Source organism: Peromyscus californicus, unplaced genomic scaffold (genome assembly GCF_007827085.1).
Source record: "Peromyscus californicus insignis strain IS unplaced genomic scaffold, ASM782708v3 Scaffold_6__1_contigs__length_162567912, whole genome shotgun sequence".
Lineage (NCBI taxonomy): Eukaryota > Metazoa > Chordata > Mammalia > Rodentia > Cricetidae > Peromyscus > Peromyscus californicus.
The window spans coordinates 110,927,108-111,988,869 of NW_026294584.1; the positions used below are offsets into that span (position 1 = coordinate 110,927,108).

Genomic DNA, 1,061,762 nt, shown 5'->3' on the forward strand with positions numbered 1-1,061,762 from the left:
CGGGAGAGGGGGCGGGGTGGGAGCGGGCCCTGGCCCAAGCCACAGGAGGGGGCGGGGCGGGGGGCGGAGCGGGAGAGGGGGCGGGGCAGGGGAGCGGGCCCCGGCCCAGGCCGCGGGAGGGGGCGGGCCGAGGAGGGGAGGGGCGGGGCGTGAGAGGGGGCGGGGAGGGGAGGAGGAAAGGGGTGGCCCAAGGGAGCAGGATGAGGGAATTGGGAAAGGCAGGGAATGGGAGTGGCAGGAGGGTAGGGGAACCCACCCACTCACTCCCACCACCACCACCCCACTCCGAGGCCGTGGGGCTTCCCAGAGCTTACAACCCCTTGCCTGCCTTCCAGGCAAAAACTGATCTCAGCCCCAGAGAAACGGACTGTCAGCCCCGGGAATGACAGATTAGAGATTGTTTGACTGAACTGAGGGCTGCTAGGTCTGGCCCTAGGAACTGATACCATTATCAAAGGCCGCCTCTTGGAGAAAAGTCATGTTCCAAGGGAAGAAATTGAGACCAATGCTGCCCACAGGCCATGTGGGGCAGGTAAAGCTGATGAAGTTTGGGGGAAGTGGGTAATTTGTTGTTTTAGGTGGTAGTGGTTTGTTGTTGTTTTGGTTTTGGTTTTTGAAATGGGGTTTCAAATACCTTCCATTGGCCAGAAGTTCACCTAGAATTCCTGAGCCTGCCTCTACTTCCTAAATGTGGTGGCCATGGAGAGGCACCACCCTGTCTCTCTTGTGAAAGTGATGAAGGTTTTTAGGCCTGACTTAGAGACATGTATTTTCTTGCTCCTTAACTAACTTAAATAAAAAGCTATTGCCAGATTTTCTACTCAGCTCTGAGAAAAGTGTTTGTTTAGAGTGTACAGGCTGCTATGACTTACATAAAATAAAAATCACAATAACAACCTCTGTGTGCCAAGCAATGAACAATTATGAACCCATTTAAGCTTCGTGGCAATCTTTTAAGTAGGTACAGTTTCTATACTCGTTTTGCAGAAGAGGAAATGGAGGCACACAATGGATAAGAAACTTGGCAGAAGCCAGGCAATGAGAAGTACATATGAGATTCAAATTCATGCTCCAACCCCCAACACTACTTGGGGATATTTTTTAGTTGGGGCTTTCAAACCTTACTCACTCTTGAATATATGATCAGAGACAGACAGACAGACAGACGGGGGACACTATAGCAATAGTGCACTCACAATAGTGCCTCCTGCCACCTTTCTTTGAACTTTCACTTGATATAATTTCACATTGACAGAGAAACTGCAAGAACATTACTCCAAAAGACCCCAACTGTCTTTACCCAGCTTCACCCAGGATTTAGATGTTGACCCACATCTGTCCTTGATAACTCATTCCTCCTCAGAATCTTATACATATTTATTCTGTCTTCATTTATTCTGTGTCTCTCTGTGTATCTCTCACTGTCTCTGCCTCTCTGTCTCTCTCTTTCTCCGTGTGTGTGTGTGTGTGTGTGTGTGTGTGTGTGTGTGTGTGTTGTATATATCTTGTATGTAGAGGCCAGGAAGCCATCTGTGCCTTGCTCTCTTACCACCTTATTCTCTAGAGACAAAAATCTCTCTGAACTTGGAACTGGTATAACAGGCAGCAAGCCCCAGTGATCTTTTTGTCTCTGCAGGGAACAGCTCTAGAGTTACAGTGGAATGGCTCCAGCTGGCTTTTATGTGGGTCCTAGGGATCTGAACTTCAGTCCCCATGCTTGCACAGCAAGCACTCTTACCCACTGAGTCATTTCCTTCACCCAAGAGCAAGTGTCTGTTGAGTATTACAGCTTTAATCTATGGTGGCCACACCACCATGAATGCATCCCATCCTGTCCGAATCTATGGAGTTTTATAACTTCACTCTTCACCTCTCCCCATGACATTTTATTCATTTGCATCAATATAATTAATAGACTGGGGCTGTTGGTTGCAAAACAAACAAAAATGAGATAAGTTACATTTTTTGAGTAAAAACCTAGGAGAAAAACGAGTTGGTTTAGCTGTAGGCATCTGCTTGTGGGGAGGGAGGTCTTCAAACAGTGAGAATGCCAGGAATGTCAGGCCAAGCAGGATAAGTCAGTACTCCAAAGAGAGAAAGGAGACATAGCAGCAGCTGCCTAAGGGGAGAAGCTTCTGGGATGTGCCTTATCTCATCAATTACTCTTCCCATCTCTTTATCGTTTCTTCTGTGAGCATCAGCTTTCCAGGGTGGGGGTAGTCTTCTGCCCGTGTGATTGACAAACCCATTTGGATAAACTCTTAAGGAAGTTTTGGACAGTTTCAGTAGTCATTTCTCCACCCTAGGCCAGAAGTACAACTCAGATTCTATTCTTTCGGCCAGGAAGAAGTAGTCTTCCCTTAAAGGGCTGCAGTAAAACCCTGATACTGCCATCATCTTCTCCCCTTCCCTATGGTATTTGAAATATCAAGGAAGAGCAATTATGATGTTCCTTTTCTCGAAATTAGAGTGCTAAAAGAAGGGGTCCAAAGCAGAACATGAAGGGGAGAGTCCATCCTCTGTGTTCTCCAAGCTGAGCTACCTAATGCAGAAACCACATATAATCATACACACAGCTGCTTCTGACTGTCGTTTAATTCTCATGGGAACTCTGATAAGAAAGTCCTACTATAGTCAAACTGCTGGGCAACTGAATGTTCCTCACCTCATGGCATTTAGACAACTCTCCATTGTAGCAGATTTTTCTTTGGGCTGCCAGCTCACAAAAAAAAAAAAAAAACAACATGGAGACTTATTATTAATTATGAAACCTTGGCCTAGAGCATAGACTTGTCCCACTAGCTCTTATAACTTAAACTAACCCTTTTATATTAATCTATGTTTTGCCTTGTGGCTTTTTGCCTCTCTTCCATCTTGCACCTCCTGTTTCCTCTCCGCGTCCTCTCTCGTGCACCTAGATTCATCTTCTCTTCTTCCCTCTCTCTGCCTGGAAGTCCTGCTTAACCTCTTTCTGCCTAGCTATTGACCATTCAGCTCTTTATTAAACCAATCAGAAGGTGCCTTGGCAAATACACATCTTCACAGTGTACAAAAAGATTATTCCACAACACTCCATATCTGTTAATTCTCCCAGGGTCACACAGCTGGAGGCCAGACTCCCCAAAGCTGAAGTATCAGCATTCTGTTTCACACCATCTTCTGGATCTGAATAGATTTGAGTTTGCATCTCATTTGACATTAATTGTTGCCAATTTACTGAGTCAGAGCAGAGTTCCCTATCACAAGATTACAGAGTAATGAGCAAAGACAGTAGAAAAAAGGCATGCAAACCAAGTAAAGAAACAAGTACCTGGAGCTGGGAGAGAACCCCAAAGTCAATTGCCCAATAGCTCTTGGTCAAAGGCTCTTTTATGTTCTGGGAACAGACCAATTTGGTTTCACTGGTATATAAAGTAGGCATCCAGTTGGGATGAACCTAATTGACTAATCTGGCTATGCATGGGGGGATTCTGCATGGCCAAGGGATTGGATACAAGGGCACAGACTTTGAAAAAAGCCTGACAGCAATGGAGGGTGGTCATCAAAATCAAAAAGACCAAAGCTGGAGGAAGAACCAGGATGTAAAGAGAGCAAAGGCTAATGGGTAGCTGAACTGTAGATAAGTCAGAACTTTCTGGATTTTTGTTGTTTTGTTCACTGGTTATGTAAAGTTCACTGTGAAACATCAGTATTTTCAGAGATGACTACTAGTCCCACCAGGATTTATTACATTTTTGTTTTGGGGCATGTAACCCTATAGAATAGGGGATCCCTTGTTTCTGATTGCTATTTTTACCCCTACTGGTCCATTATCTCAGTGAAGATGAATCAAAGATGCTTTTTAATGGGGTATAAGGATGTGTCTTTGTGGGTAGAGTGCTTGTCTAGTGTGCACTGGGCTTGATGCTCAGTACTGCATAAAACCAACCATGGTGGCACACACTTGTAATCCCAGAGCCTGGGAGCTGAAGGCAGAAGAATCATAAGTTCAAGGTCATTCATTGCTAGTAGAAAGTTCAAGGCTAGCCTGGGATACAAGAGACTCTGTCTCTAAAAACAAACCAACAAAAGTATCTTCATTAATTTGCAAAATGAATGCTTAAACTTTGTGAGAATTTTGAACAAGCTGCCAGAATTACCAACAGACAATTTAATCAGGCATTACTAAGCTAGGAAGTTGGGGAGAAAAGGTACAGGGGATGGAGCTGAGTATCCGAGTGTGTATGAGTTCCTTTTCTGTTGCTATGATAAAAAATACCACAACCGAAGGCAACTTAAGGAAGAAAGGGTGTACTGGCTGGTTTTATGTCAACTTGACACAAGCTAGAGTCATCAGAAAGGAGGGAGCCTCAGTTGAGGAAATGGCTCTATGAGATCCAGCTGTGAGGCATTTTCTCAATTAGTGATCAATGGTGGTAGGTCCAGCCCATGGTGAGTGGTGCTTTCCCTGGGCTGGTGGTCCTGGGTTCTTTAACAAAGCAGGCTAAGCAAGCCAGGGGGAGCAAGCCAGTAAGCAGCACCCCTCCATAACTTCTGCATCAGCTCCTGCCTCTGGGATTCTGCCCTGTTTTGAGTTCCTGACTTCCTTCAGTGATGAACAGCAATGCTGAAATGTAAGCCAAATAAACCCTTTCCCTGACTAAGACAAAGGATTTATTTTGGTTTATGCCTTCAGGGGGTTAGAGTCCATCATTGTGGGGAGGGCATGATATGATGCATGAGCAGGAGGCTGTCTGATTACATTTCATCCATGCAGGAAGCAGGCTGGGTGGGGCAGGTACTGCCCATGAAGCAGAGGGAGGCATAAAACCTCAAAGCCCACCCCCAATGAAGTTATTTCCTTCAGCAATGAAATACCTCCTAAAGATTCCATAACTCTCCAAACAGCACCACCAACAGGGGACCAAGTGTCCAAATACATGAGTCTGTGGGGGCATGTCTTCTTCAAGCCACTGCAGGGTACTTGCCTATTATACTTCAGTGCCCTGTGTTCAATCCATAACACCACAATAAAAAATAAATAAGACTATATTTCTGCATGTTTGTTTTTGGGTTTGTGGGGATGGATAGCAGGACCGAGCTAGGACCTAGTGCATTCTAGGCCACTTTTCCACTGAGTGCTTTGTAAAGATAAAGAAGAGACCCTCAGGACAGCAGTTACAGAGAAGTACTTCTCTAAGAAAACAACAAATAAAACTAAAGCAGTGCTCTCCCAGAAGGGAATTTTTGGAAGGAGTTGGGGAGGCTTCTAATTGGTGTTTTTCTGCCTTTGGAACTTGGGACTGATTCACCATCCACTGGTGCATAGCTGGGGGCTTTCTGGGCAGGATGATGGCCTTACATGAGTTCTCTTTCAGTTGGAAGACTGGCCTGAGTCTGTGGAACTCAATCATTTATGAGCACTCTCTCCATGTCTTTGCCTTGATTCTCCCAGATCACCTTCTATGCCGCAAGCAAGGGGTGGCAGAGGAAGAAGAAACTCATCATTCTTCTGGTATCTACCAATGTGTGATATGTAATGAACCATGCTCACTGAGCGCCTTCTAGAGGCTTCTCTATGTTTTTACCTTTGGGGGGGGAGTTTCTAAGTAGGAAGCTCTTTGAGATTAGGAACCTGGATTCTACCACAGAACTCTGTACACACCTACTCTTTTACTTGGAAAATCACTGACCTTTCCGTCAAGTTGAGTTTAGCCCATCGGCCACTTCTAGCTCCTGTATACAAACTTGTGACCTGGGAAACCAAGTAATGCGACAAGAGAGTAGGGTAAAGAGGAAAGCATCAAGATGGGCATGAAGGAAGCCAGTTGGCAGGAAGATGGGAAAGCCCTCCCCAACAAGGCCAACAAGAGCGTGTGTAGAGGAAGTGCGTGCCATAAGAAAATGTCCCGACCTCCGGTACAGCACTGCCAAACCTTTGACATTTCCCACCTCTGGCCTACTTCCGTTCTCAGGGGTGATGTAGTCTCTTAATAAACTAGCTCTGCTCCTACCACTGTCCATGTGCCCCTGGGCAAGTCCTTGTTCTGGGACACAGGAACCTGCAAGTCTCAGCAGCTGCCTTCGGCCAGATGTCAGTCAGGAGGTGAAATGTATGTCTCTCATAAGAATTTGAACTCAAAGGAGCACAGAAATTTTCCTTCCTCTCTCCTTTCCCCAGCTTCCTTCCTCCCTCCCTCCCTCTCCCTCCTTTCCTTCCTTTCTTCCTTCCTTCTTTCCTTCCTTCCTCCAGCTTCTTTCATTTCCCTAGAGTGCTGAGACCCAACCCAGGTTTGGAAATGGTGGGTAAGGGACAGAAGCTGGCTCAGTGGGAGCCCTGACCTTAGCCTAGGGCATCAGATCCAACCATCTTTGCGATCATGCCACATAGCCAAAGGGATAAAGGGAACCAAGGGTGTATCTTTTACTTGCCTTGATGTTAGACAGGCTCATTCCAGAGCCACAAAGTGCTATGGATATCGCTCTGTATAAATAAAATGCTGATTGGCCAGTAGCCAGGCAGGAAGTATAGGTGGGACAAGCAGAGAAGAGAATTCTGGGAACAGGAAGACTGAGGCAGAGAGATGCTGCTAGTCACTACCATGAGAAGATGTTAAGATACTGGTAAGCCATGAGCCACGTGGCAACTTATAGGTTAATAGAAATGGGTTGATTTAAGATGTAAGAACAGTTAGCAAGAAGCCTGCCTCGGCCATATAATTTATAAAAAATATGTCTCTGTGTGTTTACTCAGTTGGGTCTAAGCGGTTTGTGGGACTGGTGGGTGAGAGAGATTTGTCCTGACTGTGGGCCAGGCAGGACTGGAGAAAATTCCAGCTACAAAAAAAAAAGCCCACCACACTACACTGTCTGTGTACCCATTTACCCAGGCAGATGGCAGGCACCTCAGCAGCAAAATACACAAGGTACTATGACCAGTCCCCTACATCCCAGTGGTAAGTGAAGTTATACCCCTCCAACATGTCTTAGAAACGTGCTGCTGGACACCTTGATATCCATACTCCAACTGCAGGCCAAGCAGTTGTACCAGCCAAAAAGGGTGACAGACACAAGATGACCCCAGCCACACCAACAGTTAGAGATGGCAGCATACACACAGGAGAGTGGCTCTGAGAGTCATCACAGAGACACTGAGGCCCACAGGACAGCATGGGATCTACAGCCTGTCCAGCCACCAAGTCCCCTGAACATCACTGCTTCTTCCCCAGGCTTTCCTACAGGACCATCTCACCTCTCTTCCTTCCTTCCTTCATCTCTCCTTTTGCCTTCTCCTAGGCCTGCCAGGATGGCTGTCCTACACCCTGGGTGATCCCTTAGAGATCAATACTCGCCTCAGACCCAGTCTGTGACTCTAAGCGGAGTGCCAGAACACCGTGAAAACCAGCTATCACCCACAGTGTCCCAAAGTCCCTCTACCATGATTTCGAGATCAGTCCTTCCATGGTCCCTGGGGCTCCTGTCAGTCTTTTAGGACAAGGGAACAGGGTTTGGAGTCTGGGGCCAGTGGCAATGGCCCCAAAGTCCAAAGATCAAGTTGTGAGTGACAGCACAGTCTCCGGATGGGAGGCAGGCCGAACGGTGTTCTATGGCTCAATCACTCGATGCTGGGGACTGTGGGTCAGTCCCAAGGGGGTGGAGTGTTGCCTTTTCAGCACTCCTAGTTAGCTATACTCTGAACCTCCCTCCCACTGTCTCAGGTTAGCAATATCCTTGACTTCTGTTTTGTCATATCCAAACTGTTCTCAAGCCTCCCCCCCCCATTTATTTAACATATGCAGGCTTATCCTTGAGGGCATAGATTTGGTCTCCCGTGTGGGATGACATTTCCTTGAGCACCAAATCCAAAAGGGGAAAATATCCATTTACTCTTTTAACTTTAATTAGCAATCTGAACGAGAGAGAGCGAGAGAGAGAGAGAGAGAGAGAGAGAGAGAGATTGATTCGTACAGGCAAGCCTCTTCTCATAACCTTGCAACCCAGTAGCTCTGACCTCTCCCACACCTCAAAATGAGCTGAGTGATGGGAAAGTTTACCAAGGAATGGAAGCTTAAACTACAGTACCATTCTACAGCTAGTCTAAAGTGTGTTATATATGAGCCTTCATGGTTCCTTACCAGGATAAGGACTACCTAAAGGAGAACAAAAGGGGACCTCTTTTGGGTGAGATCAGACTGAAGCGTAGACATATGCATCAGGCAAGCCATTAACATCTTCCCTGTGACTCAAAGCCTCTGTGACCATGAGTGAGTCCATTCTTCGTGGAAGGGATTAAGGACTGTTGGCTGATGAATCTCTGTCACGTGCTTCAGGTCCCAGAGGCTGATGTTTACCAGGCTTCCTTACTCGACTAAGAAGTCTTCTTCGTGCGTCTCTTTAGTTTTTAACATCTGCGAGCCTTAGTTTCCCCATTAGTGTTATGAAGACAGCTTCCCAGAGCTGGGAGTTCACACTGGAGTACTTCTCATAAACTTTGCTCACTTCCGAAATATTAAGTTCCAAAACCCCACCGCCAATTTTGCAGTTAGAACAGCCTGCCTACACTTTCTTATTCACTTAACCGTTCCAAGAAGGAAAATAAAAACACCAGTAGGCCCACAGCCTTCCCTTTCATCTCAGCCGCCTATGCTAACAGTGAAATAATGTGCTCATTTTCATATTCACACTGATTACTCCAGGGGCCCCACTTTGCTGAAGACACATGTCATGAAGCATTGCAGAGGGTTACCGCACCCAGCAGTGGCTGTGGCTGTTTATCATTACCTTTTTATTTAAGCATAAAAGCCATTTGACAAATACAAACTCATTATAACCAGCAGAGCTGAATACAATTTTTTAAAGAAACAGCCCTAATTTTCAGGAATTGCATATCTGAGTCCATGCTGCTGCCTGTCAGGGATGAAGATTACTGTTACAATGAAGAAAGGAAGGGCGTTCGTGAGCTTCATCTGGTAATTTCTTTGTTAATGGGTAGCAGAGTTCTTGAATTCACAGGCAGGCAATGTCGCTGTTGCAATTTGTGACATCCACTCTAACCAAGGCTTCACTTGTGTCATTTGCCAACGACACACAAAAAAGCCTCCTTTGTGGCTATTCTGCCTCTTAAACAGTGTATTAAAATGATTAATTTGGGGGTGGTGGAGGGTGTCGCTCAGTGGTAGATCATTCACTTAGAATGAATAGGACTCCAGCTTTGACCCCTGGCTTTGAAAGAGGGAGAAAAAGGAAATCAATTTTGATGGCATTAACAAGCAGTTTACTTAAGAGAGAAGGTGCAAAGAAGGGATCTAAACCTAAAAGTGTCCCCTCCTGCTTTCAAATTACCCGGAGCTCAAGAGAAATTCTTATTATGTCCTGGAGAGAACTCAAGTTACAAAGTAAGGAAAAAGCACCAAGGAGCATCATTTCCTTACAGGAGGTACAGCTGAGGACAAGGAGACTCTGGATGTGGGGGATGAGGCAGGCTAGGGCGGTGGTGTCCTGGCAGGGGGCATAGAGATCAGTGAAGAAGATGGTGGAATTTGGCGTGGAATGATTCCACAAAGGGCTGTGTGGGGACAGGGACAGAAAGAGGAAAGTGACACCCAATGGAATGTGGGAGAGGAGCCCCCTTCAGAAACAAGGTGCACATTCATTCCCACTGTCGTTGGAGCCCTCTGAACTCAGCACCTTCAATGTTGATTAAAGCAGACTATTTAAGTTGCTACAATAAGAATTAAAGAAGCATTCCACTTCAGATGCCACACCCTTCAGTGGTGGATGCAGTGGATGGACTGTACCACTGAGGTGGCCTCTCTTTACCCCACACAGCTGGAAGTTTTGGGTGCTGGGGTTGAATCCAGGGTGTTGTGAACTAGCCATGATTTTTAGCAAATTATTTAGTCATGACATACTGAAAAACTAAGAGAAACAGAGAAATGGGTTATTGTAAGAAAAAAACTATAACTCAAGAATAATCATATTATATAGTCGATATAAAATTATTAGTAATATATATATTTATATGTATTTGGAGTCTATATCTTGCAAGCTCACTCTCTATTTTGATCTTCCTACAAAGCTCAGTTTGGAGAGACTCATTCCACATTTAAGAGCTATGACTGCCCTGAACTCAGGTGTTCTGCCTCCCCTGACCTCAGGACGGTAAAATCTGAACATCTCTTTTTAGTCTAGTCGTAGGGGCATACCATTATAACCTGTAATTCTCAGACACAAGGAGATGGAGAGCGAGTACACTGAGAGACACCGGGGAGCTCCATGTAGGACTTGTCCTAAGACAGACCACTGTGTCCCACCTGCTGCTGGCAGAGGTCAACCTCTCTTCCAGAGAAGAAAGATGAAATCTTAGTGGTAGGAGCCCATCTCTTCAGGTTTCACTGAAGCCTTTGACTTTCAGATTAAAGGCTAATTTTCTTGCTTTCAATTTGGCCCCAGTTCTAATGGTCGGGCTGTAGAAACCCATTTCTCCTGTGGTGTGGGGTACCATGGGAACCATGTGAGTTTAAACAGCAGTGATGGACATGAATTTCTATTCAGCATGCAACTTTAGAGGAAAATGGAATCAGGGTTTATAGGGCAGCCACTGTCACCAGTCAACTTGCAATCAACAGGTCATTAAATCTGGGCATCCTGCCAATAATGGATGCATTAGCTATATATCTTGGGATCATAAGCCACCCCCGAACATTTTAGCTTATAACGTAGGTGGTCAGCAATCTATGCTGGGTTCAGCTGGGCTCGTTCGTGTGTGTGTGTGTGTGTGTGTGTGTGTGTGTGTGTGTGTGTGTGTGTGTGTGTGTGTGTGTGTGTTTAGCTGGTGCCTGACACAGAGCTTTTGAGGGCTGGCTGTTAGCAGGAACATCTCTGATCCTCTCCTACATGGCACCAAGTCCTCCAGCAGGCTGCTGGATGCCTATTGTCATGGAGATCTCAGATTTTCCTGCCTTCTGTGGCATCCTGCGGTCCTCTCCATGAATCTCCACCATAGTACTAGCAGGTCACAGGGCCACAGAAGCCACAACAGAATCATATGTGTCTCCTGATAAGACACCTCAGCAGTGACTCTTAGACATAGCTATGCATCATCATTTTGGACCACTCTCCAAAGCTTCTGATTTCGTGGGTCTGTTTGAAGCCCAAGGAATTTGAATTTTATAAAGCAACTTTCCCCTTCCTTTTTTGATGTGGGTGGTGGGTCATAGAAATGGGACATCTATGTGGATAGAAGAAAATGGCAGCAGCTCCTGGTTCTCCTTTCTCTTTGCATACCTACCATGCCTCTGCTATCCTCCCTAACTTACCCCGGGCCCTCTAAACTCCAGGTATATTTGATAAGAGGAAGGCGTGTACAACAAGGCTCAAAGCGAAGTCTCTACTCTGTCCTTCCCCTGCTCTTTGCAAGGCTGAGGATCTCTTGTCCTTTGTGTTTCAATCAGCCCCTTCAAGGAGGGGGAGCCTTGAGGGCAAGGCTGACCTTTGGTCACTGTAGGTGACACTGGCTACCTTTGCTTTTTGTATGCTTCTACCTTTAGGATTGTATCATCAGCAACAAAAGGGTGTATTTTCTTCACTATTAGATCTCTGTCTCTGTCTGTGTCTTTACATTACTCAACATACATGTCTTCCAAATGCCCTAGTATACAGATAGTCAAACTAAGTTTGAAATTAGATGTTTGCTTAGGGGCCAATCTTAACACTCTCCCATTGAAGTTAATAGCCACATGTAGGCACTGGGCACTTGAAATGTAGCTAGAGCAATTGGGCAAATGAATGTTTAGTTTTCACTAAGTTTTATGTCCTCTTAAAGCCCTGTCCCTAGAACTGGAGATTGCACCTAAGTCCTCAGGCATGCTAGGCAAATGCTCTACCACTGACCTGTATCCCCAGTCAGCCTTTGACTCTTATTTTGAAATGGGAGTCTTACTAAATTCCCCAAGCAGGCCTTGAGTTTGGAATCTTCCTGCCTTGGGCTCCCAAGTAACTGAGACTGTAGGCCTACCCCATTAGGCCTGGCTTGCACTAGATGTCGAACAGCCATTTATGACTAGTGACTACCTTGTCAGCCAGTGGAATCCTGGGGCTGTCTAACTTGGACACACAATTCTACACTATTCCATGGTTTTCTTCATCAGGTTTCTGTGGTTAAGGTAAGACAAGGCTTGGAATACTGAGAGCTCAGGAAGCCAATCCCCAGTAGCTGGTAAGAGAGTGGAAACCTACCTAAGAAAGGTTGGAAGCACATAAGGGGGCATGGGTAAGCCATTGTTGGCTAGTGGGGTTTATTTATTATTAGAATACACTCCACAGTTGCTCCACCGAGGGGCTCAGTAGTGGAAGAGTTGTTGTTGGATGTACTGGAATCCTGCCTCTATAGGGCTGTTATACCCTTGTACTAGATAAAGCCAAGGGGCAGAGCACTGCAGGTACCCCATGCTGGAATTGTCCTCCCAAACAAGTAGCAGGATGGGCAGAAGGAATACGGGCTCTGTGTGAACTGTATTGCCTCTCATCTAAACCAATCAAGTCAGCTCACATTAGTGTTGTGAGGAGAGCTGCTTAAGTCTGTTACATGCTGCTTCAAACAAGCAAGCAAACAAAAACGCCAAAACCAAATGACCAAAAAACAAAACAAGAAAAGCTTTCAAAATTGTAGCCCCAAACTATGCTTCTGCCTATTTGCCTTAATTACTGAATTGGATGCCTTCTGTGTCATTTCCAGCACAGCATGGATGCTCTGAACATCCCCACAGTCCGGGACCCACCACGGAGCCATAAAATAGCTGACCCAGGACATTCTCAATGGAGACATAATGAGACTCAGATACGGCAGAAAGTGCTTATTTGGTTGCTTTTTATTTGATAGATATAAAAAGATTAGAAGCAGCCGCACAAGGGCATCAGGAAAAGCTATATATGTTTCTTTTTTAAATAGACTAGAATTACAACAGAAGTGGATAGATGTGTAGATGATTCCTCCTCCTCTGACACTGAGCTTTGTTGAGCTGCTAGCAAAGCAAATGTGATTTTTACAGAAGTCTACTGATAGCCAAATCCAAGAGGTGGACCGGCTTCTGAAGATGTACTTGCTCCTCCAGAGAAAGCAAGGCATCATCCTGGCTTCTTCAGCTGATCTCTGCAACAGTGGGCTGAAACAGTAGGGAAACACTGGATGCTGTTGTAGGCAGAACAGTGAGATCAGAGGTCATCAGAGCCTGGGTGGCCAAAGGCTAAGGAGAGTGTAGCTGCCATCACCAAGAACCTGCTTGGGGAAGTTGTCACCAAGCCACAAAACCTCTTAATTTTCCCTTTCCTAAAATTTCCCTAAAATGGTTGTGATCACGTCAGATCAATATTAGGATAAATTTCCAGAGTAGTAGTGATGCCCGCCCCCATAAGGCTAGAAGAGGAAACACTAGCAGGAACTAGAAAAAAGGAAGATGTTGGAGTATAGCTGACTACAAAATACTGGCCAATTTAGTATCATTTGAAAAAAAAAAAAACAAACAAGTTTTACAATTAAACTTCAACTCCACTTATTCTAGCCAGAGATACCCAAAGATTTGGGTTGACTCAGTTTTTTTAAACATTACAATATTTGGCTACACTTTATTTTTATATGGGTTAACATTCTGATATATTTCATTTCATTCGTTCTGAGAAACTGAAAACAAAGGGGCATGGGGGTTCATCTGAAGGGATCTGAGGAATTTCCAACCAAGATCTGAGTCTTTCAGTATCTTATTATGCAGCCTTTTCTTCCCATTATTATTTTTGTTTATTTATTTTGCAAATAATCAAGGCATTTTGACCCAAATCCAGCATAAACAGCTTTTCACCACTCCCACTTAAGACAACTAAAATTTATAATCATGTGGCAGTATAAATGTTTAAATTACAATTTGTACAACTTGACAATCAATATAAGTCTGAAGTACAAAAAGTAAATTGTCTTTTAGCTGAATTGCCTTTTAAAACTATTAGGCCTGCTAATGTAATCTGAATTAAACAAAGCAAAAAAAAAATGGATTGACTCTTATCAAAGTATACAAAATATATCAATCTCTAATAACAATAACATTCATGATCTTTTATACCTGTAGTGGTTTGCATAGGAATGGCCCCATGGACTCACGTGGTTTGAATGATTGGCCTATATGGAGTGGCACTATTAGGAGGTGTGAACTTGTTGAAGGAAGTATGTCACTGTGGGGGCAGCTTTGAGGTCTCATATGTGCTCAAACTATGCACAGTTTGGGACAGTTCACTTCTATTGCTTGTGGATCAAGATGTAGAACTCTCAGCTCCTTGTCCAGCTTCATGGCTGCCTGCACTCCACCATATCCCGCCATGATAATAATGGACTAAACCTCTGAAACTGTAAGCCAGCCCCAATTAAATGTTTTCCTTTATAAGAGTTGCCATAGTCATGGTGTCTCTTCACAGCCTAGAAACTCTAAGACAATACCTTAAATGTTTCTTGATTTAGTTAATACCTAAAATGTCCTATAGTATGATTAGCTGATATTAAAATATTAATTGAACAGTGTTTTTTGTTCACTAATAAAAAGGCAATACTATGGTGACCTCTTCCAAAGTCTTCTAACCATCTAAATATAAGTAAAGTAGTTCATAGAATCTGAATAACTATAAAAACAGGAGAAACATATAGTAAATCTAGTTAAAATATGTAAATTTTGATTATTTCAAATACATGTTTCTTTTATCCAGTACCTTCACTTCATTAGGCCAAACTGTGTTCTTGATTACTTAATATTAAGCATAGTGATCTATTTATATGCCACATATAAATGTTGTGTCAGATACAAACCAGGTAAGGAAGAAAAGTTACATTCAGATCATGATGGCTCATAGTTTTTCAATGATCCAGGGATCTCTCTCTCTCTCTCTCTCTCTCTCTCTCTCTCTCTCTCTCTCTCTCTTTCTTTGTTTTTTTAAGACATGGTTTCTCTGTGTAGCCTTGGCCATCCTGGAACTAACTCTGTAGACCAGGCTGGACTCGGAATCAGAGATCTGCCTGCTTCTGTATAGCTGGTCATTCTCTGGACCATCAGCTCTCAAATAATGACATGGAGACTTCTTATAAGTATGAAAGCTTGGCTTTATCTTAGGCTTGTTACTATGTAAAACTTAAATTCACCCATTTATATTAATCTATGTTCTGCCATATGGCTTGTTACCTACTGTACATCCAACTCCCCCCTCCTCCACTGGTAAATCCCCCAACTCTCAGATCTCAGATTCTTCCCCCACCAGTTCATTTCTCTCCCCTGAAGCCCCACCTATCCCCTTCTTCCTTGCTATTGGCTGTTTAGTTCTTTATTAAACCTATCAGAAGGTGCCTTAGCAGAGACACATCCTCACAGTGTACAAAAAGATTATCCCTCAATACCTCTGCCTCCTGAGCACTGGGAGTAAAGGCATGTGTGGTTACCACCACCACTTGGCAGAAATTTCTTTCTTAATGGCCTTTACCAGCCTCTCTCTGAAAGACTATTTTCCTGCCTACTCTTCAACATCAGATCCTAATAATGAGCTTCATACCCACCTTATAATATTTAATTAATAAAATGTGACCCCTATGTGCACAAAATGTGATCCCTGGTCAGGAGAGGGAACTGAAAAAAAAGAAAGAAAGAGAGAAAGAGAGAAAGAAAGAAACCTAAAATGAAGCTGCAACTGCAAAGACTGACTGGTTAAAACTGAAATGGTGTGGAGAGGTTGGAATTTTGCAGGTTTGGGGATAACATTAGCCTCCCAATTAGCCATTCCTTGTAACATGAATCTTAAAAGGTCTTGCTGTGGGATGGTCTGTATGTCAAGTGTGTTGCTGATTGGTCAATAAATAAATCACTGATTGGTCAGTGGCCAGGCAGGAAGTGTAGGCGGGACAAGGAGGAGAATAAAGCTGGGAAGTGGAAGGCTGAGTCAGAGAGACACTGCCAGCCGCCGTGATGACAAACAGAATGTGAAGATGCTGGTAAGCCACGAGCCATGTGGCAAGGTATAGATTAATAGAAATGGATTAATTTAAGCTGTAAGAACAGTTAGCAAGAAGCCTGCCACGGCCATACAGTTTGAAACCAATATAAGTCTCTGTGTTTACTTGGTCGGGTCTGAGAGGCTGTGGGACTGGCGGGTGAGAGAGATTTGTCCTGACTGTGGGCCAGGCAGGAAAACTCTAGCTACAAGGTCTTATTAATAAAAACAAACCCAGAGCCAGATATTGGGATGAATGCTGAAAGATCAGAGAAACAGACCAGCCACAGCTAACCTCACTTCACCAATTCCTCAGCTGATCTTGTTTCCTCAAACTGGAAGCCTCTGTGTCCTCGTCTGAATGGATCTCAGCTGAACTGCTGCTCAAAAGCCTAAAAGCTTAACCAGGCTCTAGTTCCTGGTCCTCATGCCTTATATACCTTTCTGCTTCCTGCCATCACTTCCTGGGATTAAAGGCGTGTGTCTCCATGCCTGGCTGTTTCCAGTGTGGCTTTGAACTCACAGAGATCCAGATGGATCTCTGCCTTCGGAATGCTAGGATTAAAGGTTTGTGTGCCACCATTTTCTGGCCTCTATATCTAGTGACTGTTCTGTTCTCTGACCCCAGATAAGTTTATTAGGGTGCACAATATTTTGGGGAACACAATATCACCACAATTCCTTATCCACATCTATGTTAGAACTAACGTCCTACAACTAATAAAACCTTTATTGAAATTTATTAACTTAGCAGACCACTAGCTTCCAACAACTCAGAAGCTAAGAATGTTATCAGATAGCATTAGAAGACTACAGAAAAGTTCCCCCATCTTGCTGTACCTACCTCTCTTATGTACCCATTGATGTATTTTAAACTCACCTTGATTTATGACTTCCTTTGTTATGTAAAACTGTAAAACTTCATGAAATTGCTTCCTGCTGTGGATATCACTTTGTATGCTGTAAATGTGTTGCTCTGAGTTGGTTGATAATTAAAACACTGATTGGCCAGTAGCCAGGCAGGAAGTATAGTATCGGCGGGACAAGCAGAGAGGAGAATTCTAGGAACAGGAAGGCAGGGTCAGGAGTCACCAGCCAGACACAGAGGAAGCAAGATGTCAAAGTACCAGTAAGCCACAAGTCACAAGCCACGTGGCAACTTATAGATTAATAGAAATGGGTTAATTTAAGATATAAGAACTATATAGCAAGAAGCCTGAGCCATTAGGCCATACAGTTTTAATTAATATAAGCCTCTGTGTGTTTACTTGGGTCTGAGCAGCTGCAGGACTGGTGGGTGAGAGAGATTTGTCCTGACCACAGGCCAGGCAGGACACAGGAAAACCCCATGTACAGCTTCCATGTTGTAACATGGAATTTGAGTAACCAAAGTCTGTGTTTCTGGGCCATGGTCACTTGAAATGGCTGTAGAATAAATGATCTCTTATTCTTTTTAAGATGAGAGCTGTTCTGGGCACAGTCTTGCACACCTTTAGTTCCAGCACTCAAGAGGAAGAGGCAGACATGTCTTTGTGAGTTCAAGGCCAGCCTTGTCTCTGTAGTGAGTTCCAGGACATGAGGGATATGCAGGGAGACCCTGTCTCAACAAAAACAAAAATACAAAAACAAAACAAACAAACCAACCCAAATACAACAACAACAAAGGTGAGAGCTGGTCTTTTTGTTTGTTTATTCTGTTTCTGTTGTTGTTGCGTTGGCAGTTTCCAGAATAGTGAAGTCCATAAGGCTAGAAAGGGAAAGCCAGGGGAAATTAGAGTAAAGGAAGTTATGGCAGACTTCAGAATGCTGGCCACCTTTCTGCACAGCTGTGGGTTGGAAAACTTCCAACTACATTTGGCGTAACAACATGGGGCTCTTGAATTTCCAGAAGGCCTAAAAAAAGTTTAAGAAGGGTTTCTAAACACACAATAACAGAGCCCCAAACAGCTTTCTACTTCATGTCTCATGCAGGTCGAGATATAGAGACACCAAGGTACAGAGATGCCATGGCTTGCCGACTTGAGCTACAGGATGGTGGGTTAACGGCAAATGGGTTTGAGTGCAGCATGGTGGATTCTTGCTACTGCACACAGTGGCATTTGCAAGCCACGCATCATTGTGCATGGTAGATATAGCTTTTGCTAGTACAGACAAAAAAAAAAGGAAAGAAAGAAAAGGTTTTTTGGCTACACACTGCTGGATGGAAGCATAGTCTCACTGCTTCACAGAGTCAGAGATGAACATGGTTCCCCCAGAGCTGGCAGTAAACATAGTTCCGCCATGTTGGAAAGCTGAGGTGGGCAGAGCCAGCAGCCAAAGCTGCCATTTCAGTCCTAACACTCTTCAGTTTAAAGCAACAGATTCACAATAAAACAGATTCAGATGAAATAAGCCTCTAAACAGTTTACAATGTGTATAAAAATATATGTAGGCTTGGAAGAGAGAGGAAAATGAATATAGGCAGTTATATAAAGAAATAGAAAGTTTTAAAAAATGAAGTATTTAAAGAGAAAGTAAAGGTAATATTAAAAAAAATAAGCCACGTAAAGATTGATATTACACAGAGAAACCAGATTGTGTTGTCTTTGGGATTTTTAACTGCAGAAAGACATTTGATTATAAAGGCTCAGTTAAACCAATATGTATATTTTAAAGGTATCTTGATTTCAAAATTTATGTCTAAGGATACGGTGCTTTGGAAAAGAGGTTCTGCTTTTGTTTCAACAGAAGATGAGAATCTGTGGATTACTTCCAGGCTAATATGGTTTGATCAAGGAAGACCCCCTGAGAGGTCTCAAAGATATTCCAACATCCAGATCAGTTTCAAGGCAACTGGCTCAGACAATGCAGCCTCACAGACTACTTCAGTCAGTCAGGACTTGACCATAATTCTTAATTTTCTCAGGATCCTCATAAGAATGCCAGCATTCCCATCCAGCAGGAAGTAGTATGAGAAGCTATGCCCAAATTCCCAAAGTAGTGTTTATAAATGTTTATTTTTATTTAAAGATGGTTGATTATAAATGCAATCTCTTTCTAAAGAAGGAAAGGGGATAATATAGATATGATAGGTCGAAAGGGTAGATTATTGAATCTACTTTTAAAGAGCAACAACTTGTTTAAAAATGTTTCACATTGCTATGGATTTTAGTTTATTGATACAAATTTAAAGTTAATTTTGTTTTACTGTCTGTATATTTCTACTTTTGTTTAAAGTATTTTGTTTGTGCAACTCATTTAAGATCGTAGTGCATAATTGAGAAATGCAGATTAATAATTAGTCATCTATGATAATCAAACTTATAGTCATGTTAGTTAAGTTTTCTAGGTATACATAGATATATTTCAATTAGGTAGGTAATATTCAAACACTTCAAAGACCTACAGAATATGGCATTTAAAAATGTTTTAAAAACTTAGACTTTCCTGGACAATGAGACACATCTACTTCTGGCAGCACCAATTTACTTCAAAGAGGAAGATGGGCGTTGAAGACACTCTATATGGAGTTTATTTTCTTCTTGGCAAAAATAGCCATTTGAACAAGAAACTGTTCTTGCCTGGACTGCTTGACAAAATGTTGTATCGACTGGACATTTAGGACCCATAGAAAGGTGACCACTGAACTTTGCAAGGCATGATGGTCCTTCAGGTTCCTGCTTCGCAGAAGAAACTGCCAGACATTCTACAGGACACAGAGAGAAGTGACTGAGAGACTCTAGGCATATGGGCTGAAGATGAATTCCCCAACGCTACAGAAGAACTTTGGATGACTGTCCAGGCAGGCATCTGTCTCTGTCGTTCTAGATTTTTGGAAGTTGCTTACAAGGCATTCCCTGTTTACTTAGGTAATATTATATCCTTCTGGGGTCTTTGATGTAGTTGAAGACTAGATAGTTACAATTTCCCTTGGTTATGATAAAAGATAAATTAGATATGAAACTTTAGACTCACAAATATAAGATAGATGATAGAATATTTTCTTTAATTTTGCCAAATATAAAGAGACTCAATATTGCTACTGTAATTCTTGTTTGATAACTGTTTTGTTATACATAATTTTACTATGTTAAAGGTAAAACCTTCCTTTGTGATTAGACAGAAAAGGAGGAGTTCTGTGGGATGGCATTCAATGTGCTGTGAATATGTGTTGCTCTGATTGGTTGATAAATAAAACACTGATTTGCCAGTAGCCAGGAAGGAAGTATAGGTGGGCAAGCAGACAAGGAGAATTCTGGGAAGAGAAAGGACAGAGTCAGGAGTTGCCAGCCAGACACAGAGGAAGCAAGATGACAAGGCAGAACTGAGAAAAGGTACCAACCATGTGACTAAACATAAATAAGAATTATGGGTTAATTTAAGTGTAAGAGCTAATTTAATTTAAGAGCTAGTCAATAATAAGTCTGAGCTAATGGCCAAGCAGTTATGAATAATATTAAGCCTCTGTGTGATTATTTTATAAAGGCTGCAGGACTGTAGGTGAGAGATTTGTCCCAACGACAGGCCAGGCAGGACACAGAAAAACTTTCAGCTACAGGTGTGTGTGTGTGTGTGTGTGTGTGTGTGTTTGGCCTTGGAAATTTTAAATCTTCCAGTCCAATAATTTCATTTCTAAGAAGTTTTAAAAAATATATTTAAAGTAAATGAAATTCATTGAGGAGCTGAGGGAATAACTCAAACATAATATAAACTGTTTGCTGTGCAAGCAGAAGTTCAGATCCTCAGCACCCACATAAGAGCCAGGTGCCACAGCTCACATCTGAAACCCAGTGCCAGACAGGATAGCTACAGGCAGATCTGCAGGCTTGCTGGCTAGCTAGTCTAGCTGAAATGGTGAGGTCGAGGGTTAGTGAGAAGCTACATCTCAACAAACAAGGGGGAGAACAATAGAGAATACCTAATGTCCACCTCTGGCTTCCACATGCACAGGCATAGGCAAATGTACCTGCTTAGACATGTGCACACACATACTACACGCATGTGCGCGCGCGCACACACACACACACACACACACACACACACACACACACACACACACACCCCCCAAAAGATATTCATTTGAAGACATTAATTGTAGTGTGATATAGCTAGTGAATGACTGATGAAAAATACATTAGAACTTTGAGTGGCACCAAAGCACATAAAGTTTACCTTAAAAGGTAATCTATACATTGGTAAGATTTTTAGCTCTCTGAAAGTGATTAGTCACTGTTAACAGTTCAAGAAACCATCAATTTACCATGTACCCATTTATCTATTTTCCTACCTTGTACTTGGGGAACTAAACCTAGACTTCATGTGTGTTAAGCATGTACCCCACAACCAAGATACACTCCAGCCCCTGTCTAACAACATACACACACACACACACACACACACACACACACCAAAAGATATTCATTTGAAGACATTAATTGTAGCGTGATATAGCTAGTGAATGACTGATGAAAAATACATTAGAACTTTGAGTGGCACCAAAGCACATAAAGTTTACCTTAAAAGGTAATCTATACATTGGTAAGATTTTTAGCTCTCTGAAAGTGATTAGTCACTGTTAACAGTTCAAGAAACCATCAATTTACCATGTACCCATTTATCTATTTTCCTACCTTGTACTTGGGGAACTAAACCTAGACTTCATGTGTGTTAAGCATGTACCCCACAACCAAGATACACTCCAGCCCCTGTCTAACAACACACACACACACACACACACACACACACACACACACACACACACACACACCAAAAGATATTCATTTGAAGACATTAATTGTAGCGTGATATAGCTAGTGAATGACTGATGAAAAATACATTAGAACTTTGAGTGGCACCAAAGCACATAAAGTTTACCTTAAAAGGTAATCTATACATTGGTAAGATTTTTAGCTCTCTGAAAGTGATTAGTCACTGTTAACAGTTCAAGAAACCATCAATTTACCATGTACCCATTTATCTATTTTCCTACCTTGTACTTGGGGAACTAAACCTAGACTTCATGTGTGTTAAGCATATACCCCACAACCAAGATACACTCCAGCCCCTGTCTAACTACACACACACACACACACACACACACACACACACACACACACACATCAGTGTAGTCTTTGTAAATAAAGTTTTATTAGAATTCCGTCATGACTGTTTGTTCCTGTGTTGTCTACGGCTGTTTATCAGGTAGGGATGAGTCACTGTGACAAGGACCATACAATGAAAAATGTGTAACATCTGCACCAGAATATAAATTCTCCAGAGTTAATTCGCTGAGCATAAATATTAGTGTCTGCTTTGTCTGTTACTAGAGTCCCACTGCATAGAGAGCAGTGTTTGGCATGCTGTACAAGCTCAATGGATATTTATGAAGTCAAGAATATTTTTTCATGTTTAGTGAGATTTTGAATAGTTTGAGATTTGTTTGTTTGCTTGCTTGAAACAGAGTTTCAGTGTGTGGAGCAAGCTGGCCTCAGACCAGCTGTTTTCTTGCTTTCTCTTCCCAAGTGCAGGGCTTCAGCCATGCACAATTACATTTAGCTGGTGTCTCAGCTGTTTCTTTCAAATGTAAAAAATAATGCTTCAGTGAGAATAGATACTGTTTTCTTTTGCACTTTTATCAAGTACGATAACTCAAACTTAAACTAATACCTAACAATGTAGGGAAATACAGATGACGTATCAAACTTTAAAGACAAGCCAAAGATTTCACAGATGACTTAAATTTGGTTTTAAAAAGTATGTGTGAAGCCAAGAGTCCTAGTTTGCTTTCTGTGACTGTGATAAACACCATGACCAAAAGCAACTTGCAGGAGAAAGGGGTTGATTTACCTTACACTTCCAGATCATAGTTCATTTAGTAAGCCAGGGCAGGAACTCAAACCCGAACCGTAGCAGAAACCATGGAGGACTGCTATCTACTGACTCACTCTCTTGGTTGCTCAGTTATCTTTCTTATATAGCTCAGGCCCAATTGCCTAGGGATGGTACCACTCACAATGAGCTTGACCTTCCTACATCAATTGCCAATTAAGAAAATGCCTCACAGACATGGCCACAGGCCAGTCAGATCTGGGCAATTCTTCCGTTGTGGTTCCCTCTTCCCAGGTGACTCTAGGTTTTCTCAAGTTGACAACTGAATTAGACTGTGACACCAGGTATGGTGAGGTACACTGATCATCCTAGCTCTTGGAGTGTAGAGGCAGGAGATTCAGGAGTTACAGGCTATTTCAGCTACACAGCATGTTTGAGGTCAGCCTGGGCTACATGAGACCTTGCCTCAAAAACAAACAAGCTAAAGCAAGGCAAAATAAAAGCGTGTGTATTGTTTTTAATGACTTATTTTTGTATTATGTGCATTGGTGTTTTCCCTGCATGTATGTCTGTGTGAGGGTGTCAGATCTCCTGGAACTGGGGTTACAGACAGTTGTTAGCTGTTGTGTGGGTGTTGGGAATTGAATCTTCGTCTTCTGGACAAGCAGCAGTGTTCTTAACCACTGAGCCATCTCTCCAGTCCCCATGTGTATTAAGAATTGTAAGTTAGCCGGGCGGTGGTGGCGCACGCCTTTAATCCCAGCACTCGGGAGGCAGAGCCAGGCGGATCTCTGTGAGTTCGAGGCCAGCCTGGGCTACCAAGTGAGTTCCAGGAAAGTCGCAAAGCTACACAGAGAAACCCTGTCTCGAAAAACCAAAAAAAAAAAAAAAAAAAAAAAAAAAAAGAATTATAAGTTAAAGACTTATAAATTTCTCTTTAAAAATTATACAATAAGTACACATTGATTAAAAAAAAACCCACATCAACTCAGGGACTGCTGGTGTGGCTGAGGTGGTAGAGTGAATACCTAGCGTGCACAAAGCCTAGGTTTGATCCACTACTACATACACCAAGTGTAGAAGTATATACCTGTAACCCCAGCTCACAGGAGTCAGAGAAAAGAGGATTAAATGTTTAAGATCATCCTTAGCTACATAGTGAGTTTCAGGCCAATCTGGCCTACATGAGATCCTGAGGGGGAGTCATGAAGGGCAAGGGTTAAGGGAAAGAGAGCTTAGGGGAGCGGAAGATCCCAACTGGATCAAGAACAGAGAGGGAGAACAAGGAAAGAGATACCATGATAAATGAAGACCCCATGGGAATAGGAAGAAGCAAAGTGCTACAGATATCCCCAGAAATCCACAAAGATACCTCCACAATAGACTACTGGCAATGGTTGAGAGAAAGCCTGAACTGACCTACTCTGGTGATCAGATGGCCCAACACCCTAACTGTAGTGATAGAACTCTCATCCAGCGACTGATGGAAGCAGATGCAGAGATCCACAGCCAAGCCCCAGGTGGAGCTCCAGGAGTCTAATCGGTGAGAGAGAGGAGGGATTATATGAGCAAGAGATATTGAGACCATGATTGGAAAAAGCACAGGGACAAATAGCCAAACTAGTGGAAACACATGAACTATGAACCAATAGCTAAGGAGCTCCCATGGAACTGGATCAGGCCCTCTGGATAAGTGAGACAGTTGATTAGCTTGAACTGTTCGGGAAGCACCCAGGCAGTTGGACCGGGACCTGTCCTTAGTGCATGAGCTGGCTTTTTGGAACCTAGGGCCTATGCTGGGACACTTTGCTCAGCCTAGGTGAAGGGAGGAGGGGACTGGATCTGCCTCAACTGAATCTACCAGGCTGAGCTGAATCCCCAGGGGAGTCCTTGCCTTGGAGGAGGTGGGAATGGGGGATGGATTGAGGGGAGGGACTGAGGTGTGGGAGGAGGGAGGACAGGGGAATCCATGGCTGATATGTAAAATTAAATTAATTATAAAACTTAAAAAAACAGAAAAAATACATGTAAGTTTTTTAAAAAAGAGTCGTGTGTGTGTGTGTGTGTGTGTGTGTGTGTGTGTGTGTGTAGATACCTATGGAGGCCAGAGGAGGGTGCTAGATCCTCTGGAACTGGACTTACAGGTGCTAAGAAAGGACCTGACATGGGTTCAGTGAACTGAACTCTGGTCTTCTGTGAGAGCAGCAAGCACTCAAAACTTCTAAGCCATCTCTCCATTCCCTACAAACGGTTTTTAAGGACTCAGAAGACCCTTTTTATCTTGTCACCTCCAAGCCCCACTTTAAAGAGCTCCGTGCTTCCCACTACTGTAAGTTTCAGTGAGTTCTTTCTCCTTGGCACCTGCTCTTTAAAGGCACCGTCGAAGCCCTCCATCTTTGCCCAGCTTTGTCGCATGGATGGTCTGCCTCCCCTGGACTGTGGAACCCCTGTTCTTAGGACAGGCCATGTAAATCCCACCTCTGCAAGCTTCTGCATGGCTTTGGTTCTGTCTTTCAGAGCAACCATGGCAATGCCTTGCTAAGTCCCCCTCACAGCCACGCCATCTGCTTCAGTCCTCTTTCAGCATTTACACAGTCTACCTTTCCAAGAGAAAAGCAAGAAAAGTGACGTGAGTAAAATAAGCAGGGTAAGCAGGCAGGGCTGGTTAACATCAGCTGTCAACCCGACACAGTCTGGAATCCCCTGAGTCTCAATTGAGGAATTTCCTAGCCCAGAGTGGGTTGTGGGTATGTGGCGGAGTGTTGTCTTGGCTGTTAATTGACCCAGCCCACTGTGAGTGACACCATTCCCTGGGCAGGGGTCTCTGGACTATATAAGGGTAGAGAAAAGTAGCTGAATGCTAAGAGAGTAAGCAGTAAGTAGGCACATTCGTTTCTGCTCTTGATCGTGGATGTGGCGAGATCAGTTGTTTGAAAACTTGGGCCTCTGCGATTTCCTTGCAAGGATGGATTGTCACCCGGAATTGTAAATCAAATAAACCCCTGTGCTCCTCTAAGTTGCTTTTGTGCAGGGTGTATGCCACAGCAATGGAAATGAAACTAGAGCACAGCCCAAGAAGGAGTCCTGGGGACTGTGGCAATAAGATTTGTTCCATCTAAAGGAAATGAGAAAAAAAAAAACCACATAGAAAAGAAAGAAAGAAAAGAAAAATAGTGTCAAAGAAAGAAAAAGGGAAACCAGATAAAGGCAAAGCCATTGACAAAATCTGCCCCCAGCCCTTCAGTTCATTGTGTCTGGTCACATCAACCACTTACAACTTTCCTTGTACCTCACAGGAGTCAAAGATGCAGAGAGGGACAGGGGAAGATAAGTGTTAACCGAAGTTCAGAACTAGGATAGAGAATCTTGGAGACAGCTCAGTTGCTAAAGTAGTTGCCTGGTGAGCATGGGGACCCAAGTTTGACCCCCAAATCTCATTTAAAATGCTGAGTATGGTGGCATGCATAATCCTAGTGATGGGGACATGGGAAGCAGAGACAAACAGATCCTTAGAAGTTCACTGGCCAGTTAGTCTATCCTACTTGGTGCAATTTCAGGCCAAGGAGAGACCCTGTTTCAAAGAGAAAGTGGAAGGTGCCTGAAGAGGCTGTGTTCTCATCCTCATGCATGTGCTTGCACATTCTAGCACATACACAAACTCACACATGCCCACACACACACACACACACACACACACACACACACACACACACACGCACACACACATCACCTACATTAGACTAGGACAGTGGTAAATCAGGAATTGGGGGTAAACAGGAATTTGAGAAGGCAGCAAAAAGGTGGAGCTTAAGAATGAAGGAAGAATGTCTGTGGTAACAGTTGTATAGTAATTTTTAGCATATTCTATTTTTTTTTTTTTAGTTCAGGCTAGCCTTGAACTCACAGTGTAACCAAGGATGGCCTTGAACTTCTGATCCTCCTGTTTCTACTTCTCAATTGCTAGGATTATAAGTAAGTGCCACCATACACATATGAAGTTTATGCAGGATTAAATCTAAGACCTTGTAATTTATGCTAGGTGAGTTTCCTAAAGTGATCTACAAACACAGCTCAGGAAAGTCTAATATCCTTAAACCTATATCAAAATAACCCTATTGTCAAAATGGCTTAATTCAAACAGCCTAAAAGAAATCAAAATAGCCCCCAAAGTATGTTGCATCATTTTTATACCCATACCAAAGATTCTATGTGTAGCAATAGTCATGGCCATCACTGGATTGTGTTGGTTATGTCTGTATTGTGTGCAGGTATTGTGAAGCACTTCTCCCAGAAGTACATAGCTCCTACATTTCTCAAAAGAGACCCTAAGGTGAGTGCTATTGTTCTGTTACAAGATCAGAAGAAAACTATATAGAAAGTCAATATGATACCGCATAGCTACCTGTGAGGACGGAAGTCCAGTCCAGAGCTGGTCCTCTTACCTCCTGCGAGGTACAGCCACAAAGTGGTGGAAAGGGGGAGCGTTTGATAGCAGCATCCTACATCACCATTTTTATTTTTGCCTTAGCACTGTTGTCTGTTGTGTCTGGGTCATTATTTGTCACCCTTTGTGTTCCTGGATGCTTACCAGTGTGGCTGGCCTCTGCCTACCTACATGCACCAACGAATGTCCCTTCCTCTCCAGACCATTATCTGTTTCCAGACATTGTCCACTATTTTATATACGTGAGGCAGAGAAGAAGAGAAAAACGACCCTTTGATGGAGGAGTGCTGATAAACATTTGTTATTAGAGTAGAAGTCCTTTAACACTTAATATTTTCACTACCACTTTACATTTCTTTATTTATTTCATGTGATTGTACACTTTCAGTGCATGTATGTGGGCACAGATGTGCCAGGCTACTTGTGGAGGTCAGAGGACAATGTAGGGGGATTAGTTCTCGCCTTCTACCACGTGGGGCCCAGGGGTCAAACTCAGGAGGTCATCAGGGTTAGTGGCAAGTGTCTTTACCTACGGAGCCATCTTTCTCTCCCAAATCCTACTTTTTTGAAGATTAATATTACTGGACATAACTAACTGTTCTCTCTGTCACATTTCCTTCTTAAAACACTAGATATTATTGCATATAACCAATTTTTACATGTTGTATTTTTATCTATCTCATCTTTTTGTGGGCTAATAAAAATCATACGGAAGGGAAGCAAAGAACTTTAATTATCAAGCAATCATTAAATGAATTAAAATAGTAATTTTCATGTCATTAGTTTGATTTTAGTCAAGCCAAGGAAGTACTATCCCAGCATTCCACATGAAATGGCAAATATCAATTTGAAATGTTTCCAGGTAGTTAATGGTCCTGCTATCCATTTGATTTAGTGAGGGTTCAGGACACTTGTAAGCTCAACTTCCGCAGGAAGTCACTTCTATACTGCCATTAAGATCGATTTTTTTTCCCTTGATAAAATGAGTTTTTATGTGCTTGTACCTTGTCTGAGGGAAAAGCATAGCTTTTAAGGGAAGCAACCTAAGATTAGCTCAGCAATTCTCCCTGTGTGATTATGTACAGGCAGCCTGTTCAAGGGCAGAGTTTGCTAATCAGAGGGAAATCAATGTAAATGACTACCAAGTAACACAAGTATGTGGGAATTCATTTTTTATATATTTGATTATAACTCAACATACGAGTTTTATTTCCAATCGAAAATAAAAAGGAACTAACATGAAAGTTTGTCTCTGAGTCTGAAAGGCAAAATTTGGAAATTTGAGTGTTGTCTCTTTCGTGTAGTCTCCCTGATAAGAGCAGTTTGATCCAGTGTAAACTGCCTACATGGCTGACTCACGAGGCAGGGACAGAACACCTTAATTCCCTCGGATACTACATGTGTTATTCAGTATTCCGTTGTATTTTAAGTGACAGAAACTGGAGTGAAATCCCTAATGGTCCAGTGGGGTGCTTGTTGGCTAACATATCCTCAAAATGGAGAGTCCTAAAGTCAATGGTCCACAATCGTGTGGGATCCGCCCTGAGCCTTCCCATTTAGTATTCCTTCCAATTAGTCTTCTCACAAGACTACATCTTCACCTCCTCTTGGTCACAGAAGAAAGACAGTTCTCACTCAAGTTTGAAAAATATCCATGACACCCTCATGAGGCCAGCCAGGATCACAACTCCTGGACAAAATAAATCTGCACCACCAGAGTGGTAGCGACTCTCTGTTTTACAGTTCACCATCTTCAGGAGCTACATTTTCCATTTTAGTCATTTTTATATGATCACCAGTGATCGGTGATGTTGTAGGTCAGATTGAAGTACAAGCAGTTTTACTAAGGAAGTTATCCTAGGGGAAAATGGTAAGATAACAGGGTAAGCACAATGTATTAATCAGCTTTCCACTACCATTACAAAATACCTGAGCCAACTGACTTAAGAAGAAAGGTTTATTTTAGCCCACAGCACTAAAGGTTTTATAGTCTATGGTTGATTGGCATGATGTGTTAGGACCTGAGAAAAGGCAGAATATTACAATGGGGTGTGTGACAGAGTAAGCTTGGTTACCTCATGGCTGGGATGTGAAAGAGAAATCAGGGGAGACTACGGTTCCATGATCCCCTACAAGGGTGTGCCCCAAATCTTCCTCACTAGGTAAGTATTCTAAAGGTGTCATATTTTCCTATCATGCCACAGGCTTGTGTCCAACCCCTTAATGTGTACATCCCTGCAGAACACCTTCCGGAACCAAACCTAATGAGACCCAAACTGCAAGCACAGATTAAGTGTGAACATTTGTATGACCCCTGGGGAGCTAGGAGCATGCTCAGTGGTACACCTGTAACTCAGCCAGGGAACTGGGCTTTGCATGTTAGCAAAGTCCTTGGCTTTGACTTTCCATGAGGAGACATAATCTCCTAGGCCCCTTTGATCTGATTTGCCATAGGCCAGGCAGCTCTAGGAACCCTAGCAAGGACAATTCTCTGGAGAGGGTCACAGGCCCAGCTGTTTGCAGCAAAACGAAGTAGGGAGCTAGTTACACAGTGCTGGTAGAGGGGCATGCTGAAGGAGCACACTGCAGTGCTCAGCCCCGAGTGGGCTAGGTGCTGGATTTCTATGATTGGCAGTTTCAACAAGAGTCATGTTTTCAATCCAGGGAAAGGGTTTTCTTGCAGAGGGAAGATCCTGTTATGTGAAGAAGAAGGATAATGAACAGACCAAATGATGCCAATTCTATGTGGCTTCAACTGACTTGGCCTTGTCATATTTGATCTCAAGCACATTAAGTCAAAAGCACAAAAACACACACTTAAAGAGGGAAGCTTGTGCTCACTGAGACTTTGCTATGGACACTCTTTGCGCTAAAAGCTTTACTGAGGTATGATTACCAAACTACAAATGACACGAAGTTACATACAATTTGTCAAATTCACATATACTTATACATCCATGGAGCCATGCCCCTACTTCAAGGTAATGTATGTATCCACCACCCCAATAATTTTCCATGTCTCTTTGAAATCCATTTTCAAGTAAGCCCACACATACACATTTCGGTTCTTGTAGAATATTTTTCATTTTCTAGAATCTTGTATAAATGTGTGTATTCTTTTTCTGCCTGGAATAATCACTTTGAGATTAATGTATGTTGGTTTGCAAACTTTCTATTACTCAGCAGCTGGGTTTTTTGTTTGTTTGTTTCTTGTTTGTTTTATCTAAGCTGTTCCCATAGGCTCACAGAGAATAGGAATGGTGTCTTGAAAGCAAGAGCTCATCCACTGAATGCTTCCACATATAACAATGCAGATTCATTTTTAAAAAGAATGCCTTAAAAGATATTGCCTTCAGGATGCCTGGATAGAATGTGATGTCTGAGGAAGCCAGGGGTGAGCACACAGAGGTCACTGCAGCTATGATCCAGGAGGCTCAGGCTTCCTCTCTGGCTGACAGCAAGACTTGGTGTTGTCCACATGGTGCTGGTTTCAGGCATGCAGGATATAAGAGTGAAGGGCTCAGGGAGGCTCATGGCAGGGTTCTAGAAGGCATCAGAGGCTAGGCAACACGTGTCAGAGTTGGATTCTTTTTATGGAGCTCCTTGGGGAACTGTGCATAAAGGTGTGAAGGTGAAACCTAAGTCTCAGTGGAGAACTCAGGATATTGGAGGTGCCAGATACATAGGACTTTTTCCAAGGAAAGTTAGAGGCCATGAAGGAGAGAGGCCACGTGGGCTGCCGACAACAAAGGAAGAAAGGTGGGGCTACCCAAGCCTACTGTGAAGATGTCATCACAAGCCCCAGGCTTGGGATCATCATCACCAAGCTAAGGGGCTGTGTTTTCCCTGCTGAGTTTCTGTCTTGCTTTGATTTCATCTTGACTTACTGGGTTCAGATTGTCCCCTTTGGGAATAGAGAGGCATCTTCTATACCAGTGCCTGCCCCCTCCCCCAAGTGCAGTGCTCACAGTTGAGAAATTACCTTGAGTCTGGACTTGTTTGCTTGTTTTACACAGTATTGAAACTGTTAAGATTATAGAGAGTTTTGCGATTGGACTAAATGCATTTTGCTTAATGAGATGGTCATGAGCTTGTGGGGTGAGAGGTGGAATACCATCGTTTAAATGTAGAATGCACCTTAGAAGGTCGTGCCTGAACACTTGCTTCCCAGCTGGCAGCTGATCTGGAGGCTGTTCAACCTGTAGGAAGTGGAGCCTTAATGAGGAAGTGGTCACTTTTGTGGGAGTCTGTGGGAGTCCAGCTCTGACCTGCTCCCACCTTTCGAAGGTTCTTAGGTGGAGGAGAGAGGAATTAAAAAATGACAGATAGAAAGAGAGACCCAGGCGATGGGAAGAAAGACAGAAACACAGGATAGCTTTGGGAGGGCCTGGGTCAATACTCAACAGCCACTTCATTTATTCAAAAAGGCTTTTTATAACTATGCCAAGGGGAGAGGCAAAAGACCCCTCCTCTTGCAAGATCAAGGCATACTGTATAGCCAAGTGTAGACCTTCCAAACACCTGGTAACCATGCCCATGGTCAAATCATCCCATTATGCAGCCCTGCTGGGTAAAGCAAGCTCAGATTCTCTGACTCTGAGAAATTTCTTACTAGGAAGCCTCTATGGGCTCCCACAAATAAGTTGAATTCTTTACACAATGCCATTAAGTAGGTATTATTATGCCTATTGTAAAAAAAGAGGCATTTAGGTTCAAAGAGATGAATTAAGTTAGATAACTCTCAGCTAGGGTAGGGGCTTAGGTTGCAGGTCTTCTCCTTAACACAGCCTATACAATTTTCCAATCTCAAGACCTTCCTTAGTGTGAGTCTTACCACAAAGCAGGCCCTTATTAATTGATAGATATCTACTTTACTGAGTACAGTTCACATACTTAGAAAAATCCCCCCCCCCCCCCCGCTTTTTTAGTTAAAAGCCTTTTTTTTTCCCAGTCTTGATACATCCTTCATGCCACAATTGGGTAATTATCTACTGACTTCTCACTTTCTTCTTTAAAATAATTGAGACAAAATAATTTGATAGATGTTTCCTAGTAAATTTCCTGCTTTTAGCCACTTTTACCCCACTGTAGTAAATCACTTGTCCATTTCATTGGTGAGACAAATTACTGTAGCTGGAAGTTTTCCTGTGTCCCACCCAGTCCGCCACCTCTCAGACCCAAGTAAACACACAGAGGCTTATATTAATTAAAACTGCTCAGTCATTAGCTCAGGCTTACTACTGACTAGCTCTTACACTTAAACTCAGCCCATTTCTGTTAATCTATACGTTGCCATGTGTTCTGTGGCTTTACCTGTGTGCCATTACATGCTGTTCCCTAGAGAATTCCCAAGAATTCTCCTTGTTTGCTTATCCTGCCTATACTTCCTGCCTGGCTACTACCCAATCAGCATTTTATTAAATCAGTGTCCAAAAGCATTATTCCACAGCAAATAACCAACAGCTTAAGAAATTATCTCAAATGTGCACCATATTCATTTGTATCAGAACAAAATCAGAATGAACATTAGATGAAAGCATTAGAAATTCCAGGAGCTTTAAAGGTGCAAAACCTTCTGTCTGACTGCTTAGATAGCTCCACTGTACTCACTTTGGAACCTTACACTTCTAAACTGAATTCAATTTATACTTAAAAAAAATGTGTCCCACCTACCTCAGCCAATCTTGTATCAAATCTGAATTCTAAGCTCCAAGGTCTAAAGCCACTCAAGACCATGATGGTGTTTATCCTAATCTTGTCAGCAAATAGTCACATGGAAAGATCCCTAAGAAAATAGTCTGAAAGGTTTTATCTATATTACAAAAGCCTTATAGAGAAATGAGGCCTGAGGAGCCAGAGGCCAGGGGCCAGGGGGAGCTCTGCCCAGCCTTACTTGTGTGGATACTGTTGGACTCTGCCTATTTCTCCTAAGATCCTGTCAGACACCTTCCTGGAGTCTCTTGGATCCTGTCTACCTAAGACTGTCTGCATGTGGGACCAGGCTTGGTCAGCATACAGAACAGGATGAAATCATTGGGAAGTCAGTGCTCCCAGAAGCAGTAGCAGAAAGTGGGTGGATTATACTCCAACTCATTTGGCCCTTGGATGGAATAACCCCCACTCCAATCCGCTCTCTCATCCTAGGCTGTCTTCATATTCACTATGCAGCTGAGGATGACTTTGACTTCTAATTGTCCCAAATGCACTTCCTGAGTGCTAGGATTGTAGGATCACACCACCATGTCCAGTCATGCAATGCTGGGGGTCAAACCTAGAGCTACATCCCCAGCCCCTGGGAGGAATAATTCTGAAGCTCTTTCATGTAGTGTCTCAGCACTCGCCCAGTGGGACTTAACCCTAGTGCTGTTACATATCCCAGTAGAGAGATTGATGACTGACTCTTCATGGCCATTCTTCCTTTCTCTGTCTCACTTCTCCATCTGGAGTGTTTTCTGGAATCCTTTCTCAATGATCACATTGCATCAAAAGCCTTGTCTCTTAGGCTGCTTATAGGGAGATCCCAATGAAGATACTAATTTGACAAGTAGTAACCAGCAAGCACTGTTGTTTGTGTACAGAATATTGGATTTAATAATTCATATACATTAACTTAGGTCCCATAATACACATAGGAGTAGATATGTTTCTTCTCATTTGACTCAAGAAGAAATTGAAGTCATTGAAAAGGCAAGACATTTATTTAAGTTCAGGTTGGCAGTAGATTTGAGTGAACATCAAACTTATGTTTTATACATTCTCAAAGTTCTTACATGAACCCCCTTAGGTCTGTGGGTGTGCAAAAGTAATATACGTTCAATAGGCGACTGCCTATTTTAAGGTGTTTTCTTATAGCCCAGATGGAACTTGAACTCACTGTGTAGCCAAAGATGACCATAGGTTTCTGGTCCTCTTGCTTCCACTTCGCAGGGGAATGCTGAAATTACTGACCTGAACTATCACACTCAGTTCATGAGGTGCTGAGGAGAAAACTCAGGCCTCTGTGTATTCCAGGCAAGTACTCTACCAGCTCAGCTGTCTCCAGTCCATCCGTATCCTTTTCTTAGCTCTTTAATAATGTCTAGGAGAGAGCTAGGTGTATTGTAGCTACCACCAAAAACTAGCAAAACTGCCAGGGCTTTTTCTTTATCACCCTCGTGAAGCTCTGACACACAGTTTAGAATTGGCATTAGTTGTCCTAGCTGTGTTTGCAGAAATAATAGCGAAATAATGTCCTATTTGTGCTTGAGAAAGAGTAATATCTACCATTTACTACAGCCTCATTGATGATATGCTGATGAAATTACTAGGAGCGAACATTCTCATCTGTACCTCTCATTATTGAGGAAGGAAATTCAAGCGGTTCCCAATGTGTTTTATTTTTTAATATGATAACACACACACACTATTTTCTTTGCTATTGAATATATGCAATCTGTCTAGCAGAGTAGGTTACATTTCTTATTCTCTCGCTTTTATTTCTTTTCCATCCATATGCCAGAGAGGAGTCTTAATCACTGAAGGACCATTTGTATAATAAAAGTGATCTGTGGGACTCCATCAGCGTGCAGCATGAATAAACGATCTGAACCCTCTTAACACATTGCTCCAGAAACGAGTTTCAATTTGCACAGAAGTTTCAATAAATTGTTTTGTGTCCCCGAAGACCTGCAGATGCCTCGTGGGATACATTGCAATGCATCCGTTTAGAGAGAATTTTGTTTATGAGTAATGTATTCTCTGCACTTTTCTCCTCTCTGTTAATACTTGATGACATTAAATAATACAATCGTGCTGTTTCTCTTCGCCTTTTAAAAAAATGATGCCCAGTGTGAATCACAGTCTAAAGTTTTCAGAGCTTTTCAAAATTCAGCATCAACTTAGTAGTTGAGGATGTAAAAGCACAGCTAATGTGAGATCATACTATAGCTTTAACTTACATAGTTATTAACACTGTTCCCATCGTGTTGATAAGTAAACTGGGGCTTGAAAAGGGTCAATGCTTTCCAAAGGGTCAAAAAATCATCGCCATGTTTAAACGGTATCTACAAGATTTGACTTTTTATGCTTTTTCAGGCATTCCTATTTCGATTTGCCCTGAGGGATAATCTTGAAGGCATTTGACCCAAAGGTGGTAAGCACTTTGTACTTTACATTATGTGTTTGAAGATTTTCCATTGTACTTTCCTTCAAGTAACAGTAAGACCAGTTAGTGGTGACATCTCAATCAACAGTAACCAGCTCAGTGACTTCCAATCGTCCATGCTTTTGTCTCGGTGGTTTAGAAGGGCTTTGTATGTATATGCCAATGCTCATGTCTGGATTTATTGTACTCTGATATCATGGATGAAAGATGCACAAAACATGAATTAATTATTGTAGGAAGCAGAAATAAGCATTCTTTCCCTTAAATTATAATTGAAAAATTTTCAGTTTAAGATGTTATAATAGTGAAAGGATGACATCTAGAAAGCATATCACGTAGCGTTTTCCTCAAATTTCCTCAGACATTTCTGGTGGAAGGACAAGAGTTGCTCATAGGACTCAGGGAGTTCAGAGAGAAAAAACAAGATTCACAAGGCCCTACACCAAGGGAGTGAGGAATCTTGGTGGTGCCCCCTGTAAATTGGGCATGGAGGTCCAGGGATGCAGTTTTTCTGAGAAGTCCCTGATGCTAGGGTGGGCTTTTCAGTGATGTGGCTGCCTCTGAATCACCCATGCTCCTGTAAGCACCCCACTAAACTCACTGGCTCACTCTGTCAGACTTGGCTGAAAACATTTATTTGGCCCGTTGTAAGCGCCCCATCTGGGGTGAGCAGCCATTCATTCACATCGCCCAAGGAAAACTCAGATGATGCCTGTGTGCACTCTGGTAATTAGTGTATCATTTTTGTAATTATTTATAAAATTTCACAAGAAGAAGGGACAGCAAAGAGCCAGTATGTGTTAGATCTCTTGTTGGATGTTTAACCTGTAGCAGTCATATTCTAAAGTGAGGCTTTGACTGTGGTTTGATACAACACTGAAAAGCAGGTAAGTGTATTCCACACTTTTTTTTTTTGAACTAAAGCCCTACAGAAGCTGAAGTCACCAGGATGGGGGAAGGTGCAGAGTCAAATTCTGGACTGTCTGACTTTGCAAGCTTTTCCACTCGCAGATACCAAAAACAGTAACTTAAAGATACACACTGTGTGAAAACAAGGCGTTTCAGGGATAACAAATTAATTTGGCTAACATTAAGCAGAACAAAGCCAATCTAGTTTCTTTATTATAGGATTTCTTGGTGCCGGTACACGTTAACTCATGAACTGCAAGACTCAAACCCTAATGCACTCTTCCTATAAAATGTCCTCCCCTTACCTTGCGTGGTGGTAAGGCGTGTAAGCACAAGGGAGATTTAGTAACCTGGGACTGCATGTGTCTTGAGCTATACGTACAGCCCTTTCCCAACAGAATACTTAGTAACCCGGCTCCTGCATCAAGCTCCAAACACACACACACCCTTCTCCACACAGTTAATCGTTCTAACCTAGAGCTCCCTAGCAATCCTTAGTAACTCCCCTTTTGTGACCAAACACATCTTAAAACATATCAGAGTGTTGGGGGGCAATGGGCTGATCCAGTTTGAACTGGTTTGGGTGTACATACAGTAAAGTAATCTGTGTTCTCTAGTGAATCCCTATTTGGCATCTGATAACTACACATGATTGAACAAATGTTCAAATGCATTGTGGGGAAGAGCACATGCAATGAAGAAATGCATACAAATGCTTGTCAATCAAACAGGAAACCACCTATGCCTTGCCCCCTAGCAACCAACTGTCCCTCCTGTTGTACCCATATAAGAAAGTTCCACATAGTAACCAGGTGCTCAGACTCTGCAGCTGACTCATGGTGTATCCATTTGTTATTTTGATTTTGATTCTGAGTAAAATCCTTTGTCAAGCTGCTTTTTGTGTGTGCTTCTTTAGTTCTTTGGACAAGATACCCAAGAACCTGGAAACACACGCCAGACAAAGATCACTAGCCTTGATGATACACATCAGTTAATCTCAGCACCTGGGAGGCAGGAAGATTGTTGCAAGTTTGAAGCTAGTCTGAGCTGCACAGTGAGATCTGGTCTGATCTAGTTAACATTGTCAACTTGACACAACATAGAATGTAGTTGGAGTTAGGAGAGGGCGCCCGCCGATCCAGATCTCGGGTCCCCCGGCGCCTCCCTTGGCCCCGCCTTGTAGGCGTGACAGTTGCTGAAGTCTCAATGGGGGTTGGAACTTCCAGATCAAAGCTGGAATGGCTACCCACTACAATAGAATCATCTGGAAACAAAGTTTCAATTGAGTAACTGTATTTATCACGTTGGTCTGTGGACATGTCTCTGAGGGATTGTTTTAGTAGTTAATACAGGAGGGCCCAGACAGCTGTGGGCTTTATGATCTGTACCAGGTAGTCCTAGGCCGTGTAAGGAAGTTTATTAAGCACGAGATGGGGAGCCAGTAAGCAGTGTTCTTCCATTGTTTCTGCCTTTAAGTTCCTGCTCCAACTTCTGTCAGTGACAGACAGTGATCCTGGAAGTGTAAACCAAGTGTGTCGTTTTGTTCCCTAAGCTGTTTTGGTCTGAGTGTTTTCTCACAGCAAGAAAGGAAACTAGCCGGGCAGTGGTGGCGCACGCCTTTAATCCCAGCACTCGGGAGGCAGAGCCAGGCGGATCTCTGTGAGTTCGAGGCCAGCCTGGTCTCCAAAGCGAGTTCCAGGAAAGGCGCAAAGCTACACAGAGAAACCCTGTCTCGAAAAACCAAAAAAAAAAAAAAAAAAAAAAAAAAAAGAAAGGAAACTAGAACACTGTCCTTTAAAAACATACTTTTATGTTTATTCATTTTATTTCATGTTTTATTTCATGTGTGTGACTGCTTTGCCTGTGTGTATGTATGTACACATGTGTGTGTATCTGATGTCCAGGGAGGTCAGAAGAGTGTTGATCTCCCTGAACTGAGTTACTGAGATGGTTGTGAGCTGCCATATTGGTGCTAGGAACTAAACTCGGGCCCTCAGCAAGAGCAATAAATGCTCTTAACCACTGAGTCATCTCTCCAGCTGCCTATAACATTTTTGTAATTTTTTTCTTCCCCTTGAGGGAGGAAGGGTAGAATCTGTGAAATGGGCATAATGTCATTCCTGGAGTTTTTTTTTGTCCATTTCATTATTAAGCCAAATAACTAACAGCTTATGAAGTCTACTCAAATGTGTATCGTATTGAATAGTACTACAACAAAATCAGAATTAACATTATATCACAATATTAGGAATTTTAGGGAGCTTTTAAGATGCAAAACCTTGTAACTTTTTTAGGAAGTAATATAAAAAGATAGACTTCAATACTTGGCAATGGCTACAGGGGAGAAAAAGTGATGGTTCTCAAGTCAGTTCACTGCATTAGTCAAGAGAGATCTCAGTTCACTATCCGTGAGGACCTGTGTTCAGTCAGCAAATGTGTAAGCTTGGAAGAGGACCCTGAGATCCTGAGAACAGATGTGAGCCAGCACCAATGTTTCACCACTGTGAAACCCAGGGCCCAGCAGCCAGCTATGCCCCGCTGAGCTGACATCCAGATGCTGGGGTATGAGTGTAATAGTAGACTCAAGAGGCTGGTGGTGGGGGGAGCATACAATGTAGTTTCTAGATGGCTTGGGCTCCTCAGGCACACCTTTTCACAAAGAGAATAAGGGGGAGGGAAGAAGAGATTTATATTTTCTTTCTTTCTGACTGGTTTTGATACAGGAAATCTGTTTTCTTTTGGACTTGGGCCTGGGCTGGAACAGTAACATTGGCTTTCTTAAGTCTTCAACTTGCTGACTGCATATTGTGGACTTTTCAGCCTCCACATGAGACAGTTTACTTCCTTTCTTCTTTTTTTTCCCCCTTTGCTTTCCCTTCCTTTCCTTTCCTTTCTTTTCTTATTGAAATAGAGTCTCATCCATCTCAGATGTGCCTCAATTCCCTGTGTGGCTGAGGGTGACTTTGAATTTCTAATAATCCCATCTCTACCCCAAAAAGGTTAGAATTACACATGAACCACAATGCCTGATTTGTATGGTGCTTAGGATCAGGGCCTCATGCATGCAAGGCAAACACTCTACCAACAGAATATCCTCAGCCCCCAGACAGTTTCTTATAGTAAATCTGTGTGTACATACATCTCTGCATGCATACATGTGAATATGTAAAATTACCTTCTGAATGTTTATATTTATACTCATGCATTTATATTGCTCACAACCTTGGTCAGAAAAGCTTCTTTCTGCAGTGGGCAGTGGTTAATGCAGACACTCAAAACTGGCCAAAGCACTGAGAGTGATCGTGTGTGTTTAACAGATGTCTTTATTAATACCCTTCATCCCCATCATCCCTTCCATCCTCTCCATCCCTTCCATCCCCTCAAGGCAAGGAACATTGTGAAAAGAGGGGAGGAAAGAATGTAAGAGCTGGTGGATGAAGAAGAGTGCTATACAAATCTGTCTTCTAGCCGGGCAGCGGTGGTGCACGCCTTTAATCCCAGCACTCAGAGGCAGAGGCAGGCAAATCTCTGTGAGTTTGAGGCCCACATGGGCTACAGAGTGAGTTCCAGGAAAGGCACAAAGCTACACAGAGAAACCCTGTATCGAAAAACCAAAACCAAAACCAAAACAAAACAAAAATCTGTCTGCTAGACATGACATGGCCTTTGCCCACATGAATGCTCAAACAGCTATGGTTACTTGCCCCCCAACAAGGATGAGGAGGAACTCACAATACCTCACACATAGCTAAAGAATTACAGGCAGTTGATGGTTACTTAGGATAGGCAGTCATTTTGGGGAGGATGTGTCCACTAATGGGTTGCCTATGCACCAGTGGATAATTCTACACGCATGTACATACAGGCAGCATTAATTATACTCAGTGAGTTATTACATAAATAAATAAAATAATTAAAAAAAATTTAAAAGATCGAGAGGGTCTCCAATATAGGTCAGCTAATGAAAAGTACATTTCTTTTTTTTTAATTAATTACAGTTTTTCATTTATTTTACATCCCAACCACAGTTTCTTCTCCCCCCCTCCTCCTGTTTCCCCCTTCCCCTGCATTTCCTCTGCTCCCCCTCCATCTACTCCTCCTCTGTTTCTGTTCAGAAGAGGGCAGGCCCCCCATGGGTGTCAAGTTGAGGACTAAGCTCCTTCCTTTGGAAAAGTACATTTCTTTTTTTTTTTTTTTTTTTTTTTTTTGGTTTTTCGAGACAGGGTTTCTCTGTGTAGCTTTGTGCCTTTCCTGGAACTCACTTGGTAGCCCAGGCTGGCCTCGAACTCACAGAGATCCGCCTGCCTCTGCCTCCCAAGTGCTGGGATTAAAGGCGTGTGCCACCACCGCCCGGCTGGAAAAGTACATTTCTAATATGACCATTTTCTAACCTTTCTGAGGGAACATTCAAAAATTTCCATATGATCACCTGATTCTATACACATTGATTATTTAACCTGTGCTTAAGATTGTGCTCCATACTATGAGGGGCTGCTGCAACCCCAAAGAACTTGATAGTGGTCCAGTAGTACTCCCTGTCCCTCATTCATTCCACAGGAAAGATCTGTCCAATTGTCCCTCTCTTGCCAATTGACCTGCGTTCAGGAGAGGTGCTCAGCTCAACCTCTTCTCCCGTGACTGGCACTGTCGATCATCCACCTAAGAAAGGATCAATTCCCTGTCTTTTATTTTTCTTTTCAAAATACAGCTTTATTAACATGCTCATCAAGAATAAGAAAAGAGAACAGTCTAATTCCTGACTGGCTCTCATTTGCAGAGGAGGGAGGGTAACTGCAGCTCTCACGTTTCCAGATTCCATCCACATTGCTAGCATCCTAGCCTGGACCAGGAGCTGTTTGTTGTCTTCGGTCCTTCTGTTCTGTCCCATACAGCCAATGTGCTGAGGTCTTGTTATCAATCAGGCAGCCATAATGGGCAATCCTAGACACTGCTATGCTGTTCCTCTGGCCCTTTCCTCTTCTTCCTCTGCAGTGGGAGGAGCCTCCCCCGACCTTGCAGGTGAGGAGGGGAAAATGTGCTCTTCCCTGAGCACATTTAGCATGCCTATAAACGACACACCTTTCAATTTTCAACAACATTCTTCACCCAATGCTTCCAAATCTAGTCCATAGATCATGATCAGGGGTCCTTGGGTTGACTACTGTACAGATGAGTTTTGTGAGACTTCCGCAGGTCTGCATTTTGTCTTTTAAGTTAAATTTGAATTATTAAAAGAGAAGCATGCCACACATACTGACATTCCCTGCTTCTCTTGTACCCCATCCACCTGGCCTATTCACATTCTCTGCATGATCTTCCAAGGCAACTTGAGTTTCTAACTTCTGTCCATCATGGAAAAACAAGGCAGGTTCTGAGAAAACACACATTAGTATTTATGGGAAACAGAAAAGATAGTCTAATTTCATCTCTAAATAGCTAAAGGTAACATACATCATATTCAAAAATATTTTGTTAGCCACTCATGAAAAGATAAGAAACTAAGGTTCCTATAGTGATAACTAGACACGTGGTCCAGAGCCCTGTCGTTTAGACTCTCATCCTTGAAAACAGCAGATCTTCACAGTGGCATTCTAGACTGTTCATCGTGTGACAGGCCTCTCAGCTTTATCTCCCTCTCAGTCCCTGGCATTTTGCTTTGTCTTCATCTGCCTTGCTCACTTTGTCCGGAATGATTTAGCTCATTATCTTCCCTCTTCTTCACGTCCTTCCTACTGATTTCAGCCATCAGCAGCCTAATTATCCTTCAAGAAGCACCTCAAACTTTATCTTCCTGTGCATTTACAAAAGGTTCTTGTCACTTCAGGCATCTTCTTCACAACCAGTCATTAACAAAAGGCATCCCTCTCTCCTTCAAACCCTCTTCTAGATAATCTCATCGATGACCACAGGTTCACTCACAAGTTTTATGCAGACAAATCACAACTGTTCATGTCTAGTCATGTAAGAACCATATATTTAACAGCTTATTTTGACAACACCTTTCCAGGTATCTCAAAGATATGCCAAGTTAAACATGACTTAATTGATGATCCTGCTTGGCTACGCTGGAGCCATTTTTCACAGGATGGCACTGCCAATCATTCATCCTGATAACAAGTCAGACACACAGTGGCTGTATGGATATTCTGCCTTTTTAAAATTTTTCATATAGAGCATCATAATTAGGCTTTTTATAAAAGGAGTGGCCTAAGCAATTCCTCTTAAGAACCTTGTTCATTTGACTTTTGAGCTTCTGTAATTTGTTGACATTTTGGTTTCCTTCGCAGTTTTTGTTGTTGTTTGTTTTGTATTTTGTTCTTTGAGACTGGGTCTCAGGTAGCTTCAACTGGCCTCAACTCTGTAGTTGAAGGATGACCTTGAACTCCCAGTTCTCCAGCCTAAGTGCTGAGATTACATGGGTATAATATCACCTCTCTGGTTTGTGCAGTGCTGCTGATCAAATCCAGGGCTTTGTGCCTGGTAGAGAGACACTGGACCAATTGAGCTACATCCCCAGCCTTCTATAGTTTTTGTAACGTGGCATTCATTGACTATGAGGTATTGACAGTTTGAACAGAATCAATCTGTCTGAGAGGGGACTTACTTGGACTATAACAATACTGTAATGATAGTTTAATGATTTCCCAGGGTAAATGTCACCACATGAAGAACTGTTTGAGTACTCACCCATTATTCCAGGGTCCCACACTCTGTTGTTGGGAATTCAACCATATTAATCCAGGTTCTGGTTCTAGAAAAATCTACTCTAACAAAAATTTATTTTAGAAAAAAAAGTATATTTTTTGTTTAACTTACAAAGTAGTTGGTTTCCAAAGGCTTGTCATATATCCTTGTTTTAGCTAATCTACCCCTACCCCATCCTTTCTCCTATTTCTACTTAAGCCTTCAATTCTCAGTATTGCCCCCACCCTCTTTCTTATCATATACTCTACCCCCATTAAGGCCCTTTTCTCTTTCTTTTGTCATGGACACTTTCTAACTTCCTGATCTCCACAGATGCACCAAGTCAAACATGAATCTAAAAGTTCAAAGCTAGGATGATCCACAAGGCACAGAAGAATTGTGGCATTTGTCTTTCTGGGTCTGGGTTATCTCAGTATAATATTTTCCAATTCCATCATTCTTGCAAATTTCAGTTTTTTCTTTGCTGCTGAATAAAATCCAACCATGTGATATGTACCATAATTTTATTATCCACACATCAATTGGTGGACATCTAGGCTGATTTCATGTATGATTCCATGTAGCTATGGTAAATAGAGCAGTGGTGAACATGAATGAGCATGTGTCTTTATAGTAGGCTGTGAATTCTTTTGGGTATGTGGCCAGGGTAGTAGAGCTGGCTCATATGGCAGTTTTGTTTTAACTTTTGAGAAACTTTGATACTGATTTAAGCAGTGGCTGTACTAGTTTACACTCCTACCAATAGCAGATACTGGGGTTCCCCCTTTCCTCACATTATTGTCACTTGTTTGTCTGTTTTTCTTTCTTTCTTTCTTTTTCTTTCTTTCTTTCTTTCTTTCTTTCTTTCTTTCTTTCTTTCTTTCTTTCTCTCTCTCTCTCTCTCTCTCTCTCTCTCTCTCCCTCCCTCCCTCCCTCTTTCTCTCCCTCCCGCCCTCTTTCTCTCTCTCTCCCTCCCTCCCTTCCCTCCTTCTTTCTCTTTTTGATTATTTGGGAATTTCACATAATGCACCCCAATCACCCTTACTTCCCACTTCTCCCATGACCACCTCCCACCCTTACAGCCTGCCCCCCTCCAAATGATTGAAAAAAAAAGTCCAATTTGTGTTGTTTATATAGTCATTGGAGCCTGGTCAAACACCCAGTGGCCAGCCCCTTAAAGAAAAGTGCATCTTTTCCTCCCCCACGCCTGCCAGTAGCCATCTATTGTAGAGAGCTACACATCAGCATCCTTACCACAGTCTTGAAGAGTTCTCTTTCATGGCTTCCTGTCTAGGCTGTTACTTTTTTGGAGGATGGGGGTGGAGGTAGAGGTTGTCACAGAAGCCTTTTATGTCTCTCTTTCTTAACTATGAGTCTGTAGTCGTCCATACCTCTGCAGAAGAAGTTTCCTCGTCCTTTCCAGTCAGCAGGAACACAGTGAATGGACTTCCACATGGTATCTGGCAACATCACCGACCTCAGATATCCATCTGGCCTCCAGCATCAGCACATGCCACAGACCTCAGCATGGTCCCCTGGAGGCAGCCTGGCCCATGCCCATCAACACGGCTTCAGGTGGCAGCAGAGACAACAGGTATCTATGTGGCTTTTGTTAATTACAAGGGTAACAGATATCAACTCGGCCCCAGGCAGCAGCAAGACCATGGGCCCAGACATGAGCTACTGTGGCAGCATGGACCATGGAAAGCAACGTGTTCAGCATAGCCTCAGGTGGCAGTACAGGCTACTCACATCTGAATGCCCTCCCACCCTGCATCATGGCCCACGGCCATGAACATGGCTTTAGTGGGTAGCACAGATAGCTTTTGGTGGTGATATGGTCCATGGACTTCAACATGACTTCCGGTTGTAGCAGGACCACGGACCCAGACATGGCTCCCAGAGGCAGCCTGGGCTAGAGATATCAACACCAGCTCAAGTGGCGGTACAGGCAAGGTACACCCAATGGTAGTTCAGGTTGTAACCATTGACATGGTTCAGCCTCTTTCTATAGCTTATTCACCGCTCAGCCCCTCCATCCTTCCTATACCTTCAGGGCACATTGTTTGATGCAGTGGGACTGGAAACTGCAGCACATCATTCAGTGTATATATATATATATATATATATATATATATATATATATATATATATATATGATAAAACTATATGGTTTGGTTTATTAGGTTACACAATACATCACCACAGAGGTGAACCTGCCTGGCAGATTTGGGTTACTAGGGTCATACGTTCTAGAGTTATACTTGGCTCTACTCCTGTTCTCTCTGCTTCCTGTTTCCTATGACTCGCCTCTGCCACACACTCCCACTACTGTGTTGTCCTGCCTTACCATGAGCAGAACTGTGGACTGGGAACATGGAAGTCGGGAGACAAAATAAATGTTTATCCTTGCTGGGCGGTGGTGGCAGATGCCTTCAATCCCAGCACTCGGGAGGCAGAGGCAGGGGGATCTCTGTGAGTTCCAGGACAGCCTGATCTACAGAGCAAGTTCCAGGACAGGCTCCAAAGCTACACAGAGAAACTCTGTCTCAACAACAACAACAACAAAACAACAAAAAACACCCAAAAAAGTTTATCAGTTTATCTTTCAAACTTGCTTACACCAGGAATTTTGTCATAGATATGAGAAGTCTGACTAACATATTAGCCAGGCATGGAGGTTCATGACTATTATTTAGGAGGATGTTGAGATCCAGGCTAGCCTGAGCTATGTAGCAAGACACTGTCTTAAAAACCCTAAAAGAAAGAAAGAAAGAAAGAAAGGAGAGAAAGAAAGAAAGAAAGAAAGAAAGAAAGAAAGAAAGAAAGAAAGGGAGAAAGAAAGAGAAAAACAAACTCCTGTACAACAAAGCAGCTACAACAGAAAAATACAATTTACTGCCCGGAAGCAGCTAGAAGTTGACTTGGGGAGATGAACCTGCTTTCCAGATCTGCATTAGTAGATGTAGAGAGAGAGTAGCGGAAGCAGCTAGAAGTTGACTTGGGGAGATGAACCTGCTTTCCAGATCTGCATTAGTAGATGTAGAGAGAGAGTAGAAATCTTGAGGAAGTCCAAGTTGTACTATGGTTCTAGTCAGAGACAGGGGACACATCTGAATTAGCTAGGAGCTTTTGAGGCCAGCAAGATGCTCAGTAGGTAAAGGCACCTGCCACCACACGTGATGGCCTCAGTTTAATCTCTGGGATCCATCTGCTTGATCTCTGACAAGAGGGGGGGAGGGAGGGAGGAAAAGAGAATACATTGTAATAATTTTTTTTTTTTTTTTTTTGGTTTTTCGAGACAGGGTTTCTCTGTGTAGCTTTGCGCCTTTCCTGGGACTCACTTGGTAGCCCAGGCTGGCCTTGAACTCACAGAGATCCGCCTGGCTCTGCCTCCCGAGTGCTGGGATTAAAGGCGTGCGCCACCACTGCCCGGCACATTGTAATAATTTTTTAAAGAAAAGAATAAAAGTAGTTGGAACACAGAGCAGGTAAGATGCAGACGATGTCAGCAATTCAAGGCTATACAGTCAGGCCAGAGGACACGAGTTAGAGCTATCTGTTTACAACTTACTGAAGACTGGTGTACCTCTGCCATCAGGCTCTGCCAGAGGTTCCTAACCAGAGACAATTGGCCTCTCAGAAACATTTAAGCGAAATCTGGAGCCGTTGGTTGCCACTGGGGTGTGCTATTGATATCTTGTGGGCAGAGGCCAGACATGTGGTTAAATCCCATGCAATTCATAAGATAGCCCCTGTTTGAGCTTGCTTTTCTGTTACTGTGATAAACAGCATGACTAAAAGCAGCTTGGAAGGTATCAGTGTATTTCCGATTACAGTCCACCATCAGGGAAGCCAGAACAGGAGCTAAAGGCAGGAACTGAAGCACAGACCAAGGAGGAACTCTCCTTTCTGGCCTTCTCCCAGGCTCACATTCAGTTACCTTTCTGATGTAGCCTAGGTCTATTTGCCTAGGGATGGTACTGTCCACAGTGGGCTGGGCCATTCAACATTAATCAGAAATCAAGAAAATACTTCACAGACAAGCCTACTGGCTAATCTGATTAAGGCGATTCATCAAAGCATGTTCCCTCTTTCCAAATGTGTCAAGCTGACAACCAAGATTAGCTATCACAGCCCCCAACAACAAAGAATTAACATCTTCCTCGTGTATTCAAAGACTGCGCTAGCACAGAGGCTCTGATGGGAGATATTTGCTCAGTTACACAGTTTCTAGAATAAATCATGTAACAGATAGTTGATAACTATTTTAGGAACAAATGATAAAGCAATGGCCGTCATTTGTTGAGCTCTCCCTGTGTGTGAGACCCCTTTTTCATATGCCAATTAATGATCACACAACTCTCAGAGTTAGGGCTGCGATCTGCATCTTGTTTTCCAGATGAAATCTAGGAGAACCAGGCAGGTAAGTCACTCTCCAGGAAGAAAAGCAGCTGGTGTGGAAACCCTTGCTTATCTGACGCTAATATTCATTTTATTATCAAAACCTCCTCTGTTTTCAAAGGAACTTAAATTGTTTTGGCCATAATCAAATTTCCAATTACTCAAATGCTGGAATAAGCTTTTATGAGCTTCATAAACTATCCTCCCTCTTCTTATTAATTAATTTATATTTTGTTTATGGCCACTCTCCAGGCTTGCTATTGCTATATGAACATAGAATTTATAAAGTACCACATTAGGCCAGAGCATTCCACTTCTTAATAGCAAGATATTCAGCAATGTATTCCTAGGTTTTATACATAGATATCACTGGTTGGAAGGTGTGCTTGATGCTATTTCCCCAGATAGGGAACTCCTGAAGGATGTTTGAACAAAACATTGCCACTCCTCATTAAAAAGAAATCTCACTCTATTATTTTTTGGGGAAATGTAAGCTGGGACACTTTCATTTTGTTCACTGATTATGTTGCTCACTCAGTAGCTTTAGTTGGGAGGAAAAAATGTTAAGCAAGATGGAGGAAACTCTAGCAATAGTACAGGAGGCTCTAAAAGAGTGTATGCGATCATTCACCCTCATTTGCATGACTGATAGTTGATTGCTTTCTGAAAGCTCTAAAAATCCAAGCCAAAATGAAGAAGGAGTCGGCTTTAGCATTGTGGGGACTTTTGTCACACTGTAGTGCTACCAGCAGGTGTATAGGATGGTCAGATCTTGCAAACAATTCATAAAACCCTTGTTGTACTTTCTGCCATCTGGCCCTGGCTTACCATTCCCCCAGCTCTTGTCCCCACCTACAGTCCTAGTCATTGGCTGAGTGTGCCAGGAGAGTGGCTTTTCTGATGTTCACATCTCAGCACAACTGTTTCACTCTCCCAGGTGAAAACCAGTTAGAGCTGGAAGCACTGAGTTCCGCGGGCTCTCCCAGGTGGCCCTCTGCAGTCCGCGGGCATCCATTGCTTGCATTTGCTCAGTGACTCACCCACACAGTGAGCCAGTGTATACTGAGCACCATATTAGGTGTTGACAAATAGAGTTCCAGCTTTCGTGGAGCCTGCAGTTAAGGGGAGTCTAGAGAAATTCGTGCCTCTTAGAAATGGGTGTGGGGGTTCACAAGATAACTATCACATAATTCAAGTATTCTGCAGGAGGATGAACAACCATGGGAATCAAGCAGGTAAGCGCACAGTGAGGTTTCCACTGGCCTCTTATGAGGGGCTCCCGTGCCAGGCTCTGAGAGCAGCATAGCTGATAAGCAACGTGAACGTTTCAGGAAGCCACAGCCTTGAGCACATATTTTGATTTCAAGAAGTGCTGACCCTGAGGGAACTGGAATTTCTGTCAAGTGGCTTCTTTACAATTTTTAAAAATGGAGTTTTGTCTTAGTTAACCCTTCTTTTATAGAAAAGACAGCACATTTTGCTTCCATTTGCCATATGCCTTACCTGGAATCTCACACTGTAAAGATTTGTATCTCTTCATGTTGTTTCTATATTTTTTTTCCTCCTCAGCAGGAAAAAAAAATGTGAGTAACCCAATATCTTGCTTACCTTTGGATTCGAAGGGTCCATTCCAAAGCCTGGGACAAGGAAGACCTTAGTACATGTGTGCATGGCCACCTGGGGTTTTCTGTGACAACTTAGGGGAGTCCACTAAATAAAGTAACAACCCATGGCTCTATTTTATTTTTTGGCTTAGTTTTTAAAATTGCACTGATTCTTGCTCTGTGGCAAAGCTGACTAAATTCACAATCCCCCTTCAGCCTCTGGAGCGCTAGGATTATTGACATGTACTACCAGGCACAGATCTATTTTTATTAAAAAAAAAATCAGCAACAACCCAGGTTTTGCCTTAACTTTTGTTCATAAGAGAAAGATAAGCAGCTTGGCTATTCAAGCTCATCTGGTTTCTCCAGTTTAAAACATTCCAGTACTTTCTACACATGTGGTACTGAGTACATATGGCTATTGAGCATCTGGAAGGGGACAGAAACAGGGAACGGTGGCGAACACCTGCAATCCTAGCACTCAGGAGGAGGCAGCCGGAGTATCAGAAATTCAAGGTCATCACTATATAGTGAATTCAAGGCCACCCTGGGTTACATGAGACCATACCAATACCCCCTCTCCAAAAAAAAAAAAAAAGAAAGAGAGAAATAAAAAGAAAAATCACTAGATCCAGTGACTTGACTGAATTGAGGTACAGTAAAGGAGATCCAATAAATAGAAATATGAAAGTTAAGCTATCTGGTTAATACCACATTACTTACATACTAATGTTTCCATTATATTGGGTTCAATATTCAAAATTAATTTTACCTGTTTACTTCTACTTGGGGGAAGGGTTGTAAGGTAGAGTCTTATTAAGTAGCCCAGGTTGGCCTTCACTTGGAAATCCTCTTGCCTCTGTCTCTCAAATTCCTGGATTACAGGAACTAACCATTGCAGCCAGCTTCTTTTTATTTTGCAAAATGAGGCTACTCAAACACTGTGTGTGTGCCTGTGTGTGTGTGTGTGTGTGTGTGTGTGTGTGTGTGTGTGTGTATGTGCGTATGCAGAGACTGGAGTTCAGTGCTTTCCTCTAAGTTTTCCATCTTGTAGTCTGAGACAGCCCGCTCAGTTCAGCTAGATGGGGTGGTCTGCAAGCCCCAGGTGACCTGCCTATCTCTGTCTCCCATGTGCTGGGATTACAGGTGTGTGCTGCATACCTGACTTTTTAGAAGTGTGGGTACTGGGGATCAAACTCTGGTCCTTAGCCTTGCATGGCAAGCACTTTATGACTGAACCCCCTCCCAGCCCTAACTTGAGCATTTTTAGTTGCACCTTGTATTCCTGCTGGACTCTGCTAGTCTCCATTTTGGCCTTCCTTTCCCTTGGCCCTTCATCTCAGGACAATCCTTTGGAGGAATTCCTCCTTTATTCTATTTGCAGTGGAAGTCCTGAACACTGTCTGTGCATTCAGCTTCATGTACCTTGTACCTTCATATCTGAAGATGATGTGACCTGGAGATGGCTGGGAAAAGATGGCTAGGAGGACACATCCTTGCCCCCCTCTTCGGCTGTTCCCTGGGGTCTCCTTTGGCAGCAGGGCTTCCCAGTTTCTCTTTTGGGAAGATCTGGTTTTGCATCACTTCTTTCTCCTCGGGAGCAGTTGGCTTCAGCCTCTTGGCCTGATCTTTGTGGCAGAAGGGCTGCAAAGGGAGAGAAGCAACTTCCTCCCGAGGAGCAAAATGCAGTTGAATATTTCATGCTGCCATCCCCTCCAGATTTGTTTATTGATTGAATGAGAAACCCAAAACATTGAACTATAGCTGGAGTTCATCTCACGGGAAATAACACTCAACTGCATTCCACTTTCTGTGGTCCAGAATCATGGAAGAATATCATGCTTTATCACCGTCTCCTCCACTTTCACAGCTTGCGGATTGTTTAGAGAGAGGATGTTGTAGTAAGCCTCACAAGGACTAAGGTTTCTTGAACATTACTCCATGAGTAAATATTAGGTTTACAAGTACAGAATGAGTCTTCGGGTAAACAGAGCCATTTACAATTTTTCCAGGATCTTAGAGCTAAGCAGTGGGATTTCTGAGCTTTTCCTTTTGTGACAAAAAGAAAAAAGAAAAAGAAAAGAGAGGATCCCCTCAGAGATTAATTGTTTTACTTATTTCCTGCCACCAAGGGCCTCAGATTACACACCCGATGTCATTCTTCAATGTGCAAAACTGAATATTTAACTCATCCACAGGCACAGGGATATTATTATCAATTATCAAAGGTTGATTATTATCAATCCTTTCAAAAGTACCGTGATGAAAGTCTGTTCTTTTAAAAAAAATGTCAACTGGTGGCTCATGGAATTTTCTCTGCTCTTTTGATGACTGATCTGTGGTCCTATAATACTATCAATAAGCTCTTTCCTGTACCCGCCCCTGTATTATTCACCCCACCTCCACCCCTGGCAAGAGTGACTAGTGTGACGGTTGTTGTTTTCCTCAAAATGAGTTCAGATTGTGAATGACGCGAGTTCATCACAGCCAAACCAAACCTCTCTTTTAGTTGCAGATCTCAAATGCCCTCCCCTCAATTAAAACAAAATGCACAAAGTACTGCCAACTGTTTTCCTAACTCTTCCAAAATGGAGACGATCCAAAATGATGGAAGCTTTCAGATGGATCGAATCGCATTAAGACACATAAACATTTAAAATCACTTGCAACTTTTTTCTTGCTGTTTTGGGGAAATGTTGACACTTAAGTCATAGGGGTTGTCAGTCAGGATGAGCATATGGCTGTTGACTGCCATTTATGTCCCTTTGAAGTCAAGGCAGTTTTTCTGTTTTGTTTTATTTTTAAGTTGTATTATTATTATTTTCTTAAATTCCAGTTTTTGTAGGGTGTGTGTGTGTGTGTGTGTGTTTTGCATGTATGCATACGTGCCTATGTGTGCACTTTCCTGTGTGTGCACATGTTGGAGGTCTGAGGTTGATTCTGAATGTCTTCTTCTATCTCCTTTCACCTTAGTGTTTGAGACAGACTTTCACTGAGCTCACCTGAATTGGATAGTCTGGCTTGCCAACAAGTCATCCAGGGTCTGCCTCTCTCTGGCTTCCCACCATTGGGGTTTCAGACCTGCGCAATCATGCCTAACGCTTACATAAGTGGTGGGATCTGAACTCAGGCCTTTATGCTTATGCAGCAAAGCTCTTTTCTCACTGAGCAATCCATCCTCATGTTCTACAGCATTGCATCTTCAGCAGTCAGGCCCTGAGCTTCCTCTCGATGTGTGGTCAGGCATCAGGTTCAGCATAACCTGTGCAAAGGGATACCCTTTGGGGATGCCACTTAAATAGATATTGACCTTGAGCTTAGTCCTTAATTTCTGTAAAATTCAGTATCCTCCTTGGTAAACTATGAATGGCAATCCATGTCTTGCAGAATTTACCTTTATTTTGTTAACTGAAGAAAATAAAGAAAGCAAACCACCTATTACTCTCAACAGTCTTATAAAATGAATTATTTTCATTAGCAACAATACCACAAAAGGAAAAGGGGCAGGAAGGAAGGAAGAATGAAGGAAAGACTCTACACTTCTTTAAATTGAACAGATGTAGATCCATGAATAAAGCCCTCAGTTTTTTAATCTCAATGAATGGTAAAGGATTCATTCAAAGCAGGCATTGGCTGAGCTGGTAAAATGTGTCCAGCCAGAGCCATGTTACCTTCTATTGGCTGGACTCCTCTTGGGTTCTGAATGACTGTGATAGCAGAGCCTCATTTCATTAGGTAATGGGATGATGATGAGTCTTCTTTCTCCATTGAGGCTGAGTTAAACTCTGCTTTTCAAACACACTGTGCCAAGCTCTGCTGTTTTATGATCTATTTTCAGTGGCTCTTCCTCTGACCTGAGAACACACACGTGTGCTTGTTCACTGGTGTTCCCATCTGTGCAGATCTGCGATACTCTCAGATTTAATAAGCCTCATTGTATCAACTTTCATTTTCCCTTTCCCATCTGCTGAATATGACAGATGAACTCCTTGAAAATGTTTATCATCTTTGATTTATTTAGGATTGCATGGCCATGGATACTCACTTCTTTATCATTTGTCATGAATCTTTCACTTGTTTTTAAAATCATTATTAATTCTACAGGTTTGGGCATTTGGCTCAACATATGTATCTATAGCAGACATGTGTGTTTTGTAACCATGGAAAATACAAAGGTTTGTCTGTGCAAGAATGTAAAACTTGAGAGCTGAGTATGATGGTGTACATCTGTAACTCCAGCATGTGGGATGCTGAGGCAGGAGGATCCTAGCAAGTTTGAAGCTGATCTGGACTACATAACAAGTTCAAGGCTGGCATAGGGACAATGGAATGAATGAGACCCTGTGTCAAAAAAAAGTATTGGAAAATATGTGTTATGCTGGTTTAGAATTATAATTCTGAATTCAAAGATAATCATGCGTGCTAATATATAGACCCACAGCCTAGATTTTGCCTGGAAAAATTAATATCCATGATGGGGGACAGCCAGCTAATAGTTACCTTGAGAACTACACTCTGGAGAGATGACTGTAAGACTACATTGTAAAAGATAATATTGGCAAATGAGCTGTTGATAAATGTTTCCCAGTCTACAGTTAGTTAGCTAGCTATGCTTAGGGTTTTGTGTTTTAGCTCATCTGTAACATTAGTGAGATTGCTGTGGCACTTAAAAAAATTAATTGCTTTGAAACTGAGATTGGTAACAGAACAGAGTCCAGAAGAGAAATAACCAATTAATTATGAATATTGCATTGTATGCTATGGTCAATTTCCAGTTAGAGAGTAAGCACAGAGTGTCTATTCAGTACCTGGAAATAGCTAAGAATCTGGGCCAAATCAGCTGGAGTTTGAGTCCTGGCTCTAAAAATTAGAATTATGTATGAACTTTGGTAATTTCTCAACCTAAGTATTAGTTTCCAATTTCTAAAGCAGTAGTGTTAGCCTCAGTATTATGGGTTTTCTTGTTGCTGTGTTGGTACAGTAGCTACTACTGCAGCAATAAATAGGATGTATTTACTCATTAGGATGAGATTAGACATTAAAACTCACGGCTCAATATATTTTCTGCATGAAGAAGTACTGAAAGTTCAAACAAGATGAAATATATTAACAGATCATAGAGGACCACATGGTATCACATGGAATGGTAACTGATAAGGCAGACATATTATAGTTCATGAGCTCACTGCCTGTTTTCATGAGTGACAGTCTACGTGGGCACAATTATATCCATTTACATAGTGTGTGCCACTTAAGCCACAAGGCTAGAGCTGAACACTTGTGACAGATCCAGGGTAGCCCACAAAGTCTAGAGTACTTACATTCTGGTCCTTTATCAGTCTCTGGGAGATGCTGATACTCCAGGCTCATGTTCATTGTCACTGGGAAAGCAGTGAGACACCAAGCATTTCCTTAGATGCAGAGCCTGACTTCATGTTATGTGCATAGAAACAATATAAGCATCCCATGGTAGAGTAGGCTTTTACTATTGATTTCCTATAACTTCAATAAAACAAATGATTATATGGGAAAGGAAGGTTGCCTAAATGTCTGTTAACATGGACATTGTAAAGAGCCAATTACATTTATAAAATGTGGTTCTAAAATTTCTAACCCGTACAGACCCTTTTGACTTAGCTCAAAGGTCTCAAAATTGAACATGTATCAAAACTACCTGGGGGTTTGATTAGAACATTGCTGGTTTGACTCAGACAAAAGACTCGATTTCAGGGTCTGAGAATTTGTATCTTACTAGTTCCTGGGGAGGTCATTGCTGCTGTTGTATGGAGCACCTTTGAGGACCAGGTCCATCTAAACACGTTGCACCTCTACAAAGGCCTACATAAGTCTTCATTTAAGTACACCCAGCCTTTATCAGTGCATCTAGCCTGTCTTTACTCTACACTCAACATATTGCCTGCATTCATCAGTTCCCCTGCCAACCTGGTGGGTAAGAAGCTTGGCTTGAAGGTTGTCTTGTGTCTGTTGCTGTAAAAAATATTTTGAAACTCGAGAAAAAATACATGGGGGCTGGGTATGTAGCTCAGGGGTAAAGTGCTTGGCTAGCCAGCACAACAAAAAGGATGGGAAAAGAAAACACCCATGGGTATCCTTGTGGGATGCCCCCAAACACACACCATGAATTTGGCATCATTATTCTTGTCATTACTGAATTGCTACTGAGTGGTCCCAGATAAGCAGACTCACCGACGGAAATTAGCAGGCAGGGAGTTCATTGGCAACCGCTCTTGAGTTTAATGTCTGTAAGGAAGGGACGAATTGGTTAGAAGACAGTTTCTAGAGTGATCCTGAGCTGTGAGCTGTCAGCAGCCAGGGCTCTCAGAGGCTGGAGGAATGGGTACTTAAGTCCTGGAAGATAGATGATGTCTCTGGGAGGCACACCATAGCACTGATATGGAGCCATACATTGATTTTTTTCCCATAAGTATTTCCACATGTATCTCTAAGAGACAAAAGAGTTTTTTTTTAAACCTGCTTTCATTATCACACCCAAACTGAATCTCCAACAATTCATTAGTATCCAATCTGTTCAGCAGTCAAGTTTCCAATTTCCCAGTGAGTATATCTCTGTATAACTATCATTAATTAATTAGTTAATTAATTGATTGATTTACAGTTTGCTTCAGGGCTCAAGTGAAGTCCATAAATTACAGGCAATTAACATCTTTCAGTTCTCTTTGAAGCTGTAGGTTTTTGTTTCATTCTGTTTTCCCTATCCTGATTTGTTTGTTAAAGAAGTATGATTGAATTCTGACCTATATGGTTTCCCACAATACAATCTTCTACCCACTTCAAAGTTCCTACTTCAACCTCTCTTGCCCCTTGCAGTACAGCTTGCTCACAGGTTCTGAAGATAAAGGTATAAACATTTTATGGGGGGTAGTAGTATGCCACACACTGTGTGGTTCTTTGAGCCATTCAATAAGCACATTACTCATTGGTAGGAAACCTGAACTTCGTTGAATTTTGGAAATAATCGAATAAAATACAGCAGCATTATCACTTAGCCAACATTCACGCTTGTCTGGTAAGTGTCATGCATCTCAGAACAGCTGTGAATGTGGCCTAACACATTTGCAGATGGCAATACCATGTCACAATGTCAGAAGATTGAATGCCTTGGATAGACAGTCCTGTAATGACTATGTAAACAAAAATGCTCTTCCAGAGTGCAAGGGAATAAAACCTTATTCTTGTTAGGATACACTATATGTTACATAGAACACTAATAATAACCATTCCTTGCTGGCACAGTGGTAATACCTGTGGTGCATGCTTATTATCACAGCACTTAAGAGACAGAGATAGAAGAATTACCATGAGTTCAAAGCCAACTTGACTTACATAGTAGGTTTCAGGCCAGCCAGGGCTACACAGTGAGATCCTGCTTCAAAAACCAAATACATTAAAAAGTAATATAAAAGACATTCTTTTTATTGTTATTTATCTCTTGCCAAGCACACCCTCTATGACATTATACATCCTGCCCTTTACTTAACAAGCTCTTTTGTGCCCTTATTCATTTTTATCACACATCAGTCTTTACACAATTGTTTGTTGACAGTTCATAATAGATGTTCTAAAGGGTCAATAGCAGAGAGAAACTATATGCAGGACAGAGACACACTGTTGGAAGCATTTTCTACTCCAAAAGAACCTGGCAACATTACACAATCTTTTTGAACTTCTTCCCAGGGGATAGCCCAAAGGGGAAGTCAGCAGAATTTAATATGTGTAAGAAGAAATTTTCAAAAAGCTAGGCATGGCCTTTAGAGAGCTATTGGCTAGAGCGCGGATCACTCTAAAAGGAAAGAGGATGAGCAGAAGTGCCTTCAGACAACCTGATAGGGCAGCAGGAAGTCTTGTAGGAGGGGCAGGTGATGAAGCTATAGACAAAGAAGACCTAGAGATGAGTGAGAGGAACTGGAGAGTACAACTGTCATTTGACATCCCCCAAAGGGTTAGACACATAGCCCAATAGCTGAACTGAGCTTACATGCATATCATTTGTGTATATATAGGAGATTATGAGACAGAGTGTGTATGTGTATAATAAGGAAACCTCCAATGGAGTGTAGTGTGGAGGGGAATATTGAAACAGCGATTTTCAGTTTAGAGTTCATTAGTGCACTTGGGAGAGCTGTGAATGTAGATCCCCAGGCTCCTCCTCTCCATGTTCCTGCCTGGTGGGTGAGTGGTGGGACAAAAGCTGATCCCAAGACAGGTATTCCATTAACTTCTTTTCATGTAGATATTTATTCATTTATTCATCGGATTTTTAATGCTTAATTTTTGTTCTTGCTGCAAAGGGTTTGGTGTATATTAAGCTCTGTCATTGAGCTATATCCACAGCTCTTTGTATTTTGATTGAGTCTCATTATGTAGCCCAGGCCTCGGTTTCATGATCCTCTTGCCTCTAAAGATTGAATGCTGGAATTAGGTCATGTGCTAACCATGCTCCCCCCCACCCTTTCCCCAGAGACAGAGTTTCTCTGTGTAGCCTTGGCTGTCCTGGAACTTGCTTTGTAGATCAAGCTCGCCTCATAGAGATCCACCTGCCTCTGCCTTCCAAGTGCTGGGATTAAAGGTGTACACCACCACTGCCCGGCTACCATGCTTAGCTCTTAAGCAGATGTTTATTGAACATCAGTTATAGGAAGGACTTAATGAAAGAACGCCCCCTTTCTGCCAACTGCACCATACATCTCTCTGTTTCTGCTCCAGGTCTACCTTGTCATTTGTGGGACCACTGTGAGATTTCTTTTGGTCATTCTGTTTCATTCTGAGGAATAGTATTGCTAATCTTTGTGTAAAAGAGCAAACATCTCATGGGTCCAATCTTCATTATGGACTATGGAAAACAGTGGGTAACTGTTCCCATTGTGGTCACTTAATAAAGAATTGAAATTGCATTCTGGGCCTTTGGCAGGTCCTCTGCAGAATGTATTCCCATGTACCCATGGGGCTGATAGTTTGATCATATGTCCTTGAACCACTTTTTACCATCTTCTTCTTTCCTTCCTTCCTTCCTTCCTTCCTTCCTTCCTTCCTTCCTTCCTTTCTCTTTCTTTCTTTCTTTCTTTCTTTCTTTCTTTCTTTCTTTCTTTCTTTCTTTCTTTCTTTCTTTCTATTTTTTATTATGTGTGTGTTATATGAATGTGTGTGTCTGTGGTAGCCAGAAGTTTACACTGGATATCTTCCTCTATTGCTCTCCGGGTTTTGGGGGGCTAAAAGTTTGTTTACTTTATGTATATGTTTATGCACCTTGAGTATACATTTGTTTACCACATGTATGCAGGTGTCCCCAGAATCCAGAGGAGGGCATCAGATCCTCTGGTACTGGAGTAACAGATGATTATGAACTGCATGTGGGTAACCACTGAGCCATCTTTCCAGCCCCGCCATCTTACCTTTTGAGATAAGATCTCTCACTGAACTTGAATTTGAGACTCACCAGTTGGACAGCATGCCCCCATGATCCTCCTGTCTCCATCCTTTTCCCCCAGGCTGGGGTTGTAGAGCAAGCCACTGGGCCAGGCTTTTCCATGGGTGCTGAAGATCAAACTTGGGTCCTCAGCCTTGTGCATCAAGCACTTGGCCACTGAGCCATCTCCCTAACCCTTCTGCTTTCTCTCATCTCAGCACTACATCCTTTGGGCTCAGTTCCCCCAGATAACACCTGATTGGTAAGTCTTTGTTACAGGCTTTGCTTCGGTGGGAAAGTCAAATGGAGACAGTGACTAGAAAATAAGTTGATTATCTTAAAGATGAACACATTGAAATCATTAGGTATGAGATGTCATGATGCCAGAGCTTTTCTTTACATATTTATTCAACATCAAAAGGGGTAGAGGAAAAAAAGGAGTGGGTGCACAGAAGGGAGAAAAGGCCAATCTCACTGTGGATTATGTGGGAAAATATAGTTGAATATATTTAAGTTCACATAGCAAACAGTTGGAAAGACAGAAATCATCTAAAAGCCCATGATGCAGAGGAACAAAGTGTACTGAGAATGTCTGTGGGGGACCAGGCCCTGACAGGCTATCAGGAGAGACTTCTCTGAGATAATGGCTTTTGACCCATGATTTGAGGGATGAAATAGATTTCTCAAATCCTTTCTTCCGAAACACTTGAGGTACCTTGGTGAATCTGGCCACAATTCCGGCATCGCTTTAGGACTTTTCTTAGATTCCTGGGTACTCAGCTAGCTGCCGGTGTCCTGGGGCTGCCTCTTTTTTTAGTATCATCTGTTCTCAATAGATGAGAATGTTTCATAGCTGGGTGGCTGATGGGCTCGGCAGAGTGCAATTCACTTATAATTTCAGCAAATAACCAGTCAAATAATTCTTATTAATGCTCTTTGCTTTGTAATGCTTTATTTACAAGCATTTCCTCTATTGACATTGACATTTGAACCCCAAGGCTTCCTGGTATATACCATTACTGTTTCATGCTATCACCTCACATTGCTTTAGGAATCACACAGTGATTTCACTACGGCATCTCATGCAGTCCTCATTGTTAATGTCCTTGTAAGATTCCCACACCTGCTTTGTCTTCTTTCCTCTTGATTTACTTTTGAAACTCTTTCCATCTTTCTTCCTTTTCTCCCACCCTTTCTTTATAGCTTTGTCTTTTCTTCCTTCCATCCTCTTTCTGTTCCCTTCTCCACCATCCCTTGTCTTTCCTTTCCCTCTCTCCTTCTGTTCTCCCTTTTCCTACTATTCTTAATTATACAGTGTATTTTTATTTAGAGATGTATTTATTTTGGTAAACCACTGAGTTTGACTAGGGTTACTTGAGTGAGGGGTTGGTTATAGAAAGAAGCTATTAATTATTGCAAAGTAAAAATGCTTTGTGAGGATTGTCTTAGTTAAGGTTTCTACTGCTGTGAATAGACACCATGACCACAGCAACTCTTATAAAGGAAAACTTTAATGGAGTGCGAAGCATGATCTTAATTAGTCTTATCAGTAAAAACCTGGAATCAGATAATCGAGTTAAATGCTGAAAGATCAGAGAAGCAAAGGAGCAGCCATAGTCATTTTTTACCTCTCTGAATCCTCAGACCGAAAGATCTTGTCACCATCCACCTTATATTCCTGTCTCCACCTCCCGATTGTCCTGGGATATGTTCATTCAATTACATCTTCATTCAATTACATCTTCACCAACTTTCTGTTTTTGATGGGTTCCTTCACTGCCTAAACTTGGCTGTCCTGAAACTGGATCTGTACACGAAGCTGCCTCAAACTTAGAGATCTGCCCAGCCTCTGTCTCTGTCTGATAGTAAGCAATCAAATTGTTTTATATAATTTTAGTTATTATTATGTTTTAAACTCTTTGGGTACAGCTGTGGTCTTGAATAATATCATTAATGTTTTTTAAACATTAAAGTAATTAATTTTTGTAAATTGAAGGAATCCCTTTTTGAAGTTTATAGTGGCGGTTTTTGGGGGGACTGAGGCATGGAGTGGTTGGGGCAGGATTTCAGTTCAGAAATATATATACACATACATACATACACATATATCTGTATCTATCAACCTATCTATCTATGTATCTATGTATCTATCTATGTATCTATGTATCTATCTATGTATCTATCTATCTATCTATCTATCTATCTATCTATCTATCTATCTATCTATATCGTGTGTGTGTGTGTGTGTGTGTGTGTGTGTGTGTGTGTGTGTGATTTGTGAAGGTTGTTTTTACGGAGATCAAATTCTTGTCCTTTACGGTTTTGAATCCTTGGAAAAAATAATTGAGTGAGTTATATGCTGGTAATCTTATACTTTTTTAAGTTCCCTGCCTGCTGTCTAAGAAAATATGACTCAAGGTTTTACCAAGTTCTTGCTTATTGTATATGAAGGTGTATTGGAAAAAAATAGTTTCACCTGATTGTTACCTGTCTGAGTAGTAGATGAATGTATCCTGCGATAGTTTAGAACCAGAATTTCCTGAGACCTTTATAACCATGGTAACCAGCTAGCCATGATTCCAGCTCAAAGATTTAAAAAATGTATTCTTTAAATTTTTCCATTTGTACTTCTTTTTAAATTATTATTAAGAAATTTTCTATTCATTTTACATACCAACCATAGATCCCCCTCTCCTCTCTCCTGCCACCCCCAGCCTTCCCCCGCAACTCATCCCCCCATATTTATTTTGTATGTGGAAAAGCTGATATTTACCTTTCTGTCCCACAGAAATGGGGAATGGGGTCCAAAGTGATCATAACAGGGTAGATTCCCCAGTGGCCTCCAAAGCTGTTGATTCCTGTACCAACATGGGTTCTGGGATCAAACTCAGGTGATCAGGCAAAGTAACAGGCACCTCTCTCCTCTGAGCCATCTTGTCCATCCCCCAAACTTCTTATGCAATAGTGCTTCATCTGCCAAGAGCATCTCATCCTAGCCTTGGGATTGGGGACTGTGTATGTCCCACTGTTGTGTTGACACTACAGTTACACTGTACAAGTTGTGTCCTCATTATTTACTTAAAATGTCTATATGCATTAACCTAGGGTTTTACCAGCTGGGGGAACTTTCTTAGATTCCATTTCTGATCAGCAAAATTAGCAACCACAGTTACTTACAGCATTATTATGAGCAATACATGGGAAAATGCACATGGAACTTTTTTTTCTTTCTATGATTAGGTCTCATATTACTTAGGCTGATTTGGAGTATGCATGCTATATAGCTGAGGATGACTCTGAACTCCTAATCCTCCTGCCAACACTGCCCAAATGCTTCGATTATAGGTGACTATAACCACACTTGGCTCACACAAAACATTTTGCATAGGTTTTTAAATCTAAGAAAAAGTCATTAGTGATATTCATATTTTTAGTCAATAGTTTTTGAATTCTTGCTATGTTCTGGTCATGCAGGACATAGGCTAAGTACTGGAGATGTGAACATGTGTTAGATTTTATTTAATTTAGCTCCAAGGCGTTTCCAAAATATGATAAAAAATATTTTCAGATAGCCCATCAGTATTATTGAAAAAAACACTCAGAACAAAACCTAAGTGTTCAGAGTTTTCAAATTCACATAGTTGCAGTGACATTTGCCAGTCACACAGTCTGAGGAGGTATTTCATTTGGTCACACATTCATTAGTAACTGATTTCAAGTATGACAGTTCCTTTCAGGTCCCATGTCAGATGCTTGATTCATTCCAAGGAATTATCTTTGAAACAATGATCTACCAAATTGGATGTTAGAACATCTTATCAAGAAGCATAATGCCATTAGAGGCAAGTGCTGCTGGTGTGATAATTTAAAGACCCCCTGGCCTTTGAATATAACAGAATAATTTATGGCTAAATTCCACTGGATTCTTTAAATTAGATTCAATGTTATTTCAGCTGAGTCGGAACTTACAGAGCCTCAAGGCACTCAAAAAAGAAAATGGTCAGAAACAGAGATTCAAGGTTACATGTTAGCTTTACTGAAAAGTATTTGCTGTTTTTAGGGCAAAGCCATGCTCAAATCCTGTGGGTGGCTTCATGTTAATCAATGTCAATGCTAGTTGTTGAAGCTCCATAATCTTCTTTATTTATAAAAGGACCTTACTGGAAAATTATACTTTGGATTTAAAAATCATACCAGACAGTTATCCAATACCAAATGGTCAGTCCTGGAAGCACATATACAAGTAACATTATATAACCTGTAATAAGTAACATTATATATATATATATATGGTTATATATATAAATTTATAAATATAATCTTATATTTAAAAATATATCTGTATTTACATATGTAGATGGAAATCTACATTTGTATATGATGTATATACATCAGATAACAATGAATGAAAAAAGAGGTCACGAAGTTGAAAGAAAGCAAGGAGGGGTATGTGTGAGGGTTTGGAGGGAGGAGAGAAAAAAAGAAATTTTATAATTGTATTATAATCCCAAATATAAAAGAAGTAAAAAAAAAATCAAAACTAAAATGGCTTGACCAATCTGGGTTGATGTCTCAGTTTGGGTGGATTTTTTTTTTTCAGTGAACACATTTTAAATGAAACACAATCATATGTCACCTAGCATCACTTGACAGTTTCATCATTAGACCATCATGGAATGCAAACCAAAGTGGTGTATCATAATACAGTCCAAGCCTATAACACACACACACACACATACACACACAATGGTCCATCGCTCTTTGGGTCACCATGAACAAAATTACGTGAGATTGGGTCAAGCTCAAGAGAAAATGGCGCCATTTTTGTAGGTATGGATTTGAGTCCCCAGGGTACCTGTTGAGATTTTCAAGTTTTTGTGCCCTAGAACACAGAATTGGACCAGGGACACTTGGATAGCTGTAGAAACAGAGACAGTATATTAAGAAAGCTCTTCTGAGGGGTGAAAGTGGGTGAGAGAACCTAACCATAGGTCATGACAGTCAAGATGCTTTGTGTCATTTTCATAGCTCTGGCCCACTTTCTTCTGCATTTGTAGATATAGGACTTTTAAGGTACACATTCATTCTCTTCCAGATAGCCCTTGGTGATGGGAAATGTCTAGTCCTTTTCCTCAATCATTTGTTTCTTTCATTTGTTAAACTCCCCGTCTCTCCACTACACACAGGGTTTCTTTGTATAGCCTTGTATGTCCTGGAACTAGTTCTGTAGACCAGGCTGGCCTTGAACTCACATAGATCTATTCCAACTTCTGGTATTAAAGGCATGTGCCTCACATGTTAATCTTGATGCCCTCTGTCCCAACTCTGCTGTTTTGCTACATAATCATAAAAACAGTAAACACAAGGAGTGTGAGGCATTGCTAATGTAGCACAAAAGACTATTTTACAATAAGGTTCTTTTTATAAGTAGAGTACCATTATAAAATGAATAGTATAGGAAACACATAAACCACTAACATAGTCATTTGTCACCATTATCCAGCATTATGTGTTGTGCATAATTACATTGCTGTACTTCATAAGACCATCAGTGCGGTACAGTTGTTTACACCAGCATCACCCTGAATATGAGAATGATGCATTCTGCCACGATGCTACAGGGCTATGGAGACATAGGCAATAGGAAATTCCAGTTCCATTGTAGTCCTGTGAGACTACCATTGTGGGCCTGGTTCACCATTACCCAAAATGTCATTGTAAGACTGCACAAGAGAACCTTGAAAGGCATTCCATCTAATAAGTTAATAAGGTAATTTATACAAAGATCCATGAAATTAATGTGGTAGAAAACAGAAGCTCATGATCCTGGAAGTGTCTTGTTCTCCACAGTAAACAGTCAGAGGCTCTTTCCCCAGGGCCACTTTGCATAACATTACCTTGGTTGCCCAACTCTTTTCCTTGCTTTAAATGAGTCAATACATTTAAAAAAAATCCGTATCTAGCTAATCTGTCTAAGGTCAGTGGGAAGGAAAGACAGATAAAGGGATGAGCCACTCAGTGGTGGCATGGGTTTTGTCCAGGAACAGACCTGAAGAGGGGGCATCTCTAGTCCAAGAACCAAAGAGCCTGTGGTTCACTTACAGGTGGGCATTCTTACTGGACAGGGAAGGGGGAGGGCAGATGGGAACTGACAAATGTCCTGTTTGAGCTACAGTTTGCTGTGCTAGGGTTTGTTCATGGGTGAGAGAATGTTAGGTGATGGACAAACGTCTCCCACCTCTCCTGGCTAGTATTCCTAGCCATTAATAGGGCAGAGAGGGCAAGAGTCTAGAAGAACAGGTTCCTTTAGTTCTGAAAACGAACATTCTATGCCAGAGACACAGACATGTGTTTGTGTATTTCCACAATGGAAGAATTTGTTACATAATAATAAACTCACAGGCTATGTTGGTTTTGTTGGTTGCAATTTTCCAGGTGTCCTGACTTCCCTTGATGGCTGGCCATTGCTCAACGCAAGTTCTTTTATTCTGGTACTTTAATTACTTTACTCTCAAATCACACATGACACATCGCACAGTAATTGTGTATGAGTATTTGTGTGTTTGTGGGTTACAGAATGGCTATCGAAAGGTAAAAGAGGCCGCAGCAGAGTCTGAGGAGTCCAGAGATGCAGAGCCTGAGAGGTGACAAAGAGGCAGAGCATCAACACCTATGACAAGATGTGTCAGCTGGGGTCAGGATTGGCGACAGAAGCCAATGTGTGGTGACGGTGGTGACCTGAGTGCCATGCAGGAACCAATGTGAAGGCAGGGACAGAGAACTGACTCCACAAAAATTGTTCTCTGGCCTTCACACAAGAATAATGGCAGGCATGTAAGTCCCTCCCCTACACACACACACACACACACACACACACACACACACACACACACACACACACTGATAATGAAGTATTTTTAAAAATTATTTCTTATTTTTATTTTATGTGCATTGGTGTTTTGCCTGCATGTATGTCTGTGTGAGGGTGTCAGATCCCCTGGAACTGGAGTTACAGACAAATGTGCACTGACATGTGGGTGTGGGGAATTGAACCCAGTCTTCTGGAAGAGCAGCTAGTGCTCTTAACTTCTGAGCCATCTCTCTAGCCCCATAATAATTTTTTTTTTTTAAAAGAGAGTTCTGGGTAAGCTAAGTCTATGCAGTAAAACTTTGCTTCAAAAATCGAAAACAAAGATAAAAACAAGCAAAAAGTCAAGGAACAAAAATGTTACATCTGACTGTAACTTTTACTAGTTAGTGTTAGCAGATAGGGAGGGAATTCTGGGTATGAGTTCATTCATACATCCACTCGCTTATTCATTTACTAAAATCACTTCTCTAATGCCCAATGTAATGCTAAGCACATACCATGTATTCAAAGAATACATGTTGGCTTGAATTATTCATGTATGCATTCTTTCATTGATTCATCAATATTTATGGGACAACCTGTTCAGGCCAGACACTGCGTTTAGTCCTCCTAGCAATGGTGATCAGTGTGGATCCGTCTTGTGTCCCCCTGGTCCTTAAAATAGCTGATGTATTTTAGAGTTTTGCCTCTGAATGGTAGCAGGCCCAATTGTTAAACTTTCTAGTGAATGAACTGTGTAATGAGTCTCAATCCTGGCTTGACTTTTAGAATCACCTCAGCTGCTACTTAAAAACACCCACTTCTGGGCCCAACCTCCAGACCAATTAAATTAAAACCTGCAGAGGTGAAACACAGGCAAAAATACTTTAAGAAACCCTCCAAGATATGTGATACAAAGTCCTAGACTGAGAGTTTCCTAACCGACTCCCCACACTCCAGGTACACCACTGTTTTCCATCTACACTCATACCTTGAGGTCTTATCCCATGATGTCTCAGGATGTTATTTGAGTCAGAATAGAGTCCTTACTGACACAATTAATAATTAGGTCATTAGAGGGTTAGGGTAACAGTTCAGTTAACCAAGTGCCTGCCTTGTTATTTTCCCAGAACTCATTTTTTTTCCCTTTTTTTTTTTTTAAAAAAGCCAGGTGTAGTGGCCTGTAATTGTGATTTCAGTTTTGGGGAGGTAGAGACAGAGAGAACTCTGGGGCTCACTGATTAGCCAGTCTAACTTACTTAACAAGTTCCAGGCCAATGAGAGGCTTTATCTTAAAAAAAGTAGAAGAGAGCCGGGCGGTGGTGGCGCACGCCTTTAATCCCAGCACTCGGGAGGCAGAGCCAGGCGGATCTCTGGGAGTTCGAGGCCAGCCTGGGCTACAAAGTGAGTTCCAGGACAGGCGCAAAGCTACACAGAGAAACCCTGTCTCGAAAAACCAAAAAAAAAAAAAAAAAAAAAAAAAAAAAAGTAGAAGAGGCTAACACTTGAGGAATGACAGATGAAGCCATCCTTTTGCCTCCACGTGCACACACTCCCCTTCTCCACACAAATTAGATCACTGCAATGAATCCCCACCCCCACCCTGGGATTCTTCCTATGTAGACCAATTATCAATAAAGTACTATTAAGAAACTCTGATCCCGAGAATAGACCCTTTGCCCTCACTGGAGACCTAACATTCCAATTGGGCAGCATCAATAACCTGGCCCAGAGGCCACCTCTAGGAGGCAGGCTGATCTTAAGTCATGCTAAAGAGAGGCTGCTATGGCATAATGCTTTTGTACACTGATTTAATAAAATGCTGATTGGACAGTAGCCAGTCAGGAAGTATAGGTAGGATAAGCAGACAAAGAGAATTCTGGGAAGAGGAAGACTGAGTGAGGAGAGGCCAGCCTGCCGTCCAGGGAGCAGCATGTAATGGCACACAGGTAAAGCCACAGAACACATGGCAACATATAGATTAACAGAAATGGGTTAGTTTAAGTGTAAGAGCTGGTCAGTGGTAGGTAAGAGCTAATGGCCGAGCAGTTTCAATTAATATAAGCCTCTGTGTGTTTACTTGGGTCTGAGTGGCTGCAGACTGGGTGGGACACAGGAAAACTTCAGCTACAAGAAGCAGGTGACTTTCCCTTTAGTGGGGTACTGTACTTTTCCTCTGAATTCCCACGCCACCACTGGGTCCCAGACATACAGTTTTGTGAGTCTAAATGGGTCAGAAAAGTACAACGTTCCCTTCCCTTCTTTCTACTTCTTTTCTAAGCATGCTTTCCCTACCACTTTGGGCTTTCCCACCATTTTGGGATTCCTTTCACCTAAAGTTCTCCTCCCTGTCATATGACTGCTTGGCTGCCAGGTGGCTGACCTCCTTGCCAACTTAAACAGATAGCTTTCCCCCTTCTCTGTTGTCCTCGTCTGGGGAGCTGCTCAGTAATACAGATCGCCTGTTCCAGGGAGTTTTCTCTTTAAACTCTAATAAAACTGTCCTTAAGCTTCCATTTGAGTCCATTTAAATGTTTTTCTATTATTGGCACTAAGAACCCCAGGAGAGAACCCTGATTTCCCTAGTATCATCAGCTGACCTTAAAGTTGTGCTAATCCTCCTGCCTGAGGGCTGTGCGATCTTCTATGATTTATAAAAAGGAACTCTACACACGGGAAGACATAAATATGGATATGAAGGAAGACACCAGAGTGATATTTCCCCAAGCCAGGAGCGGCAAAGAACTAAGTGAGCCACTGGTGGGGGGATTTTCCTTGAATCTCTCAGAGGGTATCCACTCTGTCTGTACCGTCTTGGGACTGCAGCCTCCAGAAGAGTGAGGCAAATCTCATACCGCTAAAGATGCCCAGCAGGCAGCACAACTCGGTAGTCATTGCCCTCACACACAAATGCCATCAGCATCCTTGGGAGTTCATTCAAACATTTTTTTTGGTTGCCTTCCTCCTGTTTCCCCTCATGAAAGATGGGCCAGCCCCAGCTGGGAACCCGGGTGGAAGGCACTCTCTCCGCCCCTCCCACAGGGTCACTTGTCTTTAGTATGCGTCCAAGCATTGACTTAGGAATGACCAACCCACCTGAAGGCAGGCCTTACAGTCTGGCTCCCCGAGAGGAATCAATGAGTTGTAAGTGTGTAATTCCACTCGCTAGGCCAAGCGGGGCCCACCGTAGCTGCTTCGAGCAGATCGATAAAAGTGCTGGAAGACACTTGTCTCTGTAGCTCTTTCAATTCTGCTTCATCATTTGATTTGTGCCAACAACACTCAAGCCGCGCCTCTTTAAGGCACTGTTTTAGTAAATTCAATTTACAATTACTTTCAATCTGAGAAGTTTAAGAGTTTAGTTTCAACGCCCCAGGAGCTGTAAAAATCAACCAGGGTTCAGCTGCCCAGCCCGAGGAAATCATTATGCAAGGGCTTCTACTGTGAGGCTAAACTTTGTTTCTTCTGACCAGGGACAGGTTCTTCAATGGACCGACTACCCCTACAGTACCTGCTTTCGAATTTCCCAAACAGAGAACCCACGTTCAAGTTCTCACCCCCTGTTGTCAGGGATCCCCGGGGAAAACATGAGCGGCTTTGAAGGCAGTCATTCTTAGCAGTCCACCTACTCATCAGTCGTGGCTCCAGGCTGCAGATTCCTTCCACAGCTTGCTTTGATGCAGCTTTCACTTTCATTTGCTTTTATTTTTAAAGTTTAACTTCCTTGTCATTGATCGGTGGAACGAGGAATTTCTGTGACACTCAGGCATGGACATCACCAGCTTGGATCCGGTTTCCCTCTTTCCTTGTTTGTGGTGGTATTGTGTTCCCCAAAATATTGTGTACCTTAATAAACTTATCTGGGGTCAGAGAACAGAAAAGCCACAAGATACTTAGGCTAGAAAATGTTAGCACATGCCTTTAATCCTAGCATTCCAGAGACAGAAATCCCTCTGGATCCCTGTGAGTTCAAGGTCGCATTGGAAACAGCCAGGCATGGTGACTCACGCCTTTAATCCCAGAAAGCAGCCTTTAATCCCAGGGAGTGGTGGTAGAAAGCAGAAAGGTTTATAAGGCGTGAGGACCAGAAACTAGAAGCATTTGGCTGGTTAAGCATTTGGCTGGTTAAGCGTTCAGGATTTCGAGCAGCAGTTCAGCTGAGAGCCATTGGGATAAGGACACAGAAGCTTCCAGTCTGAGGAAACAAGACCAGCTGAGAAGTTGGCCAGGTGAGGTTAGCTGTGGCTTGTTCTGTCTCTCTGATCTACCAGCATTGACCCCAATAACTGGCCTTGGGTTTGATTTTATTAATAAGAACTTTTAAGATTCATACAACACTCGTTAGCATCGCTCATCTCCAGACCTGATAGTCCCTTTCTTCCCAGTTTCTCCTCTGACTCTGATTTCTTTCTTTCTTTCTTTCTTTCTTTCTTTCTTTCTTTCTTTCTTTCTTTCTTTCTTTCTTTCTTTCTTTCTTTCTTTCTTTCTTCCTTCCTTCCTTCCTTCCTTCCTTCCTTCCTTCCTTCCTTCCTTCCTTTCTTTTTTTTTGACAAGGTCTCATTTAGCCCAGGCTGGCCCCAGACTTGAGAATCTCCTGCCATCACAACTCAAGTGATGGATGATAAGAGGGCACTATATTAAAAAAAAAAAAAAAAAAAAGCCGGGCGGTGGTGGCGCACGCCTTTAATCCCAGCACTCGGGAGGCAGAGCCAGGAGGATCTCTGTGAGTTCGAGGCCAGCCTGGTCTCCAAAGCGAGTTCCAGGAAAGGCGCAAAGCTACACAGAGAAACCCTGTCTCAAAAAAAAAAAAAAAAAAAAAAAAAGAGGGCACTATAGTATCTGGTTTATCCAGTACTGGGGAACTCAAACTTAGGCCTTCATGCATGCTAGGCAAGCACTGAGCTACATCCCTAGTTGCCCCTGATGTTAAAGCATTTTCTAAAATAACTTTCAAACTGGATAGCACCAGAACTGGAAGTTGCTAAGTTCCAGGACAGGAAGGGACCCTGTCTCAAAAGAACAAGCTGAGGGACACCTGAAAAAAATGAGACCTGCAGTTGTCTTTTGACACACACACACACACACACACACACACACACACACACACACACACACACTGCACATTGATTTGGCCTCATGACTCATGATGACAACCATGACAGGGAAAGACGGGCCCACGGGACAGGATTACTTGGTGTCATTATTACACTGATCTGCCCCAGGACCCCAAATGATAGTTGTTATTTTCCCCCCTCTTCAAACAAGCCAACAGACCCCTAGGGGTGTCAGATTTGGGGGTTACAGATTTCATGTCTTATACAGTCACATTCGCTGTTTGTATTTCTGCTGCCTCTTAACATACTTTGCACACTACAGATACTCGATAAACGCCACATGGTTTATATCCCTCCCCACCCCCCACCCCCCCCCACACAGGTACTTTCTCTGCTACACTTAGGGGAACTGTTCTCAGACACATCACTGGACATGCAGGGATTCGCTAAAGACTTTAGGCACACCGTTTCAAGGAAATGGAAGAAGATTATGGAATAAATTCTATTGATTCTAATTCAGACATTTAAATGTGTTTTGTTTATTGCCTTTGCCATTGAAGAATTGATCTGAACAAGGCAGACATGGCAAGAATAGATTGCTTTTATTGAGTTCACAGTGACCTGATTAAAAAACATAGTTGTTATGAGAAAAATAATCTTACTTCCTATTTTATTACAGATTTTCCCCCCACATGAATTTATTGTTTTAATATAGTAAATAAAGAATACCATGAATTTTGTTTATTGCTGTGTGAGATGGTTTGGGGGCAGTTAGAAAACACTTTCTTAGAATGTTTCTTTTTTATTCAAATGATTGTAAAGCTTGTGTGTGTGTGTGTGTGTGTGTGTGTGTGTGTGTGTGGTGTGTGTGTGTAGGCCACAGGCCATTCTCTGGTATCTTCCTCAGTCACCCTCCCCCTTAGTTTTTGAGACAGGGTCTCTCCCTTAGTGTGGGCTTCACTGGAATTTGGTCAGACTGGGTGGTAGTGAGTTCTCAGGATTCTATTGTTTCCATCTTCCCAGAGTACTAGGCTTACAGGCCTGTACTGCTCTGCCTGGCTTTTACATGGATGCTGAGGATTTGAACTCAGGTCCTCCTGCTTGGGTGGCAAGCCCTTTGCTGACCAAGTTATATCCCCAATTCTTGGAAAGCTTATTCTGGGCAAGAGGGTGCCTCTCCTTCTGTGATGCTTTTCTGTTGAGTTAGCAAGGATCTGGTGATGGTCAGATAATTCATGCTGATCTTGATTTAGATTTTTATTTCCTGAAAATATGTCAAAGTAAGAGCCACAACTCAAATCAGTTCTTTTGTCAAAGCGAAACAAAACACCAAAATTTGATTTAGAAAATTTTCTGGAACACAGAGGGAATAAAAGCAGAAAAATCACTTAATCTTGTAAACTTTTATCTCAAGTGTTAAGATGTAACATCCACTGTTTAATTAGATTTTGAATTTTTCTATTTGAAGTTAGGAGATGAATGGAGTTGCATCTATTTTCTGGCAATCCCTTTCGCTCTCCAAACTGCTACTATTTGATCTGAAATCAAATGCAGGTAGAGCCTGGATAGCATAGACTTTCTTGTTGACATTGCCGTTTGAAATCCCAGTGACAGCTTGTATAGCAAAGGACTATTCCCAAGTGAGAGCATGATTTACACAGTTTCTTTTAACCTGATTCTTTCTTTTAACAATTCTTTTGAAGTGTTTTATTTTATTTTAAATTATGTGTATGTGTGTGTATGCCTGTGTGGAGGAGGTATGGGCATGTAAGTGCAGGGGGCCTTAGGGGCCAGAAGGGTTCGCTGGATCCCCTAGATCTGGAATTACAGGTGGCTATGAGCTTCCCAATTGGGGTTCTGGGAATATAACTCTAGTTGCTTGCAATAGCAGTAGACCCTGTTAACCACCTAGCTATCTCTCCAGCCTCTTCTTTAAATAATTCCAACTAACAATGCCTTGTTTTGAATGGTTCCTAGTGCTTTATTACACATATGCACCTTAACAAGTAATTCACCAGTCACCTTTCTCTAGTGGATATTGCTAGATATTTCAGTTCTCTTCAATGTTTTACTTTCATAAAATGCTACAGTGAAAACCGCACTTTGCTCAATTGCTTAATAAAGGGTAATTCACAGGTACCAAGTATGGTGATATTTTATTTGTATTAAAATGTTATTTGTATGTTAATAAATAAAGTTGCCCGGGGGTCAGAGCTATTAGCAAGCCATAGAAAAGCAGGGCAGTGGTGGTGTACGCTTGTAATTCCAGCACTTGGTAGGCAGAGCTGGGTAAGTCTCTGTGTGTTCAGGGATACAGCCATTATTGGATACACATGCCTTTAATCTCAATACCAATCATGGAAAACCTGGAGGCCTATACAGACAGGTCGTGACGAGGCGGTCAGGTGGTTGGGTTAACAACCAATGAGAAGGCAGGACAGGAACTCTATATAAAGACTTTAACACAGGGGTAGCTCTGGTTCGGAGAGGTAGGACCACCGCAGGAGGAAGGGTAAGGTTTTAGCTCTTAGCTCTGACCTCTTGGCTTTCTTCTTTGCATTGGTTCTGTGTTTCTTATTTAATAAGAAGGTTGGTTACATCTACAACCAAGTTCATGAAAGAAAAATATACACTGGTTCCCGTTTTCGGCCATTGCTAACCACTCCGTGCCTGTTTCCGCATCGTTAGCAAGGAGCACTGAGCTCATCACTCACCCTCTGCAATAATGCATTTTTCTCCCTGTTCTACTTGTCATTTGTCTGATGACTACTATGGTTAAACTTTTTCATTATTTTCTATTTGCTGCCTACTTGTATATCATATGAGGAATTAATAGTTAATAGAGAGCTCTTAATAAAATTAGGTCATGAAATATTACTCTAGTGTTTCTAAACCTAATGACTTAGTACATTGACAGCGGATTTTTAATTTTAAATTTCCTTTATTTATTTTGCGATACTATTCAGTCTTGGAAAAGAACCCACTGGCTTCTATTTACTGAAAGGAAGAAGTTATGAGGCAAATGGTTATTTGATTAAGAAGGAACAAACAGAACAATCCACTTAATAAGACCTCATTGAAAGAAAAGAGATACAGTATGCCTTAGTGTTTTTAAAATTAAAACAGGTTTCCTTATTTTTGAAATATTTTGTTACATTTAAATCTTTAATTACATTTATGTATCTATCAATCTGTGTATGTACATGTGTGCATCTGTGTGGCATATGTGTTACAGTGTGCACATGGAGGTCAGAGGACACAGAGTCGGTTCTCTCCGTCTACCATGTACAGATCAAACACAGGTCATCAGACTGGGTGGCAAGTGTCTTTACCCTGTGCCTTCTCTTTAACCCTTTTAATTTTTTTTTTTTAAAGATTTATTTATTTATTATGTATACAGTTTTCCATCTGCCATATCCCTGCAGGCCAGAAGAGGGCACCAGATCTCATTACAGATGGTTGCGAGCCACCATGTGGTTGCTGGGAATTGAACTCAGGACCTTTGGAAGAGCAAGCAGTGCTCTTAACCTCTGAGCCATCTCTCCAGCCCCTAGCCCTTTTAATTTTTAAATAAGTAAATTTAAGTACAAAACATGCAGGGGAGCTTTCCGTGATGAGCTATTTACTATTTCCATTTTTTTTTTGTATTTTTGTTCAAAGAATCTTTTTAGAGATTCTTCATGCATTTTTAAAGTGAAAATGGATTCCTGCAACACACGGGTTCTTTGTCACACTTTGTTCATTCAATATTACTCCCAAAGTGTGCCATATATGTGGATAAGGATTTCCCAATTTGTGTCTTAAAGCCCTGGAGAAATTTATTATTTGGAAACACTCTTTATTAACAGCCTAAAAATAGGTATTAAGACTTTTCTCATCCTCTCTTTTTTGGGAGATGTTTTCTCTCTGTGCAGCTTGGGCCGGCTTTGAACTCATGGAATTCTCCTGTCTCATCCCCCTGAGTACTGGGGTCACAGATGTACATTCTTCAACTCTTTGCAGCAATCAAAGCACATGTAGACAGACACATATAAATTCAAAACCGTATTCTAAAAGCTTGGACTATAAGTGAGGGTGACCTCTGTGGAGTGGAAGTGAGGAAAGGGTTAGTACCAAGGAGGATGCTCTTGTATATTTCACACACTATTTAATTTTTAATCTTTTTCCTTAAGATTTGCTACTTTGAATTATAAAAAGAATGAATTAAACATCATAAATTAGGATAGGCATTTTGGAAAAACAGTATGGAGTTTGCTTAAAGAAAAAAAGATATACTAGCTGGCTGGATGGCTTATGCTGATCATCTCACAACACCTGTCTGTGGCGGTTAGGTCGCTATGAGGCCAATGTCAGCCTGGGCTGTAGAGTGAGTTCAGTCCCAGCCAGGGCTATGTCCAAAGACTCGAAACTGTAACAATAACACATAAAAGAACTTCTGTACTATCTAGTGGCCTCTCTCTCTATTTGTCTCTATCATCGTAGAAGAGACATTTGCAGTCCCATGTTGATTGCAGCTCTATTCACAATAACCAAGATATGAAATCAACTCAGAAGCATTGTGATGTGTACTTGTTTTCAGAAAACTGCTAGCTCATGGAGAAGAAAATAAAGGAGAATGTTCATGCTTAAACCTCCTGATATGGGAAGAAACAAAGCTGGGTTCTCTTCTTATCTGTCAAGGTTCTTAGTGGGAAGCCAGGACTACTAAAGGTTGGCAGGCAGGAGTTCCTATAGAGGAGGGAATTATACATCAGCAGACAGTTAATGTCTATGTTACACACTATCTGTGGTGATACAGTGTGTAACCTAATAAATTTGCCTGAAGATCAGAGAACAGAACAAGCCACTAGATTACACATAGAAGCCAGGCAGTGGTGGCACATATTTTTAATCCTAGCACTGGGGGGGGGGGCAAAGATCCATCTGGACCTCTGTGAGTTCAAAGCCACCCTGGACTATATGAGATTGACTCAGCCTAGGAAAGGAACAGAGCCAGACAGTGGTGGTACACACCTTTAATCCCAATACTTGGGAGTCACACGCCTTTAACCCCAGCACTAGGAAAGTTGAGACATGAAATTATAGGGGTGGCAGAGAAAGGTATATAAGGCATGAGGAGACAGGAACTAAAGTCTTTTGGCTGAGCAAAGTTTTTTCAGGCTGAGAAGTCCTAGAGGTAAGAGGTAGCTTGTTCCTTTGTCTCTCTGATCTTTCAGCATTCACCCCAATATTCTGACTCCAGGTTTTTTTTTATTAAAAGCCCATTTAGTAATTCAAGTTACAACTATCTAGTGGCATGTTTGCAAATTGACAAGTGATTGTTTTTTACATGTGAAAATCAAGATTAATGTGTTTAAAATACTTCACTTTGTCATGCATCAACATCAGATTTTCACTAGATCTTACATAGTCATACTTGACTACACTGATTCAATACTATACAGAATATGAACACTTATGAAAAATGAAACGATTTATTTTGTGAAACCGATCCCAAATATGTGAAAACACAGGACTGAATTAATTCATCAAGAATACCAATAAGCTGATAAAGCAGGGGTGATTTTGCTTCAATTATAATCTTTAAGCTATATCCACAGAAAAGTGACTTATTAAGACAGCCATATGTGTGATTAATAGGTTGGCGCTGGGACTAATTACTCATCAGAATGCAAGGTCTAAGATGCCCTAAGATGTGAGAATAGAATAGAGTGATTTTTATTAAAAGAGTTTGGCTGGGTCCCAAGGTCTTGAATGGGTTTATGTTAGGAGCCACAGGATGTGATTTTTAACTAAAAAGATGAAGAAATTGTGTTAGGAGTGTCAAACATGGTACTAACAGTGAGATCCTTGTTTAATCAAGAGTAGTCACTTTGAGATAAATAGCCGTGCTCCCATTTGCCTATATACATTTTAAGATTTAAAAATATTTATTCATTTATAAGTGATGTGCAGTCACCTACAAGTGAAGGCTTCCCCCTCCCCTCCCCCCATGGCCCACCATGATAACTGCTCGGGAATGCTTCTATGGTGGTGGGCCATGTGACTGCCAAAGTAAAAACCAAAGTTTAGAATTCATATATCCAACTGAAACTCAGAGCAGTGGTATTAATCATCATTAGAAGACAAGCAGTGCATGTAAGGATAGTTTTCTTACGTACTAGAGATGTTTTCTCCATCATTACCCCTGAACACTGCAACTTGGCTTGAGGATAGAGATAAGGTTAGGAGAAAGACTGGGAGTGGGGTGATAAGTCAGAGTTCAGGAATAAACTGGCATCGGTCTGAAAGAAGCATGGTTATCTTTTAAGTGGGAACCCCAACCATCAACTAAAATTTTGCATGAGTAGTACAAACACCAATAGTTTCATCTTCTTCCCTCCCTACCCCTCCATCCTTTTATCTCTCCCTCTTTCTCCCCTCCCTCCCTTCTTCTTCCCTCCCTCTCCCCCTCCCTTTCTCTCTCCCTCTCTCCCTCCCTTCCTCCCTTCCTCTGTTTCTTACAGAATATACATACTACGTAGCCCATGTTGACCAAGAAGTCAGTTTCCCTACTTCACATTCCTAAATTCTGGGGCTGTATCTGAGTACCATCAGGCCTTGATATACCAGTAATGTTCATAAGCTAACAATGACAACAGGGAAGCACACCCCACAGGCCTTGTTGTTATAATTAAGCAACATAGAGTAAAAACATGGGGTCACTGTGGCATTTGCTATTGACACTTGGCCAGAGATCGGAGGCTTGGTGTTTTCTTTTCCATAAAATAATTCTAAGCACACCAGAACAGCTTCTAAACTTTGACATGCTAGTGTAGCATTTTGAGATAAGAATGGATGTTGTCTTCACAATGATGGATCCATAAACACTTTTGCCAGTATAAGAAGAAGAAGATTTATCAATTGGACAACCTTACTTTCCATGGAATGGTAAGGAAGGACAGTGAGGGTCCCATAACCAAAGAGAAGAAACAGCAAAATATTGATTGATGTGGTAGCATTGCCTGTAACCCTAGCAATCAAGAAGTGGACAGGAGTTTCCATCCAGTCTGTCTAAAAGACAAAAACAAAAACAAAAACACTCAAACAAGAAATGAATACCCCAAACCAAAACCAAACAGAAAGTCAGAGACTGCTCTGGACATTTCACTACCTGTGAATCAAATTACGTATAAAGAAAGTGCATATTTTTAATTGAGGTGATTTAATTAACAGTTTCTTAAGTAGTTTGATTTTAATTTCATGCTATTTTATTTTTATTTTCGGGAGAGTTTGAATAAGATAATTGCTATTCTGTATTGACAGTGGGTCAAGATCTGACTGGCAATAGAAAACTGAGATAACCATGTTGACATTGATATTGTCAACCACTGACCTCTTAGAAGGTCCCTAGAGTAGTCTTTAGGTTGTGACAGCTAATTTCATTAGTTACATCTACTGCAATAGAGGAGAACACACCTTGACCAAGTATGAGCCCTCATGAGAAGGTAGGATTTGGTGAGACTATTTCCAGTTTTTGAGAGTGTGGGTGGAGTGATTTGAAGGCAAGTCTAACCAGGTAGAACACTGGTTGTGTCTAGTTGGAATCTGTGACCTGAGACTATGTACTGGGGATCACAGTCCTGTGCCATTCAGTTCATGAAGCATCTTTTGGTGAGTCCTTGGTCTTAGTTTGTGCTCTTATCCTTCATGGACAAGGCTGGTAGTTACTCTTTTTTTGCTCTTAGTGCTGTTTATGTAGTGAAACATTCTCTAAGAATTATTTACCAAACTGTTGAGACAGTATATTGTGTGTCAGTGTGATGCCTATGCTAGGCAGCTTCTAAGTAGGTGGCTCTAAGCTAATCAAAGGTTGCTTCAAGATAGCACATAAAGATGGCAACACCAGTCACAGTCAGTAGCTTGTCTGGCATAATTTACCTCCAAATCCCCAAGTTTTCCTTGTCCATACTGTTCATAGATGATATGAAGTTAAGGAGCTGATGAATAGCTAATGGACAGTGGAGACTTGGTGAGGAGGCCCCACTGGGATATGCACATAGAGCACTGTACAACAGTGTTTCTGATGGGTGCACTAGCCCACGTGTCACAACAGCCACGGCCTCCCAGACAAAATGATCTGAGTCACCCCTTAGAAGCTGTGCAGACTTGCCTGTTGTATGCTTTGTTTCCTGCTCTGTAGTTTCTTCTGCTGATTTAAAGAGCTCAGTTGATTAACAATTCCAGCTGAAAAACTTCCCAAGTCATCTCAATTAAAATAAGTCTTTCTTTCCTTTTCTGATCTCTAAATTCCTTACTCATCAATGAATTCATGACTGCAGTAGGTTGTTGCCTAGTCTGCTGTGAAGCTGACTTCAGGAAAGAGTCTAGAACCCCCTAATTCAATATCCCCCATAGCTTCATTGGTTGAGGGGTCTGTTGTAGTTTGGATGTTGTTTCTTTGCCACCAAAGTTCATGTTCTGAGACTTGCTCTGTAGTATGCTGATGTGGAGAGGTGATAGTAACTTGAAGACATGGGCTCCAGTGGAGGGGATTATATCACTGGGACATCCATGGAAAGGGATTAATGCTGGTCTCACACAGTGGGTTCTGAGAGGCTATTTCAAGGCAAGGTGCCTCACATACAAGGCCCTTTTGTATGGAACATTCCTTTACACTGTGTGAATATATGTCACTGTGATTGGTTTAATAATGAAACTGACTGGCCAATAGCTGGACAGGATAAGTTTAGACAGGAGAACAAGACTAAAGACATGGAAGAAGAAGGATGGAGTCAGAGGAGTTGCCAGCCAGATGGAGAAGAAAAGCAGGACTTGCAGGAGAAGTAAAAGCCATGAGCCTCAGGGCAACACATAGATGAATAAAAATGGGTTAATTTAAGCTATAAGAGCTAGTCAGTAATAAGCCTGAGCTATTGGCCGAGCATTTATAATTAATATTGAGTTTCTGTGTCAGTTATTTAGGAACAAGTGGACAGGGAAGAAAAGTCTGCCTACACTTCTGCACATGGCTGCCATACTGTGGTATAGTCAGAGAGCCCTATCTTGAATTTCCCAACTATAAGACTACAACCCAAATAAACCTCAATTGGTAATTTCAGGTAGTTTTGTGTTTGCAGCAATCCATACCTGACTCATGTAGCATCAAAGGCTCATTCTGATTATGACACTTGACGGGAAAGTTGCTGAACCTAGTCTGCAGGCTCTCAGTCAGTCCAGAGATTCTATCCAATGCGCAGAGGATATTTTGAATGAAGAAACTCAGGGAAACAGAACCTACTCAGAGCCTTGGATGAGGAGAGGGTGGATCTTTATGTAGGAAAGTTGCTAATGAAAGGAACCTGGGCAGCCAGAGTTTTATGAGGCGGTCAGATGATAGTGCAAAAACTCTCAATGGGATGCAAGGTGAAGTCACCTGGTAATTTTGCTTGGAAAAAAAAAAGCCAGGGTGGGTGTGGCTCTGATGTGGAATGTTCGCCTAGCATGAGCAAAGTCTTGGGTTAGATCCTCAGCATGACAGACTAAAAATAAAAGAAATAGAGAACCTCCTTGGTTCTCTTTACCCTCTTGGTTCTCTCTCTCTTAGTTTTCTGGTCCCTTTTGCCTCTCTCTCTCTCTCTCTCTCTTTTTCTCCCCTCTCATGGTCTGCTTCAGTCTACTAGCCATGTTTTTTAGTCTACTACTTTCTCTCTCTGCTCTGGACCCTTCCAGATGCCACTGGCTGTACTCTCCTTCATGTCTGCAATAAAGGCCTTACCCTCAACCATAAGAGAGGAGAGAGAGAGAGAGAGAGAGAGAGAGAGAGAGAGAGAGAGAGAGAGAGAGAGAGAGAGAAGTTGCTAAATTTCCAAGTGTTGATGATTTTTCTATCACCTTTCTGGTTCTTGACTTTTTGTCTGATTCCCCTGTGACTTGAAAACATGCTCTGTTTAACTTAACTTATGTTAAATTTGTTTGGAGTGTGTTATATAGTCTGACATCCCAATTAGCAAAGGGCTCATTCTGGGGCTAAGACATGGTCCATTTTGTGTATGTTTTGTGAGCTCTTGAAAGATTACAGATTCTGCTGTTGCTGAGTGGAATGCCCTGTAAATGTTTATCAGATTCTGTTTGCTGAGGGTGTTGTCACATTCTTCCACATGCTGGTTAATTTTCTAACTAGTTCCCCTGCTTTTTGGAAAGGCTGTTGATACCTTCAGTAGTGATCACAGGTTTGTGCTTCTTCTCTTTCCATTCCTGTCAGTGTTTGCTTCCCACATTGGCAGCTCAGGGGTGCTAGAGTTTGGTGGATTGGCTTGTCCCCCACACCTCTCTGTCTGCCAACTGTCTTGTGCTAGTTTGTGTTCTCAAATGGTTCTTATGGTGATGTTCTCAATCTGTAGTGCCCCCTACAAGCTCATATACTAAAGCTGGCTTGTCAGCTGTTGGGATGTGGTGATACGATTAGATCCTGAGGACGCTGAGTTTATCAATGACTTATTTCTTGATGGATTTATACTATGTCATTGTGAGATAGTAAAAGCTGGATATAGGGCCTCGTTGGTGGAATTAGGTCAACGGTGGTAAACTCTTGTGGTCTATGCCTTGCCCCTGCCCCTTCCTGTATCTTTCTTTTTCTCTTTCCTGTCTGTTGGAAAGTGAGTAGCCTCTTCCATATGCCCCTGCTGCCATGATGTTTTTTTTCCTTAGCATGGACCAAGAATCCAGGGCCAAGGATGATGGACAGGACCCCTCTATCAGCAGCTACATAAATCTTTACTGTTCTAAAATGCTTACGTCAAGCATTCTGTCTCTGATGAGAGCACTAATATGCTGATACAATGTGATGACTCTTGTGTCCTTGTGTTAAACTTTGAGTTACAAGTCACATACCATAAAATTTCCCTTTATAGAACAGAATTCAGTAGTTTTAGGAAGCTTGTGAAGTTATGCTAAAATCACCACTATTTAACTGTCTTTTCAAAACAAGGAAGGGCCTATCTTCTCTCTCTCTCTCTCTCTCTCACTCTCTCACACACACACACACACACACACACATGAACACGCACACACACACACACACACACACACACACACACACACACACACAGAGCCTGGGCCACAAAGGAGAGTTGTATGAGGTCATAACTAGCAGGAGGCAGTCATCTTCAAGTTAGGAGGAAAGCATTACTAGAAGCCCACCCTATTTGTTCCTTGACCTTGAACTTCTGGTGTCTACAACTGTGAGAAAATAAGTTGTATTTTTTTTAGCTCTTTTGTTTAAAACAACAACAACAACAACAACGATATTCTTTTCTGCATTCCAAGAAGACTAATATTCTTAATGTAAAGATTAGGGGTATATCTTATTTAAGATACACTTGATTCTTGAATGCATAGGTTTATGTAATTTGCCAGATGATTGCCTTTTCAGTCAGTTCTTTGAGCCCTGCTTTGTCTCTCCACTCCTTCTGGGGCTCCCACGACAGGAATGTTGGTTCTTATGCGGTAGTCTCATGGGTTCCTGATGCTTCATTAACTTACTTTATTTTAAACCTGGGTTTATTTCTGTTCAGATTGAGGACTTGCTGTTGCCTCATCTCCCAGTTTATTTATTTATTATTTATTTTAAGTTGTTTTCCCATTCTGATATCGAGGCCAGGCACTGAGGTTTTCTCTTTCGGTTACTGTATTTGTTATTTTTTAAAATTATATATTGCTATTCTATTTCTTTTTTTAAATACATCAGTTTTTAACGTGTATGTGTGCACATGTGCACATGCATGTATGCATGTGTGCTGGTGTCATGGTGTGTGTAAGTGAGATGCGATCCACCATGTGAGCCTGGGATGGAACTCATGTGGTAGGTTTGGTAGTGAGAGCCTTTATTTTCTGAACCATCTTGCTGGCCCTACTCTTCTACTTCTTTGGAAAAACATTGTTGGTTGAAGTGATTATTCTTTTAAGGATATTCTTAATTGACAGGTGTGGTGACATACATATTTACTCCCAGCACTTAGTCAGTGTAGGCAGGCAGATCACTTCTCTGCATAGTGAACTCCAGACCAGACAGGGTGAAATAGTAGAGACTCAGAGAGAGAGAGAGAGAGAGAGAGAGAGAGAGAGAGAGAGAGAGAGAGAGAGAGAGAGGAGAATACTTGATAATTGAAGCATTCTGTCATGGGTTCTCTTTTGTCAGATACTTCTGACACCTATATCAAATACAGTGCTGACATTTTTAACTTTTTTCGAATATTTGAACTGAAATATCCTCAGATTTTAGTAGGATGATTTGTGATAGAGAGCTAAACCTTTGGGGTTCAGAGAAGACTCTGGATTTTGCTTAACCTTTATTTGAGTCAGCCTCCCTTCATATGAGCGGACACGGTGGGCTTTTCCATTTTCCCTTAGTCTTTTACTGGGGGAGGGCACCTGTTCCCGTTCTGTACGGATCCAAGTCCCAGGTGCCCTTCGTGCCTTCTGCCACCGGCAGTTCCAGCTTTGTTAAAGCTTGGGAAGGTGAGCTAGGTCCATGCCCAAGGACCAGGAAGGGGCCGTAGCTTTGTCTGTGCTTTGTGGTTGAATACAAGTTTTCTACAAGTCTTATGTTGTGCTAGGCCCCCATTTTGTTGTCCATTAGCAAGAGCCAAATTTGGGGGAGATTTTTGTTGACACCCATTAGTGTTTCTGCATTATTGGTCTCCTCAGTGAAAAACCCACACAGAGGAGTTACATGCCAACAACCATAGACCAAACATCCCAGTGTGGTGATCCTGAAATCTCAAGTTCCCTAAATTGTATGTTGTTTTCTCCCTTTTTGGGTCTCTTGAGGTTTGTTTTAGGTATAGTGTCTATAGGTGTGTCCAGTCTGTGGCTCAGGATAGTTACAAATGTGGTCCAATACAAATCTGTAAACTTACCTAAAACATTGTGTGTGTGTGTGTGTGTGTGTGTGTGTGTGTGTGATATTTGTTTTTGTAACTCAGTGTAGTGCTGCAATGTGTAAGGTTAGCCTGGCTGAGTCTATTATTGTATTTAGCAGGCCAACTTGGAAAAAAAAATCTTGATTTCATTTTCCTGGCATTGGAAGGGCCTGGAATGGTAATGATTTTTAATTTATTTCCACATGGATTTTGGCTTTTCTGTATTAGATACAAAACCCACACAGCTTTTCTTTTCATCTACATCACCTGAGTGAAGAAAGCTCCACAGCCTGGGAGCAAGAAGCCCGTGGAAGCAGATTGGCATTCTTAGCCTCCCCAAGGGACACGTTGACAAACGTGCTACATACCAGCCAGGGCTGCCTTTATTCGGCTACAGTTAAATCTTTGCCTTTTGCATAGTTTTATATGTTAAGCACCGTGTTAACATACTGCTAGAAACTCATTTCTTTGGGAATTAAAATCTTCCTGTGGACATTAACTGGAGAAAAAGCAGAAACCAGCACTATAAAATCTGTACACTTTATTACCAAGTGCCAACTAATTACTCCAGTAGGCTGGAAATGCTTGTTCATCCTAACCAGTGTTACATTCGTCTTTGGAAGGAACAAAACCTTCTGCTATGAAATGTTCCTTTTTTTGCCTCATTAGAGAAAATTAAATGTTTCCTTATCTGAATTTTTCTATAGGAATCACACCAATTATTAAACAAAGAATTTACTCATGAAATTGTATATCACAGCCTCAGACGATGAACAATTCTGGAGTATGCGAATGTCTAATGTACCTGTCTGGGGCTGATAGTACCACCAGGGAATCCACAGGGAATCGTGGCACTCTAGAACTCCCTCCTCCTGCTCTCGTCCCCCACCTCTCTTTCCAGACAGGGTCTTCTGCAGTCCAGGCTGACCTCCTGTGTTCACCTCCCCTGCCTGAGGTTACAGGAGCGTGTCACCACACCCTGCTCAGTGTCTCTCTCAAACCCCTGATCTTTTTCGGTATGGGAGGGTCCAGACCACACACAGTTTCCTTGTCAGTCACAGTTCTCATCCCAGGAGATCCTATTTCACTCTCCACACCTTTATTTTAATCCTGATCTACCATTCCTTTCCCTTTCAAGTTTGTTGTTTCAGAAATCTGAGCCGTGGTGGTCACTTCTTATAGAAACACGACACCAAGACTTTGAGCCATTAAGGAGGTTTTGGTAAGATATTTGTATTCACAATGGAAAGACAGACAGGATCCCTGGTCCTCCAACAGGGAATTCCCTTTTCCCCGATGCTATAGCATTGTTACTTCTTTCTTTATTTAAAATTTTAGATGTATGAATGGTATGCCTGCGTGTATAACTGTGTAGCACTTGTATACACATTGTCTGTGACACCTGTGTCAAAAGCCCTGGAACTGGAGTTACAGATGATTGTGAGCTGCCATATGGGTACTAGGAATTGAACCTGGGTCCTCTGGGAAAGCAGCCACTGTTCTTAAGCACTGTGCCTCACTGTAGCTCTGATTTTTAAGAAAGCCTATGTCAATATGTAGGCATATTAATATACATCAATTACCTTTAAACCATTTTTAAATGCTTGTATAATTTCCTTCTTTCTTTCTTCTTCTGTGATTTTTCCTTTATTTCTTATTTCTTTTTAAATTGTTACAATCTCTTTGGGACAGGGGTGGGAAGAAAAATATCTCTAACAGTGATAGAGGATATGGTAGGAATAGATGGACCCAAATGAAGAAAAAGGAAGCCATACAAAAAAGGAATTTGTTTAAAACAAAATACAATGAAACAAACAAGCAAAAAAAACCCAAACAGATGACAACACAAAATAGTGTCCTCAAATCCAAATCCTCTGAAAATTCTGGAATCCAGTCCACCTGGTGTAGAATCCAAGGAGCGATTGGGTGAATCCTTGGTATTCTAGTGGAATTAGCTAAAGCTAAAATACACCATTAATTGATATTTGTTGTAAAAATAAATGGACTCTTGAGTTTGATAGTGACAGAAAGCTAATTACAAAGCCCCCGAAACAAAGGGAAACATGCTTGCTTCTCCTTTAAGAGAGCCCCCAAACAAAGGACAACATGCTTGCTTCTCCTTTAAGAGAGCCCCCAAACAAAGGACAACATGCTTGCTTCTCCTTTAAGAGAGCCCCCAAACAAAGGACAACATGCTTGCTTCTCCTTTAAGAGAGCCCCCAAACAAAGGACAACATGCTTGCTTCTCCTTTAAAAGAGCCCCCAAAACAAAGGAAATCATGCTTGATTCTCCTTTAAGAGAGCCCCCCAAACAAAGGAAATCATGCTTGCTTCTCCTTTAGGAGGGCCGCTGCAGCACAGGAGGAGCTAGGCATTTCACGGTTGAAATCAGGAGTTTGGCTCTCTATACCTTGGCTTTTTGTAAAAAGCACTTGTATGTCACAAGAATAGAAACTCTTGGGGATGAGCAGTCTTTTCCCAGTAATCCTAGGCCTGCATGTTGCCTCTGCCTGGAGTTGCTATAGCAGAATGCTTAGCTCTGACCAATCAATGAGAAGGGTCGGAACACTGACTAGACAGGTCAGGACTAAGTTTCCCACTTCGAGTCTGACTTCTGATGTGGATTTAATTTCATTTAAATTGAGACTACTGTTGGTCTTTCACCTTAAAGAAAAATTGAGGAGCTATCCCGGAAGAAAGGTTAAGGCATTCAGAAAGGCCTGTCCACAGTCATTACTGACACTGGAGAGGAATGAAGAAAGAGAATCAGTTCTGTGGACACAGTGCTGCCCTTGCTTCCTGCAGCTTCAGTCATCTTTTCGCAGGAAGGTTTGCTTCCAAAGGTTCAGAAACCTCCCTAAAGTCTGACTTACAACGTTTCCAAAAGACTCCATTTACTGTAGTTTATTTAGAATTGCCTCTTCAGAGCATGAGTCTTCAAGACTCATCTACAAAAGAACCGTATTTATGAATATTTCTTTTACTTTGTTTCATCGTAATAAAGTAACATGAACTCCTTCGTGAACATACTGTGTTGTAGTTGTAGCAGAGTTATGGGTTAAATAAATTTGGGAGTCCCGGTTGGAAATGTAATCACTTAGGCAGGTGTGTGCATGTGTGTGTGTGTGTGTGTGTGTGTGTGTGTGTGTGTGTGTGTGTGTGTGTGTGCATGCATGTGTGTGATCAGAAGAGGACTTTTGGAGAGCTGGTTCTCTCTCTGTACCGTGTTGAGGCAGGATCTAGCTTGCTGCTGTTGCTGTTGTTGCTAAGTGGCCTGTGATCTTCCCTTCTCGCCTCTATATCCAGCACTTCAATAGGTTTTGGGGGAACCAAACTCAGGTTATCAGGCTTCTGTAGCCAGTGGTCCCATAACCACTTTTTATAGCTATGTTGGCTATGAAAAATGGATTTCATGTTCCTTGCAACTGACTTACAAATGAACTGTTGGAATGCAGTCCACGTACCAGCACATATTTACTCCTAATACATTTAGCAGACCCATTATTGGATTATAATCACCTGGAATGATTTTGATGAATTTAGTCTGCCTCCTTTGGTCAAGGAATCAGGTGTCTTTTTAGAGCAAAGTCACAGCAGGTGTGACCAGACAGCCAGGACTTGAGTCAAACATGGTGAAGTGTAGATGATCTGGAGATGACCAGGCCTCATTCAAACCTCATCTGTCCAGAGGTGGGGGGGGGGCAGAAACATGCTCTCACAGAGAGTAGCTTAATTATGAAGTGATGTGATGAAGATCTGAGCCAGGCAGAGGCAGGTGCATCTCTGGGTTTGAGGCTATCCTGGTCTACAGAGCAAGTTCCAGGACAGCCAGGACTATATAGAGAACCCCTGTCTTGAAAAACCAGTGCAAGCCAACAAAAAAACCCGGATGATTTGGAAAGGTAAAAGCTTTCATCCAATAGTCTTTTATATAATTTATTTTCCTCTGGGGAGTCGGGGGCTAGGGCAGGGTTTCATTTAGCCTAGGCTAACCCTGAGCTCACTATGTAGCTGAAACTGATCCTTCTGCCTCCATAGCCAGGATGCTGGGAGTATGGATATGAACCACCATACCCTGCTCAGGAAATTCTCTTTAGAAAAGATAGCCCTCAAAGGAGGGTTTCTCAGGGGTGTCAAAAATAGCAAAGACTATATCCACCACTATATTGTTGCTTGTGCTTTTGTGACTTGCAGAACTTACGACAATGATACTAAAAATAATTCAGTCTTTTGGAGAATTAATTAATTCAGAGCACACCTGCACAGGACTCTGAAAGGTTAATGCAGCTAGACCATTGGGCCCTGCTTGGGTGTGCGTATCCTCCAAAACTTACGTTGAAACATAATTCCCATTTCAGGTGAGACCAGGTGGAACTTTGAAGGAGTGATGGCAATGAATCCATTTCCAGATTGATGGCTGCTGGAATCAAGGGTGATAATAATAGTGACGATAACTGTACTCACTTTGTTATAAAAGTGAGTACTGTGGTTGGCTTGCTCTGTCTCATGAAATGTTCTGATCCAAATGGGAAGCTCTCAACAATGCCGGGCAGATGCCACTGCTATGCTCTTGGACTTCCAGAATCATGACCTAATAACTATTTTTTTTAAAAAATAATAACCCTGTCTGTGGTATTTATTTATAGCAAGAGAACATTGTGTAGGTGAAACCCTAAGACTCAAGCTTAAGGATTCTGTTTGACATCTTATCAGATACAAAGGTGTATGGGAGCAGCATGACATCTCATTGTAACTGGTGAACCTGCCTCCAGTCTCAGGGCACCAAGTAGAGTCAGAGGCTGAGGGGAAAGGATACTGGATTAGTTAGCATTTTGTTGGGACAAAACACAGGAGATAAGCAACTTAAAAGATAAAAGAACCATTTATTTCATTTTGTATTTTCTTTGTCAGCATGTGCATAGTATATCTCTCTGTGTGCGCGCGTGTGTGTGTGTGTGTGTGTGTGTGTGTGTGTGTGTGTGTGTGCAGGCCCGGGGTTGACGTTAGGTGTCTTTTCCAGTCACTCTTCACCCTATCTTTTGAGACAGGGTCTCTCCCTGAATTTGGTGTTTATTGATTGGCTAAGGTGATTGTCCAGGTATTTGCCTCTCTCCCTTCCCACTAACACCAGCTAGGGTTACATATGCAAACAACCCCATCTGGCTTTTTAATGGGGTCTGAACTCAAATCTGTATGCTTCTGCAGCAAGCACTTTACCAATTACGCCATCTTCACAGCCACTGAAGTGTTGATTTTGACACATGGTTTCTATCCGTGGTCACTTGACTTTGTTTCCGTACCCATGGTGAGGCAGAGCATCGTGACATAGAGTGTGGTAGGGCACAGTGGCTCACCTCAGGGTAAACAGGAGACAGAGAGACAGAAAAGGGCCAGGGACCCAATCTGCCCTTCAAAGTGTGATCTGGTTTTTTTTTCCAACAAGGCCTTCCATCATAAAGCCCTACCGTTTAGCATTACAGTTGGTGGCCAAGCCTCTAGCGCGCAGACCTTTGGAGTACGCTTCAGATTCCCACCCTAATTTATATCCTGACCCTGTGTCTGTAGCCTGAATAATTCCAGGGGAGAATGTTACCTTGAAAACTAAGAATAAAAAACAAAGGAGGTAACAAGGGATGATTAAACTAAGGACAATGTCCTTGTGAGTGCAGGACCCAGGGGGACTGCCCAGCAGCCGCCTACTACAGCCCTGTAACACCTTTAAGAGATACACAGCGCAACAGATCCAGACTCCATCTCACAATCCCTCCACCTTATGGTACCTTATGTTCCAGCCATGTGACTGGACTCTTTGAAGTTGTCTGGTGTTGGGTCCCCCGCAGAGTGTTTGCTCGTCAGTGACTTGTTAAGGAAGCACTCTCAGGGATGGCAGGAGCAGCTAGGAGAGACACATGAGGCACAGGAGGCATCTGAGCAGTGGCAGCACCTCCATTCCAGGTAAAGGCTTCAATCAGAGTCCCCACAGAAAGTCAGGAGTGTAAACTCCACTTCAGAGATGTCCCCAACTACAGTAGCGGTGTTGGGCTGTTCTGTTCAGGAAACGGGCTCATAGGAGCTAATAGCTGCCCAAATGATCAGGCAGAGCTGCTCTGTGGCCTGGGGGCAATCTCCAAAGACCAGAGCTACCTGCTAGAGATTGAATGGCAGGGAGATGTGACTTCCATTTTTATTCCAAGTCATGACTTAGTCGTTGTATATTTAAGAAGTCTGTCTTCTCTGGTGTCCTGATAGGTCTAAATATTGTCACCTTGTCATGATCTCATTTTTAAAACCTAGGAGGCACCTACTGAATGTTTGTTGAATGGATGAGCAAATGAAGGAATGTAAGCCCATTACTGAATACATGCTTATGGGTCAGTGACTTTTCAGATTCAGTATGTGCCTTTCCTGGATCAGGTTAGCAGCCTCCAGATTAGGGCCAGGTTGTGTTCCGAAGGCTTTGTTGCTAAGGCATGGCTATTTCTCAGTTCCTAGCCAACATTCCTAGAGACATTTCCTCTGTTTCACACTGCTGTCTAGTTGGTTCCTGTAAAGACAGAGACACGCACTGGAGGAGTCGCCAGGAGTGTAGGTCAGTCTGAACACATGAGGATAGCAACCTTAGTGGGGTGCTCTTATCAGGAGGTCTGGGGATAGGGGGAGCAGAGAGGGGAGAAGGAATCAGAGGTGCTGGAAATCTGAGTACTTCCTGGCAATAGGAATGAAGTGTGAGTGGAGAAAAGACAAATTCACTATTGGAGGTACTGAACTGGAAGAGCTACAATAAAGACATCTAGAAGGGAGAGTAAAGGTCTGTAAAAGAAGCAAGCCCAGGAGGTCCAGACTTCTTACCCTAAAAATTTCAAACCTTTTCGTTTGTTTGTTTGCTTGTTTTTGAGAGAGGATTTCTCTGGGTAGCTTTGTGCCTTTCCTGGAACTCACTCTGTAGCCCAGGCTGGCCTTGAACTCACAGAGATCCGCTTGCCTCCCATGTGCTGGGATTAAAGGTGTGCATCACCACCACCACCACCACCACCACCACCACCACCCAGTTTCAAAACTTTTTGATCAGTGTGTTTTTCTAACAAGGTTTAAAATGCACCAATCCTGTCTGTTTTCTTTGTTTCCTGCTCTTCCTCCTCTTCCTCCTCTCCTTTTTTGTGAACCAAGGAGTTTAAATGAACAGGAATGTGTGAAGGGCTATTTTCAGGGCATGGACAGTTTAGTGCTGGCTACACCACGGAGGAAAATTCCACGACCCTCTTGAACATCCATCACGTGTTATTTCAGTGCCTCCCTCTTTTAGTATTGTATGTCTCCTTATCTATAGAATATTAATCCTACTTGACAACTCAAGGTAAAGATACACATGGAATTTTAGCTCTATGACTGTGATATCACTAGTGACCTCATTGCTATCAAATTTGCCTTTCCCAGAGCCAGAAGTATCTCTTTTGGTGAGCGGAAGGTGAATCCAGGACTTTGGATCATTCAGGCTCTTTTTGTTTCTCACCAAGGACTCAAGCTGTGTTCTGCACTGGGCACAAAGCGATAATGGCATTCATCCCCATTTGGATATGACAGATACCCTCTCAGGAATTAAACTCATTTCTGTGCTGTGTACTCGAGACTCGGATAGGCAAACTACCATCTATCTCTCCTAAATCGCACTTCTTGCTTCAGAGCAGGCAGCAGATAACCTCAATGTGAACTTTGCCTATGGATGTTTATCTACAGCCTCCAAGTAATACAGATTTATTCTGGTAATACACAGACCATTTGCAGATAATGTCGAGAGCAAACATTTTATCACTGATTCCTTGTAAATTACACATGGCTATGTTTTAATGGATATTCCTTTCCAACCTCAGGCTCACAACATGCATAGTTATACAGATTTTTATGATGGTCTTGAACATTGACTTTTAATTATACACTGGTTAACAAAACAAATAAGACTGTCACTTGCATCAAGGGAGAGTTAAGGATGGAGGTTGTCTTTTGACATCTCCCCAGTATTCACATCCCAGTGCCACTTAGATGTTAACATCACCCAAGGCAGGCATAAAAATGGAAAAATCTCACATTACTTTAAGAAGACCCTGGAGCAGTTTTTAATTGTGTTCATCACAAAGGATACAAGGCTTCCAGTAAAGGTAGTTGAAGGGTACCTTAAAAATCAGAGTCAAGGGTAAAAAGGGCTGTTAAAAGGGCTTACAAGACATTATTCTCATCTCGGTAGAAGGCAGACTAGATAAAATTAAAGTTGAAAACAGTAGACAATAAAGTGGACTTCCTGATTACCAGGGTATTGGGAGAACAGTCATTTAAAAATCTAAGAAGTAACTCTTCTCTTTCTGATACATTCCCAATTTGAATGGTCTTAGAAATGATTCTGCACAGACATTTGCCGGCCTGAGAGTCCTGTAGTTCCAAGGTTGGAATTGAGGTATGGCAACCCTTCAAACACTACTCCATTCTAAGACTCAGTGACCTCATCCTTGGAGATAATAAAAGTGTAGAGAAACTTCCATCCAACCTGTATATTTTTAGATTCTCTAAGCATGAAGAGGGTTAAAGGCTTTTGAATTTCTTTCCTGGCCATTCAGGCAAGAAAATAGGTCAAGAGCTCTGTAAGACCAAGGAGATGAGTGGTTTATTTTCGTATGGCAGTTAGTTAACCCTTGCTCCTAAGAATACCCTGACATCTATTTTGTGAGGATCTGTCAGTGGTGAGGACAGCTCAAGCTTCTGGGGTCTTAATGAATATTAGTAGTTTAACAGATCTTGCAAGATGATGTGAATGATAGAGTCTTCCAATATTTCTTTGAAAGTGGTGGAGCTAGCCTCAGATCTGCTTTGCCTTTTGTTTGCAACTACCTGTGTAGAAAATATGAGCTGGAAAATGCTTCAGGCACCAAACTGAATCCATTTTTGTCCATTTTGGTCTTTCCTGGTAAAGCAGCCATGCCACCTCTCATCTGGATGGCAGTGTGGATCTGGGGTTGATTTCAGCATGCCTGTCTCCCCCATCCCACACTATTCCCAGATGTTAGTCCTTGTTGCAGTTCATCTTATGGAAAAGTCCGGAACTGTTTTGTTTGCTTGATTTCTATCATTATGTAAAAAGGTGGTTATCTACTTGCTCTATGAATTCCATGTCTTGTACAATATTAAAAATTTGCCCAAAATTAAAAATTCTGGTGCTTCCATCCCATCTTTATAAATCAGGGATTAATGGAAAGTGGTGCTAATTATTTTTTTTTAAGAATCATCACTATAGAGAAAAAAAACCTTGTTATAAAATACTGTCTTCATAGTATATCCTTCCTAGTGTAATAATGCAATCAACACCCAATGAGAAAAAAAAAACCCAAAGATCAAATGGAAATGAGCCAAGTGCAAGTTGGAAAAAGCTTCATTTCAGAGACTCATGTGTTGTTAAACAAAACAGAAAATGTGCAATAAACTTAAGGTATAAAGAGTTTGTTGGCAATAAAATTTTATGTTACTGCGGGCCTTCTATGTCTAGACATATTCAAGATCAGTAAAGTATTAAAATATTGAAGATGACAGAACACGAAGCCCAATTCCAGAAATACAGCAGGGAGAGTGAGTGACGGGGGCAGACACAGAGAGGCTCCACTGTCACCTTTGCAAAGTCCATCACTTCCGGAGACACTTAGTTAAAAAGGACACAGAAGGGAGAAAACATCCTTAATGGCCCTTTCCATCTCTCCTTATATACAGATACCGGTGAAAACTGAGTGACAACTTCCTGCCATAGTCTCCTTGTTATCTGGGGAGTCTACCTCAGATGCTTTCCTCTTACATTGGGGATGTTGGGAAATTTTCCTGTGGTCCAAATCATTGTTTTCATAAGTCTGTGGTGGCTCAGAAAGAAGAGACACGGTTTAAAATATCCCCAAGTGTGCAGGGAGCAGAAGTGCCTTTATTCTGAAGTGGAAAACCTCCTCTACATTGTGTAAGTAAAGCCCGTGTTACTGAAATAAATCTTCCTGCGGGAAGCTACAGTTCCTGGGGGAACCATCCTTCCTGTCATAGTCAGGGTTGGACATCGCCAACTCGTGTTCTAGAAATTACTACAGGAAGGAAGCACAGACCTAAAAGGAGAAGACAATGGCTCTTTAAAAATATATATACATATTTCAGTGGTTGACAACTTCTTACACGTATATGATGTATTTGATCATATTCACCCCTGTTACCCTGCCTCATCCTCCTCCGCTGCCTCTGGAACCTGGCTCTTTCCCAACAGTTTCCTTTCCTACTTGCTTGTCTTTTCTAAAATGACCTGCTGAGTTTGATTAGGATTGCTTATGTGAACACGTCTGGGGGTTACTTACTGGCACGTGGACAACTTACCAGTGTCTTCTCCACTGGGGGAGGAAATAATTCTCTCTCCCCCAGCAGCCATTAACTAACAATGACTCCTCACCTACGAGTGGGACCTCGTAGACCTCTGTCATATCCATGTTGGAATGGTCACTGGCTCCCTTGTGTGCGGGTAACCACAGCTGCTGCAAGGACAGAGAAATGTCATGGCCTGAAGTCTTTTTATATTTTGTGAAAAAGTGTCTCACTATGTATGTAGCTCGGGCTGGCCTTGAACTGGTGATCCTCCTGAATTCTGGGACTGCAGGTATGTACCACCACACATAGCTTAGAGTGGTGGTGTCCACTGAGCCACCTACAAAGGAGAATTAGAAAATTCTTTGGATATGTTGCCAGACTTAGACGCATGATTAGGATATAAAAAAAAATTACTCAGATCAGTTGCTTTTGGGAGTAATTGTTAGGTTTGCACATCTATATATGTACATGTGCATATGCTTTAGACAGACACCCACATGTATGTTGGTATCAAATTAAATATTAAGTTGTATACCCTTTTCTCATCTTAACTTTAATAATAAGGAGTATATTACCAATTGGTCAGTTATTTAAGGTTTGAACCTTAGTTTTTATATGTACACTTGGCTTAGTGTGGTTTTTTCAGCTTTAGTTGTGTGTTTGTATGCATATGCATGTATAGTGTGTGTAGCTGGAGTTTTCCTGTATTCACCTTGCACCTACATTCACTCAGACCCAAGTAAACCCACAGAGACTTATATTACTTATAAACTATATGGCCGTGGCAGGCTTCTTGCTATCTAGTTCTTATATCTTAAATTAACCCATTTCTATTAATCTATAAGTTGCCACTTGGCTTGTGGTTTACCAGTACTTTTACATCTTGCTTCCTCTGTGTCTGGCTGGTGACTCCTGATTCTGCCTTCCTGTGCCCAGAATTCTCCTCTCTCTTTGTCCCCCCCTATACTTCCTGCCTGGCTATTGGCCAATCAGCACCTTATTTATTAACCAATCAGAGCAACACATTCACAGCATACAGAGTGATATCCACAGCAAGTGTGTGTGTGTGTGTGTGTGTGTGTGTGTGTGTGTGTGTGTGTGTGTGTAAGGGGGTGGTCTCACTGTATTTGGAGTATATAGGGTCTCAGTCAGTAAAAGTTAAAGGGGAATATTTTGTAACATTTACTTTTCTTTAATATTTTCTCACTAGAGACAGTCAGTAAAGAATGAGTTAAAATAGGGAGAAAATATATCTACACACTGTCTTACCATTAATTCATTACAGCTATTGATATTTTGGTATGATTCCAGCAATCTATATATGTACATGTGCATATTCTTTAGACAGACATCCACATGTATGTTGGTATCAAATTAAATATCAAGTTGTATACCCTTTTTTCATCTTAACTTTAAATATAAGGAGTATACTATCAATTGGTCAGTTATTTATAGAGCATACAATGGCCATTTACTAAAACACTTTAGTTATTGAGGGCTACCTGGTCTGAACTCTCATGGAAACCATTCTAGGTGACTTGACCTTGGCTCAAGTGATTTACACTTTCAGACCTCATCACGATCACCTATGAAATGAAGGCATCATCACAGAGTCTGCCTTGAGAAGGATTCATGGCCAGTACAAGCTAAATTCTCAATATATGCTGTTGATTATTTGAAAAAAAAATGTTTGCAACCTTGCACTGTCTGTGGAAGGAATACCACCCAAACTTACTCACAGGAAATTCCCACGTCTCCTTGTACAGTGCTGCCCAGCATTTCCCCAGCTGCTTCCCTGTGTGTTCTGTGCCCAGTCCTTTAGGACTACTGGCAACTCCTAGATTCATGCATGCTTGGGTGTGCTGCATCTCTGATCATGCTTCTCTGCCAGCCCTGGGAGTCCATCTCTAATGTCCCTACTTAGACATATACACAGTTTTCCAGAACTTAAGCCAGATATCACCTCTTATATTTGGTCTTGTCTGATATCTAGTTAAATTTACTTACCCCTTCCCCTATATCACAACAGATTTTGCTATACTATCTTCTCTCTGTAATCCATTTATCTATCTTTCTCTCCTCTGTCCCCCCCTCCCCCAACTCTCCTTTCATTGACTATAATAGGTAGTAATTAAGAACAAAGGCTATGGAATCAAATTTTCTTAATTCACAATAAGGTTTTCAGATCAAAGCACCAAGACTTTTTTTTGTGGTGAAACTTTAATTTCTTTGCCCCTTACCTAAGTAGAATACTTCACTAGAGTTACAGAGTGACTGTGAAGAGTGAATGCATGAAGCCCTTGCCACCTGCTTGCTCTGTACAAAGCCCTAAATAAATGTTACCCCCAATCCATATTTGCTCAGCACTTACTTTGTGGCTGGGCCTCTTTGAGTGGTACCCTGTATTATAATGGTTTGTGCATGGCTTGATGCTCTTCTCAGAGATCAGACTTGTTGAGGAGAGAGACTTAAAAGAATCTCTCCACACCATGCTTGAAATACAGATGACACAGGGGGAGCTAAAATATCATTTCTGTCAACATCTGGTATGCATTCCACATAGTCTCTGCTGAGCAGCACTTCTAGCCTAAGTGGGTACACACCTGCTGGTGTGAGAAGTGTGGCCAGTCAAAAGGACTCTGCTCTTCTGCATTAGTGCCACCTGCCTCCTTTCTCAGCTCACCTTTTATGCTGCCTCCATGGGCATCCTGTGGTCAAAGGAAATCTCTGCACGACTTCAGCAATGGCCTTCAGCCTTCTTTTCTATCCTGAAGCTGAAGGGTGGATGCCAGTTACATATTCCTGCAGCAAAGGATCCAGTGACTGCTTAATTTTCTGTGTGGATGTGGAATGCTTTATATTCTGTTAAAACCCACATTGCATTCTTCTCACTAAGCAAGTGATCCAATCTGATTAACACAATACATTTTCTAACACTGCCAGAGGTAAAGGTATTACTCAGGGAACCTCCCCTTCCTTCCAACAAACACACACACACACACACACACACACACACACACACACACACACACACACACACGAAAAATAGAGAACTGTACAATCATTATAGAATGAAACTAGCACTTAGGAATGTATTTGTATTGTGAAAAATGACCAAATAAGAGTTGCTGACTGTTTGTAGCCCTATAATGTAAGACAGATAAATTGGTGCCCAGAACTCTGACATTTCAAAAGCCAGAGAACATGTTGCATTTTTTCCTGCTATGCTATTTTTACAATTTTCCCTCTATTTTTCTTTAGCAGAGAGCAATTCTTCTGTGCTGAGGCAGTTCAATTAGAGCATTGTAAGTGTTGTCAGAATGGCTTTGGCATGGGTGCCCAGGAGCAACTGGTATCATTTTTGGAAGGGAACGCATCTTGCCTTTGCCACCCTGGTGTGGACCTTGTGTTAATTAATTTGGAGAATGATTGGACCATCTGTACCATTTTCAGCTTAGTCAGCCAGGCAAGAGGATTAAAAGCATGCTATCTCACCTCCCAGAGGTTTCTCTCATTTGGTTGGTAGCTCAGTGCACTTAACTCCCTTGTCCCTTTCTTCAGAGCATGTATATTTGATTATGTTGTCTCTGTACTGGTTTAAAAAACAACATGAATTCTTTGAGTATAAGCTGGTCTCAATGTCCTACTCTCCTTCCTCCTTCCCTTCCTCCTTCTTCTGTCTGGCCATGTAGCCCAGGTTGATCTCAAATTTGCTGCATTCCCCATACTGGCCTCACACTTATGATCCTCCTGTTCCAGCCTCCCATATGCAGGAAATGTAGATATGGGCTATCTTATCTAGTAACCTCTTATTTCTAATAAATGGATTATGGCAGAAATGGTGTTGCATAATGTTTCTGACTAGATCACAGATCAATACAGATTTTATGGAAAGGAGCCTGGTCAGGCACACCTTTAATTCTAGCACTGGGGAAGTGGAGGCAGGTGGATCTCTGTAATTTGAGGCCAGTCTGGTCTCAAGATCCAGGTCAGTCAGTGCTACATAGTGAGACCTTAAAACAATTACTTTTTAATGGAAAGACCTTAAAACAATTACTTTTTAATGGAAAGGGCTACATAAATAGTATATTTCCCTCTTGTTGAGTGGGTATTAAATCCAAATGTAGCTGTTGGTTACCCCCAAGATAAGTGTGTCACTGCTGCACCCTTAGGGTTCTCATGTAACGCTGGTCATTGTTGTCTTCATAGGCATTATAGCTGGGTAGGACTGTTGGTTGCTTCTTCCTTTGGAAGCTGGCAAGGCAACTTCTGGTACCATGAAAACTAGTCCTTAGGGAGGAGGCTTTTAGGTCAGTTCCAGATCAGGGAACTCTGGGACCATATCTGAACTGCATGATATCTTCAGTAACAGGGACTTATCTTCCATCATTGTGGGGCAACCAAGGGTAATAGTAATAACTTGTAATATTTTGAGGAGTCTCTTGGACATCCCTCTTTTTTCTTTTCTTTTTTTTAACCCACTGAGTCCAAAATCAGTGCAACCCAAATGGGCATGGGTATGAAGCCACCCACTAGAGTATGGTCAACCTACTTGGGCCCACAACCTTGAAGAGTACTGACTTTCCCTTCCCTGGCAGCCATTAGCTGCCAATAGCACCTCATCTAAGGGTGAGGCCTTATCCCCATCTGTGCTAGAATGCTGACCGGCTTGATTTTGTGATGGTTTGGTACAGGTAGCCACAGCTGCCGTCTGTTTATTAGTGCAGCAGCCAGCAATATGTCTTAATCTCTTGCGAGTATTGTTTCTTCCATAAGTAGGTATGTGGACCATGTTAGTGCAGTGGAACTCAATTCCTTGGCTTTTACAGGAATAAAGAGTGGAGAAACTCTTTTTCTGTTTCCTAGTCTCTAAACGAACAGTATGTAAGCCTTGGACTACCAGACATTCTGACACCAAATGGCTAAAGCTTATCCAAGAAAATAACCAACAAAAAAGAAGAAAGGGCAGATTAGGAGAGCAAGATGTTGTACAGGACCACTGGTGGTATCACTTGGTTACCACTGTAGAGCTGCTCCTAAGGTTGAAATGGTACACTGCAATTATAAGAGCCTCTTGCGTAGCCTTTTGTATATTCAGAGATTGTAAGTGCTTAAGTTTACAGATTCTAACAAACTAAACACAGCTTCATAGACAGTAATCAGACCAAGAAACTGACATTTACAACTCTCTCAAACTCCCTTTTCTCACCTCTATTTCACTGTTCTCTAAAGGTAAATATTACCTTAGATTTTTGACAACATTCAATATCTTAACTCTGTGAAAAAAAGACTCACATCTTGAAAGCTTGGTATCTAGAAGATGATGGATTCTTTAGGATGCAGAGGTATTGGAATGAAGTTAAATCATAGGTGGCTTGTGCATGAAGGGGATATTGAGGCACTAGATACTTCATCTCTTGACTCCTACTACCTATTAGTCTGATGGTGCCAGACATTTTGACATAGCAATGCAAAGAGACTACCATGATCATATATTAGCCTTTGTCCTTTTGTGCACTGTCAAAACCTTTACTGTCTGCGGATTTTAGTATTTGATTCTTTCACATTTCTTCCTGCTTCCATTGTTTTACCATATTGTCACATGGAGTTAAGGTTCTTTAATGTTGCTATTATATCATTTTCAGTTGAATGACTATTAACATGTTTCTTCTATCCCATTTCCGTTTGTTTTAGTCTGTCCTGATTAGAGATGTTATAAACATTTCTGAGTATGCCCTATGATGAGCTTAGTGTACATAGTTCTGTTTGGTATGTGCTTGAGAATGAAATCCCTATATCACAGGGAACATGTATATTTGTTGGATGCACCTTCAACACTATATGACAATTTCAGGGGTGATGTGAGTAGCTCAGAGTTAGGTCACTTGATTAACATATTTAAGGTCCTAGGTAAAACTTTAGGACTGAAAAAATGAAAATAAAAATAAATTCTATTTTACTTTCTCATCAGTACTAAATATTTTCCCTTTTCTTCATCTTAATTATTTAGATGGAAGTGCAACATTGTATTGTGGTTTTAATTTACAATTCCCAAATGACTCATATGTTTGAACTTTTAATCATGTTGATTGATCATTTCAATATTCTCTTTTGTGAAGCATCCAAGTCTTTTATTTATTTTCCTACTGGACCAGCTCTCTTTTTCTCATTTATTTTAAAGAGTTCTTTGTACATTTTAGATGTGTGTCAATTTGAGGGTGAAATATACGCTTGCCCATACATTTTTAACATAAACTTGAGCCTAGGACTGTATTACTTAAAATTTGTAGCTTTTAAAGAATGTTGCTTGGCTAGAATATTCAATTTGGATACCAAGGTCATTGCCTACTTGCTGTTCCACCCTGAGGAATTCCTAGACAGTGTCTTGATAGAATAATGGATAGGAGCTTGTCTCATTCTCCAAAGCATCCATTGTTATTCAGTACAAGGTTGTCAGGCAAGGAGGTAGTTGGCTCATATCCTCTTCTTTGCTAATCAGGGGACTTAGAGAAGAGGAATATTTAATTTTCAAAGGGCTACAAGGCCAAAATCTCTATGTGTTTTGTTTTCTCTACTTGTTTCTATTTATTTGTCTTTTAAAGCAGACTAGACACAATGCTTTGCCACTAATACTCCTGTGTCCACCAGGTTCTCTGATCATTCCTAGATTGGTTCTTAACAGTCGTAAAAAACCCCATGCACTTAGCCATTCTGACAGGCATAAGGTGGTATCTCAGAGTTGTTTTGATTTGCATTTCCCTGATGATTAGGGATGTTGAGCAATTCCTTAAATGTCTTTCAGCCATTTGAGTTTCCTCTGTTGAGAATTCTCTGTTTAGTTCTATAGCCCATTTCTTAATTGGACTGTCAGTCATTTTGATGTCTAATTTCTTGAGTTCCTTATATATTCTGGATATTAGTCCTCTGTCAGATGTGGGTTTGGTGAAGACCTTTTCCCATTCTGTAGGCTGTCACTTTGCCTTGTTGACCGTATCCTTTGCTCTACAAAAGCTTCTCAGTTTCAAGAGGTCCCATTGATTGATTGTTTCTAAGACACCTTATGCTGGAAAGGATGTGGAGCTAGGGGAACTCTCCTCCACTGCTGGTGGGAATGCAAGCTTGTACAACTACTTTGGAAATCAATATGGTGCTTTCTTAGAAAATTGGGAATCAATCTCCCCCAAGATCCAGCTATACCACTCTTGGGCATATACCCAAGGAATGCTCAATCATACCACAAGAGCACTTGTTCAGCTATGTTCATATCAGCATTGTTTGTAATAGCCAGAACCTGGAAACAACCTAGATGCCCTTCAACTGAAGAATGGATAAACAAAATGTGGTACATATACACAATGGAATACTACTCAGCAGAGAAAAACAATGACATCATGAGGTTTGCAAGCAAATGGATGGATCTAGAAGAAATCATCCTGAGTGAGGTAACCCAGACTCAGAAAGACAAACATGGTATGTACTTACTCATAGGAGGATACTAGATGTGGAACAAGGATGACTGGACTGCTACTCACATCACCAGGGAGGCTACCTGGAAAACAGGACCCCAAGAAAGACACGGGGATCGTCCAATGATGGAGAAAAGGAAGAGATCTACATAAACAGCCTGGACATGAGTGGGGGTAATGAAGGGCGAGGGTCGAGGGAAAGAGAGCTTGGGGGAGCAGGAGATCCCAGCTGGATCAACAACAGAGAGGGAGAACAAGGAATAGGAGACCATGGTAAATGAAGACCACATGAGAATAGGAAGAAGCAAAGTGCTAGAGAGGCCCACAGAAATCCACAAAGATACCCACACAACAGACTGCTGGCAATGGTCGAGAGACAGCCCGAACTGACCTACTCTGGTGATGGGATGGCCAAACACCCTAATTGTTGTGCTAGAAACCCCATCCAACTACTGAGGGATCTGGATGCAGAGATCCATGGCTAGGCCCCGGGTGGAGCTCTGGGAGTACAATTAACAAGAAAGAGGAGGGTTTTAATGAGAATTATTGAGACCAAGGTTGGATAAAGCACAGGGACAAATAGCAAAACAAATGGAAACACATGAACTATGAACTTGAGGGGTCACCAACTGGATCAGGGTCACTCTGAATGGGTGAGACAGTTGATTGGCTTGATCTGTTTGGGAGGCATCCAGGCAGTGGGACTGGGTCCTGTGCTCATTGCATGAGTTGGCTGTTTGAAACCTGGGGCCTATGCAGGATTGTTTGGCTTGGCCTGGGAGGAGGGGACTGGACCTGCCTGGACTGAGTCTACCAGGTTGATCTCAGTCCTTGTGGGAGGCTTTGCCCTGGAGGAGGTGGGAATGGGGGATGGGCTGGGGAGAAGGTGAGGAGGGCGGGAGTGGGGAGAACAAGGGAATCCGTGGCTGATATGTAGAACTGAATTGTATTGCAAAATAAAAAAAAACAACCCATGCAGAGGAACTCATGTGTCATTGGTCACAGCTGTAGAAAAACAGGCTCTCAGACTCCAGGGCATTGCTTAATCTCCTCTAAAACTTAAAATCTATCCCCACTTTATTCTATTATCAGCAAGCTGTAAAGCACAATTTCTTTAACCTCTGGGGTGAAATGTCTTTTTTGCTTTTGTGGTCTGTTCTCACTTGTAGGCAAAACTTGTCAATATGAACTTTTGAGCCTCTCTGTCTCCACGTGACCTTGACATTATTCACCCCTGAAGTCTACACTGGTAGAAGATTTCATTATCAGTTTTTCACAAAGGTATCTACTAGACTGGGAAGGAATAATAATTGGTAAACCAGTTAAAATGGAATTTCTAAAATAAATACACATCAGCAGGTAATACCATACCCACCTCAGGATTATTAATGCATTTGACCCTTTTGATATCATATACACTCAAAGACTACAAGATCAGATAAGAACAAGGAGTTAAAAAAACCAATTTGTTCTTAGACAGTTTTGTAGTGCATACTAATCATTCTTAACTCCCTTCTCCCTGTTACCTCTGTCCATTTCTTCCTCCTTCCTCCCTATAATTTCTTTCTCATCGATATGTCTATTCATTTTTATTTTCTGATCCAGTGAGATGAATCAAGGTTCTCTATGTGACCATGGGTTTGAAGCTATCTATTGGAGCCTGATGAGCTCATCAATGTGTATACAACTAAAATTGATTTTCCCTCTCCCAAAATCTATCAATAAACTATTTGTAAATAGTTCACAGGTAAAGGGTGAAGTCCCATGAGCACCTCCCCCTTCCTTGACTGATTGGCGCTAAAGGCTGGTCTTGTGTGGTCCCAGTACAGGAAACTACAGTTTTTGTGAGTTAATTTTAGCAATAGTTGCGTCCAATCTATAGAACAGCATTTTGAAGTCCTTCACTCAATCTTCTGGCTCTTAAACACTTCCTGCCCCTTCTTCTGTGATGTCTTCTTGAGCCTTAGAGAGGATATAAACATTTTGTTTAGGGCTGGGGCCACAACCATTGCTAATTATCTGTGTAATGGGAAGCCATGAGTCAGTCTGTTTTCACCACCATTCATTGTAAGGAATGGCTTCTCAGAAGCTGCTAAGTTTGTCTATAGGCATAATGAAAGGCAATTGGCTGCTATGTTACCCATTAGTAATAAGTTTTTTGTGGAGGCCTATTACCTACCTAGACCTCAGTTGTTAGCTAGGCTCAGTGCCATACATAAGTTTCACATACTTATGGAGTGGGCATCAATCTAATAAGGGAGCAGATGAAACCCCAGAAAAATCAAGCCATTATTGCACAAGTGGGTATACCTTAATACTCCTGTAGTTTCTTTATATTCCCTTTATCTTGGTTAATATTCCAAGAATCCCACACACTCATCTCCCCAATTTCCTCACCTCTATTTCAATTTAAACTCTTGCACCTACAATATTCCCCTCTTTACTTTCTTTTTATCTATGATCTACTATCCCCTCTCCCTTAAGCTATGCCTCCTATCTCTGCCCATGCTTGGTTTCTACAGGTACTCTGTTAAAATAAGCTAGAGAGTTGATGCTGGAATCCATATAGGAGAGAGAACATGTCCTACTTGTCTCTCTGGACCTGGGTTTTCTTACTTAGTGTAATTTTTCCAATTTCATCTATTTACCTGAAAATTTAATAATTTCATTTTTCAGTACAGTTGATTAACTGATCCATTGTGCATAAGTACTGTATCTCCATTATCCATCAACTGATGAACATCTTGACTGCTTCCATCCCCTACCCATATGAACATGACTGCAATCAACATGGATGATCATGTATCCCTGGCATTAGGTAAAGAGTCCTTTGGGCATATACCCAGGAATGGGATAGCTGGGTCATATGATAGATCTAATTCAAGTTTTCTTGAGAAACTTCTAGACTGGTTTCCAGAGTGGCTGCACTAGTTTATATCTCTACCAACCATAAGGGTTCCCTTTTCCCTACCTCTGTGCCAGTGATGGCCATTCTCACTAGAATGAGATGGAATCTTATAGTAGTTTTAATCTACATTTTAGAGCGACTAATCATGTCAAACATCTTTAAAAGTGTTTCCCAGCCATTTATATTTATCCCTTTAAGAGTTTTCTGATTAGTTATGTAGCTTATTTTAAAATTGATTTGCTTGTTTCTTGGTGTTTAATTTTTTGAGTTCTTTACATATTTGTGTCACTAATCCTGGGCTAGATATATAGCTGACAAAGGTTTTCTTCCATTCTGTGGGCTGACTCTTTACTCAGTTCACTATTTCCTGTGCAGAAGCTTTTCAATTTCTTAAGTGTTACTTCCTGTGCTATGGGAATTCTCTTCAGAAAGTCATTTGCTATACCTACATGTTTAAGTGCACTCATTATTTTGTCTTCTGGCAGTGCTATAAGATGGGATCTAACGCTGTGGTCCTTGATCCACTTGGAGCTGAGTTTTGTGCAAGATGGGAGATAGGGATTTAGTGTTATTTTTCTCTGTGCTGTTTTCCAGGTTTCCTAGTATTTGTTAGGTGATGTTCTTCCTCCAATGCATATTTTGGCCATCTTTGTCAAATGTCATCAAAATCAGGTAGCTCTGTATCTGTTTCCTCTATTCTAGTCTATTGATCTAAATCTCAGCTTTGGTGCCAGTGCCATTCTGTTTTCACTACCCTGGCTCTGTAGTATAGCTTGAAACCAGGTGTGATGATAATTCCAGCCATATATATATATATTAAATTCAGGATTACTTTGACTGCCCTTGATCTTTTGTGCTTCCATATAAATTCTAGGATCATTTTCCCCCCTTATCTGTGATGAATAACCCTGGAATTATTATTACAATAGCATTGATTCTGAAAGTTGCTTTTGATAGAATGGCTATTTCCACAATATTAATTCTTCCAATCCAATCCACTACTTGGAAGATCTTTCAATCTTCTGGTGTCTTCAATTTCTTTCTTCAGTGTCTTAAAACTTTAATTGTAGATGTCTTCCATTTCTTTGGTTAGTTTTATTTCTGAGAGAGAGAGAGAGAGAGAGAGAGAGAGAGAGAGAGAGAGAGAGAGAGAGAGAGAGAGAGAGAATGTATGTATGTGTAAGTGTGAGTGTGTGTGTCTATTATCAATTAGACTGGTTCCCTTTCCTTGATTTTTCTCCCAGTATGCTTGCCATTGGATTATAAGAAGGCTACTGATTTGTGTGTATTAATTTTATATTGTGACACTCTTATTAATATGTTTTTGGCTCTAAGAGATTTCGATGGAATCTGTACTGGCTAGTTTTGTGCGCCAATTTGACACAAGCTAGAGTCATCAGAGAGGAAGGAGCCTCAGTTGAGGAAATGCCTCCATGAGATCCAGTTCTAAGGCATTTTCTCAATCAGTGATCAACAGTGCCACCCCTGGGCTGGTGGTCCTGGGTTCTTTAAAAAAAACAACAACAACAGCAACAAAAAAAAAACCCAGGCTAAGCAAGGCATGTGAAGCAAGCCAGTAAGTAGCATCTATCCATGGCTTTTGCATTAGCTTTTGCCTCCAGGATCTTACTCTGCGTTCCTGTCCTGGATTCTTTCAATAATGAACAGCAATGAGGAAGTGTAAGCCAAATAACTTCAGCTCACTTTTTGGTCAAGGCATTTCATTCCAGCAATAGAAACCCTAACTAGGGTCTCATATGTATAGAGTTCTATCATCTACTCATAGGGATACTTTAACTTCATTTCATATTTGTATTTTATTTCCTTGTCTTATTGCTCTACCTAAGACCTAAAGCACTCTAGTGAATAGGAATGGAAAGACACCCTGGTCTTGTTCCTGGTTGTAGTGAGAACACTTTGAGTGTTTCTCCATTCAGCATGAAGTTGGGTATAGATTTGTCCCACATGGAGTTTTTTTTTTTTTTAAATTAAATCACCAACTTACTTTACATTTTTATGACTTATCTCCTTATAATTGTGAAATCAGCTATCTGAAAACACACCAAAATTGATTTTTGTTTGCCTGCAACTGTTAAAAATTATGATGAATAGGAGAACACACCAGTATTTAAGCACACACATGATAGGACTTTCCAACTTTTAAAAATATTTTTTTACACTCAAGTCAATTTATGACAGCTGTGTTGAATGACATGTAAACAGACACATCCCTCCACTGATTACATACAAACTATATGCAATTGCTCTTTTTTGACATCATTAATTTTTGGAGGCAGAGAGGCTCTATAAGAACAAAATAACTCAGAAAACGAGATAAAAACCAACTAAGTGAAGAAAATAAATATTAACCCCATCAGTCTGCTGCTGCTATCTATTATTTTTGTTTTTGAGACAAATGACCTGGAACTCATGATCTTCCTGCCTCACTCCACCCATGCAAGCCTTGCTATGAACTGGGATTGCAGATATACATTGATGTATTCTCACATCTAGCTTCTTGTCTGTTTTGGGTATTCAAGGGTACATCTTTTCATATATAACTTTTATTATGCTGAGATACACTTTATCCATCCTAGCATCACCTTGATAATGAAGGGATGTTGGATTTAGTTGAAGGCCTTTTCTGTATCTATTGAGATAATCATATGATTTCTGTCTTTGAGCTCATTTATATGATATACTATGTTTATTGATTTATGTATGTCAAACCATCCTTACATTTCTGGAATGAAGCCAACTTGATAATGATTTTGGTAATGATTAATGATAATTTTGATGTAGTCTTTGATTTGCCAGTGCTTTATTGTGAGATTTTAGATCTGTATTTCAGGAAGACTGGTTTATCACTCTCTCTCTCTCTCTCTCTCTCTCTCTCTCTCTCTCTCTCTCTCTCTCTCTCTTGCTATGACTTTATAATATTGGCCTCACAAACAAGTTTTGAAGCATTTCTTCCTTTTCTATTTATCTGAAATAATTTGAGAAGTATTCATGTTAGTTCTTTGAAATCTGGTAGACCTCTGCAGTGATTCCATCTGGACTTGGGCTTTTCTGAGTTTGGAGACATTTTATTGCTATTGACTCTCATTATGAGCTAGATATATTTATGTCATTTATTTTGTCTTGTTTTATTTGGGGATGACATATGAATTTGAAATTCATGAGTTTCTTTTATATGTTCCAATTTGGTGGAATATAGTTTTTTAAAGTGTGTCTTTGTGATTTTCTGAATTATGTTAGTATCTGTTGATTATAATGTCTCCCCTTTCACCTGAATTTTATTAATTTGGACTTTCTTTCTTTAGATTAATATGGCTAGGGGTATGTAAGTCTTATTTACGTTTTAAAAAAACCACCTCTTTGTTTCATTGATTCTTTACATTTTTTCTAGTTCATTAATTTCTCCTTTAATTTTAAACCTTTTCACCCATCTGCTGATTTTGAGTTTGATTTATTTATTTTTTATACAGTCATTAAGGTACATCATTAAGTTATTTGAGACTCATTTTTTTGATGTATGCACTAAAGAAGACTGCCTTCATTGTATCCCATAAATTTTGGTAAATTGTATATTAATTTTTATTCAGTTCTAGAATTTTTTTTAATTTCTTAATTTTGCCAATGCCAGTTTGTCATTCAGTATCATGTTGTTTAAATTCCATGGTTTGTGTGCTGTCTGTGGTATCTCTTGTTGTTTATATCCTGCTTTATTCCATTCTGGCTGTATAGAATATAGGATGTTATCTCAACATACCTCGATTTGTTGAGGTTTGCTATGTGTCCTAATATGTGGTCAGTTTGGAGATGGTTATATGAGCTTCTGAGAAGGTTGTTGTCTTTAGTGTTCTGTAGATGTCTGTTAGGTCCAGTTGATTTATAGTGTCACTTAACTCCAATGTTTCTGTTTACTTTGCATCCAGATGACTTATCTATTGGTGTTATAGAGGATGGAAATCTCCAATTATTACTGTGTTGGGTTCAAGCTGTGGTTTTACATATAGTTGTGTTTATTTTATGGAACTGAGTGTTCCTGTGTTTGGTGTGTGTATGTTTAGAATTGTAATATCTTTTTGATTAGTTGTTCCTTTAATGAGTGTGAAGCAACACTTTTTTTCTTGAGTAGATTTAGTTTGAAGTGCATTTTGTTTGCTCATAGATTAGTTTTCCATGCTATTTTCCTAGTTCTATTTGCTTGGAATACTTTTTCTACTCCTTTATCACGAGATGGTGTCTATTTTTGTTGGTCAGGTGTGTCTGTTTCTAATACAGTCTCTTTATCTGTGTCTTTTTATGAGGAGAATTGAGACCGTTAATACTCAGAGTTATTGTTGAAATGTGTATTAATTCCTGACATTTTGTTGTTTCGTGGTGTTTCTGTGAGCCTTTCTCTTAAAAATGATGTTTAAAATTAATTTATTTCTATTTTATGTATATAAATGTTTTGCCTGCATGTATGTGTGTGCACCATGTATGTGTCACAGAGGTCAGATGTGACCTCTGTGTTGATGGTGTTGAATCCCTTGAAACTGGAAGTATGGGTGGTTGTGAGCCAAAATGTGGATGCTTGGAACTGAACCTGGGTCCTCTGCAAGAGCAACAAATGACCTTAACTGCTGAGCCATCTCTCCAGCTCCTTATCCCATAGATTTTTTTTTGATTATCAGTCCTGGTAGTTATTATTATTATTATTATTATTATTATTATTATTATTATTATTTTCCCCTTGTGCCATATTGGATGTGTCTTATCCCTCTCTTCTTATCCTTCTTGAAATGTTTCTTCTAGACTCTATTGTAGAGTTGGCTTAGTGGTCATATATTTCCTTAATGTCTTTTTATCATGAAGCATTTTTACTTCTTCAATTTTTTTTTTTTTTTTTTTTTTGGTTTTTTGAGACAGGGTTTCTCTGTGTAGCTTTGCGCCTTTCCTGGAACTCACTTGGTAGCCCAGGCTGGCCTCGAACTCACAGAGATCCGCCTGCCTCTGCCTCCCGAGTGCTGGGATTAAAGGCGTGCGCCACCACCGCCCGGCTTACTTCTTCAATTTTAATAGACAATTTTTCAGGGTGTAACAGTCTGAGTTGGCAGTTGTTACACGTTAGAACTTGGAATATATATTTCTAAGAGCCTCTGGCTTTAAAAGTTTCCATGGAGTGATCAGTGATTCTGATGAGCCTGTCTTTATATGTTACTTGGCTCTTCTCTACTTCAGCTTTCAGTCTCTTTCTTCTGTGTTTAGTGTCCTCTCTCTTCAGGAGTTGATTCGTTCCCCCTTTATACACTTTGAACTCATTGAACATGTCTACAATTGTTCTTTTGAGTTCTCTATATTATTATTATTTTGTTGTTGTTCTTTGAGATAGGGTTTCTCCGTGTAGCTCTGGCTATCCTGGAACTCACTCAGTAGACCAGGCTGACCTTGAATTCAGAGATCTACCTGCCTCTGTCTCCAGAGTGCTGGGATTAATAGCATACACCACTACCACCACCTGGTGAGTTCTATATTTTGATTTTTGTTTAAATTGCTCTCCTTAGGGGTTTAGGATGTTGATTGTCTTTTGGCAAGTTTTTAACCCACCAGTCTGGACTCAAAGTGAGGTGTTAGGCTGGGTATCTTAGGACTGTCTTGAGGGGATGGAGTAAGACAGTAGTCTGGGCACAGGGGTAGGATCTGCTACTATATTCAGGCCTGGTCCAGGCCTGTGTTAGTCATGGAGAGTGGCTACATAATGTGGGTCCAACAATAGAGGAACAGTAAGGAACAATGTAACTTAGAACTGGAGGAAGGTAGGACAGAGATTTTGGTGAGGGTCAGGTAACCCTCTGAGCCACAGAAAAAAGTGGGGGAACACTTCCATGAAATCTGAGGCAGAATGGTGCCAGAAGAATCTTAATGGGGCAGGGAAAGTCTCTCAGGTCAGAGGAGCGTATAGTGTGCTGATCCAGAAGCAGAGCATGGCAGTTGGTGTCTTGAAGGAGGCTAGCTTTTGGGGGTCAGAAAGTGGAATGTTGTAGTTTGAAAGAAAATGACCCCTAAAGGGAGTGGCATTATTAGGAGGTGTGGTCTTGTTGGAGGAAGTGTGTCACTGTGGGAACAGGCTTTGAGGTCTCTTTTGCTCAAGCTTCACTCAGCGTGAATCTCAGCCTACTTCCTACTGCCTACACATCAACATTCAGCAGCTACCTCTCTAGCACCTGTCTGCCTGCACACTGCCGTGCCCTGCCATGATGATAATGGACTGAACCTCTGAACTGTAAGTGAGCCACCACAATTAAATGTTTTCTTTGTAAGAGTTGCTGTGGTCATGGTGTCTCTTCACAGCAATAGAAACCTTAACTATGACCAAAGTGGCTCATTGGGGCCAACAGAAGAATGTATGAAACCAGAGGTGGAGAGAAGTGGCTGGGTTCTCCCAGGAGAATATCTTCCTGTGAACTTTTCTGAATTGCAATAAATTTTGTGCCAATAATTAAAGCATATAAATAGTCTGAATTTGTTTTCCATAAAAGTATATCAATAAGAGGAAAGGGACTGCTTTTTCTTTTGTTAGCATATATTAATTATGTAAATGTGGGCTTCTTTATGCCATTTTCATGCACATGTATAATGTACTTTGAATACTACCCTCATATTCATGCCTCTTTCTCTTCTCAGATTTGTCCCCCTTTTCTTCTAAAATAGTTCTATTTCTACTTTCTTTTTTATCTTATAAAAAAATCTATATCCAATGTATGACAGAAAACATATTTGTCTTTCTGAGCCTGTATTATTTCGCTTAATATAATAATCTTCAGTTCCATTAATTTTCCTGACAATGACATAATTTTTATTCCTCTTTTATTACTGAATAAAACTTCATTTATATACACCACATTTTCTTTATTCATCCATCCATTAATCAATACCTAGGCTGATTGTGTAACTTGCTTGATATGAATGGCACCATGTTAAGTAAACATGTACATGCAGGTATTTCTAGAAAATAGTTACTCAACACTAGGAATGGGAACCTAGTTTAATTTTTCTCAATATGTTGTCATTAAGTCTCACTGTTATCTGGAAAGTGTAGGCCTGGCTTCAATCTGTAGTATTGCAACAAAAGGGGGTGGGGTATGGAAGAGTAATTGGAGTAAGTTTTTACAAAGTAGATAACTGCTATCTGGACAAAGTGAGGCTCAAAGGACCTAGAAATGAGTACTCACTGCTCGTTGTCCAAACTCCAAAGCAAACAGACCAATAAAATCTCATCACTCTCTTAAAATGTTTTGGAAGACTGACACACACTGTAGAAATCAATGCTCTCAAATGGCTCTTTTGATGCTGTCTGTGTTTTGTCGGGCATAAAACGCCTTACCTCTGCCTTGATATAAAGGACACCAGATGATCAGATTGCAAACTTGTTAACATTGACATCTGATTGTGTCTAGAGAGCTATGGACTCTTCCTCTTAAGGACAGTAGCTGACAACTTTGCATCAATACTTTGATAAGAGGGTTTTCAAGATGTGCAGCACTTGTCTGTTGTCCTTTACTAGCCCAGACACCCAAGTGTCTACCTTTGTAATGACAAGGTAACTCAGTAGGCTTAGTTATATCTGAGTTAATTGGAGTTTCTTGTGCATGTGTGTTTCCATGTATGCAGATACATGTGTATATGTAAGTCTATGCCATGTGTATGGAAATCATAGGAAAACATTGGGTGTTGTCCCTTAGGCATTATTATTCTCTCTCTCTCTCTCTCTCTCTCTCTCTCTCTCTCTCTCTCTCTCTCTCTCTCTCTCTCAACCTACTTATTTATTTTTTAAACAGAATTTCTCACTGAGTTGGCGCTCACCTAGTGGGTGAGGCTACCTGGCAAGTGAGCACCAGAGTTCCCTCTGCCTTTGCCTCTCCAGTCCGGGATCTAAGCATGTGTCAGTCTTTTAATGTGGGCTCTGAGGGTAACATTAAGTCAATGTTTGCAAGACAAACACTTTGCAAATGGCCATCTCTATAGCACCTGAAGTTTCTTTTTTTTTTTTTTTTTGGTTTTGTTTTTTTTTTCGAGACAGGGTTTCTCTGTAGTTTTGCACCTTTCCTGGAACTCACTTTGTAGACCAGGCTGGCCTCGAACTCACAGAGATCCTCCTGCCTCTGCCTCCCGAGTGCTGGGATTAAAGGCGTGTGCCACCATCGCCCGGCGCACCTGAAGTTTATTAAGAGCATGGGTCAGAAAGGATCACTGACGTCAAGAGTTCCCTGCAGGCAAATTAGAAAGTTGACTGAATTTCAAACATCTGAAATAGTTGGTCAAGTGGGTTCATTGTAATAGAGTTTTGAAGCAACTGTCATATTTAAACTTGGACATAAGTTTTTAAAAACTTTGTATTATTCAAAATTTTAGTTAAGGAATAGATTCAGGATAGTATGGTCAGTTTTTTTGGAAAATTAGAAGAAAGTAAAGCTGAAAGCAACAGTGAAGTATCAGAGAATGATAGTTGCTTTGATCACTATTTATTTATTGATTTGTTTATATGTGATCACTATTTATTTATTTATTTATTTATTTATTTATTTATTTATTTATGTGTGTTTGTGTGTGGGCACATTCATGTCACAGAACATGTATGGAAGTCAGAGGACAACTTTATGGACTCGGCTCTCTTTGTCCACCATGAGGGCCCTGAGGATTGAATTCATAACATCAGGCTTGGTGGCAAGTGATTTGTTTGCTGAGCTTTCTGGTCAACCCCTAATGTTTATATGTTTGTATAAACTTCAGTATATGTTAGTTAAACATACAGATTATGCCTGGGGGTTAGATGAAGCAAATTGCATTATGTATTAAGTGGTCTTAGGTGATTTGACTAAATTATTTTTAACGAGAGTAAGTTCTAGAATCAGTTTCTCACTCTTTGTTTACCTTTATAGCAATAAAAACATGTCAAACTAGAAACGAAACCATTAGAGAATTGTGATAGACTTCAGAAAACAAAGTTGTTATTTGCTGTATTTTCGGTGTGTTTGTAATGGTCTCCTTTAAAAGTAGTGTTTTCTTTGCATTCAGTCTATACACTGTGTCAGGACTTCCTCCAAAACACACAGAAATTGTATGAGATAGGCATACTTATTCTCACTTCTCAACAAATTTGTCAAAAATTTACATCTGGTGATCACCAGAGAAAACATTGATATCCTATGAGCAAACACATCAACAGAAATATCCCTAAAGAACCCACTGTCATAAACTTTGTTTCTAAAACTAGTCTCCAATTTATTGGAGCAAGGCACAAGACTTGTTGAGGAAAGAGGGGGTTCTGGGAGGTTAGGTAAACTCAAAGCACCTTACAATGCAAAAAGGTACAGAAGTACTCACTACTCCCACCATGAAAAAAATGAAAAATATTCCCACCATGACAAGGCTGTATCAAAAGGACATGGGTATTAAATGAAAGAGGCTGTCAATATTTAACAGCCTCTCCCCCAAAGTGTGACATTGGATTTGATCCAAAGTAAAAAATAAATATCCACAAAACTGCACTCACAAATGTTATTAAATGAATAAATTGATGAAAATAGACAAACTGTATATAGAAAGATTTCAAGTATTTTATATGGTTACTTTTCTCTTAAGGTGATGAGCATCATTTGTGTACGTGTGTGTGTGTGTGTGTGTGTGTGTGTGTGTGTGTGCACATGTGTGCTTTTGTGTCTTCCCATACATGTAGACTAGAAGAGGGTTCCAAGCCTCCTACTTTATCATCCCTCATCCATCCCTTTGAGGCTGTGGGTCTCTGAGCCTGGGCATGGTTTCTCCTTTGACAGTAATCCCCAGTCATCATCTGGTCTCTGTCTTTGGGAGCTGGTGTTACAGAGCTTGAGGATGGATGCTTGTTGTGTGCATGCTGGAATCTGAACTCCAGTCCTTAGTGCTCTTAACTCCAGAGCCATCTTCCAAGCTCTGAGATGACCATATTGTCTGCTTCTTAGGTGTGAGATGCGTATAGGACTTCTTTTCAAAGTTGTAGTAAGTGGGGAAAAGTAATTTTACTCTAGAGAAACCTGACAGAGATCAATTTAGTCAATGATGAAAGTTATCTTGAAAATCAGTCACGGATTTCTGATAAGATACAATGAGAATTGCTGTATATTATTATTTTTTAAGCCCGTCCCTTTAAAAAAAATTTTTTAGCTGTATATTATTTTTAAAAACACATTAATTAATTAAGTGTGTGTGTGTGTGTGTGTGTGTGTGTGTGTGTGTGTGTGTGTGTATCTACATGAATGTGTGTGGCATGATGCACCTGTACATGTTAATGGACGACTTCCAGGAGTAAGTTCTCTCCTTCTGCTGTCTGGATCCCAGGGATCTAATTCATGTCACTGGGCTTGGTGGCCAGTTGCTTTTGATGTTGCTTTAGTCAGGGTTTCTGTTTTTTGTTAAGACATCATGACCATGAGCAACTTGGAGAGGAAAAGATTTTTTATTGCTTATACTTTTATGCCACAGTCTGTCAATGAGGGAAGTTAGGGCAGGAACTGTCATAGAGGAATGCTGCTGGATGACTTGCTCCCGTGACTTGTTCAGCCTGCTGCTTATATACTTTAGGACTATCTGTCCAGGGGTGGCATTGACTACCATGGGCTGGGCCCTCCCATATCAATCATCCATTAAGAAGATGCACTATAGGCTTGTCCACAGGCCAGTCTTATGGTGGCATTTTCTAAATTGGAGTTCGCTCTTTCCAAATGACTCTAGTTTGTGTCAAGTTGACATAAAATTAGTCAGTACACTCACTGAGCGACTTCATTGCTCATGAGAATTACCCTTTATGTCTGAAATTTTTCTTTTAAAAAACCCAGAATGTAAAGTGTTCAGTCCTGAAACCATGTACACACAAAAACCAAAAATGGTTTAACAGGTTGTATTCATATATTTCTCTCTCTCTCTCTCTCTCTCTCTCTCTCTCTCTCTCTCTCTCTCTCTCTCTCTCTCTCTCTAGCAATAATAATCACAAAAAAGAGGCTCTCAATTTGAGAGTGGGGTCATAGAAGAGTTGGAGGTAGGGGACATTGGAGGGGTCGGAGGGATGAAAGGAAAGGAGAGAAGTGATACAATTATATTTAAGCTAAAATAAAAAAAAAAGCTCCAGAAATCCAGTCTAACCATAAAAATTATATCAAACAACTATCCCATTCCCTCATGTTCTCATCCCCCACCCCCTCCCCACTATTGACCCCCCCTCATTCCCAGTTTACTCATGGAGATCTTATCTGTTTTTCCTTCCCAAAGCAATCCATGAGTCCCTCTTAGGGTCCTCCTTGTTTTCTAGCTTCTCTGGAGCTGGTCGTGGGTTGTGGTCTGATTATCCTTTGCTTACCTATGGTTGACACCTTGCTCACCCTTGATGCAGGGGTAGTGGCTTGTTCCTGCCTCAACTGAATGTACCAGGCTTTGCTGACTCTCCATGGGAGGACTTACCCTTTTGGAGGAGGGGATGGGGGGATTTGGTTGTGGGGAGGCTGGAGGTAGTGGGAAGAGGGATGAGAGGGTATGTAAAATAAATAAAAACATTTTTAAATAAAAAATGCAATAGCAAAATATAAAAAATGTTCTGGATGCTGTGAATATGTGTTGCTCTGATTGGTTGATAAATAAAGTTGTTTGGCCAATAGTGAGGCAGAATAAGGTTAGGTGGGACATTCTAACTAGAGAGAGAGGAAGGATAAAAACAGAGCAGAGAAGACGCTGCCAGCTGCTACCATGAGAAGCAAGATGTAAAATTACTGGCAAGCCATGAGCCATGTGGCAAAATATAGATGTAAAGAAATGGGTTAATTTAAGATATAGGAGCTAGTAGTGAGAAGCATGCCATGGCCATAGTTTAAAAATAATATAAGCCTCTGGGTGTTTACTTGGGTCTGAATGTCTGTGGGACTGTGGGGCCACAAGAGCCGGGCAGGACCAGGAGAAAATTTATAGCAATAAATGATAACTGTTCTATTATATGTAATTTTACTATGTTAAAGTTAAAACCTTCCTTTTTGATTAGACAGAAAAGGGGAAGTGCTGTGGAATATCGTTCTGTATGCTGTAAATGTGTGTTGTTCTGATTGGTTGGTAAATAAAATGCTAATTGGCCAGTAAACAGACAGGAAGAATAGGCAGGATAAGCAGACAGGGGGAATGCCGCGAAGAGGAAGAGCAGAGTCAGGAGTTGTCAACCAGACACAGAGGAAGCAAGATGTGAAGGCAGAACTGAGAAAAGGTACCAAGCCACGTGGCTAAACATAAATAAGGATTATGGGTTAAATTAAGTGTAAGAGCTTGTCATTAATAGGCCTGAGCTAATGGCCAAGCAGTTATAACTAATATAAGCTTCCAAGTGATTATTTTATAAATGGGCCACAGGATTGCAGAGACCAGGTGGAATACAGGAAAACCTTCCAGCTACAAATAAAACACAATAAAGAGGTCTCCCACAAGTACCTGGGCAATATGACTCAAGACAAGTATGGCTATTAAAATTTTGGCTGAGAAGTATCCCAGCTAAGAGGAACCCAGAGACATATGCAACTATTTATGGTCTAGTCTTTGGGATTGGATCTTAGGTGAAAACTAAGGAAATATGAATAAAGTATGGGATTTAGTTAGCAATAAATAATTACTTGTTCATTAATTGTAACAGATGTATTACACTACTGTAAGGTATATAGGTGTATGGAGAATCTGGTACTGACTGTAACTTTTATGAAAATCTGAATCTTAAAAAGTAAGTTTATTTAAAAATACTATAGACTTGAAAGCAAAAGTTTCAAATAGTATTTTTTTTTTTAGTTTGGAAAATGAAATTGATTAGCATAAAATTCATTTGCTCACAGTTAACTCTTCTGTTCATTAGTTGATATAGTTATTTATTTATTTGTTTTATTTGTTTGTTTGTTTTTCTGTTTGAGAGAAGGCCTTGCTGTCTATCCTGACTGGTCTGAAACTTCCTTTGCATACCAAGCTGGCTTTGAACTTTGAGAAGTCTTCCTGCGTCTTCTTCCTGTGTACTGAGGTTACAGACCTACAACATCGAGCCTGTTTAATATGGCCCTGGGGCTCAAACCCAGGTCTTGTGCATAGTGGGTGAGCATTCCACTAACTGAACCACACCCTATTTATTTATTTATTTATTTATTTATTTATTTATTTATTATTTAAGTTTTTAAAGACAGGCTTTCTCTGTGTAGTTTTGGTGCCTGTCCTGGATCTCGCTCTGTAGAACAGGCTGGCCTCAAACTCACTGAGATCCACCTGGCTCTGCCTCCCGAGTGCTGGGATTAAAGGTGTGTGCCACTGCTACCAGGCACAGTTGTTTATTAATACCATTAATTATTCAACAAGTGTTCTTTTGTGTGTACACTGAGACACCATAGCACCATGTCGTGCGTCTCTACAGCTCAAAATATGTATGTTCTTCATTCGGTGGTTGAAAACTCCTTGAGAAGTTGTACACCATGGGTGGGTGTAGTTTAATTTCCTGGGGGTAGAGCAGTAAACTGATGTCATTTGGTAGAATTCAGAGAGAAATACTGAAGTGGTGGTCACTATTACAAGATTACTGTGGATAGAGAATTTCATATACTTGGATTCTGATTATGGGCTATTCTATGTAGATAAATCTACTAAAATTGGAAAGGAGATAATGTGTGAAAGTTGGTCCTCTCCCTCTATCATGTGACTTCCAATGATCAAACTCTGGCTGTCAGGGTTGGTGGCAAGTGCCTTCAACTGCTCAGCCATCTTGGTGGCCCTGCTTCATATCTTTTTGACTAGGTGGTCTTCCTGTGCACTGTGGTACGAAAACAGGTAGATGACCTTTTAATGGTGGGCCATGCCTTCACATGTCCTCATTTTGTCAAGCTATTAGCCCACTTTCAGAAGCCTGCTTCTTTTGACCCACAACACATACTTGGACAGAAGTAGATCTTATTTATAATTCCTATGCTGCAGAATAAATGGTTTAATTATTCTCAAGGTCATTTTGACTTCCACCAAGATTTTGCTCTGATCATTCAACTGTAAAACGTGCTAACTGTGAGATATATTCAGCACTGCATAAAAGCAGTTCCTGAAGCATGAAGATATCCATTCTTTGGAAACAACAGCTACACTGTTGGTGAACACTACCTAGAAATCCACCTTCGACTTGATGATCTAGTGGCATCCTCCACGCCTGCAGAAATAACCCACAGCATAAATCTGTGTTTTCTGAAAATACCACATTATGTTCTTGGGGACATTGGCATGGAAATGATCTCTAGTGTAAAATCTGCCTGAGATATATGGAACTCTCCAGAAGGAATATTGGATTATTGTGCTCTGTAGCTTTGCAAACCATCTTTCTTGGATGGCAGCGGCAAGCTTCAATCTACTTGCATGAATTATAAATGACACCCAGTCCTCTTGTTAAAGTAGCTACAGGATGCTTTTCTAAGAAAGCCCTTCAGCCCATGTGCATTATTATGCATCTGTCACACCAAAGATTTGCCTTTAGAAATACTTCAGTATTCTAGACAGTTTTTAGTAAATTGAACATAGAACTCAGAGACTGGTTTTTTCCTTTCTGTTTTTTAAATTTTTTTTCCTGTTAATTCTCAGAATGGTACTGACATGAATTTAACCTGAAAAATGAAGTCATGGCTTTTAAACAATTATCCCCAAAGAAGAATTGATTACAAAGAAAGACTGCCTGTGATGGGATGGGAGTGAAAAACAACATTGATTCTGGAATACAGTCTCTTAGAAGTCAGACTCCAAGGTGCCTTAACATGAACATTTTTACTGTCAGTAGAAAAATGGGGGAAATACAAGTCAGCGGCCCCACACAAACACTCTCATTTTTAAAGACACACCATTAGTTTAATTCACAGTCTTTAATGTACTTTTAAAACCTTTTACATACTGCAGACATTCCCAGGCTCTTGCCATTTCAACAGTGTTTCTTTGGCAAATGAGTAAAATAATAATTAAATGTATAGATTACATTTTAGGAACTTTTCATTTCAGAGATCATGAAATGAAATCAGAATCCTTGAGAACTTACAGGAATAAAGAATATCCAACAGAAAAGGATGTTTTTTTGTTTTTGTTTTTGTTTTTGTTTGAGACAGTGTTTCTCTGTATCCCTGGCTGTCCTGGCACTAACCATGTAGATCAGGCTGGTCTCCCACGCACAGAGTTCTGCCTCTTGAGTGCTGGGATTAAAGATGTGAGCCACTATGGTTTATTTACTTACAGTGTCTCATTGTGTAATTCCTGCTGATCTAGATCACACTGTGTAGGCCAGGGTAGCCTCAAATTCACAGAGCTCTGTAGTAAGACTTTCTTGTCAGCTGCCAGCCCCCAAATAATGGCACACAGACTTATTATTATGAAAGCTTGGCTTTTAGCTTAGGCTTTTTCCCAACTAGCTCTTATAAATTAAATTAACCTGTTTCTATTAATCTGCATTCTGCCATGTGGCTTTTTACCTTTCCTTCATTCTACATATCCAACTCTCTCGATGTCTCACTGGCATCTCTTTTGTTTGCCTAGATTCATCCCTAGTTTCTTTCTTTCCCCTCAAATCCCACCTAACCTCTCTTGCCTAGCTATTGGCCATTCAGCTTTTCATTAAATCAATCAGAAGGCTCCTAGGCAGAGACACATCTTCATGGTATACAAAAAGATTGTTTCACAACAGAGATCTGCCTGCCTCTGCCTATTAAGTACTGGGACTTAAGGTATGCACAACCATGGTTGGCCTAATAATGTGATTTTTGTATTGCTACTTCAAACTCATTTTTGATCCAGCAAAAGCATGTTTCATTTCCTTCAAACATTTTTTTCTGTGTGATTGAATTATTAAGTAGGTAGAGTCTAGGATCTATAAGGAAGAATCCAAATAAGTATGCATGGTATTAGATGATGTAGATTTACATTTTTTTTCTAAAACAAGTCTTGAAAAACATTGTATTATGTGATATCATACCATCCTAATATGTGATAGAACATATTCTGGAGAGTTAGGAACCTTGGAGAGCACATGGAGGTAAAAACATATGTCAGTAAGTCCAAAGAACAGTGTCTGTTCTCTGGGGTTAGTTATTTGTGTGACTGAGGGGAGTCAGTTGCTTCTTGAACTTCAGAATTCTCACTAGTGAGAAATTTTTTATAGACATGCTGTGAATGACTGAACTTTAGAATAACGAAATTAGAGAGACCTAACATTCCAGGCTCACTAAGCTGTTCTTAAAATTAAGAACTTTGTGAATCATATAAGAAATGCATTAAATTAATTTTAATAAGATAAAAGAGGGCTTGATCTGGGTGATTGTGGGGCATGCCTTAATCCCAGCACTTGGGAGGCAGAAGAAAGCATATCTCTGTGAGTTTTAGGCCAGCCTGGGTCTAAAAAATGAGTTTCAGGATAGCTGGAGCTATACAAAAAAAAGTATATCTTGAAAAACAAAAACAAAAAAAAGGGGAGATTAGCTTGAGAAGCATTCATGAAGCTCTGGGTTCAATTCCCAGAACTCCATGAAACTGGGTATTAGTGGTGCATACTCGTCATCTAGCATGTAGGAGATGGAAGTTGGAGAATTAGAAGTTCAAGTTCATCCTCTGAGTCTGAAGCCTGTATGGGTGACATGAGATTCAACAGGGGATGAAAAACAGAAAATAAGAGTGCTGTGGGATGTCTTTCTGTATGCTGTGAATATGTGTTGCTCTGATTGGTTGAAAAATAAAGCTGCATTAGCCTATGGCAGAGCAGGATGGAGCCAGGTAGGAAAATCCAAGAGAGATAGTGAAAGGAAAAAGGAGAGTAGAGGGAGACGCCAAACTGCCATCCAAGGAGCAACATGTAATGGGATGCAGATAAAGCCATGGAATACAGGGTGATACATAGATTAACAGTTATGGGTTGAGTTAAGTTGTAACGGCTATCTAGCAAGAAGGCTAAGCCAAGGTCATAGAATTTGCAATTAATATTAAGCCAGTGAGTTATTATTTTATAAATGACTATGGGACCTTGGGGCCTGGCGGGACTGGAGAAACTTCTGGCTACACCAGATTGAATTCTCTGAAGATTTAGAATTCTCTAAAGAGTTAGTATATGGATATCCAATTTGAGCTCTGACATACAGAACATATGGTAGTCACTTTGCAATTACCTTTGCCCTTACAATAAGCCAAGAAACTGTCACTCAACATTTTTTTTAGACTCATTAGAGATTTGAAGGCCCAAATCTCAAAACAGGTCCTGGGACCTTTGTAGGCCTCACTGGCTGGTCAGCCTAACCTACTTGATGAGTCCTAGGGCACCTGTGGAATGACATCTGGGATTGTGTACACATGTACACCCACACACCCAAGCTTGTGCATGTGCACATACACGATTCACAACACAAAAGGAACATAATACATGGAAATTAAAATAATTAAGAGGTCTGGAGTCCCAAGAGGAATCCAGATTATAATGTATGAAATAACCTCAGTAGGTAAAGGCAGTAAAAGGTATTAATCTAAGTAATTTAGTAATATATGGTAGCTATAATATTAAAGACCAAAAAAAAGGGCACAAAAGTACTACAATTAAGCCCATTGATAGTGAATGACAGTATGTTATTTCTTATAGTTGGATGGAAATTTATAAACTAAAGGAAATGACTGGGATAGTCCACATGGTAATGGATTAAAGTTGAAGACATCAATGAGAACTCATTTATCTTGCTTTATATGTAGGTGGTTACATAATCCTGAATGTGTGGCTGTTTGTCTGTCTGTCTATCTATAATAGCTAATGTCTATAATTTTCATCTATATCTAATGTTGGTATACATTTCATTGCTACATTTAATACGTTTCATCACTCTGGCAGTTTCTCAGACCTAACAGCAGAAATACTCCAGTAAAAGTAAGCAAGCTTAGCTCACAGATGTTGGTTTTTAGCCCTGTTTAACAAAAGAACCAGTTTTCTTTGGAGAAAGAGCTGATGTCAAGCAAGGGAGAGGAAATATGCTAGTTGATCTCAGTGAAGTCTGTAATAGTCAGAAAAGCCATGAGTGCATGACAAAGAAAGTCACACTTAACAATGGTGTGTCAAAGAAACGCAGGAACCTTCCCAAAGGGCTTCCAATGGCAAAACTGGGACACCTTGAGCAAGAAAATAAGTCAAGCAGCACTGGATTATAATAAGCTAAAGGAAAAATAAATATTTACAAGTTGCTATTGATTTAAAGACTGGTTGGATAGATTAAACAGTGAAGTAAAAAGAGTAAATCCCCACACAGAAGAATTTCAAATAAATGATGCAGCTCTTAAATCTTAGAGTGTGAGGACCTCAGCTCTCTATCTCTTGGGTGTGTACTGGGCTGTGACTTCCTCCCATAAAGAACCTCAAAAGCAGGTAAAAAGATAATCACTGGACAGTGATGAAATCTGACACACCCTTCTTCAGCCAGGCTATCAAGTCCAATATGAACAGCTAGAAATCATGTGACCTGTATTTATATTTGCTATATAAATGGAATGATGCTTCATCTTTTTGGTCCCCTCCTCCCCAGGTTCACAGGCTCAAGTGTGTTCACAAGAGGAACATCAGACAGATGCAGATGATGATAGTCTTATGAGCTACTTGACTTCTGAAGTAGCAATGCCATTCAAACAGTCTGAGAAACTCTCCTAGGGTAAGAGGAGTTTAGGGACACAGGGCAAGGAAAAGTGACATTGTGTCTTAGAGCAGAAAAAAAGACATTAGGCATCAGCTAAGGACATCTGCAGGAAGTATAGGATTTAGTTGGGAATGAGATGTCAGCTTTGTTTAATTAGTTATGACTCATCATTCTAATATAGCCTTTTGAATAATAGAAATAATGGTTACAGAGATTAAATAGAGGTTTCCTCCTAACTCCCCATCTGCTCAATATTCTGTAAAACTTATTTTTAGATAAAATATTTGTATTGTAAGAGGAGAAAAATAAGTTTGCTTCATCAAAGCTAGTTTAGATCACATACATGACTTCTAAGGAACAGGGGAATTCACTCAAAACTAACATTTTAGTACATTAGTGATCATAAAATAACTTTTAAAGGAAAGTGAAAAATACCCTTGAAAATACAAATCTCTAAAAAAAATTCTACCTATCAGTAGAAATGTACTGTCACTAGATTATCTGATGCATAAAATATGAATTTAGAGTTGGTACCACTGTGAGGACTAATTTATATTTTGTTGTCCTATAAATTTTAGGGCTCCTTCAAAGAAAAACTGCCCTACTCAGTATACCTCATGGTGTGATTTTATTTATAAATATTTCATGTGCAGATTTACAGTTTTACAGTGTTATCAGAGTTGGGCAATTAAGAGTTTCCTGAATGTAAATGATTGACATGTTTAGAATTTGTCTAGGGAATTGCATGAGTTCTTTCTCTCTGTGTGTGAGATGTTTTAGAAATATAATTTATTCAAAGTTTAAGTACCTCTCCCGACGACCTTCTATACCTGTAGGATATCAAAATCAGTGACAATTACAAATACATTGAATTCTATACAGTGTTGTAATCATAAGATATCTTGGATTAATTCTGTTATGAAAGGATTTGTTATTTGGTAAGATGTTAACATGTATTTAAATTCTGACCTGCTAATTTACTAAAAATGAATTATGCAAATTACTTCGTTTCCATATATTTTCCTTATTTTTAAAGTGTGTTATTAGGAAGAGCAGCTACCTTTTTCTTCTTAGTATACACTGAGACAATCGGCATATTGTTCTCAGTGTCAAGCTTGGCTTCTTTTATCATTAGCTTTTGATGCAGTTATTACCTTGTAGTACTGAAGACCTGTGACGGATTAGAAACATGGGGCGGGGGGGGGGGGGGGGCCGGGGGGGGGAGATTAATGACGCTTTCCATTTGCACAGAGCCCTTAGGGCTTGTTAAATGCTCGGTGCACATGGAAGCACTCTAAAGACCTCGAACACTCTTTGCAAATGTCAGACAGTAATATTTTCTTAGGCTTTTCTGTAGCTCAGTCCAACCTCATAATGGTTCTGTGAGGGCTTCAGGGAAAATATTTGACATGATTTTCTGGATGAGGGGACTGAGATGCTGAGGATAAACCAGTGAGCATTATGGCTTACACTCCATGTGCTGTCTTGGGGACAGTCTAGCCCCTCTGATCATCTGCCTCCTATAGAATAGGGTGACAGCCATTTGTTCCTGGCACAGCCTCTGAGTGAGCTAATGTACTTTATGCACTTAGCTTCAAGTTTGATTATCTAAAAGTTGCTCTAATATTTTGACTATTTCATTTTTGTCTGTTTTTCTGTCATCTCACTCAGCCTCCTAGGGGCAGCTATGGAGTCGAGACAAAGAAAAATTAAAACTGCCATTTAATTTTCATCATGTGATACTGAGTTTGAGTAGAGAATCACGGCTTCCAGAGCCTAGAGTTTGTTTGCATGAGTGTTTATTAAACACCTATCATACCAGGTCTTGGATAAGTTCCAGTGGCCTATGGACAAAGATGAATTCAATATAAATATTTCACTCAAGAAGATGCTATAATATGCAAGTGACTGGACAATGCTGTGGAGGTGGTGCTGCAAGGATGTGAGAGCACGTGTGTGTCACACTCAGATCACTTTCTGTTTGTCACAGTGGTGAAAGTTTGCAAGTACAGTTGACTTTTGAACAAATGTTCAGCAAGCAGTCAGAGGCAGTGCAGCGGGAATCTCCATTTGTAATTACAGCAGCAAATGAGCTATAGAGTATCTTTCATTAACCAGTACATGTGTTTCTGTAATACCCCCAGTCTTCTGTGTTGTAGTGAGCAGGAAATGATGTCCACTGAAAATGAAGTTATAGTTGTGGGTCGTTTGGAGGTTTTCTTAGCTGAAGTAGAGTGATGGGAGTAGAGTTATAGTCTTTAGCAAGGAGGAAGAAAGCTTCAGTTCATCGGGCTCTCAGCATCCAGTGTCCCATTGGGAGACCTCAACCTTGCAGACCTCCTGTCTTGTATGAAGTTGTACTTCCTCTCATGCCTACTTAGGCAGTAGCCCTGCTGGTTCAGCACATCTCTGCATTTCCATTGTTCTAGTGCACTAAGGAAGACATGCTTATTCTTGTATATTTATAATTCCTCTAAGGCAGTCATCTTGAGCTATTCCCCAAGTTGCCCTCCAAGCTACCAGTTGCTGGTTTTATTATTATTATTATTATTATTATTATTATTATTATTATCATTATTATTATTGTTGTTGTTATTTTGAAAATTGAATCTGGAAAGTTAGTGGATGCAGCTCAGCTGGCAGAGTGCCTGCTAGCATGCATGAGTTTTGGGTTCAGTCCCCAGTTCCTCCAAGGGTGCACACTCATAATCCCAGTATTTGGAAAGTAAGGGAAGGAAGATCATTAGTTCAAGGTAATCCTCAGCATCATAAGCAATTTTAGGCTAACCTGTGCTAAAGATCCTGTCCTTTTTTTTTTAGATTTTTAAATTTTTTTTATTTAATTTTTTTATTTTTATTTTGCAATACAATTCAGTTCTACATATCAGCCACGGATTCCCTTGTTCTCCCCCCTCCCGCCCTCCTCACCTTCCCCCCAGCCCACCCCCCATTCTAACAAACAAAAAATTGAATTGGCTATGAAGCTGAATGGATTTGGTATATCCTTTTCACATGTTTTTCTAAGTATGCTCTTTTCCGTATGCTACTTTGTGGAAGAGGCAAGTTGTTTTTTTCAGCACACACATGTACGTATATGTAAGTATAAATGTACATACATATGTTCATATAATGCTATGCACACTTGTATAAATATACATATGCATACATATAACCAGGCTATGGCCAGAGGGGCACTGGGCCCAGCACTTTGGTTGGGCTGTCTCTGGCCCTTCTGAGAGTAGAGTCTGTGGGGCCAGAGGCATGGATCTCCCTGTGGCTTATGGCCTTTCTATCAAACACACTCTCATGGCTTAGAACTAGAATTTCTTGTCTTGTTAGACTTGGTCCTAGTCACAGAGTCTGTCTGGGTTCCCTTCTGAATGTCTTCTTCAAAGACAGACCATGTTACTGGCAGGGGAGGCCGGAGACATGAAGGGCATCAGAAGAGAAGCTGCTTGTAGGCAGTGCTGCTGGAACTCTGACGAACCATGCCTTTACGGTGCAAACTAGAGCTGTGTGGGAGAAAGAGCCTCTGCCAACCATGGCTGGCAACGACAGAGGACTCCCGGCATATTGTTTTCTGTTTCAGAACTCTGAGCACTGTGAGAATTCTCAATGAAAATATCAGTTTTGTGAATGCAGAAAAGAGAATATTGTTTAGCAATGGTGTGCTGTGTGAAATTTAAATATTTAGATACGATCTGTGGCATTCTGTATATAGTCTTACTCCGAAATCTGCTAAAGCCAGGGTGTAGTAGGCCTTGTCAACCACAAAACTCAGTCCGAATGAAGGTCAACCTCATTTTTATAGAAAGTGTCATTGGAATTTTGATAGGAATTATGTATATTAACTATATGGATAGATTTTGGTAGGTAGATATTCTAGTAATATCTTGTGATACACACTTGGCTCTTTCTAATTATTTATGTCTTCTTTGATTTCTTTTATCACTGTTTTGTGATTTTTGAGACAATGCATGAGTCTTTCAGTTCTTTAATAAATTTTATTCCTAAGGGTTTTATCCTTTTCTAAGATAGAACTATGGTTATTATATACTAATGGTATAAAATAATGGGTTTCATTGTGACAATTTTTCTTTTTACTGGCAGTAGATCAAAGGAATTTATTTTAAAATAACTTCCATATACATATAATTTTACCATCTATTAAATATAGAAGAAAATTTGAATACTAATGAGATGGATATATTTCTTTATTTTTTTGTGGAGAATTGAATCTTGGCCTAATATTAGATGTTGCAGGACATGAAACATCCTCAAAACTTTACAGAGTTGATCAGAATTATGGTTCTAGAATCATCAGTTCTGAGACTGCAACATAGTACAAGATGGCAAAAACATATTTAAGCCATTTTTAAAATAGTTGGAAAAATTGTCCCAATCCCAAGTCAAAATTCATTTCATAATGTTTGATGGAACTTAAGTCAGCAACTCAAAAAGGAATTTTTACGATTTTTAAATTAAAAACTGATATAATATAGTCTGATCATCATTTTATGTCTCATACACATCCAAGAAGCAATTTTTAAAATCAAGCATTCTGATGCATGGGCTCGCCTGATGCCATCCTGCTCAGGTGGGTGCTAGCCTGAGTCCTCAAGGCTTGAGCTGGATAAAGATATCCATGGGCCCGCTTGTCACCTTATGGCACCCGGCAGGTGGGTGCCACTATGCTGAGTGGAGAAATGGGAGAGAAAAAGAAGTGGATGGTTCATGTGCTGTGGAAAGAGGCAGAACTGAAGAAGTGAAAGCCGTGAGGAGCAGGTTGATGTGGGTAGCCTGCTTACCACCCTGGGCCATGGTGCTGTCTATGCCAGGCTGCTGCCAAGGGCCATGTCTGGGTATGTGATCCTAATGCAGCCAGGGTCTGTGCTGACACCCATGGCCCATGTTGCCACCAAAGGCCATAAGGATGCCCAGTGTCTGAGTTGCTACCTGTGACCATGTAGGTGTCTGAGGGCCATGCTGCTGCAGGGTCCATACTGATCTGAGTGGTCTGTGATGCCACCGGGTGTCATGGTGACATCTGGGTCATGTCTAGGTCAATGGCCCCACTGCAGCCAGGGTCCGAAATTGATGTCCTTGGTTCCTGTTATTACCAAAGGCTATGGGGACGTCTAGGGTCTGGCCCACCACCTGAGTCCATGCTGATGCCCAAGAGCCATTGCTGCAGTTCTGCCAAATGGATCTGAGTGGCCTGTTTTCCCCCCTGAGGCCAGGATAATCCCTGGGACAGAGCTGCTGCCAAAGGCCATGTCTGGGTCTGTGGTCCTATTGCAGCTGGGGTCTTGGTTATGGTCCATGGCCCATGTTACCACCAAAGGCCACAAGGAAGCACCTGGTCTGGGCCAGTGGCCTCGTTGGAGTCTCAGGGCCATGCTGTAATCAGGGCCATAGGAATCTGAGTGGCTTGTGCTGCTACCCAGGGCCATGATGTCATCCTGGCCTGAGACACTACTGAGGGCCATGTCTGGGTCTGTGGCCCTATAGCAGCTGGGGTCTGTGTTGATGTCTGTGGCCTGTATTATCACAGGGAGCTACAGGAACCATTCCAGATGAAATCAGAGGGACATGCTGAACCAAGCTGTCCTTTGTTGGCCCTGGGAAAGCTGGACCTGCCCCTTGCTGGATATTGCAGCAAGAGAGTTGTTTCTGCCCCTGCCCCCTGCACTTGGGAGAGATGGATCACACCACAGGTGTGGGAGAACTGGCCCTATTGGCATGTGCATAGAAGAGCTGCTTCCATCCCTTACCCAAGGGGGGGTGGCCCCAGTGTCCCAGACTGACCAGCTCAGCTACCCACCCTAACATCTACCCCATCTATGGCCTGCTGGAGCTCCTGAAGGGACTGGTCCTGTGGAACAACATTGGCTGGATCTCTATGACTAGGGTGTCTGCTGGATATTATAAAGGAGTTTGGGTGAGGGCCCAGTGAGGACTTGAACCAGACTGATGACTCCTTGCCATGAACATCTGCAAGTAAGGCTGATTGGACAAAAGGATAGACTGTGTGACACACTGCAGGTCCCAATGCCACTAAGACCAAGGAAGAGTGATGGAGAGGTGGAAAGGCAGAAGAGTGAAGAAGTTTTTGTTGTTTGGTTTGGTTTGGCTTGGTTTTATTTTATTTTATTTTAATTTTTTTTTTTTTTGCAGGGATGCTGCATGGAGGAGGGGCAGATATGGAGGAACTGAGAGATGAGTGGAACTGGGGTGTATAATATGAAAATTCCCAAAGCATCATAAAGAAATTATGTAAAAAACAATCTCAGACTGGACCGGTCATTGGACACTCCCACTTTTTCTGAGCCTCCTTTATCTCAGCAGTCTTGCAGGCAGGACAAAGTGTACGTCAAAGGTTATGTGGCTGGGTTGGTGTCCCAATCCCTCCACTGGAAGTCTTGCCTGGTTACAGGAGAGGCCAGTTCAGGCTACATATCCTTATTGCTAGAAGTCTTAGCTGTAGTCACCCTTGTAGATTCCTGGGAGTTTCCATTGCACTAGGTTTCTACCTCACCCTGAAATGCCCCCTGCACCTCCCCACCACTTCCAGTCTCTTCCAGTATTTTCCCCTTCCACCCCAACCTCTTCCCTCTTGTTACCATCCCCATCTGCCCACAGTCCACCCAAGAAATCTGTTCTATTTTTCCTTCCCCAGGGATATCCAAGTGTCCCCACTTGAGCCCTCCTTGTTATCTAGCTTCTCTGGACCTGTGGATTGTTATCCTTTGCTTTACATCTAATATCCACTTATGAGTGAGTACATACCATGTTTGTCTTTCTGACTCTGGGTTACTTCACTCAAGATGATGTTTTTTTTCTAGTTTCATCCATTTGCCTGCAAATTTCACGTAATCATTATTTTTAGCAGCCGAGTAATACTCCATTGTGTAAATGTGTCACATTTTCTTTATCCATTCTTCAGTTGAGGGACATCTAGGTTGTTTCCAGGTTCTGGCTATTATGACTAAAGCTGCTCTGAACATAGTTGAGCTAGTGTCCTTGTGGTATGATGGAGCATCCTTTGGCTATATGCTCAAGAGTGGCATAGCTGGGTCTTGAGGTAGATTGATCCCCGGTTTTCTGAGAAACCACCATATTGATTTCCAAAGTGGCTGGACAAGTTTTCTCTCTCACCAGTCATGCAGGAATATTCTCCTTGCTTCACCTCCTCTCCAGCACGAGCTGCCACCTGTGTTTTTGATCTTAGTCATCTTGACAGCGATAAGATGGAATCTCAGAGTTGTTTTGATTTGCATTTTCCCAATGACTAAAGATGTTGAACATTTCTTTGTTTTTCAGCCATTTGAGATTCCTCTGCTGAGAATTCTCTATTTAGATCTGTACTCCATTTTTAAATTGGGTTATTTGTTTTTTTTGATGTCTAGGTTCTTGAGTTCTTTATATATTTTGGAGATAAACCCTTTGTCAGATGTGGGGTTGGTAAAGATCTTTTCTCATTCTGCAGGCTGCTGTTTTGTCCTGTTGACAGTGTCCTTTGCCTTACAGAAGCTTTTCAGTTTCATGAGGTCCTATTTATTAACTGTCAATCTTAGTGTCTGTGCTACTGGTGTTCTATTCAGGAGGTTGTCTCCTGTGTCACAGCATTCAAGGCTACTTCCCACTTTCTTTTCTATCGGGTTCAGTGTATTTGGATTTAAGTTGAAGCCTTTGATCCACTTGGACTTGAATTGTTCAGGGAGATAGATATGGATCTGTTTGAATACTCTTACATGCCGACATCCAGTTAGACCAGCACCATTTGTTGAAGGTGTTCCTTTTTTTTTCCTGTATACTTTTGGTTTCTTTGTAAAAGAATTAGATATCCATAGGTGTGTGGATTCACTTCTCAGTCTTTGATTCAGTCCCATTGATCCACCTGTTTGTCTTTCTGCCAATACCTTGTATTATCTTGTAATCAGGGATGGTGATACCTCTGGAAGTTCTTTCATTGTACAGGATTGTTTTATCTATCCTGAGTTTTTTGATTTTCCATATGAATATGAGTATTGCTCTTTCAAGATCTGAAATGAATTGTGCTGGGATTTTGATGGGGATTTCAATGAATCTGTAGCTGGCTTTTGGCAAGATGACTGTTTTTACTATGTTAATCTTATGAATCCTTGAGCATGAGAGATCTTTTCATCTTTGATATCATTTCCAATTTCTTCCTTTAAAGTTCTTGTCATAAAAGTGTTTCACTTCCTTGGTTATTATTTGTGGCTATTTTAAAGGACATTGACTCTCTGATTTCTTTCTCAGCTCATTTATCATTTGTATATAGGAGGGCCACTGATTTTTTGAGTTAATCTTGTATCTAGCCAATTTGCTGAACGTATTTATCATCTGTAGAATTTTTGGGGTTGCTTGTGTATACTATCATATCATCTACAAATAGCAATACTTTGACTTCTTCCTTTCCAATTTGTATCCACTTGATTTTCCTTAGTTGTCTTATTGCTGTAGCTAGAATTTCAAATCTCTTTTGAATAAATATGGAGAGAGGGGGGCAGCCTTGTTGTCTTGTTCCTGATTTTAGTGGAATTGCTTTGAGTTTCTCTCCATTTAATTTGATATTGGCTATTGGCTGTTATATATTGTCTTTGTTATGCTTATGTATGTCCCTTGTATCCCTGATCTCTCCAAGACTTTTATCATGAAGGGGTATTAGATTTTGCCAAAGACTTTTTCAGAATCTAATGAGATGATCATGTGTTTTTTTTTTTTTTTCATTTTTACATGGTGGATTACAGTGGCAGACTTCATATGTTGAACCATCCGTGCATCTCTGGGATGAAGCCCACTCGATCATGGCGGATGATCTTTTTGATGTGTTTTTTGATTAAGTTTGTGAGTATTTTATCGAATATTTTTGCATCAATATTCACAAAGCATATTGGTCTGTACTTTTCTTTCTTTGTTGAGTCTTTGTGTGGTTTGGAGATCAGGGAGACTGTGGCCTCATAAAATGAATTTGGCAGTCTTCCTTCTTTTTCTATTTTGTGGAACAATTTGATGAGTATTGGTATTAGATCTTTTTTGAAAGTCTGGTAGAACTCTGTGCTAAAACTGTCTGGCCCTTTGTAGCTAGAGTTTTCCACAGTCAGGACAAATCACTGTCACCACCAGTCCCACAGCCGCTCAGACCCAACCAAGTAAACTGTATGGCCATGGCAGGCTTCTTGCTAACTGTATGGCCATGGCAGGCTTCTTGCTAACTGTTCTTATAGCTTAAATTAATCCATTTCTATAAATCTATACCTTGCCACATGGCTCACAGCTTACTGGCATCTTCACATGCTGCTTGTCATGGTGGTGGCTGGCAGTGTCTCCTCCCACCTTCATGTTCTCTCAATTCTCCTCTCTGTTAGTCAGGCCTATACTTCCTGCCTGGCCACTGGTAATCAGTGTTTTTTTTATTTATTGACCAATCAGAGCATTTGACATACAGACCATCCCATAGCAGGCCCTGGACATTTTTTGGTTGAAATACTTTTAATAACTGCTTCTATTTCCTTAAGGGTTATAGTTCTATTTAAATGGTTTATCTGATATTGATTTGATTGTGATAAGTGATATCTATTAAGAAATGTGTCTATTTCTTTTAGATTTTCAAATTTTGTGCAGTACAGGTTTTTGAAGTGTGACCTAATGATTCTTTGGATTTCCTTGGTGTCTATTGTTATGTCCACTTTTCATTTCTGATTTTGTTAATTTGGATATCCTCTTTCTGCCTTTTGGTTAGTTTGGATAAGGGCTTGTCTGTCTTGTTGATTGTCTCAAAGAACCAACTCTTTGTTTCATTGACTCTTTATATTGTTCTCTTTGTTTCTATTTTATTAATTTCATCCCTCAGTTTGATTATTCCCTGCCATCTACTTCCCTTGGGTGCATCTGCTTCCTTTTGTTCTAGAGCTTTTAAGTGTGTTGTTAAGTCTCTATTGTGAGATTTCTCCAAATTCTTTATGTAGGCACCTAGTGCTATGAACTTTCCTCTTAACACCACTTTCTATTTATTTATTTATTTATTCATTCATTCATCCATCCATTTATTTATTTATTTATTTATTATGGCAGGGATTTGAATTTTCTTTGAAAATACTCAGATTTGTGAATATACATGTAACATAGGTTATAGGCATATTTGTATGGATTCTTTTTTTATTTTTTATTTTATAATTTAATTCAATTTTACATATCAGCCATAGAGTCCCCTGTCCTCCCTCCTCCTGCGGCCCCTCCCTTTGCCCTTCCCCCAGCTCACCCCCCATTCCCATCTCCTCCAGGGAAAGGACTCCCCTGGGGATTCAGTTCATCCTGGTAGATTCAGTTGAGGCAGGTCCAGTCCCTTCCTCCCTTCACCCAGGTTGAGCAAAGTGTCCCTGCATAGGCTCCAGGCTCCAAACAGCCAGCTCATGCACTGACAGGTCCCGGTCCCACAGCCTGGGGCCCTCCCAAACAGTTCAACTAATCAGCTGTCTCACTTATCCAGAGGGCCTGATTCAGTTGGGGGCTCCTCAGCTATTGGTTCATAGTTCATGTGTTTCCACTAGTTTGGCTATTTATCCCTGTGCTTTTTCGATGGCTCAGAGGTTAAGAGCACTGCTTACTCTTTCAAAGGTCCTGAGTTCAATTCCCAGTAACCACATGGTGGCTCACAACCATCTGTAATGAGATCTGGTGCCCTCTTCTGGCCTGCAGGGATACGTGCAGACAGAACACTGTATACATAATAAATTAACACCACTTTCATTGTGTCTCATAAGTATGTTGTGCATTCATTTTCATTGAATTCTAGGAAGTCTTTAATTTTCTTCTTTATTTCTGCTCTGACCCAGTAGTCATTCAGTATCTATTTGTTCAGTTTCCATGAGTTTGTAGGCTTTCTGTTCTTTCTGTCATTGTTGAAATCCAGCTTTATTCATTCAGTGGTGGTCTGATAGAATGCAGGGGGTTATTTCAATTTTCTTGTATCTGTTGAGACTTCCTTTTAATTTTAGAGAATGTTCTGAGAGGTGCTGAGAAGAAGGTCTATTCTTTTGTGTTTTGGTAAAATGTTCTGTAGATATTTTAGGTCCATTTGATTCATAATGTCTGTTGACTCCATTATTTCTCTGGTTTATGTCTGGGTGACCTGTCTGTTGCTGAGAATGGGGTATTGCAATCTCCTACTATCAACATAGGAGGGTCAATATGTGATTTAAGCTTTAGTAATGTTTCTTTTACAAATGTGGGTGCCCTTGTATTTGGGGCATAGATGTTGAGAATTGAAATGTGGATTTATCCTTTGATGAGTATGAAGTGTCCTTTCCCATCTGTTTTAATTAATTTTGTCTCAAAGTCTATTTTTTTTAGATATTACTTTATCTACACCAGTTTGCTTCTTAGGGCCATTTGCTTGGAAAATCTTTTCCCAACCTTCTACTCTGAGGCAATGTCTATCTTTGATGTTGAAGTGTGTTTCTTGTATGCAGCAGAAGAATGGATCTTGTTTTCACATTCATTCTGTTAGTCTGTGTCTTTTTATTGGGGGAGTGGAATCCATTGATACTGAGAGATATCAATGACCAATGATTGTTAATTCCTGTTATTCTGTTGTAGGTGTTGCTGTTGTTGTATGTGTGTATTTTCCTTCTTTTGGTTATGCTGGTGTGAGGTTATTTATTCACTGTGTTTTTTGGGTGTAGTTAACCTCCATATGTTGAAATTTCCCTTCTGGTAACTTCTGTAGGGCTAGATTTGTGGATAAATATTAAATTTGACTTTATCACTGAATATCTCATTTTCTCCATCCATGGTGATTAAAATCTTTGCACAGTAGTCTTGGCTGGCATCTGTGGTTTCTGAGAGTCCATAGCACATCTTTGCAGGCCTTTCTGGCCTTTAGTGTCTCCATTGAGAAGTTGGGTGTAATTCTTATAGGTCTGCCTTAATATGTTCTTTGAGCTTTTTCTCTTTCAGCCTTTAATAATCTTTGTTCTCTGTGTTTAGTGTTTTGATTATTATGTAGCAAGGGGACTTCCTTTTCTGGTCCAATCTATGTGGTGTTTTGTAAATTTTCAAATTTCCTATTTCTTTTATTATGTTTCAGTGCCTGAGATTCATTTTTCTATCTCTTGTATTCTGTTAGTGATGATTGTATCTATGGTTCCTGTTCACTTACCTAGATTTTCCATTCCCAGAGTTCCTTCGGTTTGTGCTTTCTTTATTGCTTCTATTTCCATTTTCAGGTCTTGAACAGTTTTATTTGTTTACTTCAACTGTTGGTCTTTTCTTGGTTTTCGTGACATTCTTTAAGGAGTGTCTTGATTTCCTCTGATTTTTGATGGCCTTTTGTTTGATTTCTTTAAGGGATTTATTCATCTTTCTCTTTAAGGACCTCTATCATCTTCATAAAGTTGGTTTTAAGTTTTTTTTTGTGTGTGTGCTTCAACTGTGTTGGAACATCCAGAGCTTGCTGCATAGGATGTCTGGGCTCTAGTGGAGACATACTGCTCTGGCTGAGGTTGATTGTATTCAAACAATGACATTTAGTCATGTGGATTTGCAATGATTATAGGTCTAGGTGAAGATTTCTGGGTTTGTCTTTGTTGAACGGGTGATTTCCTCCTTGGTTTCTGTTTTCTCTCTGGTCTTCTGGCTGGACTGGCCTGATTTTTAAGGAGCTAGCCTGGCCTCTGGTGAATAGGATGCCTCTGCCAGAGGTGAGGGCAGGGATATTGTCATTTGTTTTCTTGATGAAGTAAATATCTGACTGAGTGAGATGGAATCTAAAAGTAGTCTTAATTTGGATTTGTCTGATGGCTAAAGATGTTGGATGTCTTTTCAGGAATTTATTAGCTACTTGTATTTCTTTTGACAACTTTATTTAGCTTATATCTCACTTACTGATTGAATGATTTTTTTCTGTTTTATTTTTACAGTTCTTTTTATGTCCTTGATATACACTGTCTGTTGTGCAGCTGGCAAGGCAATTTTTTATACATTTAGTAGCCTTTTTTTCATGCTGGTAATTTCAAGATGGTGACCAAAAGCTTCCTTCTTTTATGTATATCCTATCACATGTATAATTTCATGTGTATCATATCAATTGTCAATTGTTGGAATTATTTCCTATGTTGTTGGAAACCCGTTCAGAAATCCTTGTCTATAACTAAACTTAGAGTATTTTATCCATGTTTTCTAATATCAGTTTCAGGTTCTAGGTCTTACATTAGGGACCTAGATCCATTTTTTACTTTATCTTAGCAAATAAGGCCAAGAATCAATCCTTGATGCAATTTTTAATTCATTTTTTTTGTACAGGGTAAAAGATAATGGTTTAGTCTTATTCTTATGAATGGAAATCCAAATTTCCTAGTACCATTATTTAAAGAGATATCTTTTGTCCAATATATTTTGCCAACTTTGCCAAAAATTTGATAGCTCTCACTGTGTGAATTTATTTTTGGGTCCTCTATTTTCTTCCATTCCTCTACACGTATTTTTGTGAATCCTGTGGGGGGTTTTTTTTTTGTCACCATGGCTCTATAATGTATTTTGAAATTGAATACTTTCAGATAAGTACTATTACTCTTTCTGCTAAGGCCATTTCATGCTTCCATATAAACTTTAGGAATGACTTTTTCGAGTTTTGTGAAGAATATCATTGGAATTTATATGGGGATTGAACTGAATATGTCAATTGCTTTAGAAAATTTTTACAATCGTAACTCTTCCTATGCATGAGCATGGAGATGTTTTCATTTTCTAGTGTCCTCTTCAATTTAGTTCTTCTTGTCTTAAAGTTTTCACTGTACAGGTAATTCTGCCTTCTTGGTTAGGTTTATTCCTAAGTATTCTATTTTTTTAGTGTTGAAGCTATTGTGAATGGAATCCCTGCCCTCTAATTTCTTTCTAGGTGAAATTATTATTGGCAAATATTAAAGCTCTGGGTTATGTGTGCTACTTTGCTGAAAGTATTTGCCATGTCTAAGAGTTTGCTGGTGGAGTCTTCAAGTCATATAGATCATGCCATCTGCACACAGGGATGGATATCTTTATTTCTTCCTTCCCTACTTGCATTCCTTTTATTAATTTCTCTTATAACTTTAGCTAAGATTTCAATTAATATGTTAATATGAGTGGAGAAAGTAGGAACCCTTGCCTCATTACAGATTTCAGAGAAAATTCTGAGATATTTATTGTCTAGTATGATGTTGGCTATGGCTTTGTCATACATAGCTTTTATTATGTTGCAGTATGTTCCTTTTATTACTAGTTCCTTCAGAGTGCTGATGTTCTTTCAGGATGTTGAACTTTGTCAAAGGCATCTTCTGCATGGATTGAGTTGATCATGTGATTCTGTCCTTACGTCTATTTGTATGCTGTTATACATAATCTTTTACATATGTTGGACCAAACTTCCATTGCTGAAATAAAAACAACTTGATTATGATGTATTTATCTTAATATGTTCTTGACTTCCATTTGAGAATTTTTGCATTTATATTGATCAGGGAAACTGATCTATGGTATTCTTTGTTGTGACTTTATCTAGTTTCTCTATTAGGGTAATGCTGGTTTTGTTGAAAAAATTTGATAGTGTTCCTTCCTTTCTATTGTATGGAACAGTGGATCATTGGAGTTAGCTCTTCTTTAAAGATTTGGTATAACTTTGCAGTGAACTCATCTGCTCCTGGACATTTCCTAGTTGGTAGGATTTTAAATTATGGCTTCAATATCATTGATTGCTATGGCTCTATATCTTGATTATCTTGATTCTTTTGTATTTAGGAAGACTTGATTTGTCACCTGCTGTGGAATGTCATTCTGTATGCTGTGAATGTGTATTGCTCTGATTGGTTGATAAATAAAATGCTGATTGGCCAGTAGCCAGGCAGGAAATATAGGTGGAATAAGCAGACAAGGAGAATTCTGGGAAGAGGAAGGCTGAGTCAGAAGTCACCAGCTAGACCTAGAGGAAGCAAGATGACAAGGAAGAACTGAGAAAAAGTACCAAGCCACATGGCAACTTATAGATGAATAGAAATGGGTTAATTTAAGATATAAGAACTATATAGCAAGAAGCCTAAGCCATTAGGCCAAGCAGTTATAATTAATATAAGCCTCTGTGTGTTTACTTGGGGGACACGAGTGGGAGAGATTTGTCTTGACCACCGGCTGGCCAGGACACAGGAAAACTTCCAACTACAGTCACCTAGAATATGATCTACTTTAGACATGGTTCCATGGGCTTTGAGAAAAATATGTGTTCCGTTTCTGTTGGATGAGATATTCTACAGATAACTGATAAGTCTATTTGACTTGATTTATAGTGTAACTCTGAAGTTTTTGTTGTTGATTTTTAGCTTGATCTATCTACAGATAAGAATAGGACATTAAATTTACCTATTGTCATTGTATTAAGACCCATTTGTTTATGCCTATTTAATGTTTGTTTTTTGATATTAGATGTCCTAATGTTTGGCTCATGCATACACAAAACTGTTATATCTTCTTCTTTTTTTTTTTTTCAAGACAGGGTTTCTGTACGTAGCTTTGCGCCTTTCCTGGATCTCGCTCTGTAGACCAGGCTGGCCTGGAACTCACAGAGATCCACCTGCCTCTGCCTCCTTGAGTGCTGTTATATCTTCTTGATGAATTGTTCCAGTTATTAATATGTATCTCTCCTGACTAATATTGATCAGTAGTCTACTGTATCAGATATCAAAACAACTATGCCCACTTGATTTTGGGTTTTGTTCACTTTGGGCATATTGTTTTTCATCCTTTGAATCCCAGGATATAGATGTCTTTACCATCTATATTTCTTAGAGGTAATAGAAAGTTGTTCTTTAATTCATTTGACCACTTTGTGTTATTTATTGGTTAATTGAGTTTATTTACACATGCATTCATTGTGGATAGATATTTACTAATTTCTAAAATTTTGTTGGTGGTTTTCTGGTTTGTTTGCATTATTGTCCTTTTCTTTCTCCTCCATTAATTGCAAGGGTTTGCTGGTTTGCAATGCTGGATCTGTTAGATGCCTTCCTAGCTCTCCTTTTATCATTCCTGGGCTCTCTTGATCGAGATATTCTTCCTTCTCTGTGTATATATTTCTTTAAATATTTTATGCATTGCTGGCTTGGTAGTCATGAACTGTCTCAGTTTGTGCTTGTCTTGAAATGTTCTTATTCATCAATTGTAAAAGCCAGATTTGGTTGGCAGTTATTTACTTTTGGGAATTGGTAGTTTAAGGGTTGATGATAAGAGATGTGATGTCATTCTGATGTTTCTGCTTTTGTAAATCTATTAGTACTCTTCCTTTATAGATTTTAACATTGTTTTGTTTCCCTGACATCCTGATTAGAGTGTATCAGAGAGAGGTTTTTATTTAGTCATATCTGCTTGGGGTTCTAAATGCCTCTTTAAATTTTGAAATGTCTATTTTTTTCCTCTAGATTTGGGGAAATTTCTGCTATAATTTCATTGAATAGACTCTCTGTGTCTTTAGTGCCTTTTGAATTCTTATGTTCAGTCTCTTGAGCATATCCCAAAGTTCTTGGGAATTGTGGTCATGCTCATTCTTTTCCTTATTGATATTTGAATGCAGTATTTCATCAGCTTTATCCACCATCCCTTTATCTTTCCTGCTTTGTTGAGTCTATTGATTATTCTTTTCACTAGTTTTTTTATTTGACTCCTTCAGTTTCTTATGTATAATATTTAAACTTTTTTTTCAGAATTTCAGTTACCATGCTGATTTTTTTCAGTGTTGTTTATTTTTTATACTCACTGCTGATTTTATCATTCATTTTGTTTTGTCCTCTGTGATGATGTCTTCCTTCTCCAGACTCTGGATTGAATGTATGTCTTGCTTATATCCCTTTTCAGGTCACTGGTCATTTTTACCAGAAAATTTTTAGAATCTTTGCCTGGAATTTGACCTATTTCAGTATCTATGAGTACAGGAGTTGATGAGTCCTGATTTTTTTTTTTTGTAGGAGTCATATTGCTTTGCTCTTTCATGTTACTTACATTATTCTGTTGCACTTGTATATATATTGGTTTGGATATCTCTTGGTGGGAATATGAAATGATGAAGCTGTTATGGAAAGCAGTATAGAAGCACTTAAAATATTAAAAGCAGAAGTGACATATGACCCGGCAATTCCACTTCCTGTAAAGCAGGTGGAATCAGTGTGTGGTGGAAACACTGACACTTCCATATTCTTTGCAGTAGTACTGACAATAGTCAGCTCAGAAGCAACCTGGTTGCCCATTGACAGAGGGAGGACTGAAATGTTGAGAATACATAGAATGGGATCTCCTTTAGCTTAAAAATGAAAGCTTTTGAAAGTAGAAAGGGGGCTACAGGAGGGGAGAAAGGAATCCTAAGGGAGGTAGAGAGAAAAAGGAGTAATGAAGCCATGTGATGTGCACATAGACGTGGGGGCTCTTCCACAGAGGAAAAGGACCCATAAGAGGTGGGGAGTAGGAATAAATAAGAATAAAGTATGACACCTACATATTGAAATGCCATAATGCAAGTCACCATGTAATGCTAACTTAAAAATGGAATCTGGAAAGAAATACTCATTAAGAAGCCCATTACTTCTCATCCTTTTGAAGGAGACTACACATACTATCTGGTCTTATCAGCTTCTAGACAATCTACAGCTTAGAAATTCTTTTACAAAATGAAAAAACCCTGGCTGTGTAGGGCCAAAGAAAGGGAGGGATTCCTATCATATGTCTATGTGACACCATGGATGAACCCTAAGGGCACGATCCCAAACCAGTATCAGAAGGAAGCATGCTGTATGATTCAAATAGTGTGAAGAACATACAATAGTCAAACTCATGGAAGCAGGGAGCGGATTGGCATCTGGCTGGAAGAGGAACTAGAGCATTGCTAGTGGAGAGGTGGAAAGTTAGGCAGAACTGCAGTCACAATGCACTTACACTTGACAGTCCTGCATTGTACCCTCAACATTTTGCCAGAAAAGCCTTCCTCCTACAATTAAAGCAAACAAGGAGACAACAAGTTAAGAAGGAAACTGGGCAGTGGAGTCATGACTTTCCATAGGGTGAGAATGATCCTCCATCTGAGTAGTATGAACAGTGCTTTCAAAGGGATGGTGATGTGAAATTGGACTGGCAATTTCTAATGACCTTTGAGCACCACCATGGACATTAGACTCATCATTGGTATAATGCTACTGTGGAGTGGTCCTGGCCTTACTCTGTGGCCTTGGGCAATGTATCCTATCTTTGAGGAAGAAGTTTTCCTATGTTACAGGAGGAAGATGAAGTCCATGGTTTTCAGGTTTCTTCCCTCCAGCACCAAGTGTATTTTATCATCTTGCTCAGAATATGGCTTGCCTCTTCCTGCCTGCACCCCTTTCCTAAGAGTAGCGTCTCCTTTAGAATTCAACCCCCCCCAATCCTCCTGCCCCAGTTTTCTTACTGCCCTCACCGTTTTCTTCAAACTCAGTGCCATACAAACCAAATCTGCCATACACAAAGTTGTGCTGTGGAATGTTCTGTATGGCAAATGTGTTGCTAATTAGTTAATAAATAAAACACTGATTGGCCATTGGCTAGGCAGGAAATGTAGGCGGGACAAGGAGGAGAATAAAGCTGGGAAGTGGAAGGCTGAGTCAGAGAGACACTGCCAGCCGCCACGATGAGAAACAGAATGTGAAGATACCGGTAAGCCATGAGCCATGTGGCAAGGTATAGATTAATGGAAATGGATTAATTTAAGCTGTAAGAACAGTTAGCAAGAAGCCTGACACAGCCATACAGTTTGTAACCAGTATAAGTCTCTGTGTTTACTTGGTCGGGTCTGAGTGGCTGTGGGACTGGCGGGTGACAGAGATTTGTCCTGACTGTGGGCCAGGCAGGAAAACTCCAACTACAAATGGCGCCCAACGTGGGGCAAGAGTTTCCACCTAAAACCTGAGAAAAGATTCTAAAACGGAGCTAAAAACAGTTCCTAATTGTCTCTCTCAAATGAGCAGCAGCTGCTGGTTTGAGCTACTGGTGGGTTCCTAGCATGCATGTTCGACCTGCCTATGGCGGGAATGAGGCCTTTGCAAGTGGCACTTTGAGCTGCATGGTGGATTTAGCCTTTGCTGGTGCAGAGCAAAAGGGGAGGTTTCTGGGCTACACGCTGCTTGGCTAAAAGCATAGACCCCCGATAGCTCCCAGAGCTGGCGGTAAACCATGGCCATGTTGGGAAGCTGAGGTGGGTGGAGCCAACAGCCACAGCTGCTGCAGTTTAAGGCAATAGATTCACAATAAGACAGATTCAGATGTAATAGTTTACAGTGTGTGTAAAAGATACGTAGGCTTGAAAGAGACAAAAAAGATGATATATAGAGTTATAGAAACAAATACATAGTTTTAAAAAATAAAGTCTTTAAAGAGACAGTAAAGCTAGTATAAAAAATAAGCCACGTAAAAATGGATATTACACAGAGAATCTGCATTGTGTTGTCTTTGGGACTTTTAACTGCAGAAAAACATTTGATTGTAAAAGCTGTTGAGTTATGCCAAAATGTATATTTTAAAGGTACCTTGACTTCAAAATTTGGATATAAGGATATGTTACTTTGGAAAGGAGACTCTGCTTTTGTTTCCACAGAAAGCCAGAGGCTATGGATTTGTTCCAGATTAAGACACATCAGGTTTGACCAGCCAAGACCCCCTGAAAGGTCTCTGATGACACCATGGCCCAGATGATCCAACATCCAGAATGGTTTGAAGGCAACTGGCTCAGACGATACACCCTCATGGACTATTCCATAATCCTAAAATTTTCTTTGTTTCCCCATAAGATACAGCGCCCCCCTCCAGCAGGAAGTAGTAAGAGAAGCTACGCCCAAATTCCCAAATTGTATGTAATTTTACTTTGTTAAGGTTAAAACCTTCCTTTTGGAAAAAAAAAGGGGGGGGGAAGTGCTGTGGAATGTTCTGTATGGCAAATGTGTTGCTAATTAGTTAATAAATAAAACACTGATTGGCCATTGGCTAGGCAGGAAGTGTAGGCGGGACAAGGAGGAGAATAAAGCTGGGAAGTGAAAGGCTGAGTCAGAGAGACGCTGCCAGCTGCCACGATGAGAAACAGAATGTGAAGATACCGGTAAGCCACGAGCTTGGTCGGGTCTGAGTGGCTGTGGGACTCAACTACAAAGTTGTCTCCAAAGATTTCACATAAAACAACATTCAAGAGCTTTAAACTCAGAGTTACATTTCAGGGTGGAAGCAGTGAGAGAAAAAGGTAACCTGACTTGCTTTAAAGTAAGTTATTTGAATCTGCATTTCTGAAGTCTAGCAGAAATATGGCTGCTCTAGTCATTCTGCAAGGCAAGACAGCTAGCAAGAGTTAATACAAGCTTACCCTTGTTCCTGTGGGCTTCAGACTATTGCCTCTTTCTTGTGATGGGTTTTCCCAAGAAGTCACTTTTGTTTTGGACTCACATCTTTTTGGTGATAAGATTCAACCTTGGAGGATGTTAGTGGGGTAAAGGTGAAAGGTTATTTCTATTACTTCATTGGAAAACTTGGAGCAGCAGAATGCTGTTCTAATTCCCTCTGAAAGAGAAGACACAGTCACTGTAAGATGAGAACGTATTCTCAAAATGTCAAAGGGAGAACAACGGAAGAGCCTGTGGCAGCCAAAGATGGATGTGCTTAGTTCCATAGAGTTACTTTAAGGTAATGCTAGAGAATTGCTAATAGCCAGATTCTAGCTTTAGCTCTTGAGCTCCTAATCTCATGGAGAAGTCATCTGAGGAGCCATTTGAGCAAACCAGTGCAGCAGTGGGTAACATGTAGGCATTTATGATCTGGTGATGGAGTTATGCATTGTTAAAATGAACAGGCAGAGCATAGGAAGTCTGTGGCTTAGACTTGAAGGAAGGGAATCTGCATCAAAACTCTAACCAGTGTTTGAAAGTGTGATACTGCATCATCTGTTTTGTTTTTTACTCATGTAGGTTTGTTTTCAACAAATAGAGTGTGTTCTGTGTGCTAGGCAATAGTTTTGGTGCTGGTAAACACAATCTGTAATGATAAGACTAAAATAATAGATGAACAAGAAGTTTGTGAGTGATGTTGAGTTCCTCAGGAAAGAAATAGGGGCAGGGAAAGGTACATGAACCTGTGGAAAAGTTGCCTTCAGCTGCACACCTAGAGATGTGTGGGAGTGGAGTGTGGTGTCTTGTGGAAAGCTGTTTAAGGTATATGGAATAGAGAGTGCAAAGGCCCTGAGGCATGTATTTGAGCAAAAGTAAAGAGACCATTGGTGTTCGAGCTGCGGAGTAAAGGGGAGAAAAGGAGAAGAATAGAAGAATAAAATGGGAGTCAGATTGTACGGAACCCAGAAAGTGCCAAGGAGGGTTTTGCCTATCAGGACAGTGTTCATTAGTGTATGAGGCTATGGGTAGGTTCTGAAAGAGGAGCCTCGTGTAGCATGGTTTGAACTAGCCTCCAATTAAAGCAGTGATTGTTTTATTAATTTATTTTTAAATTTTATTTATTATTATGAGTGTGCATGCGTGTGTGTGTGTGTGTGTGTGTGTGTGTGTGTGTGTGTGTGTGTGCGTGTGTGCATGCCATGGTGCACATATGGAAGTCAGAGGACAACTTTCCAGAGTTGGTTCCATCCTTCCACCCTGGGATCCAGGGAGTGAAGTCAGGTCACCAGGTTTGTGTAGCAAGTGCTTTTAGTCACTGAGGCATAATGCCAGGTCCATGATCTGATAGATTTTCAAGTGTTGCCTACTTGCTGTGCTGAAATGGACTATAGAGAAGCAGAGAGACTTAGAAACCATTTACAAGGCTGCCAGAACAAATCAGTTGAGAGCCTGTGGTGGTAGTGGAAAGGATGAAAAATTCTGGATTCTGGAATCTATTGATGGATGGAGTACAGATGTAAAGGAGAGAGAAAACAAAGATTCTGAGGGTTTTAGCATTCCAGGATATAATTTATACAGCTATGAGGACAATGCAATAAATACATACACCTTTCCCTACATTGAGATGCTGCATTTCTTAGTCTGGGGTTTCTTTGACACAAAGCACTTTAGCTTACCTATCATTTTTTCTTTTCTTTTATTTTGCAATACAATTCAGTTCTACATATCAGCCACGGATTCCCTTGTTCTCTCCCCCCTCCCGCCCCTCTCACCTTCCCCCCAACCCACCCCCAATTCCCACCTCCTCCAGGGCAAAGCCTTCCCTGCAGACTGAGAGCAACCTGGTAGACTCAGTCCAGGTAGGTCCAGACCCCTCCTCCCAGGCCGAGCCAAGCGATCCTGCATAGGCCCCAGGTTTCAAACAGCCAACTCATGCAATGAGCACAGGACCTGGTCCCACTGCCTGGATGCCTCCCAAACAGATCAAGCCAATCAACTGTCTCACCCATTCAGAGGGCCTGATCCAGTTGGTGACCCCTCAGCCATTTGTTCATAGTTCATGTGTTTCCATTCGTTTGGCTATTTGTCCCTGTGCTTTATCCAACCTTGGTCTCAACAATTCTCGCTCATATAAACCCTCTTCTTTCTCGCTAATTGTACTCCCAGAGCTCCACCCAGGGACTAGCCTGTGGATCTCTGCATCCAGATCCCTCAGTCGTTGGATGGGGTTTCTAGCACGACAATTAGGGTGTTTGGCCATCCCATCACCAGGGTCACCTCTTTTCTTACTGACTTTATTTAGTTTGGTTTTAAATTAAACACTATTTGCTATGTGATATTATAGATCAAGATGCAGCTATGAGGAATGATACAGAAAAACCCATGTACAGAATATTAGCATAATTAGCATATTGACTATCATATAACTCAGTCAATGTAATCAGATTTTTGTTTATACTTGTTTGTGGGACCTCTGTGTGTTAAAAATAAAGGATCATTTCATCAACCTGTCTAGTTTCAACCCCTGACATCTACTAATGTGCACTCCATTTTTGTCATTTCAAACATGTTATAGAGATGGAATCAACATGTATAGCTCCCTGGGGATTGGCTTTGTCACTATAATCCCCAGAAGTGTCAATAGTTTCGTTTCCTTCTAAGATCCATCCAGTGGCATGTACTCTGCAGCATGGATGTGCCACATTTGTTATATCATTCCCCCCTGGAAGAACACCTGCGATGATTTTAGTTTTCAGCTTTTGCAAATAAAGTTGCTGTGAAAGTTTGTGCATAAAATTTTGGGGGAACATAAATTTTCATTTCTCTGGGAAATTTCTCTAGGAGTGTAATTGCTGGGTTGCATGTTTAGTTTTCTGAAGAAACTGCCAAACTCTTCCCAGAGCACTGGTACCACTCCATATTCCCAGCCTCCTTTTTTTTAATAACGTAGTTTATCTTCTGTTCATGGAATTCTAATTGGTCTAAATGAACTGTGATGTGGGAAGGATTTTAGAAACCTTGCTGAGACACACAAAAATAAAGTATGTTCTGTACTAATTTGCAAGAGAGAAAAATCTGTTTGACAAAACCTTTCTATATAATAAGGTCATAAAAGAGGGCTGCATAATAACTGAGTAGAGGTATTTTGGATTTTCAGAGAAGCCTTTGTTAGAATTACACACAAACCAGTGCTACTTAAAATCAAAGCTACAGGGATTAAGGAAGAAATATAAAGAATCAAAGATCTAATTCACTGTGAACTGAGCAACACACTTCATGCCTGAATTCTCATGTCCTTAAGCAGCTGCCTGTGGCACCCTCCAGCCTGAGCTGGCCCAAGCTCTCCTTCAGGTCACTGCTCTCCCACACCTGATTTGATGTCTTAGAACTACCCGTGTAGACAGGAGGCAGTGAGGTGCCAGGGTTGAGAAGGATGCTAAGAGCAAAGGTACCACTTCTTCACTGTTTTCTGTCACAGGGCACTTTGGAACCAAAGATCAATTTGGTCCTCATCCTGGAACCAATAAGCATATATGGCTAATTATAACATGTATACCTGCCACTTTCAAGGGTCTGCTCTGCTCTAGGAGCTGTTAGAAAAATTATATATATGTAACTTTTAGAAGTATTTGAGGGAAAAATGACTTCTGATTTGCAAATGAGGAACCTTAGGCCACCAGAGGTCAACCACATGCACTTATTAGATTAGTCTGTTAAAATGACTCAAAATGCACAATCGATTTCCATACTGTCATTACTCTTAGAGACTCTTGATTTGTAGTTTTGTCCATTCCTTTTTGTTTTGTTTTAGTTTCTGTTTTTGGAGACAGGAGCTTGCTATGTAGTCCAGCTGGCCCAGAACTTCCTCTCCTTCTGTACTCCCAAGTGCTGGATTGGAAGCATGAGCCAGTGTGTTTGTCTTGTGTAGCTAGAGTTTTCCTGCCTGGCCCACAGTCAGGGCAAATCTCTCTCACCTGTCAGTCCCACAGCCGCTCAGACCCGACCAAGTAAACACAGAGACTTATATTAGTTACAAACTGTATGGCTGTGTCAGGCTTCTTGCTAACTGTTCTTACAGCTTAAATTAATCCATTTCTATAAATCTATACCTTGCCACGTGGCTCGTGGCTTACCGGCATCTTCACATGCTGTTTCTCATCTTGGCAGCTGGCAGTGTCTCCTGACTCAGCCTTCCACTTCCCAGTTTTATTCTCCTCCTTGTCCCGCCTATACTTCCTGCCTAGCCAATGGCCAATCAGTGTTTTATTTATTGACCAATCAGCAACACATTTGCCATACAGAACATTTCACAGCAGTCTTGTCTTATTGACTCTTTTTTTAAATTTAATTTTTAAAAATAACTTCATTAGTACTATATTTACATTATTTCCATCCCTACTCTCCCCTTCTAACTCTTCCTGTGTGTGTTTGTGTGTAAGTATATATATATATATATATATATATATATGTACATATTATATGTATTTAAGTAAGCTTATAAAATGGTATATTTCCCCATAGTTTCCTCAAACACCCTTTGTGTTATCTAGCTTGCCTCTCTCCCTCCTTCTGGGTATCACCCTCTCTTTCACCTGCCCCTGCCTCCCCCATTCTTTCCATTTCCCCCTTAATGGTTCACAAAACTCCACTACGGAGTTCCTTTTCTCCCTTCTCTTTTACCATGATCTCTTTGTAATTTCCTAGCTTCGGTGGTTATTCCAAGTCAGATACTCAAATCTAAAGAATCAGAGCTTGGATCCACAAATAAGAGAGGACATGAGGTGTTTGTCTTTAGGGGTCTGGGTTACCCCACTGAGGTAAACATTTTCCGGTCTTCACCTATTCTTAATGCTGTCTTCACCAGAGTTCATTGCAGCTTACTGGGAAGGGGGAGGTGGTTAGCAGAAGGATTGTGATGAGAAGGATTAGGGTATGGAAATACAATAATCATAATCCCATTTTTATCATGTCATCATTGTTATCCTTGCAGAAATGAAGATATTCTAAAGGGACACTTGTATCTTTCCCTTTGGCCAATAGACTGCTGAGACAATGGACCCTAGTGAATTGGATTTTCATGCTGAAGGTACAAAAGGCTGAATTCTGTTACCAGCCAGAGGAGGAGCTTGTCTCCAGGAAGAGACTGTGCCCAGTTTTGCCAGTTTGTCAGACCACTTGCATACGGGGAGTGGATCCATGATGGGCAGGACCACAGATTAACCCAGGACTGTTTAGTTATGCAGACCTCTTGTCCTTTATTTAAACCTAAACCTCATGTCAAGACCCCAGAAGATGGACTTGGGGGCTGTATCTGAACTCTTTGTTCCTTCTCCCAATGGGAACACATTGAATAAATATTTCTTTGCTTTTAATTCTAACTTGTCTACTGAATTTGTTTCTTAAGTACAGGTGGCCAAGTTTGGCTTGTTATGGCGGCTATTGCTCATGCTTTGACTCTACAAACTGGTAACACCATGGCTTTCTTTCATGTGCCATGTTTTCTGCTAGGAGTTTTACATAGCAGGTTATGATTCCAAACAACAACTTAACATAATATGGAATTGTTACGGCTGTAAAAATAGTCATACAGATAAACGAGGTGATGTGAGTGTCCATGAGGGACCTACAATGAAATCTATAATCTCTCTGGATCCACATTGTTATGCTGTCTCTTTGCTTCTTAGTCTCTCCATGTGTCTATGTCAGTGTAAACACACACACATGTTCACACTTCAAATACTAAAGATACTAAAGGTTCGAGCTTTTGGTTTTTGAAACATGGCTGAAATGATTATGTGGAACTTACAAGCACAGTTTCAGCAAAAGTGTATCTGTAAATAAATGATGTTAAAATTACATTGATAAGCTTTCTTTTATTTAAAGTGCATTTTGAAAACTCTAAATGTTTCCTGGGGATGCTAGGATGAACATATTACTTTATCATCTTCTCATAACAGTAGTATTTAAGTGACTTTAACTTTTAAAAGAGTCTCACACCTGAAACAAAACCTTAGGAAAATGTTCCTAATAGCTAATGGAATACAGAAGAAGAGCACCAGTGTGGGTCCTGGCCACTGGTGTGGCATATTCATGCTAACTAAGGCCTCTCCTGACTACCCATTCCCATTTCTACTATTTCTGAAGTTTCTTTGTGACTGGGTATTAAAAGTCATTTGTATGTGTCTAGTGGTACCTAATTCCCTAGTCTACCAAGTAGGAGCCTCCCACTCCTTCTCTCTCCTGTTACTTTCACCATAGACCCTTAATATTTTTGTTGGTTGATGGATGAATGAATGAAAGGACCTTTTCTTGCCTTGCAATTCACTTTATGGGTATTTCTTCTTCTTAATGTCTTCATTATCTCCTATAGCAGCTCCTGTGAGTATCTGGTTAAAAGTATGCCTTTGAGGGTTTGTTAATGGACTTTCCTATTTAGTTCAGTTTAGTGGTGCTTTTAGTCTCTGAGCCAGAGACTCTGATAGGTATCCAGAGCAAAGAGATGGATAACATCTGGTAGTCTATTGGAGTATACAGTAGAAAACAAAAGGAATGTGAGATAAACCTGTGCAAAGAATTAAAAAAATCCATTCCAGTAGATTTTCAAAGGAGCTGAAAAAAAAAAAGATGGCTTCATCTAGGAAATAACAGCTGGAAAGTTTTTAAAAAATATTTATTTATTTTATGTGTATGAGTATTTTGCCAGCATGTATTTTGCCAGCATGTATGGATGTATGTGTACCATGTGTGTTCAGAACCTCAGGAGGTCAGGAAAGAGGCCAAAAGTGGCACCAGATTCCCTGGAATTGGAGTTATAAGCAGTTGTGGCCACCATGCAAGTTCTGGGAACTGAATCAGGGTCCTCTGCAAGAGCAGCAAATGCTCTTAGCTACATAGCTGTCTCTCCATCCCCATGAACTGTTTTATTTTTGAAAAAACTCTCAACAATTGTTATTTTCACTGGGTGGCAGTGGTGCATGCCTTTAGTCCTAGCACTCAGGAGGCAGAGCCAGGCGGATCTTGTGAGTTTGAGGCCAGCCTGGGCTACAAAGTGAGATCCAGGACAGGCACCAAAACTACACAGAGAAACCCTGTCTCGAAAAACCAAAAAACAAACAAACAAGCAAAATATGGTAACAATTGCTATTTTCTTTATTATAAGAATTTACTGATAACTGTAGACATTAACATCCTGTGCTTTGACCAAATCCACCTCCCCATTCCCTTCCCCCCACCTCTTCCTGTATTTCCTCCCCATTTTCCACTCCTACCTTCATATACTCTTTTTATTTTTTCCTCATTTGTGGTTGTTAGCTTTGAATCTGCAGATGTGTGTTTTTCATTTGGAAAGCCCATTTATGTGAATAAGTTACTAAAGGGCTATGGTGGTTGTGGGGTTCAAGGGAGGGGAAATAGAATACAGTGGCATAAAGAGTTAAAGGAGACTAACAGGACAGAAAGGGTTAAATTGAGGTGGGACTGGGAGAGCACAGTAGAGGAGGGAGTATGAGGAGGGACAAATAACACTAAACTTTTAGAACAGTCATATAGAAACATACTATTGTAGGAACTTCATGTATATGCATATAATATATACATACGACATATACACATACATATATGCACAATATATACATACACATCTTTAAAATGGAGTTGCCCTATAACAGGAACCATGATCCCACTAGACACCAGATAGAAAGCCCATCATCAAGAATGGGTTACTTCTTTTGAAGTTGTTGGCCAATGGGATTCCCTAGATCCCCAAACATTATAAGATACTGGCATTGCTCTTGGTTACCTCCAGAGCTGTATGATAAGGCTCTATTGCTAATGACATCACATACATACCACATGGTAAAAGTAAAATTGTATGGGCCTGGAAGTTTCATTTCCACTGGACAGCTTTCATAGTGATGGAAGGTGCTATGCAGTAATTAATCTTACCCAGCTGTGAACCCTGCAAGCTCTAATAATGACTGGCCTGGCAAGACATACCCACTGGTGCAATAGTGGTATGAACATGTGTTGGGCTTTTACATATGAGCCCAGTGGTGGTTTGAGAGAGCACAGCCCCCACAGGCTCTTATGTTCAAATACTTAGTCCCCAGTTGGTGGGACTGTTTGGGAAGGATGAAGAGGTGTGGCCTTCTACTACCATCTATTGCTCACTCCTCATCCCCAGTTTACTCATGGAGATCTATTTCCCCTTCCCAGGACAATCCATTCGTCCCTCTTTGGGTCCTCCTTGTTAGCTAGCTTCTCTAGAGTTGTAGGTTGTAGTCTGGTTACCTTTGCTTTACATCTAGTATCCACTTCTGAGTGAGTACATCCATCCCTGGTGCATGAGTAGGCCTTTTGGAGTTCACTTCTATGACAGGACACCTCGCAAGGCCTTGAGGCAGGGGGAGGGGCTTGGACCTGCCTCTACTAAATGTACCTACCCTTGGGCGGCCTTACCTTCTTGTAGGAGGGAATGGGGAGTGGGTTGGGAATGGGAGGCTGGAGGAGTAGGAGGAGGGAAGAGGGGGATCTTTGGTATGTAAAATGAATAAATAATTTTTCTTAATTAAAAAAAGAGGTGTGGTCTTGTCGGAAGAGGTTTGTCACTGGGGTGGGTTTTGGGGTTTCAAAAGACTCATGCCCATCCCTGTGTTCTCAGTCACTACTTCTTGTTTGTGGATTGGGATATGAACTCTCAGCTGCTGCTCTAGTGCCAACATGCCTGTTGCTGGCTGCCACACTGTCTGTCGTGATAGCCTCTGACCCTCTGAAACCATAAACCCAATTGAACACTTGCTTTTATAAATTGTCTTGGTCATAGTGTTTTGCACAGCAATTGAAAAGAAACTAATACAAGCCCCCATGACATCAGGTGAAATTTACATTTAAAGATTTTTCTTTTTCTTTTGTAATTGTGTGTGTGTGTGTGGGTGTGTACATGAATGCAATGCCCATGGAGGTCAGAAGAGGATGTTGTGTTCCATGGAGATCCAGAGTTACAGATGGTTGTGAGCCCTAATGTGGGTGCTGGGAACTAAACTTGAGTGTTCTGGAAGAGCAGCAAATGCTCTTAACCTCAGAGCCATCTTTCCATCCCAGCATCTACTTTTTAATTTACATAGGATAGTTGTGTCAATTGTGTTGGCAAGAGACTGATTACATATAGTGGTCAATAAACATAGGATAGTTTGAACGTAATTGGCTCTCATAAGCTCATAGGGAGTGGCACTATTAGGAGGTGTGGCTTTGTTAGAGTGAGTGTGGCCTTGTTGGAGGAAGTATGTCATTGTGGGGTTGGGCTTTGAGGTCTCTTTTGCTCAAGCTTCCCTCAGTGTGAGTCAGTCAACTTCCTGTTGCCTGCAAGATGTAGCACTCTCAGCTCCAGCATCACATCTGTCTGCATGCTGCCATGCTCCCTGTAATGATGATAATGGACTGAACCTCTGAAATTTTAAGTGAGCCACCCTCAATTAAACATTTTCTCTTTTTAATAATTTATTAATTTTTATTTTTATGTGCATTGGTGTTTTGCCTGCATGTATGTCTGTGTGAGAATGTCAGATCTTGGAATCATAGACAGTTGTGAGCTGCCATGTGGGTGCTTGGAATTGAACCCCGGTCCTCTGGAAGAGCAGTTAGTGCTCTTAACCACTGAGCCATTTCTTCAGCCCAAATGTTTTCTTTATAAGTTGCCGTGGTCATGGTGTCTCTTCATAGCAATAGTAAACCCTAACCAAGACAACACATTTTGACTCTCATTACCCATCTTTATGATGGGAAAATGATTTGACTTGGTGAGTTATCTATGGTAAAAATTACTGTGGCTGTCACTTAGATCTTGACGATGCTCTATGGAGATACCCATTCAAAGGAGAAAACATTCAGCAAATAAATGTTAAATAATTGAAACGGTTTCAGTTCACATGATAAGGAGAATAAAATGGGAGAGAATTAAGATAAAAGTTCTAGGCTAAATTTATGTAGCATAGAGGCAACATGGGATGGTCAAGGTTACTTAACTAGTTTATGCCAGCTTTTTTTGGAGGGGGCTGTGTGTAATTCAAGTGGCACTTCTCTTCCTGTGACTTAGGCTTGCCATTCCAGATTCACGGCAATATAAGTTTACAGCCTTGTAGTTTGACAGACATTCTCATTCCACTGTGTCTGCTGTCCCCCTGGAGTCCTTTGCTTTCTCAGGCACCACCCGGGGAAAGCTGTAAGTGGCCTGTTGCAGATAACAACATCAGTAGCTTAGACATGACTGATGTGCACTGGCTAGCTAATCTGCATGTGGTGGACCTCCTCATGGACATTTTTTCTGTCAGCCTCCAGGAACATATTCTATGCTGATGAATGGAATGGCATAGGCCAGGGCAGGGCAAAGTGAACCACATTCACATTTTTATAAATATCCTTTGCTCAATTCTCATCACAAAGAGAGACATTTATAATAGACAAAATATACTGTGATCGGATATGTGTAACCTGGCCATATTCAGTGTTCTCCCAACCCTTAGTAGTTCTGCTTACTATCTGCTGAATTAAGGAAGCGAAGTAGTATAGCATTGCAGATGATTCACCGGTGTTATGTCCTACTTACTCAAAAAGCTTCCTTGTAACCATTTTTTTTAACTACTTACCCCACAGCTCAGCCTCCTGTACACAAACAGTGGTTGACATTGTCCTGGTTACCTGAATGAGTAGGCATTCCTAGCAGCTGGTCGCTTAGGGATCTGTAGCAAGTCTACCAAGCAAATGTTGGGGATTTAGTTTATAACTTGAACAAAATCTCTGCTTGTCAGGGAGAGTGCCAGAAAAATGATACTTGGCCATTTCCCCTCCCTCTTGCAATTCTTTATTCTGGTCTTAAAACTGCTGGGTTGTAACTAATAAATGTTACTGGGTGAATAAATGTGCACCCAATATACCATTTTTGACATAAATAATCTAATGTCCAAACAATGCAGAAACTGCCTTAAATAAAACATGTGAGTGCCAGGTCTTTCTGGTAATAATTTGGAAAATATCAATAATGTTGTCAGTTTAACAACGGAGTATGCTCTCTGCCCTTTTCATCTTGCTGGTGATAGGAGGAAAGGGGGGCACCTATTTTCACAGAAAAAGTGACCCACAAATTCTGTCTTGAGTTAGCTCAGGTACCTTACCTTCAAGTTCCGAAATAAGCAAATGTTTTTTGGTGGGGTACTTCTGAAATTTCAAGTGAGGCTGGATGGCTTGGTGGGTAAGAACATTCATTGGCTTTAAAATCACTTTATGAACTTGAACCTCAGCAGAGGGAGGCTTTGACAGCACAGGTTCCTCCTCTGACCTTCTCGAAATTCATGCAAAACAAAGACAATTGTACCTACTTTAAAAATAGAGCTGTGGGAATTAGACAATAAGGTGTGTCAATGGATAAACTGACTTACATTTCATGGATAGAAGCGGGAAAGGGATTCATTCATTCTTTCCCCCAAACACCATCTTCCATTGTTTCTTAAAGCTACTTCATTGGAGCCTGTGGGCACAGATAAATGTAATGGTGAATCTTCATACATTTCAACTCGAGTGTATGGAGAACCACCTAGGAGATTGGTGAGTCACACCTCTGGGTGTATCTGGGAGTGTTTTCAGAGATGACTAACTGAAGGAGGAAGGTATACTCTCTCTATTAGGCAGTGCCATCCAAGGGCTGGGAGCCCAGATGAAATGGAATAGGAGAAAAAGGAGACAGCTTTCCCTTTGCTCTGCTTTCTGGCCTGCCATTAAGAAAAATGCTCTGCTTGGCACTGCCTTTCCATCCATGATAGACTGAACCTGCTGAAGCCATGAGGTACAATAATTAATTCCTGCACTGGAAATTTTAGTCAGGAATTTTGGTAACAGAGGTACAAAAGTACCAAATAGTAACTTTCTATGATAAGAAAATTCTTATCATAATGACCTTAGTTTGATTTTCTCTGACAAAGAGGAACTATAAAGAGCATGGGTACAGCCTATCTACCTGTGAAGTGTTTTCAAGTAGTATGAATGAAGAAAGAGGGGTGTGTATTAGTGTTCTTTAAGGGAACCGAACTGATGGAGTGAACATATCACAAGAGGAAACTTGTTAGATTGACTTACATATCAGGGGTTGTTTAGTCCAACAATGAGTACATACTAGAGGGGCTAAGAATCCCTGAGGAGGGATGTCTCAGCAATAAACCTGGTGTTCTGTTGGTTTCCCAGATTTCCCTCAAATGGTCCTGGGCAAATGTTTCAAGTTATCCTGAGCATTTCATGGCTCACAGCTGCCTCCTGACTGTGGGTAAGCCCACATTCCCATGTTAGTCAGCAGTAACTTGTGAATGACTGATAGAGGATTCAAATATCTAGTTCCCTGCAATACATTGGATAGTTTATGATCTAGAACAGATATTCTCAACCTGTGAGTTGTGTTTCACAGGGCTTGCTTATGATTATTGGAAACACAGATATTTACATTATGGTTCATAATAGTAGCAAAACTACAGTTATGAAGCAGCAATGAAATAATTTTATGATTGAGTGTCACCACCACATGAGGAACTGTATTAAAAGGTTGCAGCATTAGGAAGGTTGAGAACCACCAAATCACTTTCTACCCAGGTTTCAGGCCAAAGCTAGACTTCCTTGTGACAACGCCCAAGCATGGTTTTTTACTTTTAAAAAATTTTTAATTAAAAAAGTGTGTGTGCGTGTGCATGTGTGTGTATCTGTGTATGTGTATCCACACTTACACACATGTGAGCATGCTGTTTGTGTGTGAGTGCAGGCATCACTAGTACTCATGCTTGGCATGTGGAGCTTAGATGACATCCTCCATTGTTGGTCCGTGCCTTTGACCTTATTGGAGGCAGGGTCTCCTGTTGATTGATGCTGTGTATACCAGGCTCACTGGCTATGAGCTTCTGTTGAGTTGCCTGTCTCTGCTCCCCATCTTACTATGGAGCACCAAGGTCACACACACATGCTAACACTTCATCCGTTACATACGTTCTGGAGGGGTGTCCTCAGGTCCTCACTCTTGCATGCAAGCACTTTTACACACTGAGCCCTATTCCTAGCTCCTCTTTCCGAGTCTTCATTCTGTTTTCTTCTCTACCTCCAGACTGAAACTTCTCCATCGCTAAGTCCTGTGTTCCTGAATCCTAGTCCCCATCTGTTTTGACAGAACTTGACTGAACTGGCATAAGGGCAGTTACTCAATAGTGCACCTCTAGCATCGCTGGAAGGCTAGGAGGCAGCCCAGCTGCTGCTTCTACGGCTACAACATGGTGACTTCTGATGGCATTTGCTGCTCTGCTCATGGGTAATGAGCAGAAAGGGTTGAGATGAGTGAGGAAGCTCCCTGGTGCGTGGGAAATTTGCTGAGCTGGGTGTGACAGCTGTTGTCCCCAAGGCTGTCGTCTCCCTGTTATTGATGTTGGCTCCAGCCACCCTCCCATCTTTCAGACAGGAAGTGACTATATAACATTCTTGTCTCCCTCGACTTCATATTCACAGCCACATAGGCACGCCACGCTCCTTTCCATGTCCCACAGGTGGCATCAAATGTGAAGTGAAGGGACCCATGTAGTATGTATTTGAGCGTGTGGGTGGGATGAGACGTTAGGTTACTCAGACGAAAGCAACTCATTTCTTCTAAGGGAACCTCCCAGAAAGCCAGTTTGCTCTTTCCTCTGAAATCTCACGTGGTCCCACAAGCTGCTGTGGCTGGGGCCTGACTCATTTTTGGCAAACAGATGCCGTGCTAAATGATGACGAAGTGATAAACATATGTAAATATTTCATATAGAAGCAAAGTCAATATGGACAAGCACAAAAGACTCCCAGGCTGTGCATAGTCGCAGCTTAAAGTGAGGTTGGAGCAGACCGGGAGCTGAAAGCAGGCCTCGGGTTGTTATTTAAAGTAGGTGGTCTGAGACCCATACACACACAGGCAGCACTAAAGGGACTCAGTAGATGTTAAATTTAAAAAACAAACCAACAGAGGGAGCATGTGATGTTGGGAGGGAAAAATGTGGGCCAGGCATAGGAAAGGAATTGGAAAGAAGAGAATTGGGGGATGGATGTGCTCTAACACGTTGTATGCATGTATTACTATTAAATAAAACACTTGATAAATATTTTAAATTTTATTTTATGTACATATGAATGTTTTGCCTGCATGTATGTATGTGAAGCATACGTGTGTCTGGGGCCCATGGAGGACTGAAGAGAGTATCAGATGCCCTGTAACAGAAGTTACTGACAGTTGTGAGACACCTTGTGGGTGCTGAGAATCAAATATGGGTCATCTGAAAGAGAGACAAGTGCTCTTAACTGCCACGCCATCTCTCCAGCCCCTCGAAACATTTTTTATTTTAATCAAGTATACATGTGAATGTTTGTGTTTGTGCACATGAGTGCAGTGTCCATGGAGGCCACAAGAGGGCATAAGATTCCACGAAGCTGGAAGTTACAAGAGGTTCTGAGCCCTGAGGAGGGTGCTGAGGACCAGACTTGGGTCCTCTAAAAAGGAGTACATGCTCTTGACCACTTAGCCATCTCCCCAGTCCCCTCTGATGGTATTTAAATGCTCACCAGAAACTTTTAACAGGCATGGGTTATGTTTCTCTGACTTCATGATGCAGTGTGCTGTCAGCTGGGTGAGGAATAGAAGCTAAGCTTGTGCTTGAGGCTCTTGTTCTGATTCCTTCTGACCCTGGATTCCCTGGTGCCTCCTCTCTCCAGGCTCTTCGGGAGTGAAGGAAGTGTGGTTAGATGCACATTGTTCACAGAATGATTATAGATGGTCTGAGACTATGTGGGGAAAATGTTTTGCAAAGCCTAGCAGTGCTATAAAGGGATAAGGTCATGTAAGATGAGGGTTGAAGAAAGGGTAGAAAATTCTGGAAGAATATGAGGAAACAACCTAGAGAAAAGGAAGCCAGGAAGCATCTGTCTTCATGTGATAGTTAAATTTTATTTTATTTTATTTTTATTTTGCAGTACAATTCAGTTCTACATATCAGCCACAGATTCCCTTGTTCTCCCCCCTCCGGCCCTCCTCACCTTCCCCCCAGCCCACTCCCCATTCCCACCTCCTCCGGGGCAAAGCCTCCCGGACTGAGATCAACCTGGTAGACTCAGTCCAGGCAGGTCCAGTCCCCTCCTCCCAGGCCGAGCCAAGCTACCCTGCATAGGCCCCAGGTTTCAAACAGCCAACTCATGCAATGAGCACAGGACCCAGTCCCACTGCCTGGATGCCTCCCAAACAGATCAAGCCAATCAACTGTCTCATTCATTCAGATGGCCTGATCCAGTTGGTGACCCCTCAGCCATCGGTTCATAGTTCATGTGTTTCCATTTGTTTGGCTATTTGTCCCTGTGCTTTATCCAACCTTGGTCTCAACAATTCTCGCTCATATAAACCCTCCTCTTTCTTGCTAATTGGACTCCTAGAGCTCCACCCGGGGCCTAGCCATGGATCTCTGCATCCAGTTCTCTCAGTCATTGGATGGGGTTTCTAGCATGACAAGTAGGGTGTTTGGCCATCCCATCACCAGAGTAGATCAGTTCGGGAGGTCTCTCGACCATTGCCAGCAGTCTGTTGTGTGGGTATCTTTGTGGATTTCTGTGGGCCTCTCTAGCACTTTGCTTTGTCCTATTCTCATGTGGTCTTCATTTACCATGGTCTCCTATTCCTTGTTCTCCCTCTTTTTTTGATCTATGTACAAAAGATACAAAGGCTTCAAAGTAACTGAGGAGTGAGCAATGGAGTGAAGAAGGAAAAGAAAGAGAACAGGAATGAGAGAGGATGAAGAGAAGGGCCTCTGCATTGAACTGGATGACCTGGAGAGCTGCACAGGAAAACTGTGAAGTCCTTTTGTGTGGTAGGGGCATTCACTGAGTGCCTCTCACATGGTGGCCCTTCCACACAGCCCATTGTCAACACATGAAAATGGTCATTCAAATAAAAACTATTGAGTCAAATCCCAACGACGCCAATTGCTGACTTCTTAACCCAGTACTCTACCAGCACATGGCTTTCTTCTACAAGCAAGATCCCTGTCTGTCTGTTGGACTGTGCTTTGTATGAAACAATAAATTCATTTTTTTATTCACAGAATGCTTCATCTTAAAATTTCACAGTATGTATTTTGATGCCAATATTGCCCCATCGTTTTGGTTGGTGGAGTACTTCAAACTGGCTTCTGCATCCTTGGGAATATTCTGGCAATTCTTTGACTATTTATTTTATAGAATAAGGAGATGTGGCGGCAGCCATCTTCCAGTAACTCGCCAAAATGGCGAACACAAAGGGAAAGAGGAGGGGCACCCGCTGTATGTTCTCCAGGCCTTTCAGGAAACATGGAGTTGTTCCTTTGGCCACTTACACACGAATCTACAAGAAAGGTGATATTGTGGACATCAAGGGAATGGGCACTGTTCAAAAAGGAATGCCTCATAAGTGTTACCATGGCAAAACCGGAAGAGTCTACAATGTCACCCAGCATGCCGTGGGCATCATTGTGAACAAGCAGGTTAAGGGCAAGATTCTTGCCAAGAGAATTAATGTGCGGACTGAGCACATCAAGCACTCTAAGAGCCGAGACAGCTTCCTGAAGCAGGTGAAGGAGAATGACCAGAAGAAAAAGGAAGCCGAGGAGAAGGGCACCTGGGTTCAAGGGCACCTGGGTTCAGTGGAAGCGCCAGCCGGCCCCATCCAGAGAAACACACTTTGTGAGGACTAATGGGAAGGAGCCTGAGCTGCTGGAGCCCATTCCATATGAATTCATGGCCTAATGTACAGAAAGAAATAAAAGACCTGAACTGTAAAGGGCTTTTCTTAAAAAAAAAAAAAAAAAAAAAAAAAAAAGAATAAGGAGATGTTCTAAGAGCCAGTTCTCCAAAGTGCCCTGGTTCAGTTACTGGGAATAGCATTGCCAAGCAGGCTGTAGGCACAGTGTTTTCACTGTCCCTGTTAGCTCACGGAGTTAGTAGATATATATGCATTTATAGAATCACATATACTCACATATGTACATATATGATCAAGCATGTACACACATATGCAAATACATGCATATATGTGAAATCATTAATTTACACTCATTCTCCCTATTTCCGTTCTATTCCTACACCCTCTTGTCTTTCTCCATTTCATATTTGTGTGTATATCCTTCCTCATGGAGAACCCCGACACTATGTTTATCCGGTTTTCCTTCTTCTTCCTTCCTTCCTTCATCTTCCCCTTTTCTCTCTTTCTCACAACAGTCTGGCTTCAGATTCATGATCTTTCTTCCTTGGTCACTTGAATGTTAGGATGCCAGCTTTCACCGTCATGCCTGGCTCATATTTCTGATCCTATAATACATCGCAAATGGTTTCATGTTTTTCTTTTTCTCCATAGAAAGCAAGTTTATTAAAAAATAGTTGACAATTTGTTGATAAATTTTATACCCTTGTCTTGATTACTGTTTTATTGCTGTGATGAAACACCATGACCAAGGCAATTTATAAAAGAAAGCCTTTAAGTGTGGGCTTGCTTACAGTTTCAGAGGTTTAGTCCATGCTCATCATGGTGGGGAGAGTGGCCACGCCAGGCAGGCGGGGTGGTGCTGGAGCAGGAGTTGAGAGCTCACATCTGATTCTCAAATTCAAGTCAGAGATAGAAAGACGAGGGCTGGCATGGGAGTTTTGAAACTTTAAAGCCCACACGCCCAGTGACACATGCCTTCCCACAAGGCCACACCTCCTAATCCTTCCTACAACAGTTCTATTAAGTAAGGACTGAGCATTCAAATGTGTGAGCCTTGGGGGCGGTTCTCATTCAAGGTACCACAGCCCTCCTTGTTCCTCTCTGTTCCAAATTAAACATGTACCTTCTGTCCACCCACCCCTCATCCAACATCCTCTCTCTTTTGTTTGTTCATTTTCCTTTCTCTCTGTCTCTTTTTCCCTCTCTCCCTCTCTCTGTGTCCATCACAAGGTGACCATGGCCTTTATTTGAAATACAACTGAATTCATACAGTCCCTTTATTTCTGTTTTAGTCCACTCTATTTCAACATTTGTTTTTTGATATGTAGAGGGTTAAGGATTTCAGAGTCAAAACTGTACAGAAAGGAATACTCAGAGGTGTCACTTGCCGCTTCCTTCCATGTTGACCCAGCTTCCTCTGTAGCCCAGTACAACAACATATATGCACAACAATATACACAGTCAACACAGTGAGATGGCTGTCTTCAGTGGACCTATAAAGGAACGGAATCAAAGAGCGGTGACTCATGACTGAGTTAGACAGGATCGGGCCTCTGCCCCTGTGTTGATGGTGTTGGGCTCACCAACCACACTCTCAAGCATTTAATGTTTCTTTTCCTTGGAGTCATTAAGACACATACAGTTGAGTTTCCTAGCATGTATGCTGTAGAACAGTCTCATGAGATAGCAGATGAAAAATGATTCTCAGGGCTGGAGAGATGGCTCAGAGGTTGAGAGCACTGGCTGCTCTTTCAGAGGTCCTTAGTTCAATACCCAGCAACCACATGGTGGTTCACAACTATCTATGGTGAGATCTGGTGCCCTCTTCTGGCCTGCAGTCATACCATGGATAAAGAACACTGTAGACATAATAAATAAATATTAAAAAAGAAAAATGATTCTCAGCCAAACAGCATGGGTAGCATTAGAAACTTGATTTGCTTCTGCCAAGCAGCTGAGGATGCTTTCTTACTGGACACAGAATCCTTTAAAGGATTCTATAAGCTAAACATTAAATCATCCAGAGCTAGTCTCCTTAAGGAAACATTCTAGAAATTTTGGGTCCATTCATCAACTCCAGAAATATTCTTGAGATTCTTGCTTGTGCTGGGTGCTGTTTCCAGGGCTATGAATGGAGGGCCAACAAAACAAAGGTGAGCCCTGCCCATGAGGACATATTTGTTTTCTGGTTGATGAGGGGTGATGAGGCAAAGAGATACTGTGGTGTCCATCTTTGTATCAACTCAGGAAAGGTGAGCAAAGCATGACAATGCTCTCTCTTCCTTTGGGAGGACGTCTACATGCAAACTCTAAAGAAAAGAGACTTCAGGAATTAGTGTTTCCACCATGTTACACACCGGTTAAGAGGAAACCAGATCATGACAGGCTTCAGTTCCATGTGCATTTATCTGAGCACAAGCCACAAATTAAGGGGTATAAAATTTAAAAATAGGGGCTGGAGAGATGGCTCAGAGGTTAAGAGCACTGGCTGCTCTTCCAGAGGCCCTGAGTTCAATTCCCAGCAACCACATGGTGGCTCACAGCCATCCATAATGAGATCTAGTGCCCTCTTCTGGCCTGCAGGTGTATATGCAGACAGAACACTGTATACATAATAAATAAATAAATCTTAAAAAAAAAAAAAAAAATTTAAAAATAAGGGGGAAATCCTTGAGCATTTAATCACATTCCCATGTTGATAAAATATTTATGAGCTCTCTTTCAATTAATTAGAATAAACTATGTAACACTACAGGAAACAAATGGAAAATTTAATAAAGTAAGTTCACTCCCAATTTCTTTTGAAGAAAGAAGCTAATTATATTTGGTTCTGTAATTATAACTTTAATTAAAATATAATGCAAAATATTCCATAAAGTGAAAACAGTGCCAAGTAATAAAATGGAGACTTTAAGACAATTTGCTCTTTGGATAAAAATTTATAATTTGAAAGGAAGCCTTTAGTGTACCGTTTTCCAAAAATTTCATCCTTTAAGTACAAACTAAACAGCCTTCTCATAAGACCAATTAGTATTTATTTACTGCTTAAAGCCTGTTTTTTTTTTCCTGTTTGTTGTACACTAACATCTTCCAGTTGTCTTAGCCATCTTCCTTTTATAGACTGTGTAGAGAGATACTCCTATCTCCCTGTGCTTGCTGTCACTTATGACACATCCCCTTCGGGTTTGAACATACTTCAAGCTCCAAGTGATTGGAAATTTGAAAGCCGGGATGTTTTCAAAAGTTTGTGAATGTTATCAGTCTCCTCCATCTGGCTGGCATGGAGATGATGCTGTGACTGCCCCAGGGTCCCCTGGGTAACATGATGATGCTGTGATGGCCCCAGGCTCACCTAGCTGAGGTGAAGATGCTGCTGTAGGCAGATATCCTCTTTAGGAAGACATCCTAAAGTCTCTAAAATGAAATAAGAAGATTGAATAACTCCATGAGCTTTAAAAAAGATTGTTTCTACACAGAGAAACCCTGTCTCGAAAAACCAAAAAAAAAAAAAAAAAAAAAAAAAAAAAAAAAAAAAAAAAAAAAAAAAAAAGATTGTTTCATTTTTTTTATGTGAATGAGTTATTTTGCTTTCTTGTATGTTTGGGCACCATGCACATGCACTGGAGGCCAGAAAAGGGCATCAGATACCCTGGCACTGAAGTTATAGATGGCTGCAAGCTGACCTGTGGGTGCTAAGAATCGAACCCTGGTCCTCTGGAAGAGCAGCCAGCACTCTTAACTCTTGAACCATCTCTCTAGCTCCTGTCTGGTGATATTTTAATGATCATTTTCTCTCAAACATTTCTCAGACAGAGTTTGCCAGATTAGGCTTCCGTTCTGAAATCCAGAGGAATGTGGGCTTTTTGCCATGATGAAAGTCAGACCTATTTCTGAAGGCTACTACACTACTTTTTAATTTGAATGCTAGTCTGTTTTTACCCAGACCACACAGGTTTATGACGGGACATAAGAAGCTCAAAGGACTCACATCTTTGCTCTCTATATCACATTGCACTTTTCACTACAAGGAAAAAATCATTTACTTTCCATTTGATTCAGTCCAAAATGACTAAAACTATTTATTGAGTGCATACTGTGTAGAAGATAGTATAAATAAAATAAAATCTAATAAAGAAAACATCCTCCTGATTAATTTCTTTCCCACCCTTCCCCGACCTCAGTGCTCAGCTCCTGTAGCTGTGGTGTAGATTCCAGGTCATTTTCACCCAGTGAGTTTGGGAAACAATGTCTTGGGTGTTTATAGGCTTTCAGAGTTGCTGTGTCTGGAAGTCTGGGGTGGTGGCTCAGTTGGTCAAGTGCTTGGTGCACGAGCATGGGGTCATGAGTTAAATTCCTCAAAACCTACATACAAAAAGCTGCAAACATTCACCTGATGCACATGCACACACATAAACACACACACACACACACACACACACACACACACACACAGCACACATGCATACACACATGCACACACAATGTAATTGACTCAGAATTAACTTTTTCAACACTTTAAGGTCCAAGAACTCACATGTGCAGTCTTAGAACATCTAACCACTACCCCACTTTTTCTTTGTGGTTGCAAGGCTGGAATCAGAGCCTTGCCTGTGCTATACAACCTCTAGACTGCTGAGCTAAACCCTCAGTCCATTTGCAAACTTCTTGATCTTTGCAAGAAGGTTGGTGGCTTTGTGTGGGGACAGTTCATGTTTCATCTTGTTTTCCTTTGCCCTGTCTAGCTTTAGGTCTACACAAGCTGTGCACCCTAATGTGTCTGCATTGTTCATTGCCATCAACAAAATATTTGGGAAACAGTATTTCACTGTCTAATAAATCAAACCATGGCAGAAACATGTTATTTGTAAGATCACCACATCTCCTATTGCTTCTCCAGTCTACAATTTCAGTGTGATAACTGTGAACAGGTTGGTCTGATATGTCCAGGTCTTTTACTATAGGCAGATTTTTAGTCGATTTTAGAAACCAAATGGTACCACATTAAACAAAATACTGTGCATTGTCTTTTTAAAGTTTTAAAAACATGACCCTTAACTTCCAGGCCTTTGTGAGTCTAGAAACTGGTTAGGGTGTCACATCTTGTCATGCTCACAGTTCCAGACAAGGAACAGGGAGACTCCGTTGCAGTGGTTGGCCAAGAAGTGTCTCGTTCCCCCAAGGGACATGAGTCAACTCCTGGAGGAAGTTTTGATATTACTTCTGTAGTGGATGTTTCCGGCCTCTACTGGGTAGAGATACTGGAGACACTTTAGGGATCCCACAATGTGCAGGACAGCCACCACACTCCTCCCTTAGCCCAATGTGTGAATAGAGACACAATGAAACACCTTCAAATAGAGGAATACCACTATCCTTGAACAAAGAGACCCTGTTTCCACTCTCCTAAGACATTCTGAAAGGAAAAGATAATCAAGTCCCACACCTTTCATGACATAGTGCTTTTCAGTTTACAGTCCACCTTCTGACTTAGGCACACGCTTTCATCCCTAGTGGTGGAATCATTTGCACTTGCTAGCTGTTGGAAAAGGAAGGATCAATTTTCTCTAAGACTGTATCCTCTGCTGGAAGGCATGAATATTTGGGTAGCACAATTTGGTCTTGAAATATTTTTTTTTTAATTTAAAATGGACACAAACATGGGTGGATAGGGAAGGGTGTTAAAGTTGGGGAGAAATGGAGGCAGTATGAAATGCTCAAAGAACAACAATACAGAAGCTGCAGTAATCATCCAAGTGAGACAGGGTGGACCAGAGTGGAGGTAGTATTGGTGATACTAAATAGTTGATTGGATTGTAGCTACCCACATGAAGGCAAACTCAGCAGGATGGATTATTATATTTTGAGGTGAAAAGAAGGAAGGGTCATGTATGAGTTTAAGATCATGGGATGGCAAAGAGGCTCAGAAACTGGGACTGTCATGTGATGAGATGGAGAAGCAGGCTGCAGAGAGAGAATTGGTTGCTTTGTTGCGATGTTGTTGATCTCAAGATGCCTGTTAAGCAGCCACATAGAAAGGGGGAATTTTTTTTTTTATTTTGCAATACAATTCAGTTCTACATATCAGCCACAGATTCCCTTGTTCTCCCCGCTCCTGCCCCCCTCACCTTCCCCCCAGCTCACCCCCATTCCCACCTCCTCCAGGGCAAAGCCTCCCGGACTGAGATCAACCTGGTAGACTCAGTCCAGGCATGTCCAGTCCCCTCCTCCCAGGCTGAGCCAAGCGACCCTACATAGGCCCCAGGTTTCAAACAGCCAACTCAAGCAATGAGCACAGGACCCGGTCCCACTGCCTGGATGCCTCCCAAACAGATCAAGCCAATCAACTGTCTCACCCATTCAGAGGGCCTGATCCAGTAGGTGACCCCTCAGCCATTGGTTCATAGTTCATGTGTTTCCATTCATTTGGCTATTTGTCCCTGTGGAAAAGGGGAATTTTTTAATTTGGGGAAAAGTGAAGGGCAGCGATGTTACTTAGGGATTGAATGGTATTTAACCAAATGAACATAAATAAAGTTCCTGAAATGTGATTGCTTATGGAGCAGATGAGGGGATCCCAGGTCTGAGCTCTGGGAGAGCTAATGCTTACAGGTAAAGCAGATAAAGGGCAGCGACTGTGTGCTTAGGGTGGCGACATCCAAGATTGGAAGGGATTGTAAGAAAACACTGTATCACCCTCTGTGAAGATGCACTTTGAAGTCCCATGGACTGACCAGGGGAGGTCACTGGTGACTTTGATATGGAGAACTGTGATATGGTAGGATACAAGCAAACTTGATTGGTGTGGGATGAAGAGAGGTTCTCAGAAAAAGAATTTGATTCTCTTGGAATTTTGCCATAAAGAGGAGCAAAGAAATGGACCACTAAGGGTAAGTATGAGAAAGCCTGTGTTCAAAAGAGGGCTGACTGCTGAGAGGCAGTGGGCTTCGAGGTGGACCAGACCCACCTGGTGTTCTCATTCTGATGACTTTACTGGGTCCAGATTTCAACAGTAACCTGCTCTGAGGACAATGCTTAAAGCCAGACAGCTAGGCCTACCTCTGGTTTCTCATTGGTCAGTCAGGGGTAGGACACATAGTTCGTGTTTCCACAGCCATCTCAGGTGACGCTGAAGCTGTTGAGTGTCACTGCTCCTGACATGGACCCCTTGGCTTGTCCTCCTATCCAAGTGTGCTCCTCTGACCCTATTCCAGCCCTCTGCTCTTATTTGTGAATTGCCTTATTTCTGTTTCATCATTTAAATCACTGTCGATTCCGATTTAATGGGAAAGGAGATGTAATTTTCTTGTTTACCACTGATCCCCCTTGTGTCTAATGCGCTGCTTGTCAGAATTAAAACAAAACAAAAACAATTTGGTCAAATAATGAATTGATAAATGAAGAAATGAATAGCTTAATGGATGAAACAATTCAGCAATAAGCTTTGTGCTAAATAAGCTTAGAGTTGCCTCATCTTTCCTTGGGACTATTTATAATGAGAAAAAAAACTTGCCCTGTTTTACCAAAGCCAACACACTAAGGAGTTATGTTTTAACCTCCCAGGTGCCCTGATGGATGATTTCTGTTTATTTATGTTTCGACATTCATGGTCAGCCACCCAGAGATCCTTAATGTGGCTGTTAGGTGCTGTTCCAAGATGATCACAGAACTTTCAAAGAAAATTGCTGTCTGGAAAGCCACCGAATGTTTTGTCATTAATTATTTATAGGTAGGTCCCCAGCTGTCACCAGTTTTAAAACCTCCCTAGTTGAGGAAGCCAAAGTATACTCCTGCTTTGTCCTTCCACCCACTAATTAGCCTGTACGTCATCCTGTTTGCAGCCAGGTTCATCTAGTGCATGAGTGTGTCACAGGAAGAATATGTCAGGTCCATTCAGTTGGAAGTATTTACCTATCCAAAAAACCAACATACATACCACACACACTTGTACACACATGCTCTCGCATACACGTACACACGCATGCGCACACGCACCCATCAGGTTTTGGGATAGGTTTTTGTTTTTCTTTCTAAGACTGTTAAAATGAAACATCTCTGCTTAATATTCATGATTGGACAATGACCATCTTATCATGCCAAAAACATAAATTAAAGATAACAGTCTCAGTCATTAGCAACTCAGCCAGGAAAAACAGACAAATCAGACATTTATGAACATTTTACTTTTTTTTTTTTTGTCATTTCAGACTAAATGACAATTTTAAATGACGGCCAGTCAAATGGGCAGATTCTATTAGAAACTTGAAAATAAGTGTGAAAGGATGCCAAAACCCAAAGGAGTTTCCAAGTCACATTTATCAGGCTTGCCACATCATTTTTGCTGACAATAAAAGCATTTTTGTTTTATGTTGCCATATCTTTAGGGAGTCATATTTTTTTGTACTGGAATAAAGGTGATACTGCAACATTCGTTACATTTTTTGGATATAAAATAGCCTTAAATGGTTGAATATTGGCGTTTCTTACTTTAGGGCTAATTTAGAAGCTTGGTGCATTTCTAGAACTTTCCTCTATTGTTTTTTGTAAAGTTCTAGTGTTCAATAGTCATTCAATTTTCAAAAGCATTTCCTTAAATGGATTTCGTGTATTTGGTTGTGTTCTCAGAACTGGATGCTTACATTTTAATGATTGTGGTATGAACGGACTAATGCATTGGTTTATTTATTTTCTTATTACAACAAGCTGAAGTTTTTGTTGTATTACAGTGAACAAGGAAACATAGACTGGTCATTTTTCAACTTTTATAAATTTTAATGAGCCCTAACTTCCATCCTCCTCTGTTTTATTTTTTTCTTCTTCCTTCAGATCTCTAAAGCACCAATCCAATGAAAGAAAACTCAGTCTTCAAGGTAAAAGAAATGCTAAGACTCTACCGTATGACTGAAGTGTGTTGTCATACTTTATATGTACATTGATTTATTTTACATGGCTACATTCAGAAGAGAAGTACCATCTTCCATGGTCTGTCCATGTGGTTTTCTTCTCTGATGAGTTACAAAGTGAATCAAAAGCAGTAGCTTTTTGTTCCAGCTACCGTTCTGGAATGTTCTCAAGAAGTGCACACGGATTCACATTTTCCTCCCTTGATGGAAAACCAGGACAAAGTTGTGGAATCTTCTGGAATAACTGAATCTTTGCAATAAAGCAGGTGCCATTTCCCCTAAAACTTTAAATGGGAGGTTTAAAGGTGCGGTATAGATGGTTATACTGAAGGTACAAGAGATTTCAATTTTGCCATTTAACTACCTTCTACATGTCAGATTATGAAAGGAAAACAATGGGACTTCAGAGTTGGAGGGGATCTGGGGTCTATACACCTCTGCCTATGATTCTGGTCATCATTCAAGCTAGGACAGTGCTGCCAAAAGCATGAGGAGATGCAAACTGCTGTAGAGATGAACATGAAGAAATGGACTTTATTGTGGTTTGTAGGGATCCATTTTTACATGCACCAAAACATTGCTAGAACCCTACATTAAAATTATTCGTTGAGAATTTCATACATGTGTACAATGAAATACGACCGTAACTATGCCCTACTTCCCTCCTCCAATTCCCATTGGATCCTCATGTACACCCCCTCCCAACTTCATATTCTTCTTTTTAGGAGTCCACCAAGTTACAATTAATGCTGCCCATATGTGCATGATTTGGGAGCATCCACTTGAGCATAGGCAACCTACCAGTGACTCCCAAAGAAGTATGGTTCTCCATTCCCCAGCAGATATCACTTGCCGATAGCTCTTCAGTATGGGGGTAGGGTGGGGCTCAAGAGTGTCCCTCTCCCCTAAGCTGAAATTGTGGATGGTTGGATCTTGTGTACATTGTATGCAGGTAACCACAGCTGCTGCGAGTCTGTAAGAGCAGCCGTCAGAAAACAGCACTCCATAGTGCTCCTCCTGCTTTTCAGGGGCTTACAGGCTTTCTGTTACCTATTCCATGGTGTTCCTTCAACAGAGGGTTGATACCGATCAGGTTTCACCTGGACCTGATTCCTTATAGTCTTTTATTCTCAGCATTCTGGCCAATGTAGAACCTCACATCTTTTATTTCATGAGTAAAATTTTCAATGGGAAGTGAAAAAGGAGCTAATTTAAAATAAAGTTAAAGAATGGGGTATGAAAGATGTGTATGAGGAAGGTGAAGGATTGGGATATGACAACTACTCTGTGGTAGAGTTATTTTCTTTCCTCTAAGATGTGGTGGAACCTTGCCTAATTTTGTTTTAGGTATTCGGAGAAAATAGAGAATAAGAGGGAAAGAGAGAGAAGGGGAGGGAGAGAAAAGAAGGGAATTTCCTATATAAGTTCAAGTATTTTTGTCATGTCCCCTCCCCCACCTCCACCACTGAGCCCAGTTAGTGCTACCTGCATGTACATGGGTAAAGGACTGGCCACGTGGCCATGAACAGCCATAGTTTGTCCCTAAAGAAAACTGACTGTCCTTCCTTTGTGACAGACAGAGTTGACGTCTAGTTTCTTGTCTGACATTTAAGGAGCTTCCACGGCCTGGATAAACTGAAAACCAACTCTTCTTAGGTCAGTCAGAGAACTGAAGCCACAGCGACAACTGTCTCACCCCGAGCTTCAGCATCAGACAGGTGGGCACAGAGCACTGTGACATGTTGGGGCAGAAACGTAGAAACAGAAAGCGCCACAGAAGCAGAACCGGGGTGGGAAATCTAATAGCAGCTGACGAGTTGCTAGAGGCATTTGCCTTGGGTCAAGCTCCAGAAAGCTCCATTTCCAGGCAAGACTTGTGCCATTGCCAGTTACCTTCAGGAGCTCTACCAGGTCCTCATAGTAAATGTCAGAGGGAAAAAAAAATCCTCCTGCGCTTCCAGCAGGGGCAGAAAAGGGAGTCATACTGACACACACTGAGTACTGTTCTGAGAAACAATTTTACCAAAACCTATCCTACTGGAATTTTATCCCCCGACTCAGGGAAAGAGAACACCAAACACGTGGTCTTAGCCTTCCAGATGGGGGAAGGGGAACCCATTTTTATCCCTTAGCTGTCTGTCCTATCTAAAGACAGCGCTGTCAGAAGGGATGAGAGGGAGGCATTAGGGATCCTTTGTTATCCTGAGACATCAGTGCTGTCTGTGAAGCAGTAGTATGTCGCTTGAATATAAACTTGATTAGTTGTAAGTGCATACTGGGAAATTCAATGGCAACCAGTTTTTTTAAAAAAGATAATTAAGCCGGGCAGTGGTGGCGCACGCCTTTAATTCCAGCACTCGGGAGTCAGAGCCAGGGGGATCTCTGTGGGTTCAAGGCCAGGCTGGTCTACAGAGTGAGATCCAGGACAGGCACCAAAACTACACAGAGAAACCCTGTCTTGAAAAGCAAAAAAAAAAAGAAAGAAAGAAAGAAAATTAATGTACTAAGAATCAAGAGGAAAAGCTATCATACAAATGTGTAATTGAAACACAAGGGGGCTAAAACACTGGAAAACAAAAATAGGAATAAAGAGCAGTAGTAAAAGTTTGAAAAAGAAGTAACAAGTATGATCTATGCATCATCTCTCCATCACTTATCTCTCTGTCCACCATGTATCTATCATGTATTTATCCATTATATATCTATCTACCATCTTTTTACTTATCTACCCATATATCTATACACCATCTGTCTAACCATTATCTATCTATCTATCTATCTATCTATCTATCTATCATCTATCTATCTTCAACTTCTCTGTCATCTGTCCATTAATACAAGCATTTCAACAATCATATTAAATATCAATACACTAGTTTCAGTTTACCAGATCAGAGTGAGTCAAAGACTCAACTATATATTGTCTTTAATGGATACATTTTAATGATAAAAGCATACAGATTCAAAGTAAAGGGAAGTAAAGACTATACCATGGTAACAGGAATAAAAAAGAAGTGGGAGTGGTTATGCTAATTCCACAAAGACTTCAAAGTAAAGGAAGAATATATATGTATATATAATATATATATGTGGGAGTGATTATACTCTAAGAATATGTAACAGACTTTAACATATATATGGCTAACAACAGAGTTGAATGCTGTGTGGACACTTCATGGACCAGGGATGAGCAGAATGAAGAGACAGATAAGTCCCCTGTTGGAAAGGGAGAAGTTCAGTAAGCAGAAAGTCAGTGAGGACACTGAATAACTCAACAGCTCCATTAGTCATCAGGATAACTGACATGCCAAGAGAATTCTACTCAATCATAGCATATCACATGGACCGTTCCCCAAGATAAACTATATCCTGGGCCATAAAATACATGTAATTACAACACATTGAAAAGAATGGAAACCACAGAGTGATGTCTAGTTTAACAGTGGAGTTAAACTAGAAACCAATGGCAGAATAAGAGCAGGCAGGGCCTCAAATATTTAGAGCATTAGAGATCTACTTGATAACACACAATCAAAGCAAAAGCTTAAGAGAAGTTTAAGGTATTTTGAACTAAATGGAAATACAACTGTCAGAGTTTGTAAAATACACGAAAGCAGTTACCAGGAATTTTATACCACTGTTTGCACATAATAGAAAAGCAGAACAATCTAAAACCCATCATTTAGGCTTTTACCTTAGGAAACTGGAGAAAAGAGCAAATTAAATCCAGAATAAATAAACACAAAGAAACTATAAAAAGTTGGGGGTAACAAAATGGCTCAGTGGGTAAAGGTGCTTGCCATCAAGGCTGGGGACCTGAGTTTGATCCCTGGGAATCACATGGGATCTACGAGGAGAAAACTGATTACTTCCAGTTGCCTTCTAACCTCCACAGACATTCTGTGCCACATGTGTGCGCACATATATACACTCCCACACACATGCACACAAAATAGATGAACAAAAATTAAGTAAAAGTTAGTGAAAAATGAAGAATCAGACAGTCCATAGAGATGATCAATTAAAGAAAAAGACAAATGAGGTTGAAAAATCACTAACTAGGCTAAGAAATGAATAAGGTACAAATTAATAATAGCATAGGTATTATTACAACACTACAGAACTTATCAGCAAATAATAAGTGCAATAATATAACTTTATGTTCTTAAATTTAAAAATCTAGGCAAAATGTACCAAGACCTTGAAAGACACAATGTAGCAGAAGCCATACAAGAAATAGACAACCAGACGAGGATATATTTCATAGAATCAGAATCAATGACTAATAACCTTTCAAAATGAAAGGTGTTAAATCTAGATGTACTCATTATACTTCATTCTTATTCATCCTCTTCTCCTAAATGCCCTCCTCCAAAACACATAAAGAAGAAATTGTGCCAATTCTCTACAATCATCTCTGAAAGACTGAAGTAAAGGAATAGTTCCTGACTTGTTCTGAGGCCAACATTACCCTAATATGCCCCAAGCTAGACCAATACCAAGAAAAGAAAACAACAAACCACTATCTCTCCTGAATGTATGTCCCAAAATTCTGTTTTTTTTTTAAATTTAATGCTTTTCTTTGACAATTATATATGTTATATATTGAGTTTGGGGCATTATCCTCTTTTATCCCTCTTCCCAGCTGAAGAGAATGTTCTTCCCAACATTCTTCTACTTTATTTGTTTATTTACTCACACACAGAGTTTAATTATGGTTGCTTGCATGAACATGAGTTGGTGATTATGTATCAGAACACAAGTAACTCATCAGTGGTTACACTGGCTGAAGGAAATGGCATGTCCCCTAGCACCCACTCACTGCTCATAGTCCCCCAGTGAACGGTGGGGCCTCGTGATTCCATCCACACACGATGAAGATGAAGTCATGATGGGTCCAATCTTCTGCAGGCCTAAGCAGTCTAGTGCCACACTTGCAGTGAGTTAATGAGGCCATGGCCATGTCATGTCTAGAAGACACTATTTCAAAACACTCCTCCTCATCCTCTGCCTTTACATTCTACAAGTCCTGTCTTTCGCAACATTCCCCAAGCTTTAGGTAGAACAAAAATTCTTTAAAACCATTAAAATAAGCCAACTAACAATATCCATAAAGAGCATGACTAAGTGGGGATATCAATAAATTGATAGTAAAATGTATATAGAAAGGTAAAACATCCCCAAGATTTGACTTAAGATTGAAGCAGGAGAACAAAGTAGCTAAATTGATACTATTCATCTTCAAGGCTTAGTTTTGTTAGTCAAGACAGTATGTTATTATTGAAATAATACACAAATCAATTGAGAATATAGAGAATTTAAATATAAATTCACATATGGTCTACTGATCCTTTTGGAAGGATCCAAGGCAAGAAAATAGATCAAAATGTTTGTAATATGTGGTTAATACATAGACAAAAGAACAATGAATCTCAACATAAGATTAATTCTCAAAGAACTGGAGACCTAAATGCAAAACTACCAAACTTAGGCCTGGGAGAGGGCTCTGTGGGTAAATGCTCTTGCCATGAAGCCTGACAATATGAGTTTGATCCCCACACTCCACATGGTGGAAAGAGAGAACCAGTTCCTGGAAAGTGACCTCTGACCTCTGTTGTATGATGTTTTGTTTGTGTTTTGACAAATAAAGCTTGCTTGAAGTCAGAGAGAGGAGCTAGTCACTAGTTAACCACAGAGATATGGAAGTCTGTACAGAGAGGCAACAGGATGTGATAAGGTGGGGTGGAGACAGGATCTTTGTCATTTTGGACTGGAGGAACAGAAGAGGTAGGAAGCAACTGTGGCTGCTCCCCTGCTTCTCTAATGTTTCAAGTTTTTACCCCCATATCTAGCTCCTGCTTTTTATTGATAAGATTAACTAGATATATGCATCAGACCTCAGCATATGCACTGTGGTTTATGCAGCACACACACACACACACACACACACACACACACACACACACACACACCAATGCGCACACACACACACACACACACACACACAGAGTAATTAATTAAATAAACACTACCAGACCCCTGGATGGTAGCACAGGAGAGAATTCAGCTGACCTTGAGTATGGTGATGAATTATTAGAGGCAGCATGACCTCAAACTACAAAAGCAATAACTTGAACCACATTCAAATAAGAGATTTCTATGAAAAGGCACTGTTAAGAGAATTAAAAGGCAAGCTCCGGATCCAGGAAATCTTTTTAAAAATAAGTCTGATGAAGGACTGCTATACAAAAACAAAACTGCAATTGCTCTTAATATCCAACAATATGAAGACAATCCAATTTAAAATGGGAAAAAGTGTGAATGACCACCTAACCAAAGATAGACAGATGGGAAGGAAGCACATGTAAAGGAGCTCAGCATCATAAGTCATTTGGGAACTGCAGATAGAAAGAGCCACTCACAAGCATCATATGCCTATCAGAATGTTCCAAATCTAAACTACTGACAACCTCAAATGCTGGGGAGGAGGCAGAGCCACAGTAACTTGCATCTGCTGCTGATGCAACAGGTAAATTTGGAAGATGATGTGGTACTGCCTTACAAAACCAAGTCAAACTATACAATCTAGCCACTATGTCCCTTGATATTTACTCAAATTAAAAAATAATGTCCATACAATAACTTCATACAAGTTTTCAGTAGCTTTATTCACATCATTAAAACTGGATTCCTTTTACTGGATAAGTGAGACTCTGTTGCCTGCTCTTGGGACCCTTTTCCTCCTACTAGGTTGCCTCTTCCAGCCTTGATATGAGGGCTTGTGTCTAGTCTTATTGCATCTTGTTATGCTGTGTTTGGTTGATACCCCTGGGAGGCCTGCTCTTTTTTGAAGGGAAGCAGAGGAGCAGTGGCTCTGGGGGAAACAGAGGTGGGAGAGGGACTGGGAGGAGTGGAGGGAGGGGAAACTGTAGTTGGGATGTATTGTGTGTATGTAAATTTAAGAATACTTGACAAATTTAGGGACCTCTTACATATACTAGATAAAACATGATATTTTAAACTAATAAATATTATGGTTTATTGGAAACAAACAAACAAACAAAAAGAGCTTTCAAATTGGGTAAAGTGTGTTTTACTAAGTAAAGGAAGCCAATGTGAAAAGACTATATACTGTATGATTCCAATTATATGACTTTCTGGAAAAAAATGAAACTATGAATGGCTCAAAGCATAGTAGTTACTAGAGGTTATGTGAGAAGAATGAAGCTTTTTGGAGGCAGTGGAACTATGCTGCTTTAGTGATGGATATGACTCTTCATACACACTTCCAAACTCAAGGGATATGTAGCACATAGTGGTGCCTAACATAAACTAAGGCCTTGGGGTGATAAGGACATGTCAGTGTAGGTGCGTTCGTTGTATTGAATGCACCGCTCTGGTGCAGGTGTGAGTAGAACCAGACATTGGGTATGTATCAGGACGAGTGGTAGATGGAATTCTCTGTAATTTTGGTTTGATTTTGTTGTTATTTGAACCTGGTCTAAAAATAAGCTTTATTATTGAAGTACTGGAAACTGTTTCCAGTGCCTCATTCACACTGGGTGAGTGCTCTACCCCGAGCTATATTATTTCTAAAGTTTTATTTTGAGACCACGTCTTTTCAAGCTGCTCAGGCTGGTTTTGAACTGCAGCCATCCTGCCTCAGCTTTCTGAATAGCTGGATTCGAAAAACACTTTCCTTCAGGGTTTATATTGTTGCACTCCTGGCCTTTTCAGGTCTGGACTTTGCCATCACATGACAGAACAGGTACTGTTTCATGTCTCTGAAGGGCTGGGGAATTGTTAGAATGACGGGTTTTTTTTAGGCTCAGTTTGCTTTGCTTTTAGTAGTAGTTCTTTGTAGAGGTGTATGTTTGATCAGGAATCCTGAATTCCTGACCTGCCTGGTTTTGTGATGATAAAGACCCTCAGTGTTAATCAGGATCCATAATTCATCAGGTGCTAAAAGTGATATCCTAATTCTACCATTGTTTTGGCCCTGGTTTAATTGAGTAGCTGTACCACACCACGTGAAAGCTTCCTTGTCATCCGTGGGTTACCAAGGCGCAGAATAAAGACAGGCGCTAGCTCTGGGTGTTCTCACTTTGTATACTAGTTCTCAAAAGAATGCGAGTACTTTCCTGGCTGCGGTGTTTGACAATGCCAGAGGTGGTGCAAGCAAATTGACGTCGGCAAAGTGGTGTCATTGAGCTGCCATGGGCCTCAGTTACAGATGTAGGATACTAACACACTCTTGCCTCATACTGTTCCATCTTACGGAAAATGAGTGGCCATGCAGTTCTGGGTTTTTAGTAGTTGTCAAATACTCGGGTATCCTAAGTGCCTGTCATACAATGTCCATAAGTGAAGTGGACCAGGTGAAGACTGACCTGTGGAAAAACTCGAGGGGTCTGTGTGGGTGGTCCCGGCTACCCTGGAGGGAGTTATATAGTAGATGGGGGGACTATGGCCAGATCTGAAAAAGAAGCTGCTATCTGAATTTCTGTATGATTTTTCTGAGTTTAAAATGTGTTAAATAACATGGGACTTTAAAACACAGGCCCAGCAAAACTCAGTTGCAAGTATATGCGTTTTTTGTCCTGCCTGTAAATTATTTCTCCAACAGGCAAGTTGGTACCCTTGTTTCTGTGGCTGCATTTTTTTTTTTTTTTTTTTTGGAAGTTGATGGGTTCATCTTCTCCTCATTAGGCCTCAATGTCTTTCTCAGTTCCAGAGAGTGACTGACATCTTAAGAAGAGCGGGTCTGGTTCTCACTCATAGGACACTGGGGCTCAGAGAAGTCGAGAACTTTGCCTGAAGTCGGCTAACTCTGATTATCTAAACCTTGAATCAAATCTGCATAGGTAGCACTATTCACAGAATGCCATCACCGCTCACTAGTAAAGCAGTGTGTCACACCGAGTATCTCTCCACTTGAGAAGTGTCTCCATCTCCAGGCTTTTGGTGTACTCTGTTGAGTGAGAGCAGAGATGGGGGAAGGGAATGCACACTGAACCCTGCGGTGTGCATGTCCTATGAACATGCATTTGTTACTTTAATTGTGACACACAGTCCCCAGTGTGTGGATATTATTTTCTCTCTGAGAAGATGAAAACAAACAAACAAACAAACAACAACCAAACAAACAGAGGGTCAGAGACTTGAGCCATTCTCTCTGGACCACTGAGGTACTGCCCAGGTCTTTGTGACCTTCAAAGCCTATGTTCTCTATAAAACCTTCCTCCTGCCTCCCCTTTCCAAGCTTGCAATGACACCCAATGTCATTGTCTTCATTTCCACAGCACCACAACCTCTGCCAGATGGCTGAGGCCTTGGAGCTGCTTTCCTAGAGGACAGCCAAGGATTGCAAGCAGCATGATGTCTTCGAGGTTCCTCTCCAACCATTGCTCTGCTCTTCCTCCCTCCTTCAATTGCCTTTCTGAAACTCATTTACCAGCCCAGCCAAATGCACCATCTCAGTCAGGGGCCTGGCAGGAAGGAGACCAAAACTCAGATGGGATTAGTGAGCCGAGTTCTATTTGGGGAGCATTACATAGGCATGGCAGCCACAAGAGAAACCAGCAAATGATGGCGATGTACCCCGTGGCTAGCGGCAGCAGGGAGCAGCCATTGCTGCCCAAGAGCAGCTGTGGCCTTGGAAGAAGAATACAGGCACTGCTGCCTCAGAGCTTGGCAGGAAAGGAGCTGGGGAATAAAATGATGACATCGCCTCTGTCAATCAAAAACAAACACATCTAAGAGACAGGAAAAGGGTATGAATGGCCCTGGCAGAACAAGCGAAGTACAGCCCGGCGATTCCCACTCACTTTCTTTGTGCTATTGCCGCCCTACCAGGTGTGAGCATTCTGAAGGGTACCTCTGTTAGCAAAGATCAGGTGATCCTGCCTATCCCGGTGTGGCTGCTGCTTCCTTGGCTGGAGTCCCATCCAGCTTGCATCCAAACACACCTTCAGCTTGGCACCAGCAGACACGAACCTCTCCATCATCTGGGTCAGACAACTGGCATTTTCAAGTTCAAGATTCAGGATCCTGAGGAGAAAGGCCGTTTTCTTTTCCAAGCACATCTGCACAGTGAACATCTGTATAGCCCTGCTTTTCCCAAGGACCTGAACTCTGCAGTCCCTTTACTTTGGAGGTTCCTGGAGAATCCTGTTTTTCTTCTTGGACCCCTGAGGGTGTTCTCCCTTCTCCCAACCCCCCTGCTTCCAGACTCAGAGTACCAGCAGATTAAGTTATTTTAACTTTATGAATATGCATATACAAAAGCCTAAGATATTTTTCGAGAGAAAGTGCAAACGAATCTGCAGGAAATGTGCTGCTATTTCTGCTGATGGGTAGAAGCATGGCTGAATAACACTCAATGCCAGCCAGCATGTCCCATGTGTAGTGACTGCCTTGCCTTCCTGGAGCAGAACTGTTTTCAGTGTGTTGGTGATACTTGGACAAATGGTATTCATTTCACCAAGTAAAAGTCATCTTTTTCTTCTCTCAGTGCTCGTTGCTAAGTCTAGGGCACGCTAAGCCATTTTGCATGCTAAGCATACACTCTACAACTTGAGCTGTGTCTCTAGCCTTCCGAGTTGAGATTTGCCCTCTTCCTGTACATGAAGAAAATGGAGATCCAAAGCCCTGAATGATGTCCAGAGACACTGGCCTCATTTGATGCTGGGCAGCAATGAACATCCTGAGTCTTTGTTAGGACTCCTCTGACACCACTTCAGCTGGAAGATGGGGAGGTGCCTCATTAGTGATGAGAGCAGGGAGAGTCCAGACTCCCTCGTTGGCATTCTGTGAATTCTCTCTTGGAGGCATGTGAACTCCCTTTATGGCATCAATGAATATAGATATATCATATATGGACTCCCTTTAAGGGGTGATTGTCTGGGCTCTCCTTTTGACTTTTGACAATACACATGGGTTGACACTACTGGTTTTACTTGCAGTGCTTTGATAGAGGGTAAGCAAGGATGTTGTCTGGAAGATTTCTGGCTCCACGGGTCACCTCTGTCCTGCTTCTTTGGCTGGAGTGTCCAGGCTTTGAGAGTGGCATTTCATTGTTATTCTGAGGTTGCCAGTCAGTTTGTTTTCTCCTGTATACTGTTCAAAATCAGCTCTTGATTCTGGGTGTCATGGTTAGAGTGTGAAATCTCACCCCTAGGGTCACATGTTTAGACACGTGTTCCCTAGATGGTGGCGCTGTTTTGAGAGACTGTAGAAGGATTGGGAGGTGGTGCCTACCTGAAAGAAGTAGGTGTGGGGGAAGGAGCTTTGAACATCATAGTTCACTGCTTTCTGTTCAGTTTCTCTGCTTCCCGAGTGTCCCTGTGTTGTGACTAGCCACTCAAGCTCCAGTGGCCACCAGCATGAGCCATTGCCATCACCATGCCTTCCCCATCATAATGGGCTTTGTCCTTTGAGATAATGACCGCAGTAAACCCTTCCTGCTTCACTTGGCTTTTTTGTTTTTGTTTTTTTTTTTTTTTTTTTTAACAGGGTTTCTTTGTGTAGTTTTGGTGCCTGTCCTGGATCGCACTCTGTAGACCAGGCTGGCCTCGAACTCACAGAGAGAGAGATCTGCTTGCCTCTGCCTCTTGAGTGCTGGGATTAAAGGCGTGTGCCACCACCGCCCTCTTCCCTTTTTTGTTAGAATGGTAACTGGCCAACACTCCTCGGAAGGCAGGTGTGTTCTGGTGTGCTTCCTGTCTCAGGCCGTTTGGCTTACCTCCTCTTTGTCCTGCACTTTATATCTCATGCTGTTCTTGCCAAATTTCAAAGAAGAACCTGAGAGGAATGAATGGTTAGATCACGTGGAGGAGAAAACAATGCTTTTTTATTTTTCTGCCTTAAAATTTCTTTTAAAAATTTTATTTATTACTATTGCTACCATTTGTCAGTATGGTGTATGTGTGTGGATTCACACGCATATATGGTGTATGTGTGTGGATTCACACGCATATATGGTGTATGTGTGTGGATTCACACGCATATATGGTGTATGTGTGTGGATTCACACGCATATATGATGTATGTGTGTGGGTTCACACGCATATATGGTGTATGTGTGTGGATTCACACGCATATATGGTGTATGTGTGTGGGTTCACACGCATATATGGTGTATGTGTGTGGGTTCACACGCATATATGGTGTATGTGTGTGGGTTCACATGCATATATGGTGTATGTGTGTGGGTTCACACGCATATATGGTGTATGTGTGTGGGTTCACACGCATATATGGTGTATGTGTGTGGGTTCACACGTATATATGGTGTATGTGTGTGGGTTCACATGCATATATGGTGTATGTGTGTGGGTTCACACGTATATATGGTGTATGTGTGTGGGTTCACACGCATATATGGTGTATATGTGTGGGTTCACACGCATATATGGTGTATGTGTGTGGGTTCACATGCATAGCACATGTGGGAAGTTTCAGAGAACAGTTTGTGGAGTCTATTCTTTTCTTCCACCTTTCTATGGGTACCAGGGGTCCAATTTTTTTATCCACTGAGCCATCTCATTGGCCCACCTGAGAATAACTAAATTAGAAATATATAATCTACAGGTCTAAGGAGGTGATAGCTGGACAATATTGAATCTTATCTATGAACAATGGGCACACTTACTTGGCTCTAATTTGATCATTTAATGAAGTTGCATTGGCTGTCACAAATACGTTTTTAAAAACTCTAATTGCTTGAGAATTTCATACATGCCTAGAATGTGTTTTGATCAAATCAATTGTACATTTCATTTGTTAATTAGATAGTTATTTGTTGTGAAATTTTGGTTGCCTTCTAATTTATAGATATTTCTCCTTTTTTCCCCCCTTCCAACAGTAAGCATAGACACATAATGTAGTGATTTACTCTCAAGAGCTGCAGTTTTATTCCTAGTTTGTTTGCTGGATATGTAATTGGTTTATTTTTTTATCCCTGGGTATATGTGTAGAATCTCTTATTAAACTTGTCACTTGGAAACAATTTTCTCCTGTCTTCACTCCTGATGAGGCGTGAAAAGTGACAGCTAGTATTGTCTGGTCTCAAAGATGCCCTTCAAGTCCAAATATGCTGGAGGCGTGTTTACCTCTCCAGGCTGCTGTTTCTCCTGAATTCCAGGACTCAGAGAATCTCTTTCTCTCTCTCTCTCTCTCTCTCTCTCTCTCTCTCTCTCTCTCTCTCTCTCTCTCTCTCTCTGTCTCACTGGGGATTGACATCAGGGCACAAACTTGGCAAGTATTCTACCACTGAGTTATATCCCCAAACCTTTGAAATTTTTAATCTTATATTATTTTGAGTTAAGATCTTACTAAGTTATCCAGCCTGGCTAGATGGTAAGCTGAAGCCAGTTTGACTTGAACTTTGTAATTCTCCTGCCTCAGCCTCCAGAGTGGTTGGGATGACTGGTAGGTACTACCAGCCCCTCTGTTAACTTATGCAAACCAGTATTCGCAATAACTCAGTTTTGTCAAGAGTGTCAGCTAGACTGGTCAGTCCGCTGTGTTTCTAGGAATTGAAAAGCAGATGCATATGTTAATAATACATTCTTGCATCTTTAAAATAAATGCTTAAAATCATTCTAAGAATAATATCTGTAAACTTGTCCTCAAAGGCTGAATTTATTTTATTTTTATTTTTATTTTACAGTAAAATTCAGTTCTACATATCAGCCACAGATTCCCTTGTTCTCCCCACTCCGGCCCCCCTTCACCTTCCCCCCAGCCCACCCCCCATTCCCACCTCCTCCAGGGCAAAGCCTCCCCCAAGGACTGAGATCAACCTGGTAGACTCAGTCCAGGCAGGTCCAGTCCCCTCCTCTCAGGCCGAGCCAAGCGATCCTGCATAGGCCCCAGGTTTCAAACAGCCAACTCATGCAATGAGCACAGGACCCAGTCCCACTGCCTGGATGCCTCCCAAACAGATCAAGCCAATCAACTGTCTCACCCATTCAGAGGGCCTGATCCAGTTGGTGACCCCTCAGCCATTGGTTCATAGTTCATGTGTTTCCATTTGTTTGGCTATTTGTCCCTATACTTAATCCAACCTTGGTCTCAACAATTCTCGCTCATATAAACCCTCCTCATTCTCGTTAATTGGACTCCCAGAGCTCCACCCAGGGCCTAGCCATGGATCTCTGCATCCAGATCCCTCAGTAGTTGGATGGGGTTTCTAGCACGACAATTAGGGTGTTTGAAGGCTGAATTTAAATGGTAAGTTTCAAATTAATTACAAGTCACCACAGTGGAACTATCAATATTCAACTCTCTGGGACCCCCTCACCACCCATTTTTCTTATTTGGCTATAAAGTAGATCCTTCTTGCTAAGCAGAGTCACATTTAAAAAGTTTCACTCATTCCCCAACCCTGTGGCTTCTATATTTTATCTTCTGGGTCTGAGGGAGCTGATTCTACCCCTGCTATATCTTGTGAAGTCAAATTGTTTCTGATATAAATTCTCCTCTCATGCTCATTAATTAACCAACAAGTGACTATCAAGACTCTACCAAAAAAAATCCATTATTGTGATGATTGTGGACTTGTTCTGCTAGTGAGGGGTATACAGCCAGGTTGTCCCCAGGGTGAGAAGCTCACTCACCTGCCTCCTGTGATTACTCTGGGCCATTCATTCACAAGTTCCCTGTTGAGAAGGTCAGAAATCAAAGATAATAAGTCCCCAAGAAGCTATGCCAAAAGAATTAAAGAAAGTTGGGCATTAAACATTTATTTGATGATTTAGTTTGATAATTAATTAAAAAAATCCTTAAAGCTACATTCCAACCTATTAATTAGTAATTGCTTTTATAATGTAGTATTTACCCAAATTATTGAAGCTTTCTCTTTCGGGTGCTTGATAAAGTTAATGGATAAATTTTCTCATTGTTAAAATTTATGTTTTACTCAGTTGATCCCTGTTTGCTTACTTGCATGTGTGTGTGCATGCATGTGTGTGTATGTGTGTGTGTGTGTGTGTGTACATGTTCACATGTTAGTGCATGAGGGGGTGCACATTCATGTGTGTGTGCATGCACATAAAGGTCAGAGGTTTGTGTTGGGCGTCTTACTCAATAACTATTCCTCTTATTTTCTGACACATGCTCTTTCACAGAAGCTGGAGCTCCCTGATTTGGGTAGACCAGGTGGCCAGCCAGCCCCAGGCATCCTGCTGACTCTTCCCCAGCACTGGGATGGCAGGTATATGCTGCCATGCCTGGCTTTTTAAAACATGGGCTTGAACTCAGTTTGTTGCTAGAGTTTTCCTGCCTGGCCCACAGTCAGGACAAATCTCTCTCACCCGCCAGTCCCAAGCCGCTCAAACCCGATCAAGTAAACACAGAGACTTATATTGGTTACAAACTGTATGGCCGTGGCAGGCTTCTTGTTAACTGTTCTTACAGCTTAAATTAATCCATTTCTATTAATCTATACCTTGCCACGTGGCTTGTGGCTTACCGGTACTTTACATCTTCCTTGTCCTGATGGCGGCTGGCAGTGTCTCCCCCTCTCAGCCTTCCACTTCCCCGCTCTATTCTCCTCCTTGTCCCGCCTATACTTCCTGCCTGGCCACGGGCCAATCAGTGATTTATTTATTGACCAATCAGCAACACATTTGACATACAGACCATCCCACAGCACCTCCCCTTTTCTTTTCTTAAAAAGGAAGGTTTTAACCTTTATACATCTCCAAAGTCAGCTTGGTATAGTTGGGAATTTGGGCGTAGCTTCTCTTACTACTTCCTGCTGGAGGGGGGCGCTGTATCTTCTGGGGAAACAAAGAAAATTTTAGGATCATGGAGTAGTCCGTGAGGCTGTATCATCTGAGCCAGTTGCCTTGAAACGGTTCTGGATGTTGGATCATCTGGACCATGGTGTCATCGGAGACCTTTCAGGGGGTCTTGGCTGGTCAAACCTGATGTGTCTTAATCTGGCACAAATCCATAGCCTCTTGCTTTCTGTGGAAACAAAAGAGACTCTTTTCCAAAGCAACATATCCTTACATCCAAATTTTGAAGTCAAAGTATCTTTAAAATATACATACTGGTTTAACTCAGCTTCCTTTACAATCAAATATCTCTCTGTAGTTAAGAATCCCAAAGACAACACAATCCAGACTCTCTGTGTAATAGTCATCTCTACGTGGCTTATTTTTTATATTAATTTTACTGTCTCTTTAAAGACTTTATTTTTTAAAACCATGTATTTGTTTCTATACTGTATATATCACCTTTTTTTGGTCTCTTTCAAGCCTACGTATATTTTACACACATTTTAAACTATTACATCTGAATCTGTCTTATTATGAATCTGTTGCTTTACTGTAGCAGCTGTGGCTGCTGGCTCCGCCCACCTCAGCTTCCCAACATGGTGGCGGTATGCTTACCGCCAGCTCTGGGAGCCATTGTGGGTCTATGCTTTTATCCAAGCAGCGTGTAGCCCAGAAACCTCTTTTTTTGTTTTGTACTAGCAAAGGCTAAATCCACAATGCAGCTTAATGTGCCACTTGCAGAGGCCTCATTCCCGCCATATGGCGGCAGGTCGAGCGCACACGCTAGGAACCCGCCAGTAGCTCAAACCAGCAGCTGCCGCTCATTTGAGACAATTAGGAAGCTGTGTTTAGCTCCGTTTTAGAATCTTTTTTCTCAGTTTTTAGGTGGAAACTCTTGCCACCACGTTGGACGCCATTTGTTGCTAGAGTTTTCCTGCCTGGCCCACAGTCAGGACAAATCTCTCTCACCCGCCAGTCCCAAGCCGCTCAAACCCGATCAAGTAAACACAGAGACTTATATTGGTTACAAACTGTATGGCCGTGGCAGGCTTCTTGTTAACTGTTCTTACAGCTTAAATTAATCCATTTCTATTAATCTATACCTTGCCACGTGGCTTGTGGCTTACCGGTACTTTACATCTTCCTTGTCCTGATGGCGGCTGGCAGTGTCTCCCCCTCTCAGCCTTCCACTTCCCCGCTCTATTCTCCTCCTTGTCCCGCCTATACTTCCTGCCTGGCCACGGGCCAATCAGTGATTTATTTATTGACCAATCAGCAACACATTTGACATACAGACCATCCCACAGCACCGTTCCTCACACTTGCGCAGTAAGTGCTTTACCAAGATCTGTGTCTCCACTCTCTTTATTTTGATAGAGAAGAAATTAGACATTGGGATATACAGGGAGAAATCCATTACCTCATCACTCAGAAACAAACACTATTCATATTTTCAAAAAGTGTTTTACTGTAAAAGAGTTTCAAATGCAGTTAAAGCCATAAGAATAGTATATAAAACTTCCATGTATCTCTCACCTAGATCCCATGTGTTTACATTTTGTAATCTCCATGTATCTGTCTGTTTTAGTTTCATACATAACTACACATATGTGCACAGGGAAATATGTCTATCCATATTTACTGACTTTTCTGACTCACTTACTACCATTGTTCTCCACTGTGAAGTGCTTTGAAGTTTTTTTTTTTAAAAACAGCACTGTGTTACCCAACCACTATTCAGCTACTACACCAGAGAAATTTAACATTGACACAATCCTTTTGTTTTTAAGAGTGTGGACTGTAGTGAAATTTTGTCAATTGTTTCAATAATGTTCTTTATAAATGCTTTCTCAAAATCCCAAGTCAATCTCCAATCCTAGACGAAATTCAGTTGTCATAGCTCCCTGGCCTCTTTTAACCTGGAACATTCCCTCAGCTTTTCTTCAACTTTCCTGACATTGACATTTTTGTGGACAACAGGCTAGATGATTTCTAGAATGCCTCTCCATTTGTCTGATATTTCTTAATTTTGAAAAGGCTTTGAAGGGGTCATATGAACTCCCTGTCAGTCCTGCCTTCTCTTTCTCTTGAGATCCTCATTTACTCTGACTTTTGTCCCGATCATTCTTCCAGGATTGCTTTTATTCAGGTCACTAGTGACCTTCATGTCACAAAATTCGATGGCCAGTTCCCAGTCCTTTATTCAACCTCTTAACACTATTTTATGGAGTGTATCTCCCACCTCTTGGAGAGCGGCCCACCTTCTTACTAGGCTTCTTTTGTGGCCTCCCCCCTTGCCCTCCTACCTCAGGTCTCTGTGGAGCCTTTGCTTACCTCTTCTTTTCTTCTAGGCCTACACAGTACAATGTGACCAATCTTAGTTCTCAGACCTCTTGGCTTTCCACATTTATTTTCAAATAGTCTGCTAAACTAGAAAAATGATTTGCTTATTTATTTATCTATTTACTTGTGTGTGTGTGTGTGTGTGTGTGTGTGTGTGTGTGTGTGTGTGACATGCACATGTGTGTGGGTAATTGCACCCATGTGAGCCTAAGAGATATAGAGGAGGATGTCCAGTGTCCCATTCTGCCACTCTCTGCCTTATTTCTTTAAAACAGGATCTCTTACTGAGCCTGGAGCTGGGCTGGTAGCCAGCATAACCCAGGGACTCCCATCGCTGTGCCGCTTGGTTTCTGTCAACCTGATACAAGTTTAGACATATCTGGGAGGAGGGAATCTCAACTTTATCAGACTGGCCAATAGGCAAGTCTGTGGAGCGAGTTTTCTTTATTAATGATTAATGTGGGAAGATCCAGCTCACTGTAGGTGGTGCCAAGCTTGGGCAAGTGGTCCAGGGCTGTATAAGAAAGCAGGCTGAGCAAGTCATGAGGAGCGAGCCCATAAGCAGCGCTCCTCCATGGCCTCTGCTTCAGTTCCTGCCTCCAGGTTCCTGTCTTCACTTCTCTTCATAATAGACTATGACTGTAAATTGAAATAAACCCTGGCCTCCTCAAGTTGCTTTTAGTCATGGTGTTTATCACAGAAATGCAGTGATAGAAAGCAGCTAAGAAAATCCCCAGCAATGGGATTACAAGTACATGTGGCTACAATGGCCTTTTTTTTTTTTAACATGAGTGATAGGGATTTGAACTTAGGCCCTCAGACTTGCACAACAAATCCTCACACTCACTAGCTTCCTCTTCAACCCCACAGATGGATTTAAATGCCATTTATGTGTGATCTCAAATCTAAATCCACCCTGGCCTTCACTCCTGAACTCTAGACCACACATTGCACTGCCTGTCTCCCATGTAGAGGCCCAATAAGCTTCTCAGAATTACCATATTCATTGTTAAACTCTTATTTTCTTAAAAGTCCTAAGCCCTATTGCCTCATTGAGAGTGGATATCTGTTTCTCTTGTAGTGTGTTAAACACTGTGACTGATGTTGATTCTCCGATTCTGCTGCACTCTATCCTTGATCCCCCAGATGTGTGGCTTATTTTCTCACTTCATTTTGAATTCTGGGGCAGAGGAGTACTGGTAAAATTATTAAGGCCACTCCACGTAGTTAAAAGGGAGGTTTATTTTGTGGGGTAACTTACAAGTGAAGGGATAGGTAACAGGGTCTGGGGAAGGTGTAGCGCAGTCCGATGGTGTTCTCTGGAGAACTCTGCTCAGGCTACCTCCAGCGTCCAGGGTCCAGGAACCAAGAGAGGCGGCACATCCGAATCTCTGGTCTTCAGGGTCCTCTCTTGGCCCTGCCTTGTAGGCGTGACAGTTACCGAAGCCTCAATGGGGGTTGGAACTTCCAGATCAAAGCTGGAATGGCTACCCACTACAGAGGGGTGTGTGTGTGTGTGTGTGTGTGTGTGTGTGTGTGTGTGTGTGTGTGTGAATCTCTCATCAGAGATAAAGGTGCTTCTTTACCAACTCACTTCATTATTTAATATACAAATGTTCTTCACATTTGTCTTTTTTTTTTTTTGACAGAGTCTAATTTGTACAGCCTTGGCTGACCTGCCATTCCCTCCATAGACCAAGCTGGCCTTAACTCACACAGATCTTCCTGTCTCTGCATCTCTAGTACTGGTATCACAATTGTGTGCCCTCATGCCCTACTGGTCATATAACTTTCTGGCTCAATTTCTTGTCTTGTTTTTCTTCGTTGTGCATATTATGACTTATGTTTATATGTAATTTCCCTTTATTCCTCAAATAGAATGCTAACCTCATGTCTCTAGACACGTTGCTTAGTTAAATCTTACCTATGTAGCTGAGAATAATTCCTAGTAAGCATTCAGTAAATAATTTTCTCAAACAAATTTACATCTTTTCTGGTGTTTTTATGTTATAAACCTCTGTAAAATGATTGAATAATATTCTCCCTTTGGGTTTTGGCAATTGCAATCTTGCTCAATAACACATACTGAGTGTCTTTGTACACCACCAGGTGTAGATCTAAGACACTTTCAACAGTCTCTGTCATTTTTGTACTGTAACAGGGCACTGTAATGATTTATTCAAATTCAACTGATGGGCAATTGGACTGTTTTCAGTATTTTGCTTTTTTCAGCAATGCTATAATGAATAAGCTTATATTGAAGTCTATTGTAATCTAATTCATCAAACAGTTATTGATTATCTGTTTTATGCAATTTACTGGTCTGGACAATGGGATGGTAAAACAGAAATAAATGGGATGTGATTTGTTCGTTTAGGGAGCTCATGAACACTCAAGCAGACAGATAATGATAAATAAAGATTACATGTTTGAGGGAACTATGAGTGTACAAGTACTGCTGGGGAAGGAAACTATATGAGGAGAATTCAGGGCTATGGAGGGCCAGGAGATGCAAGGAGATGCAAAGAGGTTTTCCAATGAGCACCTATGGGAATTCAGCTTTGATACAGGTTTTAACTGTAAGAGAGTGTGGAGTGGAGTGAATACTACATCCAGGGGATTTTGTTGGAAACATTCCTAACTGACTTAGCTCATATTTGACTGGAACAAATAGTTAGTGATAATAAGGCTGGAGGTGTAGGTTGGCTTAAGGGTGAACAGTGTGATCAAGTAGTTGCCAGAAGGGGCCCAGGGACAGAGATAAACATAGATCTAGATCCACCCCATCTACCTGTCAAGTGGTTTCCTTGAATGGAAGAAGGTTTGCCCAGGTTATCCCAGTTTATAGCAAGTCAGACTAGTTGTTTTGGAGGGGTACCCAAAGTCTGTATTTTAAAAACATGTTGTCTCCAGATTTTTGTACTTCTGGTTAACAACTTATGTTTTCAAGATCATTTTATGACTCATAAAGCAAAAACAATAATAAAACCCCCTGTTGACCAGTTCCCGGTGGACTGTATGTGGTATGTGCCCTGAGTCACTGCTCTGTAAGTCCTGCCTTCCTGAAGGATCTCTGTCTTCAGAAGCCTGAATTTCATTCTTTGTGGAGGAGGATCTTGAGCTGTAGCCAAATCATTCCTCTTCATTTCTTGATTCAACACACACTTATACGTACATAGAATCATACATGACTGCAATAAAACATCTAGAAAACAGAGCAAAATCCTCATATTTGTCTACTAGAGTAAAATATTTAGAGCTGGTTTAGACCTGTGTATTCTAGTCCATTCTGGAAAGCTATTTGTACTGATCTACTAAACTATCTTCAGGATTCACAGTGATCGAGAAACTCAATGGCTGTACTGTCCTGACTACAAGGTGTCTTCAACCTTCAACACCAGTGTTTCTCTGTAGTACTTGCCACAGCCTACACTAGTATTTGGGATTTAGCAAGGTGACTGAAACATAAACAAAGTCTGAACTGAACCCACTTTGTCTCAGACTCTCAGCCTAAGCAGAGTAGTGAGTGTTCTATAGTTGGACACTGAGATTCAGACCTCTAAGATTCTCAACAGGGCGGATTTGTGGACCTGATCCCTGATAAGCTTGGTGAGTTACTCTGCATCCTATTTAGCTGGAGGAGATGTCAGTTGATTTAAGCCAGGAAGGCATTTTGTAAGCAGCTCCTTCAGTCGCTCCCTCAGCAACATGTCCTGGACTCTTAGCCTTTTCCTCTTGACCTTGACCCCAATGGACTCAAATCACCACAGGCTTCTTCTTCAAACTTTGTCTAGATTTGGGTTTGTGAAACACAAGTCAAAAAGGCCCTACTATTTTAAGCTTTCTGAGATCCAAACTCTATCTGGTTACTAAGAAACACAAATGATTTCAGTTACCTTGGAATTCAGTGTAGCCTAGAACATTCAATATTTGCCAGGTCATGTTGCAAATGAGCTGCTGTATTCATAATGGATGTGTCACCATCATAAATATGACAAAAGGACATTTGCAGAAAGATGATTATCCACACCGATGAGAAGGATGCAGGCTCACAAAATTCACATTTCCTGTTCTTCACCTCTCTTTGCTTTGCATTATTTAGGCATTTCTGGTGACTAGACTGAATCCTCCCGGCCCTCAATCCTGCAGCATGAAGAACTTTTACAAGACAGCCCACAATGATATCAAAGGAAGGACCCCTTTGGAGAAGTCGACATTTCCTCTCTCATCTCTGGGCTAATAGGAAGACCTGTATTCAAAGGTACCTTTGTCTCAGTGGGAGCACCCCAAGACATCTTTGGCTCTGATTTATATTAGTTGCAGGTACATGCTGGATCAAAGTAAATGGGAGTGGGAGCAAGAATCCAGATGCAAAGTACATTAAAAAGAAGAAGTGTAATATCATCTATCTGACTTCTTTGGGCAGCTAAATTGTGTGACTATCAGTAGCCAACACTTGGAGAGCAGTGGCCATACACAAAACAATTGGTCCCCAGACCCCCTTTTCATTTAAATCTCGAGGGTGAACTTACATTTTTAAATTACATTTACTTATTTAGTGGATGTGTGTGCCGATACTTGCTATGGTACACACGTAGAGGTCAGAGAACAACTTGTAGGGATTGACTCTCTCTCCCCACCATGTGGGTTCTTGGGATTGAACTCAGGTTATCAGGGTTGTCAGTAGATGCCTTTACTCACTGAGCTGTCTTGACATCTGCAGGAGAATTAAAAAATATATAGAAGTCTATTATTTGACAATTTCGCACATGTATAGAATTTATTTTTAATTAAATTTGCTTCATTATCTTCCTCATCCCCTTTCTCCAGAATCCCTCTGGTTCTCTTCTGTGTCTTTTTTTTTTTTTTTGACCCACTGAGTTTATTGCAGGTTGCTGTATGAGCATGAGTGTGGGGTTATTTATTGGTGTGTAGGCAGCTAACTAGTGGCTGAACAACTGGAGAAAAATGACTCTGCTTTCCCCAGCAGCCAGCAAGTGCCAATAGCTCTTCAGCTCACAGGGGGTCTCATGAGTCCCTCCCCTATCCATGATGAAATATTGGTGGGCTCAGTGGACTTCAGGTCTGGTGTAGGTAACCATAGCTACTGTGAATTCCTGAGTGTAATGGCCTTGTCGTGTCTAGAAGGTAGAAAGTCACAGCCCTCCTCCCCACCCTCCAGCTTGTATATTACTTCTGCCCAGAATTTGGTAGGCTCTCTGAGCATGGAGAGATGTGGTATAGATGTCAAGAAAAACGTCTAGAAGTTACTCAGTATCCTTGTCTCACCCCTCAAGACTCTGATTCAATTGGCCAAGGTGGAGCCAGGCACTGCAAATTTTAGACAGCTCCCCAGAAGATCCTAAATGTGCCCCAGGGTTAAGAATCACCATATTCCATGCTATTTACCATTATTAGTTCAGATAATCAATAGGCCTGTATGGTTGCAGGCCTATAACATAATTTTTAATTTTCAGTTAAGAAAATAGAGGTAGAGAGAAGTACCATGCCTATTTCTATACAGGATCAGTGGCGGGGGTAGGGGGGTTGGGGGGGGTGAATCCAAATTTGAATCCAGGTAGGTGGATTCCAGAATGCAAAGCAAGGAAATGCAAAGATTACAGGAAAGTGGAACATTTTATGCCCAGCATTTGGGGCAAAAATAGAGGAAAGATGACTCTAGAAAGTAAACTTAGAACAAGAGAGTCCATATCATTCACAGCATGTATGTATACTGTGTGTTATGTGTGTCTGCCCACCCCAGTTAAAGGTGAATGAGAAGGAAGAAAACGGGTTGCTTGACATATTAGCAGGGAGGGTTTCAGGGTAGACATCCTATGTATGTGACCAGAAAGTGCTCTTGTTTGGTTACATGCTCTTTTTTTCTTTTCTTGAAATTCTAAACATGTTAGGAATAAGAAACTTCATGTTTTAAAATTTCCGCACAGCCTACTGGTTATGTGTGCTGTTCTTCAGACCCATTCTGAGTCTCAGAGCAATGGAAAACCCTAGCCATCTCCTCTGGTGTGTTACTTGCTTTTCCTGCTGCTGTAACACCACCAACGTACAGCGAAAGGTTAATTTCAGCTCACATGTGGAGGGTGCAGTCCGTCTTGGCAGGAAGATTTGGCAACAGGAGCGTGAGGCACATGTCACATGGCATCTGTAGTCAGGAAGCAGAGAGAGACAGATGCTGGCTGGTGCTCAGCTCACTTTCCTTCATTTTGTTCAGGTCAGGCCTCCAGCCTATCAGGTTGTTCTTCCTCCGTCAACTAACTCAGTACAGCAACTTCCTCCCAAACATGCCCAGAGGTCTGTCCCTTAGGTGATTTTAGATAATGTCAAGTTGACAATTGATTTCCACCATGACTCCAGACTCAGCTCCTGGTGTGTGGACGGGAGTGGGAGTGATTGCTTTCCTGCACGGAGTTCAGCAAAGCACTTCTTTGTAAGTGCATAGTTCCCAGGGCTGGAAAAGCAGACATCCACATCTCTGAAAAGAGGCAGATTTGTGACTTTCCTATGCTCAACTGTGGGGTGGGTGGAACTCAAAGGAAGAACAGCAGTGCCCTGCAAAGACGGAACCACCAATCAGTGTCATTCTTTGCAAGTGTGTGAGGTAGCAGCTGTTTGGTGACCTTTTCACAGGTGAGGGCAAGAGGTGCAAGTAGGCTCAGAAAATTGTTCAAGGTCACTGAGAAGTAGGAGAGGAGGTCTGAGGTGTCAGAGTCCTGCATGCTTCCCACTCTGCTGGGCTCACTCTTAGGGCATGGTAGATTGGTTCCTGGTGTTTACAAGTCCTTTTTGTTAGCTTGTTTATTTTTACTTTGTTTTCCTGTTCAAAGGTCATCTTTGGAGTCCTTCAATTTGCCAGGTACTGAGGTGTCCTTTCCTTTCTTCCTTCTCCCCTCTCAATTTCTTTTCTTTTCTTTCTTTTGTGGTGGTGTGTGCACATGTTACACATGTGTACATATGTGTTTATGTGGATGCATACATCTCTGAGTCCATAAAGGCCGGAACCTGGGGCTCATGTTTTTCATCTGGGCTCCATCAAGTACTCCCCAGGGATTCTCCTATTCCTTTTCCTATGGCACTAGAGTGACAGGTGCATGTGAGACCCCACATAGCTAATTATGTGGATGCTGGGATCTGAACTCAGTCCTCATGGGTGCAAAGTGAGTGCTCTTAATTACAGAGCCATCTATCCATCCTCCCTGTATTATCCTATCAGTGGCAGACATTAGCAGGTCTCTTGTCTCTTAGAAAGTGTGTATGTCCTTCTATGCAAGGATTTGCGGCACATGACTTCCAGAGTCTCAGTTACTGTTTCCTAAGAAGAAGGCATATGTTAAGTAGATTGAGATGGGAAGAAGGGAGGAAATAGCTACTTAAATGGTTTAATAGCAGCATTGGGTGAGGTAGTGCCACACAAATATGCTTTTTTCCATCCAGAGTCATCTCTGGCCCACTTCTGGTTGTTCACTGAGTCCTCAGTACGACTTGTGATTATACCAGCAATCTTCTCTCTGTTTACCCTTCTGTATCCTGTACTTCCTTTAACACCAAGTTTTCATAAAACTGAACCCAGGATGATGGCAGCTCTAATAGCAGCTGAACTTCTTGAAATATGGGAGCCCCACTTATTTATTTTGCTACTTATTTTCTCATTTCAGTTACCCATGTTCAACTAGCTTGAAAATATTAAATGGAAAATTTCTGAAATAAGCAATTCATAAGTTTCAAACTGTGTGCCATTTTGAGTAGCCTGGTGAAATCTTTCACTGTCCTCTTCCATGCTGCCATAAGTCATGTCCCATTTTTACATCTTTGTAAGTAAAAGGTTGAACACACTGCAATGAGATATTTTAAGAAAGAGGAAGATCATATTCATGTATCTTTTACTACAATGCACTTCTGTAATGGTTCAACTTCATTAATAGTAACATATAACTCTGCTAAATTTATACAATTTAACATAGGCATATATATATATATATATATAATATATATATATATATATATATATATATATATATATATATATATTAAACACACACACACACCATTGTTGTCCAAAGTTTCAGTCATCTTCTAAGGGTTTGGGGGGTGTATATTGGTTAGTTTTTATGTTAATTTGACATAAGCTGGAGTCATTTGGGAAGAGGGACTAACTCTCAATTGAGAAAATGTCTCCACAAGACTGGTCTATAAGCAAGTCTGCTGAGGATTTTCTTGATAAGTGATTGATATGGGATGGCACAGCCCACTGTGGGTGATGCCAACTCTGGGTAGGTGGTCCTGGATGATGTAAGAAAGCATGCAGAACAAGCCATGAGGAACAAGTCAGTAAGCAGTGTTTCTTCATGGCCTCTGCATCAGCTCCTGCCTCCGGGTTCCTGCCTTGACTTGTTGAAGTGTAACTGAAATCAACCCTTTCCTCCCTAGTTGCTTTTGTTTGTGGTATTTTATCACAGTGATGGACAGAAGGCTCATCTTTTGGATATGTGATCCTCAGCTGTGAAGTCCTTAGGAGGCAGAAGCCGTAGAGGGCATTTGAAGAGGGTACCCACCCCTGGCTCCTGTCTAGCTCTTTCTTCTTCCTGTCTGCTCCATGTAAGTGGCTCCATTGTGTTCTACGGCCATAGAGTCATTCCTGGCACAGCACATGGTACCACACACTGCCATTCCATGCCTTCCTTACCACACAGACTGAAATTGCTCCCAAACTAATTGAGTTAGGCCAAAACTCCCCGCTTTGTTGTTTCTGATACATATTTTACTCATCTAGATAAGGAAGCAACAAACATAATACACCCTCCATGAACAGGGACAGGTTTTCCTGCATAGTATCTGCTGGACACAGTGACACCTACTATTTGTGCCATCTCATTTAATTCAACCCTAACAGTAGCCCATTGAGATTAGGTACATTTTTTTTTCAGGTGGGGACATGAACAGGGGAAGATTCATCAGTTGTCAAGTGGTCTCTGCTTACCCCATAGGATGACTCCAAACTGCATTCTGCATGGTTCCAGTGGCCAGGCTTTTACACACTGCTAGACTGAACCACTCTCTTAGTATTTCTATTTTTATTTAAAGGGATTATAGAGACATACATATCTATACCATATTTAAGTATTAGTGTTTAACTTACTGAGTGATGGTATTGAATGCTGTCACTGTTCATTGACATGGCCCATGTGTTAGGCATTGGCTTCTAAGCTCCTGGGGGAAGCTGTACTGAGACTTGATGTATGGTGCAGTATTTTTAAATTGTATACTTCTTAGTATAAATACTTAAACATATTGACTGACTAAAACCTAACTGGAAAATATATTATGTTTAAATCAAGTAAAAGAACCTACAAAAGGGTTTGTATAAGACTATATCTGCCCTTGGTTTAATACATTCTGTGCCTAAATGTCTAGGATAGAAAAGCAGATTAGTTTGTATTTTTAGTCCCAACAAAAGGGCAGCTAAGGTTACTAAGCATTTGTCCATGTCTTGGGTTTTGTCTAAGCATTCTGCCTAAAGTTTTTAGTTTTTACAAATGTAGTGGACCCCATTTGTTTTCTACCCAGAAAATATTCACTCTTTCTTGTGTGATTTACTTTTAGACATCCACATTTCCCTATGACAGAAACAAATGCTTCAGGGAAAGCAAGCCTGCCCTCCCATCCGGGATGCATCTGATTTATCCCCTTTCTCCTTGGCAGTAATTGGCATAACAACCTAGGACCACGACAACCAATGATCCCTAGACAAATAATTGTTAAAGTACAGTTAAAGAAGATGGGAGGAGATATTGGCCAAGGGCTTTGGAAAAGATAAGGTTGTGGGAAAGATGGTCTTTCTTGGCCAAAGTCATTGTCACAGCAGAAGCATGGCAGCCTTTTTACTGTGTGCTCAAGGATGAAGCCAGCACAGGGAAGGAGAAAAGGAGAATCGTAAAGAAACAGGCTGAGGCTCATTCTACGTCTTCTTAGTCCTGAAAACTCTTGTAAACTGGGGAGTTCCCTAATTAACTAGGGTTGAGCTTTTGTTTCTTGATTCCGAAACCATCAAACTCACATGAAGGCTGTTAAGCACCAGAACAGGTACCAAAACAGACACCAGCCACCAAAGTATGATAACAATAAAAAAATACTGATTATGACATTTTCATGGTACTGTATTTTTAAAAGTGACTTTAACATGTTTTAATGCAATCAGCAGTCCATGGCAATGTAAGTGACCCATAGCTATGGTTACAGTAGCGTTCTCTTTTGCTTAGAAAGTAGGACCTCAATCTGAAGTGATCAGACTATGTAGTCAGAATTGCCCATGAGAATCCTACCCTTCCACACATGCAAGCCGGCTGCTTCCCACTATTTCTCTTCCACGATTCATTTAATAAATGATATTTATTGAAGACCCATATACCACACGCTGGGTACAAATTAGTGATAGTGTCCCCAGGTCTCATGAAATTTACTTTTTAGAAAGTAGTAAAATCATAAGATAATTATGCTAATTCCATGCAGAGGGCACTTTTACAAAGGACTGAGATTGTTGGGATGAAAAGCAGGATGCTTTGGTGATACGTGGCCAGGGAAGACGTTTCTGGGGGAAAATAGTAGTTAAGTTTTATTTTTTTATTTTAAACTGTGTGTGTGTGTGTGTGTGTGTGTGTGTGGGTGTGTGTTACATGCAAGAGGCCAGAAGAGGATGTTAGGTGTCCTATCCTGTCATTTCCCTTGAGACAGAGTCCTTTACTGAAACTTCCTGCTTTCTTTCAGCTAGGCTAGCTAGCCAGGAAGTCCCAGCCACCCTCTTGCTACAACCTTCTCCTCTGGTGACAGGATTATAGGCACACATGATTCTGCCTATGCCTAGTTTAGATGGGTACTAGGGATCCAAATCCAGGACTTCATGCTTACATAGAAAGCTCTCTTGTTCTCTGAGCCATCTCCCCCAGCCACAGGCTGAATTTGATAATATGAGAATTAACTGGTTTGCTGATTGGTGGACAGGAGACATTTGGATTGTTGGCAGAGGGTAAAATGAAGGTGGATTAGAAATCAGCCCTTAGGAACTCTCCTCCACTGTTGGTGGGATTGCAAGCTTGTACAGCCACTTTGGAAATCAATATGGCATTTTCTTAGAAAATTGGGAATCAATCTCCCCCAAGACCCAGCTATACCACTCTTGGGTATATTCCCAAGGAATGCTCAATCATACCACAAGGGCACATACTCAGCTATGTTCATAACAGCATTATTTGTAATAGCCAGAACCTGGAAGCAACCTAGATGCCCTTCAACTGAAGAATGGATAAATAAAATGTGGTACATATATACAATGGAGTACTACTCAGCAGAGAAAAACAATGACATCATGAGGTTTGCAGGCAAATGGATGGATCTAGAAAAAAATCATCCTGAGTGAGGTAACCCAGACTCAGAAAGACAAACATGGAATGTACTCACTCATAGGTAGATAAGTGAGCATACAGAGAAGCCATTCAGTTGAATGGAATTTCAGTACAAGGGTCTGTTCTGAACCTGTCAAGCCTGAGAAGCAAGGCACTTAGTTGGCTTTTGAGGGACTTTAGTCAGACAAGGAAAATGACCTGTCCAATATGCAATACATACGCGGGTGAAAACAAACTTGACCTCATGTCTATCTGAAGACAGAGATACCTGCCTCAGACAATCATCTCCTCTTTAAAGAGTGTCTGATACATGTGTCATCATTAAATTATAAAACAGCTTACAAATAGTAAGTTGTGAGTGAGAACGTATTAAGTTTAACAATGGTAGCAACAGCTTTGAGGACACCTTTGTTGATGAACCTCACAGAGCCTAGATGATACTGTCAATACTAGGACTAGCTAGGTGATGGAATGAGTAGCAGTTATGACATTCCTTGGCTAATTTCTTTTGTTTGGTTGGTTTTTTTCAAGACTGAGACTAAGTTTCTCTGTTAGCCTTGACTGTCCTTGAACTCACTCCATAGACCAGGCTGGTCTCGAACTCAGAGATCTGTCTGCTTCTGCCTCCCCAGTGCTGGGGTAAAAGACATGCGCTATCACTGCCCGGTGGCTAATTCCTTTTGTTGAGTTACTAAAGAAGAGACCCATAGTCATTATGTTATATCCCAGAGTTCTTTCTATAGAAGGGCATTTGCTAGTAGGTGGTGATTATACACATTGCTTTCATGTGGCACTTGCATACGGCACTGCTATTTTGCACAGCACAGTCTCTATTTCAATTTCATTATTCTCTTATATGAACCCAGTGAGTTTGTCACTCGAGTATTATTACAGGCATTAATGCTTCCTGTTGCACCCTACGTGGCTGTGGGGTTCTACAGAGTACAAGGAAAAATTGGGGTGAAAAATACTCTCTGAATGCTCTTCCTCAAATAGTCCAGTACTCTCCCATAAATGCTCGGTGTTGTTGCTATTTTTTTTTTAACTTAAACGTAGTAAGACAGATGATTTCTTTGGGAGGGTCTGCCTAGAAAAAAAGTCAGAGAGACGTTTAGTAAGGTAAATGTCTGTTTCTTCATCATCCCCCACCTTGGTCATTTATATTTGAGTATGCTTAGCATAAACTCCCAATAGATACAATTATGCACTCCCAGATAACAAATGAAGAACTGGGCTTAGATGAAGTCACTTCCCTGTAGTTATCATTCACGGCAGAACCCCCCAATGGAACTCAGACCTTTTATAGATTCAAACTCCCACTTTCCCCTTCATCCCCAGGCATCATTCTCCTCTGACTTTACCCTTGGGCCCAGACTCTACACTTCCTCTGGCCCTCTTCAGTCAACCTCTGTCTGTGCCCTTGTCCTTGCCTTTTATTGGCTGCCTTTTTCCTTCCCTATTTTAAATTAATTTATTTCCATCCTGATGTTGGCTTTAACCTAAAAAAGAATAGCTCTTGAAATCAACTTCTTAATCTTTTTTCTTGATATCTTTGACTTGTGGTCAAGATTAGTGCAGGCAAGGGTGTTCAGTCAAAGGCCTCCAAGTCCCTTCACTAACATCTTGACTTCTCAACTTCCCCAGAGGTTCCATCACACCCCATGATCCAGGTAGGGGATTGTCATTGTCACTGAGGAAAAACCTATTTAGGTGAATGCCCTCTGCAGAGTCATTTATCTTCTAGTCTAGTTTATACTAGAGACATGGCTATTGTCCAAAACAGTGATTTATTAGGTCTTCTCTTTAGAACTGTGTTTAAAGACACTATGCCCTACATTGTGAGATTGTTAAAGTAAAAAATTCCCGTAGAATTAAATTTAGAGCAGAGCAATTGGTGTGGGGGAGGAGAGTGTTGTCTAAGTGCAAGAACTTCTTATTGGTGGGACTGTGGGCCCCTCTGTGTGTCGTGGCAGGCTGTCTTCTCTCTCATTACTGCACAGATATAGAAAGCTTAAGCAACGCTTCTTCCTTTATCTGAATGTTCTACATTGTAAAGCTGCATTCAATGTTTCAATAGTCGTGGTAATTTTATTATAGAATGACTTCATTTAATGTGATGACCATTTAGTAAAGGTTTTACATTCACCTCAGGCAAGCTGTAAGAGGAAACAAGTGACTACTTACAAAGACCTCACACAAATTGGCTTTGAGACAATAAGACAAAAAATGGGGTAAATAAATACTGTAAGACACAGCAGTGTCTTTAGATAGAATGAGGGTAGCATTGCTGTGCCTTCAACTTATCATAGAATGTTCAACAATCACACTTTTGAGACTCTCTTTCTGCTGAGTGCTTTGTGTCAGTGTGGCAGTGATCCACCTCTGAGTCTCCTGCGTCAACACAGGCCCCCTTATTCACTGCAGTCTAAGAATTTGATGTGGGAAGGCCAGGTCTGGACCCCCTACACTCTGCGCCAGCACTCATAAGTCTCATATGAATACCCCTGAAAGGAACGCTAACAGTCATCTCCGATGTCCTCATGGACAAAGTGTCTTTAACGTTGAACTTGACCTTTGAAGGTTCTTCCTTCTTGCCTTTTCCATATACACCCTGGTGACTGCCTCTAACTTTAACTAGGGTGATTGGAACACTGTCATCTGCTGGTGTTAAAGTGTCACATTGTGTGGAAAGGCTGAGAAATAGTCTGCCTCTGATCATGTAGGAGTCAAGGCATCCTGATTGCTAAGCTACTTACCATGACAAATGCAAGAACTTTGTAGTTTATTGATTCTGAATATGTTCTTGACAAAACCTCACTCATGAAAGCAAAGACGTCTGGATGCTTCTTAAAGAAAATTATTTGTTTGTTTGATTTTTTTTCCCAAAAGGTACCTATGCAAAATAATTTTTTCCCAGAATTTTGACGTTTTTTTCAATACTCAAATTCTTCATTCTTTTTTCTCCTTTTAAAAAAGGAGACCAATAGGCTCAGTGGACTTCAGACAACCCAGGGAAGAAATTGACTAGGTAAGACTCACCTCTTAATATCTTCACAGTTTTCTTGCTACAAAATAGTCCATACTTTGTATTATTTTTATTAGATACATTTAAGGTATATAGCATGATTTTGGGGGTTGTTTGTTTGCTTTAAGACAGGATCTCACTCCATAGTTTACAGTGGCCTTGAACTTGCAGCCCAAGTTGATCTCAAACTCATGGCAATCCTCCTGCCTCAGCCTCCCGAGTGCTGAGATTATGGATGTGCACCACCGCACATACCCACCCAGCTCAGCATGATGTTTTAATAGACAATGATTACTATTGTCAAATCAATAAACATATCTCTCATCTCACAATCACATTGTATGTGTACACTTCCTAAACTCACACCCCTACATGTTTCTAGTATTCAACAAGGTTTTGATAACTGTCTTCTTATACATGTATGCATGTGTGCTCTAGACCCACTGATCTTTTATGAATGAAACTGTGTACCCTCTGATATGCATCTGCTCATTTCATGCCCTTTCCCACCCCTTGTAACCACTGCTCTAGTCCTTTATGTTTCTGAAATCATTTCTCACATAATCTAAGGTTATATACAGTGCCAAGGAAAAAATACTGTGCAGTTCATTTGACACTATGGCCTTCAGGTTCATTACCATAATCACAGACGGTAGATCAGTCATCTTAAAAGTTGGCTAATACTCCACTGTTCATACACTCTCTCTGTGCAGTTGTCTATCCACAAATACTTAAGCTATTTCTTTATCTTGACTGTTGGAAATAATTTGGCATTGAACATGAGAATGCAGATTTTAGTATAAACTGTTCATTATTTTACCTTGGGTGTGCATTTTGTGTGTGTGTATATACATATATACATATGTGTACATACATATATACATATACCTGGAGGCATGACTCCTGATCATATGGCAGTTTTATTTTGAAGATCTGAGGAAATTCATCCTACATTCTTTAATGATTAAAGCATGCCCATTTTTGTTTGTATTTTTCATTATTGATCCATTGTTCTCCTTTTGTTTTTTAACTCCAGGTTCTGTCTTCCTCTCATCTATTTTAATAATATTCTGACTCTAGTATTTTTAAACTTCACTTAAAAAATCTTCTTACATTTATTTTAGTTGTAAAAATTTCTCATTTTGGGAAAAATTCCTCCTTTTTCTTTCTTTCTTTTTTTTTCCACTCTTGATCTTTTCTCTTTCCCACTATAATATTCTTGTATTCCTTGTCTTTTTTCCCCTTTCACTTACTCATTCTTGCTTTGCCTCTATTTCTGCCCCTTCCCTGCCCATTCTTTTGTATCATTCATTTTCCATTTTTGTGTTTACCCTAACTAGTTTTTTTTTCTGAGACAGGGTTTTGCTGTGTAGCTTAGGAACCTGTTTTAGAACTTGAGCTGTAGATCAGGCTGACCTTGAACTCACAGAAATCCACCTGCTTCTGACACCTAAGTATTGGGATTAAAGCTGTGCACCACTACCACCCTGCATAACTAGTTCTTTAATTTGTTAGCACTTTCTGAATTAGTTTCACTATTTTCCAGCTCACAATCATTGATGATTATTAGTGGGGCTTAATTGATTGATGTGTATATTTCTTCATCTTGTATGGTTTGAAGTTATTGCCATTACAGAAATTTGTTTTCTCTTTAGTGAGTGACACTGAGAATTAAGCACTCGGAGTAGAGAAGATTTCCAAGTAAAAGCAGAGGAGATGTCCAAAGAAAAAGCTATGTAAATTGCAACACAAAAACACAAGAAACACAAAAATTCAAGGCAACATGAGTCCTTCAAAGATCATAACTCCTTAACTACTGAATTTGAAGATACTGAAATGGGTAAACTGGTCAAAGTCTTCAAAAGTTTACTAGCAAAGGAGACCAGTGACCTCAAGGAGGATATAAACAGGCAGATGAAGTTGTCTGGGACCTGGAGAAGAATTTTAGCAACACACAGGAAACTGTCATCAAAATGGAGAGAAGATCAACAGCATGGATGAAAAAGTCAACAACATGGAAGAAGAATTCAGCAAAGGAATTGAGATCATGATAAAAGTTGCAATGTTGGAAATAAAAAGTTCAATGAATCAAATGAAAAGCAGTGGGCAGCATCATGTGTACACTTGACCAAGGAAAAGGAAGACTATCAGAGATGGAAGGCAAGGATGATGACGTGCTACATTCAAACATCAATAAAGAAAAAGAGAATTGGTCATGACCACACTAACCAAGAACTCTGAGATACCATCAAGAGACCAAACCTAAGATCCATGGTATAGGAGAAAATGCTGAGAGAAAACCAAAGGCATATAGAATTTGCTCATTAAAATGATAGCAGAAAATACCCAAATATAGAGAAAGAAATAGATATCTAAACACAAAAGACATGCAGAACCCTAAATAGAAATGAGAGAATCTCTCCATGACGTATTACAGTCAAGGTGCAAAACACAAACCAAGGTATTACAAGATATAAGGAGAAAACACCGGATGGCTTCCAAAGGCGGAAACAGAATAACATTAGATTTCACATTAACAACACTAAAAGCCAAGAAAGCATGAGATGGAATATTGTCTTGAAAGCATACAACTGCTGAGCAAGATTGCTATATTCAGCAATGCTATCTTTTAAAATTGATGGAGAGATAAGGACATTTACAGAGAAGTATGAAGTAAGACAGTCAATGACCATCAAGCCAGCACTGCAGAGGATACGTACAATATGTCCATAGGATGTCATATACAAAGGAGAAAAATAAGTCACTCTCAACCATGAGAGCACTGTAGAATCAATTCCATGAGGGGAAGCGATGACAACAGGATACTAGGAGGGAGTCCTTGTTCAGCACAGAGAATCAGAAAACCCTAATGTTAAGAGATGAGAATGGAAGAACATCAACAAATCTATCCAACCAGCAAAATAACAAATAAAATTATAGGAAGTAACTAACATCTCCCAATAATAACCTTACATGTAAATGACAGCAACTCACCAAAAAGATGCTGATTTGATTTAAAAAATCTGTTGTCTCTAATAAACATACCACAAAACAAAGAAATACATAAATAACAACAACAAAAAAAACATTCCACATTGGCAAAGAAACTCATAGATGAGTGTCAGAGAATGGAAGCCAGTTTATCAATTAAAGTCTAAAACAAGCTGGCATAGATAGTTTTTCTGGTATCTGATAAAGCAGAATTCAAACCAAAGTTAGTCGTCAGAATAGACAAAGAAGGTCATCACATATTAAGGTAGGGAACAATTCACACACACACAAATAACAAAATGTGAGTTCCCCATACTTTGGGGGCTTCAGTTTCATGAAGTGAATACTGATAGACATAGAAGGTGGCATAGGTCTCAGTACAATAAGAATGCGTTAGTTCAGTACCCAACTCTCATCTTTAGATAAGTTATCCCACTAAAAACCAACAAAGCAACTTCAAACTATTCTATAGAACAGTCAGATTTAATAGATATCTGTAGAACATTTCATCTAACAGATCTGAAACACACAGCCCAAGGAACATTTTCTAATACTGACCACATTCTAAGCTATGAAGTAAACCACAACAAATGAGAATAAATTAAAATGATTTCTTGGGTCCTATCAGATAACAGCAGAATAAAACTAGACAACAATAGCAAAACAAAACAAATAAACAAACAAAAACAAATCCAGAGAAGCTATACAAACACTCAGAGACTGATAATATACCCTTGAATCATCAGTGGGTTATTAAATAAATCAGAAAGGAAAGTAAAAAAAAAATTGCTATAATCAAATGACCATGAAAGCATGGGCTACCAGAATATAGCCATGGCAGTCCTAGGAGGAAAGTTGATAACTAACACTGAAGAATAAATTGAAGAAGATTTTAGAAGACAGAAAGCCCTCTCATAATCATGGGTTGGCAGAATTAATTCTGTAAAAGTAATTATATTACTCAAAACAATCCATATATTTAACACAATATCAAAATTCCATTTACATTTTCTGATCCTAATTGTATTTGGAAGCATAGTAGATTCCAAATAGCCAAAGTGGGCTAATGAACTAGATAAATAGTTTTCAAATGAAGAATACAAATCATGCGTACATATTTGAAAATGTGTTCAACATCCTTAGCCATCTGATAAATACAAATTAAAACTGCTTTGACACTCTATTTCACCTCAGACAAAATAGCTATCATTAATAAAGCAAATATTGGCAATGATATGGGGAAAGACCAACCACTATACACTGTTGGTGAGAACATTAATTGGTCTAACAGCTGTGAAAGTCAGTGTGGGGATTTCTCAAAATTATTATCAGAGGATACGGAGGATACAGCTATATCTGTCCAGGACTTGAGAGACCCTAATTCAATGTATCACACAAATATTTGTAAATTCATGTTTATGGATGTAGTTTTCATAATACTTAAGAAATGGAACAAGCCTAGATGTCCATAAACAGATGCCTGGATAAAGAAAACCCAGTGGAATAATTTTTCAGCTATTAAAAATTGCATAAGAGAATAATAATAATAATGAAGTAAATTGATAAAAACCAAGAAAAATGGTGGGTAAGAGATCACCCACCTCCTTTCTAAGCTCTGTATCACTATACTTTTGACTTAGCTCTCAAAATATTTTACTACCCCCACCCCCCCCACCCCCACACACAAATGAGAACATTATATTTGCAGGGAAGTGTATAGAACTAGAAATCATTAGAGTAAGTGGAATAAGCCAGTTTCAGAAAAACAAGTACTGCACGTATTCTCACATATGTACAAGGCATCTAGATTTCAGCCTTGTATGCATGTGTGTAGGCTATGACGTTAGAAAGATCATGATGGGGTTAGGGAAATGAAAAGGGGGTGACATCCCCTAGGACATGAAGGCAGAGGATGAATGACTTGGAGAGAAGAAAGGAAGCACAAGAGGGGGAAGGGAGATGAATGAAGGCAGAGGAGGAGAGGGGAGAGCATGAACAACATACAACACCTGGTTAGAAACCTCAAGGAGACCCGTCTGCACAGCAACTTTAAAATGTAACACATTAATAAGAGGTTTTTGACTTGGCTTATTGTTTCAGACATTCCCTTACTTGATCATTTGACCCCATCTTTTGGGCTTGCCACAGAGGGATGAATCCCAGTGCGAGTGTGTGGCAGAGGAAGCCTTTTATCTCAAGTCTGAATACTAACGTTGTTGGAATTCAGTTTTCAGTGTTCCTAATGAACATTTAGTTGCATGAATATTTACCTTCACTTTGCCATGTCAACTGTTGCCCACTCTTTATTGTGTCCCTAGAACTTTGGTCAATACATCCCACTTAAGGATGCTCTGTGAATATCAGTGCGATGAATAAATGATGGAATGAGCAGATGCAGGGATGAATGTTTACCTGAAAGGAGCCAGTTACTCTAGCAATGAAGAGATGTGAAAAAAATGGTTAAAAAGAAGAGCAAATGTGTTTTAGTTACACGTTGATAATACTCATTGAAGAAAAGTAACCACCTAATTTATAAGAAATAAGACACATGGATTTCTGTGGTTCTCTTTTGGCTTGAAAAGCCCACAATTTGACTTTTTTTTTAATTATAAAGTCTTTTAAAATCTTTAATCTTGGTTTCAGGTTGCATTAATAGTCCTCCATTTGAGTGGGATTTGAAATTTAGGAGGAAAAGCCCATTTGTACTCCTCTTTGGAGCCCATGGTACTGAGAATTGGACACTGAAGCAGGTCTAGATCTAACCAGACTTCAGGAGAAGGGAGCAGAGAAAGATACAACGTAATATCTCAAGCCTCATGGAAAGTGTAATTTGTGAAAAGGAGTGATCTAGGAGCTGGAAAGTCCAGTGTGCCTTGAGCATCTATCTGCCTTTGCAGAGACTTCAGGGAGGCAGAGTTCTGATTTCATGCAGGTCAATGACTAGAAATTCTGAAATAATAATGGTAATTATAATATCTGACATTTACTAAGTATTTATATTATGCATGTTGTTTTTATATTATATTATATTATATTATATTATATTATATTATATTATATTATATTATATTATATTATATTATATTATATTATATTATATTATATTATATTATATTATATTATATTATATTATATTATATTATGCATTGAGTTTTCTTTTCATGAGTTTTTATTAATCTCTGATACTTCTTTCATGCAAGGTCAAAGGTTTTCTGTAGCAAATATTTTTAGGCTTTGTGTTTTTTATTTAGTCCCTGTTAAAACTACTTAATTTTCTCCCCTCTGGAGAGAAGCAATCATAGGTAATAGGTAAATGAATGGATGTGACTGTATGACAATATATTATGTAATGATGCAATGGGATCCATTTGCCAATTCCAGAAGCATATCTTTGAATTTTAATCTCTAGAGCCAAGACTTAAACTCAAGCCTATCTATGCCGCTACCCCCTTTCTCAGCCACTCATTAGATAGCTTGATATCTGGCTTCAGAAGGGTAACAGTGGCAAAATGTAGTCTATATTGGAAAAACAAAAAAAGAAATGGAAGGCTGGAGACAAGTCCAAACAGCAGAATCCAAATGGGACTCACTGGCATAAAACTAACAGATAAAACTAAGAAAATGGCTAGGGCTTCAGGGAACATAATCCTCATGACTTGACCACTAATGATGACGTAACGGCGGGCTAGAACTGAGAATGCCTAGGTAAGGGTTGTTGGAGCTTCTTGGGAAACCAGTTCATGCTATCTTGCTTGTGAACTATGGCAACTAAAAGTGAGAGACAGCTCTGTACAAGATGGACCATCCTTGCTTTTGTGAACCAAGAAACGGCTTCATTCCAAGTATGGAGAAAATACATGGAATGTGAACCTGAGTACTGTTCTCCTCAATCCACCTGCTCTTGCTACAGATTGTTACCATTGTTTCAACATGGGCCTGTCTTGGCTACTGGAGTCATTCCTGCCTTCTCCCTAATCAGTAACATATCCTGGTAACCACTTGGCATCATTCCCTGGAGGAACTATGCAATACACAACAAACTGTGTTATTGACATAAACACTCTTGTAGCTACAGATTGTTTGCAGGGCTAAGGGCAATTTTTGCATGCCTTCACGTTAGTGCTTATGCTTTTACTGGCCGTGTTGCCTAGCTCTATGAGATGGCATGAAGTCTATAAATGGCTGAATGCCCAAGCCTTTCCTGATCCTCTCTTTGGAAACAAATTTCTCTTTCCCCCAGTATATTGCCTTCTGTGCTTGTACTCCAGCACTAGCCAGGGGTCATCTTAAATCAGAGCTGTTTATGCATGCAATTGTCTTCTCAACTAGATTGTGGATGGATGGGGAGCCAAAGGCAGTATCTCATTTGTTTTCTCAAATTCAGGTCAATATGAAGTGGGTCTGCAGTTGAATCTAAGACCAGATGGAAAAGGACCCAGAAATCACAAGAACAGGGAAACTGGGGGACTATCAACTCTCAAATAGATGCTGAGGACAATACAGTAGAGATAATGCTTTATGGTTTTACAAGGTATTTACATCCACTAGAATACACAGGTAGGCTTGTTAATAATAGAAATACTGAATTGTAGACATTTTTCAATATTTCAGTAGAAGGTTTCTGCTGCTCGGGAAATAGAGAGAATAGAGATGCTACAAAGACATAGCTGATGTGATTGTTCTCACTAGAGAAACTGCAAATGCCAGACACTCACTTATGCTGGCAAGGACCATCTTAGATTCCCGGCAAGGGCTAATGATAGTCTTGGCAAGTCGGGTGCATCCCATTCTGCTTGGTGTCTTACTTGGGATCTCCAAATGGGGAGACCTTGAGACAAGGTTATTTATCTAGAAAGTGAGTCAGGATGTCCAAATGAAAACAAACACAGGAAAGGAGGGGGGAGAGTTGGGTCTGGATCCCTTAGGCATCCTGAATGAATGGATTACCACTACAGAGAAGTGGGTCTAAATCTTCTGGGAACTAGCTGAGGAATCTTCTAGAAAGTAAGTAAGAAGTGCCACAGTGAGGAGGTGAGCTATGTTCATCCATCTTGGTTCAGCTTCTGACCTACCCCCTGCATTGCTTGGTTGTGTTTCTATGGAGTCAGAGCTTTCACATGACAAAGCAGAGAGACAGGGCAGTGGGAGATGGCTAGTTTCCTGTGAACCAGCCATCATAGTGGCAGGTCTCTTTGGGATGGACAGGGCATCAACATCAGCAGCTTGCTCCAAGCTTGGACCTAGATACAAGGGGAATGAACTAGTAGTGGAAGTCCTCTTATAATGAGAAGATCCTAGCTCAGGCTCTCAGGGTCGCGTTAGCTTGGGTTCTCTGGCAGTGTGCTGACATCATAAGACATTGATATTACCTCATTCAATCTTCACAATTACTGCATTTTGGGGGAGTTGGAAGGAGAAATAAAATTGTTTAAGATAAATAATTACCAGTGCAGTAAAGATTAAAAAAAACTTCAATAAGTGCTGGCCGTAGTACTCTTCCTCTATGTGTAGACATAATTAAGAGGTTGCTAGTAATGGCATTAATATTATTATGACAGTCCTTTGTAGAGTCCCATAAATGTGCTTTCCCAAGCTTCATATCTGGCTTCATTTGTGAAGAAGATCATTCCCATCACTTTGTGTGGACCAGGAAGCTGAACTTCCAACATGAAATAACTTGGCAAGGAAGGCAAGGATGGAGTTCAAGGCAGTCCAAATACCGATCTCTTCCCAGTATGTTTATCTCCCTGTCCCTGTAGACAACAGAAGACAAATGTGCTATGTAAACAGTATTTTCATTTCCCGTGTAGGTGTCTGTTTCTCTGTATTCAATCCCCAGGAAACATTTCATGAGGTGAAAGTACCTGTTTGCAGAAGTTTCGGAAAACCCCACTGCTGCAAAGGTAAATATACAAGCCCAGTACATGGTCTAGCCCCCTCGATTAGTAAACAGTGGATCAAGCTGCCATTCCCTAGCAGACAGGATAGTTCAGAGAGGCAAAACCTGCAGAAATGGATCTGTAGAGAACTGAGACCCTTTCAGAAGGTGTCTCTGGCTCTTACCCTGCATATGTGAATCTTAACTCGAGGCTTAGAGGGGAAAGATACTAGAACTTAGAAATGATTTGCTTAGTAGCATGTGCTCATCTGTTCTCTTGGACTTTGTAGCTTTTACTCACTTTGCAAAAACTGGTAGAAAAGTGAATGGCATGAAGATAAATGGCTAAAATTATAGGCTTTATGTTGTTGCCCCATCCCCGTCATCAAAAAAGCACATACCGTTTTTGCCCATGTTCAGTTCCCAGCACTCTTGTTGGAAGGCTCACACATCTGTAACTCAAGCTCCAGGGGCATTCCTCCTCTCTGACCTCCATGGGCACCTGCATTGCTATGTACTTACACAGACACACTCATGAATAAAAGTAAAGGTATTTTTCTTAAGGAAATGTGTAGATCTTTGAAGGCAAGTGAAGTAAAGGCAAGTGTCAGAGTTATATTATTGGATGGCCAAAACAGGGTTAAAAATTTCTTCCTAGGTTTCATCTTTGACATAAAAATCAAATTTAAACAGTAGGATAGTAGAGTGAAACTAGTTTTGGTAGTATCAAATAATATTTATACTTGTTAATGTGTTATTGATGGGTTGTATGAAGTACCAGGACAGAATCCTGGGTTGGGTGAGCTGCATCAAGATGAATTTTTGGACAACAGTCATAGGCTGAGCATAGCTACTGTGTGAATCTCCTGGTTGGCTCTTGGATTACTTGTCGCTGCTTAGTGGAATGAAGCTAGACTGTATTTAGTGGGTTCGAATATCCAACTATGTAGCCTTTGGTTTCAAATAGCATCAGTGGGGGCAGCTTGACCGAGGCTGGGGTCTATTGCCAAGACGGCCACAGTCACAGGGCTGCAGCGTTTTGCTGGCTGTTGACTGGGACCTCAACTGTCATTTGTGGCTAGGGTCTCAGTGCTTTTTTGCATGTGCTTGGCTGCATGACTAGGCTAGACTTGTCAGCATGAGGCAGTTACTGCATTATCAGATCTTGCATGGTAGCTGTGTGCCTCCAAGCATGAACTCAGAGGCTGCTCCCATTTTGTAAGTTTTAGGCACAAAATGGGCATGAGATTAGGGAAGGCAAATTCTAGTGACAGGCTGGCAGGCCCATATTAAATAGGTGCAGGCCACAGATGAATGTATTGTTGTACTTTTTATTTAGTCTGTGGTGTGTGTGTGTGCAATGTACTTGCAGAGCCCAGAGGGAGACATTGGATGTTTTCCTCAATCATTCTCTACTTCCTTCCTTCCTTCCTTCCTCCCTCCCTCCCTCCCTCCCTCCCTCCCTCCCTCCCTCCCTCCCTTCCTCCATCCCTCCCTCTCTCCCTTCCTCCATCCCTCTCTTCCTCCTTCTCTCCACTCTCTCTTTCTTCCTGAGACTGGGCCTCTCACCGAGCTTGGAGCTCACCCATTGAAATAGACTGGCTGGCAAGGAAGCTCCAGGAATCCTTCCATCTCGACCTCTGCAGTGTTGGGATTACAGACCTACACGACCATGTCCAGGTTTTCACATGAGTGCTAGGTACCTATACTCAGTCCTCCATCCTTGCACAGTAGAAACCTTTACCCCACGGACCATCTCCCCAGGCAAGTGTGTCATTTTTTAGGGGCTCATAAAGTCAGTCTATATACTAATTCAATGTATTATAACTTAGGGACCATTTATGTACTTCGTGGGTGGGGGTTGTTTATTTACTGGCTACTGCAATGAAAGACTGAAGCCCTTCAGTGCGACTCTGGGAAGGAGGCTGGGGCAGGGTGAACATGTGGGACTGAATATTTGTGAGATGTTGAACAGGCTCCATTAGACCCATCATTTTTAAAACTCCGTACCATGGTCTGTTCGCCTGTGTAAAGTGCCAGGGTAAACATAAAGCCATGGGCATTTTGAATGTAAATGATGCTGCAGCCACTGTGCCTTTCAGGGGACAAGCCGTGAAGACAGTAAATGATTGATTTTTAAAAATATTTCTATGTTTTTTTATTTTGTGATTTTTGGTGTCAGGGTCTCAGGTAGTTCAGACTGGCCACAAACTAGCTGAGCATGTCCTTGAACTTCTGATACTTCTTTCTTTACTACTCCAAGCACTAAAATTACGTATGTGTACCACCACCCCCAACTCTCAGCAGCTGTAAGACTAAACTCCATTTTTCTCAGTAAGAAATTCTGTCACGGAACTTCAGAAAGTCAGACACGGTGTTTCATCATCCCATTATCCTTCAGCCCATACCCAGTATCCTAGCTTCTGGGCGCAACCCGGGAAAGGGGGAGATCTTTTTCATTAAAATTCTGACTAAGTATTCTGGAATGTACCTCCATCAGATGCAGCTGTCCTTGCCAGCATCATTAAAATTTGATAATTTGTTACTTAACTCTCTGGAAATGTATCAAAGTTAGAGTCCCTACCCTTGCTAAGAGGACTTTCCAGGGGAGTATAGTGAGTTCATGTCCTAAAGCAGTATTCCCCTTGATCAAAGTCCCTAGCCCTATGAGTTTCAGGATGATTCCCATAATTAAGATTTCTGCCTGGTATTAATTTCCCCAGGGACTGTCCAACCTCTTGGAAGGAATATTTCCTAATTAAAGATACCTTGCGAGTGAGGGCTTCTGTAGCATTTGAGAAGGTTGCTAAGTGTAGCTTGACTCTACAAGATGAGGGTTGCTAACAATGAACTGAACCCATTCTGTGTGCAAAATTATGACTGTAAGCCTGTCTTTTTCAAAAGCAACAGCTGAAGTACAAAGCAGTCAATGACATAGGTTATTGACAGTCACGTAGCCAGTGACAGTGCTGAGGTTCAAGCCCAGGTGTAGTGAGGTCTGTGGTCTCCGCTGCCTTTTGTAGTGCTATTCTCAGTGTTGAGCTCCACGAGATGATCGTTTCTCCAAGTGTGCTCCAGGGACCAGCAGTCTTCGCATCATCTGGGCTTTAGGACAAATGCAGACTTGGCCACACCTTTGGGTGGCAGGATCACAAACTCTGAAAGTCTCAGCCAGCTTTGTTCCCTTCATCCTGGTGACTGTGCTACACTGTCACCTTGAGAATCCCTTTAACTAATGTTTTTATTTCACCAAAAACCGCTCTCCACCACAGGGCTCCCTGACAAAGCTGCCACACCACAGGCTTCTTTAAGCATCTGCATGCATCAGTGGCCAGAGTGCTTCTGGGAAGCCATCCACACTCGACAAACACTCTGGAGAAAGCTGGCCTCCAGATTGCACGTTCACATTTGGCTTGGAATTCACATTTACTCGGTTTCCCAGTACTCTAGCTGGTTCTGCTCTTCTGTCCCTTCATGTTAAAATATAGATAACGAAGCTATCTTTCTCCTCTCACCAAAATAGTATAAGAATTAATGGGCTATATGAAACTCATTCAGTTCCTGGAAGAACGGCAGTAGATAAACACCATATTAATATTTTAAACAGGTTGATTTTTTTTGGCGGGGGGAATAGAAGTCTTTTTTTTTGTTTGTTTCTTTTGGTGATTAAATATGCTGTTGTCTCTTAAAAAGAACTTTTTTCCTCAATTAAAAAAAAATCTTCTTTAAAGGAATCGACCAGATTTCTTTCTTAGCATCAGGGGGAAGAGTGTTATGATGAGAAAATGCTTTTTCTGAGCAGAACTGAGATTTCAAAATTCTTCATGTCCCCAGTAAAGCAGGGTTTGTTCTACACCGCCACTCTGGATCCTGATTTGGCCATTTGCTAGTAGTGTGACCTTAGGTTAATCGCTTCCCTCCTCTGCTCTTTCCTCCTCTTATAGGATAAGGATAGTGGTGACCTTAAATTAGGAAATGAATCTCAAGTGCTTAACTCTTGGCCACTCATCCTTCACCAACAGCACTAGCTAGTGTTATTCTAAAATAGTCAAATGTAGCTCTTGATGTTGCTTAATGGCAGAACTCACACCTAGTATCCAGGAGCCACTGGGCTTGATCCCTAGTATTGAAAAATAGAATTTTGGGTGTTGACTAGATTTTTCCTAAAAGATTCGACTGGTTGGGCATTTTAGGACACTTTCTGTAGCCTCTCTGTTGCTCATTTCCCTGGGATGCAACGTTCAGCATGTGTTTTCTGAGTGCACACAACATGTACCAAGGGCAACGAAAGCAGGAGAGAAATCACAGTGACCATGGATGAAAATCCCTGCCTGGAAAGTTTGTCTGCAGGGCAGCAAGCCTTTCTTGACCACATCATTCTAGTTTTATAGAAGTACTAAATATGGGTTGGCTTGATGGAATGAAATTTCTTTTTGTGCCAAGAAACCTTCAATCTGGACAGAGAACTATTTTTCCTAGCCATCATCTTCAAACAGATGAATTCCCTTTTATGAGTACCTGAGAATTCTTCTTCTTCTTCTTCCTCCTCCTCTTCTTTTTGTGAAAGATTTTTGGGTTTGTTTGTTTGTTTGTTTGTTTGTTTGTTTGTTTGTTTTTCATTGCTAGGGATGGACCTCGTACATGCTGGCAAATGTTCTACCATTGAGCCAAAACTAACAGCAAAATAGCAATGAAGTGTGAGAAGGAGCTGGCTGTCATCATTCCATCTTGCTTGGATTGACAGATGCCTGGAAGGCCCAGAGCCAGTCAGGAATGGGGGTATGGATCTTTATAGGCCGGCTGTAGATCAGGTTGATTCAAAATCCATCTTTTAGATGCCAGATCCCCTTTGTAGGCTAAGTGATATCTTTTTAAAGAATGTTCCTATGAGGCTTTTGAAGGTCAAGCAATGGATTTATCTGTGGGAGGGGGCACATTCAAGAGTGTGCATGCATGTACAGGTGGGTGAATTTGGGCACACGTGAGTCGTGGTGCATGTAGAGGTGAGATGACAACTTTGAATGTCAATCCTTACCTTTCACCTTGTTTGGGCCTCTTGCTGTTCATAGTTGGATGTGACAGGCTATATTTCCCTGTCCCCACCACCCTGAGTCAGAAGAATATCGAGATTACAGACATGAACTGCTGTGCCTGCTTTATGTGGGTTCTGGGGATCTGAACTCAGGTCCTTACACCTGTGCTTTACCCCCTGGGCCATCTCCCTAGCCCCAGCAATGCAGTTGATAAGGGATCTGATTTAAATCCAGAATAAATCTTCCATTTCTCTATTCATGTTTACAGACTAAGGAGAAAGGGAACGTAGATTCCATCTACCTGCATGTGTACAGAGTGTTTGTCTGGAGGGTTCGGGATAATTGAATGATGCCTGTCTGACCTGTTTGCAGGAGGATGTTGTAAAACATTTGTGGATTAGGACAGAAACTCCTTTCCTGCTTTGTCTCCTGGTAAGGAATAGCAGAGGGAGAGCTTAGCCGGTGCAAATGTCTTCAGTGGGAAGAAGTGCTCTTTTATTTCTTACAACATAAATTAAACATCACAGTAGACACCAGAAAAGTTTCAGGAACAGACGATACTTCCAGCAGTGTATCAGTGCATCTTAGGCAGTGGATCCCAAGGTTCTGAAGAGTGGTGAAATCACTGGCAGTGATTGGATCACAGACATGCTGAGATGCAGAGGGCCCAGAGCACCAGCTCCTGATGCTGCTTGTATCTAGCCCACTGACATCCAGAGATTGGAGTTGGCCACCAGGTTCACATCCCAGGATAAAATAATGTTGTTGGCAGTTTACAGCCACTGTCAGTTCAGACTGGGGAACATCAAGACCTGAGTTTAGGCTTGGGTTGTGAGGAAAGTGAGCAACATCTTCTATAGGGTAAATTAGAGACTGTGCTAGCCTGCTTGTCCTGTGGAAAGGGAGTGTGCAATTATAATGAGGCCTGTTGGCACAATAAGGTGAAGTCCTGATTGTTGAGCCAAGTTGGAAAGCTGTGGCATTTAAGGAGCCATGATGGTGTTATGGATGGCTTCATTTCACTGGGCTGCCATACCCAACTTAATAGCTTGTAATAGAAATTTAATCTTTCACAGTTGTGGAGGTTGGAAATCCAAAATCAAGGTGCTGGAGGGATTGATTCCTTTTGGAGACTCTGTACTGTTTCTCTCCTTTCTCTAATGGTGGCTGACAGGCCTTGGTGTTCCTGGGCTAGGAGACACATTGTCTCAGTATGGTCCCACTTCACAGCCCCTTGCCTGTAGATCACTTCTCTTCTTATAGTACACCTGTTGTTGGACTTACAGCCCAGGCTCAATTTAGATCTAAGTTAAGGATCTTAAAATTCATCACATGATCCTTAGCTTATACCTAAGGCCATTTACACTGGTTCTGAGGGTTGGGACTTGGACTTGTTTTGGGAGGTCACTTTACCAGCTGTGATGGATGTCACCATGGAAGTCTGAACACCTGCATTCTAACCCTAATAATATGATTACAGCTGTACTTTAAGGAGGTCTGCCAGTTGTAAAATCATGACTTACAAATACTTATTAAACCTCTATCTGCTAGGTGTACCACTCTGGATTTTGGGGGTCCTAAGTAATAATGCTGACAGAAATATCTGTTGTCATGGAAACTGTTCTCTGCAAGGGGTGAGTATGTTGGTTAGTTTTCTTGTTGCTATGACAAACACTTGACAAGAAGCAAATTAAGGGATAAAGGGCCTGTTTCAGCTACAGTTCTAGAGGATACAGCTCATCGTGGTCACACCACATTGTCAGTCAGGAAACAGAGAGATGAATGCCCATGCTGAGCTTGAGTTTTCTTTTTGTTCTTTTGTCTGGGAGATACCCCGGTTGATAGTGGAGTCTTCCCTGCTCAGTTAAACTCCTCTTGAGACATTCTCATAGACACACAAGGGTTCATTGTAATTCTAAGTGCAGTCAAGTTGACAGTGAAGGTTAACCATTGTGGTGGGTAACAAATTCAAATATATGTCACGTCTGCTGGCAAAGGACAGACACTGTAGAGATATCAAATAAGGGAGGTGATATGGAGGCTGTAATTCCTATAATGTGGCCCTGAAAAGTCACCTAGAAGCTCCCATTTGTGTAATATCTTCTTGGAGGGGAGAGAGCCTGAGAGGTGCCTGGAGAAAAAGCCTTCCATGTAGAGGTGATAGGCAGTGAAAGAGACCTCAGCTAGAGCAAGCCTCTACTTTGTAGAGGGAGTGAGAGAGGCAAAAGAGTTGGAGGAGATGAGATGGAGGACGATGGCAATGATGGTGGCGATGCTGGTGGTGGTGGTGGTGGTGGTGATGATGATGGTGACGATGATGATGGTAATGATGACAATGCACCTGGCTGTCCTGCTGGGGCTTTATCATTTGCTCTGGGGTAAAGAGGGGTCATGGGAGATTCTAAGTGTCACAAGGGATGGAGGGAGGAAGGATGGAGAGAGAGAAAAAAATAGAGAGATGAGGAGAGATAGAAAGAAAAAAAGGGAAATACAGACTCCCATGAAGGTGAAGGCAAAGCAGAAAGACCACTGGGAGAGTTGCCCTAATAAAGGAGACTGTAACAGGGATGTGAACCATAAAAGTGTGCTCACTCTCTCCCTCCCTCCCTCTCTCTCTCTCTCTCTCTCTCTCTCTCTCTCTCTCTCTCTCTCTCTCTCTCTCTCTCTCTCTGTGTGTGTGTGTTGGTCAGTAATCTGGTTTTGTCTTCCTTTCTTCTTTTCCTTTCTTTTGAGCTTCTCAAATTTGCTGAGAGTTGGGTATGAAAGGTGAAGCACAGGGGTCTAGGACTCTTCCAGGTGTGGAGACACTGTTAGACACGTGTGGCTCAGGCTGGTAAGGTCCTTGCTGCTGCCACACCCATTTAGCACATGAGTAAACTAAGATTATATCACAGAGACACAGAGATGGCATTTAGAAGCTGGTCTTTTATTTACAACATCAGACTCCTAAATTGCCCATACTCCATTCTTTCCACTGTAAAACAGATTTTACTATTTTACTCACAAGTGCCGGATTGTAAGGATAATATGAGAATGATGGCCTGAGCTCTATCATACTGCCCGAGTCTATAAACTACAGTGTGGTAAATGCCTCACTCTTAGTGTTATAGAATGAGCATAGTTTATTATCTCTCGTGGTTCTTGATCAGATCACCTGAAGAGCTGTAGCCAGATAACACTTGAGCCAGTGCTGTCTCAGAATATCTCCAATCAAAAACAAGTTCTTAGAGTCTCTCCTATCACCTTTGTTCTCCCATGAACATTAACTTGTTGAAGAGGCTCAGCTGTTGATCATCCTGTGAGCACTAAAACCTGTGTGGTAAAGCAAGCCCTTAGATATAAACCCCTAAGTCACGAGGGCTTGGTGGATGATAGTTAACCTACTATGGAAGCCGTTAACCTATGGTCTTTTGCTGTTCCAAAGCTAGACTTTCTTTGGAAGGAAGGTGCCATGATTAGTTTAGGAGGCCACTTGGGAGTTCCCAAGCTTAAAGCAGGGATCCCAAGGTCCATTGTTGAATATAAAAGTTTCCTCAGGGTAAGTGACTGCTGTTAATTGCTTTACTCTGGAGTCCGGCATCACAAAGAAATTGTGTTGAAGACTTTATCTCAGTCAATCTTCTGGTGCTGGTGAGTTTCCTGGGAAGCTTTTTGCATCTTTTGTGGGGTGGCCAAAAGCATGTCTTTACAGTCAGGCCCATGTGCGGCAATCCTGGCTCTGCCCGTTACTAGGGTAACATGTTACCTTGGAAAAGCACTTAAACTTTATTATAATTAGCGTTCTGCCATGTAAAGGGACTGAATCTTTTCTGCTTGTGTTGTGCAAGTGACTGATGAGCAAAGACTGCCACTGAGAGCTATTAGGCTTCCCAGCCTTGATGACAAACCTTCTCACTCATCCATGTGCATGAGCATCACTAGGCTTTGGTGGCAGCAGAACTAGAGATTCTTAGTCAGTATATGAGCCCAACAAGGGCCTTGTATGAGTCCCACTTAAGAGACGCAGGGGCTGTACTTGAAATGGACCTACCTGGGAGCCTCAAGTAACACTTGGTGGCAGTTAGGATGTGCCAGAGCTGCCTTAACCACCCACACTGACACACTCAGTACTCACAGCTCTTCCATGCCCTGGATATTTTTCTATCCACATTTTGTAGATGAGAAAATTGAGGTTCTGAGAAGGCAAATAAATCCCCCCAGGTTGAGTGTAGCTGAGATAAAAATTTAAAAATTTGTAGGACAAAGGTTATTACTATTCTGGTAATGTGTACAGGCTGTTTCTCATTTTGGTCAAAGAGGTATGTGTAAAGTACTATGCATTAGCTATTCTGTGAAATAAAGGTCTACTATCCAGAGAACAGGTGAATGCTTGGCAGATAGGGAAACTCCACACAGGCTTATTCTGTGGAGGAATACATATCTGAATATACTCCAGTATCTGCAAATGCTGGTCCTTAAGACTTTATTCTGGCCATGCTTGGATTTTTCCCTCTTGTTCTCACTGGCTACAGGTCTAACTGATCAATTATAACAAACTGGAAATGTCTGGCTCTTGATGTGTTGTCTCCCATCTAGCCATCTGCCATACTGATAGTGGGAAATACTTGAACTGCAGCTCTTCTATGTAGAGCCCCAGGACTGATGTCATCACTGGACTGTGGTTGAGACCATAGTCTGGCCTCTTGGCCATTGCAGGCTTCTGTCTAAACACATAAATTACTGTGTTTAAAGTACAGAATCGACTTCAAATACTATCTTGGATGTAGGGAAATGGCTTAAATGCTTTGATTGTGACTGGCCTCTTTAGTCAGCTGAGTTACTGATCAGCACAAGGATTTGGTGCTGCTCTGGCCAACTTGAATCTCAGCTCAATGTTAATCAGCTGTGTGAGGCTTGAGGCAATAACGTATCTCATCTGTAAAGTGGTGCAAACATTTGCATTAGAGTGGTATGAGGATAGAAAGAATAGATACAGTACAATGCTTTAACTGAGCGAGGCATATACTAAATATTACTGAAAATCAGCCCTATTATTTCAGTGAAAATGAGGTCAAAGAACTTACCTAAGAGAATAAAAATTTCAAACTTTTATCTCTGGATGCTTGGGAAATATTTCATAAATATTAATTGCCTTTGTGTACTATTACAGGAAGATAGAGGTAAACTCAGATTTATAAGATTATTTATAATATCAAGTAAGTTTTTTTATTTAAAAATTTGCACATTAATTGCAAGCACATGTGCAGTGTGCACTTGTGTGTGTGTGTGTGTGTGTATGTGTGTGTGTATGTGTGTGTGTATGTGTATGTGTATGTGTGCGTGCACGCACGCATGCATAATTTGAAGCAGTCAGTATTTCCTTCTACCACGCAGCTTCAGATAGAATTGGGCCTGGTAGCAAACACATTTTCCCACTGGGCCATCTCACCAGTATGTAATATATATATTTTTTAAGTCCCAAAATAAATGAGCTGCCACTTTAACTCAGAGATAAGGCAACATGACAAGAAGGAGCCATGTTATGTTTCTGAGGCTCTTTGAGGTGTTTTGGCGCTCTAGACTTCAGGATTCCTTCAAAATAATGAGCCATGGACTTCAACAATGATGACTGATAGAGATATTTCCAATGAGAATTCTGGTGCCTGCAGATTGGACAAGATCACTGAGATTTGCTATTCTTTCAACTAATGGAAATGTCAGTCCTTTGGAGTGTTATTACATTATTTAAGTTGGAGAGAAGAAACTTCCAATCCTAAAGAAACCTTTTAATAAACTAGCCTCTTTGACTATCTTGTTTTGATATCATTATGGTTGAGTTCTCTGTCCCCAAGGAGGCTGCTCTTGTAGGGCTGTGAGACCCCAAAGTGAATTTGAACTTCAGATAAACAGTGCCTAATTTTAGTATTAACATATCTTCTCATGCATGGATGGATGAATATGTCCTTTCTCTGAACATGGCCATCCTGGACAATATTGTAGGGCAATGCTTCTAGAGCTTTATTGATTCTGCATCCCAGTAACCTGAGAGGTTTTTGAAAAGGCATATTTTGATTCCATGATCATGAATCTGAGACCCCCAACTCTATCCTCCTTCCTCCTCTGCCACCTCTTTGTTTTGAGACAAGTCTTATGTCTGGCCTCAAACGTGTGATCCTTCTGGCTCAGTCTTCTGAGGGCCGGAATTAGGGGTTAGTATATCACAGTTGTCTTGAGGACTCATTCTAAAGCTCACACCTGGATGGAAAGGGGGAGGGGGAGAGTTCCTCCCTCTAGAAGAGTCTATCTCAATGCTTGGATGCTCTCTGCCACTGTAAGTGTTTCATCACAATGCTGTGCTAACTTAGACCCGGACCTTAGGAAACAGGATGTGCTTCTTTACACTCCTGGAGGCTAGGGGTCCTAGATCAAGGTGTTGGTAGGGTGACCTTTCTCCAGAGGCCTTTCTCTTTGATTTGTGTGGCTTCCCTCCACTGCTTCTACACCTGCTTTGCCTTTGAGCCAACCCTCCCCTCAGTGTATCCATTGCGGGTTTCTGTGCAGCCCTAACAGTATCCCTACTAAGCAACTGAGTTAGGGTACATGCTAACAGATTCATTTTAGTTTAATTATCCTATTAAAATGTCTATACCAAAATACAGGTACTTTCTGAGGTACTGTGGTTCAGGACTTCTGTGCCTGAATTCTAATGGGATAGAATTCAGTCTACAACACCATCTAAAAGTCACTGAGCACAAATGCCATGGAAAGGGCTTTCAGAGAGGCTTATCCACTTGAGTGGCAAGAAGCCCTAAGGGAAGAATGGTGTTCCAGGTGCTTCTAATCAGGCACATTAGACTGTCTAGCCTGGACCTATGCCTCATAAACTTGAGTATGAAATGGTGTCACACGAAAAACTTTCTTAATGCCTCAGGTTGCTGATTCTAGATTTAGAGTACACTCCAAACCTTAATGCAGACTGTGTTAATACATAAAGTTCTGCAGAAAGAGGAATGGATAGCTTTGCTTACAAATTTCTAAAACATACTTGAGACCAACCCTTTATAGCCTATTGGCTTTCTAGACCATTAGCCAGCCCCAATAAATAGAGGTTTTAAGAACATACTTTACTCTATATAGAAGTTCCATCATTACAGCCAGTAAAAAGCCAATACGCTGTCATTATGTGTCTTCTTTGAAATGGGCTATGATTGGCTGATAGGCAGTCTTAAAGGGCTTATATATAGTAATGGAACTATATGTTAAGCTGTGTCTTCCCTTCAATAACAGTGGGCTTCAGAATACTCCCTTGTAGGACCTTAGAGTTACACATGTACAGAGCTGCAGGGAGGTGCTAGGGAAGCCCAATGGCATCATGAAAGGCAGGTGATTTATTCTTATGATAGACATCTGAGGACATTATCTATTTGTGGTTTTAAAAATTGTTTCCTTTCTTCATTTTTCCCTAACTCACCAATAAAACCTGAGATGGATGTAATTTGAAGGAATACTTTGGCCAGAAACATTTTGATGTTGGTTTCCTGTTTGTTTAGTTTTTAAATCTCCAAATAATAAGAAATAGCTTGAGAGTAGACATTCTTTGGTCAGTTCTGCTAAGGCAGAGCATTAAACTGTGGTGGAATGTATGCCTTGCATGCTTGAGACCTGGTGTCTTTTCCAGACTACCCATTCCCCCAAGCAAACCACACCAAAAAGATGTTTTTAACCTAGTATTATGCCCGTGAATGCTGTCCTCTTGCATAGTCTAGTACTCAAGCCTGGCAGTTATTGGTTTTGTCAGCTGTAGGGATTCAACCTAGGACCTCACGCATGACAGAAAGCACTCTGCTACTGAGCTATATTCCCAGCCCCTTTTATTTTAGTGGTCTTTTATTTTGAAAAAAGGTGTCAGTCACTACATTGCCTAGGCAGGTCTTAAATCTTCTATCCTCCTCCTGCCTCAGCCTCCTCAGTATCTGGGATTACAGGTCTGAGCCACTAAGGTTGGCTCAATTCCTTGGTTTTGATGATAAAAACTCACATAGAGAAAGGATGTACCATTTACTGCTATACTGTTAGAGCAAACCAGTGAGAAGACTATCAGTCACCCCTTTATTTTTCCATAATGGTATAGCTGCTGAGGTAGTCAATATCACCAGGGATATTCATTTTCATAGTTTAGAATTACTAATTAAGAGGGGTGTGGCCAGGTGTGGGGGCTCAACACCTTTATTCCCAGCACTAGTAGTGGGAGTTCTAGGCCAGCCTGATGGGATCATTGTGAGACCCCATCTCAACAACAACAACATCCAAGAAGGTGAAGACAAAAGAGAAGTAAGGTATACCTAGCAAGTCAGTTTCAATGAAACCTTGGACATTGGCATTCAGAGGACTTAAGCTCATCAGATATTAGTGTGTGTCTAAGCATTAATCCTTAAGTTGTTTGAGTAGACAAGTGTTGGGTACCTAGGCTAGATGTTGGGCATATGGAAAATCCCAGCATTGCCTATTTATGAACCAGCATAGCAATACCAGTGTGAGCAGGACAGATATATACCCTGGGTTGAAAGCCAGGCTTGCTAAATACCTCAATTTCTTTGGGTAATCCACATAACCTGACATAGGAAGTGTAAGACAAAACCGGGCCGTGGAGATCTTTAAGTTTTAGAAGAAAAGTTAAAATTAAGGTTTTAAGTTTAAAATGAGTTTTCCCAAACTACAAACGTCTTCGCTGCTGGGTCTCTGATTCAGTAAATCTGGGATCTGCCCTGGGATCTCTGGACATCTTCCCAACAGGTGCCTTGGATCCCTGATGGAGTTGATGCTCCTATCCATTTTTTTCCCCTCCAGGTCTATTCTCAACAGGCTGGACACTTGATCTTCTTTGAAGAACTCCTTTGCCTTTTAGTATTATATTGGTCAGTGAGGACTATGGTAGGATGAGTAGGTGGATGGGAAGAAGGGAGCCCTGGGGGTTTGGGATCCTTGGCTCCCTCTTTACATGGATCACGTGGGTTGTGCCTGTTCGGTGTCCAGAGACCACAGGTCCATGGAAGGTGTCCCTTTGCCAAAAGTGTCCCTTTGTCTTTCCCAGTTCTGTTGACTTGTCTGTGTACCAACCCCTTCCAGTTTAGACGTGATAGCTCCTCAGCTGGCAGGGAGGTCAGGGCCTGGCTAGAATGTTTATGGCTTCTTTATACTCATTGTAAATATTGATTTATTATAACACTCCTTGGGCTAGGCAGCTGGCTTAGCTGGGTAAACTGGTTTGTGTGCAAGCATGAGGACCTGAGTCTGGATCTTCAGCATCCCCAGCATTTGTTTCAAATATGTAGGGCACACACCTGTAATCCCAGTGCTAAGGAGGTGGAGGATCACGGATCCCCAGAGCTCATTGGCCAGCCAGTCTAGTGGGATTGATAAACCCAGATTTAGGGAGAAATCTGTCTCAGAAATAAAGTGGAAAGTGATTGGGGATACTGACATCAGTCTCTGGCCTCCACATGTGTATTTATACATGGAAGTGTCATGCATATATGAACACACACACACACACCCTTTTCATTCTTGTATTTATGCCATCTATTTCTTGCTGTGGCCCTGCTTCGTACTTGCTATTTTATCCACTTGCCTAGCTTTTCAATGCACTTTAGTGTTAAAGGACTTTCTGTGCTCAACATTTTGACTCTGTACAGAGCTTGCAGATGTTTAGACTCCCTGCTCCCTGTATCTGCCATGAGTTGTTCCTCTGTGGCTGATTTCTCTAAGGTAGAGAGTTAGAAAACCAGCTCGAGTTCTAACATTTACCTAAGTGTGTCTTCCCCCCAACCTCTGGTATCAAATCTCTCAAAAAGGACTAGCAGGTCTCAGGTGGCAAAGGACAAATGAATTTTAAGCATGATGCTAAGGATCGAAAGCTTAATTGAACTGTGTAACTTTCATTTAAGTGATACCGGATACCATAAGATCAGAACAGAAAGGCATATACTGCAAAGAAGTTTGTAAAGCAGCCTTAACTGAATCTGTGTCTGAATGTTCCGCCTCAGTATCTGCATGGTCAATTAATCCCTTAAAGTGATGACTAGTGGCCAATTTATTTGGGGGAGTACAAGGAGCTAATTGGTAATATTGTTACAGAGAATCTTGTGGGCAAAAATTATGCCTGTCTTTTAAAAATATGCCTTTGGGATGTAGAGAGAGCTGGAGTGCCTTGGGCCTCAGAGGAATTCAGTCTGCCAATGTCAGAATTAATGAATAATATGGAAACTTAAGTGTAGGATGGATGGGGTGAGGAACACATTAAAGATTAATGGCATCAGACTAGTGGGAGAGCCACATTTTCTGGCGATCAAAGGCACTGAGGCTTTTATCTGTGAGTGCCTGTGAGAATGTTGAACATCTTGGAATTTGTCATATCGCCTTTGGTTAAGTTTTATCACCCTGCTATTCAGCAAGACACTCCAAAGAAAATCTTCCACACTCCAGCTCTGATCTGATCATTCTTTCAACAAATATTTGGGGGACATCTACTCTGTGCTGATAAGAAAAAAACAGGATGGTGACAGAAAAACACACACACAGTCCCTTCTCTCATGGCAATTACATTGCGGTAGGATATATAAGTCATCCTTAAATAATAGAGGAAGCACACCGTTATATTCTCAGGCAATGAGAACTCTTGAAACATTGTGTACTGGGATAACAAATCTTCCAGTGGCAAAATACTCTAAACCCTGGGTGGGATATCATAAGGAACATTTTGTTTGTGGTGTTGAACCCCTCTAAAAGTTGAGGGTATCCTGAGAGGTAAAGGAACATCAAAGAGCAGAGTGGGGAACCTGGGCTGATGGCCAGGTTGCCTTGTCTGTGAAGTTCTCACAGAATACATCACAGGGAGCAAACAGTTTGCCCTGTGAGTCAGCAGGCGCAGTGGGCAGCTGAAGCGAAGCTGCTAAATTGGAGTAATATTCCATAGGAAAGCAAGATTGAACTCCAAGAATTTGAGACTCATTCTAGTCAAAAGTGGGCCTGACGGCCCCTATCAAAGTTTCACTGAAGCCACTGTGCTTGGAGTGGGCAAGGCAGGCCAATTTGATGAGGTAGTGGTGGCTGGTGGTAGAATATCCTAGCAGGAGCTTGTTCATGTGAATAGAAGGTTCAGGATGTAGGAAGAGCTGAGAAAGGGGGAGGGAGGGAGGGAGGGAGAAAGGGAGGGAAGGATGGATGAATAGAGGGAGGAGCAGACAGACAGACACTGGGGGAAGAAGAATAGGAAGTAGGAGGAGGGAGGTAAAGAGAGAAACCACACAATACAAGAATTGTAAACTAACATATTGAAGTAATGAAGGTACAGGATTTGCAATAAAGGTCCAGTATGTATAAGGAAGTGATAAAGGACCAGTATTTATAGTGGCAGCGATTTTATCTGTATGTGAAACAGCTGTTATTAGTGACCTTAGGCAATGAGCTAGGCCCGGGACTGCTATTTTCAGCGCTCCTTCTTGCTGCCTTTACAGCGTGCACTGCAGCAAGGTGAGAGTTGGAGATGGTCCAGGTGAGAGAACAAGTGTTTCAAACCCTGCTGGGAGCAGGATGCTCTGCTGGGAGCAGGATGCTGTGAACAGAGCATCATGGGATGTAGGAAAGAGACAGCTCCCCTCCACCCCCACCCCCACCCCCTGCAAAAGGTTATAGGGCTTTCCCATTGCCTCTGTTATATTTTGGGAGTTGAAAAGGAGTGGATAGAAAATCCCATCTGCAAAAAAAAGTATAAAAACCCTTCATGGAACATGTCACAACATCCGAAAATAAAGCATGAAATGCAAAATACCCAACTACGCATCCACTATCACTAATGTTTGTGTCTTTAAGGAATGAAGAAACAGTCAAATGCAGTGGATTCTAGAGCAGAGTGGTTATACAGACCATTCCTGGTCCTCCAGCCCTGTCTGCCCAGTGCCCCTTCATGGACCTGCTTTACCGTCTACACTCTCTCTCTCTCTTCCCCTAATGATGGCCTGATGGTTCTTTCTTCCATATTCTTTGTTAATTTTATTTCTTTCAAATGTCTTATGAATAACAAAAATAACATCCAAGTCCCAGTCTCGAGGCCACCCCAAGCAATCCTCAGTGGACAGCATATTCCTACAACCAGCTGAGGGATAGACTTTCATGTTCATTCCCATTTGGTATAAGAAAATCAAGACCTAGGTAGGCCAAATTACTTTGTTAAAGTCATAGACATTAGTAGTTGAGCCAGGGCTTAAGCTCAGGCAGGAGTTTGTAAAAAGAAAATAAAAATTTCTTCTTGTTGTGGGTAGCTAGATTTCTACACCTGTGCCTCTTACATTTTAAAGTGAACATATATATTCTGTGGCGTTTCAATTTGAGGGCCTGGGATAGGGCACCAATTCTACATTTCTAATAAGCTTCTGGGTGTTATGGAAGAAAATGGACCTTCGAGCAGTGGTGGGGTGTGAGAGTCGTTTGGGAAGATTCACTGAGCAAAATCACCTGAGGAAGGAAATGCTACAGTGCATAGCATTGTGAGTCCATCCTCTTGGAAGTTTTCAGTTCAACATTGAATGGATGTCTACTATGGATCTGTTTCATTATGTTTTGTATTATATGTACGTGGGTAAATAGCAATGCATGTATTGTATGGAGTGTGGAAATACTCAGTTGTGACATCTACAACAGTCTGCAATACATTCCTCTTAGTATTGGGTTTTTGACAACTCTCCACAAGGAGTCATATAGGTATGGCACTTTCATTTAAAATTTACATTCTTTATTTTCCTAATGATAAATGTGCAGTCCATTTCTGATTCAGTTCTCCATATGATGTGAAGTGTCTTCTCAGACACAAGAGCAAGGATCTCTCCAGGGGTTATGTAGAAATGAAGTGACCAGATTATACCTTAGATCTCTTTAAGAAGTATTGACCTGTTTCCAAACTGTTCAGCAAAGCAATTGCAAGAAATTCAAGTGAGGCCAGAAGTTTCCTTCCCCATTTGAGAAAGGTGAGATGGTACTCCATCTCATTGCTATTTTAGCTCATAGGACTTTGCTAATTGAACTTTGCAATATTTGTTTGTTCATTGGCTGCTTCTGTGTTTCTGCTTTACCTGTTCTTGTTTCCATCATCTGTGGCAGTCCTTATCTGCTCCTCACACTGTTTCCTCCACCCGCTCATCACAGGTAGCCATTTGTATTCAGTTGACTGTTCAATCACATCTCACTGTATCTATACCTTGATACTTTTCATTTGGGCAAATGCCACCTTTTCTTTTGTGAATTATGCTTTTCCTTTGTGAAGGATTTTGTGGTAAGAGGCATCCTGGCAGAAACTTTACTCTGCAGCTAAGGATGCCTGAGATGAAGCAGAGTTGTTCCAACTTATCACACTACATGGATGAAGAGCACAAGGTCCATGCTGTTGTGGATTGGCAGCGGAGCCTTGATTGAAGACTACAGAATGCATTTTTACACCGTCCTGCACACCAGTCACTTATATAAGGATACCTCATTTTCTCAGGGGTTCTGGTCATACTGCAATCTATGGTGATCAGTCTTTTACATGTGAGATCAGAAAGTCTGAATTTTTAGATATTCACCTATTTCACTACACATGCATGTTGGTTGCTGCTTCCCTTATTAATGTTCCTCACAGGACTCATGAGGAATATACCCAGGCCAATAATATTAGCTGATGCAATTCCAAAAATCTAAATAGAACCTGTGTTTTAGGTAGGCCTTTCTTGAGTGATTGAATGAATTATCTATAGTACTTGATACCTCTGTTCTGTACTCTATCAAATGGGGGTCAGTGGATCCTGCTCTACCTCCCTCAGTGAATTGGGAAGATTGGATCAGACAATATAGTCTGGAAAGTTGCCTGCATTTTCTGATGACCACAGGTTGTGGTGGACAGTCACAGATGAAAAGACACAGGCAAACCTTTGACCATCTCCCACACAAGAAAGTGAATTCCACATTTAAAGAATGCAAACCATCATCTTCACTGACTTGGTGGTGGCCATGTGTGACCCAAGGGCTTTGAAAACACCTGAAATGCCAGTCCTTGTTGGGCAAATAGAACAATGTAGAATTGAATATCATTTCTAGTTGACTTAGAAAGGATGTAAAGTTGAATTCAAGGATCTTATGTGAGAATATACATAGATATGAAACACACAGCACATAGGAAAGGAGTGGGATAGAAGAAAACAGAAAAGAAAGGGGATGAATAAAACCTATACATTCTGATGAAGGAGACACTGTTAGGAATGGAAAACCCTAGACTGAAAAAGGTCAGTTCAATATTTGTGTTTGTTTTTTAACTGTAAAGGATCGATTGAATAATTGATCTGATCACATAAAGTTGGTCATCAAGAAGGAAAGGGAACCACAATCTAACTGCAAATGCTTGATTTAGTATTTTTTAAGTCTGTGAAGAGAGATGAGAGGCAAGAATCTGTAGACCTCTGATCTTTTGCTTTTGGAGAAATGCTTTAAGAGTTGGACTGTTGCCTGTATCCCAGAAACAGTACTAATGTCTCCTGAAGTGCTTGGAGTCTATGCTTAGGGTTGGGGTAGGGCACATCCTAATAGTCTCTATATGTCAGTGTCTTAGTTAGGTTTCTATTGCTGTCATAAAATACTATGACCAAAAGCAACTCGGGGAGGAAAGGGTTTATTTCACCTTATAGCTTCCAGTCCATCATGAAAGAAAGGGCAGGAACTCAAGCAGGAGCTGATACAGAGGCTGTGGAGGAATGCAGCTCACTGGCTTTCTCTCTATAGTTTGCTTAGCCTGTAATCTTATATACCTGCCCAGGGGTACCACCACTCACAGTTGGCTGAGCCCTTCCACATCAATCATTAATCAAGAAAATTTCTCCCACAGACTAGCTACTGGCAACCTGATGGAGACATTTTCTCAACTGAGGATCTTCTTCCCAGATGACCCTTGCTCATGTCAAGTTGACAAAAGCTAATCAGTACCCTCATCAAGCAGTTTGGCTTGTCATCTGTTGCTTTTCTTGCCCTGCGCACATTTAATTTATTGTTTCCTATGAGACACCTATACCTGTTTTGGAGGATAATGTCCCATTCTCATGCATTTCATGAAGATGTCATGTGGATGGGCTGTTCTTTTCTCTCTAGGAGTGCCCGAGTGACCCAGGCCAGGGAAATCAACACAGAGTGCCTCCCTAATGATAGTAGGTGAGCTTGGCTCAAGAGAGGTCACTGTAGCAGGAATAAACACTCAATATAAGGACTTTTGATTTAACCTCCTGCACCATCTATCACCAAAAGTAAAGGACCTGCCCAAGAGATGCCAACCCAGAAGGAATGATGCTGATGAGGGAAACCACGTTTTACTGATGCTTAAGTCCTTAACTGTTGGAAGTTTTTCCACCCTAGCCATTTCAGTTAGGTTAGGGTGTAGATCTTCTTTCATGTTATGCTGTGGTTTACTTCCCATCAAAAGGGACCTTGATTAATACACTGATTAAATTTTTTTCAATGGAATTGATTCTTTAGGGCAAAGCCTTTAAATGTAGGTGAATGCAGGCCAGTAATATTTAACTTGTACATATTTCTAGATAATTACTTACTGAAAACACATCTTTGGAATTTTAAACTCTCACCAGAGTGTGCATATCTGTAATTATAATAAGAGGTACTGGAATTAGAGCAAGTCAAATTTATTGCCAAGTCAGAAGCATTAAGTTTAGAGACATTTTGTGATGACATCATAATGTTGCCTATATTTCTAGACAGCTCTTGATGGCTCTAGCTATTTTTTGCCATGTTGTAAGTTGTACCCTGCCACACTCATCTCCCTATTTATTTTCATGTTTCCTAAAGCTCTGACAAGACAAGGAGGTACTGCTAGTGTGATAATGATGCTCAATGCAGCTTCCATTTTCAATTCCCATAAATCTTAGTTCCTCACACAAGTCATTTCTCTCATTTTCTTTTCTAAATTTTCTGACAAAACCAATGATACAGGGATAAATATGTAATATTCATCCATCCAGGATGAAGGTCTTGGACATACTGAGTTTAACCTTACCGAAAATCCCCACTACCATCACCAAGCAGAGAGGGAACTTCTCCACCTGCATCTAATGAGTGTTGAGCTCTCCTTACAATTTGAGGCAGTTACTAGTCCCACTGAGGAGCTGAGACTATCATGACTATTACTTGGGCCATCCCGTTGAGATCTATAAGTCCTTTCCCACAAACTAGCCTCACTATTATAGGATCTTTAAAGGTGAGATTCTGTTCTTTGGGTGTTCCAAAATTATCAACTCATATTTTTTGGCTATGGGAGGACAGTTAGTGACCAGTGAAATAGTAAATCCCATGTGGCCTTGCGATATGTGTTACCAGTGCCATAGCATACCATGACATCTACCTCATGTCATGCACTTCTCAGGTAGATAATCTTCAATGTCTTCAGATTCTCTAGACTCAAATTCTAACATTTTACAGTATTTTTGTGTGTACATGTATGTATGCACATGTTTTTGTGTATGTACACTGCGTGTGTATGTGTGTGGAAACCTGAGGTTGACCTCTTGTTATTCCTCAGGTGCCATCTACCTTTTTCTTTGAGACAAATCCCCACCCCCTCTCTCCTGAACCTGGAACTCCATGATTCAGCTAGGCCTACTCTCTGGCAAACTCCAGGGATCCTCTTGTGTGTCTCCTAGTGCTGGGTTATGGCCACCAGGCCCAACTTTTTTATGTGGATTTTAGGGATTGAACTTGGGTCCTTACACTGTTTTCCAAACACTTTGCCAACTGAATATTTCTCTACTCTCATGAAGTATTTTTTAAAAAGCAATTCTTCTCCATTTTTTAAATCTCTATTTCCCTTCCTCATTTAATTACCTTGTTTTGTGAATTTTGCTTATAGTCCTTCAAAGTTGACACAAAGAATGCATTAAACTTTTAACATGAGGGAAATTACTAGACTTAATATCCCAGTTTCATAAAGAAAAAAGTAAGTTAATCCCCCATACTGACACATTATAGACATTCATAGTCAAGGACCATTTCAATCGTCATTTTCCTGACTAGGACACTAAGTGAATCAAAGCTTATGGAATTAATGAACCCAGAAACATGAACACAGGACCCTAGACTCTACCCAGTGCAACCCACAGAACCCCAGACTCTATCCAAGGCAATCCACAGAACTCCATACTCTATCCAATGCAGCCCACAGAACCCCAGACTCTATCCAAGGCAACCCACAGAAGCCCAGACTCTATCCAATGCAATCCACAGAATCCCAGACTCTATCCAATGCAACCCAGAGAACCCCAGACTCTATCCAGTGCACCCCACTTACCATCCTGCCTGTGTCTTCCTGATACATGAAGTAAGTGTGGCTATACATGTTGGACACTTTAATGTCTGGCCATAACTGAGACTATAATACCACAGTATTTTCCACCAAGCCCAAAGGATGTGGATAAGATCTGGCTTGGGATCCTACATTCTTAGGACGATGATACCAGAAAAGAACAGCTTAAATAATGACTGTTAGAACAAAACAACAACCAAACATGCACTACAGAATTTATCAGCTTCTATTTTCCACAGCTTGTTAGGGGAATAAGCCAAGAAAACATTGAGCAAGCCGTGTAGATTGCTAGGAATTTGATCTCTGATAGACCTTGACAGTGAATCTTCTCCGAAATACATAATTTATAGACAAACTCCTAGGCATTTGTTTTTCTCTAGGTTTTAAAAAGAACTTTGATACATTTTCTATGTAGCCTTATGATTACATTTGTCCAACCGGTACAGGCTTATAACCCATTCACAACTTTATTTCTAAATGTCTAGAGAATGTGTTAAATACTTTTAGTTCTTATATGGATGCTTTGCACACATGCCCTTGGTTTTCGACCAAAACAGGAAAAATTTTCTTTTCTTCCTATGTAATACTTTTTACTGTTCACATGAAAATTTCTTACACCAAGGTACAAGAAGGAAAGGGATATGTGTATTGAACACCACAAAAAGTTTGGTTATATCCACAGCATAACCTTTAATTCTGCAAGTTTCAGCTTGTACAAGAAAAACTTGTAAACCTGCCTGTGAAATATGGATTTAACAAGCTGTTTAAACTATCACTTTGCACAAAAATATGTTAGACTTTTTCTGATAAGGAAATGTTTGGAGCCAGCTTGTTTCCACAACATTGAATGTTTTTGTAGCTCTAGTAAATTATTACTTGTAAGTCTTCTGTATTTCTCCTGCTGTACATTTATATTTTTGTGGCCCGAGAATAAAGCGCCGGATGTGTGAGCTACAGGTGCTTCCTATGTGAGGGTAACAGGTAACACAGTATTACTTGCCCTGCACTGGTTAATATTTGAGGTTGCAAGATTGAATAGCATGGTGTGTCAGAGGGTTGGTGCCAGATAATGATAAAAACACTTCTCCATGTTTTCAGTGGGAACAATTAGGGGAAATAACCCATTATACACCTTGAGAGGCTGCCTTGATTGTTTGGTTCATGCTACACACATCCCAAAATCCAGAAGTAGAATTACTTCTCTAAATATAATGCTGAATGGGGGAGGGGGATAAGAAGGTGAAGGGGATTTATGTGTCATGTGTTCCTATTTTCTTAGAATCTACAATGCCAAACTCCTTAAAATATAATACAATATAATGTCAAAGTTGGGAGGAAGCGCTAGGCAAGGAATGTCAAAGTCTTCAATGACAATGAAAACAGCTGCTTAAATAAATGACATGATCCTAGGCATAGGCCTGGGGCCACTTGCCTGCAGTATTGTCAGGTTCTATATAGCATATGGATATTATTGACATAAAGGGAAGCTTTTGGATTCTAGGACAGCTGTGGCCAAGGAGTACTGGGGATTTTGTTCAGAGGTGTGCAGATGGTGTTTTTTTTCTTCCTTTGGCCTCTGAGCCACCAACCTCAGAGTGTCATTCAAGGAATTTATGTGTTGGACATCACTGTCTTGCAGGGTGCTGCTGTTTCAATAATCTCTGTTCAGTTGAATAGCAGCAAATGGAAACCCACTGCTAGGACTACATCAGCTTTATCACTTCACTGTAAGTATGACTTCGAAGATAGGTTCTTACTATGTGGGACCATGAACACATCACTACATTTAATCATCATAGAACTTCATGAGGGATAGATTATTGTTATCTACATTTGTAGATGAGAAGGCTGAGGGTCATGGACATCAGGTGCTAGAATTGAGACAAGAGTTGATAGGTTGTGGAGGAAGAGGCAAACCGGGAGACAGCTTACACTGTGAACCAATCATCTGTCTGACCTCTAAAGAATGCCTGATATGATTGGATAATGGATGCGAAGGGAGAAGAGGAGGTAATGATTTCCACATTTCTTTTATCTTGCTCTGAAAGGCTGGCTCCTTTACTTTGGGTCTTTAAAGCTTCCAGTAGCATCCCTTTGTACTTTGAATGTCCTCTCAACTACACAGAGAGGGAACTGCATTAGCTATTAAATTGGATATGTGGCCGTACACTATTTTCTGACTGAACTTTTTAGTACTTCAAAGACTTGAAGTACAGTTTAATGGTGTTTTACCTGTCAGTGGAATTAAAAGTTGAGTGCCATTGTGTGCTGGTTTTTGTCCCTCCTTTGGCTGATATTTAGAGAAGTAATTCTTCTATTTGAGGCTTGCACGATGTGTGTAGTATGAAACAAACAATACAGATAGCCTTCTTGAGGTGTGCCATGGATTATTTATTTTCCCCCTAAATTCCTTGCTGAGAAAAACCTGCTGCCTACTCTTTGACCCACTGCAACTTTTTTCTTAATAATAGAAAGATAAAGAGACCTTAGGTCTAACTCACCTGAATTTATGTTACTGCCAAATCATACAGTAAGCACAACAAAAATATCGTCTAGTCTTAGGGTTTTCAAACAAGGGGAACAAAGCAGAATTGATGGCTCCTGTCAGACACCGACTTTGAGAGGATCTTTTGTAAGGAGCTTGTGGTAGACTGGGCAGACTCTCACATTCTTCCATGCCCCCCCTCTTTCTTTTTTAGTGTACTAAAGTTTGGGCATCTCGCCTCCGCTTATTTTTTGTAAGCATCTATTACTCACATAATTTTCTACCCATTAAGGTTTGTTGGTTTTTCACTTCATCTCCCAGTTAGATCAGTGTATCTGCTCAGTGGGTCCCATGCAGAAGAACCAGGATAAACAAGACAGACCCAGTATCTGACCTAAGAAGGTGAACTGGCTTCTATCCCATCTTGCACATTTTTGTTACAGCTCCTGATATAGTTGGAGATGCTTGGAAAATGCTTAATACTTGCTAACTTATTATATCTACAATAAAATGTGCCAAGAAGAGGAGGGAGCTGATTCCCTCCCAATAATAACCATGGGACAGTCTCTGTATCAACCTCAGTTGTAACAAATGGAAGAAGAATGGCATGCATAGATAAAAAAAAAAGGCAGATGTGAACTGACTTTTATAAAACGAGGCATCACAGGCTTGATAGAGAGAGGGAAGAGCTTGCTGCATCAGAAAGTACCCAGATTCAAACACCTCAGGCACAGACACACAGGTACACATACAAGACACATGGACCTGAAGACTGTTAATTGGAAACATGGAAATGGGAGCAAGACAGGAGGAAAATACAAGGATGTCAGGGGCTCATTATGTTTGACTGGTAATATTTCGTGCTAGATAGTTCATCCTATGCAACGAAGAATTCAAATGGGAGGAAATATTTTCCATAGACATGAGAAAGGTTGATTAGAGAGGATTGTGACTGACACAGGGTCTGTGGTCAGTGTTTGTCATTGAGAAGGCACTTGACTCTGCTTGAATACATTTGCTTGGGAGACAGGGTGAATTCTAATGAGTTGTAAGTTGCTGTCACCATGTTTATGATTTGGTTTGAGGACCTAACAGCTGATGTGCTGATGAAAGATTAGACTGAAAGATGTTGATGGTCATGACTCCTTGAAGATTAGGGTGCAGATAGACATGCAGGTACATGACTAGGTGTGGGCATCTTGGCTGGCCAGTTCTCTGCAGATGGAATAGAGGCTAATTGCCCATTGAGTCAACGCGCCCTGGAACCGGGGACATATGGAATGGAGACACAGATATCTTGAACACAGCAATCAGATTCTAAATGTTGAATGAATAGAGCACAAGAAGAATGCTAGAGGCTTCTTGTCTTAAAATAGTCAGCATTGACAGATATGTAGAACACTACCCTTCTTTTAGTAACTTTACAGAAACCATTGGGTTATCTCATTAGTGAGTTACTCAACTTTTCACAACAAATTAGCCCCCAACAGTGAGTTAAAATAATAATAATGGACATCTTTTATCTCATGGCATCTGTGGGCCTATAGCAGCTTAGCTGGGCAGTTTGGGTTTAGGAGTGTCATGAGATCACTTTCAGAGCATCGGTAGGGTCTGTACCTCTGGTAGGCTGAACTACACACAGGGCTGGCAAATGTGTGAGAAACCTCATGCCTGGCTTGACCTTCTTCATAAAGGGACTCCAATGTCCTTATGTGATGATGGTGGTTGTTCTCCAGAGTGATTTTTCCAAGAGGGAACACATCAGAAACTGCAATATCTTTTTAAAAAATCTTAATAGGTCATTTTGACAGTATTTGATTTTATTGATCAGTTTTATGCATTGTGGAAAAGGATTCACTAGGGTGTAAATATAGGGAGGCAATTGGAGACTGTCCTGTACACTGGTGGTCAGCAGGTCTGATCAGCCTGCCCTTTCACATTGCCTTCCTGAATATTCTTCCAAACTTAAGTTACCTCAATCAAAAAGATTATATAAATGTATACAAATTTTAGTACTTTACCCCACTTTGTGCTTTTTTTGTTTTGAAGTCATTCCTTTACACAGAAATTTAAAAGCTATTTTTAAATTAATTTATTTTACATGTGTGGGTGTCCATGTGCCATGGTGCATGCATGGAGATGAGAGTAAAACTTACAGGAGTTGGTTCTCACCTTCAACCAAGTGGGTTCTGGTGATCAAACTCAGATTATCAGGCTAGGCAGCAAGCCCTCTCACCTGCTGCCCCATCTCACTGACCCCAATACAGGCATTTTTAAGTATAGTCTGACAGTATTCCATCCTGAATCCTTAGATGCAAATGGATGTCCAGCCTTTTGACCTTGAGACATGATACCATCTACAGATGTGTTGGGCCTGCCTCATTCACAGCTATCCTGGGACACATGAAGCCTATGACCATGTAAATCCTCACAAAACCATTTGTGAATTGGGGAAAAAAATATCCTGAGGCTGGAAATTGAGAAATCTAAGAAAACCTTGGCTCTTATGATTTGTGGTCTGTAATGAATACATACAAATGTCACATTTATCTTATGGGAATGTGTATTATCTTTCATCAGTTACCAATATTTAATCTATAACTCAAATCCTGACTAAGTTTACTATTTCCTAAAAAAAAAAAAAGGCCACAAAAAGATTTTATAAGTCTATGCCGTTGGATGGGTTTACTAACCCTGTCACAGGATTGCTGTGTCAGCATACATCACTTTGAGGATGCAGGCTCCTGGAGGCGGCCTTTTTGCTTTCCCAATAGAGCTCTGCAGCACTGTCGGTTGATGAATTTTTCCCTTCCATCACAGATTGTTATAGTATTTAAAGTTTATGTGTTCTCTCTCAGTACCAACTGGGGCTATGGCCAAAACTCTGATTGGGAGTGGGTGTTGGGGTTGGAAACTATATATATGGAAGCCGAACAGCTGGGAGAATCTATGTTTTTGAGACAATAATCATGAATAATGCAAATTCAGCCATTAAAATAGAATGAACGGATGACTTCTCATCCAGTGGGAATTTTAAGGGAAAGTCACAGTTTCAGAGTTTCAACGATGGCCCCTCTGGCCAGGCATCAACAGTATTACTCACTATGAACCCAGCTAGATTTATAAGCATAACATCTTTCATTTGAGCCCCCCCCCTCAGAATAGTTGATAGGGAATTCATCCAATGCCATCCTTCCTGGGAAGTCTTCCCCTCATAGCTGTCCTAAGCTGGGTCAGGGGTACCTCTTGGCTCCTGCTTCCACTATATTTTCCCACCGTTGGCAGCTTGATGATGACTCATTTACTTGTTAGTATCTCTTACAATAATGACACTTCTGTATGTCAGGAACTACACTTTTCTAGCTCCCTATTGAATTCCCAGCCTCGACCATACTGTGTGTTACTACTGACTTTGCACAGTAAGTAAGGATGTGCTATTCCATATAACTGTAAAGGGAAGACATTGCTTAATGTAAACTAAAAATTTCTTGCCACATAGTTTCATACATGATTAGACTCAGCTGCTTGAAGGCCTGTTCCTTCACCATCTCTTAACTTTGTGTCTAGAGCTGGTGTTAATTCCATGCAACCTCTTCCTTTTGAACGTCATCACAGTCAACAGGGAATGTCTGCTGAATGAAATGAGGAACCCTCTTCTTCAAATGGTGCCAAGCAGAACAACATTTGCTTTGATGGAATCACCTGGGTTTACCTACTCTCCCGATCTCTTCACTGTCAGGAGGGACAGATATGCAGTAACTGGCCTGAACAGTCTATAGAGTATGGACCTGCATAGGATATGGAACTTGGATGTTTTAAGTAATGATTTGGATAAAGGGAGAGGGATGGAGATGGTCTTCTGGTCAGACAAAGCCTATAAGCAAAGGCCAAAAAGAATCACCTCTCATGAGGAAGGCAGAGTCAGTATATTTGAATTACAATCCCAGGTTTTGTTTTAAATTATGAATACCGCTTAACCTATAGTTACACCCAATTTTGCTTTCTTATTTTATCTCGTAAATGCCATTATTTTATGCCTTTGTATACCTAATGTAACTTCAAACTCCAATCCGGGCAAGGCACCTCCAAATTATCTGGAGAGTATAGGATGAGTTGATGTTTTTAGCACCTCACATATTTGCTGAGCAGATTTGACTCACCTTGGCGATAAAACTGAGTGTCACTATAACCTGCTAAAGCAAGGACAACAATGGTAGCACCAACAGAAATGCTGCCAGGTGAATCAGTGTGATTTCTGAACATAGTAAGCAGGTACACGAATCTATAAAGACAACGATTTTCCTAAAAAAGCATCTCAAAGTAGAAATGAGGTGAGAGTAGGTGGCATGCTTTTATCCATAGGTGCTAGGAGTCCAACCATCACGGTTTACTAGCTGTCCATAGTGTCCACCAAGGAAGCAAGAGGTAGACATGTCACATTTCACCATCATTGATTGTATGCCTTTAATTTGTCACCTCCATGATGCTCGGATCCCATCACTCTCCCTCAAGTGCCCACCCATAGACTGTCTATCCATATTAGAAGTAGAACACCTGACCTTTCAGACATGGATTAGTATTTGAAACCCAAGGTATTTGCAAAGAACATTTTATTTGGTGTCTTTGCCTTGAGGTCATCTCTTCTGTCAGAATTTTAAATGCAATGCAAAAAAAACTAAGTAGTTCAGAATATGATATATTATTAATTGTCACTAAAATTTACAGGAAACCTGACTGTGTCCTGCCCTGGTACCAGGCACTTACAAGTGTAATCTAATTTAATTGACCAGTATTTGTATAGATTAATAGTGGTGTGTGGAGAGTAGAGGCAATTTATTTAGCTCCCTCCTTGGAATTCACATCAGTACAAGGTTACTGCTTCCTTATCTCTCTTGAATAGAAATAAGCAGTCAGGAGGTTTAGGTGTGCACGCTCCCTTCCCCAGACTCGTATCGTTCAGGATCTGTCTGTAACCACGAGCGAGGTGTCCATGACTTTCTGTCTCAGCCAGATGTTTCAGGCCACACTTGGAGGGAGACAAATGTGTCCAGTGGAGCCATCACAACTCATACCAGTGACCTTGTGTCTGGCAGTTTGAAACTGATTCCATGAGCAGTCAGGGAGTGCTGGGACTGTTCTCAGTTGGAGTAGAGGAAAGGACCTTTCCATACATGGTAGATAAAAAAAAAACCAACAAAACCATTCTGTTCATTTAGTTACCGGATAGGAAAACAAACAAGTACTCCAATATACAAATATGTGAATAATAATTGGCAGGTACATTTCCTAAAGTGACCCTACCCAGTCAAATTCAGGAACATTAAGTTTATGTTTAGTGAGTGACTCTGATGCTAAAGCACACACAGGCTTCCATTCCAAACTGCTCACTGGGCTTCAGGACCATACGCATCTCTGCATTGTGCCTTATTTTGTGAGTTAATTGCAATAAAGCACCATGGTATGAATTCTATCCTAATGTTATCTGTTGGAATTATTATCATTATTATTATGTGCTTGGAAACATTTCTGGATATGCTCTGTAAGACCTTGAGAGAGATGGTGTGGTGTTTGTTTTTGCTCTTGTTTTGGGAGGCCTACCACCCAGCTCCCAAATAAATCACACATGGAGGCTTATTCTTAATTATGAATGCCTGGAGTTAGCTTGGTTTGTTTAGTTTCTAGCCAGCTTTTCTTAGATTATCCCATCTATCTTTTGTCTCTGGGCTTTTCCCATTCTCTTACTTCTGTAAATCTTACTCTTACTCCGTGGCTTGCTGTGTAGCTGGGTGGCTGGCCCCTGGAGTCCTCCTCCTTCTCTGGCTACTTCTTTCTTCACTCTCCATCTCCTTTCTCCCAGATTTCTCCTTCTATATATTCTCTCTGCCTGCCAGGCCCACCTACCCTTTCTCCTGCCTTGCTATTGGCTGTTCAGTTCTTTATTAGGCCATTAGGTGTTTTAGACAGGCACAGTAATACAGCTTCACAGAGTTAAACAAATGCAACATAAACAAAAGTAACACACCTTAAAATAATAATCTACTACAATGGTGTACTAATGCTAATCAAACAAAAGGACTTCAAATAAAACCAGAAGCATTGCCAATCTGCAATCCTCGCTGAGACACGCAATGATCTGCCTGTGTGTATGATTTGCTCCACAAGATAAAAATCATATCAGGCCAGCTGCTGCCTCTGTAGCCTGGGCTGTTCCTGGCAGGAGGAAGTGGATTTCCTTCCCTGAGGCAGGGCAGAATTCTGAATCTGGAAAAACAGGGAGAGACAAGTCAAACCTGGCTGTAAAGGGTGTAGCAGTAACTGATGAGGCTACTTCTGCTATGTAGATTATGGACTGTTCCATTCTAGCAAAGGATACCTGGTGTTTACAAAAAGGTTTCCCCCGACACCCCAAAGAGTTGATTTTTATTATGTAAAAATAAAGAGTTTAAGATACCACACTGGAAAATTTGAAAGTAAGACACCTAGTGAGGGAGAGAACATAGCTAACTTCCCAGGATCAAGATCTCAGGGAACTTAGCTGCTAACTATCTATAGTTAGCAACTTCTATGGATCAAATAAAAACAATAGCAACTTTGTATCTTTGGAATGATAGTACCCCCCAAAATAAGTTTCCTCGACCTTGAGATTTTTAAATTTTCTGTAACGTTGGGGAAAATAGCAAGAAAGGGGAAGAGTCCCAGCTCAGGCTGTAAAATGTTTCTTCATGTAGGGATGTAGGGAGACAGGCAGAAAGGCCAGAACTCAAAGAGTGATGATGTAAAGATGTCCACCTCCATAGAAACAGGTGAAAACCTAGAGGGGAAAAAACACTGGTCAGAAACAGCTCTTCCAGAATGTTGAGAACTCAGCAAAGTCTTGAAACCGTTTGAGTCCCGCAAGGACAAAGGGAGCTTCATTAGAACAACAGGCTTCCATACATTGCAACTTTCGCTATTCTGTCTCCCTTCACAGCTTAGTAGAAACCCTTGAAACCAAGAGACCAAGACAACGGATGCTGACTTCAGTCTCTTTCCCACAGAATTCACTTTTTAAAAAATTTTAAAAATTTCTCAAGAACTTCATGCAAAAAAAATGTATTGCATTTATATCACTTTGTTCTACCCTTCCACTACAAACTCCCCTCCACCACCACCATGGACCCCTTCCAGATTCATGATCTCATCTTTATTTTTACCAGCAAACACACAAACACATTATACACACATGCATATATACACATGCATCTACAACATACGGAGTGCATTTAGCTTTGCTTCTATGTACTTGTGTCCAGGGCTGACCACTTGGGACTAGGCAATTTTTGTGGGCTCTCATCCCTAGAGGAAACTGATTCTCCTGTCAGCAGCCACTGTCCATCTGTAGTTCTTCATCCAGGGCAGGACCTTGTGAAACTTTCCCTGTCCATGCTGGCCTGTCAGGAGGTGTGATCATTATTCTAGCCGTGTTTAGGCAGCTATATTGTTAAGAGTTCATGGTTGCAGCTTCTCTATCGTGTAGGGACCACAATCTAGCAGTAAGCATCCAAGTACTCTGGCTTTTATGATCTTCTGCTCTCTCGATTGCAATGTTCTCTGAAGCTTAGGTGTAGGGGGTGCAGTGAGATGTATCAGTAGGGGCTGGGCACCCACGAACATCTTCAGAGAATTCTTTTTAGCTAACCTGTTTGGCAATTCTTAGTAATACTCTGTTTGCAAAGGTATCTTGATTTGATCTGACTTACATATCATCAAGTACAATTCTTTTTCTAGGGGATGTTTACAAGAAACATTTAGAGGCCAATCTTTAACTATGAAAGTAGTGAATACTTGGCACAAATAATAGGCCAGCCAAAAAGACTTCAAAGGGAAAATAGGGGAATGACAAAGTTTACTAGGGCTTTGAAGCACCCTCATTGGTTTTTGGCGTCTTCTAGGCTATACACATCTGAAGAGCTGTGTGCATTTTCAGGGCTCTTAGCATGCTCTGGAAAATGACTGAGAATGTCCTAAGCACTCACTTTTGACTAATCTTGAGGCTCTGTGAAGGCTAAGCAAGGTAGATTAGCCTAGAGTCAAAGATGTGCCCAATATGTGCATGGAACTGCTCAGAGAAGACTGGGAGTCTGTTGCTTTTAGGTATTTAAGGAAACATGTCTGGCTGATGGCAACCACTAAGCTCTCTGATCACTTGTTCAAACCAGAGGAAGAATATAGATTTTACAAAATCGGTTCAGAAGAGCCAACATAACACGTATTTTTCTTATAGTTATGACCAAATACACAATGAAAGAAAGTTAAGGAAGGGAGGAAAGGCTTACTTTGGGTCATGGCTTGAGGAATTCAGTCTTGAGGGGATTCAGTCTCTCTAACCAGAGAGACTATGGCAGCAGGAATATGTGACAGTTGGTCACATTGGTTTGTAGTAAGAAAGCAGAGAGACATGAATGATGCTGCTCAACTGGCTTTCTGTTTTCCATTTATTCTGTGTGGGACCCAATCCAGGGGACTTTGATGACAACAGTCAGAGTGGGTCTTTTCCCTCTGTTAAACCTCTTTGGAAATGCCCAGAGGCATTATAGGGCAGAATGCATTTATCTTATTTGAAAGAATATCCAGCTCTTAACAGTTTTAACTGATACTGTTCAAAAGTCTAAAGTAACTTCTGAGATTCAAGGCTTTCTCTTAACTCATCACCTGTACAATGAAAGATATACTTCTAATGGCTCATAGTAAACTTTCTCATTCTCAAATGGAAATAGAGGTACAGGAAGGAGGATCAGACCATGCCAGGGCTAAACCCTCAGCTACAAGTACATAGGGCTTGTAGTGACATCACATGGGCTCCAACAGCCTTAGGTAGCCCAGCCCTCATGTCCTGTCACTTCCAGAACACATCATGTCTCTTTGGGGTTGGTTCCACTCTGTGCCTACAGCAGATAGCCCATTGTTCTGACTTTTTAAATGTCCTGTCATCTCCATTGCCATTCAGGCTTCACTTTCTTGCCTTCAGCTATTGACCTCTGAGGGCCTTCTTGCATGGAATGTGACCCTGCCATATACAGTACTTGATTGATACAGCTTTTTGGAAACGACACAAACTTCCATGGTTCTGAAATTCTTGACTTTTTACATGCCTGCAAATGTAGATGGCATTGTCAATTTCTCCTGCTGGTTTGAATTGTAGCATTCTTTCCCCACCTTTGATGACAACTATAGTGGTTTCTGAAAGCTTTGGCAGCCGAACCTGAGAATCCCTTAATGGCATTCTCATTTTGGGCTCTTCTCAGATAAATTTTTCTTAGGTTGTAGCCTTACATGGATGGCATTGTTTTGGCCTCAGGGCCCCTTTCCTCTCATGCCATAGCAGAGCTCAAGGTTTCTCTTTAATACTGCTGATCTCATTAACTTATTCTACACCCATCTTGTCTACACACTTTAAACTCACTCTCTTCTCACCACCAAACTGTACTTTAAAAAAAAATGCGTTTCTGCTGTTTCTCATTGTAGATATGACAAAGAGCACTGAGCGGTAACAATGTCACAGTGTGGATGTTATGCTATTTTGAAATTTCCTCTACCCGGCAATTTAGTTTATTGTTTTTGATTTTCAGCTTAACTCAGAGTTTTAGGACACAGGCAGAATGCAGAGAGTCTTTGCCAGAGTATAACACAGATGACCCAATATGGTCCTTATTTTCCTTGGAAAACTCATGAGTAGATCTTCCTCTGTCCAGTTTTCTCTCAGGGCTCTAGTTTTCCAAATTCCCACCAGAGCTGGTCAGAAGGCTTTGCTTATAACACTCCAAAGCTTTCTTGTCTGTGTCACATTCTTTCATATTTCTCCTACAAATCAGTCCCCAATCCCCTTGAATCATATCGTCAGGGTTAACACAGCAATAACCCCACTTCTCTACGCTTGTTTTACTGTATTGGTTATCTCATTGCTGTGATAAAATACTGGATGAATCCAACTTAAGGCAGGTTGATTTGGTTCTTTGTGTGAAGGGACCGTGGTGGGAAGGCATGGTGGCAGGCAGCTGAGGCTGCTTGTCAGGTCTGCAGTCAGAGAGTGGAAAGGATGAAGCTGGTTCTCATCTGAATCAGCGATTTTTCCCTCTTTATTCAGTTGGGGCCTGGGTCCCTGAGATAGCACTGCTCACATTGAGGTCAGGGCTCCCTCCTCAGTTAACCTTTTTGGAAACACTCTCATAGACACACCAAGAGACATGTTTCCTAGGTGAGTCTACACTCAGTCAAGGAGACAGTGAACATTTATTGCCAAAGAAAGAAAAAAAATCAGCCATAACAAACCTTGGGAAGGGGAAATTTAAATTTTACTATTTCCACATTTTATCCAAAATGTCCATTGTCTTTCCTCCTTTTCTGTAGACATGCTGCCAGCCTAGCTTAAAATTTGATACAGGGCCAAGGATGGTTTTCAACTTCTGATCCTCCTGTCTCTACTTCCCCCGTGCTGGGAATATAGGCCTGGGCCACTCTGCCTGGTGGATGTGGTGCTGGGGATTAGACTCAGTGGTTCCTGCATCCAAGGCAAGCACTCTGCTGACTGAGTCACATCAACAGCCTTAAAAAAGTCTAGTTTTCAAAAACAACATTTGAGGCATGCATGCAAAAGCAAAATCACCAGGAAACTATTGTCTTTGATGATGGAAACTGGCTGTGAGGAAAGTAAGTTATTTTAAATATTTTTAAAAATTTTGAAGAAAATTTATTTATGAAATTAAAAGAAAGCATGAGAATAATTTTCCAGCAAATAGGGCCAATTAGGTAGCTCAGTGGATAAAGGCTTATATGACAAGTTCCTTTACCCACTGAGCTACGTTATTGGCCTTATCAATTTTTATAAGGATTTTTCAATTGTCCTAATATCATTTGTTGAAGAGACGGTGCTTTCCTGGTTGAAAAATGCATTATCCTATTTAAAAAGCATCAAGCCAACATGTACGGGTTCATGTCTGGACTTTGACTTGTAGCTTATTGATGTATATGTGTATCCTAGGTCATCACACAGTCTTGGTTTTTGTAGCTTTTGAATAAGTTCTGAAGTTAGATTGGGGTCCTTTAAGATGTAGATTTGGTGAAAGCTGTTATCTACTTAGCAGGAGGTTGACATCAGACATGCTATTGTCTGCAAGTTCCATGTCCTGGTTGTGAAATCGCTCAAAGCCCATTTTGTAAATTGGATCTGTGTTAAACATACAGCCAGGCATGCCACTTTGTTTGACAGAATGAACAAAGAACACATGGAAATGTGGCATTTCTGAACCTTGATTCTCCAAGTATTACTGTAGTGTTTTAACTCTTTTCCTGATTTTTTCTATCATCAAATGCCTCACTTTAACCCTAATTATTTGAAGGGGAATCTCCATCATTTGTGAAAGCCTGGTTTTAAGATGTTGATAAGAGTTCTTATACATGTTAAAATGCATATATAATTATTGAAAAGAAAGCTTGTTTAGCACCTACAATTTCTTTTTCAATACATTTACTTATTTATTTTACATCCTAGCTGCAGTTTCCCCTCCCTCCTCTCCTTGAAATCTTCCCCCCATCTCCACTCCCCAGTCCACTCCTCCTCTGTTTCTGTTTAGGAAAGGGCAGGTCTGGAGTGGATATTGACAAACATGGCATAAGTTTCAATAAGACTAAACACTTCACCTGTATTAAGGCTGGGCAAGGAGACCCAGTATGGGGAGTAGGGGCCCAAAAGTCAGTAAAAGAGTTGGGCACAGCCCTGTTCCTGCTGTTAGGAGTCCCACAAGAGGACCAAGCTACACAACTGTACATATATGTACATAGATGCTTAGGTCAGTCCCATGCAGGCTCTTTGGTTCAGTTCAGTCTCCATGAGCCTCTGTGAGCCCAGGTTAGTTGATTCTGTGGGTTTTCTTGTAGTGTCCTTGACCCCTCTGGCCTCTACGATCCTTTCTCCCCATCTTCTGTAGGATTCCCCAAACTCCACCTAATGATTGGCTGTGGACCTGCATCTGTTTCTATCAGTTGCTGGATGATGCGTCTCTGATGACAATTGAGCTAGGCACCATTCTGGTCACAGGAGATGGCCAGTCCAGGCTATGTATTTACTATTGCTAGGAGTCTATTTTCCCTTCCCATGGAGATTTGGGCATTCCCTCCATGAACTCTTCTTGTTACCTAGTCTCTTTGAGCACCTACTATTTTTAAAGAGCCCTTAGGCATTTGAATACGTTCTCAGGGAGACACAGCTGGGTGGAGACACCCTTCTTTCTGTGAGAAAGTATTTGATCAGACTTCTACTGTGCATATGTTGAGTCTCCAGTCTTTGATAAGCATGTTAATCAGTGGCCTTATCTATAAATGTGAGCAATATATTTTCCCATATGAGTTATCTAGAAGTCATAATCCTTGGGATTATCTAGCAGCTATCCCAGCTCAGATTGTCTATTGTTAAAGACTGAACTATATCCCTTTTAATGGTATTGTGAAATTCTAACCCAACATCCCTGAGAATGTGAGCATATTTGGAAACAGAGTCATCTAAGATGTAATCTAGTCAGTAGGAATTCCTGCCAGATTAAGACTGGCTCTAAATCTTAACTGAAAACTGGTGTCTATTTAAGATAAGGGACATTTAGAAGAATATATGTGTTAGTGGAAGTAGAGATTGAAGTCATGTATCAATAAATCTAAGAATGCCCAGAACGGTTGGTGTTTGGGTTTTTTTCAGTTGCCGTTATGAAACACCATGACCAAAAACAGCTTGGAGGGGAAAGTGTTTATTTTGCTTACACTTCCACATCACAGTCAATAATGGAAGGAGATCAGAGAAGGAACTCACAGCAGGAACTTGGAAGCAGGAACTGAAGCAGAGGCCGGCCGTGGAGGAGTCCTGCTTACTGGCTTGTGCCTCTTGGCTTTTTCAGACTGTTTTCTTATAGCATCCAGGACCCAGTGGGCAGGACCAACACTCTTCAATCATTAATCAAGAAAATGCCCACAGGTCAATCTGGTGGGGGCATTTTCTCAGTTGAGATTCTCTCTTCCCAAGTTACATTAGCCTATGTCAAACTGACACAAAACTAGCCAGAAAAGTTGGTGACCACTGGAAGCTAAAAGAGGTAGTACATTCTGAGACCTCCTGGAATGGCTGATAGACATCCTGATTCTGCATTTCTTCCGAAAATTTAGTTGTTTTATTTTTATTTTTAATTTAAGCTTTCTGAGTTACAGTAGTTCATCCAGAGCCCCAGTGAAACAGTCTACCCACCTTTCCTAATCTCTGGAAGCCAGACAAGGGCTCAGGCCTTGCTTTTTGTACACTGCTGATCCTCAGATCCTGAAGCAGTTTCCTCACATGTAGTAAATGCTTTATTTTATTGATTGATTGATTGAGTGAGTGAGTGAGTGTGTGATACAGCCTTCCAGCTTCATGATTTTTGAATTGTGAAGAAATCAAGCCCAAGTTGGCAAAATATATCACTAGTGAGGCAGAACTCGAACTCACTTCTAAAACTTCTGTCCTTGTCTCCATGTTCCTCCTCCTACAAAATAGAGGCAAGAGTCAAGTGGTGTCTTGAATCCCTTGAAGCTGAGAGCAGTGGTTCTGTGCAAATAGTTTTTGACTCCCAAGTTCAAGAATACTTACTGAGTGTGTGGTAAAATCGGGACACCTGGAGTTTGGTTTTTATTCAATAATGATGTGCACCCGCCCTCATGTGTTTCATTTGATGGAGGACACCACAGTCTTCACAAGTTAAATTGTTGTCCCTTGCTCCCTCATGCATGAAAAAACTGAAGCAACAAGTCCCGTCATTTGCTGGAGGTCATGGCCAAGAAGCTGCCTAACCTAGATCCAGTCCAGGACAGTTACAGGAAATACATGTACCACTTTCCTGTGTGTTCTGATTGTACTTCAAGTTCTAGGTGAACATCTCACCACCCAGGGAGGCCTCCCTCATGCTATGTACCTTGTGTTTACATGTTGCATATGGACCACAGCTCTGTATTCTCTCTACTTTGTCCATCTTCTAAACTGCCTCCCATGTCACACACAGTAGGCACATACTCAGTGTGGCTGAAGATATTAATAGAAATGGTGCCAAGGAAGGTACTTCACAGAAACTGGAAAAAATTCTTCAAAAGCATGTGAGCCAGTCCTATGGAGAGCTGATTGGAAAGGCCATGCGGCCATTGACCTTCTTGAAGCCCTTGATCATTCACATTCAAATCCCTTGGGCCCTTGCTAAAATTTTATTTTCCTCGACTTACTTCGGATTTATTGTATCAGACTTTCTGAGAGTGAAATCTTTCCAGCCTCATTACACATGGTATTCCCAGTGTCTGCAGCATCTTCTCCCGGTTCAGTATCTTCATCAGAAAAAAATCCTAACCTGTCAAGGTATTTCCTGAGGTTTATACAGAAAGCTGCAGCTGAGGTACCCTCTATATCTCTACCAAACATTTTGTATACGTGCTATACAGCTCTTTGCACACTGTGATGAGCCGATGTCTTTCCTTTAAGGCTCTTGTGCACATGCCTGTGAGTTCCTTGAGGTCAAGGTCTTTCACTGTCACATACCAAGTGCTTGGCATGGTCTCTGTCAGGTAGCAGGTGGTTAGTATTATAAAAAGGATGCACAAATAAAAAAAGATAGTGGAATTAATGAGTAATTAGGAACACTTAATTTATCCTCAAATTTCTGCACAGGGGCAGAATATCTCTCTTTTATTCAGCATTTACTTGAAGATCACATCTTGCCCCCCAAGCCTACCCCCTCAGCTGTTTTCTTACTTGCAGGCGTAAGCCACAGGGATGGGTAGGGATTGCTTGTCTTACTTATTGTGTTTGAGAAAGATGCAAATGCAGGGAATTTAGACATTGATGGGACAACAGCCCTTAGCCTCAAAAATAATTCCTAGCTAGCTTGGTGTGGCTGCTGTTGGAATGCAGGGAGAAAGCAGGAGTGGCAGCCAGTAATTGGGCAAATCACAGTATTTCAAACAAAACACACCCTTTTGGCAATCTAGGCTAACTATAAGTTAAGGAAGCCAACATCTATGTTTCATAAAATCTGGAATGTTTTCATTTTCTGATAGAATCTACGCGTGTTGTATTCATTGTGTAGAAGTTAGTAATGTGTGCATATAGATGGCACTTAATGAGCCCAGGGTCCTTTATAACCCTGCGCATGAGGAAGGATATGAGACCCTTTGAGACTTCTTTTCTTTCTTACTACAAGTTTATACAAACTTGCTTCATGTTTACACAGGCAATAACCAAGTGATTTGCCAAAAGGGTTTTAAGTTAGGACAGACTGTTTTTAGACTTTGATCATGAATTTGACTCTAACTAGCCAGGTGGCCTTAGATAAGACCTTTCTCTTATTACTTTTAAAAATATCCTTAATTACTAGGATAGAACAATTGAACTCCTTTGTTAGCTCATATCTTTATTCCTAGGATTTAATAAAACATTGTGCCAATGAGAGGTTATTTTGTGTGTGTGTGTGTGTGTGTGTGTGTGTGTGTGTGTGTGTGTGTTTGTGTATAGTATGGTCACTTCATATCAAGAGTAAATAAATAAAATGATACATATGAGAAACTGAGTGGCTGGTATATGGCTCAGTAGCTAGGATGCTTGCCACTCAAGCATGGGGACCTGAGTTCCAATTCCAAGACCCACATAAGAAGCTGGGTGTGGTGGTGCACATATGTAATCCCAGCACTTATAAAGGGTATGACAAGCATCCCTGGGGCTTGCTGACCAGGTAGCCTAGTTGAATCAGTGAGTTCAAGGTTCAATGAGAGACCCTGAGTTGGAAAATGAAGTGGAGAGTGATTGGACTACAAAACACAGGGAAGTATGCATTATAATTTTTATTGTGGAAGACTGAGTTGATGAGAGAATTGGCTGACCAATCCATTGTCTTTATAACCTACAGTCATTAATTGTCAAATCAGGAAAGTCTTATGTCATTTATTTTGTCTTCTATGGTACTATTTTGATGTCTGTATTTCATTATTTCTAAAATATAAGAATTGTTTAAAAATAATTATATAAAACATTGGAATTCCTTAAAACTATTAATGTGTCTAGTCAGCATTCAAAAATTTTCAACTGTATGTGTGTGTGTGTTTTATTTTTCTCCTTAAAAGAGTATAGTTAGTTCATTGAAATCAAGATCTCAAAAGGGTTTACACAATGCAATTACTTAATGATGACTAGGAATTAAATACAAAGCCTCACTGTTCCAGGAGAGTGTTCTATCAATCGCATTATATCCTCGGTCAACTTGATGTTGTCCTTAAGCCTCCTTTATTCTGGAGGTTCCTCATTTCTTCCCTGACAATTTTATTTCTTTGTAGTTTATTTGTCATGGAGACCAATTCACTGAAAGTTTTCAAGTCTGAAATGGCACTTTCATGCTGATATATATATGTATGTATATATATGTATATATATGTGTGTATGTATATATATGTGTATGTGTGTGAGTGACCTTTTTTCTTATAATGTAGTGGTTAACTGTAAAGGCTTAGTCTAATTCTGTCCATGTATGTGTGTGTGCATGCGTATGCTTGTGTGTGCATGTGCATGCATGTGTATTAACTATATACGCAAGGCTCTTTCCTTTGGAAGGGTAGAACTCTCTTGTCTTGGGAGATGCATTATACCTGGCTGTCTCTCTTCTAGTGAGATTAAGATGAATCTGTGAGTTTAGCTGGAAATGGATGACATTCACATCGCAAAAATACATCCCAAATCTGAAAAACAAAATATTTTATTTCTTAGTCTTGAAGATGCCTTTAAACCACAAACACATGAATCAATGTACAAGTATAAACAGTTACTAAACCAACCCATCTATTTTATTCACGATCACTTCGCATTTGAAAGCTCTCATTGTGTTTATTTTCTGTGAACTGAATTTGAGGCTTTGACCGGGAAGTCATAAATCCAGTCTTTGATGAAATATGACTTTGCTGAGAGGCCAGATTGGAAAGGGTCCCTGCTAATTTTTCTTCTTAGTGTGGTTTTGATATGTGGCAAGCAGTCCACATGTTTCAGGTCTAGCATACCACTGACTTCATCCTTCTAAAAAGTTTTTTCTTTCATGCTTAATTTTTGATGAACAAGGTCTTGCTAGGGACATCCAAATCAGCCAGGTTGCACAGGTCGCATCTGACAGGTGCCTGAGGTGTGGGCAGATGAACCAACGAGTTCTATGACCTGGAGTGCGGCCGCTTCTTCTCACTTTCCCCAGACACTAGTTAGGCCTAATACACTCGGAAGGTTGCTTGTCTAATTTGAACTGCAAGAGGCTTTGGCTGGAGGGTAACTCTGTGTCCCAGTGATAAAAGAACACATAAAACAACCCAGTGCCTGATCACTCTCCCTGACTGTCAGTGAATCATGTCTAATAGCACCTCCATGCAGTTTGCGCCAATTTGCTTGCAATGGCATCCTTTTCCGTGGGCTTGCTGCTCAGCAGGCCCTGAAGCAATCTATGAATAACTTCCCAACAGATGCTGTTTATGAATTGAAGCAAATGGCTTCCCTGTTTCTCTTTTTTCTCACTTCAATAATTTTCAGTTACATTACGATGAATATTTATAGTCCTGTAGCAGTGCATAAAAATGGAGACCAAGCAGACCTGGGTATTGTTTCATACGTGAGTGCTGTTCTAATGGGCTCTGGCTGACTAGTTTTAATAATGTTCTGTTGATGGACCGAAAAGAGGATGCAAATTGTAGATCAGTCATTTCCATTCACTGTTTTACCTGGATGGGCAGTGATGGAGTACTGGCTGCATCCTTCACTCTCCTGTGATACCTTCCCTCACCCAAACGACCCAGCCTGGAGCATGCCTGTCTCCTCTTTCTGCCTCTTCTGAGTAAATCTCAAATACTTCCACAGAGTCTTTGTCCCTAGTAGAAAAGCTCATTGGGCTAGTTGACCACCCTCTACAGGTATTTCTATTTAAGAGCCAAGTAGCTGCTGCAGGGGATGCCATAGCCCACAGAACACAGCATTTCACAGAATTGAAATATAAGTCACAAAGAATATGTTGGTTTTGATTTCCAGCCCTTTTACAGAAAGGTATTGAACCACATTTTTGACTAAAACGGCTTTTTAGATGTTTCATATTTCTATGCTCTTTTACATATTACAAAAATGAGAGGACTTATATCTAGTTATTTCTCCTAAATTTTGTTTGAAGGGAATTGCTCTCTCTTCAGTGGCTTATGTTTCAAATAGCTGGTATACCTTCCTGGCATTTCCCATTTTACAATAATGAGTTCGTTAACTACTCTATATTTTCCAGACCATTGACTGTGTCATATTGGCCCACATACAAATAATTGCCTGTTTGGCTATTTGCTTATAAATAAGAGTGTTGAAAATGGTATGTAAATATGTACATGCATGCATAGTGAATATATAGTGAAGCCTCCCAAAATATTTAAATTGTCCCATTTCCTACTTGTGTGTTATGAAATACTCACCAACTACTCAAATAGAACCGTATTTATTATGCATGCAAGCCCACAATCTCTTTACCAACTATCATTTGTATGCTACACACAGAAGGTTGTGCTGTAACACAACGGTAAAAATAAAAAAGGCAATTTGGAGAGAAGTACATTCCTTGCTTTAACTGCAGCAGAGGCAAAGAGTGATCTTCCTTTGATACAGTGAAGCATGACCCACAGTTCTGAAATATTCAAAGCATTAACAAAAAGCCCAAGAATTTAATATTTGATACAGAAAGGTTATTTTTAAAGAAAATGAGACATAGCAGAATGTCTCAAAGTGCTTGCCCCTCAAAATATGGAACTAGAGTCAATGGGAAGAATTTCAGGCCTGAACTACAAGGCCTAAGAATAGAACATGGCCCCTACATGTTGCCACGGTGCTTTTTTTTTTTTTCCATTACTGCAGTGCCCAGGCTCCAACCTGGGCCTTCTGCATGCCAGACAAATGCTCAAGCACAGTCACACCCTGGCCCTTTATTTGCTTTCAATAACACTAACACACAATGAAAACACTAACCTTAATATGGATCACAGGGTGTTAATGGGAACATTGTTCTCTCACCAGGAGACCACCAGTTAACAGAGATGTGACTGTCATTTTGGATGCTTGTATGCATATGTAACATTGGTGGTTGCACACAGGGGCATTTTTCTTGATATGTCCTATTTTCTAATTCACTGTGAAAAAAAATCTAGATCCTTGTTTCCTTTTTGTCCCTGATCTACAACTGGTCATTTTCCTTTTCCCTTGATTTCTAGTCCTTTCTTCCATTTGCTTTTTCTCCTATTATTCCTATATCCTGGAGATAGTTTGGAGTTTCATTGATTATGATTTTTTTACAGTACAATATGGGGCTTTATAGGGGAAAAGTCACATTTTCTCATGGTCTTTGTACGGGAATGGAAGTGAGTGGAAGGGTTGGGATGGTGATTATCATCAGGGAATGGACCACTTTTCAGGGCAAGGGTGTTGAGAAAATGTGGCTTGAATATGAAAGGCTGTGTGAGGTTTGGGTATCAGGAAGTTGTTGCTTTAGAACAAGCAGCTGGATGTGCAAGATGGAAGGTACTGGATTCCAACATTAAGCATAAGTTGGGAGCAGCAAAGTTCCCAAAAGGAAACAGTTGGTGACACTGGGCCAGCAAGATACTTCATTGGGTAAAGAAGCCCGTCATTAAGCCTGATGGCCTGGGAGGAGAGAACTGATTTTGCCAGCTGTCTCTGACCTCTGTACAGGTGTACACTGTAGAATATGAGCACACGCATGCTCACACACAAAATACATCAAATTAAAATGCAATTACATTTTTTAGAGGAAAACTTGGAAACCCTAAGTCAGAACCAGGCCTCACGACAGGGGTCTGGAACACGAAGAGGAGGGATAGATCTAGCTGAGTTTTGGTTCTCACTACCTTGAGAGGTAAGACTGATGGAAGAATTAAGGAAAGTCAATTGAAACCAACTTAAAAATATCAAGATAATTATCCCTCTTTCCTAAAAATACCTGCTTATTTCATATTCCAAATCAAGAGACAGACCTAAAGGCAGCACAAGTTCTGAGGACTTTGAATCTAGATATACGTATCACTAAAGGCCATCATATGGACCAGAAGACTCAATTGTCACATGAAGTCCAGATATATGTATCACTAAAGGCCATTCTATGGACCAGAAGACTGTATTGTCACATGAAGCCCCTAGAGCAGGATTGTCTAACCTTCTGGTAATGCCATGATGGTATCTACAAAGGTATCAGGCCACATTCATGCTATCCCGGGGCACTTGCCACCTGCAGGTTGCAGGATGGGCATGCTTGCCCTAAAGGATGGGCAAGACATCCCAATGGGTTTCAAACTCCACATTGACAGGAGGTTTCTGCTTGGCCTGTTTCCATCATTCTCCCTTTTCCATGAGGGAAAAAAAGCAAGATTTCACAGATCAGGTGGAGATTGAGACAGGGATTGTGGAAGTCATTTACAGAGGTCCTTGTATCTGTGGGTGCCCCCAATTCTAGAAAACTCAGGCAAACATATCCCTTTTATTTTTATTAAATAATGCCATCAAAGAAACAACTAGTAAAAAAAAAAGATACCATTTTTGTTTCTAGACTTTATGGATAACCTGTAGAGATAATTTAAAGAAATTGATATTATTTTTCACTGTAAAAGTGTGCTTTGATACACTGTGATATTAAGTATATTATTCTTTTTTATTGTATTCAAGGTGACTACATTACTGTTATATTCTTCACATCTATCCTTTCTCATCTTTTCTTAGCTGTTCCATCATATTCCTCCCACCATTTATTTGTTCATCTTTTATTTGAAAAATAATATATTTGCTGAGCAATGACTGACCGACAGTAGTTAGAGACTCTTTCTTTAGTAAATAAGATAGGATTCAAGTTCACCCTAAGAGGTACTGTCCCCTAAGAAGGTTTCTAGAAAAGCATAAAACTTGTTATGATATGACGAGGCAAATGCCAGAATAAGTCATGGCAGTGATATACAGCGGGCCTGGGTTGGTTGGTTAGTGATGGTACCACGGGTATAGACAGAGAGGTCCAAATGAAGGGGAAGCTAGAATCAGCAGAAATTCAGAATGATAGTGTTTAAAAGTTCTGTGCAGCGGGGGTTGGAAGTGTGAAGATCACACTGTAGGAAAGTTCCTGGGCTGGTCCTGAGATGAAAGAATGTTATGTAGTCTGGCATCATGTGCATTGGGTGTGTGGGAAGCCCTGGTGGATATGGGAACATCAGAGATCAATAGGGGAGAGGTAGTTAGATGTGCTTGGACCTGACTTGAAAAGGTGGTGTTACACCTTCTGAGTCCGTTATTCTGAGGGTAATGGGGAATCAAAATGGGTTTCAAGAGGATGTAATGACTTTTTTCACTATGGAACAAGTGAACACTGTATGACAGACAGACTGGGAAAGCCAGACCAAGGTCAGAGAGATGACTTGGAAAGTGTCCATGATATCCTGGTGAGGTGATGGTGGCTTGAACTGAGAGAGTCAAGAGAAATTCTCAGACTGGAATGCTATGTTGCTCACCAGCATTTTCCTTTATGATATGTTCAATTGCTTCTTGATATGGAAGAGCTCCCTAGGGCAGAAGGGCAGTACCAGCTTTTCCTAAATATCCTCAGAAAACTTCATTGTCCAGTATTTTCACACTTTCTCTTTTGTTTATCTTACCTCTTTACTATGCAGATCTTTCATATACACTTTTATAAAATTTCATTAAAATCGCTATAATCTTGAAGCCCTGTATTAAGGATATAGATTTTGGTATTGGATACACATGACTTTAAATCCTGGTCCTGTTGTCCTAACATGCATTTCAGCTTTCTCAGTTTTAAGATACAAATAATAATATCAGCAAATAGAAACAATATTTACTATGGTGTTGCGACCAACGACTACTCCACCACAGTAACCAACATAGTGTTTGATTCCTTACAACAAGAGAAAGGGCCAGACATTATAACAAACACCCCCTGCCCCAGAGATCCCAAACTATGTGTAGAAAAGTAGAAGTGGCATGCTGCCTAATGTTTTTTATTTATCATAAATATAAAATCTAACATTTTGAGGGAGTATAAAGCAATTACATTATTAGGAAAAATAATTAGACTTTGTAAAAGATTAATGCAAACTGGGAGCTGTGGATCTTAAATTATTTTAGATTGCATCTAAACCTTATATTACTTTGCTCATACAATTCAATAACAAGAGGTTATATGTATTTAAAAATGATTGTTGCCCAAGTCATCCTAAAATCATGCATTTTTAAACAGTATATTTTAAGCAGCCCAGAAGGAAACTAATGGCAATTTCTCATGGAAATTACTTTTTTTTTTTGTCCCTGGACAAAGAGTTCAGAGCCAATCAAAAACCAATCAATATAAACTCTAATGTAAGCCATAATTAAGGTTGACAAATAGGTTCTTGAATGGTGTTAAATAATGCATTTGTAAAAATAGAAATCAAAAGTCACACACGCCAAGGCATCGGTATCTGAGAAATACCTGCTGGAGACACTCTTGCCGTTCACTACAAACTCTGATGGACATCTGTAAGTGACCCCAAAGCCTTAGGGTGATATTTTAAAGGTACCCTGGGTTCCCTCGTGTAGACGATTCATTTTAGCCAGCTCTTGATGTGAGTTTAGTTGCTGAGTGGATAGGGTCACTGGGTTCTGAGACATCCCTGTGGGAAGCATGGGCAGGTAGTTCCCTGATGTGTATGGATCTTAGAACTTGGAGGACTGATAGGCATCTCTCTGACATTATCAATGGACTTGAAGTCAATATCTTAAGAATTCACACAGAGCGATGACATAACTGCTATCTATTTCAGAGCAACATTTGTAGGGCAGAAATTCCAACAGTAAAATCAGAGAATGATTTAGAATGGCATGCCTAACAGGAAGGCAGCTTTGTTGGAAAGCAAACAGCAGTTATGCCACACACCTTCAGGGGCATTACTGCCATAGTCCCATCCTATACAGTATAAAAATGAAAATAACACACGCCATATTCTCACTTTATGAAGCTGTCATAAAGATCAATTTGTTTGTAAAGGGGCTGAACATTTGGAAGAAAGGTATGCATTTATTACATCTTTGTGTCAGGCCGTTTCTATTTAGGTAGGAACTGTGCACTAGAAGTAAAATAATCCCTTTAAGCACTCAGCACTTCTAATGAGTTATTTAATGCTTTATGTTTGTGATGTGCTCTGTGATCAATAAAGTACAGATAAAAAGCATTCCACAAAGCTATAGCTTACGCTATGAAATAACACAAATTTAGGTTGATGACTGTGGTTTGTACTAAAGTAAATTTCTCTTCGGAGTTACCAGCTGTTGATTTTATATTTTTCTGTTTGAAGGAAGTTTTCAAAGGGATCTTCATATCTAATGGATGCCCACAGAGATCATCGTCTTTAAAATTCAGACTGTATCCTATTTGCATGGCTCGCTCCGAATTGGCCTCTAGAAATGACTTCTAGGCTCACTGAGAATTGGATGTTTGTTTCTGGTGGTTGTGTACAGGGGACTGGGGACATGTATGAATCAGACTTTGTGAGTACAAAAGGTGACTGTACCCAAATCAAATGCCAGTTGGCAGGAGCTACCTTGTCTGGAACTAGAGTGAAAATACCTGCACTTGTCTGTCACATGGAGCTTTATGTTGGAAGACTCTCTACATTAGTTCTTTGTTCTCAGTCAGCCTCCAGGCTAAGACTGCCTTGTGTTTGCATTGCCCGGATTGTCACAGGTCTGGTTAAAGCCCGTGGTTCAACTGTGGATGGTCTCATGTGTACTGATATGCTTTTCATAAATGTGCTAGACCTATCTGGGAACATTGACAGGTAGAATTCGTTGACTTTCTCACTCTCTTCATAATGAACCTATTTGCTTTCTAATGTAATGAACAGGTTATCTGGAATCCACTATTTCCACTCTACTCAAAGTAATAAAAACCACCAATCAGGCATCTTTAAGGAGCAGAACATAGTGTACCAGCAGTTTAAATATCATGTCTCACTTTTGCTGGAAGCCTACAGGACAAGCCTGTATAACGCTCTTCCTTTTTAGAGAGAAATTTAACCCACAGCTCAGGATGGTTAAGTGGTTTGCTCAAGACATAAAATCCAATATCAAATCCAAGTGCATTGGTCCTTCACTGTAACTGATGGCTTCTACCTGCCAATCACACACATGCAGTGCTGTAGGTACACGTTTACCACCTCTGTAATGAGAGGTTAGCAGCAAATTGCTTCAGGAATTGCCTTCAAGAATACAAGATCTTGATCCCATTATTTCAGTATTTCTCTGGTGTCTTTTTTACTTTACCTCTACCCAAAATATTTAGTTCATAAATTACTAAGCATTTTAAAGAAGACCTATTAAGGAGAAAGTTTTGCCTTGGCTTTCTCTTAGTAAGAGCCTGGGAGACAGCACTTTCAAATGCTTCGGATGAGCTAGCTCCCTTTCCAGAGGTCAAACAAAAAGCCCCTCCACAAAGGCAAGTGTGTTGGGGAGATAGCTCAGGAAATAAAATGCACGAGGACCTGAGTTTGACACCTAGAACCCATGTCGAAAAGGTTGGTGTCCTGGCATGTGCTCATAACCCCAGTGCTGGGGAGCCAGAGACAGGAGGATCCCTGGGATGGGACTCACTGGCCACCCAGCCTAAGTGTTTGGCAAATTGCACACCGAGAATGCTGTCTCAAACCCAAAACCACATGTTAAAACAAGCAATGAAAACCTGTAGGTGGTGCTCATAGGGAGCAACACCTGGAGTTGTCCTCTGACCTCCACATGCACGTGCAAATATATGCATGCACATGCACGTGTGCATGTGCACACACACACACACACACACACACACACACACACACACACACAAAATAAAAACCATAGAGCAGAGGCAGACTTATTCATTGTAAGGCTATGAATGCTTTCATTTTATTCCAAGAATTATCAGGACAGAATTTTATTTCTTTATTTTAAAATTGTCTACAGTTCCGGACCTCCATGACCTGAAGCAATCAGCTAAAAAATTATTTTTAAAAGAAACCTGTTGCATCTATAGGGACAGACCCTAGGAAGCTACAAAGCAGAACCCTTCCTTAACTCAATTAAGAACACCACAAGTGATAACTCCATTTCCCTGTGTTTCCTCCCAGCATGAGATGACTCAGCCAGAAATAGCGAGATAATATCGCAGATGTTCCTTTGCTCGGATAGCTGGTTATTGCTTATCTCGATGATATTTTAATACAAACACACAACTGTTCACCCTGTTTTATGTCTGTCAGGATTTTGCTTCACATTTAACAAATGGAAGTTTATGAGCAGATGTATCATTGACTCAGGTTTCCTTTACCCCTCATTATGTTACATGGAAAAGCTAAATGCTGGAGAGGGTGTTATACATCTGCACCGATAGACTCTCGGATTCAAGTCACCCGTCCAGATGAGCTCCAGTCTCTCTTGTTACAACCAAAAGATCAAAATTGCTTTCTAGGATCCCAAGCAAGTAACAGTGAAGTATGATTACTGTCACTACTTTCCTTGGGTACAGTATAAAATAGCAAAAAAAAAAAAAATCCTTGGTCGTCATCATTTTCAAATGATTTTTCCCCCTTCTGATCTAGCTTAGTGGGAGCAGAAAAGTAGTAGGCATGTATGGCTGTGAGGTTTTTGACCCTGATGGGTGGGTTCCTTTAGCTCTATGACCATTAGAGTGGTCTCTTACAATGCTCTGTGTGTGTGTGTGTGTGTGTGTGTGTGTGTGTGTGTGTCTGTCTGTCTGTCTGTCTGTCTGTCTGTCTGTCTGTCTGTCTCTCTCTGTGTAGGTCACAGGTCAATGTCACTTGTTTTCCCAGTGCACAGTCACTCTCTGGCTTTTCTTTCTTTCTTGAGACAGGGTCTCTCCTTGACCCTGGTGCTGGCTGATTCAGCTAGGCTGCTCTCCTGTCAGTGAGTTCCAGGGATCCGCTCGTCCCTGCCTCCTCGCTGCTAGTTTGCAGACTCCTATAGCCTCGTCTGTCTTTTCAACAGAGGTAATCATGCTCGCACAGTAAGCACGCTTTACTGGCTGAGCCGTCTCGCTGGCCCAGCCCCTTACATTTTACACTGGTCCCTTTCTGTCACTCGGCTTTGTCTTGAGGGGCCACGCGCTCAGTCACACCGATCTTTTGGTTTGTTTACTGAAATGAGCCACATGACTTGCTTGGAATGCTGCGGGGTAGAGACATCTGGGAAATTATCCTGAATGGCCACAAGCTGGAAGCTGCAGATGTTAGTCTACAAACTTCTGAGGGGGCAGCAAGCACTTTAAAAAGGGCCTATGGAGACTGGCAAGCAGAGTTCTTTCCAGGGTGCCCACTGCCGTTCTCACTCCAAACTGTCTTATCAGTAGCTGAGGAACTTCACAGAGAGCCATTTAGGCTAATGAATGTGTGTGTGTATGTGGTGAGTATGTATATATACATATGTGTGTGTGTGTGTGTGTGTGTGTGTGTATATATATGTATACACAGAGACACACACATATACATATATATATATGTGTGTGTGTATATACATATATACACTTATATGTATACATATAAACAAATATGTATATGTAAATGTATATATGTATACATACATATACATGCACATATATCTATATCTATATCTCTCTCTATATTCCTGACAGGATGCTAAGGAATCTGTTACAAACCAAACCGTATATGTGGCCCCCTAGCTTCATCAGGCAGTCATGAACAGGCTGTGCCTATTGGCTCTGGGGATGCTGTTTTCCCTAAACTCAAGCAGTCTAATAAGTGGGGTTCAGTTTTCTGAGGTGTGTTACAGTTAAGGATCAGCCCCACCTGAGACCACCCAGCCCACAGGTGCATCTTCATTGGTCACCAGGTGCATCTATCTTCTTTGGTCACCAGGTGCATCTTCGTTGGTCACCAGGTGCATCTATCTTCGTTGGTCACCAGGTGCATCTCGCTTCGTTGGTCACCAGGTGCATCTCGCTTCGTTGGTCACCAGGTGCATCTCGCTTCGTTGGTCACCAGGTGCGTCTCTCTTCGTTGGTCACCAGGTACCTCCCTTGGAGACCTCCTCACCACATGCCTCAGTTGAGCTGCTTTCTGGCCACTGTCTCTGAATCCTCCTCCTCAGTTGTGGCTGAGGAATTGTCTCCACTTTGGTGCTGTTACCTGTTCTCTCCTCCCTTCCTTGGTCCATGACCCAAAATGAGGCAGGAGCATCATGTGCCTGGCTCACGGCAGGGAGAGGTTCCCCCAGCTCCTTCCTGACCATGACCCAGCACTGTCCTGTGGGGGTAAATGGAAACCTGGGAAGTTCACATGGCTCCTTTGCTCCTTCATGTCATCATACAGTAAGTGTGTAAAGGTTGGTTGGTTATTGTTGGTCAGCCTTGCTGTCCTGACTGGACTGCCTTGGTACATGATGGCTCAGCCACTGTGCCACTGTTTCTTGTTCTCCATGCTTTGGGAATAAGCATGGAGAAAATCCTACACTGGACTGTTCTAAATGCTTTGCAAAAAGTATCCAGTTAACAAAATTCTAAGGTAGGCACCACCCCTATTCCCTTTTTGTAATTGGACAACTAAAACAGAAGGGTAAATAACTTGTTTGGTATTTCACAGAGAAGTGGGAAAAGAAAGATTCAAAACTCAGACAACAAAGGCCCCAACTCTGTGATTCCCCCCTCCGGGAGGCAGCATAACTTCTTTGCTTTCCTTAAGCAACCTGCTCGTCTTCACCTGTGGCTTCTGACATCGTCCCTTCCATCACACAACTGTGCACTCAAAATCAGCACTGTCATTTCCCTTTTCAGCCCTCTGCATACTAGTCCCGTCTCTACATTTGTACCACTGTCTAGTCCACCAGTCATATCAAAGATCAGATCAAAGATCATTTTCCCTTTCCTTTCATGTTGTTCTTTTGTGTGCATGGCATGTACCTGTAATGTGTGTGCGCGCATCACCTTTTTCTTTTCTTTTTTGATGTAGGGTCTCTCACTGAACCTCAAGCTCACCAGCTGACTAGGCTGAGTGCCCAGTAAGCTCTAGGGATCCCCCTGTCTCCACCTACCAAGTGCTGGGATTTCAAGTGTAAGTTGCTCTGCTAACATTGTATGTGGATCCTGGAGATCCAAAGGTAGATCCTCACACTTGTGTGGGAAGCACTTGAACCACTGAGCCACACTGCAGCACCTTCAAAGAAACTGTCCTTGATCCTCGGTCCCTGTTCTCTTGACGCACCCTCTACCTGTCCTTTGAGCATCACAGTTACAGTCCAGTCATCACATTTTAAATATTCTTCCCTTCTAATCTCAAGTTCCGTTCAGACGGAGTTCATGGCTGTCTATCATCATTGTACCTCTCTGGAGAATTCATCACAGTAAGACTTTTTATGAGAAAGTGCATAAACTTTCTCAGAGACATGGACAACATGTGACTTAGAGGGATTTTGTGATGAGAGAAAAAGTGTGTCCATCAGCATGTACAACCTAGTACCATATATACATATATATACACACACACATATATATACATACATATACATATAATGTATATACACATATGTATGATATATATATAACGCTGCTTAATAAATAGTAAGATTTGTGTGTGTGCCATTTGTGTTTGTGTATAAGTACACATGTGTATTTGTGTGTGTACATATAGAAATTGGAGGTTGAGATCTGCTGACTTCCTCAGTTCTCCTCTTTATTTTGGAGACAGGCTATCTCACTGAATCTAGAGCTTACTGATTTGTTCACACTACCTGGCCGAGATCTTCAAGGATCCTGTGTCTCTGCCTGCTTAGCACTAGGAATACAGCTACGTACTACCCATACCTGGCTTTTTATGTGGCTGCTGGGGATCCGAATTCAAGTCTTCATGCTTATGCGGCAAGCTCTATACTGACCGAACCCTCTCCTTAGCCTCCCCAAACAATAGATCTTATTAGAGAGACTAGAAAAAGGTTTATACTTCAAAATGTCCCTACTGAAACGTGTGCAAGTCATTACAAATTCTGGGCCTTGGGAAGTTAGCTGGGCCGTGTGGTTGGATTGGGCAAATGAAATGCAAAAGGAAGTGACAAAGAGACAAAACTCTACTGTCATCAGGATCTTTGGTGTCACTGGCTGGCTCCTCAACACTTTCCTTCCTCTCTGCTATGATGCCCAAAAGGACCAAGCGTGGCCTGCTACCTTAGACAGGAGGTATGTGAGAGTGACTTACAGTTCAGCTTTTAGTTATAAGGCAAAGATGTAAAATGTAACCATCAAATAAAACTTTGGGGCAAGTTAATGAGATATTAGGAATTAAAAAAATCATAAAAATTACTGTAAGCTAATTGACACACAACCTTAATAGGGGGTATACAGTGACTCATTTTTACTCCCCACTTTTCTCTTGCCACCAAGAGTCATTTTTAGTCAGAAATAGTGTTTTTATTACTTCTTTGAGACTTTCATACAACGCATTTTGATTGCATTCACCTCTCCCAACTCTCTCAAACCCACAAATTCCAGTTTGTATTGGCTAAGTGAGCTTGAGTATGGAGACTACCCTGGGGAAATGGTCAACCTATCTGTGGCCACACAATTAATGAGTATTGACTCTTCCTGCACTAGCAGCTATCAAATGCTAATAGCTTCTCAGCTAGAGGTGGTGGACTTTGTGCCCACCTACCTTCTCTGTGCTGGGATTTTGTCTGCCTGTAACTTGTGTAGGCCTTGTGCATGCTGTTCCAACTGCTGGGAGTTCAGATGTGTGACTGCCCTGCTGTGTATGGGAAACACCATTTCCCAGAAGTCATCTATCACCCCTGGCTCTCCCAGTCTTTCTACAGCCTCTTCCTGGAAGATTCCTGGAGCCCCGATGAAAGGAGTGTGCTGTAGACCTTCCACTTAGGGCTCATAACTCCATAGTCTCTCGTTTTCTGCATGTGACTAGTTGTAGGTTGTTTTTGAAGGCATACTTTTTAATATCAAGTGTGCTCTTAAAAATTGAAGATACAGGGGCTGGTTAGGCAACCCAGTAGTTAAGAGTACTTGCTGTTCTTCTAGAGGACCAAGACTCTATTCTCAACACCCACATGTCAGTTCACAAGTGTTTAATACTGATGCTTCTTCTGGCCTCTGCAGGTACCAGGCATGGTACAGAGACATACCTGTAGACAAAGCTCCCAAATAAATAAAATGAAAAATAGAAACATAAAAGTGGAGATGAATATATAAATGTACATACAAGATAGAAGAAATTGACATTTGTCAACTATGTATAATATGTTAAGAAATTTTAGGGACTGCGGATGTAGCTCAGTTGCTAGAGTACTGTTTAGAGGCATAAGGCTCTAAGACCAATACCCAGCACAATATAAACTGTACAAGGCAGCCCGTGCCTGTAATCCTAACACGTAGGAAGCAGAGGCAGGAGGACTAAGGATTCAAAATCATCCTCAGTTATACAGTGAGTTTAAGGCCAGCCTGGAATAGCAAAGCCCTGTCTTTAACATTTTTTATATGTACTTCATGAGTATATACTCATGCATATATAAGAGCATGTAGGCAAAGCTCCCATACACATATAAGTATATACTTATGAAGCACATATTTTTTTAAGAAAACGAGTCTTCAACCTTGTGACATTGGTTCCATTATAACATCCTTTTCATAGGTAGGAGTATAAGGCTCAGAACAGTTAAATCTATTGATTTTTAGTAAAACAACTAGCAAAAGACATAACCAGAAATGGGGCCACATGTTTGGAGCCAGAGAGTGCTCCTAATCACCACACATTGGTGAGGTAAGGTTAGCTGTGGCTTTCCCTATTTCCCTGATCTCTTCCAGGCTTTCACCCATATATCTGGCTCTGTGTTTTTTATTTAATAAGACTGTTTAGAAATTCATCTACAACACCCCACTAGGCCACATGCATTAGTGTACACATTTGCAGACCTATGTAGAAATACGAACACTCGTGAAATGCCAAGAAGAATACAGATTAAATATCTGTTCAGTATCATCAAACAGGAAATAAAGAGAATGGGCTGTGTTGAGAATCTTCCTAGACCCCAAGTTCTGTCATTTAACTTCATTTTTATTCTACAGTAAATTTGATCTAGTCAAAGAAAACCTTGCTTATTGGTGTCTCTTTCTTCCTGCCCTAAGGGGGTAGAAGGGGAGGGCCATAATTTGAACCTGCAAAAATACACTATCCTACGTTGCTCTTAGAGGCCTCTTTTAGCAGTGATTCCCTTTACTTTATGTTTTAAGGATACTCTACAGTGGCCACTGTCAATTACCAGACTAAAATTAGATGGATGACCCAGTGTTAAGAGCCAACCCCCAACTTTTCTGAATTCTCTGTGATAATTCATACAAAGATTTGTGTTTTCATTCTGGTAAAAGTGTCAAAATGAACATAGACACAGTTTGAATTATTTAGGAAGCAAATGGGAAAGTTGAGCAGAAGTCAAAATTTTAGAGTAGTTGGCAGCAGTGAGTGAGCTCTAAGTAGGTTAGACCTGGTTGCAGTTTTTACCCTGTCTCTGTATGTGTCTGAAGCATTTAGGACTTTAAAAATTTACAGTTTTTTAAGCTGTAAATCGAGGATGAAAACCCTACATTACAGGTAAAATGAATTTAATAATGTCTTGAAGTAGTATATGGCACATTCATAAAACATTATTTATAATTACTCATTTGTGAAAGAATAATTTGGATTAATTTCACACAGTAAAATATTGGCTAGTTACCCACTGACCCTCTCCCTAAGGACTTTTCATAGGTCAATGATACTGTGAGTGTGACGGCTGGAAACTGGTGCTTTTGCAAAAGATCTGCACTATCTAAAAAGCTGCTGAAGCCCAGCACCCACCTAGTGGGACTCTATAAGCAAGGCATAGACAAATGGATATCCCAAGGAGAACACTACCTTAGCATAACAACAAAAACAGGTAAATCTGAGCAATAAAACAGAGCAAAACAAATAGATTCTATAAATGTAAAGTGAAAACCAAACCACTCCTGCAATTATAGCACTCAAATGACTTATGCCTTTAATTTGTCTAAATCAGTGACCCATGGAGTATTGGCATAAAAATTTCAAATTCAGCAGAAACCTAAATCACTGTAAGGAAACACTGCATTTTTATTAGTTAGCCTTCTTTCATTGACTTCTTCCAAACAAAATGAATCCTTCCTCGAGCGAGGCAAAATGAAGTATTGTACTTACTGAGATATTATTGATCCCTGAGTCTTAGGATCCAATACGTCACAGACACATAGAAGCACTCCTTGCCTGTGAAATCGACGGCTCAGAATTATGTTCATGAAATCTTTGCTTCTGTGGAACATTAACCCCAAGTTCTAGCCCAGATTATTTGACAGGAAGACACTAAAATAGACTGTGGCAAATTCAGTATAACACAAAAATAAACACAAAATTGAATAAATCTTCCAGGGAAGCTAGTTATAGATAGCTCATAGAATCTACAGATGAGATGAACATGTATACTCGAGAAAGTCCAGTAAATGGGGCCAAGCCCTGGGGTCTAGGAGACACAGACTGAGAGATGCAATAAAATCCCAAAGGTAGATTCTGATTTTGAATTACATTCATTGACGTTCACATACCTGAGGGGAAAGTGCTGACTGTCCTTTGAGATACAGGAGGTCATAAAGAAAGAGAGTGTTCCCCATATTGGAGACCCCTGCCAACTTCCAGAAATGATTCAAACCCTGTGAAGCAAAATCTTATTTTAATTCACAGAGACCCATGTTACAATCTTGCCCTACACAGCTGTGAGGCAATAAATTTGTGTTGTTTTAAGCTACTATTGTGCTTGTGAGAATGGTTATGAAATCAAGAGAAAGCTAGAACTGCCATTTTGGAAGTTATTTATTACAACACACATTAGTACGATATTAGAAATTCAACAGGTGCTCAGTGTCATCATAGGCTAAATGCAGTTGCACAAAGATAAACAAAACCTCCAACACAAAATACACTCTTTGGTGGTCCTGCCAGGTTTTATGGATAACTACCTCCAGGTTTGATATGTAGATGAGGTTGAAAGGAATGATGAAGAAAAGGTGCCAGTGGGTTATACTCTCATCTTTATGCCCTCCCCACATGGGGCAGGAGAGAGCTGTGCATCCTCCTTGACCCCAGATGAATTCAACACAAAGGAAACATTGGAGATGGATGTCTGTACCTTCTGAGATTGGCTCATAGACTTAAGAAAAAAAAAGTCTGGCTTCATGAATGTGATGTGAAAGAGTATCTACCAAAAAGGACTTCTAGGTGGGGTGGAATGATCCAGAAAGGGCTGGGAGACCAGAAATTTTGGGGATAGGAAACTTGAATGTGGTCAGTTGGAAGGGGTCATCACTAACGTTCTGGGAGCAGTGGTTAGAAGCCACCATAGGAAGGTCCCTGGGAACTGCTGAGGATTATCAAGGAAGGATTCTGCACTGTGGTCCTGACATTCTCTAGAGCGCTCAGCTAGTAGAACAAGGCCTTTTCCTGAGTGAAAGACTTCAGGCTTCAGAATCCCAGCCTAGACCAAGTTATAGAAAGGACTGGGGAAAAGCAGACATCTTGGATACATGACTGACATCTCTGCTTGAAGTGTGTCTGAAATGGGTGAGCAGAGAAACTTAGTGTTTGGACGATTATGTACTTAGGATCAGATTCTGTCATAATGAAGCTGTTCTTGTGACTTGAAAGGGACCACAGAAACTGCAGGACTTGTCCAACTTTTCAGAGCAAGAATCTATTGACAGACAGTGGCAGATGGAGGATGAGTCTGTCAAATTTGTCTTATGATTGTGCTCGTCAAGTCTAACATTTTTTTCCTATATTAGTTATCAAAACAACAGAGTGATTTGAAGACCCAAGAAAACAAAATCTAGTCCTAAAACAATGGCATTAAAAAAAGTCAGAATCCAGAGTAATAGTAAATAATCCATATTTACATGTTTGCTATTAACCTAGAGATGACTGTATATAATCATTGTGAATCCGAATAAGAACAAAACAAGGTAAATGTTAGTGAGCAGATAAGACAAGGAAAAGGACAAACTAGGATAAGAAAAAGTGATCTAGGAGATGAATTTTCCACCCAAAGATTAAAAAATAAATGCTATATTCAGCTATAGGATGCTAAAGAATTTTCCTGAAATGAAGAGACAAACACATCTACATATCAACAGAACACATGGATACTGTGGCTTCCGAGCATACCTCATCTCTCGGGTTCCCAGGTAGATAAAAATGTACTGGCTCCAGCTGGCCTCAGCCCTCTCCATAATGTTGGTATTAGTTCCTTTTCTCAAGATGATAACAAAATATCTGACAAACACAACTTAAGGGAGGAAGGATCTACTTTGTTTGGCTCACAGTTTCAGAAGGCTTAGCCTAACATAGTGGTGGAGACCTGGCAGGATGACTCTCTTATGGTAGGGCTATATAGCAAAGCCCCTCATATCCTGGCCAATCAGGAAGCAAAGACACAAGACCAGAGCTAGTGGTGAGTGTTATATAAGCGCGCGCGCGCGCGCGCGCGCACACACACACACACACACACACACACACACACACACACACACACACTAAAATATGGGATCCATATATGAGAAAAAACCAGGCAGCATATGTCTTTCTGAGTGTGGCCTATTTGAGTTAACATGATTTCCTGTTCTATCCATTTTCCTGTTGGTTTGACAGATATGTCTTTAAAATTTTATTTTTGAGAATTTCATATATGTATACAAAGAAATGTGATCACACCTACCCCATTTCCCCCAAACCCCTATATATTCTCCATAAACGCTTCCCAACTTTGTCATCCTCCCCTTTTTATAACTTAAGTCTTGTAAATGCTGCACCTATGTGCATAGGTTTGGGACCACCCACAGAAACATGGGAAACCTACCAGTACCATAACCTCAAAAAAGAATGATTATCTCTCTTACAACCATTACCTGCTGCCAAAGGGGTGAGGCTGGAGTCACCTATGCTGAGATCATGGCTGTCTTAATCTTGTGTAGGTCATGTGCAGGTAACCACAGCAGCTCTGAGTTTATCAATGAGAACCACATCATATCCAGAAGAGAGTACTCTGTAGCACTCCTCTCCATCCTCAGGCTTTTCCATTTTTTCTGCCTTCTCTTCCTCCATGTTAGCTGAGCCTGAGTGGTGTGTGTGTGGGGTTAAGGTAGATGCCCTGTTTATGGTTGAACACTCAGTCCCTTATTCTCAATACTTTGACCACTTGTGCATCTCAGCATTGACTGTTGTCCATTGCAAAAAGGAAGCTTTTCTGACAAGTTTGAGAACAGCCCAGGTCTGTCAGCACCAGGAGCTGGGCAGCAGGTATTTCTTGACTATTCCTGGCATGGCAGATCCCAGCTTGCACGCTGAGCCTTCCAAACCCATCAAGGAATGGTTGTGCCCTGGGGGAGACCTTTCAATTTGCGGCACATAAAGGAACAAATGCTTTAGGTACCATTTTCTTTGTGGTCACCCACAACTTCCCTGCCATTGCTCCAAAGTAGGAATTAGGTTCCTTACTGTACCAAAGACTGATTCAGTCAGGAAGCAGGAAGTGTCAGGCAGACATGCTGATGTAGGTACGCGTCTCCAAGTCAGTATGCTGTTCTCACCAGTAGGAGGCTGAGGGCAAGTGCAATCAAGCAGAAGGCTGAGAGGGTCAGTCCATAATTGGGAGAAGAGTTGGAAGAGGGACCACAGGCACAGCACAAAAAGTGACTTGCCCCATCGGCCCCTGGAGAGTCTTGGAAGTAAAGCAGCTGCACAGGAGGAGGACTGGCTGGTGGTGCCAGCTGGCGGAACATATTTTATACAGAATGTTACCTGTTGCTTTCCATAGCAATGTCTGCAACATTTCTTAAAAATAGAGTAGTAGCAGAAGCCGTCCTGTGCGTCCCCTGCTTCTTAGCAGCCATGCCTTGTTCTCAGCCGCAATGTGTGGAAATGCTTGCCTTGAGCTGATAATGTTTGTGGAAGGAGTTTAAAGGGTCAAGAGCCCTAACAGTCAAGAGGACTGCTGACATCTTTCTGTAATTCCATCCTGACAACAGTAATGCAGAGGGCTCTCACTGACTAGGGTCATGTAGTTGTCCTATGCTGCTCTGGCCTGAGTCTTCTGTGAGCATGAATCATAGATATTTTTTGTGTGTGTATGTGTGCATGTTTGTGGGGAGGTGGTGGTGGTGGTGGAAATGAGTGTGGAGACCAGAGGTCAACCAGAGGTATCATGTATCATTCCTTATACAATGTCTATCATATTTTATGAGGCAGTGTCTCTCACTGGTACCTGGGGCTTTGCCAAGTAGTCTAGGATGGCCGGTCAGTGATTCCCCAGGGATCTGCCTGTCTGAGCCTCCCCAGCACGAGGATAACAAGTGCATGTATCACGCCTAGCTCTTTCTGGGGATCTGCCTGAGGTTCTCATGCTTTTTCAATAAGCAGTTTACTGGCTGGGCTTCCCTTCCTGCATTGTATGTGTGCTTTAAATGTTCCCATTACTGAGGGAGGAGAGAGAAGGTGCTCCATCCCATCTCGATGCCACGGCTTACCTGATCAGTCTATCTCATCCTTCACATTAGTCTCAGTTGCTCACCCTACTTTCTGTTTCACTGGCCTCTATGCCGGCCTCTGTTCTTATGGGTCTACAGTTCTTGTATAAGGTTGAAGTCTTCTGTTCGTGGCAACAAAAGCTGGATGAGTGGCTGAATCTCCTTGTGCTCACTGTGGCAGGAGCCACAGCAGTTCCTGCTCTCAGAGCTGGATGCACAGGGCTCTGGCTTCCCAATTTCTACCCTGAGCCTCATCCCAAAAGAGCAGAGGGAAGGGAGACCTCTGACCAGTAAGTGAAAGGAAAGGATAGAAACCAGGAAACCAGTCAATGGATGCGCTTTGGACACTGTTCTCCCATGTGGCTTCTGACAGTGTTGCTGTTCTTTAGGAACTTGAGAACAGCTCAGGCATGCTGCCCTGCCTGTACTGCTCTCCTTCCTTGACTCAATTCCCTTTCTTCTTCACCTCTTTGTCCCTTGGCTTAAACACCATTGATATTCTGAACACATTTCTTTTTATAAATGGGTCCTGTCAATCAACAGTTATGGATGGAGCTAGGCCTGGTGGTACAGATATATAATCACAGGTATTTGGGAACTGAGGCAGAGGTATTGCAAGTTCAAGGATTGATTGGTCTACAAAGCAAGATTAAGAGCAGTCTGTGCTACTTAGTAAATCCTGCAACTAAATTAGAAAATATCAAAAGGGCTGGATATATAGATTGATGGTAATACACTTGCTTAGAATATGAAGGACCCTGGGTTCAATCCCTAGTACTATAGAAAGAGAGAAAGAAGAAAGGAAGGAAACACAAGAGGAAAAATGTTATAGGTAACTTGATATTTTGGCTACTAAATTTCAAAATCATACGAAGTTTATAGCCCTTTCTTTGTGCTGTTGTAGAGACACCAGCTGGGAGGCTTAGACAGCTTGTATTTGTTTCTTATAGTCCCCCAGGCTAGAAATACAAGTCCAGGCTCCCAGGCGGTCAGCTTCTTTGAGAGGGCTTGCTTACTTATAGGAAACAAAGGAGAATGAGAAACACAGAAGGGGTGAGGAGGGAGGCAAGGAAGAAGGGAGCAGAGAGGAGGTGGGGGAGAAAGAATGAATCTCATATCTTTTCTTCTCCTGTCATGGTGATGGAAGACCATTTGCAGGACCTCACCTCAATCCAAGTAATTCTCAAAGACCTGTCTCCAGATACCATTGAAGATCAGGGCTTTAGTATATAAATTCTATAGGAGCACATTCCCTCTGTAGCCTAGGACCCTTGGAGCACTATTGTCAAAACAGCAGATTTTGTGTGAAACTAGCAGGATACTATAATGAACAGAGGAGGCATCAACTTGTCTACAAGATCATAGTGCAGCTGGGGTGAGGATGGAGTGAATGTCTGGAATCTCTTAGGAGAGTTCGCTACAAGATGTTCACTTCAGGTCAGTGAGCATCACCACTGGGTGGGGGGGCAAGCTAAATGTTTGTAATGATTGAGAGCCCTCAGAACACCCAAACATTGCCATTTCCCTGAATGGAAAGTCTTTGAGAGAAAAAAAAAAAGGAAAAAAAACACCTCACTGGCCTATCCCCTTGCTAACAGCTGGGCATTTCCATCAAGCTCTAATGTGGACCTCTTCTGCTGCATTTTCCAAAATGAAAATGGTACCATGAAGGGGAGACTCCTCGGGCATAAACTCCTCACACAGGCTCAGTTCTCAATGGGATGTTTGCAAATTACAACAAGTCCCCTGAAGCAGAAGCGAACATTCTGCTAGATGAAATGCATGGAGGCTATCAGCTGCAGAGGAATCTTTGAAGGACTTTGTGAGGTAAGTAATAGTGTAACCACATCACCAATTTCCCTTCCTGTTGAATAACTTAAAATCCTTTTAGAAACAGAGTGAAGCAGACAGTGAGATCTCTTCACTCTCATCCCCTGTGGACTGAAAGCTGGTTCTCCCACATCCTGCAGACCCCTCTATCTGGTAGCAACAGACTCTTCAACACTAATAAATTTTTTTTCCTTATTAGCTGATTTAGCTCCAGCCCCAAGATTCCTTTGCTGTAACTTTTCTTTGGCAGCTCATTTCCTGCTAGGAGTTGTTTGTTATGAAAACCGATGGGAAATGAATAATGTATAAATTATAAAAGCTACCCCATTTTACCTCCCTTGTTATGGCCCACTGTGTTTTCAGGAGCATATGTGTTAGTGGGGTGTTTGCAGTATTCATGACATGAACTTCTAATTTATGAGCTCTTAAAGGCACACTAGTCATCAGCATGCTAATTATTAATATTGCACTCTGAGGACTTTTCTCCCCAGCTCTTATTACAGCAGAACAGAATGCTATGAACTAGTATTCGGCCACTTCCCAGACACATGGCTAAGTCAGACTGCAGCAGCGTGAGCCTCTGACACTGATGTGTGGATGGTTGTATCAGGAGTTATTTACTACGCGAAATACCAGCCTTGCCAGTTTTTAAATGTTAATGGCTTTATGGTGAAGACAAAAGGTCTATGCTTCCCACCTGGAGATTTTAGAATTTCACATCCGGCCATAGAAATGCCTCCATGATGTCGTAAATCACTTTCACTTTTCTCTTAATTACCTATAGGTGTTTATGAAGTTTCATAAATTTCAAGTAAAAAATATCTGAAATAATGTGTGCACGTGTGTACGTGTGTACGTGTGTGTGTGTGTGTGTGTGTGTGTGTGTGTGTGTGTGTGTGTGTGTGTGTGTGTGAGTGTAATGACTGAGTTGAGACTGCATTTAATATGTTATATTTACTGATTTGGAGTAGGGAGGACATTTTCTTCTTGGTTGTATAAAAAGAAAGAACCAAAATTAAAAATTTAAATAGACTATATGGATTTATTTATTTAAGCCAGATTGCTGAGCCAAATTCAGAGACCACACTAATTGACTCAAGAGCATGAGTCAGCAAATGAGAAAGATTGCCTAGGGCCAGGTTATCCTGTGAGATGCCGACTGACTGTCTACACAGGTTTTAGTTTATACCTTGTGCTTTATTTATTGCATTTGAAACTTAAAATTTTTAACTCGAGTGCTGGGGCTGTGTCTCAGTGGGTGAAGGTATTTACTGTGAAAGTATGAGGACTTGAGTTCGAATCCCCACAATCCACATAAAGTCAAGCACTCTAGCACAGGTTTGTAATGTCAGTGTGGCCATAAGAAGATGAGACACTTGTGGGCTGGCTAATTAGGTGCACATAGCCAAAAACAAACTGTGAACCTGATTCAAACAAGGTAGAAGGTGAGGATCAACACTATAGCTTTTCTTCTGACCACTGTATGTATGTGCCCTCATTCACATACATGCATACATATATGTGTGCATGATTGTACATACACATACAAAGATAACAAAATACATAATATTTGACTTCATATTTGGATAGTATTTTGGATATACTTCCCTTAATTATACATTAATTCCAGTATTTTATGTATTTAATTTTTAGTCTTTTTGAGACTTTAATTACATAAGTACTGCATTTAAATCATTCAACCCTTCCCTCTTCCCCCTCCAATTCCTCACATGTCTACTCTCACTTCTTTTAAAATTAATGGTCTCTTCTATAGTCATTATTGTGACATTTATGCATTCACATGCATACACACACAAAACCTGAGTGCATTTAGTGTTGTTTACATGTGCATGTGTTTAGGACTGATCACTGGGCATTGGATAATCTATCAGGGCACTCGGCCTTTAAGAAGATTGATTCTCCCTCTGAGCAGCTGTCAATTGCCTGTAGTCCTTCATCTAGGGGTTCAGCTGTCTGAAATTTCACCAACAGCAAGTTGACCATTGGTGTCATTGTCCAAGCCTCAGGCAACTCTGTTGTTGAGATTTCATGAGTGTGGCCTCTCTGCCTATACAGAAGACACAATATCTCAGCAGGCATGCTGGTCTTCTGACTCCTACAAACTTTGTGCATAAGGATCCCAAGTTAGACATTATATTGGCTTAGGAAACAGTAGTAGGTTCTCCTCTAAGATCCATGACCTCTCCAGGTCTTAGGTGTGAATTTCTTTCCACTAAAGTTTTCATTTTCTGTCTATTGTGAATAAAGCAGTGGTGAACACGAATGAGCAAGTATCCCTGTGGTAGATATAGAGTGATAGCTGATCATATGGTAGATCTGTTTCTAGTTTTTTTGAGGAACTCCAACACTGATTTCTGTAGTGACTGCACCAGAACGCACTTCTGCCAGTAGTGAATGAGAGTCTCCTGTTCATCACATCCAAACCAGTTCTTATAATCGTATTACTCATTCTGACTGGGCTAAGATGAAATCTCGAAGTAATTTTAATTTACATTTCCTTCATGTCTAAGAATATTAAAAACTATTTCTCAGCTATTTGCATTTTATCTTTTGAGAACTATGTTTAGTTCTATACTCCATTTTAAAATGTATAGTTTGTTTTCTTGATGTTTATTTTTTTAAAGCAAAATCTTTAAAATATCTTAATTATAATTTTATAAATAAATTTCCCCCTTTTATTAAAAATGGACTCTTTTGTCATACAGTATATCTTGATTATAGTTTGCCCTTCCTCTCCTCCTCCTGGCTCCCCCCACCTCCTCTCCCACCTGGATCTACTCCCTAGATTTTCAAAGAAAAGTTAACACCAGTACTCTTCAAATTATTCCACAAAATACAAGCAGAAGGAACATCGCCCAACTTGTTTTCCAAGGCCACAGTTACCCTGATACCCAAACCACATAAAGACCCAACAAAGAAAGAGAATTACAGATCAATTTCCTTTATGAGCATAGACATTAAAAATACTCAATAAAATACTTCAAATTAAATCCAAGAACACATCAAAAAGATCATCCACCATGATCAAGTAGACTTCATCCCAGAGATGCAGGGATTGTTCAATATACAAAAATCAATAAATATAATCCACCATGTAAAGAAACTGGAAGAAAAAATTTAAAAACTGTGATCATCTCAGTAGATACAGAAAAGGCCTTTGACAAAATCCAACACCCCTTCATGATAAAAGTCATGGAAAGACTAGGGATACAAGAGACATACCTAAACATAATAAAGTCAGTTTATAGCAAGTCCATAGCCAACATCAATTTTTCTTTCTTTGCTTTTCCCACTTTCTTTCCCTCCCTTCTTCCCTCCCTCATCCCCTCCTCTCCACCCCCCCTTGTAGTTTTCTGTATATTCTAGATACTAACTCTGCCAGATGTATATCTGGTAAAGACTTCTTTCCATTCTATAGGCTTCCTCTAGGTACACTTTAGTGATTTTTTTTTTTCTGTACAAAAGCTTTATAGTTTCATGAGGTCCCATTGTTAATTTTTTGGTCTTAATATCTGAGTTACAGAGCCTGTTTAGAAAGTTCTTTCCCATGCCAATGAGTTCAAGTGTATTCCTGACTTTCTCCTCTATCAGACTTTATGTGGAACTTCTTGATCCATTTGAAGTTGAGTTTTCTACAGGGTGAGAGATAAGATCCCGTTTCATTCTTTGACATATAGCTGTCTAGTTTGGTGAGCAGCATTTGTTGAAATTTTGGTTCTCCAATGTATATGTATTATTGGCTTCTTTGTCAAAAAGCAGAGGGCTGTAGGAGTGTGGCCTTTTATGTGGGTCTTCAGTTATATTACATTCATCAATGTGTCTGATTTTATGTCACTATGATGCCCTTTTTATTACTGTAGTTATGTTCCACAGCTTGAAATCTGGGATGGTTTTAGCACATTTTTGTTGCAGTTGTTAAGAACTGTTTTGGTTATCTTGGATCTTTTGTATTTACATATGAAATTTAAGATTTTTTTCTGTGAATAATTAAATTGGAATTTTGGTGGGGATTGTATTGAATTTTATAGATTGTTTTTAGCAGGATGAATAATTTTACAATATTAATACAACCAATTCATGAGCATGAAAGGTCTTTCTACATTCTGTTTTTTTCTCATTGTCTTAATGTTTTTATTGTGTGTGTCTTTCACTTCCTTAGGTAGATTTATTCCTAGATATTTATTTTTGAAGCTATTGTGAATGATACTGCTTCCTTGATTTATGTATTTGTTTATTTATTTATTGTTTATATATGGGAAGGCTACTGAGTTTTCTGTGTGAATTTTGTATCCAGTTATTTTGCTAAATTTTTTTAAAATCAGCTTCAGAAGTAGAATCTTCAGGGTCTTTTATGTGTAGAATTAAATCATCTGAAAATAAGGTTACATTGGCTTCTTCCTTTCCTGTTGGTGGTAGCACCTGTGTCTACTTAACTTGTCTTATTTGCTCTAGCTAAGACTTCAAATACCATGGTGAACACATTTTGCTCCTGGTTTTACTGTCCTTGCTCTGAGTGATTCTCTGTTTAGCCAGATGGCTGTAGGCCTGCTGTGTACTGCCTTTTCTATGTTGAGAAATGTTCCCTGTATCCCTAGATTCTATCAGACCAGTGGTTCTCAAACTTTCTAATGCTGCAACCTTTCAATACAATTCCTCATGCTGTGGTGACCTCTGACCATGAAATTATTGCTACTTCATAATTGTAATTTTGTTGCTGTTATGAATCATAATGTAAATATCTGATATACAGGATATCTGATATGTGACCCCAAAGGGGTCACAGCCCAGAGGTTGAGAACCACTGCTTTAGATTTTTGTAATGAAGTGAAATTGGACATTGCCAAAAGTCCTTTAAGCATCTAATGAGATGATCATGTATTTTCTGTCCATTAGTCTGTTTATATGGGGATCATATTTACTGATTTATGTATATTGAACCATCCCTGTGTCTCTGGGATAAAGGCAACATCATCTTGGTGAATAATCTTTTTGATGTGTTCTTGAATCTGGTTTATAATTATTTTGTTGAAAAATTTTATGTCTCTGATCATCAGAGATATTGACCTGTGATTTTCCTTGTTGTTGTTATTGGGACTTTTGTTCTTGATATCAGGGTGATTGCTAGCTTTGTAAAAAGTATTTGAAAATATTCCTTCATTTTTTTTATTTTACTGAATAATTTGAGGAGTATGGGTGCTAGGTGGTTTTTTTTTTTTTTTTTTTTTTTTTTAAAGATATGGTAGATTTCTGTGCTGGGTCCATCTGGCCCTGGACTGTTTTTAGAAGGTTGTAGCTTGAGTTTTCCTGCCTGGTCCACAGTCAGAACAAATCTCTCTCACCTGCTAGTCCCACAGCCGCTCAGACCCGACCAAGTAAACACAGAGACTTATATTGGTTACAAACTGTATGGCCATGGCAGGCTTCTTGCTAACTGTTCTTACAGCTTAAATTAATCTATTTCTATAAATCTATACCTTGCCACATGGCTCGTGGCTTACCAGCATCTTCATATGCTGTTTCTCATCATGGCAGTTGGCAGTGTCTCTCTGACTCAGCCTTCCACTTCCCAGCTTTATTCTCCTCCTTGTCCCACCTATACTTCCTGCCTAGCCACTGGCCAATCAGTGATTTATTTATTAACCAATCAGAGCAACACATTTGACATACAGACCATCCCATAGCACTTCCCTTTTTTTTTTTTAAAGGTTTTAACCTTAACAAAGTAAAATTACATATAATTTGGGAATTTGGGCATAGCTTTTCTTACTACTTCCTGCTGGAGGGGGGCGCTGTATCTTATGGGGACACAAAGAAAATTTTAGGATCATGGAGTAGTCCGTGAGGCTGTATCATCTGAGCCAGTTGCCTTGAAACCATTTTGGATGTTGGATCATCTGGGCCATGGTGTCATCAGAGACCTTTCAGGGGGTCTTGACTGGTAAAACCTGATGTATCTTAATCTGGAACAAATCCATAGCCTCTGGCTTTGTGTGGGAACAAAAGAGACTCTTTTCCAAAGCAACATATCCTTATATCCAAATTTTGAAGTCAAGGTATCTTTAAAATATATATATTGGTTTAACTCAACAGCTTTTACAATCAAATGTTTTTCTGCAGCTAAAAATCCCAAAGACAGCACAATCCAGATTCTCTGTGTAATATTCATCTTTATGAGGCTTTTTTAAAATATTAATTTTACTGTCTCTTTAAAGACTTTATTTTTTAAAACTATGTATTTGTTTATATAACTGTATATATCACCATATATCACCTTTTTCATCTCTTTCAAGCCTACGTATATTTTACACACATTGTAAACTATTACATCTGAATCTGTCTTATTGTGAATCTGTTGCTTTAAACTGCAGCAGCTGTGGCTGCTGGCTCCGCCCACCTCAGCTTCCCAACATGGTGGTGGTTTACCGCCAGCTCTGGAAACTATCGTGGGTCTATGCTTTTATCCAAGCAGCGTGTAGCCCAGAACCCTCTTCTTTTTGTTTTGTACTAGCAAAGTCTAAATCCACCATGCAGCTTAATGTGCCACTTGCAGAGACCTCATTCCTGCCATACTGCAGGTCGAGCACGCATGCTAGTAACCCACAAGTAGCTCAAACCAGCAGCTGCCGCTCATTTGAGAGAGACAATTAGGAACTGTTTTCAGTTCTGTTTTAGAATCTTTTTTCTCAGTTTTTAGGTGGAAACTCTTGTCACCAACGTTGGACGCCATTTGTAGCTTGAGTTTTCCTGCCTGGCCCACAGTCAGAACAAATCTCTCTCACCTGCTAGTCCCACAGCCGCTCAGACCCGACCAAGTAAACACAGAGACTTATATTGGTTACAAACTGTATGGCCATGGCAGGCTTCTTGCTAACTGTTCTTACAGCTTAAATTAATCCATTTCTATAAATCTATACCTTGCCACATGGCTCGTGGCTTACCAGCATCTTCATATGCTGTTTCTCATCATGGCGGCTGGCAGTGTCTCCTGACTCAGCCTTCCACTTCCCAGCTTTATTCTCCTCCTTGTCCCACCTATACTTCCTGCCTAGCCACTGGCCAATCAGTGATTTATTTATTAACCAATCAGAGCAACACATTTGACATACAGACCATGCCAGAGCAGAAGGTAGATTTTTTTTTTTTAAATCATATCTCGTTGGATGATATAAGTCTATTTAAATTATTTTTTTCTTAATTTAGCTTTGCTAGACCACATGTATCTATAGATTCATCCATTTCTTTCAGATCTTGTGGTTTGGTAGACTATAGATTTTTAATGTATGTACTTAGGATTCTCTTAATTTCCCCATTGCATTGTAATGTCCCCCCTTTCATCTCAAATTTCATTATTGGTATCTCTCTCTTTTGGTTAATTCAGCTAAAGATTTGTCAGTTTTTTCAAAGAGCAACTCTTAGTTTCATTGCTTTTTTGTAATTTTTATTGTTTATATTTCATTAATTTAAGTCCACAATTTGATTATATCTTCCTGTCGTCTTCTTCCAGTGTTGTTTGTTCTTATTTTCCAAGGAGTCCAAGTATATCATTAAGTTATTACTTTGTGATCTTCTTTTTTTTTTGTGTAGGCACTCATTGGTATAAACTTTCTGCTCAACATTTCCTTTGTTTTATTCCATCAGTTTTAATATGTTGTATTCCCATTTCATTCAGTTTTAGAAATTTATATTTTCTTTCTTAATTTCTTCCTAGACACTCTTGTCATTCATAGTGTTTTGTTTAGTTTCTATGACTCTGTGTATTTCCTATAGTTTTTATTACCATTGATATCCATCCTTTTTCCCATTGAGTTCAGATAGAATGCAAGGATATTATTTTAATTTTGTTCTATTTTTTGAGACTTGCTTGTGTTGTAATAAGTGGTTGATTTTGAAGGAAGTTCCATGGGCTACTGAAAAGAATCTGTACTCATTAGTGTCTGAGGACTATTCTCTAAACATCTATTAGGCCCCTTTGATTTATAGTGTTATTTAATGCCAGAGTTTCTCCCTTTATTTATTTTTTTTCTTGATGGCCTGTCTATTAATGAGAATGTGCTATAGAAGTCACCCATTATCACTGTGTTGGGGGCCAATCTAGGTTTTTACTTACAATATTGTTTCATTCATGAAATTGGGTGCCCCTGTATTTGGTGGCTATATGTTTAGAGTGGTTATATTCTGTTGGTGTATTTTTTACCTTTAATAAGTATGAAGTTTCTCTTCTTATCTCTTCTGACTAGTTTTAGTTGGTAGCTTATTTTGTCAGATATTAGAATAGCTAGATTTTCTGGTTTCTTAGTTCCAATTTATTCAAATACTTTGTTCCTATTACCCTAAGATGTTTTCTGTCATTGATGGGGAGGTGTGTTTCTTGGAGACAGCATAAAGATGAATCCTGTTTTTTAATATAGTCCATTAGTCTGTATTTTTTATTGGAGTTTTGAGGCCATTGATAATCAGAGTTATTAAAGATGTGTATTAATTTCTGTCATTTTGTTGGTTTTGCAGTGTTTTCTCAGATCTCTTTTGACTACCTGTCCTGGCATTGTTTATTTGTTCTTTGTGTCCCCTTGGGTGTGTTTATCATTCTTTTCAGAATAAAATATCTCTTCTTGTGTCTTTTGTAGAGCTATCATCATAGGCATCAATTCCTTTAATTTGTTTTTATCATGAAAAGTTTTTATTTCTCTTTCAATTTTCATAGTTAGTTTTGCTAGGTATAATAATCTAACTTGACAGTTATGATATTTCAGTACTTGGAGTACACCTTTCCAGGCCCTCCTGGCTTTAAATGTTCCTGTCAAATAATCTGGTAATATTATAAGGGACCCAACTCTGTAAGTGACTTGACCTTTCTGTCCTACAGCTTTCAATACCTGTATTTATTCAACTTTCCATATCTTTTATTTATTTTATATTTTAAATTTTTTAGCTATACTATATTATGAAGAATTTCTTTTTTGAGCTGGGCAGTGGTGGCACATGCCTTTAATCCCAGCACTTGGAGAGGCAGAGGCAGGTGGATCTCTGTGAGCTTGAGGCCAATCTGGTCTACAAAGCAAGTTCCAGAACAGCTAGAGTTTTACAAGGAGACACTGTTTTGAAAAAGCAAAACAAACAAAAAGAATTACTTTTCTGGTCTTGTTTGCTTGGTGTTCTGTAGACTTCTTATACCTTGATGAGAATCTCTTCCTATATGGTCTTGGGGAATTTTCTTCTATGATTTTACTGAGTATATTTATATGCTTTTGCTGTGGTACTCTTTTATGCCTATAATTTGGAGGTTATGTCTTTTCATGGTGTCCCCAAACTCTCACATTTCATTCATAATTAAAGAGAATTCTCACTGACCTTTACTGAGTGACCAGATTCCTCTACTTTGCTTCCATTCCTGTCTTTCTGTTTTTGACATGATCTGTTCTGTTGATGAGACTGTATAATCCCCATGTTTTTATTTCATTTGTGATTTTCATTTCCATCATTATTTCAGTTTAGGTTTTCTTTAAAAACTCAAACTTTGTTTTCATGTACTTTTTATTTCACTCATTTCTGTATCTTTAAAAAACATAGTTGTAATTATTCTTTTGAGTTCAAATTGGTAGTTGCTCTGGGTCATTTTTATTTGTGGGGTCTCCTTTTTCCTCATGGTCCATTGTCTACCAGTTTGAGAGGACAAAGGGAAGCAGAGGCAGTGTTCAGGGCTTTGTAAGGCCTATGAGTATGGTGGAAATATACTTCTTGGAGTCTGATTCAGTGAGACAACTCAACTTTATTTTAGAATAGGGGGAATATATAGGATGGGGACAGCATCTGGGGCATCACATAATTTGTGATTGACAGTACAGTCATACTATATAGCTGGAGCACAATACTTAATTATCATATGGATAGTTGGGGGGGCATTTGCAGGGAACTTGGTGAAAGGTCACACTTAAGTCAGACATCAAGGCTGACTTAAGAGGGAGACAGAAGGAGAGAGGGATATGCCAGGGAAACACCAAGGGCCAGCCAACTAGACAGATAAAAAGGAAGCAGGAAAGTAGAACATACAGACTGGAAGAAAGGTAAACAGCCCCAAGACAAACCATAGATAAATGGAAACAGGTTAAATTAAGTTAAAAGAGCTAGTGGCACAAGCCTAAGCTAAGGTTGAGCATTTATAATTAATAAGTGTCCATGTCCTTATTTGGGAGCTGGTTAGCAGTCCAAAGAAAATTCCAGCTACATGTGTGTGGGGTTTTTTTTTTTTTTGTGTGTGTGTATATGTTGTTGTTGTTGTTATCTTTATGTTGGAATTTGCAAAAACTAACATCTGACATCTGGAGTTTTTTGGTTTAGATTTTTTTTCTTTTTCTTCAAGTCATCTTTCTTTCAGTATGGGTGTTTGCAGTGTTCAAAACTAAGCTAATTCATAGCAAGGTAGAACATCAATTTCTTCTGTTTCTCTGCTAGTTAGGGGCCTCTATCTATGGTTTTCTGTTGCTCTAATCTGTTGCCTTCAGTGGCTTGGTCAAGAAAGAAGCTTGGAAGAATTTTCCCCTTTTGGTGTAGATAGTTCCTAAGTCTCCAGGCCAGATAAGACAAATGGAATATCAGAGGGATAGTGTGGGCCGAGCAGGAGGTGTCAGTCCCTAGAAAGTGCCCATAGGACTTGGGGTGAAAAGAACAAAGAAGGACTGAAAAGAGGAGCAGAGGTAGCCTCTGTATGATCTCTTTGATGTATGCTTGTAGTCGAAAGTTTTCTCCAGTCCCATGGTCCTGCAACCACTTATAAAACAATCACTCAGAGGCTTAATATTATTTACAAGCTGTATGGCCTATGGCAGGCCTCTTGCTAGCTAGCTCTTATATCTTAAATTAGCCCATTTCCTATTAATCTATGTTTTGCCACATGTTCTTTGGCTTTACTGGTCTGTTGGTATGTTGCTCCTTGGGCAGCAGGCTGGCATCTCTCCAGACTCTGCCTTTCTCTTTCCTGTCTCCCTCCTTGGATTTCCTGCCTGACTCAAAACTGCCTTACCATGGGCCAAAGCAGCTTATTTATTAACCAATGGGAACATCTATTCATAGTGTACAGAAAGACATCCCCCAGCATATGCTGATATTCAGTTTGCCAGTATTTTATTGAAAACTTTTTCATCTTTGTTTATCAAGGATATTGACCTATAGTTTTCCTTTATTGTTTCTTTGTGTGTGTGTGTGTGTGTGTGTGTTAGAGTGATACTGGCTTTGTAGAGGAGTTTGGAAGTCCTCCTCCTGTTTCTATTATTTTTAATTATTTAAGAAATGTTGGTTTCAGTAATTTTTTGAAAGTTGAATGCTGTGAATCCATTTGGACATGAGATTTTTATTTAGCTAGATTGCTTTTTATTTCTGTTTCAATCTATTTGTTTTAGTCTAAGTTGTTGATCTGTTTAGTGGTTCAGATGAATCTAAAAATTTGGCAATTTCTTTTAAATTTCTAACTTAATAGCATTTTAAAAGTATTCTCTTATAATATTCAGAATTTCTTTGGTGTCTATTATAATGACTCCCTGGTTGTATCTGATTTTATTTATTTGCATCTCCTTCTGTCTTTCTTTTGGTTAATTTGGATAAGGGTCTATTGATCTTGTTTACCCTTTCAAAGAACCAGCTCTTAGATTTGTGTCTTTGTATTGAATTTTTAAATTATTGTTGGTAAGTGATAATGTTGTTTTTCTATCTCATTAATTTCTGCCTTGATTTTTATTATTTCTTCACATCTACTGGATGTTTTTTTATTGTTTTCCAAATTCTTGAGTTGCATCATTAGTTAATTTATTTGTGCTCTTTCTGGTTTTTTAATGTAGCCATTTAGCACCATAAATTTCCCTCTTAGCACTGAGTTTTAATGTGTCTTGGAGGTTTTGTTGTGTTTTCATTTTTCCAGTCATCAATCAGTATTAAATGTCCATGAAGTCAAGCAATTTCCAGAGATTCTTTTGCTATTGATTTCACACTTTATTGCACTATGGTTAGATGGGATACATGGAGTTATTTCAGTGGGGTTGACCCATGTCTTGGTCAAGTAGTATGCTCTTTATTAAATTGCATGTGTCAGAGTTCATTGCAAATATTTTTAGGATTGTAATATCTTCTTGTTTAATTGTTACTAATTCTAAAATTTTAGAAGACTAGTTATAAAATCTTTTTTTTGAGACAGGGTTTCTTTGTATGTAACAGTCCTGGCTGTCCAGGAACTCAATTTGTAGACCAGGCTGGCTCAAACTCACTAAGATCTGCCTGCCTCTGTCTCCCAACTGCTGGGATTAAAGATATGCATCACCACTGCCCAGCTGCCACAAAACTTTATTGTAGAATATGGCTCAAAATTATTCATGAGTTACTTCTATAGTTTATAGTATTTTTATGCATATTATTTGTTGATGGTACTGCCAAATATAATAGAAATCATCACCTACATTGTTTTATATGAAAAAGTTACATGCTGTCCTTGTGATTTTTGGAGAGCTAGGGAAATGTATTAACTTATCAAAGTAGAATAGAGAAACTAGACGGATATTACTGTAACTAACACATTCAAGTTGATATTTTCATTAGTATCTTTGAAAAATACATTTTAATAGTAATTAAGTTATAAACCAATAAATTAGCAAAATAACAGTAATATCAGAAGATAAATTTCTAACCGCCCACATTACAAAGAAATCTAAAATAGACATAGTTTACTCATTACTGTTATCAAAGATAATTATTCTATCTTTGGTATATTTGTTTCTAGTCTTTACATATAATTGATGTTTTTAATAGTGCAATATTTGATTTTGTCCCAGCATTCAATTTTACGTTATTCTTATGCTATGAGTATTTTCTCATATAATTTCAAGGTCTTCATGTATATAATAAGGATAACTATAGAAAAGGGCTGTATAGCAGACTCAGAAGTTAAGAATGCTTGCTGATCTTGCAAAGGACCTGAGTTCAGTCATCAGCACACGTTGGGTAGTTCACAATCATGAGTATACTCCTGCTCCTGGGCACTCTGCACACTTCTCCTCTCCAAGGACATCTACACAGACATGCACATGCACACACAGGGAAACACAGGTGCACATGAATTGGAAGTAGAAACAAATTTTTAAAAGCAAAAGATAACATGGGAGAGTGTTGAGAATGTTTTGTAATTCTGAAAACAACCGCCTAAATAGATTCATGTCTAGAATTGGCACTTGTGTGTTGTGTTCAGTAAAATGTCTCTGCATGCCTCTTGCCCAGTTTCTAAGTGAGGATTTGTTGAAGTTGTTTTGGGAGTATTTTGTGTGTTCTTTAGAGCATGTGCTCTTGAAATAAGTGCAGATTAAAACCACGATCAGATATCAGTTAGAAAACAGTTGTAATAACAGTAAATAGTGCTTCTAATCAGGAGGAAGTGTAATGCTGGTGACACTGAGAAAGAATGCAGTCACCTGGGAAAACAGTTTAGTCTTTTAGAACTAAAAGCCAAGTATTCAGCTGTCAAATGACTTAGTGACTGTTTTCTTGTGTATGTATCTCAGAGCAACAAAAACCTATCTTTACCAATAAATAAGTAAACAAAATCACTCGGGAGGCAGAGCCAGGCGGATCTCTGTGAGTTCGAGGCCAGCCTGGTCTCCAAAGCGAGTTCCAGGAAAGGCGCAAAGCTACACAGAGAAACCCTGTCTCGAAAAACCAAAAAAAAAAAAAAAAAAAAAAAAAAAAAAAGTAAACAAAATCACAGAAAAACAAACAAAAAATTCAAACTGTATATAAATGTATTACAGCTCACTTCAGTGGGGGAATGACCATGCAAATGTGGTATACCTACTTTATAGAATATAATCCAATATTAAGAATGAAATAATACTTATATATGTTACAACTTAGATAAATTCCTAAAGGATTATATTGAGAAAGGTCAATACTAGCATATAATATACAATATAGTTCTACTTATGCAGTATTCTGGAATAACAAAATTATAGAAATTAAATAGAAACTATGGCTTTCCAGGGGCTAAGGATATGGGTCAACATGAGGCTAGGAACATGATGAAAGGAAAGGGGATGGGTGTATTAACAGAAGGACAATCAAAAGCATCCTTATGGTGAAGGGTCTATGGGTTGAGTTCAGGGGTGGACACAGTGAGCCTATGCTTATGATAAAATTTTACCACACACATACATGAACACTGATGGACATGCACAGAAGTGAATTGGCAAAATGTTAATTAGATCATAATTTTATTGGTTGCTATATAGCAAAGTTGTTTTCCAAAATGTCACCATTGGGAAAATTAAGTGAAGTATATATGCAGAGTCTCTGTTTATTACTTCTGTGACTCCATAGGAATTTATATTTATTTCAATAATTTTTTAATTGGGGAATTGTGCCAGTGATGACTGATAAACCGATGTGTCAATGACTATTGTGTTTACAGCTTACTTTGTAAATTGTTCTAGCCTTCATGACTAATTTAAAAGAGCAGATATGCAGGGAAGGAGAAAGTTGGAGTCCTTAGACAGATAGTTTGGAAATGTGAAAGCTATGCTGCAGTCAAAACTCTGAATATGAACTATCTGCAAATCCCTAGCTGAACACACATTACATATGCATTGAGTAGGTGCCCCAGAGCAAAATGAACTGGAAACTAGGAGTCAAGTAGGACTCTTTAAGTACTCTAAAATTCAGAACTGCTGCTGGTAAGGTTAAGACTCTGTTGCAGTTTTAAAAAGCATGTGCTTAATCACCCCAGTTCATCTGGAACTATAAGAGGTGTGAATTTGAGACTCAAACACGACTGGAAATATATAAGAAAATGCACAGACACAACAATAGAATGACACAGACTCTGAGGAGTAAAATTTGAATGTAAAATCTTGCCAGATTGCTGGCCTTACCTATTCAACAGACTGAAGAATTAAAAATAAAAAACAAAACCAGAATCAAATTTAAAAAACAAACAAACAAAAAACCTGGTAGCCAAGCATGCCATAATTAGTGCAATTATTTTGCAAATAAAAATAAATATGGGCTAGTGAGATGGATGAGCACTTAGGAGTTCTTACTGCTCTTTCAGAGGATTGTTCAGAATCCACATCAACCAGCTTACAACTTGCCTGTAACTCTGTTTCCAGGGGATTTGACACCTTCTTTGACCCTCAAGGGCATTCCCACACATGTGATACACACAAATACAGACACACAAAATAAACAAATAATCTTAAAAAGAAAGTTAAATAAACTTAAAAGACTATTCTATATCTAGAAAATTAGTAGCCAGCAGATTACTAGTATATGAAATGCTGGAGAAATTTCTTTAAGTTCCAGGGAAGCCTTACAATATTGTAACATGGGTATGCAGACAGAAACGAGAAACATTTGAAAAGATGAATACATGTATATATAAACATATATATATATATATATAAAACTTACATATTAACATTTCTCCTTAATATTTATAAATACAAGATATCATAGAATTCAAATATGATATAAATTGTGAAAATATAGAACTGTATTGTTTCACAATTGTGACAATTTAATCTAAAAACAATCAATATTAAATGTAAAAAAATTCTCATGCATTTGAGTTAACAACACATGCTGTTACCCCATAAGCAACCTCTGAAAAGGAAATTCAAAGAAGTGTAGTTAAAAGCTCATGGGGGTTAAACTGACATTCTAAGATGCTAAGAAGGAAGACATGGAAGGAGGAAAAGGGCAGCGAAAGGGGGATGGAACAAAAAGAAAACACAGAGCACAATGACAGATCAGAGTCTTGGTACACAACAATCACACTAAGTATAAATGGGATAAATATTAGAAGGCAAATATTAGATTGGACTGTTTGTAAGAGCTGAAGAAAAAAGACACAGGGATCCTGGAAGGAAGTGATGAAAGACTGGAAGACAAGTATGGAGGTATGGGTGGTCATTGTGGCATGTAAGAAGTGTCTTTTCCCACTCAAGCATAGTTCAAAGGCAGAGCTAACCATACTGGACATCTTTGATCTCAAGATACTGTTGGGGTAAGTGTGCATTCACCTGGCCCTTCTACTCTGTCCAAGTCATAGAGGTTCAGAAAACCTGTCCCTGTACTGTCCCTAGTATTTGCATGGTGATCTCAATGACTGGATGTTGCATAATGGATAGAACCTGACCCTACCATGCATCATAGCAGTCACACTAACTCACATATCCTGGTTCACTACCTGAGACTACTCTTTAAAGATGGTGTATTATTTCCTTTCTTCTTCATGGTGAAAGTAGAGTTGTATTTCATCTCCCTAGTTCATGTCTATGAACTCATGAAAATACAAATGCCCTGGGATTCTTAACAAAAAGGAGGAAAGAACTCCAGTGTACTGGAGGTGAGAAAAGTATTCCTAGACTGAGAGTGACACCCTTAATGGTAAACTATTCTAAATAAGAGAAATGGATTCCACACACTCCACAAAACTTGAACCAGAAACAAAAGGCCAAGGAAAATTCTTTCTTTCTTTTTCTTTCTTTCTTTCTTTCTTTTCTTTCTTTCTTTCTTTCTTTCTTTCTTTCTTTCTTTCTTTCTTTCTTTCTTTTTCTTTCTTTCTCTCTTTCTCTCTTTCTCTCTCTTTCTTTCTTTCTTTCTTTCTTTCTTTCTTTCTTTCTTTCTTTCTTTCTTTCTTTCTTTCTTTCTTTCTGCCGAATGCTGTTTATTGAAGGAGGGAAGAGGTCTTAAATACAGGCTTACAGCACAATGGGAGAACCCCGGAGGGCAGAAGTTCCCTACTGTTAAGGCCCATTATGCAGGATACACAGACAATGAACTCCCCTTAAGCATTCAGGAGGGTGGAACCCGGCAGGGAATTAGCATAGGGAGGATATCAAGGTCAAGGTCAGCAAGCAAGGCAACAGTTAGCCAAAATGGGGGCCAGGACCCTACAGGTCCCCCTTTTACTAAAAAATGAGCTTCTGACTTAGGTTGTGTGGAACATGAGCAGGTCACCTTACCCGTCATGGAGACGCCTGCCCAGGCCACACAGGTGCTCTGTCTTAGGTTGGTAAGTGCCCCCTAGACAATACCTAGGCATTGTCTCTGAATACTCATTATCATGCAGGCTAAATCATGTGTGAGCAGCAGTGTTAACTGCTGCCAAAGATCTCAAAGTGGCACTGGGCTTGCAATCTGTGTGTTCCACACAGAAAAGACCAACAGAGGCCCTATCCCACCCATAGCCAGTAGGCTAAAGGTAACTGAGCCATTCCCTTCCTTAACGAGCCTTACTACAAATTAGAGTCCTTGTAAGATGGTATCCCAAAAGCAAATGGAAATTGAGTTTATAAATTTATAATTTTCAAAGCCAATCAAAATGTATATAACTATTGAATTAAATTTATCATGACCAATAGAAGTAAAATTCTTAGAACTAGAAATTTGGAACTGTTGTGGCTTGGAGCTGCACCACACCCACAGGCTCCTGGTTTGAACAGTGGCCACCAGCTGGTGGCATTTAGGCAGGTTACAGAATGTTTGGGGGCATGGAGCCTAGCTGACTAATGTTGGCCACTTTGGGCATGCTTTAAAGATTATATGCATTTCCAGCTTCAGTGTAACTTGCTTCCTGCTCTGACTGCTGTGTGGGAGGCTCCTGCCATGGGCTCCCATTGCTACAGTTGAAGCTCTTCCCATTGGCTGGTCTTCCTCACTATCATGGGATGTATCCTCTGAAACCATGAGCCATGATCAATCCTTCATCTTTTAAGTCCCTTTTTCCAGGTAAAAATTCCATCTGTAAGCTTTTGGTTGTCGTGACAAAGTCCCATGGCTAGGTGGTCTCATTACTATGGTTACGCTGAGGCAAAGCATCATGGTGAGAGGAGCATGAGGAGGTAGGAGCTGTTCTACTCATGTCAGGAAGGAGAGAGACAGACAGAGACAGAGAGACAGAGATAGAAAGAGACAGAATGAGGAAATTACTGGGGACAGCATATAGTTTTCAAAGCTACATTCCCAATGACTTGCTTCATCTAATTAGATCTTACAAAGTTTCCTCTCAATATCCCATTAAGGTAGAAGTTATTAAGAGTCTTAGTTCATCAGTGAAGTTAAAGAACTGATCTGATCATGTCCCCAGGCCTCATCTCTGATGCTGTACCGGAGGCCGTGACTTCAATACATGAGTGTTGGGGAGACTTTTTCAGATTCAAACTAAGACATTAGTTGATATGCATGATCCTGCTTTACTATCAGGGGGTGTCCTTATGATCTCTTCCAGGATCTGAACCAGGCTCACCCTAAGGGGTCTGAGTCTTGCTCTTCTTTTCTGCATTCTTTGTGGTTTGATGGATTTGTTGGGGAAGAATCCCAGAATTAGAAAGAGCTAGGTCTTCTGGCTGCACTATCATTCTCGAGACATAAGAATTGTTCCTAATTACTTCAACACTTCGGCCAGTAGTCATCCAGCCTTTTAACTGTGGGACACTAACTAGATCCAAAAGCACTTTGATGTTTTCTGTTTTAGTTTATCAGCAGCACACTAAATCAATCCCTTTTCTGATTTGCAGATGGAGACCACAGAGTTAAAAATACCAAGATGTGGCCTTGGTTGGGAGGGGCTTGTGAAGGGCGTTAGGGCAGGTGCTTTCCTTTGGCTCCTACTGTTGATGAGGGGCTTTCCTTCTCCTCCTCTAAACCCCATCCTCCCATACACGGGACAAATGGGAAGCAAACAAGGCAACCTGAGAAATGCTTCTAGGAGAAAAAGAGGCCGAAAAAGGTAAGTCTCAAATCCATGTCCAGGATGAACAGGGTAAAGTAGGTAAGCATCAACTGCCTGGGGGCTGAGGTGGGACTACCAACAATCACAGGAGGACACACAATGGTTTAGAAGACAACGTGCTTTCAGAGAAGCCTTAGCTTCTTGTAAGTAATTTTTCTTCCAGCACGTTTCTTCCTCATTGTGTGTGGCATGTATGTGGATAAAATTTTAGTAAGTCTGGTGTGATGTAAAGTGGCAATTGCTTAGTGTAGCACTGTTCACCCAGCACCACTTGAATTTTTCTTTATGCATTCACATCTACATTTTTACTATTAATTGAGAACATATCAAATGCAGATTTTTTTGTTCACATCAAGAATATGGCTGTTTATCATGTAAGTGACAACTTGGGGTTTTACTTTAGTGATGTGACATAGTTTATCTGCCTCATTCTCTATTGATGGATATTTAGTTATCTTCAGAGTATTTTTCTCATTTAAACCACTATTCAGAATGCATATGTGTTACCTTGTTTATCTTTATAATTATTATTATAAAGGGTTAGTTTTTCTGGCCAAATTACTGATTGGAACATTTTGAACATATTTCATAGTAATAGGTATTTATTGTCAAATGTTCCTTGAATGATTGAAAATGTATGTAAAATAACAGGTGTTTGTTTCCTACATCTTTACCAACACCTTACATTATCAGTATTCTGCTGTCCTTCCCAGTCTGGCTAAAGCATGAACACGTACTGCTCTCATTGTGGTCTGTATTTCTTTAGTTTCAATAATTGGAATTCCTAGTGTAAATAGCTGGCCAAGTTGAAATGGTATCTAAACATATCTCATTTCTGGAAATCACAATAGTGTTTGCCTTGACATTGTTATGCGGATTAAATGAAATGAGATGTGTGAACTGTTTAGCACAGCATTGACACATAACCCACACAGAAGGCAGTGTTTGTTAGCACGTGTGGAACTGAGCCTTTTCTATGGAGGGATGCACATGAAGCCAGGGGTCAGGCATTTCTACCTGGTTAATGGAGCTTGCCCTCAGAAAGCAAATCACCCTGTATTCCTTTGGCTGGCTCTCTCTTTCCCAGTCACACCATCATACTGAAGCAATTGATCCCACAAAGGGACACTTAAGTAGGGCTCCTCTAATATCTGAGCTTGAGGGTGAAGTGACTAAGTCAGTGAGGGGTCCTGAGTCCAAGGTTGATCAAGGAAATTAGAAACTAATCTGAGCTACTACAAGACAGAACTCATGCCTGGTGCTGTTAACTGACCCAAGAACATATGTTCTAGGGTAGGTCTTGAACCCTAGAACAGATCCTACCACTGTTATTCTGCTAGTATTAAACTAACCCTCCCAAGAACATATCTCTACACCCATAGATTAGTGTATCTCTCAGTCCTCATCAGAGAAGCTCCTTTCTCTAGTGGTGATTTTACACAGAGCCCCAAAATAGGTCAAAGACAGAGACTAAAAGACTATGGAATGCTCAGCCCTATCACACATCCCCCCCCTTCCCAAAGCACGGGGATCTTATGGAAAAGGGGGCATAAAGATTGTAAGAGCCAGAGATGGTGCATGACTACACCAAAGCACTGCTTTTCAGACATGACAGGTCTGTTGCACATGTAAACTCCCAGTGGCTATGACTATATGCATGAGACCCACCCAAGATGGAACCAGCAAAAACCTCAAAATTGTTGAGGGGAGGGGTCACAAAGTCCCACCCTCTAGATGAGGAGTGATTGGCAGTTGATAACTGCTATGAAAGGCTGAGTAAGTTTTCTTCACGGATGTGGCTCCACAGTTGCTACCCATGCTATATAGACTGACAGCCATGCACATGTAGGCAGCACTGAGTGGAGTCTGGGTTAGTATAGAAAGAGTACATAAGCTTGGATGAGAATATTGGGGGTGGAGAATGGAGGGCAGGAATCAGAAGAGAAGGAAATGGCAGGTACAAGTAATCAAAACTTATTACATACACTGTGAAATTCTTAAGCAATAAAGGAAGAGGAACAAGAAAGTGGCTTACCAATGATGGTGAAGGTTGAAGATCTTGCTGTCTTCTGCATTTATGGAAACATCAGCACAGGGAAAGCTCTCATGCCAGAGGAAGGAAATCAAAGCTGAGAGCACCTGGGGAAAGATGGCCCCCAGGTTTGCATGCCTCTGAACAAGCATCCTCCTTGCCTGACACTGTTGGAATGGAGTTTCTGCCATTTGTGACCAAAAATTTTCTGTTTGAAATACTAGTTTTAGGCAACAACTATTATTTATGCACAAAACTATTTCAAGGGGTGGCTGACTTCATTTTCTTATTTATTTGAAATTTTAATTTTGATGCTACACTGATGATCAATTTTGAATATTGTGAGAAACTCAGCTTTAAAAGAAAATATTCTAAAGTCACTGCACATACAATGATCAGGCATTTCTGCATCTGGGCCATTGGATCCCTTTGCATCTGAACTCAGGGCAAAGCAAACTCTGACAGTTTGGGGAGAGTTAATATATTTAAGCACACTGTCGTGATGACTCTGAATCTCAGTGCCTGGGACTCATGATGCTGACAGCATTTCATTTATGGGCTCTTTAAAAAGTCTATCACTGGGCTGGAGAGATGGCTCATTGCTTAAGAGCACTGGCTGCTCTTTCAGGGGACCTAGGTTCAATTCTCAGCACCATGTGACAGCCCAGGACAGTGTGTAACTTAAATCCCAAGGGATCAGACTCCCTCTTCTGGTCTCTTCAGGAACTGCGCACATGGTACACAGACTTGCATGCAGGCAAAAGTCATATACATAAAATAAATAAATTTAAAACAATCCTATCTGTGAGAATGCTGATATCCATTTCCTCTAGGAAATCAGTTCTCCCACTTAGTGTCTGGGAAGCCTTGCACAAATTCCAAAATCACTCTGTTCAGTTGTTTTCTCTAAAATAAGACTGATACTTGTAGCTGTTTTGTAGCTATATTGACCAAATGAAGTAATATTTTTTATTTTTTATTCTTTACTTATGCATGTGTGCTTCTGGGTGTGTGAATGTGTGTGCCCAAAGAGGCCAGAAGATACATCAAATCTCTTGGAGCTGGAGTTACAGGCATATGTGAGCTGTCTGACATGGGTGCTGGGATCCAAACTTGGGGCTGCATGACAGAGCATCAAGTGCTCTTAAACACTGAGTCATCCCTCTGGCCCCAAATGAAGTAACATGTCATTGTGGTTCACAACAGCACTTGACCCTTAGCTCTTATTATTACCACCCTCTTTCCCTGTTGAAATTGTGTTGAAATGGGGAAGGAGAAGTATGTCAGACCTATGAGACCTATGTATCAAGAATTTCTACTACTTATCATTAATTATTGATGAATGAATTAAAGAAATCAAATGGACCAGAGGTTCCATGAACATGTACAATAAGATTATTCATTTCAACTCCATAATCTTTATTGAGTAGTGTCCTGCCTGGACTAGGGCCCAGTGTGAGTCAGTGTGATCAATTTTGGATAGTTCATAGGAAAAGCATGAAGGGTAACCAGCTTTCCCTTATCACCCTGGAAGTCCAAGTGCTGGGCAGGGACTTTATTAGCTCATTATAACTGCCTCTTCTTTGGACAAAACCTTAGCAATAATAAGTTTTGTCAGAACAGAAGCCTTTGTATAGTAGATAATGGCTTTCATTGTCATTGGCAACAACATTTTGAATAGAATTTGATGTTGTATATGATAGCTAGGGTTACATGCTTTTTTCCTTTTCACCCACATGGAGAGTAAAGACATGGTGAGATGTACTTACCAATCAAGGGAGATATGCCCTTTGAATGCTTGCATCGGATGATGTATCATTTCTGGTCCCTCCCTCTAGTGTCAGATACTCTTTCTTGCCAAAAGTGTACTTCAACAGTTGTTCTCCTCTTTATAATCTGTAATGTTCCAGGAAATGAAGTGACTTTGCTGAAGAAATGTCTAAAATAAGAGTAAGTCATCAGTGTATATTCGTCCTAAGCAGAAAATATATTCATTGGTGACCTTTGTGCATTTCAGTGCCTCTGATTACCATCTGCTGCCTTATTTAAACTAATCCCCCCCGTAGCAGCCTACATATAGATTTACACTCTCTCTGTCTCTGTGTCTCTGTGTGTGTGTGTGTGTGTGTGTGTGTGTGTGTGTGTGTGTGTGTGTGTGAAAGTACGCATGCATGTAGAGGCCAAGGATAACCCTGGCTGTAGTTTGGTAGTTCCTCAGACACTGGGCCATCTTGTTTTGTTTTGTCTTTAAATATTTGTTTTATTTATGTGCATATGTCTGTATGAGGATATACACAGCAGCATTCAACTAGGCCTGAATAAGGCATCAGATCTCTAAATCCCTTAGAGCTATAGTTAGAGGCATTTGTGGAATGCTTGACTTGTTCCACGGACTGGGATCTGAACTCTGCTCCTTGTAACTGAGCAGCAAGCACTTTAGACTACAGAGCCATCTCTCAAGCCCTCATTCCTCTGCCCCCTCCCTGCTAAAGATCCTGACTAGTCTGGATTTCTTTGAGTAGACTGCGATGGTGGACCAGGCCAGTAAGACCAAGGAATCTACCTGTTTCTACCTGTCAGGAATTAGGACTGGGATTACAAGCGTGTGCCAGTATCCCAGTTTTTTTTTTTTAAAAAACTAATGTCAATTCTAGGAGTTCAAAAAAAGGGCCCCATGACTGCAAGGCAAGCACTTACTGATTGATCTATCACTTAGCCCAGAAAAGTTTCTTCATCTGGTGAGCCATTATTACAAAGTATTTAAGCAACTTTACACACTCATCTGTGGACTGAGCTTGGTGTTGTTTTCTTCTCACAGATTATATGGATAATAGAATAGGATTTTTAAAAAATTATGTAACATGTTAGGAAAAACATCAATTTTTAAAAATTTTTTAAATAATATCTACAATGTGCCACTTGGGTAAGATTTTTACTGGATTATTCAGCAATTTATATTAATTTTCATCAGCACTGTTTAAGTGTTGTGGTCTTTGCTAAATACCCAATGGATACACAACTTTATATATCAATCTTGCAAAATAAATGAAATAGTCCATATGTATGGTGACTTACAGTCAGGTCAGGTTTTGAGGTAGATGCTTTACAGGACCCTTCTTCAAGTGGCCATAAATTTAATTATAATGTGTTTATTACTTATAGTCAATGACACTCTGATAAAGTGATTATCTCTTATTAAAACTAGAGTAAGCCATTGGTTAGAATTAAGAACAGGGGAACAGCATGGTTCAGTGACAGAGCACCGCAGAAAAAATAAGTGAAATAAATACAAAAAAGAGTAAGGAAGCTCACTGAGATTCTCAGCATATAGATGGGATGGGGAGTTTATCCTAATCTACCCTGCACTCATTGGGGGTGTAGGAACAGCTGTGGGGGTTATAATGACATTTCCATAAGTGTTGGTCTGGTTTCAGAGGAGACTTCCACATTGTGTAGGAATCACAATTTACATCGTTATATTAAGCTAAAGGGTCTGATCTTGCCTCCTTTAAGTCACATAATTCTCATTTTATGTTCATGGGACTTCTGTCTAATTCCCAAAGGGAAAGTAGAGTTCTAAATTATGGCATCCTCCTGAAGAGTTACGAGTGTCACCCCATTAACACTTGACATGTGGAATAGGCAACTCTTTGAATGTGGAGATAAAAATATGTCCCTCTAGTAGAGAGTTATATTTTATCTGTAACTGAGTACTTTAGACTCAAGTGACCTATATTGAGGAATAGAATTAATAATGAAAAGATTAAGGATTGATGGATTCCTGCCACACAGGAACAGGAAGTTCAGCACATTGGCAGTAGCAGGAGGAATTTGGGACATGATGCTATTCCCAAAATTATCAGGAAGAGAAAATATAATAGAGGAGAAAAAAATAGCGTGAACAGTTTCCTACTCCCACCTTCCCGGATGTTCAAGCTCTTGGTTTCCTTAGATGGAGCTTCTTTCTACATCAGATTTCTCTTTTGAAAAAGCCCCGTGTTTTGTGGGCTCTCTTCCAGTGAGAAATAAACCAGAAGTTTTTTGTTTATTTTTGTAGTGATCATTATGTCCTCAGAACATAATTCTTTGAATCCCACTTGTTGGTATTCTAAGAAAGTTCGTTGCTTTATGTGTGATAAAACACTGTCATCTTCCAAGTTAAAGTCCAGAGAAAAAAATGCATCTAGCTCTTCAGCAAGCCAAACTCCTTAATAGGATTGCTTCCTCATGGCAACATGACTTCTCTGAGCAGGCTTTCTTGACTGCCCCCTCCACCCCTCCATCCTTCCTTCTTCCACCCCCTCTACCTCCCCCACCACTTTTTCCTCCTTTTCCTTCACTTCCGCTGCCTCCTCTCTTTCTTCCTCCCACGTTAGTTCCTGTAACATCTCGGAAAAAAAAATCTGTCCCAGATTTTAAGCGCTTTGAAATTCTTATGATAGGAAATGTACCCTGAATTTAATCTGATTATTTAAAAGAGAGCTGCAGATTCAATTTCTTATAATAACTCGTTACAATTGTATAGACGCCACATCTTGAGGACTTAGCTGAAGTCATAAGGAGGAGGAAGAAACCTGGAATATAATATAAAACCACCAGCCCAAAGCTGTATTTGTTCAATACATAATAAACTGACATCAGGTTCAAGAATTTCAGAATCCCACTCTGACTTTTTTTTTTCTTGGTACTGAATGCTGCAAGTGATTTCTCTGCATTTGTGATGGACTTCTTTTAAGGCTGATTTGGGGAGGTCCATGGTGTCAGCATGAGGTTGTAAGTGTTCCTTTGGGGGACACCAAGCCCATAGTTGTATACACTTGACTTCTGGTCCTGGAACACCAAACAACTCCTATTGGTAGCATCAATCCCTGAATGACCAGATTATCTGGGCTTTGCATCTGTAAAGCAGACATTCTAACATTTGGAAGCATAAGTGTTTTTCTCAGCATTTTGTTGTTGGGTCTAAGTTTTTTTTTTAAGGATGTAAAATGATTCCTAATGCAAGGTATTCCTCAAAAACAAATAAGGGCTGATATCACTAATACAATTAAATACTTTTAAAAACAAAGATTTAAGACTTTTAGAAACTGTGATTGAAATTGAAGTTCAATCTTTCTGTCCTGGGGGCTGGCTTTCTTTTTAAATTTATTTTAAAGTGTGTGTGTGTGTGTGTGTGTGTGTGTGTGTGTGTGTGTGTACTTGTGTACATGTGTGCAGAGCCAGGTAACTATGGAAGCCAAAGGCATTAGATCTCCTGGAGCAGGATTCCTTGGGGCTGGAGTTATAGGTGGTTGTGAGGTTGTGAGCCACCCAATATGGGTGCTGAGAACTGGAACTTGGATCCTCTGGGAGATCAGCATGTGCTCTTAACCACTGAATCATCTCTCCAGCCTCTGGGAGCTGATTTTTTGACTTAAATTATTTTCTACTGAAAGGCTAACAATATGGTATAGATTCATCAGATGTTGATTAAAAAAAAGGGGGGGGGTCTTTAATGTCCCTAACTCCCTAGTATTCATACTGTGTGTCCTTGTTAGTCTTAATTGTCAACATGACTTCACCTGGAGTCACCTGATAAAGGAATGGTTGCTTAGATCAGATTGACCTGTGGACATGTCTGTGGTGGCATTGTCTTGATGTAGAAAGGCCCAGCTCATTGTGGGCATCACTATTCCCTGGCAGGAGGTACTGGGATGTATAAGGAAGATACCTAAGCATGAGCTTGTTATCAGGCCAGCAAGCAGCATTCCTCCACGGTTTCTGCTCAAGTTCCCACTTGTATTCCTCCCATGAGTTTCCTCAACAATGGCCTATAACCTGTAAGCTGACACTAACTCATTTCTCCCCTAAGGTGATTCTAGCCACATGTTTGTGGCAACAAAAGAATCCAACCTTTGGTTGTGACACCGCCTCTCTCTTCCCAGTGAAAAGAAAACAAAAACACACATGAAAATATTGAAGCTTGAATAGAAAAATCCGGATTTTTCATCTTTCTAAATCTTGCAGACATGGGAGGACTGACCATCACAATAACTCAGCTACATGACCCTTTGTGTACCCTGATATGGGAACACCTCATGTTAGGTCTCTTCTTCAAATCTGCACACATTGATACAGGACTTCAGCTGTAACATGAAAAGAAAGGAGCAAATGGAGTAAAGGTACATGCCTACCCATAAATTCAGTTTTTCCATACAGGTACAATGTCCATACAAGGCATAACATAACATACCTGAGGGGGTATAGCTAAGGTCCTAGCGATGACACTGATTTTAGAATAGGTTCCGAGATATGATAATTTGTCAGTATATGTTCATTATTACATATTTAAATTTAAGAGGGAGATTAAAGTGAACTCCCTGTGTAACTATACACAGTATTATGCTATTATTTTAAGGTAATTTGCTAATTAAGTGTCTAATTATGTACTAAGTTTGGAATGAGGTACTTACTCCATTGTTTTGGCCAAAATCTCTTACACAGATGTTAGTTAAGCAATTACTTATGATGCGACAGAGAAATGACTAGAATAGGCTGGTAATGGAGGTTCAACTACCTCTTTCATTCTGGAGCTCCATTAGAGAACTGTGATAAAAGACACAGGGAAACCCGGTGTGAGTCAATCAGAAGCGTTTTTATGCAGCCAACTCTAGGCTTATGCGAATTCATTCTCTCTCTCTCTCTCTCTCTCTCTCTCTCTCTCTCTCTCTCTCTCTCTCTCTCCCTCCCTCCCTCCCTCCCTCCCTCCCTCCCTCCCTCCCTCTCCCTCCCTCCCTCCACACACACACACCTCATAAAGATTCCATAACCTTGGCAAACAGCACCAGCAGCTTGGCATCAAGTATTCAAATACACAAACCTATGTGGGACATTTCTCATCCAAAGGACCACACCTGAGTAAGAAAGAGTCGGTATAAGCAAGAATAGACTACTTCAAAGAGAGAAGAGCTTTAGAAAATTGAAAAGGAGATGGAATAGTGACGAAGTACTCAGGAAAAGAAAGACAGAGAAATAGCCAATAGAGCCCAGTTCCGCCCATGCGGATGACGGCAGAAGGAGGGAAAGAAAAGCCTCACCCCAAAGGTGAGCCTGGTGGCCACAGCAGTTATACCCTCAGGTCAAGTTCACAGCCCTCAGAACCCACAGCTCCAGCTTCAGGTTTGGCTGAGACAGTTTTTCTGCTGGTGGATAGTCCAGAAGCGGAGAGAGGGATCCCATTTTGCCATTCTGTGTGACTTAGATGGACAGCAGTAGTTATGTGTCATCTTGAGAGGGAATCCATTGTTTAAAAGTGAACCCTGAGGCCGGGCAGTGGTGGCACATGCCTTTAATCCCAGCACTCAGGAGGCAGAGGCATGTGGATCTTTGTGAGTTCGAGACCAGCCTAGGCTACAGAGTGAGTTCCAAGAAAAGCTCTAAAAGTTACGCAGAGAAACGCTTCTCAAAAAAAAAAAAAAAAAAAAAAAAAAAAAAAGTGAACCCTGAGGACTAGAGCAGCAATCAGTTGGGGAACTGGAATTTCACTGGCCTGACCACACCTTCAGGGTGGGATCCAGTCTCGAGGGGCCATGGTGGAAAACAGGAGACTGAGTGTCAGTGAGCTGGAAAGAAACTTGACCCAGGCAGTGAATAGATTTGACTCTCATTAATTTTTATTTTAAGAACCAAATTCTGACTCAGAAACACATTTGGATCCAAATCCATTTAATAATGGTGTATTCTCTGGTGGCTTAAATGTGTCTGTAGTAAAACATATTTCTAAAGTGGGATATAAAATATTTATTTTGTACTCTTCAGGTGGATTAGTTAAACATGAAAAAGTGACATTATCATGACAATATTCCTACCATGGTGTTTTGTAGGAGTGGACTTTGCTTTGTGTTTTTATATAATTTTGATGTTAAATTTTTATTGAAATGTAATACATGGAGAATTAGGTATGCAAAGTAGAGAGCTCAAACTATTCTTACTGAAGTCAAAATGGACCCAACTCATTCATAGCAAGCACTTTATTTATAAGGTCCTTCCTTTCTAGACACAGGCTCTCTGGACCCACACTAACCACTAATTATATTGTGTGTGTGTGTATGTGTATGCACACACTTGTGAATGGTATTCATATGTGTATGGTATATGTGCATGTATAATCTATGCATATGTGTGTATGAGTGGTATGTATGTATGATATATATGTCTGCATAATGTGTGTATATGTATGTTTGTGTACTCATGATCTACTTGTGGGGGTCAGAATGTCTACATGATGTGTGTACATTTGTGTGTATGTATTATTATGATCTTGTTGGGGGCCAGAATGTATATATAATGTATGTACATGTGTGTATGTATTACTATGATCTACTTGTGGGGGTCAGAGAACAACTTTCAGGAATCCAACTTCACCTTTTCATCTTTTTTTCTTCCCTTTTTTTTTTTTTAAAGAAAAGTGTGTGTGTGTGTGTGTGTGTGTGTGTGTGTGTGTGTGTGTGTGTGTGACACAAAGATGAGAAGAGTACATCAGATCCTCTAAAGCTGGATTTATAGGCAATTGTGAGCCTTGATGTGAGTGTTGGGAACTGAACTTAGAACGTTTGAAGGAGTAGCCAGCTACTTCTCTTAAGTCCTGAGCACTCTTTCCAGCTGCCCTACTCTGCTTTTGAGGCAGGGGCTCTCTTGTGGGTTTTGTACTGACTAATTCCCCATGGAAGCTCTACAATTACAGATGTATGCTACTGCATGTGGCATTCTAGTTAGATTCTGGGGGTCAAGCTCAGGGTGCTAAGCTTGCAAGACAAGTATTTTTATCCATTGAGCCATCTGCTCTACCCTTATTTGGATGTAAAAATTACTTTGAACTACATTTTTTCAGTATAATGGAATGATTTTATGGTCTATTTTTAATGTGTCTGACATATTTTATTCAGCATGAAATTCAAAAGATTACTCTATGAGACTGTGTGTCATTGCCGTTGGTTTGATCTCTTTACCAGTAAGTACCACGGTTGGTCCATTCTGTTGGGATGAGCCTTTAGGAATCTTCCAGTGAGAGGCTTTTATCAATACTTCTGCTATGAACACACTAATACATGTTTTCATACACACACACACTACACTTCTACTGTGAACATACCTAAGAATAGAGATTGGAGGGCTGGATTGTGTATATTTGTAGTTAAAAAATGGCTACCAACTCACATCACAAGTAAAGTTCCTACTACTTTGTATTTTACACCTTATAACTTTAGTGAACTTTGTTCTCTTTTCTGAAATAATTGCAAAGATTGAAATTTCCTTTGACAAGGATATGTAACCTCAGACTTTCAGGTTAACAACCCCACTGAGATAATTATTAAAATAAACTCCTTTTGATTATAGGGAAATGCTGTTCTTAATAAAGTTATTCCAAATTCAACTTCATGAGTGAAACTGTAACTTATTAAATGATGGCAGGTGATTTGTGTTTATTCTTTGGCCCTTTTCTCTCATTATTTTATTGCATTAGAAATGCATAACCTATGTGCCTTCCTTAACTTAAAAATAGTTTTTATGCCAAACAATTTTTTTTCTGTTGTATCCAGTGACTTGGCTTCCTTTATCAAGTATGATCAAGGTCCAATTACAGTTAGAACTTTTTTTCCCAAAGCACCCTTGTGTGCCATCCTCTGTCATAATTTTATGTGGAAGAAATACCTGTGTCTTTGTTTGCTTAGTGCTTGGCTCAAAGAATCAGTCTATGTATTCAAATACTTCCTTTCCATTCCAAAATAGGAACTCTCTCTCAAATTATAGTCTGTTCAGAGAATGTAATTTTTGGACAATTGAAATTTTTATCAGTATCTGGTTTGGGAACTGTGATTTTTTTCCATCAATAATAGCATTCTAATGATTTGTTCAACTAAATTATTAATATATAATGAATGCCAGAGTAAGAAGTTATTAGAAGACAGTGTCATTCTACGATGCCAGCAGCAGTATGACTTTAAAACATAGTGCCTCCCATTAGTTGTAAGTATTGTGTTACAAGGCAAAGCCTGTGTCAATTAAAGCTAGAGTCATTTTTGGATAACACTAATCATTTTGATTTGATTATAAGGGTAGGTCCATTTCTGTTGAACTTAGGGGAAGGTTTGGAGAAGTATTAAGACATTCACAGTTTAACCACTAATTATTTTAACTATTCATTAAAGATAAGCCACATGAAAAGTGATATCATATTCATATGCAGGTTATAATTTTCCTGAACAGTATATTTCAGTTTTATGGGCGAATAGCAGCAACTAGTGGGAGACGTAGTTAAATATGTAAGCCATCTTTGGGTGAAATCAGAAAACCCTTTACCAAATGATATGGGGGAAAAAAAAACATCCCTAAGTAAAAGGAAAGAGTCAGTGTAAATTTTCTCTTTTTCTTTTCAGTTTTTCAATTGGCACATGAAGTTATACATATTTATAGGTTACTGTGTGGTATTTTGATACCTGTACACAGTGTTAAATTTTCAAGTCAGTAGGTATATCAATGTCTTCACAGTCACACATATTTCTGGTAGAAATACTTCATACCTTCTCTTCAAGCTCCTTTGAATATACTGTGGGATGATTTGTCATGATCCTATTGAACAGTGACATGTCAGAACTTCTGGTCATGTTTACAATGTAACTAACCTTTCCCTACCCACTCCTAACCTTCCCACCCTCTAGTATCCACTCTTCCACTCTGTTCACAGCTTCTAGAATATCAATTTTTAAAATTTTCCATATGAATGAAATAAAGGGGGTGTTTGGTTTTCTATGCCTTTTTTTTTAACTGAGCAGCTTGTCACTCCACTTCCATCCAGGTTGTCATAAATGACAGAATTTCATTCGTCCTATGGCTGAATAGTATTCATTATATATGTTATATATAGCATATATAGTTATATACATATCATACATATATAGCTTTATGCATCCACCAGTTGAGGAACATTTATATTATATCCATTTCTTGGTACTATCATTGGCTGGATATTTATTATATGCTGATAAGGAAAGCATATTAATAGGAGTAGGGTAATAGCCAATGATAGCTAGAAGGCAAAAACAATAATTTTGATTAAATGCTATTGGTAGCTATGATTTATAAAGGATAACATGGAGATTTGAAAGGGTTAGAATAAGTAATTTTTTCCAAAATTTAATAATACAGTTTAAAGCTGTAAAGTAATAGAAATTCTACCTTTTTTTCTCTCTCTTTATGAGACAGCCTTCTCCTATATAGTCCAGGATGGCCTCAAATTGGATTTCTCCTGCCTCAGCCCCTTGGTTGAAAATGCCATCTTTTAGACTATCTGGATGTTACAGATTAAAACATTACAGTGCAGGTAGTCTTTGCTTTGCATGTGACCAACTTCCAGTTATCAGTGATCACATGCTGGCTAATAACAGGAGCCCTCCACCAGCACGGTCCTTAGTCCAGTAGCCACAGAAAAGCTGCTGTCATCACATCTCCACCAGCATGGTCCATAGTCTAGTAGCTACAGGAGAGCTGCTGTCATCACATCTTCACCAGCATGGTCCATAGTCCAGTAGCCACAGAAAAGCTGCTGTCATCACATCTCCACCAGCATGGTCCATAGTCCAGTAGCCACAGAAAAGCTGCTGTCATCACATCTCCACCAGCATGGTCCATAGTCCAGTAGCCACAGAAAAGCTGCTGTCATCACATTTAGCCCAATCCTTTTTCCTGATTAGTGATGACATAAACAACAGCTGCAAACTGTATATTAACCAATCGCGTCACTTCTCTCACAGCCTCTTGGTGATTGGTCACAGTGTGCTTGGTATTAAAAGTATGTGCAGACAACGGGGTGCAGGTAACCTGTTGCCGTTTGTCTCTCATTGATAGAGCTGAGTGACATTTTATAGAAATGGATAAAATTATCCATTTTCTAGGTAATAGTCAGAGGAGCCACTCAGTCAATAAAGCTAACAGTAAAGGAGGGAAATGAAAAGGAAAAACACTGGAAGTGAAATTCAAACAATATATATGAAACTAGAAAGGAAATCCTTTCTAGAGGAGTGTGAACGTCAGCAAGCTGTGAGAGATCCTGAATGTGAAGCCCAAGGAACTCAGTGAAGGTGAATTTATCAACGTAGACAGGGAGAGTAGGTGCCAGGGAAACAGGGTCATGTAGAGGGGAAGTGACATCTGCAAATTTCAAGTGGAAAGAATGCTTACAAGACAGTTCATGGCACTGGAATGGAAAACTATCATGCAAGTGTTTCAGATTTTTAAAGTGATATAATAATCTGCCAGAATACAGAGAAGATCTGAGTCAAGATCTTTTATGACAACCAGCAGGAGGCAAGCATTGTTTGTGCTTGAGAAGGTTCCGTGAGGTTTGTTTTTTGTTATTTTTTTTCCTGTGAATACACAAACAAAACAAAACATCCTAGTCAGTATGAGCAGCCACAATAAAATATTACGGACTTATTATTTTAAATAGCAAAACTTATATCTCACAATCCTGGAAACTTATATATCCAAGATGAAGGACTAGCTAGGTAGATTTCATTTCAAGAACTAGTCTCTTGACCAGCAAGCAGTCAACATCTTTCTATATGTCTAACTGCTCTATCTGATAATTCTAATACAAAGGGGAGGAGGGGAACAGAACGGGGTGTTAAGCACCATCTTTTTCTAATCCACACACTCTTATGACTTCCTTTCACCTTAAGGGCCTTCTAATGTCTTAGCTCCTCTCAAAAAGTCATACTGGGGTTGTAGACCTTCAATACGAGTTTAAAGGGAGCATCAGTCATTAGAACACCTTAATGTTCGACATCTACATTCTGCTTATCACTAGATTTCATGAGCACATGACCATGAGAGCTATTTAGAAAAGTGTAGCATGAAATTAATAGATCAAGACTGTGGCTTGCTGAAAGTTTGAGGCTGTCCCAGACTAGGACTACCTCCTGACTCTCAGCAAAAATGAATCCTCCACTGTGGAAAATATGGCTAGTGTATTAATTACTTTACTCATTGCTTGTGGTGATATAGTGTTCCACAATATATTGTGCACCCTAATAAAGCTTATCTGAGGATCAGAGAAAAAAGTCAGCTACTATATTAAACACAGAAGCCAGGCAATGGTAGCACATGCCTTTAATCCTAGCATTCAGGAGGCAGAGACCCATCCAGATCTCTGTGAGTTCAAGGCCACACTGGGGAACTGATCCAGGCATGCTGACCCATGCTTTTAATCCCAGCACTAACCATAGAGGTCTGGAGGTCTGTACAGATAGACAGGAAATGATGTAGCTGGGTGGAGAGAGAAAGTGAGATGCAGAACAGAAAGGCATATAGGCATGGGTATACAGGAAGTAGGTCTTTTTGACTGAGGATTTTGAAAAATGTGGCTGGCTTCTTTCTGCTTTTCTGACCTCTCAGTTTAACCCTATCTGGCACCAGGCTTTTTATTAATAAGACCGTTTAGAAATTCATCTTACAATTACTGTAACTAAATACCCAACAAGAAGAAACTTTATTTAGAAAGTGTTGATTTCAGCTTATAGTTCTAAGGGATATACTCTATCATGGCAAGGAAGGGATGCAGCAGGAACACAGGTGGGTGGTCACATTATATCTAAGAATCAGAGTAATAAAGATGAATGCTGCTGTCATAGCCAGTAGCACTGTCCCCACAAGTTACCAATTCAAGATAAATTAGTAGGAACGCACAAACCACCAGAGGTGAGAAATAACAAAAGTCAACAAACAATGCATTAGACTTAATATCCAATTATTAGATAGAAGAATAACAGGTGCAGGATATAAAATTAATATATGAAATAAAGAAAGAAATAAAAATGAGCAAGAAAGAGGAAGTTGTTTTTTTTTTTTTTAAAAAAAGATACCTGACTAACAAAAGTCTATTTTTACACTCAGTATGCAGTTTTGCATTACACTCAGTTTTGCATTTTAAAACACAGCTGTGTGGTTCATGCATATGGATATTTACAGATAAAATAAGTGAAATAACATAAAAAAGACATTAAATAAAAATAACAAAAAATTAAGGATAAAAATTTCCTTAAACAGAAATGGAAGTCTCAATTAATTAGGAAGGCATAGCTATTCTAAACATGTATGTATTATCTAAAACAATCTTAAAACACAAGTTAAAACTACTTAACATACAATTGTGAGCTGGTGGATGCCTGAGATGCAGACACTTGGTAGACTGGGGTAGGAGGCTTGGCCATCTGAGAGCAGCTTCAACATACAATAAGAGCTTATCTCAAAAAATAATCAGAACTACAGATTAGCAGTGCTAACTCTAGCATCACACAGTAGAAATTAGCATAGCTGTCTCATTTCTTAAAAGGATATGCAGCTAATTAGCTATTAATAATTGGCTATTTTATCGATTTTCTTATGTATATATGTTTCTTTGACAGTAAGTCTTGGTATTTTGACTAGAGCATTTTAAGTTTTTCTGAGTTCTATGTTGGCTTAAGAAGGCCAGTCTACCTAGTTTTGAGAAGGGTTTTACTATGTATCTTCTCCACAGTCAGTTGTATTAAGTGCATTATTTAAACCTTATAGAATTTTGCAAGTTTCTTCACACCAGAAAATATGAGGCTCAAATGCTATGTCAGCAAATTCTACAGCATTTTAAGAAACAAAAATATTTCCAATGTCATGAAAATCCACAGAATTCAAAAGGAAAATCTGCTCTCTAATTCCATTTTATGAACCAAAATGCAAATAAAGCAATTTTACTGATAAATGTAAAGGTATCAGTCAAAACAGTTATACAAAAAATAATACATCAAAAGTAAGTTTGCTTAGTTTTGCTAGAAATTCAGTCCATTTGTATACCTTTTGATATTAATATGTTTAAAGCCACATGATTTCAAAACATCAAATAAACACTTATTTTCAATTTAATAATAATAATGTTTAATAATAAACACTTATTATTCCATTTGTTTAAAATGTATCAAATTATAAGTAGAAGAAAATTCTTTAATCTATTAATGAGTACTAAAATTACTTACAGAAAATATAATTCTTTAGCAGAGTCATTTCTCTCAAAACTAAGAATAAGACAAGGGTCCCCAGATTGTATCTGGACTTTCAATTCTATTCCATGGACCAATGTGTCTATTTTTGTCCCAGTATCATTGTGTTTTCAGTACAATGGCTCTGTGTGCCTTGAACTCAGGAATGGTGATACCTCCAGAAGAGGTTTTATTTTTTCAGAATTGTCTTGGTTATATAGAGTCTTTTGTGCTTCTATACGAAATTTAAGTTTTTTTTCAGTTCAGTCAAGAATTGCATTAGAATTTTTCATGGGGATTGCACTGCATCTCTGTGTTGCTTTTGGTAGCATGGCCATTCTTACATTATTAATCCTACTAATTATGTGTATGAGAGATCTCTCCATCTTCTGGTGTCTGCTTCATTTATCTTTCCATTGTCTCCAAATTTTCACTGTGTTTCAGTTCCTTGGTTATGTTTATTCCAAGTTACGTTGTTTTTGAGGCTATTGTAAATGGGATTGTTTGCCTGATTCCTTTCTCAGTCTGCATGTCTTTAGTATATAGAAAGGGCACTGATTTGGGTATGTTAATTTTGTAGCCAGTCACTTTGATGAAAGTGTTTACAGCTCTAGGAATTTTTAGATGAGAGTATGGAGTATATTTCAGGATATAGACTTGTGGAATGACTTGTGGAATAGGACCCTGGTAACCTGGGAAATAGGACCAACCATCAATAAGCAGAACTTCATGAAATTAAAAAGTTGTACTGCAATGGAAACTGTCAATCAGCTGAATATTCAACCTATAAGTTGGGGAAAAAAAAACTTTGGCAGTTGTACATTTGAGAGAGGATTAGTGTCTAGAATATACAAAGAACAACAATAACGAGACCCAACAGAACACTGAGAAAATGATAACCCAACTTAAAAGTGGGCTGTGAAACTCAACAGAGCATTTTCTGATGAAAAAGTGCAAATGACTACAAAATATTTTTAAGTTTTTACTGTCCATAGCAATCAAGGAAAAGGAAATTGAAACTACATTGAGATTTCATTTCACTCTAGTTAGAATAGCCAAGACTATAAAAAACAAAACAAAAGACATTAAATTCAGGTTGGATGTGGGGAAAGGGAACACTTATTCACTGTTGGTGGGAGTGCAAACTGGTGCAGCCACTGTGGAAACCAGTGTGACTGTTTCTCAAAAAAACTAGAAATAGATCTATCATATGACTCAGCTGTACCACTCCTTGGCATATGCCCACAGGACTCTATATCTTACTATAGAGCTACTTGCTCATCCATGTTCATTGCTGCTCTATTCCACAATAGCTAGGGCATGTAAAAAGCGTAGATGTCCATCAATTGATGAATGGATAATAAAAACATGGTTCCCAATGGAATTTTAGTGAGCATTAAAGAAAAATGAAATTACAAACTCTTCCAATAAAATGAATTTAGCTGGAGAACATACTGGGTGAATTTACTCATACACAGGAAGAAAAATGTAAAGTGTTCTAGTTTATATGTCAATCCTAGTGTCAAATGTTTAGATTTGTATGTTCAGTTTGAAGTATATGTAGAATCTAGAAAATTAGAAAGGGAACATGGGTAGGGAGGAGAAAGAATAATTGTAGGGGTGGGGAGACAGTAGAACATTGATTATATGAATGGGAAAGGAAGAATAATGGAAGGGAGGTTTAAGTTGGGAAAGGGGTGGAGACTTGGCTAGGATAGGGGTTAGGGCAAGGCTAAATAACATTCAGAATGTTTGAAATATCCATACAAAATTCTACTTTATAAATCTTACATACATACAAGAGAATTTAACTGACATTACCCTATAAATGGAATAATGCTCCTCTTAGAGCCATAGGTTGGCAAATAAAAAGCCTAGTTCCTGGTGTGGGATACCTCCCCTCTAGTTTTTGGTCAAAGGTGTACTGGACATACCCAAAATAATACAGGCTATTGTTTGTTATTGCTCTTGGTGACTGTTTAGTGTTCTATTGCTACGATAAAACACTATGACCAAAAGCAACTTAGGAAGGGAAGGGTTTATTTGGTTTATACTTCCATATCACTGTCCATTATTGAGGGAAGTGGGGCAGGACCACAAGCAGGAATGTGGAGGCAGGAACTGAATTTGTACTGTTTAATGGCTTGCTTTCTATGGATTTCTCCCTTACTTATGTCTTAGTACTGGAAGGGGCTATCCAGACTTCTGGTGTGTGTGTATGTGTGCGCACATGCGTATGCATGCATGTGGGGTCAGCAGTCATCTAGCTCTGATCACTGTGAACTATGATAATGACCACTATGGCAAGATATACACATTAATGAAATAGTGACATAAACCAATTATTTTCTTAGTGTATTTAAGGCCTCTTCCAACAGAAGGAAACATATACATGCTACTATATATCCGACCGAGAACCCATGATTCAATATTGCATAGTTCCCAGGGGTAAACAAACTCTTTTGCTAAATGAACACAATATCAAACTGCTTTCTAAATTTGGATCTCTCTCCCTATTGATTAGTGCAGCTCTCAGACCTCATCAGACCAGTTTCTTTGTGTAATGTAGAGTGGTTAATGCAGAAACTGATCAAAATGCAGAGAATACGTGTCTGTGAATGTACAGCCACAAATGGGACATCATATAATATTCCCTCTTCCAAAACTCAGAAACTATTATGAAAGACTGAACAAAAAGATTGTAAGAGCTGGAGTCAGGAAGGACTAGAGTGAAACAGTATCTTTGGGATACAACAGGGGTGCTATGTTCATGAGCTCACAGCAGCTGTGACTGCCTGCCCAAGGCTTATACAAAATCAAGGCTGTGAGCATTAGGACATCTAAGAGTGTGGTAATTTGAATGAAAACAGCCCTCTTTAGCTCATATATCTGAATGTGTGGTCTCCAGTTAATGAAAGCAAAGGATTGAGAGATGTGGCCTTGTTGGAAGAGGCCTTGTTGTCACTAGAGGTGGGCTTTGAGGTTTCAAAAGTCCAAGTCATTTTCAGTTTACTCTTTTCTTCCTATCTATGGACCAGAGTGTAAGCTCTCACTTATTGCTTCAGCACCATGCCTGCCTGCCTGCTTCCATGCTCCCTGCCATGATGAACATGGACTCTAACCCTCTGGAATTATGAATTTCAATAAACATTTTCTTTTGTAAGTTACTTTGGTCCTGGTGTCTCATCATGGCTATAGAAAAAAAAATAAATAACTAAGACCAATGGTTCTCAGCCTGTGGGGCATGACCCCTTTGGCAAACTTATTCCCCCAAAATGTTTATATTATGATTCACAACAATAGAAAAATGACAGTGATGGAGTAGTAACAAAAATAATTTTATGATTGGGGGTCACCACAACATGAGGAACTGTATTAAAGGGTCACAGCATTAGGAAGGTTGGGAACCACTGAACTAAGAGAAAGAGAAAGTGGGGAGGGGATCATGAGCTCCCACCCTTGACCAAAGATATGTTGACAGTTCAGGACTCCTGGGGGAGAGAGAGACTGTTTTATTTAAGGATGTTTCTCCTAGTAGGTTGACTGTATCCAGTGCATGAACTCACAAATTGGACTGGGTCGGTTATAAAAAAAGAAGGACATGAGGTTGGGAGGGGATGAGGGGCATTAAGCAAGAATTATGGGAAAGAGTAGGCTGAATATGATTATGCATGATTGAAATTTTCAATGAATTAATAGTTTCTTCAAAAAAGACATGAATGACCGCTGTGCTGATATTAGTATATCAGATAATGCTAAAGGGGTTTCAGAAAGATAGAAGAAAGATAGAAGAGAAGTGAAATGTGATGAATAATATCATATCCAGAAAAACGGGCAGAACTGGGGATCACCATGCTAAGTGAAGTAAGCCAAACTCAGACAAATGCAGCATGTTTTTATCTCATGCAGAATCTAGATAAAATTCTAGACATGAAAGTGGAAGAAAAACTATGTGGATATGTGAAGGAGACCAGGGAGAGATGGATCAGAAAATGTAATATTAGGGGCAGAATGCAATGAAAGTATATTATGTACATGTAAGAAAATATTACATTGAAGCCCATTATTTTGCATAAGTAGTATATACTAATTAAAAAGGGGGAAGGGAACTTAAATTTCAAGTACTTCAAAATATATTGTTATTTCTACTTCTAAGGGCTTGATATTTTTCAAAATAAAAAGTTGGGAAGATACTTTAAAAATGGAAGATTTATCCTCTCAGCAAGGTTCAAGTATGTATCATTCACTGTAGCCATTTTGCTTTAAGTCTCCAGGACTCCAAAAAAAAAAAAGTAATATATGAAAAGAAGAAAACAGATTTCTCTTCATTTTTTAGGAGGGGCATGCATCTCTCCAAATAGAAAACTAAATGATATTTGTAAATAAGTCAAAGTAATAACAGAGCTTTGTAAGGCAACTAAATGTAACATTAACAACCAAATTCAGTCTTTATATGCAAAGACTTTCTAGAATATAATTTTGAAAAGCTAGTCACCAAGTATTTGTAGTACTTAGGAAGACATTTAAGAGTGACATAATTTATGTAGTGAGAATTAGAGTACCTCAGCACTTTATGAGAAAATACAAGAGAACAGTGTGTGGTGGTATATGCCTATAACCCTAGTACTTTAGGGCCTTAGACAGGAGGGCCAGAAGTTCAAGACTAGTAGAATCTTTTATATCAAAATTAAAAAACAAAATAATTTTATTCATGCAAAAGCTTAATAACATAAAAATGTTACTTCTCCTGTTTTGATCTATGGATTAAATGAAATTCCAATTTAAACACCAAAAGATATTTAAGAGGCAAATTATGGCCTAATTTTTAATTTTAGTGGAGATTCAATTGCCCAATAATAACCAAGAGACTCTTGAAGAGAACAAATAGAAGGAGCTGAGAGGACTAGCACTCCCAGAAGAGAACTCTAATAGTTAATAATTAGCGGAGATTAGCATGATATGCAAACTGAACAGGCTCAAGCTCTCAATACAAAACCCACACTTAGCTGGTACCTTGCTGGGTGGCAGAGACTTTGCAACTGTAGGGAGAAAAGATGGACCTTCTAGTACACAGTACAAGAATCATTTTTTATATAAATGGAAGAAAAATAGAAAAACAATCAAGATGGAATCCCTACTCTATGCTTCAAAAATGTAAAATAAACTATAGATGTATGCTAAGCGTCCTTGGTGTTCCTTAAGTTATAGGGGTGTCATTCAATGTCCACTTCCTTTATTGCTTGGAATTCTTCCCTCTATTTTCTTTATCCCTTTTCCAAATTTTCCTTTATTTTTTTAAGTAAGAATAACAATGGTTGTTTTGAGAGTTCATTCTAATCCAATCTAATCTTAGCTAAAATTGTTTATGTTTTCAAAGTTTCTATTTCCAAATGAGAGCACATTTCCTGCTTGAGATGGATATATCCAATGCAGGACAATCATTAAGTAAAAGCTTGACAAATCCCCTCACTGCTTATAAAGATAATGGAAAGCTAAACCACAAAACAAGAAGGGATATTAATAATATATAAAATGGACAAAGTTTATGTAAATATGCTGCATAAATATTTACATAACTGATGTGAATCAGTATGGAAGATAAATAACCCAATGGGAAAATTGGCAAGGATCACAAATAAGCAGCTTACAGAAGAGAAAACGCATATGGCCCATCCTCTTATAAAGAGGCTCTAAGCATGTCTAGTGAATAGGGAATGAAAACGAAGGTTATGATAAAATTTACTTTACTATCTCTGTGTTAAGGACTCTGACAACATGAAATATTGTCACACCTCTCATTGTAACAGAAACCTTCATGCATCACTACTGTTCATGGGACCATTACTTACCACAGTGAAACATTAGATGCAATCCAATAATTCACTGATAACTGATATATTGTGATATATTCATTCAGTATGCTAGTTTAAAGCTGAGTCAAGTTGTATAAGTGTGACAACAGAATTCGGGGCTCAAGTAGAACTCTTGATACAATTATATCTGATCTATGTTCTAGAAAGCAAGAGAGTAATACAAGCTTGAAGATAATGATAAGTTTTGGGGAAAGACAGAGAAGTAGCCTACCAAGATATAAGTATCAGACTAGCTCTTGGAGGTAGATTCGGTCTTCATCATTAGTCATGACCATCTTTTGTATCATATACAAATGTCCCAGCACATAACACATACAAAATCATCAATGTTTTTAGTAATAGAAAGTGTTCCTTTATTATTTTTCACTAAACTGTATTTATATAGATGAACACATGTATGTATTCAGGTTTAATCAAGCAGCCTACACTAAGTCTGATTAAAATACTTTAAACCTCATATATCAAAGATGATGTCTAGAAAAAACCAAGTGTCAGCTCCAATTAGGAAAGTTTTATTTTTTCAGTTTCCTTTTTAAAACTTTCCATTGCATTATTATATTTCCCCATATTGCTCTTCAAATTACATATTTCTATCAACATATTGTAATCTATTTTTACATTCTTTTCTTTTATTGAAAATAGATTCATTTCTCATAAAATAAATATATCCTGATTATAGTTTTCCTTTACTCCGTTATTCCCCACCTCCCTTCTTCTCCAGGTCCACCCTCTTTTTGTCTCTTGGTAGAAAAGGACAGGCTTTTAAGAAATAACAACCATACATGAAAAATAAAATATAATAAGGTGAAGCAGAAACTATCATATCGAAGTTGGACTCAGCAGCACAGCATGAGGAAAAGAGTCCTAAGAGCAGGCACGAGAGTCAGATTCCCACTCATTCTCGCTGTCAGGAGTCACATAAAAATACTAAGCTATAGTATTTTTAGTATGGTATTTATTGTATAAACTGCATATAGCTATAATATATACACAAAGGACCTGGTGTAGACCTGTATAGGCCCTGTGCTTGTTGCTTCAGTCTCTGTGAGCTCATATGCACCTTACTTTGTTTTTCAGAAGGCCTTGTTCTTCTGGTGTCCTCCATCCACTCTGGCTCTTGTACTCTTTCTACTTCTTATTCTGTGGGATCCTTTGAGCTCTGAGGGGAGGAATTTGATGGAGACCTGGGTGTTGTTCAAATTTATAATTGTCTTATAATAAAAAACCCAAAGCCAGATATCAGGGTTAAAGCTGAAATATCAAAGAAGCAGAACAGCCAGCCACTAGTTATTACCTCTACGAAATCCTCAGCCTAAAGAGAGTGAGTTCTGTTTCCTCATGCCTTATATACTTTTCTGTGTCCTGCCATATTATTTCCTGAGATTGAAGGAGTGTGTTAACACTGTCTGGTTCTGCTTCTCTCATGAAGCCCAGTGTGGCTTTGAACTCACAGAGATCCACATGGATCTCCCACTCCTGAGTGATAGGATTAAAGGTGTGTGCCACCACTGCCCGACCTCTATGTCTAATATACTGGCTGGCTCTGTCCTCTGATTCCCAGGTAAGCTTTATTGGGGTACACAATATCTCACCACACCTGGGTTTCAATTGGCTATTTCTTATAACCAGGTGAGGCTTCCAGTGACCAGAGTAGGTTGTATTTAATTGAGTTGCTGGCCAAGAGGATCCCATGGAAATCCCAAACAACCCAGGGTGTTGCTAAGACAAAATGTTGCTCTCTGCAAAATGACAGCAGGGGCCCCATTATATAATAATTATCATTGGATATCAAAACTTCTTAAGACAAATGCCCTTGAGTCTCTGAAATGCATTCCAAGCCACTATACTTGGCTACATATGTGGAGAATTTCCTGTGTCTGTCCTGAGAATATACAGAAAGCAGAAATACATTTCATACACTGGTCTTGTCTCTGCACCAGCATACACTGCTACTCTCCAAGAAACTTGAGGGCACAAGGGAGGCATCATATCCCTGGTTCACAAGCCTGAGATATAGGATCTAGATCTGTATATGTCTCTCTTGTCAGAACATTGCACAGTCCATAAATGGTTCATTCATACATTATCTTCTTGACCTGCACTCTACTCTGCCTCATGGCCAGGGCCAGGGAGTGCCCCTTCCTGTCTAATGAAGGTCTCTAATCTCAAATGGTTTGTAGTATAGTTGTTTGCCCAAGGTTCTAACATTAAACCTCCATTTCCAAGTTCTGAACTTCTTTGATGGTTCCACAGTTGCTTCTTAAAGCTAGAATTTTCTTTTAGAGAATGCACACTTTTTAGCACATTGTTAGCACCAGGAGATTGGGTCCTTATATCACCCTGGAGCTATAGGAAGTATGCTGCCATTTAGAAAGTACCTATGTCATCCTTCATGTCAGCTACTTGAACTCAGACACATGGATTCTAAAATGCTGTCATTGATGTCTACGGTTCTAGACTGTTTTGATGTCCCAAACTGTAGTTGGCTAGAACAGTAGTTCTCAACCTATGGTTCATGACCCTTTTGAGAAACCTCTATCTCCAAAAATATTTACATTATGATTAATAACAGTAGTGAAATTATGGTTATGAAGTAGCAATGAATATAATTTTATGACTGGGAGTCACCATAACATGAGAAATTATATTAAAGAGTCACAGTATTAAGAAGGTTGAGAATCACTGGGCTTAGAAGATCTAGAGGTGAGGGTACAGATGAGGTTTGGATGAATCTTAACCTGTTATTCTGGAAATACTTGAACTCATTAGTGAAGAAAGGATTAACAAATTGACAAACCAACTCCTTTCCACTTACTTGTTTGTAAATTAAGAAAATAAAATGAATGGATTAGCTGTTTTCTCCTTAAATTTTTTTGTTTTAACAGACAGCGATGGAAGATTTCCAAAGAATTACCTACTTAAAATATCACCAGATGTTCTTGTTGGTGAAATTCCTTTAAATAATGTTGCATTATTTTAAATTATACACTTTATTTTTACACAATAAAATGTGAGTTCTTAATAAATTCTTTGTTGGAAGAGATCAATGATTCATTTCCAGATTGAAGAGCTGTGCCATTACATGCCTGGACTCAGATTTCACTCCTAACACTTACTTGCTATGTGACTTTGGACAAGATAATTATGGTACGTAAACCTCGGATTTGTTATGTATATAATGTGACAGCTAGTAAGACCTTTCTTGGGTCTTTGTGAAGATTAAACCATTATTAAATATTAAACATTCATTTCCAGAGCTTATCAAAACAGCTAGTTCTGGTTGCTGTTCTAATGACTGCAATTAACTAGGTCTGTCCTTGACTTCATCTTTTTCAACAGCCTTATCTGAGCAGTTTGCAAAGCTTATGTTAGAACCAGGTGCTTAGGTCTTGAGACTGCTTAGATTTCATATTCTATCAATCAGCAGTAGAGCAACTCCAGGCTGTAGCACCTTTAAAAATTGCATGCTGAAAGGAGAACATGGCTTCCTGTGATTTTGGAAGACTAAGCATGAAGTACACTGGACAGTACTTTACACATGCAATGATGCAGCAGTGAATGTCTGCTTTCAGTCTTGTTTGTTGAAGAGAAAGACCTTGGCTTTGTAAACCTCTAACAAGAACATTGCAAAGTCAATCCAGTGACATCTTCGTGCTATCACTGCCAGGCCTTGGGTTGTGTGCCTGGCTCCTGTTGGGTAACCTGGCCTGCCCTTGGCTTTGAGCCCTTTCTTCTCAAAGAGACCTGATTGGGGCTGAGCCAGAGTCCATACACACACAGTGGGTACCATGGCTCCCAGCTGCTGCCCATGTGTCACCTAGAACATACTGTCCTTGCAGGCTACTCTGAGTTGTTTTCCCAAGTTTTGCCGTAGACTTTTGATTTCTGACAGTTCAGAAAACCTGTTCTATGCAGTCTTGGTTCAGTGAAAGCCAGTATATATCATTTCTGATCCCTTATCCACACCCAGAGTACTGCTATTTCTCTTCTCAGGCTAGAAAAGCTCAGCCCTGTGCATATTCAAGGTCTAGCCCAAAGCATTTCTCAGTCCACAGCCAGTCAGCAACTCTCTTCTTCTAAACTTTTCAATACATACTTACCAAGTTTAAATCAAAACTTTCCAGCATGGTCTAGCAAACTTATGCAATCCAGATCTTTCTTCTTCTCTTGTCTCATTCACTCCATTCATGTGCTTTGGCCACACAACCTTGGACAGTGCAAGGTCATTACCTACTTAGTGCTTTGACATTTGTTTCTCTCTGTCTGGAATCCTCTCACTAAATTATTGCCTCATTAGTTTTTTTTTTTTTTTTTCCTTTTTAGTGAAAAGGACATCATCACAAACATAATATGTGGCCTCATCACTCTTGTACAATGGTTCTCAACTAGGAGTTTTGTGGTCCTCCAGGGGACATTTGGCAGTTTCTGTAGATAATTTTGTTTATAGCACTGGAAGGGACAAGGATGGAGGCCAGACGCACTCCAAACATTGTAAAATGCTCAGGGTGGTCCACTGTCTCTCACAAATGTTAATGTATGGAGGTTGAGAGATCACATGTAGCACAGTCTTTACTTACTTAAGGAACTTGGCACTTTGAGGAACTGATTGATTCATCATTCATTTGTAACTTGATTTGACATGTTTTCTGAATTAGAATATAAATGCCAGGAAAACAGGAATCTTGTCTTTTTAAAAATTTATTTGAAATTTCCTACCTGAGCACATTGTATTTGTACCATTTCCACCAGTCACTCTCTCTCTCCCACCAACTCCCATCTCCTGCTCCACCCCTTAAGGAGTTCATGATCTCTTCTATAATCATCGTTGTGATATACACATATATAGTTTAATAGTTATTAGAACTATATATATTTATATTTATGTGTATTATAAAGTAAACTACTTATAAAATGTGTCCCTATGGCCTTTCCAAACATCCTTAGTGTTATTTATGTCTCCTCCCTCCCTCTCTGTATTAAACCCTCTCCCTTCTCCCCAGTTCAACTGCCCTCCCGTTTCCCCTCCCCCTTTCCATTCATAGCACCTGTGTCCTGCTTTCTCCCTCTCTGGAGCTCAGTCTTCCTCCTTCCCTCCTCCAGTGGTTCCTTTTGTCTCTCCTACTTTCTTTGATTACCCCAGGTTCTGTAGTCACCTACAAACATTCAGATCTAGAATCCACAAATATGAAAAAACATGCAGGCTTGTCCTTCTGGATTAATTCAATCAGTATATTATTTTCTAGTTCTATCCATTTAGATAAAATTTTAAAGTTTTGTTATTCTTTATAGCTGAAAATGATTTCATTATGAATCCATCCCATAGTTTCATTATCTATTCATTGGTTTAGAGATAACTAGGTTGCTTGCATGTCTTAGCTAGTGTGAAGGGAACATCGTTGAACATGGCTGAGCAAATATCTTTGTAGTAATGTCCAGGCCTTTGGGCAGATGCCAAGGAGCAGTATAGCTGGGTCATATGGTAGATCTATTTTTTAGCTCTTTGAGGCTTATCCACACTGGTTTCCATAGTGGCTACTACCAGATTGCAATCCCAGCCACAGTTAAGGAGTAGTCCCCTTCTGAAGCATCCTCAGCTGCACTTGTTGGTTGTTTACTAAAAATGATAATAAAAAAGTTATAGCTGTTCTGACATTGAAATCTCAAAGTAGTTTTAATTTTCATTGTTAGGGGTATTGAACATTTTTTAAAATATTTTATCATTTTCATCACTTTTGCGTCTCCAGTGTCTCCTTTGTACAACATGACCTTGGAAGGAACATTAGCAGTATCTGTTGAATTAATAAAACCGTGGCAAATCTCAGTGGAAAAGTTAATTATGTGTTGCTGTGCATTATATTTGACCACACTGTGCTTGCACTGCATTTTTGTCTTGGTTATTGATATATATTTTGAAGATAATATACATTATGATGGGGATATATCCATGATGGGTGAAATGAACTCATTAATAGAAAATATCCATTGTAGAAATATTCCAATTCCTGTGTCTGTCACAAGACTTATTTTTAACTGTGCTCTGTGTACTGTCCTTCGATATCAAATACTTTTCATCCTCATTTTATTTTTAACTGTACTTTAACTATCTAGAAATTAGTAAAATCAATGTACGCTTTGAGAAAGCACGAGAACTGTCTGAACACATTGTAACTTCTTGCCTGCCATTGTGGGACAGGTTAATACATTCCTAGATGTGGAATTTAGAATACAACTGCCCTCCTCTAACATACATGTTCTATTTCAGTGTTGTGAACACAGTGATACTGAAGGGTTATGCACAACTTCAACATCACCTGCTTAAAATCCAGATATACTTCTCTGCCTAACTAAAGCCAGGAAGGTGGTAATGGATCCACAAAGAGTTGATGCCATCTCTCTTTGCATGGCCTTCCTAGGGACAGAATAGTGGGTCAATCAGTAAGAAGAGTTTGTTTGGCCTACATGGGCTCTGTCCTGTTTTGAATAGTTTTAGCTGCTACTTTTAGACTCCTAGAATGTGGAACTGGACTATTTATCATGGAATTGGGGCACCGTGCACCTTTTGTTCTAACGGGCACTAGCCAGATGTTTCTGACAAGAATCCATTGTGTCTCCATGGACTCTTCTGCCACGTAAGTAGAAGAGGAGACAAATGGATGGAACTAGGGAGGTGTGCTGTGTCCCACCCCAACTTTTCTGGGAAGAAAGACAAAGAATTTTAGAAGGCTGTATAATGATTGGATACATCATATCAAGTTTGTTAATTATGTTGCTCAAATGTTCTGTAGCCAGTCACATTTTTTCTTCTTGTGTATATGGTCTATCATTCTCTCCTGTGCTGGTGAACTTGCTTCTGTATGGTAATTGTCATTTTTTTTTTCTACTTGATGTGTTTTGAAGTTATGCCTTTAAAATCTTTTTGTGTTGTTATTGTTTTTTGTTTGTTTTTCAAGACAGGGTTTCTCTGTGTAACTTTTGGAGCCTGTCCTGGAACTTGCTCTATAGTCCAGGCTGGCCTCAAACTCACAGAGATCTGCCTGCCTCTGCCTTCCGAGTGCTGGGATTGTGTGTGCCATCACTGCCCAGCTTAAAATCTTTTATCTATTTTGTTTTTATATGTATTGGCGTTTTCCCTGCATGTATGTCTGTGCACTGTATGTATGCCTGGTGCCTACAGAGGCCAGAAGAAAGTGTCAGATTTCCTGTGACAGTTACACGGTTGTGAGCCACCATGTGTGTGTTGGGAATTGAACCCTTGTCCTATGGAAGAGCAACTAGTGCTCTTAACCACTGAGCCATCCCTCTAGCTGCTTAAAGCCATGCTTTCAGTTTCACCTTAGTTTAGAGTTTTATACCTTCTTAGTAATTAAAGCTACTCAAGATTAGCATTAAAATACTATTTTCTATATGTTTCTCTTGCCTTCAAGTCTATTTTATCCAGCATTATTATTTCACCCACATTCTTTATTATTAACCCTTTACTTGACTGAAATCTGAGTTCCCAGTTAAATGTGTCTCCTAAATTTTTATTTTCTGATTTGTGAATTCAACCCAGGTCCTTGCACATGAGTGCTTTATCGCTGAGCCAGATTCCCAGCCTTGGGGTTTTTTGGCATGGTCTTACTATGTAGCTGGACTTGACAGTGAAGTCTGCACACAGCTTAAGTTGGCTTCAAACTAGCTACTGAATTTTTGCCATCACCTAATAATTTGTGACAAGCTTGTTTCGTTTTTCCTTTTATTTCTTTAAATTGTTGAAGGATTTTTTCCCCTTCATTCAGATTAATTTTTGATAGTTACAGGTCAGATGTCAGTGTTACTAATTATCCAAGATATTTTAATAGGCTTGCCTATCTTAATGATATATAAAACTAATGACTATCTTTACCATACATCAGAATAAAATAATACAGGATCTTACAGTAGATCTATCCAGATCATATCCCTTTAAACTTAAATATTACTATTATCCCATGTTTTAGTTTTAATCCTTCCCAAATCAGACAATTATATTTTGTATGTTGATGACTTTATAATTATATATATGTATATATATATGTGTGTGTGTGTATATATATATATATATATATATATATATATATATATATCACTACCAATGCCATACTTACTACCTTTTTTTTCTTACAATTTAGACTTTGTGATGTAATTTTCCCTGTGCTTGGTCTATGTATTGTAAAGCATTTCTTAGTGAGAATTTGGCCCTTTAAGAAAGCAGTAATTAGCTTTGGTCATGTGACTCTTAGTTTTATAGTAGAACATGTGAAACAAATTCTTGATGTTACTGCTGATTAAACTTTGAAACAAGTTTCACTGTGTATTTACCTCAAGTTTCTGGATCTTACACATCAAAGAGAATTGAAATATCACAGACCAGGATGTTTAAGAAGCACAAAGATGGAGTGAAGGAGTTGGTGGTGGATATCATCAAGGTACATTGTATACATGGGTGAAAATTTCAGAGAGTAAATAATAAAACAGAAGTACAAGGAAACACCATCATTACTATTAAATCAATATTGTCATTTTCCATTCCAAATGGCTCATTACCATTAATTCTGAACAGTCTATATTCATGTTTATAGCCATATGTACGTAAGAGTACAAACAGGGATATGAGACCCTCACAGGTAGTGATCCTCTTATAGTTAACTAAAATATTTTAGCTGATCAAAGCTCTCTTCATACTGCTAGATTTGCATCAGAAGAAACAAATGTGACATCATTTATCTTAAGCTCATACAATATGGCTTTAGTTTGTTTTATATATTGAGGTTCTGCAAAAATATTTTAGTTCAGAAAGAAATTCTTCTAAGCAAACCAATCCAAAGAAGGAAAGATATATTTTGGTTTTAAATGTGTCGTTGCCTGCTTGTTATTCTTTGAAATTGAATCTTATTATATACTGTGGCTGTCTTAAATCAAGTGTAAACTCTGCTTTACCTTAAAGAAGAAACATAAAACTTGTTCTCCCTTACAGCCATGGCCCTGGCTGGACACAAAATTTAAAATTCTCCTTCCCCCTTCTAATCTCCCATCCCCTCCCCTCCCTTCCCATCCCTTCCCCTCCCTTCTCCTTCCTTCCTCTCCCCTCCCTTCCCTCTTTTCCCAACAGAGTGTCATTGTGAGCCCAGGCTGGCTTTGAGCTCCCAATCTTCCTGCCTCAGTTTCCCTTTGGCTAGGATTATGGGTTTATGTCACCATGCTTGTCTTCCTGAAGAAACTTGAAAAAAGTTAATCCACTATTTGAGAACAATTAGTTGAATATTACAAAGAGCACGTAGAGGACATTGAATGTTTCCAATGCAAAGAAGTGACAAGTATCTGAGGGGTTAGATATAACAGTGGCCCACATGTGATCTGATTACATAGTATATACATGTGAAATGTTGCAGCATACCCAATAAACATGAACAATTGATATATGCTTATTGAAAAATTTCCAAAGAAGTTAGTCTAGATGAGGGACAATTTAATTTACTCAGTGATAAGGTTTTCTGGAAAAGAATTTTGTTTTAGTGCAGAGTCTTGCTGTATAGCTCCAGGTGGCCTGAGACTCTTGTTTTAGAGTCTGGGTTGTTTCCAACTCTTAAATCTTCCTGCCTTCATCTCCTGTGTGCTCGGAACACAAGCATCAGCCATCAAAAAGAGCTGCGGAATAGCATTGTATACTTTCTAGCATTTTCCAACCTATATAATCATATATTCTTTTATGAATGATAACTTCATATTTATGATGAACCACCCTAGAATAAGTGATTATCAATGCAACTAATTAATTCACCCTTAAAATTTTCCTGCCTCTTGAGAAAGGATAACAGTTTTCTCTTATTGACACAAAATGTTGACACAATGATTTATTATAATATAGTCAAAATGGCTTTCTCTGAGTTCACTTCTATTTTAGGCAGCTAGAAATATAAATCCATCTTCTTCATGTGTCTCTCCTTTAGCTCTTGACCATTTGTTTAGAACTTAAGTTGTAATTTTGTTGACTCAATAAAAAGAGACAAATAGGTACACCTAATAATTATGTTACTCTTTGTGACTTATTTTTTTTTAACAATTTAATGATTTAAATGAAAGTCCTATTTCTTAGAAGTATTTTTTTTTTTTTTGTTTTTTTTTGTTTTTTTTTTTTGGTTTTTCGAGACAGGGTTTCTCTGTGTAGCTTTGCGCCTTTCCTGGAACTCGCTTTGGAGACCAGGCTGGCCTCGAACTCACAGAGATCCGCCTGGCTCTGCCTCCCAAGTGCTGGGATTAAAGGCGTGCGCCACCACCGCCCGGCTCTTAGAAGTATTTTATGCAGGAATTTTAACATAGATTCTAGTTTACAAAGAACAATGTAGATACCACATCATTGCCCAAATTAACTCAGCGATATGATCACTATATCTTTTGTTTCTTTTTTCTCTGTAAGTTGAACAAAATGATTTCATTTCATTGTCAAACCAATGCTGGGAAATACAACAGCTTAGAGCTTGGGAAATGGGTACATGTCTAGAACATGGTTTATGCAAACTAAGACTAGATTCTAGGGCTCCAACTTGGGAGTGGTATTCTTTCCACCTTGTGCATTTGAAATAGTTGTGAAATCCAAACCAGTCACCTAGAGTAAAAAGTAACTGCTATGTGTTCTACAGATACATCATTCAGATAGTTCTTAGCTCTTGAAGATGATCCTGATTTCTATAGCTGAATTTTCATATGGACCTATTGATGTATCTTGGATTTTGGTCAAAGTTTTGTTCTATCTAGATCTTTCTCATCCAACGCAGTAGTCAGTAGTTACATGTGAGTGTTAACACTTGATGTGTAGACATTGTAAACAGAGATGCTCTGTAGTTTCTTCTGATAGTAATATTGTACCATAAAGCTTCTAGACAGCAAAGCCAAGAGTCAACAGAGGGAAAGGATAATGAACATAATGAGAGAATGTATTTACAATCTGTGTATCTGGTAAGAGGCTGACATCCAAAACACGTAAGAAACCCAGGCTACTCAGTACTTGATCCAATACCCCGATCCAATATGAATCCAAGGTTCTGAACTAAGATTAGTTGAAAGGATTATTCAAATGACCAACGGGTGTGTAAAGGCGCTTAATATCACCAATTACCAGTGAAATACAAGTTAATACCACAATGAGATTCCGCATTACTTCTGTTAAGATGATTCTTACCTAATGGGTGGAAGTGTCTTACCTATAGAACCCCTGCCTACTACAGGAAGTACCTTATCAGAGCACCGGGGAAAACAGGGTGGGGCTCCTCAAAAGTTAAAAGATGGAATTGCTGTATGGGCCAGCAATCCCACCGGAAATGAAGTCAGTGCTTAGAAGAGACACCCGCACTCTCACACTCACTGTAGCCTTGTTTATAGTAAGTGACAGAGGGAATCAGCCATCGTGTCCCTCAACAGAGAAGAGCATAAGGAAAACCTGGTACACTCAGCAAATACCACCCTGCCTTAAAAATGAAGGCAGGTCTGTTATTTGCGACACAGCAGATCCACCCAGAGGACATTCTTTTAAGTGAAATACCATCATCACACGATTGCTCTTCTGTGTAGAGCTTCAGAGAGCTGAACGCACAGAAGTGGATAGTGAAACAGGCCACAGGGACTCAGTGTGGCAGGGATCGGGAGAGGCAACACAGTGGTTAACAGACAAGAGATTCTCAGTGTGAAGGGAGCCAGGAGTTAAGGGGTCTGTGCTAGAACATAGTGACTACAGTTGGTAACAACACTTCTGGTTTCAAAAGTTGCTAAGATGGGAGATTTTTTAAAGAGTTCTCACCATAAAAAATACCTAAGAATGTGAGATAATGCATTGGTTAGTTGGATTACCTTAGCCATGTCATGCTTACCTACAGCATTACTTGGTATATGATAAACATGAATTTTAATCACAGTAAACATAAGCATTTTTGTCAACATAGGTTAATTTGAAGAAGAAAAATATAAAATATCTCAATAATTCAATATTGATCACATGCTGGAATGAAATAGCTTAAGTACAATATTTAACTTATTCCTAAAACTAATTTCACTGATTCACATTTTTCTCTTATTGTAGTTTTAGAACACAAACCATTTGGGTTATATGTTAGCCTCCCATCATCTTATGAAGCAGCTAGAGCTTCGTTTCTCTTGAACCTAGTTTTTTATTTCATTCTTTATCCCATATCCCTTCTCTTTAGGAATGACTGAGTGTTAAATACTGAGCCAGTATTGAAGCCTCATTATAATACGGTCATCTGGGGCTGGAGAGATGGCTCGATAGTTAAGAACACTGGTTGTTTTTCCAGAAGACCTGGGTTCAGTTCCCAGCACCCACGTAACAACTCACAACTGTGTGTAACTCCAAGATCTGACACCCCACACAGACATACCTGAGGCAAAACATCAATACACATAAAATAAAAATAAATAAATTATATAAAAATAATATGGTCATCTATTTAACTTCCTATATGTGGCATTTGACATTTGAATCTAGATCCTGCTATGCCAAAAACATAATTTAAAAAATTGAAAATTCTTAAACATTTGAAATGACTTTCAGATTAAGTCCAAGTGTGTTCTGAGTTCCTTATATTAAATGTTCTGATACTCTTAGAATAAAAGTGGTATGTTGGGCTGGAGAGGTGGCTTGGCATTTCTTGCTCTTCCAGGGGACCTAGGCTTGATTTCCAGCACTGACATGATGGAGCCAGTGCCCTCTTCTGGCTTCTACAGACACTAAACACACATAGGTGCATAGATATGCACACAGGCAAAACACACACATACCATTTTTTAAAGTAAAAAATTAAAAACTAAGAACTAAAGCAGTATAAAAGTTGAGAAGAAAGCATTAGAAAAGAAATGGTTTTATATTGTGAGATCAGAAGTTAATGTACATTTATTGAATAATTACATTTGAAATGTTCTACCTGGATTTCCTCTTCTACTTTGTGTGTGTGTGTGTGTGTGTGTGTGTGTGTGTGTGTGTGTGTGTGTGTGTGTGTCCATGAGTGTTAATACACAGAAAACCCTTAGAGCTGTTTCTGCCATTGAGGAAGCAAAAATTGGTTTTTATTTGATCATAAATGTTGACTGAAGATGCCTGAAACACCAGTATGATACTTGGTCCATGTCTCAATGGGCCTTTCTAGCTAACATTAGAATATTAACATAGGTGACTATAGAATAATAGCTAAATGCATTCTGTCTTTCACTATCTTTTTATCTAACTATCCATTCTCTTTGGAAGTTTATACTTTATATCTTTATTTCCCAAATTGCAGAATTTTACAACTGAATGGGAAATGACAGAATATGAGTTAGCCAGACTTCCTTTCTTACCAAATGAAGATGTCATCCAAAGATGCTCCATCATGTATCTTGTATTCAAATAGCTTCCTCAGAGATTGGGAATGAGTCCTGTATTTTCTCTACCAACCACCTCAGCCAGCACCAGCTCAAAGCTCTGAAGACAGTATCTCATGTAACTCTCATAGCAAGGATTACAGTGCTGCATCTGTTCCCATGGCATTGGGTGAGGAAGTGGAATCTTGAAGAGGTTAGGCAAGTTGTGCAAGCACAGGCCAGTAGGCTAAGAGCTGGTGTGAAAATTAGACTGTGAAAGCTGGTTTTCACTATTTTGTTTTTAAAGCTAAATGATTAAATGGGTGGATCACAAAGTAGTGACATTCCATCTCCTTTTGGTCAGTCTTAAATGAAGGGGGTTTAAAGGCTCATTTCATGGCTATGAGACCCAGTACAGAGACCCTAGTAGAGTTCCCTTGGTATTTTCAACCTAAGTGAGAATAGATGATGAGAAATAAATAATGGGCAGGAGGACATCTACATACAGTTCCTTAAGAGTCATGTAATTGACTTGAGCACATAGAGTAGGGGGAATAGACTGTGAACATGCCTGCATTGTTTCTGTCTAGTGACAGTATTAAGAGGTTATTACTATCTCCCAAAAGGATCATGACATTATCAGATCAATCTCAGTTTATCTCATTGGACATCACTAATGTAAATATATTAAAATATCCTTAGAATTGAGCAAAAAAATAAATACTTTCACTGCTTACTAATTAAATGGAAGAACTAACTCTACTGCCAAGCTTTTAATTTTTTTCTATTCAGTAATTTATTTATAATGATAATATGAGACCTACTTGGCTTAATTATTTAAATAGCAAAATGTTGTTTTGAGATGCCATGAATTCATTCTATCTAGCTATCTAGAAAAGGGAATAAAGAAACCTAAAAACCAAACCAATTGGCCCTACATTGAAGGAGTTGGTGGTTAGATGAGAAGTCAGCAACCAAAACTATTTCCTCTAATTCACTGGCTAAAATAGGTGAGCTAGAAAGTTCACACACATACAGTGAGGCTATTCCTGTTAAGAGTGGGGTATTGTCCTCTGTTTTTGCTATCGAAGATGACTACAAAGTGACTTCAGAGACTTGCTTTTCCACATCTGTCTATAAGGCTAAAAACAAAGTTGTAAGCAGAACTGTAGTATTCCCAGAGATCCCTGCTGTTGCTCCCTTCTTGAAGCTCCACATTTCATGGCTTACGACTCCATGATCTATTTTGAAGGCCAGAAGAAAAGCATCCTCCAGTCCCTCAGACCTCACACTCTCTCCTCACTTCATTTTTACTCGTCCGAGTTCTGACACAAATAGCCATCATCACAAAGATGTCTCCTGAACTTTATCTTCTTTGTGTTCAAGTCCCTCCATCCTTCTTTTCCATCTTTTGTCATTAATTCTTAGTGGTCACAGGTTCCACCCAGACCTGTTCTGTTCTCATTTGTAGAACTTTACACATACTTATAACCAACAATCGTATGTTATCTGGAAACACACCTATCTGAGATCCTCACTTTAGGCTCCTGTCTCCCTGAGGTTTGGGCCACCTTATTAGCTGGACTGCTACACCTGCTTCCTGTGTAGTAGTTGTGTGTCATTGCCAGTGACATTCACTCCATTATTTCCATTCACTTCTGCTACTAACTGCCTTACTTCTGTTCTTGCATTTCCAGTTTACCAAGTGTCCAGATGTTTACAATGCCTGTTGAGGGTGATAGTGGTGAAGGGGTGGATATACATGTAACTATATGTAGATATCAATATTTGCTAGTTAAAAAGCTCAGTTAAGAGAATAGTATTTGATTATTCAGAAAGATCTGAAGATGTATCATATAGAAATAGTTATAATACTATTGTGTGGGTTTTGTTTGTTTTCTGTGATGTTGGTAGATGGAGGACCATTCTCTCTGTACAACTACCCAAGCTTGGACTTGAACTCAGATAGCCATTACTAAAAGAAGATAAATCTTATCAGAAGATCTTTAAAATGCATAATTGTCAATGAGTATTTTCATAGAAGCATTATAGTCTTATATGAAAATGGATCGTAAGTGAATTAATGGTAGACATGAGAAATTATTTTGCAACATAGTTTATTGCTTAATATAAACCATGCTGTGAAATAAATATACGTTCATAAACAGTACATTCAGAGTCAATCAATGGTAATTTTTCCTGTTGAAGTTTGGTAAATAATTTAATAAATCTCCTACTAGAATCAGATGGAATTTCAAATAAATCAGTAGGTTTTTAGTTTAGCTGTTTAGTGCCCATAATGAATACTTAATGTCTAACAGCATCTACTGTTTACATTTGCCTGGGGTCTCGAAAACACTAGGAGATGAAATGATTTTTTCTGTTGCCTAGTGTATGACTGTTGCAGAATTAAAGTGTTCCATGAAATTTCACATTTGAGGGAGAAATTTCTTTCTGCCGTCTCTTGTGAGAAGGGACAGGGATGGAGCTGCACTTAACAGTATACTGTCTTGTCTAGATTGAATTTGTTCTGAGCTGTGCAGCTCTCAACTGTACCCTCTTGCATCCTTAAAACAAGCCACAAATTCTATGGGACACATATTTTGTTCTTTGCTGAATGCTGAGGATGTAAAATGATGATTTAAGGGCCATGAAACTGAAGTTGGTATAAAACCAGGAGCAGTATGTAAATTTCCTTTAGAAACATAAAAGAAAGCTTGTTTTGAATGTGCTTAAAAGTTTAATAAGAGCTCCTTTCCTGGAGTTCTGGAAATGCAACTCCACAGAAAAAATAAATATATATCCATTAGCCTCTGCTAAAATGCACCCAGCTTTCCAATTATAAAAGTCTTGTAAAGCCAATGATTTCCTCCTTTTAGAATCACTTAAAACAAGTGCAAGAATTATATTGTTATTTGAATAGGCAACATTCATGGATATTGAATGGATTTCTGCCCAAGCTGTGGAGAGTGCAACACTTAAATATAATTCTATTTGAGTGCTTTGGGAAACTCACTCGAATAAACTGAAGTGGTACAGGGGAGAGTTAACTAGGGGTGCTCTGAGGTTCCCAGTCTTTTCTGTGTGAACTCTGATTAGTAAAGTTCACAGAGTAAGTCACTAGTCCTGTGATGACTAGCCTGGGTTCCAGGTGTGGAAGATACACTAGTAGACATGCTAGGTAAAGTCTGTGTCCCAGTAGCATTTACCTTGTTTCTATTAGGGTAATAAACAAGATTCATCAACAAACCAATATATAATGTCCTGTTGGATGGTTAAATCTAAGCGCTACCAGGAAAAATTACACAAGATCATTTTTAAAAGTCCTGTTTGTAACCTAATTGCCTTGGGCTTCATCTTCCCTCCAAAAAAGCTTTTTCTTATGGTTTTTATATGTATGGGAATTTGGGACAGCTTATAAGGACATGTTAAGGGAGTTGAGCACAAGGTTAGAAAAATGATTACATCCCATGGTAAAATTAGACTCCAGACATGGCAACTTTATGACCTAGCAAAATTTCTGCACAGTTTTATTTCTGAGCCTACTGGCCAAAGGAACAACAAATATCCACAACAAGAAGCCTGTCTTCAACATACCTGCTGTCTAGGTGTTTGTAAGCACCCATTGCAAAGAGGTATCAGAAAGATGCACTTGTATGGGGCAGTGCGTGACAAAGTGATACCTCCTAATACTGCTCAGTGAAGACTAGTCCTTCATCACTTAAGACCAGATCACCTCACTTGTTGAAGAACAAAATCCTTTATAACACTGTATTCTGTTTCCCCTTTCTTGAAAGATTCCCTCTGCCTCCCTTGGGCCCTTAACTAAACTAAACTAAACTAAACTAAACTACCTAAACTCTGTGGATATTCTGCTTGGTACACTCATATCTACACCTTAACATGATAACATCACATGCGAGAGAGAACATGCAGTGTTTGTCTTTCTGGGTCTGGATTACCTCCCTAGAATGAGTGTTTCTAGTTCAGCCATTTCCCTGAAGATTTAATTTTTCTTAATAGCTGAATAATATTCCATTTTGAAAATGTACCACAGTTTCATCATCCATTTACCAGTTGTTGGACATCTAGACTGTTTCCAATTTCTGGATATTGTGAATAGAGCAGCAATGAACATGAAGAGCAAGTGTCTCTATAGTAAGATATAGATAGAGTCCTTTGTGTATATGCCGGTCTTGTGGTAGATCTATTTCTAGCTTTGAGGCATGCCCCAGCCTCAGGAATAATTGGGCAGCAACACAAAATGGATTTCATGGCTTTGTTGTTATTATTGTTGTTGTTGTTGGTGTGTGTGTATGTGTGTGTGTGTGTGCTCATGCATGCACGTGCATACTCTATTGTTTGTATAGGATTTTTTTAAGAGGAAAAGAATATGGAGTTGGGTGGGTCAGAAGTCTGGAAATTCTGGGAGAAGTTGGAGGAAGGAAAAGAATATGAACAAAATATATTGTATGTTTTACCATTTGAAAAATAAAGAGTAATTTAAAAAAGAACAAAACCATCTCTGAGAATGCTTTGCCCTCTTTTAAATTTTTATTATTTATTTTACTGTGAATGTATGTATGCATGGGGAAAGTCACACTTGCATATGAAGGCCAGAAGTTAATCGCTCTCCACCTTGCTTTTTGAGAGAGGATTTCTCACTGACTTGGAGCTCACTGATTTGGCTAGATTGGCTGGCCAGCAAGCCCCGAGGAGCTTCATGTCTCTGCTTCCCAGAGCTGAGATTACAGCCATATACTATTATGCCCCCCGTTTTTATGTGGGTGCTGGGATTCCAAACTTGCGTCCTCATGTTGGTGCTGCAAGCACTTTGCCCACAGAACCATTTTTAAGTCCCCTCTTTGAAATATTTTTGTGTGTACTATGGAGAGATGTGCCAGGCCACTTGGAGAATTTGACAGCTATGGCCCCCATCCCCAGAAAGATAAACATTTATTCATTGATTCATAATTTGGCATAAACTCTCAGAGTTGTCAAAGAGGTTCTGAGGGCCAAGCAGAAATCCCAAGATTTCTACTTCCCCCTCACTCTACACTATCATGAAAAATAGAGAAACTTCATGTTTTTCATATAATCCTCCTGTCATGAATATTCATGCAGCCATCTTCTTTTTAATTATTGAGCAGCAAAGAACACACTGTTGTGGGCTCTGATTAAAAGAAAAAACTCATTTGCAAATATTCCTTGGCCAGTTATTAAAAGAACCATATGCTTTGAAAATTAGAAGCATCCAAGAAGAAATGAGGAAGAGGAAAGACACTGGAATCTTTGATAGTCTGTTAAGGGTTTGGACAGAACAATTCTCAGACTGCAAGTCCACTGCCATTTATGTCTGTACTTTTTAGGTGTCTGCTCTTTATTTCTCACTTGATTCCTTTTACATTTTAAAGCTCTGTAGTCAGGATTCCTGTTACAGTGTGTATATCTGTTTCTCTGTATGATTCCAAATCTTAGGAAATTGAATTAGCTAGCTAACTAATAGAATAAAATTGAAAAGTTTAACAAAATGTCTCCCTGGTTGAGCCTTAATTGAAACTCCAACTACAGTGAAGAAAATGGTACCAACGTAGGTGGAGAAAATCTTAATTGCCAGGTATCAATTATTAACAGTTTGGTTGGCATCATTAAGAATATTTCAAGCCATTTTACCTGCTAGGATTCCTTTGACTATGCCCACGGCATTTACCCACTTGATATGTGTAAATAAAATTATACAAATCAGAATGAACATGCTCACTGTGACATGATATAACTTCACCTGTTATTTTCTAGCATTTCTTTTCCATTCTCTACTTGCTTTTTCATTCTCTCCCCTTTGTTATTCAAAACCTTTATTGGAATCTGAAAGCAGAGAATGAGGGAGTCATTAGTTAGCAGGATTTCTGCAGGAGGCTTGTACTCAAGTGGTGGTTCCAAGGTCCTGAATTGCAAACACCTGCTTCTGTGCTAAAGTCCCAACAATGGTGACACTCAGCATGGGAGAAATTTCTTTTTTAGAAAATAATTCCCTTTAGTGTGAGTTTTGCTTCAGGTGCACATGCATAAACACTTGTTTTTTGTAAGAGTGGATCTTGTAATACACGGTAGGTGGGTTCCTTCAGTGCTCAATACCCAGGAGACATTCCTAACTTGCTCCTGTTCACTCGGAGAATTCAATTACATTTTCAGAAAACTTGTGATTGATGAAGGGTTGGTGTGCCTTCTCTTGCCTAGGAGAATCACGAGTCACTGGTGTGCCATGAAGGACTTACACATGTGTGTGTATATTTCATGCAAACTATTTTTGAAAAGTACAGTGTTCTGTCTAAATAGTTTATGCCTGGTAGCACTAAATGAGGTAACTCTACATGTATTTCGGCTGAGAAAGCTTTTTTTTTTTTTTGCTTGTAACATCTCTGTTCCTAAAATTCGTATTCCTTTTACCACCAAACAGCTTGCTTCTGTTCCATTGCTTTCTATGTATTAAAGGAATAAATGATAGACTGAGTGGGAAGAGGAGGGAAAACAATAAATCATAAATAAAGAATAGCTTATGATTACTAGTTTAGAAATGGTCTCCAGGGTTGCCTGCCCATGAAGCAGTCTGTGACAAATCAGTATCTTAGATGCAAGTGCCTGACCTGTGACTTCAGGTTTGGGCATGTGCTTGAAGAACAACTGGTGTTTATCTGTTTGGTATAATAAAGTATCAGAGCTTAATCAGTTTAATTGTTAATGTGCTTCTCATAAAATTCTAATGGGATGCAATTGGTTGGGTGGGTACAAAGCCAAGGAAGACAACTAGAACAAAAAGAAAACAGAAAAGTCTGTGACCAGCAACAAGTACGGAAAACACAGAATCATTTATCAGCAATGCTCTTCTGGAACAGAGAGAGCTGGGAGCTTCTCTTGGAGCTCCCACACATATTCTCATAAAAAGCACATGGGACCAGCACATTTCTGAGCATGCTCAGTTTAAGGTCATAGATTCCACCCCTGCCACCTTCCTCAGTATCTTCCTATTCTTCTGCTTCACCACTTCTTCCAAAGCCATGATTAGTTCTAATATTCAAGGAAGACAATATCTGTGGAAAATGAGACTCGAAGGTGAAACTCAACTTCCCGGGCTTTTGAAGGCAGCATAGCCAAAGCCATCCTCTGTGGTTCTCAGACATCTCCAGTGGCTAATAGTTGCCTCCAGTTTCATAATGCAGTTGTATTGTGTATTGGCTTGTTCTCTTTCCTCCCTGCTTGTCAGAATCATGTCTGAGATAAATTCCCCAAGATTATTTCCCCTGGCTCTTTTGTGGAAAGCCTAACTTGAGATACAAAGCACAGCATACACTGTGGCAAATGGAGGGAGACTTGAATGAATGATGTCCTGAGTGAATGTGTGCTATTGACATGGGCATGGCCATATCAAGAACCAGAGCCTCATACCCCTGGGAAAATGGTAAAGCCTCCCCCACATCCTCCTAAGGGTGGTTAAGCCTTCCTCTGGTCCATGTGAAGATGTTGATAGTGTGTGCAGAAAATGTCCACTGTAGCTTTTCATGGCCTGAAGACTGCTGCACTAGAGAGATTCCTCCTACGGGGATTAGATAAATCTGCCTCCTCACCCCGGCTGATTCAGCTGGCTGCAATAACCCAGCTACCCTGTTCGACTCTTCACAGTAAACGTGCAGAGTTCCCAGACTGCTGTGGTTGCTCCGCCAAAGAATCCAGTCCATCGGATCCCTGCTGCTTTGTATTTTGTCACGTTTCATTCCCTCACCACCCCAGTTGGGTCAAATCCTGGAGCCACTCTGGGCAAAGCACTACACTTTTGCTTAGACCACCCAATTAGATCACCAAAAGTGATGAAAATTCACCCAGACTTTTTTGAATGTGGTGCAATATCCACAGTATAAACTGACAGGGGTCTAATTTTATTTATATAGAAAAATCCATAAACCTAAGTACTTTTTCTTGAAAATTTTATAGGCCTCTACATATTAACTGAAATATCAATTAAAAAAAACTACTTAGGTATTCTAAAGGTACTTACAATTTAATAATTTTAGTTTCTCTATGAAATAGAAGTATTCTACTTATAGTATTGTCCGTCTTCTATTTTTGACTTTCTAGGTTGTTCTTGTTATTTATACTTACTGTTTTGGCCTTTAGCCAATTGAAATGATAAGAAATAGAGAATACATTATCTATTTAGTCTTAAGCAGGTCAAACTGCAGTTGTATAGGGCTTCATTAGAAAATTGTTCATACTTTCTTATTAGCATTTTACAGTATCCTTGGTCACCTGCCTTTCTATTTAACTTAGGATATTATAACTGATTTACGTTTTCTGTGATGGGGCATAGGAAGGTTTAGTGGTTATTTTCCAGAGAGAAAATTAAAATAAGGATGCATGCAAGCTGATCCTCCTCTTATGAAACTCAGCATGCAAAAATAATCCCCAAAGTATAAATCCTGTTCAGTACGGCTTTCATCATGCAAACTCCTAGTGTATGGGTTAGAGTCATCTGAAAGACCAACCTGTTGATTTGGTCCAAGCAGTGAGATAATTTTTTTTTTTAATTAGAATTACTTGTTACTTAAGGATTGAAGCACCATAAGCACAAATGAACTTTGTGAGATTCTGGACACAGGGTGCTCTATCAAGCCTTCATTTCTCTCCCCATGATGCATTACGGGTGCTGGGTAGCAGCAGGGCCTCTTCATTTAGAGTTGCCCTGTCTCTTCCTGGGCTGTGAGCTTCTGATTCTCAGCTGTGTTTCTTCCTGCTTATGTATGTATGCTTCACTCATTTTCCTTCCTAGAGCAGCCCCTTTGGGCTTAGATTGGGATCTCGGCTTTAATATCACGGAGGACACAAATTAAAACCACTGCCTTCCTTTCAAGCCAAATCAGGAGGCAAGATGACTTTGATGACAGAGCACATACTTAATGATGCTCAAAACCCAGCGCCATCACCACTAGAAAGGAAAGCTAAAATGGGACACTGATTGGCAGCTGTTTCTAGTACTCACAAAGGCCTCTATGATTCGGTCCAAATATCCTTAACTTGCTGCGAGGGAGACCCAGGGAGAGGGAAGCTAGTTTGATCACGCTCAGCTAGGTAATGATTTAGTGTGCTTGCACGTAAGTGGTTTGAATATAAATTTAGAGATTCTTCACTTTTGCCATGGAAGGAAAAGTTCATACCCTCTATCTTCCTTCAGGATCTGAGTTATTTAAACAGACTATTCAGAAAAAAGGAAAAGAAAGGAAAAGGAAAAGAAAGAGAAGAAAATAAAAATGAAAAACAGGGCATTGGTGAAATCCAAATGAGGCAGCTCGAAATGTCTTTCAAACAGTCAAAAAACGCCAAATCATTGTGTTTTTGAAGTGATCTGGGTGGATGTGATGAGCATACTGTCAAAATGATAGATCAGCAGGAAAATGAGAGTTCATAAGAGTGACAGAAGGACAGGTAAATTAGAAATCACAGGCTTCGGAGAATGAATGGATTGGGCTTGTCTAAACAGCACTTTTCAGTCACTCAATGTGTAGGATTTATCTTCTGCACGTTTGAAAACAGTTCATTGTAAGACCTGGGGTGTATATAAAGAGGTGATGTATATTCTATTTCAAGACCATCTTAAATGTCACCTTATGAATGGGCTGAGGACTTGAACACAACATGTGTGCTTTCATCCTCATTAGCCATTGAAACAAAAGCTCTTAAGTCCATAGGATTGTGAGGCAGTGACAGGGTAGAATAAAAGGACCCTTTCTTCCTTCCCCAGCCATTTAGGAAATACCTCCAAAGAATGGCCCCTGGAGTCCTTCAGAATTTCAAGACATGAATTGAGTTGGATTGTTGAATGGATGAGTGGAGGGGAACCTGAAACCACTCAGAAGCAATATAGCTCATGTTAAATATGTGCTGTTCTCTGAGAATGCTGAGTTTCCAAGGCACCAGGTAAATCAAATCTCTTATGTATTTGTATTCTGTGGACTATACCCAAATACTTCTCAGTGCTCTAAAGCAACCTGGGTCACAATCTCACAGCAAACTCCCCGATTCTCTGACTCTTACAATCTTCCCATTGTCTCTTCCACAATGATCCCTGAGCTTTAGGTCCAGGAGTGTTGTTTTAGATGTATCCATTGGGATTGGGCTGAGCAACTCTGAATTTACATTGGTTATGGTTTTCTGTAATGGTCTATTCGTGTTGTAAAGACAAGTTTCACTGATGAAGGATGAGGACAACACTTATCTCTGTGTGCAAATGTAAGTATTTAGATGTAGTTAGGTATTATGGTGATTTAATAAAGTGACAGATTCTCCTTCAAAATCTATGACTTCGCTAACCCTGGGTAACTGGCTTTATGGTGATTTAATAAAGTGACGGACTCTCCTTCATGATCTATGACTTCACTAACCCTGGGCAACTGGCTAGGTTTCTAGTCCCAAGCATGTTTTCCCTCTTTTTGAGTGGGTCTTAAGTTCAATTAGAGAACTGTTGGTTACCTCCAAGGTATGAGTATCACTTCTGCATCCTTAGTGTTATCATGCTATGCTGGTGATTGTTTTATTGTGGTTCATAAGTGTCATGGCTGAGTAGGATTGGTAGTTGCTCTCCTCCTGTTAAAGATTACAAGGCACCTTATGGGTCCATGAAAGCTAGTCCTTAGGATGGAGGCTTTTAAGTCAGTTCAGCTAAGGGGCCTCTGGGCCCTGTGTCTGAAGTACATGGTGTCTTCAGCAAAGGGACTTACCTTCCACCTCTGGGGACAGCCAAAGGCAATAGCTTATTAATGTTGTGTGTGTGTGGGGAATCTTTTGGACAACCATGGCCAACAGCTTAGAAGAGTGTTTTTCATAGTGTTGGGATTTTTGTTAGATGGCCCTTGGCTCTTAGAAGGCACATTGTCAGCCGGGATTTGAAAATTTCATTCAAACTATATATGCATATTTTTTTCAGAAGATACACCCATAAAGTCTCAGCAACATGACTACCTAAACATGAGCTTAGCAAGAGTGTCAACAATAGGCATGCTCCTGAGGATGGGAGAAAGCCCAGGAGGCATCAACTAAGGAATGCTGAGATGGAGAGAAATGTCAGACCAATTGGTATCTAATACTAAATGGTCAGCTCTCAAAATATATGTATATAAGTAACATTATACAGACGGAACAGGTTGGATTTATGTGTTTAGAAACACATACACCACCACCAACAACAACAGCAGCAACAATAATTAATGAAAAAGAGGCCATGGATTTGAAAGAGTGCAAGGATGCATATATGGGAGATTTTGGAGGGAGGAAAGGGAAGGGAGAAATGATGTAATTATATTATAATCTCAAAAAACAAAACAAATACTTAAAATTGCTCTGGCTTCTGAAAAAGAAAAAAGAAAGGGAAGAAGGAAAGAAGAAAAGGAAGGAAGAAAAAGGAAGGAAAGAAGTCAAGCAACCAGGCAGAAGCAGCATTTGAATCTGAACATAAACCATCTATCTACCCAAAGTTACTCAGAGACCAGTGAAGTTGAGTTGTTACTTACAAAGCCTTAATGGGCACCTTGGACCCTAACACATTGGCTGTCACACATTATAAGCAGTCTGTTAGCTTCCTAAAGAACAAGGACCTTGGGGCTGGAGCAATGGCTTAGCTGTTAAAGGCTAGGCTCACAACTAAAAATATAAGAACAAAGATCCTGTCCTACAACTCTCCATGCCTATTAAGGTCTGTTTCTATTTCTTAAGTTTTGAGTAGCCTACATTAAATTTTAAACACATTTTCTCTATCGAAATCACAAATAAACTGTTGACATTAAAAAAGAAGAAATAAAGAAAAGAAAAAAAAGAAAGAAACCTGGGTCACATGCAACAGAGCTCAGCTCCTAGCTGCTTCTACACAGCTGTTTCACACTGTACACTTATTTTGATTATCTCATAACTGGGTTTTTCTCCTTCCTCCCTTCATTCCTCACAGTCTGTTCCCAACCCCAGCAGGCCCAGTGTGCTGCTAAAAAGGAAGTCAGAATCTGTTGTTTCTCAATTCTAACTCTCTGAATGGCTTTCAGCAGCTTAGAACAGAAAGAGGTCCAGGTCGTGTTGAAGCTCTACAAATTAATCCATTTGGCAGACCCTGGGACAGAACTATCAGCATCAACAGGCAACCTGTTATACATATATGCTTACTGGTCTCACGTCGGAGTGCCTAGAGAAGAGGTCCTCAGTCCAGACACCTGTGTTTTTGATGAACCCTCCAGGGAATATGATCCTTCTTCCCCAGCTGAAGTTCAAGCATTGTTGTGTCTTCCTGTTGTCTCTCAGGATGGCAGTGTAAACTGTTTCAGGAGCCCATTCTAGTCCCCTATGATCATACCACAAGGAATTAGTTCACTATTTATTCCATTACCAAATAAAACTCATATATTGAGGTGCTTAGAGATAAGATTTCAATTTGCTTTTCTGTGGGGAAACGTATGAGCCCCACACTGTTAAAAGTTGCACCCTGCCCTTCTCATTGCTATCACACTTCTGAGATGCCCCCTCATACACCCTCCAATTTGCACGTCTATTTTATTTACTGTTTGGCTCCCTCCTCTGGAATGGAAGTTGCATCAGAGCAAGGATTCTTGTCCATTTTCTTTTCATTAACAACTTTTGGAACATACCTGACAAACAGTCGGGGCTATGTGAATGGAAGTAATAGCGCAGCATAATCATCTTCTGTGGTTAAGAAGTCGGAATGCTTATCTTATATTTGAAGCACAAAAGCTGGTTCCCTATTTTCTGATGCTCTTTGGGCTAGCAACAGAGAGAGGAATATAGATATATACCATGCAAGGAAAGTAAAGTTCATTTCTTAAACTAATGACAAGCTTCCAGATGGACCAGGCTGTTTACCAGGGATAAACCCAAGCTTTTAGAGCTGGATATATTATGAGTTTAGTAACTAAGGTGGCAGTCAGCATCAGGAATGGACTAGTGCCAGAAATATAGTTGGTTAAAGCATGACACAGAAGAAAAGGATCTTATACTAAGAACTCTTGTTTCTGCATTATGATGTCCCTGTTAATTTGTTCATCTATTCCATCTATAAATATATATGTCCATCCCACACACTCATCCATTTCATCCTATCAATATAGCCATTCAATTCCATTTATCATATCCATCCATCCATCCATTCATCCAATACTTGACTAAATAATGAACTGTGGACTCCAAGATTAGGGTACTTGACTGAGTCTTTGAACTTTCTAGAGGTGCATTGTAAATTGATTGACCATACAAATGCACAGAGTTACTGAGACAACCATAGTTTTCATGGGGTAAGGCTTACTTGAACTCTGTTTCATCTGCTCCCAAGAAAACCAGCTTCCTTTTCAAGCACAGCATAATGCAGGTGTTGATCAGTGAAGTGGGAATTCATCAAAATGGAAGACTGGATTGGATTAAAAGGTAAGGCTGCAGGTGCTCAGGTCTTGTCACTAAAGCTAGTGTTTCCAGCATCACCTTGAGCAATGAGTGCAGTGACGAGCTATTTAGTGACAGGAGTTAGAATGCAGAGCTTTACCCTTGTACTTCTACTGTGCAGCAAATGAGCCAGGTGACGTCTGGAAATGTATGAGATCTGTGTCATCTGTAAAACCACATTTATCTTTTGGTATTGTAATATTAACATGAAGAATTTCAGCAAAGCACGGTGGGAAGCCCACTTAAGCACTCAATGTGGATATTAAAGGAAAACATACATTCAGATGTTGCATATTCAAGAGTTTGGTAGATCTTTGTTTTTCTTTTGTGGCATCATGGGATAAAAAGAATCAACTCAAAAGAAAGTATGAATCAGATTCTTCCAATGGTAATGCCCACATGCAGGGAAGCTAATGATGGTGTCAGAAAGGGCAATATTCTGTAAGCATCTCTTACATTCTAAGAGATTGGGGACCTCACAGCCAAAGTTAGTAACACACCCTGAGGTCACTTAAGACTGCTATCATACTGGGTATTCCAACTCTTTGTTTAATCTGCTTTTAAGAGAAGAATGCAACAACCAATCTTATTTGCCTTGGATTTCCCATGTGATGAACTTTTACAACCTAAGTTAGTGCATAACTGCAATCTTAAGTTCCATACCGTTCCATACCCCTCACTCAGAGTTACATGTGCATCGTTTGCTGAAAGCAGCAAATAGAGAAGTTGAAAGCAACTTCCTAAAATTTACCATGATAGTTGAGAGCATTCATGTACAGATATTGGTTGATAAACGATGATGCTTATTATCTGGGTCAGCTGGGATCAGTTGGAGCCAGTGACTTAATCCCTTGTAAAATTCTGTTAAAGATTTTTGTAAAGTATAGCATTCCTTCCCCCATGTGATGCATTCTGTGCTGTTCAATAAAGACAGAGCAAAGCCTCTTGTTAGGGACAGACACCATTAACACACAGAGACACATACATATACACACAGACACATACAATCAACACACACTGACAGTCGTACCACTCACAGACAGACTCACACAGACACAACAAATAGTCATAGAGATGCATACAATCACACAGACAGAAACAGACAGACACATACAGACAGAAGACACAGACTCAGGGACAAATAGATTCACAAGACAACCTTCAGGCAGGTGGAGATTTAGACTCATGCAACAGACACAGGAAGGAAGACCCAGGGAAATGAAGTAGAAAACTCAAATCTAGACTCACTCTTAGTTAAATGACTTCAAGGGGAAGGGCTTTAGTTCTTTTCTTAATGCAATACCGATGCATTATTTGTAACTCCAGCTAATCACTAATAGGTATAATCTGTGCAGCACAGGAAACTGCAATGTCTCCTGTATTGAGATTTAGGACATTACCTAAATTTCATCGGTTGTGAACCTTGGATGGCAAACCTAAGGCATGCTTCTCAATGTCTCAGGGAGAGAGTCAGAATAGAAGAGTTGCAGTTTCTCCACAGCATTGTTAAAATTAGGCTGAGTGGCTTTGAAGGCCTTTCTCTTTTGCAGCTCGCTTCTCCATGCTGGTTAGAAAAGACAGCAGTGAATGGAAACTGAACAGCAAACTGTGTTCTCACCATCTGTCTTGAAAGAAGTATGATATAGGAGTGACTGTCACTCAGGCTGCTTGGAAAGGAAAGCCATTTATAAGTGTCTCCAGTCCTGACTGAACACTCCACACAGAGTTGAACCAAACTATTCAAAAATACCTTCTGAGGTTATTTCCAGGGCTGGTAGTTCAAAAAAAAAAAAAAAGCTTCAGGCATCAAGTTGATGGCATCTGCTGAAAAATCCAATGTCTTTATTAGACCAGATTAATTAAAATGCTGAAGATACTGAAGATAAGAAACCCTCTTCCATTCCTCTGTCCTTTGTATTTCCCTGCAAGAATCACCAAAATTTGTAGAGCAGGTTGGGGGCCAAACTATCCATCATTAGTAATAACAATTCTCCCAGCTTCAAACCCTTTCAAAAGCCATACCTGTAGCAAGCAATCCGGCTTGAAGCTGTGAGAAGAGTTGCATGTGTTTAAAAACTGAGCCTCGACAAACAGAAAAGTGTCAATTTTTAGAGCATAGATGACATTATGCTTCAGAGCCTGAGGTTGGGAATGAGTGAAAAGCACATACCTTTAGTCCCCCTCTGTTAGAGCCTCTAGCACGCTGTCAAGATACCGGCTTGCTGGCCTACTTCTGACACAGAAAACTCTGTTTTCACAGGTAAAGTATTTGATATATATTTTCCCATTCTGGCAACAAGAGAGGTGGCCTTTTTGGGTCATATATATAGGTCTGTATTGTGTGTGAACACACTGCCTGCCTTTATAACTGATTGAGGATCTGTCCTTGATTACCCTAGAACAGAGACTGTCAGTTAAACAGGCATCCACTTTGCTCAGTGCCCACTGCTCAGCACCCTGCTCCTTATGAAGGTGCAACATGTCTGCAGCATTGGACAAAACTAGGTATAGCATCTATTCAAGGATTCCTTGAACAGTGGATTTTCAATTTAAAGCAATACAGAAACACTCAGCTTTGTTGCCAGTAATAGAGGGACTATTTTACAAGGAAACATAATCTGACTTAGACTTTTTCCACCTTCTTGTAGCAGTGTGCTGTATTTTAATAGACTTCCCATGTATTATGCAAACGGAATGCTTTACAGACTTGTCACAGATGGCAGTTGGAAGTGACTATTGGCTGATCACTCCTTACCACTTTCTTTTTAAAAATGACAAGCTTTATCAGCCTACCCATAATCCCTAAGTTGAGCATAAACTACAAAATTAAAAGAAATTTGGAAAGAATTCTGCAGGGAAGGAGTGACAGTGTGGCTGGGTTTTAGTCATGTCCTCCAAGTCCTTGTCTTAGGGGCTCGATCCCTATGCATGGGTTTGGGAAGTGGGACCTGGTGACTGGTGGTTCTGTTGTGAGCAAGAAGCCCTAGTGAGTGAATCAGTGCTGCTGTCAGAGGAGTGGATTGCTTAATCACAAAAAGCAAGGTGTTTTGTTTGTTTGTTTTGCAAGATTAAGTCTGACTCTCTTACCTATTCTCCTGCACGTGCCCACTTCCCAGTCCCTTTCCACCATGTCATGACGCAGCTTGAGTGTCCTTGCACTGTGCCATCACTGTGTTCTTATCCTCCCCTGCCTCCATAATTGTCAGCGTCTCTTCTTTATAAATTTTCTTTACCATCCAATCTATGGTCTTCTCCAATTCAACAGAAAGTGCTATAGAGAATGTTCTTCAAAGAATGACTAGGAGAAAAGATTTCCTTATGTGGCAATGGAACAAAATTTCAAACCTCCTCATTGAAGTTTTGATTATTGGGAAGTATAAATATTCAAAAGATCTGGGGCTGTGTATGTCCTACGGGGAGCTGTGTACTGATTGCTACCAGAACTGTAAGTCTAATTGTCACCTCCCAGTCTCTAATGTTCTCCCAGATCAGTTTTGGTTACCTTCCACCCTCACCCCAAAACTTATTGTCTCTTGAAGCTGCCACTTATATCTCCTGCAGTAGCAGCAGCTCACATCTATTGACTTGTCTCCTAAAAGACAGCCTTTGCTCCACTTATATTGACTGTTCTTTTCATTTATCTGGCTGACCTGAACATCTCCATGTAATTTCAACTCATTTGTCAAAAGAGCCCTCTCTTTTCAATGAAAGGAATTTGGCTGAAGGACTCTGGTTATAGAAGTCCAGGCAGAAACAGGGTTCTTGACAGGACAGGAAGAAGTTCCTTGGAAATCATGAGCAAGAAGCTCCATGGTGCCAAGGCCTCAAAGGGAATGACACTGGAAAAGGAATCGGTGTTGAATCTCTTCAGGGAGTGCCACCAGCTACGGAGTCCACAGACTCTACCCCAGTGCTCCCTGGTGACACTGTAGTAGCCTTTTAAGTGCCCTTCATTTTTGGTCCTGTTACCAACCTAGTCAATGTTCTCTAAATCCACATCTTGGAAGCAAACTGTTAACCCACAATGTCAATGTCCAGCAGGAGAAAGATGATAGCTGACCTCCTTTGAGGCATTGTTCATTCCTGCTCTGATCAGCTGTACTGGCATTCATGCATACTGAGGCAAGAAGATGGAGAAAAAGTATCACACAGAGTTTCAGTGACAGGAGTTGGTAGACGAATTTCTCAATGGTCTTATTAAATAAAAAAACATGGAGCCAAATACAGGGGTGAAAGCCTTAGAGAGATCAGGGAAATAGGGAAAGCCACCAGCCAACCTTACCTCACCAACTCTGCAGCTCTCAAATGTGAGTTACTTCCTGTCTACCCAGGCCTTTATTGTCTTGTTGTTCTGCCCTCTTATTGACTCTTAGCCCAGCTACCTCACTTCCTTGTCACTGTCTGTCTGTACAGACCTCCAGGTCTCTATGGTTGGTACTAGGATTAATGGTGTGTGTCACCACACTTGGCTGTGTTCCCTAGTATGGCCTTGAACACGCAGAGACCCTGCCTGATAAGTGATAGCATTAAGAGCGTGTGCTGCCTGACTTTTTGTTCACTTAAAATGGCTGGCCTTTCCCCCTGATCTCCAGGCAAGCTTTATTAAAGCACAAACAAAATATCACCACATTTCCCGTTTTTTATTTTTGCTAATAAAAATAAAAAAATTAAAAAAGTTATAACTAATATAAGAAAAACTATATATACAATAAGTACAATAACTATATATAATATATACATGCCATAAATACATCAACAATGTCTAGTCCATTTGCATTTGACAAATTCAGAGAAAATATTTCATTATCTATTCTATTTGGTGAGTCCAATTCACTTTCTATCCTAACATATTACCAACAGAAAACTATCTTATTATGTCTTTCAAACTTATATACTTAACACCTCTTAGTGAGTTTGTTTTCTGAATGTCTTAACAAGGAAAACTGTAACTATAACTATTCTTCAACTCCCTCGGAGACCCAAGAAGGAAATAATATTACCTAGTAAAACAGGAAGTGCAAACAAGCAACTTCCAAAAAAATGTGAGTTGACAGAAACAGCCAGATGCCTGGACAGTCACCCGAGGTTTCTCTGCACATTGGGGCATCATCTTCAGCCTACAGGCTTAGCAAATTTGACAGACTGATTTGTGAAGTAGGATGTACACAAGACCTACAGTTCGACCTCACATTCGGTGTGAGTAGTCCATGTACCAGATAAATCTGAATTCCACCAGTGTCCTGTCATGATTCAGGATTTTAAATTCTGGAAATTGCTGGTGTTTTTGGAATTCAGCTGCCCATTCTTCTAGGCTTGTGGGTGGCTTCAACTCCTTTATTAAATGCCAGTCTACCATTGAGAAGTTAGACTCCATCAGCCTAGTTACTCTTCAAGAAGAACTGTTTCAGCTACTGTTCCCTGCACACCAGAAGCCATCAGTCCATTGCCTGTTCAGCTGCCTTCGAAGAAAGGGGCATTGTACCTTTTCTGGATTGCAAAGCCACTTCAATGATGGTGCCATATTGTCTTGGCCACAGAGGATGCCTATTGCCAAAGCTGCAACCACACTTGGCAAGGATCGGTAGTCCTTTGTTTTGTGTCCTGTTTGTCCATTTTGGATATCATACTGTCAGCAGTTGATTTGAGGGCCCTTTATTGCTCAGTGGCTAACTTTTGCCACAGTGAAAGTTAACTCCATATGCAGTTTCTTCAATGCCCATATCTTCTCTGAAGTAGATTGGTGCTGCCAGGAGCCGGCATGGCTCATAGTCATAAAAAAAATCTGTTATTTAAACATTTTAAATGTCATATTCTGTAGATCTCTGAAGGATTTGAAGATGACCTGTCTATCTAAAATATATCTCTGCTTGATCTTGGAATATACCTAATAAGACTATAAGTTTGATTATAATGTCTAACTACTAACTTTCATTTCTTTATATCCTAATATTTGGTAATATTCAAGGATTAGCAAATTTGCATTACATTGTTAAATGAACTATATAGGTACAACATCCTGAACAAGATTAGAAATATATGTACAGCATTTTCTAACAATAGCAATCACAATATATCTAATTTGTGTACAATATATAAAAATCCAATCCAATGTAAAGTATTTAAAACTAATAGTTGTCTTTTAAAAGTAGGTTCAGTAATCTACCTTTTTATCTATATCATATCTATATCCTCTTTTTTTTCTTTTCAGAGTAGATTCAATAATCTACCTCTTATCTATATCCTCTTTGTTTTAAACAAAAACCTTAAATCTAATCTCTTTTCTTTAGCCCTTTTTTTGACCATTAACAACAACATCTTGTAATCAACCCTCCTAAACAATGACAGCTATCCCAAACCTGAAACCCACTGAAAGACTAAAAACCACCCACCCCACCTCTTGGGAATATGGGTGTCCTGTTCTTAAATCAACCTGAAATACAACTTGAGATGTATTAATTCATCTTTATAAACTATGTAACATAAGATGCATAATATTTCTCATCACAGCAAAATTTTTCCTTACCTGGATCCAATAAAAGGTTATCTTTCCCCGGGGAAAAAAAAAATTACTTCCTGCTGTGGGTGAAGGCATCTTTAGGGGATCCTGAAAAGACAAATTTTGGGTTAATTGTCAAGTTCCAGAGTGGTAGCTGTATCATTTGTTGTCCAGTCTCTGCATAATGCAAAAGTGCAGGGCTTATCTCAAGTCATCCCTCAAATAGTCAGTGAGGCTAGATCATCTCAGCTAGCCATCTCGAAATTGTCCTGAGCAGTTTGTATTTCAAAGCCAATCTTTTGGTGATGTTTGTCAGTTTAGTGGGATTATTATTGTCCACATGGAATCATCATTGTGAGGCTCCATTATCTTTATGGAAACTTCAAATTCACTGTTAGGCCTGGTCATGGTTCCATGAAGAAAACTGATAGAGACTCAAACACAAAAAACATGTATAGGCAGCTAAATGAAGCCTTTTTTTCTAGAATTAATTAGTACTCTATATGACCATTAATATCACAATGAAAGTTTAAAATATACATATTTTAATCTTATAAATTTTGATATAAAACTCATACCCTAAGAAAAGTTTAAAGAATCAAAACAGAATCAAAGAATTGAGATTAGTTACAATAGAATAGTCCCTTAATTTTTTGGTTTTCTTTTGTCCCATATCAGATGGCTCTTTATTCTGACATGCTACAGAGATTTTGCATTTTTCTTTTAACAACATACTTGGATTTAAAGAAAGAGAGAGCCATTCTTCAACTCCAAAGCCAGTTTTAATTTTTAATTTAACTGGGACTACATAAAGACCATTTGTGTTAAGTGTCTGTTGAGAAGAGCAGAAACAAACATTTAGGAAGACTTACGAAATTTTATAGGTAATATACCAATAGGCCAATTTACTCTTTTTCTTGGCATATTTTTTCTGGATGATTTGTCCTTTTTTATTCAGATATCTCATTTGTCCAGTGTTCTTCAGATTCCTTAGCCTTCATTCTCCTGAAAGACAAAAACAAAAACCCTTCCCCAAGCCTAACTTTGGGTAGGTTCCCTTCTGGTAAGTTATATCTGATTAAATGAAAAGCATTTGTTAGAGGTATAAACTAGTTTAAATTGGATGGTCATGCTGGTTGATGAACTATCACCACTTCTAATTAAGAAGTCTCTCTTGTTCAAATTGGACCTTTATCAATTTTGATAGTATCCACAGCTTATCTTCTCCTGTAGAAACAAAAGCAAAATCTTGTCCCCAACGTAACACATATCCTGGTTTCCATTCTGAGGTCAGCACATCTTTAAAATAGATAGGCTGATTTAATTCTGTAGTTTTTTCTATTATTCAATGTCTCTCTGCAGCTGTTGTTCCTTTCTCATTAGCACTGAGAAATTCAAAGTTAATAGAGCATTATGTAATCTATTTCTGGGGGGTTTTGTTACCCCCTTCTGTTTATTTAGCATGTCCTTTAGAGTTTGATTTTATTTTTCTATGACTGCTTGGCCTGTAGGAATATGTGGTATACCTGTAATATGCTTTATATTGTATAAGCAAACTGTTTCATTTTAACAGAGACATATGATGGAGCATTTTCAGTTTTAATTTGTGCAGGTATACCCATGATGGCCATAACTTCTGGCAAATGAATGATTACAGAATCAGCTTTTTCAGAACCCAAAGCAGTTGCCCATTGAAATCCTGAATAAGTATCAATGGTATGGTGTATATATTTCAGTTTCCCATATTCTGCAAAGTGAAACACATCCATCTGCCAGATTTCATTCCTCTGAGTACCCTTTGGGTTACATCCTGCTGGTAATGATGTCAGATTGTAAAAGGAACAAGTAGGACATTTCCTTGGCTTGTTGCCAGGTTATGGAAAAACCGTTTTTTAAGCCTTTACTACTGGCATGATGTTTTTTTATGAAATTCTGAGGCCTCCAGCACATTTCCTATCAATAATTTATCAATCTCATCATTACCTTGTACTAGAGGGCCGGCAGACCCATATGGGATTGGATGTGAGTTATATATAAATGATGCTGCCCATTCCTTATTATATCTTGTAACTGAATAAATAATAAAGTTGATTCTAACTCATTAGGAATAAATTCTGCAGTCTCAATATGTAATACCACTCTTTTAGCATAGTCAGTAACTACGTTGAGAGGTTCAGAAAAATCCATTAATACCAATAGAATACCATACAATTCTGATTTTTGAACCAAATTATAAGGACTTTGAGCCATTTTACTTAAATTTTCTGATTTGTAACCTGCCTTTCCTTGTTTGTTTGCATCTCTATAAAATGTATGGGCTTCAGATATAGGTGTTTCCTGAACAATTTGAGGCAGAATCCAATCAGATCTCTTTATAAGTTGAATTCTATCACTTTTGAGATGTTTGCTGTTAATCTCTCTCAAAAAATTACTGCAAGCTCTTTGCCAAGGTTCAGTTTCTTCCCATTATTTTTCAATTTCATCCTTAGTTAAAAGTATGACGATTTCTGCTGGGTCTATTCCTGCTAATTGACAAAGTCACAATTTTCCTTTTAAAATCAAGTCAGAGATCTTTTCCACATAAATTTTTAATTTTTTACTCTGTTTATTTGGTAGAAAAATACATTCCAATGTAATATCTTCCTTCTGCATTAAAATTACTGTAGGAGAATGCTTAGAGGGTAAAATAACCAAAATGCGGTCAAGCTTTGGATCTACGCAATCCACATGTCCTTCCTGTACTTTCTTTTCCATCAAGGCCAATCATCTCTCAGCTTCAGCTGATAATTCTCTTGGACTATTTAAGTCCTTGTTACCTTCTAAGGTTTTGAACAAATTACTCAGTTTATCATTTTTTACCCCAGCAATACTTTGTAGATGGGAAATGTCTCCGAATAATCTCTGAAAGTCATTAAGAGTCTGTAATCAATTTCTCCTAATTTGCCCCTTTTGGGGTCTAAGTTTCTGTAGACCTATTTTACATCCTAAATAATTAATAGAATCTCCTCTTTATCATTTCAGGAGTAATTTGTAATCCTCAACAGGGCAAAATTTTCTTTACTTCTTTAAACATTCTTTGTAAAGTATCTGGACTTGAATCAGCTAGTAAAATATTGTTCATGTAATGATAAATTATAGATTTAGGAAATTGTTTATGTATTACTTCCAATGGCTGTTGTACAAAATATTGGCACAGGGTTGGGCTATATAACATTTCCTGTGGGAGAATCCTCCATTGATATCTCTTAACCAGCTGAGAATTACTATAAGTAGACACTGTGAAGGCAAATCTTTCTCTGTCCTTTTCTTGTAAGGGTATTGAAAAGAAACAGTATTTTAAATCAATAACTATAAGAGACTGCCCTTTAGGTAACAGAGTAGACAAAGTAATTCCAGATTGTAGAGAGCCCATAGGCTGAATTACTTTGTTAATTGTTCTTAGGTCTGTTACCATTCTCCATTTACAAGATTTCTTTTTAATAACAAATACAGGAGAATTCCAAGGGCTGGTGAAAACCTGCAGTTTCTCTGTTGTTAAAGGCCATTGCTGAACCCACATAGGCTTGTCTGTTAACCATTTTAAAGGTAGAGCTGCTGGTGTTTTTGAAAGATCAGCAGTTGTTGTACCTTGTTCTTGTACAATCTGGATGTTTGGTTACTGCTCTTTATAATAATAATACCTCCTAATATTTCTCTCAGAAACATGCGTTAGTTTATGATTTGTTTCTGAGGTTGGAGGAATGTTAATATGAGTATTCTATTGTTGTAATAGATTGTGGCCCCATAAATTCATGGTTATATTAGCTACATATTGCTTTAATTTTCCTCTCTGTCTTTCTGGTACTATACATTCAAGCCATATTGTGCTCTGTTTCACTTGAGATAATGTTTCAATCCATACTAGCTGAACATTTACCTTCTGAAGAGGCCAGTTTGGATGCCAAAATTCTGGTGCAATTATTGTAACATCTGCACCTGTGTCTACTAAACCACCCAAGAAAACGTCATTTATTCGTATTTTTAATTTTGATCTTTGCTCATTTATAGAAGTTTGCCAAAAAATTCACTTTATGGTTTCTCCTGAATTTCCTATTCTCTCTGCTACAGCTAGTCTACCACCCCAAGCAGCCAGGTTTATTTCAATAGGCATTTGGTTATTTAATTGCTCTGAGAAGGGGTTTATTCTATGATGGCAGGAAAGGTCTGAACTAAATTTGCTATGGGGGCCTGAATGAGGCCCCTCTGGGAGTTTCCTGAGGGCACAGGCAAAGGATTACATTGTCTGTCCCTTGTTGATCTCCATTGGTTGGTCCAATGTTTACCCTTACCACACCTTCTGCATACTCCAGAAGGGAGGGGCATTCTGTTGCTCTTTTTCCTTGAATAATCATTCTTTCTAGGAACACCCTATTTATACTCCCTTTTCAAATGACTTTGTTTACCATATCCAAAACATCTGATATTATTTTTCCTCAAAACTTTTGAAATCACCTCTCCTATCCACATCTCACCATGGTCATGAAACTCAATATTAATTGTGTCCCTAATCCAATCCTCCAAGGGTGATGATCTTGCTTCTAACAGCCTGATTATTCTTTTGAATCCTGCATTCGCATTCTCAAAAGCAAAAGATTCAATTATTATCTGTCTAGCTTCTGAATTTGGTATCATTCTATTTACTGCTGAAGACAGCCTTTGTAAGAAATCTGTGAAGGATGCTCTGGGGCCCTGTATAACTTTTGTAAATGATTCAATTTTCTTTTCTGCTTCCTCAATTCTATCCCATGCTTTCATGACTGCCATGTGGCATAGAATTAAGATTTGGTTACCATATAAACATTGTCTTTATATATCAGTGTATTTGTCTTCACCAAGAAGCTGATCCTGGGAAATTTCCACACCTCTAGTCTCACATTGTTGCTCTATTGTTTTAGTCTCCTCTTTGAAACATGTTCTCCATTGTAATTGTACCCTTGCCTCTAGGACTGCTGTAACTAATTCTTTCCAGTCCTGAGGGACAATTCTATTAAAAGTTGACCATGAGTTTAACATCTACTTTACAAATGGAGAATCAGTGTTTTATTAAACCAGTGTACAAAGCATTATCCCATAGCAGCATACCATATGTGAGTATAGCTTCTTTAAATCCCCTTAAATCTAACATTTCCACTGGAGTCCAATTAGCTTATACATGCCCTTGAGCAGGTAGTTCCTGTAAAGTTACTGGATAGATTAAGTTTGGTTGTTTGAAAACAGACTGTCTTTCTGTAACCATATAATTCAATCCTGAAATAATTTCACCTTTAAATTCTCCTGTCTAGATCTGAATTTCTCTATAATTCATTTTAACAGGTTTTTCTAAAGCTTTTATCTTGGCTCTGAAATTGACTGACCTTTTTAATATAAATTAAAAGTGATTAAACAAATAATATTGATAATTGATGTTACATACATCCCATCAACATTAATTATTCTCTCATTTAATTGTTCCCTTGTCAGACTGCCTAATGTGTTATCAAACAGAGACCAAATTCATTCCCTTGTAAAAATGTTTCCCATTTTTTAATGTGGGGAAAAAAAATCTCTTAACTAATTTCATCCTTTAAGATATCTTAATTGACTTACCAAATCTGTCAGCTGTACAGAACAGTAGAAGTCTGAGGGAATTTCAAAGCAGCTACCTAGTGTGGTGGTAGTAAGGGAAATAGGGAAAACCATCAGCCAACTTTACCTCACCAACTCTGCAGCTTCCAAATACAAGCTACTTCCTGTCTACCCACACCTTTATTACCTTGTTGTTTTACTCTCTCATTGGCTATGTTAGCCCAGCTGCCTCACTTCCTTATCACTGTCTGTCTGTACAGACCTCCAGGTTTCTATGGTTAGTACTGGGATTAAAGGTGTGTGTCACCACACTTGACTGTGTTCCCTAGTATGGCCTTGAACACACAGAGACCCTGCCTGATAAGTGATAGCATTAAGGGCGTGTGCTGCCTGATCTCCAGGCAAGCTTTATTAAAGCACAAATAAAATAGCACCACATCTCAGCACAAATAAAATATCACCACAGAAGTTTGAGAAGGTGTGGGATATCTTATAAGACAATATAGTCACAGGCATGTACCCAGGGATCATTCCAGATTGCTAATGAGGTATTTCAGAAAAGATGACTTTTTGGAAAGGGCTAAAGATAAATGTTATATTTCACTTATAGTCAAATTTTATTGAATGAACATTTAGTTGGCCCAATGTGTGTTTCTGATAGTGGTTGGAAAGTAGAGGACATAACACATATGGTCTGTGTATATGTCACTGTGTATGTATGTGTGCACTCGAGAGAAAGGGAAAAGGGAGAATGTGTATTCACACCACGGGAATAGGAAAGCAAGCATTATAATTTTTCAGAGCAGTACTCCCCAGCCCCCACTGTATAGAAATAATCTGTATAGAAAAAGATACAGATTATAAAATGTACATGGCTAGTTGAAAGGCATGTAGTTGTTAAGTGACAAAATGTACTCAGACCAGAAGATTCCCAAGCCAAGGAGCTTTATAACCCTATAGCATGATATTTTTATCTCTAGACATGGTCTTTACTAATTGAAACAGGACTGCATATCTATTGTACTTTTCCATTTCATGAGCAGTCCTTATGGCTCAGGCTCTGGCACAAAGGTTATCACCCCAAAGAGCTGTGGGTCATTCCCTTCAGAACATCCCACCCTGTGCCCAAGTGGTCAATTCCATTATGATTTTGATTGTTGTCTATTACTCGTGTGTGTAATCACTTTGTATATCTGTTTCTACACCTTTCTCCTCAATAAAATATGAAGTTTCATGAAGACAGAAATTGCTTTTCTTTCTCATGTTTGCCTCCTTCTTCCTACAATCCTGTTCAGTATACAGGAGGCACATGTAAATAACTACTCATACTCCTGTGTGTTCAATAAATGAGAATATAATGATTAGTGTTGGGGTGGTGGACACAGAAGGACTTGTTTTGACCACATGATTATTGAGGTGTTACAAAGATTAATCTTCCTCTGGCTCTTGATTTTTCTAAAAAATTCCTCCCTGGCTTGCATATGGTATTATTATTTCTACCTAAAACAAAAATGGGAACTCACTGCAAAGAGATCCAGAAACATCTGACTCAGATGTGACTACCTGTGTGGGTGTGTTCCACACAAACTGTGATATGACAGAGCCACTTGGCTTACAGATGCCACATCCCAAATACCCTCTTTGTTTGTGGATATTCCTGGAACTTTGTGACAGGAAGAAGTGTTCATTCTTATTTCTGGCTCTGGCAGCCTGCAGAAGCTCCCTGTCACTGCTGTAGGCAGGTTGCAGACAGGGTCTACTGTTTATTGCCCTATCTATCAAGTCCTATTTATTTTTAAAATAAACTTTTAAGTGTACTGTAAACTTCCTTCACAAACAGATTTGTCCTCCTCTTTTACACTTGACAAAGCCTCTAAAAATAATAGTAACTCTGTCTCATAAATATTTGAACCTGAACCTTTTAAGAAAGAATTATACTTAAGGTACTCAAGAATAGGGAAGGTCTCTGTCTAAAACCTGCCCTCCACCTATTCATTTCTCCATCTCTTTCCATCTTATTTCCTTCTTCCAACCTTTCTTTCATCCCTACCTTCCTTTTATTCTCCTTATATTATCTTACGGGAGATTCTGTACTGTACCCTGGATCCAAATCTAGCTAAAGACTCACACTACTCTTAAGTACTGTGGTATTACATAAATGTGTTTTATTAAAAAGGCAAAAGGGATTCCTATTTTTCAGCTCATCAAACCTAAACATTGTAAATCCATTACTTGGTCCTCTGTCATGTAAACCTAGAATCCCATTCAACCACACAATGCAGCGCTGATTAGAAAGGACATTGACATGAGAGAACATAAAGGAGTTTGGTGTTTAGAGTCATACTCACTTTGATTCCATTTATACTTCTTAGTGTCAAGCCTTCAGGAAGTCTCCTATCTTTCCACACTGTACTCCCTCATGGGAAATGTGAGGCTAATAATAATCCTTTGGGTGAGTATTCAGGGCATTTTCTAAATATTTCCAACTCTTCCTCTTCTAAGTATATCCCATTAGCCCTTTGTTTAGACAGTTTGTATGATTTGTTAAAGCTTATGGAATGGAAGGCAGATCATAGTTTGCAAACTCTTTCTTTAACCCTAATCTTAGGGATGGAGAGATGGCTCAGTAGTTAAGAACACTTGCTGATGTTCAGGGAACTCAACTTTGGTTCCCAGCACCTGTACCAGGCAGTTCACACCCACTCATAATTCTTATTTCAAGGGATCCAGTGGTTTCTTCTGGGCTCTGTGGGTACTGCACACATATGGTGCACATGCATAGGCACATATATATTCATAAAATAAATCTTTTAAAAATCCCCTTATCTCCTCCATTTCTACCTTTTAGCCTCTGTCTGTCTTTCTGTTTGTCTGTCTATCTACCTACCCATCCTCCCCGTGTGTGTGTGTGTGTGTGTGTGTGTGTGTGTGTGTGTCTGTAAGAAAACAGGTTTACTGAGAACACTGCAAGGGGCAGCGGGCTGTTAATAACAATAGTACTGCCTGTATCTAGTTTTTCTCCTTTACCTGTCGGTCTGCTTGTATTCTCCATAATCATGGATAGACATTTACATAGATTAAAAAAACAAATAAAATTTAAAAAAAGATTCTAGTAGCCCAGAAAGTCAATTTCTTTCTGTGTAAGGATCTTCTTTGGTCATGTTCCCACATTTGGACCATTATCTGGTGATAAAGCACAGGAATTCCTAATTGGACAAGCTTAAGTCATGTGACTGAGATCCATGAGGCCTTAGAACTAACCCAGGGAGCATAGGGGAGAGATTAGGATACTTAGTAATCATTTCAGGATATTCATTACTAATCTCTTTTTTTAAAAAAAAATCTTATAGAAAGACAGGTGAGAACATAGTAAGAGAACCAGCCCCTTCACCGTGAGCTTTATACTTCAGAGTCAATCTCCATGGACATTCCTCATTGACTTCCTGTGGCTCAGAAACAAGAATATTGGCTGAGACTTCTTGTGGTTGCATGTGAGAAGTAGAAACAAAACTTCCAAGGTAGGCTCTTAGGCTTCTAGTTGAAGCCCTTGGCCTTAGAGGTATCATATACTTAGGTGGGTAAAACTCATCCCCCATGCCGGGCGGTGGTGGCGCACGCCTTTAATCCCAGCACTCGGGAGGCAGAGCCAGGCGGATCTCTGTGAGTTCGAGGCCAGCCTGGACTACCAAGTGAGTTCCAGGAAAGGCGCAAAGCTACACAGAGAAACCCTGTCTCGAAAAACCAAAAAAAAAAAAAAAAAAAAAAACTCATCTCCCAACCATTAGAGGGGACACAAAATGGACAATCTCTAGTTGACTTGTGAACGTTTCCCAATGATACTGGGAAAGTCACTAAATATCACCAATGTAATAAACAAAGCATTACAATGCTCTGTGAGCCAGAAACTTCTGGCAGTTATTTGAATTCTACTTTGTAATGTTCGAAACACTTGCAAATTCCTAATGTGAAATGTTACAATAGAGGAAAACTGACTTGCGGTTCTTGGCCATGCAAGTTGGCTGCTGTGGATATGTGTTGGGCACTGAAAAGCTGAGGCAATTTCATATACCAGTTCTTCTATTTTCACTTGGCTCAGAAAATTCATGAAATTATACAAATCCCTGAAATCTAATATTTTTATGTGATAAAATTGTGTAAGAGGAGGGGGTGGAAGAGAAGTTTGGAAAATATGATGACAGATGGCAAGTGGGCTCAGGCACATAGCGTTCCTATATATAGGGGAGGGGACAATCTGGTTAATCAAGGGGAGGGGGAGCATTTTTAAATTTAGATCCAAGTATTTTATATATTCAGCAACATCATGTGTAGTGTAAAAGTGTACTGAAGCGGCTGAGCTGGGTAGAATTTTTAATGTTTTTCTTGATTGGGGGTGAGCTGTGTGATCTATATTTTCAACAGCTTTACATATTATTTCATGGTGTCTACATCTGAAAACCAAATTGCCTCCATAGGTTTGGGGGTATGTCTTTTGAGAAAGAATTGAGAATATCTATTTCTAGAGAGAGTTTCTTCTAAGGAAATCTAAAGGCATTTCAAAGACTATGGTCATCACAACTAACTTAGCACATTGGAACGTTTAGGCAAATATTCTCAATGAAGATGATTCTGGAGCTTGAGTGGAGCGAGCAATAGTGTAGCAGTGAAGACTTTTGAGAGCCACACCAGCTTTACATAACTCAGGACGGGAAGACTGCATCACCTTGCATACACCACTTCAGATCTTTGGATCCTAATTTATTTATTTTAAAAAATGAGAGTTTGTGGGCCGAGGAGATGGCTCAGTACATTAAGTACCCGAGTTTAGATTTTCAGAATCCACATAAAGCCAGACGTGGCAGCATGAATCTGTAATTTTAGCACTCCTGCAGTGGGATGGGAGGCAGAGATAGGAGCATCTCTGGAAGCTCATGGTCCAGCCAGAACAGGTAGTTCAGAATGAAATAACAAGAGAAGGTGAGGACTGGTACCCCAAATCTAAGTGCCTTATCCTCTCTCTAGAAGGAACACTCTGGTGTTGAGGGGACATTGGAGTTGGTTTTCCTAAACAAAGGAAAACTGTGGTTTTTTTTCCTAAACATCAAAAAGGACTTGTGTTCATTGTGATTTCCTAGTATTGGTTTCATCCTAAGTTAGCACTCCTTTAAAATGACTGGGAGTTAGATAGTTAGTGACATGCCTGTCATCCCAGCTCTAGCTACAAAGAGAAAATTACTTCTTGAAGTTGTCTTAGATGAAAGAAAGACATCTTTCCAAGAGATATTTGCAATCCTGTGTTTGCATATCCTTGGCAGGCCCAAATTGACTTTAGTTCCCGTCTCTACTCATGACCAGGGACTGGGTCTTCCATGTGTTATAGGAGAGACTACTAAAACCACAGCTAACTCAGCAGGGGAATTGTATTAACGTGAGTGAAAAATCAAGACAAGAGATGTATTTAAAGGAAGCAACCTTGAAATTGGATAGACATTCCTTGGAACACATATTCTTTACCTACTCTATGCACTTAAATAAGATCCAGGCAAAAACATGATAACAAAGTAGAGGTTTTATATAATAGCTATTACCATACAAAGCACATAGTAAGCATTCAATAAATATGCCTACATTGGGCTAGCATTACATCTGTTAAACATTGCAAATGTGCTTTTTAGTTGGCAACTAATTAAAAAGAAATTGCAGGTATTTCTGGTGTTGCCATGGTGACACAAAATCTACCAAAATAAGTTTTTGTTTTAGCACAGTGGTTTTCAAACTTGGCTATATATTGGAACTAACTAGGGAGCTGTGAAAAATACTATTGCCAGAGTCTCCCATCCAGAGATGATAATTCAATAGATCTCAGGATGGGGTCTTAGAACATGGAGGTAGGTACTGCATCCCTTACTGAAATTCACTGCCAGAACTGAGGACCTCTAGCTTAGGGAATATGAGTATGGCCATTTCTTCCTCTTGAGTAGTGCCCAAGATTTCCTTGACTTTCTTTTACAGCACTCTTTCCCTCTGTTCTAAACTAGTAATGGCTAGATTCTCTTGTCTGAGCTGGCACTGTCAGAAATACCACACACTCTCCATTACAGTATGAAAAATGCTGAATGTGAGGGTGGAAACCGAGAGTGGGGAAGGCCCACTATCAATATGGCGTGTGAGAAGAAAGGGATGAAAGGAGAGGAAAGAGAAAGTGAGAAGGGAGGCAATGAGCACTTCCTTCTGGTGCTGGGATGTGGTTGGAGAGGCACTTTTAGGCACTCCAAGTCTCAGCATCCCACACGAACACCCATGCTCACACAGACACATCATCTAAAACTGTTGCCAGCCGCCTCCTGCTCACCCCACTGCCAACCACTCACTTAGCATCTTCCTGAGAATTTATAAAACATCTCAAACATGAATAAATGAGAAGTGACTGAGTTTGTTCATTCATTCATACATTGATTTATTCGTAGTTTCTATAACTATTGATTGAGTACCCACTATGGGACAGGCACGCTGGCAGGTAGCAAACAAGCAGCCATGATCACAACACGAGCTTTCAGATTTTACCAAAGCCATGAATTTGGAAAGCATTTGGGGTAATGAACCTGGGCATGATGATCTACCATCTTTTCATGAGTTATTGAGTTCAAGCCTCTGCACATTGCTGAATGAATGGGTAGTTGAATAAGTTAATGAGAGAAGGCAGGGGTAAATGGAGAGTGATGAGTAGGCAGATGGGTAGGGTGGAGTAAAATGATATTAAATTGAAAATATGGAAGAATGTCGTTTCGTGTCTTGTGATCTGTGGTTTTAAAATGATCAAGTAGACCTGGGCTTGGTGGCACATCCTACAGCTCCAGCACACAAGAGGCAGGGACAGGGAGAATCAGACCAGCCAGTGATACACAGTAGGATAATTGTCTCAAAACAAAAAGAAATCCTACCTCGGATGTCATTATATGTTGTGCATATTGGGAAGGTAATGCATATTTGCATCCAAGGAATGATGGCATTAGAGAAAGTCTACACCCGAGGTGCTAAAAATCAACTTCGATAAAGAATAGGATGCTAACTACTGAGGGATCTGGATGCAGAGATCCATGACTAGGCCCTGGGTGGATCTCTGGGAGTCCAATCAACGAGAATGAGGAGGGTTTATATGAGCGAGAATTGTTGAGACCAAGGTTGGATAAAGCACAGGGACAAATAGCCAAATGAATGGAAATACATGAACTATGAACCAATGGCTGAGGGGTCCACACTGGATCAGGCCCTCCGAATGGGTGAGACAGTTGATTGGCTTGATCTGTTTGGGAGGCATCCAGGCAGTGGGACCAGATCTTGTGCTCATTGCATGAGTTGGCTGTTTGAAACCTGGGGCCTATGCAGGATTGTTTGGCTTGGCCTGGGAGGAGGGTACTAGACCTACCTGGACTGAGTCTACCACGTTGACCTCAGTCTGTGGGGAAGGCTTTACCCTGGAGGAGATGGGAATGGGGGGGGGGGCGTTGGGGGGAAGGTGAGGGGGACGGGAGGGGGGAGAACAAGGGAATCCGTGACTGATATGTAGAACTGAATTGTATTGCAAAATAAATTAAAATAAATTAAAAAAAAAAAAAAAAAAAAAAAAAAAAAAAAGAATAGGATGCTAGGAAGGTAATAAAATGTGTAAATGCTTTGTATCAAGAAGAATGTGATACATTTGAGGGGCTGAAAGGTATTGTATAGATGGTATAGATTTGGGCAGCAGGCTCAGGACACAGAGTAGTAGACACTAATGCAAATGGAGGTAGCACTGACTCTCAGGGATATTAGGAACAGTGCCTAGTGTAGACTTCGGGGGCCAAGTGAAACTTAATGGAAAAATGACCTACAAGTACCAAGTCTAAAGAATTTGAGTTGAAAGAAGTAAAGTAGAGGGAGGACACTGGTTGAAAATAGAAGAGAGTGTGTTGTATAGATGCTTCTGTTGAATTTGCAAGGGTTAAGAGAAGTGAGAAAACATTCTAAAAGTCTAAGGAAAAATTGTACAATATTTTAAAAAATCTTTAAAACAAAGAAACACATTATCAAGACTAACAGCATACTAGGCATCCTGGTCGTCATCTTGCAATGATTCCCTTCATATGGGGTCAGAATGGTGCATCTGAACAGGTGGAGATATAACAGTATAATCAGGCTCCAGAGTTCTTTGGTCATCTCTATCATCTGTCTTTCTGACCATGCCAATAATAAAGAATTAAAAAGAAGAAGAAACAAGGAAGGAGCTGGTAGTGAGGTTCAGCAGATGACTGTTTGTCTAGAGGGTGTGAGATCTTGGTTAAAATATACATTTAAACAAATTTGTCCTATTACTGGAAGTTGTATAGTTCATAGAATTAAAATTGAAACCAGACAAAAGAGAATAGATAATATTGAAAGGAAACTCAGAAGAAATTTGATAGGAACACAGTCAAGAAAAGTTAATAGGGTTTCTTCCCTAAAAGGCGAAGGAGTTGGGGTACTTTTGCTGGAGTTAACAATTAGGAGGATGTAGGATCCCACAGAGAAACTTTCTCCTTGTTGGCTTTGTGTCATCAAAAGTAAAAGCAACCACGTTAGAAATAACCCATAGATATGGACTATTTAGAGAAAGAAAAGTTTTTTTTTTGTATTGGTTAAGATACCATTGAAGGAAGGATTACTGATTTGGAAAATGTAATATCCCAAAAAAAACTTACGGAACTTATTTGAAATGGTTTTACTCTTGTCAAGAAAGGGTTTCAGTGTGTACCCTGGCATACTTGGTACTTACTACATAGTCTAGGTTGACCCCAGGATTGATAGTATCTTTCTGCCTTAGCACGTAAGTTCTGGTATTATAGGAATGTCACTATACCTGACTCAGTATAGCTAATGTTAAAAGTTCAGTATTTAGAAAAGTAAGAAATCCAGTAGATATGCTTAGAAAAGTGTTAGGTACATGCACATCAATATGTGAATGCTGCCAACCTTGCTGTGGTGCATCAGAGATGATTTCAAATCCTCCATTTAGATCTTGAGCTTTCTACCTTTCTAAAATGATGAGTATGTGTGACATGAACACACAAAGAGAGGCTATTTAGGGGCAGGAACAGCACAAACAAGTGGAGGAAAGGCTGTATGGGGGAGCGCAGTTGGGGGAGATTCATCATATATATGTATGAAAGTGTCACAATAAAACTAAAAAAATTAATTCTAACTAAAGAGATACTAAAGAAAGAAAAACTTGAGTATGCATTTTTATAAGTAGGAAAATTATAAATATATGAAACTATAGAAAATGTTACAGCTTTGATCATAAAGGGATTATCTCTCCAGTATTTGTTCCCCTTGCCTTGTTATTATTCTAATGTTTCCTTGTGTGGCCTTCCCTTTCTTCTGTATATCTCTCTTAGCGTATGGATGAAGGATGGGGCATTACTCAGCTCTAAGCCTAGCACTGTGATCTTTCCTCCTGGTCTTGACAGTAGCCCAAGGAGGCATACTGACTCAAACTAACATCTTGAGACACGAAATGATTTTCTGTAGAAGCTAAAATGGAGAAATCCTTGTTTATGTGGCTTAGCTCAAAATAACCCCTTTTCTTGCCATTGCCTGTATAGATTTAAGGACCATGGGTGACTAATGGCTGCTGTATTGAAAAGCACAGCTCTTCTATACACCAGCAAGGTCAAGGAGAGCACAACCTGTGCCATCAATAATTGGCAACGAACTAGAAGATCTTGAATTACCTGAGAGTAGCTGCCATGGTTAGTCTTGCTAAAAACTCATGTCACGGATGAGGAAGCACAGAGCTCAGACACCTGTTAGCAGTCCTGATTCATCTGTGATGAGGAGACTACTTTGGAACCGATATCCTGAAAGGCAAAGAGATAATTAGAAATAAGACAGCTAGGTCTTTGACGGCACAATGGAATTGCAGAAGCAAACTCACCTGGAGTTGAGCTCACTTGTGGGCTGTCAAACACTAAGAAACCATACATCTTTATTATTTTCATGTTTGAAATGGTTTTAGTGGGTTTTTTTCTTCTGCAAATAGCAATCATCATTTACAACCTACATCCTTCTTCTGTGTCATTAGCATCTTGGAAGATTGATGTCTTTGTCTGCTTGCTGCTCCTATAACTGAATGCAGTAGACTGGGTAATTTATAAAGAATAAAGGTTTAATCAGCATGTGGTTCTGGAGGCTGCTTGGTCCAAGCTCAAGGTACTGTATCTGGTGAAGGTCTGAAGGTCTTCTTGCTGAGGGGAGGGGGAGGGAATCTGCAAAATTCTGACCTGCCAGAGGCTATTATATTATGAGAGGGATACGTACAAGAGACAGAGTTGGCTTTTGTAACAACCTACTCTCAAGATAATACACTAACTCATTCATCCATTGTTCCCTGGATGGATTAACCCACTTATAGGGACAGAATGTCTTAAGACTCCTACCTGACCTCACCTCTCAATACATCCAAATGGGGACTTTGCTGGTTTTTCTGTTTCGTTTTTTGAGACAGGGTTTCTCTGTATAGCTTTGGTGCCTGTCCTGGATCTTGCTCTGTAGACCAGCCTGGCCTCAAACTCAGAGATCCGCCTGGCTCTGCCTCCTGAGTGCTGGGATTAAAGGTGTGTGCCTCCACAGCCTGGCAGGGGGACTTTATTTCAATGTGAGCTTTGATGAGGACATTTAAGCCATAGCGGTTACTATTCTCTTTCTAACTTCCTGCCAGTTATCCAGAGGCATGGGTTTTGTTTTCTTTGACCTTGATAGTGAGTTCCAGAGCTATGCTTTCCAATGCAGTAGACCCTAGCTATATATGGCTATCTAAATTGAAATAAAATGAAACATAAGTAGAAGTTTTAAAATTGATTTCCATAGCTGTACTAGCCATACTTCAAATGCTTAACAACTAGTGGGATTGTGGGTTGCCTACCATCTTAGCCAGTGCACAAGGAAAGCATTTCCAGTATTGCAGGAGATTCTCCTGTTCAGTGGTGTGTGAATACCTGCTTGTCAGGCACAGTGAAGAAGGGAGAGAGGATGAGAGACAGGGAGTGTGGGAGAAAAAGAAGAGGGGAAGGCATGTTAGAGTGGGAAATCTGGTGTGTGTGTGTGTGCGCGCGCGCACGCGCGCGCGCCACAGGAGAACCTCAGATGTCATTTCTGAAGTGCTATCCACCCCCCCTCCCTCCCTCCCTCTCTCTCTCTCTCTCTCTCTCTCTCTCTCTCTCTCTCTCTCTCTCTCTCTCTCTCCCTCTCCCTCTCTCTCTCTCAACAAGTTCTCTCATTTGCATGGAACTAAGTAGGCTAGGCTGGTTGGCCCAGGGGCCCTCTCAGATCACCCCTGTAGTACTGAGAGTGCAAGTGCATGCCCCCATTTCTAGCTCATGTGAATTCTGAGGGATCAAAGCCAGGTAACCATGGTTCTGTGGTGTGGTGGTTTGAAAGAAAATGGTCCCCAAAGAGAGTGGCACTCTTAGGAGGTGTGGCTTTGTTGGAGCTGGCGTGGCCTTTTTGGAGGAAGTGTGTCACTGCAGGGGAAAGGCTTTGAAGTGTCTCTTGCTCACACTTTGCTCAGTGTAACATATAGAGGGGTTTTTGTTGCCTTCTCCTCAAGATGTAACTAGTACCACTTCCTCCTGCATGCCACCATGCTCCCTGCCATGATAATAATGGGCTAGACCTCTGAAACTGTAAGCAAGCCACCCCAATTAAATGTTTTCCTTTTGAGAGTCATGGTGTCTCTTCACAGCAATAGAAGTCCTAACTAAGACACGCAGCAAACACTATACAGTCTGAGCTATTTCTCAGCCCAGGAAACGTGTTCTCATACCACTCATGTGCCAGATAACCCTCTGTGTTCCCTTGAATGGGCCTTTTTCTTTTTCTTATATTTTCATATCTCTGCCAGAAGAGAGACACTAGAGTAGGAGGCTTTGGGAATTTCTTCTGGGTTTAATTTCTTTTAATATTTCAAAGTATTTTTTGCTTCATATGTAGATTTTTCCATTCTTTAGGGCTTCCATATAATGTGGTATTGGACCATATTTGGATATCAAATGCTGAGATCAAAGGCTGCAAATTGAGAACAATTTTCTTCCAGCAAAAATAAATTTAGTTGTAGGGATTTGTATCAGTTACTTTTCTACTGCTGTCTCAAAACCCATGACCAAGGCAACTTAGAAAAGCAAGTGTTTAATTGGGCTTACAGCTTCAGAGGATTGGAGTCTATCATGGCAGAACAAAGGCATGGCTGCTGGAACAGTTGAGAACTCACCTTTGAATCCACATGTAGGAGGCAGAGAGGAGAGAGAGAGACAGAGACAGAGAGAGACAGAGACAGAGAGAGAGAGAGACAGAGAGAGACAGAGACACACAGAGAGCAAGAGAATGGCAAGAGTCTTTTGAAACTTCAAAGCCTTCCCCCTGTGACACAGTTCCTCCAATAAGGCCACAGCTCTTAATCTTTACCAAACAATTCCACCAATGGGAGACCAAATATTCAAAGATATGAGCCTATAGATACCATTCTCATTCAAACCACCACAGGTCTAAACAATGTATGGGCCAATTTCTTTTACTTAGTATCAAAATAGAGGACTCACAAAGGGCACAGCACTCACCCTGATTGTGTCACCACTTTATAAATGAATACATTGCTTACCAAGGAGTCTAACAGAGGTGAGAGGAAAGAATCACAAAATCAATATAATCCTATTAAAAATAGTTTAGTGTACATGCATTCTAGATGGCGATCTAGTATTTGGTCCTTAGTTCATTCATTATTATTCATTTATTCATTCAAACACCTCAGTGTTTACTACATCCCAGGCAGTATATTAGATTCTGAGGAGGCAGCAGCAAACAAATGCTTGTTCTGTTCATTTCAGTGAGGAGATAAAGCAGGTATTAAACAGATAAATTCAGAAATAACTGTTTACACTGGTAGTTAAGGCTGTAGAGGTGACACCCCAAAGATTTCAGGAACACATGATGCAATAATCACCTGATCTTGTCTGAGCAGTGAGGAAGGTATCTGAAGAACAGTTTCCCTGTCTCATTCAAGTTCCTAAGGAAACTCATCAGCAGGAATAAGAGCAGACATGTCTATTAGTCACCTTTCTTCTTGTTGGGACAAAGTAACTGACAAAGAGCATCTTAAAGAATAGCTTGTTTTGGCTCACAGTTCAAGGGAACAGTCCATCATAGCAGCAAGAGCTGGAGACAGCTAGTCACAGTGCATCTATAGGAAGTAGAAAACACTGAGTGATGTTACTCAGCTTGCTTTCTCATTTTTATGAAGGCCAGGACCCCAGTCTATACCTGTGTTGCCCATGAGTAGAGTAGGTTTTCTACCTCAATGAACCTAATCTAGGTAATCCCCTCAAGGTGCTCTGAGATACATGTCTCCTTGGTGATTCCAGATGCTGTCAAGTTGACAGCATTAACCATCACAACATGTTTATAACAGGGAAGTGTTGCAGTATAGAGAGTCCAGCTCAAGCAGATCCTTGTCAATCACAGTCATGAAATTTGGACATTACTTAAAACTCAGTGGGAAATCTTTGAAAATTTTTAAATTATCAAGAGCAACATGATCATCATAGGTATCAGACACATTCCAGTTACATACAAAATGAAGAAGATGTGGATAGAAGATGTACACTCTCAGGTAAGTGGATTGGCTCAGTAGGAAGGTATTGTTATGGGTTGGATAAAGATGGTGCATGTACCATGGGTGATGGTGTTTGAAGGAAGAAGGAAACAATGAATAATCTGAAACATAGCTGGGAAGCAGAATTAATAGATAGAAGCAACCAGATGTAGAAATTCATTGAAAGGGATGCGGCAATCATTTCAGGCACAAATCAATAAGTGAGTGAGTTATTTATTTAATCTTAGAGGGACTGGGGGAGATCTGATTTCAGATCAACTGGAAATCTGAGGGATTTTTTTAAGTAGCACTAACACTTCTTTTGCATGTGTCTGCAAATGGTATACATATGTTTACATGTTCGCATGTGTGGAGTTATTTGCACAGGTGCTTGTGCATGTGGGCACGTGTGCATATGAAGACTTGAGACAAACGTTGGGTATATTCCTTGATTGCTTTCCACCTTACACACTGAGGGAGGCTCTCTTAAAAATGCAGTATGGTCAGCTAGCTTGTTCTGGGGATTCGCCTTCTCCACCTTCTGAGTTCTGGAATTACAGGGATCCACTTAGTTCACTTGGCATTTGTATGGGTTGTGGGTACACAGCATTTTATCTTCTGAGTCATGACACCAGACCTGGATCGGAGGTTTTCACAAAGAAAAATACCATGTGCTTGTTTTTAGTTTATCAAAGTAATAATTGTTACGATATTTATGTGCTTATAGTTCATGTTCACCCCCTTGTAATGAAAAGAGAGACCTCCCTGCCCCAGTCTCTGCTTTACTAATACTTTACTTAGAGAAAAGAATGGGCAGCTGTTGTGATTCCAGAATTATCTGTGTCCTAGAAAGACAATAAAGAAATCAGGAGTTGAAGAACAAAGGAAATGACCTCATTCTTTCTTTATCTTCTGCCTACAAGACAGAGATGATAAGCAGTGTGCAGTCAGTTCTGCTTGATAAGTAATTGCAGGGATAGGCTGCTGGAGTTGAAAAATGAGACTCCTACATGAAGGTTACCTTTTCATCAGGCCTCAGAACAATCCTGCCTCCATTTTTTCTTATAATTACTAAAATTCTGTCTTATGTATTCAGATCTGAATAGTAGACTATCATTATTTTTTATAGCAAGTAATTTGGCCTCACTAATGCTATTTTATTACTGATAATTTGTTTAATTTTTAAAACTTATTATTTTAGGTGTATGAGTGTTTTGCCTGCTTACATGTATGTGTACCGTGTGCATGCCTGGTGCCTGCAGGGGCCAGAAGAGGGAGTTGTATTCCCTGAAATTAGAGTTATGGATGGTTGTGAACCACCACATGGGTGCTGGGAGCCAAACCTGGGTCTTCTGCAAGAGCAGCCAGTGCTCTTAACTGCTGAGCCATTTTTTTCAGCTCCTATTACTCAAATGTTTTATTGTTTCCTAAGCAATAGTAGATTTCTTTGTTATTACCATTTTCATTTGTTTTATTTTACTTTTGTGTTCTTGTTTTTTTTTTTTATCTCATTTTATTCTAGATTTTAAGAGAATAGTTTTTCCCTTCATTGTGGTTACTGGGGAGTTTACTTAGCATTAAAATAGTGCTATCTTTGAATGGCTGTATGTCTTATATGTCATATTCTCTCATATCTGGCTTCTTTCACTTTTATGAATAGACCTATGGTGTTATAATTATGAGTTTAAGCTTATTGTTTCTTACTAATGTTGTTTGCCTAGAATTTGGTTGCTTAGCACCTGGGCTGGAGGAATCAGAAATGAATCTGAGTCATAGTTCTTCAGCCTTGCTAGACAGAGATGTGACATTATTTTAATCATCCAGTTTCTCTGAAATTAGGTGTCTTTAACCAAAAAATCCATCTATTAGTATTTTGTAATAAATGCAACAGTGTGTAAAGGGCCCAGACTAGTATACACCTTTCTTCTTTTCCCACTAAATGTGTTGACACATGAGCATCTAATCAGTACCATCAGCCACATAGCCTAGCTTTGTTTTTACCTGATTTCTTTACATAATAATTTCCTCATCCAATGTTCTTTGATATAACACAGTATATAATAGAGAATTTACTGTCTTTGCTTCTTTTCCTGTTGCTGCGATAAAATACCCTGAAATAAGCAACTTAAGGAACCAGGTGTGGTGGCACATGACTTTATCCCAGAACTTGGGAGACAAAGAGGCAAAGGCTGGTGGATCTCTGTGAGTTCAGAGCCAGCCTAGTCTACATAGTGAGTTTGAGGCTACATAGTGAGAACCTGTCCCAAAACAAAACAAAATAAGGCAACTCATAGGGGAAACGGTTTATTCTGGCTGACAGTTACTGATGGATAGAGTCCACCATGGAAACACACAGCATCAGAGACAGGAATTGTCTGGTCACATGACATTTATATTCAGGAAGTAGAGAGCAAATGGGGCCAGGATATAAAGCTTCCAGGCACTGCCCAACTCCCTCCGTCAAGGGTACATCTCCTAAAGGTTCTTACAACTTTTGCAAACAAGGCTATCTGCTGGAGACCAAGCATTCAAACATGTGAGCCTGTGTTGGGGGAATCTAAAATGGACATTGTAGACGAATTGGTGGATAGTCCCAATAGCTGGGAAAAAAAAAAACAGGAAGAAGGGAAGAGAGAAAGAAAGGAAGAAACGAAGAAGGGAGAAAAAGAAAGAGAAAGGGACAAAATGAGGAAACAGGCTTTAGTGGTACTGAGAACATTTGGATTCTCATCTTCTCCATAATCTTTTTGCCTATGTTATCATTTTCATTAACAAATTGAAATGGAAAAGGGGGGAAAAGCAGAACTGTGAACTCACAGCCAAAATGTGTTTTCTCAAGAAATATTTGACACACGTTTAAGCCATTTGACTTTGCATTAGACTAAAACTTGCTGTGCTTTTTAATCTGGTTGTTGTTTATTTAAAATTCTTTTCATTGGTTCTCAATCTAGAAGTACGCACATAAATTTTTACATGCCTCATTTTCTTCTGTATGTTTGTGAATTAAAATTAGCTGAATTATTAATTCACTTATTCTTTTTTTTTTTTTTTGGTTTTTCGAGACAGGGTTTCTCTGTGTAGCTTTGCGCCTTTCCTGGAACTCACTTGGTAGCCCAGGCTGGCCTCGAACTCACAGAGATCCGCCTGGCTCTGCCTCCCGAGTGCTGGGATTAAAGGCGTGCGCCACCACCGCCCGGCTTAATTCACTTATTCTTAAATTGAAGTAAGGACAGCTTTCATTTCCAGTGATCAGAAATTAAAAATGGAAAGAGATAAATGGGGAATGTCTGTCTTTGAGTAAATAAATACTGGTACCTATTCTCTCTACATGGGACTTAGTTCCCCAGATAGATTTCCCAGGTTTGTTTTGTTTTGTTTTTTAATTAATTTATTTATTTTACAACCTGGTCACAGTTTACCCTCCCTCCTCTCCTCCCAGTCCCTCCCCCAAACCCCCTTTTGTTCCCACCCCCAATCCACTTCTCCTCCATTTTTGTTTAGGAAAGGGCAGGTCTTCCATGAGTATCAACAAAACATGGCCTATCACGTTGCAGTAAGATTAAGCGCCTCCCCATGTGTTAAGGCTGGGCCAAGCAACCCAGTATGAGGAGTAGGGTCCTGGGTTAGTTTTTAAATCACACTCACTGTATGGAACATTTGTATAAAGACTTGTCATCACTCAGAACTACCGTTTCATCTGGAGAAATGTGTTATCCTACACTTCAGGTGTAGTTTTCCACCGAGACAACTGGATGGCTTAGCAGTTAAGAATACTGGCTGCTCTTGTAGAGGACCTGGGCTTGATTCCCAGTATCCCCATGGATGCTTACAGCCATCTGTAACTCTAGTTCCTGGGGATCTGATGTCCTCTTGTGGCCTGTGTGGGTACCAGGTATATACATACAAGCAGGCATAATACTCAGATAAAATAATTAGTTGAGACAACTGGGCTGGATGGTTTCTGCTCACTTGGTTCCTTCTGTTCTTCAGCCTTCACCTCTTTCCCACCGATGTTTCCTCCTCCCAGGTTTCTGACCTGTTCCAGCCTCAGTCCTCTCCCTTTCTCCCTCTACTTACCCACTTTTCCTTGTGCAGGGCAGTTTGCTGAAAGTTTGGGGCTATTTAAGCATTCTGGGTGCTTCAATTTTACCTCCAATGTCTCTGCAAGGCCTTCTTTCTGAACACGTGGGTTTTTTCCTTGGGAGGAATTCTAGTGTATAGGATATTTAAAAAATATATACAATTATGTATGCATGTATAGTACTGTATTTGAAATGTCTACCTTTAGAACTTTGACATGATTTGAACCCCACAATGCTTAGACTATTTTTAATTAATGAAACTGGAAGTTAAAAATCATAAGTCTATAGTCCGTTTTAGTCCCCTTTCTTTCAAACACTGTCCTGGCATGACACTGGCCAATCATCATCACTCACATGAGGGATCAACATATCCATCATTCCTCACTTGGATACCCCAGAACCTCTAGTCCCAATATTCCATGCTTTGTGGTTATCAGTTCTTTGACAAAAAAACCAGCCACTAGATTCCTATTGCTGTGGTCTCTGTGAAGACAGGAGTTTGAATAGGCACACTGCTGTCTCCTTGGGGATAGCTTAGGATAGGACATGGAAGAAAAAAATTTAATTAGGAAATGACTAATACAGGTTTAGGTCTTTACCAATCAGAATTGTCAATTTTATGCTATAATAAAGTTACAAATCTCAGTTGCTTTGGCAACTACTTCCTATTCACTGCGTGTATCCATCTGGGTTGGGAGGGGAGGAGGAAAGGCCTCTTCATTGTGGTCCCTCAGTGATCTGATCTAGGCTGACAGTACAGCTTGTCCCTGTTAGAGAGGCAAAGAGAGATCTGGATGGCATTGGTATTTCTCCAAACATTAAAACTCCAGTCCCCGTGTGATTGCACCTGTCCTCATTGACCAAAGCTTTAAACCCTTACCAACCCAAAGGGTACCTGCTATCCATCCTACCATGGTCAGAAGATTTAAAGCCACAGCTTCCCTGAAAGGCACAAAGGCAGTTGAAATAAATCTCAGTGTTTGTTGAAGCTGGGAAGATGGCTGAGTGAGTAAAAACACTTGCTGCACACAAGGGTGAGGACTTAGATTCAAATTCCCATCACCCATATCAAAAGTTATCTATGCCTGTTACCCCAGTGTTCTAGAGTGGCAGAGACAGGAGGATTGCCAGGGCTTGCTGGCCACCAGCTTAGCTCCAGGTTCCATAAGAACTCCTCTCAAGGGAATAAAGTAGAGGATGACAGAGCAAAACAGTTTACATCCTCTGGCCTCTATGCACACAGGCACCACATATACCCACACCACAAACTCATCTATGCAGACACAAACAATCAGTATTTGCTGATGTTTATATTATGAAGGAAAAGATCACTGCCTGCAATGTAATGGACTATAAAGTATCAGATGGGGAGAAATAAATGGAGGATACTGAATTCTTCCTTCCTTCCTTCCTTCCTCTCATCATAGATAAGCACAGAATGTTACAGCAAATCTTTCGGCTTTTTATATATCTCAAAATTTGTCTGTGGTGTCTTAAACATGACCCATGAATCCATGCTTCAACTGTATTAAATTGCATTGAATTAGAGTTTAGCAACTATGTTAATCCTTTGTTTAATCCCTAGAAATGGAAAATATAAGGGTATAGCATTTCAAAATGCTAGCATTTATTAGCATATATGAATTTCCTCTTAATTTAAATTCATTTGCAAACCAAAGCCAGAAACCCCCAAAATCATGGGGCAAAAACTGTCTTGAATATCTGAATGTTTCTAATGTCTAGAATAATATATGTCTCTAGAATAAATGGCTAATAAGTTTGGAAACCACCTTACTGTAAAACAAATAAAAATATAAAAGCAGGTTTTAAAATTACTTTTTCATAATTTCTTTGTTGGGCTATTGAAGAGATGGTCTTTCGTGCAGAGAATTTGAATTCGGAATCCACTCTACCACCTGGTGCTTCTGCTACTTTTTGCTTTCTTAGCATCTCTCCACACACCTCATCTGTGAGATGGAGACAATGGCAATGCCTGTCCTACTGGGTTAGTAAAACACTGTAGATTATGCCTTATAAGATAGAGTTCAGAGTAGTGCAAGCACATGGGGAAGATCTGATGAACCCTGGCTCCTGCTCTTGTGACTGCTTCTACTTTTACCTTGATTCTGCAGCATGAGTATAAACTTTCTGTAGACACCCATTAATTAAGACAGGAATAATGAGCCACAGAAATAAGACAGAAGAACCCAAACTAAAAATTTGTCATTCTTATCTCATTTGATTGTTATTTTGAAATTTGGTTTGTGGAGGTGTGTGTGTGTGTGTGTGTGTGTGTGTGTGTGTGTGTGTGTGTGATCACTGAAAGACCAGTGAGAAAGACTGATGAAACACCAAGCAGGTGTCATTCTTTGTAGAGCAGAGGAAAGAAGACTTTTCTCAAAGATGCACCCCAGCATTCAGTCTTCTTTATAATACCCGCAAAAGGTAAAGAGATTCTCAGAAACTTTGAAGTTTTCAAGGCAAGAAAATTGTGAGAACCATCTCAGTTCTGAAAATAATGTAGCAGACTTGGGGTGGTGACCTTTGATAGTGGGGGTCATAGCAGTCTTGCTTTTTGCTTTATTGAAAGCATCTAGCACATAGTAGGTGTGGTGTGAGCGAGTATTTCAGAGACTTATCACTGGTGCAGCCTATAAAAGAAAAGTAGGTCATCTCCCATGCGTCTCCGAACTTTAAGTACAATCATAGTATATTTCCAGGGAAGCTGGGGTTCACACCATAGTACTCGAGATGCTACTGAACTTCTGTGTGTTTTCCCTTTCCATCTCAGCATGCTATTGAAAGAAAGCAAAAATACTTTGACAAAGAACCTTGAGCATCTTTCTTCATCATAACTCAGTCTTGGGTACCAACAATGATATATATTTCTACTTATTAAACATGTTAAATAACTCCAAAGATTTTTATTTGGCTTAGGAACACAAACATCAGTTATATTCCAGATAAATTATATTCCAAGATTTAGCTGACAAAATAGCTAACTGACAAAAAAAAAAAAAAAAAAAAAAAAAAGAAAGAAAGAAAGAAAAAAAATCAGGCTAAGCCTGACAGTATAACTTGCTGGCAAAAAGAACAGTCAGAGGTAAGACCTGGTGTATGTTTCACTTTCCCATTTACTGTTGCAAGCCTAACAGTCATTAACACTGTCAATATTTTGCATGATGCTTCCTTCTCTCTCATTTTCTTTCCTTCTCAGTCTCCTGGCATGAGAATAGAATAAGACAAAAACCTCCACCGCAGACCATCAGGTAATAAAGCGTGTTAAAGCGCTGCTTGGGTCGTGGGAGAGTGAAGGGCAGTTATTAAAATTTACCTCGTCTCTAATAGAGGGTAATGTCACTTTAAGACTTGTGAGACTTTAGAGAGGAGGGGTGTATTGAAACAGACTCCTGCTCCTTACAGGAGGTATAGCAGCCCTGCTCTTACATTTCGCTGCCTAACTCTGTCCTGAATGTGCTGGAGTGGGGATGGTCTGTCGGTGGCTATAAACTGCTTCTCATCAGGAAACTACATTAGCTCACCATCACTTCAAAGGTCTCGTCAGACAGAGGTGACGCCAGGAGATGATTTAAAGGTGAAAATGACAAGGTTTCCACCCCTCAAACCCTGGTTCCTTTTCTGACAATACAGTGAATGAACCCAACGTCTTCTTAACTGTGGAAATAGGATCGGAAGAGGAAAGCCTTTTTTTTTTTCTTCTTTAATTCTTGATAAAGAACTGCTGGGAAGCATTCTCTTTGAATATCTGAGAATTGTGGCACAGATGGATTTTAAAAAGTGTTAGCTCTTTCCAATGAACACTAGGAGAGTGCCCTGCTCTTGGCTGGATTTTTCAGGTAAGAAAGCCTCTGCAGATTTAAGATCCAGAAAGCAGATTTGAAACATATTCAGAGAAGTACGCAAGGCTAGATGCATTATTTGGGGGGAAAACTCTTACTGCCACTGAGCGGAGCAGAGCTCTGTGGGAGAGTGGAGAGCGAGCAGGGAAAGGGGTATTCAGGAGCCTGGGAAGTGATGCTGGGAATTAAAGAAAGTTAACAGGAAAAAGCAAAGAAAAAGGGAGGTGCTGTGATTGTCAAGTCAGAGCAGCTTCCTGCGTGCTGAGGTCTACTATGGGTTAAAACTGAGCAAGAGAGAGCAGAGCTCTGAAGAATTGTTAAGTTCCGAGGATGGTTGGATTTTTTCCTGAGTTAAATTCCCAGTGCATTTTAACAGCGATTGAAAACACAGCGAATGCATGCCGGGTCACCTCTGTTTTGTCTTTCTGTAATTTGCAGGCTATTCTGAAAGGCTCTAAAAGGCATTCATTTGGGGATTCACAGGAGGGGAGATGCTATTTATCTCTGCTGATAAGAATGAATCCAGGCTATCCTGCTAGTTCTAAAATCAAGGAGGCAAAGCATGCTGTATTCAAAAGTAAATAGTGGGCCACCAAACTAGAAACTAATTAGAAAGTGAGTGGTCCATCTGAGTCACTGCCTGGGGCATTGATGGCTCCATGTGGTCGAAAAGAATGTTTTCCCACTTTGCACTTAATTACAGTTGTCACGTTTATCTATTGTTATCCTCAAAGCCTTTCTCAAACACTCCACCCCTCTAAAACCTGCAAATTACCCAGAATTATGCACATATATATATGTATATAATGTTTATTTTTGCTGAACACCACTGGTTTTGAAAGAGTACCAATTTCCACAGATCAGGAAGGCATACTGGGAGGTCACCAGCAGGGTTTTAATATATAGTGGAAATTCTTGAAGGGTGTCATTTGAAAGAGCGAAAGAGGAAAACACAACCTTAATTGCACAAACCCTTTCTAAGCTCTCTAAGAGGAAGGCATGTTGCTAACTGAATTCTTGTATAGAAGATGCCTCCTATCACTGGCTGACTAAGGAAGATGCCTCGAGTTTGATTAATTTTGCAATATGAAATGCAGCATAAGGTGTTGTTTGGGAAATTGGACAATATGTAGCGCCGTTGAGCTTCTGTAGCTCTTGAGATGCCCATAAGTACAGATAAGATTGTCAAAGTTTCAGTGCCTGAGAAAAGGTATATGCTCACTCATAAATATACACACCACCTGCATATGCATATTCATCCGTGCTCCAGCAAATGCCACAATGGGATCTTAGGAGGCAAAACAATACTGTAAATTATGGCTTGCTGTAGGATAGATGCCTAGACCTTGCATCAGAAACTCATTCTGGCTAAAGACACACTTCCTTCTGATTTCAAGTCCAGTCAGAAAGATCAGTTCTATCGGGAGATTACAACATGCCTCTGAGAAAATGATTACTTAGTTTAGAGGACAGCATTGACATTAAAAATTCATGACTATAGAATTAAAGAGAAAAAAAAAGAGCCCACTCTTTTCTTCCAGGCTTATGTCAGACTTGCAATGAAGTTAGAATGAGAAAGTCTGCAGCTTCTGAATGTCTGGGAAAACTAGTTTGCAGCTCTTCATGTAAAACTGGGTGTTTTCGTGAGCAGACAATGTTTTCATCGGCCTGACTGACAGTCAAAAACTTTATTTTTGCATTTTAGGCAATCATTGCCTTTTGTTTTCCAGACCTTAAGGGACATATTTATGAGCTTCTGGAAAGGGTCTTCAATCCTACTCCCTGGCATGATCTCTGCTGGAACATTCCTTCTAGCCTGCCAAGTTGCAAAAGAATACCACGTCTGATAATCCCCCTTCCTTCCTCGCTGGGACTATTGCACTGTGGGCTGGAAGTCAGGGGTAACCTGTTCTTATCTCATGTTCTTTAGAGAATGGCAATGGTCTCTGCGATGTCCTGGGTCCTGTACTTGTGGATAAGTGCGTGTGCCATGCTGCTCTGCCATGGATCCCTCCAGCACACCTTCCAGCAGCACCACCTGCACAGACCAGGTAAGTGTGTGTGTGTGTGTGTTGGGGGGGGGGGCTTGCTCCACAGCAGGCTCCTCCAGCCTCACCGTGGTCTCTTCAACAGATGGCGGAAAGCAAGTGACAGAAATTGCTATAGTGTGGGCAGTTTGCCTTTGAATTCTAAGACATGTTGTGGGCTGGATGCTCTGGGGGATGGAGAGTGTACCAAAAAATGCCTTGGAGGTATTTCTGTTAATGTCTCAGAAAAGGTGGATTTTACTTTTCAAAGGAATCGGTTCCCCCCCCCCCCCCCGCCCCTTCACCTCCGCTACTGTCTTCCACACACCTTGTTTAGGAGAATGATTTGGTTTTGGACAATAGCAAAATATTCTACAAACGGTGGAGTAACTTTCAAGACTGGGGTGATTTAGAGAGGAGTCATGTATTTCCCGGGTTGAGTTTATACCTAGTGTAGATACTGTCATTTCAGTCTGTGTGGCTAAGGGCTCCAGGGATGTGTTAATGACCAGACTAACTTTAGAAGTTGTCAATGAAAAAGAAAATGAAGCAGTGACTTACTATGTCGTGTCTGGTTTAATTTGCATCCCGTCTTCTCTCCCTTCCTTCCTTCACTTTGGCTCCTCCAGTATGTTCGGCGCCCCCACCCTCTTTTTCCTCCCTCTGTTGGCAGTTTCTGGAACAAGTTCGCTCTGGCGTGCTTTCTGAAAATTTTCTTTATTGATTATTTTTTCCTTTTAGTTTCGGGTGCCGTTTGCTTTCTCCTTCAGCTTCTAACTCTTCCCTCGCCCCACTCTTCAATCCTGATTTTCCTTTCTTTGCCTGTCCAGCTTTCTCACGCAAAGTCACCCCCAGTTCAGTCGTCCTTACGCTTCCTGGTTGATTCTCAGAAAGGCTTCCTTCCGCTTTTCCTCCGTAGCTGTAGCTGTGTTTAGCCTTTGTGTCCTTTCGCCGCACGCCCTACTTTTACCGTCCTTGGTGGCCCCCTCGGAGGGTCAAGTTCAACGTTTGGGGACCAGTTGCACACTGAAGTTCCTGCTCCTCAATTCTGGAGTGCTGCCGCCCTCCCTCTCGACCCTCCCCATATCCTTTCCTGGCTTCCTGCCATCCACAGGACTTCTCAGTGCAGCAGGTCCAGGTCCGGAGTGGAGTCTGCATCTTTGTCTTTGCTGGCTCTGCAGCCTTGACTGTGATCCTGCACTCTTGTTTTGGCCTTCTCCAGTCCTTCTCCGGGTGCCTTTTGCTGCCTCCCTCCTGGGGTTGGGTTCAGCTTCCAAGCTGGGGCAGACTGAATAGAGAGCTGCCAGGGTGCATGCCAGCGCAGCCTGCTGGGTTTGCAGCCCTCAGCTGCAGAGGAGGGCTGGGGGCGGAGGAGGCCAGCTGTCCCCGGGTCCCATCCGCCTTCCTTCCTTCCATAAGCCAGGTCAGCGAGGGGAGCGAGGGGGCGCTGGTGCCCCTGCGGGTGGGCATGGAAACCACGCTGCTGCCGCTGGTGCTGCTTGTCTGTGTTTTCTGTGTCCTGTGTGCAGACCCTGGCATGGGAAGCGCCAGATTCCTGCCAGAAGCTTCAGTGCCAACATGGAGGGAACACAATCGTGGATTTGGGGATCCCTGAGCTACCTCCAACCACTTAATCGCCAATCTGTTCTGGCAAGAAAAGGCTTCGGCTTGTTACATAGTCATACAAATAATCCGGGAAATGCAGTTTCTCTGCAATACTCAACAATGAGATAAAAGAACCATCCATCCCGACAGTGTTAGAGACCGTGTTCACGGTTAATTCATATTATTAGTTTAACCACTGTGTAAGTGGATATAATTTACCCGTTTTGCCCAGAGAACGGAAGTGGAAGTTTGGGAGGGTGGGGTGTGACAGTCTGAAACCATCCAAAGAATGGTTGCAGATGGAGGTCATGCCCGGTGATTCTAAAACTGTCCCCTAGTACACAAATTGTCTATACCAGATAGCCTCTTAAGGAGCATCGAATATAATCAATGAAAACTTTAAGGTCAGATCCATGCGCACACTCATTTAAACTGCAAGTCAGTTCTGGGAGGTGACTGAAGCAGGTGGCTGGTGGTGGGGGCCAGGGACTGGTCAACGCCTCTGTCACTGAACTTTCCTAACATGAACTTGGATAAGTGACTTTCCATATCTGAGCTGAGTTCCCCATCAGGGGATGGGGGAGGGGACAGGTGAGGGGAGGATGAAGGGATGACTTCCTAGAAAGTGGGAAGTGAATTTCCCCATGTCAATATCAAGCATCCTTTTCAAGGGACTGCAACCTGTAAGTCAGGGATGTTGAATGAGTTAAATTTTACTGTTCCCACTACTAATAGATCCACTTAGCCAGGGCAAAGCTTGATGCCTTTGTTGTTTTCTAAGCATGTGATACATGGCTAGGACATGCCAGTGATTACAACCTCTCTTACTTTATGCTGTGTGTGTAGTCACAAAAAAAAAAAAAAAACAAAAACCTCAGATAGTTTGTAGTGAACTCTCACGTAGAGCACGTCTATTGGCTCATGGGAACTGGGGCTATTATGTGTAACAAAGAAATTCATATCATCGTAGGTCTTATTAAAATACCATATTTTTAAAATTGATTCTGACTGAAATTAAATCCACTGCTCATGTTCTTCCTTATCTACCATGGAGTTTGCTCATTACCAGCCAACATATGTGGAAATTATACCTTAAATATCTCAGGAACTTTGTTACCAACAACTCTGCCCCCAAGTACTCACTCTTTGAGCCCTGTCTCAGATTTACTGTAGAAAAGGAGGAACTATAAATGCTTCTTCTAGATACAGAGGGATTAAAATAATGTTGATTCAGAAGTCCAATGGGTCTGTGTAATGTGCTAATTCAACTTTCTTAGGATTGCTACAATAGCGGCAGAGATTAAAGTGATAGATCTTGGTCATAGCAATCTTCCAAATTATTACAGTCACTATTTAATGTGTTCTTCTGTTTTGATTTTAAGAGTAAAAATATGTTTCTCTCTCTCTCTCTCTCTCTCTCTCTCTCTCTCTCTCTCTCTCTCAGATAAGTGTGGCATTTTCATTTGTGGGTCTTAAATCTTCAGGGACACTAATGAAATGTGTGTGAAAACAGAACCAAAAACAAACCACGGGGCAGTTATCTGTGACACTCCACCCCTAAATGAGCAAATAAATAAAGACATAGTTGGATAAATGAGCAAAAAAAGGAAAACATAATTTCATTCTCTCAAATCAGTGAAAATAAGTGACATGATGAGAAAAAATGAGACAGCAGCCGACCCCAGCCATGCCACATTTGCCTAAGCTTGAAAAATCACCTCCTTCACAAGGCGGAGCAGCGGACTCGGTGTGCATGCCAAGCATGTGGAAATGTGCAAAATGACAAATCTTTTACTAGAGAGAGAGAGAGAGAGAGAGAGAGAGAGAGAGAGAGAGAGAGAGAGAGAGAGAGAGAGTGTTGCGGGGGGCTCTATAGTCACCCTCACCTGCTTAGGAATGGAATTCCCTCCCCCTCAGGCCAGCACCTCACAGGCAGCTTCCCCATCCCCATCCACAGCAAGATTGATGGTGTTCCGATTGCAAGCAGGCAATTTCAGTCTCTCAAGAAATAATCCACTCTACTGACAGATGAGAGGAATTGGATGAGCCGTTCCCCTTGTTGAGAGTGTGCCTCCTCTGGATGGCATCAGCCAGTCAGGGCCCGTTAGGGGAAATGGTTAGAAATTTGGGCCAATTTCTGCTGTCATAACGTGAAATTGGGACAGTGTTTTCGTAAGGCCACGCATTTGTGATATGTCTCCTCGATGTAGTGGGTTTGTGCACAAACAGAGTGAGAATATGTTAAGTAGAAAACTGACTGATTTTTAATGTATTCGCCTGCAGCCCCCTAAGTACTTCCTATTTTTCATATTTATAGTATTAAGAATGCATCATTTATTTTCACTTACTCACTAGTTAAGGAAGATTAAAACAGTCAATCAAATGAAACTGAAATTTAAAATTACATAAGTGAATAAAATGTGCTATAGATGAACAGATTCATAATTTCAATAATTGAATATTGGAATAGTTTTTATCTGGGGAATGATGTAGGAAGTTACTATGACAACTTGAAAAATATTTGTGCCTCCCCCCGCCCCCGTACCAAACCTTTGGTAGGACAGTTATTTTTAAAAAGACAGATTCAACAATGAAAACTCAGATGTAGCATCTCTTTGGCTTCTAGTAATTAGGACAGTCTAAGTTCTTCACACTTAACAGTGTGTGCACAGGGGGAGAAAAGGATAAATGGTCTGCTAAGTGCAGTCTTCCAATTTAAGATTATATTTGCTCCTGGTATGGATATATGGATTATGATGGCAATTTTAATGTTTGCTTTATTTGTGGTATGTGGGTGGATATGGGAGTGTGTGTGTAGATGGGTGGATGTGTCTTTGAAACAAAAATATATGAGTCTTCTCAAAATTCTTTAGCAAGAAAAGAATCCCTGGGATTCTTTAGTAAAATAAAATTACATATCTATGAATTACGTGAGACAGAAGTTAGAAGTAAACAATGAATCGTTTGTTCTTGAGTCAATGTGATTTCATTGGCATTAGAAATGATATATAAAAGCTTGCTCTGAATAGAATATCTCTGTAATTTATACTTGATGAGATTTAACACTGCATTAAGCAAACTGTGTATGTTAGAAGTCCTCATTTTTGACTTTATTATATAGTGAACATCACCATCCATTTTAACATGAGGATTTGGGGTAAATCAATTAAAATGTGTACATACCTTACGTTAATTTTTACTCTACCATTCAAAACAACATTTAGAAAACTGCCTGGGACGAATGTTTGAGATGCTTTTCAATAAAGGGTTGTTTTATAGTTTTAGTGTGTAAGAAATAGTGGGTACAACTATGGTTGCACATTTTCCTTTTAGGAATGCCTACGAGCTTAAAGTTGCTAAGTATAGTGGATTGGTGTTAGGATTGGAGCAGACAGGCTGTTATTTGGTATAAGCTGGTGCTAGTGATAATGCATTGATCATCTGATGGATGATATTGACCTCCTCCAAGAGGCACAGTGAAGCTATGGACATCAAATAAAACACCAACATACCAGGGCCAAGTAGAGATATAAATACATATTTCCTGTCACTGCCATGAACTCGGAACAGAATGGTGAAAATACCATACAAATGGCTACTGATTTAAGTACAAGACTATGCCTTCAAATCATAGTTAAGGGCAATATATGTTACATTACACTGCATACTAAAGTAGTTAGTAGTGGCACAAATGAACTTTAGTTGCCAATTACTAATTTCTTAAACTTCATTGGAGATGATGTTCTGAACTTCCAACTTGAAACGCTGCAGACCATTTTAGTTTGAGTACACCAAAGCTGGTGAACCATTTTCCCACAGCACTGCCTCTTAAAATATGGTATCTGTTAGAATGTGGAATGTGTGAATTTGACACACGCTTCCACTCCTAGACGCTTACTACCAGGAAAAATTTTGGACATGTGTGAAATTTATGTTGAGGTATACTTATTGCAAGAATGGTTACAATGGCAACAACAGTGTTTCAGCTCCATCAAAATGGGATTGATAAAATAAATGATCATCTACCCAGTGGGATTCAGTGTGGCCATTACAAAGGATGAGTTGTGCTTATGTGTGCTCATGCAGAAAAATCCCTAAGATATTGATGAATGAAGAAAACAAGGAGAGGAATACTATTTCAAAATAATTTGAAGAGATACAAAGAATACCAAAAGGTTATGAACATCCTGCAGTACTAGTGAAATCTGAAGAAACTTCTTAAATGATTTAAGATGATTTCATTTTTTAACTTGTATATATTAGTTATACATAATAATGGGCTTTGCTTGTACATTTTCATGTCTGTATACAATGATTTGGTTTATATCGAACCCCCCTATTATGATCCATCATCCTAGCATTCTCACTTACCTTTTTCTTACCAAGTGCTTCTCCTTCTACTTTTCATGTCTTTTTTTTAAGACTCAGGTTTTATTTTTAAGTGTGTGTGTGTGTGGGGGGGGGGGGGGGTGGGTGGGTGGATAGGTACAAATGAGTGCTGATGCCCGAGGAGGCCAGAGGTGTTGAGTGAGGGCCCTGGAGCTGGAGTGACAGGTGTTGGTGAGCTGCTCAGTGTGGGTGCTGGGAAACTCTGCTGCTCAGAGAGAGCGGTACATTCTCTTGACTACTGAGCATTCTCTCCAGCCCTATTAGGTCACTTTTTATGCATGTGTGAACCAAATGAATTTAACTAGGGATGCTTACCAGAATACAGGGGTGGGGTAGAGGGTAGGAGGAAGGGTTTATTTATTTGAGCGTGGACAAATTACCGGTTGCTAGATCACAGAAGAAAGCTTTTCTGCTTCCCCCAGAAGCTTGGAACTACCTATCGATTTTCAGGGAGGAGTAAGGTATCCTATGTCCATTCCAATCTATGTCATAGTTTTAATAGGTCCAGTTTTACATAGGCTTTGTGCAGGTAACTATAGTTGCTGAGAGCTCAAGAGTGCCACAGTCATGGCTTAGAACTTTTACTTACTGTTTGGCTGTGTTTTTACTTCATTTTGGATAAGTATGGATGGCTATTTATCAAAAGTCTCAACAATTTAGGTATAGAATTCTAATGATTAAATTAGAAGAAAAGCAAATGTTATTTCTGCATAAACAAAAATCAAGGAGGATGGGTAAGAAATTATAATGAGACCTCTTTCCTAAGAGTATTCTAATAATAGGAAATGTAGATCAATGTTCCCCAAATTATGCTTTATAAAGATTCTTATTGGGAAAATAGGGTTGGATGTTAGGGAAATAATTGCTCTGTGATTTATTTTTCTCTAGGACATGTATGATGTAAGTGATGAAAGTTCTGGAAACAGTTGTAGATGAAAAAAACCAATATATTATTTTGCAAATATTACTTTTTTATTTGGGCTGCATTGACAGTGTATCCTCACATCACATGCATTGAGAAATGTAGAAGAGAATTCTGAAATTTTCTTCATCCTTTATATCTCAGTATGACTAAGGTACCTGACATGTAGTAGGTGCTCAGAAGATAAACTATTCTTTTATAATTTACTAAACTATTCATCAAAAAAATCAATGAAAGTTTTGGTAGAATTGTAGCCTCTTCACTAGTTGTTATGAATGTGTGTGTGTGTGTGTGTGTGTGTGTGTGTGTGTGTGTGTGTGTGTGTATTTGGGTGTGTGAGCACAAGGACATTATGGTTTTATGTTATTTGTATGTGTGATTACAATGTGAATACTATTCAAATGGATACTAATACAAATAGCAAATACTCAGGATAGCATAGGTATATATATATCTTTCTGTAGACACTTAACTGTTTGATATTTGATAGCTATTTTAGTAAGCAAAATAATCTGAAGAACTACTGCTTTACAATGTACTTATAGATGTAGAATATATAGATATTATACTTACAAATGTAGTCATATATTAAATGCCTAAGGATTTTTATGTTCAACAATGGGCTTTCTTTTCCCTTTTTGGGTTTGAAAAATTCTCATAGGGATGAGCTTGGGGAACCAAAGAAAAAAACACCCCTTAACAGACAGAGAAAAGCCTTTCACTGTGTAAATCTTTTGATTTTGAGAGAAAAAATTCACTTCAGCTTTGTAGCAAAGAGAGCAGCAGACAGGCAATTTCCCCCTTCTTTGGGGGTAAAGAAAAGATGAATTATTTTGTTAACAAGTTGTATAAACTAATTGAATCCCACAAAAATAATGTCCTTAAAGTACACAGGGAACTCTCTTAGCCCAATCTTTCTTTCCCCTTCTTGATGTTATATAATAATAGTCTCTAGAATGAAAACAGAAATGGTATTATCATGAAGTTTTCCTCTCAGAAAGTTGAACACTGAGGGGTCTGTCTGTTGATTAAAAACTTCCTTCCTTCATGTAGGAAAGACATCAAACCAAGTCTTATCCTGTGTCCTAAAGGGCAAAAGACCCTGATGCTCTCTAGTATGGTCACTGTTCTCATGATATCACCAAAGTTTACCTTTACTACATCCTGACTAGACATTCTCTTTTAGGATGCTCCATCCCACTCAAACCTAAATCAAAGCCATCTGAGTATACATATCCAGAGAGATTGTCATGTTTCTCAGTTCTGCAGATGAAGAATGGACAGACTGAGTTGCACACATTTTAGAATTCCAGCTCCTAGATTCCAATAAAGCATCTAAATCGAAGGAAAGCATTACCATGCTCTAGTAATTAACCACACATCCTAAATTAGGGTCAACAGGCCAAGCTTTCTATTGAAGAAATATTGAATAATGGTTCAATAAATATTTGCTGGTCAACTAGGCTTTATCTAAACAAGATCTTTGTATATCCTAACACTTACATACTGGTAAAAAAGACCACATTACCTTTTTAGAAATGATCCAATTCAGTAAGGAGAGATGACCATAGAGTAGGAGTCAGAGGCTGAGCTTGTAGTGCCTCTCCTAAGCTGTCAATTACTAAGGCTCCAGTGGCAATGGTTGGAAGGAATGAATGAACACTGTTCACACTCCAAGAAGGCAATCTATATGTTCCATAAATAGCGATGTATGTTGTCAGATAATGAATCTTTAAACTGCCTCAAGAACTGTTTTGTTCATGTTATCAATTCCATATGGAAAGATTCATTGCAAAATTACCTCTTTCAAAGAGTCATTGGCTGAAACTAATTAAACATTATGGACAATTCATAGGTGAGAAAGACAAAATCCTCCATGGTAACAGAAATGATTGAAATACATGGGGGAGGGCATTAGGAGATGCTAGCAGCTGAGATAACCAGAGAATAGACACACATCTTGAGGAATGAACTTGTTTGGAGCTGCCTCTGAGCCCAGCCCAATGTGAGATTATCTGACATTTGAAAGTGATCCTCAATCTTAACATTTATGTGTACTTTCCTTATCCTGTAAATATCAAGTGGGCACAACAAATCTTGACTAAGAGTGACATCCTTCCTGAAGACTACCAGACAAGATTATCTCCAGCTCCAACATTTTTTGATTCTTCATGAATTTATCAAATATATTTATGTAAAATGAGTCAAGAGAGACAAGGTCAATAGTTACGGAGGGGGGCATTATAGGCACATCTGTCTTGGTTTGTTTTAAAATTGTGTGCACACTTGAGTCATGCCCTGAGTTTTGCCCAATAGGCACAAACACTTGACTCTGTGCTTTTTACATGTTCTGTAATTGTTATTACAGGGGATTCAGTCAGCTGAGAGTTTTTATATAATGAGGCCATTGTTCTAATCAGAGGTCTCATTTGAATCTCAGCTAAAAAAAATCCATTAATTTTCTTTTAAATTAAGGCTTGGAAGAAATGGTAATCGGTAAATGTAATAAAATGGAAGAAGCATTCAGAAGTACTGTGATGCCCACATAAAACTCTTAATTTAATATTTTATTAAAGTTCTCAGAATCTAGTTTTCAACCCACTAGTATGTCATAAATATATCTTGAAAGCCAATATTATTTCTTTTTCATTGTTGTTCTTTAAGCATGAGCATTTATTTCATGAAAGAACAAAGGTAACTTATTAGAAAGACACCTATGTCATCATTCTTCTGCAGATGACATATAACTGAGGTCCTGAGCATTCTTTTTTTTTTTTTTTTTTTTTTTTTTTTTTTTTTTGGTTTTTTCGAGACAGGGTTTCTCTGTGTAGCTTTGCGCCTTTCCTGGAACTCGCTTTGTAGACCAGGCTGGCCTCGAACTCACAGAGATCCGCCTGCCTCTGCCTCCCGAGTGCTGGGATTAAAGGCGTGCGCCACCACCGCCCGGCCTGGTCCTGAGCATTCTTAATTTAGTGTCCTCGTAGGAAACCTGGCTGCCAGCTCTTAGAAAACACGGCGGAGTTCCTGCATGCAGATAGTTATAATTCATCCCGTTTGAGAAAAGACAATTTGTTATCAGTGTATCGTGAGAGTTGTTTTTAGTTGTTAGTGATTTTCAATTGCTGTGGTCTTGCTTTTTAATTATAAATCGCTGTTGGTTTAGTTTTCTCATTATCAGTGAGTTTATTGTGGGTTATTTGGTTAACCCCATAGTATGAATGATGCATATTTGTTTCTTTTGTACCCTAAATTACTGTAGAATACTAGCCATTAAGCCAATCCTGAATTATGGTTGATCTGATTTGAGCTGGTAGAAAGCTTGCCTAGCAGAGATGAAGCCCTGGGTTTGATCCCCAGTACCGAATAAACCAGGTGTGGTGGCACATACCTGTATGTAACATCAGCCCTCAGGAGATAGAGGCAAGGGGTTAGATGCTCAAGATCATCCCAAGTCACTTAGCAAGACTGAGGATAGCCCAGATTATAACAGGCCCTGGAGACAGAAGGGATGTATGCAGTAATTTCGATTCTAATTGGTAAAACTTGCACATCTCATCACTCTTTGTGCATGTATTATTTGTATGGTGACACTATGTAGACACTAACTGTGGACCTCTGCAATGTGTTCTCATGGTGCTTTTATGTCCATAGAACTAGAACATTGCTTTATAAGAATCTGTTAATAGATTCATTTTATCTCAAAACAAAAAATCAAAAACAATCAAACAAAAACCAAAAAACGGTATTTCCTACAGGCTTCTTTCCAAGATTTTATCTCTTAAGACTCTTTCCATTATAAAGTTGAAATAGGTGGTCACTGGATGTTTCTCTTCTTCACCAAGCTATGATTATAGAAGTTTGAAGACTGCTTTTGTCAAGACAATTGTGTGACTGGAGATTAGTGTTCATAGAAGTTTAAATTAGAAACAGTAACTGCTATAATGAAAACCCAATCAATCAAGCAGCCAATCAATCCTTTTATGAAACAAAATGATAAAGGGCAGAGGAATGCTGTGTTTGGAAGCTTCCAAGATATAGTTACACCAAATGGAAATGGTTTGGTTGCTCCTTACATCTCTTTACCTGCCAAGAATGCAAAATGGTACTCCGGAATTGAGGTCACTGGGTGAACATTTGTAGGGCAGCATTTTTGACAGCTGCTTCCAGAATTATTGAGAAGATGGAGTAAATTCAGGGCTTGGTGAGTTGCCAATCTCTAGTCCTTCATCAGGCCTACAAGATCAGTAAGTGATCACGTTCTACACTATTGTCCTTGATGTTCCCTGAAGCTTGGGGCAGGGAGAATAACATAGATGTCCTATTTAGGGCTAGGCTTGGATAGTCACTTATTTTCAGCACTCAGTATTCCTTCCTTATGCTTCCATATGGCATATGTTCTACTATCTCCTCCAGTTACATTTTTAATTGGGTTTCAATATAGTAAATGTCTATATGGCTTTTTCATACACCCTCCATTTTGGTTAGCTCCCTTTCTTGTCCCTATCCCTCACGCTTACTCCAACTTAAACCTTTCTGTCCCTAAAATTCCTATCTATTTTCGTTTTACCTATAACCGACTATTCATACTCTGTCCCTAAAACTTCCCCTCTCAATTTTATTTTTAACATACAGTACATTTAATACACGATACTCCTCAAATGTTTTCTGGCCATTTACTGGGTGCAGTAAATTGTGTTTTTCCTGTTATAATAGACTTTTTTTTAAAGGAATATCCACTTAACATAAGCTCATACATTCTGGGAGGTAGCAAATGCTGGTCATGCTAGAGACTGTGTTTACACATAGCAAGGTCAACTGAATACTTGCTGATGAATAAATGAGAAAATGAGCCTAAACATTAGTTCTCATAACCTTGTGAGGTAGAACATCATTTCATTTTATGAAGAAAACCTAGAATAATAAATCCATTGATTTGATTGAGTTTCCTATAGTTTGAGACGTGGCACAGGATGACAAACTGGAGATTTTTTCCAGTGTCTGAGTGGTAAGTCCATTTACTGTACACAGAGTCCATTGTGACATGATCCTTTCTCCATCACATCTTACCTGCAACACAACCCTACATGTCAGCTACTGTTATCCTCATTGTTCCACACAGCAAAATGTGGGAGATCATGCTAACTGTGTGAAGAAAACTTAGGTTATGCAAGGTCTCTTAGTCAAGCCATACTTCCATGACAGCCACACAGTGCTAGGAATACCAGCAAGGTATTCTCAACCAATTGAAATTAGAGAACAAATTCCTGTGCAAGGACCATTGTTTTATTTTAGCTAAGTACCTTGCTTCTTAAGAGCTTTTCTTAGTCTCTATGAGGCAGTACTTTTGATGACATGGCTGAGGAATGCATTTGTCTTTATTTTGCTGGGCAAATTGGGGCACATGTGTCCTGTTCTTTCTTTGCTGGATGAACAGCAACTCATCTGCAAGTATTTTTCCCAGGGATATTGTTTACCAGCAGACTCTGGAGACCCTTCTTTATTACACATAGGGAAGCAGCAGCAGAGGAGAAATCGTCTTAAGAGGAGACTTTTTCTGTAATATTCAGAATGAAGCTGTAAATCATTCACACTTGGAAAGAATTCTTGAAAACTACAATCTAACTTTTCTGATACCATATTTTTTGGCATTTATCATGTGGAGACTTTATAAATTATTTAGAATATTGTAAAATGGACTGACCTTTCTGGCAAGTGATTTGATCATTTGCAGCAGTGTCTTTTTGCTAAAATATTGAATTTTCTGACTTTCAAATAAAACATGCAAGGCCCACAGCCCAGTAACATGGTAGGTAGAAACTGCTTGTAGAATCAGACAAGAAATCTTCCTTTCCTATCCCTGTAATCATCAAATAGATATCTTTCTCTGCTCTAAAAATATCCCCATGACCAGTGATGGCACACTTTTGACAGACAACCAGCTCATTCTTACTCTGGGAATATCATTGCAGGCATCATTAATCAATCACAGAAAATTTTACATCGAATCAAGGTTCTATCTCAGAATCACTGAATAACTAAATATGTCAACAATGATTTTAAAGACAACCACAACAACTGCCCCCAGAACAGTCATTGCCCAGCTGCTACTACATACCGTGTGTTTCATCATAGACTTGCCTATTTAGCTACAAAAGAACATTGGCTCTTTCTGGTTTAGACTATATTCTTTTATGTACATCACATGTCCTTTCAGTGTGAGCCATAGTATTCGTTTAAAATTATTTGGGCACTGGAGAGATGGCCCAACAGTTAAGATTATTTGCTGGGTTCTATTCCCAGAGCCCACGGGGAGGTTCACCACCATCTATAACTCCAATTCCAGGGGATCGATGCCCTCTTCTGGCCTCTGAACATAACTGCATGAACATAAATGGCACATACATATAGGCAAAGTACCTAGACATATTAAACAAATTAAAAAAAAATAAAAATAACGATTTTAAGTGCTTAGAATAGATCCCAGAATAGGTTAAGCATGAGTAAAGCATCATCCTGTATCTTTGGGAATTAGAGAGCTGATTTTATTTTGTATGTCTTGACTTCACCCTGTTAATTATTTTTGGTTCAAGGAGTAGGGTGGGATGGAACAGTATGGCATACTAAACAAACCAGAAGTTCACACCATGTTTCTATTATTATTATAATACTTATTGGCTCTAAGTACAGATAAGTAAGATAAGTAATTCTTCCTGTTTCATCCATTGAATGGGGAACCCCTATTTATAAAATCCCAGCTTTCAGGCATGAGCAGGAAATATTGAAAATGTATGTTGTATATCTCCTCCAAAATAGGTACTCAGCATGTGGTATCTTATTATACTATTAGATAACTATGCAACTGTCAGAAAAAAAAATGAGGTAGATGGAATACTTGTTATTGGCGTCGATGCACTTAATATTTCATCATGTAATGAAGATGCACATATAATTTTTATAACTTGGCCTTAATTAATCACAGTCATATTTGAGTCTCCTAACAATAAAATCCATGTATTCAGCCCAACAAATAATAGAGGTTTTATGGTGAATCTCTCCTTCACAATACTCAATAGTTAGCCATGAGTTCTAAGTCAATATGAACAGTTCAATATTTCTAGTGTCCTTCTCCTAACAATATACTGTATATGTAATTACTTAGGAAAGTGCTCTAGTTAAGTTTGGTAGTGCCTGTGTGGTGCCACCCGAGGGAAGTTTAGTTAATTAATAATCTATCAAAGGGAAGTATTCTGAAAGTTAATACTGTTGCTACTCTCAGAAGATAACCCAACTCTATTATAATCATACTAAAACAGACACTAGTCACATGAAATCTTATATTATGTATCCACGCTTCCTTGTGTGGCTTGGCTTTTTATTAACTTTAATTATCTCAGAGGCACTGGGGATTGAGCTCAAAGATTTGCCAATGCTAAGCCTGTACTCTGTCTCTGAGCCCCTTTCTTTTGATCGTGTTGTTCCTAGGATAATCTATTGCCTATTTGTCACAGAGCCCAACTACTGAAGGAAGATACTCATAAATATGCTGATAAACACAGTGCTATCTAAAAGTCCATGGGATTCATCCTAGCCTGCCATTTGTGTTTTGAAGTTATACTCTCACAATTTTCTGAGTTTAAAATGTTACCTTTGTATATTAAGACTTGCCCAAGCTGGGGCTGGGGAGATGGCTCAGTTGATAAAACACCAGCCATGCAAGCATGATGTGGACCTGAGTCAGGATGCTTAGAACCCATGTAAAAAAGCAGGCATGGTTGTGAGCATCCATACTCCCAGTACTGTGAAGGCAGAGAAAGGCAGGTCCCCAGAGCTCACTGGTCAAACAGTTCATGAGCAGTTGGTTCATCAAGAGACCCTGTTTGGAAAGATAAGGTGGAGACAATAGAATAGACCTTTGACAATGACCTCTGACCTCCACATATACATGTCCACAGTGCACTTACATCCAAATACACACATAAATCAGCATACATTTTATACTACACACAAGAATTACTTTGACCATGATTGTAGTTCCCTTGGTAAAGTGTTTGTCTAATATACACAAAACCCTGGATGATCCCAGCATGAATGGCATATGATAAATGAATGTCTGTTGCCCTAAACCTTAGGAGATGAAAGCACAACCACAAATTCAAGGTTATCCTTGCCTACAGAGTGAGTTTGAGGACAGCATAGGCTATGTGAAACCCTGTTTCAAAAAATTTAAGTGCCTAAATTGTATGCTATCTAAAATTCTGAACCTTGGCAGAGAGAAAAATAAAAAAAGAAGTATCAATGGTCGGTTTCTCATGTTTTAAGAGCTTAGGGAATTTGGGCTACCATGAGAGAATATCATGAATAGGTAAAACCATAGATTAAAGCTATTTTAAAATGATGATAAATTTGCAATTAATGTCTCAGAGTCTCTTACTAACTGTATCCAACAGTCATCAGATGTGTACTGAAGGGGTCAAAGGCATTATCAAGCCTTCCTGAGTTCTTCCTGGAGCTTTATGATTTCCCCTTTACTGTCCTCATTAACATACTTCACAAATGCTGTTAAGGATTTCTGGCAAGCAGAGCAGCTGAGTAATTTTACAGTAGTGTAAAGGATTTATTAATTATAATCTTTTCATGAGTCTATTTATTTTCAATTGTGACATTAATAGGTTGCCAAAACAAACTAGAGTTAATTGTGTTTAATTAAAATTGTTGAAAACAAGTAAGAGTAGTTTATTATTGTTGTAAGTAGAAAGCCTTATTGATGTTCTTGTTTGTTTGAATAAGGCTTAGTGGGAAGTTCTTTCTGCTGGCTATCATGCTATTCATCAAGGAAAAGCAATATAAAGATGCTAATTCAAGGATGTCGTCATGATAGAAAATTAGGAAATAGAAGCTTCCCCTACTATTTGTAACACTGAATTTTGTGTTAGGTGGTTGAAGTATGTGTGTGTGGGGGTAGCAGCAAGGCAGAATCCCTGTCTTCCTTCTGTGGTCCCTGGGGAGCAGCCATACATCCTATCCTTCCTTTATTGACTTGTTTGATGGGAGGAAATGGCTAAGATCTGGGCAAAGTCCTCTCCTGCTTCAAATGCAACTAGAAGAGGTCAAGTGAGTGAGTGTTCAAGAGTAAATGATAGGGTTCAAAGGGCAAGAAAAAACTGCCTGGTGAAGACCACAGCATTCTCTTTGGTGTTTTAGTCAGGATAAAGGATGGAAGTTAAAGAGGAACAATCAGGTTGGAGGAAAGGTGCTGCCTTGCTGTGGACCAGTGCATGCAAATGTTTTGAAGGTCACATACAGAAGGCAGAGGAAAAGCTGGCTTTGGAAGGAAAAGAGTGACTTATCACTCCTCTCCTTTTGCTAAACCTAAAATTTACATGAATACCAAATGCAAACTTTTGCTAATCATTTGCTGTGTAGCTGGTACAGTGCCAAGCATTCCAAATCAATTCATTAGCCTGCATATTTACCCCTCTGAGATATTTACTCTCTTCTTTCTACAAATAAGGGGCATAAGGCTCACAGGAGTTACATATCTTTTCCCAAAGTGCAGACTAGTGAGTAGAAAGGCAGAATTTGAAGCAGACCATCTGGAAGCAGATGCCATGCTTGCTGCAATGACAGTGTGGAAATTGTGCTTCTGGCAGCGTGCTTAGCTTGAGTTGGGGTGGGAAGCATTAAAGATGGAAACAAATGTATGTCAGGCCAGGGAAGGTGATGCCAGAGCATCTAGTCTTCCCAGTGTCAGGGGCTTAAGCTCCTTTACTGTTTATGTGGCTGTCTGCTGAGATTGACTTTAAGAAGTTCCCTCCAGTCTGGGTCCTGGGTGACACCTAAAGGAGACAGAGCTGCTCACTGTGGCAGACAAGAGTTGGGGAGGGTCTGAACAGCAGGGCTGCTGTTTGGAATTCCCACAAATCATTTTTGTTCACAACTTTCTGGCTAGACCTGGTTGTATGGCTCAACCCAATGGCAGGTTCTTCCATTTGTAGGTATCCCTGCTTAAATGGCTTAGTTTGTCTTAATACTTTGGTGAGGCTTTAGGAACTTCAGTAAAGAAGGCAAAAGAGATGATCTAGTGAACCCAGATCAAACCAAAAACCCCACCAGGCCCCTGGACTGTTTTTGCTTGTAAGTGACTGAGTGTCAAGGTTCACCTTCTCTTTGGTATGAAAGTGAGGAAAGCCTTTGAAAGGCCATGTGTACTCTTGTTATTCAATCTGTTGCATGTCTTTCCTGTCATGGTTGTGTCATGCTTTCACTTGCTTACTCTGTTCTGCTTCCCTTCTCCTCCTCACTGGTGAGACTGCAAACTGGGAACTGATACCCAGTTCAAGGAAAATTTCCACATGGGTCTCGAAGGTCCAAGCATTCACTACTACACCATCTAGGATGCTCCTGTTTGTTTTAGAGAAAATTGGGGTAGGGCATATTTAGCAAGCAAGTATTTTTCTATTCTCCTGGCTATGTTTTTTCTTTTTTAAAACTCCTTATTTTCATTTCTAGAACTCTGCTTCTTCCTGGTTGGCGGGCAGAGAGATCAGTTATGGATCAAATGCACCCATGTGTCATGGATTAATGCATGCAAATGCTTTGATGACAGCAGGAGACAGGGGCTTGTGAGCGTAGATGCTGACTTGGGGAGAAAAAAAATTAATGAAGCTAGGAAAACAGCGATAGCAGAGGACATTGCAATTTTAGGTGCTAAATGACTTATTTTCAAACCCTAGGAGTATGGCAATATTATTCCTCGCCTCCTTCCTGTAACTAAGTGTTCTCATAATGCACGGTGACCTCCACTGAAGGAGCGTTGTTTGGGGAGAGTCAGGCTTCAGGAGGACTCTTATTTAACTAACAGAGTTTTTCCTTATTGCCTAAAAAAAGAAGTCCATGCTCATGGGCAGATCAGAAGGAGCTGAAATTCACCACTGTGTAGCTAAAGGAAGAGAATTAAAAACAGGAACACTAGTTCGGTCTGCCAACACTTCTGTGTGTCACAAATGTCATTACCAAACGCCGTTTTCCTGTGGACGGTTTAAGAAGATGACATTTGCTTGCCGGGTTTAGTTCTGTGAAACGTGACTTTAATATCTGACCTATCTCCTAAGAGTGGAATTCAACAGAGGCAATTATTTTTGTCAAGACTTTAAAGGCCTCTCTAGACTAGACTATCACACACACACACACACACACACACACACACATGCACACACATGCACATGCAAACACACACATTGTGTCATATGCTGTTAAGATGCTATAAAATTATATTTCAGTAAAGAACAGGGTGGAGATTATCCTAGCAACCACCTAGACTAAGCTTTCGTTGGATTCCTTGTTTGCCTCAGATCATTGCCTGCCAAGTGATTGTTGACTCACTAATGATGGGGTCTTTGTCATGCTGTTTTGGTGTATGCTGCTGAGATTTGGGGAGTTTCCGTTGTCTTACCTAGAAAAGGCTCTTTCAGTCATGAAGCTGAGCTGTCCCTGACCTGCTTCCATTCATAGCTTTCCTCATTACAGTGAATGGCAGCCTCAATCTTCCCATCGCTTCTACTAACCCCTTAGCACTGCTCTCAGCTCTGGGCTTCCTCCCAGATTTCATATTGAATCTACCCATAAACTTCTTGATACATCTAGACTCCAGTCACTTGTCTTCACCTCTGCAGCTGATTATTATGTCCCCCAAGGTGGATTGTTGCATAAGCCCTTTACGAACTCTTACTTTCTTCTCTTTCCAGCGTCAGAGCTATACAGTTAGACTTCATTTTAATTTATTTATGGCTCCACACCTTATATGGGTTTCATATTTCCCTCAAGGTAAGAGCCACAGTCCTTACAATGATCCTACACAGTATACTCCAAACCCATGACCCTGTTATCACTGATGTCTTTAGCTGTTTCCCCTTTTGCTGATTCTTCCTTACCTACAATGGCCTCCTGATTTTCCTGTAAAAGACAGACACACCCCTGTGTCACCGGCTTTTACTCTGCCTGGAGCACAGTCTCTTCCATATCTACGTGATGCACACTCTCGCCCTCTTTTGTTTGGCTTCGTATATGGACTCTGTGATCCTGTAGGCCCCTTTATGGATTTTTCGATTTCTCCATCCTCCCAGAGGTCTCCATCTTCCCACTTCTTACTCTGTTTTTGTGGCAGTAGCATTTGCTACTTTGAACTTACTACCCCTCCCTTGTGCTTATGTTTGCCTGTCTCCTCTAAAATGTGAGTTGCACACGGGCTGTGGTGCTATCCTTTTTATCACCTGATAAACTACAGGGTGAGAAGTAAGTCTCTTAAATATCTGTGAAGCGAATCAATGAGGAAAAGAAATTTTGGAGTCTCATTATGTGAAAACTTTTCCTATGATTTCTTATTAAATATATAGAACTATTCCCCCAGCCCTTGCCCCAAACCCTTGTCCCCAGCTCTTTGCTCAAAAAAGGAATACCTTTCTATCTCAATGGTCCTGTCCCTAAGAACTGCAATGTCTTTGCTGGTCACAGGGGTGAATATAGGGGGTTATCCCAAGAACATATGTGTTTGAGTGTGAGCTGGCTGGTCTAAGAAGGAGCAGGGTGTAGAACATGTGTCCTTAGGCTGATGTTTATGGCCAGTGTGGTGCCAAGTCATATCCCCACCCAGAGAAGTTTCATTTCCCTTTGATTCCCTAAGAGAAATCTGAAAGAGAAATTAATATGATTTTCAAACACTGAGATGTTGTAAAGAGGGGAAATTTGGTGATGTCAATGTCTTTTTCTTCTAACTCAGTAGTGTTTGCCTGTTATGTGGCTTTTGTCATGTGTTACATGAAGAGCACTGTGCATGAACACACCAGTACCCATCCTTGCTATTGAATCTTGACAATAACCAAAAGGGATGGAGACTTTCAGTCTCTTAATTTTTTCAGATGAGAAAAATAATTTTCCAGTTTCATACAAGTCATAAGTGACACAGAGCTGGACTAAAACCCAGTCTGACCCTAGTGTGTGCTTCTAACCAGTGTGTGGCATGCTGGTCTGACCGTAGTGTGTGCTCCTAACTAGTATGTGGCATGTTGGTCTGACCCTATTCTGTGCCCTAACCAGTGTGTGGCATGCTGGTCTGACCCTAGTGTGTGCTTCTAATCAGTGTGTGACATGCTGGTTTGACTCTAGTGTGAACCCCCAAACAGTGTGTGGCATGCTGATCTGACTTTAGTGTGTGCCCCTAATCAGTGTGTGGCATGCTGGTCTGTCTCTAGTGTGTGCCCCTAACCAGTGTGTGCCCCTAACCAGTGTGCGGCATGCTAGCTCATGTGTACCTTCTTTATGGAAGGCAATACACCGTTCTCTTGGGATACCATTCTTGGTAATGTTCATCACCTTTTGGGACAGACTGGTTCAGTGTTTGATAGCTCAAAGTACATCAGCCCCGGCCCCCTTGGTTTTTCAAGATAGGGTTTCTCTGTGTAGTTTTGGTGCCTGTCCTGGATCTTGCTCTGTAGACCAGGCTGGCCTTTAACTCACAGAGATCCATCTGCCTCTGCCTCCTGAGTGCTGAGATTAAAGGCGTGCGCCACCATTGCCTGGGGAACAGCTCTCTTTTTATTTAAAGTTTTTTTTTTTTTTAACAAACTATGTATTTGGTCATATTTTTCCCTCCCCAAGTTTCAACTTCTCCATATCTTCACCACCTCCCCACCCACCCAACTTTATTTTCTTTCTTCCCCCCACCTCAGGAAAAATAACACCACAAAACCACAAAAAGCTAAGCAAAACAAACAAAAAGCAATTTTTTAAAAATGCAGAAATGAAGCCAAGAGCCCACAAAACCAAACCAAACCACAAAACTACAAAACAAAACACAAGCATGGAGTTTGTTTGTGTTAATCAACTATTGGACATGGGCTTGCCCTGGAGCATTATTTGCAACTGATACCTGTTGGCAAAGGGAAAAACATTTTTCTCCAATGGTGTGTCTCTGGCTGGATCAAATCCCCTCCTCACATTTACTTGAATTGTAAGAAAATTGGAGGTAGGGAAGATAAGCTTAGTTGATTTTAAGTTTGTGGGAGGTTAAACGGTCAAGATATCTTTCTGACAAGAGCCATTCAGAGATGGTGAGTCAGTGTGTCCCTCTGACTCCTCCCTTGGTCAGGTTAGTTGCCTAACATATGATATGGGACAGTTGTGGACTGGAACAGGCCTCTTGCTGTGATACTCTGATTTTTCTTTAAACTACACAAATGTCCACATAGTTGCCTTGGTGACTGTATCACCCTGCCAACTCTTATCGAGTTCTCTATTAGTGAAGACCCCCAGGCCTTTTTCACACATGCCACACAGACATCATGTTCCCCCTCCCCCGTCTCTTCAGCTGACTATTTGGATCCAAGTGTGGACTCAGAGTTTGTTCCCGTTACTTTCTATCTCATTAGGTTTCAACCTTCATTTCCTCTCATTAGAAACTGTCAAAAATTTCAATGCTCTTATAACCACTGAATTCTCAGCTTAATGGTTTTGAATGAATAAAGAAATCTATAAGTTAATAATTAATAAATTAGTTTCTAAGCATGAATTGAGAATTTACCATGCTGATGCCATGTGAGCACTTTGTCATTTTGTGTTTGGGGGTGGGAAGATAGCAAATGTGTTTGTCATGTAAGTAGGAGGACCTGAGTTTGGTTTTCTAGCACTCACATGAAAAATCCAGGTGTGCTCCATGTCTGTAGCTCAACCTTGCGGGAGTGGAGACAGGAGGATGCCTGGGGCTTGCTGGCCAGCCAGTCTAGCCAATTAGAGAGGTTAGAAGTGCCTTGAGAGCAACTGAGGAAGGTACATGAGATTAACATCTGTCCTGCACATTGTAATACAAGTGCACCTCCACACATCTGTGTGGGAGTACTCGCGTGCGCGCGCGCACACACACACACACACACACACACTCACACACACTCACACACATTCCAACAACGCATATGCAGAAGAGCAGTTTCAAGATGCTTCCTACACATATGATCTTAGAGATGGGGACTCCAGCAACAATGTCCTAAAAGATAACATTAAGTAGTTCATTCTAGAGTGAGGGAGTGCAAAGGAAGTACAATGTGAGTCATATATAGCACAGTTTTCTAGGAACCACATTTTTTATAGTTAGTTAAAAATATGCAATTAGAATATTATTTTTTACCTAACATATTCACAATGTTAGTTTTAATTTTTTTCCTGTGCCTAATGCTTACTTCACTTCTATACTTACTGTACATTTCACTGCTTAAAGCGGTAGGAGTGTGTTGTCTCACAGGCATGGAGAAGCTAGGTCTGGCATCACTGCAGGCTTGCAATCCTCCAAGGGGAGAACCAGTGCCGCCTTTGTCTTTCCCAGCTTTCTTTGGTGGTAGGGACTCTGACTGTGTTGAGTACATCACTGAGATCTCTATGTCCATACTACCTATTCCTCTTCTGTCTATCAAACCTCTCAGTCTTACTTGAAGGACACTTGTCTTTGGATTTAAGACTATCTAATCCAGGATAAGCTCTTCTTCAAGATTTGTAATCACTGTTTTTTTTCCCTCCCTCTCTGCCCTATAAGGTAATATTTACTCACTGTGTGCAGTTATGGTTGTAGGCTCTTTCTGCATGTGAGTACTAGAGTCAGGGAACACAGACATGTTACTTAGGGGGCATTATTCAATCTATTAAAATGACCATGACTGCCTTAATTAACAATATGAAATTATTTTGTGAGTTGTTTACTTTTTCTGTGGGAATGTTTTGATATCTGGTCTTATACTGGCAGTATGTCATTATTCACCATAAATTATTTAGTTGAACAAGACCTATTCACACACTGAAGTTATTCTAATTATATTTGAATTTTTTCCTCTAAGGAAACTAAAGGCCAGTTTGAAAATTTAAATTACATAAATCCAGTAAGATTAAAACGCCATCTTGTTGGTCCCTCTGGTCGTGTATCAAGTCTTTGGTAGCCATGTGATCTAAACTTCAGAAGAACGAACTCTTCCACTTTCCATCAGGCAGGAGCCAAATGCCCTTCTCTATTCCTCTAATTAACATCTTTTCAGAACATTAGCTTGATGTTTTTTAAGATGAAGAAATAGGAGACTATAGTTAAAATGTCAAGAGAATGGATATAACTAAAAATGAGATGCAGAGTGTTATTAATAATGGCAAACAGTAATGTCCTATCAGTAAAACAAGCTATAAAGATAAAACAAGTTTAGACCAGCCCACACTTAATGGTGTTTTAAGCTATCTATCTTTTATATGGTATTTTGCCCAAGAGCTTTCTTTTTTTTTTTTTTTTTTTTTTTTTTTGGTTTTTCGAGACAGGGTTTCTCTGTGTAGCTTTGCGCCTTTCCTGGAACTCACTTGGTAGTCCAGGCTGGCCTCGAACTCACAGAGATCCGCCTGACTCTGCCTCCCGAGTGCTGGGATTAAAGGCGTGCGCCACCACCGCCCGGCTACCCAAGAGCTTTCTTAAGTAAGACACTGAGTGTCTGCTTCTAATAGCAACCCCAGACTGAAATGTCCCCTCCTTCATACAGAAAGAATGCCCCCTCTTTAGAGGTTTCGGAGAGACTGTGAAAAAGCTCATGTATTACATGAGTCATATGAGCTTAACTTCCCTACCAGAAATAATTACACTAGCAAAAATGATGCCATGGCTTCTGAGATGGTCAAGTTTCTGAAGTCTCCTGGTCCTTTGACTGCATTGCATCACTTAGGTGTTGAAATTGCTTCCTATGACAACTCAGATCTTATTTAAAAATGTCAGTATTCCCCTCCCCCAAAGGTTTCTTATTTAAGAATAGAAACTTGAAGGTCTCAACTGGGAATATCTTAATACAATCATTATTGGAAGAATATAAATATTCAATATGGACTAAGGCCTGGAATTAACCATATTGAGAGACTGATGTACAAGTACTTTCCTTGTGGGATGCCTGGTGATGAATTTTACATCCCGTCTGGATTCTCATTTCATTCCACAGATGTTTCAGTGGGATACTGTGCTAATGCCGGTAGGTGCTAGAGAAGATGAATAAAAGTCTACTTTAACTCCAGAGTACTCACAAAACTGTAGGTGAGGCTCAAAAATGAAAAAGAGATGTAAAGCAAGGGGAAGTCAGTGCTTGAAGGAGCAAGGAATAAGAAAGAACAAGGATGCTGACCTAGAAGAGCCAGGCAAAGCCTACTAAGTGGAGGAGACGGTAGAGGAATGGGTCTGGAAGACAATTGAAAATAGTCATTTCCGTTTGTGGAGTTGTTCTTGGGTGGCAGACTAGTCATAAAACCAGAAGCTAGTGCACGGTGGCTGGTCATGGAAAAGGATGGAAAGGAAATGAAACAAGAAAGTTAGAAAATTTTGTTAAAAAAAAGTTGGGGGCCTCATTATATAAACATCCCTTCCTGAATCCTTAGTAACACTGAGCCATACTGCATAACTCAGAAGGTTAGATCTGATGACTTCTATCATCTATTGTACTTCCTGTGGCTTTTGTTTTCATTTCTAAATGTACGTACTGCTTGAGACATATCCTATTGTGATAAACCCAAGCCAGAATCAGAGGGACGTGGTTCTCTTAGACTTAATCTCTAAATTATACCTATTTGAATCTTCTTATAGATTTTCCTTCTCAGGCCTGTAGGGCTTATTTATTTACTCATTGGCCATTCTGGAATCTGAGTCTTAGTATTTGTATTTTCTCTGAGATTTCCTCACGTTTTAGGTCTTAAGCCTTGTGCTCGTGTCTTCAAGTCTTTCTGAACTCTCATAAAACAAACCAGTATCAGGACTGTGTGAGAATCATCAGCTAAAGTTCTCACCATGCTCTTTTACCATCATAACGAGCCAATGGCCAAACAGATATGCCCTCTAGATGAGTGAATACACTAACGCACCAGGAAGGAGTGTGTAAGGAGAGGTGCTAACATGATCAACTGGCAGAGGATTAGTCAGTGCCTGTTTTGATTATTTTAATTCTTTTCCTCTCTTTCCTGCTTTTTCTCATGCCCATTTAAATCCAAAGTGTTTAGTTCCCAACCCAAAGCTCCTCTGATCCCACTAACATTTGGAAAAGAAAGGATGGTAAGGTTGCCAGGCTACCTCATGCCTTTGCTGATGGTCTTACAGAGGTAAAAGGAAGCATGGGTTTGGTAAATTCTCTTTTGCCTGGTCCCAGTGCTCTGAGTCCTGGCCTATGCCCATCCACACTCCTCTAACTCCCACCCCACTTCTTTCCCACCCACCTAGCTCTCCCTCCACCCCATGTCTATCCTACTCTCCCTGACTGTCAAATTCCTTGTCTACAACTGTAAGAGGAACCCCAAGTCATTTGTTTACTACAGAAACCCACTCTTTTTGAGTTTCCCTTTCATGCCAACCTGCTCAGTAAGATGAGAAGAATTTCCTCTGGACCTACATACTAAGTGACTTGTGAGATTGTTCCTATGGTCCTCCTTTGATAGCATAGGGATACTAGTTTCAGGATCCCCACAGATACCCAACTCCTTGGCTGCTCAAATGCCTTATATAGAACAGTGCAGCATTTCTCTTCTTGTATACTTTAAACTATCTCTGGGAACTCCAATTCCCAGCAGAAGTGAATGTAGTATATGCTGACATAAATAACTGTTAGACCGTATTTTAGAGTTTTCATTATTTTTCTATTATATCTTCTTTTTCCTCCTCCTCCTTCTCATTAAAATATTTTCAACCATGCTTGGTTGATTGGCAGGTGCAGGACCTGGGGCTACAGAGGGCTAATTCTGTACATAAATTATTACTTGTATTTTCCTTCCATTTTCTTCTACTCAACCTTGTTCTTTCTATCACTCCCTCCAATCTATCATTCTTTTCCTTTGCTTTCTGTCTTCCCATAGAACATCCTTACATTTCTATCAAAATTAAGTGAAAGGAGAAAACCTGGATTTTCTATATGGTCGATGGAAAATATATATACTTACCAGTTCTCTAGGCGGGTAATGCCTAGTTGTGAAACACTTTTTCAATAGTGAAAAAGTGGTCAAATTGCCTTCAATTTTTGAGGAAAATAGATAACGCCTCTAGTAATTTTCTGCATTTTCCCATTGACCTAGTTGCTACTTCCTTGTGTGGCAGCCTGGGCTCACATTTTTCCTGTGTGGGAGCTTTCAGACTCACTTCCCTTCCTGACAGTCCGGTCAGCTGTCCCCATCTTCACCGTCTCTCTGTCCTCACAGCTGGGGACTGAACATGGACTTTCCACAGCTGACATATCCAGAACACTCTACCTCAGGGTCATTCCTTTTTGTGCCTTTCTCTTCCAAGTATTAAATCATGGGGGTTTAACTCTTCTATATTACTTTTCTTTGTCTTCCTTTTTATTTTTGCTATTTGAAAACTATGTACAATGCAAGAAAACTATGTACAATGCATAGGTTTAACTTTTGATACTGACATTTACTTTGCAATTTTATGTCAGACATTCCTCTTTTAAAAAAATTATATACAAATTAAATGCTCCCCTGATAGCACAGCATTGTTATATGCAGATAAGCTAATATGATATGACAAATATTAGCTTATGAATTGCTGGATCAAACCTATGTTGGATGCTTCCTTCTTAAGGAATGGATAAAAGGAAAATTAGCATATAAAGTATTTTCTCAAATAGGAAACATTTATTCTCTGTAGAAAGTGGAATTGAATGATGCTTTCCCTTTCAAAACTGTTTATTATAGACATTTTTGTCAGCTGACAAATGTTGAAAATAAAGTTTTTAACGTGCTAGTGCATAGGCAGACACCATGTTGTGTTTCATCAATCACCCTTCAGTTAAGAGTTCACTTTTCAGATCAGTTGGTTTAAAAGAAGACAGGTGGCAACAGAGCAGTCAGGTAAATGAGAACTTGATCACACTAATGACAAGACAGGCAGCATGTTCACTCAGAGGAGCACATGTGTTCATTGTGACATGATGTGTGAGACACTAGTGTTTTTCATAGGTGTGGCATTGCCTGCTTGCTAATCCATAGCTGCCTCCTGAGTGTGTGGCTCAGCTTATAGATTGAGCTAAATAAATAAATGATTATAGTATAAAGAAAAGGGAGTATAGGAGTTAGGAGGAAATGAAATTTGGGTCCTCTTGAATGCTTGCTTCCCTTGACAGATGATAAAGCTCGTTTTAATTGTGGTAATAAACTTGAAAGTAGTAGCAGCTGATATTCAGCACTTATGATCCACATACTAATCTCCTTGCTTATATAAATTCATTTATCCTTCCCAGTATACATTACCTGTTATGTAAACCTATAAGATCCCACTACTATTGATCCCTTTAATTTAAGAGGAACTGCAAAGTAGTTCATCTTTCCTGAAAATATCCGTCAGATGCCTAGCAAGTAGAGGCTTCAAGCTTGTGTACAGACTGTCTGATTTCTCACCCGGGGCTCTGAAATGTTACCTTAAATCACCTCTTTTATGCTCTGGCATATTGTAGTAGGTCTGTAAGAGGTTCCTAGGCTGGAAGATGGCTCAATGGGTAACGTATTTGCCATGCAAATGTAAGGACCTGAACTCAAACCCTCAGATTTGAAAACCAGCTCTCATAACGTATGTCTGTAGTCTCAGTGCTGTTACCGTAAGGTGGGGGGTGGGGACAGAAGAATCCTTAGAGGCTCACAGGCCAGCTACCCTGGCATATGCAGTAGAAGTAGAGAACAAGAGACCCTGTCTCAAATGAGGAGGGCATTACCGACACCGGAGTTTGTCCTCTGACTTCCATGTGCATGCTGTAGCACACACACGTCTGCACCCCCCAACACACATAGATTCAAAAAAGAGTGTCACAAAATCATGCTTTCTGTTTTTAGTTCTTGCTGTTTTTTGAGTTGAAAACAAGGAAGTTGCTATCAGTCTTTCATGTCCTCACTTGGCAAGTATTAACACTTCCTATGCCAGGATGTGGAGACTAAGAGTCTCCTTTTTTTTTTTTTTTGTTTTGTTTTGTTTTGTTTTGTTTATATGAAATAATGGTGAAGGGAGAGGACAGGGATATTTGTGTTATTTGTGTGAATGTTTGGGTGAATATGTAAACTAGGAAGTGCCTAATACTATCACAGTGGAAGAAATAAAAACCCATTACAAACATTTCTATTCTTGTGTTTGCTCTGCCTTGTAGTGGCACCTAGCTTAGAGATGCCCTAGGACTTGCTCATAAAGGCTCTTCAGTTCTCTCTGAAGATTTTGCTTTTCAGGAATCCATCCAACATTTACAGAAAAGGCTGTTGATACAGCAGGCATTCATTTCTCCCTATTCCAGTGCTTCTCAACCTGTAGGTCACTACCCCTTTGGGGATTGAATGACCCTTTCACAGAGGTCACCTAAGACCATTGGAAAACACAGATATTTATATTACAAATTGTAACAGTAGAAAAGTTACAGTTATGAAGTAGCAACAAAAATAATTTTGTGTTTAGGGGTCACCACAACAGGAAGAAAAGGTTTGCAGCATTAGAAAGGTTGTGAACCATTGCCTTATTCATTGTTCATATCCCATTGTATGATTCTGAAAAGCCAAGAATTCTCTCTGATTTATGGATTGTAACTAGACCTCATTTTTCCTGTGGTGTGTGACACAGTTCTATCTGTGGTTTTCCCAGTCCATGACTACTGTTTCTTACATGCAGTTTTGAGGCACTTTCTTACTATGCACATATCTTCTGTTTGCTAGTAACTTTCTGTCCTCCTAAACCCAAGACTCTATGGTTCCTTGTGCTTTTCTTTATATTAAATACTTAGTGTATTTAATAACAGAATGAGTGGCCTCCACTTGTATTGAAACTAATTTGTTTAACTAAGCTATTTCATGATGTCATGGATAACTTTTTTCAGGATTTGAGGATTAAGTCAAGAGCTTTACATATGCTAGGCAAGCTCCCTCCCACTGAGCTGTATCCACCAGGTCTTTTCTTTTAACTTGAACGTGGAAACCCTCATATTCCAGGTTGGGCTATAATTCTTACATCTTCAAAACCCTACCCTCTAATGCCAAATCTCCAATCTCAGTGAACCACTGACTAGAGCAGGAAAAAAAAATTACAGATAATACCAATTGCTGAAGAGAATGAGAAAGAATGGCATGGGAACAAATCCTGACAGAAACCAGAACAGTGTGCCAGGTTCCTTATCAAATGGATACTTCTAATATGGTTCACTCGTGTTCCTTCTTCATGTTGGCTCAAGAAAACTATAACTGATGTTCACGTAACACCATGCAACAATATTTAATTGAGGTTTTATTCAAAATAAATAAGAACCAAGAACTCTACGAATGTACCATAACAAGTGAGTAGACCAGTGAACTATGGTGTAGCCACAGAATGGAATAGCAACAAGGTACAAAATATTGAAACATGCGCTGACATGGCATCATGTTAAGTGAAAAAAGGCAGACTCCAGACCATCTTCTTCAGAGTTTCATATATGCAGTATTCTGAAAAAGCAAAATTAGAGTGATGGAAAACTTACAGTGATGCCCCAGGGGCTGGTGCTGGGGCTAAGTATGGGGCAGTGCAAGGGTATTTTGAGGGGGATGGAAGTACTCTACATTGTGCTAATGGTGAGGTGACAGTTGAGTTTTTTCAAAACTCTTCAAAACAATTCAGCAAAAAGAATGAATGTTACTGTAAGTAAATTTAAAAATAGTGACTGTAGCATAAAACAGATTTCATGACAATATTTGTAAGTTTATTATTGATTTCCTATCTTGCTTAATGTCAGGAAGCCTGACACTTATTATTTTAACCTTTTTAACAATTTTCCTTGGGGGAAAGTGTCTCTGAGCCCAGTGATTTTTAAACATGTCATGTTTCTCTTTAGGTGATGATTAGATACAGGCTTGATAAGTCCATGTAAGGTCAGGCTAGCAGCATAGGTATCACACAACTCCTGTATTCATCTATCTGCCCTATCCAAATCCTGGCCAATTTCTCCCTAGTAAATACTACAGCATGACAATTACTCTGTTGATCCCCAAATAAATATTGACTTTGAGGACACTTCCTCCTCTTTGTCAAAGTAATTCCCATGAGCTCAAGAAAATGATAATAAAACCACTTATTCAATACGTAGAACCTAGTCTGTGGCCATTCAAGATCAACAGAATTTTGAGTACTTGGCTAACACTTTGGTGTTTATTTTTTGTGTTGATGCCATTATTTGCTTGTTGATCACACGTCTAACACCTGCCAAGAGCTAAGTCCCCAGTCAGAAGCCAGCAAAGTAGAGCTCAGTCAGATTCTGTGAAGTCTGTTCTCTTGCATCAGATAGACTTGCTGTTTAGATGCAGTGTGGTCACCAGAGCAAGGACACGGACCCATGAGCAGATGGCGAGTGACTTCTTCTCTGGGCAGGTCAAGGAAGAACTGAGAGACGTGGTAGCAACTGTGTTGTCTTAAAGGGTAGGCGAAGTGTTTATCCCAACAAAGAAGGGTAGAGATGGGCACAAGATAGGAACGAACACAGAGAAGAGCAAGAGAACATGAACAGCAGCGTGTCTGGAGAATATGAGGACTGTAGCATTCTGGAGGGTGGGACACAAAGGAGTTTGTGGTCTGGAGATGACACCAGGGTGGTAAGGACCGCATTTGCAGGCCCTGGCTTATCACACTAAAGGAACTGATGGCACTGTCTTGTAAGCTGTGATGATGAACCTCCAGGCTGCAAGTCTCCCATGACTGTCCCCAGCCCACAGGACCCATTCAATGTAAAAGATTTGAAAACTAATTTTTTTCTTTTTCTTTTGAAAAAAATGTCTAGGTATTAACATTTTATGTCTAAACTGCAGTTTCAATTTTTCCCAGTGACATTCTTCTACTCAATAAAGGAGGTAATCCATTTTAGAAGAAATACAGTTCATCCATGGGACTCAGTAAAACGATTTTTCATTTTAGTGGGGAAATATTCAGCCTGTAAATATTTTAATCTTCTCCTCTGGTGTGTGGAAGGGGCTCTTTTAAATGGTTTTTGGCAGGGATGAGACACAGTAAGATTTGCATTTTAGAAGCATCACTCCAGAGGCAAGGTGGAGAGAGGACTCTGGCAAGAAAGATTTTACTGCTCTGGAGGCTCAATTTAAGCAAATCCATTTTAAGCATCTTATGGCCAGACAGGACAACAGAGCAAGAAAAAATATTCTCACCGTCTGCCATTTCTGTGTAAGTGGGAGGACAGCCCAAAGGAAATTGTGTGGCCTTTGTCTTTTGCTTTCTGAGAGACTAAAGAGAAGAAAGGCAAAGGAAAACCATGAAGTACCTGTGCACACCATTGCATAAAAGCCCAGTGTTATCTGAATTATTGTATTGCACATGATTCTCAACTGATCATACCATCGAGAGGCCACAGAAGAGCATTTGGAAATTCCAGAACATTCCTGGATTTTGTCTGGAATGCTGTTAGCAGATGTACCCGTGTTTTGACTTACAGACTACCTTGTCATATTTTGTCAAAACCATCACTGTCATACACTAAAACAATAGCTCCCAGAGTCCACAACATCTTCCTTCTGCTTTATTTTTTTAATGAGTCATTTTGAATAAATGATAGATACGAAGGCAACTGAAAAAATTGAGGCAAATCATCTAAGCCTTTGAACACCAAACTTTTGTGTCAAAGGAATCATGAGCCAATTTACTGGGGAAGTCTGAATTTTGCAGACCGGATCAGGAAATTTGTATCACTAGTGCAATGGTTTTCATACAACTTTGCTTCATTTGTGTTCTGCTCTGGACTTCGATGCAAGTGCTCTGAGGCCATGAACGATATCTCTTCCTACTGAACCCACAGCACACTGTGTAGAGCACAGACTATAGCAAGAACTTGTCGTACATCACTTGTCTGAATGAATGATGCTTTTATGTTTGCATTGTTAATATATAGAATCCAGAGTTGAGTGGTCAAGATTTTGAACTACATGTTATTTGTAGTAGAGCGTATCTTTAAAATCCAATTTAAAAAACTGCACAGAGAGATGGCACAGGGGTTAAGAGGACTTGCTGCTCTTGCAGAGGACCTGGGTTCAGTTCCTGGGACCCACATGGTGACTCAAAACACTCAGGCCTTCTCTGGCTTCCATAAGCACTAGGCATGCATGAGATTCATACATGTGGGGCAAAGACTCATAGGCACAAAAAAAAATAAATAAAACACACTACACAGAGGTCAATGTTTATAGGTTTAAAAAATTGCATTAATAGAAAAAACAACCAGCATAATACATTGGAGATGTTTGAGTAAACTGAAAAAAAATGTTTTAAATAAATCTCCATTATCCAGTCATCATTACTTGGTAACATTTCATTATTTAGCCTCCTATGTTCTTTACAATCCATACAATACAGTTTCCATGCATTTTCATGAAATGAGATGCATTGTATCTTTTGTTTGGAACCCTTTTTTATGTTGGATGGCAACTCTCTAAATTTTTAAATTCTGTATTACTTGCATTGTACCAGATTCTGTTTCAGCATCTTCCTTCCCTAGTTAAACTTCAAGCTCCCTGGCAACAGGGATTGTGTCATCCTCATCCTTACTTAGCCTCTGCCATTTGTCAGTCTGTACTTGAACACTTGTTGATGGATATGTACTGTCTTATTTCTGTGAGTGGCATAGTTCTTTATTTTCTGGATATCGCGTGATTCATTTCCCCAACCTTCTGTTGATGGAATTTTAGGTTTTAAGTACTTTCATGGGAAAATCCATTTTCTAGGTTTTCATGTAGAATGAACACACTGAAGAAAATCTGTGCTGCTGAGTGTATGTGAGCATTTAATACAACTAATAAGAGACTGCCTTTATTATTCTTCAGTTTCTTCCTACTCAGTGAGACCATAGAATTCCATCTGACAAAGATCCATGATAGATAATTGTTTTGCTACTGTTTTAAACAACCTTTCAGAGAACGGTTGAGTTGCCCCAGATGTAGGCTTTTTTGAAACAAGGATTTGAGTTTTAATAGTTCAGTGGGAAGAAACTGGTTATCCTAAGAGATGTGAGGGGTGGTGGTGGAGAAGTGAGGCAGGAAAGAGAGGACAACCATTATGTTTTGCATCAATAGGCAGATTACTGATAGGGACAGTAGGGGCTCATGCCCACTAAAGCTTTCTGAGGTCTGTGCAAAACATGCCTCAGGGGAGTCCCATTTAAGGAATAAACTAATTATTCTACCTTGTCATTGGCCATGAACTTCGCTCCTGGGTATTAACTGCACAATTCTGACTTGAGGGCTAAGCTTGTCATGTGCTCATATTCATATGAAGTCCTCAAGACACTCCACATGCATGACGATAGAGACTTCTGAACTAAGATGGTAGGGCACCATGAGCATGTCCTACAAAGATTGTGCCTTCTTGTACACAGAGGTATTTCTGCTGGTGCTCTGATGATGCGTCTATTCATTGTGTTTCATCATAGTGACAAAATACAGCAACTTTAAGAGGTGTTTATTTTGGCTAGTGGTTTCAGGATGAACCATTATGGTTCTTAGCCCTGTTTATGTAGGCTTGTTTTATGTAGAACATTATGATAGGTTAGCCTCATGGTCCCCAGGAAGCAGAGAGGAAGAGCCCAAGGGTACAATACTATCTTAGGAAAGTCTCAACTGAGAAATTGCCTAGCTCAGATTGGCATTGGAGGATTATCTTAATTGCTAATTGATGTAAGAGGGCCCAGCCCACTGTGGGTGATACCATCCCTAGGCAGACAGTTTTGGATTGTATAAGAGAGCTAACTAATTATGAATCTGTGAGTGAGTGAGAAAGCAGTATTCCTTCATGGTTTTTTCTTAAAGATTGTTTTGAAATTCTAACTACTTTTTATTAAAGAAATTTAATCCAAATTAAATTCCTTACTTCTCTGGGTAAATTAGCAACAAAAAGCCTTCCTTTTCCTATGGATAACCAAGCATTTGAGGCTATCCTGGGCTACATAATTAGTTAGAGACAAGTCTAAATAATTTAGTGAGATTCTGTTTAAACAGGCAAAAAGAAAGAAAAGAATTGACTGAAAATACTATCTTGCTTGAAAAAAATCTTTTCAAGTAAGAAAGCACTATGTAACAAGAAATTCAATATCAAAGACATTTTTATTTTTGGGAAATATTAATATGCTTATTTGAATCTATGATTTCAATAAAGATAATTAGAAGACTCACTAGATACAACATATGTAAATAGAGGCAGAATTTTTTTGTCCCAACTGCCCAGTCCCAAAAAAACATACAAAAGCTTATATTACTTACCAAGCGCTCAGTCAATAGCTCTGGTTTATTATTAACTAGCTCTTACTTTCAAATTAACCCATTTCTATTAATCTATGTGTTGGTACATGGCCTGTGACTTTACCAGGTCCTCTGGCATCTTGTTTCTTGGGCAGTTCACTTCCATCTCCTCCAGCTCTGCCCTTCTTTTTCTCAGACCTCAGTTTGATTGTCCCACCTAAATTTATCCTGCCTTGCTATAGGCCAAAGAGCTTTATTATTAACTAATGAGAGTAATACATATTCACAGCATACAGAAGGATCATCCCACAGCAAACATAAGCATTTGCTATTTTAGAAAATAAAATAATTTAATTATAGCCCAAAAAATAAAGTAATGGGTTAAAGTTCTTTTTCTCTGGTATCTAAGCATGAGACTGAAGATTCACCTTTTTTTCCCCTTGAATTTTGAAAGAGGCTGAAGCAGCTGGCAGAATTCAAGTAATTCTTTCTCCTCAATTTGTGGTGGTATTGTGTTCCCCAAAATATTGTGCACTCTAATAAACTTATCTGGGGTCAGAGAACAGAACAGCCACAATATTAAATGTAGAGGTTAGGCAGTGGTAGCACATGCCTTTAATCCTAGCATTCAGTGAGTTCAAGGCCACACTGGAAACAGCCAAGCATGGTGACTCATACCTTTAATCCCAGGAAGTAATGGCAGGAGGCAGAAAAGTATTTAAGACATGAGAATAAGGAACTATAGCCTGGTTAAGCTTTTAGGCTTTTGAGCAGCAGTTCAGCTGAGACCCATTCGAATGAGGACACAGAGTCTTCCAGTCTGAGAAAACAGGATCAGCTGAGGAACTGGCGAGGTGAGGTAGCTGTGGCTTGTTCTGCTTCTCTGATCTTTCAGCGTTCACCCCAATACCTGGCTCCAGGTTTGTTTGTTTGTTTGTTTGTTTTTGGTTTTTCGAGACAGGGTTTCTCTGTGTAGCTTTGCGCCTTTCCTGGAACTCACTTGGTAGTCCAGGCTGGCCTTGAACTCACAGAGATCCGCCTGGCTCTGCCTCCCAAGTGCTGGAATTAAAGGCGTGTGCCACCACCGCCCGGCCAGGTTTGTTTTTATTAATAAGACCTTCTAAGATTTCTGCTACATCAGTTTTTTTCCTAGGTGATACTGCATGTCTCAGATGCTGTTTGCCAGAGTCAAATCTTCCTATGTTGTTGATAATGCCATTTATTTGGAAGCAGGCTTTTACCAATGGATGTATACAAAACTCTTTCAGAAATCCCCTCCCCCATTTTCTGACCTAGAATTCCTATCCCCATCATTTCAGGTATCACTTTTCACTAATATATAAAGACAAGAAAATTCATTATCCTTAGTTTTAGGAGTCTGGTCTTGAAAGTCACTGGTTCGGTACCATATGTCCTTAGATATGAGTCCTTAAGCTTGCCTTCCTTCCTTCCCCCTCTCTCTTCTCTCTTTTTCTCTCTCCCTCCCTCCTTCCTCTCTCTTTCTCTTTCTTCCTTTTTCCTTCCTTTTAAAAAGTATTTATTTATTTTATGTATATGGGTATTTTTACCTGAGTACATGTATGCAGTGCCAGCAGAGACCAGAAGTGGGCATTGGATTCACCTGGAACTGGAGTTGTGAGCCACCATGTGAGTGCTGGAAACTGAATCCAGGATTTCTACAAGAAGTGTTCCTAACCACCAAGCTGTTTCTCTAGTCCCAGATTGGAGTCGTTTCTATCACTTTGTCTTTCTTCATTCATTCAACCCCTGCCCCTAGTTTATGCCTTCAAAGTGGTATGTACTTCTCCCAACTCATAGCAACTATATTTTTATATTTCTTTTTAAAAAATATTCTCTCAGTTTCCCCTCCCTCCTCTCCTCCCAACAATTCCTTCCCACCTCCCCTCTACACCAGATCTACTCCTCCTCCATTTCCCTTCTTAAAAAAAGAGCAGGCCACCTAGGGATATCAAACAAACATGGCATAACATATTACACTAAGATTAGGCACAAACTCTCATATCAAGGTTGGACGAAGCAACGCAATATGAGGAACAGAGTCCCAAGCACAAGCAAAAGAGTGAGATACACCCTACCCCTACTCCCACAAGAACACCAAGCTACACAACCATAACATATATGCAGAAGACATAGCTCAGACCCATATAGGGACTCTGTTTGTCCCTCTGTCTCTGTGAGCACCTTTGAGCCTTGCTTAATTGATTCTGTGGGCTGTGTTCTCCTGGTGTCCTCCATCCATTTGACTCCCACAATCTGTCCTCTTCTTTCCTGTGGGGTTCATCTGGCTCTGTCTAATGTTTGGCTGTGGGTCTCTGCATCTTCTCCCATCACTTATTGGATGATACCTCTTCTGATGACAATTGAGCTAGGCCTGATCTATGAGTATACAGAATATCATTAGGAATCATTTCATTCATGTTTTTTTTCCAGTTGTGTTTGGTTCTACACAAGCTACACAACTGTAACATATATGCAGAGGGCCTAGGTCAGTCCCATGGAGGCTCACTGGTTGTCAGTTCAGTCTCTGTGAGCCCCTATGAGTCCAGGTTAGTTTATTGGATGGATTTTCTTGTGTCCTTCAACTCTCTGGCTCCTACAATCCTTCCTCACCTTTTGCAGGATTTCCCCAAGCTCTGCCTAATGTTTGACTGTGGGTCTCTGCATCTGTTTCCATCAGTTGCTGGGCAAAGCCTCTCAGACAGATGTCATTTTTTCTTTAACAGCTGAGTAATACTTCATTGTGTAAATATCTTTTTTTATCCATTCTTTGGTTGAAGGACATCTAATAGGTTGTTTCCAGTTTCTGGCTATTATGAATAAAGCCACTATGAACATAGTTGAGCAAGTGTCTGTGTGGTAGGATGGAGTGTCCTTTGGACATATGCCCAAGAGTATCATTAGCTGGATCTTGAAGTAGTTCAAGTCCTAGTTTTCTGAAGAATGGCCATATTGCTTTCCATTGTGGCTGTAGAAGCATATACTCCCATCAGCAATGGAGGAGCGTTCCCCTTGCTCCACATCCTCACTGGCATGAACTATCACTTGTGTTTTTGATTTTAGCCATTCTGACAGATGTAAGATGAAATTTCAAAGTAGTTTTGATTTGCAATCCCCTGATGGCTAAGGATGTTGAACATTTCTTTAACTTTATGTCAGCCATTAGAGATTCCTCTGTTTAGATCTGTACCCCATTTTTAATTGGGTTATTTAGTCTCTTAATGTCTAATTTCCTGAGTTCTTTATATATTCTATATTAGACCTCTGTCAGATGTAGAGTTGGTGAAAATCTTTTCCTGTTCTGTAGGCTGCTCTTTTGTCTTATTGACAGTGTCCTTGGCATTACAGAAGCTTTCAGTTTCCTGGGGTTCCATTTTTTCATTTTGTTCTTAGTGCCTGTGCTATCAGTGTTGTGTTCAGGAAATTGTCTCTTGTGCCAATATGTTCAAGGCTAGTCCCCACTTTCTCTTCTATTGGGTACAATGTATCTGGATTTATGTTGAGGTCTTTGATCCACTTTGACTTGAGTTTTGTGCAGGGTGATGGACATGGATCTGTTTGCTCTTCCTCTACATGCCAACATCCAGTTAGACTAGCACCATTTATTGAAGATGCTTTCTTCTTCCGGTTGTGTACCTTTGGCTTCTTTGTCAAAAATCAGGTGTCCATAGGTGTGTGGATTTACATCTGGGTCTTTGATTCAATTCCATTGATCCATCTGTCTGTTTTTATGCCAATACCATGCGATTTTTATTTCTATAGCTCTGTAGTACAGCTTGAAATCAAGGATGGAGATATCTCTGGAAGTTCTTTTATTATACAAGATTATTTTAGCTATCCTATTTTTTTCCATATGAAGTTGAGTATTATTCCTTCAAGGTCTGTAAAGAATTATGTTGGGATTTTGATGGGGATTGCGTTGAATCTGTATATTGCTTTTGGTAAGATGACCATTTTTACTATGTTAATCTTACTGATCCATGAGCATCAGAGAGCTTTCTATCTTCTGATATCTTCTCCAATTTCTTTCTTTAAAGACTTAAAGTTCTTGTCATACAAGTCTTTCACTTGCTTAGCATTACCCCAAGGTATTTTATATCATTTGTGGCTATTGTGAAATGTTGTTTCCCTGATTTCATTCTCCACTGCCCCATCTGTTGTTTATATATAGGAGAGATACTGATTTTTTAAATTAATCTTGTATCCAGCCACTTCAATAAAGGTATTTACAGCTGTAGGAGTTCCCTGGTAGATTTTTTGGGGTCACTTATGTATACTATCATATCATCTGCAAATAGCAGCACTTTGACTTCTTCCTTTTCAGTATTTAACCACTTGATCCCCTTTAGTTGTCTTACTGCTCCAGCTAGAACTTTGAGTACTATAATAAACATATATGGAGAGAGTGGACAGCCCTGTCTTGTTCCTGATTTTAGTGGAATATTTATTTATTTAGTTTCTCTCCATTTAATGTGATGTTGGCTGTTCATTTGCTGTAATAATTGTCTTTATTATGTTAAGTATGTCCCTTTTATCCCCAATCTCTCCAAGACTTTTATTATGAAGGGGTGTTGGATTTTGTCAAGGGCTTTTTCAGCATCTAATGAGATGGTCATGTGTTTTTTTTCAATTTGTTTATATGGTGAATTACATTGACAGATTTTCATATATTGTACTGGGATGAAGCATACTTGATCAGGGTGGATGATCTTCTTGATGTGTTCTTAGATTCAGTTTGTAAGTGTTTTAATGAATAATTTTGCATCTATGTTCATGAGGGAAATTGGTTTGTAATTCTTTCTTTGTCAAACCTTGTGTGGTTTGGATATCAGGGTGACTATAGCTTAATAAAATGAATTTGACAATGTTCCTTCTGTTTCTATTTTGTGGACTAATTTGAGAAGTATTGGCATTAGCTCTTCTTTGGAAGTATTGTAGAATTATCCAATTAAACTTTCTGGCCCTAGGCTTTTTTGATTGGGAGACTTTTAATAACTGCTTCTATTTCTTTAAGGGTTATAGGTCTATTTAAGTTGTTCATATGATCTTGATTTAACTATGGTAAATGGTATCTATTGGGTAAAATATTATTTTTTTTTAAATTTGTTTTTGTAGGCACTTAGTGCAATGAACTACTTGCCTCTTAGAATTGCTTTCATTGTGCCTCATAAAATTGAGCATGTGGTGTATTAATTTTCATTGAGTTATAGAAATTCTGCAATTTTTTTTCTGTCTTGACCAGTAGTCATACAGTAGAGAGTTTTTCAGTTTCCATGAGTTTGTAGGGTTTTTTTTTCTCTTGTTGAAATCCAGCTTTAATCTGTGTTGTCTGATAGGATACAGGTGGTTGTTTCAGTTTTTTTGTATCTATTGAAACTTGCATTGTGACAGAGTATATCATCAGTTTTGGAGAATGTTCGATGAGGGGCTGAGAAGAAGGTGTATTATTTTGTGTTTGGGTGAAATGTTCTGTAGGTATCTTTTAAGTCCATTTGGTTCATAGTATCTGTTATCTCCAGTATTTCTCTATTTAGTTTTTGACTGGATGACCTGTTCTTTGGTTAGAGTGGGGTACTGAAGTCTCCCACTATCAATAAGTGAGGTTCAATGTGTGATTTATGCTTTAGTAATGCTTCCTTTACAAAATTGGATGCTCTTGTGTTTGGGTCATAAATGTTAAGAACTGCAAGATGATCTTTGTGGATTTTTCCTTTGATGAGTATGAAACTTCCTTCCCTGTCTTTTTTGATTATTTTTTGTTTAAAGTCTAATTTGTTAGATATTAGGATGGCTAGCTACACCAGCTTGCTTCTTAGGTCCATTTGTTTGGAAAATCTATTTCCAACCCTTTATTCTGAGGAAATATCTATCTTTGATGTTGAGGTGTGTTTCTTGTATGCAGCAGACATATGGATCCTGTTTTTGCATTCATTGTTAGTCTGTTTCTTTTTATTGGAGAATTGAACCCATCAATATTGAGAGATATCAATGACCAATGATTATTAATTTCTATTATTTTGTTGTTTGTGGTGGTAGTGGTGTGTGTGTATGTGTGTGCATGCACTCTTCTTTTGGTTTTGTTGGTGTGAGATCATTTATTTCCTGTGTTTTCATGTAGTTAACCTCCTTGAATTGAAGTTTTCCATTTAGTACCTTCTATAGGGCTAGATATGTAGACAGGTATTGTCTAAAATTGACTTTATCATGGAGTATCTTGTTTTCTCCATCTATAGTGATTGAAAGTTTTGCTAGGTATAGTATTCTAGGCTGGCATCTGTATTCTCTTAGAGTCTGCAGGACATATGTCCAGGCCATTCTGACTTTTAGAGTCTCTGTTGAAAAGGCAGGTATAAAATTAATAGGTCTGCCTTTGTGTTTTACTTGGCCTTTTCCCCTTGCAGATTTTAATATTCTTTTTCTGTTTTATATTTTTATTTTGGTTATTTTATGGCATAGGGACTTCCTTTTCCTGTCCAATATATTTGGTGTTCTGTAAGCTTCTTGTACCTTTTTAGGCAATGTCCTCCTTTAGGTTAGAAAAATTTTCTTCTATGGTTTTTGTTAAAGATAATTTCTGGACCTTTGAGCTGGGATTCTTCTTCTATTTCTTTTCTTTTCTTTCTTTCTTTCTTTTTTTGTTTTTTGTTTTTTTTCCCCGAGATGGGGTTTCTCTGTATAGTTTTGGTGACTGTCCTTGATCTCCCTCTGTGGACCAGGTTGGCCTTGAACTCACAGAGATCTGCTTGGCTCTACCTCCTGAGTGCTGGGATTAAAGGTGTGTGCCACCACCACCTGACCCTATTTCTTTCTTTTTTTTAATTCATTTTACACACCAACCACAGTTCCCCCTCTTATCCCTCCTCCCGCTCCCCCTCAAGCAATGCTCAATCATACCACAAGGACACTTACTTACTCAACTGTATTCATAACAGCATTATTAGTAATAGCCAGAACCTGGAAACAACCTAGATGCCTCTCGACTGAAGAATAGATAGAGAAAATGTGGTACATATACACAATGGAGTATTACTTGGCTGTAAAAAACAATGACATCATGAATTTGCAGGCAAATGGATGGAACTAGAAAATATCCTGAATGAGGTAACCCAGACTCAGAAAGACAAACCTGGTATGTATTCACTCATAAGTGGATACTAGATGTAAAGATAGGACAATCAGACTACAACCCACAGCTACAGAGAAGCTAGGAAGCAAGGAGGACCCTAAGAGAAATGTATGGATCACCTTGGGAAGGGGAAACAGAGGAGAACTCCATGAGTAAACTGGGGATGAGGTGGGGCAGTAGAAGGGAGGGTTGGGGGATGAGAACATGAAGGAATGGGATGGTTGAGCTGAGGGAGGAACAGAGTGGGAGAGCAATGAAAGAGATATGTTGATAGAGAGAGACATTATGGGGATAGGGAGAAATCTGGTGCTAGGGAAATTCCCAGGAATCCACAAGGACAACTCCAGATTAGACTTCTTTTATTTCTATTAATTATTCTTAGGTTTGTTCTTTTCATAGTGTCCCAGATTTCTTGGATGTTTTGTCAGGAACTTTTTAGATTTAACATTTTTTAGAAGGATGTATCTATTTCTTCTTTTGTATCTTCAATACCTGAGAATCTTTCTTCCATTTCTTGTTTTCTGTTGGTGATGCTTGCATCTGTAGTTCCCATTCACTTACCTAGATTTTCCATTTCCAGAATTCCCTCACTTTGTGTTTTCTTTATTGCTTCTATTTCTATTTTCAGGTCTTAAACAGGTTTGTTCGTGTCCTTCAACTGTTTTTTTTTAATGTTTTATTTTGATTTGCTTTAAGGAATTTATTGATTTCCTCCATTTTCTTTTCCTCCATTTCTTTATGAGATTTATTAGTTTTCTCTTTAAGACCTTTATCATTGATGAAGTTGGTTTTAAGATCATTTTTATTATGCTTCAGCTGTGTTGGAATATTCAGGGCTTGCTGTAGTCAGATAGCTGGGCTTTGGTGGCAACATACTATCCTGGCTATTGTTGATTGTATTCTTACACTGGTGTCTAGGCATATGGATTTGGGGTAATTATAGGTCTAGGGGAAGATTTCTGATTTAATATTTATTGGATGGGTGTTTTGTTCGTTGGTTTCTGTTTCTTCTCTGGTCTTCTGGCCTGATAGCCTATGGTTGAGAAGAAGGTCTCTACCTGAGCTGAAGGCTGGACTTCTGATGATGGGGGTGGTCTCTGGTCAAACAGGTGTTTCTGCTGAGTTGAGAGCTGGAGTTCTGGCAGTTGGTCTGAACTCTCTGGTCCAGCTTTGGGTCCTCTGCAGGAGTTGTGGGCCAGGATATGGTGACTGGGAGGGTAGGGTGATTGGAGGTAGGCTGGGCAGGCACTGAGTGGAGACAGTGTTCAGGCAGGTGTGTTATTCATGGTTCTGATGGCAGGTGTGGCTTCTGGTCAAGAAGCAGGTTCTCTGCTTGAGCTGGGAGACATGCAAGAGTGTAGTTAGGTGGGTGGAACTGAGAGAGAGGGGTTGGTTCTAGGGTGGGATGTTTACCTGGGGTTCTTGTTGTCTGTTTGGCCTCTAGTGGAGCAGAGGATTTCTCACCAGAGTTGTGGCCTAGGATATGATGAGGAGCTGAGGGGGGATTGTTGGAAATAGACTAGGTAGGCATTGAGGGAATGTTGGTGGTCCACAGGTGGGACCCTTACCTGGGGTTCTGGCTGCCAGCATGGCCTCTGGTAGAGCAGGGGGCTTCTGCCAGAGGAGTTGTGGGTCAGAATATGGTGAGGAGGAAAGGAGAGGCAGTTGAAGTTAGGCAGGGCAGGCAGTGAGGGAGTGTTGGTGGTCTGCAAGCAGGGGTATACCTGGGATTCTGGGTATCAGCATGGCCTCTGGTGGAGCAGGAGCCTTCTACCAGAGTTGTGGCTATATTTATTTTTCACTTAGCTTGGAAACTCAGTAATAGTAGGGCTTTCTATTTTTATTTCAGTTGACCACTGAAACCCTTGTGTCCCGCAAAGTGCTTATAAAATATCCATTGGGTTAAAACATCTGAATTCCTTTCCTTTCATTGTGGGTATCTATTTGTGTTTGTTTCTTTCTAGTCTCTGATGGTGACCAGGTTAGACTGGCATTTTTCATCCTCCTGCCTTAACCTCCCAAGTGCTAAGATTACAGACATGTGCCACCATGCTTGGCTTTTGTTCATAGTAAAATAGGAGCTCTCTACAACGGCAAGAGGTCTTGGTGAGCCAGGCTGTGTCCACCTTCCTGAGTTTACTGCCTATTGCTCTCCCCTTGCACACTTCATTCCAGCCTTGACCTTCCAAGAAACATATATACTCTCTGTAGAAAAGTTCTACTGACTTACATTGACATACTGTTTAGAGAGAGGGAGAGAACATGGAATGTTAAAGTGGACCAAATGTCAAACCACAGACTAGCCATTTACTTTTAAATATTAGAAAGATGCAAAAGATTTTCTAGCCCTCAATTCTCCATTTCTAAAATTGAAAAAAATATTGTCCTGGCAAAAGTTCTGTGATTGGGCTTGGCATAGAGACACAGATAGTAATCATTACTGTCAATGATCATGAATATATCATCCAGATACTGTTATGAAATAAATATCTGCACAATCTCAGATAAAAGGACATTGTCATACTTTTCTGGGCAGGCCACTACAGGTTGGCAAGGGGTACTTCTGCTAACCTTGGCTGGCTTAGTTATGTAAGATGGCATCGGCTTACCTCAACAGTTCTGCTCTAAGTTGTAGGTCCAGTCAGGCCAGATCTGTTCAACACGTCTGGTTCAGGTTGATGAACACAAGCCGTAGGAAGAGAGCTCTTGCCATTTCCAAAGACCAAAAGCGAAAATGAGGCATCTTAAGAACCTTGGCTCAGAACTGGCCCCACATCCTTTATGTGCATAATCTATTGTCCAGACAAAGTCATGTGCATGAGCTTTAATTTATTTTGAAAATTAAGCACTAAAATTAACAAAGGGTGTCTCTCTTCTAGAGAGAACACATTGCATATCCTAATGAAGGCTGGAATTTGAAGCCACCAAGAACTGTTAGTAATGTGAAGTAACAACTTTAGGATACTGTCATAATCACCGAGTTTTGGGAATTTGCCTAGTGGCATATTTTAATTACATTTTTCTGCTGGCAACATCTTTGTCCTAATAGGTTTACACTCCCCTTAGATCAACTGGAATTCATTTTCTCTTATCCTCATGGCTTATGTAAGCCATATTCCCATTGAGGATACTCCATTTTCAATTGAGGTGTTGAGTATAATATAGTTAATTTGGCATTGGCTTCCACAGTTTGAAGCAAACTTATGTCTTCATTTAGTTTCTGTACTACATGGAGTATTGTTATATAGCTGCAGATAATGATTGTTGTTGTTGCCTGGTATGAAAAACTATATTTTAGAGGCTGTTTGTATCAGTGTAAAAGAATTCAACCTCTAACCAAAAAATTAGCTAACCAGACCCTTAAGAATATTGTTTCATTAGTTCTAGAAAACACTGAATTTCAACTTTTAAAGATTCATTGTTAAAGTACTGTCTTATAACTGTGTCCCCAATTTGGAATGATACATTTTTTTTTTTTTTACAAACTTTTGTTTTTTTGTTTTGTTTTGTTTTTTCAAGACAGGGTTTCTCTGTGTAGCTTTGCGCCTTTCCTGGAACTCACTTGGTAGCCCAGGCTGGCCTCGAACTCACAGAGATCCGCCTGGCTCTGCCTCCCTAGTGCTGGGATTAAAGGCGTGCGCCACCACCGGCCGGCTTTTTACAAACTTTTAAAGCAACAGGCTGGCTATGAACAAGAACCCTAGAAATAAATCAGTAAAATTGTCTATTAAGGTCTCAATGTCTTACTGATAAGATCAATGTTGAGTATGTTGCTTCTTTGGTGACAATAAGTATTGATTGAAGGCTTACTGTGTTCAAGCATCACGATAAGTATGGCACATGGATAATCCCATTTAATCCACAAAGCACCGTGTGTGGAGGATGCACCAACTGAATTTATAAATAGACACAAGTTCAGAGAGGTTAAATAGCTTAGTTTTCTAGACAGCCAACAAGTGGCAGATCTAAGATCTGAATTCAGGTAGTTTGATTCCAGACCCTGAGTGGACAGTACTGTGTAGGCAGAATACATGTATATATAAAAGTTAAACCTAGTGATATTGTATTTTATAAGTACTATTATGTACACATATTTGGGTTTATTTTCTGGTGCTGGAAACAAACTTATAGTCTTGTGAAAGTTAGACAAACGCTTTACTATTGGGACTGTACTGCAAATTGATATTTTACAAGAAAATACTATTAAATATGTACTACTTCCACCATATGCTATCAGAACTATTATATAACACTGTACTCAATAAATACTTGGATAAAGTTTTTGCTTTCTCGATTACCCCTGTACAGAATCTATGAAAAACCATTGTTCTAATATTCTAGTAGTTGAGCTTTTTCTCCTCACGTGTCCTTATTCTCAAAAAGGTTTTTGAGTGCTGGGGTCTACATACATCATCTTTATTAAGCACCCATAGTCAGAGCCATTGTCTGTCTTCTGTATGTGAATGAGACACTGCCATCTTTTGGTATAAGAGGCTCTCAAACATATGATTTCCAACAGCCTTTTTTGGATGGTTTCTATTACCCCCACTCCTTTGGCAGCCATTAGCTGCCTAGAGTTCTCCAGGGAGGAGTGGGGCCTTATGAGCCTGTCTCCCATCCATGATGGAGTGTTTTTAGTCCCAATCTCATCAGGTTTTGGGCTGGTTGCCCCTGCTACTGTGAGTTCATGGGTACAACAGCCATGGCACGGTCGGAGGGTACCACTTCATAGCACTCCTCCTCATCCTTCAGCTCATGCGTTCTTTCCACCCCTCTTTCTGCAATGTTCTCTTGCAGGGAGTGATATAGATGTCTCACTTACGACTAAGCATCCAGTAATCAATTAGTCTCCATACTCTGACCAGTCACAAAGCTTTCCATTGAGCTTATCTAACTTACAGGAGTGACAGTAATTACATTTAATTAAGAAGGGCACTGTCCTCTCTGGGATGGAGTCATGGATCTTTTTCCCCCGGGGTGCCATGTAATTGCCCAGATGGGAACTCTCTCTCTTAGTAGCAGGTGAAAAAGTTGGTTAAGCCATTTGATTAGAAGAAATAGACATATGCTCACTGAGATTGTTTAAATGGGGAATGAGGATGTACTGGAAATATTTACCAATATAGAACCAAGGTTGGTGGGTGGTGACAGGTGACAGATCTAAAGGCTTTAGATGCTTCCAGAGCTCCAAGACCATTGCTCTCCTGTAGGAGATGGGGGTTCAATTGTTTTCTGACCTTTTGGATTCTGTGAGTGGGTACATTTGGCCAGGTGTCCCTGGGGAATGGTGCCCAAGCTACAGTAGCCATCTGCACATCAAGAGACAGAGGCAGATGTAACTGTATAAAAGTCAAGTAGGAACCCAGGTCCCATGGAGTCACTGATATAACAAGCCCAGAATAACCTGCTTTAGGAGTTACAACTCTTGTTAATTGAATGATTGATTTCTGCTGGTCAGACACATTCTCATCCTTTTTTTAGTAAATAATTCATACTAATTAGCATAACATCTATGGTTACATGAATGTGTTGGGCAAGACACGTCCATATGAGATTCATAGATCTTGAAGGTGGGCTGAACGAAGGTCATGTACTACTGGGTGGACTCTTTGCCATGCAATTCTAGGGGCACCAATTCCATATTGTATGTCATAGCTATGCCTCAGTCCTCTGTTTTCTCCTTAGAAGACTACAAATGCTCTTAGTTTTCTTTATTCAATACATAGGATATTCAGAGAAAATAAACCCTTTGCCTACAGAGCCTGGGGCAGGGCCAGTGCAGAGGGGTCGGTTGACAGAGGATGTTTCTTCTTGGGGACCAGCTCTTGTTCATCCACCAGGCAGGATGAGTGTGAGACAGTCAAAATTACTTGAATGTCTCTCGTTAAAGGAGGCTCATGGTCTGTGGATGAAGAATAACGGCAGTGGTGTATCAATCACACATGTGTTTCATTTTAATCCCTTAGAGAATAGAGGATGATGGTCTCACTGTTTCCCCAGACTGAAGAGGAACAGAAGCATGATTTGTGTTACTGGGGACACATGAATTTTGTGTGTCAGTAATAGCACCTGAGTGGAGATTTTATGTCTGTCTTGATGCCTGGGGAAAGGTAACTGATTGTGTGGAGCTCGGGGGAATATTCCACCTGGGGCTGGTAGTGGAGCAGAGGCAAGGGGAGGTATAAATGCCAATTCCTAGGACTCAGGGGAGGACAGATCCCTCTTCCCATCTCTCAGGTAGTGGCCTAGAAACTGTTGTCATGAGAGAAGCCCTGTCTTTTCTGTGAGAGCCGGGGGGGGGGGGGGGATATTTAATCTCCCCCCTGGAAGTAGTTTTCTTCTCTCCCCAAATAAGCTTTCAGAGGTTGTCCTGATGCTCTTCCAGATTCCTGTTAAGCAAAGGAAGCTGAGCAGGCACACTTGGGTATACCTACACAGAGCTGTTCTGAGAAAAGGGTTTTGCTAAGAATTTAGAGCCAGATGTTCCTGGTTCAAATCTTGATAAGATCAATACCCAGCTCTAGGACTCTGGGTCCCCCATATAACTTTCCCAGATCTTGGTGTTTATATTAGGCAGAGTTTTCTAGACTCCCAGAACTTATAGAATGAATCTCTGTCTCTCTCTGTCTCTGTCTCTGTCTCTCTCTGTCTCTCTCTTCCCTCTCTCTCTCTCTCTCTCTCTCTCTATATATATATATATATATATATATATATATATATATATAGGAATTTATTGGAATGACTTACAGGCTGCAATTCAACTAATTCAACAATGGCTAGCTGTGGATGGAAAGTCCAAGAATCTAGTAGTTGCTCAGTCTCAGGAGGCTGTGTGCCTTGGTTGGTCTTCTGTATTTGATGGAATACAAAAGAAGTAAGCTCCAATGCCAGTGAAGGAATTGATGTGCTGGCAAGGTGAAGGCAAGCAGGAAAAGAGGAAGGAAGGCTTTCTTCTTCCATTGTCCTTATATAGACTTCCAGCAGATGGTGTGGCCCAGGTTAAAGGTATGTCTTCCTGTCTTAAGATCTGGATTAAAGATGTGTGTCATCCAGCCTCAAGATCTGAATCAAAGGCATGTTGTCTTCCTGCCTCAAGATCTGGATCACAGACATGTTCTCCATTTCTGGATTGTAGTTTATTCCAGATATAGTCAAGTTGACAACCAAGAATAGCCATCACAATCCAACTTGACACGCAATCATATATTCTTATGTCATGATTAATTTCCAAATGAAAACAATAAACAGGTCATAATGATGCCTAAACATAATATAACTATCCCACATGCTCTCAAATGCATTATATATTTAACCAGGACATAATTATACCTAACTTGACATAACTATCCCTTGTACAACTGCAAACATATTATAAATTTAGAATATGTGACAATATCCCTTGGAGGACATTCTTTTACTATCTCAAACTTAAATATGGTAACCATTGATATTCTCTTAATTGATGTCAATGAAATCAAAAGAAAACACAATATCTGCACAAATGCATTCTTAACAAAATACAACAGAAGCATTCATGTCAACTATAATCCTCATTTCTGTAAATGGTCACATGGCCTTAGATGGTATTTATATCTACCTTCCTCTACTACCCATTCTGTATTTCCTCTACCTTCTGCTAGCATCTCAGCAGATCTTGGCTCTTTTCTTGGAGGAGTGACCCACACCTTCATTCCTGATGGATCTGTGCCCTTTGTCATCCTGCCTGAATTCAGCTGTTTAGTTTCCCATTAACTTTAATCTCAGGGCATGGTAGCACCAAGAGATGCCCAAAAGCATCTCCTGCATTCCAGACATAATCCTTCTAACCTTCATTGTGGAGAGGCAATCCAATTTCCCCATGGTAATCTGAATCTATCACCCCTCCTAACATTGTTATTCCTTTCTTAGCCTGTTGGATTAAGGGTGTTAGAAGCCCAACATGACCAGGAGAAGGTCTGACCTTGCAGTTCAATGGACTGTTTGTCATTCATGGCTTCTGGCAAGAGCACTACCCACTCTGGAACCAAAACTTCTAGGCTAGCAGAATTTAGAGTTGTGGACAGGAAGCAAAAACTTTCCTAGTGGGTCACTAGGGTGATCGTGAGTGAAACTATCCCCTTTTCTACTTGTTGATTTCTGGACCCATAGATCCTGGCTATGGGAGAAACAGTACCATATATTGGATGCTGATTCAAAGCATATACTGCCTCTGGAGAACCCTGTCCCAGCCCTCCATACTGCTGCCACCTAATTGGCACTGTAACTGTGTCTTCAAAAGGCCATTCCACCTTTCTATCAGGTCAGATGCTTCAGGGTGGTGGGGAGCATGGTAAGACCAGTGGATTCCATGACTGTGGGCCCACTGTCACACCTCTCTGGCTATGAAGTGAGTTCCTTGGTCAGAAACAATAGTGTGTGGAATACCATGTCAAAGAATAAGTCATTCTGATAAGTCCATGGATGGTGGTTTGGGTAGAAGCATTACATGCAAGAAAGGCAAATCCATAAGCAGAATAAGTATCAACTCCAATAAGGACAAAGTGTTTTACTTTCTATGGAAGAAGTGGTCCAATGAAGTCAACCTGCCTCTAGGTTGCTAGCTGGTCACCCCAGGGAATGATGCCATATCTGAGGCTCAGTGTTAGTCTCTGTTGTTGGCAGAGCTCATACTCAGCGGCAGCTATAGCCATGTCAGCTTTGATGAGTGGAAGTCCATGTTATTGAGTTCATGCATAACCCCCATTTCTGCTACCATGGCCACTTTGTTCATGGGCCCATTGGGCAATGACAGGAATGGCTGGGGACAGAGGGTGTTTCTACAGAATGAGTCATCCTCTCTATTTGATTATTGAACTCCTCCTCAGCTGAAGTCACCTTTTGATGCGTATTTATGTGGGACACAAGTATCTTCACGTCCTTTGCTCATTTGGAGAGTTCTATCTACATACTTCTTCCCCAGATGTCTTTCTCATCAATTTTCCAGTCATGCTCTTTCCAAGTACCTGATCATCCAGCCAATTTATTGGCTACACCCCATGAGCCAGTTAACAATTGTACATCTGGCCATTTCTTCTTCCAAACAAACTGTGATACCATGTGTACTGCCCAAAATGCTGCCCACTGTGAAGATTTCTCTTCACCAGTATCTTTCAGAGTTGTCCCAGAAAGGAGTTGAAATGCTGCAGCTGTCCACTTCTGGGTGGTACCTGCATAACATTCAGAACCATCAATAAACCAGGCCCTAGTCTTCACTTTCTCAGTCAACCAGTCATAGGGAACACCCCATGAAGCTGTAGGTGCATGCTTGGCAGAAGAAGTTATTATAATAGGAATAAGGACCATAGGCATTTGGGAAACTTCCATGTAATTTGTTTGTGCCTTTAGGACCTGCTTGGGCCTGATCACATATGTACCACTTCCATTTGATAATAGATTGCTGCTGTGCATGTTCTACTTTACAACTTGGTGGGTTTGATAACACCCAGTTCATGATGGGCAGTTCAAGTTGCATGATAACTTGATAGTCCATTGTCAAATGTTCAGTTTCCATTAAGGCTCAATAGCAGGCTAAGAGCTGTCTTTCAAAGAGAGAATAGTTGTCTCCAGATCGTGTTAGAGCCTTACTCCAAAATATCCCAAAGATATCTTCTGTAATTCACCTATAGGGGACTGCCAAAGGCTCCAAACAGCATCTGTATCTGTCACTGAATCCTCAAGTACCATTGAGTCTGCTGGATCATATGGTACAAGTGGCAGAGCAGTCTGCACAGCATCCTGGACCTGCTGAAGATCCATTTCCTGTTCCAGGCCCCATACAAAGCCAGCAGCTTTTCAAGTCACTTGGTATATGAGCTGGGATAACACACTCAAGTGAGGAATGTGCTGTCTCCAGAATTCAAATAGGCCTACATATCCCAAAGAGGTAGGCTCCAATGCCAGTGAAGGGCTAAATGTGCTGGCAAGATGAGAACAAGCAGGTGCAGAATGAACAATCTCTTCCTTCTTCCATTGTCTTTATATAGGATTCCAGCAGAAGGTGTGGCCCGGATTTAGGGTGTGTCATCCCACCTCAAAATCTGGAACAAAGGCTGTTGTCTTCCTAACTCAAGATCTAGATCACAGGTGTACCCTTCATTTCTGGATTGTAGTTCATTCCAGAGATAGTCAAGTTGACAACCAAGAATAACCACCACAGGGTTTTTGCCAGAAAACCTGACAAGCCTTAGTTTCATTTTCTTCAGAAACAGACCTTGAAGTCAGAGTTCAAGCATTGTTCTTTTAGGAGACAGTTACAGGACGTGCGTGTTGGAAGTGAGGAAGAGGTATCAGAAAGGGAGAGATCCAATAAAGGATGCATTCTCAAACTAGCTAGTCCTAGAAACTGGAAACAGAGGCTAGGTTTGAGATTTCAGGTTTGTCTCAGTCAAGTTTCAGACTGAGGGACTCCTCACTGATTCATCTCAGGGGGCTCCCCGAGTATGATTAGAGGTGTGGTCTTTGGAGCATTTCACTTGCCTTACATTTGGTAAACTGTTCCCAGGACATTAAGAGAAAAGGCCTCTCTACATAGCAAGAAATGGAGAGGGCACCAGGCTGAGTCCCTTTACCTCTGCCATGCCATGCAATGGTACCTCATTGTTTGAGGGCTATGGTGTTTACATCAATAAATGCTTTCCAGAATGGCCCACAGAAAGTTCTAGCTCTCTGCTCATGGCCGTTTGTGTTATCATTAGAGCTAGTCCTCTGTGTGAGAACCTGGGAAAGGAACTGACCTAGATTCAAGTCCTGCCTCTTTCTGTAACCACTGGAGGGAACAGCTTTTCCGCTTCTGGGACAAGGTCTAAATCAGTGACAGACTCTGTAAAAGGTCAATTCATAATTATTTGGGAGCTAGACAGATGGTTCAGTGGGGAGTTTGGATGCCAGCACATATGTAAAAGCTGGTAAACAGAGATAGGTAGATTCCCAGGGGTTACTGTTCAGTTAGGACAGCTGAAACAATAAACTCTAGGTTCAATGAGAGACCCTGTCTCAAATACTAAGAAGATGGATAGAAAAAGACACCTGGTCAACCTCTAGCCTCTACATGCACATGTGTGGATGAGTATACTAGCACATCTAGGTGCACACACAGGCTTATAACATACACACATTAAAAAATAAGAATAGCAATTGTTTCTTTACAGGCCTTATAATAAGTTAATTCTATTCAGTGTGGCCTTGTAGCATGAAAACAGCTATAGACAGTATATCTGTATGTGGATGTGACCCTGATTCAGTGAAAATTCATGAAATATCAAAGGTTGCTCATTATTTTGCTCAAAAGCCAATGTACCTTCCTCTACACCTGTATACCATTAGCTAAAAGGGCTTTTACTTCTCAAGACACAGTAGAGAGAGGCATGAAATATGCTCTGTACAACCCTGCCTACTTTTGAACTTGGGGTTGAAGGGTTTTCTCTGTAGAAACTTCATGCAAAATGTTTATCATCTCACCATTATGTTTCTCACCTATGAAATGAAGGTGATGAATGCTCCTACTCCATAGGGTCATTTGAATGATTGCATAGTTTAATCTACACATACGGCTTGAAATAATATCTGGCACATTTAAAATTGAAACAATGTTTATATTACACTTACTTAGATTTCCTTTCTCTTCTCTCTTGTCTTTACTGAAAATCCACTGGAATTATTTTGGAGCGAAAACTACAGGATCATTTCCTAGCTCTTTAAGATTCAGATCTGGTACAGTTATTTACTAAAACATCTGAGTAACTTTTAAGAACTGTAGGGTTTGAACCAAAGGGCCATTTGACAATTCTAGAGGCTTTGCAGGTTGGTCTAACCATGGAAGAGGGAGCTATTGGCATGCCATGTGTAGAAGCCAATGATGCTAGCCTCTGTGGCAAGATTTATTTGCTTTAAACTGGCATTAATGCCAGACTGAACCCCTAAATTAGACATGCCACTACTGAACTCTTAACCTCTAATATTTGACACAGTGTATGTCATAATATCACACATGATTTATAAATTATCATCATAATTTTTCTGGCTCACAGGCTTTGAAAAGATGGATGGAAATATTTTGTCAAGATAAGTACACGCAGTCATGGAGGGTAATTTTTTTTCTTTCTTTTTATGAATGGCACTATCATTGAACAAAACTCTTGTCGGGTGCCTAGTTGGTGAAAACTGTGTAATTTATTTTCTCCTAAATCAAATTTAAACATTGCAGAATTGTTTTGACAATAGGAGTGGTGTCCTTTGCATTCCATATCTTTCTATCAATCCAGGACAATTGGAGCTAACAGAGGACAGCCCCCCCAAATGCTGGTCTTTGTTGAGATTTAAAGAAGCCTTTTCTCTATAAATGACAGAGGTGTCTGGCAGTGGAAAGCCTGCGAAACTGTTATTCCTAACTATTGAACCATCAATATTATGACAGCATGGCTTTGAAGTGGAATACCCCCATTCAAATGCTCTCTCTTCTCAATTTCACCACACTGGAGCAATTACTAATAGCTCTTTCACATCAAAATCTCACCATGACCTCTTTCTCTTATTTCTAAATATGGAGATCTTTCAACTTGACAGATATACTTGCAAGAGAATTTTTAATTAAAAAAAAACAGGTCTAGCTGGTGGCTAGGGAGGTCATAGGCCCTGGGGGAGAACCTACTACTAATGCTCTGCTAAATGGACAGTGTCAAACTGCCTTCTAAATTCGCTCTTTGGCAATTTGATGTAAGTATGTAACACATTTGAATTACTCTCATCCCTACCCTTTTTTTATCTCTCTCTCTCTCAGTCATGTCAACCCTCTATCCTCTCTCTAAGTTTCCTTCCCATATTTTCATATTTGCTAGTTTTGTTTTGTGACAGACTGAGTTTAATCAGGATAATACATGTGATCATTGGTTTGCAACTGTTCATTGGAGTTTGGTGTACAACTAAGGCAATGAGTTCCTTTTTCCAGAATCTGTTCATTGCCAGTAGCTTAGCATGGAGGACTAGGACCCCATGATTCTCTCTCCCATCCATGACTAATTTTCTTTTACAGCCTCAGTACTGATAACTTCGCCTCCCCTGGGATCATGGTTTCAGTGGTTGTGCCATACCTAGAGGATTGCTGTGTATAATTCTTCCCCAGGCTCTTCATGCTTCCTGTCTCCTCTAGCACTGCTCTCAGCATTGGCCAGAGAAATTCCTTTTGCAGAGGGCAGACTCAGAAACGGTCAGAATGTGAACATTAAGTAACTATGGGGTGACTACCCCTAAACAGGATGTTTTTATTGCCTGCTCTGAGGCTCATGGATTTACCATAACTGTGTTCACTTGCACCATACCTATACCAGATTGGGCCTATCACCATTTCATCATGCAATGGGAGGGACTTCTGAGGCCCCACCCCTCATCTAGGAACTATAGGCAGTTAATGAGTTCTGGGGGAGGGTTGTCATTTTCTTCAGTGGTATAGCCACTGATAAGTTGTCCACAGTCTAGTAAATTAGCCCCCATGCTCATCCAAGCAACTATAATTAAACTCAGTGACACACACTCACTGCCCCCGCCCCACCACAAGCCATCAAAGTACAAGGGGGAAGAAGAAAAGGTTTCAGCAGAAGATGGAGTGGGATAACAGGGTAAAGGGGTATAAAAGTGACAAAGATCTGTATACATTTGTGGAAATGTCAAAGGATGAAGTACGTTCCAATAGGCTACTTCTGCCAAAAGTCGTTTTTTAATGACTCCTCTTTTGACAGCCAGCTTTCACCTGACCATCAGCAGGTTCCCATGGCTACTGTGAGGCTTCTAATGCTCTTATGAAGCGTTTCCACCCTCCTGCAGCCCACATGGAAGCTTTGTGATGATTAAAGAAGAGTATCCTCTGAGAAGACTCACAGTACAACCAAGACATGGGGTTTTGATCAGGAGGTCTTGCACAGTTCCCAACCAGTGCACTCTTATAAGGCATATTTGAAAGTTGTACTCTAGCCAGCTTTATCTCCTGGCTTCATATCTTGTTTGGTCAAACCCATTCATCTTACTTGTCAATCTGTTTGATCAATTATTCATCTATAATTCCCACAGTGTGCTTGACACAATATTGAACCATACAGTTTTTCCTATCTGGTTCACTTTTGGATGTTGGTCAACTGTTAATGGCTAATTTTGAAAAGATGAGTCATGACTCACTAAGATGATAAATGACTCTCAAAGATTTGATTCCACTTCTAGTTTGATAATAATATTTTACAGTTTGTTTGAATGAGAATTGGACAAAGAATGACGCTCCATCAGGGATACTCACTTTTGTTTCATGAGCAGAAACCATTTGCCTTGATTTGGACAGGAGATATTTATGTCACCAGCATCATCCACAGCTTATTTTCTCCTTGGAGATACAGAATGGTAAAAGAGAGGCAGAGTAGATGTATATTGATGGAATGGAATCAGAATCAGAGCAATGGTTCTCAACCTGTGGGTCACAACCTCTTTGGAGACCACAGGGGTCTCCTAATACCATCAGAAAACATAAATATTTACGTCATGATTCATAACTGTAGCAAAGTTATGAAGTAGTAACGAAAATAATTTTGTGGTTGGGGTTATCACAACATGAGGAACTGTGTTAAAGGATTGCAGCATTAGGGAGATTGAGAGCCACTGTTCTAAAGGGTTTGGTATATGTTATCCAGCACCCTGCAGTAGCCATTCCTGGTCTAGGCCATTGCCTCTGACATTTTTAGCAGAGATGGCCACTGCAGATAGGATGAGAATGAAAACAGACACAGTGTGGTGTGGAAGAAGGTGAGCACTATTAGTAGGAAATTTTCTAGGTGACCAAGTTAAGGAGGATCTTAGTCTAAATTGTTTAAAATGCCACTCCTCTTCTAGATGGGCTACTTATTTTTTTTCCAAGAAATCACCTATACTTAATTTACTCAGTAAATGAATATCAAAAAAAATTCCAAAACCTTTTTATTCAAAAGTATTCTGTGTGTTAAGCGACTCTTAATAAGGGAGGACACTTTCTCCACACTCATCTGAAGTATTGGTTGGCCTTAATTTTCCTCACAAAATTTCTATTATATGGAAATTCTTAGGGTGTCATAAGCAAAGACAGATGAAAAACTACATTTTGGGGGCAGAGCGAAAAGCAGGAAGTTGGCAAGCTCCGCGGTGGAATTTGTGTGTTCAAGCACCCTTTCTCTGCAGTAACATTTTGTGCAGCTCATCTGCATCCTTGCTTGTTTTCACCCGAATTAGCATGCTGACCTCGATGGCGGCATTCTTCTTATCAAGCGGTGGATCCGGCACACAGACAATGAGGACGTTATTCTTCCCCATCCGGGTACATGGCGTATTGGCAGAGATCACCACATTCAGGAGTACGCTGCCTACCTTGATATCATGCACTAAGAGCCGCGTCTTCTGGTTGGCCGTGGCTTTTAAATGCAGTATGCCCACACCTTTTTCTTTAAATTCACTGCCTTTCTTGTACAATAGTTTACATCTTTTGGAGTAGAAAACATCCTCCTCCTCCTCCTCTTCCACGAGGACCGCCATGGGTGGCTCATCCCTTCTGTCTTTGTATTCATCACTGCTGCCTTGTGCTGGACTGTCCAGGGCGTTTGCAGATACTGGTTTCCTCTGGGTGGTACCTTTACCTGTTAAACTGGAGCTTCTGGTAGATGACGAAACTCCATTCATGGGACCAGAGCTTAAGGAAACCCAAACTTGGCTTTCAGTCGTGTTCTTGCCAAAGTTACACGAGGCACTTGTTGCTCCTTGGGATGGGTCCGCTTTCTTCTCAGCTATAAACTCCGTCTTTTCAGACGTGACTGACTCTGGCTGTAGATCAGCCGCAACATCTCGGGAAGGAGGCTGTGTCCCAACCCAGCCCCTGTTGGGATCTCTTTCGAAAAGACAGCCGCAGCTGCTATGGAGCTGCTTCTCGATGGCAACCAAGTATTTCTCATACTGTTTAAACACAGGCGTCAGGTCACAGAACGGGTTTGCGTTCACATGCTTCACTATCCAGTCCCGGACAGAGCAGTTCAGGCCAGTCAACTGCCTGTGGTAGACACTCCCAGCGTAGGCTTGACTGAAAGCCAGGCCGGAGAAGGCAGGATACTGACTGTGGCCGTTAGTCTGGGGATCTGAGATCTGTTCATGGTCCGAAGAGGTGGGGACATTCGCTGTAACAGAACCCAGGACTGCCTTGGGCTCTGCTGCAGCCCTGGCTGTGTTCTTTCTGGTTGATAGTCCTTCCCGGGGCTCCTCTCCAGGGCCACTGCTAAATTCTCCTCCTCCTGAAGGCACAGCCAGACCTTTAATCCCTTTGGAAGTTCCTCCGTCATCGGGCTGGAGTCTGGTGTTTCTCCGCTTGGCTCTCTTTATGGTTCTATTCCTCAGGACATCCTGACTGGCCAGTGAGAATGTTCCCTCCTCTTCGGCGCTTTGATGCAAGTTCCTGCCTGTCACTTCCTTCTTGGCAGTTTTTTTGGCCATATATGTTGACTCTCCCTCAGGGTCCCCACAGATCTTTGTGGGTCCTGAGAGCTGTCTTTATCAGAAGCTGGGAGAGATTTGATTGTCAGCAAATCTGGCGTCTCGAAAACATGTCCATGGCCCTCCTTTGTATCCCGCACTGAGCGAAGGGACTTCTGGGCCTAATACCACTTGGGGAACGGCGACCACACAGCACGCTCCAGGCTAGAATCTTGGGGCTATTTAAATTTTAACGGACTTTTTTCAGGACTTTGGTCTGTATGCCTGAGAAACTGGATATTCAAGAGGGAATCTAGGATTTTTCTAATAGGAATGAGAACACCACATCTGCCTTTTTGACTGCTTCATCTTCTTATATTTCTCCTCCTTAATTTTGCTGTCCACTTTTAAGGTACATGTATATAGTGATCTTCCGCTTTTACCATGGCAATATATCGCTGAACTAAATTTGCATACATATATATGTGTGTATGCATGTGCGTGTATAGGTAAATATAAGCCATGGCTTCATATATATATATATATATATATATATATATATATATATATATATATATATATATATATATATCCTTTAAAAATAGTTTTTTTTAAATTAGGTTTAAGATACCAACAACAGTGATAAAACATAATTCATCTTTACAAAGTTATTTGAAACTTATCTGGTGTTTATTTCTCGAATTTTCTATTCAATGTTTTTAGAGCACATTTAACTGCTTATAACTGAAAACTTAGAAGTTGAAACTGCATTTTAGAGAGGGCCACTGACTCACTCTCCTCTCAAGCCAACTGTGGCATCGCATCGGCCTTTGCTGTTTATTGTGTAACAATTTATTTCTTCATAATTTGTGTACTGTAGAGTCACTCAATTGATCAGTGAAGCTTCCAGCAAAGCATCTTAAATAATATAAATTTTAAAATACCAAAATAGTCATCAGGGACACCTGAACTTTTCTGGATGCCAACTTACTTGGTAGTGAAACCAACTTGATTATACCAGGAATTAGTAAACTATGCCCTGTGGCCTGGCATAAGGTTACAAACAAAGTTTTATTGAAATGCATCTATGTTCATTGTATATAGTCCTCAGCTGCTTTTACACAGCAACAGAGATAAATAGTTACAACCGACATTGAGTTCCCTGTGAAATCTCAGCTATTTATCATTCATCATTTTACAGGCAAAGTTTGCCACCCTGTGAGATATGAAAGAAGTTAGAGTTAATGTTATTTGTTTTGTAGTCATTGATTCAGCCAATATTTAACATAGCTACTAAAGTTCAGACTATGTCCTAAAATTTGCAGGTGAACTGCTAGTCACCTTAAGTATTAAGATTCTCAAGTTGTTAATCAGATACTAGTGTATTCCTTTGCTGTTTCACTTTTGGTAATGATAAAGGATGCTCTTAAGTCTTAGTTTTGAGATTTTCATCTCCATATCTTGGTTTAGGTTTTCCTGCAAGCAAGCCATCAGACAAAGATTTTGGTTCCAGAACTTCCACTAGGTGGAAAACAAAACATCCAACACAATCTGACAAGCCACCCATCATCCTTTGTGACAAGGTTAAGACCTCTGTGGATAAAGTCTAGAAAATATGTAAAGTTCATCATCAGAGATGGCCCACCTAAGTGGGGTGAGTGGGGACATTTGTTTCCCAACTTTAAAATGTCAGTTGAAAGCCACCCATGGGTTCAAGGGCAGAAGATGGGAAAGTCCAATTTCTATTATTCTCTATGTAGTCAGAGCCTTCATAGCAGCAAATTTTCCTTCACTATATGTTGCTCCCTTCCCTTACCCAAAGGTACATGTCTTAAGACCCATTTCCAGACATGCACATTAGTTCCACAGGAATCTGTTCACTTGGTTGTGAAATGCCTTCATTGAATAATTTGTATTTCATGATACAGAGTTGGTACTGTCCTCATGAAGCCAAGTTGAAATTTGACCTTGGTTATAAGACCATGGGGTAGACTTTGAGGACAGTGGTATGGTCATCTTTAGAGGCCTTTTCTTGGGTCAAACTTCTGCTCAGTTCTTAAGCAGCAAGAGGTAGCTGTTTTTCTCTGTCACATCAGATGTCCCCACTCTTTCCTCTCACTAGTTTCCAGTCTGATCTCTCACCTGCAGAAAATGAGAGTCTCTTTTTATGTTGTCCTTCAAACCTGCTGGCTTTCTTTCTTTCCCTGAGTTGCTATTCAGAGCACTTTATTCCGTCATTTCCTTCTTTCTTCTCATGGGTGACACTGACAGCCCTTGGGAATTCCACAATCATCCAATGACCACTGCCACTGTCTTTCTCAGGAGCCAGAGAGATAACACAAACCACTGCATCCTCTTCCAGCTACACCCCATTCCAGGTTACCCCAGGTAAGAGTCATGGCAATTCTGATAGCATAGCATACACATGGTCTAACCAATAGGAGCAATTCTGTTTGAGTTAGCCAGTTTCAAGCTTCTAAGGTTAATTATATCCCCACCCCCCTGCCATGTGTTTGTGATGGGGGTGCTTGTTTCTGGAGGCCCAAAGTTGACATCTTGTATCTTACCTGTCTTATTCTCCACATTATATACGGAGGCATGATCTCTCCCTGAACTTCCTGGAGATAATCTATTCTGGCTTGTCTTGCTAGCCAGCTTGTTCTGGGGGTCCCCTGTCTCTGCCTTCCAAGTGCTGATATTATAGACAGCTGCCATGCCTGCCCAGCTTTAAGTGTGTCCTGGAGATCTGATCTCTAATCCTCAGGATTGCAAGGCAAGTATCCAACACACTGAACCATTTCCTCATCTCCTTCAAGGGTCAGTTTTAAAGATTCCTTTCCTGGGGCTGTTGAGATGGGCTCAACAGGTAAAGGCATTTGCTGCCTAGCCTAATGAACCTGAGTTCAACACCATCAATACTAGGGATACACATGGTGGAAAGAGAGAGATGCTCCTGTAAGTTGTCTTTTGACTGCCACATGTGCATATACATGTGAGTGTGTATGTGTGTGTGCCTGTGTGTGCAAATTTAATTTTTTTAAGATAACATTTTCTAAGACCATTTTGGTTTACAACTGAAGTGTCTAGTTCATTCTTGTTTCCCCACGACTTTCTCACACAGTAAGCACAGAAAGCCTTATATCCCCAAACAAACAAAAAACAAGACTAAAATAGAACCAAATGAAAAAAAAAAAGCTTCTCAATTTCAGATAAATTTGAGCTGCTTTTCTTTATATGATCTTGTTTTGAAATTTGATCGTTCACTTTCCTTAATCTCTCTAATTCCAAATGTTTTGATGCCATGTGTATATGCTAAGGTGAAATTTATCTTGGTTTACCTAGAAGACACAGGAGGACATATTAGTTTGAAACAGTGGAGGTAAAACAGCTGGTCAGGAGGCCAATACAGTATCACAGTGAGCAGCTAGGGCTTAATCCCATGAGAAACTGAGAACTACAGCAAAATACAAACTTCCTTAAATTCCCAACAGGGAATGAAGGTGCTGGGGAATTGGCAAATCAATTCCCAAGATTCGTTGGCTAAGAGTTCTTCTCAGACACCGTTAAATTCTAGTATTTTCAGTCATCTGACCTTGGACAGGGTGACTTGATTTGAGTTCCACTATAAAAAGCAACATGTGGTCCAGGAAGCCCCAGCTGCAATTTTGGAGGAGTCGTTGCAAGTATGGGGGTACGGAGGCATTAAAGAGCATCTATCACCCATGAGCTCTGCTTGTACGCAGATCTACTTGTAGCCCATGTGAAGCTGATTTCATCACAACAAAGGAGTTTCTCACTGACTATCGTTTATAATAAGATGCTTAATGATAAAGAGGTGTGAATCTGACAATTCTAACTCAGCTGCATTGAAACCACTTTCTCTCCTCTCTTGTCTTAGAACCCTGCTACCCCTGGCCAATAGTTCTCTCCCTTGAGTGAGGGCAGAGCTACTTTTTCTTGGCTCAGAGTCAATGAATCTTCTCCACTCTGCAAAGGGAATCCTGGATAGAAATATGCTCTCTGTGGATTGTTGTCTGAGAGCTCAAATGCTATCTATGGTCCACAGCTTCACTCTCTGTTTTGTGGGCTAATTCCCATCACTTAAAGCAGAGCTCCCATAGCCACCAAAGCCAGCTTCCTGCATCAGCACTGGAAAGAGATGACACTGGATATCTTCCTTACCCTCCTGTGACTGACAGCTTAATTCATTAAGTTAGTGAGAAAAATATCAAGTTCACAATCTCATTTAAACATAAATCGATGCTCATAAAATATGGGAGGACGGAAGAAATTTATTTTTATATTAGAAAAAATTCTTTAAGTGTAGTTTCATAGCTTGATATTTTCAAGGTGTGATAGACAAAATATTGGGTCTATCCAAAGATGTTCCTTCTGCATCCCTAGGGCAGATCCTATGAATACCATATTTTACATGGCAAAGGGGACTTTGCTCATTTGAGAACGAAAGGGTATTGATGTAAGTGGGTAGAGCACAGCAATTACAGTGGCCTTGTCATTGAATGAGTTCGGAGTCCTTCAGCAACAGAGCAGGAAATACAATGATGGAAGCGCTGACCTTGTGATAATTTGAAGATGGAGAGGAAGGCAGAGAGAACAAGGAGCAGATTGCCACTTAGAACCTTTAGAAAGAATGTGACCCTGATGGCACAATGATTGTTGTCTCCTAAGACCCATTTTGTACATCTAATCTCCAGAACCATAGAATAATGTGTTTATGTTTTAAACCATTGAATATTGTAGTTTCTTGATGATTGTGGTGCTTTAAATGAGAAATGTCTCCTATAGTCTCAGACATTTGAACGCTTGGTCCCCAGTTGGTGACACTGTTTGAGGAAGCTTAGGAGTTAAGGCCTGTTGAAAGAAGCATGTCACTGGAGGGAGGCCTTGGGATTTTAAAGACTTACTCACTTTGGAGTCCACTTTCTATTTGGTGCTTTTGGCTCAGAATGTGAGTCCTCAGCTTCCTGCTCCTGCTGCCATGTCTTTGCTTCACTTTCGTGGACTCTGACCTTCTGCAGCCATGAGCCCAAATAAACTCTTTAAGTTGCCTTGGTCATGGTGTTTTCTCACAGCAGCAGAACAGTAACTAATACAGTGCTGTAGCCTCAATAAAATATTCATTAGTATATAGGTCATACATATTAGTGGTAACATTGATAATGATTTCTCTGTGAATTATGATATAGGTGCAAAAATTTAGTTAGTGAAATCACACTTCACAGCTCTATTACATATACTCTTGTGACCTTCAGAAAGTTACTTAATGCATTGAACCTTGTTTCCTCATCTGTGAAATGGGAGTAATAACAACATGTATCTCAGATTGTTATGAACATCAAGCAAGATGATTTATAATCTATATAATGTATATCACAGAGTTTCTGGCATATAGTAAGAACTAAAATATAGGCTTACTGCAACATAATGATAACAACCTTATTCCTATGAACACTGCACAGTTCACAAAGTGTTGTCACATATACATTTATTACTCTTACTCTGTACTTTAGCTTTCTACCGTTGAGGCAGAAAGGATAAATATCATCCTCAAAGTCACAGAGTTAGTGGCAGAGGTGAGATTTGAATTCAGGCAGCCTGGTCTTAACTCCTTATCAAAGAAGGTAGAGAACACATCTCTAATAACTGAACAATTTTGGCAGTCAGAAGGGAGATTGCAGGAATAGTGCCACTAAAGAGCCCTGTCCTCTCTGATAACACAAGGCACTCATTATAGTTGGGTCCCTATTTACAACTGCCTCACCCATGGATTCAACTGAGGACTGAACTGTTTTGGAAAAAAGTTGCATGTGTATTGAACACATATAGACTTTTCTTGTTATTCTCTAAGCAATACAGTACATTATTTATGTACTATTTATATGACACTTAATGTTATATGCAATCAAGAAATGCCATATTAAAGTACATATAGGAATGTGTTTGAAGGCTACGTTAATAATATGTAGTTATATAATACATATGTGACTTGATCATTCAGCAGTGTTGGGATGATGGAATATTTTTGTGCATGGTATTGGATAAAAATAGCCAAATTCAGACAAAAAGGCCTATGGATAATCTTTATCTAGTCTACAATTTAGCAAAGGGCCAAGCCTAACTAAATGAATTAAAGAGTGAATGAAATAAGGACTTTTGTGAAGTGTACTACTTGGATTTACAGACTGTTAGGCATTCTGAATTCAAGTGCCATGAGAGAGTAATTGCTTAAACTTAGGTGTCTGAGCTGAAATTCCTAGGTCCAGGTGAATCTGTTCCTGTCACTAGGGTTATATGGTGTGCTGTTTAGGTTTTGTTAACCTGATACAGGGTAGGGACATTCAGGTCATGGTATTTATCAAGGCAAGAGAACAAATTAGGACATACTGCTTAATGGTAGAACACACACCTAGCATCCTCAAGACCTCCCTTTGGTCCTTAGCACCAAGACACAGACATATACCACATACACACAGACACACACACAGACACACACAAACACACACATAGACACACATACATTCACACGTTCTTAGATTCTTTAAATGGGTACAGTTATAGCCAATCTGCTGCCCACATCTTACTCAGAAAATATAAGAAACAATTGGCTCCTGATTCTTGTAGTAGTCAACCTGGAAAGAAAGAGATGTTTGTCTGTGATGTGTTAGTATTATCCTTAAACTCCCTCAGAAGTCTACCTATCAACAATGCATGCATATGTGTCTATGTTCATGAGTCTATGTATGTATGTATGTATGTATGTATGTATGTATGTATATGTGTATGTATGTATATGTGTATACTCTTATACATCCTTACAAAGGATCCTTTTCTTCCTTTGGAGGTGTGGCCTCCCCAAGTGGTCAGTGCCTGCCTGTCTCCTGGCAGTGACTGTGCTCTACTATTACACAGCTCATGTATAGCTGCTTCACCCACCACAACTGCATCACTATAGTTTTTATACCAACTGGTTCCAATGGAGAAATCACACACAGGCAGACCCTGGGTGTACAGTGACTAGTGAAACTTCATTTTGTGACTCCAGGGTAGATGATTTTATTTTAATAGTGTTTAAGGCCATGACATTTGATCTGGAAGAAATAAAGCTAAACTGGGGTAATTTCAGGCAAAGAAACATATAGGGCAAGGAGATATTCCAGATCAGCAATTGATATGCAGATACTTTGCTAAGAATCTCTGCACTGAGATTTTATAGCAAACTTATTTGTTCATGAATGGTGTCACTCTAGGGCCCCGTGAATGTGGAGACCCTGGTGTCCACTGTGATGTGGACTTAGTTTCCTGTTGAGCTGTGGCTCTTTCTTTTCTCATGGATGTCAGGTACATATGCCTTAGGGGAAAGATAAAAGAGTGAAGAGGTGGGCTGGAAAGAGGCTGTATAATTTTATTGAGCAATATTTCTTTTTTAAATGGACTCATGGATAATTCAATTAGGTAGCTTTTGATTGCTCTTTTTAGTGGATAGGCACTACATAATGAAAAGGTGGATTCTTGGAATCTCACCATCTCAAGCCATCATATTAGGGTGGATGGTTGGACTCTCTTAGTCACTGTTCTATTGCTGTGAAGAGACATGACAACCAAAGCAACTCTTACAAAGGAAAACATTTAGTTGGGACTTTGCTTACAGTTTCGGAGGCTTGTACTATATCCTCATGGCAGGGACCATGGTGGCAGACAGACATCATGCTGGACAAGTAGCTGGGAGCTACATCCTGATCCATAAGCAAAGAGACTGGGTCTGTCGTGGGGTTCTGAAAGCCCCAAATCCACCCTCAGTGATGCATTTCCTCCAACAAGGCCACACCTCCTAATCCTTCTATTCCTTTCAACAGTTTGACTCCCTGGTGACCAAGCATTCAAATATATGAGCCTGCAGGGCCATTCTTATTCAAACCACCACAGACTTGATCATGCAATGGCCTTGGCATAGGTTTCGTCTTTGTACCAGCTGCATGTTCCTTTTCAGTGTCTCACTTTCTCTTTCCCCTGACTCCCGACTGACTGTATATGTCAAGTTTATTTTTCAAAGTTGTTTGGACAGAGCTACTCCCTGAAACGGAACTTGGCTTAAGCAGAGTAGACAGCAGCCACCAACAGCACTATGAAACTTCCCAGTGGACAGTGCCACAGCAGTCCACACTGGAGTGTGTCTGTCCCATCCATGCTGCTTGTAGTAGAAAGCTCCACGCTACACCGTGTAAGAGCCCATTACCACCCGTGCTATAAACAGATGAAAATATTAATGACAGGCAGTGGACTTTGAGAAGGATATTAAATGAGTCTCTCATCAAAATCTGGGTTCTGCATTTTGATGGTGAAAATGACATGAGTATAATTTTTTTAAAGAAATGTGGTGATTGATTTCTTCTTATATGAATAATTCCACCCTTAATGTAGTTGGTATGTCTCAGAGAGAGTGGAAAAGCAGAAGTCTTGAGAAAAGGAACTAGGTTGACTGGGATGGAGTAGCAATCAGTGTTGGAACATGAGGTCTAAGCAGGAATCACATCTTGTGCTACAATGTTAGAAATGATCTGGGCATCAGGAAGGGCCCTGTTTATTACCTCACTGGAAGCTTGAAAAGATGGGATTTAAGCCTGAATAACAGATGTATTTTACACAGGATATAAGCACTCAGGATTATACATAGTGTCATGAGAGAGCAGATTCCTAAGTAGAGCAGATACGTAAGTGAAGAACAGAGCTAGCTAACGATGAAGGTATATTCAGAGGATCCAGGAACGGCCTCTTATTTTTGAGAGTGAGATCAGGTCTTCTTCAGGAAGGATCTTCAGGATGGTGTAGGAAGGTGAGCAATGGACTCAGTGTGGTTTTGCCTTTTGGCTTTTTCTAATTGCACTATTTATTGCTCATCAAAGACAGGGATGTTTCTTTATGGGCACATGAAGGAATGAATTTACAATAATAGAAAACCCAGAATTAATTTCCATGTGTGATTTTTTTTGTTAGCAGGTTCCTTTTAAAATAAAGCTTATAAAATTATTAAAAATGTGAAAATGACACCTCAAAAAGGATAGTGTCTTCTCTAAACTTATGATGGAAGTTTGTGGGAGCTATTCTTTTTATCACTATAGTAGATAGAATATAAAAAAAAAAGCACTTTAAGATAGGAAGGATTTGTTTTGACTCACAGTTTAAGGACATAGTCCATCCTAACAGGGTAGGTTAGATGATGTGGTGGCTACAGGCTGTGACAGTATGTGCTGGAGGTGGCTTGGTCACCTCTTGGTTTGCTTGCAAGGCAGAAGGAGCAAACCATTTGGAAGCAGGTCAGGCTATAACTGCTAGCACTCGGTTTTCTGTGGCTGAGAGGGATTTAAGAATAGGCAGAATCGCGGTGGTGGCGCACGCCTTTAATCCCAGCACTCGGGAGGCAGAGCCAGGTGGATCTCTGTGAGTTCGAGGCCAACCTGGGCTACCAAGTGAGTTCCAGGAGAGGCACAAAGCTACACAGAGAAACCCTGTCTCGAAAAACCAAAAAAAAAAAAGAAAAAGAAAAAAAGAATAGGCAGAATCATTCATCATTCTGAAACAACAAAAGTTAAGCTTTAAAAGGTGAGGAATTTTCAATGTTAAATTTCAACATCCAGAAACAGGGTGGAAGAGAGTTGACTGACAGGGTGCTGCTGTGAGGGTGGGTTTGCAGCAGTTGGAGCCACGGAAATGAAAACAGGAAATGAGTGGACAGAAAGATGGCCAAGCTGGAGCACAGAACAGCAGCTGGGATGAACAAATGAATGAATGACTGAATGATGGGTGGATCAGTGAACAGGGTAGGTGGGTGGGGATCTGGGAAAGGCCCTCTTAGCTCTATGTATATATTCATTGTTTATCTGTTCATTTGTTTGCATTTGTGGTATACTTGGAGGGTGGTGGAGGACGTTTGGGTGTCTTCAGTCACTCTCCAGCTTTTTTTAAAAAGATTTATTTGTTTTACAATCGTATGTGTGTGTTTTGTCTACAAGTAAGTCTGTGCACCATGTATGTGCCTGGTGCCATTGGAGATGAGAAGAGGGTACTGATCTTATTCTGAAGCCCCCATCATTTTCAGAGGGGCTGACCCACAAGCTCCCAAGGTCCTTCTGTCTCTGCCCCCTCCCCTCAATGAGCAGTTACAGGCACATGGGACCACACCCTGCTTTTAGGTGACTGCTGGGGCTTTGAACTCATGTCCTCCTATTTGCATTACAAATTCTCTTACCCACTGAGCCATTTCCACAGCCAGTCTATTAGTTCTTACAGGAAAATTATCTTCTGAAGTATTTTTTCAGCCTGGCAGTGACAGAAGAACCACTCTTGTCTCCTACCTCTCAGAGGTATCCTCTCGCTGAGCAAATCAGCCCAGAATTTGCTATTATTGAATGTAGGTTTTTGTATTTATTAAAGTGAAGCAACTGTCATATTAAAGTAGAAAAGGAGTAGTTGCACATGCAAATTATTTCTAAAGTTCATCTGCTGCTAAATGAGATGCAATTCTCCTAAACTTAGAAATGCTTGATATAAATTATGACCTAATTAACATTTGCATGGTAATCCGGACTTCCTACAGCTTATTCTGCTAATTAACACATGACAAATGAGCACACATTAATATTTTATTGTAACATAACTTGCCCAAGAAAGCTTCTTAATGCCTCTGAAAACATTTCATACTTTGTGTATTTTTTTTGTCATTTTCTGCCTGAGAAGTGTCTGATTATGGTTTTGTTGTTATATAATTTTAATAATAAAATTGCCTCTCATAAATTTAATAAGATTGGACACATTTGCAGACTCTAGAAATCTCTATTTTCTTCATTTAAAGGCTTTTAATTCAATTTATGGGAACTATCTGTGTTTTTGAGAAAAAGAATTCATAATGTGTACATTTCAGTTAGTGTCACTTTCCCTGGTGGATCCTAAGATAGGTCCAGAGCTGTGGTTCACAAAGACATCAAAATCCATTCAAGAAAACAGCATCACACATAAACCTAGATTTGTACTACACAGGTGAATTCCTGTATATTGTAAATGCCGTGAATTAGTGTTTGTCATCTTTTATCTAAATTACAGTTTGGGGAAGTTCAGGATAGTCTTACTTTGGCCTGGAAGAGAATGGCTACCTACGTAGATGCATTTTAACTGATTTTCTTGCCTTTGCACCACTTCTGTTTTGATGGGCTTCCCTTGTGTGTTACAGGACTTTTTGTTTGTTTTCTTTGGGATTTCTCTAGTATAATGGTAGAATGCATTTTCATCTGATCATATAAATCTGTTTTGTGGTCTTTAAACTGTGAGAGAAGACTTTCCTAACTGGAATAAGAACCTTTACTGGAATGGATAATGAATTCTGTGTTTCAAAAGCATGTTTCTAGGGTATGTAGTGAGCCGCTGAGAAAGTAGCTATGTCTTACCTTCTATGTTGAGATATGCTTCTGACATTATTGAACAACATTTCTTGCCTAGTGCTTGATTTGTATCGATGGCTTCTCAAATCTAATACAGTCAAAACTCCTTCCCTCACAGAACTTACAGGGGAGCCCACGAGCATGGTGGAGGGCACAAACTGGTAGTGGAGAACTATGTGAGTGCTTCATTTAATGCTAGGATTTGTATGTGTGTGTGTGTACAAAAATGTAGATGGACATCTATGAGATATATATATGTGCCAATCATCTATTTACCCATCTCTTTGTATTAGCTCCAAATTGTATACAACCAAAGAGTTTACCATCAGGTGGAAAAACTAGACTATGGTATAACAAATAATGTATTGTGTTACTATTTTAAATTTGGAAATAACATTGGTTTTAATTGTAAATTGCTAAATGCAGTTTCTACCAATCAGCTACTTTCCTTCTCTCCATCCTCACATCCTCCTCTGCATCGCTTCCTTTCTTCCTTCCTCCTTGCTTCCTGCCTTCCTTCCATTCAATTCAGTAAGCATTTAATTGACTGTTGTGTAGTAGCTCTGATGACAGAAATCTGAATGAGACTGTGTCCTTGCTGTGCAGGAATGACAGAAGGGCAGATGCATGAACAGTTAGGACAGCTAGAAGGAAAATTTTTCTATTGAAACAACTCTGAATGCTCAGATAAAACTGGGAAGATAGGTGTGGCTGTGCTGTGGGGGCTTTATCACAATTCCTGTGACTTCCTCTGACATTACCATTCTTGTCATTCCTCACTGGTAGCAGTGTCGTCAATAACCAAATACAACAAGCCATGGCCGGTCTTTTGGCTTTGGAGGACAGTGACTGGAGATAGGGAAATAATGAATATTCCCACCTTATTTCAATCATAACATTTCCCGTTGGCTATGAGATGATAAATAAACTAAATAACTAGTCTTAGGATGTGATGCACATAAAATGAGAAATGCCACAAGAAGGATTCTGGAGAACATTGTATAACATGTCATTTTGCCCAGAAAAGATTAATCAGTTGGGACTGGCCTCCACAATTCTGCATTTTGATTGGTTGTGTTTTTTATATAATGGTCTCCATCTGTGGCAAAGAGAAGTTTCCTTGATGAGGGGTGAGACTCCACTTATCTGTGAATATAAGAAAGAACAAATATTTAGAATATGGTTAGGGTTTGTGCTGGCTTAGTAAAGAGGTGGTTATAAGCTTTCATCTAAGATCCATGACTTCACTAGCACTAGATAGTTGGCTAGGTTTGCAGTACCAAGCATGACTTTGCTCTTGTTGAGGAGCTCTTAAATGCAACTGGACCACTGTTGGTTAATGCCAAGGTATACATGACACTACCTCACCCTTAGGGTTGTTGTGCCATGTTAGTCATTGTTGTGGTTCATCGGTGCCATAGTTGGGTGGGACTGTTGGTTGCTTCTCTTCTTTGGAAGGTTATATGGCTCTTTCTGGTACTGTGAGTGCTAGTCCTCAGGGAGCAGGCTTTCATAAAAGACTTTAATGTATAGGCTTTCTTCTAGGGCTTTCCTTCTAGGGCTTTCTTTTGGACCCATTCCAGAAATAACATTTCTATGCAGCTCAGACAGATCCCTCTTGTTTATATTCACTGGATTTTTCTGCTGTTCTGAGGCTTGAGACCTCATAGTACAACCATGCTGATGGCTCTAAGCTTTTCAATCTTTAATCACTCTAATTCCTGCACTTGGGGTCATGTTACTTAAGTAGGCGCCACTATTCTCAGGAATAGCACTGCTCAGATAAAAACATATTTGTGTCTTTCCTTCCCCTGTGGTTTGCTTGAAACAAACCCCAAGAGCATGGAACTGGAAACCATAAACTTCTTATTTCCTCCAAAATTACACTTTGATCAAAAAGGGCTTATGCATTATGGCTTTAACTAGACTGTTTTCTCTCTCTCTTTCCCCCGCCCTACCTTTCTTTGGAATTAATAAGAAATTTGTTAGGTATTTGTTTGCTTTCTTCTCTTTGTATCTAAAATGATTCAGAGAACAAAAGAATGATAGGAGTAGCATGTTTGTGTGTGTTTGTTTGCATATATGTGTGCAACTATGCATGCATGTGTAGGGGGTACATGTGCAGGTGTATGGACATGCATATAGAGGCCACAGGTCAACCTTGAATATCGTTCATTAGTACTATAACCTTGCTTTTTGAAATAGGCTTTCTGACTGATCTGGAACTTATCAATTGAGGTAGGCTGGCTGGCCAGGGAGCCCCAGGGATCCTCCTGTCTCTGCCACTAGCACTGGAATTACAAGTGCATAGCACTAAGCTTTCTTACATGATGCTTGGGGGATTGAATCCAGGCCTTCATGCTTACATAGCTTACACTTTACCAACTGTATTAGCTAATTTTCTATTTCTATGACAAAACACCATGACCAAGACAATTTATAGAAGAAGGAGTTTATTTGGGCTTATAATTCAGGAAGGTTGGTGTCCATAATGACAATGAAGGTGTGGTAGCAGAATCAGGAAGCTGAGAAGTCACATCTTGAACTGCAATCACAAAACTGAAAGTGTACTGGGAATGGCCCAAGGTTTGGGAACTTCAAAACACTCCTCCAGTGACATACTTCCAATAAGAGCACACCTTCCAAACAACGTCACCAACCAGAGACCATATATTCAAACACCTGAATCTTTGGTGGGGGACAGTGTCATTATCTCCTCATCCCAGAGGGCTAATATATTTTTGAGTATTCATTATTTAAGAAGCTGTGGATGATTCAGTACCATTATTACATATTTTTTTTTTTAAAATCAGTCCTTCATAATGTTGAACACATAGTCTTTTACAAAGATTGCTAGTGCTGTAGGGTCCTGGGTTCTTTCCTTGAAGCTTTCCTTCAGCATGAATAGAATTCTATGTAGAATTCTGAATTTGGGGTACTTCTGAGAAAGGGAATAACTTAAACCCTATAGTTTTCAACATGTTTATTGGAATGCTCTACTGAAGGCGACACTGGGACAATGGGAACTGACAGGTATATGAACCATAACAGATATGTCCCTGGGATGAAATTAAGAGGTCTGTGTCAACTAGTGATTATATCTTTTTTTTTTTTTTTTAATTCGGAGCTGCGGACCGAACCCAGGGCCTTGTGCTTGCTAGGCAAGCACTCTACCACTGAGCTAAATCCCCAACCCGATTATATCTTGATAGTGGGGGTGGTGAGGCGATGGGAGGAAATTAAGGAAGGTTTCTGAGAGGTAGGTTCATACACTTTAAAATTGTAGAGCCTGGAGAGCCATGTTCCCATGCAATGGCAAAGTTGTTAACCTGTCTGTACCTTAGATTTTTATCTAAAAAATGGTGCAATCATTGCAAGGAATAAATAAGTTAAAACCATAATTTCCTTAGAACACTATCAGAAATATTGTAAGCACTATTTGACATTCATTCTCATTATAATTCCGTTACCAGAGGTTATAATCCTTGAAATGAGGCTTAAAGAATGAGGAAGAGTCAGCCAGAAAGAGGACCAGATGTGGTAATAGCAGGTGGCTTTTGAAGCAGAGCTATGATCATGAGCAAAAGCACAGATGTGAGAAAATGCCTCATGTTGCTTGAGCATAAAGCACAGGATGGGAGGCTAGAGAACTGGGCTGAGGTCACACTATAGCTCTTAATTTTGTATTGCAGATTTTTAAGTGATGTGAATGCATTCTCAAGATGGGAAAGAGTGTGATTTTTTTCAGCTATTGTTAGGCGGAAGATGTGGAACATGGAGTTGGATGAGTATGACTGCAGGCAGGGTGAGAAGTTGACTGGTCCTATAGGATGTCAGGTGCAAGGTGGTGTAGAAAAAGAATGAGGATGGTGTTATAAAATACTCAAGACTGGGTAATTTCTGGAGTTGAAGTTCATTTGGCTTGTGGTTCCAGCGACTAAGACTTTCAAGAATGTGGCCTTGGCTTCTTTCAACAGGTAGCAAAGATATTCTTGAGGCATTGTGGCATGGCAGAGGACACCCTGTAATGACACAATACCAGTGTGCTAGCTCATATCTCTTTTCATTATACATCACTAACGTCATCAGGAGGACCTCATACTCATGACCTCAGCTAAATAGCTGTCGGAAATCACCTGATTTCCAGACACCATTTGAGGATAAAGTTTCCAATACATGAACTTTTGAGGTGACATTCAAACCATGGTTGATGGATAAAAGGATAGCAGGGAATGTTTAGGAGTGAATGAAATTGATACATCTTGTTTCATTTTATTTAGTCATTCTCTCATACAATATATCCCAACTGCAGCCTCCCCTAAATCCTCTCTCCTAATCACCCCCACCTCCCCTCTTCCCCAGATGCACTGGTTCTCCATTTCCACTCAGAAAAGAGCAGGCCTTCCAATTTTATGCTTAGAAGTAAGAAGGGAGCCACAAAAACAACTTTCTGGCCTTGGAACTAGAGCAATGACAGTGACGGATAATGTACACGTTTTTTACGGATTGGCGGCTTTTTGTGAAATCTGTGGTATCACAGATGTTACTAGACAGATACATGCATTCAGTTGGACATTATGAACCAAAGAGTGAGTGATGGGTCTTGTCTGAACTCTGGAACATTTGGCCTAAGAGACAATGAGGGTCTGGTAACCTGAAAGGAACGCTACCCGCTTAAGGCATGCAGAGCAGTGTGGATGTGTTTGTGCTGTTTTCAGCATTAATTAATTTGAGTTAGAGTACAATGAACTCCAGTGATATTTTCCTAAAAGGGAACAATGCTCTCTTCCCCCAGCTCATTAGAAGGATTTCTGTAGAGAGGATCTTTGTTCAATGACAGGCGTTTGAATTTCAGGCTTCCAAAGGAAATTAGCAGACAGGCCATCCTTGTTCTGTGTTAATTAGAAAATGAGTAGATAAATAATGGGAAAGACTTCCTTTGGGTAGCCTTTTCAACTTGTGTGGTTCTTGAAGGATTGCTTATGCCATGGTTTGGCTTTGTGATAGGAACACTTTATGCATTTACAGAACATTAGATTTTAGTAAAAATGATGGCGTTGACAGCACATTTGGTGTGTGATTTTTGTGTGGCTGACGTTTTGTATGTATTCAAGGCTGTGAAAAATTTTAATCCCAAACTCTAAACCTGAAGTTCAAATTCCTGGACTTGCATCCCAGGGTGGCTTTTACCTACTATGTGACCTTGAACAAATATTTAAATTATTCAAGCTTCATTAATAAAAACTAAAACTATAACTGTCTATATTAAAAGAATATGATTAGATTGAAAAAGAAAGAAGCATTTGGCAAAGCTTGTAACCCCAACTTTGCAAGGGAGGCCTTTTATCCCCACATATCAGAAGACTGAGATTCTAGGAGGTGAAACAGTAAATAGTTCATTTTACGGAAGAGCTGAGATATCAGCCGGGTGCACAGAACCCTTAGCTTCGTTTGTAGCTGCCATGTACATTTCCGTTGGATAAGTCACTTCAATCTTGAATCAGGAAAATTGCTTTTGTATCCAGAAAACGCATCTTTCTTAGGCTTTTTATTGTTTGATTTTTTTTTTTTTTTGGTGGAGCTATGAATTGACTCCAAAGTTTTATGAATGCTGTACAAGTGTTTCGCCACTGAGCTACAGTCTTTCTCTCTTTTTTCTTTGAGTTTAAAACAGTTCTTTTTTTGTTGTTACCAAGACTGATCTTGAACTTGCTATATATCCCAGGTAGACCTCAAGCTTATGATCCTCCTGTACCAATTCCACCAAGTAGCTAAGATCACAAGCCTGGGCTACTATCTCTAATACACTTATTGTTTGATATCTCAGAATGGTTTTCATTTAGCATTCTACTGCAGAATCTCCTGGAATTGTTTGCAACAAGATTTCCCCACTGTAATTTTTTTTTCTCTCAAATCATGTCAGGAAGCTGACAGATAACAAAAGGCACGTACTTTATATGGCTCCTTGACATAGTTGTGTCACATAGACCTAGGGTCAATAAATAATATTTTTGGAAGAGTATTTGAATCTCTGACTTTCTTTTATAAAGAATTGCCTTGAGATTGTCATAGTTGGGTACTGCTTTGTATGGACCACATGACTCCTGCTTGCATTTATGTTTGGACGCACTGATGATGGTAGGCATAAACTTAGCTACATTTTGGTTTTTTTTTTTTTTTCATTATAGTCTGGGGTCTATGTGACTTTGGTTTTTACTCTTGGGATAATCGTCTTTTAAGCACTATCAATGTAATTCCTTCCACTGTGATCCTCTCTCATAAGCTAATTCAGAAATAAACTTGGGATCTTTGATAAGAACGTTGAAAAGCTAGCTAGAATAGTGCATTTAACTATTCTAAATAAAGTCTATTTTGGTAGAACAATAACAAATTGCATATGGGCTTAGGTCCTAAGGATGACTTTTTCTAGGTAAGTACATACATACATATGTATAAATAAGCTATTGATTTCTCAAAGTATTATTTCAATATCAATAGGATGGAAAATTAGTATTATGGCTGTTCATGAACTGTTGTTTATTACAAGGTAAACTGTTTTCCAAAGCACTATTTACAGTTTTGGTTGCTGAAGACTGTCTAGAAAACTGAAGCTAGCAGCCAAGCACACTAGGCTGTGGGTGATAGTGATGAGGAGTTAGTGTTCTATGTGTCATAATAATTATTTTAGTTTTTGCTTGTCCCACTACACAGTGAGTAGCTTGAGGGTAGGAACAAAGCTGTATTTATATAGTATTCCCTGAGACAGACACCATTTTGGTTGCTTCAGGTTCATTTGAAAAATGTAGGAGTCCTGAATCCAAAGAATTTGAGTCTCCGTGCTGTAAAAACCTGATTGTCATTCTCCATTCTCCTGCTGTTTGACATTGAGGAAGTCACTGCCCCTCTTGGCTTATCCACTTTTCCATATAGAAGGAGGAGGTATCCTACCTGCCCTTTGGGGATTCTGTAAGAATGTATTTAACATTTAACAGAGAATTTCCCTTAATCTGCCAGGAATTAATATTTAATATTAATGAAGTTCATGGCCTTCCTTTGAACTCTTTTCTTTGTAGTTGCAAAGTGCTCAGCAGCAGAAAAGAGTATGAATGAAAGAAGCTGAAGGCCACGGCTGTGGCATGCACGTGCCTAATGAGAGACTGCCTCGATAATCAGATGAGAGTTCCGTCTAGTGACAAAATAGTGTTCTGGGCAGCAAGGAGACTAATTGAGGAGCTTAACTGTACCCAGCCTTCGACCTACCTTATTCATGTCTAGGTAGTTATATATTTCAGGCGGTAATCACTTTGCTTTGACGGTAATCACATTGTTTCTGTATGAATCATCTGGATTTTAATTGCCTGTTTTCTGTAGATTTTATATGGAAATCATTTAAACTAAAATTGTACATCAGAAAGACTGGACAAGAATGTTCCAAAATGGTCATTGCATTGAGAGCAGTGTGATTATAGTTGATTTCTTTGTTCTTTCTTAGTCTAAACTTGGTTTAGTTCATCTCTTTGAGTGGCATGGAGCAGAGGCATTAAGATTAGCACATGATCAACAGGCCAATGGGCTCTCTTGGGATTTTTGAACTGGCACTGTGACACTCCAGAGGTTTATGGGAAATGGAGATGAACAGCTGGACCGCTGTAGATCTCAACAGAAGTTCCTGAATGTCCTTGCAGGTTTAGGCTTTAATTAATTTTGGTCTTAGCTTTTATTTTTGGCATGATTTTTTATTGCTTCTGGTCAGTTACTGACTAGAGAGCATTGAGTGTTTGATTCATTCTCTCTCTCTTTTTTTGTGTGTGTGCATGTGCTTTGGATTTTCCATGGCCCCTACTTCTCTACTTTTCCCTAAATCAGCTCATCCACCAGTGTGGCTTGTCAGTGTCCCTCTCAGCCACCTCAAAAGCCTCTTTTCTCCTGCACAATCTCCCATGAAACCAGCACAACAGGATGATCATTCATATTTCCCAGCTTAGTTTTGGAGAGTGAGAACCTCAATATCCCAGCCCATTTCACTTTTGGCAGTGCTTCCACGCCAGTATCCCCATGTTCCTGGATGGACAGATACTGTTTCTGTCAGTCTTGGAGGTGACCTGACACATGACTTGTGGATAGACTTCATAGCTGCCACCATATGGACTGTGGAAAGGAAGTTTCCCTAAGCAGGGGATAGTGGATTGTAGACCTATAGTTGCTATGTTATTGTCATTTGCTGTATATAAATATATTAATTACAATGTCATTATAATATAATACATCTTTTTATGTAAGTGCATATGATTATGTTACAGTGTATAGTTACATTGTTTTTGTGGATTTAATATATATTTAACATTAGGTTAAATTTGTTCATAGCTTAGAAAAAAGGCCATTTTTCTTTATGTATGATTTTATTACATTAATAGCTATTTCCTACTTCATTCATATGCTGATATTGTTAGTACTTGGGAGGTTTTTCTAAATTTCTCTACGTGTATCTCTAAAATTTAAGTTTTACCTCTAACCCTTCATTTTGCCTCCTTTGAGAGTTATTTCTCCTATGATAGTGAGAATTAGCTGCCTTCTCACATTATAGTTCTTCCAGCCTTTATTATAGTGCCTGTTAATATGTGCCTGATGTTAGAGTCACTGCTGCATATATTTGCCTTCACTATGATGCAAGGTCCGGGTCATAGAAACTGTAGCTTGTGGGCTAGTGGTTTGGTCACGGGCATGGGGTAAGGGATGGCTCAGTTGGTAAAACACTTACCTTATGAGGAGTCCCATCTCCAGCAAGTACTTATAAATTCTGAATATAGTGATATGCATTTGTCATTCCAACACAGGGGAGGTAGAAACTGGTGGAACTCTTGAGCTAATTGGCCACCCACTGTAGCCTAGTTTTTGAGTTCCAGACCAATGACAGTCCCTCTCCAAATGATGTGGAGATCTCTCCTGATGGTACTTTGGGTTGTCCTCTGGCCTTCACCTGTTCCCACACACATATGAACACAAACCCACATTCACACACACATGAAAAAAATTCTATTTCTTTGTTTGCATCTTTTCCATCCTCCCTAGCACCAAGTGAGTGGTCTATGCATGTAAGCTCAAATTAAGCACTTGGCATTATAATGTAGGAACAATGAAATAATCATGGGTTAGCATTGCTCACCTGCTATGTGTAAACACATTTTTTATGACTTCTGAGAGTTGAGTGTTAGTATGTTCTTTTTCTAATAGGGTAGGGGATTATAATTCCAAAATTAATAACTAGTGAAGAAATTCTATGCTTAAACATTTAGAAGCTGAGCATGATGTACAAGCCTGCAATCTTGGGAGACTGGAGGGCTGGAGAGGATTGTGATTTCCAAGCTGGCCTTGGCAATATTGTGAGACCTTGTCTTAACAAACAAAAACTCTCAAAAAAGAAATGAGAAGATGAACAGTGAAACTTGTTTTCTCTACAACAGGGTTTGTGAAGGTCTTAATGAAGAAGCACTCACTGGGAATCTTTGGGAAGGACACCCTGTATACAATACTTCCTCACTCTATGTGATTAGGATTAATGCATGGAGGTTGGCACTTAGAGACAAGGGAAATAATAGCATTAGGGTTCTTTAGTAATTATTCCCATGCAGCTTTTAAGTGTTATTATTGTCAAGTCCAAAGGAAATTCCAATTCACCAAACTAAAAGGCAGTTCAAATATCTAGAAACAAGCTCGACCTGGACTATAGGAGGAGGATATTTGGTGGTTAGATAAGAGCCAGAATTTCTCAGGGACTTGTGAAACCAATTCCTACCTGCCAAATGAAGACATTTCCTTTACCTCTGGCAGAAGGGACATATGGCTCTCCACTGGCATATACTGGTGGCTTATTATCAAAGCCCATGCCAGCCTCCAGGCTTCTTCAGTATCACAAGTACTTGTTATACATTTCAAAGCCCCAAGGCCATCCCCCCATCCCTGCTCCTCACCATCCCTATAACTCCGATATTCTCACTAAGCTCTTTCTATTCTCTATCCCCTGTTATTCTCCCTTTTTGCAGATGAGCCTGAGCGTGTCCAGTCTGCTGGCCATGTTCAGTCTATTTTCTCTCTGTACTTTAGACTCTTCCAGATGCCTCTGGTCATCCTCTGTCTCTCTTATTTACAATAAAAACCTTACCATGGAAGGGTCATGTCACAGTTTCTTTACCGCACCTCCTTGTATACATTTATCACTGTGACCCATGTGAGAGTAGAGATGAAGATGCTATTTTCTGCACAGGTTTGAAGGGATTTTGATTTGTTTTATAAGCCTTACCCTGGCTCCTAAGAGTATACCCACTCATCCCACTCTACCATATTTGGTTATGAAACAGCAGCAAAAACACAGACATGTCAAAACATTTGTTTCCAGTATGAAAGGTTCTAACAATGGGTCTTGATGTTTAATGCAGAAACTGAGGAATAATGTAGGTAGTTGAGAAAATTGACATCTGATACTTGACAAAACCCATCATTGTACTTCCTACTCCAGGGTTTTTTTGTTTGTTTGTTTTTTCCTCTCTCTTCTCAGGCAGCATAGGCCATTGATAGATACTGATAGTCTAAATTATAGTCAATCATTAGTATGTCTGCAAGTGAGGATTTACCAATTTAGTGATCCAGAATGAGAAACACATATAGTCTTTTCCTCTTCTCTCTTAAAGTATTCTAGGAAACCAGATGCTTCCAAGATGTTCTCCAGATTGTTGTGGGTATTGTCCATGGTTTTCAGTCTGGATAGGGTATCAGGTGTCAGTAACTGTGTAGAGGTTAAGTTATGCTGAAAGCTTAGAGATTGGTGTTGTTTTCTAGAGCATCTGCTCACCCTTTTCTTTGATCCTTGATTTTAGCAGTATGGAATGGCAACTTGCATGTCTATCTCAATTGCTGAAACTATCTCTAATTGCTGTGTGCTAAAGCAACACTCTTGGTTTCTTTTCATTTTCACTTCCTTTCAAGTCATAACCAACTATATAAAAAGCATTCTGACTATAATTTTCCCTTCTGTTTCCAAAATTTATACCTGAATTGGTTTATTTCGTAAAAGCTCTTTGTTCTGTAATGAGAGTGAGGGGGAAGAAAGATGAGATATCGCTCCTTCCTTTTAATGTAGTCTAAAGCATAAGGGCAGCTTGTTGATAACAATGATTTTTGAAGTTGTGAAATTTGAAGTGAAGTAACCTATTATGTTATAAACCCATTTTCCTCCCAGTGTCCTGGTGGAGAGTAGTCTTTGATGCTAGCAGTTGACAAAAGGTTTTAGGTAATGCTATCTTAAATGATTTACTAAAAGAATCCTCCCCCTTGATCAGGACCACTGAGGTCAATGTGGGATGTTAGAGCATTATTCTTGCAGGATCATCATTTTATCAAAATGAAAAGGGTTTTCAACAAGACACCCCGCAATTCCCAAGACAACAATTATACTCTTGGAACTGAAAATCTTGCATGTTTGCAGACATTTTAGAGTTTGGCATTTGTGGCTTTTCGCACACTATGAAATATTTATGTGCTGTTCAAATAACCCTGCTTAGTTACCATTGGATACCCACTGTTGTACAGGAATTACATTTGGAGTGGAATTAAGTCTGATTTGCAAAATCCATAAGCTCTCATGCCCAGATAGTCGGAGACAACAGTTAATAGTGCTGGGGAATAGATGAGAATTCATCTTAGAGGGGTTTTATTGTTGATGATGGTGTTAAAAGAAAGGAATTAGTCTCAAAATGTTGTCTCTCATTTAGAGAACATGCAATTGACACTTAATTTACATTATGTGTACTAGATATTATGAAAGAATAATTCAAGTAATTAATTTTGTTAACACAGACACAGAAAAACCAGATTCGTGATAGATGTCATGTAGAGAAAGCATGTTAGAAAATACCTCCCAGACTTCTTATTGTTCTCTTTTCTTTGTTCCTTCACACACTTTTCACCTAGCTTCTGTTTATCTGTTCATATATGTAAAGCTGGATATGGTAGCATATATTTGTAATGTCAGCACTTCCAAGGTCAAGGCAGAAGGACAGAAGTTCAAGGTCATCCTGGGTTTCATAGTGAGACTCTGTTTCTTGGAAATAATTTATATATGTTGATTTATTAATTCAGTAAACACATCTTAAACTGATGCTATGTGCAGGTATCAGGACTATAACCATGTGTTAGTCAGTTTTTTTGTCATTGAAAACATTTAAAAGAAGAGTTTGATTTTTTCCATCACTGTTTCTGAGGTTCAGGGACATGGTTGTTTGGTTCCATGGTTCCTGGACCATGGTGGAGTACAATGTCATGGCAGAGGCGTGTAGCAAAGCAAAGGTGTTCACCTCAGCATCTTGGAAGCAGAGAGACTTTAACAGAACACAAGGAAAGAAACAGCCCACAAAGACATGTCTTTAATGACCTATTTCCTCCAAATAAGCCCCACCTCCTATCATTTATAACACCACCAATATGGGGAAGGCATTTCAAATTCATACCCTAACACACCATATGTAATGTAACCCATTTTTTAAATCTATCTATTTTGTGATAAATAATAAAACAAAATCATTCAAATTTAGTTAAGAGTAAAGTTTTGTTTTGTTGAGATGGTTTTCATCATCAATTGAGAGTTACTATTACTGGTTACTGTTCTCCAGGGCTATAAAAGATTTTTTATAAATACCAGCATAATATGAACTTTAAAATAATATGGACTCATATAGTGTCCATGGACTAGAGCATCTGAAAAATCACAGAGCAATCATATTAAATCTGAAATCCCACAGCCACAGTGAACTAGTGATGTCAGGCATGCACACTGGCTTTATCCTTCCAAAGATTCTGGTTTTATTGATCACCTGTGGTTTTGATGCCCAGCAGTTTATGCTATACCAACCAAGTAGGTAGAGATTGTGAAGTCATATCTGAAGCACTAGCCGTGAGCTGGCAATTCTCAGCACTAATCTGAGTTCAGCTGCTTATAAGCAGCTTGACACTCGGAGATCATCCAATATTCCTGGGCTTCTGTTTCCTGCCCTGCAAAAATGAAAGCATATTGCTAGATAGTTTCTTAGTTTATATACATCATATAGTTTTGAATGTGTGTGTTCTTCATTTAAACCATAATAATTGGATATTTTAACTGGATATGTTTTCATTACATTTACCAATGCAAGGAGAGGTAACAAAATAAATGCCACAGTCTTCAACCAAGGGTCTGCTTGATATATCAAGTTCTAAAGGATTATCCTCAGTCGGTGTATTTGAATAGACTGTAGAAAGTCTAACATCATAGTCAAAATCCAAGGATTATTTCAGTTGATACACTGAGCAATTATAGCAGTGTCATGAATGATGAGAAGAAATAATCCTGATTCCATTTAGTGGTATAGCTGACTGAACATGCTCCCAGCTAGGATGCAGAGCAAGAGTGAAAGGGGTGTTCAGAAGGGGTGTATTTGCTGGTTGGAGTAACTGGATGGACAATAGTTGCCATTCCCTGATATGAAAGTTACTAAGATTTCTATGGGGATGCACAAAAGTTATCATGGTGGTGTATGGAGAGCATGCTCAGTATTTTGGTTTATACATGCTTGTATTTGAGGACTGAGGTTAAGTATGAAATTAGATATACTTGTCTTGAGTTCAAGAGAAAGATAAGCTTGTGATTTAAATGTGGGAAATGTTAACGTTGCCAAAATGATACTGAGGTGATCAATCTCAACATGCCTCAGTTTTCTTACCTACAAGTGAAATGTGTTTTGTGAAGGTTAAATAAATAGTGAAAGCTTTATAAAGTATGTATAACACTGCTTAATGAATATTATTTAAGTAATAAGCATTGGCTCTTTCTTTTCATTGTGACAGAGGGTATATTAAGGAACATGTAGGTGCTAAATTAATGAACATGAATGCTCTTAATGTCAGTCCCAGAGGCTTGACCAATCTCAGAGACGATGAAGTTAAAACTGGGCTTCTCTGATTTTTTGGTATAGTGGAGGAACCTAAGAGAAAAAGGAAACATTTAATTGAATATAATAAGTGGTTGTTAATTATACCTTCCAGTGAAATCTGAGCTATGAATCCCAGGATCCACATTATCCAAGATGACTATGCCAACTCTAGGTTTTGTGGTTGAAATGTGGTTCTGACCATCTTTGCCTAGATAGAAATGTAGATTGGGAGAGCCTGTAGAGTCCTTGAGATGCTCAGAGAGAATCTGTTTAATAATTCAACCAGTATTTACATGGTCCCTTGATGTCTGAGTTAGGTCTTGTTAGGAATAAAGGATAAAATATTAAAGAGAGAAATATAAACAATCCTGCACTGAATTACAATTTCTACTTTTAAAACGTGTTCATGATTCACAGGCGCTATTATATGTGTGATCTCTGAAAATGAGATTGGCTGGTTGACCTCCTAAGAGGCCCTCTTAAACACTCAGTGAATATTTCATTATAATGACCATGACTTTGCACTTGAGGTTAGCAGCCTGAGACTTTCTGTTCACTAAGAATTCCCTTGGAGCTGGATGTGGCAATACATGCCCTTAATCCCAGCACTCAGGAGGCAGAGACAGGCAAATCACTGAGTTCAAGGCCAGTCTGGTCAATAGAGCAAGTTCCAGGACAGCCAGAAAGAACTACATAGAGAAACCCTGTCTCAAAACTAAGTAAGTAAGTAAATAAATAAATAAAAATAAAAGGATTCCCTCACTCATTCAATCACTAAAAATACAAAAAGCAACTAATAGAAGTCTTGATGACGAAGCACCCAATGTTGCTGGAATCTTGATATCTTAGTAAAAACTGTCAGATCACCCAGGCATCTTCATCCAACACTCTAAATGAACTAGCCCTATAAGACTTACATTTTAGTTCCTTAGATTAAGCATTGATTTATAGATTGAAACATATTTGTAAAAAATAGTAGAGAAAGATCCTATGTACTTTTTAACTCAGGTTCTTCTCTTTTTAATTATACTTTTAAAATGTTTGAAAGTAATGTATCTACATCATTTATGATAACTTCTTTAAAAACCACACTAGACTATCCCAGCCAGCTACTGGTGCTTCATTGTTTACATTAAGATTTTGCATAGGGCTAGAGTAATATTCCATCAGTAAAACACTTACCTTGCAAACATACCCCAGAACTCACCTTAAAAACAAACAAAAAAGCAAACAAACAAAAATCCCAGGTGTGATGGCACACACTAGTAATCTAGCACTGTAGAGGCAGATGGATCCCTGGGCCTTACTGGTCAGTTGCAGACAAATGAGAGACATCATCTCAACAATCCAAGTGTATAGCACCAGATGAAAGACATCTAAGGCTGCCCTCAGACCTCTACATGTGTGAACACATAACATACACCCACCAAGGCATGCATCTGCACACACACTAACATGCACACAGACATACACACCAACACAACTTGGTGTAATTAGAATCACAAATGCAAATTTGAATTCTTAACTCTAAAGATATGCAATGACATCTGCAGGTGTGGCTAGTCCTCCTATATACAGCAGTTTGGTGTACCCCTTTTGTAACACTCATCTCAACAGTAATTCTTTCTTCAGTGTTAGTTTTCCTTTGTGACTATAACCTCAGAGGACAAACATTCTATCTGCTCTCACCACAGTTTCTATAGCATCTGGCAAGGTATCTATCATGCAGAGAAACTGGATGCCTTTTTTGGGGGGTGAGAAAATCAGCTACTCTCCCCAGCTGAGATGATTGCATTGCCAAGAGTTAGATCAGAGAAAAACCAGATTGTGAGTGTTGGTGCTACTAAAAAAAAAATCAATGGCACTGAGATTTTTTTAAAAAGGGCCTAAATCTAGATCCTTTCATAAGATTTCCATGTATCCCACATAGTACATATCTATGTGCTCAGATATGTATAAGAATAAATATTATTCTTCAAAACAATCAAATGGGAGCTAAATACCAAATAGCTAGACACCAAAATATCTTGAGAGCAAGTCAGAAACTGTGATCATTCCTAGACTGCTTTCTCAATGGAGAACATATCTTTTGCTCTCTAGTGTTATCTTGTCATCTGGACGAGCTTCAGGAAATGATTTCTCTATGTCACAACGATGCGAGTCAACGCTTTCCTAAACCTTCCTTGTGGCCACCCAAGGCTCCACAGACATTTCGTTTTCTAGGAATAGTAGAGTGCTGAGGATTGGGCATTTTGAGTGTCTTGGCAGGTGATCTGAAATAAATTCTGATAAAGGAGTCCATCTTCCTGTCTCGCTCTGAGCACATGTGGAATAGTTTTATAAAGTAGTATTTAAAAATTCTTCTTTTGTTTATTTTGTGTGTGTGCGTGGGTGCATGTACATGTGTACAAATACATGCATACACATGCCACAGCACGCATGTGGAAGTCAAAGGAGAGTTTGGTGGAGTCAGTGGCCTCTGTGAGTTCTGGGATGGGAACTCAGGTTGTCAGGCTTGTTAGTCAAGGCCCTTACCCACTGAGCCACCTTGTAGGCCCCAAAGTAAAAATGCTTATCCTACATTTGCTTGTCCTGCCCTTTTAGAGCCTGGAATAACTGCCTTGTTTTTTCTTCATGCATCTTTCTCCAGTGCTCTAAGCCACAAGATTAAGGACTTAAGTTTCTAGGTTCCAATTTGAGACCTTGTAAGATCTCTGGTTGTTGCATGCACTGTTCCTTCAGCACTGAGAAGTTACTGGGATAAAACAATGAATGGGGCATTGCAGTGTCTGTCGTCAAAGAGCTTATTTCCACCCCCTCTTTCATTTTCCATTTTTGAAAAGATTCTTTTCTCATATAATATATCCCGATTATAGTTTTCCCTTTCTCTACTCCTCCCAGTTCCTCTCCACCTCCCCTCCTCTCCAGATCCACTTCTCTCATTAGAAAGGAACAGGCTTCTAAGAGATAGCAACCAAACATGACAAAATAAAATATAATAAGATAACGCAAAACTATCCTATCAAAGTTGGACACAGCAACCCAATAGAAGGAAAAGTATCCTAAGAGCAGGCACAAGAGTCAGAGACCCACTAGCTCTCACAGTCAGGAGTTCCATAAAAATACTAAGCTAAAACCTATAATATATACACAGAGCACCTGTTACAGCCCCATTTGAAAGCTTAGTTCCAAACCTGATTTAGCAGACAAGATATCAAGTAAGGAGACTCAAATGCTTGTCAACTCTGTTAAGCTACTTCAAATTCTTGAACAAGTTGTGAGTGAGAAAGGCAGGTTGAGGGGATGGAGGTGGCCTGCACATAGCCAGCTTCAATGAATACTCTCCAGCTTCCATGAACACTTTCACAAAAGACCACCCTTAGTAAAGGTCAATATGTAGCTGGGATGGATCATGACAATTCTCTGATCACATCTAAACTTAGATGAAAACACGGAATCTACCATCTCCTTTGTATTCTAAGTGCAACACATATTGGTTTTTGTTTTTTCATTGCTGACCAGATACCACCTCATTGTTCTGTGTTTTCATCCAGCATGCAAGAGTAACTAAGATACCCAGTCATAGAATTATGCCAGCTTCCTGATAGCCTATAGTGATATTGAGGAAGGTGCTGAGAAGGTGGGGGCAGCCACTTTGGTAAGGAGATGTAGGAAGACCCCACCATGGGGAGAGGTTTCAACTTGCTCAAATTCATGTTTTTGATCAATGAGAGAGTTCTTGTGATAATTGGGCAGGAAAGAAGGAAGAAATTGAGTTGCAGCTACCAGTAAATTTATTCTTCTATCTCAGGCATATCTTTTGTGGGACTTGTTAAACATTTTGCTTAAAGGTTTCATAGGCATATCCATAGGCAGAAAAACACTTCTTCCTTCCAACAAACAGTTCTCAGAAGTCCTAAACAGAAAGTCTTAATTTTCTAGACACATCCCAGAATAGTCATTGAACTCCCCACATGTGCCAAGGCTAAATCAGCTGACTCCATGTGCATGTAGAAGATTGCAGGGTAAATCCTATGGGCTGAGTAACTGGTGCTTAGGCCGGGGATTGGGATTTACACCCCACTTAGCTTTATTGTCTAGGTGAACGAAGCCAACTGTGAAGAGATTATTTTGTTGATATTTTATCCTCTCACTCATTAGACACTGTGTTTCAGATTAATTCAGTCACTAGCAGGTAAATGCCCATTCCAATGGATGGCGAAATCCACTTTTGTGAAGCTTTATATCAGCTTGAAAGTTTTCCATTCTTCAAAATCTAAGATGGTGGTAGGTGTAGAGAAAAAAAAAATGATGAAAGCTGCAGTGTCCAGGGAACTTTTGTTGACTTTTCTTGAGAGCATTCTTTCCAGCCCTGTCTCTATGAATCCTTTTATTATGTCTCTTAGGTCGTAACTGATGAAGCTGACAACTGTCTGTCTGTCTCTCTATCCGTGTGTTTGTTTTGTTCATAGCAGCTTTCCTTACCACTTTTCCCTCTCTACCTTATTTCTTGGTTTGATGTGGCTCTGCCTTACCATTATGAGGTTAGACTAATGTTCACCACCCATAATTTGGCTGTGAATAGAAAGTTATCTTAGCAGACCCATTCCAAGACCTTCTTGCCTGGCACCTATCATTTGCTTCCTCACCCCCATCCCCCCCAAAAAAAGAAAAATGCAGGGAACTTCTAGATGTTTCCCATATTATCAGTGAGCCATAAAACGGGATGTTTGGATCTGGATTGACATGGTAGTCATTTTCTGTCTAACTAGGCCGTGAGGCCATTCATATTCTTCTTTACCTGATCTTTGGAAGATGGATACACATCAGTAGTGTTCTCCTGGAGTTACAGTGGGTGATACTTATGCAACCTTCATTGCTCCATTGTGTGATTTCACTACCCCATTTGAGGACTGGTCCACAGACGCAGATAAAAGATGACAAAAAATAAAAACTCGTCTCTCTGACCTCCCTGGAAGCATTCTCGGTATCACCCATCAATGTGCGTTTGTGTTCACTCTTGGGATTCCTCTACCTAGGACATAGAGCGTATGGACATCTTTGCCAGGACTTTTCATGTAGGAAGTAAGCTTTTGAACTTTCCCCTCTTTTGACAATACCTAGCTGTCATAGCTACTGTCTTGTTATGATCTCAAAATAAATCTACTCTGACAGTCCTCATGGAGCAAGAATTCTGTTACTCCAGATGATACCTACTCTTTCTCTATGGCATTGAACACCATTAGGATAGAGGATCCCAGGGTATTGTGATTAAAGATGAATGAAAAATACATCAGTTTAATAGTTTTAAAAACATTACATCTATCAAAGCTCTAATTCTATCTAGTTATGATTTCCAACTTTGGTGGGCTTATAATGTTTAAATTATTCATCTCCTCTGAGCCATTCAATCTTTTTTTTTTGGGGGGGGGTTTTCAAGACAGGGTTTCTTTCTCTGTGTAGTTTTGGTGCCTGTCCTAGAGCTCTCTCTGTAGACAAGGCTGGCCTTGAATTCACAGGGATCCACCGGGTTCTGCCTCCAGAGTGCTGGGATTAAAGGCATGTGCCACTACCACCCAGCTGAGCCAATGAATCTTTTTCTGACATTTGAAATCATTTGTTTATCTGTTGAGGTTATAATTCACTGTCTTATTTCTTCCATTAGAATCTGAGATCCACAAGGATGGGTTTCTTAGTCTCTTTTGTGTCCTGATACATATTTGGTGCCCAGAACACTCAGTTGGGACTTAGAATTGTTCAGTGAATATGAAGAGCAGACTTTGTTTCTACCCATTTAGTAACAAGTACAGAAATTCAGATCTTGTACATAGGTGAAAAAGTGATTTGTCAATCTGATCGAAGGATGCTTAGGCAATGTCAGTCTGCAATATGGGAGAGACATTTGTCAGTTCATGGAAGATGGGAAAGAGGCAAATGAGTTATTTCATCCCTGCTACAATGGCAACATTCACAAGAGTAAAATAGGATTATTTGCGTTTTGTTTGTTTGTTTTTGTTTTTTTTTTGTTTTTCTTTTTTTTTTTAGAAATTCATGGCTCTTCAGTGAATGTTGATATCCTTCTGATTTCACTTCCCAGGTTTTAACCTTTAGTCTGGTGTCAAGAGACAGAATTAAAAGGTAATGAAAATGAATGGGGATTTGGTCTTCATTCCTCATTGCACATTACTTTGGCAACTTTGGAACATCTTGCAGAACTGTAGCATTACACATAGGATTGTACAAGGCCACCTGGCAATTACAGAAACGGCCTGTGACCCTCTCTCAGGCTTTCTGGTGTCTTGGCCTCAGATCTGTGTCATTCTTACCCTGTCTTCATGCAATGGGGAGGTGATTGGATGTATTTCAAATTTGCTTACAGCTTTGGGATATGCCTGCTGGGTCCATATTGGCTGGAGCTCTCCGGACCTGGCTCTGCTCCTTACAAAGCCTCTACTTCCTCAGACCCATGAGACCCACTTCCCTTCCCTTGATAGTACTTAAGATTTTTTAAATGCATTTTGTTTTTAAAAAGTTATATTGAGAGACATTTGTGCAAGGAACTACCTCTGCCTGGTGTAGCTCAAGCCTGTGGGCAATTAGACACGAAATATTAAGGAACTTTTAGTTCTGAAGATCTGGGCTGAGGAAATATTTGTAAGGCACTCACTTGGCCAGGTTATCTGGGATGGCAGTGATGATGATGGTGATGGCAGTTGTAGAAGTAGCTGTGATAGATAGCACTTTCTGAGAGCTTCTTACATTTCCAAACACTGTCCAGCACCTGCCATACACTAAATAATTTAATCCTGACAAAGTATCCTGTGAGTTAAGGACTGTTAGCCCCCCTATTTTGTACATAAAGGAAGTGGGTTCAGAAAGGTTAAATGATCTGCCAGAGTATTAGAGCAAACTTCAGAGAATTTCCTTTACTAAAGATGCATTGGGTCCATTATTTGTTTGTGTCTTGTTTTTTTTTTCCCCTACAATTCCATAAGGTCAGTGCTTTAGCTACTTTTCCAGCCAAGGACACGAAGGCTCACAGGAGGAAGTTAGGAGACTTCTCCCTGGTCAGACAGCTTGGAATCAAAGCTGGGATTTCAAACAACAAACACACTGCTCTGAGTTTCCAGTCTGAGTTAGCTTCAGTTGTAATGTGGCTTAAGGTCCTACAGAAAGATGCTGACAGGTACAGGAAATGTGTCTGGGTAATATACAAACACACAAACACATGCAGATATACAGATGCACATGAGAGCACTTGCGTACACTCATATATTACACCATGTATCTTAAGAAAGTAGAACCACAGGACATTTTTGTAAGACTTAAAGGAGAGCTTGGCAAAGGTCCTCTCACAGGTAATGGGAGAGAGTAACCAGATGGATTGGAAGGTTTTGAAAACATCTAATTACCATCCAGCAGGTGTGTACCCCAGGGCACCCTCAGCAGGTAAATGGTACCTGGGGATTTTTGGAAATACTTCTTTGAGTAAATGCTCCTTTTCTCTCTTCAGCCTGCTCCTGCAAGCCAGGGGATTTTGATAACAGACACTCAGGGCTCATTCTTATTAAAGGAAAAGAATTGTGTCGTCTGTCGACATAGATGCATTTCCCATGCATGCATCTGCCAGGAGTATATCCTGAGAGAAATGATCTCCTCATACATAAGCTACAGGGACAGTAACCTGGGGCTGGGTTTCTTGTGATCACAAAGGCAGAATCTCAGCTTCATTAACACCAGCTTTTACTCCAGACACTTCTTTCCCATAATAACCCTCATTTGAAAGGAACACCTTTCAGCCCCAGGGCCACAACAATTATGTCAGGTTGAAGAGCAGTTAGTTTCTGCTTATGGTAGAGTAAACAAAATAAATGATTGTCTCTGGCTGTTTACCTTCTCTATCTGTATTTGCTTCTGTGTTTATCAGCCAGCACAGCAGTACTCAACATTCCCTTTCTGCCCTAAAATGAGCTTTGGATTAAATGAACTTCTTTTTTTTAAATTTTTTTTATTGATTCTTTGTGGATTTCACATCATGCATCCTGATTATCTCCCTGTCCCTTCATAGTATCTGCCCATTGCCCTTGAAACACACCCCCCAATAAAATAAAATTAAAAATATAAACCAGAACAAACAAACCATCTCCACAAAACAAAACAACAACAAAAATCTCATCATGGACACTGTCGTGTAGCCCAGTGAGTCACACAGTATACCCTTCAGTGCATACATCTTTACTTGTAAGTGTTCCTTGCTGAATCATTGGTTTGGTTTCAAGGCCTCTGCCTTCTGCTACACTACTGATACTGGGTCCCCACTGGGACTCCTGTTGGAGATCCTGAAGCTTTGGATCTGCAGGTCCTGCCCTTTCACAAGCTCCAGCAGATCATAGATGAGGTGGATGTTGGGGTGGGCCAACTCATAGCACTGGTTCTGAGCCTGGGTAGTAGCTGGACTAGTCAACCCACCAGCTTTCCCTCATAGTCACCAACTGGGTAAACTCTCTAGCCCTTCCTGGGATAACTCACCCAATGCAGTAGGCAGCAAGGAGAGGGACCAGTTCTGTTCTCATGCCCTGTAGTCTGACTCATCCATACCCACACCACCTGGGCCAGCTCTACTCTTTTGCCTAGGCGAGGTGCATGGCCCACTCTCCTTAGTGTTGCAGTTGGTGAGGGGCAGGACCAGCTCTCCTGCTCTCATGGCCCACGAAATTAGCTCTCCTGACTGCCACAGATGGCAAGGGAAGCATGTGGGGGGGGTAGGGAGTAGAGATGGGGGGCATCTTTCCCTCACTGATAACACCACATGGCAGAAGTGGGGTATGAGATCAACTCCTATGCTCTCACATCTTCAGGGGGCGGCTCCCTTGCCCACTCCATCTTATGGCAGATGAGGGGGGGGAGATCTCCCCCACACATTCTCTGGCTAGTGTTCCTTGTCTCAGAGTAATTATTCAAGTTTTGAGTCCATATATATTCAGTTGTCTCAGTCATTCTGCAGTATGAGAGAGAAAAAGGCAAGCATGTTCCCTTCCTATATGCACCTTCAAGTCCAGCAAGAAGACAAGGTAGGTTATTTTGTTAGACTTGCTCTTTGTTGTACCTAAGACCTGGCATTAATATGTGCTCAGTAAAAACTTATTGAACAAAGATATACATAGTAAAGTATAGTTCCTGGGGTGGGGGAAGGATACAAAGATGAGAAAGAAGTCCTTAAAAAGAGAATCCCCAGAGTTTTGTGGCCCTGACATTGGCCTCCATAAATACCGGTCTAAAGCCCACTTCTTCCCACACTGAATATGAAAGCATCAGCATGTTGTCCCTGTGAAGCCTCAATTTTCTCATATGCAGAATGGGAAATTCTCCATGGGGTGCTCTTTGTTAGGGACTAGACCATGCTGGGCAGTCAATACTTGTAATTGCCATTGATACTGAAGATTGATTGGCTTCTTGCTGCACAGAATTACACCATTGCTTTCAAATGAAACCTAAGTGAATTCAGTGCCTTAACAGCACTGTAATGGAAGTCAATAATTGGATGCATCAAATAGAAGATAGAAACAAAAGCACACTCAACTGATGCCATTTTGATGTCTGACTGTTTTGTAAAATGTGTCCACGGGCTTGAAAATGACTGGCATCTTCTCAGGCAGAGCCAGCTCTTCTAGTCTACTGTGCGGCATCCCAGCTTGTGACTTAGGAGATGCCCCTGTACCTCCCAGAGTTTTAGTTTCCAAACACAACGAAAGCCAAAGAGTGAAAATAAATGTGTAAGGGCATGCCTTCTCCATCTGAGAGCCTCACTCTGCACATGTCTGCCTTGCATCTTCCTCATTGCCTTATCAACCCATCAACAGCCACTGGTCTCTGGTTAGATGCAAAGCAGTAAGGTAGCCAAAGAATGGGCTACCTGATGAGTGGGAATATGTGTTGAGTAAGCATGCTGGCTGGAAGACAGATGTTCAAATGAGTACAAGGGGTAGGAAGTAAGAAAGACTGTCGACAGATGCTAAAGGCTATAGGTGTGTGGATTTGGGGTCTTGGCTCATTCTGGTACTCTGGGGCTATTAGGTAGATGCATTGCCTTTTGAATCTTGATCCCCAATTTAGTGTCTGATGCTGCTTATCAATAGACCTTTCCTGTGTATTTGGACTGCACCAATCCTAAGCAGTTCTTCTGGTTGTTCACCATTCCTTATTTCATGCGTCCAATCATTCAACATGAAGCCCTTCTTCTGTGTCGTGTTTCCAATTTTCTGCTCTTAAGTCAGATTTGAGCAAGATTGTCTCTCCTTAAGAGGCATCTGGTCAAGGAAATGATATACCCCATACATCAACAAACAGAGACCACGACTGAGAAGGAATTTGTACTCCTGTTTCACATCTAACCAGCACCATACATCTAATTACCTGCCATGCTAGATGAAGGAGCTAGATACTTCTATCCATGTGACAGAAAGAGGCAAGGAACCTGTCTCAAGATATTTATACTCTGATAGGCCTGGGATGCCAAATCGGATTATTAGGTAGAATAGCTTCTTGCTTTTGAGGAAGAGAAGGAGAGCACAAATAAAGATAGGTAACAGCACCTCCTGGGTCCTGTGAGTGGGCTGAGGCTGAGAGATAACATCTGAAAAGTGGTATTCTATTTTCTCCTGAACATAGATGACTGATGTTTTCTCCTTGAGATTTCAGGCATATCATTGTAATTTATAGATTCATGCTACAGCACCCTCTCCAAGGAATCTGGCAAATCTCCTTTGCTCTAGGAAGAAGTATGGTTGCTTTGGATTACTTCTTATTTGGTCATTCCTACCTGGGCACTTTCCAGGAAACTCACATTTATATAGATCATCTCAAAGCAAATGGTTCTACATGGAGGAGTCTTGCTTGGTTTTTCTTCAAGGTTGAGTTAGAGGTAGGTAGTTTAAAAAGATCACCTGTATCATCAAAGATAAAAATTCTTTACAGCCTCTTTGCAAACAACAATAAAGATAGATGTGTTGGAGTAGTCGTATGTTTGACATTCTGCTCTGAAAGTCAGGCCCTGCCTTCAGATTCAATGAAGATGCTGCCTTTCTTTCCCCATAGAGGCATGAGGCTGGCCTGGGCTGTGAGGCTGATAATGTTCTTAAAGGTGAGAAGACTATAAACTTCCTGTTCTGTTTAGCGTTTATCAACTTGACAGAAACCCAAGCCACCTAGGAAAAGAGTTGCAACTAAGAAAATGCCTGCATCAGGCTAGCCTTTAAGCAAGTCTGTGGGACTTTTTTTTGAGTAATGTTTAGTGTGGAAGGACCCAGTCCACTCATAGGCAGATGTTTCTGGGTCATAAGAAAGCAAACGAGAAAGCCACGAAGAGCAGGCCAGTAAGGAACATTCTTCTGTGGCTCTTGCCTCTGATTCTACCCGAGTTCTTCCCTGATTTGCCTCAAAGATGAATCGTGATCAGGACTTAGAAGCCAAACAAACCCTTCCTTTCCCCATATGATTGTTGATCAGTGTTTTTATTACAGCAACAGAAGGTAATTAGGACACTTTCTACAATGCAAGTTCTAAACTGCCTTCCCCATTCTTTAAGTACCCTAGACTCCCAATTCTTTAAGTAACCTGGACTTGGGATTTCTTTCCAAAGCAGGGTTGGGTTTAATAAGGGTATTTTAATATAGACCTAAGTATGGAGTTGAGGCAAAGAGAGGCATTCAGAAAGAAAGGCACACCTCAGAGCATGGCTGTATACTTCTCAGAGATAGCAGCCTGGGCTTAGGATTTTAAAGGCTGTTCATTTAATACCAATCATTATCTACTTTTCATGGAACTATGATATCACAACTTTGCACATCCTGTATCTCTCTGACCCAACATTCTTTGTGGATATAGCAGGGATGTTACACTATCCTAATTTATAGGAGATCCAACTAGGAACTTTAATGTCAGCTAACTGATAATATACACAAGAAGCTCTCATCTTGATTTATTTATTGTTTTCTTGAATGATTGGGGCTTTGGATGGGACTGAGTTTAAGACCCATGCCCCTGTAGAATTTAGTCAGCTTGCTATTATGTATCATGATTTTCAGCAATTTATTGATGAACATCTTGATACCTGGACTCTCACATAGTTTCAGTTAATTGCTGACCTTTACCATTTCCCAGAAGGCCAGTCACAAGACCTTGTTTATTCTTATCTCTCCAGTCATGTATAATCCGTGGTTCATTTAGATGTCAGCTAGTTCACCCTAGGCCATGTCTTGGGCTCTGCTTTTCTTCTAGTCATGCCCTTCTCTATAGTTGGGAATCCTTAAGCATAAAGCTGTATTCATCCTGAACCCATGTTCAGCTTCCACACCATTCTCTGGGTACTAAGGCTTGAGACTTCTCAGAACAAGTAGCTTTGAAGTTCTTGAAGTTTCTTTCTTCCCAGAGTTTATCTCCCCAAGGCCAGAGAAGCATTCTAGGGGTATATATAGAGGGTGATTACTAGGGTGGACATGAAAATCTCTCAGCCTTAAAATTATGTGCTCAGTCCACCATAGTGTAGGTTGGAGTCATGGGTAATAATGGAGAGAAGGAGTGTGTCTGTGTGTGTGTGTGTGTGTGCGTGTGTGTGTGTGCGCGTGCACCAGTACTCTTGCTTTCATCCCTTAAAGTATTGGGCAGACGGAGTTATGCTGTGGGATAGTCTGTACGTCAAATGTGTTGCTCTGATTGGACAATAAATAAAACACTGATTGGCCAGTAGCCAGGCAGGAAGTATAAGTGGGACTAACAGAGGAGAATTGAGTGAACAGGAAGGCAGAGGGAGACATTGCCAGCCGCCGCCATGACAAGCAGCATGTGAAGATGCTGGTAAGCCACGAGCCACGTGGCAAGGCATAGATTTATAGAAATGGGTTAATTTAAGATAGAAGAAGTAGATAACAAGAAGCCTGCCATTGCCATACAGTTTATAAGTAATAAAGCATCTGAGTGATTATTTTATAAGTAGGCTCCAGGACTGGCGGGACTTGGCAGGAGCTGGAGAGAAATTCTCCAGCTACAGAGTTATCCTTGCCTACCTGTTAGAAGGAAGTATAGGGGAAATAGCTGTAGCCAGGGCTGGTCTAAGTGTTGTGGTATAGGTACATATTAAATGTTCCTTCTCTTTGAATGTCTATTAATGACATGTCATTGATAATTCTAGCCTCTTTGATTAATTCCCCTAGTTTAGATGTTGAATTTGTGCTAAAAATCTGAACAGTTCCAATCAGATTAGTGCTAATACATCCATATTATACACTCAAAGCAATTAACATCTTTCTGTGCATCCACCCCATTAGCCAGTCATTGGTGGTGAATTATGAAGTGTCTAGGACCACTTTGGAGTTCTCTGGGTCTGCTGAGTGTGCATTTGAGCACTATAATCATCACCATCAAATAATAATAAAAGCAGTAATTGCTGGTAGCCTCCACTCATTGCTTATTTGTTATGTGCACCTCTGTTCTGAGCACCATGTGTGGGTTATAGCATGCAATGCCCATGGAAACAGCGAAATAGCTACTTTTATTATTACTAACACAAAGACGATAAAGTCCAGAGACTGATTTTTCCTATAACTAAAAGTTAACAAGAGGCGGCAGCATAGTGAGAACTTGAACTCAGGTTGTTGGCTTAAGATTCCCAGGCATATACATGCATACATGTGTCTTTTGGCATTCCAGTTTATTGATGTATCCTGTATCCTCCAAGATGCATCAGGGTATTGAAGGCTCATTTTTAGACAGCTTTCTCATAATAATTAATCTTTATTGCCCTTGTTATAATCATCACATGTGGACTCAGTAGCCACTTTATACCAGTCTCCTATCTTGGTCATTAAGGAACTTGGGGGGTTGCCAAATTGAAATGTATCTACTGTATTTACTTAGCTAAGCACTGAAGTAATAACCCTATATCAAACCATTCCAAGAATGGTTCTTTATGAATTTTTACAATGTTCAATTAAATGTTCATTATCTTTTCAAATGTATGCAAAACACAGAAGTTTTAAATGAGACAAAGTATGTAAAAATTATAAAGTATTCTGACAGAATTCATTCTATTCATATTATGGTTAAAATATCACATTCCTAGAATATATAAAATGGTCTTTAAATGAGATGAATTATCCTTAAATTTCATTTATTTTTACACAAATTGTATTGCAATGAATTTTCTCTTGGAAAGGCTCAGATTAATGAGCTGTCACTCCAAACCAGGGTTCTGAAAACTACAACCTGGAGTTAAACCACATCCTCAGTCTTTTTTATGAATACAATTTTGTTGGGCAATGATGATGCTCACTGGTTCACATGTTGCTTATGGCTGTTTTTATGCCACAACAGCAGAGTGACGTAGCAGCTGCAAAGATACTCTGCCATGCAAAACCTGGAATTTCTATCTGATCCTTCATAAAGAAAAGTTTGATAACGTCTGCTTTAAATAATTTCTTTCAAGCTAGAATGTTTATAGATGCATATTCACATAACATTTGATGACTTCTGATCTAAATAATTTCTTTCAAGCTAAATGTTTATGGATATTCATTCCTATAACTCCCTGGGATCTTTGATTATTTGAGACTTTCCAGATGGACAAAGTACTCTCATTTCAAAATAATTTGAATAGTCTAAAATGTTTAGCTAGTTAAAGAAATATTTTTTTACTTGAAACCTGGCTTGATTTGAAAAAGACTCAGAGGTTATCTCAGTCTCATAGTTGGTCTTTAATCATAAAATATGTTTATGAAAATTCACTAAATAAAGAGAAGGAAAAATAAATACCAAAGTCTGTGTGAGAAACACATCTTCCTACGATTCTAGTTTCATATCCGTTGCTATGATAAAATATCCTGATAAATGGCAACTTTAGAGAGAAAAGGGTTTATTGGGCTTATAGTTCCAGGTTACCGTCTGTCATTTCAGAGAAGTCAAAGCAGGAACTCCAACAGCTGGTCACATCTGATCTATAGTCAGGGGCAGGGAGAGAACTCACATAGTGCCGGCTTGTTCCCATTCTATGCTCAGCTAGCTTTCATCACTCATATGCAGTGCAGGGTCCAGCCAGTGAGAGGCACTGTCTCCCACATTTAGGGCAGGATTTCCTACCCCAATTAAATCACTCAAAAAAATTGCTCACAGGCCAACCCAAACCAGGTAATTCCTTAGGGAGACACTTCCTGGGTTTGTAGGTTGTGTTAAGTTGACAACTGAAGCCAACCAACATACCCACTAGATAAACTAATGGGGAAAAGAAGAGACAGAGTCTAGGGAAGCTCATAGCTTCCCCTTTGCACTAAGGTTTTCTGCAGAGGCCTGTCTATGCTTTACAGAGGAAGTGAGGTTTTGTTCCCATGACTTGGTGGTTCAGTAGCTTCTGTTTAGGAAGAAGTTGACTTCCTCGTGCATTTAGACTGCCTCTCTGTGTCTTGTAGGTCTGACCCTACCTAGTGTCAGAGATCAGTTTCTCAAGACCTGTAGAAAGTCTATCTGGACCAGAGTTTGGTCTGAGAGACAAAGTGCAGCTGGTAACACGATCGTTACCTGGGAAACTCGGTGGGCACAATTCAGCTATAATTGCTAGAATCTAATCTTCTACTCTCAGGCATGCCTACCCCTTTGAAAGGAATTTTTAAATGCTGAAAAACATTTTTTTAGTTACACTTTCAAACACAAAAGAATTATATGGTGGCAGAAATATTTCAAAACGCAGCTGGGACAATTGTAAATCCATGTGCAAGAGCTAACAATGTGCCATACCTCCCGTCACATTAAACTGGAAACAATAAAACTGTGTAGAAGGTGTCCATAAGGACATTGAACAATGGTGGAAATGTTCAATAGGTACCTTATGTAATAGAACCTAGTCAATAAATCAGTTGGGGATAGAAATGTAATCAAATTAAAGTTTTACTTTTATTTACTTTCATACCAAATGTCAAGTCACTACATGTGCCAATTGCATCCAACATTTAAATTCTAGAAGATATTTTAGGAACAACTATGTTTTAGTTTGGCATACTTTTTAACATAAAAAGCACAAACAATGAGAACAATAGCAACTACAGCAACCAAAGGTATATGAGGGCAGGCAGTGCTGCTCAGTGGGTGAGGCAGCTTACCACCATGCCGGATGACCCAAGTTCAAACTCTGGGATCTCTCTGATGGAAAGAGAGGACCAAAATTTGCAAATTGTCAAACCAAAATAACAATTGTACCAAAGTCCGTCTTGGAGAGCCAATGGGTATATTGAGTATGTACGGGCAAATGGGTGCAGGGAACATACTGGAGGGGGACAACTCAAAGGACAGCTAGACCACTGAAAGGCCTGCCCTAGCATGGGCAACAAGTCAGAAATACTGCAACGCTAGAGCTGTCTGTATGGCTGGCAGGCAGCTCGACAGGACAGAGTATCCATCCCTGTGCCCATTCCTCCCACCCCCCAGCAGATGCTTACTGCTTTCGTAACCCTCGGGAAGGGCCTCCTGACTCTCATTCATCTTTCCCAGATATGTGGTGATTGTTTGCTTTTTAGGTCTCCTCGGTATCCTTTCTGCTTTTTAGGGGAAGGTTTTGGCTTAGAACTTCCAACTTTGTAGACTGAAGGAGCCTCCCTCCACCTGGAATGTTTCAGCTAGAAGGAAATTGCTTTAGACGTCCTCTGACCTTCAGACACAGCTCCCCACAGCCTCCCAAGCTCTCTGCATAAATAGATGTAACAAATTTTAAACATAAATGAGACTTTGTCAGCACAAAAGTCATACTTTGTAAACAGACAGTTATGACAATGAAGACAAGGTATGAGTGGAAAAACAAACACCTTTAACCAAAATTTCTGATTTAGAGTATAAGAACTGTCAATATGCAATACTAAGAGAAAAGGCATTTTAATAATAGAAAGAAATTTAAAGTAAAAAGGCAAATAAGTATAAGAGAAGAATCATCAGTCACGGGGACAGTCAGAGGAAAACCATAATGATAAGACATATACCTAACAGTATGACTAAATTAAAAGGAGTCAGTGTTGATTGCTGGCTAGAATGCTGAGTAAATGGAATTCATGAACTTCATGGTAGGGATGCAGAAGTCAAAGTCCCCTTTGCAAAACAATTTGGCATTTTCTTAACAAAATGGGTATATATTTGCGTTTATATTCTGGTCTGGCCACTTTTGGAAGTTTGAAGTAGAACAGGATGGAAGTATTTATTTATATCACAGTAATTAGAAAATGCTGAAATTAGGAACTTAGACCAGGAGGAGGGGAGAGGGAATGTTAAATGTTTACCATTATAGCATTACACATGAACCAGCAATTCTAGAACCAGACAAATTAAAATGTGTATCTATTCATATGCCTGTATATTAATGTTTGTAATAGTTTCATTCAGACCTTGACAAACCAGGCATGACCAAAATCTCTATGCAGCAGGAATGGATGAACAAATAGTGATGTATTCACATACAGAATACTGCTCAGCCCAAAACAAAGCAAACAAAATACCAACATATGAAATGATGTCTACAAACGTAGACTTTCTGTGGTTTAAGAGTAAATGGGATATCTGCATCACATCTCTACTTCTAAGCTTCAGGGAGCTTTCTAAAAGAGGGGGCAGAGTTGCCAGAGGAGTATAGTGAAACAGTGTTGCACAAGAGACAGTTGCACATATGAACTCAATGCTTATGACAGCAGGCACAAGACCTGCCCAAGCTCAAGCCAGAAATGCCCAGCATGGGGAAGCTCTTTGCCATTGGATAGCTTTTGGGAGAGGGAGGGTCAGTTTTAAGGATGTGACCTCTGGTAGGTCAACCACACCCAAGGGCATGTCCTACACCCAAGAGTATTGGATTCCACAAACAGGATTCAAAGAACATGAAATTGGGTAGGTAGAGAAGTGGGCGTGGGTATGGGAGGAGCCAGGGCAGGTGAATATGATTAAAGAACATTGAACTAGATTCTTAAGGATCAAATAAGAATAATGTCTTAAAAAAAACTGCAAGAAGAAATTGAAGTCTTAGGGGACAGGAACTGGATCTACTACATCTGTTCTTATCTTCCACATTCCCTTTTCTTAGATCATGAAAAGTACTTATGAATTAGAAGATAGGTTGTCGTTACAATTAACCATCCAGTAGACTTCACAGATAGGCTGCATCTTTCATGGAGGCTCAAGAGGTGCTCAGGGCTCTCCCTTCCATGAAGTGCTTGGAGTGGTTGGCTTTCATATGATTTCTGATACTCTCACATAACACCAATTAGTAGCATGCAGATTCAAATTCAAATTCAAAGGGCAAAAGTCTTTTAGCACATAATTTATTGTCAATTTCAATTTGCTGCTTGTGTTTTTATTGATTTTACAGAGGATCCTGGATGGTTCTACCCTAGTCATTACAGTACTAATTTTGTTAAACACTTATTAAGACTAAATCATGGACTCATGCCAAACCTTATGCTTCAGTGCCTAGATGAGGAAATGCAGAGACTGACAGGCTGGGTGATTTCTCTTTTTAAAAAAATGGTATTACATTCTAATATTTTTGGCCAAAATTTAAGACTTCTATATTAGCAAAAGTCAAATAACTCTTGGTAGATAATTATTGTATAACCTTATAGGATCTTTGTGCTGAATTATATGTAAGAATTTATTGTTTCTTTCCTTTAAGGTGTTTATCTCATGTGGTAAAATGTAGAAACTTGTTCAGATAAGGGCTGTGAGAGTTGAATTTAAATGTGGGAAGCCACTTGAAGTAAATTGTACTATAAATACTTTCCTAATAAATCAAGAGGTCTTAACATAATCAAAGACAAACTGAGACCACAGATGTTTGTAACTTAAAGATAAGGTAGTGGAAGTGATATTTTACTTAAAGATTTTGTGTATGTGTAAAGAGTTAAGTATCGTGATGTGTTCTAGTCTTTGGCCCCTAACCCCTTCTTCCCCCTGTTAAACTGAGAAGTGCATGGCAGTGGCTGATTGGTGAGTACCCAAGGACTCAGGTTCTTGGAAGAGCTTCAGACGTTAAATGAGAACAAGTTAATCCAGGCAGCACAAACCTTTACAAGCATATTTAGTAATTTCTCACACACCAAGAGCACTGTTGCTGATTAGATGTAGACATAAAAACATACCCAAGGGAAATAGCCAAAATTAAACAGACACAATTGAAAAATTCCCGAGTTGTTATCTGAATCTGTTATTATAAAAATATGTAAAAAAAAATTAAGATAAAGCAAAGGCCTAGAAATACAGTCTAATAGTCTTTACTCTCTATTTTACTCTACAGAAGTAATACACAAGTATCTATAGAGAGAAATATTTCGAATTAAAGCTACATGATGTTATACATTCATCTCTGCAATCTATCACATAGCTTGCATGATTTATTCAGCCATCCCCATGGTTACTTAACATTGCATTCTTTCATTAAAAAACACCTACAGATCTTCTGAAAGGCTACCCACAATTAGGCTCTCAGAGTACAGAAAGCCAACTCCCTGTAAAGGAATATTTAGATTTTCTAGTCTTTCCTTCTTATGCTTCAGACCTGTACTCAATTACTGAGTTGGCATCCACTGCTGTGTCTTTGGATACAACGCTAAATGCAGATAACTTGGTTGAAAATAAAAAGGAAATATTCTCTTGGGAGAGAAATTGAAAGACATCAAAATGGAGATTTGGAATGAAGGCTAAAAGGAAAGAAAACCAGCTTCCTCTCCTTAAAGAATACATTCATAAAGCCGTGACTGGGTCAATGATCTCCATGTGTTGGCCAGAGCTTTGTCATGTCAACTTTATCAAACAGTGAGTGGACCTTCTGTGATCTAGCACTGGGCTTCTGTTCTGTGTGCTATCACTTCCTTTATATTCCCTTCAGTTGGTAATTAATTGTGACACTTTTAGGCAAGTCTCTCCATATCATAAAAAGGATTTATTATCTTTGACTGGAGGAGTTTGCACGGATTTTTAAAAGAATAATGTCAGTATTGTAAGAGCTATAAATGTGTAATATATGCACATATCTGTAACACACATACATGACTATACACATATGGACATAGGAGTACATTATACAAGGGGGGTGATGTTAGGGAGCAAACTGAAGGCCCTACACTTGCTTGGCAAGCACTCTACCACTAAGCTACATCCCTAGTCCACTGTGAACAAACTTAGAGTGGTGCACAGTGGACTTGCTGAGGGAGAATTTGCTGAGGCTTTGAGCTAAGGTCTCTTAGGAAGGAGAGTCTGAGAAGAGTTTATGTGAATCAGAAGAGTCAGCCATTACCAAGTCACCAAAAGTCTTCACAAACAAGTTAGACCATGAGCAAATAGATGTTGAGGCAAGAAGAGTGTCTCTAGTGAGAAACTATGGACCAGAGTAAGAAGGTGATGATATGAAAGTGACAGTTGGATAGGAACCATTCATATTTTCAATTTTGCTTTTACTTCAGGCTAGTAACATTTGGTGTAAGCCTCTCTTGCAATGCTGGGTGGCCACAGTGAGGTACAGCTCCTAGTCATACTATGGCACTGAGTGGACAGCTGATATTCCATATCAGTTGTGGACTGTGGGACAAGCTCTGATGTTGGATGTTAGATGTACTAAATGCAGTTATAGCTTAACAGTGTTGCTTGCGGTATTGCAGATTGAGAAATATCTTCACTGTGCAATTATCAGAGATATCAAAACTACAGTCCACTATGATCTCATTCACACGAATGGCTGCCTGGTTTTAACTTAAGTGATATAATCCTGCTTCGCCATGGCCTAGGCCCCGGGACTGGAATAGAATCACCATACTTGGGCCCTGAAGAGATGATACAGAGGTTAAGAATCACCATACTTGTAGAAATATCCAAGATTTCTAGGGCTCATAATAAAGGAAATTGTCCATAGAAAATGTTCCCATAACAACATTGATGCGATCAGGCCTGAGAGATGGCTTAATGAGTAAGTGAGCTTGCTGTGCAAGTGTGACTGTTTGATCCTCAGAACTCACATGAAGGCAGAAGGGAACTCTGTACAGTCAGTTCCCCCTTCTACCTTCATTCTGCCTGCAGGTTTGAAGATGACCTTTTTCTAGACACACAATTCACTCTTGGCCACAGGTTTCTTTTAGTATATTGAGACTATCATTTCAGTCCACTTCTTACCTATTAGTTTTGACCAGAATTCTGTTACTATAAAAGCCTGTGTGTGTGTGTGTGTGTGTGTGTGTGTGTGTGTGTGTGTGTGTGTGTGTGTGCGTGCGCGCGCGCGCCAGGAAGCAGCATATAGTTTTCTTTCTTGTGTGCCTGGTTATCTTAGACTGTGTTCTGGGCATTGAATTGGAAGTGTTTGTAGAAATGACTGGAGCCCTAGAAGCTTTGTGTATCTCTACAAGTAGGGTGATATTATTCCAGCATCAGGCTTTGGCCATGGAGAGGCAGGATCATGTGATTTACAGTGTTAGATATCAAGAGCCTGATGTCTTCACAGTCAACTCCCACTGAGCTGCCGTCCATGTGAAGTTTGTTCTCTTTGAGCTCACCCTTACCCTCCCCATCCCAGAGTGTCACCTTTGGGATTTCAAGCCAAAGCAGGAAATGCCTGTAATGGAACCCACTCGGGTAGGCTCTGAACTCCTCTGTTTTATGACTATGACCTCTCACAGTTGGTTGTCTGAGCATCTCCTCCTCTAGACTAGAGGTGATCATAATCTGCCTCCTCCTATTGTTCCACTGCAATTTGTCATCGGATTCTGTGGGATCCACCTCCAGGAAATCCTCTTAGTCCATGACATCTTTCAAACTGCACCACCATCCCTGTCCTGTCTCCTTTACCTCTCATTTCTTCCTTATGCTGATCTCCAAACATACAGTTAAACCCAGCTGGCCATTCATGTAAATGAGACCATGGTGGGGTGCTGTTTTGATATTTCTGATACTTGAACAGTGAAGATGCCCCTAAACTTTCAATACAGCATTCCATGATGAACACATCACTATTGCATCAATATTCATCGCTACTTCCCCATTTCCTAACTGACAGAGATTTGCATTAATTTAAGTTTAGGGCTTCTTATAAATAGTGCCAATATGTACAACTTTGTGCGTTTCATAGAATACAAACACAAGTCTCTTTTCAATGTGTGGTAGCTTGAAAGAGAAGTGTCCTTCAGTGCTGGGTATTGGAACACTTGGTTCCCAGTTGGTGGCACTGTTTGGGGAAGCTTGGAGGTACAAACTTGCTGAAGGACAATGGTCACTGGCTTTGAGAGCCACACCCCTCCCAGTCTCCTCTGTTTCTCTGTGGTCTGAGTTGAAATGTGATCTCTCAGCTTCCGTTATAATCACCACACCTGCTGCCTGCTGCCATGATGGACTCTTACGTACACACACACACACACACACACACACACACACCCACACACACCATATACACACCATGGCAGTGCTATCTGAGGGACCAGGTGGAGATTTTGATATGTCTGGGTAGAAACTCACAGTAGTTAGGACACCTCCCAGCATGTTTTGTGCTTTGCTCCCTGGGTGTTTTCTGTCATGCTGAAGGTTTGTCTGTGTCTCTTAATTTTATGAACTGTCAGTGTGAGCAGAAAACCCATCAAGATACTTACCAGAAGGTACTTGTATGTGCATATGTGTTTGTACGTGTATGCATAAGTGTATGTGTGCATATGAGTGTGTACATGCACATGTGCATGCATGGATGTTTATGTGTGTTTGGCGTGTGTGTGTGTGTGTGCGTGTGTGTGTGTGTGTGTGTGTGTGTGTGTGTGTAGGCCAGAGGGAAACCTCAGGATTTATTTCTCTTCAGGTACTGTGGATTCACCTTGGTTTTTGAGACATGATCTCTCACTTGAACCTGGGGCTCATCCATTTGGCCAGACCAACCGGCTAGGGATATTCCTGTCTCTGTGCACCCAATTCTGGGATTAGAAATTTAACACCATACCTGCCCTCTTTAAGTAGGTGGTAGGGATTGAACTTAGGTCCCCATGCTTGTATGGCAAGCATTTTACTGACTGAGCCATCTCCAGCCCCTATCTCATTTTGTGCCAAGAAAATTTTTTTGATGCAAAGCCTTGCAATACTGTGCATACCATGTCTTTCATCACTGTAAAATATTCCCAGGAAAAACAAACTTTAGGAGTGAAACACCCTTGAGTACCAATGTCGAAGACCAGCCATTATTAAAATATATCAGTCTGAATCATTCTGAAGTATCCCTAAGAACTAACATGGAATTAGACATGTACATTATGCAAATGTATCTAGCATTCTTAGATAAGTGAAATGTTAGTATCTCAAGCTACTTGTCATGCACGGGCACCGTTAGCCTTTGTGAAGGAGGAAATGATTTCTAAGTATATCACTGATTCAACATCACTGCTTCTCTGCTTCTTTTGAACATGAAATTAACAAATTATTCTCAACCATATTTAGAAGAAAAAGATTATTTGGCCAGAACTCTTGCCAGTAGAACCTTTTTTGTAAATTATCCTTATTTTTGATCATGAAGAACTAGAGAATGGAGCAGTGGTTACCCAAGGTTGGGAAGGAGAAGGAGAAAAGGAGGAGTGGAGACAAGGTGCTGAATTGTTACAGGACATACTTGGATAGTGAAGTGACTGCTAATGTTCTCCAGCATGATAGGGCAGATATTATTGTCAGTAATTGACCAAGCATTTCCAAATAGCTGGCAAAGAAGATTTTGAAGGCTTCTAGCACATGGAAATGGTAGATATCTAAGGTTCCAAGCATAGTCAGCTGTAGCATGAATCTTAGAGGGTCTTATTAATAAAATCAAACCTGAGGCCAGTTATTGGGGTGAATGCTGGAAGATCAGAGAAGCAGAACAAGCCACAGCTTCCTCACCTTGACAGTTCCTCAGCTGATCCTGTTTCCTCAGACTGGAAGACTCTGAGTACTCATCCCAGTGGCTCTCAGCTGAAGTGTTGCTCGAAAGCCTGAATGCTTAACCAGCCAAATACTTAACCAGTCAAATGCTTAACCAACCAAATGCTTCTAGTTCCTGGTTTTCACGCCTTATATACCTTTCTGCTTTCTGACATCACTTCCTGGGATTAAAGGCGTGAGTCACCATGCTTGGCTGTTTCCAGTGTGGCCTTAAACTCACAGAGATCCAGATGGATCTCTGCCTCCCAAGTGATAGGATTAAAGGCGTGTGTGCCACCATTTTCTGGCCTCTATGTTTATCTAGTGGCTGTTCTGTCCTCTGACCCCAGATAAATTTATTAGGGTGCACAATATTTTGGGGAACACAATACCACCACAATCAGTTACTCTGTTCCAATTATGGCATGTGTATATTGAAAGGTTACACTGTAACCCATAAGTAAGCACAGTTACTATACACAAGTAAAAATTATTTTAGAAAGAATTAGTGTTCTACTACCCCTACAGTAAAGACAGAACCAAAATCCCAAATGTGACTAAAGAGTTTGATTTTTATTTACTGTTCAATATAATTATAGCATTTCCTCTAGTCAACCCCTCCCATACACCCCCCCCCCCAAATTCATGGTATCTTTTCTGTAAATGTTATTGTCACTCACATACATAAATATTTAAATATAACCTTCTGATTCCATTAAGTGTTGCTTATGTATATATGATTTCAGGGCTGACTATATACTTACATGTATATGATTTCAGGCTTGGTACTGGATAACCAATTAGAGGACTCATCCCAGGGGAAGACCAATTCTCCTACTCTCAGTATTCCTTAGTTGCCTGTATGTTATTATTAATTATTATTATTATTATTATTATTATTATTATTATTATTATTATTATTATATGAATATGGGTGGTTTGTCTACATGTATGTCTGTGTACCATGTGTATGCAAAATGCCTGTATGGCCAGAAGAGCATGTCAAATCCCCTGGAACTGGAGTTACAGATGGTTGTGAGCGTCCCTGTGGGTACTGGGAATCAAACATGGTTACTTTAGAAGAGCAACAAGCGTGCATAACTGCCGAGCCATCTTGCCAGTCTCTTTATCAGTAGGTTTTTGTCTAGGGGTAGTGACCTGTGAGATTTCCCCCATCCCATATTGTCATACCTATCAGTGTCGTCACTTAGGCAGCCATATTGTTTATGTGAAGATTCCTTGTCATTGCCAGGAGACACAATCTCACAGCAGGGTTTCTGGGATTCGGACAATCTTTCTGCCTCCTCTTTTGTGATATTCCCTGAGCTTTAGGTGCAGGAATTGTATTGAAGGTTTATCCATCATAGCTGTCCTCACCAGATTTTGGACTTTCAGCTCATCCCACTGAACTTCTATTGATTTGTCAGGTTTGGAAACCAATAGTTTGGAAGAGTTGAAACTGCCTCATTAGAAGGAATATGGTGGTCGTTTAACTTCTGTTTGCTTTTCCATCACCCATGTATTTGGGTAGAAAGTTATGAAAATAAAGACTTCTGGACCTTCACCCCTGGCTTCTGACAGGCAATATGGAGGCTGGCACCATGACATCTGGGCCAAATCCACTTGTTTGCCAGGTTTTATAAATAAAGTTGTTTTTGAACACAATGTTGCCTAACAATTTACATATTATCTATAGCTCTCTTCATGCTTCAGTGAGAGGCAGAGCTGTGCAGCTGGCAGCTGAGTCTGCCTGGCCTGCAAAGTCAGGATCCTTGTTATCTGCAACTTCTCAGAAACTGTGTGTGCTTGTCCTGGAGTCAAAGAAAGGGCAGTACATAATGCTTTTTCCTTAACCATGTCTATCCTAAGTGTCTGATGGAAGTACAATAATACAGTCCATGCCTTTTTTTTGTGACTGGCTTGCTTCACTTCCCATAGTATCTACAAGGTTCATCAACACATGGAAGGCCTCCCTTTGCTTTTAAGGCCAAATACTCCTTTATTGTGTGTATATATTGTATTTGATTTATACAATCTGCTTACTATTGTACATTTTAGTTGCTCCTACCTTTTTGCTATTGTGAATACCCTGCTGTTAACATGGGTGTACACACATCTTCCTGGGATTCTGTTTTCATTATTTAGGGTAAATATCCAGAAGTGAGAAAGATGAATTGAATGGTAATTCTATTATTATTGTAGTTGAGATTGTTGAGAAACTATTGTAATATTTTATGTAAACTACCTTATTTTGCATCCCCGCCAACAGTGCATATGGGTTCCTACTTCTCCATATCTTTGTTATTTTCTAAAGTTCTGTCCAGTTGGTTTTTATGGCAGTTGCTTTACGGTTGTAAGGTGACAGCTTGCTGTGGTTTGTGTTTGCATTTCCCTGAAGATGACTGATACTGAATACCTTTTCATGCCCTTCCTGGTCATGTATGTGTTCATTGGAAAAGAGCCTATTGAAGTTGTCTCAGGTTTCAATTGCATTTGTGTGTTTGTTCTTCTTGGTTAGTTCTGTGACCCAGGCATGAAAACCTTGTTAGATATGAATTTTGAAATTTTTCCTCCATTCTGTAGGTTGCTTTTATATTTTTGATTGTGTCCACAGATGCACAGAAGTTTTAAATTTTTATGTTGCCCAGTTTATCTGGATTTATACCCATTGCCAGTTCTTTTGGTGTCGTGTCCAAGAAACCACTGATAACTCAGTGTCAAACAGCTTTACCCCTAATCGCTTTTGCTAAAAGTTTGATTTAGGTTAGTTCTTTGATCTATTTTGAATTATTTTTGATCAAGGTGAAAGGAAAAAGTCTAGCATCATTTCTCTGCATGTGGCTATCCAGTTTTCCCACCAGCATTTGTTGAAAGGACCGAGTCTCTGTGTTTTGTCCTTTCACCATGTTGGTCAGGAGTTACTTCTGGGCTCTCTATTCCACTCCACTGGTCTAGCTAGATGTTGGCCATTCTGCTGTTATTGCCTTGTGCTTTTATTTCTGTGCCTTTGACATAAGTGAACTTTGGAAGTATGAGATCTCTAACTTTGTTTTTCCTTTTCAAGGTTTTTTTGTTGGAGGGGATCATCTATATAGTTTTATATATGCACACTTTCTTGTAACTGTATGTAGTGAATTTTGAATATGCTTCAGTCAGTTAGAGAACCACTCATCTAGGTTAAGAGAAGGGGAAAATGGAACATCTATATGCAAATGCCTGTTGGTTGTTTTCAATCAGTTCTTCTTTGAAGAGAACTATGGAATCCTTAACAGAGGGAGAGAGCACAGAAGTGTTGGAGAATGCAGAAGAAGTCCAGCTCATCTGACTTTGTGACTTTCATAGTGAGACTCCTCTTCATATCCTAGTGAGGGTCGCAGCAATGATAGGGTCTCATCTTGTGAAGTGAGGGCGGTAATCCTGGGGAAAGGTGGTCATTTGGAGACACACTGCTGCCATCTTCATGATTCATGCAACAGGTATTTATTTTGTGCCTGCTGTTTCATGAAAATTCATGAAAGAAACTTGCATTTCCATGAGTCCCTGGGGACTGATTTTTCCACAACTTGTGGTAAGAATTCTTTATGCTTTCTGAAGAATGAAAGGCACTATCTGCAGCCGTAGATGTTGACACGTTCTTATGGATGTGACTGCCTGCTTCTGGTCTTTAGTTATGTTTTATTTTTAAAATTAATGTACTTCAGAGGCAGGAGGATCACTGTGAGTTCGAGGCCAGCCTGGGCTACAGAGTGAGTTCCAGGAAAGGCACAAAGCTACATAGAGAAACCCTGCCTAGAAAAACAAACAAAAAAAATTAGTTTATTTCTGTGTATATGCGTATGTGAGTAATGTACTTACGTCCTAAGGCAAGGTCTCTCACTTGAACCCAAGCTCTCTGACTCAACTAGTACAGCTGGCCACTTTGCCCCAGGATGCCCCAGTTTTCCTCTGTCTCTACACTGGGATTATAAGTGGATTACCATACCTCCTGACATTTGTGTAGGTGCTGGGGATCTGAGCTTCGGTCCTCACACTTGTATGGCAAGTACTTCATCCTCTGAGTTATGCCCTCAGCTTCTGGTTCTGGTTTTTATACGACACACACCTGAACGTTAATTCAAGACCATTGAAGAATGCTTACACAGCTTGAGCCAAGGGCTAAATGAGAAATTCGAACCCTTCCTGGAATCAACAGTCTCCTTTCTTACAGTAGCATTTTCTTTAGTATCAGCGAGCTGCATTTAGGCCTGTAGCATGAGGATGAAGAGGCAGCAGATAGATCGTGAAGGATTAGTAAGGAAAGAATTTGATCTTAGATCCCTTCTACTCAGATTTTACTGGAAGCTGAAAAATGCTTTGGATAATGCATTCCATTCTAATTATTCATAGGACACATTTTAATTAGACTTTTCAAATGTTGTCCATGCATATTTTGGTCTGTGTGGATAAATGCATACATAATTCCATATATATGATGTCTTTGTATGTATGCATTCATCACCAGGGTTGAAACTTCCCAGGAGTATAATCAGGGTCTTCTGCTTCGATAACTATTAATGACACAAAGAAAAAAAAGATGACTATCTTGTGTTTTTGACAACTCTGGCAGGACTCATTCTTCTGTGTTGGCGGAGCTTTCACATATGCAGGCTTATTTTTGGTGTTCTAAGAAATCTGAAGTTCACTAACAAGGCTTTTGAAGAACACTCTTGAACTGAATGTACGGGCTACAGTTGAGTAAGAACAGTGTGTGTCTGGAGTGTGAATGAACCAGCTGGGACACTAAGTTCTCCATGGTGTCCCTAATTCAATAATCACAGGTTTTCCCATTCTTCCCAAACAAGGCAGTACCCATGATGGAAAGTAAAAAGCCTGAGATAAATAGGTACGGTTTACTGTTTTGTTCAGTATCAGACTCTGTCATTTAGATCAATCAAAATACAGGCTGCACTGTGACTTCCAAGAACAACCGACAATGAACTGAAGAGGGGGTATCGTCAAAAGTTGGAGGGTGATTCCTAGGCAGGAGCCGTGTAATTCTGTAGGGTCATCCCAGCAGGATGGGAGGCTAGCAGGTTGTATGGGATGTCTGCATCTGTGTTGTGGGCCGTTATGTTTATTATTAACACCAGTGGTGGTTTAGAGAATGCACACTTTTCTCTGTAAGCCTAGCAGACTGCTGTATCCACAAGCAGCGTTTTATATCTAGACTACCTCTTTTTTCAAATGGATTTTTGGAAAAGACACAAAACAGTGACTTTCAGTGTGGCACTTCTCTGCATGTATCTTATACTCTACTGTCATTGGCTACAGGTCATCTTCCTGTTGCTCCCCTTCTGCCCCCCCAAACAGTCTTCCTTTTGATTTCATGTCATAGACAGATATATTCCACAAGTAATGTATTGGAATTGTGTGTGTGTGTGTGTGTGTGTGTCCCATGGGTTCCACATATAAGAGAGAACATGTGATATTTGGCTTTGCTTTTCACTTTTTGTTGTTGTTGTTTGGGTCTGTTTTCTTCTCCACATAATTCATTTTCTACTTTTGTATTACACATGTTTATAATATGATATATATGCTTATCCATATTTATTCTAGATTCAGAATGAGAGAAAATGTGACATATATCTAAGTCTGATTTATTTTGCTTAATATAATGATCCCTGCTTCTATCCATTTTCTGTCAAATGTCGTTTCACTCTTCTTCATGGCTGAATGAAACTTCCTGTGTATACATCAGTTTCTTTATTCGATTCATCTCACATATCTTTCTTTCGGTCTCCATTTTACAAAGAAAGAAACCAGGGTCTTCCATTAAGCATGGGTCTGGCATTCAAATCTCATTCCAAATAATCTGAGTCAAATTGCATGCTGCCTTTCCTAGTCAGGTCCCCAATGCTACTGTTCTTTATACTAGTTTTGGGGCTTTCTATAGTAATTAACTTTTCTAATGATACTGAGGATTTGCCATTCTGGTTACAACCCATCTTTCTGTTGATTCTGATAATGACATCAGAACTCGGTGGAGCAATCCTTTCATGTATAAATTTCATAGTGTTTATGAACACATTTGATCATAAGGCATGCTGTCTTGTGTATAATGTCAGTCATAAAAGCATAAATAAGCCGGGCGGTGGTGGCGCACGCCTTTAATGCCAGCACTCGGGAGGCAGAGCCAGGCGGATCTCTGTGAGTTCGAGGCCAGCCTGGGCTACCAAGTGAGTTCCAGGAAAGGCGCAAAGCTACACAGAGAACCCTGTCTTGAAAAACCAAAAAAAAAAAAAAAAAAAAAAAAAAAAAGCATAAATAAAATCAAGAAAAACAAAGGTTGAAAAGAATTATAAATGAAATGAAGATAATAAATAGGTTGAGTGATTCAACAGGGCAAAACATATTGTGTGACTTCATAAACAGCCCAATGTGGTTGGTTGATATATTGTGTACCCCAATAAACTTATCTGGGGTCAGAGAACAGAACAGCCACTAGACAGACACAGAAGCCGGGCATGGTGGCACACACCTTTAATTCCAGCACTTCAGATCTCATGGTTTGCTTGGGAAAGACACATGCCTTTAATCCCAGGAAGTGATGGCAGGAAGCAGAAAGGTATGCAGCAGTTCAGCTGAGATCCATTCGGGTGAGGACTCAGAGGCTTCCAGTATGAGGAAACAAGATGAGCTGAGAAGTTGGCAAGGTAAGGTTGGATGTGGCTTGTTCTGTTTCTCTGGTCTTGGAGGGTTCACCTCAATACCTGGTTCCAGGTTTGTTTTTATTAATAAGACATTTTAAGATTTGTCTACAGCCCACTTACTCCTGGATAGGGAGAAAACGGAGCTAAACATGAATTTCAAACCATATTGTAGTGAAAATGGTGTTGAAACAAGCCTCAGAGTAACTTTTGACAGGGATATGGTTCATGTGTTTTTCACAAAACACAAAGCCTAGAAAAAAAAACAAGTTGTTTCTCATTTGATAAACAGAATTAGAAACAAATGGTAAATTCATTTATTAAGACTTCACGTGCTTTCACGTAACTTGTTTGACACCATTTGTGTATGTATGTATGCATATGCATAAATATAATGTGCAGATACACATCAATTTTCACTTTACGTATATGTAATATCATATATGCACACACATGACATGTACACAGCACATTTCCTTGAATCATTGAGGAGAAGTAGCAGAGAAGAAAACAACAATGCTTAAAACAGCCCCCCCCCCCCGTGCACGGCCCCACACCTGAGTATGTAAGCATCACTAGTGGGACTCTGTGTTCTTTTTATTTCACTTTTAAATGAGGGCATGAATTTGGGTGAATACAGAATAGGGGTTGGATCTGGGAGGAGATGAGGGAGGGTGATGAAAATGTTCAAAATGTAATGTATTAAATTCTCCAAGAATAATAAAAATATTTTTGGAGTTAAACTACGATTTAAAACAAACAAAGGACAATACTTTTTTTTATTAATGTGTTTGATCTTTAGAGATTGTAGTTGCCACTGTTTCTGAATCTCTGAATTCTGTCAATGTTTCCTAAGTCAGGTCTCCAGTGTTAGTTGCAAAGGATGGTAGACCATTTAATGTTGAAAATGTTGCCATATCGACTGACGTGATCTTTTGCTAATCTTCCTGTGTAGAGAGTTTTAGGGCTATTTTTTTTATAAGTTAATGTTGCCTTCAGCTTAATTAATTACAATTTTAATTGTGTTGGCTGTAAGCCTTGCCACTCAGTGGTAACAAGGGTTTTATAATTAGCAGGGGCTATGGGATGAGAAATTTAAAAAGAAATTCTTCCTCTTAGCAATGAGAGCAGCCTCTGGTCATTCCTTATTTTCAAAGAAATTTCCTTGAATAAAATTTCTGTGAACTGGCTACTATGTAGGGACTCTCCATGGGGTGGAGATGTCTCTGGGATTGTGTACAACATTGTGTGTGTACATGCACTTCCAAAAGGGGCTTGATCACAGCATTATCCTCTCTCTCTCTCTCTCTCTCTCTCTCTCTCTCTCTCTCTCTCTCTCTCTCTCTGTGTGTGTGTGTGTGTGTGTGTGTGTGTGTGTGTGTGTGTATTGCAGTACTGCTGAATCCTAGAGTTTTCTGCATGCAAGGCAAATGCTCTACCACTGAGCTACACCCCAACCCCTTCCTCTAAGCTTAGAGAAGTGGAATGTAGTGAGTGCAGGATCTGTAATCTAACTTTGTGGCTATGAATTCCTGCCCTGAGCTCACTAGCAACTTCAGTCTCAGGAAATCTCAGTGCTTGTTTCAGGTTTAATTTCCTCACCTATGCAACTGAGCTGATCATAAGGACACTTATGCTACTATATTACTGTGAGGATTAAGATGCACCCTATAAAGTGCTGGAGCAAAGTTTGGAATGTGGAGTTACCCTTACTTCCATTGTGTTTATGCTAGTACAAGTGTTATCACTGCTGTGTGTTGAAAGTGGCTAGAGAAATGTGGCCTTGGCTTAAAGATGTGGAAACTCCATGGATGAGAAGCCCTTGGTTTTGTGAAGTCACAGACAGGAACCCAGCATAGGACTTTCTCTGTAGGCTCCAGGAGGAGACTCTTACTGCATTCTTATTAAAAGAGTGGCTGCAGAGTGAGGTATGGTGGCACATAGTTGTAATCCTGGTACTTTGGAGGTTGACTGAAGCAGGTTGGCTTTTGGCTCAAGGCCAGCCTGGGCTACATAGAAAGTAAAGTATCTGTCATAAAAAATGGAATATTATTCTGTCATTAGTATCCCGCATGGTTCCTTCAAGTCACTCCTCTTTTGAGCCATCAAGGTAGACAGTACTCTGGGAGGCTTACATTTACTTTACCTCACATGAGTAACCCCCTAGCACAGATGCACACAGACTGTGTCTGGGCTACATGTTCTCCTGATGAAGCCCCCTCATAAAGACAAAATTAGCCTGCAAATAACCCTAGTTAATGAGGATGAAGGCTAGTGGGTAAATGCAGCAGTTTCCTGTCCTTCAGATAGATGAGTCTAGAAAGTGCTCTGTGCACTTGTAGGGTGTCCCAGAGGATTCCCAACAGCCCCTTCTGTCTGTACCAGAAACCCCAGGACACACTATTTGATTGAGTTTGCCCTGTTGTAACATCACTGTCCCTGCTGCTTTGATCCTATGTCCTTTGATCACCTTGGAAATAAACTTTTGGTTCTGAAGGCCTGTCTCAGTCTCTCCTTTGTGGGGACCCAAACTGAAGCGTACATGTCTCTGAAATCCTAATGCAGAAGCCGGTAACAACGTACATCCATAACAAATGCCATTTGTCCTGGTCGGTACTGACTCCCGAGGTCTGCTCCAGTGTCTGGCAGCCAGTAAGCATCATCAACTGCTACCTGAATGATTGAGGCAGAGAGTGAGCGAACCAACATGCTCCTAGGACCCTGATAATGAGCAGGTCAGCTGGGGGTTGTGTGGTTTTATTTTCTAAGCACTGTATTGGAGACATGGCAAGAGGATGTCAAAAGCCTCCTTGGAGGGCTTTATGTTATGCCTGGTTAGCTCCATATTTAGTCATGGCATGTTTTCTGTTTTCCTTATGGTCACAAAGAAGGGGAAGTTGGTAAATATACCAGTTCTTTGTCTCCAAAAGCTGTCTCTGAGAATATATATATATATATATATATATATATATATATATATATATATATATATAGTTTTACATATATAGTTTTACATGTTGTCAAATGTTCATCAAATGGGCTGCTTCGGGTAGAAATGGTTGAATGCTTTGATGCAGTTTGTAAGAAGAAGCTTGGAGATCAAATGCATGGTCAAGGATACATCATAGTGAGGGATGAGGACTATGAGAGAAGCTGTCATTAGAAGTACATCTTGCTGTGTGTGGGTTCAGGTGACCACCCCCCACACCTGCTAACATCATTAGACCAGAGTCATCCTCACCTGACTGAAGAATGAGAGGCATTCCCTTAGCATGGGCATGCTCCTGCCTCATATGTTCCAAATTAACACCTGGCACAAATTCTTCAATGCAAGAAGTTTGTAATTTTACTTTTTTAATAGAGGGCAGATTTGAATTTAGGCTTTATAGAATCTACCTGCCCCCATGATTTCAGATATTGATGAGAGGCAGCTGGTATTACTGCTGATATACAGTGTGGCTAGCAGATCATTACTGCAAGAACAATCAAGGCAAGCTGCATACTCAAGGTGGATCTTTATCAGCCAAGTTTGGACACGACGGGATCACAAGTTAAAGTTCCTGTCAGAATTCTAGAATTCCCTTAACAGCTGAGAGACCCACTTGGTCACTAAAGAGGAGGTAGAAACCAAGGAGGATATCTTTATAGATGTGTATGGCTATGGAATGGGCCATGTTTAGTGTTTAATAGTAAGACACTAAAATCCCTGACAGTGTATGAGGCAGATGATGAACAAAGTTCAGGACAGTTGAATCTAGATAAGGGGATCTAAGCTTGTAGTTATTCAGGCTTTCATCTAATATCTTTCTGGCTGACTTTAAAACTGTTCTTAGTTACCACATTGCAAAATATGAGCCTGGCTGAAATTACAATGGAAGGGAAATGTTAAGATTCCAAAGAGATGTGAAGGACTCTTGGAGATTTGGGCTGATGGGTTTGGGTAGAACATGGCTGTTAGTGATGTTGCTAAAGTCATGACGATGACGATTTAGTAGTGGTTATGGTGGTGGTGTTGATGATGATGATGATGATGATGACAGTGCTTGTGCTGCTGATGGTGATGTTGGTGATGATGTGGGTGATAGTGATATTGAGGGTGGTAGTGGTGGTAGTAGAGGTGATGATCATAGCATTAATCATGGAGGTAACAGTTTTGGTTGTAGTAATGATGGCGGTGGTGTGATGATGGAGATGCTGGAAATGTGGATGATGGGGATGGTCCTGGTTGCTAAGATGGTGGCAGTGATAAGAGTTAGAGGGTGGTGGTAATGATGGTGAAAGTGTTATAGTCATGTTGGTGATGATAGTAGTCATCATAATTATGGCAGTGTTGATGATAATGGCATTGTAGTAATGATGATGGTGACAATGGTGATGATGATGATGGTGCTGGTGATGGTGGTGATGGTGATGATTGTAGTATTGATAATGGAAATATCAGTGCTGGTGATGTGATAAAGTAGGCAATGGTGATGCTGATATTAATGGTGATAAATATTGTGGTTACTGTGGTAACAGAAATGATGCTAATATTTATTTTGCCTTAGGAGCTCTCCTTGTCTCTTAATCTTCATAATCACTCAAAAGTTTATGGTAGGTATCATTCTCATTAAAATTATTGTTCAGGTTAAAGCTAGAGGAACAAGCCTCAAGAGGTCCCACAATTAATATGCCATGGAACCCAGACTCAAAGCCAGACAGGCTGATTCCAAAGGCCACATGCTGAATTCCACATAGCCTTTATTCTAATCTAACATCTTATTTTCCAATTTAAACTCATCAAGCTCAGGACCATTTAGATTCAGTTCTAAGCAAGACCCTATATCCCACTGCTAAGGGACTTCTGAGTGTAATGAACAGAAAATTGTGCTCAGATCCTGGGGTTAATGGCTGGGAGGCAGGACTTTGCAAACCACAACTTTATTATCCAAGCAACAATTTCATTAAGTAGACAAGCAACTCACAAGGGGACTGTGAACAGGATGATATGTTTTAAAGGTCAAAAGCTGCTTTCCTGTGGACTTAAGTAAGTCAAGAAAAAGGTGAGATGTGCGATGTGGCTTTACGCCTTGTCTGAGCAGACTCTCTACTCTGGCATGCTCTAGTATTCTTACTGCTCTGGGATCCACACAATACAGGCTGTCTCACACTCTACAGAGAGGAAATCCTGCTGCTTAGAGCTACCTAGGGGCTTATGCAGCCTCAGTGGCCAAGTCCTTATCTCTTGCCAGGATTCCACTATTCCTCACATTACTCAGTAACATGAGTTAGCACAAAGGGAAGTATTTCCAGAAAACAAAACAAACAGCTTTTATGGAAAGCTCATTTCTAGGAAACATTAACTTACTTTCTAGAGTAAGTGAAAATATGTGGCTTCTGCCTTTTGTCATTTAAATTTAAATGTATGCATATGAATAAATAATGGTAAAAGAAACTGGAAGTGGGGGACTAGCCTTGTTCTCATCTTCAATGATGCCATCATTCTCCAAGAATCCCAATGTTGTGGGGTCCTTGTGTATTCTCCAAGAATACACAACTAATATTGCATTAAAATAATAAGGATTTCTAAATATTTAGTAGATGTTACGAGCATGCCAGGTACTGAACTCCTAGGTAAGATCTCAATAAATATTCATGACAAGTACATTGCCATCTGTCCTATACAGGTGAGTTAGTCAGCACTTGGGGAGGTAAAGGCAGGATTTGCACCCCTTGCCCAACTTTTCTGTCCTCTGCTGCTTGTAGTACAAAGTGGAATAGAAGCTATACTAACTGAAGCACTGATCCACTGGATCTAGACCTTTTAGAAAGAACACTGCAAACTAAGCATGGTAGCACACACTTCTAATCCCAGTAATTGGGAAGCTAAGGTAGGAAGATTGAGGATATGAATCCAGCCTGGGCTACACAGAGGAACCTTGCCTCCTAAACTAAAATACAAAGAACAGAAACAAACAGAAGAGTGACTCGGTGTAATGGGTAGAGGTTTACATATTGGTTTGTGGGTAGGATAGATGAACCTATGTAAATCTCTCCATGTCTCCCAGCTCTCATTTCTCAATCAAATGGAAATCCTAATAGCCAGCTCTGAGGGATTCTTGGATTAAGGGAGATGTTATTCCCCAGCTACCCCACAGGAGTGTCTCTTTGCATTTTGCTCTCTCACCAATGCTCACATCAAGGCAATGGCTCCTTAAGCTGATCAATCTTCTCCAAGTTCATAAAAAATAAATTTTCACATGTTTTCTTTCTGAGAGTTTTTGAATTTTAACCTCTAAAGACCTTCTGGTACCTAGTAGTAGTCTTTTCATCTCTGTGGTACAGGGTTTAGCACACCAGGTTCCATGGCTCATATAATGACAGAGAAAGTAAAAGTTCCTTCTTGAAATCAGTCTGAGAAAGACAGCATGGTACTGAAGCCTCCCATGTACACTAACCCACTGCAGGGTCTGAGAAGTCCCACAATGTAGCTTCTGAAGAATTCTTGCTCAGTGACATGCCTATTTTCACATTCTTTGAGCAATGTCTTGTAACACATGGTTCATTTTAAGAGATACCAGCATGATAGCTTAAAGACTTTGATCTTCTTTATTGCTGATTAATTAATTTATCATAGCAACTCTTCTAGGAACAGGGATGCCCAGGCCTGTAGAGCCACCAAGTCTCAGTGGCATTAAGGAGTTGACCCTCTGCAGTGGAGGCCTCCATTTAAGAAGCTGGGAACACAGCTATCTGAAATTCTTTCTTGCATTAGTGTTGGATAGGATCACTACCTTCTAAATTATTTAATTCTAAGAATTTTAGACACTGTGCCAAAGGGTAAGCAAGAGGTTTTGCTCCAAGATGCTGTTCCAGGCCTTTTTGCTGATTGCCATGTTTGCTGCTCTCACACCCTCTCTAGCCACCTACCCTCCCATAGCAACCACCTCTTCCAAGTCTGCCCTCTTCCTGTCTTCAGGAAGCCCCTTTCTCCCTTCAGGAGTGATGTATCCTCATCCTCCACAGCACAGCACAGCTCTCTCATTCCCCTCGCCCTCTGAAAGCATCTATTTCTTCTAAAATAAAATCCCAAGCTTGTATCACAGGCTATGAAGCTCTTCCACTCCTTGTCCTGTTCTCCGACCTCCTCTCACCTCGCTTTCTCCATATTATATTCAAGCAGCATTTTTCTCCCTCCAATTTATTAAACCAGTTTCTGCCTCAAGGCCTTTGCCCTTAAGGTGTTATTTGTCTAGAAGCCTCCCTCCTTGCTAGAAGGTAGCCGAGGTGGGTCCTTCCCCTCCTGAATATCTTAGCACACATGTCACTTTGTTATGAAACATCCCTCTTTTTTCCCCGACCAAGGCCTCCTCTTTGCTCTTTTCTGGTTTGTTGCATCATCATCTTTCAGTTACTTTATCATTTCTCTGGTGATTGGCGTATGCATTGTCTGCCTCCTTCACACAGAAGACAAGATCTATGAGATAGCAGAGTCTTATTCTAACTCTGTATTGCTGCCGCCATGGAACCGTGGAATGTGTGTAACAGAGTATGCTTTTATTAAATAATGTACCTTATCTAATTTGTGGAATAAATTAGTATGTAAAGAGTGGCCAGCTAAGGAGAACAGGGCCCTCTCTGAATCAGCTAAGCATGGCACATACACTCTCAAAAGAGACTGAAACAGTAAGCATGGGGCTTACATGGGTCTATAGCAGGTCCTTTGAATATATGCTAGAGTTACTAGCTTAGCTTTTTTTTTTTTTTTTTTTTTTTTTTTTTTTTTTTTTTTCCCCTTTTCTATTTTAATAAAAAGGAAAAAAAAGAAAAAGGTTATAACTAACAAAAGAAAAACTATATACAAAAGTACAATGACTATATACAATATATACAAGTAATAAATGTCTAAACAATGTCTAGTCCATTTGTATTTGACAAATTCAGAGAAAAAGAAATGAAAGTGTACATGGACTGCTCTCACCCAATGTGAGGTTGAACTGTCGACCTTGTGTACATCCTACTTCACAAATGAGTCTGTCAGATATGCTAAGCCTATAGGCTGAAGATGATGCCCCAACACTGTGGAGAAACCTCAGGTGACTGTCCAGGCAGCTGGCTGTTTCTGTCAACTCACAAATTTTTTGGAAGTTGCTAGCTTAGCTTTTTTAGGGGACTCCTGACTGTGAGAACTGGTGGGTCTCTGACTGTTGTATCTACTCTTGGGACTCTTTTCCTCTTACTAGGTTGCCCTGTCCGACTTTGATATGACAGTTTTTTGCTTCATCTCATTATATTTTATTTTGTCATGTTTGATTGTTACCTCTTAGAAGTCTGTTATTTTCTAATGAGAGACAGAAAGGGAGTCCATATGGAGGGGAGGGGAGGAGGAAATGGGAAGGAAAACTAAAATTAGTATTACATTAAAAAAGAATCTATTTTTCAATAAAATAAAAAATTTTAAAAAAAAGAGGATGCCTGTTTGAACTGTGCTCCTTCAGGAAGATTTCAAGTTCCAAGCACCACGTATGGTAGGTCACTTGTGGTCTTCGAAACCCTGACTGAGTGGTGTTTATTTTTTGCTTATAAATGACTCCCATAATTTATCTATGTCCTATCCAGTCTGGGTGATGGACAGTACCACCCCTCCATGATTATCTCTGTGCACAAATGCACGCACGCACTCTACTGGCTGTCAAAGCTGTTTTTGCTGGCCAATTAGTTGATTTCTTTTCTCCCCAGAGGGTGTGCAGGTTAATTACCTCTGAGCCTCCCTCCTGCATCCCTGCTTTTATTTTCAACTTGCCTCCTGTTGTTACATTGTTTCCCTTACTCGACCCACAGCTGTCTTTATTGGTATCTTCCTGGGTAGATGGAGTGAACTTTGTAGCTGTTGCTGTGAGCTATTCAGTGTACAATGATTGTCTATTTCTTATCTTCTGCCTGGGCTGTTGGATGGCATGTGAACCTGCTGTAGGGGGTGGGGCTGCATCCAAGCAGTGATGTTCAAAACTCATGATTTAGAATAACTGCCATGTGGTATTCGAGTTCAAGTCCACCAGAGTTCCAGTCCTAGAGCCTGGACTGGAAACCTGTATGTGGAGTTGACTCCTTAGTGGTTTTTGTGCTTCAGTTTCTTCATCTGTAATATAGAAACAATTACAGAACCCCCTCATCTGATAGAGGTAGTCTATGGAAACATTTGACCCAGTAGTTGGCACCTGCTAAGCTCTCTAGATACAATTTGGGAAATGAGGAACACTAATATTTGGATTGTATGAGTTTCAGACTCCTGATCCTAACAGCTCCTATAGCCTTGGTTTCAGAGAAGGTAGGCTCCCAATGCTAGCAATCAAGTTGGCATCAGTTAGAGAATACTTACTGGATATTATGTCCCATGCTAGCTAATGAGGATCAAGGAGGGTGAGGACACAGAATTGCCTTGAAAAACTCCATGAGACTGCCACTATTCACATGATAAAACAATAGTTCTGAGAGCTGTAGGGGTGTGTGTGTGTGTGTGTGTGTGTGTGTGTGTGTGTGTGTGTGTGCGCGCGCGCGCGGGCGCGCACAAGCATTTCCTAGAACACACACATCCTGAGTGTGATTCCTAAAACTGGCATATAAAAGCCAGACAAGGTGGCCTGTGCTTATAAGTCAAGCACTGGGCGGCAGATATTATTGAATCCCTTGAACTTGTTAGCTAGCCAACCAGCCTATCCTACTCAGTGAATTCCAGGCCTGTGAGAGACCCTGTTCTAGGAAAACAGATGGATGATACCAAAGGAATGACACAGAAATTGTCCTCATACCACATGAACACATGTAATTACCCCCATACCCCAACAACATACATGCACATACAAAAAGTATAATTTTAGGTCAAGACACAATTAATTGGACAGAGAGTTAAGAAAAAGGAACTTGAAAAACATGGACATACCTCTAAAGTCATAGTGGACACCTAGCATCTTAGGAGATGTAAGAATTGGGCTGGATACTAGAACAGGGGTTGGATACAGTTAAAATGACATCAATCTGTGATGATAATGGGAAAGGAAAGCACTAATTTATGGATTGATTGAAGAGGAGGCTAGAATGGTTGGCCCTGCAGAATTGACTTTTGGGTGACAAGCCCAATCATTTTTGCCTGTGAAAGGTATCTTAGTCCAGGTAGCATGTGCTTGATCAGGTGTGGTAATCTAAAGAAGTTAGCACTCTGAGTTCACTGTTGCCAGTAGAGGAGATGGTTTCTCTAGAGAAGATCATATGGCTACAGAAGCAAGCTTTCTAGAATGGTATATACAAAGAGGAAGAGTGACCATGTAAACTGGGCAGTAGGATGGAAGGGAGACTCAAGGTCAGAGTATCCAGAACAAGTGTTCTGATGTGAGGGGAAGGGCACAGAAATCCTGCAAAGGCAGGAGTAGGTTGTCTCAGGAGACATAGGTTGTCTTCCAATTCTTTATGAGAGAAGAATTTGAAAGGATCCTTGAGGTATATACAGTGGTTACCTCATCATAGATGAATCAGCCAACTACAACATGAAACACGTTCACCTGAAATCTTGCATGGTACACATTTGTAATACCAGCATGTGTGAGGCTAAGGTAGTTGTGCTGTATGTTTGATGGTGGCCTGGACTACATAATAAGAACTGGTCTTACACCTCCACCAAGAGACATATCAAAAAGATTCATTTGCAGTGAATATATTTCAAAAGTGCTTTTGTGCTAAACATATAAAAGCTTTTTTTCTTGTCATTATTACATCAACAGCATAGTATAACAATCTCTGTATAGCATTTATATGATATTAGACAAACCATGTAGAGATAATACAAAGGGAACAGGAGTTGCATGTAGGCTACATGAAAATGCTGCATGATTTTCTGCAAGAATCTTGACAGCCTGGGTGGGCTTTAATATCCGCAGAAGTCTTGAATCAAACCCCAGGATACCAAGGGAAGTCTGTAGCAGTTCCTTTGTCAACTGTAATTATTTCAAAGTCCACAGGCTCCTTATTTAGCTGCTGTCATTTAGAGTGACACGTTGAGTGCTGGGTGGCTGTTTGCACCAGGTTGAGGAACATTTGGTTCTTGCTGTCAGTCAGTGTCAGTGGCCTGCTGGAATCCACCCCAAGTACATTTCCTAAGAGCTGGAGTATTTGAACTGAGTTAACTTTGAAACATGGATGTCCTGAAAGTTAGACTTTAATCAGAGATTCTAAAATATTTATGGGCTTGAGTGGAGAAGAAACTGGGGGCCCATGCTGTTTGCCTAGAATAGTTGACCATGTTGGGGGCAACATTCAAAGATGACAACAGGTAGATTTTTTGCATCTCCAGAAAGTTCTATTTTGTGGTAAGATGAGGACATGAATTCTGATTCCTTTTCTTCCTTACTCTAACAACATTAAGTTCTAGTTGAAACCAATATGGACTTCATGGAGCAGATCTTTCAGCTGATTATGACTTAAATGAAACTACAGGTTACACATACACACATCATACACACATGAGCACACACATGCACACGCACATGCATGAGTGCATCCCACAGCACATGTGTGGAGGTCAGAGAACAGCACTGTAGCTAATGCTCCCACCATGTGGATTCCAGGGACGGAACACAGGTTTTCAGTCTTGGCAGCAAGCGTTCCTACTTCTTGCATCATTTCCCTGGCCCATACTTTCTCTCTGATAGAGCATGAAGTTTGAACCAGGAGAGATTTCTTCAGGTTCTGTTTTTACCTTCTGAGTTCCTTCATGATTATGAATTCACCTTTCAGCCACCTGTATAACATTGTAAATGCATAGAGCAAGGATTTGAGAGGGCTAAAGGAGCACATTACAACCAAACAAGATTCTTTGAAAAAAGCTTTGCTGACAACTTAACTGATCAGTTTCCTATTACATCTCACTGGCTCTAGACATCTCTCCATAAACCTTGCAAATGTAATTATTTGGCTGGGCACATCCATCTGCTTTCAAAGGGGAGGAGAACAGAGAATTAAGGTAGCCAGGTCTATTAGTTACTTTTCTATTGTTGTGATAAACACCATGGCCAAGGCAGCTTATAGAATAAAGAGTTTATGTGGAATTACAGTCCAGAGGGAAAAGGGTACATGATGGCATAGTGGCTGGAGATGGCAGCTGAGAGCTTACCTCTTGAACCCAAGAAAGAAACAGAGAAAAAACTGGGGATGACATGTTCCTTTGAAACCACAAAGCCCATCCTCCCTAGTGACATATTTTCTCCATCAAGGCCACACCTCCTAAACCTACCCAAACAATATCTCCAACGGTGAACCCTGTATTCAAATATCTGAATATATGGGAGACATTCTCATTTAAACCCCACACCACTGAACAATATCTGTCACAATGCATGTTTAGCCTGCTGAAGCCAAAAGGTCTATGATTTCTTCCCTGGCAGCATCCAAACTCATGTCTGAGGTTCCACACTTGAATGCTGACATTTCTCATGTCCAGGTAATGTGGAAGAAGAAGCAGATGCCGGCATGGCTTTTATGCAGAAGAATGAACTTTGGCAGGTTGCTAAGCAACTTTAGGCCTGTGTTTTCTGGTCACACAGCACCATCTCTGATAAATTGTTTTGAGGACTGAATGGAATTATAAGTATAATGACTTGGCTTTGTGAATTGGAACATAATAGATGGTTGATAAATGTCAGTATCACTTTTTTTTAATGCACAAAGTTGGAGGTTGTTCTTTAAGGATCATAGCATTTGGACTTGCCAGACCGCTTATTTAAACAGCTGTGATGGGATGAAAATTTCAGTTTTCTTATTCCTTTAAATCTATCAAGATTCTTTGAGGCCAGTGAGATGGTTCAGTGGGTAAGGGTGATACAAGCCCAATGACCTGAGTTCAAATCCCTAGAACTTGTGTAAAGGTGGAAGGGAAGAATCAACTCCACATTGTCCTGAGACCTCCAAATATATATCATGGCATGCCCACACTCACCTGCACATCTCTCTCTCTCTCTCTCTCTCTCTCTCTCTCACATACACACACACACACACACACACACACACACACACACACACACACACACACTCAAAAACCTCCTAATAATTAAAAAGTTCTTATTACATTTAAGCAACTACCAACAGGATGAAGTTACACTTTGCTTCATTCAAACCCAGGCAGTTTGGCTGCAGTATAATAAATGGACTGAATTTAACTTTCACATTCTTAAATAACTCTCAGCCAGGACATAAAGCAGATAAGACTTGAGGAAGATAGATGTGTGCACATTCTGGTTTTGACTGATAGATCTTTTCAAGAATGTGAGATGATGGACTTGGATTTTCATCACAGTTGAAGAGAGCAAGAGTCAGAATTTCACAAGCTCATCCCACGTGGAGGAACCCCACCACACCAAAACTCCACAGAAGGAAGAAAACACGGGACAAAGCATTACCTTCAGGGTTCTGTTGGACGCGGCTCCACGCATGTGCATTTGGAATGTGCTTCGACTTCAGTCTATATATCCAGAGCTGTAAAGCAAAACACATTCACAAAAGAAAAGAGCCCCTTCTGGCCCAGCAGATTCATGTTGCATTTATGTGACGGGGACAGGAATTATGAGCTCTGCAGGGCAGCTGCTGCATGTCTGCTGACAAGTTGCATGCCACTTTTCCATAGTGACTGTTCTTTACCTGGAACAGATTCTCCATGGCAACCTCTTCACAGGGTGCTTCTGTCTTTTTAAAACATACACATTGGGAAGGAAGTAGAAAACAGAGGCTTGTGTCCCTAAGTATAGAAAAGGAGGGGTTGCAGACCCCAGGGAAAGAGTCAAGTGTCTGTTTTCTTTCAAATTTCTGACATTTCTTCTTGGCTGGGTATAGGTGGGAAAGACGAGTTTAAAGTTCACTTTGTAGATGGCATCAGTGAGCATCCCTATGAGACATGGTTTGGGTCAATTAGTTTACACTGTTCTTGGTCACTTAAGTTTTGGCCTAGTGATTTGCTGAAATGTCAAAGGACACTTTGGCCTCCCTCCACCTGCTCAGTAAAGACTGCTCACCAAAACACAACTTCTGAGGACTCAGTGGCCAGAAAAGAGTTTCAATACAGTAGTTTCAAAGATGGGAGGTTTCAACAGACAGGGAGGGCTGAGAGCCCCAGAATGACTTTTCCATTATGGGCAGAATATTTTGCTAGCTGAAGTCTTTCTCAAGGTCTAAAGTGGGAGTTCTTTGTAGCAAAATCTTCCCTTTGCTCACATGGAGTAAGCACAGAAAACAAGGCACAGATGACAAAGAAACCCTCAGCATCCAGTTCTTCAGACTACTTCAGCAAATGCCCTGAGCTGATTCTTGTTCTTCCCCACATCATCACCTCTCCTCCCTCCATCAACACTTCAGCTTTCAAAAATAATTTATCCTATGAGATTATCCTCAGAGACAATATTTAACTTTAAATTCAGGGAGTGTGTAATACATTGTAGTGTCCTTGTTAGTAGCAATTGTGGTAGAGGACAGGTGCATATTGCAAAAAATAGAAAGTTCTAGAAAGTTGTTAGGTTCCTAGAATATAAAAATGGCATATGGAACAATGACAAGTACACCAGTGGCTTCGGGAAGTTTTCTCCTCTGAGATCTTGCTTTTGTTTCAGTGAAGTAGAGAAAGAGAATGATGAAGGATGAGCATCACATAAGCGGCTGACCCTGGTAGGTGCCCCTTAAACCTGCAGTTGTGTTGGTCAGTTGTGGGCAGAAAGTGAGAATATGAACATTAAATCATGGCAGGCATGTAGGGAAAGGTCCAGAAAGGTCATCTTCATATCTGTCTGGCACTTACGCTTGGTACTTTCTCATAAAAACTATTGAGAGGAAATAGAAGCTGTGATTTTTAGCAAGAAATAGTAATAGTTCTGCTGGTAGGCACTAATGGTCTGAAAATGTCCAAATCTGCTTCTTAGTACTCTGTAATACCTTTCTCAAAAATATTTGCATATTGTCAACTATTCCAGTTGAAGATACATATCCTTATCTTTATTTGTTTGATTGGTGTGTGCATGTTAAGTGTGTATATGGGTGCGCACATGCATGTGGGTACATGTGTACATGTGGAAGTCAGAGGATACCTCAGATGTTGTTCCTCAGGTGCTTTCCACTTAGTGTTTGAGGCAGTCTCTCATTGACCTGGAACCTCACCAAGTAGGCTAGGCTGGGAGATCAGTAAGCTCCAGTGATCTACCAGTCTTTGCTTCCCATTTTACCATCAATGGACTAATAAGTATATGCCATCTTAGTGGCATTTTACATGAGTTCTGGGGATCACACTATGTCCTTTGTGAAGCAAGTGTTTTACTGACTGAGCCCACATATGCTAATCTTAGCTAGCAAAGAAAAAAAAGTAGAGTCAATGAACATATTACTTACCTCCTGAAAATTAGGGTGAAGAACTTGAAATTGTTTCATGAATCTCTCTGCAAATGCCCAATGTACAGAACAGTTCAGGACGTCACCTACTACATAAGAGTAACATATCAGAGGATGCATATGCTCCTTTTCATCTTTCTAACCTCCTTGAAACTGAGCTATGTAAAGACATCATCTACTAAATTAAGATAGATTTGATATTTATTTGGAGGCTGAAGCACTTATGAACCAAAGGTTCAAGACTCCCACTCCTCTTCTCCAAGGATCATGACCCTCATCAGGACAGCAGTGGACATGGGAGAGGCACAATGTCAAAGTTGTCAGGAGCATTGTGTAGTTATGTGGCTTCCATGTTATAATAATCACGAAATGTGCATTGCCAAGGTTTGTGTTTGTATAGTATAAAGGAACAGATAGAGTGCTTGCTAAAACTACACTTTGGAATCAAACAGTGTTGAAGTGGAACCCTAGCTGTAGTTCTTATGCCCTGATGGAAAACAGGACACTGTGCCATTATTTCCTTTTGTATCTGATAGGAACTCCTTACCCCTGTGCAAGTCATGTGAAAGGACCAGTGCGAAACTTCTAGTACATGGTGTGGATTCAGTCACATCGATAGTCATCCTCCTCATGTGTCATTATCAAGAGTTGGCTTCCATGATGAGAGACAATTTCCATGAGCCAATATGTGACAGTGCTTCTGTCTTATGAGTTACTGCCTTTAACTGTAGCACTCTATTTCAGATTGGCAGGGAGAATTCTGAGAGTCATTACCACCTTTTAATTGTTAAGGAATTCCAGTAGGATTTCTGATGCATTGTTATAGCCTTCATTTTAAGGATAGTATTTGTTTATGTTAACTCATGCAAATATTGATATACCAAATGCCAGGTCAATTAGCCTTAGGAATTAATTATGTATTTAAATAGCAGTAAGATGAGAAATACACACCACGGAAGTCAGTGTTGGGAATAGATTCTGTAAAGTGAACACAGTTTCAATAATATATGGGGGAATGAATAATTCCCCACCAAACACCAAAGTAATAATGTACTGTAAGTACTGTTTTCCCCTGTAGACACTGCCAGGAATTCAGTGGGAAACAAGTAACATTATGAGGAAATATTGATTCACTGTGGGCACGGTGAGTCCTGTTATGATAAAGACAGTCTGTGGCCATTTGTTTTTTCATTTCCTTCTTTAAAGAAAAAAACTAAATATATGACTTGCTTACTGTAACCAAGACATTTAGATTGCATCCTTTTATAGAATAAAAGGATTTATTGGGCTTCAATTTTTCCCCCATGACTTGGGTACCCCGAGGTCATGAAAAGGTGAACTCATTCCATTACACTAGCTCTGGGTTTTATACTTACATTAAGTCTGGAGTCTGGTATAGGAATCCATTCCAATCAGTAGAAAGCCTCATCTGACTTATCTGAATCCATGCAGTGTTATATCATCAACTGTGACAAAATGGAGCATATTGCACTTCACTGGGGCCTGGCCCCACTGTATACAATACTGGGTCAAGTTCCTCAGTGGTACTCAGTGTTTCACCTGAAAAGTTGAGATAATAGTTCTTCGACTCATGGAGGAGTTGTAAGGATTACATAAATGGTGCATATAGAAATTTAAATATATACTACATCAATACTAGGGCCCACTCAAGTTGACGTACCTATGGGTGATCTGACTAAAGTTCAGTCGTGCATCTCAAACTACAGTGAACAACACCCAGTAGAAAGGACTTAAAGCAGCTTCACGACAGCCTGCCATAGCAGCCAAGGACATTCAGCTTAGGTGGGAGGTATTCTGGTGATGGCAGTCCTTGGCATTGATTTGTCAGTGCACTTTCTTGGGGACAAGTGCCTTTCTGTGCTTTCTGTGCAGAAATGTGGCCTGTCTCACACTTTGAAGGAAGAGATGGGGAATTATTAGAGGTTGCTCTGAACAGCACTTTCCCTTTCAAATATCCCTTCTAGATTAAACTACTCCATTTTCCAGTCAAGTAATAGTCTTTCTCATCTTGAGGACATCCAATGATTTGAGATTATCTTTACGTATGGAAGGAATTTGGAGGTCAGTGGGATGGTTCAGCTGGTGAAGGCATTTGCTGCACAAGCCTGGCAACCTGAGTTCCATACCTGGAATCCATATAAAGGTAGAAGGAGGGAAAGGATGTCATAAAGTTGGTCCCTTACTTCCACACACACACATTCCTCACACACTATAAATAGATAAATAAATAAATAGCACTTAGAGAAAGTCAGCAACACTCAGTGTAACCACTACCTTTACTTTATAGGACAGCGAATCATCTCAGGATAGTTGAACCATTTTTTTTTCCTGGGGTTTCCTCACTAAATGTACTATAAAACCTAGACACATAGCCCTTTTATTGCTCTGCTTCCTAGAATCTACCTTTCAGAACTATGCATATGCTAGCCTATCTTCCTTAAAAGTCCTCATTCTCAGAATGACCTCATCAGGCTTATGTAGAAGTTCACTGAGCCTGCTCTGGAAAAGGACATGGTGGAAATATCCTAGGTTAGATTGCATCTCGCCATGGAGTTAGCTGACCATGGATTGATGCTTAGACTATTGTACCCAGCCTGTTCCTCCCTTCCTTCTCTAAGAGCCTTAGCTGTAAAGTGTGGGAATACTAAAATGTAGAGAAAGCTCACTGTCCAGCAGTAGTTCATGAGGTTCTGCTTCCTCAGGCTGCCAAACTGCTGCTTGATAGACAGACGATATGGTATGTCCTGATGTGGACATGCTTTTAGTGAGCTCACAGAAAGCACTTTAACAGTCCCGCTGTTCCCACTCTCCTCTCATTTTCAGCCCATGCCCAATTCAGTTGGAGCCTCCCACATCATATGACAGGAAGGAAGGCAGTTGCAAGGATCTTTGTTAACAAAGAGAACTGGAGTGCTGGGCAAGACAGTCAAGAAGACGGGCATCTATTCTGCTGGTTTCTAGTTAATTCCTTGCCTTCTCAGTCAACTGGGCTCAAGCTTGGTCTGATGGCAAGAGGAGACACAAGATCAAGGCATGAGCAAAAGAAAATACATTCTGATTTCTCAGGTCGTTTTGGGAAATCTGTTTGGTCAGTGGGCCTTGCCAGTCAAAGAATGCATGCTTGGCTGTCCTTGATGCTGCCCCTACAGGAAGCCTTCAGAAAGAATGCTGCAGCCCACATGCACAAAAAAAGGCAATTGGAAGTACCAGCTTGTGGTGACTTATTGTGAAGCTAGATTCTTCCTCATTGAGACAGCTCATTAGGCGACTCATCTGTGATTAGTAAGAATGTATAGATGTCTTCCATTTTAATCCTTAAGATAGTCGCAGTTGACTTTCAGTTCCCTGCCACCAAAAAGGACCACTTCAGTAAAGTTTTTTCATCTCAGATCTTTTCAACCTGGGTCGCTTTACCTTTTGGCCATGATGTGACTCTATAGAGTCCCCTAATTTTTGTTATTTCATTTTTTTCTTAAAGATGGTGTTAGTATTGATCTCTTTGTTGGGTGTGAGGAGAGTAAAACTTGTTAAAGTTAAGTAAGTTGCCCAAGGTCTTATGCTGGCTACTAGTGAGTAAAACTGGGATCCTACGTTGTGTATTCTCACCTGCATGTGATAGGGAGACAAACTGGGAGACTCTAACCTTCCTCATACAAGGACACTTTACATCCAGACTACTTATGCTCTAGGGTGGTATCCATAGTTCTTTCCTTAATTCTGTTTCCATGGTGCACTGTACATTGATGTGCCTTGAACATTCTGGCATTTGCTTGGGGGTGGGAAGCCTTTCTCCAGACCTCAGCTTCAGATGCTGCCCACCTAACCATCTGTGGCAACAGATTTGTGTGTTATCAATTAAAGTCTAAAGGAAGTTGGCAAAGCCTCCTACTCTAACAGGATGGGCTAAAGACGTTCCTGTTAAGACAGAAATGGGTTGTGTCTATGATGGTGGTGGTTGGCAGCTTTCCAAGAACACTTTAAATATACCCATGTCATGAATTGCCTAGCTTACATTCACTTCCAGACATTCTTCCCAGAAGTAGCTCTCCTCCATAGAATGGACCAATGCATAACTTGGCAGGGCTACAGTCTGGAAAGCAGAGCAAAATGCACAATTTGGAGATCCAGCCCTGTGAATTTCACATTGACATTCACTTGGGAAGTTACCCCATTAAAAAAAAAAAAATCTGTGAAATCTTCATATATGTATAATGCTAAGTTCCATTTATAGCCACAGAGTCCTTGGGTTCAGCTACTCAGGAAGACCATGTATCTCTTTGAGTTGGCTTCCTTGGTTACTCCAATGGTATTAAGTAACAGGATGAGCAGCTATTCTAACACAGACAATCTCAGGCCCATGCTCAAAATCTGTGAAAAAAAAAATCTTTCACAAAACTGGATGAGTTAAATTTTAATATAGAGATGTGTAAAAAACTATGTTGATGTATAATAAACTATGTTTACTATATGTTATTCCCTACGTTATGTCTCAGGGGATTACGGATTAGCAATATGTAACTTCTTTTTTTTTTTTTTTTTTTTTGGTTTTTTCGAGACAGGGTTTCCCTGTGTAGCTTTGCGCCTTTCCTGGAACTCACTTGGTAGCTCAGGCTGGCCTCGAACTCACAGAGATCCACCTGGCTCTGCCTCCCGAGTGCTGGGATTAAAGGCGTGCGCCACCACCGTCCGGCGCAATATGTAACTTCTATTCTGAAAGCACTTACCAGCAACTAAGACTAGCTGATTAATCTTTCTCTTACTTTAAAAGGGTTTTTCAGGGTCTAGAGAGACGGCCCAGCAGTTATGAGCACTGGCTGCTCTCCTAGAGCACCCAGGTTCAACTTCCAGCATGCACACAGTGGCCCACAACCATCTGTAACTCCAGTTCCAGGGGATCTGTCACCCTCTTTAGCTTCCCCAAGCACTGTACATATGTCATGAACAGACATCCATGCAGGTATAACACTCATACACATAAAATGAAAATAAATGAAACCTTCTAATAAAGGTTTCTACTGTGGGTTATGAAGCAATGTGTCCCTGAATTACAAGAAATTTAGCCTCAGTAATAGTTAGGCCCTTATAGCACAAACATCACATAGTCTACCCTCCTGCCAGCAGCACCGTGATTCTATCATTGCAGTTTATCACTCTCAAGCATTAACCTATGGGCCCAGATGACACCTTGTTGTGAGTTCTATCTCAGGCATTTCACCATCCTTGGAGTCAGCCACTTAGCGGCACTAGTAACCTCTGTTTCTTCAATTACAACAAAGAAGGACAACCCCCTCCCCCCCCACTGTCACTTGTCCCCAAGGGTGGTTGTAAAGAGGGGAACTCTCTCCAGATTGAGAAGCATGGAGTTAAACTAAGATGAGAGGTAGGGGGTTTACAGTGAAATTGGAGAAATGATTTCTAATCTTTGTCCAGTGTTCTCTAAAATGGGAAGAATTTGATTCTCTGAGGGTCCTGAGAAAGTGATTGGGAAGATGAGTCATTCTTGGAGACAGAGGGATGGACTAAATGGTCTCTCAAGATCCTGCATGACCCTTGAATTTTATATCACGTTTAAACCTATAGCCAAGCCCCATTCCTCTCTGTCCCTTTAACTGTCACTAGAACAAAAATTGTGCCTGATAGGCAGCTTATCTTCGGCATGCCCTTTATGTCACCAGAAGCTGGAGGACTCAATTTTTTTTTTAAAGATCTTTTTGTTTTTGAGAAAACTTGGCAGAAGCACTCTTTTTGAAAGAGGAAAAAAAATCAAATTTCAGGGCTGTGGAAAAATAACTTTCTGTGCTCCTAGGTTCCAGAATCGACCATTTGTTAGAACTAAGTGTCTGCTGGGGTGTGAAAAATTCTTGGAAGGCATTTCCTAAATTTTGTTATTGTTGTTTTATCGCCTCATTCCCATGAACCTTCTCATTTGCTCTCTGCTGTCTGTGAGGCTGGGCTGGCCAAGAGAGGCTTGGCTCATCTTTCATTCTTAAATACCTAATATGTATTTCATGGTGGAGATACATATGTTTGTTTCAGCTTGTCTGTTTAGACAGTATTCTTTATTTCGAACCAGGAAAACAAGAATGTGTTTACTAAGAACACATTTTGATCACACACTTTACATTAATCTCTCTTGAAATATTGTTTCCCAAGCTCCTTTTTAATTTCCAACTTTGTCTAGTAAGAAAATTTTCACCTAGTTTTCTATATGAAAACCACAGCCGCTGTAATTAGATTTCATATCAAATCGCAACTCCTGATATTTTTCTTCCCTGATCTTTGACCTTGAGCTTAAGTATAAAATCTTTCATCAACCCACGGAAAACTCCATTGGAAAGTAGGATGATAATAAACCATGTTAGAGCGTTGGCATGGTGACAATATCCAACAGTGATGTAGGTGCCATCAATTGTAATAGCTTGTTAGCTATTACTGATGAACTGCCATTTGTTAATGCTCTTTGACAAAACCCACATAAGGCTTTATTTTTCACATAGTATGGTACTGATCTCGAAAATATTGCTTTGGTTCACACAAGACACCATGTACTGTATGGACCATGTTGCTGCCTGTTTGTGTAGGTATATAGCCTGCAACATTCCTAGATTTTATGGCTCTTTGAGGGAGTGAAGAGGTGCTACAGAAAGACCTGCTCAGGACACCTTGGGAAGGTTTCCTCAAAGCCAGGATGATAATGGAAGTTTGGAAAACACAGAAGTCATGGCTCCCATCTTGGTACCCACATGATGTATGAATGAGTCCAAAAAGATTCTATGTCCTACTCTGAAGCAATTGAAACAGAGTAAGAACAAGAGCATGATTTACAAGGTTTATTGTAGATTTTCCCTTGGATTTCCCATATATCTTTAGACTACATCACAGTCCCCTGTGGGAGAGCTGGAGCACTTGACCCTGGTGTGTAGTTGGAAAGAAATACTTACAGAGTTTTGGGAAGATCCTCTAATTAAAATAGTTTATCTGATATAGCATATTGTTGATTATTGATTATGTGTACACGCTCATCTTCTAAAGAGGTAGGACTATTCACATAATATATTTCTTGCTTAAACAGACTTAAATTACTGAAACCAACTTAGGAATGTGGGGACACAAGCTGAAACAGAATGAGTAGAAATCATAAAAACCTTTAAAAGCTCATTAAGCAGATTAAAAAAAAAACCTATATTGTGATGTTTTGATAGAAATCTGGCTGGGGTGTGTCTGCTTTCACTGGATTGGAATGTGGTGATATATTGTGAACCCTAATAAAATTTGCCTGCAGATTAGAGGAAAGAACTAGATTAGACATAAAGGCCAGGCAGTGGTGGCACACACCTTTAATCCTAGCACTCAGGAGGCAGAGATCCATCTGGATCTCTGTGAGTTCAAAGCTAGCCTGGACTACATGAGATTGACTTAGTCTAGGATAGAAACAGAGCCAGGCAGTGGTGACACACACCTTTAATCCCAGGAAGTGATGGCTAGGTGAAGACAGGTATATAAGGTATGAGGAGACAGGAACTAAAGGCTTTTCAGATGAGGAACCCTTTCGGCTAGAGGCCTTTTGGCTAGAAAGCTTTTTCAGGCTGAGGAGTTGTTGAGGTAAGAGGTGGTGGCTGTGGCTTGTTCCTTTGTCTCTCTGATCTTTCAGAACTTACCCAATATCTGGTCCTGTTTTTTTTTTTTTTTATTATAAGATCATTTTAGAATTCAAACAACACCAGACAATTCTAAGAAACAGCAAGAATGCATCAGGGATAGACTTTCAATTTGCACACTAATTAGTACAGAGGTGTACCTGTGCCACCTGGCCCAAATGTCTAAGGAACAGTGATCTTCTACCTGTATCATCCAAGGGTCAAGTATCAGCAACTGGGCACCATCACTATGGTATATAGAAAACTTAAAAAACAAACAAGAAAACAAATAAATTAGACAATCTTAAACTGTTCACTCTGCTCTACATTCCTAAGGAAACCCAATAAAACTCACAGAACTCCTTGTCCCCTGCCATCTGCTGCAGTCTTCTCACTTGGGACCCTCCCAGCCCTGATGTCTTTCCCAAGGAACTCTGTGTGGCATGGCACGCCTCCCAGGTTTAGTAGCTGGAAGTAAAGACTCATTTTGACTTAAACTGGGGTTGAGTCCTGAGAAACCTAAACATCATTAGGTGGAAACTGCATTCCTTCCACGCATCTGACATTCCAAAGTGAATAGTTTGGTCAAGCCTACCTTAAACATGCCAGGAAAACTTGAATTCAGCAAGCAAACTCATCTTACACAAAGCCTATTTTATAACAGTGTTAAATAGCCCACATAACTTACTATTGGTGAAATTATTGAGGCCACTCCACGTAGTTAAAAGGGAGGTTTATTTTGTGGGGTAACTCACAAGTGAAGGGATAGGTAACAGGGTCTGGGAAAGGTGTAGCGCAGTCTGGCGGTGTTCTCTGGAGAACTCTGCTTGGTCTACCTCCAGCGTCCAGGATCCAGGAACCAAGAGAGCCAGGGCATCCGGATCTTGGGTCTTCTGGGTCCTCTCTTGGCCCTGCCTTGTAGGCGTGACAGTTACTGAAGCCTCAATGGGGGTTGGAACTTCCAGATCAAAGCTGGAATGGCTACCCACTACAACTTACTGAATACTCATATCCAGAAATATTGTCAACACAGACCATTGTTGAGATTTGGTAGTCTCCTCATGATAGGGGTGGCTGACAACTGTAGCTCACCACCACTGCTCAGCATCACTAGAGAGTGTGAAGCCAGGAAATGATTAAAATTCATCATCTAAAACAGAGTGTCTACTCAATGGGTATCACTCAATGGGTATCACTTTCATATCATGTAAGTCTGCAAAACTTGATATTGAGCTTCTTGTAGGTTGGGGAATGGCTATGTAGTGGAGCACATTCCTGAATTGCTGTCTGCTCTAGTAGCCATAGCTAATGAATCCAAACATAAAACAATACACAATACCCTCAGAACAAATGCCATTGAATTCATGACCATCTGTGACCACCTTTGATTCTGATCATTGGCAACTTCAATGAAGCATTTCAATTGTTTTATAGCTACTTCTCAAACGAGTTCATTCTTTGCTCTTTCTACCCATCTGATGATAGACAAAAACAGAGAGAAATTTGTCTACACAACCAGTGCTTTGTAATTAAAGTCCCAGTTCTTTGTGAAGGAAGTAGGGCTATACCTACTTTGCCTACTGTTTACACCTGTTGTGAAAATTTACTATGGCCTGTACAAAATAAACACCTTAAAAACCCTTGGTAGAGTAGCATTCTAAGCACATTTAAGATGTTGTTGGGAGACAAGCTTACTGCTTGGAAAGAAAACTGTCTAGAATTAAGGAAGTTGTTGACCACATTTATACAGCATAGAAATTAGAAATGATAAATCAGGACACTGCTTCTGATACTGTTTCTATATTTGGCCTTTGTCCAGGGTCTGTGTGTGATTGATTCTGTGTGGGAAAAGACAAGAGAAATTTGGTTAGCTGGTTTATCTAATGAACAGTCAAAGATCCTTTTTAAAAAATTCTTTGCATCTCTTACAGATTTAAGGGTTGTTCCACAATGGCAGAGTATTATTCTTTCACATTTGCTCCATATTGGTTAAAAGCATGGTCTCAGAAGGCCAGAGGAGCAGGCTCTTTCCCAGGAGCATATTCGTTTAATCTCTTGCAGCATTTTGAATGAGTGTATTCTGCCAGCTGGGTCCCTTATTAACTAATAGGCAATAAACTTGGACACACACTCAGATCTGTTTGCCTCAGACATTTAGCTTTATATTTGTAGTCTGCATGGCCTTCCTATCAGACCCTCGGCTTCTCACCTCTGTAATGGCATGCACTTGAACAAGTCAGTTCTGGACAGTATCTCAGAGGATTCAAAATAGCATTTGGCTTGTGGCCTGGATCCTTGTCGCTTCTCTGCTCTGTCTTGCTCACAGCCCTTGAGGTGTTCAGTGTTTGTCCCAACCCCATCGTCTTTCTTAAGTAGCTCCCAGTTCCTATTAAGCCACTGAGAAGTCCAGCTCCCACCCTAGAGGAAAAGCACAGCGGTCTTCTTCCCGTGCACAGGGCAATCCTTTATACCAGGGACTTTTTATTTTTAAATCAGTATTATATGATTCAAGTCCAAGATGCATGATAAAAATCCAAACCCAAGTTCCCAAATGCAAAAGATTCTTTCAAATAAAATAAACTCAAAATGTGGGACTTGGAAACAAAATGCTCTTTCAAAAGCAGTAACATTTGTTTATTTAAGTTTATTTGTATTAGTGTCATATAAGGTACAGCCACTTCCAGGAGTAAACTGGGATGGATGTTCATGTGCCTGAGTCAGCTAAGCATTCAGGATGTGTCATTCACTACATCACCTTGCCAAGCATATGTACTAAGCCACACTTTCCCGACACTTTATGGTTAAGGAAACTAATGCTTGCCCTTATTAATATTCACTAAGTGCTTACTTTGTGCTAGCCATTACTCAAATACTTTCCATCACTTAAGTCAATAATCTTAATTTATTTAACTAAAACAAACCCAAGTATTAGTCAATGTTGTTATCCTGTTTAATGAAAGATGAAACTGAGGTGTGGGGCTTTAAGGAACTTACCTGAGTATTCTAGATTTAAGTCAGGGTGTCAAAAGCAGATAAAAACTGTATTGTAGAGGTCAAGTGTGGTGTACACTAGCTTCTCTATTGTCAGGAAAGCTGGAGCTGTTGGGGTGGGACTGTGGGGATGGAGCTGTGGGCTGAGTCACCTGCAGTTGCCTTTACCTTGAGGACTTTCCCTGAAAAGCTGTGTTTATTTCATTTGAGTTGCTGCAGAGGTTCCAGCACCAAAGGAAGGCCTCTAGCACTGTGAGGCAAATGCTGTAATCATCCACATGACTTGGTTCTTTATACAGTAATATGAAAATTGTCAATTATGGATGAATTATGGATGCTACAGATACCTGTAATTTTCGGCTGCAGTTTTGTAAACACACACAGCTGCCTTTAATTGCATTTTACCAGTCCTGTAATTCATTAGCTCACACCTGCAGTTACCCAAGACACAACGCCAAGTGAACATAGCTTTCGGTTTGCGCTTTCTGTGTTTCATGGGCTCCTGTTTAATTACCACACTCAGAGGTGGGGGGGGTGGTTAAAAATAGGGTTCATCTAAAGAAGTCTGGTGATTATCCCTGAAGCACATGCTAAGGTTGCCCTCTCAGACATTGCAGTACATCACTGCTGTATCAGTCAAAGCCCAGGGCAGTTAGGAAAAGGAGAATATTGTAAAATGGATTTTTTTTTTTGCAACTGTTGTGCCAAGAAAGGCAAATCTTTAGAAAATGAATGTTGGGAAGTCCTACCACCAAAGCCATGGAGGGTGCTGGCAGATTCTGGTGTCCAAGGGGAAAGACAACATAGGTTGTGAGGTTATATCTTGGAAATGTGGTCTTACAAGACTAGATTAGCAGGTTGTCTATTTTAACTTGCCATTTTCTTCTTTCTTTCCCACCAATTGAAATAGTTGAGTTGGTTTATTTTTAATTTTCTCCATAAAGCATTCAATGACTTTTGTGCTCTTTCTACCAAATTCTATCCATATCTTATCATTTCCTTAAAAATAGGATTCCTAGTAAACAAGAGTAACAGTTACAGCTCTGCTTTGGGAGAACATGCCCAGCGTCCTAGGCAACATGTGGAGTCTTCAGTATCACCCAATGGTAGTGACTTTCCTCATTGTGTATACTCAGGATCCAGAATTTAGAGAAACTAAGTGACTTGCTGGCATGAAGGTTCACTTGGCAAATGGGATCTCTGGTTTAAATCCAGGCTGGCTATCTCTCATAACCACCTTCCCTATCATGATGCCACCCACCGTTTCCTAGTGTATGAAGATTCCAATCATTCCTTCTATACCTGTCACTGACCTCCCCCTTTATCTAGTTGTACCTGTTGTGCAAACCGCAGAGCATTTTGTGAAGATCTCCTTCCATTGCTGGCAGTCAGCATCAGCCTCCTGACTGAAGACTCAGTGTTTTCAGAGATACCAGCTCAAGCGGGCTAAAGCATAAAAGGCAATTTGTTTGCTTATGTAACATATAGCTAGGTCCAGGTACCTCTCTCTCCTCTTCATATTTTAGCTCACTTTCCTTTTCATATTAAGTTTAGTCTTAAGTAACTACTTCCATGAGGAGGTCCTCACTAATGGTGTGAGTGTATTCTAGCAGATTATACCTCCCAATCACAAGAGCCAATATTTCAACAAGGTTACTTAAAAGTCCTAGGATTTGTGGCTCAGATGATTTCTGTTACCTGGCTGAGCAGAATAGAAGTTTAAGTGATGAAGTACCACGGGTGCTGCTTGTGGTCTTGGGACTGGAGGATAAAGGCAGTGCAGGATGGAATCAACCACTCATTATCCACATAGAGGGAGGGGCAAGAGAGATTGGTTTCCAAAGGAAGGCTGGGTTTTAACTCTAAAAATAAAGAGTCTGGATGCTGGGTAGATAAATCAATCATTGCCCTTCTGACCCATCACTAGATAAAATGAGCTATTCTCTCTTTGTTCATAGTTCAGCAGTCATTCCTCCCTGATGGTTAAGTTTAGCGAAATTTTCTCAGTAAATATTTTAAATGGTGCCCAATCTAGTAATCCAGTCTGTGCCAGCTGTGTCTCTACATAGATCAATACCAAACTATTCACATCAGACCCAATTAGTGTTCTGATTGTATTCATTTCCCAGATGCTTCAAGTTACTGAAATGAATAAAGTGGTTTACGACGTGTCACAGGACACTTTCAAGGACCATTTAGAAACTGCTAGAGTTGGAGAGCAGGAAGGTCATGGTTGGGAACTGGTAAGAAAGACAAAGGAGTAGAGAGTGATGTTTTGTTGAGAAAGTGGGAAGAGGTAGATAAATGAGGACTCACTGTAATTTGAAAAGCTCCTCTAGAGCTTTGAATGGCTTTAGAATCAAGCTCTCAAAGGCTGCTTTATTTTTGTTTTTCATGTTTTATTTATTCTATACCTCTAGGTTCCAAGTACTAGCATCATTTGTATTTGCAGCGATAACTCCATAGAGCAGTTAAGATTCACCCATCAATCTGATGATGCTATGGAACTCTCATGTCTAAGAGACAACACTCCGATGTTGACATTTTCCTTGAGTGAAAAAGCCCTGGGTGAGACCATGTACTTTTGACGTTAGTATTGCTTGGGTTGATACATAGAAAATCCACCTTTCAAGAAACCAGTTCATAGACTTAAGTGTGACTCACATTATGTTCATTGTTTACTTAAACCCATTTGCTTCCATGTTCTACCTTTTCCCTTTTAGTTATGAAGAATTTGTATTGGTCACTTGACTACAAAGAATGATCAATGCTAGCTCATCTAATACATGGCATATAATTCTTTTTCATTTGTTTCTACTATTTTAAATAGTTTAGTCATTGAAAGAAAGTTTCACAAATATATACAATGTATTTTGATCATGTCCATCTACCCCTTCAGTTTCTCATAGTTTATGCCTCATCGTCTCTTCCAACCTCATGTCTCTTTTTCATTTTTATTAATAACCCCTGAGTTCAGTTAGTGCACCTGTATATACAGGCATATATGGTCATCCACTAGGGCATACATAAATGACCAGTGACCACAAACTTAATGGAGAGTGATTCTTCATCAGCAGTTACCAACTGCCAATAATCCCTCAACTAGGAGTAGGGTCTCAGGGGCCCTCTGCCATCCATGCTCATTTTTTAAACTGGTTTGGCATTATTTACGAAGGTCTTGTACAGGTGATTACAGCTGCAGTGGGTTGTTGCTTGCAACAGGTATGCTATGTCCAGAAGTCAGCTCTTCACAGCTCTCCTCCCATCCCATTGGCTCTTACACTCTTGCTGCCCCATCTTCAGCAAAGCTCACTGAATCTTAGATGAGGGGAAATGGATACAGGTGATCCATCCACAACTGAGTATTTAATGTTATTTATACTTGGCACATTGACTAGTTATGAGTCTCTTCATTGACCACAACATACTGCAAGTTGTGATGTTAAATGTGATTCCTCTGAGTTCCCAAAAAAGGAAGAAATGTGTTCTGTGAACATTCAGCCAACTTTTTCTTTCATCATTCCTGGGGCTTCCTTTGGCATTTAGACTATTGTACAACTTTGGGAATTTAGTTAGAAAATCAGCCCTGTGTATAAATTATGTCTGTGGCTGCCAATCCTTGTGCTATGTTATCCAAACTTGTGCTCTTTCCATGAAGCTCATAGTTGTCTCTTCTCATTTCCTCCTACTCTGGACTTTACCAGTGAACACTTGTGGATTTTCCTTCTCTGGGCACCTGAAGACTGTTTTGGTTGTCTTGTCCTGAGGGGCCTGGATGGAGGTAGCATTTCTTGCCACTCTCTCCAAAATTTATTTCCACATAATTTTCTTTGTTTCAGTCATGGGAATGGGCAAGCACACACACACACACACACACACACACACACACACACACACACACACACACACTTCTTATATTATCAATCCAATGCACATTGAACATTTAATCTCTACTTTCTGTGCCAGAAAATTCCTAGAGCAAGAAAATATAGAAGGGCTTGATGACCATTGTGCAGTAAAATAGGAGAGGGAATATTAAAAAAAACTCTAACAATGAACTGCCATACAATAAATAAAAGCCAACATGTATTGAGAATGTTAATTACTTGTCTTGTTATAATTTATAAAGCTGACACCATGGAGTAGGTTGTGTTTTCCCTATTTTAAGTTGTGAAGCTGAGACTTGAAGAAGTTACACTAATTCTCCTCAGACATAGTCTGCATTAGGTGGCATTCCTGATGGGAACCTAGGCAGCGCAGACTTCTGGTCCTAACTCACGGATAGCGGCATCACACTGAAGAGCCGACACTACAGGGCTACAGCAATGGAGGAGTCTAAGAAGTCCTGACAATCCCTTGGCCTAGTCCAGTGTTAGCCGAGAGTCATGGCACTGTAGTCGTCAGCATTTGTGCTGGACAATGGATGCTCTCCTGCCTTTTCCAGCACTGACATTATCCTTATTTTACAGACAAGGAAAAGTGGAGTGCCGTTATCAGTTATGTCTTATTTAAGATCTAAGCCACAACTCAAAGTAATCCGTGCCTGTCCACTGTCATCCCACAGGTCAGACCCTATGCCAGTCTGTGTGCCTTGCAGAACTCCTTTTACAATGTGTTGCACAGGAGTATGACTTTGGTCATCCTCCTTTATAATCTGAGAAGAATAGCTTGTACTTTGGGGGGCCACAAGCTGAAAATTAACAAAGCGTTTCAGTAACAATAGGCAAACGGAAAGGGTTAGATCTGAAGAAGCTGCCTGAGGCTTGATCAGCGTCCATCTCTGAAGACAACACTTGGAGAGGCCTCATTCAGATCTGTGTTCCTTGGTTTGCAGCAATGCTTCATGAAAAAAAAACAGTTTTATGCAGTACTTTCAGGGTATTAAAGTTGAACAGCTTAAAGTTATGTAATTAATTGCATTCAGCTTCAGTTACAATTACTAATTGATCCAAGCCTGCCAGCATCACACCTGGCAATAGACAGGAACGCAACAGTGACACCAGGCAGGTGGTGGCAATAATGAGGTTATTACCTTTTCCTCCCTTCAAGTACCAGGTGGTCCAAACCCTAGGATCAGGCAAGCTGCATTTGGCCCATGGGTACCATTTCTGATTCTGAAGTTATTTTTGAAGGAACTAAGAATAGTCACAAGAATAACTAGTAGGTGGGATGAGGTAAGCCCAGTACCAAAGTTGCCATACTAAGACAGGCTTGAGGGATGAAATATCAGACCTTGAGATTTTCCAGGAGAAAGATGAAGTCTACAAGAAGGAAAACCTGCTGGACCAATGGCTACTGTGCCTGTGAATTCTCTGACTACCAGGCTACCCCTTGAACCAGGCTCTCTGGGCATAAAGGATGAAGTTATAGAAGTAGGCCTGTGATCTGAGGATATGGACACTGTGTGTAGAGGTCCCACGTGTCAGTTTTGAAATCAGGTAGACTTATTTGTCTGGGCGGTAGGGTTTTTTTTTCTTCCTGGGTTTTCTTATTAAATGTGATATTTTTACAAATTATATTACTTTCTGGGCCTTACCTGTCACAGAGAAATGGTTAGTTATTATGGATGGGTGGTCAGTTTGCTCACTAAAGAAGAAATGTATCAGCACGGCTTAGTGCAATGCTGGCTGCACAATAAATTGTCCATTCACAGAAACCTGTTTTCACCTTATTGTATCCAAAATAGTATGTGGCTGGGTGACTTAATAGTCATTTAAGATTGATTGACAGTGATCAGAACTTTGGAATGACAAATACTACCACCATAATTTAGGAAAGAGGGAAATGTTCTTGAGTTCTTCCTGCAGACTTTGGTTCTGGGCTGTCCTATCCTACCCGCTTGTTCCCATTCAGATTGATTTCAGAAGCAATCGGTGTGGGGCAGGAGACATGTATTTGGAGAGCATTCAGAAAGGAGCAGGGAGAATTATTACTAGTGTCCTTTAGTTGTTGGTTTTCCTCTGTTTATTTTTTTTTTTGTGGTCTTTGTGCTTTCATGCCTGCCGTAGAGCATCCTATAGAAACTTAGGCTGAGGTTCACATTTAGTGATAGACAGAAAACCAGTGGGTCCATCATCCTAAGTCAGAAGTAGAATATTGCCAGGAGGTATCAAGAGTTATCACAGTCAACATGATCACACCCCTGTCCATAAAATCTGATAGATAAGCTTTTCTTTTACTGGAAATGAATTATCCCAACTGAAACAGGAGAGGCTAAAACCTTGCTTGGAAGGCATACAGGCAGACGTGAAAAGATACAGCTTCTTTATTTTTGAAATAGTTTCCAGTCTTTCTGGAACTGTCTTCTCATCAATAGACATGACTAAGAAACCCCACAGTCTCATCTCCCAGGCTTATGCTTCATATTTATTTACCCAAGATGATGAAGCCTCACATGTGGTCTCTTCAGTCATTTCTAAGTGGAGCTGGCATCCTCCAGTTTATCTCCAGGCAGCTCTGGCTGCACATTTCACATTCAGGTTGTCTGAGCATATACAGTGCACTATAAGGAGCCCACCACCTTCAGATCCTGTATTAATGAAGACAGGGCTCCTTGGATATAAGGACTTTGATTAGATGATGAAAAACTATCTTACTTTTCAGCCCACAGCAAAGAGCTGGGAGGTTTCACTGCTAGTTACTTCCCTGTTGATCTGTCCTTTCCTCCACAGGGTTAACCATTTCCACAGATCAATACCTTCCTGCTAGAATCAGTGGAAATTAAAACCAGCCATGAAGCTTCACTCAAGCCATTTAGAAAATATGCCCCTCAAGAGCAGCCCTAATACTGGGGCTTCTGGTAGAATGGCTTTGCTGGACCTTTATTCTCTTGCCAGTCCTGGACTGACAGGGAAAGGGCTTCTGATTTCAGTACATCTCTTACAATAGCATTCATCAGTATACTGCTGAGATTTCTCAGCAGCCTCTCCAATTCAGAAGCATCTGCCCTCTCTGTTGCATGAGCCAGGCATCTAGCTTCCTAGTAACCTTTGGAAACCCACACCCCCTTACCTATAGCTCTGCACACAGGGACCTTTTGGAACATAGAATGTAATGGAATGCTATCTTTGTTCAAATTCAACTTATGAGGTATTAATTGTGTGAATTGCTCACAAAAACTCTGTATGGGATCTTGATAATAAAAAGTTACTAAGAGTTTGACTCATCATGCACATTGTACAATTTTCTGGGAGCATAGGTAAGGATATGGACTCTGGTCCCAGGTCACAGTGTCAGCTGAACGCAGCCGTGGTTAGAAGATAAGTAGAGAACCATGTACCTGTAAAGACTAAAAAGCAGAGCTGACCACACAGGATGTTCCCTTGCACCACCATTCTGTTTTTAAACCTATGGTATGGATGTAACAATAGTAGAAATATCAGAGTCGATGTGAGGATAGAAGTTGATATAGAATAATCGGAGTAGTGCAAGCTTCTAGTAATTTTTTGTTTTATTGGCCATTAGTGGTAAGACTCAGAGAACTTTACCAGCTTCTCTGCCTCACATGATTATTAATACATATGGACAGAATTTCTACTCAAGAAGTCAGATTCTGGACTCTTCTACTGCCTTCCTGGCGCTTGAAAAAAGGATTTGGCCCAGTTTGTCTAAGCCCAGAGCCCAAGCTGCTAAACAGGACTTCTGATCACTTATTTATGGTGGGTAAACTTTGTAGGTCAAAATGTAAAAGCCCATGTGTTCAGAGTATGGGTGAACTATCTGTTTAGAGCTACATCCTAAATGTATTCTAACCATGCCTTTAATTCTTTCTGTTAGAGATTCTAATGAAACTTTATATTCTATAACTCTCTCTGTCTCTGTCTCTGTCTCTGTCTCTGTCTCTGTGTGTGTGTGTGTGTGTGTGTGTGTGTGTGTGTGTGTGTGTGTGTTATATTATGGTAGTATTTGGAAGTAAAGCTAATTCAAATATGCTTCTCTGGGTCTGTTAGAAAGCTGTAGAAGGAAGCTTGTGTTTATCATAGAATCACGTATTTTCCTGTGACTTAAAATGTTTGATATGGTGACCAAAAATGTACCTTTCAATTTTAGGTTCTTATTATATATAAAAGACTCAAACCTCTAAGTAGCCCTCACTATTCTGGTTTAGAATTCGATCTGTGACTTCACCTCTAAGAAATAAGTGGTCTCCAGATAAACAGCAACAGCAGCCCCTGAGAACTGTGAGCAATGTGAACTGTTGGATCCCATTTCAAACCCACTGAGTTGGAAACTATAGCACCCAGAATGTGGTGGCAGAACCCAGCAATCTGAGTTACAAATACCAAATAACTATGATACTAATGTCATTTGTTGATTATTTTAAGGCATCCTAAAACATTCCCAATTCCTGTTTATGCTATTGTTCTAGTGAGTAGACTTGATGAGGAGATTACAGTCAAATCCCTTTGCTCGAATTCTACTCTTCTTAAGCCTCCTTGCTTGCTTATATTTAGTCCTGTTGGCATGGAGACTTGATCTTTCCTCCTTGGACTAGCCAGATTATGCTGACACCTTTTGGTTTCTATCTTGAGATACATAGTTTCTTATTGTAGTACAGGAATAAGAAAAATTAAAGCCATGTGGACCAAATCTTGCCCATGGCTTGTTTTTTATAAATAAAGTATTATTGGAGCACAATCATCCTCATTTTTCAATTATCAAACATGCATTGTGCCAGCAAACCTGCAGAGTCCAGAAGATATTGGCTAGTTCAGACAGCAGAAGTTCTTTGGTATTTGTTCCTTTATAAAGACTACGTTTTGTCTAGAAGAATAATCTCTACAAGTAAGACAGATGAAGAGAAGAGAAGGCTATTAGCTTCAGTTTCCCACCTTTGATTTCAATATCAAAGACTCCCTAGCTCTTCTCTGAATATGTCCCTCAATTTTCCAGATCATTCTTTGCATGGGGACTATAATTTTTCCCACCTGAATTAGTAAAACTAAATTTATTCACTCTTTCCCCTAAGGCTCAGTAGTGTAGTCTTTTGTCAGTATTCTGTTAAATTATCACAATTAAGTCTTCTTGGGAGTATCATTACATGAGCGTGTCTCAATCTGACATAATGAAATTGTGAAAATACTCCAAGAGGAATATTTTGAGTCCAGACAAGAAGCCTAAAAGGATACAATGTACTATTGCCTCTCGATGATGCAATCTGAAAAACCAAAGTGCTTTACAGTGTGCACTGTGTCCAGACTCAGAATGAAGAATGACAAAAAATTTTAGATAAATTGGTTTGTGAAATATTTATGTGCACTTTGGTGGCACAGACAGGAGGTAATGTGTTTTGTATTGAATCAGCTTGGGATAAAAAAAAAAGAAGCACAATGTTAATGAGATTTTTTAAAGCTACTTTTAAATTCATGTTGGCAAAAGACAAATAGTCAAGACTTTTAATTTCTACAAACTTAACGGCTAGAGAACAAATAAAGCTTTATTAACTTAAATAAAAGTAGCTTTTCTGTCAAGGGCACTGTGATTTATTTTTCTTTCCATGTCATGTTCTGAAGGGCCGTTCTTCTTTATGTATTGATCAGCCCATGCCAGTGTATTGGCCGGGTTCTCACTAAGTACTACTGAAGTTTGAAATGTCACTCAATGGCTGCTGGGTTCTCACTAAGTACTACTGAGGTTTGAAATGTCACTCAGTGACTGTGGACAGGAATACTGGTCTAGAGGTTAACCACCAGCTCTTCTAAACAAACCATGCTGTGACCTTGATGTATAACCTTGGGCCAATACATGATCTCTCCATGTTAGTAGGTGTTTCTTCCAAAATTTAAGATTTAAAATGGACTGAGCATCTGAAGAAGTCGATGCGGCACTTAGATGAGCTAATCATTCTAGGAAAGTGTGCTAAGAGCTAAGTCAATGCTGAAACATGGGCAGCCAATGTTTTGCCTCCTCATAGTCCTGTCTGCTCAGCTCTGGCTTTGCATAATTATTCTGGGCTAAAATTATGACCCGTGTTAGCTGTGACCCTTTGCAAACTGTGATATTCTTAAGTGTTGATTATCAATAGATTCCCAGTGCCCGGAAGAGTGTGGTGCTAAGTTCATTGTGGACGAACTAATCAAGAGACAAATTTTAGTGAATAAGCTTCAAAATCTACTACAAGGACAGCAGGGTGTGTGGGAGCTGATGGTGTACCCAGTCAGTCTACCTGACCTCTCACTAAACACATTCTTTTGAAATAAGCTGGGAGTGCACAGATGACTCATCCAGACTTCTTCAGTTTTAACTCACTTCTATAAATGCTGAGATGCCTTTCAAATTCCCAGATTGGGTCTCCCAACCTTCTTCTTTATGTAAAAATGTCGTTTCTGCTGACCACTAGCAAAATGCCTTGGCTTGGGTGGCTGGATAGTCCTATTTTTTATTTTATTTTTTAACAGATATGCTAATCTCAGGAATGATGCATTGCAGCTCCAACATCATTAAAACAGTGTCTCATTGCCACTCGGCAGCTCACTGCTGAGTCAGCACCCTCTACCACAGTCTTTTTTTTTTTTTTTCCTCCCAGAGTTTTTAATTTGGCCATAAACCTTCACTCAGGGCAGAAAATTGACACAGAAAGGGCTTTCTTCTCCATGAGGGATTTTTCAAACTGGATCTCACAGTAGACTATTTAATGTGCATGAACTGTTATGAGGTTCACAGATAGCCAATCCAAATTCTGAAAGGCCCTTAACATAGGAATTTGTGTGATCATCTGACTTCTGGCATTATATCTTGGAGGTGTCTACAGCCAAATTCATTAAATTCTTTCCCTATTGGGAAATTGTCCCAGGCACATTGTGTTGAATAGGTGCATTCTTTCAGTCTCAGGAAGTTCAACAAATTCTTGCTTTTGCAGAATCCCTTTTTTGTTATATTCTCTTTTTCATTTCCATCTGCTTTTGAGCTCAGCCAGTTTTTGACCTTGACTATATTTCTCTCTCTCTCTCTCTCTCTCTCTCTCTCTCTCTCTATATATATATATATATATATGTATATATATATATATATATATATACATATATATATATATGTATATATTTATGTGTATAAAGACTACATGAGAGAATAAGATTAATATCCAGTTCTTGGAGTCAGCTCGCAGTTTCCCATATGATTACTTACTTTACGGGTTATCTATAATGCACTTTTCCTTCAATTCTAATTTTTCCTTACATCTAGAAGATAACTTGAGTGAGTCATCTCTAATTCTCTAAGACACACATAGTGACTATAACAGTCTTTGGATGGTCCTCTTAGGTGTATCATTTAAGGATGGTGTTTTCCCCTCAAATCTTCATTAAAAAATGGAGTGGCAAACTGACTCACTGGGTAAAGGTGCTGCCAAACCTGACCACCTGAGCTCAATCTTTGGGACCCACATGGTGGAAGGAGAGAACCAACTCCTGAAAATTGTCCTCTGACCATCACACATGCATTATGGTATGCTTGTACTCACACCCCCATCTAAGTAACAACAACAACAACAATAATAATAATACATGTAATTTCTAAACTTCATAAAATATGTTCAAAGTTAGTTATTCTAATGTTTCTCTGTACATACCACTACTTTGTAATATTCACATCCTCTTTCTTCCATTTTGTAGATAGACAATGGAGGCTACTCATACATGATCCCTTCTCACAATTGTTCAAGATAAGTAAGCTTAGGCCAAGGTGCAGCAGACTAAATAGAATATAACAATGGATGATAGCTTTGAAGCCTACAGTGTTGTGTTCATGGAAAGCCTTTATCTGCTACCTTTTCAGAATCTACCTTACGTTTGGAGAGTGACACTACACACAAACACCTCTAACAAGGAAAAGTAGTGATCAAATTTGAAGTAATATCTCAGACTTGAGGTAGATACCCACCAAGCTTAATCAGCATCCATGCTGGGTGGTGAAACTCCCCATGGATTCTGTCCCAGTCCTGACTGACTCCTATGATTAGACAAGGCTTTTGTAGGGGAAGACCCTGACTATATATTCTCAAGATAAGTTGTTCTCTAATGTGGTCTTGTAGAGTCTGAATACAGAGTATTCTGAAGTTGTCAGAGTGCTAAGCATAATTTGTTCACTCATGAACATCTGCTCCACATCAGTTCTATGTTTTCCTCTACAGATGGAAAAGGTGAAAATGAAATCGTCTTTACCCTCAAACTCTCTTAAGTCTATTATGCAAAACATCAATTTTCTGTGAAGATGTTCTCTAAAGGCTTTTTTTTTTTTTTTTTTTTTTTTGGTTTTTCGAGACAGGGTTTCTCTGTGTAGCTTTGCGCCTGTCCTGGAACTCACTTGGTAGCCCAGGCTGGCCTCGAACTCACAGAGATCCGCCTGGCTCTGCCTCCCGAGTGCTGGGATTAAAGGCGTGCGCCACCACCGCCCGGCCTCTAAAGGCTTTTTTATTCAACAAATATTCAACTATTGAATTCTTTCCAAGTGCCATACATTCTCCTAAGTTGTGAATATATAGCATTGTGATATACATACAAGACCTGCCTCTTATCTCCCAGAAAAGGTAGACAATACAAAATAAGGTTAGGTAGGAGGCAAGCAGCTCTGTTTTGGCCAGTGCTGTGTCCTTAAAGTGAACTACAGAGTCTGACACATAGAATGTACTCAATAATTATTTAGAAACTTGAATTCAAATAATTGAGTAAAAACAGTAGTAGGAATGAGGAAATATTTTCATGGCAACGTAGTCACAAAGAACAGAAGAAGGAACTATTTGTTCTTACCATGTGGGCCAGGTCAAATTCCAATCTCACCTTGAACTTTTCTACACTATTGAAAATGGTGTGAAGAAAAGTAGCAATGACAAACGAAGAGAGGGAATTCTAAGTAAAGTCATGACAAACCATAGCACATCCTACTCCTAAAAGTTAGTGTGGTCAGAGCTCAGAGACCACACGGTGGGATAGAACATGATTTCAAAGCTCTTATTTGCCAAGGACAAGGTTTTGCTAGCCTACTGAGATGAAAACAGCTAAGATTTCTTTTTTCTTGTTCTTGTTCATTTTTAAAAAATCAATGACAATAAAAACAACAAATGCATGCCACTCACTTGCACATGTACACACACATACACACCACAACAAAACAAAATACAAACAAACAAACAAAAATTTAGGATCTTATACAGTCCAGACTGGCCCAGAACTCTTCCTGCCTCTACCTTCTAAGTGCTAAACCTATAGGTATGGCTACTATACCTTACATCTGACTATACTGGTCTTGAATGCATGTGTATTTCTTGTTTCTTCTTTATGGGCTCTTTATCCTGGTGTTCTTGCTTCCTTTCAGGGTACTATCTGTTCTCAGTCTTCTACTTGTCATGTTATAACTCTACATATTTCTCTGGTTACAGTAACAACGTACAAGGAACAGAAAGAAGCTTTGTGTGTTTTTATTGAGATAACAATAGGACACCATGAGAATCCTAGCAGAAGAAAGCCACTTTCTTGAACAGCTAAAAGATGTGCCTCACAAAGTAGATGAGAGGTCAACAGAATGCTCACAATGGTGCAGGGAGCCAAAGGAATTTGATGTTCCACATTAAAATTTAACACTGTGAAAGGCACAACAAAGACTGTCACATGCCTCCCTTGTGAAGCCCATAATGGTAGAAGCAACCTTCCCCTGAGGACAGGAAGAGAACATTTTGTATAGAGGTGCCAATGGAATCATCAGAGGAAAGTTTTAGAATTAAATGGAGGACAAGACTCTCAGAAAGAGGTTGAGGGTTTAATTTCCCATTCATGGACTTACAATCCCCTTACAGGCATGTGTTAGGGCCAGGGAAAGCACAGTGACCACAAAGCCTCAGACTAGACATGTAGGGCACAGTTTCTGAATGTTGAGGGGTGAGGATATGAGCTGTTCACCTATGCTTGATGCCTCTGCAGTGAGAATGCTGTCTGAGGAGCTTGGAAGTTTGTGAAGCCTTTGAGAATGTTGCTTCCTTTTCTACTGTATAGCTACTTTCCCATTGACATTACAAATACCTAGCTAAACACCTGAAGAATAGAAGGGTTTATTTTGGCTTATAGTTTTGGGGCAGAGTCCATCATAGTGGGGAAATGATGACAGCTGACAGCAGGAGTTGGAGGTCATAGTTCATCCTCAGTCAGGAAGCAGAGAGAGATACATGCTGGTACTCCACTCACAGTCCCAACCCTTGGAATTTGTCATCTACCTCAGCAGTTTTCTCAATTGTTCACTGTTCACCTGAACCCCAGTAAAGTTACCCTAGGTCACGTGACTGGTTGGGACCATAGTTGACACATGAGCTCAGGTCTGCTAGATCTCTGTGTTGAATGTTCCTTTGGTGCTCTAAAAACATGACTCATGCTATGATACTCAGCTCTTCACAGCATTGTCCTAGAGGACTACTTTGGAATGACCCTGGCAGAGTTAAAAATGCAGATTTTGGAGCTTCCCTCTGCCACCCATTCTGGAAGGGCTCTCTCATTGGTGTGCATTTGAAAAACAAGAGCACTGAGGAATTCTTAGCACATCAGAGTTTAAGGACCACTATGCAAAAATAAACAATTTCACTATAGTCAGAAATATTTAATAAAATTATAGAAGTCCAGTTTCATTCTAAGGTAAAGCTTAAATAACTGAAGAAGAGCTGGGATGATGATTCGGTGGATAGAGTATTTGCCACACAAGCAAGGGGACCTGAGTTTTGACACCCATCACCCGCATAATCTTGATGTCAAAGCAAGTGTTTATAATCCTTAGTATTCCCACAGAAAAATGAGAGGTGGAGACAGGCTAACTGGAAGCTCACAGGCCTGCTAGTCTTGTATATGCCATGGCAAGCAAGGAACCCTCTCTCAAACAAGCTAGAAGATAGGTTGTCCTCTGAACTCCATAGGCTGTAGCATGTGTATCTCACTAATACACGCACACACACACACACACACACACACATACACACACAGACTTAAGAAATGGAAATAATTCTTCTTCATATTTATTTTTTAAATTGTACCATTTACTTCCTTCTCTTTCCTCCTCCAACTGCTCCCCTGCCTGACTCCATATCAAGGTGGTTTCCTTTCTCCCAAACTCAACAGTCCTATAAGAAATCATCTTACTGGAAACAGATGCAGAGACCTCCAGCAAACCTTAGGCCAAGCTTGGGGAATCTTGCAGAAGACAGGGAAGAAAGATTGTAGGAACCAGAGGGGTCAGGAATACCACAAGAAAACCCACAGAATCAACTAGCCTGAGCTCATAGGGGCTCACAGAGTCTGAAGTGACAACTGGGGAGCCTCCATGGGACTGACCTAGGCCCTCTGCATATATCTGACAGTTGTATAGCTTAGTTTTGTTGTGGGACTCATAACAGTGGGAGCAGGGGCTGTCTCTGACTCTGTGGCCTGCTTTGGGGACTCTTTCCTCCTCCTGGGTTACCTTATCCAGCCTTAATAGAAGAGAAGGTGCCTAGTCTCACCGCAACTTGATACACCATAGTGGTTGACATCAACAGGAGGCCTTCCCTTTTCTGAAGAGAAATGGAGGAGGAGGAGGAAATGGGGTAGGGGAGGTGAGAGGTAAGGACTGGGAGGAGAGGAGGGGAAACTATAGTTGGGATGTAAAAAAAACAAAAAATAAATAAATACAAAAAAAGAAACAAAAGCATCTTACTATTTTCTGAGGAACTGTATGTATACATTCAGAGGTATTTCTAAAGGTCATGCTGGCCTGAAAACTAATACTATCCTCTATTTGTCATTCAGTTTTTCACTAAAAAATTAGAAAAAACTGATGGTTAGCATGGATTTGGATTATTTTTTTCTCATATACTTCAGATACACACACACACACACACACACACACACACACACACACACACACACACACACAATAACAAAGACCTGTTGTGTTTTGATTCAATGGAAATCATGGGAACACTGCTCCTCATAGTAGTGGTTAGAACTGGAGTGGCTCCCCAGTTGGAACTATTTGGGAAGGTTTAGAGGTGTGGCCTTACTGGAGGAGGTATACCACTAGGGGCAGGCTTTGAGGTTTCAAAAGCCCATGCATTTCCAGTGTATTTTCTCTGCCTTGTGATGAGACACTGGAAATGTCTTAAGATGTGAGCTCTCAGCTACTGCCCTAGTGCCATGCCTTCCTACCTGATGCCATGCTCCTGGTCATGAGAGTCATGGATTCTAAACCTCTGAAACTGTAAGCAATAAATAAAGTAATATATATATATATATATATATATATATATATATATATATATATATATGTTAGTTGCCTTGGTCATGGTATCTTGTCACAGCAAGAGAAAAGTAAGCTAAACACTCACTCTGGCTTCTGTTGCCCTTAGCCCAACTGCATTTACTCTATGTATAGGAAATTCTGATAGGTGAATGTTGGCCTGTGTATCCAGTCAACAGCCAATACCAGTTACAGAAATCCCTGACTCCCCAAGTAAGTATTGTAGAAGCCCGATATAAGAATACAAGTAGGTTTGCAATACTGACAGCTACATAACTTCCTGTTTCTAGAGATAGTCACCATTCTTTATATACTGGTTAGTTATCAGCAATATCTGGTTAATCTGTATTCTAATCATAGAAGGGTAAATTTAGAAACTATTATCTTTTCTTCAGATTCTGGAAGCAGATTCTAGTTGTAATCAATAAGTCAGTCCCAAAATTATTCCTGATAAGTTTGATTTCTCCTGGGCCCTTCTTTGATACTGCAAATTATTTTACCAATCAAAGGGTATAAAACTGCTCATGATCTTAAAAAATCCAATAGGCATATTTTCCTTTAAATTAAAAAAAAAACAACCTTATTGGGGTTAAAAGTGGATGTTGTAGTGTCTTTTTACAGGAGCAGACAGTGTACTTGTCTCATATAAAATGAACAGTGATTTTTCTGATTTCTCTGTCATAGCTGAGGCCCTCTCAGCCTACACTTCTATTTTGAAAAATGGATGCAATTCCTACTTTTACTGAATTTTCAAAGTGTATCATCTTTCTTTCATTTTTGACACATGAGTTATGTAGGGTTGTATTGTACTGGATGCATGCTTTTATTCCTATGCATAGAGATTGGCACATGTTTAAGAGGTGGCTACATCTATAAATATTTATACCCTGCAAAACAGTCCTGGGTAAGTTAGATACTATGGCAGATGCTCTTTAAGATACTCATGAATGATTTATGTTACCATTAATTTGTGCCCTTCTCCAATTGAAGCAAGTCTGGCCTCAGATGACCAGAAGGTGACAAATGTGATGATGAGAACCTTCCCAAGCTGGAGTTTTCATACTTTGGAAGACGCCAGCTGCTATGTCATGATGACTTTCAGACAACCCTTGGATGGTGCCGTGTACAGAGCAACTGGGCCACTAAATGAAATGACCATCTACTTGCCTTCTGTTTGAGTAGCCTGGGATGTTTACCCTCCATACCCAGTCATCCCCTGACTACAGCAGGAGGGAATGCTTTGTAATCTCCCCAAAAAGTGTCCCAGTTTCCAGGTAGCAGCAGTAGCTGCTTGATCACTAACCCTGAGCATCCATGTAGTGTAGACATTCTAGGAAGGAATGATAAAAAATGATGCCAATTATTCTTGGGAGTTTTGCTGTTTATAAGTTGATAACAAGTATAAGTTGGACCACTAATTCAAAACCTGAAATGTTCCGAACTATGAAACTTTTTGAGCATTAATAAGGCATGACCAGATAGGTCACAATCAAAATGAAAGCACACTGAAAGTATTACATTAAATTACATTTAGGGTATATATTTATAAGGTATATTTGAGACATGAATTATTTTACATAGATACTGGATCACAATCCTAAATATCTTATTATTTATGTACATATTCAAAAGTATAAAGTATCTAAACTCCAAAGTATCTGCTCCCAAGCACTTCAAATAAATAAAGCATGTTCAACCTGTATAGAATTTTATCATCAAAAGCAAGAGGAAGACAAATAAAAGGCTTATATTATTAGATGCAGCCAAAATCCATGACAGAGATGAGTCTCTCTAACAGTGTTGATCATGTGAAGAGTTTTGACACACGTTAGTTTTTAACAAGGTTTTAGAAGGAAGATTATGATAATGAGGCAGGAAAAAGTGATGTATCTGCTTCAAACATTTGTTAGATGGGAAGCTATCTGCCTTTAGTGGGTGGTCAGAAAGCTGGATGTCCTGTTAGCAATGGGTATGTTAGTTAAAGAAAAAATGGAGAGATTAGAGGTTTTAAGAAGGGCTTTCAGGGGCTTAGACCTGCCTCAACTGATTGTACCAGGCTCTGCTGACTCCCCATGGGAGACTTTGCCTTGGAGGAGGTGGGAAAGAGAGGTGGGTTTGGGGGTTAGACTTGGGGAGGGACGGGAGGTGGGAGGAGAGGAGATTCTGTGGTTGGTGTGTAAAAAGAATAGAAAATTTAATAAGATAAAAAAAGACAAAAAAAAAACTTAAGGCAAAATCGGTAGAAATAAAAACTATACAAATTGAAAAAAAAAGGGCTTTCAGAAAGACCTTCTAGAGTGGGCGAGTAAGGATTAGGCTCTACCCTCAATCTGCAAAAATTGAAACAAAAATCTTTCAAACCTTACAGAACTCCTATCCTTCAAATCTTACAGATCAAGCAGTGAACTAAATGCTTATTACAATAGTTGGGACATTTATTCATGGAAACAAGTAAATATCAGTAAGAAGGGCACAATTCATCTAATTTTTTTTTATTTTTATTTTGCAATACAATTCAGTTCTACATATCAGCCATGGATTCCCTTGTTCTCCCCCCTCCCGCCCCCCCTCAATTTCCCCCCAGCCCACCCCCCATTCCCACCTCCTCCAGGGCAAAGCCTCCCCCGTGGACTGAGATCAACCTGGTAGACTCAGTCCAGGTAGGTTCAGTACCCTCCTCCCAGGCCGAGCCAAGCAATCCTGCACAGGGACAAATAGCCAAATGAATGGAAGCACATGAACTATGAACCAATGGCTGAGGGGTCACCAACTGGATCAGGCCCTCTGAATGGGTGAGACAGTTGATTGGCTTGATCTGTTTGGGAGGCATCCAGGCAGTGGGACCGGGTCCTGTGCTCATTGCATGAGTTGGCTGTTCAATTCATCTAATTTTTGACCTGCCAGATTCTCATCACCCTCTTTCAGGTTTCCAGTCACCTTGGAAACCAACAACTTCACAACTATAGTACTGGCGAAATCCAGCAGTTTGTCAGTCACTGGAGGGATCAAAGCCATTTGGGGGACTTTCTCAGAGGTGCATCACCATTGTATTCATCTAGTAACTTCCTTGGAATGCCCTATTTGGGGAGCTTGATTGATTTAGTCTGACTCAGGTTTCACTGTGCAAATAGCTCTCTCCCTGGGGTATCTGGGAAAAAAGAATCAGCTGCAATTGTGTAACATTACAGCTCTGTAAAGCAGTGGCACAGTGTGACAAACAACAAAGAGGCTGACCATGGACTTCAAAGGGAAATGTGAGTCAGGAAATGTCCCCAAGAGGCACTAGAAATACTCCAGCGTATTTCTGGGACATGAGGAGGAGCTTATTTTCAGCTTCTAGATTATGTATTTGAAATGTGTAATTACGAAAGGGGGGTTGAGGAACTCAAGGCTCAGACACAAGAAGTAAGCCCAATGATAGAAAGTGTCCCCAGCATGCGTATGTTGGACTTGCTTATACCAAGACTTTAAATATGCTATTATAGATAGGATAAAAGAACCACAGGACACTGTCTTGAATAATTGATGGATGATAAGACAACAATATCTTGCCTAATACAGATATTCAATAGAGATAAAGGCATTATAAAAGTTCTCAATGGATATTCTCAAGTTGTGAAGTACAAAAGCTTGAAATGAAAGTTTTACTTGAGGATACCAAAGCAGTTTCCAACAGGCCACGGAGGTGGAAGAGGGGGAAAAATTGATGGAAGACAACATTGACTTGAGATAGGTCAAATGAGATCATCTAGGTTGAGTAATAAAAATAGTAAAAAAAAAATAGGTGAATAGACTTCTAACATCTAGAACACCATCAGATGTACCAACATGTAGAAAGAAAGCTAAGAAAGAGAAGAAAGAGATAAAGACTTAGGAAAAAAATAAAAGAAGAAAGAATGGTATAAACCCATATAAAAATGGCAGGTTTGACTCCTAATTCATATGTAATTACAACAAATTACAGCAAATCAAGCTGGACTGGACAGTCCAATTAAATTACAGATGTTGTCAGAGGTGATAAGAAAATACAATTCAATTATATTATATTTTATAAATTTTTATTATTTTTATTTTACAGTGTTTCTATACTTTGTGTGTGTGTGTGTGTGTGTGTGTGTGTGTGTGTGTGTGTGTGTGTGTGTGTGTACATGATGTATATGGGTGGGATGATGCGTGCCACAGTGCATGTGTAGATGTCAGAGGAGAACTTAGTGGAGTTGATTTTCTTCTTCAACCTTCACCTAGCTTTCAGGGATTGAACTCAGGTCCCCAGGCTTCCTTGGCAAGTACCTTTACCTGCTGAACCATCTTGCTGGACTCAAGTATATGATGTTTATAAGAGATGCATTTTAGTTCCAAGTAAAAGGTTGGAAGTCAAAGTATGGGAAAAGAGACAGTGTCAAAAGACAAACTGAAGGATCTGGAGGTACTATACAGATGTAAGACAGAATAGGCTTAAAAAGTGCTGATGGAGACACAGGACAGTTTATAATATGTGTCTGTCCACAAGGAAGACAGAAAAATTATAGTCATGTTTGTACTTAGTAGTAGAGTAAACTCACATCACAAAATTTACATAATTAAGGGAGCATAAACATTTCTAAGAATACTTATGAAGTTCAGTGCTAGATATAATAACCAAGAAACAAGACTTGAAAAATATTGTACACTAGCCATAATCAACAGACATTTACAAAAATTTCCACTTAACAATAAGTGAATTCTCCTTTACCTTACCGGACCATGTGGAACATTCTCAGGGATTGCTTTGTTAAATCAGAAACAAATCTCACAACATTTTAAAATATTGAGATCATTCCAAGTACTTTCCTCAACACTAGAAATAATAGAAAATGTTTGAGGACTCATAAATATATGTCACTAGTTGGTGTGTGTGTGTAAAAAAATTATATATATATATATATATATATATATATATATATATATATATATGGAGAGAGAGAGAGAGAGAGAGAGAGAGAGAGAGAGAGAGAGAGAGAGAGAGAGAGAGAGAGACTACACAGCACAATACTAAAGAGTCAAGGATAAAAATTTCACACACACACACACACACACACACACACACACACACACACATACACCCCTTAGGAAAATACATTGAGATTAATGTGATGTAATATAATGTGTCTACACTTGTAGAATCTGTGAGAGCCATGTTGAGAGGGGAATTAATATGTATAAAAGCCTACATTTGGAAAGAATAAGCATTAAAAAAAAATCCCTCAAGCTTCTACTCAGGGATTTTTTTAAGAGTATCAAAGAAAATCTAAATAAAGAATAATGTTGAAAATTAAAGATTAAAGTGCAAATAAACAACAAAGAGTGGGAAAACAGTAAAGAAAATCAATAAAGCAAAAAAGAAAAGTTCTTTGTAAAAGTCAACAAAATTGACAAAGCCTTTGCTAGACTGGAAAAGCAATCTAAATTACTGTGATCAGGAAATGAATGGGGGTCATCACTCCTCATCTCATAGAAATGAAAAGGATAAAAAACCATGAAGACCCACATACAAGCAAGTTGGATAACATAATGAAATAACAAATGCCTAGAAAGATACAAACTACCAAAACCGTCAATGAAATACAAATGTGAATATACCCACAGAAAACGTTAAATGAGTAGCCACTGTCTTCCCCAACACAACTCAGATTACAAGCCTTCACTAGTAAGTTCTATACAGCGTTTTCCTCTAATGTATTTTTTTTATTTTTAAGATTATAAGATAATTTCTCCACTTCTCCTCTTCATTTCCTCTTCATTTTTAGAAGGGTTTCCCTTCCAAACCCTCTCATAATCTACCTCCTTGCTCTCTTTCAAATTCATAGCCTCCTTTGTTATTGATTGTTGGTACGTTTCCGTAAGTGATTGTATATGCACACATACACACACATTACTAAATATAAACTAATCAGTCTGTATAATGTTTTAAAAGGAACAGTAATCCTTCACATAGCCTTTAAAATAGAGGAGGCTATAGAGATGGTCCATTGGTTAATAGGACTTGGTGTTCTTCCAGAAGATCCGTATTCAGTTCCCAGCACCTACATTGTAGCTCACAACTACTTGCACCTCCAGATCCAGGGTATCTGACACCCTCTTCTGGCTGGCATAGCACTGTATGCATGTTATGCATAAACATGCATGCAGACAAATCACCCATACACATGAATGAAAATATAAGTAAAAAAAAATTAAATAAGAAAGTAATGTTTCCTAGTTCATTGTATAAGGGCAGCTAACTATCCTGATACCAACACTAGACAAGAGCCAATATACCTTTATAAATAAAGATATGCAAAATTTCAACAGAATTCTACTAAGCAGGGACTATGTACATATATATTATAAGAGATTATACACTATAAAAATGGGGGCTTGCTTCTGGAAAGTAAGATTGAGCTAACAAACAAAAATCAATTAATATAACAAAGCCTGTTAATATTGTAAGAAACCAAATTACATGACATCAGCAGAGACAGACAAAACTATTTTGAAAGTCCTAATGGGTAAATGCATTCAATCCAGTAGTGACATTTCTATTAAATAAGAAATAATTCCATTTATAAAATCAACCTAAAGAGAAAGCATCTAGTCACATATTTGACAAAAGAAGTATAAGACTTTGATAATGACAAGTATAAATATTAATAAAAGAGAGTAAATCTATAAGCAAGTTGGTAGTCATCAAGCTTGAGAGATTGGAAGATGACTAGGATGGCAGCCCTCTGCAGATTGATCTGCTTATTCAGTGCATTTTATGCCAAACTTCTGGAAACCTTTTATCAACAGAGTTTGTCAAGTGGTTCTCAGATTCTTGTGCACTCTGCAAGAGACACAGTATAGCTAAAATAATCTTTAAAAAGATTGGAGAAATAACGTGTCCCAATTATGAACTAACTATGAAACCACACTTTTCAGAACAGTGTATTTATCATGTATAAAGATACATGAATACACACAGTAATAAGTCCCTACACAGGTTCATATTATGATCATTGACTTTCAAAGTGGGCTAGTGTGGAAATTAAGGTTTTCAACAACAAGTAATTTTCTATAGAATAATTAATTTGGATCACTACCTCACACCATATAGAACTTCATCCATCATGATGATCAACTAATACATAAGATCTAAAGTTTTAACAAGCTTTTAGAGGAATGTGTAGACATAAATATTTCTAACTTTGTATTAGGTACTATTTCTTTTAAATGAAAAGATAAAATGATGAAAGAAAAGATCAAATATTTATCAGTATTCAAAACTTTTATGTTTCAAGGGACATCATTAAGAAAGTGAAAATACAATTTCACACTGGGTATAGTATTTTTAAATCCCATACCTGAAATATACCTCAAATCCAGGATATTTAAGAGTCTTTGCAACTCAACAGTACACAGGTCATCTAATTTTCTAACCTGGGAGAGGATTTGAATAAACATCTCTACAAAAAAGATACCATATAAGCAATGAAGGATCAAAGATGTTCAGGTTTTAGAGATAGATTTGTAGTTCTTCTGAATGCAAAACATAGTTATGTGACGCAGCAGTTTCACTCCAGATATATCCCCAAAGAATTATCATCTATTAAAATCATATGTACATATATTCATAATAGCATAATTCATAGCAGTAAAAATTAGAAACAATGGATAAATAAAATATATATTAGAAACATAATGGGATATTATTCAATTATAAAAAGAAAAGAAAAAGTAATACATGCATGGAAGTCACTCACAGGAAGTCAAATAGTTGGTATGTGATTGTATTTTTCCTGGTTAGTTTTTCTTAACCTGATACAAATTACAGTCCCTTGAGAAGAAGGAACTTCAATAGAGGGAGTGCCTCTATTCCATTGGCCTATGGGCATTTTCTTGATTAATGATTGATGGAGAAGAGCCTAGCCCATAGGGGAAGTGCCACCCTGTAGACTGATTGGTGGTGTGAGTTGTATATGGACAAACTGAGTGGACCATGAAGAGGAAGCCCATGAGCGGCATTCCTCCATGGCCTTTGTTTTAGTTCCTGTCTCCAGGTTCCTGCCTTGAGTTCCTATTGTTTTCCCTTGAGGATGGACTCTAACTTTTAAAATACAGTAAACCCTTTTCTCCTCAACTTGCTTTTGGTCATGGGCTTATCACAGCAACAGGGAAGCAAATCACTACAGTATTTACACAAAATTTCCACAGTATAAAAATCTATAAAAATAGAAAGGATGTTGGGGGCGGTACAGGAAGTGACACCTGTCTTCAGCAGTAGGCTTTCCTTTCTAGAAGGGTAAACAAATTAGATTGCCTAATAGCTAACGACTGTCCTAAAACTTCTGAATTAAAGGGTAAATTTTATTGTGTTTGTTACCTTTATTTATTTATTTACTCAGTGGGGTGTGTGTGTGTGTGCGCGCGCGCATATCATCGTGTGCATATCATCGTGTGCATATCATCGTGTGCATGTGAAGATGTTCAAAGGACAACTTGCTGAAGTCAGTCCTCTTCTTCCACCATGTGAGCTCTGAGGATCAAATTCAGGTCATCTGATTTGGCAGCAAGCACCTTAATCTGTTAAATCATCTTTCCAGCCCTCAGTTTTATAGCATTTGAATTATAGTTCAATAAATCTATTGCTTAAAAAGACATCTTAAACAATACACATTTGAAGCTGTGGACATTTGAGGTTTTTTTTTTTTTTTTTTTGCCTTGGTATGCGACAAAGGTGCTATGGCTAAGAACTTCATTGCTAACATCCACTTGCATTTCCCCCTAGCCTATAGGGAGAGCTAGCTAGAACTCCTAGCTCAAATCCAAATGGCAAGTATATGTGTATTATTTAGCCAAAGTTTCAACATTCCAGAGTGACATGTGGCATCTGAACTAGGGCAGGAAGGAAATACTCACTCCAGAGAATCACCTTTGGGGTTTGTGAGTAGAATATGGTATGTGTGTCAGGTGTGGGGGAGTCATGGTATATAAAGCCAAGAGAGTGGAGGACCTCACCCAGAACAAAATAAACTTCTGTTTTGTGTTTCATACAATGCTTTGTTTTCCTGAAAGGCAAGCTTCAAATTCTTCAGGCTAAATGACTGTCATAGTGACATCCAGCTGTCCCTCTCTAAAACATGTCTATAGGATGGTTTTATGTAAGTCCAACCCTCTTACAGCATTGAATATTTTTCTGGAAGCCTTTGCATTTTCTCCTTTCCAACATAGTCACATTTCTCACGGTACCTAAAATTTAAACTATCTAAATTCTCACCAATGTTATGTTGGTAGAACTCCAGCCACAGGACATGTGGTCATATCACTCACATCCCGTGTGATAGAATGTCAAAATTGTGAATCATACGAGTCATTCAAAAACCACTTCACAAATATTTAAGTGGCAGTTTACATCCGGGGATATATATGTTTTCTGACAAGTTGGAGGTGTAATTCATCGAGGAAATGTGTCAAGATGCATATTCCTTTCCGTAGTGCTCTGAAGTGGTTCTTCATATCTTTCTAAAGGTCTACTTTTCAATCCTGGGGCATATGACCACAGCTACATAATTTGAGTAACTCAGCAAGTTTAATAGCTTGTTTTGTGATGTTGGTATGTTTGTTTTAGAGTGGAATTCATTTATTTTCACGAATATTTAATATACCTAATATAAACTGCACAATAATTTTCCTATTAAGCATAAGGACTTTTGTTCTGATCTAACCCTTTGCTGCTCTTTAGAATTTCCTCAGGCCTCCCTAAAAGCAGTGAGCACAAACACTTTCTTTATACTGCAAAAAATATTTTGTCTCAGTCCATGTCAAGCTGCTATGACAGAACACCTCACTCTGACTAATTTTTAAAACCCAGATTTATTGATTTATTGTCTTGCAGTTCTGGAAGATGAGAAACTCAAGATCAAGGTGTCTGGCCTTGATCTCAGGAAGGTCTTTTTGCTGTGTTATCCGATGGCAGAGGGTGGGGAAGAGCAAGAAAGGAAATAGAACATGTGTTGTAAGACAGAAAAACTCTTTATGAGAAAAGTCTCAGGATGATGGAATAATCCATTCATCAAGGCTTGCTCTCATTCTTCTTTCAAATCCCTCCCACTAGGCCCTACCTCCCAACATAAGAACTTTGGGTACATTCAAACCAAACCCTTATCACCTTGCATTGCACATGAAAGAAAATAGAGCAAAGAAAACACTCTCCTTTGTTATGCCTATCTTACCATTAGCTGGATTATAAGTGTGTGTATATTATATATTATAGGCATGGCGACTATTTGGAAACCTCAAGCACTTTTACAGCTTTCAGGTTGCAAGATTTGCCTTCTAGAAGAGTTAATTTTCAAGATGAAGACAATTTTTGTGTGACTTTTATTGAGGAGGTGTGAGCAAATGTCTGTTCACTCCAAGTAGGACACCAACAACATACCAAAGCAATAATTACTCTACCTGAGTCTAGCTAGGTGAAGCAGAAGTTTATTTTGGTTCTCATGGGAGCATGGGGTAACTCAAAGGCAGCTGCCATTCATCCCAGAATGAATGGCAACTCTGGGAAGCTATATCCCTGGCACTTCCTGCCCAGTTTGCAGACAGCTCAGTGAGTTTCCTGCTTTTGAAGCCTTGGGGAGAAGCTTTATGACCCTATGCTTCCTGAGCCTTGCAAGTGGCCTTAGCTTCCTTTTTCTCAAGACTCCCACTGTTTCTTCTAGGCAGGGTCATTTCCATTTGAAAGAAGTTACCACTTGACAAAGATGGAAGACATTGCTCTTTTTAGTCTGATTGGCTTGACTGGGATTCTAGAACATTTGTGCTTCACTACCAGAGGTGACAATCTGCTTACCTGTCTTTCTGCATGGTGCTTTTAGACCTCTTCCTTTTTTCAAGGTCATAGTCTTCTAGGAAACTTGAGTTTTAAAACAGTGCTCAAACCACCACTTATAGGTATTTAGACAAGAAACAGGTTTAGGATGCCTTACATTTTAAAAAAATCTGCATCAAATGCAATGACAGTATCTCTTTGGGTGCAAATTTTTCACCCCACAGATTTTTTAAAGTGCATCTGATATAAAAACAGTGCAGTGGTAACCACAACCTCTCACAGAAGTTCCACTGCAAATAAATAATGATGTGGGCCAGCAGTTGGTGAGATATTCAGAGAAGCCATACTTCTGATCTATAGACCCAACTCAGAATTTGAACTAGATTGTGCTTCCTAAGCACATAGCATTTCCAAAAGCACCAGATTGCATGGAATAGAAAAAGATGGTTGATATTTGGGTTTGAAAGCCAAGTTGTTGCCCAATGCAATAAAGGATGTAATGTAAATAGAAGCACAAATTACACCACATTTTGTCTCCCGTTTGATCTTGAGGTATTTTTTAAATTGGACATGTTGGCATTAATTCTTTTCTATGGTGATGACTAATGTTATTACTACTTTGGTAACATACTCATTAAAATATACATAATTCATATTTGCATTCATATACACATTTGCTACTTCTGTATTCCAAAAATATCCCACTGAACCCTGACCAATGTGTTCGCACATTTCCACAATGCTCCTTCTGGGATCCCCAGGCACATAACACAGCGAAGAGTTCATTAGGACCATGTCACCAGCATAGCTATAATTAAGGCTGCATCAGCAATTTCAGGGTTTATAACTCTGCTGTAAAGTTGTTCTCTGGGATGAAAGTCAGCACAAAAGCTCAACCTGGGAATATATCGTTTGCCAGATCTGGGGATGGGGGGATTGATTTGGTTGTTTATGATTCTCTGTATTGCTCATCTGATTCTTTGTGCCATTTGAATTGGGATGTTTTATAGCTTGGTGGTCATCAAGTACTGACATTTTCACCAGTGTCTTTGTGGTCCCCACTCAGATTGTAAATATTACAGTGACTCAGCCAGTGTTCCTGCTTCTGTGCCTGGAATGGGAACAGTGTGTGTAGGAGTGCAGTTAACATGAAGCAGGAGTTACTCCAATTAGGTGAGAACTGTGTCATTTCATTCAAGCAGATGCACTGAATTCTGCAGTGGTCAAGCAGATACTGAGGCAGGCACCCGCAAATTGCTCTGGGACATGTAATTGGTAAGTCACTGCAAATGGTCAGAAAGGTTTAGATCCATCTCTGTTAGAAAACTGCTATCCACACTCCTAGCTGAGGAGCAGTTGATGGCTGCTTGGGGACCAGTGTATTCACTGGGAGCTTCCCAGTACCTCAATGGATGACCCCATACTTGTGCATCCATGTGCACACCAGGAGCACTAATTGGACTTAGTGTAATAAATAAGTAAACACAAAAATCAATAATCATAAAAAGAGGAAATGAAGTTGGAAGGGGTGTGTGGTGGGATTTGGGAAAGTTGGAGGAGGGGACAGGGTACCATCAAGACATATTGAATATATGTGTGAAGTTTTCAAAGAACAAATAAAAATTAAGAAAGAAACCACAATCCACACTTCATAGTAACTGCAGGAGAAACTTCCCAGCTGGAAGGCTCCAGAATTCTGTACATCCTTAGACTGTTTCCTATTGGCTTTACTTTTTTATATTATTTTTGTTACCTGAAAATTTTGTGTATGTATAAAATACATTCTGCTCACTCCCCAACCTTGTCTCTTCCTCCTGCTGCTACCAATATCCCCTTATAGGTATCAGTCTTTCTTCCAGATCCATGAGTGTTTGGTTTTATTTTATGACTCATTTGGTTTAGCCAAGGCCATCTGTACAAGCATTAGGTTGGAACTATCCATTGGAACCTGGTGGGGTCCTCAGCGAGTCTATAACTCAAGATAATAGTTACCTCTTTCTTTGAATATATCTATAGCAAATAGTCCAGCAGTGAAGGTCGAGCTTCCTTGTCCAGTCCTCCATCCAGTCCTGAGTGTTGCCCGACTCAGTCCAGGTGTCTGCAGCTGCTGCCAGTTCCTGATTGTAATGGTTGTGTTTTGCCCAGGAGATGACATTTCTCAGCCTTCTCATTCTTACATTCTTTCTACCCTCTTTCCACAAGACATTCCCTGAATCTTTGAGGTGATTGGATAAATGTCTTATTTATAGCTGAGCATTCATCCATCACTTGCTCTCAACACCATGAGTCTCTGTACTCACCAATGTTCACTGGAAAGAGAAGCTTCTATGACCAAGGCTATAAGGAGAGTGTGCCTGTAAATATACAGAAGGCAGTTTGATGCTGTGTCAGTTTGTTAAACAATAGTATTCAATTCCTCCCTAGGGCCTGTGATATCCTTGGTCCTGTTTTTTGAGTTTTGTTGTTGTTGTTGTTGTTGTTGTACAAGGCATGCTTTTTTTTCCCCTGTGGAACAGGTCTCAAATCCAATTAGACAGCAGTTGGTTGACCCCATAACAGTAGTGCCATTATTCCACAGTGGACACATCTTCACTGGTAGGTTGTTCTTAAGATCATAGATTAAAAGCTGTATAAGACTATTATTGATGCCTTTTCTCCCAAGTAGCCTGCATAGCACCTCTGGGAATTATGAAAGTTATCTAGCAGAAAGGAAGCTCCCAGCTTAGTTCCAGCAGGATTTCTCTATATCATGCATCCAAAGTGCTGTCTTCAGCAATAGGGTCTTATCCTCATCTTCTCTTTGGCAGATGTTGCCATCTTGAGACACCTGACTGTAGTACTCAAGAACGGAACAGGAGTTCACGCCTCTGACAGTCAATTTGTGGTTAGATACACTGCCATATTTGGTACAAGTTTAAATGTAGTCTTAGGCAGTTATCCAAATAATTAAAAACCCATACTATTTTTCAGTGAGGGATTGACTATTAATGGCAAGTGTAATAATTACAAGCTGAAACTCCAGCAAAATGAAATAGGATTCAAGCTTTCTTCTACTTCTTTTATGTGTCTGGCTTTGGACAAATGACTTAATGCCATTAAGCTTCCATTTCTCATTTATAATATATAGGTGCATACAAGGAGTTGGGTAAAATATAAAATTTGACAGTCCTACAAAGCATAGCACTTAATGACATAGTGGCTATTATGTCAACTTGTATTTGGCCTAATTGGAATGGCTTTTTAATTTGTCATCTATCATTTGTTTATTCACCCATTTCCTCATGGAGTTGCTGCCGTACACTCTGTGCCAGACACTCTGATGTGATGCTGGAGAATATGCTGATCTGGATTGGAATAATCCTTTTATTTCTTAAATAAAACTCTAGTCAAAGAGACAAAAAAGGGATTGGACAAATAAAACAATCATAAATTTAGACAGGTGCTAAGAAGGAAACAGGTCACAGGTTATGATGGAGACTAACAACCAGGAGATCAAAATGAGTTTAAATTCCCAGAATCCAGTGAAGCCTTCCAGGAGAAGGTGTGTATAATGCTGAGGATATATAACATCCAGTAAAGCCTTCCAGGAGAAGGTGTGTATAATGCTGAGGATACATAACATCCAGTGAAGCCTTCCAGGAGAAGATATGTATACTGCTGAGGATAAATAACATCCAGTGAAGCCCTCCAAAAGAAGGTGTGTATATGGAACATCCAGGGGTGTCTTCCAGGAGAAGGTGAGTATGAAGACCCACTCAGGACAAGGCACCTCAGACCAGCAGGATCCTGTGGTGGAGGGTGCTTGGGATACTCAGTTATCTGAGAGAGGAATGGTTTACTGGGCCACAGAAGGTTAGGGCTGTTAGAATTTTCAGGTTCTTTCCTAACTAATAACCTGAGTAAATAACCAACAGTTCCTGGAGCAAGAAGGCATTCCTTTTGATGACAAGTGAATGATTGGACAAGGGAAACTCAGACTCTCAGGGTGCCTTCTTGATGCATCTGGGAATGGGCTATCAGGGAGTGTGGTACTCCTGCTGCCGCCAAACTCCCCTTGGGAAGGGAGCTGACCTCTGGCAGCCCAGGCACCATAATTTGGACATAGTTGAATTTGTCTGGTATCATTATAATGAAACTAAGTGATCTGGAGTTTAAAATGGCATTCAGATCCAAGCAATCTTCTTTGGAGTCCCCTGTGGTAATGAGGTAGATATATATATCTCGGTATTTGAAAACTGAGATCATGGGGTTTCAGTATCCAGGTTTTAACTTTTGCAACCAAGAGGCATTTGACTGGCAGGGTGACAGAAATCAGTATTTTAGGGGCTTAGGCTGGCAAAAATAAAAAGCTGTGAATAGCTTGGAGAGGGAAAGGCCAGGGGGAGTAACAACAGCTTTTCATTCATGAAAGGAGTTTCCATTCCATTTGAGGTGTGATGTGCAGCCCAGTAGAGATGATGGAAGGTGGTATTAGGGTTTAAATACAAAAAACCTCCCAAAGGCTCCCACTTAAGTATTCTATGCTGAATAAAATTTCATCTGCCTGTGCCTGTTGGGGAAGTTGGGGGGACTTTAAGAGGTGGGAAAAGTAGATTACTAGGGGTGGGTATGTGAGAGTTTGTTGTCTCCACTGCTCTCCCACACACTTTCTGCCATGAGGTGAACATCCCATAGGCTCCTGCCTCCATGATATTCTTCTGTCCAAGCACCTAGGGGGTAAAACATGGTGGACTGGCTGCTTTAAAAACAGGAAGGGTTTAAACACAGAAGGATCCTCACTTCTAGCTCTTTCAGTCCAACTTCAAGAAGCATGTCTCAAGTTGGTCAGTGAAAGCTGTTTTTCAGAAAGATGATGATAACTCTGATCTTCGTCACTGAGCAAAAAGGTTATGAGCAGACACCCATGTTCAGGGCTGTTTGTATCACAGTGTGCTGTGTGATAGATACACTTGGAGATGTTAGATGTTCTCATTTTCAGTGGACAGAAGATGGCAGGAGGCGGTGCTAGCAGCGGTCCCAATTGGTGAAAGTCACTTCTGATGGCAGAACCATTCAATACTTTGGTGCTACAATTTGAAAACACATATGGTATCATCCCATCAGGTTGTCACCTGTTCACGTCCAGGAAAAAAATGTTCTATATCCCTCCCACACACCTCCCCTGTATAAAATACCATGTGTGGTGCTTTTAAAATTTAAAATTCAAGGACATGTACAAGATCAGCATATTTTCCTCATTTTCTCCTCTCTAGACACACAATACGTCTAGGCTTGTTACATCATGGTTTTTCTAAACAACCTTCAGAACTTAATTTGAGTGCCCCAGTATCACAAGGTGAACATGGAATTCAGATTTTTGTGAAAATTTCTTTTTGTTGTTGTTGTTGTTGTTGTTAGCATCATGTTGCCCCAGCTTAGTTGTTGGTTTCTTTATTCACTGTGAATACTTCACTGAGGGTTTTTTGGTTTTGCTCTGGGTGTGTTGTTAGATTATTAAATAATAATGTAGCAGCAAGCAGTTGGCTGGTGCTTTCTTCAAGGACTTCTTATTTGCAACTCCACACTTAAAGAACACAGGAAATGTATTCTCTGTAAACTTTTCAAAGTAATTTTGTCTGGTCCTCATCTTCTTGATTTACTCTCTGGATGCTACTGTTATTATTTTCAAGTAAAGAAGTTGGATGATACATAGAAGACATACCTTCTCTTAAACTATGTTGGAGGAACAGTTAGGATCTTGAAGAGATGCTCGTGGTATCTGGTAGGCCATACCCTTCACTTGTGGTTCATCTACCTTGTTTCTTTACCTGTGTGTTATTATAAATGCAAAGTAATTATATACATGGTTAAATGTCAGAAGACTTTGATTCATCCAGTACATACCAAATTATCATGTCACATGACGTTGTTTCCCACTGAAAGCATGCAGTGTTTTGGTTATAGATTCATGGAGGCTAGGCTGTGCATTATCACCTAAAAGAGAAGAACTGGAAAACTTCCAGTAAGTAAGAGATAAAGGATGCTGCACGAGAACAGGGCCTCACCTTCAGGCAAGTTTTGTTTGGACAACTTGCCTCTGAGTAAGACATTTGCTGGTTTAACACAGAAACTGGGTTTTGTACCTTTTGAATACTCACGAGGTTGGAAAAAAATCAAGAGCTGAGTTCTCCATGCTTCTGATGAAGGAGGTGCCTGTCTTCCTTCTTTGGTAAGATCCCCGCCTCTGCTTAGTTTCCTTGGAATCTGATAGGATTCAGCCATTTATAACATTGTTTGCCCTCTGTACCCTCAAGTGTGCAGTCACCAGGACAGTGACGATGCCAATGTGGGAGGAGGTAGCTTCTCAACTAGGCTTCAGGGATCCTTTGCTCATTCTCATGTCCAAGTGCCTTCTTTCTCCTAGACAATGATTTGGGTCTAATGAGTTTCTTCCAAAACTACCAGAATAAAGCAGAAGTGATGGGATTTTACTTCTAAATTTGGGTCATAAAATGCAGAGGCTTCCTCCTGCAGTTCCCTGCTTACTTGTTGTCATGATGCAAGCTGCCCGTTGAAAAAGGTGTAAAAGTGAGGGCCCTCTGCAAAAATCGATGGGGAACTCAGGCTTTACATCGAACAGCCTAGGAACTGAATCCAGCCAGAAGCCACAAGAGTGAGCCTGTCTTTCCTTCCCCTAGAGAATGTGGAGAAGAGCTTTAGCTATGGCTGAGTCCTTGGCTACATCCCTACTAGATACCTAGAATACAGAGGACCTAGCTAAATTGTATCTAGATCCCTGGTTTCTAGAAACTGTGTATTGCTTTATTATTGGTTGAAGTATTAAGGCAACTCCACATAGTTAAAAGGGAGGTTTATTTTGTGGGGTAACCTACAAGTAAAGGGATAGGTTACAGGGTCCGGGAGAGGTGAAGGACAGTCCATTGGTATGTTCTCTGGAGAACTCTGCTTGGTCTACCTGCAGCATCCAGGATCCAGGAACCAAGAGAGCTGGCACATCCGGATCTCCGGTCTCAAGAGCTCCTGTCTCACCCCGCCTTGTAGGCATGACAGTTCCCAAAGTCTCAATGGGGGTAGTACTTCCAGGTCAAAGCTGGAACAGCTACACGCTACACTTTATATTATTACATTTTATTCTAAGTCACTAGGTAGCATCAGATAAACAATATACCTTGCTCTAGAAAAGGCAGCTCATTGAGTAGAACACAAAGACATTTCCCTAGGGGGTTCTCTCTGAAAACTATGAACTTTGTTACTTCTTTGTCTATAGCTTTAGAGAAGGGTTGATGTCAGAGTTACCCAGCAGCTGTGATTTTAAATGAATTAACGGTGACTCACCCACCATGAGTCCAGTCATGTGGCACACGACATTTGGGGTTATAATGGAGCTGAAAGCTTCCTGTCATCTAGTGACACTGCAGCACATAAGGCATGACTTCCTGTTTGTGATGACGCTGGAATCAACAAACCCACTGCAGTGCCCGTCATATAGAAGCATAGCACATGCAGTTAGTACAAACTTTTGCTAATGATAATAAAAGACTGGATTAATGGTTTGCATATTTATTGTATACTTCATTTCTTGGAAGTACTTATTGGGCTTGTACACTGTTTCATGTAACCCAGCATGCATGCTACCTACCGGAAGCCATCTCATAATCTTGTATCCATATTGACCATCTCTTGAGTGCATCTAGAGCCGAGACTGAGATATAGGCCTACACCCTCTAAGTGTGTATGTGCTGTGATGTCTGCCTAATATCACAGCCCTCAGCCAATTTCCATGGAATTGAGCAACACATACCCACACTGATTATCTTAATTTCTCAGTCCCTTCAGATACACTTTCAAATGTTCTAATTATCAAAAATATGTCACAGACAGACAAGCTCCCAGAGTGCCTGCCTAGAAAGGCAGCAGACATCAAAAACAGGTTTCTTTTTGCACCAGTTAGGAAAAGGAATAGTTCCAACGTTCATCTGAAACACAGGGGAGCAGTCTCATTGAGGATAAAAGGCACAGGGCTAAATCATGGTAAAGATCATGTGAGACATGAAAGCCATTCTTGACTGATAAGTTGTGTAACCCTTAGCACACTGTTCCCTATCTGGTTCTCAGCTGGAAAACAGGTCCCATTCATGACTCTATTCAGTGAGCTTTGTAAACACCTCCATGGTATTGTGCTGGGTATGGAGATGAAAATGAATGCGATTAGAGTGCTGTGGGGCGTCTTTAGTTCCTGAGGATATGACATTTAGGTTTTAAATGCTACACACAATGCACTAGTATTTGGTTCAAAAACGCGTTAACAGCTTAACATATTCAAATATCAGAAATGGGAATTTGGGGCTGTTAGCGCTAAGGTTCTTGCTTCAGCTGCTAGTTTGTTCCTACTTGATTGCTTCATGCTTCAGCCTCCTGAGTGCTGGGATTGTGAGAATGTACCACCACACGTGGCAGACATTTGTTTCACTTTGCCTTGTTTGTACAGTCCTGGGAATGGAACCTAGAGCCTTATACATGCTAGGGAAGCCTTCTACCCAGACATGCATTCAGCTGCTTAATGTTCTTATTGACAAACAAACATACATATTTTAGAGTGTGTTTTCACGGAGTGTCCCTAACACATTTCTTTACATAAGCCTCGTCTTCTTGAGACTCTTACATAAGGCACACTGCTCTGTGTACTGTATACATTTATTAGCAATTTCAGCCAATTCAGTTTGGTTTTTAGTAGTAGTGTCTTGTTTTATGGATGTTGTTTATATTTTATGCACATGATGCAATCACTATGGGTTAGGCTGAATTGAGAATGGAAAGAAATATAATTTATGTCTAGGTCCAGGAGGTTCACAGATAAAACAATAAATCTTCAAAGCCAGGTTTATTATCAACTGGCTAAATTCTCCAAAATAATTATTCCATCATCAAAACATAGCAATATTCAATACATTTGACTTGAGGTGTATGTATGTGGTCTTAGTATCAATCAATAATAGCACCTGCCTCATTGCTTCAGGTGAAAATGTTGGTTTGGGAGGATTTTAGCTGTTCAAAAAAAATTTCACTGACTAATTCTTGCCCAAGTTCACCTTTTCCAGTTTTCCTGGGACCACTCACTGTGCACCAAGTGTGAGGAGTAGATCAAAGGTTAATGATACTTAATTGGACTTCATTAAGTGGTAATATAAGTTCTGGAGCTCCTCATTACACCCCAGGATTGGACAGCAATGTCATAACATCAAGAAATAATGAACTAGAAGCCATGCATTATCATGCACTGGAACACTCCAGCCACTTATTATGTTTCAAATATATTGTCTCCACTGAGGTATAAAGTGAGGTGCATATTAATATCTTGGTCAAGTTCCAGTTTTGAGAAGAACCATATTTTCATTTAATAAAGACTTTCTGATTGAAACTGTTGGGATTTAGAAGATGATTGGATGCTGTTTATCTTTTATTATTATTTATTAGCTACCCTCAGTCACAAGAGACAAGGTTATTTGATCATTCCCCTGGGGTGTACAGTCTACTTGAAACAGTTTCCTGTTCCTGCATATTTTTTTGAATTTAGGGACTGTCTATTCCCTCATTTCTGTGGTTGGCAATTTCTAGTCCACTAAATGAAAATAATATGTTTGCAAGTAAGCATATTCTATTTACATCAGACTCCATTCTGCACCTCTCATTCTGATCCTAGGATGGGAACACATGCATACAAAACAGTCGTAACTGCCATTAACATGTCAGGGAGAACGATCGCACAAGTGTGTCGGATAATGCCATGTGCTTCAGAGATAACCGCAGGATGGGGTAATGAGCTGACCTTGGTCTTCTGTAGCACAAAGCTAATACATTAAAAAAAGATACTGCCCTTCATCACAATGGAATGTAATTACCCCTAATCCCAAGCAGAGAGCTCAAATTGCCTATCCAAACACTAGCATTAAACTGCTTCTTGCCGATATGGCAGCATGACGTGTCACTTTGCTGTGCCTGAGAGAGGAACTGGGCGGTACAATGCGCCTCCTGTGCTGTGTTCTTCCTTCAGTTTGCTGTGAAGAAAGGAGTAAACGATTAAATTGACACTTCGTCATGATTCAGATGATTGATGGGATAGATGGGAAGAGATCACATGACTCTCATCTGAAAACAATTATTATCTTTGTTGATCTTCACAGGGGAAAAGGCAAAAACAATTACTAGAGCCCTTTTTTAGGAATGCCATAAATATAAGGTATATCAACATTTTTTTCTCATTTGGTTGTTAATCTCTGTGTGTTAAATGCTACTTTTATCCCATTTATTTCAAATCAATAAGTGTTTCACCCTGTTATGTGACAGGAAATCTGTCTACATGGTGCTGACATAAAAGCTGTGGCTCTCGTCTTAAACGGAATAGGAAGTAGTTTATTTTTGGAGCTGCTGTGGACCATACTCGAGGAACAAATCTGTGTTCCTACATGGAAGTGCTTTTACAAGATTTGTTTTATAGTTTTACAGAATAAAGAAAGTCATAAATCAAGGCAAGTTTAAAATACATCAGTGGGTGCACCAGAGAGGCAAATACCCTTAGCGGGAGGAAGCTTTGTTATAGGTCTGACATGTCAGCTGATGACATCCTTAGCTCTTGGGTTGGTGGAAGCTAGTGTTCTCCTAGTAACTTTTGAGAGGTTTTTATTTATTATCACAAAGTGTTTGTTCAGATACAGAGTGGGGCAAGGTATTGCTGTTTGAGAAGGCTAAAACTAACCTGAGATAAAGTAATTAGCCTCTGAACTTATGGAATTCCAATTTCTCCACAGTACTGAAGTTCTAATCGGTTCCTCAGTCTCTGCAGACATAGAAACTCCTGCCAGGAACTTTTTTTTGTTCACAGCCAGGCATAGCTCCCATTCAGGAATCTTCTTTCACAATGACTATCTAAATGTCTCTCTTCTCTTGAAGTTTTTGGGTTTTTAGGGAAGACACTCTGGGTGTGTGTCTCTGGGGGACCTGAGTAGCCTGGGAGGATAGGAGAGGGGTATCCTCGAAGGAGTCACATTTGAATGTTCCCTAAAAGAGCCACTGGGAGCTAGTAAGGGAGCCCAAAGAGAGAGAAGGACAAGGATCTTTTCTGATAGAGCAAATCGTTTCTGTGAGTTCAGAGGCAGCTAATCACAGAAAGCCTTAATGGCTGGAAAACCTCAGCCTGGAGGGAGTGGGAAGGGCTGGAAACTAGCAAACTAGCGGGTATTACGAGCCTGTCTTCCAGGTTTTGACATTTTCATCGCACTTTCATAGCTGGCTACCCTTGGATCACTTGTACTATTATTTCCTTATGTCATCACAAATTTGCTTATCCTGAAAGACTCTTTACATATGTGTAATACCAGCATCTGATACTGACTATAAATAGATGAGAACTTTTTAAAAGAACCCAAATCAAGACAAAATAAGTTTCTAATTCAGAGTTGTTCTGAGCAGGAGTTGCAGAGCTGCACTTGGTCAAGTAGGGAGGTGAATACATGTCAGCAAGGATATCTCAGACAGGATCCATTCTTCCTTGGAATAAAACTGGAAAATGACCTTCTGGTCATTAACTCACAGTCTCCTGGGCCTTCTCCAGCCACTGAGTTTCCTTTCTAATGTTATCTAGAGTTTCTTCTAGTATGCAGCTCCACTACTTATTAATAATTATTATACCTCATACAGATTTTGAATTTTGTACTAGAGGTCACTAGAAACTGTTGGTGAATCTTAAACACTTCAATAGGATTCTTTCCTAATTCTTGCCTGGAAATTTCCAGAATAGCCTGGAGCCATGGAAGGAAGTTGAACATGCCTTTCTGTTTTTGTGTGCTGTTTTACACCTCCCAATAATTTGTGCTCTGAAGCTTAACTTGACTTCTTGCATTAAAATAGTAATGGACTGTGGCTGGAAACCCTATTTTGGTAAGATGTGAACACGAAGAGCAGAGATGAAGACTTTCTCTCCTTTCAGCATAGCACTCTTTCATCTCTCATGTGTGCACAGGCACACGAATATGTCATCTATTGATAAACAGATGCATGCATTGTGTTTGTGATGCACTTCATGGCCTCTGCCATGGTTCTTTTGGTTTTGAAAATCATATATCTGGTGCATTTAATTCTTTATACTGAACAAAAAGCCATGCATAGTCATCTTCCTGTATTTATTATATACTTCCAGAAGTCTTTGGCCGTGTCAGTCACTGAAGTCCTGAGGCTTCAGTTCCTCATTTCTTGATTTAACAGAAGTACTAAGCTTTTCTTGAATTGGCCTTTTGTCAAATTTATTTCCTTTGCTGAGGAAAATTTCTGTCTCATCCTCACCTGGATCTAGAAATAATTCTTGATTCGCCTGTGAGCATCCCTAGGCATCTCCTTCACTTCCTTCCTCATCCAGTCACCTAACCTGCCAGGGCCATGTCTGCTGATTTCTAGCTTCCATTTTACTCATTCCTTCAGCTCTTTTCCTAGGTAGCCAAGATATTTAAATTTCTTTCAGCTCCTAAGAAAACTCAAGCTTTTGATAACAGCATGTGCAACCCCCCCCCACAACACTACACACACACACACACACACACACACACACACACACACACACTGTCAGTTGGCATATCAAGGCACACCCTGAGGATAGCCCACAGATGATGCTCCAGGAGTCACGAGTGCTTCTTGCCTCTGTGGATAATTAGCAGATTCTTAAAAACTTGCGAAAGTGTGAAAACAATGAGTCAAGCCAGTTTGCTATTCCTAAATGCTCACCCCCTGCTTCATCCTTTACTATGCTTCACACCGAACTTCAATGGGGAACTGAAGCCTCGAATCCTGTGCTGGATTCAGTCTACCTGGTTTTATTCAGCACAAATAAAAAAAAAAAATATACGGCACAGCCTTGTGGCTTACTCCACACGTAACTCAGTATCATTTTCTGTTCATCAGTAGCCTATCAAGGTACCTTTGAGATTCCTGTTGATGGGACAACGGTACACAGAAATCTTCATCAATCATCAACACAAGGCTCAGTGGATTAGCAAAAAGTGGCTGCAAACAGATAATGAAATTCAAGTCTGCTCTATAGAAGACTTTTTTTTTTTTTTTTTTTTTTTTTTTTTTTTTTGGTTTTTCGAGACAGGGTTTCTCTGTGTAGCTTTGCGCCTCTCCTGGAACTCACTTGGTAGCCCAGGCTGGCCTCGAACTCACAGAGATCCGCCTGGCTCTGCCTCCCGAGTGCTGGGATTAAAGGCGTGCGCCACCACCGCCCGGCACCTATAGAAGACTTTTACATGTGCTTTCTAGTCCTTCTTATGCCTAGTCAAAGCCTACATTACCCTTTTGGCTATACACACTAGCTTTGTCTGCTTTTGGTTTTGTTTTTAACTTTACACAATGGCTTTATATAATATGACTTCATCAGTTCCATAGAATGTTTGTGAACCTGGTTATGTGGGATGATGTAGCTCACCAGTGCATGACAGAATCACAGGGACATATTTAGAGGACACCTGTAGTACTGTTTTTCCATTTGGAGCCCTTGACAGTAACGGTCTCCTGAGCTTTCTGTCCACACTTCGGGAGTGTGTCATAGTTAACACGTGATACTTAGGATGCAATAAACCAGATTGCCCAAAGCAACCGGGGGAAAAAATGGTTTATTTCATTTTATACCTTGTAGTCCATCAACCAGGGAAGTCAGAGGGAAACTCAAGGCAGGAACCATTGCAGAGGCCACAGAGGAGCACTGCTTATGAACACTTCCAGGGCTTGCTCAGCTTGCTTTCTTATGTAAACCAGGACCTGCCCAAAGATGACACCATCCACAGTGCTCTGGGCTCCCTTAAATCAATAACTAATTAAGAAAATTCACTGCAAGATAATCTGGGGAAGGATTTGGGATTTTCACATCCAAAGCCCTGTGTAGCTTTAATAAAAATGCCACATATTTTTCCTACGCATTTCAAGTTTGTACTTGGGCCAAGAAGAGTATACAGTGATACTTGACTTAACTTCTTCCAGGTACTTGGTTCTGTCAATCTTTTTAGTTTTCACCATTGTAATGAGTATTGTGGCTGCATTGAGGGTTTCATTTGTGTTTCATTAGGTAATAAAATTGAGCCCTTACTCCTGTGATTATTCATGTAATTACAGGCTGTTGGAATATTATGGTTTGCGGTCGCTGTTTCAGTCTTACCCGTTCTTCTGTTGGATAATCTTGCTCTGTCTTTTTTTTAGATTTTTTTTTATTACATTTACTATTTACTTGTGGATGGGTATGAGAATGCATGTGGGCACACGCATGCCCTGGCAAGCATGTGACTGTCAGAGGGCAGCTTGCAGGAGTTTGTGCTCTCCTTCAGCCATGTCCAGGGGATTGGATATAGGTTGTTAGGCTAGGAGGCACATGCTTTACCCACTGATCCATCTCACCAGCCCTTGCTCTGTCTCACTGAAGTGCAAAAGTTCTTTCATATTCTGAACGTAATTCCTTTGTTATCTGTGTTGCATGTCTTTTTATTTTGTGGGTTGCCTTATTTTCACAAGAGTGTGCATTTGTTTGCTTTTACATTGAACAGAAAAAAATTTATCTTTAGTGTTATCAGTTTTCTAACTGTGTTTGGCACCTTGTTTTGTGGAAGTTAAATTAGGTGACTAAATCCCAGAGTATCTAACATTCCCGGATAACAGTAGGAATAATTTTACAAGATTGAGTCTCCTGCAACACCGACCTGTCATTTGACTTTAAAGTTCTTTGAGTGGGTTTTTCCACTTCATACCTATTCTTCAGGTTTTTAAAGTTTTTGACTTGTATTCTTTTCTACGGAGGATTTTAACTATTATCTCTCTGTGTACAGAACATAAATATCTGTGGTATAAATATATGTACTGCCATTGGAAGATACTACCGCTCAATTTTATTCTTTAATTTGTTTTACTTTTTAAATTTCACTTGTATACTGTATGTGTCTATATGTACATTATTCCTCCCTCCTCCAACCCTCCCATATCCCACTTGCTCACTTTTAAATCCATGCCCTTGATTTTTTTGATATTTGATTACACTGTGTAAAGACATGTCACTCTAATTGGATTAATAAAGAGATGAATGGCCAATAGCTAGGCAGGATTTCTAGACACAGAATATACTGGGGAAAAAGAAGGGCAGAGTTGCCAGCCAGACACAGAAGAAGTAGGAAAGCAGCATGGGCAGTATAGAGAAAGGTGATAAAGCCACAAGGCAGAAAGTAAATTAATAGAAGTGTGTTAATTTATGTTATAAGAACTAGTTAGAAACAAGCCTAAGCTATAAGCTGAGGTTTCATAATTAATAAGTCTCCATGTGGTTATTTGGGAGCTGGCAGGCAGGACAGAGAAAAACTAGCTACATGATTTGATTACTATATACACATATTCATATATATGCATGAATAAATACATAAATACAACTGCTGAGTCCATTTATTTATATTTGGGGTTGACCATTTGGGATTGGAATAAAAATTAAGAGCCTCATCTTTGAGGAAGATGGATGTTCCCATTATCCACAATCATCAGTTGCCTATATCTCTTCATCTAGGGGTGGATTTCCCAATTTAATTTCTTATATTCATTGTTCACTTGAGATTTGCCATCTCCTATATTTATTTTATGTTTCTGTTAAGAATTAGTCTAATTGATTTAGACAAATTACTGCATTTTCTTAACTCAGAATTCCTTCTTCTTGCACTGAGGACAACTTTGCAGTGGAAGGAAGATGGCTTTGTGATGCCATTCAGCATTTGACTTGGCACTCTGCTGTTCAAGCATGGTCTTATGCCCTGCCATTTTACTTCCTTAATGGATTTGTGTGCCATTGGACGGAGCCAGTTTGTGACCATCTCATGGCTTTCTAGGTTCGGACTCTGGCCATTAGCTCTAGATAGTGAGATTCAGTTTGGATATATGTTAATGATTGTGTTATCCAGGACTGACTGATAAAAGTAATCTCTGGTGAGTAGAGTAAAATTTTGGAATATAAAATTACACGATGGAAGTTTTGGGAAAGTGGAGATTACGTGTTGTTCACTATCATATTCTCAATGACCAGGTATATAAATGCTCAACATCTGTTGTCTTCAGGAAAGAAAAGGAAGGATGTAACAGGCATTGGGAGTAGCACTCTCTTATCCTGTCCCTGGCTTCTACTCTTCAGCATGCTTGCCCACATGCTGGTATTCCTGGAATACAACATGGTGCCCAAGAGAGAAATATGCTTAAAATTTTCCTTCAAACTTGTCTTTAATGATATTTGTAGCTGGAGAATTTTTCTCCAGCTCCCACCACCAAGTTCCGCCAGTCCCAGAGCCCACTTATAAAACAAACACACAGACTCTTACATTATTTAAACTGCTTGGCCATAGCTCAGGCCTATCATTGTCCAGCTCTCACTCTTATATTCAGCCCATTTCTATTAATCTTTACTTTGCCACGTGGCTCGTGGCTTACCGGTGCTTCATATCTTCCTTGTCTTGGCAGTGGCTCCAGCTGGTCTCTCCTTCCTCCTTCCTCAATTCTCCTCTCTCCTTGTCCCGCCTATACTTCCTGCCTGGTCACTGGCCAATCAGTGCTTTATTTATATCGAGCGATATCCACAGCAGATATTTGAAATGAATATAATTCCTGTTCTTCCTACCTCCTTTCCATAGATTCCTGTTTCTGAAATACTGCTTTCGATGTCTGTTTATGGCTGGAGAGATAGTTTAGTTGGGAATATTTGCCTTGCACACATGAGGATATGAGTTCCTTCTCCAGAATACAAGTTATTTTTGTAAAAATACAAAATAAAGTAGGTGAGCATGGTGGCATACAGTTATAATTCCCATATTAAGGACAAGTGGAATTCAATAGCTGGCTAGCCAGTCAGCCTAGCCTACTTAGTGAGCTCCAGGCTTAGGAGATATTCTATATAAGTAAAATAATCGAAAATCCATGTTAGATGGCTCCTGATGAACAGTATCCAATTCTGACCCCCTTACCTGTACTTACACACACCTGTATCTGCACACACATGAACACAGACCCACATAATTGCCTCTATCAAATACGACTGCCCACTAAAGCTCTGCCTCATCTTAGCTTTGGGAACTTCCCCAACTGACACTGGTTCTTTCATAGTTCATAGTCAATAACCAGAACTCTATCAAGGAAGTGTGACCAAGGTAAAAAAAATTTCAAAAGATAAATTCTTATTCCCAATAATAATAAACTGAATCAAAAATAAACTGAATCAAAGCTTGTCTCTTTGATTACTATATGTCTTGTACTCAAACTCTTTAATCCCCCCTTGCCTCTGATTCTTTAGCTCTACACTGAGAATAATGCTTTTCCTTCTCTTAGGATGCTTTAAATTTAAAATGAGATAATTCAGGATAAGGGGTGATGTGATACCAGGCATAAAGGGGCTGTCGTTAATACCACTGCTGTCAATGCTATAATTCCCAGTGTCACCATTGGCATTATTAGTCATTGGCATGGGGGAATTTCCCCTAGTGTGTGACTGAACTTTGGAGCCTCAGTTAGAGAGAAGCAGGTTGTTTGATGAGAATGAATTAGAACAAAGGAAGCTGGTGAACTTCAAAGCTATTATATCAAGCTACTGTGGTTGAAATGAATTGTCTTGCTCTACATGAGGGAGAATCTGTCAAAAGAACTGCTGTTAGTCATGTGGAATCAGCCTACTTTCTGCCTTGAATGGTGTCAGAAAGAGATATGAATGAATTCTAACATTTTGTCATTCTGTTCTCCACTCCTTATTTGTTCTCAGTCTTTTATATCTGCATTACCCTGTAGTGAAAGAAATGATTAGTTAGATCACAGCTTATCTTACATCCTTTGCAGGACAGCCTGGCAACCTCTCTAGGACTGACCACTTTTCTGACTATATTCTAGATGATGCAAGAAGAAGTCACTGGAAGACAAGACCCAAGTCCTTCCAGAAGACAGTTTTACTCATCAAGTTGAACTCAGTTTCCATGGGTTTTGTTTTCTGAAGGAAAAACATTAACATGGAACCTATGCTTTCTCAGACTCCATTGTAGGGGCCTTTCCTCCACACACATAAGGGTCACAACATAGACTCCTATAAAAAGACATGTTAACTAGGGAAGAGTACAGTAGATTAATTCAAGTTTTATTTGACACAGGAGCATTCACAAATGAAGACTCAGAGCTTGGGTGGACTTTTCATCAGTATGCATCATAGACTTCATGGCATAGACAGCCATGTAAAAAGGTGATTGTTGTGAAGGAGTGTTATCTATGTTGGTAGGATAAGAAGAGGAAATCAAGAGAACTCCATGTGTGCACAATCTTCTGGCCTCTCTGTATAGGATTCTTCCTCTTAGGTGTGGGGCAAGACCTCTTCTGGATTAAGAGTCTTAATGACCTGCAGACAAGGTACATTAGGTGAGTGCTTTATAGCCACCTTCAAGATAGGAAAAGGTGCTAAGGAGAAGATAATACTCTAGGTTTTATGGCTGCTTTGGCAAGAAAAGGGTGTACTGGCTGGTTTTGTGTGTCAAATTGACACAAGCTAAAGTCATGAGAGAGGAAGGAGCCTCAGTTGAGGAAATGCCTCAGTCCAGCTATAAGGCAGTTTTTTCAATTAGTGATCAGTGGGGGAGGGCCCAGCCTGTGGTGGGTTATGCCATCCCTAGGCTGTTGGGCCTGGGTTTTATAAGAAGTTGGACTAAGCAGGCCATGAGTAGCAAGGTCTTCTCCATGGCAACTGCATCAGTTCTTGCCTCTAGGATCCTGCCCTGTTTGATTTCCTGTCCTGACTTCCTTCAGTGATAAACAGCAATGCTGAAGTATAAGCCTAATAACCCTACCCCAACTTGCTTTTTGGTCATGGTGTTTCATTGAAGCAATAGAAAACATAATTAATAAAAATTGGTAGCAGGAGTGGGGTATTGTTGTGACAGACCTGACCATGTTTTTGGAGGATCATGGAGGGACTTTGGAACTTTGGGCTAGAAAAGCCATTGAGTGTTGAGACCTCAGTGGGATGTTCTGTGGGAAGTTGGAAGAATATTGAGAGTGCAGATGATGGAGGCCTGGACTGCAGAGTTTCAGAAGGAAGTTTAAAAACACTGTCAGGACTATTTGTTATTTTGAATTAAGATCCTGTGGTTCTGGTTAGCTGTTGTTGAAGAATCTGCTGTGATTAACAGGATATCAGAACTGCTAAAGCAAAACGTTGCCTTGCTGGAATATTTGATACTGGTCCGCTGGAGCTAAGAAATTAGTGGTGATTAAGAAGAGACCAGAATTACGGAGGTGAAATCTTCTGAGGAGTGTTTCATGAGAGCACAGAGAAACTGTATTCCAGAGGTGGCCAAGGTTGTACCTAGTACTGGCATCCAGACCTGGTAATGTGTAAGTGAAACCCAGGTGACACTGGTTTTGAAGGCATTAAGGGGTCATGGAGAGCAGCTGAGGCTTGGCACTATGGGAGGCCAGGAAAGTCCATTGGTGAAGGTGCAGCCTCAGTGGCATTTGAAGGCCCAGGACTAAATGGGTCTTGCAAAGAAGTTGAGACTTGGCACCATGAAGAGAGCCTACGAGAGGATGTTGGTGAAAGTACATTCCAGTTGCAGCAAGGGACCCCAGCATTTTGGAGATGCCAGTATCAATGGAAGACTGCTAATAACAGTAACAGCAGTGGAGTGGAGCCAGCCGGTGCCTAAAAGACAAGCTGTGTGTGCTTCAAAGGGCAGAGCCAGGGAAGTAACCCAAGCCTTCTGAATGAGTCCAGAAGATTGTACCTGGAACTCAGATACTGGACAGTTGGAATTTTGTTTTGCTTTAATTGTGAGTGTGCCCTGATTTTTTCCTCTTGAAGTCAAAATGTATTTTATTGGAACCAACAGTTGAGAGACTTTGAATTTTGAAAGACTTTGGAATTTAAAAGAGATTGGTTTCTAAATTTTTAGTATGTTTGGATTTGCAAAGACTGTGGGACTTTTAAAGTTATTTATGTTCTTAATGTGAAATCTTGGGGGTGAATAAGAAAGGAAGAGTTGTGGCTTAATAGTAATATGTTTGTGTGTCAAGTTGACAAGGGGTTAGTTTTACTGACTGGTTTTGTGTGAACTTCACACAAACCAGAGTTACCAGAGAGAAAGGAGCCTCAGTTGAGGAAATGCCTCAGTTGAAGAAATGCCTCAATGAGATCCAGCTGTAAGGCATTTTCTCAATTAGTGATCAAAAGGGAGGGTCCAGCCCATGGTGGGTGGTGCCATCCCTGGGCTGTTGGTCCTGGGTTCTATAAGAAGGTAGGCTGGGCAAGCCATGGGAAGCAAGCCAGCAAGCAGCTCTCCTCCATGACCTCTGCATCAGCACCTTCCCCTGGGATCCTGCCCTCAGGAGTTTCTGTCCTGACTTCCTTCAGTGATGACCCTGCAATGCTGAAGTGTAAGCCTAATAAACCTTTTCCTCCCTCCGTCCCCCAACTGATTTTTAGGCATGGTGTTTCATTGCAGCAATAGGAACTCTAATTAAGACAAAGGGTAATAACTTTTCTGCCCTACTTTGAGAAGTGGAATTCTTTGTTTCTATGACCTGCATTGAGTAAGAGATGGGTGCATATTAAAGAAAGCTGGAGATGAGGAGGGAGCTTTGTATTTGAGGCCTGCTGTCTTTCAGATCCAAGTACTCAGATGCCAAGCAACTTTGTACCACAGTGTCTTTTTCTGAACCACGTCACCATTATCCTGTTATGTTTCTCAAATTGTGTGCTTCACACCATTTGCCTTGGGGTGTTTTATTGAAAGCAAAATGAATTGCAGCCAGACCCCAGTATAACCAGACCTGCCTCAGTGGGAGTGTATGAATGTCTACCACATGCCTACATGATCCTCTGTGCATTGAGTTTGAGAGGGAGAGCCTTAGCTCTCCTGTGCTAAGCATATGTATGCATAAAGGGAGGAGTTTGTGGGAGCAGAAGAGATAATCCTCCACATGGACCATTAATTCTTATGGAATTGTATCTAACAGGGAAAAAAAACCTTCAGGTATTCCTAATTAAATGTGTTTCTGGTATTTCCCATAGCAAAATACTGTGGACTTCTAATGAAACTGTGCTGGTTAGTTTTCTTTCAACTTGACCCAAGCTATGGTCATCTTGGAAGAGGGATCCTTAGCTGAAATGTCTCCAACTGATTAGCCTGTAAGCAAGTCTGTGGAACAGTTTCTTGGTTAATGATTGATGTGCAAGGCCCAGCCCACTAGGGATGGTGCAACCCCTGGGAAGGTGATCCTGGATTGCATAAGAGAGCAAATTAAGAAAACCATAGAAAGTAGGACAAGAAGTAGCATTCTTCTATGGTCTCTGCTTCTAGTTCCTGCTTGGGTTCCTGCCCTGACTTACCTGTCCCTATGATTGAGACATGTAAGCTAAACACACCCTTTTCTCTCCTAAGATTGTTTTGGTCTATGTTTTACCTTAGTGACAGAGAAGTAAACTAGCATATGATTGGTATGTAAATGAAATACCCTGGTATGTAAATGAAATACCCCCATCATAGTTTTAATAATCATCTCTCATTTTTGGGTTGTTTTAGATACTTCTTGTAATACAGTTTTCATATTTCAGGATTCTTAAAATTCCATCAGCCAGGGCTGGTTGAGTCCACAGGTTCTGCTTCATTTGGCCTGGATGATGAATTCACAAGAACTCTATAGGAATTCCTAGGAAAGAAGGAAGAAGGAAGTGCTGATTTTTTAATGAGACTGTTGTGTGTTTATATTGATTTTGACTTGTTTTCTGTTGTTTCATTTTAAAATGCAATGTTAAACATATTAGTATCCATTTTTCTATATGGTGTACAGTCTTATAATACCCATATTTGGGCATCCCCAGGATGATAGCAGGCTGAGGACATCTTCAGAGCATCATTGATTCAGTTTCACAGCATTTTCCAGGGATGGTTGTCATGGAAGCATTTACTAAGCTTGTTCAGGCAGTAGAAAACCAAGACTCTTCCTTGAATGCCACTGATCACCTTCATAGCAAACTGGAACAGAATGTGGTATGCAAAGGAAGACGAGTTAGAAGTTGAGTTCAGTAATTTTTGTTTTTTCTATGTCTTAATGGGAATGGATGTAGCAGAGTTATCTGTAGAAGTGATGGAATAAAGTATCCCAGGGGAAGCTTATTGGCTAGGATAAGTTTGAGACTTGAGGTAACCTAGACTTTAATCATCACTCTACCTTAATGCTGTTTGCTTGTTTGTTTGTTTGTTTGTTGTTGTTGTTTTGTAGTAAAGGCAGTAGACTCCAGGGAAAAGAGAGGTGACTTTAAAATGGGACCATTACTTGGATTAAGATAGTGAAATGAGGAGGCATTCTTATTTTACAAGGTTTTCCACAAATATTGGTGAACCATGAAGCATATGACACAGATACCCAATTTCACTGTGAGTAATTTAGGAAGTCTGACTGATGCCATCATAATCCGGGATATATTTGATTAGGTGGCAGTTCAGCAATTTTTTTCATGCCAGAAGGGTCATGGAATATGTCACTCAGGAGGTTCCTTCTGTGTCCATCTTTCTGCCCTTTCCCTGACCCCTACTTTCCTTCCCAAAGTCCTGCCCATAGGTGTCATTTGCCCCAGCTCATAGTATTTCTTGTCTTTTGATCTGTGAGATGTATGCTCACTTGTAGCCTAGTGATTTTTTTCATTGAGTACTTATTATGTATGAGGCTATAGGGGTATAGGGGAGTGAGTGATAGAACTCTTGCTGTCTCGGAAACCACAAAGAAATGAGTGGGATTAAAGTGAGATTGAGAAGTTTGTTAGCATGTGGGACTCTGATAACAACTTAAAGGGGCAGAAGGTTTGATGGGCTACATGGGACCTTAAGCTTGATCAAAAATATTCCTCCAGAGAGAAAAATCTGTGTTACAGTTCAATAGAAGGAAAACAGTGGAACGTGTCAAAGGGAGCCTAGGAGGATTAAAAAGCAAAGGATCTACAGAAAAGTGGGAGTTTTGTGGCAGAAGCACATGGTGGATGGTAGGAAAGGAGATTGTGTTGTATTCATTTGTTTTGATTTTGTTTGAAATGTTGTCTCACTAGACAGCTCAGATGGTACAATGTGTCTTTTTTCCAGTGTCCATGGCCTCACACATGCTAGGCATTGTTCTATCACTGGGCTGTCTATATTTTTAGATTCTATTGTGATCTTCAGAAGCCTCATTAAGATAATGAGGCTTAAGAGCCATTGAAATGTTTTCAGAATGAGGAATTAGTCATAGTACCTGTCTCTTCCACCTAAAGAAAACCACAAACTCCAGTTAGTCACCATGGTGTTTAGGGGCTGAGATCTGCCAGAATATAGATATCTTAGATATTTTCATATTATTCATATAAGTATTATTTTATGCTAAAAAGGCTTTTAAATGCCTAGTTTAAGTCCACAAGGTTCCATATTTTTACCAAAAAATTGTCAAGAAAATAACCAAGTTAAATAGGATTCATAACAGGAAAACTCATCCAAAGCACTTATCTTTGAAATTTAAACAGGGAAACAGAAAAGTCCAACCACATCTCCTATGCATTAATAAGTCTCTGTCCTCTCTAAGCATTGCTACTTTTGTTGTGATCTGAGGCTCAGAATCAACCCAATCAGACACAAGAGTTTACCCCAAGGCAAGATTTAATGCAGGGCAGCACAAAAGGAGGGAAGGGAAGGGGAGGGCTGATCGATCAGGCCGGCAGAACAGACTCAGGAGCTGAACTGCAACCCCAAATGTCAGTTGAAGTAAGTATTTAAGCACAAAATTTACAAACATTTGTTGTCGAGCTACAGTTAAAATTTTCATCAATCAGGATGTAGAGATTAGGGGCTTCCTTAAATGTAAACCAACATACAATGCAAGCTTTTCTGTTAAACCAATCAGATTCATTTGTTTTTTCTGTTGTTAGGAGCAGCCATGATGTTTCTAGAGAACCTAAGATGCATATGGACTATTTCTGTGGTTTAGGGAGGAAGTGGGTCAGAAGGCTCCTAGCTCCCCTAGGGCTTGGGAACTTGAACTTTGTTTCTGTAAAATGGAGTCTGAAGTCAAAATGGCCGTACTTAGGACAAGGTGCTTTTTGCCTTTTCCCAACATTTTGTAGTTGCTTGCATTGTCAAGGATAGAAATTTTAGTCGACTTTTTGTATGATAAGTCCATTGCCTTCTTGAGACTATGGCTGTCATCATTATTTTTTTTAAAAAAAATTTCTTCCAGGCAAAAATAACTCTTAAATTATAATATAAATCAGTAGAAAAGTGTTTTTATTCATAGAGAAAGTCTGTTTTCCCCTAAGTTATGCTCTACAGCTGAGTTTGAGAATGCAAACCTTCTCCTCTTGGTTTATCCTGCATGGTAGCTGTGCTAGGAAGTCTCTGCCGCTGCTGTAAGGCTGTATAATGAGCACGTCCTGAGCTCCAGGTTTACCCAGCTGCATATGGTCTTAAATGTGTGTGGACTTGAACAGTAGTTATGTTTCAGCTGATCTTGACTGCACTTGGGTAGGCCAGGCTTCATGTCAGGCTCTGTGTCAGGTCCCTGTCTGTGTTATTTAGCTTCATTATTGTGAGACTCGTCTTGGAAAATCTGTTAATCTGGGCTACACTCTTCCCATGGCAAAGGGAAGAGGCTCAAGAGAACTTGAAGAATTTTTAATACTGAAATCATGACTTAGCGTAGAGGCATTGTCATTTATGCTCACCAGTTAAAGCATGTGAAGTACCCAAGTTCAAAGGCAGTGGGGGGAAGACGCATGCTTCTTCCCACAAGAGAATTCACTGCCAAGTGATAAGACCCAGGGCAGAGGAGTGTTAGGGAGAAGGCACGGTGTTGAGACAATCCAGTGTGCCTTGGTGGCTCCTGTGTCACTAAACACAAGTCTCCATTGCTGTCTCCACTTCAATTTTACCACTGTGCAAGATTACAATTCTATATCCACCTTGACCAACTGAATGAGATAAGCACAATTATATACTTTTTATAATTATGCTAGTAGAAAATCTGATGAGAAGTAGTTAGTGAAGGCTGTGCTATTGTTATGAAAGATATAGTATACCAAAAGATGAACCAAATGTGTTCAAGCTCTCTCTCTCTCTCTCTCTCTCTCTCTCTCTCTCTCTCTCTGTGTGTGTGTGTGTGTGTGTGTGTGTGTGTGTGTTCGCGCGCGCGCTGGTGTATATATGTACACAGAGGTATAGTGGTGGGGGAAGGCATATTAATATTCAGGTAAGAAAGGGCTGTGGCTCCAAACTTTGAGGCTCTGGCTTATGGGAAAGTAAATTTATATTGTTTCAAGCTATTTCAGATAGCAATACAGGAGTCAGAGGAAACTCACATGTTGACTCTGTACCCTGGAACAAATGATTTGAGTGTATAAAGCTGGTTTCCCCATTCTCACATAATGACAAATACACCTGTAGGTATGACACAGGGATGGTGTGGATTTTGTGTGTAAAGTCTACAGTGTCCAGATAGCACATATGAAGCATTTGTCACAGTGAGGATGTGCCACCATTGCCATTATCATGGTGGCTGTCTTCTCATACATTTCTCTGTAACTGTCAGTTTTTAAGTACAGCCATTTCATTTCCTATAGTCTTCCTTAAAGATATGCCCCTCAATTACCAGTGTGTTGGAATCCTTGTGGACTTCTTCCACATTATGTTCACATAAGAAGGGGATGAATGTATGCCTGAAGGGTTGTGACTACAGCCTTAAATAGCCCATAGCAGTTGGAAATGTTCTTTCAAGATTTATGCTAATTTTTGGTTACTCTGATTTATATGTACATTTGTTTAAAGATAAAAATAGGCATTTCTAATTACTAGTCACATTGCTTAACTTCCTTCAGAATCCTGAAGGAGTTGGTCAATGTCCTGGGAAGATAAACCATAGGGCCTAAGTGCCAGACATGACCCTTAATCTCAGTGAGTTATTAACACCGTACTTAAATGATTCAACCTCAGAACTCCCAGAATATAGAGGTGTATGGTGATGTCCTAGCTGGAAGATCAGACTGGCAACCCTGTCTCTGCACATTGCTACCTCATTCCTACAGGTTTGTAAGGCACATTTAAAATTATCTGGAAGCATTTCTGGGTGTCACATATGAGGGTACTTCTACCACCCAGAGGGGGCTGGGTTAGCATTCAGGAATGCCATTCTATGTCTTATAATGCATAGGACAGCCCTTCCATCACAAAAGATTATTCAGCCCAAGAAGTCAATACCTATAAGACTGAAAACACTGCTCTCAGCTATGCTTACTCTAGACAAGTAAATGTGACTGCGTCCAGCTACAAGGATTAATTACTACTATTCATAATGCTCTTTCCAGGCAGTATTGGACTTTTTTCCTTTGTCTCATATGGTACACATGTTTGCATTCCTTTAGTTCCTATGATTCATCTGGAGAGTAGTAAGTGCTTGATAATCACTCATGAATGGAATCTACAGTTATAAAAATGTGCACTTGGTACCACTTGCAACTCTAGACGTACCATCTCCCTTCTTCCTCATCTCAACTGCATCAGGAATTCATGGTGTTTTGGAGCATACTGGGTTCTCAGAAGACAGACCATAAGTCATTGAGGTTTTAGGAAAACTGATCTTCCTGCAAAAAATCTATGTGGTACATGGAAAGTCAGAAAATCTGATTCTACTTTTGTCCCCCTGAGGATAAGCATCTTTTATAGAGTGTTGACATGCCTCCATCTACATAACTTAGAAGTTTTCTCTGAGCCTTCAAAAGTGGTAAGGATATTTTTATACCGATGGACAACTTGTGTTTTGTTTATTCCTTGTACCATGTCCCTTTCCTCTGGATGTGTTCCCTCATTGCCTCAGTTTCCAGGGCCTCTCTGAGTCTTAGAGAGAGTCTACATGCTGGAGTTGGGCTTTGGCCACATTGTAGTATAACAACTTCTTGGTATGTTTGTCTTTCCTTAAACATGTTGCACTCCCTTAGGGGCTTTGCTTTATTTCCCTCAGCTGCTGACATGTGGTGGGTGCTCAGTGCATGACTGAGTGGATGAGTGAGTCTGGCAGCCAATCATTCTTCAAATCAGTCACTCTGCTCGCATACGTACCTAAGATCTGAGTTTGTTCTGACTTTGCTGTCATCCAGTGTGCTTTAACACCCTCTTAACTGAGGAAAATACAGTTGAAAATAGTGTAAAGATAAAATAAAATATATGTAGGTGCATATAGGAGAAAACCATCACACTTCTGTTTCTCATTCCTACTTCTGCTGTTCTGGGATGTTTCACATGTGATTTGGATCAGTGCTTCCTGTACTTGCCCAGCTCACGTAGGCGGCTTAACATGGTAGGCAAGACGGTTATCTCTAGTCTTTGTTGAGTGACCATTCCTTATAATTACATAAATAAGTCCTAAGAGCAATTTTAATCTGTCTATTTTGAGTCATTTAACAACACCTGAACTGATTACTTTAGCCAAGGAGACTGAACAGTTTCATTAGCACCAACCGTGGACCTATCCCTCTGGCTAGAAGAGAATTCTATAGCTGATTCCACTATGTGGGATACATCTCAGAAAAGGGACAAACATTTTGCAACTAGGAGAATGTGCAGAAAGAATTCTGGGACAAGAGAACATTATGGGATCATCAATATGAGAAGATCTATCACAGATTCAATGTCTGACACTTTCTTCTACAAGGCCTAGAATTGTGCTTTATACTACAGCCAGAACTGAAAAGTATATGTATATATAGTTACCGACTGAAGGCCAAGTATAATGATTTACTCTGTTACATATTGTCAGCATTCTGGTTTATTTAGAAGGATTTGCCAGCATAGTGAATGAAAAATTTCCTCAACAGTAAATAGAACATTTATGCTCTGATAAAATAAGCATTCCCTGAGCTTACTTGACTGCTTTTCTTAACAAAATGGTGACATTTAGGGGAAGTTAAGTGGGCCTACCATGGATTATATGTCTTCATTTGATCACATGTGTCTTTGGCATGATCTCAATTTTGCCTGGTAAGTTTTATGGTGCCTTGGTTAGTATAGTTCTCTGCTGTTTGAGAATATAGTGAGCATCCTGCCAGAGAGCAGTGGGCCAGGACTGTGGCTTCTTCTGCCTCCCTGTCAGTTGTAGCCTCTAATATTAAAGAAGTGGGGAAATGGTAATGCTTTTTTGTGTTGTTTTGATTGCCGGCAGGTGGTTGTATTAAATAGAACTCTAGTTGGCAGATACTACTCAAAATTATCTCCTGCAGAAAAGTTCCATCAAACAAGGCATGAATATATCTTTGTCAAAACAGCAAGAAGGAGCCCTTATTTAAAAAAGAAAAACCTTCACAAATATTATACCTTCAGGGCTCTTGAAATAAACTTGGTTCCAAATTCACTGTTGGAAGAAACATTAGGAAATCTGAGATCTGTGAATTATGTGGTCTCATTTTTCATTCTGGATTTAATTATTCCCGAGTACAGGAGGGTTGAGTGCTTCTGAAACTGAATTATATGTAATTAAACATAATGCAATTCTGGTTCTGCCAGCAAGCAAGTTTCAGCCACTGGGCACTTTCTGTTCTGTCCACTATTGCCATCTCAAGATCTAGTACGTAAAAGTTGTTTAACCAGTACTCGTTGAACAGATCCATGAACGTGTATATTAGTCATTTAAAAATGAAAATATTTGTCTCCAAACTCTTGCCTTGTCCTGCATGTCTTTAATATTTAGAGTCATGCAGCACAAAGTCATTGTAAACCAAATTGTTTTTCACAAAAAATGCATTTAAGTTTCCTTCATGCTTTTCTCGGCTTTGTAGTAACTTCTTTTTACAACTGAGTAATATGCCATTGTACAGATCTATCTGAATGACTTCCTTACTTACCTGCAGGGCATCCCAATGCTTCCAAAGCTTTGTGATTGTGATTGATGCTACTATAAATATCTCTGCATTGCATTTATATGGACACAATTTTCAACTCCTTTGGGTAAACACTAAAGCTTACAGTTTTTGGGTCTTATGTTTAGTTTTATAAGAAAGCAAACTGTTTTCCAAAATAGCTGTATAATTTTATAATTTACTGACAAAGAAGAGAGTTCTTGCTTTTCTTATTTTTGATTTTTATTTAATTAAAATATAACTACATCATTTCTCCTCTTCCTTTTTCTACCCCAAGTCTTTTCCCATGTTTCCTCTCTCTAACCCTTCCCAGGCTCCCCAACTCCCTCTCAAAATTATCTTTTTTTTCTTTGATTACTATTGACAATACAAGTACACACACATGTGTGTATTTATAGACTTACATGTACATTTATGTATAACTATATGACTAGAGCCTACTGAGTCCATATACTGTTTGTGATTTCAGAACTGATCAGTTCCCTGGAAAAGAGTAATTCCCTCTTTCTCAGCAATCATTAGCTGCCTGTAAGTTCTTTGTCTAGGATGGTGCCCCGTGAGATTTCTGCCTTCTGTCTTAGTATGTCTATTGGTAGTCATTGTTTTTGTATTCTTTAGGCAGCCATATTGTTGAGTTAACATAGGCATAGCTTTACTGTCATTTCTAGGAGACACACCCTCCAAATTTCTGTCTCTTCAAAGTCTTGCCAGAATTTGCAGATGTCCTGCTCAGGATTTGGCTATTGTGACAAGTGTGTAGTAATAACCCAGTATTGCTTCAGTTTGCTTTTTTTCTGGTAGAATGTTCTATGGAGCATCTTTCCATATTTATTTGCCATTTATATAGCTTCACTAGTGAAGTATCTGTTAAGATCTTTGCTCTGTTTTTAAAAGACTTAATTGTTTTCTTATGATTGAATTAAAAGTGCTTTAAAAAAGCATTTTTTCCCCAGTATGAGGGTTATCTGTTCATTCTTTCTATGCTCAGCAAATGTTTTTGATTTTAATGATGCTCACCCTAGCCATTATCTTTTTCATGGTTATGCCTTTGATGTCACGCAAGATGTCATTACCAAAACCAACCTCACCTTGACTTTTTCTTGTGTTATTTTCTATGCGACTGTGGCTTTGAATTTCTCGTTTAAGTCTCTGTTTCACATTGAGTTCATTTGGTATGGGTGTGAGACAGATGCCTAGACACTTCCTTTTTCTTTTAAGTTTTCCAAAGAGATTTAACTAAAGAAGAAGGTCTACCATAAAAGCAGGGAGCACTACTCTGTGGGCCAGGATACAAAATGAATTCAAAGAAGAAAGTGAGCTGAGCACCAGCATTCATCCATCCCCACATTCTAACCTAGATACACAATGTGACCAGCCACTGTGCTTTCCCGTTATAATACATTAAATCCTCAAACTGTGAGCCAAAGTAATCCTTTCCTTCCTTCCTTTGACTTTCTCAGGCATCTTGTCACAATAATGAAAGTAACTAATCTACTGTTGTACTATTAAAACATTGAAATCATGTCTCATGTATTCTATCATTTTTACCCCTTCCTCCCCTTCCTTTAAGACATCTTTTTCTCTTCTCATCATACCTTTTCTAGTTTCAGGACTTAGAAGTACCCCGCCCAACCACTTACAGTTAAAAATCAAAACCTGGGACCCAAATATGAGAGCATGTCATATTTGTGTTTGAGTCTGGAATACTTTTCTGTAACAGAACAATTCTAGTTCAGTTAAATGACATAGATGTCAGAATTTCATTTTTCTTTATGGCTGAATAAAATTCCACTTTATTACATCATTTTTTTTGTCCAATCATCTGGACAACTGTTGGTTTTTGGTTTGTGTGCTTTATTTTGACAGACTCTCACTACAGCCCTGACTGGCCTGAGTTATGAGTTATGATTTGACTGGCCTTGACCTCACAGAAAGGTCCACCTCTCTCCCTGAAGTATTGCTAGGATTAAAGGTGTGTGTCACCATTCCTGGCAACTTTTGTTTTATATTAGTGTAATTAGACCTACTATATTTGTCACTTTTTATCTGTAACTCTTCGTTTTTTATTCCTGTTGTTTTGTCTTATGTTGTGTGACACTATTCCTAGGGGGAGACATGAACGAATGTCTACTCACTCCAGAGAGGAAACGGACAACATATCAGCATGAAGTCCAACTTGGTGAATCAATGAGTTTTATTAGGGTTATTTACTGAAATATGGGCAAGCAGTTACTTGCAGGAGTATAAATGACTCAAAGATGGCTGTTCCAACAAGTCTCACCCAATGTGGGTGACACTTCTCCCGAGTTGGAAACCTAGAGTTCACTGTACAACCTACAGGCATCTCAACAGGTTGGAGGGTGTCCTTTTACAGTGGCTCTGTCTATGTAAGCCCCTTCCAGGTAGCTCAGATATTTTAGGCAATTTGGTTGGTCCCTGCTTGACTGCTTGCCCTGAGCCTCTTCTAAGCAACTCAGCTTGATGTGTAGTGACTCTCAGAAGCATTTATTGTTTATATATTCTTGAGGAAGAAGGAGCCTAGCAAATCTGGTGAGCTTCAGGGACTTCCTGAAGCTATTTTGAATTGTTGTTTACTTCCTGTTTCGCTGAGCTTCCCTGCAGTATTTCACCTCTTCTTAGAACATCCCGTCTTAAGAATTTCTTTCCAATGGAAGATTTTAATTTTGGAAGAAACTGCTACACAGCATCTGGTTTTATTTTTGCTATTATTATTTTTAATTGAGTGTTTAAAATTCTGCTTTCTCTCTTTTCTTTTCATAACAATTATATTTCTTTAACTTTTTTTTTTTTTTTTTTTTGGTTTTTCAAGACAGGGTTTCTCTGTGTAGCTTTGCACCTTTCCTGGATCTCGCTATGCAGACCAGGCTGGCCTCGAACTCACAGAGATCCACTTGCCTCGGCCTCCCAAGTGCTGGGATTAAAGGCATGTGCCACCACTGCCCGGCATATTTCTTTAACTTTTTAAGTGGAATTTTCCATATACATTTACAACTAATCAAGCTTAAAGTTTTACTATATTGCTTCCTGAGTAGGATTGTCTTATAATAAAGTAATCCTAATGCCCCTCTATCCTTTATATTTTTTTGTAATTCATTTCACTTACATATAACGTACTTAAACATTACATACTTCAAGCACATATAAGTATATATAATTACTCTTATTTTATTACAAACAATGTTATGTTAGATTAATTAAGAGTAAAAAGCTTTGCTTTTATTTCCCTCATTTTTCTTTATCATTCTTCATTTCTGTATGCAGTCTCTGATCTTCATTCTATTCCTTCTCTTTAAAGACCCTCTTCTAATAGTTTCAAGACAGTTGCAAATTCTCTTAATTTATCTTGGAGAAAAATCTTTTGAAAGATAATTTTATAGTATACAGAAACTATGGGTTATAATTTCTCCAGAACTCTTTCTTCTTGCTTTTTTTTTTGGGGGGGGGGATATGAATGTAGTTGTTATCTTTCTACCTTTACAGATAAAGTTTTTGTTTTGCTTCTTTTGGGATTTTTTTTTAATGTTTGGAAATCCATAGTGCATTGAAAAATATGTACTGTTGTGTAAAATCATTCTTCTGTCTTCACTTGGCATTCTCCATGCTTCTTGAATCTATGGGTTAATGTCCAATCTTCATTTTGGGAAAATTCACAGTTGTTATTGCTTCAAGTATTTCTGTATTTCCTTTCTCTTCCTGTTATCATTTTATTCATGGTATACTTGCTATATCGTATAACTTGCCCCACTATTATTAAATATTCTGTGCTTTTTTTCTTCTTGCCTTTCACCTTTAAGTGTTCATTTTTAAATTGTTAATCCTGGGAATTTCATATACAAATACAATGTATTTAGATCGTACCCACCTCTAGCTGCCCCTCCAACTTCTCCTAGACCTCTTCCAACATATTTCCTTTTTCTTAATAATTCACAGAGTCCAATTAGTGCTGCCCATCTAGGCATGTGGGTAGAGAACCATCAACTGAACATGGGCAACCTAGCATGGGACACACCACTGGAGAAAAACTTGACTCTTCCTTCCCCGGAAGCTATCAATTGCCAGTAGCTCTTCAACTAGGTGTGGGGTCTTAGGCACCATTTCTGTATTGGAATACTGATTGTATTAATTATGTGTAGGTATTGTGCCATCACCCACAGCTGCTGCAAGTTCATAAATGGAACAGCTCTGTGATGTCCAGAAGACATTATATCCAAGCAGTATTCCCAGACCTCTGGCTCTTCTGATCTTTGTACCCCTTCTTCTCCAGTGTCCTCTGACTCTCCTAGGTCTCTGTTGAAATGACCTCAGGTTCAGGGAGTCTTACCTCATATATAGACTACTTGTCACCCCATCAAAAACATTCTTCAATTTTGTTAGTGTTCTTAACTTTGGTATTTATTTGATTCTTTCTTATACTCTTCATTTTTCTGATTACATTGGCCCTCTTTTCTAGCATACTGTCTACTTTGTTATAGTCTATAGCAAAGGAATCACAGTTGTCTTTGGCTTGATGCCTTGTCATTCCACCATCCCTGCCATTTTTGCTTTTGATATTTACTCTGCTCTCCAGTCTGTGTTATTTGCCCTTTTCTTTTCTTTTTTTTTTTTTTGGTGTTGTTTTCCATTTTTTCATTTTTCTTTGAAAAATATTTTCTTTCTGAGAATTTCATACTTAAGTACTGTATTGATGTAATTTGCACCCTTCTCTTCTTTACTCCAACTCCTCAAGCAGCCCTTTACTCCCTACAACTCTCTGTCAAATTAGACGTCTCTTCTCCAATTATCATTGGTGTGTATGTGTGTGTGTGCATGCATTCCATTAAATGTTGCTTATATGTACATGTGTTTAGAGCTTACCACTTGGTTCTGAATAACCTATCAGGGGGATTGTCTCTGAAAAAAATACTTCTCCCTTTCTCAGCAGCTATCAATCATCTGTGGCTCTACATCTAGGAGTGGAACCTTGTGAATTTTCCCCATCCATGTTGGCATGTTAACTTTCCTTTTAACTATGCGTGTCTTATTTAGATAACCATATTGTTGAATTTCACAGGTGGAGCTTCCCTGTAATGCTTAGAAGGCACTGTCTCAGAGCAGATGTCCTGGTCCTCTGGCTCTTAGAATCTTTCTTCCCCATCATCCAGGGTGTTCCCTGAGCCTTATGTCCAGGAATTGCATTGTAGATCCCAGGGTCATTTATTATCTGCATTTTGACCAGTCATAGATCTCTGTTTCTATCTGCTGCAAAAATAAGCTTCTCTGAGGAGGGATGAGAGCCACACTTATCTGTGGGCATAAGGATAAGTTTTTTAGAATATAGTTAAGAATTGGGAAGGTGGCCAAAGGAATTGCTATAAATAGGCTTTTGGTACTGTCATGGTAAAATTCAGGGAGGGAGAAGTACTGTGGCTGATGGTCTCTGTAGGTCCAATGACCCCTTAGGTCTCTGTTCTTCTGTGAGCCAATGACTCTGAACTCTGAGCTTCAGAAATGACTCTCAGTTTTGTTTTCCTATCATAGGTGATAGGACTTGAGTATTTTTATTCTCCCTCCTGGAAAGCTAGGGCTGTCTGGATTAAGGGATTTCCTTTCTGCCAGGTCATGCAGGTTCTTTCCACATCCGATGGTGCTTTAAGTAAAATGCTCTTGAGGAGAGCCTTGTTAGAATGATTATTTCAGTATATGTCAGAGTCCTTCTTTTTCTTGTCTATATCACAATCACCCAGGGATTTCCTCCAGTATTTACTGTGAAAACATGGTTGTGAAACTCACAAAAGTGTGGGAATCTTACTGTGCCTGCATAACAGAGTTTCAGCTCTCAACCATGTCCATACTAATCTGTAGTGGGTAGCCATTCCAACCTTGATCTGGAAGTTCCAACCCCCATTGAGGCTTCGGTAACTGTCACGCCTACAAGGCGGGGCCAAGAGAGGACCCTGAAGACCCTAGATCCGGATGTGCCGTCTCTCTTGGTTCCTGGACCCTGGACACTGGAGGTAGACTGAACAGAATTCTCCAGAGAATACACCTGGACTGCACCACGCCTTTCCCAGACACTGCAACCTACCTATCCCTTCATTTTTAAGTTGCACCACTAAATAAACCTCCCTTTTAACTACATGGAGTGGCCTTAATAATTTCACCAATACTAATCCTCAATCAATCCATCAGTTACACTAGCTAGCTCCTTCATCTCCTTTGTCAATACGACTTTTCAATGGTGACACTGATTAGCACTGGTTGATAATATGCCCAGCTCTTGATGAATAGAACTATCCACAGGATGGATGGAAGGGATAGTCTTATAAGTCAGTCCAAATCACATGCCTTTGCTAGGGCCAAGAAAGTGTAACCAGAATTAGAAGTCCATTAGAAGTGCCAGATAGATTAAAAAATCACTGCTAAAGACATTCGTTGTCTATATTCAATGTCCACCACATTCCCTCTAACAAACTTTTTGTAAACAATGCTGATTGATTTTATCAGTGGTCTTTCTCAAATCCCTTCAAGGGAACTGAAGTTCTCAAGGTGAAGCTATTTTGCTCAAGGTCATCCAGGGAGTTAATGACTAATTTATTCAGTAACAGAGGTCTATGGTCTCCTCCTGTAAATACCTGTTCTCATTGTATCATTTGGCCTCCCAGGTGTCCCATAAACCCACTTCCTTTTTACCCCTTTTCACTTCAAGCATAACTATTCCCATTTAGTAAATCACATCTTATTACAGAATTATAAAGTTGAGTGGCCAGTTGTAGTTCCACACATAATATAAAACTGACCTTGTGTGTAATATTGGAATTCCTTAATGCGGGCTAGCCCAAGGAAATGAACTGTGACTTAACACTGAAGTGTGTGGATTGTGTGAAGGGGGATTTTTGTGACTTAGTCTGAAAGACATGGGTGATTTTTAGAACTCGCATTCTCCTGCAAAATGATTTGACTCGGTTCAGTAACCAGGGTTTGTGCCTTATGAGCTGAAACTCTTAGTCGATAAATGAATGGAAATTATTGCAAGAAGTCAAGCTGGGGCTGTGTTCACTTCAGGCTGTCTTAGGGGCTCACGTCTAGCCAGAGTGCACTGTAATGCTATAGACCTTGTCCTGAAAGACCACAGGTCAAAGAGATAAACAACTGTAAGGGTCAGGAAAGGGAAGACAGGGCTAGGTAGGAGTCCATCTGGACTCAGTGTACTGGGAAAAAGCATGCCATCTCTGGCTCCCCTCCTCCAACTGCATGTGTGAAACATAGATGTTTAGAGCTCAAAAAAGTAGAATTCCATCAGGATGAAAGTAAATTTCATATGATTTTAGATCCAGGGAGACTGTGAAATGTCCCAGGATGATTTTTGTTTCTTCAAATTGCTGCATTTGTTTGTTTGCAGGTAATGTGGTTTTTCACAGCAACAGACCATAAGTAATGTCAAAATGATTAGAAACTGTTGCATAAGACCAAAATTGTCCTGAATCTAAGGACAGACAAAGGAAAAAGCAAAAATAACAATAAATTCACAGAATTGATTCTCATCATATTAATAAGAATATATGTTAGATGTGTTGCTATGAATTACAGTTCAGACTTTCTCCTGTTGGTTGAGTTCTCAAGAGATAGGTGAAGTAGCTTCATGGTCATGACGTGTTGAAATTCGCTGCAGAATAAAGAAGAATGTAGTCATCTGATATACCCTCCCAATAAGAACATAGCCTAAATGCCATCATTATTTCATGTGCTTCATGAATATTGGGATAATTTTAGATATTATTTATTTTAAATATACATATTTATACATTAGAAACCAACTGCTGGTAAACAGTAAAGGATCTCATGTGGGTTTAAAGCTAGTGCAACACCATGACAGCAAGATATAGATAAATACAGATATAGATATATGATTTAAAGATATAAGATAATGGTGGATTCAAATTTATTTCTATGTCAATATAGAGGATGTGATATTGTCAACAATGAACATTTAGCATGACAACTAGTGGCAGATAGATAGTCTGCTGACAGTCTTAAACTGAGATCAGTGGTAGTGTATGTCCCCTTAGTATATCTGATTTCTGATTTCTTGTGAAATGTCATGAAATATTCCCAAATATGTGTTGATTATAAGGCACTCATTTCTTATAGAGCTACTAATTTACAAATTGAATCCTTGAGGAATCTTTATGGATTGAAAATAGGTATAAATTGGCTTCAGCATAAAGAAATTTTATTGACATAGTAGAATTAAAACCCAGTAATATCATAGCTTCAAATGCAGTGGGTTCCTCCTGTGCAGCATCACAATGAGTCACAAGCTCCCCCTTTGAGTTCCATTGTTTTGTATGGGTCTTCTCTGACCAGACTTGAGTAAATGGGGACAAAGGCACTACATCTAGCTCCTGAAGGGAACCTTTTCCCAAGCACCTGCATTAAATTCTGGGCTTTTGTCTCTGGACTAACTTGGACCCTATGACTTTACCTGAATCAGATTCTCTGCTTTGGTATTAATTGGCCAGACCTGAGTCATATGATGTACAGGGACACTGGGAGCTCAATGTAGCCACAGTAAGTCACAGTGATAAAAAGCTAAAATGACCTGACCACCTAAAGTGGTCAGATGATTTTTAGAGACAGTAGGAGTAATTCAACATCAGTAGCATCTAAAAATGGATATGTATATATGCATAAACCAAAGGGTTGAGGTTAGGAATAATATTAGTTTTGTCAAAGGCTACCCAGAGGGTTGCCAAGTTGCATGATGAGTGGCATTTAGAAAACATTTAATTTTTAGCCTCAACTGGTAGTAAATAAATAAATAAATAGATAAATAGATAGAAATGAAATTGTTGCTCTCTACTGACTAGTATGGAGTGGCGTCTTCACAATCAAGATCTATCCATTTACCGTTGTCTGAAGTTTTTCTCTTTTTGAACCAGTACATTCTATGTCTTAAATTTTCAATGCATTTTCCCAATTAAAATATATTAACAGACAATAATTAATTAAAAATGATAAGTTTCTATAGATGATAAGAAAAAATCTTTAGTAAAAATATGTGATCACATATTGCCCATACAACGGAATGTCATATTACTACTTAGATTGGTAATTTTTTATTCTGTCAATGAAGTGCCAAGCTGTACAGTCCACAGGGACAATAAACATGTCAAGTAAATTCTCAGGGCACCATACTAGACTTACTGAATCTGTGCCTCTGGGGACAGTCCTAGAAATCTGTACAGTCAAATCTACCAGGTGATGGTGATGTCAACAATGATTTACAAACAATAATAAAAAGCCATTACAATTTGTATTCTGCCAATACAAGCTGTAGAAGTTGGAATGCTATTTGCTAAGCTGTGACCATATGCCAGACAGCTTCTGGAACTCATTTGATGACCAGAATTATAGAAGTTAGGAGATCTTGTTAGTCGTATTTTGCAAAAGGGGAACAGAGAGCAAAAGTGAAGTGTTTAGTCAAGATCATGTGGCTAGTACATGCAAAGCTTCCTTTCCCAGCATCCTCCTCTGTAATTTAGATTCCTAGAGACACTCAACCTCAGAGGCAACTGAGCTACAGTAGACTCACACACTTGCAGATGCAGGAAGAATTTTCACTGTTTTGCTTTATAGTCACTTGAAAGTAAACTCTGTGCCTATGCAAATTTAGATGTAGGACATAAGAGGAGAGGAAGGAATTAATTAAAGCAAAAGGAACACCTGCCTGATTTTTGCTGCTAAGAGTTTGCCAATCACTACTATCTAATGCATGGAGAGACTTAAGAGCCAGCCTTTTCTACTGTCCACAATGCACATACCAGTATAAAACTAGTCATTTTTTTTCAACAGCATATTGCAGTGCCAGAACCAGCATGCTCATAGCTTCAGAGCTGAGTACACTCACTGTATTAGCCAAAGTCCTAGTTCTTTCAGGTTATGCTTACAACAAGCTGAGTTGGTGTTAGGCAAAACATTTCTTTTGGCCTTGAACAACATCTGGAGTCTGTTTGCCTTGTATATATTATCCTACCAAGTTCAAGTAAAGACCTGGTTCCTTTCTTCACGGACGCATCTTTAAAATAAATCATATTACTGTACTTTGCTTTAGTGTCATAAAGTGCATGTGCATGCCAATGGATACATATAGAAGCCAGAAGACAACATTGTAATCTGTGCTCATCACATGTGTTCCAGAGATTTAACTCAGGTCATTGGGCAAGCAGTTCCATCCCCCAAGCTACATTGCTGGAGTCAGAAGCAGCCTTCAAGTGTTGCTTAAGTCCACAGTAGGGACAAAGCTACACCAACGGAGTTCTTTTCTCAAAGAATTAGCCCAAATGTGGGTCTCTGCCAGTTCTTGCCCCAAACTCAGATCCATCAAGGTCCCATTTGTATTTTGGTGGATGTTGTGTCAATTTACCCAAACAGTATTTTAACCTCCATCTGGCATGTTGTCCTGGTAACTGACATGACATGCTCATAGTCTGTGCTTCTAGGATGTGTCTTTCCCTAAAGAAGAAAGGACCAAGCCATGATTTCTGGTCATGTGCACAAGCCTATGACCAAGTCTTCTGATTTGTGCAAAATTTATTGCAGATAAATTTATGCTCCTAAAATTCTCTTTGGCATTCTCTGAATGCTGAGGTCTTCTTGCTGTGCACGAGTGCAGCCTAATCAGGCACATACTGTATAAAGCAGGATGAAATAGGTCTAGTGGTCAGAGCCCAGAAAAGTATGAGAAATTCCAACCTGTGGTGGTGCTTTCCTTCTTGCCTTGATAAAACAAATTCCCTTTCATGAATAGGACCCACAGAAAGGCCTGAGGCTGACCTCTGGGTTCTAAGAGGTGTTTCCAGTTAATAGTTGGCAAGAATGGAAACCTTAGCTACACAAATGTGAGGGAATGCATTCTGTTAGCAATGGTAGTGTGGAGTTAGGTCTTTGCTTAGTAAGATTTGAAGATACGGTCATCGGGGACTTTGATTTCAGCCTTCGGAGACCTTGAGCAGAAAACCCAGCTGGTACACACCACACTCTTGACCCAAGGAGGCTGATGAATTTGTTATTTTATGTGGTTAGATTTGTGGTAATTTGTTATGCAGCAATCGACGACTAATACAGCCTAGAACATGCCTAGTCCTCCCTGAAGAATGTTACACTATATAGTAGTAATTTCTATGACTGATGTACAAGAAAATGGACAGTGGCTTCGAAACACATGGAAAGCAACACAAAAATGTGATTCTCATGGACAATTAAATTTAGAGGGTGACATATCGCATTATCATCATCCCTTCTTGCTCCTTAACTAGTTTATTTGCTCTCTCCCACTTGTATTATTACATTGCATGTCTGTTCATTGCAGTCACAGCCCATGGTTTTCTGGCTCCCAATGTGTTTAGACATTGATTTAAATTCTTAGTTGAAAGTCTTGACTTTTTTTGAATTATCCTATCCACAAATGCTACCACATCCCAAAGAATTTCATGTTTGCCTATGTTAGAGAATTTAATTTCTTCCTGTACTACAATACAGATACAACCATAATAAGAACAAAACTCCACCACAATCTATATATAACTTACTATCTCAGAGACTGGAATTCAGCAGTTCGGAGTCTGAATCGATGCATATGAAACCCATGGCAGCTGGAATGAGGAGCCTGTTTTAATCTCATCAGTGTCAGTTTTGTTTTCTTTCTTAAGCATGCTTAAAGATGCTCTGAAAGCACCAAGCTCCATCACAAATTTTTGTACTCTTTTCTTCTTGCTGCCCTAGATTTGTAATGAGTTTGTGCTTTAGAGAAAGAGAAAGAGAGAAAATAATTGGAACTGTCTCTTCTATTACCACCAAGTCCTATTTTTGAAGATTTTTCTATTATTTAACACCTTCCATTTGTTTTACCTTAGATGTGTGATTCAGTTATCAGAAGCTGAAGAAAATGAAATCTAACTCAGAAGGCTTTGTCACAAATGTCTCGACTCAGAAAACCCAACTGTCTTGAGGCCTATTTCTTAGGATCTTTTCTCTAAAAGGAAGGTTGACCACACAGAGGTTGTAGGGGACCATCCTCAGAGACCAGGTGTCCTCACCATAGTTCTCAGCATGAATACACACTTGGTAGACTTCCTATGATTGTGGACTTTTCAAGCTGCTTGCCCAGTGAAGTCTGATGGATACTTACCTGGAACTTGTGCCCATGTGATTGTATCCCCCAGAGTTACCCAACTAATAGGAACTGAGCCACTTTAAATTTCCACTCTGTCAATTCCATTTACCCTTTGGCCTAGCAAGAGGAAAGGAATCAGTTCTGATGTCTGACATACACTGTCACAGTGTCTCTGGACCAAGCACTATAAATATGCAATAATTCTTTCCATTTTAGTGCAACTTACTAGTTACTGCTGCTACTGAGGCAACTAGGTCCCTTTCGTCTGATAGTTCCTACATTGTAGACACTGGGAAATGGTATATTCTTTCCTATCATGTAATGCTACTCTCTAAATTTAGCTGTTGAGTAAGGCTTACCTCACACGGTTTTGATAAAGGCCAAATGATCCCATGTTAAGATAATGAACAGTTGGGGCTTAATATTGAAAGGAAACATTGCTTTTTCATTCTGGACTGCTTCAGAGCCTGGTAGAATCTCCCCAACTTTGCTGAAAGTTTTCCCCAAGGGGGTCATCCTAGGGAGCTGTGTGTTTTATGACTTAGCCCTGGAACCCACACACTGCCATCACTGCAATAGCTTATTGATTTTGAAAGTAGGTTAGCTTTATTCCTTATGGGAGGGAACTGTGCAAAGACCATCTCGGTCATGGTTACCAGATATAGGAATATTGTAGAATTGGTGCTTATAAAGTATATTTTTGCTTACTATTCTTTTAAGGTATTTATTTATTGTGTGTAGGAATGGCTGAAAGTAAGCACGTGTCATGTAAATGTGTAGAGGTCAGAGGACAACTTACAGTAATGGTTTTCTTCCACCATCTACATGCTATTCTTTATGAGTATTAAATTTTCTGTTCTGGAAGATACACTTAAGAGAGAAGATTTTGGAGATATTGATAAGTGCCTTTACTGTCATGATTCGTAAATCTGAATCCATCTGAATATAGATTTTAAAAAATTATGGAGATTATCTTTCCTTCCAGTCACTCTGCTGGAATGACTGCCAGGGAATGACCACCAGCCTTGGCCAAGCTTCTATTTCTGAGGGAAAAATTACAAACTTGTAAATTGACATTGCACTGAACAGCACCAGAAGAAAACAAGAACCGAGGAAGGAAATACCTGGGGAGTTGTGTTTACACAGAAGGAAGTGGGAACATTGACTATCCCCATCCCCGAGGAGAAGGTACTTAACTCAAGACTAACAGTGTGATGATGAATGGATGGAAAGATGGGAAGATCTGGGTGGGTAGGGAGAACAAGTCAGGAGGAGGACAGAACATGGGCAATGACCATGAGGAAAATAGTTTGGCCAACTCACAGACAGAGGAAAGATTCCTATGAATGAAGCAAACTGACTTGGAGAGAGGGACAAAGAAGACGTTGGGGGTGGAGAAAATGACTAGACCACATACTGAGTCCTTTGTAAATGCAGCTGGAAACACTGAGACATTCTCACTAGAAACTGAATATGATGTTCTTTAGGCTTTGAGTGGAGTGGCCTTGTTTCCAATGGGGAAATGGGTATTTATCTCAGCTCCTCTTACTTTTGGTTGTATTTTTTAAAATTCTTTTAGATACAAGCATATTTATGTTTCAAAGCAGACATCTTTTTGTGATGAGGAGCTGTTCATTTTTTTCTTCCACTGGCCGATGAATAAAATCATGAGTTACTCACACAGTGTGCACATTCATCCATTTCTTACATTATTCAGCTCTTTCCCTTTTCAAGATTGTGCTTTGTGTGGGATTTCCTTTTTGAATGTTATCTGTATAGTCGCGTCACTTTTCAAAGTATATCTAAATGTGGCCAGTCAATAACAATAGTGAGTTCAGACGAAGAAGAGGGTGGTTGCTCCGGAACCCCACACTCTGGACCGTTGTGTTTCACTTTCCTTGGTTCCACTTAGCCCACTCAGACAGGTGGGATGTCAGGACAGCAGTCCAGCAAAGGGAAAACGTGACCCTTTAAAAAACTTGGAGGATTTCCCTCCAGCTCAGTCATTAACCCTCTTCTGAAATCAGCAACCTTAACTTGTAAATAGTGACAATTTATAAAAATCCATCCAGGGAGAGGCAGAGTATGTAACATATACCCTTGAGGCTACTCCTCTTCATGTCAAGGGAAATTGGCATCTTTTCCTGTTGGACAATAGAATCAGTTCTAACACTTTGATGTCCATGACAAAAAAAAATGAAATCCAGCTAGTTCAAGTTTTAAAATGTATTTATTCCATGACTATCAGGAGACTTGACAAACTGCTTATTGGGTAAACAGTGTTTGGTGAGAAAGATCAGCACCTATCCATGCACGAAAATGCAACAGCTATTTCATAATGGCTTCAAGTGATTACTTCCATGATGAAATGACCCTCTGGGTAAGATTTCCCTACGACTGTATAAACTGGGTGTGGCAACAACACTTACAATCCAATATTGGGGATCAAGATGTATAGAGAATTCTAAGCCTGGAGCTAAAAAAAACTCATAAAGTCCATTGATTTAGTTTGCTCCTATATAGTTAGGAAAATCACAGAGTCCACAAAGAAATCTGGGTGCTGTTACCAAAAGTTATAGCTTTCCTTTTCTTTCACTTTTCTACCCCCAATCTCCCTAAAGTGTCAAGGAGTAGGATATTCAGTGTGTGAGAGTTATTAAATCTTAGAGGAAATATCAACAAACCTGTAGATTCTATCAATCTTACACTTTCCAGGAAGATGCCCAACTTACATGTGCAGAGTAATTTGATCAGGAAGGCAGGAGAAGTCACAGGTGAAATTTCTCTGCATTACATCCCCCAGTTTAGGAATCAGGCTCACAGTAAATGTTTGAGACCCGGGAGTGTATCCAGCTGAAACCTTCTTATTCTCTGAGCTAGACAGAAAGTTCTGAGTACAGCCAATAGAGCCTTTAGCACATTCTTCCAATATTGAATCAATTCAACCTTGACTTTCATAAAGTATTATTGAGTTTTGCCTGTCGTTTTACCTGTGTGTTATTATACACACATAGTAAAAAGACTACATAAAGAAGAGTTAACTTTGAAGCAGATAATACTCTGCAGTACTGCAGGGGAATATGCATTAACAAGCTGTTTGTTAATTGACTCCAACTTCCTCAGTCAAACACAGGAGCACCAGTTTCTTGGCTTAGCTTGTTAGAAGGAATAGATCGACTGAGTATTGGTCTTTTCCTAGATGTACATCAACAGGTTGGCAGGCAACATGATCCAAATGCTTTGGTCTGTCCTTCTGCTTTCTAGAGATTATAGACTCTGGTCATTTTCCTAGTCTTCCAAAGTGTACTTAACAATTACTAAAACCATTAGGATTTGAGCTATGCTGATAGAAGCAGTGGTGTGTTGTCACTCTTTTAGCCAAATGGCATACATAAAGCCTTTAGGATAACCTTCCAAAATTCTCCATCTGTTCTCTTAGGTACTATAGAGTCTTTTCTTTCTCAAGAAACTTGGCAGGGTGAAATGCTAATGAAATTTGGCCTGCTAATGCCATGGTTTCCATTAGGTGGAAAAGCACAGTGCTTGAGAGCACAGGCTCTGGGTTCAGAGTTCATTCTCAAGCTTCATACGACTTTGGGTAAATGCCTTCATTTCTCTGGTCTTTGGATTCCTCCTTTCTAACTAACAAACAAGTATTAATAGCTGAATTTAATCAATAGAGTTGTTGCTAAGTGCTTGGGCCTATGTCTAGCATAAAATGAAGGCTCAAAAATGGTAGATGCTATCAGCAGCATGTCTTATTGGTGCACCACAGATGTCCTGCCCCCTCTTATATAAACTGCCTTTGGTTATTTACTGCATCCACAAGAGAATCTATTGTCCATGTCTTATTAGATTGCAGGTTTTCTGTTGAGGGTGATAAGGAAACAAGGGGACAAGTAAAGACTGCTTTGAAATCTTAGTTCAAGTTTCTTATTAAGAAAGAAAGGTGCAGAGTTACTTAGGTCTTGCATGTCTTCCTGCTGATGAGTGAAATGAAGGATTCGTAGAATTCTGCACTGTTTAATCATACCAATATAAAGCTGAATCATACTGTCTTAGATGCAGTGAAGCATCATTTTCCCAGTGTATCAGGGGCTTTTATTATGCATTAGTGTGGTTATGACTTATAGCAAAAAGGGAGGTGATATATATGCCTGACAATAATATTATTAACATCAATAATAGTAAATATGATATGAAATATATCAAGGTGCTTCCCATGCATGATCCCATTTAACTCAAGCTAACAACATACTCCTATTAGTCAGAGTCTTCAAGAAGAAGAGAGCCCATATTGTATAGTGTGTGTGTGTGTGTGTGTGTGTGTGTGTGTGTGTGTGTGTGTGTGAATTTATTAATTCAGTTTATGGTGAACAAGAGCTCTCTCATATATCTGAGACCAAGAACCTGGTAGTTTCTTGATCCTTGAGGCTGGGTGCCTATGTTGGCTAGTTTTTGTCTATTCAACACAAGATGTAGTCACCTGGGAAGAGGGAACCACAATTGGGGAATTGCCTTCATCTTATTAGCCTGTGGACATGTCTGATGGATTTTCTTGATTGATGATTGATGTAGGAGAGCCAAGCCCTCTGTGGACTGGGCCAGCTCTCGGCAGGCATTATTGACTTGTATAAGAAAACGGGATAAATATGAGCAGTGGAATACAGCAGGAAACAGTGTTCCATGACCTTTTCTTCAGTTCCTCTTTTGAATCCTTGCCCCAACCTCCCTCAGTGAAGAATTGTGACCCAGGAAATGTAAAATAAAATAAATCCTTTCTCCACAAGTTGCCTTTGGTCAGCGTTTTATCACAGAAACAGAGACTCACACTTGGACAGTCCTCACTAGTCAGAGCAGACCAACAACATCTGACTTATACCATGGAGGCCAAGAACACAGCAGCTGCTCAGTTCCTTAGGCTGGGGACCTCAGCAGTCCCAATCTGGCACCCAAAACCTGGAAGGTTACAGGAGAACCACCCTTGGTCCAACTTGGAAGCCTAAAAACGCTGGTGCTGATGTCAGGGAAGGAAGCAGCCACGGAAGCAACAGAGTGAATTTCCTCTGTAGCAAGAGGAAAGGTAAAGGGAGCAAAAGGGGAATGGTCTTCCTCTGCCACATCGTTTATCTGGCTTGCTACCAGAAGATGCCACCAAACTTGGGGTGGGTCTTCCCACCTCACTTATGGCACCCAACACAATTGCTTCATTGAAGCTTTCTGCTCTGATGACTCTCAACTGTATCAAGTTGACACAAGGAACCATCACTATAGTTCTCAATCGGCATAAACATGAGTAAGGGTACAGGGCTGGAGGCCAGACTATCTGGGTTGAAATTTGCCTCATGTGATCTTGACCCAGTCACTCTTCACATTTCAATTATACTACCAAAAAGATGAAGTCCGTGATTTACAGACATCTTAGGGAGATGAAGGTGACCTTTTGTTTAGTGGCAGAACCTCAAAAGCATGGTTCATGAATAACAATAGCAAATGAGATAAAGTATATTGAAACCCCCAGCTTCTGCTCTGTGAAAGGCATTTGTAAGACAAAAGACAAGCCATGGCCTAGGATACATAGGACAAAGGACAACAGGCCATAAGATGGCTAACATCTTTGAAACTGTCAATACCAAGTGCTAGCAGTAAAGTGGAGTCCTGGCAATGCTCTTTGGAAACTTCTGGAATTAGAAATCAGTGCACTGTGCCCCCTGTCAGAAACTCTCTAGTGAATGCTTTGAGTGGCAATCAGTCAATCAGCAATCAATAATTCAATAAAGTGCAGCAACTCTGGAAAGGAATTTAGCAGCTTGTTTCAAAGCTAAACACAATCTCACCCTCATATCCTCCATTCATATTTTCAGGTATTTACCTAATTTCTTTGAAAAATCTGTAGCCCCACAAAAATCTGCAGGCATATGTTTACATTCACCTTATTTGTAATTACTACAGACTTGAAGTAACCAAGATACTCTTCAATGCGTGAATGGATAAAAGCACTATGGTAATATTTCATAAAAATGAATATTATTCATCCACAAGGGAAATGACCTACCAAGCCATTGAATGACATGGGGAAATTTAAGTGTAAATTACTAAATAAGGGAAAACAGCCCCCAAAGGCTATCTTCTGAATAATTAAAACTGTAAGACATCTAGGAACATGCTAAATTTTACAGATGGTGAAATGATTAGTGTCTGCCTAAGGTTTAACAGGACACAAGAGTGGAAGGTGATGCATAGGAGAATTTTTTAAAAGATCATCACTTATTGTCATCCATATTGTAAGTGTGCTCACAGGATGCTTTCCATCTGTCAAAATCCACTGAGCTTCTCACCACACAGAGTAGGCCTTAACACATGAAAACTCAAATACACACATACACACTCATGTAGATGGACATTTCCTGTCCTGGCCACCTACTCCCTGTCCCAGTAGCTGCTTCCAAATTACCACACAGAGACTTAATGGTATTTATAAATGCTCAGATGACAGCTCAGGCTCGTTACTTACCTGATTCTCACACTTAAATTAACTCATATTTCTATTTATGCTTTGCTATGTGGCTCTTGACTTGTTACCTCACTTTTTATACTTCATGCTTGCTCAGTGGCTGGCTGGCATCTCTCTAAACTCTGCTCTCCTTCTTCCCAATGTTCTTAGTTTGGCTTTCATGCCTAACTTCCTGCCCAGCTACCAGTCTGTCAGCTTTTTACTAACCAATGAGAGTAATACATATTCAAAGTGTAGAAAAAGATTGTTCCACAGCATTTCCCCCTTTTTGTCTAATTAAAAAGGAAGATTTTAACCTTAACATAGTAAAAGTATATACAACCAAAATAGTTATTAAGAATTACAGTAACAATATCTAATCCATTTGCATTTGGCAAAATTAGAGAAAATACCTAATTATCTATCTTATCTTGGTGAGTCTAAAGTTTTGTATCTAATTTACTTTCCATTATGACTAAGGAAAACTGTAATTATAACTATTTAGTCTTCAGCTTCATCAAAGACTCCAGAGGGATGAAATGTTACCTAATGACAGGGACATCAGGCTGCCTGGATAGCCATTCAAAGATTTTCTGTAACATTGGGGCATCCATTTTTGGCCTACAGGCCTAGCATATCTGACAGACTTTCCTGTGAAGCAGGGAATTTTGAAGGACTGTCCTACCTGTCACTCAAAGATGATTTTTTTGTTTTATGTTTGAGCAGGAAAAATATGTGTCACATGTCTTATGGTTACTTTAGGTTCATTTTCTCACACCTGTAGTCAGGATTTCAGGGGGTCTTCCTCAATCAAACCTGATTTTCCATAACCAGGAATGAATTCATAGCTTTTTATTTCCTGTGGAAACAAAAGCATAATCTCTCTCCCAAAGTAACTAATCATTTGACTTACCTTGTCTTGGCAAAGTGTGGCAGTAACTTTTGTTGCATCCCGCTGGTCCAGTTTGGACAGTATATTGTCAGCAATTGAGTCAAGGGCAGTTTCTTTGCCCACATGGCTAGCTTTTGCCATAAAGAAAACAAACTTCATGCAGAGTTTTTGTTTGTTTGTTTTTTGGTGACCATCATCTTCTCTGAAGTGTGTTGGTGGTGTCAAAAGCAGACATGTCTCACTATCATGAAAAGTCTAAGTTATTAAAACATTTTAAATGTCATTCTGTAGGTCTTTGAAGTGTTTGAAGATTACTTATCTATCTGAAATATATCTTTGTATATCTAGAAAAACCTAACTAACATGATTGTAAGTTTGACTATTATAGATGAATGTTAATCTATATTTTTAAATTATACATTACATTTTTAAATGAGTTGCATAAACATATCTTAAACAAGAGTAGAAATATACATAGAGTATAACAAAATTAACTTTAAATTTATATCAATAAACTAAAATCCATACCAAAGTAAAATACTTTCAGATTGACAGTTGTTTTTTAAATTAAAATAGATTCAATAATCTACCCTTTTTCCCCATCATTTCTATATCATATCCTCCTTTCTTCTTTTATAAAGAGATTAACTGTGACCAATAACAATTTATAACCAGCCCCCTTAAATGAAAACAAACATTTATAGCCAATATATTGAGAATATGGATGTAACTTTCTAGACTACTTCCTGTTTATTAAGGGGTGCTGGTAATCTTTGAGGGCCCCTGAGAAAATCAGGATAATTGTTAAGTCTTGGCTGGGGTATTCCATGAGGCTGGATCATCTCAGTCAGCAGTCTTGAAGCTGTTTTGGATGTTAGATTATCTGGGTCATTTTTTATTGGTGTCTGGTTCCTGTTCTGAAAATATATAAACTTTTAAAAGTAACATACATATACATATTAATATAAATATAAAATGTGCATTGTACATAAGTCACCCAAAGATGATTTTTTTGTTTTATGTTTGAGCAGGTAAAATATGTGTCACATGTCTTATGGTTACTTTAGGTTCATTTTCTCACACCTGTAGTCAGGATTTCAGGGGGTCTTCCTCAATCAAATCTGATTTTCCGTAACCAGGAATGAACTCATAGCTTTTTATTTCCTGTGGAAACAAAAGCATAATCTCTCTCCCAAAGGAACTTATCATTTGACTTAAATTTTGAAGTCAAGATAATTTTAAAATATATAGGTTGATTTAATTTAGTAGCTTTCACAATCAAATATTTTTTAGCAGTTAGCACTCACCTATTAACAGTCAAAAAAAATCCAAAGACAACACAATCAAATATAGAATCCAGACTCTCTATGTATTTTCCATCTTTATGTGACTTACCATATTTTTTATTACTCTACTTCCTTTTTAAGAACTTCATTATTATTTTTAAATCATTTTTTAGATCTATGACTTTTTCTACCCCTTTTCTTCTTTCTCCTAAGCCTATGCATATTTTTTTTAGGATACTGTGACCCATTTAGAGGACTTTTTGTCTGAATCTGTCCTTACTGCGTATCTTTAACCCTTTCTATCTGTATGAGCAAACCCCCTAAATCTGCCATGCAGCATGAGGCTGAGAGATGCCTCTCTATACCACAGCCTGTGTGAGACTACAGGAATCCTCCATGCTGTAGCTCAAGCCTGCATGCTGCAGCCAGGGGACATGTATGTATACCATGGTCTGCATGAGAAACATGAATTATGAAGCTGCTCTTGGCTCCATTTTTGCACATCTAGAACCCATTTTGAAAGCTTTCTCAGGCTTTATGTGGATGTATGTACCCCACATTGGACTGCTAAATGTAAAAGGACATTTCCTGTCCTGAACGCCCACTCCCTGTTCCAGTAGTTGCTTTCAAATTACCACACAGAGACTTAATATTATTCATTAATGCTCAGCTGATACTCAGGCTTGTTAATGGCTAACTCTTGCACTTAAATTAACCCATATTTCTATTTATGCTATGCCATATAGCTCATGGCTTGTTACCTCATTTTCTATACTTTCTGCTTGCTCAGTGGCTGGCTGGCATCTCTCTAGACTCTGCCCTCCTTCTCAGTTTGGCTTTCATGCCTAACTTCCTGCCCAGCTACCAGCTTGCACACACACACACACACACACACACACACACACACACACACACACACACACAGAGAGAGAGAGAGAGAGAGGTAAATAGATAGATAGATAGATAGATAGATAGATAGATAAATATTCAGAGGAAGTAAGCACTGTGGATCCAAAAGAAGGAAGAGATGAAAATTCACTAAGATACAGAAATGACTTCATAGAAAGGAAATGTGTTTGTTGTCAACTTAACACAAACTAGAGTCATCTAGAAATAGGGTTCCTCAACTGGGAAGATGTCTCCATGAGGCTGGCCTATAAGCAAGTGTCTAGGACATTTTCTTGATTAATGGTTGGTGTGGGAGTGCTAGCCCACTCTGTGCTGCCATGTCTGGGCAGGTAGTCCTGGGCCATATAAGAAAGCAAGCCAGTAAGCGGCATTCATTTGTTCCTCCCTGGCTTCTTGTTTAGTCCCTCCTTCTGGGCTCTTGCTTGAGTTCTTGACCTTACTTCTACTCATGACAGATTAAAAACTGTTTTCTGAAACAAACCTTTTCCTCTCCAAGTTGTTTTTGGTCATGGTGATTTGTCATCGCAACAGAGAAGTCAGCTAGGGAAGGAGTAGAGTGAACAATGCTGCATTAAACTCAGAACTAAGTGTAGTCTGTAAAATTAAAGGGTAAATAAGTTACATTTAAGTACTGTAGATGAATCAGTAAAATTGTATCTTGTAGGGGTATGGATTAAATATGTACTAATACACACATAAATATTCTCTTAAAGTTACAGTGAATACACTAAGGGCTTGGGCCTTGTTTTTAATGCTGTTCTCCAATAAAGGGCACCATCTACACTTGGAAAAAGGAATAATTTTAGAAAGGGCCAGGGAATATGCAAGGCGAGCCTGGAATACCTCGTGGTACAATAAAGTAAGGAAGTACTTTAAAAAAATATTACACTCCATTGTGATGGGTTCAAAGGACACAGGAGCCAATTGAACAAGGTCCCAGTAGACAGAAGGTGAGATAACAAATGGGAAAATGAATGAAGTACAGATGGGGAAATTGATCTACCAGTAAAGTGCCTGATACACAAGCTTGAGGAGCCTTGTTATATCCTAAGCATCCATACAAAAGCCAAGTGCAGTGGGTTTCTTGTGTAACACTAATTCTGGAGGGCAGAGGCAGGTGACCATTGGCCACCCAACCCAACTGAACTGATAAACTCCAGGTTCAGTGAGAGATCTTGTCTCCAAAAACAATAACCACACACAAAGGCACCCAGAATTGATCTCTGCCCTTCAAGCACACACATATGTATATACACCTACTGGAAATACTGCCTCAGTCAGGTGACTAAGGTTTACATAAACCAAGCATAATTGCAGTTGTGCCCTTGATACAATGAGATGAAATGACTGCCTCTGGAGTTCTATTCCAAATCACCTAAAATTTCAGAATAATCTTTAAAAAAAATGAGATGAATAAAAACTGAGTGGAGTTCTATAAATTATTTGTCAAACTCTTCAAAACAAGAAAACTGTTGAGAAGTTATGGTCAGAAGTACCAAGAAAGCTGTTCTGCACCATCTTGAGAATAATTTCCAAGAGCCACATTTTTTGGTTCAAATGAGTGAGCTTAAGTATCCAGCAAGTCAAAAAGCATGAGAGAGAGAGAGAGAGAGAGAGAGAGAGAGAGAGAGAGAGAGAGAGAGAGAGATGGTGGATAGATGGAGAAATAGATGGAGAGATAGATGGAGAGATGGAGATAGATAGATAGATAGATAGATAGATAGATAGATAGATAGATAGATAGATAGATACAGAGAAAGAGATGGATAGACAGATGATAGAGACAGACAGACATGCAGACACATAGACAAACATCATCAAATCAGGTGCTCAAAACATTCAGCAGTAACTGACTGGTGTAGCCAGCTGGAGTTTTCCATAGAGAATGTCCTAGGCATAGCAGAGTATCCCACTAGGTACAGCTTCCAAGTAAAAGAATGAGGAGCAACAGATAGAACTAATATGATCAAATTGGGCACTTACAACACAGAGCAACAACTGACCTGGAGGTTGAGGTAGGTACCTGGAGTTCCATAATGAGCTTTCTCTTCATGGCTGAGCTTCCCATAGCTGCAATTCAGTTTCTCTTTCCCACATAGTTACCTTTATATCACTGGATAAATCATAACAACATCTGCTGAAAATGGTTTACTGCCTAGCTGTCCTCAAGGACACTCTTGGGCTATATCTTTCCTTCCTGTCATGTTGTTGGGGGGATGATGTGGCAGCCATACCACCCTCAGACAAAGGACCTTGGAGGACACTGTGAGGCAATTTGGGTTTGAAGTGAGAGAATAACCCTGCTTTCACAGCCAGCTTCTCAGTGACCTCAGACAGCACAGTTTGCCAATACAGTATACATTGTAGAGGTAGATGGTTGGATTATTATGGATGGGATCTAAAGGCAGAAGAAAAGCATTAGGTGAAAAGTATGACTTTCATTAATAGAACATCAATATTGACTCATTATACAGTACAATGCAAATATATATATTGAGGTAAGATAGTAACAGCTGGGTGTAGCCTATACAGGAACTACTATCTTCAAATTTTTTTGTTTAAATCTAAAATTGTTGTTAAAATAAATTTCACTGGAAGGTTGGTATGGTAATAGATGTGTTTTTGCTTATGAAACTATCTGAAATAAGTGCACTTAACTATCTCAGTTTTTACAGTGTCCCTTGTTATTGTCTAATGTGCTAGCTTTTATCCCTATTATCTTTTCATTCAAGGACATTTAAGTAAAAAGAATATGAATATCCTACATGGGGCCATGATTGCCCACAATGTTCTCAACTATGCCTATGCATGAGTATTCTTTCTCAGAACAGTGGCCAAAGTGCTCCTTTGTTTCCAGACTATGTGAAATGTAAATATTTTGTTTTGTTCTGATGCTGGGCACTGAATCCAGGGCCTCATTGACGCTAGTCAAGCATGCTATCACTGAATTGTACTCATAACCCCTTGTCTTTATGTCTCAATTACCAATAAATCTTTGGATAATGTGTTTCCTAGAGGGTTATTTGACAGACACCACACAATTTGATGTCTCAATTTTTCAACATTAATTCAATGTCAAAAATTTAGCCTTTCAGATCAGAACTGTAGAAATTCACTGAAGGTTCCCACAATTTCCATTTGTATGCATGTAAACAGATGTAGATTTTAGGTTGTCTTCTTTAATGTTTGTTTTAAGATATAATTGTCTAAAAACAAAAAGTTAAAACATGTCCTGATGATAGTCTTGGGAGAGCCTAAATAATTTCTAAAGCCTAGTATTGTGGCACTCACATATGATCCGAATACTCAGGAAGCTAGGGTAAGACAGCTGTTGAGATGAAGGTATTCCTGGGACACATACTAAGACCATGTCTCAAAAAATTTTGAAAAAAAATCTGCAAAATACTTGTCTCAAAAAACTGAAAAAATATCATTTAAATATTTAAGTTAGTGAATTATAATTTTTAGAAAGAAAGCATTTTGTTCTTTATAGTCCAGATTAATAGTTTGTCCAGAGTCATTAATGAGCCTTTATGTGTGGGTGGACAATGAGCAGTACATCCCATTCTGATGAAGAGTTGGTCCTCCAGCTTGACACTGAGTCAGGCAGTCAGCTGTCTTGCATCTTTATATCCCACATCAGTATGTCTTTGTTACTTTTCCAGCTGGGCCTTCTGCATATCCAGCCTGAAAAATCTATCTTCTAATAGAGGAAAATAGAATGAAAACATTTCACAAGTTACTTTTCTGGTTGTTGTCTCCAAACCCCTGGTAAGAAGCAGTTTGAGAGAACCAAGATGTATTCTGGTCTGCACTTTGAGGGCAAGTCCAGCATGGCAAGGAAGACAAGAAAGATGTGGCAGAAACCTGGGGCTGCTGATCACAGAGCATCTGCCATCAGAAAGCAGAGAGTAAAACATTAAGCTAGTTTTCTCTGTTTTATACAGTCCAGGACCCCAGCCTATGAAATGATGCTAACCATGCTTATTGTGAATCTTCCCACCTTATTTAACCAAACCTCAATAATCCCTCATAGATATGTCCAGGTCTTTATCTCCAAGGTGATTTTAGGGCCTATCAAGTTGGCAACTCTATAACTCTCACGTGTAATTTCTATGGAATGGCAGAGGACAAAACTTGGATGAAAAAATCCCTGCCTTAGGCACTGGAGAAATGCATAGCTTTTAAGACACTGTGACCCTCACCTGCCCCTGCAGGTGCAGCAAACTGGGGCACAGTTAGACCTGGCCACTGAGTTTCCACGGAACTCTGAGAATGTAGAGTTCTTTGATAACTCCAGTTCCTTGTCACCTACCCATGAGCACCACAACCACAACTTCCTTTCCACTCTCAACTCTGAAAGTGAAATCCTTTCGAGTGTCCTTGATATTGCTGTTGGGTTTCTAAATAGTGCCACTCAATTCCTGTGCATTCTTTTTTTGAAATTATTTTAAACCAAGATGTTCTCTAAAAGGATTTATAACTTACCATTAGAAATCCTCTTCATTGCTTTTTAGCCCTTCAGGATTTTGTGTGGATTACTAAGGGGATTTCTTTTAATCACTAGGGAAATATGGCTGCAGCTATTATATCTTAAAAAAAAAATCTCCAGCATAGCCTGACAGTGAGAAATGCATTTACATTTCCTACTAGAACAAGTTTCTCAATAACCCAAAGACATTTATTAAAAGTATTTTAATTTGACAAGAACTCGTAAAATGGTGACATAAAACACTGGGGATTTCAACCCACCTGTGTATGTGGTTTGCTGATATGGTCATTATTGAACATCAAAACACAGGTTTGAAACATGGGGTCTAGGGAGTAAGTGATGATGCTGCAGTGCACACACACACACACACACACACACACACACACACACACACACACAAACACATGCTTGCTTTGCAACAATGCCTGCAGCACTTATGAAGAAGGGCAGGCACTTTCACAAACTGTCAGTCATGGTCTTCCTGCCTCTACAATCAGCTAGCCATGGGTCATTCTCCACTCCCCAAGTGACTTCCTTTATCATCTCTAGCTGTTTGCTATTTCCATTCCTCCCAGTAAGCATGTTCCTGATTGTTTATATTTTGAGCAACTCATTTGATTGGTCAAGATCATGCAAAGTAATGTGTCCTTACATTTAGTCAAACTCAAACTATTAGTATCTTAAATAGCCCGTCATATTTACTGTTTTTGCCTATACTGAACAGGAAGAGACAGGGTGTATATACCAGAGTTCATACCCTGGGAACCATTTGAAAACCTACCTGCTATGGATGGCTACCAGATTTATCTCATCCCTGGTCATGTTTGATGATAGTTGCTTGTTAACAGAAAAAAAGAATGAGTGGCCCATATTCATACTGAACAAAGAATTAATAGCTAGAACAATTATCAGCACATAAAACCAGTTTGTCCTTTTTCATCCTCTGAAGATTTAATATGATAAATTGGTTTATAAGGTTTATATGACCTCACATAATTATGCAAGTCACAGGATGAACTGTATTTGTAATAGAATAAGGATTAGGTCTTTGAAACAAAACATTCTTAATTAGAAAAAAATGCAACTTAGCATCTAAATTTGGTTGGGTCATTAACTCAGTGAGATAGAATTTTTTTTAATCACAAGGATAGACACTTTCAAAGAGTTTAAATGTTTGTAACAATGATATATAAATATTGCCTGTCACACAGAGTCAAGTAAAGGTAGTTCTAAAGCAAATTGAGGTCTGTGGATCTCAGGTAAAAACATGATTAAATTAAACTGAGCTAAATCTCACAGATGCAGGGCATTTGTACTGAGACTGGGGGCAAGTCAGGGTGATAAGTCTAGTACTCATTACAACTTGAACATGTAATTTTTGTCTCTAATTAATATAATTCTTCCAAGACCATTATTAATTAATGATGAAAATAGCTGCTGATGAAGATACAATCAAGTTTGTAGTTCTGTTCTGTTGGTTCAGTCCCTTGATGTGGAGTTTAGTCTTTTAAACTAAAATGATCAGTATCAATAGACAAAAGGAACTGACCCCTCTGTTTTTGGTCCCCCATGCCAAAGGTATGTTTTCAAGTGGCATGCAAGGTGTCTGGATGAAGGAATGTGGTTGACTAAGTCTCTGTATGAGATCGATTACAGTCTGAGGGTCATGGTGTTCTCTGATTTTCTATCTCCTGAGCAGTCTCCCTTCTTCATCTGTCTCTTGCATGCATAGCTTACTCTCAGGTGACTCACGGCATTTTCAACCAAGATTCTTTCCATTGACTATAGTTCCTGATGCCCCTTCCCACTCAGTCTTTGATGATCTTCTATGATACTATAGCTGCCTCTGCCTGTTGACCATAATGACTATAAGAGGTAGTTTGTCAGGGTTTAATATCCTTAAAGTAGGGTCATCTTAGTCTTGTTACAGCCACCCTGGTAGAACCTCCCAGTTCCCTAGCAGCTTCCAGTCCTTTTGACGTCATAGGAATCATGGATAGTGCAATAATTTGAACTTTCAGCTCTCCCTGCTCTTCTGTGGTCCTGTGGCATTGTTTCACTGCTGTATGAAAAAGCCCATGGTCTATCCCCTTCCAGTGACAAATGCCAATGTTTGTCTTCAGTATTACTCTTGATCATCTGATTACTTTCACTCATTGGACTATGGTTCACAGTAGAACACTGGGACTCAATTTTGCTTGTCTTTCCTTCTAGTTTTAAATTTCCTGTTTAATTGTAGAGCCTTAAGGTGGAGAGTGAGTCTTCACCCATCATTCCTATTGTTTGGATCTTCGTTATCCAACACTGCATGTTAAAGATTAAATTGCCTTTTCATATGGTGAATAAGAAAAAAAAATTAGATTATATTTGCTTAAGAAAATAACAGGACTTGTAAGATAAGTGTTTTACAACTGCACTGAATCTTTAAATGTCTGAAGCAAAACTTGCTTCACTATCAGAATCTTCTGATACTGCCCTTCCACCCCGAGACAGATGTGCACAGTGGAACTACTGTGGCCCATGTCTTCTAAGATGTAGAATATGAAAAGAGAAGTACCTTAGTGGTTTTAAAATCATACTGATGAAGGTTAACTAGTATTTCAACCAGCATGGAATCTAGGTAAAGGTTTAGAATGAACACACATACAGTAGAAAAGGTCTGTCAGTGTGACTTACAGCAACTAGGAGACCATTATGTCATTGGGATTCTTTAATCATTTCAAAAGCACTGCTAAAAATTATGTTTCATTGTGATTTAAATACATACCATTGGTACATAACTATGTAGTGAAATAAAAATTCATGTTTTCTTTATTAAACGTGGAAATATGATAGGGAATGACACCAGAAGGTGCTTCAAAGCCAGCTGCTGAAAACCCATTCCTGCAAGGTGCACAACTGTTGGTGAGGCTCAGGCCCCTCAAATCCTGTAACTTTTTCATTTTACTTTCCTGATTATGTCAAGGGTGGGAAGAACGGAAGCGAACACTCAGCCCATCAAAGTCTGTTGCTCTGATTTACAAGCTGAACATTAGCGAGTTCAGTTTGTCCTTTCAAGCAAACTATCTGATGTCATTGAGAAAGAAGTCTGCCTTTAGGTAGCTGCTCTTTTCATAAGATGAATTGCATGCCAGACAGGAAACTGCTGCATTGTTCTCCCTATTTCCACTCCTGATACATCTTTTTTTGTGGAGGTAAAAGTAAAGGGATTCAAGCTGGCCCCTTACCTGAATGGCTCCTTTGATAACATCTAATCCCTATAGGGGAGGGGACCACTTTTCTCTACAATTCTGTCACCTCTTAACTACACAGTTGCTATGCTGGTTCTCCCATCAAGTGTGGTGGTATTGTGTTCCCCAAAATATTGTGTACCCTAATAAACTTATCTGGGGTCAGAAAACAGAAAAGCCACCAGATACTTAGGATAGGCAGTGGTAGCACATGCCTTTAATCCTAGCATTCCAGAGGCAGAAATCCATGTGTCCAAGGATACAGCCAAGCATGGTGACTCACACCTTTAATCCCAGAAAGCGAGCCTTTAATCCCAGGGAGTGGTGGTTAAAAACAGAAAGGTATATAAGGTGCGAGGACCAGAAACTAGAAGCATTTGGCTGGTTAAGCTTTTAGGTTTTGAGCAACACAGTTCAGCTGAAAGCCATTCAGATATGAGGACACAGAGGCTTCCAGTCTGAGGAAACAAGATCAGCTGAGAGGTTGGCCAGGTGAGGTTAGCTGTGACTTGTTCTGTCTCTCTGATCTTCCAGTGTTCACCCCAATACTTGGCCTCAGGTTTGATTCTATTAATAAGACCTTCTAACAATTCTTGCTACAATCAAGCAGGTATTTATTGTCTATTGATCATTAGTTTGGCTTAATCAACTTTCCAGAGTTTATATGTAAAGGATCTTCTCCCTTCAATGTGGTGTAGGAGGCATTTATTCTAACTCTGTAAAGCACACTTTGACCATTACCTTTTTAAGGGATAGACATGTTGTTTTCATATTTTTATTTTAACATTTGAATTAGCATACAAAATAATGTATCAGACTGTCCTTGCTCATGTTCATGACCACTGACCTCCCATGTCATCCCTTTATCTTCCTTTCGAACCATTCCTTTCCTTATTTGGCCACCATTCTATTTTCATGACTATTTATAGATATATGTATATGTGGTATGTGTGTTTCAAATGTAGATTCTGCTCATAAAAGGAAAGCATGTTTATCTTTTTGAGTCTGGTTTATAGCTCTTAACTCAGTGATCTCCAGTTTCATCCATTGTCTTGCAAATGACTTAATTTCATTCTTAAATTCATTGTGTTCATATACCACATTGTCTTTATTTACTATTCAGTCATCTATTTATAAGCTTCTAGGATCATGCTATTATAAGTCTGTAATGCATGTGGAGACACAAGTCCCATTCTGTTGAATGCCCTTCATTATGACATGTTTTCTTGCTTTGAAGCTTGATTTGTCTTTTGGAAGAAAGCAAAAGTGTCAGAGCCAACTTTGGTGACTAAGGTAGGGGTTGTCAATGGGTAGTCCTCTTTCCTGCCAAAGTTACCAGCATGATTTCCTCAAGGATTTATTAAATAATTACTCAAGTACTTTCAAGCTACTTAAGGTTGAGCTAGCTTATCAAGCCTCTCCACTTACACTTGCAAGAAAAATCTGTGCCAATAAGCAAGTTGAAGTTCCCATTCAAAAAAAAATTAAATAAATGAGCAATTGCTATGTATGTCCCAGATACTACCATTTCTAAAAATTTCTTATTTACAACCATAATAATGAAACCATGGATTAGTAGGCAAAACTAACACAATTTCTAATTGTCTTCCAGTAGTGTGTGTGTTCTGCATGTATGTGTAAATAAATGTGTGCATGCACACCCAGAAGCCTTTTATGCAAGTTTCCTATCGTTTTCTTGCATTTCAACAAATATGTAAGCATTCAAAAAGTTTGACCGACAAGCAGATGGATATGACAAAATTCTTCAGAAATCTCTAAGCTTCATGAAACCTGTCCCAAACACTTTACCCATTGATAGCAGGGGGGGCACTGAGACAAATGGCAAAGGTTTGTCAATATAGTTTTGTTCTGTTCTTTTAATCCAAGGTCTTGACACTAGTCAGGGAAAATGAAATTTCCAGCAGTCTTGAGCTGAAAGTTGTGACCAATCAAACTTTGTGTATCTCACCATATTTTATTTTACTTCTGCATTTTAAATGAGTAAAAGTTCTGATAGCCATGCTTACATGACATTTTCAGAATCAAACACAAGAATTCACTAACCCTTATTCACTGTTTCCTTTATTCTGAATGCAGTTAATGAGAATTCAATTAATTGAGCACAAATTCATTGTGCCAATATTGGGAAACTGCTGCAACTGAGTATTTTCTGTCTCACACACCAGCCAATGTTCTCTGGTTCGTTGCTCACAGTCAACATGAAGGCTAGTAGATTTTGTGAAGAATTGAATACATGTACAAATTACCCTCTGGCTGTGAAAGTAGATAGAGGCAATGGAAGCCTGGCTGCCTGTAAGAACAAATTGAGACTAAGGTACCCACATGTCCTTCATATGCATTATACCTCTGGTTGTCTGCCCTGTTCCATGATGCCCACCATGACTGATTTAGTAACACTTCAAATGTAAACAATTACAATTAATTGTGCATCCTGTGATACCCAGACTGAAAATGAAAATTTAATCTTTCTGTTTGTAAACATTTTACAACCTTAGCTGAAGGGGTGATGATTTTAATTTTAACTGTTTGACTTTCTGTAAATCCATTACTCAGAGGGGTGTCAACTTGGAGATTTGTGTGTATGCTTCCTGGAAATGCTATTTTGTGGCTTTTGATGTAAGAGATAGGATATAGTTGGTGAAAATGAGTCTTAACAGAGAAACTGACCATTAGTCACTCTCCCAACTGAGGCTCACTGGTTCCCATTGTTGGCTCTAGGGGTCACTTTGCCTATACTTCCAGTCAACTATTTATCCTAGATACATTTAAAAAGACAATTGAACTCATATTAATATAACAGAAAAAAAGGAGCCTGCAGACTTAAGCCAGATGGTGGTGGAAGGGAAGCAGTGAGTGGGCCTTTGATTATAACCCTTGGTAGTTTACTCTCCACATCTCTGGGTAGTGATCATTTATGAATTGATTCAATAATAATTTATTTCCCTGACTTAAGCCTGGTGAAGTCTCTTGTTCAAGAAGAGATATGAGGAATGAGGCCTGGGATAGAGTGTTCTTCTAAAATATATGAGGCCTGGGTTCAATCCTCAGCATGTATGCTGGCACACACATTTACACACACACACACACACACACACACACACGCACACGCACACGCACACGCACACGCACATGCATGCATATAGACTCAAAAGCAAAGGCATGAATGGGCAGTTTTCAGCAACCGATAATATCTAACCAGAATCATGTGCCTATGTAGTCACTGTGAGTTATATAGGTCCTTCTCTTTAAAATAATAAACCCACACCAAAGGACTCCATTGAGAATGGCAAAGAAAATAGATAGCCTGATAGTTCGTGCCTGTGGTGACAATGCAGAACCACAGAAGGAGGGCCAGCTGGTGACCTTGGATAGGTCAGATCTTCTCTAGTCAATCTGCTCGACTCAGGTATGTTGAAATACTGACTTCCTGAGCAATTACTGTGTATCAAACAAATCCTATATAGGATTCTTATGTGTAGAGCAGGTAGCATGAGAACAAGAGATTGGAGTATAGAACCAGCTTCCTAGTTCCTAATCCTGTCTTTGTTACTATAGAAGATCATGAACATGGGGAGAGATGTTATAATGGGTAAGTGGATAGCATGTAGCTGAAGCAATATATGAAAGTCCTAATTACCAAAAGTGGGGTATTTATTATCAAAATGCTTGTGCAGCTTGTAGTCACAAGGACAGCTAGATTCCAGGTCCAGTCTCCTGAGTTCCAACAGAAACTGACTCCTTGATGGAAAATATGTGATCTTCTCAGTCTCGAGTGCGTGCTCTCCCCACTGTCCTTTAGAACTTCTTGATCAGACAACTAAGCATGAAGTGATTCTGTGTCATGTGCAAGGGCTGTTTGCTCCAAGGAAGTACATGCTTCAGTTGTCTTACATGCTTCCTTGACCATTCACAAAGGAAGAGTGGCTGCCGTATTTTCATAACCACAGACTTTCCGCAGCTCTCTTTTTTCATGTCCAAATGAATGCTTCTTAGAGGCATGATTTTGTATGCCTGTGGCAACGAGATCACTTCAAGATGTTTATCTGACCTCTTCCCATTCTACCTCCACTTACTTTATGTCTTGTGATACCTTCATGTGAGGTTCCAATGTGGAAAACATAAAAGTCATAAAAATAAAACTTTAGGATTTGAGATGTTGCTCAGTTGTTACACTGTTTGCCTAGCATGCAGGAACTCCCTGAGTTCAGTTCTCATCAACCTCATAAGCCAAGTGGGGTGATACATACCTGCAATCCCAGCTTTCCAAAGTTGGAGCAAGGAAGGCCAGAAGTTCAAGGTCATCCTCAGCTACATAGTCAGGTAGAAGACAGCTGGGCTACATGACAGACCAAATATAAATAGGTAAACAAGTAAACAAATATGTTTTAAGGGTGTGAGCCTTTTATCAATGAATTTATGATCTGAATAGAAAAGAATTTGTATTTCTTCACTTCCTTGCTTACTTCTTTATCATTTTAACTCATTATTTAGAACATGCTATAAGGTATCTTTTAGGTATATTATACAGCTTAAGGTGATCATTTTGGCCAGAATTGTTGACGGACTACCAATCATTGTCTTTCATTTGAAGTTGAAAAACAAAAGTTTAGCGTGATCTGTCTCAAGGCACAGAACCAGTCTGGTCCCTAGAACATGCTTTTGAAATTATGCCAAGCCTACAATCACATCCAGGAGAAAAACCAAATCCTAAACAAGGCAATGATCACTAGTGAGTGCTTCCATGGAGGTCAGAGAATTTAGGGACTCCAAACTGGTTTGGGAGTTATAGTGCACAAAGAAGAAATGCTTGGGCTTTGGTCATTTGGAGGATACACATGTATGAAGCAAAGAGCTGTTGAGAGTCCAGGGTCAAGCAGTTATAGATGCACATCAAATGGTCTTTCCATACATTTCTTAAAGATTTATTTATCTTTCATTAGTGTGTGTGTGTGTGTGTGTGTGTGTGTGTGTGTGTGTGTGTGTGTTTGTAAATTTGTGTGCACCATGTCCATGCATGTGGAGGCCTGAAGAGGAAATTGGATTATCTGGAGCTAGACTTAAAGGTGATTTTCAGCTGTCCAGTGTAGGTGCTGGATACTGAGCCCATATCTTCAGCAGGAGAAGCAAACACTCTTGGCTACTGAGGCAGCACTCCAGTCTGCTGCCTTTAGATAATTTAAGGTTCTCTCTCCTTCACTACTTCCTTCTCTCCCTCCTTTTCTCTTCCACTTCCTACACTTTTCTTCCTCCTCCTCTTTTTTCATTTTTTCTTTCCTTTCTTTTAGATACAAATATTCCTACAGAAAAATATATACATACCTAGGTATGTTAGCTTGTATCTTAGTAATCCCTGCCTAGGTTTCCTGCAGCAGGGATAGAGCTAAAATAGAGCTCATGCCATTAGGAACTCACAGTGCTTCCATTTATTTTCTTTTGCACAAAAAAAGCAAAGCAATTATATGTTTTGAGTTGTGTTAAGAACATTATATGAAAAATGAGGAGGAGAAATAAAGACAAATTAGAACATAATTAGAACAAATTCAGCCAGTCCCTTTCAACCTTCCAAGCTGGAGACAGGTAAACTTGGAGAACATACACCACATGTTACTTCCCACATAGAGAGGCCTCCTACAGCAATGTGGGGAAGAAATGATCATTAAAAAACACCAAATGAGAGAGGAGAAAGGAAGCTAAAGGCCCGAAGGAAGACAGAAAAAATAATAGCGATCAGTTCTGTATTAGAGAGTGTTACATTAGGGATTCTTTAAGATTTATTTTATTTTATGTATGTGAGTTCCTACATGTGTGTGGGGGCACCACAAGTGTGCTTGATACACATGGAAGCGGGGGGAGGGGGGAGCCCGCGTTGGATCACCTAGGGATGGACTTATTAGCCATTGATAGCTGGCATGTGGTTACTGAGAAATAACCCAGGCCGTCTTCAAAAGCAGCAAGTACTCTTAATCACCAAGCCATCTCTCCAGCTTCCAGCAGCACTTGCTAGGCCCCTCTCCATCCAACTTTGACCAGAGATGAAAAGTGTCTTTCCCAGTCTCTGCTTAAACCCATGTTGGATGCTCAGAGAATTTATTATACAATATTGGTAGTACCTTTTTATTAAAATGCTTCTTTTTTTCAACCACAGATCTGCATAGGCAAAGTGATTCCCCCAGGAGATCTTTTCTGACTGGATCTAATTTTGTGTTGAGGGGATGATTTACTTGGGTGATGTTTTGTGGAGAAGACATCCCATGGTTGAACTTGGAGACAGGTTCACACGTGCACAATCATGTTGCTTGCAGCTAAGCCTCCAGGATGGGAAGCTGTAGACTGTAGCCTATTTTAGCAGATGCTTTTGAGCTTGACTCATTTGGAAAATTGGAAGACTAAACCAATAGTTACTTGGTGGTTCACTGTGAGGATTAAATTGTGGATCCAAAACACTGTATCACATCACCTGGGTGTGGCAGAAACACTTGATAAATAGTAACACTGTTGTGGGGACTGGTAATCAGACTCAAAGATATTTCTAAAGAAAATGTACCATGACTGCATCTTTTCTGTTCTGTATCCCATTGACATATGGCTCCGTGTTTTTAATTGTGACATTTGCTCTTGCTTAATTGCTTAGTCATTACTTCACTTACATGTTCATGTTTCCCACTGTACCATGAGTACCTCAGAAGTGGACTCATTTCTTGTTGTCCCTCTAGAAGCTTCATTGCCTGGAGGTGGCTATTTTTTTTTCTTTCCCAAAACCCACTTTGGAGAATCCTTCAAATCTAAACTGCTATTACAATCTGCTCTGGTGTTGAATTTGCAAAGGAAATGCACTAGAGTGCCACCTCTCCATTTCTGCCTATATTGAGCCCTTAATCAAAGACCTAAGATCAAAGAAGAGAGCCGGGAGGAAGTAGAATACAAAAGGATCTCTAAGAAGGAGTGTGATGGCGGGGCAGGGGAGTGGGGGTTAAATAAGTAGTGTTTCCAGAGTTTATTTTACCCAAGATGTTTCTCACTCACATTCTCCTCTGTGCATGTGGCCACCCACTACCTGCCCCCTCCAATATGGCATCTAACTCAACCTTTGAAAAGAACCAGCCCCATGCTTCTCAGTCAAATCATCTTGGCTACTGACTGGAAAGTCTGGAGCCACGTAGGCAAAAGAGTCTTAGGAGTGTGTAGTGCTGGGGCAACTTCTGCTGACGATTTTCTTTTGGTTTTCTGACAGTAGGTACCATTTCCAGCTGCTCTTTTGAGTTTCCTCCATGTTCAGCAACAACAGCTTTACCACCATGAAACAGACACATACATGATGTTCTTACATGCTTGCTTAAAAATGTCAAGGTCTTTGTGAAAAATAGGAAGAACGTGCCCCTGGTGTCCTGTCTAAAATGTCATTCCTCAGCCACCCTCATGGGTAGTGGTTGACATCAGCCCCGTTATCTTACAGTCACCACAGCGGCATCGCAAGACACCTTCTTTTCCATCTTTCTAGAAGACACAAAGTGATTTTCATTTTGAATAGAGCCTGGAACTTAGCGTGGCCAAGCTAGTTATAGTGCAGTCAGTTCAGAGTCATGCTCCCACTTATTCTCTCTGTCCCACGTGAAGGGAAGAAAGTGTCAGACTAATGAAGCTATGATGTGAACATGTGAACTGCTCCCAGCATGTGGTCCTTAGACCAGAGGCTAAACCAGGACACCTCTCTGCCAGGTGTGTCATATTCAAACTCTTCCATTTATGCCCATTTCAACATGATTTAGACTTGGTCTCATTATATGGGTATATAATGAAGATATTTATAATGCTTTCCCCAAAACTTTCAGCACATTTAGCATACTTTCATCAAAGAGAGCCAGAGTTTGGGTTGACTTCCATTTGTGTTATTTAATCATGTGTGTATTTATATATTTCCACAAAGTAGAAGGCTCCACTCTTCCTACAAGCTTAGAGAGCTTTCAGTTTTCCACATTTCTGCCTTCTATGAGATTTTTCTATGAATATTTCTAGCACTAAGATAAGAAGGAAACTGCAAGTAGTGACTATTGACATTGACCAGCTATTTATGTCAATGAATGGAGGAGTTAGAACATTAAATACCTAACCCTAATTAGTCAACAATTATCCTAAACAGCTTGCACAATTAATACTTTATTAGAGTTGCTTTATTACAACTCTGTCAGTCCACCTATCTAGTCCATCTTGTTTTTTATTAATAGCTGATTAAAGTATGATTTATATTCCATAAAAGGTATTTACTTCAAAGGTAAAATTTAATGTTTTTTTTTTCTAGAACTTACAGACTGTATAACCTTCACTACAACCAAATTTGAGCACACTGCCATCATCCCAGATGTTCCATGTTCATTTGTAGTCAATGCCCTTCTCCTCAGCCCCAGGCAGCTCATCTACTTTCTGTCTCTGTAGATTTGAAAAGCTATACATTGTAACCAAGATAATAAGACTCCACAGAGTGCCTCTAAACCAAGATTTCCAAAATCACAAACTTATGAAAAACACTGTCTAGAGTTAAGAGAACTTATGCTTCTATAGGGGCAGAGGTTCTACAGCACAGAAAATTAATCTCATAAGGAGCATTCTCTATGCTTACACTTTCTCTAATTCTTTAAATCTGGTAGATTGGTTCATCCCCATTTTACTAATGAGAACAAATGAGGTAAGGAAGAGGAAAAGGGCAGAAGTGAATAGGGAAGGGACGAAGTGCTAAAGGTAGAATTCACATTAGGAGCTCATTGTGCTCATCCCTTGGCTCACGCTGGGACTGGGGATGGCTGAACAGCACTGTGGTCCTCCTAACACCACTGGGTTGGAGGATATAGACAGATTATACAGCAGCTGTATTTCTGTGGGTTTTCAACCATGGTGGTGATTGCTTGAACAGATTCCCCACGATGGCATTTGAGAATGAAATCAAAGAACAGCAGTGGCAGGTGTTTGGAAACTGAATTTGGAATTGGCCTCCTACAGAAAGCTGCTAGATACTGACTTCGTGGGTGATGAGAGAAGTTGACGGCATTCTCAGAGGGGAGTTACTTCTGTGGCAGCTTTCCAAGTGAGCAGATTTCAGTTTCTTTCAGATTAAATACCCAGAAGATATATACATGGGGGTGAAAAGAAGGAGAGCCTCAAAAATGCCACCTTCTCATGTAGAGTATCTTCTCTTGGAAATGAAATTGCAGGTGCTAACCCAGAAGAGGGCGTTTAGGGCTTATCAGCTCTGGGTGTGATTAAAGTGTAGAAAGCACCAGCTCTTGCAGCATGCTGTGCAGACACAGTTCTACTCTAGTAGTTCAGACAGATTGGGTTCTGATTCATTCACAAGTGACAGTGCTCTAGTTCCCGTTGCACCTGGCCCACCAAGCTCCTCTTGGCCCTCCAAGATGGAGTGGGCTTGTCCACATTTTCCTTCCTTGTTTTATTCTTAGATAACAAAACCAACAAATAATGCAATTATCACTTTCAGTAAATATTCTTAGCCTTCCTCTGACGATTTAGTCCCTGAAAATGACAGTTAAATCAAAGTGATGGAGCATGTGATCCTTCATTCAAGTGATGCAGTTTGTAGTTCTTTCTGACTCAGCTTCTCGTGCTTCCCTAGGACCACATGGATATGTAATACAATCTGATGAATGAGTGCGTAGATAGAGCAAGTGAACTTGGTCATCTTCAATAAATATTTGAACCATTCTTGATCCTTGTATATAACGCACATGCAAATATGCATGCACAAGTGCACTCACACACACCCCTTTTCTGGAGTTCCCAGGGCTTAATTTCAGAGGCCAATATGAATTCTCACCTTACCTCAAAATAAAGAGTGTATTTGCTGCTCAGAATCATTTTTCTGTCTCAAACTTTGCAACTTTGGAAGAGATGTCCAATTTAGCTAGCTATGTAGGCATCTTATGTTCCAACCCGTGACTTCTCTGTTACATATCATCCGAACCACCACAGCCCCTTCATTAATTATGAAAGACATCTTACAGGTTGGGACTTTTTGTGAAATGTGCCCTTGTTTCTGTTACATTAGTAGCAGCTACTAATCCAGCTGGGTCTTGGTATTACAAGTTCAGCACCCCTGGTTCAGCCAGCTAGGGATCAAATGTGTTCCAAAAATTACATCAGCATGAATAGATTCAGACTATTTTTTTCTTGTCACTCTTTTCTAAACAATACAATATAATATCTAGGTGCATAGAATTTACATTGTATTATACTATTATCCAACAATCATTCCAAGTATATGGAGCATGTGTGTGGATGTATGCAAATTTATATTTCCCAAATTTCCTGAGAGCATACTGAAGGATAGCCATACTCACAGCCGCCCTAATACAAACCAGTTCTGAAGTCTCATGAATGTTATATACCTTTGGAGCACTAACTCTTTTCCAATTTTAAGAAATGGGTGGTATTTTTAGAATTAGCTACAGTATCATAGGTGGCACTTAGCTAAAATAAATAGAAATTTCTGGGAATGGAGATGTCGCGTTTATGTCTGCCCAGTTCCTATTTCTGTTCTTCCTAGTGGAATGCTCTTTCTCTTCTCGATTTTTCTCTGTGGAGTCATTTTGATCTGTTGTGCTAATCCTACCCTGTGCTGCATGGATCAATCATGCCTGACCATTCTAAGCTCTCTGTGACCCATAGTAGGCCAGTGGAACTCAGTTCATGAACTTCAGTACTTTGGTAAAGGAAAACTGTGTGCTAACTATCCTTAAGGCTGGGACCTTATCAACCTGTGTCTCTTGAGAACCATGGCATACATGGAAATTTCTTCAGAGGGAATCAGAGAGAAGCAAGCTGAGATAAAGGAAAGAGAAATTTGAAGTTTTCTCATGTGGGTCGGGCATTTCATAGACAAGCCTGGAATTAGAGCCATTCTAGAACTTTCTCACTAAGAGACACTACAAATTCCCTTATTTGTTTAACTTGATCTAAGTGTGGTTTTGAATTATAAAACTAGAAATCTTGATTGACATAGTATTATAAATGCAAAACTGGTATTTTTGCTATTAATAATTTTTTTGTTTAATTTTTTTTTGCACAAAGTTGATGATTGGGAAATATTAAATACTCCCAAGCTCACAGTAAAATCAATTAAAGAGAATGGGTCACGTTGTAAGATAGGTGGGCATTTTGGAGATACTTAATTACTTTCACTTCTAATTCACTGATAAAATTCTAATATTATATTCAGTGAAGTAAAATGTGCTATGGTTATAGCTTGATTCATATATATATATATATATATATATATATATATATATATATATACACACACACACACACACATTTAAAAGTGTATATCCACAAAACACTCAATAGGAATCTATATATTTATCTTGTTAATGAAATTGAGAAATGCTGATCTTCCTGTACTTCCCACCCCCAGTACTGGGATTACCAGCATGTACCACCAGGGCTGGTAAAAGTGGTGGGCATCAAACTTAGTGCCAGGCAAGCACACTACCAACTGAGCTGTCCTCAGCCCAGGAAATGGCATTTTCTTTTTCTTTTTTTTTATTTAAGAAAAATTTTTCATTCATTTTACACACCAATCAAAGATCCCCCTCTTCCCTCCTCCCCCCCTCAACCTCTCCCCCAACCTACCCTCCACTTTCTTCCACAAGAAGGCAAGGCCTCCCATGGGGAGGCACATCCAGTAGATGCAAGTCCAAGCCCTTCCCCCGGCCTCAAGGCTGCACAAAGTGTGTCCCATCATAGGTAGTGGGCTCCAAAAAGCCCCCTCATGCACCAAGGATAGATTCTCTGATTCTACCATCAGGGGGCCCCCCAAGCAGATCAAGCTGCACAATTGTCTCCCCATGCAGAGGGCCTACTCCAGTCCCATGCAGGCTCCAGAGTCATTAATCCAACTTTCATGAGTTCCCACTAGTTTGGTTTGGTCTTCTCTGCAGGTTTCCCCATCGTGATCCTGATGTACTTGCTCATAGAATCACTCCTCTTTCTTTCCTACTGGACTCCTGGAGCTCTGCCTGGTGTTTGGCTGTGGATCTCTACATCTGCCTCTATCAGTCATCAGAGAAAAGCCCTGTGATGACAGTTAGGGTATTCACGGATCTGATCATTGGGGCAATCCAGTTCAGCTCAGGCAACCTCTCCACTCTTCTGTAGTGCAAGCTGGCATCATCCTTGGGGATTCCTGGCAACTTCCCTAGCACTGGGCATTTTCATATAGAGAAAAATGCTAGACTCTGACCACTGAAGCTTACTCTCCCTCTTTATTTTACAATGTGTTTAGTGACAGAGTTATCCTTCTCAGGTGTACACGGAGATATTGATAGAATCAAGGAGACAGAAATTAGCCAAACACAATATGGGAAAGATGATAGGATCGGACTGAAAGCTTCACGATTGCTCTAAATATTTCTCTGACAGTCTTCCATATTCAAACTAAAGTAATGTTCTTCACAGGGAAATGTATATCTGAGAGGAAGTTTTGATTGAGCCGACAACTGAATGTCCTTTGGCCATCCCTATCTTTTCACAGCTTTGGGGAATGGTGTCAGTGAAACTGTGTCCCTGGACTTCCCAGATGAGTTCTCTTGTCAGAAGTGGCAGTTTCCCCTGAGAGCATGATCAGAGAACAGTGTGGATCTCAGGAAAGATGTGCTGGAGCAAATGTGGCCTCAGTAGAGTTCTTAGACATGAACTAATGGCTCTCCTCACAATTAGGTGATGTCCAAATGTACCTGTGAATAGCAAGAATGGCTAGTCCACACTGTCTGAGCCAGCTCAGGCTGCTGTGAACAAATGCCTGTAACATCCCAGGAAGCTGAGAACGGTCAGAAATTCACTTCCCACAGTTCACAGTAAACTCCGTGTCTGGAGCAGACCTGCTTTCTGCCTCATAGATGATGCCTTCTTCACTGTGTTCTTTCATGGCAGAAGACTCTGAAATATCTTTCAAATGGCCACTAATGCCATTCTTGGAGGATCATATATGATGACATTGTCACTTCTCAGAGACCTTGCCTTCCAATAAGGTTGCCTTGAGGATGGTGATTTTGAGATACAAATTTGAGAGGAACGAATGTTTGAATGGCACAGGCTGTTGATCCTCAAGCACATGATCATTCTCGAGTCTAATCTAAATGCAGCCCATAGGTGCCAGGAAGGATAACTAAGCATATCTTTATGAGTTCCTGTGCTTCTGTGTTCATAAGGATAACTCATCATATCCTAGGATGTGACATTCCCGAAGAGAAGACTAGCATATAATAAACGATTCTTTGGACTCTGTTTTACCACATATACATGCATACACACATATGTATATTTAATATCTATCTATATATAATTATGAGTGTATTCCATACTTGTTATAAAAAGTAAAGCATATGCAAAGATGTGTCAGAATCCAATCAGAAATGAGAAACTATGCAGTAGTTTGAATAGAAAGTTGAGTCTGAAGACTTCGAAGGAGATAGATCCATCAGGAGACTGATGACCAATAATTCAAGATTATTATCAGTATAGTATCAGACGGCAAATAGAAAGCAGCCACTGCCCTAGGCTAAGACATGACACCTGGAGACACCTCCATCCTGAGGTTGTGCTACCTACTTTGCTGGATTTCATGGACCACCTAGTTTTCCTTACTGTTTACCTGCTTTGGATAAAGAGCACTTACAGTTCTCTCTAAAGAGGAGGAGCTGGCAACATCTTATCAAATGTCAGCTCTGGCCACAGGAACCACTGCCAGTGAACAGGTTTTCAGTAGGTGAACAGTATAGAAATGAAGCGCAGAATACATTTATATGGCCTGCTAATTTAACTGATGCTTTTGATCATTTTCTGTTTCTGATGATGACAACTTGGTAGGGAGTTAGATGAGACTGTTTAGTCAAATGCTGGCAGCAAGTGAATAATCCCACAGGAAGGGTAGACTTGCTTTTGTTTATCATGTCCTTTGCCAAACTGATGGCTGGTGATTAAATATTTTGTAACATCTTAAAAGAAACAAGGACACTTCAGGCAACTGTAATATTAGCCCTCTCTTTTAGTCTCTTTTTCTTCTCTCCTGAGCCCCAATCAGTGTATACTTAATTTTATAAGAGAAGATTGACATTAAAGAGAAATTATAAGTTATTAATGAACTCTAGATTATGCAGTTTAAATCAGTCTGAATTTTATCAATGTTTAAGTTTGAATATGGAAAGGAATCACCAATAGTGTTTGTTCTTCTGGATGAAGACTTTATATCATATATCTTTGTCTTTATTGGTTTATTTAGTCTAATTTCTAAGATTTTTTGCCAGATGGGCCAACTTAACTAAATGTTACCTAATGCAGCTTAAATTTTAACTGGAGAGAAATTTTTGAAGAATTTGAATTAAGTGGGTATGTATTTATTCTTGCTTGGGCCAAAATTAAAGTTTATGTATATGTGAATCAAGTAAATAAGAAACCTTACTTCTCTATCTTTTTTATCTCATTCTCCGTCTACCAATAATTCATTTTTAACAAACTAATAAGAAAGAAAGTGCTATGAGAGCACTGACTTGATTTTACTTTAAAACAATTGTCAATCGGTTTTGGGAATTCAAGGGTCTTGAATCAGAACTGAGACTTTCGTTCACAAACAATCTGTGTTTCCATTTCCCAGTTGTGCTGAACTCCAGTTTAGGACAAAGCAATTTCATTGTCTCTCTCCTTTAATGTTCAGTAAGAGCATATTCTTCTCCAAGTCTTAGATCCTTCCCTAGCAGAAGCCTGTGGATTTCTGGGTGAGTTCACCCCCCACCACACTACTCCAGCCTCAAGTCAAGCAACCCATTGAAGTTAGTATCCTAATCTTGACACAGGTCACATTTGAGGCCAGCTCCATGACTTTTGCACAGCCAGACAAATTGAAGAAGTACTTAGTCCAGCTTCTCATCTCCTGAATGCTCAGTTGCCGAAACAATTAGCAGGTTTACTGAGTGGGAGGGAGGCAGCCCATCTGCTTCTTTTGTGCTGTTTAGAACCAACAGGCCCAAATCCACTGAAACCCTCAGACAATTAGTCAGAACCGTTTGCAGCCCCTCTGTCCTGTAACAACCTCATTGACACATTTATTGATGGGAAGACAGATGGTTTCATTGAAAATGGGCTTTCCTTTTAAATATATAATAGCGTCTTATAAATAAATAGTGTGTTGGCACCAGAAGGCTCTCTGGTGCATTGGGAAATAGGATGCTCACAGCAGCTCTCTGGTATACCAGGTGACGAGATTGTCCAGGCATGTATTTGAGTTGTGATCTCAGCCTCTGGTGGTCTGGCTACCAGTCAGGGATCTCTCTATTATGCTTTTAGAAATGGTGGAGGGAAGCTCCAAGATATGCCGGTGATCCAGGAATACTCGTTTCTTTGACTCAGAGATTCCTGCCGCTACCAATGGTGTCCTCTGGGGGAGTACTATTGAATAAGTGAAGCTGTTTACTAAGGCCCACTAGCCCTGCACAGGCACCTGAACATGTGAGAAACATCAAGCCACACTGTAGTCAATCCAGTGGCAGTCAGCCAAGGGCGCCATCCAGCCAAATACAGCGCTTTTCTCTGAAATATACTACAAAGCTCAAGTTACTCGCATTAGTCAACCCCACAGGAGCATTAAGAGGAAGGAGAAGAGACTATCAGAAACTGGCAGCAGTCAGAACATAGTGCAACCCTGCGTCCCCATTGTTGTTATCATGTCGTCGTCATCGTGGTTGTCTTCTTCTTCTTCTTCTTCTTCTTCTTCTTCTTCTTCTTCTTCTTCTTCTTCTTCCTCCTCCTCCTCCTCCTCCTCCTCCTCCTCCTCCTCCTCCTTCTCCTCCTTCTCCTCCTCCTTCTCCTCCTTCTCCTCTTCCTCCTCCTCCTCCTTCTCCTTCTTCCTCTTCTATTACTATTGTTATTATTATTATTATCATCATCATCATAATCACCATAATTTTCACCCCAACTATGTGAGGAGGAACACCGTGCTGATATTTCTGTCATGTTTATATGACGCTTGATGATACCGTTAGTAAACATAAAACACTGTAAGCTAGATATAGGTTCTGGATCTGGGTTGTTATGTCACTCTTGTTCAGAAATGGACAAAATAGTCAGAGAATAGGGAGAGAAAAAGTCTGTTTTCTTCCTGTTCTTGGGAAGTCTGAGTGCCTAATGAAGCTACCTTGTATTTTACAAAGGCCAAGGTTTTAAAACCCTCATGTGCGTTGCCTTGGTGATCAGTACAACCTCAAGGGAAGCTAGGATACCTCCATTATCATCCTAAGCTTTGTTTCACAGAAATGAAAAGCCAAGAACCCACAATAGTAGAAGTGTTGATTAGTTCTAGCCACAGTTACCTCTGTCAGAAAAAGATCTGAGGCTATAAAAACAGCTCCAATGTCTGTATACTCAGATTTTGCTTCAAGAAGGGAGAAGACATACCTTCACAGATATATTTTCTGTTTAAAAGTAGTGTATGGAAATTTTGTGATAGTAGGGCAGTAGTAGCACATGCCTTTGCCCCAGCAATTGGGAGGCAGAGGCAGGTGGATCTCTGTGAGTTTGAAGTCAGCCTGGGCTACAGAGTGAGTTCCAGGACAGCCAGGCCTACACAAACAAACCCTGTCTCAAAAAACAAAAATCCAGCAAAAACAAACAAACAAACAAATAACAAAAAAAGAAAGAAAATAGGTGTTGGTCTTGATAACAAATAGAAGAATTATGTGAGGGTATGCAGAAATGGGGTTGCAAAATAATGCTTTATCATAAAATTGCCAATTAGATTAATTTTATATAAGGTGTTTGCACTTTATCCTATTGGGAAGGGTATAAAGCAAGTGAAGTTGTTTTGATTGAAGATTTTTAAGTAGAATAAAAGAACTATGCAGTTACCCAATGATCGAATTCTCTTTTCCCAGAAAGCAGTTACTTTCTAATGTTTATGCACTAAAACTGCTGTGCCCATACATCTGTTTCAAGGCTTTTGGGATTCAGGGCATGATGGGAGAAACTATGCTGAAAAACCCACCTTTTGTGACTTTCAAAGAATTCCTTTTTTTTAGTGTCAAAATTAATGAAGGGGAGAAAGAATCTCCCTTCAGAACAAAGCACAGAACATAAATCCTGAGTTCTTGTAAAGTATGCTTTTCATGGAGTGGGCCATTGTTACATCTTCCTATAGAATGACTCTTTAGTTGAATGCCTCAACTTTTTCTTCCTCTTTATTAGGCAACCCCAGTGAAGACACAAAGGCAAGGGTGTGACAGGATCACCGATGGCCCAGTTTAAGACTTGATGCAAAGACTTGATTTTTCTATGTGCTTCAGAACCCCAACTCCTGATATTCCATTTGATTTTGGAGCCCAAGCTGAAAGTCAAAAGGAAACTTAAGTGTTGTAGAATATTATTTTAAGATGTGCTATATTTGTTTATGCTGTGGAACATTTGTTTATTGATGCAAAGATGTGTTACATTCTTTTACATTGCATTTGTTTAACTGTTTAGCTGTGTTACTTTGCCTGTCTAAAACACCTGATGGTCTAATAAAGACCTGAACAACCAATAGCAAGCCAGGAGAAATGATAGACAGGGCTGGACGGCAGGCAGAATAAATAGAAGAAGAAACTTGGGAGGAAAAGAAGAAAGAGCAAGAGAGAAGGAGAGGAGGATGCTAGGGACCAGTCACCCAGCCACACAGCCAGCCACAGAGTAAGATATATAGTAGTAAGAAAAGGCCCAGAGGCAAAAGGTAGGTGGGATAATTTAAGGAAAGTGGGCTAGAAATAAGCTAAGCTAAGGCTGGGCATTTATAATTAAGAATAAGCCTCTGCATGTGATTAATTTGGGAACTGGGTGGCAGGCCCCTCAAAAGACCAAAGAGCCAAAAGAGCAAAAACAAACAACACTAAGGTATAAGGAAGACATTTGTTTGTGACTTCTTATTTTTAATTTTATTATTGTTACATATTTATATATACAACTTGCTAAGTTCATTTAGTGGTGCTGTGTGTGTGTGTGTGTGTGTGTGTGTGTGTGTGTGTGTGTGTGTGTGTGTGTGTTTGTGTAGGACTGGCATCTTAAGACTGGATTACCTATCAGGGAACTTGTCCCTAGAGAATTCTCTCAGTAGCCATTAATTACCTTCATCTGGGGCAGTTGTCATTTCTAAGGCAGAAGTTTGGCAATTGTCATTGACAATGGGGTCTTCATTTTATTTTTCTGAAAGACAGCTAAGGTCAGTGGCAAGGGCCTACACTGTTTTGGGGGGTCTTTTTGACTCCCCTGACTAACAACTTGAAAGGAGGTTTCCCATGCCTGCCATTGGGGTTTTTGTTTTGTCAATGGTCTTGGGGTAGAGCACTGTCACCAAGTGGCATAATTTCAAATATTTCATCTTTTTATTATGCTAATTTTTCTTGTTTTCAGATCCTATTGGCCTTACTAACTCCCCATCCTGCCTAAATCTGTAGCAATACAGCCCCAAACAAAATTGTTAGACTAGCAAGCTCAGTATGCTGGCATCCAGCCTGGGGCTTGTAAAGGCTTACTTTGAAATGCCATAGTTTAGGGAACTCCTTTGTTACAGTTTAGCCCCTGCTCGTGCATAGCTTGTAATGAACTCTTCTATTCTTGTATGTATTTGAGAATGTCTGAAGTATTCACTGATGCCTTAAAAAGTTTAATATTTAAGTCTGCTTATAGTTATACTTGAATTTGTATGACTTGTTTAGATAGCAAATTCTTCATTTGTGAACATTAGGAGTTATATATAAAGCAACCATCCTTAATCATGTCTGAATTAGTGAGGTTTTAAATTAAGTATAATACCTTTTGAGTATTGTGCTTGATGACTTTTTGCTCTTTGAAATTGGATGTTATTTAATTATGAATATCATTATGAATCCTAGTTTAATTCCCATATTAAAATCTACTTTAGGAGTTAAAGTAATTTGTCTAATATCACAAATTGAGTGTGGAACTGAAAACTGTCATTTATATTTTTCCTACTAAAGTGCTGTTGGTGAGAATTAAGTGCACACATATAAACTGAAGTTCTGATGTAGACAGTACAGTATTTCTCACTATCTATGTTGTCTGTAACACTTAACATATGGTGACTGGTAAGTAACTGAGATGTGTAAGCATGCGTATTGGAGGAAGTGTGATAAAATAAGCTACTTTTCTCATTTGCTATTTCCTTGGAAGCATTCTAAGTTAATATTTATCCTCCTACCCACAGAGGGGAGAAAAACATCAACTTACCCTGGATGGATTATGGGACTCTGTAGTTGTCAAAGTCCCTGGAATGTGCCTGATGATGAAATATGGAGAGGGGTGACCTAACACTGGATCCTGTAGTTCAGTCTCAGCACACACACTAGTGAGCTTCAGATTTCACACTTGGTGTAAAGCTAAAGGTTTAGAGTGGTCTTACTTAAAAGAATAAAATCAACCTGATTCATTTAACATTTTACTGTTAAGTAAGTATCATCCAAGAAGCAGAGAGTTCCACAGCTCAGGAAGCCTCTCCCCAGTTAGCACCATGGATACAGTTTCAATATGGTTACCAGTAATTGATGTTGTTGCAATTCAGAGAATACATTCAAATGTCCCCAGTTACACTTGAGTTCATTTTTAGGTGAGTGTTTTATGTGCATGTTGGTTTATGCTTTAACACATGCGCAGCTTCATTATTCACCCACTACAGTAAAGAAATAATATATCATGAACACAAGTCACCCTTGAGCCCTTCTTTCAAAACAATACCCTCCCAACCCAACGTCCAACATTCATGAATCTTTCTCTAAAAGTTATATTATTCTAGAAAGATTATATAAATATAATCATACACTGTGTAACTTGTTAAGACAGCCTTTCTTCAAGAATCATAAACTCCTTGGGGATCATTTGAGTTGCAGATAGAAGATTCTCTTTCATTTCTGTTAATAATCAGAGATATAATCATTGTTGGTATTGCAATTGACCCAATGAAGAACACTGGGGCAGCATCTAGTATTTGATTATTATGAATTATGATACCATGAACAAGCATAGGAAAATATTTAAATACTCAATTTCTGAGTCACATTATAAGTATATTTTAGTTTTTAAAGAAATTTACAGACTTCTGTTTAGAGTGCCGGTCTCTGTCTTATGTTAGAGTTCTGGCACTAATGTGAGAGTGATCCAGATTGTTGGCATCCTCACCAGCATTTGATGTGGTGACTTTTTTCAATTCAGACACCCTGATAGATGTGAAATTTCACAACCATTTTAACTTTCACTTTCCTGAGAGAGGTTGAGCATTTTTTAAAATGTTCTGATTAACCACTATTGTATCTTTCCTAGGGAAATGTCTGTTCATGGGCTTTTGTCTATTTTACAACTAGATTCTTCTTAATGCTGAGTTTTGAGAGATCAGGCTCCAGATTAAAATCCATTGCCACATACTTGATTTAACAATGCTTCAGTCCCATCTCTAGTTAATGGGTTATTTTTCAGAGCAATAGTTCTTAATGTTGACAAGGCAACTTATCAGCTCTTTTCCTTTATTTTTGGTTTCATCTCTAATTATTCTATGGCTGCAAGTAGATGATGAGAATTTTTTCCTCTTTTCTCTAGAAATTTTTACCATTTGATGTTTTAGATCCAAGTTCATCATTTCATTTCAGTCAGTTCTGTGTGTGGTGTAGTGTGTTTAAGGTATCTCCGTCTCTCTCTCTCTCCCTCTCTCTCTCTCTCTCTCTCTCTCTCTCTCTCTCTCTCTCTCTCTCTCTCTCTCTCTCTCTCTCTGTGTGTGTGTGTGTGTGTGTGTGTGTGTGTGTGTGTGTGTGTGTGTGTGCACTTGTACACATGAGTACACACGCACACATGAATAGACCAGAGTAGGATGGTTGGTGTCTTCCTCGATCTTTTTCTTCCTTACTTCCTTGAGATGGGTCTCTCACTGAGACAGAAACTTGCCTTTTTCTCTAGGTTTGCCTGGCAACAAGCTCTCAGTATCTGCTTGTCTCTGATTCTCGATGCTAGGGCTACAGAAAGGTACAGCCATGCTCAGTTTTTTAATGAGTGCTGTGGATCTGAACTCAGGTCCTCAAACTTGCAAAGAAGGCACTCTCACACCTAAGCCATATGGCTGTCCCCTTAGTTAATTGTTTAGAAGCTTGTGTAGTCTGTCTTTAGGGTTGTTTCTGTTGTCCAAAGATGCCCAGTTGCTCCAGCATGACTATTGACAAGACTATTCCTCATCCATTGAATTATAGCATTTTTAAAAAAGCAAATAGTGTTTTTAATAAATCATGTCACCCAAATAATAGTACTTAGGAATATTTAAGCTTCTATTTATTCTGTTCCAGGTATATTCCCAAGGGCTCCACCTGCATCATTACCCAATTACTTTTCAGGAAGCAAAGCATATACGGCTAGGATTACTGCCTTACTCATAATTGTGTAGAACTACATCTTGGAAAGATCAAGTAACTTTCCCATTATCACTAAGACAGTCAGATACACATATAGAACCAGATGACATGTGTGCATGCACTGAAACCCCACAGTGTGCTTAATATGGAACTATTTCCCTGGTAAAGGAGGCCTAGAATCAGGCTTTTCCTTCTCAGACTCTCACTCACACATCTTCAGAATAGATGATCTCTTTCATAGGCCTTTAAAAATGAATTTCCACATCTCAAGGATTCAGGAGGGTTTGGAAACTGATGATGTTATTCAGCCAAGTGCTAGCTAGCCATAGTATCTATGAGCACTTTGGGAAACTAAGTGGCAGACTTCATTCAGGATTAGTTGTTGATAATGCTCTCTGCCATGCCAGTACATACAGCCAAAGGACCTAGCAACACTCTGATCCTTATTACTAGGTGTCCATTTGATCAAACTCCTTCCATAGACTTGCTGATTTTAACAAAGGTCATATAACTAAGGATGAGTTTCCTTATTTATTGAGTCTCTAATTCCTTTTAAAGATCCTGATAGGTTATTTTCCTGGACATTAACCTGTAGTAATGATTTCTTTGTGATTTACATGTTGCACCTGCAATTTACATATATTCCTAATGTGCCTCTTCTCATTTCATGGAGCCTTGCTTAGCTATTGCATCTTAAAACAAAGTGAACAAAAGGCTCACCTGGTACCAGCTGGTTCTTAAAGAAGAACTGCTAGGGGGCTTTTATTTTACCATAGTTTATTTCACATACATCTGATACTTGCTCACCTTTTGCAAATAGAAAATCTTAAGGACAGAGCAGGAATCAGAAGATGAATTGCCTTGGTTCCTTTCCTGATTACCTCTGAAATGACCTTGAACAGCCTCCCACCTGAAACCTGCCCATCCTGAGAGTACAGATCACAGAGAAAATAAATGCTTTGCTCTTTAGGGTTAGCCTTTATGGTTTCCTTGTTTTATGAAACATATGAGCTGGTTGTCTGGAAGAAAGAGAAAGTATGCTGGGTTTTTGTAAGAGCCTTTAAGTAATGACCCATCCAGGACTGGCTACATAGGTAAAGTTAATGTGATACAGAACAGTCTCCAGTAATGAAAGCTCCGAGGACAGGGAGCCTAAGCTTGTTGGTCTCTGCTTCATCTCCAGAATCGACCACTGTGTGTGGTACTCACCTGTGTTCGCTATTCTGACCCTGTTTCTCTACCACTGTATAGAACTTACAGTCCAATGAAGTTGGTCAAGTATGCCCTAGAACTTGCTACAAAGTCTGAAATATTCCCCACGGGCTCATGTTTTTAACCCTTTGCCCCAGCTTATGATACTGTTTTTTAAGGCTGCAAATCCTTAAAAGGATAGGGCCAGGCTAGCTGAAGTCGTTGACTAGGGCAGAGAACTAGTTCTAGGTCCAGGTCTCTGCTCCCTGGTGTAGCCACAAGCTCCAACTACCAGGTCTGAACCACTCACACTGCCGGACCTTCCTCACCACACTGGGCTGAGAACATTTGGAACCATGTGCCAAAATAAGGTTTTCATCCCATAGATTGCCACTCTCCAGTGTTTTGGCAATGCAATGGCAAAAGCAACACAGAATCTTCCATGCATCTCCAGGGAGTGGTCTTTCACTCCAGGCATCTAGTGCCTACACTGTGGCCAAAACAAACTTTTTCTCATGGTCACAACCATTGTGAGAAAACATGTAAGATCAAGACTAAATGAGCTTAGATAATCTTGGTCATTTTTTTTTCCTTCTTTTTGTCACAGCTTCCATTCTGCAAATTGAAGAAATAGTTCCCAAACTCTTTGGTCTGTTGTAAATGTGAAATAAAATGAAATAGTGAAATGATCTTTCCAAACCACTAACCTCAGTCTAGTATTGTTCTCAACTCTACAGCTCCATGTCTGTTCAGACTGACTTTCAGTCCACTGAAATAATAACTGGACTAGAATACATTGAAAATTGAAAGGACTTCATTTGTCCCTCATGTAAAGTAAGGCATGCTAGTCTGCGGCTATAGAAGACTGATAAAGGTTTGATGTTGAGTTGGCTGCTTGTAACACACCTAGTTCTACCACTTAGGGACATACATTGTGTCTCTATTTCTGTCACTTAAGTGCTGTGGGATATGACAATAAAGATGCCTTTTTAATTTCTCATTTTAATCTTTTCTCTATTATATTAATTTATTTACATATGACTTGTGTGTGTATGTACACACATGTGTGCCATACTACTAGTGTGAAGGAAGTGGTTCTCTCTACGTAGGAACTGAACTCAGGTCCTCAAAGTTGGCAGCAAGTACATTTGCCTCCTGAGCCATCTCTCTGGAGTTGATTATCTCCTGGGGTTGATTGGAAATAATTTAAAAAATTACAAGAAATGACTCACAGCATACCTGGATCATAGAAAACATTCATAAATATAAATCAATATATAGCCATTGTTAAGCAAGCCTGTTGAGGACAGTTGAATCTCTTTTTTCTTCTTCCTGGTTCTTATTACTTGAATATGATTAGAAACAAGAAATTCTATTGCCCTGAAATCTACCTGGAATATTCCTTCAGTTACAACATAAACTGTTCTTTTGTATACATTCTTTGAAGAAAACGCTCTGCTTTTCTTAGAATTTTCCAATTCTCTCTCCTCTTGCTTTAAGAAAAATATTATCATGTGCAATATTATTGTTTTTCTTGTCTCTAAATGTCATCAGAGCTAACACCTGGCCCAGTTCCAGCTCTGGTGACTCCTGCAGACTTCCTCAAATGGACAGCATTGGGAAGCTTGTCAGAGTCCCAATGCTTTTTGCCTGAAGCCACCTCAAGTCCCTGGTGCCACAGGTACTCTGAGAGACTTGGAGGTGACAGGCTGCTTAGCATCCATGCACACAGGGGCCCAGAGTGCTACAGGGCTATAAGGGTGGGCACATTCTACAATTCCCTGCCACTACCCATACCATTCTCATTTATGTTTTCTGTTTTCCATTCCCTTTTGTGGGTGTTTTTCCACTCAATGAGGATGTCAACACAACACTGCGTAGGCTAGAGGACCCAAACCTATGAGGTTTCTAAAACAGCACAACTCATGAACCTATGACAGAGTGTGCAGTACAGAATGTCTCCTCTACTGGGTCATAAGAACCCATGGCAAGCATCTTGGGCTCTAGGCATTTAGTGTTTTTCATTGAGCATGAATCACTCTGGTTATCCTGTTTCTAGAAATTCCATTTTGTTGTGGTGTAACTTTGGAAAGGTGATATAAATTCCCAGGCTATGGTTTATATCTCTTTTGTACTGAACACAATTTGAATATTAATTCAATAGCAGTCTAACTGGCAGATTTAGGAATGACCTAGTGTGGCATGGCAAAGGCATGGGGTGCTGGGACTCTACGATTTTTTTTAAGACATGGACTTTAAAAGCAGAGAGTGCTCGTTAAAAAGTAAATCTGCTAAGAGGATCACAAAGCTCTAACACATTCTTCATGTTAATTTCTAATAACTAGTTTGCAATGATTTATCTGCAAAGTCAGAGGCTGTGGCTCTTTGTTTTATAAATGTTAGAAATTCATGGTTTGGCAAATCCAAACCTCAGGAAGAACCGCTAAATGGAAACACTTGATGAAACAATGCAATTTCAGATCGTTACTGGGGACAAGGCTTGAGTCTGCCTTAGGCTCACTGTTTCTAGAAGTAAAATAAAATTATTGCGATGAGATTAAGAATTAGACAAATCACTTGGAGAGGGAATAGTTTGTAAAATAACAAACCAGCCATTGGGGCGAATGGCCTATGTTACAGTTTGGATGCAAAATACCCAGGAGAAGCCTTCTGTGATCAGTTCCCAGATGGTTACACTGTTTCCAGAGTGTCTGGAAGCTTTAGGATGTGTGACTGGGTTGGAAGAGGAAGTGGGTGACAGAAGGCCCTCGTTCTTAGGAGTATCTTGTCCCTGGCTCCCCTCCTGCCATGCACTCTGATTCATGAGTGATAACATGTAAGGAGCACTTTTGCCCACAGGGTTCTTCGAGCACTTAGTCTAAGCAACCATGGACTCTAGGCCCTGAAACTATGAGAAAAATAAATCCTTCCTCCCATTACATCATTTCTATCAGGTTCTTGGTCACTGTGACACAAAATGTGTCTTAACATTGACAGAGCTAGCCGGAAGAGAATATGTACAAGTTACCTGACTTCAGAAAGTCAACTCAAATGCCTTAATCACCAGAGAAGTGACCAGAACAATCCCACTCAAATGCCTTAAACACCAGCTGAAGTGATAGAACAAGCCAGGAAATGACCATTTGGAGGAACATGGATATTGTCACCAGGACTTGATCTCTCCTGGTCCTTCTTAGCCATGGCTTTTCAAGTGGGTCAAACTAGCCTCAAGAGTTCCAGGCTTAAGCTTCCTGGTTCATCAAATCCCCTTGGGAAAATCTTCCCTGCATGCTTCTGATAGACACAGTGATTGCTTGTGGTCAGAACATCAGCCCCGAGAGAATCATCATTCAAAGCTTGAGGTATTCTGTTTGGTCCTTACGTCCAAAGGCTTATGGATGGAAGAGGAATGATTTTCCAGAGCAAACGGAGACTAGCTACACAAGAGGCAGTGCCAGTTTTTGGAATCTTCCATCACTGACCTGCCAAGCTCTGGACTTGGGAGGCACTGAGTAGGAGAAAGAAAGGCAGCTCTAAGAACAAACCTTAAGAAAAAGAAAAGGAAGCCCCTCAAGACATCCCCACTGAGGTCCTTTTGCCCATACAGAATTAAGGTTGGCAGAGATAGAGAAGGTTCATTGCTGAGTGGATATGGAGCCTGAACAAGATTTGTCGGGGTTTTTGAGAATATCCAGAACCAGCTGCAGAATGAGGACCACAGGGTAGAACACTTTTGTTTAATGCGTGTTTTATTCAGTTTTCTTCAAAGCCATGTGTCTAGACTAACACCAAACAATGACAAATGGTTTTAAACATTTGTTATCCTTTTAGCATTCTCTATATCCCTAGTGTATGAGACCCTATGCTATTAACAGTCAAGCATACAGGCTTCATTTGAAAATGGTCTTAAGAATAAGTTTATAGACTGTGATCTTCTAGCTTAACACATACATATTTGCTTATTGGAGATTGAGAAGGTATAATACACCAATGCTCAATATGAGGGTTTGTTTGGTTTTTGCTGTTTTTATTTTTATTTTTCTGTCTATGAATATTTTCCCTTCATTATGTATGTATATCCAGCATGTGCCTTGTGCCCAGGGAAGTCAGAGGAGGTCTTTGTAGCCCCAGGAATTGGAGTTACAGAGGGTTGTGAGCCACCACACAGGTGGCTGAGAATGAACACGAGTCTTTGCAAGAACATCAAGCACTGTTAATGGCTGAGCCATTAATCCAGGCCTTCAGTATAAAGGATTTTTGGAGAACCAGAACCAAGGGTAATATTTCTTCCAGGCTGGTATGGACCCTTAAATTCTTCCTCTTACCCATCTCTATTACATCTGGAGGGCAGCTCTGCTTTGTGTCCAGGCCTCCTCTCCCCTTCTCTGTTATATCCAGAGGGCAGCCCTACCCTGTGTGTTCAGGCCTCCTAAATATAAATCGGGATGCTGTTTCTTTTCCAGAGGTTGGCTGGCTCTAGTCCCGAAACATTGAAACAGTAACAACTTATCTTGCAGACTTTAAAATTCTCACCCACTCTTTCTTACAGATGACCAGCCTCTAAGGCGAAATAAAAACCACTTGAATGGGGATGTGGACAGAAATTCACAAAAGAAAAGAAATTCTCTAGCCTAGTTGGGCAAGCCTAAGTGATCCCTTAATCATTTTCCTGGCAATTTCCTTCTTCCCTGGAGCCTGACCCTGCAGGACAAGGATCTATTTTCAAGTCAATTACTATTCATAAAGGCTATAATTACATAAAAAATCATAAAAGGAACCCCATTTCTCTTATTATGGTAATGTGATGGTAATTTTTGAAATAACTACAATTCATATGATAGAAATGGCAGTTGCTTTCTTTCAACTTCTCATTGCTGTTAGTTTAATACCACACCATTCCCAAATCTCCAATGTATCCACAGAGCAGCAATAAATGGCGGCTGGTAGATGGTGTTTAAAAAAATAAAGCAAACACAACAAATAATTCATTCTTCATACGCCAATGATAATTAACTTCTCATTGGTTAGCATTCAAAGTTCTTCCCAAGAATTTGGACGAGAGATGAATGAGAAGGTAGTTGGTGACTATGGATAAAGGTTAGCATGCCTGAAGCCTGTTCACAGTTTTAGACACTACATTTCAATTACCTGACCCTGTCGTCATATAGCTTTTCCTTGACATTTGCAAAGATAAGACTATTTGCTAAGTATTAGGAGTGATTTCCCATCTCATTCACTTACACTGCTAGGGGTTCTATGATTCTCTTGTCATTTTCATTCCATTCGTCCTTTTCTACCAATATTTGTGGAATCATTTGTTCTAGATCAGGATACAGCCATGAAGAAAACAAAGGTTCTGTGTTAGTGGAGGCAAAGGACATATGGAAGGATTAGGTGAAATTTAAAGACAGAGTTGAATAGAGGGATAGAGTTACTTCAGGGAGATGATGTTTCCAGCATGAACCCATCCTATGCAAAGGTCCCGAGGAAGAAGTATTTGTGAGGACAGGTCATAGCTTCTCTGTGTGGAATATGCTGAGACAGATGAGAGAGATGTAAGCCAGAAGAGGAAACCAAGTCCTTATATAACAGCTAAAACCTAGGTTCTTTCCTGAGGCTAAAAGTCACACAAGTGACTACCGAGAAGTAGCATGATTTACCTGCAGGGACACTGAAGCTGTAGGGATGTTAATTCAGTCACAGACATCAAATACATAGAAGCCACACAGCTGGGATTCACACTAGGGTCTTTGAAACTCCAAAGCCTTCATCATTTACTGTCATAGTTGAGCTCTCATCCCCAGGAGGCAAGCCAGGTGTGCTCTGTTACTGGCTTTAGAAATAAATTTAGCCCTCTAAACTTACATCTCTGCATTGAGCTCACTTGACTGGCTTCTTTCTCATCTTCTTGGTCTAACTCTCCAGAATTGTGGGTCCACTTAAATTATCCTTATGAAATTCACTACATATTCCTTTCTTCTCCACTGTCATTCTGATCACGGTTGAGGCTTATGACAATCTAGTACCACCTTTTCATTCTAATTCTTCCATATTCCCTGCTGTCTTAGTTTGGCCACCTACAGTCTATATTTTGAGCCACATGCTCTCCTCTTTCTCTCTTTTTTTATTTTAAGAAAAATTTTTAATTCATTTTACATACCAATCACAGATCCCCCTCTTCCCTCCTCCTAACCCTCCAACCTCCCCTCCCCCGACCCACCCCCTATTCCCTCCTATAAGAAGGTAAGGCCTCCCATAGGGAGTCAGCAGACCTGGTCCATTCAGTAGGGGCCGGTCTAAGCCCCTCCCCCTGCCACAAGGCTCTTTCCTTGCAGAGACAGGTGGATGGTGGTAGATGCTGCAAATTGAACTTAGGGCCAGGCAAGCACTCTGCCACTGAGCTAGATACTTGGCCTTCTTTTCGCATTTGATATTGAGATGGGATCTCATTGAATTGACCAACAGGACTTAGAACCCACTGTTTACAACACTGTAGGTTCAGATTCTGATTTGACCCCTTCTCCACTCTGATGCTGACTAGTTGTTTAAAAGCTCTATGACTGCCTGTGAAATGAAGGTGGGTAATAACGACTCGCCTGTTTTACAAGTGTAATGGTTAAATGGACAAACGCGTGTGTGGTGATACTTTGTTGAACCCTAATAAAATTTGTCTGAAGATCAGAGGAGTAGATTAAACACAGAGGCTAGGCAGTGGTGGCACACACCTTTAACCCTAGCACTTGGGAGGCAGATGGATCTCTGTGAGTTCAAAGCCGCCCTGGGCTACATGAGATTGATTCAGTCTAGGAGAAACAGAGTCAGGCAGTGGTGGCACACACCTTTAATCCCAGCACTTGAGATCTCATGCCTTTGCTACTAGTATTTGGGAAGCACACATGCCTTTAATCCTAGCACTAGGAAGGAAGTAATATGACTGGGTGGAGAAAGGTATATAAGGTGTGAGGAGACAGGAACCAAGCCCTTTTTGCCTGAGGAGGCTTTTTTTTTTTTTTTTTTTTTTTTTTTTTTTTTTTTTTGGTTTTTCGAGACAGGGTTTCTCTGTGTAGCTTTGCGCCTTTCCTGGGACTCACTTGGTAGCCCAGGCTGGCCTCGAACTCACAGAGATCCGCCTGGCTCTGCCTCCCGAGTGCTGGGATTAAAGGCGTGCACCACCACCGCCCGGCTTGCCTGAGGAGGCTTTTTGACTGGGCCCCTTTTGGCGGAGGACTCAGAGGCTTTCAGTCAGAGGATTCATGGAGTTGGCGAGGTGAGAAGTAGCTGTGGTTTATTCCCTTGTCTTTCTGATCTTTCAGCATTTACCCCAATATCTGGCTCCATTTTTTTTAATTATTGTAAGACCACTTTAGAATTTATGCAACATACATACAAAATGTTCTAGAACAATAGCTGGTCATTTGGGCAATACAAATTGGACTTGGTGTTTTTGTTGTTGTTGTTTTCTTTTGGGGTGGGGGACAAGCACAAGGGTGGGATAGTGGACCTGGGAGGAATGGGAAGCAGGTGCAATCAGGACACATTGTATGAAATTCCCAAATAATTAATAAAAATACTATGTTAGAAAAAGAGCACAATAAAATTTACTTTTTGAAATCATATTTGCAATGACACAACACATACATTTAGAATTATCTACTGAATGATGAGTGTACTTACTAAGTTTCATTACCCATAAAATTGAACATGCCTTTACAATCCCATTTCCTTGCTCTTCACTGAAGCCTCTCCCATGTTTTGTGATAATTGAATGGCACCTGTCTCTTAAGGCTTACTTGAAATTTTGTTCCTCTGGGAATCCATCCCAGCCATCCTTCTAGATACCAGTTTTCACCCCTTGCCATTCTTGGAGCTCTGCTGTTGTGCACAGCTTTTGTTGCACACACTGCTGTTTAACTGTCTGTGCTGAGGCTTTATCCCTCCAACTGGACTACAGAACTCTAATGAGATGTAAGGTAGGTAATGATTGAGTCAAGTTTCTGGCAGACAGAATGCTATGCTGGGCAGTTTATCATTACACTTTGCTTGGCCAACAACACTAAGCTAGAAGGTGGGTTTCTGTTCTACCAGTAGAATATGGAAATAAGTAGCCAGTTCTAATAACAAGGTTCTGAAGTCAAAACACCTTATTCAGTGCTGACATATAGACTGTTGATGACTGAAGGTCAATGTAGCATTAGTTGTTGATGAAAGGCCTTTACTTTGTGCCGTCTATGCTTTGACTTAACTCCTACCTCGCAGAACTCTAGATTCACTTGGAAAATCTACAGAAATGACTAGGGAATCAGTTTCTTTGTACTTATAAATTTTATCCAAAATATTACACATATACATATAATTATTAAGGTTCATCCAAAGCATTGGTCTTTAATAAGGATAAAAACCAAAATACAAGAATTATATATATATATATATATATATGGGATGGAAACGAATAATTGAGAAAGTATGAAATTCAATTCCATTAATGTTGAACCACTGAAGAAGGGTAAGTGGAGGTAAAACATTCCAATGTTCTTCTGCATTAATACTGACTTACATTTGCCTTAAATGCAGTAAAATCTCATATTTTTTTAACCTGAAAAGATTTTTTTTGGTATCATTTGTACTTCAGAAGTGAAATACTTTTCTATCTGCCTTTCCATGTCAGGAGGGAAGCTGTAAGCACTGATGGCACTTTCTAAACAGCAGTGCTGGGACCTAGTCCAATAGGAAGCAGTGAGATCTTCTAAGGACACCACTGTAATGCAAAGGAAAGCAGGGAGGGGGGGCTGGCGGCGACGGCGGGCACTAGGAATATTACAGATAACTGTAGTTCTCTACAGAAGGCATCATGCCAGAAAGCAAGTCTCAGTTTTCTGCGAGGACATTCTTTCTAGGACATTGATGCCTGGTCCTGCTTTTCCAAGGGACAATGGAGTCCTGTGATTCTTGGATCCAAGATGTCAAATTAACCATGCCAGCAGTAAGCCAATCACACATTGCCAGGTTCCATAGTGCAATAGATAGAACAGGTAAGTAGACACTCTGGCTGAAGCTAGCCCCAGAAGTGGCAACTACTTGCCCTCATTCAAAGAGGTGGGGAGGAAATGAATTTTGTAATGAATTGCTTGTCACTCAAAAGATACCTGGTTCACAACAGGAAACAAACCATTCTAACCAGTGGCCATTGGGCCAAAGGGGAAGAAATCAATCAAATAGTTGCTAGTACAACAGATGAAATGTCTTCATTCATCTTCAGGTCATCTGCAGCCTCACTCAATTGAATCAAATTGGAAGGATCCAGTCTGAGAAATGTGAATGGATAAAGATGGAATGAAGGGTGCTCTTTAGTTCTCAATGAGCTTTTGTTAATAGGATTCTTTTTCTCTTATTAAATTCAGTTTACAAACTTATATTTATAAATCTAGTTTACTTACCATTTTAAGGAAAACATCCATTTTATATTCATTGGTTTGGTTCTGTCAACATTAATCACTAAGTCTAGATTATGAGAAATAAATCTATCAATTCTAATATTTACCAAGAAAGTTTTTAAAATTGAGGACTTTTTTTTTTATCATCACCAATCACTTTCATATCTTGCTCCTTTATTTCTTTTGTTTGGAGATAACTACTGTCTACATGTCCGTCTGGGGGTTAGAAGTGTCTGTGGTCATAGGCCAGGGAATCACTGAGAGAAAACTGAAGCCCATGCTACAATCTAGATTTTAAAGCTTTTCTGATTTGTTCACCTGCCTGTCTGTTTTGTGAGATAATGATTTATCTGTTTAAAAGCCCCTGAACTGCTTGGGATTTGCTCTTTTCAGAGGATATTGACTAGCATCTCTATGAAGAGAAAGAAGGTGGTTGGCAATTGGCCACTTCCTGTGACTGACAGCAGGAAAATCTGGAACCACCAGAGACCTTGTTTTCATGAGCAATAAAGTAGGGAATCAAAGAATCAATTTACTAGTGGATCAATTTCTTAATGAATCCTCTTATTAATAATTGTTCTGCCTCATAATCCTACATCTAACATCTGTAGGATAAACTATTTATCAAAGACAGAAAATTGTACTACAACATTTTTCCAAATAGTAGAATGTAAGATAAGGCAGGTAGCTATTCCAAGCTGTCTTTACACTGAAGTATTGCTACAATTCTTTCAGGTTGTAATAGGATAAAACAATTTTTCCTCCTGGTCTTAGATGACCCTGACAAAGGGCCCTGCTGACCATTACTCAACAGTGTCTACGTTTTCTAGCTGCACAGTGTCAGCTCAGAAACTCCTCCTTTCAGCCACAAGGGACACAGTACATTTTCACTGCCAGGGGTCTCACAAATAAAACCTTTTTTATTTCTGGGTTTTCTCATGGCTGTTCAGAGCAAACATACTGTCTGTGAGACTAAGGTCTTGACTATGCTACCTACCCTGTCTGTGCCTCCATTGTCATTGTCGTCTGTACAAGGTGGCACTCATGATACCTAGCTCCTGGCATTGCAGTGCAAAGTCCTATTTTGATCTGTGTCTGGTTTTGACAATGTCTGTGAGATATTTTTATTTTCATAAACTGTAGTTTTCTTTCCTAACAGAAAATCTCAGTTGTCTTTCCTGAGAGATAAAGATATCACTGAGAGCATTCTGCCTGCAAATTGTAATTGAATTGTTTAAAAATGTTTAATGGTGTACAAAACCGAATGTGCATAGCTGTGGCATTGTGTGCCACATCATTGGGACACTGGAAAGCCAGAAGAAAATGTGAGACTGTCGAGAAGACCGGGGGTTGGTTAGGACATGGAAGAAGTGCTGTGGTTACATGTGTATCAAGGCAATGTGTCCATTCTGTTCTTCAGCTGCCCTGTCTCTTTCCAGAAGCTTTCTACTGACCACAATAGCCAATTTCTCACATCTTTGTTTCATTCCTGTGTTCACAATGCAGTCAATGTGATTTCTCACCATTCTGTGCTGGCTCTTGTCACTCCTGTGGTTAGCACCATTCAAGGGATAAGGAGGTAGCATCAAAGCAACAGGCTCTTTTGGGTTTTGTTTTGTTTTGTTTTGTTATTTTTATGAGACAGAGTTTCTGTGTGTAACAGCCCTGCATGTCCTGGAACTCACTCTGTAGACCAGGCTGGCCTTGAACTCATAGAGATCCGCCTGCCTCTGCTTCCCAAGTGCTGGGATTAAAGGCATGAGCCACAACCACCTAGCTTAAGCAGCAGGCTCTTGATCCCCATTCTGGCTTCAGCTCATATCCCCCTTAATTTGCATTTCTCTATGTTCACAATCCTCCTCCCTGGTCCTTGAATACATGATGTCCATTCCAGCCTCAGGGAATTTGGACATGCTGTTCCAGACATAGCATGTTCTGTTCATGCTTTCTATCTCTTGGGACTGTTTTTACTTCAAAACTTAGCTAACTTTCCTAGGCAGCATGTCTATGAAGCATCTTCATGCCACTCCAATAATTAGCCTCCATTTAATTTCCAGGATAACACTATCATCTTTTCCTTGGCATGACTTATCACTCAAAAGATAATTAAGTCCGTGGACTCAGGGACTGTCGTCTTTTTTGCCTCAGTTATGTACCTTAACTCCTAGGAGATCACCTCAAGCATGGCTATTGCTCAACCGGTAGTTAAGGAATCAGTGGACAATCCAACAAATAAACCCTTAATTCAATAAGCACCAGGGTAAGTACACAGTACCCTGCACTGTGTACTCTAAAGTATTCTCTTTTAAAGGTGCATTCTTTTGTGTTTTTTTCTCAAAACACGAAATTATATTAAGACTATTCTATTCAACTTAGTGGTTGCCATGGTGAATCTGAGTGTTCAGAAAATACTTAATATCTCCATCTGATTTGCATCTAAAATGCAAATCAAAATTCCACATGACTCTGTAGTGACTTTTCCCAACAAAGACCAGCCGCCAATGATGTTAATTCTCAGTGTCTCCTGATGACCCCATACGTTTATACATATTCTTGGAACCCAGGAATCCTGTGCTGGGAGCTATGTTAATGTATCAGCAGAAGATTGAATGTATGTGAGCAGATCTTTCAGACTGACTTTCTAGATCGTTGGTATATTTACCCTCCAAAATTATAAGCTAGGAGACCTTGGTACTGTAGTATAAATTTGCCCATCTTGGGTACTTCTTATGATAATAAAAAGCTGATTAATATAATACCCAAATAAAATCATTATCTTCAGGGATTTAACTGCATTTTCCAATCTCATTTTCTCTTTTGAATTTAATCCTTTTCATTCAGTAACTTCCAAATTTGCAGAATTTCTGAAGCTATGTAAAATAAAAGAAGGAGAAGTGTTTGATTTTCACTGAGATGTCCCTTCACTAGGACCTGATAGGAAAAATAAAATTTGATCACTTGCCTGCTCAAAGTCTGACTTGTATAGAGTGATTTGCTCCTAATACAAAATCATTTATGATCTTTGTTCTGAGAATTCCTCCTTGTCTGACTTCCAGATAAACCAAATAGTTTTTCCATTGAGCCCCAAAACAATCTAGTTTTATTTGCTAATTAAGTATCTTAGGGTTTTTTTCCTTTCCAGAAGAATTTCTTTTTGTTCCGTTAAATATTTTTCATACAATATATTTTAATCATACTTTCCTTCTTCTCCAACTCCTCCCATGTTCTCCCCACCTCCCTTATTTTTAAGCACTAAATTCCACATTTCAGAATTTGACCAACACGTTTGGAGATTTGGTCGATTACATGTTGTATGTGTTTTAAACCTTCAAACCTTATGTTATTTTCATAACTTGTGCAGGGTCATTGAAAACATTTATGATGGATATTTGATACCAGGTTGTGTGTCTGGGGAGACAACCATTTGGCCTAACAGCATTTCTTATTGTTCAGCATAGTATGGCTTTGGGGCAGAGGAAGCAGATTTGTTAAGAAAAAGTTCTTAAGGTATTGTGTATGGAAATGGAAGTTTGATTTCAATGAGGAATGTTAGTGTTCCTCACACAGAATCTTGATCCCTGAAAATCATCCAAGGTACATTTCATCATTAAACATTCGTGGATATCACATCAGGGACCTTCAGTAGGGTTTGACACTATCTGACCCACAATATACTATGTCATCTCTCTCATTTTTATATTTTCCCTTCTTAGTTTTCAGTGAACATATATGAAAGTTATGCAAAATTTGACTATAATTCTGCATAGTACATAGAAAATTGCCTTAAAAAAGACACTTTCAATGGCTTCACTGAGGCCTGGAGATGTTCTACAATGCATGAAATGATTGACATTTGATGGAGATCCAGTCCGATGATCATACCTTACTGCAGAATGGACAGAATGTGGAGAACTTAAGTCCTGTTCCCCAAGTGCTACAGCATATGAGTCAGAAACAGCTGAGTCCTACTGTCACGTGGACACAACCTTGTACCAGGCTTTTTCTTTTGAGCCAACAACCAGCTCCCAAATCACTATACAGAGACTTACTAGTTATGAATGCTTGTCCTAGCTTAGGCTCATTTCTTGCTAACTCTTATAACTTAACCTGTTTCTCTTTATTTTCATTTTGCCTCAGGGCTTTTTACCTTTCTTTCCTTCTATATATCTGACTTTCACTGCTTCTCCTGTCTGTCTGACTGGTAGCTGCATGACTTCTGGCCCCAGATGTATCCTTCTGGTTCTCCCTCATTCTCTCCTCTCTTCTTCTTCTTCTCCTTCTCCAGATTTCTCCTCCTACTTATTCTCTCTGCCCACCAGCTCTGCCTATCACTCTTCTAACTATTGGCTGTTCGTCTTTTTATTAGACCAATCATGTGCCTTAGGCAGGCAAGGTGAAACAGCAACACATCTTTTCATAATTAAACAAATGCAGCATAAACAAATGTAACACATCCTTACATTGTTAAACAAATGCAGCAGAACCCAGTGTAACACACCTTTACACAGGTAAAGTAATATTCCACAGCATAAAAAAATGTAACACATCTTTACATAGTTAAATATTCCACAACACCACCTCTTATCCCTCAACAGTGTCTGCTGTATTCTGTCCAAGACCAGGGACATTCCTGGCACAAACTTACTCTGACCTCAGTTTGGGTCTTTCTTTGACACCACTGATATCAGTTTCTAGAACTAAAATACACAAGCTGATTTGAAAGTATCATATGTATAGATGGGAGTGTAGCTATTGGTAGAGAGGTTGTCTCACACTCAAGAGGCAGACATTCCATCTCTAACATTAGAGAGAGAGAGAGAGAGAGAAAGAGAGAGAGAGAGAGACAGACAGACAGACAGACAGACAGACAGACAGAGGAGAAAAGAGGGTGGAAAGAGAGAGAACATCATATGCAGACAAATATTTACTTTTAAATAAGTCATTTATCTTAATATCTATTATTATCTGTTGGCTACTTTAAAATGAGAATCATGGATTGAGATGTGTATCAGTGGCTGAGCTCCTTCTTGCCTAGCATAGGAGGCTCTGGTTTAAATGCCCACGACTGGAAAAACAATCAAATAAAAACTAATAATAAAATAAGAATAGTTTCCCTGGTATGTAGCTATCTGAAATATCTTTGTTTTTTAGAAAAGATTATTTACACTAAAATTTGGTTTATTTTTAAAATGAACAATGTATCCAACAATCTGTGGCCATGGCCACTATATTTTTACCCACATCAGTGAACTTTGGAAATCCCAATTTTTTTTTTCCATTATCCATGAGTGTCTCCAATGTTCATTTGACTCAGGTTCTGTTTGGTCACCCTACCCCCTCCAAAAAAAAAAAGTAGAAACAGCCACATTAAATCACTTCAATTAACTTTCATAACGTCAAGGACTGAGGTGAGTGACCAGTATATAATAGACTCCAAAAACCTTTTTAGTAGGATCCTCTTGAAATCAAACTTTAGAATCATCTTAGTGTTAGAAGAAAACTGTAATTTTCTATTCAAAGCTTAACACAGTCAATAAACTTGTTTATAGAAATGTTCTATCAGGACTGGAGAGGTGGCTCAGCAGTTAGGGACACTCATTGATCTTCCAGAGGACCAGAGTTTGAAATCCAACACTTACACCCGGTGGTTCACACCTTCCTGTAATTCTAGCTTCTGGCCTCTGATAAGATGCCCACATGTCTCTCTCTCTGTCTCTGTCTCTGTCTCTGTCTCTCTGTCTCTGTCTCTCTGTCTCTCTGTCTCTCTGTCTCTCTCTCTCTCTCTCACACACACACACACACACACACACACACACACACACAAATAAAATAAAAATAAATATATTTTTTAAAGAACCAATCTGCCTGAGGGGAAAAAAACTTTTCAGAAAGTTTACTTAAGTGTCTCAAAAAAACCTGTTTTAATGACAATCAACTAATCATAAATTGTTCTATTAAAATAAAAACTTGACAAATTTAGTGCTATATTTTAGGGAGACATGCAAAGTTTTTTTATAACACATGCATAAGTAAGGTATGGTAAGATTATATTGATAATCATTAAGATTTTATATAAAACTTTGTCTAAGATTCCACATCTCTATATAGAATTGGCATCCTTATATGAAAATGTATGCACAAGATTGGAATAGATTTATATATTATTGAATTTAGAAACTCACATGTTGCTTTACTGGCAAAGCTAGATATGTGTTCAACTCAGAGTAATTTCCATAATGTCAGAGTTTTATTTTCACCTCCTCATGGTGCTGTTTAACTTGAGAGTTCTGTTCAAAAAGCTTCATCGAAACCCTCTTCTAAGGTTCTCGTCATTCAGGGCTCAATTTCCTATTTGATTTCCCTCTACCATTATTAACATGTGTTGATTTCATTTTCTTTGTCCTAATCATTTCTAAGAGTCTCACACAGAATTCTTGTATTCCAAAGGGCCCCAGTCCCTGCTGCTTTCAACATCAACTTAATTTGAGAGGTCTTTCATGTGGATGTGGCTTGCCGTCATCAAGGGCAACTCGTTTGTTAATTAAGGATGATTTAGCACACTGGTCCAGCATGCTGCCAAGATCAGGGTGTTTTCTTTTCTTTTTTTAAAACTCAAGTGGGAATTCTCAGTGGGAACTATTTTTGTATTCCAAAGCTTCAGAAAGATGTTTTGATCTGTCCCCTTGGGTAGATCAGTTTTCTGGAGTTTGGATGGGTTAGGAAGCTTTCAGTATCTGCATTCACTTCCAGGCCTGAGGAAAAAAAAATCACATGAATGAAAAACAGGGACTTGAAGCTGGTTATAAAGAACCTTCCTGTAAGAGGCTCTTGATAGAATAGGCTGCCCAAGACACTCAAACCTCTTCTCTCCCATGGTCTGTATACTGTTAGTACTGCAGTAAAGGTTGGTCATCTATATCTGGGCTGCTGAATAATATGGCAAGCCTTAATGGCATTGGTATACTTCTCTGGGACACTTCATGACTCCAGTTCTTCCAACACCTGGATGCATACTTTCTATTTTTGTTGCTAATGTTTTAACTTATTTTTAGTTATATAAACTTTATCATTAAAAATTTTTCAAATAAGCCGGGCAGTGGTGACGCACGCCTTTAATCCCAGCACTCGGGAGGCAGAGCCAGGTGGATCTCTGTGAGTTCGAGGCCAGCATGGGCTACCAAGTGAGTTCCAGGAAAGGCGCAAAGCTACACAGAGAAACCCTGTCTCGAAAAACCAAAAAAAAAAAAAAAAAAAAATTCAAATAAATAAAAATTTCACATACCAAAATTAACCAGACCCAAAGTCTAAACAACTCAGTGAACTTCTATAGGGTTAGAATAGGCATTTGGTCAAAAGCTATGGAGGTCCACATTAAATTTTGCACTTTCAGTATCAAATGGATTTTATGTACTTAGCCACCACCCAAACCAAAAAATCCACAACAAAATTAGAACTAGAAAAACAGTCAACATTATAGTTTCTTTTGTAACTTCTTTCTATTACCTGCCTTTAGGTCTTATAGATCTGTAACTTCAGCTATTCAAAAGTTCAAGGTCAGCCTGCACTATAGAGTGAGTTTAAGGTTAGCCTGGGCAATTATTGAGACACTATCTCAAACTGAAAAAGTAGAAAAGGGCTGGGATATAGCATAATGGTGGGATATTGGCCTATCATACAGAAGACCTTAGGTTCAATTTCTGGTGCTGACATTTAAAAGGAGAAAGAAAGAAAAAGAAAAATTAATTGAGAAAGAAGAAAATTCTGTGACAAGTGAGATGCTGAAGTCTTGAGTTTCTGTGTGGGAGGCTGTTGGATGTTTTCCCAGGACATGGTAGCAAGACCTTATTCTTCCTGACTCTGCCTCATTGCTACATTTCAGGACATCAGTCATTTCATCTCTTGACCAAAGCAAGCCCCTGTAATCTGGACAGCATTAATGAAAAATGATTGGTGTTGGGCTGTAGACAGAAGTGGAATGTCATCTCTCTCATGCAGCCAACATGGTCATTTATACTTTTACTTGCTGTAATGTAGGTATCCAGCAGTTGGTAAAAAGTGAAGCTTGATATCTAGCTTAAAGAATGAGATTAAGGGAGAACATATTTTTAATTGAAGAGATGTGTGTCATGGGTGTTGTGAAGTTGAAGGTTTTATAATAAAAGATTTAACTACTCTCTTCTGCAGAAGAAGAGCATGGACAGACCAGTGTTAAGTCAGTCTCTAGCTCCCTTCCAGAGTCTTCCTTCTGATTTTTCATTTATTATAATTATTTCATTTTAGGTGTATGGGTGTTTTGCTGCTTGTATATATGTGAACCATATGTGTACCTGGTACTTGCAGAGGCTAGAAGAGGGCATTAGATTCCCCCAAGACTGGAGTCACAGACAGTTGTGAGCTACCACGAGTGCTGGGAACCAAACCCAGGTCCTTTGCAATATCAGCAGTGCTCTTAACCATTGAGCCATCTCTCTAGCCCTAGAATCTTCTTCCTTATGCTAACATTTGGTTCATTGTTTATTGCTTACAGAAATTTTCTTTTTTCATATTACATTATTTATTGTTTATTATTTCACACAGGCTAGAGGACAACTCATGGAGTGTCTTCTCTTCTTCCACCATGTGGTTTCCTAAGATTGAACTCAGGTCTTTAGGCTTGGTGGCAGATGCCTTTCCTCTATGAACCTTGTCTCTGACCCAAAGAATTTAAACTAACAAACTTAGTTGCTCCTTGTTGCCTGTCTGGATTTTTCTTCTTCCTTTACAAACACTTGTTTTAGATTGCAGAGTCTGCATTTCTAAAATACAAGGCTGAAAACCCTTTGATGTAAATCACAGGCATAGGAAATTCCAGAAAAAGGTAATCAGAAATTCTTAGAGGAGAGAGAGAGAGAGAGAGAGAGAGAGAGAGAGAGAGAGAGAGAGAGAGAGAGAGAGAGACTGACTGTGCCTGTAGGCTTGGGTACCTGGGGAGGGTGAGGAATGGAAGACAGAGAATCAGGATGCTGTCATTCAGGGGTTTTTCTGCCTTCTGTGTCCTCCTCACTGGAAGGTGCCACCCAGCTCTTGGGAGATATGGATGTGGTTTTAATTGGCTTGTTACCATCATTTCAGGCTATGTGTCCTGCCTGGCTGGACCTTAATGAGGCATAGCCACTGTTAGACTCAGGCAATGCCAGCTTCTCCTGAAGCCTTTGCCAAGGCATTGGGGGCTGTGGGTGCCAATAAAAACACGTTTTCCAGAGATAATCTTCCAACATGCAAATGACCCTTTTCCCCAAGGGAAGTATTAACAAGAGAAAGCTGCTTTTCTCCCCACGCTAAGCCATGTTATCCCCACCCATTTGTGTATACAGTCCATGGATCACAAGGTTAAGACTTAGAGTTAATTACCCTGCTTAGTCATTTCACAGTGCAAACAACACCAGGCTACCAAGTCATATTCCATAAATATTTGCTCTTACTGTTTGTCAACTATTTTATTCAAAATAAAAGCACAAACATAAAGGACTTACTGAACCCATTCACATATACTACTCACTTTTCACGAATAACTTTATTAAAGAAAATATCCCGTGAAAGGCTGTGGTGTGGATGTATGTATTTTATGTATGTCATAGTCATTTCAGGCAAGGAAAGTAAGATCTAAAGTTTAAGTAACTCCAACAATAATGTAGAAGACCAGACATGAAGCCAAAATTTGAAGGGCAATCTGGGTCATCCGTGCCTGCTCCTAAGTATCACCCCACCCAATTGGTAGAAGAGCTTTCTCTTGACATCTTGACTTAAGGGAACTTGTGTAGAGAGTTTGCAGGGAATTTTCTTCAGGAATAGACAATTACTTATGTTCTGATTTCTCTGTCAACCTCTGAAGTCTTGTTCAATCTGCACAGGTTATTTGAACTATATCCATTGTGAGTTGAAGGGGAATGGGTGAGACACTAGCTTTCTATTACTCTACATATTGTAACTTCTCAAACTTATCTTTTCCTCTGAATGAATTTTCAATGACTCCACTTACATCACAATGGGAAACCCATGAGAACACAATAAATCTCTGCTGGACAATTATAAGATAGTATCAGGGCCACTCAACACAATTATAAATATGAGCCAGCAAACATTTATGAGTTCTGATGCTCTTCTTCATGGTGCGCTCTTAGGATTGTTGCTCCTGACACTGGTGACACAGATACAAATTCTTTCTGTTGAAAGTTTCTGCCTGTTTAAGAGTTGGTAAGAGGTTAAATGTGTTTTCGGAATCATAGGCATTCTCTTTTACAATACCAGCTTCCAAAACAAAGTTCTAAGATCTTTGCTTGGCTTTCTAGGTTCTCCCTATATCAAGATGATGACCAAAGTTTGTTTCTGAATCATGGGATTCTAAAAAGGAACAGTTATATGAGGGGATTAAAAAAAAAACTAAATGGGAAGAAAGAAAAAGACAGTTCAGGTAAAAATGAAGAAAAAATAGTTTAGGGTATTATCCAAACTTGGCCACTCTTGAGAGTTAACACATTGAAACCAAAGACTGAAAATTGCTGGCCCCGTGATTCAGCTCATCATGGGTTTGTAAAGAGGAGGCGAGGGGAGTGGGGTGGGCAGTTCAAGTCCTTGAGATATTTTCTTCTGTGATGGTTGACCTCTCTTTGACAGGCATTGTCACCCTCCACCGCCCCTCCTCCCTGAGAGAAAATGCAGTGAAGGGAATGAAAGGTGAAAGGACCGAAAAGGATAAGAATGGATGAATAGTGGAAGAGGCCAGACTCCCTGACAGGAGGGGAAGAGGTCCAAACCCAGGCCTTTGGTTTTCCTCCAGGAACCTAAAAATATCCACCCTTTGCCTGCCTGACATTTTCACTGTCTTTTCCTACACATGCTCCATGAGTGCTGCTAATGTTGCTTAACTCATGCATAGCCTTCTCTTCTCTGCTGTGAGAAAGAAACCAGTCAGTTGGACAATCAGGACAATTAGAAAGATGTAAACCTTTAAAGTGGCTGACACTGAGCTGTCTTGCCTGACTAACCCAGCATTAATTCCAACACCCCATTATACCTGCCATGTAAGAATTTGTAACTAATGTGGATATTTCTTGTATGTCTTCTTATGCAATTCTTCCCTTAGATTCCCTTTTCTTGTCTCCTTTTCTTCCTCTTTTCTTCCTTCCTTTCCTCTGCTATCACTTCTCTAACACACTGCCATTGATACTGGGAATCTGTCTCAGGGTCACACTTTGACTAGTCCAGACTAGTGTGTCCCTAACTTAAACGTGCATGTGAGTCACTTGTGGCTTCTTTTTAAATTGTGTGTTCTGATTGAGTACCTTTAGTGTGGGACCTGAGAGTTTGCCTCCCTACAGTGCTCAAGGAAAAGATGATGCTGTTGGCTGACACAAGATGGTTTAAGTGTTTCCAGACATCAGGGCTTAGATCTCTACTGCAATTAGAATTAACCCATTTTAACATAACCAAAGACTATTCTGGAAGCTGTTACCCAGAAATGCATTTGGCTAAATAGCTCTGGGAATACTGTTTCCTTTCCCACTCCTGCTTGAAAGCCAGGCTACAAAGAAGTGCATCCAAGCCCATCCAAATGCATCCCTTCCTTCATTTTGTCAGAGGTGAGTGGATGGAGCCTGTTGACTCAGTTCTGAGTGGAGCTCAGACTCTGCTCCTTCACTTTCTCAGAGACACTTAGCCTCTCTCTAGGCTCCTCCTGAAAATGACAATGGAAGTGGCAGTCTCTCAAGGGGCTGTGAAGGGGCCTCAGTGACAGGAATTTAGTGTGGGTCACAACACAGGGGCCTAGAAATACCACCTGCACACGCTTTTGGTGATTTTTTAACCCATTTGGTATGTCTGGATCCAGTAAGAAGGTGCAAGAACATTTCCAGTCTTTCCATATTGCTTATATTTGGAGTTAGAAAGTATTTGTGTCATGTGCAGCAAAGAACACCAGGCATTCTTCAGCATATTCAGGAGTGCTTGACTGTGCTTATGCGAGGATTGTTCCCATACCACTGCAATGCTTTGGGATTCGGTTACTGTGATTGTAAAGGATTTGTCATGGGGATTTGTGTTTCCTTGGGACGACATGACCTGGGACAGTCATGGCTACCCTTCTCTGTGGCTTGGGGCTTTCATCAGTGGAGTTCATCCTCTGGGCAGAAGAGCAAAAGTGACATCACCTCCCGGTTGTGTGGCAAGTAGTCTCCTGGCTGCTATGGGGGAGGGATATGGATTCAGCAGGAGAGAAAAACCAAATCTCAATTTGAAATTCCTAAGGAAAAAGCACATAGGGACCATTTCGCATGTATAAGTGTTTGAGCAATTTAGCACATGAGTGATGAAACGCTAACCGGATGTATTGTTTCTACTGAAAACTTAAGAAAATTGATTTTTCCATCTGCAGTCATCAAGAGTCCTTGTAGAAAATTATAGAAATTCAAGCAAAGCTGCTTGAGAAACAGAAATTGACATGGAATTGTCAGATTAACTTAACTGTACCAGGCAAGACTATAGATGCTTTGATACGGGCTAGAATGCAATGAACTGGAGTGTCTAGTCCTATCTATGCCCATCCCTCTTGGCCCCCATCTCTCCATGTGACTTTCTTCTGCATTGGGAAGGTTTCCCCAGGAGATAGCATCAATGACTACCATCAGGACTTCAGGTCTGTTTTCTACAAGGTAATCAAACCCAGTCAACAAGTGCAGCTGCTGCTGCTTGGCTGTAGCCACAGAAGTCTTGGGATCCAGTCTCATAGCTCTGTCTCCCCCCACACCCTTACCATCCAGTAGCCAACGATGTGGTCTGTGGCATGGCATTGGCCACAGCAACCCAACCCAATACACAATGGAGAACCAACCACACAGGGCTGTCCAAGAAAGAAGGAAGAATGGTGAGGAAAGGAGATGCTTTGGAGTTTGAAGAATGAACCAGAAATTAAAGGCAAGATATTCCTTTAAGAAACCAGAGTGAGGCCGGGTGGTGGTGGCGCACGCCTTTAATCCCAGCACTCGGGAGGCAGAGCCAGGCGGATCTCTGTGAGTTCGAGGCCAGCCTGGACTACCAAGTGAGTTCCAGGAAAGGCGCAAAGCTACACAGAGAAACCCTGTCTCGAAAAAACCAAAAAAAAAAAAAAAAAAAAAGAAACCAGAGTGAAGATGGAGAGTCCAGTGCTTTGCATAAAATTATTAGGAATGTTTGCTGATGTCAGTTGCATGTCACAGGCAGTGTTTGGGGGATGCGTTATGGATAGGAATTGGGAGACTTTTGGAGGAGAGCCATCAGTATTTTGTTTGTTACTTTCCATAGTAAGTGTCTCTCTCTCTCTCTCTCTCTCTCTCTCTCTCTCTCGTCTCTCTCTCTCTCTCTCTCTCTCTTTTTCTCTCTCTCTCCCCCCCCCTCTCCCCCCCTCTCTCTCATACACACATACACAAATATTTAAATACATACAATATAAAAGCTTATTCATCTCAGAGATGAGGACTTAATGCCCACTGGAGGGTGTCACTAACATGATTGAAATGTGGTTAAGTTATTTTGAAGCATACAATGATTTGTACCATGTAGCTATAAATAGATGCTCAGGGGGGACAGTCTCTTTTCCCAATTCTATTGACTTATAGAGATGTATGTGTAGATTTGAGCTCTGAGCTGAGTGAAATACGACTTTGTACTGCAGTTACTTTCTGCCAAAGATAAAAATCACTTTACATAAAAGAGCCTATTCTCAGTGGTGAAACGGTTCTTTTTGTAATAAAATACAGTACTGTGAAGAACAGTGTTAGCTTCTGTGCTCTACTGCAACTCCATTAGACAGGCAGGGTGGCAGTCACCATGCAGCTGTGGCACCTGCTTGCCCTCAGAGACCTCCTGTTCCTTCCCTTGTCTAGGTGACTTTACCTACTTAGCTCATGCAACTTGAGTGTCTTTGCTTCTTCAATAGCTAAGATAAAGTTCCTGAAGCAAATGGAGTTAGGAAGTCAAAATGATCTAAAGTCCATAAGACATGTGGCCTATTCAGAAATCAAGTCAAATGGTGGTGGGAGGTACATTACTACTCAGTGTATGGGATTATAAACAAAACTCTTTTCTTTTTTGGTTGTTTTGAGACATGGCCTCAAACTATAGTGTGAGCAGCTTCAAATTTCCAGTGATTGTCCTGTCTTAGACTCATCTGATTGTTGTTATTCAAAGCAATTTATACAACATGATGTTTTTATTCTGTTCTTGAGGACCAAAATCTTTTTAAAGGCTAGATATTGAGAGAGCAAGCAGTTTTATGACACTTGTCCCTCTTCTGCCTGTGCATTAGGGTCTTCATTGGAAACAGGACTCAAACAGTGTCTAGGATTCTGAGTAAAATATTTCAGTGACTTCATTTGTCATGCATTGTGAAGACAAACTGTATATTGTCAAGCCAAAGCCAACTCTCTGGTTGGGCCAAGCACGCCGTCTAATACTGTCTTCCTTATACTATCAGATATGCGTTGAGATGCTGGTTTGAGTTTTGAATTTAAGTTCCATTCTACTACAATGAATGAACTATAGTTATGCTCTGTCCCTACTTCTGTGATCCCCACTAGGGTAATATTTTAACTGAGGAAGTGGAATAGAAGTATACAATGGAAAAGTAAGTAATTATAAATTGTACTACATGCGCTAGAGGAAATAAAACAAGAGACTCGGGGTTTGCTACTCTGGGAAAAAGCCTCCTTTTCATCTAGAATGGCTTCTAAGAGGTGGCAATAAGTTAAGATCTGGACTGAAAAGCAAATAACCAGGCAAAGAGAAAAAAAATTATCCAAAATAAAGAGAATGCAATATTGGTGAAATTATTAAGGCCACTCCACGTAGTTAAAAGGAGATTTATTTAATGGCGTAACTTACAAATTAAGGGATAGGTAGGTCGTGGGGTCTGGGGAAGGTGTATCGCAGTCCAGCGGTGTTCTCTGGAGCTCTGCTTGGTCCACCTCTCCAGTCCAGGGTCCTGGATCCCAGCGCCAGCCCGCCGATCCAGCTCTCCAGTCTCCAGGCGCCTCCCTTGGCCCCGCCTTGTAGGCGTGACAGTTGTTGAAGTCTCAATTGGGGTTGGAACTTCCAGATCAAAGCTGGAATGGCTACCCACTACAATGCAAATACAAAATTACCTGATGCAAGTGAGTTTGGGGAACTGAATAGCGAACATGGCTGGAATCAGTGAGTGTGGCAAGGAGGGGGATATGACATGTGTTGGAGAAGAGGAAGGTACTATATCAAACACAGCTTTATAAAGTGAAGGCCTTGCTATCTCTGTAGTGCAGAGGCACTATTGTATGGACCTAGAAAGACATAGATTATCTCTTGAGATGGCTCTAGCTTTGGTGGTATGGTCACTTGGAGGGTGTAAGAATAGAAATAGGTAGACTAGTTAGGAAAAGAAGTGCAGGGAACAGATGACATGGGGGAAAATGATAGCATTATAATATAAGGAAGAAAAATATCGGCCTTCTCCCTGTCTATGTGACTTACTCAAAATATAATTAAATCCTTGGGACTCAGTTTCCCTGCCAAGATGTGACTACCTAGGACATAGTTCCACTCCTTTTATACCTGCATTTCATTTGATTTATGGATATCATTATCAGTCTTTCATTAGATACAGGTAGTTTTCCTAAGACACCCCAATTGCCCTGAGCAGCTTTCTAGTCTAGACTTGAGCGAGAGATTCAAGATCTCAGCAGCAGAGGTGGGGAGGGAGAGGGAGACAGGGGGGAAAGAGGGAGGGAGGGAGGGAGGGAGGGAGGGAGAGAGAGAGAGAGAGAGAGAGAGAGAGAGAGAGAGAGAGAGAGAGAGAGAGAGAGAGCGCTCTGTGGGAGTTAGGTAGTCTCGAATTATTTTCTCTCCTTCAAACTCAGAATAGCTTCTAAAGAGCCCATTAATTTGATACACAATAAATAATAAATTTCTGATTCCAAAGTCACACTATAAATTTTAGAAGCCCAGGTTATGAATCTAAATTTCTCTAACATGTGCTCAGGTTGAATGTCTTCATGGAGAAGGGCAAAGCATTTAAAAGATCTACAATGAAAGTTTTATTAAATGAATGATTAGAAGGAGAAAATTCTCCAAACCTCCTGTGCTATTTCTCTTGCTGGTGTTTAGAGAAATGGTAAATTAATAGAAGAACAAAACAGTGTAGGATGCCAATATATCCAAGGGAAAGCCAAAGTTCACTTCTGCCTAGAGAATCAGACACAGACAATCAATGCCCACTTCACAGTGCGGTTTGCAAAAATCGTTCTACAGGTAATATCCTCAAGAACAAGGCATGGCCCACGCTGGCTACACTGAGAGCTTACCTAAAGTGCTGTGAGAAGTGATTTCCTCCACTGAGAGGACTTTGAGATCCCAGATAGTTTCAGCATCCATAAATCGTAGCATAACAATGTCAAAATAATGCAGCATGACTCAACATTTATGTTTCATTTTACAAGTACCTTCTTTGTGAGCAAGGTGCATGTGTGCTTGCATGTGCATGTATGTGCCTATGTGTGTGCATATACATGCATGTATGTGTGTATAAGTCTCCCCATATATATGCATGTGCATGCATGTCTCAGTGCCTAACTGTATGTGTGTGAGTAGCTTTAGTCAGAAGCATCATTATGGGTCTTTTCTTCCGTATGATATAATGACTATTGGTTTAGTTGGTTTCCCTAGAAAGTATTCCTTTAGCTAAAGATTTTTCTATCACTTTTGATGTAAAATTAATATAGAGTGCACAGTGCACACAATCTGCAGAAGCACATTGGATAGGTGGCCAATAAAGCTAGAAAAGTTTGAGTAAATGCTTAGTTTGATTGTATTTTTAAATCTCATTTAGTTCTGCCCATAGATTAAATTACTCATTTTTTATGTGTTTTGTGCTTATAGGGAAGAAATCGTGGTATGAACCCATGAACTGCTGGAATAGAAGTTTGTATTCTAGAAAGATCTGATATATAGTGAGAGAGAGCTGCATTTTAAATATATGTGTGTGTGTGTGTGTGTGTGTGTGTGTGTGTGTGTGTGTGTGTGTGTATGCACATACACATGCAGACAGAGAGAGAGAGAACACATAAAAGAAGCAGGTAAGGCTAGTGCGGTTGGGGAGAAACACATGGGGCTTCTAGGTAGTTAGTGGAGACTGAGTAAGCAGAAGTGCTGAGCAATGAAGACTGAGTAGTGATTAGGTGAGTGGTAGGGGGATATGGAGTTCTAGGCATGCAGACAGATACTCACAGCAAGTGTGTTTTGTGAGGAGTCAGACCCGTGCAGCTTAGAAGAAAAGAAAGAAACAGCTTTGGGGTGACTTTTGTGTCCTTGGCCATGGCAACTTCTCAGGTCTTCTGAGGTTAGGGTATTTTCCCCTTCCCCCAAAGTCATTAAAAGTCACTTTTTCACGACAAACACTAAACAGGAAAGCAAGATAATTTAAGATAAAGGGTATGAAACAACAATGGGCTGTAGAGGGTGGAAAGGGGATAGTAGGCAGAATGATGCCCTCTCTCAGGAGGTGACATTTGAGCGGAGACCTAAGTGACACAAAAGAGCCAGCTAAGAAGAGATGTGAAGCAAGATACCTCATGAAGAAACCAAACAAAACAAAACAAAAAACAGTGCAGAGACCAGGAAGCAACAAAAGTCTACTGTTGTTTGTCTCATAAACAGAGAGCAGACAGTGGGTAATAGAATGTGGGGGGGAGACATGTGATTTCCAAGTGGGACTCCTCTGTGGGGCTTTGTTTCACTAGACAATGAATAATACTTGAGCCTGGGATATACGGTCTCTCGGTTCCTCAAACCTGGAGCCAGCAGCAATACTAAGAACCATCACTGGACTGTGAATTAGAAATCCATTGATTGAAGGCATCTCTAAGATAAATAGTCAGGGCACTGATAAAATTCTAAGACTAGGAAAAAATAACTTAGTTTGAAATTCAATTATCCAACTGCTAATTTAATAGGTCAGTAAGTAAAGCAGAGGTGGAAGTCCAGTCAAATAATTAGCAAGGGTCTGGTAACAGACTTGGAGGAGTACTTTAACCTCAATAGTGTTAACATCAGGGCTCAATAGTCCATGGCCACGGGAGATGTTCTGGGTGATGTCTTGCAGTACCCCTAGCTCTGACCTGTAAGATATTGTAGTATCCCCCATTTGTGACAACCCCAAATATCTTGAGACTTAACAAAGTGGCCCAGTCAAGGCCAATGGTGTGAAGGTATCTACACAGAGTTGTTTTCTAAATGTCCCAGAAGTGAACCATGCAGAAGGTGGTTCACACCACCCAGAGGGTTTTCAGTTGATTTGTGTGTACACTTCCCCAAGAGGCATGATAAATATATTCCCTGAATTGAAGTATTGTACATCATATGTGCGTTCCTGGCAACAAAAAACAAAGATGCTTCATTTTTTATTATTTCTTATGGTTTGTGTTCACACATCCATCAATGTAAAAGAATTCGCTTTCCAAATTTTTCTTTATAAATATGTAATATAATTGTAGAGTAAACCTCCTTTATCATTCTGATGGGGAATCGGACTAATACTCATCTTGTATATTGAGTTTTATCAGGATTTTATTCTATTTTTTTAAGTAACTTATGGGGTGGGGGGGGGAGAGACATGTGATTTGCAGTGTTTTGAAATCTGTGGTATACACAGTTGTACTTTATCATGCAGTGGCACGCTGCTTTCTTATACAGTTTTAATAGTTTTTTTTAAATAACTTCATTGTTTTTTCCTGATGCTAAATATTCAGAGAATAGAGGCAAGTACACAAAAGGAAATTAAAATCATCCATAATCCCACAATCTAAAGATAACTGTGCATATTACTCTTTTATAGATTCATTTAATCTTTCATTAAATTATGTGCCAGGCAGAATGTTAAGGCTGAGAATACATGTAAGATATATGAGGTACCTCTTTATGTGAAATCTACTTCTATGTATACTACTGGTGTAGTAGTATATGTGCTTATATATATATGATATGTATATGTTATGTGCATGGGAATATAGCACATGCATATCATTTACATGTAAATACATATTAGTTATGCTACATGTGTGCATTTATGTTATAGACAAGTATATACCTCACAGATGTGTGTTATAAACATATATGTACCTTACATACATGCACATATATATCTATCTTGTGTCTACTTATACCAGATGCACCTGGCTACTGGACATTTAAGTGGTAATTGGTCTGAGAACTCATCTGAGAAGAAAACCTGAAAAATAATGAATTACATGTTGAGGACACTGTTACATGTGCATTGCAATACAATCTGAAAAGAGCTAGTTAAATCATGTTTACTCTTTTTTTTACTAGAACCCAGGCTGCCTCCAGCTTCACCTTGTGCCGTTTCTGAACAGAGGACCTATGTTCAGAGATTACAAACAACTCCCCCATCTTCAGGTTTTTTTCTAGTTTCAAGGCTGAAGCAGGGAGAGGGAAAAGATGAGAAGGCTAAAGGCACAGTAATCTGACTGTATAAGTGAGTTTCCCGAAGGATAACCATTGGCTGGGTTTATGTCACCTTGACCCCAAGGTGCATTAGTACAAAACTAGATTAATGTGAAAGTGATGGGCATCCTCCCTGCAAAAGGCATTTTCCTTCCTCCTTCTCTGAAGTAACCACTATTAGTCCTCCAAACACTGGTCCATGTACTCACTGATGCACACTCAAGCATTTTTTTTTCTGCCCATTAAGAAAGAATGATGGACAGTTTCCTTCTTGAGCTGTATATTATTGACAGCTTTCCAGGTCAATACATTTAGAAATAACTGCACTATGAACACATCACATTTGCTGGACTGTTCTGTTTCAGTCGGTGCACAGGCCCCAGTTCTCCTCATATTGTCATTACAAATAAAGAAACACAAACATTTGTACTATGACTTTATAAAATGGCTATTCTCTTCCCCCTGTAGGTAAGCATCTTATGAGCAGAATTGCCAGGCCAATTTGTGTGAAAGATATTTAAGTATTTCATTAAGTACCATCGAAGTGCCTTCCAAAAATGCTAGTCATTTCTTTTCCTCCCAACAGTGCCTGTCCCTACCTCTCACCCAAGAGGGATGCTATCAGAGCTGAGGGAATAAATCCCATGTTCTAACTTTGGTTACAATGTATTGTTTTCATTACTAATAATATCTTATAGTGCTTGATTTATAAACGGAACATTGGCATAGGTATGCACATATTGAAAATTCGGGGTGTGCATGGATGGAGTTCTGGCAATTTCTATGTGCAATTTCAACCATCCACTGGGCATCTTCAATTGTTTCTCCCACAAGAAAGGAAGGGTTATTGTACTCAAAAGTAAAAGGAATGCTAGCCCATTCCCTTTGCTTGCTACCCAGCTTGAAAATTTATAGCATATCCTACACTCATTTTATCTACATAGGGTTTAATCTTTTTCTTAGATTGCTTTCATCTCCCCCCTTTCCTTTATGTGGTTGTTCAACTTTTATTTCTCATCCTAGTTCCAATTTTGATTTCCTGAAAAGTCCTATATGTATTTAAAGCACCACAGCCAGGAGTCAGATTTTCTGTCTAGAGAAGGGATAGTAAATAGTGTGGCGTAAGTCTGACTGTGCAACTGTGCACCTACATGGATCATATTAATTGATCAATACCTTTTCCTGTTTAAGCCAAGGTGTACCCTTTCAACTGTTGTCAGCATGGGGCTTTCGATCAGTGGTTCTCAAACTTAGCAAGCCTGAGCCTCAGCTGGAGAGCCTGCTGAATTGCATATGCTGAGCCCTGCTCCTACAGAAACTTGCTTAGCAGGTCTGGAGCAGAAACTAAGATTCTGGTTCTAATAAGGTTCCAAGTGATGCTACTCTCGATGCTTCCTGTCCACGCAGCATGCTTCCTTCACATTGTTCTCGAAGAGTGCTTTCCAGTTGTCCTGTGAAGAGGAATCAAGTTCAGGTGCAGATCTCAGTAGATCTGCTGCAAGGGCTGAGATCTGATGGCTGTCACCAAGATCTAGGTGCTACCGCCACCAAGCTCCAAGTGCTGCTGCCTGTTTATGGCCTGGTTTGGACACCCAGGTCCTCAATAGCTGCTCTTCATTAGAGTTATCTGAAATGGAGACTGTAAGCCATGTCCGACCAGAGTCAAATAATGTTTCCTAAACATCATTACATGGGCTAGAGCCATATAGAAACTGAAATTAAATTTAAATATAAACTTTTGCATCCTAATATGAGGCATTGTGCTTCATGACAAAACTTCGGAGAGGTCCAGACATTTATTTATTTAAAAAAAAAAACTAGGTAAAGGTCCAGGCATTATTTTTAAGTTATGGGACATAGAAAGGTAGCCATGACTTTGCTTGTAAAAGATGTTGCACAGGTACTCATTCATGTTTGGGTCTATCTGCTTCTCCCTTCTACTCCTGAATCATCTATTTTTACCAAGACATATGTATCAGTTGACATTTTACAGAAGATGCTTCAGACTCTGCAGAGATGAACTGTGTATGGATTTGTTTTTTGGATGTGATAATCTGAGTAATGAAATAGACATAAATGAATACATTATGTCTGTTATAGGCAATCTGAGGAGAAAAGGGCATCTCTCTCTCTGCCCTTCAATCTAGTATTTCAATTCAAAACATTTACTCAATAGGAAATTACCCATTTTGAGTAGAAATCTCATAAAATCATAAAACAGCTAGGAGATGGTTTTCTGAGTAACAGTAAGTTCTAATATGGGCTTTGTGCATGGATTGTACTCCTGGTTAATAGCTAAGCTTGTAAGTATAGCACAACACATTCTGCATTGCATGGTACATGTGGCAACAGGGAATTGAACACCATCTAGAGAGACATAATTTCTTTCATTCATGGACTTTGGAGGAATTTATATTAGTATCCTTAATGATATACAACTGTAGCTTTTTGCATTTTAAGTAATGTTCAATGGCAGTTTTGCAAAGCACATTTGCTGAAATTCTCCTATATAGCTTTCCATACAGGATGTAAAATTCTAATAATGCTAACAATGTAAGTGATATGTTTTTCCATCTGCTGGATAGTGCTATTTGCTGCCATTAACATTATGAAGGAATCACTTGAGAAAACAGAGTTAAGAAGGTGGAGGGGAAAGGCTGTAATCAAACATAAAAGGATTTTCAGAGGGGAGTGGGCTGAGACACCTTATAGCAATGGCCTTTTTAGCACTGATGTTGGACCAGGGCTGCAATTGTCCATCATTCTTTTCAGTGGTCAATATTTTGCTTACCACAACTCATTCTTTCAATACCATTGATCCTTTAACAACCCTGGCTGGCAATCATTCTTTGTAAGTTACTGGATTAGTGGTACCCTCTTTTGTGGTTCATTGTTATGCAATCTCAATATTCTCTTTCTTGAAGAATGTGGCTTGGTAAGTGAGTTAGGAAAATTCTCAGGTGACAGAGAATGATTTTTTCAGGCAATACATTGCAATAGTATAACTTCAGCCTTACATCATTACAAATGAACCCTGTCTCTAATTGTAGAGGAGCTGGCAATGCATTGAGCAGCCCCTTTCTACACAGTGGGATGCTTAGAAATATTTTGATGCAAAAGACAACCTACATTATATCACAGTTACGTATCTGAAATCTAGATCATAGGTTTCAGGGATTTTGAACATATTAGAAAGGTGGAGGTGTTCAGTGTTTAAGTCATCTAAGAAATAAAAATGAAATGACAGTAATATAAGTGTATTTATTTTGGGGACAATACTGTGTTCCTTCAGATGACTTCAAGTCTGCATTTTTATCAGTGTTGTTGTCCTCCTTATCAGGTAGTCCATATTGTCTGATCTTATACTTCTGTGCTACTCCTGATTTGCTAAAGGTTTTAGAAAATTGCATATACTTTAACATATGATTTTAATTAAGATGATGATAGTATAAACATTTCTTATTCTGTGCAATCAGAAATAAACACAATTTTTTTTATAAAATATTAGTACTAACTTTTATGGGTCTACTCAATTCACTGTCAGTTCCTTTGATTCTTTCCAAATAGTCCTAGAGGATGGGGGTAGTAAATATTTAAATTAAGGTTTTATGGATGTCATCGTTTTTGTCAACTTGATACAGACTTAAACATACCTGAGAAAAGGGAATCTTAACCGAAGAATTACCTCCATAAGACTTGTCTGTGGGCATGTCTGTGATGTATTTCCTTGACTGCTGATTGACGATGGGAAGGCCAAGCCCACTGTGGGCAGTACCATCCCTGAGTAGATGGGACTGATCTGTATGAGAAAGGTAGCTGAATTTTCTTTAACCAAAGACTATCATGACAAATCCATTAATTATTAAAAGCTATGTTTACTTCAAACAACCTTTGTCTTTAAAAACATTTAGTCATTCGTATATGCAATATGTGTTGTGGTGAATGAGCTTGTCATGGTTGTCTTTGATTAAATGGAATTCACTGCCAACAACAACAAAAAAAGGCAGCTGAACAAGCCCGAGCTAGCAGACCAGTGAATGGCTTTTCTTCTGGTCTCTTCTGCTACATTTCTGCCCTGGCTTTCCTGCATGATATACTGTGGTGAAGAAGTATAGGCCAGGGAAGCACTTTCCTTCCCCAAGTGGCTTTTAGTCAGCATTTCATCACAGCAATGGAAAAACAAATTAGAACAATGGATATACCTAAGGCCTGGGGAAGGCAAAAGGTAGGAGCACATTTTCTGTGAGCCTTATATGTGGCAAAGGAAATTTGCACATAGCCGTGTGCCTTTGTAATACTGGAATCCTCTTGATACCACCACACCTTGTTGCCCTTGAGATTAGACTGTCTGAAGATTGTATTTTTAGTGTTTTCAAAATCAGGAATGCTGGGCACATGCTGTGATAGCAAGTTCTAGAATCAGTTGTTTAAGATGTTTTGATTTTCTGGGTGTTGATTTCCATGTTAACCATTCTAATGGAGTATATACTACTGTTCTCAAGGAAGACTAGGGGAAATATGGTTGTGGCATTTAATTCTGTTTATAGCACAATAGTGGCACTGGTGAACTGCGATCAACTTGGAATTCATATTCAGATCCTTTGATGATCAGAGCCATTGTTCACTCTGAATTCTGTCCACAGTTTTAAAATTCAGCAAGGTCATGGGGACCTTCTATTTGATGTGATAGCTCCATTGGAGTAGATGTATCTTCATGTTTTCTTCCTTGCACAGTTTTTAATACTGCTTGGGATACTGACATGATTGGATGCATGTGTGCTTCTGTCAACCTACCTCTTTGATTTGCCTTAGTATAAATTAGCAGTGTAATTTTTGATCCCCAGAAATGAGTCGTATCTACTTTTATTTTAATTTGTATTCAGTAGTAGTAGTGGGAGGAGGAGGAGGAGGAGGAGGAGGAGGAGGAGGAGGAGGAGGAGGAGGAGGAGGAGGAGAATTGGGGAGGTTCTACACACCACAGCAATGTGTGAAGGTTAGAGAACATCTTTTGAAGTGATCCCTTTCTTTCCTCCATGACTTCTGGTGATCTGGTTTGTGCAGCAATTATTTTTAACTGTTGGTCCATCTTGCCAGCCCCAAAGTGGCATCTGTTTTCATGCTTTGCTCTTGTTCCTAATTAATGGTCCTCAGAGACAACAGATGTCCAGCACCTATTGTGGATCAGACACTGTTCTGAATAATTTGTGCATATTTGCATGGGATCTTGCCAACTATCTTATGAACTAGCCAGCTACTATGGTCATTTCAGATATGGAGAAACTCAGAATCAGGAGTGGGTTAATGGCTTACCCAAGAGTGTGTAACAGAAACAGAATTAACGACTCTACCCACTTTTTCTTGAACCGTTGTTATAGTGTCTCCCCTATATGCTGTGAAGCCAAGCCGAGGCACAGAGATCTATCCTGACATCACTATACCATGAGACTTTATCACCATATGCATGATGCTGTCAGATTTTCTTCTCATTAAAATCTTTCTAACAATCTCTTTGTGCATTGGGGCAGTCAACACTTCTTTAAGGCTTTTCAATGTATAGGCTTACTCTTTAATGCTGAAGATTGCTATTTATTAATAGAATTTCCTGGATAGAATGCATACATAATCATTTCATCCTTGCTTACGTCCACTCTCCATTTTCTTACTCATTACAGTGAACTCTATATGCTAAGTACTTGGAATATGATGTTACACATTTTATTCAGTTTTCATGATGCCCTAATGAAGTAGACACAACTGTCAATCATCCTCATTTTACAGAGAAGGGCAAGAGTAGTTAGCATGTTTAAACTATTCAAGGTCTAATAACAGGCATTTAACCTGAACTTTGACCCTTTGTTGCTCTCTTCTTTAGCTCAGTGTCAAATGGTCCTAGTTTGGCCATTGAAAATCAGTGTGAGGCAGCATCATCAGGAAACTTTTTTCCCCACATTTTTCTGTGTACAAAAGTTCTCTTGGGGTCCTGCTGAGTTATGGTTATGACATAAAAAATAATCCATAAAAACTGTTGAATAGTCATGTGTAGATGCTTTACCTTGTAATACAAAAATAAGGATGGTGAAGGTTCCTCAGGCAACGCCTTTTTACACACCTTGCATCCTAATGTGTTCTCTTGAGTGTGAGAGGAGGGGCAGACTTATGGAGGCCCCAATCTGGACATTCCCCAGGGATCCTGCCTGCTCCCTGAATAGAGTGAGCCATTTTGAGCACCACAGCAGAGACCTGATGGGTAAGGGCAGTGCTAAAGAGTCTTCTTAGAAAGAACAGAATCATTGCTTTTATTGTCTTGTGACCCTGGCACAAGCCCAAGGCATGGGGGAGTTTAGGGATTTAAGTTTCCTCATTATTTTGTTTTTGTTAAAATATGGCAATCTTCAGTCTAGCACATCCCAGATTAATTGGTTGACCTTGCTCAGTCATTGGTGGGAAAGGTCTTCAAATTTGAGTTTGCAGTGAGATGAACTGGGTTCATTTCCATGCTCTAGTTTTTACAAGGGTTTTCGGTATATGCCATTTTGAACATCAGGTTGGTTTTTAATACAGTAGGAATAGAGGCATCATCATATTGTATGCATGTTTTACTTTTGGCTCATTTGGAAGATGACTTTTTTCTTGAAACTGTAACTTCACTGTGTTCTAAGAGAAGATGTAATGTACCTTATTGTCATAGAGATTAATGTTTAAAGCAAATGCGTGAACTTGGCACATAAGTAGGAGTGTTTACGACTATTTTGTCATAACTGATTCCCACTGAAGAATTGATGAATGTCTTAAAATGTAAAGAGGAGAGCCATGAATCCACACATGCTTGTTCTGTTATTTCTTTTTGTCTAACTTGCTGGTTTTTAAGCCTTCCTATACTTATATATATTGTTCCCTAGGGTTATCTACATCAGACCAAGTCTATTCTACTCTCTGGGAAATTCAAAGGGATATTTACAGCAGTGTATGCATATAATCTCTAAATTTGGTACATTCTGCATCAAGATAAAACTTCAAGCCATTATTCTATTCTGCATGCCTCCCAACCTGGGCGCTAGGTATGAAAAACCCTCAATTCCTCTGAGCCTCAGTTCTCCTCAGTAAAGCCATAAAACTTGCATTGGAGTTTTTGAAGCTCAAAATGATGTTTATGGAAAAGCTCTTGTCATAGGACTGAGTAAGTACAACCTCCTTCTGCAGTTTGTCCTTCCCCATGGCCTATCACACACCACAAAGTAGTCAGTGTGATCAGTCCTGGGCTGTCAATATGCTGTGTTGTATAACTTGTCTAGTATTCATTGGTTCCTTGGGATAGACAGTTATACAGTTTTGCTCATCCTGACAAAACTCAATGGTGTAAGCCAAACCATGTGAAGAACCAGAATCCAAGACCTGAAAATCCCCAGTAGAGAATATGCCATTGTTTTGGGCCATCTACAGCTAATCAACTCGTCATTGGGTTTTGATGTTGAATCTACACTGATGTCCTCATCAGTCAAAGAATCCTTTAAGAGGCCACCTTTCAATAGAATGTGTGTCTTCTTGAAATGTTTTCTAGACCCAACATGTTTGTTGGAGGTTCCAGTGATAACAGAAAATATTACCATAAATCTTATGTTCTGAGTAATGACTGGACACTTCTGAAAGACAGATTTTTGTTCTTTTCATACATCAGTACTGTATTTATATCACTTCTACCCCTGCTTACTCCTTCTGTATATCTCCACTCCCTTTCTAATTATGACCTCTTCTTATTTTAGTTATTATTTAGTTATTATTGTCACACACACACACACAGACATATATGTGAATATGTGCAAACACATTTATACAAATATACCCTGCTGAGTCTATTTAGTGTTGGACATATGTATATGTATTTAGGCCTAGCCACTTGGAGTTGGAACCAGAGTGCCTGGCAGAGGATAAAGAGTCATATGGGAAGTAGGTAGGAAGAAATAACAGAACACTCAAGAAAATTAGACATGGGGAAGAATATTTTTGACATTCAGTTAGCAAATATTGCTGAGCATTTAGTCTCTAGGGACTGAGAGGTCATTTCTGAGATGTTCCAAGTATATTAGGGGGGATGAGCACAAGGTAACAGTCCCATAGAACAATCATGACATTGGGGATTCGTTCTATACTCAGAGGTGAAGAGCCAGTGAAGGGAAGTGGAGCCAGGCACTGCATTGTTTGTTATTGTGTAAGGAGAGGGATCTGGACAGGTAAGTTGGGCCCCTTGGCTGCAAGCTTTTAACAGACCCATTCTTGGTTATTGGACTTTTGGAGTAGGGGCTCAGTGTGTTTGAAGAAGGAGAAACTTGGCAGTCTCTGGGCCCTGTGTGTGTGTGTGTGTGTGTGTGTGTGTGTGTGTGTGTGTGTGTGTGTGTGTATGTATGTATGTGTATGTGTGTGTGTACAGAAAATTCAGAAAAATAACTGGCTTGGAATTAAATGTGATCTGATCTGCTTTCACATTTTCTTGGGCTCTGCATACCTAAATGGAGACCATCATTTGCTAAGTCTCAGCCCACAGTTAATTTACTTCCCTCTTATTTTTCCTTACCCCTGAATTGAATTATCACCCTGCTGAAAAGCTGCCTGTGTAATGGAAAAGCTGACACAAGCTGAAGCGGAATACAGCAGCCCAAATGAGACTCCTATTATCACCCTATTACAGAAGACGTAGGCTCCTCTTTGCCCTTCATCCGTCACCTGCTAACTATGAAAGCCTCATTGGTTTGCTCTGTTTCCTTGGCAGCTTCTCTGCCCTGACCTTTGCTCCTCTCCACCATGCTCAGGAGAAAACAGATGCATTCCATTCGGGGTTGAAGTCACTGTGATGGAAAATCATAGTCAGGGCCAATTGAGATTTCTTTTCTTCCTCTCTACCGAGCTGAGAGAATTAAGCACTGTTTTCTGTCCCTCTAACTTCACATTCAACCAGAATCAAATGTGGATCTGGCCAAAGGAAAGCTCTGGAAGAGCCCTCTTAGCACATCTTCAGTCCCAAAGCCCTCTTCTCCTGGTGGCTTCAAAGTACCTCCTGATGTTACCATATGCATTTTAAATGCTTTAAAAATACATCTGGGCAAATTATTTTAATCATGAATGCTTTCCAGCCTGCACTGGATACCATATAAACTTTCAATTAGGAATGCTCACCCCTTCCTCCTGCGCCCTGGAGCAAGGCCTGTTTGTGAAATCTAATTACATCTGTTCATTTGCTGGAGTGAAGGGCATTTTTGAATTTCTCATCTGACTCACTTCGTGTACCTGGAGGTCCTTTGTTGTAATGGGTTTTGTTGTTTCTGTTTCTGTTTTTGTTTGGGGGGTATTTTAATTTTTTTCTAAAAACTCTGACATGACTGGAACATTCGTAATGTTTTAAATACTTTTTTTATGCCCACAGTTACTGTGAGTAAAGCCTTATTGCTTAGGCTCAAAAGTCTCCTTTGGTCTTGTTTCTCATTATTTTGCTCTCTAGTCATGAGTAATCTTCTTTCTCCATGGGTGCTGAGAGTTCACATGTGTTTCTAAACTAGAATTCACATAAACTGCAAAGCATGCTCCTCAAGGAAACAGACTTCCTACACAGGCTGATCCTCAGACATATACTGCTCCTCCTGTATACACTGCTCCTCATGCATAGCTCCTCATGCCAGGGTTCAGAACACACCACATTTCTAGGACCACCTATAAGCCCTAGCCTGGCCACAGGCACACAAAGAACATTCTTTACAAAGATCTATTTTTATGTGTATGACTATTTTGCCTACATATAGGTATATACACTGGCATGTGTCAGGTGCCTCGAAAAGAGGGCATCAGATCCCTGGAACTGGATATCCAGAAGGTTAGGAAATGCCATGTGGGTCCTGGGAACTGTACCCAGCCTCTCTGCAAGAACACAAATGCTGTTGTTAATCTTTGAGCCATCTGTCCATCCCCAAAAGTTTAACTTTTTAAGCAGCTCTGCTAAGGTTCAGCTATCTTTGAATTGTGTTTGTGTTGAATCCAAAGGAGTCAGTGAGCATAAAAATGAAGGAAATGAAATTCAAATCTGATCTGGAAACTTCCATTTCATTGGCTTTGCTGCCTGAAGAGTTGGCCCATGGCAGATGATGTTGCCACTCTGGCTAAGTGAGAGCGGCTGTTTGTTAAGGGATTCTAACCTTCCTTCCATCTGTACTCTACCTAGTCACACCTTAGCAGTGTCCACTTTCTTCTTCATTTCTCACCCAGGCAGTTTCCCACCTCTGCTTCCAAGGAATATCCTTCTGTCCTGTTTTTCAAATTAAATATAACACTTAAAACATTAATGTCTAGCCGGGCAGTGGTGGCGCACGCCTTTAATCCCAGCACTTGGGAAGCAGAGCCAGGCGGATCTCTGTGAGTTTGAGGCCAGCCTGGGCTACCAAGTGAGTTCCAAGAAAGGCACAAAGCTACACAGGGAAACCCTGTCTCGAAAAACAAAAAAAACAACAAAAAAAAATTAATGTTCTTACTCTTTTACTCTTTGTTTATTCACCTTTCACAAAAGGCAACACCAAGACCTCTATCTGTATTAAATACCATTCAGTGAGCAGCTGAACTGATTTAGTAATGGTTGTGTCATGATAAGAGTGAGACAGGACTCTGTATAATCACATAATTTTTATGCAAAACTACTCTACTAGTATCACCCTGTAGGAAAAACTGACTAGGGTTGTGAAGATCATTGTAGCAATTACTAAGTATTAAAACCAGGACACATTTCTTTAGTCTCCAAGGACGTTATCTCATGTCTTGAAGTATTTGAACATCTTAACTTTTGTAATGTTTATTAAAATGAAACCTTATATCATAAATTTCACTTCAATGAATTATCACGAAATATATATCCATTACCATCGCAAAGGAGTAAGATTTTTACAAAGCTGGTTCGTGTTATTATTCCATATTTTATTGTATTACTTCTGCCCTTTGTTAATGGTATCTTTTAACGAATAGAGAGTTTTAGTTTTTAATGTAGTTCAATTTACTAATCTCTCTTCTTTGTTTAGTGTTTGATTTGTTCCATCTTAACATCATTCCTTAATTCAAGGCCATAAACACTCTACACATGCCTGCAGACGCCCTGTTGTATGGCCTTCACAGTTAGACCTACATGTTTTCAGAAACTGGCTTTGGGGTTAGTGCAAGAGTCGTGGGATGTGCCCGAATGTCCTTAGAAGGATGTTGGCACAAACTACTTATATTTGACAGTGATCTAAATAATGAACACAAATGGAAACAAACAGAACACGTAGAATATTCTGATGTAGTTGTGCAGGTGGGACATGATTCCTGGTAAAATCTGGACAGCATCTGTGCAAACGTAGAAAAGCAGAATGGAATCTAGTTTCAGAAGTTGAGGCTTCAAACATTTCAGATGAATAGAATGTGGGAGATGAGGTGGGAAAAGAAATCACCAGTGTGTCCTTGGTTCTGGATGTGAGGATCCAGAGGGTGAATGATGGTACCATCAGCTCAGATTGATCAGAAGAAGAGTAAAGTGTTTGGTGAAGTAAATAGAAGCCCTCAGCTTGGCTCTCCTTAAATTTGAAGGCTTTCATTTCTCACAGGAAGTCCACTGGTCTGCTTCTTCACTTAACTCAAAGTGAAAGAATACTGTAATGAGTGGACAGATTGCCCCTGAGAAATAAAAGCAAACAAGTAGGGTAACTAGAATATCCATGTGTCTTGACTCGATGCTGAGGGCATTTTTGCATAATGTGAGCATAAGCCAGAGAATAGTCCATTGAATGTGACTAGTATGGCAAAACAAAATACACAGTTTGGGATGTTTTATGTAGTAGCTCCTTTGAATTATTTTAGATACCATTTTCTGAAAAGTGCTGCTCACAGAAAAATATCTCTTTAGTTTAATTTAACTCATCCATTTCTATAATATTTTTCCTTGAAAGTATCCTTCAGAAAAGCATGTAATATCACACAGCACTGAGAGTAGTGGTCAGTAGAATTGGCTTTAGTATTCTTCAATGCTCCATGTAAAACTGGTGTGTATGTGTGTGTGTGTGTGTGTGTGTGTGTGTGTGTGTGTGTGTGTGTGCTCATATGCATTGTGTGCTTTGGAGCCTTTATTTTCTTACTTCAACCTTTAAAAATACATGAATAGTAAATATTCTTATTCAAATTCATCTATTTCTACAATTTTTTGAGTGAAAAAAAGTCTCTTAACTGCCCTCTCTCAAGGGCAGTTCCCCTGTGTCATAATAATTGAAAATTAAGAAGTTACAGAGTCATAATTAAATTGTCCCCTTTGAACTTTTGTTAACTGAAGCTGCATGTTAACTACATCTCACTCTGTCCAGAAGTAGCAAGAAATATTCTGAACGGTAACCAAGACGAGATAACATAACAGGCTTTGACAGGTTCCTAATCACTGACTACCCAGTAGTTTAAAACTCTTTAATAGTGTAGTAATTCTCTTATTTTCATAGAAGTCAAAAGGTATATCTAATTTACGATTTAATTGATATCTGTATTGGTGCATTAGAAAGAATGCATTTGTCTGATATGTTTAACTATTAATTTGTAACCTTTAATCTGCATGTGGGAAATAAATTAAAGAAGAAATTACTCATGTTATCAGCCACAAATAGTTATATATGAAAATTGCTTTTGAAAATTTAACTTTTTCCCCAGAAACAAACCTTATTTTCTCCCTCAAGATCTAACCCACACTCTATTTAATAGTTAGCTACTCTCGCATGTTTTATTCCACTCTGCTAAACCTTTATTTTTGTTTTCCCCTTTGATTTTTTTTTTACTTATGGAGTATAGTAAATAGCAATCTTATGATCATAGTAAATGTCAAATAAAAATGATACATGTAAAAGGATGGCAACTTGATCTGACTCATGAAATTTTAAAGAAAAGCTATCTTTATCTACCTCATTGATAATAAAGTTGTGGAAATTTGCAACACAGGCTCAACATGAGGTTGCTGGATTGAAGTCATTCTAGCTTGCATTGAGGTTTTCTCTGTTGCATCAGTAGAATGAAAGATATTAGAACCAGGCTTCTACTCCATAACATGATGTCTAGCCTTAAACACATAACAGTATAATGAAGGATAACTAGCCAGTGGGTCTAGAAGGTGCTTTGGGGCAGAATGGTTTGTATTTTGTGTATAGAGTACTCTTCATATGGCTGGTTGTTGCTAAGTTCTTTATAGCTATGGTCTTGTTTACACTCTACAGGAATACTACAAGGTGGACAGTGTTGCTTATCTTTTTTTTTCACAACAAATTTATGGTCGAAGTTTGTATAAGGCCAAACTTGACTACCATGGTGGCATGGCTCTGTCTGCCCTGTAGCATGTCCATTGAGCCACTTCAAGTGCTACTATTAAAATAATCTTGTGAAAATAAGTCATCATATGAAGGAGAAAGTAGAAGGAAAGCAAGATAAGCACATTCAAGGAGTTCAGGATGGAGACATTCTGTATGTTTTGCACAAAAGGAGTATGGGATATTTTAAACAATGCATAAAATATTATGAGAAAAAAATGATATTGATGTGCTTAAAAGCCACATATCACACTTAAGTATTTTCTCCCCAGTGAGTACCTATTTATTTATTTTGAGTATTCTGGCTACCATAACAGAAAAGCAAGTCATTTCCCTACAATCCAATGTTGGTGCAATATGGTACCAGGCATCAATATTTTCTCCACATTTTTAAAGTTTCATGAATGAGTTCATTAAAACCAATGCAGAAGAGTATAGAGCCACAAGGTAAAGTAGGAAGTAGCAAAAACCATTATCTTTCTTTCTTTCTTTCTTTCTTTCTTTCTTTCTTTCTTTCTTTCTTTCTTTCTTCCTCCTCCTCCTCCTCCTCCTCCTCCTCCTCCTCCTCCTCCTCCTCCTCCTCCTCTTTCTCCTTCTGGTTTTTCATGACAGAATTTGTCTGTATAACATTCCTGGTTGTCCTGGAACTGACTTTGTAGATCAGGCTGGCCTTGAACTCATTGAGATCCACCTGTCTCTGCCTCCCAAGTGCTGGGATTAAAGGCATGCACTATTCTTGAGAGAAGCAAAGAAGGGAAAACTTGAGTATGTATAGATTGTCTTTTAGAAGAAATGGGCATTCATTTGAATAGATTTGAAATTCAATTCAGCTTGCTTTCTTATGCCATCAAGAACCACCTGCCCATGGGTCATTCTACATCCAGTGAACTGAGCCATTCCACGTGAATCATTAATCAAGAAAATGCCCCCACAGACTTGCTTACAAGACAGTCTTATGGGAACATTTTCTCAATTGAGGTTCCCTCCTCTCAGGTGACTCTAGCTTGTGTCAAGTTGGCAAAAGACTAGCCAGTATTGTAAGGCTCCAATGCAGGAATTGTAGCAAAACATTCTCAGAAATATACCTGGAAACCTGTATTCCTGAAAATGTTATTTTATTTTTTCATTCATTTCTCATGACTATCTTTTTCTGAACCCAATCAACATAGACATTATCTTTTCCTCTATATATGTTACATAAAATGTTGCATATTGTAAATATTCATTCAAGTGTGTTTAGACCATATTAGTTCACCTATGCACATAGAATTCTACGTACTCAGTCTTAGCTGGAGCTTTAAAGAAGTGTGTGTCCTCATTTCTGTGCCATTTCTCTATGGCTTCCCCTCCTGACCTTTTGCTTGTCAACATACATCATCTCTGAACCAGTTCAGAGCTCTTGGGAGTCTAATATGCACAGGAATTAGGTTTCATGTAAATGTTTTCTTAACCTTTTGGCTCTCTTTTTCACCTCCAGTGAGCTACTGGAAGGAGAAAAAAAATCCTTAGTCACCTCCCTACTCTCATTTGCAGGTTAGATTAAAAGGGAGTTCCCTGATTATTTTTCATTGTTTTGACATGAGTTTTCAAAAGCTACATGGGCAGTCTTGTGCCATCTTAAAATTGGCAATATAGAATGATGACTCTGCAGGTTTATTTTATTTTATTGCCTTGTTTTGTATTAACCACCACAACTTAAGGCTGAAAACACTCAGCAGAAGTTTCACTACTCTGTAAACCAAGGTGATGAATTAGTTTGATTGAATAATGAAAATTATAGACCCTCACCCAAGGCCGAGCAGCACATTCTGAAAACATGCCGCAGAATCACCAACACCTTCATTGCTTCTGACATTAATCCAGGGTCTCAGATAAAGAACACCTTTGCTAGATGAAGCCTTGCCAGCATCTTGAGAACTGATGAAAATGTAAATATTAAAAAGTTTACTATGGTTCAGATAGACAAGGGCTCAATTCTTCTTTCTGGATAATTGATACTAGACAAACTAACAATGACCAGTCCCCATGATTAATGATGGAATCTTCATCTTGAGCCTCTATGAGGATTGAATTCGATATTGCATATACCACGACTTAGCAGTGTGCCTCATTCTGGCCCTTAATCATTGTGAACCTCCTTACTCTCCCTGAGGCATTTAGGACTTGGCACCTTAGTACTTTCCAAGGGAGTGGAAGTTGGTGGAGAGTACCCCCCGTGTTTGGAGACCTGCGAGGAAAAGGTTTGAGAAGTGTGGCAGGCAAGGTCTTTTTCATTTCATTTTGAGGCCCACCTAGGGACTGCTCCCTAAAGCTGTCCGATGAACAAGGTCATGGAGAAAGGCAAATCTTGTCAAAACACACAAAGAACAGGCTTTGATCAGAGAACAGAGAGTATCTCTGTGAAGCTATTGATTGAGATGGAGGGATTTTCTTCGTTTGGAGTGAAATATGCTCAAACATTATAGAAACACACTCTTGGTAGTGAAGAAAATCATCTCTGGCCTGGTGCTTGTTTGGGACCTTCTTTATCTTAGGAAAGATTTTAGAATACCCTGAGTTGCCAAATTATGCAATCAGAGTAACAAACTTCAAATTACAATATCCTGTAGGCATAACTCTTCCAGAGGTTCAAGAATTGATGGGACAAGGTATGTCAGACCTGTATTGCCCAGTATGTAGAAATTTCCATTCAACATATAATTCTAAAATTTCATGTAACCACATTTAAAGAAGTAGGAAAATATAAATGTACACTTTTAAAAATACCATTTTAATACACAACGCAAGTTTTATTAAAGGGATATTTTGAGTTCATAAAAAAAACTCTTTGAAATCCTATGTGTTTGAGACTCCCAGTGTATTATGTTTTGTCACTAAATTTTTTAACATACAATCCGATTGCAGTTTGAATGGAGCAGTAAACCTTGTATTTGAGAAAAAAGACTTATGAAACACCTGCTTTAAATTTATATTTCAATTAGATAAAATCAAAATTGTAGCTTCGTAATCACCTAGCCAAGTTTCATGGGTGCAGCAGCCACAATAAAGTTAATGGTCACTGCACAGATGTATGGGAAAGGATCTCAGTTCAGCTCAGCTCTAGGCCCGAATGAATCCTGTTTCTTCAGCCCTAGGTCTGAATCCCGCCTCTCCTGTTTCCTCACTGTGCATCCTCCATTGAGTCACCTACCCTCTCTGAGTCTCTGTTTTGTTCCTTTAGCCCCAACCCTCTGTATGCATAAATTTGCTCCGAGAGTTGAGGGAGGGTAATGCCAATTAAATGGCCACTGACCTGTAAAAAATACAATGTAAATACAATGCATTTTAAATGCAACAATATGGAAAGAGTTAATTATTTAGAGATTTTAAAAATCAATTCTACAGCATTTGTAGAAGACGAAGGAAACTGTCTGGTCTCCCTTCCTGTGGAGCTGATTATAAATCCTATAGCTAAAAAGCAATGGATTGGTAGTTTTTTAAAGTAACACTTTTCCATGCTTCCTGATAGAAAAATCCATGCTTTTATCTTGATTATAAGTTCTAAGATGTGTTTTTAAATTAAAAATAGACTTTTCGGTCTTTTGCAAAAGTTGAAGTGACAAGATGGTCACAGTAGGGTATGTGTGTATGGACTTGTGTGTGTACATGAAAGGAAAATGTATATATAAAATTGTCAACCCTGTTTATTCCCTCAGAGATGGGTGGAAAGTGAAAGTGCCTCCCAGTTTTCACTCCATAACATTCTCTAGTGTTTCAATTATTAATTAAGCAGGCATATATTTTATAGCATGTATATGTATGTATACATATACATGCTATAAAAATCAGTGCAAATGGCAAAGGAATGGTCCTCTTTAGATAGGAAATTAACTTAGCTCTCTTTGCAGCTCTACCATTGTTGTTGCACATGGGAATTGCTGCAGACACTCCAGTAATTATGTAGCTACCTCTTCTCAGAATCCAAGTCAGTGGGGAGATGGCTCAGTGGGTAAAGTGTTTGCTCTACAAAACATGAGGACCTGAGTTCACATCTCCAGTATCTGTGTAAAAACACTGGGCATGGCAGTGAGTAGCAATGATCCCAGTCCTGGGAGGTGAGGACAGAAGGAATTCTGGGGGTGGCTAGCTAGCCAATTTTGCCAGATGGCCTCGGGTTCAATGAGAGACTAAGTCCCAAACGGTAACATGGAGAGCAATTGTCTTAGTTGGGTTTCTATTGCTCTGATAAAACACCGTGACCAAAAACAACTTAGAGAAGAGAGAATTTATTTCATCTTACAATTCTCAGGTCATGCTCTGTCACTGAGGGAAGTCAGGGCAGGAACTGAAACAGAAGCTATGGAGGAACACTGTTTCCTGACTTGCCTCCCATGACTTGCTCAGCCTGCTTTCTTATACCATCAAGAACCACCTGCCCAGGGCTAGCACTGCCTCCAGGGAGCTAGTCCTCCCACATGAATGATTAATCAAGAAACTGTCCCACAAGTTTGCCTACAAGCCAACCTTATGGAGGCATTTTCTCAGTTAAGATTTCTTCTTGCCAGATCCATCTAGGTTTGTGTTAAGTTGACAAACACTAACCAGCATAGCAACTAACAAAGACACTTGACATCAACTTTGGCCTTCACATCCACATGAACATATGTGCACGCACAAACCCTGCTACACACACACACACACACACACACACACACACACACACACACACACACACACACACAAGTAAAATAGAATCCAGCTCCAGGGCAGCCCATGTGAGCCACAGAAATCTGGATCTCGTACTCTGTGGCCTTTCTTTAGCTTCCCATATAAGACTCATACTTGTTCCTATCTACAGTCTTTCAGAGCATGTGTTATGCCTCTCCACGTGAATGGTTTTTAAGTTTCAGTTTTAGACTCTCTGAAGAAATCCTGGCTTCTCAGTTGAATTGTTCCCAAGAGCCCCCTAAATGAATTTCTGTCACATATGCCTTGAAATTTCTATTTAGATCTCCTAATCCCAAACATATCCTTGGAATTTGATGAAAAATCCATCCAAGTATGTTCAGGCTAAGCAGCCACAGAAAGACGGGATATATTCAGATGAAAAGAAGACAAGGTACCAAATGATGTTATAAGGATTCTAAACGAGATTACTCCAAATATCTTTCTATTCTATGGAATTCATCCAGCTGGTTCCCAGGTCCCTGTGGAACTGACTTCTTGTGCAGCTGATGTACTTCCTGGTTTACCTAGGAACTGTCCTCCCATGCGTTCATGCTCCTATGTCTCATACTGAACCCTTCCCCTGAGCAAACTTTATACTTGGTGTTTGGAGTATAAGAAAAAGATATGGATGCTGCTCTCAGGGGACTTGTTCTTATTGGGCAGACCTGTGCATCACATAACCACCACACAGGTAGGAAGAACAGTGATACTGGATGGTTTCAGATGAAATTACTGTGGTGGTATGACTGAGAATGGTCCTCATAAGCTCATATAGTTGAATGATTGGTCCCTAGTTGGTGAACTCTTTTGGAAAGATTAGGAGGTGTGGCCTTGTTGGAGATGTGTTACTGGGGATGGACTGGAGGTTGCAAAGACCCATACCATACCCAGTTTTTCTTCTTTTGCCTCCAACTTAGAAATATAGTTCTTAGCTACTGCTCTAGTGCCAGGCCTGCCTACTTGGTGCCAAACTCCCCACCAGAATGATCATGAACTCACTCTCTGGATCTATAAATAGTCTCCCATGAAATGCTTTCTTTTATAAGTTGCCTTTGTCATGGTGTTTCCTCATGGCAACAGAAAAGTAACTAAGGCAATGACCTGACTGGGAATTTCTGGAAATCTGTGATTGAACTGATACTGAGAGTATGGGGAGCGGGGAGTTGTTCACTGAATCATAAGAGAGAAGGAATGCGACCCTTGCAGTTATTGAGCAGCCTCAGGTTAGCATGGCTAATTCTGACAGAGGTTACCAAGTTCTGTGGGATCTGCCCTCTTTTCCTCCTCCTCTGCCATTCTAGGATATGTTTCTGTTCTCCCTTGGCTCCAGCTACGTGGGCTTGCCTTGACACTCTTAGATATGCCTCCCATCTCAAACCTGGCTAATGAGCTCCAGGGGGTCTCCTGTCCCTGCCTTTCCAGTTCTGGCATTGCTAGTGCTAAGTGATATGCTGAATATCTTTGCATGGGCTCTGAGGATCACATTCAGGTCCCCAGGCTTGCAAGGCAAGTACTTTACCAGATGAGCGGTCTCCCTAGGACCCACCGAGTGGCTTTCTATGTGAAAAACCAAAGAAGAACTAACATTTCACAAAACAAGTCTCATCAAAGCTCAAGAGAAGCGATCCAAGTGTGAACAATAAACTTGGGGAAGTCTAACAGATGATGGGGGGCAAGGTGACTTTTAGCTGGGCCACCCAAGGTAAAGGAAAGTTAAAAGCAAGAAGTATACATCTCTATGGAAGATATGTGTTTGTTTTTAATCAAAAAGAGCATCATCTGAGCTCTTTATGATAAAGGGGTCATAACTGAGATGTGAACAAAATAGATTTAGCCGACACTGAAAACTGTCAAAACTCTGTGAATTGACTGACAGCTGGTGCTTCTGTGGGAAAGCAAGAAAGAGCATCACTTAACTGTCTAGGCCCACATTAAAAGGGAGATTATGTTTCAGAATGATGGCATTCAGTAAATGTATGTTTTTTGGAGACAGACTTTTTATGATAATTTTATTCAGATTTATATCTCCAGTTCGCTTATAATTGTATCCGTAGTTCATTGGTAGGTTTAACCAGCTTTGCAATTACTACACTTTAATCTTTTCATGGATTGCTGCTACCCATTTTTTATTTTTGTACTAAATGAAAGTATTAAAAATTTATTACATAGCATCTCTTTCACTATGTAGTTAATATAACTTTGATGCTCTTTGCCAAAGATCAAGTGTTTTCTTTGTCTCTACTTTGTAAAGGAAGAGATAAATATTTCTAGCTCGAATTTACTAGACCAAATAATGATTACATAAAGTCTTAACTCATTAACAAAAGTCCTAGGCATAGTGAAGTATTTCTTTGCAGCCATACCACATGCTTTTGAGAATAAAAAATTCTACCAGAAAGTCAATGGAAATGCCTTGACTGGGTCTTACACATCAATCACAGTGCACATACAACATGGCTTCCCCCTCAAAGAATTCCCTAGGCTCTCCTGTCAGGATCCACCATGACCTCTTCATGCTTCACATTTCTAAATGACAGGGAACTGCTCAGAAAAAAAAGTAGATAGAGATCATAGCTGATGACAATGACATCATTTACCCATCCTGCTCCTTGTTTTTCTTCTTAGCTCTTTTTTCCCTCATCTTTTTTTTTTCCCTTCTCTACGTACTTTCTAAAATATTGTCAGTTCACTGAACCCTTTACCCAAACTTTCTAAAGTTTTCCCATTTCACTGAACCCTTTACCCAAGTTCTGAAGTGCGGATTCCTTGGCTGGCTTTTCGCTATTGTGTGCTGACATCTGTAACATCCACCTACAGATAGGATGGGGAACTCAATTAACATTTTTTAATGAATTGGACGTACGATACAGTTGAATCCACTGGAATTCTCAAGCCCACTTTTACATTTGCTAACTATATGAACAAGCATGGACAATGATCTCAGAACCTCAGTTTCTGCTGTTGTAAATGAGGCTAATGATTTAGATTCAAAATACTTGTGTCCCATCTTTACTGGCTGTGAGTAATCCTCTGTACTTCAGTTTTCTCATTAAACAAGAAAAGCATTAGTACTGCAGATAATCAAGTAGTTATGATAACCTCATTTCCCTTGAAAATATGAAGCCAGGTGGTTGGTACATAGTAAGTGCTCAATAAATACAGGCCATCTCCATAACTAGCGTTGTTGCAAGAATCTTTTATTTAACGAATAGATCCACACAGCGAGACATTTCCAGACTGCTGAATGTCTTAGTCCATTTGTGGAGGTAATAAAAGATCAGAAACTGTAATGAATAGACAGTTCAGTGATTAAGGATACTTATTGCTCTTGCAGAGAACCTAAGTTCCATTCTTAGAACCCCTCTCGGTTCACAACCACCTGTAAGTCCAGCTCCAGTGGATCCGAAGCCGCCTTCTGTTCTCCACAGTTGCCTGCACTCATGTGCACAAACACACAGAGAAACACAGACACCTACACATAAGTAAAAATAGAGTAAGTCTTTTTAAAACAACAGAAGTGTGTTTATTTTAGTTCTAGGTGCGCTATCTAAGGATAAGTGCCCAGTCCTCGGACACTCTCCCATGGTGGAGGGTGTCTCACACAATCAAGCACATGTGTGAGATAAAAAGGAGAAGGACTGAACTTGCCCCTTCACTAGTTTTCCCACTCTCATGATGAAACACTTTCAAGATGATGACATTACAACTTTTTTTAGAAAGAGCATTTATGATGCAATCACCTCAAAATTTACACTACTAATGATGTTGATGTCCTCACCATGAAACGTGGCAACACTGGCAATTGAGTTCCCAGCACTGAGCACCATTGTGCTGATGGTTAAGTGCCCAGTACATGAAGTTCACAAGATGTGTTCACATCATGGTACCATTGATTTCATCTTTGCTGAGAATGTACACTTGTTTTGGTGTAAGAAGATTGTAGAACCAGGTGCTCCCAGCAAGATTCATAGATTTAATAAAAAAAAATAGTTTCAAATTGTGACATACAGATGGAGAGAGATTAGAGAAAGGAGGACCCTAAGATAATCCACCTAGTTACCCATTTGTTCCCCGAAGAATGATGAAACAAAGAATTTTTGCTCAGTTCTTCCTGTTAGAAAAATCCCTTAGAAAGACTCAAAACACATCACAAGGACCAAAGTTCACACGAAAGTCATCAGTTTGGCCATGTATGTTTGAAAAGTGGTTAGGAAATCACAGCCCTTTACTGTACCAAAATAGGTTTTAGAACAAAAAAATATTTAAAAAGGATTTTGTTTCCTTTTGTCACACTGGAAATACACTCACTAGAATTTCAATTGTTAAGCTGCATCCACAATGTAATGTCTGCTTAACAAAGGTAGACACTGCATTAGTGGAAAATTGAAGTGTACAGTAATAGTTTTACCCGCAAAGAATAAGGCAGAGCTATTTCAAAATGATAGAAATCTGAAATTGGATATTTAAATATGGCTAAGTGAAGGTTTCTAAAAGCATGTGGAAGCATTCTAACCATATTTTCATCCTGTTGCATATTAAAGTAGAAAATATTCAATAGCTGTGTGATTTAAATGATATATTCCTGTTATGAGCATATGTGAAGGAGAAGGTTGCATTTAGAATCAATGATCCAAATTTCAAATGATGTACAGTTTTGTTTGTTAAAAACCCAAGTTCAAACAAGCAAATTTCTAACCATAATGAGAATTCTTTTAAAATTATACTTATATTTGAACTGAGGAAAAAGGCATTTCTGGCTATCAGTTTATCTTTTGACAGCATGGCTAGCTTTTTAGTATATACCTCCTTTCTCTAAGTAGGTCAAAGGAAGAATTGGACTTGGTTCTGACAGCAAAGCTTATGTACCCCCAAAACACGAGGACGCCCATCAAGTTTGAAGATAATAGCTCATCCCCAGGATCTGTGCTAATCACAGAGTGATAATCATCCTATGGTACCTAGGAAGTAAGATAAGCTCTGTGTAACATTATTTTAGATTATTCTTTTTGAACAACCACTAAAATGATTTATAAAGAATATTTTGAAAATCTGAAGAGAGATGTTGCAAGGTCAGAGTTATGAATGATGAAATAAGTAAATGAAATCCCATTGGATGATAATGAATTGTTTTGTTAGTGGATAAGAAGAAAGATGAACTTACCAGAGGAAATGATGACCAAGAAACTGTATTAGGTTGTTTGGGATTTTTTCATTTGTTTTTGCAGTTCTTAATGTAACTGCACCTGACAAGATTTTTCTATGTCGTGTCTCCATGTATAACACAAATAGAATCTTGGCTGCTATGACTGCTAAATGATGTGGGATGGTCTATATGTCAAATGTGTTGCTGATTGGTCAATGAATAAATCACTGATTGGCAGTGGCCAGGCAGGAAGTATAGGCGGGACTAACAGAGAGGAGAATGGAGAGAACAGGAAGCTGGGTGGGGGAGACACTGCCAGCCGCCATCAGGATAAGGAAGACGTAAAGTACCGGTAAGCCACAAGCTATGTGGCAAGGTATAGATTAATAGAAATGGATTAATTTAAGCTGTAAGAACAGTTAGCAAGAAGCCTGCCACAGCCATACAGTTTGTAACCAATATAAGTCTCTGTGTTTACTTGATCGGGTTTGAGCGGCTTGGGACTGGCGGGTGAGAGAGATTTGTCCTGACTGTGGGCCAGGCAGGAAAACTCTAGCAACAGCTAAAACAAAGAACCACAAACTGAGTAGTTTTAGTTTAGAATTTATTCCAGAAATCTAGAGGCTAGAAGCCTAGAACTAATGTGCACAGGCGGGCCTGTGCCCCCTTTAAGACTCTGTGGGAAATTCTCTCTAGCTTTTTGAAGCTTTTGCTCCTGAGTCACTGATGTTATGGTTGTGCTGGAAGTTATCCAGGGTTTTGCCAAGCTCATTTCCTGACAAAGAACTGACTGACCAGTAAAGATAGGACACCAAGCTGCAGAGAAAAAGAGAGCAACAGCCTTCGCCTTCCTAAAGATGGAAGTCTGCTAAGCAGGCTCTAGCTCAGGCATTCTATAGGGCCCCTGGGTCCCTCTCTTTCCCCAGTTGGTCCTGTTCAGATACCCACCCCATGCCTTCCTGACATTCTACCTCATAAAGTCTTCAGGGAACAAGAAACTGCCATGTCAGGGAGCCTGCCTTTTGATTTTCCTACATATCTACTTATGTTCCTCTAACCCTCCTTCACCTGAAACTTCTTTGTACCTCTATTACTCCAATCTCTATCTCTGTCATCATGCCCAGATTTTCCTGTGTTTTGTCTGTTGTTTTCTTCTTACAAGGGTACTGGTGTTAGTGGATTAGAGCCCATTCTAGTAACCTCAACTATATCCACAGAGACATTCCAAGAAAAGTCACAATTACAGGCACCAAAGTAGTCCATGCAATCCAGAGAATTATCTAGTATAGCCATGCTTTTGGTTTAAATGAGTTTATTAGTCACACATCAAGCAAAATTAAGATAAACAGTGAGTGGCAGATCGGGAAGTAGCAGATAGATAGTAAAACATCATCAAAATGGGTGCTTGCAAAATCTAGCAGACACAACTGAACTAGTCCAACTGAGAAATCAAGCTACAGGTAATATGCTCAAATCCAGAGTTTATAAATATCCACCTCCATTGAGGTAACTGGCTGGAGTCCTGATTAGGAATCCAGGGGTTAAAAAGGGGCGGGGGGGTGGTGGACAGAAAAGCAGCTCCATCAAACTTGGCACTCCCAAATGTGCAGCAGGGTTGAGCAGCAAGGCCCTGTTGGCACAGTCTTGCTGGCGATTCTAATGGAGACTCTCCAACAGGGCAGAGCAGCCTGTCTCTGGTGAGCCTTTGCCTTCGCTTTCCCACTGCCGCCATTTTTATATCATGGGGTAAACAATAGCAACCATACCTGGAAATGATTTGCCTTCGGCTGTTCTCAAGGACACCGTGTTTTCACTCTGGATCTGTTTCGTTGTTTTTCCTTCTCTATGTTGCAGATACAGGGGACCCTACTCATCCCTGGATGTGAGTTCTTGGAGGGTCCTTAAACATGCTGGAGTCTGGGATAAGAGAGCCCACCACACTCATGAATGCCACTTTCAATAAGCTTAAACAGCACATGGCAATTTACCAAGATAACTTACAATATAATGTATGGGGTTTAGGACTTGAATATTTTCTTTTAGTGGGAGGGAATTTAAACTATAATAAAATCTTAGATCAAAGGGATGAAAAGTGAAAAGGATAATAGTTTTCTGTCCAGAAATAGTAGGCACTTTAGAGACCTGAGAATTATAGGGATGTTCTAATAAGCTCCTAGCCAGAGTGAATAATTATAATTATTAAGTAGAAGTTGGTGCTTAGGGCAAAGGAATTTGTCATACACCCCTAGCAGATTCTGTCATTGGAAGTGTATACACAATATGAATATAGAAAGACCACAGTGGAGCCATTAAGAAACAAACACAAGAGGCAAAGAAAAACTGGCCCACATGCTTATCTGTCTACTCCTCTATGTGCAAGAGGGACATGTTACATGTAGCCTCCGTGCCTCAGTTTCTTCAGGATAACTGGATCTCTTAACAAGCCAGGACTGTTGTGACTAATGGATAAATGCCCTGTATGGGGACATATAGGTTTTAAAGTTTAAAAACAATAAAATTAAATCAATAACTAAAGACCTTTAATGACTGGAAAAGAGAGAAGAAAACAGGAAAATATGCAATTGTGCAATTGAATGAGTTAAATGTTTGATGCAATTCTTACACAGAAAATATAATCTAGTGAACTTTAGATTCCAGAGAAGACCCAGTGGATGAAGGGAAGCCTCTGTCCATTGAGCAGTGCCTGGAAATTATTCAGGGAGGGACCATCTGGGTTAGCACTTACTCTGCAGTGATTCTTTAATGTGCTCATCTTTTGCCTTCGCATTTCCTCCTTCTAAGTGGGCTTATTCTTTCAGTGGGCTTAGTGCCTAAAGGGAAATAACAAGTCTCTCTGCAGGTTTGACCTTGCAAAAACTTAATTAAATGACAGTAATTATCAGAGTGCTATTAACTTTGAAGCATTCAAGACTCGCATCCCACCCCAGAGAGTTTGCTTGAATTTAATTTCCACACATGCATAAACACTTTAAAAAAAAACCTCTCAAACCACCAGTTTTGTGTGTGCATGGGTGCATTTTGTGCATTTGAGCATGTGTGTGTGTATATGTTTCTGTGTAGCAGGAATCTTAACAGGTCTTATTAATAAAATCAAATCTGAGGCCCTGGGTGAATGCTGGAAGATCAGAGAAGCAGAACAAGTCACAGCCACCTCACTTGGCCAATTCTTCAGCTGATCCTGTTTCCTCAGACTGGAAGCCTCTCAACTGAACTGTGCTGCTCAAAAGCCTAAAAGCTTAACCAGCTAGTTCCTGGTTTTCACGCCTTATATACCTTTCTGCTTCCTGCCATCACTTCCTGGGATTAAAGTCTCACTTCGTGGGATTAAAGGTGTGAGTCACCATGCTTGACTGTTTCCAGTGTGGCTTTAAACTCACAGAGATCCGGATGGATCTCTGCCTCCAGAAGGCTACGATTAAAGGTGTGAGTGCCACCATTTTTTGGCCTCTATGTCTGTCTAGTGGCTGTTCTGTTCTCTGACCCCAGATAAATTTATTAGGGTACAAGATATATTTTGGGGAACATAATATCACCATATTTCTGTGTGTTGTTTAAAAAGTTGCATGCCGTCAAATGTATATTTTGACTCTATAGTTTAAATTTTGTCTCATGTAAATTCATTGAGGAGTCCAACCTTTGTGTTGAACCAGACCTCAGTGGATGAAAACTTGTCTCTGTAGTTTTTCTGTGTGAAAGTTTCAAACACAGCATTCGGCTCTCTCCATGTCTGTGTCTAAGGCAGTGGTTCTCAGCCTTCCTAATGCTGTGACCCTTTAAAACAGTTCTTCATGTGGTGGTGACCCCTAACCCTAAAACTATTTTCATTGCTACATCATAACTAATTTTGCTGCTTATATGAATCGTAATGTAAATATCCGATATGAGGATATCCAATATGCCACTGCTGTGGAGGTAGCAGTCCACATGTTGAGAACCACTGGTCTAAGACACCAATGGGGCTGCTCTCCTTCGTGCTGAACATGCACTAGGCAGCTGTGGGGTAGGGTGGAGTGAATCTTTCTCTAGTGTTTGTATCACAGCAACAATTTCATTTCTAGTTTGCTCCAAGACTAATTTTGACTTAATTAACATATTTTAATCATTCCATTTCAAATATTTACCTTCCTTTTTCTGAACACTTTTTATTGCTATTAATTGATTTTTAATTGGTACATAAAAGCAAAATTACACATATTAATGAGCTAACATATGTTTTGCTTCATTCATACATTATGAAATTATTCTATTAGGCTGAAGATATATATCTACTCAAATATTTACTATTTCTTTATGGTAAAACAGTAAAAATAAAAAAAATACCCTTTTTCTCTCTTTTGAATACAAGACACAATTCTGCAGTGATTTTTTTTTTTAAAGTGGTCTTTGGATCAAACAAGGACCTGTATCATGTCTGCTGTGTGACTTTGGAAAGATCTTTAACATCACATCTGTGGAGTTTGATTTCTACATAAATGCTAATAGTGTGTAACTGAGATAATGGATAATTACTATGTTAACACATTGCCAAGAACACATCAGTAAACATAGCCATGGTTTCAAACCCTAGATTGTCAGTCTACATTTCCTAAGACTATTTTATGATAAAATGATGAGAGAAACCACTAAAATGTTTATCTGTAACTCATTATTCAAAAGTTTGAAAATATTTATGTTAACTTAGATCAGAAATATTTGCACAATCATGGGATACAAAATCAAAGACATGACAGAAAATTTGAAATCTTTTAGGTAGTATCTTATTGCTAGTCCAAATGATCTTGCAGGATAATATTCAAGTATCTGGATATTGCTGGTGTTATTAAGATAAAATTCTGGACATTGGCAGCCTAACAAGCCAGGCTCAGCCACCCATCCTCCAAAAACCAATTAAAGAGACAAATTAATAGAGAAAACATGGCCACATTTGAGAATAGGAACCAAGAGTTCCAGTACCCATTCAGCAAGTCTGTGTTTGGGATCTTGACATGAGGGTCAAGATTAAGCAGAAACCCTAGTCAAGCTGTAGTCCCAGCCACCATTGGCCGGCCCTTCATTATCTTGGCTTCAGTCTCTATTGTGAAGTCATCTGGCAAGTTGTAATTTTCTTTCCAGAAGTTTCGTACCCATTCTGGCTGATCCCAGCCTTCAGCATATTTTTTTCTTTTCCTAATATGAGTTTCCTGAAGAAATTTCAATTTTGGAGTGTCCATTGTTTCAATAGTCTAATAGTCAAAGGGGAGGGTCATAACTGTTTCTTTATAATACCTTCATTCCTGTCTGAATGGTACAAGAGAAGCACTAAGTCTGACAATTCAGTGTTACAAATCTGGGGTTGGGTGCCTCTTCCGTCACTGCTTTCAGTGGTGATATCTGCATGCATGTACATGTGAGCTGGTATGTTAGTATTCTCAATTACCAGATGTGAGGAATTGTCACATTTCAACTATTTTTTTTAACATACTAAAAATTTGCCTCCACTTTCCCCTAAAACTATTTATTTCTACTGTGTGCCTACTATACATTTGCTTAACTTCATAAGCTAAAGGGTTGAAGAGGACTGAAATATTTGAACACACTTTGTTCTTGATTTAGCACATCAGTCTCATCTAGATGGGACTGTTATACTAAATTAAAGGGAAATTGTGGGCCACAGTTCACCTTTCCTAGTCTTCCCAACAGTTTGCCCTATCTGCTTCAGGCCTCCTTTAATCCCTCAAGCTGAACTCCACAGCCTAGTTTCAGCATCTGAATAAATCTCAATAAATTCTTAGCATTCATTGAAGGTTATTTTGTCACTCAGTTTCCCCACCACAACAAGATCTGTGCAAATGGAGGATTTGTTCTGCTTGTTTTGCTCACCCCTACACCCTTGGTGTGCAACTCAAGCATGAAGACCCTGCTCAGGATACACACTGAATGTAGATAATAATATAAACTTTAAAGCAACAACTAGTATACAAACCCAATCATTTAGAAGGCAAAAGGAGAAAATAAGCCATAATAATTATTATTTACTGACTACCCACTAAAACCAAGGCACTTGGCCTAAATTATCTCATTTAATTCTCACGTGGGACCTACCACAGCTCCAAGCGGCAAAGAAAGATTTGAACCCCTCCCTACTTTATGATGAAAGCATGCTCCTAAGAACATGTTATGCAAATGTGGAAACGAAGTTCAGATGTTTGTAGCAGAACACCCAAAGACAAGTTTCCCTGGGTGCTACAATTCTTGCCTGGCTTTCTGCAAATAATTGTTCTCTTTCAGGTGGGTTTCCTACCAGAGTCTTTGTTAGCAATGATGGAAATTTACAAGGAAATTTATTAGCCCACAAAAATGGAACCCATCAAGAGGTTCCAGCTTTAAAGGAGGTTCAATCTGTTCCTCAAATTATGACATGACCCAAGTTTTTCTCTTTGTTTTCATACTCCATGCCCTCAATGTTAGCCTGGCAAGATGGGAGTTCCAGCCACCCCCGGCATTACAGATTCTCTCTCAAATCGGAAACAGATACCTCTTGCTCCAGGAAGTCTTCAAAGTTAGTGTATGATTTATTTAGCAATTATTTAGCAATAAATATTATTGAAACATGCATAGAAATCACATAAAAGTTACCATTGAAAATCATGGAGTATATACATTTTTGTCAGAGAAATGAAGAATTCAAAGACTTTGTTATATGCTAATTATTATAAAATTGCTGTCTTCCTCTAAGGAAAACAGACTATACTATTCTCAGATTTTTCCTGTACCTACAACTGAATGCCCTTCTTTACCGTCTTTCTAGCTTGCATGGAGACTTGAGAAAGTTTTTGTTTTTATGCTGAGAAGCCAAGGTCTTCACTAGAGATCAGTATCAATGAAGCTAAATATATTCTCAATATTTTTCAATAAAATATTTGAGCCAGCTGTGGCAATAAACATCTGTAACCTCAGCACTTGAGAGTGTGAGACAGGAGGATCATAGATTTGAGACCATCTGGGTCCGCATAGTGAGACACAGTATCAACAAGCCTAACCAAACAAACACGGAGTTTTTTAAACAGGGGAATTATTACCGTGTCTTTGACTACTTCACCAGAAACCATTCTAAATGTGTAGAAATTATGTGTGTGATGCTGTCACTAAGTTTCACTGCTCCCTCTGTACTGTAGCATTGTGTTTCTTGGCTCACTTCAGATTTATAGTTTTGAGTGTTGAAGTCATTTTTGTTCATTATAGTTTCAAATTTTATCTTAAAAGTCAGTTCTGGATTATAGATGGTGTGATCACTGGATTTATGTTTGAAATAAGTAATGTTTCTATTATGGAGAAGTCATTGTTAATGCTATAAGACTTTGATATATATTTTAGTCATATATCTTTAAAACTTTGCTTTATTGTTTGCTTGTGTGTGTGTATGTGTGCCCTCTCAAGTGCTGTGTGCCTGAAACTTCTGATGATTATCATGTGCTTAAGGTATTCTCATTCCTTAAAGCATTATGCCAAATTAAAACTGAACAAATACACATGAAAGTGAATCATTCTGAGTCTTCCCTGCATAGTCTACTTTGGAACCCCCTTGCTGACAATCTCGTGCTGCGTGTTATTGTGTGTGTTTGCTGCCCTGTCCTGCAGCACAAATGTGGCTAGTTCAAAGCACAACGTTCAACAGAACTTCCTTTAGAACCTGTCTTTACCTTTACTCATTGGAAAATTATTCTACCACGAGGAGTTTCTTAAAATAAAACACCTTCATGCCATCTTCCATAAAGCTTGTTCAAATAATATGTAAATCACATATGCTTAAGTAGAAAAAGTTATACTGAAGTAGGAAAGAAATATCAAACTAATGAAGGTATTTTAATATGAATGCTGCTCCTCAATTGTAAGACCCCTTTGCAGTAAAGAACCTGCATATCTATGTACAACTTTCATGAAAAGATTAAGCACACTGCAGCCCTTACCATACTTGGCCCTAACTCTGCAGTCTTGGGGCATTTGCTTACATGCTCACTGTGAAGAGGTTGTGGTCTTAATCTGGACTTTGCCACTCCTGCCAGATCCCAGTGGGGCTGAAGTCAACTTCCATAAAAGCTTCTGGGCTCACAGCAATAGGATGTTTCCTTTTGAAAACTAGGCTATTAATACTAGCCTGAAGAAATGATAAATGTGCCTTTACTTTTGATTCAAGCAGAGACCTGTAAGAGGAATCCTCTCCCTGGGCATTAAGCAAAGCAGCAATTCCACCACATCTGCCTGGTGCCTCACATGGTGCTAAAGTGCCCCCTGTCCTCCTTGTTTGTTTCTCAAGGCTTGAGGGCTGTTGTTCCTTTGGGTGTTTAATTGTTGTTTTCCCTATGACAGCCTGTGAAAGGTAGTTAGGAGGAGACCAACCCTCAGGATTGAACACCTGACCCAATTAGATAGCAATACTTGACATGCGAGTAAGTCACAAATGTACTTTTCTTTATAAAATTCAAACAGGAACACCTGTTCCTGTCCATGGAGGACATGGCTGTGTGTTCAGAGTGAGGCTTTATTTGAATACTTGTTCAGTATGCAAATTGATATCTGCTGCTTTGCAGTGGAATTATGGCAAAGTCATGGCAGTAATGCCTAGTAATTCCTCTCATTTCTTCAACCCCCTTCGGATTCATCGGCCATTAATATTCAACAAATTTGTTGTCGATCACACACCCAGGTACAAATATTTGGCAATGCTTTCTCTCAATAAGGATGTTTTTTGAAAAAGAAAGCATCACTCTTCAGTATTCATACATGTGTATTTCTGTATATACAAACCCATACACACACTCACACACTATTTCTGTTAGCTACCAGTCAATAACTGGGATACTTTTTACTTATAGTGGTACTTCAATTGTGAATTTGACAATGACTTCTGTTTTTCAATTCAGCATTGCAGCACCTTGCACATGCTAGACAATTACTCTATTTGTATTGAAATTTCATATTTTCTTTTTAAATGTATGACCTTTGGCTAGCAAAACTCACCCTACCTCCTGCAGCTAACAAAACAAATAAAAGCTCCAGCATTGAGAGACCATCGATGTTCATGGGGATTCTCATTCCGCAGTTTGAAGTCAGCTAAACCTTGACAAACGCCTGAGTCTTATTCTTGAGTTTTAGGATGGTTATACAAATACAGATTATACTACGTGCATGCCAGCATAACTAGGAAAAAAGAAATAACAAAAATCATAAGGTTATATTAAAGGGATTTGCCTTAGAAGAAAAATGTTTCCCATAAGTAACAAATCATGGGGTATTGTTTCCCAGAAATTATTAAAAAGCAAATTATAACTTAAAAAAAAGCAACAGATTAGCTGAATTCTTCCTGGAACACAGAATGGCAACCTGTGTGCCCTTTGCCAGTCCCAATGAGTAATGAGGTTTTTTGATATCTGGTCAGAAAGTGGTAATAGGAAGGCTGCAGATATTGAATTAAATCCATTCCACAGAAAGTGGTAATCAGATCAGTGAGCACGTGTTTGATTCTGCCATGCACAGTCTTGGAGCAAGTTTATCATCTCCTCCCCCCTTGACTTCAGCAAGGCAAGGAGCTCTCCGACTTCAACTGGACTGTGCCTGGAATATCTTGGGAGCTTTACAGAGACAGAGAAAATGGCTTGGCATTTAATTAATGATGATTCTTATGAACTGAATGCCTATTAATTTCTCCTAAAGATACATTACTCAATTCATTTCATTAGAATTATTTTTATGTGGCTGGGAATTGAACGTAGGTCTTTATACATTATAGGCAGGTGCTCTACCACTAAGCTACAGCCTCACCCCTGAATGCACTTTAGTATTATTATGCCCGTTATGTACTGCTGTAAAAATAAAAAAATTCACAAAACTCCCTTCAATAGTTCTCGATGCAAACTTCCCACAACCCTAGAACCTGACAAATCAAATCACTCTAATGAGCCACAGCAAACAGCTCATGTTGAAACAGCTGTAAGCACAATATGCAAATCATGTTTACGAGTAGCTCCTGCTCCAGAGAGACCGTCTCTCTATGACTGCTTTATTATTTACAGTAGTTTTGAAATTCAATTTTTGTCAACATTGACAGATGCCATCCATGTTAATACTGGGACCGATATATATGGAATAGGCTAAGCATATGCAGAGATTTTTGTGTTTGTGAGTTGATAATGGGGTTGACAAATAGATTTAACAATATCCAGTCATTTCTGAGCAATCGACAAAATTCACCTGAGGGCTGTAGTAACAGTGAAGGGGAAGGCCAGAGGAATATGAATGTAGAGAGAAGAAAGCCAGGGCTCTGGAGAGCACTGTATATAATGAAAGCATGACAGAGGATGATTAATTATATTCCAAAGACAGATAATTCCCAGAGAATGTGTCTGTGATAAAAAAAAAAAGTTTCTAACCTTTCCTGTTGTAATTAAATGAGGGATTCACTAATCTAAGTCGAGTGAAGACTATTTCATTGCATAACTGTCCTAATGCTCTGTTGAAATGGGTTATTTTAAATATGCATGCCATGGCCTGAGTTGTAAAGTTGACAACCTGATGTTACCCTGGAGGGTGCAGAAGGAGGTTCACCCCACCAGCAGGAAGCTCTTCCCTGAGAAACGATTAGAGTGGTTCAATAAAATGACAGTGGCTTAGAAAATTCACTTGCCCTAAAGTATTTCAGGATCTATCTTCAGATGGAAAGGGAACAGAAAAATTTCACAACCAATACTGCTTCATGTTGCTGTAGTTATAAATGTTGCATTGAGTGTGCTTTTAATGTTGTTTAGATTTTTTCATAACCTCCTGCCTGTTAGGATTCTAACTACATGGTCTCGACTTTTTCACTCTACTTTTCCTTCATATTTCCTTTCAGACAATGAAAAGCAATGCTGAAAACATTGTGGCTTCTATGAGGTGATTTGAAAGCATTCCTTAGAGTCTTATTTTTAACAAGTATTTATTGATTGTTCTGTACATACCCAGAGCCATCTTAGGCCCCAGTGATTCACTGTCTACTCTGGTGTCTGACATTACATAGCAAGTCTCAATAGACATATGTACTGGATGAGTAAGTGAAATGGAGCTGCGTATGAGTACTTGAATTCTGTGGATTGGGTACTTGTGTGTCCACATCTCTAATATAGGAAGCTAAAGAAGGCAACATAATTACTAAGTAAATGCTTCTAAAATGTTTTGATTCAGGGAAACATTATCATATGCATCTATTATTTCTGACTATATTTTTACAGTTTGAGGTGACAGTGATATGTGCATAATACAGGCTCAGAAAATGTGTGTTTGATAAAAAGCTGGTAACCTTTCCATTTGTAATTAAATGCTCGCTAATCAAGCTGAGTAATTACTGTTTTGTTCCATAACTATACTAATGAAGACTGAAATGAGTTATTTCAAATATGCATCTTATACATAGTTGGTTCTTTATAAGACAAAAAAGTCAAACTAAATATACTTTAATTGGGAAGTCAATAATTTTATCTTGAAAGTTAAAGAGAATGGTGGTAAGACATGGTTGATTGGGAGGTGAGAATTAAGTAAAAGAACTCCAATGACTTGATAGATTGCTGTTTTCTAGGTATAGTAGAAGGTGAATACATTTATAGATCATACTTTATGTTAGATCCTACAGAAATTCCTCTCCACAAGTGAAATTCTATCAATCATAAATTAGTAAAAATTATAAGAGCATACTGTGCTGTGGGATGTTCTGTATGCTCTGAAAGTGTTGCTCTGATTGGTTAATAAATAAAGTGCTGAGTGGCCAGTAGCCAGGTAGGAAGTATACCTGGTAGGAAAAAGAGAGAGGAGAATTCTGGGAAGTGGAAGGCTGAGGGAGGAGATGCTGCCAGCTGCCACCATGAAAAGCAACATGTAAGATACCGGTAAGCCACGAGGCAAGGTATAGATTCATAGAAATGGGTTAATTTAAGATGTAGGATCTAGCTATCAAGAAGCCTGAGTCATTAGTTTAAATAATATAAGCATCTGTGTGTTTATTTGGATCTGAAAGGCTGAGGGCCTGGGCGGGACTAGAGATAACCCCAGCTACAATGCTGTATTAAGTAAGGAACAGTTAATACTGTTCCTGGAGGTGGAGAAAGGTCTCAAGGGTTAAGAACACATGCTATAAAAACAAGAGGACCTAAGTTCAAATCCTCATCAACTGCATTAAAGCTAGCCATGTAAGCCCAGTCTTGGAGGAGGGAAAGGGATAAAAGACCCTGGGATCTCACTGACTATCCCCCACTAACCCAGATGATTAGCTTCAGGAACTCTCTCTCAAAAAATAAGATGGACAGTGGTAGAAGACCTGTGCCCTTAGCTTGGGCATGACTGGGACAGGAGTGCATGTGCACACACCCTCCCTCCCCCAATACACACTCCTCCTATCAGCTAGTTCCTATAGCCAATGCTGTTTCTTACTTAGGCTACATATCAGCAATAATTCTGTTCTACACTGCCTCCCCTCCTAGAAACCAGGCTGAAGGATGCATAGAATGTCACCAGTTCTGACTATAGTTGACTGTCCTTGAGTCATTATATGTTGAAACTAGAAGGCTAAAAGTTTTAAAGAGATGATGCATTAGTAGATATTTATTTGTAGAATCATAAGCCATTGAGGTTCAAGGGATCTCTAAAGTCATCAAGCGGATTGCCTTAACTTACTGTGAAGGACTGATTTCCAACGATGCAGAGTGGTGTACCATAGGTCACCTAGTGTGCATTGTCACAGTCTGGGCTAGGATCCAGCTCCTGCCTTTCCATGTAACACAATACTATTTAGATTTTTTTATTGTGTTTTTCTTCCTCCTTGAATATTATTTTGCTTTTTGTTTCTAATCGCCATTAGGAATGATACAAGGGAATGAGTATCTTCCTTAAACTGTTTGAGAAATATGTTTTATGTAAAACCGTGTTCTTTCCTCATAATTGCTTAAAAGATTTGGATGTAATCTGTTCTAAGTAGGCTTACTGCCTGAAAAGTAATTGAATTTAAACCTTTTGAATGATGATCTTCAAAAAATACATTGTGTAATGTCCCTGTTAATAAAGAAATGAAACCCAATACTATAAATTCATAAGTAGAAACAGAATCTATAGCACTAACAAATGCCTGTTTATTTTTCAAAAGATATGTTTTATTATTTTTATTTGTGTGTGTGTGTGTGTGTGTGTGTGTGTGTGTGTGTGTGTGTGTGTGTGTAAGTGAGTGAATGCCCCCTGTATGGGGCACCCACGGTAGTTGTCAGCCAGTCCACATGGGTGCTGAGAACTGAACTTAGGTACTCTAAAAAAGGAGCAAGTACTCTTAACCTCTGAGCCGTCTCTCCAACTCCAGGGGCCACTTCTTAAAGGAGTTACTATGATTCAGACAGCCCAGAGCACAGCATTTTGTTTCCTCTTCTCCCCCGCTTATGTCTCAACATTAGCTTTTTAAAGGGTAGGTGGTGTGTTCTAGGTCCCTTTAAGAATATGGAAACAACTTTGTTCATTTGAAGAGCACATAAGAGGTAGCTGTGAAACTGCTTAATCCTACAGAGAGACTAACCCCTGTGTGTAACTTCTACTTTTAATAAAATCATCTTATTGGCTATGATTTTTAAGTTAAAGTTGAGCCTGGCCTGGTGGCACTGGCCTGTAATTCTTGCTACTTCAGAAGCTGAGGCAGGAAGATTGCAAATTGAAAGCAAGCCTGGCCAACCTAACGAGATACCACCTCAAAAATAAATAAATGCAGAGATCTATTGTATAAACCTAAGTATTAAGCAGTTGGTTTAAGTCCATGTCAACTTGGCAACATACCAGCAGAAGCTCCAAGGCTCATGACCTCCCTAGCACAACTCTCACTCTTAGTCCTAGGACCTCCATCTTCAGCAACTGATGCCCAAAGAGGGGACTCTCAGTCGGCTGCTCAAAGCACTAAGAATGAGTGACTATTGAGTGCTCAGTCCCAAACAGGATGTCTATCACACCACAACCACCACCCTGACCTTTAGCCCCAGGAAACATCACAGAAGAAGGGTTGAAAGGACTTTGGGAGCTCTAGGATGGGGAGCAGTGTGGTGGGGCGCCATCTTCTGGACATACTTTGGCCATTGCAATCATTACACTGCCTGCATAGAAGCCGCAAATGAGGAGCTGGGAATGGAATCCTGAGAACAGTGAGGAGCCTAGCTGGGAAGAAAGGGTTCATCAGGAATGGGAAGGGGATGAGAGAGGGTAGTGGGAGGTGAAGGTCTTCACAGTGCACTGTATGATGTTGTCAAAACAAATAATTTTTAAAAAGTAAAAGGAAGACTGGGGATACAGCTCAGTGGTACAGTGCTTGCCCAGCAAGTCTGTGGTCCTAAGTTAATAGAGAATTAAAAATCAATGCAAAGGAGAACTAATTCAGCAGACATAGTGAATGGTCACAGGCAAATATGCATAAGGAAAGTAACTGCAAACCTCTAGAACAATAACTCTTAGCCAGGAGCTATTGTATAAATGACTAAAGGCAGGTTTGTCTTCACTGAGTTTAGGGGGTTACTAGCACCTAGTAGATAGAACCCAGGGGTACATCCTGCACTACTCAGGACTGCCTGGTTCCCAGTACAAACATTATCTGCCCCAAAATGTCAATGCCATGAGGCCAAGGAAAATGCCCTATGTGCTGTATCCAGACCATGTCCAAGTGAATTGCTCATGTTTATTAGATCTGTCTTATTAATCCTCAGTGTTGATGATTGTTACCACTAATGACTTTGCAAAGTTAATTCATTCCTAGCTTCCTTAGTCCCTTCAGTAAAAATCACATTTTCCTAACCCTAGCTTCAAATTGATTCATCATCCTCGAAACAGAGTAAGTGTTTTCTTCTCTTTGAGGTTCAAAAGAGATGTGTCTGTATTAGAGGGATTGAATCTTTCATTCCAGTTTAGTATTCCAAAGATGGAAGGAACTGACTAAGCCTAGGCTCGGATCTAATTTATCCTCATGAGCTATTTAAAGTCTTCATTATCATAAAAATAATTGGTTATTTTCATAGTAAGACTACAATGGTTGTTAGCTTTGATACAGCTTCTAATGAGAATATTACTGAAACTGTGTTTCTTCTAAATGAATGATTCTTACCTAAGTAAAATTTTTACTTTATGTGCATTGGGTGTGTGGGGGGGGGGGTTGTGAGTGTGTGGGTGTGGGTGTTTATGTATGTTTGGTGTGTATCACACTGTTAAACACTTCAGTTGAAGTAGCAGTATAATAATTCAGCCTTTTCTCTTTCTTGAGGAAAATCTGAAGCATTTGAATGATAGTGTAAGTTAAATAAGTGACAATTAAAATCCTAATTTGGCATCCTTCCCACAATGGCAGCTTGAGAACAAGGACTGGGTATGTGGCCACAGGACGACCTCTTCGGCTTCTTGCATGATTTGAATAGATCGAGTTTATGGTTCCTTACTCTGCCTGCCTTTCAGGTCCACTTGCTGCACTCTTCCTGCTCTCCTTGGAGCAGCAAAGGACTGTCTGCCACACTACCTGAGTCCTGAGCATGCTAGGAGGGATCAGCAAACAGGAGGCCCTGAAGGTGGTGGAAAGGAGTGGGGGAAGGGGATACTAGAGCTCTCTGTCTTCTGCAGTAGATCCTGCTGGAAAGGGCTGTTGGAGTTCCACTTTCTCTTGCTGGATTCTGAAACTCAGTCCCAGTGAAGCTACCTCCCCTGCTCCTCCACTCTCCTTCTCACTCAGGTCTGTGTCTGTCTGCTATGATCCATTCCAATTTCCTTTGTAGCTTCAAATCATTTCTCTCCCTTCTGTAACTAGTCTTCTGATGAAAGGCATGGCTCTTCTCATTCTAGATGGAATAGAACTTCACTTCCTGGGGCAGGACCTAGGGCTAAACAGAGATAGCATGCATTCCAAGAGTAGGCATGGCCTCAGTAGGAACTAGAGTCTTCTGACAGACAGTGCCTTCTTTTCAAGTGGATGAAGAGAGAATATGGCAGGGAGAACTGGGGAAGGCCTGGCCTCTGAATCATCACCTATAGAGTGGATTGGAAGTTATTACCTTTCCTGCTCACTGGAGGCACAACAAACTTCAGTTGTCCAGATGGCTCCAGGTCTCTGACCTGCCTCTTCCAGCTCTATTATGTAGGCAATTCAATTAACTTATATTCTTTGAGTCCCCTTTTCTGACAGATAGAGAATAAATATTTCATGATACATGGGGTTATGCTTTATCCATAATCTAATTTGGAGAAATAGTTTGAACATTGCCTGGCTCATAGGGGAAGGCCCTCCATAACATGATTATCATTGTTTAGGTTCTTCTTGGTCACACATATACTAGGGATCACATATATAATAACACAATCACAATGTCTACTTATTAGGTTCGTTTAACATTTAGTGTATTATCCCTGCCCATCATAAGTCCTCAATAAAATGAATATTACTATTGACATCCCCTCTGGGATATTTTTAACCATGACTTCCCTTAATGGTGGAGAAAGGATATATGGAAGTGGAGTTGTTGATAAGTGAATAAATATTTAAATATATAAGAAGCAACTATTTAGAATTGTGTGTTTATGGTATGGAAACAAGACATTGTGTCTGTCCCTTATTCATTCTCCATCTTTCTTTGAGATATGGTCTCTCACTGAACCTCAAGATCACCAATTTGATGGGCTGATTGTCTGACAAGCCACAGCAATCAGAATTCTTCTTGTCTATTTTCATCTCAGCCCTGGGATTACAAGCGCGGACTGCTGTGCCTGGATTTTTACATGGATACTGGGGATCCAATGTCCTAATGTTTGCATAGCAAACATGTTACTGACTGAGTCATTTTGCTAATCCAAAGAGTTTTAAAAAAATTGTCCTGGTTTCTTGGAAATCATTAGATATATAAAAAAGTGTAACATGAATTGCTAAATGGTCTTATTAATAAAAAAAAAAACTGGAGACAGATATTGGGGTGAAAACTGAAAGATCAGAGGAATACAACAAGCCAGCCACAAGTTCTTGCCACTAGGAAATCCTCAGTCCAAGAGAGCTACTTCCTGTATACTCATGCTTTATATACCTTTCTGTGCCCTGCCATTTTACTTCCTCTCTCTGCCCAGCTCTGTCACTTCCTGTCTGTCTGTATAGATCCCCATGGTTAACTAGTGCTGGGATTAAAGGCGTGTGCCACCACACCTGGCTCTGTTCCCAGTATTGCCTTGAACTCACAGAGATCTAGATGAATCTCTGCCTCCCAAATGCTAGGATTAAAGGCATGTGCTACCATTGCCTGACCTCTGTGTTTAATATAGTGGCTGGCTTTGTCCTCTGATCCCCAGGCAAGCTTTATTTGTTAGAGCACAAATAAAATATCATATCACCACAAGAAAGGCCTGCAATAAAAATATAAACCTGGGATTAAAAAATTCTGGGACTTTTTAATAAGCCACTTGCTTTTTAAGCATTTGACTAACCAGTAGCCATGTTACTCATTTGCCCTCTCCTTCTGACCAAGTTCTTTCTGTCTCTCTCTTGTACTGTTTTTCTCACCTAAACTTCTAAGTTTTATTACCTCTGTCATCCCTCTCCAGTCTCCATCTGGACTTAGAGGCTTGGAAAACCACAGGAGGACTGTTGTCTGATATTTTAAGGGAAATAGCCAACTGCAGTCACCAAGGTTTTCTGAAAAAGCCTAAATATGAATAATGACTTTCTCCTTTCTCTGGTTACTATCTTTATAAAGACCTGTTTCCAGACATTTCGGCTACATCCATTCCCAAAGACGTGTTCTTTCACGGCTAAGTGTGCTCAAGGATTCTTCTAGAAATCATAGAACACTTTTCAACTGCAAATTTTTTAAATGACACAGTTAAGTTTTACATCAAATTCTGCCTAACTGCAAAAGAAGCTAATTTTCTTTCTTTTTTTTTTTTTTGTGCTCGCAGGAAATAAGTTAAAGTCCAACTTATTTGTGACCTTGTCTTATAAATACCTTACCATAAGTATAGGCATTTCATGTCAAACTCCATGATAGTTGTTTAAATAAAAAATACTTTAGATCAGTTCTCTAAAGCTCAATATTTAAGTAGAGTTAATATTCTAGTATGATTTTTTGACTTTCGGGTGATGTTTCTCTCAAAATTATCACATACACTTAGACCTGTACTTCACTCAACAAGTTCATAATCTTTGGCTGGGGAGATGGCTCAGCCAGTAAAGGAGTGCTGCATGAGCATTGAATTCAGACCTGGACTCAGACCCCAGAACCTATGTAAAGAAGCCTTGGGGGCACTATGGCGTGCACTTCTTGTCCTGGCAATGTGAAGGTAGAGATGGGCACATCCCTGGAATTCAGTGGTCCTAGTCAAGCTGAATCAATGAGTTTTAGATTTTGAGAGTCAGACTCAAAAAATAAGGTAGAATGTGATAGAGAAAGACACCTAATAAGAACTCAGGTTGTCCACACACACATGAATGCATACATATGTACATACAAATAAACACAAACTCATGAACATGCACAAATAAGCTTGTATCTTTATAGCTGTTAGTTTTCTCGTTTTCTTTATGATGATTAATTTACTCTTTGACTTCTTCATATATGTGTGTAATACATCCTCATCTGCATACCTCATCTGCACACCGTTTCTTCTTCCCCATCCAACCTTACCAACTTTTCCTCCCACTGAGTCCCCATCCCACTTACATGTCCTTTGGTTTTGGTTTTGCGTTTACTTTGTGACCTACTGAACTTAACCAGGGTCAGCTGCAAGGGCACAGATGTGGAGCTATCCAGTGGTGCATGAGAAAGCAGCAGTGGCTACATCACTCAGGAGAATGGCTTTTTCTCTACCAGAAGTCCTTGGCTCCTATTAGCTTCCTTAGGCGTGAGCTGGGCCCCATGAGCCCCTCTTAGGTCTGTGACTAAATATTTTGATGCTCAGTGGTAGGCAGATGCCATGAAGCTGTATCATCTGCTGTGAGTTCATGAGTAGTTCATCTGCCATACCTGTAATACTGAATGTCACATTCTTCTTCCCTGCACTTATATCCTTCTGAATCCTTATGTGAAGTTCCCTGAGCCTTGCGGAGACTAATATGATCAAGGTTGAACACTCGAGTTGGTTGTTCTCAGCACCTTGACCAGCAATATGGAGGTTCATCCTTAGTGTCCATGACCTCCCCAGCCATAGGCTTTTGACAAGGCCCTTGATACAGAGAATGAGCTCCCTCCTACAGAGAAGGCCTCAGATCCCTGAGAAATCTGTTGGTTACCCTGCTGGTCTTCCTCGGAACTGGACTTTGCATAGCACTCTGGCTCTTCATTTTCATAGCCTTAGACATCAATGCTATTGTCTCCACCTCATTGACATTCCCACTTAAAACAGTCATTTGTGTTGCCCAACCCTGTTCATAGAGTTAGAGACAACATTCAAACAAAAGTCAAAAATCCATTGTAAGTACCAAGTCACTGCAGAGCCTCCCTATCCAAAGAAAAGTCAGGATCTATTGTGGGCCATAATCATAATTCCTGAGGAGATGTGCCATTGCTTATCTTAAAAGATGCTTTGAAAAGCAACTGTTACATAAAATCCTCATGGCATTTGGCAAGTATCATTTCACTTTAAATATCCGCTTTCATATGTATGACCAGGGCCTTGTGCCCAGATCCTGGTGAACTGAACATATTCCAGTAGAAACAGCATCTCCTCCAGATGAAATGAACCAGGATTTATGCAGCCACCTGTACAATACATTAGCTGCCACCTGCAGACCTACCCAGCTGTGCAAAATTCACTGAAATAAATAGGCTAAAGTGGCCAGAAGTAGGGAGCAGATTGAGGAGCCTGGGAATAGGAGCCAACACAAATGCAAAGAATAGCTGAGGGGAGTCAGACCCAAACCAAACCAAACAAAGCACTCAGTCTCAGGAAGAAAGGATGTAAAGGCTTCTGGGTTAACTACAGGTCAGTGGACAGCAATTGTCTGGCCAAAATGTATTGAGCTGACAGTCCTTGTTTGTGTAACTAGATAATTTCAGTCATCAAAACTACAATTTCACAACTGAAATACACACACTATTGTGCTAAGCTGAAAAGGATGGAAGTAAAATAGCTACCAGCTAGTGAGAGGACCTCGATGATACAAACATTTGCTTATTCCTCTAACGTGTGAGATTAACTGGAGTTCATGTCTTAAAATGCAGTTCTCAGAAACAGCATGGCACAAGGCACATGCTAACCTGTGGATTTACTGTGAGACAAATGAAATCTGAGTTTGGAGCCCTCCACTAAACATGAGCCCCTTTGTTGTGTTCAGGAGGGGGAAGCCACACTGTAATCCAGAATAATTTTCATCTTAGCATTTCTGATAAAAGCCTGCTCTGGTTTTATTTCTGTTGTTGTGGCAAATACCCTAACAAAAAGCAACTTTATGAAAGAAAGTATTTATTTGGATTACAATTCCAGGTCACAGTCCATCACTGAAACAACAACTTGAAGTCAGGCTTGCTTGCTGTTTCACACAGCATTCCCTCTGACAAAGGAACTAACTTTACACCCAAAGAAATATTTCAGGAACCATAAAGGATGTTACTTGCTGCCTGGAGGGTAGGCTGATGCCCAGCTAGTTTCCTCATGTAGTTCAGGACCACCTGCCTAGGGAATGGTGCCGCCAACAGTCAATTGTGTCCTCGTACACCAATCGACAGTCAAGACAGTCTCCAACAGACATGACCACAGACCAAGCAGATTTCTCACAAACAATTCTAGGTTGTGTCAAGTTGACAGTTAGAGCTAACCAGGTCACTACCCAAAGGGACATCAACAAAGGGGTACCTGGGTCTCCAAGGCTCCAGAAATTACAGCTTTGCTTCCTTTTATTGTCAGTAATTATCAGTTTTCCTACTTTTTTTTTTTTTTTTTTTGGTTTTTCGAGACAGGGTTTCTCTGTGTAGCTTTGCGCCTTTCCTGGATCTCGCGCTGTAGACCAGGCTGGCCTCGAACTCACAGAGATCCGCCTGCCTCTGCCTCCTGAGTGCTGGGATTAAAGGCGTGCGCCACCACCGCCCAGCTAGTTTTCCTACTTTTATGTGGGTTTTTGTTGTTGCTTTAAAAATATTTCTGTTTTGGTTTTGAGATAATACCTTACTCAGTAGCCCAGACTAGGTTCAAAACCAATGTAATCCTCTGGATTCTGCCTCCCTGGGGCTGAGAATACAATCAGGAGCCACCATGTCCAGCCTCACTCCAAGTCCCTTCCTATGTCTGCCTTCCTAGTCCTGGGATTGGGATTGTAGATGTGAGCCGCCATCCCCAGCCTTTCCATACCCCAATTCTTAGAAGAGCTTTTGGAACCCCAAATTTGCATTTTTTTTTTAGAGATACACAGAGTTAAATAATAAAAATTGAGAGATTTTCTTTTCATAAAGCTAAATGGTTGACTTTGGCTAGAGTTGTACATGTCTTGCCTTGCTCTCTGTTTGTTGGCAGGTTTTGAGGTTATTTCCCTGTTTTGTTTTGCTGATGAATGCTCACCGTTTTAGAAACACTGCCTACAGATAATAGTTAACAAAAAAGTCTTCATGCAATACAATATATATTGAAAAATTCTGCACCAGAACTGCCCAAACACCAAAAAGCATAATGAACACAACGGCACTCAACAAACAAGAAGTTTCCTATTTGCAACAGAGGGACCACCAGCAAGCCCTGGGGATGGCTGAGAATCACTGGTGGGGATGATGTGTATGTGATGGAGTTTGTTCTGGGATTTGGACTGACAGGGCCTTTGGGGGAGTGGGCAGGTCTTGGTATTGCTCTAGATAGACTTCTTTTGGAAGGAAGTTTTCAGATTTTACAACTAGAGAGGAAGTAAAGTGGAGCCAAAGCAGTAATTAGCAAAGAAATATGATTCATTCATTACTAGGAAAAAGGGAGACCCAGGCTTGCTCGCAGTTTGGGCTGTATTATCCCTGGTGTCTGTGCATGTGTGATCTCTTTATCATTGTTCCTCACAAAGAGTAGCCTGTGTAATGTGATTTTTTTCCCCTATGAAATTGTTTCACAGGAGAACAGCATGGTTGGGCTGTTAGAGCCACACCGGCTCCAAGACACACCCAGGGAGTGTATTTGTGTCTCTAACTTCTCACCAAATTACAAAGGTTGGGAACCATTGCAACAGAGGACATGGGGGGGATGAGGTCTGAAACCCATATATGTCACTAACTGGTTGTGTGACTGTAGGGAAACCATTTAGTGGCACTAGATGCCAGTGTCATTGTTTTAGGAGGGAGATTGTTAGGAGCATGCGTGTTTCCTGTGGAGTGCTGTAGTTAGGAGTGTAGACGCAGAGCAGTGTTGTCTGTTTGGCTGTTGCTGCCTCCCCCACCCCCCAGTTGACATCTGTATTAGTTATTGACTTCTTGCTCATTATTGAGGATGGTAATGGCATCTACTTTCTGAGTTTGCTGTAATGATGCAATTAGGTCAGGGTTGTGAAGATTGTAAAGCGAGTGTGGCAGCAGTCAAGCATGTGGGGCATCAGCAGGGCCTGTTGTAGGTGATGGTACTGAGGCCCCTCACTCTTCATTGTGCATACATCGTGTTTCGCATGCTATCTGTGTAATGTAGACAAGCCCATTAACCTCTTCGCAGTACTCTCATGAACTACAAGTTCTCAGGTAAATCTTGGAGCTTCTTCAGTGTCAGTGGACTCTGAGAGGAACCAGTGGGGATTTCAAGATCTGTTATTGTGCTAATCAAGCTGTCATAATGCTCCAAGAATCTCAAAGGCTCTTCTCAGGTTCTTTTTATGACTTAGAAGGCCATGACTTGATACAGCATTAATAACTTGCGCAGTCACCATACCTTGCAGTAACTTGGACACATATCCCCAATTCTCACCAACTGCTCTGAGATTAGGAGCTGCTATGCCGAAGGCTCTTTACAGGGAAGAGATTTGAATAGTATTTGATCTTAGCTATATAAAAGGAAAAGGATTTGGAGTCAGTTAGAGCATCTGAGAATTCAAGAAAACAGCAATTCCAGGAAAATATAAATAAAATACTTAATGAAATTCACTGAGATCTCAAATCCCAAATGCCATTTTCTTGCATGTGTTGTTTTCTCATTTTCATGTGGGAAACAAGGAACTGAAGTTTCTAGACCAGTGTCGAGCATCCTGGCTATACATTTTAAATATTCTTCTAGGATTTATCTTTAAAATTTTCTATAATCATTCTTCTTTCCACTGATCCTGCCATTGAATAAAACCTACATTTGAAGTGTGCCTGACATTGCATCTCTGAAACTCCCGGGTGTGTGCATTTCTTCCAGATGAGCTTTGCATGCTGCTGCATTTGGTTTTGTGTCACTGGAAATTATTTTTACAAATCAAGCCTGGGAGAGAAGTGATACAACACAATACTCAGAGGAACGGGAGGGAGGAATGGTTGGATGCATTAGTGACATTAGGCCAGCACTTGAATTTTCTTCAAATTACCTGCATAGTCACATCCACCAGGGCATGTCAATGAGAAGGCTGACTTTCAGTCTGTCTTTTGTGTTGCCTTTCCTGGCCTTTGTGGTATCAGAATCTCGTGTTTGAAAGGACATACAAATTTTACCACCATGAAGTAAAGAGTGATCATGTCAGAAGGAAACGAAACTAGCAGTTAAGAGCCCTCATTATTGGATAGACACAATGCTAGGGATAGCTCACAGGACTGTTTTATTCAGTTCTTCCAACTCTGGGAAAAGAAAATATCTTCTCCTTTGAAATGATTTTTTTATTGTTGTTTTTTGTTTTTTGAGACAGAGTTTCTCTGTGTAGCTTTGCACCTTTCCTGAAACTCACTCTGTAGCCCAGGCTGGCCTCGAACTCACAGAGATCCACCTGCCTCTGCCTCCCAAGTGCTGGGATTAAAGGCCTATGAAATGATTTTTTAAAAGGGTACAAGATATTAAGAGGCAAAACTCAAACATTATAATTGAGTTTGGACATCTCACTTTATTTTTAGATTTCTTTTATAATTGCATGAATGTATGCACTGTTTTTTGTTTGTTTGTTTTTGTTTTTGACCAAATAGACTGTCCAGTCACCTCCTTCCAACTCTTTCCAGGTCCTCCTCCATGACATCTCCCTCACAACTTCATCTCTACTCAACTGATTCCAGTTGGTGCTGCTGATGTGCATTGGTATAAGGCCATTCACTGGAGCACAGATAACTTATTTGGTTCTACATCTCTTAAAAAAAAAGAACAAACAAACAAACAAAAAAGCCCTGATGCTTCTCCTCCAGCAGCCAGCAGCTGCCAATAGCTCATCTGCTAGGTTTGGGATTTTGTAGCCCTCTCACGGTGGATTTTCATCTGGCTTGATTATTTTATGCAGGTTTTGTGCATGCCACATCCACTGTGAGTCCATGGGTGCAATGGCCCTGTCATGTCTGGAAAACACTGTTTAGTAGCAATTTTTTCAACTGCTGGTTCTTATAATTTTTATTCTCCATTTTCCTCAATAATCACCAAGCTTTGAGGGGAAGGTGAAATAGATCTCCCATTTGGGGCTGAGTACTCTGAAGTCTCTTATGCTCTGTACTTGGACCAGTTGTAGATGTTTATATTAAGCATCATATATTACAAAAAGAAGCTTCTCTAATGATGGTTGAGCACTGCACTAACTTAAGGGTATAAAGGCAAGTATTTAAAGGACAGTTTGATACTATGTCCACTTAGCAACATAATTGTAGCTTCTCTCCGAGGGCCTTATGACCTACCCAGCTATGAGATCTTGACCCAGGTAATAGTACCGGGTATGAGTTCTATAATATCAGAAAGTGAATGGATACCCCTGAAGCATTCATGTCACTGTTACACAAATGGACATATCTTATCAGGCCGGTCATTATTGTAGCTGTCAGAGTTCAGAGCTGATTAAGAACTTCTGCCTTTAAATAAAAAGTTACACACTCTAGGCTCTGGATTCCATTGCCAAACTGCTACCTCATCCAGATATATTTGAGTGTTAACAGGAAGACTAGTTTAGAATCTTAGGACTATTAGAGTTTCAGCAAGAAATAATTTTATATAGGCTTGGAATTAAAATGGATATAAAACTAGGCAGACACCAGATGAGTTAATTATTAACTTTGATGTTAGGCCAATCTTAATTCAAGTGCTAATTTCTACAATCAATAACAGCATGAAATAGGTCAAAATAGCAAATATCACTAAGATATCATTCCTTTGTCAGTAAAATGGGGATAGTAGTATAGCTTCATTAGATTGCAAATAAGCTTGGGCTCATGCAAATCCTTGACACAGTGCTGGGCGAGAAGTAAGTACTTAACAGAGTACTTTGGTGAGTATTGTTACCACTTGTGCATGACTCAGCGTCCTTTATTCATAGTTAACCAAAGTGCAAGGAAATCTCCTAACTGAGATGAATGATAGGACTGTTATAATGAAGGAGGCTTGTCCACAAAGCCTGTTCTGTGGCTCATATTTAATGCAAGATGTAGATACTTTCTCCTTGATGAGCTTCTATCAGGGAAAATAAGTGGATTCAAGTACCCCACAAACTGGAGACAATCTGAATCTTTGAGAATTGTCTCAACAGCCTGTCATACAATATGAAGAGGGTTTTTAAATGGGCATCTAAGTATAAAGAGTAATTGGGATCAGAGGAATGTTAACGTTTTTTCAGAATAAATAGTATCTACAAGGGTGTATTTATGGTTCATCTTGCCTGACTCTGATCTGTGAAGCTTCAGTGTAAAAGGAAATCACCATTTGATGCTACCAAGGCTCACATTTTTCTTATCTTTCTCAACTGGAATGATAGCTTTGACTTTTATGTTTTTTCCATGCTGAGTTTTCATGAATCAGCTGCTTGGGGATCAACTGGGATTCTGTGCTGTTCTCTCAGCTACATTCCCCAGTGCCGGGCTTGGGATGTTTGTGAGTGCTGAAATTACCAATTTCATAAAATTGCTTCTGATGTTGGGTAAGATGCTATTTTTATTGAGCACGGCAATTGCCGCCCCAGCTTCAGGAGGACACGCTCTTCCTCTTGATGATCCTATTTAGTTTCAGATTTGTGTTTGGGGAAAGCAGTGATTACACAGTTTTGAAGCCCCTTGAGCTGCGATTGCTGGGGAAACTGTCTGCTGGGCCAGGAAACCAGTCTGAGCATTTCAACTGTTTGCTGAAAGGCAGTAACAGACATTTCAACCTTGGTGGGGCATTGCAAATGGTTTACAGCCTTTTCCGGGAACTTGCATAAACCAGCAGGCAGATGCGAGGCATACATGCATTATCTATTCGTTTTTTATATTGTTGAGCTCACTTTAGAATTCACTTGGCCTGAATATCAGCTCACAGATAACACTGTTTTCTCTACACCTCCTATTTTATTCATCCATTTTAGAGAATAGATTGCTTACCCATAATGAATGTATATGTAGCCGTTGTACTTCTGAGGAACAGAGACTGATGAAATTGAGCCAGAAATTAGAACCTAGTGGCAGAAAACAGTGAAACGGAAATCCAGAAGAGGATTAGACAGAAAACAAGAACACTGATAGAATATAATAAAATGAAAATCAAGTGGAAGGCAGATGGGGTCCAAGCTACACAAAATGGAAAAATCTTAACTCCATGATGTTACTCAGCCCTATAATGCTCACTGTGACCCTGGTTACCTCTCTGTAGTCTCCATGGAGATGCAGAACATAGTCTATTGTAGTCACACTTAATGGTACATCTTGAATTTGTGGTGTCTTGGTTTTCAGTCTCTGTGCTCCTCCTCAGGCTGTCTGTGCCAGGATAACCATCCACAACCAGTTCTATCACAGGAAAGCCTTGTAGGAGGTGGTGATGGTCAATGACATGTTGCAAACTTGCTTTGATACTTAGGTCACAGATCCTTATGACAAAAGCCCTTTTGCTTTAATCAAACAACTGTCCTCAGCAGTGGTTGTTTTGTTTGAGTGTTACTATAATTTTCATCAAACTCCAGTCACACATTCTCAATCCAAGATATTGATTGGTTAATGCTAAAGCTTTGGAAGAGTTTTGTATAGGTATTGCTGGAAATAGGAGAGATTCAGACAGCCTGTGGCTGTGTTTGAGACATCTCTGAGCTACACATTTATAGAGAGGTTTTTGTGCCCAGAGATGAAAATAGTCTGGTTTCTTAAGCCTCACTCATTCCAAATTATATAAACAAGTTAATTGACGAAGAAACAAATTCATTGTGGTAACTTGGAGCCAAGATCACTCATCTTCTATGAGATCATTAGGAAACTGGTGTGATTCATACAGAACCAATATATTTGGAATAGTTAAAGCAATCTTCAACAATGAGAATGAAGCAGCCAGAATTCATTTATGTGGCAAAGCTTATAGGCATGTGTTACTGTGTTACATAGACCAACACAGTAGAATGCCTACAAGTAAACCTGAACATTGATAGTCAACTAACATTCTGCAAAGGCACCAAGACAAAGTAAAAAAAGACTCTTAAAAAAAATGTGTGTTGAGAAAACTGGGTAAGCATTGTGCAAAGTAATGTTTAAAATGGCCACATCTTAATCACATACAAAACTCAACTCAGAATGGTAAATACACCAGCAGAGTAGCAGACGAAGGAGCTCAGCTGTTGAGTAGGCAGAAAAAGCAGGGCCTCGCCATAGCATGTGCCTTTGTCTGAAAGTTTCATATGTTTCTTCTGGATGAAGCAACATCAGTTCTGGATACAGAAAGTGAAAAGGTTGTCCAGGAAGCCTTGAGCAAAACCAGATGAGGCCACACCTGCATCATAATCACACACTGCCTGTCCACCTTCTAGAGCATAGACTTGATCATGGGGATTCAGAATGGTGAGGTCAAACAGCATGGCACCAGCAGCAGCTGCTGCGCAGAAAAGCGTCTATTTATCCATGGTCAGTGTGCAGACTGGAGCAAAGTACTTGTGAACTGCGATCATGGAAGACATTAAATATTTTTAAAATGCTTGTATTACTATGTGGCATTTAATCAAAATAAAAAGAAAGCACTTATTAAGTAGGCAGTTGTCTATTTCCTGTTACAATGAAAAGCATTTAATCCAGTTTACAGTCTTCAGGGACTTTGTAATTTAAGGAACAGAAATAGATGCACTGTGAAATGTAGAGTAATGGTTTAAGTTATACTATATAATTTATAAAAGAGTTTCAAGTAAATATTTGATAGTACTTAATTTTATTTATAGTTTCTCATGTGTAGCTATAACTGATTGCCTAGCTATATAACAAATTATGTATGTGTCAAAACTTATTGAAATGTATCTATAAAGTATATATAGTGAAATTTCTTTTAAAAAAAAGATGGATAAAGAACTAAGCATAATACCTAGAAGTATACTCCTAAAAAGAATAAGATGAAAGATACTACAAGTCTTGCTGAAAGTCAGTCAACAAAGTCAAAAGAAGAAGGTGAAAACTACATCAAGTTTAAGTGCTTTTACAAGAAAGGGAAAAAAGTTGATAAAATTAGAAGGCAACCTACAGAATGTGAGAAGATATCTGCAAAAAAATAAAATGCTTGAGAATTCGATCCTAGATACCAGGAACTTACGCAGCTCTATAACAACAGAAGAAAAGATTTAAAAGTTGACAGAACACCTGAGAAGCTATTACCCAGGGAAGACACAGATGAATGATGGGCATGTGGAACTGAATCAACAATACTCAACACTGAGGAGATAAAAAGTCAAAGCCATAGCGTGAGGTATCACCTCCCATTCATTACAATGGTGGTTTGCAAGAAACAAAAACATGAGTGTTGGGGGATATGCAGAGGAGGGGGAATCTCCAGGTGCCTGCACAGACAGACCCTGTGTCAAAACCTAAGGTGGATAATGATTGGAAATAATACAAGATCCAGAAAAGGCACCAAAGCTACACAGAGAAATCCTGTCTTGAATAAAACAGAAAAAAAATCCTCTGATTCAGTAGCTCTAATCCTGCATTTTTAACAAATTCCCAAGTTATACCAATATCACCATTGAAAGCCAGTGTTTTGAAACTATTGCTCTGAATCTTATGTGTTCTATATGTCCTTGTTTACATGTCTAAGGTGGCTCAATGATACCCTCAGCTGTGCATTCATTCAGTGATCCTTGTCAGCGGCAGACCTACCACTTTGGGATTAGATAATAAGAAGGATAGAAAACAAGACAGTTAGAAAAGCAAATCTCAGCAACTAAATGCTTCAACCTCAAGGTATCCCATACCATATAGAAATCTTCTCTCATTAACCCAAATTAGCATTCTTCAATCCAAAGACCCCAAACCCTTTTTAAGCTCCAAAATCAGGAGCCTTTTTGAACTCTTACATGATGCATGTGGAAACTATTACATCAACAACTGCTTCATAGACGAGATTGTTAAAAATAGTTTATAAAACTAGCTTTGAGCTACATGGATGTGGTAGAGATGAAACAGAAATGTGTTTTGCGTTTGACTTGGCTTTCATCCCCACGAGGGGTCTCATTATGTACATTCAAATATTGCAAAATTCAAAAAACATTCCAAAATGTAAAATAACAGAAACAAAAACGTCTGGTGTTAGCATTTCAGACATGGTGTGCTGACCCTCCCGCACTAGTAAATCTTAGTAACTTGTCAGCGGAGGGACAGAGCCTGAGGATTGTAAATGTGACTGTTATTTTTCATATTTCAGAAAAAGGAATATGTTTGGATTGAAGGTTTCAATTACATACCTTGATTTAGAAGGGAGTTTAGAATGTTTTTCCTTTCTCCTCACAGAATAAGCTAGTAATTCCTCCAGACTGATAGAGTTCGGGAATTGAGCAGTGCTGTTGAATTTATTACCAACACTTTTATTTAAATTCAGAGTTGGGGGAATAAAAGGAGTAAGAATAATAACAGTAGGCACATTGTTTTCCAGATCTGGGAGTGTCCAGTTATCCAAGTATCTACTCTGAATATTCCCGTGGTATCACTTGCCTATTTTGAACTCCAAGAAATGGCAAAAATTGAGTTATCCAAACAGAGATCAAATTTTCCATGTCTATGATTATATGCTGGTCTTATGATGGTGTTTGTGACTCTTTTAGCTTTAAAAGAGATGAATTAGAACTGACTTGAGTATCTGACTGACTGAGATTTCCAGGCATTTCCAATGGTTTATGCCCACATTGTAACCATTTTTTTAAAATCAGATAATATACTACAAAATGTATGACATACCTTTTCATACACATAGCAATCCCCAAAGATATGATAATTATATCTAATATGGAAGGTTATTAAGTATACTTGGTTTAATAATTTCTGTTGATTATAAAAATTCTAAAAATTATTCTAAAAATAAATGATGAATGATATCAGTCCCTAGGATGAATATCAATTTGTTCATCAATTATTTGCTGAAACAAAAATGTTCTTAGAAAGTAAGGAATCCCCCTGGTACTGCTGGCAACATGGGATATTTATTTATGGCAAATATTGCTTAGTTGCTTTGCCAAGCTTTGATTTGTAAACTTTCTTTGCAGTTCCTGAATCCTTGCCCACTACTTTCAGCATTTGTCAGTATTTCTGTTTCTCCTGAATATACTGATCAGTGGCTTTCAACGATTATGCTAAAAGAACATAGCATCCAGTTTGTGCTTTGAAGATTAAAGGTAATACAGGTAAAACAGCTAGTTGAGAGCCCTTCTATAGGTGGTGACCATGATTATTTTAATGTTATTGGAATGGGCAGCCTCTGTAACTGGTCACTGTGGCATCCTGTTTACTGTGGGTTTGGAATCTCATTTTCATGCACTGGGGATCTTACCTGCTTCCCTGACACTCTATGACTCACACTTAGCCTATTTATTCAATTTTTAATGAAAATCCGGAAATCTCAACACTGATATAGACATTCCTATTCTTTTAAATATCAAATACATTTATGAAAAAAATCACATCTTTGGCCATTCATCGAAGTCTATGACCACCTTCTGATTCATTACTAGGAAGCTAGGCAGGATGGGTATTTTAAGCAAGTTGTCTATTTGTTAATATATCTTGTAATGTTTGACAACTTAGATTATTTGAAACACTGTCCTTTCACTGAGCTTTATTGTGATATCATTGCTATACAAAAAAGCTACATTGTTATATAACCATACATAGTTAATGTATACAATTTGTTAGCCATATATATTTTGTTTTTCAAATGATCATCACTTCAATCAAGAGAATGAAAACACCCAAAGCTTCCAAAAGTCTCCTTGTGTCTGGGCTGGAGAGATGGCTCAGTAGGAAAGTACCTCTCTCACAATCATAAAGACCCATGTTTGGATCTGTAGTACCCACATAAATAAAAGCTGGATAATAGGAGTAGGTTCTCCCCTGGGGCCTATGACCTAACCAGTCACAGTTTCTTGGCCTACTTAATAGTACCAGGCATGAATTTCACCTTTAGATCAAGCTTTAAACCTACTCTGAAGTGGATTATTATCCCCATAACATTTAGGCCACTACAGTGCCTGTGGGCACACTTTGCCAGGCCAGTCATTGTTGTAGCTCACAGAGTCCACAGCTGGGTAAGACTGTTGAATTGTTTTTTCCCAGTAGTATAAACAGAATAATCCAGCACTATAAAAGCTACCAAACACCTTTCTCTATCTCTGTCTTTGTCTATCTCCATCTCCTTCCCTATTCCTCTTTTCCTCCCCCCACCCACACACACCATGGCTCACAGATCATAGTTCAAGAGGAGAGAGCAAAACAACTTTAAGAGTCAGATTTAGTGGATATCAGCAGCAAGACAATATTTGATAGACACAAGAGGGCCATTGCACAAATAAGCTCATGGCATCTGTGATTGCATAAGATCAAGGCAGCCAAAAGCCCAAGACTGCATTGAGGGGATGTATCTAATGACATCCCATTCGTAGCTGAGAAGCTATTGTCAATTGAAGGCTACCAAAGGAGGAAGAGTAAGTTTGCTATGGGATGCAGCCCTTGAAAGGCTACCCATGCTCCAATCGGTGGTCTTACATCCATGAATATGCAGGAAGCACTAAGTAGACCCAGTGGATTAAACACAGAGGAGGAGGGGAGAAAGGAGAGGGGGACAGAGAAGGAGCACATACATGAAGTTGGAAGAGAAAAGCAGTAGGATAGGATGGGGGAGGTATTGGAGCTGAAGGACCTGGGGGTGGATTTGATCAAAGCATGTTCAACATGTCTATAATGTTTTCAAACAATAAACAGTTTTACACTGGATATGATGGTATACATCTACACATCTGTAACACAGCACAAGTAGGGCTGAGACAGAGATCCTGGGAATTCACTGGATGGGTGTCCCACTTGGAAATCTTGTCTTAAAAATGGAAGTTGAGAGTGATGGAAGAAATCAGTTGCAGTTGACTACTGGCTTACACACACACACACACACACACACACACACACACACACACACATATACTGAGGTAGGGGAGGGAGGGAGAGAGATTCTTATGTCTATTTGTTATTTTTGTTTCATGTTGTTCCTGTGTGTAAATGTCTCTTAAATATTTAAGAACCATCTCCCCTCCTTGCCAAGTGCTTACACATGGTATTTTTAAAGAAAAAGTGAACTCGTGTGTGAAAGTCACAGGGGTGAGCAGGTTGTCACTTCTGAGGGATTCCTTGCTCATAAAGTCCACACCCCCCTAGCTTTTGCATTCTTTTCTGTTTCCTGTTTTCTCTTTTCTATTTTAAATGAAAGCAAAAACAAAAGATCAGCTTGGCATGCCTGAGACAAGAGCCCAGAACCAGTGTCATGAAGTCACTGAAGCTCACATGGTGGAGGTTTCTAATCACTTACTGGGTTTCTGTCAGATGAGATTAGCCCATGTTCAAGTGCAATGCCTAAAGTTCTTCTGGCTTGGAGCTTATTTAATGATGTGGGTATTTGTTTTTGCTGTACAAGCTTATATTGAAAACTCTTCTCCCTGGTGAGTTCTGGGTTACCTGGTATGGATCTTTTGTGCCCATTGTTAACAACACTTGGATGAGGCCAGGCCTTAATTTCTACTTAAATAATGGAACTATCCATCACATCTCAGAGGGCCTTTTTGACATGGTCAGTGCTTATTGATGTTCAAAAAATAAGTCTTCGTTTCAAACTTGTGTTTAATTCCAAAGCAATTGCCTTGGGCTGTGCTCTACTGTCAATACCGAATAAGGGACCTTGCAGGTGGCTTTGCTTTTTAGTGATTTCTGACTCTCAACCAAAAAGATCCTTCCTTGTTTTCCACTGGGTTTCAGTTAGTGATTCTGTGAACAGTAAAATGGCCAAAATGCTATCTGACAAAAGTAATGCTGATGCTCACCACATTTCTCTCTTCCACTTATTGTCTAGCTTCATCTTTTATCTGTGTAATCTTTTATCTATTATATTCCAAATTCTAGGTCAAGCCCCTGGTCATATAACATTGTGTGTTCACCACGTTTCCCTGTTATCTGCACCAGAATCTTATAAAATACGTATCATTGTCCTTTTTTTTTTTTTTTTTTTGTGAACCCAAGGCTAGAGGGATTTAAAATAATTAAGTTAGGATTCAAAACTTTGCTTTCTGGTTCTAAAAACATACAGGATTAATGAGGAGAGCTGCCAGTGTAGATCAGTTGGCACAGTGCATGCCTGGATAGATGAGGTTTGGTCCCCACCACTGCATAAATGGAGCATGGTGGTTGGTGCATGACTGTAATCCTAGCACTTGGGGGGTGGAAGCAGGAGGATCAGACATTTTAGAACATCTTCAGACATGGTATGTTAGAGACCAACCTGTGATATACAAGGCTCTGCCTTTAATTTTAAAAAAAAAAGATTTTTCTAAATTATTGTGAAAAAATATTTCATACTTGTTCTAGGCCTACTCAATGTTTGAGAATTGCATCAGTCATTTATTGGTACTTTAACTGTTGTATAACAAATTACTGCAAACCTCACTGACTTCAAACAAGCCTCTGTAATTCACTCATAGGGTTTGGTGATTTGTCTGGGGTTTGCCTGATCCCAGACAGGCTTATCTGGGCTTACAGCCAGGCTTTGTGTACAGCTGAAGTCACTGTCATGCTATGGTTTAAGTATTGTTTGTTCCCACTAACACTCATGTTGAGACCCAGCTCTTTAGTATGTAGGTCCTGGGAGGTGGAGCCAGTAGAAGATACTTGAGTCATGAGGCAGCATGCTTGAATGAAATGGTACTGTTTTATGGAAGTAAATTCTTACTGTACAGTTCTGAATTAGTTACTGTGGCCAAGCTGTTACATAGTACATCATCTCCTGTGCCCCTTCCTCCAATTTACACATGCCTGATGGTCCCTGTTTTCTGGTCATGTATGTAGCAACATGTGGCCCTGGCCAGATATGGCTGCCTAGTCTTGACCTTCCAGAACTGAATAAGCCTGTTTTTTTTCTCTATAAGTTGATGAATTGCAGGTATTCTATTACAGCAATAGAAACTGGACTAATACAGACAGGGATCAATTTTAAAGAAAGCAGACACCTAGGATGTGACTTTTTCCTGGTCAGTAACATGTAGGGAAAAAAAAGACAAACAAACAACAACAAAAAAAAACATATCTCTTGAGGACTTGCACTAGATAGACGCAATGTAGATTTTACCTACATCCTATTGGCTAAAGCAAGTCACATGGAAAAGACCAACTTCAGTGAGATGAGAAGAATGGCAATGTGTGTGGATACTAGGAGAGGAGGAAGTCCTTCAATAACTACAGATTGGGACAATATACCAGAGCCATACTTTGTTGTTTTGGTGTCATAGAAATGGTATGAGATTCTAAACACAGCATCAAAGAGCTGATTTTTTCCTTCAAAGTATAGTAGTATTTGATTATATGTCTTACTAAAGCTATTCTATCATTTCACTAACATTTGCCCCAGAAAATGTAGTTATAAGTAAAGCAAGTCCAGAGTTATTAGGGATAGGAGTTCAGTTTAGTTCATGATTGCAATTTAAAAAGAATTGTACCAATGTGGAAGGGAATGTCAGCCAAATTTGAGAAAGAAAGACAAATCTGAGGCTCTTTCCCTTTCCAAAGTTATGAAATATTCTTCAAGAGAAACAAGCAATTTATGTATAGAGAAATCTCTTTTGCTAAAAGCCATTTAAAATGCCTTGGATGGGGAATAAACTGAATTAAGAACAAATGGTGACTACTTAGTCACATGCTGGCAAAGCTGTAGAGGGGTCAGTGCCATTGGGAATCCGTGATTCTTTTAAATGGAGAGGGCTTTGCACTCAAGTCTTGTTGTTGTTGTTTTATCTCATTCAAAATAAGGGCTTCTGTGATGCAGACACTGGAGTCAGAGAAGCTTTAGAAAAAATAGCATGAAGTACCAGGGGAGATACTGGCGAGTAGAAGTCACGAAGCAGCCAGCTGGTCCTCTAGGCTAGGAAGAATCATGGAAGCAGAGATATGGGCCAGAAAGAGCAACAAGAAATACCAGTGATTGTACTTGGCAGGAGCTTAAGCGGGGATGAGGAGGTGTGGAACAATGGCTCAACATGAAAGGGATTTGAGCACAAGGGGGGCTGGGGGAACAGGTGGTTTTGTGAATTCATATTTGAAAGAGGTTATATTTTGAGAAGGAAATCTTGCATATCTATCTATCTATCTACCTACCTGCCTACCTACCTACCTATCTACCTACCTACCTACCTACCTACCTACCTACCTACCAATCTATCTATCCATCCGTCCATCTGTAATTAGATGGTTACCATCTTCCTTGAAATCAAGCTGACCTAGCTGACCTATGGATCCATGGAATGCCTCCAAACCCTTTTTGACACGCTGATAGCATCCATAGAAAATCACCACTAGCCCAGGCAAAGATAAGAAAAAGGAAATTGCATTGTATTGAATGAGAAACATCTCTGTAGGCTTAATCTTCTTGAGGGGGTTATGGAACTTTTAGGAGGTGGATCCTCATTAGAAGAAGAGCTTCACAAGGGGCAAGCTTTACGAGTCTATACCCTCACCCCACTTCTTGCTTGATCTCTGCTTCCTATGTGTGAATGCCATGTGATCAACTGGTGTCCTAGAGATCACCTCCTATGTGTCACACTATGTGTGAGTGCCATGGGATCAGCTGGTGTCCTAGAGATCACCTCCTATGTGTCACACTATGTGTGAATGCCATGGGATCAGCTGGTGTACTAGTGATCACCTCCTATGTGTCACACTAATGTGTGAGTGCCATGGGATCAGCTGGTGTCCTAGTCCTGGTCCTGTTATCATGCTGCCCTCTCCACTGTTATGGACTCTCCCTCTGGAACCCACAGTCAAAATAAACTCTTTCTTCTGCTAGTTGCTTTTGGTCATGGTGTTTTATCATAGCAACAGAAAGGTAATGAATACAAGAATAAATCCACAAAAAAATAAAATGTCACCTCTTGCCCCCAGAAGCTTTCTCAAGTGTCAGCAGAGAGCGAAGTCCAAGCCAGTTTGGATGCAAGCAAAAGTAGACGCTAGAAAATGTGATGTCTGCCACTTCCATTAACAATAAAAATGCTCCTCCAGTTAGCTTTTGTTCTGTTTTACCGTCTGATCCTATTCAGGATGGGTGAGAGCTTCAATAGAGTATCTTTAATCAGCTCACAAAGGCTGTGAACTTGTTTTTCCTGTCTGGGTGCCAGAAAATGAGCTAGTTAAATTTAGCTAAAACATTAAGTACCATTCAAATATTTTTCTCTTTTCTTAACTATACAAATCCCACAGAAAATAAAATTTTCATGTCTTAATTGTGATACTGAAAGTCTCTTTTCTTCTCAGCATGCTTGAGATAGCAAAGTAATTTTCAAACTGAATGTGATTGTCTCCGACAGTCATGATTCAAATATTTAATCTACAGGGAAAATTCCCAGAGTGCCTCTCTCATCATTTCTCAGCTCTGTGGAGAATAAAAGCCTCAACTTTATATGATCTGATATTATTTCCATTATTGGTATTATGCTGTAGGCAAATATCCTTCAAGAGGTACAGCCTGCTCCTCTCGTGCTTCGTGAATTACACATCACAAAGACCCAATCTGGCCTTTGCAGTGTGAGGTGCTGTTACCCTGTAATCTGCTGAGAATTTAATAACCATAATTTCACTTTATACAGAGCAGCCTCTAGGATTTAATCATAGATCCTTCACTCACAGGGCATCTTTCTTCTTTTCAACACTTTTTCTATGTAAAAGCTCAAATTTCCTATAGGTTAGTTGCTTTAACAGCTTTTGGGTAGCCTGCATGGGGGTGGGTCAGAATCTATAGATCAATTATCTAGGGAAACCAATCAGAGAATATTACTGAGCCAGCCACTGGGGGCCTTTCAAGGTTTTTTTATTATCCATTCAGAAGAAAATGCTACAGGTTAACTCTTCTTTCCTAAATTGCTGGTGTTTTGCTATATCCCAAGTAAATAAATGTTATATTGTAAGCAGTCTCTTTCCAACTGTAACCTTCAGACCACCGACATATAAAACCCTTGGTAAGATGAGAAACACAGATTCTAGAGGTACTTCTTCACTCTACTGAATCATAATTCCTAGAATAGGGAACCATTTATTTATGATTTAAAGAAACCATGTTACTCTAGTGCACTGTAAAGTGTTACTCTTATGCACAGTAAAGGTTGAAGGAGGTTGTCCTCTGTGCATGGCAGTTTCGCTCTTGGTTCTCATCATCGTAAGTGTTAAACACAATATTAGCCTCCTAGACTTGCCAGTCAGAGACAAGAAGAGGGCTTGATTTTAATCCATGGTTCTCAAACTGTGTGTTTATGCACTGCTGTGCAATTTGAGGGCCTAAGTTCATCCAGTAGACTTTAAAATGACTGAGACAATGTTTACAATTGGACCATTTCAGTACTACTGTCTTATCTGACTCTGGTGTTTTACAAGTTGCATAACAACATGATTTTATTTTCATAAAAGTTAATATGTGTGCAAAGTGTGGTATACTTTATAACATTTTTGCTATATATGGTAGTTTTGGTGACTTCTAAATTTTAGGGTATACATATCTATGGAGATATTTGAACCAAGTGCTAATTAAATGGGAAGTATGATGTGGCAGCTAAGAGTCTACTATGCCACAAAGGTGCCACTTGGCTTTAGAAGGTTTGGAGACCTCTGCTTTCATGCATAAATTTGTGGAATTACAGAACTAAGTCTTTCTCATAAATGGGCCTCTCCACTCAGTGGTGGCTTTTGGACCACAGCAGTCTTGAGGCACTCCAGAGAACAAGGGTGCCTGTAAACCCACACTGGCTACTTAGCGTCAATTAACTATTCTCATTCCACCAAACTGATCAGATCAAACTGAGAGGCAAGGAACTGGGGTTCTAGCCCAGATGTGAGCTGAGTTTGAGCTTTATTTCACAGCATGGAGAAAAAAAAGACAGGGCAGCTGAATATAGGGTCTTTAGCTCCCAGGCACTGTGACCACCCTTTGTGTCATTATTTTTGTTTGATTTATTAATATCTTGGAAGTAGGTTCTTTTGTTCTCTCTATATCAAAGACATGTCAAGTGAGACGGAGGCAGGTGAAACTCAGAGGACATTCAACACATGACTAGTGCTCTCTTTCACCAACTGCATGATTGACAAGCTGATCTAAGGTTCCTTTACAGTTTTCAAAATGAAAAAGGATGCTCAGTTCCTGCTGACTAAAGGAGATTGTCGTCGGCCTATGTAGCCTGTATAATGTCAGCCTTTGCTGACAGTCATCATCCAAGGACAAGAAGACACTGCTGTTTGGTATGAGACCAACTGCCAACCTCTGGAGACACCTTGCTTGCACCCTGTTGAAATTCCCATAGAATTGGCATCAAGACAGAATTGATGGTGTGTCATAACAGAGTGGGCAGTGTGGGGCAGATAAAGTCTCTGGTCCAGACAAAGAGGTCCAGAAGAAGAAAGTTCATCAAAGACCTGCCAGGCCCTGCTCTGAATCTCCCGCATGCCTGTAGCTCTCATTGTGACTGTCCTTTCTTCTACAGAATGCAGCTTCACATGATAACCAGTGAATACAGAATAGAGTTGCTCTTTTGCACAGGAAAATCCTCTGACTGGGGGAAAATAGAAAAGGGATTAACAGTACTCAGGATATAAAAAGACAAGTAAAATATGTGAGAAATCAGCAATCCACTGATAAGAACAGCAGAGTGCATTTCAGCTCAACAAGGAAGGTGAGGAGACATGGGCCTGTATTCCCTTAGGGTGGAGAGATAATATCTTATCCAAGCTTTTGTTCTTGCCTGGGAACTATCTATTCTCAGAGATAGAGGTAGAACCCAGATCTTCTCTACAAATGGTATGTTTGTAAGCATTAGAATTTGATTCTGGTAAAAATCAGATATATCTTGTTGTAAATTTATATAATGGCATTTGAGGGAAGGAGGTACAAAAGGGTGGATCAAAAGATGAGTTGAAGAAACTGATGTTAAAATATCCACTCTCTTTCCTGGGGACAAGGAGAGTCAGCAGCTTACTGAGTCACAGACCTGGTGGTACCAAGAGGGAATGACTGAATGTTTAGTTGCTATTGTTTGTAGCCTTGTGACCTCACTAGCTACATAGGGATTGGATTTATCTAATTCAGAAGCAAAGCTACTGAGAAATATAAGAAGAATGTGTGGTCCACTCAGTCAGAGTCAAGCGTTGTGTGGTAATGTGCAGTAATGTGCTTTGTGTGCTTCATTAGAGAATGCTGACTACCTGGTGTTTTCATTCCATGAAGCCCCAAATCTTTTTGAAGCAAGGTCTTCATACATGCTCACGCTGGCCTTGAACTTGAGACCTTCCTATCATCCTCCACCTCTAAAGTCTTAGGACTAGAGACTTACACCAAGATACTTGAACATTTATCTTTATGAAGACAGCAGAAACTGCTAGCAATGATGGCTAACATTTCTCTATTTTATATCGTTTGGCCACTATCCTACAGAGTTTGGTTTACATTACCTCCATCAAATGCTAAAAACAGCCTCACACACTTATACAGTATAGCTTATACAAGCTTACGTCTTCAGAATAGAATTGCTCCATAGCCTTAAGTGGCGAATTATACACAGTGCTCTTCATTTCCCCCTATAATGAATGGAAAAAGAAATGTATGGTAGTTGGGATAAAGATATACAAAGAGTTAAAGTAAAGGGCTAGTGGGTTGAGTACCACAAGCTACAATGTGCATGATGCAACTTGCCAAATTCTTATTTCCAGGGAGAGAACCTCTCACCTCAGGAGAGGTATCAGGCCTGATCTGATTTCTGTACTGGATGGTAAGAATTTGCTCTTATCTCATGCCACCTGCACTCATCTCCAGTTCTTTAGCCACCATTGCTAATATGCACCACTTACTTCTCTCTGGAATGTTCTTGGAATTACACATTTGCAGAGCATTTGATCTTCACTGTTAAATCACTATGAGAGATTTTGCTTTCTAATTACTAGTTATTAGATATAGCAATTAACAGCAATGCCTTAAATGATTCCACACTTATGCAAAGTGTCCTTTCTCTTGCTCTCTCACTATAGACCTCCTGAGATGAGTGATCTCTGGGGCTTAGACATTTTTAAAAAAATTCTTCCTTCAGTCAATCTCACTTTCTGCAGCAGGTCATAACTGGAAATGGTTCTCTTATATGCAGCATGTAAACATTTTCTCTATGACACAGTCAGGGTTTCTCTAGAGCAGAGCTAAGCTGCTTCTTATTGTGATGGAAAAGATAGGATTTTATATTTTGCAAGCTTCTTGCAATTATACAATCCTTGTTACTGTAACATCATGCACAGAGAGATATGACATATATATTATAACAGGAAATCGGCATGCTCTCTTTGAGCTCACTGAGAAGTTGCTGGATTCCCCCACCCTGCATTTCAGACCTTAACATGTTTGTCTTAAAGTATCTTCCAAGGACACTTTTCTAGTGGTGAACTGACACCTTATCTTTGAGGCAGGGAGAGAAGAGAACAGCAAAACAACCTGAGTAGCAACATTGTGTCCTTGAAAACAGCTAGAGGGTCAACCATTTTCAACAGACATTACAATAGTTTATCACAAGATATGAAAATGTCCATAGTGGGAAAGGGAAGCCGGAAGTGCCACCATGGAAAGCTCAGTCATGCAGAGAAAGTGCAATAGGAACTCTAACTACCAGCTTCAACTTGTCCAGTTGGTTTCTGTTAGATGTTGTAAACACCCGATTTTATAATATCTAGCTGCTGCTTTTTAATATTTCACTTAGAAATCTTTCCTGATTGGAAACTCGATCTGATTGCCTCAAAGGGGTTCCTCTGTTGGTTTCTGCTGAAAGATCTTAAACCTCTGGTTGGATGACATCTTGCTCTCTGCCTGCTGCTTCTACCTGTCTTCCCTGGTTATGTATTCTCTCACTTCTGTTTGCTCTATGCTCTCTAAACTCACTCTTCAAAACTGAAAGTGTGGCTGTCATAGATCATTCTCTAGACCATACAGAACACTGTAGATGATATGTAAAGTACATGCATTAGCTGTTCCAGTGAAATTTACAATAACAAGTCCAATATCAATGTAATTGGCTCATGGGAACTGATTTGGACCTGAAATGAGGCTCTCTACTTCTTCTTTACTCTCCTCTAATCCCTACTGTCCTTATGTATTTTTAGCAATGGACACAACAGAATACCTTGTAATCACATTGAATATTCCATCAACAGGAAATCAGAGCCCTCCTCTTCATTTTTATTCATAGTAACCCCTCCAGGAAGCAAGCTCTTGGAGGATTCTCTTATATTTCAATGTATTTAAAAATAATTCCCTGTGTGGAGGCATAATCCAATGGCTACCAAAACCAAGAGGATGGCCACTAGTTTTTCTGGTGCTGCCATTTGCTAAGTAATTGCAAGAAGGAGATTCCAGGGAGCATTTATACTCTACTCTGTAAAGAAGCTACTCTTCACAAGGTCACTGAAAAGCAAATGTTCTAAAGAGCACAGGCTTGGGTCTGGTCTACACCCCTTGTTAGCTGTGTTCTATATGGCAAATTACTTGACAATTGACTTGTAAGATCTAACAACCTTGAAAGAACTAAAGAAGGTAATTTGTATAACATGCTCATTCAGAGCTTTGCACAGCAGAAGTGCATGATGACTGAGTAATATTACTTTTATTTGTGTTTATCATTCTACCTATGAGGGATGCTTTATAAGTTTCAAGAGGGAGTGCATGGAGTTATTGCACATTGAATTGCATTCTATTGTAAGTAAGTTTGGACTTGTCAATAGGTCGGTATATTTTGTTTCATTCCTAGAAACTGAGCTAGAAATTTAGGGGAAGGAGTTGCAGAGACAGCTCATTCAGTAAAGTGCTCGTCCAATAAACATGAGGTCCTGAAAATTAATTCTAGAACTCACTTTAAGAAAAAAATCCAGACATGATGGCAGTGGCATGCACTTGTAATCCCAGTGCAGAGGCAGAGACAGGAGGATCTTTTGCCCTCACTGGCCAGCCAGTCTAACCTCCATGGTAAGACCCAGTCCCATAAGTGGCCCTCTCTCAAAAGCTGAAAAAAAAAAATAAAAGTGAATGGCATTCTGAGGAATGATACCCAAAGTTAACCTCTGGCCTTTGCACACGTGACACACAGATGCATACATAATATATAGATGTATACACACATATACACACACACACATTTTTAAAAAATGAAAATAGGAAATATAATTTGTGAATCACATAAGACCTGTTTTCCTAATTTTACTTCTGTGCATATTCGTTTAGGTAAGTTTCCTGCAAATGCCCATGAATTTTGAGAGAATTCCATCTTGCTGCTGTTCTGAAATATTTCAACACAGGCTTCTTTATAACCCTTGTTTTCTTCCTTTCCTCCTCCATTCCCTGACACCTCTGAAAGCAATTTTTAAAACTCAACATGAACTGTGAGAATGAATTACTGCAATCCCTCCACAGCCACAGGGATCGTGTTCCTTCATGAGAACCAGTGTGCTTGGAAGGCTGCAGCAGGAAGATCCAGGACTCCTAAAATTAATGGTTGGGGTGAAAACAATTGGAAGGGCTTTCAATGATTTTAAAACATGATGAATAAACATTCGGAAGGCTTTGATTCTAAGACAAACCAGACTTCTTATGGGAACATCTTATTAAAAGGCTGTTGGCAATCTGCTTCCTCTGCCTATCTTCTGTAGGGACTTGCTATTTTTTCTTTTCTGAAAACCCTTCCTGAATTATTCTGTATGTTTTGGGGTGAATTTTCTGTTTTTTTAAGAGCATCATAAAAATTGTGGTGGATCCTCCTACAGGCTCTTTTATCTAGACTGAATCTCTTTGAAGTTTCTTTTCTATTTGAAAATTTTAAATCCGTGTTTACTCTCTTAATCCAAAGATATCCTTGTCACTTTTCCCCTTTCTTCCTGCAAGCAAAATGTTTTTTAATTGCTGAAAGTGTTTTAATCAGATAGCATAACTCAAGTGCTCAGTTTTTGGGGGTATTTTCTCTTATGAAAAGGTTATGTTGAAATGAATGTCCTGCGTATACTTTACCCTACGGAGTTCTAAGTCCTCAGCTATTTGGACATACGGTCTTTCGAAATTTTGACTATTTTAAATTTTAAAATTTTATAAAAAAAATGCCTTCATCAGAACCAGCAAGTTTTATCTGTAAAAGTCCAGATAATAAGTAGTTTAGGCTTACAGGACCTGTTACAGGCCTGTTACAGATACGTGACTGTGTCAATGTAGGGAGACAAAGGTCACTGGAAATGTGTTAATCAAGTGTTGTGAGTGTTTCAATAAAACTTTATTTGGAGAGAGAGGTGACTGGGTAGAGGAGGCCCTCAAGTTATAGACTATAGAACTCTGATGTAGATTATCACTGCTGCTTCTGGAAATGAGGGATGGTACAGGAAGAGGCAAAGATTAGCACCTTTGAGTACATATTCTACATCATAATAATGGTCCTGACACAATCCAAAACAGTTCTTTTTCAGACACGCATGAGCTGATCAGTTTGCAAGGTCCCCAGTAGGCCCTCTGAACTCCTAACCCAGTCTGTCTGACTCACTAGCAATGTTTGCCTGCCCTCTGAAGGACTGTCTCTATCACTCTGACTTAGGGAGGATGGAGAAGTCAGTGTAGGAGGGGCATAAGTGAGAAAAAAGACAAAAGAAATGTATATATGAAAATCCCATAATAAAACACATTGCTTTGTATTCTGACTTAAACTTACATATGCACACACACATAGAAAGACAGACCCACCCCTCTGCTGTATTTTACACCCATGACAGGGATCAAACGACGACAGGGCAGGGGCTTCTCAGTCTGATCCCTGGAATTGTGAGAGTGATGAGGATTATGACTTTATGACTGGATTAGAGCTGGGGTTATCAACTCCACTCTTGTCCAACACACAGATTCCCCGAGTCAGTCCTCTGGGATCTTGCATTTTAAAAGCATTCCAAAATGTTTCCTACTCACTGCGCAATTTACAGAACTGCCAGTGTAAAGCAAGTGCAGTATTCTATTTCCCATTCAGGAGACATACTTTAAATTCCTTTTAAACAGAAAAGCTCAAGGGTGCATCTTCAGGATAGAGTCAATTACATTTAAGGACATCTATTCAAGATGCCATTAGCATTGATAGGAGTCTGCTTGTCTGTGGCAGTGAGCTCCACGCTGTGTCTTTAAGTAACTGTGTGTCCTTAGACTTGCCTCTTAACCTCTCTGGTCTCCCCATGCTAATCTAAGAGCAGAAATGAGACGGTCCCCCCTCCCTCCTTCCCTCCCTCCCTTCCTTCCTTCCTTTTCATTGTTCTTACATTAGCATAGGGAGTAATGGGTTTCATTATGGTATTTTCATACCTACATGTCATTTTTCTTTCTTCTGATCCATCCTCCTTTCCCCACTGTACTTTACGTCCAGCCTGCCTCCCTCTTGCTGGACCCCTCTTCCCACCCTCCTCCAAATCTACCCTTCTTCTTTCATGTTGTGCACTCTATTACTCTAGCCCCATCCCCAAAAAAAATCTCTCCATCTTAAAAACTATCAAGGCTACTTGTAGTTGGAACACTCACTTGTAAATGTTATGAGCATATCCCTGGCTGTTGCCTGTCTTCTTGGTGGCCTGGTGAGGTGGGAGAGAGCACCTGCTGTTTCTAAGCCGCTCACTGCTCACACTCATTTAAGGAAGGCAGAGCTTTCCACCCCTGGCCATGCACAGACACCTTCCAATAAGCTCCTTAAATTCCTAGGGGTGGGTTCATGTTCCAGAATAGTGAAATGCAAATCTACAGAGGTGGAAGCCAGGTCTGCAGGTGGTTCCAGGGAGCAGCCAACATCAGAGCATCAGCTCAGAAGCAAGGAGAGCCAAAGTGACTTGATTACAAGAGCCACCAGATGCCTGCTGGAAGGGCAGCATCTCAGCCCCTGACCTAAGGTTTCCAGGCTGATCTGATTACTAATCAAGATGATAATTGTGATCAAGTAAAGATGGGAAAAGCCATATCAAAGTGATGCTCACTCCATCAAGTTGATTCCACCTATACAAAGGCTTTGCTGCAACACTGGTTTGAGATTGGAATGGACTCTATTATAAAAGACAGATTAATAAAAGACAGACACTGTTAGCATGTGTGTAACTTACATAAATAGGAGATACTCAGAGAATGAAAACACTTCAGATTCAGATTTGAATCCCAGCTTGTACAGCTTCTCCAGGGATGTGCATCTAGTGTTTATAAAAGTGGCAAACCAAAGGAAAAGCCCAGGTACATGTTCATGTGGGTGCACGTGGTGCCTGTGTGAGCATGTGGAGGCCAGAGGTCAACCCTGATGTTATTCTTCACACACTCTTTACCTTGTTTTATGATACACCATTTCACTGACCTGGAGCTCTCCAAGTAGACTAGGTTGGCTAGACCAGGGATATTCCTGACTCTGCCTCCCCAGTGCCAGAATCACAAACACTTGAAACAATGCCTAGCTTTTTGTGTGGGTTCTGGGGATAGAACTTGGGTCCTCAAACTTTCGAGGCAAGATTTTGCTGACTGAGTCATCTTCCCAGCCCCTTACTACCTCTTATTAGGACAACCTTCAGAATGCACATAGTGCCCTGCCAATTTCCACTCCATCTTCTGTGCTAGTAGCAAGGTAGCACCTGGTAAAATGCTTCTTTGAACTGCTAAAATCTTACCTTTCCTCAGAAGAGGTTACTCACCATTTGTCCTTGAACTGTGCCCTGCAGGGGAGAAGGAACATGCCATAGATACGTCTCCCTCCTTTTCAGACAGTATTTCACTCCTCCAGAGACTCTGATTTCTCATTCTGTCTCCCACTTGTCATATGCAACTTGCCCAGATCTTGGACTTCTTTGCATCTTAGGACAAATTAGACGTCTGTGTCTTATCTAGTACTCATCTCTCTTTGGTCCTCACTGTCCCTGGGAGCTACACTGTGAAGATGGACTGCTTGTCTTTTTCTTTCATTAAGACAAGTAAGTCTGCTAGTCATTTATAGGGGATCCTTGCCTTATCTTGTGTGTTCAGCTGTGAGCAGGTCATGTGACCTCTGTGGCATGAACACTTTAGCAATGATTCTTCCTTGTTGCTTTGAAAAGCTGTTGACGCTTAACAGTGTTTCCTAGTCCGCTTGTGGCTAAGTGCGTTGTTTTGTATATATGGCCAATATTTGATGCACACTCTGGCTTTCCATGCCACAGGGGCTATGACCAAGTAGGGAAAACTCTTAATACTCAGAAACATAGAGTAGACAGAAAAACTAAGCCTGAGGTAGACAGCAGGGAAGGAAGGCCAGTGAGAGGGAAGAAGCAGAGTGGTCTTCATCAACAGCAAGGTCACTCAGGTTCTGTCCCTGTAATGATCTTCACAAGTGAGATCTCTAAGATGTGCTTTATCCAGTGTGGTCTAAACAAACATAATTGTATTACCATTCCAGTATTAATCAGCCCTGGCCTGAGCACTAACAAATAGGGGGTTTTAAGTCAAATTATGCAACTGATTTATATCTTCACACAACATATTATTGATCTCTCGGGTTCAACTTTTTACCATGAGATGTGGTCCTTGGACCTGAACAGAGCATACACATCACAGGCTGGGTACTCCATGTATAGTCACTGACCTCAGGCTTTGGCCACAGCCTGCTTCTTCTTCAACTTCTTTTTCAAAAAGAAAAACAGAACTTTTCTCTTTCATTCTAAGACTCAAGTATATACTATAATGCTCTAGTACAGGGTCATATTTTATCTAACCAACCACCAATATTTCAAAAGTAAAACATTTCACATAAAATGCATTGGTTTAATATTTCCTTTGGAAACTTAGGCAACACGTGGCAAAAATCCCATTTTCTCCCAACTTACTATTGCCGCTGTATACATGGTATGGACCTTCATTTTACCATAATCTCCTCTACTCTCTAATGCCTCCTAGACAATGGTCCGCATTTATAGCCATTATTCTCACAGTCCTCCTCCTGTCGTGACACAGGCAAGGGTAATGTGACCATTACTGTGCTCAGAGGCAGTCTGATAAAAAGACAAATAGGAAAAGAAAACATTGAAGAAGCAAAGATTCATTGAAGGGCTGGGGAGATGCTTCACATGGTAAATTGCTTGCTATGTAAATATTAAGATCTACTTTGGGACATGCAGACTCACATCTACATGCACAAACATGTATGTGTGCATTCCTTTAAATAAATAACCTACCATACTCATTTCTGTGAGCTTCCTAGACACCATAAACATTTCAGTTTGAAATTTGTGCCTGCCAAGAATATCTTTCCCAATTCTGAATACTTCTGGACATTTGAGAACTAGCTTTCTGCCAACCAAGCCAGTGTTCTGTGGGAATGGTGAGGGTCTTGGCAGCATCCCAGAGCCATAATGTTCTCTACCCTCCTGCTACCTGGTGGTAGTTCCAGGCCCAAGGTCTTTTGTTGCTACGGTGCTATTTTTCTGTGTCTTTGATTCTGGTCTTGGAAGCCAGACTATAGCATGATTAAATATGTGAACTTTGAATTCAAACTCTGCAATTTTGAACTAGGCTTCATCTCTTTCAAGATGTATGGGGATGCACACACACTTGCCTTAGATCCCGTTTCCTAGCACTAGATCTGTAGAGCTATTATGGTGAGTAAAGAAGAGATATTAGAAGGTATCAAGCAAGGCTTCATGCACAGTGAGTGCTAGCTAGCATGCAATGATGAGTTTCTTCACAACCTTGATACCACCATTCCCTCTCACTCTGAATCCCCACTGCAGCCTCATAAAAGCCCAGAACTCAGAGTGCTTTGTAATTGCCAACGTTTGCATATGGCAATGAGTATTAATACATACTGTTTTGTGAAATTGATTAGAAATACTTTATGTAGCTTCAGGGGAAAATTAAGACCAAGTAAGTAGAATTTAGGAAAAGATGTTGGCTCTATATCATGATGAGTTTTCTCTTAGTTGGAGAGAGAAATCAGGAGATGGACCCATTGTTACAGGATGGGCAGCACATCCCTTGCAGTGTGGAGCAAAGCTAGATGATTGTGCCTGGGAAATGCCATAGGGCTTCTATCCACACTGTCATCCACAAGCTACATGTGGCCACTTAAATTGACTTGAAATGGAATAAAATTAAAATCCAGCTAGCTCTTCAGTTACACTACTCACGTGTCAATTGCTAATAGCAAGAGCCACACATGGCAGTGGCTGGGGCTGCTTTATTAAACAGTGCAGCAAATTCGGGTGGAAAACTCCACTTTAAATTGAATCCTTGGGAAAGATGGAGGCAGGAGGCACGGAGTAGGAATTGTAAAGAGGGAACTCGAGCTGTTGAGTGGAGAAACACTTGCCTAGAGAGGTCTACATTTGAGTCCCAGCATCACCCCAGGAGGTGTCTCGAGCCTCAACTTCCCAACTGTAGAACTAAAACTTGCCCCATAAGGTGATTGTCAGTATAACCGGATGAACTTCAGGCTTTGCATCCAGCACCAGGTGTGATACACAGGTGCTTGGTTCTTTCCACAGCGGGAGGGAAACATGTAGACCCACTTGCCTCTACTACAGAAAAGCAAGCAAAGAGCCAGATCATTTCAGAATTGAGAGCTGCCCCAGGGAGCACAAACAGTGCACCCAACACGAAGCTGGGCTGCTTAAACCTGGCGCCTCATTCTATTCTGCTACTGAAACAATTTATGAAAGTAAATATGGAATCATACATGTTTTTATGTGTGTCGGTACTATGCTATGCACATTAATCCATAGTCTCACTTATTGCTGTAGCCCTGTGTATGTGTGCATGTGTACACATGTATATATCATCTATTTGTGTGTGTGGAGGGTGTGCATGTATGTACCCATGCATATGTGTGGACATCAGAGGATAGCTTCAGCTGTCATTACTAAATCACCACCACCCCCTTGTTTTGTTTTTTTAAGTCAGGTTCTCTCAGTGGCCTGTGGATTTGGCTAGCTTGCAAGAAACCCCCCAGGATTAACGTGGGTCTGCCTCCCCAGTGCTAGCTAGGCTTGCAAGCATACATCACTATGCCCAGCTGTTTTTTTTTTTTTTTTTCAAATATCCACTCTGGGAACCAAACTGAGGCCTTATGTGGCAAGCACTTTATTGACTGAGTCATCTTCCCAGCCCAATAAATAATTTTTAATTATTTGATAATTTCATACATGAATATTAAATTTACATCATTTTCAGTGCTTTTTCTCCTCCAACTCTTCCTGTGTACTCCCCCACTATGTGTCAAATATATTGCTTCTTCTTTAATTATTGTTACACGTATTTATGATTATGTGTATACACACACACACACACACAAGTTACTGATTAGGATTGACCACTTTGATAGCCTATCAGGAGGTTTGTCACTGACGAAAACTGACTCTCCCTTTCTCGACAGTCATTAATTGCCTTTAGCTCTTGATCCAGGGTCTGGGCCTTATAAAAGTTCCCCCATCCATATTGGCATACCAGTTGCTATTGTCATTTTGTATGTCTTGTTTATGCAACTGTGTTGTAGAGAGTTGATGATTTCAGCTTCTCTGCCATGTCTCAAAGAAACTATCTAGAAGCAGGCATCCTGGTATGTATGTACTCCAATTCACATATACATGTTTGTGCATGTAAAGGTGAATATGCATGTCCCAAAGCAGATCTTAATATTTACATAGCAAGCAATTTTTACTCTTCTGTGATTTTCCCTGAGCCTTAGATGCAGGAGTTGCTATGTAGATGTATCATTTGGGACTGGGCATGCCATGGTCACTAATTCACTGCATTTTGACCAATCATGGTCCTCTACAATAGTTTGTTGCCAAAAGAAGCTACTTTGATGAGAGGAGAGGGCTAATCTTCTATGTGACTATAATGGTAAGTATTTGAAATACAGTTCTAAATTGTATCAGTTTAGGAAAATGACAAGTGGTGAGTTTTTCTCTAGAGTCTACCATCTCTTTAGTTATAGTTAGTTGTCTAGGTTTGTAGTACCGGATATGAATTTCTTCCTTTTGAGCAGATATTAAGTCCAAATAGACATCTATTGGTTATTCCCCAAATAAAAGTGACATTATTGCACCATTGGGTATATCTTGGGCTTGACATGGTTGTTTGCTGCTTTGCAGATGGAGGAGAACATTGACAACTTTTCTCTCTTGGCAGTGTACATAGCACCTTCAGGGACTGTGATAGCCAGTCCTCAGGATGAGGCTCCCCAGACATCTCCAGCTTGATTGAGCTAAGTCCTGTGTTCACATGTGTTGTGTCTTCAGCAACAGAGTCTTGCCTTCAAGTCCTTGCAGGAAACCAGGGACAATGGCAATGGTCTATTTTGGTTGTGGAGTTCTTAGACATTCTGACCAATGACTCAAAAGGAAGTTTCCCATGCCTGGCACTGGGATTTTTGTTAGTCTATGGCTTTTTATACATTGTCTCCCCAAGTATCATAAATATATTATTTATCTATACCTTGTGTATGTGGGCATAAACATATATACTGTATGTGTGTTTTTAAGTAAACACAACACAATATATTCCTTGTGGCTCTTTAAATATCCTTAACGTTTTTGTTTGTTTTGTTTTTTATCACTCATTCCTCACTCTCCCTCCATGTTACTCTCCCTCTCCCTCCCCAGGTAAATCTCACCCCATTTTCCCATTTCCACCTTCCTAGCTCCTGTGTCCTACCCTTCCCTAGAGCTCCTTCTTCATGCCACCACGGTCCACTTTACCCGCCTGGTTCCTGTGGTTCCTTTAGGTGACAGACTCACATCTAAAGGTACACAGCTAGGATCCACAAACAACAGAGACTGTGCAGCACTTTTGCCATTTAAATGTGTGCTTTAGCAGTTCACATTCAGGGCAGGCATGGCTCGGGTAGGGATACAATTCTGTCTAGGACTAAGAGTTTTACAACTGGGCTTTCAGCCGAGCTGCCTTGTTTATAAGATATGTGAGGAAATCTGCAAGGGCTGATGACACCATGTCCTTTTTCACACAGAGATAAAGATGCCTTGTTCATGTCTCCTCTTGCCAATGACATTGTAAGCTCTCAGTAGACAAGAATTATGTCTACAACATTTGTTTTTTTGTTTTGTTTTTTTTTTTCTATCCATCCAAGAACTGTGCTGAACACACAAGAATTCAGGAACTATTTACACAATTGAATGGAAGTAAATCTTCTAAAAAGGATAGTTGTAACCAAGAACTGCCTCTTCCTTAAGCGGCTTGATTCAGTGAAACTTGTCTACATTGATGTAGCAAAGCAAACTCCATTATATTATCACTTGGGTTATTGACGAATGCCTGTGGTCAAGAAAGAAGGGACTGTTTGTTCTCAGAAGGATCCTAAGTAGTATAGGCAAGGGAGGCATTGTTGGCTAATGAGGACCGGCATCATCCCTTTGGTTTTATTTTGTCATTTAATTTCTTAAAAGGCTGTTAAAACTTGTGGTTACTTTTTGACAGCTTCCAGTCTTGTACAGTGAAAATACTCATACTAGTTGAGGTCTGGCGTCTCTGCTAAGACAGCCACATAGAAAACTCGAGTCAGAGGAACAGTTATAGAAGTTCTGTTAAGGAGACGAAGTACAGGGAAAACAGCTGTTAGCTGTTGTGTCCTTTCTGAATTCTTTCTGCTATTTCTTGTGCAGGCTTCCAGAGGGGGGTGGCAAACTGTGTTCATATCCAGCGTACAGGTGGAGGTATGTTTGACCTCGTGGATTCCTACTTATATTTGTTCAGGTATTCCTGAGCTAACAAGAAATGTCCCAGTATATATTAGATTTTTGGATCTTGGAAATCAGAGACTTTTTTTTAAAAAAGATGATAGAGTGAAAAAAGATGGGTTGTGGCTGGACGTTGGTAGCACATGCCTTTAATCCTCACATTCCTGAGGCATAGGCAGGTGGATCTCTGTGAGTTAAGGGCCAGCCTGGTCTACAGAGTGAGTTCTAGGATAGGCTCCAAAGCTATACAGAAAAACTCTGTCTTAAAAAACTAAATTAAAAAAAAAGATGGGGTATGATGGTAAATTCAGCACTTGGAGACCTGAAGCAGAGTGGGTTCTAGTTGGTAGCTAGCTTGGTCTACATAGTAATACTGTCTCAAAACCTAAAATTAAATAAGCAAATAGCATTGGGTATATTTACATGTTGTTTCATAGACTGTTTACTTCCAAAAAGTATTATTATTTATTAAATAAATCACGTTGCCTACTGGTTGTCCTGGTGTTATTTTCAGGGAGCCAATATTTCACAAATGTCTTCATTATCATAGTAATAAAAGTAACAGCCTAAGAGCCCCATATCTGATCCTGTTCCAACAATAACTGCCACATACTTGGTATGTCTGTTTTTATATAGCCTCCTATACTTAATGAATTCTGTATATGTGGTTTAAAGGGTTATTTTATAAAATGCCGTTATTCCACTTCTATATCTTAATTTTCCTTAATTTTGTATGCTAGATATTTTTTCCTACTTTCTTATTGGGCTCCTGGTTTTAAAATGCGCAAAAAAGCTACTAAGATAATTACATCAATATCTCATTTAAGTGGAAAGTCCAGAGCTAGAGGTTAATTAATGGTTTCTGAACAGCCCATTAGCTGAAAGAAACCCACAACTTACAAAAAGCTAAGATTTACTGTGTGTGTTTGTCTTGAGTTTGTTTCATATAGTTCATCCTATAAAGCATACAACTCTACCATTTTGTGACATCAACAGCCCAAAGTCAGTTTTATGTTTCCATATGACTTTTTTGAAATGTATTTAATGTTAGTAATCTCTCCCTTGAATCCATACCTAAATAACTATGTTCTTAAAATCATGTTCATCAGCACTGGAAGAGAAATTTCTAGTAACTCTTGGATTGGCCTCAGTGATAGACAGAATAATGACCCTCTCAAAGATGACTAACCTCCCATATTTGTGAATATATTACCTTGTATAGAGATTTTGAAGTTGTGGGTAGAATTAAGGTTGTTGGAGCTGACTATACCATAAAGGGTGTATACTGGTTTCTGTGAATAGCCAAGTATGATCACAGAAACCTTTAAAACAAAATAGGAGACAGAAGAGAACATGTGGAGTATTGGCATGGCATGGTATAGAATACCTCAACCTATCCTTACTGTCTCTAATAGAAGAAGTAGTTTCAAGCCAAGGATGATAGATAGACAGCCAAGGAGTGTAGACAGCCCAGAGAAGCTGGAGAGGTGAGGTTCTCCTCCAGAACTCCCAGGAGGCAACAGAGCCCTGTCTATACCTCAGGCTTAGCCTCATAAGACCCGTGCTAGACTTCTCAATTTAGGAACTAAAAATGCATGGTTTCATGGTGGTTCAGGCAACCAAGTTTGTGGTAATTTGTTATAACCACCACCAAACACTGCTTCATAGAGTACTAAGTCATAGTTGGAAACTTAATTTTCAAGGTCAAAGCAGAATTAATAGTGGTGACCTTTCCACGAAGTCCTGTTGTGGAGTCTTAGCAGTTGGCACCTTGATAAGAGACACATTAACAAAGCTGGATATGTTGAACAATAAATGACAGATCTTTGCTCCTCTATAAGGTCTTGGTTTCCCCATTCTAGGTGATTATGGTTTTAGACCCCAGATCATAGGAATTAGGATCAATGTATGTCCCCTACTGTTTTCAGCTATGGTTGTAACACTAATTGGTTTGTCTTCTCCAATAATGAGAGTAAATAACCAACTTCAGGGGCTCTTCTAGTCTTTGCCTGCTCAGGTATCCTAGTGATATGGTGAAAATGTTTTTTTTCTACAGGTCTTCATAGAGATCCGCACCACCATGTAACCTATACACAGAACCAGTAAGAAATACCTGGCTCTGTCAGTAGCCACTCCATTGACCAGAAAGCTTTTATGAAAACAGTGAGGCAGATTGGAGTGATATAAGCATCTCTCCTCTCTCTGAGGCTGTTTGCCAGGATGTAGTCATAATATGTGCCATGATATATATCCTACTTTTCCAGTGCCATGGTTACAATAGCCAATGTGATTTTTCTCAAGGCACAGGAAGCCAGTTACCCAATGTGTTCTGACAAAGGAATCAGCAGGCAAGGTCAGAATTCCCCATATTAACTATTCAACTGCTACCTCGTGTAGCAGAGTTGATTTCTCTTCCTTAGTCACAAATACTGACTCTGCAGGTTGAAAATTTCAAACTGATAGCACTAATATTGTCACAGTTAGTCACTTGAAATACTGTCTGTACACATAAGTATGACATATGCTGCTATTTAAATTCACAGCTTGGCCCCACATGAAGACACAACAATGCGAAAATCCCTGATTCATATGGAAATGCTCACAGTTTATGCAGAGACAGAAATGATTGTGCCAGACATTAGCCCACCATCAACATACTGCAGCCATGAGAAAAGTTTTATTATACTCTAATAAAAACTAAAATTTATTGGTATCTGTTAGTATTCATCAAATATTCGGGGAGCAGGTGAGAGGATTTTAAATCACTAAGTTTAATGTTCATAGGAAGTAAATGTTATGTTTCTAGTCTTTTGTATGATGATGGATTAAAGTGGGGTATGGTTTTATACTAGAGAAGTAATAAGGCAAAATAGAGGTTTGCTATAAGTGCAAATTAATTGTTATCATATGCCAACTGCTCTCATGACAGTCTTGAAGTACTGAAGTAATGATTATGTAGGTGGGGAGTCAGCATATATCAGCTGCCTCCATGAGGTGCAGAGCAAGAGGCAGCAGGGCTTACCTGTAGACTGGTAAGGCCTGAGAAATTGGGACAAAGAGAGAGAGCTACCATTTCTCAATGTGTGTTAATTGGACTAACCACATTGTATCAGGTGACTAAGCACATTATTTAATTCAGCTGTGATACAAATGTATGTGCCTTATTTCAATTTTGTGGAGTGATACTGAATGTTTGAAAAGGTAAAGAATTTATCTGCATTCAAGTATCTAAAGCCACAGTGGTATCATATTATAAAATCAATGACACTATATTAATATTCTGTCACTTATCTGCCAAATAGTCACCCAGTTTATCATTAAATAATGTAAAATACTAGGTTGGCTATTTAGTAAATACATTTTTTACATTTGTCTGTCAAACACAAATAAAACTATACTATTGGAATAGGTTTTAGTGGCATAAAGTTTGTGCTTGAACATGTTCTTATTGGACACCTTCTCGATGTGCAAACTTCTAAACTGGTTTCTAGGCAAGATAGAAATAGTCTTTCTGCCTTTGATATTCTCAGGCCTCAAGTAACTGCAAGGTATGTGGGACACAAGCTCTCATGGGATTCCACACAGGCACTGTGAGTGAAGACACTGCTGTAATTATGCCATGACACACTTGCTAATTTTATTTATTTTTTTTTATTCTTCTCTCATACAATATATCCAGACCACAGCTTCCTCTCCTGACAATCCTCTCAGTACCCCCCACCACCTTCCCACTCTCCAGATCCACTCCCCTCCCCTCAGACTCTGGTGATTTTTCTGAGACTACACAGTGTCATAGTCTTCATAGAAAAATGCCATTTTACTGTCTAGAACATGTACTCCAGACCTTTATACCTTATTGGCTTATCCACAACATGAGTCAGAATCTTCACCAAGCAAGTATTTCCTGAGAAAATGCAAAATGGAAGAAGCATAAGTAAGGAATGTTTTATTATTAAAAAAATACCTTCTGGTTGATTATTTTGGAAGGTTTCTCCTGGTTCTTATAGAGAAGACAACCATGCATTTGTTTACCTATAATAACTACTGACCTCCCCCAGAATCTTGAAACATAAAGCAATCGATGGCCTTCTGCTGTTCAAACACAATTTTAGATTTTGGACAAATTATTTAAAGTCCCCATGCCTAAATAATCTATAAATAAGAAAGAATGGTTGTACTTATTAGGATTTGTGGAGATTAAGTGAATTAATAGACATGAAGTGTACATGGATAGTTTGTGCTCATAGACAGGACCCAATGTAATTCTGAGAGGTGAGATTAGAGTCATAGCTGCCTCTCTAGAGCCTGATTATGTTCAAAGATATTTGTGTTCTGACCTCTATGTCAGTTAGTACACCCTCGACCTTGTCCGTAGCTCATCCAGGGCTTCAGAGCTCACCAACCACTCTCCAGCTCTTCCAGATTTACTTCAAGTTTTCCCATTTCTCGAACAGAGATAACAAATTATGTATGTCGCAGGGTACATCTGAGAACTTAGGGGATTGCTACCCACAAATCAGTTTGGATATTACCAGTTTTGCAACGGTGGTATTATTTATATTTCATGTTGGTCCCACCTGAAGGTATATGGGTATCTATGGCACAGAAAGCTCTCTGCCAGAATGTGCTCTTGTTCACCCATGGAAATTCTCATGAATGACCCAAGCTGCTCTTCAGTCACCTCCGTCTATTTAGCAGCCCTTTGATTAACTGGTACTGTTCTCTGCAAGTGTGCAAAATCTCTTCAGCAGCAACATAAAAAATGAGGTAAAAAGAAGCGAAAATTAGATTAAGAAACATTCTGTCCTCAGGTCTAGTGCTAGTTTAATGTCCATCAAAGTTCAGTGGGCTTCAACACTTCCTCCAGATGAACACAAAGGCACCTCTGAGCGAGGAGGTGTGGCTAAAAGAGCTGTGGGCATCAAGGAGCTACTCCTAACCCTGATATGAGTTACAGTGGGAGTCAGCAATAAGCACCACACCTCAGATGTGCACGTAAGCCAGCAGGACCTCCAAATGAAAGAGACAACTCTCTGGTGGGACCCGTGCATTTGCTCTGTTCCTTCTGTTAAAACTCCCTGGTGGTTAAATCATAGAGTACAGTTTAAAAAGTGGGATGGGAAATGCTAATAAGACAATTTTTAGGATGGAGACAGGAAAACAAAGGGCAGCTGCTAGAATGGAGGCTCCTTCTATTGTCTGCAAAACTAATGCTCAACATTAATGGCTCACTTAGCTCCTGCCTGTATCTAGTGGTGAAGCAAATTAACTCGAGTGCAAACAGTTTATTTATATGTAGACATTCCCATCTATTTATTTGCAGTCCCCAGCGATGCTCTACAAGCTAATTACAATGAAAAATAAGCCATTTTGTGTGGAAATATACATGCAACTCTGCCATTTAATGGCTTGAAATTTTCATTTTTGTTCACATGCCCAGTGCAAAGGCTACAGATGTTATTTTTCCCTAATAATAGAGAACTTGTGTAGTCTGAATCACCAACTCACTTCTATTTGTAATCAAACTAAATTCATGAGATGAAGCAAACTTAGTCAATTGATTCTAGATTATCATAGGAATTCTCTGATAAACCCATCATTTTGTCCTAGATTTGATCAACAAATAGGTTTGTGGTCTATGTCCCAAATAATGAATAGTAATTTCTTAATTTCTAGTGATAAATAATATAGGGTATCATATGTCCAGCAACATCATCACTAGACCACAGAACCCTTTCTATTAGTCTTCAAATTTCCTACACTTCTAGGGACCATAGAAATAGCCTAGTCTAAGGAAAGAGAACATCCAAAATATGAAACACTAATCAATAGCTAGAATGCCAGGCTTCCCGCTAATCAGAAAGAGCCTTGAGGATTCTAGGATCTTTATAAGGTGTGTGTGTGTGTGTGTGTGTGTGTGTGTGTGTGTGTGTGTGTGTGTGTGTGTGTGTGTGTTGCTCATGAGGGCTGTTGACTACTTAGTGAAAAAGAGGTTACAATTAGGATAGTATGGTTTGTACTTTAAGTATGCGGGAGAAGAAAAAAAGGTGATATTGTGGAATGGCAAAAAAAAAAAAAAAGAAGTCAAAATTGCTACTAGAAAAAGGGAGAACAGATGTTTAGTTTGTTAAATCTCTTTGGTCTTTCGTGTTTGGATTTTAATTGTCTTGATTTCATCATTACTGAATGTTACGTTGTAGAGTGCCAATAAGAAAACTATGATGTAGCATTTCATATTAATGCTCAGACCCATCAGATCCATGCCCATACTTCTTCCATCAGGCCAAGACACCTGCACTAGTCCAGTGGAAAGAGGAAAATAAATCGACTTAATTAACTAAAATCATAGTATGATCTAAAAGTGTAAAGAAGGGAATATAATTTTCCTGAACATTGAAATATAATTTTCCTGAACATTGCTTTACTTTTCCCCACTTTCAGATACTCCTTAATTGTAAATTTAATTATCAAAATAACCTAGAATTAGTAAGAAATATAAAAAGAAAACACACCTGAAAACAATTTTTATTAATGGTGCTTCTTTTAAGAGAAGATGGTGATTACTTTTTCCTCTCCGTGATACCATGTCTTTATCAGCATGGGTCCACTGTTACATAAACATAATCTTGTGGGGCTTCTGTTTGTCCATTGGCAATCTGAAGTACTACTTCTGTGGAGTTTATTAAATTAACATGCTTGAGATCACCTAAGCCAGAGTTTGTAACCTCAAATGCACAAAGAATTCAGAAAAGTAAAAATAGATAAGGTAGCCAAATTGGAGAGAGAATGGAGTGACAGAGAATGTAAGCTGAAGATCATATGTTGATTTTAATTGGAAAGAGGTCACTAATGACTGTCACCGCCAGCTAGTTGTCCCTATGAATGCATGACGGTCCCATGCTGAGAAACTTCTGATATTTTTCAAGAGAATAAAAAAGCTAGTTTTAACATATGAAATTATATTTTAACTGACCTACATCTATGGAAAAACTTAAAGCACAGACAGTTTAAGATCCCTGATCTAAGACATGAATGTATTTACTGAAAAGTGCCTTCTAGTTTTTTCTACTTTTTTAAAATAATTATCAGATAAACATATAAGTTACTTAAGATGTCCCCAATAATCAGAGAAGGTATGTGTCGTGCATTTGTTTTCTGAATATTACAAGGATTGGGTTACATAAATGGCTCAGTGGGTCATGTGTTGAGATCCCCAGCACCTGTGAAAAGAGCCTGTGACGTGTGCCTGTGCTTCAGAGCTGGGAAGCAGAGGAAAGTGCTATTAGGGCCTTGCAGGCCAGACAGTCTAGGAACCACTGAGCTCCAGCTTCAGTGAGAGAGTGAGCCTCAAAAACTGAGGTAGACAATGATAGAGGAAGACACCCAATATCAAGTTTAGGCCCCTGTACCTGTGTGCATATATGTACACACACACACACACACACACACACACACACACACACACACACACACTGTGACAAGGATGGTATTGTGTTGTTGACTATGTTTATGGTCTGGCCAAATTGCTGAGAACCTCTGAAGAATGTAACCTTGGGCTGTGTGGGGGCATGCCTCAGGCCTGCTGGTGGTAGAATGACTGAAACTGAAAATGCACATGCAACAAAGAGAAATAGACTGTTGTGGATGTCGATCCAGAGTCCAGAGGAAAAGGATGACGCTGGGAATAACAATTCAAACATGCAAACTCTGGGATGGAGCATGCTTCAGTGAAGAGAGCCGCATGGTTCTCAAGCCTGCTTACCAGTCTTTGTGTTCCTCTGAGCCCTGTTCAAAAGACCTCTTTGACTGGTTACTAACCACGTGACAAGGAGAGTTCCATGTGGATCCCACAGGCGATACGAAATTGCAGGGTAAAGATATCCCAGGACATAATGCCTCAGTACAGCCTTGTCAGACAGAGGCCAATGAAAACCAAACTAGACAAACATTGTTTGGCAACAAATTGCCAAGACCCATATATAAGAATGGATGAATTAATAAAATAAAATAACATAGCCCATCATGGGAAAAGCAGTAGACCCAGCACTGAAGGAATAGTTATTAAAGGAAAAGGAAGTGAAAGACACAAAGAAATAGCACCAACAAGAAGCTGAGCCAGGGATCCTTTGAAACACACCAAACTCATCTGTAAAACTGTCTAGGTTTATAAATGATGCCAATGGCCAAGGTCCCCAGCCCCTCCCTGGGCAAATCTCCTGCTGGAGACAGAAATAGATTTGTTTGGCTCCAGTTTCCACAGGGGAAGAACTGATCCCTGAATATGTAAAGTTCACATTACTTGTTATCAGTTTAAATTGTAAGTTTTTCAATTAGCATTTTTATTAAAATATAATGATATCATTTCTCTCCATTCCTTTTTCTTCCTTCAATTCCTCCCATACCTCCCCACTACTCCCTCCAAACTCCTGGCCTCCTGTTCCCTAATTGTTACTGGTACACATATATATGTAGACACACACACACACACACACACACGTATGTATATTCCATACCTGAATATATAAATGCAATCTTCTCATTGCACTTAGTGTCATTTGTATAAATGTGACTTCAGGACTGAACACTTGGTATTGGATAACCAGTTAGAGATTAGTCCTGGGAGAAGATTATTTTTCCCACTCTCAGCATTCCTTAGTTACCTGTCTATTTTTGTCTATGGGTGAGGTACTGTGAGATTTCCTCCTTCCATTTCAGCTTGTCTATTGGTGTTACATTTTTTCAAGTCTTGTTTAGGCAGCCTGGGTGAAGCTTCCCTATCATTTCTAGAAGACACAATCTCATGGCAGATTTCCTGGTTGTGGTAGGCTCTTCACTAAGACCTCACTTACCCTGGGTAGTTGACTAGGTTTCCAGTACCAGGGATGATTTCCTTCCTGCTGAGCAGGCTTCATGTTCAATTAGACAGCTGTTGGTTTCTGCCAAGATAGGAGTGCCACTATTGCACCTTTAGAGATATCTCGCCATGCTGGCCATTGTGGTTTATAGGCTTCCAACTATGTATGGCTATTGGTTACTTCCCTCCCTTGGTAGCTTGAAAAGCATCAGGCAGTTCTATGAAAGCTGCTCCTCAGAAAGGGAGCTTTCAGGTCAGATCAGGCTCTGATCCTCTGAGTCTTGGATTCAAAGTGCATGGTGCCTTCAGGATTAAGGATTTCCCTTCAACCTCTGGTAGGAAACCAAAGACAACAGCTATAGTCTGTTTGAGAGATTTCTTGGACACTACTGAGCAACAACTTGAAAAGGAGTTTCTCATACCTGGTTCTGGGGTTTTATTAGACAGTCTATGGCTCTTGGGGGAATCAATGTTGCTTCTCTTCATTAATGCACCTCCAGCCTCTAATACAGGGGTTTGCACATAATAGGTACAGGGGGAAAAAACTTGTGGAATTAATGAATGCACAAATGAATTAATATAGGAATTAAATCAAACAACTTGATTTGCCCTAATAATAGTAACTACAATCTAGTGAATATATACCATGCTAGTAGTTTCTATTACATTTCTTATTAAAATTTTATGACAGAGAAAAAATGGGTGGTTTTTATTCTGCAAATGAGGAAATGGAAGCTCATAAAGGTAACTGAGTTAACGTTGCATGAAAGAAGTAAGACATGAACGTCTGACTAGTTGACTCTAAAAGCATATTCTTTTCTTTACGTCATTTGCTTATCATCATCCAAATAAGAATATCCACAGTGACTCATCCTATTCAGAGAAACATGAAAGGTACACCCAAATTGTTTGCTCTCAACTCCTGCCCTTTCTGTGGTACCCTGTCCACAAATCAGCTTTGTCCCCCCATCCCCCACTAAAGATCTCGACAAAAGTCCCTTTTGAGAGGGTTTTACACCTCAGCCACCAGCACACCCTGGCTCTGTAATAAATGGTGATGTCAGAACTACCGTAAGAGACAGAAGTCATTTCATTTTACTTCAAGATATGATTCACCATCTGGAAGCCCAGATATGCCAATCTTAATTTAAGACCAGATTTTTTAAATCTAACTGCAATGTGTGGAAAATGCTTATCAGTATTCCAACTGAATACTTGGGTCATTCTGCCTAGCAAACATTCATTTTGTTAGGACCCTTGTTCATGAGTAAAACTGAATGGATTCTGCAAATAGCTCAATCCCATTTCTGTATTAGTTCAGGCTCTTTTTTGATGGGAGTAGAAACCCACTTGAGCAAGAATAAAATGTAAGGAGGAAATTTATTATAAGAAAATACAGTGTCTCCTAGAGCCCCAGGGCAGCAATGCATTGGAAATTCAGAACCAGACTGTGTGAGGTATCAATACATTCTCTATATCTCAGTCCTCATGGCAAAACAGCCATCCACTCCCATGATTTTATCTCTCCACTCATGAGACCATCAGAACTAGGAATTCCACATGCCCTTCTAGCTTGGGTCCAATGACCAGTCCTGGGCAGACCATTGGGGCTGGAAGGCAGAAAGCCTACTTCATGGACATACTTGTTTGTGTGGTAATCATAAGGATGGAGGAATATGAAAGGACCATCTCTGCAAAGAAGAGAGGTGAGGAACAATGGATCCTGAGCACATTATCTGTTCTCAGTTGCTCACTGCTGTTACCCATACGACAAAAAGAAAAATTTTCCCTACTGTGTGGAACCAAATACAGAAAATTTGAGGTACAAGTTTGCTGACTGTGAAAGTTTAATGCATCAATGCAGGAAGATGGTTCTTTAGATACTCTGGAATCCATAGGCTTTCGTACCTAAGTGACTTTTAGCTATTCTACATTCTATAACCACCCCTCCCCCATGTTTCTAAAACTCACTACACTATATTAAGTCTTCACCTTATTATATGATTGTGTTTTGATGAAATTCGCTTACTTTTTTGTCCTTTAGTTAAATTACTTATGCTTTCTTGTGAGAAAAATTGTCCCATCCCTGCTAGGACCTCCAACCTATCCTTTTCTGGTTATCTAGGTGATCTCAGACTGCGTTCTTGGTGGATCATGTGACTTTCAACACCACATATCTCCGCAAATGGTATACTTCAGTGTGATAGTGAAGGAAAAGCATCATCCTTAGCTATCATTCTTTCTCGACAAGGTCATCACCAATCTAAGACTTATCACATTTCAAGATTATGGTGTACCCAGGATGTGTGTATCTGGCCCCCTTACCGGGACCCAGTCCTTAAATAAGCAGATCCTCCGTTGACCTGATACCACCAGACTGTTTTGTTTTTGTTTTTTCAGTGTTCCCACCTGGACTCTAGTCCTTCCAAACACAAATCCTCTTTCTCACTCTGTTTGCTGAACAGCTGTCATCTTCAGAGGCAAGCGTTCCCTTTGTTCCCACCAAGACTGGTTTCTATTGTGTACCCTATTCTGGCAAGTGATGTGAATTTATGTCTGTATCTACAAGGGCTTTTCATTACCTTGCAACTAATTTCTAAGCCTTTCTTGATTCAAATACAATTTACTTGTACAAAACAGACTTGGAGTCAGCTCAAGACTTCCTGGCATCTTTACTCCATGCAAGTCACTGAGCAAAAACAAATGGAATGGAATCAGATGCCATGCCTAACCTTAAAGAGTCATAATCAATGGTGATATTTTATTTGTATTAAAATATTATTTGTATGTTAATAAATAAAGTTGCCCGGGGGTCAGAGCTATTAGCAAGCCATAGGAAAGCAGGGCAGTGGTAGCGTACGCTTGTAATTCCAGCACTTGGTAGGCAGAGCTGGGTAAGTCTCTGTGTGTTCAGGGATACAGCCATTATTGGATACACATGCTTTTAATCTTAATACCAATCATGGAAAACCTGGAGGCCTATACAGACAGGCTGTGAGGAGGCGGTCATGTGGTTGGGTTTACAACCAATGAGAAGGCAGGACAGGAACTCTATATAAAGACTTTAACACAGGGGTAGCTCTGGTTCGGAGAGGTAGGACCACCGCAGGAGGAAGGGTAAGGTTTTAGCTCTTAGCTCTGACCTCTTGGCTTTCTTCTTTGCATTGGTTCTGTGTTTATTATTTAATAAGAAGGTTGGATACATCTACATTATTCTGTATACAAATACCTCTCTCAGGTCTGGGGAAAGTCAATGGCAAATTTACTTGCATGTAATTTCCAAGGAGCACGATGAATTGTTTTTTCCCTGTTCTGCTCAGTTCACTAATACAGATATGACATCTGCTTTGTCCTTCTTAACATTTCTAGTTAAAAACTTTAAAAGTGCTTCCGTGTCAGGGTTTGTGCTAAGTACTCTACATACACAAGTGATTCAAGTGAACAGCCAAGTCTGAAGACATTACTCCTTAATTTTTACAATTTGGGGAGTATACACCCGTTCATATGCCCCAGTCTATATTAATAGGCAGAGTAGGGGAACTTGTGCTCATCTCCCACCTCAGTCCATATGACTGGGGTCTGTGCAGAGGCAGGCCAGATTCCGGCACATCTGAAAGCTTCCCACAGGCTGCTCAGGCGGAGCAAGGAGGGAACTAGGAGCACTGAGTGAATGATCTTTTCCCTCTGACTTTTCACTGGACTTCAAATTCTATCTTTTGTTTGTCTTCTGACTTGGACAGTAGTGTGTGGTATGTCAGCCCATCTCCAAAGGTCTTCAAAAACAATCAGGGTGTAAGCCCTTGAGGCCCAATCAAGTCTCTATCAATTATATGATATTTCTGAGCTGAAAAGGACATTTTGGTGCAGAGTTTAAAGGCCTCGACATTTAGACCTTGGAATCTAATATTTTGGGATTCTGTCCTTGCTCTGTAATTTTCTATGTGACCTGAGGTGAGAAAGTTAATGTCACTGAGCCTCAAACTCTCTCACCTGCCAAATGGAGATCCTAACAGAAGCTCTTCCCTGGGGACTTGGGATTAAGTAAGATAACACAAGCATGGAGGCCATTGTGAGGGATGAGAAAAGAACTGTCCCCCACATCATTTCACACACACAAAGAGTCTTACTTGTCGTTTTGAAAGAGCCTCAGTAGTGATACATACTATATACAATGGCCTGAGGGTAAAGCTGGTTAGATAGTGTGATCTCTGTAAACCCAGTTACTTCTCCATCACAGTCAGAAAGAGTGAGGAAGAGGACGGAGAACAGAGCTTGAGGAACTTCACTGGAGCCTCCTAACTTTTCAGGTCAGCAACTGGGTAGCATTATATTAATTGCTTAAAATCCCTGGGTGTGTGTCACCTTGTTGAAACAAAAATAGAATGCATTTCTACCTTAAAGGGGACAGACACTGAATACATTTTAGTTTATGTATTTGTTGTAGTTTTTTGAGACACAGTCTCATGTAGCATGGCTTTGAACTTCACTGTGCAGCTGATGATAAGTTTGAACCTCTGAAATTCCTATCTCCATCTACTGAGTGCTAGGATTCCTTGTTAATGTGGTGGTGAGAACTGAACTTGGGGCCTTGTGTATGCTGAGGAAGTATTTGATCACTTGAGCTGCATTAAAAGCCCAAGGCAGGATAAATTCATGTAGATAAAAACACTTAGTGCATTTTGTGAAACGCTGTAAACAATCTTAAATATTTGCCATGCTAGGATTTATTTGTGATATTATTGATTTTTTTCTCATTCTTATTCTTACCTTGCTTGAGACAGATTCTCTAGTTCAGGCTGGCCTTAAGTTCTCAGTGGAGCCAAGAATGACATAGAACTCCAAATCCTCCTGTTTCTGCTTCCGAAGTACTGAGATTAGAAGTGTGTGCCTATGCCCAGCTTTTGTAATGCTGGGAATTGGATCAAGTATACAATAATATTATTAGGCAGTCTATAACCATCATAAATTATAGCCTGAGCAACATGCGCCTCTACTGTGTTCAAAGTTTTGGTGAGACACAGTCATCCATCATTTACTTCTCTGTGACTGTTTTTGTGCTCCACTAGAGTACAGTGTGTAGTTTTGACAGTTCACAAGCCCTCCTGAGCCTCACACACTTACTTACTATCAGGACTTTGGGAGAAAAGGTTGTTATTTTTACTATAAGCAAAGCGGTGTGCCTGACTGAGTCCTTGCAATCTAAGGACTGATTTCTGTCGGTCTTACCAATGAGGAAGCAGAAGTATAAGAATTATCCTGTGACCGTTCCAAAGTGAAAAATAACAACTGACAGCCTGAGCTCCAGGTTCTTCATTAAGAATCGACATTGATATTCATGATTACATTTCTGCAGCCCTCCTTTGGTGATGTAGGAACCAGGTGGACTGATAGCTAGTTTTATTTTACCATGACCTTCTCATGTAGATAGTGCAAAGAGCACACATATCTAGCAAGTCCACCTTCAGTTCCATTTCACTTGCATTGAGGACTCAGGTGAGGTGCTGTGTACACAGTCTAGCCTGGCATTCTGTAGTGAGACAGCCTGGCTACAGAAATGCTTTGCTACTGCTTTCCATGTTGAGGGCACTCTGCCCTCACCAACAGAGTGACCTCTGGAGCACCAGCTGTGCAGCTGATGAATTGGTTCTGTAGACTGTGACTTCCTTTTCTGCAAGCCTTTTGGATGTCTTCTCTGTAGCTAGTAGGTGTAAAGTCTGTTAAAATGTGTGATTCCAGAACTTGGCCTGCCTAAGGCTAATTTTATTTGAGATGGTTCCATTTCCCTTTGATTCATTTTTTAAATGTATGCATAAGATTCAGGTCCTAGGAAAACATTCCCAGGAGATCAATTTGCAAGATTCTCTAGTTTACAAAGACGGATCATTCTCCTGTGTGTTTGTTGGTTTGATATGGAAATGCATGTGCTTGCCCTACATCGATTTGCTAGTGTACTCAAGATTTTCTTTGTAAAAGCAGAAATTACACAGCACATTCTGGGCCTCAGTCTTCCTTCCTTGCAACTGACATTGTAGACATTTTCTGAAGAATGAAGTCTTAAAGTACCAGGAAAGGGGAAATTAAGCTCAAGCCCACACTTCTGGAAGCTCTTTGTGACAGCTGAAGCAGAATCAGAAATTTGGGTCACCATAAACCCATACTATATTCTTCTAGTGATAATTATATTTCCTCACACATCTGATATTCTCAGTGTTAGACTCCAAATGGTAGCTCAGTTTGCAAGAAGGGTTGTTTTCAAACACTCGGAAACCCTTGGAAACTAGAGTGATAAATTGGAATGCAGTAATAAAAAGAATCATTTTAGGGTTATTGATTAAATATAATGTTTATAGTTTATTTTATATTTATTTGTATTTCCAATCTCTCTTCTCTCTCTCTCTCATGCATGTTCATGTGTTATGACATCTTGCGGAGGTTAGAGGACAACCTTACATGTTGGTCCTTTCCTTCTACTTTGATTGACATGGGGTCTCTTGTTCCATTGTATGCATGCCATGGACCAGGCTATCTGGCCCATGGGCCATGCAGGAATTCTCCTTTCTATGCCCCCCTCTTCCCATAGAGCCATTAATTGTAAATTAGTGCCTTGTGCCTAGTTTATGTGGATTAATAGGGGTACCTGTAGCTAGAGTTTTCCTGCCTGGCCCACAGTCAGGACAAATCTCTGTCATCCGCCAGTCCCACAGCCGCTCAGACCCAACCAAGTAAACATAGAGACTTATATTGGTTACAAACTGTATGGCCATGGCAGGCTTCTTGCTGACTGTTCTTACAGCTTAAATTAATCCATTTTCATTAATCTATACCTTGCCACATGGCTCGTGGCTTACCGGCATCTTCACATGCTGTTTCTCATCGTGGCGGCTGGCAGTGTCTCTCTGACTCAGCCTTCCACTTCCCAGCTTTATTTTCCTCCTTGTCCCGCCTATACTTCCTGCCTAGCCAATGGCCAATCAGTGTTTTATTTATTGACTAATCAGCAACACATTTGACATACAGACCATCCCACAGAAGGTACCTGCACTCAAGTCCTCAATCTTGCATAGCAAGTATTTACCCACTGAACAGTCTCTATCCTTTTTCATGCTTTTTATATTAGATAGTACCATCTTAGGAAAGTTTTGTGCATGAAAATTTATACCATTCTACCATGAAATTGGTGTAATGGAGCATCGTGGTAAGGGCTTACTCTTTTTAAACTTCAGCATTTACTGACAAATAACTCAATGGCAGGCACTAGGATGGGAGCTGAAGACCTGAAAACTAGAAGACAAAGGAATTCGCACTTTAGTCCCCCAAACTCTAATGTCATTAATATTTATTCTTCAGTTCAGTTAACCTAGCTTCATTTCCTTAAATGAAGTCGTGTTGCTTTATGAATGAATGGTAGCTATCCAGTCCCCAAATGAACATCCCATACAATTTACATTCAATTTTTCAACATAATATTGTTTTAGAAAAATATGTAAAATTCCTCTCTGAAGTTCATATTTCAAAATTTAAGATAAAAAATTAGCTGACAAAACATGCAGAAAAGTAATGATTCTTTATGAAGTTTGGGGGCATATCACACTGAATGAACACATTGGAACACTAGAATTAAACTTTATATATATGTTTTTTAAAGATAGTATGGATGTAGAGAAAAATAATTGTGTTCATCAGCTGGGTTTGCTTCAGGCAATAAACTTCTGCTAATGAAACCTGAAACCACCCAAGCAATTTTAGAAAGCGAATCCCACTGAGGCCTTGTTTGAAATCACTATCAAATGATGCTTCTTGGTTTCTGTAAATCATAATTGTAAATCACTTCCCTTATCTGTCTTCTTCTCTGCTTTTTCTCTGAGATGTCATGCTGAACATTTATCTCTATTAGTCTCCTTCTGTGCAGCCTGCCCTACTGCCTAGAATGCTCTTTGGTTTCACCACCACCATCCTGTTTATATGCTATTTCCAGAAGATCCCTAGCATTTACTAAAACCACTCCAGCTGCAGCTGCAGTGTGCCAAGTCCCTTCATTCCCCATCGGGCCTGCATTCCAAAACTCCAAAACTGACAACTCCATTAGTCCAAGGCATTCTTAATGAAGACATTCTATGTTTCATTTAACAAGTTTCAGGCCACCTCATTTCTTTAGAAATCAGGAGAAGAAGACCCATTTCTAAACATTAGTTAACAACTCTGTCAGGATGAAAGAGAGAGCAGCATGTGGTGGCCTTTTAGTGTTGTGGATTCACCAAACACCTTGTCTCTTTGGAAGAGTGGGTTGATTTTACCCCCCTGTTAAGGGATGTCTAGATTGGAAACTGGCTAGTGGTTTAGAAAAGGATTTTCTGATGTGGAAGTTAATGATCACAAAGTCCCTTCAGCTAAACTTTTTGTATGACTTTTTTTCACCCTAAAGATGAAGCTACCTCTCAACATAGGTAAAACAACACGCTATCTTTTAAATAAAAAGTAAAAGAAATTGGAGCTGGAGAGAATAAGGAAGAAGGACAGATGGGAAAAGGTTGACCAATGCATACTAAGTTATAGTATGAAAATAATAAGAATTTCTGGTATGATATTAACAGTAGGGAATGCAGATGACAGCAAGACACTGTCTCATTTTAAAAGGCTCCAATAAGGGATTGTAAGAGTCCTTATCTTAAAAGAGAGTGACCCATGTGTAGTGTGAGAAGACAGATGTGTTTAACCTGATTTAAATATTATACAGTGTAACAATCAAAATATATGCTTTAAAACAGCATGTTACCCCATCAATATGTTCAATATTTGTTTTCATGTATTAGTTAAAAGTAAGCTGAATTAGAAACCAGCCCCCAAATAACATAGTTGGAGAGTTCTTATAAGTCTTATAGTTCAGGTACCCTCTGATTCAGGAGTAGCAACTTGGAATGGCTCCTTCACTGATGCCTGCCAATGTTTACAAAGCTTTGTGTTCAATGGCAATTTACTCATAAGGAAAATATAAATTAGTTACTGAAGATGACATACAATGATTAAAATATTTTTAGTCTTGAGCCTGGCAGTGGTGGCATATGCCTTTAATCCTAGCACTTGGGAGACAGAGCCAGGCGGGTCTATGTGAGTTCGAGGCCTGCCTAGTCTACAGAGTGAGATCCAGGACAGACACCAAAGCTACACAGAGAAACCCCATCTCAAAAAACCAAAATAAATAAATAAATAAATAAATAAATAAATAAATAAATAAATAAATATTTTTAGTCTTAACAAGGTTGGACTGATTTTAAAAGAATGAAAAGTGTTTTATCTGATTAAAAAACATCCATGAGCTTGAAAAACCCTGTCAAGTACACACCATGCTGAGCTTTCAATAGGTTAATTTATAAAGCAGAACAAAGCACATCACTGCCCAGGCAAGTTTTCCTGGTATCATCTCTCAGCACAGTCTTTGAAAACATAGAATTGTCTTTAGAGATGTAGGTTGTTGTGCTACCTGACAAAATATTTATTGAAAAAAATGACTTTCTTTAATGTGATGGGCATTTTGCTTGCATGCATGTCCATGTACCACATGTATTCAGTGGCTGCAGAGACAGGAAGAGGGCCTTGGATCCCTTGGAACTGGAGTTGTGGAGAGTCATAAGCTGTTAAGTGTATGCTGCAAATTCACCTGTGTTAACAGCCAATGCTCTTAACTACTGAGACCTCTTTCCAGTTCCCCACCCCCAAAACAATTTTTATTGACCTATATTCATGTTACAAACCACTGTTTCATTATGGCACTTCCATACATATAAATGATATACATAAGTCACCTTCACTTATTCTGCATTATTTTCTTCCATAAATAGCTATTTATGTTTTCAAAGTTTTAAACAATGTGCATATAAGGTGTTAAATATTATCATGACATTTCAAACTCTGTATATTTTAGTGATTCTCCTGCACCCTGTCTCTCCCAACCCCTTCTACTCCTGACCCTCCCTGGTAGTCTCCTCCCACTATTTAACCAAAACGTTAAAGAAAGACTCTCTAGTTTAAAAGATATTTAAATTTTATTTGTATTGTATGTGTATGAGTGTTTTGCTTGGATGTCTGTATAAGTACATCACTTGAGTGCCTAGTGCCTATGGAGGCCAGAGAGCACTGGATCCCCTGGAACTAGAATTACAGTTGTGAATCACCAAGTAGTCACTGGAAACTAAACCTTGGTCCTCTGAAGCAGCAGCCCATATTACACTGTAGAATAGTGTTTCACTCAGGTTAAACACATCTGTCTCCTCACACCACACATGGATTTCTTCTTTGTGATAAAGATCCTTTCCTGGAGCCCTTTGAAATGGGACAGTGTGTGAACAGTTTTCTGTGGACTCCCTACTGTAAACAGAATATCAAACATTGTTAGTATATTTTGCTGAATTAGTAGATTCCTGTGGTCAATATGGACCTTCTTATAGTGCTGATTCATCTAATTCATGAACAACACAGGTATCTTTCCATTTATTGTGTGTGTGTGTTCAACTGCATTAATCAGTGCTTCATGATTTTCATTATAGAGAGCTCTTTCATGTTTTTTGTTAAGTTTATTCCTAATTTCTTTAAATGTTTCTGTAGCTATTATAGGCAGGGTTACTTTCTCAATTTCTATTTCAGATAATTTACCATAGGGTAATGATGACATGGTAACTATTTTTAGATGGTGGGTTTTTTGTCCTCCAAGCTTCAATATCTCCTTCTTCTTTCTTTCTGTGTGGCTTTAGTATTGGAGTAAAGCTAGGCCTGTAGAATGTGCTTGCAAGGGTTTCTTTATTCAATTAACTAAGGCGTCATAGTGTTGTTTATCCTTTAAATATTTAGTAGAACTCAGTAATGGAGTCAGGTAGTTCAAAATGTTTAAAAGTTGACATCTGACCTATACCCCAGTTGGTTTGGGTTGTGTATATTTCTCCATACTCTCATTGACTCTTAATTATAGTCTTCTTTGGAGTTTTTTTGCGAGATAGAGAAAAGATTTCTAAATTATATTACTGAATTTTAAGTGTTTTGTTTATTCATTTATAATAAAACAAAAAAAAAACCCTGTTGAAGTGGGGGCTGCATGTTCTAAGTGGGAGTTCTAATGTTCTCTATTCATTCTTTTCTTCTTGCTTTAGAGAGGGGTATTGTGGGGGATTGATCCTAGAGGGTTAGTAAATGCTCTACCACTGAGCTTCATTCTCTATCTCTTTCACTTGGCAAAACTTTGAGACACATCTCTCACTGAATTGCCCATGCTGTCCTCGAGCTCAACTGTGTAGCCAGAGTAAGCCTGGAACTTATAATTCTCCTGCCCCAGTTTCCTGGGTAGCTGGAATTACAGGCCTGTATTACCAGGCCTGCCTCGAGTATGTTTATAATTGGAATGTAATAGAATGGATAAAAGCTTTCAAGTCATGATCCAGTGAATATTCACTCACTGAATTTATCCACAACAACGCAACTCAAACAAGAACCACAACATAACCTGCAGTCTACAAAACCCCTTGAAGACTTTTTCCAGGCACCATTACCTTTCTGAGGAAACTGCTTTTGTAACTATGGATTCATTTTACCTTTACAAGTAATTTTATTAAAACTGATCTACATACTACCTCCTCTTTTGTATTGGTTTAATTAATTGGTACTGTTGAATACAGCAATAGATGGCTTGCTTCCATTCTGCCTATTGTCTTAGTGTATAAACACACCAGTTTAGCTCTGCTGCTGTTGAACATCAGAGTAGCTTCCTCTGGGACTATAATGAACAAAGCCTCTGTGAACATTTTCATGTGCTTCTTGCCTGGTTGCCCTCATTATTCTTGGGTGCATGCCTACAGGAGAGCTAACGGTTTTCCACAGAGGTGAAAGCACTGCCTGACTCATGTCATTTTGCCTGTTGACATCTTTTATGAACTACCTGGTGTCCTTCTAATAAACAGGGGACCATTTACCTTAGATTTTAATGTCTGTTATATATTCACACCAAACTGTCTTTCATACTTCCCCTTCAGCTCATCTTTAATGACAACTTTCCCCAGGTTTGACTTGAGCACTGTCATTTATGAGTCACTTTCTATTTTGTTTCGGGGGAAACCTTTTTATTTACCAAGAAAGGATCAAGCGAAACTAGGAAGGGGCTAGAGAAAGGAGTTCCATCTCAAATGCTGTTGTCATAAAGACCTTACATTTTCCCAAGCACCATCCAGAGCTAGCATCTCTCTCCATGTCCTTCATGTAGTATTGAGTAGAGTAGAAGCTGAACATGAGCCATCTGGGCTATCTCCATAGCTCCAAACCCCACATTAACCCCATTAACCTGAACATAATATGGAGAAGAAAACCTTAGCCTGAAGTTGAAGCATATGTACTTTTTGGCCAGCTTCTCCCTGTGTTATTTCATCACTAACTTTCATGAACGTTTCTTCAGGGAGCTGAACACTTCATATTCTGCTCATCAGCTTACCATCCTTTAACTGTTTGCCGGCCGACTTACATCTCACTGAGGAAGAGTACCATATTCTCAGGCAGCTCATTGCAGGAGTCACACATTGATAACTTATATATAGGGGTGTGTTTACCATTTCAAAGTTGCATTCTTTTAGATTATATAGCAAAATGCTATTGTCATTTAGTCTCACAACTTAACATTTCAATTATTTGTATGTATCATATTAATATCTCTTAAATAATAGTTAATCCATATTTTTGTCCATTAAAATGTTAAGGTCTAATTTACATCTACTTAGAGTTGAGCTCCTTTATCCATGATGGTCAATATAACTTAAATATCAAAAGTAATACCATGGAGAATTACAATCCAAGCCAGGCTATAGTGAGCAGTTCATAATTACTATTCCATTGATTCTCCACAATTATCTTAGGAGATGTTTTTATAGCTACATTTTATGAAGCTCACAGAGGTTAAAGCACAAATTCATGCTACATGATTTACAAGCTTTAGAGTTGAGATTTGAACCCTTGTTTGGCAAAATTACAGAGTTCAGTAGTCTTTAACCCTATTCTTTCCCCACCATCGTTGACCCTGCTGTTTGCCATTTCCTTAATAACAACAGTGGCTCAATCTTCCAGTTGACCAAGGTCAGTTCAACTGATTATTATCAATTGCTATAATTGATGTGGTTGGTATGTTCTTATGATTTTTCCTATACTAAAAATCTCAGGAAATTGGTACCTACTTGATTTTCTCTCTCAATCTCTTTCAGTAAATTTAGAGACTATTAGTAATTCTGCAAGGCCCATATGCATATTAGCATGATAAAATTTCAATCATTTTATTATAGCAGCTATAATAACAATAGAAAACAGTGGTAACAAAACACCCCAGTTTGAAGGACATTTTAAACACTGCACTGAATGCTTTATGGGTCTTTACTTACCAACCCCTAGAACTTCTTGACAACTTAATTCCAAATGGATTAAGCAAATAAAAGGGGAATATATTGGCACACTGAATTGAAAATTTCAGAGAGGGACCAGCAACAATGTACTGAGAGATGAAAGGGGTCACAAGAGCTGGATTCCTTGCCATAATCTCTCTCACTTTTCTCTGCATCAGCTCAGGCCCTCTCCAAAGTTCAGCTCATGTCTTCAAGTTCAACAGAAATAAATCTTCTTTAAACCCAGTATTTCCACACAGACCTCAGGTTGAGTTTGATTGAGTCAAGTTGGGTCAAAACCCAACCTTCTGGCCACTCTTTGAGACTAGGGAAAGACTATACTGTTTGGCCATGTCTAAGTTACAGTACTATCCCAGAGTTCTTGTCCACTGCACGGTGTAAACTAAAGATGGACAGGAAAATGCCTATGCTATTACCAGAAAAAGGAATAAGGCCCCTTGCTCATAGAATCCCTCTTCCCTCTCTTCAACTGTACTCCTGGAGCTCAGCCTGGCACTTGACTGTGGATCTCTGCATCTGCTTCCATCAGTTACTGGATGAAGGCTCTATGATGACAGTTAGCAAGGGGCATCAAGATCATGATGGGGAAACCTATAGAGACAACCAAACCAAACTAATGGGAACTCATGAAACTTAGACCAACACCTGTGGAGCCTTCATGGGACTGGACTAGGCCCTCTGCATAAGTGAGACAGTTGTGTAGCTTGATCTGCTTAAGGGGCCCCCTGGCAGTGTGATCAGGATTTATCCCTGGTGCATGAGCTGGCTTTTTGGAGCCCATTACCTATGGTGGGACACCTTGCACAGCATTGATGCAGGGGGAGGGGCTTGGACCTGCCTCTACTGAATGTACAGGCTCTGCTAACTCTCCATGGGAGGCTATACCTTGTTGGAGGAGGGAATGGAGGGTGCATTATGGAGGGTGGAAGGCTGGATGGGTGGGAGGAGGAAAGAGAGGGGGTTGTGTGGTTAGTAAAATGAATAAAAAGTTCCTTAATAAAAAAAATTTGAAACACACACTAAAAAAAAGGAGGGAATAAGGCACAGATAAGCAGAAACAGTGGTTGTAAATGTAAACAATGGTGCTCATCAGCATTTCTATTTCAGAGACAAGTAAATCAAGGTATATGATGCTACAGTTGTTGGCATTTGCCAGATATAAAACATAAAGCCAATAATCTACACAAAGATCCTTAGGATAGTTGTAAGCCCCTCTCCATCCCTGTGGACTCTGTGTGATCACGATTGCTTATCACACTCCTAATGAGTAAACGCAGCTCTTGAAGGTCATCCTAGCATCCACAATGGGACAAAGGGCTACAACCAGTAAAGTAGAAACTGTAAATCCTTTTTCTCATTGAACAAATTCTCCAATAACAAAATCTATGTATACACAATTGAAAAATGGAACAAATACTAGTGACTCTTGATGTTCTTGGTAATTAGATTCAAATGTCAAACTTGGCAACCACTTTTACATTGAAGTCCCTTCATCCATAGCTAAGAACACATGGACAGGGTATAAGAAAGAGGTGGAGGCAAGCTGAAAGACACATGGGTTCACTTAAACCCTGCATTAGGTGTCTACACAGCAAATATAGGTCTTAGAATAACACACTTATTACCTCAAAGTGCCCATGGATTAGACTCTGGGCATGATTTAGAAACTTTCTCTTAAAGTATTACCAGACTGCACTCAGGGGCAGGCTCAGACTATGCTCTAATCAAATGCCCCAGCGTGAAAATGAAGACTTCTTCCTCCCAAGGGTGATGTCTAGAGATCTTCTGTCTGAATGACTGGTTTTCTGTTTTCTTGCTGAAGGGGCCAGGTACCACTCAAGAATCTGAAAGATTGTCTTTAGTTCCTTTCCATATGCACATTTCTTTAGAGTGCAACAGCTCACTTAGCACCAGCAATAGAGAAACCATCTACCTATATCTGATGATGTATTATCAGAAGGGTGCACTATATCAATTTTGACAGGTAACACAAACGTAATTTTGATCTTTGTTTTTATGTGTGCATGTTTGTGCAGAGACCAGGGCTCAATGACAGGTGTCTTTTTCAGTCACCCTCTTTCTATGAGATGTCTTTCTGTATGCTGTGAATATGTGTGGCTCCCATTGGATGATAAATGAAGTTGTTTTGGCCTATGGCAAGAAAGCTTACAGCCAGGCAGCAAATCCAAGCAGAGACAGAGAAAAGAAGGGTAGAATGGGGAGAGATGCAAGCCTGCTGCTGAAGGAGCAACAAGATGTCAGCAGATTTATAGAAATGAGTTAATTTAAGATGAAAGAGCTAGCTAGCAAGAAGCTTGAGCCATAGACCATACAGATTATAGTTAATAACAAGTCTCTAAGTGATTATTTTAGAAGTGGCTGTGGGACCACAGGTAGGAGAGATTTATCTGGACTACTAGGCAAGGCAGGACCAGAGAAATTTCAATCTACACTCTCTGCCTTATTTTTCAAGCATGGATATCTCCCTGAACTTGAAGCTTGCAGATTCAGCTAGAGTAGATAGCTAGTCAGCAAACTAGATTTCTTGTCTTCACTCCCCAGTACTGGGATTACAGGTACAGATCTCCAGGGCTGGCTCTTTTTAAATATGGTTATGAGCTTTGAACTCAGGTCCTCATGATTATGTGGCAAGTATTTTACCAAATAAACCATCATCTCAGCCCCAGTTTTGAGAGCCACATGCAATCACTCTTTCTATACTATGTTAGCTAGGAGGAAGTCACAAATTCCATTCTTGACAAGAAGAAAGTATTATAAAGGGAAAGAATGTGAGGCCACACTACACTCTGCATTGGCCTAAGTTATTCTTCTAATACACAGAAGTTCAAAGTGTGTGTAAATTATATGTAAATGCTACAACATTTTACAGAAAATGACCTTATCATCCCCAGATATCAATATCTTTGTGGGGAGTCTAGTACTAATTCCCCATGGACACTGAGGAATGCATTATGTTGGCCAAAACAATTTCCAAAATCAGACATTCTGCTGACCACTTGAGGTAACACCATCAGTGAAAACATGCATGACCACTGCCCTGCGAGGTTTTTATTTCTTACTGGAAACAGTGATAAAATATTTAACACATAGTTGTAAAGATGTGATTATGGATGTGCCGAAGTGAAGGTCATAGTGATTTGAGAGTGCAGAGGAACAAGGTATCATTGACCTGAGAGGGTAAGAAAGAATTCTCTGAGGAAATGGAAGCTGACACAAATATTCAACTTCAATGCCTATCTACAAAGAAAAGAGAAATAAAATATAATCTTTCTGATATTTTTTAATACATATGTACTTCATGGCTCTTTGCATTATGAGTGGAAAAAAAAACAAATTCAAAGTCAAGAGGAAATAGCAAAAGGATTTCTGTAGGAAATAGCAAAGGGCACTAACAGCAGTGTTGGGGAGGCTTCCAACCCTCTCCTGTGTTGATTCCATTCCCTTACAGACTTTTCTACCTTGGTGCTAAGGTATGAGCAAACTCCAGCCATAGCTCTCCAACAATGAGACAGGAAAACTTTATTATTTTCTAGGTATATGTGATCCATGGCTGGGTCTCACAGTGAATAATTTGAGTCAAATTGCCAGAACTGTTAGAAGCTCCTGGCATCTGGAGATGATGGCAGGATTGGCACATTCAGGATTGAGTCTTAATGGGACTGGAACTAAAATCAGCACCTGTCCAACTTCAGGAGCTGGGAATGAGGAAGGAAAGCTACTGGCTTCACAGGAACGGAAAACAATAGGTGTAGCAGGCCAAAGTCTGCTGTAGGGTGACAGTGACATACGGCGATGATGATCGTAGTCATACAAAGAAACACCCCATTAGAAGTGTCTCTGATTCTTCTTCTTCACACGAATTCATTCTACCGTCTTCACAAAATGAGATTCTCAACAGCCTGCTTTGCAATAGCTACCCCATCCACAAAGCAAAACTAACTGTGATTTGAAACTGGGCTGCATGAGTTTCCTACATAACGAGGTTCCCAAAACAATTAACATTCTTCCCTCTGCCCTTCAGCCTACCCTGAAAGCAGTGTGCATGCACACATGCAAGCATGCCTCTGCCACTGCTGGCCTGCTTGGAGGAGGTCCATTAAAGGGAGGCTCATTTCAAGCACAGATGGTCCCGTGGTAGCTTAGTGTCTGCCTGTGGCCAGCCTAAGTGAATTCAGGTGGCCTTAGACTTCTGATCACATCCATGCAGCCAGAGAGGAAATGAAACCTTGTTTATCATCTTGATAAACCACCCTTTTCAATGCCTCCGGATGCCATATGCAACTTGGTGGAGTCAAATGCTATTAAATTGTCATCACTGTCAAAAAGAGAAGTAATAAGTTTTTCTACCTGAGTCAACCTTAATGACTTCTACCATGTGTAACACAAATCCGTTTCTGTTTGCCTCCTTTCCCCTTAAATGTCTGTGATGTTTTGATCTCCCTGGCTGTTGTTGTGAAGCTCAGTCTCACATTATAAATAAATATAGACTTTTATTATTACCTCTCAGCCAAGCCAATAAAATACCAGGATGACAAGGGTCAGACCCTCAGTCAGCGCTGAGCAGAATTATCTATCTCCTTGGAGTGACTCACAGAAGGCAGAGGTTTGGAAGACTTTTTCAGTGGGCAAAAGCTTTGGGGGTGTCTCCAGCCATCGTTATCACTGTGATTAAACACAGTGGTGGAAGTTACATAAGCACACCAAGGGTTGAATGTATCTTATTTAGTCTCATCATCTTAAAAGATAATGTAGTGAATGGACCTTGGTATATTGTCAGCAACAACTCATTCCTTCATCATTGGCTTTAAAAAAGGTAACAATGTTTACTAGTTGATTATAAGACATCTTGGGTTTTCAGTTAATCAGGAGCAAGAATTCTAGAGTGGTCACTAACTGAACTAAGAATGGCAAACTATGGCCCATCAGGCAGACCTGGTTCACCATTAGATTTGTATGATCTAAAGGCTAAGAGAACACTCTACTTTTTGGAATGCCTGGGAAAAAATGATCAAATGGAGATGATTTATGACACATCAAAATTATATGAAATTTGAGTTTCTGTTTCCATAAACAACACCAGTGTGGGCAGACAGCCATGCTCACCTGTTCACATATTGCTCGAAGCTATTTGCATGATGTAATGGCAGTTTGGCAGTTGCCCTTACCAGAAGGCCTACAAAGCTGAGAATATTTACAGTCTGGACCTTTACAGAGAAAGTTTGCTGACCTCTGATCTGAAATATTGCTAGCTGCTGCAACGGCAAAAGGGGATCTCTGGAGGGTTTTGCACAGTCAATTAACTCTCAGCATGGTTGGGACATGTCAGTTCCCTTAACAGCCAGTTGTGTAACCCTAGCAAGCTTCCATAGCCAACCTTGGAACAAGAGGAGAGAGAGATATCACTGTCGTAGACAGTTGCGTGATGTTTTCCAGTCTCCACCTTTGCCCATGTTTTGCTTGTGTTCACTTGTTCGTCTTCACGACAACTCATAAGGGATGAAAGATTGTTCTTCGTTACTTTTCAGATGAGCAAAATAGGTAAGCAAAGCATCATGGTTTTCTTGAGATAAGTACATCTGATAAAGCATGGGAGCTGTATCAAAATCCTGTTAGCTTGGCTCCCAGGTCTCATTTCCAGTCTCAAACACTATGTTTCTAACCATCCTGCCTAGACATGGATATCTGAGATTAAAAAATAAATAAATAAAAATAAATAAATAAATAAATAGCCTTTGGTACCATAGAGCAGCATTTCTCAACCTGTGTGTCATGACCCCTTTGGGGGTCGAACAACCCTTTCCCAGGGGTCACCACCAGAAAACATGGATATTTGCATTATATTTCATAACAGTATCAAAATAAATTACAGTTATGAAGTAGCAACAAAAATAATTTTATGGTTGGGGGTCACCACAAAACAAAGAACTGTATTAAAGAGTCTCAGCATTTGGAAGGTTGAGAACCACTGCCATATAAACTGCTTCCTGACAAAGCCTTTTATTACAGAAAGCAATAGATGTAACCAAAATACTAATTTCTTGTTTGTTCCTTAATTTGCTTAAGAGGTTGCTAATAATTAGTCCACAGATAAAATCTAGTGTGTGGGGTGTTGTATGTGGTTTTCATGTTTCATGCGTGCTGAAGAAAGGGCTTGCAATTTAAGGTCAGTTTGTGGTAAGAAGGGCCACCAATGGGCATCAAGCCCTAGAGTGAGACTGTATCTTCCAGAGGACAATGTCTTCCAACCACCTTACCTAAGTTATTTGACATCATGGTTTTATCTTCTCAGCCTAAGCCAACTTGGTGATACTGTTCTATGAGTACGTTTGTCATTTAGCTGGAGGAGATGTCTTAAAATAGCTGTGGTGTAGCAGTGATGGGCTATGAGCATCACATAGTTAATTAGTTGTTCGTTTATGTTGTCATGAAGACACTTGTGTATCATCAGTGCTGTGTTCCATTCAACAACCATCATATTCACCCAAAGGAGGATAATGGGAGGAACTCCTTCAAAGACATTTTTTAAAGTACATATTTATTGTTGCACTTCTATACTGTTTTTACTTCAAGCTATATTCATGTTTGGATGTCATTAAATGTATGTAATGAGGAAATATAGATCCCAAATGAATGGCATGGTAAGTAGGCGATGTAAGAGTACAGTGAAGAGGCACATAGATGACCCATTATCACAGATGAACAATTCAAATGCATGTGGCCCCTGATAGGAGGCTCCCAGCACCTGAAAGATAGATGCAGTCATCCCCACCATTCAGAAATCTGTCTTTCCACCATCACCTGGTCCAAATGCCCCTCTTTCAGTGGTATTTTTTTAAACTAAAGTGCATTTTTATATTGGTAAGAAGAACTTGTATGCTGCCCATTTTATTAATTTCCCATCAACTCTCTAGTACTCTTTTTTTTTTTTAAATTTATTTATTTATTATATATACAGAAGAGGGCGCCAGATCTCATTACAGATGGTTGTGAGCCACCATGTGGGTGCTGGGAATTGAACTCAGGACCTCTGGAAGAGCAGTCGGTGCTCCTAACCTCTGAGCCATCTCTCCAGCCCTCTAGTACTCTTAATATCCCTTAAAGAGAGAACATTTTATTTCTGAGGGTCCAAGACTTAGAAGGCACAACTTTGTAACCTCAGTCCCTGAGCTGAGTAACTCAAGACAGGCTTATTATTTGAAATATCATTTCAGTGTTAATATATTCAACCTCAGTGCCACTTTTTCATATAATCCTAGGGAAATTAACATAGCCACAAGGGTTCCTCACATGAAATAGGATAGCCTGCGTCTCGTCTAGAAATTGTCCCTGTATCAAACTCAGCCTTGAAGGCTACCAAAGGAGGAGGAAAGTCAGATTGCCCATTGCCTAGCCGAGCCAGTAACCTTGGTTCACTGTGTGGCTGAGGAAGGTCTACAGACGACTTAGACCAAAGCTGCCCTACTTTGTAATGGAATGGTAGGCAGAGACATTTTCTTATCTTGAGTCCTAACAATGGAAGTAGATTATATCTTATTATTGTAGATTATAGCCCAGGGATGCTAAAAAGCTCAGACACTGTAATTCAGTTTTCCAGAGACATTCATGGTCATCCAGGGTGAAAATGCATCTTGGACAGAGAAGAGTCCCATTTATTTGTTTTATTTATTTTTATTTCATATTTATTTTATTTGAATGACTATGTTACAATAAATAATTTCTAACATGACAGTAATTTACAAAGTATTAAGGGTAAGTCCAGACCAAGCATATTTTGGGGATGAAGAATAGAGAGGTAGATATGTGATAGTCTCTGCTCCATTTTAACAGATAAAAATCCTCTGATAGACCTGAGAGTAACACAATGACAATTTGATGTTCAGCCCATAACAGGGGCTACAGTTTTCAGTATCATCAAGAGCTTTCCTTATTGTGAAGAAATCAAAATCCTACCTTACTTAAGGAATAGTCAAGAATCAGAGATCCTTTGTCTTCTAAGCTTATTGTTGCATCTTTAGGTAAAATTTATTTCCATGTGAATAGAGCCATTAATAAAAATGATTCATATAGTTGAGTCCTACTGCATCCACTGTATAAGTCATTTCTTTCTTAGTAAAAGAGGAATCTAATGAATAAGATGAGTTTCTCTAGATGTTACTTTAGTATTTTATTTCAGGGGGAGTTTGAGAACTGAATATAGTCACTTCGTCACTGACTAGGTAGAAAGGAGAAGATGCACATACTTCATGCTGGCAAAAAGAGGGAAAACACAGGGAAACTATTTCTCCCATCAATATTCATAGCTAGTCTAAGATCATCCCAAAAACATCAGTAGCATCAGATTTCCTTTGGTGCCTACTTTGAACCCAATATTATTGTAGTCTGTCTGAACTACATAACCCGCACACCTATTTAGTCCTCAAAGCACCTTTATAAAGCTGACTTTATCATCCACTTGTTAGTTGAGAAACCAAAGTGTTGGAGGAAAAATAAGAGGAAATACCATATTCCAGGACTCGAATTTTAGCAAATAGCTTCTGTGTGTGGTCTTCCCATTGTATGTTGCATCGGACATGGCTATCCTTCCCAGGTTTCTTCTTTTTAAAAATTTGTCTTGTACATGCCCAGAGCCCTGGAACAGAAAAGATGGTAATTTGTTTAATCTTAAGCCTAAACACATTAAACAGCCATTTTGCCCTGCTTGACCAGACTGTGCCTGAAGATCCATTAGTGTCTCTCCTGTCAGTGATTCACAGACAGAGACACTTGGAGCTTCCTTCCAGCCCATTGGGTCAATAAAGCATTTTTAACAGTGTCTTAAATATGCATTTCTGACATCCGCTACAATAGGTTCCTAAAGAGCTATTTTTAAGTTCTGATCAGGAAGTCCTATAAAAGTGAATCTCAAAGGCTCTCTGCTTTATCTTACATATTACAGCTTTTCAAGAAAGGAACTACTTGAAATGAAGTGAAAATCTAAGTGTCCAATTAATCTTGTCAATCTTAACATACTTCAGCCTAGGTTTTTATTAATTTCCTCCAAATACTGCTTTGCTTGTGTCCTCATTTGCTTACTGTTGCTGTGATAAACATTATGAGCAAAGTATAATTCTGCAATTGAGGTTCCCTCTCCTCCAGATGCAAACCAAAATTAGCCATCATAGACCTTAAACACATATCCTTGCTTGGCTATTTACAAAGACTCATGGTGTGTGTGTGTGTGTGTGTGTGTGTGTGTGTGTGTGTGTGTGTGTGTGTGTGTGTGTGTTAGTTGCTACTTCATTTCTGAGTTATTTCATTTAGAATAAAAAGCTTTCATACATTTTGACTTTACCTCAAACCAAAGTTTCAAGTTGGTTTTTCTAGATGTACTGGAAAGTCACATCTTTGCAAAAGCTGTGATTTATCATTCAATTTGAGCCTTGAAAAAGATCATATAAAGGCTATTTTAGAAAAGTTTCTAAAATATTAGTTTATTTGGGAAGGGGTAGGGAGATAAGGATCTGGGAAGATTTAGGGGGAGAAAGTGTGGATTGAATATGAACAAAATACATTGTGTGCATGTATGAAAGAATTCCTCAAATAATTTATAAAAATATTTTATAATAAAAATTAATATTTAGCCTTTCTTCTCATATACGAATTTTTCTTTTCTTTCTTTACTCACTGTCATCAATTCTTCCCTTCTCTGCTTCTTTATTTTCTCTTTTCCATCCATCACAGACGTTTAGTCAATTCCATCACTTAGAAAATGAGCTGTGCCAACCCTTTAGAGCAAAAGTAAGCATTGCTTTAAAAATCATAATCATGCATTCTGAATGTTGTTATGGGAGAATTATGAGAATTATATGAACATATATTAGGAAAATATTTGTGTATCAGTTCAGGAAGAGCATTCAAAGAAGACTTTGAGTTTAGAATCTCTGTCTTTCACACACACACACACACACACACACACACACACACACACACACACACACACAGAGCAAATGAAGAAATTGCATGTATTCATTTTTGCTCTGTTTTTGAGGCAATTACCTCACAAAAGTAGGCTTTCTAGAAAAGAAAAGTAGTTCACTATATCTTCTTGCCTAGAGTATTCTTTTCTTTCCCAGAAAGCCTGCTCTTGTGATATTTTAAATTGTTCCACTACACTTCTTTTTGCTTGTAAAGCCATCAGCATACAGATAAACATAGAATTCCTTGACATATGAAAAGGAATAGACATGAGGAACCTCCCATGGGTGACCATTTTAAACTGCTTTTTCCCAGTTTATAGCCCGGAATGAATCAGTTCCTTAGTATAGGCTACTTTTAGTGGATTTGCAATCTGGGACAAATTCTGGTTATGATGACAACCTTCAGCTCAGCTTTTAATCATCAGCCTGCCAGTCATTCCTAGCCTTTTCCTTCCCTTTCCATCATGATACACAATTGTCATCAGTGGGGAGACCTTTTAAAAGAAACATTATCCTTAGAAATCCAGCTCCCTTGGGCTTCCTCCCCTGTACCGAGCAAGACAGTGATGCATGGAGCTAGGTAAGAGATCTCTTGCTTGGAGCATTTGGACTCTGCAGAGAGTTGATGCTGCCTAAAATAATCTTAAAATGGTGTCTTCTTTTCACCTTTGAGAGCATTAGAAATTTTCTTTTTCTGTTAGGAATAAAGTTGATAATACACTCAGAGCTCTGACAAACTGAAGAGATAGAGAGGGATGGGAAACAGAGTGATGCCCCAATGGGATGTCCTTGAAAGGGATTTTCCCTTGCACTGGGGTGAAGGTAGGTGAAGAGGGTGAGAGGCAAGAGACTCTATTGAAGGTACATGCTGGGGAGAGAACTAGGCAGTTGCTATGTGCTGAACCTACTTGGCTATTTCGAATTGACCTACAGGTACTTTCTGTATTAGGTCCTAACTGGAAAACAACACAACCCTTTATAAAAGTAAATTTAGGGTATAGGGCTGCATTTCTATGAATATTTTTATCTGAGACTTGTTTTCTATAGTCAAAATGAGCAGCAATTTGGAAATCTGAATAGTACAGACAGCATCTAAACTGTTTGTTATTTGTGTTGTATCTTCTGCCGTTAGTTAATCAGTTATTCCTTCCGTGATTGGCTGGGTGTACAGATGCTGGGCACAATCCAGAAGAAGCCATTTTCCAAATAATCCATATGCAGAAAGGAGAAGTCTGATTTTCTGAGCTCTTAAATGACTCTGCTTTGACAAGCCATAGATCATCTTGAAATCATTTAGACTTGGATGAAGATAAAATTTGGGAATGGATTGGCAATGGCGCCACAGAAAAGGCTGAGAAGCATTTACATGACAAATATTGTTGTGATTTTCAAGTAACTTTGGCATTTAGATTTAAAGGGACAGTTCACTAGGTACTCCTTAAAATGCAAATAATATTGTATAAAGGGGTCCATATTTCTAGTTTTTAGAAAAAGTTATAAAACGAATTCTTCCCTTTGATTTGGACAGATTGTGTGTGTGTGTATGTGTATGTGTGTGTGTGTGTGTGTGTGTGTGTGTGTGTGTGTGTGTGTGTGTGTGTGTGTGTGTATCCTTCTTTTCCAAGCATCCAGCTGGTGTAAACAATAGCCTTCGTAATCTCTGTGGTTATGGTACAAAACCAGGGTTTTACTTTCATAGAATTTCATGAATTTCTCACCAAATTTTACATGGGCTAAATTAAATGTGGGATTCTGCTATCACTAAGAAATATTAAATATAGATCTGGGTGGAAAACTACATTTCCATGTTTACCATACGTTATTTGCTATGCTGAAGACATCCACCTTTCTCAGTTACATTCTGTATCCATATGCCTGTCTGTCCATCCATCAAATGCTTGTCATTTAGTACTAGCTTTGGATAGCTGGTAATGGGCTAAATACAATTCTTTTCATTCTTCCTTAGCAGAGTACTATCATTAAAGAATAGTTTGTTGTACTAAATTTGTAGAAACTGTGGTAGCAGACTCCTTGCTTTCATGAAGGCATCTGGACCCCTTTATATGGCCTATAAAAGCCCACAAATCATCACTTAGCATAAGGAAAACTTTTCCTATAAAATGTTCAACATTTTTATTTTGTCAGCACAAGCAAATGAACTCGACTTACATAATCAGGATAGATTTGAATATTGAATTGCTTTGGGGATCACCAATTTGGCTAGACAAACTGGCCAGAGAGTTCCTAGGATCTACCTATCTTTGCCCCAGAAGTGCTGGGGTTATAGATGTCTACCACCCTCCCCTCTTACATAGGTCTTGGTGACCTGAATGAGGTCCTCAGGCTTGTGTGACACGTACTTTACCTACTGAGCCAGCTCTGTAGCCCCAGTTGATGGCTTTAATGGCATTGATGTCATCCCTAGTTACAAGACTGTGTCATTCTCTAGGTGTCCATCTTCCTCAGATAACTTGGGTAGCAATAGCCTTAGCTCCATCTTTAAGCAATTCTGAAAACTAAATTAGACTGAGAGGGGCCCTTCTCCATAAGTTCACCCTCCAGTGAGGGACACACAGACAGCAAGGACAACAAAGAAACTGCACCTAGCATTTGAAGTAGCAGGTACTCTAGGAGAGGATGGGGGTCAGACACAGATCAAAGATTCCCATGTGTGCCTGCTGAGGAAATTGGGATTTATTTTAATGGAGTAATCAATCAGGCTTCTTATGAAGTGGCATTTGAACAAAGATGAAGAAGATTAAGAGTGAGCGAGAGATCTGCAGGGATAGTGTCCCAGGTAATGTGGGAATCCTTGGGAAAGCCCATGCCTGGCATGTTAGTTTGATTTCCTCAGCCTATGATCAGTGTCTGCAGAGGAGGCAGGAGAGTAAAGGAGAGGGGTAGCAAATGAGGGCACAGACAGGAATGGGAGAAGAGGCATTCTGGACCCTTAGTTTTGACAGCCATCCCGAGAGACAGAACAGACTTCTTTTCTGGATGCTTTTGATCAATAAGGAATCACTATTTTTTTGTACAAGATGCAAACCTCATGAGCTTTGGAATCTGATAGACTGCAGTTAGTCTTGTGTGCATCTAATCAAGTAATCAATTGTATCTGGGACTTGGTTTTTCATATGCTGGGGGTGACATGTAAAGTTGCTGGGATTCAGCATGCTACGCTCATGATCTTGTGCATCTATCACAACTGCTGACGTGAGTGTAAATCAAATGAGATTCAAAGTACCTCCTGGGAGCATCCACATGCCTTGTGCTATTTTCCATCACAAATGCTGCTGCTGTCTGGTATTAGAGCCAATTAGTCACTTAAATTTGTGGCGTTTTCATGAAGTGTAAACCTAGCTTTTACCGATTTGATTGAAGGTAGTTGTAGTTGACAACTGCTAGCCGAAGCAACATGATTGTGGGTGACTGGGTGAGAGTGAAACGTACCATTGGACCTGTTCCATTAACTCTGATCCCAGGCCTGCGAGTGTGGAGATCAGGAGATACTTTCCATTGACCCCAGCTCAAGTCTTTCTATTTCCTGCTCAGTATTGTGCAGTGCGATTTGCCCCTCTTGTTTGGCCACTTGTCTCTTCTCCAATCTTTCCTGTACACAACTGCCAGAGAGATGGCACTGAATTCCCACACTGGAACTGGACATTGTCTTTCCAAATCGCTATGCTTGCCATACTGCATCAGAAAGGATGAGAGAGAGAGAGGTGGGGGGGGGGGGGGAGAAGGCTCCCTCCAATTTAACCCTGTCTCACCTGGCCTGGAAGCCTTAGTTCTTTGATTGTAGTACATTTTTGAAATGCTACAATAATTGCTCTGGAGAAGTGGCTGATTATAGCTTAAGGCCAGGACATCTATAATATGATCCTTTAGTATTTTGAAGAGCCAAGAAGTGAGGAAGAATTCAGATAAAGACAAAAACAAACCAAGTTTACAATGGTCACTGTGGCAAAGAGGAACAGAAGCCCAAAGAAACCTCACAGCAGTCAAAGCAGACATGTTTGAAGCAATTAAGTGACCTCATACTGCATAATATCATGCATAAATAAAATCCATGAGTATACATAAATATAAATAAATGAAAATGGGGAGAAAGAGACCACATTCATGCAGAAGAATTCTAAATACTTTTGTGTATTACCATAATTTCAGGACATAAAATATAACTCCTCAGTTCCTAGATGTGGGCAGTTCACAGCAACTTCCTTCCAAGGAATAGACTGCAAAGTGGAAAGGAAGAGAAAATACGATAACAATGAAGAAATCTGACAGCTACTCCCTCAGCCTGGTGACCAGATTCAGCATCAATAAGGCAAAGCTGGATTGATAGTGTATACCTGTGATAGGTTAGAACCAGAGTGGCATTTACCTTTCCAGTCTTCCTTCAAAAACACATAACCTTACTCTAATCATAAGAAAAACATTAGACAAAGCCCAGTTGAAAGACATTCTGCAAAATGCCTGACCAGTCTACCCCCAAATGCCAAGGTTATTAAAAAGCAATGAATGTTTGAGAAAATGTCACAGCCATGAGACACCCAGAGAGATAAGGGAAGTGAACACAATGTCATCTGCCTGGTTGAACCCTGGAGTAGAAAAGGTTAAAACTAAGTAAGTAGAAGAGAGCTTAGACTTTGGTTAATGTAAATATGTTAGAGAGTGTGATCCTGGAGTAACTTGAAGAGTCAAAATGTAAGGGAGTGTTCAAAACAAAAGTCAAACAAATTACAATGGTCACCACATGTCAAAGCAATGCATAAGTCAACAAAAGGACTCCAAGTCATCAAAGCCAAAACATGTTAAGCAAGCAGGTATCATAGGACTGGATCATAATGCCAGGGACAAATAAACTTCAAATGCACCATACTGAAGATGTCAATAATTAGATAATGCAAGCATGAAATAGTAGAGTGAGCAGTATTTGGGGCTTCTCAGTATCATCTTCATAAATTTTCTAGAAATGTAAAATTAGTCTGTAATAATAAAGTGACTTCTTAAAAATTCCTCAGAGTATTATGTTACTGCAAGTCCTGCTCTTCATAACAGCCTGTTGGACCCTCATCTTTTAACTCAGAATCTTGGAAGTTTTCTGTAGTCTCCATACACAAAAGGACTTGCCATTCCACCTATGTTTACAGAACCTGGGACATACCCTATTCCTATTAATGTCAGTTAATTCATTTATATTATTCAATCATTTAGAAAAGACTTCTAGACTCCTTCCATGTTGACAGGATTGAGAAGAAATAAGCAATAACCTTGATCCTGCCTTAGTTTACAGTTTGACTGGGAGGAACCACAAACATTGACTACTGGGTATTTGGAAATGTATGGGGCACTAAGAGAATGAATAGTTGTGGAGATGATGAGACGTTCTCAAAGGAATTGATCTTGGCATTGAGCTCTAAAGAAAATTCATGAGGTCTCTCTCTCTCTCTCTCTCTCTCTCTCTCTCTCTCTCTCTCTCTCACACACACACACACACACACACACACACACACGTGTGTGTGTGTGTGTGTGTGTGTGTGTGTGTGTATCCCCTTCTCTATCACCCCCTTTCTCTTTTTCTCCATAGTTATGTGTGTTTGCATGTTGGAGGGAGGTGGGATTAGATATTAGATGGATAGGCACTAAGAGACAATACTCCAGGGCTATGCCTCTATGCTGGAGTGATGGAGGAGGAAAGGAGCTAAGAGAGAACATTTCAGAAAGGACCATATACACTGAGACAGGAAAGAGAGTAAGTAGACTTGAGATGTAACTCTGCTTGCCTAACATGCACAAGGCCCTGGTTTGGGTCCTCATCACTGCCAAAACCAAACAAGAAACAAAGGCGAGGAACATCAGCACAGGCATCCCCTCTGCAACTGGATATTATTGTTGTAGGACTCTGGACTATGCATCAGGCTCACTGATAACCCCCTTAGGTAGGTGTGCTATCTAGTTGATATCTGCACAGCTTCTCCTGTAGGTGCTATTATTATTATTATCCTCAATTTACAGATGAGGAAACTAAGACCCTCAAATACTAAGTGGAAGGAGTGAAATTCAAATGAAAATCAGCTGGATTAAGCTTTGGACTCTTCCCTTGTCTTGCAGGAGACAGAGCTGCCTACCTAATGTTGGGTCACTTTGGTGTATTTCTTCGACAGAAGACAAAGGTTTTTCAACACTGTCGATAATAATACTTTTGAGCCAGGTCCTCCCTTGCTGCAGCAGGCTGTCAGGGAGCATTGTGGGATGTTTAATGGCATCCCTGTATTCTACCTATAGGATTCAAGTAGCACCTTGCTCCTCCTACTTATCACAGGCAACAAACGATCTCTAAACTTTCCAATTATTGGTGGGAGGGAACTACATCATGCCCTGTTCCCACTGAATCTAAAACACTGTGCTCCAACTAAATTCTCAGAGAACAAAGTGTCTTAATTGTCCCCTTTTTTTTCTGTCCCCTTTTTCTACTTTCCTGTGTGCCAATATGTACCTTCTATGTATCTGGATAGTATACACTCCCTTTAGAGTTTATAACAGCAATATGTGGACTTCTTGTTCAACAAATACTTGCCATCTCTATTGACTGAATGCCACAGGTCAAGAATTCTAAATGTCAGGAGCCCATTTTGGTTAAAAAAAAAACAAAAAACCTGTTACCTCTGAATTCAAAACTTGCTGGTGGGAAAGTTAATTCCTGGTATATTTTATAGCTCTGAAAAGCTCATTGCTTCCAGCAGGGGAAAAAAAAACTGATCCAAGCCAGCTGTGGCAGTGCATACCTGTAATCTCAGCCTTTGGGGGGCTAATGGAGAAAGATGACTAGCTTATGGGCAGCTTAACAGCCATAGCAAAATCCAAAGCAAAAGGAGTGACTTGAATATTCAGCAACTTTACACTGACCCAGCAGCTCACATACCCAGGAGCTAGTAGAGTGTAGAATCCATCAGGATGCCCGTCTACATTGATGCATGCATAAGTGAGCCCTAAAATTTTAAATGGAGTCCTATGTCTAGCCATGCTGTGGAAAGCACATACCATTTCTTCTAGAAATTCTGCCTTTCATTTGTGTATGCCGTCTGGGCTTGGCAATGATTCTGGACTAGATTTTCATCCAGTTTAGCCCCCTTAACATGGGTAGGCAGTGGGAAGAACTGATTACTGGCCGCTTTCCTGGTACTGTAGGTTCTGTATCACTGTATTGTTGCTGCTCATCATTAGTGGGTGTTCAGAGAACCTTAAATGCTGATAGCACAGGTAAGAGTGCTCAGCACAGTGCATCTAAATCAGGTGGTCTCTTTACTTGACATTTTAGCCCCAGGCATTTGCTGCTCCACTGCTTCCTATTACATCCAACCTGGAATCATCACATCTTGAGATGCCCATTTATTCGCTGGCGTTCGTTGCTGTTTTGAGTGTAACACTGCAATGCCTGTGTTCTCTGAGGCTGCATGGACCATGGAAGAGAGCTCTTTAGTAATTGTATATCACAGGACCCCTCTATAATTCCTGTCATTTTCTCCAAACCAGTTTGTGTATTCTAATATGCCTAATTAATCCCTGTGTTGGGTCTAATCAATGTACATCTTTTTGTTGTCTTGCCAGAAGGAGGGACCTGTGAAGTGATCGCAGCCCACAGGTGTTGTAACAAGAACCGTATAGAGGAGCGGTCGCAAACAGTGAAGTGTTCCTGTCTACCAGGGAAAGTGGCTGGGACAACAAGAAACCGACCTTCCTGTGTGGATGGTAAGTAATGGGTTTCAGCACTCTCTAATGAATGTTCACTCATGAGTTCACTACATACAACATACAGTGAATTTTCTTGTGTAAACTAACTGTGGTTCTGGACCATTGACAAGGCATATCTAAACTGCTGTGTAGTTAAATGCCAGAACTCAGCATACATGTGGAACTTATGTTCCTCCGGTGTTAGGTTTGAATGTCTACTCCAAAATTCATGTTAAAAGCAGACTAACATTTTGATGGTGTAGGAAGGTGAGGCATCTGAGAAGTGACTGAGCCATGAGGTCTGCACCATCACTAACCATGAGTGAGGTTAGTGCCCCTCCTTTTCTGGTTCCCACGATGTGGTGATGTATCATGAAAGGCCTCTATCAGATGCACATGGCTTGATCTTGAACATCCAAATTTCTAGATTGGGAATTTCTGTGGGAATTAATTTATTATTTTATGTTTGTAAATTGCCTAGTCATAGGTATACTGTTATAGCAGCAAACTATACACACACACACACACACACACACAGAGAGATAGAGAGACAAAGAGACAGACAGAGACAAAGACAGAGAGCATGGGAAGGAAGAGAGAGACATCTAGTTTGAGGGATTTCAAATAACATTTTGTTTTGATATTTCTGAAGAAAATTAAGTAAAGGAATTTTTAGGACAAGAAATGTATGGATTCAATTTATTTGGACAGTGTTCTGTTTGGGATGACAATGGTGTTAGTGATAGGAAAATTGGCAGTACCTAATGTTCATTTAAAAGATAATTAGTGAGCACTAATAATCTGCCAGATATCACTCTGGTTGATTTGGATATATATGTGAATGAACCTGTTGCCTTGAGTATGTGCCAAAATCTGGTACATATTGATCATATTATTTTATCTAACCCTACCAAAAAATCTTACTAGCATTGTATGAGTTGTCTATTTCTGTATAATAAGTCACACCCAAATTTAACAGCTGAAAATACCAGCCATTGGATGAGGATTATAGTTTAGATGGTAGAATGCTTGCTTAGCATGCACAAACTTGGGTTCAATCCCCAGCACAGCATAATCCTGGTGTAGTTGTGCATGTCTGTAATCCCAATGTTCAGAAGGTGGAAACAGGATCAAAATTGTCCTTGGCTACATAGGAAGTTTAAGACCAACCTATGCTACACAAAACCCTGTCTTAAATAAATAGATTAAATTCCAGATATGATCCTAGCATGTCTGTGGATCAAGAATTAAACTTAGTTGGGAGGATTTGGCTTAAAAGCTTTCTTGTAGCTCCATGTGAGTTCTAAAATGTTGACTGGTGCTGGCTTGCTCACAAAGCTCTTGGCCAATGCCAAGAATAATTATATTCTCTGCCATGTGGACCTCTCCATTGGAGCTTGGTATGTTTGTATCGTAGTAGTAGGTTTTCCCCAGAGTGCCTACCAGAAAACCAAACATAAGCTCCAATGTCCTTTATGTTAGACCTTAGAAGTTACGTGTCATTATTTTGTTGCTATCCTGTTGGTTCCACCAGTTTATCTCTTCAATATAAAGATGGGTGGCCAGAACATGAAGAGAAACAGACACAGATCATCAGAGGCCATGCTGGAGACTGGATAACAGAGGAGTCTGTTTCCTTCCCAATGCAAGCATAAAGAAACAGACTAGGGACAGTAAGATAATCCCCTTGGTACATGCTTTGAAAGTCACCTCTTCTGTGACTCTGAAGGCCAGTATCACAGACTTTAATCCTAAATATAGCTGCCAACTTTAAGATAATCTTCTATACTATGGCCAAGCAGTGAGCCCATGGTTCTCTGCTGTTATGATAATTTAAAGTTGTAGGTGTTATTTGATTTCCTAATTCTTCACCAAGGGAGTTAGAACTCAGGGAAATGACCCTTGTGTGCAGGGTCATTCAGCAGGGCTGAGAACTTCTATCTTCTGGCTTAGGTCCACTCTTCTTCATCTGGATATGAAGGCTGAGGATGCTCTCTAGATAAGATTGTGGTTTGTAGTTTTCTTTATAGATCAGTAAGTGGTTGAGAGAGAAGCACACTCAAGCTACAACAAAGAAAACATAAGTTATTTTAGGAAGTGAAAGAATTCTGCATGAATCAACTGTGGGAAATCCTTTAGGCAGCTGCTGTCAGTTTTCTTCCTTTGATTTCTGATCTTTGCTTACTTCATTCTCCTTTGTAGGGCCTGATTCCCTCTTCAAGCATTTGCTTCACACTCTCATAGGAATTAGAAACAGGTAGAAGGCACCACTCTGATCTCACTTGGCTTGAGAGTAAAGTTTCAGTAAAGCATATTTAACCCAGATCCCATGCTGTAAATACAATTTCTGAGACAATCACAACACAACAAGTGTGAGTGATTGGTCCAGCTTGGGTTAAGAGGTCTTCTTCTGCCTTGTCAACTACAGCCAGAGGGACAAGCTGGCCAGCACATCTGTCCTCCCGTTAAAGGAAAAGTCTCTAGTCTTGAAGGATGTGACTAGCCCAAGTTTGAGAATATAATGCAATCAGTTCTTCACTGGGACAGTTTCTCCCAGAAGTCACTTGGTAATATCAGGAGACATTTTTATTCCAGATATTTATCAATAAGTGGGGTGTTACTGCTACTGGCTTCTAGCAAGGAATACTACTAAGTATCCATGATATACTGGACTCCTCCCTTGACCAAAAAAATACATATCCAAAAGTAATGTCATTGGTACTGAAGTTGACTGACTTGGACTGTGACTCAAACTGTTCCATATCACAGTGAACACCATAAGGCATTGCTAACAATGGGAAGGAAGGCAGCTAGCCTACTAAAACCATATTGGCCTCTTCCAGGAAGAAGCTCTTGCCAAGAAGGCAGGAGGCATTGTACAGCACAAAGCTACAATGGTCTCTTACATTCTTGGCCAAAGAAAGCGTTGAGATTGTTACCTATAAATCTCCATCCCTATTCCAGTTAATTTTCATCACTAATGATCTAGAGTGGAATTGCCTTCAGATTTTGGATGAAAAACACAAAGTACGTTGTATTGGCTATACTGAGAGAGTGGGAAATGGCATTTGGCTCTAACTTTGTGTTAGATGATAAACCATATGAAAGCAATATTTTCATCTTGGGACAAGTTCATTTCATTTGGAAACTCTTTATTGTCAATGTGGTTGCTTCAAACAAAAGGACCACCACCTCTGTATTCCAAGCAAAAGTCAATAAAAAAAGTTCTTTGGTCCTATGATGAATACTCATATTTAAATAACATTCCATTCTCAAATCTATGGGCATGTATGGACAAGTACATGTTATCATTAAACTTATTTAGGGTACCTCACACTCTATATGAAAAAATAAATATGGAGCAATCATTTTGATGCAGTTACTAGAATATTGGGCTGAGCTATTACACCTGGGCAGAATCACAGGTGTACCTGTTACTAACAGAACAACTTTTGGCAACATGTGTGCTGTGGGATGGTCTGTATGTCAAATGTGTTGTTGATTGGTCAATAAATAAATCACTGATTGGCCAGTGGCCAGGCAGGAAGTATAGGTGGGACTAACAGAGAGGAGAATTGAGAGAACAAGAAGCTGGGTGAGGGAGACATTGCCAGCTGCCATGATGACAAGCCGCATGTGAAGATGCCGGTAAGCCACGAGCCATATGGCAAGGTATAGATTAATGGAAATGGATTAATTTAAGCTGTAAGAACAGTTAGCAAGAAGCCTGCCATGGCCATACAGTTTGTAACCAATATAAGTCTCTGTGTTTACTTGGTTGGGTCTGAGCGGCTGTGGGACTGGCGGGTGAGAGAGATTTGTCCTGACTGTGGGCCAGGCAGGAAAACTCTAGTTACAATGTGTCTGTCTAACCACAGTGTGTTGTCTTCTCCAAAGTGAGGATGTGAAGGATTTCTGTATTTGAGGAATAATACTACTATGTTTGTGATGTAATTTCCGTGTTGGCTGCCCTCAAGTGCTCTCTAAATTATACGTTCTATTTCTTACCTTACTAGTAAGTATGGGTAATTGTTAGAAATATCAACATCATGTTAATTCAGCATGGTGACATCTTGGCCCCCATGTATTCTTAGAATATTTTCCAATTATCCTAGATAGCACCAATTGCCTCTCAGAAGTTCAAGCTCATTGGAAGGATTTTTAAAAACACAGTTATATAATATCCACACATTAAAAACACCCGTGACATTGTTTCCCAGAGATGACCATGCCTTTTCATGATTGCCTTGTATTCTAAGCCAAGCACTAAAAATTGAAACCTCAATGGAGATATTTACGAGATTTAAATGCTGTGATGTTGATTGATGGAGGGCTCATTTCACTTAACATGTGATAAATATTTCCCATATTTGTGTTTATTCCTCCAAACTAATTGTTGACAGCTACATAGCATTCTCAATGGTAAATACCTTCCTTTATTTAACTTTCTTCTCTGCTTTGCCACCCTTACTATCTTTTTTGAGTTTCCCTTACTCTCTTCCCTAAGAGGCAGAGAAAAAAGGTCAACCTGGGCTGTGGAGCTCCAGGAGACCTCATGCATCAAGTATAGTTAAAGCAGCATCTGATATTACCACACATTGAGCTTTAAAGGCTTTCTTGTAAGATTCAGATATCTAGGTAGGTAGAAAAAAGGCAGTACAGGCAAATGATACAGAAACATCATATACTTAGAGCAATGCCTGCCTCTTCCTATTACATAGCACATGGATTGTGCCTCCTGGGGTCATTGCCATACATTAGGTGGCAGAGCTTCTGTAAACAACGCTTTTAGTTCTAAATAATGACTGAGGATTTACTGTGCAAGTTCTCTCTCTCTCTCTCTCTCTCTCTCTCTCTCTCTCTCTCTCTCTCTCTCTGTGTGTGTGTGTGTGTGTGTGTGTGTGTGTGTGTGTGTGTGTGTGTGTGTGTGTGTGTGTGTATGTGTGCACATGCCCACAGAGGTCATTTAGTGAGACCTTTCTCAGGGTCAGAGAATCTGAGCTTGCTTTACCCAGCAAGGCTGCATAATAGGATGATTTGGCCATGGGTATGTTTACTGTGTCTGTGGAAGGGTCTACACTTGGCTGTATGGTGTACTTAGATCTTGCAAGGGCAATGTCTTTTGCCTCTCCCCTTGGCATATTATAAATGCCCATTTGAATAAAGCTCTAGGCAGCTGGGTATTGACCCAGGGTTCTCCAGAAGCTATCTGTCTTTCTCCTCGTCATTGAGGTCTATCTTTCTATCTAATATTTCCTCATTCTTCTCTCCTTTGCCTAAGAACCCTTCAAAAAATGGGAGCAGGTCGGAGCTGAACTCCCACAGACTCCCATGTGTGTGGGGGGAGGGGATCTGTTTATAGTGAGATGTTCATACAAGTTTCTCTATTTAGATTTCCACATTGGCTGCCCTCAAGTACTCTCTAAATTATAGGTTCTATTTCTTACTAGTAAGTGTGGGTAATTGTTAGAAATATCAACATCATGTTAATTCAACATGGTAGCATCTTGGCCCAATGTGTTCTGAAAATATTTTCCAATCATCCTGGATAGTACCAATTGCCTCTCAGAAGTTCAAGCTCCTTGTAAGAATTTTTAAAGACACAGATATATAATATTTAAAGTAATGCATATTTATTTTAACTTGAGTAAATATGTGAGGGAAAGGTCTACTGCTGGTCAATAGGGGTGTTTTTAATGCATTATAAATATTAGTCTCAGTCTAAACAAGCCAAAGTCTGATTTGACTTTGTCTGCCTTTCTTCTCCTCCAGAGAAGAGGATGATGTTTCAGTGACTCTATTCCTGGTAACTTTGACTTGAGGCTCTAATATTCTTTTGTCTCACCCGCTGTCACCAGGCATTGGGAGGAATGCAGAAGCAGGAGAGATCTTTATATTCTTCACCCATGAGCATCCCAAGGTCTTCTTAAACTCTTTGTTAATACAATGAAACAGTCACTACATCCCTAGCCATTTTTGTGACACACCAAAGCCATTGTATGTCAGTACGATTTGCTCCTGGCTTATTTGTAAGCCTACAAGACAAGAACAAATGGAAAGAAAGAGGCACAAAGACTTGACAGGATAGAAGACTGGTAGACATGAGGAGAGAGGCCACACAGGGATAGAGACATAGGAAGGAAGGGAAAGGTAGTGAGTTAGAAAGGGTATTCCACAGACACTAAACACTAGCTCTAGACAGATCTAACCACAAAATAGCTTGATTCATGGTCTTGAAGAACTGGTCTATTCAGTCTTGCTATTGTTGTTTTGGGATTGTTTCTTTGGGGGTGCTATGCTTTTATTTTTGAGATTATAATATAATCACAGCATTCCTTCTTTCACTTTCCCCCTTCCAAATCTTCCTCCCTCCCCACTCTCTTTCATATTCATGGCGCATTTTTTCACTAATTGTTATTGTATACATATATGTATGTACATATATATTCCTAAATATAAACTGTTTAGTCCTCAAACTGTGTGTTTTCAGGGCTGACCATTTGGTTCTGAACAACCATTTGATGTCCTCTTTCCTGTGGAAGGCCACCTCTCCCACTCCCAGATTTACTCAGTTGCCCATAATTCTTTGTGTAGGGTTAAGGCCTCATGAGCTTTTCTCTATCTTCATTATCATGTCTATTGATGTCAGCCTTATTCAGCTCATGTGTAGACAATCACGTTGGTAGGAATTTATGAGTATAATATCTGATACCACTAGGAGCCACAATCTCACAGCAAACGCTCTGAACCTCTGGCCCCTACAATCTTTCTGTCCCCTCTTTCTGAATGTCCCTTTAGGCTTGTGAGGTAAGGGGGTGTTTTACAGCTGTATCCTTTGGGTCTGGGCTCCACAACTTTGTATTTTGACTGGTTGTGGTTCTTTATTGATCTCTGTCTGTTGTAAAGAGAAACTTTCTTGATGGAAGGCTACACTTATCTGTGGGTATGAGGACAACAGTTTATAAGAAAGAAAAATTTAGCAGACATTACAGTGTATGTTCATAATCTGAGCACTCAGGAGGCTGAGGCAAGAAAATCACAATTTTGACATTGACCTGGGCTACATATAAAGTTCCTGTCGCAAACAATTTTACTTGACAGAGTTAGATTTGCAATATACAGTCTCATACAGTTGTATTACAAGAGATTCAGAACTGGATTTTTTTCAAATATTTTATGGAGATTGATTGTGTGGGAAAGACATGATAAAATTTTCTTGACACACTTGACATATACCATCTTAATCCCAAAACACAATATGGTGGGTAAAAGCCTGAGAACAGAGATAAATTTTAAGTTCAGCAACTTTTCCATAGAATAATCTTATATATACAATTTGACATTACATAGCACCCTTGGTATCCTGCCAAACTGTGCTATCATATTAAAAGTTCTGAGAAGTTCTACAAACAAGTAGCTGGTTAAAGTTGCAATATATGTCACATATGTTATGCTATAAACTTTTGTTCTGTTACAAGCATTCACATAGACCCCATGTGCTTGCTCTATGATAGACACGAGGCCATGACAGTGTAGATGCTATAGTTTTGTTTTGGTTTTCCTGTGCCTGTGGCTCAGAGTTCTTCCTTAGACCCCTAACCAAGCAGTGCACATCTGATTCCAGTAGTGATATTTCCAATATCTACCTGACATGTCAGGCTCAAGTGCGGTTTGCAAATCATCTGGAGACCTTTCAAAACATAGCATGAAAAATTGTTTGCTTTTATTTACAAGTGTTAAATATTTTAGTGACAGAAAAGGGGCTTATTTGGGATTTTCCACTGTCGCTTGTACCCACTCAAGGAAGCACCATGTGAAGGAGCTGATGTGACATTCCAGGGATGCCCTTCCCCACTACCTCCCTCTAACAGTTGCCTTGCTCTTAGAAGAGCAACTCCAGCTTGCTTAATAAACAGAACCACCAAATTCAGGTGGCTTTATCAGAAATGAGAGATGCCACTTCTGAAAGGAGAGCCCACGCTCCCATTAGAAGAGAATCTTGGATGTCATCCTGTGTAAAAGGTGACACTTGCAGATGTGGATTTTAAATTACTTGCAAGTTCTCTTTGAAACAGCATCGAGTCCCCAACATCAGACCAGTACCTTCGCAGGCACTAAAGGAACTGGAGGCTGCACTCATAAGAGAAGCAGGAGGAGAGAAGCAAGAGCTTCATTCAAGCTCCTAAATGAAGGTCAGTCTGTATTTGCTCCTTTCCATGATGGAAAGGTCAGGAAGCTGGTTAGCAGCAATTCTCAGAGCAGAAGCCACTGTACTGTTCTCCATCATCTTCCCATCTTTCTCTTCCAGTTTGCTGAAGTGTTACCAATGGAGAGAAGAACCATTCACACATCAGTCCTTAGGCAGCAGAGTACAATAAGTTCGGAATTGTATTTGGATGGGACACCCCATCTCCCCTCAGCCTCCATTCCTCCTTACACTGATCACTAAAGACTGGGGAATGAGTGGCATGTGACTCATATAGTCACTTTTCTACTATTTCCTAGCTAAAAGAAAATTATTTCATAATTTACTTTTTAGTGTAAAGTAATAAGCAACATGATACATACAGAAATATGTATATAAACTCTTTAGTACAGATATGCATTAAAACATTACACTGTACCACCTATAATATACAGTTATTTGCCAATGAGAACAATTCAAAAGGATCTTATGTATATAGGTACAGCAAAGGGAGAATAAAAATAATTTTCTCTTTTCCCCGTTCCCTACAATTATTTTACAATGTAATTGTCAGAAGTAACCATTACATCTTTACAGAAAATAGTTAGGCACACACAGGCCTATGATGTGCATACACAAAACTTTATAAATCAAATGTTGTCATAGTAAATAGAATGATCCATGCCTATAATGTTATAGCATAGCGTAGGGGTATACCTCAGATAAGACACTGGAAGAGAAATAGAAATGACGGCCAAGCTTGAAAAAAGTCACTGGACATTACTCATTTAGAGAAATGTAAATTAAACACTGAGATGCAGTTTCATCAATCAAGTCGGCAGAGATGAAAAGTTTGCTAATATCCAGTCTTAAGGAGGGAGGAGAGAAAAATTACATTTAAATTATACTCAATGACAAACGGCTTACAAACTCGATTAGTTAGCCACTCTTCTCTGTGTGGCTCACCAAAGGGGGGATGATAAATACGGAGATTTGTAATGAGACTGGATGTTTTGAGAAAATAATAGAAATTGGATGTGTTATAGCTGCTTGTGCCTACTTTTATTTAGAAACAGTTCGTAGGCATTTAATTCCTTGTGTTTTCTCACATGTTGGGTCCATGGATCTAGACAGCAGCTAAAAAAATAAGAGAAATTGGTGTCATTTCAGTGGGAAAACTAGGTATGAAATTATATTTGGTACATAATACAAGTTTGTGACATATAGCAATCACAAAATAAATGTATAAAGTGTATAAGTATACAAAATAAAGTATAGGGTGTATATGCATGCATCTGTGTGTGTGTATGTGTGTGCATGTATGGGTGCATATGAATGTAAGCATATGTGTGTTCATGTGTGTGAAAGAGACACAAAGACAGAGAAACAGATCATGATATGGTTTACATCCAATCCCTGTCAGTTATCTACCTGCTATAAATTTGGTGACACATAATACCATTTTCATAAGTGAATGTATTTCCCCCAAAGCAATCCCAAAGTCATTGGTTATCATTTATCTCTAAAGAGCCCAGGTGTTTGCACATTCCTGCTGTTCTCTGATATGAGTTCACTTTTAATCAATCCCTTTCTTTTCTCAAAGCAGAAGGAAAATACTGCTCTAAGTCTAAGGAGCCAGCTCCTCCTTCCTGTAGCTAGACTTAAGCCTCAAGAAGGCAGGGTTTCGGGGTCTTGTGTTATTAATGCTCTGACCATATGAATAATAAGCAAGCCTTGTGAATTATTTCAGACTTCTGGGAAAATCCATGGCCCTGTCCTCTGCAGTGCTGCTGGACACTGCTGGGGAGAGTCGAATATTTCTATGCAGCACCTTCTGATAATGTCATCTAAGAAAACAGCAATGCAGATGGCCCCTTCTGACACCCACATATAAATTCACACAGTTGAGTAAGACTTTAAAAAATTAATACTTTCCTCCATCTTCTGAAGTGTATTGAATCTCTGAAGGCTTAGCCCTAATGCAAACAGGGCATGAGTTGCCTACTGTGATGGTTAATGATGACTGTCAGCTTGACATCAAAGAAACGAGCCTCGAAGCCCATCTGTGAGGGAGTCTCTGGATTAGGCTAGTCAATGTAGGAAAACTCACATTTCATGTGAATGATGCCATTTCACAGGCTATGATCCAAGACTACGTAAATGATCCAATACTGCATTCATTGCTCACTGTTTCCAAACTATAGATGGAATGGTACTTGCTGTCTCACTCTCCTGCCACCATGACATCCCCACTATGGTTAGTATCCCCCTGAACTATAAACAAAGCTGTAACCTTAGGTGCTTGTGAAACTCCTTTGCCAAAGTAACAGGGAGTTACAATACATACTAACCAGACAGCAGAGACCCAGAAATATCTATGTTCAAAATTATTTAGCTATAAGATTGAAGAATGCAGGATTTATTTTCTTTTCCACTTCAGGTTTCTGTGAGCTGAGCCAGGATAGGCAAGAAAGTCTCACTGGTAGGAGGAATGTGGTCTTCTAGAACCATGGCTATCTGCCTGCAGTAGCAGATTAATTATCCTCACCTGTAGGACCAGCTCTATAATCTTATGCCACAAGAACTCCATATACATTAGGTCCACAATCTGTGCCCTCTCCCTTGCCCTTTAGTGGATTCTCAATAGCAGATAGCATGTGGCACATTAATTCTCCAACAGAAATCAGAACCACTAGCACTTCAAAACCTCCTAGCCCTTTTCTATCCCACATATGTGATCTTTGGAAAATGAGATTAGGGACCTGGGCTCCAAGATGTACAAAGGACCCAGAGAGGCAATCTCATGCCCCAAATTCTCAGAGCTATCTGGATGGGTTTGGGGTATTTACCTGACAAATAACATGGGTACAGCACTCTCATCATCCCCAATTTGCCTTGTTTATCTTGTAAAACAGAGGGTGTGATGGTTAATCTCAACTGTCAGCTTGATGAGGTCTGGAATCACCTAAGAGATGGACCTGTGGGCATGCCTATGGCATATTATCATGGTTGGGTTAGCTGAGTGGGAAGACCTGCCCACTGTGGATGGTGCCATTCTCTAGGTTGGGATCCTGGGTTATACGGAAAGGAGAAAGTGTTGAACTCAGGTATCCATTATTTGCTGCTTCCTGACTGTGGACACATGTCTCTTATGTGATCAGCTCCCTCAAACTCCTCCTTTTGTGAATTCCCTACCTGAAACTGTGAGAGAAAACAAGCCCATTAAGTTACTTTATAAAAATATTTAATTTTTAACATTTTAATAGAATTACATCATTCTACCCTTCCTATTCCTCCCTCCAAATCCTTTGATGTACCCTACCTTGCTGTCTTTGAAATTCATGGCTTCTTTTTATTTAATTTTTGTAGTTGTGTGTATATGTGTGTTCCTAAATATATAAATTCAAACTACTCAATCCATATAATGTTTCTTGTATGTATATGTTTTCATGGATGACCATTTGATGTTGGATAGACAATTGGTTTGCTCTTCCCTGGGGAAGGCTGTTTCTCCTGCACTCTGGTTTAGGCAGTTATGTTGGTGAAACTTCCTGGGTGTAGCTTCAGACATTTCTAGGAAACGCAATCTCACAACAAACTTCCTGTTCCTCTGCCTCTTTCAATCTTTCTGCCCTCTCTTCTGAAATGATCCCTTAGTCTTAGATTGAGGAGGAGTTGTGTTGTAGATGTATCAGTTGGGACTAGGCTCCACAACTCTGCATTTTGGTAGGTTATGATTTCATATAATGGTTTCTGTTGCAGAGAAAAAATTTCCTTGATAAGGAGTAAGAACTACTTTTGTCTGTGGGCATAAGGATAAGGATTTAGAATATAGTTAGGGATTGTGCTGGTTTAACAAGTGGTGCTTGTAGGTTTTCCTCTAAGATCCGTGACTTCATTAGCCTTTTGTAGTTTGCAAGGCTTCCAGTACCAGGCATAATTTCCTCGTGTTGAGTAGATCCTGAGTCCAATTAGAGAGCATTGATTACAACCAAGATATACACGTGACCATTGTACCTTTGGATCTATCATACAATGATGGTGATTATGATTCATAAGTATCATGATGGGTAGGACTCTTGGTTGTTTCCCTCCCTTGGAAGCTTGCATGGCACCTTCTGGTATAATGAAAGCTAGTCCTCAGGGAAGTTGTTTTCAGATCATCTCCAGCTCTGGTCCTCTGGGCTCTGTGTCTGAAGTGCATGATGTATTCAACAATAAGGACTTACTTTCCTTCTCTGGGGACAACCAAGGACAATAGCAATAGTCTATAATATTTTGGAAATCTCTTAGACAATCCTGACCAACAACTCAAAAAAGGGCTTCTCCTGCTTAGTGCTGGGGATTTCGTTCTTTGGTCTGTGGCTCTCAGGGGAAGCATTGTTAGCCCAGATGGAAATTTTTCATTTAAACCATGTATGTATATTTATATGTCAATTTGTATGCATTATAGGTAGATCCTCGATAGTATGATTCTTACCACCTTTTTGGGTGACTTACTGTCACCTTATCCTCTTCCCTCCTTCTATATTTATCTCCCTTCCTAATTAACAGCCTCCATTTTCCCATTTTTCTCCTTCAGATAGCTTATTCCTTGCCTTGCTATTCCCCTTCATATTTCTCCCCAGCAATATTCACCTTTTGCTTTTGTCATGAGATTTAACATCAGAAGCAGAGAAGCAACCAAAACAAAGAGCAAGCTCAATAATACCTGATATTATTTGATATTTTTCTTATTATATTGAGTCTGAATTTCCAGTGAACTGTCAGAGCACATAGTACTTACATCAGGAAAAGCAACTGGGCAATTAATCAGCCACTCTTTCAAAGGAAGGCCACATTTCTTTAAATTTAGAATGACTTGCATGTACTAATTTAGAAATTGTTGCTCATTTTCTCCTTTGGTATACACGAACTTTTCTTTACATTGGTACCTGTTCTCACCAATATGTTCCAGGGTACAACTAACACAAACTACCACCTCAGCACATGATCAAAGAAAAAGGAATATTATACTGGAGAGAGTTTACTAGGATCATAAAATTCAAAATCATAGATTACTCCAGAATAGGCCATGAGGCAGCTAAAACCAGAACGTTATCGGAGCCAGTTTATGTTCACTGTGTCTCACGGATGATGTCATCTTTTATTTGGGGTCTTTATAGATTACTACAATGTTCTTTTGCTTCTACAAATGAGGCAGCTGTCCAGAGCAGCTGGAAATGATCTTAATTACATGGGCCATTTGTTATAATTTGATATTAAGATTGGTAATATCATTTGTTTATAATTATTTAGTCCTGAAAGTAAAAAAGATAATAATTACTGGGTTCTCCATTTGTGCCTGACCCCATGTGTTATATGTATTGTTTCATAAATCCTTTCAAAGCTGAGTATATGGTAAGCACTGCTGATGGAAAAGGAACCTGGTAGCTTCCTCCAGGACATGGTAGAGACTCAAGTGGGCCCTCTAATGGAGAGCTCCTGGACAGACTGACTAGTTAGGACATGGAGGTACTACTGGTAAGAATCTTGAGAGTACCTGCCCACTTCTCATGTTCATCTCTCCAGAGAGCATCACTCTTCAGACATGCCAGACTCCTCCTTATACCTTCTTTCCAACACATGCATGTCATTGTTTACCTTAAAAAATCTCAAATTCATCCATGTTTCCCCATGCCTTGACTTCAAAACTTCACAAAACACTCATCTTGTCTTTAATTAATCCCTCCATGTAAAATATGTCTTTGGTGACACTCCATCTGACTCTTCCTTTCTAGCCAGCTTGTATTAACTCAAGAAATATGTTATCCATCCTCTTTAAGGACTCACTTCTTTTCTTTCACAATGTGTGATTTTTACCCATTGACTTTAACACAATTAGATTAGTATCTGTCTCTCCTGTTGGATTATGTGCTACATGGAAATAGGGTATTCTTCTTTCATAACTATGTGTTGAAATTTGGAAAAATTCCTGGCACACAGGCAATGTTCTCCAATAATTATTGAATAAATGGATGGATGGATGAATCGCTCTAGCAGAGAGGAGTGAGAGTTGACAAATTACCTATTAAGTTATGGAAAATGTTATAAGAGTGTTCCTAGGAAATACTTCTGGGAAGCTAGGAGACTTCTATAATAAAAAGTCTGAGATGTGCCATACAGATATAGATAGTAGAGTGAGCATTCCAGACAGAGAGAACAGCATGGGAAAAATTCATGGGTTTTGATCAAGACCTTGAGAGAAAGCTGTAATGGCTAAAAGCCAATGAACTATGAGACTGTATGCAAGAACAGGTGGGAAAGACAGATGGGGCCACACATTAAAGAGTGACATAACTAAGCTGGGTGTCACCACTTCCTGATTTGATTCCTATGTCTGAGATGTGTTAATCAAGACAACAAAAGAGGAATCTACAGTGAGAAATTGGCTAGTGAGCCCACCAGGAGATTTTGTGATTAAGGAGACAGCACAAAGAGTTCTTTGCTGAGACAAAAACTCCTATACAGTGTTTGACAACAGACTTCAAAACCTCAGCAATATTATTTCAGACCATGCCAAAGCAAAGGAAGCGATATTACCGTTTTGACATCAGTAGCATTCACACATGTCATCCTCCCTATGATTGCTATCACCCGCCTGTCTCACACACTCTTCACTTCTGACTCCTCACCCTGCCACAGATAATCCTCACAGCCACCCCCAAATCGAACAAAACAAACATTTGGATGGAATTTCCAGTTATTTCTTTTCAAGCCCACCTTCCTATTTTAGATAATATTTTAACTTGCAGGTAGGTTCTTTTCACAAAGAGGAATCAGCACAGGGAGTCTTGGGGTTCATTTCAACACCGCAAGGAACTCTAGAGCCATGTCAGTTCATCTTTCCCTTTCTCATTTCCCTCATTAGTGCCAATTCATTTCTTTTTGTTTTGATTTTATTAATTATACAAGCTAATGGGTTTAATTATGATGTTTCATATGTATATGATATACTTTGGTTGTTTCCAAATCCCTATTGTCATATTCTCCTTCCCCTTCCACTGTCCTTTTTCTTCCAATTCCAAGACATCCTTCTACTTTCATTCATATATATATATATATATATATATATATTTCTTTAATTATTATTGTCACATGTATACATATACATAAATATATAGATACAATCTACAGAGTCCATTCAGTGTTGTTTCTGAGTGTATGTGTTTAGGACTGACCACTTAGTATTAGCAGCTTGTCCCTGGAGAAGAGTAATAGTCTCTCTCTGTATCTGCCCCTCTCTCTGTCTTTGTCAGCTGTCTGTCTGTCTGTCTGTCTGTCTGTCTCTCTCTCTCTCTCTCTCTCTCTCTCTCTCTCTATATATATATATATATATATATATATATATATATATATATATATAGCCATTAATTGCCTATTGCTTTTCCTTTAGGGATGGATCTTTGTAAGATGACCCCATCCACATTAGTATGTCACCTAGTATTGTCACTGTGAAAGTCTTGTTTAGAAAACCATATTGTTGGTATTTCATGGACATAGCTTTCTTGTCCTATAGAGGAGACAAAACACATAGAGTGGATTCACACAGAGGAACAAAGGGAGAATGGTTTAATATGCCTGATGACTGTTCTTACAGAGAAACTCTAAATGGCTTTTCCAGCCTGCAGAATGATTCTTAGGATTCTTAGAATTCCAGTGCACACTTCAGAGTTAACACCATTTCTCTAAAACTTCTTATTTTTGGTCATTTCAACTTGTAGACCCTGAGACTTGGGAGAAACGTGTCTAACACAACTTCATCTCTAAGCCATAAAATGATAAAGGCTCAAGAAAAGTTCCTATCAGAAACTTACTCCACAGATACGCATCCTCTTTGACACTAAGCCTCAGAGCTAGAGTGGCCAAAGACATGATCCCTCCGGCTATTACAGAGCCGAAGGCAGATGGCCCATCTACTGTCATGTGAAGTGTGCCGCTATGGGGGTGAGCTGAATGCTCTGAGAATGAGCAAGTTATAGATGATTTGAGTTCATATCCAGACTGAGACTTGGAGGAGACTACATAGAATGGTTGAATCAGAGGGAATAATACCTAAAAAATGTAGAGTCAATAGGAGAGGGCATGATGAGACAGTAATATACTGAAAGAAGTAAAGGCTGAGAGATGAGTCTGTAAAGAGGTGGTCAGAGTTCTCACAAGGAGGTGAGCTCATTAACACCCTGACAGGTACAATGGCGAGTCAAATGTATCTCTGTCCTAAGGTAATAGAAGTGGATGCTAAAGAACATTTTGTCCTGGTGGCACATGCTTCTAATCTCGGTGCTGGAGAGGCAGAGAGAGGATGATTCCTGAGAATCCCTAGCCATTCAGCCTACTCTAGTCAGTGTGAGAGTGATCCAGATGGACATGCTAAGGAATGATTTCTGCATCCAAATACATACACACGCCTGCACACACACACACACACACACACACACACACACACACACACACACACTCCAAAGTTCTTGTGAAAACTCTTTTGGTGTTAGGTCAGGGATCACTATAGTAAGGAGACAGCTGAGGTGTGTGATAAAGATATTGTAACCAGGCAGAGAAAGCACATTACAGTATGAGAATTGAAGAACACATTAACTCTCTACCAGCTTATCCATTAGAATCACCTAAGGAGGTTCCTAAAATCAGCCCTATCTTGTCCTTACCTCTAGGTGTTGTTTGTTTTTAATCACTGCCCACATTTGCATATAGTCCTCATTCATGAAACTGAGTTTCTAAAGAGCACATTCTTATAAGTATTAATTGGGCCAAGGTTGGGTCTGGACATTTTAAAATACTTTTTGATGACACTAAGAGATGTGAATAACTAAAGGTATAGGGATATGGAGTATAGAAAAGTGGACTGGATCTCCACCCCTTTCTGGAAGCAGAATTATCTTAATTTTAAAAGTTTTCATCTATAAATATTTCATAAAACATTAAAAGGATATTTCTCCTGGCATGGCAGCACATTCCTTTAATCCCAGCATGGGGAGGCAGAGGCAAGTGAATTTCTGAATCTGAGGTCAGCCTGATCTACATGGTGAATTCCAGGACAATTAGAGCTGCACACTGAGACATTGTATCAAAAAATATAGTATTTCCAACACAATGAGAAAAGAAAACAGAATATAATATAAATACTAAAGAAATTTAGCTCTCACCTGAGTCTTTTTATATGTAAACTGGGAATAATAATAATACCTGCCCAATGTGATCAATGTAAGAATTAAATGACATATTAATTCGGTAGTTTACAAATTCCTGCCCTGTGTTTCACAAATGTAGCTGTTGTCCTTACCCTAGATGAAGGTGACAGCAGAATCAGGATAGAAGGGAGAGAGATCACAAGACTTATTCCAAGGACACAAATCAGTTTGCCTGGGACCTGGGGGAGTAATAGAGAAAAACATTTACAAAGGCATGTTTTGGCCAAATGGCTTTCTTGAGCTCGAGGCTCATACTTAAATTTCAGCAAATGTTCATTAATGATCATCTAATAACACAGCCCCCAAGCAGGTGGGGCAAGCCAGGTGTGTATAATACAAAAGAGAATAAATGAGTGATCTGCTCAGACTTCATTCCAAAACTGGGGTTCTGATTTGAAGTTAACCCAAATGTGGAACCAACAGATGTCTAAGTGAAAACTTGAAATTAAATCATCCAAGAGCTTTAAAACAGAGTGGAGAACCAGTGGGTATTATTAAGCCTTGGTGGTCAGGGGCAGGGAGGCCTCTCTGATGCCTTGCATCTTCTTGGCAGACAGAACCAGCTTGGGGCCAGCTGTCAGCATTTCTGCCCACTTTATTAGGAAACCCCACATGGTTCCTCCAATTGTTCCTCTTCCTTTCACTTTTCTTTTAATATTTCAAACAGATTAGAAGTCACTTACAAGGATATATCCCACACACAGTAAAGAGAAATTTGATCTAGGTAAGTAAGAAACCAAGATCCAAAAGAACAGGACTGGCGAGCTTTAGTGGAAGTCAGAGGGAAGCCAGTAAACTGAGAGGAGGCTGTGGGAGCCTGAGTAAACCTGCAGCATGCTGATTCCATGCTAAACCTGCCAACAGGCAGCTGTGAGTGGAAAATAAGATTTATTGTAAGAGTGAGACTGTTGTAAGGTTAATCCAGACAGCTGATTGAGAGAGAAGCAGCTGTTCCTAGCAGAGTACTAGACAAAGCTCTATTTCCAGGGTTAGGCCAAGAGTATGCTGAGTACGTACTCTGATTTCAAGTTGCTATGACAAAAGCAACTGAAGGATGATAAAGATATGAAGATGCAGTTCATTACAGCGGGTAGGCCACGGTATCAGGAGTGTGGGGCAGCTGGTCCCATTGCACCCACAGACAGAAAGCTTAGGGAGAAATGAGTGCTGGAGCTCTGTTCACTTTCTCCTTTTTATTCAGTCTGGGATCACACCCATGGGTTAATACCATCCACATTCAGGGTCTAACCCTCCTCCCCTTAGTTAACCCAATCTGTAAGGTCTCTCTGAGATATACCAAGAGGTTCATCTCCTAGGTGATTGTATATCCTGTCATTCTGTCAAACGGTGTTAAACATCACACCACATGAGCAGCGCTGGTCTCACACCTATGCTAATATAGTGCACATTGCCTAAAGGCTGCAAAGACAGTGGATGGAGGAGTAAAGAAAGGGAGACAGGGGAGGCAAGGAGGGGAGATGGGGAAGAACCTCTCCTGTAATTCCTAAGGCTCACAGGATGCTTTGCCATTATCCCTCTTTGGAGGCTGGTTGCCTCTCATAGTTCAATAAAACTGACACTGGAGCTTGGATGCCCAAAATAGTGCAGTGTGGGTGTTAACATTCAACCAGCCTGAAATAAGTCTAAATATCTGGAGACAAGAATAGATTAAATATCTCACAGATAATTTTTACTAAAAGCTGAAAGGGACATTCAATAGAAATTCACTTCTCATTCACAAAGAAAATTAAGGTGGATGTGAGTAGCAAGTGACTGCCCTCCATGTGTGATACTTTATTCTAGGAATCCTCCACTTGTCCTTACTGTGGTTCTGTTCTCTTTGACCACCAAGGGCAAATACTTCATGTGGAACATGGCAGGACAAATCCATCCTGATTAAGAAATTGATCACATTGCTACATTCACACTGTGGGTTAGATTTTCAGAAAAAGTTATTTTGGTGCACAGTTTCAAAGGCTTCAGCACTGCGTGCCTGAAGTGAGGTAGAAGCTCATAGGAGTGGCAACATGTGACAGACCAACTGTTCACCTCAATATACCTAGAAAACAGAGAGACTATAAAGGGCCAAGGACAAAGTGCATCTTCCTAGAGACGTGCTCCAAGTGGCCACTTAGATTTTCCATCACTTCCTCAAATGACCAAGTGACCAAGCCTGAGGCTGTGGTAGACATTTCACATCTAGACTACTCCACATTTCTTTGATGAAGAGTCCTACCTCATTACAAAAGGCCTTAAAAATAAGGAAGATGTGTGTGTGTGTGTGTGTGCGTGCGTGTGCGTGTGCGTGTGCGTGTGTGTGTGTGTGTGTGTGTGTGTGTGGTGTCATTCTCCCTTAGGAAATGAGAACATTCTGCTTTGGGCAACACTGGCTGTCTTTTCTACAGAACTTCTTTGCAGCCCCAAACATCTGTATCCACCCTCCTCGCACATAGAACATAGCCTCCATTTCTCCCCAAGGAGGCACCCCAAAAGCCTAGTCTTCAGACGACCCCAACTCCTAAGATGTTCAGGGTGGGAATATTCTCTAATACATCAGATGTAGGGTGATACTTCCTCATAGCTGGGATGTCTCAATAACTGAAACCTGAGATGTGTGGTCCTTATCCAATCCCATATACCAAATACATACAAGCAGGGGAAGGAGAACTACAATAAAAACACAAAGCAAAACAGAACAGAACAAGCACATGGATAACCACTTTCATGGGGAGAAGAAAGGAAAAGCCTGGCGTTCCCTAAGGATATGCAATACTGCCATGCAAGCATTGTGCTATTCCCTGACATGGTTGCTGAAAGGAATGCTCTGGTCTATCATGCCTCTATGATACTAATTCTACCCTTTGGTACTTTTTTCATCCCTATCCACACATGACATGTGTTATTAATTGCATAATATTACTGTCTGAAAGCAGTCAAGTGACTTCACTTAGTGGAAGGGAGCCTGGAAATAGTCTTTACCTGGACTTTCCATCACAACACTAGTCCATAGAAGAGAGTATGCATCTGTGGGGCAGAGCTGACCATTGTACTGTAACTTCCTAAGAATATTCACATGCATATAAAAAGATGGGACTCTCGTCTTTTGCCATTTCCAACCTCTGTAATGTCAAACACTATTCTACCCGTTCTGAACATCACATGTTCTTAGCTGTAAAATATTGATAACATTATTTACTCCATAGGCTTGGTTTGTTAGAGTGATATATGTACCTGACTTACCAACAGTGGTCCAATAATTCAAAGAAAGAGTAAAACGTCATTTTGGTGTCTGCAGCTCATATTTGTGCTCAGTTCTTGTCATAACACCAAGATATTACACCTAAGACTTGCAGAGCTGGTGATTGCATCTCTGAGGCATTTCATATTTTATAAACCCTGTACTTGAGAGCCTTATTTGCTTTTCTGAAAATCTAACTGACTTACTGTGACATCTGCTTAACAGATTATGTAGAGTGCCTTTTCTATTTTTCTGCCATTTTTAGTTTTGCATTTTGAGAATGTCAACCACTCCAATCCAGTTGGAGGAAAAATCTTCTGATTCTGAACTCCATGATCCAGACATGCATGTCTGTGAAGCTGTGCACCCTTGTAGAAGCCAGCACTGAGGGATTATCTGCTTTATGAGATGCTTGTCTTTGTCAGTCAACAAATGAACAAGTAGCCTATGCAATGAAGGAAGAGCAAACTAATAGTCTCTGAGAAATTCTCCACGGACTTATATTTCTATATGTTGTATTTATATTGAACAAATACATAAATAGTGATGTTCTTGTAATCATTGAAACTAAACTGACCACAAAGCCTCTGAGATGAGTTCTATCTGTAAATTTGGTAGAAGAAAACTCTCTATTTGGATTATAGGTATGGACCCTTGACCCAACCCAGTGTTCTTCAACATTGTATTCATCAGGATTTCCTAGAAAACTGTTTCAAATACAGATTTCAGAGCCTCATCTCCAAGATGTGTAACTGAGTAGGATTAAGACAGGGGCTAAGAAATTGCCTTTCTAAATAACTCACCAATGCATCTGTGAGTGTCCTTGAGATCACACTCTTAGAACCACACACCTAATACAGGAATTGGGAAGCTATACCCTACACACTCAATTGTCCCACTGCTTGTTTTTGTAAAGTTTTATTGGCATACGGCTACACTCATTGAGTTATACATTTCCTATGTCTTCTTTTGCACTAAATCACACACACACACACATACACACACATACACACACAAAAAAACAACTAAAATAGTCACAATAAAATCATAAACCTGGGAGGCCAAAAATAATGTCTGTAGAAAAAAAACCTGTAGAAAAGATTTCTTGATCTCTGGCTAATGAAAAGAGATGTGAGTAAAGAGAACAGAGAGGCCCAGCCTCCTTCCTTCCCTCTGACATTCGTATATAATCCCTTTATTGCCTTGAATTGGGGATCCTCTACAAGCCCATAAGTGCACATTCAGTTATAAGGACAAATCATTTATATATGCCTGTCACTAAAGACTGAAAATGAAAGGGAATTGAATTACACACTTCAGTACCCAATTTCTACTATCCAGATAGAAGACTTAGGCCCAAGAAAGAATCACAAAGGCAGCTTTCATGGCAAACCCGTCCCTCCCAGGAAAGAAGCAGTGGTTAACGTTTTCCTCAGGGGTGGCAGAGGCTCCCTCCATCAGCGTGATGAATGGTTCACTGTCATGTCCAGTTAATTAGACACACATGCTCATCTGAAAGTGAAGTACAGGAAGTGGAACCATGTGTCTGTTACACAGAACCCACTAATCTGAATACAATTGTTCCATAATGAGATTGTCTGGAGTGGAGTGGAGCAGTCAGCAGGGATAGGTCCATATCATTCTTGTGGCTGCTTGGCTTTATAGCAGAGATTTAGTACAGGGGCATTAATTATCTGTTTGCTGCCTTTCTGTGTCTGTGTGACAGCAAAGGTTGATGAATCAGATTCTCTTTAGTGTGCTGAATCATTTTCTGTCACTAGAAGAAGGGTTAAAAGGATGTGTATGACACTGGGTGGTACAACATACTTAAAAAGTGAGTAAAAGCAAAGCAAGCTGTTGAATGTTTATGCTAATTGCACGATTTGCTTTTCTCAACTGCAACACTCATTACAGCACCATTATGAGATTAGTGGTAACATTCTTTCCCAGGGTGAGAGACTCTGATATTGAGAACATTAAAGGAATGACTCAAGTCCATCCTAACAGGTGACTGACAGCATGGCGTGACAATCAAAAGCTGACCGCTTCCCTCTGCCCACTGTCAAGCCCCTCTCTTAGATTTTATAGACATGTCACTAGTTCCACCTACTATTTATTACATTACCTGCTCTGTACCCTCTCCTTCTTCTGGTGAGCCTTTTGTAAAACAAAACAAAGCAAACAAACAAACAAACAAAAAACCCACCCGTGTTCCACTTATCCATGACCATTGCTTCCGACTATCTAGTTTCTTGTATGACCATTAGTGAGCCACAACTTCATTTCAGAGATACAGATAACAGGTAGATAAGTATAGATGATGACTATAAAGTTTTAAAGGTTTTCTAAGTTTCCACAGAGAAGTATAACTCAATCACAAAGAAGCATTCTCATGAACTGAATAATACCGAGGCTAGCCAATAATTTCTATTACAGAGCCAACTCTAGGCATTTGTTAACGGCTGTTGTGGCGCTGTGTGTTGGGGATTCTGAAGCTGTGTCCTTAGAATGAAAAGTACTGTAGATAATAGTCACAAGATTGAGCTCTGACAGCAGCTGGCAAGTCTGTTTGCCTTGGCCCATCCCACAACTGTCCTTTAAGCCAAAGGAAAGAGCAAAGGCCCTGGGGTTAGATGGTGGCAAAGTGCACCATGTCACATTACTAAGAAGCGATCACCACGTCATATTAGTGAGAAGCACACGGGAGGGACAGACAGGGGGAACCTCAGCTGAGTGTGGAAGGGGTGGGGCCTTTTTCCAGAGAGAGCAGAGGGTGCAGGGCACATAGCAGACATCTCCATCACTGGGTGGCTCACCCAGTGGAAGTCAAGTAAGGAGCAAGCCTCCAGCCTTCTTCACCTGCTTTTCATTCTGAAGCCCAAATCAAGTGATATAAGGCCCCAAACCCCTTCCCAGTATCATGCTTCCTAAAGGTACAAGATGAAATACACAGGGTAGCTAAGAAAACGAGTCATATTAAAATCCAGTTTTCAAAGTATTTCAGATGTTTATTTGTGAGTGTGATGGAGACATGCCATCTGCAGAGAGTAAATAGCAAACTCCACCCTTGAGTCCCACAGCCATGGTAGCTTTTAAATAATGAAGAAGATAAACAACATTTCAGTGAATCCACCTTGACTATGGGATTCCATGCAAACCTCTGTGTTTTCTGCATGTGCCAACGGTAGCTACTACTGAGTCTGGTGTGCTAAGTCTATCTTACATAATTTGAAGGAGAATGCTAAATTTGAGTTAGTGATTGATGAAAAAAATGCATCATATTGTACCTGCTAAAAAGCTAAAGTATGCTGACTATGACTTCTGTGTTGCCAAAGGAAAACGAGGCAGTAAAGCGGGAAGGGAAGTTTCAGCAAGCTTTGTTACTATGTAACCTGAATAAAACCACTAAGTTTCCATTTGTCTGCTGTAAAACACAAATAAACTTCCCTTGTAGGTATTTTGTAAAGAAGAGAAAAGTAATCTAGTCAGAAGATCTGTGAGCTCTTCATCCTTAGAGGACTTGGAGATGATTAGGTTAAAGAATCACGTGTCAGTATGAGACAATCTGCCAGACACTTCACTTTAATCAAGATGTTTACAACGTATTTTGTTTCTCAGTCATTCAGTGTGTGTCCACACTAGAATGGCTTCCATGCTAGGGCACAAATATACATGAGGTAGGCCTTCACCTGTGAGGAAGTCAAGTCTACTGTGACAAAACAATGATCCACCTTCATTATTAAAGAAAGTGCAGAGATGGAGGAAGGGAGAGGGACAGGGGAAGAAGAGAGGAGAGGAAGAGGGGAAGAGAGGGAGCTTCTTGTAGGAGATGATCTACAAAGTCACAAATTGGTTATGGAAGACAGAGGTATTTATGCTCCAATTATAGGAAGATTATTTAAAAACTAGAAGTAAACTGTGGACTCGGGCGTATAGGAAGTGATATAGGAAATGGCACTCACTTCATTTTTGCTGTGATACAAAGTGCCAGAGAAGAAGCAGAGGTGGGCTTTTTGTTTATTTTGATTTGATTTGATTTTTTTGAACTAGAAGGGAGATGGAATGGACAGAATATGGAAGATCTTACCATTCATGTTTAGGCTATAGAACAATATTTTGTGGGAGAGGGATACATGCTTTTTGAATACAGCCTTTATATGTTTATCATTTATGTTTTATAATGGAATTGAAAGTTAATGAACTTGTGGGAAAAATCTTGTGTACGTGTATATTTGGCTACTCCATTAAATTTCAACTCCTCTTCTCATGTTTAAATAATCAGGACACTACACTCCCTCCAAATAAACTAGAGGATCTAATACCAAATTTGCATGGCCCAAGGCATCTATTAGCCATAGCTGAGTAATGATGTCTGATTTAGTGCATAGTGTCCTGGAGACAAGGACTCCTCTACTTTCCTTACCAACACAAAGCCCCATTGAAATAGCCATTTATTATCAGAGTTACAGCACATTTTTGTTGAGTACAGAACTATATCTTAGTACTCAAAACTAGACCAAAGGTAGGAATATGAGGTCCCAAAAGTTCTATGTGTTTTTAGAGAAAGTTGAAGATACCGTATTTCCTTTCTTGCTGCTGAGGATCCTGTAGTTACTCAAGATTCTTTTATGTTGAGAAAAAGAGGGGCAGGAGGAGTCCCTTACTTTCTAGTTTGTTCTTGGGGGCTGCTATCATGGGGAGTAAGGAGGAAAGGGCACATTTGTGGTAAGGAAGATACTATCCTTTGAGGACATGTGGAGTAGGAAGTAAACTCTGGATAACTGTGGTTATAAATGTTGAACAGAAAGTTGAGTATGTGAGTCTCAAACCAGCAGATGTGTCTGGGTTAATTGGTTTGGGATTAAGTTACCAGCTTTGGGCAGCTGGTGGGAAGGCCTTGGGAATGAATCCTACCACCCTGTGAGCCTGAATTTTATGAAGGCTCATGGACAGATGCCTACACAACAGTTCGAGAAAATGGACCTCAAAAAAATAATCAAATAAGACTGAAGTGAATTCAGAGGTGTGGGGAGTGTAAAAGGCAAATAAGTAGATTTCTACGAAGCATCAAATACGGTTAATGCAAAGCCCATCTTTTGGGAATTTGAACTCCCTTGTTGACATTGATGAATTTCAGTGGATCTATAAGGACCACACCAGGTAACAATGGCGACTGCACAACACTTATTCATGGCAGGTAGAATCCGAAGCACTATATATTTTCACTCCATTAAAGCAACAGTCTTGGTAAGTCAATCTGGTCAATCCTGTTTGTGCCTCCCCCAAACCCCAAGCTTAGTATCAGTTGCATATCCTGTGTGCCAGCCCCATCTGGCCAGCTTGCCCAACTTTAGTCCACCTGTACCACGTCCAACCTCCAGCCTTTGTATGGGACATTCATCCTGTGCACAGATCCAACTTGAAAGGGGTAACTCTCACACACACACACACACACACACACACACACACACACACACACACACACACACACACACACATCAAGGAAGCTTGTTTTGTAGCAGATGGGGTCCTTTACAAAAAATCATAGCTGCTCAAACTAAGAACAACTAACTACAGGGTGCCCAGCCCCAATAGATACATTTCACAACCCAACTCCTTAAGGGAACAGTGAAGAAGAATGGACAGGAGGATTGTAAGAGCCAGAAAACCAAAACACCTGCTATGAGATTGTGTCCTCTATATATGACAGAAAAACTGCACTCAGGAAATTACAACAACCTGGCTGCTTTAATAAGAACAGTGATGATACCAGTTGACATGCCAGTGTGATTAGTGGAGACTGCACAAAGCCCCAAACTAGATGAAGAGTTACATGCAATTCGTGACTCCTGAGAGAAAGAGAACCAGCCTTTCAGTCATCTATTTTCAAGTTGTCAGGCCTAAAGACATATGCCAATATATACAGATGAAAAACAGCATATACATATGAACTAAATAAACTCATTTCAGGGGATCCAACACCCTCCTCTGGCCTTAAGAAGCACTATAATGCATGTGTTGCACTCATATATATACAGGGAAAACACTTGAACATATAAAATCAAAAAAATTAAAGTACACAGAGCAAATAGGATCTATGGTAGCCTAAGGTTAGGAATTGTATGTTGAAAAGATGGACTCAGTGGAATTTTACTGGCAAGATTTTCCTGGACACATGTGGTGGAAATCGTGAAGGCATCCAAGTGATGCGTGATCTGGTGGTCCCTCCCCAAGAATGCACAAGAGGACTCATGAGAGAGATGAAAGGACTAAGTGCCAGAATACCTGGATATGGAGAAAGTCTGAAGGGCCTGAGGGATGGAAGGTTATGGCCAGAATCTTTTAACTTAAGGTGTACCCTTGCTTTCTCTTTCTTCTACTTTTAATGAAGCATGGCATCTACTCTAGTCCTTACTCAGCCATAGAAGGCATATTCAATTTGAATCTCTTATTGAGCCCAAAAGCATATGTACTTACCCATAAGAAAGTGTTCCACAGTTTATGTTGAGCAGTAATGAATTTAAATACTGCACCAGAACCAAACTTGGGGTTGGTATGTCCTGGTCAAAGAGGACCTTTTTGTCTTGCATCAGGGAGGCATTCTCAGGCATGTGTGAAATTGATTGTAAATCACTCGTGTTGTTTTCTGGATATTGGACATGCTCATTTAACATATTTAATGTGTTTCTGACATTTACAAAGTGTCTAGCAAGCTTTGGACAATCATTATTTGAAGCATTTTATTGAAAGTACCCCTGAGTAGTTCCTAAACACTGCATTCTGTTTCAATCGATGCTGAATATCCCTGAAGAGGGAATTGTGAATGTTGAATACCGTAGCTGTCAATCCTGAGCTCACATACTCCCTGTTTGAATGATAATATATTTTCATCGGAAACAGTACACATGTCTAGCTGTTCGTTTTGGCCTGGCTGCTATGGCAATGCTTTATTTCACTAAGATAGGGAGAGAAATGGATTAATCTCTAGAGACAAGAGCACTTGCTGACCTTGAGCTCTAGCCAACTCAAGGCTTTGAGTTCTTTGAAGAATGATGGGGTTTGAGTGGGTCAGATGTAGTGTCCCAAACACTCTGTCTTGACAAAGGAGCCATTGCAGAGTCCTTTACCCTTTTGCAATTTGTGCTGGCGATTGACAGGCCCTACATTAGGATGTGAAAATGTGTGCAATGTGAAAATGCAGCATATTTCAGACATGACAGAAAGGGTGCACATTAGAAAGGCAACTCCTCTTGGTGCCACACTGTTTTGCTTTTTCTCTGATCAAAATGCAAACTGTAACTCTGTTCTTGGCAATTCTGATACATTCCAGATCCACAAAAGAAGGATGAGCCTGAACCAGCAGGTGAGTAGGGTGTGGAGAGGCAACAGACATGGCAGTTGCAGAATGCAAATATGAATCTCTTTGTCGTTAATTCTATTTGATCGAATATCTGTGAAGAATGTCAATCCTATCTAATGAGAAAATGTGCAGCAAGGCCATTTGGCAATGGGCAACAGACTTTGTGTAAGCATCTGGCATAGGACTAATTTGACAAACAGCAATATGCCAGATTTGTGCTAGATAGTTTTTAAGGAACTATTTGTCAGGCTTTACACTCATTATTCCTGGGATGTTGATCGCCAACATCATGATTCAAATGACAATTAACTACAAGGGTTATGTTGAGGTCAAAGCATTCACATTCCTCTCAGGCCTCCACATGCTTACTCTTTATTGATAGAAGCACTAGTGGCTGTCTATGACCTCTCATCTTGGCACCCTGAAGCTTAACTCTTGGCTATTTCTTAGTAAATAAAGGCTTAAGAAGAAGGACTGAAATGAGAAATGAATTCTTCATACATCCCTTCGAAGTAGAGCAGTTGACAGACACTTTCTACCAATAGGGCTCTGACTGTACCTTTAAAGCATAATGGCAGCTGTGGTGTTGAAGAACAGTTGGTAACTTCAAAACATGTGACATTAGTCAACAAATGAATTACACAGGAATAGGGCGGCTCTTCTGGGTTATCCTGCTCTCTTTGTAAGAAATAGAGCCAGTACATGTATGGAGTCTCTCAAGTGTTCTTCTCTACCTTCAAACATTGCCTGTCCTACCCACATATGCACTTGTTTGTACTGTAACCTGATTGTACACATCTTGGTTCCTCTATTCACCAGCCTAACAGTTGTTTCCAGCAGTCTTAATGTCCTTCTTTCTGTCTTCAATCTCAAGATTAGCTATTTCAAACCTCCTTATGCTAGAGTCATGCACTCAGAAGCAGGCAACTATGTCCATTCACTGTATTCCAATGATGAAGCCCAGCCACTGGTTAATAGAAACATGGAAGTCCTTTTCTGACCTTCTGAAAAGACTTGGAAATCTTAAGCAGTTCTCAGTGACAGTGTTTTTTTATTGATGATGCCCATTCAAGCAACTGTTATTTCACACTCTTGCTTTGCTTCTTAAGTACCCATAACCACCCTTGTGTATAGCTTCAGTAGAGTTTACAAAGGATTGCTAAAATATTGTTATCCAAGAAGCTGAGAATGAAGGATTGAGAATATAAGAAGTCAAGGCTAACCTAGACCATGTGGTGAGGGGGGGGGAGAGAGGGTGAGGGGGGGGACCTCAAGAATGTTTACCTATAAGCTATATCTTAATGTTGATTCAAGACTCAGAAGGCTGAAATGAAAGCTGAGAATCTATACCTGTTCTCTTTGTATTCATTTTTTTTTAATTGATGAAAGTTACACATATTTATCATCTAAAGCATGCTGTTTGGGAATATGTTTATGTGGTAGAATGGTTAAATGTAGCTAATTAGCCTCAGAAATTTAATGATTTCAGGGAGGTGAAAATGAAACTTGTTAATGATTTTTAAGAATGCATTATATTCTATTAACACAGTTGCAGTATCGTAAAAATAGATCTCTTGAACTTATTCTTTATATCTCACTGAAATTGTGCATACTTTGACTACTATTGTCACTAAGCCCATGGTCACCACCACTCTGCTTCCACATGTTTGTGACTGTTTTAGAATGCACAGAGCACTGAGATACAAATGCCTACAATGTTTTGTTAACACCTTAAGTAGTTCTGGTAACTTTGTCCCAGGGACCATGCTTCTAAATGGTTTAACCTTTGCTTGTGGGTTAGGAGAGGCAGATATGAAGCATTTAACCATATGGTTTTGTTTTACATCTAGAGCATATGTTATGAGTTAGTAATGAGTAGTTAATAAGCCAAAGCTATAACTTGTTTTTCCCAAGGTCTACTTCACAGTTCACTGTTGTGTAATCTCTGAAAGGACTTGGGAAAGGTAAATCATCTCTCCAAAGCAATTAGCTCAGGACTAGAAGGCTGTGGCTCAGTGGTTTGCCACTTAGCCAGCATATATGAAATCCTCAGTTCAACCCCAGTACCAAAATTCAAAACAGGATTTTGAAGTAAACCCAGATTTTTGCAGTTACTATAATCTCATTGCTTATTATAACTTTTTTAATTTGTTGATCTCATCTTGGCTTAACTTTGATAGGTCAGATACAACTGGAAATTCATGTGTTTCTTTTGGGTTTTATAAATTAAGGGAGATAGAAGTTTTTAGTGTATCATTGTGATTTTTCTGGATTTCATTTGGTACCTGTGGCAGTTTCCTTTTCGTCTATAGTTATATTAATTAGGCTCTTCTATCTCCCTTCTTTTGGTTAATTTGTCAATCATGTTATCTTCTCTAGGAACCAACTATTTGTTTCATTGATACTTTTGTGCTCTTTCCAATGTTAGGACACAGGATTCTGATTCTAAGAGAGTCTGTAGAGTCCCAAAGTGGGTCTGTAGACTCTCAAAAACTAATAACATTGAGATGACTGTTAAAATATCTCTGGATGCTTTCCAGAGAAAAATACCATCTGAAGGCTATGTTGAACAGCTTGAGTTACAATCTTGCATGAGTGGAGTAGAGATGTTTTTACTTCCTTTCTTTCCTGTATAACCTACTCCTTTAAAATAAGGGAAACCTAAATGTTACTTCATTATGTATAGTAATAACTTGGGAAATTCTCTGAAAACAGATTTGTTTTCTGGAGGTTTGTGGAGCAACATCTTAAGAATCAGCCTTTGTGGGAGAGAAGGAGCCACTGATGGGCAGACAGAAGTGTTGTACTGAGAGACAGTCACACCATGGATAATGTGGTGATAGCCCTTCTTGTTAGGCAAAGGTCTAGGACATTCTTTCATCATTTTTTTATGGTCATGAAACATAAGCTTCCCCTGAATATGGCTATGCCTTTATAAAACAAAACTCAGGCACAGGACCATTCCCAGTGATCTAGTGCAGCAGCTGGGAAAATGAACATCTTTCCTAAGGGAAAGCAAGACCATTACACACACTGTATGGACAAAGATCCTGGCCTTTCAGCTACCAAGCAACTTTCTTTACTAAGAAAAGTAATGGGCAGGTTAAGAAGATGAAATTATTTTAAAAGTGTTGAAAATTCTTGTTCTGCTTTGATTTTGAGTTCAAAATATGTATCTTAGAGAGAAAGAAATAAAGAATTTTATTCAGAGACTAATTCTGAAAGCAAGTAATTTTCATTCACTTGATCTTTTAATGGACAGGGAGTAAGCAATGTTTCATACTTGAATCTTTCATTTTTGCAAAATACAAGCTCTGAGAATTGAATAAATATAACTAAATCCTGGTTCAAGCACAAAATCAAATGGGACTAATACTAGTTTTATGGGAGTTGAATGAATGTGTTTGCAGTTGATAGCAAGTATTATCTCATCTTTGAAATGAGTGATAAGATCGATACAAAGAAATCTCATTTCTGTTTTTCCCTAATTCCCCATTTGCCCATAGAAGATTCTCATTTTAAGATACTCGTGAAGCGACATCATCCCCAGTGAAATCAAAGCAATACATAAATAGAGACAAACTCTTCATGTACCTTCACAGAGACCTGCAGTTCAGGAAAACTTAATTAAGATGTTTCACTCATTACCCTTGAACTTGATTGTGTTTTTGGTGCTCTTTCCTTTGTCTAGATTGGTACTGTAATTGACACCTGCTTTGTTACATAGGCAGATCAAAAGGGAACCCTAGAAAGATACATAATTGGCATCCTTTCTGAGAGAGTGGCTTTAGTATAACCCTGTCCTCCAAAAAGCATAACAAATGAGAATAAAAATAGTTTTCTGTTTTTGTTTGTTAGTGTTTGGTCTCTGTAAGAAATAAAGACTAAGGCTTTTTAAAAGTCACCTCTTCTCTCCATAACAACAAAACTATCTGTCTGAGAATTCATTTGTGGAGTATTTTTTTTTAAATGGGACAAAATATGTTACCAAATCTCAATATGGCAGCTTTTGAAGGGATCATTTGAGCAACCTCTACCATCCTCAAAGTCTGATAGCCCACCTCTTCCATTCTGTCATGGGAGGTGTCTCCAAGGATAACACTTTTCATCTTTCTTCTTAGAATTCACTCTTTGGGATCGGCTACTCCATGAATAAAGGAATTTTTTTAAAATACTATCAGTTATGTCCAGGGAACAGACAGACTGATAGCATAATAAAGAGCAAAGTAGTTGCCAATAGGTACATGATAAACACCCTACTAGAAGTGGCTGAGATATAGTCTTGGGTATTGCATTTGGTGGTCATCTGTATCCATCTGTGACAACATTAGCCCCCTCATCTCTGTGTTCAAGACCCCAAAGCACCTTCTGTTCTTCCCCACAGTGGAACCAAAACCAGAATGAATATTTAATCAGATGTGTCTGACAGAAGACAACAGGTCCAGGAATAGCTTCTTGACATGGATGGCTGCCCTCAATCCTGGTCCTATCAGGGTCTCTGATTACATAGACTTGGGCTAGTGCCCAATAATGTTTATTCCCAGCAGTTATCCAGAAATAGTTCCTGCTCCTGGTCTGGGGCTCATACCTGCATAACCACTGTACGAGAATTTTTTTAAGTAGTGATAATCATCATATAATTTAAACAAGTTAAAATGTGTTTTAAAAAGAAACACAGCTCAAATGAAGTAGTTCTCTGTAGCCCAAGATATAAACAAATATGGACACCTTCTCAGGTCTAGTATAGGGTATATGAGTACAAAAAAACTTAGCTCCAATCTTCTGAAGGAGCCCAAACCAATTACGCTGGACTTAGGCTCCATAAAGTCCATAGAAGGATCCATCATACCTATTTTTGAATGAGTGCATCTAGTAAGTATATAGTAAGCAAAAGTTAATGAACAAATAACAATTAGCAGATAGAAGCAGCAAAGAGATCACAAAGCATCAACAGATCAGGAGTTCATGGCCTGTGGCAGAGTTGACTGGAGTAGTCAAGTTGAGAGAGCAAACAAAGGTACCATCACCAAACTGGAGATTTACAAACATTCCAGAAAATCAACCAGAGAGGTTGAGGCCATCAGCTAGAGTTCCCGATGAAGGAACTCCCTATGAAATTTCTGTCGAAGAGCTTCCCATTTCCTGATCCTCTCTCTGACATTTTTATACCATGGTATAAACAGAGTAACCTCTATTGGAAATAGTTTGTTTTCTTGCTCAGGGATGTCGCCATTTCACTGTTTGTCTCTCTTTCTGACACAGGATTGGGGGATCAACCTAGGTTGGAAGGACCTTTCAAATAAACATGCTTGGGACTTGAAATGCAGGGTCTCCTCACTGCCAGAGTCTGCTTTAATCCATCTTAAACATAACATTCTATTTACCAGTATAATGCAGCTTACTGTATGTATACAGATCCCACACAATGCTTTTTAGCTGTTCCCATCATCCGTTCTGTGCTTAATGTGCTGAATCTGTGATCTTAGTGCAGATGACTATATGAAGAACAATTGAAGCGTTGATTGCTGTAGCCCTTCCATAACTACAACCACCATGGGTTTTGTGGATACTATAGTGGTAGACAGAGCACAAGCTTCCTCCTAATGTCAGTGAGAATGAAAATGGATTTCAGTTACAGTAATCTGGTCTCAAGATGGAGACAAAAAGCCTTTCTTCCCCTGAAGTGGTTCCTTCTGTCTATGCTGTCCTATGTCACACATGCTTCTACCCCCGTCTATCTCTGCTTACCTCTGGTTCCCTTCTCACTTCATGCCCAGCTTTCCAGGGGTTGCTCTTGGCTGTTCATGCACAACGCATTATCACCTTTGAAGAAAATCAATTGCTCCTAGAGCAATTATCAGGACTTCAGAAAGAATGTGAAAGCAAGAAACATTTTCTGTGCAATAGCAATAAATGGTAAATCCTTGATAAGATGGAATATATTTTTGCTATTATAAGTTACATTTCTGAAGACCTTTGGGAAATTCAGAATAGGATGACATATAAAAATAATAAGGAAAAACACTTAAACTTACTTTATATTTTTCTATATCTTTAAGTAGTTATAAATATATGTCTACAGTTAATTTAGAGGAAGTAAAAGTTAGGTTTAACCAATATATAATCTATCCTAGGTAGATTTTGCAGGAAGGAGTATTTTAGTTACTTATATATAATTATCAGGAATTTTATCTTATGTCTTTCCATTAGAAAGCCCATTGGCACAGAGTAAAGTGAGTAAGCCTTTGGAGCTTCCTAGTCCACTGGTGTTGTATGTTAAATAACACTTTCCAGACTAAACCATAACATGTGTGGACCTCTTGTTATTGTTTGTCAGGCAAAATGAATGTCCATAACACATAGATATTTTTTAGCACTCTTTTGGAGGAAAAACATACTTTTTTTCTGATGAATGTGGTTTATGGAACACTTGGTGAATCCCAAAATTGACAAGTACTAAAGTAAATATAATTCCAAAAGCTTTTTTTCCTATTTAAATGATCTCCTTTAAAATATGGATTGAATTCTTGTGGGCACCTGGAGTCACTCTCTCGCCTCTTTATGCAGTACCCACTTAGTCACTGGTTACATGTTATTGTTATAAATTTAGCTAAAAGGGCATCATAGAATTTTCTAGCACATGGGGGTGCATAGATTTCTATCTAGGGTGATGCATTGATCGAGCCAGCCAGTAAATTAACAACAGCAGAACACCATTAAATTTTAAACTTAATTGCCTTCTCCTCTTAATTTCTATGGATATGATCAATAGATGACAGAAAAAAAAGTTGAAGGAGTTCTTTAGCAAGTATCACTTCCCGGAGCATAATGTAAAAACCACTGTTTCATTTCAGGCTGGATACCAACAACTTGCCATGCAGTGCAGTCACTTCGAAGGCTCTGTCAAAAGGCTTCACTTTGCATGGTTTTGATTAGCCTGTTCTGTAGACACGCAGATGGGAGTTCTATTTTTCAATCAGTTTGGTGTTCTCTCCAGACCCATCCCTAGCTTTCCCTGACTATTGATTTGTGTTGCCTCTTCTACTCCATCTTCGTCCCCTATAAACCCATTTCATATTCCATTTTGAATTTTGATTTGAATCAGTGCCTCGTATTCGAGGTTTTCACAAAAATTATAGCTCAATATCAATTGAGACGTAGGAATAAGCCCTGCTGATTGATATTGGGTGTTATACTTAGTGAAATCATATGTATATAAGGCAAACAGACAAAAATCCCAGGCTTGTATTCAGTTTTCAGCCTAATGGAAATAAAGTAGAAATGTGAATGCAAGAAGCATATAAATGTCAAATTAAGATAATTTCACATAATGAAATTATCACAAGGTAAATAATAATAGGTAAAGGGATAAAGAGTTGGCTGGAGAACTGTCTTTTAAACTTCATGGACAGAGAGGGCACATTCTAAGTGAAAGTGAGAAATGCCTATAGCTCTAGCTCTAGAGGAATTTGATGCTGGTAGCCTCTGCAGGCCTCTTCAAATATATGCATGGAGATGGGTGCACACACACACACACACACACAGAGAGAGAGAGAGAGAGAGAGAGAGAGAGAGACAGAGAGACAGAGAGACAGAGAGACAGAGAGACAGAGAGACAGAGACAGACAGAGAGAGAGAGAGAGAGAAATATAAAATAAATATTCAAAGTAAAAAATGAATGGATGAGAATGACTGGTAAAAATGTACTGTGGATAGCAACATCAAACAGGTTCCCATTTCTAAGATGAATGTGAGATATTCGGAAGAATAGTAGGCAGCCATTTCTGTCTGTCACACAGAGACAGGAGAAAGTGGCATGGTCTATGCATCATTGAGAAGTCTCACTCATGAAGTAAGAGGGCTTGTAGAACACAGACGGGGGGGGGGGGGTGTTTAATCTAAGCAATGGAATTTCCTGTGAAGACTGTAATGTATGATCTATTTGAAAATAGAAGTCCACATCTGCTATTGGGAAGGATAGACATAAAGTATGACAATGAGCATCCTTCCTCCCTGCCCTATCTTATACAATTTTATTTATTAAGATATCAGATCCATGTACTTTTTCATGCCTCTCTTCCTGAATATGTAGAACTTTAGAAACTTTATTGTATTTGGGTAGAAGGAAGCTTTCAGAAGGACAGATGCAGGAAGTGAGTCATGATTCTCTCTATTCTCAATCTACTTGGTTTTTTGTTGGCTTAGAGGTATCTATATGGCTTACTTTGTGGGACAAGGTTAGGGAAGCATGAAGAGAGAGTAAGGTTTTGTAGAGGTTATTTAATCTTGATCTAAACAGAAATAATGCGGGAGGGGGTAATTCTATGAAAAATTGGAAAAATATCATCATTGCAGCTTGTACCTGAAACCACACTCAGTGTGCTGATGATCACAGGTTAGGAAGACAGAATCTCAGAACTGTAGACCTTCCACATCTGCACATGTCCAGTTTTTTTTTAGCTTCAGCCATGACTAACTTGATGTTGTATTTCTTGCAGACCAATACACTGGTGTTTCTTTGCAGATCTGAGGATGAACCTAGGGCCTTGTACATGCTCGGCAGATGCTCTGTCACTGAGTTACATCCCAAGCTCCTCAGTGACTGGGAGTTGAAGGCTCTGTGTAAATTTTCTGAGCATGTTCAGTTCTTCACAGGGGAAAGTAAAAGAAAGAATCCCAAATAGCTGTGGCATAAGTCACCCAGAAACTTCCATCTCAAGTTGAAGTCTAGATCCAGATAATTCCTAGAGCAGACTGATGAGATTCTACTTGGACCATAGGCCTCCTGGGTAAGGTGGCTATTCTACCTCTGTCTATAAGGTTCCTATTCCAACCAATAGAAAAGAAGGATGGCAGAGGGCATGACTTTTCCCTTAAGGACAATCGTTTCCACTTACTTTTCATTCTGCTCTATTTTAGTCTCATGAATCCGCTTACCTAGAAAATATCATCTGTTACCAGGAAACTGCATATCTAGCTAAAAGCTGGGCAATCAGTTACTGCGAGAGGAAGATGGTACACTGAGGAGGGAGGAGGGAAGGCAAGATCACCAACAAGTATATTAAAGACTAGGAGCTGCCCATCTTTTGGGGACTGATTCTGTTGTATAACTTACCTGGTAGTACCGACTTTTATTGAATATGTAAGGCTTTGTACTTGAACAAGCTGCCAAATAGTCTAGGTATTTCCAGATGTATTGTATAGTTTTATATTTCCTGGAATTCTAGAGCTTGCACAAAGTGTGGGTGAAGTAACATGTTTTAGGGTTTAACAGAGCATATTTACTAAAATGAGACTACATAGACTAGTCCTGCGACACAGTAGTTGGTGACGGTCCAGAATGATGGCCCATCCCTCTGTTGCTTGAATTCACATAAAGTAAGCATTGAAAAGGAGAAGAAACCCTCATCAAAATACTACGGACTCCTGTGTTTTAAGCCATTTAAATCTGAAGATTATTTTCATAGTCTATAATCATGGATATAATATATACATGTTATCCATATATAATTATATATAGAGATACATAGCTATCCCTAAAATGTAAATACCACTATCCCCATTTTAGAAATATTGAGATAAAAACAAACACTTGAAACCTAACATCTTGGCCAAATATTCCTTAATACATTGAGTCTCACTTGAAGCCATCCCCCAAGCATTATGGTTAGATACTTAGGGGTTTTTTTAGGGTTACCAGGTTATCTGAATTAATATTTTTGCTAAAATTGGATAATGCAGAGATAAAATGTCAGACTTAGAATCAACCTTGTGGGAGCAGAAATAATGTCTGATCAATCAGAATGTTTATCAGTGATTATTCCAAAGTTAGTATTCTCTCTCTCTCTCTCTCTCTCTCTCTCTCTCTCTCTCTCTCTCTCTCTGTGTGTGTGTGTGTGTGTGTGTGTGTGTGTGTGTGTGTGTATGTCTATGTCTTGTGTGGTGGTGGTATGTGTGTATGCAGTATAGTGTTTGTGTGTGATATGGGGATGTATTTTTATGTATAGTGTATGTGGGAGGTATGAGATGAGTATATATGATGTTTTTGTATATGGTATGTGCATATGTGTGTGTGATGGTATTGGTGGTGATGGTGGTGTGTGTATGTGTAAAAATGTGTGGTATATATGTGGTATATGTGTGTATAATGTATATTGCTGTATGTATGTGTGTAGCTAGAGTTTTCCTGCCTGGCACACAGTCAGGACAAATCTCTCTCACCTGCCAGTCCCACAACCACTCAGACCCAGCCAAGTAAACACAGAGACTTATATTGCTTGCAAACTGTATGGCTGTGGCAGGCTCCTTGCTAACTGTCCTTATAGCTTAAATTAATCCATTTCCACAAATCTATACCCTGCCACGTGGCTCGTGGCTTACCGGCATCTTCACATGCTGTTTGCCATCGTGGTGGCTGGCAGTGTCTCTCTGACTCAGCCTTCCACTTTCCAGCTTTATTCTCCTCCTTGTCCCGCCTATACTTCCTGCCTGGCCACTGGCCAATCACTGATTTATTTATTGACCAATCAGCAACACACTTGACATACAGACCATCCCACAGCACTTCCCCTTTTCTTTTTTTTCAAAAAGAAAGGTTTTAACCTTAACAACATAAAATTACATATAATTTGGGAATTTGGGTGTAGCTTCTCTTACTACTTCCTGCTGGAGTGGAGCGCTGTATCTTATGGGGACACAAAGAAAATTTTAGGATTATGGAATAGTCCATGAGGCTGTATTGTCTGAGCCAGTTGCCTTCAAACCATTCTGGATGTTGGATCATCTGGGCCATGGTGTCATCAGAGACCTTTCAGGGGGTCTTGGCTGGTCAAACCTGATGTATCTTAATCTGGAACAAATCCATAGCCTCTGGCTTTCTGTGGGAACCAAAGCAGAGTCTCCTTTCCAAAGCAACACATCCTTACATCCAAATTTTGAAGTCAAGGTATCTTTAAAATATACATATTGGTTTAACTCAGCATCTTTTATGATCAAATGTTTTTCTGCAGTTAAAAATCCCAAAGACAACACAATCCAGATTCTCTGTGTAATATTCACCTTCACGTGGCTTATTTTTTATATTAATTTTACTGTCTCTTTAAAGACTTTATTTTTTAAAACTATGTATTTGTTTCTATAACTGTATATATCACCTTCTTTGTCTCTTTCAAGACTACGTATATTTTACACACATTGTAAACTATTACATCTGAATCTGTCTTATTGTGAATCTATTGCTTTAAACTGCAGCAGCTGTGGCTGCTGGCTCCACTCACCTCAGCTTCCCAACATGGCGGTGGTGCATTTACCACCAGCTCTGGAAACTATCGTGGGTCTATGCTTTTATCCAAGCAGCATGTAGCCCAGAAACCTCTTTTTTTGTTTTGTACTAGCAAAGGCTAAATCTACCATGCAGCTTAATGTGCCACTTGCAGAGACTTCATTCCCACCATACTACAGGTCGAGCGTGCATGCTAGAAACCCACAAGTAGCTCAAACCAGCAGCTGCTGCTCATTTGAGAGAGACAATTAGGAAGTTGCTTTTAGCTCCGTTTTAGAATCTTTTCTCAGGTTTTAGGTGGAAACTCTTGCCAACTCGTTGGGCGCCATTTGTAGCTAGAGTTTTCCTGCCTGACCCACAGTCAGGACAAATCTCTCTCACCTGCCAGTCCCACAGCCACTCAGACCCAACCAAGTAAACACAGAGACTTATATTGCTTGCAAACTGTATGGCTGTGGCAGGCTTCTTGCTGACTGTTCTTATAGCTTAAATTAATCCATTTCCACATATCTATACCCTGCCATGTGGCTCGTGGCTTACCGGCATCTTCACATGCTGTTTGCCATCGTGGCGGCTGGCAGTGTCTCTGACTCAGCCTTCCACTTTCCAGCTTTATTCTCCTCCTTGTCCCACCTATACTTCTGCCTGGCCACTGGCCAATCAGTGATTCATTTATTGGCCAATCAGCAACACACTTGACATACAGACCATCCCACAGCATATGTGTTGTGTGTTATCTGTGTGTGGTGTAGTGCGGTTTGTGTGCGTGTGTTGCATGTGTATATGGTGTGTACATGTGTTTTAATAAAGACTTAATGAATAGCCCCTATGTTTGTTTAATTTTGAGACAGGATCTTATGTAGGGTCTTCCAGGCACAGTCTAGCCTGGAACTCACTGAATAGTCCACACTGGCCTCAAATTCACAGCAGTCCTTCTGACCTAGCCTCCCATATGTTGGGGTTACAATAGTGACCCACTACTCCCAGCTAAAAATGTGAAACACTTCACAGATTTGGCTGTCATCCTTATATAGAGGCCATGCTAATCTCTGTATCATTCCAGTTTTAATAACTGTACTGCCAAAACTAGCTGTGTCTTTTGAATAGTAAAGATAACACAGACTCCTTGCTGTGATGATGTGCAAGATATGATTATGCAGTCACACTTGAATTTTCCTCCAGTGTTGCAAGCCATTTCCAGTTTTCTGAGGTCTTGATACATTATATCTAAAACAAGCTGAAATGAGGTGCTGTGTTTTATATGAACCTCACAAAATAATCAATCTCCCCCAATCCATGTGCTAGCAAGTCAATTTTCAGTACAAGGTGGCTGAAAGGTGGGACCTAGTGGGCCATGATTATTAGGTCATGTGGTCCCACCTTCAACACATTAATGCTGTTATAACTGACTCCATGTTGCTTTTCTTATTTTGGGGGGCTTGAGACCATAGTATTCCTCCCTATCAAAGGACACATGAAGAAGATTCTTGCAGGATATAAACTGGACTCTAAACTTTAAGAAAGTGAACTTCAGATCCTTATAGTTGTCTCATCAGCACTGTTTATTACAGCAACACAAACACACCCACACATAACACACCCACACACAACACACCCACACACAATACACCCACACACAAACACACCTATACACAATACACCCACACACAAACACACCTACATACAATACACCCACACACAATACACTCACACACAACACACCCACATACAAACACATAAGGATTCAAGATTTCCTTTAACTTCTGATTTCTAATCAATCCAAGCTTTTAATTTGCTTATACCATGATAGTACAAACTAAAGCAGTAATTCTTGAGCCCTAGACTAGGCAGGAAGTGGCACATCAAAGGTGTATCAGTTAGAAGATATGTAAAGAGCATCTTTTTCTTTCAGTCCCACCTTGTGACTCTGAGACTGTATGTTACACATTTGACTTGGAGATGTCAAAAAGACGAGTGGACAGTATTTGTATTTGTGACAGAGGAGGCAAGTTCCTCCTCAGCCCCTTCCGTAAGAGGCTTTGCTTCCCCAGTTCTGCTCCTCCCAACTAAGCTGAGCATCCCTGTGGCTGGGTTCTGTTGGGGCAAGAAAGAGCAAAAGAAACACGTATCAGTCACAGGACTGCTTGTTATCCAGTCCTATCAAGGCTTGCCCAAGAGGGCACTGAAACAATTGGGTAAAATGAAGATTTGAGATTATCTGAGGATTTCAATTACAGTATTTGTGCTCTTTCAGACCCCTATTAACATCCATAGCTGGTTTGGCAATGCTGTTGAGATTTATAAGGCTACCTCCCTGGTTAATGTATCCAACCTGGGGCCCACATGATCAGTACTCTTCTATTATCTTCGAATCTGGTTTCTAAGAGAGACATGTTTGTTGCCTGCTCAACTTAAAAACGACTGCCAACTCAGCAATAGCTACATCATTTGTAGTAAAAAAATGAATTCCACAAGATGTCAAATGGCTCTTTGTCAAAGTGGTTAGTTCCTTGCAAAGTCACAGGGGAGGAAAAAATATGGAAAAGGCATAATTTATGCCTCATTTATTGCTCACAGTCAAGAATGGCTCTCTCATTTCGTTTTTTTGTTTTTTTTTTTTTTTTTGAAAAGTGAGAGAGATAGCCAGTAAGACAGGAAAGGTTACAGTGACTGTCCTCAGGAGCAGGGGTAGGGACAGCTCCACTCTGCTGCTGGCCAGGCCACTGGCTTTGGTATAAGATAATTTGGATTCAAATTCTGGTTCTGCTACTTCTAACTTCAGTTGTTTGAATTAATTACTTAAGCTGTCTATGTGCTTTAGTCTCTTTAATCTGGGAAACGGAGAGGCTGCTACCACATACAGGGACACTGTAAGGACTGAAATTCAAAAGTATGCTTGGAGTCCTTGCTGACAGAATTGGTATCTTGATGATGATGGTAGGTACAAGGCACAACATGGGGTGAAATTATTTAGAGCTAAATACCCATGCACAAGTAGAGCTGGAGGGATTGGAATCAAATGATGGTATTAACATTGACAGCCTGGTTGCAGAGTTGTACTGTAATTGAGGGAACAGTCACTCTGGTTGGAACATGGATACATAATACACAAACACTGTCCCCTTACTAGTTTCTCAATTACATGCAATTATCTGAGTAAAATGTGTGTGAAGCAGTTAACAGCTGACTACCTGGAAATCACTTAGGATTTTCCAGTCAATTAGTGATAATAACTTTTTGGTAAAGTACCCATTTGACTAATGGGTTACTTTGACTGATGAAGAGGGGTGCGTAGCACATCAGTTTGGCTTTAAATAGAAACATAGGAGCCACTCTAGATAGTCCGATAAGATAGATATGGAATAAATGAATGTCATGGTTAGACATCTGACAGGATGGCTAGGCAAATAAGGAAATGGTTAGTAGCCCACACCCAAGAAACCTTGAAGTAATTGTGAACACATCTGAGTCGATGGTTCCCATAGCTTTCAAGTTCAGACTGATTGATTGGGAAGAGCCCACAAATGTGAAGGCAAGCCACTACCCATTATCTCCGCCACTCAGGAACTCTCTAGTGTTCCAGCTAGCTACTGCAATGAATTGTCTGCCAGAAAATCCCACCGGAGAATAATGGCTACTATTTCTCTTCCATCTTCCTCTGCTTCCGGGTGCCATATCTAAGCCAGAAACACACAGCATAACATGCTAGGAAGTATGGTTTTAAGGTTCTCCTGGTGATGAAGAGGAAATATAAAAAGGTATTATGGTGAAGAATCACTATGTTGATATGAGTTAATGATAGATAATTCAACCTACCTGTTTGTATGGTCAGTTATTTCTTTGTAAGAAGTCTTATTGTGAAGCGACACTGTTTCCAAAGTACAGCTGCCCAGTAGACAGCAATAGTGATGTTTGGTTTGCTTCCTTCTCTGGTGACATTGGACAATGGTAGAACAGTTTCCTCAGATAAGAGTCCATATCCACCTGCCATGGTAGCCTGAATGCAATCAAGTAGACAATGCAAAGATAATATCGTGTCTTGACCCCTCAGCCTTCTGGTTTGATAGCTGCTTAGAACAGGGTTCGGAGTGGCCTTCCCTTCTTCACTCGGGCCCTGTATCTAGTGATTTTACCCAATAGTGTTGCTGTAGTTGGTGTTTGTTTTCTTGAGCAAAATCTATAGTGGCTTATATGTGTGTTTGCTTATCCTTTGTCTCTCCCCTTCCTCAAAATATCATTCCTACAGATAGCATAACTTTTTCTTAACTTTTTTGTAATTATATTTTCAGGGCCTAAAAGTACCTGAAACATGAACATGGTACAATAGATAAAAAGCTGAATAAAAGAAGACTTCAAGGAGGTCACCATGAGAAAAGTGGAGACACTCAGAGTTTAGTGTTAAACAGTATGTATAAGACAGTGTAACTAACACCTTTAGTAAATAAAATGCCAAGACACAAGTCCTCACTACAATTTAAGTGTCAGGTCATCTCAGAGGCACTTTCTGGAGCTTTTTTAAAATATTACAATGTGATTAGCAGGTATATGAATCCTACATAAAAAAAGGGGAGAGAGGCTCACAAGCTCAAGTAATTAAATTGAAGTTTCCACACCACAGGAGCCTCTCTTTTCACCATTTCCCCTGGCTGCCTCACAGTGGTGATATGGCAGTCTTGTCACACTTGACCATTTGAGAAGCTGAAGTTGACACAAGGGTGGATTTCCACACTCATGCCCTACTCCTGGAAACTGCAGCAAACTGGCCAAACCACTTCTAGGAAGACACAAGAGCCGTTCACTGGCTGCTGCTTGTTCCACAACTGGAAGCTTCAGGAGTAGTCTGAGGGAAAGGAACCATTAAGCATTAAGGCGAGACCCTGGGGAGAAGATGGAGACCCACCGGCATGAGGTGGCTAAATGTAGACTCTGAGAACAGTGACTAGCCATCCCGTGATATACCCATGAGAATGTCACTGGTTCTTTATCTTGGTTTCACAAGTCTTTGGAAATTATCCCTTTAACTGCATTCCGAACCATTTCTGTTCTTCATGAAAAGGAGATTTAGATAATGGTCAGACACGCAAACAGACCTACGAGAGACTATAATGAAGTGAACTAGATAAATCGTCACTTCAACATAGTCTCTGGTGCAGGTGGCTTTTTGTTTTTGTTTTTTGGTTTTTTTTTTTAAGTAGCATAAAAGAGAAGCAATGAAAATGGAGAAGACAATTGCGACTCTTGGGACCCAATTCTGCTTATTGCGGCTTTATTTGCTCAGAATGGCCGTTTTCCTCCTGACTTTTAGAAGTGTGAAGAATTCCTCTCAGCTGAGATGTGATCTGCTCAACCTATGACCTAAGGTCCTAACTCCTTGTCAGAATCATTCTGGTTCTTGGTGCTTACCCTAGGCATTGGGATTGAAAGTCCTGCTCTGGTCCGATGTGAAAAGCTTCTGCTCTTGTCCTTCAGAAGCATGTTTTCAATGCTGGGGTCTCATTTTAAGGGGCTCGATCTTAACGCTGTTCAGATGAAGAGAGCTCCAGTCTTCAGGAACCAGCAGCCCTTCAACTCACTGAGAAACATGCCTGAAACTTCACCCGTCTGTCTCAGAAACTGAGAACTGGGAACTTGAAACCTAAGAATTGGGAATTATGAAGAATTCATGTTTAAATGCCTTAACTATTGTGTCTCAGCCAGATGTGGTAATATCTATCAACACTTAGGAAGCTGGAGTAGGAAGATTGTGAGGTTTTCACTCAAAAACAAAACAACAACACAAACAAAAAAAACCACATCACTTCCTACATATCTGAAAATAGAGAATTATAATTAGCAATTTCACAGGACTAATATCGGTTTTAATTGTGGCTTAAGATGACTTCATGGTCAAATATTCATTGCTAAAGAGCATTTAATAAGATCTGAAGTCTCACCTACATAAGCCTGAGTGGATTATTTTCTAATATCAGTTTTTTAAAATTCATAGGATTTGTTACCAAGACCCAAATTTTTGACAAGGACATAGATACAAATGTCATACCAATACTAGCTATAATTATTAATGTTTCTAATATTAATATTAAAGTGGAGTGTATAAGTTTGTAACAGTAACTGTCTTATTTATTTATTTATTTATCTATCTATTTATTTATTTATTGGGTTTTTTTTGAGACAGGGTTTCTCTGTGTAGTTTTGGTGCCTATCCTGGAGCTCCCTCTGTAAACCAGGCTGGCCTTGAGCTCGCAGAGATTCACCTAACTCTGCCTCCTGAGTGCTGGGATTAAAGGCATACGCCACCACCACCCAGCCTTCTTTTTATTTATTTTTATCATTATGCAAGATAAATATTAATTGGCTTGTGGAGTGGACACAACATAGACACACGCATGCTCCAGGGAACCTATGACAAACAATAGCACCTGCATCTTTGATCCCTTACGTCCTTCCAGCTTCCACTTTACCCTCACTGGTGTCTACTCTTTACTTCTGTTATCATGAATTGGTTTATTTCTTTTCAGACTAGTAATCATACAGTACAATTCTACAGTGTATTTTTAAAGCAGCTTGTGATGATAATATATATTGTATATTATCCATGTAATAACTTATTTCTTCCACACATTGAATCCACCACAATAGTTCACATTTTGAAATTTATCCAACCTTTCTTGAATAAGTTTGGAACTATTATGTGTTATTTTGTAAACATCTACATACGCATCTTATGGCAAATATAAGTTTTGTATTTTGATTGGCTATAGAACTAAGAGTAGAATTGCTGGATTGAAGAAATGTATATATTTAGTTTTAGAAGATTCAGCTAAAGAGACTGGTACAGACTAATAGTTGGTATGTGTTTGTGGCATGCCTTTGTGTGTGTGTGTATGCATGTGGGGGTGGAGTGTGTGTACTCAATGCACAAGTATTTGGAGGCTAGAGGGAGCCATTGGATGTTTTCCTCATAATGTTCTACCTCATTTTTGAGATAGGGTCACTGAAGCTTGCTGCTTTGACTGGGCTGACTGGCCAGCAAGCTCCCTGGACCTTCCTATCTCCACACCCTAATGATGGAGTTACAGGCAGGGTGGCCTGGCCCAGATTTTACATATGTGTTTAGAATTCACACTCATGTCCCCTGCTTTCACAGCCAGTGCCCTTACCCACTGAGCAGTCTCTCTAGCCACAGTGTTCAGTAGTATCTGCTTTAGGCATTATTGTAAAAAATCACATTGTTGGATGGATAGAAGTATCTCACTGCCATTTTATTTTGAGTTTAAAATTAGGAGCAGGAAACACAAATCACACAGAAATAGTTCAACTGGTAGCTAAGGGATTATTCCTCTATTTGTGGAATATTCGAGTCTTGTGCCTTGCCCAGAAAAGTGACAGAGTTTTTAAATCATCCAATGAGATTTGGGAACAAAGATAACTGTGAAAGCCCAGCGCTAAAGTCAGTCTTTGGAAGTCTGAGCAGACACATCTCTGTGACTCTTGAGCACTCCTGGGTAGTGGCAGCTGCATTTTCTGTCTCATTAGGTATTCTCAACTTTGCCACTCTCTTTGTTTAACAAATCGGAACATGGTGTGGCAAGGTGACAGAAGAGTTGTGGAGAATTCTCAGTGATGCTTATAACCGAGTCAGAACACCTGTACACATCCAGCTGGTCTCTTCAGACTTCCAGCAAGAAAGCCATCCGGCCACTCCTAAAGGAGAAGTCAAAAAGACTTTTAACAATATTTGAGATAACATCTAGCAACTTCTATAACATAAAAGGGAAGTTTTTCAAATGAGAAGTATTTTCTTTAAGGCTTAGGGTCTGTGAAGCAGAACTCTCTCAGCAGATATTTATACACACACGCACATACACACATACACACACACACACACACACACACACACCTGTATCACACACACATACACAAAGGTGCTGAAATCTGACACGGGCAGTTGTCCCTTATTCTGGAATCATCTTCGTACTACATGGTAATTAATTGATGAGCTATGAAACAGGAACAACAAGTAGGAGCTGTTGCAGATGGGACTGTCATTTCTCAGACATTATTTAAAGTGGTCCTCAACTTCCATTCCACTTTGAAACAGCTAGCAATTTGAAAATCAAGAGTAGCTTGAATGACAATATGTCAATATACATATAATGAAAGCATATCATTTAAATGACTGAAAAGCTTCTGGGCAAACATATGTAGGCATAATATCGGTGAATATCAGCTCTCTACTTCTGTATAAAACAAATTCCAAATAGAAAATTAATTTTATGGAGTATTAAATATATATTGTTCTTCAGTAGTCACAAATAAGCACATCTATTATGCACGTGAACATTTATATGAATATATAGTGTATGTTCTACTTGGCAAATTTGAGCACACATCCATTTCATGCATTGTGTTTTCATATGTGTGTGGAAGAATACTGCTCCATATAAATAGTAGCAATGGACATTGCTGGTATCTTGCTTTATCTCCTTAGATCTTCGTGTTCATTCAGTGTCTAAAAATGAAGGTTCTGTAAAATTTAAAGGAAACAGTGGTAGAACATGGTCTCATATTTTTATATAGCTATGTAAGGTTTCATTAAAAAGCAAAAGTTTTCAAATCATGATGAATTTTTAACACAAAGAGAACAAAATTTATATAGCCATCATAATTCATTAGAACTGTGTTCTCCTGACAGGTCTTCTGGCTCTTCATTATTTTTTCTTTACTAAAAAAAAATGCTGGAATAAGTCTCCATATTTAATAATTTGTTAACACATGGATTTTTATTATTAGGATGGTTCTATTAGCATGTTCAATTGGAGACTTTAGGTTTTGGAGGTATTTCTAGAGTGTTTATTCTGCATAATTGTCTCTCTACATGTAGCATGATATCATTCCATTTAGATGATAGGAACTAAGAAGGTGAAAGGCATGTTCCAACCTGAAAACATGGTAATACATGTCAAGAACATATATGCACCCATGTACACTCAACTTCTACCCTCACATGTATACTCCTCCAACCTCTCTAGGTCACAGAGAACCTCATAAAGTTCTACTCGCCTATTTTTCAGCTGTGATCTAGCTAACATGATTGAGAAAAGGCCCTTACTTCTCTGGACAGCGATTAGTTCAATGCAAAGGGAGATACTGAGCATAAATTAGTAGCATCAGAATGGCCTAGTAACTTGTTAGAAATGTAAATTTTCAGGGACTAACTGAAATGGAAACTCTAGGAAGAAGGCCCGGTAGATTGTACTTCAACCAAGACTTGTAGGTAATTTGGAAGCACACTGAGATCGGGCAGTTCTCACCTAATGCTCTATAGAACCCCTTCCAATGTAATGAGACTCTCTCAGATCTCTAAGACTTTAGATGCCTTTCTGACCTTTCAGATAGTAAGTTTCGTAAAAGCAAAAAGCAGGAGCAAAGTCTGATTATCAGAGCTATTACTTCCTAAAACAAACAACAAGAGCACGGGTATTAAAGGAATCCATTGTATGCATAGTCAGCATAGTCATTGTAAGCAAACTCCTCTTAGTGCATAAGGAGGATTGGCTTTTATTCAATATGTTTGACTGCTGCCTAGGAGACTATCCCACACAACAAAGCCAGGGACTCTTCATTAGCTATTCTCTCTTTTTTAATTTTTTTTAAAGATTTATGTATTTATTATGAAGCCTACATGCCAAAAGAGGGCACCAGATCTCATTACAGATGGTTGTGAGCCACCATGTAGGTGCTGGGAATTGAACTCAGGACCTCTGGAAGAACAGCCAGTGCTCTTAACCTCTGAGCCATCTCTCCAGCCCAGCTATTGTCTCTTACCTGAATTCTGTCATGACTTCATACTGTCAGGAAAATCCATTGAGACTTGACTCTAACGATAGAAACATAAACTTGAAAATCTGTAATGATGTTTTGACCTGTTAGTTGTCTGGGAAGCATTATCTGCTGTTATTATCTGGATATGTAGTATCCCCACAAAAGATTTATGTGTTGGACCCTGTTCCCAGCTGGTGGCATTATTCAGGGTATTTCTGAGAACTTACAGGGTAGGACTTAATTGAAGGAAGATCAGTCTTGGGAACATGTTCTTGGTGGTATCTTGTTCCCAGCTCTTCCCTGTCTTGCTCTCTGCATCCTGTCTGGCATGAAGTAAGAGACCTACCTCTGCCATCTGTTCCTTCCTCCATGACATTTGGCCCAACCACAAGAGGTGAAGTGACATGGAGTGAACCCTTTAAAACTCTGGCTAAAATAAATTCTTCCTAGTGGATTTGTATGATTTGCCACAGTGATGGAAAAAATAATTAATACAACCACACAAACACAAATGCAGTTTCACTGATTATTAAAATTGATATGGACCTCCAATCTAAAGTCAATCACATTGGGACCTAAAGAGTATTTGAAGAATTAGGTGCCTTTACTTTCTTCCTGTGACTTTGATGACAATTCAGACAGGTCTAATGCACATCCAACTTATGCATAACCTTACACAGCTAGTTTAATGTTGCTGGTGTTCTTTACTTATCTCTAAAATTACACTCCCTGGGGTTACTGAGAGACTCTAACTTGTTAATTTATATAAAGTGGATGACAGTGTCTATCCTATAGACCAATAAACAGTAGATAGTAAATTTCTCAGTCAAAATTTTTATCAGTTTTGACCAATTTAAGAAATCTGTGCATGAAGTTGTATCTTATCAGTAGAGCTACATGATTAGTTTAGGCAGTTCCACATTTCTAGGATTAAATATTAATAATGATATCAGAAACTTAAGTGAGGCGTGGTGGTGCCTGCCTTTTATCATAGCACCTAGGAGCCACAGGCAGGCAGATTTCTGTGAGTTTCAGGCCAGGCTGGTCTACATAACTAGTTTCAGGCCAGTTAGAGCTACACAGTGAGTGAGACCCTATCTCAAGAAATAAAAATGATGTAGACATTTATTTTTAGATCACTGACATGATAATACAAGTTCAAGAGTAAGTTTCCCCCTTTAAACTTTTTTTCTCATTGTGGTTCTTTAAGAGTATCCTAGAATGCATTTTATCATATAAACTACTCTCCAACTTCCCTCAGATCCATGCTCTTCCATACTTACCAAACTTTGTGTTCTTTTTTTCATTTTTATTTATTTATTTTTTTTTTTTTTGGTTTTTCGAGACAGGGTTTCTCTGTGTAGCTTTGCGCCTTTCCTGGAACTCACTTGGTAGCCCAGGCTGGCCTCAAACCCACAGAGATCCGCCTGGCTCTGCCTCCCGAGTGCTGGGATTAAAGGCGTGCACCACCACCGCCTGGCTCATTTTTATTTTTTGAAACCTACCAAGACAAGTGTGTGCTGCCCTTATATTTGTGGGTGTCTTCTTTCCACCAGAGAATGGCTAACCTGCCAAGGACCACATGCTTAAGGAAGGATGACTCTCCCTCTCCCTGCAGCTATCAATTACCAATAACTTCCGAGTTAAGGGTAGGACTTCACGCCTACCTCCCCTTTCCATGATGGCATGTTGTCTGGCTTGAGCTTGCATAGGCACAACCACTGTGGATTCAGATGTGCCACTGCCCTGCTAGGTCCTGAAGACATGGCTTCCTTGTCATCATCTACCATCTCTCTGGCTCTTACAATCTTTCCACCTCCTCTTCCATAATGATCCCTGGAAGAAAGCAATGTGGTAAAGGGATCCCATTTAAGGCTAAGCATTCTCCAATCTCTTAGTCTCTGATTAGGCTAGGGATCCTTAGGCTCATTGCCATCTACTGCAAACAGAAGCTCCTCAGATGAGGGTTGAGAGATGCACTACTCTATAAGTAGAGCTGTAGGTCATTAGGAGTTGGTATAATACTGTGGCCATTTAACATAATAATATTAATAGGTTCTCCCCTAGAGTCCATGATCCATACAGTCACAGATTTCTGGCCTGGCAATAGTTTCATTCTGTAGAATAAGACTTAAATCCAATCAGAGAGTGGCTCTGTGAGGCTCATTCCATTATTGAACCAGTGAACATGTCTTACCAGGTCAATTGTTAGTGTATCCCACAGGATGCACAGCTGGATAAGACTGATGGTCACTTTTCTCTTCTGATAGTGTGCATAATTCCTTCTAGCATTATGTAAGCTAGAAAGTGGTGATGAAGCTTTCAGATCAGTACCAGCTTGGATTCTCCATGTTCTGTGACTCAAGCAGGTAGTATCTTCAGCAATAGGGTCTTACTGATTAGTTCTGGAGGGTAACCAATAGCATTGACAATAACCTGTAATGTTTTGGAGTCTATGGAACCCTCTTGTCCAATAATTTAAAAAGAGGCAGGCCACTCATGGCACTGTATTTTTTGTTGTTGTTGTTAGCATGTGTTATCTGATAGAGGCATTGTTGCCCCACTATGGGATAATTCTATTTTGATTATATATACATACATATATATGTATGCTACTATAGTAATGGGTTTCCATATGGCTTTTTCAAAGGGTCTTTAGTGTTATTTATGCTTCCTTTATCCTTTATTCATATTCCCCCCTCTACCCTTCCCTCCCAACACCCATCCCAATTTGATCCTTCCTGTTCAAGTATTCCCCTTTAATCCTTATACCTCTGTGTTCTATCTTTCCTTCCTTGACAGTAACCTCCTCCCAGGCCCTCAACTTATTTTATTACAGAGCACAGTGATGATCATTCAACTTCAACAATCCCAACTTTAGCATACAATACCAGGGTAATCTTCCTAAAATGCAACTTCAACACAACCATCCCTTATTCGATAAAAATATGTGTCTAGCATACATTTATGAACATCTAGCACTTATTGTATTCTTGCATTACAACTCCTGTATTTGAATGTTATAAACACACAGAATAAAAGAAGAGGTCATTTAAAATGGCAGTCTCTATAGTAGGAGAGGGGGTGTTCTTATTGTAAATTATTATCACATTGTGTGGGCAGTGCTGACACAGAGAAATGTCCATGGCCTCAGGGACCAGAATGGATAAATAAATAGGGAAGAATAGCAATGAAAGGGTCAGTGAAGGTCAGCGGAAAAGATGGGGTTTCCACTGTGCCGTCAAGGACAAGCTAGCCAATGTCCACAAATTTGCCACACTGCTCACATTTCCTATTTCTCCTCCTTACAAAGCCCTGACTTCCCCCAGGAAAACCACCTGCTTTTGCTCTCAGCCTTTTGACAGAACTGTCTTCAGATCTTACTCAGAAGACTCATGCTGATATTATTCTGACCCAATAAAAGCCCACCTTTCTTCTTGCCAAAGTCATGGGTTCAGGGGTGGGCATGTGGTCTGATTGGAACCAATGCAGTGACAATTTCCCTGGGATCTCTGGAAGCTCACAGCTCTGAGAGATCATGGCAGCTTGGCTGCAATCTCAAGTGGAAAATCTGCCTGGTATCCAAGCCAACGAAAAACAACAGAGCAGGGGAGAGAGAGGAGAGAGGAGAGAGGGGAGAGAGAGAAGAGAGAGAGGAGAGAGAGAGAGAGAGAGAGAGAGAGAGAGAGAGAGAGAGAGAGAGAGAGAGAGAGAGAGAGAGAGACACAGAGACAGAGCCAGAGCCAGAGCCAGAGCCAGAGCCAGATCAAATGCCAATTTCAGCTCCTGGACCTAGAAGTTTCTGAAGTCAGTCCTATCCCTGTGTTGTTCAGATAATGGAGTCACTGGACTCAGCTTTTCTTTATGAAAGTGTCAATTCTATCGACTCTTGACAGCAACTGGGGTCTTTGCCAGAAGCAAAAAAGAAAGACATTCTCAGCCAGCCCCAAACCCAGCATATGGGAAACTGTGTGCCAGAGAGAAAGGGGTCACCCAGTCCTCCAGATGCAATGCTATTTCTTAGCTGCTCTATTGGGTAGATGGAGAAAGCAGCTTAAGAGAGACTGGATAGAGATACTGGAGTCAGTTCATGAAGAAAATTGTATAGCTTTTTTTTTTTTTTTTGGTTTTTCGAGACAGGGTTTCTCTGTGTAGCTTTGCACCTTTCCTGGAACTCACTTGGTAGCCCAGGCTGGCCTTGAACTCATAGAGATCCGCCTGGCTCTGCCTCCCAAGTGCTGGGATTAAAGGCGTGCGCCACCACCGCCCGGCTTGTATAGCTTTTTAAACATGTATGAGGGTTGAGGGGGCTGAAGAAGACTCCAGATGTCAACCTCAGACCTCCATATACATACATACACACATATGTGCACACATACTGTCTATATGCATACGTACAATCACATAGACCACACAAACAAAATGATATGATATATAAATAATAGAATATGTATGTATATTCTCTGCAATGGGGCAGATATTCTGGCTTTGTAGGTCAAGAGATCTCATCTGGTCTTTGTCAAAACATGTAGACTCTACCCTATAGCAGGAAGAAACTCATAAACCACATATACCCAAATCTGCATAATGCTTCATGAGGTCCAAAATATATTAACAATGGTTTCACTGATTCTTTCAGCGATTATTAGGGGCTATTGTGCAGCTAAGCAGCTGTTAATTGGGTGTGGAGAGGGCAGCAAAGGAGGAGAATCTGAGACTGGCTTCAGAGGCTAATGTGTTGACTCTTTTCTGAATAGTCAAAGCCCAGGAAAAGGAGCTGGCAGAAGCACTCCAAGGAGCCTGGGCTTAGATATATTAAGTTGGAGATGCTTATTAAGCAACCAGAAAAGCAGTTAAACAGAGTGGTTCTGTCCCAGGGATCCACCATTAATCTTACAGGCAGAAGTAGATGCTCATATTGCAGAGGCTTTGAAGAAGCAAGTTTTAATCTACATATGCTTGGCCCACATCCTCCCTACCTCCTTCTCCTCCCCCTGTTTCTGAAGAGATTGATTTCACTTTGCATGAGATGCTACAGTATTTTCAATTTAAATAGAAATCTCAAATAAATTGGATTTAAAAATCTTCTCAGGGAAAAAGGAAACAATTTGCTTGCTGGGGTTTAATTTCAAGGCAAGAATCATAACCAGGGCTGTTTTAAACCTGGCCTCAATTGCTTTCCATGTGACACATGCTCTTGCATACAAAGAGGGATTACTGGAATTTCAAGGAAGTGGAGATGGCCATGTCTGCACAAGCACAAAGCCACTGTCCAAGGGAGGGCCACGTCATGACTTTCCCCAGCACCCCATGCCTCAAATCCACCCAGCACAAGCAACTGTCTGTTCTTAATGATTTCTACAAGTAAGGCCACAAGTTGCACCATCTCTCTTGGTGGCCAGCTTCAACACCTTATCCCACTTAAGCTAGCCGGGGGCTGGGGGGAGAAGAGCAGCTGCCATTAACTGTCCAGCAGACTTTGCCAGATGTGTAACTGATTCATTCCAGCCAGCTGTTTTCAAAATTATGATTTGTTTGTATTGTTACTCTACCCCACCCACACTGTCTATGTAACAGTGGTCTAAATGAATCTATTTGTTTTTCCTATATACTTTTGGCTCCCATAGAGAATTAGGAAAGGGAAGCAATTTGTCTTGTACCTACTGATAAAGTCATGATGTCTTAGATGGCACCACACCAAACCATTCTGTTTTCATTACTTTTGTATCACTGTAACAGAGTACCTGGCAGAGGTGACTTAAAGGAGGAATGATTCATTTGGTCCATGATTTAAACAGATACAGCCCATGGTGGGGTGAAAGGGATGCCTAGGACTGGAGCTTATACTGTAGGTTCTTAAGCCATTGTGGATTGAGAAGCAGAGAGTGTAAGTCAGGAGCAGAGAGCTGAAGCACTTAGCAAGCTAGCCTTTACCCCTTAAGTCCCACCCCTAATGCCCTTTGTAAGCTATCTAAGGCCCTGAAAGATTCCACAACCTCCCAAAATAGTGTCTACAATCAGGAAAATAAGCATTTAAACACATGTGCTTGTTGGAGATGTCTCATATCCAAGTTGTAGCATTTTCTCCCTGGCCCCATAGGTTTGTGGCCATTGAATAATACAACTTGCATGGAGTTCAACTTTAAAACATGCCATTTTACTAGCCCAATTATCCTAAGTGTTGGCATAGTTAAGAAGTTCAGTATTTTCTGAGACTTGAGTCAGTTTCTTAACTATAAGCCCATGTAAAAGTCAAAAAGCAAGTTACAAACTTCCAATAAAAAATGACACAGAGAAACCCTTTCCATTCCAAAGGAAGGAATGAGAGAGTGGCAAAGGAACACTACAGCAAAGCAAGACCGAAAACCCCAGGAGGAAGAACACCAAATTCTGCTGTTCTGTGTCTGGCATCAAGGGCCAAATGGCTTGGAAAACCTTAACCTACAGCTATGAGATTTTTCATGTGGCAGCTCCATACAGTGCCTTGTCCCCAGCATCATGGGTTTTCCACTACATCTTACCCTTCACCTTTATAGCCTCACACAATGGTATCTCATGATGACTCCCTAGGACCTTCATATTCTCAACCTTCATAGGATTTTTCTAGACCCTTAGCACAAGTCTCTACTACTATATTTACTTCTGCTTCCTGTAAAATCAGCACCAAGGGAAGACAGTACATTCTGCTGTTCTCTTGAGGTGTGTCCTGGTCTTGTTTTATCTGCAACGGCAATAACTCTGCCACAAAGGGATGCTATATGATCCTAAAATTTACTCCACCAAACAAAATAGTCCATTTTTTTCACATTGACTCATTTAAATGACTAGAACCTAGGCAGAATGTAGACTCTTTGCCAAGTTGTAAAAAAGTGGCCTCTTTACCAATTACCAATAGATACCTTACTCCTGTATATAACTTCATGTGCCTAGTCTTCACTATATACATTCCTTTCAGGATTATCATCTTCCAAACTCTCACCAGAATGAGCTCTACTTATAGAAGGCTATAACTCTTCTAGCTCCAAATTCTTCCACATTCTTCTCCTAAACCGGATATAAACATATGAACTGCCTGGTCAGATTCACAACACAAGGATTTCACTTATGATACCAGTTATCTTTATCAATCACATCACTGCTCCAGATAGCTGAGAGAAGTGACTCATGAGAAGGGTGTTTTGGCCCGTACTTTAAGGGTGTGTAGTCTATCTTGGTGGCAAAGAATGACAGTGGTGTTTTGGTCCACAGTGGTGGGAATTTATAGCACATGTTACACCTCAGCAGATCAAAGGAAAGAACGAGCTGGGACTACAAGTGGAGCCTCCTGTAGCCCTTAAATTCTACCCCTAAGTAACCATGTCTGCCAGCTATATCCCATGTTTAAAAAATTTTACCGCTTCTCAAAACAATGCCACTAGCTAGCAAAATAAGGGTTCAAGCATGTTAGTCTGAGGGGGACATATCACATCAAAACGATAACACATTCTGCAATTGTGAAAACAAGTCAATATATTTTATGGGAAGTGTCTTACGATATTTTAATTCTTCTCTTGATATCACAGTAAATGTAAGTAACTCATCATTACCTTAGAGAGCTTAGTATATCCTTGATTTGAAAAAAAAACTATATTAAGTCTATTGAATTTGGATGATGGTTATTGACACCTGTCAATTATTCTGATCTTCTCCATAGCCATTTGCCTCCAGTAGCTCAGTTATTGACACCTTGAACTATAATTTCTAGGGAGCTTAAATTCTACAGAGCATGTCTTGTAATGAAATGTTACTGCAAATATGCCTTGAGCTAGGAATCTCTGACTTCATTCCTCTCAGTACTTTTAAAACTGTTTTACCTACATTTCACTTAAATTTGGTAAATGTAGACTTTTCCTTCATTGGTAGGTTCTTATTAAAAGAAATTCTAGCCGGGCGGTGGTGGCGCACGCCTTTAATCCCAGCACTCGGGAGGCAGAGCCAGGCGGATCTCTGTGAGTTCAAGGCCAGCCTGGGCTACCAAGTGAGTTCCAGGAAAAGGCGTAAAGCTACACAGAGAAACCCTGTCTCAAAAAACAAAAAAACAAACAAACAAAAAAAAGAAATTCTAGCTGTCTAGATAACTAGTTGCTAAATGAAAGAAGTCAGTGTGGATGCGATTGCTCTTGTTTGATTTTGTCTGCATGAGAGAAGCAAACTGAAAAACAGGGTAATGATGACTTATTTGCCTGCAACATGTGTTTCAGATTTTTGGATTGAAAACCATCAGGTAGGATGCTCAATCTTTAGTTCTTCACAGATAAAGCCACTCTTTCTGATCTGAAACATGCCCATGTTGTTCAAGCCATCTGACCAGCCCATGAGCTGTACAATGCCTTGAATATTAGCAAAGCCTGGACCTTGAGATCAGTAAGACATGGGTTCAGTTTCAGCCTCACCACTTACTAGCTTTGTGATTTGGAAAAAGTTTCTTGAATTTTCTATGCTTCCATTTTTCTGTTCTCTCAAGTAGGACTACTAGTTCATCCTGTTGTATAGTACTTGTAAAGTAGGTGTAAGAGTTAATGCACTCTGCCTTACCATTGCATGTTACCTGGCAAAGCTAGGTGAACAATGATGCACTAAGGTCTGTGAAGTAAACCTTTGTTGGATGATGTCTATAGCAATGGTCCACACAAGGTGAGCACAGAGCCAATTAGCTGGTAGACATGTGAGCATTTAGGAAAATGAGTTCTCTTTGCACCACTTGGTATTTTGATATCAGAATCAAAGTTTTTTGCGAAATTTCTCAGCCACATTGATATTATCTATGAGTTGGTTGCTTTTTTAAAAACTGTTTTAAATTAGATAGGAGTTCATTGTGATGTTCCATTTCTACTATGTTTTGACAGTAAACTAAAGATGAAGTGAAGTAAAAATATTAGAAAATAGAGGATCTTTGGGATCCAATTAACCCAAAGAAGGTCATTCTCAGAATTATGAAAAGATGGAAATATTATGATGGGTCCCCAAGTGTTTGAAAAGCCTCACAGTTTAATTGCAAATAAGAGCCAGGCAGTGGTGGCACACGCCTTTAATCCCAGCACTTGGGAGGCAGAGCCAGGCAGATCTCTATAAGTTCAAGGCCAGCCTGGTCTACAGAGTGAGTTCCAGGAAAGGTGCAAAGCTACACAGAGAAACCCTGTCTCAAAAAACAGAGAGAGAGAGAGAGAGAGAGAGAGAGAGAGAGAGAGAGAGAGAGAGAGAATGCCAATTGCCTTCAATTAAATCCCAAAGATTTAATTGCTGTTAGGTAAAGTTGGGAGAAGCCTAATAGAACTCAGTGACAAAGTTCGGGTGGCTCTAACTAGAGTCAAACTGCCCCGAGATCTTTTATTCATTTAAACTATAAATTTTACTTAATTCAACTAAAGAAAATATCCATGTTTGTGGTATTTAATTTTCCACAGGTGGAAGTGTATTTTTATTTCTATAAATGTTAAAACTTTTTTCAGTGTCAAACTGTTTTCTCTACCGAACACGATGATGTGATAAATTATACATCGGTCCTACTGAAATACTGAGTGTTGTGGCTGTTTCTCTTGTTGTTCCCATTGATCTGTATTGGAGGGCTTCCTCAGATAGACACATCTTCATGATCAGACAACACAGTAGCACAAGTAGCATCTCCTCTGCAAATATTCCCCTCCTCAAACCATCAGCAATCTGGTGACTATTAGAGCTGGTTAAAACTATATTTCAGCATCTGTTTAGAATGCACTTCTTAGTGCTAAGGACAAAAATTTGCAGCCATATCCATGCTCTGTGATCAATCCATCCCCCTCTGTTGATTTGGAATAAATTTCCTGGACCTCCATTGTTCCATGCATGTTTGTCAATAAAATATATCCATTACAGGGTATTATAAATACCGAGTGAAGGTGATGATCATGACATGATTACACTGCATCTCTATATCAGGTATTTTTCTTATTGCTGTGACAAAATACAACAAAAGCAACTTTTCAAAGGAAGAGTGCATTTGGTCTCAGCATTTGAGTATAAAGTCCACCATGGCAGGTTAAGCATATCCTCAGGAGCCTGAGGCTTCAGTCAGGAAGCAGAGAGTGACTAATACTCATGTTTAAGTCACTTCTTTTATATTCAGTCCAGTATCCCAGCCCATTGATGGTGCCACACCCACTTGAAGTGGGTCTTTCATCTTCAGTTACACCCTCCCAGAAAGACCCTGATTGACACCCAGATGTGTGGATGGTGACTCTAAATCCAGTCAAGTTGACAGTGAAGAATGACCACCGCACTCTGCAATATGGCAAGCACCCTATCCATTGTGTCATTGTTACAATCACTGTTCTGGAGAACAAAACTGTGTCTCCATTTGGAAGACAAGGAAACTGGAGTTATGGGAGAGAGAAAGGACATCACCAGCCACTGTAAGTAGACCCAATAGAGGATGTTAATCTGGCACATCTAATGCAAGCAAACACTTGCCACATTTTTGTTGGAATGGCAGGCCTGGGGGATTCAAGCTCACATGTGCTCCAGGAAGTAAATGTAATGAATGAACTAAACTAGCTGGGATTTTCAGAAAAGGGGGAGGAAAGAACCTTGTCACATCCTGTATCATCTTAAGACATGTCTGGAATCCAGATTTTTTTATTTACTTATGTCTTGGATTTATTTATTATAATTTTTGTTTTGTTTTTACATCCCAATCTCAGTTTCCCCTACGTCCTCTCCTCCCAGTCCAGTCCCCCTCTTTCCCCCCATATACTCTTCCTCCTCTTTCAGAAAAGGGCAGGCATCCCATGGATATCAGTCAGTCATGGAATATCAAGTTGCAGTGAAACTAGGCACATCCTCTTCTATCAAGCCTGGACAAGGCAACCCAGTAGGAGGGAAGGTTTCCAAAATCAGGTAACAGAATCATAGATAGCTCCTGCTCCTACTATTAGGAGTCCCATAAGAAGACCAAGCTACACAATTTTAAAATATATGCAGAGAGCCTAGGTCAGTCTCATGCAGACTCCCTGGTTGTCAGCTCAGTATCTGTGAGCCCTAATTAGTTGATTCTGTGGGTTTTCTTGTGGTGTCCTTGACTCCTCTAGCTCCTACAATTCTTCTTTCCTCTCTTCATCAGGATTCCCCAAGCTCTGCCTAATATTTGACTGTGGGTCTCTGCATCTGTTTCCATCAGTTGCTTGGTGAAGCCTCTCTGATGACCATTGGGCTGGGCACCAATCTATGGGTATAGTAGAATATCTTCAGGAATCATTTCATTGACTTTTTTTGAACCAGTCATATCTGGTTCTATCCTAAGTCTCTGGGCTATCCTACCTCTGGGTACTGGCCCTCCAGGCAGTAACAGAGGTGAGCTCCTTCTCATGGTATGGATTTCAAACTGGACCAGTCATTGGTTGGACACTCCCACAATGTCTGTGCCACCTTTACCCCAGCACATCTTGTAGACAGGACAAATTGTAGAATGAAGCTTTTGTGGCTGGCTTGGTGTCCCAATCCCTCCACTGGAAGTCTTGCCTGATTACAGGAGATAGCTAATTCAGGTTCTGTATACCCAGTTACCAGGAGTCTTAGCTAGGGTCACCCTCATAAATTCCCAAGAGTTTCCATTGTACTACATTTTCGCTCTTCCCAGAGATGCCCCCCGATTCCAGTTTTCTCTCCTAGTACTCTCCCCCTCCATCCTCCCCTGACCTGATTCCTCCCGTTTCCATCCCCACCCCCATCCACTGGTGATATTTATTCTATTCTCCCTTCACAGTGAGATTCATACATTCCGCTTTGAGACCTCCTTGTTGCTTAGCCTCTCTGGGTCTGTGGATTGTAGCATGATTATCCTTTATGGCTAATATCCATTTATAAGTGAGTGCATACCATGTTTATTTTCTGGGTCTGGGTTAGTTCACTCAGGATGGTCTTTTCTAGTTCCATTTATTTGCCAGCAAATTTCATGATGTCTTTTTTTTTTTTTTTTTTTGGTTTTTCAAGACAGGGTTTCTCTGGGTAGCTTTGCACCTTTCCTGGAACTCACTCGGTAGCCCAGGCTGGCCTTGAACTCACAGAGATCCACCTGCCTCTGCCTCCCGAGTACTGGGATTAAAGGTGTGTGCCACCACCACCCGACTGATGCCATTGTTTTTAACAGCTGAGTAGTACTCCATTGTGTAAATGCATCACATTTTCTTTATCCGTTCTTCAGTTGAGGGACATCTAGTTTGTTTCCAGTTTCTGACTATTATAAATAAGGCTACTACAAAGATAGTTGAGCAAGTGTCCTTGTGGTAGGATGGAGTGTCCTTTGGACGTATGCCCAGGAATGGTGAATCTGGGTCTTGAGGTAGATCCAGTCCCAATGAGAAACTGCCATATTGTGGAATCCAGATTTCTAAAGAAAACTCCTGATTATTAAATGTTTGTAGCAAATTCAATTTGATTTTCAATCTCTGTGAGGACTTGTGAGTTTCCATTTTCTGTGTTGCTCTCTGGATTGGATGATCTCTGCTAGCACAGTTCTCTAGTGATTCTCTGACTCTCATAAAGGGTCCAAGTGTTCAAAATTATTTTCAAAAATCATGGTTTGAAATCAGTATGATTAGAACTCCCATTACAGTCAGATCAATCAGTGACACCAGAATATACCAGTAGTCATTGTAGTATTCACTTCCACATGCTTACAATAAATTAAAATAATATACACTCACTCAAGACTGTAGCTAACTAAACTAACATATATGTGTACATGTTAATTTCATCTAATCTAAACACTTAAGCACACAAGTAATCCATGTGACAAAATAGCAAAGACATATGGTCATCGTCCCCTCGTGATGACTTGATTAGCCACCCTGTTTACAGAATACCACTTTTAATTCATTTAAAGCTGATGGATATAGTTATGCAGATTTGATACTTGTCAGTACACCTTTCCCTCCGACACCCAGAAAAAATGAGACTGCTGTTTCTAAGAACAATGACTGACAGTATTTGATGACAATGAAAAAGCTCAAGCTTTCAAGTGAAAAATTCTGATTTAGGCAAACTTTAACTTGACAGATTCCCAATACATGCAGACTTTCTTGGCATGATTGGCAGTGGTGTATTAAAATGCTGGGTTTGATATTATATAATGAAATGTGCCAACATTTCTAAGTCTGTTTAACTCAGTGAACATACATTTCCAAGTGAACAATTAATGATATGACAAAATCTTGCCTGGATATTAGTTCTCCCATGGTACAAAGAGAACAAAGGCTTCTCAGTAACAGCATAAAAAGTTCATTGATTGGTTCCAAAGCTGCATTGGTTAATCAAACTCAGGAACTATTGTCCTTTGCATTTTGAAGACATACAACGAGTATCTATTATTTCTTCATTGTTATTTTTCCTTTGTTTAGCTTTTAGATAACATCTCACTCTATAGATTAGGTTCACCTTGAACTTACTAGGTAGCTCAATCTAGTGTGAGTTTCAAAACAACCCTCCTGTCCCGGCTTCCTTAGTGCTGGGATTACAGATGTAAGACATTATATCTGGCTTTAAATTTCCTTAGATGGCTGTGATAATGCTGTGTTAGTGTCTTACAATGTAGCACTCCTTCTCTGTCTTATCATATATCTAAACAAGAAGAGACATTCTTCACAGATTTTAAGCAAAACTACAAATTACAACAGATTAAATGAAGGAGCATGTATGAAATTCCTATTTTCTCACATTAATACACTCATTAAAGCTATCAAAAATGAGAAAATAAGCCATTATGTTTGCTAATTTCTTTTTAAAAATATAGTTGTTTTCCTTTGAAATAAGTTATTTATGTTAATCTGTGAGGTTATTGTTAATTTAGGTAAATTAAAATGTTTGTGAAACTTCTCCTTTTTACATTTCTAATTTAGTAAACATCAATATATATCACCAAAGTTATCAAGGACGCTCAATGATGTTTCAGAGTAGAACAGGATCCTGAAGTCAAAACTGAATGGTAACCATTTTCCACCAATCTCCGCATAATGTAACTCACAACAATCTGTAACTCCAGTTCCAGGGAATCTGATATCCCTCTGACCTCCTTAGGCATGTGCACATAAATAAATAACTAAATATTGAAAAAAAACTGAATGGTACCTACTCTTCAGAATAGTACTGATCTGTGCAGGTTTGGGGAAATAGTTAAAAATACAATGTGAGGTGTTCCACTCCAGACCTGCCAAATCAGAATCTCACTTGTGAATCGGAAACGGATGTTTGGCCCACAGGCCAGGTAATTCAAAAGCATCCTAAAGACAGCAATTTTGGTCTCCCTCACACTATGTTAGCACTCTCCATCTTTGCTGATAGAAACTGGGGGGATGTACTTTCTGTTCATGCACACTTCTTAGTCTAGTCTATGTACAGAGTGTGCTACACTCGTGTCGTAAATACCTCATGAAAAACTGACATGTGCACCAAAAAAAGAAAGAGATGAGAGGATGAGGTGTTTGTTCCTCTATCCATGAAATTCTGCATAGAGGTTAACCCATGTAGGCTCATAGTTAGAATTGCGCCGTGAAAAGACAACAGATTCGCAAAACTTCCCTTTCTCCCCATAGTGGAACCTTAATATTTTAAGATAGTTCTTTCTGACCCTTTTTGTTTCAACCATTGGTTTTTTTGTTTGTTTGCATTAAGATTTTTGCCAAAATTCTCAGTGGAGGTTCCCTGCCACAGAGGCTTTTTTTTTTTTTTTTTTTTTTTGAGTAAAGGCAGAGCACAGGGAAACCAGACTACAGAGGGAATTTCTGATGGGAGTGCCCTCCCTGGCAGTCTGAATGTCCAAGTTCCTCTGGGAATCCCTCTGATCTCTCCTCTCTGTGAATGAAAGAAGAAGCCAATGAATGAATCAGTACAAGTGTTTGCTCAAGCTCTTTGTTGTTTACAGGAGCCTTTCATTCTTGACTTTACTTATGGATGAGTTTTTAATCCTGAAGGTTCAACATAAGTTGCTTTGGAGTTTGAGTGGTAGTTTCCTTGTGATGTTCCCATATTTAGTTTGTAGGGGAAAAAAAGATCAAGGATAAACAACATTTTGTGTGCTGCTTTTTCTTTTCTTTTCTTTCTATTGAAAGGAAAGACTTGGGGAAAACTATTGTGAAGACATTTTTACCTGGAAAAATCCCTGTGGACTCATTTAAAGGAGTTAAGTTTCTGACTAAACTCTCTGCAGTATGTGTTTCCACACCATGGTAGACACAAACCCAAGATGGTGTAGTTTACCAATACACTTCTTGACTCTACTCCAGACCGACTAAACAGCATCTAAAAGAAAAAAGAATTAAAAATTATGTTGTGCTCTGTGTCAGATTTTCTTCCTTTTTAAGAACTAAGTCATATTCCACCTCTCTCTCTCTCTCCTCTTCCCTTCCACTTTCCCTCTATGTTTTATTTATTCCTCTTGTGGAAAAGTTTGGTTTGCATCGATCTTTTGGCTATTATGACTGGTGCTGTATAAACATATGTGTACAAATCCCTTTTCAAATACTAACTCTAAGTTCTCTTGGGTATATTCCCAGAATGGAATTGCTCCATCATATGGTAGTTCTACTTGGAATGTTTTGAGAACCCTCCATTCTGTTTGCCCAAGCAGCTCTACCATTGTATTTTTCCCTAAAAGAACTTAAGGATTCCTCTTTCCCCGTGTCCACATCAGCATGTTTTCCTCCTTGGTTTTCTTCTTTTATAGTAGCCATCTTAACAAGTCATATACTTGCTCTGGTTTAATACATAGCCAAGGAATACCTGATGCAATTTGATGCTGAATGACTCCCAACTTTGGAATTGATCTAAGGCTGATGGGGCATTGCTTCTGCAAGTCTGAACTGTTTTCTTTTTTTTCTTTTTTTTTTCTTTTTTTTTTTTTTTTTTTGGTTTTTCGAGACAGGGTTTCTCTGTGTAGCTTTGCGCCTTTCCTGGAACTCACTTGGTAGCCCAGGCTGGCCTCGAACTCACAGAGATCCGCCTGGCTCTGCCTCCCGAGTGCTGGGATTAAAGGCGTGCGCCACCACCGCCCGGCTCTGAACTGTTTTCTTGAGCTGAGTACTGTTCCCCTATGCTTCATGAACCAAGAATGGAGCAACCTGTGGCATCTATGGACATCTATGGCATCTGCCCACCAAGCACCAATGAGACAATGTGGTATGCTGCCTGGTAGCTTCTGCTTTGGAATTTGATGAGCTAGGATCCTGTTTCAGACTCTGATCTTACTTGCTGTATATTCATGTGGTTAATCTAAGTTTGACTTTCCTGAACACAGTAATGAAAAATAGCAGTTCCTCAGGTTGTCCTTAAGTGTTAACACTGTCCTTGACACTAATGTCCAGATTTTCACTTACTACTTAGAAATCGAGCCTCAGTTCCCTCCTTTAGAAAACAGATAGCAAAGATAAATGTGAGTATTAGTTTGCTAGTGATTCCCTACTATTCTTTCCCTGTCTCTACTGTAAAAAAAAAAAAAAATGCAGATGCCACACTGGGGACCAGTTTGCACAATTAAAACTATACATATAAGGTGTAGCCTATAAATTATAGATCTATGCTAAGTCTCCTAGAGAACTTTCCACTCATTTCTTGGTCTACTAAAAGGTAGATACAGAGTTTTCCAGGGTCCTCTTAGATCATGCAGTGATCTTGAAAATAGAAGTCACACATAGTCAGGAAATTTCAAATGACTCAAGTCTTAACATGATTTTTAAGTCTTCCCCCTGACAGTATCTTCTTTTCTTATATTCACAGCCTGCTACACCCCTGTGTTACATAAAATACATAAAGCACTTAGAGCAGTGTCTGGCACATAGAATAGCCTTTCAAAATAATTATTGTTCAAGTTAAGCTTATCTTCCATATTAGATTACCAAAAAGTTTATGCTGAAATCCTGGCTCCTCCTATGGACTTTGGATAGCATTTCAGTAAGATGCTGATAGCCAGAGTGAGAACCAGAATGCTCTTCAACATTGCAGCCAACTGATGGGCTGACCAACACCCTCCATTCTGTCAGTGAGAGTGTCACAGAGATGCCCAACCCTGGGACTTCTATCTGGGCACTTTTATTCTTACCAGTTGACTTGTACACTTAGCAAGATATAGTATGTTCAGCCCTGTGTTGCGTGTGGCACTGGCTATTGAGACACATAAATCTATAAACTGTTCTATAAGCCAACAGAACCTGAGATAGGAAAGAAAGGAAGTTAAATACTCTAGGAAGGTTGGGTAATAGTCAGAAATGTCATCCTTTTTCAGTTGGGCAAGATCATTTTCAAAAAGAAATGGAAGGCCTGGTATGGTAGCACACACTTTAAATCCCGGTGCTCAGGAGGCAGAGGGAGTGGGTCTTTGTGAGTTCAAGGCCAGCCTGGTCTACATAGAGAGTTCTATAAGTTCCAGGCCAACCAAGGTTATATAGTGAGATCATCTAGGGCGTGAGGGCAGGGAGAAAAAGGATTTCTGTGATCTGCCCCAACTTCTGTCTTATTCATTTTGATTTCAAAGAAATCAAAACTAGCCACTTCAGGTAATACATAATAAATGTGACTTAGGCATGAATCACTGAGTAGGTGGAACCTCAGTGTGGGAATCCTGAGTCTAAGAAAAGCCCTTACCTTACTGTTAAAAAAATTGACAAATAAATATGCATTTAGTTGTTTTAAGTTACAGTAAATTCTATAAGATGTCCTTCCTACTTACTTAATGGCTATTCCAGAGTATTCAACTCACTTCATTTTGGATTAGGGGGGCACATTTGAAATCCCATCCAAAGTCGGTGTTGCTGCAGGCATAGCCCAAGGACAGATATCTAAAGCAACTTGGGTTTGATTGTGAGGGTGCAGAAAGACACAAGCTCCCCAGGCTCACACATGGATCAAGAAAGAAAGGAAACCAAGGAAGAATTTACATCAAAGCAAGTGAGGCAATGCCCAGCAAACTTCCCTCCCAGGCTAGAAGGGGAAAGCGATCTCCATGGGCAGAGGTTTAAGAGGCATCCTTTGAAGTGCCGCGGCTGTTTATTCTGCAGGATTTTCCTACCCACCTCTTGAAATACAGTGCTAGCAAACCTTCATTCCCTCAAGCAAATAAAGACAAGTAATGGGCCTACTCAATCCAATATTACTGAAACTGTGGTTCAAAAAGGATACCTGAAGTCATTGCCCTGTGGGACATTCAAGGAGAGTATCGAGGCAGGCTTTCTTACCTAGCATCCTCTGTGTTACAGAGAACCAGTACTGAATGTGCCTAAATTAGGGGAGGAAATAGGATGTTGTAGATAGTTTCAAAATAACAATTTTCACTGTTTCTCTTGGTGTACATAAATGGCTGTTGTCTTTACTGAAATATTGGATTTAATCACCATTGACCTGGACTGTCCTGAGTGCTGAGTGCTTCCCTGAGCGAGGAAGTATAAGGAGTCCCATTCAGACTTGCCAGATCAACATGTACTCTTGCCTTGTCTCTGGTGTGTTGGATTTTTCCTATTGGGGTATTTCCTATCAAAATCTAGTCTCAATGCTGTGAGAATCACAAACTGTCTGGAAGGGTCATATTTAAGTGTGCTAGTTGACAGTCTCAATAGTCTCCCAGCCCACGGCAGCATTAGCTGCCAGCCTGGCAAGTAAGTCATCTTGGATGTCCCTCCCCAGATACCTAAAGCCCCACTGACAAGCTTTGATATGCTCCTGAGAGATAAGACAAATGCAAGAACCACCAGCTGAACAAAGTCAAACACACAACTGAGGTAGTATGTTGTTGGGGGCCAGTGCATTTTGAGCCGTGGGTAACTAGAACAGTTGGTGCCCAGCTAGTACTTAACAGCGGAGGGTCTGAATTCTAAGATTTTCTCCAACAGATCCATTTGAATTTTATGCTTACCGAGATACAAATCTCCTGCCTGATAGTAAATGTACTTTTCAACAACAGCAGCCTGATGTTCAGAACACAGCACTGTTAGCTAGTTAAGAGGTTCCAGATAAGAGTTTGTTCCTGGCTCAGCAGTTCCTTGCCATTATAGCCTGTTTCCTCATCCGTAATATAGCGTAAAGGGAGGGCCTACTTCATGGGATTGCAGCAAGGGTAGGTCATATATCAAGTATCTTTGAGAGACAACAGGAGAGCTGAGACTCCTTAATAATCCCTATGGTTTTGTAATGTTTCTAGCTCCACAGAGGAGCCAGGAACTGGGGGTGCAAAGATGAATCCATTAGATGGATTATGTAATGCTGGTAGCGCTGGGTTAAAATACAGCACAAGGATAAGTGGGACTGGGGGTGAAAGCCACGATCCTTCTGTCAGTGTGGACAATAGGAAAGTGTGCTGTGTTGACATGAGCACAGACAGCTGCCTCTCTCTAAAACAGAGAAAGCTTTCTTTTTCGTAGGGAACAAAAAACAATCCTAAGTCTCGTCAGGACTAAATATGATAGTTATAGAGCCCAAGATGTCACTGGGAATGCAAGACAGCTTGAGGACACAAAGATGTCTTTCCTGATTCCAGTGGCAGATTAGAAGAAGTCTATTTTAGAACATAAAAATTCTTCCAAAAGTTTTTGAGCAGCTTTCTTTTCCCTGTGAAGGAAAAAAATATATTTTAATGGCACACCATGCAGAAGGAAGCATTTCAAGTAGGGCTTGTGTATAGACGGTCAGTTGCCAGGTGACTGACCAAAAAGATCTTCAGGGACTTTTCTGAAGACGAGATTTATTTTTTAACACTTCTTGGGAAATGAAGCCTTGAAAGCTTGTCTGCAGCTAAAGGGATTTGGGGAATGTGTTGGCTGGAGCCTAGAAGTAAATTTCTTCTCTCCTACCTTTGTAGTAATCTTTTCCCTTTATGCGGCTAGAGGCTTCAGTGGCCAGCCTTACATTACTGAAATGAAACTGTAAACCTCCTCAAAGAGATACATTTTCCCGACTCTCATAGAGCAGCCTGGGTATTACAATCCTCTTTTGAGATACATGCAGAATTTTATTTATACTAAGTAACTCATCTTATTTTGGAGGAAGCTAAACTGACATTAATAACAAGTATCTTATCCATGGATGGCTCCAGTGTGAAACACTAACCTAACCAAATCTATTGGTTGCCCCTCTCTCTCTCTCTCTCTCTCTCTCTCTCTCTCTCTCTCTCTCTCTCTCACACACACACACACACACACACACACACACACACACACGAATATAAAGTTGATAATAGAGCAAGTTGGGGAAACACAGAGCGAATAGAGAGGATGAGGGTATATACAATCATATTTCATGTATGAAGCTCAAAATAAAAGTTTTTAAAGAATTTTATGTAATAATATTGTAAAGAATATTCTTCTTGGTACAATCCAATCACCCTCTGGCAGTTGCATTACTTAACCAGATCAAGGATCTTTACATACAGGGTATTGTGATTTTGTGTTTGTTTGTTTTGTTTTGTTTTGTTTTAGTTCAGACTTTGCTGTCTTTTCCTTCCCTTTCTTTTCACTTGAATAAGCGTCGTAAGCAAAAATTCTTGAATATCATACTCATATTATAAATTGAAGCATAAATATCTTCAATTTAACCATAAATCAGGAATAAAAAAGTATTTAAATCTTAACAAAGTTGAAATACTGTTTGGTAAAACTCATGTATTTTATAGTAGCAGAAACCCATAAATGAGGAGGAGAAGTGATGTTTGTAGTAAGTTACAGGCAGTTCATGGAAGAAAAATGCAGGAAGGTTGATGCTTTTAGGATTGATTCGGTTATAAGGGACAGAAAGGGGTGGGAGGGAATTGTTGGCTAAATTCTCAATAAAGGGAGCAGTAAAAGTTACTAGGTGAAGAAAGAGATAACAGGGTAACTGTAGCTTGTGAACTGCACATTTATTAAGACAGTCTCAACTGGCATCATCAATGCTCAGATTCCTTCCCATCTCTCGGTTGTACTGTCCACTACAGCAGCTCTCTCCCTAGGCTCTGTGGGATGACCTCAGACAACAACAAGCTCACATTTGCATGTGTTTAAGTACAATGGGAGATAGCCTGTTTCTTTAAGTAAATCACAGATCACCTTGGTTTCCTGGGCTGATCTGAAGCTATGTGGTGATCTGAACCTGTGGTTTTCAATGCTCTGTTGTGAATTGCCTTTTATTGTCACCACTGAACACTGATCTTTCACGGACCACAACTTTCTTCAAACACAGTAAAAAAAATGAATTAGCATGAAATGGAAATGAAAATAATTACATCGTGTAAGTAAGTCTAAAGTTTTTAATATTAGGCTTCACAGATGTAAAATTCCTGTAAGACTACAGTGACATATTCTAAGCATTCCAAAAGTCTGTATTTGCTGCAGTCCCAAGGCATGCTTGAGAAGCAGAACTCTATGCTAGGAATGAGTCAATAACAGCCCCCAGACCAAGTTTGGTCCCTACCACCCTAAACAAGTCCTATTGGAACATAGTCAGGCAAGTTTATCTATGCATAATGATCTCCGCAGCTTACAGGACACGATAGTACAGTTCAGTGGTAGTGGGAGAGTATGTTACCTACAGGTACAAAATATTTACTAACCTGTTGCAAAAAGAATAATTTTCTAATGCTTTCTGTAAGCCCTCACTATGATTGAAATAGCGTGATTTATGCTAGGTCAAGACAAAGGAACATACTCCAAGAGCACATATGTAAAGAAGGAAGGGGGAACAGGTGATTACATCAGCTGCCAAAGGAAGAAAAACTTTATTCAAGGAAGCCAAGACTACACATGTGTAGCACAGAATGCAGATCTCTTTACTCTTAATGATTTCATTATATCTTAAATAATGAAAACCAAATTACTAGTTTTAAATGAATTAGGTAAAAAGCATGCTGTGATTTCAAATGATAACCATGGCTCACAAGAATTTTTCTTTTCATGTCCTCTGGAGAAGGAGGAGGACATGGTAGTTTGGATAAGAATGACCCTTGTAGGCTTATATAGTTGAATGTTTGGTCACCAGGAAGTGGTACTATTTGAAAGGATTGGTATGGGTGGCATTGTTGGGATTGGTGTGGGCCTTGTTGGCGGAAGTATATCAGTAGGGGTGGACTTTGAGGTTTTAAGGGCCCAAGACAAGCCCAGAGGCTCTTTCTCTTCCTGCTGTCTGTACAATCAGATATAGGAATCTCATCTACTTCTCCAGCACTATATCTGCCTACATCCATCATGCTCTCTGCCATAATGACAATAGACTTAATTTCTGAAACTGTAAGCAAATCCCACTTAAATGCTTTCCTTTATAAGAGTTGCTATAGTCATGGTGTCTCTTCATAGCAATAGAACACTGCCTAAGAGAGAGGGTAAAACTATACAAAAAATAAACTAGCAATTTCAATGAAAATAAGAGAACTACTAATGCTTGACATGGTAGTATATAAAATGAGAACCTTTAGTTCTATTTCCTAGAAATGGAAGTGAAAGCTATATAGCTTTTGTATTTATTTATCAAATATTTCATGAATGTGGACAAATAGCTAAACACTGTGAAATGTGAAAACCATAAGAATGAATAGGATAAACTGATCCCTGTAAGAAAGTTGAAGGCCAGACAGACAAAACTACAATCATGTAATTACATAAAATAACTGCACATTGTAATTAGGCTACATAAGGACTGCAGCTAAAAATAGTAGAAATAATTATTAGAGATTAGAAATAAAAATTAATAATAGAGGACTTCCTTTAGCAAAGCTCTTTTGTAAGAGTGGTTTTGAAGCCAATTTCCATAGCAGAAGGAGCTAACCAAGAAAATTGCTGTGTAGACACATCATAGAAAATTACTGTGTAGAAGCATCATAGAGAATTGCTATGTAGACACATTAGAAAGAATTGCTGTGTAGACATATCACAGAGAATAACCGTATAGGTGGGCATAGGAAGGGAAGTCTCTTGATCCCTTGTAATAGGAAATTTTTATCAGTTTTTAGAAAAGAAAAAAAGTAGTTTAAAAAGAGTGAGCTAAGAAAAAATAGTCCCAAATCACTTGAGAGGTTAGAATCTGAATTGTTGGGCAGAGGCCATGTACACACAGTCTTTCTTGATTTATAAAAGTGGAGAGTGGCGAGCTTTAAGCAAATGAATGGCATGGTTAGATTGCATTTGAAAATAGCACCTTTGGTTTTGCACAATGATTGGGTAATGATAGTGACATACTGATTGACTAGAATTAATAGCAATGTTCTAAGTAATTTAAATGCACTAAGTAACTTAATTTCCTAAGGCAACCCTGTTATTATTTTCATTTTACACATGAGGATTATAATTACTCTTTGTTTTACATTAGGAAAATTCCACTCTTCTTGAGAACACACAAAGTGAAGCAAATTCAGTCAGCAAACCTTAGGCTACTTACTGCAAACAAGTGTTAAGTCAAACACTGACATCCCCATCATTGCACATAGGACACATTCCTTGATCACTAAACACTGAGTGACTAGGAAGGTAATGAGCATGCTCCTGGACACACAGATGAAGGAAGACAACCACTAAGTAGACACTGTGAAGGCGGTGCACAGACGATCAGTGATGATGAGAACTTAGGATAACATCACAGATGCTGTAGCTCATCTTCCTGCATCACTCTCTACACTTGCCTGTTCCTAGGTCCTCTCACCTGCTGTCTTTTCTCTCCCAGCTAAATCAGACAGCTCTTCTTGATACTCTGACACATAAAATGCTATGTGTCGTCATGGCCATTCTGTACCAGACCTAACCTCCCCCAACAAGTAATATATACTGCACTGTTCCTAGGTATGCACCCAAAGGACCAAAGGACCATATCAAGACAAAAACTAGTGTGAGGGCATCTTCCTCTGTCACTCTCTACCTAAGTCTTAGTACAGAGAGATTTGCACATTCTATTTTTTTTCTGTAATATTCATAATAGGTAAGGAACAAAACCAGCCTAAATGTTCATCAACAGATGAATGGGAAAAAAACGGGGTACACATACATAATCAGCCAGAAATAAAAGTGAAATTGTGCCAATTGCAAGAAAATGAATGGGACTAGGAAACATTATGTTAAGCAAAATAAGCCAGACTCCAAAGGACCAGTATTGAGTGTTTTCTCTCACATGTGGATCCTAAATTTTAATTTTACGTATATGTGGTTTAGGGAGTGTGCATCAGGAAACAAGAAAGGGACCATAAGAGGGAAAAATGAGATCTTACATGGAAAGGAGAAAGAAAATAAAATAGACTACATGACATCTGCAAATAACAGGGAATGATGGGGGACAGGAGGACCAGCAGGAGGGGCACAGGGGAATGAAGAAGGGAGGTTGGGGAGAAGGATCAGCAATAACAGAGCCCTATGGGAATGCCACAATGGAACTTCTGTATGATAATTTAAAACTAATACAAAAAGGTACTGAATCAAGCCATAAAGTCATTCCAAGATGCCAAGGAATTGTACACATGTTTTCAAGCTGACACTTTACACAGACATCTGTAGAAGCATCATGCATGCTAGTCCCAAAGGAGAAAGAGCCCATAAGGTATGTTAATGGTTATCAGAATCATGAAAAGAGGGGGGAGATGCTTATTGGGTATGGTTTCTCTTGGAGATCTGAAACTGCTCTAGAACTAGCTTTGTGGAGTTGGTTATACATTGTGAAGGTGCTAAAAGACCCTGGATTGTCTGCTTTGAGTTGATCACAATGCCATGTTCTAGTCAGGTAAGTTTCTGTCAACAATTTAAAAACTGTCATTCCAAGAGTACTCCTCTTAGGGACATCTTTCTTATGAAAACATTTCTCACGGAATGTTTTCTCCAGGAGAGAAACCACCCATGAAAATGTAGATTCTGGAAGTAGAGCATATTGGACAGAATGTATGAATTTGGTGTATGTGCACATGTATGGTGTGTGTGTGTGTGTGTGTGTGTGTGTGTGTGTGTGTGTGTGTGTGTGTGTGTGTGTGTATGAAGCCAGAGATGGATATTGGGATGTCTTACTCTGTCACCCTCTTCTTTTTCTTTTCTTTTGAGTCTGGGTTTCCTCACTGCACCTGAAGCTTGTCACTTTGGTTGAACTGTCCAGGAATCAAGCCCCTGAGATCAGCTTGTCTCTTCTCCCCATCACTGGGGTTACAGGCACACACATACATCCTTAGCTTTCATGTGGGTTTGGGGAATCCAAACCCCAGTCCTCATGATGGTACAGCAAGCACCTTTTCCATGGATCCATCTTCCCGGCCCCAGATTTATATATAATATTTGCACAAGGTACTGAATACTGAGAAAAATCATTAAGTAAAAAGTTGATGATGATCATAATCATGGTAACTCTGACCTTGCTCCTTATCACACAGTGTCATTATCAGATAATTGGGTAAGCTGGATCGCTACAGAAAAAAAGCAGTCCAATGTACATGAATAAAATTCTGCTACTTACAAAATTGACTGCTGCGTTTTAAGTGTTACATCTTTCCAGCATATATTTTTTATGCAGAGACAAGAAAAATAGCCACAGCCACATCTTAGTATCATTTATGGATCACCAGACACAAAACACAAAGTAGCTTCTTCAAGCAGAGGCGTTTGCTTAGCCGTTTAGTCTATCATTGACGTTGGTTGACAATAATCCTTCTGGTAAAACCAAGTTGCCCTGGTCCAGCTTACCAGGCTGAGCCAAAGCAAAGCTGCTGGCAGTATCTTTGATTTACAAACCAGCAGGGCTCCTTAGCTGCGACCCTAAATGAATGACTCCAAGCACACATTGTTCCCAGAGTCTGCAGTTTGCTTTTGCCTGATGCCTGGAGGAGCCCCACTAAACCCTGACATTCCTGGAGCATCTCAGATAGGGTTGGAGCCAGGATCCAGGCATGACAGTCACATGCCTCCTGCAGTGTCTGCCACTGAGATGCCTACCTGACTTGATTAGTTTCACTTGATCCAAACAAAAGTACAACCACCAGCAATCTGTAGCTGTCACAGCCAATTTTGGGTTCCCCACATTTAATTTTGTATCTTGAAATGAAATAGGAAATCCTATACTTGATATAAATTGTGATTCTCAGTCATGTCCTCATCACTACAAAAGTATCATCCATTTCTCAATGATTCAGCAAATATGCTTGAATTTCCCCCCATTTACATCTACAAGAATATCAATGACCAATACAAGTAAGTCTGTCAGAGAACAGGAAACCCAAACAATAGTGGTTTTTGCCTTGTGCTGTGTGTATAGGTATGTAATGAGGACTCAAGTGGATTCAATTTTGATCAAGGAATACTGATGACTCCTGTTAGAGATGATAAAATCTCCTCAAAAACCAAGGCTATCAAAGGAATTGACTGTGAGATTAAAGGAGCATGTGGAATGATAAAGCAGAGAGCATCTTCCTGAATGGAAAAGATAGGAAATCCTGAATTATTCTGAGCAGACACCCAAGGCCACAGAAGAGCCACAGATAGTTCCCCCGCATATAATAAGGCAGAGTCCAGGCAGTACATGATCCACTTGGCAGTGTGTATTTGGAGGATGCTCAGGTAGATAATGAGGAAACTACAGAGAAAGAGATAATTGAAGGCTGTCGATTATTAAATCAAATGCCCAGTGCTTAGAAATATTTAATAAATACAATTTAAATTAAAAATATACTCCCTAGAGGCCAATCATATATGATGATACTTCCCCAAGCTATACTACTTTTCACTTGTGTATAAGTGTCTGTTGATGCTATCATGTGTCTAGATGCACCTGTGCAGGGAGTACGTTCACCTGTGTGCCCATGTATGTGGTAACCATGGGTGAGCCTTGGTTCCTTAGGAGCCATCCCTCTTGTTATTTAAGACATGATCTCCCACTGGCCTGGAACTCACCAATCCAACTGTACTTGCTGGCCAACAATTCTTGGGAATCTGTGCCTCTGCCTCCTGACACTAGGATTAGAAATGTACACTCTAACCCCAGGATTTCTATGTGGATTCTGGGATTCCAACTAAGATCCTTGTGCTGGTACAGCAAGCACTTTGCTAACTGAGCTGTCTACCCAGTCCCCATTTTTCATACTCATCTATTTCTTCATTCCCTTACATTCACATCCTTCAAGTTCAAGGATTGCATTTTAGGCTCATCACTGTCCCCTTAGGTTACTTTCTCTTTATCTATAACAAATTACACAAATATAACATTCTGAAACAACAATGTTTATCAACTCAAAATGTGTGGCACAAGGGTTTATGCATGACTCAACTTGCTCCTCTTTTTTTTCATTTACTGAGAATTTTTTTCTCACATAATATATCCCAATTATGGTTTCCCCTTCCTCTACTCCTTTGAGTTCCTCCCCACATCTCTTCCCTTCTGGATCCGTTCCCTTTCTGTCTCTCATTAGAAAACAAGCATGCTTCTAATGGATAATAATATAATATGATAAAACAAAACCTAACACATCAAAGTTGGACAAGAAAAACAAAAAGAAGGAAAAGAAGCCAAGGGAAGGTAGAAGAATCATAGACCCATTCATTTGCACACTCAGGAATCCCATAAAACAATGAACTGGAAACCATAATATATACACAGAGGACCTGGTGTAGACCCATGCAGGCCTTGTACATGCTGTCTCGGTCTCTGTGAGTTCATAGAAGCTTTGATCATGTTGATTTAGAGGACCCTGTTTTCTTGGTGTCCTCCATCCCCTCTAGCTCCTACTCTTTCTGTCTCTTCTTTTGTGGGATAGCCTGAGATCTGAGAGGAGGGACTTGATAGAGACATTCCAGTTAGGGCTGAGAGTTCCAAGGTTTCTTATTATCTGCATTATACCTGGTTATGGGTCTCTGTATTTGCTGTCATCTGCTTCAGGAGGAAATTTCTCTGATGATGGCTGAGCAAGGCACTGATCTATAAGTATAGGAGAAAATTATTAGGAGTTATTTTATTGCTACATTTTTTGTTGCTGTTTAGAACAACACCATTTGGTTTTAGCCTAGGTCCCTGGGCTATCTAGTTCTCTGGTTCTTGAAGGCAGGATGCAATTGTATATAGAAAGTTTTATGGCTGGCTTGGAGTTTACATTTCTCTTTTCATAGCTTGCAGAGTACCTCCCTGTACCAAAGATACTAGGGCAGTAGTTCTCAACCTTCCTAATGCTGCAATACTTTAATACAGTTCCTCATGTTGTGGTGACCCCCAACTATAAAATTACTTTTGTTGTTACTTTATAACTGTAATTCTCTACTATTATGAATTGTAATGTAAATATCTGTGTTTTCTAATGGTTTTAGATGACCCTTGTAAAAGGGTCATTCAACCCCCACCAAGGGGTCACAACCCACAGATTGATAATCACTTCACTAGAACATATTGGTGAAGGCTCTATATATGCACCAGCTTGACTTCCCCATGTTCAATGAGTTGTGTAGGGGTTTTCTTCATCAATGAGGTCTTGCCATCAGTTGGTGGAGAAGAACCTATAGTTTCTGGCAGCTATAGTATTGGTGAAATTATTAAGGCCACTCCACGTAGTTGAAAGGAGATTTATTTAATGGCGTAACTTACAAATTAATGGATAGGTAGGTCGCGGGGTCTGGGGAAGGTGTATTGCTGTCCAGCGGTGTTCTCTGGAGCTCTGCTTGGCCCACCTCCACTGTCCAGGGTCCTGGAACAGAGTGAGAGCGCAGCCCATCCAGATCTCAGGTCTCCAGGCGCCTCCCTTGGCCCCACCTTGTAGGCGTGACAGTTGCCAAACTCTCAATGGGGGGTTGGAACTTCCAGATCAAAGCTGGAATGGCTACCCACTACACCATAGTTGTATAAAACAGCTATAGCTGTATATAGTTGATGGTAGCCTGGGTTCTTTGGGGATTCCCATGGAACCTTTTTGGTCAACAACTCAATTAAATATACAACTCAGTCTCAGTACTGGAAGTTTCATTTGGTTATAAGAGATGGCCAGTTGGGACTCTGTCTCCCCTATTATTTGGCTATTTAATTTAGATTGCCTTCATATATGCATGTATTTTAGGAAGCTTCTACTATATTAGGTTTCCATACTACCACTCAAATGACACTTAATTTTAGCTGTGTCTACCTATATTCCCTTGTCCCCCTCTCCCATCCCACTCCCCACTTGACCCTCACATTCCAGAACCCTGCCTATCTATCCATAATTATCTATTCTATTTCCCTTTCCTAATGAGATGTATCTGTATGCCCTGGTCATTTACTCTTAAGTTATTAAGTTAATATCCACATTTAAGTGAATACATACCCTGTATGTCTTCCTGAGTCTGGATTATCTTACCCAAGATGATTTTTTATAATTCCATCCATTTACCTATGAATTTAATTATTTCATGTTTTAATGTCTGAATAATATTCCATTGTGTAACTTATCACATTTTCTTAATCCATTCTTCTTTTGTGGAATAGTTAGGTTGCTTTCAATATTTGGCTATTATGAATAGAAAAGCAATGAACATGGTTAAGCAAATATCTCTGTGGTAAGATGAAGTGTTTTTTGTTTTTGTGTTTTTTGTTTTTTTGGTTTTTTGTTTGTTTGTTTGTTTGTTTTTTTGGTTTATGCCCAAGAGAGGTATAGCTGGATCTCAGGGTCGATTGGTGCCCATCTTCTTGAGGAACTGTCACACTGATTTCCATGGTGATTGGACAAGTTTACACTCCTACTAGCAGCAGATGAGTGTTCCCCTTATTCCACATCCTCATCAGCATGAGCTTCCACTTGTTTTATTGATCTTAGCCATTTTGACATGTGTAACATGAAATCTCAAAGTAGTTTTAATTTGCATTTCTCTAATAGATAAGGATGTTGAACATGTTTTTAAGTGCTACTTTAATACTTTGAGTTTCCTCTTTTGAGAATTCTCTATTTAGATTTGTTTTCTTGATATCTAGGTTTTTGAGTTCTTTATGTATTTTTGATATTAGCCCTATATGAGGTGGTAGTTGGTAAAAACCATTTCTCCTCCTGTTAGTTTCATCTTAATCCAAATGACAATGTCCTTTGCCATGCAGAAGCTCCTCAGGTTCTTGAGGTTCCATTTATTAATTAATTGTTGAACTTAGTGCTCATGCTAACAGTGTTCCATTCAGAAGGTCTTTTCCTGTGTCAGTGAGTTCAAGACTGTTCCCCACTTTCTCTTCTATCATGTTCAGTGTATCTAATTTATGTTGAGGTCTTTGATATTTGTGCAGGGTGGTAAGTATGGCTCTATTTGGATTCTTCTACATGCAGACATCCAGCTTGACCAGAACCATTTATTGAAGATGCTGTCTTGTTTTTCCAAAATCAGGTGTCCATAAGCATGTAGATTTATATCTCAGTCTTCAATCTGAATCCACCCATCAATATGTCTGCTTTGTGACAATATAATGCTTCTTAATGTGTTTCGAAGCTATGGTGAGAGTGCTAACTAGGCTGATCCTTATCTGGAGCCTTGACTGCAGATGTCCATCTCTGAGCTCCTTCAGACTGTTAACAGCACTTACTTCCTGGCAGAGGGACCACCTGTCATTGGATATCTGATGGATGCTGCTTTCCAATGCTGGACACTACCTTTCCCTTCCACACAGGCCCAGCATAGACCAACAACTCATGGCAGCTTGCTTCTTCAAGAGAAGGAAGAGAATTACTTTCTCCTGGCATCAAGATTAAATCTTATAAAATGAACAGAATTATGAGAGCAGTGCCTATAGCACCTCTGCCATATTACCAAAAACAATAACAACAATAACCTATAGGCCCTGTCCAGGAGAGGAAGTTACACAAGGATGTGGAATGTGGGATTCCATCTGAGGGTGGTCTGTTATTGACATACATTGTACGGATGCTTCACCAATTTATAATGGAGAGCTACTACCAGTATCCAGAAGCTGGTGTCAGTTCTGTGGGCATAAGCAGGACACTGTGATACTCCATCATTGTTGTTCAGACATTCATCAAGGATGACCTCTAATACAGGGCAAATGTTCTTGAGTTGAGAAAATTGTTCACATTTTAATATTGTAATAGAAGATGGCTTTCAGGTGACTCATCCCTCATAATGACCATTTCAGAGAATTTTTCATATAAATTGTTCATGAAAATGTCCTTCCATTTGAGATGCCTGAAAATTCTTCATTTATTGTATTCAAATCATTCACAAAGGTGGTGAACTCAAGACCCCCAAAACATGTTCTTACAGCAGTAAAACTTTCTAAATTACTTTTCCTCTGGGCAGAAAGTGTGTTCATTGCGGAGAACGGAGAGTCTCAGGACTCTGAGGCTTTAGCCACACAGAGTAAATCATCACCTCTATCCTGTGTTTCTGTTCTCAACCATGGTAGACAATGGTAGTCCATCACAGTTCTTTCCTCAAGGGCAAACACCTCCTTGCTGTCTAGCACACTGGTCCCTAGCAAGAACAAGGTTAAAGTGTGTCATAGAATGTTCAGTCTTTGTTTGATAAGCCCCCTAACTTCCCATACTATAGGTCCACCCCCTCACTCAAATACTGAACTTGAGATGGCTTGATCTGCTCAAAAAATAGTAAACAAGGAGGCAGAAGCAGAGGACATGAGCTGGAATGGAAAAGGAGGTCTGTGCTACTGAGAGGGAGTAGCAACATGGCCCTGCTAATCACAAATGTTAAGATATGAATCTGTCTAAAGAGATCTCAAAGAAAGATGAGATAAAGAGAATGCTGAATATATAGTTGAATATTATGCAGCCACAAAAATAAAATACTGTCTTTTGTAGCAAAATGGCTGAAACTGGAGGACAATACTTTATGTAAAAATAAGACAGATGAGCAAATGTCCCATGTTCTTTCATACATGAAGATACAAATCAATTAAAAAAAAACCATCAACCTGGATATAGAGTAGTGATAGCTAGAGGCTGTGAATAGGGAACAGGAAGGATAGAAGGAGGCTGGGTAAAGGATGCCAAAATATAATTAAGTTGAAGCAGTAAGTTCTGTGCTCAGTGCACAGTGGGGTAACTATAGTTCATAGAACTCTATTTTATTAGTAACCAGAAGAGAGAAAATCAAAGACTCAGAGAATAAAGTATTAGGTTACTTACCACCAAAACATTCAGATTTAACTTGCTGTAAAATGCTAATCACATTGATTTGATCTGTACACATTATGTACCTGTACCAAATTACCACGAAATGCAGAATAAATATGCACAATTGCCGTTTTGATCACACTATCTAAAGTAAAGGAAATATTGAATTACACGTTCTCTGCATGTATCCAGTGATCATATTGTATCTCCTCAGATATACTGTTAAATAGAATGAATTAAAATGAGATACCTCAGTATGCTTTTTTAAATTTTATGACACAAATTCCAAGTAATCAGATCAGGCAAATCAGTTGAATCAAAGCTGGTGGCTACAGTCCATCAGGCTTTCTCCTCTCTTACATGCTCTTCTCTTGCATACACTCTCTCCTCTTACACAAGCTCCCTCTTCTCACACACATGCTCTCCTCTTACATATGTGCTTTTCCCTTACCTGTGCTTGCTCCTCTTACACACATGCCCTCTCCTCTTACACGTTCTCTGTTCTTCCACACGTCCTCTCCCTTTGGCTTCCATCCATCTGACTGGTATCTGCAACAACTGTGGGACTCATGAGATTTTTAGAGTAAAAAAAAATTATTATTTTGGTAAGAATAGATTTGCCCTTGTCAAGTCATTTTGCTGAAGGCACCTTTGGATCAGAAGTCCTGATTTTTAGTGTTTGTCACTGTGATTTTATATGGACCCTTCAACCAGCTTGAACCCATTTCTTCACACATAAAATGTGAAGAAGAAAACCCGTGTGGCTCCTACAGAGAATATGGTGATGGTGAGGATCCATAATGTAAGTGCTGAGAAAACACTCTGATGTCACCAGAAATATGTTGTGATTTTACTAAGCAGTATTGATTTAGAAGTTTTATTCTCTTTTGCAAGATATGCACCACACAAATACCAGTTCACACACATTCATGATCTCATACTACCATAACCAAACAATACAATATAAGTAGCTTAAACTTCAGAACATTATTTTATCTCAATTCTAGAGGCCAGAATTTCAATATCAAGAAGTTTCTATTGTTTTGTGTGTTCAGATGTATGTGTAAGCATGCTTACCTGTATGCGGGAGTGTGGAGACTGTAGATTGACATCAGGCTGTTGTATAGTTACTTTTCTATTGCTATGATAAAGTACCATGACCAAATAAATGTATAGAAGGAAGGGTTTATTTGGGTTTATGGTTTCATAGAGTGGGAGTCCATGATGCTGGAACAAAAACATCAGGTGTGGTGGTTGGAACAGCAAGCTGGGAGCTTACATCTCAAACCACAGTCAGGAAGCAGAAAGGATGAACTGGAAAAGGCATGAGGCTTTGAAAGCTCACAACCTCTACTCTGTGATGTACTTCCTCCAGCAAGACCAGACCCCTAGACCTCCCCAAACAGAACCACCAACAGGGAACTAAAACTTCAAATGCTAGAGTCTATGAAGGATCTTCTACAAACCACCACAGATGTCCTTCTTCACCTCTTTGTCACGTTAGTTTTCTGAGACAAAGTCTTCACTGAACCTGGAGCTCACTCCATCTAGACTGGCTGTCTAACAAGCCCCTTGGATTTGCCTGTCTCCAACCCCCAGTGCTAGGGTTACAGATGTACACCATCATGCTGCAATCTTTATGTGAGTGCTGGAGATCTGAACTTGATCCTGATCCATCCATAGCAAGGCCTTTACCCACAAGCCCTCTCTCTAGCCCTGAGTTTCTCTTCTTGATTTGCAGATAGAAACCTTCTTGCAATAGCTTCACATGCCCTGTTTTGGTGTGTGCAGGGATGTGGAGATTGTGCCTCTCTGGTGTCTCTCCCTTTAAGTACATTAATCCTATTAGGTAAGGGCTCTACCCATATGATCTTTGATTACTTGTACCATCCAATTATAGTCAGTGATACTGGTGGTTACAGCTTACATATGTGACTTTGGAAACCATACAGTTATAACTTTATGAAAATAATCTCAGTTAAATAGAAAGGTATGTTGAGTTGGCTCTTCCATCTTTTATAAAGTGTTACAAGCTTTCACTGGTGTTTTATTTGGAATTTCTATTTCTGTGACAAACACCATGACCAAAAGCAACTTGGGAAAGAAAGGATTTATTTGTAATTACACTTCCAGGTAACAGTCCATCACTGAGGGAAGTCAGGCCAAGAATTCAAGCAAGGTAGGAACCTGGAGGCAGGAACTGAAGCAGAATCCATGGAAGAGTGCTGCTTACTGCCTTGTTCAGTAAGGCTTGCTCAGCCTGTTTTTGTTTTTGTAGAACATCCAGGACCACTAACCAGGAAATTTACTGCCTACCATTGACTGGGCCCTTCTACATCAGTCACTAATCAAGAAAATGCCCCACAAGCCAAATTAGTTATGGAAATGTTTTCTTAATTGAGGTTCCCTCTTTTCAAATGAATCTCGCTGGTGTCAATTTGGAAAAAGAAACAAACCATACCAAGACAGCTGGATATCAGGTTTTTTGTTTCTAAATTGTCTCATTTAGTCTTCATAGAAACTCTATATTGGTGGCTAGTTGATGTTATGATTATTAGCATACTCTAGATTCTTAGAAATATCATGTATTCTGTCCCACAATCATAGAACTCATGAACTAAACATTTCTTTGTATAAAAACAATATTTTGTAGCTTTTTCCTCTATGCTAAAAACAATCTTCAATACTTGAAGTCTAGTCATGAAATAAACAGAAAATACCCATCTCCTTGGGAAGCTTACGCTCTGAGAAATGAAATCCAGTGCACACAAAGATACTAGAGTTAGAAAAGTGTAAGTGTACGAGAAAACGGAGTAGCTTAAGGTGACTCTGAGTAGTGAGGGAAGAAGAGGTAATTAATTAAATGAAATAAGGAAAGACAGCAATTCTAGATCTCCAGTTTATGGAGTAGACAAAGAAGGAAGACAAGAGGGCTGGTCAATTGGAGGCATAATTGAAGCAGCAGAAAGAACAGAGCAGACACCTGGAAACAGGATCATGGTGCAAATGCTGAGGCAAATTGTAACCTGGAAGTCACCAAGGAATTCAGTACTTTACGTACTCCAGAAAATTTCTTTCTATAGGAGGAAGAAGGATACTTGCTGGTCCCCTGGTACATGAATGGTTCAGCACAGCACTCCACCTATGGTTTTATGTTAATTATCACAGAGAAATTACCAAAGGAATCTGCAGGAGAGTCAATGTTGTATGGTCTTTTGAAAACACACCAGATTAATCAATGAGGTGATATCAGCCTTAGCCTGTTGAAGCTATTTGCACATCTATCCTACACTTCAGGAAGATGGAGGAAGTCAATGGCTTAATGTTGAAGGAAACCAGGCAGCCTTCCCTCATGGTCCTATGTGGATATTGGTCCTCTGAAGTCCCATAACCTGAAAGTTATCCACTCCACCCATCTACCAACTTAAGCATTTTCAAGGGAGAAAAAAACAACACATTCCCAATTTTATGTAAATTTTAAGAAGATTTAAAATACCATTTTTATTTAAATCAATTAAAAATGGGGTATGCTTATAGCCAATGATAAGAAGAACCATGAAAATGGATTTAAAAAAAAATAAAATAAGCACCAGTATTGAATCCCAATTGTTTTTCAAACTCACAGCCCTTGAGAGGATAGCATATCTACTTCTCATCAGCCATTACTCTGGGTAATTAGTAGTAATTAGTAATTAGAAGGTAATTTATTAGTTTGATTCTTTCCAGAGAATGGTAGAAAATTAACAACTGTGTTAGTAAAATTCCATTACTGTGACAAAGCAGCTAGGCTACACAGCTTTTAAAGAGGAAAGCTCTGCCCTGGTCACGGTCTCAGAGGTTCTATTCTGTGGTCACTGTGCTTAGCCACTTCTGGGTCTGTGATGAGGCATTGCCTAATGGCATGAGCACGCCTCAGGACATCTGATAAGAAGAAAAGGAAGAGGAGAGTGAGGACACAGAGGGGAAGAGGCACTTCCCATAGTCCTCAGAGAGGGTGAGTCCATAGAGATGGAAGAACGCCCACTGGACCCCATCTCTTAGAGATTCCAACATCTTCTAATAACACAAAATTAAGAACCAAATGTCTTACATATGGGCCTGTAGGAGACATTCCACATTCAAACTATAGCAGGAAGGAAAGCTAAAGAAAGGTCTCCAGAATGTAGATGCTTCCTGGGAGGCAGAGGGTAGGAATGTTCCTGAACGGTAGGGTAAAATGGGGCTGAGGAAAACTGGGTGCCCTACACAGAGGTTCAAGAGGGCTGTTACAACTAGTCTGTGATTTTCCTGGGCTCATGGCAAGGCTATGCATATATATTCCCTGTGGTGTTGAGTTTACAAAAAGACTAAGGACTTTCCTATGTCCATAAACCTCAATCTTCCCTCATTTCTGTCCTTCGCTGGTCCCCTCTGCTGTACTGGGTTAGTATCTGTTATCTCTCTCCTCTACAGGATGTATGATATTAAACTGTAATTGTCTATGGGCTTGACCTTCCCCACTACACTCTGAGCAAGTCATGGGAAGAAAATAGAGAATACTTCACCTTATCCCATTTCCAGTACTAATTCATAAGTGAGAAACTGAAGCTAAGACATGTCACCTTGCACTCCAGGAAGCTCTGTTTTGTGTGCCTGTTTTCTAGGGAATAGCTTACATGGTTGCCACCCGTTGTTGACTAACTGCAACATCCATTTCCCAGCTATGCGTCTCAGGATAAATACCTTAGTTACCTCTGTTCCCAGCCATCCACACAATACTATTAAGTTTTATACTACATCTAAAATTTAGAGTCTGCACACTTCATTAGGATAAAGAAACTGAGACTCAGAAATTTGAAAATGTCAAGTGAGGTGACACAGTAGTTAATATCAGAGTGCTGTTACCCAGTGGAGCTTTGAGTCCCAATTCAGTACTTTTCTCGTTGTATCATTTCACACAGTAAAGGAAAAAGTGAAGACAAGAAAAATAAAAATGCATGAAGATGACAGATTTACTGGGCTCTACGAAAGGGGAACAGGAGGTTATTATTCTTCCTTGGCTTTCAGGTAAATGTAAGTTGGAAATTTTCCCTCTGATATGAACGTGTTCATTCCAATCCTATGGTTTTACACCTTTTGATTTCAGGTCTTTTCTTGCTCAGAAAAACACAAGGAAGGTCAGGTATCTGCTGCATTGATTTTCCAGAGTGCATATTAAAAGGGATTGGAAGCAAATGTTTCTCCATGCTATGCTGGCTCTTTCCTTGGCCCTGGAAGGAGAAAAATCTCATTAGATCTTTTGCAATCACTTTTCACTCATTTTGCTCATTCAAAACTACATCCATTGCTGTTTTTTTAAATAAGCATATAGTACAAATATCAGAGTAGCAATAAATATGGAAATAAGGCTCAACCTCTCACTGTGATAAATTTTATACATGAAGTGAAGACAATACCATTAGCAAGTGTGGTTGTCATAAATGTTATTAACTTAATTATCTGCAGAGCTTCAATAGGTTCCTAATCATGTATTTCTAGGAGCAGACAAGTTGAAATAACTTATTCCCTTTAGACCTCAGTTAGAAATACAGCAGTAAAGGTAATCATTTTTCTTATATCAAAACAATAAAAACCTGAATTTGATTGTGAATAGAGGCAGTCAAAGATGAACTGAATAGATTACCATGAGGTTTTCCTACTGTAAGGAATTCCTTGCTTCAGATCAGTAAATATTCAAAGTGATATGAGAAAAAAATAAACCTACATAGCTTTACAATTTTAAAATGTTAATTAAATACAGATTAATATTCTCTAGGCTTATGCTCTTTCAACGTTTCCCTGGTACTCTTCGTAACCCTAGATAAATGTAATCTATTAAAATGACTTGTCTGTCTTCATTACAACTCTCAATATCACTTATTCAAATTAAAACCAAATATATATTTTAGAATTATAGTAGAGAATGATGAGTAATGTGCAATATCTAATTAGACACTTGAGATGCAGCAGATGTTCTAAATGAGGAGGGTGATACCAGTGGCCAACATCAGCACCATGGATCATGTACACAGCACTTGTATATGACAAGTAGTATCCTCAGCTCTTTCTATATTAGCCTGTTGCATATACAATCACCTTAGCAACCTTGGGAGGTAAGAGTGTTGTAAATATCACTATCTAATGTACAAGGACACTGAGACTTTCAGAGGTTAAGTATTTGAACTGAGGTCTTTAAAGGCCTCAGCCTTACTGGCCGCAGTTGACCACGCCTTGGTGAGATCATTTCACGTGATGCACACATCCATTGTTGGATCATTTACAAGCTTCATTATGTTTTATTCATCACTTGGAACTTGATTGTTTCTTGAAAGTAAAACTGAGGTATCCCCCACACACAAAAAAAGATAAGTTCTACTCTCAATACATTCATTAACTCTTAAATACAACGACTTACCAGCATGAAGAATTATATACAACTGGTTTGATAAAATAGTATTACAGCAAAGATAGCACTATCAGTTTTTGTCTACCCATCTTCAAAAGCACAGATCCATTTCTCTAACCATCTCAAGTATGTGTTGATTAAAGGCTATGCAATGGCCTGAAGACTAGGAAGGGTAGTGAGATCTTTTTAGCCCATTCTAATTGTAATATTCCCAACACTAGGAACATGTTTCATTATTTGATGAGGTGGTTCTTGCTCCTTCATTTAAAAAGGAAAATAGGTTGAAAAGAATTTTAGAATTATCTAGGTTCTTATAAGTAGTAAATTGTAAAGTGAGATAAAAAAATACATTTTTTAAAATGACTCTCTTTTACAGAGTTCCTTATCGTGATTATGCTAGCTACATTAACTGTGGAATTAGTTCACAAAGAGTCCCTCTTGGATAAGCACTTGATGTTGTGAAGATGTTGTTAACCTGAACTTCATGTGTGAAGACAAATCATTCCTTCTCTCTTTTACCTGCATGCCTCCAGAGCAGTGAGCATACCATTGCAGGAATTTGAGGGTCAGATTAAATGACTCCTTAAGACCAGTGGAGTGAGGTCACATAGGTGTGAACGGGTGTGTACCAGGTGATGACCCATAGCTTCCAGCTAAGGGAATGCCAAGAGTGCCCAACACAGTATCATTTTTCCATAGTGTGCAAATGTTCTGTCCTGTGCTGTTCAGTGTGGTGACACTGACTGAGGGTTATGTCTTTCTGACATGACTTATATAAGTGAGCTGAATTTTATTTTTACCAAATCTTAACTACTATAAATCTAAGCTCACATGGCTAACAACCAGTTTTTTTATGTTAGGGTCACTTTCATTTTTCTCTGCTGAAACAGACCCACTGTCCACTTAAAGACTAGTGCAGCCAAGTCAACACTGCACAGTTGTGAGCCCTGATATGGTTTTGATTGTCTGTTCCCATGTGACTACCCAAACAATAACTAATTTAATTTAAAAAAAATCCAGGAATCGTGGCACACGCCTGTACCTTCAGCTACTCCACAGATGGATTGCATGAGTCCAGGAGTTCAGAGCCTGTCTGGGCATGATCCTTTTTCAAAACAAACCTGTTAAGGAAGTAAGACAAATAAAAAAATCTCATTTTACACATAAAAACTAATATATTAATGATGAAATAACTCATCCACTAATGCATAAGCTAATAATTCCGGCCATTGAATTATTCTGCTTATTTTTCCCAATATCTTTTGATCAAACAATGTGTCTCCATTTTTATGTATAGAAGTTATTTCCAGCTTTGTGGACTGCTGGAACAAAAATAACATGAGCTGGGAAGTCTACAAATAACAGAAATATAAAAATTATGATGGAGGCCAGAGCGTGAAAGATCAAGCCTCCAGCAGCTTGAGCCTCGTGTGAGTCTGCATTAGCATCAACGTGGTCTTCTCACTCTAATGACAGAGTGGGCAAAACAAAGGATGTCTCTGCAATGGCCTCCGAAGGTCACTGATCCCATTCAAGAAGGCTCCACCTCTATGAATCCATTATCTCCCAACCTCCCACCTTGTAAAACAGTTAACACCTTAACTACTAAGGATTTTGATAAATAAATGATGGAAGGATATAAACATCTAGTGACTAAATTTTAATACATTTCAGAAGTACATTTAGAAAGTACAAAATGTCTTTTGAATTAAGACCATTCTGCACAGGTTTGGCAAAATATTTTCTGTGTGTCCTTAAACTGGTCTTTTTGTATGGTACAACTGTGAAACAGTTAGTGTCGATTAATATTAATACTTCAAGTTCATGGTAAGAGGTGTGCATGAGTAGTGAGCTTTCATTTCATTGCCCACAACCTTGTCCTTGAGATGTTGCCTTTTCTCCCAGGTACAGCTTTCCTTGGATGAAACAACCACAGTGGCAAAAATCAAAATTCAACTGATTTAAACATAATGTTAAAAATGAAGGCCATGGCTGTCTCCAGATGTCACTACCTCTCAGTATTACTGCTGTGGTTTATTCTCTATTGATGTCTTCCTCAAGCTGTCCCCAAGTACCACAGTATCCCAGTCTTCTATCTCTTGAAGTTACCCTTAGCAATAAACAGAAAGCATCCTCTCCTCATTAATGTTTGCAAAACCCTGGAATTGAAGGTAATTGGTTGGCTCATGCCACAGGCCCATCTCTGATTATTCACTGTGGCCAGAGAGATTGATTGTCCCAATTTTTAATTGCTACATAACACCCCTAACACTCGGGGCTCAAAACTGGCATTTTATTTCAGCTCATGATTTTATTCGTCAGTAATTTGGATGAAATTCAGAGGGATATTTTTTTTCTGTCCCACATGGTGTTGACAGAGGTCACTTCATGTTCTTCTCTGTTCCCTGGAAATCTTAGTCTGGAAACAACATAGGAAAAAAGCACATTGGCCTAGAGAAGGACTGGAAAGCAGAGCTCAGCTGGGATTATCCAGTTTGGTATCCACATGGCCTCTTTTCTAGTATGGTATGGGAAGGGTAGTAAGATTGTTTCAGAAGGAACACGATTGATTGCTAAAGAGAAGATTCAAGAGACTTTTTATGCTGTGTTTTAGGAAATCCTAGAAGGTCCTTCTGAATGTTTTCATCTGGAAAAGAGGTCACTGGGGAATGATGCTCCACCTCCAAGGGGGACCCAAAGCTAACTTTTTTTTCCCTACAATGGTCTTTAACCTAACAAGGAGGTAGATTGATCTGATATGACAAATCTGGGCCCATGACTGTCCTATCTCTAAGGGCTAGGGTCAGCTCTACCTAAAGTTTATGGCCAATATTTCCTAAAGCAAAGTCAGACATGTTCCCCGTGGGAAGAAAAGAAAGAAGAAATTGGTGCATGTGGACATGTAAGCAACAGCTCTGTAACAAGTGGTTGCTGACATCATACAACCTTGTGGTTCCAGTAGACATTATAAAATGAAAAAGAGATCAAACTCCAAGGGGAAGAGCTGAACCTCAGGCTCTCCATCTACTAGCTTAGGCTAGTTTTTGTGACTCTTAGTTTTCCCTTCCTTTTCTATAAACTCTGGATATAATAACTGCTCCCTAGGGCAGGAGAAACTGCTGGATGAAGCACATGGATTTTCGTAGGAGTGCTTCTCCCAGTCTCTCTCCTGATGTGTGAGGCAGTGGTCATGAGCTGATCTTAAATCTAGCGCTCGCTTTGAGGATGGCATAACAGGTGATGAGATAAGGAGTTTCCAATACGAAGAGCTTTAAATGTAGAAAACCTAAATATTATTTGCAAGCAGCACTGGGCACTAATTCCCAGATGTAGTTCACCCTTTTCCTTTGATCTGTAAAAGCAGCTGGAGCTCCCTCTCCATTCACAGAAGAGAGTGCTTTTATGCCTCTCTGAAGCGACACTTTCCTTCTTGACCTTTGAAAGTTACTCCCCTCAGAATGCAAAGCATTCAGGGACAGTGGTTCTTCTTGCAACACTGGAGGGCCGCTAAACCCATCTTCATAATGGGATCAGGGGCTGAGGTTAGTTTTTTTTTTTTTTCTTTTATTGGCCATCGCTGATAAAACTTGATTGCTTAATATTTTTTTCCTGGACATTCAGTGACTAGAAACTGTCACCAAAATCCTGTGATTAAATTTGGCTTCAAATACTAGACCCATGACTTCTCAGTCTGGTGCATTTCATCATGGAGACAGTTCTGAAAGGGAAACGCTCTTCGGGAAATGTTATCCTACGGTTCTACATCTTTAAATGTGAATGCCAGATGGAACATTTAAGATAGAGACATGTCAGCTCTTTCATATTTCAAGCTTTCTTCTGTATATATGTTCAATTAATATATCTAGCTCTTGAATTTGATCTAAAAACAAGTGATCTTGGATTGAAAGCAATTGGAGTTTTATGTGGCATCTAAGGAGAGCTACAGTTCTTTATCCTGCTCCTAGAAAGGGCAATAAAAAAGAGCACAGGAGGTCAGAAATCTTTCCCTGTGCTCAGTGTGTAGGCGTCATGCCACTGATAATTAATGAGATCATTTGTGGTAATAATTGAGGTGGTGTTAAATAATAGGGAAGACTAGAATAAACTAAACACTTCCTCCTCCTCCTCCTCCTCCTCCTCCTCCTTCTTCTCTCTCTCTCTCTCTCTCTCTCTCTCTCTCTCTCTCTCTCTCTCTCTCTCTCTCTCTCTGTATATGTGTGCTGTTGTCAAAACCGGAGTCCTTTTCATGCATGCTAGGGCAGTGATCTACCACTGATATATACAGATGTCTAGTCTTGCTATGTTTAAAACTCAAGGGGAGATCTTTGCTTCTCTTAAGCCCTTATACAGTTTCCTTGTTAGTCAACCAGAAATTCACACAGCTTTTAGTTCCCTTTTTTGATATAGGTACAGAAAGCACAGTCAGGCAACCTGCAGCCAAGTGAGCAGTCAGTCATTGCTGAGCAAGCCTCCTCCAGGCAGCATCTGGTGGAAATCCAGATTCCAGAAAGCACCAAAGAGAACAGACCCCATGCTCTTGTTAAATAAACCAATGCATTCCCAGCACCAGCTAGAACAAAGTTCTATTCTTCAAACGCAGAACAGTGGCCAGGGAAAGAAAGTTCATCTGACAAAGGAAAACTATAGCCTGGGAAGAGAGAGAGAGCCGCTCTGGCTCTAAGAACGATAATGTCACCACTGGGGACATCTCAGGTGTCAAAAGCACTTTTTTTCTCTGACAGATGACTTGGATTCTGTCTCCAGCACCACACTGATGGTTTAAAATCATGCGTAACTCCAGTTCCAGGGGATCTGATGCTCTCTTCTGACTTTGCAGGCACCAGACATATATGTGGTGCATACACATACATGGAGGCAAGCACTCATATACATAACATTAAAATCTCAATGTTTTTAATTCAATTTTTAAAAAGCAATCCTTTCTGCCAGGCGGTGGTGGCACGCGTCTTTAATCCCAGCACTTGGGAGGCAGAGCCAGGCGGATCTCTGTGAGTTCGAGGCCAGCCTGGTCTACAGAGTGAGATCCAGGACAGGCACCAAAACTACCCAGAGAAACCCTGTCTTGAAAAAACAAAAAAAAAAAAAAAAAAAAAGGCAATCCTTTCCATTAGCTTCTTCACATCTTTATTTGCCACAGCAGTTGTGCAGTATGGAGTCTACTTTATGTGGAAGGTTGTTATCCAAGTCCGCTGACACCCCAAATAGACCCACCCCCACTACTGCCACCCATTCACAAACACATACCTCCTTTTGCTTCAAAAATGCCTAACAACCAGCACTGGCTGGAATGTGCTCACTCACATCTCTGGGTTATATACAAACTTTACCTCCCTTGAGAGTATTTCAGCCTGGGGAGATAGAGATTAGTAAAATATTTGCCATGGCAACCTGAGCACCAGAGTTCAATCCATAGAACTCACATCACAAAGCCTGGCATGGTGGCCTGTGTTTGTAATCTTAGCACTGGGAGAGGTGAAGATAAGTACGTCCTTGCAGCTGGCCTGCCAGCTAGCCAAGTCTCCTTGGTAGACGCTAGACCAGTGAGAAATCCTGTCTCATGAAACAAGCTGGATGGCATTCAGAGGAATGATATCTGACCTTTGGCATCTACACACATATGCACCCACACATAGAACAGTGAGCACACACAAACATACACATACACACACACACACACACACACACACACACACACACACACACACACACACACCAGTACCTGTCTTTTAACATATTTTGATTCCTCCTTCAGTACTTATCTCAGACATTACCTTTTTACTCTCTAATCAGCTTTGAAAACAGTTTGTGTTGACTGGTACCTGTAGCATGAATTGTTAGAAGGTCTTATTAAAAACAAACCTGGAGCCAGTATTGGGGTGAACACTGAAAGATCAGAGAAACAGAACAAGCCACATCCAACCTCACCTCCCCAATTCCTCAGCTGATCTCCTTTCCTCAAACTGGAAGCCTCTGAGTCCTCACCCAAATGGATCTCAGCTGTTCGAACTGCTGCTCAAAAGCCTAAAAGCTTAACAGACTCCAGTTCCTGGTTTTCAGGCCTTATATATCTTTCTTCTTCCTGCCATCACTTCCTGGGATTAAAGGCGTGTGTCACCATGCCTGGCTGTTTCCAGTGTGGTTTTGAACTCACAAAGATCTGGATGGATCTCTGCCTCCAGAATGCTAGAATTAAAGGTGTGTGTGCCACCATTTTCTGGCCTCTATGTCTATCTAGCAGCTGTTCTGTTCTCTGACCCAGATAAGTTTATTAAGGTGCACAATACATTGGGGGACACAATATCACCACAGGTACGCAGTTCTACCTCTCCGTTACTGGCTGTGTAAAGATGGGCCAGTCATGGCCTCTTACTCTGCTTTCCTCTCCACCTCTCCAAACAGAGCAGTAGTCATATCTGCATCCCAAGACCAAGAGGAGATTTGACCCGTTGAGCTTATGCTGTTCACTTAGTGAAATACTTGGCTCATAGTAAGTGCTACATAACTATTATGATTTCAAACTACTATTCATTTTGCTGTCTCACTGGTCACATTAATGGCAATTAAATTATATTTTGCATTAAGCTGAGAGCTTCTTTGTGGCATTCACTAAAATTAATCCATTTATACTCAGCCCTAACATAGCCCCAGGAATGTGTTTAACTGAACTGCATGGAAACCTGTCTAGATAAGGTCCCCTGATGATTATTGGTGATACTTAAACAACAGTGACAACCATACTTGGTCATTGAGCATTTGCTTTGTACCAGGACTTGATCTGATTATGAATAGTAATGTTGTCAGTCCTGTGACCTTTAAATAGGATCCTTAAATAGAAATAAAACAGGACAGTTCAAGCTTCTTATCTCCCATTACTAGGAAACTTTTTCTAGGGTCACTCTCATATATTCCAGGGAGTTTCCACTGCTTGAGTTTTCTACATTACCCATCAAACCCACATCCCCCAATTCCAGTCTCCTCTCCCAGTAATCTCTACTTCTGTCTCTCCCACCCCACACCACCTAATCCCTCCTATTCCCATCCTTACCAGCCACCAGTCTACCACAAATCGGTTCTTTTCCCCTTCCCAGGGAGATCCATGTTTCCTCCCTTGAACCTTCCTTGTTACTTAACCTCTCTGGATCTGTAGATTGTAGCATGATTGTCCTTTATTTAACAGCTAGTGCTCACTTATAAGTGCGTACATACCATGTTTGTCTTTCTGGATCTGGGTTACCTCAATCAGGATGGTCTTTTCTAGTTCCATCCATTTGACTACAAATTTTATGATGTCCTTGTTTTTACCAGCTGAGTAATACCCCATTGTGTAAATGTACCACATTTTCTTTATCCATTCTTCAGGACATCTAGGTAGTTTCCAGTTCCCAGATATTATGAATAAAGCTGCAACAAACATAGTTGAGTGAGTGTAAAAATTGTGGTAGGATGGAGCACCCTTTGGGTATATGTTCAAGAGTGATATAGCTGAATCTTAAGGTAGATAGATTTGCAATTTCCTGAGGAACTGCCAAATTGATTCCCATAGTGACTTTATTAGTTTACACTCCTACCAGCAACAGAGGAGTACTCCCCCTTGCTCCACATGCTCAAGGTTCCTATCAGTGGGACCAGAACATCAACCCAACCATAAAACCTTTGGCCTATCATCTGTCCTGCCTGCAAGATAGCCATGGGGCAATGGTGGTGTAGAGCTGGTGGGAGTGGCCAACCCATGACTGGTTCAACTTGTGGCCTGTGCCACAAGAGGGAGCCCACACCTGACACTGCCTTAGATGGCCAGGAACCAGATGCAAGACAGTCCAGAGACCCAGGATAGAACCAAACACAACTGGGGGAAAAAGTCAAAGAAATTATTCCTAATAATATGGTGCTATACACATAGATCAGTGCCTAGCCCAATCATCATCAGAGAGGTGTTAGCCAGCAACTGATGGGAGCAGATGCAGAGATCCACAGCCAAACACTAGGCAGAGCCAGGGGAACCCACTGAAGAGAGAGAGGAAAGATTGTAGAAGTCAGAGGAATCGAGGGCACCATGAAAACATGGGCCACAGAATTAACTCAGTGGGGCTCATAGGGGCTCCCAGAGACTGACGCAGCAAAAACATAGACCCTGTATTGGTCTGACCTAGGTCCTCTGCCTATACCTTATGGTTACCAGCTTGGTGTTCTTGTGGGACTCCCAACGGTGGAAGTCAGGAGTGTCTCTGACTCTTTTCCCTGCACATGGGACCCTTTTCCATCTACTGATATGAGAGCTTGTGCCCAACCTTACTGTATCTTGTTAGGCCATGTTTGGTGTTTTTTTTTTTTTTTTTTAAGTGAAACAGAGGAAGAGTTGATCTTGGAGAGAAGGGAGGTAGGAGGAGTTGAGCGAGGGGAAATTATGGTCCAGATGTAATTATGAGAGAATAAAAGTTTTAAAATAAATAAATAAATATTTTTAAATATAAATAAATAAATAAAACATGGGCTGAAGAGATGGCTTAGTAGTTAACAGAACTTACTGCTCTTGCAGAGGACCTGGATTCTGTTCTCAGCACCTACACAGCACTTTGCACTATCTGTAACTCAGTTCCAGGAGATCCAACACTTTCTTTTGGCCTCCATGAGCACTGTACATGTGTGGCCCACAGACATAAATACAGATAAAACACTCATACACATACATAAAAATAAAGAAGTATTTTACAAAGGAAACAAGAAAACTGAGGCTTAAGTTTGTTAATACTTTGCCTAAGATCCTACGGCAAATGAAGGATTTGAGGTCAAAGTCTGTCTGAGTCCAAATATTCCATTGTTAACTGTGCTTTAATGATCTGATACTCTACAAGTTGATGTAATAGGTGTATATCTGTATGTATGTGTGTCATAGACTTCTGTCAATTTATTTTTATTTTTTAAGATTATTTATTTTATATGCATGAGTGTTTTGCTTCCATTCATGTATGTGTATCACATGCAGTTTTGGTGCCAACAGAGAATAGAAGAGGGCATAGGGCCCCCTGGAACTGGAGTTATGGATGATTGCAAGCCACCATGTGGGTGCTGGGAATTAAATCTAGATTATCTGTAAGAGCAACAAGTGTTTTAAACTGCTGAGCCATCTCTCTAACCCCAGATGATAAATTTTTAAATAAAATTCACAGTGATACCACTATTTGCATCCAAATCATGAAGTCATCAAATTCTTCAGAACCATTCCCAAGAATACTTATAAAGGCCACAAATAATCTTAAGTAAAACATGAGCTTCTGGTAGCTTCCATTTTAAAAGTCCAAACATCAAGTTAGCTTCAGGTACTCCTGGACTCAGTTTGGCAGTACTCGAGAATCAGTGTCTTGGACCATCACTTGGCAAACTCTTACTCTCTAGCAGGACCACTCCAAGGGGGGAAGGGCAGTGCAGGATGCTCAGGCTCACAACATACTTGATTGGCAACCAATCCAGAAAGAGAGTGCTGCTCTTCTGAGAAGCCAATGGAAGTCCCAGGATTGACTCCTTAACTGCTTCCATTCACATCCTCACTGATCACTGAGATAAGGAGGGAGGAATATGCAATGAGGCCAGCACTAAACCACCCTGATTTGAGAGCATGAGACAAGCTTTCCTTAAGAGTTGGTCAATGGTTTCTATTAGAGTGGGGAATGTGGAATTATTGCTCGGCAGAAAGACAGCCAGTGGTAGCTGACCACAAAGTTGGTTTCTGATCATTTTGATTTGTCAATGACACTCTTAAGCTTTTATGTGGCAACTACTTCTGTAGTTAACATCGGTGATAAAATTAAATTCAATTTTAGATATCAAAAAATTCTTCTTTTACTCCCAAATAATATATGTGCTGGTGTGTCCATACAAAACCAGCTATTCATCATCTTGATCTAAAACACAGAGTATGGAGCCTAGAAGATTACTGCTGAGGTCTCAGTATCCGTCTGAAGACTTTCTATTGACTCCCAATCACTGGCATGATGTGAGGAGATGTGAGCTTTAATGGAAATCAGATCATCAACAAATTGGTGTTTCCATCACGGAGGCCTCAAGAACCGTCTGTCTCTTTCTTTCCTTTGAAGATGTGACAAGAAGACACTATCTATGAACCAGAAGTGGCTCTGCGTCAGACCATAAACATGCCAGTGACTCACTCTTCTCTTTCCCAGAAGTGACCTATAAAATTCTGTGTTTTTCACTGTCAAGCTTATGGTATTTTGTTTTTGTATCTGAATGGACTAAGATAATTGCTCATTGCTACATAATAGTCTTGTAGTAACTAGTTTACCAAGGAGGATACGTTCAGAAATGAAGAATTTTAATATACTGTGGCCTTCCTTAATTAGTTTGGGTAACTCTAGCAAAGTATGATAGCCTGGGGATCTGCTGCACAGCAGAAATCCATGTCTCCTATTTGCCCAGGCCAAACAGACTGAAATGCCAGCATGGACAACCTCTGGTAAGGAGCCTTTTCTGGGTTATAAGCTGCCAACTTACTGCTATCTTCGTGTGAAAGAAAACAGAGAAAGTTCTCTGGGGTCTCTTTTATAAGGGCAATGATTCTATCCTTGAGAGACCTGTTCTCCTGTCCTAATTTCTTCTCAGAGGCCCCACCTCATACCATCACAATTCAGATCAGAGTTTCCACATAGGAACTTGTGAGGGGAAGACAAACACTCAGTCTATGGCATGGACATCCCTATTCTGGAAGACTGAGGGGGACAGTATTAGCAAGAATGCTGCAGTAAGGTTCATAACAGGATGAGATTTCTGAAAGAGGACCTCATGACCATCCCAGCAGCTGTCCTCCTCAGCATTTCACATTGTCATGTTTCTCCACTGAGCATTTCTTTCCTCAAGGAAAGTTGTCATCTCAAAACATGGAATGGAAATGCCTTTTGCCTTCAGTGCCTGAGCTGAAGCCAGCTTGAAAACTAAGGGCACAGGGGAAGAGAGCGAGCAACGATGATGCTGAACACCTGCCTTCCCTACAAATCCTGTCAGGTCCCAAAGATCTCCAGTCTCGCTCTCCATGACTCCAGCAGCAGGGGAAGGTTTCAGCCTGACACTGGTAGAGTCAAAATCACATTAAACTAACAGCTAAGAAATAGTACCAGACTTTCTTCCGGTTGCTGTTTTCCCATTTTTGTTTTGATGGCTGATACTGTCTCCCAGTTTCTTCCTGAGATGCAGCCAGACCCAGGAAGAGCTTCCCCCTGCCCCCGGCACCAGTTTTTATGCAGTGTCCTTTTCTGCTGGGATCATAGCAGAGAATGGAAAAATAGATCTTAATCGCTTAGCAAAATTGAATTTGGCTTCTCTAGATCATAACAATTAGAAATGCTCCATTGTGAGCATACTAGATTGTAATTAAGAAAAGCCAGCGTCACCACTGACACTCAAGTGTTCCAGGAAAATGCCTGATTGACATACAGCTGTGCCCATCCTGCATCTTCTGCATCTGCTGTGTTGAGAAGGACATTGTGATTATGTATGCAAAGTGGAGGCACACATAATAATAAGGACAGAAAGCCACTCTCGGGGTTGTCAATCAGCCAGCTGGATGTCTGAATTGTAGTATTAAAATATTCTGTCCTCAATCATATTCATTGTGCACATTCAGTGTTAAAGGAGGGGTGATGGCAGTGTTCTGGCTTTGTACTTCATATGCCTAGATCCATTCATTTTTGCAGTGAGTCCACAAGTGCTCCCTGAGTACATGGGTGTCACATAGGATTCTGTTTAGCAGTAAGTCCTAGGATGCTTGAACAATAGCAGCTTACACAATAGGAACTGATAATTCTTATGTAAGAAATCCATAGGTATCAGCCATCAATAGAACTTTAGTAAGCTAAGTGCCCGTATTGAGCAATTTTATGAATTTCCCTTGAAGGTGGCTGTAGTTACAACTACCATCTCTACATTCAGTAGATACACCTACAAAACCAGGAGTCAGAAGATGGAAAACCAGGCCAGTAGTAAATGCCTTTTGCTGCCAGGAAATGAGAACTTTTCCAGGGCACTCTCCCTAAAAGACCTAAGTTGCTTTTATACAGCAGAACTGCCCAGTCTCATCCACAAGGAAATTATTTTTGTGTCAAGATTCTGGGGTAAGAATTATAATTGGAGAAAGGGCTGGGAAATGGCTTTTCTGTAGCCAATTTACAGTTCTGGCCACAGTTTCAGTGTGTCATCTGCTCTGTGTGGAACCTTAAACACACAGATGGAGACGTGCAGTCCCTAGCCTTCAGAAATGTACAGCCTAGTGTAGAGATATATGGGGACAGAAACGCCTAAACTTTTGAAGCAGTAGGAAAAATACAATAAAAGCCTAAAAGAAGACTGAAGTTTGGTCAAAGGTTGGTCAAGAAAAGTCTTACAATGTTCGGGAACTTGAGACAATTAGTTATTTCTCTCTTGTGCAAATTGAGTGGTGGAATGGGTCAAGTAACCAACTCACATTCAGTCAGTCTCACAAGGGAGTGGGGAAGGGAAAGAGGAACTCTAGAGGGTCTGAGCCCCGAGAAATATGTTTCTCTTTTGTGTTCACACAGATGTGTGACTCAGATTTGTGTTCTTGAGTAAGCTAACAAGAAGACTAAATATCTTCATAGGTATTTGCAGATTTTTTCTAGAAAACTGAGGAACTAGCTATAGAAAGGGAAGATGGATAGATTTCCTGTGATGTCTGCAAGTGTTTTTCTCTCTAACTTCTTCATCTCAGACTCTTTTCCCTTACTACATGACCATTGAAAATAAGCATCTCACTTGAGATAGGAAGTCATGGAGTCTAGACTACATGGCCAATGACCAGAAATCCCTGCAAGCTCCGAGAATAATGTGTGGAGAAAAGCAGAGGAATAGCCAGGCTCTGAGGAACACGATGCCACGCATAGTTGCTCGTTTGAAAGGAAATTGTGTTTTCTAGTCAGTTGGAATGGTGTTTAGGAAACAGCACTTAAACCAGGATTTGAGCACTTACAGCAAATGTGGTTGCTTGTGAGTGGAGTGTGTGGTGTGTGTGTAGGGGGGGGTGCACTCACACAATGTGAGTGTCAGGGCTGTTACAAAGAGGAAACCACTGAGCAAGTGGACAGTGTAAACAAACACTACTTGGTATTATGAACTTGCCACTTCAGAGTGGCTCAATTTTTCCACTTTATTCAGAACATGAAATCTGGAACTTAATGTACAAGCTCAACATGGGCAATTAAATGCAGCTATTAAAAACCACTGTGTCAGAGAGGAAAGCAGAATCTTCAGATGGGTTTAGTGCACAAGCTGCAAAGTTTTGACCTTTGAGTCGAATTCATTTTGTAATTTCTTAGGATCACCATGATCACAAACCAAGAACATCCTTCTCTGCCAGGAAAGGGACTGGCTGGTGTTCCGGGTGTCATTGGGACATGCCCTGCCATAAGTTGTTTAATTCTTTAAAGTTTTTCACCAGTGTATATTAATTATACATAATGAGGAGTTTCCCTGTGAGATTTTTTAAGCATGTATGTAATGTGTTTCAATCAGACACACACACACACACACACACACACACACACACACACACACACACGTCACCTCATTTGCCCCTCTCCTCCTTCTGTCAGCTAGTTCCTCTTCTAGACTTTGTTTTGGTTTTTTTGGTTTGTGGTTTGTTTTGAAGGATGTTGTTGTTGGTTACCCAAATAATTTGCTTGGGATTGCTTTCAGAGTGTGTGTGGCGGTTAATTAGGGGATGAAGTTGATTAATTCCTGCATCAGTGCCTTCAGAAACAGAATTCTGTAACTGTAATGTCAGCACTGGATGGAAAGAAAATCCCCCATCCCCAAAACTACACATTCTAAAATAACATCCCTTAATTAGGACCCAGTATGTTCTTACCCTCCCAGTTTTTTGCTATTTGAGGCTCTTAATATTGGGGTTTGTTTTATTTTGCTGATCCCTTCAAAATGCACCAAGAAAACCAAACTATAGTTTATGAGGACCCTTGTTTGAGGTTTACATGGAGGATTCTTGACATTTCTATAGCAATTCTTTTCTAACTCGTCACTTTTATACCATCATCAGATTTTTGCTATGTAGCCACACTCTTTTTATTATTCTTTGCTTGATCTGTATCTTTATGTTTACTTAGACATGCTCATTTTAGAACTGTATTTGCTGACTACCTAGTTCATCTGGGCTGTAATATATCCCATTTCCCTGAAATACATCTGATTTTTCTAGGAGGGCCCAGCCTGGGCTAGCTACTCTCTGCTCATGTGACCCTTTGATAGCCCATCACTTTTAATCCTCTTCCCATGTGATATTTGCTAATCTGCTATTGAGCGAGCAAGTCACATGGCCAAAGCCAGGTAGAAGAGCTGAGGAAACAGACCACTTCTTGAAGTTATGTAGCTAGAGTTTTCCTGCCTGGCCCACAGTCAGGATAAATCTCTCTCACCTGCCAGTCCCACAGCCATCAGACCCAACCAAGTAAACACAGAGACTTATATTGGTTACAAACTGTATGGCCGTGGCAGGCTTCTTGCTAACTGTTCTTACAGCTTACATTAATCCATTTCTATAAATCTATACCTTGCCACGTGGCTCATGGCTTACCGGCATCTTCACAGGCTGTTTCTCATCGTGGCGGCTGGCAGTGTCTCTCTGACTCAGCCTTCTACTTCCCAGCTTTATTCTCCTCCTTGTCCCACCTACACTTTCTGCCTAGCCAATGGCCAATCAGTGTTTTATTTATTGACTAATCAGCAACACATTTGCCATACAGAACATCCCACAGCAAAGTTACTTTGTGAAGACGTGAGCACAGATGGCAAAGAAGACTTTGGCCATTTTCATTATTCAAAAATGGAAAATTAGTGTCATATGACATAAGAAGATGGCGACTTTTCAAAATCTATCACCATTACAAAATCACTATTGTTAGTATATTGAGTTTAAAAAGCAAAAAGCACAGAAGCCCCACAGCTCTCCTGCCTCCCAGGGTTCTTTGCCCTTATATTATGAGGTGCCATTCTAGTTTCTAGGTTTGATTGTGGAACTTTGATTAAAAAAAACAAAACATTATGTCTGCCTTCCAACTTAGCTAATTTATACTTGAGCAGTGGCTGCTCTTCCAGAGGACTTGAGTTCTAGTCACAGCACCTGCATGACAGCTCACAACCATCTGTAACTCCAGTCCCAGAGAATCTGTCACCTTCTTCTGGTCTCCACCGTGCACATAGTGCACAGACATACATGCAGGCAAAATACCCATACATATAATACTATTTTTAAACAAATTATTTAAAAAATAAATATTTGTGCTAGTTGAATCAAACTGTGTAGAGGAAAATGAAATCATCACTTGTGATTTTCTACTTCTCAAGGGGTTGATGGCAGAAGATATTTCATTCTGAACAGATAACGGGAGCTTCTTCAAAGTGGCAGAAATAAGTAATCAGAGAATTATGTTGATATTTCACACAAATTAAATTAGATCTGACTGCTCTATGATCCTTGGTTAAACATTTCATCCTCACATGAAAGTCACATTATTTATTCTGAAGTTAAATCCATTGCCACAAACCCAAAGGCATTGGTCTCCCCAGAGACACCAGGACCAGAGCAGTGTTAAAGCATGTTGCTCTCTTGTTTTGTAAAAACATCTGAATTAATGCATTCACACGTGTCTATGAGAAAGGCGTGTATGACACTGAGACCTGCCTGCTTTGATTCGACTTCACTCTCCCAAGATTCCATCCTCAGTTGTAATTCACTCAGCCACCCATGACATCGTAATGAAATCAGAGAGCAGTGTGTCTTGTTCAATTCTCCAGAATTTGGCTGTGCAGGCAGTAGGTGAGCTTGAGGTTAGAGACACTTCTGCCCTCGTTGGTATCAATTTTTATGGATTTGAAGTGGCCTGAGAGGTTTTGCTCACCCTGTTCTTTCTCCCTTGTCTAAAGTCTTGTCAATGCCAGGAACATCTCCCTGGGAGTTTGAACTTTCCTTTAATCTAATCCATTTAGAAAATGACTTACAATTTATTGAATAAAGTGGAGAAAATTGATACCTTTTCATTAGGCTGACAAAGTCTTTTTCACTGCTGGCATCTGAAATGTGTTTTCTATTTAAATTTTATTTATATCAATCTTCTCTAGTGGGAGTGAGATTAAAATGAAAGACCTTACAATCAGTGTGCCACTTTCCCATTACTGCCAACACCATGAGCGCTGGGTTTGCAAATGAACTTGATGCCAGGAATTTTCTGGGCATGATTTAGTATTCCGGATCAGTTGCAAAGCGAAATAAAGCAAAAGTGATATTTTAATATATCAATAACCATAAAAGTGATTACTTTACATATGAAAAGAAGAAAGCATACTTAACTGACATTATTTGATTATAGTAAATCTGTAGCAATTCTAGCAAAAACCATATTAGAGAGACTAATACCTTTGCAAAATACTTTTTTTTTAATTGAGAAAATACTTGTATACCAATGTAGTCCTCCAAGGAGTCATTTCTAAAGTTGTAAGAAAACATAGCCAAATGGAAAAGTGTGCCTCCACCTTACAAGATTACGGGTGATGCTCCTTCTCTATTGATATTTATCTCTATGTTCAGAATGTTAGAAAATAGTTATATATTGGCTTTAGAATCAGAGGAGAAGAGTGCCAAGTTTGTTATAGTGGACAATGTAAGAACTTTTGGAAACATTTATGCCTTGACAAAACAAACAAAGTCTGTGAACTTCAAAGATACTTTTAATGTCTTAACCATGGAATATTAAATTTTGAGATTGGGGATATATGAAATATGAAATTTATTTAATAGTCACAGATCCTTGTGTTCCTCTTGTAACTGATTAAAAATCACATACTAGGACTGTGGAGACGGCTCAGCGGGTAATGCATTTGCTGTACAAGCATGAGGAGCAAAGTTTGAATCTCTAGTACCCACATAAATGCCAGACAGGCACCCCAATGTAATCCTAGTCCTCTGGAGGCAGAGACAAGTGATGCCCAGAGCCTGGCTTGCTAGGTTAATAAAATCAGTGAACCCCAAGTTCAGAGAAAGACCCCACCTCAGTAAATGAAGTGGAGAAAGTTTAAGGAAGGCACTCAGTGTCAACCTCTGGCCTCCACAGGCAAACACACACATGTGTGCTTGTACACATATAAACACATACACACACAAAATTGAACCTACACTGATGTGAAAGTACATTTAGCTGAACCTACTTCTATAGAAAGCTGCCCACCCAAAGAAAGCAGGACAGTGTTAGGATCTTTACTGGACTCATGAATAGAGTTATCCTGGAGTGAAATTGCAGAGTAAGCCTGGACTCAGTGTCCAGCTTAAGAAGGAAAAACTTATTGGTGACAAGGGTTTGGAGTTCTCCTTTGAGTACCAGAAGTTGGAATATTCTCTCACTGGAACAGATTATGCTTTTGAAAGCAGTAAATGTGCCCCAGCAACTGGTAAGATAGCTCAGAACAGCCAGTGACAAGAAAGGACTCTGGTTTTCTTCCACCTTCTCATCCATGCAAAGCTACCCCCTTTCTCTTACAAAATATATGCTTGTGTGTTCTACTATGAAATTTTCTTAATGATGAAATAATTTCATCAATGAGAAATACTCTTGCCACTACCACCCTACTTATCTAAATCAGATCCACTTATCATGCTCCCAAAAGTATATTGTATCTTTATGCAGCACAGTTTGGTTCTCAATATTATCTATTCTTTACACCCCATGTAGCTCCTATAAGAAGTGACTGAAAGTTGGAAACTGTGCCTCTTTATTTTATGTCTAGGACAAAAGTCAATAAATAGTTTTTGAATGCATAAGGTGTAATACTTTTCTCCAAATACTTTTGGGGAGCAATATCACCCAGAGACATTGTATCAGTCTTTGTGGTTTTGTCCTACTTATTTTACATTCTTTACCTTCACCGACACCTTTCTGAAAGTAAATTACCTCTGGAAATGTCTAGAAAGTGCTAGAAAAAAAATTGCAGGAAGAATATAATGATAGCCAAACCTATCCTCACCCATTCATTCCATGGATGTTATGGAATATTTAATATTAACATATGTGTTATAATTTGCATGTTATGTTATAGGTATGGTGATGTATGTATATTAGAACTCATATAAACTTCCACTGAAGATCAAGCATTAACTCATGGGTAAATTCATACACAGTACATAATGAACACACATAACTGCCATCTGATGAATATGTTGTTTATTATGAATTATGCTAAGTCCTTTATTTCATCTAAAATTCACAATAGCCAGTGAGGAACCTCAGTCTTGAACCAAGCCATGTTTGAAATTTATGTTGCTAATGAATGGTGTAGTAAAGACTGAAACTTGAGACTTGGTATCACAGACATGTCATCCAGCACATCATTCAGCACATACCATGGAACTTGACAATACATAATGCCTCTAGGCTAGATCATGTTCTTAAATGTGTGATCATGAGAAGAGGGGTCTGGTGAAATTGCAGGGATGGGTATTCAGAGCTTTGATTTTCTGTTTGCTTTGATAAAGACAGTGACATACACAGAGTTACTACACGTCCCTTGCGGGGAGAAACACTGCAACTGTGTTCCAACAACTGCAAAAAGGCAGGCTGGAAAGCTGTCCCATCCCTATGGAGTCATAGCTGTTTCTTCCATTGTATGACAGGTTGGATAAAAATGAGGGTGGAAACCTGTCTTGATTGATGTACTTACAATCTTCTAGGGACATGAATGTGATCACATGTTCAACCACTTAATTTAGTCTCAGACTCTCATAAGCCATAAAAACAAGCTGGGAGTTTGGCATAATACTGAAGAACAGTGGTTTACTTGCTAACTTGTAACATACTGCTGTTCTGCCTGGAGTGATTTTATTCTTTAGAGTTCTCAAACATGATGACACCAGTGGAAATGACAGCTAAAATTTATTGAGTATTTACTAAATGCCACCGTCTGCCTTGTGCTTCAGAACCCATTGTTTGGGGCACTTTTTTTTTTTCTCTTTCTGTTTCAGATTTTATCCATTCATTTGTAAGTTGCTAACCTACCATCAGCTATTCATGCCCCTCATATAGGGAAGTTTAAGATTTCTCTTGGGTGCATTTTTTTTATTTTTGAGATTATAACATAATTACATCATTTTGCCATTTCTGTCCACCATCTAAGCCCTCCCATGTAACACTCTTACTCTCTTTCAAATAAATTGTCTTTTTCTTTAATTGTTTTCACATACACACACACACACACACACACACACACACACACACACACACACACACAAATTATATTGCTCCTAAATATGTAAATCCAACCTGCTCAATCCATATACTGTTGCTTGTATGTATAATACCAAATGGTTAGCCCTGAAAACATACATGCAGATTGCCTGATTTTGAAGTGTGACACCTAGAACTAATAGGTGGGTGCATTGTTCCACTGTGCGCTGCCATGAGAGGGGCAGCTGAGGTGTTGGCGTTCCTGACCACATTGTTTTCTCTAGTGTTTCTGACACTGTTACCTCTGCACTTCTTAGGTGTTCTACTGCAGGAACCCCAAATCAAGCCTTCGTGTTAGTTAGGCATATTGGCAGTGCCTGCTTTCCTGGATACTTGAAAGGCTGAGGTAGGGAGGCAGCAACTTCAAGAAGGCCCTGTCAGACACAGAGACCAACACAGAAAACCACAACCAATCGAAATGCAGAGTTGTGGAGCTCAGCTGAAGTGGATACGTCTATAAAACTCTTCCACACCTAAGGTTCAGGGAACGTTCTGAAAGAGGGCACAGAAAGATTGTAAGGATCAGAGAATCAGGGACTTTGGCATGAGATTTTGGTGCCTACTAACATCAGAAGCAACACCTATAAAGTCTCACCAACATGGCTGTCCAAACTGGGGCTGAACAAAGGCAAGAGCAATGGACATGCTAAAATAGATGGGGGAAAGCCACAAGGCCACAACCCTCTACAAAGGACTACAGGCACCGAGGAAATGTGGGAGCAGGAGAGGTGGTCTTACCCAGGCAATAGAGGCAATAGCCCACCAATTGGTTGTCCAGTGCCAAATGGCCTGCCCTGAATAAAACACTTAATATTATACATAGGAATATACATATGCAGGCAATAACACCTACCAGAGGTCAGGAGTTTGAAGGAGACTGGGGAGAAGTATACTAGAGGGTTTGGAAGGAGGATAGGGAAGGTAGAAATGTAACTATATCATAGTCTCAAAACTTAGAAAAAAAATATCTTTTATACAAATGTTTGAAAAAACAATGGCAACAGCAAAAACCTTGAAGGTCTATCTTGAGGGCAGTGACACGTCACTGGAGCGTCTGTGGTCTTTCTTCCTTCTTTCACACCGCTGCCCAATTCATCTTCCTCAAGCACCCTTTACTCAGGTCTCACTTTTGCTTGTGGAATCTAGGTTCTAGAATCTTCAGTGACTCACCCCATTCAAGAAAAGTAACAAAAGGCTAGCTTCCCGCTCTGAAGAACTTCCAGAGTATATTAACGTTTTCCTATTTCCACCCCCACCCCACCACCCCGCCCCATGCCAGCCTGCTCTTTTAGCATAGTAATATATTTGCTCTCAGAAGATCACTGTGCCCATTTCTTCATGCCGAACAACACCAGTGTCTCTGAGAAGAAACTCTGATCGAGACTGAAGCTGTAGGGCGGGCCTCTGTTGTGTTCTTTATCACTCTCCGTATACCGATAGTGCGTCGATAAACGTTTTCTGGCTTGAGAGTCAACTGCCGTCTGCTGAGATGATAAAAAGGGGATTTCTGTTCTTGTTCGATGTGACCCTCATGTGCTATATTTATTAAACTTAGCGCCGATTGGTATCCCACTATATCCCCTCATCAATGGCAATAGTGATATCAGGAGCAGCGTTGGAAAAGGATGCGCGCCCATCTAGATTCTCACTGAAGGGCGGATTGATTCTCCTCTTACAGTTATCTTTTTGGCTCCGTGGCAGTATGCTCTGGTATAAGGGAGAAATCCAGGACTCGTGATTAAAGGGACTTTAGTGATTTTTTAAGAAGCTCTCCAGGAGACATGAACGTCCTCAAAAGAGCTGAAGATCTGATATTTCCTGCATGTGACACATTCACAGAGCAAATCCCAGAACCCTGGGGTTAAAAGGGACCTTAAAGGCCCCCTTCCATAATGACTACAGGTAAGAGGAAGTCGTTTTTGTGGATGGTGTTTAATTAACTCGGTTTTTCTAAGGGATGAAAAGCGCTTGTCACAGTTACATATCTGCCACACAGCATCCCTCACTTCCAAAATTGTTCCCTGGTGGGGATTTCTGTTACAATGCTGTAACTAATGGAATCGAGCACAGAGCATCTCAGACCCGAGAAGCAGCAAGTGTGCCAAAACTAATTCCATCAGACACTGAATGTTTTTTTCTTTTCTGTAGGTATTTGTTTGACATGAAATTATTTTCAGCAGTAATATAGCAGGGAAAATTCATTCACTCAGCAATCAATAATTGTTTTAAGTTCTCCAAATTCTGAACACAAAACTATAAAAAGGTGAGCTCTGCAAGGATTGTGTTTAAGCTGGCCTGGAACCACTCTTACCTCTGTAAACCTGGGTTTTACACTAACCACTAAGCTAACCACTAGGGTTCCACAGTAACCACTGTGAGGATGATGTAATACATTTTAAGTTCCTAGTACAGGGTCCAGGAGTGGTGACATACCACTGTAATGTTAAACCTCAGAGGCAGAAGCAGGTGGGTCATAAGTGTGGGCCAACCTGGACTACATAATAAAAATCCTCAAGATAAAAAAAAAACTAATATAGAAACACATGACTGACATTCAGTAAATACCAGTTATTGGTATCATTAACTACTATAATGTGAGACAATTAAGCATCATTCAGATGTAGAATCTAGATTTTTAAATATGTGTGTGTGTGTGTGTGTGTGTGTGTGTGTGTGTGTGTGTGTGTATGAAGAATGAAAGTAGACTATATTGGAGGGTGGAGGGGTCTAAAAAGAAGGTATGGGGGGAACAGAGAGGTAATAAAACAAACAAGTTTTATTCATTCATGAGTAGAATCTAGTTGCATGTGTGTGTGTGTGTGTGTGTGTGTGTGTGTGTGTGTGTGTGTGAAAGAGAGAGGGGGGAGGGAGAGGGAGAGGGAGAGGGAGAGGGAGAGGGAGAGGGAGAGGGAGAGGGAGAGAGAGAGAGAGAGAGAGAGAGAGAGAGAGAGAGAGAGAGAGAGGGATGAAAATAGAAAGGGGACTTTGGGGTAGAGGAAATTGACCAGTGGGAAGAAGGAAAGAAAGGGGAGGGAAAGGTACCAGGTATGGATATGAGGGCAGTACATACACAAATGTGTTTATGTGTGTGAAAATATCAAAATGAAAGCCATAATGATTTATTATAACTAAATTTTTTTTATTTTGCAATACAATTCAGTTCTACATATCAGTCACGGATTCCCTTGTTCTCCCCCCTATAGCCCCCCTCACCTTCCCCCCAGCCCACCCCCCATTCCCACCTCCTCCAGGGCAAAGCCTCCCCCGTGGACTGAGATCAACCTGGTAGACTCAGTCCAGGTAGGTCCAGTCCCCTCCTCCCAGGCCAAGTCAAGCGATCCTGCATAGGCCCCAGGTTTCAAACAGCCAACTCATGCAATGAGCACAGGACTGGTCCCACTGCCTGGACACCTCCCAAACAGATCTGGCAATGGTCGAGATACAGCCCGAACTGACCTACTCTGGTGATGGGATGGCCAAATACCCTAATTGTCGTGCTAGAAACCCCATCCGACTACTGAGGGATGTGGATGCAGAGATCCATGGCTAGGCCCCAGGTGGATCTCTGGGAGTCCAATTAGCGAGAATGAGGAGGGTTTATATGAGTGAGAATTGTTTAGAACAAGGTTGGATAAAGCACAGGGACAAATAGCCAAACAAATGGAAACACATGAACTATGAACCAATGTCTGAGGGGTCCCCAACTGGATCAGGCCCTCTGAATGGGTGAGACAGTTGATAACTAAAATTTTTTAAAGTGGCTGAAGGGCTTGGAGAAACAGTGGAGCAGTTAACAGCATTTGTTGCTCTTGCAGATGACCTGAGTGTGTTTCCCAGTGTTCACATAGCAGCTCACAGTTGGCTATTCCAGTTCTGTGCGATCCTACACCCCTTCTAGTTTCACGGGGTACTGCTCACCTGGCATGCACAGCATATATTCAGGCAAAGTATTTACACCTAAAATAAAATAAATAAGATAAAAAGTGAAGAAGATGATGAAGAAAGAGAAGGAGGAGAAGGAGAAGAAGAAAAGAAGAAGAAGAAGAAGAAGAAGAAGAAGAAGAAGAAGAAGAAGAAGAAGAAGAAGAAGAAGAAGAAAGAGGAAGGAAAAAGAGGAAGGGGGAAAAATGGGGGACTAGAGAGATGGATCAGTAGTTACAAGTGCTCCCTGGCCAGATGACCCACGTTCAGTTCCCAAAACCCACACGACAGCTCACAGTCATATGCAACTCTAATTTCTGGGGATCCAACACCTTCTTCTAGCCTCTGTGGGCACCAAGCACCTATGTGGTCCATATATATACATGCAGACAAAACATTCATGCACATAAAAATAAATAAGTAAATATTTGCATAGTAAATAAATAGAAGTTAAGAAAATAAAAAGAATTTCAAATTTAAAAATTTCCAGTTTGGAAAAAAAACAGCTTTACTGCTGTGGGATGGTCTGTATGTCAAATATGTTGCTGATTGGTCAATGAATAAATCACTGATTGGTCAGTGGCCAGGCAGGAAGTATAGGCGGGACTAACAGAGAGGAGAATTGAGAGACCAGGAAGCTGGATGGGGGAGACACTGCCAGCCGCCATCAGGACAAGGAAGATGTAAAGTACCGGTAAGCCACAAGCCACGTGGCAAGGTATAGACTAATAGAAATGGATTAATTTAAGCTGTAAGAACAGTTAACAAGAAGCCCGCCACGGCCATACAGTTTGTAACCAATATAAGTCTCTGTGTTTACTTGGTCGGGTCTGAGTGGCTGTGGGACTCACAGGTGAGAGTTTGTCCTGACTGTGGGCCAGGCAGGAAAACTCTAGCTACAAATGGCACCCAACGTGGGGCAAGAGTTTCCACCTAAAACCTGAGAAAAAAGATTCTAAAACGGAGCTAAAAACAGTTCCTAGTTGTCTCTTTCAAGTTAGCGGCAGCCTGCTGGTTTGAGCTACTGGCGGGTTCCTAGCGTGCGTGCATGCTCGACCTGCAGTATGGTGGGAATGAGGCCTCTGCAAGTGGCACATTAAGCTGTGTGGTGGATTTAGCCTTTGCTTGTACAAAAAAAAAAAAAAAAAAAAAAAAAAAAAGAGGTTTCTGGGCTATACGCTGCTTTGATAGAAACATAGACCCACTATTTCTGAGATTTGATGGCTCCCAGAGCTGGCGGAAAACGTATCACCGCCATGTTGGGAAGCTAAAGTGGGCGGAGCCAGCAGCGCCAGTGCTGTTTCAGGCTTAGAAGGCTGCAGTTCAAAGCAATAGGCTCAAGCTAATATAAAAAAATAAGCCACGTAAAGATGGCTACCACACAGAGAATCTGGATTATGTTCTCTTTGATATTCATAACTAAAGAAAAACATTTGATTACAAAAGCTGTTGAGTTATGCCAAAATGTATATTTTAAAGGTACCTTGACTTCAAAATTTGGATGTAAGGATATGTTGCTTTGGAAAGGAGGCTCTGCTTTTGTTTCCACAGAAAGCCAGAGGCTATAGATTTGTTCCAGATTAAGACACATCAGGTTTGACCAGTCAAGACCACCTGAAAGGTCTCCGATGACACCATGGCCCAGATGATCCAACACCCAGAACCATTTCAAGGCAACTGGCTCAGACGATACACCCTCATGGAGTACTCCATAACCCTAAAATATTCTTTGTGTCCCCATAAGATACAGCGCCCCCCTCCAGCAGGAAGTAGTAAGAAAAGCTATGCCCAAATTCCCAAATATACCAAGCTGACTTTAGAGATGTGTAAAGGTTAAAACCTTCCTTTTTAAGAAAAAAAAAAGGGGGAAGTGCTGTGGGATGGTCTGTATGTCAAATGTGTTGCTGATTGGTCAATGAATAAATCACTGATTGGTCAGTGGCCAGGCAGGAAGTATAGGCGGGACTAACAGAGAGGAGAATTGAGAGACCAGGAAGCTGGATGGGGGAGACACTGCCAGCCGCCATCAGGACAAGGAAGATGTAAAGTACCGGTAAGCTACAAGCCACGTGGCAAGGTATAGATTAATAGAAATGGATTAATTTAAGCTGTAAAAACAGTTAACAAGAAGCCCGCCACGGCCATACAGTTTGTAACCAATATAAGTCTCTGTGTTTACTTGGTCGGGTCTGAGTGGCTGTGGGACTGACAGGTGAGAGAGTTTGTCCTGACTGTGGGCCAGGCAGGAAAACTCTAGCTACACTTTACATATACTAATAAGAATTTTTAGAAGTGAGGGGGGCCTTCTCTCCCTCACTCACACCACCTTATGGCAGATGAGGGGCAAGGCCAGATCTCTTAAGCTGAGGCACAACACAGAAACTCCTACACATTCTCCAAATCTTATCTTCAGAGGTAAATCTATGATATCTATATAAAAATCAATATGTTGAAAAATGAGCATGGAAGCAAAAACTTGTGTTAATTACAAATGTGGTTTTTAAAATTAAGAGACAATTAAGAAATGAAATTTGAATACATTTCAGAAAGTCTACCGAAGTTTTTAGAATATTACTAAATGTATACAGTGATTTCTATATTACTTTATAGATATGTACCAAGCAGGAAAAATAATTTTTATATTTATATTTTTATTGTAATTTTACCTCCATTTTTTAAATATCATATAAACAGCTAAATCACATTGATACAAGCTTATTTTAGGAAGTTTAACAGATTCTAACTGTTCCCATAGTTTGAAGGCTTAAAATAACTTCCAGTTTGGGTAAAGGAAAAGGGTAGTTTGAAATTCTCTTTGTGAATCATATAAAAGATATTGCAGGAAATATGAGTGTATGAAAAGGATCAGAATTAGGGACTGCAGCTTGACCTAGGATGTGAAGAAGTGTGCATGAAGATGTCCACATGATGGGATGGTCCATCAAACAAAGCAGTGCTGGATGATGAACCACACTTAGAGAGGAAAGGCGGATCAGCAGCTTCGTTCTGAAAAGGAAGCCACAAGACAAATGTTTCACTATCATAAACACATCTGGGGACATTTTTATCCTTATAGAGTCTTTCCCACAATAGCCAGCAGCTCTTTAAAGTGTTGCATTAAAGGTACTACATGAGTTTAAAGACTATTTTCTGTCTGTCTGTCTGTCTATACATTTACTTATAGACACCAGTGCCCCAGAGAAAGGGAAACTGCTTTGGTAGTAGCTTGTAGCAAAGTAGGTCAGCTCAAAGAGGGCAGAGAGCTGCCTGAAGGAAGGGAGAGAGCACAGGGCGTTAGATACAGGCACACATGTTACAGGCTGACCTCACGGCCGGGTATTCCTTATTACTATGCCTCCATGAGAAAGAAAAAAAAAAAAATGTGACAACATGCCCAGTGAAAGGATTGTTGAGAAATCAGCCTTCTCCTCAGAGCGAAGGTCAGACAGTGTCTGTTCACAGTGATTTCAATTTAGGGCCCTGGTATGGAAATATGGGGTAGACTTTAAAAAAGAAACATCGGCTTTGGCAATAAATGTGAATAAACTGTTTGTGGTTAAACATCGGCTGAAGGGAACCACATATTACATACAGGTTTTCAATAAATACCAGCAAACCCTTATTTTTATCTCACACTTATGGAAGTTTTATCATTTATTTTTGTTCCCTCTCAACATGACACTGTTTTTCTTTGTTATAGAAACTTTGGATTCTCTTACTTAATACTCTTATCTATTCATCAGCATGGATAAGCTCTTTTACATGTGACATAAAAACCTCACCCTTCCCCATGTCTGTTGTAGAGCACTGATACTAACGAGGAAAATAACTAGACATTCACGTCATCATGCTGAACCGTGTGGAAGATTTTTATCTGTCTGTCTTACCATCATGCTATCCTGTATATAAATAGAAGGCTTAATGAACTTTGACCTCGGATACCTTTTTACTATATCTGATTTAGGCATCATATTTGCATTGGTCTGTTCCACATAAAATAAAATCATGAAATGTGGCAAAATTGCCCCTGAAAATGTTCTTAAATTCATGTTATAAAGGAGCAGATACGATTTTGTCTATATAACCTTGTCCAGTGATTTAATTCAAAGCAACGTGGAAGTAACACGTTGAAATCTAAGGGAGGGAAAGAGTGAGCTAAAGGAAGTGTGAAGTGGGACTGGAGACAAGGCTCAGCAGTTAGGAGCATGGGCCACTCTTCCAGAGGACTGGAGTTGGGTTCCTCACAACCATCTGTAACTCTAGTTCCAGAGGATCTGATGCCCTCTTATGGCCTCTTTGTGTACTGCATGCCTGCACGCATGTGCTGTAAGGACAAACATACAGGCAAAACACCCATACACACTAAATAAAAATAAATAAATCTTTTAATTTAAAAAAGTGTGAAAGAAGGAAGGCCTCAATGCAAGTGGATGTTTGGGTGTGTATACCACATAATTTTGAGATAGAAATCTAATCCCTGTAGTTAACACAGGAAGCCTGGAGAATTTTAATGTGTTCCTACTTCCCTACATGTTAGTATTCATCTTCTGAGACACATACTCTAAAAGTATTGTTTGGCTTCTTTATCACTATGATTTAAAATCATGGTAGACATACCTTTGGGGTTGGGAGGTGAGACAGATGGGTAGCTGAAGACCCAGTATAAAATTAGAATAACCAAAAAAAACCCCAAAAAACAAAAAAAAAATCATGGCCACCATTTGAGTGTGTTTATTGTTACTGTTGTTTGGGGGAGGGATTTACTTATTTTTATTTTATGAACATAAGTGTTGGTCTGTATGTATGTATGTATACTGTGCACAAAACTGGTGTCCTTGAAGCAAGAAGAGAACATTGCATCCTCTAGAGCTGAAGTTATAGACTCCAGTTGTGAGCCACCAACTGTGCTCAGTGCTGGGAACTGAACTCCAGGTTTTCTGCAAGAGCAGGAAGTGCTCTTAACCACTGAGCCCTCTCTCCGTGCCTTTATTTGGAGACCTTGGAATGGAACAAACCCAGGTGGATTTGTGAAGAACTAACACAGTGATAAGCCACAGAGATAACAGGCACTTGTTTTTCACTAGTTTATAAAGTCTCGTTATCAAAAAAATGTGGTGTGTGTGTGTGTGTTCATAAATATCCCCTGCCAGTGTCTTAATATGACCATCCTAGATATAACCCCAGAAAGACAGTTTCATCTGAGGTTTGGCTTGTATAGTTCTTCCATAGCTCGTCAAACCCATGAAAGGAACAGCATACCCCGTACCAACCATACCCTTGACTGCAAAGGAACCAACCTGTCTTTATCATTACTCTCGATTTGTACTTTACAACTCTGCTTCTGCGCTTTCAGTTCACTTTTTTTTTTCTTTTGCTGGGACTTTGAAATTCTCCAAGGCCCTAGGCTAAGGGATAAACCTAATGCTGGATGGATAAACTGGTGTTTCTGAAAAGAATACGTTAGTCATTCTAAAGAATACTCACCTCTTTGTCCCCTTAACTAGCAAGAAATAGCACAGGGTGCCTGACCTACAAAAAGTAGTGAGTCAAAATCCCTCAAAATCCAAGAGTAAGTCTCTTTTCAGACCAGGAAGAGCTGTATAGCAAGACCCTGTCTCAGACACAGCGACACAAAGAAAAAATGTTCTCATTCCTCATCTTTTTGAATTATAAGCGGTGAATTTGGACAGGATGATGACATTATTATATTTTCGTTATTGTGTATTATACTTGTTTTCTTGATATGCCTTTCCTATCCAGTCTTAGAAGATGGAAGTAGACCCACTGTACTGCAGAGAATATTAAAACCTGAAGAGAGATACAGCATCAGCACAGGGATATTTGGCAAAGTACAAATACGGTTGTTTCCTGTTTTCCCACAGCCTCCATAGTGATTGGGAAATGGTGGTGTGAGATGGAGCCCTGTCTAGAAGGAGAAGAATGTAAGACACTCCCTGACAATTCTGGATGGATGTGTGCCACAGGCAACAAAATTAAGACCACAAGAGTAAGTCCACTTCAAATACTGCGTCCTTGTTTCAAACTGTACTTTTCACTTCGCTCTTGCAGTAGCAGCAGTCAGAAGAGCTCTGAATGAGACAGGAGGAGAGATTTCCTTTAACAGGACATATTCTGAACTTGGTGCGTCAGTGTCCACCCATGAATTAGAAGTGAGAGTTAGAACCTGACCTGTTCTGTTCGCATGGCGTGGTTCTTTATTTATGTTACAGAGTCACAAATAAAGCAAGGGAGGGACATCAGTAGGGCAGTTACTTGGGGAGGGAATCTTCCAACCATGCTGCTCAGAGTGATAAGCACCTGACTTACTTGATTCATCCAGGCAGTATGCTGAAAAAGACTGTGTTTAAGAACAATCATGTTTACAGGAATTTTAATGACATTTTGGAGAAGTACAAAGAGATTTGTAAAGTCAGTAATTATTCCTTGATTTCTCTGGTTAAACCAGGAGCTTCCTAAAATGAAGTCTGTAGATGAGGTTGCCTCACCCATTAGAATCAGTATTATGGTGCTATATAAGGATAGAGTGATGTGGCTAGACCAACCACTAACCATGTAGGGACTGGAATGACCTAAAGGGGAGAAGGTGGGTGGAGTTCTGGATACTTAAGAGAGAGATCCACTAGTGCAAAGGCATGAAAAACCTTTTGTTTTGTTTTTCCGAGACAGGGTTTCTCTGTGTAGTTTGTGTAGTTTTGGTTCCTGTCCTGGATCTCACTCTGTAGACTAGGCTGGCCTCAAACTCACAGAGATCTGCCTGGCTCTGCCTCCTGAGTGCTGGGATTAAAGGTGTGCGCCACCACCGCCACCCGACTGCATGAAAACAATTCAACAGTTAGTTTCATCCTATGCTGTGTACCACCCAATTGTCAGCATAGCAGCCCTGGAGAGAGTCTCTCTCTCTCTCTCTCTCTCTCTCTCTCTCTCTCTCTCTCTCTCTCTCTCTCTCTCTCTCTCTCTCTCTGTGTGTGTGTGTGTGTGTGTGTGTGTGTGTGTGTGTGTGCGCACGCACGTGCATGTGTATGTGTGTGTATTTATTCCTTGGCATTTTAAAGGTGATCTTTACCAGTTGTGAAGTTCACATGATAAACATTTACTCTAACAAAATGTGACTCAATTTTTTAATTCTAGCCACTACATCATGAACATTAATATGATCTTTCTTCTCAATATTATACTGTCAATTACTAAAAGTGGTTTTCACAGTTGTGTGATACAGAAATCAGAAATAAAGTTACATAATAGTATATGAAAACACTCAAGTTTTTCAGATACAAAATAATGGTGCATCAAATATGGTTACTCATATGGACTATAGCGGCCAATAAATGGCCATAATTCCTTGACCTGTGGTCAAGAGGGATTTCTGAACTACCTCAGCTTATTAATATGCATCCTCATGTCTCTGAATAATTCAGCATAGATTTTTGTCTCACATTGCAATTCAAGACTTACATAAGGAAACATAAAGAGGTGAGGCAGGCTTGGGTTACTTACCCTCAAAAGAAATTGTTTTAATTAGCTGATGGAGGAAGCCAGATTTGGCTAGGGTTATGTTTTCTCTGAAAGATACCTGGACAAACTAGAACACTTGAAGCTACTCTGAATTAGAGTCCAATCACTTTTGATTTGAGCACATCATTTATGTGTCTTATGCCAAGTCTCAGTCTTTATTCAACTGATGACTGGTCTCCTATATGGGAGGTACCCCATTGCTCTCAGAGTGGTTTAGAATCCAAAACTCATTAATGAAAATTAATCCAACTCAAATGATTTCAGTATTCAAGTATAGAAAATTCCAAGAATACCAATTCAGAGACTCTCTGAAAGACTTTATGCTCAAAATAAAAGTGAAACGAACTAAAAAATGAAAACATCCAGAAATAGTTCAAGCTACTTTTTTTGAGAGCTGTCCAACTTTTATTCAAATTCAGCCTCTATTTTATTTTGGAGTTTATTTTAACTGTCAGGCATGTTGTAATGCAGCTCTGGACACTTTCCACCTCGAAGGAGGCTCATGCAGAACCTGATCGTTGTCACTGAGGATGTAGCGGCTGTTTGGCCCACCCTGGGTGCACTGAGGTCAACCGAGGCAGCTGAAAGTGCAAGAGAAACACACCATGGCTGTTACAACTTTGAAAGCTGAGGGTGTATGTGTTCTGTCGTGTGCACATCTGAGAATTCTCAAGTCTACTTTTAGAGTGGGCAAAGAGGATGCTGGGTAAAGCTGTGCTTATAAACACCGAGAGGATTCAAACATTGCTCTCATCCTTTCTCTGCTCAGTTCCCGAGAGCTCCCAGACCAAAAAAACAAAAAAACTTTTAAACAGAAAATATAGCCACTGAGCCCAGACATTCATCCAGGAGCCCACATTCTGAGCAGGTGGCAGACTAACACCACTTCTTAGATAAACAAGGTCAATGCTAATTTTTCATACACCTCTGTGTGTTTTCCTCATCAGAATACATATGTGCCTACCCATTTCAAATATTGACTCTAGCAATTTAACTTTTAAAGTAGTTTAATTCACAGAGGGACGTCAATTATTGTGAGTCCAACTTTTATTGTTATCTAAGAGGTAAGAAAAATAAAAGAAACCACTTATTTTCTTCTTACATGTAAGACTGGTTGAGAAAGAACACTGCCCACAATTTTAAAAAAAGAACAAGTTAGAAGATACTCTAAAGTATTAACTGTTAAAATGGCAAGTGACCATTTCTTTCGAGCTGTTGGTTTAAATATTAACTCTAGGGCCAGGGAGACGGTGCAGTTGCTAAAGTGATCACTGTGCAAGTGTAAAGAACTAAATCCAGATTCCCATGCCCCACATAAAAAGCTATGATGACATATGCCTGTGTCCTGCTGGCCGATTATTCTTGCGCGTGATTATTCTTGCCAAATTTATGAGCTCTGGCTTCAATAAATGACCCTGTCTCAAAATACACAGTTCAGGGTACTAAAAGAAGACATGAACCTCTGGTGAGCTCCATGTACATATGTGTGTATACACACACTCTCCAGAAAACATGTGTGTACACATTACCACATAAAAATAAATGAAATAAATTCTGTGGTAAAGGTCTTTGCCAGAAAGTTCCCAGAGACTTGATTCTTTTCCCTGGGAAATAAAAAAAAAACCACAAAAAACCTTCTGGGGGTGGCAGGGACCTCAGAACATCTCTGAAATACTCTGATAAGATGTTTCACTGTGTGGTCTACTTTAAAGATTTCCAGTGTTCATTTTTAAAGGAGGGCTGGAGAGTAGAAATCCCAGTATCATCTAAACTACAGCCAGAATGGAGTAGCAAGCCACAGTGAAAGAAACTCTAGGTAATCATGGGTCTTAGAGACAGTATAAACTAAGGAGGTAGAAAAGATAGGTGGAATAAGGCAAAGCATTTTCTACTAAGGGTTCTGGAGTGATAAATCTTAAGAAGAATGAAGATCTCTGGAAGACAAGATACAGAAAAGAAGTATTCATGTTTGAGATGTTGTCAAAGATTCAGTGTGAAGTAAAATAGTGTTGGTACCACACTAGGGAGAAGCAAAGCTCCATGGCAAACACTAACCCTGCCCCACCTTGATCATCGGTTGAGTTAGTTGGTTGAATTTTCTTATTGTTGTATAATAACAAAATTAGACTAAATATTGCCTAAAATCGTTTTCTGGGTTTCCAGATATTTCTTAATCCTTCTTTTATTTAAAATAGCATATCAAATAAAGACTTGGAATGTTGGTGAGGCTGTACCCATGTTCAGGAACATAGAAACCCTGCATAGGCTTGATTTAGAAGAGCAGAATTCCCCACCAAGGAAACAAGCTATTTGGCAATAATATACTAACTACACCTGGAAATGGAATGTCAGGTATTTTGAAGATATTAAAGGGAAAGAGATGAAATTCAGAGAAAATTATAGTCAATTGAAAAGAAAAACAAAGGATGAAGATTGCAGAATGTAGTCTGATTGATTTCCTTGGGAAGAATCGATCAACTGTGGATTTGTGCAAATCAGTGGGGAAAAACAGTAATTAGTGTGTCTTGTAAACTCAAGTTCTTTTCACTTAAGCCAGGAGTTATCAGACCTTAAATAACACAACAAAACATAATAATCATCTTGCCAAGTCACTGCTTTTGTGACTGGCCAACATGAATCCATGGTCCTCTGTCCATGCTCTCTTGGTCTTTCCCTCTGATGATGACTTTGAATTTGGCAATATATGTCCATTCTAGTTATCTCAACTTTTTTTTATATTTAAGAAAGAGCAAAATACCAGTTTTGACACCTTCTAGCTTCTTTACTAAAATTCTACCAGGTCTAAAATGTTTTAAGAGACTATGGCATTACACTTCTGATTTCCATTCAATTTCCAGTTGAAATACAGAAAGGGAGGGAGATGAGGATCCCAACCTCCGAAGAAGTAATATCAAATTGCTGTCTAAATGAAAAAGCAATTGAAAGGAAAGGGAGAGGTGTTAGACATGGAGCTGCCTGAAAGAATCAGAGAATTGCAGGAAGGGAAGACAAACCATTTTACACAGTAACCGTTGCCTCAGAAATGATAAACTCCATCATTATTTTAGTCTGGAAGTACGGGTAAGCCTGTGGTGTCTAATTTTAATGTTAATGTCTCCAGGATTTGATGGCAGCAGGACAAGAGTCCCCGGTCTTCTGTGTTGGGGTATGGAGGAAAGATGTGATGAAAGAAAGGCTGTTTCAATTCAGTTTGGTGGGTGTTACTGTATCCCTTCCTGTGGTGGAAAAGAGGACACTGTCAACCAAAGGTTACATCCACCATTGGAATAAAGGAAACAATGGCTTAAAAAAATCTCTTTATTTGTAAGGATAGAATACAAAATACAATTCTCCACCTGGACCAAGCAATGTTTGAGTGCAAATTTTTATTATTGTTCTACCTAACTCCGAAAGATTTGAATTTATTTGTACTCCTAGACTCAGAAGGATCATTTTTCAAAGCTATAAATAATTAAGAAGACTTGGAATGTACTTCTATGATATCCTGGTACACACAAGACCCTAAGTTTGGTCCAAACATCACAAGAAATTGAGATGATAAAGAACAATAGCTTATTTCCTCAAGCTGGCTTCTGCCTGCTAGAGTTCTTGTTCATGTTCTCAGCCAGTGGTTCCTTGAGCATGCATATATCCTTAATATTTGATTCTTTGGGTCCATAATGAGATGGATTAATTGGCTTGTATAGATCCAGGCATCTTCTTGATTCCAGTTAACACTCATCATTGGATGTAATAGTTCCTCATCTTATAAAGGTCTTCCTCTGTTCCTTCATATACATGGACTAACCTAGGCGATGACTTTACCAATGGCCACTCCTTAATGGCTTACAACAGGACAACTACACAAGGCCATGGGGTGACTAGTTCAAGTTCTCACCATAGGATCAGGGGTTGAGTACATTATTTACATGGCCCAGTGCAACAAGAAAATGCAAGGTCCTCATTAAAAATTTATTAGTAAATTCAAGATAGCAACACTGAGGAAATAAACCAACTGTGGGACCCTTATTGGTACAGAACCCATGGAACTGGATAGCGGTTGTATATCCATGAAGGCAGTTCTGGATAGACATTCCTCTAAGAATCTTTCTCCTCAGTTTTGACACAGGAGCTTAATGGGTTTACAGAAATATGAAGGATCTCTCCACGTGCTTTGAGCATCAGTTGAGAACCACCTGAATTAGGCAACACAAAATTAAAGGCATCCTCATTTTCTGCATGAACACATTTCTTTGTGCCTTTGTTTCTTACTTTTCTTACTGAAATACCTTTCTTCCTTTGGTTTCAGATTCACCCAAGAACCTAACAGAAGCATTCATTATATAAAATAGGAAAATACGTTGTGAGGAGGTGAAATATCTGACGAACTTGCAAGCCAAATGGATCTCTTATTTGTACTTTGACTGGTTACCAGATAATCACAGTGCATTTGCTCTGTGACACAAAGTATCCCATAAGAAGACTCGGGATTTTCTGACAACATCATGGAAAAATGGCTTAAAAAAAAAAAAAACGAGTTTTCTCAGTGAAATTTGGAGGATCATGAAGAACGATCAACCGTCTTCTAACTTGAAACTACCGTTACTTTGTACCATTTGAAATATATGTATATATATAATATTTTGAAATATTATATATTCTCTTCGAGAAATGAACAGTACCACAATGTGAGGTGGCTGGTGTACCCCTTTCAGTTTTGGATGTTTGGTCGGTTTTGTTTCATTTGCCATTTCTTTTTCTCTTGGTAAGGAAGATACACACCCGTGTGAGAATCCAACACGGCACTCTCCCTGGAAGGCCAGCTGCAGACGGACTCGTGGAATCTGAGGCATCCTAACAATACTGAGTCAAGAGCTTCCCTCTGTTTCTACCTGGTGACCCAAGGAAGCTCATCGTCTTCTTTTATTGCTTTCGACCCTGTGCAATATTAGCATGCAAGCTTGGCTTACATAACCATACTTTATATTCGATTGATATATAATAACCGTTCTAACCTCTTCCAGGAAAGTATTTTTAGAACTACTAGCTTTTCCACAGATAAGCAAATGAGGATTCTTGCGGGAGCTGCTCCACCACACTATTAAGACTCTGGCAGGATGGTAGGATGTAGATCCCTATATTAATAAGTCCTGTAAATACAATGTCTTAGGGCTTTGTATAGCTGTCCTAGACTGCAGAAGTGTCCTCCGATTAAATCCAAAGTCTGACATCGTTAACGACGTAGTGCTGTAGTGACAAGTCTTATCATGGCACCTCTTTCTATGTTTGATTTGCTTTTTCCTAGAGTATTCGCATCTCCTCTGGTGAGATAGGAAGGCTATGAAAGCAATTAGGTTTCCCAATGATCTATGTGACCAAATGTTGGACAGCCCTATTAAAGTGGTAAATAACTTCTTTCTTAACCCACTTGTCCTCTGTGTCTGCCATTTAGTTTTACAGACTCGGCTCTAACCCAATCACAAGAACACCCTGCTCGTATTTGTAGTAAGCTAGAAGGTCTTTGAAACTACAGAGGCTACTATTTCCAACAATAATACTTTGAAAATTAGAAGTTCATTAACATGATCATAGTGAAATATCCAGTGACAATATATGGGGCTTCCATGTGGGTCACTCTGATAATATACATGGGGCTCATCCACCCACCCCACCAAAAAGCCATTCTCTCCATCTTTTTGGAGTTACTGAGCTAAGAGTAAACATCTACTTAAGATCTAGTTTTCCTGGGGCAAGTTTTCACAGAACTTTACACGCCCATTATGATGTCATCTCAGAAGGGCAGATTTTCTGTTTTGTTTGCTCCTAAACTTATCCTCTGGCATCTGTGTTGTTAGAGCCTCTTACTAAATCAACAGCCCTGCGGCCCCTGAATCTGGACTTTTTAGTATCAAACCTCAAGAAAAACTCAAGACACCCCTTGAACTCTACCCAGACAGCCTGAAGTTTGATTGGATGTGTGAACTTCTAACAAGAAAAATCTGATTCTGTATCTCAAAGGCCTGTAAAAAGCATCTGGAGAAAGTAATGGAATCTTGACTGTAAAATCAAGACTTCCAAACAGATCTGTGGCTATTTGCTAAAAAGGTAACATAAAGTTCCATAGCAGTATCCAGGTGTGGTGGCAAGTGACAGCTAGCCATTACTTGAGATCCCAGCACTTGAAAAATGGACATGAGAGGATTGTGAGTTCAAAGTCTGCCTGGGATACAGAGCCAGACCCCTGGCCCCAAATAAAGAAAAATATTCATTCCAGCAATCATTTCTGAGTTTTACAGTACAGATTCAAGTGCCAAGCAAGATACTTAAAAAAAAAAAGACCACTTCTCAACTTTTCATCTGTTAGCTTCAGATTAAAATTAAAACCATGAACCCTAAGAATTATATATTTAAGGAAAAAAATAAAATAAAAATGTTTGGCAGAGAATTTGACAGCGCCTTTAACAGACCAAAAGGCAGTATGGCATCAGAGAAGACTAAAACAAGAAAGCCAAGCTTGAAACAAAAATAAATAAATAAACCAGGATTCAGGCATGTTGGGGTAGCTCTTTGCTAAATAGGAGAGTTCACATCATGTGAAATGGGAGCCTACAAAAATTTACTTCTATGGCAAATTTACCATAACCATATTGCCACATCTTCAATTTTTCAGGAAACACAGAAATCTAGAGTTTTGTATAAAGTTCCCTAATATTCCTAAAACCAAGTAAGCCAACTTCACTTAAATGGCTGCAAACGTTGTTCTTGTGTCACTCTCTGAAGGGTGGACTTAGCTATGACGTTAGTGTCCCCTGGAGTCGTCTTCTGCTAGTTTTGCTCCCCGATGAGAGTCCAGTGAGAAGAAAGCAAGCTCTTCTATTTTGCAAAACCTTTCTTTGTAAGACAATTCTGCTAACACACACACACACACACACACACACACACACACACACACACACACACACACACACACACACAGTATGTGAAGCACCAGAAGCTCTAACCCAATGCAAGGGCTAGCATAGGGGCTTCATCTGTTAGCTCACACCCATCCATGAATTCATGCAGTAGCATCCCTTGAAGAGAGAGTCCTAGAGGAAGAAACCACATCAGAATCAGGCAGCCATCCAATAAGACAGTGCAAATATTTGTAAATGTCAAATTCAATTTGGATTCATCCAAGCCCCTTACACAAATGTGTGAACCATCAAATTGTGTTTAAATTTAACTTGTTCAAATTTGGGGGATTCAGTCGCTACCATCTGCCTACTGAGCCTGCACATTTATGGTGCACAAAATTTTATCACATGCATATGGTAATAAAGGGATCAGTGTGTATGACTAATATCAATTTTAAGCTTGTGCCCCACGTACCATGAATAATGTGGTAACATAATTGGAATATATATACCAAGTTTCAGCCAGAGTTCTGTTCTTGATAAAAGAGAAAGTGAAGCTTGTTCAAAGGTTTTTTTGAAGTTGAGTCAAGTTCATTTGCTGACATTTTGGGGTACTTAGATTTACCTGTTCATTGGCTCCACAAGCACATTGGGAAGTTGACTACTCGGCATTTTCTAGCATGGAGCGACAAGTACCTTCACCAGCACACAGCCAACATCTTTTTTCGATTAAATCATGTAGCTTTCACAGAGCACTATAGTGATTTTATAGCGCACTATATTATGCCACCTTGCCATTGTCACTAATACAGAAAGTTATGGAAGGTATAAATATTGTTTATAGGAGCAGAATCACCCATTCCTCACATCCATGGAACTTCTCTACTAGTTAAGCCGGGCAGGTCCGTTTCCAAAACTCTTGGAGTCTGTTTGACACAGCAACGTGTCATGCCTTTTTGCATGAGCTGTTACCTTCTAAATGGCAGTGTTAGTGTTTAGTAAGATTGTAAGACTGAAGTCATCTCCGGATATTTTCTAAATACAAGAAGACATGATAAAAGGCAGGATTAGAAATGGGGGTGTTTGGGACAAGCGACATTAGGGATGGAATCTAATTCCCTAAAACTCATGGGCTTTATACTAAAATGATGAAAAGGAATGCTGGTTATACTTCAAAGTAAATTAAAGAGGCCAAGAATCAAGCTCTCTCTCCCTTCCTCTCCCTCTTTTTCTCTCCCCCTTTCTCTCTCCCTCCTCTCTCTCACACACTAAATTACCTATTAAAGATTTTATGATTTTAGGCTTAGGAGGCTGGATTTTTTCCACTTGAAAGATAGTTCAGAGACATCATTGGCTGTCATGACACCCTTACATTGTTGCTGGTTCCCATTTGTTTATTCTGCTTATTCCAGTGAGTTTGTGTTACTTACAAAATATAATGGGCCATTACTATAGCTCTCAGAAAATAAAGGTGCTTGCTAGCAGGCCTAATGAGCAATCTTCAGAACCCATGTGGTAGAAGGAAAAAAGCAACCCTGGCAAGTTGCCCTCTGGCCTCTACACACAATCCATGGCAGTGAGTGTGCACACACACACACAGCGGATTCAACTTCTATCTACTCCAACTTTAGACTAATAAAACTAGTAGGAAAGGAAAATTATGGGACGGAGAGAAGGCACTGCAAACCTGAGAGATTCATATGACTAGAGGAGCTTGTGTATTTACTCAAAATAATGTAGGCCAGTGAAGAGGGCCTCCCCATAAGTTTCTATGCTCTGCACACAACCTCCTACGTGTGAACTCAGTGTGTGACTCCTTCCTCCCCATAAAAGACCCTCTCCACTCATACCTGGACTGTATGTGGATACTTCATTTATGTGGTTTCTGACCTGAACTTTGTCACTGGGGTCAGACTGAGAAAGTCTAAAGGCCTCTTTCTTGTCCTATCCATGTCACTTATGCATATTTCTTCCTCTCTGCTCCCTTTCACATCTCAGGCCCCAAACATTATACACATTGAAAATAGCCTTTACATGACATGATAAGCACCTAAAAATCAATTCCTCACTTTCTACCCACAGCCTGGAAAAGCATGCTCACCTTCTCTTTGCTTTCATATGCGCAAGATGGATATCACTACACAAAATTTGAAGATTATAGGAGGATGAGGGGAGAAAGAAGCAGAAACATTTTACATAAACAAAGTGATAGGAGTAATTAGCCTTATTGTGAGTATCATTGCCAGAGAATAATGCCAGTGGTATTACTATGATATCATTCTAGAAACTCTGTGTCAGGGTCTCCACTCAAGACAAACACTGAAAGCAAAGCCACAATGTTATTTCACACTCTCTTTCTACAATGTTCAAAGACTGCATAGATCCATACTGAACTGTCTAGAATTTTCCATTCACTAGTACCATATATATGTACCAAAATACTATTAGTATTTTTCAGCCCCTGGAAAATGCCAGTGTAAGCCACACTTGAACAATGTCATTACAAATATCATGACCAGATACCTTCTCCACACATAGCTGTCACTCATTCAGGCTAGCTGGCCAAGCAGATCATATAGCACTCTCTATTACTCCAGAAGTATGGCCTCTGGGTCTTTTTCATACCCACCTCGCTGTTAAAGATCACATTTATTCATTCAGTCATTTATTCATTCAAGGAACAATCATCGAGTTTTTACTATATGTCACCACAGTAGTGAATACTGAGAATGACATTATACTGTCTATGAAAGACACAAGTAATGACCAAGAATCATGACACAGGAAATTCCAAAGGTACCAAGAGAGTAAATGATGGGAGAAAAATGCTAGCTTTAAGTAGAATACTCACAGAATGTCTTGAGGATGTGACATTTGGTTTGAGAACAGGAGCATAGCAGGAAATGAGAGAGTTGAGGGGAGTGATAATGAAGAGGCTTTATGTAGATTCCAGGTGGCCAAGGCCTGTCAAGGAAGAGCTGGATGTGTCTGCAAAAATGAAAGCACCTCTAGAGCTTTATGACATTGGGAAAGGGAGCTTGAAGTCACATTATGCAGCATGTACACACAATTAAAGCATAGAGTTCTATCTGAAGGGGTCTTAGAAGCTGGGAGTTGCCCAGTCTGATTATACCTGTAATAGGTATCATTGGGGTCCAGTCATATCCTCCACTTACATCCTTATAAAAAAACTAGGTGTGGTACAGGGGATTTGGAAAGCAATCATTGACCACTAACAGAGGAGACTAGAGGATAAAACCTCCATCTTCCTCCATTCCAAGTGGGAGAATCTGAAGCATGCTGTGTTCCAGCTCTGTGGAAAAGAAAGACACTACAGTTTGAAGATGCCCTCCGTTTGAGCTGTCTAGTTGGGAAATTGTTGGCACATATGGCTTTCAAGCTCTCAGATGAGGTGACCATAGTGTAAGAACAACTTACTTCTGCTTAGAATTGTCATTGACTTAAAAATCAGGTTTCATTTAGACTAGACCAGCTGCTACTGCATCGGACAGCAGAGGTCGGTCTGTCCATCCATCCTGAGTCCCAAGTAGGTCAGAGGTGACCAAACCCATAGCCTGCTCATAAACAAGCTTAACTGGTTTGCTTTTGATTCCTGGCCTATTTCCTTGCTTCCTTACCAGTGTGTCTCAAGTTCATCTAACAGACTCCTTACCCCAAAATCTTTGTGTCAAGGTCTTCCTATGAAAAGCCCCAAAAGTTTTTTTTTTTTAAAGAGAGAGAAATGGAATGAGAATGAAGAGCACACAAATGGAGCTGAGGTTACCAGTGTTTAGTTACACACATGGAATATTGCCTCATCTGAGCCTAAAGACAGAACAATGAATGCTATTGATCCTTTTGAGGAGGAGTTGATGTCTTTGATGCAGTTCTCAGTCAATTGCTAAGACAATGCAGATAACAAACAAGTATATGTGGGACTGTAGTGAATGCTCTGGCTGTAAAGTGCTTGTTTGACAAGCATTAGGATCTGAGTGCAATTCCCCAAACCCATGTAAAAAGCAGGTGTGATAATACATGCTTGTGATTCCAGCACTAGAGAGGCAGAGGCAGGAGGGTATCTAAGAACCTCTGTTCAACCAGCCTAGTCTCAAAATGATGATCCCCAGGTCCCAGTGGAAACTCTGCCTCAAAGAATATGGTGGAGGGTTCCTGTGCAGTGTCTCAGAGACAAGCCCTAGTGCTAAAGGTTTAATTTCCTTTTATTTATTCTGTTCCAGTGGGACCCAGTTTCATTGGCAGTGAACTAAGTTCAAATTGAATTACTAATGAGAAGGTCTGAAAGTATCATATTGTTCTCCCAAATGCTAGAGTAAGCTGAGCATAGTGGTGTATGTCTGTAATCCCAGCACTTTGGGAAGCTGAAGCAGATGGATCATAAGATCAAGTTCAGCCTGGAACAATATCAAGACCCTACCTTAGGAAAAATGAAAATAAAGTGGCATCTGTGTAAGTGCATTTGGGTCCTGACATCAGAGTCACTTAAACAATGACACTGGTTCAAAGACTGGCATCCTATACAGTAACAGCCAGTGCTAACACTGGGAATATGGTGAGTTAGCTCAAGTACCAGTTTAGAATTTTGAAAGTCCTGGACAAAAGATTCTTCAAATGGCCAAGAAACACTGTGTGAGTGACAGCACCTCTGAGAATCAAGTCAAGAGGTTCTTTTCTCCCATTGGCATTCTTTCCAGAAATACTAAGAGCAAAACCCCAAAAGCTTTAAATATCTCTGCTCAAAGCAAGAAAAACAAAGAAAGAGCAAACGTCTGCCAGGATCTGATCTTGTGTGGGCAACAGGGAACTTAGGTTTCTCTCAAGCGGCTACTGTTCCTGTTTTCTGTGTCAATAAAAATTATCGTCATGCTAAAATACCTGGAAGGAATATTGTAAAGAAAAAAATATACCTAGGACAGGAAAGGAGATTTGTAAGACTGCAAACCAGTTCTTCTCTGTCACTCAATCCACCGCCCCCCAGGTGCCGTGCTGGGAGAAGGGGACAGGAGTGCTTTGTTCGTATGGGTATCTGTGTGTAAATATTCCCACCAGAGCTGATTCCAAGTGGGAATGTGTAGTTGAGGGATGATGCATGTAGCCCACTTCCACAGCCAGGGAAAGAGAGTTTCCTGTGCATCACTCCTGCATGAGGGAAATTACACTCTTCATTCTTCATGCCAAAGAAGAAAATTTACCCAAACACTATCACACCAGTGTATGGGAAATTCTGAGCTTGCTGGGAGAGGGGCCAAAAACTAGAATTAATTAATATAGCTACTGTTGTCAAAAAGAATAGGTCCCAAAACCTAAAATCCAGAGACTCAGAGATCAACCCAGGGCAAAAGTCTAGAGTGGATTGTTTGTGAATAATTAGGGAAATAGTAATCTATAATTTGGTTTCATTAAAAGAAAATTACATCCAAATACCATTTGCAGTGGTCTTGTTTGAAACTAGTCTAAAGTATTAAAAGAAAATGATAAACCTAACTCTAGAATTAGGAAGATATAACCCTAGATCCAGGATTTCCAAATTCTATATGGCTCTTCCACTAAATCTTGCCTTTTTTTTAAATAAAGTTTTTTTTCTAGCACAGTTGCCTGATAACAAATCAGCCTCTGTGCTACAACAGCAAATGAATAGTTGTGACAGCTCTGAAAGGCTGGAACACTTACTGTATGAGCCAGTATAAGGAAAGATTTTAGACACCTGGTCTACCATGGAGAGAGCTAAATGATAGAAACAAGCATGTGGGCTCACAGCCATGGTGACAGTCATACTCTAGTGTGTCTAATTCCTGGACAAGAGCATCTTGGAGAAGGGTTTTCAGTAACCACATTCTGGATTCTGTCTGCACAGTGTTTAATCATCAGGCATGTGAAGGAGAGGCTTGATTTTGTACGCAGACTGCCTTTGCAAACGATTGACAGCCTAAGCAGTCATTGACCACCTTCCATGATTAAAGGGACTCAAGCAAACAGACAGATGTTCCAAAGATGTTGTGAGGAGTATGAACAGTGGAAGGGCACGTGTGTAGGTTCTCAGAAAATGAGTAAGTGGGTTGGGAATGAGAGCTACATGAAAGTATTTATAGTTCTGTCAGGTTCTGAAGAGTGCATGGAAATTTTCAGCTAAACATGCTTCAGTCACTGTAACAATGAAGTACCAGCAGGTTTCCTCCTGTGGTTGTGAGCATCTTGTCATACCTGGTATTGAAACTGAGCATCTTGTCATGCCTGGTATTGAAACTTTGCTTAGGAGAGTTGTGTTAGGGCTCATGACTAAGCAGTATTGCCCTTCTCAGAATGTGTCCTTCTCTGGGCCTACTTCCTTGCTGGTATAAAAGCAATAACACTAGACCCACTCACTAATATCAGATTTTTATAACTCAAGAAACTGAAGAATTCAGACTACAGAAAACTGAGTGGCCTGGTTCAGATATGCAAATACCTCTTAACTGTCCTAAAAGTGCTGCTTGCCAGCAATAACAGTTTCCTTCTCCCAGTATCATGGGCATCTATTTCTTCAAAGTGAGCAGACCATGCTGATGGAAGCCAGCTTCACCTCTGTTAGTCCATTAAAGCAATGGTGTAATAATGGTCATGACCTCCAGGAATTCAACACATTCGATTCCCTTTAAATATAGAATAGCAAAAAGACTCAATCATTTAATCAGGTACAAATGAAGAAACAAGCATTTGATAGCAGGAAATAGATCAAAAACAAATTGGCAGAAGACAAATTGGCCCAAATTAAAATATGATTAAAGACACGAATTGGTTCAAAAGTATCAAAACAAGCCAGCCATTGAACATCTTAGTCAGAAATACTTATAACCTATAAAGTTACCCTTTGTCAGATTACGGACAGCATCAAGTCTACACCAGATTTTCAAAAGCAGTGCCAGCATAGTGTGGTAATGAAAGCCTGTAATCCCAATACTCAGGAGGCTGAGGCAAGAAGATGGCTGCAAGTTCAAAACCAGTGTCACCCAAATAATGAGTTCCAGACCAGGTAGGGCTCTGAATCTAAACTTTACCACTCCCACAAAATGCAGTAACGAAAGTGAATTGTTGGATACCCAGTGAAAATTCACCTAAGCAAAAACCTCCCAATTTTATTTCACCTGGTAGTTTTAGCATACTGATTGCAATTTCAGTAGTGGAAAAAGACATCCATCAAGTATTTCTTTGTCCCGCTACACATTTTGTTTTTCTTTGTTGGGAAACATGTTCATCAGGAACAAGCACACACAAGGCAATGCCATTGTTAAGTATCTTGTCATTGTGCTACATTCACCCGGTACAACAGGAAATACAGCTCACTTCCCCAAAAGCCAGAGAACACAAACATGCCTGTGTGTACACAACCAATAGCAATGGGATGTGAATCCACGAGAAAAGTTCACTACTCATTCCCTAATTCAGTGATTATCAACCCTATGAGAGCCGCTCCTCCTTTTGATAATAGGTACTTTGGACATCATTTTCTTCTCTTGTAATGAAATTCATGACTAGTAGGACTTCCCTACATATATAAAATACAAAAATCAATATACTTCTTAATTATTCTCTAACAGCAATTGAGAATGAAAATGTACTTTTGAAAATGTCTAATTTGTCTCTAACAGGTAAGGGTGAAAGAGATGATTGAACATACTTCAGTGAATCATGTTTAGTTTTAGGAAAAGTAAAATTTATACAAATACATTGTATTTTGTGTTTTAAAGTACAGAACTAAGGGGAAATTGTGTGTATATGTTTAGGTATTTATACATAAAAACAAACACTCAGCACATATACATCCAAACTGCACAAAGCTGATACATTCAAGATTCAAGTCCACAACCCATGTTGCTCTTAATAATGTATTTTTTTCTAAAATGGTGAACAATTATTAGTAAACTTTTAAAAGTACAGCATTTCCCACATGTACATGGTAGTTTCTTTCACTCCAGAGTAGTACACACCCAAAACATGTCAGCACAAACATCTATTGATAAATAAATGAATAAAGCAAAACGTGGTTCATCCATCCAATGGAATATTATTCAACCTCGGAGAGGAATGAAGAACAGATACATGCCACAGTATACATCAACTTTGAACACATTCAGCTAAATGAAAGAAAATCGACACAAATGATCACACATTGTTTCACTCCAGTGTGTGAAATATCCAGATTAGCAACCCTATAGATAGAAAGATGAATTGCCAGGGGCTAGAGAGAAGCAGATGAGGGTAAGACTGCATTGGCTGTGCTAAGAGAGAAAGTTTGCAACTCTACAGTGCTGATGTGGGACAGTCAGTCGGCGAGCACTCTGGAACCTAGCCCATTGCACACATTTCACAGCGTGAAATGATTTCTATGAAAATTAGAAAGAGAATTATATTTTTAAATAAACTGGGGTTGTTCCCCCCCTGGGATCTTTGGGATGCCATCAATGTTTCAACTTAGTAGCCATTTCCTGAAGATCAATCATGCACGAGGAAATGGCCCAGGGGCTGCAAAGGGGGCATTCTCCTAGTCCTATCAGCAGTGAGTTTTAAGGATGCAATTTTGAACTGTACTGGTTGCATTGCGATTGTTTTCAGAGCTGTTTGCAAACTGACCTCACTTCCAGACTCGAGTTATCATAAAAGGGTTTTCACTTACATGTTCAGTGGGACACTGAAAACTCCTTAGGACAGCAATTAATTCTATATTGGGCAGAATTGGTCATCTAAATTCAGGACATGCAGCATCCCCCTCTTCTAATAATACCACCCCATAACCATTGTGACAGCCTGAAGGTCCCTACACTGATTTCCAACCACCTCCCTATTATCAGGAGACAGGATCTAAACAGTACGTTGCACAATGCAGCAGCTTCTAGGATTTCCAAACTGAGCAGCAACCGTGCTGAGACCCCTTCACAGGCTCTTCCAGTGCTATCCCTTGGCCTCATCTGTGCTTCCTTACCTGCCTATCCCACTGAAGACAGCAGTGTACATTGTTCTGCAGGGGCCCAGGAAGGTAGTGGCAGTATTGTGGGGTTTGCTCCTGAGTGTCTACAGCTGGGACATGGAGCATTTTGAGTTCTCAGCAGCCCTCATGGCTGCACACATGTCTGCTTGAGAGCAGGAGAGCGAGGCACCAATGCTGCCATAGAAAAGATTTATAAAACATAAAACTTTTCTTTTCTGTGCTATTTATAAAGAAGGGCTGTTGTTGGGGCCGGAGGGTTTCCTGTTTCTCTGAGCTTTTTGTTCTGCTTTGTTTTTCTTTTATTTTTCATTATATCAGCAATTAAGGGACTTTCAAGGTAAAAGGGGGGTTTCAGATGGGAAAAGAGAGGCTGTGCTCAGTGTCTTTCTGTCTGCCTGTCTCTGCCTGTCTGCCTGCAAAGCTGAGATCTGGGAAGAGGCCAAGAGGCACCTCCTTCTTTGCCCTTATTGCTCCACCAAGTGCTCAGGGCTGAATTCCAGGGTCTACTTCCATGCTTCCTGAGTCAAGTTTGCCCACACCAAGGTCATCTCTTTTTTCCAGTATCGACTAACACTCTCAAAATGCTTCATTTGCATTGGTTTTCTTTTGGGGGGAAAAAAACCCTAGAGTCAACTAGAAGAGGTGGGAAGTGCTGCCCAGGCTTTCACAAAGAATGGTCCCAGGGCTGGCCACTGTTGGCAGCACCGGACAATTGCCCCCTGAAGCTCCTATGGCCATTTCCACAGGGAGGATGAAGTTTGCATGACCTAAGTATTGAGTTTAAACAATGACCATTGTCCCAAAGAGAGGAATGTTTTATTTAAAATGTCCCAAAGGGCCATGCTTTATTTAAAAAAATACCATTATCTTAGGGTTCTATTGCTATGATAAAACACCATGGCCAAAAGCAGCTTTGTTTGGGAGGTTTGGGGTGAGGCAGATGTATTTGATTTTACAGCTTGTAGTCCATCATCCAGAGAAGTCAGGGCAGGAACCTAGAGGCAGGGATAGATTGATGCAGAGGCCATGGAGGAGTGCTGCTTATTAGCTTATTCCCCATGGCTTGCTTAGTCGCCTTCTTATAACACCTGGGACCACCAGCCTAGGGATGGAACTGCCCAGAGTGATATGTACCCTACCACATCGATTAGCAAGGGAGAAAATGCCTCCACAGACTTGCCCACAAGACAGTCTTGGGGGCATCTCCTCAACTGATGTTTCTGCTTCTCAAATGACTCTGGCTTGTGGCCCATTGACATAAAGTTAGCGATCACAATCATCCACTGTCTAGATACCATGGAGACCATTCCAATCCTGTAGTGAGGAACATGTCTCTAATTTTTCCATTTGGTCATTGCCAAGGAGTCCACAACTGGAAATTAAAATTTCCTTAATGGACTATTTTAATGTTAACAAGTAGTTAATGATCTCTCTTTAATAAAGTAGACTCTAGTATTCAAACTGACCATTCTATCTTTCATGCTTGCTCAAAACTGTATCTAAAAAGAAAAAAATTGATCAAGCATGATCAATGATCATGGATTCAATGATCAGGATTGAAGACAATCCTGTCTTGGGGGAAGATGTCTTGGGGGACAGTCTTTCAGTGTGCAAGAAAATGATGGCTATTGTATTCTTTTTGTAACTTTTGATAGATGTTTTTAATAGATGCCAATGATGTTTGAAAAGTGTTGTCTTCAGTTAGGGTTTCTATTGCTGTGAACAGACACCATGACCATGGCAACTCTTTAAAGGAAAACATCTAATTGAGGTGGTGGCTTACAGTTCAGTGTTTTAGTCCATTATCATCATGGCAGGGAAAATGGTGGTGTGCAGGTAGACATGGTATTGGCTACATCTTGATCCAGAAGGCAACAGGAAGTGAAATGAGACATTGGGTGGTATCTTGAGCATATATGAGACCTCAAAGCCGCTTCCACAGTGACACACTTCCTCCAACAAGACCACACCCTACTCCAACAAAGCCACACCTCCTAAGAGTGTCACTCTCTATGACATAATGGGGGCCAGTTACATTCAAACTAGCACAAGTGTGCATACATGTAGCACATGAAGTTTACCCAGGACAGCTTTAAAGTTCTATGAATTTCATAGGTGACTGAGCACAACCTAATTTATGTGTTTAGCAGAAAACAAATTTAAGTCTATCCAGCTCTAAGGACAAAGCCTTTAAACTTGAATAGAGATTTCTATATCCACTACTTGTTTCATACCGTAGCTACATATGGGTTGTTGTTGTTGTTTTTAGCTTTCCATTCTGGAAATTTTCAGTCATGAAATTAGATAGAATTGCAAAACTAATCCTTTGTATCTGTTAGCCATCTTGAAGCCATACTAGTAGCAGTTTGTCTTGTGACCTCAGCAACCTCCCAACCCAGATTATTTTGAAGCAAATCCTATTTATTAGGCTGTATCCGTAACAGATGAGGTCTTATAACCATAAGCAAAATGAGATTATCAAGACAGTGATACTTGTTAACAAGGCATTAATATGGCAGCTGTCAAGTAATGACACTTTCAGTAGCAAGATGGTCTTAGAGATTTAGGTAAATTGCTTCAACCAGGATGCTGATGATTCCCATACTGTTTTCTCTTTTAATTTATAGATGCCTCTATCTATCTATCATCTCTATCTATAGCTATCTATCATCTCATCTATCTATTTTTCCTTCTCCCTTCTTTGTAAATCATTTTAAGAAGAAACTTGTCTATTGAGTTTTTCATCTTCGTGCTTTTTTTGACAATATTTTTGATCACTTCTTGACTTTCCTGTCAGTTTCCAGGCAGTACCAGAGCTCTAATCAGATTCACATGCTGCGCCCCCCCAATCTTTGTTTGCATCAGACTTCTTCATACTTGCAGATATATACTTCAATCCAGAAGAACATAAAATCAGGTTTTCTTTTTCCACTTTGTCAGTCATTGATGATCATGGCTCAGATATGTGAATTTGTTTTACAGTTGTAAACAATGACTTTATTTTTATTTATTTATATTTTGATACAGGACTCCCTGTGGAACCCAGGCTATCCTTTGAACTCATTGCATATTCCATGTTTGCCTTCAACTTTTCTTCCTCCTTACTTTCCTAAGGGCTCAGATTGCAGGTGCATGCAATCTGGCCCAAGCTAATGTTATAATTTCTCTCACTCCTTTGATTATTGGCTGAATTTGACTATCATTAAAGAGAAACTTTATATGTCACTGTACAGAAGTAAATTTTATAAGAAGACAGACTAAGTGCTTGATTTATCAGCCTTCAAACTATTGATATATTTCACCTGCAACCTACAAAATGACCAATGGATTTTCGATGTTACTGTAACTTTATGGAAGTAAATGTGTTTGATGTCTTTAAATCATTTGTTCCTAATATTCTTAGTGATGGTCAGATTTTCTTCCATGTTTAACCAACTAAAATTTATTGAGGTCTGGCCAGAGACTTATAAAGAGAATTCCAGTAATTCCAGGGGCTTCCTGCTTAGCAGAGTCCTTGCAGAGAAAGATTACTCTTTCATCTCATTCAGACTCCTCCAAAGTCACAGCACAGGAGGTCAGCTGTCACAGGGCAGATGCTGTTTTCTACACTGTAGGAGTAAGTCACATGACCCAGATCAAGGTAGCCACTCTGCCAGGGTCACTAAGACTTCTTCATGGAAAGCTGTAGTGAGATGTCATGTCTTCTGATTTAAAGACTCTTGAGGACAGTAGGCAACTGTATCACAGTGTCCCTCTGCAGACTATTATTTTCCATGATTCTTATTCTCTCCCTCCCTCCCTCGCCCCCTCCCCCCCACTTCTCCTTTCATGTGTGACACTCCAGAACTAAACTCTGGACATCACACAAGTAAGCACAGACTACCACTGAGCTCTTCCGGCAAACAGTCTTTGGCATCTTCTAGATATTTGCAAAACAGGGATGAGATTGAAAGAATATTGGTGCACCATTGTGTAGGTGTCATGGTGGACTATGTACTGTCTCTTTCTCTATACTAGAACCGTGACCCTTTGCCTGCTTGTGTGTAGACTGTGATTGAAGAATAGCTTTTAGAGTTTTAAACAGTTGAAACAAAAAAAATGAAAATACTGCTAATATGTTTAAAAGGGTCTATAAAATTTACATTCAAATGTCCATAAATAATGCTTCCTTAGCACACTGTATTCATTTACATATTACCTATGGCCACTTCACACTGCAAGAGCTGAGCTGAATAATTGTCAAGGGGCCCTTCTCTTTGTCTTAGACTCCTTTGGGGATTTGCAGAAATCTGTTACCCCCTTCAGGATAATAGTCTTTAAATGCATAAAATGAAATACATAGAATTTTTTTAAAAATGATATTAAAACTGATTAATCAAATATCTGAAAAAATTGAGATGTAATGGTGAACATGCTTCTTTATTAAAATGTTAACAAAATCCAGTAGCAGTTTTAATAATGTTCACAATTTTAAAGCAGTGTTGAGTGTAAAAACATTTAGAGAGGATCGTAGTATAGCTCAGTACTACAGTTCTTGCCTAGCATGTACAGTATATCACCAAAATTTTGGAACATCTACAGTCATGACATGATATGAAATATCTGGTATCTCCACACAACATAATCATGGGTTGTGCTGATGTCACGGTGGTCTTTTACCCACTTTCATGATAGAAGAGCTTCCCAAACTTACCTTTTCTGAAAATACAGATACGTTGTTTTTTCTAATCAAACTGAAGATTTCTTGAACTCCATCTATACACCAAAAAATTCATGTACACCAATATATAAAGACCTGAGAGTGCCCTCCCCCCCACACACACATACACTTGTGGACCATGAACTCTTCCACTGAGCTTCTGTTTGCCCCAGCAGACAAGTAAAACAATCCCAGAGACCATTTCAGAGCTCCGAAGGGACTTAGCTGTTCAAGGGCCATTTTGAGCAGATCTTTGGCTTCTGTCCCTGCTAACTGTAAGGAAGCCTGGTAAGAGACTTCTCAGCAGTTCTCAGCAACACAGACAAAAGGCATCCTCCCCAGAGCTCTGAACAAAACAGTGATGGAACCTCTATTAGGCAACTCCAGCCAACTGCCATAGCAAGATGTCTTCCCTGGGTAGTTTAAAAAATAAAATTTTATTCTTACACAATTCTGGAATGTGGGAAATCCAAAGCAAGATGTGGAGATGGGGGTGGGCACTACGAATTTGGCTCAGTTGCTGGGGCGTTCTGTGAAAGCTTAATAATCCAAGTTCAGCTCTCCAGCACCCATATAAAGTAAAAAGTGAGATATAGCTGTGACCCAAGACCTGTGAAGGAGGAGACAAATGAAGTAGAACTCAACAGAAAAGGCACCCAACATCAACCTTGGGCTCCTACTCACTTATTTACACAGGTGTGCACACCCACACATGCATACACACATATATACCATACCACACAAATAAAAATTGCTAGCCAGCTCAGCTCCTGAGGTATACAGCACCTGTAAATGTGTGAAAGCAGTTGGGGAGGGGAGAGGAGGGGAGAGAAAGAATGAACAAGAGCACCTAAGGCAGTGTTTCTCAACCTCTGGGTCTCAACTCCTTTGGGGCTCAAACAACGCTTTCACTGGAGTCACATATCAGATATCCTGTGTATCAGATATTTACATTACAGTTCAAAACAACAGCAAAATTACAGTTATGAAGTCCAATGAATAGAATTGTTTGGCTGGGAGTTACCACAACATGAGGAGCTGTATTTGTATTAAAGGGTCTCAGCTTCAGGAAGGCTGAGAACCACTGGAAAGGGAAAGACTATCAGCACATGAATCAGCAGGATCCTTACTGAGCTCTTTAAGTCTCAGAGAAAGGGGGACATTTTGTTCATTCTCTCCCTCTGCTTGACCCCCATATGGTGAGCAGCTCTGTTTGGTCCTGTTGCCTTGTTTTATCCCAAAGCAACAGAGCATCGCATTAATTGTCTTATCTTATTAATTCAATAAGCTGCTTCAAGGATGGGATGCTTGGCTATGCTTGCTTTATGCCGACAAGCTTTTGATTGTTAGAAGAAAACTCCAAGGCAGGAGCTTTACCACTTCTGAGCCTGCGTGTGCTGGTGGAGACTCGCCATATTTAGCCTGACTTCAAACTGCAAGTTTCTCATTATATTATAATTTAATTCACACCTTTTAGGATGATAAGAAAACTTTGAGGTGTTTGCATATCAAGTAGGATATTTGTACATGAATAGTTAAGACTGTATTTCCACATGCATTTTAAATGGTGTTCAAAGCCAAGTTCATGAAAGTTCATGTCAAAGACACTCTCTGGTGACAATGGTTACTGTAGCTCAGAATGGAGTAATGTGGACTTCTAACACTTTAAAAAGATCAAATCAGAAAATGCAAGAGTGAGTGAAATTTTCCGTAAACATGGGGGAAGCATCAATATTTAAGAAATGAAAATCTTGCACATATTAGATGAATTCTCAATAGGGGCTTTTAAAGAACTTCTCAGACATATATTGATTTTCCTTTCCCCAAAAACATTTGGAAAGCAGCAAATGGGCATACAGATGGGGACCTGTTGTTTTAATGAGACTTACACTGATGATAACAAATAGGCTACTTTGTGAAACCACATGGGATGGTACTAACGTGTGGCAGGGGAGATGTTTGAAACAATTTTTAGCAGTTCAGGCACTAATGTTGAGGCCCACTATAAATTTTCCCTATTACTGAGTGAAAATCATTACAAAGCCAGGTGAAGTCGGTCTCGTCTCCCCCACAAAGAAACACACATGTAAATGGGCTTGGTTTTGCTTCTTTGTAAAGAAGCCATCAAATAATAGGTTTTGTTTAAAACAAAAACTGAAACATTTCAAATGCTTATTCTACCAAAGTCTTGACATACTGAGCCCATGAAGCAGCTCATACCTTGACAAGCGTGTTTAATATGAATAAATATTCATTACCCAGTACGCTCACCTAAGCTCGAAACAAAATGTGGACATAACTGATTTCTACTTGATGCTTTCCTATTCTGTATTGTACCCAAATCTGATACAAATCAAGGATCAATGTACTTGGTAAAAATGGCTTTCATTCAAAGGGTTTGATTTCTATATAAAATTTCCAGCATTAATATTAGGAAAATGGATAACCATGAAAAAGATAGTGGTTACATCTTAGGTTGCAAGTCTCACAGATCTGCCTTGGGTCCTGCCTCAGAAATCCCAAGAGCCTTCAAAATTATTATTTTACTTTCATACAAAACATGGGCAAAGACTGGGAATACACGAATCCACACATCTATTTATTCATTTAAAATAGTCATTTAATCTATAGATATTCCTTGAATGTCTATTATTCTCTTGGTTTTTTTTTTACAATTTATTTATGTTTCCCACATATTTATCCATGAATTTCATGTCTATATTCCCCTGGGGGAATATCTAAATAATTAAGAACATCTGAAGGACACAACTCACTCCCCAAACACCCACACAGTCTTTGCGGGGCCACTGGCCTCACCAGCACTAAGGGAACCCTGGATCAGGTATCCACCTGTGGGGACACAGGCTGGAGCTTGGTGTGTGTGTGTGTGTGTGTGTGTGTGTGTGTGTGTGTGTGTGTGTGTACAAATGATTGTACAGAATGCTAGCCTTACTTTTTAGCAACTAGTCTGTTTCATTAGTAGTATATCTTATACATTGTTCTGTGTTAGTTCATTTATGTCAACCTTTTATTTTATTATTTTTATACATTTAATTAAAATATAATTACATCACTTCCCTCTTTCCTTCCTCTACTCCCTCTCATGTCATCCCATTCTTGAATAAAAATATTTCAAATCTTTTTCTTTGATTATCATTGTTACACACACACACACACACACACACACACACACACACACACACACGCATGCACAAATGCATTAATATAGCCTATTGTCAACCTCTTTTTTGACTCCCAAGTACTTCGTGTGTATGCTCCTTGCCTCTTTAAAGCCATTTCCCCTTTCCCCTCCCCAGTCTAGTGCAACACCTCCTCAAAAAAATCACACACACACACACACACACACACACACACACACACATACACACACACAATCACACACACACTTTCATCTTACCTCTTGACCATGCCTCCATTTTTTTTTTCCATTTTTAAACATATGCTCTATACACGTACTCATTCTAAAGATGTTTTTGGCACATTGGACCATCAGACACTCTTATATACCCCAAGGATTCAATATTGAAAACACAGACTTGCTAGCCATTCTTTGTACTTGATAAGCTCCATGTCAATGACTGAAACTGTCTTTTTTTTCCTTTTTTTAAAAATCTTTATTATTAAGAAATTTTCTATTCATTTTACATACCAACCACAGATCCCTCTCTCCTCCCTCCTCCCACCCCCCAGCATTCCCCACAACCCACCCCCCATTCTCACCTCCTCCAAGTCAAGGTCTCCCATGGGGAGTCAGCAGAGCCTGGTACATTCAGTTGAGGCAGGTCCAACCCTCTCCCCGCTGCACCACACCATAGGCACTGGGCTCCAAAAAGCCCACTCATGCACCAGGGAAGGATCCTGATCCCACTGCCTGGGGGCCCCCTAAACAGTTCAAGCTGAACAACTGTCTCGCCTGTCCAGAGGGTGTAGTCCAGTCCCACATGGGCTCCACAGCTATTAGTTCACAGTTCATGAGTTTCTACTAGTTTGGATGGCCTTCTCTGTATGTTTTCCCATCATGATCTTGATGTCTCTTGCTTATAGAATCCCTCCTTTCTCTCATCGATTGGACTTCTGGAGCTCGGCCTGATGCTTGGCCATGGAAAGAGATACCATGATAAATTAAGACCTCATAGGAATAGAGAGGAACAGGGTACTAGGGAAGTTCCCAGGAATCCACAAGAATGGCACCTTAGACTACTAGCAATAGTCAAGAGGGTGCCTGAACTGGCCTACTCCAGTAATCAGATTGGTGAATACCCTAACTGTCACCATAGAGCTTTCATCCAGTAACTGATGGAAGCAGATGAAACTGTCTTAAAAACAAGAAGGATACATTTGAGGAATGACATCCAAGATTGTTCCCTCTCCTCCATCCCTCCATATGCATTTACATACATGAGCACCTGTACACACAAGAACTTACACACACACAAACAAACACACATATGCACATTGTTATTTTTGCTCATCTTCTGTAAAGGGCAGGTGTACCTATGGCCATAGATGACATTTAGATACTAGGCATAGCAAGGTCCAGGGCCTCAGCTGATTTTTGAATGCCTTTCTTTCTCTGTCTCTTAGTTCTGCTTCTGGTACACATTGGTCTTTCTCATCTTCATCTTCTGGCCATATAATTTTATAATTGGAAGACAGTTAACTAGGGATGCCATGTATGCATCAAGCCTTCTCACAGTCTGTGATCCAAACATCTGGACATACTTCTCCAAAATTCCAGTCCAGTTGCACAGAGTACATGCTAACCAGCCCATTAGGTGGATCAGCTGCCCCAAACTAGCTGCTGCAGCCAGAGGGATGGTCACATTCAGCAGAACTGGATTCTATGTTCATTGTTGAGCTCAGGGAACTGGGAAAGCCACACACAAAATCATACAAAGAACAGGAAGAAAGGATTTGAGGAAAAATATGAATCTGCCATAAGAATAGGTTGTAAGAGAACCAAACCTTAAGATACCCACATTTTAGCATTTCCAATTGCAAAAAATGCATATATTTTATGTAATAGCATCACTTTTTCAGACTGACATTTTAACTTTCTATTGAAAAGTAGTGTGCATGCACACAAAGTACATATTAAGGAACTACACACACACACACACACACACACACACACACACACACACACACACACACACACACTCACTCACTCATGCTGTTTAGAAATGTTTCCTATATTGAAAAACAGCTTTATGGTTTAGACTAAAGGAGATAATAGAACTCTGTTCAGAAATTCTGTGAGATGCTAGGCTTGAGTGTGCAAGTAAAGGAAGACTAAATGTCTTCAGTTCTTAAGACTGCTCCCTCTTAGAGGCAGACAGGTTGTATGACTTACCAAGCATGGTTTTCTTCAGCTACTATTCTTCAGCTCACTCTGGCTTTTCATATGACTCATGAATAATGGTAAACTCTTGGTTTCATGCATTGGTTGAAATGAGCCATGAGCTTAGAAGAGGAGATGCTGCTTCAGTCTCTGCACTGGTGTTGGGCAGGGTGGAGGGGGGATGATACCAAGGGGTTCAGTCTGTCTATTGTGACCACCTTTTATGTATGATGCAGCCATCATAAAGCCTCACCTATTGTTTTACTATAGTTACAGACTCAGGAGCCCTCTCTAATTCTTAATCTAGAAATTCATCTCCAATCATAGAGACATGGTTAACTCACTTTCACCTCTTTGCATCTGCTCCTTATCTCTGGCTTAAGACTGATGCCTGTGTAGGACATTAGCAGGTCTCCTTAGTTTCTGACTGTCATTTGTACTCAGCAAACAGAGAACAGGTCTGGGAGATTAAAACTAAGACTCAACGAAGTCATGGTACTAATTTCCCATATCCCTCCCTGTGGGGGCTGCCATAGAACAATTCACTAAATTGATCTGGTATCTCTAAACAAGAGAAGCTAACACTCCCTAGCTACCACAACCTATAATTCCATACTTCTCCTGTTTTTCTCTCTCTGTTTTCAGTGTATTCTACCTATTTCAATCACAGGAAACACATGTTCCCCCATCATCTTTGAAACCTCTCCTCATTTTCATTTGGGCTCAAGTTTTCAACCTGGGATTCCAAAGTGTCTTGGTCTCTGGTCTCAGGTTTGGATATATTCCAATGATTAGTGGTATGGTATGGAAGGTGGGTAAGCTCTCCTCAGTGATTTCTAATAAAGGAAGAGTTGTGAAATTGTTTCACAGCACAAGAGACTTCCCTCAATCCTTGTGTCAGAAAGTAGGAAGGATTCCAGAGTCACTCCACATCTTTACCCAACAGGACGGATACTCTCTGATGCACTTTTAGAAAAGCAAACCCTGGTCCTTTTTGTTCTGGGTAGCAGGATCCAGGAGACCTTGATATTAGGAAGAAAGCAGTGAGAGGCATCATGTCTATCCACCCAAAGAACATGGCTGCATTTCTAGAGTACAAACACCAGCACTTCCTCACTGCTTCATCCTTTCAGCTGTCAAGTGAAGACAAGGAGCCAAACCCCAGCAGTGAAGATGGAAAGTAGTAAAATCGTCCCCGGAAATATATGACTGCTCAATCAGAGTGAGCTTGGAGAGAGACTATTATTCTAGAAATTTTGTCCTTTTTTTGGTTCAAGAAAGAATTACAGTAGGGTGAGAGTCCTTCATGGAGCCCAAGTTATTTTCATGGATCCAAAGACATCATCAAAAGATGACTTCACCTCTCAGATTACCCTGTAGAGACCATAGTGAGAAATCCTGCAGTGGGTAAAACAATAACCTGACAGTCCATGACCTTGGGCTTTTCACTTAGTCTTTACAAATACACATGTCCCTGATCTCTATAGAAGTAAATAATATACCAAGTGATAAAGATGCTGAGATCATTGTTAGTACAGTGCCAACCAAAAAGGAACTCCCTGAAAAATGGTGGCCTTCTGACAGTGATGGTGATGGGCCACAGGACAGAAAGATACCTACACACTTATTTATCTACTTATAGACTCTTTATAAAATGAAAAGTCAAGTTCATCATGGCTTCACCTGCTTAAAGACAGCCCCTGGCCCAGTCAGCATAGTAAACTCTCTTCTTAGAAAGTGCCTAACCAGCCGGGCGGTGGTGGCGCACGCCTTTAATCCCAGCACTCGGGAGGCAGAGCCAGGCGGATCTCTGTGAGTTCGAGGCCAGCCTGGACTACCAAGTGAGTTCCAGGAAAGGCGCAAAGCTACACAGAGAAACCCTGCCTCGAAAAACCAAAAAAAAAAAAAAAAAGAAAGTGCCTAACCAAAATACAGAAATAGGTCACACTACCACCATGGAGTAAACCACTGTCTTCCACAGCACACATATATGATTTTTTTTTAACCAATGGTCTCTGTCTGGACCAGGTATTTCAGGTTCTTGACCTCTTGTTCACAGAACTGAAGAAGCACATTCAAAAGTCAGAATAGCAAGGGATTTTATTCAGAAACAAAGCAAACATAAAAGCCAGATATGCTGCGAGAAAACAAGTTTTTAGTGTGATTTACTCAAGAGTACCTGGTTATTGCCTAGCGCTATCTTTTCTAGATCCAGGAGGTGAAGTTGGTTGTGAGGGGTGAAGTGAGGGTGACTTTCTGTTTTGAATGTATGTCTTGGATCTGTAAGTCTTTGTCCACTACACATGTCTTTACCTGTGGTACAACTGATTTTAATGATATACATGCCTCCAATAATGCACATGCTTTAATATGTTAAATAGAGACTTTAATATGTTAAATCAAGATCCCCCTAAAATCACTCAGAGGACACCATTTGCTTAACTACCTATACAAATAAAGCCAGCCCGGACTGGATTGGCTGACAGCCTCTATTTTCAGGATACGTTTCAGTAGGTGTTTGGCCACAAAAGGAGAGTTATTAATGGTTACTAAGGGCAACATAGATGGCTTTGTTTGGAGAGGAATATGTGTGTAGCTCAATGCCAGTGTGGTCCGAGTTTCTAAGTACATTGTTGAGGATAGGATATGTGTTTAGCTCAAGCCAAGTGGTGTCCCCAGTTGCTAAGCTATCCAGCTATCCCTACTCTTTCCTGCTTCAAACTCAGCAATTGGTCAGCAATAGGTGTTCTCACACCAGAGAGAGCCTTTTTGAAGTCTAAGAAAACTCGCAAAATTCTGCAAAACAGGGATGGAGAAAAGAAGGAGGGAAGGGATGGAGAGAAGGAACTACAGTGACTCATGTAAAGATGGGGAAGTGGTCCAATTTGTTTGATTTCAACCATTTCTGTCAGAAAGAATCTCCAATTAGTAGACCCAGAGACAACAGTTTGAGTGTCAGTGGTTTTCTACCTAAGAAGTAGAAAAGGGAGGAAAGAGGAAAGTACTCAGTGAAGTGTGTGTTACAGTCAAGCTACTCTAGAGAGGAATGGAGCTTCCTGCTGAGGAACTCTGGGAGATGGTGCAGTTCAGGGGACTCAGTCAGCCAGAGGAGGAGCATGAAACAACTATGTGAGTCATCAGTAGACAGCTGTTCCAGTAGAACAGAAGTTTCAACCACAGAAGGGTGGCCTCAGACAGACACAGATGCCAGGACCTTCTGAAGAGATAAGGGGTGGAACACCCACATGATTTGCTATATGGAATTGAGTTTGTCATCCTTTTAGGGTTCTAAAGAAATCAGCAGCTTATTCGAGTGAGCTTTGAATTGTACTGTGCCTGAAGCACACATGGACATTTTAGCTATAAGCAGACAATGCTTAAAAAATTAGGTTTTCACTGAACATGTACAAATTAATTTTTTTTATTTCCTTATAAGTGTAACAATTAGAGGTTGGGGATTTAGCTCAGTGGTAGAGTACTTGCCTAGCAAGTGCAAGGCCCTGGGTTCGGTCCTCGGCTCTGAAAAAAAAAAAAAAAAAGACAAAATAACAAAAAAGACCAAAAAAAAGTGTAACAATTATTTAGGCAGCATTTACATTGCATAAGATATTTTAAGTGGTGTAAATTATATAGAGGGATTTGTAGAGGTTGCAGGTAAATATGACCCTGACTTTATGTTAGAGATGGGCATCTGCAGACTTGCATCACCTATGAGGAGTCTTTGGAAATAACATGTTAGATATAAAATATGTGTATAAAATGCATTGGTTCTCATTGCACACATAATTAAATAAGAATGTAATGGAGGGCTTCAGAGGATGGTCCAAAATCCCCACAATCCTTTCATTCATCCAAACCATGCAAAGCCATGAGTAAGAACTTCAGTGAAGCATGGTGAAAGTTTCCCAGCCTGCTCGCCAAAGCTCTCTAACAATGGCGTGGTGTTGAGTGTTTGTTCCTCAGGAAAAGATTTGTCCACAGCATATGTTTGAGGTTTCTCTGTCTTGTTTATTCTTTCCACTCTTGTTTGCTAAGTGGAGTTAAAGGATAAGAGTTGAGGTGGTCTGGACAAATAGAAAGGGTTCAGAAGATAATAAGAACAGGAGGAACCAATGTGGTTTCGCGAAAGCGAAGGCGTCATGGGAGGGAGCAAAGATTCAGCATGTTTGGGAGACTGAGAGACATGTCAAAAGAGACTAGAAGAAAATTTTGCAACATCTCAAGGAGACAGACTCTCTTTGTTCTTGTAGGGGAAGTTGAATGTATTTCTTTTGTGATTCTGGTAAGTAAGGTTGGATTCAATGTGTTAATGAACATTTATATGGGCCTATGGGAGATATTTCATACTCAAACCATCTTTACTTATGGTTATCTAGAGAAACAGATGCGTGTGTGTGTGTGTGTGTGTGTGTGTGTGTGTGAAATAGGATTTGTCCATATTATTATGGAGAATAACAAGGCTAAGTATATACATACAGCAGCCTGGAGAACAGGGGAGTCCATGTAAGGACCAAATGGTCTGGGAACTACGACCTAAGAATCAGGAAAGCTGATGAAGCATTGGTCCAGTCTGAAAGTTGGCAGATTCAAAGGCCAAGGAAGTCTGAAGTTTTAATTCAGGTCCTGAAGGAAGAAAAGAAAATGGCCTAACCCCAAGACAGTCGGGTGGAAGGAATGTACTCTTCCTTTGAAGGGTCAACTTTTGACACTGAATGAAGCTCACCTACATTTAAAGACAATCCGATTTACTCAGTCTACCTATTTAAATATCTGTTTAAATTAAAGTATTAGAAATTGCCCTCACAGCCACACCCACAGTCATGTCTGACCAGTCATGGGTCACATAATCATGGGTGTATATTCTGAAGAGTGTGCAGACTAAATCACTATGGCATCCAGGCTGGATTAGCAGTTCTGAGCTCAGGCAATCCCTTTCCTTCAGCCTCCCAGTTGGTGGAATTACAGGAAGGCATCCAATTTGAGAGTAGGGACTAAATGTTTTCATCATAATAACAGATAAGTATATGAGGCAAAGACTATGCTAAATAGCTTGATTTAACTATTTTGTCATGCACACATATACTAAAACATCATGTTGTATTCCATAAACACATTCACAACTATATCACACCAATTAAATAACTGTGTGTCACCTACCCAGGTTATAGGATACACACATATAGTTACATGACACACAGTGTCACTTTGGCCAGCAATGAATGGATCGATCACATGTGTGACAGTGGTCCCCTAAGAGTATATGACCTAACTCATGACAGTTGTGATAGTTTGGATCAGCATAAAACATGGTCTTTTCTTGTGATAAAAGCATTTAGTGTCTACTCACAAACGTGATCCATTCTTATAATCCCACCAACAGGGAGGCTGAAGGAAAGGGATTGCTTGAGTTCAGGACTTCAAATCCAATCTGGATATCATAGTGAGAGCCCAATTAACATAAAATATACAATAAAAACAATGACGATAATCTACCCTTTCAGCAGTTTTCTAGTAGCCAGGCTATTGTTACTTACTGTTCTGACCGTGATACACAATTGATCTCTTAAACTTGTTCCTCTCACCCCGCTGAAAGTCTGGGTCCTTTGACCATTAACCCCTAATTCCTCCATTCTCCACATCTTTAGTAACCAACATTTTGTTCTGTTTCTATGCATCTGACTTTTGTAGAGTTCACAGAGCATTAACATACAGGATATTTTTTTCTGTCTCTATCTTATTTCATTTATCATAATACCCTTCAAGTCTATCCATGTTGCCACAAATGAGAGGATTTACTGGCTAGTAGAGAGGATTTTGAATGTTTCTAGCACAAAGAGATAGCAGATGTCTGGGGTGATAGACAGGCTGATTACCCTAATCCGATCATTACACGTTATATGTATTTATTGAAATTTCACAGTACCTCATAAATATGTATAATTACTATGCATCAATTAAGACTAAAAACATTTTAATGGCAGGCTTTCATTCCTTTGGAAGACAGAATACTATTTCATTAAGTATATAATATATTTTCTTTATTGGTTCATATATTGATAGACACTTAAGATGAGTCCACATCTTGGCTATTGTGAATAATGCTGCAATGAATGTTGAGAATGTCGTATCTTTGAGATATTGATCTTATTTCCTTTGGATAAATGCTGAGTGGAGGAATTGCTAGATCAAAGGGTGGTTCTGATTTAATTTTTAGGCACCCGCATAGTGTTTTCCAATAGTGGCTGAGCCAATCTGCACTCCCATCACATCCTTGCTAATACTGTCTTCCATCTTTTTGATATTAGCCATTCTACCAGGTATGAAGGGAAAACCCTTTATAGGTTGAATTTGCATTTTCCTGATGATTACTGATGCAGAGCATGTTTTTCAAATCCCTGTTAGTCATTTGTATAACTTCTTTTGATGTGTCTACTCAGGTCTTTTATCAATTTTTAAATAGATTATTTGCTTACCTATTGTTGAATTATTTGTGTTTATTTTATTTTGAGATAGTACTTTCTTATCAAATGTGTGGCTTGTAAATATTTTCCCCCAGTCCGGACCATCTCAGTCTTCCTCTTGACTAACTTCTTTACTGTACAGAAGCTTTTCAGTTTGATAAAATTGCACCTGTCTCTTTTGACAGATAATAGCAAGCATCTCAAGTTGCATGGGATAGAAGGCAAGTGGAGAATTATGATCAGTGCTGAGACATTTCCTAATGTATGTGTTAGACATCTTACTTTGGCTGGTGGGCTAGAGCAGAAACAGGGAAGACATCTGGAAATGATTGCGACACTGCATGCATGAAAGAATGATGATTTTGACAAAAGTGTTGTTAGTGGAGATGGTAAGAAATGGTCAGGTTCTACTCCGGCATTTAACAATATTTTATATTCTATTGATACGAGTATGGGAGAAAATTTACAGTAAAGTGGACTCTAAGACTTTGTTGTGAGAAAGGATCAAAGTAACTCATGTGGACATAGAGACAGTAAGAAAAGCTGTCTGGGAGGAAAGAGTTGTAATTTAGTTTTTTATGGGTACTTAGATGCTCACTAGCAATTCAAGAAGCAACATGGAGCAGGCAGATATGTAGTCTTGTTTAAAAGTTGAAGGTCCATCCTCAGCCTAACTTCATAAGAAAATCTAGCAGGAACAATAAAAATATTTCAACATTACCATACCCCTGCTTCCTCTTCTCTTCATATGTACAATACTTGCAAGAGAGTATGTTCACCTCTGCCTGCTGCTCCATGCCCCACCCTGCAAACTCAAACTTCTCTTTCTGCTACATCTGCATTTCACAAATTAAATAAACTTCTCCCAAACCCTCCTGCTCTCCATGGGCCCCTTGGTCTGTACTTCTTTGTGTTTTGCTAAATCTGCATCTCTTTTCTTGGGAGGAGAAGAACTAAACCATGGAGATGAGATAAGAAGAGAATCTGTGTGTCCCCTTTTTGTAATCTGGTTAGGGGGTCCCATGAGAATGACTGAAATCTGAAGACATCTCCAGCAAATAGCTATATACACTTATTATGAATAATAATAGCCCTCTATATATGAGTGCCTCTTCTTGTTAGTTTAATGCATGTTTAATAAAAGCATGGGGTTTTAGAATCTTAGAAACTTTAAAAGTTTAAGAATGGTCTTGTCCCATCTTATCATTTAAAAATGAAGAAACCAAGACCAACAGCAGTGAACTAACCTGCCCGAATTTCATTTTTTTCTCAAAAAATGTGTTTTTCTACTTATCTCCATAACGGTACAGGTGTATGTATTGAAAGGCGGGCCTGCTCTGTGATTTATGGAATGTCTACTCCATGTAACACTGAGATGTGTTATGCAATCACCAATCCCTAATTCTCACAACTCTGTAGTTATAATTAGCCTACAAGTGAATTGCTAAACTTAGCCTCTTTCATTTGTGAGTATCATTAATCAATATCAAGAAGGACTCCAAAAGATTAAATGACTGGCCTTGGATCACAAAGGTAGGGAATGACTAAAACAATAATACAAAAAAAAAAAAAGATCCTTCCTGGCAAAAGAAAGAACGGTGTTAGATTCATTCATTCCCTCTGACTGTGTTTCAGTCTGCTAAAGGCATGCATGGTGTACCAAAGACTCAACTAGTGTGCTTCAGATGCATGGACTTGCTCTGCATGATCAAGTGTGATCTTTTTTCACATATTTGTTCTTTTAGTCTCTTGCTTACAAGAATTTGCATGTTTTACATTCCCAAGTATAACTAATGGCTGGAGTCAGATGGATAAACCACCCATCTTATTCCAAAGAAAGAAAATGTGTGCCCAAAGGAGTGCATGCAAGTTCAACCACCCAGAAGTTATAAGAGCATGAAACCCACCTCAAACTGTAAATTGAAACAAACAAGTATCTGGAACTCTGGACAACAATGACAAGGAGATGACTGTTGCCTAGTCTAAGCTTACTATGCTGAGTGAAGACAAGGCTCTAACCCACCGAAGACCTGCCCCTCTTACTGTGTACACTGCTGTGTTTTCCAGGAATGTCATTTCTCTAAAGTAAATTTTAAAATAGTCTAAAAGAAGAATTAGAGAAGAATTTTATCTCTTTGTGCAAAAGAGAACTTTCTAGAAGGGAAGGAGAAAACCACAATGAAGCTATTCAAGTGTTCTATGAAAAGTCACTTCCAGGCTTCTGTATTGAGCACTTAGACCCCAGTGGGTGTCTCTGTATTGTGGAAGGGGGATGCACTTATGGGGCTTTTAGAAAGTCAGGCCTGACTGGTTGAGGTGAATTGCTGTAGGGTGTTCTGTGTGCTGTGAATGTGTTGCTCTGATTGGTTGATAAATAAAACGCTGGTTGGCCAGTAGCCAGGCAGAAAGTATAGGTGAAAGAAGCAGACAAGGAGAATTCTGGGAAGGAAACACAAAACTGAGAGAGGAGATGCCAGTCCGCTGTCCAGGGAGCAGCATGTAATGGCACACAGGTAAAGCCACGGAAAACATGGCAGCATATAAATTAACAAAAATGGGCTGAGTTTAACTGTAAGAGCTCATCAGTAGTTAGCTTGAGCTAATGGCCGAGCAGTTTTAATTAATATAAGCCTCTGTATGTTCATTTGGGTCTGAGAGACTGTGGGACTGTGGGACTGTGAGAGACAGGCAGACATAGGAATTTATAAGTGCCTAAAGGACCTTGGCACCAGGCCAGTAGAGAAAAGTTTCAGCTACAGTGGATCACTGTGGGTGGGCCTTTAAAGGTATATCCCAGCCTAGTCCAGTCTATTTCCCCTGCGTTCTGTCTGCTACCATTGTGTGACCAGCCACCTTATGCTCCCACCCACACAGACTGAGCTGTTACCACCACTACATCTTCCCTACTATCAACTAAAATTCTCTGAAACCAGGAGCCAAAATCAATTCTTCCCTTAAGTTGCTTCTGCCAAGAATTTGGCTGCATAGACAAATAATAGAACTCATATATCAGGTATACAAACTTTTGTTTTTAATGTAAGGAATGCTATATTCATGTATGTGTTCACTGTTCCTTCGATCTTTTGTGCTCTGCCTTAAAAGAAAGAAAAGTGCTTTCCTCCTTTGGTCAGATAAATTTTTTCTCTAAAGCATGCAAGAAAGACAAATGATTCATTCATGCAAATAAAAATGCATCTTTGGTCTATTAACCAGTTGATCAGACTTTGGATGAGAAAAGTTCTGATGTCCAAGAATTGAACCTCCACTTTTCTTACATTTCCACCCAGAAAATTTAGATGAAAACCAGACAATAATGTTTAAGGTCACATGGCTAGTGCCTGTGAACATGGCAGGGTTTTCCATTTTTACAAGCTATGCCTATATTCTAAAATGTTTTACTTATTTTCTTCTAACAATTTCAAAATTTCAGGTCTTATGCTAAAATCCTTGAATCATTTTTTTTTGGCAAGGTGAAAGATACAGATCTAATTTTATGCTCCCATATGTGGAAATACTTTTTAACACCGTTTCTTTAAAAGACTTCTTTTTCTCTCTTGGACATTTTTTGACATCTTTGTCAAAAATTGGATAACTGTAGTAGTGTAGGTTAATTTCTAGATGGTTCCCATTGGTCTGTATGTCTTGTTTTGTGCCAGTACAATGCTGTTTTTGGTACTATGGCTCTGTAATATAATTTGAGCTCAGGGGGTGTGATACTTTCAGCATGGCTTTTTCTTAAAAGGATCACCCTGAATATTTGGGGTCTTTCATGTTTTCATATGAATTTTAGGATTTTTTCCAGTTATATGAAGAATTCCATTGGGATTTTCATTGGTATTATGTTGGATTTATAAATCACTTTAGCTAATATAGCCATTTGCACTAAATTTGTTTTCCAAAAAGCTAGAAAGTCTAAAATAAGTGTGTAAATGCATAAATACATGTGACTTAACAAATCTATATCACGAAGATATAAACAACCTAATCAGATCCATAACAATTAACAAAATTGAAGTAGTAATAAAATATTTTCCAAAATGAAAAGGCCAAGACACATTGATTCACAGGTGAATTGTACCATATCTTTACAGAAAAGCTAGTCCTGATGTTTCTCAAACTGTTCCATATAATAAAGACGGAAGACTATCTAACTCATCTACAAAACCAGCACTATCCTAACAGAGAAGCTGGATGAGCACATAGCAAAGAAACCAAAGGTCCATTGTGGATACGTTCGACATTTTATTTATCCATTCTTCAGTTGAAGGGCATCTAGGTTGTTTCCAGGTTCTGGTTATTACAAATAATGCTGCTATGAACATAGATGAGCATGTGTTCTTGTGGTATTATTGAACATTCCTTGAGTATATGTCCAAGAATGGTATAGCTGGGTCTTGAGGGAAGTTGATTCCCAATTTTCTAATAAAATGCCTTGATTTCCAAAGTGGCTGTACAAGTTTGCATTCCCACCAACAGTGGAGGAGTGTTCCTTGCTCCACATCCTCTCCAACATAAGCTGTCTTCAGTGTTTTTGATCTTAGCCATTCTGACTGCTGTAAGATGGTATCTCAGAGTTGTTTTGATTTGCATTTCCCTGATGATTAAGGATGTTGAGAAATTCCTTAAATGTCTGTCAACCATTTGAGCTTCTTCTGTTGAGAATTCTCTGTTTAGCTCCAGAGCCCATTTTTTAATTGGACTGTTGGATATTTTGATGTCTAATTTCTTGAGTACTTTATGCATTCTGGATATCAGCCCTCTGTCAGATGTGGGGTTGGTGAAGATCTTTTTCCATTCTGTAGGCTGTCATTTTGTCTTGTTGACCATGTCCTTTGCCCTACAAAAGCTTCTCAGTTTCAAGAAGTCCCATTTATTAATTGTTTCTCTCAGTGTCTGAGCTACTGGTGTTATATGTAGGAAGTGATCTCTGGTGCCAATGCGTTCAAGACTACTTCCTACTTTCTCTTCTATCAAGTTTAGAGTAACTGGATTTATGTTGAGATCTTTGAGGCACTTGGACTTAAGTTTTGTGCATAGTGACAGATATGGATCTATTTGCAGTCTTCTACATGTTGACATCCAGTTATGCCAGCACCATTTGTTGAAGATGCTTTCTTTTTTCCATTGTACAGTTTTGGATTCTTTGTCAAAAATCAGTTGTTCATAGGTGTGCAGATTAATATCAGGGTCTTCAGTTCAGTTCCATTGGTTCACATGTCTGTTTTTATGCCAGTACCACGCTGTTTTTTATTAATGTAGCTCTATTGTAGAGCTTGAAGTCAGGGATCATGATGCCTCCAGATGTTGCTTCATTGTACAGGATTCTTTTAGCTATTCTGGGTTTTTTGTTTTTTCATATGAAGTTGAGGTTTGTTCTTTCCAGGTCTGTGAAAAATTGTGCTGGGATTTTGATGGGGATTGCATTGAATGTGTAGATTGCTTTTGGTAAGATTGCCATTTTTACTATGTTAATCCTACCTATCCATGAGCATGGGAGATCTTTCCATCTTCTGACATCTTCTTCAATTTCTTTCTTCAGGGACTTAAAGTTCTTTTCATACAGGTCCTTCACTTGCTTAGTTAGAGTTACCCCAAGGTATTTTATATCATTTGTGGCTATTGTAAAGGGTGATGTTTCTCTGATTTTTTTCTCAGCCCATTTGTCATTTGTATACAGAAGGGCTACTGATTTTCTTGAATTAATCTTGTATGCTGCTATATTACTGAAGGTGTTTATAAGCTGTATAAGTTCCTTGGTCGAATTTTTTGGGTCACTTATGTATACTATCATATCATCTGCAAATAGTGAAAGCTTGAATTCTTCCTTTCCAATTTGTATCCCCTTGATCTCCTTTTGTTGTCTAATTACTCTCGCTACAACTTCAAGTACTATATTGAATAAATATTGGGAGAGCGGACAGCCTTGTCTTGTTCCTGATTTTAATGGAATCACTATGAGTTTCTCTTTATTTACTTTGATGTTGGCTGTTGGCTTGCTGTAAATTGCCTTTATTATGTTTAGGTATGTTCCCTGTATTCCTGATCTCTCTAAGACCTTTATCATGAAGGGGTGTTGGATTTTGTCAAAGGCCTTTTCAGCATCTAGTAAGATGATCATGTGGTTTTTTTTTCTTTCAGTTTGTTTATATGGTGTATTTCATTGACAGACATTTGTATGTTGAACCACCCTTGCATCCCTGGGATGAAGCCTACTTGATCGTGGTGGATAATTGTTTTGGTGTGTTCTTGGAGTCTGTTTGCCAATATTTTATTGAGAATTTTTGCATCAATGTTCATAAGGGAGATCGGTCTGTAGTTCTCTTTCTTTGTTGCATCTTTGTTTGGCTTGGGAATCAGGGTAATTGTAGCCTCATAGAAGGAGTTTGGTAATGTCCCTTCTGTTTCTATTATGTGGAACAATTTAAAGAGTCTTGGTATTATCTCTTCTACTCAGCAGAGAAAAACAATGACATCATGAGGTTTGCAGGCAAATGGATGGAACTAGAAAATATCATCCTGAGTAAGATAACCCAGACTCAGAAAGACAAACATGGTGTGTACTCACTCATAAGTGGATACTAGATGTAAAGCAAAGGATAACCAGACTGCAACTCATAACTCCAGGGAGGCTACCTAGTAAAGAGGACCCTAAGAAAGACATGGGGATCACCCAGCGACAGAGAAATGCATGAGATCTACATGAGCAAATTGGGGGTGGGGGTGGGGTAATGGAGGGCAAGTGTTGGGGGAAAGTGAGCTTAGGTGAGCTGGAGGTCCCAGCTGGATCAGGAGCAGAGTGGGAGAATAAGGAAAGAGAGACCATGATAAATGAAGACCCCATGGGAATAGGAAGAAGCAGAGTGCTAGAGAGGTCCCCAGAAATCCACAAAGATACCTCCACTGTAGACTACTGGCAATGGTCGAGAGAGTGCCTGAACTGACCTACACTAGTGATCGGATGTCCAAACACCCTAACTGTCATGATAGAACTCTCATCCAGTGACTGATGGAAGCAGATGCAGAGATCCACAGCCAAATCCCAGGTGGAGATCCAGGAGTCCAATAGGCGAGAGAGAGGAGAGATTATATGAGCAAGAGATATCAAGACCATGATTGGAAAAAGCACAGGGACAAATAGCCAACTAGCATAAACACATGACTGTGAACCAATAACTGAGGAGCCCCCAACTGAATCAGGCCCTCTGGATAAGTGAGACAGTTGATGAGCTTGAACTGTTTAGGAGGCCCCCAGGCAGTGGGACTGGGACCTGTCCTTGGTACATGAGTTGGCTTTTTGGAACCTAGGGCCTATGCTGAGACACTTTACTCAGCCTTGGTGCAGGGAGGAGGGAACTGGACCTGCCTCAACTGTATCTACCAGACTGGCCTGAATCCCCAGGGGAGACCTTGCCTTGGAGGAGGTGGGAATGGGGGGTGGATTGGGGAGGGCAAGGCTGGGGGTGGGAGGAGGGAGGACGGGGAATCTATGGCTTATATGTAAAATTAAATTAATTATAAAATAAAAATATTTATTAAAAAATAAAAATTAAAAAATAAAAATTAAAACAAACTGGGGTACAAGAAAACTGAAAAAAAAAAAGAAACCACAGGTAAATTTCCCTGATGAGTGTAGATCCTAGTAAAGTCTCAAAAAATTCTAGCAAACCAAAGTCAGTATGATATTACTATCATACACAATGACCAAGTTACTTTTATTCCAAGGTGAAAGATTGGTTTAACAGACACAGATCAACTACTATAACATAGCAGATAAATAAACTTAAAAACAGAAATCACATGATCATCTCAATACAATAAAGGTCTTCTACTAAATTTAAGATCTCATCATGTTAAAACACCCTGAGAAAACTAGAGCTAGAAGAAACATTCTTTAATATGATAAAGGCTATATATGATGTAGCCTATAGCCAACATTCTGCTAAATGGAGAGAAATTGACAGCATTTCCTATAAAATCTGAAACAAGACAAAGGTGCCCACTCTCTTCACTTTTTCCCAATATAGTGCTTGAAGTAATAGATAAATTACACAATGAAAGAAATAAAAAAGTATATATATATATATATATATATATATATATATATATATATATATATATGTATATGTATATATATTAATGGAAGATGGCATTATCCTTTAAAAGACACTGAAGACTCTACCAGAAAACTTTCAGACATGATCAACCACTTGAGCAAAAGTAGCAGTCTACAAAATCAATATCCAAAATCAGTAGTTTTTTTATATAGCAATAAAGAACCTACCAAGAAATAAATCAAGAAAACAAATCCCATTCACAATAGCTTCAGAAAAGGAATACCTAGGGATAAGTAAATGACCAGGGAGGTAAAAGCCAATGAAAACTTTACTGCAATGAGGAATGTCTGAAGACAGTAGGGGATGGGAAAACCTCCCATGCTCATGGACTAGCAAAGGATTAAAACTCCTATTTCTCACTTCATAGTAAGCCAAGTTTAGATGAATCAGAGAGCAAGCTTTAAAAGTGGAAACTCTTCAAGGTATTATTACAGGCAATGATGTTTCTTAATAAGACCCCAAACCATTGATAGCAAACACACACACACACACACACACACACACACACACACACACACACACACACACATATATCAACTGAAAAGGTGCTGTGCAGCAAAGGAAACATTGAGAAGCCTGGAGAAAGCTTAAGAAATGGAGGAAACATTTGTAAACTTTTATCTCACAAAGGATTGATATCCACAGTACATAAAGAACTCAAACTCACCAACAACAAATAAACCAATTTAATAATGAACAAATGTGATAGTATTCTTAGGGAAATGCAAATCAGCACCACAATGAGATATCATTGCACTGAAGTTTGAGTGGTGTCATCAAAAAGACAAAACTGAAAAATGCTAGCAAGGACGTGGAGAGACAGAAGGGAGTGTCCAAACATCATTGTGGAGAGCAGTATAGACATTGCTCAGAAAACTAGAATTCAACCTACCATGTGATCCAGCTACCCTGCTTCTGGGTAGATACCCAAAAGAAATTAAACCAGCACATCATAGAGACACCTGCACAATTTATTATAGCACTATTCACAGTGGCCACAGTTTAGAAAGAATCCCCATGGCCATGGATGGATGATAAATAAGGATCCAGAACAAGTACTACTAAGTACTACAAAAGCAGTCTGGGCTTAGAGAGATGTGATTTCTTTCTTTCTTTTTTTTTTTTTTTTTTTTTTTTTTTTTTGGTTTTCAAGACAAGGTTTCTCCATGAAGTTTTGGTTCCTGTTTTGGATCTTGCTCTGTAGACCAGACTGGCCTTGAACTCACAGAGATCCACCTGGCTCTGCCTCCTGCCTCCTGAGTTCTGGGATTAAAGGCATGCACTACCACCACCCAGAAAGATTTGATTTCTTACTTGAAGAACAGATTGTGCCCTTTTAGAAATGTGTGTGTGTGTGTGTGTGTGTGTGTGTGTGTGTGTGTGTGTGTGTGTGCGTGTGTGCGCATGCATGCACGCACGTGCACACACACACACATATGCATAGACACACATACAAAACACAATAACAAATTACTCAGCTTTAAAAAGAATTAAATGACAACTTGCTGCAAAATAGTTGGGAATATACAAGATTGTGTTAAATGAAATAAGCCAGATACTGAAAGATAAAATGAAGGGTTTTTCTCTTGCATGAGGGAGCTAAACTGAACTTACTAGAGGTTGCAAAGGGCAGAGAGAGGAGGTTTGATAATTGGAAACAAAACATAGTTAGATGGCTCATTTGTGCTAGTGTTTTACAGCAGAATGGGAAGACTTTAGTTCGCAATATCCCACCATATATTTGATGAAGAACTGGAATAGAGGGGCGTGAAGCCATCAAACACATAGAAATTATAAGAATTTGAGATGCTAATTTGATTAAGTTGTTCAGCTCATGCTGTACATGTGTATGGAAATACCACACTGTACCAAATAAATATATTAAATAATTTCACATTAATCAAAAAATAAACAGGAAAGCTAATTTTTAAAACACATGTCATGGATCTTGTGTATGTACCTGACAAAGCATATGATTTGGGAGGTACTGTTGTAGTATATTTGGGTTCAAGTCCATGTCTACCACCTACCTTCTAATTGTGTCCTCAGATAAAGGCTTTAATATTACAGAGACACTGAAGAAATTGACACCTACCTCAGAGTGTCAGTATGATTGCTAAGTGAGGTAATGGGAAGGACAGAGTGTCAGTTAATAATCAGTTGATGAATGACAGATGTGATGGTGCCATCTATGACATTTATCATTACCAATTCATTTCATGTGAGTGATAGGCTGTTGACATCTTTCGACTTGTTTCTAACTGGTAAGGTTCCAGAAAATTTACTGCACAGGCCGTCTGGGCTTAGACAGCTGTGCTTTCTAGCTTGAAAAAGAGATGGTGCCTTTTAGAAAATGATTGACTTTCCCCTGCACCTGCAGCCTTTCTCCGGAAAAGTCCAAACCATGATCGACAGTGGCATTTCCTGCATGGAGAGGAGACAGCCCGACCTGCCTGTGTCTGATTTACTTTGGCCAGACTCTTTTATTGAATCCTGTGGTGAGAAAGGCAATGTGGTAGCAGAAGCAGAAGATGAAGTTATCCATCTGGGTGAAGAACAGGGATGCAGAAATGATGTGAGCAGGCTTCGGGAGATGGCAGCCCCTGACACGAGATTAATCTGAAGATGAGCGTATCTGCAGATAGTTTCCAAACTGCCCTTTAACTATTCACAGTTGGAGTTTAAATCATTTAAACCTTCCATTTTACAGAATCCTGGCCTTGTTGTTGCCTGGGTAGGAAGCTCTCTGCTGTGAAGGACTTTGAGTGTAGTACGAAAAATAACACAGAACACCATACGGTTGAACTTTTGGAAGGAGATAGATTAAAGCAAGCGGGAGACCATTCTCAGACTTCATTTTAACTAGTGCTGACACACAAAGGTCGTCTTTGGACATCTGTGCAGCTTTGCACCACATGTTAAGATAAAGAAATATGCTTCCTGAAGTCAGATGAACCTAAGTTCAAAACTGTTCCAGTGTCAATTCCCACCTCTGTGACAGTGGGTCAGAGCCTTCTGCTTCTTTGCCCTCTGTTCCTTCCTCTAAAACACAGAGATGGTGATGATGGATAAGCTAAAATGGACCAAAGGTACCCACCCAGCCTTGTAACAATAGCTAGAGAGAGAATGATAGTCTTGGCTGGATAGATAGTGGCACACCATGCTTCCTGAAGTTTGTGGACACAAGAAGCACACAGATCATGCACTGTATCTCCTAAGACAGAGTTCTATATCCAACCAACCAAAGACACGTTGTCCATCTTATCCCCTTGGAACTGAGGGAAGAGAAGAGCAGGATTTGTTATCTCGCACCTTTGTGCTCTCTTTCCAAAGAACAATTAGGAGAGACCAACAATGAGCATCATCCAGCCCAAGCAGGCATTATGGCGAGGGTGCTAGAGATCAAGCTAAGTCAAGGGGTATGGGCTGGGACAGGAGGGATGAGTACATAAGGTTCCATGGTGTCAGTTCTGTTCTACAGTTGTTCTCTGGCTTCTTAGACTTCAACCCTTTCCATGCACTGTGGCCTCTGAAATTCTGTCATGAGCCAATTTTTTTTTTTTGGCTTCATTCATGAATAATTGTTCACTGAATACCTGGGTAGAGGGATACAGTAGCAAAACTAAGCAGAATGCTAGCTGGTGTTCCAAATATGGGGAACAAACCATGCACAAGAATGAAATACACACACAAATAAGTAATTAAGGTGTGCCTGATGATGTAAGTTCTATCAAATCAGCACCAAGAACAGTAACTAGAATTGAGATCAACTCTAGATGGGGACAAAGACAGTACCTCTGAGGAGATGGCATTGAAGATAATAACATCTAAAGGCAAAACAGGAGTCAAGCATGCAAAGATTCATGGGCAGAATTATCCAAGCAGTTCAGACAGCCAAGGTGAAAACCCCTAGCTGGGGATATTCCAGATTGCTTCTTCCTGTTCCTGTGGACTTTTGCATGCCTTGCCCAGTCCTGATCACTCAAGTCTTTCCTATTTAGGAAGATACGTAGAATCTTATATATTTGGACCATTTGTTTACCTGTTCATTCATTTATGCACCCTTTTATTAAGTATTTAATACCCAGAGCCATAAATAATGAAACCGATGCGTGTTGCATTCTCGTGGAGCTTAAAATGCACATAGATAGTCCTCCAAGCACCCCATGTTCAAATGGCCACACCTTAGAAGGTTCTTTAAAGACACTACCCTGGACACAGAGTACCCATTTAGAGAGTCCATGGATTGATGGAGAATTGGACTCCACAGTTTGAATGCAGGTGGAGCTTGGGGAAATAGCTGAGACTTGAAAGTGAGAATGAACTTGGTTTCCAAATCTGGTTTTGTCATTGCTTAGGACCTTGGAAAAGTCACTTACACTCTCTGAACTTTAGTCTTTTCATCTATAAAATTCTTATTTTATGAGAGCTAGCCACGATCCCTGGCATAGGGCTCAGTGCATCTCACTCCCTCGTAAATGATTAAAGTGACCTTTTTGCTCCAATTTTGCTTTCTTTTAAAGTTGTTTCACTGAAAGAGTAAAATTATGTAGACTATATCAGGAAAATGCATTTTCAGTTTTTATTATTGATATAGATCCATCTGATTTAAAGTATATCCTATTTTAAAATTCAAACAACGTATTTGCCATAATTACCCATTCTGCTTTCTAGAGTAATATTATAGTCCTTCCCTTATCCATGGCTTCACTTCCCATGATTTCAGTTAGCCAAAATCAACAGAAGTGAAAAAATAATCAGTGAAAAATTCCAGAAATAAACAGTCCATAAGTTTTTGATTTTTTGTTCTTGTTTTTATTTTTGTTTTTGTTTTTCGAAACAGGGTTTCTCTGTGTAGCTTTGCTCCTTTCCTGGATCTTGCTCTGTAGACCAGGCTGGCTTCAAACTCACAGAGATCTGCCTGGCTCTGCCTCCCAAATGCTGGGATTAAAGGCATGTGCCACCACCGCCCGAGTTAGTCCATAAGTTTTAAATGGTGCATCATTCTGAGCACCATGAAATCCCATGTCTCCCAACTCCATACCACCTAGGACATGAATCACCCTTTTGTCCAGCACATTTAGGTTGTATATGCCACACGCCTGATAGTCATTGGAGAGTCCATCTTAGTTATAAGACTTACAGTACCATAATTATTATCTTAAATGACCTTTGTGTAGCTTAATAACATTCTCAATGTGAAGAGTAGCAATACTAGCCAGTATTGCCAAGGAGATGTCATATAGTAATCCCTTTATGTGAAGAGGTGAAAATGTATCCTCAGGCGTATATGTATAACAAAAAGCAGGATATGCATATAGAATTTGGTTCTATATATGGATTTGGGCATCCACTCAGGATCTTAGAATGTATCTCTCACAGGGATGAGCTCAGAACTCGTGGTTGTTTATTTATTATTTTGGATCATTTGTTTAAAATCAGATGTGATGGCACACAGTCATAAACCCAGCACTAAGGATGGAGGCAGGAAGATCCCTGAGGTTTACTGACCAGCTAGCCTAGTCTAATTAATGAGCTTTAGGTAAGTGAGAAACCTTGTTTCAAAGGAGTACATAGCATTCATTAGAATGGCACCCCCAAGTTGTCCTCTGACCACCACACATATGTGTACACACAGATTTATACACCCACATACACAACATTCAAGTGCCATGTATGCATGCGTACACACATTTTCAAAAATTAAAAATGTGTGTGTCCCCACAGATCCGGGAGCTCTATTGTGCACTCATTGTCAACTGAGCTGTAATGCAGCAGTTTTCCTAAAGCCTGAAATCTCTTGCTGCCTCTGCAGTGACATTTAGGTAGATAATTAACTGATATTCACTGCAATGGAGTTTAAGAAAAGGCTCTCACCCCACACTCTGGATGGGTTACTAAAAGGACAGTTGGGCATAGTAATCCTGCCAATATCATTACAAAAGGAATATCATGTCTCTTTATCTAAACTAGATTTTATGTATTTTTATTGTATGTGTATGATGGTTTCATCAACATGTTTATTTGTGTACCATGTGTGTATCTGGTACATGTGGAGGTCAGCAGAGGGTGTCAGATTCCCTGGAATTGGAATTATGGATGGTTGTGAGGCACTGTGCTGGTACTGGGAACTGAACCCAGCTCTTTGGAAGAGCAACATAAGCTCTTAACCAGCAAGGCATCCTTCCAGTCCAGAAATGCCTTTTCTTATCCACTGGTAATCACCACTTCCTCTAAGCAAATAGGTCGGGGGTCACTGATTGATATGTGTCTCACTTCCTATGCTCTGCAAAATACAGAAACCAGAAGGAACCACTCAGTGTTACCTCACAGCATCTAACTATTTCTCATCAATGAAGCTCTAAATATGAAAGAAAACAGAAGTTGCCAGGTCCCATCTCACGCAATCCCTACATCTGTCATGGCTCTCAGTGGGGACCACAAGTGGGCGAAGAATTAGCTGCCGGGTTTGGGGATCACCTCCTGGAATTGGGATGTGTGGTAGGGATAGCGTGAGGTGTTGTATGAAGGTCAATTTCAAGCTACATACAAACCTCCAGTTAACTGGCAGTGGGGAGCAGCACCGCTGATTTTACCAAGGCCCCTGGAGTTACTCAGCTGTATTAAACTATTAGGAGGAAAAATGAAAATCAAAATAGATGACATCCATTTGAGGTGTGCTGCTTGAAATGCGTTCACTGGGAGTGTTAAATACAATATAGATGACAAGGTCAGCTGAGATCCACTGCCATACGCCAAGCAGATCAACGCTCAGGTGCCCACTGCAGGACATTACTGCACACTTCATTAGATTATACTCCTAACCTGAAACAATAACTACTAAGTTCCAAACTGCATCTGAGGGCTGGATAGCATCCCTCTGAGGTACTTTAACCTTGGGGTGGGGAACTGAGTGAGAACTGATTAGTCTCCTAAAACTTGTTGGAGCTGAGAACTCACAAACTGATGCTCAGACAGCACATTCTGAATTCCATAGTGATTTCAACTCAGCTAGGGACTCAGATCACTTTGTGTCTGCTCCAAATTGCTGATGTCCATTGAGGCATTACCTTGAAGTCACACTCACATTTGGGATGCTGCTCTGAGCATAGAGGGTTGTTTACATTAAGAACGTGTCTGCCTTGTGACCCCATGGCCCAATCTGCTATCAGCTAACTTGAGCCCGAATTCATTTTTACCTGTACCGTGTTCAGGGCTTGAAGTTTAACGTGACCAGTGAGAATATGACCACACATTTCCAACCTTTTCAGTCCTGTGTTTCAACTTCATCTTTTTGCTGCCCTGTTCTTACAGGCTAAGGGTCTATGTTCCTTGATCAATCTTGTGCTTTCTTGAAATGACAACATTCATTCAGACACGGTTTTTCACCTCCCTCCCCTGTCAGAAATCATCTGTCTTTCAGACACAGGAAATGTATTTGCAATGACACCCACTACATTTTTGTCCCAAAGGATGAATTTGTTCATTCAGTTAATGAATATTTCACTCAGTTGATAATACTGTTTGAGTGCTGTGTACCTACTATGTGTCTGCTGTTGCTAGAGGCGGACTTTTGGGAGTCATTGGAAGTCACATAAGACTAGAGGTAAGAGATAATAAACAAGTAATCCAAACACTTACTTTCGGAACGTGAATAAGGCAACGTTGTTAGAAAATTGAGCATGTTCTTATATGAGGTAGTCCTTGAATATCTTATGAAGAGATAGGGTTTGTGAAGATACCTAAAAAGATTAAAGGAAAGAATATCTCTGACCAGATAGACAACATGCACACAAGCCTCTTAGAGGCAAGAAAAAAAAGATTAGTAAAACAGAGTCCTGGGCAAAAGAGAAGTAGTCAGAAATGGGCAGAGATGGGTTTTACGATACATCCTTGGCCCAGGTCAGGAGTTTTGTTACCTGGGTGATGAGAACCTATCCCAGAGTTTATGATGTAAAGGCCATCAGCACTCTAACCATTTGTCCTGATGGAACTGCTCCTTTCTGCCCCAAGTGTAGCCTAGGGTACATTTGCTTGACCATGACTGGATCTGAGTTCAAGTCCCAGCTGTGTCACTTACTGTCCTACTTTAAATATGTTAATCCCTAACTCTAAAACTCAAAATGGGGGTAGGGAAAGGTACATAATATCTGCCTCGAAGTAATCTAAGAGTACATATCCAATCTGTAACATAGAGCAAACATTATTTCCATTCATTCATTCATTCATTCATTCATGCATGCATGCATTAATGCAACTAACCTTATCCAACCACTGCTGCTCTGCCCCTTCATAAGATCATTTTTTATTACTTATATATTAGTCTATATTATTTTTAAGGCATTTGACTTTCTGTCATTATTGCCTTCTATGTTTTTAATGTGAAGAATTTTCCATTTTTCTATTTCTCACCTCTTTCTATACTTCTTAAAACCAAACTCCTGCCCTAAGAATCTGTGAGGAGCAGGAGTGATGGCTCATCATTTAAGAACACTGGTCATCTTCCTCCAGAGGACCTGAGTTCAATTCCCAGCACCAATGTGGTAGCTCACAATCATCTATAACTCCAGTTCTGGGGGAATCTGATTCTTCCCTGTGTGGTGATATTTTATTTGTGCTGAAATGTGATATTCTATTTCTATGTTAATAAATAAAGTTTGCCTGGAGATCAGAGGTCATAGCCATAAACAGAAGTCAGGCAGTGGTAGCACGTGCTCTTAATCCAATCACATGGCAGGCAGAGTCTCTGTGTGGTCAAGGACACAACCAAGTGTGGTGACACATGCCTTTAATCCCAGTACTAACCATAGAGAAGTGGAGGTCTGTATAGATAGGCAGTGATGAGGAAGTGATGTGGCTGGGCTTAGAGCCAAAGAGAAGGCAGAACAGCAAGGCAATAAAGACACAGGTTAGATAGGAAGAGGCTCTCTTGGGAAGCTACAGTGAGGTGGTGAGCTAAGGTTAGTTGGCGGCTATTTCTCTGATCTCTACAGCTTTCAGTTCTGTATTTGGCTCTGTGCTTCTTATTTAATAAGACTACTTAGAAATTCGTCTACATCCCTGGGCACCAGGCACACGTGACACACAGACATACCCATAATACCCATATACATAAAATAAAAATAAATAAATATTTGCTGGGAGGTGGTGGTACATGCCTTTAATCCCAGCACTCGGGAGGCATAGCCAGGTGGATCTCTGTGAGTTCGAGGGCAGCCTGGTCTATAGAGCAAGATCCAGGACAAGCACTGAAAACTACACAGAGAAACCCTGTCTCAGAAAAAGAAAAAAGAATCTGTGAGGAGCACATAGATAGTGGATTCCCACTCACTCAGAAAACCCTAAGTTTCTGTCCCCAAAGCATTTGAAGGATGAGATGTTGTGATGCTAGGTCAGCCATTCTCAACCTTTAAGACACTAGACATTGTGACCTGGCATTAATTCAATCATAAGTTTGATAGTAGTAATCAACCACACTGGTGACTACAGGACCATTTCTTATAGTAGTCTAACACTTTACAGTGTGGACTGGGCCATGCTTTTATACCCTCTGATTGCATTTCAACCCGAAACAGACCATCTCAGAAGACTAGTTTAGTTCCCTGACTGAGATCCCTAAAATATCCACCATTCAAACTTCTTTAGCTCTCTAACAAACCCACGCTTCCTTCTTGATAGTGACTTGGAACTGTGGTTAATCTGTTTTTATTGGTTTTTCTCTACAGAGCTAAGACTCACTCAGCACAAACTTCTATCTTACAGAGGCATTACAATAATGTGTACTCTAAACTGTAACAAAAATTCATTGTCCACATTGATTTAAACCTGAAGGCAGAAGTAAGTGATTCTTGGTGTATAATATTGTGGCATCCCCTTTGAGAGCTACTAAAATAAGGAGAGCTGAACCCTTGATTTTTATTTCCAATGACAATAATTGCTCCTGAGGTAGTATCACACAGACAATGATGTTTTCCCTGTATAAAACTCCCAGCCCTGCATTTGATCAAAATCTTGCAGTGCCTGAGGAGGCTCTGATCTTTCCTTAGAACTGTCTATGTCTCAGGTCACTGTGTCCAGACAGGTGTCTGACTCTCATAAAAGATTTCTCAGAATGATACTTCTTGTAAATTCAGTCCCATGTACTCAAAGTTCTGATGGCCACTCAGAGCGTGGCAAAATCCAATATGATGTTAACAAACCCTGTGAAACAGTGTGTCCCAATGCTGCTTTGCTCTGCTGGTAAAATCTCTGACAGCATGTTCTACCAACATTCCTTGAAGACTATGAGACCAGCAGTCAAACTAATGATGCAAGGTAGAAACGGGAGCTCTGAAGACTGAGCAGCCACACTGAAATGATTCCCTGTGTTTTGATGGCCACTTCTGGTCTCTATTCTCACACAGTGTCACTTACAAGAGTGTTCTGTGTTCTTTCCCTTCTTTAGTCTTCTTGAGAGGACTTTGTGATTGTGCTTTTGGAATCTCTCCCATGGTTCCTCTACTGGATGTACCTCCTGGAATGCTTTTCTAACAGTAGCAAGAAGAAAGCATTTATTCACAATCTTTTACAGCAATTGCTGTACCTGTATACCCTTAGAGTTTTATTCCTCAACTATTCTGTAACCCTATTGAGAGAAATGTTCTGTCAGTAGAAAAAAAAAAAGAAAGTTGACTCAAGGTCTCACTGTTCCATTTCAAAATCAAACTATAAAAATGAGGAAGGTTTAGATTTTTCCAGAGTTTTACGGTGAATCCCGTATATGTGTATATGTGTGTATGTGTGTGTTTGTGTTTGTGTACATATGAATGCATGTTGTTTGTGTTCATGCATATGCAGGTGCAGAGATGTATGCAAAATATGTGTGGAAGCCTGAGGAAAGCCTTGAATATCATTCCTTAGGCATAGTCCATTTTTGTTTGTTTGAGACACTCCCCGTTGGCCTGAAGCTAGCCAAGTAGGCTAGGCTGGCTAGCCAGGAGGCCCTGGGGACCCTAGTGTCTCCACCCCTCCAACAGAATAGCCCCCAGGCATAACAATACATGTCACTCTGTCCAGTTGATGTTTTCAATGTGGGTTACTGGCATGGAACTAGGGTTCTCATGCTTGCATGGCAAGCATTTTATGTAGTATTTTAATTCCACAGTTATGCAATAAAAGTAAAGCTTGCTAGAGAAAATATAGAGTGAGAAAAATGTCAAGTCACTGCCTTCAGGAGGCTGTAAGAACCTAACTTGCCAAAGTCCTCCCCGTTTATCCTCCGGAAGTCTTTCTCCATGGTATATCTGCACTTTCTCTCTGTCATAGTATAATTATTGAACCTCATTCTTTAGCCTTCTGCAGTGAACTCTACCATGACCCCAGTTGGAATGTATTTTTCAGCTCTTGACCTTTTTTGATACACGACCAGCACTGGCAATGGGTTAGCAAACATGGTACTAGTATAAACTAGAATTGTTCCTTCAAGTGTGGGTTTGTTCTATTCCGAAAAAAAAAAAAAAATGTTTAGGGACTGTCTGTACCCAGGTGATCACCATTAGGACAGTGTGAACTACTGATGCAAATTCCCTAGAACTCATTGCTGCTTTACTCACCTGAGTTCAGGAGACATTTGTCACATAGCATCACTGTAGCCAGAACCAACTAATCCATTCAGAAACATAGACTAGGGGCTCCTATATTCCTTTCTGAGTCTCTGGATTCTCTTCCTCAATTTTCTGGGTTAACCATCAACAGTTCATCTACTTGCCAGGAAACATCCATGTCCTATGGTGTTTAAGCCTAATAATCAGCACAAATTTATCATTTGCTTGGGAAGAAAATATTGTACAATATATGTATGAGTAAGTATATTAAGCAGAAATTAAAGATTATAAATTAATCAAAACTCATTTGGATCAATGACTTTACATGCACAATGCTGTAATTATAAATCCATCAAAATGTGAGAACTTCTAAAGGATGAGACCAAAACCGTCTATATCTGCATATGTAGGTATTCAAACGCCTCATTATTTAGCATAGCAAGTAAATTTGGAGCAGTGTGGAATAAATATACAGCAAAAACTAACATGCCTTTACTTGTAAGAATGCTTAACCTCTGCCTGTTTGAGAAGATGCTGGGCTGGAGACTGGGTCTACAGGAGAGGTTAAGAAAATAGCAGTTTGTACTCAGCTCATACACTAAATGCACACATGCATGCCTCATCTCACAATTCCTTTCACATGCCAAACTCAGCAATTTTTCTAATAAATGCACTGAGTCACTTTCTTACTCCCCTTCCCAAACATTGTCTCCTGTGTTCCAGAACAAGTTCACAATCTAACATAGCCAAAGGATGCTTCAGGAGTTCTAAACTATCTCTACTTACAGAAAAGCAATTCCTAGATTTTATCTCCTGAAGCATAAAGAGGGACAACTAAAATAAACTAACACATAAACAAAATTGCCTGTCCCTAGGAAGCCTCTGTAGGAAGTCAGAAATCAGGCCCCAATTTGATAGCATCACAGTATTACAATTTCACCTCTTGTGGCAGACAGAAAAATCAGTAAATTTTCCTTAAAACTTCACTTACTCCATTTCAAAGACTGACTTATTACAGAGGTAATGTCTTTAATATTTTTAAAGGATGCAAACCTTTACCTTTAAAGCAAGATTGGTAAAGGCAGACTGTGGTGCATGTTTGTGTACTGCATGCTTCATACAGGAACTTGACAGTTTTTATTACCCATTGATATGCAGAAAGTTGAATATCCAAATTTATTTTGATTACTTCCTGACTTTAGAAACTCCAGCATCTTTAAAGATCTTACTTAGACAACTAAAGGCAAGTCAAATAACCAATGGAATTTAAAGGAACTTTCCAGTAGAAATCACTAACCTCCTAAGTGTCAGAATGGTCTCCACAGGAAAAATCTGTTAAAGAAAATGATCATTCCCCAATTTATAATCTTGCATCCACATTCTCTTACTTGACCCTTTAACGGGCTGTAAAAGAAGACACAACTTATTGTATAGCTTCACAGTTGAAGGACTATCATGTCTATTACGGTTCATACATGAAATTCCCCTAGAAGTCTCATATGTTGACCACTTGATCATCAATTCACAATTCACAGTATTGTTTTGGAAAGTGGGGGAGGCTTTAGGAGGTGGACCCTCTCTAGAAGAGCAGGTCACTGGAGGGTGGGCATTTACAGGTCCTGCCTGGTCACTGGCCCCTTTCTTTCTTTCTACTTCCTAATCACAGTGATGCAAAGAACTTCCTCTCCCTCCTGTTTCATGGTGTGGCATCCTACTTGAGACTACGTGACACGAACATTTGGAATCATGAGCCGAAATGAATACCTTAAGTTCTTACTGTCAGACATCTTGTCACAGCAATAAAAAGGGAACTAAGATAATTTGGGGGAAATTAAGCCCCACTCAGTGCCATAATTAAAACTTGAAACCAATCTTTTTACTCTAAGTTCAAGGTTCTTCCACTAGAGTGTAGTGGCGATCACTGTAGCATACCACTCGAGCCAACATTTTTGTTGGCCATAAAGATGTCTCCTTGCCATGTCAGCATCCTATTGACTACAATGAAACTAAGTTCCTTTATTAAACATTTTAAGACACAACCATCCCCTCTAGAAGTCTGCATTTTTCAATATGCATATAAAATCTACCTCTACCATGAAGCCTTTACAAGGTCCATCTTTCTCACTCAATCATATTAAAATTTAACCCTTCCTAAATGAATAAAACTAATAAAACTTTGCACTTCCAGTTTGAGAAAATGTGCACCACACATGTTTGTGTGCCTGCTATTAGGTTACATCAGCCACTTTTTTTTACCAATTCTCTTCCCTCTTACCAACACATCACAACTCATTTGAGTTTGACTTTAAACAACAACAACAAAAAGCTTCCTCACTGTGTCAGCTGAAAAGGTTACTTTGTTAGCCTTTAGCCAGCTCCATCTTCCTTAAAAACACATCCTGAATTCCAGGAGAGATAGAAAAATACAAGTACCAATGAAGAAGTTTATAAGCTCCTTCTGGTACCCAAGAGCATGATTATTAGAATAACTACAGACTAAGATGAAAACAGGTTCACATTCCAATTCTCTATTGTTCTAGCTAAGCAGCTTTGGGCAAATCAAAGCAGCCCTGTTTCCCTCTGTTTCCTAATTTAAAACAAACTTAAAACTCACATAAATTTTCAAATAGTGAATGGACCTTGCATGCCCAGCACATAGTAGGCACTCAGTTTAGTGCTGCTTGGTTTTTTGGTGCTGGTATTGCTGCTCCCTTTGCTGGTATTCTTATTAATAAAATACCAACCTCTGAGGAAATGCCTTTATCTACCATGACTTTATTTTTTTACTTCCAGCTATCTTTGTGTTCTCTCCAGCCACATCCATGGGGCTACCAGCAGGTTTCCTAGTACAACCATAACTAGTGAATAATGTATCCAGAGTGCTAATTTAGTCTAGTCTTTGTTCCAGCCTTCCCACTGGCCAGACTTCTAGATGGGTGGAAGAGCTGGGCAGAAATAAGAAGGGTCTCTTTCTTCATCTCACACATCTGGAGGGATTTTTTTTGTTTTGTTTTGTTTTGTTTTCTGGGAACAGTGAATCTTATCTGAAGCTCAAAGTAACTCTCAATGAGGGAAGTCATTCATGGGAAGCATGGGAAGTCTTCCTAAAATTCAAAGGCAAGCTAAGCCACTAATTCCCCTGGCAACTCTCAGAAGAATGGGAAAGCAGCAATTGGAAAACAAGAAGGACAGAATGGTAGAGGATTGGAGTTGAGAGCTGACATTGAAATGATGTTGACAGGTTGAAATCAAGCCATCACATTAAGAAAATTTGAACCTTAGACGGGTGCTCTCCAGTCAAGGCAACTTCTCATACTTTTAACCACTGATCCTTCTCACATGAAGCCTGTGAATCTTAGTGAGACCATGGCTTAGGAATCTAGAAAGTGCATGTGTTGAAGATGAAAAATTCCATTACCGCACCAAGAAGTGTGTGGCAATGCTTGCTTTTATTTTTCTTCTCTGTTCACCTTATCTTGTAGGCATGTTAAAAATGAATCTAGGCTCATAAAAGTAGCTCATTATCTGGCTGGTTGTGCAGGAGTTGCTATTTTGGACTCCCTCTGAGTTTCCGTCTTTCTGATGGGTACTTTAATAGCTTATTAAATGGCACACACACACACACACACACACACACACACACACACACACACACTCATTTTTTTCCAGCCTCTACTTCCATGTACTCCAAGAATTTGGAGATTGCCCTTATGTTCACAAGTAATGCTGAATAAAAAGTCATGCTCATCCCAGAGCACAGGAGAGGTTATTTTTATATGAATTGGGATGCTGGTGAGTGTGGGAAATAGTACTGAAACTGAGCTATACACTTTCCTTTAAAACTGTGTTTGTGTGAGTATGTTTTGTATGTATGTATGTGATGCAGGGGCACGTGTGTGAAGATTCCTATGTTCATGGAAGTCAGGGGATATCAGGTGTCCTGCTCTATCACTTACTGCCTTGTTCCCTTGGTGCAGGGTCTCTCACTGAACCTGAAGCTAGGCTGAGAGGCAGTAAGCATCAGTAACCCTCCTGTCTCTACCTGCCATAGCACTGAGGTTACAGGCATGCTCTGGCTATGCCCATCTTTCTGTGGGTGCTATAAATCCAAATTCAGGTCCTCATGCTTGCAGAGCAAGCACTCTTAGATACTGAGCCATCTCCCCAGCCTCCCTAAACTTCTTTGAAAAGACTAATATCACTTAGTCTTCATAGAGGAAATAAGTATTGTTTCATTGCCAGTAGGTTTTGGGTTCTTACTAAGTGCCAGGCACTGTGTTCAATGCAGGGCTTACAGTTCTATGTGCCATCATTTTCTAAATCCATCTTCAAATCATGGACCTTCAGGGCCTTAAATGACTTGGCTACAGTTACAGCATGATCAGCAGTATGTACTTTTCTGAATCCAAATCCCATGTTCATTTCCACAAAATAAATCTATACTTCAGATGGGCTCAAGGGATCACCTGATTCAATATCTTTACTTTACATATGAGGAAAAATAAGTATTTGTCCCAAGGTTATAATTTATAAATGATGTCATTAGGGTGGGTAATCAAATCCCCCATTGCCTAATATTATACTATTCTTATCCAAAAGGGTAACTAGATTTATCATGTATTTTTAGGTCATCCCTAAATCCCACTTTCTTCCCTAAAAAACATGCTAATAAATTCCTTCTCTAGCTGAACCCTCTCTGGGAAGTTGATCTTAGAATATAGAGGAAGACATAGGAATTGCTGACTATTAATAATAGTGACAAACATTCATAGGAAGAATCACCTTAGGACACACACATAGATGCTAATGACAAATGACTTGGGTCCACCCAACACTACAGACATTTATGGGAATTGTTTGTAAATAAATAAATACCCACAAGGTTTTGTGAAATGGAGAAGCAATTTTTGGATAGATTTTGGGGGTAGAGGTGAAGATGGAATGAAGAACTTTGGGGTCTGTTTCCTTTTAGACCTGCAGTGCCCAATGAGTAAGAGATGATGGCCAAGTGAGTGAATAAAACAATTTTACCAAACCACTCTCCAAATTAGTTTTAGCCTGTGTTGAATGTTCTTCATGACCATAATGGATGCAGCTTAGCAGACAGCTTCTTCAGGCCCTTTCAGTCAACATCTGTCAATGCTGCACTGACAGGCATCTTCTCAGAATGCAAACTGGACCATTGTGTTTACAAGAAAATGCAGACTCCATCAGACATCCCTTGAGATGCTTCAACATGAGCCTCCTCCATTCGTCCAAACACACCAAGTTTCTTCCTTGACCCCTCATAGCCCTCTGGCCATGCTAGTGTGCCTTGAGTTCTAGATCTCACCAAGTTCTTTCTTACCTCTGAACCACAGCACATGCTATTCTCTGCTCTTAAAGTGTTCTTCTCTCTTTACTCAGAAAACTCTTTTGTAGCCTTCAAAGTCTTGGCAGAAGTATCTCTCTGTAGAGAAGCTCTCTGGTAATTCACAAACAGGAGTCTCTTCCTGCATCCTCATAGCCTATCTACCCTTCACAAAACTTGTATTTATTGTTCATGCATTATTTATTTGTGCAATTGGCTGTTTAATATGCTGCATGAAAGGAGGTACTATATCTATTATTTTGACTGCTTTCCCTGGCTTATGATCATGGCTTACTAACTATTATTGTATGCATACATCAGTGGCCTCTAGTAAATCCTTTAAAATCCAGTAATTAATGTGTCAGTTCTGGCCTGCATTAGAAATCTGTAAAGCAGGCACTTCTTTTATTCATCTTTGTTATTCCCATAATACTCTTGTTATTCCCATAATAACTTTGTTATTCCCATAATACCTTTTTTGGTTCCTAACACAAAACAGATGTTAAGTAGTATGTATGCACAAACCATCTCATTCAGGAAAACAATCCAGAAAAGCAAGTGATACCAGGGAATGGAACACACATCTGACAGATGGAGCTGGATTCCTCAACTGAAGGAGAGTACTTCTCTACTGCCCTGCCTGCCTGTCTGACTTCTTAAATAAGCTAATGTACCCCTGTGGCTTTGTTTACTTTCCCTTGGTGTTGGTGAATACTTCTTTAATTCAGATATCATTAATTCAAAAAAATCTCATTATCCCCTGCATGAAGATATCAGCAGCCTAACTGGTAGTTACTTCCATGGAGACCAGATCTCTTAACACATTTAAATATAAATCAAAAGAGAATGAAGACTAAAAGTGACAGTGACAGCCTTCTGGCCAGAAGTCAGCATCCCCTAGAGAGCATTCCCTTTGCTAAATACAGTTTGAAGTCTAGACATTTAAATGGGATTTTAGTAGCCATGGTGGTAACATAGCTAAGGAAACTAATGTGGTATTTGCACAGGGAGACACTATTGTGTTCTTCCTCAACCTTTCACAAAGAAAGCTTGAAGTAGCTGCACCTGCAAGGGATAGAACCTGAAGAAACTGTGGGGGAGAACCTGCCTTATTCCACTGTAGGACATTGCACTCCAGCAAGCCAGGCTGATGAAGCCTTGGTGCTCAGAGAAGTCTTCGGTGAGTTAGTCTCTCACTGCCTACCCCATGTGTGATTCCCAGAGCAGCAGCTCTGCATCAGCTGAGAGATGCTTAGAAATGCAGAGTCTCTGGCCTCAAACCTCCTGGTCAAATGTACAATTTAACAAGATGCTATCCCAACCTTTTTCAGGGATTTGGTGCACACTTATGCTGCAAGTTACATCAAGAGGAGAGAAGAAATGGAGGGAAGGATGAGAGGGAGTGGTAGCACCTTTTCACCAGAGTCAGTATCACAAAGAACAGAACCATAGACCATTAAGTTATCAAAATCCATATGACATCATCCTCCCCCATAGTACACCCTGTGCTTTTTTGGATGAATCAGGGTCAAATCCCAGGCTGACTCTGAGAGGAAGGCTTTCACAAGGATTTTATGAATTCCAGAATAAGTCACCAGCTGCTTCAAAGTCTTTCTGCCCACATCTCTATGGCAGGATGGGGTGAGGTGGAGTACAGTGAAAACCTATCATTTGATATTGCAAAGATATAATAAACTAGTCAGCACCTAACCATGACAGCTCAAAAATAAATTCCCAGACAAGAAAAACAAACCCCCATTCATACCTAATAGCCTTGTTTACAAGGAGCCATAACTGGGTCTCTGAGATGGAGGAATAGATAAGGAAGAGGATCAAAGTGTGTATCTAGGAAAGAACAAAAAAGAAAGAAAATTCACTGTGTTCTCTTACTATGAAACAGTGTCTATTTGTATAGAGACAAGAGAAATATTCAGAGAACTATTGGAGATTTAGACTTTGTTTTACTTCAATCAATTTTAATATTTGAAATTAAAAAGTTTGACACTGTGGAGGTGGAGAGATGGATCAGTGTGTTAAGTGTTGATAAGTATGTGTGAGGATCTGAGTTTGGGTCTCAGAACCCTTGTAAAGACAGACATGACTGTGCTCAACTGTAATCTCAGTGCACCCTGTGGCAACATGGGAGGGAGTGACAGCAGAGTCTCTGCAAGCGAGTTGGTGAGCCCACTAACCTGGCAGGTGCAGCAGTGAACAAGAGAGCCTCTCTCAAACCAGATGGAAAGCAAGAACCAACTCCAGGTACCAATGCTGCTGTGGTTTCTGATTCCCATGTGTGTGCTATAGCACACAGATTCCTGCAATCACATATATGAACACACACACACACACACACACACACACACACACACACACACAGATGCACAACAGTTTTTTTTAATTTTTAGTTTTGATACTACATCTCAAAATCAAATCGAAAACCTTAACTTGCAGTAACCCAATCCCTTAGTAAATCAGCCCTCATGTACCCTAGAATCTGACCAATTACATTAACATTCCCTTTGCTTAGGAAAGCAATGAAGACAGTGGTAATGATGAGTACTAATTCTGTGTGGGCCACAGCGATCCTCCTGAAGGCAGGCTTAAAAAGCAGAGTAAATCCCACAGGGCAGTGCAGGGGGTGTGAGTAGAGAGGTGAAAAATTGTGTACGAGTCTGAGAGAATGGGCAAACATCTAAGTTCAGACCTTTGAGAAATCTTTCCCAATCCCAGAACAGCTCTTTCTGTTCCCAAGCGGAGAAGAAAACCCTAACATTTAAATATATTCTCACAGCACACAAAACCTTTATCTTTCCCAGTGTATTTTCCTACCAGAGTGAAGGAGCTGCCACACACACTGGAATTATTTCACCTATATTTATGAATCCCCAATATTCTAATTATTGTTATTCTATCTTCTGTCAAAATCCTCAAGACATGGTCTCCCATGCTGAGCTGGAACCCTAAGGAGCAATAATCCACATTCAGCATGGACTCGCCTTTTCTTTCAACTCAACTGTGAGACATTTAAATTAAAAAAAAAAAAAAGACCAAAGTATTTGGTGGATTTTAATCTCATGGTACTGTAGCACAGGGGCAACTTTGTAAATAAGATAATAACTTACTTAAACAAAATCTGATGTTTTGGTAGGCTTCAATATTCTTTGACATCTGACATATCCAGCTGTCGGGCTGGTTGTTCCATAACAAGATGTATGAGAGTGTTCTTTAAAAAGCTATGGAGGGTTTTTTGTTTTGTTTTTTGTTGTTGTTGTTGTTGTTGTTTTTTTCTTAGAACACCAACAAAACTGCATTAACGTGCCGATGCAATGATCAGGGATGTTGGTTACATGATTATAAAAACAAGCCCCAAGGCTAGAGAGATGGCTCAACAGTGAAGAGTGCTTACTTACTGCTCTGGCAGAAGAGCCAGATTTGCTTCCCAGCACCCATAGCATAGCTCACAGTGCTTGTAATTCAAATCCCAGGGAATTACATGCCCTTTTCTGACTTCCGTGGACTCCTGCATGCACATGCTGCACATATTCATATACATACATTCAAGAATGCACACATACATTAAATAGATGATAGATAGATAGATAGATAGATAGATAGATAGATAGATAGAAAGATAGATAGGCAGACAGACGGATATTTTATAGATGAGGGAATCGGAGCCTGGTGAAATTAACTTTCCTAGAAAAGTGTGTCTGGAACAGTAGTCATGCCTCCCCTCATCCCACTCCCCAGCTAATATCATTCCATCTTACAAAACTGCCAGCTAGGCTTCTACGGAAAAGTTTTTCTCTGGATTCTGTAGCATGTGCTGATGGGAAACACGACCATCAAGGGCTTGTTTGATGTGCACAAGGTTTTACAAAATTGACAAATCCAGCGTTGCAAATCACCTTCCAGACTTCACTTGTACCTACTTGATAACAAGGGAGAGAGATCTGGAAAAGCACACACAGATGTTGTACAAAGGCATAAGTAAGCAGAGGCATTGGGGAAGGAGGAGGGGGACAGGAGGCTACATGTGATAGGAAAGTGGAAAGGAGAGAGTGTGAAGGATGAGAGGAGACAGTGAGATGAGATGACTGGAGGAGAACCAACTAAAACAAGTTTTGTTTGAAAATGCCATAATGAACCCCAATACTCTGTATGCTAATTTAAATACGTAATTAGGATTGGGGAGCTGACTCAGTGGGCAAAGTCTGCCACATAAGCATGAGAACCCAAATATCCCAGAGCTCCTATTAGCAAGATGGGGAGTGGAGAGAGGAGAATTAACAAACTCTTGCACACTAGCAAACAAGAGACCTCACATCAAAACTAAGTGGAAGGTGAGGAGTCACATCTGAGGTTGTTCTCTGACTTCCACATGCATGCCTTGGCATGTGTGCACGCAGTGCGCGCGCGCGCACACACACACACACACACACACACACACACACACACACACGTGACATAGATAGATGATAGAAAGATAGACAGACAGACAGACAGATAGAAAGATAGACATTTTTGAAGTGGTGGGGGGACTTAAAGCCCCTGGTCCCCATGGGGGATGACCATGGCAACAATTGGTAGGCAGGGATGCTCTTCAAGGTGCTGATAAAGGACTTATTGGGTGTGTCTTTATTGTTTTTCATTTTTTAAAATTTTTTCATTTGTTTTATGTACCAACCACAGTTTCCCCTTCCTCTTCTCTTCCAGTTCCCTCCCCCACCTTCCACCTACACTCCCCCATCTCCTCCTCCTCTGTTCAGAAAGGGCCAGGCCTCACCGTTGAGGCAGGACCAAGCTCTTTGCCCTGCATCAAGGTTGAGGGAGGTATCTCAGCAAGGGAAAAGATTTCAAAAAAGTCAGCTCATGTGCCGGGGACAGGTCCTGATCACATTGCTAGGGGCCCCACAAACAGACCAACCAACACAACTGTCACTCACATGCAGAGGGCCTAAGTCAGTCCCACGCAGGCTCCGGAGCTGTCAGCTCAGAGTTCACAAGCTCAGGGCAAATGTCTCTGTAGGTTCCCCCATCATGATCTTGACCCTCCTTGCTCATACAATCCCTCCTCCCTCTCTTCAACTGGACTCCTAGAGCTCTGCCCAGTGCTTGGCTGTGGATCTCTGCATCTGCTTCCATCAATTACTAGATGAAGACTATGTGATGATAATTAGGGTAGTCATCAATCTGATTACAGGAGAAGGCCAGTTCAGGCACCCTCTCCACTATTGCTAGAAGTATTAGCTGAGGTCATTTTAGTGGATTCCTGGGAGTTTCCCTGGCACCAGGTTTCTCCCCAACCCCAAAATGGCCCCCTCTATCAAGATATCTCTTTCATTGCTCTCCCCCTCCATCCTGTCCCCAGCTTGACCAACCTGATCCCTCACGTTCTCCCACTGCCCCCAGTTTACCCAGGAGATCTCGTCTGTTTCCCCTTCCCAGGGCAATCCATGTGTCCCTCTTAGATTCCTCCTTGTTATCTAGCTTCTCTGGGGTTGTGGATTGTAGCCTGGTTATCCTTTGCTTTACATCTAATATCCACTTATGAGTGAGTACATACCATGCTTGTCTTTCTGGATCCTCACTCAGGATGAGTTTTTCTAGTTCTTTCTATTTGCCTGCAAATTTTATGATGTCACTGTTTTTGCCTCTGAGTAATACTCCATTGTACATATGTATCACATTGTCTTTATCCATTCTTCAGGTGAGGAGCATCTAGGTTGTTTCCAAGTTCTGGCTGTTATGAATAATGCTGCTATAAACATAGTTGAGCAAATGTCCTTGTGGTATGAATGAGCATCCTTTGGGTATATGCCCAATATTGGTATAGCTGGATCTTGAGGTTTCTTAGAAACTGCCATATTGATTTCCAAAGTGGCTATACAAGTTTGTACTTCCACCAGCAGTGGGAGAGTGTTCCTCTTACTCCACATCTTTTCCAACATAGGCTGTCTCCAGTGTTTTTGATCTTAGTCATTCTGAGAGGTGTAAGATAGTATCTCAGGGTCATTTTGATTTGTATTCCTCTAATGGCTAAGGATATTGAACATTGCTTAAGTGTTTCTTGGCCATTTGAGATTCTTTTGTTGAGAATTCTATGTTTAGATCTGTACCCCACTTTTAATTGGATTATTCAGTATTTTGATGTCTAGTTTCTTGAGTTCTTTTATATATATATATTGGAGATCATCCCTATGTCAGATGTAGGGTTGGTGAAGATCTTTTCCCATTCTGTAGCCTACTGTTTCATCTTATTGACAGTGTCTTTTGCCTTAAAGAAGACTTTCAGTTTCAGGAGGTCCCATTTATTAATTGCCAATCTTGGTGCTGTACTACTGGTGTTATATTTAGAAAGTTGTCTCCTGTGTCAATGCATTCAAGGCTACTTCTCACTTTCTCTTCTATTAGGTTCAGTGTAACTGGATTTATATTGAGGTCTTTGATTCACTTGGACTTGAGTTTTGTGCAGGATGACAGATACGGATCTTTTTACATTCTTCTATGTGTGAACATCAAGTTATGCCAGCACAATTTGTTGAGATGCTTTCTTTTTTCCATTGTATAATTTTGGCTTCTTTGTCAAAAATCAGTTGTTCATAGGTGTGTGGCTACACATCAGGGTCTTCAATTTGATTCTATTGAGACACATGTCAGTTATTATGCCAGTACTATGCTGTTTTTATTACTATAACTCTATAGTAGAGCTTGAAGTCAGGGATTGTGATACCTCCAGAAGTTCCTTTATTATACAGGATTATTGTTAGCTATCCTGGGTTTTTTGTTTTTCCATATGAAGTTGAGACCTATATAACCCCTAAGGAAATAGAAAAATAATTAAAAATCTCCCAACCAGCCTGGGCTACACAGTGAGTTCCAGGAAAGGCTCCAATGCTACTTAGAGAAACCCTGTCTCAAACAAACAAACAAAAAAGTCTTCCAACAAAAAAATCCAAAGCTATACAGAGAAACCCTGTCTCAAACAAACAAACAAACAAACAAAGTCTCCCAACCAAAAAAAAAAAGCCCAGGGCTAGATTGTTTCAGCACAGAAATCAATCAGAATTTCAAGAAGAGTTAATACCAATACTCTTCAAATTGGTCCACACACTAGTAATGGAAGAAACATTTCCAAATTCTTTTTATGAGGCCAGTTACCCTGATACCCAAACTGGGATGCAACCAAGAAAGAGAATTGCAGACCAATCTTCCTCATGAACATTGATGCAAAAATGCTTAATAAAATACTGGCAATCTGAATCCAAGAACACATACAAAAATCATCCAACATAATCAAGTAGGCTTCATCCCAGAGATGTGGGGATAGTTCAATAAATGAAAATCTGTCAATGTAATACGCCATATAAACAAACTGAAAGGGAAAAAAACACATGATCATCTCACTGGATGCTGTAAAAGCCTTTGAGAAAATCCAACACCCTTTCATGAGAAAGATTCTGGAGAGATCAGGGATACAAGGAAAAAATCTAAACATAATAAAACAATATACAGCAAGCTGATAGTTAATATCAAATTAAATGGAGAGAAACTCAAAGTAATTCCACTAAAATCAGGCATAAGACAAGACTGCCAACTCTCTCCATATCTATTCAATATAGTACTCAAAGTTCTAGCTAGAGCAGTAAGACAATAAAAGGAAATCAAGGGAATACAAATTGAAAAAGAAGTCAAACTTTCACTATTTGCAGATGATAAGATAGTATACATAAATGACCTCAAAAATTCTACCAGGGAACTCCTACAGCTAATAAACACCATCAGTAATATGGTTGGATACAAGATTAACTCAAAAGAATCATTAGCCCTGCTACATACAAATGATAAATGGGCTGAGAAAGAAATCAGAGAAACAACACCCTTTACAATATCCATAAATAATATAAAATATCTTGGGGTAACTATAACCAAACAAGTGAAAGATCTGTATGACAAGAATTTTAAGTCTGAAGAAAGAAATTGGAGAAGATATCATAAAATGGAAATATCTCCCATGCTCATGGATTGGTAGGGTTAACATAGTAAAAATGGCAGTCTTACCAAAAGCAATCTACAGATTCAATGCAATCTCCATCGAAATTCCAACACGATTCTTCACAGACCTCAAAAGAACAATACTCAAATTCATATGGTGTATCTTTAAAAGCATATCTGGCCACCAGTTCTTACTGAGCATAGCACTGTAATCTATTTTCACACTATCCTATTATTTTCATGCTCCCAAAATTTATTATGACAAATCGAAATAAATCAGAAACAGGCCTTTTCTCAAGTGTGGTTTGTAACATTCCCAAGTAAATGCAAGATGGCTGCAAAGAGCAGAAACACTAAGTTTGGGAAACTACACAGTGTCTGTCCATGGCAGTTGAGGAATTTCACTTGGGTACAACAGTTCACATTCAAAAACCTTGGAATGAGGAGTATAGCTTGGAATATTACTTGTAAGGAAAACCAAATAGACTAAGAGACATAGTTGAAGCTGAGAGGAAACGTGAATTTATCCACAATCATGACTGAAGCTTTGCACTTCCTGCAATGCCATACTTGGTGACTGAATTTTGAAATGAGTTATTTTCTAGAAAATTTTATATTTCTTGAAGGTGTAATCTCATTCCATTCTCCCAAGCTTCCTGTGAAATAATGATAGGACAAGGAAAGACTTAGAAAGAGAGACCCAGGTGCACACCATGCTTTTTGCCACCAGTGCTTTGACTTTAAAAAATTGCCTGGCTTTTCCAAAACTACTTCTTATTAATCTAAAAACTTGCTCCAACTTAGCACTGTTGTGCAAATGATTATCAATAAATTGGGATACCATTGCCTGCTTAGTAAGATTGTGATGAGAACCGCACTAAATGACATTCACAATTCATATAATTTCCTATCCATTGTTGTTATTCACTACATAAAATTTTCTTGGATTCTTGGTTGCAGGGAACTCTACAGTCTATGCTCCAGAATATGACAAATTGAGGGTTTCCTTCTTCACACTATCCTTATGCATTTTATTCACCCTCATTTGTATCATTCAAAAGATATTCTGGGTTAGAATGTATTTGAGTTCTCCTGTTCCTGGCATTGGGTTGACCAGTGTTGACATTCTTTAATATCATTACCCAAGAAGTCTTGTTCAATGGATGTCTGGATGTAACTCTCTCTCTCTCTCTCTCTCTCTCTCTCTCTCTCTCTCTCTCTCTCTCTCTCTCTCTCTCTCTCTCTCTCTCTCTCCTATCCCTGACCCCAAGACAGAATATATTCATGGTATGTAACATGGCCTGGGTCTCTTTCCCCTATGACTTGTTTATGACTTGTTTTGCTCTATGGAGGAAATGACATTAATGAAGCATTTTTATGTGTGTGTGTATGACCCTGTGTGAGTTTGTGTAAACCATGTGTGTGTAAGAGACTAGAGTTAGAAGATAGCACCAGATAACCTGTAACCAGAGATATTAGAGGTTGTGAGCTGCCATGTGGGTGCTGGAAACCAAACTCGGGTCCCCTACCAGAGCAGTGAGCACTCTTATGTGCTGAACCATCTCTCCAGCCCTTAATGAAGCTTTCCTAACCAGTGACATGTGTTCCCATGTTTTCCATGCTGAAAGAGCCAAAGAAATAGCATAGGTTTTTTTTTTCAGAAAATTTATCTGTCTTATTAAATTTATAAATAAGCACCTACAGTCCATCCTGGAGTTTAGAATTTTACAATATTTTTCTACTTTTCTCCACCAGAATAGAAGCACATGGCCCTCCCCAAGGCAGCTCATCTAAGTTTTAAGAGCTTATTTCTCACTGAACTTTTTCTGAGACCCAGGCAGCAGGCAGGGAACTACTCCTGTACCAGCTATTTCATCTTAATTATGAAGACATGTTTAATAAATCAGAACATGCATCTGGCTGTTTCCTATTGACCAGTATGAAGTCGTAGGCTGATTTGTAATATTGAGCTAGACTGCACTTGCTGCTCCAACCTGTACATTAGCACAAAGCCTCCTAGCTGTCAAGGTTGGAGAATCACAAATAATTCCAGAATTTTTTCCTGCACACCTCCCAGCTGGCTCAATATTTACATCACTTCCAGATGAATTTTGTAGAAAATCCTGGTCCTAAGTTAGAGCAACAGTGTTCGGTGCCAACTCACAGTTTTGTTCATGCAATCACTAGTTGTCTGACACAAACTGCACAAACTGCGACGCTTCCCTGCTTCACAAATCCTTATTGGGTAACTGCTCTGATGCAGGCACTATTTTAACATATAACAGTAAGCAAAGATCATGAGTCTCCTACTTTGGAGGAGTTTACACTTTATTGAGATAAAAGGCAAATATATCAGTCTTAGGGTTTTATTGCTGTGAAGATGCACCCTGACCATGGCAACTCTTATAAAGGAGAACTTTTCATTGGGGCTGGCTTACAGTTCAGAAGTTTACTCCATTATCAAAATGGCAGAAAGCATGGCAGTGTGCAGGCAGACATGGTGCCAGGAAAAGAGCTGAGCGTTCTACATCTTGATCAGCAAATAGTAGCTAGTGAATTGAGACACACTTCCTCCAACAATGCCAACCTATTCCAATAAGGCCACATCTATTCCAACAAGGCCACACCTATTCCAACCAAATGCCACACCTACTCCAACAAGGCCACACCTATTCCAACCAAATGCCACACCTACTCCAACAAGGCCACACTTATTCCAACAAGGACACAACCTATTCCAACAATGCCACACCTACTCCAACAAGACCACACCTATTCCAACCATGTCACACCTATTCCAACAAGGTCACACCTATTTCAACAAGGCCACACTTCCTAATAATACAACTCCCTTTGAGCTTATGGGGGCCACTTTCTTTCAAATGTATATATATTCCCTCTTAAAGTGAATAAAGAACAAGTAAAATAAAAAATTAAAACAATGAGTAGAAGCAGAAAGTGTTGAGGAGTGAGGCTGGACATTGCAGATATAGGTATGATGATTGTGGAAGCAAAAAGTCTGCGGGAGTAAGCCATGCAGATATTTAAGGGAAGTGGAGAATGGACAGGGGAGTTGGGAAGCACAGTGGTCCTGAGGCAAGAACAAGATCAGTACGCTGGAGCAGCTAGGGAAGAATGAGAGGCGTACGACAGTATTGAGTAGGTGAGATTGAAGTGGGAACTCACAGTCAGACCAGGAAAAGCTTTGAAAGTCATCAAAGGGACTTGGAGTTTAATCTTTGAGCAGCATAAGAGAAGCCAGTCTGTCTTATATTTTAGGAGACTTGCTATGGCTTCTATGTACATGTTCATGTAGCCAACATTGGTGGCCATATATTAGCATCAGGCTTGACACTAGGTTTTTGGATACACAAAGTTGAAAAAACTCTGGACCTTTCTTCAACTCAGAGATTCTTCGGTAGTTATTTATAGAGGGTGCCATGAAATGAATAAAAGTCTGATTTAATTCAGCGTATGAGCAAAGACCATAGGTTATGAGTAAGAGAGGCTGTAATTTTATTCCACCACTGAGTGCCTCCACCATTCCTCCATATAATGCCTTTCTCCTGCTTGGTGGGAACACGTATTTTTCACAGGCTCATCCATTACCTTCTCTAATCTGACTAATAGCCCCTTTCTCCTGGCTGAGCCAGGGCTGGCATAGAGGCAGCTAAAAATGTTCCACAGCAAGATGTATTTTATTGGGTTCCCAAAAGTCAATTTTTCACTGTAAAGAAAATGCAAATTATCCAAAGGAATCTTATCACCATTTGCAACTGTGGATTGCTTTAGTGATGAGCAAGCAGGTAAAGAGTGTTAAAAATCTATCCTTCTCTCCTGAAACCATCTCCTATCCAGCAGTTCTATCACCAGGGTTCAGTTCTAAGGCAGGATGAATGGTCTCAGGCCAATTTGGAGGTAAATGATCTGGTACAAGAACCCAAAACCAGGCTCCCTAAGAACTTCCAGAATATAGCCTCTTACTACCGTATCTGTTGCATAGTCTGCATATTCTCTTTTGCCAGGAGGGGAGTCTAATGAGTCTTTCTCTGTCCTACCAACCAGCTCCCAAATATTGACGTATAGACTTCTTACTAATTGTGAAAGCTCAGCCTACAGCTTAGGCTTGTTCCTAACTAGCTCTTATAACTTGAATTAACCCAATTCTATTAATCTATGTTTTATCATGTGTCTTTTTACCTTTGTTTCATTGTGTATGTTTGACTCCCTCCATGATTTGTTGGTGTCTCCTCTGTGCCTCGATTATCTCCTCCTACTTCTTCTCTCTGCCCAGAAGTCCCACCTATACCTCCTGCCTAGCTATTAACCATTCAGCTCTTTATTAAACCAATCACAGCAATATATCTTCACACAGTGTACAAATATCCCACAACAGGGAGTACATGTATGTATTATTTATCTAGATGAATTAGTAAGCTATTGTTTTGCAAGAAGCTATAACCTAGTCCCAGTAGTACTCAGTAATCAACAGTTATCTTGTGTTAAAATTTGCAAGATCAGTTGGTGTACTGTCAGCGTCGAGATGAGGCTTGTGTTTAAGTGTGCACAGGCAGGCACAAATTGAAGAATAGGGTAGAGTACTTACTACAAGAACCAAAAGCTCATGGTATGTAGTGAGTTGAATTTGACTGGCGGGGGGAGCAACATTCCATGTGCATTCCTAACTCCTGGAATCTCTGAATATAGATATATTTGGAGAGGAGGGTGCTGTGTATTGAAAATTTGTATCCTCCTCGAATTTATATGTTGAAGTCCTAAGGCTTGAAGTAGTTCTGTTTATAACTGGAGCCTTTGGGAAGTAACTAGGTTTAGATAAGAGTGGGGCCCTGCCGGGGCGGTGGTGGCACACGCCTTTAATCCCAGCACTTCTTTAATCCCAGTACTTGGTGGCAGAGGCAGGCAGATCTTTGTGAGTTCGAGGCCTGCCTGGTCTATAGAGTGAGATCCAGGAAAGGCACAAAGCTACACAGAGAAACACTGTCTCGAAAAAAAAAAAAAAGAGTGGGGCCCTGTGTTTGTTACCTTCCTGTTGCTGTGATAAAATGCTACAAGCAAAAGCAACTTATGGAAGGAAGAATTTATTTGGGCACACAGTTACTGAGGAATAAGAGGCCACTATGGTGGGGAGGCATGATACCAGATAGCCAGAGTGGGAAGCTTGGAGATCACATCTCAAGTGCAAGCACAAAGCACATAGAGCAAACTGGAAGTATAATAAGGCCATATACTCTCAAAGCCCAGACCCAGTGACACACTTCCTCCAGCAAGAATATACCTCCTAAACCTCCCCAACAGTACCACCAACTGCGGTCTAAGTGTTCAAATGCCTGAGTCTGTGTGGCACATTTCTCATTCAAACCAATCCAGTGATGGTATTAGTGTCCTGACAAGAAGGAGAGACTAGAGCTTTCTCTTCCTTTACCATCTGAATGCACAGCAAGAAGGTAGCTGCCTGGGAACCAAGGACAGGACCTTCAGCAGACACTGTCCTATGGGAACTTAGATCTTCAGCATTCTCTAGAACTGTGAGACATAAATGTCTAAGTCTCCCAGTCTATAGTATTTTATTATTGCAATTAAATGCAGAACTTCAAACTGAGATTATCATTTGTGATCCAGCTGAACTCTAAATCTAGTGATCCAATGGGAAAGATGGCACAGAGAAGGCCATGTGACTATGAAGACAGATGTTGGAGTTGGACAAACACAAGTGAAGAAGCTCTGAGGCCACAGATGGTAGACAAGGAACAAATTATTCTTTAAAGATTTTGGATGGTGTGCAACTTGCTGACATCAGGATTTCAGGTTTCAGGTTTCTAAAACAATGAAAGAATGTCTACTTTTCACATGATCAATTTTTTAGCCATTTGCCATAGCAGCTACAGAAAACTAATTAATATACATACATGGAGGGATGCATAGAAACATGGAAAGCTTTCCCAAAATAAGCCCAGAATTTGTAAGTGCCAAGCCAGTATGGGGCCATCCCAGGTATCCATGAGGCTAGAAATGCACTATTCCTCTGGAGGTCAGGGGAAAGGAGGCAAGGAGGTTCCCACCAAGAATAATCTGACCATGCTTTGTTTTACTTATTTAATAGCATTTATAAAGGAGGTCTTCCTTCCAAATACATGAGCACAGGGACAATTTAGAACCTATCTATGATTCTAGGACAGAGGAAAAGATGACCTAGGATTAAAAAGACAATGGATGAATGATAGAAAACACAGTGTATATGAGCTAGGTCCCCAAAAAGGAGATGATTAAAATCTCTAAGCCTCAGTCAACCACTGTCAGTACACAGGTCTCCATGACATTAGACACAGAAGGCACTCAGTGCAAATGCATCTCTATTCTTCCTAGAGACTTGAACCTAGATACCTAGGCTGTGTCTCCTGGTGAGCTTGGCTGAGATAAGCTGAGAGGCATGCTTTTAATGTTTTCTTTTTGGTCCCATCCTTTTTGGAGTGAACCTTAGACCACCTCTATCAGAATTCCTTTGGGTACTTATTACCAGGACAGATTTATGAGTCTCAGTTCACAGACTAAATCAGAATCTCTGGACATTTTAACACACATCACAGAGAATTTAGATGCATACTAAAATTTAAGTACCACTGTTGCTTCCCAGACTTTTATACTAACTTCCATCCATCACTACCACTCGCTATCAGGTGTGAGAGATCCTTTACTCTGTTGGGATTTGGAATCCTTTGTCCCTTGGTGGTAAATTTCTTGGAACTTTGATGTTTTTCTCTAAATCCCACTAATATGTATATTCTATTCCCCCATGTATTTACTTCCATGACAGGGATGTTTCCTTCATCTCTGAGTTGGGCAGAGGGTCCCCCTACTTTGTATATATAGCCAGCAGCTTCCTGTATCTCATTCCATACTATTTCACAACCAATCTAAATATTTACATTGATTCTGGACCTCTCTGGTGGCAAGGAGGGGGTATGATAGGAATGCATCATGCTTTCATTTCAAAATTATATATGTGTGTGTGTGTGTGTGTGTGTGTGTGTGTGTGTGTGTGTGTGTATACATTCCTATCCCCAGTGTATAGGAATTTACATTCAAGGGCCCATAACCCCTTGAAGCCTTTTGTGAGATCCCAGGTAAAGAAGCCCTGGTTGAAATTTTATAGCACTACTGATGGATGATTCATTTCTATAATGGAAACAATAAAGGTGACAATAACCAACCATTACTGAGCACTTACCATGTACGAGGCGCGAAGCTAAACGCTTGCCTTATTTCATTCTACTCTTATACTTCCCTAAGGATTAGATAGTGATAGTATCTCCATTTTACAGTTGAGAAACATGGGCCTTCAAGAGTTTATATAGCAATCCCCAGCTCAATAAGCTAAGAGCTCATTCTCCCAAACCACAGGAGACCACTTGCTGGTTTTTCTCAGATCCCTCAGTATTCCCTTGGCTAAGTACTGAGGCCAAATCACCTGGCCTGTTGTCAAATCATGTAGATCACTTTACTCTTCCATGTGGCCTGCAGAGACCTCGGCAAAATAGGAAGTAATCTTGAATCTCCTTTAATCAGTCCTTGGGTGTCTCATTTTGTGTCTTACTGATCTATTGTTCATCTGTTGGTTTTCCCTACACGCAGTTTATTTGTTCATATTTTTGGCATTAACAGTCCCTAATGCTCAGAGAGAGAGACAACAGTCTATGAGGACATGAGAATGATAAGATTGTGGAAATTATTTTAAGTAAGACAGGGAAAGTCTCTTTAGTAAGATAACACTGGGATCTGTGGAGATAACCTGTTCCAGCCATTGGAAAGAGCATCTGCAAAGAAGTTGGTGCAAGGTTCCAAGTAGAGTCATCTGTGAGGCAGACGTCTGCAGATGGATTTGTGAAGACAGGGAAGGTAGACAACCATGACTTATGTTGCATCTTATATGGCTCAAGCATTGGGCTTTAGCTTTCACTTAGTGTTAGGAAGTCTTTGAGGGGATGAGTGGGAGAGATACATGGTACATTTAATCTGTGACAGGAAGCACTGAGGTCATTGCATGAAGAAGAGCTGAGGACCAAAATGAGTGAAATGAATAACAGTGAAGTCAAAACTTTGTGCGGCTCTACGGAATCTGACAGTTATTTCAATTGTCTAACAATTTCCATGAGATTGTAGACTTTCTGTGGTTTTTGTTGTTGTTGAAATCTAACTTTAAACCATGGTGGTCTGATAGAACACAGGAGGTTATTCCAATTGTTTCGTATCTGTTGAGATTTGCTTTGTGGCCAAGTATGTGGTCGATTTTAGAGAAGGTTCCATGGGTGCTGAGAAGAAGGTATATTCTTCTTTGTTAGGATGGAATGTTCTGTAGATATCGATTAAGTTCATTTGAGTCATAACATCAGTTAAGTCCTTTATTTCTCTGTTAAGTTTCAATTTGGTAGATCTGTCCAGTGGTGAGAGTGGGGTGTTGAAGTCTCCCACTATTAATGTGTGGGGTTTTATATGTGATTTAAGCTTTAGTAATGTTTCTTTTACATATGTGGGTGCCCTTGTGTTTGGGACATAAATGTTCAAAATTGAAACTTCATCTTGGTGGATCTTTCCTGTGATTAGTATGTAATGTCCTTCTTGATCTCTTTTGATTGATTTTAGTTTGAAGGCTATTTTGCTGGATATCAGGATGGCTACACCCACTTGCTTCTTAAGACCATTTGATTGAAAAGACTTTTCCAAGCCTTTTATTCTTAAGTAGTGTCTATCTTTGAATTTGAGGTGTGTTTCTTGTATGCAGCAGAAGGATGGGTCCTGCTTTCGTATCCATTCTGTTAGCCTGTGTCTTTTTATAGGTGAATTTTTATAGGTGAATTTATAGGTGTCTTTTTATAGGTCCATTGATATTAAGGGATATTAATGACCAGTGATTATTCATTCCTGTTATTTTTTGGTGGTAGTATGTGTGTGCTTCTCTTCTTTGGGGTTTACTGCTGTGGTGTTATCTCTTGCCTGTGTTTTTGTGGGTGTATCTGACTTCCTTAGGTTGGAATTTTCCTTCTAGTGTTTTCTGTAGGGATGAATTTGTGGATAAGTATTGTTTAAATCTGACTTTGTCTTGGAATGTCTTGTTCACTCTGTCTATGATGATTGAAAGTTTTTCTGGGTATATTAGTCTAGGCTGGCATCCATGGTCTCTTAGTGTCTGCATTACATCTGTCCAGGTCCTTCTGGCTTTCAAAGTCTCCATTGAGAAATCAGGTGTTATTCTGATGGGTTTGCCTTTACAAGTCACTAACAAAACTTAGATTAAATACAAGGAGAGTTGCACAAAATGCAGTTAGTGAAATATTAAATAAAATCTGCCACTCAGTAAAATATGTATCTATGAACCCATCAAATGGTAGGATCTTAGTGATAAATCAACAATTATGCCAAAGGCATGGTGTACATCAATATTCAACATACCGTCAACCTCTGTAATGCATGAAATTTTCTATAATGGTTTTAGTTAATATGTCATAGATTCAACTTAAAGTCCTATTGTATCAACACAGAGTCAATTTTTAATGAAATGCCCAATGTCCTATTCAGACACTAGTGAAAATGAAGAATTTCTAATTTCATACAAGTTCAAACATTCCCCTGAATTTTATATATAGAACCAGGTTAAAAATCCATGAGTTAGGATGTTATTCCAGTAGTCCAGGTAGTTCCTTGAGACTGGGGAGCAGTGAAGAAAATACAATACATTTAAGTATATAGGGCTATTTTTAAAATCTAATTTGTAATATATGGCCCATGTATCATAATCCTATTTTTATTGAGCTTTAGTGATATTAATATCCTGAACTAGGTCCATTATTTTGTAATAAACAAGTGCATTTGAGTACATATATATGCTTATACATAATATGCATTATACAATGCATATTATATATTTTGTATGTTGTGTTGTATCTATTATATATATTCACACATATGTGTGCTATTGTATGTATGTGTGTATGCATGTAGTGGTTGTGTAGTGATTAATGAACTGGAGTAATATGTTTTTTACTCACTGTCCCAATAGTTCCTGACACAAACTAATTTTAAACTTATATAAAACAAGATTTGCAGTCTGCCTCCAGGCCTGGTTATTTACTTCCATATTTTTGTTGCTTTTCTTATAAAATGGGGATGGTAAAGTACATTACCTGTAAATACCACAAGATAGACAAGTAATAGGACTGAAGTATGGTTTGGTCAAGCAAAGTTCAGAAAAAAGAGGACTACAACAATACCATAGTTGATGACTCCTGTGCTGGGCAGTTTAGGTAACTAAAAAGAGAGTTGGTAGGCAGTGCTATTTGGTGTGGGTCTGACAGGAAGCAATGACTCCAATAAATATGTAACAGACGCTGTGAGAATGAAATGGTAAACCCTTAGCCTGCCTAGCATTTTATCCCTATAGTCATTTAATCTGAACTCTTATATAAAACATAGGATATCATTCTCGTTGATGGGAAATCATCTTGACTTTCTTTTAAAGTGTTTGCTTATTCAACTCCATTGCCTCCTAATTTTGTGTCCCTGGAAGTTTCAGTGTGACTAGGGCAAGGGCAATTTTCTTTGCTGTCTATTGCGCCATTGGCGATTTTTGAAATAAAATGTCATTCTCTCCACCAAATTTCTACTTGTTACAATTTAAAATGGGCAAGTGATCTATGCCCAGGGAAGAAAAAGAAAAGACAGGATCTATTGGAGAGCCAGACAGACCCTTAGCAATCGGAGTGCAATGAGATGTTAGTGCTATAGTTTATAAATAATTCATCAATCGCATGGCTTTGAACAGTTCTCTCAAACTCTGCTAGAAGAGGTGGCAAATTATTCCTCAACACAATCGTTTGTTTTTGCCCATGAAAAATAGTATGCATTAACACCGTAAAAAAATAAGAATTGAAATTCCAGTGAGGCAATCTGTTAGAAGAGTTTTGCACATCAAAAGCAGCAGTATACCCTATGTAATTGCCTCTCTCTTGCCATCACTGCATGGAGTCACTATTCCTATTATTTGACTAATTTGTGTGTTTGGCGGTCAACCTAAAAAGCAGTTCTGTAATTCCACGTCAAACTCAGTACAATGCTTTAACAAAAATATAGTTGAGTCAGGGTATACAGGAAGCTTGCTGTTGGCTCTATAAGGCAAGCAGGTATTTGATTGTATTTGATTGGATGTATGAATCTCATTTCATCTATTCATTACAAAAATAAAAAGTTATTTAAGATGGATGGATGGATGGAAAGACAAAGTCTGATTGATAAAATGTTCATGTGCCAAGTGTCACATAAAAATGTGTCAAATTGCATGTTGATGACCCTATTGTTCTCACTTTCCAAAATAAAATGACGTAGAACAATGTTACAGCAGAATTTTAAAGAACAAGAACAGAAAAGATGTCCTCCTCTATCTTGCCAAAAAAGCCCCATAGTTATAAATTAAACCAATGTCAGCACTCAGTGTGAGCTAAGACCAGCTTAGCATGATGGGAATGGAGGATAAGAAGCTGAGGGGTAAACAGTACTTCACATTCACTACATTTTCTTCTAGAAATTGTGGTCACTACAATTCCATAGAAGTTTGCTTTGAGTCAAAGCCAATGAGACTGCTGAGACCCTGCATTCTAGATTCCAGAATTCTAATCAAGTTGGGGGCAGTATTATGTTGGCTCTATCCCATCAGATTTAAATAGAAGGATCCAGGCTCTGGTTTTTTTCTAGCTTTGTAGGTTTACAAATGAGTTGCTAGACTTCTGGGAATTGGCTCTCTGTCCTGAAACAATATTAATTTACTTTTCACTTCAACTGAGAATGGATGCTATGCATAGACCAAGAGCCTCATTTTCAGGAAGACCGGCCACCTAATCTTTGTTCATGTCATCACTTAGATGCCTTGTTGTGGAATATTATTTTAACTAGGCAAAGCTGTATTACATTTGTTTATGCTATGAACTGTTACTTTAATGATGTGAAGGTATGTTACATTTGTTTCTGCTGCCTTGGTTAATGGTGTAAATATGTGTTACATTTGTTTATAGTGCATTTTGTAATTATATAAAGATGTGTTGCATTTGTTTGACCTTGCCTGCCTAAGGCACCTAATTGCTCTAATAAAAAGCTGAACGGCCAATAGCTAAGCAGGAGAAGGATAGGCAGGGCTAGTGAGCAGGGAGAATACATAGGAGGAAAAGATCTAAGAAGAGAAAGAAGGAGACGAGAATGAGGGAGAAAGAGAGGGGAACACCCAGGGCAAGAATCCAGGCAGCTGCCAGACAGACAGACACAAGAAGCAGTGAAAGTAAGGGATACAGAAAGAAGGTTTAAAAAAAAAAGCCCTGAGTCAAAAGCTAGATAAAGAGAAACAGATTAATTTAAGTTAAAGAGCTAGCAGAAATGAGCCTAAGCTGGGCTGAGCATTCATAACTAATAAGAAGTCTCCTTGTCATGATTTGGGGTGCTGGATGGTGGCCCAAAAGAAAGCCTGGTACAGTTCTTCTCTTTCTTAAGACAAGGTCTCATGTAGTTGACGTTGGCCTTGAACTTGTTTTGTAGCCAAGAATGACCTTTGGTTTATGATCCTCCACTTTCTACCTCCCAAGTGCTAGAATTACAAGTTCACCACTATGATCAGTTTTATTCAATTCTGAGAACCCAACATAGGGCATTGTGCACATGCTAAGTAAACTCTCCACCAACTGAGCTGTGTCTCCTGAGCCCTTAACTCCTTTAACCTCTGTTTTCTCATCTGTAAAATAGAGTTGATAATTGAATTTACAGGACACAGAGACAATTCAGGTTAAACACTTACATATACCTTATGCCATTCTATCTGGCCAATAAATATTTGGTGCTCTTTGTTGTTGTTTTCTAATAATGAATGGGATTTAAAATTCTTTAGACCAGAAAATGCTATGAGGGGAAATTAGATGGGAGGCAACTCATGCAGAAAAGGGCTATGTAGTATGTGCCTGGGTCAGGCTGAGTAGAGCTCCATGTAATAACACAGGCCCCTCTAAACCAAGGGAAAAAATTAGACCATGTGACCAGTCCCTCTTCAGGGGACTACTCTTTAAGTTTACAGTTTAAACTTAAGTTTAAGAGAAAAATGAGGGCAATTGAGGAAACAGCAAGAATCAAGCCTAAAAGACAATATTATCTACCTCGATATTATATTGTTTAAACTTTTGTTATGATATTAATGGTCATATAGAGTACTAACTAATTCTAGAAAAAAGGCTTCCATTGGCTGCCTAGACGTGTTTTTGTATTCAAGTCTCTAACAGTTTTCTACAGGGAATCACAACCAGGTATAACATCGAATTTGAAGTCTCCAGAAAGATGATGGGGTCCCACAACAACGATTCCACGTGGACAATAATAATCCCACTAAGCTGGCAAACATCACCCAAAGATCAGCTTTGGACTACAAACTGCTCAGAACAATTTCGAGATGGCTAGCTGAGATGATCCAGTTTCACAGACTACTCGAACAAGGACTTGGGATAAGCCCTGATCTTTGGCATTATGCAGAGACTGGACAACAAATGATATAGCTACCCTTCCTAGAACTTGACAATTAACCCAAAATTTTGCTTTTCAGAATCCCCTAAAGATGCCTTTGCCCACAACCAGCAGGAAGCAATTTTAAGAACACAATGCCCACATTCCCAACTATGGTGTGGGGCGGGTGGTTTTTGGTCTTTCAGTGGGTTTCAGGTCTGGGAAAATTTTCATTGTTTAAGAGGGTTGGTTACAAGTTGTTGTTAATGGTTAGGGAAAGGGCTAAACAAAGGAGATTAGATTTAAGGTTCTTAATTGAAGAAAAAAAGATAAATAGAAATGATAGAATAGAGGGTAGATTATTGAATCTACTCTGAAAAAGAAAAGAGAGGATATAGATACAATATAGATAAAAAGATAGATTATTGAATCTACTTTTAAAAGACAGTTACTAGTTTTAAATACTTTACATTGGATTGGAGATATATATAGATATATATATATAATATAGATATATATATCTATATTATATATATATAGAGAGAGAGAGAGAGATTGATATTGTTAGAAAATGCTGTACATATATTTCTAATCTTGTTCAGGTTATTGTACTTATACAGGTCATTTAACAGTGTAATGCAATTTACTAATCCTTGAATGTTATTATTACCAACTATTAGGATATAAAGACATGAAAGTTAGTAGTTAGACATTACAATCGAACTTGTAGTCATATTAGGTATGTTTTCAAGGCTAAGCAGAGCCTTATTAGATAGACAGGTCATCTTCAAACCCTTCACAGATCTACAGAATATGGCATTTAAAATGTTTTAATAACTTAGAATTTTTTTCTTTTTTTTTAATGACTATGAGACATGTTGGCTCCTGGCAGCACCAATCTACTTCAGAGAAGATATGGGCATTGAAGAAAACTGCATATGGAGTTAACTTTCCTTGTGACAAAAGTTAGCCACTGGACAACAAAGTGCCCTTGAATTGACTGCTGAGTATGCCATCCAAAATGGACAAGCAGGACACAAAACAAAGGACTACCAATCATTGCCCAGACAAGTGTGGTTGTGGCTTTAGCAACGGCATCCTCTGAGGCCAGGACAATATGGCACCATCGCTGAAGTGGCTTTGCAATCTGGAAAAGGTACAGTGCCCCTTTCTTCAAAGGCAGCTAAACAGGCAATGGACCAATGGCTTCTGGTGTGCAGTGGAACAGTAGCTGAAACAGTTATTCTTGAAAGAGTAACTAGGCTGATGAAGTCTATTCTTGAAAGAGTAACTAGGCTGATGAAGTCTAACCTCTCAGTGGTAGAATGGCATTTAATAAAAGAGATGAAGCCACCCACAAGCCCAGAAGAATGGGATGCAAAGAAGAATGGGATGCCGAGATGAAGTCACCCACAAGCCAAAAAGAATGGACAGCCAAATTCCAAAAACACAAACAATTTCCAGAATTTAAAATCCTGAATCATGACAGGACACTGGTGGAATTCAGGTTTATCTGGTACATGGATGACTTGCATCAAATGTGAGGTCAAACTGTAGATCTTGTGTACGTCCTACTTCACAAATGAGTCTGTCAGGTATGCTAAGCCTGTAGGCCAAAGATGATGCCACAACATGCAGAGGAACCTTGGGTGACTGTCCAGGCAGCTGGCTGTTTCTGTCATAACTCACATTTTTTAGAAGTTGCTTTTTGCAATTCCTGTTTTACTAGGTAATATTATTTCTTTCTTGGGTCTCTAAGTGCGTTGAAGATTAGATAGTTATAGTTTTCCTTGTTAAGAATTTCAGAAAAGAAACTCACTAAAGAGGTGTAAAGTGTATAAATTTGAAAGACATTATAAGGTAGTTTTCTGTTGGTAATACAAGTTAGGATAGAAAGTGAATGAGGTACATTTGGACTTACCAAAATAGGATAGATAATGGAATATTTTCTCTGAGTTTTTCAAATGCAAATGGACTAGACATTGTTGATATATTTATTACTTGTATATATTATATATAGTTATTGTACTTATTATATATAATTTTTCTTATATTAGTTATAACTTTTTATTCTTTTTTATTTTTATTAGAAAAAAGGGGAAACGTGGTGATATTTTATTTGTGCTGAAATGTGATATTTTATTTCTATGTTAATAAATAAAGTTTGTCTGGAGATCAGAGGTCATAGCCAGCCATAAACAGAAGTCAGGTGGTGGTAGTACACGCTCTTAGTCTGATCACATGGCAGACATGTGATCTCTGTGTGTTCAAGGACACAGTCAAGTGTAATGAAACACGCCTTTAATCCCAGTACCAATCATGGAGACCTGGAGGTCTGTATAGACAGGCAGTGATGAGGAAGTGAGGTGGCTGGGTTAAGAGCCAATGAGAAGGCAGAACAGTAAGGCAATAAAGCTGCAGGTTAGACAGAAGAAGCTCTCTTGGGAAGCTACAGCGAGGTGGTGAGCTAAGGTTAGTTGGCTGCTATTGCTCCCATCTCTACGGCTTGCACCCCTGTATTTGGCTCTGTGTTTCTTATTTAATAAGACTGTTTAGAAATTCGTCTACACTTTAAGGAGTTATTTCAATGTTTTCTACTTGTTGAGCTTCCTAATCAGGACACACCTTCTCTACCATTTCATCTGTCATATTTGTACTTGCACATCCCTGAGGTCTTGGCAGAGTGAGGGGACAGAAATGCGCACAGACTCCAGTAGAACATAGATGTGCTTTGTGTGCACTGCGGGGACTTGGGCTGAAAGCAAGAACTCCCTTGGGTACTCTCGTTATTGGTTCTTAATTTGAGAAGAGAATACTGTGGGATGGTCTGTATGTCAAATGTGTTGCTAATTGGTCAATAAATAAATCACTGATTGGCCATTGGCTAGACAGGAAGTATAGGCGGGACAAGGAGGAGAATAGAGCTGGGAAGTGGAAGGCTGAGAGGGAGAGACACTGTCAGCCGCCATCAGGATAAGGAAGATGTAAAGTACCGGTAAGCCACAAGCCACGTGGCAAGGTATAGATTAATAGAAATGGATTAATTTAAGCTGTAAGAACAGTTAGCAAGAAGCCTGCCACGGCCATACAGTTTGAAACCAATATAAGTCTCTGTGTTTATTTGATCGGGTTTGAGCGACTTGGGACTGGCGGGTGAGAGAGTCTGTCCTGACTGTGGGCCAGGCAGGAAAACTCTAACAACAAATGGCGCCCAACGTGGGGCAAGAGTTTCCACCTAAAACCTGAAAAAAAAGATTCTAAAACGGAGCTAAAAACAGCTTCCTAATTGTCTCTCTCAAATGGGCGGCAGCTGCCGGTTTGAGCTACTGGCGGGTTGCTGGCGTGCGCGCTCGACCTGCCGCCATATGGCGGGAATGGGGCCTCTGCAAGTGGCACATTGAGCTACATTGTGGATTTAGCCTTTGCTAGTACAAAAAAAAAGGAGGTTTCTGGGCTACACGCTGCTTGGATAAAAGCATAGACCCACGATAGCTCCCAGAGCTGGTGGTAAAGTACCACGCCAAGTTGGGAAGCTGAGGTGGGCGGAGCCAGCAGCCACAGTTGCTGCAGCTTAAAGCAATAGATTCACAATAAGACAGATTCAGATGTAATAGTTTAAAATGTGTGTAAAATATACATAGGCTTGAAAGAGACAAAAAAAAGGTGATATATACAGTATAGAAACAAATACATGGTTTTAAAAAATAAAGTCTTTAAAGAGACAGTAAAATTAATATAAAAAATAAGCCACGTAGAGATGACTATTACACAGAGAGTCTGGATTGTGTTGTCTTTGGGATTCTTAACTACAGAGAGATATTTGATTGTAAAGGAAGCTGAGTTAAACCAGTATGTATATTTTAAAGATACTTTGACTTCAAAATTTGGATGTAAGGATATGTTGCTTTGGAAAAGAGTCTCTTTTGTTTCCACAGAAAGCAAGAGGCTATGGATTTGTTCCAGAGTAAGATACATCAGGTTTGACCAGCCAAGACCCCCTGAAAGGTCTCCGATGACACCATGGCCCAGATGATCCAACATCCAGAACCGTTTCAAGACAACTGGCTCAGATGATACAGCCTCACGGACTACTCCATGATCCTAAAATTTTCTTTGTTTCCCCAGAAGATACAGCGCCCCCCTCCAGCAGGAAGTAGTAAGAGAAGCTACGCCCAAATTCCCAAATATACCAAGCTGACTTTGGAGATGTGTAAAGGTTAAAACCTTCCTTTTTAAGAAAAGAAAAGGGGAAGTACTGTGGGATGGTCTGTATGTCAAATGTGTTGCTAATTGGTCAATAAATAAATCACTGATTGGCCATTGGCTAGACAGGAAGTATAGGCGGGACAAGGAGGAGAATAGAGCTGGGAAGTGGAAGGCTGAGAGGGAGAGACACTGCCAGCCGCCATCAGGATAAGGAAGATGTAAAGTACCGGTAAGCCACAAGCCACGTGGCAAGGTATAGATTAATAGAAATGGATTAATTTAAGCTGTAAGAACAGTTAGCAAGAAGCCTGCCACGGCCATACAGTTTGAAACCAATATAAGTCTCTGTGTTTATTTGATCGGGTTTGAGCGACTTGGGACTGGCGGGTGAGAGAGTCTGTCCTGACTGTGGGCCAGGCAGGAAAACTCTAACAACAAGAGAATCTGTCTGTCCCCAATGAGCAAAACAACTCCAGAAGAGAGGAAAAGCCACACTTTCTCAATGTGGGTTATAAGACATGAAATTGGATTTTTGAGCCCATGTGTAATGAAATACAAAGTTGGCACTTTGCATTAAAGGTCTGTCACTTTGGCGTGAGGGGCTTGGGTTTTCAAAAGAAATTTTATATAGAAAATGAAATGCACGCAAGCCACAGAATGCAGAGTTTTCTCAAGATGCAATGCTTTGAAGAGTAGTGGTTTTGTTGTTTGGGCCTATGAGGAATTAACTTCAGTATATAAAGTAAGATTTACTTTACCCATTGAGACAGCTCTATCTAGTTTTATGTAGACTTAAATAAGACATGTGATGAATTCAAGATAGTGTATTTTTTCCCCAAAACTCACCATTAAGAAAGTACGGAGTCATCTTGTGTACCACTCTTCAGAGTTTTTCAATTTCTTAACTTCAGTAGGAAAAGATATGATTTGGGAAAAACCTAGCTTGAAAGATGCTAAGCCAATTATAGATGATGATAATTATAGGTGGAGCTGGGGAAATGGCTCCATGAGCAAGTAGCTTGTGCAACAATGAAGACGGGAGTTGAGCTCCCCAGCACTCACGTAAATGTTGGTTAGGTATGGTATGGGGGAGATAGGAACAAGGGATTCCCTGGAACAGGCTAGCCTGCTATACTAGCCAATTGGCAAGGTCTGAGTTTAAATGAGCAGTCATGCTTCAATATATGAGATGGAAATTGACTAAGGAAGACCTTCAACATCAACCTCTGGATACACACACACATAACACACACACACACACACACACACACACACACACACACACACACACACACACACACAGGAGAACATGCATGCACACATGAACACAAACTACAGGTATACATGGAACAAAGATATATATAGAAATCCCTGCACAACACTGGTTTCTACCATATTTTTTCTGCTTATCTTTATATAAGGACTGAGTATTTATTTCCAGAAATAGGAATATCTTGATGGCCAAGATTCAGTGTCATAAGTAGGTCTTAAAAGATGTGTTTGAAACTAAATAAAATGGGCAGTGTTTTTACAAAGGTCACAAGCATAATCAGAGAAGAATGAGTGGGAGGAAATGTCCCAATACCATATAAGGAATACATTGAGCTTAAGCTAAAATACCAAAAACTAGCAAAATACCCAGATTCACAAAGCATAGTGCATGTCAAACTGACACACAAAGGTGCTGCTGTGCCCTAGAAAATTGGTAGGTGACCCAAAGTGTTTTAGTAATGGCAGAGAAATGGACTTGGAGAAGCAGCCTCATGATGTGCCATCAATTTCTTTAAAATTTGGCTTGGCTACAGATTACTGCCTCATCCTGGAGTCTCCTCTTCCTCAGAAATTCTACATACAATGACCCATGAAATGGGACTTTCCATAAAGGAGACCCATTCACTTCAATTCCACATGGACAAATTTCATGAGTTCTGTGTACCACAGGGCTCTCCAGAGAGTGACTCAAGACTGTGAGGGGCCAGCCTCTCAAGAAATGTCTCCCTCTCTTCAATCTGTTTCCCTCACTAGGTATTTAGATACTTCATGAATCTTCTGCACATCAAACTGTTTCAGTATCTTCTGGAAAACCCAACTTGCAGAGGCAGGGTTAGGGGCGAAGAGGCAATGAAAATGAGAGTTCTGTTGTATATTAGAGGTGTGCAAGTGCACAATTATACAGCTGAAGGAAGATCAGTGCCTAATAATAATACTAATGAAGATGGTAAGACTAGAGATATAATGTGAGGGACAGAACCTTACAGGGGTGCATATAGCTGTGAGATATAATGAGAACTTTTCTAGTACTGAGGTTGAATCCTGGGCCTTGTTCATCCTAGGCAAGCTCCTTATCATTGAGCTCTATCCCCAGTTCTCTTTGATCTTCTATTTTGAGAAAGGATCTCTCAAAAAGTCCCAATCTGGCCTTGTACCTTGAATCCACCTGCCCCAGCCTCCTAAATAGCAGGCCTGCACCACCAGGCCCACCTGAGATGAAGTCTTGAGGGACAAATACATATAGATGTAGACTTTCTAAGGCTGGACCCTAACATTTAGAAGTCAGCATAACAAATCCCAATGAAGGAGAGTGAAGGAATAGCCAGGAAACAAAAGAGAATCCAGGCAACTTTAGTGACCTGGCCAGGCAGTCCTGAAAGTTTTAAAGAAGTGATTGGTCATGTCAATGTGTTGAGAGGTTGAACAAGACAAGGACAGAGAGGCAATCAAATTTGGCAAGACAGAGCCGTGGCCAGTTTGACAAGAATGATTCGATGGGGTAGTCCGGATAAACACGTGATTGGAGTGTTTTCAAGACAGATGAGAGGCGAAGAAGTGGGAACAAAAGAAAAGAGTTCTCCAGCTCCCCTTTAGAGGGGAAGGAGGGTCTAAGGCAAATGGAAGGGCATTGCATCTCAGGAGCACCATTTTGAAGAGGGTAGTGATCCTACAGGGTTTCAGTTAATGATACAGAAGGAAAGTGGAAGGGGAAGCAGCAGGGATGTGAGATCACAGCATCCAAGACCATAGTGGGGGTACCAAAGGGAAAGTTTATTCCATTACCAGGAGAGCAGGGAAGCAAATGGGAGCAGGTGCAGGGAGGAGAAGGTGTTGCTAGTGTGTATACACAGGGGCTGTTTTCTGTTTGTTCCTACCTTCTCAGTGGAATTAGCAAGGCCATCATGGAAGAATGGGACATGTATCTTTGCCCTCTAAAACCAAATCTCTCTCTCTCTCTCTCTCTCTCTCTCTCTCTCTCTCTCTCTCTCTCTCTCTCTCTCTCTCTTTTACTTCTTTGCAGTGACTCATCCTTCAGCCTCTGAGCATTTAAAATATGAAGTACTCAGGATCACCACTTCTTATTTTCCTTTTCTTTTCCATGATTGAATCCTCCGTACCCCCACCCACCCACCCACCCCCAGCTCAGTGTCACAGTTCCCCTGACTCCTTTTACGCTGATCACTTTTGGAAAACAAGCTCCCATCCTCTACAACATGGCGTGACTCACAGGCAAGTCCCTTCTTCCCACCTGAGTCAGCTGACCTGTGCTCTCAGCTCATTTTAGCTGTTTTCCATTTGCTGGAGAAGACTTTTCTAGGGCTTTTGTTAGGCTGTATTTATTACTAACCAGTGTGTGCCTCTATGTTCTAATCCCAAGTCCTAAAGGGATAAGGAAAGTTGATTCTGAGAGGAAATGTTTCATTATAAACATAATTTGGTTAGCTCGTGAAGTGTGTCTGCCAGCCCTAGAGGCCATGGATAATGATGTCAGTTAATTTTCCTATGACATGGAAGCTTCTGGAGTCTGTCAGTAGCAGAGTGTCCAAAGACAGGTCAGGAGTTACTCTCCAAAGAATATTAATTTTGTAAGTCCTCTGCACAAGGAATCACCCTGCTGTCACTGCCAGGGTCCTTTGAGACTTTCAGTGGCCTTTTTTTTTTTTTTTGTGCCAGAATAGCCTAGATTCTGGATACAGGTTTTTGGCTCTCAGTCCCTATCAGTATGCAAGTTTTCAACTATTCTATGTTTCTGTTTCATTTTATCATTTCAAAACTGAACAGAGTGCTGCTGGAGACATGGCTCAGCAGTTAAGAGCGCTGGCTGCTCTTCCAAAAGACCCAGGTTCAATTCCCAGCACCCATGTATCAGCTCACAACTGTCTGAAATTCTGCTCCCATGGAATCCAGATGGTACATAGACATACATGCAGGCAAAATACCCATACATATGAAAAAGAACAATAAATAAAAAATGGCCAGTGTAACCGTTCCCAACTTCATAGACTTGACATCATGATCAAATGAGTTAACAGGGCATCCAGCCACCTATCTTCTGAGAAGGATGTTAAATGCTCAGACAGCAACAGCTGCTAATATTATGTCAGAATCTATCAATAAAAATGTGTGTGTGTGCGTGCATGTGTGCATGTGCATGTGTGCATGTGCGCATGTGCATGTGCGTGTGCGTGTGCGTGTGCGTGTGCGTGTGTGTGTGTGTGTGTGTGTGTGTGTGTGTGTGTGTATACACTAGAGGGCAACTTCCATGTCACCTTCAGGAATGCCATCCACCTCCTCTGAATGGAGGTTCTCATTGACCTGGAGCTCACACATCAGGTGACTCTTGCCAGCCATCAAGCCCCAGAGAATCTCCTGTCTCCACCTCCTGAGTGCTGAAATTCTCAGAGCATACTACCAGGTCCAGGAGTGTCATGTGGATCCAAGGGATCAAACATAGGTTGTCATGCTTGCAAAACAAGCACTTCACCTAAACTGAGCCCTCTCTCTAGTCTATGCACTCAGAAAAAAAAAATTAAAACTATAATCTTTAACTTTCTCCTGTGAGATGTATTAAGCTATGAAAACCTGTTATTTCCTGTCTCTATAACCATCTTTTAAAGCGCTGCTGCATAGAATCCACTCTTGGCTGGGTGTGGTGGTACACTCCTTTAATGCCAGCATTTAGGGGACAAAGGCAGGGAGAGCTCTGAGTGCGTGTGCGTGTGCCTGTGTGTGTTGGTAAAGCACATGTGGCTCAGTTGGTAAAGTGCTTGTTTTGCCAGCACGAGGAACTGAGTTTGATCCCTTGAGTTAGATGCCAGCCTGATCTGCAAAGTAAGATCCAGGATATACAGCAAGATCTTGCCTAATAAATAAATAAATAAAATCCATTCTTGATTGGTGGATTCATTTGCGATGGCTACCATAAACAAGCCACAAACTGAGCACCGAGACAACAGAAATTTGGTTCTAGCAACAAAAAACTCTAAAATGACAGGGTCATCAGGGTTGCGTGTCTCTCAAGTCTGTAGAAGGAAAGGACCCTGCCTCAGCTCTCCTAACCTTCTATCAATTCCTGGCTATTCTGTGTTCCTCTGCTTGCAGCTGCATCATCCAGTCCCTGCCTCTGTCTTCAGATGGTCTTCCTTCTGCATCTCTTCTGATCTCCACACATCTCTTTAAAAAAAAAAAAAAAAACCACCAGCTATTGAATTTAGGCCTCATCCTGTCCCATTATGATCTCATTTCAACCATATGGCATCTGTGCAGACTATTTCCACATAAGATAACATTTCCAGGCACCAAGGATTCAGATTTAGACATTTGAGGGAAAACACATTTCAATGGATGTATTTATGAAAAACATACCTCTAACCATTCTTTTATTCTTTTACCCAAATCATATCTCCCCCACTGACTATGATCTGGTTTAGCAGTAAAGTCCAGCCGGATGTCATTTTAAATCTTCTAGGTGTGTCTGAGATACAATAATTTGGGGCACAGAAAACAAGTTTTAGAGAATTTCATAGTCATTTGACATTGCTGGAGAAACAAAGCATGTCTGCAATGGACTTCACTGAAAGGGAAGAGATAAGCTTGGAATTGTCCTCAGTGAGTCTGGAAACCATGGGTTGGAAAGTTTCAAAAACTCCACTCACAGGTCATTTGAGATGCATTGATACTCTCCTCCTGGGATGGGTCATGTGGAGGGAAGGCTTGTCTCCCATCCCCACCCCAGTTATTTAGATATTCCTCATTCAACACTCTAATTCCTGAGTCCTAAATAATGAGCTGTTATTATTTCTGCCAACAAATTGCCTTAGCTAGTTTATCTAAATAAAAAAAATCTCACTTTTCCTTTTAAACAACACAGTCTAAAGTTTCAGTGAAGTTGTTCAGAAAATGGAGTATGTGCACTGTTTACAAACAGCTCTGTTCTATAATCACTGCCTGCTTTATTTTAAGACACCCCCCCCAAAAAAAAAGGTCTCAACTAAGAGCCTTTTAAAAGCTTTTAGTGGCATGAAAGGAGTTGTTCTTGTTCCTGTAAGAGTGAGATACGGAGTTTATTATATTTCTTGGTTATTCGTGTATGGAGAACACATTGTCTTTTGATGACACTGCTGTTTTCCTTTTATTCAACTTCAAAATATTATATACTATCACAAAGATATTAACTCTTCAACTGAACCATGTCTTTGGAAGACTGCATTATTCATTATTATATCATTTAGGGGCTACATATATGGTTAAGGGTTAAGAGCACTGAATACTCTTGCTGAGGACCTGGTTTGGTTCCAGGGACATATATCTTGAGTCAGAACCATCTGTAACTCCAGTTCTAAGGGATCCAACCCTCTTCTGGCCTCTGTAGGTACTTCAAGCACATAGTACACACACACACACACACACACACACACACACACACACACACACACACACACACACGTAAATAAATAAATAAATAATAAATGAATGAATAAATAAATCTTTTAAAATATAAACTGTTTAACTTATAATATGTGTTTAGTCTAAGAGAGAAATAAGTAATAGCAAACTCTAACAATGCTAGCTTACATGTTTTAAAGGAGTAGTTGTATGTTAGACAAAAGTTTGAGTTACTATTGTTTCCTGAATCTTATTGTTTTGTTTTATTTAAGTTTAGATATTTATTTGACTTTTAGCCAAGTAATGTTTCAACTAAATACTAGGTAAAAATAAACATGCATCGAAGTGTAAAAAGGGGAACATAGAAGGTTCCCTTTTGCCTAACACTCCTAGTCCCATGAACTCACATTTCACAGGCCATTCTGGTCACCCCTCTATTAGGTAGCCTTTCAGAAAGAGCATACATGTGTGTATGTGTGCACAGATATATATGCATATTTCTAAAACCAGAACCATCAGAAGCAAACTGTATGTACCATGCTGACCTTGATAAAAGTTTAACTCCGAGGTAGCTTCATACCATGTGATACAATATTCCAAGATGTCCTCCAGTGATCCTACTGACCTCTTCCTGGTATTTGTGTTCCTGTGCTGTCCCTTTCATGAAGATAGAGCTGACTGTAATGCCATCAGGGAGTCATGGAAACCAGCAGTGTGTGATTTCCAATATCAGGTCATAAGAGGTTGGTGGCTTCCCACTTCCTCTTTCTCAGACCAACACCACTCTAAGAGAAGTCACCTAGTGTGTTATGAGGAGGGACTCAAATAGCTCTGTGGAGAGGCAAGAAACTGAGCTCTCTGGTCAGTGAAGATAAAGGTAGGGCAGTTAGTCAATGCATCTTCCAGCATTAATAAAGGGTTTCCAACCACTGCACTTCCAAGCAACACTTTATCCTTTTCATGCAGTTGAGGAGTCCATCCTATGGAATGGTGACCTTCATATTTAGGGTAGGTCTCCCCATTCTGACTAACTCGATTTGTTGGTTTCTCTCCTAAGTAATTCTATATGTTGTCAAGTTGAAAATATTAGCCATCACAGGCCCTTTGCCCTGCCTAACTTAGATATGTCCTAATGGGGGAAACAATAACATTTGCTGACTTGAGCACTAGCCCCAGAGAAGCTGACCACCAATGCAATGACTATAAAAGACAGACACAGTCCTTCCCTTTACCTATTGAACTGCCAGAGGGGCTTTTCTATTCTTGCATCATAGTTGGTGGAGCCTTGGAAGTGGCATGGCAAAGAGTTCCCTTCACACTCAGTTACCAGTAGGGTTATAGCCACTGCTTCAAGACTCACACAAAAATTGGTCACATCATTGTTTTTATGGTACCATTTTTTCCTTAAGTCTATGGAGCTATATAAGTAGAAACAGAATTTACCTTTGATCCAATGATGTCTACCTAATAAGTGAGAAAAATGGAACAGGAACCTACTTGAGCACAGCTAGTATTCTAAGATAAGTTAGGGATACATCCTTAAAGAATTCATATTCCATGCTGGGCATGGGGGCACATGTCTATAACCCTACTCCTGGGGATCCTGGACTTCATGGAGAGACTGTGTGTGTGTGTGTGTGTGTGTGTGTGTGTGTGTGTGTGTGTGTGTGTGTTCTAGAATAATATATGAGGACTCATTTTAGCTTCAGTCTTGGCTTTACTACAGGATCTCATCAAGTTGCAAAATCTTGGTAGTATGTTGATAATGTCTCCAATACCTATCTCTTCAGTCCTTCTGAGAAACAAACTCTTTGAGATGCCGATGTAAAATTCACCCCTCTGTCCTTCTCAGTCATGTTCCCCTTAGTTACAGCCAGAATCTCTGGCTGATTCAAGCAAATCATGTCCAGAGACTAGCCCTAGAATGAGCACCTGGCCATGTCAGAGACAACCCAATACCAGAGACACTGTAGGAAACAGCAGGGCTGCTAGGAAAGGCTCACACTTGCTTTCTCACCCCCTAGAAAAGCTGGGAAGAGGAAAGGGAATCAAGTGATACCCCAAACACACTGATGCCATTCCTAGTGTTAATGGCAGATGCAAAGTCCACGGTGAAGGAGAGTTGGCAGATGTCAGAAGAGAAATGGAGAGCCTTGTGGGTGTTGGTGACACTTGTCTGTGAGTCAAACCTCATCTGAAACATAAACTACCAGCATTTTCCAATGTGGTTTCCAACATGGGGTCCTTTCACCAGCAGAGCCTATGCTGCTTCAGTAGAAAGTCAAGTTCTTGCATCCTCATTCCACACTTTGTTAGTTTGATCTTTGTGTGAAGAACCTGGGAATCTGCTTCTGTATTTGGATGTTTATGTGTACATAGGCACACATGTGTGACACCTATATGAAAGCCAAAGGATAATCTCCAATATTACTCCTCAGATATGATCCATCTACTGTTGTTGTCAGGAAAGGGTCACCTGCAGTGTCTCTGTATCACATGTGTACAGTGTCTATGGGGACCAGAAGAGGGTGTTAGATCCTCTGGGACTAAAGTTACAGGTGGCTGTGAGCCTCTAGTGGGGTACTAGAGTACCCAGGTCCTCTGCAAGGATAGCCTGTGTGCTCTCAATCATTAAGCCATCTCTCTAGCCAAGCCCCCCATCCCCCACACACACCTAGTTGGTTTTTTTTTTTTAAAGAATTATCATTGGACTAAAGCTTGTTGTGTAGGCTAGGATGACTGGTCATTGAGCCCCAGAGATCCAACTGTCTCTGCCTTTCCTTAGCTGGGATTACAGCTGTGCACCACCACATCCAGCTGTTTTGTGTATGTTCCATTATCAAGCTCAGGTTATCAAGCATTGAGACAAGCACTTAAATGATGGAACTGTAACCCCAGGAATCTGCATTTTAACAAACCCTTTGTAGGATTTTAGTATACGCTAAAGTTTAATAACCACTGGTGTCAGCTCATGCAGTTAGCTGATAGAAATCATCTGTTTTAGTTTAAGCACAATTATCCTGTAACATAAGCGAAACTTTTTCAGTAAAGCTGGCCCAAATTTAGTTTGTGTTGGCTTGCTTTGGTTGCTGGATATTTTTGTTCATCTGGTTGGTTGGTTGGTTGGTTGGTTGGTTGGTTTTCTCTGAGACAGGATCTCACTATGTAGCACAGGCTAGCCAGAAACTAGATATTCTCCAACCTCATCCTCCCAAGGGTAGGGATTATAGGCCTACACCACTGTACTCACTCAAGTTTCAGTATTTTGATCTTAATAGGTATTTTTAAATGTAGATGTGTTTTGTTCATTATAATGCTTTTGCCTATTTCTAAAGGGTGTTGATACCCATTCCCCGAGGACAATCATATAAAGGACAAGGACACTGAGCAAGGATATTTTGTGCATACCCTCCTATGTAGAGAGATGAGGAAATCTAAATGCTTCTTCATAGGTTTCATAGCTAGTTAACGTGTTTCTGGTCTGGTGCTTTCTATCACATTTGGATGCCCATGTGGTTGAATAATTGCATCAGCAAATGATGGAGTCAGGCAGACTTGGGTTTGAATTCTGATTCTACTATGTTCTAGCTATACAACATGAAAAGCTAATTTCATAGAAGTTTAGGGTACAATAGTGGTTAATCAATATATGCATGAATTGAGAAATCAAATGTACCTCATACCTTAATAGCATGACAAAAATTTAATAGGAAAAATAATCAACAGGGAAAATGAAACTACTTTTAAACACAGGAGCATGGGAGTCAAGCTTTTATGCATCCCTTTCCTCATGTGTAATACAGTGAAACATTTCTTTCTTCAACGGTGGGATGAGAGTTCAGTGCAAATGTCTGGTAAATTTTTAACATGATGCTAATTAAGAATAGTACCATCAGGGAGCTGGAATGATGGTTCAGTGGGTAATACCACTTGCTCCTTCAGAGAGCTCGGGTTGAATTCACAGCATCCACATATTGGCTCACAATTGAGCCACTGTAACTCCAGTTCCAGGGAATCCAATATCTGCCTCTGGACCACAGGAGCACCAGGCACTTGCATGGTACATACACATGCACACCAACACTCATAGACATAACATAAAAATAAAAAATCTTAATAATAATATCAACTCCTTACACCCTCACTGCTGTGCAACTGCCTGTGAAACAGAGAGGCTGTCACATGGGGCATTGCATCTAGCTGAGGATTGTCTTCAAGGGAAGCAGCATCTTGCTCAGGAATCTAATCATCCAGTCTAATCTGCTGACTTGTGGACACCACACCACATGACTGCTCTCAGCATCGTCCCCGCAACCCTCTCACTATGGTGCCAGGCAACACTATCACATACTCATGCTTCAGATTCCCATCAGAAGCTTCCCATAGCCAGGCCTTCTTCCTTCTGAAGGTGGTAGGGCTACTGCTGATCACAAGCTGTTTAAATTGCCATCAGAAAAACTGGCAGGCTTGTTCATTCTCACTGAACAACAGGTCTGCTAGAATCAATAGCTGGCTCATCCACAGCCAACACCCGCCCCCCTTCATCTGTGGCTACACCACACAAAGAGGCCAGTTTATTGAAGATCTTGCCTTCCTGCTCACTCTGATTGGAATACTGTCCTGTTGGGAAAGCAGCCCTTTGAAGCCAGTAGTGTTTTTATGTTTTTGTTTATCTGGTCTTGCTTTGGAAAATTAAACTAGATGGCCATAACTGTAGTAACACACCTAGATGGAGAAGAATCTTGGAGCTAGGTTTAATACTTGCATGAGTTCAAGTCTTGGTTTTGTCAGTTAATGCCTATTTGCCTTTATGCAAGATATTAATCATTTAGTGCTTCAATGTGTCCATCTATAAATGGGGAAAATAGAAGCATAGATAGGGTTGTTAAAAAATAATGAGTGATAATACTTACCATTTACTAACAACTTCCCTTCTGCCAGACTATATGTTAATCATTTAACATTTACTATCTAAAATTATTCCAACTCTTAGTCAATGAATACTGTAATACAGAGGGAGATGAATGGCTGAGTGGATAAATACCTTTCTATGCAAGCATAACCATAATGACTAAGTTTAGATCCTCAGCACCCACAGAAAAAGTTAAGTAGGTATGATGGCCCACCTGTAGACATACACAGGAATGCTGGGGCAAACTGGGTAGCTAGACTAGCTAAATCTGCAAGCTTCAGATTCACTTGGCTCATAAGTAAAGTGGAGATCAATTGGGGAAGACACCTAACATCAACCTTTTGCCCCCTACACATGCACACATACATGCATATACACCAGCACACATATGAGCCTATAAACATGTGAATACTCACACACTTACACCACAGCTATACACACACAGAAAGAAATGCAAGCATATTAATGATGCATATAATAATAGCATTAATGGTGGCAATAAGGCTACATACTCTCAGCACTGTATTAAGAATTATGATATATCTCATAGCAATCTATTAAGGGAATTCTCAGAATCCTCATTTTGCAGATGAGCAAGCTGAGAAAACAGAAAGGCTCTACATCCTGCCCAAAGCCACACAGCAGCTAAGATACAGAGCTAAGATCTAAAGTCATTCCTCCATGACTCCATACCCCAAGTTCTCAGCTGCCTACCAATTTGAAACCACAGAACCGCCACGTCATGAAATGAAGATGCCAAGGCTCACACTCTCTAGATATACAAGAGTGACCAAAAGCACTAATAGCAATTTGTTCTCTTGGAAGAAGGATTCCAAATAGGGGTGATGTGAACAGAGTAATGAGTTTTAAAAGCTTCCAACTGGCTGCATGTACTGTGAGGATGAGGGAGAGTTCCCAATGTGAAAAATAACTTTATTAAGTAATAAAATTTAGAAGCTAGAGATTCGACACCACCACTTTCTACAAAGATAGGCAGTTATGTAAAAGAAAAATGGTGGATGGTTTCATGGCATCAGGTTATATGGCAAATGAAGTTCTTTTAAAAGTATGGAGAAAATCATTCCAAACTTGAGAGTGTTCACCTGTAACTGGCCTGCATAGGAAGCTCCTGCAACCTGACAGAAAGTAGGTATATCGGCCTGATAGTATCATGTCTAGCAATCAGGAGTTCACGGGGAGGGGAGTTATTTTAGCCATCACTCACCTCCCACCTCTTTATGTTCCTGCTACCAGGTAAAGCCCCTCCAAAGTGTCTCCTGACAGTTGGGCCATTAGGAGCACCATTTAACAAAAGTGGAAACTGAATGCAGAAGGCTACAAGAGCATTGCAGAGGCTCACTGTCTGGGAAAGGCCTGAAATGGGGTCCTGCTGTGTCTGGAGACTGGGGAGATGGTGCACTTTCCCTCCATCACACCGTGTCTCTGGAGATCAAATGGGAAATGCTGGATTCAAAGGCTCGGCCATTGGAAACAAGGCTTTTATTTGCTTTGCACAATACAAGGTAGAAATGTAATGTTTCTTCTTAAAGGTGAGGAAAAATTGAAGCCTTTAGGGAAAACTGTTAGGGAATACTTGTGTGAAGTAAGCCTGATAGAAAAGATCATGGCAAATCTCTTCTGGTTCCTCAGGCCAAGAGGAACTTGTTTTCTTTTCTTTATAGCCTTGTGTTTTGTCCCAAGCTGATACAGAGGGTATGCTCCAAAAGTGTTTGCTCAACTGGCTTGAATGGTCTCCTGGTTCCCTACCTCTTTAGGTAGAGCCAAATACCTTGAGCCCTTTGCCGAGGAGAGCTTAGTAGTTTCTGGTGCCCACTTTGCCACTGGGGAAGGCATAGGGCTGTCTGAACAGTACAATAAATATGGGCCCCAGAGGAAACTTGGTTATAGTTTAAGGTTCAGGCTCAGAATCTGCATTTTGGAGATTCATGTAAGACCAAGTTGGAGACTTGCCTGGATCTGACAGAAATTGGTCAGAAAGACCCTGAAGCATTTGACCAATGAGGGTGAGAGAATGATGTTTCTAAAGGACTCCATTTAGCGCTGGTCTATATGCAGAAACAGAAACAGCAGAAGCCCCAAGTTGAAGCCCAACTCTCCAGTCTTTTTATAATCCTGAACATAATAGTTTCTGTTACAGGTGTAGGGCAGAAGTAGCTGTAGCACTTGGCTAGGAACTTCTTCCTCAGAGCTGTCTTCTCTTGAGGCTGTTGTGGTTTGCTTTGGTTTTTCTTAAACTGATTTTCTGTTTTTCTTTGCACATAAGACTCGAGTGGTGTAGGAAAGGTTAGAGAATGGGGTGTTTCCGAAGTGCTTGTAATTCTTCTTGCTGAAGAAAAGGGCTGAATGAGAGGCAAAATATGACCCTAAAAGAGGGTGGTATTCAAGTCCTTTAGCTGGCAAAAGGGAATGTGCAAGTGTGAATAGAATCTCAAAGTGGTGGTCCTATCCTCAGTTACTCGGGGGCAAGGGAGCTCAATGTCATCATAAGCATTCTTTTAGGACAGAGACAGGAATGTTATAGTCTGAGAAACATATGACCAAGTATAGATGAATGATGAGACTTCTCATCTTGGGATGTAAGAGTCACAAATCAGAGACACTAAGAAGCTTTCAGGAGCTGGGATGACAAGCAACAGACTCTTTATTATCACCTACAGAAGGGAGACTTCTGACCTTCAGAAGTACAAGATAATAAAATCTGTATCATTTAAGCCAGGTAGGTCACAGCAATCTGTTACAGTAGCAGCAGAAAATTCACTTAAGAGCTAAGTTCTCTAAGAAAAGTTCCTGAGAAAAGATTTGATTGGTAGCCTGGGAATCCTCTTTGGCTGCTTAGAATGTACCTGAGGTCTTTTTAATATCAGCACTATCAACATTGCAGGCCAGGTAATTCTCTGCTTCGGAGCTTCCCTGTGCCTTTCAGAGCATTCAGAAGCAGCTCTAGCCTGTTCCCACTGTGTGCCAGTATCATTCTCTGCTCTTGGTGCTAAGACAAAGAATGTCTGTGGACAGTGCCAAATGTCCCCTGTGGAGAGAAGGGACAGCAGAATTGCTCCCAGGCTTATGGCCACTGCTCCAGCTTCATCATATGCTCCTCAGATGTGAAATTTCTGATGACAGCAAGCAACTCATCTTTCCCCCATGGTCCTAATTCATAAATGAGCCAAACCCCAAGACACACAACATATGCTTTTGCCAGAGACATTTTGCTGCTCAATTACAAGGCAAAAAAAAAAAAAAATCCTTGCCTCTAGACTAGATGGAATAATCTCTGGCTTGTACCAAGAGATCAGACAGGATTTATTTCTGGATGAAGCTTGGCTGATAACCCAAGGCAAGTTATTAATCTGCTCAGCCTAGCCCGCTAACACCTTAAGCCTGTTACTCTCAGTAGATGCCAAATAAAGCCTTATATCAAATTGAGTCAGGTGGCTTTGTGCTCCTCTTCCTTATTTGTGGAAGTTAATTGTGGATCCTACGCATAACTACTACTGCTTCAAAATCCCAAAATGTATTAGGATGAAACTTAGTAAACTCGGGTAAGGGGTGGGGGCTCTGTGCCTTTGTTGGCTCCAAGATGTGCATATTATAGGAAGTGAAAGTAAAGCCAGCCTCAAGAAGCCAAGTTCCCCTTCTCTGTATTAACATGACTGCCTAGGGAGGCTTGAACTCAGAGGGAGAGACAGATTCCAATTCATTTTCCAAAAATTAATTCCTGCTGTAGGTGAGCAAAGAGAGATAAGAAGCCAGAACTAGAGAAAAGGAAAGAGAATAAATGACCAAAGGTCAGGAGTAGCCAGGCTATAAAAGAAGGAGAGGGCTTTGGAATTAATGTCTGTCATCCAACACAAATTCGGATCTTGACACTCTAGTCCCCAGTGTGAGACATTTGGAGACTAGGCCAGTGGGGAATGGATTTCAAAGAAGTCTTGACAGTGGAGCACCCATGAGGAAACAAATGGAACTATAAGAGGAGGAAGTAGCTAGAAACCACTGGAAGCATGGTAATAAGGTAGCCATCTACAAACCAGGAAAGCATTCAGCAAGAATTCAGCCATACTGGCACATTGGCCTGTGGGTTCTCAGCCTCTTGGCTGTGACAAATAACTATTGGAAAGGCGGAAGTTCCCTTTCTGCTGTGATAGGTTGTTCTATGTGCAGCCGAGTCCTAGCCCTCTCAGGATGCACCATGATGGAATGATTGGATGCTTGAGTCACTGAGGGGGAAAAAATGAAAAGAGACAAAGGAGGGTGAGTCTCTGGACTTGCCTGCTCATGGAGCCACTTGGTCCTGTGAGTTTCTCAGGATTTGTGTCATCGTGTCTAAGCCAGAACAAGTTGACTATCTCTTACCCCCAAGAACAACAACAACAAAGGCTTCTAATTAATGTACTCTGCCATAAAGATTTCTGAAAATCGCCTAGTAGTAAAATTACCTGTGTACATGAATAAGACTTTTCTGCCCAAAGACTCTGTGGCTGATATTCAAAGACCACTGGAAACACTGGAGAGCATCTGGTTGGATAAGTGCCTGGGCAACCAAGCTGCCATCATTGTGTAGGCCTAGCAAGCTGACCATCGCCTTTGTTTAAAAACCACTGGCACTCTTAACCAGAGTATCCTAGTCTCCTAAAAAGAACAGCCTATCTCCTGAAGCTCTCAGACCTAAGACACCCCGTTCTAATAGACAGGGAGAATCCTTTCTCCAATGTCACACAGAGGGAAACCTCTTTTTACCACAAACATAAAACATTAAGAGCTATTTCTCTCTCTCATACACAATTCATGTTCTCTTCCATCAGCGCCAACCCCAGTACTTTTCCTACAATCGTGTTGGAGAAGTTTTTGGTGGTGGTGGTGTGGGGGGGGGGGTGTTTTGTTTTGTTTTGTTTGTTTGTTTAGCTTTTCAAATCAGGAGTAAAAGAAATAGCAACAAGTGAAGAAGGCAAGGGAAGCTACGGATGAAATGCACCATCTGAAAGATTTACAGTTGACCCACTATCACGACTTGTAGAGAGAAGGCATTTAAAAAATATAAATCACTAACAAGAGCCTTCTGTCAATTTGCAGTTTTTCTGACATGAAAAAAAAAACTTTCTTTTATTACTTAGCCACAAAGCAGCCTTTGTGAAAGTGTTCAAGGCCATAAGACACTTGGATAGTGACCCAGCCCAAGACATGAAGAGCAGTGCAGAGATTTAGGAACCAGCCACATTTGAGGGAAATGCTGTAGGCTACAGGCAAGGCATCCTGAGTGTGCTTGCAATCAGTGTCGACTTTTCTGTGGTCAGCCATCTTCCTCTGTGGGTTAATAGGCTAACTCTTGCTATGATGGTTCCAGTATTATTTACTTGAGTATATCTTTTGCTAATTTTTCAACAGTTCCATTAAATAATATTTCCTGGGCTGCAAAAATGGCTCAGTAGGTAAGATTGCATACTGCTCTTGCAGAGAATCCAGGCTTAGTCTCCAGCACCCACATTGTGGCTCAGAACCACCTCCAACCCTGGAAGGGTCTGATGTTTCTGGCCTCTGCAGGCTCCTGCACTCACTCAAGAGCACTCATAGATGAGTACAGGCATGAACAAGTCTGTGCGAACACACACACACACACATACACACACACACATCCATACACACACACACACACACACACACACACACACACACACACCATACACACATTCACACTCTAAAATAAATCTTTAAAATTTTGTTTTCTAAGCAAGTGACTGTTCTTTTGAAAATCAAGACTGAAAGAAAGAATTCAAAAATGGGGAAAACAAAATACCTCAAGAATTCTCTGGTTAAATATTTCTAGCAAAATTGTGGATTTGACACTATTAGGAACTGAAAGAAAAAATTGCAATTTTCTCTTTTCTTTTGTTTTGAGACAGGATTTCATGTAGGCCAGAGTGGCCTCAAATTCCTTTATGTAGCTGAGGATAGTCTTGAACTCTTGATCCTCCTGCCTCCACCTCTCAAATGCCAAGATTACAGGCCTGCAACACCACACCTGATATATTGCTTCTCTTTGAAATGAAGGGAATTGGATAACACAGGATAAATATGAAATCACTAACTTTTTCAAGAATTTGTCATAATTCTTGCTCTGAATTTTCTCTGTGACTTCTAAGGAAATCATAGGCTTCAGTTGCCGGTAGGCTGGACTCTCTGTTTTATCTCAGAGACTTCCAAACTAACAAAAATGTAAGACTGACAACTCCACCAGCATATGTCTCTTGAAATATGAGGGAGAGAAAGAAAGCAAGTAGTTGGATGGGTGGGAAACTGGGGAGGGTTTAGGAGGACACTGGAGAGGGGAAACCATGATCATAATCGATTATATGAAAAAAAGCTTATTTTCAATTAAAAAAAGAAACGCACATGCCACAAGTTCAAGGTGGACACATACATATCCCTACTTGTCCCATTTCCAAATACTAAGAGAATCTGATGACCAATGTTAGGCAGAAGTCTACCTGTCATCTCGGCCAGGGGAATAGCACTGTGAGAGGCACGCACAAAGTCACTTGGAGATACCTCAGAATCCCTGACAGTAGCTTCTAGAAAACTGCACAATTTCAAATTCAAATACAAGCTCCCTCATTTCCACAATAAACTCCAGGGTCACCATCACCAGCTAATTACAATAGTGGGGCTGATGTTTGAGAAAACTTGTCTATCTTAAGACTGAGCCCAGCCAGCAGCTCTTTTTGCCAATGTAAACTTGGGACAAACAGGTTCTGAAACTTAAAGGGAATCTTTAAGCCCCATTAAATAGCATAGTTCCTTCTCAGGGATTTCTCTTGGGAAGTAGATGTCTTCTATTCAAATGGTGTGTTATGACAAGCATGCCAGAGCTGATAGGGATCTGTTCTGACTCATGACATTGCTTAAATTGGATGAGGTGGACTGTGTGTGGGCATTCATAGAAAAACTACTTGGGGAGCCAGTCCTGATATTTTTGTTAGTGGCTCTGAATTATAATTGTCTTCCCCCAAGACACCATAACTCTTGTTTTCATATTGAGTGTTTAAGGAAATCTATGCAAGAACTGATTCCCACCACTGGAGACAACTGACCCCGAACAGGAAATCCTGGTTCATAATCTGTATTAGTTACTTCTCTATAACTGTGAAGAAATACCATGACCAGAAACAACTTCTAGAAGGAGGGGTTGGTTTGGACTTATGATTCTAGATGACTAAGAGTCCATCATAGTAGGAAGACATAGTGTCAGGCAGCAGGTATGGAGACTGGAACAGGAATCTAAGAGCTCACATCCTCAACCACAAGCAGAAAGCAGAAAGAGTGAACTGGAAGTGCAATTAGGCTTTAAACCCTGAAAGTCTGCCCCCTCTGACATACTTCATCCAGCAAGGCTGTGCCACCTTAACCTCCCAAAACAGCACCGCCAACTAGTGATCAATTATTCAAATACTTAAGCCTATGGGGGAAATTTCTCATTCAAACCACCATATAGTAGTATTTTCTTTCCCTTCTTATCTTGTCCACTAAGCCACAATTAGCCACAATTCCAGGACTACAGTGCCTTGCAAACCTACTCTTTTCAAGTTAACCTTCATCAAAGAAAGAGTTCTGATGACTCTGATCACCACTGTTTTCCTCCTTGATTCACAGTCAATATCTCTTTGAGGGCAATGGCTCATGCTACACAGGATCATCTTGTTGCTTGTTATCACAGGGGAAAAAAATGGTCCTTAATATGATTTAGTGTATTCCATAAGTTCTTAGTCATGAGTCCAATCTACCTCCTTAGTTTATAGTCAAGGAAATTGAAAATAAGACTTACTTGGTTTAAAGGTTTTAATGACTACAACAAGAAGATTTCAATGAATAAGAATTTGTTCATTCTTACAAATAAAAACTTCAGGACTCCTGCTCATCTATTCATCATTAAAACTAGGAATAAGGCTTCAAAAATCATTAGTTCTAGTTCTCTGTCTACCTACACACACACACACACACACACACACACACACACACACACACACACACACACACATATATATATATATATATGTATGCATGTATGTATGTATGTATATTTCCCTGTGTTTCCTTCACTCAAAACCACCCTTGCTATGAAATCTGGCAGTTGCATAGTCCATTCTTCCATCTTCAAGCCCGCAGAAGGCAAGCCTCTTCTCCAATTGATGCATTGAAATCCTAGAGTTCCTACTAAATTGATCTGGGTCACTGTGGTCAAGGAAACAGAGTGTGCTCTGATTGGCCAAGCCTAGATTGTAGGTTATCCTTCTAAATCTAGCAATGAGGCCAAGCCCATCTGAATTCCAGGCAATGATGGTAGACGTAAAGTGGTACTCTCCCCAGGAAAATCTGAATCTATAAAACAGGGGTGCAGATGCTGGGCAACAAAAACAGCAACGTCCATTGCCATCTGTATTAGTCAACTAATTGCTGAATCAGCCACCACAGCCTAGAGGACTCACACAACAAAAATTTATCATTTCCCAGTTCTGAAAGCTGGACATCCAGGATCAAAATGTCAGCAAAGTTGGTTCTAGTGCAGATTTGCTCCTGGCTTGCAGATGGCTCCTTCTCAATGTGATGTGTCCTTTTCTTACTAGGTACTCTTTTCTTTTTCTTATAAGAACATCACTATGGATAGAGAGGATTGCCCAGCAGTTAAAACAGTCTGCTGTTCTTGCAGAGGACCCAAGTCCCATTCCTAGCACCCTTGCTGGGCAGCTCACATCTAACTGTAACTCTAGGATTCAGGGCTCCAATACTCTTTCTGGCTCCCATGGTCACTAATAGTTATGTGCACATGTACAATTAAAAAAAATAAAATCAGTCATTTTTATAAAAATTATTGTCAATCCAATCAAGTAGACCCCTGCCCTTATGACCTCATTTAACCTTAATCACTTCTTTAAAGACCATATTTCCAAACACAGTCACATTGAGGGCAAGCACTTCAACACATAAAATGGAGATGGAATACATGAATCCCTAATAGTCTAAGAACACAGCTGAGACTAGAAGTCAAGATAACTTCCTAAACAATGCTTTCTTTGCTGTATTTTTTTTTGTGTCTACTCTGTAAATCTTTACTAGCTTCTTGTTGGAGCAAGACATCAGACATTGTCCAAATGAAGGACCCAGAACATGAGCTAACTTAGTGGAAGTTTTCTTAACTGCATTACTGTTGACATTGGGGTAAGATAATTCTTTTAATTGAGGCTGTCCTGTGCATTTTAGGATCATGGGGTATTTAACATAGTCCCTGACCTCAGCCTATTGGATGCAACTACCACATCTCCCTGCTCCAAACCAAGTTTGTATAACCAAATATGTCTCCAAATATTGCCAGAGTCCTCTGGGACAGGGAGGTAAATCACCCCCTGGTTCAAACCACTGACCTAGTCAAGACATTTGAGTGGTTCTCTTCTCCATAGTTTATGGCCAAATAGTCACTCAGAATTCAATAGGTCTAGTTTTTTAAGCCTCTAAGAAGCCTCCCTGTACAGAACAAACCAGGTTCTCAGGGCCTACCTCCAGAAACTATCAGGTAATATGTGCAAAGACCCAGAACCTGCATGTGTTTGAAGTCCTTGGAGACCCACTTCCATGGAACACCACTGGCCATTTTTCCACTAGCTTTTTTGTATGAGGAATAATAGTAAGAATGATGATGATGATGATGATGATGATGATGATGATGATGATGGTGATATTCAAATATTTGAATATGATTGAATCTCTTTGTATGAAAGGTATCTATTGAGTAACATTTTGTACGGGGAGTATTTATTTATTTAGCATGTACTAAGCCAAAGATTTTTCTACAGTATAATTCAAGTAACACTTCCTTCAAGGAGCTTTCATACTAGAGCAGGAGACAGACAATAAACATAATAAGTCAACTATTACAAGTAATGTCATAAAATCTGATGACTAAATGTGGAAAATTAAACCTAATTGATGGGCTAGAGAGATGGCCCAGAGGTTAGGATCATGCACTGCTTGGTTCCCAGTTCCCCCTCCCCCAGTGAGCAGGTCACAACTGCCCTTAACTCCAGCCCCACAGAAAATGATACCTTCTTCTGGTCTCCAAGAGCTCCTGCATCCATGTGCACATATACTAACACAGGCATACACACATAAACACATAATTTAAAATTGAAAACAAATGTTTTTGGTAAAACCTAATTAAGGATTGGTATGTTCACAGTGGGGATAAAATACAAATAGAGTAGCTGGGGTTGCGCTCATGAATAGAAACAGAAACACATCTGAATAGATACACAGAGGAACTGAGGGAGTACAGCATGTATATAACTAAAGAAACAGTCATCCTGTAAATGTCCTAATAACAAGGAGATGACATGGTTGAAATAGAGTAGTGGAGAGGGGAGCTAGGATCTACAGTTGTATGAAAATTCAGAGGTAATGAGGGAGCCATGTCATGTGGGATTTTTTCATGTATGTATAAGGAAGGCCTACAGTGAGCATGCCCTACATGGCTTTGAGCAGAGGTGCAACATGCTGTATTTAGAATATTACTTGTGTGGGGAAGATGGGGAGTGGCGAGGGAACTTCTTAGAAGTTCCTTTGAACTGGCAACAAAGAATTCATTGGCACTGTTGCTGAGAGTATAGAATCAGTGAAAAGATCTGGATAAAAATTAAGAAAAACTTCCTGAATAAGTTTTAGGATCGTGGAGACCAAGTCCCTAGACAATCTTCAGGAGACGTTACTAAAGGAGAGCAGGGGGGGAAGTAAAACTCTAATTGGAGAGATGAAATCAAGGAAGATTGTTTTAAGGTGGCAGACTACAACGGTTTCCTACAGCTGAGAACAAGCTAGTGATGACGTAGAGGAATAAGGTATAAATATAGGGTGGTGGTTTAGAGCAGCAGAGACCGGGTTAACTTTTGTCTTCAAAGAGAGGCATTATCCTTAGGAAGGCACCTGTACAGAACTCCTCCAACAAGAAAGGAGACAGCACACCTGGACAGGAGAGCCGAATGGTGAGTTGGGAGATGGGAGTTTATGGAAGTGTTCTTTCTACTGCAGACATCCTTTCAAAGAAGAAAACAGAAATGAGCAGCTAAGAATGTCGAGCTCTTAACTGACAACCCTGAGATGATGACGTTCTTAGGTCAGGATTGGGACTTGAAGAAGCATCAGGGTGAGCAGGCTAGTTGAACAGTGTTGAGTAGTGTGGCTGAATACCAGAGTGTTGGACAAGAAGAGGATGACTGTGCTTTCTTCTTTCTCTATGTGTTAGGATGAAGGACAGAAAGCCAGTGCCTCTGGCCCTGGACATTGTTTTGAGGGATGTGTGCAAGGCCAGCAGGGGAAAGATGTTGAATCATTGAGTTGGGCACCCTAAGAAAATGACGAGGGACAGGCCTGGGGAGGAAGCATTTCAAGACACCTGAGGAAAAAAAAATGGTTTTTTGCACAGCTTGCTCTATATTTGATATTGATCTATTGGGAGAATTTCTGCTCTGGGTTGGAGGACCAGGCAGGACCTCCCACACTGCTCCTTTTATAGTTCCAATAAAAAATCCCAGGACAGAGCCAGTGAGTGGGTGAGGGATTATAGGCGCAAGCATGAGTGACCCCAAAGCAACCCCCCCCAAAAAAGGGCTGTATGCAGGATAGATGACTTTCATGCTGTGTAGATGGAGCTACAATCCCTTAGTCTTCCCTAGCCAACATACTCTATGCCTCTTGAGACCCAGAGACTGCATGCAATTAGAGCAGAATTGTACACAAGTGGCTAGGAGGAGGTGGTTGGATACCCAGGTGAGGATCCAATGACCCTTCCTGCCCCGTTCCAGCAGAGAATTCCAGCAGTCAACAAGGCCACCTGTAATAATCACTTGCAAGCAGTCACAGCTGAACTCATGAAAATGGCAGCTGTTTGGCTGAAGAACAGTACTATACAAGGCAACCTTTGGCCAGTGTTTGATCCTCTTAGGATTGGGTCTTTTCCTTCACTCTTACACCACCAGAATTGTCCTGACATTGGCATATAGGAGTCTGTAAGAAGATATTGAATATGACTGAATCTCTTTGGAGAACTGCTACTGTTCACACCAACAGATGCTCTAGCACAAAGACAGCAGGTTGGAGAAACCTATGTCTGTAAGAGAGGATGCTTGGAATCACACAGTCAATATACACTGAATAATGCAAAGGTAAATATTCCTTCAGCAGAAAAAAAAATCAGATGGAAATGAGTTTTTCCAAAATTATAATTGTCAGAAGATGCCAGAGCCAGCAGCCCCTCACTCCCCTTTCATAAATGAGGGCCCAACAGGATCAATTAAGCTCATTTGTTGACTTATCCTAGTCAGATGCCTCTAGGCCTCTAAGAGAAAAAAAAATGAGCCCAGAATGCACTGGGCTCACAGAGAACCGATGGAGAAAATAGATCAGCAAGCCAAATTGGGTCTGAGAGAGAAGCCGGGAGGTTGGAAAGCCTTAATTTGGAAATCATACAAAACCTGCTTAAGAAGGGAGAAAGAAAGCATGTTCGGGCAGCCTCTTTCTGTGTATGCACTTACATGCTTCAGAAAAGTACCTTTCTTAGCCCAGACTTTATCAGATATATATCCAGATAAGCATTGTTTCCTTCAAAATAGTTGTTGCTGGGGCTTGGCAATTGCTCTGGTGATGTTCACCTAAGCTGCTATCACGACTCACGGGGCTTTTGCACCTGCCAGCTAAGCCCATCTCCTTCTGGGAGGATTTGACTTTAATGAGACACCGCCGGTTGCTCTGAATCAAAGCTAACATGTAATGTGGCTGAAGAGATAGGAGACTGGGAGCTCTGTAGAGAGGCCTGTGGCATGTAAATAAAATGTACAGATGATTTGCAGATTTGACATGCTATGGAAAAGAACTTCAGAGAAGGGCTACATCACTAGACTCCAGGGGGTAGCTCCTCCATCTACGCTTTAATTTTTTTTATTTACTATTTAACTTTTGGACAGACAAAATTACAATTGGTTTAATCCCACTACCAAGAGGTACCTTTAGTTTCTAATTTTGTCTGCATTTTAAACAGTTTTCCTTGTACTTATGGAGTTTGAGATATTGAAATTTTAAGGAATTGTTCAAGTTAGAAATGTATTTCATTAACTATAAAGCAGTCATCCTTTATCAAACCTAGACTGCATACATCATTTTAACGTCTGTATGTTATGGAGAAGTCTGTAGCTTTACTCAACAAGTCCCCTCCTGATGGCATATAAGTGGCATCCAATTTTTTGCTGTTATAAACAACACTATTATTGCACGCTGATGTTCTCTACACTTCTGTTGCTCACACACAAGCCCAAGCTTGCTTTCCCTGTGGCCTAATCCTCCCTCAGTCTTTTTATCTTGAGTTAGAATGTTTTTGAAAAAATAGCTAACTTAGGCTTTTTACAATCCTCATTTTTTTGAACCTCACAAAAAAGGCGAAGTACAAATTAAAATTCTGTGCTTCATGGCCAGCCTTTGTGTGGGTGCTGGGACTCCTAATCACTGCTCTCCTATTGGCCGGGAGAGCACAAATTCAATTATTGCTTGTTGGCCCATCATCCTGTAGGAACCAAGAGAGGACCCATTTGAACATTCAGTTCTAGGTCATGGTACAATGTCTTGCTGGCTTGAATGTACTACACAGAATGTAGTATTGCAGTTGCCCTGAACAGTAACAGAGAGACCTGTCTACATATTTTTTAACCTGTATGCAATAAACAGGAAGACTAGAATCTAGGAAAATGAAGGTCAGAGTCATCAGGGAATTTGTGGTAATTAGTTGTGATTGCACTTTGATCAACCTGGAACCCAGAATCCAACAGTAGATCCCTGTAAACTGTAGCTGGAGTTTTCCTGCCTGGCCCATGGTCAGGACAAATCTCTCTCACCCGCCAGTCCTGCAGCTGCTCAGACCCAACCAAGTAAACACACACAGAGACTTATATTGCTTACAAACTATACGGCCGCAGCAGGCTTCTTGGGCTTCTTGCTATCTAGTTCTTTTATCTTAAATTAACCCATTTCTATTAATCTATAAGTTGCCACACGGCTTGTGGCTTACCGGTATCTTTACATGTTGCTTGTCATGCAGCATCTTCCTCTCTGCCTTCCTGTTCTCTTAATTCTCCCTCTCTGTTAGTCCCGCCTATACTTCCTGTCTGGCTACTGGCCAATCAGTGTTTCACAGTTATAGTTACAACTTAGTATATATACAATTTCTTAGATAGAACATATTAAGTATCAGATTCAGGTTCTTTAGGATAGGATACTTTTTGGAATGATCTTTGTAACACGCCATTTACCTATGCTCTAGACTTCTCTAGATTTTAGTATGTGTTTCTTGCTTGATATTGTTCGCATTGGTGGTAGTTCCATCTTATCTAGGTCATTATCCCTCATTACTCCTTGACAATATTTGATAACCATTCCTTTGTATATAGTCTTGTATTAGGTTAGAACCTTCTTATTTAGACAAAAGGGGAAGATGTAGTGGGTAGCCATTCCAGCTTTGATCTGGAAGTTCCAACCCCCATTGAAGCTTCGGTAACTGTCACACCTACAAGGCAGGGCCAAGAGAGGACCCTGAAGACCCAAGATCCGGATGTGCCGGCTCTCTTGGTTCCTGGGCCCTGGATGCTGGAGGTAGACCAAGCAGAATTCTCCAGAGAACACTGCTGGACTGCGCTACACCTTTCCCCAGACCCTGTTACCTATCCCCTCATTTGTGAGTTACCCCATAAAATAAACCTCCCTTTTAACTACGTGGAGTTGCCTTAATAATTTCACCAATAGTAAACCAAAATTTGTATTCAGTGAACACCTTCATCGAACTTTGTTGGCTTTATAATACCCATTTCACACTGGTGTGAAGTCTAGAAAATTATGTAGATTTTCAACACAATCATTTTCCAGAGGTTGTGGTGGACAAGACAGAGAAATAGTAGTAGATTTATTGTGACACTGGTGTCCATGACTGCCATGACAGTTTGGATGTAATGGTAGTTGCTAACTGTGGATCATTAACTGCTGTAGAACAGTTTATAGTGGCAGGGACTGAGCTTGGAGTGGGAGCCAGTTTTGTTTAGTGGTAACAGTTGCTGCTGCTGCTGCTGCTGCTGCTCTGCTGCTGCTGCTGGCATGTCCCTTGGAGCCATATCTGTCATTGTGGTAGAATGTAAGGGCAAGATACAGGCTTGGATTTCCTTTTGAGTGTTCATGATATTGATCTATTTTACTAAAGTTTTCAAGTATTTTGAAGCCCAGGCACAATACAGGCATCAGTCTAAGGTAGTACATATGTACTTCTCTGAGGAAGTTCTCATACGTTCAGTTAATTAGAGGAAGCACAAGATTTTCTCATTCTGCTTCAAGTCACACCCTCCATTCCCTGACTCTGGAGAAAGTCCATTGTCCCGTTGAGGCTGCAGGAGTGGCTGCTACTGCCTGATGAAGTAAAGGTGACATTCTCAACAGTAACTTTGTAATCTCATTTTTCTCTTTGCTTTCTTGACAAAGTGAGCTCCTTTGGCTAAGCGTGCATGTCTTTAAATTTTTAAAGGAAAAGAAAGAGAGGAATGTGTCTATGTGCAGGCAGTCATTATAATCCTCATGAATATAACAAGTGGATCACAGTCAAGGTTATGTTTCCAAGTCTTGTGTATGGATTTATTCATTGACTCCTCACTGATTTAATGGGAATCATGCTGATAAATTATAACATGTAACATTTTTAATAATTAAGGGCCTGATTTTCACTAAGGATGCTTGAAATCAAATTAATATTTGTATGCCCATACTCAGATAACCATTCTGAAGGAGAAAAGAGTTATCCAACCTCACAAGGCCTGCAGACCATCAAACTGTCTTTTTACTGAGAAATCCCAAGTGTGTGCTTTCTCCAATTTGTCTGAAGGTCATCTTTAAAATTCAGCTTCCAATACGGTTTTCAGCAATGATAGTGCTTTGAGCTGGGCATAAATGTTTATTTAATGTAGATTATGAGCCAGCCATTGTCCTGGGAGTCTTCTCTTATGCAGGTAATCCATGACAGCAGTTCAGACTGTGAATGCTGTGGCCACAGTGCCACTTGATTGTGCCTGGTGACTTTTGGGGATGTCACAACTGCAGAAAGGTGGTGTTGGCATCTGCTGGGAGTGGCAGGAAGAAGTATTTATAAATATTGTACCTTGCTCAGGACACATCCATGCACAGAATCATTGACCCACAATGTCCACAGTGCTGAGACTGAGGGAGCCTGATAGGCTTGTCTTTCTTTCTATCCAGTGTCCCATTTATTAAACATCTGTTACGTGCCACCAGCTTTTTACTGGATGCTTAGGCTATCCATGGGTTAAACCGCAATGCCAGATCCCTGGGGTCCCTCCTTACTTGATCAGATCTCTGAAGCAGGAAGAAGGAAAAATGTGTTGTTCTGAGTTGTCATCACAATGTGCACAGATCAATTTAACCATGGAGTATATATTTCAACACCAAACATCCAATAAGATAGTAGGCATGATTCCTACATCTGCTCAGTGCAGGGACATAATGTATTCAGTGCAGCCCTAAAATAATTCCTGAAGGTGGAATACAAATAACACGAGAAGGGGATATGTAGCATATTATTTTAGAATAATTCAATATTTTTTCAGTGTTTTCATTTTACCTCTTGCAAAAGAAGCTCCCAATGAGCTCTCAAAGAACCTAAGATGATCCCTTCACCCCCAACAACCAAACTATTTCACCTCAGCCAGTAGACAGACCATGTGGAAGAGGTGAGTAGGAAGTATGCAACCGCAATGCAAATTAAACAATTGTGGGCGTGGCGCACATGCAAATGAGGAGTCCAACCCGTCACCAATTTCCATTTTATGAACTGCCTACAGCTACGGTTCTCAGAACTGATGAAATGTTCAGACACTAATATGCTTTTTGTCATAGTAATGAGGTTAAAAAAAAAAGTGGGACGCGATACAAAGGCAACCTTTCATTACAAATTTCTTTCCGGCAGTTTGGCCAGGATTAGAAATGTTTTATTAAAAGACATGCAGTGAAAGTCTATGATTTGGAAAAGGTGGGTAAATCTCCAAAGCATATACAATCTCTCTCCCTTTCTTGTCCACTATAGTACCCAAATGCCAGCACTGAGTTGGTAGATATCACGGGAATCTAATAAAACAGGTGAGTGAGAATATTGCCCCATTCAGCATTTTGTTACTGATCTTCATAGGTGAACTGAAATATCTGAATGGTGTTAGGACTGATTCTTTAATTACCAAAATAAATGTTGACTTAGAGTGAACAACTAGCAAGGATATGATGTGTGACTGATTGGACAAACCCATAAAATAGATAATGCACTGGTCCTTGTTCAGTGCTCTCTAGATGTGGGCCAAGTACAGGTGGGTTTTTAGGAATGAACTGATATTAAAAATGATAGTTCTTGATGGTGAATTTTGAGTGTCCATGACAATGTTTATTTCATTTACATATACCTCATCCAGCTATTTATGTTGCTAACAGTAGGTAAGCCTTGGCTAAACCCATCAGACAGACATGTCTTGTTGATGCCACATTTCTCAAATATCCAAGCTCTCACAGTATCCAAGACACAAGAAAAGACATTGAAGGGTTCCTGCTTTTCAACTGCCACATGGAATTGAACTGGCTCCTTTTCTCAACCTTAGAAAGAAAAAAAATTCTTCATCTTTGACATAGTGCTCTTTCTTCACTTTGCTGTATATACGCATGAGACTCTGACCCATCACTGAATAGTTGACAATTCAGAAACAATGAAGCCTTAGGAACTGCTGTCCAGGAGCTAAAACATAAGAATATTATTGCTAAGCAAAATGTGCAAAACCTGCATACAGATGGGGCATCGCTCTTTATAAACTGAGATGACAGGCAAATCAGAATCCAGTGTAAGGAAATGTCTTTGAAATAACAGTATTTGTGATTTATTCTCTTCCCCCATATTTCAAGCTAATTATCTTTGTTTGAGGTGAAAAACTAAAAAGACTTAATCTGTTTTTGAAGTTCATCCCCATCAAATTAGGCGGAATATATATATGTAGCATTGCACTGGCAGCTTGGGGACCCAGCAATTGTTTTAAAAATTAATAGCAACTGCCTTTATAATATTTCACTTCTTGACAAACTTCAGCATTTACCAATGCCTTGGAGGCTTATAATTGTCCTAACTCTCTGAGCAACCAGCTTTATGCGTCACCAAACCAGTCAGCTCAATTAAGATCAAGAAAGGAAAATTAAAGCTTTGTCTTCCTGGAGCAGTTCTTTAGTTTAAATATGTAATGTATGCAAAATGTCTTGCATATGTGGATAAGTAGAAAGACATTAAATGATAGTGATTAAAAACTGGGTGCTGGAATGAGTTACTCATAGAATCTAACAGAAACTTTGTGTTTCTGTGTCATACTTGAGCAAGGCTTTAAAGTTTGTGGACTCGCTTTTATGATCAGTATTACGGGAAGAAAGTGCATCTATTGAATGGGACATTGTCAAGAATACAGAAATGCTTGACATGCAAAAAAGCAAGCTTTTGCTACTACCACTATTTTTTAACGTGTTTTTCTTCTGACAAAGATGGCAAAGGGGAGTAGATAGCTGGATGCCTAAGTATCAGAACATAAAATATGCAACATGCATTTGTTTATTCAGTCTGTAAAATGTGGGTCATGAGGACTAGGAAGATGACTCAGTAATTTAAGTGCTCTTCGTGGTAGCCAGGTGACCTAAGTCGCCAGAGCCCATGTAAAAGCCACAGGAAGTAACTCAGGGACCTGTAATCCTTGTGCTTTGAAGGGACAATAGGAGGAAGAGGCAGATAAATCACCAGAAGCCTGCATGCTAGCCAGCTTGGTGCATGGAGTAGTGAACAGCAAAGAGACTGTTTCAAACAAGGTAGAAAGTGAGAACAAACACCTGTTGCCTTATGACCTCCACATGTAGGGTGTGGCACACACATGCTCACACTGAAGCATATGAGCACTTGCACATCACACACACACACACACACACACACACACACACACACACACATAGCTAGAGTTTTCCTGCCTGGCCCACAGTCAGGACAAATCTCTCTTACCTGCCAGTCCCACAGCCTCTCAGACCCGACCAAGTAAACACCGAGACTTATATTGGTTACAAACTGTATGGCCGTGGCAGGCTTCTTGCTAACTGTTCTTACAGCTTAAATTAATCCATTTCCATTAATCTATACCTTGCCACATGGCTCATGGCTTACCGGCATCTTCACATGCTGTTTCTCATCATGGCGGCTGGCAGTGTCTCTCTGACTCAGCCTTCCACTTCTCAGCTTTATTCTCCTCCTCGTCCCACCTATACTTCCTGCCTGGCCACTGACCAATCAGTGATTTATTTATTGACCAATCAGAACAACACATTTGCCATACAGAACATCCCACAGCACACACACACACACCCCTCTGTGTCATAGCCCTTTTGCAATATGAACAGTGAAGAACTGAGAGATTCAATGTATGCTTATGAGCATTCATCACATAGCCTCTTTATGGTCAAATCAGGATTTGAGTTGACCCATGCATGCATATATGCATGAGCGTACACACACATATGCATACATGTACCCACACATGCATGCCACTCACCATCACACTTTAGTATAAGCTCAGTGGTGCTCTTTAGAGTGTTAAAAAAGTAGACAGTAACAGGAATTGAGGAAGCCTGGGATGTTCTGTAGCTTTGACAAGGCACTGAGAGGCTCAGAGCTGAAGCCAGGCTTCTGACACCTGCTGTGGGAGAGCCTTCTGCACATGTCTCATAATGTAGGACTTTTTTTTTTTTTCATGACTAGCCATCTTGAAAAGAGTGACTTTTCTCATGTAACTGAGTCACTTGTCGTCCATGGGATTTGCTCTTTAAAGTACAGCTGGCCAACATCCAAATCCACAGGCTTTAAACTAACCAATTCAACCACAAATCAAAAATACTTCAGGGTTATGGCTGCAAAATGGCTCACTGGGTAAAGTGTCTGCTGTGTAAGCAAAGGGAGTGGTACTTGAACCCCCAGCACTCACAGAAAAGCTGACATGGTATGTCTGTAATCCCAGTGCTGGGAGCACAGAGCTGGGTAGAAATGGGGAACCCTGGGGGCTTTCTCTCAAGCCAGCCAAGCTATATCAGTGAGCTCCAAGTTCAGTGACAGACCCTGTCAAACACTATAGTGTGAAGTGATTGAAGAAGATATCCAATGTCAAACTCTGGGTTTCATGTACATACACACATAAACATGTGCCCCCACACCCACATGCAGATTCACACACACACAAGTGTGCATGCACAGAATACTTGGAAGGGAAATGAATTTGTATGAGACTATACAGACTTATTTTATTGCTATAATTCCCTCAGCAATAGAGTATAGCAATTATATATTATACAAGTAACATTTGCAGGTACTGTAAGTCATCTACATAGATTGCTTAAAGGCAATTTTATATGCAAATTCCATGCTGTTTTGTGAAAGAGATTTTAGGATTTTAGCATCTATGGGGTCCTGGAACTTTGGATACCAGCAGCTGACTGTGAATGACATGTCTCTAGGTAATACTAACTTCTAAACAAACTCCACAAAATGGCTCTCTGTATTGTTTGAGAACATTGCCAGGAGTTTGCATCTGTGGAGAACAGAACTACCTCCCCCCAAGAGAGCCATCTCCTGGGAAAGCAGTAGAATTCAAGAGGCTTGTCTAAAAACCATCCCTGAATCTACCCCTATTCATAAACATCTGCTCTTTGGCCCCATGAGTCTGAAAAAGCAAGCCTCCTCCACAAGGCCTCTGTGCTTATCACTGTTTTATGGATGTTTTGAATGTCTATTTCTCTTCCAGTTGAGTGTACAGGTGTTAGACACAACTTTCATAGGAGTTGATCTAGGAATAATAGAAGAGTAACGGCTAACCAAATTCCACAGCCCTCTATTCTAGTTCTCTTTTTCCAGTCAACTTTTTCACGGAGAACAAACCAAAAGTACATATAGTTTTTTTTATCTAAAAGAGTTTTTATCATTTACCTAAATTAGTAAATCTTCTAGAAACAAAAGTACTGAATATCTGATACATAAACTACTGTAATTACCTGTGAGAAGAGAAGATACCCAACCATTGGATTTGATTAGAACAGTTGTACAGCCAAACTTCTAGAAAAGACAGGAAAGTCATTTCTAACATATACCTACTCTGAGCTCCTATTCTTCTACCCTGCCTTCTAAAGATTGGTTTTGGCATAAAAATAAAACTAATCTCTTAAGAGTTTTTCACCCTTGAAAACATAACTGTGTTTGTACATAGTCAAGTCCCTGCCATCCCTTCACTTGACCCAGTCTGACTTGTGTACTGTAGGCTGGAAACCACACTGATGATTTCAAATCTTACATATTCAGAGCTGCAGAAGTGGCTCAGCCATTATGAGCACTAGCTGCTCTTACAGATGACCAGGGTTCCATGCCTAGTTCCAGTGGAGGCTCACAACCACCTTTAACTCCAGCTCCAGGGGAACTGATGCCCTCTTCTGGCCTCTACAGGTAACAGACACATGAAAGAAAAACATACATATGCATAAAATAAAGTCCTTTCTTCAAAGATATTAGTTTTATATCCTTATGTGATCACATTAATAACTGTTTAGAATTATCATTTATTTCCATGCTAGTTTTTCTTAAGCCATAAATTAGAAAGTGTTGCACAAATGCTAATAGTCTTTTAATAAAAACCCAGAGCCAGATATTGGGGTAAATGCTAAAAGATCAGAGAAACAAAGGAACAAGTCACTAGAGAAACTTCTCACCACTACCGAATCCTCACACCAATGGAAGGCGAGATCCTATCTCCACAAATCCTCTGACTGAAAGCCTCTGAGTCCTCAGCCAAAAAGCTCTCTAGTTTCTGTCTCCTCACACTTTATATGCCTTTCTCTGCCCAGTCATTTCACTTCCTTTTTAGTGCTGGGATTAAATGTGTGTGTGCTTCCCAAATACTGGTTGCAAAGGCATGGATCTCAAGTGCCAGGATTAAAGGCGTGTAACTCCCAAGTACTAGGATTAAAGGTGTGTGCCACCACTGCCTGGCTCTGTTTCTCTCCTAGACTGACTCAGTCTCATGTAGTCCAGGGTGGCTTTGAACTCAGAGAGATACAGACAGATCTCTGCCTCCCAAGTGCTAGGATTAAATGTATGTGCCACCACTGCCTGGTTTCTGTGTTTAATCTAGTGGCTGGCTCTATCCTCTGATCCTCAGGCAAGCTTTATTTGATACACAATATATCATCTCAAGAAGGTTATACTTTCTTGTACATATGTGCAAATATATGGTGTGTGTGCACACATGTATATGGATAAGGATGTATGTGCATGTATGTGTTCATCTGCGTACTTTTATATATGAATATATATGCAATACATATACATATATGTAACAACATTAATGAAAAGAGAGGTCATGAATTTAAAAGAGAGCCAGGGAGAGGAGATATATGAGAGAGTTTGGAGGGAGGAAAGAGGAGAGGAAAATGATGCAATTAGACTATAATCTCAAAAATAAAGGGGAAAACATCATTCAATTTGAAAGCAGTCCCAGCATGAGTGTGCTTAACTTTCTTCATTAACTTCTCTTTGGGGCTTTCTTAGGAGAGAAAAATGACCTTCCTTGTTTCCTTTGTTACACAGCTTGCCCCAGAAATTCTGTTGTCTCAGAAATCCCTAGACTGTATTTTTTTATCCTGTTCCTGATACTTGTATGGATTATTTTGCCTTTATTTTTGTGTTTATTATTTTGCGGGCATATTTAGCTGGATTGCTCTATCAGGAATAATAACTTCCCTGTATTTTTCTCACCAGGCCATGATCATCCTTGATATCAAACGTTTTTATACAAAATGACTGTTACAAATGCTATATTTCCCATTGATGACTTGCCAGACACAAGACAAGAAAATGAAAACTTAGTGCCATGTCCTTTCTTCAGCTTCAAGTATTGGTTATTTGAGAATGTCTCCTTCTAGGCTTTGTTTACCTGTGTGATCATCTGTATAACACTCATGTCATTTCTTCAGTTGTACTTTCATGTTTCAGTTTTTAATCTTTATGTGTGTTGGGATGTCTGCATGTATGTACATGCCTTGGTAAATGTATGGCTATCAAAAGACGACCTCAAATGTTCATCCTCTCCTTTGACCTTGTTTGAAAGGGTCTTCTTTTACCACTGCATGCCCAAAGCTAGTTGACCCACAAACTCCAAGGTTTTTTCCTGTCTCCACCTCCAATCTCACCATAAAGCACTGTGATTACAGACATGTGCTACTACATACATCTTTACATGGGTTCTGGGGATTGAATTCAGGTGCTCAGGCTTGCACGGCAAGTGCTTTACCTACTGAACCATCTCCTGGTCCCTATAAGTTATCGTAATGCTGTGGTCACTAGGGATATAGTACCTGGTTACCAATTCATTATTTTTATGTCTTTAACCCAAATACGTGAATGTTCCAAATAGTAGCAATTATTATTTCATCATCTAATATTTCCTACTTCTGTCACAGTGCTACTGTGTGTGTGTGTGTGTGTGTGTGTGTTGCATGGGCACACTCACAAGTGCACCCATAAGCATGTGTGTTAGTAAAAGTATATTCCTTCACATATGCATTCCTAGATCAACTGTGTCTAGAATCTTCATATCTTCACAGTCACGGTTTCAAGAAATAGTGTTTCAATTTACACACTACCAAACTGCCCGTTTGTGAAAGTCCACATTTTCTGCCCTTCTCTCTTCTGAGCATGTTTTCACGTTTAACTTTTGCACATTTGACAGAACAACATACTCGTCACTTAATTTTCATTCTTTCCTCATTAATGATCATGCAAGTGTCTTCCAAGAGAGGCTTTCCAAACATACTATAGAAAACTTACTCCAAATTAGACCTAAGAACTTACTCATTTTATAACTAAAAGTCAGTACCTTTTGACACATGTCTTTCTATTTCCCATTCATAGGTCCTGATTACCACTGCTTTTCTCTCTGCTTCTGGAGTTTTGACTTTTTGGATTCTGCAGGTAGGCCAGACCATCAATTATTTGTATTAATTTGTCTAACATTTCATTTAGCATAATGACCTTCAAGTTCACCTATCTTACAACGTGTGACAGGGTATTTTTCCTTTCTGATTGAAAAATGTTACATTTTATGTGTGTGTGCATATGTATATATATGTACTAAATATATCACATTTCCTTTTCAATTCATCAATAGACATTTAGGTCTTTGCACATTTGACCACTGTTAATAATGCTTCATTGAACATGGAGACACAGACTTGCATATCACATTTGTTGATAGTATATGTTGAACTGTCCTTGTGTGAGTCATTTAATGTGATGCTGAATTCATCCTCTTCTATTTTGTTGAGAACTTTTGCACCTATTAATATGTTTACCACAATATTGGCCTGTAATTTTCTTTTCTTATATAGAGTCTTCTGGTTTCTTTGTAGAGATTTCCAATCCTAGAAAATTAAAGTTACACAAGTTCTCCCCTATTCAACTGTGTGGAGAAATGTACTGTTAATTCTTCTTTCAATACTCAGTTTAAGGAATGAATCAATAAAGTTACAGAGCACAAAATCAACATTCACAAATTATCTTTAAAAGAAATTAAGAAAATAATCACATAATGAATCAAAAAGAATAAAGTATTTTTTGAATAAATTTAATCAAAGAGGTAAAAAAAATCTATACACTCTGAATTATGAATGTTAATTAATGAAATGGAAAATAACACATAACTGAAAACTATCTCATGTTTATGGAATAGGATAATTTGTATTATCAAAATGTCTATACTATTCAAGTAATCCAGACATTCATTGTAACCTCTATGAGGTTCCAGTATTTTTTCACGGTAGCAGGGAAATAAACCCTAAAATTCTCATGAAACTAAGCCATAATAGACCCAAAAAAATCTAAAGCAATTTTGAGAAAATCAAATGAGTTGGGGGCGTTATATCACCTGATCTCAAACTGTATTACAAAGCTATAGTAATTGGGACAGTGTGCTACTAGTATAAAAGAAGACCAATACTACAGAAGGAAGTGCCTAGACAAGAACCAACATTTATATGGCCAGTTCATCTCTGATAAACACATGAAGAATACTCGGTGGGAATAGAATCATTTCTTCAGTGTAAAGTACTGAAACCATAAAATGCCTAGGGGGAAAATTATAAGGAAAAAGATCCCTGGCATTGGGTTCAGGGTTGAGAATGGGGGTTCACCAGGATATGGTATCAAAAGCACAGCCAACAAAAGTCAAATAAAGGATTATAAACAATGGGACTTCAACAAACTACTCAACTTCCACCCAAAGTTATGAAATGTCAAGATCCATGGGACAGAACTTGACATAGGTCTCTGCAGGCATCAGGTGTGTTTGAAGGCCTGTGCTCCTCTCTAGAGACCTGTAAAGGGTTCCAAGCACAGGATCCATGATCCTCAGGCAGGTCTCAGGGCAGAGGAGTTAGGGGTGAGAGTCAGGGGTTCCTGTCTTGTGACAGGGCTGGAGTGTGGACTGCAGGGATGGGCAGAGCAATCTGGCTAAAGTTTGGTCAATCTTCTGGTCCTTTCTGAGAACAGTTCCTTTCCTTGATTCTTCTCTCTGTTTTTATCTTCCATCACTCATCCCGACTTCTGCCTTTCACTCCTTTCTTTCTGCCAGCTTCAGATTTAGTTTTCAATTTTTGTCCTAGTCCTTTAAGCCGTGCAGTTAACAATTATCAATGTGGTAGTTTCTTCTTGAAAGTATGCATTTATGGCTACACAATTCATTCTTGATACTGCTTTTGTAGCATCATATCTCAGTGAGTTTTCATTTTATCACTAGGTATTTTTAAATTTCTCCTATTAGTTCAACTCATTGATTAAAACCTAGATTTTTTTCATGATACCCTTTTACAAGTTAAAGGAATTCTCCTCAATTACAAATGGTTTGAAATGAATGAGCATTGAATTCATGTAATGAATGGGCCTTTGGTTAGGTTCAGAAATACTTCTGCCTTTATTTAGATAACCACTTTCCTTTTCTTTCATTCTATTTGTCTAGAAAGTTACATTAATTTTGAAATGTTAATCCAATTGTGAAATCCTGAGACAAATATCACTTACTATTATATATTTCTCTTTTATATACATACAGGTTTAATTTGATACTTCTTCAGCAATTTGAGGGTCTTTTGTCTTAAGTGATACTTGAATGGAAATTCCTTTCTTTTGATGCCTTTACAGGATTTGGTATTTGAGTGATGTTGGTATAAATAAGGTGGGAAATGTCCATCATTTCTTTATCTTCTGATGGCGTCTGGGTAGAGTTGCTGTTAATTTCTTCATTATCTGCTTGGTAATGCAGAACAATAAAAGTGGACCTGAAGCATGTTTGTAAAAAATTCTTTAGTACAGAGACAGCGAGAGAGAAAGAGAGAGAAAGAGAGAGAAAGAGAGAGAAAGAGAGAGAGAGAGAGAGAGAGAGAGAGAGAGAGAGAGAGAGAGAGAGAATTTTAATTGCTTTTATAGTTAGCTTTGGTAATTTACATCTGTCAAAACTTTTGTCCATTCTGCCATTAAACTTACTGAAATAAAACTATTGAACATTGTTTCATCATTCTAGAATGATGTCTGCTCTTCATTCCTTTGTGAGTAACTTGGGCTGCCTGTCTTCACATTCAGTCTCATAAGAGGGCTAAGTTCATTGCTTTTATTGTAAAACTGATCTGGTTTCCGGAATTTTCCCCATTCTCTGATGCTCTCCCCTGCTTAATATCTCCTCTTCCTGTGCTTGCCTTCTGTGTTTGGAGACTGCAAGCTTGGGAGACTCCTGACTTCTCTTCCTGTTGCTGTGATAAAGTGCTCTACAAAAGCAACTTAGAATGATTCTGGCTCCTGTGTCAAGGTGCAGCCCATCATGGTGAGGAAGGCTAGGACGCAAAAGCTGGAGGCAGCTGCTCACATCATCTCCACAGCCAGGAAACAGCAAGCGATGCTTCCTGCTGCTCCTCACTGCCCTTCCTCCGCTTGGGCAATCCATGATCCCACTAGGGAACGGCGCTGCCACAGAAAAGGCAATCAAGATAGTTACTCAAAGGCATGCCCAGAGCCTCATCTCCCAGATTATTCTAGATTCTGTCAAGATAACGATCAACACTAACTATCACAAAGACTTTACACCCATCTGATGGTGTGGCACTTGGTAGTCCCAAAACTAAGTGTTGAAGTTACCAATGTGGATGTTTCCTTGGACCCTGACTTCTCCCTAGAGCCCTACCGTAGACTTGTAAAATTTTGTGTGTGTGTGTGTGTGTGTTCTCAGGACATAATTCCACTTTCTCCTTAGTTCCCTATAGTCTAAGCTTCCCTCCCATAGCTTCCATTGTCTCCTTCTGTACTCTAAACTGCACTCCCTACTGTAGCTTCCATAGTCTATTTGATTCTCTGTATTCTGCGCTGTACCACTGTACCCCCTACAACTTCCATAGTCTGCTTGGTTCTCTGTATTCTAAGATGCACCCCGTAGTTCCCATTGCCTCCTTACTTCTCTGTATTCTAAGCTCGCTATCCCAGTTTGGCCTGGTAATTTCTATGTATAGTAGAAATTCTGGTAATATACGATGTATAGTATCTCTCTTTGTTTATTTGGTAATTATCCAGCAGTTTTTATTGTTCTTCATGAGGCACTTTCTCTGAGAAAGCTCATTTTCCATCACCAGAAACTGGAGGCCCTCGCAGCCCTGCCCACTGGGGAGGTGTGTCTCTTGGTTCCCTTCTCAATGTCCCCAGAGTCCTGGTTTTTGCATTCATTCCACAATAGTTAGAGATAAAGCATGTTGTTTCCTCTGCTGTGCCTCACAGGTTGTTTTACTCATTTTTCATGGTATTTTCATTTCCTAAGAGAACATAACTGTGATGGTTTAAATACTTTTGTCACTGTAAAAGTAGTAACCATTGAACTTTTTTTAAGAGTGAAGAAAAAGTACCTATAATCCCTTCAACTAGAAGACAGCTGCAATTAATACATGTTGTTGTATTCTCTACCCACCCTTTCCTCTTGCGGATAAACGGAGACAGGTAGAAGGGTTCACCAACTGACTATGGGAACAAGAACATTGGCCCTGGTCAGGTTGCTCAGTGGTTAAAGGTAGTTATTGCCAAACCTGATGGCCTAAGTTCAATCCCCAAAAGCGTGCAGTGTGGGGAAGGAACCAACTCTCAGAAGTTGCCCTCTGACTTCCACATATGTGCTATGGCATGCAGACAGCCACACATGCAAAAGCACATATATACAAATAAATAAGTATAATTTCAAATTAAAGTGACTTTCACCCAGGTATAAATGTGTTTTACAAATAATCAAATGCAAAACACTTTAAAATTAGAATAGAATCCTAAACCAGCACTGTCTAAGACAGTAGCCTCTAGACACATATAACTATGAACCCTTTGAGATTTGAATAGCATGTTTGGGAGATGTATTATAAGAATATGCACTTTATATTTGGAAGACTGTGTAGCTAGAGTTTTTGTGGTCTTGCTTGGCCCACGGTCAGGACAAATCTCTCTCACCTGCCAGTCCCACAGCTGCTCAGACCCAACCAAGTAAACACATAGAGACTTATATTGCTTACAAACTGTATGGCCGCAACAGGCTTCTTGTTATCTAGTTCTTATATCTTAAATTAACCCATTTCTATTAATCTATAAGTTGCCATGTGGCTCGTGGCTTACCAGTACCTTACATCTCGCTTTCCATGGCGGCAGCTGGCAATGTCTCTCTGACTCAGCCTTCCACTTCCCAGAATTAGCCTCTCTCCTTGTCCTGCCTATACTTCCTGCCTGGCTACTAGCCAATCAGTGTTTTATTTATTAATCAATCAGAGCAACACATTTAACGTACAGAACATCCTACAGCAAGACTGACTATGAAAAATTGAAATAACTCATTTAAAATTTTAACTCTGGTACATGTTGAGATAGGATTAGTGATTACTATTAAAAATTAACTTCACAGTTTGTTTAAGGTTAAACTTATGACTGCTACCCATACATAGTGTTTCCCTTAGCTGTTCAAGAGCTTGAACAGCTCTTCTCTGTGCTGCTTGGTGTTCATTTTTTTCTTCACTAAGCTTTACAGCACAGGCACCCTTGCTGTCCTGCCTGCGTGTCACAAAGAGTTCTTCAGCACTGCTCTTTTAGAACAAGTAAGAGCGAAATGTAATGACATATACATGAAAACCCCAGGGGGGACCTCATTGCTTTGTATGCTAGCTACCATTTTCATAAATCAATCAGTAAATAGGATCACCATTTAATAACCACTCCACATATAATCACATAGAGACATTATGCACTATAGCAGGAAGAAAGTTCCTGTGTGAGAGAAGGCTGTTCCTGTTGTAACTACTAGATTCCATTAAATTAGTCATCAATGTTCAATGGCTATACATTCCTATTCATTATTTTCCTTTCTATTAGCATATTTAAATGTATATAATGAGAACTAATGAAAGTTGAAAGGCATCAAGATCAAATAAGAACAATGCCCAGTGGAGACAGTAAGGCATGTAGGAGTGTGCACAAGCAGACACCACATGTTCAGTAGCTTTGCTAATCAGAAGAGGAAATTCATCTGGAAAAAAATCTGAGCAGCAATTCCTGGCAGAATATAATCAGCAATTTTAAATCTCTCATAAGTAGCCAGATGTTAATTCAATCTATCATGGCTTTTTAAGTTTTAAATATAGCATCATTAACATTTACTGGGATTTAATTATAGGGTGATAGTCTACTGGAAGTGAATTTTCCTGGCCATCTATCTTCACTCACTGCCATGTTGATTTCTATATATGGAAAAACTATAAGCTAAGATCCACATGTAAGAGAGAATGCAATGTGTTTGTTACTGAGTCTGGGTTACCTCAATTAATATAGTATTTTCCAATTCCATCCATTTTCCTGAAAGTTGCATAATTCCATTTTTCTTTAGGGCTGAATAAAATCCCATTGTGTGTGTATACCACACTTGCTTTATCCATTTGTCTATTGACGGACATCTAGGCTGATTCTATTTCCTTGCTTTTCTGACTAGACTAGCGATAAATATCATCTTTTTGTCACTTGTTCTTTTTCTTCCTTCTCTCCTCATTAATTTCCACGTACTGGCGGGGCCATAATAGGCTGCATACCATAGTGTAATGATTGAAAGTACCTGCCCCGGGGCCAGACTGCCTGGATCATATACTGGTTCTGTCACTGAGCATCTCAATTCATTTAGGCAAGTGACTTACTCTCCTATACAGCTTACATTTGTTTTTGTCTCCTATGATGTTTGAGTACTGACATATCTAATTTAACCAACATACCCCACAAAAACCTAGAGTCTCGTTATTTTAGACCCTGATTTATAAGACAATTTTCCCTTTTGTTTTTAGCTAATAAATAAAAACATAAATTTATGTAATGAGGTACCATATAATTTTTTATGTATTTATATCTTTCATAATACTCAAATCAGAGTAAATGTGTCTATGCTAACATTTATTATTTATGGTGCATGACTTCAAAATTCTATTTTTTGAGATGTACAGTACATTATGATATGTAGTCACCTTATAGATTATTATGTAAAGTCACCTGACTGTGCCACAGCATGCTGGAGTCACCTGTTCTTATCTAACTTAACTCCCATTGATCACCATTTTCCCATGTCTCCTCACCCTCCCTGATCCTCTGTCCACTATTTTACATCAGCTTCAATGAAATCAACATTTTCAGTTTCCACACAGAAGGGAGCTCATGTAATATATGTCTCTCTGGGTTTGGCTTAAAATAATGGTCTCTAGCTGTTGCCAAAAATGACAGGACTCCATTCTTTATATGGCTGAGTAGTTTCATTCTTACCACAGTGTTTTATCTATTCATAAGTAGATTGCTTCCATTTGGGGCTGTTTTGCAATGAATGCTGATAGTCATTCTCCTGTGAGTTCTACCACTAGGTATTCAGTCTTATGGAGACAAGAAAAATACTAAAATAATAGTAATGATAAATTTCTAAAATGAATATATGCAGATGGTTTTTCTTGTCTTAATATCTAATATACTATATAACTGTTTCCGTAATATTTACATTGCATGACATAAGTAATCAGAAGGTAATTTAAGGTACATGTGATGATGTGAGTGAATTATATGCAAATAATGTCATATTTTATGTGGAGGACTTGGTATTTTCAGATTGCATATTCTGAGTATAGAAGGGTGGGTGTCCTGGACCAATGTTCTGAATACACCACAAGACAGGAATGGGTAATTTTACTAGGAATGGAAGCATGATTAATTACCATCTTAATACACCAGAGGGCCTTTTCAGCATAAGAATTGTTTTTATTATTACTCAAATGTTTTCCTTTCCCCCAACTCCTCCCAGAATCTCCTCACACCCTTACTCACCCAACTAACTCTATGTTCCTGTGTTCTCACTCTTACTATTTCGAGTACTTGCTTTCATGTGCTATCCCAAACACACATAAAAACAAACAAAAAAGTACAGTTTGGTTTGTGTTGGCCAACTCTTACTGGGCATGGGGCCTCCCATGGAGCATGACTGATAAACCCAGTGACACTCCATTGGAGAAAATGGACTTTCCTTCTGCCAGCAGGTATCAGTTGCAAGTAGCTTCTTGGTAAGGCATAGGATCTCATGTCCACTTCCCCATCTCAGTGCTGAGACCCCTATCTGGCTTGAACCTATGCAGGTCTTGTGGATACTGCCACAGTCTCTGTGAGTTTATATATAGCACAATGATTCATGTATTGCATGTTGAGTAAGCAAACCCCCAAACACATGGAGAATTAAAAAGTCTACCATTTCATGAAATCAAAGAGAAAGGCTTTGTTCTACTGTGAAAGAGACATAAAGACACACTGTAGCATAAAAAGAATGTCGGGAATTTGAGAATTCTAAGTGGAGTAGAAAATCCCCTTGCTTTTTGGATTGGAAAAACAATGTGATGATTAGACCTAATAGAACGACTAGTTACTAGTTGAATTACCCAGTCTAAGTACAACACTGAGGTAACTGAGTGCTCCTCCACCCAGACAGGACTACATTTACTAGCAACTTCCTTTTCCTACTGAATTGTTTGGTGATCAATTTGCTTTGTAAAAATAGCTTGACTTAGTGATTGTCTTTGTATCAGAGAGAATATATGAATTTCGAAGAAAACCCCCTTGAACTCATTGGCCCGTCTTTTTCCCCTCACCACAACGTCTCAATCTACTAAGTTAATGAGTAGTAGCTGATGCAAACAGAAAGGATGGCTGGTACCAAACAGCAGAAAGATTTTTGACTGGAAGCTTGCAACACTGCATCTTTCATGTTGCTGTATTATTCAGTTAATGCCAATGAGGATTCTGTATGTTTTCCCTCGCCTTTTTCTTTGAGATGTTTTTAAATCCAGATTAATGAGAACATCAGTGAGCTACACATCCTAGTAAATCCATGCACGGTAGGGTATTTTGTCAGGTAGAATGTACTATATATCTAACTCCCACTGAATGTACTTCTTTTTTTTCCAATTTATTACAATCCCCCAAAAGGATACCATTAGGGACATACTTATTCATGTTTTCATTTATTATGTAACTCATTTCTAATTTAGATATACTGCCAGCTCTGCCATGATATATGACTGTGACTTGTTAGTATGTGTAGGTAGACTTATTTGTCTATATAAAAATACTCTGATGAATGTAAGCTGATATACTCAAAATTAAAATCCTGTGTTCTTTAAAAGGATTTAAAATACTAATGAAAATTTTTATACCACTGTGTCTTGAGACAGATACAAATATCTAAAGGCTGTTCTACATGAGAAAACATAAGGTCCATGCATAGAACTTGTGAAACTGCATAACCAAGAGTCCTATGTTGATGCGATGCCCCTTCCAGCTTCCAAAGGGGGAAAAAACTGTGCCTGTATCTGCCTGGATGATTGTTGGCACATGCATGTCATGACACACTTTGTGGAGGTCAGAGGACCTTGCTTGTCAGTCCTCACTTTCCACCTTGAGACAAGGTCTCTTGTTCCTGCTGTGCATGCCAGATTCTCTTTCCACTTTCAACCTCAAGTAACTAAAAGAAAAACATCTGATCCAATAGTCCTAACAAAAGGTGATTTCCTTCCTGTGGTTGGCAATAGCTGTAGCCAACTTAATTACCAAAATTCAAAGAGGCTGGAGTTAGATGGCTGAGCAGTTAAGAGCACTGACTACTCTTGCAGAGGACTCAGGTTAGTGTTCCCAGTACCAATATGGCAGCTCACAACCCTGTTCCAGGAGAACTGATGCCCTCCTTTAGCCTCTAAGGACACCAGGCAAGCATATGGTACACATACATACACAAAGCCAGACACTCATACACACACACAAAAAAAAATAATATTTTTAAAAGATCAGAGTAGGTAATAGTAGATTTTTAAAGGTAAAGGCCAGGTATCTGTTAAACAGCCCCCTTGCACAGAACAGCTCCCAGCTAAAAAAGACATATCCGTTCTGAAACAGCAAGAGTACTGGAGTAGAAAAACATTGACCTAGTTGAATGATAGGGTGAATCTATTTTGTATCCTTTTGTGTGAACAAGCATGTTCCTCCAGGTACCAGTACAAAGCATGATCTCAGTGACTAATTTGATGAGTGCGTACCTCAGTTATGCCTTCTTTGGAATCGGCAAGAGAAATTGAGAGGGCTAAGATGATTGTGACTGCACCTTCATACACCTTCACGCTGCACAACCCAATGTGGTGCCTTTTTCTCAACCATACATCAAGGCATGCCTGAAGCTTCTGTAATTGTCCCAACTGCTGTCAGTATGCCTGCCCTGCCATGTGGGTTCTTCATGGCTTTTTCATGAGCCCAAAAGACAGAAGCAATAGCAAACAGGGAAAGTTGAATGGGACCACTGTATAGTTGTTCATTTTCCAAGCTAGATGTGATATTTTCCAGGTCTAGGCTCTTGTGCACCCTAGCTTGGAACACCATTTTCAATATAACTCCTGTGGAGAGCAGTAAATGTGTGTTTTCTTTCAAAAGGTCTACTGTTTTCACCCTGTTATGTCCAACACTTTTCAAGACAGGGCAAACGATGCTGAACTATACAAATTGAGGCACTATGTGTTTCAGAGGCTGTTCTCCATGAACTATACTGCACATCTTCCTTCCCCATGCATGGGAAATACAGGAGTTCCTCTAAAAAAAAGATGATCCCTTGGGAGTTCTGTGACTTGATAAAGTTTTTGCTTTGGGTGGTGAGAGACCAAAATCTCAGTGGAAAAGGGGACATGTGTGCCTTACCTTTGTTCGCTCAAACACCTTAATTTCAGCCCCCGCTGTCAATCACCCAACATATAATCATCAAAACAGCATACACGGTGTTCATGTGAAACTTTTGATCAAAGAGAAAATGAAAAAATCTTCTGAATTCCTCAAGAAGTGTTGAGTAAGGGGGAAATATTCACATACAAGATTAAACTCAAGGCAAGATGAGAACCATCTAAGGCAAAGCACTGTTAATGTTGGCCACAAGAGGGGCAGCCATAGATGACTCAAACCTCTGTTCCACACTCCCATACTTAAGGCACAGGAGCAGGGGTTAGTATTGCCTGGAGAATCCTGGTGTGGATGTGGGAATCTACATGGTAATATACATAGTAATACAATGGCTGTTAATCAAATCATTGGAGAAAGTGCTATATATGATGAAGTCTGTTTGCCATCCTTGGGCAGTTTGAATAGATTAAAAGTTAGATAAGATTCTCATACAAGTGTATTTCTAGCTCATTGGTAGGATTGTAGTGACAGGAAATTACCTGGAGAAGGTTTTGAGAATGTGTAAGTGGGGATATAAGGCTTTCTCCTAGCACAAGCAGTGGTACTTTTAGTTTAGGGAGCAAAACTAAGAATGTATTTCAAATCACACACTCATCTCTTATTTTCTATACTGTAGGAAAATTCCCCTTCTGTTGCATCTGCCATTTTTCCACCTTTCTTTACTCTCATTGTCTAGTCCTCTCTGCTCTCACCTGACCTAACCCTTAAACTACTGAGGAGTATAAGAATAAATTGATCTCCCCTGGTTTTCCTGAGCTAGATGGCTGGCAAATCCTCAGGTATTTTTACGCTTTCTTACCAATTTTAGAATTCTACAAATGTCATTTGCATGAGCCTGAGTGGGTCCAGGTCTCAACTCATAGATAATAACTATGATAATGGTAAATATTCACAGCTGGCATTCACTGAATATCACCCCTATATGCAGCCTCATCCTTAGAACAACATTTTTGAGGGGTTTAAAGGGAAGATGGAGTTCTGGAATTTCTCAAAGATCATTCAGCCAGGAAATCATGGACCTGTCAGTGGTTAGATGCCACACTGTTAGAGAAAAACAGTAAGACTAAGTGCTGACTTATGGAAATAAGAGTGACAGGTGTATCATGAGAAGGAGAGGACAGGGAACCATACAGGCCTAGTATATCTGTCTGACAGACAGAAGCAGGGAGTTTTGAAGGACTGTCCTACCTTGTCTTGGCAAAGTTTGGCAGTCACTTCCTTTTGCATCCTGCAAGTCCAGCTTGGACAGCATTCTGTCAGCAGTCAAGCAAGAGCAGTTCCTTGCCCAAATAACTAGCTTTTGCCACAAAGAAAGTGAACTCAATATTAAGGTTCTTCAATGCCCATCATCTTCTCTGAAATAGATTGGTGCTATCAGGAACAAAAGTGTCTCACTGTGATGAAAAGCCTCAGGTTATTAATCATACTAAATGCCATATTCTGTAGGTGTTTGAAGATGATATATCTATTTAATATATTTGTTTAAACTTAAAAACATAATATGACTACAACTTTGATTACTATAGATGACTATTAACTTGTTTTTAATTATACATTAAATGAGCTGCATAAGCACAATACCCTAAACAAGAGTAGAAACATACATACAGTATTACAAAAATGACTTTTAATTTGTATCAATAAACCAAAATCCATACCCATGTAAAATATTTTGAGAATAGTTGATTTTTTTATTAAAGTAGATTCAATGATCTATCCTTTTTTCTATCATTCCTATATCCTCCCTTTTTTTTAAGAAAGAGATCCTTGAATCTAATTTTTTTGATTGGTTTTTTTCCTGGCCATGACCAATGACAATTTGTAACTACCCCCTCCTCAGATGATGACAAACATCTATATCCCATTCCTCAGAATGTAGGCATTGTTTTCTCCAGACTGTTTCTTGTTGTCTGGGGGTGCCATAATCTTTAGGGGACCCTGAGAAAAATCAGGATAATGGTCAAGTCCTGACTGGAGTAGTCTGGACCATCTCAGTCAGCAGCCTTGAAGCTGTTCTGGATGCAGAACTCTGAGGAAACTGCAGCAGAGGCATTCTAAAATGTTAGATCACCTGGTGTCTGGTCCCCTTGCTCTGACAATACATAAACTTCCAAAGGTAACATACATATCTGTATTAATACAAGTATAAATTGTGCATTGTACACAAGTCAGCCAAAGATGACTTTTTTCTGAGCAGGTAAAATGTATGTCATCTGTCCTATAAATTTTTCAGGTTATTTCCTTTTATGTCTGTAGCCAGGATTTTCAGGGGATCTTCCTCATTCAAACCTGATCTGCTTCAACCCTGAATGAATCCATAGCCTTCTGTTTTCTGTGGGAACAAAAGCATAACCTCTTCCCCAAAGCAACACACCTTTTGACTTCCATTTTGAAGTCAAGACACTTTAAAAATATATTGGTTGGTTGAATTTAGCAATTTCTATAATGTAATGGGTCTCCCAGCTATTGTTCATTAGCAATCAAAAAATTTAAAGACACCACATAGGATATAGGATCGAAACTCCCTGTGTATTTTCCATCCTTACATAGCTTTTTCCTTTATATTACTTTACTCTTTTTTTTTAAGACTTTGTTTTTAAACTATTCTTTTTTATGACTGTACCCTTTCTCCTTTCCTTCTCAAGCCTATGTACATTTTTAAACACACTCCAACCTGTTCAGAGGCTTCTTCCATCTGGATCTGTTTTTACTGAGCATCTATAGTATTCTCTGATCCCATGAGATGAATTTTAAACTGCTATGTCAGCCACCAGTGTGGCTCAACTAAGCGCATGGTGCCAGTGCCATGCACTGGTGGCTGGCTCCAGCCCAAAGGCAGCCTCTGTATGCCAAGCCAATCCAAGAGACTTCAGTCACCAGGAAGCTGCATTTGACTCTGTCTTCCAAAATTTTCTATCTTTAAACTTTCTCAGGTGTTATGTAGATGTATGTGATCCAGGATGTTAAGCACTATTTGTAGGAGAGGTTTTTCCATTGGTACCACCAGCTCCCCAGTAAACAACATGGAGACATATTATTAAATATAAATGCTCAGCCCATAACTTAGGCTTGTTACTAACTAGCTTTTACAACTTAAATTAACTCATATTTATCTACGTTCTTCAGCGTAGCTCAGTATCTTTCTTCAACCTGGCATATTCATCTTCCTTCTCCCTGTGTCTCCTGGTGACTCCACCCTTCTTCATCCCTGTGCTCTCTTTTTCCCTGTCTGCAAGTCCTACCTAACCTCTTCCTGCCTAGCTAATGGCCATTAGCTCTTTATTAAGCCAATGAGAGCAGCATATCTAATCAGTGTACAAAAAGACTACTCTGTAACACATGCACAAACACCAAATATAGGCACACATGCACACCATGCATATACCATACACACAACATACATGCATATATGTACTACAGAGACACAACATACAAATATAACACATACAACACATATACCACAACTATCACCCTTGGCACAATGCCTTGAACACTTGTGATATCTAGAAGCCATCCACTCTGAAATCTGTTACAGGACAGCTACATTACACATTATACATTAAAAAGAAAGGGAAAATATCCATGAATCACAATGGAAATGGAAGTCAAGGTGTAACTGAAGAGTTAGGCTTTTAATTAAATCATGTCAGTTACCTTTTGCTGTCAACTCATAGTTTAATTCAAGCATTCTTGCCAAAAGGTCAAAAATCTGTCCTCTGCAGTGTTGTGGAATGCAGCCATTTTTGTCCAGCTCCAACCAGATTCTGTTTGGAGATCATTCCCATTGCTTCAATTAGTGGAAAAAATTCTAATGCTATAAATGTACAGTGTGTCACTCTTAATTTCTCCACAATCCATCACACTCTGAGCATGTGCATGGCAACTTTTTTTAATAAAAGATTTTGCAGAGCACCTGCTGCAGCCAAAACACTTTATCATCTTTGCCAGCTCCAGGAGTTCTAGCATTATGTCATGTTTGACTCCAAAAAAAATATTATTATAAGCTTTGGAATTAGAGATGCAACAGTGGAACTAGCTGACATCAATTGCCCATGAAGCTATCATATTTTGAGGAGTGAAATGTGGTAAGTTTTCATTTTAATCAAAACCTATAACGGGACCAGGGCTGCTTGTCTGAAACAAATAATTTTCACATTTCTGGATCCTATCAGATAATGGCTTTCTCATCCATGAAATAATTATAAAGCTAGAAATGCTTTAAGAATATCACATTGTCTCCCTCTGCTTTGTTTTAATGGTTATTTTATGTTTCATCAACTTGGAGCTTAAAGGATGAAACTAGATAGAGAGTATTCAAGAGTGAATTCTTAAAGTATCTCTCAACCTGTAACACTTGCAAAGATCATCAAGGGACAGCCATGTCCACAGTCCTGGGGTAACAGGCTCATTGAAGAATCCAATGCTGTTTGGTTACAAATAAGAAAATCTTTTTCCCAAGTAAGAACCCTTGGAAAGCCAATGCAAAACCTCTCCAACTCTTCCTCAGTTTGGTAACTCTGTTTCTCAACATTTCCATGAATTTCAAATATTTAGTGCTTATTCCATGGACATGTTTTAGACTTTGAGATTCAGACTCTTTGGATATTAAATATTGCTCTTATCTTTTCCCTCTCTTCATTACATGAACATTCGGTCCTGAATCTCTTTAATTTCCCCATCCAGGAAGTGCATGAAGGAGTCACATCATCCATGCACTTTGGAAGGGGCATACCTGGAGCTCTGTGTCTAAATCCAGGTTATCTCCCACTATGTGTTCCTGAGAAGTAGAGTTAATAGTTGTTCCTGTGGTTTTCTTATCAGTGGGGTATTGTGGCCCTCTCAGAGTGAAGGGACTATTTCTCTTACACTGATTCCCTTAGGGAAAGTACACTGAAGGTGGCAACTGTCTTCACTCTGGCTTTAGTAAAGAGAATATTGTAGCTTCTGGGACAGTGAGGACAGTAGCCTAGTTACTGAAGACCATCTGGGCTCTTAGAAAGTTAGTAACCCTCTCAAGTAGGTTTCCTATGCCCAGTTGACAGATGGTGTGGATCGTAGATGTAGCATGTCAAGGTATTGAACTGGATTCAAGCTGTGTGCTCTGCAAATCATAATGGCTTAAGAACCCCAGGAGTCCAGTGAGAATGGCGTCTACCAGTTACCCTTTCCTCACCCACTGTACCAAGGCTTAGTCCTGACTTTTCCAGGTCTCTTCCTCATCCAAGACTCCCCATATAAACGTTAGCATTCCTAGGGATCTTGTCAACTTCCCAGACCCTAGTTGCTTCTTGTGTAATTCCCCTTTCTTAGTGTCTCTCCCTTTCCCTTTTCTTATCCAATCCCTTCATGAAATTATTCATAAACTATTCAATGACTTCATTGATCAGTCAGGATAAGCTCATGTTGCTGCAATAGCAAACCTATGTGATGGGTAACAAAACAAAAAACAAAGAAACAAAACTAGCTATGTTCCATAGCTTCTTCATTCAGAAAGCACTTCCAGTAGCTCTGACCAAGAGGTATAACTGTGATAAAAGAAAAAGTCTACTTGGAAAATGGTACCTAGCCTTGGGTGGCAACTAAGCACTTAAAATGCCACTGGTGTGACTAAGTAACTTAATTTTAATTTGACATTAATTTAAATCAATTCATATTTCCATAACCAAAATTTGACCCATGATTCTGTATTGGACAGAGCCATTACTGGCCCTATATCAGGGAGAGAGAGACATTAATACTTACACACTACCCCTTAAGAGTTTCTGCCCAGAAGTAATAATTTGTCAGGCCCTGCCAAATTTCAAAGACCCAAATGAGTCACGTGCTCATATGCGACCAGGAGACACTGAGAGCAATTCCTGATGTTCTAGAAGGAAACAAAATTTATCAATCATTAGCATGAATGAGCTACACACCAGCTCCACTTAGGATTCTTAGTGATTTGGAGGAAGTGCAATGCACACTCCCTTTAACCTGGTGGAGTTGAGATTCTAACAGGAGGAGATAGAGGCAATCATTAGATACACACAGACATGTGTGACCACAAATCTCAGACACCAGAGTAAATCTGTAATCAAAGATTCCAACTGAGATGGGGAATTAAGAATGACCTCTATGAAAATGCAACCTGAAGGGCAAATCTAACATCATCCAGCCTAGGTAACATACAGACTCAGGGAGAGCACTGTGAAAGTTCTATATTTGTGATGTGTTTGGTGGTATCATCTAGAAAGTGAGGGGAGACCCTGGCATAGAGTGGGAGCATGTGGGAGGAAGGGCAGGCAGAGAAAAAGCCATGTTCTGTACAGTGCTGCAAAGTCTGCTGGGGGATGATGCTAGTCAAGGGGAAGCCCATAGAAAGCTTCTGCAGGAGAGACATTTTCTTGTGTGCAGTAATGAAAGGGCACTCTGAAGGCTGCTTGGACGATGGGTTTGGGAAAGCACAAAAGAGAAGTAGTAGATCCTCTCTCTAGATATCCTTCTGTGTTAGCTGGACACAACTTACCACAACCTTACTGGTGTAAAACAAACAAACAAACAAACAAAAAAAAAAAAACCCTCACCACCAGCCTCACAGTTCCCACGGGTCAGAAATCCAAACACACCATCAAGAGGTTCTCCTCTAAGCCTCTCACCAGGCTAAATCGAACTATTTGCTGGGCTGAATTTCTTCCTGGAGTTTTTATGTGGTTGCTTATCAATCCCAGGGTTGAATTTCATTTTCATAGTCAGTATCAGCTAGATGTCCTCTTCAGTATGTCTATCCTTACTGTCTGGCATCTCACTGCATGGCAGCTTTTCAAGGTCAACAAGGGACTAAGTCTCTTCAGAATGGACCAGCCCTATTTGGAAGACATTCACCTTAATTCAGACCCATCTAGGATATCTTCTTTCTGATTAATTTTCAGACAACTAAACTGAGTCATTGTTTATACCGAGGAATTCTTTCATTTCCCAACAATGTGATCTAACCATGAGACTGAGAGATCAGCATAATCACAAGTCCCACCAATATAAAGAGGAAGGGCCAGCAAGACATCTCTGGAGGTGAAAGTCATCTTGAGTTCCATCCCTGGGACAGACACCTTGAAAAAAGCACACTAACTTTTGCAAGTAGTTCTCTGGCCTCTTACACATACACACACAATATGTAATTTAGGCTGGAGCAATAGCTCAGAGGTTAAATGCTAAGGATCACAACCAAAACATCAAGAATTCAGATCCCAGCCAGCATCCACATCAAAACTCATCTCTCTGGCTTCCTTTCAAAAATTATATGTGTGTATGCATGTGTGTAGATATATATTTCATATATGCATGTAATGTGTTTGATCAAATCTACATATATAATATTTTTAAGGAGAGGGAATTATACAAGGCTGTTCCATTGGGGAACAGGAACTATTGAAGAGGGATTTAGAAGTCTGCCTATATGACATTTTGGCCCTTCCAACTCACATAGCATTGAGGTACACAGATTTTCTCATGAGAGTTGTTAACTTTATTTAGAAGAAGAAAGGAGCAAGATGTGGTTGGCCATTGTCTATAAAAACCAGGTCATCAATGTGAGTCATGGCAAGTGCCTTATTATTGGAAAACAATGTAATTCATTCACCTATTCAGCCTTTAACCTAAATTAGGCCCCTACGAGTTGCAAGACACCATCCAGTAAACCAGAATGGTTCCACTATGGATTAGTATAAAATGTAGCTGCCAGACAAACAGTGCTAGCTGAGGACCTGAAGACACAGTCACGAGAACCTTAGAATCAGAAAAAAAGAGGGTTCAGGCCCTTAACCCTTCATGGCCTCAGTGTCTTCATCCTTAAAATGGGGATCATTTTAGTCCTGGTCACCAGCATTACTTGTGAGCAATAAAAGAACTAACATTTCTCAAGCCCTCAGCACAGTGCCTGGTAATTGATAAGCTTGCCACAACCAGTAACTGCTTTATCTTCTTATCCTTCTCTCCAGACACAGCAAAAGTTCAATAAATACTTGTTGCTGTAACACAGTTGAAGGCAGACAGCTTGGGAAGATGTCCAGGTCTCGTCCCCAAAGGAGCTTCAGTGCCGAAGCAAATAAGCTTAGCACTGTTGTCACTAAGTGACGGCGGGCCATCATTTCTGAGTCTGTTAAACTCAGATAACCTCACCCTCCACTTCTTCCTCCCTGAGGAAGTGTGTGGCAGGATTCGAGGCCTGTGGAAGAAATGTGTCATGGGATAATAACATCGTGATAAATACCTCACATCCGTGTCTCATTTCCTCCCAGGGCATGAAGGTATCCATGCAGCTCTAACCTGTCCCCATTACAGAACTCTTCTCAGCCAGCTGTCACCCTATTACTTCATTCACTTAGTCTCTGCTGCAGACTTAACACCAGCGAACAGCCAGTCAGCAATTAGCTCCATCTTCTGGTTGTCACACTGGTAGACTGGCATGGCACCATCTCCCTGCTCTGCGCCTCTGAAGTCTCAGGAGTACTTTTGGCATCTCGACAGCTCAGAACTTGCCACATACTTCCCAACAGAAGAGTCTCGTGCATTCTAGACAAGTACAATAGATCTTAGGGTGCTCTTTTAAAGGTGACTTGCAGAGCTGTAGCCTGAACACAGATGTAACTCATTAGAATACATACATCAAGTCAGTTTGGGTTTAGGATAAGAAAATTAGGTTGTCTTGAGTTCATTAAATGACAAATGTCAATATTCAAGTTTCTAGTGACATAGAGACTGTAAAGATAATGTGGGAATATTTTTCATAGCTGTTTCAGAAATAGACATTAAAGAAGGAAAGTCCCCCTGCCCCGGCTTGGGAATAAATTCATCATGAGTTGGTAGATTAAAAGCCTTGAATGTTTGCAAAGTTTGTAATGTTAAATTACTTGCTAGAATTATGCAGAGGAAAGGGTCTGAAAGACCACAAGGGGTGATACTGATTAAAAGCATCCTGGGAATGAGTATCTTGCTGGAAAGTGTTCCTGTGGATCAAGGATTGGCAAATGCAGCCTAGCCCCTGGTCTGCTGTTGAAAATAAGGCTGCACCAGGTTGTACTACACTCTGTTCATTTACAGTTTATCTGTCTATTTGCTCAGAACAGTAGCAGAGTTGAATATTTTGACAGAGACCACACGGTTCACAGAGCCTAAACATTTATTTTCTGGCCCTTTACCTAGACTCCATTTCTAAACCCTATGTAGAACATTAGTTGTTAAATTGCCTTTTCAAAGACAACTGAGTACAAAATACACTTGGAATATTGCTGTATATATTTAAGACACAGTGGAATTAATTAAGGTCGAAGCATTCCAAGCAGGGAGAAGTGCACCCTCCAATGGAATGTGAAAACGCATACAGCCTAAACTGATAAACTCAAAAGAACTGGATTATTCAACCCTAATAACTAAAGGTATCAGTACCCCACTGCTAATGATAGAACAGCTAGACACAGATAAATAAAATAACAGGAGGCCTTGACAACACTGTGAGCCAGCTAACCTAGCAGACATCAGTAGAATACTCCAGCTCACAAAAGTAAAACACACATTCTTCTCAAGTTTTCAGGGGACATTATCCAGAAAAGATCATGTGTGGGTAGACAAAATACATTTTAGAAAACTGTAATCTTTGACAGTAAGTTTCCCAAATATAATAGAATGAAATTAGAAATTGTTGACGAAAGGAGAATTCAGAGATGTGTGGACCTTGAGCAATATATGCTGAAATAACCAAAAAGAAAAAAATCCCAAGGGAAATTTAAAAAAATATTTTAAGGCAAGTAAGGGGGAAAAACCACACACACAGCTTCAAAAACTCAAGGGGTTCGACTACTTAGTGGGAATCTTGAGGGTGTTTTTTCTGTAAATAACTATTAGAAAGAAATCACAAATGAGTCATCTCACCCCTTAAGCTGCTGACAACAAGAGAGACTGGACCACACCAACTCATAGAAAGAGGGATGATGATGATTAGAACTGAAATAAATGAAAGTGGAAAATGTAGAAAATCAGCAAAGTGAAAAGATCAACGACGAGAAACCCGCTACTGGACTCTTTGGGAAGTGAGAAACCGTCCTCTGGCCAACCACGATGACACAAAGACTCTGGAAAGTGAGAAACCGTTCTCTGGCCAACCACGATGAAACAAAGATCCAAGTTACTGAAAACCTGGGAAAGGAGGGTGGACTTACATACTTATAGCCAACTGATTTTTGACAATTGTACATGACAGTTAATGGGAATAAGAACAGACTTTTTATCATACCATGTTGCTGAGGCAGCTAGATACCCACATGTACACACAGTGGGGTCTCTCTTCTGTGGTAGGCTTCTCCACCTGAAAATTTTAAGTCATGTTCAAAGAGACTTTGTAGATATGAATAACTTCTGGAGGGCTTATGGAGTGTGGAACTTTTGTGCTGGCCTACTAAAGCAGGCCTTGGGTGAGAGGGACACACAGGACATAATCAGAAGGACAGAGCAGAGGGACCACCTAGGTGTTGGTGGCAGTGGTGAAATCTTGAGAGAAGCAATGGCAGCAGCCTCCAGCTGCTGGAAGAAGCTGACAGAATTACGCCCGAGGACCTCCAGAAGGAACATAACCCTATTAAACTAGTTTCAGACACCTTGCCTCAAGAACTGTGAGGGAATACATTTTTGTTGATTAAAGCCCCCAGGTTTGTGGCATATACAAGAACCAACTCAGCAATCAAAGACACAAAAGTAAGGGTTAAAGAAAGTATGGGTACCCTTATGGTGTGGTTGAGCATTTCTTGGGTATATGCCCAAGAGTGGTATAGCTGGATCTTGGGGGAGATTGATTCCCAATTTTCTAAGAAAGCGCCATATTGATTTCCAAAGTGGTTGTACAAGCTTGCATTCCCACCAGCAGTGGAGGAGAGTTCCCCTAGCTCCACATCCTCTCCAGCATAAGGTGTCTTCAGTGTTTTTGATCTTAGCCATTCTGACAGGCATAAGGTGGTATCTCAGAGTTGTTTTGATTTGCATTTCCCTGATGATTAGGGATGTTGAGCAGTTCCTTAAATGTCTTTCGGCCATTTGAGTTTCCTCTGTTGAGAATTCTCTGTTTAGTTCTATAGCCCATTTCTTAATTGGACTGTTGGGCATTTTGATGTCTAATTTCTTGAATTCCTTATATATTCTGGATATCAGTCCTCTGTCAGATGTGGGGTTGGTGAAGATCTTTTCCCATTCTGTAGGCTGTCGCTTTGCCTTGTTGACCGTATCCTTTGCTCTACAAAAGCTTCTCAGTTTCAAGAGGTCCCATTGATTGATTGTTTCTCTCAGAGTCTGTGCTACTTGTGTTCTATTTAGGAAGTAGTCTCCTATGCCAATGCGTTCAAGACTACTTCCTACTTTCTCTTCTAGCAGGTTCAGAGTAGCTGGATTTATGTTGAGGTCCTTGATCCACTTGGACTTCACTTGTTCAGCTATGTTCATATCAGCATTGTTTGTAATAGCCAGAACATGGAAACAACCCAGATGCCCTTCAACTGAAGAATGGATAAACAAAATGTGGTACATATACACAATGGAATACTACTCAGCAGAGAAAAACAATGGCATCATGAGGTTTGCAGACAAATGGATGGATCTAGAAAAAATCATCCTGAGTGAGGTAACCCAGACTCAGAAAGACAAACATGGTATATACTCACTCATAGCAGGATACTAGACATGAAACAAGGATGACTTGTCTGCTACTCACATCACCAGGGAGGCTACCTGGAAAACAGGACCCCAAAAAAGACACAGGGATCGCCCAATGACAGAGAAATGGAATGAGATCTACATGAACAGCCTGGACATGAGTGGGGGTAATGAAAGGCGAGGGTTGAGGGAAAGAGAGCTTGGGGGAGCGGGAGATCCCAGCTGGATCAACAACAGAGAGGGAGAACAAGGAATAGGAGACCATGGTAAATGAAGACCACATGAGAATAGGAATAAGCAAAGTGCTAGAGAGGCCCACAGAAATCCACAAAGATACCCACACAACAGACTGCTGGCAATGGTCGAGAGACAGCCCGAACTGACCTACTCTGGTGATGGGATGGCCAAACACCCTAATTGTTGTGCTAGAAACCTCATCCAACTACTGAGGGATCTGGATGCAGAGATCCATGACTAGGCCCCGGGTGGATCTCTGGGAGTCCAATTGGCGAGAATGAGGAGGGTTTATATGAGCGAGAATTGTTGGGACCAAGGTTGGATAAAGCGCAGGGACGAATGGCCGGATGGGTGGAAACACATGAACTATGAACCAATGGCTGAGGGGTCCCCACTGGATCAGGCCCTCTGAATGGGTGAGACAGTTGATTGGCTTGATCTGTTTGGGAGGCATCCAGGCAGTGGGACCGGGTCCTGTGCTCATTGCATGAGTTGGCTGTTTGAGGCCTGGGGCCTATGCAGGATTGTTTGGCTCGGCCTGGGAGGAGGGGACTAGACCTACCTGGACTGAGTCTACCAGGTTGACCTCAGTCTGTGGGGAAGGCTTTGCCCTGGAGGAGATGGGAATGGGGGGGGGGGGGGTTGGGGGGAGGGTGAGGGGGACGGGAGGGGGGAGAACAAGGGAATCCGTGGCTGATATGTAGAGCTGAATTGTATTGCAAAATAAATTTAAAAAAAAATGTTATAAGCGGAAAAAAAAAAAAAAAGTATGGGTACCAATGTTACTGATCCTCAACCGGGCAATGGCTATGTAGACAAGGCACTTAAAGCTCCAAAAATAAAAGCAAAAGAATACAATGGACCTTTATGGAAATTGACATGACACACCAAGGGCACTGTCCACAGAGTTCAAAGACTGCTACAAAATGGGAGGGAATATTTGCAGTACCCACTAAGTTGGTAAAATCAATGATATCAAATCAAAGATAATAAAAAGGAAAATGATGAGAATATACACTCAGAAATCCTTAAAAAATACATATTAATAGAACTCGGTGATACATAGAAATGTCATGACCAAGAGGACTTTGTGCCAGCAGGGCCAGGCTGTTACAATAGTCAATAGTTAAAAATAATTCATCCCACTAACAGGTTAAAGATGACAAATAATAAGGTAAATGTTGAGTCCAAAATTAAGATAAGTGTCTAAGTCAGTGTCCTGTTTCTGTGAAGAGACACCATGACTGTGGCAACTCTTATAAAGGAAGGCATTTCGTTGGGACTGGCTTAAAGTTCAGAGGCTTAGTCCATTGTCATCATGGAGGGAAGCATGGCAACTTGCAGGCAGACATGGTTCTGAAGAGGAGCTGAGAGTTCTACATTCAGATCCAAAGGCAGCATGGAAGAGAGAGTGAGGCACTGAGTCAGGTTTGAGCTTCTGAAACCTCAAAGTCCACCCCTAGTGACACACTTCCTCCAACAAGGCTACACCTACTCCAACAAGGCCAGAGCTCCTAATAGTGTCACTGCCTATGAGGCTATGGGGACCATTTTCATTCAAACCACTACAATAAGTTTAAACAATTTCTAAAAGATCTCTAGTAGTAGTTTTGTAAATAATACAAAATTATTCAAATATTGAAAAAAAAGCCCAAAATACCTAAATTTAACTCTAAAAACAAGAATGAGATAGAAGGAATCACTATCAATGTCCAAGATTTTCTGTAAGAATAATGACTTCATATTTATTACATACACACAACTAAATAGAGCAGAATAGAGAACTAAGAAGCAGACTCATACGAATTGGACGATCTGATGTTTGGCAGTAAAGCAAAAGCAACTCCATCCAGGTCTTCAGCAGATGGTACCAAGCAATTGGATATTCATAGGCAAAAGCTCAGCTTATATCCTATATGTTATACAGATGGATGTTGAAAGTAAAATTTAAACCTATAAAATATACACAAGGGATGAAATATTCAGGACATAAGATTTTTGACAAAGTTAGACATCACATAAAATGTGATGTGCCAAAGAGCGGGGGGAATGAGACCTCACCAAAATACAAGGTTCTGTATAATAGCCACAAAGACAAAAGCAGCTGTCTAGGAAATAAAATGGCCAAACATTTTCAGGATTCAAATCTGGAGCATATGAGGAGCTCTCAAAATTCAGCATGGGCAGATCTTTGTGGTGTCAGAAAAGTTAAATATCTTAAACTACACAAAACTGCAATCATAAACTTTTCAGGTAAATGGATGGAACTAGAAGAGATCATATTGAGTGAGGTAACCCAGACCCAGAAAGAGAAATGTTACATGTTCTCTCTTGTCGGAGGCTCTTAGCTCTGAATTTTCAGACATGAGTATGTAACACATAGTAACTACAGAAACCTGGTAAGTAAAATAGGACCATTGGGACCATTGCCAGGATGGGAGGATTAAGGAGCAATAGAGAAGGGAGTCAGTCAGTCATAGGGCACAAGTGATCTGACCATGGAAATGGGAAAGGGGGGGGGTCCTTAGGGAAGGGAGACAAAACACTGAGAGGAAATTGAAGCTGACGAGTTGAAGTGCCTTAGCCTCCAGTTAGGTAAGAGATTCTCAACCTGTGGGTCATAACCCCTTTGAGGTTGCATATCAGATATCCTGCATACCAGATATTTACATTAAGATTCATAACAGTAGCAAAATTACAGTTAGGAAGTAACAATGAAATAATTTTATAGTTGGGGGTCACCACAACATGAGGAACTGTATTAAAGGCGGCATTAGGAAGGTTGAAACTGCTGTTCTAGATGAATGGTGCTTGATCTGGCTCAGTGCATCTGATTTATCACACATCTCCACCCGCTGATCTGAACAGCTGTGCCAGAGATCAGAGGGAAACTAAAGAGGAATGCATCTCTTTTGCTTCATGATGCTGGCTATTTTTAACCTATGAGGCAAGAGGCTGGCTGATATTGCTTTCATATGTTCATGGAAAGATTAAAAAGGGACTCAAACACTGCATAGGATCAAATGCCTAATTATGTCATTAGGCATTTTCCCCAAACACACTTTCCTTTTATTGAGTAAATCAACACCCGCTATGGTCCCCCCACAGGGATGCCACACAACAGAGCTTGGTGTTAAAATTTGTCCTTTTCATATCTGTATTTAATTTTAAACACAGTCATTGAATTTGATTTGAGAGGGCTGGGGAGAAAGCTCAGTCAGTGAAGTGCTTGTCTCAAAAGCACGAGGGACCTAAGTGTAGACCCCCCAGTACCAGCTGTAAGAGGCCAGGCCTAGCGGGATGCATACATAACCCCAGCACTTTGGATCAGAGAATGGAGCATCCCAGAGACTCATTGGCCAACTGACCAGCTAACCAGCATAAGAGGTCTGTGAGCTCCAGGCTCAATGAAAAATTCTGTCTCAAAAACTAATGCAGAAAGTAACTAGAGAGGATGCCAGACATTGATCTCTGGGTCTGACGCACACATGTGCACACATGTAGCCAGAAGGTTTCTCCAATACCACCTGGGCACGAGGTCTCACAGCAAATTATAAAATAATCATTCAGAGGCTTAATATTAATTACCAATTGCATAGCCTATGGCAGGATTCTTGCTAGCTAGCTCTTATATCTTAAATTAACCCATATCTATTAATCTATAAGTTGCCATGGCTTACCGGTATTTCCACATCTGCCTTCTTCCAGGGCTTTATTGTTTTCTTCTCCTTTATTTGTCCTTTCCTCTAGTTTTTTATAGTGTTCTTCCCATTTTTTGTTTGTCTTTTCCTCTATATAAGCCTCTACCTTCTTCATGATGTTATTCATAAGGCTGTTTTCTTCTGCTTCTTCCAATTTTTGATGTTCAGGTCTAGATGTTGGAGGAGGGCTAGGTTCTGGTGATGCTGTATTGCTCTTCATTTTGTTGTATGTACTTCTGCCTTGATGTCTGCCCATCTCCTTGTGGTTTGTTCTTGGTCTTATCAGCGCACTTGGTCCAGACAGAGCTGACAGATTCAGGAAGTCTCTCTCTCTTGTCCAGATGGGAGCTCTTGTCCAGATGGGAAGTCCGGGGCAGGATGGGAGCTCTTGTCCAGATGGGAAGTCCGGGGCAGGATGGGCGCTGGGGGCCGGTCTCTAAGTCTCAGGAAGCAGCTGGGCCCTCGGGAGATGATGGGCATGGGGGCAGGGCTTGGAGATTACAGGGTCTGCCGGGGGTCTTGGAGAAGGGGAGCCTTCCCGGTAGGGGTAGAAGGGATCCTGCCCAGTGGCCAGAACCTGGGCCAAGTTGGACAGGTCTTCCCCGGAGTGGCTGGTGCCCAGGGATGGGATCCCACATCGGGCTTCTCCTGCCAGCCGCTCACAGTGTCTCCTTCCTCTCCTTTCTCCTCCCACTATCTCTCTTGGATTTTCCTGCCTGGCTCCATCCTGCCCTGCCATAGGCCAATGCAGCTTTATTTATCAGCCAATCAGAGCAACACATATTCACAGCATACAGAAAGACATCCCACAGTACACACACATATGATAAACACACAAAAATTAATTTGATATTTTTCAAGATAGCACAAAATTTAGCACCTTTTTCCAAGGAGAGTGTTGAAGGTAGAAACTTAAAAGGGAGTATGACTCTTTGGTAGAGAAACCTTGTGAAAGAAAATAAGGCCTCATGTCTCCTACAGAAATCACAGTGAAGATGTTCCAGTTTTCAGTGAGACCTGGATGTTCTCATTGGTTCCCCAGACAGTGACATGGAGTACAGATTTAAGGGATCCCTTTTTCTAACCCTTCAAGCTAGACCTTTAGCTCAGTCAAGGCAGTCCTATTTGTCAACCAAAACAGAAAACAGCTCATTTTCTTTCACATAGCTACAAAAACAATGCAGTTCACCCAAGCCTTGCTTGGCCTTGCTTTGAGTTGGGCTGTGAAAGGCAAGCAGCTCTAATTCAGCATCTACTGCTCTAGTTTCTGCTAAAACAGCATCTTGGCAAGTGAGATGATGTTCCACTGTGTTTCAAGATGTGTCTTGTCCACTTCTAGCAGACTTGTGGACTGTACCTCACATAGCCTCTTATTGCTGAAATTCAATCTTTGTCTCATCAAATTCTTAGTTAAGTAATTCTCGCTTAAATCTTTTTACTCTAAGAATGTGTATTCCGGTTCTGGACTTTCTGATGCCACTGTAGAGTTTCTGATAACATCACACTCTCAGGTTCCCTTCTCACCACTTGAATGAGGCTTTTGTTTTTCTCTGGATTCCTTATTTTTTGATATTGAAGGCCTAGAGAGTGGCTAGCAATTTGCAGTGCTACCATTGACTAATATTTCCTCTCATATTGCAGATTAGAAAGAGTATCAGTAGGGACATGAGGAGAGAGAAGAGTGTCAGCTCTGTCAGTCTCTGCAAGCTTTCCAGATCACTCTGCAATCTTTTTCTGGAAGTACTGGTGGAGTCTCTCGTGCCTTACACACAGTGAGTGATCAATAAGTGGTAGGCCCCCTCTTGACTCAGTGGTTTCTGAATAGTGAAGGTAAAGAGGGTTTCAGGATTGCATCAAACTGGGTACTTGGGAGATAGGAAGAAGGTAATCAATAAATTCTGCATAGCTTCAGGAGTCTCACCCAATATTCTGATACATGAATTCTCTATTGACCAGACCTAAGGATGATCTCAAAGAGCTTTGATAGTTAAATATGATATGATTTCTAATGGTTTAGATTATCTTCCTTGCTCTGAGACTGGGATGGCCAGATAGACTCAAAAAGTTTTCAGTGCTATCCCCTAAGAAGTTGTATATACTGATGAGTATGTCTCTAAAGAAGCAACTTTACCTGTCTCGGGTGTACCAGAAGGACTGTCATTCATGGAGGTACTAAATAATGATATAAGGAGGACAGCATCACTGAGAGAAGAATTCATTACTTCAATGCCTGAGGGAAAGGGGTGTGGCACACTTCACAGAGACGGGGTCAGAGAGAGGGTCTCACATCTTAGCCAGGAGGCAGAACTGAGGAAAAACCCAGGCAACAGACTGCATTGTGGTTCTGTCAGGAGGGAGACAGGGTAAGTGATCAGCTTGGAATTAGCTGATTTAACTAATAGAGGAGTTAGGGAGAAAATGTGTGTGTTGCACAGGTTTTGAGCAGACATGAGTTACAGTACTACCGGCCATGAGTTCATAATGCACTGAATGAGGTGTCTTCAAACAGAAACACAGACAAAGCAAGGTTACACATTTATTGGTTGATAAAGAGTTGTGACCAGAGGTTGGCTGTGTATCAAGCCTTCCATTTTCCCCTAGGACCCTGGGTTAAGTGTTCATCAGTTCAGTGTTAGTAGCAATAATGTAGGACACATCTACTGTGAATAATAAAAATCAATTCTAGATTCTGTAGAGGGGGCAGACAAACTGGGTGTCTAATAAATGGCATGTGGCAGTATGAAGTGCACAGAAACTCTGGAAACAGTTATAAATTTTCTTATGAAATTAAATGTAGAAGCACATACTGTTCCCTAAGTGTTGCCTTTGAGTGGTTTTCCTACTGTAATGAAAACTTAACTATATGTGCACTCTTGAAATGGGAGGTATGAGTCTTTTTGCTAAATTTGTCATGTCTTTAGCTACACCTTTAAAGGATTTTGTTTTATGTATGGGATATTTTGTACTCTCTTCCTTCTCCCAAAGAACCTGAATGTGAGTTGTTTCACTGTTTTCTCACACTTTCGGAGAATCTGTTCATTGTGTTCCAGTCCATTTTCTGTCTATCTTTCAACATGGGTGGTTCCTACTGTTCCACTCAAGGATTCTCATCCTTTCTATCCTCACTTCCTTCTAATCACCCTATCCATGGAGCTTTTAAACTGTGAGTAGTTTTAGATTCTAATTGCATTCGTCTTTATACCTCCTGTTTGTTGCTAGAGTGGTCTACTTTTAAGTTTGTTTTAAGAATGTTTATAATTGCTTGTTAGAGTATTGTTCTCTAACATTCTTATCCACACTCTAGCACCTGGTCCTCTCAGTGCTGGCTTGTGCCCCTCCCATTTCCTCATTGAGTTGGAATTGTTTCTTCCTGTGATGATGATGATGATGTTTAGATTGCATCCTGGCAATTTTGTGTATTGTGTTATCGGACTTATTTCTATTTAAATCATCTGCTAAGGCAAATAATAACCTGTTTGTCAAGGCATGTCTGACCTTGAAGGTCATAGTTCATTTGTCATTTTGGTTTATAAAGCATGGTGCACTGTTCTTATCTTCCTTACTTATATAGTAAGGAAGTCTATAAAATAGAGGATAGGAGTCCACCCTTCAAGTTCATCAGGGAATCCTGTGTCATGTGCTGCTCACTGCTACAGGGTGAAGGCAAGAGACAGGCTTTTGTGTGCTGACAGAGCTAGGGATGAGATGGTGTTCTTGTCTCCCTGTAAAGAAGAGAGTTCACAACTTTGTTCCCAAGCTCCACACAACAAAGGGGCATTCATGACTGAAGGCAGAGGCTAGAAATCAGTTCTTCCTGGAAAGGAGTGGCTACTTCCTTGTTGCTATTGGCAGGTGGTGGAAATCAGTTCATCACAGGCCATGCAGGACTGTACTATGGAAGGACTGAACACAGCCTGAGCACTGGGGGAGAGGGATCTGGGAGAAGGGGTTCCACTCACAAACCCCACTAGAGGAGTGTAAGCATGGGGGGAGGGGGATCTGGCAGAAGGTATTCCAATCACAAACCCCACTAGAGGAGTTCAAGAGTGGAGTCTTTTCATGGTGTTCATCTCAGGGATAGGCAGGGTTGGGAGGATGGTTCAGTGAGTAGAGGGCCTTTTGTGCAGGCCTGACTACCTGAGTTCAATTCCTAGATCATAAAAGTTAATAAGTGAGAACAGACTAGCAAGAGTTCTCCTCTGAGCTCCATGCATGCACTGTGGCACCCCAGGTGTACCTGTACTCACACACACAGTCAAAAACAATTCATTAATTTTGAAAGAACAGACAATGTTTATTCAAGGTTTCTGCACTGTTAAATTGTGACTTTCATGTTTCTTTCACCAGAGAAGGCACTTTGTCTCAGGATTCCTTTTTTGTCCAGGTCTTCAATGTCACTCAGTTGCTGATTTCTCAAGAGCCCAAGCTAATGCAAGTAAAAGAGCTAACACATGAGTCCTGTACTCAGTCCCAGAGCCTCCTGGACTCCTACAGTGCTTAATCAGGCTCCCTTTCCTCAACCTTTCAGATTCCTCTGCTAGGAAATTGATGTGTTTTTTTTTTCTAGTTGTTATTTGATGGTGTGTGTGTGTGTGTGTGTGTGTGTGTGTGTGTGTGTGTGTGTGCGCGCGCGCGCACACACACACACACATGCACATGCAATAAACTTACCTAGAATCAGAATGACACCACTCCCCTTTTGAGGGCTATGATACAGGATTTTTTTTTTTAACTTTTGCTCTTATGAACAGTTCTGTGGTTCCTTTTCTTGTCTATGCCACTGGCTCCTTAATCCCTTGAAATAAATTCCTACAAACAAAGCAACTTCTTCTCAAGCCTGCCCGCTGCTGCAGGGAGCCACTTCTCTCTCACTAAGCCCTGCCTCTTTCACAAATGGACAGATACATAAATTCCTACCAACAGAAATATTAAGAGTTACTACCTTGTTAGCTCTTACTATACAATATATATCGTTTAACCCTGCATGCATCTTGTCAGTTCTTATTCAATAGTGTCTTTCTTGTTACTATTGGAGAAACGGATACACTATAGACTAATCTGAGCTACTTCTCAAAACCTTGAGTCTTTGTGGTCTTTGCTACAACTTCTGTGTATTATGAATATGCTTTGTTCACTTTCTATTGCAGTATTTATCTTTCACTTGTTGCCTTTTTTATTTTGTTAAAATGTAATTACATCTTTTCTCCCTTCCTCTCATCCCTCTCACCCGTTCCAGGGCCCCAGCACTTACTCACTCTCAAATTCATGGTCTCCTCTTCTTCAACCACTGTTGTTACATATACATACGAATGTATACATATATAAATATGACTTTCTGTGTCCACTCAGTGCTGCTTGCATGTGTATGTTTCTCGGCATGACCACTTAGTGTTGGATAACCAACTAGGGGGCTCCTCCTGGGAAGATGAGTTGTCACTCTCTCAGCAGCTGTTAAATGCTTGTAGTTCCTGTCTAAGATTTCCCCCTCCATGTTGGTATGTCAATTGTTGAAACTGGTCAGGTTCTCTTTAGGCAGCTGTATCACTGGCATTTCATAGGTGTCGTTTTCCTGTTATAGAATGCACAACTTCACAGCAGACTCCCTGGTCCTCTGGCTCTTAGGATGTTTCTGCTCCTCTTCTGTGATGTCCTTGCGCTGCAGGTGTGGGAGGTGTGCTGTTGATGGCTGGGCACCCCACTGTCAGCTGTTCTCTGCGTTTGAACCAGTTGTAGCTTTCTGTGATGGCACACTTCTACTGCACAAAGCAGCAGCTTTGATGAGGGGTGGTGGTCACACTTATTTGGGGGGTATAAGAATATAAGTATTTAGGATGCAGTGAGGAACTACACTGGTTTAGGAAAACAGAATTCATAGGTTGTTCTCTCAGGTCTATGACATTTCCGACCATAGGTAGCTGGTTAAGTTTATAGTATAAGGCATGATTTCCTGTAGATGAATTTCTAAATGATCTTATTAAATAAAAACAAACCCAGAGCCAGGTATTGGGGTGAATGCTGGAAGATCAGAGAAGCAGAACAAGCCACAGTCAACCTCACCCTGACAACTTCTCAGCCAGTCCTGTTTCCTCAAATTGGAAGCCTCTGAGTCCTCATCTGAACGGATCTCAGCTGAGCTGCTGCTAAAAGCCTAAAAGCTAAAAAGCCTCTACTTCCTGGTCTTCATGCCTTAAATACCTTTCTACTTCCTGCCATCACTTCCTGGGATTAAAGGCATGTGTCTTTCCCAAGCAAGACATGAGATCTCAAGTGCTGGGATTAAAGGTGTGTGTCAACATGCCTGGCTGTTTCCAGTGTGGCCTTGAACTCAGAGATCCAGATGGATCTCTGCCTCTGGAATGCTAGTATTAAAGGTGTGTACCATCACTGCCTAACCTCTATGTTTAATATAGTAGCTGTTCTGTTCTCTGACTCCCAGATAAATTTATTGGAGTGCAATTTCCCTTCTGTAGAGCAGGTCTTAAATACAATTAGACAGCTGTTGGTTGTCACCAAAATAAAAGTGGCATTATCTCACTATCATGGGTATGTCTTCATAGCCTTTCCTTCAAATTCTGGGAGAGCAATGAAAGGCAACAGCAATAGCCCATGTTGTTTTAGGCATCTCTTGTGAGAGAATTATTTGCCCAGGTTATATAACTACTTTAAACTATATAGCTACACCTACATAGATTATATATTTTTTTCTGTGAATTACATGTAACTGTAGGTAAATAAAAAGTGCTCGTTTTCTCTGTCTTTTCACGCATCCTAGCTGTAATTTACCTCTTTCTTCCCTTCTTCTGTATTGTTCTCCAATGGCTCTCTCTCTCTCCAGTTAAAGCACCTCCCCCTCACTTTTCCCGTTTATCCATTCAAAACACCAAGAGCCTGCCTTTCTCAACTCTAGAGCCTCCTCTTCATGATTCCTTTTTACTTTCCTGGGTTCTGTGGTTACTCATGTCTAAAGATTTGGAGCTAAAACACAAACAAGAGAGGACATCTGATGTCTGTCTTTCTGGATCTGAGTGACTCCACTCAGTACATTTTCCAGTTCTTCTCATTTACCTGCAAATTTCATGATTTCAGTTTTCTTCACACTGAGTGGAATTCATATATATATATATATATATATATATATATATATATATATATATATATATCACATTGTCATTATCCATTCTTCAGTTGAAAGACATTTAGATTGTTTGCATTTCCTAGCTACTGTAAATGGAGTGGCAGTGGAAATGGCTGAGCAAGTATCTTTGGAGTAGGATGGGCACATACCATGGAATGGAATAACTGGATCATATGGTAGATTTATTTTTAGCTTTTTAAGAAATCTCATGCCAGGCAGCGTTGGTGTATGCCTTTAATCCCAGCACTCGGGAGGCAGAGGCAGGTGAATCTTTGAGTTTAAGGCCATCCTTGTCTATACAGCAAGTTCTAGGACAGCCAGGACTACACAGAGAAATCCTGCCTCAAAAAACAAAAACAAAGAAAAAAAGCCCATTCTCCACACTAATTTCCAAAGTGACTGCACCAGTTTTCAATCTCACCAAGAATGAATGATGATTCCTTTTTCTCCACATCCTCACCAACATTTGCTTTTAGTTGTTTTCTTGGTCTTAGCCATACTGACTGGGGAAAGAAAAAAGTCTCAAAGTTCTTATAAGTTGCATTTCCCTAGTTGCTAAGGATGATGAATGCTTTTTCAAGTATTCTTTAGACATTTTTATTTCTCCTTTTGAGAACTCTCTATTCAAATCTATAGCCCGTTTTAAATTAGATCTTTTGTTTTCTTGACTCTTTGTTTTTTGAGCTCTTTATACATTCGGCATATCAATCTTCTGCCAGGTGTATAGCTGACAAAATTCTTTCTCCCTTAGTGGAATCTGTTTTTATTTGGTTGATTATTTTCTTTGCCATAGAGGAGGAGATTTTGGGTTTTATGAAGTCCCATTTGTCAATCGTTGGCCTTAATTGTTGAGCAAATGGAGTCCTAGTCCCAAAGTCTTTTCCTACACCTATGTCTCATGGGGTACTGCCTATGTTTTCTTCTAGCAGCATTTCAGAATTCACAATGAGGTCTTTGATCCATTTAGAGTTGACTTTTCCACAGAATGATATATACAAGTCAAATCTCATTCTTCTGCATGCAGACATCAAGTTTTCTCAGCACCATTTATTGAAGATGCTCTTCTCTCCAATGTTTGTTTTTGGCATCTTTATATCAAGTATCAGCTGTCTATACTTATATGCTCTCATGTTGGGGGTCTTCTATTTTTTCCATTGGTCTACATGTCTATTTTGTGCCAATACCATGCTGTTTGTATTACTATGATTCTAATATATCTTAAGGTTTGGCTAGTAATCCCTCTGGCATTGTTCTTTTTGCTCAGGATTGCTTTGACTGTCCTTTATCTTTTGTGGTTCCATATAAATTTTAGAATTTTTTTCTATTTCTGTGAAGAATGTTGTAAGAAATTTGATTGGTATTGTATTGAGTCTGTAAGTTACTTTGGTAGAATGATCATTTACACAAAATTAATTCTACCTCCCTGTAGTAGTTTGGATGTAATTGGCCCCTATAAGCTCATAGGTAATGGCACTATTAGGAAGTGTGGCTTTGTTGGAGAAAATATGGCCTTGTTGGAGGAAGTATGTTACTGCAGAGGCAGGCTTTGAGGTATCATGTATATTCAAGCCACACCCAGTGTCTCAGACAAGTTCCTGTTGCCGGTGCAAGATGTAGAACTCTAACCTCCTCCACAGCACCATGTATGCCTGCACATTGTCATGTTCCTCCATGATGATAATGGACTGAATCTCTGAACTATAAGCCACTGAATTAAATGTTTTCCTTTATAAGAGTTGCTATGGTCATAGTGTCTCTTCACAGCAATAAAAACCCTAACTAAGATATTATCCATAAGAATTATTGTTTTTTTCCACTTTGTGTGTCTTCTTCAATCTCTTTCTTTAGAGATTTAAAGATTTTGTTGTAGAGGTCTTTCACCCCATTAGTTATGATTTCTTTTTGGTATATGAAAAGGCTACTGGTTTTTTTGTAAGTTGATTTTGTATCCTGCCATGTTGCTGAACTCATCAATAATTTCTCAAAGTTTTCTGGTGCAATTTTTGGGATCTTTTATGTGTAGCATATTATCTGCAAATAGGGATTATTGTTCTTCTTATTTTCCTATTTATAGCCCTTTAACTCTCTTCTCTTATTGCTCCAATTAGCACTTCAAGCATGAATTTGACAATATGTGGAGATAATGGGCATCCCTATCTTATTCCCTATCTTAATGGGATTGCTTAGAATCTTTCTCCATTTAGGGTCATGTTGACTGTGAGTTTGTCATAGCTAGCCTTTACTATGTTGAGGTATGTTCTTTCCAGTCCTGCTCTCTCTGGGATTTTTATCAGGAAAGCATGTTGGATTTGTCAAAGGGCTATTTTTTTTCAGCATCTGTTGAGATGATTATGTAACTATTGTCTTTAAGTCCATTTGCATGGGTTTACTGTATTTCTTAACTTAGATATGGTGAGCCATTCCTGCATTTCTTGAATAAATCCAACTTGATCATGGTGGGTGACACTTTTTCTTCCTATATTTAGTTTGTATTTTTGTTGAAAACTTTTGTATCTATTGTGGTGGTATTGTGTTCCCCAAAATATTGTGTACCTTAATAAACTTACCTGGGGTCAGAAAACAGAAAAAACACAAGATACTTAGGCTAGAAAATGTTAGCACACGCCTTTAATCCTAGCATTCCAGAGACAGAAATCTCTCTGGATCTCTGTGAGTTCAAGGCCACATTGGAAATGTCCGGCAAGGTGACACACACCTTTAATCCCAGAAAATGAGCCTTTAATCCCAGGGAGTGGTAGTAGAAAGCAGAAAGATATATAAGGCGTGAAGACCAGAAACAAGGAGCATTTGGCCTAGTTAAGCATTTTGGCTGGTTAAGCTTTCAGGCTTTGGAGCAACACAGTTCAGCTGAGATTCAGAGGCTTCCAGTCTGAGGAAACAGGACCAGCTGAGGAATTGGCAAGGTGAGATAGCTGTGGCTTGTTCTGTCTCTCTGATCTACCAGCATTGACCCCAATAACTGGCCTCGGGTTTGATTTTATTAATAAGTCTCTCTAAGATTCATGCTACAATCTATGTTAATCATGAACAATGGCCTACAGTTTTATTTTTGTTGTTGTTGTTGGATCTTTACCTAAGATTGGTATTAGAGTAATTCTGGATTCGTAGAAGTTTGGAAGAGTTCCTTCAGTTTCTAATTTTAAAATGATTTAAAAAGTATTAGTTGATACAAAATTGATTCATCACATTGTATTTATGTACTTATCTGTGTGTGTGTGTGTGTGTGTGTGTGTGTGTGTGTGTGTGTACCAACAATAATCAAAGAAAATAGGATATCTATTTGAGAGTGGGATGGACATGGAAGAGGCTTCAGAGAAAAAATGGAAAAGGAAAATGATGCTATTATATTTTAATTAAGATTTTAAAGATCAAAATTTTTAAAGAAATTTTAAAATATTAGTTGTAGATCTTTGAAAATCTGGTAGAATTCTACTATGAATCTGTCTGGGCCTGGGCTTTGAAAGGAAGGCTTTTATTACTATTTCAATCTCCTTATTTGGTATAGGTCTGTCCACTTTGGTGATTTGGATTAATCTGAAAATTCATCCTTTTTTTTAGATTTTCAACTTTAATGGAGTAGAGATTTTAAAAATATCTCCTTATAATGTTCTGAATTTCTCTGTTGTCTGTTGTGATGCTTCCCTGTTCCTTTCTGATTCAGTTAATTTGGGCCATTTCTTCTTCCCTTTTGGTTGGTTTGGTCAACAATCAGTCAATCTTGTTTATCTTCTCAAAGGACCAGGTCTTCAATTAGTTGATTCTTTGTATTTTTTCTTTGTTCCTATTTCATTAATTTTGTTCTAATATTTATTAGTTTTTGCTATCTACAAGGTTTGGGCTTGGCTTGTTCTTGTTTTTCCAAAGTTTTGAGTTTTATCTTTAAGTCATTTATTTGTACTCTTTGTGGTTTTTTTTTTTTTTTTTTGGTTTTTCGAGACAGGGTTTCTCTGTGTAGCTTTGTGCCTGTCCTGGAACTCACTTGGTAGCCCAGGCTGGCCTTGAACTCACAGAGATCCACCTGGCTCTGCCTCCCGAGTGCTGGGATTAAAGGCGTGCGCCACCACCGCCCGGCTCTTTCTGGTTTTTTATGTCGGAGCTTAAATTTCCCTTTTAGGGCTGCTGTTAATGTGCCCCAGAGGTTTTGTTGTGTTGTGTTTTCATTTTTGTTTAGTTACATTTTCTATTTTTTCCTTGATTTTATCTTCCATACATTCTTGCAGTTATGAGTTGCTTAATCATCATGAGTTTGTGTACTTACTAAAGACTGTTGATTTTAAGTTTTATTACTTTACAGTCAAATACAGTATGTATAGTTACTTCAATTTTTCTGATTTTGAGATTTGTTTTGTGTCCAGGATGTGGTATATTTTAGAAAAATTTTGTGTGTTGTTGAATAGAATGTATATTCTCTGGTGTTTGGGTGGAATATGCTGTAGATATGTGTTAGGTCCATTTAAAATATGATGTCATTTCATTCTGATGTTTTTCATTATTATTTATCCAAATTATCTGTCCACTGGTGAAAGTAGGATATTAAAATAATCTTCTATTATTTCGTTCATGTTAACCCGTATCTTTTATTCCAGTAGTAATCTTTGTATGAAATTGGGTGCACCATAGTTTGATACATATGTGTTTAGGATTGTAATGTCTTGTTTAATTGTTCCATTAATTAAAATGAATGTCTTTTTTATTTCTTCTGATTAATTTTTGTCTGAGATTTATTTTTTCACACATTAGGATAGCAATGTCTGCTTACTTCTTTGCCCTATTTGCTTAGAATACATTTTTAACAGTTGTTCACTTTGAAGGTGCTGCCTATCTTTAAAGTAATGCTAAAGTCTCCTGTAGGAGACGAAAAGATGGTTTTTGTTCCTTAGTTCCTTCAGGTGGCACTTGTCTTTTGACTGAAAAATTGAAGCCATTAATATTTAGAATTATACTTAAAAATTATGTATTTGCTGTGGTCATTTTTGTATTCTTTTTTTTTTTAATTTATTTTAATTTATTTTGCAATACAATTCAGTTCTACATATCGGTCACGGATTCCCTTGTTCTCCCCCCCCTCCCGTCCCCCTCACCTTCCCCCCAACGCCCCCCCCCCCATTCCCATCTCCTCCAGGGCAAAGCCTTCCCCACAGACTGAGGTCAACCTGGTAGACTCCTTAGTCATTCTTTGTGTCTTAGGAATTATAGCTTCAGTTTTTCCCTTCCGACAGTCTCGTAACTGTGCTATTCCTCTCTTCTAGTCAAAGCATTGCTTCTAGTATTCTCCAAAGGGCTGGTGTGGTGGACATGAGTTCTTTCAGCCTGTTTATATAACTGAAAGATTTCCTTTCTCCTTCAGCTATACTTTTTCTGGGTATAGTAGTCTAGGCTGGCATCTGTGGTCTTTTAGAGCATGGATGATACTTCTCTACATGCTTGAAAGTTAGAGCTTTCAAGGTTTTCATCAAGAACTCAGTTGTTATTTTGATGAGTTTTGCTTTGTGTGTGACTTTTGTTCTTATCCCATCTTTGTTCCAATGTTTAGTGTTTTAACCATGATATGCAGTGGTTAGTTTCTCTTCTTTTCCTATTTAGCATTCTGTGTGCTTCATTTATCTGTATGGTATGTCTTTCTTTAGTTTGGGGAAGTTTTCTTCTATAATCTTGTTCAAGATGAACTCTATGCCATTGACCTGGAATTCTTCTCCCTCAACTATGCCTATAATTTGGAGATTTGGTCTTAACATGGTGTATCATGATTGTTCCATGTTCAGGTGTTTTGACTTTTTTTCATATTCTTTGCTTGTGTGGTCTAATTCTTCTACTTTATCTCTAAGCCCTGGTAGTGTGTCTCCTGCTTGATCCATTCCATATGTAAAGCTTTTCTCTACACTTTCTAAGAGGGTTGCTGAGTTTTCTAGCTCATCTTCATTTCAGTTTGAATGTTCTTTAGTGTTTTTATCTCCCATGTGAGTATATCTTTAAAATCCTGAACTATCTTCATCATTCCCTTCAGTCATATATTTGTGTTTTCTTGGTCATCACTACTGCTATTTTTCTTTAAGTTCATTGATCTCTTTGTTTGTGTCTTCTTTAAACTCCTTGAATTCCTTGAGGATGTTTATTATTGCTCTTTTGAGTTCTGTGTCCTGTGGATCATCTAGGTAATTCTCATTGGAGAAATTTCCTACAGGACTGGAGGATTTTGGGGGAGATGTATTGTCTTGGCCCTTTGTCATATTTTTATTTTTACAATAAGACTGGAGCCTGTGGACTTCATTGGTTGAGCATCTGATGTAAGATTTTAGGCCAGCATACAAGCTATGTGGCAAGGACTTGGAATCACACATTAGGAAAGATTCCAAGAACTTACCAGAGTGAATTCTCACACAGATGTGGGATGTGGGCTAGACCCAGAGGTTGTATATGTTCTGGATGGCTAGGGTATCAGGAATAGGACCTCATCAAACTGGACCTTTGCACAAGGTTTGTAACCAAGGCTAAGTCTGGAGATGGGGGAGGGTTCAAGTAGGATCACATTCAGTGAGCTGCCAGACTAGACCTGGATACAGTCTGTGCCACCAGAGATAGGCCTGAAAGTTAGATGAAGGAAGAAGTTGCTGATCAGACTCAGTGAACGTACAGGGTGTGGTGTGGGGCCAAGCCTGGGGGAGGGGGTGAGGATCATGTAGCCAAAACTTATCATATTGGGAGAGAGAGAGAGTTAAGCTATGTTTTGAGATTAGAAGTGGATATGGGTGACTCCTGTTCAGGGAATTCACTGAGAATTCACTGGACTGGACCTGGCCACAGGACATGGGATCTATCTAGGCAAGGCCTGGGGGTTGAATATGGCACAAGTTACCTGAGCAGAGTAGGAAGGAAGGGAGAGCAAAATTATCCTGAGTGTACCACCTGTGGTGGTGATGGGTAGAAAGTGGGTTCTGGGGTAAATCCCAAAGGAATGGAGATGGACAAAGAATGAGGCTGAAATTGTCAGTGACTGTTGGACTTCGGTTCATTTAGGGAGACTCGAATGGAGATGTGGGAGAGCATGGGTTGCCTACCTGGGTCAATGCCATATGATATAGCTGTGGGGTATCTGTCAGGCCACCAAGAAGGGCCACCAAGTTCCAAAGACATGAAAATAGGATGGGAGGAGTTACTGCTTTTTGAAAAGCTTTATGTAAATAGATTCTGATAGCTCGCTAATGGGTATAAAGACTATTCCAAGTTTGGCCCTTGTTTAAATTTGTGTGGTTTGGTATATGTGAGGTGTGAAGTATGTATGTAGTCCAGAAAGCAATCTTGGGTATCTGTTTAGGATCCACCCACTTTTGATTTGTGTGTATATGTGTGAAGAGGCCAGAGATTGACATCATGTGGCTTCTTCTACAGCTCTCTGCCTTATTTTTTGAGGCAGGATCTCTCACTGAACCTAGATGTACTGTTTTAGGCTAGACTTGCTGGCTAGTGAGAGTCAGGATCCACCTGTCTCCAAACACCCCCAACTCTGCAGTTATAGATACCTGCCCTAGGGCCTGGTTTTTAATGTATGTGCTGAAGTCTAAACTCAGGTTCCCATGCTCATCAGGATAGCGCTTTACCACTGAGCCATCTCCCGATCCCTGTTGAAGTTTTCTGAGGTAGTTGTATCTTTTTATAGCCCAGGCTCACTGAGTATGCTACACTGACTGGCCAACAAGCCCCAGGGATCTGCCTGTCTGTACCTCCCTAGTGCTAGGATTACAAGTGCACACTGTTGCACCCTGCTTTATTTATGTGGATCCTGGGGATCAAACTCAAGTCTTTATGCCTCTAGGCACTTTACTGGGTGAGCTAGATTCCCATCCCACTCCATATGAGGCTTATGGAGTGTGTGTGTGTGTGTGTGTGTGTGTTTTAAGTGGTCATATCATTTTATACATACTTTCTTCTTGGAAATCTCTGCCTTCTAAGCCCGATTCTGAGTCTCAACAGTCCTCTCCCACACTGTTTGCCTTTATGCAGCTGCTGTATCAGAAATGAGCAGAGAAGCTGTCCTGGGTCTCTCTGAGCCACAGAAAGATGAATGGAGTTGCAAATGGGGGAGGTCTCAGATGAATCTGTCTAATCAAAAGTGAAACAAAAGCCCTCCCCAAACCCATGTCAATCCCTGTCTTCTTCAGTCTGTCTGACCTCATCCCAGATGCCACCATCACTGCAGGGGAGCCACCTGCACACCTGTACTGGCTTTCTGTGGGGGCAGTTACTTCCCTTGGGAAATCCAGGCACAGCAACTTAACACCCTCCCTCCTGGTCCCACTCGTCTGTGCTCGAGCACGGAATCAGGAGAGACAGTGATTGAAACAGTACACGCCAGTATCAGATACCAACTTTTCTGACTTTGACAGTTTTGATGGTTGTCAGTAAGTTTTTCGCAAGCTGAGACTTGGTGACTTTGGCCCAGTTTCTTTACTGTGACATAAAGAATCAGTTTTGGTCTTCTGTCAGACACATGGCACTCATAAATATTTAAATATTCCAAAGCATGGTCCTGACTCTTGTTTCAACCCTGGACCCCACTGAGCCGACCTATGCATTTCCCTTCATTGTGTGAGAAACTAGAAGTGATGTATGTGTGTATCTGTATGCACGTGTATGTGCATATGCACACATGCTGCTTTTTGTTCTAGGGATTCAAACTGAGTTCCTCAGGTTTAGGAAAAAAGCTGACGTATTTGTCCCTGTGAAGCAATGGCGGAGGAGCCCCCATGGAACTGGACCAGGCCCTCTGGATAAGTGAGACAGTTGATTAGCTTGAACTGTTTAGGAGGCCCCCAGGCAATGGGACCTGGACCTGTCCTTGGTGCATGGGCTGACTTTTTGGAGCCTGGGGCCTATGCTGGGACACTTTGCTCAGCCTTGGTGCAGGGAGGAGGGGACTGGACCTGCCCCAACTGAATCTACCAGGCTGGGCTGAATCCCCAGGGGAGACCTTGCCTTGGAGGAGGTGGGAGTGGGGGGTAGATTAGAGGGAAGGGCTGGGGGATGGGAGGAGGAAGGACAGGGGAAGCTGTGGCTGATATGTGAAATTAAGTTAATTATAAAATAAAAACACTATAAAAAATTTTTTAAAAATAATAAATAAATAAAAGCTAGCCTAGCTGACCAACTGACCTAGCTCTAGGGGTAATCTTTTTAAATGCCTTCTTTTCGGTTATTAGAGTGCTGAAATATGAAGAACATAATTTTATTTTCTATGTTATGAGTGCTCTACAGAACATGGAGTGTGTGTATGTGCATGTATATTTTTGTATATGTGTGTTTGGACACATAAATGCTAAACATGAAATTCAAAGAAGGCAAGAGATTTCAGAGAGCATAACTACATGATTTCAGACTATTGAAGTCCATTTGCTTGCTTCCATTTCCTGGCGGCTAATTATAGTTATTAAATTAATAATTCAGTGTCTTGAACTATTTTGATAACTCCTCATTAAAAGAATCAAAGGTGATCATCAGAGGATGGGTCAGAGACCTGATCTACAAAGAGCAAAGGCCCCAATGTACAAGGCCAAGACCGCCTTGTACATTCCTAGCACGTGAGTGGGCTGTGAATATTGATGGGCGAGAACAGGGGAGGAAGAGGCTGAAGGAAGAGAGCCTGCAGAGCCTGTTTTGTTCACAGCCCTGAATCAATACTGTGAGAACTGCCCAACATACTTCAGTAAGTGCTCATCCATTATTTACAGGGCTCCTTTGTTCAAAGTTTCTGTTTACAAGATTACTGTGTAAGTTGAAGTGATTGTTTCCTTTCCCGGGAAAGCTGGACCCAAGTGGAAGTTTTAAAGGGTGAATTTGAAAGAACTGAGTCGGTACTTTTTATTCCTCACATCCCCAACTCAGACTCAGCTCAGGATAATTTGTGTCCCTCCTGCCTTTCTGCCAGATTAGCAGCCAAGGTCATGGGAAGCTTTACTGCCTGAGTTTAGTCCCTCTAGCTCAGGGTTCTCAACCTTCCTAATGCTGTGACCCTTTAATAAAGTCCCTCATGTTGGGGTGACCCTCCAACCACAAAATTATTTTCAATGCTACTTCATAACTGTAATTTTCTACTATTGTGAATCATAATGCAGCTATCTGTGTTTTTCAGTGGTCTTGGGCGACCCCTGTGAAAGGGTCTTTTGACTCCCCAAGGGGTCACAACCGATAGGTTGAGAACTGCTGCTCTAGCTTGCCCTTCCTTCCTATCTCGAAGTTTGAACTGTCTTTGGCAGGAGAAAATGAAGTGCCTCACCCTGTCCATACCCAGGCTTCTGTGAGCCACAGGCCTTTGGATTGCTGGCCTCGGTGTAGAGGAAGGGCTGACTGGTTTGGTGTTTGTAGAAAGTGTCTTGGACAAGTTAATCGTGTAAGACTATGTTCTTTTTTTAACTTCAATGGTGGGTTGTGGTGCCATCTTTGAAATCAAAAGTGATGAGGTTGTTGTGGTTCGACTATGGCTTGTCCCCTGCTAAATGCACGTTAAGTGATCCTCAGCCTTCGGGCTAAAATTCAAGTGAAAATGCAAGTTGAGATTGATTTGCCATTTTGTCGTCAGATAGGGGTCTTTGTGGGGGGGGGCAACTAGGTTGTTAACAAAAGCAGTGGCTTGCTCATCTGGCACATGTAGGGCTTTAGACTTAATATACAGCCACACAAATCAGGGATCCAGTCTTCTCCGAGAGACTCGGTCCTTGCTCTCACAGACCTGGATTAGTTATTGTGAGAGCATGTTATTTAGAAGAGCTGTCATGTCTTTGGGGCCTGATTTTCAAGCACCTGTGTTGAAGCTTTTGCAGACACCACTATGGCCTTGGACTCCACAGATGCAACAAAAATAACCTCTGGTCCTTTGGACACTTCCCATCTCAACCATTCTCTAAGACAGAGGTGATAGGTAGATGATAAATAGTCTCAATATTCCCATTTCAAGAAACTGAGACTTAGGGAGTATAAAGCCTTAGGAATAAACAGTAGAGGCATTGTTCAAACCATCTTGTTTTTCCCACAGCACTTGAGCCTTTTGGTACTCTCCTATACTGTTCTGGGGAACTCGATTTGAAGGGTCATGCCTTCTTATTACATAAAACAAGGATTGGAAAACTCCTTCTGCAACGAGGCAGAGAGTGAACATTTTAGGCCCTGCCTGTCATGAAGTATTTGCCACAGCCAGTTTATTCTCCTTTTGTAGGGCAGCAGTAGCCAGGGACAATACATAAAAGACTGACATGACTGGTCCTGATAATTTTGTATTTATACAAATAAGCCAGCCAGAGTTGACCTCTGCACCTCAGCTTGCTTCCCCTAGTGTACGAGAGTCCAACTACTTGACATATGGCTCAGAATGGAGCTTTGCTGATTTCAGAGAGGCGCTTCATGGTGGAAGTAGTCATGAGCATGGCATTGGCTTTGTCCTTGTTCATGAGGCTCCCATAGCCCACAATTATATGCAGAATCAGCTCCCAGTCCTGGAAAGGCCATTTGGGAAATAGACACTGGTACTAAGCTTTGTCCTAGTGCCATTTTCCGGAGTTGGGCCTTGGTCTTGCATGGCAACTATTTCTTCTGGAAGTACATGTAAGAGGATTAGCAAAAAAATGCAGATGAGGAGAGCTAGTTACATGATGATGAAAATAGGTCGGGGGAGGACATACCTATTAACATTGATGCCACCACTGGTGACTAGACAGTGGACACAGCAGTATGTGTAATCCTATAGACAGCTTATAGGCCAAGTCCAGCCACATGGTAGTTCAGTCTGTGTAATCCTATAGGCAGTTTATAGGCCAAGTCCAACTACATGGTAGTTCAGGATACTCTCCCAAACTAATAATAACAAAGAATAGTTACTTCAACTCAAGTAGAAAATTAGCTATGAATATTTGTCCCTTTATAAATGTTATCAATTTACTCACTATCAATTGATTGATACTTATTACATGGTATCAAAGTACGCAGGCACCGATTGTAAACATATTTAACCCAGGTACAAACAAGACCACATACTGCCAGATGCTAAAGCTAAGCCCATGCCCTTGACAGCTGCAATGAGGAACACTGTGTGATATTTTAAAAGTACTCAAAACTAAGCCTACAGTTTGCTGTATTTTTTATCATGGCTACTCACTTTTGATACAAGCTAGCTGTGTGAATTTAAGCAAATTCAATATTGCTAGGTCTGAAATCCTCCTCAATGGAATGGAAATATTCATAAAGATCTCCCAAGAATCATTTGTATGGGGATAAAAATAATATCACAGTAAGTCAGGGCAATCATGGGGAGGTTAGATTTGTTGAACTTAATGTTCTTTCTTCTCCAAGTGCAGGCGATTAAAAAGGTCTATCCACGTGAAACAGCACATCTGCACATGAGGGCAAGCTGTAAATTTACACTGGTCACTGGTTTTGTTAGACTGAGGCTTTAGGTATACCTCTAGATGGGCAGCTGTGTGTTTTAAGATTCTTAAGTTTTGTTGTTTTTTTTTTTAAGCTCTACCTGAAGGGTACTTGATTGATTGAAAGCTGCACCACTCCCTTAGAAACCTGATTTTTAAATTCTGTGAAAATACAGAAATGTCCCCTACCTACTTTCCTATAGAAGGGAGAATGATAACATTAGGATGAGCCTCAGAGCCCCGGTTCTCACTTTGGAATGACATAAAAAGCACATATTGAGGCAATAGTGGATGGCATAGCACTTTCTGGGCCTTCCATTTACCTAATGGAGCATTTATTCCCTGGAAATAGTTTAGTCCCACAAAACATTCACCAAGGTGAAGTTGTGTCTTCCTCTCTTGTTCTGCTTCCTGATATAAGATCAAATGTGAGGGCTGCAAGCTAACATGGTGCTTCATGTACCACAAAATCTCCTTACATTTTTAAAGCCCTTTAACAGTGGAAGCCAACAGAGGACACACAGGACATCACGAATGTGCCCAAGCCTTGCTGATATCCACTGGATTCTCAGCATCCTTTTCTAAGCTGTACACACTGGAGACAAAATGAAGTAGTGACCTAAATTAGTCATATTCCCAAAGTTAAATTTTAAAGTAGCCCAATTTTATATTTATGTTTAAAGGAGCACTTGCAAGCTTGTGTCCTGAACACAAAATCTTGAGGTACCAAATAATCACAAGCTCTTATATGCCATCAACAGCGTGATATTTTACTTATTCATATGAGAGTTACTGTTCTGGTAGGCACACAGTCAGTCAAATTCAAACCAAAGTTTAACCAATAAATAGGTAGCACCCATTTCCATTCCTTCTGTAAGAACAAAATCAAATAATTGATACCACTATAGACAACATAACGGAATTGATTTCTCCTTGTAACTGTGAAAGAACAGGGACAGCTGGCGCAGCAAGTATATTTTGAACATTTCTTAATATATACAATCAATCCCACATTACAGAAGCATGTACATAAATAATATTGCTTTCCAAACTTGTGCCAATTTTTCTTTGTTTCTTATGTTTCTGTATGACAGCATGTATGAAATCATTAAAACAAGAGGAGAGATGGCTGAGGTTTTATTTACATTTAAAGAGGTAAGAGAGCCGGAAAATGGGTATAGAAAGAACCGTGTTAGGCTAGCATCATCTGGAATGTAAATATTTAGCCTTTAAAGACTCCTAGGAGATAACAAAAATATTTCCATAGAATTGGCATAAAGTGAATCTAAGAAATCACCCTTACTCTAAACAGAAATTGTCCTATATTTTAAATGGTTCTCCCACCTGATTAGACCCCAGTCATAAAACCCCAACATGATTATGTTCCTTTGTGAATGTCACGATAAAGCTTTGGTTGTAAAACTCTGCTGTTAGTTTATTGCCCTTAGAACTCAGTTGATGGCACACCGAGGTTAAAATGTTTCTGCTGGGTCTCTGCAGATGTAGGAATGGAACTGAAAAGGGAAACATGTTAAATTATCAAAAGGAAAAGATACAAATGCGCACACAATAACCTAACGAGTCCTTCTATTCTCCAAGGCTCATAAAATAAGTTTTCTGCACCAGATAATTTGAGTTCTTCAATCTAGAACACATATATGCTAGCCAATCTTCTGTCATTTAGACTCCCTTCACACTTCCCGTGTGATGGCTAAAGGACGCATCTGAAAGAAGAGCAGATGGGATCCCTCGTACTTCCTGTCCATGTTCCTTGGGAAAGGCAAAAGGGAAGAGCCAGGTTCCCCCAGTGCTGCTCCACTTAGACACCTCTGTTGTTCCCCTCCAGCATGTCTCCCGCTCTGTCCTTTGGGGATTGGAATGTGTCAGTTGAGCAGCCATTTGTAGTTGTGGGTCAGTGTGATAAGATCACAAAGCAGAGAGAGCAGGGCAGCTGGGTAAACACCACTGTTTACGATGCATGTGTTGCAGTTGTGAATTTCTGAGATCCAAGGTGAGTTCTCACTAGACTGGCAATCCACACAGCACAGCTCTGCATCCGGATGCCCCTCAGGGTCAAACACTTCCGTGTCCGCTACCGTGTCACCTAAAACAAATGAAACTCTGTGAGCATTTGACCTTATAGCACCAAAAGGAACTCTTCCTGGGGGAGAACCAGAGAGTCCTGCCTCCAGATCATTTGTATCCAGTTTATCAGTTGGAACCTGTGTCTGTAACCAACCTGAACCAAATCAACTCTTCACATCCAACTAGGCTTTCTATTTCTCACTTTCAGTATGCAAACAAAACATATACAAAGGCTTCTATGATGAGGAATTATGTGCCCTTGATTTTTATTTTCTAAGGTTATAAAAATGCCATGAGATTAGGTACAGTCACTGCCCATGAATTCATGCATGTTAATTGGACATGCTTTGTTAATAGCACTGAATAGTTTTTCAAATGAATGCTGATTAAAGTCACTGTATGTCAAAATCAAAATTTAACCTTTGTTACATTTTTAAATGCAGTTAACCTGTCTTCAAAAGCAAAAATTGTTTGACAGAAATGATCAGTTTAATGGAAACATACAACCATTAAGAAAGTTACTGTGTTTTTCATTTTGAAACACTTGGTCTCATTATTAAGACCTTTAAGAAAGTTTGCAAGCTTACAGGGTCAACACATCAGCTCAGGGGGAAAGTAGCATAACACTTTAACACATTTATACTATGCAAATATTTTCAGAATAAGCTGTGTTATTTGATAGCACAGTCATCATGCCCTGGACCTAACAGACCTTTTATTCTTAAGCAGGAACTGGAATGCTTTCTCTGCAAAGAATTAAGTATAGGACAGACTTTGAGCTTTGTCTGCTGGACATTGGCTATATTCATATGTAACTCACAAATACAGCCATAGACTATAGTTAAGCTCATAGGCATTATTTAGTTCCAACAAAGTATCAATGGATAGTGAATGGGGATTCCACATAATTCTCAAGTGTTACAAAATAGTCTCTTTTGATATTTTTTTCTTTTTCTTTTTTGGTTTTTTGAGACAGGGTTTCTCTGTGTGTAGCCCTGGCTGTCTTGGAACTCACTCTGTAGAACAGGCTGGCCTCTAACTCACAGAGATCCACTTGCCTTTATCTTCTGAGTGCTGTGATTAAAGGCATGCACTACCACCACCCAGCTCTGGGCTCTCTTTTTTTGGAGACAGGGTTTCACTATGTAACCCTGGCTGACTTCAATCTCCTTATATAGACCAAGTTGGCCTTAAACTCAAAGAGCTCCTCCTGCCTCTCTGCACACTGAATACTGCGATTAAAGCCATACACCACAACACCCAGCCTAATAAAGTCCATTTTTATTGCACATGTAATATAAAAACAATCAAAGGGGGACACAGTTTGTGCCCCTCCCCCCCCCCAGTCACTGCACCCCAGAGACCAGACAGCAGCCTTCTCCCCTCCACCCCCTCACCTACCATCCCTCCGCAGCGCTAGCAATTACCGGAGCCACATACCCCTCCTGCACCCATTAGGAAAAAGAGGTGAGGCCTCATATCCTAACTGGACAGCCCAGTTCTCTAGCCCCTAGGCCTTGGGCGCACATTCTGTGCCCCTCCCCAAGAGGAACTGGAGCTCCACCTGTACAGATTGAAGGAAGAAATGGGTAGATGGCAATGTAAGGATACATTCAACAACATAAAGAGCAATATGGCAACACTAGAACTTAGTGATCCTACAACAAACAGCAAGACCTGAATATCCCAATGCAGATGATCCAGAAGAAAACGACCTTAAAAATAACTTTATAAAGATGATAGAGGCCCTTAAAGAGGAAATGAAAAATTTCCTTAAAGAAATGGAGGAAAAGACAAAAAATTGGAAAAAATCAATAAATCCCTAGTGAAAGCCAAGAAACCCAAGGAAAAACAATGAAATAGAGGCAACAAAGAAAACACAAATCAAGAGAATTAAGGGAAAAGAAAATCTAAGTAAATAAACAGGAACTACAGAGGCAAGTATAACCAACAGAATACAAGAGATGGAAGGGAGAATCTCAGGTGTTGAGGATACCATAGAGGAAACAGATTCATTGGTCAAAGAAAATGTTAAATCCAGCAAATGTTTAACACAAAACATCCAGAAAATCTGGGACACCATGAAACCAAACCAAAGAATAATAGGGATAGAAAAAGGAGTATTCCAGCTCAAAGGCACAGAAAATATTTTCAACAAAATCATAAAAGAAAATTTTCCAAACCTAAAGAAAGACATGCCTATGAAGGTACAAGGAGCTTACATAACATCAAATAGACTAGACCAAAAAAGAAGGCCCCTCGCCACATAATAATCAAAACACTGAACATACAGAATAAAGAATATTAAGATCATCAAAGGAAAAAGGTCAAGTGACTTATAAAGGCGGACCTATCAGAATTAAACCTGATTTCTCAATGGAAACTCTGAAAGCCAGAAGGTCCTGGACAGATGTTCTGCAGACACTAAGAGACCATGGATGCCAGCCCAGACTATTATACCTAGTGAAGCTTTCAATCACCATAGACAGAGAAAACAAGATATTTCATGAGAAAACCAGATTTAAACATTACATATCCACAAATCCAGCCTGCAGAAAGTATGAGAAGGAAATCTTCAACCCAAGGAAGTTAGCTGTAACTATCAAAATGTAGGCAATAGATAACCTCACACCAGCAAATCCCAAAGAAGGGAAACACACACACAAACTACCAACAACAATAACAAGAATTAACAATCATTGGTCATTAATATTTCTTAATATCAATGGACTCAGTTCACCTATAAAAAGACACAAGCTAACAGAATGGGTACGGAAACAGGATCCATCCTTCTGCTACATATAAGAAACATACCTCAACCTCAAGACAGACATCTCAGAGTAAAATGTTGGGAAAAAATTTTCAAATCAAGGGGACCTAAGAAACAAGCTGGTATAGCTATCCTAATATCTAACAAAATAGACTTCAAACTAAAATTAATCAAGATGGAGAAGGACATTTCATATTCATCACAGGAAAAAATCCATCAAAATGAAGTCTCAATTCTGAACATTTATGCCCCAAACACAGCACACCTACATTTGTAAAAGAAACATTACTAAAAGCTTAAATCACACATCAAACCCCACACACTAATAGTGGGAGATTTCCACACCCTACTCTCACCACTAGACAGGTCTGCCAGACAGAAACTTAACAGAGAAATAAGGTAACTAACAGATTTTATGACTCAAATGGACCTAACAGACATCTATAGAACATTTCACCCAAATACAAAAGAATATACCTTCTCAGCACCTCATGGAACCTTCCCTAAAACTGACCACATACTCAGTTACAAAGCAAATCTCAACAAATACAAAAAAAAATGGAATAATCCCCTGCAACTTATCAGACCACCATGGTTTAAGATTAGACTTCAACAACACAAACTACAGAAAGTCTACGAACTCAGAGACTGAACAATGCTCAACTGAATCGCCAATGGGTCAAGGAAGAAATAAATAAAGACTTCCTAGAATTCAATGAAAATGAATCCAAAACATACCCAAACTTGTGGGACACCATGAAAGCAGTACTAAGAGGAAAGTTCATAGCACTAAATGCTTATGTAAAGAAAGTGGAGAAATCTCACACTAGCAACCTAACAGCACACCTGAAAGTTCTAGAATAAAAAGAGAAAAACTCACCCAGCAGGAACAGATGACAAGAAATAATCAAATTGAGGGCTGAAATCAATAAAATAGAAACAAAGAGAACAATACAAAGAATCAATGAAACAAAGAGTTGGTTCTTTGAGAAAATCAAGATAGACAAACCCTTATCCAAATTAACCAAAATACAGAGAGAGAATATTTAAAGTAACAAAATCAGAAATGAAAAGGGGTACATAATAACAGCCACTGAGGAAATACAGAGATTCATTAGGTCATACTTTAAAGATCTGTACTCCACAAAATTGGAAAATTTAAAAGAAATGAATACTTTTCTGGATAGGTATCATATACCAAAATTAAATCAAGGCCAGATAAACAATTTAAATAGACCTATAACCCCTAAGGAAATAGAAGCAGTTATTAAAAGTCTCCCAACCAAAAAAAGCCCAGGGCCAGATGGTTTCAGCACAGAATTCTACCAGAATTTCAAAGAGCTAATACCAATACTCCTGAAATTGTTCTGAACAATAGAAAGAGAAGGAACATTGCCAAACTCTTTTTACAAGGCTACAGTTACCCTGATACCCAAACCACACAAAGATGCAACAAAGAAAGAATTACAGAACAATCTCCTTCATGAACATTGATGCAAAAATACTCAATAAAATACTGGCAAACTGAATCCAACAACACATCAAAAAAGCATCCACCATGATCAAGTTGGCTTCATCCTGGAGATGCAGGGGTGGTTCAACCCACAAAAATCTGTCAATGCAATCCACCATATAAACAAACTGAAAGAAAAAAACTACAAGATCATCTCATTAGAGGAAGGCTGAAAAAGCCTTCGACAAAATCCAACACCCCTTCATGATAAAACTCTTGGAGAGATCAGGGATACAAGTAACATACCTAAACACAATAAAGGCAATATATAGCAAGCCAACAGCCAACATCAAACTAAATGGGCAGAAATTCAAAGCGATTCCACTAAAATCAGGAACAAGACAAGGATGTCCACTCTCTCCATATCTATTCAATATAGTACTTGAAGTTCTAGCTAGAGCAATTAGACAACAAAAGGAGATCAAGGGGATACAAATTAGAAAGGAAGAAGTCAAACTTTCCCTATTTGCAGATGACATGGTAGTATACATAAGTGACCCCAAAAATTCTACCAGGGAACTCATACAGCTGATAAACACCTTCAGTAATGTGGCAGGATACAAGATTAACTCAAAAAAATCAATAGCCCTCCTATATACAAATGACAAATGGGCTGAGAAAGAAATCAGAGAAACATCACCCTTTACAATAGCCATAAGTAACATAAAATATCTTGGGGTAACTCTAACCAAACAAGCAAAAGAGCTCAAAGATGAGAACTTTAAGTCTTTGAAGAAAGAAATCAAAGAAGATCTCAGAAGATGGGAAGATCTCCCAGGCTCTTGGATAGGTAGGATTAACATAGTAAAAATGACAATCATACCAAAAGCAACCTACAGATTCAATGCAATCCCCATCAAAATCCCAACACAATTCTTCACAGACCTGGAAAGAACAATACTCAACTTCATATGGAAAAACAAAAAGCCCAGGATAGCCAAAACAGTCCTGTACAATAAAGGACTTCCAGAGGTATCACCAGCCCTGACTTCAAGCTCTACTATAGAGCTATAGAAATAAAAACAGCTTGGTACTGGCATAAAAACTGACACGTGGACCAATGGAATTGAATTGAAGACCCTGACATTAATCCACACACCTATGAACACCTGATTTTTGACAAAGAAGCCAAAAGTGTACAATGGAAAAAAGAAAGCATTATGGTGCTGGCATAATTGGATATCTACACATAGAAGAATGCAAATAGGTCCGTATCTATCATCATGCACAAAACTCAAGTCCAAATGGATCAAAGACCTTAACATAAATCCAGTAACACTGAACCTGATAGAAGAGAAAGTGGGAAGTAACCTTGAATGCATTGGCACAGGAAACCACTTCCTAAATAGAACACCCATAGCACAGACACTGAGAGCAAAAATTAACAAATAGGACCACCTGAAACTGAGAAGCTTCTGTAAAGCAAAGGACACAGTCAATAAGACCAAATGGCAGCCTACAGAATGGGAAAAGACTTTTACCAACCCCACATCTGACAGAGGGCTGATCTCCAAAATATATAAAGAACTCAAGAAACTAGACATTAAACTATCAAATAAGCTAATTAAAAAATGGAGTGCAGATCTAAACAGAGAATTCTCAACAGAAGAATCTCAAATGGCTGAAAGATATTTAAGGGAGTGTTCAACATCCTTAGCCATCAGGGAAATGAGAATCAAAATGACTCTAAGATGCTATCTTACACCTGCCAGAATGGCTAAGATCAAAAACACTGTTGACAGCTCATGTTGGAAAGGATATGGGGAAAGGATGTGGAAAAGGGGAACACTCCTCCACTGCTGGTGAGAATGCAATCTTCTACAGCCACTCTGGAAATCAGTATGTTGGTATCTCAGAAAATTTAGAATTAACCTACCTCAAGATCTAGATATAACACTCTTGGGCATATATGCAAAAGATGCTCAATCGCACCACAAGGTCATTTGCTCAACTATGTTCATAGCACTATTCTTAAAAGCCAGAGCCTGGATGTGGTGATATTTTATTTGTGCACCCCAATAAAACTTATCTGGGGATCAGAGAACAGAGCCAGCTGACATAGAGGTCTGGCATGGTGGCACACACCTTTAATCCTATCACTCTGGGAGGCAGAGACCCATCTGGATCTCTGTGATATCAAGGCCACACTGGAAACAGAGTCAGCC

At 40.1% G+C, this 1,061,762-nt stretch overlaps 3 protein-coding genes, 1 long non-coding RNA gene and 2 pseudogenes across 14 annotated transcripts in view; 2 read left to right on the top strand and 4 right to left on the bottom strand.

Moving 5' to 3' along the window:
• The first annotated feature begins 159,424 nt into the window (after positions 1-159,424).
• LOC128100042 (60S ribosomal protein L21-like) lies at positions 159,425-159,923 on the top strand (annotated as a pseudogene).
• A 91,171-nt stretch (positions 159,924-251,094) lies between these two features.
• LOC128100120 (uncharacterized) lies at positions 251,095-379,590 on the bottom strand. 8 transcript variants are annotated; one of them, XR_008214670.1, is made up of 14 exons: positions 378,485-379,589; positions 364,044-364,169; positions 348,721-348,801; positions 343,598-343,761; positions 341,393-343,109; positions 340,914-341,088; positions 305,648-306,834; positions 301,224-301,326; positions 300,886-301,018; positions 296,203-296,372; positions 294,437-294,540; positions 267,822-267,926; positions 267,421-267,486; positions 251,096-251,859 (listed from the first exon to the last, which is right to left on the bottom strand). It is a non-coding gene; the product is annotated as an uncharacterized LOC128100120 (long non-coding RNA). The 8 variants fall into 8 exon arrangements; XR_008214668.1 differs by having other exon boundaries at positions 341,393-343,114; XR_008214671.1 differs by having other exon boundaries at positions 341,393-342,363; positions 342,949-343,761.
• Positions 375,391-894,194, top strand: Tafa1 (TAFA chemokine like family member 1). Of its 3 annotated transcripts, none has more exons than XM_052722221.1 (5): positions 375,391-375,631; positions 377,827-377,947; positions 770,256-770,393; positions 887,121-887,245; positions 893,081-894,194. In XM_052722221.1, the coding sequence occupies exons 1-5, from the start codon at positions 375,509-375,511 to the stop codon at positions 893,096-893,098; spliced, it is 525 nt and encodes a 174-aa protein (XP_052578181.1). In that variant the 5' UTR covers positions 375,391-375,508; the 3' UTR covers positions 893,099-894,194. The 3 variants fall into 3 exon arrangements, with proteins under 3 accessions (XP_052578181.1, XP_052578180.1, XP_052578182.1); XM_052722220.1 differs by having other exon boundaries at positions 375,419-375,631; positions 770,253-770,393; XM_052722222.1 differs by having other exon boundaries at positions 375,514-375,893; positions 770,253-770,393.
• LOC128100118 (nuclear pore complex protein Nup50-like) lies at positions 434,358-435,771 on the bottom strand. Its single transcript, XM_052722219.1, has one exon. It carries the CDS (start codon positions 435,769-435,771, stop codon positions 434,455-434,457), a length of 1,317 nt encoding a protein of 438 aa, XP_052578179.1. The 3' UTR covers positions 434,358-434,454.
• Positions 810,677-810,777, bottom strand: LOC128100180 (uncharacterized; annotated as a pseudogene).
• A 159,995-nt stretch (positions 894,195-1,054,189) lies between the features above and the next one.
• Tafa4 (TAFA chemokine like family member 4) overlaps positions 1,054,190-1,061,762 on the bottom strand; it is a 198,373-nt gene continuing 190,800 nt past the window's right edge. For both annotated transcript variants that reach the window (XM_052719987.1, XM_052719986.1), the window contains exon 6: positions 1,054,190-1,055,333. In XM_052719987.1, the coding sequence (XP_052575947.1) occupies positions 1,055,322-1,055,333 (12 nt within the window). In that variant the 3' untranslated portion in view covers positions 1,054,190-1,055,321. The remainder of the gene's footprint in view (positions 1,055,334-1,061,762) is intronic.

Coding starts and splice junctions, on each gene's coding strand:
- Tafa1 (XM_052722220.1), top strand. CDS start 375,509: ATGTGCTGGAGTGGGGATGGTCTGTCGGTGGCTATAAACTGCTTCTCA. Junction 375,632..377,826: donor CGCCAGGAGATGATTTAAAG/GTGAAAATGACA, acceptor CATGTTCTTTAG/AGAATGGCAATGGTCTCTGC. Junction 377,948..770,252: donor GCACCACCTGCACAGACCAG/GTAAGTGTGTGT, acceptor TTGTCTTGCCAG/AAGGAGGGACCTGTGAAGTG.
- LOC128100118 (XM_052722219.1), bottom strand. CDS start 435,771: ATGGCCAAAAAAACTGCCAAGAAGGAAGTGACAGGCAGGAACTTGCAT.